The sequence below is a fragment of the Trachurus japonicus genome, chromosome 9 (genome assembly GCF_045865225.1).
Source record: "Trachurus japonicus isolate A0001 chromosome 9, Traja_1.0".
Taxonomy (NCBI): domain Eukaryota; kingdom Metazoa; phylum Chordata; class Actinopteri; order Carangiformes; family Carangidae; genus Trachurus; species Trachurus japonicus.
In genome coordinates, this window is record NC_140915.1 from 26,793,511 (window position 1) to 27,802,739 (window position 1,009,229).

At 42.0% G+C, this 1,009,229-nt stretch overlaps 16 protein-coding genes and 4 long non-coding RNA genes across 53 annotated transcripts in view; 7 read left to right on the forward strand and 13 right to left on the reverse strand.

The window, feature by feature from the left end:
• Nucleotides 1-18,641: 18,641 nt before the first annotated feature.
• Nucleotides 18,642-37,568, reverse strand: tmem161b (transmembrane protein 161B). The gene is made up of 12 exons (XM_085787042.1): nucleotides 37,328-37,568; nucleotides 31,433-31,536; nucleotides 28,935-29,015; nucleotides 27,269-27,366; nucleotides 27,005-27,161; nucleotides 25,303-25,454; nucleotides 25,132-25,192; nucleotides 24,881-25,021; nucleotides 23,694-23,807; nucleotides 22,758-22,932; nucleotides 21,826-21,922; nucleotides 18,642-21,730 (listed from the first exon to the last, which is right to left on the reverse strand). The coding sequence occupies exons 1-12, from the start codon at nucleotides 37,328-37,330 to the stop codon at nucleotides 21,435-21,437; spliced, it is 1,479 nt and encodes a 492-aa protein (XP_085643168.1). The 5' UTR covers nucleotides 37,331-37,568; the 3' UTR covers nucleotides 18,642-21,434.
• Nucleotides 37,569-52,819: 15,251 nt separating this feature from the next.
• Nucleotides 52,820-92,556, reverse strand: LOC146981641 (uncharacterized). The gene is made up of 4 exons (XR_015036597.1): nucleotides 92,152-92,556; nucleotides 77,470-77,565; nucleotides 58,217-58,315; nucleotides 52,820-53,171 (listed from the first exon to the last, which is right to left on the reverse strand). It is a non-coding gene; the product is annotated as an uncharacterized LOC146981641 (long non-coding RNA).
• A 6,757-nt stretch (nucleotides 92,557-99,313) lies between these two features.
• On the reverse strand, nucleotides 99,314-172,922 carry mef2cb (myocyte enhancer factor 2cb). Of its 26 annotated transcripts, none has more exons than XM_085787051.1 (12): nucleotides 172,679-172,922; nucleotides 164,897-165,022; nucleotides 141,044-141,270; nucleotides 131,380-131,583; nucleotides 115,387-115,530; nucleotides 115,047-115,184; nucleotides 112,222-112,399; nucleotides 111,149-111,196; nucleotides 105,569-105,741; nucleotides 103,940-104,069; nucleotides 103,419-103,554; nucleotides 99,314-103,121 (listed from the first exon to the last, which is right to left on the reverse strand). In XM_085787051.1, the coding sequence occupies exons 3-12, from the start codon at nucleotides 141,095-141,097 to the stop codon at nucleotides 102,773-102,775; spliced, it is 1,554 nt and encodes a 517-aa protein (XP_085643177.1). In that variant the 5' UTR covers nucleotides 141,098-141,270; nucleotides 164,897-165,022; nucleotides 172,679-172,922; the 3' UTR covers nucleotides 99,314-102,772. The 26 variants fall into 26 exon arrangements, with proteins under 26 accessions (XP_085643177.1, XP_085643175.1, XP_085643176.1 ...); XM_085787049.1 differs by having other exon boundaries at nucleotides 112,213-112,399; XM_085787050.1 differs by having other exon boundaries at nucleotides 112,222-112,402.
• Nucleotides 172,923-308,467: 135,545 nt separating this feature from the next.
• Nucleotides 308,468-338,859, reverse strand: LOC146981643 (uncharacterized). Of its 2 annotated transcripts, XM_085787072.1 has the most exons (17): nucleotides 338,736-338,859; nucleotides 338,424-338,604; nucleotides 322,009-322,064; nucleotides 321,707-321,819; nucleotides 320,948-321,022; nucleotides 315,790-315,933; nucleotides 315,431-315,508; nucleotides 314,736-314,887; nucleotides 314,536-314,590; nucleotides 312,820-312,894; nucleotides 312,542-312,644; nucleotides 311,867-312,397; nucleotides 310,881-311,291; nucleotides 310,631-310,729; nucleotides 310,414-310,538; nucleotides 309,818-309,869; nucleotides 308,468-309,703 (listed from the first exon to the last, which is right to left on the reverse strand). In XM_085787072.1, exons 2-17 carry the CDS (start codon nucleotides 338,513-338,515, stop codon nucleotides 309,567-309,569), a joined length of 2,298 nt encoding a protein of 765 aa, XP_085643198.1. In that variant the 5' UTR covers nucleotides 338,516-338,604; nucleotides 338,736-338,859; the 3' UTR covers nucleotides 308,468-309,566. The 2 variants fall into 2 exon arrangements, with proteins under 2 accessions (XP_085643198.1, XP_085643197.1); XM_085787071.1 differs by having other exon boundaries at nucleotides 338,424-338,760.
• A 5,397-nt stretch (nucleotides 338,860-344,256) lies between these two features.
• rhobtb4 (Rho related BTB domain containing 4) lies at nucleotides 344,257-386,060 on the reverse strand. Of its 3 annotated transcripts, none has more exons than XM_085787095.1 (12): nucleotides 385,895-386,060; nucleotides 385,075-385,214; nucleotides 361,850-362,051; nucleotides 361,445-361,548; nucleotides 357,592-357,777; nucleotides 356,495-357,314; nucleotides 356,106-356,325; nucleotides 354,977-355,095; nucleotides 351,268-351,418; nucleotides 350,903-350,991; nucleotides 350,563-350,668; nucleotides 344,257-349,719 (listed from the first exon to the last, which is right to left on the reverse strand). In XM_085787095.1, exons 3-12 carry the CDS (start codon nucleotides 362,039-362,041, stop codon nucleotides 349,541-349,543), a joined length of 2,166 nt encoding a protein of 721 aa, XP_085643221.1. In that variant the 5' UTR covers nucleotides 362,042-362,051; nucleotides 385,075-385,214; nucleotides 385,895-386,060; the 3' UTR covers nucleotides 344,257-349,540. The 3 variants fall into 3 exon arrangements, with proteins under 3 accessions (XP_085643221.1, XP_085643222.1, XP_085643220.1); XM_085787096.1 differs by lacking the exon at nucleotides 385,895-386,060 and adding an exon at nucleotides 385,310-385,536; XM_085787094.1 differs by lacking the exons at nucleotides 385,075-385,214; nucleotides 385,895-386,060 and adding an exon at nucleotides 368,332-368,669 and having other exon boundaries at nucleotides 346,271-349,719.
• A 16,695-nt stretch (nucleotides 386,061-402,755) lies between these two features.
• On the reverse strand, nucleotides 402,756-406,296 carry wdr54 (WD repeat domain 54). Its single transcript, XM_085787075.1, has 10 exons — nucleotides 406,242-406,296; nucleotides 405,660-405,944; nucleotides 405,098-405,160; nucleotides 404,878-404,944; nucleotides 404,507-404,563; nucleotides 404,289-404,416; nucleotides 404,055-404,155; nucleotides 403,608-403,770; nucleotides 403,296-403,370; nucleotides 402,756-403,197 (listed from the first exon to the last, which is right to left on the reverse strand). The coding sequence occupies exons 2-10, from the start codon at nucleotides 405,882-405,884 to the stop codon at nucleotides 403,066-403,068; spliced, it is 1,011 nt and encodes a 336-aa protein (XP_085643201.1). The 5' UTR covers nucleotides 405,885-405,944; nucleotides 406,242-406,296; the 3' UTR covers nucleotides 402,756-403,065.
• c20h2orf81 (chromosome 20 C2orf81 homolog) lies at nucleotides 406,238-408,431 on the forward strand. 2 transcript variants are annotated; one of them, XM_085787074.1, is made up of 4 exons: nucleotides 406,238-406,362; nucleotides 406,724-406,998; nucleotides 407,149-407,325; nucleotides 407,507-408,431. In XM_085787074.1, exons 2-4 carry the CDS (start codon nucleotides 406,804-406,806, stop codon nucleotides 408,356-408,358), a joined length of 1,224 nt encoding a protein of 407 aa, XP_085643200.1. In that variant the 5' UTR covers nucleotides 406,238-406,362; nucleotides 406,724-406,803; the 3' UTR covers nucleotides 408,359-408,431. The 2 variants fall into 2 exon arrangements, with proteins under 2 accessions (XP_085643200.1, XP_085643199.1); XM_085787073.1 differs by having other exon boundaries at nucleotides 407,119-407,325; nucleotides 407,507-408,428.
• Nucleotides 408,432-409,371: 940 nt separating this feature from the next.
• nol6 (nucleolar protein 6 (RNA-associated)) lies at nucleotides 409,372-425,064 on the forward strand. The gene is made up of 26 exons (XM_085787076.1): nucleotides 409,372-409,524; nucleotides 409,835-410,047; nucleotides 410,188-410,304; nucleotides 410,395-410,574; nucleotides 410,697-410,865; nucleotides 410,969-411,097; nucleotides 411,230-411,393; nucleotides 411,502-411,622; nucleotides 411,743-411,801; nucleotides 411,927-412,028; nucleotides 412,122-412,237; nucleotides 412,417-412,594; nucleotides 412,749-412,871; nucleotides 413,219-413,367; nucleotides 416,534-416,609; nucleotides 417,143-417,283; nucleotides 419,064-419,181; nucleotides 419,548-419,702; nucleotides 419,787-419,950; nucleotides 420,660-420,812; nucleotides 420,947-421,044; nucleotides 421,209-421,333; nucleotides 423,015-423,104; nucleotides 423,204-423,404; nucleotides 424,453-424,554; nucleotides 424,688-425,064. The coding sequence occupies exons 1-26, from the start codon at nucleotides 409,486-409,488 to the stop codon at nucleotides 424,835-424,837; spliced, it is 3,432 nt and encodes a 1,143-aa protein (XP_085643202.1). The 5' UTR covers nucleotides 409,372-409,485; the 3' UTR covers nucleotides 424,838-425,064.
• Nucleotides 413,363-416,591, reverse strand: LOC146981648 (zinc finger BED domain-containing protein 4-like). Its single transcript, XM_085787078.1, has 2 exons — nucleotides 414,776-416,591; nucleotides 413,363-414,659 (listed from the first exon to the last, which is right to left on the reverse strand). Exons 1-2 carry the CDS (start codon nucleotides 416,282-416,284, stop codon nucleotides 414,111-414,113), a joined length of 2,058 nt encoding a protein of 685 aa, XP_085643204.1. The 5' UTR covers nucleotides 416,285-416,591; the 3' UTR covers nucleotides 413,363-414,110.
• Nucleotides 425,065-429,238: 4,174 nt separating the features above from the next.
• LOC146981649 (aquaporin-3-like) lies at nucleotides 429,239-435,081 on the forward strand. 2 transcript variants are annotated; one of them, XM_085787079.1, is made up of 7 exons: nucleotides 429,239-429,472; nucleotides 432,709-432,835; nucleotides 433,046-433,183; nucleotides 433,336-433,451; nucleotides 433,551-433,768; nucleotides 433,926-434,616; nucleotides 434,676-435,081. In XM_085787079.1, the coding sequence occupies exons 1-6, from the start codon at nucleotides 429,365-429,367 to the stop codon at nucleotides 434,122-434,124; spliced, it is 906 nt and encodes a 301-aa protein (XP_085643205.1). In that variant the 5' UTR covers nucleotides 429,239-429,364; the 3' UTR covers nucleotides 434,125-434,616; nucleotides 434,676-435,081. The 2 variants fall into 2 exon arrangements, with proteins under 2 accessions (XP_085643205.1, XP_085643206.1); XM_085787080.1 differs by lacking the exon at nucleotides 434,676-435,081 and having other exon boundaries at nucleotides 433,926-434,289; nucleotides 434,339-434,489.
• Nucleotides 435,082-443,117: 8,036 nt separating this feature from the next.
• On the reverse strand, nucleotides 443,118-447,102 carry LOC146981650 (uncharacterized). The gene is made up of 6 exons (XM_085787081.1): nucleotides 446,943-447,102; nucleotides 445,894-446,267; nucleotides 445,624-445,768; nucleotides 444,202-444,321; nucleotides 443,863-443,953; nucleotides 443,118-443,451 (listed from the first exon to the last, which is right to left on the reverse strand). Exons 1-6 carry the CDS (start codon nucleotides 446,989-446,991, stop codon nucleotides 443,253-443,255), a joined length of 978 nt encoding a protein of 325 aa, XP_085643207.1. The 5' UTR covers nucleotides 446,992-447,102; the 3' UTR covers nucleotides 443,118-443,252.
• Nucleotides 447,103-448,575: 1,473 nt separating this feature from the next.
• LOC146981651 (arrestin domain-containing protein 3-like) lies at nucleotides 448,576-451,367 on the reverse strand. Its single transcript, XM_085788185.1, has 6 exons — nucleotides 451,074-451,367; nucleotides 450,870-450,927; nucleotides 450,634-450,781; nucleotides 449,921-450,017; nucleotides 449,435-449,688; nucleotides 448,576-449,159 (listed from the first exon to the last, which is right to left on the reverse strand). The coding sequence occupies exons 1-6, from the start codon at nucleotides 451,327-451,329 to the stop codon at nucleotides 448,746-448,748; spliced, it is 1,227 nt and encodes a 408-aa protein (XP_085644311.1). The 5' UTR covers nucleotides 451,330-451,367; the 3' UTR covers nucleotides 448,576-448,745.
• A 1,315-nt stretch (nucleotides 451,368-452,682) lies between these two features.
• LOC146981652 (arrestin domain-containing protein 3-like) lies at nucleotides 452,683-457,567 on the reverse strand. Its single transcript, XM_085787082.1, has 6 exons — nucleotides 457,184-457,567; nucleotides 456,414-456,471; nucleotides 456,125-456,272; nucleotides 454,646-454,742; nucleotides 453,798-454,054; nucleotides 452,683-453,648 (listed from the first exon to the last, which is right to left on the reverse strand). The coding sequence occupies exons 1-6, from the start codon at nucleotides 457,437-457,439 to the stop codon at nucleotides 452,995-452,997; spliced, it is 1,470 nt and encodes a 489-aa protein (XP_085643208.1). The 5' UTR covers nucleotides 457,440-457,567; the 3' UTR covers nucleotides 452,683-452,994.
• A 7,366-nt stretch (nucleotides 457,568-464,933) lies between these two features.
• On the forward strand, nucleotides 464,934-766,741 carry LOC146981653 (E3 ubiquitin-protein ligase HERC2-like). Its single transcript, XM_085787083.1, has 14 exons — nucleotides 464,934-465,092; nucleotides 473,592-473,775; nucleotides 517,713-517,755; nucleotides 519,345-519,567; nucleotides 547,409-547,521; nucleotides 583,092-583,216; nucleotides 584,633-584,776; nucleotides 746,213-746,250; nucleotides 751,318-751,438; nucleotides 753,984-754,096; nucleotides 757,210-757,258; nucleotides 761,359-761,471; nucleotides 763,995-764,432; nucleotides 765,088-766,741. The coding sequence occupies exons 1-14, from the start codon at nucleotides 464,967-464,969 to the stop codon at nucleotides 765,445-765,447; spliced, it is 2,190 nt and encodes a 729-aa protein (XP_085643209.1). The 5' UTR covers nucleotides 464,934-464,966; the 3' UTR covers nucleotides 765,448-766,741.
• A 7,722-nt stretch (nucleotides 766,742-774,463) lies between these two features.
• Nucleotides 774,464-782,679, reverse strand: LOC146981654 (uncharacterized). Its single transcript, XR_015036598.1, has 5 exons — nucleotides 782,559-782,679; nucleotides 782,272-782,487; nucleotides 776,192-776,275; nucleotides 774,810-774,887; nucleotides 774,464-774,705 (listed from the first exon to the last, which is right to left on the reverse strand). It is a non-coding gene; the product is annotated as an uncharacterized LOC146981654 (long non-coding RNA).
• On the forward strand, nucleotides 782,250-793,022 carry nr2f1a (nuclear receptor subfamily 2, group F, member 1a). Its single transcript, XM_085787101.1, has 3 exons — nucleotides 782,250-785,763; nucleotides 787,196-787,723; nucleotides 791,794-793,022. The coding sequence occupies exons 1-3, from the start codon at nucleotides 785,331-785,333 to the stop codon at nucleotides 792,066-792,068; spliced, it is 1,236 nt and encodes a 411-aa protein (XP_085643227.1). The 5' UTR covers nucleotides 782,250-785,330; the 3' UTR covers nucleotides 792,069-793,022.
• Nucleotides 793,023-797,948: 4,926 nt separating this feature from the next.
• LOC146981656 (uncharacterized) lies at nucleotides 797,949-820,949 on the forward strand. Its single transcript, XR_015036599.1, has 2 exons — nucleotides 797,949-798,194; nucleotides 820,738-820,949. It is a non-coding gene; the product is annotated as an uncharacterized LOC146981656 (long non-coding RNA).
• On the reverse strand, nucleotides 817,512-967,508 carry arb2a (ARB2 cotranscriptional regulator A). Of its 3 annotated transcripts, none has more exons than XM_085787098.1 (11): nucleotides 967,412-967,508; nucleotides 966,600-966,740; nucleotides 965,348-965,449; nucleotides 961,847-961,947; nucleotides 951,442-951,507; nucleotides 945,586-945,777; nucleotides 905,943-906,161; nucleotides 893,883-894,002; nucleotides 869,282-869,398; nucleotides 862,882-862,966; nucleotides 817,512-818,789 (listed from the first exon to the last, which is right to left on the reverse strand). In XM_085787098.1, exons 2-11 carry the CDS (start codon nucleotides 966,703-966,705, stop codon nucleotides 818,629-818,631), a joined length of 1,269 nt encoding a protein of 422 aa, XP_085643224.1. In that variant the 5' UTR covers nucleotides 966,706-966,740; nucleotides 967,412-967,508; the 3' UTR covers nucleotides 817,512-818,628. The 3 variants fall into 3 exon arrangements, with proteins under 3 accessions (XP_085643224.1, XP_085643223.1, XP_085643225.1); XM_085787097.1 differs by lacking the exon at nucleotides 817,512-818,789 and adding an exon at nucleotides 824,250-824,771; XM_085787099.1 differs by lacking the exon at nucleotides 817,512-818,789 and adding an exon at nucleotides 831,483-831,768.
• LOC146981658 (uncharacterized) lies at nucleotides 926,429-933,177 on the forward strand. The gene is made up of 3 exons (XR_015036600.1): nucleotides 926,429-926,616; nucleotides 929,383-929,534; nucleotides 932,969-933,177. It is a non-coding gene; the product is annotated as an uncharacterized LOC146981658 (long non-coding RNA).
• A 3,765-nt stretch (nucleotides 967,509-971,273) lies between the features above and the next one.
• kiaa0825 (KIAA0825 ortholog) overlaps nucleotides 971,274-1,009,229 on the reverse strand; it is a 117,318-nt gene continuing 79,362 nt past the window's right edge. For both annotated transcript variants that reach the window (XM_085787085.1, XM_085787084.1), the window contains one exon: nucleotides 971,274-971,484. In XM_085787085.1, coding sequence (XP_085643211.1) covers nucleotides 971,298-971,484 — 187 coding nt within the window. In that variant the 3' untranslated portion in view covers nucleotides 971,274-971,297. The remainder of the gene's footprint in view (nucleotides 971,485-1,009,229) is intronic.

The window sequence follows — 1,009,229 nt, forward strand, 5'->3', positions numbered from 1 at the left end:
TTTTGCCTGTCAATTAAGGCTGCTGTGAATGGCTGGGAGGTGGAGAGTGCCCGGTTGCTTGCCATCTCTCTGGTCCTGTTGGATCCGTGGCGATAGCTGAGGTGCTGTTCACCTCAAATAGGAAAAACCCTGTCAATATTCATCTATTTAATAACCCTGAATGTGCTGCTCACAGTGCCTTTTGAAGACTGTGGGGTCTGCATTTCCCTTTGATGTACTTTCATTGTCAGACTCTCTATCTGAAATCTTCGAAGATGACATTTTCTCTTTTTTTCATTCATTCAATCCAACCTCAAAGGTTTGGAGCAGTATTTCTCAAGCCCAAGATGCTTTGTTGTATGGAAGGATGGGAGTGGGGAGGGGGGCATTCAACTTGGCTGTAGTTCCCCACTAGGATTTCTATCACTGGGTAATGGAACACCAGGAGATTTAGGCAAGGATGTTACTGACAAAATATATATTTTTATGTGTGCCTTGCCTACTAAAGCATAGACCTCGGTGTCTAGATTGCTCCAATTTAGACCCTTTTTCCAAAGTCAGAAACACAAAGATGCATTGAAGCACACAGGCAAACATGTATATGAATGTGCTGGCTCTGCAAACACAAATACAAGGCTTACATATTGGTATCTGATTTGTATGCTCACCTTAACTGAATTGCATGCTGCTAGCCATCACAATAACACAGCAACTCAATGTTTCCACGTCCTTCACAAGATCTTCACTAACACTAACTTTGACAAGTAAGTCATACATCTAAGGATATAACATATCTTAGTTTGTTGACTTTCAACATAGGAACGCTTTATTGGATAATACATATAATGCCAGAAATGTGACAAAACAGACCAAGCTCTATACTCCAGAATACACAAATTATGCAAATATGGAGAGGAGGCCAGATTTTGTTTGCGTTCATGTTCCACCTCCAGAAGTGCAACTGCAAAAAAAAGAAGAAGAAGGTGGAAATGGGCTGTGCCATTTTGCCTCAAAAAGGAGAAGAAACTAAGAAGACGATTGTCCTTGATGTGCTACGTTATGAAGTAAATTAATGTATGTGCTTAAGACTGTGTAGGGTCATCAGGACTTGACAAAGTTAATAAACTGTGCCATTGTGCACTGATTAGAAATCCACAGGCCTGTCAGGGAATTTCAAAAACAGTTGATTGAAAAGCTTTTCTTACAAATTTTGTCATTGTATCACTTAACACCAGCAGCGGAAAGACGGAAAAACCAGTCAGAGTCTTATAATGTTGGTCAAGGCTGACTCCGGCAGGTTTTGTCCAGGTTGTGTCACTCTGCCTTTGTTTTTTATTCCTTTAAAAGCTTTTTTTTGCCCCTGCATGTTGTGGTGTTTTTTCTGTTCTGTTGGTGCAGCTACAAGAACGTTATCAAAAGGCTGGATTTTGCTTCATTAATCTGCAATAAACATATTAATTTCAGTTTTTTTAGTTTTCCATAACAGACGCTTGTTGTTTCTACTGCAGAGAGGACACAGAATTCACAATTTCAAAGCAGTTTTGAATGCAGGTTATATTTATGGTACATTTGACAGAAAGGCTGAACCTGTAAATTACTTTGTGTATCATGAAGTCACTCGTGCAATGGATACAATAAACACTGAGTACAACATTGAAGAAAATATATGCCATGCTGTCATTTCATTCACAGCCATTGTACTCTAAATTTATTTGAGAATGACACCTTAAGATGAGGCTTAAGTTGCAACAACTGCAGCTGATTTAAACAATCACAAATTAAACATCACATTGCATAAAAGCTCAACAGAAGTGAAGAAGCAGTGTAATTGAAAAGTTTGTCAGGTCTGGTGGCTAACTAGCTTTTTCAGTTTGGGAAATCACTGAGTTCACCTGGTAAAGTGGCCACAAAGCCAAAGCAATTCAAACTACTCTCCCATTGTGCTACTATATCATCTTGTATACTTTATTTGAACCATTTATTGCAGGCACTGAATAAAATGCAACACTAAATCAGACAGATTTGATAGACGTAAGCAAACTATAGAATTAGGTGAATTAGGGAGTAGTTTTGAATAAAAAAAGAAAAGAAAAGTTAAACTTCCCCACACCATTTCTAGTTTAGGTCCACAGGGCAGACAAAACACATGACATGAGAGATGACTCATAACTGCGTGTTTCTAAATTTTAATGATCATAATGGAGGTTATCTAATTTGGAAGATGTGCTTATTTTAACCCAGATCATGAGCTTTTTTTAGTTTTTATTGCTTGACCTAACCAAACAGTGAGTGTTAATCTCCTGTTTATTATTGTAACTATGATGATCCGGTGCAGCTGCCATCATAGAGGCACTATTTCAAAAGATGTTCCTATGGGTTGTATCTGAGAGAAAAATTATGTCTATGGGTGTGAGGTTGGGGGAAAGGTCATACAGCATTATTTACTTAGATGACACCCCCTGCCCCACCAATCCCCCCTCTGTCATATACAAAACATATTTATTTGGATGCCAAGAAGTCTAAAGAAGCCAAAGCAGAAACCTGAGCACAGGCAGTTGTAATATAGAGCCTATATAATTCGAGTGCAAGCAGTGTCCCTGTGAAATGAATAACGTGGACTTTCCCTCACTATAAAGTATCTTTCAAGGTCTGTCTGGAGGAGGACGTAACTATAGAGCCCACACTCCCGAGCGCGCAGCTGTAATGTCTAACAACTTCCTCCATTTTTCCTTCTCATATTCAGCTAATTTGAGTCTTCCTGTCTCTCTGTGGTGCTGTGTGCTCTATACATCTTCACCCACCATTCCCTCACATTTTCACTCCATGCACTCTCACTCTGGAGGACCTATACACTGGCAGATAAGAGGAAATGAAGTCTCGTCGGCACAATTTGAAGCGCTGCTTTGAAGCTGAATGTGAAATAGCAGCTCCGCTCCTCTCTGCTCCTCTACGGCTGGTAAAATAAGGGCCCTCTCGTTAAAAGCACTTTACCTGTGCTCCCTCTATGGATCATTGCTCTCATTAAACAGATTTGGGGTTACATTCAAATCACAATTACTCCAAGCACTAACTGTTAATGGGCACAAGGGTTGAAAGAGTAAGAGAAATGTTTCTGACATTTCTTTTTATATCCCTTTGAGCTGGGATGAGAACACATCAAAAGGTGTAAGGTGAAGCATAAACTAACCTAAACCTGAATGGGGATTGATTTCAAAGATGTGTAATATTGAACTGTACCTGAAATCACAGCCAAGGAAATTCAAACTTTACGCTAGATTTGAATCTTATGTTCTTCTGGGTACAGCTACTTACATAATGATTATATGTTTGAAATGTAGAATTGAATTTTCTCTACAGTTACTGGAGCATATTCTTGCCCTTGTGTGACCTTTCAGTACTAACTGAGTGAGTTTTTCTCTACTTGAATATGCAACACACATTACTGTGTGTGTATAAGTGAGTGTATGTGTTAGTCTTTTGAGTGTTGCATGTGTACCAGACTGTCGAGAACACCCCTTGGGCCCTACTGCACAATGCCACGAAGAGTGTAGGCAAGATACTTTCATCTGCTCACCAAAGAGATCCTGCTGTGCGTGCGTGCGTGCGTGTGTGTGTGTGAGGTCATACGTGAGTGGTAGAGATGGGAAATATGTCACCTTAGGCACAGAGAAAGGAACAGCAGATACACTAACAGTTCCTAATTTGACCCCTGATTATTTAGATTTCACAATATTTAAATTACTGTTTGGACTTGGCATTAAATGTTCCTCAGATAAGTACAACCACGTTTCCAAACTCTCAGATTTGTTGCTGCCTCTGAGAATTTCTTTAAGTTAGTACCCAGCTGATTGCCACAGGGAAAGTAAGTGATTAAGTTTTTCATTAATGGCCAAACGAAAGCAGAATGTGGATTTCCTTTGTATTTTAGAGAAATGGCATATATTTTAAACACACCGTTTTACATTTTGCATGGATTTGAGAGCATGTGTGTGATTGCACCTCACTGGGAGTGTGTTGCATGTGTTTGTGTATGTGTTACCGTATGTGTGAGGGCCTCTCCTGGTGACTGCCTAGGGCAATAGCACAGGATGTAATCCCATGTATGCCTCCAGTCTCTTAACTGCCTGCGTAGATGTGGAGGAACGTTTTAGCCCCTGCAGTGTGCCGTAGGGCACGAGTGCTCACCCTCCTCTACTGCTAACAGACAGCAGCTGCCTGGCGCAACAGTCTCTCTTAGCTCTTACCATTTGTGTGTGACTCCTTCTACACTCTGTATATGTGTGGCACAGTTCAATTTGCAGCAGTGATAGGTGGCTTAAGGAGGGGGAAATTGACTTTTGACAGCCATTATATTAAAGTATGCTCACTTTCACAAATTTGTATCAGTTTCTGCAGGTGAAGAGCACTTCCTTGCCTGGAAATCACATCATCTACTTAATGTATAGCCTCATCTTGATTGGCACTTGGTTGTGCAAAAGCTAAGAAATATAGCAAGTAAAACATGCTTATGGAGAAGCCAAATGTCATACATTGATAGAAAACCGACTGCAGACATCCTTAGTGCTCAATTCTGGCTACATGGCAGGCAATCAAATTTCATTTGACAAATGAATTCAAGGAAACTGTCACAGACATAGCTTTATTCAGTAGGTGCATAGGAATAATACCACTTAAAATAAACATCAAGGGAAATTATCCACACTTTTTTTGTGTTCTTAAAATAGTTGAAGCACAATTTCTAGTAAAATCTTATTTCACACATTTAATATGACTATCATTTTAGCTAAAATCATCCCATCCTCCCTCACTGACAGCCTGATGGGTCGCTCTAACAATGTTCTGTTGTGGCCTCAATCCCACTTACTGTAGATATTAGTATCCAATCATATTATTCAACAAAACTCTGCACCTGTTATCATTTCTGAATTATGTGGAATAAAAAAAAATAATTATATATGTGGGCTGCTACACACCAGTGGTGTGTTTGTGGTCAATATCCAGAAACATGTCAATGACAACAACATGGCATAGTCAATATCATGTAATCATCCAGTACTGTCAAGCTATATGATTCTCTAAATTAATAAAGAGGGGAGAATTGCTTTCACTTGATATTGAATCTGTAGGTGCTTCCACCATTTGCGGTGGAAGCTGTCATAGTCTATTTCCTTTCTGTCTGTGTCCTTATCCTTTCAACTGTATTATTATTACCACAGCATAACCTCCTGTGGTGTTTATCGAGGGTTCTGATCAGGTTGTCGAGGAAGGCTGGAGGAGTGACAGGTGGGCTTGATGATAACTATCCATCCACCCCCTTCCATCTCACCATGGTGCAAGTCTCAACCACTGATCTCATCTCTGATGTCTACGGTTGCAGCAGAACACAGCAGAAAGGTAGATCAATAGGTGTCATGATCGATAGGTCAGAATGAGGAATCACTGAAAGGTCGGTGCAGATCGATTCCCACATTATTGCACTGCAACCTCTCAGCTGTTGCACGTTGGTCATTAAGTATTAAACCCTGCAGGATGCTGGGACCCCTGCCGGCTTTTAGTAATATCAACTAATCCTAATTATTAGCTCTGCTCTGGCTGGAGGGGCAGACGATGACATTTTCTTCATCTTTGTGTGATGTGTTATGTTACAATATCTGCCTGGCCCTCACACCCCTGACCTGTCTCTCCGTGAGACAGTTCCTCGTTAGGAGAAAGTCAGCTCGCCCCCTGCTGCATATAGCTTCTGCCATACAACCATCATTAAAGTGGGACAGTGCTGTATGCAGCTGCCACACCACAAGGTTCTTAGAACAGCATTCTTGAGGTCCAGGAGGTTATCCTGGAGCCACATGGGGTCCAAATCACAAATCCTACACCACTCGGCTAAGAGCAATCCTGGTCAACCAAAGAGCTTACTAAGACATCAACCTAAGGGCTGCCGGGAAAGAGGCGGGAGCACCCGGTTGAGCCAAATCTGATTTTCACCTTTGTCTTGACTGGTGTGAAGCAATGATGGAGTTTTGACTGGCTTGAGAAAGACAGTGTTGTGGCGGGTGACAAAATGAATGTCAGGAGTCAGCTTAAGTAAAGCACTGTATCTCATGGAATTATGCCAGTGTGTGACATAAAATAGGCTATATGATAAAATAAAAATGAAATAAAATTCCCCTTCACTATTTTGTGCTGTCTGTCTTTCCTGTGCTGCCTAAAGTCTCCCTCCTGAATCTTGCAGGTCTGTGTCTGGTCATTTTCAGCTTTCGGCATTCCTTATCTAACAGGTATCAGGCTTATTCTTTTCAACTGACAGCATAAACATATAAAAAGTGCAGTCTCTAGGAAAAATATCTGTGAAATCACTTCCATGGTAATCTTCAAAATACTTACTATTAACTGACGATGACAGACTCCAGTGACAGTGCAGCGTGCTGTATTTTCTTGCTGCAATAAGATGTCTCCAACATCTCAGACTTACTTCAGATCTTGCACCTTGAGAACGCTACACCTTGATTAACTGAAAGGAAAAGATATTAAGGGGGAGGGAAAGGAAACAATATTAATATGATAACTAAAAAGTAATAAGATGACTTATTCAGATGATAAATCACAGGGTAGCTAATTTACTCATTTACTTGTTACTGCTTCCTCTTGATGGTTCGGGTTAGGTGATGTAAGTTTGTGTGAGATACTTTCGAGACTGTCCTACTGTTAAATAGAAAAAAAAGCTCATCAGTTATTTATGCATCAGGTATGGTGGGATCTGATTTCCATATGAACCTGGCAGTTAAGCCTTCACCAAAACAAGGGATGTCATTATAGTAACCATGACAACAAAGATTATTAAATTTGGAGGACCTGCTTATTTTAACCGAGACCATTATCTTCTTGTAAACCTAACCAAATAGCTTGACTACATAAACCTAATCAAGCCATGACTGTCATTGTACAAATCATAGCAATGGTCTTGGTACAGAGCTGTGTTTATTATGGTAGCCATGACAACGGAGGTCAAGTACGCATCCCACTGTGGATGTACTATTTCCGGAGACACTCTTATGGGTCCAATCAGAGGGTTGAAAAAACTAACCTCAGTGCATGACCTGCAAAAGACCTGTCTCAGTTTTAAGATACAGACACAGAAGCTGAGTGATGTATAGACTCCTGCTGTGAATGCGGCCTGCCACAAAAATGTGTTTTAGTGCCTTTAAAAAATGCCCATCAATGACGTGGTTATAATACTGTATATAAGACCACAGATCAGTTCAAAAGTAAAAGACAGAAAAAAATAAGTAGCCTAAATACAGACAAGTACAGTATAAACAATGAAAATATTCAAAACTTCATAAGCTATGCTCTTCAAATGACATAGACTTTCTAAACTGTCCATAGCTTTGTGCAACTAGCTATAGCTAGCCCCATCAAAGATCATAATGCACATGTGCCAACATCCAAAAGATGCTGCATTCTCCAAGCCTTTGTCAATGCCCAGCCCATCCCTATGACAGAAAAAAAGAAAAAAAAAAGTGTAGTAGCCAAGTTAGATTTCACAGATCTGTAGGCCTATAGGCTACTGTAGAGGGTTGTTGTAAATGATAAGACTAACAGGCAACATTAGCTCATTAATTGGACAGAATACTACTCTGAGATGTATTGAAAAACGTCATACTTCAGGATAATGCTAATTGTTGTTAGCCAAATGTTTTTTTAGGTTTAACTAATCAAGCACTTTTTGTCTTGTTCGTCTAAATGTCATTGACCGGTGCACTTTTTCCTAACATGTACTAATACATGAACATCCTTGATCACCAATGAATTACTGTAGACATAAAATTAAAACAATCAACAGTACAAATTGAACAAATTGAAAACCAGATGCTGACATTCAAGTTCAATGCTGAAAAATTCAAGCCTGTGCTGTGGCCAAGCAACTACACAGGTTCTTTTTTACCCTCTTACCCTATTTTGTCCAGCACTTCTCTCCTGAAATGGCATTAGCATAAATCTCCAGCCCATAGAGGTAATGATGGTGTGAAATTATGGCTGCCTCAGCAGACCTTATTCCCCTCTCTTCTCTCCCTCCCTCTGGGTCCAAGGCCTCAGCCTTCGACTGAGATCGTCTCCCATGTCTTCTTTCTCTCCATCCTCTCCCTCTCTCTTCTCCTTTGCCTTCTAGTTCCATTCAAAGGGAATGTGTTACTGAATTTGAAATTGAGTGCCCTTCTTTCAAGGACCACAGCTAATGAGACGTTTTGCCTTGAAATCCAGGCTGGATGGCAGGAGACCCTAGTGGGTGAGGCCTGGAGATGATAGCCACCCTGTACGTCAGGTGTAAGGCTGTCCGGATCTCTAACTGCTGAGAAGGGGAAAGGTGGTTTCTATAGGAGTGAGAAATAAGAATAAGCCTTAAGAAGAGAACCCTTCACTGGGTCACCTGGGGCTGGCATTGTGAATCCAAGAGTTGACCTGAAATAGCACGCCTGTGTGATCTGCATCTATGTGCAGAAAGAAGACCGACACCAGTCAGGCCTCCCTCTTTAGCATACATGTTTAAGGAGCGATTTTGAAAAAAAAAAGTAGCCCATTAGAGTCTGGGGAAAGATAGGAGGTGACAATTAGATTGAGGTGGAAGAAAGTACACTGGAGTAGGTCAGAGTGAGTTGAGGAAGGATGGAGTGTGGTGAGATGGAGAGGAGAGTCAAAGAGATGGAAAGGGGGTCGGGCCCATAGAAACAGGTATACTTGACAGTTTGCGGTCCGGGGATCATCTGAGAGACGCTGCATGGGTGCAATGATGAAAGGAATCGAGAGCTTTGCGTCCTAGGGGTTCTCCCATTAATCAGAGGCCCCGAGGAGCGAACCTTGCAGCCTATGGGCCCCTGGCCGCTGCTAGCCACTGTCATGCTAATGAAAGAGGCTCAGGGTGTGAATGGAGAGGCTAGCTTGTTACCAGCGTGCTAATTAATGCATGCGGCAGGGGTGTGTGTCTGTGTGTGTGAGTGAGGTTTTTTATGCATTTTAATGAGATATCTGTGTACGTGTGAGAGTGTGTATGCATGTCAGGATGACAGGGATTTGAAGCATGGAGTGAGACGGATGTGCGACCAGGTTTTTAAAATAGGGGCTCAAGAGTGCAGAACACAGCAGATGCATCCTGGATATGGTGTGGAAATTATTGCTGGGAATTACCCAACGTCGCAACTCTATCTCAATGATAAAATGTTATTCGGCTTCAAAGTACGGTACAGTGCAACTATAGACTATACATTGGCTATAAGTCTAATGAAAAAAAAAACAGGGTGCAGATTCTGTATATTTTTATATGAATTAAATTCTGATCAAATCTGTAATTAATCTCCATTGTTATTATCAAAGATAAAATCAAATAGATTTTTTTTCAGCTGCAAACTGCACTGCCTCAAACATTATGTGGTGCTAACAATCTTGTCCAATCTACTTTCTCACGACTGGCCACATCCCAGTGACTGCTGTTTATCAGTGCTCATGTCTTGTCATGTCCCAGACTATATGACAAAAAATTATCCTCACCCCAGACAGCCCTCTCTGTCTAGCCCACGTTCCCACGGATGAATAGATGGGGGGGACTTGTGGATGGCCATAGGCGCAGCATATGGCCCTAGTCCGCAGCATTGTCTGAGCTGTTTGGGTAGGATGAAAAACCAGCATTGTTGCACGTGTCACTCGGACAAGAGATCGAAGATAGATCAGGTTAAATGCTCTGAGGTTACGGCTTGTGAGAGAGTAACTTCAACGCTTGAAATGAGAAATTGTCATCTTTGGAGAATTAAAATCGTTTTCTAGAGCATCAATATGAATATCTCAGTGGATGTGACCCATTACAGATGTGATACGCTAATGAAATATGCTCCACATTTTCCCATCAATTAGCTCATATGCATTTTTAAAAGCCCGTTAGATCATCACTACATCTTAAGGTCTCATGATCATCTTTGCACTAAACAACAACAAAGTAAAAAAATATTTTTGACAGACTAATGGACGTCCTATAAACAATAGATACAGATAAATTCTGCAATAAGCGGTGGCAATGTCCTGCATGCAGCTGTGTTCTGCCCATCCCTAGGCAGCCGCCTCTCTGTGAAACACGGTGTGCTGAATAACAGAACATACTGTAGGTCACTGTCTCGCTTCATGAGTACGATACACTGCAGGTTCCTATATTTTGTTCCACCAGCATTGCCTCCTATATGCCACCCTACCCCCACCCTTGTCCATCCTGTAAAGTGCCATTATAAAAATGTCAAGGGGTCCCTCTCTTGTCGTGCCTGTCAAAATCATGTGCCATTATGCAAATCACTGTGTGAACACACACTTTCAAAGATTTACATAGGCTATATGGGCTATAAGCAATACTGAATTCAGATGATTACAGAATGAATCTTAGAGGTACATAATGCGTATGTACATTTATGGAAATGAGGCAATATTTTACATCTGCCCTTGCAGGTTAAAACATTATTGCTGCATTAACATGAATCGTTTTAACTGACAAAATTTAGTTTTTTTCTATCGTTGTACAGAAGCAGATTAATTCCAATTCAAGATTAGTGTTAATAATACAGTATTCTGCATTAAGCCCAAAAACAGGTGATTGCTTATATTAGTCTTCATTGTTAAATTCAACAGGGAGGTTTCAAACAAAAAAAAGAATAAAAAAGATATATATAATATCCAAATCATTGACTTTTATTAATCTGAATTTGAAGTAAATATATACCACCAAATCCAAATCGTTTTGGCCTCCAGTCCTATTCAAGCAGTCAGACACATGCTTGAATTTTGAATATGTTCCTCAACTTAAGAGGATTTTCCGCCATTGATACTTTTTTATTGAAAAGATGATACTTAATGGTCCAGTGCCAGCACCCCCTTAAATTGGGTTTAAAGTGATTTTCTCAGTAACTGTTAGATAGAAGTGCATATGTGATTTTATTCTTTTACATTTCTTAACACTTTCACTGGTCTCAAATATCTGTGTTTGAATTGCAATGTCTAGAGTGGTTTTGCAGTTCTGCAGAAATGGAAATAGTGCAGAAAAGAAAAGAAAGGGGGATATAAGAAGGTGAAATATGTCATTTTAGGTGGAAAGCATGTGAGTACCTGGAGCAGGGGTCAACCCTATAATGTGCCCATTTGGAGGGAGCATCATTAAAGCCATTTACCATGACTTTAACTACACTGCTTCTTAAGTAATGATAGAGGTCCTCCTATCGAGAGCATCTGAAAAGGGCTCTATGTGTCCCTCAGCTGCACCTGTGCTATACAGAACGTTACATTACAGAAAATCAAGAAAGGGCTGATAACTCCACTGCTCTGTGACACATCAGAGTATCCATTAGCTACAGAAAGAGCACGAGAGAGAAAAACACAGAGAGAGGGAGAGAGGACGAGCTCCAGGTTGGGCCTTGTGTTTTGACAGCCCTGAACCGGAGTGCTGCTGCATTGTTTGTTTCTCAGAGCAGAGAAGTCATGGATGTGGTTTGAGTGACAGTGAGTCCGATGTACGCTGACATGCGGAGCTGCTTCACATTTCCTCTAATTGCTCCGTATTGCCCGAGATTGGCACACATGTAGAGCATGGTAAGAGGCGCCTGTTTTTAGGTCGAAACAGGGGGTGCTGTGATTTGGCATACAAAGAGAAAAGGAGGCACGAGGGGGGCAAGAGGAGCAGGAGGAGGAGAAGGGCTTGAAGTGGAGACGTTCTATTATTCCTGATAGACTAGTCTGAAGGACAGAGAGGTGATGGCCTTGTTTGTACAACTCTGTGGCATAATAATGTCCTGCCTTAAATCTCTGGCCAGTTAAAGCATCGATATAGTGCCAGCACACTTGATATAGGACATCACATGCTTCCTACCAATCAGGCGTCCATGGTGCAAGTAGATTTTGTGGAACTAATCAAACGTAGAAACAAAGGAGAGGATGTGAGGAGTACAATACAGTGGCAGACATGGCGTCAGTTTTGATTCATGGTGTTCTGAAAAGCACTGAGATTGGAGGAAATCCTTGCAAGGGAGGGGAAAAAAGCCTCTATCCTTGCTGATGCTATTTTAATTAAATAGTTGCTAGGTTACATCGTGCAGAACGACAGGGGTGGGTGGTGTGGCACAGGCGCCCTGGCGAAGGGGATGGTGTGTGTGTGTGTGTGTGTGTGTGTTGGTGTGTGTGAGGGGACATGTCCCTGAACAATGAAAGCACATCCCTTTTTCCACACCCAATCTATAATAAGGATTTCAAATGTGAGACATATTGACATGAAATACAGTGAGAGCGATTTTACGCTCGCTAAAACTCTCTCTAGCTCTCTCCCTCTCCCTCGCTCTCTCTCCCCATATTCGTCTGTCTTTTTCATTTTTCTCTCACAGATCAGAGGACGGGGGGAAGCCCCCTTTCATCTCTGTGACAGTGCCTTTCACCTCCAATGGTGACTTACTGAGGACTAGTGCTCCCATTGCACCCTGGGATGCCAGACGGTGGAGAATGCCATGGGCCCGCGTGCCCTGGCAACCATTCCTGTTGCAGTTACACACACACCCTTCCCCAACATACACACACACACACATGCACACACAGAGACACACCTCCTCCAAACTCCTTCAGCTCTCCACTCCCAGCCTCGGACCAGAACTCTGACCACACAGAAACCCCAACAGGGCACTGATGGATGGGGCTGGAGACAGCAGAGAGCCCCTTGATGTTGGAAATAAATCTGACAGGCCCTACTGGATAAGGCCAAGCATAATCTTTCTCATTGACTTCAGGCTGAAGGGTGTGTGTATGGATTTGTCCTTTTTTTTGCACACACTTTTTTTTTTTCTATTTTCAACAACCCTCCCTCATCCCTACCTTGGTCCTTCTTCCCCGTTCCACTCCTATCCTCTGTGCCAGCAGAGATAATGCCATAATTTACAGCTATGCATTGTAGAAGATGAATGATAGTTGCTTTTCTTGCTTAATATGCATAGACCCTACCAGATAATAGTCTTTTTTGTAGGAAGAATAAAAGAAATACCTTCAAAAGGAATTGAGCACTTTTATGTTATATTCTCTCCCTAATGTGCTAAAAGTGATATATAATTCTCAGTCTTTCATTAGAAACAAAATTGATAATGATGAAAGTGTTCTGGGTTTTCTATAGCGGTTCCTTTTTCATATTCTAGAGTGAAATATTGCAGGGTGAGAAAAGTTTTTTTTTTCCACATAGGTATGTCTCCTGAGCTGGCTTTAAAAAAAGGAACATCTCTCTCTCTCTCTCTCTCTCTCTCTCTCTCTCTCACACACACTCACACACACGCAAATAATTTTGCAAATGTCTTTTTGCAAAAACATCCACTCTTGATGCATATACAGCATAAATATGTATTCCATGTCTCAGTCACAAACAGCTATTTCTCTTAGGTTCACACTCCCATCCCATGTCTGTCTAGCAGACAGAGTAATAGAAGAAACTGGGACTATGTTTTGTGTGTATGTGTGTGTGTTTCTGCATTGGGAGAGGCCAGAGGCCAAGTGTCCAGAGGCCAGTTTCCCTTGGGACCACTCTAAATGACTCCACTGACCTTATGGCATCTTTGCTAGTCGGTGTGAGCTGCAGCAGGTCACAGCAAGAGGTCAGAGGTTGTTTGAAGCAACAGGGTGTCAATATGTGACCTTCTCACAGACAAACAGGATCAAACGGAAAATTAACTCCCCGAACACGGTCGTGTTTTGAATGTTGGTTGAAGGACCGAAAAGATGACTAATTTAATGGGAACAACCTTATTCAGAGTTATTTAGTTTGGGAATTTGCTGAAAAAAAATATACCAGTTATTTTTGTTTCTCATCTTGCATCCATCCAAGAAAATACACAAAGGACAAGTAAATACATTTTTCCAATTTAGTCTGTTTATAATTCATTTTTTTCCTTTTCTCTTTACTAGACGGACCAGGGTTTACGGCAAAAATAACTTAAGTGAACATACATCAGATATGTTCAGATAAGATGCTGTTGAAATGTCCGTTTAATATTACACTATATTCTCATCAAGTGCCAATCAGAGACAAAGACAATGCTCTGTTATTACACATGATTTTATATATCTTTATCTGTTATATCTCCCAAAAGAAACGCTGCTACATATACACTGCATGTATGTGAATATAACCAGTATTCTCTCTCTCCCAGTATTGTTTTGCAAGAAAAAGATACAATCATGCAGCGATCATGAATACTTCAGGTACAAGCAAATTGACAGACTTGTTATAAATATCTTCCTTTTTCCAGAGTAATGCCCAGAATCTTTCCACCTTCATTCCAACCACTTTTCTATTTCCTGAAAACAGCGCAGAGTTTCATTGTCTTAATTAGGGATATAGGGTGGCTTTATCTACAGCAATGTGTGGGAGGACCTGGAGGTTGAAGTTCTCGGTGAATACAATGTGCATCATCAGCCTAATAAAATATAAGACTGAAAATTAAGTCTGCTGGACCTGAGGCACGCAGCACAACAGGATCCCTGAAGCAAAAATGATGCAGGTTGCAGTTCCCTGTGTGTGCATGCGTTTGTGTGTGGGGATATGCGTGTTTATATAAGTGCATTTGCTAGAGCGCAGAACCACAAAGGAAGCAATTATAGAAATATGTTTGTTATTGTATTAATTCTTTCTTTGGAGCAGAGAGGAGAAAAACCCCTGAGAAGAAAACGTGATTTGAGCTGCAGCTCCTTTGTCCTAGTTTGAGCACCACATTCGCCAAAGTGCATCAAAGTGGCAGCAATTCAAACATGAAAAATGGATGAAGACAATGGTGCATTTCTCACAATTTTTCTAATAAACTGTCAATCAAACAGCTGCATGAATGACACTAATATTATATGATGCAGCATTCCATATCAAAGATCTCATCGATTCTCGTTCCCCCTTTGGCTCAGTCTGAGGCCTGTCCTCCCCTCTTATTATCACCATCATCATTCGGACATGAAAGGAGAGAAACAAGTGCTGCACCATTGCCAAGGAGAAACCTTGATCTCGGAGCATTTGCATTCGCCACCTAGTTCCACTCGGATGTACGAACGCGTTACCACGGTGCTCCCTGATTGGATGGCACTGAAAGGCTGGCATTCTGCTAATGCTCAAGGCAAGCAGGCTCTCCCCCTCCCCCTCCAGACACTGTCACACTCGGTTGGTGGCACTAGGGGGCAGTCCACTCTGTTGGTTGTTATTGTTAAGAAGACACCTACAGTAGGATTTTCATCAACAGAAATGGGACACAGCGAGAGTTTATAACATATATAATTCATTTATTCATTCACATGGATTACTTGGGGGGAAAAAAATCTATTACAGTAGGTTTCTGTGAGCTTAATATTCTGCCTTTTCACCATCAAAGTCTGAGGAAGACATTAAGCTTTGCACAGTTGTCCCGCTTTTGCTAATTAATTTTAAATGTAACATTAATCTGCTGAACAGCTGAGCACAGTTTTTTTTTCCCTGGTAAATCATGGATTACATAAACAAGACACAGAGTATAAAATTCACTTGTCTTAGTGGCTAAGTATTTCTCTATAGAAGAACATGAAGCTCGAGGTGAAATGCATCAGAATTAGATAATTGATAGGCCTACTAAAATGTTAAAAAAAGACAGACAGAAAGAAAAGGCCTAACTAAAACAGTAATGAGCAGGCAAGTGCTTCTGAATGCAGCTTTTGTCACTGTGTTTGGAAGAATGATAATGTGCAGTTTCACAACATCAGTTTAATTCTCAAGATAATCAAAAAAGGCTTATTAGAAATAATAGAACTAAATATAACAATTACAGTGTGTGTGTGTGTCTTTACATTACGCTTTTAGGGGAGCATATTCATTTCAGCACTAAATACACACACACACACACTTGGAGGAGTTCTAGCACTGTGTCTGTGGTATAGTGTCTATCAGGAGGCTGCTAATTAAAGGCCTACAACACTGAAGCATGGAAACCCCAGTGGAACAATGTTCATCTGGAGATGAATTAATGTAAGAGCAGTAGTGATTACCATGAGGGCAGTCAGCCATTTCATATTTCTAGCACGAGGCAGTGGACCTCAAATTTTAACCATGACGAGATTTAAATTTACTTTGCTTGGTGAGAGGCTAATCTCTCCTCCTTTTTCCTTTTTTTCCTCCTCAACATGTTACCCTGTTTTGCCCTGGTAACTGGTGCAGCTTTCACTGTTACACGATAACACACAGAGCGCTTCATCAGTGAACGATATGTGGACATATGAAGAGGTGTAAATGGTATGAAACATGTACACATGTAAAAATACATCTGGAAACCCACAAAGCTTTTTATTACAAAATCATCTTACTGTAATAACCAGAAATATGATATCGTTGATACAAAGAAACAGATTATCAATGACACACTGATGCTGAATGTGATTCAAACAAATATGATATCCCCCAAACTATTAATTTCCCCCAAATCTTTATTGTACATTATCAAATCTTCCTTGTTTCTCAATACATTTTATGCTGTCCTGATTTCTATGTTAACAGCTTGTGTGCACTGTGAATTGTCCCTGCATTTACTACATGTCATAAACTGCACTTTTATCTCTATTGTCAATAAAATTGTTGTTTCCGTCATCAGTTGTGTCATTATCTGTCTCGTTTATTCTTATTCTTATTTGAATGCTGCTTTGTAGAAGTTGGAGGCTGTTTTGGTTATGAGCTAAATTTATCACTTATATCTCCAAATTTTTCAAAAGCCTGCTTGGTTGCAGCATGTAAGGATGCTTAAATGTTTTGTGCTACCTTTTCACTGGTTGCCATGGTTATGAAAAGATGATAATTGCATGGATTACATTTGGGTTGATTGCTACATGCTGATCTCAGACAACCAATCTGTAACAGGCACTCAAATCAGCACGGAACCGTTTTCTGTTTTTCTTATCTTTGTCATAATTTGGATGTATCATTGTTGAGAAAAAAAAAGAAAGAAAAAGTAAAAATGAGGTCAGAGGAGTTCAAGCAATGTAAAGTGTTCTCTTTAAGGTCTTTCATGATACAAGGTCAGGTCAATCATGGCGTAATGTTGGCTGCTTCCCACAATAGACACGAGGGTGGGATCATCATTCTGCGCCAGACAGAAAGCTCACCATTATAGTGTCACCTCTCCAGAAACTCCTCAGTTCTTCTGGTTGTGTTGGGGACAGGGAGTGGGGGTGAGGGGGTCTGTGCTCCCCGTCCTGAAGCGGAGCTCCACGCCACTCTTTGGAGAAGGGACTTCGCCGGTGAATAGGCGCCACTCAAGAGGAATAAAGGAACCTCTCCACTGGTTTGTTTTGGAAGCTGTCTTATTGATCTGTCTATCTGTGAATGAATGCATTGGCCCAGTTTTGCTGCTCATGGGGACAATGTCACTCAAGGCCTGCATTAACTGGCCCGATGTTATTCCCAAAGAATGGTGTGCATTAAGAGGAGTTTGGGAGTGTTTGTAATTTCACCCCTCAATCTACTCCACTAACCTTTCCCACAAGAATGGAGGTGCTAAACTAAGAAAAGCAAATCGATGGCCATTGACTGCCTAAATCAATGCCAGTTTGGACGAGGACACATTTCATAGGTAGAGTGATGCTGAAACACAATTACAGTATTGTTGAGCACCATCACACAAAGACTATATTAAGTCCAATAAAATAGACACAATTTTAAATCTTGCCAAAGACCTTGAAAAAGAAGAAAGGAACTGCTGTAAATGAAGAGAAAAGCTTATAAGAAACAGAACCTTATGTACTTGTAGTTTCCAAACTACAGAATAAAGCTGTGAGGCTTCAAAGAGGAATATCTGCATGGAACTGTTCTGAACTCATGGTCCAACATATGAATTAGAGTGGGGCATATCATCATTTCCAGCGAGCGCGTCAAGCATGAATTCCATGACAAGTCCATACCATTAAAAAGCAGTTCCGCAGTAAAACCCGGAAAAGATGTATAGAACACCACCACTTTATTCAAGTTATTTAACAGTTTCCCACATTCTGACTCTGTAGAAAATCTGTCGAATTTCTTTGATCTCTGTAAAAATGTTGTCATTTACTTGGTATATTCTTCTTCTTTATTTTAAAGCACACAACTAGCTAAAACAAATGAAACAACTTTGCACAGCACATTATTTGACTTGAAGAGAGGGCAACAAGGAGGCTCGACAGGGAGAGACAGACTGAGCTAATTAACTATTTTACAAACAAATCTTTGGTGCTTTTAATTTGGTGAGGCATCATTTCTGAAATTGTTGTCATTCTCTTACATGGACCATGATATCATTAAAACTCATTAGGAATACTGACTCGCCGTCATTCTGTTGATTTATTGACTTACAAATTTCATGAACATAAATATGGATGCATTAAATATTCACACACCGTCTTCTCTTTGGTCATATAGGAACAATTACCAGCATTAAACGACTGTGGCCAACAAATCCTTCTGTGATATTTTTGCCGTCTTCTCTTTATCACTAAAAACAAAAGCTTATACAGCTTTTGAGCATTTCACAATTCATACCTAAAGTGCCAACTGCTTCCCAAGCCTCATATGAACCGTCTCCCTGTTGTGACCACATATGAAGCCAACAGAGCAGAGGGATAAAATAAAAAGGACATAGTAAAGAACATAATTTATTTAAGACAAAATCTAAAGCAGAAATAAATACATGAAAGAACAACACTCTGTAATTTACTTTGTGAACCCAACAATGAATAATAAACACTTTCAGTGGTAACAAACAGAAATGCCTCATCAGGCCAATGGATTCTGAAAGTATCCCTGCTACTTCTTACCTGAATGGAAAAAAAAAGGTTAATCTGTAACTGATTTGTCAAACACATTTTCAAAACTGATTTAAACCGTCATGCACCCCTATAACAAAATAAAGTGTATACTGTTAAAATTAGAAATGTTTACAGGCCTCAATATGTGTAATAAATACAAAAAATCAAAGATAATCAGTCAATAAAATAGTCATTAGGACAAATTAGCTTTTGTTAACAAATGGTAGTAGAGAAGTAAGGAGTTCAGGAGGTGCAGGGGAGGGAGGGGTGGGGTGTTAAATCAACTCACCATACAAATCATTTTCATGAAAACAATCTAGAAATTAGGCAGGATTGATACATTCATTATGTGCATATTCCCTAACATTTAAAAACCAGACACAAACTGAAGCTAAGACTTTCGACACCAGGACCTTAAAAAAAGTGATATGGTGCTGCTTGACTCTGTAAAATGTGTTCTGTACAAAACTCACAGAGCTGGAATTAATCAACTACAGCTCTGTGATATAATGAATGTAACGATGAAATGACATGAAATGCCAGAGAACCACACAAATGTAATTAATCTGGCAGCACGTACCCTACATTCCTGATTAGACTGGACAACCACGTTGGCCCAGTGTGTCATCAGCACAGTGACTGCTTGTGCGTACATTTACCCACCAAACAACTGTAGTATGCAAACACACCGTCAACACCGTTACTTCCTGTTGTTAATTAGAACCAGTGAGCCCCTCTTCATCAAGGTGGATCTACAGAAAACGGATGTCAGCAGAGTTGTAGCTCCGCTGTAATTTCAAACACTAGCAGACACCGGATCTACAGCCATCGGGACAAGGGGAACTGACTTAATTGGCACCATATAAAAAATAAAACAAAAACTTTTACAAATCCACTATTTGATCCGTTAGAAACTGAATAAAAAAAGAAGAAAAAAGCTTGTTCTCAAATGAGTTTAAAAGCAATGGTTGGGTAAAGTTGAAAAAAGAAAAGAAAGGAGAAGGCGATAGCTTATCAACAGTAGCTGACATCATCTCTCCTTGATCGCAATGCCCTTTCAGATTACAGCTGACCTACAGCAGAGATCCTATACATGCAGACAGACACACGTACACAAGCACATACCTTGACTGAGCCCTACGTGTTGTCCTCCCTTTGAATCATTGCTGCTGCTCAAAAAAGAGCTTCAGATTTCTTTCATAGCTTATGGCTCAGTTACCAGGGAGGTTACAATGCAAATTGAAACATCACAAATCTATTGGAACGACTTTCATTTTTAAAAAGTTTGTCCTTGATGGCAACTTCAATTAGACACATTTAAATACATCAGCTTCAAGTCAGTGAGATTTCTGCCCATGAGTTTAACATCTCCTCTTGCTCCTCTTCAGTCCTCCCCTGTCAAACCTTTGATAGCTCATCCCATCTCATCTCTTTTTTTTTTCTTTTCTTTTTTTAGGGGGGTGGGGGGTCCGCAGGCTTTCCCTTCCTCCTTCTTCTCCTCCCTCTCCTCCTCCACAAAAGAAGTGCACTGGCAAAATTTTTAAGACTCAGACTCATTTGTGGTCCGTGGCAATGGAATTCAGGCATCTGAGAAAAAAACAGGCTATTTTCTCATAACAAGCATATTTTAAAGTTTTGATCAAAATAAAAACACAAAGAAAATAATGGCAGTTTTCCCCCAAAACAAAAAGGAACCATGTGGAAAGAGAAAGAAGCTCATGTGATTTTGGGATAAAATGAAGCCACATGCTAGCCTCTATGAACATCTCCAGATTCAATGACACTCTAAGAAATAAGTGTAGCTTCTTTGCTAAGTGTCTCAAAAGATTTTTAACACTTTCATGGACTGTGATACGGACTTCAAGGTGGTGCACATAAATGCCAACCAATAAAACCTAACCCTTACATGACATACCCACACACGGCGACCAACTCCAGCTTTTTGCTGGGTAAGTCTTTGATATAACTGATTGCCAGATATTATATTACAGGGGACAACAGTCTAAATCTCCCATTGACAAGTATGTATCTGTAAGAGATTGCATGGAGGTTTTTTCCAGAGTAAAATTGCATCTAAAGATGTTGATGGACTGACTTCATTACATGTGATCAGTCGTGAACAACTATTAACATTATCTTCCCACTGGCTCCCTTGGAACTGAGCAGAACTGCCACACCACATTTCAACATGTCTAACTTGTAATCAGCATCGGAGATACAGTATTTTACCTCATACCATTCGATTCTCACACATCAAACTGTTTCTCGTTACTACACCAACACACCACGGACACCGATAAATATTCTTCTCATACTTTCATCTGTTTGTTATTAAGGTTTATAGATCTCACTCCCCAAATGAAATGAAGTAGCCGTAGTATTAAAAACAAACAATGATGAGTTCACAGAGTCATCTTTGAAGGAAGCACTGGAAGTTGAACCAGGAGCTCTGATGATATGGTCAGTCGCTGAGAGGTGGTCAAAGGGGGAGGGAGGGAGGAGGGGAAGGAGGAGTTGTGGAGCAGAGTCATCAATAGGCCTCTGTTGTACCCAATCAGTCCTTTCTGATTAGGCTGAATGTACAGAAGCCCTGTGGAGGTCTGGCTGCCACTACTGGGTTGCTGATGCTATGCCGCCATTAGATACTGATGGTAGAAGAGGCCAAAGAGGGAGGTGGAGAAGAGACAGGCAGCAATCCACCAAGTAAAGAAGGAGAAGAGCCCCCGGAAAAGCATGGGGCTGAAGACAGTCCGCAGGCCCCCCAGGGCCATTGACAGCTGGACTACTGATGCCCGGGCGCCTGTTTCTACCACTGAAGCTGGTGTTGGGGCCGCTACTGGTGCCGCCGCCATCACAGAGTCAGAGTTCATTTCGTGGGTGCAAGGCAGGTCTTCTTCAGGATAGACCCACCAGGAGTGTCCACCTGGAGAGCGCAGGGCAACAGAACATCTTACAGTTTGAAGGCCAAAAAAAAAAAATACTCGAAACTGCAAAATCATTGTGCACTGCAGGACTCACCTAAGGTTTTTAGCAGCAAAGTTGTATGCAGCAACATCACCAGTGGTGCCACATACTGTAGTGCGATCACACACAAGTAGTAAAAAACACGAGCAACCTGGGTGAAATGATGAAAAATACCATTAAAACGGCTTCTACACAAACTGTTACAAAAACAATCCTGATTTCGAGGTTTTACACAAAACACTCAATGGGTTTTGTTTCTCTGAAAGAATGAGGCTGTTTATACAACCATCACATCAGCGATAAAATAAATTTCACATTGTGAGCAGAATTAGTTACAAGTTATGGGGTTGTGGTCGGTGACAGATTAATGGCTGACATTCAAAACCTTCTGACCTTTCAAAATCAGTCTGATGTACTTTGCCCCTGCACTTTCAGTGAGTCTAGAAATGACACTCTCTGCCCTTGAAAGCATCTCTGTATTTGCAGTGTCATATATTCTAGTTTGAGCTGATGTGCACTGGTGCTTGCCACTGTGCACATCCTGAACGAAAATATGAGTAGTAACATTGGAGAGGCTGCGCTACACCAAACTGTCAGCACTCTCAAAAGGGAATGATAAGAGCTGATCTGACTGACCACAACTGATGCCGGTCTAAAATACTATCACTGGTAATGTGATTGCAATTTCCAAGTTCACCACAGTGCACTGAGGATCAAGCTTTGTGCTCCAGTCCTTAATTCACAAAGACAGGGCCCTAACTGTGTCTATATTTGACTTTATTAAAGGGAAATGGGTTTAGTCCTACATTTCTATGTGGCTCCAGGTAAGTGCTTATATTACAGATGTTAACACCTCTTTGATTATCAGTCAGTATGATATGTGTTGAAGGGGATTAAGTTATACATGGATGTTTTATATTCATAAAGAATTACAGCGGGGTATCATCACAATCAGTATTGATAACGAAAATAATTATTTTACGCACCATCTTCTGCAGGTCAACGGTGCTAATCCGGCCTGCCTCCTTCTTCATCTGGTCAACACCCTTCTGGGCCAGGTTGAGGTAGGCCTGCAAATGATGTCTCATCATAGCGAGCCGGAGCATACACATCAGTATGATGGCCCATAACCGCAACGTATCATACGTCTGCTCAGTCATCCTGATATTAATAGAAAGACAAGAAAAGAGCATGAGAGAGGTGATAAAGGGATGACGGCACAGCTGGCCCGCTAACTCAACACATTGCGTATCTGCTCCATCGCTTGGATGGTAGGCAGAGACAATGAGACAGAAAGGAGAGATAGGAAGAGCAAAAAAGTCATAAACAACCCAAAATAAAAAAGTAAGAGAGGGTGAAATTGAGAGATAAAAAGGTGAAAAGGGGGGTACTGTAACATGAAATCAGACTCAGTCAAGTTTGACCTTGATGCTATCACAGTCACTGTCAGCAGCGGGGGAAAGTTTGACACGTGACAGAATACAAACAAATGTATTCTTATGCAACAAATGAAAGATGCTATCTAAGAATGAATAAGCAGTTGACAAACGCTAGCAGTTAGAGAGAGAATAAAGAGCTGTCCCTCAGGTACGACTAAATATGTGTGCAGTCTAATTTTAGCACAAAACATAGAGAACAGATTTACTGTTGTATTTCATCAGTGAACTGAATACATTCCCTGCCTTATTGAACTGTGGCAAGTCCCCTTTTCATATCTGCTGTTGCGCTGTTTACATTCCACAATGCAGCATCAAAAGATGTTTCATCCGTAATTTGTTTAGCAACCGAATGCAGGACATGTCGAGTCAGAGAAATATCATTAAGGAAATAAAATACAATGTAGGCGCATATTTGAACTCGCAGGGGTTTGAGCATCAGGATCAACCATTTAAAGCATTGATGTGAACCAGATAATTACTTACAAAGGCACACTCTCCTTTCCCAGAGTGGGGTTCAATATGTAGTCCTTGGTAATGGGTTTCACCCACAGCAGGACCATAATAAGAGGGGACAGGAAGTTGATATAAAGCAGAGTCCTAAAGCAGAAAAAAGAGAGAGGGCATCTAGTTATAGGAAGTAGAAAAACGACAATTTTACTCATGTTTTTCTCACAATCACTGAGGAATCAGTACATCAGAGAAAATGTTTTACCCGTCTGATATCTTGACTTTTTAATCTCAATTTGAAGTTAACATAGAGAGAAATATGGTCTGCATTATCAATGCAACTTTCCCTGAGAGGGGGTGAGGAGATAACCAAAGCGCAGATTTTGTAGGGCTTGGAGATAATCCCTGCTAGTGACAGGGTCTGAGGATGTAAGCTCATGACAGCTAAGAGGGGGAATGGAAGAGGAGGCCATTTTGGAGAGTCTGCTATGCCAAAGTGGATTATCTGGATGCAATGTGCTCCCTGCTCTGCACCCCCTATCATGGTTGGAGACATGCCACCCAGTGAGTTCTGAAACAGAAATCTGCCCCAACTGAGGAAGTCTTCATCTGACTCACAGGGTGCTCTCTTGTATCTGACACACTCTGAATAGTAGGAGACAAGTACAGCGGCTCTATACTTAGATTCATGGTACTCTAAAATAGGACAGATTGATATTTGAGCACTGTCTTTGTGACCAATTTGAGCCCATCATGTATCAAATAAGCCTAGAACCCCAGAGATCACTGTAGTGCTAATGTTTCCAATGCCAGCGGAAAACAAGAGTGAACAATTTATTTGCGTTTTCAAAGTTATATGGCTTCACTTCAGACTCTGCTGTCAACAAACTGAGGGAAATTAAACCAAGGGGCAACCTGCAAGGCTGAAAAATGAAGCCAACCCAGAGGTACCAAAAACAACTCTTTTCCGAATGGCTCAAAAAGTGAGTAGCTGGTTTAGCTGGGAGTTTGGCAGGCTTGGCTACTAGCAACAAAGCGACGGTGGAACGGCCCACTCAGAGCTTTAATACGCCCATTTCTATTCATATATAAAAGTTTCAACAAGGGTGGTTGTGACTTATCAGCTTTTTCATCCTTTTACTAAACGCTAGGGGAGTCTAATGAGTTATTTGACAAAAACATGAGTGAACATAGAGGTGAAGACAATTACTGTTGTGACTCACTGTGTAAATTTGGCTGTGGTCAGATTGAGAGCATCTAGGTGCATCTGGGCCAATCGTAGACCAGGGAAAGTTAGAAATGCTCCAATCAGGGAGCAGAGCAGGGCCAGCATCAGCTTGAAGGTTAGTTTAGATATGGGACCCCTGAAAGAGAAAACACACAGTGTCATACTTCTGTATTTCATGAGTCAAAGAAGTCATGAAGGCAGAGAAAAATAATAATAACACTGTGAGAGTACTGAAAGTTTACTTACTGGGATTCTAAGCCCTGGTGCTCCAGAAACTGCAGAGCACTGTCAGAGAAGTTTGCAAAACCTAGAAATGAGGAAATATTCAACAATAACTCACTCAACAGGGGTGGGGGTTACAATTTTTATTTGTTACTGACGGGGTCTTAAGTAAGAAAAGCATGGCGGAGCACTCACCAGTCTCAAGACCAAACTCCAGGTAGTTTTCGGTGACGATGAGAATGGCCATGGCTTTGACAAAAAAGAAAAAAGCGAAAGTAATGCAGAGTGAGCGCTCGCCTCCTTCCTCGAGCTTGAAATAGTGGGCCGTTAGAGAGAAAAGGGTCTTGCTGTGGGAACAGAGTCAAGGAAAGACACCTCCAGAACATACGTACATATATAACATATATATCTTTGCAGATACATTTCAATGCTTTTTTCAGGTTCAAAATAAAAGGAAATGAGTCTTTGCAATACACAAAAAAATAAAAATAAATTGGACCATAGTAACATACAGCTATTCACGGTGTAAAATGTTTTCCTCCTTTCACAAGGTTGTGCATAAAGACAGGCTCTACGTGAACCCTTACCCTTTAATGCCACACAAACCCTACTACCCGGCTTGTGTGAGTACAGACCGTGCAGATCTTTGGCACCGGTGTGTGCCATCGAGGTCGTAATAGTATTTTATTCCAGCCCCCGTCAGCACTGATCACAAGGCTAAGGACCGAGCATGTTTCTAAAGCGAACCCTGGTCACCACGGAGATGAAACATTCAGTTCCTGCAACATGTCAGGTGACAGCATGCCAATTTTTCACTCCTTTTCAGTGCACTTCAAGAATGGTATTCAATCCAATAGAGTCTTCTTTCTTCCTCTAACCCTTATTCAGTGCTGTGAAGACAGCTGTATAAACACTCGCCGGACAAGTTCGAGCCAGCATGAGGCTGAAAAGAGAAATACAGCCATGTCTGAGCTATCACGTAGCCGCTTACAATTAATATACCGTCAAGCTAGCCAGTAAACATTTGCCAAAGGTAAGGATAAGTAGTCTTCTTTATAAATTTCCCTAAACCAAGGGAAAAAAAGTGAGGTATCATTAGACGCAAATGCTTGAAGAGCATGTTGCTCTGGTGTTATCAGTGAACCGGTTAACAGAGCAGAGAAGCTGCTCTCCAGGGCAAGAGTCTTAAACATGTTATCAGAGCTGAAATAGGAAAACTGAAATCAAATGTCCCATTAACACATATATTGAGCCAACATATTCCCTCATCTTCATCTTCATAGTCCAATTTCATCTGTTCCCCAAGTCTGTCCTTCTCCCCAAGCATATCAGTCTGTTGGGCTGTGAAAATTGGGCCTCCAATCTCAGACGTAGGCAGGAAATGACACACCATCTGACCGTGGTAAGCAGGGCCCAACCAGGAGCACTGGAAAGATTGATCCCTGTGGTTGGTGGCAAGGATAATGCATATTATTTAACCATCATTCAGCATGGCAAAATGGCAGGTAGCTGTGGAGCATAAACGTGCTGGCAGTCAGGCCAGATGGAGCTATACAGTAGCTGTCATTTCGTAGCCTCTCACCAGCTCGTGCCGCATGCGCACAATCAAGCTGGAAAGATTTGGTTTCTCTTATAAACAAAAAGATGTTAACCTGACATACAAGGAGAGGGGTGAAGGATGTGTGAAGTGAAAATGACTGGAATTTTTTAGCGTGGAGCCGAGCCCAAGGAAAACAGGTTTGTTCATCTGAAACCAACACACCCACTGACAGGAAATATAGCAGATATATATGTTACTACTTTACCTGCTTATATCACAATGTTGATGAGATGTGACAGTGTGATAAGATTAAAAAAAAAAAAAACAAGATGTATAGAGTGACTGATGTAAGGATACATGACAAAGGCGAGTACTAGCAGGCACCAGACCACACTGATGTTCATCTCTCCTGAGGGCTGAGCCACGCTGTAGTAGAGTTCTGTTATCAGATAGACCACAGTTGCCGCTACTGTGAAATCCACCAGCCACTGGAACTCTGGGAAGTAGTGCAATGCTGGGGGTACAGAGAAAATGTTATAAAAACAAATGCAGCATTTACAAACATTAAGTGTGCGATTGAGAAATGTTATGATTTGACATTTTGTCCTCTTCGATTTATACCTAAAGTGTCGACTTCTGTGATGCATTTTGTCTCCAGCTGTAAGTCTATGTCCTTGGGAACCGTTAGCGGCTTATTTTCTATGTGACCATTGTACTTCCTAGGGCGAAAAGGACAGAGCGGTTAAGACAACCACTAGGTTCAGGAAAACAAAGAAAGCAACACAATGAAATATTACACCATCAAGATTTTCTAACCTGTGTAGAAAAACAGCATGGGGGTGAAAATATATATTTTTTTTAGGGCTTTCAAAGTCATCTTATGCAGCTGAAAAGAACATGTCACTTGAATGCATTTCTTTGAGACCTGAAACTCTCAGTGATGTGCTTTGCATAACTGACAGTTTACTACAGCATACCATATGATTTTGTACAGCTGATTTCCTGTCGTTGTCACTGAGATAGTTAATCCATCACTGATAAAAGTTAATCTTATATTGCCTATGTTGACAGTCAAGTTTTAGTTATTCCATGGCTGAAGTTGTGAGCACACATCTTCTACACTCAGTAGGTCTATTTTCTTTTTTTTTTTTTTACTACTAATGCTACTGGACTTCCATGACCAAGAGTGTAGGCAGTGCTAAATCGCTAACAGCAGGTGAATGGAGAGCTGTTCTTTGGGTTTGAAGAACAGTCTGGTGGGCCTCCTCAGTTCTGGGCTTTGTTTGTTCAGCCTAGTGTGTGCGCTGGATTCACAGGACAATACCACTGAAAGACTTTAGGGCCAAACATGCCCTGGACAGATTTCATCTCTGAGGCACCTGAAAGGAGAAAAAGGGGCTCAGCTTCACCCCTCACTGAGGGAGTTAGACGGGTGACAAAGGGAACGGAGCGGCATGGCACGAGCTGGCAAAAGGACAGTGGTCCATCTTTTTCTTCAAAGGATTACTGAACATGTGGCGCTAGAGAGCTTTGACCTGCCTCATACAGGGTCAAAGAAAGGACTGTGCTATAGAACCGCCTTAAGTTAGGAGGCTGGACACAATGTGGAACAGTAAGGATTAGCTTTCAGTTGTGACTTCAATTTGAATTCACATTTAGAGGGAGAGCACAAAGGAAACAGCAGAAAATTCACGTGTTCAACATATGGTTCGATTTCCACCTGCAGCCTTCAAGATTGAAAAGCAGATTTGTATTTTTTATTTTTGAATTGCAAAGTGGTGTGGAAGGAAAATCATCTTTCAGAATCAAAGCTTGACATCTGACCACTTTGAGGATATAATGCTGTTTGGGGAATCTTTGATTTTTGCGGTGAATGCAATCCTTTTAAACTGACATCCCTTAAAATAGCCGAAATGGAATTGGCTCCGAGAAACAGGACCAACTTTCCTCACATCCACTAGACGGGGCCACTTCCAAGCCAAGTTGCTCCGAGCTCAGATGAAGAGCCATAAAGGAACAAAACAACAAAAACAGACTTCTGTCTCCTTACTTCAAACAGGCCTTAAATGAGCCACATAAACACATCAGCGTCATCTCTTTGCTGACATGCCTGTGGTCTCCAACCATCTCAAACGTCTGTGTCTCATCTTTTCTTTCCTCTCTGATGAAAGGGGTGCCTCTTTCGTACCTGCTCTGTGCCACTGCATTTCCCCAACCCCCAAACAATAGCCCTTCTTCATTTCTGAACCCCCCCCCCCTTACACACACAGCCCACCTCCCAACCTACCTGTCTTTCCTCTTCTGTCCTTTTTGTTTCCCAGCTAAGCTCCTCAACTCATCTTCCGTAGGGTGCTGATACCACCGCAGACTGTGAACAAAGACATGGAAAGAGATGTGGAATCAGGTTGAGTCTTGGGCAGAGAGGGAAACAGTGAGAAAGAAACATATTTAAAAAAAAATACTTATTGAAGGATGCAGGGGGCAAAAATAAAAAACAACAACAATGACAGATTTGTTGTCCTACTATATAATAATTAAGACTAGGGCTGCAACAACAAATCGATAAAATAAATTATTAAAAGCGTTGGCAACGATTTCATTATCAATTTGTTGTGTCGCGCGATTGATATGTCACTCACTATGTGGCGGAGCTGTTTACTTCACGTTGAGCAGAGCGTTACGAGTGTAGAGACGAGTAGTAGCAGCGTGAGGCAGTAATGCAACTTGACGGATGCAAACTGCCGTAAAACACCAAAGAAGAAGAATGGAGAGCCGGTAATTTAAAACACTGACCGAGGCGGAGAAAATGTTTTGACTTAAATTTTGCAGTGTGGGAGCATTCACTCTACATACTGGCTGGTAGTCCAGGACGGCCGGTGGCCCGATACACAGTCCCGGCCCGTCAAATGGATCCATACAGATCCATGATCATTTAAAGGGATAGTTCAACATTTTGGCAAATTGGCCCATTGCCATAATCGCTATAGTCATAGCAGTAGGTTCATTACCTTTAATTGTAGGTGTAAGCTATTTTCAGTACGGCGGAGCGCAGCAGCTGGCTGCTCAGAGCTACGCTATGGAGGCTAACGGAATTTCTTGGTTTCCCTCATTAAACTCATCAAATTCAACATCCCAAAACTCCACAGCGCTTTTGTAGACAAGTTGTGACCTGCACAACCACCACGCTATGAGATAATGACAGAACGATACGAAACGGAGCCGTTTTCGAGGTAAATACAGGGTAAATACGGAGACTGCTTGCTGAAAAACTGTCCCTGAACGCAACGCGCATCAGCGGTTTTGTATGAATTTACCTCGAAAACGGCTCCGTTTCGTATCGTTCCGTCATTATCTCATAGCGTGGTGGTTGTGCAGGTCACAACTTGTCTACAAAAGCGCTGTGGAGTTTTGGGATTTTGTATTTGATGAGTTTAATGAGGGAAACCAAGAAATTCCGTTAGCCTCCATAGCGTAGCTCTGAGCAGCCAGCTGCTGCGCTCCGCCGTACTGAAAATAGCTTACACCTACAATTAAAGGTAACGAACCTACTGCTATGACTATAGCAATTATGGCAATGGGCCAATTTGCCAAAATGTTGAACTATCCCTTTAATGTTGAAACAAATCATGTTAACAGCAGCAACCTGTCATTTGTGCACTAGTCTGCACCATCAATTTGAAATAATGTTCTGTTTTTGAATAAAGGAAATTAAAAATTAAAAATGTTTTTTTAAAATATGATTCATTATTAAAATAATCGTTAGTTGCAGCCCTAATTAAGACATACAGAATAAGAATAGATAATGTTGATTCTTATGGAAAGAGTAGGTATGTGGACATAAACATACTGTATATGTAATAATGAGACATACTGCATAATTACTGTTCATATCCATTGTATGAATAAGGGGATTTCACTTGCTGTTTAAATCTTAAACTGCCTTTTCAGTTCACCTTAAAGCAATAATATCACAAATCTAAGTGGAAAACGCTCTTGAAAGCGTTGACACTATGTCTTGATCCTACAAACATAATTCAAAGCTTCAACTAGTAACAGCCCTGTGCTTTGTGATTAACTCCTAAATACATCCAGACATAACAGAAAGAAACTCTAACACAAACCTTAAAGCGCTTGTGAGAGGCTTTACAACAGCAAGGTTATCTGTGCTTATTGCTTAAGGACTGAGTTTGAAATAACAAGTAACTGAAGAGCATTCTTTTGAAGACAAACCTCCTCAACTTTGTTTAGAAAACGCTCTTGTCAGAGCATCTTGAGAAGCGCTCTGTGTGGTAGAGGAGGAGAGAAAGCGCACAGCTTGTTTCCCCTCCCCTGTATATTTATTTATTATAGACAATTAATTATAAAATACACTGGAGGGAAACTACGGGCCTCCTGCTTATGGCAAAAGTTTTCGAAAAGTGTTTCAGCAGTGCCCTGGAAAGAAAACTGTATTAATTATTAAATGTGTTCCAAAAAGCTGTTTACTGCAAAACATATGTGACACTAATTAGAGGAAATGAGGCAGGCACTTTATTTTTATGTACCGTCCTCTCGGGTCATCCCAATATTTCAGTGCCCTTTGGACTTTGCAATGTGATTTAATGATTCTTTTTCTTCTTCTATCCAAACCCTGAGGAACACTCTTCTGTCCGAGTAAACATTTTGATCCCCATTGTTCTGCACTTCTTTTGAAATAAACTTCTCGTATAAAGCGAGGTAACTGGTAAAATTAAACCAAAGTACAAAGAGAACCAATGTGAAACACATGTGCATGTACTACTTTACCTGCCACTGCAGAGAAGCCATCTTGCAAAGGAATAATGAGGTATGATTTTTTGAATTACACTGGCCATTACCATGGTAACCACCAGCTGCACACCGATCACACCCTGTGGAAATAGGATGGGAGTTTAAATCATATTTAAATAATAATTATACATCCCATAAAGCAGTTACACATATGAAGTATAGGTTCGAACAGACTCGTGTACAGTCAAGCACATCCAAGATAAAAAAGAGTTGTGAATGCAATCTGAAGTCCAAAACTCTATTATCTACCAAAAGCCTCAGCACTACACCTTAACTGAAAAGCCTCTTGGATTCAATAATTTTTTTTTGCCCTCTACAGACTAACGGACAAACTTGCTGATACAGATCATATCCTCCCCCACCCCCAATAGAGACACCTGATACCAACAAACAAGACTGCAATGAAGATAGATTAGTGATTCCTTGTTCTGAGAGAAACTTTGTTTAACTTCCTAGACAGTTAATCAGACAATGCTTTCAATGAACATACAACATTGTGTTACAATGTTCCTTGGCAGGACAATGAAAGGTGAGGTAATACACTTGGCTACCATCATGCTACCCTGACTTGCCAACAGTGGAGCCAAGATGATGTCTGTCCAAAGTTTTCCTACAAAATCTGGCATTAATATTCATGGTCCCCAGATGCTCCATCTTCCAGCCAAAGATTCGAGCCGTGAACTATATCTAGATGCAGACAGCGATGAAATTTATTAAGCGTGTTCAAGGTCAAGATGAACTCTTCTGATTTGAGAGGAGGCAGCATGGCCATTCCTATAAGGTCAGGTTTTTAATAAGCAAGAACAAAACCAGACAAAGCTAGACTAGATAGTTTTCAGTGTCTTTGCTATTTATATTTTTGCCACTGCTGCAGTGTCATGAAGTTGCAATTTCACAACTCTGCAAAGGGTGTATCTTTAAAAACGACATATGCAAGAGGTGGAGACATCTGGTGAACACCCAGCCAGAGTGAGAAGGAAAATATGAGGAAGGAAGGGGGGGAAAAAAAGCGGAGACAGAGAGAGAAAGGAAGATTTAATTAACGTGAAGTCAGATTTTTTTTTTTAACCCAGTGATATTGTCTCTGCAAAGCATGCATAACACACAGATGCCCACACCCCTCAGCAGAAGCACTGATAGTTCCATACAACACCACAGGAAAAGCTGAATTTCTTCATAAATAATACTGTAGAAGTTGTTGAGAGAGGCTCAAGAAACTTTATCAAGACCAAGCGCTCAAACACAGAATGACCTTCACTTCTCTATGAACAGTACAGGTGAGTGCACTCTTGAGAAAACAGTGTTTGTCAGTCAAACCCAAAAAACAGATCTCAGGCCATGTTTCACTCCTCAAAGTAATTTCCCTGTTTAAAGCAGAAGTAAGTGGTCCGGTCGTTTTCGCTAATGCTGCGTTCCAGGCCGGCTTTTGAAATCGTAAATTACAGCTTCAAGTCACAACTTACGACTTTGTAGCGTTCCAGGCAACCCACTCGTGTTTTTCCGACCTGTTTTACCGGTGAAAGTCACTATAACGGCCACTCGTAACTTCCGACCGGTGAACTCGTACCAGATCGAACTGGTACGACTTCACGGTCGGAAAAATACGAGTTTCCTTGAACGCACCATAACAGTCCTCGTCCCTACGTCGCCACATTCACGGCGTCCCTTGGCTGCACACACAGCCCTGCATGCCGTTCTCTCTCCTCATTGGATAAAAACTGTAGGATACGATAAATGTTTTCTCCTCGGCTCAGAGCAGAGCAGAGGGACTGACAGACCCGTGTTTCAGTCCAAACACTCTATGTAAGTGATTGCTGTCGGAAGATATAACTATTTAAGACTTATATTAACACAAATATATCACTTACTTCTGCTTTAACTAAAGCCACTGTTGTCAAAGTAAAGGCTCATAAAATCTAATGTAGATTCATTTTTGTGTAGATATGATGACTGTCAATCAGATTACCCACTGTCCCCAACAACTCTTATGAAGCAACATGGTTCATGGTTCTCTGCCTCTTGCACGACCGTTGAAACTTTAAGTGTACAGTTTCAGCTGAGGGGAGACCTCACAACTGGGCTTCGGTAATCACAGGAGATTTTTCAACACTTTCCCAAAGTAGTGGTCCTTTCAATGTCACTGTTTATAGTAAACTATCACAAGATGTTGCAAATCATTGAGTAAGTTTTATGACAGTATTGCCTTGGATATAATATTTTGTCAGGTATTTATTTAATCCACTGCGTCAGTTACAAAATGGAATTCACCTTTGCCTTTTCATATGTATGGTTTCACAATTTCTTTACCAAAACATACAGTGATTACGTTTACATGCATTACCCTTTCATAACCGGAATATTAGCAATAACCCGGTTGCACATGGCCATGTAAACACCAATAACCCTTTTGAAAAACTGGAATATGCTCATATTCTGGTTTTTAAAAACCCAAAAGTGACCCCTGGGTTACTCCTTTTCTCACCCGAATATTTGGTCATGTACACAAAATTGAACATTAATTTGTGTTCTGCGCATGTTCTATTTGCAAGGAATCTTGGTCTTTTGAGTACAGGAACTACTTGTAAACATGGCGAAATGCAAGATAACACCACACTTTGGAGTGAGGAAGAAACAAACCACTTCATAAGTGTGGTGATTCTGGTGAAAGACATGAACATCATGTGACATGTCTTTTGTAGATGACAGAAAGTACCAGGATAGCGAGATCGCCGTGCTGCTGCTGCTGTTGTTGTTGTTTTTGGATACAAGAAGAAGAAGTGGAAATGACATGCATTGCGTCATGGCGTTCTCCGTGTGTCGCTGTGTATCACAACTGATTACAATTACCACCATATAAGAAATAATACCCTGTTTGCTCACGTATGTAAACGGGTTATTCCGAATGTTTCAGAAACCGGAATATTGAACTTAACCTGAATATTGACTGCATTTAAACTTAGTCAATGTCAATCATAGGATACAACTTGAATTTGATTTTGAGTATCAGCAATGCAACTAAGACAAACCAGCTTTTATAATGTATTTAATTATTAACTACTCATCAACTGTAGTAAACTCTGTGATGTAAAGAATATTCACTAAATTAGTATTACACTGTGACAATTTGAGCCACTGTGTGCCCAGGAGAATGAGCAACAAGCACTCCTGTGGTAGGTGCCTGACGACTTAACAACAAAAGGAGCTCAATATCAACCCAGCACACTTAGATCAATATTCACTTAGGCTTAAGAAGCCAGAATCATTCCCTTCATGCTGCGTTTTCATCCACTCACTGTAGGCTAAGTCTTGGCCTGTCTCTTTGGCAATCAGTAGAAATCGCTGATATCTGTGTCTCCACACACTTGAGCTGAGCAAAAAGAACCAATTAGTGAACTAATCCTCAATAAAATACTCCCCTCACCCCACCACCCCCCTTTTCCAACAACAGTCTAATGTCTGGGCTATCACCTGGAGGCGTCCCAATGAGTCTACACTTGCAAACTCATCACCTCAATGTATAAATCTTGCAGCCATCTTTGTTTTCTTCTCAACATATGTTTTGACATCAATAATATTGGGCTAAACAAAACTCTCTGCCCAAACTCAACTATACTCAATAAAGCTAATTTCTTCTTCATCTGATGTGCGTCTGGGCGGCAATTGTGAGAATCATTGGCCCATTAAGAAATAAGCTTTGCATAGAATGCAAAATTACTACAGTATTAAATCGTTTTAAACAGTAAAATACCATCTCTGCTGACATGCAGATTCTGAAAATGTGTCATCTGGGGTGGTCTATCATCAAGCGGGTACTTGGCCTATTCAGGCTATCATGAACTATACCCTATGCCCTTACACTGATTAAAATTGTGCCCCAGCTCACCATTCTCCACTTTTGCCAAGTCTAATGCTTAAATTAGTTTTTACAAAGTCTCCCATTTTGTTAGTGCAGCCTTAAGCATCTTTATCTAAGCTTTCAGCTCAATCAATCACACTTCTTTGCTGAATATTTTACAAGAAATGTGTTTTTTTTTTGGCCACAGAGAGACTAGCAAAACATGCTAGTTAAACTCAAGCATATCTTCTTTCCAACATTGGACAATGGACATTACACAAATAATACTACTACAAAAAAACAATACTGCACAATATACTGCTTGGTTGTACTTGGTGTAAAAGAAGGAAGTGAATGACAAATACATAAGAGAAGTGATGAGGCCAGTCTTGTACTCCAGACCTAGATTTTGGATTGGTCATGGGGATCCCCAGTGTCACCCAGCATGAGGTAAGCTCCAAAAGCTAAAGTCAATACCTCTTCTGGAGTCACAGAGGGTGGAAAGTGGCTGCCATTAATTTGGAAGCTATACTCACTACGATGTGACCCGTGACCAAACACACCCTCTGACTCAAGACATTTCTTCATGTGAGTAATGGTCATGCTATATAGGTCAAAAGCACACAGCCTTAGTTTGGTGGCTGGTGACCATTCTCTGTGGGGGAGCTGCAGGGATCTCAGGCCTGGGGGAAATTGAGGCAGCATGTGCTTTCTTATCTCACCCATTCCGCCTCACCCCCTCCACACAACAACCAAATGAAATCTGTAGGGGGTAGGAAGTGGGAGCTGCAGTGATAACCACTATCAATAAAAGCTCAAAAAACTCACAAGCTTTTTGCTATGAACACTCTGAAGCAGTGAAACCCCTTATTGACTGACACTTCCACAGCTTCATTCATCTTGAGTACTCATGGATGTGTTTAATCCTTCTCAACCTGTACACTGATCAACTATTGTGCATTGGACATCCCACACTCAGAAATATTTCAGCTGTGGCCCCAGATAGGCCTGACTTTATATCAGTGTGAGCCTGATAATATTACTGTAGTAAGGACTAGATGAAGTAAAACACTGGTGGGTGAACTGTTAATATCCACGCCTTATCTGAATATTTAACTTTCATTAGAGAGAAAAAATGCCTGTCAATCATGTCCAGATTTTTGAGATCTTCTCACGTCTGCCCTGTCCTCCAGTATGCTCCAACAAACTACAACATAAAACAGATGTTACTTTTGATATTGTCACATGATGTAACACTTGAAATTCAGGACATCAGCTGTAATTTTGAAGGAAAATTTGAGCTATAATACCACAATATCAACATAGGTGCAAAAAGGACATGCCACTGCTTGACTAGTAGGCTAAATGTGTGTGTATGAAATGACTAACAACAGTGAAAACCACCACCACAATCACTTTACCATAAGTTATGATGCAAACATTAGTGATATATTTTAAAATACACTGACCCAAATTTGGATTTAATGACCACAGTACTAAACAAATGCTTGCAAAATGATAATGTTACACTAATTAGGCTTCACAACTCATCTGAGGGCATCCTGGGGTCATACTGAGCTGGAAGGCACGTGAACACACCTTGTCTTCTCCCAAAGGTGCCCTGTTGCCAGGTGAATGACATGCTAACAGCTAAATGAATTGATGGTTCACACTAGTCTGTGGCTTTTTCCTCAGCCTCCTCTAACTTGGTAAACTACAGAACCACTCCACAATGCATGCGTGTACACATCTTCACACAACAACGCTATCATCTTATTAACATCACTAGACCGCAGTCTGTGTGCAGCTAACCCCAGCTAGATAGCTTCGCCGGCTAGCCGGCTAGAAGCACCTGCTCTGGCTAGCAAGCTAAGCTAACGTTACACACTGTACTGCGGGTACCAAATGAAAACCGAAAACGTGAACTTGTCGGCAACATCGTAGAGGATATCCTCATAAAAACTGTATCTGCTGTATCAATGAAGTACAACAAATGAGTGAAAACGCTGCCTTCAGGTGCTCACTGTCACACTCACCATGTTGATGCAGTGAAACGGACTCTACCCCGGCAACACTGAGCACCCCAAGTCGGAAATCAAGCGGCGAGGAGCACATAAGCCCTTCTTGCGATGTTTATGCACAAAATGAAGGGGTTTCTCATTCAAATTGTCACCGTATCCTCACAGAGATGGGGTTACATCGTCAAAAAATCAATGGACTCAACCTCCGCTACCAAGTATTTTCAACTGCAATAGAGGTCACGCTAAAACTCTGGGTAAGAAGGTGACTACAGATCTGCCTGTACGCAGAGAGAAAATTGACGAGTTTAATCAGCACCATTGTCGCACCGCTGAATAAATATGCACTTGTAAAATGATTGTAAACATACTCTAATGCCCAGTAATCCTATATTGTATTTATAGAATATATAAACATGTATAATTTTGTACAGGAATAGACAAGACCTCTATAGGTATGCATCAGGACCCCCGCAACCGGAAGAGAGCGAGGAGCCAGCATAGATCATGGATCTATGGCATAGATCTATGAGAGCCAGATCCATGAGAGTCACAACCACGCAGGACAGATCAGTAGCTACATCAGATGTCTCACAGCGGCCAGGGGAGTGACTTTTGGCAGCATGCATTGTGGTTTGTGGCTCTGTGGGCGTGTAAACAGATTAAACACTACTGAGTGTTAATTAAAGTAGCTGTTGAGTGATTATATGATTATGATTTAAGCTACTGTAAGACATGGCAGAAAAAAGGCTGTAACTGTTCCTTAATAGAGGCCAAAGTCAGCATATACAGTAAATCATTATAAATCTATGCTCACAGAAAACTTCGGAATCATATGCATGATCACAGACTACATGTTTCAGTGGCTGACTGCATGGTAGTTACCATGCATTTCAGTGGCTGAGGGTTGCTCCAACAGATACATTGTTACAGTGCTTTGATCATCAGGGAATTCTCATGCAAACTGATAAAGGGGCACTTTACCAAAGTACACCCAGACAAACAGAAATGTTTTGTATTTCGTTTTTATCCCTCCTTCTCCCCTTTTTCTTGAAAGTGGGAATGAGATGCAAATTAAACTGCTGGAGTTTTAAGCACAGTTGGCATAGTGCTGTATGCATTAGATCATGTTAACACTTGATGTGTCATTGTAAGTTTTTTTTAAGCATTAGATAAAAAATACTTTCAATACTTAATTTTACTGTGTGCTATTGGTATTGCTAAATTGTACGTGTTTACATGAATATTTTTTAATGCAGAGCTTGGATTTTTTTTTCTCTCCATAACTTTAAATGAGACTTGATCTCTTTCATAGTGCTCTAAGGTGGAATCAATCCTGAGGAATAATTTACAAAATTCATTTAAATGACTTAAGTGGCATGATGTGGAATAACTCTCTTGGTTCATTCAGTGAAAGAAGTTTTGCTCTCAGCATTATTTCAGAGTTTTTGTTCTTGACACATTTTATTTAGGTGACAGTGAGTCACACCATCAGTCATCCAATCACACGAATTAAAATAAATAACAATTATAACATAATGGCTGAGTGTAGATTCTGATTACAGCTTGGCTCAGGACAAGAGCAACCACTGAACATTTAAACACACATTGATCTGTGCATTTTGTTTGTTTGTACCTGTGTACACAGAGTGGCATGTACATTAACATGTGGGTATGTAAGGGCTAGGCTGTATTTGCACATGCGCTTACGTTGACTAAGCCCTCCTCTCTTTTTGCAGGAATACCTACCCCACCCCCTTGATGCATCGTACCAGCCCTACATGGCACATAGACACTCGCACACACTGCAGGAGTGTGCTTCCACGCTGTCTCAATCTACTCTCCTGCACATTTCCCCTGTTAAAAAAAAATGACCATTCTGCCTTCAAGGCCTGGGAGAGTATCTCAATGAAGATTGCTGTTTACTAATGATGATGTCAGCAATGAATGCAATTAAGCTAAATTGAAGAATTCACATGAGGAAAATAATTTCATCGAGACACATAAAATCTTTTCAAATTTTAATTCAGAATATCATTTCACAAAAGTGGCTCTGGAGAGACAATGTATTATTTCTGTATTTGGGTTATTCCATACATTTCACACTGATTTCCTTTTCATTTATAATTGAAGGGAGTCTCATACTGTACATTCTCCTCGTTGTATTCCATATCACACTCAGCACTATCACTGCTGCTGTTTGAACTCTATTCTCTTTGGAGCTTGTGTTTTTTTCATTCTTTTCTTATTCAGTGTTGTCTGTTCTTTTTAGTCAAGCTTGATATTTTTAGATGAAACATAATAGGCAGGATCTTCAGTGTACTGTGAGAGTTTCACACCCCTTCCTAGTGTTTAATCCATATGACATCTCCTCCGTGCCTACTGGTTCTTTTGAGTTTCAACTCACAAGCCTTACAATATAAATAAAGATGATGAGAATATTACAGTAAGAAATCTCAGCCTAGTCAATCAAAAAGACTCATTGTTGAATGTCACAATTCATTTTTAATGGCAGGGCTTTTTGTGCGTGAGTGCTGGTGAGCATTATACATCGTTTCCTTCTTTTATTAATCAAACAACAGTTTGAAATGTGTGTCACTGATCTCAGCAGTATACCTCGAAGCAGAGGAGGAAAATAGAACAAAAATCCATGTCAACTCCTTACCAGTAAGACTGAAAATGGTTCAGAATGTAATTCTCTGGTGCAGCGCCTCCTTCTTCATTCTCTGTAATCTACAAGAATGCAAATTACAATGCAAATGCAAATACTACTGAATAATTTATGTGTTGCATAGAGTTCCTTTACAGAAACCAGGAGCTTTTCGCTTAAATAGAGTAATGTGGCATTCGGAGCACACATTTGGTTAACCGCAGAAATACACCATGAGAATTCAAGGTGTAAAATTCAGTTCAACAATTTAGTGAAGGTTTTATAGGAATCAGATTAAAAAAAAACATCCAAGATACAGAGCCTCTATTTCTGAATTAGATAATCTCAGATACAGTTCTGTGTATTCATGAAAGCTGGACAAAGTCAAAGTCCAAACATACAGTATGCATCTCTCTTAGTTGTTAAAAGCCAAATTTTACGTTACATCCATTATTGTTGATTTGTGTTAATTTGTTATTCACTCACTGACCTGATAGCGAAATGCTTTTTACAGACTTTAGTTTCTGTCACTTAGAGCGAACAGTGGCTGAATTATTATTTTTTTCAACATTCATTTATTCCCATATTCACTGCAGCTGATATTTAAATACCTCCTACATACTGTATGTAAATGTCAATCCAAACCACTGTTGACATTAGATCCCATTCTCAGATACTGCAGTGCTTTTGCATCCAACACAGTAACAAGGCCTTTCAAGTTCAACAAGTTCAATATTTCAATCTAATTTCTGTAAATTAAATTGAAGCACAAGCAGAATGCCTTTGTCTTTTGTGTAGAGGCTGGGAAAAATTACATCCATTACAATTAATGACATTCATATACACTTGAACACATACATTTTGTCTTTTTTTAATAGAAACAGGCATCTGTTTCTATCTGAACACGTGGCCATGTTCAGGCTTCTCCTTCAGCGGTTTTTCCATCAGGGATTGTAATTAAGCAACAGCATTCATGAGTGGGCATGCTCATTTAACCTGCGTCTGGGCTTAGACAGCTTTAGAGGGATGGAAGAACAAATCCTGGTGGAACAAGGCAATGTATGCTATAGCCAAAGTGAAAACATTGCAGACAGAATAACAACTACTCCAAAAGTTAGTGTGCGTGTTTTGTTTTTTGTCTTCTATATTTTGCAGTCTGCAACATAAACTGCTGCTGATGTTTTACTTTGCAAAGATACTGTAATATGCTTACAATGTTTCTTTTTTGGCAGCTGCAGAAATGTAAGATTATGTGTCAGTATTTCTATACTAAAAACTGAGCTATCCACTTATTTCTAGTATTTTTACATTTTATTATGTCAATATTGCATCCTTTTCTTTTATGTCTCAAATCCCTTTTTAAGTGTGTACATGCCTAAAAGCTGTCATGATTGTGATTACTGGGGTTAAATGGCAATGTGGTGCAGGGTACTTTATAATCAAGAGTCAATAATAAAAATGATTTTAAAAAACCAATAACATTTAAGGTTGTGATTAAAACACAAAATCTAAAAAAAAAAAAGAGGGGAGTGAAAATTATATGCCACAATACATATGATACCATCCTATGCTCATTTGAATATAAAAGAGTTATGGAAATGTAATTAATTTGATGCTGTGTAGGTGATGCTGACTCAGTAAGAAATTTTCAATATTAAATTATAATCAAGCTGCAGTGTTTTCACTGTTAAACCATCAGATGAAATCTGTTAGATGAAAAACCTGAATATAGTTAGAATATTCCTCAAGGATATAGAATACTCAACTAACCAAAGACACCAGGCCTTATATACTGGATATACACAAAGTATATACAGCAATCCCATTACCAGTGCACTAATAGTGTTAATGTGGCTGAAGGGTGTGTTTTCACCTTTCACTTGTGCCATGTAGGACATTGTAACATTGGCACTCTTGTGATCACGATGTATGAGAGGGCCATTCAGAATTTATGAAAAACGGATGTGACTGTAGACTTACGTTTGAGTTGAGTTGTCTGAAGTCTGCAACGTAAATTATTGTGTTGAATGTTGGCTCAGCTCATTATACTGTATATTATTATTTATTCTGCGTTGAATTTCTTGCTCAAGAGCTCTGTTGTTGCTCTGCGTGGTGAAGTCACGGGAAAATGCCAGGATTCACCAAACGCCGCACAGCACCATTGCAGCAGCAGAAGATATTAATGCAGATTGTTTTTCCCTATTCAATTGAAGACTGATTTATATCAGAATTAGACATTAGTCTGTGTGTGTGTGTGTGTGTGTGTATGTGTGTGAGTGTGCATACAGCAACAGACACACTGAGAAATGAGGGCAGAGCTAGAGGGAGAGCGAGAGAGAGAGAGGCTCATTATAATCAGGCAATTATGCTGGCAGAATTAGAAGCGTCCTTATTTTCTCTTGTGGCAGCCTGAGTGTGGAGACGGCTTTTTAAGTGACTGCAGACTAATCCATGGATATGACTGACTATCCTGTGTTAATATGGAGCATCTGTAGTCGTGTATGACAACAAGATTTGGAAGTGAAAGCCTGTGATTTTGGCTTTTTGGAGAACCGGTGAGTCAAGCAAGGCTCCCCAGGTTGTGGGCTCTAATTTGCATTGATGAGGATTTTTTTTTCTTCCCCTCCTGGTTGAGGTTTTGGCTCAGCGGTAGTGAGTGAGAGACGAGGGCAGTTATACACGCCTACAACTCAGGACCATGGCTGTACAAAATCAATGTCTTTCAAACAGTGGTATATAATTATATTGCATGTTTTGTTTTTTTTAGACATTTTATTCAGTTTCCTGTGGTACAGTACTGTATGTGCATTGCTGCTGTTGTTGATGTTGCACCTAATGTCAGTGACAAAGAGTATGAGTGTGTGTATGTGCATCATTTAAGCTTTATTCCTAAAACTGTTATGCATTTTTAGTAAATTAAAATGTCTTAAACACATTAAAATAACGTATTATTTTTTGTAATTAAAATGTATTCATATTATAAGAAATTCTAAAAAAAAAAAGAAAAGAAAAAAAAAGATTGGTTTTACAATGTATAAAAAATACAATAAAAGTCTCACTTTACATATTGTTGTGAACATTTTTATTCAAATGAATTCATTGTCATTATTGAGTCATGATTTGACCCATATGTGTCTGTGCACCAATGGCACGTTTGCGCTAAAGACTTTGACCTTAAGTCAAGGGTGCTTGACCAGCATTTGACTCTTGACCTCTAATACATGTCTTATCAACTCACTTGTTAATGTGTATCGATCATCCCTCCCCTGAGACTGAAAGGTTGATGTATCATTATGATATATTTCATAATTTGGGTTTTTATTTTTTCATCACTGTTGCTGCAGCACCTGCAAAGATACAAAAACAAAATGACTCCCAATTTCTTTACAATTAAAAAAAAAATCTTCATATAATTTTTGTGCATTTAATATTTTTTACCCACCAAGACAAACAGTGTAGATGAAAAGCTGACTTTTAATGTCCATCTCGAGGACTCACAGACCCGACTCTCCCACCCCCTGTCCACTTCCAAAAAATGTTGAATTGTGCATAGAATTGGGAAAGAGGGATTGTCTACGTGTGTGTTGGGGTGGAGGGGTGGGGGTTTAAGATGAACAGTGGAATGACAACTCCCTGAAAGTTCTCAGGGAAGTGCTTGTGTCTGCCCATGGAGCAGGCAGCTGATTTGGGATAGGGTGTTAGCATAACAAAGGGCCTGAGCCTGTGAACTTGGGGCACCTTTCGACCCTGGCGCTCTAGGGATGAATAGTCTCTGGGCCTCCCCATAGAGCACCCCCATGGCTATCCTGATCGTGGCTAAATTGTTAATCAGGGTAATTTAATATAGTTTTCAATATGCCTCATCTCTCATCGGGAAAGCATTCAGCACCTTCCCACCCAAAAAAAAGGCCCCCTCTATTCAAACAGGCCAGACAGGCAGCTGCAGGTCTCATAGGCTTCTGAATTGAAATGTTCGAACATCGACAACATGAAGGCCTCAGCTCTGTGTGCGTGTGTTGCATATGTGTTTGCGTGTGTGCATGTGCACTGGTATGAGCCACTGCAGATAGTGGATGAAGGGGTTATGTGTACGTATGTATATGTATGTAGATGAGAGACGAAACAAGTTTACATCTGTGATGCAAAATTTTAGTGCACAGTCCCCGGCTCCTGAAACAACTGCTATGTAAGTTGTCACAAAGTGCAATGTCACATATTTTCCTTGACCTGCACTCAGAAAACGAGAAAATGAGGCAGTGTCTTCAAGCCCCGACATGATAGACAATATCTGGCACTTTTACTCTCAAACCTGGATCAGAATGAGGTCACTCACACAGCAGTAACTCATTCTTAGGACAGGTGACGTCAGGTCTCCTGGTGGCAGCAAGTGAGGTGACTCATCAGACTCTAGGTCTTAGTTCTAGGTAGTGTGAGTTGGAAACACCCATCCACCCAAATGCAAACACTCACACACATGCACACACACAAGGCCTGGGTCCTGACTCTACTGTCTATAAATACATACTGTAATTGAGGATGACTCAGACCCTTCATGACTCTCTGTGGGGAGGCAGAAGATGGAGAGGGGAGGACAAGGAGCCTGTAGGAACACTGGAAGAAAGCTAGTAAGACCTAGTGTGTACATTTAAGACCCAAGCCGAGGGTGGGCACTGATGGCAGAAAATGGAGGACAGAGAACATGGCGTGGGGTTTCCTAGATAATGTTTTGAAATGGACACTCACTAATTAAGAATGCAGCATGGCAGTCTGTTATTATGAGATTATTGATTGATTAAGATTATTGCAGATTACTGAAACCAAGCATGAAAAATATAAGAGAAACACACAAACATCTGAAAAATATGTTGCATTTAATACATTTGATCTCTACGGCTTTGTAATTATAAACTTCTCTTGGCTCATCATCTGTGTCAGTATATGTATTGGATTTTTTTTTTTTTTAATTAATACATCTATACCTTGCTTCCAAAGTGTGAGAGCACACGGAAAGGATGCTGATAAACAATATATATGATATAATAGTACTCGAACAAATTTTGAAAGATGGCATGTTGTGGATGATTTATTTACTAAATATCTCCACTCTTTAAAAAAAAAAAAAAAATTATCACCTTTAGTGTTAGTGATTCGTAAATTGTTTGCAAACCTGTCTTTCAAAACTTCACTTTTCCTGGCTGCAGAGTGCACAGTATGTGCAGATACTAGCTAATTAGCATAACACCTAGCCATTCGCAGGCCATGTGCTAAAACAGACACGATGATGATGAGTCTCAGGCCAGCAGACTGTGTTCCCCTGTGGGCCATTGAATAAAAGTGTCCTGCTCTTGTGTACTTTGTATAAGGCTGTATGTAAATTTTTACGCCCTGTGACTGGATGATAATTTATGCCTAAATCACCAGACTGCACCCCCCAAAGCAAAATCCAGACAGGCGTCTATGGGAACCAAAGATCCTTAGTCAACAGAACACCAGGCATATTCACGTCACCCACACCAAGACAAACCTACTCAGTCTCGTTTATCCAAAGATTGCCTTACTCTTCAACATGAACAAATCTTACAGCAAAGTTGTCCAGAACATTTGGAAAACTAAATACAATATAATATAAAAACAGTATAGGCTACTTTGTGGTTCAGTGTGTTGATTAATTTATTTTAATGACAAAGAAAATTCTCAAAATTTCACATCATTATTTGTAAAGAATAGCCTTAATTTGTATTTCTTCTCTGAAAGTCACAGAATCACTCACTGCTACGTACATGCCTGTGGTCCCAAGCTTCAAAGTTTCGATGTCACGGTGTTTGTTGTGCTGCTAGTGTGACAGGAAGTAGAATTTATCAACATGGAAACAAAGGTATTATATGCCCCTGGGGGGACAGGGGTCTAACTGGGGTCAGGACTGTGGGGCCTTGTCTAGACGGCCTGCTTTTGTGGTTGCAGGGTTTCAGCCTCTATCTCTCCCTTTCAAAAGGAGAACTTGACTCGTGTCTGGCTGCCATGGGATTCAGAGACAAGGAGGGACACATGGAGAGATGGACTAACGAGACAGCAACGGAAGTAGTGACTTCTTAGTGGAGAAATTGACAATTATAGAATCTATTAGGGTAATAAAAACAAATAATAGGGGATTTTGAGATTGCATTTTTTTATTTTTACAGTAGCTAATTTGTGATTATTCTAATCCTCCGATTGTTTTAATTGTAAAGTTTTTTTCACAGCATGGGGTACGTCACAAAAAGAACCTGGTTGACTTCAGGTCTTCCTTCAAGGCTTACCTTCCTCCTTACCTTCTGCGTGGGTGCATTACTCTGAACTGTTCCTAATACAGAAATGATCTATTCAAAAGGAGTTTGAAAACCAACCAATGACAGTTCCAATAAGCAGGGACACCAAAACACCCATTAAATGCCAAATTCAAATCAATCCCTCCTACTCTCTTAGCTGCCGTCTCAGTGTATGTGGAGGGTGCAGGGTGCTGCTGCGGGGCATGGAATAATTGAAAGGCTGTAGAAGAATACTGCTTGTTTAAACCAACCAGCAGGCAGTGAGGGCATGATGGGAAAACAAAGCCGGAGCCCCAGGAGTGGGTGACACGACATCACTAATGGCGGAGCAGAGAAGAACACTGCCTCTGTTTTGTTACCCTTAGTCCTTGTGACAACCAGCAGGTTGAAGATACTACACAGTTCTAGAATTTAAATCTGAAGTTTGAACAGCTGAACTGAGTTGGTTCACCAGGATCTAACAGGTCTCTCCTGGGTACAAGTGTCAGAGTTATTTTCTTTTTATTATAGAAAACAGTATATTTCTGAACATGTCTGCAATTTAAGCATCAATATGAGATGTGATTAACTTGTATTTTCGTTGCCATGATAGTCTCATATGTGTTGGTGTAAATTGAATACTATATTTTCACCGCTGATATTTTTCAAGCTGTCACAAATATATGGTACAAGAGCAGAAGTAGCACATATGGGTTCATTTGCTACATATAACATGACCTCTTTATTTCCTCACTTCCGTCCTTGTACAGAACCTATACACTGTAAATACACATAGCCCTGACCAGTAAGTGGGTAGGTATAAGAGCACAAATTGCAGAGAGTGCAAATAACCTATTCTATTTAAGCAATATTGAAAATCTGTGATGTTCTCTGAGACCTTTCCATTTTACACATCTGTTGTTTATTTCTTCCTATGGATGGTAGTTTGACACCGTATCTCAGAGGTATAAGCTACAGCAGCTGTGAATTCCCTCAAAGCAAATCACCAGGCATGTCTTTCTCTTATTGACCCACATAAGGAATTCCCACCCACCACCTGCAAGACGGAGGCTCATTTTAGCCAGCAATAAATATCATGTTACATATCAATAAACCCATCAGAGAGGTGGATCTGAAATAGCAGGGAGGAAAAGGGGTTAGATTGAAAGGGGGATGGCCGTGGGGAATGGGAGAGGGCAGAGGTGGGAGAATGGACAGAAAGAGAGGGAGGGAGAGAGAGAGAGAAAGAGAGAGCTATAGAAGAAAGTGAAGGCTGCTCTTCTGTTTCGGCCCTGTGGTCTCGTGCCTCCTGGGATAGCCGAATACTCTGTCAAGATCCCACACTTCAAAATCAATCACTCTCGACTGGGCACAAAGACAAAGACATACACACATGCACGCTCACTCACGCAACCAAGCGCACATTCACACAACATCTCACAGGCAATGTCTTCTGTCCTTGCTTCAACAAGGCAACCTCAGCATGTCACGGCAGTGTGTGATTGCAGACCGTTGTGATGTGATGTGATGATTATAGAGGAAAGGGAGAGGACGTCAGATCACCAACATTCCCCAAACTTAAGAGGACACACTGAGATACTATTGGGCTATATTACCTGTTCCGTGAGCCAATGAGATGCAGAGAGCCTCTCTGTGATCCTAACCAAGGACACATGTACACCAGGGGGTGTTTCTGCAGTTGCCAGGGGGCATATGAGAAGACTCACTAAAGCCACTTGAAAAAAAGACATATAGCATATGGATGGTACACACACACACACACACACACACACACACACACACACAAACACAAACACACATACATACATAACCTACAAAAAAGGTATGTTTGTAAATAACTTGACTAATGGATAGTTAACTAAAGTATTTAGGGTAAATGGTGACAAAGTTATTGTTAGATCCCTGGTATTTAGCCCCTTACCAGGCTTCCTACTGGGCCAGCTCTCCGTTTAAAGGGTCTGTTCTCAAGTTCTAACATTCTAATTCTAATTTTTAAGCTGGTGACAAGGAAAATCGCCTACATCCAGATGTCTATCCCACTTCCTCAAGCCACTAACCCTGGTAGTATAGAGCAGCCAACCCACCCAGGAACAGAGTAAGAGACAGATTTCCGGGGGTGATGTTTCTGGCTGAGGGCTTGATGCCTTTTGGCTGAGGGAAATCAATCCTCACCTGGGCTGAAAATACCCAAAGAGGAACAATGGCTCTGGCCTCAGCAGCTCGTTCGTCACCAGGTGGATCTAACCCAGGTGGGTGATCGCTGTTCTGGGCTTCCTCTGTGGGGAATGAGCGTGCTCTGCACTTGGCTGCTAGATTCTTACCAGGCCAAGGGAACCTCAAAGGGGTAGATTCAACACCAAGCTCAGAAGGAGATCTCCACCAGCCTCAGCCAACCCTGATGGCAGAGAGTGTGGAGATCACCCAGGACCGAATCACTGGGCGCAAGTCTCTTTTCAATTGGCCCCTCTTCTTGCGATGGGTCTGTCCATCGTCATCCTTGCATCCGGTCCCGAACACACGGTAAGGCAGTCCGGCTGGTCCGCAAGACAGGTCTCAATTTCATAACACGCCCTAACCGCTGCCCTACAACTCCTATTACCCCCTCTGGTTTGCAGCCCTCATTTCATCAGTTCACAGGTTTCAACACAAATCTCAACATAGGAAAAAAAATCACATATTGATTATTTCATCAAAGCAACACAAATCTCAAAATAGCAGAAAATCACATGAGACTTTCTCACCCTAACCTTACCATTAGTTACAATTGTAAATCACATATGACTATCTTTCCTATCCTCACCATTGGTTACATGTTGATATCTTTACCTCATTTTTAACCAATACATACATGACTTCATATGGTCATCTTTTCCTTCTGCATAGGCTACAGAGTGCTAGGTAAATAAAAGCTTGTGAACCACATACGGTTATCCACACAGTGATTTTTGACAAATACATCAGATACAGATTAAAAGGCAAATAATGAAAAAAAAAAGAACAGTTTATTTGTGAAGAAAATTTCATTCAGAAACTTTTGCTTCCTCAGCAAAGTCCCTTTCACTTCCACCAACCGTGTATCCATGTATTGTATTTTACAGTCCTCCAGCACTGCACCGCACAGCAGCAGTCAGCAGCCACTATGGTTCCCAGATCTTCTGAGGGAATAACCAGAGAGTTTAACACACACCAAATGAAGTTCCAGTAAGACCTCATTTTTCTCACTGTGAAGTTTCCAGACTTGGAGTTCTGTATCTTGTCGCCTGTTGGGATCATGGGGCGGATAGTACTTGTGAATCTTTTCCCAAACAAAATAAGATAACACAAAGTCCTGCTATCTGTAGATAAAAGTAAAATACTGTGCTGTCTAGTGGAAAAAACGGAGAGAGAGACAAAAGAAGGAGCCAGAATGTTCTATCACATAATGGAGTTTAGAAGTTTTATTCTTTACTTTTCCTCGCCAGCAGCTACCAAGGTCATGTTCATGGGCCAAAAAACACCTTGATGTAGAAAAGAGATTTTCAAAGCTGTGCGTCAATAGTAGAATTCTTACATTTATTTTTTACTGCCTTCAGGAGATCAATCCTCAGTAAGTGCCATGTAAAGTCACCTGAGATCTTTGTGGTTTCCAAATGCTCTTGGCTCAATTCAGTTGTTCTGAAAGATGTAGACAGCTGCATTATTATATCAGGAAGAGCTATTCAAACTGCGATCTATGTCTTCACATGTGTGAGACTGTCTCTATTGGATTTCACCACACAGTCTTCCACAAGCTAGTTTAATACAATAATATCTGTTAACGTTCTCCTTATAATTGATCAAGTATTTGTGTGTCTGTACAGTGTAACCATTTCAGCCCAGCATCTGCATGAGAATTCAGCCATATATTTGAACGCAGGCTCATTACAACATATTAGTATTCTTATCATGTCAGGAGAAAACAGAAACAGGATTAGGCTATAACTTATTTTGGGCTAGGACTAAGAATTTAACAAAACCATGATCTTAACATTTTCTAGCTGCCTAGAATCCATTATTGATCATTTTGATCAATAATCATAATAAAAAAACAATGTAAGTTTGACCTAATTTATACAAACTTCTCTGTCTTTACTGTGTGTAAGTTTGTTGCCTGTTTGTTTAAACTGACAAAGCTCAAAGAAAACTGGCATGTGATCTATATATATATTGTGTCCTGATTCAGAACTAAGTCCTTGTGTGAACATGAAAACAGTGGCTTTGTAATGGTGTGATGTGCTTCCATGGAAAGAAATCGAGGCCACTGCTCCTGTGGATATACAGTAAGAGAAGCATTTCAGCACTTATGAAAGAAATGGTTTATTCAAAATAAGGCTCCAGCAGCTTTGTTATGATGAAGACAGAAAAAAAATAAGAACACTGCATTCTGCTTCAAAGAGTAACATAAAATCCCTCTTTAACAAACTGCATTTGTGTGCAGTGCAAGTTTGACCTTCTCAGTGACCTCAGAACCACAGTGTGACACAGTATATGTGCCGTATACAGTAGTAATTAAGTCGTTTTGTCGATAATGTACAGAATTCAACTTTCACTTGTAAAATGGAACAGGTAAAAAAAACACTGTTTTGCTACATTGCAATACACATAAAAAAAAGGCATGTTGAGCTTCATCTTATAATGAATCAACAAGCTTTGAAGCATTTTAATGTATATTAAGATTATGTATGTGCAATGATAATTCTTTCAGTATTTAAGTATGTAGCGCAAACATTTGCCCTTTCATAGACATTGTCCAAAAGGACACGATCATTAAGTTTTAATGAGATGGAAATGAAAAAATGCTAATATAATTTATTAGCCCGAAATTTGATTTGCTGGGAATCTGAGACCTTAGGAAAAAAGAAATTGAGATTGTACAGCTGCGTCATGAAAGACCTGTAAGCAAATACTCTCGCCATATTCTAGTCAGCAGAGGTTCGGGCTTATACTGTAGGAGCATTTTGACCTTATCTGTTGTAACTTATTTTATCTGGGTGGAAGTGGCCTTTGAAGGTAAGGAGCACAATTTAAACCAATATCACACAGCAATCTAATAGATAATTGTTACTGTACATTTTTCAAGTGGAACATTCCCACTAGCAGCAGGAATGACTGGATGCATTGCATTGCCAGATTTCATGTTTCATCCATCAAGTTGATGCCAAGACAAGTTGGAGCTATTTTAGTTCTCCTGAGACACTTTTTTTTTTGTTGATGTTTCCTTTATTTTGCTAGTTACCTGTAGATGTGACACTGCTGGCTCCAGGGCATCCTTTGTCTCATCACAAAAGCCAACAGCAGTTGATACAAACATCATTGGACACTCTTGGAATACACACCATCTCACCTGTCACACCGTAACAATCACATCGACAACTTGGTGCAAACATGAGGTGTAAAAATGTACACAGACACAGCCATCAGCTTGGATTCCTGTCCCATACGACCACTGATGTGTGTGTGTGTGAGTGTGTGTGTGTGTGTTTGTACGAAACTACAGTGTATGTGAGTGGCTGTCTGTCTGTGAGGGGATAGGTGGAGGCTATCTTTCATCTCTTGCTGTGATCAGGTATTCTACATGATATGATATGATGATACAGGCCCAATTAAGGGATGGGGTTGTGTGAAAAATGTGATGACAGGGCAAGCGGAAGACTAGACTGTGATCTGACATCTGAGAGGGAGAGAAAGACAAGGGAGAGAGAGGGAGCGTAAGAGAGAGAAAGGTGGCAAAAGAATGGGTAAAAGTGGGGGAGGAGTAGGTAGGGGTGGGAGGGGCAGACAGGACTGAAAGACGGTTTGTAGGAAAGAAGGGAAGAGTGATGCCCGTAAAGGAAATGAAGATGGGCTAAGCGTGAGAAAAATAGTGAAAATGAATGTTAAGTAGGGATAGACAGAGAAAATTAATATGATTAGGAAGGAGATGGGAAAATGGAGAGGCACATAGATGAATGGAGGGTGATGAAGGATATAAGGGAGAAAAATGAGCATCCTTTCCCATATGAAACAATTTGTCAGAAGTTACTACTTCCCTACTTTTGATCCTTCTTGTTGTAATGTGAACAGAATTATAAGGGAACTTTGACAGTAGGAAACAAAAGTCAAATTGTACTCTTTGTCTATCAAAAACACAAACCTGACAGGCAGCCTCAAGTTATTGTGTAAGTGCAGAAAAACACTCTAGATTCTAGATATTAATTGTTGTTTCATATTTTGCACATAGAGATACACTGGATCTGAAAGACACACAGCAGCACACCGAGCAGTGCACACAGTGGAATGGAACTGATTTTAAACAGGGAGGCTTCGAAAGCTGTTTCCTCCACATTTCATAAGTCTGTCTGAATAAACTACAACTGTGTCAGGTGTACGATTTTGATCAGAACGTGTGGTGCTTTGATCACACTGCCAGCTTTTATCAGCATGCACGCTCTTTTCACAACTAAATGGGACCCAATTATGTCAAGCACATTGTTCTTTACCTGGGGTGCCAAAGCACTGCACAGAAAGGAGGAAATAACTCACACTTAAAAACATCACTTAAAGGAAAAGAAAATGCTTTTATTTAGCTGTCAAAAGATATACTTGTTAGGCTCAATCAATTACATGAAATAAACACAAGTTTCAATGTGCAGAATATTTTCATTTTTGTATTTAGAATATATACACAGATTCCTAAGGTCGCAGGAGGTGTTGGGATTACTATTTTCAGGTCACTGTGCAGCAGTAAAACCGTTTGGTCAACAATCTTCTTTAACCAATTGAGAGAAATAAACAACAACAACAACAAACAGAACAGTGCAAGTCCAAGTGTTGTATATATGAAGTTCCCAGATCGATGTGCAGACCTCTTGAAGCTCCCCTCTGGTTGATCAGGACGATGATCATTTACCTAAAAATGAAAAAGTATGAACATTTTAAAAACAATTCAGACATTCCACAGATCTTATTAGTTTGTTATTAATTAGCAACACAATCAACATAACAGTTTCATTTCATATTCCCCACTAAGCGGGGCAAGCTGATATCCTTCAGTGAGCTGTTAGTTACACTTCATTCACAACAAACACATAACCTCTGTGTGCACAGTTTGTCAATGCTGAAGCATGAGGGATTGCACTTGTGGAGTTTCATCACATCCCAAAGCAAGATCCTTGAATGAAAGGACTTCAGTAAGTTGTGAGTTCCCAGTGTACTTGAAGGCAACAATGGCCTTAACAATAGCTGCTGACATTAGTCCCCCTCATATCACACTGAACTTTCCTCCCATTGTTCCCCCTGCACTTCTCACATGTATTGTCTTACATGATATCCTTAGAACCTGATAAGACGCCCGGTGAAGGTTTTTGTAGCTGAGGACACAGGCCTGGGAGTGTCTCAGGGTTACAGCTGCTTATTATTCTCTCATAGAAGAGACTGGGAGACTGTAGGGTCCAGGGAACGCCTTATCGGATCCCCTTTACACCCAACCTAACCTGGGTTACTTGCACCTCCAGCCCTTCCTCCATTACTCCCGCCATACCTGACACTCCCTTCCTCCAGACAGACATTATGGTATTACATTACCACAAAACTATAGAGCTCGTTGACAAGCATGGGAGGTATTCTGAGGCCCAAGGTGAAGGTATAGGCTGTACAGAACAGCTGGGGTCATTTGAGAAAGTAAGGATGCCTGACTAACTCAGTTATATCTTCAGTGTATGGTGTCATTGTCTGCATCAGACAACAAAGACACAGCGGTACGTCATTTTGGGCTCCCATGACTTCAACCAAGGTGTTTTCTAAAGGTTTTAATGTGTTTTGCTGATAAATCTTGTCTGACACTTAAATGTCTTATAAGAAGATGCGTCCCTTGCAAGTTGCTATAAGTCAGCAACTCCCTTAAGTTTTTTTTTTCACAATGTACAGAAGTACTGTTTTGGCCAGGCTTTCTTCTACAACAAATTTCTCTGATGTTTGGCTGACAGCACAGAACAGTTCAGGGTTGGCAGGGGGTCCCTGGGCCATCAAGAGCCAAACTCAGTCCAACTCCAAAAGATGAAGGGAGGTGGATTCAGACAACTCAAGCACACCACCCTGCCTGCTCAGAGCACCTCAAGGGCACACACTGTCTGCCTGGCCTGCCTGTCTATCTGTGGCAGCTGATCTTAGTTAAAGCTACATATGCCTCTCTGTGCATCCTCCTCATCCTCTCTGCTGACACTGCAGTTTAATGCCTATATGATGTCCGCAGTGTGTGTGTGTGTGTGTGTGTGTGTGTGTGTGTGTGTGTGTGTGTGTGTGTGTGTGTGTGTGTGTGTGTGTGTGTGTGTGTGTGTGTTTGTACAAGCACATGCAGGGCCTTACTGATATTCCTCAGTATCTCTGATATTTTACTTCAGACAAATAGAATTTGACAGTCACCATCTGGACAGACTGATTATAGGTTCCAGTTTATCAGGTAAAATGAAAGAGCTCCAACAATTGCTCTTTGGAGTTTGGTCATTTTCAGGATTTTTGGCCTTGCTTTAGTCAGTCATGTCAAAGCAGATGTTTTGCCATGGCTAGACAGGGAAATAACAAACTGTATTTTACCTCTCAAGAGCCACAATTTTGTCAATACAATTTGCATATTCAAATAATATATCTTATAACAAAAGGTTAGACCAAAATCCATGTATGATATTATCTGAAATCTGTAAAAAAAAAAACGTTATATAAAAACTATGGAAATCATCACATGCCTTCTACTGTACATCTACTTAGAGACAACTATGTGAAAGGCCTCTTATGGAAGCAATGGATATTTTTTGCTTGTGGTTTTTTGTTTTAGTTTTGAAGGTGGTATCATTGAACATTTCTGTATGGACAACTGTGCTTTAATTCATTAATGTGAAACAATGAAAATACACCAAAGCATTTTTTTTATATATAAAAAACATTATTAAAACTGTGTCAGGTGTGAGGTGGGACATTTTCACAGCCTATCAGCATCAACTCAGAATTGCCCAAACTCTCCTTATTTGTTCTCATAAAGCATATGCCTGTTCTAAAGACACAGTGATGGACAAAGGCAGTAGCCAATAGCAGCACTTTGTCTAAACCAAAAGAACGTTGTTATTGGTTTTTCACTTGAGTACTCTCAGCACTTGCTGTCTTCACCTAGACCTTCTGGACTGAAATCTGGCTGAATTTCTTTGGGGAGACCTCCACTTTGAAAAAAACAAAACAAAACCACAAACTTGCCAAACAAAAGAAGACAAGCAACTAGAAGACAGTGGGAGGCAGGGCTGATTAAAGATGGACATAGCCTCTGTTACGTCATCCATAGTTTTCTGAAGAGAGGTTCTGAAGCTCAGAGTGGGCTATTCTGCCAGACTCCACCCAGTAAATAGGCTACAGTACAAAAATGGGAGGAGAGATAAGGGGCATGTGTAGAGCTGAGACTTTGGTGAATACCAGCTTGTGCAAAGCATGCACTAACCCGCCTGTCACTCAGAGCAGCACGGCCTCAATTAAGCAGAATTTTAAGGGTTGATAAAATTCTAGTCTATGGAGACCCTAACCCTTGTTTTGGGGGCCAGCCTCAAATTGGTTTTGGTTTTGGTATTTTGGCACAACAGACTGAGAATTGGATGCAACAACCTAATGGTGCACGTCAGATCCTAGGAAAAAATTCAATGGGTCACTGTGATCACTGCCATGAGGATGAAGGTTGTACAGGAAAGGAAAAGTTCATGACACAATTACGTAAAATAAAGCAGGTAATGATAAAAAAAAAAGGTTGTTATAGAATTTTCCTTTCTTTTTTTACTATTTATATTGAATGATGTGTGATATGGACCTGTCTGAAATGAAGCTTATAATAATTTGGAGATCAACAAAAGGAATGTTGTAGGTATGAAGATGAATGGATACTAAGAGTAAACTGTAGGTGGCAGTAATGCAACATTTTGGATGCCAGTCAACTAAACACCACAGAGTAAGAAAAGAAGCCCGAAAGAGGGAAAATGTTTGAAAGTTGGCGGGATTTGAAGGATTGTTTGATGTTTGACAGTCGTGAGCGGCACTTCACTCTGTGGATATTTACGGACAAAAGGATTATAATCAATTGATGAAGAAAAAAACATCGGACGTATGCACGCTTCAAAGGTAGAACTTCTTACACATTCGCTGGTTTTGTTGGTTTATGGCGCAGCTAAATTGGTTTGGCTATCTTTAATTAGTTATTGTTGTGTGCGCAGGGAGTCATTGTAGTTTCGACCGATGTGCAGTGCAGCTGCGGTGTTTCTGGTTCAATAGCACCTTGTTGGACAGGTGACAGGTGTGTCTGCAGTGTGTGTGTGTGTGTGTGTGTGTGAGAGAGAGAGAGAGAGAGAGAGAGAGAGAGCTGTAGGAGGTTATAGCAGGAACAGCAGCAAAAAGTGTCGTGGACAGCTGTCCTGCTGTGTTTATATTAAAGTTGAAAGTTGCCTTTTTATTCTGCAGAGGACACATGCTGATTACGCACACTGCGTTGTCGGGAAAAGTCCGCTGTTAAGGGTTTAAACATGCAGTAGTATTGTTTAACAGTCCTAGGTGTTTTGAAGTGTTGTTAGTAAGATGGCTTAGGCACGAGCAATGTCTGAGCAACGTTGGTGTGGCCTTGATTTTTTACAAACCAGGGCATACATTTTATAGTTTTGACCCACAGTGTAGTCCAAATGGGAAACATCCTCCTTCTTCAGTGTAATTTGCCAGTAGATTTTTGACCCAGATTCTTCCAGAGCAGATCTACAAACATGGATTGTTGTCTTGCTCTCCACCTCAGTGTGCATTTATGTGGAAAAATATAGGAATTTTTGGGAGGGGTCTCCCGTCATCCACAAAAGAGGATTTCATGTCAGGGTGTCCTTTGGGAAATTGACAAGGCACAAAGTAGTGCCTGGTGTTGCCCCAAGTCTGATAACAGGGTGGAGGAGTTGTATACCTTGCTCTCCTTCTGCTAACTACTCCCAGTAGACTACAGTCTGATGCCTCCACTCTCAATGAGGAGGCAACCGATGCTGCTGCTGCTGCTGCTGCTGCTGCTGATCTGCAGAGAATAGGACCTGACTGATGCCTTTCAGCCTTTCAGGCCTGGAAGAGACTATTTATACAGACTGTGCCAGAGAAACATGATGCATACACATGCATGCACATGTACAGGTTCAAACACACGCCGGCACTGCTTCATTTACATTGTATAATCTTGGGCTGGATAGGTTTGGACACAAACCACTGTACATACAGACCCCTGCCCCCCCAAAAAACAAAAAACAAAAAAAAACAGACCGGGGGCAAAAAATAGACACACATGCACAATTCCACAGACATGCACAAAGATATGACTGACACACACACAAACACATGCCTCTGCCATCCGATTCTCCCCTTCTCCTTCTTTCTCTATCTATCTCTGTCCATGCTTCTGAACCTTGGGGAGACATATTCTTTTTCATCTGTCAGTATGGATGGAAACAGACATGTTCAAAACACACAACAATGGCCGCCCTAGCACCGAGGAGGCTCTATGTTTTGTATGCTTGAAGCACTGCATTATCTCCTAAGTGTCTAGCAACCCCAGTATAGTAAATAATGGATGTTCCCCTTCCTTCTGAAAAAAGCCCCTTTTCACTTCAGGGACCAGTCATGGTTTACCTGTATAAATGCCCTTTCTGTGTCTTTGGAGAAATGGATAGCACTAAAGGATGTGGGTCAGATGATTTCATTAGCACAGCATTTCTCTACGTGTCTTCTTCAATCAGCCGTTTGACAGAAGCAATGTCACTCAAAATGTCTTACAGACACTTTCATACAGAATTCTCTGAGAAGACGAATGCAGAGGCTGCTGATCCATGGCAAGGAAATGGTGAAATATAGCCCATATAACAAGAGGGCAGGGTAACAGTAATGCTTGAAAGGAGAGAGCGTAGTCACCTCTGAGATCAGCTGAATATCCTTGACATCTTTGGCCTGGAGACTCCAGTCATTATGCCGTTTGTTTCTGGGTCACAATCTATGAGGCCTCCATCCAACCTGAAAACACAGTATAGGCATGATGTTTAGTGTTGTAGATAGATGCGTATATGTCCACAATGGATAAACATCTATATAGAGACACTGCATGAAATCAGACTTTATTAGAGGATGTGAGTCATATCTGCCCCATCAGTTTCTGCGGTTTGACCCACTTGTTTTATGGTGCTTTGTACAGTTAAAGAAAACAGTAAGTACGATTAGACAGGACTGTAGTGTGCCACTACATAACTAAGTCTCTTTGGTCTCCCTCCCCCATTCATTCCGAGGTTACATCGAAAGAGTTTCAGCTATTGTGAATTATTTACTTGATTCACTGTTCCACCCTTTAACCCCTCAGCAAATGCAGAGGCAGTTGGGGTTAAAAATACTCTCCCACAGGATGTGAGTTTGACTATGTGTGTGTGTGTGTGTGTGTGTGTGTGTGTGTGTGTGTGTGTGGCTGTGCATGTGTGTGGGCAGAGATGTGGGCTTAAAATATAAAACAGTATAACCCATGACACACAAGGCACCTTCCATTCTTCCTCTGTCCCCTTCTTTTACTCTCTCTCTCTCTGTCTCTCTCTCACACACACACACACACACACACACACACACACACACACACACACACACACACACACACACACACACACACACACACACACACACACACACACACACACAGGAACTCATCAGAGCATCATTATGTGGTACTTTCTGAGTGAGAATCCAGGCCGTCCCAGATGGGATTATTATAACACAGCTTGATCTGTGCAAGAGCTAGGAGTGTGATTGTGCAAGTTTGTGTGCGTGAGGGTGTGTGTTCCTGTGTGTGCATGTTTGTTACACAGTAAGTGAGCCCTGACCTGTGCTTCATGACCCGAGTGAATGTGAAGGTGCACCTCTCCGTCTGTGCAAAGCATAAAATATATTGTGTCGTACAAGCATAAAAGCGCGCCATGCTGAACCATTAGCAAGAAGGCGTTTTCCTTGACAACTGTGTCAAACTACACAAACTGGCTTATATTCACTCACAATAGAGTATGTATACACTGGACACATTCATGTTGAGCCTCTGACTCAAAGGCTGAAATAAAGGTGTCTGAGATGCATGTCTCTCCAACAGCAAACTGATTGAGGCTGCAGCAGCTCCTTGTGTGAGTGAATGAATATTAATGTCACAGAAATATGTAGGCTTTAATGGATCTGCACACACACACACTGATACCAACTCTACTTGGCCATGTTGCCGTGGTATGTCCCTGGCATGCAGCAGTGTTGTCATGGATACCCCCAGACACATCCGCCATCCCATAAGCGGGGGGATGCTGAGTGCTTCAGAGGGGCTGGCGCCAGCCCCCCTCACCCTTCCAAACCCCTCAACCCCTATTCTATATCCCCTTCCCCCCAAAACTGAATCCCTGTCTCTCTTATTCTCCCCGAAAACCTGCTCAGCCTCAAACAGACTCCGTGCTTTCTCAACTGGGTAGCCCTGGAGCACACAGCAGCCCAGTGTGGAGGTCTTCCTGGTTCTTAAGTGGAAGGGGTTATAGCGTAACCTGAACCTGAGAACTAGATGGAGAATACCACATCAGAACCTGTTTAATTCTTGTCTGAGAAAAGCTGAAAGAGATGTTGAACAAATGGTGTTTGGTGTGTGTGTGTGTGTGTGTGTGTGTGTGTGTGTGTGTGTGTGTGTGTGTGTGTGTGTTAGCCCCCAGGCCTATAGTTAAGCCTGTAGTTCATCCTGAACTGATCCTTTTCATTAGCCATTATCAATAATTCAACATTGCACTTGCTTTAATGGTTTAATGTGGGCAAACCCTCAAAACTACACACATCCACACTAACACAAACACACTCACACTCACACACTCTACTTAATAGCACTCAGTCTCTTGGCCTGAGCCCAATGTCACTGAGGTGAATATAGACGTGTAAACGTGCACATAATACAGTCAGTGCACCTAAAGCTTTCAAAAGTAAAATACCTATCAATCAGAAACACAATTTTGTCTTACCAGGCAGGCATGGGATCCCTTCATTTAGAGAAGAAACCATTTATTATTTCCTACAAAAGTCTACTTTACTGTATATCAAGTTATATTTGCAGTAAAAAAGGGATATCAAATCCTTTACTCTGAGATGAGGAAATGAAGGGGTTAATCTTTTATGACGTGTCCCCTCCCGTCCCTGCTTTCTTTTGCCCTCCCTTTTCTTATTCTTCAGCATGGCAGTGCTCACTGCCTGCACATATGCTGAAAAAATAATCCTCTTTGATTGGAAGGCTAATTTGAAGTGTCAATTATTCTTATGCAAATGAAGGTACAGTTTCTCACATCTGAAATGGGTTGGGGGGCACAGATGGGTGGCTGCATGTGTGTTTGTGTGTGTGTGTGCGCGCACAAATCCCTCTCCAAATACATACAGCACCATTCCATCCAACCCACACGCCCCCCCCCACCCCCGCCCCCCTCCAACTCTTCATCTATACCTCTTAGGGAAGAAAGCTGACATACAAAGACAGCCGGCATAATGGGACGGGGATATTTGCATGCACATTGTCCACGCTGAACGCCAAACAGATCATAAATTGAGAGCACAATGCCAAAACAGCAACAAAGGTGTAGAACTGCAAGTCAGCGTCCAAAAAACATTTAACAACACAGAAGCATGGTTCTATGTTGTAATGTAAATAATAAAATGATGTTGGGTTAACAGGGACACAACAAGAGCTCAGCTGTATCATAGGAAGCATTGTGGGTCGACAAAACAATTTACTAAAGCTTTTTGTCACCTAAACACTTCCCACGTAATGTTCTCTGTTGCCGTTGCCATACCTGAGGTGTGAGCAAGTAACATAATCCAAGAGTCTGCGCAGAGAGAGAGAGAGAGGTGCAAGAAGATCCTGTTTAAAGAAAAAGGGAGTGAGAATGAGGGAGAAATGGAGAGCAGCAGTGTGTGCCTGAAAGCATAATTTCGTGTCCGAGTATAACATGTGGATGAGTGCGCGCTCCTCTTTATGGTTTTTAAAGCTTCTGACTCAAATTTGAGTCTGGATGCGAGGTTTAGGCTGACAAAGAGGGACAAAGTGAGGATGAAAAAGGAGGAAGAAAAAAAAGAAACGGACAGACAACAGACTCTACAAATAGAGTCTGTTGTCTGACCCTCTCAGCTGATGTGGTGATTCAAGTTTTTAAAAAAAAGAGAGAAGCTTTTCAGGCCCAAAACAGGATCAAACAACCTGCTGTAGAGTCCGGTTACACCATAACAATGGCTTACATTCACTCTCAGCCTCAACACACAAGCTTTTACCTCAAAGAGTGCAGAGGGAGAGAGTAAGTCTGGTGTGGAGGGTGGGTGCATGCGGGTACGGGAGGGAAGTAGCGATATCTTAGACGATAATGGTGTTCAACAGATTAGATGGTATCAGCCTAGCATGTTTGTTTTCAACTGTCGGCTTCTACAGCTCGACTGAGATCTATGGTCAGCCCCGCAGGCACTCTCAATCTCAAGGAAACCTTTAGATATTGCGGTCGAAAGTGAAGCACTCTGATAGATAGCATTCAAAACTCTTAGATAAAGACAACTGTTGAAGAGAGAGCAGCTGAGGACAGATCATTGTCTACCAAGCGAAGTGCTGAGACAGCTTTAAAAACCTGCAAAACCTGCCCGTTCTCAAAAGTTATTGTCCGACCGATCGCATTGAACATGATGATGATGGACTTTTAATTGACTGGCGAGAGAGCGAGAGCTTTTCGCTCCTTCCAGTCGTCCGCTCAGGATTTTAAACCCCTGACGTATTGATGGATTCCGTAAGATATCACATGGCCAACTACACATCAGCATTGTCTGTAAGCCTCTCTGTCCACAGCAGACAATCTGATTAATCACGGACCCACAATAGACAGCTACTATCTGCTAACCTTCTAAGACCCTGCTTCTCAAGAAATGAACAGCAGCCCTGGCAATTTGTATTTGTTTTGCATTGGTTCAGTAGCTCTGGAGAAATTAGTATGCAGTCAGGGATGGGAGAGCTTGTCAAGATCAGGGGGAAATCTCTACCCACCCACTGGGTGGATCTACATTCATGAACAAGGTTGACAAGAAAGCTGACTAGTGTAAAGACAAGGAGCAAATAAAATGGTGGAGAACACCCTGAATATTCTTTTTCATATGAGTGCACTGAGAACACCTTCATAGACAGCACTGTTCTATCTGTCTGTCTTGTATGTCTGTTCAACTGTCAAGACACTCACTCTTGCTTTTTCTGTTTCACAACCCCTAGGCCCTCTTCTCTTTTCCAAAATTATGTGTCATGCGCGTCACACTGCTAAGGCCAGTCCTTTTGAGGGTGTTCTGCTGGACCATAGAGCGAATAAACATCCATGTCAGGAGAAAGTGATCTGGGGCCCTTCTCTTACTGAGCCTGAGCTCTCCTGGGAAACACACAGCTCATACAATGGATAGAGGAGGCCTTTTGTTGAGTCTCTGGGAGCTGCAGGGCTAGCTCTGGATCAAACAGGGGTGTGTGTGTGTGTGTGTGCATTTCTGCATCTCACGCATGCACACGCACGCACACATTCACGAGTAAACTGCACTGACAGTGTGCGTGCGCGCCTTTCGCCCACACGCACACTGAATCACAGACTTCCCTCATCTCGCTAAACTCAGTGTGACTAAGTAAACTTCTTCACCCTTTTGCTGTAGTTACCGAGGGCAGGCAGATGAATTTGAAATAGCCAGCAGGAGAAGAGACGAGAGACAAAGGGGAGAATGGTGACGTAAATCAGTGTTGGACTGATTTAAACTGGTTTAGTGTCAGTCTAAAGGGGGTTTCTGTTGTACTTTATACAAATCACAGTTCAAAGCCTGTGGCTGGGCTCCCTCCTGGGGTCCAAGGCAGGGAAATCCTGCAGGAAAGTGTCTAATGTCTGTGGGTTGCCTGTGTGTGTGTGTGTGTGTGTGTGTGTGGGGCACAGTTGTTTATCGCATATGCATGAGGCATTTTTTCAAATATATTATCTTATATTGGCATGATATAAAGGGAGGTTTGGGGCTGTGCAAATAACTGAGCTCTACAAAAACAGATAATTAATAAGAAAAAAAAACTTAATGTGAGTGAATGCATGTTAAATGCACTTTTCTTTAACGTGTTGCATTTTCAACTCTTATTTTTACAACTGACCAAAAGTGGTGTTTATCATGGCTGGGTAGTATGAGCAAATATGGTGACAAAATAGACACTAGAATACAAAACTGCTACAGTTTGCCCCTGATTCCCAGAAGGCATTTTAATAAATTTCCATTTGAGCCACTGCCTTGCTCCTGGCCGTCTGCCCCTCATGTAGGATCTATGGGAATTCTCCTCACTGAAATGAACTCACACCGTCTGACCCTATTCATCCCCAAGAAGACTGCACTTTCTCTGGGACTCCCCCTTTTCCATTCCCCCGATTTCCCACAGACCCCCTCTCTCCCTCTTTGCATCCTCCCCTTATTTCTCCCTACCTTCCCACTGCCCCCTCCCCTCCCAAGTCTCTGCCTTGCTTTCAACTCCAATTTTGGGCACAATGAAGTTGTTCTGGCTGACAGTTTGGCCAGTAGAATAAGTGTTGTTTGAGCCTGCTGTGTGGCCCTGTAGTGGGCCCATTCTCCCCCTTGCCGGCTCAGTTACCAAGAGCCTTGTTGGTGGGACACGGAAGCCATCCGTCCCCACGCTCCCACCCTGACCCAAACGATTAGCCTCAAACACGCACTCGGGCTCACCTGCGTCTCCTCTTTAAACGCTGGTATGAGCATGTGGACATATGCGCACACAAACACACATAAACAGCTTCTTAATACCTAATCTTCCATTTGAAAACAAATAAACTCCTACCAGAGGAGTTTTATGAGAATGCACGACGTCCTCAGACTCTTCCCTTTCATGTTGTTCTTCATGCCATGAGCTTATATGATCGTCTTCCATATTGCATCTGTTATGGTGCAGTCACTGCTACACCACAGCCAGGTTGGCCTGATTTACTCAGTTACTCCATGTCTTGTAGGACGTGTCAGAAAGGATTCTGTATTGGGGTCAGCTGGAAAGACAAAGCCTGCAGCCCTCTCTCCTCTGTCGCTCTCAGTAAGCATCAACCATCCTCCCCTCTCCCCCACCCCACCCCAACCCCCCCACCGCCCACCCGCTCCCTCTGTTTCTTCTCCAGTTCTCTGTTTCTCGGTTCCAATGAGTTATCAAACAAATATAAGAATACACGCTATAAATATTCTTTGTGTGTATCAACTCTAAGTCGTACACACTTGCACACAAAAGCGCACACATACACACACACACACATCCCCAGAAGCCATGACATGAGAAAGTGGCTGGGAGAGGCCCTGATGGGGGGACCATATGTCCAGGCGTTGTATATCAGTCGGCTCACCCCCAGTGCTCTGCCAGACCACCATAACTTAGTTTGTCTTCAGCACAAAGTTTGGTCCAAGCTTGGCTGGGTTCATTAGGAACCTATTCTCTGGAGCCAATGAAGCTCAACAGACCTCCAACAAAGGAGCTAATCACACCCACTGCTGCTGCTCTCTCTCTTTTCCTCACCTTCACTCCGTTTCTTAAAGCTTGGCCTGTGTCATTTCCACAAAGTATCACTAAATAAAACCAGATATTTGTAATCAGACAGCAGCAAACTACAGAAACGGTCAACTACAATTTAGATCAAACAATTATGGCGAAATGGCTGCGGGACGGCAAAATTATGATATAAAACATCCAACCTTGTCCAACCTTTTCCCACTTTTGTGTCTCGACAGTCTATGCTATAGAAACATGGATAATTGTGTCTCCATTGAATATTCGCACCTGCTACTGTTTGTGTGTGTGAGTGGACTTACAAAGTGTCATGTTCTCACCTGACAGACACTTTGCTGTCTCAGATGCGAGCGCTAGAGAGATGCAGTGTGCAGAATGTACGCCTACCTACAACACGTTGTGTGTGTGTGCGTGTGTGTGAGTGTGTACGAGTGCATACAGGATGTGGTTCACTGACAATGGAGAGCCCCAGGCTGCTGAATACTTGAAATGACCTTGAACCTCAGCATTCTCCATTCCCATGGCTGCAGGGACGGTGAGCATGTCTGTATGTTTGTGCATGTGTGTGTGTGTGTTTGAGAAGAAGAACAATGAGGCTTGGCACTTTGTCTGTGCACATAATAGCTCCTCCAAAATTCACAGACAGTCAGGGTCAAAATATTTCCAAATAATCTATAGTGGATAATGTTGGTGAGATTTTATGGCCATGAAATTAAAAGAAAAAAGAGAAAAAAAGTTTTACTTGGTCTGTAAAAGAAAGAAAGACAAAGAATGTAGCAGAGAGACATTTGAAAGCATGTTTTCAGATTCTAGTCCTCATTAGGATATCCCTCACGTGTTTGTAATATCTCACCACATCAGATGGAGCTATCCACTGTCACACGTGTGCCACTCTGCATCCCAGCTTCCAGTGACTGTATTTGCTCACCCTGCATCCAGCAGAGAAAGAGACTTGTTCCATACCATGTCCCCTACTGTGCACACAGGGCTACAGGCAAGCATGGCTGAGCTGGACATGGTTTAAACACACAGACACTGTACACACAGGATGGTCCCAGATCACATAAACACACACACAAATGGACACCCGCTTCATGTGCACACTGATGAAGAGGACTTGGCGGGTTAAGAATGGCGGTGGGGGGTTGAGATGGCGAAGGGAGACCCAGCGAGGGGTGGTAAAGGCCATGTCACCGGGCCCGGCTTGGACACAAATGTCAGCAGCATGAATGCCTGCACATGGAGACCTAGCAGTGTGAGAGCACAGGTGATGATCAAGAAGAAACAGATGAAGAGCAGAGGAACGGACCTTACAACCTCAGAACAAATGGAGCTACCTGAGAGAACAAGGCTCAGCAATGTCAAAAGCATGAAGAATTAAGAATGAACTATTTTACCAAAAACAAATCAGGATTTAAAGAAGGCCAAACTAGAACACAGTGAAGGATGCTGTGGTTTCAGAACGGGGTATAACAGTTTCCATTAAAAATCATGAACTAATCTGAAGAGCAGTGGAATATGAATTGATCTGACTTTACTTATTTAAGCAAAGCTGTTTGCAGTATCAACACATGTGGTATTTCTTTCCCAAAATCTCACCCTACATTCAGACATATCACTCAAACAGATGCAGCACAGTGTGCACCCCTCCCTCTTGTGCCCTATGTTACCACCGCTGCTCCCCATCCATTAGATGTTGAACATTTCAACTTTCAAAGTGGAGAGCGAACACAATGCCCTCTGCAGCCTGAAAACACTGAATACATTATAAGCATTTTGCACTTGAATATTCTAACAGATACAAACATACAAGCACACATACAGTATACACCGAGGTTCTGGGGAAAATATCACTTTTTCTCTCTCTTTGAAAGGTCAGAATACAACCCTGCACCATTCCGCAGCACTCTGAAGACAAACAAAACACTTCTATACATGCACTCAGTGTTAAAAGAGATAAAATCCACTTTAAAGCTCCTCAGGTAACAACAGAAACTATACACAATGTGACACATTTTCTATTCATCCATGCATTAGTGAAGAGGCCCTTATACGCACTGCATGTGGACTGTAAAACCAGTAGCCTTGGATTTCATGTACCATGGAATCAGCATGCGTGCACTTTTTTTTTTTTTTACATAGGTGCAAACATCACATGTGTGGTCAGACTTAACGGGAAAAATTAGATAGACAAACACAAAGCCGCACTAGGTTACACAGCGAAACGATAACAGATAACAGTAGCAATATAAGCTTAGAACTTGAATAGAAGATAATTAAGGGGCAAATCCTATGTTGTGTATTATAAATAATGCAATTAATTTCAATCATTGTAGAGTTGAGCAAGAGTTACTGGCATATAAACTCAATGTGGTGTTGACTTCAGCTCTTCATTATTGGATATGAATGTCTGTATGCTGTCAGGAGGACAAAGGTTTCACATGCACAATAAGGGGCAATGAGGACATGAATTTCACACAAAGAGTGGCCATAGATTATTATAGATTTTCTGTTATCTATTCATTTTAATTCTAAATAGGCTCTGTATGTGCTGTCAACATATTGAGCACCCAAGGTTTAAATACTGCTGGGGAAATATTACACTTTTTGTTAATTCAAAATTGCACTTTTCATTCAAAAATTATGGCTACAAATTATCTCACCTAAATTCTATCATGTGTAGAAAAAGAATATCCTTTATTGCTTGTTCATTTTGCTTCCACATAGCATATAATCATGTGATTGGCTGAATCTGAAGACAGCTGCTGGGAAGGTAGAAATACCAAGATGTGTTTAATATGACAGTGGGACTAGTTTAAATAAAGTGAAATTTAAGGTTAAGGCTATGTCACTGGCATTCAGAGAGTGAGCACTAAAAATGATTCAATGGTTGATATTTGATAGAGGCTGCAGAGACATAGATACAGCCATGCTGTTTTTTGTGTCAGCTTATTGAATTTCACAACAGCGTCAGCTATAGATTAAATACTGTCTAGGTTGGGGCTCATTATTGAAAACAATTCCATTGCCATTCATGATGTATTAGCAGAATACATAAAAAAAATGAAAAGACTATGATGTCATTAGCCAATTCATCTGATGAGATCACGTGATACTTCAGATGCAGCATTTCAGCTTTTAGGTGGGACAAATTGTGTTTAACATTACACAGCGTAATATGTACACTCTTGCGCGTTTGTGCGCGCACACTCACACGCAATCTCCAGATGGCCATGTTGTAGCGTGTGAATGCCCAGGCAAACACACCAACTACAGATCCCCTGAACCCAAACCTGAGGCCATCTTCCTCTCAGCATGCACCATCTTCAGAAAAAAAGACAAGAAGTCCTGCATCCTGACATGTATTTAATTCTTTTTCTCTCCTCTTCTCATTTCCTTTTGTTTCCTCCATTTCCAGCTTCGGCCTGGAAATTTTCGCAAAGTTCCTTAGTGAAAGCAGTGTGTTCTACTCATCACCAACACTTTTACAGATCCGCACCCAGACAGTGGTGATTTGTGGCCGTGTTAAGGCAGAACCACTCCTTGCCTCTTTCACGATATAGATTGCTGCCATTATCTGGAGCTATTCCTCCAGCTGACACAAAAAAGAGGAAGAAAACATCAGGGGTGGTGAGAATGGAGGAATTTCACCAAACCGTTGTATGAATTGCTGATGGAACCTGAGTGACAATTTGCTATGCAATGGACAGGGTCAGTCACAGAGAGACTGCCATGTCCGATGTAGCTGTAGTGTTTACAGTGCATTGACAATGTGCAGTTGAGAACAATCCAATTGGCATTACATCATTTTCAGTGGTGTAGCCGATGGCGACAGAATGGGGGTTGGTGGATTAACTTTGGTTAATATATATCTGCCAGAAGAACATGGATACACCTATTCAAGCACAATGCGCACTTCTTACATTGTGCCAGGACCTTTGACTGTAGCGGAACCTGACTAATATTCCAACTAACATGGAGTGAATGCGGCGGAAATGCAAATTCAGCACTGTCCTCTTTCACATCGAGGAATGAAATCAAATCTTTTGTGGCCGCTGGGCATTGAGGGTGGGAAAAACAGCGAGGCGAGAGGGTTCTTTGGGTCACTCGTTTGGGCAGTGAATGAGCCAGTGCCCAAGCGGGAGCGATGGTGTGCCAGTGGTGTGCTCTCTGCTAATTGATTGCCGCTACTCACAAGAGCATAATGTATTCTATTGTGATCATCCTTCGCCCATGTTCATTAAGCCAGGAAGCAGCGTGATCTTTTCTTTTTGTCTCGCTCCTGCCCCCCTTCTCTCTCCCCTGCTCCTCTCATTCCCCCTCCCAATCCTCTGTTTCTCCTCTTCTCTCTTTCTCTCTCTCTGCCTCACGCTCTCTCCTGCTCTGGATGGGAAAGGTGATGCAAAGATGGTATGACAGGCAGAGCATCCCTCGCCATCCCACATGCAAAAACGAAGAGGAACAAAGGACAGATGGAGGGAATAGAGTGGGAGATGATGAAGGAAGGAAGTATGGATGAAAGGATGAGAGAAAAAGATGGGGAAGAGAGACGATTGCTGAGGAGATACAACAAGGATATGGAAACAAGATGGTGGGAAAAGAAGACACAATGAAAGTGTGGAGAGAAAAAAAGAGATGAGGATCAGGGAAGCACCTCTCGCCATCTCCCTCCATCCGTCTCTTTTTCTCCACTTCTCCCCCCCTCTCACCCGATCATTGCTCCTGTCAGGTTCCCACCCGCTCCTGATCTCCCCCACACCTCTTCTTTTTACCCCGCGCTCTCCCCTCTTGCCCCTTTTTCACCCACCTCCCTTCCCCGCTTCTGCTACTCACCCCATCTCTGGCTCGCCTCTTAATGAGAGCTAGCGGGACAATAGTACCATTGTTGCCTGTGTTTGGGAACCCTGGACTGAAACAATCGCTGTTTACCCAAGCAGTGGCACAGCCTGGACCCTCTCCTTCATTACAGCCGGGCCAAGACTGATTAAGTCTGTTCCACAAGTGCTACAATAAGCCACTGAGCTGGCCACTACCACTCATCCAGCCTCCTCTGTCTTCTCCCTCTACCACCATCTCCCCAACACTTCCTCCCCTTGTCTCTCTTCCGCAGTTGTAATTTCAATTGGATTCTCTCTGTATATTCTCATCCTTGCTCCCAGTTGCTCTCCCTCTGATTTACATATCGTTCATCCTCAATCACCAGGAGAATCAGATTTACTATAAGAGAGGCACAAGACAGAGAAAGAGAGAGAGAGAGAGAGAGAGAGAGAGATGCAAAAGGAAACAGAGAAGAGATGGAGTATAAATGACAAAGTAAGTGTCTCAAAAATCATTAGTTGAATCTGATCTATTTTCCAAATGACCTTCATAATCTAGGACAAAGCTAATTTCTTTATTCCCACGAGGGTTGAACGTGCTGCAGGCAGTGGTAATATGACTGACTGCAAGAAATAAGAGAAAACTCTCTTAACATAATGGTCTCAGATCATAAAAAGATTGGCATGGAGGTAGCGTTATCAAGTTGATGCTTGTGGCAGAGACGCACTGAATCAGTGGATTGAAAGCCTTTTCACTCAACCATATCCCTCAGCTCTGTGGCTTGTAACAGAAGTATGCTACCAGCACTATGCAAAACAGCATCATGAATATGCGTAATTAGGTGGGACTGGTGTAATTTTTCTGGGTTATGGGATGTGACATTTGTGGGGCAGGAGCATACATCCGCGTAAGCACGCCTGACAAATGCATAATCCCTTTCTCTGCAATGAGGCATTTTACACTTTGCAATACAAAATATACAGTTTGCCTTGATACACTTAACTGCCACATGCAAAGATGTACAAAATCATCCAGAAAAACCTACGCAAACACACGCACACACACAGAGACATGTCTCCGTACAGACATGCACAGATGGACTCATATGCGAAAGCACTGTAGCATATTGCACTGAAGGAAATCAGTGCAGTTGAACACTAAATATAAACTCTACATCAAAGTCCAGTTGTTTTAAAAGCTGTGTACAAGTAACACATCGACAGAGAGACAGACAGCCGGAGTGCATTTGTGTTTACTCAAAGAAAAGGGGAAAATAAAGGTTGAGTTCCATCTAAAAGTAGTAGACATGAGAATATCAAAGGGACGCAATTACTGTCCATAACGGAGGAAACCTGAAATAAATAAAGAAATAAATAAAACAGAATATGTCCCAGCCTTGGAAGGCAGAAGAACACAAAGGCTGCTATTGCCAAGCAACAAGGTTAAAAGAGGACTACTACGCATGAATGTTTAACATAATATGCTACTAGATATCAGTTGGTAAGGAGCTTTAGACATTGTTGTTAGCGAGCAGGAAACACAGCACAGCTGATGAGAGAGTCGGAGCAAATTTCCCCTCCACAGTTAACTACACTACTGAGAAATACCTGGAAGTTTCGTAAGATTCTTTTTTTTTTGTGCATTGAATTACCGGGCATCTATTATAGCCTTATTATGTTTTTTTTTTCCTTGCCTTCTTTTTTTGCATTAGTATTCAATTTAGATGAACCTTCAAAAGAACTAAACATGTGAGTGCACAAATAAGGACAGACACATGGGCATAGGTACACTGACAAAAGCATCTATTAATAATTGGATCATATTCTGACACAACTGCACGCGTACACACACACACACACACACACACACACACACACATATGCACACACTAACAACACACCTCTCTAGCTCTTCAGAGAGAGCCAATTTATAGATACTGTACTGAACACCTCTCGTAGCTCTCTTTGCCTTGCCATGCCCCTTTCCCTTTCCCCATTCACCCATACAGACACACACCAACACACTAACATACATACGCATACACATGCACACACAGCACAATCCACCACCCTGCCACACATACCAAAGGGGAGGACACATCCCTCATAGCACCCAGGAAATTAACTTGACATTTGATGCAGACAGAAAAAATATATTTCGGTGGGGGGAGGAAAAAAAAACAAAGTGTACCAAAGCAGAGATAGCATAAACCCATCCCTTGTTCACCCCTCTCCACCCCACCCCCCTTAAGCCCAGGGACGCATTCGAGGGGGATTTCAGCGATCTGCATTGCAGACGCCACTGGGTGCCCACGGAAAAATGAGCCTCATCTTTTGCCTGTCCTTCTCAGTGTATGCTGTCTGTCCCTCTTTGTTTCCATCCTTTATGATGCCGGCACTCCATTTTCATATCCACTTCCCCTCCCTTGTTTGTGCCTTTCTGTTTGGGAGGAACTTGGGGAAAAAAGAAAAAAATATATACATACATATAGTATGTAAGAGTATTGAAGGATCACTCGATGGTGCGTGTGTATGAAATTAAGGCACACCCATTAAGGCACTCCTTTCATTTTGTAAGGATGAGGGTGTTTTAAATTGCTGCTGTCGTACCATTTCTTTCAGTTTAGCTTAAAATCCTGCCCGCTGATACACACTAATATCCCTTTGTAGAGTTATTATATTTAAATGGCTTTGCAAATCTGGGTTAATCACTCCCCGTTTTACAATCAATTGAGAAAAAGGAGCAATAAACATCTGCTCGTTGTAATTTTGTACAAAGCAATAACAACAGTCGCTCCTGTTACGCATATTGCGGTGCACCTACAATTTAATGCGAGCAGACTGGAAAATAAAGTGCAGTGTGATCTTGCATATGTTTGATAAGATTAACGATCGCATCAAAGGCCTCGTGGTAACCTCGGCAAGGAGCCCAGACAACATGAGCAAGAGCAGGCCACAATTAATACATCATTATGCACTGCTACAGTTTATACCCATGAACACACACAACACGCAGCAAGACCACCGACCAGCTAGTGTCTGTCTCAATATCCCCAGCATTAGACATGCAGGAATGTTAACATCATTATGCACAATTGTGAATGTCTGTCTGAGCCCTCCCCCTTTCCTCCCCTACCATATTGTGTCTGCGGTTTAGTCCACTTGTATGTGCATGTGTGTGTGGTGTCTGAAAGAGGGCGGCATTATTTAAATATGATTTTTTCTTGTATGCAAGATGAGACAAATTTCTTATTGGTATATGGCTATGAGACTCTAAATGTGATATTGTTAAAGCATGTCTATATTAATATCAGCATTTTGTCTAGGGGAAGGGATGCTGCAGGAATTAATTTCCTAGAAAAAAAAGTATGTGCTTTGCAAAATGATTCAATGTGTGTGTGTCTGTGTGTGTGTGAGGATTTCCTTGCATCGTTGTAATTTTTTTTTTTTTTGAGCTAGTTTTCAATTAATTTGTGATGAAACACACACTGGCATATTTTACTCCCCCTGCCCCCCAAGTAAGACACAGTATTGTATCATGAATTATAAAGGTAATGATATATAATTTAGGACAGAAGCAAAGTGGTTTTTAACTTTTAAGTACTCAAGTGATTTTTTTTTTCTTTTTGCACAGTCTATGTTGATGCATTTGTGATAATGCAGTTACCCTACTAGTGCTATAACCAAATCAAATATCAAGTAAAATAATAAAAGCATATTTTTCTGTTTTAATAGAGGTCAATGTGCACTGTCATTACCTAATCCTTCTGTAACTTAACATAATTATGAAAATGCCACATGTTTGATTAAATTGAAGTTTTCACGAGGAGGGCAAGTGGCAGTGGTGCGACTTTCATTAGCGTTGCTAATATCTGCTCTTCATTTCTCTGTGGCGGTACAATCAAAATATTGCATCATCCAAATTCACACACACACACACACACACACACACATGCAAACATACTGCAATGCTGTTAGCAGCCAATGAGTTACATTCACCGTGTTTTAAGAATCACCTCTATAATGAACCAAACGCATTTTGTTGCATCACAAAAATAAATGAAGTGCAGTGTCCATGAAAAAACAACAACAACAATGCAAAGCTAAACAGCCCAGTATGTGAGCAGAGAAAATTTAACAAAGTCTTGAGAAGAGATTTAGAATCAGATTCAAAACCAATATACGTTCAGTTATCTGCCACAACTTTAAGGAAGATTGTCCAGCAAGTGTTGTATACAGCATGCTCTGCTTATTCAAACTCTCCTCCTGCCACCTCGCTATTCCTTGCTGCCAGCGATTTGCATTCATTTGCATGATTTTACGATGTGCATATCCTTTGTTCTGACTGTATGATGATGCAGAAGAAACCCTCCCTACGCAGCGCTGTTACACAGCTCGCTGAAATCTACTTGGATATTTAATGGGAAAAAAAAAAACCTGTGGTAGTATCTGTTTTAATTATAAATTGATAAGACGAGATTTCCACAAATACCAGTCTCATCTCCCGGTGCACCCATGATAATGTAGTGCATCAGAATGATGGAGGGGAAAAAAAGATGAGTATTCTAGTTTTGTGGAATTTTTGAACAACCATGGAAAGGACATATTGTGCTATCGCTAAGAGGCATGAGCATCTGCAATATATAGCACGGGGGGAAGGATTGCATCCAAGCATGAAATATGGAATTACTTGACAAATAGGAAATAGGAAAAATTATAGATGAAAACTAAATCACTGCAAAGGAAAAAAAAAACAACCTCTCACATATTTTACAATATTTTTTATACATGATGTATTATTTTCTCCCCCGGTTGCTCCTCTAGTTTTAGTCATCATTTGTAATTGTTTGCTACTGTGTTACCTGATCATAAAAAAGGGCTTTGCATTTACCAAGCAATCTCTACGGTGTAAAATTGTAATTTTGACATTTGTGAATGGACCTACTGCAAAGCCTTCCTCTGTACTGGCATTTTTTAGTTCTCTGTTGTTGTTTTATGTGCAGACAACATGCACACACACGCACACTCACACTCACACATACACGCACTCACACACTGATGCTTTAGCACTCCTTAATCATGCAGACACAAGCAGACGACTTCATTAATCGCTGTGGGCAAGCACTGATGATACAGACGCCGGCCTACAAGTCTGGAGGGTTTATATGCACAAATGCGGGCGCCATATTATAAGTGCTTACTCCCGCTGGCGCCCTAATAGTAAGCAGCTGTACTGCAAAAATGCATGTCTGACAGATGATTATGAGTATAGCATAGGAAATGAGGTGATACAATGTAAACAAGCTATACTGTAGAGCAAACATTGTGGGTTTCTGTGGGTGCTTATCTTCATATTCAGCAAATGGTACTGAGGCAAAAATTTACACTGCAAATGTTTTGTGTTTGTCTGAGCTGTGGAAATGATAATCATGAACCTACAATTGTTTAATATTGAGATAAAGAGAGAGGGAGAGAGGGGGGAATGCAAAAAAAGAAATAAAAAAAATCTTGCCCTCATTTCAAGTGGGAACATTTCCTGGTGTTGTCAAAGTACATCTGCATCTGCATAGACGGAAAGCTTTCCTCAATTCCTGTTTCAGCTTCCTACCCATGACCCTGCCATTTTCTGTGCACAGGCAATGGCTGATGGGCATTTAGATGTTACTGGTCAAAAAAAAGAAAGAAAATACTGTTCCAACTAAATAATGCAAACTCGGATATCGAGGTCTAATGACCCTGACACACTTTAAGGGCCAGGCTTTTAGCTTAGAGTGAGGTCTACCTCAGGTGATCGTTTTGTATATAGAGAAATGTTTGCAAAACATCCAGCCATAGAGCTCATGTTTACTCTGTCTCATTGGATCATCTGGAGAAAACTCTTACCATTGAATCTGATAAAAACACCATTTCTCCATATTCAGAAGTCAGCTTTTTAATGTCGTCTCGCAGAGTGCCCCATATTTAAAGCGGTTTACCCTCCTCTGTTATGCAGTGACACAGTTCTGAAGTCTCAGGTAACAACCTCCTCTTTTACAAAAAAGAAAACAGTGGTTTTCACTTTACTCATTTAACTTCAGTCACCCTGATTAACACTATTGGTGCTATCACAAAAAAACTGTCATTCCTAAATGCTGAGCAGCAAATACAAAATAATATTAATGTTCAAGTTAATACATCAAATTTGAATCAGTGCTATAGTGGCTAAGGTTTTCATTTTATATGACAAAGTAATTTATGGAAATGTACTGCAGAGATTGCCACGATACACCATTTCTCTATGGTATAGAGTAGATGGCTACACACTTCAGCAATGACTTTTCCTACCTAGTGACTTGCCCTGCCCTTCTAATTGGCCCTTCTGAGCAGTCCACCAAATGTGTGTGAGTACTGGGAGTAATTAGGACGAGTAACACCACCGCACACTGAGGCCCATGGGCTCTGACATACCACCTCTGCTCTTCATCCCCTTATTTTATTTTATTTTTACAGCAACACTAAGAAATAAACTCTTAACTCTGAGAACTCTTAACGCAGAACATGGAGTATTTCATATTTGGTCTGTCGTACCAAAGGTGTACAGTGTGTATATTGTTTCCAATCATCAAGAGCATTTGGCATTGGTACCAAGTATTACTGCATATTTTCTGCTGACAGTGACAGATGTCAGTCACTGCAGCTAGTTATGCACAGTGTGTGTGTGTGTGTACACCTAATATCCAAACACTTCACACCGCCTTTCAGGAGGTCACCTAGACATAAGAAATAATGGCGTCAAAGCGGAAATAAAGACAGCACAGATGGATATCTGCCGCTACTGCCGGCTAATATAATAAACATTTCCTTGTCACAAGAGCAAGCTCAGCTCATTAAAATGTTTGTCTCTCTTCAATAACATAAAATGTCACGTCTAATAATGGCTGGGGGTCTAATTGATAGAGCAAGATGCCCTGCACGCAATGCAAACAACGTCATGCAGAGCGAAGGGCAATTACTGTTACCACATGGATTTCAATGGCTGGAGGAAATTTTTAAAATCACTTCCTGGTTGTAGCTACTGTTAGTGTATGTGTGTGTGTGTCGTGTTGTTGTGATGATGAACAGTGAACAGTAACCCCTGTTTCCCCTGTGCCTCTTGTCTTTGGTATGGACCACAAGGCAAAGGATGGGTCATGGGATTTGATATTGCCCACGATCACATCGCCTGAGCTGCTTTTAAACCACTGTTATTCTGTTTACTGTGTCCTCTGGACCACTACTAACATCTATGCCTTTTTTCCAACACACACATGAGCTAACTTTGCTGCAGGCAAACACACACACACACACACACACACACACACACACACACACACACACACACACACACACATACACACATATCAGTGGAGATGGACACAGGGGGGGAAAACACTCATTCAGAACCTGTGCCAGCAGAGAAATTTAGCTTATTTTTGCAAGTTTCAACACTCTGTATAATATTTTTAATATAGACTATTGGAAATGTGTATACATAAAAATAATAAAAACTTGATGTCAAGTTACAGTAATAATTCAGAGCAAAAATAATTGTGATTGATGAATTAAAAAAAATAATGAAATGTTTTGTTCTCATTAACAGAGGTCTAAGAAAACTAAATGCAGTTTTTGGGTGAGTGTGCTTAGGCTGTTTCTGCCAGACACAATAATGGGTACAGCAGCAAATTATGTAGGGATGTCGAAACATACACATATACACACACACAATTTGGTTTATTAACCCAGCTCACCTCATATGGGTCCAGTGGAGAGCAAAATCTCAGGGATCTCATGTTGACTTCAACTTCTTGCCGCCTGCAGTCCTCCACAGCTCCCTCTCTCCATTACTGAAGCATTAGAAGACACACACACAGGCGGGGAGTCAGTATATTTACCAAGCGGTAACCTTTACATGTTGAATAACTCTTCTTGAGCAAATCACAATTAACATGTTCCCACTAAAAAGAAAGGAAGGAAAGCAAATGCACAGTTATATGGTAGCGGAAAGGAAACAGAGGTATCATTTCCCATAGCTAAGTTTACTTGCAGGAATTCAAATTGGCAATAACTTTGTGCAAATGTCGTCTCAACCTTTACACTTTGCCACAAATAGCAAGTCAAGCTTGGGACCTTTGTGGCACATGAGCAGCTGGTTTATACATCATTTGAAGGTCATGGGAGGTGTGTGTGTGTGTGTTTTGTTTTTTTCATGCTAAAAATATTAATAAAAAAAACTTTGTTCAAATGTTAACCTGTGAGTCAAAAATTGAATTACTGAGGTATAGATACTTGAATAAAACTGAGATAATTTAAGTGGAAGTGGTAAAGTCATCTAAAGCAATTCTAGTGTGTGCTAACACTGATTCAGCAGCCATGCTGTTGAACCCAGTCACCCCTGACCTCTCACTCCTCTCACTGGTGGGTCAGCAGGTCAGATGTCAAGTCTCAAGGCTAAAGGACAAGTCCATTTGAGGTCAAAGGTAACCATTATAGATTGTAGTGCTTTATGGTTAGTTTGAGACCTAATTGTTGACCTCACCCAGCAACACAACGACCTTGAATGTACCCTTAAACGTTTGTTCAGTGTAGTTTTTTATATATTTTTATATATCTGCTGACATTATCCACATGTGTTAGTTAAAAAACTGATCACATGAAAAATACTGTCACTGAGTATGAATGACAACAAGTCATGCTTTGGTTTAAATCCAAAAAAACCTGTACAGTTAATTGTGTTTCATGTGATGGGTCTGACTGATTACGAAAAGATAAAAGTATAACTTTTATACTGTGTGTAGTTTCTTGCTTCTGGATTTCTTTCCTGCTGTGCCACAACTGACTGTGAGACTCTTCCAGCACGTCAGTATCAAACTGACAGATGCCACATTTTATCAGAGCTCCGTATCAAAGCACACGCAATACGTAGACACATACTTGCACTTGCTCTGTCAGGATGCTGCATGCTAGTAATAATCAATAATACAACCACACAAAAATCTTATGATTCCATTCTTCATTTTATTTATGTTTTTATTTCATCAAGGACAAACTACAAAAATGCACAAAAGTCAAGAATCCTGTAAAAATACATGAATGTCAGACATCGCCTCTGTATTCACATACAGTAACACATCAGGACACATAGGAAGAACCAATAAAAACAATTAGGATGTCTTTACACTGGCTGTGATTCTCATGCTCCCAGTTGCAATGTTTAAGACTCCTGTGAGTGCTTCTTGCGGTTGTGTGACAAACCATTGTGGGTGTGTTTGTAAATGTGTGTGTGTGTGTCTCTAGCCCTACGGCAGGGTTTAGGGTAACTATACCGCACTCCCCCCTCCACCTTCACCTCGTTCCCTTTGCGGCTTGTGTGGTTTGTCTCATCCCATCTCCCTCCTGCTCCTCTATCTTCCTCCACCACTCTGCCCCTCCACCCCCACCCCCACCCCCCAGCTATCCCCACCACTACTCTGCTTCTCTGCCTACATGTGTGTGTTGGATGGGTGGGGGTGGTGGGCTACACCGGCGGCGACAGTGCCAAGAATCAACCCCCTGGTTTCTCTAAAGCGGCAGCATGGTGATGCAGACGATGGTAAATCTTATGCAAATTGCATATGTATGTACATCGCACACAATCTCACATACATTACACACACACACATGCTGTATAAGATAATGTAAAGAGTAACATAGGACTTACAAGGATTATTAATATAGATTTTAAATTTGAATTTATATTTAAGTGAGTTGCACTGATTTGAAACAGTAAGAAGATTAAGAAAAAACTACATTTATCTTACAGGATGCTGCACTGACTGCACCTCTCTAACATTATGTGACTCCTCACCAACTGCACCTACCTATACGACAAAAAGAAGTTGTCATAGAACAAAAGCCTTTCCTTTACGAGAGGTGTGTCTACTCTCCACCCTGTTGGCTTACAGTGTTTCATTATCCAAAGTCGAGGTCTGCTTTGCCACCCAGCTCCCCCATGCTGCCTGTCTCATTTCCTACCGGTAACAATCCATTAGCCAACGCCAGGCTCAGACATGCAGCCGTTTAATTATTCTCACTTCTTTGGCAGCACGCTGGGGCGTACCACTCATCAGAGGAAACGGGGAGGTAGGGGAGGAGAACAGCTGATATTGTTTACATACCTAATGCATGTAAAAAGGGACAACGGGCTGACTATGCAAGGAGACACGGCTCATGCAAACATCATTTTCACCTATCCCACTCATACACGTCTAGCATATAATGACCATCTGATGAATACGTACACGCTGATATACACATATCTAACAGAAATATTTAAGCCCAAACTCTAATTGTGACAGTCGTCAAATACCTCAGATAACATACTTTACTGAAGGTGAACTGCATATTTGTGCGTGTGTGTGTCGATTCATGAAAAATGTGTGGTATAATTCATCTTGAATAATTTCCTGCACATTCTTCTTCATGCTATGCCTCAGGAGCACTTCAGGATGAAAGGGAATGCTAATGCTGTGTCTGTATCTCACTGAACAATGTGTGTTTGTGCACTGTACAAGTGTGTGCGTGCTTGTGTGTGTGTGTGCGCGTGGGTTTGTGTGTCGCCTCACTAAGCACATTTATGATAATTAACAGATAGAAGAGGTCAGGCACAGTGTGTGTGTGTGTGTGTGTGTGTGTGTGTGTGTGTGTGTGTGTGTGTGTGTGTGTGTGTGTGACAGTGAGAGTGAGTAAGAGAGGAGACAGAAAAAGATAGGGACAACAGAGCTGATTTACATACACTGGCGATATAACCACAGACTTCCCTTCTTTGCTCAGTAGCATTTGTATTGTCATTTTTGATATAACAGTTTTAGGAAAGGCATCATCCATACTATCGCAAAAAAGCAAGTTTTATCAGTAACTGTTTACAGGGTCTACAGTTCTACACCTGTATTCTTAAGGTGCAGGTAATGGACACCGGCACATTGGTCATATAATATGATGACCTTTATTTCTATGACATAAGGAATCTCAAAGTGGCGAGCTCTGGTTAAAAATGAGGGCAATCATATGATTTAATTGACTGTTTAACTCGGTAAATGCACACATAATTACACATAATTTGAAACACTGTCGGTTAAAAATGCTGCGTGTCCCATCACAATGCTTGCTCACACTAAACACAGTAAAAGCTAATGAACGTATTGTTTCTTGGGCAGAGTAGAAATGAGATATTGAAATCCTTCCAACACCAGCAAATCCCCGTTTAGTTCTAATGAGCGTGGTGCTAGTTTTAACGCACCTCCCCATTAAACGGCGTGCAATAGAAAGCTAAATGCGGGCTGGTCTTGAAGGTGACAATAATCGAGCGAATTAATACATGCAAATGAAATGCTCAGCATGCATAGCTGCTGTTGACAGTAACTGAATAATTGACTTTCAGAGCTGTGTGTTCTTGGCCACATATCGCAGCGAAATTTGTATGCATTAATGTGTATGCATGTGTGTGTCTATGCCAGCGGACATTTTAAGTCTACCCTCCTCACACTCTCACTACTGCCAAACGCCTTAAGATGGTGGCACCTTGAGGCAGCGAGAGACACTCATAGAGAAAGCCAACCTCCTCCTCCCTTTCCCCCTTCTTCCACCTCGGGTCCACACGACAACACAGGACAGGCCCCCCTTCTTTACCCTTAGCCCCCCTAATAAATATTTAATTCGCCCCTCTCTAATAAGGATATTAGGCGAGTACACCCCAGCCCTGGCATATATGCATGAGTCCTTTCTCATCAAATTTACATAAAAGGGCCAGATGCTAATGCGAGCGTAGCAACTACTGCTCACTATTCTATATGCGCTGGTACTAGCTCCCTAGTCCGAGAACCCATATAATTTAATTGCCCAACAGCATACATTTTTCAAACGGTTCGCCGTATTCAAATTGCATCTAGGTCTTAATACCATACTTTACAAAGAGACGAAAGATGGGCATATTTTAATTGTAGTGAAGGCACGTCTACAGCATTTATGCTTATTTAATGTTTTCTGAAGACCTTCCCCTTTTACGAACACGTGCATCATACAAATGTGCTTATGCGTAACAAGAAAAAAAGGAAACATCTGGGTATTCGGAGTGTGAACACGAGGATGTCGCGTTTTTTTATTGAGTCAGAGCTTGTTTAAACATTAATTATCATTTCAACAATTGGACACTGAATTATGCTGATAGTATTAGGAGTTTCTGATGGGAAATCAGTCAATACAGTGAGAGACAATTAGCATTATAATCTAGAAGAAAGTACCTTGATATTGACAGATCGTGGACGTACATACAGTGTATTGTATAGAAAAATAATGTCCAGACCACTTAAATGTAGAGTGTAGCATATAGCATGCTGAGACTGAGAGCCACAATGTTTGTAATTAATAGGGAATGAATAATGCAGTGACACGAAATATATTATTTACATCCTTTCATCTTCAAGGAAGATTCAAAGCGTATTTCAGATGCAATTATACTAATTTATTTATAGTGCATAGTATTTGCATAATCAAAAGCCAGTGGAGCACAGATATCCTCGAAGCCAGGCTGACAGCCAGCTTTAGACCTGTAGTACAAAAATAGCATTTATGTACACAGCATTATTGGGTACTGCTGCTGCCACAGTATTGATATCCTACCATGAAAGTATATTGTTCTAACTGTCAGCATTATTATCGCCAGCAATTTTGATATGAAGTGTGAAATATAGCATTTGTATCTGATCGTACCTAATGCCCCAGAGCTTTTGCAGTTATATTTTGTCTCTGAATAAAAAACAGCATATACTGACAGCAGCTTTCATCAAATTGCAATTTCTATTTGTCTCTCATTCGAATAACAAACAAAATCTTAAATGATGTATTATAAACATCATTATCAGCTTGATTTAACAAATTATTTTAACAATAAATCTAATCAGAAATTGGTGATCACTTAAAAAGACAGTGACAAGGCAGTCACTAATGTTTACAGATTATCATTGATACAAATATTTCAAAAATAAAATAATCAATCATTCCCCTCAAATCCAAATAGTTACACAACTGTTGGATATTTTGATCTAATAATCTCCTTTTGTAATCTTTTGTTTTTCTTGTCTCTAGATTGAGCCTTTTTTTTCTCAAACAGTTGTGGTCAGTTTCTGTGGTTGATGCTTAAATATTAGAGAAATGTGGGAGGTTGCTGTGGCAGACTAGCAAACATACTTAGAGAGCTTTTATATTAATAAGGCAGGTTTGGACAAACCATGGACTGGGGTGTCAGCTGTATCAATTTTGGTAACCAAATTTTCACCTTACTTCAGTTTTACATTTTCAACTGTCAGTGTGATGGTCAATTAAGCGGCCAACAACAAACTCACTGTCTTAAATAGGCTTACAATATTTACACAGACTCATTAGATTAGTCTTGTAACATCTGGGTAATGAAAGTAATGTTTCACTGACAAATTATCTGACACTCATTTTGTTTTTGAGTGTACTTTCACCGTAATTTTGTATTAGTCGATATGATTGTGTCATTGAGATTATTTAAATACCACATTATCTGAATAATCTCCAGATAACACATGATTGAATGAAGCTACACCAAAGAGACAACACAACTCTACCACTTTCAAACACAGTCGCATTACGTCACATATGGAATAGATTTCTGACAATAGGTAACAGGGCACGGTGCCTGTCTAACATGTCGGCCATGCATATCCATGCAGTTAGCCGAAGGGGAGGGCCATACAGCGTGGCAGAGCACAGCATGCCCGCTGCTCCCCACAAGACGCTCAAGTGGCCATGCATGATGTCATTAAAAAGGGCCCAACCATGACATTCCTCAGTGGATTATTGGCAAGTTATGGCTGGCTGTTCTGTTATGGTGTGAGATCGATCAGGTGCTGGTTAATTGGCAATGACACCATTAATGAAGCAATGACACCTTTTTTTAGTTTTTGTGTCAGTGCATGTGTAGGAGGACCATTGTACAATTTCGAGTTAGTTTTGTCTCATATACAAACCACAGCCTTAGACTCTCATAGTTCATTAAGCAGCTTGATTAATGGTATAACTTTTCTATATATACTATACCGGTATATAAAAAAAAACTAGAGAAACTTCACTTACAGTAAATTAACCAATGCATGTGACAGAGAGCAGGGTGCATTCTAGCCTCTCGCATAGACCACTTTACACACACACACACACACACACACACACACACATGCACTGTCACACAAACACACACATACATGCTCCCAGAATACAGGAACCTGTCCTGCATTGGCAGGGGCTGATGCTGCCATGCGCACGGTGATCTCACCTACCGTTGCCGTGGCGACACCAACCAGAGGGAAAAGCCTTGCTGTGTTTGCGCATGCGTCTGTGTGTGTGTGAGCATGTGTGTGCCTGTGATTGTGACAGAAGCTAGAGCTGGTGGAAGAGAAGAAGGAGGAGGAGAAGAAGGAGGGCCTGTAGGAATTCACATTGTGCCTGGCTTGTTTAAGGTTTATGCCTAATTCACTTACCACCTTTTACCAGGAGAAATACTGAACTGGCCCTTTCAATTATCAAGGCAATAAATTCAGCATGGCTGTGTCTTTAAAATAGCAGGCCAGTGGTTTAATAGGGAAAGGCACAGCATATGGGAAGGAAATGGGTGTATGTCAATGAATTAGCATAAGCTATATCATGAGGGGGAATCATGCAGGGTCTGTGCATGTATTGCTCAAACATTGTCAAGCACACAGACGCATGCAAGCACATAAACAGCACATTGGAAGCTTGGCCACTACTGGCACACCACCACTCTTATTTCTCTTTAGACAAACAGCCAAACTAAACTGCCCCACTACCAGCTGGTATTGTTGAATTCTATTAGTGATGAAGAGCTAACTCAGACTATAGGGGTCATCTGCTCATCAATGGGTGGCGGTGGCCTAGGCTTGCTCCACAGCCATGAATGCACTGAATTCATTACTCCTGGTGCACAGATGGTGTCTGGCTGCCTGTCTCAAGTTCAAGTTCATGTCCAGGAGACACACACACACACACACACACACACACACACACACACACACATGCAGAGAAGGAGAGATATGGCCCAAGCCAGACAGACAGACGTTGTTGACTGAGACACAGCTATTGTTCCCTTTCATTAACATGATGTAGTAGCCTCGCTAGCTATCCAAGACGCCTTGGTCAGTTAATTGCATAGACAAACGCACAGGAAACACATGCAAACACAGACATACATACGTAGATGCACATGGCACCTCTAACCCAATCACAAGCCTGAGGAACATAAAACAAAACAGCTCTTCACATCTACTCAGTGAACATGGATGGAATAGTTTTGCCTCTAGCTGGCTAGTGCTATCGATGATGCTTCATGGTAGCTCAGAATATGACAGCATTTCCCACTGACAAAGAAGCCATTTATCTCAATACTTTGTTATTACAAAAACAATCCAGGAGACGGGCCACAATAAGCAATAAAAAATACAGCCATGCAACATATATGAACAAATGGCACCTGTATGACGACTACATTCACAGCCTTCACCTGGGCCGACATATATTAGAAAACCTGCTACTGCACCTGCCATACAGAGGCACAGACAGAGGAAGCACATGAAAACCCGGGGCACGCTTGCATAAAATATGTTGATTTCCCCTCCAATGAATATGAAAACACCTGGTCGCCATGGTTTTGTTACTCAACAAATCACGTGACAACAATGGCTGTGGCGTGTTGTATGTGTGAGCGCAGAGGGAGGGCACAGCCCAGCGCATAGTCCATGTTTACTGTGGAGAAGGGAAGTGGTCTGTCACCACCCATTTCTACATGAATAGTGAAATCACATGCCTGTATGTGTGCGTGTGTGTGTATATATATATATATACATATAGATATAGGTGTGTGTGTGTGTGTGTGTATGTATGTATGGAAATTAGTTAGTGAAATAAATGGCAGGGTCCTTTCTTTTTCAGCAATGTGCGTATAAGGCAGGCTCACTTCTATAAATAAAATAAAATAAAAGCATACTTTTGGCTACCTAACACACTAGAAAACACTTCTCATTTATAGAGACACACTATTTACGGTGTTAATGTGCCTTTGCACTATCAGGTGCAAGTGTATAATTTAGATGCAGAGGCCACCATCATTGTAGAGAATACAGTTCATTATCTTAAGGACTTATGGCAGCAGTGGTTGTCAGTGTGCATAAAAAGCACTAATATGAACCAAATTGGTGAGATTTACTCCGTCTACAGAGACGGGCAGGCAGTAAAGGCCGTGCAAACCGCTGCCAACACACACTGCATCTCCCCTCCATGCAGCCCAGGAAAACAGAAAGTGGCTGGAGAACGGAGATGCATGCAAGTGTGTTTTGCAGCTGTTTGAGACATGTGATACTGCTCTCTCCTGGTAACACTACATCTCAGCATTGTATTGCATACACTATTGACTGAGTGAACCTTTTTTAATTTTTATTTGATGCATCCATTGATGGGCCTAGAGGTTAGCAGTGAGGTATGAATAAAACCTGTAGATAGTTTGTCTGGTGTATACAAACATTAGCCTGTTACCCTGTTAAAATACACTGAATCATTTTTTTAAAGGCTTAAATATTAATAGACAATCTCAATCTCAATTTCTTGTCTGCAGAGAAACTCAAAGTGAGTCACTAGTTTAGGAAAGGCTAAAGTAGAAAAAACATTTAAAAAGAAGCAAAGTGGATGTGTGGACATTTGGTGAATGATATGGACACTTGCTGAATAGTATGAGCTGGTGGCTTAGTTACAGACCCTAAGTTTTTTTCCTACTCTGAATTGACGTTTAATGTGCCCCCAGACTTGGAAACAGTGTTCCCTTTCATAAAACTAGACGACAATTTCAATCGACTTAACTGGGGACAATAAGACTTGTTTTATTCACCACTGCCCGGCCCAAATTGTGTTCTCAAATTTTCTTTTGGGCAAACGACCTGGTATTGTATGCTGTCTTTGACAGGGGCCAGGAACAAGAGACACTAGTTTTGTCTGACGGTGTGAGAAAGTCAGCAAGAGACCTTTTCACCAAAGGCAGTGTTGAATTCAGCCACTGTGGCTCTGTTTAACACTGCACTTGAATAATTCTCTGTTGCAAAATTGCAGATTTATAAACATATGCTGAACTTTAAAGCCTATGTCATGATCGGATATTTTGAAACCTGAAAAAAAAGAAGAAGAAAAAGAACCTAAAATAATGTACACATTTTATAAACGGTTACAATAAAGATTAAATTAACTACATGTCGTTTAAGTAATCAGGCGTGCTTGAAACACATGATCTACACTGGAAAAAGCCTATGATGTGATAGATCAGCAGTCAGTCATCAAGTGAACAAATGTCACCTCAAGCTGTGTGTGTGTGTGTGTTTTTTTGAAAATGCTTGAAACTGTGCAACTCAGCTATTAGTGCACACCGTTATTTTTTAGTACCCAAAGAATACGTCCTTTGTTTGTGTTTATCTATATATATATATTTGTGTGTATGTGTGTGTGTGTGTGAGAGAGAGAGTGTGTGTGTGTAAATCTAAGAGAAAGGCCTCTATTGATGTAATTATACACAGGGCTTCATGCAAACATATTATTTTAAGTGACCCTTAGGTTTGTCTTTAAAGCAGCCTGTCATCTATAGTTATTACAATATTCCATATTTCATCTCACAGTTTCATGTTGGCCATAGCATACTGATTATACACTCTATAAAAGCTTTATCTCAAAACGCTCTCCCCTCATGGTCAAGTTCAAATACAAACAAAGCACCGTGATGTCACCTATTCAGACGGTCCAGACTTCTTCATGCAACATTATCTGCTCTGTTACTAATTCTCAGGAGAAGTACAACGCCTGGATCCCCGCGCTGAAGTGGGGCCATGCAGGATTACAGAGTTGCAGCACATCCCTTTCAAATTCATAAACCCGCATAGTTTTAAGATAATGACCCAAAGTCCTCATTATCAGTACAATTGGCGAGACATTACGCATTCAAGACCGTTACTACTCCAAGTTTAGGAGCGCCGCGTCGGCTGGGGCTGGGAAACGTCGCCTCTTTCTTTGGGGATGCAGATGAGTCTGGTGCACTTGACGTCTTTTCATGACCCCTGTCGCCCCCCTCCCCCTCGACACCCCTCCCCTCCCAGCCCCTCTAGGCCCTCACGGCGCTGTCTGTCATATTGGGCCTGGGCATGGCATTGCCACTTGCCCCACCGAGCGTGGGAATGGGATCGTCCAGTCGTTCACATCTCCTGCACTGCGGTTAACGGAATCAATTAAGCAGGCCCGACCCCCCCACACACATCTCCCCAATCCCCTCACTCACTCCCTCCCTCCTCTCCTGTCCTCCCTCTTCTGCCACCTCCCTCCCTTTCCTAACCCCATTCCCCACCTCTCTCTCTCTCTCCCTCTCTCTCCATTTTTGTCAGTTCAGTATACGTCCTAATTATTACTGTTTGGGATGCCAGCGCCGTTTCCTGGCCGGACTCGATCATGCTGAAATAAGAAGCATGGAGGCGCACACGTGGGTTTCTAAATGTCACTCTTTCATTCCCCGTGAAAAGCTCAAGATGAGCCCATGATGAAATTATTTAAAACCATAGCTCATGTTACAGGATCAAATAGGCAATAAATATTAACATGCAATGAGGGGCCTGGAGAGAGGTTCAGTGTGTGTGTGTGTGTGTGTGTGTGTGTGTGTGTGTGTGTGTGTGTATACATGTTATTATGTTTAAATGTGGATAAGTGAGCGCGCGCACCTGTGTACAACAATAATGTGCATCATGCTCCCCGAAAAGGTTATTAATTAAATTATGGGAAGCACAAACGAAGCTGTCCCTCTTTGGTGGAATTATGTACACTGTAAAAAAAAAAAAAAAAAGACAACATAAATCAGAATAAAATCCAAATAAAGCCAGTCAGATGAATAACATCTACAGTCTCAGGTCCATGATGGGAGAAAATTGAGAAACATGTCATGAGTCCTCCACAAGTCCTCGACGAGTTTGGAAGTAGTTTTTACTTTCGGTTATCTAGCTTTATGACGAGCAGAACACTCATACAGCTAGATAACCAAAGATAACAACCCACTTCCCCATCTTCAGCAATAATCCACGTGAACATTTCCTCTTCTGGTCTCCAACTTTCCATGTCTCAGAACTCAGATATATTCAGCAAAAGTCATCAGTGTCCTTTTCAAGTCACATTGTGCTTTATATTCCTTATATTCCCTTTTTGCCATTGAGGGCCACTATTGCACAGCCTGAGCTGTTATACACCCAGTGTAAAAAGGCAGCAATTCTTCGAAAAAATGATATATAATCCCAGTGTTAATGTCATATTCACTTGACATTAACCAATATTACTGAGTTGAAGGAGGCCTTGAAAATCGCGGGTAAGGTGCAGTCATCCTTGCACTGGGGCCCTAATTTGCAATGCAAATAGCTTCAATCCCACAAAAGGCTCTTTCGCCTCTATTAAGTCGTTGTGGCAGTAGCAATAGATATCCTGTGAGGCCGGCGGAGAAGAAACACGGTAAAGAAGGGGGGAAATCCGGTTTCCTGTGGAAAGTGCAATAACAGCAGGGAATTACGGCGCAAAATGTTTCGGATTATGAAGACAGGAGCTTGTTTTTTGGCCAAAGAGTGTCAAATTGTCCGTTCACATCCAGCATGTACTTAAGGAAAGATAAAGCCGGCGACTCTGAGCCAAAGGGTCCGTTCTGCAGGCTGCATGGTCTGTCGGTCTGAAAAGAGTGGGGGAATAGGGGCCATCCCCAAAGGATAGGGGGGCTGGGGGTGGCCAAAATATGGACCAACCCCGGTGAGGTCAAAGGCCTCGGACCACGACAATGTAACTGTGGTGATGTCATGAAAAAAAAAATCGCAAATGCACCCTCCTATCCATGCTCAATCTCCATCCATTACACAGCGCGCTTTGGAATAAGTCCGCCTTGCAACGACTAGTCTGCACGCCTTCTCTCACACAGGGATGAAAATGGATGCAGGGAAACCATATGTTTGGTTTTTTTATACACAGACTGAGAGCGACTCGACCGCTTTTAATGCAGGATGCGAGCTATTAAACAATAAAAATGCAACAACTCAATGAGGAGAGCGTCCTGGAGCTGCCTGAGCGCCAGCATCTTCTCTCTATCCACCGTAGGCTATATTTTCTATTCGCAGTAACATGCTACTCGCTTGCTTTTTGCTCTCCCTCCTATAAGAAGCACCACTGTAGGTGTTAAATTGCTCTCACGTAGTCGATTTTTGCGTCGAAATCCTGCCTGGCTTCGCGGGTGTGTGAGTGTGTGTGTATATATATATTTTTTGTCATCGTCGCATCCGAAGCGTAGACTACAATGGTATTCAGGTATATGAGGCTGGCGATGTCGCCTCGCGCGAAATGAAGACCATGCAAAGCGCCGCACCGTGTTGGCTTCGCGTGTCAAGCCGCTCAGTTTTCCACAGAAATGTAAGTAGTTAAGCGACAGCTCAGCACAAATGGGTCAATATATATAAGATCTTTGTAACTGAGTCAACAATAACAGGCAGTGGAACATGTGATGGATCATGCGCAGGAGCACACAACTGCAGGTTAAGCGAGTCCGTTTGTGATGCGTTTGTGCACAACTTTGATTCTGCTCCGACCACAAAACACTTTCCATTGAGGAAAAAAAAAAAAGTTCGCCTCTGACAGTGATTGACTTAATTCATGCGCATCTGCATGTGACTGAGAGCTTGCGTATGTGTGTGTGTGTGTGTGTGTGTGTGTGTGAGAGAGGGTGTGTGTGTGGGGTGAGGGGTGGGAGTGTGTGCCTGAGTGTACGACAGGAAAAGTGAACTATCAGGTGGTGACAAATTAAGACACTATTATTTATCAATGCCATAATATCCATCAGCAGCAGCTTCTTTTTCATTAGGTGTCCCATTCACTTGCTACAGTTTTAAATCTGGCTCTCAAGTTTACTCTTACTTCCTCGGTGGGAGGGGCGAAGCTGAGGTGTTTTAATGAGCAAATGTAAGTCACAAGGCCTGTGAATTGGGGATTACTATAAACATCTCTTTTCTCCTTAAATGTTCACAGTCGCGGCTGTTAGGTTCTGACCCCTTCCCCGTGCAGCATGAGCTAGCAGCCTGCTTTTTTTTTTTCCCCCAAATGTGACTTGCACTATGGAAAATACTCAAAATCACCCATTTTTGCGCACACACTGTCAATACTTTTATTTCTTATAGCGTAACGCATCGTCAAATATTCACACATACATAAGCATCCTGTCTCCCCCTGACATGGATCAGATGAATGGTATACTGTGAGGCTATAGCTTGATATCGTAAAGATAAAGCACACCTCATTAGGGCAAAGGAGCCTTCAGCATAGGCCTCCTACACAGAGGCCATGTCTTAATTATACCACGCCATTTAGAAAAAAACTTACAACCTGCCCTTCCTCTTGAAAATACAATAAGCAGCGTTTTCGTTGAGGTTAATGGTACAGTGCTGGAAAGCCAAATAAATCAAAAGGGCTCAATTCCATTCGTATTATCAGCTGTATTATAGGAACAGACGGTGCCTCCGTGCGTAATTACGCATAAATAAGCAACATAATGAACGCTTTGTTTTCCAGACATGATGTGACGATTTTAGTGACGTTATTTATCAAATGTAGAGTTGACTTACTAGTTTTTATTCAACACCGCAGTTTGAACTCATTAATCCAAAAAAAAACGTGGACACAATGTGTCCTTTTGTGTGATTTGCGGTCCTTTTTTCATCAGCTCTGACATTATATTCAGGACATCGCTCCCGAAATCACACTTCTCACACTAAACCCAGTTCGCACAAACTCATAAAGACTCGCTGGTATTGAAATGTGCCTCATAGGCCTAATACTAATAAAAATAAAAAGCTCACACAAATTTCAGTCAACACCAGCTTAGATGCGTCTTTTTTTTTTTAAACCACACACGCTCTTGTTTCACGAATGCTGCCGAATAAACTCTAAAGTGGACTTAATGGCAGAAGGCAGCTGGCTTTAAAGTGCAGAATTGAAAGTATTCACTATTGAAATATATCACCAGAGCTTGTGCGAAATTTGAGAGAAGTTGCCGGTCAGCTGTAAAAGGTGCCAAAAAGGTCTTATCAGTTCGCACTAATCCCAAAGTGTGTGAGGAAACATCCACAGTCACAAACTTCACATTTCCTTCAAAATACGTGCAATCTCCCCATAATCCTCAGTCCACATCATCTTTTAACCAAACAATCTAAACACTCCATCAGTTATCCATACCTTCACATTTAACTCTTAAGCACAGGGGAGACCTTTACGCACGCTGTATCTATACGCAGCCCATTACAGCAGGCAAAAAAAGTTGCACTTACTTCCTAAAGGTGAGTCAAACCACTGCAATCGAACAGAAAGCGTCCCAGGCAGGAGGAGAAGAAGCTGCATTCAGGTTGGGTCCGTGTGCACCGTGATATGGTACATGTTCGCCTCAAATATCCCAGCCGTATTATTTGGTGGGGGGGCCATCACTTTAAAATTGCCGCTAACACTCAGTAAGCCTGCATTAGGCGTGCTACAGCTGCTCTGTGCAAAGCATGAGCATATCCCAAGCACATGATAGACGAAGAGTAGGAGAAGGAGGGAGGGACGGGGGGAGGGAGAGAGATGTAGGGAGAGAGACAACTTTCCCATAACGTCTAAGCACCAAATAGAAAAGTGCATGCACAGTTGAGCTCTCACTGTGCAAGTTTCTTACCCCCCCTTCCCCCCTCCACCCACCACCACCACTCTTGTTGGTGATGGGGTGGGACGAGGTGGGAGGGGGTGGTGATGATGATGATGATGAGGGTGAGGAGGGTTGGTGGTGGTGGTGGTGGTGAGGGGGGGATGTAAAGTCCATCCTTCTGTGAGGAGAGGACGTGCTCTGAAATTCAAACAAGTTCCCTCGGTTCTTTTGTTGCACGCACGAACTGAGGCAGCATTGTTCGCGGTTTGGCTTGGACCTCTCCCTCCTTCTACACCTCCCCACCCCCCACCCTCACCCCCTCGCCCCTGACCAGGTTACGAAGTGAGCCTCGCAGTTGGGTGGTAATGAATTTGCTGCAGGCTCTTCGCTAACACGTTTTGACAAACGGAACGCATTTACCGGTTTCCAGACAGAGGGGGAAATGATTTGCTACATGCATTTCCCAAACTAAGTGTAGAATGAGGTCAATAAAAAAAGAAGAAGAAAAGAGAAAACGAAACGAAAAAAAACATAGGTCCATAACACGTTAAACTTAACTTCAATGGTTTTGATTGGATCTATGTGTGTACAGTATAGGCCTAGACTTATGATTCACCTTGCTCCCAGTAGCCTAATAAGAGGTAATCTCATAAGAGTCACACACACAGGCGCGTGTCCCCTCCTAAACTGGGCACACACACACACACACACACACACACACACACACACACACACACACACACACACACACACACACAGCCTATGAGAGAGAGGGAGAAGGGTAAAAAAAGATAAGAGAACATTTTCACCCCGAAAAAAGTTGAGGTGACCTACTTGTCAGTAGCCTAAAAGTAGCCGGTGTCTTCAGCTAATTCTGATGACATACCGTGTGTGTGTGTGTGTGTGTGTGTGTGTGTGTGTGTGTGTGTGTGTGTGAGAACGTGTTAATGCTCTTCTGCAAAAATGAGATGGAGAGCTTCCCTCACTGTGGCGCAGAGGCGTCAGTCAGTCTTCCCGCTCTGCTGATTTCACTGGTTCACAATTTTTTAGAGATTTTTTTTTCTCCCCCCCACATACACAATGTGTTATTTTTTTCTAAATGTCTCAAAAAACAGTACAGAAAAAACACACACAGAGAGAACAAATGTCAGAGAATCATCATGTGACTTCGAAGACAGTAAACGCAGCCTCTCTCATATTACCACCCCACCGCCACCCCTCCACCCCCTTTTGCCTAATTGCAGGCGTATCCATTACATTCAACCGGATTCACGTTTTAGTTTAACAGCGAGGGCACGTTCAATGACGTAGACAAGCATATCAGCTACGTGCAGCCATATTTAAATACATCAAGGCAATTAGCGCATCAAAATATGCAAATCCCGCTTACTACATAGTCCTCCCGGCCGCAGTCGGAGTAATTTCCCCCCAGCCAGTTCTTGGGTGTTTTGATTGCCGTTTTGAACGCCAACATAGCCCTTTGTTTGTTTGTTTTTCTTTCCTCCGAGAGGCTTCGTTAACGTGAACGGGACAGAAGGGGAGACATGAAGAGAAGGGGAACCGTGGCTTCTGCGTGGAAAACCGCCCATGCGTAATGAGACGACCCGCTCCGCCATTCTCAATTCTCCGACGCCGTTGGCTCTGGTGTGCGTATTATTTTTAATATTGATGCATATTCAGTGGGCAGATTTGCATTACACACTTCTCGCTTACTGTTTATTTCGACGTATGTTTTGCATGGTTTTGCGTATAGATGGAAGTATAGTCTCTTGTAGCGATGATAATTACTGTATTCCCTTAAAATTTCACCATCCTTATTCAAATCCTTTAGGCTAATATGATATTGTATAGCTTACAGAATCGACAGAAGCATCAGCATCTCCTTCAATCCGAATGATGTAAATCGTCGATAGCCACTGAATACTCATATACAGCATGCATGAACAAAGAGCTCTATGGTGGGCAAACAATAGAGGAGATTCAGTGGCTACAGTGAGTAGGTGACACTTGGAGATCGAGGCGGCTGGTTCATAACAACACAATGACACAGTCTGTGCGAAAAGTAATAACCAACCAACCAACAACAACAACAACAACAACAAAAGTCTCCTGCCCAGTTTGCAAGAAACCCAGTGACGCAGCGCTGACATTTAGGCAACAATTGCTCAGGCTGTCTCCTCCGTGTCCGTGCACGCGCGCAGCGGTGCCAGGGACGAGCGCGCGCCTGCAAGTACAGTGCGCCCATAGAGAAATATATATCCAGTTATTGCATGATATAACAAAAAAATATAAGACAGGCTCTTCCATTTGAGCATCTCTACTTTGTTATTTTATTCTCTCTCTTTTTACACGGATGCACCTGCTGCATCCTGCTGATCTCCTGTCCCAAACCAAACCTTTCAACTTACCTCCAATTAACACAGTCCAAACGCTGCTGCTGCTGCTGCTGCTGCTGCTGCTGCTGCTGCTGTTACTCGGCGGTTTGGTTAGGTGCGACATCTCTATGAAGCTGATGGGACGTTTTCCATGAAGGCAAACTTTCTGCTGTAGCAGCCAGAGCAGTTGCAGTTCCCCACAGGCTACTCCCCTCCGTCATTGAACCTTGCTCTTAAACTACTCGTGGCTCAACACCAGTGGTCAGGCTGGCTCACGTAAAGATATTCAAAGCCACATGAGTCCGTTACCCCACCTACAGCATGCTGGGGTCCCCCACGATAAAAAGTCAGATTTACTAGTAATCACCTGTAAAATATTTGGAAATGAACTTATAGGTTCCTCCCCGTATAGGTGCTTAAATAGCCAACGTTTCCATCTAAAATATGAAGGGGCTTATTCTACTTTAAGAATAAAGATAAATATCTTTCAAAGGGTCAGGGATGTTAAAAAAAAAATGCTTTTGAGAAAAATTAAAACACACACACACACACACACACACACACACACACACACACACACACACACATATATATATATATGTATATGGATAGATATCTTGAGAGGATGAGAGAGAGAGGAGTTTAGGGAATTGTGCGTTTTTAATGGATATGGATGTAGAATATGGTGGTGAGTGGTAGGTTTAATCGTTTTACCACCAAAATTGAGCAATTCGTTCACAACACTTCTCTGGAGAACGTACATCTACAACATTAGCAGGGTAAATAACGACGTCTTTACTCGCCTTCTTTCCCCTACTGTGCAGCATTCACTGTACAGGTCAGGACAGCAGTCCGCCGTTAAGTGCTCATCATTTGAATCAAGTATAGGAGAGAAGCGGAGAAGTTGAATTTGAATTTAGTATAATGGGCTTTTGTAAATATACTGCATCAGACCGTGTGATCAAGTAGGCTAAAGGATAACAGTTTAACACATTACTAAAAAAACAAACACCAAAAAAAATAAAATAAAATAAAAAATCAGATGGTGTGGCTGAAAACGGAACAAACAAGTGGGCTTCTTTAATTGGGTCTATGATAAATTGTAAAGATGCGTTATGATACAATAGTTAATCCAGCAGATTGAATTTAATAATAACTATTAGCCTATTATAATAACTGTTGTTATTATTTTACAAGAAGCAAGTAAAATAAGTAGAGGCCGTGGTTTTCTTTTCAGAGGCACCATGTGAGCCAAAGATCATAGAACAAGTATTGTTCCAGTTCTGATCGGGCAGCAGCCTGTGGTGCAATTTGTCTCAGGAACATGCACGTGTTGACTGACACTGGTGTTTTAAAACTGGTGTAATGAAACAAAGAACCAGCCAAACGAGCTTTCAGCTGCATACTGTACCTTTACTTTATAAAGAAGTGCGAGTTGTCTCCATCGGCTAATTAAACCTTTTATGACCGACTGTAATAGTCCACAACTGTACCGTTATAATTGTTGTTGTTGTTTTTATTATTGGCAGTAGAATTATTATCGTTATTGAGCGATCTGACTTTACCTAACACAGTATCCATCTTTTTTAAAATCGCGTCTTAAATGTGTAGATTTTAATGACGAAGGCGGGGGCAGGAGGAGGGGGCAGTTTGTACTCACCCACACCATAAAAAAAAATGTAGCTGAGGCTCTTGGTGGAGCACATGGGCTTATTTAGGTCTGGTCGATCTACATGGATAGCGTTGGAGACGGAGGAGGAGGGCGAGGAGGAGGAAGGTTAGGAGACTGTCGACTGTACGACTAAATGGTGACATCTAGTGGCGGTTTAGGGGAAGGTCGATGATGGAGTGGTGGAAAAAATGGCCAGCCTCCACGATCAGTGAAGTTCATGTACACCTGCTCATGTGCACTCCGTCGCCCCTTTCCTCCTGCAACAAACCAAGCACATGCGGATTTTAATGAAGCTTAAATTAGCACAAGATGTTTCACTTGACCGACATCTATAAATGTTGCTCATATGAAATTCATCTCCTTTGAAAGCCAATGAAAGGCTACTTCAATTACTTAGATTTATATTATGGATTTTGTTTATTTATCATTTTGTTATTAGTACATTTAGATTTTATTGTTTTGATATTTGGTTTTAATTTGAGCCTTTTCAATAAAGGCTGCTCACATTTTTTTTTTTAAACTTCATTCTTTACATTAGTCCCCTATCTTCATCTTTTAACATGAGTTGGATCAGATAAAAACAGACTGTTTGCCAGTTGAAATCGTGACGTGCTGCGCGTCAGTCTGACCTTTTGAGAAACTGTGAGAACTGTTGTCACAATAGATTATTTCTGACTGATAATAAATTACACTGTCTCTGCGGTGACATTATAAGCTCGCTTCACCGCAGGTTACTAGAAATTAACCCTTCAAATTCAGCGAAAAACGGCTCCAGGCTCAATGTAATGAAGCAGTAGTACCTATAGTCAAACTTCATGGAGTGCGGCCTAATTAAAACCTGCGAAGAAGACATTTTAGACGAATTCAGATCTAACTCCCTGCAGGAATGTGCTCCAAATAATAAAGAAATCCTACAAAACTGAAAACTCGCTCTTCACAGATCTGACTATTGCAGCAAATAAAAGACACCGTTACAGTAATGCTGTAATAAAACTGACTGATCATAAAATGCTCGAGTTGAGCCTGTTGTAATTTAAAGCTCAGAGTGAATTTTGGATTTTGTTATTTTTTTGGACAGAGTTACGATGTGTGTGTGTTTTTTTTTTTGCATCAGTTTTGGGATTAGCTAAATTACACTGCACACTTTATAACACAACTGATGATCCTTATTCTGTTGGCGAGCTTGAAAAGAAAAGAAAAAACACGAAAATGTCCCACATGTAGCTACTGTAGGCCTTTGTTTTCGATCCAAAACCTTACCACCAAATTGTAGACTACGAGCAGTTTAATAAAACTATAGAAGTGGTGCTATTAAAACCAGAATTGAAAGTGATTGAAAGAGAGCCAGCAGTTAAACAGTAATTGAAATTTGCCCCACAGACGGAGACACGTGGCTTCCCTTGTTGCGGGGCTGAACCCACGATGAAACAGTTGAACGTGCGTTCACTTCAAGCTTCAATCGGTTAGTTTTCTCCAGAGTCAGATCAACAGGAAAACCAGCGCCTTTCAGTGATATCAACCTGACCTCTCCAACGGTAGACTGCTGCGTATCCTAAACTCTAGGCTAAGGAAAAAAGACAAATATTTCTTTAAAATGTTTTTTTTTTAAAGAAAGAGGGAAAAAAGTCGCAATAGGAACCGTAGGAAAACGAAAAAGGACTCGAAAGGCTCACTTTTTTTTATTCATAGGCCATAATTACTTTGTCGTGCCAGGTTTTTAAAATAGCTATATATATATATATTTATTTTATTCATCTTTATACATAAAACTACTCAGTCAAATGAAACACCTGGGCATGTATAGGCGAGTCACATAATTTGTAGGTTAGTATGCATGAAGGACAAGAGAAACAAAGGCCTATGTGGAGAGGTGCATCATCACCCCAGTTAGGGGGGTGTGTCTAATTTTTTTATAATCAGCGCTTGCGTGTTGGCGACGTACTGCGACCAGGCCGTCATCCCGTAATAACCGTGCAACCTCTGCCAGTGATTATTGTGTTTTCAGAAGTCGGAAATTCAGTCGCCCCCCGCCACTGTAATTTAATACACAGTTGTTTACGACAAAGCTGCAGCTCCAGTTTCTTTGCGTCAGACATTCCCACGTGATTGTCCCAGGGAAACCAGAAAGGCAGGAACGAAAATTAAGGGTTTTTAGTGACAGAACTCCTCTATTGTTCCTCTCTCATATGTTTCGTTTTCTTTTATTAAAGAAGGGATGATACCGCCATGGACTAGGTCCATAGATCACTTATGTGTGCCTGAATGTATGTGTGTTTTAGGAAAATTGTAGATCTATGTGTTTGGATGTGTTTTTTTATTTTATTTTTATTTTTATATATGAAGAAATGTTTTTCACTTTGATCTGAAGATCCATGTGGACTATCTGTGGCATAATGTATCACTGAGAAAGATGAAGCCACTGTAATTCTAAGTGAGATAAACCTTGGCTTTAAATGTCAAATAAATACGTTGTGGATTAATATTTGTGTTAAAATGTCAGATTTGTTTTAATGTAAAATGAAAAAAAAAAAAGAACAAATGAGAAAATGATTGTCATTATTCTAATGTCATGCAATTTATATTGTGTTGAAGTGAAGCTGCTATTGCATCATGACTTCCATTTGTGGAAGGTAATATGTTTATATGTCTCTTTTTTTTCATTTTCATTTTTGTTCTTTTTAAGTTACAGAATGAAAGTAGGCACTGTTTTTGATGCATGCAGAAACAAGTCAAACACAATGAAATCACACCAAGTCACATCAGGATAACTAAGAAAGCCAGTAACTTTACTGAAATCTCTGCAAAATACAAATAGCCTTTCCCTCCAGCAGAGGAGACTTTTTATTCCATCTCCATACGTTTTCACTACATACAGCTGAATCAAGTCCCTTGAATTACAGAGATGTGGATTTAATTTAATACCATCTTAGTCTTAAGTGGCGACAAAGGCCAGCTTATGCCGCTGAAAGCCGCTCTTGCGTTCCAGAAAACTTTAGTTCCAAACCGTCCCCCATGTTCAGGTTTGTACAAGCTACATCGATACTACAGACTGACTTTTTAAGCATTTTAACATGTTACTCTTCTTTTTCTTTTTTTTGGGAAACAAAATCCTTATCAGCTTTTGAATACAACTTAAATAAACCACAAACACGGTGGAGCAACAAAGAGTCCCATGTGAATATTGGGACCTTGAGCATCGGTATGTTACTACACAGGGCTGTACAGGTGTATGGTCTCCCCTTTGCACTGCAAGTGATCAAAACATCAACTGAGGTACTGCTTAGGTCAATTTTGAGGTACCAACATTGAAGTCTATTATAATAATTACAGAAGAAGAACAACTGATCAACAGATGACGAATGGCTTCCAATTTAACAAACACAAAAAAAAATAGAAAAGAAAAAAAACCCACAAAGATATAAAGACAAATTTCTTCATGTCTTTGGTTAGAATTATGGTGATTATTGGTTTCAATCAGTGAGCAAGTAGCAGTGTGTAAATGTGCTTAGATCAAGTGGGCAACAGGCACGCTGTTCATGTGATCAGGCCTGAAACCATTCTACTGATTTGAAGTTTTTCAAATAACCTTTTCAATGCAATGCACAGGGAGACAAATGAGCAACAGAACAGGTAAATCTCTGGGTTTGGTATTGACATTGCAGTTTGATAACTACAGCTACATTTGACTGAAATTGAAATGTGAAACCAATTGTACATTTCAGCAAATTCTTTTATTGTGTTGTTTCAATGCTTGCAAAAACCATAAATGAATGTGAAAATAAAAGTTGAGTTCACAACACAGAAATGCCACTGGCTTTGGTTTCTCCACACTTATGCTGCCTGAAACATCATGTATATTTTTTTTCTCAACCTTTTTGTATTGAATTAAAAAATAAAAGAGAAGAACACCGTTATAGAGGCTCTGCCCCTGTTTGACTACACAGACTGTATACAGTAACAACAAAGTGAACCTGCATGAAATATGCACATAGAAATATCATAACACTTAAGTGACAGCAGATACGGGAGTGGGAGGCAGAGAGATATGTGGCTAGTTTCATCGTTTAAAAAAGAGAAAATCAAAACAGCTATTTATCTAAAATAAACAATTGTGCTTCTCCCATATACCAGCATGATCAATTTGTCCTTGTGTGTCTGACGCTGAACTGTCACTGACATGTGGTAAATGATGTGGAACCCTGTTCTGAAGAGTGGAACATGAGGAGTCACAGGATGACACAGGATCAAATTAGGTTTGGAAATGATTACAGATAATTAATAACAATGCACTCGCAAAATTATATTACGCACATATGATTCAAAAGAAAATTATATAGATTGGATCAGGGCTTGTGCAACATCCTGCACACAAGCTCTGACTGCAATGAGGATTTGAGGAGGAACAGAAAATCTGTAATGTCCAAACTAATGTTTTATAGGAGTAATTGCATTAAATTAGATAATTAAGGTTAGAATGAAACATCTGATGCATGAAAATGCATCTGGACATGGACTGAGGTCGGTCATATCTCCTCATCAGTGTGACAATCATGTACATCATGTGTTAGCGTTTCTGTCTGTCATCCCCTGTTCCAGTCTTGTGACATTTTCCACTAACAGGTTGTTTTTTTCAGCATTCAGGCCTGTCCTTTCCTCCACTACACAAAACCCTGGCAATGCTTTCCAGCTGGTTTTTAAGTTTCGACTAAATACACCCCTGAACAGCACATATCAGGGCTCAAAAGAAACAAACCAGACAATATGTGCAACTGCACATAGAAACTCCACTAAGAAACCAACAAAAATCATTATTATATATATTTATATATTAGAAAGCTATACACAAGCATGTTAATTTCACAGATTTTTTTTTTTAAAAGATTCTTAATATTACCATTATTATATATAATTAGAAATACACGTTTAAAAACAAACCTCTACAAAGATAAAACAGTTCAGCAAAGCATTGGATCTCAGTCTCAATTTTTCATGGCTTAGGGCCTCGGAGCCCTGTCATTTCCCCTCTGGGTGAACTATCCATCTCTTATTAGCAAAGCTATCAAAAAACACATTCTGGCTTATAGAAACTACAAAAAGCCACAAAAATGCTTTGCATTGTATTCCTTTCATATGAAAATATAAGCAAGTGTATCGTACAATTGTTTTTTATTTTTCCTTTTTTTCTGTTTATTAATACTGAATAGTTAATACTAGATCCAGAGTTTTGTTGATTACACTAATGTAGCTCGTAGATCAAAGGGTGGTCCTCGCTGGGCTCCGTTCTTTAAGTGGAGCGCCAAAATCATCAAAGGTTCCACACGTCTAACATCAGATTTGCCTGTTTACCTGTACAATCCTTCAAATGTTGCATAATAGCTTTTTCTTTAGTGAGTAAATAAATCTTGTAATGTCTGGCAACTTTTGACCCCTGCCCTTCCCCCCTTGACCCTCTATTTACATAAATACGTTGAACCTGCAACATGACATCATCTAATGTTAACACACATTTTTGCAAGGGAGAACTGCAGAGAAGGTATATAGCAATGAAACTGACACTGTACACATGTATTGTTTGTCCAACTCAAGTGCTAAGGTGTTTTCCACTGGACACACTCACGCTCATGTTAATGTTTTTTTTTTTTGTTGTTGTTGTTTTTTTTTTGTTTTTTTAGTCTATAGTCACTGATATATCGCTGAGGCAAATTGTAAGTACGTTTTATGAAACAGAGTACCTGACTATTTTTTTTGTTTATTTGTTGATATGCATATATGTACACATACACACACGTGTAAAGATATATGCATATGTGATTCTTTTTATCCACACACAATACAATTTATGCATAGTTCCCCAGCAAAAATACCCCCTGATCCCTTCCCAATCAACACCCACCCTCCCAAAACCCCATTATAACACCCCACTGGTTTATATAATGTCAATATGTATAGCACACACACACACTCGGCAAAAAGAAAAAAAGAAAATAAAAAAGGGAAACAAATTACAAACAGATTTTCGAAAAGGTTGTCCCTTTTCTTTCCTTCAGCGTTAAAGAGATAAAAGGAGCGAGGCCATGGGGCTGGGTGGTGAGTGACTCGTGATATCGAGTGAGAGGAGGAAGAGGAGGGAGCTGACTTGGGGGGGCGGGGAGGGGGGCATCGTAACGCTGCGTTGTCGGGGGCTCAGGGCAACTCGGGGCACTGCGGGGGAGAGGACAGAGCTATCATGTCGCCCATCCTTCTGACAGGCGCACCCGTTTGATGGAGGGGCTCTCGCGATCATCCAGGGCGGGCCGGGCCAGTCCCAGAGGTGAGTGGAACTCATTCCTGTGCTCATCACGGTCACTGCCCTCGTGGGAGCTGCTACAGCTGCTCAGGCTGTCAACAGGGGAGCGTCCCGAGTCCTGGCGGGACGAGGGGTTCTGGGGAGGTGGTACCCCGCCACCGTAGCCCCCCGGTGTGTTGCTGGTGCGATCTCTAGGAGGAGAAACAGGTTCGGACTTGATGTGCAGGCTTTGAGCAGAGGGCAGGGAGAGATTTGAACCCTGACATAAGTGAGAGCTAGAGCAATTTCTGTAGGAAGGAAAGGAAACGCAAGGGGTTACAGAGTTACAGAGCAAGAGACAAAGTGATTTTGAAGTCAGTCTGTCACGCGCAAACATGACATGCATGCAGGCACACATAACCACACATTCATACTGGGGGAGGTGTCATATTTGTGTTGGACTTTGCAAGTGAAGGTTGAAAACAGTGGAGGACTCCTAAAAGTCTCTGTGGTGACACGAAAAATAATCTCTAGTGATATTTTATGTGCTACATCATGCCCTTCACAGCAACACAACAACCTCAAATTAAGTTCAGAGCACTCACCCTAGCTGTCCGAGGGCCGAATGCTGCATGTTCTGAAGGTGTTGCTGTTGCCACCCACTCATTGAGCTGAGGTGAAGGGAGCTGCCACTGTTGAAGCCAGACAGGGAGGACAGATCTGCACTGTTCAGGGAATACTCTGTGGACAAACACAGGACAAAGAAGAGGAGGGAGTAGATTATAGGTTGTTCAAGGAAGTTCAAGCTGAAGTTGCAGGAAGGCATTTCTGATTAACGCTGCTCTTCAGTCCTTGGGTGTGACGATAGCACCCTCTGCTGTTAGACTGTTGTATAACACTTAAAATTTGGACTGAAGTTTCAAAAGCATCATATATGCATGAATTAAAAACTGGAATTGTCTAATTGTATGGGCACTGTACAGGTAGTGTGTAAATTACTTTGCATTATCACAAACACACTTGGTAATTATAAAGAATAATACTGTGTTCATGAAAATGTCTGAAATTTTGAATTTTATATATTTAATATCATATGAGCTCAATGTACATAGACTGTGATACATACCGGTACCATAAGAAGCAGAAATGGCAGATGGGTAACCACCCATGCCTTGTCCTGGTAGAGTGGGAGTTGCTACTGATACCACTGGGGTGGCCAATGACTGAGCAGACTGAGAGTTGTTTATTCTCTGGTTCTGTGACAGGGGAAGGGAAGACAGGGAGAAAAAGAGAGATGGCAAAAGCTTGAGAACATGATATCAACTCCCAGACAAAACAAACAAAAAACTGCAATAAACCAAGAAAGTTTTTTTTTCCTTCTGATTTCCCTTCATTTCTTTCTTTCACTCAACAGATGCTGAGAGAATGAATGTGATGCCAACTTCTGGGGAAATTAATCACTTGACATGCGGCATGGCTGAACCCTGCCAACCCTATCATTTACCACCCTTTCCGAGGGCCCACTGTCGCTATAGTAACACCATCGGTCTCCAAGGCAACGCAATGTAGCGACGGCAAGGGAGAGGCACTTTACTGTGGCAGGGGGGAGCGTATGGCAGAATATAATGAAGGTTTGATGCAAAATGAAAGTGTACTCCTCTGATGCCCTTCATTTCTACATTCTGATTAATAAAAGCTGTGAGCTGTATGTGAACGACACAACACTTAATGCAGGTGTAAAGATAAAGCGAAAAACGGAAGTAGTGGATGCACAAGGGGCTGTGGCAGAAAAGAGGCCAGGCTGCTTTTACTCTGACACACCACTGGATGGCACTATGTGCCCTCGCAAAATGTCATGTGAGGTGACATTGGTGGCTTCAACATACTCGGCGGCAAGAAAGATTAAAGTTAGTCTGGAGTCGGGATCGCTTGCCTCAGACATGCTGTATCTAGTGGTAATAATCTGAATAATGACAGCAGGAATGGAATGCAAATCAAGAGGTTAGACTCAGGTGAGTGCACTGCTCTCTGTTCTACAAGGCACATTATGCTCTTGAGAACAGCCTTAACCAGTTTCTGATTAGAAATCATTTCAAGTTTCAGATTCCTAAGGGCCTATTAGGGCGGTTTGATTTCTAAATTTGAATGGCAGTCTGACTTACCAATAGCAGATCGACATCCTCAGACTGACGGCATTGAAAGGGGAGGGCAATAAATTCAAATTAGTGAGTGTGAATGAGAATAGAGGAGCGCTGGTGGATATAGGGATGGAGCTACTGTAGGACTGAGGCAACTGAAACAGAACTAATGTGAAAAGAGGAGGCGAAGAACTACTCTAACACATTTTATTGGAAAGACGGGAGAATGAAATACCAGGGCCTTTAGTATAGGTGCCAACATACGCAAACAGACACAGCAGAAGAACTATATCAGACAGTATCAGACTTGGGCAAATGGACTTTATAGAGGGTTTTTGGCTCAAGAACACATGAAAAAAAACAAAATAAATGTCACAGACTAAAAGTTTATCACAAATATAACCTCATCAACCCAAGTCTGATATGACGAGATGAAAGCAGCAGAGGACATGAAAGGAATTAAACGACAGTAAACAAACCCCCAAAGACCCCCTACCCCCCACCCCCTCAAAAAAAAAAAAAAAAAAAGAAAAAAGATAGGAAGATATATAATAGGGAAAAGGGGGGTGGGAGAGGAGGAATCATCACATGAAAACAGGGATAAAAAGATTACTCACAATGGAGGGCATGTTGTTCTTGGCGCCAGGAGGGATGAGCACACGTAGGTCAGGTTTGCGGTTGTTCATGCCTAAGTTCATGGGTGGGGGAGACTTTGCCTGCATGTTCTTGTTCATGCCACCTGGAGAGACCAGCAGACCGGGCGAGTTGCGGTGGTTACCATATCCATTTCCTGAGAGAGCAGAGAAAGGTTGGGTAGAAAAAAGCAGAAAGATGTTATATTTGAACCAAAGGCACAGCCACATGTTATTAAACCTGTTTCAAAAGTTAAATGAATGTTAGAAATCCTGCTGTCCATGAAAGTGCAGCCTAATTAAGAACTACGGGAATCCATTTTCACCTTCTGCTCATTTTCAGTGTTTCTGTCTTATCTCCACTTCCTGCGGTAGAAATCTTTATTCGCTCACCAGTCTGAGAACTTGTAAATGGTGCTTCATGAAAGTGGTATTTGCTGGCACAGCAAATCCTCAAACAGACTACAGACTACCACTTTTTGCCTTTATGATCATCACCACTGTTTGTTTGGCAGTCATAGAATGAAGGTCCTCTCCACTTGAGAGGACCTCACCCTCCACCTCTGTCACCAACAGTTAAGGCTGCATGTGCCCTGCAACAGCCAGTGAATCGTGTAAAAACATCTAATTATGGGTAGCAAGACCACAGAGGGATGGGACCCATCATTTGGCCATCAGAGCTAAACACATGTGCGGTTCGTAGAGACAAAGACCCTGCCTTGAGGTTGCCACCAGATCTGCATTCCCTTAAGTACAGAGGGCCAAGTGCAGCACCCATTTCTCCCTCAAAAACCGGTGGGGCGAAATCCTAGCAACATCATTAAAAAAAAAAGAAAAAAATGGAGTGGAGCGTTCTTGCAAGCAACACAGTCTTTGTTTCTAACCCAATCCCGCAGGCTGTTTTTCCCCTTACTTCTCCTTCCTTCTTCCAAGGGGTAGAACACAGGGCACTGTGTGGACGTTCCCACTTGAAAGACAGGCAGGAATTATACGTTAGACATAAATGAATTTCCTAATCATATACTCCAGGGGAAAATGAGTCGCAGATGTCTTCCTGGGCAATTTCCCTCGCTGATCTTTGTTTAATTTGAGAGCGAGGTTTTTGTTGTTTGGAAATGAAAAGTCTCAAAAGCTCAATTTGAACAATCTGAAGAGTAAACGACCGCTAGCGGTGAGAGAAAATGAGGCTGCCTGACAGAAAACAAGAAAAACTGTGTGTGTGTGTGTGACAACTGGTGTGTGTGTGTTTTGTGTCTTTGCTGGCATGTGTTATGTAGGAATATGTATAGGTTGATGTTAACAGGCATGAGTTTGCGTGTTATTGTATGTTTTGCTATATGCATTTTTGCATGTGCATGATTCTCCTCAAGTACCATTTTTGCGTCACCCCGCAAGTATATGCAAGCACAATTTGACTTCAGACTACGACACATGCCGTATGACTACTTATGTATGAGGCATGCATATGGATGCACGTGTGTGTTTTGTATTGGACCCTCTTAGTTCCAGTGTCAATCTCACATTAGCAAAGAGGCAGCTGCCTCTTCAGTTTTCCCGCTCTCTCATTCTCATGGCTGGCCTTTTGTGAGATTGAGTGGGTGCATGTGGAGACAGATGAATGAGACCTCACACACACATAAAACACACACGCTCAGCACACATACACACACTTTGGTAAATAACTCAGCAGGAAGTACATCAGTGTTTCTGTACAGATGAATAAAAAAAAGAGACTGCGCTATAGAGAGACATTAATACACACTTTGGTCAAGATGACACGGGTTTCATCTTGGTGACAGTTAATCAGACATCTGTGTATTGCCACCCTGTGGAGATGGCTGCAGTCCAGTCAATTATGTGCTAGATGACTATGATCATGAGTGGCACAGGCCAGCTCTTAAGTACTTCAAAAGTAAAATCACGAGCTAATTAAGCTAATGAAGCAAGAACTGTGACTCAAATCTCTTCATTCTGTAGCTTGATCACCCTGATTTTAGGACAGTTGCATTCAGTAACGGCACAGTGACTTGACTACTATATCAGCAGAAGACACGATATCCAGACTTTGTTTCCACACCGCTCGTCTGATGCTGCTTTGAACGGTCGAGCAGATACTCGGGCTGGCGTCAAACATTTAGAGGAAGTACCAAAATTAAACACAGCTCAGCTAGGAGTCTGTTTTGCTGCTGTATTAAAACTCCTGCATAGAGAACAACATCTGATCTGAGATTCAGATAAACAGCTTCTTGCTATTTCTGACGTGTTGAGGGACGGCTGAGGTCGAAGCTGGAGGATTGATCTGACTCTTTAGGTGCCATGGTTATGGCCTAGCGTGCTTCAAGATGTATGTGTCTGAAAAGCCGCCCCCACCCCCCCACCCAAAAAAAGTGTTCTTTCTCTCTCTCTCTCCCTATCCCTCTTACACACACACACACACACACACACACACACACACGCTAAGGAGAGGTGTGGTTAAACTCATGTACATTTTACTGTTACTGAACAAATTTTTGATGTCCTGTTGTGGTCTAACAGGCGCGCTCCATTCTATTCCCCATACACACACACTCTTCCGTTGCGGTTTGGCCAAATGTGCATTCAACCCTGAATTCTCCAACTGAACCAAGGTGTCACACTCACGCTCACAACTTGTTCAGTTGGTGCGAGGTGCTGCCAAGATTGAAACACACATTGTTGGATGATCTGTTGAACCTGACTCGTCGTCAGTTACTGCGTGTGTGCTTTCCAGCTTGCACTTGTGTGTGACTTTGACCAGAGATGTCCTGAAGATGTAGCTCATATGTAACTCCTCTGATGGTATAATTGGTGTGTGATCAAGGTGAGAGGTGACAGGGGTTTCTTGTTAATTCTTTGCAGTGCTTTCACAGTGCTGATCGGAGAATAGATGACAGCTACATAATTGCACAAATGGAGGTGGGAGGTTTTCACAAGCTGGACTTTGACTCGTTCTGTCTGTCTCCTCACCTCGCGCTCTCTCCTAGCTGCCAAAGGAGTTGACAGATTGAAGACATACTGCAAATAAATGAACGAATTTACGCATGCACGAATACACTTCCCACAATATTATATATAACATGATGACTCAGCCTCACAGTAACATGCCCTGTTTGCACTGTACTGGAATTACCTGGAGACCTCGTGTGATTCAAAATGTATCTTCACAACTGGGTTTCGTGGAAGATGATATTTGTACATGATATACAAAAATCTGTGTTTCAATCATATTTCCAGGAATTATCTCCAGGAATGATTGAACCTTCTATGGCACATCTTCATGCTAATGCTGCAAAGAAAGGGAACTCTCAAGTTGGTATTTTCAACACGGGAAATCAAGTAGAGTTAAAGTCATGAAAACACTGTTGCTAGGGAACTAACGACATAAATGGACCCTGTCTTGTTCCCCTTCAAAAAATTTTAGATGTTTTTGTTCAGATTGAAACTTCTTGATTAGCGCAATGAGTATAAAACAAGTAAAAAAAAAGAAAGAAAAAAAAGAACAGGCTCACATGTGAAATCCTCACTTGTGAAGTGAGAGATGATCACTTACAGAGTTCACAATAAAGAACGTCTGGAACAGTGGACGTCACAGCACTATAAATGAGCCCTCAGAATTTGCTGTACAAATTATGTCCAACCTCTATTACTTTCATTGCTGTTGACATTTTAAATGGAAATAATTGAAAAATTGGATCTATATAACAGGACATACAGCATATACACATATACGTATATACACATGACTGAGACAATTCAATGAGACACCAAATTACACTAAATTAATTCAAATTTCGAGAGGTAGTGGAATTATAATTTCACAGACTGGGGACATGGCAGATTGTTACAGGAATCCTTCTGAACAACAGGAGGACTCCAGGTAATGCTAATCCCATGTGAGTTGGGCTTTAAAAGCTGTCATTTTCTCTCTTCACAGACAGTGGAACCATGACATCTAAGACACAAAGGAGGTGTGTTTATGTCTGAAACGCATATGTGCGCACACATTCAAAGACACACACGCACACACACAAGCCACCCCCACCCCTCATTTCACTTTGGCCACGGCACTTATGACACTCATGCACACAGGCCAGACAGCTATTGTACAATCAGCTTATCAAAATATACGGTAAGGAGCAGAGGAACATTAGAACAGTCCTTGTGGTGCCACAGTGGCTGGGCCACCTCACACTGAGTCACTTAGAGGAACATCATTAAAATGGCTGACCAAGTTCACAGAACACTTCCATCTGTGTTCCCCCACTGTTTCTCCTTTTGCACACATGCTTCCACCATCAGTGGATATTCATCACTGGGGTTCCCCCCCCTCCTCCCCCCGTGCACACACTCTTTCTCTCCCCCCCTAGATGAGATTTAAGAGAGCTTTGAATGGAATCTTTTTGCTCCCACATGACTCTCTCTCAATGTCGTGTTTTTCGCTGCTGCTGAGCGACGCGCAGCTCTCACAGAGTGCCTCTGTTCCTTCGGCGCGGTGACACAAAGGCTACATTTGAATCATGCTCTGCAGCACGCCGTTGACAGAACACACGCCACAACAAACCGTCCTGTTGTGTGTGTGCGTATGTGTGTGTGTGCATGATGAGTGACCAGACAGAGAAACCAAGCATTGACCCCTTGTGATGGAGCCCTAGGGGCCAGACAAGGCTGCCCAGCTGTGCCCCACTGACCCCCCCTCTTATTCTCCATTTTTACACTTTGCACTGTATGTCAAGGCTGTAAAATTTAACCCTTTAAATGGGAGTCTCTTAGCCATAAACTTGCGGGCTTGACATGTCCTCAGGGATAAACCCATTGACACACAGAAGCTAACACATAAGATTCCTTACACATGTTCCTCAAAGACGACTCGCTCCTCTCTCCACGGGATCATGGTGAGCCACTCTAAACGCTGAATTAATTTGGTTGCAGACATATGATGGTAATTACTTTGTAGGAACTTTGGCAAAACATGTTGCTCTAAATATGAGGCATGGGTGTTGTCATATTGGATTTACACCCAAAACCAAAAATAAGAAATGGCCTAACATATGGGGCAACAGAAAAAAAGGATCTGTAATTTGAAAAGTCCAGTGATTACCTGTCAGTCAATCTCCTGCTCCAGTACACTGCTCACACATACACACAGACACACACATACACACAGACACACACACACACACACACACACACACACACACACACACACACACACACACACACACACACACACACACACACACACACACACACACACTTGTTCTAGCGTTTTACAGTTGAATGCAGGCAGGATGTTTCACAGCCCCAGCACTGCACAAACATTCCCAGATGAACTCCACGACCACTAACATCAACACATCATGGACAAAATCTCCATTTGGGTTTGGGTTACTATTAGTCATGCATTTTATGGCCCCGAGTGGGTGAGTGGGTGCCCTGTGTGTGTGTGTGTGTGTGTGTGTGTGTGTGTGTGTGTGTGTGTGTGTGTGTGTGTGTATGTGTGTGTATGTAAGCAGACAACTGCGTGTGAAAAGAGGAGGCCATTCTTACCAGCACTGGTGCCTGCGCCAGTGGTGAGGTCAGCACCCATGAGGCCACCTGAAAGATGAAAGGGAGACGAGAGCAAGAGAGAGAAAACCATTAGAAGATAGACACCCACGTTACATCCACTGTGCCTCCTGTCTCTTACCTTGCTGACCTTTCAGAAACTAACTCAATTTAATCACAATCCAGCAAGTGTGTGTGTGCGTGTGTTTGTGTGTCGGTGCATCATATGTGTACCAGCGCCGTAACGTAACCGTGCGGGGCCCCCCCGCGGCCGTTCGCCGCGGATGACGGCGGTGACGGCGGTGACGGCGGGGGGGGGGGGGGGTTCGGGGGCGAGGCGATGGCCGCGATGACGGGGGGGCGGGCGGGGTTGACGGCGGCGACAACACAGCAGAACAATCCTGCCTAGGAGCTGTCCATGGAGATGTGTACCGATATACTGCTTCCCACTCAAACCTTAACACTTTCAGCTACTGGACAGTGCGAGTGGATACATTATGCTGCCGTCCAAGAAAAATCACACATTATTATTTTTAAGCCATGTGAGGTGGAAGAGTGGGAGGGTCCAGAACGTGTGCGGTTTGGTGTGGATGCTGCGATGGCCAAAACTCATATTTAGTTTATGCTGGCGCTTCTAGCATCCAGTTGTAATGACAGGGTAAGGGTGTGGGCAGCAGCCTTAAGACCAGAGGGACAGAAAAAGGACTTTGGACAACAATAACAAACCAACAGGCCTAATTTGCTTATGTCACCAGCAACTCAATGCCTATACATAGGGTCAGACGTCCCATGTGTAGAACTTCACGCTAAATCAACGAGACTGCGGGCTGGGATTTAATATGGTATTAAATCATCGACTTTACTTTTAGCAAAATACTGAGCTAGCAGTATGTGAGAATATACACTGGGGGAGGGGAGTGACTTAAGTGTGTTTAATGAGAGTAGCTGTCATAAAATAAATTGAACATTTGATGTGTTTGTCTGTTAGCACAACAGACACAGCTGAGAAGATAGACAGATGGCGTAACAGCATGTACATGGATGCATGAGTGCAAGTGAGGCCCTACCTGCGTTACCTGCACTGGGGGGTCTGTGTGTGACTCCGGGAGACATGCTGTTTCTCTGTAGGCCATGGTGTGCCAGGGGCAACAGGTTGTGGTTGCCTAGGGAACCACCAGGATGGCTGTAAATGAGATTGTTCTGGTTGCTAACGGGAATGGACACGGGCATGTCGTAGTTTGAAGGGGGCACGGCCTGCTGAGAGAGAGAGAGAGAGAGAGAGAGAGGGAGGAAAAAGACATAGATTTGATTAGATTAAAGACACAGATTACAGCAGTGAGTGAACAAACTGAAACAAGGCCCTCGTGTGAAGGAATGGAAACAGAAAGAGCAAGATACATGACAAATTAGAAACCCTCCAGAAACTCAAAGGAATGGAAAATCCTTTGACGATCTACAGAGTTACTGCAAAAGGAGTTGTGCACAAAACAAAAGACAGAGACAGCCAAGTTCAAAAGGACAAATGGACAATAGACAGTCATGCAAAGTTGAAGAGAACAACTTCTTAGAACAATGACTAAAAATACAAGACAGTATGGAGGATGGTGAAAGGGAGCACTGCACAAAAACAAAAGGGTGTGTGACTAGAAACCCCTCTCAGAGTCACTGAAATTTATTCCAGGATGATAAATGAGCTGCTAATACCTTGTCATCCCAACTTGATGTAGCATCTGCAGGTTACTCTAATATTTGTGTGAAGGACACAGATCTCCCCCCCTGACATGTTGTGACATTTGTCACGAAAGCAAATGGCTGACCTGAGGGAGTTTTGTGCTGCGATAACCGCATTTATGTTCCCTGAAATACATTCCTGGTATATTACATTAAAGAAATAAGAAGGCTGTGGTTTACTGGGAATAAAGCCAATGACATCCCACTGTTCGAAAAGAGCTAAAGATAATTCAGTCTGTCTTCACCTCGCTAAAAAAAAGTCAGCAGTATTTCTTGAAGAAGTAGCTTCAAGACTGGATAACGGAATGCAATTAGGAATAATTTATTTTTCTGTCACATGGAGCTAATGCAAAGTGTTTTTAAGTGGTAGAATCAGATCAGTCAGCAGTCTCATCAGGAACATGAGTAGAGGTATCTTGGCGGCCCCAGGCGTCTAGTTTGTCATGTTTATTGTGTCACTTGGCAGAGGGGCTTAACCTTGGGAGTGCCCTGGAAGTGGTTGATCCTGCATGTTAGCTTTAGGAAGTAGAAAATAGGGTCTAAATTACTGCCATGTGTCTCAGAGCAATGGAGGGAGGGCATCAGAGGCGTCATCAGCACGGCTTAGATGGAAGTGGGATATGTGCCTTAGCACTACTTGGTCTTCTTCAATTTTCTCCCTTTTGCTAATGTTCCTTTTGCAGGCCAAATATTATTTCAAAGAACAAAGCTGGTTACTTTAACCATATTTCATTGTGGGCCTCTGCACGTTTCACTTTTACTGTAACTATGGATGCTTTCTTTTAAAACCAGTAAGGGGCTGTTTCTGTTTTCTTTTTTTCTTTTTTGAAGACTTTGAGTAATTTCTTCCATCTTGGATTCCAATGTCGGAGTTTTTATACCTCATGACTTCTCTGTGTCGTGTTTTCTAAGAGTGGTAGAGCTGTCTGTGGGTGCACATTTTTGTGTACACACAACCCATCGTTGGGTGTAAGGGCCCCGTCTGTGAGCTGTCCTTTAACTGGTGCCATCCTTCCTGTTTTCACTCATCTTCCTCCTCCGCCTCTCCCCACAGTCCCCTCAACAGTCCCCTGCAATCCAGAGGCTCAGTGTTTGGCAGCCACCCTGACCACACGCCGAACTGCCACTTGTTGTGTGCAGAGTGCCCCCACCCTGCCCAGCTCCGCCTCCCCCCCATCCCCACTCAACTCCAATCCCAAACCCACCCCACCCCACCACAGTGCCCCAGCTCACCAACCCCTGCCTTGCTTCTAACCACATCTCCCCTTGCTCCATGCGGCTTAGACACTACTGTTCTTTCTGAATTATCTACTGTGGAGTTATGCCTTTTCTGTAAGGCCAGAGCGCTAACCATTCCAATATTAGTCCAGTCATTTTATGAGAAAAGGTTAAACAAATTGCAACAGAAGCAAACTCAACAAACCTTAAGGAATGGAACCAAGTGGAATTTATGCAAATTTATACACATTTATGCATATGCTGCTCTCTGAATGAAGGGCATTCTAGCAGCAGTCTATAGCGTCAACCCTCAAGAAAAATTAACACTTTATATAATAAATAGAGCAGCTGCCGAGACAGATCTGCGTCCACTAACAAAGATGTCTTTAAAGATGCTGTTTGGCCCACTGAAAATCTTCGCACTCAGTTTTTTCACAAAAAAGGAGTGATAATAGACTTTGATGAGCCATGGAGATATGCTTGAGAGTTTGTGAATGTCTGCTGATGTTTCATAGCCACAGTGTCTGTCCTTGTTGTTGCGGGTGACTGCGCGCTGTGTTTTTGGGCAGGAAAAGGAAAAGCACATGCAGACCACACCTCCCCTGGGAGCCAGGCAAGGCATTATGGGTAACAGGTTCAAGGTGGGAACCCAGTAAGGTTAAAATTTGTCATGAGAGAAAGTCTGCAATTACTCTGGCAAAAAAAAGCCTGCTTGTTATGTCAAATTAGAGGACCGCTCCTCAACTGTAATCAAGAAACATCAAAGAACTGTAATTTGTTTCATTGTAAGTATACAGTATAATCTTACTATAGTTTTATTCTCAGTCTCACTTTGTGTATTTAGTCTAATGGCAAACAATGGTGGTTAGCTGGGTTAGCTCAACAGTTACTGGCCAGTCAGCATTTTGTTAGCCTGCTGAGGATGCGGGCGTAGCGTCAACCCAGTACTTACAGGTATCTTATGAGTTTTTATCATGTGATCAAACTCCTCATTTATCTGTTTGTATTTCTCCTCAGTGCGTGGGGTGAGGATGAGAGCAGACTCGAGCTCCGGGCTCTCGCCGCCTTTGTTCTCCTTCTTGCTTAATGCCTGCCAGGTCCCACAACCATACGGAGACGGTCGGAAGGAGACACAAATGAAGGGACAGGGAGATGGGTGGTAGGAACACGGGACGAACACCATACACAAACACAAGTAGACATAGACAAAGTGACAGAAAACACAGGAAAGGGGAGGACAGGGAAAGAGAGGAAAGAAAGGTGAGAGGAAGGTTCCAATGAGAGGTACTTACACACAGTCTCTGTCTGCTGATCATCAGATCAATGTCCTCGTTTATTTTCCTGTACTTGTCCTCTGACTCGGGGCTGTGGCCGACCGAGTCGTCTGCGTCGGGGTCTGGGCTGTCACAGCCATTTAGGCCCTTCTTTCTCAATGTCTGCAAACAGAGCAGTTGCACAAAATTGTTGAAGGGCTTTGGGGTTGGGAACAATGACCCAGGTGAACAGCTTTGGAGGGACAAATGGTAATGAGGAGGTACCTTTTTAGAGCTGAACCTGACAAAAGACAAATCCAATTAAATGTAGTTTGGAAAACTTTGTATAGAATGAATGTATGTCCATTTATTTCAAATAGTACTTTTTCCCAATGAAAATAGTGGGTCTGTTTCTGAGAAATTGTTCAACCAAAGATCTTTAACCTTTTCAATGATTCATTTTGACAGGCTTCATTCTAACCTCCAACAACGTGGGGTGACACGAGGATACAGTGGCTGCCCTGTGAACAATTAAACATGCAGCTAAACATTCAAGATGACACAGAGGATTCAATTGCATCCAATAACGAGACATAACAAATGATCAAACTCTTGACCAAATGACAAATCACGGGACCTTGAAACCTCATGACTACACAGGAAAGGGGAAAAAGTCATAAAAGTAAAACACATTTTATAACCATAATCATCGCTGCATTGTGGAATAGAATTAAAATACTGTGGAGGCGCTTGAGTTCATGGCTGTGGTATTTAAATGTGGCAGTTTCTGTTTTGGCCACCTGATGGCCACCTGCCCCCATTAGAGTGGCCAGAAAACAGCAGACAGGCAGAAAAAGCACACTCTCCGCTTGCTCACCACTCCCTTTGAGTGGAAGAGAGACACAGACAAAGAGAGCGCATGAGAGAGAGAGAGAGAGGAGAGAGAGCGTTGCCTCCATCCTTTTTTAGATATTGTTGACAACCATAACAACAGGGATAAGTTTCAGAGCACATTACTGTGTGTGATAGCACGAGGGTATGTTTGCTTGAGCAAGTAGGCAAGTACCGATGCTGTGCTGTGTTCATTTGCCTCGTAAAGTGAGAGACAAAGACAGAGCGGGAGAGAAGAAAAGTACAGTAGCTGACAGTTAGAGATCTCATCAAAGGTACCCCCCCCCTCCTCCTCCTCCTCCTTACTCCTCTCTACACCCCTTTCACTCCCCCTCCTCCTCCCTCCCTCTCTCCTCCTGGCTTTAATAAAGGGAGATTAGTCTACAGGAGGAATATCACGGGCCTGCTCCTGTCTGTGCAGTCGTCGCTTCACACTGCGCTCTCCTACTTTCATCTGAAGCTCCATATCAGACAGACGTAATTAAATTTACTTTAGCACACCCTGTATTTGATGCTGATCAAGTGTGTGTGTGTGTCTCTCGCTCTCTCCTTCTGTATATGTTGTAGTGTGTGTAAGTGTCTTCTTGGGTGTGTGTGTGTGTGTGTGCGTGTGTGTGTGTGTGTAGGAGGGGAAAGAGGGGAATGAATCTGTGTTTGTGTGTGCATGTGTGGGTGTGTGAGAGTGGGTGTTAGCGTCAAGAAGAAGAAAAAAAAAGAAAGAGAGACCGAGCAGGAGAAAGGAGGAAGATAGATGCTAAGATAAGTTAATCTCAGTGAACTTCTTCCTCTCATTTGTTTGTCTCCGTCAGTACTCACTCACTGAAGAGATACGAGTGCTAGCTACTCCATCACAACCAGCAGCAGAAGTGACAGGGAGCGATCTGCCTGCTTAGAAAACAAATAACAATCCAGTCATCTCTCATGTCAGCACAACAAAGGCCTGTTTTGAGTGTGGTTTTAGTGAACTTAGAGGGCTTCCTTTGTGTGTGTGATAACTGTTTGATTCCTGAGGCGTCTCGTGGCGAGGCAGCTACTGTAAGCGTGTCAACATTTGCTGGCTCTCCTCTTCTTTTTCTGAATCCTCACTTGGCCTCCAGAGTGGAAATCTGGAATTCTGAATTTGAAAGCATCTCTCACATCTTTTTGACAGTCTTCAGGAAATCACACCAAACAAATCAACCACGGCGATGCAGGAGATCTGACTTCTAACAGACCTACAGTGAATCAGGCACTCTTGCTCTTTCTGAGGTGGATGAGTCAAAAGAACAAAGGGGTTTAGCATGCTGTCTTTTTTGGCAAAGGCATGAGATGTAAAATATCTGGTATTTCTTTTGTGTAGATTCATTCTGGCCTTGGCGATGCTTCATATTGAACTGACAAGAGCTGAACTGTTGGCCTTTTTCTTTTTCTTTTTTTTTGTTCGCCTGAGAATACATGCAAGAAAAAACAAAGAACTACTTCTACTTGCATAGATTTTCACCACCTACCACCACCAGGACAGACTGCATGAAAGATTCACTTCCATTCTGGGAAGAATAGCACTGAGGTACTGCTGTGACAGGGGAAAGGGGGCTGGGGTAAAGGTGACACCCATATGGGGCAACTGAGCTCGTGGTCTGTCGGGGGGTGGGGGGGGTTGGGCAATAGTTACATTGGGTGTTGATGGGTTGCTGGGAGCCAGGGCATGGGTGTTATATTTCTTTGAAGCATGTGGCCTAGGCTTAGCTTTCCAGCAGGGCTCAGCACATTGAGGGTGCGGTACAAGGGCACTATGCCGCTCATCCCAGTTATGCCCACCTGTTTAAAGACATCACACCTGTTGCCAAAGGCTGACACACAACCCAGCGACCAATCAGATCTGCTGGTTTACTCATAGAGCCATAGAAGGCCCTCTAACTCTTGCACTCTCCACCTCCCCACCCCTAAACCCCCCTGTGTTCGTCATACCATATATTTTCACCTTCTCTAATTGCCCATTGCTTTATCTGTGCCCTGAATTTGTTATTGCTTTTACAGCTCTGTTACATAGAGTCATCAACTGCTGTTCCAAACAAGGTTTTGAGTCTGTTTTTCAGTCACATCATCACATTATAAGACACATCAAAAATGTACAGTGGGTTCAGTGCTGAGACCAACAGGAAAATGGTCTCAGACATTTTGGCCCCAATGTATATTTCAAAATGATTAGTAGAGTAAAGATATGAAGAGTCTTTGGGGAATATACTATAATAGCCTAAGGATTTAACAAAAACACTTTGGTGCTGTTCACTTGTGCCAAGAATTGTATGCACAAAGTAGTCACCTCAATTATCATACTTACATTAAAATGATTCACTTTTTCAAAAAACTAGGATTTTCAGCCCAATTAAAAAAAAATCCTCATTTTATTCCTACAAAATGACTGCTGGCATTTAAGGAAAACTTTCCGAACAGCATTATTTAAATTCATAGATATTTAATTGCCTCTGTTTACAGAAGTGACATTTTTCATAATTAATTAATTAATGAGTTGTTTTGTAATTTATCAGACACTCAGGCAGTTTATGTTGAAATAAAAAAGAGAAAGAAACAACAAAACGACAGAGCAAATGATCAAATGTGACACACCACAAAGTGAGAAACCAGTTATTAAGACTGATGGCGAAGGTGGAATAAGACTGAAAAATTTTATGAAGCTATAAACTACAGTGTGAACAGTCAACGCCACAGAACATGAGTACAGTAAATATTAGTGAGAAGAGGAGGAAGAAGTATGACGACAGAAAAAACTGCAAAAAAGCTGTGTATGCTTGCTTGGCTCTGTGTCTTTCTCTGTGTCCCCTTTGGAGGCTTGCTCCTAATTAAACTCCTTCTTCATGATGCTCCCTCATGACTCGACTTGTCACAGGGCCTGTGTGAAGCAGGCACAGCATAGACACGGCGTCCTACATACTTAGACACCCGTCTCATCAGTACCCTTCAGCTCTGCACCCTCAGCTAGGCTGGCCTGGACTGGGCTACAGAGGACTACACTGAGCAAGGCCATGTAAGGCAACCCTGGGCTAGATGGAGATAGTCAGAGGCTATCTCAATGGCTGCATTGTCTATATGGCTTGGAGTTGAATATTTTGGGTTCTCTGATGTTTTAATTGCAGAGAAATTGCAGGACGTATTTTATAGTTTGGGGTGTGGGTGATAACTTCATGTGGCTGTTGAGTAAAACTGTGGAGCGGTGTTTGGGTGTGAGTTCTGGGTGGCCGCGGGGGGTCAGCTAGGGACAGCTGACGCCTGCCCAGAGCTCCTGCCATACCAGGATCCGTCTGCTCGGCATTCTGCCACCCTGCTCACCCTCTCTATCCCTCTATCTGTCTTTCTGCCCCAATCTTTCTGTCTCAGTCTGGTGCTCAGTCTGTCTCTGTCTCCCTACCTCTGTCCCTTCCCCTCATTTTCTGCAATCCTTACACGTCTCAACAGAAGCCGAGTCAAAACATTGTTGGCTTGATGGGAACATCTTTATTTCTGATAGGCTTGGGCTAGTTGATGGGTTGTGTTTGGAAAGCGTTTCATTGCTGACCATTCCCCTCTGCAGTTATCTTGGCAGTGGCTGAAGGGTATGACACATTCAATATTGTGTTTATGGCTATTGGCGACAGACAGGCCAGTGAATGTTTCTCAGTGACTTCAACCCAGTGGCTGACAACATTGGTGCAAAAACCCTCTACAAAAACAAGCAGTTTATAATAGGCCTTTTATATTTTTTGCCAACGCTGTATAGTCTTCAGAATACACTCACTATTGTAAGCAAAACCAAGACTTATGAAAGAAGATAGTATAGTACAAAAGCACAAAGAGTTTCCCCCAATAAATTCAGCAGTTTATGGTTTTGCAGTATATTTCAGCATTCAGTGGAAAACATGTCGCTGACAGACAGGCACAATATAAAAGCATTAATAACTGTGCCACTTATGGTTAATCATGTTTGCTGTGTTGTTAAAATATAATAAAACAGCAGTGGAATGAACAACTTTTTTTTTTTTTTTGGTGGGGTCTCGGCCTCTGTTTTTTTATAGATGTGACAGACAGATTCACTTTGACTTTGACAGACACCCATTTTAGACATTAAGTTTACAGACCTGCTTTTGCAACGTGTGAGCATTTCTCTGGGTTAGGTAAGACCACAGGGTGCACTTACAATTTGCATTAGAGACTTTTCAGAAGCTGGTTTAGAACCTAAAAGTGAATCACCATGGAATTTAAAATGGCTCCCAAATAATCCTTGGGAAAATGTCATTTAAACCTAAAGGCTATGGTAATTAAGTAGCCTTTTTTAAATTCACACAGAGGTACAGCGAATGGTCTTCATACTAACTTCCAAACCTAAGATTTAGATCATGATCATTTTGTGGGATGAAAGTGACAAAAGGAGGTAAAGTTTGGAAACCCATGGGACAACAGGACAACTCGATTTCATTAGAGCAGATTGGTCAGGACCAATGTGGCTAAGTGTCAATAGGGGTGAGACAGCAGGGAGAGACATTGTCCCTTCCCATCACAAGGAAAAAGATGGAGGTGATCACAAAGTGGACCTGCTGTGGATTTAGCCCCCCCCGCCCCCCTCAGCCACATTGTACAATAAGCACATTGGTGGCTTCACTACGTTGGCTGCAGGGGTAATAGTACGTTTGAGATGTGATCTTGTTCTCCTTGTTTCTATTCCTTTTTGCCTGTTTTCTTACTTGCTCTCGTTTTTTTTTTGTTTCTCCCTCTCACTCTTTCTGTCGCTCTCGCTCACTCTTTCTTTCTCTCTGCTGTTCGGAGTGGAGGGAACATCAGAGAGATCAGGCTGGCTTAGCTTATTAGAAGCAGATGGCAGACCAAAGGCAAGAAGGCCACAGTTTCATGAAGCGTGGTTTGAACATGCCAGGACCATGTCGAGGGGCATGCCCATGGATGACGGCTACACGGTGTGTGCAAATGTGTATGTGTATGAGTGAGCATTTGGGGGGAAGATGGCTAATTTTGTAGGTTACCGATCTGAGGAATGGAACCTCCAATCACAGCCTGTCCCTTCCTGTTTTTTTTAATTGTTTGTTTTTTGTTTTTTTCCACTCATCCTCTGTGCATCCCAATGCACTGGTTGAGGCAACATTAGAAAAACTATTGCTTCAATGACCCTTCTGTGATTTGGTGGCTTTGAAGCCCCATACTCCTGGTGCCCTGCTGCACTATAATCAGGAATCAAAAGCAGCCGCATGGTATCAATCATCCTTGTGCAAAGTGGTCATATGTTCAGGAATTGCACTGGCTTACTGTGTGATTACTATCTCTCTAGAGATTACTAGACTGACTAAACACAAAAAAAAAAGTGAGTGCGAACTAGAGAGAGAATAGTGGAAAGTGTTAGAGTAAGTGAGAGGGGCGGAATTAGAGGGTGCACAACAAGGTGCCTCCACATTTCTCCAAACTGTGGCATGGTGCTGGTAAATGTGCTAAAATCACCATTAAGAAGAGCCCACTGCAGACGAGAGCCCACTCACAGACACACAGTCTTAGCTAGCCAGTACACAGCACAATACCAGATGGTGCAGTGTTTCCCATATGGAAGAGACACACACTAAGCACATGTCAGAATCCAACACTGTTTGCTACAGCAGCATCCCAGCCCTGGGAACAAAGTGGTCATTCAGACTAGTCACTACACTGTATAATTACCCAGATAGACATTATCAGACACAATGCCAGCTCAGTAAAACTGGATAAAGAGGGCACTTATGTCTGCGGCCCCAACCTACCCATCTTTTATCCCGTCTACACTCCGGTTGCATAATCTGACTCTATTAAAATGAGAGCAATGGGAATGTGTCTTTTCATATTTTTGACTCAACGTAAAAATCAATTTGCCAAGGCTGAATTGTATGTGGAAAACATCCTTACATCCTTATACAATGTAATGCTACATAAGCTATTTATGTAATTGCACACATGTCACTGTGTGGTTGCACTGTGACATTATCAATAATATTTCAATTAGATATAAGCTATCATCACAGGAACAGTGTAGCCTTGGTTAAATGATTCCAGTTCTCTAAGGGCGGTAATGGGTTAAACTTCAAGTCCCCCTCCAGCCACCTTCTATTCCTTCTTTGTCCCCGCACAAATCGTCACTTATCGTCTTTTGTCTCTCTGTCTCTTATCGCGTGGTGCCACGGCAGGAAAAAGGAGCCTGAGGGAGGCCTTGAGTAACAATGACCAGCCGGTTGACCTCTATACTGTGACCTTGAGTTTCCACACCCTGCCCAAAGCAGCAATCATGGGAGGGGAGGGGGCTGAGGCCAGGAGGGGGGTGGTTGGGGCGGGGGCTCCAGGCAGGGCAGGGAATGCCATCTATAAAAATAGATCTTCATTATTCTGAATTTTCCACAAATAGTTTCAAAGAACAAGGCATCATTTCATCTTAATGGCTGGCATGAATTGTTTTGGGCTGTGTAGTGGAAAAGCATTGCCTTTTGGCAGCGTGGCTTCAGAAGTGGCCTGCCTTTTTCACCGCTCCACACCACAGGGACCACATATTGGCACATTTCAAACAGTCTATTTTTAAAACCTCCTTTTGTTGTTGTGTGAGTACCTCAGACTTCCGCTTCAGTATACTGACCTTAAAAAAAACACCTCTGACAGAGATCCAAGTGCTACTTAGTTTCTTGTCTGAGGTTCTGCTTTTCTGGGTAAGCAGCCGTTTGATGTGGAATAAAATGCTGAGCCTGTAGATCATATACATTATCTGTCATCTTGTTTTTAGCCTGTCTTTAAAAGTGGAAGAGGCATATAGTCTATAAAATATGAACTCAGTTAACTTGCTCTCTTTATGTCTAAGGCTGGCGCCGCAGACAGATGTGTCCCAGTGTGCCAGCCTAAAACTTAGAGCAGACACTTTTCAGCTGTAAAAGGAGACTATCTTGGTCGTGTGAGGGTGACACCTCTAACTGTTTGCCACTTATATCATAGGCCGACCTGTTGATCAAAATATACTCCGTCTTACTGACATTAACAGTGGAACTTGCCAGGAATGTATTTTCCCCGAAAAAAGTTTGAAAATAACCATTCAGGAAGCAACTGCTTGGCAATGTGTCAGGGGAGAAAAACAAGTAAACTAATATAGACTTCTTTATCCAAGGGATCAAATGTTTATAGGCACTGCAGAGTCTAACACTGATGGTCTTATGCATGTGGTCGCCGGGGGCAACTCTTCACGGTTGATCTTCATAAAGAGAGGGGGAAAGGGAAAGAGAGATAGAGAGAGACAGAGGCTGAATGAATACCCTGACAATTCGCTTACTCACTCCTCTGTTTCAAAAACAACCCCCACCCACCCTGTTGCAGGCACAAGGAAGGGAGGGAGTGAAAGAGAGAGAGAGAGATTCCAAGCCTATTCTTCTACCCTCTCCCAGCGAGGAGCGCCAGCTAAGCAACTATTTTTAGCCTCACCACAGACTATTTTTAGACCACACCACTTTTTGAGGCATTTATTAGAAAAAGAGTACATCAAATACAAGATGATGGAAGCAGTTGTTTTGGGAATGGTGTTTTTTATTTTGACTGTCTAACAAACTAGTTTTTACATGGAGTGAGTTTAGTACATTTTTGCCAATCATGCCGACGTGTGAAGAAAATTTTGTGCCTGAAAGTGAATATATCTAGGGAAAAACATGGACCAGTGTTTCTCACTTATTTGCTCTCTTTTTTTTCGTCTCATCACCTTTTTCTATGCGTTAGAACAAACACTTCTGTATCTGAAGCTTCAAGTCCAAACCGAAGGTGACGGAGCGGGAAATAAAACATGAGGAGGACAAAGGCGTGTGTCTGTTAGTGGAAGTCATGACACTTCAAGCACCAGAACGATGTTTCATGAGTTCAGAACTCGTCATTTTTTGGCCGCTTTATTGTGTTGTAGATTTAATTGCAAATGGTTCAAATTAATTAGAAATTAAGCATGAAACTCTCTCAATCACTGACTCTTGATTCAGTACTTAGTTGGAGCCCCTTTGATAGCAATTGCAGCTTCGGCTCCATTCTCATCTCATGCTCTCTGGAGCAAATATTCTTTCAGGACCATCAGAGTAGAGAATCCTCCTTTAAATGCCATTTGGCTTTTGGCTTTAACTCAAAGTAGCTTCCATCAAATTGTTGTACCAAAAAGATTGATGGAATGCAGCTAAGATGGTCTGCCACCGGTTCATCTCTACAGAGGACATCTGAAGCTCCGTTAGAGTAGTGTAACTGTTGGATTTTTGGTCACATCCCTCACCAAGGCCCTTCTTGTCCAGTTTCTCACTTTGGCTGGACAGCCAAATCCTGGTGGTCCCAAACTTCTTGCATTTCACAATTATTGAGGCCACTGTACTCCTGGGAACACTCAAAGCTTCAGAAATGGATTTATACCCTTACCCTAATCTGTGCCTCACCGCAATTTTATTGCAGAGGTCTACAGAGAGTTCCCTGAAGTCCATGGCTCGGTTTATTCCCTGACATGCAGTGTGAATTGTGAGACCCCATAAGACATTTCAGCTTTTTGATTTTTTAATAAATGTGCTATTTAGAAGAAAAAAAAAACATGTGCACACTGTCACTATTGATGTTTATGTATAGATAAAAAGTTTCATAAGAAAAAATAGTCTCATGAATGTTAATTAAAATCTACAAAACAACAGAGTGTGAAAAAGGTAAGGGGTCTGGATACTGTAAAGTCCCTGTATGTTTTTTTTTTCAAAGGTGTGTATCTGTGTGTGTGCATGTGCATGTGTGCAAAAAATTATTGATAGTGGCACAATTTCTCTCGCCCACTCTTCAACATGTAATTAACATACACTCGACCACGTATATAAGATGTCCTGTCTTTTTTTTCCGCTTATGTGCTGTCCGTCATGTCTGTGGGCTGTCATCAGTCTTTGTTTTAACAAACTGCTGTACTGTTAGCTTGCCAATGTCACAAGGTTAATTTACTTAGTCAGTCAAAGCAGCTTCAGACCTTAATCCTCAGCTCACAAGGAAAAACAAGTCATGTTGCCGATCTCTCTCTTCACTAGTAAACACTGAGGCACTGTGATCACCGTGGCAACCCCACCCCCTTCCTCCACCCAATGCTACACCACATGTACCATATCCAAAAAACTTCAAAACAACTCCACATGAAATTACTGTGGACAACTGGGACAGGAGATATGATATGACTCCCTTATTTCTCTTGGATGCAAACACATGTAAAAGTCATAGAGGATAAATTAGTGAAGGCATTCAAGCTGGAGTAATTATACAGCCTTTGAGAGGCATGAGAAGAAGTCATTCACTGAGCTGATCAACACAGAAAACTCCTTAAGGCTAATGTTCTCCATGCTGTTTAGAAACCAAATAAGCATATAGAATAGCACACATGCTGGAAAATATTTTCACAAGAGCGAGGCAGAACATTAGCACACTGGCACTTCAGAGAGGGAGATCACATGTCCTGTTGACTTGCAAGAATTTTACGAGAAAGCAGAGAAAGCACCGTTTAACTGAATAAAGAGGGACATTTTTAAGGTAAATGACAGTGAAATCAACCAAATTAGTCTCTGTAGTATTTAGAATGTGTTGAAAATCAAGCTTTTTTGCCAAATGAAATAACATTGTGAAAGGCTTGCACTGACCCCCCCCCCCCCCCCCTCCACATGCACGCACACACTTTCCCTTCCTCTCGCCCACCCTCCCTCCAGTGGACTGTCACTGGGTTGAAATCACACCTGTGCTTCTCACACTTCTCGGCACACGGGTGAAACATACGCAGGGTGAAACATGGTGAGGGAGCTTTGCTGAATCTCATTAGCCAAGCGGGTAGTCATTAACAGAATGACCTTTGGAAATAATTACCAGCCTTCCTCCCTCCATCCCTCTTTCCCTCCCTCCTTTTCTTCTCGCACTCATCCATCCCTCTGTCCCTCCCCTTCCCCCTCTCATTCACTAGTTCCTTCTAGGTGAGGACAGAGGGAGAGAGAGGAGAGATGAAGGGAGAGAAATAAGGTATGGATAGGTGGGGAGGCAGGTCCCAGCTGCTGCTGCTGCTGTTTAAGATTACAGGGTGAGCTGAACTTTGAGATTAGGTTAATCTGCTGGAAATGGGATTGGCTAGCGGCCTTTCTTCTGGTTGGTGGGCAAGCAGGCAGGTCAGATCAGTACCAAGAGCCATGTGCCATTCCATGTGATACTTGAGCCAATGGCATCAGAGTGTGCTGTGCTGGCTGAGGTCACCACAATGCCGTCAGCTCTGCAGGGTTCAAACCAATTGTCACCATGCATGTATACACGTATTCCACCACGCAGTGCAGCCAGCACACTCTTACACAGGCCAAACTCACTTGTGTCTGCACATAAGCACAATATCCTATATTATGCATGCATATACACACACCATTATAGCATCTTTGTCTTCTTCCAGTCAGGTATATTTGGGCATTGAGCGGATATAGCACCCTATCACAGCTCGCTCACTAACCCTTTAGTTGTTTCACAAACCTGTGTTCTTTGTTTCAACAGAGGGGAAAACAAACACATTGTGGAACAGGGATTTGGCACAGCCCAAGTGTGTTGTTGGATTTGGGGCTGTTCAATCACAGCAAGAGCGAGCCAGCGCTGCTTAGGTTTGGGCTTGATCTGCAATCATCGGGAGGGGAAAGAAAGGACTCTTTCATGTGCTATTGCAATTAACAACCCCTATACTACTGGCATAATAAATCACCTATAAGAGCTCAAAGTTATTATTCTTAAACTGGAATATAAAAAGGGAGGAAACAGGAGAGATAGATCTATTCTCTTGTCTTCCCAACACAGCTTCCCATTTCTCCTCTAATGCTCTTCACATGTCCAGGAAACCGGCCTGGCAGACAGCGAGTATAGGAAATCTATCTGCGTGTTTGACTGTTTTATCTGGAGCCAGACTCAGAGTGTACTGTAGACCTGCCAGGACAACACACTTGGACCCTGCTTGGACATCCAGTGATGGTGGATCACTGGATGATCTGTATTTGCTTTCATCAAGCTATGAGAGCTGAGATGAGCTTAGAAATCTCTTTGAACAATTAGCATTAATTAAGAGGACCTCCCCACTTGTTTGTGTAGCAGCTGATCACACAGTGTAGTACATGTTTTATTACAGCCTCTTGAGGGTGTGGGGTTCTGTGAGTTTAGGTATCCCACCTGACAGTCTGTGTGTGTCTTGAGATAAAATGGGAACATTCAAAACATAAAAAATGTCCTCAGTTGTCACTGTATTTATCTGATTATTATGGGCGTCTGGGTGTCATCAATTGTGAATGTGACAATAATAACTTGTAGCCATTTTCAACTGGCAACACTTCTTTTGTTTTACCACTTGCGCTCAGAGAGGAGGGTTAGCTTTGGTTCCTTGGTCTTTTGCTTTCACAGATATTTGTGGAAGTGTCATTCCCAGCTGAGACGGTTTTCAAGTGAGTCATCAAGACCTTCTTTACCACTCCTCTCTCTATATATAACTCTATTTATCTCTCTCTCTCTGTACCCCTCTTTCTGTCTCAAACATACACATGCTAAATGACACAGCCATAGATTTAAAAAGGTCCTGTCTTAGATATACTGTATGTTCAATGAAAAACTGGATGGAAAAAAAGAAAGACAAAAAAGTGAGGAGGGGGGGGGGGGGGGGGAGAGAGAGAGAGAGAGAGAGAGAGAGAGAGAGAGAGAGAGAGAGAGAGAGAGAGAGAGAGAAAAGCCCTCCAGCCTCTTGTAAACATGCTGTAGCTAGAGAGGCTGTGCAACGCTCTCAGTGCCACTCTCTCAACAACGCTAATTATCAACCAAAGACATGCTAATTACATAGAGCTTTATTGCTAATGTAGCAGGCCTCTATGCCAGCCGCCCACACTCTGAGCTCCGCTCCCCTACCTCTGCCTCTCCTCCCACTACACCTTCAGGCACAGCAGAAACACAGTAACAGAGATGCATGCATTTCTGTGTACTTCTAAAGACAAGAGCTTTCCACAAATCTGAAATTAGATGTCACATATTAGACGGCATATAAAGCGTTGTTATTCCTTTGAGGGGGAACCTAGATTTTGTCTTCACCCCTTAATTCAACCCTTGATCTTGTTCTTGATCTCCTCGTCATCATTTTGCCGACCCAACAGGAAGTCCACTTCACTCCTGCCCCCCAAACTAAACATGCAATCACCCACGTTCCTGCACCAGTGATGTAGCCTAGCAGCGGCACACAAGGCCCAGTGGGAGAGATTCGACCCCCCCACCCCCACCCAGACCCCCCTCCACACACCCCACTCCCATCCATGCTAAACGTGCTAGTGTCAGCCCTGTGGCCAATCCCGTTAGCACACCGCAGCTAAGGCTGAAGGCCTCTTCAGATCGATTTCTCCCACTGTGAGTTGCTTAGAGAATGTGGAGCCTGAGTCCTCCAGGGATCACAGTGTAGGTAGTGCTCCACAGCACTCTCCCCCACTAGGCTCTTTAGCGTCTTCCCCTGACACGGCTGTTTACACGTTAGCCATCCTCTGCTCTATAATGGAGACACAGTTAAAGAGAGAGCTTCAAAGCAGGCAGCTCTCGTCACAGGCACTTGCTGAAACATGTGACGGCTCTCTTCATGGGTTCAGCTGGGGCAGGGTAATACACCGACTGAAGGGTGACTGAAGGGCTTGGAGCATAAAGGATACCAGTGCTTATAGGCGTGTTGGGAATGTAAGTGTATGCTAAATGGGTTAATGTAAATGATATAATGCATCCAGGATTATGTTTTATCCCTTCTGATATACCTGGTAACTGAGCAGTTCTAACATGCCTCAAACTAAACATTGGGCACACAGTGTAGATTTAAATGGCTTTTCGGATTATGTAATGTTTTACCGTATCACAAGATATTACAACTATGACAAAACTGATTTCATGTTTGTTGTTTTTTTGTTTTTTTTTAGTAAAGCTTGAAAAGTTTCAGCCTTAAAGGTAGAGTCTGTAGGTTTGTTCATTGCAGTTTGTAAACACACCATTACAAACTGGGCCCCTCCTCTCAGGCTCAACTGTGCACCCCTCCTGCCCCTGACAGCAGTTGTCACGGATAACCCATGTTCAAATGCTGTTCACATAGAACCCTGCTCCACTTTATTTGCTATTTCCACTAAGATAGCAACTGGACGCCATCATGGCGCCACCATCACACATGAGTAGAAGCCCATGGCTGATGATTAAGCAGGATTTCATTTGTATATGTCTGTCTTTTGATTTTTTCGGAAATTCCTACCTTCAAATAAATAGAAAAAAGAAGTCCAATAATATGAACCATAGGAAGGGAATACAAGCACATGCTGCATTTAAAAAAAGAGAAAGCTGTGATGTTGTGTCAAGTAGATTGAGTTGTGCTTCTAAACACTGTCCATGATAATGGACCCAGTCCATTCTCTTTGTTTTCATCATTAAGGTTAGCCATATGTTGAGCGCTACATTACTTGATGTATGGGCTACATTAACACACTACATAATTGAATGCACCAAATGGAAAATGTAGTGGAACAAAAGCAATAATGTCAATAGCAAATATGTAGCATGCAATATGTTGCAATACATTTATTTACACTGCGCTTTAAACTATCAAACATGATGTGAAGAAAACTGTAATTATATACATAGTATAAAGGAAGCGAAAATTACTGGGCCAAATATCTCCACAAGTGGAAGACATTTGATATCAATGTGTAAATTCAAATGGTTTGTAGTCAGGGGCAGAATGCCATCTGGACTTGGAGTATTCCCAGTGGACCTGTCCACCCGTGGGCAGGCAACAAGCCCACCAACACATATGAAAAGATAAAAACCATGTCCAATGCTGTTTGATCCTGTGTTAGACTGGCCAGCCAGCTCATATAGGTGTTGTATGTGTGTGTGTGTGTGTGTGTGTGTGTGTGTGTGTGTGTGTGTGTGTGTGTGTGTGTGTGTGTGTGTGTGTATGTGGCAGGAGAATACTTTCATTACATTTCATTGGTCCCCACATTTCTTTTGGTACATCGCGTGTTAAATGCATAATCTTTGACCAAGTTGACCTGACAAATTAACATTATGCTGCCATCAGGTGCTGCATACATAAACAATGAACACAAGGAGGTACATATGGACACAGCTGAGATTTTATGTGACCTCTTAGCTGCAAAATGTTGTTTTTGTCTTACCATATATGCAACAATAATTGAAAAATGTTTAGAACTATATCTATTAATCGTTCCACTAGTGTCGAAATTGTGTTTAAAACACAAAATATAAACAACAAGAAAACAATGAATGTGCGCAACATCTAGAATTTTCCAAATTATGTAAACTGGATTAGCAAATTTTAGAGTCAACGAGAGAATCTTAATATAATGTGACATTTTCATACATTTGATAATTTTTATTCCTTTAACATTATTTTTGCATCACAGGTGCTGTTTAATCAGCAAGCAGCAGCTTGGTGTGAGTGTAAATGTAGGTGCACTAGAGAAAAGGATAGACTCTGCATGAATACGTGCATGTCTGTGTGTGTGGCCCACCAGGTTTGTCAGAGCTCCAGTGTGAATGTTGCATAACAGGTTCATGTTGAGAGCTTAAGGATCCTGGAGGGTGCCAGCGTCATTTCCTGCTTTATCTACCTGCCTACTGGCTGGCCTGACAGCGCTGTTTAGCATCGCCTTGAGCCACACTAGCGACATGTGTCCAAAGCAAGTCAGATCAACATCCTGCTCTAAGAGGCACATCAGTGGTGACAAGACACCAAAGGCAGGGGCTGGTGATTACACTCCACAGGGGACAGGCTGAAAGGTCTTAATCAATGTAGGCTAGCTCTTTTATACTACACAGAAGTACACAAAACACAATTTAAAGGAAGTTTCACAAGTTAAATCATTTTTAAATATATAAAAGTGACCCAGGTGGAAAACTAACAAACTATGAGGTTATTTCTTACACCATGCTAGGTGTGAAGACCAAAAGGGAGAAGTAAGGGTTGCTGAATGAGTCACAAATGCTGTAAGCAGCGTTTCTGTGTGTTTGCATGAGTGTGTGTGTGTCAGTAGATGCATTTGTGCTCCAGTGCATGCGTGCAGTCTGTGTTTTCTCTTAACTTACCTCCACAATATCGGAGTTGGTCCTGCTCTCATGGGGCTCGTTGTACTCGGTGTATTTAAGCAGGACCTTGTCCATATCTGTGCTGGCATACTGGAACAGCTTGTTGGTGCTGTTGAAGATGATCAGGGCAATCTCACAGTCACACAGCACACTCAGCTCATACGCCTTCTTCATCAGGCCAAACTTTCGCTTTGTAAATGTCACCTAGGAACAGGACACAAAGAAATACAGAGAGTAATGATTAGAAGGCATAATAATTGTGATTCATGATGACCTGCAGCACACATCAAATCATCCTGAGTTTGACCTGACATGTTTGACCTAATGTGTGGTAATCTTTTAAAACAGAAAAATACCCCACCCTCACATTGCACTGAGGGAATAAATAGAAATCAGACGAAATAACTTTTCCTCTTTTAAAATAAGCTGTTCTCAGGAAAACAGCATTAAAGGAAAGTGAAGTCTGCTGATGGGTCAACACCAGCTGACTGTAACAGTCCATCCACTATACCAGGAAAAAAAGAAGAAGAAAAAAGAAGCTGGGCTTGCATTTAAGGAACTGAAAATACTCTGTCTCAGACAGATAACGGTAAGGAAGATCAGTTATTGCTTGTAGATCAAAGCGCACAGAGGTTCATCATGGAACATATCTTGGCTTAAATCGTCCCTTTCAAATGGTTTGTACACCAGAAATGCACATACCTATAACTATTTTAATCTTTTTAAAAAACATCTGAGATAAACACACTTCTCACAGTGATATTAACCCGCATTGTTCTGTTGCCCAATTAACTGCCTCTCATAGTGAATAACAAGCCATTGATATAAATAACGGATGGGTTCCCTAACTGTGCTTCAAGCTGTTTGTGAGCGCTCAAATAGTGACAATGAGCTCAACATAAACCACAAAAATTGTCCTCTGTAATGGGGCTTTCTCTCTCTCTCTCTCTCTCTCTCTCTCTGTTTGTGGCTAGGTGCAAGTGAGGCCCAAGACCTTTAATAAGACAGGCATACAAGTGCCCACATTGTCAAAATAGAACAGCCTCTATTCCTCTATTGTTTGGATCAAAACTAGAGCAGAGAAAGTGAGTCAATTCCAGTGAGCTGCACCTGGTTTCTTTTCCAAGCCATGTGTTCAAGCTCTTTGGCTGTATGGGGAAAAAAGAGAAACCAAGCCTCTGCCAGATTCACTCTCTAAGCAACACTGCTTTTTTAATTATTGAAATTCATTTTATTATTGTTTGTGTCTGTGAGCATTATGTACATTGGAGATCTGTACTGACAAAGCTTTTTACTAAGAGGAACTTGCCAGAACTGTGCCCAGCTGGTAGCTAATGTTCTCAGTTTGTTGATTAACTGCATGTTTGTCTATTCTCTTCTGATGCTTAAGTGGGCCAAAAAGTACAGAATGAAAAAAAAAACTTAACTCTCAGTCAAACTTGCCCTGAATGCAATGATGAAGACAATAACTGCTGGCTGTATTGACCTTTACAAAGAGGACACCTCTGTGTGTGGTAGATGCATGAATAGATTTTTAGCATAAATCTATCATGCATTGCCCTTCACATTTCTTTCTTTACAACTTTAAAATCTGAAAGATGAGCTGGGCTGAATAGATATTGATAGATAGTTTTGGATTACCTGAAATCATATCTTCCAGGATGCACCAGGGAAACTGAATATCAAGCTATCCCTCACCTCCACCCTGTCTTTCTCTCTGTCGCCCTCTCTACTAGGAGTGCGTAAAACCTTGCATGAACTGCAATATCGTGGAACAGTGACCCCCCCACCCCCCAAAAAGTTCTACAGTGATGTCACTGTGTGGTGCCAATCTGTTAGAGAACTGAGACTGAAACCAGAAACACATACATCATCCTGACTCCTGAAAAAAAAAATGGTGTGTGCAATGTCAGGTTCTGTACCTCGGCACAAACACTCATCTGATTCACCGACGACATAAGGAGAAAAAGCTCCCCTGGGCTCTAAATACCATGCTGACATTTACACTGTGAAACTGAAATATGAAAAAAACAAGCCTCATTCTTAACACTGTAAGATCAAAAGGCATCTTGACAATAAGATTAATTGTCATATCCGACCCACTCTGAGCTGTAGCGTCCAAAACTGAAACTTAAGCTCCTTACAGGGGTCTGCAAGCCGTACAGCAGCAGAGCTACAGTACAAGTCGTATGAGCGAGTATGTAAGATGACAGGACTGTAGGACGTAAGGTCAAAGCAAACTATTCAGGAACAGGACATGTAGAGTGTTGTCTTCCCCTGGTGTTTTGATGCAAGGGGCACCAGGGGCAGACGCAGGACACAGCTAGCTCCCGGCCCAGCTCCGTTATCACCCACTCACTCAGTCACACACTCTGCTGGGGCCATTAATGTTTCAGAAGGTGGCACGTGGCACACACACTGGGCTGGCTGTGAGTTCCGGAGGTCCACATGCTGGCTCAGATCACTCATGTATTAGTGAAGATGAAGAATCCTTTATTGGCCAAGCATGTTTTTACACAGAGAAATTTGATCTCTGCTTTCAACCACACACACATACCTGGAGGAGAAGGCAGCCACAGCTGCAGTGCCTAGGGAGCCCTATCGGGGGGTGCGGTGCGGTGGGGGTGAGGTGTTAGATGCCTTGCTCAAGGACAATTTAGGCAACTATTTTATTAACTCTTGCTGGTCTGGGGAATCAAACCAGTGACATGTTTTGTTACACAATCAAAGTCCTCTTGAGCCTAACACTTAAAAAGAGGATCTGGGTGTACATTTGCCCACATATTATAATTCACACATTCAGTAGACTGACTTGAAGAACACCACAGGCAGAGAATGAGTGTGATTACAAAAAGCCTTAACTGACCAAACAATAACACCTACATATCACACCACACCCCCGCATCTCAATCTGACACGTACAACCTGCTCCCTCCAAATTACATAGATACCATGTATACACATCCATAAATACATGCATATATAGTGCATGCCTGCTAGAACAAGTATATGCATTTAAAAGACTGTTGGATTGCACATAAATGCTATCTGGACGGTAAGTACTGGTGAAAACATCATGTGGGATGTGCTAATGTGTACCGCATCTCAGCTAGGCAGGTCTTACATGCAGTATTCAATTTCACTGATCGAGGTGACTCTCTGGTGACTTCCTGGTGACTTCATGGCCTCACATGATGCCATCATGTGACCCTTTCGGCCCATCAACATTAATGCTGGTGATGTCACTTCTGGCCTTTCCTGTGTAACCTCAAGTCAGCTCTGTGGGCCCACACAGAGTGGTAAACTAATGCACTTTTGAGGAGATACTGCTCTGCCCTCTGCGGATAAAAATAGATGGCTCACCTGATCAAAAAACATGAATAGAAAAATATGAATGATGAGAATATAGAAAGAATACCCAAGCCTCAAGGTTTCTAAAAAATAAATTCTACTTTTGTTCAAGCACCTATAGTACAATTGATGATATTGGTGTATAGGTGTTGGATTAAATTGAACAATACCAATTTATTTCACCGAATGAGGCCCTGTCCGTGTTGTGAAACCAAAAAACCCACTGAAAACCACCCATATGTCAGTGTGGGTGCACTCTTTCTTTCCTTGGTCAGTGGGTGCTGTTAGATACACAAGAGCATGATACACACACACACGCACACTTTTCTACTGACCGTTTTTGGCAGTCATTTAGGTAAAAATGCTGGCATCAGACACATTACTCTCAAACTATCCTTTTATACTTTTATGACAGTGTATGAATTCTTGTTCTGCATCTACCATAACAAAAAATAAATAAATAAACATTTCTGGCCTGACAATCTCCTTGAATATTTGTGCTTTAAACATATTAAAACCAAATTTCACAACAAAAAACATAACCTTCTAAGAGATTTCTCAATTATAGAAAAGCTCATGGCCACAATACGTTAGCAAAATTTGATTCTTTCTTCATCTCTGTGAAGAACAAAACACCCCTCCATTACCCCTGCGGGCATATAGTGCAACTCTAACTTACTTTGTCACATAATGAGCACTAACTCAGAGTGAACATACCAGCCTTACTTGTTCACCCCTATCCTCCTCCACAACCCCATCCCAAGAGAGATTCAAACACCTGCACAAACAAATGCATTAGGGCACACCACCCTGTAAACACCTCAACATGTTACAATCGCATACCCTCTCTTTTCTTTTCTTTTCTTTTATGAAAAATTGAACTGAACTCATTGTAATTATTTTTCTTTTTCTTTCTTTTTTTTTTATTTTTTATTACAAATTTCCCTCTCTATCTTTATTCTAAAAATGTGTGTATTAAGAAAAAATTATAGTATGTATGGTGACAATGGAAAATGACCGATAAAAGAAAGAAATCATTTCTAAAAATGAGATAATCACTTCTGCTCTACACAATTGACCTGTCACATTTCTTTCAGCATAACAGGAGGAAAAAACGCCCAGGATAAACAGAAGGATGAGAAGAAAGGAGGGATAGTAGCTGAGTCTCTGCCACATGGGTGAGAGGGGAGAGAAAAAGAGGGGAGGGAGAAGGAGGAGGAGGAGGAGGGAGAAGAGAGGGGGCGGACGCACAGGAAGCACATTTGTATGCATTTCCTCTCATAACAGGAAGAGGCCAGTGGCTTCCCCTTCACAATGGCTTCGCTTCTGCTTCCCACCTCCTGCCTGCTTCCCTGGGGGAGGAGGAGGTGGAGGAAGAGGAGGAGTGGAGAGACAGGCACCAAAAACTGCTGGTTAGCAAACCAAACATGGCCGTGCATGCAGGGACACACACGCACACATGCTCTCATACACGCACGCACATAGATGTCAGTCAGCTATGGAGCTGCACAATTTGTCTTGAGACAAACACTTATCCCATTGTCAAGGGCCAAGCAGGAAGACACGGGCTTACGCAAAAGGAATAAGAGGAGCCCAAGACCTAGGCCTGAACTCTGCCTCACAGCCAAAGAAGCTGTTAAGAGGGGTATTACCACAAAAGAGGCTTTGTCCTACCTCTAATATATGCTATGCTCTTCTCTCTCCTCAAGACCCCACTCATCATCCATTTTGAGTGCGTCTTCATTATACAGTAGGAACAGGAGGCAGCAGACACCAAACATTACTTCATTCAATGTCTAAATCAAAAGTGTCCACTGTGAGTAGTTAAAAGCTAATCTGTGAGACTGATGGAGGGGTGTCTTAATTATGCCGATTTTAGTTATAGTTACATGTCTTAAAATACCTACTAGTTTAGATTGTTCTGCCAGATCTGGTAATTACGTTTCAGTACAGGACTGAAATGGCTGGCTTCGCTCCCTCTCTGTATGTTCCTGTTTATGCTGAAAACCGCAACTGGAAAAGGATATGCCCGCTGACAAAAGAAAGTGGATGTTACATCGCAAGGCCCAAGTTAGTGGCCGGAATGACAAAAATAACTTTGTTGTCATTCATTTGAGGTGGATGACTTTGGTCGTGGCAACAAGGCCAATTTTCCACTAAAAAATAATAAGAAATGAAGGATTTTTTTTTTTAAAGGATCATGATTGGTTTAAATTGATTTTGACATAGATTGTATGTCCCCACATAGCTAATTGTTGTAGTGATTTCTACAGCAAGAAGACCCCATTAACCCCAGTTTTCACTAAATTAAGTCTTCTTATGACAAGCACAGCTCAGAATTTGCTTTTAGCGGAAGAGAAAAATGAAGAGAAGATACAAGGATCTGAGCGAGACTAAAAATAATTTTAAGCTTACACTGGTAAACAAATTTTTATAATCATATACTTGCACATATTTTATATCTGAAATAACCCCATAAGCTTTTGTATCAAAATGTTTAAAATGTACACCTGTTTTTGTTTATTTTTTATTTTTTCAACAAAATTAAAAGCCCAACATAATGAGCCCTATAGCGAACAAAAGAAATAAATGAGGGTAAGCTTGAAAAACCATTAAGACTTTGTGGTGGTGGTGGTGAGGGGGGTAGAGTAAGGTGAGAAAGCAAAATGAACCATGTGAAGAGCATGTGAATGAGAAACAAAACAGGGGATAAGTAGAGAAGGCAAAAGAGAGTAAAAATATAGCCGAGGGAAGGTGTGAGCTTAGTGAGCCCTTTTCAGGTGAGGTCTCGCAGCGCTGAACATATGACAGAGAGGAGTGCCACTCGCTGTGGTAAAAGAAGGAGATGGTAGAAGGTGGGAAACAGGGAATCAGAGGAGGGGTGCAGGGGTGAGGAGCTACCCTGTGGGCCTCATTATTTTCCTGCTGTTAATTTCACTCGCACATTTTCTCACCCCAGTGCTGTTGATTGGAGTTGCTTTGTCGTAGAAACAAAAAGACCCCTTATTTCAGCTATAGCGCTGCAGTTAAAATGGTGAGGGAGGCACGGAGACATACGCAGGAAGACATAAAAACACAAATCTTTTTTTTCTTTTTTTTTTCTTAATCTTCTTCCAGCCAAGTATGTGTTAGTGTGAGTGTTGTTTGTGGGATTTGGGAAATCCTGTTGTTTTACTTCCTGTCACTGATGACCTGATGCATGTTTAACCTTTGGCCCTGGGTCTCCTCCCCTTGGAGCCCACATGTCCCACACATACACACAGACTCGCACAAACAAGTCATCCTAAATTAAGCCCGCTGAGTGTACTGGCTGGAGAGGTAACACTAATTAGAGCCAATTGCAGTAAATTAGTCGATCCCCAAGACCGACTCCAGAGAGATAGATGTGTTTTAGATGTGTTTACCAGCATGTATTTGTCAATGCTGCGTAAATAAGACACTAAATACATCATCTAAGTATTTGTATTTAAGTGTATAATCTGATATGTCTCCAATCTATGCTGGTGTGTGTATGAACACACTCACCTGTTCACGTGTCTTGTGCTGTGCTGTAGGTGTGCGTGCCTGTCTATCTGTGTGTGTGTGTGTGTGTGTGTGAGTGTGTATACGTGAGCTGGGGTGAGAAAAGCTGCTCTCTGTGTGCAGCCCATGAGTTTATGGCACAGGGGGCTCTTTCATGTGCCCGAGGCTGGGAGAGGGTCTGAGTGGTCGGGGGGCTTGGAGCCAGGGCTCACACACTGCTGCCCACTGTCCAGAGCTCCGGGCAGCCAGTCAACGCCAGGGAGGCCTGGTCCTTCTGCCCCTGCTCTGGGGAAGTGTTTCAGGGCCTGGGGGTGGCAGCCCAAAGTGGCCGCCCAGAGAGAGCCAGGCCCTGTGCCCACTATGATGCCGCCGCTGCAGGGAGGGCAGGGGTGTGGAGGCAGTGCAAACCTGTAGGTGGCAAGTTAGCGTTGACAGCCACACAGAGTGGTGCCACTCCAGAGAGAACTGCAGTATGAAGTGTGTGTAGACTCGGGGGAAATGTAACAATTGCTTTATATGGTTATTTTTTGAAACAGGTATCACAACATGACCTGTTTCAAACAACTTAATGAACTGTTAAGTTAAAGTTTAGATAAATATCCATATTATGTCAATCATGAGTAACTATCACTATCGCAAAATATCTTGTTCAAATCCTTAAAAGAATATCAATCTGCTACACACAGAAGACCACAGATGATCTTTAAGAGGACAGCAAAACTTTTTAGACATAAAACAGTCAAAGTATGTAAAGAATTTGAGGTTGAAAGGAACACTATACAAACTCCTCTGGTGTTTATTTGGCTTGGGCTCTGGGACATTTCCTCAAAAAGGAAGTGAAAATATGCAAAGCCAAAGCTTCCGTTTTTTTTTTCTTTTCTTTTTAGAAGAATATTTAAGTTTGCTGTGTCTGTCTCTGTCTTTGTCTTGTGATGTCCGCCTCTGCAAAAAATGGTGATGTCATTTATTTAAATCCTAGGTTGAATGACACTAAATGCCATGTGGTGTTTTCCACATGACCTGATTACATCACACTCAATTGAATAGTTATTGGTTAAAAAAACAAAAAAACAAAATAAGTAAACTATGATTTAAGAGATCAAAACAACAAAATCCAGTGATATATTGATTTTCTTTTCCCTGAACCCTCTCTCTCTCCTCCCACTCCTTGCCTCCCTCCTCCTCTCCCTGTAAGTAAAGCCCGGATATCTCAGGCATCGATTCCCCTCAGGTGTCCTTCCTGTCTCCCTCTTTCCCTCCTTATCCTCAGGAGCCGAAGTGCTTGGTGCAACCGGCGGGCCCAGTCTAAGGTGGGATGAGAGAGAAGGGCTGAGATAACAGTAAGGAGGAAGTGTGGGTGCTGCTGCAACACGATAGCTTCGGTCCTCATCTAAAACTCTGTGACCTCCTCCATGCTCTTGCTCTGCCTCTCTGTCTGTGTGCCTGTCTCACTTTTAAAAACAAATACATGGATTAGAATATGACCACACAGTGTCACACACGCTCTCTGCTTTTTCTATTGGTCTCTACATGTATCTCCTTCTGAGGTAGGCACACTGTGTGTCAGTAAAATCATGTAATTAGTGGAAGTTTCTTCTTCTTTCTCACTCCTCTCTCTGTATTCTCTTGTTACCTGGCATCACATTCATTGAGATCTGTCAGGACAGCGGTCAAAATCTGCTTCAATTACTCCTCCAGCACGAACCAATCGATTCCAGGAGCCTCTTTATGTCATTTTACTCTGGCCACAAATGACTGTGTCTGATGAAGTGCACTGTGAGAAATAGTCGCAGAGCCTCATTGTGGATGTCAGACGAGGCAAAAGCAATGAAGCGAGCCTGTGTTCAGGCAAGGTGTGTGTGCCTGGGCGCGTGTTTGACCTGTGATCCAGGGGCCACGTTAGCAGCGTATGGATCCAATTGGGCTGCCAGGAAGCTGACAAAGTGTCAGTGGTCAGTCGTGCCACAGGAAGTGATCGATTGTGGGCCTCGAGGGCAGTGAGAGAGCTCTGTCTCTATCTATTTCCTGCCACAGAGAGCGGTGTCTGCTTGAATCACGCAGTCCACAATTTATTATGTCTCTCTCAAATACTGCCAGCTGTTGTTTAAAAGTGTCTTGCAAGAACTCCTTTATTTGTTTAAGTGGCTGTTTTGCCTGGGATGTTGCTTTAAAATAACTGAGTGACTTTTGTGCTGCACAGAGGAAACTTACAGCGGTTAGTGATTTAGCTCAAGAAATATACTGTTTCATTGTTTGTTTCATCTCCAACCCGGTCCAGTGTGTCACTTCAGACCATCCCATCTCTGTTTGGTTGTTTGTTTATATTTTTTCCCACCCTGCTTCTCCAGTGCTACCACCCTCTGCCCAGTAATATTCCACTGGCAGTGAGCTAAACCGGGTGGCATGGTGTGAGAGGTTGGGTGTGTTAAGGCTGCTTTAGCTAAGGAGGCTGCAGCCCCCAGCGCACTGATACGCAGAATGGATTTTGGAAAATTACCAATGTTCTTATGCAAGTCCATTTTAAGAAACATGCTCCTGACTCACACTTGTTTGTTAGTTCTGGGGAGAAACAAACCTGCCATTATGAGCCAATGGAACTCTTCCCAAAGCAATAACAGTGCGATCCCCGCACACACTCCTCTGTCCCCCAGTTCACATATTGCCCGGACTCCCAGAAGGCCTTCATTGTTGAGGGCTATGTTAGGTGTAGGGTGTTTCTCCTTCCTCCCACCTCCACCCCCCTCTCTCCCACCCTCATACTCATCCATCCTCCCATCCCCCAGGGACTTACCTGTCTGTTGCGTTCATCCATAATCCGCGTGATCTGAATCTTTTTCCTCCCCATCGTCCCCGTCTCTTTCTTTCTCTCCTCTTTCTAAAGAACTTTATGCTTTCTTCTCTCTCCTCTTTCTTCCTCTTTCTCTTCTTCTCTCCCTTCACTCTTCTGCTCTTCCTTTATCTGTCTTTTTTTCTGCTTTCTATTTGTTCCAATCAACTCAAAGATTCCAGCATCCGTACCTGCAAGAAAGAAAAAGGGGTGGGGGGCGGGGGGGGGAGAGGTTGAGCATTAAATGAAATGAAATATGGCAAAATACTGAGAGAAAAAATTATAAAAGTGGCATCATGGCAGCCACAAGGGAGGGTGAAGAAAGACAAAGAAACTGTCAACAATGTTGTGAGAACCGCTGTGTTTTTCACTGTCGATATCATGCAAATCAGTTTTTGCATTTTTTTCCCAGGCACCGACTATGAGAGGAGACAGCGCTGTCAGGATCTCGCCTCGTTCACAGAGAGTTTGACAGTGTTTTGGAAGTGCCGCTAACTTAAACGCTCTAATCACCAACACTGTAACATTACCTCCAGACTGAGAAATACATTTTGTTTCTTCCCACGAAACTGCACTGTATTGACAGTGGAGCTGCCAGACACAGCTTTTTCTACTCTATCTGCAGCTCATCTCCAAAATGGCAGGCGTGAGTCGCAGGATAGAATACAGATGTAAAAACCGTGCTCGGTCTCTGGCAAAACAAAGCCAAAAGGAGAAGAAGAGGAAAAAAATGCTAAGAGTGATCTTTTGAAAGATAGTAAAAGGACGTTTCTTAGATAACAAAAATCAAATAAAATTCCAACATGAACCTAATCCAGCTGAAGACACTGCATGTCATCTAAGGAGATTCTGAACGAATGCACTTGTGCATTTACTTGTGCGTGCACAGTTAAGTGTGAGTTTGCGTGTGTGTGTGTGTACCTGTGTTTTCATGAGTGGAGGCCAGCAGCTGATGAGCTGGGCTGCATGTGCAAAGACGAAAGCTTGCGCTCCAAAAAGTTTGCGTGAGTGAGCGACTGTGTGTCCGTGTGTGTGTGTGTGTGTGTGTGTGTGTGTGTGTGTCTGTGTGAGTGTGTGCGTGCACAAGTGTGAGTTCGTGTGTGAGCTTGGCTAAGCCAGAGCTCCAGTGCATCTCTCCAGAGTGCTAAAGTAGGCCAACCCAATCTATCTCAGGGAGGAGCAGAAGAACTGTTGTTGTGTTTTCTTTTGACAGTAGAGGTGATAACGTCCCTCGTTATGCAAATGAGCATCCCATTATTTAAGCTCAGTGCAATGCAGGGGAGCTGTCAGCGCCGTCACATAAAAAAAATCTTCCATCTACCCTGCCTTTTTTTTCTCTACTTTCCCCTTCTTCTCTCTTCTCTCCTTTCTGAACCAGATTTCCGGCACCTGGCAGCACAAGCATCAGACATTGATGTGGAAGACGACACCGCATCACCAAAAGACATGTCAGTCTCAGTCTCTCTCTCTATCACTCTCTCTCTTCTCTCATACACCCTTGCTCTCTTCCTCGCTCTCTCGTATTCTCTCCTTTGCACGCTCCCACACACATACATGCACAATGTAATGCACTTCCTTCTCCCTTCTTTCTGTTTTTTTTTTCCTAACCTGAATCCATGTATTTATTGAGTAACATGCATGAGAAAGCACAAGAAAGCTCTAAACCCCTGAGGTGAGTGCAGCACATTTCTATGCACTTGACCTCTTTGTGCTCGAGAGTAGGACATTGATAATGAAAGTGCGTAATAGGGACATCCAGGCATACTAGTAATAGTGACAGACTAAGGCCTGTAGCAGTCGTGCATAACAGTAGATGTGCAACAGAAACAGTTTCTCAGTACTGGCTGCTCAAAACCTGTAGTACAGTAGCGTTAAGTTTAATCAGTTTTACAACTCGACATTTTCTAAGAAATAACACCACACTGATTAACATGTGTTTCATAAGATTCTCTGCCAAAAACTTTGAGCGCACAAAAATGTGAAAAAAAAGTGACACAATACAATTTGAACAATGATGAAATGCATGACAAAAAACTTCCTGAGTTGATGGTTTGGAATACGCCCACTTATGGAATAAATGAGATACTAACATAAATGCATCATTTGGCAGTTAGGACAGCAGTCGGACTGCACCATCATAATAATAACAAGATCTAAAATAACTCTGTGGCAGCTCTGAAGAGGCTATCCAAAACACATTTTAGCATTGCTCTGCGCAAACACACCCATCCATAGACAGAAAAACAAAGAGCTGCCCTCTGGAAGAAAACAAAGAGGGATGTTGTCAGACAAACTAGGATTACAAGCCAACACTAAGGCGCTTGGCACAAGACAGCCAGACAAGGATATCAATCAAGCCGGCGCACCTCAATCACAGGCTGACAGCATCATCCCCTCCCAGTCTTTGTGCTCAACACTACCCGGCCCCGGCATCGCTCCAAACAAGGAGGCGTTACCTCTGTGATCCCTGCCTCCTGGCCTCCACCTCCTCCTCATTCCTCCCACAGCTCACTGAGCAGAACTGAACCTCTCAATGTCAACACCCGCTGGGGCAACACCTTAGGCCTTACGTAACATTAACACTAAGACTAAGCCCGTGTCCTGAACATTTAATCCCTGCATTTGGCTCCCAGCACCAGCCAGCGCTCCCTGAGGTGAGGATCTGCTGCCGCTTAGCCCGTGCCTCCCTGCCTCAGGCCCCCCCCCCTCACCCCCACCGATCCCTTCTCACTCTTGTCTCCTCTACCTCCTCCTACACAACGATGAAAGTTCCCTTGCCTCCGTCCCCACTTCTCAACCCCCCCCCCCCCCCCTCTCCTGCCACCATCCCCCAGTCTTCCTCACACCCGCCCCCGTCCCATATGAATGCCAGGCAGCTCCTGGATAAGAACTGAGTGCCCACCTCCTCATCAGGCTCCCTTCCCTCTCCTTCTTCCCTCGTGCTGAACGGAGCATCAGTTAACAGATTACCACTGAATCAATCAATCCAATTAAGCCTCGTGACGCCAAGACAGTGAAGTGGAGGGAAATGCAAGAAACAAGCACGGCTTAGCGAGTGTGGTCAAGTGGCAGAGGGCAGTAATCCTCAGCAGGAATTTTTCACAAGCAACTGACAGTTGACCTTGAGAGTGCAAAAGAGGTGAGAAAGTAACAAGAAGCGAAATGAAGACGCGTAGTGAGAGACAGAGGAAAGTACTAACAAGCTTGCACACATTAAGCCAATTTACTAATCCCAAAGTAAGTCGTTAGGAGAGAGGGAATGAGCTGTGGAAAATGAAGAATACACAAAAGAGTTTATTTATCTTCTCTGTGGAGTCTGACTAATGCTACGCCTGTGTTCACAGTGAGCTGGTAACTGGACGGAGACCGGAGGAGGCGACTGCTGAGGTCAGAGAGCACGTTGGCACCAAGCAGGCAGAAAGACAACGGGTGCTCCTCTGCTCGCTTTATATCCTGGGTCCCAAATCTCTGTGCTTTTGAATTGGAGAGGTGACAATGAAAGAGACGAAGAGTGGAGGGAGGAAAACAGAGAAACGGAGAAAAGAGAGAGAAATGGAGTGAAGCATAAAGAGGAATCTTTTGAACAGGCACCAGGCCTCTCCAGGGGGAGGGGAAGAGCTGTACCCACGACCCTCCCATCTGTTAAGCAGACGGACGGAGAGAGAGGGAGAGAGAGAGGGGAGAGGGGGGGGGGTGAAGGTTGGGGGAGGATGGGAGAGATGGAGAGGGAGCAACGATTCAGCACATAGATCTAATGAGCATTCTCTCTCTCTCTCTCTCTCTCTCTCTCTCTGTCTCAGAAGTGGAGCTGAGAGGACGATGAGAACATATACACTCAGTGCACCACAAGGCTTGATTCTAGGTCGCCTCTCTCCCAAGTGTTTAGTCACTAAAAACTAATATACAGCACATGGCGCTTTTTCACATTCTAATAGACGGTCTGTAGGGTGCTTGTTAATGTGGCTTTGTTATTCAGGACAGACAGAAAGACGACTCCTTTAAACCAAGGGGACGACAAAAAGAGGAACTTTACCTTGACTCATACTCTGGACTGATTTGTCACATTGAAAGACAGCTGCAGACTCGTTGTGCGTGAGCAGCGAGAAGGGACGCACAAGAATTTGAGTTCTAAGAACAAAAATGGTGCACGTTTCAGAGAATTGTTAGGGAAAATGTTCAAAATGAAAGCGCCACTCCTGCAAACGCAACATGTGTAGAATCTGCTGATACTGATATTCTCAAATCCTAATTCTACATGTAACAGCAAATTGGGGAAGGTGATTTATCTTGACAGGATTGGTGATGTTTTTCCAAGAAACTCCACCTCAGCGGCACATGGTACATCTGCAACACATTTGGTAATAGCATGTGTCCTGAAAAAAAATATGTATATAACGCCAGTATCCCCTATCCTCCTAGGAAATGTGGTTGTAAGGATTTGAAATAACATATTACACTGCAGTAAGTAAACCTTTTAGGAGGTGTATGGTACATTAAATAAACGCTCTCTCTTTTAAAATAAACTCCCATTTCCTTGAAGAGCAGGATGAAAAAAAAAGCGCTTTAATATAGTTTTCCAAATACAATCTGAATGTCAGTACACACTCACAGTGCTCCATTTTCACTTGCATTTTTGTTATGTAGAATTTTTTTTAATCAAGAACATTTTTTTAGGAGTAGATCGTAGAGTTTTGGAGGTTTCTTCTTTGTGTGTGTATTTTTATTTTTTCTTCGAGTGCACATGTGCCTGTACACACGTGTCTGTGTGTTGTGAGTGCATCCATGTGTGTGTGTTTGTGCCTTTGATTTGGAAATAGTGGCACACAGCACTTTATCTCCTGTAAGGATGGATGGAGATGTACCAGCATAAATGAGAGGAGGGGAAGGATCAAGCGAAAGAGCCAGTCGATGGCCAGGCAGGATGGGAACAGAAAAATGTGTATCAGTTCTCATTGTGCCTCTAATGTCATTACAGGCAGTGACTCCTCTATGTGGCACGCCGCACTCCCCATCTGTCAGAGCGAGATAGGCAGGGTGACGAATGGCTATCACTGCTACTTCCCTCAACCCCCACCGCCCCCACCCGCCCCACTCTAATGTCTGTATCTTTTTGGAGTGCTGGGGGAGAAGAGTGACCTAAACCTGGGCGGTAGCCCATGCGTAGGTGGGCCTCCATGCCTCTGAATCTCAGCAGATATTAGGGCTAATTTAACGTGTTAGCAGCTAAAGAGATTAGCAACATGTACATCTGGGGATTAGAGTGATAGTCTTGGATCATCTTATAATGTGTTCATTCCTTTTTTTCCCCCCAGTGAGCATTATAGCTAAACTTGAATTTGAGAAGCTGCTCTGTGTGTGTGTGTGTTCCTATGTGTGTTGGAGGATATGTCTTCACCTGTCTCTCTCTATTAGCTCATGGTTTAGTTGGATCATTAGCGAGACAGAGACGATTTCACATGTATTCTATTTTCAATCTCTATGTGCTTTAGAACTGAGACACCTGTCTATTGACGGGAGGGAAGGGAGCCAATAGTGTGTGGTTGGCACTCGATTTATAAGTGTGATTGACATTATGGAACAAAGTGTATTGTATAAAGTAGCAGCTCTACAAGATGAGCTCTCAATTCTTTGCCAACCTCAGTCCAACCAATTTCTAAACTTAAAACTTCATACTTCAACTTTAAACTTAATTGATTTTCAAACTAATGAGACTCTGTCAGCGCTGTTTCCCCTCTTATCCCTCAATCCAACAGCTCTGCCCCCGGGTCTTGGAGGACAGAAAGACAGGAAACACATACACACACACACAGATCAGCGGAAGGATGTGACATCAACGGGCACAGACAATCAAAGGTGCTAAAGGTGCTTCCTTCACCAAATCACTCACATGTTAACAGAGCAGGATTCAAATCCAAATCATCACTTTCCCCTTTTATGTCCAATGGAAAATGATGAGAGCCAATAAACAGAAGCTAAATGTTTTCTGAATATAAAATACTTGAGGCCTTAAATTGAGTTCTCTAACACGTATCTCTTTATTTGATTTGACATTGACTCAGAAACTGCATGAATTTTGACTGAATATAAATTGTCTTAACTATTGAACAGATTTACAAGTTATAAAAAATAGTTTCTAAGTTCAAATACTTAGGTAATGCATCCCAGTGATGGGAGTTCCACAATTTGTGGTTTTTCCGACTTTTATAATTCCAATAAAGGAGCAATTAGAGGAAATGCAGTTGTCTACAAAATGCAGAAGAGGAAATGCACAAGAATCAATGTATCAGCTTTTCATGTAAAATTATATATTCATATACTTTTTGTACTGTAAATGTATATAAAGTATTTTTATTTTAAATTCAAACATTTAAATAGCTCATTTAATTGCTAAAGATCTGACAATCCACTCACGTGAGTGTTTTTGGATTTAGATATTCCTTCTATTTATTAGAGTTTTGCCTGCTGCTTTGTCGTGACTGGTTATCATAGTGAGCCGGTGGAAACGGAGGCAGAGGAGAGCATAGCCCTGCCCTTCGTTTGGGCAGCTGCACGTCTCACTCAGCACCAGCAAACAGGGGCTGCAATGGAGATAGGTAGCCATCCGTCAAAGCCAGTATGGAGACAGGTGAGAGCCATCTTTCCATAGCCCATTGCTGACTTCCCCAAGGACAAAATGACTTGACACGATGTGTCAACCCCCCTCTTTGAAAGGAGGCCAAGGGCTGTAAAGCCGCAGCTGCTAGGCCAAAGGCAGATGAGCAAGAGGGCACACATGGAAGCGAAGCGGAGCTAGACAGGGATAGGGAGGAAGAGTAGCCTTCATGGTTAAAAAGGCAATCCCTGTTGACTGTCAGCAGCTTTTTGTTGTGACAATGGCTTATATAGCCATGAGTAATAAACAAATAAAATTAGCGGACCGCAATGACCAACTTGCCACACACATACCCTTGTGCCAAGCTGGAAAAAAAATGTATCAGAAAAAAAAGGAGAAGAAAAGAAAAAGCAGAAGCAAAGGCGAGCCACAATTTGGAGAGGCCCCGGAAAGGCTGGAATGAATCACCATTTAGTGCATTCAGTCTTTCCATGGCATGGGCATAAGGAGGGGCAATGGACGCATTCAAGGATGAAGTAGCGATAGAAAAGATATCAGAGAGAGAAAAAAGAATCAACTTAATAGAGGTGACATGGTACAAGGTGGAGGGGACAAAACCGAGAGGTGCTGAAATGGTTTTGAATATGGAAGTGGTGCAGATTGTGGTGATACACACATCTGATGTTTAAACATAAATAACCTCACTTAAGTTTCACTTTATCAACATTGTTACATTTTCTTTCACTTCTTCCTCTCTCTCTCTCTCTCTTTCCAGTCATCTTAAAGTCATTTACAAAGCTCTGCCGCAGGTCATGTTTTCCAGTCAGTGTAAACCACTGTCTCAATTCACATGTTGCCCTGTGCGCCGCAGGACCCAGGTGTAACCAAGTGCTGGCAGCAAAGGGAGAGGAACAGAAAATAAAGACACGGTGGATCAAATCATTACACACTCCAAAGTGTTCCTCTATAAGTGCATGGATAAGTCATCCCCTGCTTATCTATTATGTTCATAAAACAAGCCGCACCGTAATGAACAATGAACCAATGCGGTGGAATTGCAGTATAAACCCTTCAATGAGTGTCTGCAGCCCCCACAGGAACAGCCGGGAGTCATGTCACTAAGAACACAAAGCACTGACATATTCACCCAATTATGTTCCCCGCCGAGTATGACAATGTCTCAGGATGTTAGCAATGTTCTCCAGTGGGGGGAGAAGGGCAGAGTGTGTGTGTGTGTGTGTGTGTGTGTGTGTGTGTGTGTGTATGTTCATGTCAGAGGTTTGAAAATGAGGCTAAGGACTCTTTGCTGCATGGGCCACACTTGCTTATGTTTCAAGCACAGTAAACTTAACAGTAGTCGCATTGCCCTCACTCCCCTCCTCCCTGAACCCCCTCACCACACACACACACACACAAAAATACACACACACCACACAACCCCACTCTGTATCAACACCAGACATCATGGTTTAGACGATCTGCTGATGATTTCATCACACCCCCACCCCTTTACTCTTTCTCTTTGCCACAGCATTCTAATCACCCTAATTAAAAGCTTTGTTCATTTAGAAATCTCTGATGACAATTTGTTTCACTCTACCCTACAGCAGTGGTGGCTGTGAAGAGAGGAGAATTAAATTTGATCTTCTGACAGCAATTATTAAATGCTCCCTCCTGGCCTCAATTAAGGCCTGCAGGCTAACGCTAACATGGCTAACCCTCATGCAACCACGAGGTGCCGGCTCACTTCCTTTTTCTTCACCAGCTACATTTTGTCATCCTTTTTCAGGGTGCGTGCGTGCGTGCGTGTGTGTATCCATGCTCGTGTGTCAACTTGTTGGCTGTGGAAAAGCGCGCTTGCTTTTGGATCGTTATCTGTTGTGCGTACTTACTGATGGGAAGAGGTAAATAAAATGATTTCCCTTTTTTCGATTTGGTGTTGTAACTAAGTCAGCATGTGGGGAATGGAAGACCTACAGGGAAGTTGTGGAATTTACTATTTTTCCTTGTCTCGCTTGATCAGCAATTTTGGGTTCAAAAACGATACTATTACGTCAAGTGATTATTTTTAAGTTGAGACCATAACAAGCAAATACTGAAGCGTCTAAATTGGTGACATCCTTTCTCTTCTCTACTTCTCTACTGTTATGATGAAAGCCTCAACTTATTTAAAGCACAAAAAAAAAATCAATAAAACAAATAAAACGGTCACTTCTCGTAATTATCATGAATCACACTACCTGTTTAAGATCAGGTTCGGCTTTATATGTGTTTAAAAGGGAACAAAATTAACCTTTAATATGCTGCTACAAATTGAAGACAGTGAGGGACACCAAACAACACTGCCTCTCCCTGTTGTTGTGACACCCCAACAACAGCACATGTCATGGTCGCAGCCTTGCTGAGCTGAAGTGAGAGCCACAGCTCTGCTTTGAGTCTATGCACAGCGTGTGGGTAATTTGCAGAGAAGTAGAAGGTTGCACACTTCAACAAGGATGTCCTTCATAGATTCGACCTTCTGTTTTTTCTTTTCTTTTTTTTCTCTCCTCTTCCTCCGGTCCCTGTGCTCTGCTAGGAAACCGAGTAACCTAGATCGTAGAGGAGGGAGAGAGAGAGGGATTGTGACAGAGAAAGAGAGATAGAGAGACACTGAGCTAAAGGAGCAGGAGGATAGATTGAAGGTAGACAGAGTCAGACTTTGACACCGCACCACAAAAAAAAAAAGAAAAAGAAAAAACCTCCACTACAATGATGTCATGTTCACTCCTCTTTTTTCTGGTTACCACAAGCTGATTGTGCTGATTATTGGTGAGCATTGTTTCCCTGTTGACGCTGCGCATCATTAAACAGAGATTGTTCCACTGTTAGTGTTTGTTTAAGCAAGGGCGGTATAATGTTTCCAGGCACTTTCTCTTCACCACAGATGCAAATACACACAGACAAACACACACACACACGCACACAGACAAACACACACACCCACACACAAAACATAAACTTGAGACGCAAGTTGTATGCTCTGCATCTATAATTAATGTTACCTCTGTGCTTTGTTTCAAGTCAAATTTAGGAACTTTCAAGCCTAAAGAAAGCCAACTAAATCAAAAAAGCAATGTATAACGAACACTTTTACTCTGTTATGAAAAATGGATGTAACATATATAAGAATATAAATCTTTTTCAGCATATAGTTTGAACTCTTCTACTCTCACGGTACTTTACAGTTCCCAGGGGAGTGCTGGTGGGGTGTGGGGTGTATGAGGCGAAGGTTTGCACGGAGTGTGGAAGGCGTGTGGCGGCATACGGTACCTACAGATCAGCCTCTGTTTAGGGGAGTGGCCCCACCAAGGCCAGACCCGGGCCAGACCCAGTCCAAGCCTCTCATTAGTCATCGGCTGGGTGCCGCTTTCCTTTTTGGAGTGGTTAAGGGGGAACCGGCGAGGGTCTGGCAGTTCCACTGTACTCCACTCCCAGCACCATCACAACCCGACCTCATCAAAGCGAGCGCTCGTAATTTGTCACAGAAAGCAGCCAATTAACATATGTTAAGGGAGGAGGGAGGACGAGAAAAAGGGAGGAGAGGAGGGGAGGGCGAGTGAAAAAAGATAGCGTATGATTAAAGAGTCTGCACAGCTGCACAAAATCAAGATGGCAAAGAGAGGTTTGAAAGAGACCTCAGACCCAGTAATCTGATAAAGCTTACTGTTACTTAACCCCCATAAGCAAGAGAGAGTGGGAGAAGGAGAGGGGGGGTGAAATAATAGAGACAAACAAATATTAAATTACTGCTGTGAAGCTACAAGCTTTGGCAGAGTGCCTCTGCTCTCAAGATGCGGCTACAGTGAAGGCCACTGTATCACATGGACATGACCCCTCTTGCCAAAGCACTACTGCTGTTTGACCACGCTCTATTTTTAGCTCAGCGCTCACCATTGTGCTTGACGTAGTTCACAGTTTTGCTTAAATCTGCCAGAAGCTTCTTTTTTCTCTCTCTCTCTCTCTTACTTTTTTCTTTTTTTTTATCCTCAAATTTCAACGCCAGGTTGCACCACAGCAATTTAGCTCCTTTTCTCATAAAACAAAAAGGTAGGGTTTTTCATTTATATTTCTGTCATAAAGTCTCAGACAAGTTGCTTACATTCTGACTTGTTTGTTTGCTTTCAAATTCTTGTTCCTCATGGTTGGTTTTTAACATGCAGTGTGTGGTTATTTATGCATGTGCGCACACCTGTGTGTCTGTGTGTGCATTTTACGTGTCTCTTATTGTTGATGTTGTTGTAGGAACATCTTGTGAAGTGAGTTGTGTGATATCTTGCCTTGTTGTTGGATACGGTGGCAGGCTGAATGCATTAGCAGTGCACGCCGATGCCATTCTGTGTTCTGTTGTCTCTTAGCCACCTCTGCCTTGTCTCTCTACAGCGACTGATCACACGGGCTGACAAGCAAGTTTGGGTCTTCGTCTGCTGCGCCATCCCGCGCTACGTGGGCTGCGACTCTTTCAGTGAGCAAAATAAGAGAGGCGGGGAGGAAGCTTTAAACAAATTTGAGTGATTTTGGAATTGTACGTCAACTCGTGGGGAAATCCCCCTGAATAAAAAAGGCAGCAAACTTGAACAACAATTTTGTATTCATAATACAGTTATTTGAAAATAATATAAATAATAATTATTATTGTTATTATTTCTAGGAGTGTAGTGGCGTTGTTGAACAAATTTTGACTGAATGGATGAAAATGGAAAGCAAAACCACAAATGGCTGACAGAAAAGCATTCCCTGCCCTATATATAAATCATGACATGTTTTTTTCCTCCTCTTCCTCTCTCTCGCACTCTTATCCTTACCATCAAGCGTCAATCGTTATTTATTTATTTTCCCAATTTGGGAAGTAAAGGGCTAGAGTGGAGGAGTGGAGGGTGAAGGCGTGGGGGATGGAGAGACGGCGGACAGAGGGGGCGGCGGCAAGTTGTGTTTGGTTCACAAGACTCACTGCTTGGCTGAATTTTTTTTTCTCTTCTCTTCTTCTCTGTGTTGCGAGCTGGTGGTTCAGTGAAGGACCTGGCTGCCTGGAGTTCCCCCCCACCATCCCGCCACCCCCCATCCTCCACTCAAATCCCTCTGCTGCGAGCACAGCTGCACCGTTCACATAACCTCGCCTGCCCCCTCCTACTCCCCACCACCGCCACCCGCCACCCCCAGCTAATGATAGCAGAGCACGTCCCCTCCACAAGGCAACAGCTTTTTCCACTTCATGTACATACACACAAACTTGGCACACACATACGCACACACACACACACACAAGAGCATCGGACACACGCACAAACTAGTGGGCACATCATATCCCCTTTCCTTCTCTTGGTTCCTTCCCTTAAATTTTTCTCATATCATTCAATTTCTTCCCCTTCTCTTCACCCTGAGAAAAATCCCCTGGTCTTATGACCCAAGGAAGGCCTGAGAACATTTGCCCCCCCCCACCCCCTCCGCACACACACACACACACATACACACTTAACTCAAAACTCCCCGTTTTTCTCCCTCTGTACAACTCTGCACAGCCAGTGACCTGCATCACAGCTGTGTGTGGGAATTCGTGCGGGTGGGTGTGTTTGTCGGAGGGAATAGTGAATATATGTACGTCCACATACCTGCGCACGTCAGCGTTCACACTGCATATGCTGCATGTACATTGCTCCATTACTGCATGTGTTATACATTTACTTTAAGTACATATTTCTGTTGCGCACGTGTGTGTGTGTGTGTGTGTGTGTGTGTGTGTCTATGTTAGCAGAGGAGGAGGGAGGAGGTGAGGGCAGCTCTGGGGTTCTGTTGCGCCTACTGTGCATTATCCCAAATAAACAACTCATTACACGTGTACTTAACCAAGGGGAGCTGGCGAGCAGTGGAAGCTAATCCCCGTTATCGTTCCCACCGTTTCTCTTCCGATTAGACTACAGGGAAGAGGAGCCCAAGAAGGTAGGCTGTTCTGTGCAGGAGGAGGAAGAAGAGTGGAGGAGGTGGAAGGAGAGAGGGAAGAAAGACGAGCATTTGAGTTAACTTCCCACAAGTGCCTTTCTTGCTTATAGTATCCTTTCTAACTCTATATTTCTCTCTCCCTCTCCCGCTACCCTCTTGCCTTCTCTCCTTCCTTCTCCCTGTGGATTTTGCACTGCTCTTCCTTGTTTTCGACCATCTCTCAGAACTGGGTCATCGACAGACTGTGCGGCAGCATTTTGAAGAACATGGGAGGGAAAAAAAAGCGTGTTCTTTCTATGAGAACAATCCAAGGCTTCTTTAACAAGTAGCCCGCTTATCAAATTAAGCTGTCAAAAGCACATTAATAACAGGCAGCACAATTCCCTTCACAGAAAAAGGGGGTGGGTGGGTGGGGGGGGGGGCAGATTCAAAAAAAGAAAAAAGAAAAAAAGAATGATTTCTCTTACGCTGTGTAAAGACACAGTCCACCAAGGGCAGTAAAGCTTTTCAAAGATTTCTCCCCCTTTCTCTCACTCTCTTTCTGTCCCATTCTTAATATGATTATGAGGCCTCTATTGTGAGGGGCCAAGATATGCAGAGTGCCACTCATTTACAGGGTTAACAATATCTCGGGCCAAGACTGAGATGCAGCAAGGATGATGCTCCTGTTGAAAAGAATTACAGGCTTTACATGGACTGTTTATCCACTTTTCCACTAGCCCCACTCAAACACTTGTGCTAGGTGACAGTTAAACCGATAGAAGAGCATCTCACAGAGAAAATGTAGACTCAAGAACAAATAATTAGATGGTTCAATGAAGTAATATGATGCCATGTAAACCATAGGCTGTTATCTGCCCACATGAAACATTTGCAAATTAGTTTGACCTTAGATAAGCTAAATATTTTCATGCATAAATGTTTCACAGACAGATTATGACTCAGTTTACTTTCAAACTTGTTATCAATATAGAAATAGTTTGTATATTTTTTTCGCTTTTGTATTGAGTGGCCTGTAAATAAATAAATAAAAACTCTCATACCCTTTAAAAACGTGAAGCCAGATCATCCTGTAGCTAAGTGAGGGCAGAATGTGAGGGAAACAGTGTTCAGCAGTGAGGCAAAGAGAGCAAGATAACGAGATGCCGGAATGAAATTAACAAGACGCCTCGGCATACAGCAGAGAGGAGAGAAAACCACCCTATGACCTTACAGTCATAGACTAAGTGTCAAAAAAACACAGTTCTCAGTTTGAAGACATTCTCTTGTGTTGCCATTTTGACACTCCTCTTGAAGCCTTATAGGCTCTTCAGTATTTGTGAAGAGAAATTAACATGTATTTTTTTTTTTTTTTTCATTTTTTAATAGTACTTTACAAAATCCGACAGTGTCAGATAAGGCTGCTCATGCTGAGCTGTAAAGCCCTTTTGTATTTTACTCTAGAGACTGATTTCCTCACACCCTCAATTTGAGTCCCATCCTGTTTGCTCGGCCCCTGAGGGGGTTGCTCTGTCGTAGCCTAGAGAGGGGCCGGCGGTGGATGGATGTGACGTGGAGGCACTGGGACTCTGCTGGAGGGAGGCTGGAGCCACGACAGGTATCCCCCGCACTTCCTCAGCTATTTATAAAACCATGAGTCCAGCGCAGGGCCAAAAATAAGACGGGAGGCCATTTTTATCCCAAATCATAAAGGCAACTCCCTCCTTTACTCACACACAAACACAAACAGTAGGATCAGAAACATCCGACCTCAGCATAAGAAAATCATAAACAATATATAATCATTAACAAATGAAAAAAACTCCTCACTAGACAATGAAACCATCTCTGTCCTCCTACTGAGCATGCTCAAATGTGCATATCCCCACACACACATACACAGCAGACAGAAGTCAATATCAAGGCTGAGCTATTTCTGTAGTGAGCACTATTTAGGAAGTGTGGGCTGGGTGCCAGTATTCTCCTCAGTATTGTCTGGGCGTCATTGCACTGCTGCTGTTACACAAACTCACCTCTTTCCTCTCTCACCCGCTCCTCACCCTTTCTACCAAACCCCTTATTCCATTGTCAGTACTCTCTCTCTCTCTCTCTCTCTGTTTCTCGTATACACACTCGCACACACGCACGCACACACAAGGTTATTTGTTTTTCCACTGGGTCGAACCACAGTGCCAGGTGAAAGCATCTATTGGCAGGATAAAGAGAGTGGCTGGTGTGAGATCACAAGGCCCCACTCTGCCCAGCAAACCTTGAAGTGAAGCGCCGGGCTGGAGTTTCAAACAAAGTGCCCCCTCATTCATTATACATGCAACTGCACTGAAAATCTCCTTCCGCAACACCATCTCTTCTCCTCTCTCTTTCCCTCGATCTTCTTCCCTCTCTCCTCACATCGTCCCTCTCCTTTTTCTCTCGTTTTTTTCCAGACAGAGCATCCATAAAGTATGAATAAAATTAATGACATCACGAGCTGCACTTTGGAAGAGCCACTGTAGGAAAAAGCCATACATCACGGAGCAGAAGGAGCTAGGCCGAAAGAAGTGTTAAAAAAAAAAAATTGACTGAGAGAGAGAAAAGAAGTGTGTGTGTCTGTGAGTGTGTATGTGTGTTGGGGGAGGTGGGGGTGGGGGAGTTGCTTCACCCTTCTCCCCCTCGGGGCACTTCATATTGCTGAACGTTATTGCGTGTTATTAAGTTTGATTTCAGATGCACTTTAGGTGAAAAGTTTAAACAATTCATTCTTGTCTTATCTTGACACACTTTTCTTTTTCTACAATACTTTGTCCGGCTCTCTTTCTCTTGAATTTTTTTTTTTTTGTTGTTGGTCAGCTGAGTAATGCAAGTGTTGAAAACAGTCCTGTGCTGCGCATTATTTTACAGGCTGGCCCTTGGTGTGGGAATGGCACAGATGACAGTGGAAAGGAACACTGGTGTGGACTTTGGCAGGACACCGCCTGGTTAAGCTGTGTGCTCTGCAGAAGAGGGAGAGCACTGAGCGTGGATTCTTATATAGCTTTTTCTCAACTTAGACGGTGTTAACAGCATTTTCAACAGCACGCTCCCCCAAGAGTTGAACAGCGAACGTCCTGATGTTACAGACTTTGCCCGGATATCTGAGACTCTGCGGTGAAAAACAAGCATCATATTTAAGACTGTAATATACTTCCTTGGAGCAGGAACAAGAGATAGATATATCAATCGCTCTGCCTGTTATTGGAAATTTAGTGTGACACTGTTTCATTACAAGAGCGACATCAAACAAAAGCCTGACTGGGTAAAATTCAAATCCTTATTCCTCTGAATCTAGTGTGAACACAAGATCTGCTTAAAAATACCCGATAGCAGTGTGAGGCTCAGCAGCAGCAGCAGCAGTAGCAGCAGCATGGATGGAGAGCAGTGGCGGCAGCGACGCAGATTGTGGCAGCCGAGTGAGCAGGGGTTTCAGATGGATGTGAGCTTGTGTGAGGCCAAGGCACAGAGCTACCTCTGTGCGTCTCACCGGACTCTGTTGCAGAATGACTCGGCTATGTTGCAGTCGTGACAAAGATAAATTACAGCCACTGGAAAACATTTCTACGTTTTTTTTTCTCACTCTCAACCCCTTCGCCACACCCCTTTCTTTTTTCTCTCTTTTTTTCATTGGGTGTAGTCCATATGTGTGCCACACCAAAGGGAGATGGTGTGAAGCGGGGGCGGGGGGGGGGGTCTCAAAATATATTAGGGGTAGTTAAGAAGTTGCCCCTCACCGTTCACAGGTCAGGTACTGTGTTTTATCGTGGAACTTGCCTTCTGTCGCCAGATTTATGCATGAGGACAGCAAACACCTCTCCCTCAAACCAACCCCTCAAACTCACTGAAAAGGATTCCCAGTTAATTCAGGATTTACTGCACAGCATGTTTGCAGCAGGTATTACAGATATACACTGTATGTAGTATCGTTGGGCTGACTGGGCTGTGCGGATTCTGTCTGCTACACTGATGCTGAATACGAAATTTAAAAATCGTAACATGAAGGTAACTTAACCAAGTGGAAACCAAGGAAACTCATCTTTAAACACATTTGCTCTCATTTATGTCTCATTTTAACATGCAACATCAAATCTTGATGCTGATGCTGAGGCATTCAGCCTGATCTGAACCATCCCATGTTTAGACAAAGAACTGCAAACTCTGTTCTAGTCTAAATGTTTCTCTTTGTCTTATCATTTGCAATGCTCTGCTCCCTTCACTCCTCCAGCCTTCTTTTCTCCCAGGACTTTCTCTCTCTCTCCAAATATTGCAGGGAGCACGCCTCAAGTATGGTGAGGTGTTTTGGGTGTCTCTTTAGGTGGGCTGCAGCTGACACTATGATTTTGTGGCCAGCACTGCTGAGCACAGACCACCCAGCAGGCAGCTGCTGCCATAATGACCAACAGGCCAGGCAGGAAACGGGAAACAGGAAGAAGAAGGCAGGACATCCTGTTCATCCAGATCAGTGTGTTAAACATGACATCACAAAGGCATTACTCTTTAATGAAGAATACCTGATCTGAGGCCAAATATTCTGTCGCTCTTCTCTTAACTCACCTCAGCTCAAATAGATATCTATCTCCGTTTTCTCTCTGTGTGTGTTTTTCTGTCTCTCTGTGCATCTGTCTTCTCAGTTTGCCTTTTCAGCCCTCACACTGACACTGTTTTCCAGACTGCTCCATCATCCCAGACATCAAATCCTACCCTCCTCAGTGCGAGAATAAAGGAGAAGAAGAAATACACGCATTTTCATTTGAATATACACCAGCAACAACCTCACAAAACTCAGACAAAAAAACACAAAAGCACAAACATTCTGACGCACAAACAAACGGAGACAAGACACAAACTTGAACACACGCACGCACGTACGCACATACACACGAACACACACATACACACCTCCCAGACACACGGCATATACTGACAGACAAACACACAAAGAAACAGCAAACACAAAGCACAGCACAGCCAGAAGTCTACTTTATGCAGAAATATTCTAAAGTGTGTTTTACAATACAATTAAACATCAAAGGCTGATATATTCCTCTGTGATCTTTAACACCCCAGTGAACAAACCCCATACACCCCCATCCACTTACAGCATACAGAGAAAGTTGCTGAACGTCACCACTAATTACTAGATAGAGACAGAAGAAGACTTTGCATCATTATGCATAAACCAGGACATATTCAAATATATGCATTCAATCCACCATAAACCATTCAAGGACTGTGTTATTTACTTTAGATTATTATTTTTCAAGTTTTATGAGTAATTGCAGCTCTTATGGAGATACACACACTGTGCTCCTAAGGCAGACAAAGATTTGGGTAAACATTTCTAACATGCACAACAGTTAGGACAATGAAAGGGAGATCTATTCGAAATGAGTAAATAAACACATGGTGAGGTTGAACCCGATGCTTTTCATTGGCGCTATAAAAATGTATAAAAACGAAAAAAAAAGGAGACTTTTCCTCCCATGTTGCAAAAGAGGGAACACCTGCCTTGTGCAATAAACAAGAATACAACAAGCCCTTGAGTTATTATAAAACTTAAGTATTTTCATCTGCTTATAAACAGGCAAGAAAAAAAAAAGTTATTCTAACCAAAAGGCTGAACAGTTGCACATTATTTGTGTCAGATAAATTTACTAAAAAGAGAGCTTATCTCTATTCTTTCACATTTGGAGGTGTATTCCCTAACATTTATATGGAAGCAGCAAAAAAACAACATCAAATGTACTGTATTATCTCCAGGATATATGAGGATGTCTCTTGACGGTTTAAGATATTATGTGCCGAGGTAAATACAATTCTCTACAATTGACTTTTATATTACCTTCTTGTCTGACCCAAAGGGCATTAAGTCCAATTACAGTTCTTCAATATCTACCTCTAGATCTTGCCAACCTGCATTCTGCAAATGAGTGTTTTACTGATGTTTAACTGAGCAAACTCTGCAAACCCCTTCCAAAATATTTGAAACCATTAGTGAAAAAAAAACTTTAAAGCATAGCAAAAGGGGCTATTAAATTATTTGCTTAAACATAAATGCTTCTGATGTTTCCATTAAGAATAATGTTTTCATAGATCTGGTTTTCCATAGGGAGGGAATCTTGAAATGTGCCTTCTGTACAGTACAAAATGCTTATACTATGGAGCAGGACAGAGGTATACGTTTACCCCTTCTTATTTCCAAGATGGCACATATTTTACAGCACTCAAAACTCTTAAAACTTTCTTGTCTCAGCTGCCAGGAAAACTAAGTATTCACACATTTATGGCCATTATATTAGACATTTATGGTAAAAGATAGTAACAGTAACAGATTAGTATTAGTCCGTCATATGTTGATTTTGACTAAGTGCTCTTAAAAACACATGGCAAAATCCTGGCCATGGCACACAATGTGTCCCTTTCCCTCACTTAACTAAAGCTTTACTGAGCCCCTGGTGTACAGCAAAGTGCCCTGACAATCGGCTCAATGCTCTGGCCAATCACAGGGACACGTGACCTTCTAATCCCTCTCTGTGAGAAGGGTAAGAGTGTGTTGTCACTGTTGGTTTTGTGAATCAGCACCCAAAATCCCAAATGATTTGTCAAGAGGGAGAGGTCTTAAGAGAATAAGAGAAACAAAGGCAGCGCAGGCCAGATAGTGTGGGTGTCGGTGTGTGCTTGTGTGTGAAACTGTGTGTGCCTGACATGAAGACAGAGAGAGAGAGAAAGAGAGACAAACCATGCTTTTGTCTATATGCATCTGTGTGTTTGCGTGTGACTGCATACGTGCATGCATGAGAGTGTGCGTGCGTGTGTGTGTGTTTGTACAGGGTCTGTGAGATTACAGAGCTTGGCTGACAGAGTCCTCTGTGTGTAATCGTGGGTCCACATGCGAGCGCTCACCTTCCTCTGAGCGGATTAACCTAACGCTAAATCCCAAGAGAGCAACAGGCCAGACAGGCCACACAGAACAACTTCATTGACGATGGGCAGAAGAGGGAAGGCCATGTGTAAAATCTTTTTATACTGTAGTCTCAGGTACTTTTATTAAAAAAAAAAAAATCATAAGTAAACAAGTCATATAAAGCAGTATAAATTAATGTAAAAGGTAATGTTAGGCTGCACAGAAAACAACATCACCTTAAAAAAAAAAGTACCTTAAATCTTGCACATAAAGCCTGTATTTGTTTAAACTATAAAACGCAATCAAGTAGTAAATGACTTAATGTATACAGTACGCTTCTCGCAGACTCACAAATCAGGTCAATATGCTGCACTAGACAGCAACATTTTATCACTTAAAGACTGTACTTTTTCAGTTACCTCAGAATATTTAACTAATAAATACTTAATTTTATGGTCCTCATTGATCTCAAAATATGCTGTAAACATTAATTTAGTTTTATTAAGTTTGAGAAACTGCAGCTCTCTTAACATTCGTAGCATTTTTTAAAACTTTTAAAATATAAGTATCTACAGTGATAAAATTACTCAATAGCAAACTCAATAGAAATTGGGTTTAGACATCTACTTTCAGGCTTCTACTAATAGGCAAGAGTAACATGCACACAAAGTAGCCAGTACCACGGCAGTCTAAATTCAAATGAATTGTGCTGTCATCATTTTATATTTTAATGCCCTCCTTATCTTTACATTTACAATTGGGCCTCACATCCGCGTTTGAAAAACAAATCAATGTAATTTTAAGCTGCAACCTGTGAAAGTTGCCACAGGTTAATTATGGTGTCATTATTAATCCTCTGACTGCAACAGGTTCAGTTGTGCCACATGAGACTGAACTAAACTCATATAAATATATTATTCCCTCTCTGGTGAAATTAAATCCAAACAATCTCAGTCTCAAAGTCACACAGAACAAAATTATAATTCAGCATTAACCTTCTGAAAAAAAACCCCCACTGATTTACAGCATTGTTATCACTTTGTGTCTGGTCTACATGAATCAACGTTCACATAGGACTGACAACTTGTGTTCTTCTGGATTTCAGTTTGGAAATGTTTGTTTACCTCATTCACTATTTTCTCATATTTATTAAAGTTACCTATGTGCAGATTAACCTGGTTTTATGTGAATCAACACATAATAATTGTTATCACTCCAGCACAGTTTTAAACTAATGGTGAATAAATACAGTTTTATGAAGCCTATCCACAATGTAATTCAATCCATGTATAGTGTGTTCATTTTGCTGCTATTAAAACAGCAAATTGTCTGAAATATCAAAACTTTAGAACTATGTATATTTTCCCGTTATCTTTCAATGAGTTGTTTTTTTAATTGTATTTATTTGCCTATAATTTGGCATGAATTCGACCTCTAGGCAAGTTAAACTCTACATTTAAAACTAAGAGTATAACTTTTCATGGTCCATCCCATTGCACAGAAGAGTATGCTATATCACGTTAAATGAGAGAGGACAGCTTATTCAGTAGCTGTGGCTTTGCGCCTGCATGTGGACACGAGAAAGCTACACAAGGTCGACACAACAGTCACACTGCCTAAAACACGAGACAGACCTTGACACTCCTAATAGACCATAAACAGATATTTGATGTCAGCCTGTAATTATATGACATAGTTGTCGTAAGTCGATCGGGGTCACAACAGATCAATAGACGCAGTTACTTTACTTTGTAGAAGAGGTAGCGCGCATCAAAATAGAGCCCCCCCACCTCCCAATAAGTTTTCCTCTGGAAGATTAAAATGAAGATCATATGATGCAACTTGTCTTGTGAGTGTTTAGGAGTGAGTGGCAAGTGGTGCGAGCGCGGTACTTACTTTATTTCGCATGAAATCTTGTCCGGGTGAAGTGAAAGATACAACAAGCGGTCCGCCGGTTTGTCTGCTCCGGCCGATTGACAGGAAGGTTGACGCCGCTGCTTGATGGGGACTGACTTCGCCAAGACGCACTTAAAATCCAGGAGCGCAACTTAGCAGAGTACGTCGCCGGGAGGGAAAAAAAGTAACCTACAGTAGGAGGTAGGAGTCTCTATAATGTCAGAGAAAACTACTCTCTCTCTCTCTCTTTCTTTCTCTCTCTCTCTCTCGCTCGCTCTCCCTCCCTCCCTCTCTCTCTCTATCTCCCTCCCTCCCTCTCTCTACCTCTCTCTGATCGGACAGTGTCTGCTCAGGAGGCGGTGAGGACGCTTCGCCTGGTCTGCGCGAGGTGCCGGTGAGCGGAGAGGGACCCGGTGGAGCGGCGTAGCGGCGGCGGTGTTGCTGCTGCTGCTGGTAAACTGCCGGACGTCTGCTGGAGGAAGGTTGTCGGTGATGTTGAGAGGCTGTTTCTGTTTTCTTCCCACAATCCTGACCGAGTCTTTTCCCTGAACCCTCTCCTGTGTTAGTACGAGGCGAAATAATCGATTTTCTCTCTCTCCCTCTCCTTTTTTTTTGACTCCTGAAAGGGGGCGGTCTCACATTTCCCAACTCTACTTTAATGAAAGAGGCACGGCTCTTAATGCGTTATTATCGCGCCGGCCCCGATAGAGTGGACGCACAATTAACTGCTCAAAGAGGACCACTAGAGGAAGATGATGGGGAATGTGTGCTTTAACTAATGGAGCAACGGAGAGCGCGTTAAGCGTCTGCAGCCGACTTTAGACAGCTAAATCCGTGCCGCCAAAAGTTTATGTTTGTGCTGTGTGTTGCATACAGTTTTCACCATGCAAAACTTTAGTCATCCTTAGACCCAAAACTGCTGAAAGGCTATTATTTCACTTGTTCACACTGAACACCTCTCCTTTTAATAAAATGTAATGGTAGAGTTAATATGAAACATCTGAACCCACTGTCTAAGAAAAAAAAAAGTAATAGTCATTTATACATCACCCTAAATGTCCCTTGCAAGGTGATCATGTAAAAAAAAAAGTAGCACTGACTCATAAATAACATCAAGCAATCGCCTAAACAATACCATCATTAAAATCTCTGCTAATTTCTTCCATGTCTGTGCAGCATGCAGCATGGGTGCTGCTTCCCTTTTGAGTCACTACAAACTTTCCACCTCCTGCACGCTGCCAATCATTCTTCAGGACCCAGCTATCTCCCACAGATAAGCCCTGACACAGACAGTAAGCATGGGGGAATTACCAAGTCTCTATCCATCCAACCAAATGATTTCAAAACATCCACTCTATTAGTGTGAAGATAACAATTAGAACAGCAAGTTTGCCACTTCAGATAAGACACAGACAGGCAGCGCAATGGCTTTTTGTGCAGAGATGAATCCCTGATAGGCCTTGTAATACCACAGTTGTATTATACTCGCATTATATGCGGCTGTATCATTTTAAAGATGTTTAATGGCTGTCATGAATGAAGCACGTTTTGCTCATACATCACTATCACTCTCGTGTTTCCAATAAATCCATATTCATAAAGAAAACACAATCCTAGCTTTTGAGTCTATGAATGTTTGGAGTCTGTTCTGGTCAAAGGTTTTACAAGTTATCATCCTTAAAATAAAGTAAGTAATAAATGTAAAGTAACTAAAAAATAAATAAATGAAAGGACAGTGTTGACCCATACCACCACCACCACCCCCCCCCCTCTTCTTCTTTTTTTTTTTTTTTAACTTTTCATGATGAAAACTGTTTTGTTGAGTTTTAATATTAAAATATCAATCCAACCCCACTGTCTAACTGTTCCCCTCAAAGCTTCTCTTAACTTTAACAGTACATGCCTGTCACCGCAGACTGCACTAATGTAAGTGGACACCAAGCAACAACCTTAATCTGTCCCTTCCCTTGAAGTTCACCTGTGAAGCATAAGCCATGGATGTAGCCAGTCAGCCAGCCACCCAGTCAGTCAGTTGGGGTAGGAAATGGCGGGACATGAAATCAGTTAATAAATAAATCAAGCTGGCTAATCTGCTTGACGGGTGAACATTACAGGCTGTAACTGAAGCTGCTGGTGTCTGATGACTCGGGATCCCACCTTCACATCACCTGACCCTTTAATCTTTAATAGCATTTCCTCTGGCCCCCAGACCTCCATAACAATCAATAGGGTGTAGTCTGTTAGACACAGTGGGTTCATAAATGCAACATGGCAGACATCAATGGCATCACATATCAAGAGTGTATGGAACATAGATATGACACCCTTAACAGACACGATTTCCTCTTTTCAGACCTCTTGGCGTGTGCTACTGGCAACAGCACTAGATCTGTCACTGACATATGGGCACCTATGGGTTCATGTGTGATACTGTAGTACATACCAGAGCGTTCTTTTGTCTGCTTCCGTGTGTGCCCTCAGTCTCGTAGCTTTCTGTGCTGCCTATCAGCGATTCATCTGAGAGGTCCTTTCAGTGTTCACACTGCTTGAGGTTGTCTTTGGTTGGCACCTGCAAGGAAAAGTAACATAGGAAAGTGTGAGGGAAAGAGGAGAGAGTGAACCTGCCAATGAAATGGTAATTGTTTTCATGTGTGTGCACACACCTCACATATACTGTAGAGTGCAGGATCCATATGAGTGTATATGTATTTAATGGCCATATGAAATACCGAGAAATAAATGGGGGGAGGTAGAGTGAATATATTTGAATGGTGAAAAATCATTAAACGAGGCAAACATGGGCTCATGAATATTCATAAATGACTGTCTGACTTGTCTATAGGGATGAACTTAGTGAAACCTCACTAACAGCTTCATTCTTAATGCAAAGTAGGGAAGACCTATTGTATATTTTGCTCTTGTGACTACTAAGTGGGGGGGTTATGGGTACAGGTATGGTAGAACAGTTCCAAGCATTACAGTCAAATCACTATAACATTTGTATTTGTCATTCAGAGTGCATGCGTGATGGCTAATATAGAGTTACACAATAAGTGTGTAAACAAAATTAGTTTGCTGTAGGTTACATATTGTAGTTTGTGGTATTTGTGTTACCCTAAAACAAACTAAGAAATTAGTTTGGTGCTATCTGAAAAATGTTGTCATTGTCCCTCCCTCCAACTCCTAAACACAAGTTTTGAGGGGTTTGGGTGTATGTGTGCTTGTGCTTGTGTGTGTTCAAGTGTAGGCTGACAGTGTCATCAAAGCCTGGTGGAGAAAAATCAACAGTTTGCCAAAACAATTATGTAATTTCAAATATGTCGGAGCGTGTATACACACACTTTAGGCTTTTGGGTAAATGCAATTTTGTGAGGTTTGGCATCAGCCGTGCATTAAAAGAGAAGAGGGGAAACTGCGAGTGGATGTTAAGTCAAACACATAAGTGCGGTTTGCTGATATTGATCTTGCTTGGATTGTTTCTTAAGCCTCTCCTGGCAGTCACTTCACAGCATGTGTCACACACACTCTCGCATGCAGAAAAGCTTGTCTGAAAATTTGTGCTTTTTTTTTAACGGAGGGAAAAAGAAAGGAATGCCTCTCTCAAGCAAAAGATAAACACAAACACATTTCCAGGGCAAACAGGAACAGCCCGGGCTCAGTGCAATCTGTTGTCGATCCTGCTCACGTGAAAACACAATCTGCCTGTCACAGTAGATGATGTTGTCAAGCACTCTGCCTCACTGCTCCTGAGAATTACCCAGCTATTACAGAAGCTCTATGAGACACATGGAGTATTTGTTGCTGTGTCGAATATGTCTGAGGATGCTTCGAGCTTTATTTGGTATTTACCGCTTTCAGTCATTTCTTTCTGTGTCCAATCCCTAATGAATTTGAGAGACATTTGGTGTTTTGACACGAGATTGATGCTACATGATTTGACAACCAAACTCTTCACAGGGGGTACACGCAGACCTGCAGGCCAATTTGATTCAAAGGCTCAGCTGGGGATCTATAGATCTTACTTCATTCACATGTGCATGTAGATTTTGTCCATCTCACAGTTTGACTGATATGAATGATTGAGGGGAAATCCCAGTGCTAATATTTTTAGACTTAAGTCTCAATACATTATGACTAAAGATGTTATTTTGCATCATAGAATTTACAGAAATATTGAATTTACTTCCATTCACAATTATTATTATATTTTTATTAATGTTACAGTATCTGTTTCTTTCTTTTTCACATTCAAATCTACCTGTTCTTATTCATTCCTCTTTGTTCATGTTAACAGATGATGCACAGTGTACAGGACTTGATCTGCCTGAGCATCTGGGTAAAAACATACCTGCTTCAGAAGTCATCTCACTCCTGTGGGAGAGATGAGAGACATTTCCCTGCCGATCTGCACTTGGTCTTTGTGTAAGTCATCCAAAGCGTACCTCCTTATTAATAAGGTTTATAATGAAACTCAGAGGGCAATATCACCAGTAATTATAGTCACATGAATTGTACCACTGTACAATATAATTATGGGAGCAAAGGTGAGAAAATCACTTAATTAACTGAAATCATATGTCCTCATATTACAAAATATCAAATTCATGATTCTGGGGAAGCATTTATTTGTACACTGAAATGAGCCTTTGTAATATAAAGGTGTCAGTCCTCTTTCTAATTTAAGCTTGCAGCTAATATTGCCATGTTAATTCTACTTCTGAAAGAAAGTAGTAAAGCAGCATGTTCAGGCTGCCTATATGCTCTTGCTTTAACAAGGATAGCTATGCTACATATAAATCATAAAGCATGTTTGTATCTATAATATGTGGTATATGTGCATATTTGCACTTGATTAGGGAGCATATTATCTTCAGATAGTCACTTATAGTTACTTGTTGTACATAATAATACCAAGGGGTTTCTAAAATTGTAATGGCCATGTAACGACCCCTTACTGTGCAGTGTCAAACGAGAGACAACTCTGCTGATTTGCATGTGTCGTGTTTAACCAACAGTATTCTGTCTGTACACCTTTTATGCATTATGGATGAGGCACAAGCTGAACAACAAGCTCTCCCTTTGTTCTGCCTGATGCTCCAGTTACATCATAGGAAAAGCCCCATGGTCCTGTGACTGCACTGACTGGCTGGGACGCCGATGGGCTAGCTGTTGATCAGACCTGTTGCTTTTCACTTTGTAATGCCAACATGTATCCGGTATGTGTGCGCATATGTACAGACATGCATGCACCGATGCACACAAATATGCACTCACATCTAGAGTGATTCCTGCTGCAACAATTCAATCTGATCTTAATGCTGTAAATTTTTTGACATTTTGTGAAGACACATGAGCTGCAGCAAAAACTAGGTAAGGACGATGATTTAGTTGTTTATTATGAATATAAATGAGGTTGTTTCACTTGTTCAACTTTTTTTTCTTTTATATGGATCAAGTTTATTTCAAAGACCAAACTTAGCCACCGTTCATTTATTATTGTTCATTAATGAACGATAATAAATGACTTCCATAAGACAAACATCCCAAAAAAAAAAAACATTTAGAAGAAAGAGCAGCTGTTGACTACATATATTATTTGATTATTTAGACTTGATAGCTGCACATTAATTAACATGATGAAACTGTCAACACTGCTCATTGATTTTACAATCAAAATGCATTAATGGCTTAAATGTTATGTCATAAACGATGCCGTCAGTGTGCCACCTGCTATGTAAGAAAAGCACATTGTAGATCTGAATTTAGACACTGCTGTGTAGTTAAATGTGCTGCCTGCAGGGGAGCTCTGCATCCCTCTAGCCACAGAATAAACCAGATTATCGCATGGGTTAACTGGAGGTATCAACCATACAAAGTTTAACTCTACTTAATCTTTATGTGAAGGGTACTGTAATAACATTTTCATTTAGAGTAATCATCTAAACATTCAAGCAAGGTCAATTTATTTTAACAGATATTAAGTACTTGTAAACATCATCCCACATGCAAAAATTCAAATAATATTTATTTTAATCTGTTTTTAATTATAATCCCTGATATTGGCACTTCTCTCTCCTCTCCTCCTCCCCCTGTGTTGTCTCCATGCTGTAGCAAGTGTAATTGCCACAGTTTGTCTGTATATCAGGGACTCAAAGTTCTCTTTGTTTCTACTAGATTGCTATATGTGAGAGGGAAAAAAGAAAGCCAGCTTCTGCTAATGATTTTTCCTTTTTTCAATGGCTGGAAAGACATTCCTGATGAACTGCTCCAACATAGGCACAGCTATTTCATTGTTCTCGCTGCCCTTTTTCTAATTGTGCCCATAAAGAGAATGTTACTGTTTTGTTTTTGTTTTTTTTGTTGTGTGTGTGTGTGTGTGTGTGTGTGTGTGTGTGTGTGTGTGTGTGTGTGTGTGTGTGTGTGTGTGTGTGTGTGTGTGTGTGTGTGTGTGTGTGTGTGTGTGTGTCCATTCAAGGGGTGCCACCACCAGTGTTCCCTGAAGTGGTGCAAAGGCTATGCCTGAAACATAACTTGTGTTAAATATGTAGCAGCAAAATTGATCCAGCGTTTGAACAAGTTCTATGATCGACACGTGAAAGTTTAAATGATACAAACAACATAAACAAGCCAAGCTGTTATATTTACACACACTTCTCACCAGAAAAACCACTTGAACATCTTGTGGCTGTGCAAATTTTGATGGTTGTTGATTTGGGGTACAAGGGAAGCGTGATGCTATGTAGCATATGACCTTGATATTATTTGTTTCCCATTTCACATAACTGTCAACATTGGTTTTTTCTAACCATGACCACAATCACTCCCTAAACTTAAGCGATAGTTCTTCTTGAATTCAAACCACCATCTTTCCCTAACTTTAACCAAGTAGGTTTTGTGACTAAACCAAACCAAAATTTAACCACAGTGGTGTCAGCTCAGAAAACAGAAATATATTCTATATTGAGCATGTTTAAAAGCACTGAGAAATAATCTTAATGATAGGCAATGATAATCTGTGTTTGCTTAGTTTGGGAGGAATTGCAGGGTATCCTCCCATATTTCATATCCTCACACGTATTTGCAATTTTTAGTGACTGTGAACAGTGCTACTAATGCAGCTTTTTAAAATTTGTAGCTCATATCATTTTGATATCATATGGTTTTGCAGCTGTTGAAAAGAATCATCAACCAACTGATTATATCATAAGAAACCACCAGCTCTATTCTCGATGAAGGGAAAAAAGTGATTTCATTTGATAACAAACTAAACTTGTTGAAAAAAAGAAAGACCAATGTCTGAGTAAAATATCCTTTTATTCCCAGCCAGTAATGGATCTCATTGATTTCAGATCAGGGATTAGATAACAAATATCTATCTAGGTTGAGAAGAAGCGTCAGTTTTTTTTATTTTACTAGCCACTATTTTATTCTTTTTTCCTTTTGATCACCATTTTACTGACAATACTGAGTGTGTTTGAGTGACAGGGGCCCAACCTGTATGTCCAACATTAGGCCACAGCACAAAAAACTACAGTCATCACTGTTTCCAATTCCCATAGTAACCATTACACAGCAGAAGTCCCTCCTGCAGCTGTTGACCTCAGCCAATTCCCTTGACAATTAAAGATCACTCAGCATGGCTGTGCAACTTCTCCCACACTCTCAACAAGCAGCTGATAGCATCTCACTGTGAAGAAAAGCAAGTGGAGCGGAATATAATGTGTGTCTAAATGAGGGTTCCCCAGCTCTGATGTTTGATAGCGAGGCCTAGCGACCATAGGCGCAGGCCCATGTTACACGGTGGAGCTCAGCAGACGAGCGGCAGCGTCTAAAGCTCTTTGTGCCTCCAGGATCACCCCCGACTCATTCTTATTCAGACATGATCAGAGGGGAGGCAGGCAACTGAGATTAGCTGCAGATCAAAAGAGCTGCCTCGCGCCAGCACTCGTGTTTTGTAGATTTAGGCGGCCCCGGCGCACAGGCGTTGTATAGTGGCGGCGGAGCGTCATACTGTTTTCTGGCCTCGACAGTGCTCAGGGGGGTAGATGGAAAGAGAGTTTTCAGACAGGAGGCCAGACTACTGCTGGAAATCATCCAAAATTAAATAATAAAGACGATAGAAGAGAATGAAAAGGAAAAATAAGAGCAAAATTACTATGCTGTTACTGTAAGCCATTACAGTGGAACAAAGATACTTTTGCTTTCCATGCCATTCAATAGAAACTACTTCCATATGTGTAATAGGTCTTGGTTCAGTGATAATTTGTTTAAAAATGAAATGCTCTTTCTACAGTAACATCTTTGGTTACTCAAGAGCATCTGGATGAGTAGTGCCTACCAAATAACCATGGAAACTAACTACTACCCTAAGTACTGCTATGTTTCTGTCAGTGGCTGTTACAGAGAAAAAACAAACAGCAAATTACTTCTATGCTGTATCTTAACCTTACTATTAATTTACACAAGAACATCAGCAGAAGCCAAAAAAACATATCTGCATAGAATTACATTTTACTAAAAACTGAACAAGCTTTTTGACTGTGAACAACATGAATTGCAAGAGGATCCACACTATGAATAAAATTTGATTTCATCTATATTCATATCTCAGACATTACCAGTGAAGATAAACAAGCGCCCCAGAGTGTTGGTGCTGCATAAAGAACAGCAACAATGAAACTAACAGCACAGAGTAAAGGTGAAATGACAGGATGAGGTGAATTTCAAAGGCAAAGAGGCAACTGCGTAAGAGTGCTCTCCACCCTACAGAGAAAGAAAACAACGCATTTCCTCAACTCCACTGACCATCAAAGCCATGGAATTCGGGGGCAGAAAAGCTAATAAGTGAGGACCGAGCGGTTCCTGTAAACTGGGTCAAAGTTTCCCAGGTTCTGCCTCTTTGGGTTAATAGCGAGAGGACGGTAGCACTCCCCAGGTATAAGATAAGGGACAAGAGGGCATGTCCATTTATATCTATATATTTTGTCTTCCGTTCAGTTCCTCTTTTTTGGCTTGTTACAATTTTGTTTGTGTCTTGCTAAAAAAGACAGTTTTCTCTTTCATCATCACTGTTTATCATAGTCACAGTAGCAGACTGTACAATAAATGTAAAAAAAATAAATAAATAAAATTTTAAAAAAGAAGAGGAAAAAACTACAAAGTAAAAACTGAAAGTACAAGGATATGAAATTCAGGAATAACACTTTTTTAAAAATCAAATTCTATCCAAAAGCTACAGTTAAATGTTGGAGGAAAAGATCCAACAGAGTCATTCACCACCCATTAAAACTGAACAAAGCCTTTGGTTTAGTCTAAAATTCCATTAGGTTGTTTTGGGACAAGTTCCCTACAATAAAGACCTTTTCTTAGGTCTTCTATGAACCCCCCTTTGTTCATTTAACATGACAAAAAGTTTTTTCCTTTGTTCCAAACGGCTGTCCAATATGTCTGAAACACTGATCCGTATGACACATGCTGCTACTGAAATGTGTACTTGCCACTAAGGTAGCTACCTTGAGGGAATGAGTCATTTCTAAAGCAAACAGCATGTTAAGGCCATGCTCTTTTTTCCCTCACTGATAATTCCAGATTGTGCAATGAGCTGTTCTAAGCAATTACCCTTAAAAGTACCAGTAACCTAAACTGACTGTGAAGAATTAGAAACAGAGAAACAACACACTATAAAGTTCCACTGTAGCGACTTAAACCATTTGTCTTGCCTTGGAGAAATAAAACGTAGACTTTAAAAACTTAAACACGCACAGTTCCAGGAGCCTCAATCAGCTATTCCCCAAGTACTCCGCAGAGGTGATTGGCAACAGCTGGGACCTTACTCCTCCTTTAGCAGTGTTAGAGCTTCTCCGGTGTCTTTCTACTTTGTCAAGCGCAGGAAAAACTCGGCGTAAACACAAATTAAGTGTATCTTTTGGCCTTATTCATACTGGTACAGTCATTTCTGTATTTGGCTGCACGACAAAGGCATCATTCACTAAATTCAGTAAGGCAATAATGACACAATTAGGCAACAGGACTTCAAAATATATTTCAGAACAGTTCAAACTGGGCAGCTCAAATATCAAAATTATGGCTTAATCTGTTAAACATGTCATGACCCACTGTGCAGAGTGTGGTTTGAACTCCTGGCGGAGACAGGTTTTCCACTGACAGAATGAGTTTCAGAGGAGAGGGAAAAAAGGAAGGGAATAGGTGTACTGTGAAAACTCACCCGTGCCGTTTCTCTGCTTCCCCAGGAAGTTACACCCTGCAGCACCAGCTGAGGCACAGCTCAATCAAACAGTTCAAAAAATTAGAAAAAAGAAATTGAAACAAAGGAGATAGTTGACAAAAAGGAAACAAAAAGTACCAACAATCTACCTAAAATAAATGTCCTGCATGTGATAAAGCCAGACCAGCTGGCTTTGAATAGAAACCCTCGATTTGGGTTGTGTGTTTGCCCCCGATCGCTGTCTGAACTAAAACCAGGTCCGGTTCTTTCCAAACACCCCCCTCTACCACCAGCATAGCCCTCTGTCCCAGCTGAATCCACCTGCCCCCATCACTCTTGGGTAAATTTAGCCTTCTGAGGGATCGGTGACACCACCCCCCTCCCCACACACACACACACACACACACACCAGACCTTTGTCAGCACTGGCATATATGCCTTGGATTATTGCCCCCCAAAGAATGCTGCCATCTTCACAGTGGCAAAAAAAGACCCCCGACCCCCCCTTCGTTCCTTCACATGTCCCCAACTGAAAACTGTATGGACGACATTCTTCTCAATTGCAGAGCTGTTGCAGGTGGAGTTGCAGTAAAATGTCCATACTTTACGCAAACTTACAACATTTCTTTAACCTCTCTTTAGGCATTTAAAAGAAAATATATCGCTGTGTATTAAATGGAGCAGATCTCTAAGACTTGCATTGCGGACAATCCCAGATTAAGAGCTCATTTAAACATTATTATTTCTCTAATTTGTTGACCCAGGGTATCACAGCTGCAAAATACATGAAACACAGTTAGCTGTAGCAAATACCGCTACCCCTTTCATAACCAGAATCTGTGTAATCTATGTGAATCATAAATAAATTATCCTCTGGAAGAGATTAACCGGCATTGATAGCATCTTGTCAAATGTCAAAATACCAGGTGCAGTGGTATACACCTATAATTTGGTAATTATAAGCTCATTAACTAAATACATCTATGACTAAAATCCGCCTACAGTCTTTTTTTTTTTTTTCAAAGAACCACAATGTTCAGGAAATGTCTTTTTTTCCTTTAATATCTGATTAAAAAAATCATGCATCTGCATCCAGGCGAAAAGTTTGTAAGCCATTTCTCCGTCTCAATGATACATTCAGTAGAAGGTAAGTATCAACAAGCTTAGGGTTAGGGTAGATATCCTCTGTTACAGTTTGCACATTAGTAATAATACTCAAGTTTTGTGGAGGTGGCACAGATGTAAATGTGTTTTTATAAAGTATTTCCCAGTCAGGTTCATATAGCTGATGCCAAAATGTAATGCAAATAATGACCCTGAATGATACTGTTACAAATTAGTGTTTTATATATCTTAAATCAGCCAATTTGCTAATGTTGAGATTGATGACATACAGGTAAGATGAGTAGAATATAGATTGGTATTTTCCCAGAATATATCCAAAAGAGGGAATCCACTGTTAGTGGAGATAAAACAGTGGTGTTCCCTTGGCGATAGGTATTCACACTGCTCTGACAGTGAAATATATTTTGTATCGATCTGGTTGTATTGTTTACATGTTTCTGGGCACAGGTAATTAACTAATCTCTTTATTTTTGGACATTTCTGTCACCATGGCTACCTGTACTGCTATACATTGAAGCATCAGTGTCTGCCCAGTTTTTTTGTGCGATGACCTCACTGACAGGAATTCAGTAATACTTTTGGGTGGGGGGCGGGGAGCTGTTGATGGATGCTGGTGGGAGTTAATTGAATTATGACAAACCCCAGATGAGGGAGAGATTCAGTGTTGTGATCAAAGTAACTTTAACACAAAGCCGAGTTACGGCTTTTAATGCTGCAGAGCCAGAACAATACACAGCATTTTCATGTACACAGACAGCCACATTGTGCTGGGCTCATTAACTGGCTTGTGTATTTTGGCCATAGACTTCCTCTGAATACACTGCCATGCCAGTTGAGGCCTTCTGAGAGGGCATTGTAGCTCTTTCTCCCTATTCGGTGGAGCTATGGAGGGGCTAAGTGCAGGGACAGAAGACTGAATCCTGGCTGTGATATTATGGGTAAAAGTGTGGCAGGGTCAGCACAGTGGTCTGTAGCTCACTGTCATCCACAAAATTCAGGAAGGCTTAACTTTAAGAGAACATACTGTCCTTATCACGTGAGGACAAGCCAGTCTATATAATAATAATGGATTACATTTATATAGCACTTTTTTATTGATACCCAATACCCAAAGCACATTACAGAAACCATTATTCATTCATACACATTCACACCAGTGGTGGTGAGCTACGTCTGTAGCCACAGCTGCCCTGCCAATGTGGGCCAAACAGCCCCTCCTACCACCACCATGATCATTCATACGCATTCACACGAGGTAAGGTGGGTAAGGTCGGTGTCTTGCCCAAGGACACTAGAACAGGATTAGAACCGCCAACCCTCTAATTATGGGACGACCCGCTCTACTTCCTGAGCCACTGCTGCCCCTATTCTCAGTTTGGTTTGGGTGTGAGAATTTTGTACAGCCGGGTTCACATGTGCATTCACTCATTAGAGCGCATACATATGTGTGTTCATGTGCATGTCAGTGTGTGTCACATAGGGTGCACCTGCGTGTCCCAGCTATGGCTCACTACACTGTGGGCTATGCCAGTGGTGAAACACAAAGTGTTCTGTCAGCTGAGAGGTGACAGGCGCTCAACAGGAAACATGGCATGGCGTCTCCTCTGAAAACTCCTTTCACTCTGTTTTATTTTCTCTATTTTTTTCTGTTGCTTTATCATTAAATCATCAACAGAAAATTAAAGTAATTATTGTAATGAACACACTGACAGGTTTATGTAACTCTGGGTGGATTTATGAGTGCTTTTATAACAACTCTACAGTAGTCTGGGGCAACCCCACAGTCTGGCTTGGAGCTGATCATAAAGAGAATCACTTGTAAGAATACATGCACATATAGGTTTTCTACGTTTCCTTTTAAAAGGTATAATGCAAAATACCATGGTAGAAGTTTACTTTTTTGGTTAATATTTGCATGTGTAACCCAGGAGGGTCATTTCTACTTTTGCCTACAGTGCACTGCATGGCGTGAGCTGACTTCAGCGTGTCTGCCCTGCCCTCCGCTTCACACAAGGTCGCTCTGTGTGTGTTCGGCCTCGGAGAATGAGGGGAGGCCGCAGCGCACAATCACCACTAAGCACATACCTTTCTGCCCCACAGCCCCACCAGCCCAGACACAAACCCGGGGGTTGTATGTTTATCAAGCGTCTCAGGGTAAGACTGCTGATTTAGGACCACTGCTCAGGTCCCTTTAGCCATCATTTTCATTGCGAAACACTCTAAGCGAGAAGGATTTCAAGTGCTGATTTTAAATGAGCACTCCCAATCTGATGTGCTTGATAAATGCCAGCCCAGGCCTTTAACCCACCCCGAACCACAGCAGATTAACGAGGGTTGACCGAACCGGTCCTCTGGAGCTCTGTCCTGATGAGCTCTGTTGGTTTTATAAGAGGCCCCCTGTGACAGGATCTGATAAAAGACAGCAGGAAGGAGGGTTTGAAAGAGAGCTGGAGAGTACAAGAGAGAAAGATCGAGAGAGACAAGGACATAGAGAGATTGAGAGAGCGCGAGAGTGAGAGAGCGAGTACACACCTCAATCCAAAAACAATATTTTGACTGAAACCTTACCCTCTCCATCTGGCTCTTTTGAAGGGTGGATTATGACTGGTGCCATGGCTAACTCTTTATCCCACACTGTTTCTTCTGTAAGCCCAGTCTGACATTTTTCCTAAAGGACAGTTGTACAGGAAATAAATGTAAGTCCTGTGACTATTATCAGGCATTCAGGATATAAATCACATACACTGCCTTTTCTTTTATTGAATGTCTTGAAATACATAAAGCTGTAACATTTTCAAATGCAGAATTACTGTAACTTCAAATCTCACAAGAGAAATCTTCATACACGGTTTCTGTAATCTTAAAGTAAATCGAACAACATTATGGTCAAACAAACATATTTTTCCTTCTGTTCCCCTGTCTGTTCATCCTCTCTTGTGCAACAGAAAAACAGAAAGCATTTTCAGGTGGCTATGGTAACAAAGCGAAGCACTTACCCTTGCACTCACTGCTCTGTGTTCGCCTTAACTTCAATATGAGTCTCTCTCGTGTTTCTCTCTCCCTGTTTCCAGGGAGTGCAAAAGGGGGTGGAGGGCTCTTTTCTTGTAACTATAGCCAATATAATGTGTGTTTGCTGTATATAAATATAATCAAATATAATGAGAAATGTATTATGTGGTGCTTTCTGAACTAATAAGAGGATTGTGACTGGCAGCAGAAGCGTTCTAGCCGTAGGCACCATCTTTAAAGTGACGGGCGGTCCAATTGAAACGTCAGCCCCATATCTGCAATTTAGAGGAAGCGTCAACGATATTAGCAGAAGACTAAGAAAGGGCAAAAATAGGATGACTTCTTGATTAGCCACATCTCCTAAGCATTCACAAGTAGATTGGACCAAACTCACAATATCAAAAATGAGCACTTGATTAATATTCACGCTTCAAGTTTTAATCACTGATGGTGGATACAGTGCAACCACATCATTCAATTAAATCTCAGTGCTTTAACTCTCATTTTCTCCTCACATTGCTCTTTGAGTGCTTTAACCCCTTAGTAAACCTCTGTGCCAGATGTTTTGACTAACCTAACCCTAACCAATGGGAACTGAGGCAGTGATAAACTTGTGATGCCATTTGAACCCAACTTAACTACATACTGTAGCATGTTCAATAATGCCATATTAACTCAGTATATGATCCTGACTTCCTTTGAAAGCATGCCAAGCAAGAAATTGCCTATTAGTGTATTTTTCAAAGTATGGCTATATTTAGCATCAACGCATAAGGAGTTCATCCTTAGCTTGATGAATCAGAGCATTACAACTATCACCAGATATGTTTGCAGCATCAATGCAATACACTGATAATAAATTGTTCAATTATCACGTAAGCATCCGCTGTTGAAATGTGAGTAAGACAGTAATGCAAAATAAATGGAAAATGTTATTCTCTTAAATAATAATTATGTTTTTTTTTTCATTTTATGAAGAGGAGTAATCAGAGTTATTTTCCATAGTGACAGATAAAGACACGATCTCACATCATCATGTGTAGGCTACTGCCAAATTATCAAATCTCTTGTCAATGCTTTTTTTTTCTCCTTAACATTTAACTGTTGAGTGTGATCTGTTTTAGTAAAATTACTTTAGTGTTAAAATATGTTATTTTTGCAGTTTGGGGAAAATGGAGTATGATTTTCAGTGTAACAATGCTACACCCACAATTTCATGTAGAGACTGAGGAGAAACTAAATCATTGGTGATGTCTTTGTATTGTGTTTTCCTTTTTCATGCATTATTGACATCCTCTGAGAGGAAATCATCTGCCGTCTTCCTCTTCAGTTCATCTTATTACACATCATGCTGGAGATTCACACTCTTTCAAGTTTTCCAACCTGTTATTTCAATGTTTTCTTCAAGTGATATATCATTTTGACTGCTCATTTAAGGGTTCAGTTAGTAAACATCTGATTAATTTATCACCATCAACAGCCAATCTTTTTTTTTTTTTTTTTTTTTAAAGTTTTTCCTCTCTATTTACTTGGACACTGTTTTCTTGACATATGTCAGCTCAAAATAAGCAAATGCACAACATATTGTCTGCAATTTAAATGTGAAAGAATTTCTGATACATTTCCTGATGTGACCTGACAAAAAAAGAGGGTAGGTTTTGTTTGATTAGTACAGTATGGCCCTGTGGGGTCTAGTGCAGTCACATGCACTGAGGGGCACATGTGATCTTTTGTCAAAGGGTTAGAAATGAATAGAAAGTTTTAGTAATAGTATAAATTTTCATTGGCATTTGAATAAATCAGAATGAGTCTTGCGCACACCTTGCAGCATTCACAGTTATGTAAATTTCAAGGAGCTATTGTCAGTATTTGTTGTACAGTGATATCAGGCTGAGGTACCACACTTGGCTACACCCGTTGAGATTATGATGACAAATGAGTGTAACACTTGCTTATGTCAAATGTATGACATGAGAAAGTACAGTGAAAGAGCCACGGCCTGCAGCTCGCAGCAGATCGAAGCCTGAGGGAGTACAGTACTTTGGTGCCCAGGGAAAACAAAGTCTCAGGCCAGAGGTTTAGGGTGTTGCCTGGCTTTTCTGTCAACTGCATTTAAGATGACAGAACACAACTCTGAGGGGAAAAAGTGATATGTCAGTTGTTTCATTGTGGCATGTACTGTATGACTGCCACGCATGCAATGGACTGGAAGTCGTAACTTATTTAAAAAATCCAGAGAGAATTTTAAGGAAATCATTGCTGGAACTGCTGGACAACCCCCCCCCCCCACACACACACACACACACACACACAATACTCTGGACTGTTGTGGTGATCTGTCTTGTTTAGGGAAAACTGTTTTTCTGAAGTACAGATGGGGAATTAGACAGATAATAGAGACTGAGCACCTACAGACATAAAGTGCGCATGGAAAAAAATGTTTTTTTTAGCCTGTATATTCATAGATATGCACTTAAATCCATTATTACCTTGCACTGGTTTAGTGATTATTGCTGTGACTTACTGATTTTGCTTTTGTTTTTGTTTTACTGTTGAAAAACCTTAAAGGGGGAAATTGAAATTGCAATTGGAAAAGATACATTTGACTAGGCTACTTACAGTAATACAACTAAATAAGGTGGGACGTCCCCTCTGCATCAGGACATGTTTTTCCTCCACTGCTGCATCTCCATCTGAATTATATTTATATTTCTGATTTATACTTCAGAGCACAGTGTGATATTTCTTAAATTAGCGTGTTCATTAAAAGGTGTCTTGTTTCTTCCATTAGATGCTGTCATGATGGTACTGCTGTAATCTGTCTGATGTAAATCTTCACTGCTTTGCGGTGGCTCTGAGTAAGAAACTCCGCAGGGCTTATATTCATGCCTGCCAGCCATATCACATGCGCGTTCACACATCCTGATAAACGCATGCAGGCAAAGACACACTCAAGCATTTACACAATACATGTTCTAACTCAAACAGAGCACACAGACTCATACACAGCGGGCACAAGCACACATATGCATACATTTGCTGACACTGTATGCATAGGTTAACAGAAAGAGAGAGAATGAGACTTGTCATCCACCTGTCAGGAGCAGTAATCATTTCAAAGCGTTTCTCTCTGTGGCCTCTGCCACACGCCCTCCATGTTGAACACTGCAGAAGAATCATTTAAATGTCTTCCAATCAGCCCTTTTGCCATCCTCAATTACACCTTTCCACTCTTACATTTGTGTAATTTGCTAATCTAGCTGAGGCGAGGGGCTGTCAAATGTGCCACAGAAAGCAGCAAAGCACCAGCAAAGACTGACAGATGGAACCACCAAGATGGAGTGCTATGTCTCTGGATCTTCCATATGCCCTGGCACTGCTGGCAGATTATGGTCACATCCGGCTGGATTTTTGCTGTCATTATTGGTTGTTTTCTGTCTGCTTACAACCATGTATTTCTTTGTACATCAGAAGCAGGAATACAAGTACACGATGCAAAATAGTATGCTAACAATTTGCTCACAAAATGACCAATTTCTTGCTAGGTTTAACAGTAGTTCAGCATTTCACTGGTTGACAAGTTCTTCAGAACTAACTACTAGTCTACCGAGTGATTACTTATGCTTTCAGAGCTCAGTCTGTATTGATTTTATGTCAGTCCAAAAGTCCAGAACTATGTACCTTTGTGTAGAAACAGTAAGAGGTAAAAACAGTTTGAAAGGGCTGCTCTTGGGTGAGTTTAGGTTCTGGTAGTTCTGAGTAGATGGGTGTTGAGTGCCAGTCTAACCCTGAGTTGTCACCCATTAGAGTATTTTAGGTTAAAGTGGCCAACTGCCCACCACTCTCTTTACAAAAAAAAGCCCCTAAAAGGACAGTGAATGGTGTGGGGCACTTCTTTCTTTCTTTTTTTCTTGCCTTATTTCTGGTTCTGAAGTCAATTGAAAAATATGCTCAAGCTATAATTCCTCCTTTCCGACAATGTTTAAATTTGACAATATAATCATATATAATAGAATATAGCTACTGTATGTCTTTGTCAGAGATATAAGAATATCATAATCCTGGTCGGTACCTACTGAATTCCACTGCAAGAAACAGAAAAGGACAGATGCATTTACTGTGTGCTAATACACATGCAGGTGAGATTGCGCATACCCATGCGCGCGCACACACACACACATACACATCTCTACATACGTATGTGCAAGCAGAAGTTGACTGATGAGTTGACAGATAAATTTGATGAAAATATTAATTCAAAAAGTCAGTGTTAAATTTTAACAGATTGAAAAGTAATTTTCTGTGCAACCAGCACATGAGCTGAAGTTATGTTAGCTGCAATAAGTTAACATTAAAAGCTGTGAACTTTGCATGTGGAGAAAAGCAGCAACAGATAGCAGCCATCGCAATTCATTGTCATTATCATTCATAACAGTAACATCCTGAACGTGGACATGTCAGTGACAACTGGTTAATATAAAGTTAACAATCAAAACTCACTCGCACTGAATTCTCTGTGTGTTTCTTCTTCTCATTGAACAATGCTCTGTAACATCATTTGCGTACCAGCTTTTGGTTGTCTTTATCTTCTCCCCAATGATCTGCAAAAAAACATCTCTATACACTAGTCTTGGGAAATGTTTTTTCTTTCCACAAGTTGCGTTCTTGAGCCAGTATTTGTTGCTGCCATTCCGCATGGTGCTGTTAATGTTTCTTGTGTATGTCATCTTTTTTTAATTTTATGTGAAACGACAATACCTGCAGAAGTATACTGCCCTTGTTAAAATGGCATTTCCAGTACCTCCAACATGACTAGTGCTTTAACAACCTGCGGTACCTTAGAAAAAAGTACCGCCACACTCGCTACCAAGGTATTTGTTCTGTTGACATCCCTAGATCATGCTCACAGGAAAATGACATGGTGGAACAAATACAGTTAGGACTGTGTCTGTTGCAGTTACCTGCAAAAAGTTAAACTTTCATAAGGATCATTAGGAGGGATGAAAATGTAATCAGTCTGATTGCCTGGCAATGACAATGTAAATACGATTTTAAATGCTTCTCCAAGGACAGAAAAAAAGAGATCAGTGGCAATCACTGCTGCAGTAATTTTCAAAGATTGGTCAAAGACACACACATACACAGTCTGATTAGTTAATGCAGCTTGTTTTGAACAAATGTGATGCTTCAGTTCTGCTGGCAAATCAAACAGCTTTGGCTTGTGGTTTCAGAATCATTAGAATAGATCTAAGAGATCTGTTAAAATGGAACATGTGTCCTTGGTTTTGACTCAAATACCTGATCCAATCCATCAGCTCTCAGAGTGAGTTGAAGCCAAGGCACATCAAGACACGTTCATCTGCTCTAAAAGTGTTAATGAAGAAATAAACAAAGGGTCTCAGTGCAATGGAATGAAAGCAAATGTCAGTGAAATAATACAAATATCTACACAATGCATTACTAATGGAAGAAATGTAATAACCTCCCATGAAACTGTTTGAAAACTATAGTAAGTATGATCTTAACCTCCTAGTATACTTTTTCGGCTTCTCACCTTAGAACATCTGTTGCATTTGGCTTTAGAACCATTGATGCGGTGTGAGCGGAGGAGGAAGGTAGAAGGCTTTTGTGAGGTGTCCAAGGCTGAGATGGTGCACTGTTGAATCTTATTGAGCCAGTAACCCCCCAATGAATTACTCACAAAACCCAGAGCAACTATGTTTCTATTTTCCTCAAGCAGTTGCAGCTCCATTTTAAACATCCACCGTAGCCTAAGGATTTTTACCACATTGCTCTTGTATCAGGATGAACAATTGATACCATATAGACACAATTTACATTACAGAAAAGCGTGGTGAAGTACACAAGCAAAGATATTGTGTAGTATTCCTACAGTATATGTCAAAATGTATACCAGATATTAAATTTGACAAAATAATCATGTCAAGACTCATGACTCACAGTCTCATACTGTATAGACACCTGTACAGGTGTAATCTATATTGGTATATTGGGAAAAACAGTAGTGAATTATGGACAATGTCATGTTTGTAGCTTCAAATTTTATACTTCTTTTTGCGATTAATTAGTTTGAGAGGATATTATTTTTCAAGATGCTTATCATTTGGCTGTTGTGCCCTCAGTACTAAACATCAGAGAGCCACTGTGGCTGCAGCAATTAATGTTACCTTAATATCTGCTTCTTGTAAACATTTTTTTATTACTACTATTAAGTGAGGTCTGTGTATCCTCCTGAAAGTCGAGGACATCCACTGATATTCATACAGCTTTCTTTTTTTTTCACTCTGAACTCCATTTCCTTGCGACTTTGATGAGATTCCAAGGAGCAGGATACAACACATATGTGACAATTTAATAAGGCAAACGTGTGGTCCCCCCATTCGCAAACAGCCCTCCTTTTGTAGCCATCTGTTTAGTGTAGTTTAAACCAGTGCTCCATCTTATATTTAGTGTCATTCCTCATTTCTCGCAGGCAGTTTGATATTGCTGAGTGACAAGTATAATTTTGCCAAGGTCTCTGTTTTGGTTGCAAAGTAAACAAAACAAGCGAGGATATCTTTACCTTTGGCTCATAAATAAAATGCAGAATAGGAATGAATAAATGGAAATAGTAACAAACATTCAACAGCTGTATAAAATGCATCTGTAGCCTATGCGAGAGAGAGAGAGAGAGAGAGAGAGAGAGAGAGAGAGAGAGAGACAAACACTGCCTGGGGCTACTTTGCACAAAGCCTATCATGTCAATGTTCTCACCCTCATCAAATCCTCAAATTTTTCTCACATTTACTCCTGCTTTCAAATGCAGTATACATGCAAGCTCGGGTTATCTGATAAATAATATGTCCTGTCATAAGATTTCCATGTTGACCAGCTTTCTGTTTGAGGACAAGTGTAGCTGTTCAGATTTTCCCCAACTGGACTTCTGACAGACACTTGCACAAACAGAAATGCAACACCTCTGCATCAGATTCCTCACGGCTGAAGGAAGGAGCACGAGAGGGAGTGAGAGGGGAGGGAGGGAAAAAACAGACATAATGTAGGCACTGATACATACATGCTGTGCACATATGGGTGTGTGTATATAAGATGATGTTGTTACCTGTCTATTCAGAAAATACGCCACATCAGTGCACTGATGAACATTTTGTTCTCACACTGTTCAAAACACCCTCGACTGGCTATGAAAAAGAGTCATCTGTCAACACTATTTTCAGACTGACTCTCTTGTGTGTATCAAAACTAAACTGGGCTTTTCGCTTAGAAACCAGAAGAGAAAGTCGACAGAGATCACACAATATAATCTTTATGTTTGAAGACAGCTGTACTAAATCCTTAATTGAAAGTAGGAATCAAATGTACCATGAATGATTTCCTTTACAAGTTTAAGGCAGCACACAGAAACGTGAAGTAATCCAGTGGAGCTGTTTTATGTGTTAAGGCGTAGTGCAGCACTTTTATGCTTTTCCAATAATGTAAAATGACACTAAAACAGCAATACCAATGTTTAACACTGACATGTGGAGGCTGAATATTGTTCTTTACATGAATTTTACATTGCAGGGTAGTCATAGTGACTCATCGCGTAACTCGGTCTCCTGCTGCTTTGCACAAAACCTGTCAAGTGATGTGTATTTTTTTTTAATCCATATATTCTTCAGATTAATTTGATGTTCAACTCTGTATCAAAATAATGTTCTATTTCAACCAATCAAATTTTTTAATGCTTCAGTAATGTGTTAAGAATTTCATAACAGCTTTGGCTTAAAGCAGGCAGTGGCTCTGCCCACTTCAGTTCCTTCCCTCAGATTTTAAGAAAATAAATTTTAAAACATATGTCTGAGTCGCTCGCTCATGAGGCCATCAGTAATGAGTGCACCTCAAACAAAAACCCTGTCTCTTTTAGTCTGGTGCACAAAGAGGAAAAATGTCAAGTTTGCATCCTTAAAGAATTGAAGTAATTGGCAGGTTAACAGACTTCTTGGCTTCTTCTTTTGACTTTTTTGGGTTATGTATATTAAAGCAGAAGTAAGTGATATATTTGTGTTAATATAAGTCTTAAATAGTTATATCTTCCGACAGCAATCACTTACATAGAGTGTTTGGACCGAAACACGGGTCTGTCAGTCACTCTGCTCTGCTCTGAGCCGAGGAGAAAACTTTTCTCGTATCCTACAGTTTTTATCCAATGAGGAGAGAGAACGGCATGCAGGGCTGTGTGTGCAGCCAAGGGATGCCGTGAATGTGGTGACGTAGGGACGAGGACTGTTATGGTGCGTTCAAGGAAACTCGTAACTCGTGTTTTTCCGACCTGTGAAGTCATACCAGTTCAATCTGGTACGAGTTCACGGGTCGGAAGTTACGAGTGGCCGTTATAGTGACTTTCACAGGTAAAACAGGTCGGAAAAACACAAGTGGGTTGCCTGAAACGCTACAAAGTCGTAAGTTGTGACTTGAAGCTGTAATTTACGGTTTCAAAAGCCTACCTGGAACGCAGCATTACCCAAAACGACCGGATCGCTTACTTCTGCTTTAACTTTATGTCTATTTTCATAGTTTCAGAATAAGTCAGTTTTATCTTTTCAGGAATGCTTGTAGGCAGCTTCTCCCTCCTCCACCTTCTATACATGTAGTCAAGCAGAATCAAGTGGAGTTGGAAAAAGGCGGAGTTAGATGTGACCCCCTAACACTGTGTCCACACAAAGAATACCACAGCGGCACATTGGTAGAGCAGAAGAAGCAGCTCCAGTGTTCCTGCTGTGACAGTTCAGGTATAGCACTGAACTGGAGGTTACTTGTATTTTCATACACATTTGTTGTGTCTCAGTTCATGGGCTGTGTGTCTCAGTTCATGGGCTGCATCCTTCAGAGGATGCACTCTACAAAGATAACCCTTTGTTGCGATCATTTGCTACGAAGGCCTAACCAAAATGTGAGGGCCCCTTCCATAGAAGATTTCTCTATTTATTCTCAACTGCGATTCAGTTGCATCTCAGTATACCGTACTGGGATAATTGAATTGTATCCTTGAGAATCACTGTGGTTACATGTGTAAAATTCAGTGAAAAATACTTCATGGATGGGCTGCGTTTGTGGGCATAATAACAAGTGAAATGCAAGACGATAGCTGGAGGTGAATTACAATTGGAGTATACACTTGATGTGCTCCAGAGGAGAAAAATGTTACATGTAACTGTCCTCACTAGTTTAAAAGAGCTATAAGTGTCACTGTGCCCTGTAGTTATTGTTCGTATTGATCGTGCTTACGTACCACTACCGAAGAATCATTGCAGGTTCAGCATATCTCATTTCATTACTCAGCAAGACCTGTCTCTTTGAGTGCAAAACCTTGTTGATTTACAAATTTTCTCTCACTTCTTTTCTTCTATTAAAATTTGCATGCTTGCCAGCTAGCCCTGTTCCAGTTTTGTCCCTTTTGGAGATGCAGTAGAATCCATGTCAACCCTGGAGAGGAAGCACTGATTGTGGGGTGTATTATGACCCTGGCCCCTGAAGTTCTTATCAAGACTGGTACTGTATGTAGCCATAAAATATTTTATAATTAGATCATTTAACCTTGGTTCACTTATGTTCCACAGGCTGGCTGTACTCAGTGTAACTTCTGAAAAGCGAAAACATGATACAAAACATAGGATTACTCTTGTTGATGTTCTTATCCACTGTACTAATGTATTGGGTATTAAAGATCATGATAACTGCCTACAAATTTCATTAGATTTTGACTGAGGTTAAGACTAAAATAACTTTGTTTAAGTTAATTACCTACAATGGCATGAATTGTAACCACCAAATAGTTATTGTGAAAGTTCTATTTACATTTTCCTTCACAGTTTTACAGTACTGAACTATAAAGAAAGTATTTCCCCCCATTCAGTGTTATAGAATGTACAATATACAGTGGTAAGAAAAAGTATGTGAACCCTTTGGAATTTCTTAGTTTTCTGCATTAATTGGGCATTTAATGTGGCATCTTAGTCAAGTATAAACAAACACATTCTGCTTAACCTAATACCACACAAACAATTATAATATTTAATGTCATTGTCAAATGCATCCATTAAACATTCACAGTGCAGGTGGAAAAGGTAAGTGAACCCTTGGATTTATGTAATAACTGGTTGAACCTCTAGTGGACCGCTAGTGGACGGCCACCCTTACATTATCCTGTAGGAAGCCTTGATAAACTTTGGAAGTGTTTTTATCCACAGTGATGGCCCTGAAGTAGCAAAGCAGTCCCAAACCATGATGCTCCCTCCACCATACTCCACATTTGAGATGATGTTTACATGCTGGTATGCAGTGCCATTTTTACACCATACAAAAAATACATAAAAGAAAAAAAATGTAATCTTAGTTTCATAAGTCCACAAAACATTTTCCCATTAGTGTTGTGCAGTGGCAAACTTCAGGCCTGCAATGGAAAGCAAGCCAATTAATGCAGAAATCTAGGAAATACTAAAGGGTTCACATACTTTTTCTTGCAACTGTAAGTAGGGAAGGCCTGCTCATAGAAATTGATCTATTTGCTGATTACAAAAACTGAGGGATAAATTGCCTCTATATGGTGAATGTTCAAGATCAGTTTGTGTGCGTATTCCCCACACTGAATGCTATAGGGTTAAACATTTCCATTTATATTTACTCCAACTACAAGTGAGATACACTCGAGCATTAGTGGAGTGGGAGAACTTGGAGAAGACACTAAGTACTAAATCTGTCTTTAATAGAGATCAGGTAAAGAAGTGCACAGTAAGTGTGAGTTAGTCATGTTAGGGTGTTAGTGGTGTTAGGAGAGAAGGTGCACGTGGAAGACATGAGTCTTCAAGAGGTTCTCCAGGAAAAACTCATCATCATTTGCATGATTGTTCTAATGTTGCTATTTGTTGAATTTTTTTTTTACTTATGATTTGTAAAACAATGCTGACGTTTTTGATATAAACTAAACTCTTTTTTTAAATTTAATTTAATATTTTAGATATGTTGCATTTTTGAATTCATATACAGCCTTAAAAAAAAGGTTTACATACGATAAATAGAAACAGCTCTACATAATACAAACTACTGCTCATACAAAAGACAAAACATGCTGCACAAACAAATTATCATAATGCACAAATGTAAAAGGCTGAAAGCCATCTGCCAGTAATTGTCTCAGCAAAACTTCCTGCTTGAGCCGAAAAGCAAGGGCTTGGACCTCCACAACCGCTGATAAGGCTTTGTGTGGAGTTAGTTATTTTTTGGGGGAGTGGTGAAACCCGACTAGGAGACTTTATTGATTCAAATTAATTAATCCACTTACAGTGGAAGGGGATTCTGTAGCTCTGGAGCGACTTAAATAGTCGACACAAATTAAACTGTAAATTTGTTGCCTTTAATGATATTCCCAAGTAATTGAATTGCAGAAATGTTTCAAAATATGTGGCATTAGCATGCAAAAACCATGTGTTTCAGCAATGGATAACCCAAATAAATTCGATATTAATTAATTTTTGATACGGTTCAAGCCTATTTAGTGTGATTGTAATTACCATCTCTGCGGTAAAGTAAAAGCATGTGGGTTTACTGAGGAAGAGCAGATAAAGCTAATACAAAATTATGTTTCAGATATTAGCAAATAATATACAGAAAATGTATATGAAAAGAGGGTCACTTGTGCATTTATCACTTCAGTTTATATAAGAATTATCATTGACATTACATTTCAACAGTGTTTTGTTCAATAATTCCTCCACTGTTCACTGAAACTGCAAACCAGTATGTTTCCTCATTTACATCATAAGATGTATACACAAACATACATACATACATACATACATACTGTACATACACGATACATACGGTACATACATACATACATACAGAATTTGATCTGGCTGCAAAGTTGTAGGTGTCCCATATTGCTCCTGTTCCTCTTTTTTCCTTCCTAATACTTTGTGACAGCCGTACCACAGCATCCTTGGATAATCCCAACAGGAAAAGCATAGATTAGACATTTTGTACCTGCACAGATGATTTTACATGCACTCCATGACAACTGCCACTACCCATGCCAAAAACGAAAAAAGTGAAAAAGATAGACATGGTAGAAAAATAAGTACGACATAATTATCCCTTTCTAATTTACCGAGTGAAGTTGGTGGGATAATTGATGCAGCGCTGTTCCTCGCACATCTGTTTTCTGTGACACATGCCACGATGTGTATAGGCATCTGTGTCAGTGCGTGTCTGTGTATGTGTGTATGTGACTGTGTACGGGTTTGGCACGCTTCCGGCTTGAGACAGGTGAGAGTTCCTTCACAATTTCGCTGTGGATCCTTTCATTAGACACAAAAACACACATAAATACACTACACATGCACACAGACCAGTGACACACGCTTTAGCAAAAAACACCAGCCCACCCCCATGGTGTTTATGAATTATTGTGCATTGCATATATAGTAGAACCTACGCTATTGTTTTTTAAGATACACAATTTGAATGCTTCAACTTGAGTACATTCCATATTTATACATTTAATTCACCATATTTTTTAAATGTATTTTCTTAACTCCCGCAAGAGTTTTCAGCAACACTTCCTGCAAAAACAAGCACACAAGGGAAGGTAACTGCTATTTTATATATTTCAGATTATAATTATAGTAATTAGTATAAATATATTACATGTTTGTAATACCCCCATTTAACATCTTCTTTGTCCTCTAAGTCTATGTGTTAACTCTGCATTTATTGTGTCTGCTAAGATCATTTATTGTAAAAACACCACTAACGTGCCATAATATTCATATTTAAAGTACAATTAATATATTAGAGGTATGTATTTATCATAGTCATAAAAAAATGTTCCGGTGTTATATCCATTCCACCAAAATCCCATGAAAGCACACATTCACATTTGCTTAATTTTACTAACTGGACAGTCATTCATTTCTGGGCAGGCGGGGAAGTTGGCACCTTAATTCTGCCTGCACCTTTTCAAACAGCTTTTTTATGTTCGCAGAAACTCATGGTTGGTGAGATTTGAGTGTATAGCGCGGTTCATCTCTATCTCCTTTATGAGTAGGTGTTGCAGATTTCCCTGGCAAAGCTGTGTCTAATGTATTTTTGCCAACAGTGCTGAATCACAATTGATAGCATACCATTACAGTAAACGCAACAGGATGACCTCCCCTACTCAAAGCTTAATTCCCTCCCCCCTCTTCTTTAAAAGGACCCTATGGTGAGGGCTAATGAAATGCAACTCCTCTCCAGCTCCCCCGTGAGTGGAAGAGGATTTTTCTGATTGAAAACTTCCTGGAGGTGTCTTGCTTGGTTTGTGAAACGTTGTAATTACTGCTGGGGGTCTCCTCCCGCTCTGTTTGCAGGGGGGCTGAGCAGCGTTTGCTCACGCTCCAGGGTTCTCCCTCAGTTCAGCACACTTAGGCCCGTCTAATTAGAGTCTCTGCCACGTCTCCGTACTCCTGTCTTCACGCGCAGCTGGGGACAACCCCCAGATCAAGCTGTGGCGCACAAACGCTTGCCGACCGACGTTCTGTGAGCAACAACAGGCGACACTCTCAATGTGATGTGAACATTAGCTTCTTCCCGCTCACTCTCATTCATCCCCTCCCTTCTCCTCGTTTCCACCACCACCTCAGTCCTCTTTTCTCCATCCTCCTTTTTTTTTCCCTCGCTTTGTTCTTCCTGTTCTTCTCACCAAGCTCAGGCACAGCGGCTACAAAGAGCCCCACATAGGAAGATGAGAGGGAGCAGAGAGTGAAGAGGGTTCAGATGCTGCACAGCGCTTGTGTATTCGTACGTGTGTTTGTGTTTCCGTGTGTGTGAAACTCTGAGAGTGTGAGGCGGCAGGAGATCGCCAGGGTAGTGAGAGTCGGTTGTACACCCAGAGGCACTGAGAAAGAACAGAGAGAACACTTGCCCCCCCCTCCATCAAGAGCAGTTGTTCAACCCCCCGAGGCGAGGTGATGCAGGGATGGGGGGAGCAACGAAGGGCAGAGAGGTGACAGGCAAAGCTACACTCGTCTGCTTTTCTCTTTCACCTGTTCACCTTTACAGTCTCTTCAAACTCTCCCCCACCCGTTCTTTATACCCAGTGGGTTCATGTAGAGTGGTGGTGTAGTTTTTTTTTTTTTTTTTCCACTTCTCCTTGTCTCAGATAAAGTTGAGAAAACACCAGCTGCCTGTATACTTGCAAATCTATACGATACAAACAGAAGTGCTAATCTCTTGTACAGGTGAAATTCCCTTGGATGTGTGGATGTGTCTGCGTCTCTGAGCATGTGTGTGTTACATTGCAGTACAACATGCCTGGAAATACTCTCCAGTGCAAGTCTTGGATTGTCCAAACTTTGTTTTGTTTTGTTTTTTTTTGTTTTGATGTCCTGTTTGTAATTACGCACTGTGACCTTTGATACGAGCTGGAGAAAAAGGTTTGTAACTGCTGCTGTCATCCTCACCTTCTGAACCCAGGGAGAGGAGGATGTTTTTCCACTCAAGCCTCTGTGTTCATTATGTGTACTGCTTGCATGTTTCCATGCATCTGTGTGTGTTTGTGTGTGAGGGAGAGAAAGTGTGTTTGCATCTAATGAGGTAGTGTTTGTTTCGATCAAGAGGGAGGGGTGCATAAACATGGATGGGAACAGCAGTCTTTGAGTCATATACAATGAAGGATGAAACAGTGTGCAACATAGTGCATGATGTGCCCCCTGGGATTCATTCACACACATACACACATACACACACACACAGCGCACATAAAAACACACATAGACTGTGCATCCCAGCATCTTAATCAATTGGGAAAAACAACACAGACCAAAGAGCGGCCATGATTTGGATCAGTTGGAGCACTGTACATTTATGCATATGCATGTTTTTTCTCCCTCTTACATATATCCAGAATGTACTTGTATTAAAAGAAACCGAGAATGAGAGGACGCAGTTCTCTCCCAACAATGTGATCCTGCACCTGGAGTGTTGAGGGAAGTGACCATATATACCAAATACACTCTCAGTTCTGCTCTGGCTTTCCTTCCATTTCTCTCTCCTTCCATCTCTCGTGTTTGAGAACACACACCTGCAGCCAGCCTCTAACCACGCGCCATGCTTCAGTAATCTGCTGACTCCGTCTGATTTACAGCTTTATGTCTGGTGGTTAGCCAAAGAACTCTGGCCGCTTGGTAACTTGACACTGAACACCATTTATTAGACACACTTGGCTACACCATCATACCAAAAGGATGGCAACAAACAGCTTGTGTGTCGTGGCTTGGACTTTCTGAAAGACTATCTCTGTGAACGTGTGAATTAGATGACTGGGACACGGCAGAATACCACTCTTTCATACTTCTGGTATAGTGTGTCCATATACAGTAGCCAAAGCTGGGAGTGTCAGCACCTCAAATTACTGGAAATACTCAAGTGTCTCGGAGGATTTCCTTTCCTGACACTGCCTTTTCCATACTTTTATTTTGACAGCAGCCTATGTAAATGTGACATGTGGAGAGAGGAGGAGAGCAAGGAGGGGTGACATGCAACAAAGGGCCACATCGGAACCAGGGACATTGTGATTACACAGTCAGCGTTTTCAACTTTATATCAAAATCACATTTTTTTCATAATTAGAAATTTATTTTGGGTTAAATTAAAAAAGAAAGATTTAGTTGTTTTATTTTCCAATTGTTAATTTTGGTAAGACCTACAAAATCATTTGTGGTTCTGAAATCAAAATATGTCATGTCTGAGAAAAACATTGTCTATGGAGGAAATTTATGTCTAATTATTGGCCAAACACAACTCTGACTCTGAGAACACTACATTGCAGCTTGGACTCCTCTCCCTCATGATTTCACCAGTAGCCTAACACTGTCATTAACACTGTCAAGAGAGCAGCTCTTAAAACTAAGTGTGTCTTGCTTTTTCCCTCCATGGTGTAGGCCGTGCGGATGGAGTTGTCATCAGTTTAGTCCTCGCCCTTGTTTTAACACATCTCCAGGGATCACTGCTTCATGAGCAGACATTTACATTTACTCTTTTTACACTGATTTTTTTTCTCTTTTTTTCCGCTTTAAACTTCTTTCTTGGCAGGTTGACCTGTCGAGAGGAAGCCCACAGTGCCTCACAGCCAGCTGAGCTGTGTTCATAAATGCCTCCTCTGGTTTCAGCCTCTGAGGAGCTCAGAATACTCCAGAGAGCTGTTTGTCTGTGCATGCTACACTTGAATATAATTTGAACGTAATACATTAATTAAAAGGTAAAAAATGCATATGAGGAACCTGTGCACTGTGTAAAGTATAAGTAAAACATAACTGACAGTAACAGTTAGGAGTAGTTGGAGGTGTACTTTTGACTTTACAAATATATTAATTTGTTGAATATATAAGTACTTTCATTGTCACTTTTGGCCACGTAACTGAACTTTCTGCTTTCTATGAAAAATAAGACAAATTTAAGGCAAAGACCGACAGAGGAGTCTGTAACATCACGTCTAATATGTAAAACTGGCCTTAAGCAGATACTGATGTAAGTGCATATTGTTTCACGGCTAGCAGAAATGACAATCAGTCATGGTTTGTGAAAGAAGGAGTATCTCTATTGCTTGGTCCTCGAAAGCAAAAAATACTTGCATAAAGGCAATCATGTGAGTATAACCTTATAAAGGAAAGAAATGTATATATGGCATGTGCAGCATATCTTCATACACACACAAAAATGCACATGAAGACCCATGTGTGTACACGCAAAAGACATGCAATTACAAACTAAAGTGGCTAAACTATGAAATAAAACGTGTGTTGTGTTTGTGTGAGAGAGACAGAAAGTGAGAGTGAAAGAGAGAGGCAGACAAAGAGAGAGAGAGCTGCATGGCCTCCCATCTCAAGTAGCGACAGTGATATAACTGAGAAAGCAAGAGGACGTGGGAGGCGAGCGGGTGGGTGAGGGGTGAAGGGGAGCCCATCTAAACTCATTTTGAAAATCAGAACTTCTTTTCTAAAGTCAGCATTTCAAATCAGAGCGTGTCCCCTCTCATTTAATGCATCATTTTGCGAAGTGATAAATTTGTGAATTAGACATACATCCTTTTTGCTTTTAAGATACTGGGCCTCATAAGGGAGGGAGCAGTGTGGAGGATTTAAGAGCGTTTCGCCGTGTCAAACATTAAAACCCACAGGGAGAGCATCAGCACAATTAGGCTGGGGTGAAGGGAAGAGAGAGAGAAAAAAAATCCACAGACAAAATCAGGATCTTAAGAGCAGTGGCGTTATTCGTCTGTACAGTAACGTGGTTATCTGTCGCGGGTGATCCTTTTAAACGCTTCGTTTGCAGGGATAAAAGCAGAGCGGAGGAAATAAACTTAGTTCTGCCTCCAATCTGCAAATCCTTGGTGGTCATGGAAGATGATCCCAATTTGCTTCTGAGCAGCACTGTCAGATCTCACAATAATAAATAATTTAAGACTTTAAGCGGCAATTATGCTCGATAAATGTGGAAAGCCTGTAGACCACTGTCTTCCATAGCCAGACGATGCTGAGGTTCCTGCAAAAATACACTAGTCGCTACTTATGTCATAGCCAATAAATCATGCAGAAATATTAATGAGAAATATTTGACTTAATATCAATTACACTCTCTGTGCCAATTGTAGGTCCTTAAGTTTACATAAAAAATTCTACAAATCCTCGAATCCTTGTTCCTTGGCCTAGAACACTTCAAGTAGCCTATCTTACACTTAACCCTCTATTTGTGGTGGTCGGTCCTCTTTTGCAGTTCAAATGCACACATTGTTTATCAGCTTGATACACACACATTTTTATGGTTCTAAACATTATTTTTGAATTGATGACATTTTTCACATCTCCACTACAGCAAACGCTGCTTCAATTTTGTTTGCAGTGTCAAAGAATCCAGCTGTAAAATGTGGCTAATCACAATGTGGGTTCATGTATTTTATATCTGTGATCGATGTCAATGTTGCCATGACTTGGACTTTAGATCTCCAGTTTAACCTAAACATAAGTAACTAGGGGTGGGCAAAAATATCGATATGGCAATATATCGCGATACGTTGTCTTCCAATTCAATATCGATCTTCAAAGTTTGAATATTGATTTTTTTCACATAATAGATCATGTTTTAGACGGACTGTTAGTTTTGACTCAGTTTGTCCCGTGAATTATCACTATCATCTGATGTACATAGAACTCAGATTTTAAGATGCATAATGCATTTTACATTTTTCAGTGAACTATGTAGAATATCGCAATATATCACAATGTATCGCAAAATTTGGATATCACAATATCGTATCGTATAGTGACTCAAGTATTGTGATGCGTTTTGTATCGTGAGGTCCTTGGCAATACCCACCCCTATAAGTAACATCAATATACAATATAAGAGATCATGCTTACCATACCTTTTTGGCGAACTTCTAATACTGTATGTGTTCACACATACCATAACATACAATATACTGTTTAGACAATGCATGTCAATTCCACAATTTGTCATGCTCATCAAATATTCATGCTCAAAACAAATGGCAAGATGAAATAAACTATTAAAACTGATTAATACATTTATTTTGATTATCATTGTCATATTCACTCCTGTTTAAGAAATTAAAAATATCACAAAAACACAGCAAATCAGACGATCTCAACAACGGCACTCATGAGGTAAGTATTTTATTTCATTTAATTTTATTTGTGGTTGCCTGAATCACAGACACACATCTCTGACAGAGAAGTTGACTCTGACACATAGATGTTGATATGCAAACTAATGATGCCATGCACCTCACAGCTGATAAATCAAGCTACAGTAAGCTGCAATGTAAAGAAAGGTGTTTGCTTGCTTGAGAATTCACAGGTCTACCTAGAGTATATGAATTAACTAAACAACAATGATAAAAGTGATGGTTCGGGTTATTCTACGTGAGATTTGGATTGGCGCCCTACCAATTTAGAGAAGCAGCCAGAAACACTGGCACAGTGATGTGCTGCTGTGGATGGGGGTAGGCGTACAAACACGTCATTCAAAAAAATGCCCAGTGAAAAAAGACAGTATGAGTTGGTATCCCTACCAACAACAAATACAATGTTGTATTTAACAGTTCAGCTGTTTGAGTCATACAGAGCTAAGCAGAAGTCGTAGCACAGTGGTTAAGCGGTAACCGTGGCGCCAAAGGAAAAGTCTGTTTGTTAACAAGATGAAGTGATGAAAATATTCAAAATAGTATGATGTGTGATGTGTGTGTGAGTGTAGGTGTGTGTCTGTGTGTGTGCGTGTGTGTGTGCCGAGGTTGCAGATCTACTGCAAGGTAATACACTGACTATAGATGACGACTACCTCACATGGCCTAATGTTAAAAGACCTGAACAAACACTTTAACAAATACATGCCAGAGGGGCATGAAAACAAACTTTTGAGTACTGACAATGGCTCTTTGAAACCGTGAAACGTGTAATTTCAGATCATGTCACTCCCAGTCTGGCTTGTAACCAATGAACCAATCAGTCAAACAGCCAAGTAAACAATAAGAAGAAAGAATCTGAGCCAAGACATGCAGGGAGATAGGGCCGTCTGGTTTCAGAAGGCTGTGCTTAGGCTTGATTCCTCTCTCTGTGGTGTGGTTTGTTCTCTTATGAGCTGTCTGCCTCTTCTGAAGCCCCATGTTTGCCTTTTGTTTCTGCCAAGAGTATGCCAAATCATCAAGTCTCCTCCAGCTTCCACAGCAGCTTAGGTGAGACACTAAATGTAGAACAATAATTACACAATTCAACAATAAAGGATGGGAAATTGCTCTCTACTGCTCAACATGTTTGTTCTTTTTTTACAACGTAATGTCATTCGATTAATCTTTTTATAAACGTAAATTTGAAGTAAACCTCCCCCAAAATCATCATTAGTTCTTTTTCTCGAAAGAAAATAGTGCCAACACAGCATTTACATTTATTACTGACTGGGAGCTTTTAATTCCAAGATGTGAGTTGTGAGGTCTGTGAAATGGTACACTCATTTTCATTTTTAGTCTGGTGAAGGCTGCATAGGGAAACAAAGCCAGAGAGCACCAGAAACTAAGAGAGAGAGAGAGAGAGAGAGAGAGAGAGAGAGAGAGAGAGAGAGAGAGAGAGAGAGAGAGAGAGAGATACTTAGAGAGAAAAAGAGGCTATACGGATTAGATCCTGGCATGGCCTGCTATTTACCTTGAAGAGTCACTGTGTCCATTTGGTTTAGATGTTTTGGTGGCCACTGGAATCCTGTTTGTGAATACCTGCATTGAGTGACTGGGGCAGAGGCAGGGCTGTGAGGCCACGGACAGGCAGGAGCCACTGGTCACCACAGTTTGAACACGGTGCCCTCATGCTGTTTGCTCCACTGCCGCCTCCTCTCCTGTATGGCCACCACTGTGTTTGCTCATGTGTGGATATGAAATAGCAGCAAATATGATGTGATATGTGGAAATGAGCGCTATCTTGCAGGAATCAAGATGTATGTTTATTTTAAGTTTTTCTATGTGTGTGTGAGTGTTTGTTTAACTCCAGACAGCCCTGGTATAAATAATCTGTGTGTATCAATAACTAATCATTTGAGGTTTTGGGCGACAAATCCCATAGCTGATTTCTCTTTTTTGATCAGTTTTTGTCGTAACCTGCTCATGAAGCAATAATAATTTACACTAACTCTTGTTTACATTATTTTTCTTTTTTTTCCCATTTCATATTTTCAAGAAACTTCAGAAAAAGTCATTAAAAATAACAAACCAATATATCCAACCAAGACAGCCAGCACATTTTCCTAAAGTTTCTTGTAATTCAGTTGTCTAAACAAATAAAGTCAGCAGTTAATTTGGTATTTCAGTGCACTAAAGCTTCAAATACAGTAATTGTTGCTAGATAACAATGACTTTATCAGTTACACAAGACTTTTACACTAAAGGCCGACACAAACGAGCACTGAGTCTGAGTATTTCTGGAATACCATGGATGTGGCCACAGGGGAGTAAGGCAGCAGACGCAAGAGGAGAGGATAGAGTGTAGAGGTTCGAAAAAAGAGACGAGGGAAAAAGAGAGAATTCCCAACGACTTAATTCTCCTCTGTTCCCTCTTCAAGGCCAACAAGGTCTCTGCTTTCCGTATTGTTAGTGAAGCTGGAATGCTACAGTGAAATGTAGAGAAATTAAATGGCACACTGATACAATGCACTGTCGACAGAATCTTTTAAAGTTAACAGGCCATATAATTTATCCACTAAAATATTAGTCCTACAGGCTGAGGTTCGTCACGCAGGGCTGGACGGGCTGTTTGCTGTGGTGTGTTGTGGTGGGGGATGAAATAAGCTTATTATCAAATTTGACTCTGAAACTGCCTCATTTCTTGGATGCAATGAAATGCCCTGTCTCTTCTGTGAGGGTGGCTGGTAATGCTGAGTGGCAGGTACTCCAGAACAGTGCCAGAGTCCAGTCTGTCGCCAAGGTGATGACGTTATGGCAACCAGCTGTCAAGCGGCTGGGATAACCACCGTCGTCGACAAAGACACTCACCAGAACCAGATGCTGCAAGCATTTCCACCAATTAGGAGTCAGGGGCCGGGTGCCTCTCGGAGGAGGAGGCCAACAGTGAAAGGAGGAACAACAGCATCACTGTCAGAGATATGATGACGGCCAGTGAGGAACAGGGGAAATACAGAGAAAACACTTATAGTGAAAGAAAAAAATTATTTCAATGAAGGTTGCCAGTGGAATTAATCAGGGAACTTCATCAACTTTTTTCCATAAATGAAAGTGAGAAAGGGGAAGAAATTAGCCAGAAAAAGCAGAATCTGCCATGCAGTCTTGCTGATGATTGCACATCCTGATGTACATTTTGTGTGACAGTTACAATGTCCTATAACACTGATAGATAGCCAGCATACTACCTGAGTCATCATCACTATCATCACTGTGGTGTAAGCAGAACACTGAAGCGATAGGAGGGAGCAACAGGAAGAGACTTGCAGTCTGGCTTTTACACAGCATCGTTACAGCAGCATAAATGTCCTCCGAACATGAAGAGCTCTGTTGTCTAGTCAAGCATGTTCTGAATGGAGAGTAATTTCATGTCCTTGTGTAAAAGTATACCCTATTGTTTGAGAATTAAGCACAGCGTATAGGCCTGTAATTATACCTCCACAATAGCGGGTTTTCAGAAAAGGGCTGGAAATAGCATTGGAGGGTTCCGGTCTGAGCTTTGAACTACAGAGCTACGAGCAGGCTGACAGACTGTAAAATGGCAGAGAGCAGAGAATAGAATCAGAGACTGCTATCGTTTTACTGCCTGTGGATTGGAGGGGGCCACCACCATTGTCCAGTAACTTCCTGATTTGCACTGTGGTGCATGGTTTATAAATGTGGGCACAGTGCTATGAAAGCTATTGTTAAAGGCGTGACTATTGTAAAGAACATCTAGATGCAAGGACATCGGGAAGAAAAAGAGGGAAAAGTAAATAAGACCAAAGAGGACTGAAGAGGAGACAAAGCGAGGGACAGAAACAAAAAGTAGAGTACAAGTACGGCTTTCTATCAGTCCCACTCCACTGCCATTTCATATCCTGAAATAACATCATGCTTTTACCCCAATTTCATAAGTGAGCTACCTGGCATGGTGCCTAACTACCCAGCAAATTGAGGGAATAATATCATTATATCATATACAATACAGGGAAATCCCAGTGGTGAGCAGACTGCATGAGCAGCTGTCTGATAGAGACACTAAGCGTGCGCACTTCTGCGAGTGTGTGTGCATGTGCTGCAAAAAAGCGTCGGGAGAGGTGTACAGTAGTTGTGTGTGTGCGCGTGTGTGTGTGTGTGTGTGAACAAAAAAGGGAGAGAGAGAGAGAGCACTGTCATTGACTTTGGCTTTATAGCAGGCTCCCGGGCAGTGCTTTACCTGGGACCTAATCAGTCAGTGAGCCTCACTACCTCATGGGACCTCCCAGCTGGAGGGGTGTGTGTGTGAGAGAGAGAGAGTGAGAGAGAGAGAGAGAGAGAGAGAGAGAGAGAGAGAGAGAGAGCGAGAGAGAGAGAGAGGGAAGGAGAGAGAAAGAGAGAGAGTCTAAAGGGGGGCTACAGACGTCTGTGCTGAACAGAACGGCCTTCTGGGAGGCAGTTCAACCCCGCCTTCTCAGTTTCAGTGCCCACGGCTCTCTCTGACTAGCCACAGTCAAGGTGATCTGCTCTACAATACACACCTTCCTAGGTACACACATATGCACAGACAATGCCGTTGTGTAGAAATATTACAACATCATACTGACAGATTGACATGTCACAGTTACATTGATGTATGGGAGGTGAATGTAACAGTCATTCGCTACTCATTCACACCCACACATACCACACACATCCAAACAGAGACCTCACAAAATTGCTGAATGTTGGCAAATAAAGTCATAATTTCTTTCCATATAGGCAAATCTGGTTTGCGCCCAAATTTTGAGGGAAATGACCTGCACAAATTAATCAGCCATCAGTGCAGCTCCTAAATGCTTCTGACAGTATTTACAGGACATGGCAGCCTTTGTCTGGAGTTGGGAGTGCTAAGCGTGGCCAGGCGGCGGTCTTACTCGATGAGGAGATGCTGGACGTCAGCCACGCTGAGCTTCAAGAGCCCCCGGGGCCTCAGTCCCTGGGGTGAGCACGGGTTCAGGGTGGAACCACGCACCAGTCAACTGCCAGTCCACAAGCCTTGAAACGGCCAACCTCCACCTGGAGAATCGCTTTACATGGAGAAAAAGTGGCAATGAGGTTGAGGAAAGGAGACCAGGGAGAAGGAGGATGGTGAGGAGGAGAGGAAACATAGCAGGTTGCCATGACGAGGAAGCAGGGGAATAAAACACAAACAGAGGCGGGTGACACCAGGGTTGTCAGCAGTGAGAGCAGTGACAGCTTCCCTGGCATTATGCCTGGCACCCTCTGTAGCAGAAGTCTGGTGGACAGAGAAACTCAGACTCCTCTCCTCGGTTTACAGTGTACAATAAGGTCCCACATCATACTGCTTTTCTCTCTTGTTTTCATTGAAACTTACGCTTCCCAGTCTCCTGTCTAATATAAACTGTGTCTTATGGTACTGTACCTTTCCCAACTAATCCTCCATAGTCATGGTCCACTGGTTGTAACAGGAAGACCACCTGTGGTCAGGCAGACTGTGACCTAAATGGAGCTTATGGCAGGTCAACTACAGCATGTGTGTGTGAGAGTGTGTGTGTGTGTTTGTGTGTATGTGTGTTCTGCAAGTTCTGGGGGAAGGGTGTGATGTGTGCGTGAGTGAATTTGTGCGCAGTCTTTTGTTGTTTCCACGCACGCTACATGTTTGCATGTGTTATGCGTGTATGTAAACTTCATTTTCTTTGTAGATCACATGCTTCCATCAAGTCTGTTCTCTCAGCTCACAGATGGGCCTGCCGGATAATGTTGGAAAGACAATAACTGCTGAGGACAAGCCAACATACTGTGGAGGACCTGGCACAGGAGAGCTCGCTATTTGTAATGGGGGGGGGGGGGGGGGCAAAGATGATATAAGATTTATTGAACCAACACAGCAGAGCAAATGAACAACAAATGAACAGAGCTCAGTGAAGGATAAAATAACAGTGGAGAGGAGGCGTCCACAAACAGCAGTAAAAGCAGTCCTGTATCGATCTGGAGCTGTGAGCCTGCCAGCTACTGCTACCTTCCTCTTTCCAGGAAGACTATGCATATACAGGATAGACCTTAAGGCATCTTTTTGTACCCTGTTTGTTTGTTTGTGTGTGTGTGTGTGTGTGTGTGTGTATGTGTGTGTGTGTTTACACAAATTAAAGTATGTGTGCATATGGTATTGCCCTCAGTCTGTGATCCCAGAACTCAGGCAGAGTCAGTAGGTCTCATAGTTTACATATATGTTCCACATAACTCAAAGGACTAATCCATACTGTGCATTATAAGAATGTAATAGAAGCAACTTGCAAGCAGTCTGTCCATAATGAATATCCATCACCGAACAGGCCTGCACAGTATTAGTTGACACACAATATAATCCTGATTGCATATGAATTAAGTGGAAGCGGGTTGAAATGTCACAGTGCATAGTGACTCAGTTAACCACCTGGAATATATGACACCACGTCTCCTCTGGTAAAGACAGGACATCCCTAGTATGAGGGAACTGGGTCAAGACTGAAATATTCATGGTGTAGACTCTATCACACACACACACACACACACACACACACACACACACACACACACACACACACACACACGTGCACGCGCACACAAAATCACATACACACTGGAACAGACCTCAGAACTGGGAGCTGCCAGCCTGTTGCTGGGGTGCTGAGCTGAACTGGAGAAGCTAAGCTTCCGGGTTTGTGGGTGTGTGTGTGTGTGTGTGTGCATATATATATATAAATATATAAATATATATATATGCAATGCGATCTGTTGTCAGGAGATAAGGTGACAGCAACTGGGTACACAGACATATCCATTTCGAGCCTGCTCGCTAAAGTTTGGTCACCAACTCGGCCCAAACCCAATGGAGCCCAAGGTTATTTACATGTCCATGCCAGTTCAGGTCCATTTTCATGTGTATAGTATTATAGGGTCTGGATCAGGTTTGAGCCTTTAACACAAATATTATCATTAAACATCAAATGTTACTGTTAAACTCACCCCTGTGGTTTTACTATTTTAAAATATTTGAGTGGAGGAGAATACATGTCAAAATATTATTAACATTCTGAGACATTACTTTTACTACTGATGTCGTCCAATAATAAGTTCCATACTGTTCAACAGTACTGATTTCCTTTCATTTGGAACTGAATTTTCTCCTGCAACAGTATTTCCTTGGACAACCCGCTGTCTAAACCAAGAGCAAACATGCCTCTTTAAAAGGTGAACTTTCTGTGGCACGCATGTAGACTACTGCTGTTCCAGTGTCCCCGCCTGTGTGAATGACGCTATGTCACAGAAATACTTCCCATCGTCATTGTGTGGTATTTGCAGACAGACAGTATACCGTGCAATTTAAAAGCAATTCCCAGGATCTAGTCGAAGTCTAAGGATGGAGGACACAGACAAATGGTTAAATGTGAGGTTAAATATGTTAGTCTTTTCCTTGTAGTGTAGACAGAGGAAATTAAGCAGAGTGTAATTCAAAACACAATATATTTTCAACTTTGTTATATCCGAAAGTGAGTGGTAAATTTCTCAAGAAATATTGATACTACACCACACCACAAATGCCCTGTCATATAAGGACATTTGAATGAGATTACAGTTGTTCCTGTATTCAGTGTCAATAAGTACTTCTTCCTATTCCATCTACATTATGTATTATCTAATATATTTATCTTTTTTGTCTTCCAACTTCTCAAAATTTTACATCATGTTGATGTGGGATCAACAAAGAGGGGGCCAGAGGTCAGTTAAACTTTTAATTTTATTAGCAATTTTCTCCCTTTAATTTTATTTGCAATTTTGTCTCTTTACTTTTATTTGCAATTTTCTCCCTAAAGAAACATTTTTTACTGGTCCATTTATTTAGTCCTGAAACTTTTATTCATATCACTTTTGCCCAGTTGTCATAGTACTGTAGATCACATTTCCCTTTCCCTGAATAAAACTTTATAACATTATTAATGATATTGTCAGTTTTTTGTTTTCAATTATAATTGGGTCACTCTCATTGTTCAGTGCTAAAAACAACATGATATGAGCATGTGTTTGTCTATACTATCACTACTGCCTACGGCTATAATAAGAAAGTGGGTTTGCAGCAAAGTTTGAATCAGCCATCTACTGTAGCATCACATCCTTACATTATGCAGTAAGATTTTTTAAACATCATGTTGTTTCACCTCGCCTGGTGTTCAGTATGTTCAACACTGTAAACAGATGTTATTGCTATACGGGAATAAAGTTTGTGCCTCCCAAACGCCACAGTGGAACAGAAAGAATCAGACTCAGCACTGTTCCTACCTCTGCTCTACACCCGACATGCACACATGCCACACACACAAACACACACACACACACGGTGAACCGAGAACACAGCCCCGGCACAGCGGCACAAACAAACACACTAAAAATACAAACTACGCATATCCAAACACTCTCACTCCTTAATGAGCTAGCACTTTTAAGAAAAGATTCCGCCACAACTCTATACCACACACTGATACCTTGAGGAGAACTCGCGATCGGAAGAGACGAACAGAAGAAAAGAAGCACTCTGGGATATGAAAGAGGGAGAGAAAAAGAGGAGGTGAGAGGAGAAATCAAAAAGCGCCTGGAGAGAGGGAGGAGAGAGCAGGAAGAGGAAAGTGTTGCACCTCGCTCCTCATATCTCCAAGGAAGATGATAGAGGGAATAGGAAGGGGGGGGGGGGGTGCAGCTGGAGAGAAGGGTGGATGGGGGAGGCAGTGTTGGTGGAGGAGGGGTGGTATGCTGTCGCTCTTGGCAAACAAGCGGGTGAGTAAATAGACTCATGGGCGTAAAGGGTGGTGAGGATAGGTGAGGCAAGGGGGTTTGGGGGGGAGGGGGGGGTTGTATAGATGCTGTTGTGCTGGGGGAAACTCAGCTGTTAGGGCTCCATCTAGAGACCCAGGCCCTATATGTTGATGAGACTGGTGTATCTGTCTCGTTTATACACACACCGCCTGGCCCTCACATCCCTTCCCCCTTCTTGCACTCCTTGCATTGCTCTCCCATCAGCACTTCCCCCCGCTGTCTTCAAACATCCCTAACAACCGTCTTCTCCATCCTCCTACCCTCACCCACTCCCGTCCTCCCCAGCCCTGCAGGCCCTTAACCTAGCTCTCATCTCCCTATCCTTTAAACCCTCCCCCTCTTCACCCTCTCCTCTCCCTCTCTCTCTCTCTCTCTCTCTCTCTCTCTCTCTCCTTCACTCCCTCTTTCCACTCCCCTCCTCCCCTCCGCCGATCATATCCCTTGGGTCTGTGCACTGCTGCTCGGCTGATGAGGGGGAGGATATCGCTGCCAGTGCTTTGATCCTATGAAAGCTGATATCCAGAACAGAGCTGCAGATCCCGCCACTGGGCACCCTGGCATTTGAATGACATGGCTCTGTGTAAAGCCTGAGTGAGAGGGCCATTCCCCTATAGCCCGCCAGCTGGGAACGTTAAGTCTAGACAGGTGGAGCTGGCTGCTACAGAACCGGCCGTACCTGTGAGGCTGTATGGACAGCAGAGCAAGGTAACCTGCATGGGCAACATGCAATTAGATGGTATCAACTGAACTGCTTTCAAAGCAATTTGATGAGTGTAACTGTGATGGCATGCAATTAAAGGAACACATCAACAGTTTATGTTAATATTGAATGTGATCAAAAAAATTTTGCTTATCAAATTGTTGTTTTCTGATTGCTTTCAAAGAGGGTTTACAAAAATGTGTGTGTGTGTGTGTGTATACATATCACCCAGTTACCTGTTTATATAGTCTCCCATGCGGGTGATGCTATTGTTGTACTTAATATAAGAATCTGTTAATCCAGAAGCTGTTTTGTGTAAATCAGAACAGCAACAAAATAAAGAAAAACTACACTGGGATCACTAATGCTGCTCACTAAGTATCCAATAGTCCAACTCCAGGGCATCATATAGACAATCAAGAGCAGCAGGGTGTACATAAACAACTGCACTTTTTTCTGTTTTATGTTTCTCTTAACTAATTATAGGGGGCTGTTTTCTTTGTTGTAGTTTAAACTAATTTTATGACCGTTTGATTTCTTCTGCGGCCTGGGCGTCCGCTCCCACCCTAAACTTCTCTAAATGCTGCAGAGTGCTGATCAGGCAGCTTGGGATTCAATGTTAACCGAGGAATGTGCAGTCTGCTTAATTACAGAAAGCCCCGTGAAGAACACAGCGGCTTCCGCCCAGTTCACCCAAAAGCAGTTGCTGTTATTCCATTCAGTGCCAAATGAGCGATTTCTCTGTTTTGTTTTACAAGCGCAACCAAAGGAAGTACTGAAAATGGTTGCTTACCGCAATAGATAAAAGATAACACTGCCCAGCAGTGCCAGAGAAGGAGAACTAGAAATATTTGTCAGGGGAAATAAGAATTTGGAATATACTTAAGAGGAAACCATGGTGGCACATTTTAGAACAGGACATAGACAATATCTATTTAATTTACTCAAATTCACATGTGGGAAACACTGAACTAAAATAAACTTTAGTGGAATGACACACAATAATTATATATTAAAAGAGTGTAATGGAAAATATTCAGCTTTCGACAGACTTCTGTAAGTGTCTAGCTGGTTACATCAAAGCAATTGTGAGGAAAATAAACAATTAGCCATGGACTGGGAATATGTTCATAAATAATGGATTTCTTTTTTCTCTTAGAAAATAAGTTCTGCAATGAGTAACCTTATATAGATCTAAAAGTTTCATGCTGTGAATTGACACACAAGATATTAGCCTTTCCCCCACAGGCCACCACAAGGGGAGAATAAAAGAATGCCAATGACATTTGTGAATAACCAAACATCCACTGAAAACTTAGGAACAAGTTCTGTAGTCGCATTAGAAGTTCTGATATAATTGAGGAAAAGAGAAAACTGCTAATACAAAGGAAAAGAAAAGAAGAATAAAAAGGAAGATTAATTCTCATTTCTTATTAAAAGTTTTTTTGTTTTATGTATGGCAGTTTTTTTCTCTTTTTCCTGCTTTAGTTTCAGGGAGAAACAGTTTTTCTTCATTTCAGGATTCATCAAAGCAATGATTTCAATTTAAAATCTACTTTCAGATAAAGTCCAACCCCCAGTCATGAGTGAAAATGCACACACACACACACACACACACGTACCTCAGAGCTACATGTACAGCAGGTTGCTATAGTGTTCGGTGGGGGGTGGGGGAAAGGAGAGCAAAAGGAAAAAAAGTTTCCCGGCTGTCCATCACTGAGCTATCAGAGTGTTATCTGTGCCAGACGCCCACCATCCTCAGCAGCGATACTGAGACAGCATCCAGGACCTCAGGACGCCGCGGGAAACACAGCAGGACACCAAGAGAGGTGTGACAACGTCACTGGATACAGCAGGCACAGAACACTGAACACACATGTGCGCACACACACACAATCACACATGGTCACAATGGATACACACGCACACATTCAGGCACACATACAGACAGAATCCAATGGCAGACACAAAGACAAGTACTGACACCATCTGATATTGCAAAACTGTCACGCCTACACAAAATAGACACTAGGAAAACTGTAAGACAGATATATGTGAACGCTTACCATTTATTGGCATTAATTAAAGTTCCTTAGAAAAACAATATTCAAACTACTGCTTGAGTCAAAGTCGTGCCAGTCTTTTCTAATGTAAAAAAAAAGTAATAATAATGAAATGAAGAAAAAGTAAAATATGAGTGTGGTAAATATTCTGATATTTATAATATAAGATGAATTTGCTTTTTCGATTTTTTGTTCTGTAACACTACATAAAAACAGACATCAAGTTAGAAAGAGGGAGGAAGAGAGAGAAAGAAATGACAGGGAGTGCCACCCATGTCCTGCCAGTATTGCACCACAAGAAGAAGAGGAAAACAGAGACACCGAGTCCAAAAATCACTTGGAAAAGAAACAGCTACTGCATGTTGTTCAATATTTGGAAGACTTGGTGACTGTCTGCTCAAATATTGCCCCGTGGCTGTTGGGCTTGAGAGAGGAACAGAGTGGCAGTGAGACTGACAGTGAGATCTCTGTCAGTAGCCAACACTCTGTTTATCCGTCTGTCTGTCTGTCTGTTTATCTGACTGTCAAATTATCCCTCTCGGCAAACAGCTCACCATGAGCTGAATGTAAATAACACGGTCGATGTCGGTCACGTGAGCCAGCTGGTTGGGCTCCTCTCTGGTCAGCTGAGCCGGCACACTCGCCACATTCAAAGGAAACACGCTTGGATATAGTTGAAGTGGTAAACTGATTTTTTGAGCAAATCTTGGGCTATTTTTGGAATGCGGTTGGTTTGAATTGCATATTAGGGGTAAATTTACATTAAAGGTACATTGCTTGTACTGTACTATATGTAAATATGGCATCTACACATTGTGAATACAGTTGCTTACAAGTATGTCATGCACACAACCACAACGAATGACTATACACTCTAGAAGATTTGTGGTGTCAGTGTGTGTGTGTCTTTCTATGTGTGTGTGTGTTGTGTTTTCCTTCTTCTCAATGCTTGGTCTCACCTGAACATTATGGGCCTGTTCGCCTGCCATTTTCCCTCAAGCCACAGTATATACAACAAATTACACAGGTTAGCCCTGTGAGTGACAGAAGCTTTCATTAAAATCAGATCATCCCGGATGAAAATATCCTCTGTTGAAAATTTCGATTCCATGCGGATTATACAGCAAATATACAGCAAGCAGACATAAACAGACACATATCAGTGCATTGATTCATCCTTGTCAAAATGATCTCTCTTTACATCAAAACACCTACACTGACGTCTCTCTTGTCAGCTTTTGAGATAAATGGTTTCAATATACGGCATGCCAAAATCCATTATGAATGCCTTTGCCAGTGATTGACATGAATTTAAAGCACAGGTCATATTAAAAGAACTTAGCATCAGTTAAAAGGTTTGGAAAACAAAATGTGTAAAGCAGGGCTAAATTATTTTTATACTTAAAGAAATAAAACTGTAGCCAGCTGTGTGTGCATTGAGCGCTAACTAGAGCACAAAATCCAGTTTCATTCAACTTTAGGAACAGTTGCTGAGGAGTTTTAACTGTATATTGACCAAATGTCTTCAGAGCGTTCTACCATTTGGTCTCATTACTGTTTGTCTTACTCACTGCCCTCAAAATGTTCAGCAAGAAGTATGGACATGTGTAAACAGACACCGGTACTTCCCCAACAAAACTTGTCCAAATCACTTTAAAAGCCAAGAGGAGTTTACAATCATGGCAGTTTTCTACTCCTTGGTTTTAATTAGGTGTATCAGCCAAACCTCTCGAGGTCCAGACTTGCACCGCATGACAGAAGGCAAACACTGTGCAAATGTCACGTAGTGTGCCATTGATTTCATTAATGAAGCAGCTATTTTAAAATTTGAATACATGGAAAAGTGTGTCAAAAGTACAGATTTAGAATAACTTGAATGATTCAAGAAAATGCCACTGCCACACAGAATTCAGTCAAAGGCCAGTATCCAACTGAGATGATGACTTAGACATCACCGGTGGAAACTCATGGTAATATCACTGAACAATACCTTTACAAACTGTGATTTGAAAAGTACAAAGAGTGGCTCTTTGTATGTAAAATATGGTGATAGAATACACTTGTCAAACCCACAAAAGACAAAAGTCATCATTCTAACTTGAGGGAAAACTCAATTTAACATCTCTCTATAGATTTCCATGCAAGCCGCAGAAGATGACACATTTGCTCGATTTTGGCATTATCAACCCTCACGGGATCCTCTGATTCCTTAGAAACAAAATTATCCAGTCTGCGTGACTCCACTGAGAGAGGCAGACAGAAACATGGCCAGGGAAGGTAAAAGGACAGAATGAAACATAGCAGGCGTCGAGGAGACAGCCCTTTGACTCGGGCTTGAGACCTGATGCCACCCAGAACGTATGCCAATGTGCTGAAAAGGGGCAGCAAGAGAGGGACCAGCATCCAACCACTTCATAGGAATGAGCAGGATGTTTGGACACAGCTCTGCACTTCACAAACACCACTGGAGCCTAAATCCTCCACTGCCACCATGTCAAGGCTGAAGTACAGTATTAGCCCAGACAAAATATATGGATGTCTGTGTGCTGGACTCCCTACCTATCTATGTACATCAACAGACCTCTATTTACCAGTGAGACTAACGGCCGGACTTGTCTGTCAGTGTCTGTGTATGATTATGTTTGATTATGTGTCTCGATGTGTATATATTAATGAAATAGAGATTTTGATCTGTGTGTGTTGGTTCGCCCACGCATATGTGTGGGTATGTGTCTGCATACATTTATTTGCGCGTATGTGTGTATATGATGGAGGAGGAGAAAGGTGGCGTGTGGAAAACTGGTCTCGTTCAGAGCTGCTGCAGTCTGAACCTGTGTGGCTGCCAAAGAAAACTGTGGTCGGAAGAGTCTGCTAATAGAGCATGAGGCATGTCACCTGAAACTAGAATCATCTGAAACCCAGAAACCACAGCAGGCAGGCATCTCCGTGGTCCTCTATTAAAGGGCCGCCAGAGGCCCTGGGTGCGTGCCACCCTCCCACCGGTGTCCTCCCATTAGTCAGGCCCCTTCCGTTCGCGTGCCCAGCTGCACCATGGGACATCTAGTCAAGTTAGATGCGCTATTAACGCCTGTTCCAACGTCTGAGCTCACCTTACCACAGAGCCATCTTGTGGACTAGGAGACCTGGTGAGTTACATATCCTCACATTCATGCTACGGATTTAGAGTAATTTGCATGTGAACTGACACTTTTACTTTCACCACTAACACATGCTCACACAATGAACTTTATATTGGGACATATACACTCTATGTCTGATGTGCTGCTGAGCCAGACATGCGTTGAGTCAGAAACAACAGTGTCTTTGTGTGAAGGCCAGGTATCTACAGCAAGTGAAAGACATTGTGCCTATTCATTCGCATGGTCTTATTGCTTTCCCACCTGTCTGTCCAGCGTCTTCCACTCATCAAAGACAAATTTATTTCAGCAGTCGTGCAACTTCAGCTCTTAGCACGAGAGCTCTTATTAGGGAAAAGTAATAATTCAAGACAAAAAAAGACAAGCTTGTTCATTATCAGTGGGATGTAAAATCAAAAGCTGTTGCATCAAAGTGCCGTTATTTCACTAGCAGTTTCTGGGATCAAGTACATGCTCTCAAGTTTTATCTTGCAGCGTGAATGCTGCAACTTCAGAGACTTCGTCGTACATCGTCAGTTGATCAGTTGAGGACCTCCCGGTAGAAATGATCATCTTTCTTTACAGGAATCACACCAATCCAGGCAAACGTTCTTACAGGCAAGAATCCACACATCTTATCTTTGCACAGGTGCAATAAAATGTATCCCCGCTGCAACAGTAGCAATTTGGTGACAGGCTGTGGGTGGCTTGGAAGACGAATCGTGTCAATGGCGGCCATTAAAAAGGACCACACACTCTCCAGTCACTGGCGAGGCATGATGGATGATTATCTCAAGGTGTGACAGGTGCTGCAATGGTGGGGGAGCTCTTGCTACCCCAAACCACCATAAACCCACCACCCCCACCTCTGTCTTTCTCTGCCTCACTCAGCGTATCTTGGTCAATGCTTTAACACCCCACTAACATGACTCTATTGACACACTCCAGATAGCGTCTGGTGGCTAATGAGTGTCTGAGTACCTCTCTCTCTTTCTCTCTCCCTCTCTCTTTCTCTCTTTCTTTCGCTCACTGCTCCTCATCTCCCTGTTATCCTCTTTTCACTGTCAGAGCAGTACAGTCTGGCCTATCTCACACACAGAGCCATTAGAGCTTGGCTGCCTGGTCACACACACATACAGACGCTTGACACAAAAACACACATTTAAACAATTTTTCACATAGAGTAAACCTGGTTTGCACTGAAATGGAAAAAGAATCAACATAATGCATACATCAACATTGGTCATCGATGTACTTTATACTTTAAACTTTATATACTCAACTAACTTTTAATGTTTTTTTCATTATTCACACCAAAGGTTCTTGAGGAGGCATATTTGTGAGAGCTATTTTTCTGGTTCACTCACAAACCAGGAAGTTTGCACAGTCTTTAACATCTGACCCCTCACCAGAATAAATCACTATGTACTATATCTTTCCCAGTGACAGGGAGTCAGGGGAGTTTCCCAAACAGAAAATTAAAATATTTAGAATGCACAAGGATAACAACTCCCACTTTCAAACAAATATGACCTGGTCATAATTTGCTGTGCCGTTTCCGATTACAAGGTAATGCCTGAGCATTGAAAACTTCATAACAAAGAATACGTTTTATTCTTAACAGTGGTTAATATAACAAGTGGTAAATGTTTACTGTCACTTACTTTCACTCTTTGTGGTCTGACAAAGCAGAGGGAGGAGTGTTTGATTGGATTAGAGGTATGGAACTAAATTCCTGTTTGCCTTCGACTCAGATGGAAACTCTCAACACAACTTTCAACTCATTGATAACAACAAATTCATATCATGAAGGTTGATCTTGCTTCCACTTAGAGGTATGTTTTAACGACTAATATCATATAGCTAAGATCAAAAAGAAGAGTTGGCTTCTATGAGGGTAAAAGAGATAAGCACCAGGAGTAATTGCATTTGAATTGTGTAAATCTAAATTTGCACTGCACGACTGAACCACTTAAACCCAGACCATTTGAGTGAATTGTCTCAGACAATGAATTTTTATGGCACTACATAAAATTAAATGCTGTCAAGAAACTAAATGTGATTATTATTTATTTTAACTTTGAAGTGCAATTTCATGATCAGTTTTCCAATTTCCGATTTACGTTTTTCTTAATTCCTATTGCAGTAGGCTTTTTGAGCCACTCAACCCTGAGTGTCGACTGGAATGTAGCCATCCCCTCCAAGGCTGCCAACAGTGGGCTCACAGGCTTTGGCCATGTGGCACCGTGCCTTGCTCATTTTCTCTGCCAATGATCAAGACACATTCTCCTCACTTGGTGAAAGAGTTGCAATTCTTGTTATTTGTGTTAGACTCCCAATAATCATCTAATCTCACACTTTCGTCTTATTGGCCAGCAGAGGTCTGGAGAAATATTACTGTAACTGGTCAAATTGTGCTGGGGCAGTGTTGGAGTCTTCCCTCAACTTCCTGTTTCTGTAGTTGGAGGTAAACAAGACAGAAAAACTTTGAGTTATTTTAGCTTCAAACTTCCAACTTTTGTGTTGATTAATCCCAAGAGTGGACAGTCACGGTGGCTTTTCACTGCCAAGATCATTTTCTATATCAGGGCACCTTGTTGTGCATTGTCGTGCTCATATCTTGGCCACACACAAAATGGAAAAAGGGAGGGAGGCTGAACTAAACTTGTCCTTTTATTTTGTTAGTTAGTTTACTGTTTTTGTTATTATTAGTTCTTATTTGTGGTTAACCACCCTGGTGAATTAACTGTTATACATTTCTGTACAATTGGACCATGTGTAATGGTTTGTGCAACATGCACTAAAACTCTTATTTACACTTTATTCAAATTTAAAGATCATTTGTATTACAGTAATTTACAGTACATTTAAATTTCAAATTTTTACCCAGTTCAGTGTTTGTGTGTTGTGTGTGCCTGATGCACGACCTGATATTTTGTATTTACTGTTAACATAGTTGTGTTTGTGATTGCTCTTTTTGAGAAGGTCTTAAAATGTCATGTCAATAACTACACTGCCAATGTAATTTTTCAGTTATTGTCAATCTCAAGTTAAAGTTTTACTGAAACGAACAAATAAATCTAACCTCTAATTAAACAGCAAAAAATTGAAGTAATTGCAATGCCCTATTTTGAAAAAAAAAACAAAATAACAAAAAAAAAGCAGAAATATGAAAACAGCCAATTAACATGAAGAAAAGACCAAAAATAACACAAATAAATACAATACGTTCATTAGTCAATGTTGAATAATGGCTTTTAAGAAAAAGAAAGTGTTAATCCCCAGACAATAAGATCCTTCTGATACCTTCATTAAAGACTTCTTCCCTGCACTGTATGCTAATGAGATGTCTTAGTCATATTATTATTTGGAAAGAGAATATAATTCCATCTCCTGAGTCTCATGAACAAGAACAGGAGGTATTTTAGATTACTAAACGTGGTCGGGATTATAGTGCATATATGACACATGCTGACCCATGCTAATGTTATTACTGTAGATAGATAGATAGATAGATAGATAGATAGATAGATAGATAGATAGATAGATAGATAGATAGATAGATAGATAGATAGATAGATAGATAGATAGATAGATAGATAGATAGATAGATAGATAGATAGATAGATAGATAGATAGATAGATAGATAGATAGACCATTGTACTTTGATGTATGTACAATTAAAGTGATGTAGTTTCATAGATACTCCTCCATGGCTACTAGCTAGCTGGATTTAAGCCATGAGGACAGACTGTGAAATAAGTAGGGCCCCCCATCCCCACCCAACCCTTCCCCCCAGGCTGATGGTATCTCCCGCACTATATCAATTTCACTGTTACTGCCCAAATTTCCAGGCTCTGTGAAATGGTCCAAATAGCGTTACAAATGGTGAGAGATAAAAGGGTTAAACTAATTGCAGTTAGATAGTAATAAAAGTGATTCTTTTTATTCTACGTCTACTATGCAAGACTGTCTGCTCTATATCCTCAATAATACCCAGGCTGATTAAACTTTTTCCCTCGTCTATTTCATTACTAAATGAAACATAGCCCTATAAGACACAGTGCTATTGCATATTTGAGAAGACAGAGAATTCGACATGCTAATTTTGAATTATCACACTTACAGTAGCGCCACATACTGAAAAGATACATGCCCATAACTATCTCTCTTATTCTCTAGTTAACACATCCTATTGTGTTCTTGGGTTTTTAAATCAGTTTCATTGACAAGATGTGATAATTCTGGAACCACATACGTTTTTCCATTCAAACTGCACAATATGCTGACATGGCTTTGATTTTCGTGGATTCAGACGTTTTTACTGTGTTTTATCTCAGGTCTTTGTTTAAAGGAGTCAGTCAAATGGCAAAGACAATATTGGAAATGATAGCTGTCATCAAACTCTGCTCATCAATGATGCAGAAACTACAAAGAAAAAGAAACAGAACAACAAGATGTGTGGCTTGCAGCTCATAATTTGCCCAGTGACAAGTCAGTAAACTCAGTACATGTTTTAATACATACTGTAGCAACAAATGGTGGTGACTGAAATTCACAATGCTGCTCATTCAAATCATGTCCCTCACATTTGCAATTGCCAAAAATGTGTCTAGCTCCTCGACGGCAAATGTATATTTAATAAATAAAAAACACGTACTGTATCTAGATTATTTACAAGCAGATGTGAGTGACAGGATGGCCAGTAGGTCTTTGGGCAAACAAAGCCTACGCTGCATGCTGTGCCAGTGCTGTCAGTGTTTATGTTATGCTGGGCAAAAATCCATTATGTCAAAACTCATTTCCTGCACAAGAAAACTAAACAGGACCTGTCTAAAGAGGGAAGAGAAAATGGTGAATATTGCACTTTGAAAAATTGATTCAGCTTCGCAGACCACCGCTGAGTAATGAGCTCGGGAGAGATGTGGCTGGGTGCTGTTTAGATAACATCCAGGTAGTACACTATGTCTGTACAGCACTCATTAGTGTTGGTGAGAACAAAATGTGGAGAAAACAAAATATTACATATAACCACTGAATCAGCTATGGACAGTATTGCAAGAACTTTTGAACCTTATGCATAAATTGTGTTAACTGTATATTTACTCTCATGTATAGAAATATTAGTTTCAATGTTGATTTTTGTTTTTTGTTTTGATTGTCTTACATTTTTGGCCATTTACAGTTTTTTATTGCTCTATTACTTGATGATGCTGAAGCTTGCCTCTGGTCCTTAGTCCCACAACAAAGGAGATGTCACATTACAAAAATATCAGGAACTTACCCACCTCAAATAAACTTTTCGATAGTTCCCCAAACAGAACTAATGACCTTGAAAGGAGAGCAAATTAGCAAACATACAGAGCCATCTGTGTGCCCCGCAGGCAGGCGAATTATTCCGTCTTTGCCAAGGTAGTGTAATGAAGCTCGTACATTTTACATGCAAATCTCTGCCTAATCTTACTCCTCTCCCTGCCAATGTCTCCACCAAATAAATATATAAAACCCAATTATGATTTAATTAATAGAAATCTACCGTTCCGTGGAATTGCTACTTTGGCTGGGTCGACTATGGGACTTGGGCATATTAGTTGCACCGTTAAACCACTACGCGGCTTCACAGTGAAGCCTCATCAGCTCTTGCTCTTCAAACAGGCCCCCCGGGCAGTAGAGGAGGCATCCCGAGGTCTAAGCACCACAAACCCACCGACCCTAACAGTCGAAGCAAGACAAACCGCTGAGATGCTGCTGTCATTCGTGCTCGACTCGCCTCACGTTCTTCCTTTCTACTGCAGATGCACAAAAGATATTAGGAGTCACACTCGCAATAGTGACCTCCAGAGAGCTCTTGTTCTACATCGCTCTGCGTGTGTTGGTGTGTGCGTGTATGTATGTGTGTATGTACGCGCATGTGTATGTCCGCCCTCTCATTCTCTGTCAGGATGAAGACAGCAGACATGCTTCATTAGCCTCTCAATGGCAAGGTGTTATTAGAGAAGCCAAAATCCCAGATACACTGTTTTCTGTCCCTTATCCTACAACACAGCGAACAGCAGATTCACAGCCACACACACACATACTGTATATGCACACACAGCAATTTAAAACTTTGCTTTTACGTCCAGAGTCACTCAGCTCAAGTGAAGTCAGCTCCAACTCAGACTGCCTATTTCAATCTGCATGACTCATTCACTCAATCAGATGCCAGATAGGCAGCTCTTCCAGACCTCTGTGGCTTCCACCTTATATGAGTCAATCAGTCATCTGTTCCTGGCCCAATTTTTTCACGACATAAATGTGAGTCGTCTGACCCCCCCCTCCCACCCCCCACTTCTCTCTTTTGCAACATACGCACGCAGATTTACAGAGAAATGTTTTGACATTCACACAAGTACACACAAATGTACACATAATAGTTTTTACACCCCTCCACCTTCACACCCTCTCTCTCTCTCACACGCACACAGACAAAGTTTATCCTGTTCTGTTCTCTGGAAGTCATCCACTAAGTGCCCTGGATCTGGCTGCTCCTGTGTCCCCACTGATAGGAGGCCGTACACAAGCTTAGCACCACTGAGCTGGCCTCTGCCATGCCAGTCAAGTGTCTGCCCATACAAGGACATGCCTTTGTACCTCATTCCCCCTGCCCTGTCCTGTTCTCCACCCTGCTCTGGCCTGACCTGCAGACCCTCTGCCCTACTGCCTAAATGACTCGGATTTCCCTAGAGAGGATCGGAGATGATGGCCGACAAACAAAGCAGAGGAGAGTAACTGCACTGCAGTGAAGCGCAATCTTTAGTTTGTGTCACTGTGAGATGTATAAAAACCTGACACTGAGTATAGCAAAATGGATATAAGCTTTGACTTTAGAAAGGCTCCTGATATCTGCAGCTGTCCGGTCTGGTAAACTGCATGTACACAGTAAGACAAAGACTCACACACTTCCTTTTCTATTTGTCTCTGAGAATTTTTCTCCCTCTTTGACAGTCACTGCCATTCCCTTTCAGCTTTCTTTCACATTTTCCCTCTTTAACCCTCACTGAGTGTCTAACCTGCCTTTCATTCTCGCTTTCTTTCTGCTCCATCCTTCCCTCTCTTCCAGTGACTGATACGGAGTGATTTTGCCGGGACTGTGAGGATCGCAGAGCAGCTATCAGGGCCTTTCAATCTCTTCGCTGTGGAGCGCGATAGCAGGATCCTAATGGGCCTGTTCTATCAGCGAGCGGCTGGTCCCTGCTCTGGAAGGAGACAAGGGGAAACAGAGGGAGACAGAGACAGAGAGCGAGTGTGTGTATGTGTGTGAGACTGATCATTCTGACGCCTCCATCTGATAGCACTGGAGAGGTCCCCTGTCAAATGATACAGTACAGGCTCTTGTCTTTCTCTGTTTCTCTGTGTGTTTCTTCTTCTATTTCGTTCTTTCTTCTTTCCTCTTTTTTTTTCTCCAGCCCATCTATTTGCCGTCCCCAAATGTGCATATTCATCCTCATGTGCTCACTGATGTTCTTTTCTCCTCTTTCCTTTACTCGTCACTCAGGCTTCTGTTCAGGAATTCTCACTGAGCGCACATCACAGTCACAAAAGGACATAATTGACTGTAATTCAATGTTTCTAGAAAAATAAACACTAAACAACAGCAACAAAATCTCAAATAGGTACTCATCATGCGATCAAATTCACTATTACACCTTTCCCATTTTTAAGTGTAATACTGTAAATTTAAAACTCGACAAATATGTTATCTGTATCCCCTCCACAGCAGAGAGACAGCTACTTATCCCCCCATAAACACCTTCCACCCACTCTTTCTGTTCTCACTTTTCAGCAATTATTAGCAGCTAATAGATTTGCAGTGTTGCCATTCGGTGATCCAATTACTAGGATCTCCATTAGCAATTAACTTCTAGCTAAAAATAACAATAATGCCAATTACATGCACACTTAATCACATAATCAGCATATTCTGTCACTACACAGTTATTGTGATTACCTCTATGTTTCATGAATTGCCTTGCCAGAGGGACGAGAGCACACATCAGTGACAATTTTGATTACATGAGAATTACAAATGCAACATCGTATGCTCGGATAATGAGTGGGCCAGAGAGGCCATTCTCTAGTTCCTAAATTGATTTCTGTGGATGACAAAAGAGAATGGGGTTTGGTTTTTGTAAGTGGATGGACTGTAAATTAATTGTGAGCACTAAGCTGACAAATGTTCATAGACAATTGAGCAATATTTTCATATTTCTCTGATTTGGGTTAACTACTCACATTCCCAATCTGTTCATAAAATGTGCCTTTATTCTTGGCAGAATTTAGGATACAAGATGTTTGGAAGAATAGCATCCAAAATATACAAGGAAAGTTAAAAGCTGCAGTTGTTATACAAGCAAGCTTATATTCTTTCGCTGTTTAAAAGATGGTGGGCCGGCTTTTATTAAGTTTAAGGTCTGCAGTTGTCAACATCAAACAGCTCAGACCCTCTCTAGTCATTTCCATAAATGTTTTCACTTCTGAGTTACTTTTTGTCTCCATGGTTTCCAAATGTACATTAAAAAAATCCAAGTTTTTGGATTTTCCCCACTCACGAAAACTCTGGTTTCTCTTAAGAGTGTAAAAGAAATGAAATTCAACCTTAATATAATTTTAAATAACCTCTATTGATGATGGTAAATCTCCAATGTTTTTAGGTGAACAGTTCCTTTTTGTCCATGATACTCTTGGCAATGCACTCTTCACTGGCAGAACTTTGGGAGATTCAAGTTTTATTTTATTTTTTAACTGGATATACCCCAGAGATTAGTTTGATATTACTAATCTGGTCCAACTTGGGACTTTCCTCGTCCACTTCCCAGCCGTTTACATTCTGACCATGAGAGGTGCTGGCAGGGGACCTAGCATTGGAGCACAAGTAGAAGAGAAGATTGGGAACGTTGGTGGCCTGTCCAAGAGGATTATGGAAAGGTCTCTGACCCCGATATTTGCTTTTTCTTTTCTACTTTATGTTGACTTTGTGACATTTTCTGTGTGTAATTTATTTACCATACAATTACTAGTTAGATACTAGTTACTTTTTCCACTGGTAAGGCTTGTGTCAGTCTCTCACACCGCCTGTGTGGGCTTACTCACACACACGATCACACACATTCACAAGGGACATTAACTTACGATGCCTTTTATGGGATTAGAGGGATGTGCAGATGGACAGACAGAATAGAGACAAAATAGGCAATGTCAAGGATTCCCAAACACTAGTATACTCTGACAGAGTTGGTAAATGTGTATTATGTGTTTCTTGAGGTTAGTGCCAGTGTGTGGAGCTGGGTGTGAATGTGCATGTGCTCCTACACGTGTGTACATCTGTCCGGAAAGTGTCTCTCTCCACAAGCTACTGTATATGTCAGCAGCATCCATGCAGGCCCCCCGTAGGGATTCTGGGAGTGAGTGTGGTGTGTCTACGCGGTGTCTGGTGTCTCTTCAGTAATGACCAACAGGTGTGTTCTATTGTTAGTGTCAGCAGTGTCGACCATACACGGCTACAAGCAATTGTGTGAATAAGAGTGTGAGTGCATGTTAGCCAAAATCATCTCCTTTTTTTTCTCTCCTGGTCTCATTAGAGGCGTGTTCACTGCACGCATAGCAGACGCCATGTCTGTCTCTGTTTTGGCCTCTTACTCATCCCTGCCCTGGGATCAAAAGACACTCGTTTGAAAAATCTAACCAGAGCCAAATACTTTTCTCTGCCAAAGTGTGGCCTTTGATTAAGGTTTAGCTTTGAACACCATGTGAGGGATGGTTATGACAGATACAAGCCTTCAAGAAACTTTTGGGAATGTGTATCATCTGCTTTCGGAATGTGGAGGTACTGGGAAAAGCATTCCTGGTGGTAGGGTTTGAATTCTTCCGCCCAGACTTGCGTACAACCAGACCAGCCTGACGGTTGCATCTGTCCTAGAGGTCGAACTGTTTGTAGGGCATGCTGGAATGCAAGCCTTTGCGTAGATCTTTTGTAAACACATGCGCCGAGGAGGAACTCATTCTCACTCCGCGATTTGATGCAAAGTGTTTTATCCCTTCTCTTGTTTGTTTAAAGAGAATACGTCCACAGAGGGACATATTCTCACAGACTGGCATATCCTTTAAACAAACAAGCAAAACTTGTGTTTCCTGTCACTGCATAAACCCTCCACATTCAAATTATGTTGACCTTTTTTCTGTGTAATTACCCTATGATACCATGCTATTACGCAAATATACTGGTTTGTATTTGAATGAGCATTTCCTTCTCTTTTTTTTTTTGATTTGAAAAGTATGCTTTGTTCATAAGCCATTAGAGCCAGGGTGGGTGTGCTGTGGTAAGGGCCAGTGAACCAGGGCAGGAAAGTGGGTTGAGAGACCAATGAGGAAGCCAACACTGCTGGAGTAAATGAGGTGGCAGCGGACTGGAAGCTGGTGTGAGAGGAAAGAACAGAGGTGGAGGCTGCAGCAGGGCACTGTGTTGTATTGGGGGCAGTGAGATTGTGGTGCGGTGGCAGCTGGGGAGAGAGAGAGAGAGAGAGAGACTGTCTCTGAACAAGCAGACTGGGTTTACTGTCTGTAAATAGTAATAGAGCTCTGGTTGCCTGCCCTTCTGGTCCGGTCGACTTTCCTCTCTCTCTCTCCGTCTCTCTCATCCCTGACATGTGCTGTCTGCATGGGACACACTCCGTCATTCAAAGTGGAGTTTATTAATAGGTCCTGAGCAAACACAGTCAAGTGTAAAAGTTTCCAAAGGGCTGTGCCACAGGCTAGAATTTCATAATGGGATAATAACATGTATGGATTATTACACATCCTCTTTATTTATCTGTAATAATATTAGCCTCAGATGTCATTCACCATGAGTGGCAGCTCGCAACATTTTATGGTTTGTCAGTTTGGAAATGTTTGATTTGTTTCAATATGAGAGGCAGAGGGCTGAGCACTGCGGTTGTGGTGATTCAGTTGTTGATACCCTGCCAAACAGAGAAGAATGGGAGTATGTAATAATGGCTCTAATGAGGTAGGGGCATTTGTTGTGGTTATTAGATCTCAATCACCTTGTCCATCTACTCTGGAATCACCACTTAACACTAAGCTGATAGAGTTTAAATAGAGAAGGGGAAACCTTCAAAAGCATCCAAAAGAATCAAAAGAATTTCCCATTTGCAAGAAAGCAGTAGGCCTGCTTCACCTCATAAGATTTTGGGTTTTGGCCTGTAAATAATTTGCAAGCTCCTATTTCAAATGAATAGCCTTTTCGTGCACATATGCTGAGTGCATGGCTGTGTTAAGTAATAGCAGTTATTTGGTCTGCATCATTTAAAAGCCCAACTATTCAACATAATGCATTTTTATAAGATATGAACAAAAAACAACTTAAGGAAAATGGCTGCTACTAAAATGTCTGCGGCACCTGTGGCAGAGATCAAGTGCTCACATGCTAAGTTATTAAGGATCAAAGAAATTCTCCCCAACAGCAGCTGATTTTTATTGAACTTTGTTGCCTTGATAACTGAAGTCGTGTGGTGTGATGTCCGGAAAATAAGAGAAGGTCATGGAAGTGGAAAGATAAACAAGAGTAAGACACAGTAGTTTCCACACAACCCAAACGAGAAGGCACTCCATCATTTCAAAGCCACATTCAAAAACACAATAAACATCAAAGGTGCTCTGCTTACATCTGCACAAAAGTAACCATACTGTTACATTCTTACTCTGACCCCGATCACAATCTGCACTGCAGAATGAAGGGGGCCGACCACTGTGTCCCCAGTCACCACAGGACTGACCGATGCCCCCACCAGGACAAGCTAGACAGTCCCATAACAGGACACTAGATGAGTAAGCCAGCAAGTGCTATGGGAAAGCCAACCATTTCTGGGTGAGAATTCATGACTGACCCAGTGGAGCTTAGATGATCATGGCTCCAGTCTAGAGTAGAAGTGTTTTCTGTAGGTCTTACAATCCAAAGATGTTTCCATTGTGACCACTATACCACTTTGACCACTACCAGGTGCTTCCAACCTCGATTACTTTTCAGCACAGATGCAAAATAAAAAGCAAAATTACAATACTACATTGAAATCTTTACCCTAAAAACCATTCAACTTCAACGTAAGAGTCATGAACACAGACACATTGTCCACTTGGCTTTAGGTTTCCTGAGGGCTTACACTCGATAACCTGCAATTATTGCTGTCACATGATCTTGCAAGGGATTGGGACAATGATACAATCCCAACAGCCATAAAGGTTAGTTTTGGCACGGGTGTTATGTAGCCTGTGGTTCACAGTCAGGTTGCAGACATGGTGGGTTATTAATCTAAATATGCACATGATCCAAACCAAACTGATCCATACATTCAGAGAGAAGAAAATGTCCTCATTCATACTTTTTAGCATGTGTCAATTTCAAAATCCTGTCTTAAATGGAAGTCTTTCCATTTGAGACCAAGGCTCGCTATACTGGAACATACAGTGTACAGTATACCTCCATGTTAAAACAACTTGGAAATCCGAAGGCTAGCTAAGTGTGCTTTGAGTTAAGAGTTTATTGTCGACAGCAGGCCAGCAAACATGAATGAGGTTTTGCTTTTTTTTCAGAAACGGGGGCAAGAAGCTCTGTCGTTGTCTGACCACAGGAATCTGGCCATCCAGGCCGGCCTCTCTAATGTGGCCCGCCACCACAACCTCATGCATTCCAGAGCGCACAAACATGTTGACCAAACGAGACTCATCAATCCAGATTATTCCAGCATCTAGCTCTTAAACATCCACGCTGTTTTTCACTTGTTCCCTTTCACCAAACCACCTGCCCATCAGGCCAATCTGGTTCTCATTAAGCTGACATCATTCTCAACACCCCATTTCCTGAAGCCAAGCTTCATTATTTTCCAGTAAATGTTCAGGGTGATAGACTGGTAATTTTGAGCCTAAACAAAGACTAAGCAAAAAAAAAAAAACTTCCATATTCAAATAGCAAGAATAATTTGTTTTTCACTTAATTATGTCAAATTTTATTAATAATGCTCCATGAATCAACTTGAGCTTGTCGTGTCTTGACTATACACTGATTTAGTTTTTGCTCCACACAATCTAGTGAAATGACTGAAACGCCTTCTGTCTCAAGCGTTGTCAGAACAATTACATTCTGAGTACAGATGATAGTTTGCACTACAACTAACAGAAATATGTCAGCAATGATGCTGATTAAGGTTGCTGGATAGGGTCAGCCTTCCTCTATCAGAGAGCGTCAGGATCCTGTGATGACTCTCACATCGGGGTGTCTGAGTTCCACAATCCTCATTCTTCTTTCAATTTGATAGCTAATCAATGAGGGGCCTGGAGGAGGACCAGCTGAGTTCAGACCAAAGGATCCTAATTGAATCTGACAATAATTTTCACATATTTCTCTTGCCCTGTCTCAGATGCCATTAGCGACATCACTGTGATAATAGTTGCCATGACAGCATGAGCAATGCTCATTAATGACCCGGCTGGTGGTAATGTTCTGGGCCATATTTCCCTTTCCTCCCTCTCTGTTTCCTTTCTTTCCATTTAAAGGAGAAGTGCCGTTTTTTACAACCTGAACCATATTTCTGGCATAGAATACAGTAATTTACTCTACTCTACTTTAGTGGCATTAGGAGTCCTTCGGACGATATTTAGATCCATTCGAGAGCCGCGTATATCCATGTAGTTGGAGTGATCGGGGCACCAAAATGCAGCCTCTAAATAACGCATTATCTGCCGCACAACTTGTTCATTGCACCAATATTTTGTTATGATTTTCTTGTGCTATTCCACAAGAACACCACCAGTTACCATCTATTCGCAGACATGCAGCTGTTTGTTGTTCTCTGGTGAATGAGCCATGCTGCGGCTGCGCATGGCACTCAGAGATGACATCATCCAGTTCAGAGGTTAGTAGGTCAATCTACAGACCCAATAACAGGCAACTCCGGACTCAAAGGGGAATAGCACTAGCGAATCATAACAAAATATTGGTGAAATGAACAAGTTTTGTGGCAGACAATGCGTTATTTAGAGGCTGCATTTCGGTGCCCCAATCACTCCCACTATATGGATATATGCGTCTCTCGAGTGGATCTAAATATCATCCAAAGGACTCCTAATGACACCAAAGTTATATGGGTGAGTAAACGACCATATTTTATGCCTGAAATAAGGTCCAGGTTGTAAAACACGGCACTTCTCCTTTAAACCACTCTTTCTTTTAAGATTATACAAAGGGTTTTAATCACACAGTCACTTAACACTTAACAATAAAACACTTCAAAAAAATTCATCAGAAAGTCATACAACCAGTGGTGTGTACAATTCTGTATCACTGCCCTGTATCCATCTTAATGCTGATTTTTTTTTCATTATCTATTGCAATGTTATTGATTTTATGGAGCAAACAGAAGGGTGTCTTCAGTGTAAAGTCTTTATGCAGGACAAAATGACTTTATAAAGGGGTCTGGGGATCATTTACACTATTGATATAATCCACCAACCACAGTCTCCGCAGCAAAGTGGTGCATGTGGACAACAGCCTCCATACGGATTCTATTCTTATGCCATGAGCGCAACAGAGCAAAGTCAACACAAAACAAACATCTGTTGTGGACGGGACTGTGTTTTCAGTGTGGTCTGGAGCTGCTTAACGAGAACCATGGACAATTTCCCAAGAGGCTTGGAAGGACAAACACCTCCTCTTTTACTAAGGACAAACGTTTCTGGAGGGGACTGTGTCCGTCTGCGCACACTGTAAACACGAGGGTGTCAGGAACCAATGTCACATGCGACTGGTGGGGGACTTCCGGCGTTGAGGGCCAAGAAGGCAACCACAGAGGCACTCTGTGGGAAGAAGCAAACAGCTGTACTCATACACACAAGTATGCACACTTGCACGTACAGTACATTGCATGCACATTCATGCAAAACACACACAAGACACAAACGTAACCACAAATACAGAATGTAAGAGAACTATTACCATGACAAAATAGACTTTATCTGTTGTGCTGATTTAAAGTTATCTTTCACTGAGCACTTACATCAGTGAGAGCAACAGTGCACTTCCAGTAAAAAGCAATTACATGTGCTGAATTGGGGAACAGAGAATGGCTGTCAGTAACTGTGCTTCATGGCAACCCAGTATTAGGAGACCAAAACTTTCGAACTGAGATCAACACCCTGCAGAAAGTCTCATAACAAATATAGTTTACTGCATGTAGCATAATAAAAAAGTACAGTGTACAGAAACCACATGTCATGTACGCCTCACTAAAGAAGATAACAGATGGACATTAATACCAACGTGCTGGTTTACATTACTGTGGTTTAGATTCATGTAATACATAGTTTTATAAAGAAAGCCTTTAGATGTTACAGATATCACACCCTCTGCTTGAAAGCCATGTATGAAACTTGCCAATGCCCACCAGGTTGGTACTTAAAAAATCCTTCATAAAGAATAGACCTTGAACCACTTTTCAAATTCAAGTGTCAACATCAGCTACCCTGGAGCAAAATATTCAAACACTCCTCCTGGAAAGCCTTATAAAGGAGACATGCAAACGAGAGAGGATAGAAGATATCTTACTGCTTGAGTGGATGCACGTTTGAACCCCTTTATTACAGCAGGGAAAGAAATGAAAAACATTTTGAAGTTGGCTGACAGATTCCATTGGTTCTGAGACTGCTTGACGTGCCGCATCCAGGCAAATTAAGGTTAAGGCAAGGTAGATGGAATCTATCAGAGCTTGACTCAGTCTCATCAGATGGAACAAGCAGCTGCAGGGCATCCCTTGTCTCGGTCTTGTCATTACACACGTGCGTTCATGTACGTGTGTAGCCAAACAGTCATACACATATGCACACACAGACACATGCACAAGCACACATACAAATATGCCCTGCAGATTTTGCATGCATTTGCTTTTATTCTCACTCTGCAGACACATACTGATGGTCCACATAATGCACATTATTCATGCTATTTTCCATAAGCGGGACATGGACAAAGAGAAAAATCACAAACAAAAATACAAAGTAGATCTTATGTGTCAAATATAAAGACGTAACACCAGTTAATCATCACTACGTCCAATAGCAGGAATTCACTAAAAATAAAGCAAACCACAGACTATGTATATTTTAAAATGTAATTTCAGATCCCCATTCCATGCCATATTTATATTTGCAGCATTGCCTCCTCACTGGGACTTACTGTATCCTTGTTTGCCACTGATAGAAGGCCCAAAGTCACTGTTTACTGTAAGAGGAAGTGAGACAGGAAGTGTACATCTGAGGGAAGTTACTGCAGACGGCGTGTCCAGCATGTTTGCCTTTCCTGTATCGTAACTACTGTATGCGTCACAAAACTCTGCATGACTGAGAGCAAAGTAATCAGTAAAAACAAAAAAATGAAGAAATGAAGAACAGCAAAACATGAATCCACTCTGACTTGTCATATCCCCTTCCCCCCAGTCCATGCTTGCATTACACACATGCATATCAGGAAGTAAAGTGTTTAAGCACTTCTTCTTTGTCTTGTCGCAGAGCAGCTGGACAGAGCATCAGGACTGAGAGGGGGTTTCCAATACACTCAGCCCCTCTGAGCACTTACAAGTTCAGACTGAAAACCAGACAGACAGACAAACAAACAGACATTCACACTCTCCACCCACCACACCACAACCTCCAGCATTACGAAGAACACACTTCCTCTTTTCTGTATAGGCTCTGGTACCACTAATACCCAATACACCACCGCCAACCCTTGCAGATAAGCCACCAATACCACCCACTGCAGAAAATGAACAACGATTCTTTGCTCTTATTCATTGTGACGGGATGTAAAATTTTAACAAAAAATCAACCAGATTTACAAAATATTTTTTTGTTTGTGTGTGTGTGTACTGGTGAACTGCATCTGATACTGTATACTCTAATGCTTAAGCTTAGCTGAAGGGCCTTTTGTCTTGACTGGTTACAGTGCACAGACCACTCCTGCTGCACTGCTACAACTGTAGCATGTTGACAGAATGGGGACGAGAGTGGAATAAAGGTTCACTCTGCTGCAATTACATAATTTTGTGTTTGTGAATAAAGATCTGCCTATTTGCACATTATGAATGTGGCATTGGTAGAAGCTGAAATTGTTCAATGTTTAACAAGGAAAGGAGCAAAGATACATTTGTAAGGCCTAACAGTGCTGCAGAAAAGTTGCAGTACATTACTATTATTTACTGTTGTCAGTGAAGAATTTGTACAAATCTTTTGAAAAATTTAATGTAATTTCATAAAATATTTTAACGAAAGGTTAAAGTCTGTGCAAGCTTCTTCTGTGCAAGAATGGCTTCTTTTAACACATCCCATTATAACCTGCTTAACCTTATGCCTGATATAATTTATACATGCATAGATATTATAAGCAATGCATTTCTAATTTTTATTTTTCATTTTTTATTTTTGGTTCATTTTTGTGTGTGCAATGTGACAGAAGCCATGACAATATTGTGTTGATAATGCAATCAGTGTCATTCTCTAGTTGTTCAGTGTCTCATCAGCAGCATGTATACTTCTCTAATCATGGCAATATGCATTTATATCATATTAGAAACTATGTAAACTTCATTAAGTCTTATACAGTTGGGAAAGCAGAGCAGGAAGTCTAATAAAAGGCATTCATCGAGAATATACGCATCCCATTTGAAAGTCTTTTGTTTAAGTGAGCAAATTAAATATCAGGGCTAAGACAGGAGCAGCACAGTCAGTTAATTATGTCTAATAAATCTTGGTCCAAATTGCCCTCCAGGGGTGGAAACGGCTGCCGGGGGATGGAGGAACCGAAGTGGCACTTTGGTATTTGTTATTCTACCTTTAACAGATTACGCACGCTGACTTGTCATCCCTCATCCGGTTGGGCAAGTGAAGTGAAGGGAGAACGTCAACACGCCGTCGGTCACTGCTTCTGTTTACCTCGCCGTAGCCTGGGGGCAACACGCACTAATCAGCATCCAGCAAAATGCTCTGTAATTGGCTGTGTTTACTCTGTTTTAGCATGATTGCATGCCTGATTGGATTGTCGTATCCCATTTGAGGAAACAGGGTCTCCCTCTTATTGAGTTTGTGTGTACTCGCCTATGTGCATATGTGTGCTCATGGGTGGACCAGGGTGAGATGCCTTTCAGGATTTCAGGTAAGATGGTGAACAAGTGTTTTTTCATCAGGATATGATTTTCTTTTTTACTCAGAATAGATGAAATTTGAAAACAAGATTTTTGAGTTCTTAGAATAGGAAGCATTTCATTTCCTTTAACTCAACTTTGCAACATTTTGTAATGAAAAAAAAAAAAACTTCAACAAGTTCCCTTTTCTTTTCCCCTCAGTTCAACTCCATGCAAAATATGACATGCTGACCACAGAAATGTATCAAAAATATAAAGAAGAAGAAGAAATATCCCCTCGTAAGTATATGGTGAGGTTTAAGGCACATACAGTATATGCAGATATGTGGGCTCTGTGGTCTGTCCCCTACAGTAGGCTCACAGAACACTCAGCTCTTTGTGCAGCAGTATGTAAAATGAAACTTGATAAATGTTCACCTCAAACAGTGGATCATTGCTGTCCATGTCTGGGGCTAAAATTCTGTTGAGAGATAGGTATGTGCCGAATCTAACTATGTTTTTGTTGAAGTAAAAAAAAAAGAAAGAGAAACAAAAAGCTGTGGATTATATCAAACATTCAAGAGTGCAGCAGACCAAGCTGTAAATTGCCATCCACATGGACGCCCCACTTGACGACAAAGAGATAAATAGCAACTTCTGCTAGATCACACACTGAAGGGTAGTGGAAAACTACCTGCTTTGCGGTATGAATTTAAAGTAAAACTTTCTGTCCGGCCCACGCGGCCCTTGTCTATAACCTATGGTGAACATTGCATTGACAGTTAACTTTCTTCTCAGATAAAATTCAGAATAAGCTAATTACTGGTCTCAACAAAACACAGAAAGCAGTAGCATCACATCTCCTGAGAGTTTCAAACATATTGGTTCACGAGGGGTTCTGAACATTTTCCTCCTAACACCCTGTTTTTAGCCAAAACTGATATGTGTCTTCGGGGTATTTTTCATACTGTCTGTTAACGCTGCATTTGAGAGATGTCTGAGTGAAAACAACTTGAACTGCACCTTTCCAGAGGCTGTCAAATGTTTGAATTGGGAGCTATGAAGGGGGATAGGTGGGGTATAACTCAGATGGGATTTTGCCATGAGGTAAATTGGCAACAAACCAATGATGGAGAAATGTCATAGATATGATTTAGAGGTTGGTTTTAGGGGTGCAGTGAGTAACCTAGACAGATTCGTACAGATCTTGAGAGGGACATAACTGTGGTGATTCTGAACCAAGAGAGCTCAAAATCGGATCAATGAGTAACTTGAGGCCTACAATAGAGACAAAAATAGACTGTTGGTATCATCTGTTGTTGTGAAAATTGGTACTTGTTTTGGTGGTGGTTGTATTGTATTGTATTGTTTGTATTAATTGAGAAAAAAATGTATAGCAAACTCATCCTGTTCATTGAAACTGCTTCAGTAAATTGGATTTGACTACGGACAAATATATAGAACAACTAATTTAGCTTAAGTATCTTTATTTAGAGATAATGAGGGCAAAGAAAACTACTTGACAATAAAACCTTAAATGTACACTCATGTAGCTGAAAAATCACTTTAAATAAAAATCTATGAAGAGGATTGTTGGTGAGTGGTCCATAGAGAGTATTTACACTCATTATTCAAATTAACCCCATGCAAGTGTCTCCTTGGGTCTGCTGTATGGCTGTGGTGTAATTGGGCTGTTACTTTAAACAGGAATTATTTCTACTCTGCTCTGTTGTTTTTATTGTCCCCCACACCGATGAAATTGGCAAAGGTACCGGCAGGGGTGATTTGCAAAATTACCCAATTTCCCCCGGCAGCCACCAATTCAGGTGGAGTAACTGTCTTTATTTTTATCATTTTTAGGGGCTTCAATCAGAGAGCAATAGCTAATTACAAAAACAAACTTTTCTAGTAATGTCCAGGGTCTGATACTGACCCCCGAACCCTGACTCCCAGTTGTGCCGGTGTGGGGTGTGGCTGCCGGGGAAAACCAGTAAGCCACAATGACCAGACTTCTCCAAACATGTCATTCTGAATCCCCTTCGTGAGCTGTGCTGAGCCCTACCCAGGGCCCTGTTAACACTCCAAACATTCAGAGTCACAGACCCGTGTCCCAAGCCATGCTCTTTAAACACTTGTTAAAACTTACACTTTTTTGCAATGTCAACAGCCTGAGAACGAGCCCTCTGGGATTGCTACTGCACTATATGCACTGTGGAACCTGAACGCAGGAAAGAAAAAGGGGAGAGAGTGAAAAAGAGTGAGAGAGAGAAAGAGAGAGAGAGAGAAGTGAAGGAGGGAGAATACTTAGTACAGTGGAAGTAGGGCCCCCCTATCCCCCTCCTCCACCTGTCTGCTTCATGAAGGGTCTGATTGAGAGACAGACCGACCCAACTCAGAGCCATTCAACCGAACCACTCCTACGCCCCTGACCTGCTGTCTAAACCCCCTAAATTAGACTACTGAGACCCCAGGAGCAAGGCTTACATTACCAGTACCTGTGAAACCTTGGCAGGCCTCATCACCCTGAATGGAAACACTGGGCAAATAAAAGCAGGCTGGCCTGTCTGCACTCTCTCTCTGCCCACAGATGGATGGTGAAAGGCAACATGAGCCTGTATGGCAGAGAGTGGAGGAATAGTTGGCGGGTTTCCCTTCTGGGCCCCTATAGGTCCTGGAGTCTAGTTTAGTATACCCCCATGGAAAGTCTAGCCTGTCTGAGGAGTTTCCATTGTCTGCTGGTACAGTAGGCAGGCTCAGACAGAGAGAACAACAGAGACTGAGAGAGGAAGAAGACGAGAGATGAGTGAGAATGAGGAAGTATGAGCAATCAGAAAGAAAGAATGAAAGACAGAAAATCAACTATTCGATTTGAAAATAAAGCTGGTAGATCCCAAGGCCTGCTTTGTAATCTCTGGGTGGGGGTCCTGCTCAGATCCAACCCAAATCTCATGGGATGATTCTTTCTATTTGTGACCATGTTAGTGGCAGTCTGAACTGTAGAAAGAACTGGACTTAGAATAAGGAACCCAGCCAAGTCCCATTACACTTTGCAGCCCAGTGATGCTATTGAAATTAACACACACAGAGTATACACACACACACGCATGCGCAAAAATGATATTTTATACATTATAGTGTTGGAAGAGTTTTCAGACAACCAGATATTATGCCAATGAAATCACTGGACAGTGTGTGTGCATGTGTGTGTTTTTAGGCACTGGCCATGCAGACGAGGGAGACCTCACTTGGAGACTGAGAGGAAAAGGTGATGGCAGGGGGTAGATTAACACATACCCCACAGTGTGATCAACAAGAAAAAGCAGGTATAGTGGACATAATTGTACATTCTCAAATTCTCCCTTACAGCAATTCTGGGCTGTGAGAAACGGCCACCGCTTGTACACACATGTACAGTATGTAATCCAGCACCTTCTGTAACTCTTTCATTTCTTCTTAATATTATATATAATATTTTTTCATCCTTGATGTGATGAAAGAGAAATGTAATTCATCTGTGGATGGGTGAAGACGAGTTTCCTCTCTTTTGTCCGCATAAGGTGGCGGAAATAAGAGAAATGATTATGGAGGGAGAGAAGAGAGGAAACTTAATGGGAGGAAATCACTTAGACGTTACAGTCATTTTAATGTCCTCATGTCTGTTTCACATCATCCTGGAGTGGCCGGAACCACTAGTCTGACACAAGAAAGAGTCTTACTTTATTGCAAACTTGTTCAGCGCACAGGGACTGGTGTTGTGTTTTACACTTTGTTTTCTCACTAGAAATCCGAGAAACATGGCCAAACCATAGACTGTATAAGGGCCAAACAAGGAATGCGGGAGAGTACTGTAAGAGCAGTGTGGGAAGTGGAGTGATGGTTTGATGCGCATCTGTAGGACTATAAAGTCACATTTATAAAAAAAAAAAAGAAAAGAAAAAAGAATTACATCAATGTATGTGTTACAAAACAATGTACTGTAAAGGGAGACATATGATGTAGGGCCATTTCTTTACAGCATCTTTCAGACGTGCCCTCAAAGCTTTCTACTGCACGTTAAATAAGACACCTTGGAGTCAAAGCCTGAACCGCTGCCTCTGCCTGTTCACCCTGCCTGAGGCCCTGTGTCTTCTAAAGACCGGTTTGTTCACAAGTAGAGCACAGCAGGTGTTTGAGCAAAGTGCAAGGTGGAAATGTGCCTCCCATTGCTGCTGTGAGACTCATTTATTGAAATGCTCTCAATTTCGCAACAAAACACACTGTGCTTTCAGGCTAGGATGTGCAACAGTGTGTCCTTCCCATTAAGCATCAGCGAATGATGCCAGCGGTGGAAAGACACATATCAGTGGGAACGCAACCCCGTGTTACGCAAAATATCGCTGCGGTCTGTTCTAAAGCAGATTATTCAGCTGCACACTTTCATTTTCCTTGTCAATAATGCGCTTATAGCTCTGAGGCATGGAACATTTACAGTTACACCTGCTCCTTAGTCCCCTCGCTCCCAAATCTGTGCATTGTTTCAGTGCAACCTCTGCCAATAGTAAAGTGGAAGCCAATCAAAGCAAATAGACCAGTGGATCTTTACCGTGTAATTGGGGATCTGTGTAATCGTTAACCTTGGCTCAGTGTAGGAAGTTAATGAATCAAATCAATACCTCTCTCTGCTGATCCATAATTATTTGAAAAGAGATGAAAAATTAAACAGGCCGAGCCTATGAGGTTATCATGCCATGCAATTAGTCCGCCGGAGGGAGATTATGTTACCTAGATACCATTGGGGAAGTGTAATTTCTCTTGCAGATGGAGTTTTTTTAATGAAGAGTGCAATTACCTAAATAGGTCAGCCAAAGACACGCTGCTGCTGTTGCTGTTGCTGCTGCCGCTGCTGTTGCTGCTGCTGCATGCCGCGCTTCTCACCGTACCTGAGAGGAAGCTCCTGGAGATGAACAGAAAAAAAAAAACAAGAGTGCAGTCTGCAACCGTTGTTGCCTCAGTATCCTCCTCCTCGCTTTCTCTTTTTCTTTTTCTCTCTCACTCCCGTACCGATGCTCCCTGGATGGCATATCCTTTGTTTTTACCCAATTAAACAGCGTATACATAGAAGTTTTGTTATGCAGACATTCAGCAGGAATAACATTTCACAGCGTTTCTGCTAAATCAGTCTCCGGCGGTGTGCTGTGGTCATTGTGGTGACTGCAACATGCGTAGCAGCTTATTCTTTAGGTTACATATTCAAGAGAGAATATGGAACCTGCATCAGAGAGAGACTGCTAAAAACTTTTCACATTTACCTCACGCCGTACTTTGCATAATTAATGATTGCATTATTAATTATGTTTAATCAGAATGTGCCATTAATGTAAAAACCTTGTAATACAATTTATATGATTTCACTGTGCTTTGAAGTTCATATTATGCAAAATAATGTATTATGGTTTTTGAATTCCATGGGGAAATTTGATAGTAATGCTACAATATCAGAGGTCACTATGAGCTTGAAAACAATATTGCAGGTGTGTTATTTTAATCACAGCAGTTTATTAATTTTCATGTGATTTTTGCCCATTGTAATATTGCTCATAAAATAAATAATACATAAACAATACATTCCATAAGCAAAATCATTAAGTGATTAATGAGAAAGTTTTTAATAAATACAATTTTCATTTTGTTATGTTTAATCGGACATCAAAAGACGTCACAAGAAAGGACAGAGTTACATGTAGTGAGACACAAGATCATTCTGAGTGGCCCTTAAGAAACGGAAATGATTACCATGGCATTAGGTACCATCTCTCTCTGTGAGTTTATTCAAAAGTTGGTTAAGAGAAAATGAAGATGGTGCACCAGAATAATCGACTTGTTCTGTATTTCATTTGTTTGATAATATCATGCTGTGATGAGTGTGAAATTGCCACAACCATTCCAATTTAGAGTTTATATTTTGCTATGATGTTGCAATTAAGAAAAATATACAACACACTGAACTCAGCAGGCCGCTAATAATGAAAAGTAGGTAACAAAGAGCAGGTACTGCTCAGACTGCAAGGTAATGAAAACTGTGTGCTGTAAAAAAAGAACTGAAGAACAACGGCTGCCGCTAATAAGCACAATGTACTGTACGTTTTTTTGTTTTTTTCAGATGCGAAAGCAAGCATGTAAAAGTAGTAGTGGTATTCTCTACATGTACTGTATGATTGAAAGGAGAATTTGGCACATGCTTTCTCTCCCCGACTCAGAGCGAGTGACCCTGTGAACCGCCAAATGGTGCCTGTTTCAGGTTCTCAATGTGGCAGGTGCCTTGATCACGATTCAACCAACTTGTCAACAAGCGCTGTTTTCCTGAAACTTGGCAGAGACTCCACAACAGATTCCATGTTGAAACTTGGATGATCGCATTCCAAAGCTGGAGGAGTTGTTTTCTTTCTTTCTTTCTTTTTTCTCTTTTATATATGTATATTTAATCTGTGATATACCCCTTTTTGTTGTGCTGAACCCTGTTCTTAAAAAGATTCACTTTACCAATGCAGGAGGGAAAACATTAGAGGGGACTTCAGGTATCCTGTTAGACAGTAATTTGATCCAGAACGATAAGATCTGGAAATGATAGAGACCGTGTATTCATCCTGTCTTTTTTGATGGACAGGCTCTGCCCAACCCTCCTACACACTGACACATAGGAAATATGTTTCAGGGAATGACACTAGCATACCCTCTTACACCTAATCATTGTCAATCACTCTGTGCACTTGGCTCATTGGGTAATAGGAACAGATCCAGCATCGCATCCCCTCCAATCTGTTTGGCTCTCACACGGGAGGTGCATGCTGTTTTCATGCCTGTGTGGGATGGCTTCAAGCTGTTTTCTTATCAAAAGGCCCATTCAGACATTCTCTTTGAGAGGCATCGCAAACCTCAGATCTCACAGCCTCCGTTCAACCACATGTCTTGATTTAAGAGGCCAGAATCAGATTTGCTGCCACGAAGAGCTGTCACTGTGAAAGAATAGGATGTGATTTATCATCCTGAACCACACACAGGGCTGATAACCAGAGAGCTCGCATTTGTAGGCATATGTGTGCACAAACATGCATGTGAAGGTGTGGGTGCGCGACTCTCCACCCCTTCACCCTTCCGCCCAACATAAATACCTTAAAAAAACAGATCAACACATGTTCAGTAGCTCGCTCATCCGCTGGCTCGATCCCTCCTATGCTTTCACGCGCACACAACTGCAATTTCACACAGAAGCCGTATTGCCCCTCACTCTCTTGCAGTGTGGAGTTGGATCACATGCTTTTTACAAACTGCAACTACATCACCTTCCACCCAGGGATCCTCTCTAAACGCTCCCTTTTAAACCTCCACTAACAGTCTCATCATTGATTTTATGTCTCTGTGTTTTTTTTCCTCCTCGGGTTGTAAGCAAGCAAACACAGCTGAACCCTAACACCCCGTGTCCCGCTGTGTCTCCCTCAGGGTTTTCTCATCACAAAACAGCTACACAACATCTCAGAGTGAAACACCCTCAGCAACACAGGCCATAGAAAGGCAAAGGTGACGGGAGCAAGTTTTTCACCATTTCAAAAGTACAGAGCCATCAAATAAACTGCTCTCTCTCTCTCTCTCAACATTCGGAGGTTGAGCGCAGTTACTTCTCCAAAGAAGAAGTTTCTCTTAACTCTCTCTATCCATTTCTCGCTTTTTACCCTCCCGTCTTTCTTTCTCTCGCAATTTCTGTCTTGCTCTCTCCAGTTGCTGCTTATTATTTCTTTGTGGAAGAGTATGTGATTGCCAGGATTGCTTGGTGGCTGTCTCTTCTGAAGTTGTTAGTTTCAACGGAAAGGCAGAGAGACTCAGATTCTCATCCTCTGATCTCTCTCTGCCTCTGTCGTCTCTCTCTGCCCTTCTGTGCTCACTCTGGCTCGTTTTTGTCATCCATCAACAAACTGTTGCAGTGCATGGCGGTTTCAGCGGGATGAATAATCATCCTAAGGTGTGCTGGTGTGGACGGCAAGGAGACTAAACTTGCCAAAGGCTAGTGAGTGCAAGTGTAAACCTCGCCTGCTCTCCTGTCCCTGTTAGCTCAGCCATTTTTGGGCGGTCAGGCTGTCTTGCCACAATCACACGCTGGCGCCACAATTGCCTAGCCCCAACTGCAACCCTTTCACTGTGTAATGAATACATCCAGAAATAAACTTTAACCGCTCATACCCCGCTGCTTGCCCCTTGTGCGTATATGTACAGAGACAAGGCTGGAGTGATGTTTGTGTTGTGCCCTGGATAGTGGCATGCTCACCTGGCCCCAGGACGCCGTGTGGTGATGGTGTGGTTATGGTTCAACACAGAACCAGTCAGTGAGAGAGAGGTGACCACTGACCGCTGTCACCCTCTGGTGCGACCATACACGCCCCAGGTCCAGGGAATGCAGGGGAGGGATAGAGAGATGACCAGAGAAGTAGAGTGGTGTTTTTGTCTACTTTGAAATTGTGTTTAACTGTGTTTGTGTGTATGTGTGCTGCTGTTAAAATGGCATAGGCTTGGCTTCTGTGCTCATGCAAAGGTGCTTACACTTTGCTTTTTTTTCTGTTTACACAGCACATATGTATGAAGATGATTTTTGTGGTATTGAATTCTGTCTGACTGTCTGTATGTATGTATGTAAGATTCAGTGCCACAAGAGATAAATATACCTGCACCAAGCCCACAGGCCTGAGTCTTGATTGTGCAGGGGGTGGTCGGATCAGAGTAGTAATTTTCCACATGTACACTTGGACCACTTGAGTCTACCTTGAAGGGTGTTTCTATGAGGATAAGTGCTGTATGGTTCCATAATGTGTGTCTGTGTATGTGCACTGTATATTCTGTATACTTGTTTTTTTTTTTCATTTTGCAAGTCTGTTTTTTTTCTCTGTATTTGTCTTCAGCGATGTGCATCAGTAGCAGCTTTCGTTCGTCTAAATTGCCGTTACAATTTTTGTTTATTTTCATCTCATCTCTCTGAGCAAATAAGCACACCTATGAAATCAGATAGCACAACATTTATTTAGCATTTCCATCTGTAATAAATGAAACCAATTAAGCCGCACTTTTATATTAGGGAGGAGGCAATCCTAATTTTCTCCTTAAGTGCGGTTTCCACGGCAATCAGAGGCCTCTGCAGGGGGTCGGGAATGGAGGCGTTGGGTGGGAGCGCACACAGCAGGGACAAACTGACTGAGTGTGAGAGCCTACTGCACTCACGGCTGAATCTTCTGCTGGCATGCACTTTTTCTCTCACATACACTCACATATGCTGGAGAGTGCGCGCACACACACACATGCATGCACACACACACACACACACAAATTCACAGAGATACAGCCAATATTACACAAACATTTGCACATATTCTCTTTGTTAATGCAGCCTCATCTATGGGCTTCAAGGAGTAAAACTAAGGTAATAAAAGTATCCATGTTAATATTTAGCATGTTGCTGTCAATTCGATTCACACAGTGTCTTTCTAATATGCCGCACTGTATGTTTGACATTGAGGGATATTGTCATGTGTGTGTGTACGCTTGTTTGTTATATTTTCCTATGAATGAATTTGGCCCAGGGAAAATATGGGTATGACAGCTTCCTCAGTCTGTTAACAGGGGAAGTATTTATGGTTCCAGTCAGAATATTAGGGAACTAGGGCCTGTGTCATTGTTTTTGTCATGTGTCACTGGATTCCCCCTGTTTTCCTCTGATGAGCACGGGCTGTGATTTAAGAAAAAAACAAAAAAACGTGAACTAAACAGCAGAGTCAGCAAATGTTTATTTCTTTACAACCTAAGTTATTGAGTAGTGAAAGTCTGTTTTATATTGATGTTTAAAAAAAAAGGCTTGATAGAGATAAAGAAACTTGTAGAAATTGTACTACACCAGACAGTTTCATTTTTACCCAACTTCTACAAAATTAATAAACAAACTAAGTGAATAAATAAGAGCTGGTGCTGCAATGTTGACCAAGTAAACTGGCAGACAAGCAGGCTGGCCTGTTGTGAGTATTTATAGCTTCAGTTTGGCAGCTCTCACAGGAAGCTCAGAGCTTTAATTGAAAATTGTCTATAGTCTGGAGCAACATTCACTGCTCCAGCATGCACTTTTCAGCCACTTTCTGCTCAGTGTCACTTTGCGACTCAAACATACATTTTTAGTCTTTATTTTTAATGCAAGCAATCACTGATATTTACACTAATTAGCCATAATGTTCAAAATTAAATAAAATCAGACTAACAGCTGCATTCATTAGTACATAATTATTTACAATATGTGACAACATACAGTGTTTTGCTTATGAGGCAGGGCAGTTATGTGTAAAGCATTTATTAACAAGATTAGATTTTTTTTTTTTTTTTTGACAGCAAAGAGAGCAGGGTTAAAAAGGCTATTTGTGCTACACATTTTCTAAAGCTAAAATGTGTATTCACAGTAAATAAAATGTGTATTTATTATGGTATTAATTTCTGGTTTGTTTTGTTTAAGAGTGATTGTTGGTTAATCTGAAAACAAACACTGCACTGTATCTGACTAAATGACTACACAATTGTGCTTAATTTCAAGTCAAAAATATTGTCAGTATTGAGAGTGCATTCTATTTTTGGCCCACTATTTCAAATGAACAGACATACCGATAAAAATGGCCAAGTTTTTTGTTGTTGTGTGTTTTTAAACTCTGAAGACTGACTTCAACTTTACTTTTGCAACTCAATAGAACTTTCTCTGTAAACAATTAAAACTTTGCTCTTGTACATGGCTGTGATACCCACAATTCCTTTGCTCTAGCAGGCAGGTCGCACTTTTGTTGAAAAAAAAAGCGTAAGAAAGAAGAGAAAAGGTTGAATTCAATCCCCGTCACTGGATCTGGTATAGCCTTCTTATAGTTTGAGAAAGCTGAGAAGAAGTTGAAGCTCAGACACAACAGTTGTTAGTCAAACACTGAAGTGTTCCACAGGCACAAGGATGGAGAGGCAGAGGGAAGGCGAGAGAGAGAGAGAGAGAGAGAGGCATAGAGAAAGAGATGGATGAAAAGAAAAAGAAAGAGTACAGGCCTTCCTCAGAACTGTATTCATAGAGTCTGGCTCTTTCAGGTTCATCTCTCATTACTCCTGGGTGCTCTCTCAAGCTTAGCGGAAATGGATTATGCTACACAAAGAAAGGAATAATCACCCTATTCTCCTCCTCCTTCTCTGATAAACACACACCACACATAGGCGCACAGGGACACATCCACGCACATATATATATACACACACACATAAACATAAACACACACTCTCTTCCACTCTGTTGTTTTGCCATACACACTGATGTGTGCACACACACACGCACACAGAACGAGCCAAGCTTTGTGTGGCTGTGAGTCGCTGAGTGTGGTGCTCGTTCTCTTGCTGCATGCCAGGGGACTCGTCAATTATCTCCCCAAACGCACCCAGTCCTCGGGGGGAAAAGGCGGTGAGGGAGACGTCCCTGTTTTTGAGGGAACCTGGAGTTTGCAACATTCAGTTGAGTGACAATACATTCACGCTCTAATTCTAGGCTAGCAGATGTAATGTTTTTTTTTTCTTTCTCTCTCTTTCCCTCATACTTTGTCTCACTCTTTTCTGCTCTCCTTGTACTTCTTATCATTCTAACTTTGAGAAGTTGGAGCTCCTAAAGGCTTTAGTCGGTGTGTGTGTGTCTGTGTGTGTGTGTGTGTGTGTGTGTGTGTTTTGGGTGGTTTCTCATGGATTCTGAGCGTGTGTTTATGCTCGCTTGCGTGTGTGTGTGTGTGTATGTGTGTGTTTTGCATTAAAGGGTGTATGCTTACAGTTAGATCTTTTTTATCTAATGCAGGCAAGGTGGTACTCCCTAAAGATTTTGTTTTTTTTCCCTGAGCAAATTTAAGAAATGTCTGCAAAGGAAAAAAAAAACACAATAACAAACAAAAGAAAAACAACAATTTTATCATATTCATGTAATTAATTGTGCGATGATTAGCATTTTCTCTTTTCAAGCATGAAACACAGAAAAGCTTTAGCACTGCCGTATTAACATAAACAATCACATCCAGTCTTTCATGAATTCAGAGTTTGAACTGACAATAATGTGATACACTGATATTTATTCAACTTTGTGCCAACTAAAGACAATATTTTTAACAGATGGCACTCATGTCATTACATTTTTGAAGTCTTGAATCTTGAGTCGAACATATAATTGCTCTGTCTCCTGACAGCCAGCAAGCAGATTGGCTCACTGGGAACGGCTTCAAATGAAAAAAAACTCCCTGTCCATGTTTGTCTTGCTGGGGTGACTCACTGTATCTGTGAGCACTGGGCTGCGAGGCCACTTCTACCTGGTTAAATTAAAGAGAATATGAATAATAGATGGGGAGAATGACACTTCCGTCGCCTGGGGTAATGAAAGACCGACTCCCAGCTCTCTCTTGTCACTCCTCTGACTCACCGAGAGCGGTAATAAAGATGACACTTGACAGCTAACGAGACCCATCTCGGGTGGGGACATGCTCACATACACAGAGAAAGACAGACAGAAAGAGAATGGGAGAGAGAGAGTAAGATGGTGAGAAAACAAAATATAAGACCACACGTGTCATGAGGGTGTCTAACCTCTGACTGGACAAACAAGTTGGTGTCCAGTCAGGAACCAAGTGGAAATCTGCTTTAGCATTCAGCGACCTATTTTAGAAGGCCAACAGATGACCGTCACTGGTACAGGGATTTGAATGACAGAAAAAGAGAGTCATGGGGCGAGGAATGAAAAGAGAAAGAGGCAAAGTTCTTCGTAAAAACTGAAAAGACAGCGAATGAGATTTCAGTCTGTCCATGAGGGCCCGCAGTGGTGTGCTGGAACACAGAAGGTTGGAAGTTGGAGGAAGCCCTGCCCACAGCCAGATCTCCAGGGTCAGCCTCAGCTCCAGCCTCCGCCACAGAGTACCCAAAGAGAGGGCGTGGCATTGTTTACTGTCCGCGGTGCGGGTAAACAATAAACAATGAAAAGGCTGAGGGGTTGCCAGCTCCTCACCCTGATGTTGCCATTTTGAGAAGTCAAACACACCCCCATGCTCCTCACAGCCCCCGCTCACCACCCACTCCCTCTCTCTACCCCTGTTCAGATCCATCCCCAGCCCCAGAAACCCCAAAGGGGCGGTCGCCCAGCCTGCCCACGCTGCCCTCCAAGAAACCACGAGAGGGTGTGGTTCCGCCTGGAACAGGGAAGCCATTTATTTTGGGCGCATCTCTGCTGACTGACTCATGTGTTGACTGGAAAGTTGGCTGCATGCTCCATGGGCCGAGGCTCCACCAGCCCTGTGGACTATCAGTCACTGACCTGCCCTCCCTCCTTTAGGGCCCCCTGCACCTCGGTCCACCACAAGTTCAAATGCACCAATAGGCGCCCACTCCCATCCTCCCACCCACTCCAACCGGCCATCATCACTCTATTTTTGTCTTTATTGCAGCCCTGCCTCTCAACCCCTGTGCTTAATTGTTTCACAGGGAGCTTCATCTGATGTTTTGTAAGAGCTGATCATCTGGTTTGGTTTTATGATAGGCGTGTGTCACATGTTTTGTTTGTTTTTGTTGTTGTTGTTTTCCTGAGAATATACAAAATACTGTAGGGTGAGAGAGACAGAGAGCGCACAAGCAGATAGTGTGAAGAATCTGAGTCAGACTTATTTACTGCAACACAGAATGAATCATATCAAAGCTTAATGTATTAGGGTTACTTAAGTTGATTTGACCTTTAATTGCAAACCTATACTGTACTGTACATGTCTTCATGTGAAAGTGTCAGACATAAAGATAGGCTTTAACACTCCCCCATATTTGAACACCCTGCAAAGCCATATTTATCAGTGACATGATTGCAGTCTATGAAATTATGAATTAATTCAGTCAGGTTAGGGGTGAAAAAAGAGGAGCCCTTATTCCAATAAAGGGCCCATTAAATGTCAGGAATAGGACACCGTTGAGAGCTCTTACAATTCTTGCTTTAGTCATGAGAAGATGTAATACATAGCTGGTAGTGTTCTGGGTGGAGGAATAAATGACCTACACAGATATTGTATTTATATTATGTGCGCAACGATTGAAAGTCTGTGTTTAAATCATGCTGATCCAACCGAGGAAAGAAATACGCGTGTAATTTCTGTACACTGTGTGTTCCAATGTGTTGGAATATAATCTGACAAAAAAAATCCTTCAAACTAGACAAATTTTTCACAGCTGGAGCGTTCCAGATGGCATAAGTAGTCAATAAAAGAGAGGATGAGGGCCCATAAAAACTTTAAAAATGCCCAACTGTAACAGGACTTTTATTTATCTGCCTGGCAATGAATGCAGAGACTTTTATATAGTCTGGATCAAATTTAATCTTCCTCGATTTAATGTCACTGAGGGATGGAGTCTTGGTTTTGGACCTTTTTTTTTTTTTCCTTTATATAAATGGTCTTTGCATTGCCCATATTTCAAAGCAGCAAAGGTAATGGGGGTATTTTAAAAAACAAAAACCTCCTCACAGCATGATGCACCATGTTTTCTTATAAAGAACACCCAAGCACGTGATGGATAGAATTTACCTCTACCATACACTGTACCTGACTATCCAGTGCCACTGCTAAAACATGCTGACCTACTGCACTGCATCTTAATTCTTTACCTATTTTTTTTATTATGTGGTGGTCAAAGGAAGCTGTGAAGCACGGCGCTCTTCATCATCTCTGTTTCTCCCCAGGGTCCCCATATTGCTCTGGAGATGTCTGTGGGTTCCTTGCTATGGCGTGGCGCTCTGACATTCCCTCCACACCCACACTGGCAGCCAATGTGCCAATTAGTGGCCTTCTCCGCAGGGGTGGGTGTATGGGAGGTGGAGAACACAGGAGAACGAGAGACAGAGGAGAAAGAGCAAGGGAGAGAGCGTGTATATGAGCCTTTTTGGATATGTGTGTATGTGTGCGTGTGTGTGTGTGTGTGTGTGTGTGTGTGTAACAAGGCCTCAGACCTCAGACATTCCTTTCGCTATAACCTAGGGTACAATTAAAGGGATGTCCCTCCCCTGTCTCCCCTCCTTGGTGGACCACATCAACGGAAGTCCTGGCCCAGCTGGAGGCTCTAATGACGGGAGGGAGGCCAGGTCGCGACCCTGGTGTGCCACCTCAGCGCCACGCCCTTCCTGTTTAGGTCCAGACATGGGCTAGGCCAGGAGAGGAGGAGAGGAAAGGGGAAAGGGGAAGTGGGGAAGTGTTCTGAGGTTGTGAAAATCTGGAAAACTAGCTGAGAGAGATTGGGGAAAAACTAGCATGGTAGTTGTCATAATACTAAAAGAGTTTATTTTGCTTCAGTAGTGTCACTTGATTTATTTTCCCCATCACCTGCACACCTTGCCATACAAGTAGAGATATGACTACACCCTTAATGTACCAGAGTTGCAAACCTACCCTTGAGGAGAAGAACATACTGCTGCCGTTTGAAACCCTGCTGCGCCGGGGAGTTTGGATTAAATGATAAAGTAGGCACACTACAGACTAAACTAGAGATAGTAAAGCAAGAGATGAAAGGCAAAGATGGGCTCTAACCGAATGTGACGGTGTCTGGGCATTTGTTAGTATGCATGGAGTTGTGTTAAAGTATCATGGGACTGAAAGCTGTGGTCCTCAGCCCTGCTATCGTCAGACAACCCACCCTCATGGAGAGGCTCGGATAATGATATGTCTGTGAGTGTGTCTGTCTGTCATGCCTCTGGATTTGCTTGCTCCACTCTGGTGAGTGAAGAACAGCAGGAAACATGTGGGGGTGGTAAAGCCTGTGTGTGTGTGTGTGTGTGTGTGTGTGTGTGTGTGTGTGTGTGTGTGTGTGTGTGTGTGTGTGTGTGTGTGTGTGTGTGTGTGTGTGTGCGAGCGTGTGTGTGTGTGTTTGAAAATGTTGCATCTGGCTGTGTGGATGTGGATTGCGCACAAGCAGGATGGTCATGACAGGGGTCCCCATAGATTATAGATGTTGATGAGCATCTCCTCTCAGCTTGGAAACCCTGTAATTGTCACCTTGCTCAAGTAGGGGAGAGGGGAGAGAAATGCATTGGATAACCACACTGAAAACCCCCAATCAAAGAAAAGGGAAAGGCAGAGAGATCGGCAACAAAGTGATTGACAAGAAGGTTAAAAAGAAAAAAAGAACAACGGGCCTGACCAGGAGAGAAATTACATGGTGGACATCTTAGTGACCAACTATCGCAAATGTTCTGCTGTGTCTCCTACTGTATAGTCCATACAGTATCTGTGAACAGTATGTATCTGTGTGTGTGTGTCTGTCTGCTTCTGTGTGTGGGAGAGATGGAAACAACTAGAGTGAGGGACAATCAATGTTTGTCCAGTGATCATAGTCATTACATTATTAGTGCCTGAGTGACCAATAACACTGACAGTGTTTCACTGAACATCGACACATGTTCAGGGTGAGTCCTTACACACTTCATTAAGCCATGACTGTAAGTAAATGTTTAAACTGCATATAAATGAGTGGGTTTGTTTGACTGTGTAAAATCCTGAGGTTTTAAAAAACTACACTGTAAGTCTTCATGTACATGCTATGTCGTGTAGATTAATTAGAATGAATTACATTTTGTTGTTCACATTTGAGTGCATTACTTGCATTACACATACATTATTGTATGATATAAAGTCAATAAACCATTAAGGATTTAAACTGTCATGCTGAACTGATAAGAAATCAATTTACTGCATCCACACATCCTGTTCAGGGGTACACCTAAATTAAAAGTTTACAAAACACTTTTCTGCATGTCCTTGGACTGTGGACACAGAGGAGACATGAACTGAAAGACTACTACAGGTGTTTAATTCATGCAATAGAAGGTGTTATCATATTTTCTGAGCTTCTCATCTTGTATGTCATGTGTTAATTATTAGATCAACTCAAAAGAAAATTAGATTTTATAACAAACTAGGGCTGCAACTAACGATTATTTTGATAATCGATTAATCTGTCGATTATTTCTTCGATTAATCGATTAATCGGATTTAAAAAAAGGCACAAATTTGATTTACATTGTAGAGAAGAGAAGAACGAGAGGAGGAGTTGTTTCTCAGTTTGATCCAGCATGTCACTGGTATCATTTCTTTCTTTCTCCCTAACTTTATTCAAAAACATAATGTTATTCCAAATGGACAATATTAGTGCAAAAAAATGCACAAATAAGTTTACTACTAATAAGTAGTTGAACGGCCCAGAGCTGTTAAACTAATAATAATAACGTTACATTAAAAAATAATAATAGACAAAATGCATTAGGGCATTGCCTGATTTGCTTAAAAGTGGAAGTCTGCAGCATGTTTACATCCAGAGGAAAATTCTGATCAACCCTGAAAGTTGATCATTCACCGGATCAACCGACAACAACCTGACGTTACTCCGACGGTTTTCAGTTTGGCTCACAGCCCGCTTCCCCGACCGGCCCACGTAATCACATCGTGATAAACATCAGTCACCGCGGGGGGACAGGCTGGACCCTCCAGTCACACACCCAACGTTACACACACAGCAGCGATCTGATGTAAACATCGGTATTAACTGTAATAGCGCCCATCACCATAAAATAAAACGGGTAAATGATCATCAAATCTCTAATCTGAGTCCTCCACACACCGAGCTGATTAAACCTCAAAGAAATATTTCTTACCTTCCAGGTGTCCAAATCAGTCAGCAGCAGCAGTCATCAAACTCCAACAGTTTAATAATCCATATTATTCCCGTTTGCATCGCGTTCCTCACGGCCAGCGTGCTTCATTCATTTGCATTGTGTGAAAAAAAAGAAAAAAGTTTTAGCTAACGTTAGCGTTAGCGTCCTGTCAGGAGAGGCTGACAGAGGAGACAGTGAAGCCTCTCTGCTGCCGGTACCGAGTCCAGACGGTCCGTGACCATGTCCGTGACACACCGCGTCCGAGCCGCGCCGACCGTGTCCGTGTGGGAGTTGGACCGGGAGTAAACAACGCGGTGGAACCGGACAACACAGGTCCGGTTGATCAGAAACACGGCTGTTGCCGCCGCTAAAAACACGTCTTTTTTTTTTTTACATGATGCAAATGAATGAAACAGGCTGGCCGCCAGGAACGCGATGTAAACGGAAATAATATTAGTGGATTATTGGAGCTGGATGACTGCTGCTGCTGACTGTTGTGGACACGGGTAAAGATAAGAAATATTTCATTTTTTTCCCTGGCTCTGGGCCAAGTTAATCGCTACCCAACGAATCGATAATCAAATTCGTTGCCAACGAATTTAATAATCGATTTTTATCGATTTTATCGATTAGTTGTTGCAGCCCTATAACAAACTGACCTAAACCTTGATTCTCCCTCAACTTGTCATTCTCTCTGGGGCCGCGTCCACCTTCCTTTTTTTATGTAATTGTAATTCTGTCAGGACCACTATGTCAAAATAATATTTATTTACTTGCACAGTTTAATTTGGCGGTATGGTACTGTTCTGGGACCCCCTGCTCTTCCACGCGCTTGCGTGGAAAGCCTGAGGCAGGAAGAGCACCTTCCTGCCCTTCACGAGCCATCATGAACGGCATAAGCAGGGAGCGCAGCAGCAAAGAAAACCCCCAAAACAACCACACCGGCAAATCCTGGAACCTCTGCTAAGAGATGCCAGGAGGCTATCTAGAATGGAATTAATTTTTGCCTATAAAATTTAATAGGGAATAAGCCACACGCTACCTCTTAACAATAATAATTTTTACAATAATAATAACCATTATTAATAATAATAACAATAATAATATTAAATCAATTATTTACAATGAAAGGCTCATAGCTTTTTGTGCATCTAGAATGCTCTATTGACAGGCGCAGTAAGGCAAGGCAATTTTATTTGTATAGCCCGTTTTTACAAACAGTTTGTCTCAAAGGCTTTACATGGCATCGTAACAACATCCTCTGTCCTTAGACCCTCACATCGACTGAGGAAAAACTCCATGGAAAACCCTTTTAACAGGGAAAAATCGGAGAAACCTCAGGGTGAGCAACAGAGGAGGGATCCCTCACCCAGGACGGACAGACGTGCAATAGATGTTGTTATAGACAAGAAAACAGGGAGCAAAGAAAACCCCCCAAAACGACCACGCCGGCAAATCCCTGACCCTCTAGCAACAAGAGATGTCAGGAGGCTATTTAAGTTGGAAACAAATGTAGCCCATTTAAAAGGAAATAGACGAACCCCCCAAAACCCGCAAAAGGAGCTGCCTCAGTGAATAATTCAATGCCAAATATGATTCTGTATTATCGCTATGGAGGTTGAAACCCAGCGCAAATTAAGAATAAAGCAAACCGTTCCTTGTGTGACGCTCCGACCGCTTGGCAGCATCGCTGGCAAACAGAAACTCCACAGCCCCGGAATCAGCCGTCGCCGGTCAATGGAACAGCTGTGTGTGGCGCCGCCCCCGCCTGCCAGGTGAGAGCCCCGACGGAGAGAAGGAGCCCCCCTCCCCCGTCGTCGCAGACGGCGTCCTCCGTTCCAGAGCTTCGCTGAAGCCCCATGACACGACACCGCGCCAGCCGCCGCGGGTCCGCATCGTGGACGGGGGCGACGACATCGGGAGCAGCAGGGCGAGCACGAACACAACCAGCGATCCTTCCCTCATGCGGGAGCCCGTCTTGCAAAAAAGCCGGCAGAGGAAGCAGCAGCAGCAAGGGAGGTGACGTCGGGCTACAGCAGTTTAAACAGCGCGCCCTGAATGCAGTTCCCCAATAGGGGAGTCAGCTGAGCCATCAGCTGACCTGCACAGGTGAAGACAGTTACGCTGTGCTGATTAGAGCTTGACGTCATGGCCTGCCAGAACTAACGCTATACGCTTAATGTGTATAATCAATATGATATAATCATATCATGGTAGCAGTACAATTCATAAACTTGTGCAGATACATGTCCGCTTGGCTTCAGTTAAAGTTCAGATAAATTGTGCTTTGAAGTCACTCTGACCATGGTCTCATTGTTGGGACCAGACGGTCTAAGTGTTTCTGAAACTGCAAATCTTCAGGGATTTGTAGTCTCTAGAGTTTAGAGAATGGGGCAAAAGGATGGGCTACAACAGCATGTGACCACATCGGGTTCCCCTTGTGTCAGCCAAGAACAGAAATCTGAGGCTTCAGTGGACACAGGTTCACCAAAACTGGACAGGTGACGACTGAGAAAGACAGCTCTGTCTGATGGATCTCTTTCCTGGCAAACTTTGGTCTCCTTAATACTAAACCTCTGATTGTCTAAATGCCATGACATACTTAGTGTTCCTAATAATGTGCATCTCTGGTGGGATGGCTACTTCCTGCATGCTTATACACTGTGTGACACAAAGCAAAAATCAAATCAAACTGATCACCAGATCTGCATCATCACAGAGATGTGGCTGAGCAAGACAAGAGCCACACAGAAGTGTGCGTGACAAATTATGTGACAGTCTTACCAACATGGACCGGAATCTCAAAAGACAGCAACATGACAACAACATGTTATGAGAGCAAAAGAGGAGCCTACGCAGTATACTGTATGATGTTCCTACTCTAGTGCTTTGTGAGTTTATGTGCCTTTGTCTAATTAAAATAGATCCAAATAACAAAGAAACACGCTGACAATAGACACTGTGTGTCACCATACTGTCTCCGTAAGTCCATACAGCACTTAACCAGTAAAGAAAAAGACAAGCACTAATTTGTCTGTATCGACTGTACTGCTCCTCTGTCTCTCATTAGCTTCTATTAATCTATTTACCCTTCACAGTGCCCTGACACCACCCCCAGAACCCCAGCCATTGCCAAAACCAAAGTGACACTGGCTCCGCAGGCGAGGTTGGGAGGCCATGAGGTCATACCAATGATGGCACTAGCTGTCGACCGGTGAGATGTGGGGCCCGTAGGCGGAGGGGTGCTAGGTGCCTGCGAGGGGAGAGTGAAGGGAGTGTGCCGGGGGAAGTGAGACATTCATTAGGAGAGCCAAGCTGACGCTGTCACCCTTGCCTACTTCTAAGGAGCCTGCTCAGACACACGGCAGCCTCAGCTGCTACCAGACCATGGCTGTGCTCTGCACCGACATGTCTTCAACATTCAAGTCACATCGGTGTGTGTATGTGTGCACGCGCATAAATGTGTGTGTGCAATTGAATGTTAAAATGTTGTTTTATGCTGTGAAACACTGTCAAACAAATGCTATTTCATTCACACGCGCATATGATAGAGTGAGGAGATAAAGATACAAATACAGAGAGACACGCACAGTGAGTCTATTATAAAATTCAAGTTCAAGTTCATGGTTCATCTGCTGAGGCCCTATACGCTTCCTTCTGATGACAAATGAGACAAGCATGTTCTCTCAGTCATCTCGCACGTCTGTGAAAGCAGAGCCCATTTTACTGGGCCTCTAATGCGATGAGCGAGGCCAGGAGTCAATTACTGTGTACTTATTCTCTCTCTGCCTGAACACAGACTTGTTAACGCTTCCTAATAATGAGCTACAGTGAACAAGAGGGTTACACTAGATCCTTTTGACTCACAAAAAGGAAAACATTTTCCATTCTCTTTGTGCCCTGTCACTGACACCTGATAAAAAAAATGAATATAGAGGTGAGGGACATGGGGGATGTTTACCATATAACTGTAATAATGTCCTAGGCTTTTGCAGTAGAAGTGGCAAAGTGATAGAAATGAATACAACTGTACCTATACCATCATTTTTCTTTCATTATCTTGTTTTACCAAAGCAGCATAGAGACAGATAGAAGGGTTCTGTTCATATCATGTTTACTTTTATAAAGCACCATATCAATAAAAGAAGTGAGTAGAACAAAGAAAAGATCCTGCTATTTTTCTAATTAGCCAGATTGGTAACACTAGCTAACTCCCTCTCTACATCATTATACACTACCTGTGTAAACTAACTTACAACTCCTTTGCTAAAAATACAGCAGAGGTTTCTATTATTTTAGCACATGCCATTGTTAGCTAATTCACAGGTGTGGTTTCTGTTGGTGTCTGTTACTTTTCTGTTGAATTTTTTTGTTCTGCTCACAGAGAGAGTTTTGGAGAAGAGAGAGGTTTGGGGTGTTCAGTGCAGCCATAAACATGAAGATGAGGAACTGTTTCAATGCAGGGCATACAATCACCATGGAACCTCCATGTGTCCCATTTTAAAATTAGCAATTTTTTTTTTTTTTTCTTTTAAATACATAATCTACAAGAGCTCAAACTGTGTTGACTGATCCTGCAAAATATGGGAAATTAATCTTTAAGAGGAAGGAGGGATCAAGAAGGAAGGATATCTACAACCACGCATAATCTATATTTACATTGGTGACCCTAATGGAGGAACTACTATAATTTAATGTGGTGGAGCTGTAGCTTCAAAACTTTTCATCTACAGTAATAGCAGCAGTAATATACTGCTTTGTTCCTCCTATTGTAGTTACATTGTTGAATTCAGAGAGGGACCTTTTTTCTGCATGGCTTTACATACAAATACAATACAGTTGTTATTTTTGACCTCATCTTGACGTCTTGTTTAAATGTGAGAAAGACACTACATCAAGATAAAGTTATTATCATAGTTATTTGTAAGTTTTACAACTGTCACACTGGTGACATTTGCATTATCAGCTGTTTACCTAACAGTCTGGCAGTGTCAAACTTTATTCCTATACTTGCCAACAACTGTCTGCAGAGAAAGCAACAACAATTTTAACCATATATATGTTGTATCTGATGTATCTATCACTTCTCTTGTATCCATAAGGTTGAGATACAAGTTGGTAGCTATAATGGAATGTGATGATATGGACCATTGGCATCTCGTCACTTTGGAGCAGCAACACTGGAGCAGCTAGTCTGCCCTGAGGAAGTAGTGCTGCTCAGAGGGCGTATTATGACCTCATGACTTGTAAAGGCAATGATGGCTGAAGCTGTTGGCAAGCAACCATCACCACCTGCTACCTACAAGAAACCACATTCAGCAGCAGAGTAAAACTTACAAATAGCAGCCTTAGGTGAGATTAAAATACTTTTGAAATAATAATTGAAAGGTTGAAATTCTTTTCACTTGTGGCAAATTAGAGCTGTGACAAATTAAAGTGGCAACTCCTTCCAAAAGCTGGGTATTTTCGCTCACTTTCAAAAGCTTTGGAGCTTTGTCTTCACACTTTTTTTAAGAGAATTACATTTAATTAGGGCTGCAACTAACAATTATTTTCATTATTGATTAATCTGTCGGTTATTTAAACGATTAATCGATTAGTTGTTTGGTCAATAAAGTGTTAGAAAATGTTGAAATATGTCAATCAGTGTTTCCCAAACCACAAGATGACGTCCTCAAATGTCTTGTTTTGTCCACAAACCAAAGAGATATTCAGTATATTGCCATGAAGGAACAAAGAAACCAGAAATATTCACATTTAAGAACCTGAAATCAGAGAATTTTTTTTCCTTTAAAAACTACTCAAACCGATTACTCTATTATAACAATAGCTGACAATTAATTAAATAATCGATTATTGTTTGATTAATTGATGAATTGTTGCAGTGCTACATTCAATATACTTGATTATCCCTTTGTCCCTGCTTGTTTCACATTTGTATTTATGCTCTTATGCTGTGACTTAAAAGAAAAAATGATGGAGATGCTTTTCTGCTCCTTGTGCTTTACAAATACAGCCTCTTGGCTTATAGAATACACAGTGGAAATGAGATAATGAATTCCACTGTATTATATTTTAATTCACTCAAAATGAGGTTGATCTTTGCCAAATCAGGTTATGAGAACCCCTGGCTTTGTTCATTTGTTTTAATTAACGAGAAGAGGAGAGGTGAGAGAAAAAAAACACTGGCACATTGTTAGTGTAATTAAAGATTAATTCCAGAATATTATATGTGTGATAATGTCTCTAATGTTGGGCAAAGATATCCATATTTTACATAAAACACAGTGCGGTTAATTTTAGATAATTTAACATAAAACCTGTCAGAGGCGCCCCTACTCCTATTCATTTAGCATTAGCAGTGCTTCAAGGACCACAATTCATGTGTCACTCCTCTTGTCAGAGAGCTGTTTTCGTGTGAGGATAAACCTCAGGCAACTGTTTAACTGTTGAGTCAGTTATTGTGGAAGTGAATTCTCCATTTTGCTGACATGACACAATAAAGTCCGTTACTTGACAGATATATACTGTACATTCCATCATAGACCTTGAAACAGATTCAAAGATCCAGGTACTTTTGTCACTTTACAAGACAGTATCAAATTGTGTTGTTTTTTTTAAAATTTGTAATCTGTTTAATGAAATTAAATCGGATACATACATATCTTTAAAATGTGCACTGACAATGATATAGGTAAACTGTGTTATGGTTTTATGAAACAGTCCCAGCACAGTTACAGTAAGAGAAAGTCTGTGATTGTAGTGTTTAATATTGAACAGTGAATTGAAGCACACAGCAGAGAATGTTTACTCAATAAACATCTAACCAAAAACCCACTTTTTCCCTGAATTTAATCAGTGCTTTTGTTGCTGAGATCTAATCTTTCATGGGACTTAGGTCTCAAGTGGCAAAGCATGCTCTAAAAGCTTCATGCAGCAAATAAATGTAGTATATTCTTTAGTGGGGGTAAAATACTGCCATAATCCAGACTGCAATGGCATCTCGCACCAAAATATAACTGACAATTAAATTAAGAGTATGGAAAATATATAGATTCTAGGACAGCAGGCTAAATGAACCTGTTTCATGTAGATTAACCCAAGACATATTGCTTTTCAACCATGTGTTCAACATCTGGCAGTAGAAGGAATCATTCACATATGCTGATATCATTCACATACTACATACAAGTTTGGTTGGTGTTCCTGGAGGATACTACTGTAGTGTACAATGAACCAGACCATATATCTGCTGGATTTGCTGCCATTGTACTGTCTATTCAGGCTAGCTTCCCATCCCATTTTCTAACAGATACTACTGCCAAAACACTGCCCCTAGTGTCCATGTGTAAATTGCATCTTGCCTACACGTAACATTAATTGTACGTTCTGAGGATGTTCTGGGGACACGCACAACTACTGCTCCAAAAAGTCACAAGACATGCAAGTCTGCTGTCATGTGCCTGCGAGTAAAGCAAGTTCATCTCTCCATTTGTTTTTAAATTTTTTGCTCACATCACATTCAGATCTTGTCTTGGAATCATAATAGAAAGCTTTATAGCATGACTTCTTTTGTACATTGGAATGTTTGGTTCTAATTTTGTGAAGTCTGTATCATTAGATTAACATGTGTGCATCTGTCCAAGAAATCCCCCTAAATGCATCAACCATATAAAAAGATATTTTTATTTGAGGGATAAAAATCCAGTTAGATTTATTATGTATCTTGATCATTTGCCTCACTAACATGCAAAAAGTCCTCAGGCATATTCAGTGAGCATTTTTTCATTCCACCTGAATGCTTAATTACCTAAATGAACTCATTATGTACTTCACTGGACTAATTTAACTCTTTGTCCAAGGTCAAGTCTGACAGAGATTTAAAGTGACCAGTCTGTAGGCCTGGGAGACAAGGAACAGTGTTGAGTGCCAAGAAGAGCATGTAGAAAATGAGGGGAAAAAGAGATGATGATGTAAAAAAAAAAAAAAAAAAGTAAAATAAACCCATGTTGGGTAGGTCATACCTGGAGAGATAAAGTGAGGTGTAAGGACTACTCTGTAGGTGATTGCAAGTGGGCAAAAATAACTGCCATTGTTGACCATGCCTGCAATATATGGGTTACATCTGATTTCAGTAGGATGCAGGTAAATGAGTACAGTTCATAGAGTGAAACACAGAGCGCTAGTAACTAATGACACAGCAGTCTGCCTACAGCATTGGCCCATCGCCTGTAGGATGAATAAATCAACTCAATCATAATGCCACACTAAGCTGAAAGTGATGAGCTTAACCTGAGATTGAAAGAGCTGATGTTGCTGAAAACTTTTTTTGTGGGTCGTTTCCCCAATCTGTCATCCACTATTATGGCAACATATCACAATAACAGCAGAAAAAAGCTCCTGGGCACTGGTGGCAAGAGCCACCACACTGTTTTATTATGAAACAGCCAAATGTGCCACAGAAAGGAAGGACAGCTAAACAGCTTGTTTTGATGTTTCTTAAAGGAAGGATTTAATGGACATAAAAAAAGTTGTGGTAACATAACATATTTTATTTTGTAATATTCTGTGCTCAAAAAAATAAATAAATTCACGTTGCTACCAGTGTCAGAGCTTTTTGAAGCATTAATAAGATACCAGCTAACAAGCCGACATGTCAGTTTCTCTCTATCTCTATTTATCTTAATGGATCACCGACAGTATCTCGAGCAGGACAAATATTCTGTAAGTCTTCAAACAAGTATCTTGGGACTTCAGAACCATGTCACATTATTTTGTTGTTGTTTTTTTCCTTCCTTTTTTTGCCTCTGCTTTCTACATAAAAGACAACAGGACTGTTTTGGTTTTGTTTGTGGCTACATCACAAAAGAGTTGTAAATCATGAATGAGAGTTATTTAGCATTTTGTCGCGTCGCCTTGGGGCACGATGAGTGTGATGGATAGACCTATGGTGCAGGGGACAAATGAGTGAAACAACATGGTAAGAGCCAGTAGGTCCCACTAACTATTATACCATAATAACTGTACCGGCTCTCCCCAAAAAATAAACAATTAAACATTTTCTGATATTAATAGTTACAAGGCTACAGATTTAAATCTTCACTGTAATGTGTCTGGTATTGTTTGCTTTAATTTAATATATGTATGCTGCTTCATGTTTTGCAAGCTACCCGGGCCCCCTGCTCTCCCCATCTCTTATCTGGCTCCGCTCGACTCCTGTTCCCGGGGACCATGGGGAAGGACAAGTCCTGGCTGTCCTGGCTCTTGACAGAGGAGATAAATCACTCAGCACACCGGAGGATAGCCTTCCAGTCGGCAAGCTGGGAACTTCATTATCCCGCCCCTGCCACACATTACCATGCAGATCGTCACTGATTGGGCCGGCGCTGTGGCGTGCGCAGCCTACTTCTGTCACCGCCAGAGGAGTCTCAGGTCTGTCTGAGTTGAGAAGAGGAGAGGAATTTTATAATGGAAGGATAAAGTCAACCGAAAAAAGAAAGGTGGAAGTGAGAGGTGATATGTTAAAATAGGAAGATTCGAAGAGGAAGTGGGAAAATTTCACTTATATCACCCCAATACTGGGATATTGAGCGTGAAAACATTGCCGTGCAAGTTGGTTTCTGTTGACGTCTGCAATTCCCTGCAAATTCAAGCAAGCATTTTCCGTGTAAATTCAACTATGGTGTACTTTCCCTCAGCAAGGAGAGGCCCAGGAAAACCACAATTTCTACTTTTTTGCTCACACCATTCAGCATCAACACACTTTCACTTGCTCTAACACCTTGTATGTTTTGAAATACAGTAATTTTCTTTACCACAAACCACCCATCTTGAGAGCTCATGAGGGCATACTGTATGGATTTAATATAGACTTCAAACTTACATGATTTATGATACACAAAAATATTGAATTACAGCTGCTTCCTTAGCAAGTCTGTGTTATGCAGCGTAATTAAATGAGCATAACTTGGCTTTGTTAATAATCCTCTATATGGTTCAGTGAAAACTAACATTGTTTTAAAAAACAGGATGTGGACATGGGTAGTTTAAATTAATGAAAATGTATGTATGCATATAGAGAATATAAAGACGGCAACTTAGCAAGATGGGAGAGTACTGTACCAAACCTCCACATGCTGACTCGCATGTATCATATTTCCCTGTGCCCAAGGACCACACACACACACACACACACACACACACACACACACACACACACACACACACACACACACACACACACACACAGTACTGAAGTGGCAGAGTTTCCTGGCAGAGATCAGCTATAGATTGACAAAATGTTTAAGTGTCAACTTCAATTCATTTGAATGAATGCCTCTGTGTGCATGTTTGCCTTCACAGACACCACAAGTCCAGTGGTGTGCCAGTGCATTTGTTTGTGTGTGTGTACGTGTCTGTGTGTTTGCCTTTTTGTGCCTTGCTATGCAGGCATCAATGTGGTAAGTCACAAAGTAAGTGTGACACACACAGAGAAGAGGCATATGAAACTGCAGTCTACTTGTGTTCACTGGTCCATCCTTAAAACTGTAACCAGGGCTTATGATAAACTACAGTATTTCATTCTGCTTTGCCTCACAGCACACAGCAAAAAAATGGTCATTTGTAGTTACCCATATAGCAGAGATAAGTATAATTAAATGACTAGCAATGCAATTCATCAAAGACAATAACCATTTGGGTTGGGTAATGTAAGCAGTAAAGTTTATAATCTTTGGTTTCAGAACCTACAAAAACTAAAACCTGACATGAATACACACACACATTACAATAAAAATACATTTGACTTTACATGTAGCCCATGTAATGGTCTATAGTGTTTGTCTTTTATTTTGTAATAAAATGTGTGTATCAAAGCCAGAGTTCAATGAGGCCAGTCTGTATGATAGGTTTTCATCTCTTTCCCCACTCACTCTCTCTTGGGCATTAGGCTGGATCAATGCATCGGTGAGTGGTAAACTGATCACATTGATTTTGTTCATTCGTTGAGACCTCTCCCATAAAAAGGGGAAGAGAACAAAGATTAAAGGGAGAAAGTGTCCAGAAAGTTGAATTGTGTTTAAAAAATGTCATCAAAAATTCTCATGTTGAAGCCTGTGCTAACCTCTTTCAGGGATTGTATTGAACTTAGAACAAATAAAAAGAATCAAATTATGAGTGTGAAAACATTTACATTAACTATCCACAGAAGTAAAGGTATCCTATTGTATAATTAAAAAAAAAAAACAGTGATAATCACTTAAGTTCAAACCTATTAGATGTGTTACAGCATGAGGTTATCACTGAGACACCTCTGTGAAAGAGATGGACCGTCAGGTTGCAGTTGTCAAGGACAACACTGAGGCATTGTGTTATCACTGGGAGGAAGGGGATGGGCAGGGGTTCCAGGTGTTCTTAACAAGAATAAAAGTGACATCTGAAATTAACAAACATTTCATTCCACACTTCCGAAGCATGGGGTGAGTGCAAATGAAACTGAGAGAGGAGCGTGGCTTCTCCACCTGTCAGACCTCCAGTTCTCACCACTGTCAGCAGATGTCAGTTGACTTCTGCTTGTGCTGCTGCCTTTCTCTCTCTCTCTCTCTCTCTTTCTCTCTCTGACACTGACTCATAATAATATGCTTTAATCAGATATCAGCATAAGACTGCATTGTGTAACTGCTGCTATCCTCTCTACCTACACTTTTTTCCCTCCACCTTAACTTTTCTATGCCCTCCCCACTTTCCCCTGTCTAACCCTCCTCCTCCCCTCCCCTTCAGGTCTTGTGTGTCGGAGGATCCCCAGGGTGTGTGTGGGCTAATTAGGGTGAGGCAGATCGGAGGGAAACACAGGTGTTAGCCAGACCGTACTCGCTGTACAGAGTAATGACTGTACCGAAGCCCCCTCATCCCACCACCCTCCCTCCAGGGTAATTTGTCGCTACTCTGTATAACCATGCATCTCGCTGCTCCACTTCTGTTTGCTTTTCATTAATTCTTTTTATGTGGTTATTTGTTAGCATTATTTATGGCCCACACAAATATTAGTGCCATTAGCCAGAGATACAGCGATGACTTTGCCCATGTGGTCCTTACCTGAGCCGCGAGGGCTAGGACTGTTGATGTGTCTTTATCAGTTCAAGGTGGTCTGTTAATGTGTGTGTGCATGCACGACTCAGCACGCGGTGCCTTGTTAGCACAAGCTTTGTTTAAATCAACTGTCAAACACACAGTATTTGCACTCTTACTTCCTTGCTCACTTTCCTCAGTGTTTATTGCTCCTGACAGACAGTTATATATCACATTTCAAACATGAAATAATACAAATCTCCCTTTTTGATGTTCAAGTACCTCTGTTAATATGATTGGACATGACTCCGCAAATCTCAAGAAAAAAAAACTCAGCAGGAGAACGTTCTTCTGCTTCTTACTTCTGATTATTAAATTATGACGAGGGAGCCGAGTGAAGAATTTATGAGCACAAATCGACAAGAGAGTTGGAGTAACAGACAGTAAAAAGAGAAAGCAGAAAGGGTGAGTGATGGGAGGAGTGTGAGATGCAAAAAGAAATTGTTGAGACAACTGCAAGATCTACAGAGAGAGGATGAAGAGGGGGGAAGAGAGAGAGCACGCTACTGTTAAGTGCATAAGTGGCAATATGCATCCAGTGAGGTGGAACTGGACCTGGTGAAAGAATATTGTCCTAGGTCAAGCCGAGTCAGAATCACTTGGGTGACTGTTGCTCACTAGAGCAGAACACAGCTGAGGTAGACAGCGGGTGCAAACCTGAGTCAGCGCCATTTTGCCTCTTAGTTTGTAGAAAACACTCTAAGCTATAGCCTCATGATGTGGAAGATATTCATGTAAACAATATGTAACTGAGTAACTCTAACATGTAACCTCAATGACCACTATATCATAATACATATCAAAGTCACAAGTAAAAACATATTATATGCACAAAAAGACATATGCCGAGAATTGCACAATCTCTGTTTACTACGACCAGCGTATTCTCCAAGAACTTAACCAACAACAGGCATCCAATATTTAAAACCAGTAAAAGCTGTCCTAGGAAACCACTTGCTATTGCAAAATTAAAACCTTGCACAGCTGACCTCTGTTTAAGTAAACAAACCACAGCTCTCATAAACAGGGCAACCCATACAACTACTAGTCTCTGATCGAATGCTTGATGACCCCCTGGTGAGGTCACTTATCTGTCTTCATGTTAGTGAATGGCTCTTACTCTATAGAGGAGGAACCCAGTGCCACAAGTTATATTTGTCCTGTTTTCTTTCTTTAGTGCATTTACTGCACATGTGACTTGGAGTTTTTGCTCCATTAAGACAAACATAGCTGGCATCATTGGATTCAAGCAGGTGATGACACTGAGCTGTGACTGAAAGTCCCGTGGCTTCCCCATGGATAATTTCATTCACAGTAGTTTATACCTCTCTTTAATGACTACAGGCATCTGGTGTTCTTGTGAATTTGCTTAGTCCACCCACAGTTTCCACTGTCCTCTCAAAAATGTTGTTAACTTGTGCTCTCTCCCTCACTCAGTGCTGCAATATAACTCTGCAACTAAGTGTAATCCTCTTTACAAAATTCCCAAGGGCCCATTGTAGCAGCATTCAGGCTATCAGTGTAAACATACTGCTTTAATGAAGCAAATCACCTACGTCTAATTATTGTGCATGGCGTAAGTTGGTATTTAATTGCAGCCATTTAGTTTATATTGTCAAACAATGAGGTGTTGATGACGAGGCAAGTCATTATTGTATGCCAGTGGTATCCAAAGGGACGTTGTGCCATAGAGATTTGTGGAGTCGGTTCATTCAAGATTGTACTGGGTTATTTGTAACCATAACTTGAGAGGATTTCATAACAGTGTCTCACAGATCTTCACATGATCTGCTGAGGAGCCGAAACACTGTTACAACTGTCCGAAACTAGTCACTAGTCACATGACCCCCCTCCAGTTTCGGTGGTGTGGTCATGTGACTCGAGTCTCGGGGGTGTGGTCATGTGACTTTGGTTTCACTAGTAGAAACCAATCACAGGACCACCCACTCTGGGTTTAAATACCTGGCTTTCTGGCATTAGTCTCAGAACTGAAGAAGCCTCTTGGATGAGGGGTGAAATGTCTTCAAGCAAGAAAAGAAGTCCAGTTGCTTTTTATTACAACTCCACAAGAACTGTTACAACTGATATTATCGGGTGTTCAGAAAGTCTTGGGTAAAAAAGTTTGGAGCTAAATGTCACCTGCATTCCTCCTCGCTGGCATTACACTGAGCCAGATGGTTACCACAGAAACAGGTTTTGTCCATTTGCATGATATGTATTGTATTGTTACCAGGTTCACCATCAATAAATTGACGGTGCAAGTCCTGCTCTTCTAATTCAATTGCTCATTGTTTTGGCCTCATTCAGTCTGTTGCATTTGTGCCAATTGACAAAACAATGAGCCAAAATGAATGCATGGTGCACATACAACTGTAATAATGTAAATTTTGTGGTCACTTTAAAGTCATTTTCAGGAAGATGTCTGACTTTTTTTTTTTTTACATGTGCTCTATCAATGAGAGGATCAAGATGTGATGACACATTTTTATTGATCTTTATTTTGCTCTACAGTGGTTGTTACCTTTAGTGGCAAGTAGGAATGGGCGATATTTTACCATTCGCGATATACCGTCAAAAAAATTCCCCACGATAAGAATTTGTCATATCGCGGTAATAACGATAAATTCCCGTTGATGACGTTTTTTTGTTGTTGTTTTTTTTTTACTTTATTGTATTCAGATTTACTCCCATTTGATGACGTTGTGTGCAACCACGCACTCACAGCCCAGCTCACGTGACAGGCACCTGCGAGTGAGGAGCTCGTTGCTAAACGAGGCTCCAGCATTTGAATAAATGTTGAATCTGTTCTCACATTTCAAACTTGTTTTATTTGGGTCATTACAGTTTTGCAGTACAGGTGAATTGGTATTTTTTAGCGTCACTTTTATCGTTACCGGGATAAATGCCAGAAATTATCGTGATAAATTGGCAAGTGGTAAGTTGGCAACTTTCAGGGCTGATGCAGGAACTCCAAAAGGTACAGCATAATGGATGGGTGAGAAGGTCAGGGCTGTAAAGATTAGATTTCTCTGACATTTGACTATGATCTTCCACAGACCTATACATGTACGGCTAAGTGTTTGAAGAGCATGGTATAGAAGATTAAAACACTGCCACCAACCATACTCTGTGGTTTAGCAGAACTGTCCTGTGTCAAAGTGAAAGGCCTTGTTAGCATGTAACTTTCAATGTTTGACTTTGTAGTCCGTTGGATTTGAGAGGATATATGCTCTAGAGAGGATGGGTAATGAATGTCCTCTGGGAATTTCAGCTAGAGGACTCCAAACATTATTATCTCAGCTCTATACATCTGACAAAAGATTCTAATATGGGATAGTTTGTGTGTAGCTTCTCAACGCAATGCCGCTTAGAAGTTTCTGAGATCGCTTTGTACACAATGCAAACTGCAGCAATGATACATAGCACTCCATACTCCTTTGATTTTCATTGTATTCTACTTTAATTCAGCCCATTTTATTTACCTCCCAAAATCTCGACGTGGAGAAGCTGTGCGCAGTGTGTTAATATGTCTCACAATGTGAGCGCACATATGTGTGGAGGCATGATGGATTGTTTACTATGTGTTAATTTCTGCACTCAATTTCAGCAGCACTCACAAGTTTGAAGACGTGAGTAAAAAAAAGTCAACACCAAAAATTGTTTGAAATGACAATTAAAAAGAAATTGCTGTTCCTATACCTTGTTCACTGTAATTGTTTCAACTGATATGTTTTATTAAGTGTCAAAAGCACCAGCGGGGCTTACACCGTACAATCTGTCACGTAGAGTGCCAAGGCATAAAATGGGTAATGGAGGAACAGAGAAAAGAAGAGAGAGAGAGGGAGGTGTAAGAGAAATTGAGGCAGTGTAGAACAGAGAGAGGAAGAGAGAGTAGTTGGTAGGAACAATCACTGCCTGACATTTTCAAAAAGCCTTCGCTGATGACACAGGTGAGCACAGAACAGGGAAGTTACATTACACAGATGATTGGATAGTGAGCTAACTGATCACTCGTTCATTTGCACTCTTTCACCCTGGGGTCGGAAGTGTGACACGAGGCGTTTGTTCATTTTTCCACTGCTGATGTCAGTTGTTTTTTAATCAGCACCACCGGTCTGTAAGTAGTGCAGGTGTGGCTCAGAGGAGCGGTATAATGCTGAGGATGTGTGAAATTGCACTCGTTATGAGGTTAGATGAGCAACACCAAACAAGCATTGTAAAAGTTTAGATTAGGAACTGAGAGTTAATTTTTTTTTTTTTTTTTGGTATTTTAAGATTGTTAGCAGTTTCCCTAACATTTTCTCCCACCAGCATTTACTGTTTGGAAAAAAGAATACTAAAAAGAAAATCTAATTTCGTATTTTGTTCTCTTTGTGGTTTAACATGATCAGATGTTCTTTTCCTTTTCTCTGAAACCTTTGTGTTTAAACATATTGACAATAGTGAATAAGAAAAAGCCTGGAGACTGAATCTAGTCTCAATAAAAAGTAACCCAAAAAGCATACTTCACATAATAATGAAAAATAAATAAATAAATCAAATATCATAGGGGCTATTTTATATTTCTTATTTTTCAAACACAGTGAAAACAATAATAAGAGTAGTACTATCAAATCCATAGCACTCAAGAACCCTCAGATTCAGTGATTAGCAGAATTCACAGAGGGCAATGCCAGTGGAGCCCCAGCTTGAGAAGAAAGGTGACAGTTTGGCGCCTTTATGTGCTCTCTCCCAGTGGCCTGACTGAAGGTGAGAAACAAAGGTGACGTTCCCAGATATCATATGTCAAGAACAATCACATACACATATGGTAAAGTCTGAACCGTGTTGTACATGATAATTGAAAAATCAGATTTCAGTCTGACAGAGTACTGAAAGCACAAAAACACCACATTTTCACATTTTTTGCTGTTCTGGCACCACCAGAGATTTGCAATTGTCAGATTGGTAGCTGTTTAAGTATGTGGTATGAGTGCACTTTGAATACATAGATCATCTGACTTCCATATATATACACAGCGCACACTGACCAATACCTATGTCCAAATATGGTCTTTTTAGTGACTGACACTTGTATCACTAATGACAGATAATGATAATGATATCTGCTCTGCTAGGCCATTACTGTGGTGGTCATTGTAAAGTAGCTTCTCTACACAGGCCGTTAGGCCACTTGACCACCCAGAGACCTTGCTTTATACTCCCAGAGAGCCCCTGTTATCCCCTTATCAGCAAGTAGGGACGTACACTCTTGCTTTTAACAGTCTGATGTCTCGCCAAAAGTAAAAGCTTTAAAAAGTGTGGATGTCCTACTATCTTAACAGCGGGCCCACATTTTGCTAACAAAGATGATGGTTTAACCTTTCGGTGTAATTGTAGAAAAGTAATGTCTATTCTGCCAGGTTTCTTCACCAGTGAGTTGCTGGAATGTAGCAGCATTCAGTGTAGGTTTTTCTATTTCATAATCCACAGTTCAATGTAAAGAGGTCTCATTTCAAGGCCTTTTAGGGCCTCATTCATTTTTATGAGTTGTTTTTCTTGTCAGGACCAATTCTTGTCTCTGCAGCTCTGACTCTGAAACTATCAAAAAGTCTTTATTTTCCCTTTTGAATAAGAATCAAAGAACCTCTAGGTGAGTCTTCAAAGACACCTTACAAAATATTCCTTTGGCGGGTTATTCCTAATGTTTACTTGGCATGGGCCTGTGCCCGGAGGCGGCAGTCCTTATTCCCTCTCTGACACCAGTGTTGTCTAGTGCTACAAAAGGAACCCTCTGTGCCCACAATTAATTTCCGCCAGAGCCATAATATTCCTCTGGCGTCTGCGTGAGACTGGCAGTGACATTGAGGTTCATGGTCTCTGAGCCTGATCTTCAATAGACATCTATTCAAGACTTTCCTCCTGCCTAATTTACATGAGCAGAGACCTTTCTCTCCAAATTTCCACCTTTGGCTGCTTCCCCACATATGATAGAAACTGTTTTCTAGAAGAATGTTAAAATTCCCAATGTGCTTCACCATTCATGTTTATTCAAAAAGATGTTTGATGCTGAAACACTGAATCAGTTTGGTGTATTAAAAGGAAAGACAACTGGAGGCATTGTTCAGAGTACTTTGATTTATTTCACTGTTTTCAGCATTGGAATAGAGGCATCATTTATTTTATTAATTAAGACCCTCAAAAATCTGTAACACACATCAAGCCGCTAATGATTAGAATTTCATTGTGATGTCCAATCGTCTCAAAGTAATTTAAACCCTAATCCTCCTCAGATGGCATTTGACCAAGCACATGAGGGTGAATGTCTCTGTCAGTGTGGTAATTATACTGAAACTTGCTCTGTGCTTTTGAAATTGCTAAATGAAAGCCACCAAGGCCTCTTTCTGAAATAAACTAATTTACACATCAGTTTGTTTAACTAAATGAGGCCCATGGTCTTGAGTGGGTGACATTTTTAAAATAAAGGCTAAATAAATACATCTGATCTACTGTAATACTGGCTTATTATTCACAGTATACGGGACATAACCACCAGCTCAAGGTGGATGTTGAGGAGTTATATAATTCGTTCTCACATCAAAGTTTGTCACAGCACCCACCTACCCATCCCTGTTTTAATCAAGCCTGTGTGCTTATTGTGCGTGTGTGTGTATCATTGTGAGGTTCTTTTATCTTCAATTTGTTAATGACCTTTATATGCAAGCTATGCGAGGAATGTGAGAACGTTGCTTATTCGAGTCTCCTGTGTTCCTTGGACAGCAGACAATGTGTCACAGGTTTCAAGCCGTCTTTGAAGTGGGAAGGTTGGGTGTGAATTCAAAAATACCACGAAATAACACACTAAATGAGAGGCCACCATTCATCCTTCCTGGCATGGCATGAGCAAACTCCATACAGTGTCAGCGAGAGCATGGATCGCACTAATGTAAGAATACATTTACGCTGCAGTTCTCTCCGTCGCTGACAATGCATCAGCTGTGCGGAAATGCATTTGAAGATTTGTGGCCTGTGTTAGTCAACCACTTGTGAGGTGATAGAGGGATATTTTGGCTCACTGATCAAAGAGCCCTTTGATCATCACATTAACCGTATATTCAAAACAGTGGAATATTTTGTGAGGCTATGGGAGAAATGGGACATTTTGTGGTCATGATTGCTCTATGCATAAAAAAAAGCACTAATAATCATAATTGGGTTCTAGGTTAAAACATATAACAGTTAATGGTGAGGTAGGAAAGTTCCATATATGTGATGTTTTCCTAAGCCCATACGAACAGATTCCTTGACAGCGCCGGGTAAGGTAAAGTACAGTGTTTGTGTAGGCCCACAGACAACTTGTCTGTAGCTTCATACACATCCAACAGGCCACTGTGGGAGACAGTCTGGCTGCCCCAAACTCAACAAACATTGTCATAGCAAACAAATCTGTTCCCAATTTTAATGCGATCAAATAAATTACAGAAACATTTTTCACGGGCTATACTCTTTAACTGAGACATCCAGCTAGCTAGTGCCAGGAAGAGAAACACGCAGCCAAGATATTTCTCCTTCAGGAAAAGCTCTGTGAAGTCATCCTTTCTATCTCTGTGACAGTGAGGGACTGAGAAGTTTAGCTCCTCTCTTGAAGCTCTCCAAACAACATTTTGATACAGTTGGGGCAAAGGCAACATGATTATTTGTGCTGTTTCCTTCACAGCAAATGTGTCCTGCTGGAGGGGATGGGGAGGGGGGAAGCATGACAAGCTTGTAAAATCCATGACTTGCTTGGGATTCTTTGCCCTTATCGCCATGTGGGTCTTTTTTTCTGGCTGGTTTCTGAACCTCAATGCCCACCCCTCTCGTTCTAATCATGCCCTCCACAGAGAGAGCCTGGCAGACCTCACATCCAGCAAAACCTGTTGATAAGTGGTTGGTGTTGATCAGTGGAGTTGAGTCCTGGGCTCAAGCCAAGCATAAACCATGTTGAAGAAAAAAGAGAATAAAAGTAAATCTAGGCATATTTAGAGGTTTTATTGTATGTTTCTATATTGTCGTAGGAAGTTTTGGTGTGTGCTGGTGCAATCAATCTGTAATTCAAATGTGCTACATGTGCAAAGATTGTTTTCTCAAGGTTGGGCTGGCAGTTTAGCCGAGTATGGTCCAGCCAGTGGTGATACACTCCCCTGTCCTCACTGTTGCCTCCCACTGTGCCCCTTAAAGAGCAAGGGTTCATGGGAATGACCAATGGGAAGCACTGCTCAGCTACTTCCCACAGCCAAGAGACAGCTGTAATCCTTTAACCCCTTCCCCCCATATGAGTTTCAAAACACACACACGCACACAAACTTTCTTAAACACAATGGAATTCGTAGGTACACACATGAGCGCATACGCGGAGACACATTCCACAGTACGGTCCCTCCCAGTCGAGCTGTGATACGGGTACTGAATTGATGGTGTTTCTGCTGCAGTGTCCTAGATTGCCTCTGAACATTCATCACTGGACCCTCCATGGCAAGCTGTGGCCACTGGCCTTCACTCAAACCCCATCCCATAGCGCCAGTGGGGCACTGATAAAACAAACAACACACTGCTGCCTACACAGTGACCCTCTGAGTCTGCATATTAAGACTCACTCTATACCTCTACCAACCTCCCTTAGATTAGTTTTTTTTTCCTCATTCACCCTCTCTCTATCCTACCCTCCAGCCCCTGTAGACCTCCTTCCCGTTTCCTCTCAGTCTGTACCTCCTTCAGAGTGTTGGCCAACCTCCTCCTCCTCCTCCTCTCTCCACTTTTTTCTTTATCTGTGTCTTTGTGCTGTGTGATGAGGAGGATTTGGGTAGCTACAGTAGCTGAGGGGGTTGAGGGGGCTGGAAAAGGAAGAGAGGGAAAGGAGTGGAAAAAGGAAGACGAGAAGGTGGATATGGAAGGGTGGGAGGATAGGGGGCTCTGAGTATACAGTTCTCAAAGGAGTGAAGTGAAAGCCAAGCGTGTTCTTCTGAGGAAGTAGGTTCAAGATGGATCTCTTTTATTCCAGCACTGTCATCAGTCTGCCTTCCACTCCCTTTTACAGAGGATGTACGCATTTACACACTGCTTTGTCATACAGTATATGTAGACTTACTTTATAAAACTATATGCTTTTAGTGACATTTGGAGTGAACAAAATTATATATCTTGAATTAAAATCACTTCCAGCAATGGAAGTACTGATCCTCTTTGGCATTTCCAGTTTTTATTGTTTTGTCAACACATTTTGGACTAAGCACTTTTTATTTGGTTGTTGTTCTGCTAAAGCAGGACCCAGCCATGTAAGAGTGCAAACCCCTTGCAGAACTGTAGACATAGACACAGTGGAAAGGTCATGTGTTCACAGTGAGTAATGTGTGAACACATTCACTATCTAATCATATCCTCCTTTTGGATTAGGAGCTTCCACTGCAGCCAGTGACAAGTAACCTGCACTGTACCTGTGCCACAAGTTAGCAGAGAATAATGCATAACTACATAACAATATATTAGCTGTTCAGCTAATGCAATGGAGGCGCACGGTATTTCCACGTTTCCCTCATCAAACTAAATACACAATCCAACAACTCCAAAACGCTCTTGTGGACAAGTTGTGACCTGCACATTCGCCACGCTATGAAATAAAAACTTATAATTATTTAACATTACGACACATGAAGCAAATACTCAGAACTAGCACTTTTGAAATGACTCCGCCCAGCAGCCAGGTCTGGGATGTAGTTCGGGCTATGCATTTAACTCGAAAACAACTCTGTCTAATGTTCCATTATTATTTCATAGCGTGGTAAATGTGCAGGTCAGAACTTGTCCATGAGAGTGTTTTGGAGTTGTTGGATTGTGTATTAGATGAGCTTGATGAGGGAAAGGTGGAAATACCACGCGCTGTGCAGAGCTCACGTCTCTGCCCCACGATCTCAAAACAACATGCACCGACAATTAAAGGTAATGAACCTACTCCTAAAACTATAGGGATTATGGCAATAGGCGATTTTGCCAAAATGATGAAATATCCCTTTAGGCAATCAATGGGAACCCACCTACTGACAGAATTAACTCCAATTGTTATCACTTACTTTAGATTCTATGTTGTTATTTGCATATTTTCTTACAAAAACCTGTTGTGAATCCAGCCACAGTGTTGGTGCAACTTCCATAGTGTGTGTGGTTTTAATGTAGAATTCTTTTCATAACGAATGTAATGATTTCGGGAGAGGGGGAGCAGGAAATCCAGCGGTAACACATGCATTTCAGTGGTCCATCAATTTAACCAACAATAATTCAAAAACTTTAAATGGCACAAGCAAACTAATGTATTCATATGAGAATGAACTTTCACCATAAGTGAAGAAATGACTTCAACTTATAGCACAGGTCTTAGTAATGTTATTTGCTGTGTTGTGCTGTTTTCATTTGATAGAAATAAAGGAGTGGTGGAATCCTCACGAAACTCACATAACATTCACATTATAATAATATAATAATAATCTGGTCTGGTTAAGAAAATATGTGCAGAACTACATGATGTTTTTTTGTATTTTTTTTTCTTTTAAGCTATATTTGCACTCACTGTATGTGTTGGTAATGGGAGTGCACTGCATGCATGACATTGATGCACCAGTAAAATGAACAATTAAATGTTAATGGGGAAATACACTATACTACTGTATAGTGATGTAAATATGCATGTAGGTTTATTGATTGAGACTCAAGGGCATTTAAAGTTCCCCCACTGCACTGACTCATATGGATATTACCATTTTAATTTACCTATTCTCTTACAATGATTGAAGTAAGTGTTTTTAAAAACATCCACAGGGTTAGTAGCAGCTTTCATTGAGAATAACAGTAAGACAGCATGGCAGAAAGATATTGTTGTTCCATAGCAAGCCTGTTATTGCGTCTGCCTGGTTGAGCATGGAGGCGTTAATGTCTCACTAATCACATTAACACACAACACTCACCCAGTCATGGGGATGGAACAACATGCATTCTCTCCATGGCTTAGGAATCCATCCGCTTTTTGCTCAGACAGAAGCATTATAGCGTCAGCAGTTAAAAACAAAGATTCCTTGATGGGATCAGGGGGAGCTATTGAGAAGTACTGGTCTCACAGTTAGCTGAAAAGATTTATCATCTGTTTAGTGCTGGAGGAAACTGGAAATGAAGACACAATAGAGGGATATATAACACACAAAAAACAAGCGCGAGTGCTTCTGCTGACAGTTTGTCAAGGCCTGATTTTGAGTAAGATAGTTATCAATTTTAAGAATTGAAAGGTTCGATGTATAGAGGAGCTTAGTGGTGGCTGGCTCCTAAGAGCTGTGGCAGGAGAAAGCAGTTGATATGTTCAAGAATGATGTATTTTTTGGAGGAAAACAAATGCAGGCAGACATGGAATGGAGAGGATGATTGTGCTGGTGTCTACTTTCAGTATTCTGTCATTCACGCTATATTTCACGTCTTGAAATATAGCAAAACTGGCACTTGCTTGATAAAATAAACTTCTGAAAAGGTCCTTAGACTTTTAACATTTTAAACACTTCACTCTTCCCTCTGCTATCCACTAGGAGTCAATGAGGAATTGATTATTATGATACAGTAAACATTTCTAAATCTCGCACTTGACTAGGAACATTGGTGGCACATACTGTAAATCTGTAAAATATGCATAAGAGACAGAATCTCAGTAGCATTAGTGTCCACCATGGGAAGCTTAACTGTCACTTCTGTCACTTCCGCACAATCCTCTTCCTTGTGTTTAACTGGTCTCACACGTTCTTTGCCGGCATCTGTGCCATCTCAGAAGCGGGCCCTGTCTCTTCTGCCTGCCCACCTCCTAATGTTATTTGGCAGAACAAAAGCTTCAGCGGTCACACCAACGATCCAGCTGAAGGAAGTTCTTGGGCATATGAGTTGAGTTGTGGTTGGAGGTAATATTACCGCTCTCAGCAGTGGCTGCTGGTGTGTCGCAGAGAAGAGGATGTTTGTCATGTTTCCTTTGTTTGCTGTGCATTCTCCCTCTCTGCTCGCTCCTCTGTCATCTGGCCTGTCTGTCTGTCCTGCTCCTTCTTGGCTTTTTTATTTCACTTTCTGTCTATGGATCCTCACCTCCCCCTCATATTCTCTGATTCTTTGTTTGACATCTCGTTTTGAGTTGTTGTTTCTCCTTCTCTCCACATCTCTCTCTCCCTCTCTCTCTCTCTGCTTGTGTCTCTTTGATGCCCTCATGGTTGGTTGAATGACTGAAGCCATAAGGCTGTTCCACCCACACACGTACGCTGAGCTGAGCTGTCCTGTGCTGCGCTGTTGATTCTCCTGCTCAGCCCATCTGAAAGAGAAGGCAGAGTGTGACTCAGATGCTGAGGTGGGTGGTATGGGCCCAGGTGGGTGGTTAAATAGGCTAACTGTAGCTTCTCCAACGCATTCACTTTCACACGGGAGATATTCTGATAAGTAGCTAAAACACGAGCAAATTGGAGATGTGAAGAGCTTTCAAATGTGATTTACAGTTCAAAGATCGTCACTGTTATATCTCTAGGTTGTTTTGGAGACAAACCAAAGCTCTTGATTTGATTTGCCGGGATGACTGTTACTTACTATGATAGCTCCCTCAGCCTCAGAGTCAAAATGACATTAGCAGATCAGCATTATCATAATCATCCAAACCATGCAGCTCTCTGAGTTATTTTCATATTTGCCTCATCACAGGAAAGTGTTTTGGAATGGTTTTGTATAAATTAAATATTTGGTTTTATTAAATGTTTTTGAATTAATGTGGAGGCTGTAAAGCTACTTTCCAATCTGCTCAGATTACGAAAAATGAAATCAAACAACTACAAATATGTCATTGGATACAGTTTTCTTGTTTGTCTGGGTTGTGGTGAGATTTAGATCCCAGACTTTTCTTAAGATGAAAGTTAAACATTATCTTATGTTGCTGAAGTATATCAAATTTAAATCGTAGATATGGTAACCTTTTGCTGTAGGCCCACAGGTCCATTGCTGATCGACAACAAGGCTCTTTCCTCTCAGTGGAAGGGTTTTAAATTTTGCCTGAAGTTATAGATTTAGATTTTCTCTTCTACCATGCGTAATTCTCCCTGACAGGCTAAAGTGACTAAGTTACATTGCATGCACTGGGGGGAACTGTAACTGGCTTATCTTTGAACATGATTATCTTCATATGATTTGGCTGTCTGTAAAGCAGAGTGTGAGTCACTATCTAAGGGCTATGTTACATCTCTTTGCTAAACCGCACAGCACACAATGCTTTGACTGGACATTTTTACCTTAGACTGACACTGACAGTGTTCTCTTAAGTGAAGCTCCAGTACAAAGATAAAGCTTTATGATGCTAACATTATTCAAAATGGAACAAAAAGAAGATGTTCTGTTCACTTTATACCATTTAGTAGGCCTATTTCTGCAAATGGTGGCAGAATAAACTCGCTGTTTCTGAAAGATTGGGGACTTTTTCAGAACATGACCACAAACACGTTTTTTTGTGTGTGTTTTTTTTTAAGTCATGTCAAGTGGATTTTGTACTGCAGTATCAGAGGTTTTGTGGGAGAACAAGTTAATTAAGTTTGGGAAGATTTTACAGATTTGTTCTCTATCAACATATTTGCAACTTGTCAAATATACATCAACAAGATATCAGCATCACTATTTATAGAAAATGGAATTTGTGTGCAATTAGCTTGTATGGAAACATTATTAGTTGAGACTTGTTCCCAAGCACAAATATACAAGAGTGACTTTGTCAGCATCAATGGTACAGTGATGACTTTGGCAGGCTCTGAGATGTACCATCCTCAAGACTGCGCTCTGTTTGGGAAATATCTCCCCTTCCTTTAAAGTACAGATTTCTAAAGAAAACAAAGAATGGTGCAGTATTGTTCTAATGCCAAAATGACAAATAACTACTGTATTATTTTTCAATATAAAAAAATACTGAGTCTTGACTTGATCTGTCTTTCTATACTCATTAACTGCTCTTGATTTTAAAAACATGACATAACATTTTCAAGGCAACACTAACTGTGAGACAGTGAGTCATCATACTGTTTATGAGTTATGTCTCAATTTAGTCACTGATTTAGCTTCTTCTCCCAGTCAAACACAAAACCGGCTCATGATGTTAGAAAGGAGAACTCCTTGAGTGATTAGTGTAAAACTAATGAATTATAGGTCATCACTGCTTATTTCACTGACAGTTTTGTTGTCCGATGTTCACTTTTAGACACTTGTTTTGAACAGCTAATATGCAGTTCTGCACTTGCAACTCGTGATAACATACAGCCACCTTCTGCTATGAACCGCCAATAATGGGTGAACCCATATTTAAATTCACTGAGATGATAGTATATTTATACAATACACTATAATTGAATTAATAAGTATCCTGAGAGAGACTAATTTGATAGAGAATGTCTGACGAACTCTGCACTTGATAAATTTGAAAAGCCACTGTTGTACCTGATACTGAATGACGGGATGAAAAAAATCTGTTTAAAAAAAGTGATATATTTCTGCTGTTAAAATCACTCACAGCAGTGCTATGAGCTTGTTTTGCTGCCAATACAATCCTCTTTACACTCCAGCACCTAGTCTTACAAAGACATCACCAGTTCTGTCTATCTGACACCCGTAACCATCTGTTGGGAGCCCGTGGTGGAGCCTTGATGGCTGTGCATCTGAGTGGTAATTGAGCCTGAAATGTGCTTAATAACGATTGTCCTGCCTAATACGCCACATCAGGAGCTCAGAGCACCGTGACAACCTCGAGCAGCCGAGACGGGCAGGCAGATAGGAGAGATGGGCAGAAACCACATTTCTACTCCTCATTAGCCCCCAATAAGTGGGAACAGCCCACATAAATGCATCTCTGGGAATCAGCTAAGAGAAAGAGTAATAGTTCCTCTGAAAGGCTGTGATATATATCCCGCTATGTTCTGGGAATTTTGGATTCACATATTATAAACAGGTCCTCTGGTTTGACAGAATACCTGCTGATTTTATTTCAATCAGGTCAACTGTTTCTGTATCAAGTGAGTAAAAATGTATAATGTTAATTAGGGCTGCCCCCAAATAGTCGACCAAGAATTCATTAGTTGACCAAAATTTCATTGGTCGATTGGTCTCAGAAAAAAAAAAAAAAAACATTTGGAGCCGTGTCTTGTCAAAATTATGTCAAAATCAATATGACTTAACTGTGTATGAAAGGCTAGAGGACTTTTAATTTGAAGGGTCACATACAGGAAGTCGTGACACTCACTCGCTGTCAGTTTTGTTTTGTTTTTTTGTCTTTTTACACAGCAGGTCCCTGCAATATCGCAGATTTGAAACAATTAACTATGAATCAAGTTCATAAGTGATGTGTGTGTTGCTATGGTGGAACGGTGTCCGGACGGTCCGTCTGATCAATTAGCGATTTAGCATGGCCGCCACTGCCTCCTTAATTAATGGGACATACTGCCTAATGGCCCTAAATGACGACTATTGGTTGGACCAAGAAAATCTTTGGACGGGGGCAGCCCTAATGTCAATTAGAGAACAAATACAAAAAAGCCCAATTGCTTTTTTCTTTTTTCTTTTTTTTAACATCTTAAGCCCAAGCTTATATTGCATACAAGACAACTGAGATAAGCCCCAATTCTCTAATTGGTCACATAATGAACCTCCTTTTGAATTTATTTGTCATGTTCAAATTGATCTTTGCTGCTGTGTCTGTGAACACATCCACTGGGAACACGTTCCCCATGTTAGTAATGGGTGTAAAATGAGTTGTAGGTATTAATACGGTGTTGTCTGTGATGGGGGGCTCTGTTCGCCATGACAGCTGCCCCAGGAGACCAAGTGGCAGTAAGAGGTACTTGTCAACAGTGGAGTTAGAGACAAAAGGCAGGCGTCTTCCCGGTCGGCAGGGGACAGTGAGTGGGATCAGAGGGCGTGATATCCTGTCCAATGCCCCCGCTGAGGATCCAAAAAACCCCAACTCCTTGCACCTGTCAGGCACCACAGGGAGGTGGTTTGACGGTGTCACACTTGCAACACAAGAGAACGCCCCTCTCCTGAGGTGTACATGTACAGTAATCATCATGGTTTCTGTTTCAGATCTATAATCAGTCGTTCAGCCTGACAGAAGTACTGTGTTTTTGCCTGTATGTTGCATTGTGTCAAAGCTGAGGAGACTGGGTGCTTGGGGTTTTGGAAGGGTAATTGCCTCACAAAGTGAACTGAGTCATGAGGAAATGAGCATCCTCAGAGAAAAATCTGTCTTACAAAGTAACTCATATACACAACAACTAGAGCCTGCTGGTGAAGCATTACTTATTCCCTCTCAACTTCCTCTGCTATTCATTTTCTAGTGTGTTCAACTTACAGTGTGTGGGTGCCGCTAACTCACCCAGTCGCATGTGTAACCTGCTCAGCAGTAGCTAAATGTTACTCTGGGGATATAGCTTCATAAGAGCAATACCATGCATCACAGAGACCACATTTAAATACCAAATATTGCCCATTCATTTCTCCCTCCCTAACCGTGGAGGAGTGCACAGCACTGTGTTTAGCGCAGGCCAGGGGGATTTGAGCAGGCAAACAGATGGGACCTGAGAAAAGGTATGGAAAAGGTGGAAATGCAGAACGGGAATTCCTGTGGGAGCACCCTCCTCATTCTGGCACCCACTTTCATGGTGTGTTTAGTACCTTACTCTGTATGAATTATGAACAGACTCAGAGAGTGATTGTGTAAAGCTCTGAATACAAAGTGTGTTATGTTCTATGTGGTAACATTGAGACAGTAGTTTTTCTCCGTGCATCAGCTTGTTTTAGTATGTTTTACAGAGGAAAGTTGCTCTGTGATGCCACTCCTTTAAACTGAGCACAAGTCAAACTATATCTCATTGTTGTAATTCAGATCCCTTCTATTAAAAAAGACATTCATCCTACATGTCGGTTGAGAAATACTACACTAGGTGTACGGCAGCGCAGCAATCACAGCAATCAGCACTCTTATTTCAGGATTGCTCTGGACCGCAGAGCACTGACAAAACACATGTAGGAGCAGAGCTGACAAATCTGGATACAAGATGGACGCTCTGACCTTCCCCTGGCACGCCGCCCACAGCCTGCAAACCCACTCAACATGACGGGTATCCGCGCGTCTCTTGCTGAAACCGTGGCAGGCATAATTGCGCCTCCTGTCCAAGTACGAGGAAGATATTCTTGAGGACCTTTTCTCTGTGCATCTCCGCGAGACACGACGAGTACTCATCCTCATCTATGGATCAGACCCCAAAGGTCCCTTCCTTTAGTCAGAAATGTAATGAGACATTGTTAACTCAATTTTCAGTTTTCAGAGAAAAGGAAAAAGGCTCTTCTCTGAGACCGAAGAACATCACTACCCTTTAATTCTCCCGTCTGCGGTCTGATGTGGATGAACAAATGTGACTTCAACACTTAAAATGTCAAATTTAACAAGATGTGGTAATCTGTGTGTGCGTGTGTGCATGTGCATGCTATATTTTATATTGTAATTTTTTAAATATGTTTTTTTCTATTTTTATACATATTTAACATTAATTTTATACATTATCTTTTGATGACCATTGAAGGACAAGTGATTCTGTCCCTGTGTGTGGTACGTGTGTTTATATATGTGTATATGTTGTAAGAAAAAGAGAGAAAGGTGTGTGTGTGTGTGGCCATGTATCTTACAAAAGGTGGAGACAGACAAATAGCCCTGCTCCTCTGTTATCTCTGCCTGTCTAGATGTTAAAGGGAAGCTTACCACAAGCACGGGTCACTGTACAGATGCCCTGACATTTGCACGGCTCTCTGTGCAGGCACATGAACTCACACACACACACACACACACACACACACACACACACACACACACACAAAGAATCACAATGTTAATCTGTGTCACAACGCCCTCTGAAAAGATTGGGCACCCTTCAAAAACACCCCTGCTACAAAGGACAGTTCATGGCACCAGCACATGTTGTCAAGGCTGAGGTCATAGTGAACCATGTCACTGTAAGCCCAGGAAACAAATGAGGCGGGTCTATTATGCCAACTCCTGGTTACGTGGACGCATTAAGGGACCCAGCGGCTGTCTGCTTGGAATGAATCAACTCGCCCTGGATGGCTGTCAGAGTGTGAGAGAGAGAGAAAAGGTCTTAGTTTTACCCCCGTGTCCTCCTTTTATCCCACTTCTGACCGAACACACGTCCATCAACTACCACAACATCTCCATTTAGCGCTAATGAGATTCTCACTCACAAGTACACACGAGGGGTATGAGTGACCCTTCGCAATGGACATCAACACCCAGAAGCCATAATGCTTAGCCTCTCATCCACTACAGGCTGAGCACATGAGATTATTTTGTAAAGATCTGAGTATGGAGAAGAGAATGATGGAAGAATTATATATTATAAGGACATTTTTTTTACTGCATGCATGCAGATTAAGAGAGGGAAATCTGGGCTGATTTTTGGGCACATCATATGGTGTATGCATATGAATGGCTTGAGGAGGCAGCTGCTGGTTTGAAGCGGCTTGTCCATCAATCTTTTTCACACATGATGCCTGGACTGTGATGTTATAAGCTGCGGGCCTGGGGGCCACGGGAGAGACACACCATTGTTGCTCTGTTATTACTTCCACTGCTGTTTCTGTGTTTAAATCTGAGGACTTTTACATCTGTATGTTGCTCCTTTATTTACAGAGTGTATCGGCCCACGCAGACCAAGCGTGTTGTCCAAGTGGGACTACAGTAAGAGCAGGCACAGGGTGCAAAGGAATGTTGTTTTCCAGCACTTAGATGTACCGCCACTGACAAGAGGAGGGAAAGTCACAGTCTCCTTGGTAACAGCATGATTTCTCCAAAGCCCAATCTCAACTATCTAATTGCTTCCTCAGTAAAATTATCAACACAATTAGACTGACAATGCAAATATATGAATAAGCAGTTTAACATTAACTCCTGTCAGAAAAGAGGATTAAATGTTTGCGAATAATTGGCATTAATGAACTACAAAAAAAAAATCCATATTTGGTTATGGTACATTAAGCAAGTAGAAAGAAACAGGTTAAACTTTTTCAATAATAGCATGAGATTTGAACTTTATGGAAATCTGAACGAACACATACAAAAAAGAAAGGAAAAAACATCTGCGACTTCTCCATTGCACAGTATTTGCAACATCTCAGTAATCAAGTTGAACCGGTGTTCCAAGAAATACCACGGCATATTTTCAAAAATGTATCATTCCTCTAAATCCATCGTAAGAAAACTATGCAAGTCCGGTAATTTTTTCGCTGTTTTGTTTTCTCTGTTTTGTAGCTCCCCCTACAGTTTCGGAGTGCATATTTTCACTGTCATAAAAGCTTGACACTATGTAAAACAGAGTTGTTTTTTAGGTAAATTCATACAAAACCGCTGATGCATGTTCCTGTCGAGGGCAGTTTTTCGGCAAGCAGTCTCTGCATTTACCTCGAAAACAACTCTGTCTCGTAACGTTCCATTATTATCTCATAGCGTGGTGAATGTGCAGGACACAACTTGTCCACGAGAGCGTTTTGGAGTTGTTTGATTGTGTATTTGATGAGGGAAACCAAGAAATCCCATGAGCCTCCGTAGCATCTCTCTGAGCAGCTCGCGGCTCTGCTCCGCAGTTCTAAAAATAGCTTGCACCGACAAATGAAGGTAACGAACCTACTCCTCAGACTATAGGGATTATGGCAATGGGCCAATTTGCCAAAATGTTGCTCCCTTTAAGCCAAAACCAAACCTTGACAAGGCCGAGAAGAGGTAATCCCACTTGACCCTGTCTGATTTTTTTTTTAACCTTTATTTTACCAGGTTGTCCCTTGAGATTGGATCTCTTTTGCAAGGGAGATTTGTATTACCGGGTGTGTTTGTGTCGTAGTGCCATAAAGCAGTCTGTGTCTGTGTTTCTCGCAAGACAAGATCTGGAGATCAGGTGGAAGGCAAAGAGGCTCCATTCTCCCCATACCAAGTGATTTAATCATCACAATTATTCAAAAGTTGTTTAATCAAGGTGCAAATCTTGCATAGTTTAACGCATTGTTTAATTATACTTATTTGGCAGCTGAGATGAAAAATTCAAACACTTGGCAGTTGGACAGTACCTGCAAAGTGTGTTTCCAAACTGAGCGATAACACATCATTACAATCATCTACCCACCCCCTGTCCCTCCTCAGTACTAAATAACTAAATTGATTCAGCCAGAAAGCATGCACTTCACCACTGACACAGTGAGGGGGATTTGGTCCTGTGGGGATATAAATACCAACCAAATCATGAAATGCCTAGCACTGAGAGACAGAGATGGAGGCCAATCAGGTGAATAATGGCCATAGTTTTTACACTATAGCCGCCAGTACTGGTTGTCATCAGTAGTAATGTCCACCTTGAAAAACCCTAAGTGTGTTGTTTGATCAATGCTGCCTGATGGGAAGGGAAAATCAAGTCCATAAACGGGCCCTCGGTTGCTAAAAGGGGAGTGAGACCTGAGGGACGGAGCATTTGAAACATATGGTGAGAGGTATATTGATGGCTGAATTCCGAGAAGTAGAGGTGTTTGACCCTATACAGCACTTAACCCTATCTTAATATTCACGTGTTTTTCACCCTACCTGTGCATGTATATTTCTGTGCAGGGAAATGTATGCAAGCAAGTGATGTGATATATAAATTTAATTAAGATAAGGGATCTGTCCAGCTACAACATTATGCTAAGAGATGGTTATGACCTTCCCGCATGTCTCTCAGATCATGCTTTTGTAGTTGAAAAGTTCATTTCTTCAAAAAGAGAAAAGACTGTAGTCTCTTGAAGCAGACAACAAGACCAGAAGAAAGGGAGAGAGAGAAACAGAGAAAACAAAAAATAAATAAATAAATAAATAAGTAGCAACAAAGTTTCTCTTCGTGGCAAAGAAGAAGGCATGTTTCTGTGTCACTGTTTTCCCTTTTCATGGCAAAGGGAGGAGAGCCAAGGTCGAGCGTGTCAGTGTGAGTCAAGCCTGAAAGTGTGAAGACTCCAATTAGACATAGCCTCCGGTCTGACTCCAAAAGACAAGGATAACACACACCCCTCCGTGAAAATGTGCCAAACAACGCATAGTGCAAACACATACACAAACACAAAAACGCACACACGCATACACACACACACACACCACATGTCTTCATGTCCCTGTTTTACATGAAATGCATGTTGATACCACAGCTGTTTGCACCCCATCCATCATCTCTAGCAGGCAACAGGCAGAATTATTAACAAGCAAAATCTGTCATGCCCTATTAACGCAATAAGGAACCTGCTAAGGCAAGTAAACAATTTATTAATGTATGGCTGATGTATCTAATTATCGTGTGTTGAAAAGACCAAATATTTGTGATTTCACAGTCTATTTGCACTTAATCGAACATGCTTGTAAAAATATCCCAGCATTGATTATTTAATGAGCACTGGGAAGATTTACAAAGTTTACTGTGAGTTTCTTTGTAAGGATATGACATCATCATTGATTATTTTTTCTCCATTTACTTGATGTTATGACCTCTCAAAGAAGTGAAAATTTAATTTGTTTGTTCAAAATTCATTCTCACTTCACTGAACATTAATTTTGATTGAAAATACATAGCATTAGATGTGTCTTTATAGATTATCATTTGTTTTACTGCTCTCTGCTGCATAATATTGTTTTTTGTTTGTTTTATTGTTAAATGCTACAGATTTGAATCTATCATGTGAAATGCTTTGTGCACTTTCAAATAAACTAAATCATAAATTATCAACATTTGAATGGTATGGATGCATTTTACATTTTTTTATAGGCCTATATAAATATGCATTTTACATATTTGCAATGCAGTCATCACTTCATGGAAAACGTGAAATTAGATTTTGTGTGACAAAGTTAAGTGCTGAATAGTGGAATAATGGTTCATACTTTAGTAAAGTGATCACTTTACAAGTGTGCTGCAGGGTTGAGACAAACCATGCAACTACAGCACTTCAGCTATGATGACAACCGTGGATCATGTTCCAAGTTATCTGAAAACCACCCACTACCAGAAACAAAGTTAGAACTTGTTGCTTCTCTGCAGTTCTGTCAATCATCTGACATTTGTTATGAATCATCTGACATTTGAAGAAACAGATTGGACCACCAAGATATGAAGATGTGCTGGTCTCTAATGACCCCACATCAACACATTATCTGAGGAATGGAGCCTTTTGAACCCAACTCAACACTTCATTGTAAGCACTGCTACAACTTTCTTTGTGAGGATGACATTGACAGTGAAATGAACATCTGTTTGAATTGTTGTTCTTCTTTTATACAAAAGACGTACTCGAAGGCTGAGCTCAGTCTTGGCACCTAAAGCATGGTATTGTATGGTTTATGGTTATGTTAAAGTAAGATTCAGCTCATTACACATTTCACAATCTTTCTAAACTTGACAAAAATGACAAAGAAGATCCCACAACACTGCTCTTGCAAGACTTTTGATGAAGGTAGAGAAACTTTTAAATAGACCACACATGTAAGGAGAAATGTTTACACAATACTAAACAGTGGCCCTTTTCAACAGAACCTCTGGCCAAGTAATATCACTCTGACTTACTGTAAGACATGGATCATTAAATCCTGACTTTAGGTTTAATTATCTCAAGAACCTATTAGAACACTCTCTCATCTCCAGTGATGCACTGGACATTTTTGTGCATTTTAGGGAGACAGACCAAGAGAGAAGAGCTGAAATAGTGTAGTAGAGAGTATACAGTATAATGCGTACAAAAAACAGACTGTAACACTCACACATAAATGCAGAGCAGATGTCCAGCGTACAGTGTGGACTTAATGAGCCATGAATGATATGAGAGGCAAGTGGAGACGCCTGTCCCTATCTGTTCAGAGGTAAGCTATGGTTGGGACACATCTGGTACCTGCCCCCCTCCCCACTGCACCTGTGCTTTGGATGCTCAGGGACGGCTGTGAAGCAAACTACAATTATAACCTCAACCTTGCCATTTCTACCCATCTGATGTTCATCTAGTGCACAGTGTAGGAGAAATAGACCTCATTTACTGTACACCTGGTCTAATCATGAAATTTGCTTTCTGTCTAATTTTCAGGATAAATGTTTAAAGAGACAGTTTTGACATTTTGGGAAAATACACATTTTTGTTATCGGCAGTGAGAGTGAGAGTTAGCTAGAGAGATTTACATTAATGTCTGTGCAATGTGCTAAATTTAAGTCAGGGCTGATTAGCTTAGCTTAGTGGAAACAGGGCAGCCTGGCTCTGTCCAAAGTTACAGTAACATGTCCTATCTCAATTGTTGATTATATAAAACAGAGACATAAAAATGACAACTTTTTAGAGACAGCGTTGTCTTCATGCCGCTGAAGTTATCACCAATAATCTGTCCTGTAGTGTGAGAGAGGAGCAGCGTGGAACACAGTGTTCGGGATCAATTAATGGCAAAGCAGATGCTGATGTATAGTAACATGCCCAGAAAGTACTGTATGGTCAAATTACATTATAAAGCGAGGTTACTGTAAGTATTTTTCATGTTTCCAGTGGTAGCTACACAGACAAGTTATGCCACTGTGTGTGTGTGTGTGTGTGTGTGTGTGTGTGTGTGTGTGTGTGTGTATGTGTGTGTGTGTGTGTGTGTGTATGTGTGTGTGTGTGTGTGTGTGTGCGTGTGTGTGTGTGTGTGTGTGCGTGTACACATAACAGCCCAAAATATACATTTTTCTAGCTCTTGCAGTTTTTGCCAATTTCCACAATTTCATTGCATAATGGCAAATACCCTTCATATTCTATTGCATTTTTTTTAGGAAAACCTGCCACATTATCAAGGATTTTTGCCTGCAACAAGCGCAAAACATGTAATTGGGCATGGCTCTGAAACATGGTGGTTTTATCCTCTTCCAGCAATTACAAAAACATACACAAAAAGTCAGGAGAATTTAACATTTTTGGACTGAATTCATGTGTGCGTCCTAGGTCTTTCTTAATGTAATCAAATGTAATAAGCACTTTTTTCATCCTGTCTGTCATAGCAATGCTCTGGTATCCTAAGGTACAGCTCAAAGTAGGCTACGACGGAAACACAATCAGAATACACCACTGTGACTCAGATCTGGATAAATGTCTGAAAATGAATAAAATGGATGAATGTATTTTTTAATTTACTGAAATTATTGTTCCAACAAAGGACAAAGGGGGTTTAATGGTTTTTTTGTGGAGGGTGATTAAAATATGGACGGGATGATTATAATAGGTCAGGAAGGGAAATGAGAAGGGGAAGTGAGAGATACCAGGGATGAATGAAGGATGATGGCAATGCACTGGAGAAAAGCTCGAAAGCAAAAGCGGAAAAATCATAGGAAGTGTATCACCCCACCACTCTACACTATGCTGAAAGCTTACCAGTGGGATGGGTTTTTTTACTCAGGTAGCAGCAAGGTTGAGAAACTGATTAAAATGTATCTTATGTGGAATAAACACAATAAACAGGCCCCGAATAACACTTAAGTAGCTACACAATATTTTCTTTCCCATTAGTATCCCCTTTATAATAAAGAATTAGACGTTATTGTACCTTTTAAATGGACTTTGAAAATACTTCACAAAAAGAGAGTACTTATTCCTTAAATGTCCATCAATATCTCTATAGACTTAAATGTCAAACACTTGACATTTAGGCATCACTAATAATAAATGGTTCTGAAGACACTCACCCATGGGCACGGTCACACACCAACTGGGACAGGGATGCAGGTCCAGGCCTGTGTGATGCTCGGGTGCTTGTTGCGGCCGATAGAATCCTCCTCTCCGGACGATGGAAAGATGATGACACTTGTAGAGTCACAGCTGATCGGTCAACTCCGTACAGTACCTCGATGCTCCAGCAGCGCAGAGTTGAAGTCACAGTTCCGCTGCAGATTCCGCTCCTCCTGCACCGTGAAGAACACCGTGAAGAACACCAAGCACAGCAGCGAAGCTCTCCGTCGACAGGTAAGCTAGGCTAGTTCTTCTCAGTCCGACATGACGTCCTCCCCGTTTCCATTCACTCCTCACATAAACTTTTCACTAATTCACACACTCTTCACTCACAACACGTATTCCAATAAACTCTGCGTTAAAGTAGAAACTACAGTAGCATGACATTCACTCGCACGTTCTGCTAATGATGCGCAGTTACGCACCACTTTCTCCTTCCGGTTTCTCTCTGACCTTTGCTCCGGTAGGCCACTGCAGGTGAGGTGACACTTTTTTTGTTTTCTCGCGACATTTAATTTTATGCACTTAACAAAAAATATTTATTTATATCGTTAATTTTAGAGATGAAATATCTAATGACATTTAACTTTGACTTTCATTTCTTAATTCAATTAAAGAATAATTCAAGAGACCATCCAAGGAGTTTGCTTTTGGTTATAAAAGAGTCTCATATTAATGTGGATGAATCTACATTACCCACACTTGTTAATGGGTCCATTTTCAATAATCGTTTTGTCTTTATATTTATTTTGATATTATTATTTAGCGGTCGACTCGCCCAGCATTTCCTAGTGTCGGTTTCCCGGACACTGCCCGGTGGGTCATGGGCGTATATCGCCGTTTATGGTCGTAACTACGACGGTATCTGATCGTCTTCGAACCTCCGACTTTCATTCTTGATTAATGAAAACATTCTTGGCAAATGTTTTTGCTTTAGTCCGTCTTGCGCCGGTCCAAGAATTTCACAGTGCGCATGAAGGCTCATGAGAAATGTAGTGTGAAAAGTAAACACTTCGCTCTCCGAAACTCCTTGTAAGAAAAAAAATATTTTATTACCTCTTCTATTATCCGGGCTGTAGAAGGAAGCATGGAAATGGATAGTGGTCAACTGTTAGCCCACTGGTCTAGAGCTCTGTCAGGGGCACAGATGACCCAAAACCAGAAACTCTCCCTGCTGTTATCCACCTCCCGAGACCACCATGGCACTGACCTAATTCACACTGATTGATCTTCTTCCAAGCCCTCAAAAGTGACCTCTCAACCACTTTTCTCTATGACACAGCTACAAATCTGGATTTGAAACTTTCTTTTTGGCAAGTGTTTATATCTTTAATTGGTCTGTTGTTTACTAACATGAATGCATATTGTGTAGGCTACATGTAGGAAAGTATATGCATCAAAGTATAATGTGGTAGTACTGCTTTTTACTGATGTTTTTGCAACTGGATATCAAAAGAGTAGACCATTGCTCTAATGGCCTGTTTCTGAAACAAAAATGTTGTCTTCTGAAGAATTTATGCTACAGGAAGTTTCTGATGGTACTTTTCTTGATTGTTTGATGATCCAACTTGAACTGATTTTTTCTCTCTTTCCTTGAAACCTTGGAGACCACAAAAGACAAGCTTTAAACAAATTACAGTAGTATCCTTCCCTTTTCTACTTTATATGTCTTTTTCATTGTCAGTTGTGATTGATATGAGGTTCACAATCAAAGCCTCTTAATTCTCAGTTCATTGGCAAGAATTTGAATAGGATGAAATTGGCTGAGAGTTTTTTTTTTTTTTTTTGCAAAAATCCATCAAAACCAATACAAAGAAAATATGAACAATTTTGCAAATGCAGAAGTAAAGATGTAGCAGCAAGACAAAAACATTCTATTGATTATCTTTCACTTTTTAGCTTTCTGTCATTAATATTATTGTCAGAAATCATAATTGCTATCATTCTTAGCACGGCAGCAGGCACAGCTGCATCATCATTTTCATCAGTTGCTAATCTCACCATTTCACTATTTACTTCTGAATACACAATTGCGATTGGCGGGCACCACACAGCATAAATTGTGTGACTAGATCTGGAAAGCAAATAGAATGCAATGCATCCATCAGCCCATCAATCCACCCATCCATCCTTTGGTCCATCTTGAAAAGGCAAAGAGTTTAGAAAGCAAAGGGGCAAAAAAATCACTGGAGGCCTCAGATCAGCCTCTGTAGCCCCATACCATCCTCTCCTGTCCGGGCAGCATCTCACTGAGATAGACTGAGTGGCCCTGCTCCAGCATGTTGAATAATGAATTAGAGGCTGATATCCTGTGACGGAGACTGGGAGAGAGCACTTCCTCCCTGGGCCAGAGTGGGGCTTGAATACCCGTGAATAATACATGGCCAAAAGTGGGTCTGTTGAAATGACTCAATACTGGGAGTCAAGTGCGAGATTATCTTTCCACGGTTATGAAAATATTGCAGCCTTCGTAAGACAATAGGAGAGGTGAGAAGATGATCATATGAACCGCGCCCATGGTTACTGTTCTGTTTGACAAATCTGTTAAGAAATTGTTCTGGAAACCTAAGTTGTTTCTGAAATGGTCTGTCGTTTGCTTGATCCTTGTTTGGTCATGTGTTTCAGCGGGAAACTAACCCTGGTGAAAGCCAATTTGTAAAAATAAAAACGTCTACTGATATCACTTTTCACTGAGGAGTGCTTCAGTTCAGCATGGCATTAGGAAATCTGCAGCTACACCTCATTTCTGTCTTCCCTTTTGTTCCATGTTTCATCATGGGATTCTGGTTACATGAATGTGGAAAACTAATAATCACGGCACCTGTCTTTTCAAACAAAAATAAATCTTCCCAGACAGAATTATGATATATTTACTTATCTTTATAAAGTTGTCAATTTACACATTCAGAAATGGATTTTCAGCCTCCCACAAGACTAACTGGGGCCCCCTGTCTCTCACTGGGCCAAGTCAGCCTCCAAGAAAGCTGGAAACCGCAGGCTCTCGCTCAGCCCCAGCTAACCGCTAATCCATGTGTTTGATACATTAGACGCTCTGCTTGGCTTTGTTCTGCAGGGATGTGCTGTCCCTTCTCCTGCCAAGTCTCCCTCTTTCCCTGGACTATCTCTCTTGCTTGTGCTCTCTCTTGCTCCTGCTGCAGTCCAGAGGATTACGCCAGAGTCCATGGGATTTATCTAATTGTGTTTAATTAGGGCTGGGTCAGGCCAGAGTCACAAAGCTCTGGCTGTTGGATTTGAGGAAACAGATACTGTGGAGTAACCCCACTAGATGTGAGTCTGGCAGGTGGGTCTGAGTAATGTGAGAAAGAGCCAGAAAGGGAGAGAAAAGAGTGGATAAATAAATAGATTGAGAGGGAGGAGAAAGAGAGAGAGAGGTAGAGGGCAGGGAGAGGTGGAAGAGAGGAATCAGTAAGGCGACGACAGTGTCTGTGTTGGATTCCCCCAAGGAGAAATCGATTGCCACGCGCCTCGCTGTTCCCCAGACCTCTGCTTCTCCATGCTTCTCTCTGTGACACCATGCTGTGGGGAGCCGTAACTCACTGTGCCCTTGGTCGGGGCTTAAGCGGATTGTGGGTCAGGAAGTCTTCCCTTTGGCATGATGCACTGTATCCCAGCTAAAATAAATTCTCTACTGAAGAGCATTAACAGCAAGCGGCCTCTTGCACTTGTCTGCTGAGGACTACCAAGGGCTTGGAGGAAGACAAAGGCACAGAGGGGGTGCAAAAGGAAAGTGCCAGTTTCTTTGATTTTCATCGACTAAAGACCTCCAAGTCTACAGAGAGCATTTAACACTCACCATATCTGGGTTACTTGGATTCTATGTCGTAAAGTCCTATCACATTTCACCTGGCATGAAGTCAGTGTATAGTGCATATATCTAATATAGAAATGTGTTACCTTTTACTTGATCCACTACATCACCCAGTCTGAGATGTAACCATAGGAACTGAATCAAGTGCTTAATGACACTCATCTCTCATCAAAGCAGAGGCATATTGTATACTGTATTTTTTTTTCCATCCAGTAATTCAGTGAAATGCTGCTGAACACAAAACACACGACATGTAAAAATTCAACAATGCATCAAAGCAAAATGTTTATCCTTGCAAAGGAGCTGTCATGTTAAATCTCCCAAGCATTTTCTCCTGTTACAGACAAAATGAATCTGGTCGCCTCATAATGAGCCCTTATTATGGCATTGTGTTTATGTTGGGAGAAACAAATTGTTATTCCTGCGGGGAGGGCTGGAAAAAATGCGTATGTAATTTGTGTACCACGACATTGTCGTCAGGAGTTACTGTAAAAGCGGGCAGCCTCTGAAATGTGAGCTTTTGACACACATACACACGCACGCACACACACACACACAGTATGCAGTGGCAAAGCTACACTAAAAGGAGTTCTGGGGCCTATAAAGGCATGCTGATGGAGCGGCAGTTGTAAATGAAATGTAATGGCTGCTTGCTGTTGTCTTGATTCACTTCATCACGCTGTGATCTAAGACTTTATGAGACACATGCTTCAACTGACAAATCTCTATAGGGTGTTGTTCCTTCCCTTTGTTTGTGGGTGTGTGTAAATATGTTTACTCTGTCTGCAAGCAAGACACAGATGTGGTGTGGTTGTTATGTTCAAAATGTTGACAATCATTTTCACTTTTAGGGTTTAGAAAAATGACTGTTGTGTGATGTTGAATAGGCCTACAAAACAACCAGGATAGTTAGTCTCTATACACCAGCACATGTCAGTGCCCTTATTAGATAGAACATCAGCCCACTAAATTGCACAATCCACGCACCAACCATACCATATAAACCCATGATTCCCTCATGTCCATCATAACCAATGTGTTGATTCAGCAAAAGAGACAGATGGCCAGTGACAGCCAATGCTATCAACCTCAATTGACTCAAAAAGCTCCCACAATTACTCACTAGCTCTTAATCACAATGACCCATAACAGGATCCAAGGCACTCCACTGGGCCTAGAAATGGTTCATTGTACAATTATTCATATCACAGTTGAACAAGCGCAATGGATGGAATTGTTGGAATTGAGTAATTATAGGGGCAGGCAGTGGTGGCTCTAAATGCCACAAGCTGAGCGATTAAGTAATAGCCTTGTATCCACGGTAACCTTTCTGTAGAAAAGTAATATCTGTATAATGTGCCCCAGTCAGTCTGATCAGTCAGAGGGAGCAGTGAAGATGTCCAACAGCTTTTTGCAAAAGAGAAAGTTGTCGAAGGGGTTAGGTTTAAAACATGATTGATATAATTTGTCTTTGATATAGAAAACTTATAGATAAACTAAGAATTTTAGCATAGGTCATTGTTTCCGGGATGTCTGGATGTATACTGTATTTAATCAGTGGTAATAATGTTTTCTGACAAGTTGAGAGAGATGCCAAGCTGGCTTTATGCAAATATTGGTTCCTCACATTGGCAAGACGTGCAGCTCATCCTTACATCATGTTGATACCCATTGCAATAGCTACCATCACCACTCTGTACAAGCCCATTTTTCTGGCCATCCCTGACACCTGCATGTATCCTATCATAAAGTAGAAATGGGAAAAACGTCAGTGTGAGGTTTCATCACATGGAACCGTAGATGGAAAAAATGAATAGAATTGTATTATTCATCACAAGGTTGACAGGCTGAACTACTGAACACAATATATCCATTTGCATCAGCCTAACAACTCAGCTCTGTCATCCCTAGCATTAAGAATTGAGCTCTATATATCAGCCCTGACCGGACCTTTTCAAATCTCTGCATCCTCAAGACTCCACTTTTGTTTGATTCAAACTTTTGCGGCAACTTAATGGGGTTATGTGGGGGTTTTGCATCTAATGAATAATTAACTTCATTTTCCTTTTTAATGGTAAAACTAAATTTAACATCCTGAATTTATACTATATAGCACAGTGTAGAAAGATTACAGTTAAAATTGTATTTTGTTGCTGGACTGGAGTATACATTTGATATGTAGAAAATCAGTGTCTTAGTATCAAGGTTAACCACAGTAAGGATGTAATTAGCGTGGAAAACAAGTGAGATATGGCTGATTATTTGCTTGCCTTAAGAGTTTTTCTGTCACCCAGGCACCTTGCTACAAAAAGACGAGAGATTGTGTATTTTATACAGTTTCTGTTTATTTAGAGAACTCATAATTGCAAATGACACAATTAAACTTTCATGCAAGTCCAAATAACCTCAACATCAGGGTGTGCAGTGAAAAAAAAAAAGAAGAGAAAGAAGTCATGCAACAATGTACTGTACTGTAGCAACTGAAAACTGGATCAAGGTGTTAAACTGGCTGCAGTGTTGTTTTTTGCAGAAGTCACCTCTGTGAAGTGATATTACGAATAGCTGTATTGTCCTGACTGCATGAGGCAAAAGTGGGGCACAGCCAGACTTAAATTAGAGAGAGGCACAGTAGTTGTATGTGTGCACATAACATTGAGGCTGGTTGCCTAGTCACAGCGGAACACAGCGCTGCATCCTGGTCCCAGAGAGTGGACTGGAGATGCTGACTCAGCCAAATCCCTCAGCTGCAGGCTGGAATTGGCCCCCAGGAGCACAATGTCTGACCCACATAACTCAGTGCAAGGTACAATACAGTGCAAGCATACATTAAGTTTCACAGTACTTTACTTGTAGTTAAACAAACAGGACGCAAAAGGATGCTCAAGCAGTTATAGCTGAGTTAAAGGCTGCCCTCACATGGCCTCTGAACCTCTGGTGACATTAAAAGGCAGGAATAATCACCTTATTCACCATCTGTGTGATTTGTGAAGTAGCTTGCAGCTTAGTTAGCGTTAGTTCATCGTTTGTACTTTGTTCTTAAAGTAGGTTTAAATCCCACAGCGGTGATATAATGGTCAGTTACACATACGCAGACATACACACACACACAGACACACACACAAAGGGCAGTCAGATGTGTGCTGGCCTGAGGCTAACTTGCCTATGGCAACACACCGTGCAACCATCGCCTCCCATTAACCTCCTCTAAAGAGGGGGGAGAGAACTGCAAACAGACACGAGCTGAAGACTTTTATATTTAGAGGTGTGCTGCTTAGGCTCTGCTAGCTATCTTCTCTGTCTTTGTTCCACCTTGAGAGGCAGTGCTTGCAGGCTAGCAGTAACCTGGCAACAGGTTAGGTACTCTTCACTCAGTGGGTGCTTTTATAAGAACACAAAAAACACATTTGCCTGTGTAACAGAGTTGAAAAAGTCAGGTAAGCTCAGTCACTCCTCGGGCAAGAATACTGTCCGAGGGTGTACAGCTGGATTTGATTTGATCATTAGAAAATTGGCAGGTGGGAAACAGGAGGTTAAAGAGTCATAACAAAGTCAACCAAGAAGAAAGAGAAGAGGGAAAGGGTCTACATGTATGAATGTGGCCAGCGCGTTTGGATGAGCACTTTTACTCAGAGTTGGTTTTCAGATATGTGGTGTGTTCATGCTCCCTCTGCTCCACTCTTCTGGTGAAAATACTATCCCCAACATTACTCAAGCTCAACATTTGTATGAGAGCAAGCTTTTGTCTGGATTTGATTGGTAGTATGGCCATTTATCTGGTATGCTGGTATGGGTAAAGCACGGGAACACTAGGAGGAGAAAGCATATTCTTTTTCATTCTTGGTGGTATATGGAAATATGAATTATACATAAAGACATGTATCATCCTACACCATGTCACCTGTGATAATTATTTATCATTATGTGTATCAGACATAATTTTTTTAACCTATAGGCTATGTCCCAAACTGTGTGAATTGATGGCGTTGGATAGAACTTTAGTTCTCGAAGTCTTTTCTGTTTATTTTTCTATTTGTATAATATTGCTCCGTAGCACTTCCTCCTTCCTGCCAATCAATAATTCAAGGTGTTGTTTGAGCAGTGAGTAAACAGTAAACAGGATCCTGATATATTCAGATAACATGACCTCCATTATGTTATCATGAAGACATGAAGGTCATTGATTGGTGGGGAATCATTAGTGACTGTCAAGCTGATTCATTTGCAGCTCCATTTAATAGGCAACATGGTTGTGAGAAGAGAGGGAAGAGGATCAACTAAACCCTATGGTTTTAAATCTTTGCACATGGCTATAACCAAATCTTACCATTCAAATAAAATTTGCTCTGAAGTTAACTTCACATAAGACATTATAAACACATTCATGGTCATAGTGTCATTTCTTAGTCCCAAGAAGAAAGGCTTGTGTTTACTTTTCCATGCCAACTTTTATCAGAGGCCTTAAAGAAATGGTCATCTGGACTCTGTAAAAGAAACTTTGTCTTAATTGTTAAAACTAACACTGTGCAACCTGCACTGTGTTCTCCCAGCATTACAGTAGGCACAACGGCAGCTGGCTCTATTTTGTTGTCAAATACAGGAAGGCAGGGAGGAGAAAAACACCATGAAATCATATCAGTAGAGAGAGAGAGGACACTTGGTATTATTAATAGTAACAGACCCATGACAGTGAACAGAGAGGAGCCTGTGTGAGCTGCCTTTTATTTTAGCCACCCTTCCATACCCCACAACTCCCACTTCCCCCCACCCCAGCATCTTATGAAATATGTACAAGGCAAACAGAGGTGGGGTTGATGCGCGGACCTTCCTCCTCTGTGACTAACCGCTACACGTCCAGTACCATTACTTATTTATAAGGCATGCCGTGTAAGTGCCAGAGTGGCCTCGCTCGCTTCCCTCCACGACCATAAGGGCACTTTCATAACACCCTGTTTACATTTCAACCACCAAGAGAGGAGTGATAACAAAAAAGTATCTCCAATTAGTTACAGTGTCCAGAGCATGGTGAGACACAGGCGGCTGTGACGGTCCTGATATTTGTAATGTTGTAGAATGCACTGGTTTGCACTGGGCATCATCCAAGGTTATTGGAGGAGATGAGTTAAATAGTTTTCCAAACTTTCATTTTTTTCAAACTAAACAGTGTAAAAACAATAAAGGCTTAGTTCTGAAAGAAAAAAAAACTTTTCAGTGTACACTGCAATTACACTGAGCGAATGTGTACGTCTCTGTAAGTGCTCACAGGCTGTTATCAGTCCCTTTTGCTTCGTTTTCTGTCAATTTCACTCTTAAACACATGAATAGATCATATGGTGTCAATTTAAATTTTTAGTATTACCAGAATTCAATATTAGAACCAGTGTGTATGGTTTAAAATCATTTTTGCAAGGCCATTAATTTTAGTCCATTTAATGATTTCAAACAGATGTACTGCACACTGAAAGGAATGATGGATGCTCAATGGCTGGATTAGATTCTCTTGATACACATGGATTGAATAATAATTAAAATCAATTCTGACAACATAATTATTGAAAAATCAATGAATACAGTAAAGCCTCTCATGTGGTGAAAATACAGCAGATTTTCACAGGAACCTCTGTTCCTGAGAAAAGCTTTGAAATTTGGCTTCTTGGGGAAAAAAACACACTCATTGCGACTTGCATAGAAATAAGTGGGAGGATTCATTGTCAGTAAGTAAACAAAGCAGTGTGACAAGCCAATACCCCTCCCCACTGTTTCTGTAACACAATAAAGAATCAGATCAAATCTGGATTAAGAATAAAATGCCTTCAGCATTTTATGCACCTTCCAACTGTATAGATTGCAAGCTTTGCCAAGGTACTTACCAAGGAACCATCTGGTATAACTGTATTCTGCTTGATGGTATTAGTTACTCTGTGAAAGCCATGTAGCTCAGCGGCTCTTCCTCAGATACTTTTATTGAAAATCAGGTCATACTCACTAACACGCACCGAAGAATCTGCTAGAAACTGACATTACTAATGAAAACATTGTTACCTTGTCATATATAAGTTAAATGAACTGTGCAGAAAAAAAGTTGCTTAGTAGAGAATTTATGCAACTCTGCAGACTGCTCTAATAATAACTTAGAGATAAAAGTGGACATGTTGTGATTGCTGTATATTGTTCGTGTTCAGATTGTGGTGTTCAGATTGCCTCTGTGTACATTGTGAAAGCTAAGCATCCTCCCTCCCTGGTGGCAATGTAGGTCATATCTTCCTCCAACTCTGCCTCTTGAGTGTCTCAGCATGATGCTAGCCCTGCCCCATCTCTGAATGCCACCAAACACAGTGCTGGCAATGCCTCTCGGGACACACACACACACACACCACACACACACATTCCGACAGAAGCAGTGCCAGGCAGACCTCAGACATGTTACCATTCTACACCACTGTCTGGGACCTCCATTGCCACCACTGTATCCCCAAACCACTATCCAGTGCCACGCCTCATAGATCCAGCCTCAGGCCAGGCCAGCTCTGCCCAGCTGTGTGTGATCCACCCTGGATCTGGCTGACACAAGCCCGCCCTGCATCCACACCATCCACTCCATCCCTCTCCACATCTTCCACACCCTAATCTCTCTCATCACTTGTCTCTGGATGGATGGGGGCTTGGGATTGACGGCAGGCTTGCCGCCTCCGTCCTTGCCATCGCCATCTGCTTGCTGAGCCCAAGGAAAACGAGAGGAACGGTTGCGTGCGTCTGCCAGCCAGCCAGCTAGCCTTGCTGAGGGCCGTTGTGTCCAAAAACGCTGTGCCGTGCCGCAGAACCTTAACTCACTGTCACAGGGCCGTCCAATGTGATTGATCTGGTCCATTTAGTCGGAGCAGCCAAGTCTGGAGGAGGCCTGGTCCTCCTGTAGCCCCTCCAGCCCCCGTCAGCCGACTCGGGCCCTGACATCCCAACTAGCACAACACAAACACTAGAACCCTGCCAGCTGGCCCACAAGCTTGACATGCTCTGCCTGCTTATCAGTTAACATGCCACAGGCCTAAAACCAGGCTTCCATGGCCGTCCACAGCTCAGTTATTTTGGCTGTATTGGGGAGTAATTGAATTGAATTTAATCTATATGGTAAATTCTCATATTGTTAAATGCTTTTAATACATGATAAAGTCATTTGTTGGAAAAGTATGGCATTTTGTCTATCAACCACAGGATATCTGAGGTTCAGGAAGTTAAACACAATTGCTCTGCTCTGCCAAATGAGTGCCTAAACATAAACCTTTAATCAGCTCCATAAATCTAAACTGATTAACAAAGCAGACAGTAGTGTATTTCACATTTCAGCAAATGTCCAGAATATTTTCAATACATTTGTTGGCTACAGACGAAATGAAGTTCAGAGGAAATTAAAGAGGTCATCAGAACAAGTTTGTGCAGTTTCATTTTACATCCCTAATATTATTTCCTGTTCAGCATATTTACGTATCCCTATCCCTTTTATTGGCTGGCTGGTGCTCTGGCTTGGCTCATTCCAGGGAAGACATTTCATTGGTGTTTAGTTACTATGAAAATGAGTTCCCTAGACACAGAGGTCACGGCCACAGCCCTTCATCCAGTTGCTATTTGCGCTCTGTGTGTATTACATCACTTTGAAATCAGGCTAGTCCAAAAGCTTCGACTTCTCAATGCTCCCTTTTTAACAAGCAGAGTGTTAGTTTTGGGGATCTACCCTTTGCCAGGCTTTATGGTTTTCCTTAAAATTCCAACCACATCATATGGAGTTATTTCTCTTTTTAGACTTCTGACTGCTGCGGAGGAATCGATTCTTGAGCTGCTCCATTTCACTATATAAACAGAAAATGATTGTAGATTTAGTGTTAAAAGTCATGTAAGGTTTACTTGATTTGTTGATATAGATGTGACATTTAGCTGAAACAGACTTTGCTTTAAAGCTTTAATTGTGAGCACTGAGGCAAGGCGAAGATACAAACCTTTTAGTTTTGGGCCGGGGTTCAGAGGAGAAATGGACTCTCTGTACTGCACATACACTGAGTGAGTTTAAGAAACTCAGGGAAGTTGTTAGGAAAGTTGCATGTCCTCTCACTTTAATATTTAAAAAGAGGAGAGCTTTTTCTCTCAAGCTCTTCTCTATCCTTATGGTCACTGTATTTTCACCAAGTCATCTCCTCTCCCTCTCTTTCTATCTGTCTGTCTGTCTGTCTGTCTGTCTCTCTCTCTCTTTCTGTCTGTCTGTCGCTCTCTCTCTCTTGCCTGCTTCTTCTGTATTACCTTTGCTGCAGACAATTGTCACATCTGCCAGCGTATACGAATCGCCAAAACCAAATATACTCACTCACCACTCACAAAAGTAATATTCATACATTTATAATTATGAATTACTAGATCAATAATTGTGATCTTTATGTTCCTCAACCAGAAACCTGAAGTCACACTCTGGAGTGACGACCTAAGTAAACTCCCTATTTGCTGAGGCAGTTGGAGCATTCATCTGTGAGCTGTCCAAGGATCACCATGGGAACTTTACTAGAAGGGTTGGCTGGAAAGATTGTGGGAGTGCAGTGACAGTTGGGGGACTTTCCTCATGTGAAAAGGGCCAGGCCGTCCCATAGAAAAACACACCACTACAAACAAAAAGCATCCGTGGCCTGATAATGAGACACTGAGTTTGATCATTTTACAGCAACCAATCCTTTTTTCCCTTTTTTTTTTTGCCCTCTCCACATTTGTAATCATAGCTAGGTTAATTAAAGAATTTTCTTCTTAATTCCCCAGAATATAATCATGACAGTTGTACAAGCAGCAAGGTAATATGATCTTATATTTTTGTTCGATGCTGCAAACCGTGTTGCAAAGTAGTTTTAAGCGTGTCTCCAGTGGTGACATCTCATCATGGCACAGTATGAAATGGTCCTGAAGTTGAATGAGACTCAAACAAAAGCGTGAGGGAATTAGTACATGCGAGGCACATTTCCAGAAAGTGTTTATGTTCTTCTTAAAGCCTTTCTCTGGCAGAAGCGATTACATGAACGTCTCCTACTTATTTGTTTTCATCTGAACATTTGGCTGAGGGGTTTATCCATCTTGACAAGCACATAATATGGCTTTTGGTGCTGTGAGGGAGAAAATGAGAGAGATCGGAGGAGAGAGAGGGGAGAAAACGTTAAAGTTAAAATAGAGGCTCTATGGTGGGGTTTTATCACTTTTCTTGCTCTTCCCTTCCTCTCTTCAACAACATGCTTAACTCCCCAAAGATGTGTTGAAAGATCACAATAATCCCCTCGAAATGACATTAGTCCTCACTCTCCTCTTTGAGTAGGTGGAATGTATCTGAGCCAAATTACTGAAGACACTCTAGGGTGTTGGGAACGATGTGATAAACACATAAAGTTCCCAATGTAATTTGATTAAGTCTAAAAAGTATAAATATGGTGTCTGCTCAGCATTCCATGCTAAGCCAATTAGAGGCTCTACAGTAAATGAATTTTGGTCTATATGATAGTTTGACTTGACTTCTTCAGTGGTAAGAAAAGGTGTCATATCAAATAGTGAACATTTTCTGTTTAACTTTCCATCGTCCTCTGTTGGTCATTACAATCTCTTAAGGAGATTCCTTGAAAACACACTAGCTTCAGACAAATTTGTTATTGTGGAGAAATACTTAATCATCACTCTAGATGCTATGTTGAAAAACAGTGTTTTATTTGTTATTTAGAAAGGCATAAAAACACTAAAACTTTTCATGATATTCCCTTTTTGGATTGTTGAATTATCAGACTCCATCGGCCACTTGACCACTACTTGAAGTAAACTTCATGGACCCCTCCCTCTACCAATGGTGCATTTGAACATTGCGAAAAGAGCACCAAAGTGCTTATTTCTACTCCATCAAATGTGGAGTCTGGGAGGCTGGACTGGAGTGCTCAGCTCCTAAAATTGCTGCCAAGAAATGCCAGTGACTTTTCAGCTTTCAGTTACAACAGTATAATACAGTGGAGTGGATAGGAGATGCCTTGCTGTTCTTTCTCTCTTCGAAGGGGGTAGTTACAACAAAAATATTGTGGTTTGTACATATCTATCTATCTATCTATCTATCTATCTATCTATCTATCTATCTATCTATCTATCTATCTATCTATCTATCTATCTATCTATCTATCTATCTATCTATCTATCTATCTATCTATCTATCTATCTATCTATCTATCTGTACCCTACCGGTGCATGCATATGTCTGACAGTGTTTTTGCAGCCTATATAGTAGTTCTCTATGTGTGTGGCTGTCTGTTTGCCGATCCGCTTCCCCCAGTGTGTGAAGTGTTGGATAATTAGCTGCCTTATCAGCCTGGGACACGGGCAGCCTCTTCTCCACTGACAGGTCATGGAGCCCAGGACCAGCGGGAGGTTGGAGACAAGGAGGAGGTGAGATGATAAGGCCACAGGAGGAGAGACAAGGAGGAGAGGGAGAGAGAGAGAGATAGAGGGAGGGAGAAAGAGCTGAAGGAAGACAGAACAGTGGAGGTGGCGGTGGGAGGAGGGTGGTGTTAGAGAAGCAGACAAAACCTGAAAGAGAGAAATGGGATGAAGAACCAGACAGAGGAGTAGACAGAGAGATGGAGCAGTTAAAAAGGGGGAGACAGTTAGGCCCCGCAAGGACAGAGCAGCTGCTCCGGCCTATCAGCTCTTCCACGAGACCTCGGCACTCATTAGCATAAATTCGAATGACAAATGTGGCCCGCTTTGGCAAAGACTAATTAATTCACGGAGGGGGGAAACTCACCAGAGTAAGAATTCAAATCATTCAATGCCACAGGCCTGAACAAGTGTTAAGAGGGAGCGTGCTGAGGTCCATTGTGTTTTGGAATTACTACAGTTGCCTTACATGCCCTGAAAAGGTTACAGCTTTCATGTCAGTGTTTGAGAAGTGTTGTTTTATTTTATTTTTTTGTTGTTTTTTGTTTTTTCAAAACATCTACATATGATATAGATGGCTGTATACATTTTTCAGTATTCAGGAAGAATGCTCAGTTTTTAGAAAAGTTTGAGTTGAAGGTACAATCACACAAAAAAATCCATATTTTCTGTGTGTGTGTGTGTGGGTGGGTGTGATTAGGTTGATTAGACTGATAGGTTGTGTTCAGTATATTTTCACACACACACACACACACACACACACACACACACACAGACTCAGGACTTCATGATTTATAAGAGGGAACAATGGACTGGAAAAGATTGCTTCACTGTGAAGCTGTGCAGTCTGGAAAGCACAGGGAAAGGATAAGTGCTCCCCCTTGTGTTGAGCACACAGACTCCTGCTTCCAAACCTGCCTCAGACGACTCTTAGAAATTGTGATCCTTCCCTGTAGGACAGTGTAACTCCAGGTCACATTAAAACAATCCTGCATTCTGTCACCTGTACACATTTTAGAACATCACATTGAGCCTCTTCCTCTCTTCTTAGCACAGTGAGCATTACCTCATTTTATCTTTCATTTGCTTGCCTGAAAAAGAGGCAAAGTCTGCCAATGAAACGTCTGTCTCCTCAACTTTTGTTAACAAGTGGATCATTCTCAGGGGATTTGTGCAAACTGAATCAATCCAACATGTTGGCATGAGTGGCGTGGGGGGCCTAAATGATCCATTTAAATGAGATTATAGATAGAGTATCTGCTTCATGCCCCAGCTTGTGTTATCCCGCAGTCCTCTTTGTTTTCCACTTTACAGCAGGTCTAACTGGCCAGAACATCTGGCCCTCATCAAGTCCAGGTGTTCCTGCAACAGTGAGAGCACGAGTGTGCATGTGTCTGTGTATGTGTGTGAGAGTGTGTGTGTCTGCGTGCATGTGTGTGTGTTTGAGAGCGTGCCTTCTCTGTATTTCACCTCTTCTCTGTCTGTGTCACTCTTACGTCTCTGTCTTCACTTTCCTTTTCCTCCCTTCTCCAAAGCGCACTGAGCCAGGTGCAACCGTTTTCCTCACCAAATCCTTTGCTAAAGACCCCACAATGGTTGCCCAAGAGCGCTCTCTGCTAAACCAAGCTTCTCCTGCACCATAATTACATCAAAACAGAACATGTTGTGCAGTGTGGGGACTATTTATACATCCACATCGAGAGCCAGTTTTCACTGTTGCTGCTTCCAAGGAACATCCTTCTGCGACTACTGTGTGTGCATGTGTGTGTGTGTGTGTGTGTGTGTGTGTGTGTCTGTGTGTGTGTGTCTGTGTGTGTGTGTGTGTGTGTGTGTGTGTGTGTGTGTGTGTGTGTGTGTGTGTGGGACTCAGGGTGGGTGCAGGGGGAGCAAATAGATGGTGGTTGGCGGGTGCAGTGTGATTCTCCAGGTGGCACACAGGGGCCCCAGTTACCGCTGCCCATTACCAATTACCCCAAGTCTCCTACACCTGTGGAACGCATTATATCTTGACCAAAACACTGAAAGTAGGTGGTACTCGTTTTGTCTGACAGTGGCGGACAGCTTAAGCGATTTGAAGGCAATGCTATAACCAACTGTTGGTTCAAAGGGGATCATTCAGTCAAAGCCACAACTATTACGGGCCTACTATTCATATCTTTGCATGAGGCCATCATAATTTCCACACTAGCTCTCTATGTTATATGATTGCTCTCTGGTTTAAACTACAGAATGGTCTTTGTTGGACAGATCTCATAATCGTGCAGTGTTCCAGCCTTTAATGGGCAATTACACTGTAGAGCCAGTCATTTATTTATTTAATACCATTGCTACCATGGCAATGACGTTTGTCTCATGCATGCTAGCATGCTGTTTTTTATCGTAACTTTACCTCCCAAATCTCCACATTGACAGAGAAAAGTAGTCTTCAGCATTTGTCACTGAGAAGTAGACATCACCGTGTCAACAAATGAAGACCACATAAGCTTAGTTAAGAAGTAGAAAACTCAGTGTTGAGGATTCTTTCTTTGTCTCTGTTTATATTGAATAATGAAAAAAAAAAAGAAAATGTATTTGAATGGATGATTCTGGTAAAATAACCGGTGCGTGCCATATAAGGACTGGGCAGTGTGTGACTGTTATGGTCATAGTTGTGGTTTTGTGGACTGGAAGTTGGACCTGAGATTGAACAACAGCAGCAAAAGAAGCACTGACTCAATGGCAAAAAACACAAATGTGGGCTTAGAAAGATAACAGACGCTTTATGACAGAGAAAAACACTGAAGGAGAAACTGCCTTCTGAACCGTTAATTACCATTTGATACACAGTTAAGTACATTTACAGGTTAAGTAAACACACCCTGAGGAAATATATGTAAATAAAAACATTTTCACACTTACTGTGTATACATTATATCTATGTGACAAAAATATGCATTGCAGGCAGATAACACATAAATCCATCTATCAGTTAAGTGGAAAGAAATTTCTATCTATTCTATATAAAATCTTTTTCAATGTAAGGGAACACCCATCTGCAGAGCACTATACAAATGAAGCCAAGAAATTCAATAACCCCACACTCACCCTGTCGACTTCAGAATGTCATGACCAGCAGCTTTGATAGTTTATCCAGCAATTGTGATCTCACATCAAAACACTGATAAGCCTAAAGACCTTCAAAGAGAGACATAGCAGGGCCCACTCTCTCAAACTATAAACGATGGAAATTCATTGCCACAAATGTCTATTGACTTGATTTACAAGGACATCATGTCACATTTACTGTTGACTGACAATACTGTATATTGTTATTTGGTTATGCAAGAAATAATTATTTAACATTTTAAGATTACATATGTGTATATGTACTGTATACGCACTCTCTATATAGAGAGAGACAGAGAGAGAGGTACTACATTTTTGCTCAGAGGTAAATAATTAATAATTACCCAGAGAAAAGGATCAGACCGTCCACATAAACACTCTATGCATAACACTGTGTGGAGCTGTTTGGGAAGAGCTGGACAGGAAATGAAAAGCAGCAGCAGTGCAACTCATCAGTTAGATCTTTGACAACAGTGTTGAGACAAACTTTCAAAATAATATTTAATTTCCATTGCAAATAGAACATCATAAGAGCTAAATGTGTCAAGCTTAAGATCTTCTTTTTTAAAAACAATGTTAAGAATAATTTCTTAAAACTATTTATTTTGTATCATTGTATACACATTGTACTATGTGAATTTTTGTGAAAAATTGCAGTGCTCATGGTAAAACTGTCTAAAACGTCTGAGTAGTGGCTGACAAATGAAATGAAAAGCCTGAAAAATTAGTGGAGAATGAGTGAATGAGAGGGTGACAATGTTTTTTCAACACACGTGTTGAAATCTTTGAAGCTCAGTATCCACTTTCCTGGAGGCAGCAACAACCTGATAATCTCAAGATAACAACATTTTGACTTACGCTTAAGGTAGGTATGACTGTTGCTACACCTTGCAATACCCTGCTGACGCACGTGGAGCAGAGAGGAAGGGAGTGGAGAAATCATGGGAGGAAATGGTTTCATGGCTGAGCTGACTGTTTGAATTAGTGTATCTGAAATGGGCATCGTCTGCTAGCACTCTGACATGGTGTTGCTCTCGCCTTTGGCATACATCCATCCCTTCAGAGTGACACACATGCACGCACTCACGTCGTCTCACACACACATGCACATACCCATGCGCACAAAGTGACACACTGAAACACACATAGTGCATTTAGCTTGCCTTCCTCCGACCTCCCCACTGTGTCTGACACAGCACCCATGATCCTTTGCCTCGCGGGCTGTGAGCTGTCAGAGTGACAGGGCATGAGGATGTTGACATGTGATGCTGCGAGACAGGATCAAATGTGTCATCATCTCCTTAAACAAAGAAACAAAGAGGTGAGAAACTCTTTTCTGTATCGTAAGCTAATTTTTTTCAGTGATACCACAGCCAGGTTTAAGTTTTTCATCTAATTTAATTTCAGTTTCAGCTATGATTTAACTCTTTTATGCTGCAGACACATGCAGGGGAGGCTTTGATTTGAAACTAAAACTGCAGTCAAATGGGCAAAATAAATGTCATGGCTTATTTCCCGTCATTTTATTTTTCTGTTTGGATTCCAAAGAGATGGGGTGGAGACATACACAATAAATATCTCAAGTTTGCCAGTTTTTGTGAATGGTGTATCATAATTATGTGGCTTTACTCCATTATATAGGAAGTAGATTAAAACAGAGAGGATGGGAAAATATCAAGGAATACAGTAATAATCCACTCTCCTGTGTCTGACAAGTCATCAGATACAGTACAGATCTCAGCATGCACACAAACACACACACACAGACACACAAAGCTCTCCAGGTTTCACTAGCTTAGTCCAATCTGTCCAGGGCTGTCCAGGCCTCTGCTGTGCTAGTAGACCACACATCCACACATCAGCCCTTTATTGTTCCTTCCACTGTGGTAATGGAAACAGAGTCAATGTGGCACAGAGAGGGAGGAAGTGGTGGCCAAGGGATGTGGGCCCTGCATGGCCCCTCCATGGTTGGCATCTCTTTATACTCACACACACACACACACACACACACACACACACACACACACACACACACACACACACACACACACACACTCACTCATTTAAACATACATATTACTGCACACACAAACTGTCTTTCTCTCCCTCACTGGACTTGACACACACACACACACACACACACATAAGTGGGAGTCAGGCAAGCCACACTGTAGTGAAAACACACACCGCCCCTGCATCTCTTCAAATGCTAGGAAATCCTGGACATGTCGAGCACATTTAGAAAAATACTTGAGGTTTCGGAGAAATTGGGATCACCTCATCTCGGAGTAACGTGATGCTGGTTATATTAAAAAATGAAAGGGTGCCCATATGGAAGCCATCGTAGAGCTCGTGCGTGCACGTACAAATCAAAGCAACTTCATCCCGGCTGCTAATGAGGGTGACCGTGATGTTTTAATGTTGTTATCCTACTGTGTGGCTTAGGTAATGGCTGTATAGGAAGGGAGGTTACAATCACACACACACACACACACACACACACACACACACACACACACGCACACTCAGGGGGGTCTGGGTGGTATTGTTACAGCCTAAACAAATTTTTTATGGTCTTTTTATCATTTGAATTATAGTATCAGCTCTACACATTGCAGGTAGGGTTTAGTGGTTGGTTAGCAAGCTGGATTTATTTACTTTAAATTGTATCACAGCAGCCAAACTGACACAGAGGGACTGGTGTTCAGTTTACAGTGAAACAGCAAACACCAGTGGTACCAGTGAGCAAAGCAGAGTAGAACAGAATAGAATAGAATAGAATAGAATTAATATCCATGGCACACTAGGCCTTGTAAAATCTCAATAGAACAATAACATTGCAGTTTTTCACACTAATGCTTCAGTGTGGTTTCTTAATAATTGATCTTTGTGTGAACAAAGAGATGTTAGATGCTGTGCTATTAATTGCCTGAGTGCTGCCCCTGGTTGCTGTTAGGATGTGTGTGCTGCAGACACAGTGTGTGCGTGCCCGTATTTGTACATTCGTGCATCTGTGTGTGTATTTGCGTGCTCCTGTGCTATCAGTCTTGGTCAGGTCCCTGCCGGGGTGTGTGAAGGTTTGTCTCCCTATGTTGTTGCAGCCTGTGTAATCATGGTATTAATTATTAGCTGTTTGCTCTCCATCATCCCCCTCCCCCGGGGCGGGCACTGTGCCTGGGCTGCCAAGGGCTGGCTCTGGGTGTCTCATCCACTATAAATCTGCATGGTTAACATCACAATCACTGGAACAGCAAAGACCAAGTTACTGTCTTATGGCAGGGCAAAGAAACAGGAATTGGTTAGGTTAGTAGGCTACAATTTTTATTTGTATTGAATTAAATGCTTTTTAGTTTTTTTTTCTTTTTTCTTTTCTCTGCTCTTTCACTGCATAAAATGATGCAATGTTTTTTTTCTGTGTTTTTGAACCACACATCTTGCCTGAAATCATGTGGTTCAGCCAAGAAATAAACAAGGTGTCCCTGTGGGCTTAGCCTAAATGGTGTGAGAAAAGATGTCTCACATTATCCTGCTTGGTGTCCTTAGGCCAGGCTGTGAATTAGTCTCAACTCTATCTGATCTCATATGTGTCCTTTTCACGCACTGCCACCGGCATATCCCCAACATGCACACACACACTTATGTACATTTGTCTCCCTCAAATGGCACCATCGGCATCACTCCTTCAGAGATACTTGTGAAATGAATTGTCTGAGAGAAAGTCACAACATCTGGCAGTGATTGTGTTGCCACAGGCAGAGTGTGTGAAACCCAGAGTGTGTGTGTGCGTGAGTCATGAGGGGACAGGGGTTTTCACCCCTGATAGTCCGTAGGGTAAGAGACAGCTCACCCCATAATTGACCTCCGAGACTTTACCTACATTTGCATGTTGACTGGTGACTCCTGAAAATGTTTAGTCTTCATTTTAGGGACATGATTTACTTTGACATTATTTTTCTATTCTTCATGGTTTTGTTTTCTTTCTTTCTTTTTTACTGTGCTGTTTATTAAAAAATATGAAAATGTGCACAATCACAAGCAATCCAAAACATTTGAAGTCATTTACTGGATTGAAAGCAATTTAGAAAATCTTAAGATTAAACCCTATTATCCATCATTTATCTTGGCCAATTTTGCTTTAGATGCCTCTCGGTTACCACAGCCCCTGTCATGTTTCCCATTTCTTTCAAATTCAATGATAGTCATAAAGACCAAAAAAGATCATTTTAGCAAAACACATTTTATGTCAATTCACTGAATGGAAACATAAACGATCGGTATGAACAAAAATCCAATAAACCTAAATCAGAGAGAAAGATATTTCTTCTGGAACCACAGCAGAGTTAATAAAAATCACTTATGGTTTTCAGGGAAACAACAGCATTTCATTGTCCAGGGTAACGGCTTAAAGATGAGGTAAGATATTTGGACGAGCCTGTTGCTATATTCAAAGCGTGATTTTTTTTTTTCATCTTTAGAATCAGGAAAATAAAGCATTTGTATGGAGTCTGTTGCATTAATTAACAACTACCAATGTTCCCCTGTGGTTTCCAACCACTTTGAAGATTCCTTCACAATGGACTGAGAGACTTAACCATTTATGAACTGAAGGAGAGGGGGGGTTCTCTGTGATTGGATCACAATGCCACATGTTGGCTGATTGCAAGTGCAGGAATTGTATCATAAAAGCAAAAACCGCCTCTTGGGAATCATGTCAGGAAAAATCCCAGGGAGGAATGCTGCCAACTAGTCTTCACCAATGACTGGTAAAAAGAGATTTTTTTAAAATCCATTTTTACTTCTTTTTTTTTCTCGCTTCAAGACAGAAAGATGTTCTAATCCTCTGTTCATTGTTAGGATTGTGTGGTACTGGCCGAAGGAAATAGCTTTTTGATGGCAATGGAGGGGAAAGGGAGCTTTGCCAAAGAGGGCTTCAGAAGTTAATGGGCCGGTTTCTATGCTGACAGTAAAATCTTGGCTGGAGCCATCAGGAGCTTCCGCAGCGTTATCTACTTCAGCGGTTTTGAAGATTATCTTTAAAGGGAAAACAGAAACTGACAATGTCAAGAACAAGAGAGATGTCTAAAAGCAAAGGTTTAATCAAGACTTATACCAGACGGAATTATCACCCAGCTAAAGCTGATTTATGTTGAGGAAGCATTATAGTTTAGAGAAATTCTTCCCAGATAACAGTCGTAGCCTTGAGATCATCTCAAAAGCAAACAGCATCAGTGGTGGATTCACATTCTGAGACACCACCAAGTCTCGCAATAGAGTTTCTTTTGCCGGTGGGTATGTTTGATTCCATGGTTGAAATATTGCCTGTGGTATCTGTTGCCCCGGCACACCAAACAGCCAAAAAGAAAATGAGACCCATTTTCTCAGAGTGTTCTCATGTACAGGTGCTTACAAACACTGATCTGTATTTCAGCAAGGGAGGAGAAAAACAGGAGCTTGGTGAGTATTTTCAGAACAACGCTGGATGCTCGAGCTCTGCCAAACCTTTACGAAAGCAGAGCTACGGGTACAGTGAGCTTCATAGCACTTTGGAGTGGGGAAAGATCCAACGGGGCAGTCTTCTGGCACAAAAATTGGTAGGGTAACCTCAAGCCTTAAGGAGAGACATGGTGACCCTGTCCTTCATGTTTCCTCCTGCAGAACAGCCAAAAAGAAAAAAAAACAAGTCCCAGTCTCACTCTTGCAAACAGGTGCTTGCAGCTACAGAACCATAAAGAAAGAAGGCTGAACACAGAGTTATGAGAATGCTGTGGTAAGATTTTTGTCTCCTGTAAACTGACACCTCTCCCAAACACATAATTAATCATTAAAAAAAAGTTGCAGCAAACTATTAGTTAGATGATGACAGGCAGAGGTGGAGGAGTGGCAAGGAGAGGAAGTTTTCTTCAGAAATGGGTGCTAAGAATAGTGGACGTCTGCGGTTGTGTGTTTCATGTGTGTGTGTGTGTGTATCCATTCCCATTATGCATACATGTGCATGTGTGTGCATCTGTGTGGCTGTGCTTATCCTCCCCTCCAAGTATCTCTGGGGTTGCCAGGATCTGCTTCAGAGCAGAAACACAGCCAATAAGCCACAAGCCATGAGCAGCCAGGTCAGATTAGGTTTCTGTCGTTGGCCTTTGTGCTGATAACACTACAATGAGTGGCACTTCCCTACCGCCACTTCACCTCGGCCATCCCACACTTGTCAGTCCTCAACCGGTCAGATAGGGTCTGTCAGTTAAATAAGAGATAAAGGGAAAGTCAGGAGAGGAGCATGTGTGTGTGTGTGTGTGTGTGTGTGTGTGTGTGTGTGTGTGTGTGTGTGTGTGTGTGTGTGTGTGGTGGGGGCTTCTCTGTTAGTTTAGCACCCCAGTGAAAGGGTTTTTGTTACTGATGAGGGTCACAGAAGGAAGGAACAGCCTTAAGACAAAGAAAAGGGAAAGTTGATTGGCACATTAGCCGGTGTCCCCCTATCACTCTGTTTAATCTAAAGAGACAGGGGATTGAGCTGAGTTGTGGGGATGACCATGGGAACGGGGATACAGAAAAGCAAGAGGAGGCGGGGGGATGCAACTGTCGAGACCAATTTGCCTTCACGTTCTCTGCGCACAGATGTCCTCTCTCTCTCCCACTTTATCTCTCACTGTGGCTGTTTATCGTTCGCACACACGCACATGTAGCTATAAATTGGTGTTACAATATTAATATTAAAGTGTACCTCTTTACCGACTCTTTAAAACTGAGATTAACTATTTTTTTTCTATCTTTCAATCTTGCTCATTTGAGGTTTTCATGGTCTTTTCCTTGCAACCCAATTAGTATTTCATAAGAGGCTCATCACCTTTTCACACATATCACTGATGATTAGCCTTCTGGGATAACCTAGACAGAATAGTCTCCTGGATAGATTTAGTCAGTCTGTCAACAGGCATCAGTTCAGGCAGGATGAGACCCATGTCAAACATTACCTCTCTATTTCAGAACAGTGGCGCATCTGCCAAACACTGTTATTGAACTGGCACTACAAGAGCATAACCTTCCCCCACTCCCCCATCTCTCCTCCGTAAATATTAAAGGTGTGTGGTTAAGAAATATTAATGTCATTTTCAATCAATCATTACCACCCGAGGGGAAAATCCTGTTTGAGGTGTAGCAGCATTAGCAATTTTTAGCTTTGGAAATGTCTGGATATCCCACTTCCTAAATGTGTGTAACAATGAGCCTCCTCTCTGCCTGTCAAAATATTTTTCCTTTTGTCCTGAGGAACCTGTTCATTTCAATGAGCTCTGTCTCAATGAGGTTGTTACAGGCTAATTGGAAAAGGCAATGTCTCCACCTATAGGTGCAATTATAGCACTACAGCTCACTAACTTTTCCCCCCTTCTATCCAGTGTATTCAAGTCTATGCATATGAACACAATAAGAACAACATATTATTGGAATGAAGTTTTCTTATGAAACTTGAATTTCAAAAGTTGCTACCAATACATACTCCTCAAATAAAATCAAAGCTTTAGCAGAAAATGTCATTATATTCTGTTCTCGTCGAGAAATAAATGTGTTATTTGTCTTCTTTCGTGATGAAAAAAATCAAAATCAGACTTTTGTGTGTCTGTTGTTATACTAACTGAGCTATTACAATTGTATTTATTCATGAATACTCATGTACCTTACTTTTTTACACTTTTTTTTGCACAATGTATAATTCCTGCAAAATGGATATGTTCTTATTTAGAAGCAGTGTCTTTTTTAAAACAAAGACGCAGAGGCCTACACCTACAGTATACACATTACAAAATATTAGAAACACTATAAATTAAGATCTGAAAGAATCTGGAACCTAAAAAAATAATGAAAATGATACAAAAATCCATTAGCCTATAGTTTCTGTGAGAAATGAAAGAGGAGACAAACATTTGAAGCAGTTTAAATTTATAGAAGCTATATAGTTGTAAGTTTGGAGTAAATACAAAGAACATATATACCACCAAACAAGCATACAACATACAAACAAAGCCAAGTATAGAAAAAGAGAAGATCTTTGACTTTTTTATACATTCTTTTATATACAGCGTATAGAGTATTAAGACATTACAAAAGATTAAAATTGAAGATTCTTTTCATATCATATCTGTGTGTCAACACAGTGTTTTAATTTCTTCAAATCTAGGGAAAAATTAAGATGAGACATAATCACAAAATGTATGGAAGGGTGTCACCATATGAACAAAAACACTCCAAAGAGTGACAATGATAGAGAAATACAGGTGTCAATACAGTGCCTTTTTCTTTCGCTTGTTTATCTTTAGTTATGCTGCTGTTCTGGTTTGGGTAATTAAAATGAGCTGTGAGCCTGTCAGTAACACATAGACAGCTACAGAATAACTCAAAAAATACAGGAAGATGATTATAAGATGATGTCTGATACATGAATCTTGATTATATAGCAGTATACCAGTCAAGAGCAGTAAATTATTTTTTAGCAATGTAACACACAAAGCAAACGGTGAGCAGAATGGAATGCTTGTTATATGTGTGGATCAAAAAGAGGACTATACACTATAAAAATCTGTTTGTGTTTCTTACAAGAAAAGCAAGTTTGTGATCATTTGTCATCATGATCTGATCCCTCCCACCAACATTCCCACTCTATCTCAAAAGGAAATAAGTTATTTTGGTCCAGGAAAAGGTCTTTGCTATTTTATCCAAGAAAATGAGGTTGGGTAATTTCTGCATACTTGAGAGAATATTTTGTTTTTCTCAAAAGCATCAAAACAGAGAGTCACATTTTTTCTTTATCCTTTCAACAAAAAAGGGAGTACAAAGATTCAGTGGGAGGATTAAGGTAAAAACATGCATTAACGTAAGGGGAGATGGTGTCCCTGAGTGTATGTGTGTGTGTGTGTGTGTGTGTGTGTGTGTGTGTGTGTGTGTGTGTGTGTGTGTGTGTGTCTGTGTGTCTGTGTGTGTCTGTGTCTGTGTGTGTGTGTCTGAACTAGTGTGTCACTGTCTGTCTATATGGTCTCCACATAATTGGCAGGGAATAAGCCTTGACGGCCATCTTTGCTCCACCCCCTCCACCAGGCTTTGTCCACCGTTTCCACGTCCTTGATGATGTCACCGGGTTCAAAGGAGATCTCGGTCTCGTCCTCTGTGGGAACCACAAGATAACATGGTGAGGACCCGCTAATCACAGTGTAATTACTGTAAGTGGAGGCACTTTATGTGCACATGCGTGGCGATTATCCTCTAAATGGCAGCTTACCTGCTTGGTAGTCATACAGAGCTCGGACACACATTTGTCGCTCAGCTAAAACCTGAGGAAAATGGATTCAAAGAAGAGTTGTAATCATCAAATACACGTCTAGTTTGATGAAAATTCACACATCAGAATGAAGAAAAACAACGACTTTGGAAACTTTTTATCTTATGAACTTTAATCTAAAAACAATACACAATGTTCTTTTCTTATTATCAACAATCCCACAAAAAAGTTGAAAATAAGATATTGATCTGTGTAGACAAGATGTATCCTATTTCTTTGTGACATAAAGCTTGAAAGGAAACTATACTGTATGTTTGTGACCCATTAACAAAGAAATGTATCTTCATTAGGAATCAATGGTTTTGGGAGTACCACAAATAATGTAGAATGTAGTAATGTAGTTAAAATATTCCCCACCAGTGAGGAAGAACTAAGTAACAAATAGTATGTGATTTTCTGAACAAAAATTTTTAAATATTAATTTTAAAGTGTATATTGAATTGTTTTTTTTTACTGTAATAACATCAATTCATGTCCTCCTCTAAATAGGGATATTTGATTATCCTTGGACACAAATGTCTTTATAGAGACAGTACCTCTTGTCCATTTTCTGAGATCTCCTGTTCATTTTCCTCAGTGACGTCATCCTCTTCTTGAAGATCGTAGCACACAGCCAGCTCCGGTGAGCTCAGCTCTGTGTCAGAGGGACTCAAAGATCGCTCTGTGGAGGACCAGTGAAAAAAACATTCACCACTGTCCAAACAGCACACCGAATAAATCCCAATATAGTGTGTTACTGAATTCTTGCCAAACCTATGCCATTCTGTCCCCGTGTGTCCTCTCCATTCGTAATCCCATTGGTTGACGGGATGACGGCCTCATATTTGATTTCTTGACAAACTGGCTCGGCATCTGGAATAATGAGTATGTTGTAGCCTTTTGTCATTATGTTACATTTTACCAAATGCCATTTAAATTTTTAGACAGCTATAGCTCAGTCACATTATTCCTTGCAAAATGTTTGAACAGACAAAATGACAGGATACAACAACACGATGTCTACCTATGACTGCCGTCTCTTCTTCTCTCTCTGAAAGCTCAGCAGGCTCAGCAGCGGCCTGATTGTCTTCTGATTGGTCATTCTCTTCTCCCTCTGTCTTTAACTCATCTTCCTCCTGCACCTCTTCCACCGGCTCCTCCTGTGATGCAGGCTCTGCTTCTTTTTGAAAACCCTCCTCCTCTTTCTCCTTGTCCTCCTCATGCATCTCCTCTTCCTTCTCCTCTTGCTCCTCTTCCTCAGTCTGAACTGGTTCTGTGGTAACTGCACAGAACACAAGCTCTGGTTGTGTTTCTGCCTTATCTTCCTCAAGCTCTTCTACATCTTCTTCCTCATCTTCCTCCACCAGTACAGCCTGTACTTTGTAGCCAACGTCTGAGACCAGCTCAGTGTGCACATTAATGGCTGTGTTGAGGTCTGTTGATTGGAAAGGCATAACATTAATTAAACGAAACAATGATGCATTTGATAAGCTTACGTATTGTAAAAGTACTTAATAGGGTTTTGTATGTCTGGGTTAGAATAACTGAACTAAAAAGAATGCAAAAGCCAGGTTGTCTGGGTGCACGTTTCACTTGAGCTTGGCATGAGTAAGAGTATATGTGGTTACTTTAGGAATATTTAATTGTGACTGGACTGTAAAATTATTCTGCGCTGTGTCATTTCTGTAAAACAGGCCTCTGATTCATATGTCTTGGCTGCTTTAGACAGTCTGGAGTATGTGGAGTAGTTTTTGGCAAAAGCATCTAAGTCATTTTAGCCTGTAATAAAAATTTTTAACAACCATTATTTTATGTCGAATGATTAATGTCTTTGGCAAACAAATGAGAAATAAGCAGAGTAATATACTCCCCTTCACACTGAATCACCCTGAATGGGCATTTGTTATTTTTGTGATAAAACTCCACAGAGTAGTTAGAAAAAAAGACAAATAATGACATTGTGTAATCAGATCCCAAAATAATACTTCAGGATGTGATGTTCCACCCTACCTGTATTTGGCTGTGGTCTCTCAGGAAGCGGTGCAGTTGGAGCCTGTGGAGGTAGACCAGGCTCAAAGCAGAAAGCTGAGTGCTCTGTCTGAGTCGGGGTATTTGGGGGTGGGGCCTCTGGATGTGACTTAGAAGAGTTGTTCTCTATTAAAGCGGAGGCTAAGGAAGCTAAGAGGCTAGGGGAGGCCGGAGGCGCGGAAGGTTCTGCAGGTGATGGGGGTTTGGGCTCATCCACAGCCTCCGCTTGGCTGTTAGTTTGTGGAACACTGGGCAAGGCTGAAAGTGGAGGGGCAGGGCGAAGAGGTGATGTGGGCGGCGACATGGGGGCGCTGGGTCTTTGTGGAGAGGTGACGGGGCGGAAATCAAGGCTTGCGGGGGGAGACATGGAACGGTAGATAGGCGAGGGAGGATATCGGGAGAAAGGGGAGACCAGGGGAGAACTGCGGGGGGAAGATGCTGTGCTCTCTTCTGCCTTAGTGAAGATAAAAGCTGTATCTGTCAGACTGCGCTGGTATCGTCTGAATGGTTTGCCTGGAGAGAGAGAAAACGGTATGTCAGTAGTTCATAAACTAAAAGAATTCATATTGTGCATCAAAAACACTGTAATCTGTGCCTCATCTGGATCTTCAACCGGTGACATAACTTTCCTGTTTAAGATCGCACACATCCACATACCAGTGCGGGAAGGGCTGGTGGGACTTTGTGATGATGATGATGACAGCTGCCTGAAGAATTCCCTCGGGTTCATGGATCGTTGTGACACTAATGCTGCTGCCTCCTACAGATCCATTCATGTACAATAAGTCAATGTAAGCAGGACACTTAAATTATTCAACAGACTTCATGAAAATCCAGTATTTTCATGGCAAATGCGTAGCCCATTCAGGTCTTTGAGGAAGTGCTAATTCAAAGTAATATTTAGTAATGTTAGCTGTAGGTATGATTTCACTTACTGCTGCTTTCTCTATGGACTCGCTCCTTCTAAGACGAGCCCTCATATCCTCCTCGTGCTCCCTCTGCTGCTGCTCCTGTCAGTGCAGCAACGATCAGATTTACATATTCACAAACACATTTTATTGCTTTTAATCTCTTCATTTAAAATAGAACTGACTGACACAGTGAAGAGCACAAAACCTGATACTTCAAACAATGAACGACGTGAGTGTTTTGACGTTAAGCTCCTATTATGTGTTTATTAGTTCAGTGCCCACTGAACTAAAACAAAGCTTTCCCCCAGGCATCCCTGACATCAGCAAACCACTCACTACATAGTATGAGCACAATCACCCTTAGCCTCACCTCACAAATATAGACATACAGTACTGTAAGCATTGCACACTCAAAACCAAGCTCTGAGACAGCCTCAAGTAAAGACCCAAGCTACTTTTATAATCCTAGTGAGAATAACCTCCTCCAAGTCACGATCACACATATAGCCAACCTCCAAAGCCGATATTTTTCTCTTACTCTGGGTACATCACACATGGTATGCACAACCCATTTAGTATACAGTGCAAGTGTATGCAAAATGTAAAGGAGACATTCATATGTTTCTATTTTAAGTGATTCATATGCATAATGACTATTAATAATATGTGACAAGGATTTAGTGACAGGTTCATTTGTTCATTTGGCAAATTTGTTCATTTGTTCAGCTTTAGGTCTAAAATGATAAATCTTATTATAAACTGAATTATCAGCAGTGGGCACACTTTACCCTCTAAATTTAAATAAGTCTACATTTCTGCACATCAGCAGATGTTGTGGCAGACAACTGCGGTCCTCACATGGATCAAAGGGTCAGTTTTAATGTCCTCAGAGACAATTAAAGATTTAGACTCAGACCTCACGCAGTCCAAGGTCAATGCAGTTCTTTTATGGGGGGTGAATGAGTTCAAGCTTGTTTGACCCACCTCTAAAGCCACAAGTAAGATAATAAACATTATTTCTATAGCACTTTTAACAAAGTTACCAAGTGCTTAACAAAAAGAAAATGAGGAATGAAAAAAAATGAATTACAAACTAAAGAAAAACAAACTCAGTCAGTGCAATGATATTATGTAACATAAATTCTCCATATGGGATAAAAAAAAAATCATGAATGCTTTCTGATTAAACCCTGTTTAAGCACAGTTTTAAAGCCACTAATGAAGCTGCCTGTCTGATAGTAATGTAGGGAGACTGTTCCATAGTTCGGGGGCACAATCATCAAAGGCCCAGTCTCCTTTAGTCACTAGACAAGACCTCAGAATGACCAGTACCATCCAGCACTTGTAGTGAACACCCAGACATCCTTAATGCAATTTAAAGGAAAGCCATTTGATGCTACTGTATGAAGCTGTTAAGTTGATTTTTCAGTGCAGAATGTAAAAGGTAGCCAGTGTAACTTTGCATATACTGCAGAAATGGTGTAATTTGTTAACATCATTTGTTGCTGGTTAACAACTGGCAAAGCCCATAAAAACATGGCTTGCTTTGGCCAGAGGGCTTTTTCATCATTTTCTATGCAAAATATATAGAAAAGAGAAGAAAGGAGAAGAAATAGCCCGCACAACCTCGTTTTGCTCCAGAATATTTTACTGACAACGTTTCGGGCCCAAAGCGTATATTTTCACAATTTTTTCTATGCAAAATATATGAAATTCTAGCAAGTATTAGTGTTCACTCACCCATTTCGTTTTCTCCTTTCTGCGCATTTCTTCTTCTTGCTCTGCCTGTTTTCTTCTGTGTGAAACACAGAATCAAATGAAGTAGCACAATTTCTAAATGTTATCTGCAATTCTTTTTTTAAGTACTGTATGTACTTCTAGGCCATAGAAATATACAGCCACTAGAGGGCACTACTGTGAGGAAACTACATTGTTCCAACCTCTGTTCCTCAATCATCTGTAGTTTCTCATTCATCTTTCGGTCTCTCTCTTCGGCATCTCTTCGCTCTTTCAGAATTCTTTCTCTTTCAAGGCGCCGTCTCTCCTCTGCCGCTCGTCTCTTCTCCTCGTCTTTCCTCGCTTCCTCTTCACGCTGAAACACATAGAGCAACAGTATGGGCCTACAGTGTATTGTCATTTCATTTTTAAATAAAGACCACAACTTACAGCTGGCAGTTGCATGCCTATCAATAATGTTCCAGGACACAACCTCCCTTTCTGTTCTTGAGTCACAGCATTGAATAGAGGCCATGCTTTTGCATAAGATTAACCTTTGACTATTAGCTATAAAATGTCATAATTTCATAGTTTTATCCTGTGATCAGTGTCAGATTGTGTCATAATTGATGTATGAATTATTGAGATATGCCCAATGAATTATGAAGCCACAGAAACTTTGACCTTTGACCTTTGGCCACCAAAATCTATCAAGTTCATTCCTGAGTCCAAGATATTCTCTGAAGATATTCTCTCAAGCATAATGCATCATAACGCATCCAGTTATGTCACCAGTGTGGCGGCATCTAAATATTTCTATTCAGTAAGTTTCCAAATGTAATTGGCAGTAATCATCCGGCTGTAGAATATCCTGGCAGCTCAAATGAGGCTGAAGAAAGAGAAGGCTACTTTAGCATACCTCTGCACGTGCCCAGAAGGAGTCTCTGTTTATTAGTCTCATCTCCATTGCAGCATTAGTTTTTCTGTAGTTTGTCCCCTATGAAAGAAACAAAGCAAGAACATACAGAGCCACAAATTTTTCAACTTTTCAGTGATGCATACAGGCACATTTTCATGTCATATATTTATATACAATACACTGTATTCTTTAGTTTTCAAAAACTATACTTAAAACTCTCTAAAATGCCATTTTATTTACATTGTATATCTGCAGTAGTAACCTGTAACACAGTTTCCACCCTCCACTTGTGTCACAAGATGTTTATGCAAGTCTCTGCCTCCATCTAATGGACAGATGAGGTATTGCAGCAGACTCACCACTAGCTCCTCTTTGTCAGCAGACCTGGAGCTCCTCCTCACCCACTGTGCAGGAGCTTGGGGCTGGACCTTGCTGAGCTCTGCTCCTATCTTCTCCTCTGTCACATCCTCTGTCTTCTCTGCACTAATGAACACATGTGCTTCCTGAAACAAAGAAGGCATATAATGAAATGAAATGGTAAGTAGACCAAGACAGATGTGAATATAATCCTCCTTCATGTACTGTACACACATGCAAACATAATCCATACACAGTCTCTCAGGTGGTTTTCTCTTTGTCTGACTGGGAGTCATGCAAACTTGGAGCCAAACAGTTGTGCAACAGCTTCACTTATAAGGATTGTGAGAAAATAAAAACACTCCCTGGCTTTAGTGTGAGGAAAGGAATGCATTGGTTTGGATGGTTGTGGAGAACAGAGGGGGAGATGGGGAAAAATGAAAAGTTGGGGTTAAAATAGCAAAAGGGAGAAAGAAAACATATGAAAACATGTTTGTTTGCAAAGAACGGGGTAGAAAACAAGACCAGACTACACTTCATACGCAATACGCTCAATACCTGGAAGTCAAGTTTACAGGAGATTCAGAGATATGGAAAAAAAAAAAAGACTATTGACAGATCATATCACATTTTCACACAACTAAAACGTCATGTTCCACTGCTGTTTTTTCTATAGCACAAATCAAAATGTCAAACATGGGCCAAACTCATGTCTGTGTATGTACACAGGCATTTGTATGTGGCCAGTACCGCCGAATGATTTCCGTGGAGAGTGAGTCCAGGCGTGTTGATGGAGGGCCAGGTCTGTCAGCCTCCAACAGGAAACCACAGCTTGAGTGACAACACTGAAGCTGACACTGACACTGAACAGAGCATTCAATGTGCCTTATAATACATGTCAGTACAGTGTATAATCCATATCACTCTAGCTGCCAACTGGAGGCACATGTGCACGCACACGCACACATGTACACACAGCGCAAGCATCCACAGTACTGCTGGGGAGAATCATGGAAACAACAATCCATACCATGGCCCACAGTGAAGTCAGAAAATCGCTATCAGCCCATTACTGACAACAAGCCTGCCTCCTAATGCACAGCTCAGGCAGTGGTATGCAGGTGACTATCAGACTGAAAAACCTGTGAGAACAGGCCAATTTCTCTTTCTCTTCTGTCTATAAGTTCTCCCTTAAATATGCAAATCTTGGACCTCTTATCATTTTCATACATTTTTCATAAGTTTTCTCACACAGGATATCATGGTTAATGCTTCATAGTTCAAAACAATACTTTTTTCATATTTGTTTGACGATATAACTCATGAATGTTTAAAATCCATGTTTCACAGCAATGAAATGTCTTCACAATTGCCATTTAGTCCTGTTTAAATACTGATATCCCATTATTATAGCTAATGGTAAACAGCTCCATTTAGACAAAGGTGTCATCATCACTCCTATCAATGTTTTATCTCTTGATTGATTTCATGGGAATATCCCAAAATAGGGGTCAAATAGGAGGCAACTGTGGCACTGATGACCTGGGCAAGAAAATTTGCGATGGATGGGTATAAACTCTCTGGGAGGAAAAGGAGCTCAAGGTGATATGACAGGTTGAGAGTTACTTTCCAGCTATAATTGGGCACAGCTCTGCTCAAACTGTCTCAGTGCTCTGGAACTGAACTGCTTTATGCAGTGTCTCCCCTTCAGAGGAGTTGTTTCAACTGTGAGAGACAGTAGATGGATGTGGTAATATACTAATGTATCAACGCTTAAAGTTTGATAGTTAGTTAGTAATTTTACTTTCCTTTTACTGTAACAAAAGAGGTTATGTTCTTTTTCTATTAATCACATCTTATGCTCATAAGAAGTCAAGATATTTGCTTGCATAATTTGAGTTCTTTGGCTGAAATAAGACATACAGTATAAAGGGCTTATGGTAGTTGACATGAACTAAAGCCTCCGTCCTGAAGTGTGTGTGAGATGACAGATGTTAATAATTGTAAGTGCTTCAGGGTTTAGTGCCTTGACCTAAATGTGTTTCTTTAGTCCATATTTACAATAGCACTACTGTTCTATGTTGCAATTCAAATCTCCTACTGCACCCAAAAGACATCTGACTCTGTGCCAAGCATTTGATTAATTAACGATGGATTTTATAATCAAAACTGCTTTTGTGTTTATTTCCAGCTCTGCTCCTCTTTATCATATCTCACTAATGTTCATGAGATCCTCAGTATCCACCATCTAATCTTCATACACACACAAATACATGCACATCTGGATCTAACTCTAACTGCTATTATTTGAGTGCCAATGTAGAACAATGGAAACATCTGCACCCTATTCATATTTAGTTTTCATAACTTAATGCCACACTAGAGCGCACTATGTAACACACCCAAATCTGCTGCTGCAGACTCGCCTTGACAAAACCCCATCGTTGCCAGCTGGGACATGCAGCATAGCAAGCTAGAAGAGAGACGCAAAGTAAGAGAGAAAAAAAAGAGTAAAAAAAAGAGATAAGGAAAGAAACAAATAACAAAAAGAAACAAATAAGAAGTGCCAAAGGAAAGTTTTACTAATTGTATCCAAGGCAACAAAAAACAAGGTTGCATGAACACATAAAAACTGAGCCCCCGGTTGAGTAAATCTATGTATGTAGATTATCTCTGTAGTTTTGTTATCCAGTCATCATGCAGTTTTGTTAAAAGCTATGGAATCTGTTTGTTGTCCGCTAAATGTGGTGTATTATGTTGGCAACTGGTGACACAACTATTTAAATCTCTTTCATCCTATTTCACCTATTGCTAAGTGACCAGATTCATTCACAGAAATTGTTCCTTAAAGCAGAAGTAAGCGATTCGGTCGGTTTGGCTAACTTCCTGTCAGCTGATGGAGTTAGCAGTCCCCGCCCTCGTCCCTATGTCACCACATTCACGCGCATCCCTTGGCTGCACACACAGAGAGGACCGCCCCTTTATGCCGTTCTCTCTCCTCATTGGATAAAGGTTGTAGGATACAAGGAAAGTTTTCTCCTCGGCTTACAGCAGAGCAGAGTGACTGACAGACCCGTGTTTCAGACCAAACACTCTATATAAGTGATTGCCGTCGGAAGATATAACTATTTAAGACTTATATTAACACAAACATTCCGCTTACTCCTGCTTTAAGCATTACTGAATTTGTGAAAATCATAAAGCAATAAATCACTTGTAATAAATGTGACAAAATGATGAATAATGCATATGATATATTCCTAGAGCACAGGTGGACATGAAAAATTGTTTTGACCGGCAACTGTCAAAATCCAAATTACGTTGTTGATTCATTTTCTGATGACAGACTAATCAAGTGACCAACTTTTAATTCATTGCAATGGATACATTTATGGTGTCTGCGACAGATGCAATTTGATGCCTGTTATTCCTGATACTTGTGAGGTCTGCGCAAACAACTGTGCACAGTGTCACTTCTGGGACTACTCATTTTTACCAGGTGGTTGCGAAATTCCACATTCCTGGAAAAACCAACCATTGACATATACTATAAAATAAACCAGTGTGCGTAATCATTTTTCAAGAATTTATCACACACCAACCCCAGATGATTTCCCAGACAGACGTATGAGGCAGAGTGTTGTGCTGTTTTACAAGCCTCCCTTGATATTTCAGTTATTCTTTGTCAGCAAATGAAGTTTTTAAAAACAGAGCGTTTTTTGTTCATGAAAAACATACTTGATGGGAAACATGATTAAAGCCATTAACAGGGTTTTAACAGAGTGTGAAAAACATCACATCTACTGGCAAAGTTGAAGATGGGATAACACAGTTATGTATCATTGCCACAGTCTTTGGGTCAGGATATTTCTGCAAATGCATTCCATATGCTTGGCCTATAATGTCCATGGTGCATTATATTCTCTTCCAGATGGAGCCATCTTTAACTAATAAATCTAAGTTGAACTGCTGAGTAATGGAAAATCTACAGTTCAAGCTCAGACAACAACTATCAGAACAACACATTGGTTTTTATTTTAAATGAATTATTCCTGTTCTATTCCTTTTTTCTCATATTCACAAAAGGCCAGTGAGCAGACGCAGCAGGGACGAGGGGTTATTTGCACTGTCATGTCGCAGTGGCAGGTCTGAATGCATACATGTGTGTGTTTGCTGAGGTTAGAGGTCACAGCTCTCCCACAATCCACAGAAGGAGGAACAATCTTCTTCACCCCCTCCATACTGACCAAGAAATCATTTCTATTCTCTACCATTTTGAAATCCCACATGAAAATGTACAGAAGCCCAAGTGCGCTCACACACAAACACGCACATGCACAGTTTCACAGAGGGGTAAGTCGTTTTGAGACAGCATCACATGGAATTCCAGACTCGACATCAACTGTTTAAAGAAAGAGAGACAAAAAAACAACAAACATTCCCCAGATACTTCTGCAGTTGACTGGGTGATGGCTTTATATGGAAGCCAGTGAACCCAGAGGTCAGCTCAAATTCTACTTAGATTGAGACACTAAATAAACACTTTTCAAGGGGCTCAGATGCAGAAGAGAAATTGCAGCTAATACATGGATATATGCAGTTTCTCCTGCATTGTACATACACATGCAACTGAATTATAAAAACACACAGAATTTCTAAATTCTCTACTTCCTGTCTCGCCTGTCACCACTTGTGTTTGTCATCTGCCCACAGGTTACACCACGAACAATGGGGCTCTCAACCCATAACGTAGCAGTCTCCCCTTGGTAGTGACATGGCAGATAGACCAATCACACACAGGACCAGCACACCAATAGAACAGGAAGTGGACTGAGGACAGGAAACTCTCAAAACAATACAAAGTAAACTACTGTGTGTAAATATAGATTTTGAGAGCACAAAGTCTAAAAGTCCAGGGATAAAGAAAGCAGAAAGAGTCAAAAAAATGATCCTCAGTAGAAGGAACTTGGGAAACCAAGCACAGGATTATACTGTATGTTTACTATGTTTATATTGTATATAGCTACTGCCTGTCATCTTTATTTCACATTTATAATGGGGAAACCAAGCAGACACAACAAACTAGTGGATGAAATGAACATTAATAAGTCAGATAAAAGTGAAATGATAAGGGATGTAGCACATCTTGATCTACTACACCTTGAAGAAGCTCTTGATAGCCGGAACATGGCTGGCACATTCTGTCCTGCGGTAGTCATCCACATTTTGGCCGACCTACAGACAAACACAGGATGTAGACACTTACATTCATTTCATACCTCTCTCTCTCTGAGGAGACTATAAAAAGGCAAGGAAGAGCAGCCTGTGGAACAATAGGATTTACAGTGATGTCATAGCGACTAATCTCCAAAACTGTATGTAAGAAACAGAAAGCTCAAATAGTGTGTCAGTCATTAAAATATGGAAGTGGACAGTAATGACAGTGTATGTACTGTATGTATGTGAGTTTCAGATAATCACAGGCAGTTTAAAACACTGTTATAACTCGATGTAGAAATAACACTCTTATTGAAGTGTTCCACACGTGTCTGACAAATGTATTTTACGACAATTACATAATAGCATATTCTCACATTATTTTCCCACATGTCAGATGCCAAATAAGCCTGTGTCAAAACAGAACCACAGAATGTGAATAAGCCAAGCGCCTTAGGATTTTCTCCAAGGCATTTTACAGGTTAATAAGTGCATAGATTTCGCTTTATGTGGTGACTTAAGATGTTAAACCCATTATCCTAGAGCTAGTAAATGACTTTGCTGTAACTAAATGAATCTGAGTGCTCACATGTGTATGTGCAAAGCATATATATCTGCTTTTCTGTAATTTGTGCTGGTATGTGTGTTATGATAGGCTCATGTTTACATGAGCTAAGCCCCAGGAGCCTGTCTGCCACTCACCCAACTGATCATAGCAATTCGGAGGCCTCCTGTCTCCTTGCTTCCCAGTTTGCACAATCCATACTGTGGCTTGCCTATGTGAAACTTCCCTGCCAGCTCTGTCACACCGCCCGCTGTTAGAAAGGAGACAGAGATATGGAAAGGTTGGGGGGAAGACAAAAGAAAAACAGGATACTGAACACAAGAAGACATGTGAATTCCTTTCAAGCCTAAAGTGAGGAAGCTGACAAACATCATTCTTTGTGGCGCTTAGGTTTTCAAATAATTATTTATTTCTGAAAACACATGATAGTCGATCTTACCTCCTGAGTCAGCCAGTTTGAGCTTATTGGTTACCCCATCATATGCAAATAATGCCCTGTAAGAGAGACAAACACACAGGTTAGCTACTGAGACATGTGTGACAGATTTTGTAATGCTGTGTGTTATAAAACACAGTTGAAACAACTACTTGTTTGATTTACCTATGCTCAAAAGCAATGGTACATCCAGAACATTCATATCCAAGCATGAACATGTGGACAGCTGGGTATGCCATGTGTTCAGTCTACAATCGTACACAAGGGACACACACACAAGCAGGCACATACTCGTGGCCAGATGTTTTCTGCACATACTTTGTCTAAACCATAACAAGCTTCCCTGCAGTGCAAAGCATCTCTACAATGCACTTATAAAAATATATTCTCTGCATCAGTGACACATACACTTGTTCACTCTTTCCTCCCTGTCTTGCAGCTTTTGTTACCCAGAGGCCTTTACAGTACATGTGTAAAACAGCAAGGCGCTCAGCTGACAAATGACCTTCTTTTATAGTGTCTACCTCTTAGGTTGATGGCTTCTGTAATAAACACAACCACTGCTGTTCACAGCTACAGGATTTTTGACATTTTGCAGGTGAAAACTTGTCCTACCACACCCTTCATCAGTCAAACAACAGGTCACTGGGGCAACTCAGCAACTTATGATGTGTTTTCATGACACCAAAGTTGAACAGACTCTGTAGTTAAGGTTTTGAAAACTGAAAACTGTAAATATCAGTATTCCTGTAAGCTTTGTTGATTTTAATCAAAAGCTATGATTACTTTGACCAGCTATTACCTGTACTGTTAAGTCAGAATCCACAGTGATACCCATGTGCTGATATACAGTATGCTTCTCATGTGTGTGTTTGAAGCACAACTGGGAGTACATTTGTGTGAGGTAAGTGACTTTTGTAGATGACCTGCAGTGAGATTAATTGTCAACACTTTTTTTAAGACTGTGTGTGTGTGTGTGTGTGTGTGTGTGTGTGTGTGTGTGTGTGTGTGTGTGTGTGTGTGTGTGTGTGTGTGCGCGTGTGTGCGTGTGTGTGTGTGTGTGTGTGTGTGTTTGTGCACATATACATGCACATGTCTGACTGTGTTTCTGTGTAAATTTTTCTCTGTAGGACTCCAGGGGGTGTGTCAAGAACATCTGGAGCTGGGTAGCAGGAGCATAAGGCCATGAGCAGCTATTACAATGGGCCAAAGGTGAATGGCCTGTGTGTTTGTGTGTGTGTTTCTGGATGTATGTCAGTAGGAGGGAGTGTGTGAGTGACACCAAGAGTGAGACCCAGGGACAGGGAGAGGGTTTTTAAAACTTCTTTCTTACTATACAAAATGCACTATAAAAACAACAGCACGGCTGTGTGCAGGCTGACATCAGGCCAGCTAATTCAGTTAGCATCTCTGAATCACTGTGTTATTTTTTCCTGATACAACAAGTCTCTGTCTGTCCAAAGAACAAAGAGTGACAAAAGTCAATCCATGTCTGTACGTGTGTGAGACAGAGGGAGTGTGTGCTGAGGACACAATAACCATATTGTACACCCTACTGAGCAAGCTGCAAGCTGCCCTGTGAGGAAGAAGGCTGACACTGCTCTCTCACTTTTTTATGCACTGATAATGCCGACAAGTGTATCTATCATGTTATCAAGTAAAACTGTATATTTTTGAATAACATTCTGCCCGAATATGAGGCAACTCATGGAAACATTCTCTAGGTTTCTCCAGCATTAAGCTGTGTCTCGCCCATATCATTCACAGATCTCATTATGGATTAGTCTAGGAGCAATACCTATAGAAACAACACACTCCACTCCCTCATTAGTCTTACCAGCATCCAGAGCTTAGACACCAAGCTACATTTACTTATCCCTGGTCCTCAAGAAATTCCAAAAGGTCAGCATTCACAAGCAGTCAAGGTCAAAGGTCACTGTGCCTCTGAAGGAGTCTTAATTACATGTGCAAATTCTCCACCCACAGGGAACAGGCTTGCACACGAGGATACACTGTGTTGTGGGGGATTCTTTGTTCTGCCAGAGCTTGTGCTAAGATGGAGTTCGAAAAGATCCTATTTTCAGACATTTTTCTCCCGGGGAGTTTATTTAATCTGTCTTGGATACGATTAAGGTCAAGGTTTTCAAATGCAATGAGCGGTAAAAGATCCTTCTCTATCCTCTAGTCTACCTTGAGGGATAAGACATCTTTAATGTGCCCTGGCACAATAAGTTTGCAGTTTATTGAGAAGATTACGTAAGTCACCTCCCCAAAACCTTGTCAAAGTTTTATTCCATGGACTGTTGAAGCCTCCACCACCAGTTATCAAACTATTAGCTGCATGGTAGAAACTTACTATAATTTATTTTGTTCAGTGAACACGTCAAGTATGTCAAGCTTTCTAGCTACTGATGTGAGATAAAAAGATAATCTCTGCCAAATGTTCAGTGTTCTGCATGTTGCAGGTGTTTGAAGCTGAACATGTTCTACACTGCTATTTACTGTAGCAGAGGATAATGTCCAAACCTGTGGTAAACCACTGAATGATTATCTAGATATGCCAATGGTGTGGTGAAGTGTGTAGAGCTCTCCAAACAGAAGTTGGAGGTTCAAGTTCACATCACAAGTGTTTATCCTCAAGCAAGAAAATGAGTCTCTACAGTAGCTGACCCATGGTGCCAAAGATATCCACATGATACCAAATGAGCTGGTGGGATGCTCTCTTTTTTGTCGTCATCACTTGATGAACTTTGTGAGTGTAATGTTGTAGTAGTGTCAGCAGTTTTAGTGGCAGTAGCATTTTCCCCAACAAACACAGCAGATAGACCCTGATCCCTTCACACATGTAGTTTTTTGTGAGCTCTATGGACTAATGAGAAAAACAGACTCTCTTGTGTCTATACTCCAGCCCACCTCCAAATCTAGCCAGCTATGACCTCAGCTTTGAGAGAGGGAGGGGCAGAGGGTGGAGAAGAGAAGAGAAGAGAAGAGAAGAGAAGAGAAGAGAAGAGAAGAGAAGAGAAGAGAAGAGAAGAGAAGAGAAGAGAAGAGAAGAGAAGAGAAGAGAAGAGAAGAGGCTGAGGGGTGAGGGGGTGTGCAAAGGGGAAGAAAATGGAAGAAAAAACAATGATGTCATAATCTGAAACATCAACTTTTTAAAAAAGTAATTAACAATAAGAAATTAAATATGTGCATCATTACCACAGCCAGCCAATCAAAACAGCTTAAAAAAATAAACAGCCATTCATTTCAGAGTACACAAAAACAAAGGCATCCCTAACACACACACACACACATATGCACACATGCACACACAATATACTGTAAGCCTGAGCCAGTAACAATAGGGGTGGTTTGTTTTGGACTACCAGAGCCCCTGTAATACCTCCAAACATGCTACGCTCTACCATTTCAAGATGAACATAACAGAAGCAGATGGTGAGCGGTGCTGGAGAAGGCCTTGTTTTCACTTATCCAGGCATTCCACTACACTAACCCAAACGCTGCACCATTTGAATGTGGTAACACATAGGGAGCTCTTGAACACAGTGTACACACTTCCCTTGTGTTGTAATGTCTAAGAAGACTGGGGGATTTTTTCTTTTCTTGTCCTTTCATCCAGTTTTTATTTTGTTTTGATGTTCTCGGGATGCATTTCATTGTACTAGAGCACTGCTACACATAATGAACAGAATGATCCAATGAGAATGTATTTTGAGCTTTAAAACCACCTATTCCTCTTCTTGTTCACTTCGCTACCTCCAATATATCCATATTCTGTTGATATCTCACCATCATTACTATTCTAAATGCATTATTCTGACATCTCCAATAACAGCATATTTCTTTCCCTGCTACTTAAAATCCTGTAGCAAGCCATACATCTTTCACAAACATGAAGCAATATCTCATCTCATCTGTTCTCCCTCAGCTCCACACTTCCTACCCCGTGTGTCTCTCCGACAGGGAGATCTTGTGGGCTCATGGGTCATTTATTCACTCCATCTTCGCCAGCAGGGGAGATATGAGAGACTTTTGGTTAGGCACGCTGTTGCGATATGATAAACTGCACATGAAGAGGAAGATATGAGAAAATGGATGAGAGGCTGGGAGCTCTCACCGGGATTGACTGCCCAGATTAAACTCCCCATCAGATCATTATTTTTGCTCCTTTTTCTCGTCTTACTACTACACACACATACCCAGTGGTCCCACCAACTCTCATGTAAGGCATTTGTCAAGACGGGTGATTTAACCCATGAAGTCTTTTGAATGCTTCCCCGCCCCCAAAACTTCTTACTCCTAGCTCAAAGCTGACCTGGGCTCCCAGTGCTATTTTTAGCCTGTCTCTCTACCTCTCTGTCTGTGTTGGAGTGGGGAGCTCAGAGACGTCCCCACTGCACACAGCGCTCATTTCCTCTTGCCAAACATGGGCAAAACAAGTCCAGCCAGGCTCAACTGCTGAAAAAGTCATTTCCCCCCCTTGTCCGGCATGTTACTCATATAGTGTCCATGCGGCGACCCCAGTGGTACACGCATTCCTCCATCCGTCTGGGTTACAGAGACGTAGAGAAATTAAGGGTTTATGGGTAGAGTTTGAGAGAAATGTGAGTAAGAGGGAGGAAGTGTCGGAATGAGAGATTGATAAAGCCAGCAAACAGAGGAATGGGGGAAAAAAGAGAATGGCAATATGGTTGTCTGGCTTGTAGAGGCCTACAGAGTGGTACAGGGTGCTCTAAGGTGATGCATCAGCGTAACATCATGACTGAGAAATGTGGCAGGATAAACCACATGGGCACGTTTGAACTTTGATGTGGTCCACAAGATGCTCCTAGGAAGCACACACACTTTACATAAATCAAAGGTTTATTAGGTCTTATATGGTTCTGATTAAGAAGAAATGTAGGGAAAAAACTGAAGGCATGAAGATTGTCCATCAATTTTATTGTTAAGTGATGAAACATAGATGTCAAAATAATGTACTGTTCTGCTGAGGAATGGTGTTTCTGTGAACACCTCTCTGTGTCATTACCTATCCCACATCAAAGCAGACTTAGACCCACTTGGAGAAGGTGTGCAAGAAATAAAAATGGAGATGAGGTTAGAAAAGGAGCAAGAGACATAAAGGGCGGGACGGCATCTCTTGAAAAGCAGGTGAGGAAAGAGGTGAGTAGCAACAAAAATAGAGAAGGGAAAAGCAGCAGAAAGGGATCGTCTAGGTCCTCATACTAATGCCCTCATCCAGACTATTCAGTCAGGTGCCCTGCACAGAGTGGGCTGTATATGCGGTAATCCCCACAGACCAAGACACAGGGCCCCTTAGTAAGAGCTGCTGAGCAGGAAGGGATTGACACACAGCACCAGGGACTCCCACATGACAACTTCAAATTACATTAGTGAGGTTATATTCTTCTATTTGCCACAAAATGAGAAATGTAATTTAGAGTGGGGTATATTGCTCAATGCAAAACATTGCTGATGGACTGATAAGATCACAAGGCAAAGAACATACAGAAACCAAAGACAACAGCTAACAGGATGTTTGTGAATCCCTGCAATAATGTGGGGTGAAGGTGCATATAAACAAGCCAAACATCGCCTGGCAGACGCAGCGTCTTATAAGGTGTAATATCTATCTCTTGTCATTCCTACTGAAGACAAGAAACCTCACATGCCCCTCTCCTGCTAAAATGGGATTCAGCTTATGTCCCATGAGAGGGAGCTTGTATAACAAATTCAGAATTTGTGCAAGAATAATAATCAGGGGCATCTTATTATTTTAAAACATAAACTGTATAGTCAAACTCCATTGTGTATCTAGTGTTTTTCACATGTGTTGAGGGAGAGACCTTATGTAAACCTCTGGCAGAGACTCAGCATTTAAGGTTATTATGTGATGGTAGAGCTTAGCACAGAAACCTTGATCCTATAACCAAACCGTGCCAAGTCCCAATCAACAGCATTTACAGTGGCCAAACAGACTGTCAGGATATCCTACTGGACACACACAAAAAGCTTGGTGCAGTCAATGCTTAACATTTCCGTAAAAAATAAAATGAAGGTTTCATCAATTTTGCAGATGACAGGTTTATACTCAAAGAATAAACACTTGTTTCCCATTCTAATAATGTAAATAGTACAAGCCAGGTAATGAACAATGCATCAGCTTCAGTGACAGTTCATCACAAAAAACAAATCCAACTGTTTGCTGTAATCTTACAATAATTGCAACAAGCAGACACTGTGAAATTGTGATGGAAGGTTTCAGCTTCTTCTCTGACAGAACAGATCAACACAATACTGGTATTAGTCACTGATATTCTCAAAAAGTCTACAAAGAACTAAGAGGAAGTTTTTCCTTATCACTGTCACCGAGTGATTGCTCATGGTGAGACGTGCTGGTTCTCTGTAAAGACTATTACAAAGAGTCCTGTCTCGATCTGCCCTATTTCAGAAGAACACTGTAATAATTTATTTTGTAATTTGGCACTATAAATAAAAAGTGACTTGACTGGACGTGGCTATCAATCAAGTGAACTTGTAGGGCTCCAGTGACTCAAAGTAATGCAAAAACTTCTGCTTGTTTTACAAGTTTCAAATACTTTTGAAAACTGTGTTGACCATCTGACTACAGGATGTTGAGACAGTGGTGGAGACGTGATCTCATGTTAGTCACAACCTTCATTTTTTAAAATTTTCTTCCATGCAATTTCTGCATGCACTGAATAGGACAATTTAAGGTAGCCTGTACTTTGTCACCTATTTAATATTTGTTTTTATGCAAAAATGGTCATACTGACACTGACAAATCATGTTTAACTCCCCATTAACAACAGTCATGCAAGTCAGTGTGAAGTAGGTTACATTTGGGCTGCCTGTGTGACCCATAAGAGTACAGTACCTGCCCAGATCCACCCTGACTGAGTAACACTGACTGATCACCATAATATGTGACTGGGTGGAGGACACATCAGACTCCCCTGGAGACTATTACAGACCACTGAAGCTATTTAGCCTGGAGCAAATGGTAAATTATGGGATAAGAGTGGGGCGAACAAAAATAATAAGAAAGAACAGAAAGTGTAGCTAAATTAAATGTTGGAAAACTTTGGTAAAACAACACAGTGCATACAATATCAGTCCGTGGAGGGTGAGGTTGTGAGGGGCAGAGGGAGAGACTTGATGGAATGCTGAAAGGAGGAGGGGAGGGAGGAAAATGCCTTTTCTCAGCAAAACGCAGAGCCAGAGAAGTTTAGAATATGACAAACTAAACAAATAAGTAATTAAATCACTGCCAAGGACAATGTGACACAAAACAGCCCTCTCTGTGTTTAGGCAGATGGAAAAGAGCGGGGGACGGACAAAGAGGGATGAAAACTGTACTGCTGTATAATGGATGTCAATTCAAAAGTTGAAATAAACACAGAGAAAACATGTAGGCTTAGACTGAGGGGCTAACACAGCTGAATTGTAGTGAGCACCACACTGTCAGGTGGTGAATTGTGGGACAGGGTGGACAACAGTTGGTCTCGTGTTACAGCCGCGAGTTAATCCACATATCATTAGTCTGTGACTGTGTAGAGCTGCACAAGTACTAATTACTTAGCTACCACACTGCCACATTTCTGTCTGTGTAATATGAACCTGTAGGTGTGCATCTGTGTGTCGGTCTTTATCAGTATATTTTGTCTCTAGACAGAATGTGACAACATTTATGGCTGTACGTGTACACTGTCTTTTATGAAGATTCACGTCAGCAGTATCCCTCCTTTAAAAGCTTTGTAACCTATGGATTCAGCAGGAGAAAGCAGTCCCCTATGGTGTATAACATAATGCTGATTACAGTGATGAGTGGATGCAGGTATATTAACACTTCAACATGCAACTCAGTTCATTCTGAGATTTATCGAGAAGATCACATAAAGCAGTGTTAAAACGATGTCCATGTGCATTTACCAGAGAAAATATGTACAGTTAAAACGGGGTCTCATCAGCATAAAAGCTGGCAATACACTATTTCAAGCCGTATGTATTTAAAGCTGTAAAACGTTATCTATTTATATGCCTTATTTGGAATCTCCACACACATACAAGCATTCAGTTAGTAAGTAAGTAAGCTCACCCCTTGTCTGGTACATTTCTCGTACTGGTAAAGAAAAACCCTGTAGGCTTTGGGCCAAAACAGAGTAGAAGCAGAGTTTAATAGAATACGGGTACATGCACTTCAGTGTTGTGAAGGTGTTTGCTTAAAGAGTGATGGGGCACATGGAGAGGGTGCACTAGAGGGAGGGATATATTCAGGTTGGAGAAAAGCCACTCAAAGATGGGGTCACGCTGGGCAAAACGATGAAAAGCACCAGGGACTGTGGATATAGGTATAAATGGGTTGGCTAAGAGGGGCACATTTAACAATAGCACACAATGGGAAACAGCCAGAGTGCATACAAGGTTTCCAAGGGGGCAGAAGAGTATGTGGTTATTGGGGGCAAGTGTCTTGGTGGAAGTATTACAGGGCATTTATGGTGGGCCTCTATGGGGTAAATTGTTATGACTCTTACAGGGAGGCATACAGTTTGCTCAGAGAGCTTTAAGGGGAGGGAATGGAAAAATATTTTGTTTTCTTGCACCTGAGCAAGAGGTAGAGGTTGGGGAGAGGAGAGGAGAGGAGAGGAGAGGAGAGGAGAGGAGAGGAGAGGAGAGGAGAGGAGAGGAGAGGATGATGATAAACCCTCTAAAATCATCGTCCACTGGGATTGCTCTGGCATTTCCTGTTCTTGCTGTCCCACAGTTCTACACACAAATACACAAACACACACAGGAATGGCCTTCCTCATTATGGGACCATTAAAACATGATGGCATCTTATCTCCAACCATTTCCTCCAGTTAAACAAAGCAAAGCAAACTCTTAAGTATCAGAGATCCACTTAGACCTCACTTGGCCCATCTTCTCTGCAGCCTCTCTTAATGCTTTGATCTTTCTCTCATTCCTCTTCACCCCTTCACCTGTCCTCCAGTCTTTCCCTTTTCTCCACCCTATCACTCCCCCAACTTCAATCATTTGCTGATTCTGCTTTTCAACTACCTCTTGCCAAGACCTCCCGGCTGAACTTGTCTTCACTCGCTGCATTTCTTTCACTAGCTTCTCATGTGTGGTTCTTTCTCATCTTGTTATTTCTCTATATTTCTTACCAAGTGTCCTTACCCATTCATCTGAAGCCCCTTCCCAGCCTCATCAGTACTTCTCGCCTCACCCCATCCTACCTCCCACCCCCCCAATCCATTCAGTCTCTCTTAACAAACACCGTAACTTTCCCACGAGGGTCGTCAGGACAACAGAGCCTCTTCAATTCTTCTCACCCACCCACAATCCAATCCCACCACCTGCGAGTGAACAAACAAGACACAGAAAAAGAAAAGTGGAGTTCTGAGTGAAAGCAATGCATCCAGTGTGACTTGGCTGCAAGATGGTTATACCTAACTCTCTGTATGTCATGATTATATTACTGTGTTGTTCCTTTGTAGCCATGGTGAAGTGGAAGCAATTGCTTAATCGACTTGGCAAACACAGCTGATGACACTTCACAGTGTCATCGAAGCTATGGTACAGAGGAAGGTGTGCGACCTAAGAGAACTGGCTCTGTGTCAATGCATACTTGTTCGCAGGAGGATGTCAGTGCATATGTCTGATGATCTCATTAACTGTAATTATGAGTAAAATAACAGTAAGTATCCTATCACCTGTCAAAAGATTTGAGGCTGTCAGACATGCTCACCTAATAAGAGAAGCGCAACCAGACTGAACATGATAAGACATATCAACATGTGCTTGGATACTTTCTCAATTCATACAGGTTCCTCATTTGCATGTTTGGCACCCTTGAAACTGTGGTGCAAGAGAGAAGAGACTTTAAAATACATCTTAACTTCTGGAATTCATTAAAAGCAACACATCTGCTATCTCTGCAGTGATGATCTTTCAAAGAGTAATTCAATTTGACCTTATTGACCTCATTCATTATGTGTATGTGTTCATTCTTTAGCAATGAGGCAGCTGTGGGGGAGATATTTGGGAGGTGATGCACCAGAGAACACTGTCTCACGTTCTGCAGCTTCAGGATAGTGCAATCCAAGCACGAGCACCACTCTCATTATGGAATAAAATCGTGCTTGAGTGCCAAAGGCTTGGTTTCATTAAATCTTTGGAAAACCCTGCAGCTCAGATACAAATAAACATCAACAGAATTTTCTGCTGTTCCTCAGATATCGAGTGAATCAAATACTTGGAACTTGACTGAGACTCAACCTTGATGACTCTGATTCAGGTTAGGGTTAGGGTTATGAGGACTTTACTCAGATTAGACTTGTCTTCCATAACTTGGACATGGATTCAGAGACAAACACAGAGGACATGAAATTCAGCTCAGACTCACTACAGATATCCCTTGAAAGTGCCTCAGCTGTACACAGACACCCCATCTTCTTGCCAATGTTTGAAGAAACACTAAAATACAGATGTTTTTAGACAGCTATCTGACACACCCTTGAATGCTAAGGCCCATTAGTTAAACAAGCAATACACCTCAATCCAGCTTCCATTTTTCATAATATCAGCATGAAAGATTTTTCTTCATAAAACATTTCCAACAAAGTCTCTCAGCCTTTATCTTGAGCTGCAAAGGGCATCAGTCACATATTTGTTGTGTCCACTGCTGTGGGCATAAAAAAAAGAAAGATTTCCAGTGGAAACAATGCGTAGAGGGCATCTGGATTAAGGTCAACAGTTCTGAGGCACTTCTTTTGTTAAACGAACAAAAGAAGGATTTCATAGAGTGATCTTGTGTGAGGACAAGTGACAGGACACTTTGAGGTTTATTGTTCAGAGTAACCTTTATATAAGACTTTTACTATAGTAAAAACAGAGATACCACGCCCTCTAGGTACTAAGTTGCTTTTGGTTTATTAATTTTGGATTTCCAACAGAAAACTGACACCGAACAGACAAACAACAGCACTGCACTGCCACCAACTCATGAAACATTAATTACTAACCTTTTACGCCTTCTATGGAGCAATTACAAGTCACATTTCAACATGGTGTCAATTTGTGGTCTTGCACCCAACAGTTTGCACGCTAAGGAACCTACACGTACAGAGACACACACACACACACGTACACACATGCAGTGTAACCCTCTGCTGTCATCTCTCATCATTCTCGAGACCCACCATTACCTTGCAGGTTTGTCTTACACCCCGGTTGAATCTAAACAACATTTAAGGGAAGAATAAGCAGTTGTTTAGTGCTAACTGCTCGAATCATTCTAAGTTCACTAAACAGAGATACTTATAACAGCCATTATAGCCATCATTGTCATCAACATACCACCCACAGACTTGCTCACACAAGCAGCAAGGCAAGATGAGGGTAGTGTTTTGCAGATGGCACGCTTACACAGCGCTGTGGTCAGGTGCATAGTGGTGTAGTGCAAAAGCTTGAAAAAAAAAGCTTGAATATTTGATATTTGGTCTGATAGTAGAAGAAGAACTTGGATGGCCCAAGTACTCCAAAGTTAGTCAGTCAAGGATTGTGCTCAAGTTCCCCAAAACTGGCACCTCAAGGTTTTCACAGCAACCGAAAGTGATAGGATACAAACCTGTTTGGCAATCAGTAGAGATCTATATCACACACTATAACAAATGTCGTAAAGCATTATAAACAAAGGACAGCGAGCGGACTGGGCATTGTGCCAGTGTAACTGCCATTATACCGCTATTTATATCAAGGATCAATCAAACGTCCTGTTATCATTCAGCCTTACAACAACGCTGTGTGTGGCCTTTGAAGCCTTGTCCTGAACAGTCGGAGGAAACCAAGCAGGCTGCTTGTTTTCATTCTGTGGGATTCCAGAGCCAGGTAGGTTTTGTTTCATCGCACAAAGCTATGATAACCTTTGCAGAGATAGGTGAGGATTACAGAACAGCTCGAGTGTCAACAACCAGCATTAATGATGCTGCTAGGTCTCTTTTTGACACGTGGATAATTATGGAACAGAACAAAAAGCAGAAGCTGTGTAAGGAAGTTCAGTGGGTAACTTGTTGATAACAGCTTTATGATAATGGTTGTTTATCTTTACAACTATGATAACTAACCTGCTGCGCTGTCACAGATAATCTCAAGAAATAAAATTGAGAAATACTACACTAGCGCTTACATTCACGGATGTGCAACCACACACACTAGCAGCGTTGCATTTTACCTTCCTCACTCCAATCCTCTCCCCACACCCACAGGTGTATTCCATCTATGTAACTTTAGACCCAGGAACTCTTTGGGTCTTGGTTAATCATGCATGAGCCTGTGGAAACGTTGGCAAGTAGCAGCAACACAGACACCCCAGGCCAATGATGAAGTCAAGGCTCCTCCATTTATCATCAGCAGGCGAGTCACTTCACACGAGATCAGAGAGGATTCTGTGTTGCCCCTTACATAAAAAACAGTAAGATGGATTACTCTAGTTTTCAACAGACTGTCAAAATCAAAGAAAAGATCAACAAGGCCAGAAATTAAAAGATACTAGAATTACAACTGCAATTGTTTGCCTCCGCCAACCAGGCAAGTTGCAGGAAATATGGTCACAATCTCCCCTTCATTGAGAGTGTTTTTGAGACCACTTGTGATATCACAGTGAAGTTGACTTTATCACTTCTTCATTTTATCTTTTCAAACATTTGTATTAATTTGTGTAAAAATTAGCATATACGTAGTCATAAAAAAATTGTTTTGTGAGGTCACCGTGATCTTGACGTCTGACCTCTGACCACCAAACTCAAATCAATTCATCCTTGAGTCAAAGTAAATGTTTGTGCCAGTACAGTAAGGAAATTCCTTCTTCTGAGATGTGGCGTTGATCAGAAAGGACAGATGTACACAATCTACATAACGCCTTCATCCCTGATGTCACCAAACCACATGCTAGAATGAAAGAGAAGTTCATCATCAGCGCTATTTCAAAAGCAGATGCCCGAAAACTATGTTGTCAAAGGTTCCTTTTACAAAACACTGCTAAAACTGAAGATATTTGCAATTTCATGACCTCCATTACCATTTGGTGTCATATCACTTTGCAGCTTTTGCCAAAAAAAACTAGTAACAAATAAAGGCTTTTACTTCATCTTTAACAGGAAGATATCTAACTCTTTGGATACTGTTTTACTTTAAAAGTATTTTCTTAGTAAAGAAATATCTGGACTAGAAAAAAAAACACAAACAAGTTTCATGAACTTTTTCTCTGTCAGCATTCAATAATAGTACAGTACCATCTTCATAATAATGTCATTTTCTAAGCAGCAACATATGGCAACAGTGCGTACGTTTCATTCATGAATGTAAATAAAATAGTGTGGGATTGGACAAGATTGATCGGTCTCTGAATACTTCATCGAAACTGAATCACTCTGTTACTACAAAGAAATCAGATATTTACTTAATGAGTCACTACTTCACTGAAATAAAGGAGCATGGTGAAACATTTCACACAAGCAAAGCAGTGTGGACTTCAAGAAAGATGTTATTGAGGTGTGTTCAGAGTCACCAGGGCCCACAGATGTCTAGATACGGCCCACACCCAATTCTGATGAAAAGAGGTCAAACTGCTTCACAGCCCAATAGGAATTCCCATCTGATATGCTTTGCAAGGCTGAAACAATGCTGTAAACATTTTCTAAACTGATTTCCCCCCCTCTTTTGCATGTTTGGCTAGGCTGGTGCAGCAGTCTATTTGATATTTGGTAGGAAAATACCTCCAGTAATAGAAAACTGCTCTTATTTACACTGTCTCACTGGCTGCAAATGTGTCAATTGTGCAGAACAAACCATTGACGGAGGGAGTTTATAGAACAGTTAAAAACAAAGGGTTTATTTTTTAAAGCTTGTGCTACAACCTAAGCTTGTAAAAATGAAAATCAAATCATTTGTGCACAGCCACATTAGCAACATGGACCTTTGCCTATTTGACTCATTTATTATTGTGTAAACTGGACATGAATCTTGTTTTCTGCAGCAAGGAATCAGAACTATTTCCTGCCCAGAGGATTGGACAGTGTCCTTGGGAACATGCTTTTTTTTCTGTTTCTCTTTCTGTCTGTCTCTCAAAGCACACACAAACACAAAACACATGCAGACAGTGCAGGACTCCACTCTCCAGCCTACGAGTGAGACACTTTGTAGTCCTCAGCGGTCTGGAAGACTGAAGGAGAGACCTCCAGGGCTGTATGTTGAGCAGAGAGGTCTGAATGAAGGATGCATTGAAATTGCTCTTCTTTTCTTCAGAGTCTCACCCACAAAGGGTCTGTTTCCCATTCAGGACACAAGGTCATTAGATAATACACACAGGGACCTCAAGGCCACACAGCGGGGGCGGGATCATTGAACAAAACAAGCTTCCTACCCCTCGCGATGCAAACTTCTCAATGCTCTCGACTCACTTTAATAGTCTCTGCATATGCACATCCAGAAACAAATATATTCACATGCAAACGTGCGTACAAAATCCCTTCAACTCACAACCAGACACACACAAACACAAGATGGGTGTCTTTCTCACTGGTTTGACAGTGGGAATCATGACATCATCATGTCCCCCTCCCACCTCTCTATTCAATCCCTGCAGAGTTATTTAGCCTTCGAAAGTGGGCTCAATGAATGCTGGAGGATCTCTCTCTTTCTTTCTCTCTCAGTTCTCCTCTTTCTCCTTTCTTTTTTTAATTTTTATTATCTTGCTAGGACAATCTAATTGTATGGATGGATGCAACTGTTTATAGGTGAGAGAGAGAGAAAGAGAGAAAAAAAGAGGTTGCTATTATTGTCTAACCTGATCTATTGTTCACTGAAACTTAGGGAAATGCTCTTGAATGAGGAACTGCTGGCTCAGTAAACTGTCAATACGGAGGTGTTACACTGGGACAAAGCCTCCATAGTGATACTGAACATGGAAACTTTTAGAGATTTTTCCAACTGCAGGAAAGAATGGAAACCAAACATGTTCTGCCTAGAATGGTGAAACTTCTTTTCCACCCCATTCATGAAGATGTCAATGTAAACACAGTGTTCCTCAAACTCATATTCTCATGTCTGCTTGGTGTCATTAAAAGCCAGGAAAAAAGTGGGGAGGGGAATCATGTGATAAAGAGAGAGATGTGGGGCAGAGGAGATAAAACGGAGACAGACAGAATCAGTCCTTCACTTCCACATGACAACACATGTGGGCTCAAGCATTGGCCTCCTTCCCTAAACTATAACTTCATCAAAGTGAGAGGATACGTGTAAAGATAGGGATCATAGCATGTCTCCCAGTGAGAACATTGTCTGTAGCTGGATTTGACAATACCACACACAGACACACACACACAGACACATAGTCAAAGAGAAGGAGGAAGGGGATGGCAGACAGAGTTGGCAAGTGGTATTGTTTAGAAAAGAAGGATTGGGCACCATAGTGACAGACAAGCCAAACCCTGTGAAAATGAGACAAGCGTCAGGTGCTTAGGGAAAAAGTGTAATAATCAGTCCAACTTTCCACGTGTTTAAGAATTATCAAGAATCAAAAATGAAACCTCAACAGAAAGAAAGTTGAGCAGCAAAACACTTCATTGTCTGGATCTGAATTCATGTTTCAAGTCCATTCTGCATTCTGTTGGTCTTTAATATCTTTTTCCTGAATAATATTTATTCATTGGAGACGTTTTAGTTATTACTGAGCATTATAAATGGATTGGTTCGTGATTGTATACTCGTGCATGCATATTATGCTGTCTGTCAAATTAAAGGTCCTCTCCCTGTAAGACAACCCCTACCAGAGATCAGCACACGAGCAGAAACATGATACTCAGCACAAAGAACGAAGCCTCGCAGCTCTTACAGAGAGAATAGCAAAGTCATGGAGCGCAAGGCCCGGGTGAGGACGGTGGGCTGCTGGCCAGCTGCTGCGCTCTGAGCAACACCAGCCGCCTAGCGTATAGTAATATAGCAACACACACCCAACATCAGCTCTCCCAGAGTCTCAACACATCCCTGTGCCACTAAACCATATGCATTTGTCATGGCTGGGTTTGTAAATTATAATCCAGTCCCTCCTGGCAACCTCTGTATCGCTCATTGGATTAAGTGAAATCAAGCCTCCGTTTACGCAACAGCCACATTGGCTGTGCGTAAAAGGCTGTGGCTCATTCAGAAAAAAACAAAATGGAACATAAAAGCCTTTCACAAAAAAATGACCAATTTGTCTTAGCAATTTTCTCCTCACATAGAGAAGATTATAAAGTTGGCATTTACTCTTTGACGTCAGACTGCAGAGAAATCAAGTTCTGCTATCGTGGACAGACGCATTTTTTCCTTCAAGAGCACTATAGATGCGTTACCAGTTGGTGGATGAGCGGGGGTTGAGGATGTCTTCTTTGGCCGTGAGCAGCGACAGGCTGTAGGTATCAAGGTTGACCGTTGGCGTGCTCATGATGGCAAAAGTTTCCAGACCACTCCCGCAGCGTCTCTATACACAGGTCCAGCTTTCAGGGATTCCAGTTTTCGGAGTCGGAGTTCCTGCTGGAAAACTGCCGCGGTGAAGAAGTGAGGATCTTTCACGGCCGAGAAAACTGCAGGGAAGGTATGCAGGCTCATGCAATGTGGGCTTTAGTTCCAAATTGGGGCGATGTGTGCAGGAGCTGCGTACTCACAGCGTGGAGGAGACTGCGACTGCACACTGGTCTTTGTGCAGCGGGGTAGAATAAGTTTTCACGAAAAAGCCCCACCTCCCGTTGAGAGAGTGGAAAGCATAATGACTTCACTCGCTGGGTCACTTGGAAGAAAAGTGCAATGCAACCAGTAAGCAGCATGTACAAATCTCATGCCTCCTCATTTTTCTGATACTCACTTTGTAAACTTGTCTTTCTGCTTGTCATCAATCAATCAATCAGTTGCCTTACACTTTGACCAACCCTTGTTTGAGAGCACTATTTCACCATAATTTACATAACACCGTTCGCAAATAAATGTTAGCTGAAGTTCAACAGCTTGGATTAATCCAATAACTTTATATAGTCCACTGATGTTTGAGCAGAAATGCAGATTGCAATTATTGTTGTGGTTGCAGGAGTGCCACAGGGGCAGTGAGGCAACTTTAGATCTGTCAGTCTCTCTTTGTCCCTTTTTGTCTTTGAATTGGCCCCCATTGGCCCTTGGCAGGCTCCGGAGAAGCCATTTACAGTCCGGGCAATCTCTGACTGAGCCAAAAGAAGGGCCAATTTCATGGGAACTGAGTCTGAAGCATGTTTGAAAAAATAGAGCAGGGGAGGCTGTTCCAGTGTTTAAGAACAGCTGGGGGTCTGTTCAGCGGTTGCCCAACAGACACTCATGCACCCCCTAGACTGACCACACGCTCACATCCACTCACACACAAGCACTGCAATAAAGTGATGCATACGCAGGCTCACATGCACAGGCTGTGAACTCTGGACAAACTCCCTCCAGACATGCAAACACACACATGCACACCACGCACGCACACACACATTCATGCACTGGTATTTGACTGTGGGTCAGTGGCATGGGGGGTTAAGATCTTGGATTATGGGAATGTTCCTGAGCTCTGTAATTTACTTAGCAGCCATTCTTAGATAATCCAGGGCAGATGTAGAGGATAAAAGTCACAGGTTTTTATTCTCAGATTTTGTCAGACTCAGCCTGGGTTCGACTTCATGAAGTTTTATTTCAGATCTCTTTTCCACAGTTGCGCACAATCACCTATAAGTAGCTCTTGTTTATAGCCACAGTCACCATCTTGTCTGTAGTTTGCATGCCTTTTGTTAGGCTTTTCACAGTCAGCCGTTTTTCTATTATGTCAGTCAGATGAAAAATTAATAGGTGTATGTTGCATTTTTACAGTGTAATTCAGAAATAATTATGGATTATAGAGCAGGCAACTGGGCAAAAAGAAGATCCTTCTGTACTTAAATAATTTTAAAAAGTAGTTGACAGTGACATCAGGCTTTTACAGACTTTGCAATCATTCACTGTGCTCAGTCACTATATCAAATTTTGCATGTACAGTTTTTAATTTCACCCCGTAAGATCTACATCTGATAACCCTTACTGAAGGTTGTGTGAAAAATGTTGCATTAGTTGTAGCACACACAGATTCTAGCTGTTTGGGCTAATGCTTGCATGCCAGAGGGACAGGGGGCATGACATCCCCACGCCGCTATTATTCTTACAACTTCCTGCTATTAGAGGCTCTCCTGCCCTTCCAGCCTCTCAACCCCTCACTATGGATGTGATCTGCGCTGCTGTTATGCTCCACTTCAGAGGACTTTGGCATTTCCTCTGCTGGGGTGCGGTGGCAGCTGTTGTTGGAGATGGGGTCTAAATGTGGGAATGATTGTACATCCATTGGGGATTTGTACATGTGTTTGTGTGTATGTGTGTGTGTGTGTGTCCTAATGGGGATTTTCTCCTCATTTACTGAAACTCCTTGTAATTGTCCCAAGCTTTTTGTTCAGCTTCCTGCCTTCCTGCTGGGTGACAGAGTGTTGAGCGGTCTAGTCACATGCAACATCCTCTCAAAGCACTGCTAAAATCAGAATCCATTCATAAAATCGTCTATTTGATTATTCAAGGAGTCCTTATGCATTCGTCTGCTCCATCATTTAATGATATGTGACTTCTCGGGAACACGGGAAGTATAATCTCCCTCTGAGTTGACAAAATAAAGTATGTCACTAAACATAGCACTTTCTTGTATAGGCATGGATTTGTAAGATCCTGCTTTCTCTTTGTGTGCTCAGACCTGATGGGTGGTGTTAAAAGGGTCAGAGATGTGTATGGATTCAGGGGTCACAGCTTGATCGTCTCTGCACGCTTTGAGAGGCCAGAACCTGCCTACAGTACCTATATTATGTGTGTGTGAACTGTGAACATGTGCTTTCATATTTGCGTGACTATGAACAGTTGCAATGGTTGTAATTTCATGCCCAAGTCGCCATAAGTATAGCCTTTCCTATGACATTATCCCAATGTCTCGTGAATCTAAATTCCAATATAATGTTTTATGTAAGAAGATACGTTCTTGTCTGACAAATGTTTCACAGCTGCAGCTGCATCTTTAGTATCTCAAGTCCATGTGGGCTGGGCATGGGGCATGACACAAATAACATAACTAAGTTACAGTAGCAAATCTCCTAAGTCAATTTTCAGTTTACTGTATTACTTGTTTGAATGAGAGAATGTTTTTATACTTCAGCACACCGACAACACTTCCTTCCTTCTGTCATGGTGATACTAAGCTCTGTGGAGGAGGCATGTTATTGCTTTCCTGGAGGTAGATAATGAGGTGGATGTGGGAGAGGCTCAGTGGTGGCAATGATACAACTGTAGAAGTTAGTCACAAGTCACTCAGCAGTGGTGCGTGCGCACACATTAACCTGACAGTTGAACTCACAAACGCACCAACAAGCTGGAGGCCAACAACAGCATGGTGTAGCCTTGAAAGACAATTGAGGTCAGTTTAGGTGCCAGACAGGCGTGATAAGAGAGGGAACATGAACATCACAGTCAAACATTACAATTTTCTCGTGTGTGCGAGTGTTTGTGCGTACGTGAGGGAGGGAGGGAGAGAGAGAATCTGTGTGTCTTCTCATCAGGCTTCCAGGTGAGGTCACTGCTCAGCTATGTGCCTTCACAACAACTCTGAGATATCTTTCCCTTGAGCCTCACCGTGAGTGCAAGCATGTCTATGTGTATGTGTGTGAGTGCCTGAATGTGTTACCTCACGTTTTCACCTTTGTAGCTGCAAACATACAAAGCACTGAAAAACAGGATTTCCCAAACTGACACAACTTTTTCTCCTCACTTTGTCTCGTTACTTGTGAACGAACCTGAGATATTGGCTTCCCGCTTTGTACTTTTTGAGGTCACCGTGCTTCAGTGAATTATAACAAACATAAACAAATGGCAGGGTAATGCAGAAATGAAAATTAAAAAAAAGGGGACCACATATCTCTGTTCGAAAAGGAGGTCCGTGTCTGCTTTCCCATACAAAACAGCTCCTAAATTAGACCATGGTGTCAGCATGATCAAGTATTCACAAACTTTGCCTTGAGAGGCCCTGTCTCAGAGGCGCATGTGTGTGTGTGTGTGGCGTGTGTGTGAAGGATTGCAGTTTTGTTTATGGAGCAGACCTCGGGGAGGTTTGGACCAACAACATAGATGAGACACGCTCAGAGGAGGGTGAAATACACAGAAGAATGTGCTGTCACTCCTCAACAAGTGAACCTCCTCTGTAGTCAGTCTTACTAGGTCCACTTCTTTATCCCATGACATGGTGTGTGCTTATGGACTGTATGTGAGTGGGTTATTGTACATTTAAAAGTTTCGAAAATACTTTCATGTCACTGATCAGCTTAAGCACTAAAAAGTCATACAGAAAAGTCTGATCAAAGTCATACATGCTCAACAAGTTGTAAAGCCTCTTTGTTTATCGTTCTCTTCAAGGCCACAAGCATCAGCAAGATTCATAAACAGTATCTGCATGGTCCGTGAAGAGCCCCAACCCATTCACATTGTGATATTCCCAGCTGTAAGACACTGTTTAGTCTTCTGCTCTCAAATTGAAATCCCCTTATCTGCTTCGGAGGGAACCCTGGAAAACGAGAGCCAGATGTGGTGATGTCAGCGCGTGTCAGGGACTCAAGTCTACGAGGCTGCGGTGCGAGAGCAGGGGCAAGGTCGGTGGGAAATTTGAACACAGCCCACGGATCAAACAGCTGACGCAGTATGAAGGTCTGTAATCAGTGTTCAAACCAGTGCTCGTGACCATGGATGACGCTGAGGTCACTGCTACAAACACACACTAGTAAATCCGTCCCTTTACTAGAAAATGAAAGGAAAACTGCAGTACGTCATTGGCTGTTAAGAGTTTGTTAGCAGGCGGCTTGACTGCTGATTGTAACACACACACGTCAATAAGGCATATGGTCCAAAATACACCACTACCCGCAACCACCACCTTCCATCGTCTAGTTACCCATCATCAGCCACATCACTAGACATCACCATGGCAACACTCGGCCTTCTCCCCCCATGGTTCTGTGGCTTCCTGTGATCCCTTTGCAGACTTACTCTATTAAAAGTCTCAGCTCACAGCATGGTGATCCTGATGATGTTCATGACGCCACTTTGTGAGAAATTAAATCCAAAGTTTCAAGGAAGCATAGAAATAGATGTGGAGTATATATGAGGGCAAACACAGATTGTTTGTCTGAAGTGGTGCCACAAAAGCTTTAATTTAAACAGAAAGGCAAATGTGGCATACAATTCTGTCTTGATGGAACTGCTTTATAATATTTCATCCAAAGACTCTTCTTTATCTCACATACTGTAATAAGGTTACGCTGCTATTTTTCTCCACTAGGTGGCACAGCTGTATCAAATTAACAGCTTGTAAGCATCCTGAATGCAATATGAGAAGGCTGAGAAAGACTAAAGTCGAAATATATCAACGTTATAATAAACTTTTATGAGCATCATTTTTACAGACAACTATCTCACTCTCAGTGAACATGAAAGTGAAGTCATGTCAACCCCCAAACTGAAGCCATTCTCTGTTATTCAAGATTTAGTCAGGGTGCTCCTCCAACTGGCAGCATCAGCATGCTGTGTTAGTGACTGTGGAGCTTCCTACATGCCCCCTGCTTTCAGTTCAGCCCTGAATCTTTATCATTAAATTTAAAAAAAAATCATTTGGTCTATGTATTGTTTATAGGGATGAAGGTGGGCTGCAAACATTTTTTAGATTTTCAAGTGGGCCCTCAGTTGGAAAAGGTTGGGAACCCCTGCCATAGACTTTATCATCTGAATAAAATTAAATAAAATTGCACCACCAACTGGATGGTAAATACAAGTCTCTTCTGTCCAGGCTTGTTGGCTTTCTCCAATTAACCACATCCATCTTGCAGTGCCAGTTTTGTGTTCTTATCTCTGCTGACACTTTCTATTGGCAACTGGTATTTTTGTTGAAAATGTTGACTCTTTTCTAAAAATAATGGTCACTGTTGTTTTAATACACTCTAAAGTCTCTCTCTAGACACACTCTACAGTATATGACAGAAACTACATGGATGCTGAGTAACATGAGTGGAACAAGAGCATAAAAGAGTCTATGAAGTACACAGAAAAACACGCAAAAATAAATATTAGACAAGATCAAAAGATTAACAGTTTTAATAAAATCCATGTCAAACATCAAAATACTGAAATGGCAAAAAAAGAAAAAAACATTTCTCTACTTTTGCTTTTAAAATTTTTTATACAAATCACAGTGGTTCAAAAATATTAAAAATTTTTAGTTTCAAAACTTTTTTTTTTTTTTTTTTTGCAACAGCAGAGCAGCAGAACATTCTGATTGTTTTTTTTCCTTGAAAGCCCTTAATAGTTTGTGAGTGTGGTGTGCTCTTTCTTTTGAATTTTATTCTAATCAACACAATAACATGAGTAGTAAATGTTAATGAAACTCTTAAGAGCCAATGGACAAACCATGGAAACAAAAGTGCATAACAATACTATACATATGATCCACTTCAAAATAATAGTGTAGACCAGGAGTTAATCACACCATGTCTGTCTATATCAACACTCTTCCTGTCATGGGGCCGTCTGTGCATAAAATCTCATGTATACACCAGCTTAGTATATAGATGCAGTGTGGTGAGCAGTTATAAGGTGAGAGGTTACTTCCAGCTGGGAGTCGTATCAAATTTACAATATTGTGACGTACTTTGGAAAATAACTATCTCCATTAAAGCATAATATATGTATTTTGTCACAGCTAATATCTGACTTTAATCCAACCAGTGGTTCACAGTTGCTGTTCCCCGACTAGAAATACTCTGATGTTATGATTGCCGCATATTACTATTGCAGCTAAATAGTAGAAGCAATTAAGGGTACACTAATAAATTTGGCTTAGAGAAAATAACATCACGAGAAAGTGGTAACATATTTTAATTTTGATCAAGAAAACTGGTAAATAGAACGACTTAACATAAGTTACTTATCAAAAAAATAGTATTAAGCTACATAATAGAAAGTGCAGGCACCAGAAAGAGTGCGAAAACATTATTTTAAATTGCTGGTTTGCTGGGTCTCTTGGTCATTTCTTTATTGATGTCATCTGTTGTGTAGCTTTACAACAAGAGAAAGTACATACTGAACATGTAAAGCTCCATATCCTATGTTATTACTGGAAGTTATCTATATGACCCCAATAGCCACTAACTGCTTTACACCTCCAAAAATAATAAAGAAACATAATCCAACCTACACAAGCTCTAAGATACTGTACATTTAAGAAAGCTGCCTGCTATTATTACTGTGCTCACATGTGTAGGGCTTAATCGACTTTTGTTTGAGCCCAAGTGGCTGCAGAAGAAGTTCCATCAGCCTTTATGGAGATTTCAATGAAGGCACAGCAAAAAGACACCAAAGACTAAAAACAAGGTGTTCTTAGGCCTCACGTTAAAATAGGAAGGACAGGCCTGCTAAGAAGAGAGAAAAGCTCCACAGGGTAACTAAGGAGAATGTTCGAGTAAAACAGACAAGACAACCCAATGAATAGCACAGTCTCATATCCTACATCATAAGATGTGTCCAGCTCATAGGTAAATGGGGAACAAATATTGATAACTGGGGGAAAATAACAGGCCTTTAAAATGTGTATTTCCGTCTCTCCCTCTCTGTAAATCAGGGTGTCTACAAGCATATCAAGTGACCCCAGTTAAGGTAGTAATCCCAAGCTTAAGAAACTCTTCGTATACAGTAGCCTAATACCAGAAACATGCATCATGCTTTACCCATTTCCTCTGTCATTACATGCAGGCTGTCAGAACATTATACTTGACTTCAAATCATTCTTAAATGTTTCTTTTATAATACTTGATTTAATTAGAATTTTCGATATTTATGCTTTTTAGTTGTATGCCCTGTACTCAATATCTTAACAATTATAAAATAAGCTGGACCAATGACAGTAACAACATAATTGGGACACCAATACACTGCACAGCAGTGACAGATCCTCTGCATTCATTTTTCAAGCAAATATCTGCAGATATGCCGGCAGATTATTTGAAGTTGTGTATTTAGTGATGCTACCTTCAGCTGAGCTGAGCTGATTCATTAAAACTGACTTGTGCATAAAGCCGCATAGCGAGAAGAAAGCTACTGTGAGGTTCAGTGCCAACTAAACCTTACGCAAGACACAAGACAACTCATGTTTTTTAGAAATTTTGAAAGACTTAAGTGGAAGAGTTATGCTACAATCATCAGGTTTAGAAATAATCATATATAAGGAACAATTCATGTCTAGCACAGAAAGATACAGTAAAAAAAATAAGAAGAAGAAGAAAGTGCATTCCAACAAGTGTCATTATAATGACAAAGTTAGGCCACCATGCAAATTAACAACATTCCAAAAGTGGCTGCTCCTTCCCAGTGCATGGGCCAGCCAGTGCTCTTTAAAAAGCTATGCTTTCTCAAAATCAGTGGTTTTATACTGCAGGAATCAACCCTATCAATTTTCATTACTAACTCCCAATCACCTGGTCAATGAAGAATCCCAACCATGATACGAGTCCTTCTCTGTTCAAATGTTTTACCCTTCTACAAAAATGCCATTCAACTCGACCAAACTGCTATACTACACTATAAAAAGACTGATTCAAGCCCATTTTTCTGCATGAAACATATAGGGCTAAAGGATTCTCCACAGGCATGGTTTGAGTTGGCTTAAAATTGCACTCAAGAACGATAAAGGGTGAGAATGCATTAAGCAAGACCATAAGCCATTTTAGCTATAATATTATGGCCATTGTCTACCATGTCCATCATGTCAGCAACTGCAGAACCTGTCTGCAGGTTTAAACTATGATTGGTAACATCCCAAACAAGTTTTTAGTTTTTTCTTACTATAAGGCACATGGACCAAGAGAAGAGGCTTAATCAGTCATTAATGGACAGTTATAATTACCACCCACTCCAGGAGAAACTAAGTCCATCAAATCTGTCCCCCATTTTCTTCTCTTCAGATTTTACCTCTAAATTTCCATAGCCCTGCACTGGGATGAGTTCATATATCCATGGAAAAATTCCAACCTATGTAGATTGCACGTCATGCTGACTGACATGAATAAATGTGGAGCAAAAGTGAACAAGTCTCAGAGTGGAATCAGCTCAATTCTCACTTGGGTCTCATGAGATCTTATCTGACTTCTATTTCAGTAGCTGACAATGACTTTAACACACCCCTCATGGAGAACAGCAGAACACACCACATGTCTCACGATCTATCTATCATCTATTATTACCTGGGTAAAGCAAAAACCCACAAATAGAACAAGGTGCTAAAAGAAACTCATCAACACAATGTCTTGTTTTCACACTCAGCACTAAAGTCCAAAGACATTAGCACCTTTAGCAAGAAAATCTGATTAATCTCTCTTATATGCTGTTGAATACCAAACAAATTCATCATTTGAGATGACACTCACAATTGCAAATTCAATCTAAAGTAATGTTATTTTCCTGGTTAGCATTATGGAAGCAAAACAGATCACCTTTTTTTTTGTTTAACAGAAAAGCAACAAAAGACAGAACAATGTTGTAACCACTGTAAGTAAAAACTGAATCTACACATTTTAAAACCAGTGACCTATTATGACCTCTGCTAAAGAAGAAGAAACTCCATCACATTTCTGCTTGTTCATCACAGGTAAACACTGAAGCACTAGACATATACACTTAAACTGTGAACATAAAATGTATGTGTGTCTGTGTGTTCTTTTGGACACTGTCGTACTGTGTGTTAAGCACCATTTTCAATTCCAGCAAGAGGAATGGAAGGCAGTGACACTCTTCTCTCGACACCACAGACTGAAAAACACCTCAATCAGGAGGGACTGTATTATATTGCCTCCATCAACCCCAAGCCACCTTTACTCCCCTCTAGTCCATCCCACTCTTGCTGATAAAGGAAGCAGGGAAGCAGAAATAAAAAGGGTAGGGAAGAGAGACATCAAAAGAATCACAGCTTTGGTTTTGAGAATCAGGTGAGAATCAGTAGTCAGGTATAGTTCTTAAATGCACTTTAAGACACCATCCATGTGCTTGAGCTGTCTTCTAACTAACACTTTGCAAGTATTGAAGTTATACTTATGATCTTAATAACTGAAACTAGACTTAATAACGCACAGGCATTAAAACTCCTGTTAGTGTGAGGATTAGTGCCGGGGCCCTGAGCAGTGCTGCCCCCAGTGTTGTAGGGGTGTAAAGGCAGGCTGGCAGAGGTGCTCAAACACAACCTAGTGGTCATGGACGTTAGAAGCGTGTTTGTTCAATACTGAATCCATCATTCTTCCATAGCAGAGGTATCAAGTAAGGCTAGCCCCCCACCCATCGTTGCTATAGAGTGGTCACTTTAAATGTCTCTGAAGTACAGTGCAGTAGCGCAGTTTGGTGAATCCAACTCGCTTGCGTTTTGCTTTTTTTGCAGGTGTGCCGTGCAGCAGGAGGGGGTGCTAGGAGCAGGGGTGGACGATGAACACCAAGGACCACATCAGGACTAGACTGGAGATTAATAGCTATGATCAAGCCTCCTGGCGGTAGCGTCCTGACTTGCTTATGGTTTACCCTCACACCCATCTCTGGGATCTAGATTAACAGTCTCACCTCTGTGGTTGCAATGGCAATCATCACATTTCTTAACACTTCCTGGGAGTAGTGTGCACCATTTCCCCTGATAGTAGCTTCCAAGAAGGCGTAAAAGAGTATATAAAAAAGGACAAATTATATCAAAATAATGATTACATTGTAAATGTCAGTTCCTGGGAGTCCAGTGCTGGTTTTAGAAGGGTGGACTTTGGGCACGGGGTCTGTGTGCACAAGCTAACAGTGTAAAAGTAAAGGCAGAGGTAAGCTCCTGGAGAGGAGCAGCAGTGGTCAATGTGTAATAGTCATTAAGGTCAATGTGAGGGATGGAGACTGAGAGAGATAGAGAGCCCTTGCTCCCAGTCCAATCACTCAAAGGCTGTGACACTGTGAGTGTGGTGGAGGCACAGAGCTCTTGTGGAGGGGACAAGGGGCTGCACTGCAACGCCACAGGCCCTTAAAAGATCAGGGCATCTGGGAAGCACTCAACTCAGAAGCATCACTCAAACCTCACACATACACTCCCCACATCCATGCATTCACCCTTCAGTTAAGTCCACACTTGCCACACAAGCATACCAAAATGCACTCATTAAGTCACCCACAATTATAAAGAGGCACATACATCCCCCCAAACACACTGACATCCAGGCATAGTAGCACTGAGAGTCATTTTTCCACTGATAGAGGGCTCAGATCTGATCTCCTCTATATGTTTTGGGTGGGGGTTGGATTTCCTGGGTGTAGTGACCCAGGTTAGGATAAAAAAGTCAGTGGAGGACACACTTTAGGAGACATGGGGAGAAGAGGATGGGTGTCTCCAGAAACACCAGCCCCGTTTGGTGTGTTGCTTGCGCAAGATCTCCTCCTCGCGCTCGCGCTCCTTCTGAGAGCGCAGATAGCGGTCCTCCTCCTTCAGGAACCACACGGGAGGCCAGCGCTGCTTTTCAAAGTGCCTCTGGTTTTCTGCAGAGAGACAAAAGATATGTTCAGTAAAAGGAACAGGAAAACACTGAGACAATAAAATAGCGGATGAAAGAACAACATTTCTTTAAAGAGAATGAATAAAGAAAGAGTAAAGTTTTTGAACGGTGAGGGAACTTTAAGGCCATTTACAATAGTGACAAAGAAAAAAGCAATATTGCCGCAAAAGTGTGAGTAATTGAACGAGGGCTTTTACTCATAAAACCCACGAGGTGGATTGTTGTCAAATCACAACCTATCATTTATAAAATTTTCTGTATTCACATCTACATCTGTTTGAACTGTTGCCCTCTGGCAGGCGCTATAGGTCCACACACACACACACACACATTTAAACAAACAGAGATGACAGCCCTCTCATTCATGAACATTACACTGTTGCACTTTCCATTTCTTGCACTCTCTGTATAGATGTTGTTGGTTTTATTTATTGTTTTATTTATTTTACTATTTTACTATTTATTGATTGTATATTGAGTACCCAGTGGAGTAGCAACATAATTTTGTTGTACTAATGTATAATGACAATAAAGGCTTTCTATTCTATTTCTATTCTATATAACGTGAGGATGATGTTGCCTTTAAAGTGTTTTTGTTTGTTTATTTGTTACAAACACAGCCAAGCGTGGGTTTATGTGTGCTTGCAATGAATACCATGCTATGATTCCTTAGTGGATTAACCCAGAAAAAGTAAAAGGTTTTTATTCAAAATCATGTTGGGAAAAAAAAGCCAAATTCATGATATCTCTTCTGAGGGGGAAGCTTAGTATAAGAGAGGTTAGAGAGACGTACACATCACAGTAAAGACAGGTGAGGTGTTTGTACCTGGAGACATGGCCTTCATGTCTTTGGGAAACTTGCGGCAGATGCTGTTATAATTAGTGCAGATGTGATGGAGACACCAAGCTGATAGTTGCTTGCCATTGTGGAACTGCAAAAAAAGAGACAGAGGAGAAATGAGGAGTCAGTAAGGGTAAAAAAAAATGTAGATAACAAAAAGAACATATTAATATGTATAATGAATTCCAATTTATGTGTGGTAAACTGCAATGCAAGTTAGCATGATTTATTTTAAATAAAGTGAGAAAATACGATTAAGAATGATTTTTTTTCTTTGAATTACAATTTGTTATTAATTTCAAAGAATCACATCAGAGGAACAGACCTGTGCAAGCTCAAGGTAAGCCAACACCTGCCCATCAATGTCAACTCCTTTCACTGCCAACTGGAGAAGATCATCCACAGCGTGCTGCTCTGAAGATGCAAAAGAAAAAATACATACTCAAGTCAATACTTATTGTTCACATCTCACCACTGACATGAGCCTGTATTTTTATTCTCCAGTCATATGCTCAGCCTGTCGCATAAATATATCTCAAAACACCAACAGTCTTCTGCTGAGTCACTGTTAAAAGAAAGCCTGTGCACAGTGCAACATTATCACAACCATATTGTGCCACATGCAGTTAGTACAAAACACTCGGGTACATAGGTAGTTAAAAATTCTAATACTCCAAAGAGTGTTGTTACCTGTGAGAGCAACAAGGCGCGGTAAACAGAGCCTGTTTGCCAGAACAATCAGTTCCATTGGCTCCAAACCAGGACAGGGTGTCAGCAGACCAGAGTACAGGAACTCTAGCACCCCACGCATACAGGCTGCACTGGTGTTGGGGATGGATACCTAGAAAATGACCAGATAAAGAGGAAAAATGAAAACTTGAAATGAAGGACTGACAGTCAATAGCAGAAAGTCAATAGGCATTGCGTGTGTGTATCTTCTGCACTTGCATTTTTGTGTTGAGTTACAAAATAACATGTTTGTGAATTCACACATGCTAAATTAAGCATAATGGCTAGCAGCGAGCAAGGTCCCATGAAGACAGTAATGTCAAAGAAAAAAGTCCTATGGGTATTTGGAGGTAAAGGGCAGAGCAAACATTCCCTTTGATCCAGGCTCAGATGAAAGCACCGACTGGGGGCTGGTGATGTGCGCAATAAGGCTAACGCTATGGATCCCACAGCACAAATAGGCAACCCTGTTACGCTGAGCAGACAGCGATGCAAGCTTAGCCTTAACATGCAACCACCTCACCCGCGGCACCTGTACAGGCTATATCAATGTTCTCTAAAGAGATAGACAATCCATCTATTATTGACATTCTACTCCTGTAATAAGATATTTTTCAAAGAGCATAGCTACAGGTGTATTCAACTACAGTGATGGTTAAAATGTATTGCCAAGCTAAAGGATAAAAATACATCTGTAGATGCACACAAATGAGCAAGACCTTTTGGTGGGCCTAATTACTGTATGTCAGACCAATGGCAATTCATTGGCAGTTAATGCAGTCTAAGCACAGGAAGGACAGAAGAAAGGTAAATGATGATGAGAGTGATGACCTGACCCCTCCAGGAGCTCTCCGAGCATACCCACTGAGGTGCTCTTCAACCTCCACTCCCATAACCAATTAGGAGAATGTCAGCTTGGTGTGACCTCTCGTTATGACTAAAAAAAAATCACAACACCAAGACCAGGGTGGTCCCTAGAGCCCCAGCTGGGGTCAGGAAGCATTAATGAGTGGTCACATTCACAGTGACAGGACATTTATGGATAAGACCCATCAGCTGTATTGACAGGTGTTCTTTTGTTCCCCCAGCCCGCCGCCCCAGTGGTCAGTTATGACTATGAGTTATGATGATAATAAGTTTAGTGCAAATTTATCTTATTTGGAAACCCTTGAAGTTTAGGCTGCTTTAACAGTCCCTGTTAACTCTGCTGTCTCCTGAGCAGGCTTTCACAATTGACAAGCCAGGCTTCCAAACACGTAACACTCACAATGTGAACACAAAACCACAGACACACACCTACAACATAATCCAATGGTGTACCATGACACCATTAGTGGTCAGTTTGTAAAGCTGCCTACACACACAGCAAAGCTCAGGAGGTTTCTGTTGACCATTTTATCTATGATCACTGGTCCATGTTTTTGTGCAAAACATCTATAATGCTGTTAATAACGAATTATGCTGCAAATAATAATGATTATAGCAAATTTGCCTGTAACATAGCTTCAAGCTACTCTGCACACTATTAGAATACCCGTGTTATCTAACAACAGCTTGAACACTGAAATGTGTGAGCCTTAAAATAAGGAGGAAGGAAGGAAGTGCGACTTTAGCATGAAAATAGATCAGTCACATTTATATTCTCACACTGGCTGATCACGTGCTACTCACTGTTACAGAGTTGCAGGTTCTTTAAATTTTAACCTAATGGATTTATATAGATGGATTTATAAAGAACAGTTTTTATATTGTAATAGTATGAGTTGACGAATAATAACATTTATTTAATCACCTTAATTCACCAGATCTTGTCTTTTTTTCTGTTGTTGCAGTATCTAACCTCAACATCTTTTAATTTTTTCTCCAGTCCTAATACTCTTTGTGAACAACTGAATAGAGGCAGACAATCTGCTGTCAAGGTTGCGCAGTGTGTTATTGTGTCCAGTCATAAACGCTCTGCTCCTATTGGCAGACAAGTGTCAAGTGTTTCAGCATGCATTTCTGCTCAGTTGTACCTTTTTAAACTAACACTCCATTAATATGTGTACCTTTAAGTCAGCAAGATAAATATAAATGGGATGGCAATTTCGAACCTCAATAACATTTACAAGACAAAACGTTTTCCTGTCCGAGGTGGGAATAACTCCAGCTTGCTGACTTATAAAATCTAATTCACTAATTAGCACTGCAAAGCTTTTCAGCTGCTTCAAAATGCAGCCACATTCATATGCAAACACAAAGACACTCCTGCTCATAGATGTATGTAAATGCTGACAGCTTCGTTGTGCAGTCAGTCTTTTGAGTCTTTGTCTCCAGGGCACCTGCTTTCTGTGCTGTGCCAGCTTCATGCCATAAACAATTCCACAATAGTCACTATCATGGAGTGTGTAGTAACCATAGACACCGGCAGCCCACCAGCAGCAAACACTGTGCCCCCTCAGTGATGCTGATGTCCTGTTTTCACCCTCAGCCACAATAGCTGCATTGGCTTTTTCACACCCACTCACAGGGTGTGTTCTGGAATAATATCCAGGCTATCCACACAAAACATACATCATTTTCTTTCACAGTTCTGCATTTGTTTTCCTCTAATTAGCTCACAACTTTGAGGTTCGGTATACACATGGTATTTTAATTCCTTGTTTTTTTTTCTCTTAATTTCTGTCTCACTCCCAGTCTTTCCAGTCCAGGACCTGAATCTATGTAACCTAACCCTGCTGACCTTGAACGTAACCATATCCAAGAGGATCTAGTTCCGCAACGGAGTCCGGGGATCATCGATGTAAAGACAGCCAGCAATGTGAACTTCCTCTGTGGCTAGGTCAGGTCCAACGCACAGGACCTATCCCCGGAGTAGAACCGGATGACCAGAGGCTGAGCCTCAGGTGAGCACATACACCTGAAGTAACCAGAGCCCACCACTTGAGGAAGGCTGACCTAGAGAGAGATGCTCTACTGGGCTCACTTGAGGCTCTGAGTTGGGTTAGTGCAACATCCTCATTCTACACATCATCATCAATTTTGAGGCCTCACACAGCAGTTTAATAATTTTGTCCACACAAACTGGACTGTTTGAAGTTTTATGTGATAATGTGACCTGTGGCTCATATGCACAGGAAAGAGAAGCAACCTTCTCGTGTGAAATTACTCATAAACAACTCAGTGTATCATAGTGCAGAAAACAGTGGTTGACACAACAAACCACACTGTCTCAAACAACAGGAAGTCAAGTTGAGAGGTTCATATTTTGCTTGAACCATAACAGAAGCAAATGCGTGCGTATGTGTGTGTGTGTGTATGCGTGTGTGTGAGCTTTAACCAACAACCAACGTCACAGGTGAAACAATGGTTTGTGGGTCAAACCAATGACAGGCCTCAAGTATTTTGAGCTGGAAATCTTCACATACACATTGTGAGAACACAGACAGACATGTAGGTTACACTCTGCCTTCGAGGCTACACATCTCTAAGGTCATAAACCTGATCCAAAAAACATATTCACCTTTACCTAATTTATTCATTTTTTATTAGATGTTCATGCTGTTGTTGACATCATTAGTACAGGTGGTTGATTAGGTGACCTGAGTTGCTTTTGTACATTTCCCAGGATTCAAGGCACTGAAACTACACCCTTGAATGTTAAAGCTCTTCCCAGTGTGTCTGAGCTCACCTCCTCAATGTAGCTTTCCATGAAAGAACCACGGAACATGGCGGCCATCCAGTCGCAGCTGGAGATGAGCAGGGGCTTGTGGGCAGGGAGGCAGCCATCGTCCAGCCGGAACACCACATCTAAAACCGGGGTGGGAAAAGAGCATTCATCTCGTGGAGTGCCACAGAAGCCCAAGCTACAGAGGGGGAAAGACAGACAAGGCAGACGTCCAGACACACGCACACACACACACAGGCAGACAGGCGGCCAGAAGGCCAGACAGAAACACACAGAGACATAGACACAGGTAGACAGACAGAGAGATAAATTGACAGAAGGACAGAACGGCTTTTGACACAGAGTAAGGGAAGAGCAGGTGTAGGTAGTGTGTCATGGAGTAAATCCTGTGTGGACTCTGGACTGAAATTTAGTTGTAAAATGTGATAAGAAACACATTTACATCTGTAAAAAGGGAATATTTTTTCAATTCATCCTATGGATGGAGAATGGCACAAAGAAGATCAGACAATTGTTCAAAAAGTTTCATTAATCAATATAATCTCTTTTTTTCAAAGCAAGATTCCCTTTGTTATAATCATGAAGACAACAGAGAAAGCATAGACAGAAGTGAATGAGAGACAGGCCTTGTTGAGAAACAGCACATGTCTGGCATTGGCTGCAAATGCTGTGATAACATGCATACAAAACAGCTTAGGGGACAGACAACAACACACAAACACAAAAGACAGGAAGCACATCAGAATGAACACAAGACAACCAAGCAGACTCAAACAGTCAGTCATCAAGTCACTTGATGACAGTAAAAGGACTTCAGGAAACAGATAAAACACAACATTCAAAATGCATATTTTATAGCACATATTCAATGGTAAGTGTGCAACATTAAATGTACACCAAGTGTACATTTCCACAGACTGAAAGAGAATGCTGGAAATTAGCAATATCTTTTTAGTCTTCCTTTCACTTTCACATAAAAATCTTCAACCACTCCCACTCTCACATTCACACACCCACACACACAGATGCACACTAACAGCTACTGATGCTTATATGGAAAACATCTACAATGCCATGAATGCTATTTAGAGTAGGCCTACTGAAGTATTGAACGGTCTGCACGGTGGTTTACCAGCAAAGGTCCCTTTGTTGAGACATTCCTTGATGCGGTTGGCCCTGCGGACATGGAAGGCCTTGGTGATCTCCTGGTTCATGAAGCTTTCTCTGTTCAGGACATTGGCCACCATCATCCGCAGGTCAAACACTTCAAGCAGCTCAGCTATGGTGGCCACCTGCATCAGATCCCCTCGACTCTCGTCCAGACTGCCTGTGTACAGGTACTGGAGCACGGCCTGAAATCAGAGTCAGATGAGAAGTCAAAAAACGTAAAAGGTGCCACGTTTGTAGCCTGCAGTAATCATACATGTCTAAAATTCACATGAACATGTGAATATTATTTATTTTCCACTATTGTGATACATATTATTTTTTTTACATTCTTGTTGCTTTCATGCCCATCACCTTGAATGGTTCTTCCTGTATAAGTGCATCCATGGCTACCACAGTCATGAGTCGTGGTCGTCCAGTCACTGGATCATCCACGTGCTCCAGACACACACTCAGGAACCCTCTCCCCCATCCTAAAAGTGCACGGCCAGTCCCTAGTGCTCCCAGTGAGTACTGGGCTCGAGATGGGAGTGCATTATCACTCTGGGAAGTCCTCAAAGAGCCCTGCTGGAGCAGCTGGGGTCGTTTCAGGCCACGCACTCCTCCATCAACGCTATCTTTATCAATGTCCAGGCTCTTAGTGCGCCCGGCTTGTTCCTTGGCTCCTCTCCTGCTCTGCTCATCTTCCTCCCCACTCTCCAAGTTTTCCTTGTTCTCCTGTTCTTCCCCCCATGGCGCCACGCATGCTCCACCAAGATCAAGGGTGAAGAGGTCGTAGAACTTGGAGCAGGAAGTAGCCAGATAGACTTTGTGTGCAAATACGCGAGTGGTGCCACCTTGCAGGAGGAAAAGAACATCTGCACACAGTGGCTGGCAGAAAAGGGAATCAGGGCCCTTGCAGTCTGTGGGAGGTGGATCTGGGATGCCCACTATGGGGCGTGGTGGACGAGGAGGCAGGAAGGGCGCCTGAAGAAGGGGCCTCTGGACCTTTTTCAGGTGGGACTTCCAGAACTGCAGGTGTCGACGCGAGATAAGAGCGGCTCGGATGGCATTGTCAAAAACATCTTTGACTCCAAACTGGGCTACAATGCTGGTCTCATAGTAGGGTATCCCAAGTTCCTTTGCCACCTCATGGCCTCTCTCAGGAGGAAGGATATCTGTAGGTTTGATGGGCCTGAGAAACAAGAGGAGGTAACTGTGTTCAGATAAAACAACTAAATGAGCACAAAGTTTTTTAAAGTTTTCTTCATCTTAGCTCTCATTTACCTGCACTTTTTTTACATAATCACACAAGAGTTGAGTTAATCAATTAAATGTTAAACAGCAAAAAGTTACTGTTGCTGTTACCCATCACTGATTAGCTGAACAAACCCCAACACTCACTGAAAGTAACCATGGTCAGTTTTTATGCAAATGTTTTCTGTTAATGCCTGATGAAGATGGCATCTCACTTGGCTAGGGGTCTCCGTGCACGGTTTACTGCATCCAGGTCGGCGTAGCGCAGATCCAGCTGGCAGCCAACTAGGATGATGGGCGTCCGGGGACAGAAGTGCTTGATCTCCGGGAACCACATGGTGCGGACGTGGCGCAAGGAATTGGGATTAGCCAGAGAGAAGCAAAGTACCACTACGTCAGACCTACAGGGGAGGGAGGGAGAGGAAAAAAAAACTCTTCATTTCATGTACTAACAACATGACAGAGATCACAGATAAGATGGGAAAAAGACACAGAGGGGAGCTTATTTCCTGTGTCATGAGCCAGAGATGTCAGCAGAGAGAAGACATGTGGTCTTTGACAGAGTGAAGGGGACAGAGAAGAGACAAAGGAGAAAAAAAAGGGGGGCAGTCCTGAGTCACTGAACATCTTGTCACATTATGTTAAAACATGTGTGATATTTATAAGGAAGAAGCTTGTTCAGCTGCTGCAAGGCATTGTGGGAACATGGGCAGTGCCATTGAGAAAGCTATGAGGTGGGTCACAAGATGCACATGAGTGTGTGTGTGCGTGTGTGTTTGTATGTTTGTTTGTGTGTGGGCGGGTCAGTCCGTTTATATGTGGATGAGTCTGGGCCTCTGGGCTGGTGATCTGTGCAGCCGACTCTCTCTCTCTCTCTCTCCCTCTCCCCCTCTCTCTCTCTCTCTCTTACATAAATCTCCCTAAGCCCTCCAAGGCTACATGGACCACAAAGAGGAAGCTAAGAATAGATCAGGATACACACACACGCACACACAGACAGACGCGTGTGCACAAATTCATTTCCTCAACCGATGTGTTGGAGCAAGCAAACAGCAGCACTTACTTGTTCTCTGGTGCTGATATTTCAGTGGCACGTTGGTGCATGTGTGTTTCTAGGTAATGTTTGACCAAGCGCTGTGTCAGTTAAACAGATTATTTAGTATCAGCAAACTGATGACAGGGCAAAAATCTTAAATTCCTTCTTCTTAAAACATTGCAACGCAGGGCTTTTGACCCAGTAAGACCAGGCCTAGTATATTACATTAGCATCACTTATGTAACTTTGGTGCATTAACTACGCTGACAGCCTGTAGATAATGAAATCTGTTTTCCTGTTTTTGAAATTAGTCAGCCATTTAGTGTCTATCAGAGGATGTGAGATGCTCAAGTCTATGTTGAACTTAAGAGCAGCACTAACGTCCACTTAAACCCTGCCCTCATTTCTCTTTGGGCAAGGTACCTGTACGACGAGAGACAGCCTATTTACTGAGCAGACCAAAGATGCACTGGAAAAAAACATCCTCTCTGCTGTTTTAACTGTATTCAACAGTAAAAATTAACTTTACTTTTCACAAGTTAACCAAATAGACCAACAGGAGACCAAAGAGAGGTAATTCCACTTGTTTCAGAAACAAGTTCAACAGTTTAAAGTGTTTAAAGTGTTCCATAGTCTGTCTTTACTCTCACTAATGTAATCTCTGAAAAGCTCCTATGCCATTACATCACAGCTAACACACACACACACACACACACAGGAATTCCCATTAGCACTTTGTCAAAGGATCATTACTGTGGCTTAGTCTGTTTGAGGTCATGTTATGTGTACGTGCCTTTGCTCTCGTGGTTTAACTTAAGCCTTACTGCCATAGTTTGGGCCAGCGTACCTTTATATGAACACAGCATTTATGTGAGCACAGCATTGTACTCGCCATCAACACTGTAGAAACTGAAGGAATCTACCTTAAAGTAAACAGGTCATTACATATGACCTATATATTGTGTTTAGGCATACACTGTTTTGATTGTATTGGAACACTGCCCCACATAGGTAAGTAACACCAAATATAGACTAAATGATCTAATCTTAATTACTGACAAATTGAGGAGAGCTGCGCAAAGTGTTTGACCTCATGATAATTGGCATTTGTTTTGTCTTATTGCTCTTGATGCCCAACATACATTAAAATACAAGAGACAAATTTCATTTTTTTACTTATTTACTTGTCCACGTGGAGAAAGTGTGTGATGTGAAAACAAGCCTTTCAGTAGATCACGATTCTGAAAACATTATGTGGTTTGTTAGGAACTTTGAATTAGGGGTAAGTGTGTATGTAGTGTACATGTATATGTACTGTATATGCAATACAGTTATATCTGAATGAGAAGGCTTTTGTGAGTTAAAGGATTAGACAAACAAGTTCACTGTGCCATCACTAATAATTTACTACCAGCACTAATGTGTAATAAACTGCTCCAGCAGTGACTGATTATTTAGTGTCCGTGTACGTGGTGGATGTGATGTGGATGCCTGAGTGTGTGTTTGTGTGTTTGTGTGTGTGTGGCAGATCCAGACTACAAAGGTCATCAGTTGCTTGATTATGTAAGAAATGACAGATACATGGACTCAGGCACTCACATGCAAACGCAAGCAGTCTGATTTTGTAGTGTAACACAGAAATAAATGGGTCTCACGCAGGCACCTAGATTACATCATTATGTCATTAGGTCTGTCACAACTGTACTAAAACTGAGCTAACCACTAAAAGAGCACAATGCCAATGAGGTTAAGGTTAAGGTTGGCTTTTCAGGTTAGGACTGTTTTCCCAACCTGGGTGTTTTTCTAACAAAGCATGTGATGGTCGGGGCATTGTCTGACAATGTGATGTTTTGAGTTTTGATATCAACAAAAGGCTGCAAGGTGAAGGAAGGTGTGGGGAGGCTGAAGGAGCAGCTACATGCCAAGGGCACAGAGTGGGCTAATGATGGGACCATTGTAATGAGGGAGATGGGGGAGAGGGAAGGTGAAGTGAAGTACAGAAGAAGATTCTGTGGGGAGTGGGGAGTGGGGAGTGGGGAGGGCTGATGCCTGGAGCTGCAGACGCCAGGGAGGCAGGCAGGCAGAAAACAGCTGAGCTGGCACTGTGTCTTTATCAGCTGACTGCAAACTGACAAAGCAGACAGGACATGCGGACAGACATGCACACACACACATCAAAACACACACAACCAGAGGCAGATTACAGTGCAAATGTACAGACACTGACAGAGTGGAAGAACACAACATAAATATAAAATGGCAACATAGATGGAAAAAGGGAAAGATGCATATTATTGCATTTCATTATAAACTGAAATTTGTCAACACTTGACTCAGAAAAATATGTGGATTAATAATTAAATGTCTATCTGCAGTACTCATTTATGAAATGTAATTAATTTTTCTGTGTTCCGGTCATGTGGTCAAATTTGGTCACTGCTACTTGAACTGGTATTTCCTGATTTTGCTTTAGCAATTCCTACTTTTGCATTTCATGCCAATAAATCAGCTTTGATGGAGGGCCGGGGAGTAAGAGGATAGAGCGATGATCCAATCATGTCTGGTGGAGGAAGGGTGCAACAGCTTGAGGGCAGAGTTCGACTAAAAAGCGTGGCAGCTGGATTGCACAACTTTTGAGGTAAGTGAATGTTACATGGGCATGTTAACATGGGTGTGACAGGGAAGTTTTATTCTCATTGTAAATTACGTGCTTGGGAACGGGCCAACAATGACTGCAGTCACTTTTTAGTCCAGAGAAATTATGTCAGTGCCTTACAAATTATACAGCCAAGACAAAGCAATCCCTTGGCTGCACTAACTGTGAAAATGGAGCATTTACAAGGTAGTTAACCTTGTGGTCAGCCAGCAACTGTGTTATTGGGTCAATAACTAGGTTCTGGCTGGTACAGGTCTCAAACTGTGCGTGCGTGTGTGCCGTGCGTGTGTGCGTGCCTGCGTGCATGCGTGCATGCATGCATGCATGCATGTGTGTGTGTGTGTGTGTGTGTGTGTGTGTGTGTGTGCACGCTCACCTGCCATAGGCAAATCGTCTGTCTTTGTGATGATCCCCAAATGTGTCCCATAGCCTCAGGGACACACTGACCTCATCCACTACATCACGAGATCTCTCTAACACCTGCAACACAAGCACATATCACTGTGATCAAGTCAAAAGGTCTTAACTTGGTGTTAGTGTTTTTAGTGGAATTGAAGGATTATGCAATCAGTAAGCTGAATGAAAAAAATCACATCACAATGTCAAATTTCATGGTCAACCCTTTTTTGAATTACATTCCTATTACATGCCTGGGAATAGCTGTTTTTAAGCAATATTGCAAATGCACAATAATCAGAATGCATCTTTAGTGCTATATCCAAAAGTTTGTCTATAAGTGGCTCTTTCCACACTGTGTGTAGATGTGAATGTGTGTGCCCACCTCCTGGCATACACGGTACTGGTCGATGGCCCAGACGGTTGGCACGTGGGTGGCAAGCAACTGATACTGTGTGAGGGTGGCATTGCAGGCCCGGGCACAGATTAGCCTGGTCTTGCCTACTGCGTTATCCCCCACCACCACACATTTAATGGTTTCCACATTGGGCCGCTCATAGTCTGTGTCTATATCCATGGAGAGGGCCCTGGAGAAAAGGAGAGAGGAGATGGAGGGGGGGAGAAAGGAAAGAGGTTAATTCAATATTCATGGACAATTAGAATCACATTGATAAAGTATCCCAGGAGGAATGACAATGCATTTTGACAAAGAAAGCAACTGGTAACAGGTACAGTAGCTTTTAACACTCGCCCAGTGCGGGTGTGGGGAGCTTGGTTAAGGCTCTAAACCGGTGTTCACGGGCTTCTGCCAAACTCCTAAACAGAACACATGGTTCGCAGGCTGAGGAATAGAGGGACTGCAGAGCTATTTCTGTAACAGCTCACACAGGGATAGAGAGAGCGGGGGGAGAGAGAGAGAAACACAGAGACAAAACAGGAGAGACTTCCCTTGAGCTCATTGTCCTTTTCTCCTCTTGTCTGTCTTCCCCCCCTATCTGTTCCCCTTTTGATGCATTGATAGCATTTTTGCTTCAGAGAGAACTTAAGCTAAAGAGATGAAAAATCTAGCTCGAGAACACAAAGGACAGACAATAAAATCCCCCATAAAGCCATCTGTAATTAACTTTTTAGGTCATTCAGGAGCACAGGGAGTTGTGCATCATCTTTTGGGGTCAAGTGTATTTCCTGTAGGTTTGCGGAGAGGAAGGAAAACACAGGAGGAAAGCGTGGATGCATGTTTGAACTGTCAGCTCCGGACTTAACCCCACCACAAGACGGAGGCAGTTCTGTACACAGTTCAACTGACTTCCTCTTTTTAAAACCACACATTGCTGTAAAAAGCTTATCAAAATCCTTTTTCCATAAACTGCTTACAAACATTTCTGACATGTCAAAACACATGTTAATACCCATTTAAAATAAACATTCCTGGAAGAATCTACTCTATTGCATAACCAGCCCACACACACAAACACAGATGGACCGGTAGTCAGTTAATCAGTTCATCCGTCGTTGCAACTTGTTCAAAGAGCCATCCCAAGGCCCCATAAATAGAGCGTCTGAAACATTCATAAAGGCCTTTGCTTGTTATTCCATTGACGTGAATGCCTGTGCAACACTTCAGTCCAGCACTGACAGACACTAGCAGCTAAAAATGGCACCTATTCATTGGACACATGAGCCATGTGTGCACCCTGTTATTCAGCCATGACCTGCTCTCCACGTCCTCACTCACCTCCAACCTGTTCATAATTCCACTGCAGCTCCACAGAGCCTTCTCTAAACACATGACACATTGGTGCTCTCTGTCAGAAACAACAAAAATATCTTAATGTTTGCCTGATTTCCTGAGAAAAAAGTCCTTATTTTGTCAGCCAGGAGGTACAGCACAGGCCGGTCCTACCTTTGTCTGTGTCAGTTAAAGAAAAGTGTTTGTCAGGGTGGCTGTTTCCTGAGTGGTATACAAAGAACAGATAGGATCTTTCAGAGCTATAAATACACGTTTTTGCCCTTGCCATTTCTCTGACTGTGACACCTTAGGGAGAGGTACAACGGGGAGAGGAGAGAGATAGAAGAAGCAATAAAAAGGTACCACAACCTTGCGCTTATCTAACGGCTGTCTGCCTAATAGTCATTGCAGCTGCCAAAGCAGCAGTCTTCTTAGTGCTGCTGTATTAAGAAAACAGCGATCACTGGCCAAGTGTGAGGCCTGACGTACAACACAAGTACAATCTGTGGCAGAGGACATCTGAGCAGACAGAGACAAAAAGCGCCATAGGCACTGACTGACAGAGAGAGGGAGTGGATACATAGTATTGTTAATTCCCAGCATTTCTAATTCAACAGTAGATAAGCAAAGGGGATTGCAAGAGAAACAAGGCAGAGAGGGGATTATTAGAGTCTTAGAGAAGAGAGAGGGACTGTCATCCCAGCATTAGAATCAGTCAGTCATGTCATTGAGATCAAAAGGGTAAAACCAACAATAAGCAAGGCTGCCCAGGGGAACAAATCGCAGCTTTTCCTGCTGATGCTGCTCTCTGCTATCAAATGAGTGGTTCTCTTAGAGAGAATGACAGATAAAGAAAGGGACAGAGGACAGACAAGGGTACAGTCATCCTCTACTACTGACCCGTGGGAGTCTGGAAGTCAGTATGTGCGTATGTGCATGTCTGCATGTGCATGTGGTAATAAGCTTAGGGCTGGTCTGTGAGGCATGGAATGATGCAGGCAGTGATGTAACCAGGAGGCAGCATTGGTGGCAGTGGTGGTGTTGGCGGTGGTGGCGTGGATAGGTTCTCAGGGGTAGCAAGAGAATCAGGCTCCCAGATATCGTGCTCCATCTGCGGCTCTGCATCGGGCCCCAAGCGCAAGTCTGGTCATGCGTCAGTCAGCACACGTAACACAACTGTCTACTCACTCACACACCACTGCACTTGACAGATATGCACCTGCTCTCAGTTTTATATTTGAACTTGACGAGCTTTCACAAACAGTTATTCTTAATTGTGAGAGAGCAGGATGAACAGAAGCTGGAGACCGCGAGAGCAAAGCAGCGCATCTCAGACGAGCAGAAAGAGAAGCTGTAGAGCTCAGGTTTCATTTTTAGCAAGCGACCTATAGTGAACCGTTCACAGACGTCTAGACTTCATCTGCCAGCTAGTGTCATCTTCCCAACAAGGCAACAAAGTAGGCTGCAAGGACAAGGCAGTGTTGGGATGGAAATGCACACATATGTGTGTGCGTGTGTGTGACAGAGAGAATGAGATTCTGTCCCAGTTTTGTGACTCTTTTAGTGGCACATTGATGGTTGTAGACAAGAGCGCAGTGATAGGAACACTGTGACAGCAACATAACGCCCCCGCAAGAAACAAACATCAAGCCTCTGCTTTACTCTGGAAAGTCACGGATTGACTCAGCTTGTGTGTCCGTCCGTGTGTGTTCGTTGCAGGAGGAGCAGACAGACAAAGAAACTCATGCATAATTTGGACAGTGTGTGTCTCAGTGTGACTTTGTTTAAGGCCAGTGGGGGTTTCATAAGGAGATGGCTTACAGCTTTTTTTCTCATTACACAGTTCCTGGCATCTTTATCTCTATCTCGTATGTTTTTTTTATACACACCCATTGCTTCCTCTCTAAATCCTTTCATTTATCCTTCTGTCTGCCTGTGTCTGTCAGGTTTGACCCGCTGACAAACTCCCCCGCTCTCTCCCCCTTCTGTATTCATTCTGCAAATGTAATGCTTCACAGTTCAGCTACCACATCCCTCACTTCACCTTTTTGTCTTAAATGACCTTTTCCCACTACTGCTCTTCTTTGACATCTCCCTCTTGCATTGAACGTCATACCTCCTCCACCATTTTTATTATCAATCTTATCTATCTCTGACCTTATACTTTTCTGGATGGCAATCAAGGAGCAGAATTAACCAGACAGCCCTCCCACACCCAGTCTGCTCCTCCTCTGCCTCTCTCTCTCTCTGTTATGTAACAACTTCAGCGAACCACTGGCAATAACCGCTCATCCCGAAACCCTCAACAGTCCCCATCCGACTTCTTTTTGTCCTCTTCCTTCGGGCTTGGGTTCACCCTAATGTCATAATGAAGCCGCCTGCCTCTCCAGTCCCTCCACCCAACCCTGAACAAAAAAAAAAAAAAAAAAGACCCCAGTAACCATTCACTTTATACATGGGCCAACACTCTTGCACTCACACAACGCTATGGGCTTCATGCTATCACAGGCTCGGCTGCATTGTCAAAGTGTCCATGTGTAATTGCTGGAAGAAACTATGGGTGAATGTGTAATCATGTATGCAACCCAATTTTTTTTTAAACATTTTTTTTGTCAAAAGTGTGTTTTTGAGACATTGACTGCCACAGGCACAGCTGGCACAGACTGGTTACATAACCTGGTCCGTAGCCTCCGCTTGCCTCCCTGGATGGCTGACAGTAGACCTCAGACTCACACACACTGGCACAGACATGCACACACACATGCAGGGCTGCACGTAGTTGCCTCACCCACTGCAGATGTTACTGGTGGTAACGCACGGCCTGTGGCAGACACACATCTACCCCAATGAGAGGGTGCAGCCTGTTAGCCTATTTGAGAAAATCTTCCTCTTCTCCTCTCCCTGCTGCAATAATGCTTTGTAAACATGCTCATCTTGATGCCCTCATTTCCTTTATCCCTCCCTATCTCCCTCCTCCATCTCCTGTGTCCATATTTTCCACCTTCATCCCTCTATCTTTGCACCCTTATACTTTCAGTATCCCCTCCATCACAGAATGCCTATGGGCATACTGTTTACTATATGTCATTGACCATAACAGCACTTTGTGATTGCTTTGACTTGGTTGTGACAGTTTGAATCTCAACTCTAAGAAGCAACTAAGGCAGCTAGTCTTCAAAATTGTTACCGTTCCAAATTATAATACTATTTTTTTTAACAAGGGTATTTGATTGTGGTATTTCAAGCTGCAACAATGACAACATTTTTGCAGATATACAATATTCTAAAACAGAAAAAAGTAATGCATGAAACATTTAGAGCTGCTTACATTTTACAAATGAGAATTTGTAAAATTACAGGTGGAGGGTTTAGTATCTTTCTCTGAAACTGAGTCAAGGATTTTGTGATTACTGTGACACTGAGCCAAGGGATTGTAAGTTTGTGACCCAAATATTATTGCAACTTTGCAGATGGGGCGGGGAGTGGGGGGGGTAAGTTCGTGTGAAAGACGATTATTCAAGACCACATATTTACTTTGTCAATGTAACAGAGAATTTCATCATAACATGAAAGTAAACATAAGTTATTATAACTAAAAATACAGCTGGTCTGTCATTATCAAACCAACACATTTTCTCACCAAAGTCCACATTGTAACATTGTGTTTCACAGTGAAGACAACATACACTTGAAGCATTAAACATACACACAATTTCAAGCTCTATTACCCCTGTGTACCTCCCACTACAGCCTGATACAGAGGTCAGAACATTCTAGCCAGCCGTCCAATGCTGGCTGACTCTTCCATGTGGGTCTGTCAGTGCTGCACTATGTTATCTCAAAGCTGTTGACACAGCCAAAGCGTTGGGAATAGTGCCTGACCGGGACAATACATAGCTCTGCCCCAGATCCATCTGAAGGTAGACATAATGACAGGCCTGATTACCGATCCATTATAGCCTAGTAGGTGAGGTCAACAGTATTACTGTCAAACTACATTTCTAGCTCAGTTTTAGAGATAACAGTCGAGTTTTTCTGACCAGGATGTGGAGAGGGAATCGCACAGAACAAAATCTATAATAGTGTTAAAATGAATATAACACCATTTAAAAACAGTTGGGTAATTTCAGGAGAAAAATAAATTGGCCAAAACACAAAGGTTGCACAATATGGAAGAGAAGGGTGCCAGATTGTTTACACCCTGCAGATATGAGTAATCGCTGGTGAGTGGAAATGAAAATATGGTCAGATTAAATATTTATTTGCAGGTAGACGTGAGAGGCCCCTTCAACAACCACGCAGATACCTGCACAACCCAATCCTCCTCATGACGTCACAGCCACAGGATCAGCAATGAGGGGAGTGTGTGTGTGTGTGTGTGTGTGTGTGTGTGTGTGTGTGTGTGTGTGTGTGTGTGTGTGTGTGTGTGTGTGTGTGTGTGTGTGTGTCGTCTACAAACTGAGACACTCCATTGTCCCAGTTTGAGAGCCGCATGTTGTTCCACTAAATACTGTGGCGTAGGATCACTACATTCATCAATGAAAGGCACCTCGTGTGCTCCCTCTCCCCGCAGCCATTCATAACCACCTGGCTCATTCATATTTTTTTTCTCGGGAAACCGATTCAACAAAGCAGACAGTCTCCTGCACTGTCACACATGTCAGGGCTAATAAAGACTGCACAACCCGCAGGGTGGTGAGATGTCTTTCATTTAACGATGTTGTAAAAGGCAGGTGGACATCAACCCACTTCTCAAACGATGCGCTGATAAAGTCTTGCGTAATGCGCCAAGCCCATCCACTGCACTACAACACTGAATCGAAATGCTCTAACGACAGCAGTCTGTGCTGCACGTGTGTGATTTAAAATCATAACAGTAATCTCCATTTGCATCATCTCGTGTTAAGCCATTCATTTCGTACACATGAAATGTATGCAAGATCCATATCATAGAGATTGAAGGGGAGATTAAAACCCCATTATGTACAATAAGACCAGCGTGGCATGATGAGAATAAAGCTGGGGATGATTTGAGAATATTTGGAGTAAAGGATATGGCAAACAGAGTGTGGCTTTGTGCACGACGGGAATTACACTGGGAGCATGTGACCCAGTATTCCTGCAGGAGGGGCTCCTACCTTCCGACGGTTCCGGAGTTGACCCACATGCCACAGCTGGTGGTCGAGCCGGTCACTCGAACCGGACAACGACGCGCTGAGAATGAAGAGGTTGCTCGCGGTATTCCCTTTGTTTGTCAAAGAGCATAAAGGCTACAACTGCAAACGTCGCACCAGGACCCCGGTGCCCTGTCACATCCTCCACCTTCTCTCACTTCCTCTCGCTGCCTCTTAACTGTATCGTCTCAGGACTCAACAAGTCTCTGGTCACCGCTGCAGACCTGACACGAAGCTATTCACTTTTTAAAGCGACTCCTTCTCGAATGAAATCGAAACATAACTGGTCTTAAGATTTTTTTTTCCTGCTGCTCTGAGCCACCCCCCTTTTCTGTTGTTGTTTCCCCAGCTGATTTCACCAGAGCCACGCCTCCTAAGCCTACGTCACTACACAAGGCGCCCAACTCCTGTTGTGCTGCGTTCAGGTGCTGTCAGAAAAAAACAATTGTATGAAGCCAGTAGCGGTAGTATCTCTGCTATAATCGATAGGCCAGCTGCACAGCCGTAGCAGACGTAAGAGTAGGTAAGAAATTTAGTGGAAGTCCTGCAGAACCCTCTGAGTGTAGGCTTCATTATTAATAAGATTACATTTGGTTGTGAATTGGTACACATTTGATTGTTCTTTGTGATTTCTACAATAAAACACGGCCAACTAGTTCGTTGTTGTTTATGTTGTTTGTGTATTTTTTTTTTTTTTAATTATTATTATTTACAAATTCACTACCCAGCAAAAGCAGCATACACTTCAGGCAAGTAGAGCTGAAGAGGGGCATTTAAGGTCTCATCGGCGATTACAACGCAAGAGCCAATCAGATCCTACAGAGCTGTATAGTATCCCCGCCCCCTCACTGCTCTTCCACTCCTGTTAACTCAAAAACATAGCGCAAAGCATGCTGTTTTGTTGGTGGAGAAGTCACATCCACCACTGTACTGACCGAAAACTCAATATGGAGAGACAAGACATGAAATAAAAAAGTGTGTATTTATCAAAACCAATAAAAATGTATTAGGAATGTGCAAAACCATCTTCTTAATTTAGTCTGCAACACATAAAAATAAAAATACACACACACATTATGCAATAGTGTGGTTACTATACTCATGGGGAATTGAGAGATTTTTTCTTCTGTGGCTATGTGTTATTCAGGCATGGGGACTGGCTGCACATAGCAAAACATTTGTGTTGCTAAACAACAGATGAGAAAAAATGTATTTTGAGGTTTTGTGGAAAACTACTCAGCCCCTTTTCCCCCATTTTTCCAAGATCTCAGTGTCTGGGAGTTCATTTCTGGAATGTTAAGCTGTGCCAGAGAAGAAAACGCTACCATGTGGCCATAAGGCAAAAAAAATAAATAAATACCTCACTATTCTATTCTTCCAGCAAGGTTATTTTTAACATCAACTTAAATTGCTCTGTAAATTTGATGCTAAACTGAGGACTTTGCCCAGACATGTACTGAGACAAGAACCTTTCTCTGAGTCCCTGATGCCCATGGACATGCCTGCAATTCAAGTTAAGAGGTTAAACTGGACTTTTATTTAAATTATGTTTATCAAGGATTTCATTTGGGACATTTTGCAGTGTTTGGTCATGTGGGAACCCTGGACAGTCTGGTCTACCCACTGTCACTGACTGAAGACTGAAGGCAGACATCTACTGGCTGAACTTGGTACTGATCCCTCTGAAACAAAGGAGGTATAAACTCACTGTACCAATATCTTAAATCTTTGTGATGGATTCTGGGGTAAATCAGCAGTGGCTGTCAGATTCTACAGTCTAGAGAAAGAAATGAAACAGGGCTTTAATAAAACTATTCAAACATCACAGCAAAACCACAAATCTATTGCTTGACCTTTGAGCTGTTCAGTCCCTCATGGCTGCAGACTCACAAAGATGTGTGTTGTCAAGAGCATGTTTTGCGCATATTATGCAAAAGGACACATGGAAAGAACTACACTGAAGTGAACATAAGTTCCATGTGCAACTAGTGGTGATGCCGACCTTAAAGCTATGTGTCCCATGTTGTCTTGAATCCCTGAGAAAACGCTGCCCCCTGACCTGGCTGGCATGGCCAGAATGAAACAGCATGAAAGATGGGCTGGAATGCTGCTGGAGAAAGCAGGGGTTCAACAGCACTGGCACTGAGAGGGCTTAGAAATGTGGAGAGGCAGCCCCTTTGTTGGAGAGGTGTATTTGTGAGAAAACTCTCAAGAAGCACAGGCTGAGGTGATGCCTGGCCTTTGGAGCTACAGTAGAACAAAAAAGACTGTGTGGCTTTGTTTTACAAGCTTTATCACTCTTTTATTAAGTGTGTGGGAAGCCTACTCCCATCGCTTTTACACTTTGGTGAGATTAAAGTTGGTAGAATGAGCTGAGATCATTCTTTGGCATGACTACTTCACTAAGGAGTGGGCTGGACAAATACTCTGTTTACTCTGGTGCGCCATCCAATGTTCATTCCCAACAATCAACATTTTGTCCAGTTACTCAGTGTATCCATCTTGTATAACTCTGTCAACCAGTATTACTAAGTTTTGTTTGGTTTCAGGTGTGAACATGTTTCAGAATATACAGTATTTGAAGATTTCTCTTCATGTTAGAGGTGTTGCATTTTACAGCGCTGACAATAACGGCTGCCGCTGTGCCGTTACCTTTTCACTATCCATTTACATGTAATTATTTTCATCACAGACTTGTCTCCACGTCCCTTCACTTGTGACATTTTGAGGCAGAGAAAAATGTACCTGACAAAGAAATTGACAAAAACAACATAGTTGAGGATTATGTTCTTTTTTTCCCTAAAAAAGAATCTACAGATATCATGATAATATTGTCATGATTATCATGCCATGGCAGCCTTACTTAAAATTATACTGTCTTCATCTCACATAAAGGCTCATTTTACAACATGATACATTTAGCATATGTTTTTACAAAACAGATGTCAGTGTTTCAGTTAACTCATCTACTTGTTTACATAATGGTGCAAGTGAACTTGGGCTTAGATGGATTGATTTCAGATGACATCATACGTTATGCAATGGAAATCAAGTATCATTTTTGATGGCCATAGAGGACTTTGGAATCAAACTCTTTCACTTATCTCATCCCTTCCTGTCCACTCCTGCACTGACCCTATTCTCACCCTTACAGCTCGCCTGAATATGCAACAGGCCCGGACACCCCCTGCCCCAACACTGCACTGGAGCTGTTCTAAAGCTGTCAAAACACCCAGCTTCTCACACAGCTTCTCCCCATGTCCACAGAGAGTTCTCCTCAAACACACTAACAAACGTGCTAACAAACACACACAGGCAACACACACCCACTGAAAAACATACAGCCCCGTACGCTGACACAAGTAGGTCAGAGCTGCAGTGGGTCTTCTAAGCAGTCCTCCAGCACCATGGAACTGATAACAGTATCAGAGATTAAATTCTACCTTCAGCCTTGACACACACACACACACACACTCATGAACAAACATTATTTGTAGATACTGTATGTAGATCAGTGGTATGATATCATCTGGTTCTTTGTTTGGTTGGATGGTTTTGGCAGCCATCTTTTTTGTTTTGCGACAGAGCAAGAAAAAATGCAGTAACACAGGAATTTCAATTTATTCCCTTAGGGAGAAAACTTAGAGGTCAAAGGTCACAAATGAGACTGAAATGACTGGAGGCTTAAGTGAAATGAGCTTGTGGGAACCTGGCATTACTGAATGATCAGTGGTAATAACAATAATAATAATAGCCTAATAATAATAACAAAAAGTGCACAGATAGACATCCATGTCTGTGACTCTGAATCTCCTTTTCTTCACACTCTTAATCTCTCTCCTCTCTCCCTCATGCATGCACTTTGACGTGGACAAGCGGCTCAGATGCATTTGCCAGAGCCAGCACCCTGGCATGAAACTAAGTGTGTTTTGTAACAGCAGGCCTATTTGGCAATGGGTGATGGGCATGTTAACAGAGTGTGAGTTTAAGAGAAAAACATTCAACGCCAGATAAGGCCTGAGAGAAAGTACAGAAAGAGACAGACAGTGCAAGAGAAAGACAGGCAGAGGTTACTGTTTACTTGCTGAGTTATCAGTGGATTCTCTTATCTACAGTCAGTTAGAAAACTCCATTGACCAGCTGTTGTTGCCTCATTTACACTCTAATGAAGATATATCGCTCCATGGCTCACAACAGAAAAAGGAAAATATTACTGGAGCAAAAAGTAGCAGTGCAGCAGTCAGAGGGTATTGAATTGAACTGGATAGACATACCAGTACTTCTTCATGTTTATGCTTTGTAAAAACAGATACCATTTTGAAATTCTTGGTTTGTGCACTTCATTTTTTCACATTAAAAAGGCTTGGCAGACCATTTTTAATTTCACCACCACTAGTCCTATTGGAAAGCTCCAATTCGTATTCCCACCACTGTTGAAATTACTGTGGCTTCAAAACCAATCTTGGAGTCACACTGAAGTTATTTTATTAAATCATGGTTCTAAATGTATTTCATTGTATAATCCTTTAACATCAGTCATTTAATATAACACTTTTTACGAGCTGGGGTCATAAAATTATGAATAGTCGTAAAACTAAACTAAACTAAAAGCTGTAATTGAGATTTATGAGCTGTTAAACGTTGTCTCTGGCATTCCAAACATACAATATGAGATAAAAAACACATGCTGTTAGTGTTGGTATACAGTGCTTGTCATTAGCTATCACTGTCACACTGCACTGCCACATGTGGAATGACATCAGTTTGTAATTTTGACTCCTTTTGGCTGCAGATACAGCAAGTGTTCACTGACCATTACACTGATTTACGATCAGGTCAAGTCTGTGCTGGTGATGACAGGCCATGATGGTGGAATATGTTGGGAATGTAAAGTGGCCTGGGGACCTGGATAGAGGAGGGAATAGTTGGACAAAAGGAAAGGATGGAGGGTGGCATGAGGAAAGAGAGGGGGCATAAGGGAGGGAGTTAAGTTGGTGCTTAACTGCCTGCTGTCTGCCTGAGGATAAACAGACCTCTGATTATGATATTAATGCCAACTTAAATGTTTAACATTGAGGTGCCTGGGGTTCGCAAAGTGGTGCCTGGAGTGACGAAGAACAGCTCTGAATATTCCTCACTGTCCCTAACTAGCTCGAACTTCCCTGTGGGTATGGTGCATCTCTAACTGCTAAGTAGGTAAAAAAAAAAAAAAAATAGACATTATTGAGAAATTCATATGATTCCATGGGCTTTGTATTTGATGAATTGTTTTCTTGTTGAGTTAAAGTCTTTGCTTGTTTGGTCAAGCCCATTTCATCAAGAATGACAGCCTATGACAGGAGAGAGCCTTGGGGTAGTGAGGGGTTTTGAGAGATTAAAGGGTTAAATGGATGCTCTGAATTCCTGAGTGGCACAAGTCTTTTGGAAGTTATGATCTACACTGTGCATTCTAACTTGAGATGGTCAAGTCTACACAAGAATGTCGTGCTATGCCTACGTTCATGTATAGACACAAAAAGACATACAGACACTCATAAAAATCAACATTTTGTACATCAAACAAACAAACACCACCTTAACATCACACACACATCAACAAACACACATGCACACTCTCTGCTGGATAGAGACACACAGGTCAGTAGAGGTGCCTCTTAAGCTGTGGCTGTCAAGTGCCAGGGCTAATCTTATTAAGGCTCTCTTCAGCTGCTGCTAAAAACTCTTAAAGTGATAGTTCACTTTGCAGGGAAATTTTGCACATGTTGGACCTAAGTGCATCTTTACAATGTGAGGGATTTGCCTTTGTTGGGCCTGGTTGTGTCCTGTTTGAACACAAGTTTATGGGTTTCATGCTACCGTAGACTCTCCTACATAGGAGCTAATGAGAAGAAAAAAATATACGAACATAGCTGGTTTATTCATGAAGAAGCACTATGCACTCCGCAGTGTAGCTAATGTTTCAGAAAAGTGAAAGATCACTTTAATTTCCATAGGAAGTACTGTACTGTAAGTGCTGAGTCAGTTAAGGGCTTGGTGGATCCAGTGGCTGTGCAGGACTGAGGGCATTATAAGGATGAAGAAGAGTTAGGTGCTTATAGGTCAAGGGTCTGCCTAGAGATGGCGTCATGGTGGAGTGTGTGAATCAGGTTGAGGACTGAGACAGAGACAGATAGGGAAATGGGGACGAAGATCAGGGTAAGGAAAGAATATATAGGACCAGGGTGAGGGCAAAGCCATAAAACTGAGCTTAGCGAGGGAAGTAGCATCATCAGTTCCTAGCTTATAAGGACATTGCCTGCAGAAGTTAAGACTACAACCACACAAAGTAAATAGAGAGATTAAAAGTCTGATGTGATCTTGTGGGAAGACTTGTTGGTCCAGTTTAAAATCCCTATGGGAAATATGACTGATACATGGGTTAACATTAAGAAATTCATCAGTAATAATGTCCTCTGATGTTATTCATGGTGAGCTTTTAAAAACAAAAAGTTCATCCATGCTCATTCGTTATTCTTCTGTACATTTCTCACCAAATTGCAAGAGGACTCACAGCCTCTGTTGAAACTTAGACCAAAGGTGAGGCTGAAGAACAGAGAGCAGACCCAGGATCAGTACATGGTGGTGGGATTCTGACCCTCTGATGTCAAACATCTCGCCCCTTAACAAATCTAACAAGTGTAATCTACTGAACGTTTTCTCTGTGCCACCTCTGATTAGACTTTCAACACTTACTCTCTGGATACACACGTCCAATGAGTTCAAAGTCAGTTTGAAAATAATTTAATCCTCCAGCTTTATTCCCTACTGACTTCTTAATATGTACTTGAGTGAATCCATCAGCAAGGATCAGGAATGAGCTTTTCAGGGGCTATGTGTAAAGTGTCTTAAACAGCATATTGTGTTCCTGGAGTAAATTAATATGGTGATAGCAAGTCAAAGGTGGGATAATAGAATTAGACTGCTTAGGCTATGTAAATGATTTCCCTTTGGGGATTAATAAAAAAAAAAAGTAAAAGTAATTCTTATTCTTAAAAGAGGAAACCCCACATTATACTCAAGCAAAGTGGTGATTGTGTCCTATATCTATCATGGATTTTCTTAATATGGATAACCTCTGAATGTGAAATGATTGAAAGTTTGAGATTAAATATATATCTTTAATTTAAAGCTCTGAGACTAAAGTACTGAAAACACTATTTTCTATTAAGCTTTACTGTGGCTGCCTTGGTAGTATTCATGACAGGTATAAAATAATATAGGGCATGTATTCATTGGAATAAAAGACTGCTAGTCTGCTACCATGTAATACAAGACATACTGACTGTAAACTAGTGTTTGCTGTGGTAGTATTTTATACACATTATTAGTGTTTAGGGGAGCAGTTCCCCTGTGTAAGGTGTCTTCATTCTGTTGCAGTGAGATGCTCTAAAGCACTGTGCACTATAAGGTATATTTGTCACTAGCCCAGTAATGCAGATTAAAAGGTTGGCCAACAACAAAGTACTGCAATGTAATCTGCCAGGTGGTCTTTCCAAGTTAGTTGGAATCTATCACTGGACACTGGCATCCAGCTACTATCTGTGGTGATGTTGGAAATGTCTGTAACCTCTGTGAACCTCAGACAGGTCCACAGCTACTCTCACAGTCTGGTGAGGATGTATCAGAGTAAACTTTGAACCGTGGTTGAAATCAGACAACAAACAGGAAAAGGTGAGGGAGGGCAAATAGAGCTCTCATTCCTCTTGAGATCTGCATGACAGAAAGAGATCCAATGTTTGTCCTATTGTATTGTCTTACACGGAGTACAGAGCACTGAATTTAATGTTGAACTGCTCAAATTTAAGAATAATGTGGCAGCAACCAGGAGGAGGAGCAAAGGGGAAATGTTTAAGCTGAGAGGAGAGAGATGCATTTGGCCTCAGCACAGGTCAGTCAGTATTCCAGAAACAGCCTGATCAAACAGAAAGCCGAGCCAAGTCAAACACCTCTGGACTTCAGTCCGGCACAGAGAAGCAGAGCTGCAGTCCCGCCGCGATCACACTGCACACAGTTACCATCCCTCTCTGCAGAGTAGTGTACAGCAGATGGTCCTAACCTTTTTGGCTTGTGAACCTTTTAAATGAAGCAAAGTCCGCCTGGCACTTCCCCCCACACCCAGGTTGCAGATCCATGATCAGTTAAAGTAAAGAGGGATTTATTTGTGTGATTTTAACTGAATAATGAAATATTCTTAAAAAGTAATTTAAAAGAAAAAATAAAAATAAAAATGAACACTTATGTGTTGCTAAAATATCTGATACCTGTCCTGTCCTACTAAATATCTCAAGATTTACCCTCCAATTGCTTTACTGTTCAGTACCATACCACGTTTGTATCTTTAATCAGCTGATCAATGGTTTAACGAAGATAAGTCAGTGTTTAAAACAGTAATATCTGATCCAGTTATCCAAGGGATCTTTGACAAATTTGTTGTGTATAATGTAAACTGAAAATATCACATATGCTGTCCTTTTTCAGCTTCACTTCCAGTTTTCTTTTTTACACTCGAAGACAGCTATGTTGTGTCAGGCTAATCTAGTATCCATCTTCCTCTATTTAAAAATGCTGTTGCTCACGCATACAGAAATAGAGAGGTGCAAATAAAGACGTTGGAAAGAAGGGGAGTGCAAAAAAAAACTCACAGAGAGACTAAGACACAGACAGACAAATAAACCACATAACAGAAAGTCGAGTCAGAACAGGAAGGGCTTTTGTTGTGTTTACTTCAAATAGCCTGCATGTTTATCCATTGGTGCTGCTGAGTTCCTCACATTGTACAGCACTTGCACAAACAAAAACAAACCTGAGGTGAAACCCTTGCATCTCACATCCAGAGCAAAACAACAATGCATTTATCTCAATGGCTACGCAATTTTGATTTTATTCAGTTGAGCACTGAGTGGGCTTTATAAACCTGAGAGTAGTGGAGTCAAGTAATCCTCCAGTTGGCCTGAAAACACAGATAGCTAAATGTTCTGATACAATTTTCACCTGGCGGAAGTGGAATGCAATATCCTGCACACTGCTTGAATCTGTCAGGATGGAGGTCATCATGCATTTCCAATTGTGGGGATATTGTTAAAGAAGACCACACACACACACACACACACACACACACACATTGATGATACACTATTCACAGTAGCCATCCTAAAATAGTGTGATGGAAAAATCTATAATGGTGTCCGGTTATTTCCGCACTGCTTCCCGGTGGCCTGGTGATACAACCGGCATACAATGGTCACCGCACACTGTGACCACATGTCATTCACTTGCCAAACTGGAACACAGCCGCACATGCTTTAATCATTTGAATAAGGGCAAAGGGGCAAGAGGGTGGAAGCTCTTTTGGATGGTGCATTGCTGTTGATGCCAGCTAATCCCAACCACTTGTGAACAGAGGTCATACAGACAAGAGAAATGTTCAAATGAAACACTGAGATACTCTGGTTATGTGCACACAAAATGCAATCTAAACTTATCTCAGAGTAATCTGTGTCATTCTATGTGGTGTTTGACCATTTAGTTTATAACTATAGTATGTCCCTGCCCCTACTGTATTACTGATCACTGGAAGTAAAATGCAGAAGTCAATATTCATGCAGAACTTGACCTCCGTTGGGAAATGCATCCGTATTAAGTAGCACATGGTATTAAAAAGGAACGATATTGATGGTATGGATTAAATATTTATATTGAAATAAGAGTGATGTGTTCTAGTCAGAGACAAAAGGGAGAGAGAAACAAAGAGAGAGATTATTTCACTGCCAAGGACATTTATATTGTTTGTCCTTTTATGACCACTATGGATTTACAAAGTGCCTTGTGTCTGCAGTGCTTCTGGTTTTTTTATGGTCTCCATGAACACAACTTGTAACACTACATCATGGAGCTATTTCAGTTTGTTTTCTGGGTTGGGTAGGGGTTGAGAGTGGGTTCATAAATTTACTTCATTAGTGGATAGATGGGATGGAAACCATCTACATCACACATAAATGTCAAATGCTTCAGCTTTGGAACAGACATGTGAAGATGTCTGACCAGAGACTCACAAAAAGATATTTAATTGGGACACATCATGCAATCGGAGTTGAAATCCTAACATCTTACTTGGGGATATTAAAGCAGAAGTAAGTGATATATTTGTGTTAATATAAGTCTTAAATAGTTATATCTTCCGACAGCAATCACTTACATAGAGTGTTTGGTCTGAAACACGGGTCTGTCAGTCACTCTGCTCTGCTCTGAGCCGAAGAGAAAACATTTATCGTATCCTACAGTTTTTATCCAATGAGGAGAGAGAACGGCATGCAGGGCTGTGTGTGCAGCCAAGGAACGTCGTGAATGTGGCAACGTAGGGACGAGGACTGCTATGGTGCGTTCAAGGAAACTCGTATTTTTCCGACCGTGAAGTGGTACCAGTTCGATCTGGTACGAGTTCACCGGTCGGAAGTTACGAGTGGCCGTTATAGTGACTTTCACCGGTAAAACAGGTCGGAAAAACACGAGTGGGTTGCCTGAAACGCTACAAAGTCGTAAGTTGTGACTTGAAGCTGTAATTTACGATTTCAAAAGCCTGCCTGGAACGCAGCATTAGCGAAAACGACTGGACCACTTACTTCTGCTTTAAGGAAAATACATGAAAAAAAATCCCATGTATAGAGAAGAATAGTCTAATATACCACATATTATATACCCTAACCCATACATATACTAATACATGGTATCAAGAATTACAAACTACAAAAAAGATTAAGATTATTAAAAAAAAAAGCTTCCGAAGGCGAACTTCCTTTTTTTTTTATAAGTATATATTTTTGGGGAGCTTTTTCGCCTTTAATTGATAGAACAGCTGAGAGAGAGACAGGAAATGGGAGGCAGAGAGGGGGGGGGTGACATACAGGACAGGGCCACTTAACGCGGGATTCGAACTGGGGCCACCTGCAGTGAGGATCCTAGCTTCAACACATGGGGTGGGTGCTCTACCAACTGAGCTAAACACTGCCCCAAGGCAAACTGTCTTGTAGCAGAGGGAAGAATATTTTCTATCGATATTTTCTGGAATAAAATGAACTGAAATGAAGTGTATTGCCTGACCAAGTGCGCAATTACTAAAAATAGGTCCAAACTACAAATGGCTGACCAAACCACACTACATGTGGTGAGTCAATTTAATTTCAGATTTCCATGTGGGAGCAAACCACATGGAAACGGGAGTCAGACAAACACTGACTAGGATGATGATGACAGAGCTCTCATTTGCAAATGGCTACTCTCGGTTATCATATCTGAGTCATGCAATCTGGTCTACGTTAGTGTGTGAGTTAGGGAGTAAAGAGAGATAGAGTGTCAGTCAGGTTGCATCAGCCTCCAGAAACTGCAAAAAGGCAGCCCTCAGTCAAATGGCATGCATGCAGTTAAAAACAGAGAACAATGTCTGTGTATAAAAATAAATGTAGAAGGAAACACCTTATCCGCATGACACATGCACCCACACAATTATAGAACACACACAATTACAGATTTAAATCCTGTGGTTTCATCAGTGGCTTGGCCAACACTGAAACTAGTCTGACCCTGATTAACAAGAATGGCACCCTTGGGCGTTTTTCTCTCACTACAGATTAGTTTAAAGCCTCTGGCTCTTACTACAGCACAGGCACAGACACAAAGACGGGCAGGGAGAACAATGATTTTGTCAATGTGTTTATCATGGGGTTTACATATAGGAGTTGCATCTCTGTGTGAGTCACTGTATCTGTATATGTCTGCTAATTAGTTTGGGAGCGTCTTGCGTTGTGAGATTTTTGGATGCATACCTGTGATGTTGCTAGGGTGTGGGACTTTACACAGAAGGAAGAAGTGTAAAAGGAAAATGTATTGTGAGAAACAAGATGCTTTCTCAGCCAAGCCTATGGTCACAAACAAATCAGGGTGTAATCACTGTTCCATTAACACCATCAACTATTGCTGAAATGACACAAGGGTATATGTCTACAAGACACGAAGCGTACATCTCCCAGAACTTCTTTCCTCTGCGTCTCCTGTGGACAGGCAAGAATGTTAAACTGTGAACAAGCGCTCGCTCTCTCATCCTCACTCATTCTCACACCAAGGCACAGCCAATCACTGATGTTGCTGAAGGTGCTAATTGGGATTTCTTAATTCTCAGTTAATGAAAACCACAGCCTCTGAATAGTGTGTGTGATGGGATGTGACTTGTTTTTATTACAGGAAGGCAAGGTGGATAGACAGGCGGACAAGACGTGAAAACAAACAGGAAGATAAAGAGACAGACAGCCAAGGCTTAAAGGCACTGAAAATGAAAGACGCTAGAGATTACGACTGTGTGTCAGCAACATAGAAGCCAAACATATTGGTCTGTTTGAATCCATACAAACATGAGAGATGGCTGATGAGGGGAGGGTCAGCCTCTTGACTCCTGTAGGTGATGCAAAGACAGAATCACACCCATAAACCATGCAAGTACCCCAGAATAAACACACACACACATACACACACACAACTACCAGTAGTATAAAACCCTCAGACAACCTCCTATGGTGTGAAATGTAATCTGTGATTGCAGCACACACACTTGAATACCTAGTTGGCATTTCCTCAGTCATATGACTGTGGAGCCAAATCACCCATGGGGATCGGCTCTCTGCCACAAACGAGAGGAGCAGATGCTAAAGAAAGAGACACCCAGGGATCAAATTGCATATACGCAGAAATATGCATGCATAATCACACAGATACACATGAAGATATTTCTGTTGCAAGTGATTTCGCTACACTATCATGTAACACACACACAAACATAAACTGTGAAGAGCTACAACCAAAGAACCAAGCAGAGAGACATATGGTGACACAAAAAGTTTAAGGCAAGACACAACCCACTAAAAACTGTCATTAATTGCAGTCCTGAACGCATCTAGAGTGAAACTTTTACTGCGTAAAAACCTTTGACCCACAACTCTTTCCCCATATTCTGTCAACACTGAGGTTGTGTAATACACCTCCCTATCAGTGAAACCACGCTGGGACACTGGACACAACCCCCTGTCAGACTCTGGCCTCGGCCCAGCCTGGAGCTGTCTGAGCAGCCACCACCGGATGAGGGCACCCTGCCTGACACGGACTGGCTCTTTTATCTCCTCGCGCCCTCTTGGTCCGGCCCTGCCCCGTCCTCTCCTCACTGGCAACACAACACCTTCTTATCATACACACACACATTCACATGAACACAAAAGCCATTCCATCACACAAGAGCTGTCTGGCCTTGTAAAGGTGTGTTTTACTCGCCACATGCAGAGAATCAGGAGTGTGCACAAAAGCCTTTTCCACACATTTGTGTTTGATTTTACAATAATATCGTTTGTTATTGTTCTGTATACCACACTAATAATCTCATTTGTTTGCTCATTGTAATTCAGCTGCAGAGGCCTAACTGTAATTACACTCACTCACACACATGCAGTCAAAACAACAGAGTGGGAGTACCATTGACACAGTGCAGTGGATTACCACATAAGAGGAAGTTAAGACAGATGTTCAAACGAGTTTTACATGTGGAATCAGTTTAAAAAGAGTAGAGTTTTGTTTCTGGTCTGAGAAGTTACGGTAAAGTAAAGACTGCCTGTGTGGTTGATTGTTTCTATTTTAATTCCTTCTATTCAAATCCTGTATTCACCGCCTTTCACTTTGAACTTAGAGAAGGGAGTTGGCGAAGGTTCAGGCATTTTCTTTTGCTCTCTGATTTATCATGTTTACTGCCATATGCAGTCCAGCGCCTGACATTCTCCCTCTGCCTTGCTCTCTTTCTCAACCTCTCCTTGTCTTTCTCACCCCCCTAGCCTGCCCCGCTCTAATTTCCCCTCAGCCAAACCCCCTTTCGTGTCCCTCTTCCTCAGGATCTGTAACTCCGACCGTTTTCCTCCTTTCTTTCTACTCTGCGTTCAGTTTCTCTTGTACTCATTTTCAAACAATCTCCTTCTCTTCTCTTCTCTTCTCTTCTCTTCTCTTCTCTTCTCTTCTCTTCTCTTCTCTTCTCTTCTCTTCTCTTCTCATGAGGCCTATCTTCCTTAACTTTCCCCTAGCTCTCTCGCTCTGCTTTCCGCTCTTGCATACACATTCTTTTCTCACTGACACCCTGTTTAAAAAACAACCAAAGAGGCAGCCAATAAGAGAAAAACAAACTGTACAGTTGCCATCACCAGCACAATCACTTGCTCTCTCTCTCTCTCTCTCTCTCTCTCTCTCTCTCTCTCTCCCAAATTTACTTAACAGGACAAACATCATGTGGTGCTGGTAAGAGAAGAAGACACTGTTGTACAATGACTGTGAGTCTCTGTTAGTTTCTCTGTTTTTTTCCTCTTTTTCTATGTGTGAATGCCTGTACAAACAACGCACACTATCCAACCCATGCGAACATCTCACAGTCGCCCAGTCATTCTGAAACCAGTGGAGGGGTGGTGTGGGCTTGAAGCATACTTTCTATGTGTGTGTCTCTGTGTGTCAGAGTACGTACACTCAGTTTCCCTCGCCCCCTCCTTTCCTTCTTAATTCCTCCCAGGCCATGGTTCTCCTCTCACCTCCTTTCATCCACCTGTCTGCCTCACCCATCCTCACGCATGTTGCCATTCATCAGCACCTGCAGCCACTTCAGGTCTTACCTGCACCTCATAGACTAATTAGCCTAATTAGACTATACACACTGGTTTACTCTGCTTGTGAGTTTGCATTTGGGCGCTTTTACCTGTGTTTCTGGCTTCAGCCATAACAGTGCGCACATATGACAGTGTCCGTGTGTCTGATATTGCTCAACTCACACTAAGACACAGCTTCTTATATGACTTCCAGCTGTGTGGACTTGGCCCACTAGTCGGCCATCCAAGAAGCCAGGAATGTTTGGTGTGCAACCCAAATGGAAAGCCCCACTTACCCATACACACACACACACACACACACACACACACACACACGTCCAGCCTCCTCTGGAGACAACCTACTCCTCAGAGCAGGGGCAGACAGAGGGACGGGCCTCACCCCAAAGGAAGAATGGTTCAAATTCCACAGCTGATAGAAAAACACAAAAGAGTGGGACAGAACGGAGGAACTGATGTCAACTGTGTCAGACCACCACCACCACCACCCCCATCGCAAACACACACACACATATATATACAGTATATACACACACCATTCTTTCTAGGCTCACAGAATAGGAAAAATAAAGAAAAGGGAAGAGGAAAAAAAGTCAGGAAATATTTTACTCTTGTGTGCATTGTTGGTGTGGTGGGTAACCAGCAAGGTTTGGCTGCTGTTATCAACTTTCCATCCATGCTTTGACCTCTGTGTGCTTTAGCACATACCGTACAGTTACTGTGTCTCAAATCAGATTCTTAAGTTAGTACACTCACATAGGCCTACTCAGCCCGCTTGTGAATTTTGACAGGGTAGCGTTGTACTAAACGCTGCCGCTGTGTACTACACAACTTTTGACTATGGTTGTCACTCCCCAAAATCGCATGTGCAACCTAAGTAGCTATCCTATGTTTTATTTTCCTGTGTTATTCCCCCGTTTCATGCAACATAGTTCTGAGGCCGCACATCTATATACCGACGACACACTCTACTCCTTCAGCCACCGTTTCCACAAGTTTGGAAAACACATTACTGGTCCCTCCCCTTGCCAAAATGGGTGAAGAAAAGAGGTGTCCATCATTTCACACTGAACTTCTTCACCGTTTTAAATGCACCATCCAGGTACTTACAGCACACTGGATGTTGCCATTATTGTCTGCGTGCCCACATTTATGCATTCAAAATAGCAAGGGTAAGTGCTGAAGTACATGATTTGAGACACAGCCAGTAAGTGCACTGGCCACTGCTCTGTAAATGCTAGGTGACTCCACTCTAGAGCTACGTCTTCAAGCTGGAATCACCCAGGATGTAGGCAGTGATCTGATTTCTTTAAAGCAAACATAACTTCTGACACACAAACCCTGATTTACTGTTTTACTACCAAAAAGAACTAGATTAAAGGAGTTCACAGCAAACAAAGCCGCCTTTTCCAGCCTGTTTAAATATTGCCAAAGAGAAAAAAAAATACAAACAGTTTTACAATTTGAGCTGCTTATAGTGCCAATTTAAGTATTTTGCCATCATCGCAAAAATATAATTTTAGCTCAATATCTCAATACTTAGCTCAACTGTCAATAAAAGCTATTTTTTCAAACACATGAACAGTGTAACTGTCCATTTATGATAGAAACCATGTGGCTTTTATCACAGTTTTGCAGAGTTGGTCTTTGGTTGGTATAGAGTGACACACCCATTTTTATAAGTTTTCGTTTAGAAAAACAGGAGTAGCGTTTTATTCACGCAAACTTCTTGTGGTATTGTAATTATGGTTATAGGCTAAATGACAGATGCTTTGGGAGCCCCCACCCACCCTGCCCCCCTTCAAAAAAAAAGAAAAAGCTTCAGAAATCTGCCCGGAGCATAAGTTGAAACCCTGACTGAGAACCACCCAAACTGACCGAACCGTTATGCAAACCCTCACAGTCCTGCTACATACCCACATTGGAGGCCGCTTGGCTGCGAGCACACACAGTTTAAATCACAAGTGAAAACACGGAGTTTGTCCGGAGCTCCTACCTTTGAAAGACATGCACCTCTGGAATCAGATCTGGTCTCTTTCCCCTCGGCGTCCACTCTCAGCTCACACCTCTCCACTGTTCCTCTCCCTTCAGTTTATTCTGGGGCTGCGCTCGTCTCTCTCGCGTCTCCCCATTAAACTGCACAAAAAAGGCACAAAACACATGCGATCACTTCAGGGCATTCCTCTGGATGACAACATCTACTAATCAGAACTCAAAATGTGTGTTTTTACACTTGCTCCGTTTCAGCTTGGACTTGAACGCCCTCAAATTATCGGCTTCGTTTCTAAATTCGCGTGTTTGGTGAAGATCTGCCAGAACTGACAGAAGAAAAACACTCCCGACTGTTGGAGCTCAGAGACGCCAGGAGGAATGTAATTATATGAAGACTGCTGCATATTGCAAAACGTGCAGACATGCTCTTGTTTGCAGGACCGCTCCTCCGCTATTGTGCTCAGGGATCTGTCTGGGCTGTTGTCCGGCTGTGGTCCTGATGCGAGTTTTTTCCACGTCCCTTTGTTGTTTCTGTCACACCTACAAGAAGGGAGCACATGGAGGAGGGGGACCCTTGCCTGGACTTTCTTTTGTCTGTCTGTTTGTTTCTACACAGCGATGCTTATTCGATACAGACACAGAATACTCTTTTTTCCACGAAATGTAATCAGTCCGCGTGCATTTTCATCCTCATCCACATCCGTCTGATCTCACCTAATCCCATCTTCTATTCATTCTTTTTTTTCCTTTTTTCCTTTTTTCTTTTTTTGCTCTCTTGTTAGAATTACAACAATCATAAGATTTTTATACACGTCTCGTCTCACCAAAATTTTCGCCTGAAGTTTAAGTCCTCGCTGGGGAGTGGACTAACGCTGCCGTCTCTGTGTCTGTCTGACTGTCTCTCTCTCACACACACTCACACACACTCTTCCTCTCTCTCTCTCTCTCTCTCTCTCTCCTCTCCTCCCCTTTCCTTCTCTCGCTGTCTCTCCAGAGCGGTGGCAGAGCTCAGTTATGTTTCACTCCTGACCAGCCTTCACCGAGAGCACGCCAGCGCCTATCAACGAGCGGAGTGACGACAGCCTCATTGCGAGTCACCAGTGCCACACCCATCCATTCATAAAGTAGAGAGTGCCAATCTCCAGACCGGACAGTGCGCATGGCGAGGAGGGCGAGGTGGAGCATCCGTGCTATATAGGGATTGAGAACTTGCCTATGATATTCATTGTGTCACATATTACACATTTTAATACTATTGTATGATATAGTTTCACTGTAATGTTGGAGAGGGTATCTTCAGATGCTTGTGCAAGCATGTTTTCAAAAACAGTTTAACCTATAGCTTAAGGGCTGTGTGCAGGAATGAAATACCAGTCAGCAAATTACATTGCATCATATGGGGCAACTTGTGCAATTTTATTAAAGGTCAAACAAATTGAAAAAAAAAGGTAAACTGTTAATCTTTTAGGGTAATTTTCTTATACAAAATGTGAATTTGTGCTCTTCCTCTTTATTTTATATGTCTTTAAGACTGGCTGAAGAAACTTCAACACATCACCTCTGAAAGTCACTTTTTTTCTGAAGTCTTATGGAACAAAGCATGCAAATGATGTAAACTCCATTTATAAGTATCGGGTAATCGATTTGTCTTGTACTGTGTGTCACTTCATATAGGCCTTATACTGTAATAACAATGCCATTAGTAAATATGTCTTACTTGATGTCTGATGCTTCTCAGCAGGTCTTCCTTGCTCGGTTGGTCACTGCTTGTCAGTTTCTTGTGCACCTGGTTGAACCTGCCTGTTTGTGGGATGTTATACAACATTGCAAAGCCTACAGTGTGCACTACAATGGTCACATGTTTACACCTTTGTGTTTGTCTTTAGGTTTGTCCTCAGAACAACTCATCCGGTTCATAATGAAATTGTTTGGTGGGTGTTGAGTCACGACTAACATTATTGTGTTGTTGATGAATTGATTAGATCCCCACCCACAGGGTTGTACCGATACTTAGTTTTTTCTAAATTGTTACCATCCATCAATCGGTTGACCTGTGTGTGTCCTGTTTGTGCTGTTCATTTATGTAAACTGGTCAGCTTATGTTCAGTTTCATTAATGTTAATTTATCCATATTTTATAAAGATGTTACAGTAAGAATACATTCTTAACTGGGCACCCAGGTGATGTCATGTCAAACCACAACATCTCCTATGGGACAAATTATTCACTGGCATTATGACAGCAGTACTGCAGTCACACAGCGCTATACCATCCAGCAGGTTCTGCTTTACAGTCCACATGTCTGTACATTACAGTCCAGCTTCTCTGAACACCTACACCAGTTAAGTGGCGTGAACTTTACCTGATGTCATGATTCATCATTGGTAACATGCCAACAGTACAGAATCCTTGGAGGCACCACCTCAGTTCTTACCATATGATAACAGCCAGGACAGTTGTGTGAGGAAGATTAGAGGCTACTGGTGTCATTAAGACGCTTACAAATTCAGTTATGGAGATTTCATCAACTTACTACATATCCACTTGAAAATACACTAGTGCATAATGTACAAAAAAGAGGGCTTCAATTCAGCCTTCGGTGTCGACTTATAGCTTATTAGAGCTGTCAGTGACGCATTTCAACACCAGACTTCATCAGCATTTATAGGAAAAAAAAGTTCTCTGTGTATGCATTTTTGAACTTGGCAAAAGCATAAATGTCAACGGCAACTGTGGGGCCGTGGCCCGTGAGAGGCCCCCTTGTCTCTCACGGCTTCTCTGCTCAGCCAAGCATCTGAAACAGCCATTGTCCTGTGAAGGGAACCAAGCAACCTGCCCAGGCTTGCTCCTATCTCAGCATGCATGCAAGTCCTAGGCAACCATCCTCAGGCTGTGGCCAGTATGCATGGGACTCAAATATACACAGATGAACACAGGACAGACGAGTGATGGAACATCATGCTGTAGCCATGACATAGATACCGTTGGGATGAACTTCTACTGTGGATGCTTTAAAAAAAAAAAGGGGGGGAAAGCCAAATTTCTATTCTACATAGGCCTGTAGTGTTTCCTGAGCTCTGCTGACATACAGTTTGGCACAGTGAAGGTCATATGTGTGCTTAGTATTGTGGTGTTTAAGAGAACACAGCAAATGTTACTCTATGGGCCAGGTTAAACAGAGCCCTGGTGTTTAAAGTGTTATACCATGTATGCCCATTAGAGGGCGCAACGCGTAGGTTGTAAAGAGGCAATACCGGGGTGTGCCTCAGTTCGGTATGTTATGCTGCATGTATGAGGTTGTCCTGCCTGCCTGCAAATAAATGGCTGCTGCCAGCTAGCACTCGTGGTCGTCGTGTTTCACCTCCTTCCCCCCCGATGGTCTGCCGACACGACAGACTTTTTGGCGACGAGGATGGGATGTCGTGTGGGTGAAAAGAGTTTTATTCAGTAAAAACTCCGTCGAGACGACAGGAAAGCGAGGAAATGGCAGGCACGTTTGGAAAAAGTGAAGACCTTCACTTCGACGAAAACGAAGAACAATTCGACGCCTATGTGGAAAGGTTAGAACAATTCTTCGTGGCTAATGGACTAAAACTGGGTGAAGAAAAGACCAAAGCTGTGTTCCTCACTGTGGTTGGTAAAAAGAACCACATGCTGTTAATGGACTTGTGTGCACCAGAGAAACCGTCCGAGAAAAGTTTAAGAGAGCTGCTTCAGTTACTGCGTGAACACTTTGTGCCAAAGACAAATGTTATTGCTGAAAGATATAAATTGAATACAAGAAACCAGAGAGAAGATGAGTCGATCAGTGAGTACATGGCTAGCCTGAGAAAGCTAGCGGCGTCGTGCCACTTTGGGACTTTTCTAGATGACGCTCTCAGAGACAGGTTTGTGTGCGGGGTGAAAAGTGCAGAGCTACGGGACCGTATGCTGACTGCCGCTCACTCAAAAGACTTGACTTTGGCAGCTGCTTATGATATGGGGCTGGCACACGAAGTAAACAGACAAAATGCGCAGCAGTGGTCACACAAAGCTTTCAAGGCTAACGCCATTTCCAAGGCAACCGTGTCAAAGAAGGAAGTGCACGGAAAACCATGTTACAGATGCACCGGAAAAGGGCACGCGCCGGACGAGTGCCGCTTCAAAGAGGTGGACTGCCGGGTGTGTAAGAAGAAAGGACACATCGCCAGGGCATGCAGATCCCGACCAGAGGGGAGAAAAGAAAAACCGACCAAATGGACCAAGCACCTGGATGCTACAGCCCGAGCAGAGGATAAAGCCCAGGAGTTGCCGACTGGAGCGCCCAGCCGGCCGGACGAATCGCCGAGAGACGCCGCTTCACGAGAGAGGGAGACAACGACATCGCCTGTGAAGCCGGAGCAAAAGAAAGATGGAACAGCTGAAGCTGCACCGGAGCCTGGCTTTGCCACACGGTACCGGGCAGGTAACGTCAGAGACGTAGAACTGTTTTCATTAGACACTGAAACTGGCGACGCTGCATCTGAAGCAGGTAGTGATATTGTAAAACCTTATTATGTGTATATAAGGATAAATGAGAAACGGTTAAAAATGGAAATAGACACAGGCGCCGCTGTGTCTGTGATTTCTGAAAAACTGTACAAAAGAAGGTTTAAGAAGGAAAAACTAATGCCTTCAAACTGTGTGTTGAGAACCTACAGTAAGCAGTCACTCAGACTAATGGGGAGTATTACTGTTAAAGTAAAGTGTAATGGAAGCACACGCATACTTCCCCTCCTTGTGGTTAAAGGAGATGGTCCAGCCTTGTTGGGAAGAAACTGGATCCAGCAACTGAAACTAAATTGGTCAGTTGTAAACAAAGTAGCACCTGATAGTTTTGAAGAACTATGTGACAGATACCAAGAGGTGTTTCAGCCTAGTTTAGGGAAAATGACGGGCATTAAAGCTAAACTACATGTAGTGTCAGGGGCTGTTCCCAAGTTTTGTAAACCACGGCCTGTGCCATATGCACTCAGGGACGCTGTGGAAGCCCAACTAAACAAAATGGAGGCTGATGGGGTTATCACACCTGTGAATTTCAGTGAATGGGCTGCACCCACTGTGAACATTCCTAAAGTTGATCAGACAGTGAGAATCTGTGGGGACTATAAAGTGTCTATAAACTCCTGGCTTGAGGTAGATCAGTACCCCATACCAAAACCACAAGACTTGTTCACAAAACTAGCAGGAGGGAAGAAATTCACCAAGCTTGATTTGTCACAAGCATATCAACAAGTAGAGCTAGATGAGAGTTCTAAACCGTACTTAACCATAAATACACACAAAGGGCTCTACCAAGTAAACAGGCTTCCCTATGGTGTAGCCAGTGCCCCTGCTATATTTCAAAAGTTGATGGATCAAGTTTTGCAAGGCGTAGAGGGTGTTATTTGTTATTTGGACGACATACTCATTACGGGACAGGACACAGAGACACACATGAAGAACCTGGAAGAGGTTTTGAAAAAACTGAAAAACCACAACCTCAGGGTGAACAAAGAAAAATGTGCTTTCTTTCAACACAGTGTGTCTTATTTAGGACATGTCGTGGATGCAGAGGGGATTCATCCAATGCAAGAGAAATGTGAAGCTATTGCTAAGGCGGCTGTTCCCACAACAGTTACAGAGTTAAGATCTTTCTTGTCACTGTTAAGTTATTATGGGAAGTTTATTCAAAACCTTTCTACACTGATAGCACCTATGACAAGGCTGTTACAAAAAGATGTAAAGTGGGAGTGGTCACTATCATGCCAGAAGTCATTTGAAGATGCTAAAAAGCAGCTTCTGTCTAACAGAGTCCTTGTTCATTATGATCCAGAACTACCACTTATACTCGCTTGTGATGCTTCACCAGTAGGTGTAGGTGCAGTAATCTCACACAAAATGCCTGATGGTAATGAAAAACCGGTAGCTTTTGCTTCTAGGATGCTTACAAAAGCTGAGAAAAACTACTCCCAAATAGAAAAAGAAGCATTAGGCCTGGTTTTTGGAGTCGTAAAGTACCATGAGTATTTGTTTGGTCGTAAGTTTACTTTGATAACAGACCACAAGCCATTACTGAAGATCCTAGGTCCTAAAACAGGAGTTCCACCTTTGGCTGCAGCCAGGATGCAAAGATGGGCCCTGATATTAGCTGCTTATACCTACGAGATCCAGTACAAACCATCCGAGCAGCATGGAAATGCGGACGCATTATCCAGACTTCCAATGGCAGACGACAGTTTTCCCAGGTCAAACCCTGTGTACAGAGTGTCTTACTTAGACAGTCTGCCCCTAACAGCAAAAGACATTGCTCAGGAAACTCAGAAAGATCCAGTACTGGCTAAAGTGAAACAACACGTTATGTCAGGTTGGCCAAAACATGTTCCTGATGAGGCTCTACAGCCATATGTAAAGCGAAAATTTGAACTCACAATGGTAAATGACTGTGTGCATTGGGGTTTTCGAGTGGTTATCCCACAAAAACTGCAAAACAGATTACTGTCAGAGTTGCATGATAGTCACTGGGGTATGGTAAAGATGAAATCTCTGTCCAGAAGTTTGTTTTGGTGGCCTACTTTGGATGAAGATATTGAAAATGTGGTGAACTCATGTGACATTTGTAAACAACAGCGCAGCATGCCAGCCACAGCACCTGTGCATACATGGAAATGGGCTTCAGGTCCATGGGAAAGAATCCATCTTGATTTTGCAGAGGTTAATAAGCAGATGTTTCTGGTGGTTATGGATGCGTATGCTCGCTGGCCTGAAATCTTCCATATGCAAACTACCACATCCAGCAAAACCATTGAGACTCTTAGAGGTCTTTTTGCAGCATATGGGTTACCAAAAGAAGTAGTGACAGACAATGGACCTCAGTTCATTTCAGGTGAATTTGAGACATTCCTTAAGATGAATGCTGTGAAGCACATTAAAACTCCTGCTTATCATCCAGCTTCAAACGGATTGGCTGAACGATTGGTCCAAAACTTCAAGAGATCTTTAGCCAAGAACAGAGCCATGGGCGGCATGACGTTGCAACACTGTGTTGCTAATTTCTTGTTTAGCTACCGCAACATGCCACATACTACCACCAAGAAAACACCAGCAGAGTTGTTCCTGAGAAGGCAGGTCCGCACTAGGCTTTCTTTGGTGAAGCCAGACTTGTCTCGGTCCTTTTCTACTGGTGGTCTTTCGGCCCAGTCAGACAGGGGAAGAAGACTCAGGTCTTTCTCTGTGGGTCAGGCTGTGCTTGTGAAAAACTACAGGGGAGGAGAGAAGTGGTTGAATGGTGTAATAACTGAGGTTTTGGGTCCTGTAACATACATGGTGTCTGTGAATGGAGCGTGTGTAAAAAGACATGTAAACCAGATGCTGGATGCAAAAACAAAACCAGGAGAACAGACTGTGATTAACACTGATGGACATGTGGATTACCCTGTTGATCCTGGAAATGACTTGAGAGACAATGAGACTGTTACCAATGTGAAACATCAGAAGAAACACTTGAAGAGCACCAGAGCTCAGGGAAAAAGGACGATGCTCTGGGAGAATCTTCAAGTTCAGGTTGCATGGAGCGCCCTAAGAGAACCGTGCGCCCTCCTGAGCGTTTGGACTTATAATATGTTTCAAAGAGATTGTGTCAATGCAGTATTGATCCTCTTTGCTAAGCATCATTGTATACTCAAGGAAGTGAAAGAGTTACATTGTATTTTTTTTTGTTTGATGCTAAGAAAATGAGAAAGAAGAAACTGTAAGTTTAAAGCTACAGGGGAGGAGCTGTGGTGTTTAAGAGAACACAGCAAATGTTACTCTATGGGCCAGGTTAAACAGAGCCCTGGTGTTTAAAGTGTTATACCATGTATGCCCATTAGAGGGCGCAACGCGTAGGTTGTAAAGAGGCAATACCGGGGTGTGCCTCAGTTCGGTATGTTATGCTGCATGTATGAGGTTGTCCTGCCTGCCTGCAAATAAATGGCTGCTGCCAGCTAGCACTCGTGGTCGTCGTGTTTCACCTCCTTCCCCCCCGATGGTCTGCCGACACGACAAGTATGTTCACCTGTCTGCTTTTGTTGGGCTTGTTGTCCCGTCTCTTCTTCGTGACATACACATGCGTGCTGAACCTTTATATCAAAGTGTCTTGTACAGCACTTTTCTGTTGCCAGCGGCCTCTGCTATAGCACTATTGATGCAGCCATATGGGCACAATAGGGGCATAATGGGGGCGTCCAAATGGTTTGCCCCTCTCTCTCTGTCAGTCTTTCTCTTGAGGGGGCAAACTGCTGATCCCAGGGGTGTGAAAGGCCTGCATCAGCTACATTTCCACAAACAAACACAGTTGGCCTATGCATGTCACCCCACAGACAGACAGACACACACAAATACACATTCACACACACAAACAAATAATACACAACTCACCGCACACACAAAGACATAGGTGATCTTTGTCCCGCTCAGATCGATTTCACTCAGCAACTCTGTATCTCCAATGTGGCATTTCAGGAGCCACAATGGGCTTTGACAACAGCCAACGAGTGACCACAATGACATCTAACTTTGGATGCTGTCTGACCACAATGGGCCTCTCTTTGCCTCAGAGCCTCTGCCATTCTTCTGCCTGATCTCTCAGACAAAGCACTGTTACAGAAGTACCAATTGAGCTTGAACAATTGCTCACAATGGAGTCACTGACTTGGTGTTCCAGCCCTCTTGCCAACTGTACCACATTCTGGGCAGTGTGGTGTGAAGGTGAATTGGCATCATAAGCTGCCTTCCACCGCAAGGTTATTGCAAATTGGCTTTGTGGCTTAGTTATTGATTTGTAATCAAATATTAAATGAAAAATAATTTTCCAACTGCTTTGAGCCCCAGTATCAGACTCTAATCTGTGTTTATTTTGGAATGGGTGTGCATGTTAGAAAAAATAAATTCCAGTGGATATTTGTAGAGTTGTACCATTATTTATTTCTGTCTTGTTCTACTTTTATTGCTTTGCACAGTTTTGGAAATATAACTAAAATGAAGAGGCAATGACTGTGAGTCAGAGACTGAGAGTTAAACCGTCTCATCCCAGGAATCTGCAAAGGAAGTGGTAAAATAATACTCAACCACCTGATCCTCCAGGAATAGTTTGTTAGGGGCAAAAAAAAAAACACCCTCCTCAAAACGACACTATCCTTACCAGCTAAAGTACCTCCCAGATTCGTAAAATGCATTCTTAGGATCAAATTTGTTTCTGTACCACATTCTTATGTGGCATACATTTACAGTGTTTTGTTTATTTTATGCAGAGCCGTTTTACATCTGGCCTGTCTGTTGCAGCCATTTTGAAATCCAAACAAAAGTGCCTCAAACTAAAGCTATTTGACCCCATCATGACTCCATTAGGTTTGTGTAGATTACTTTTCCTGTTTGTGGTTGTGTTGCTCATGCGCATATACACTTTGTGCATGTGCAGGGATTTTGTGTAATTCTTGGTGATGACTGAGGGGCCAGGTGTCAGTGTGGACAGAGATCAGAGAGTCGATGACATAACGCCCGCCACGAGTTAATCCCTCAGTGTCTCCATGCATCCATCCACCTCCATCAAGGAGTGCCCATCCAGCCCTGGGTCCACACCTACCCAGTTATGGGTGCCCGGCCTTCTTGGCCCAAACTCGGAGCTGCCTGTGTGTCCCTCCTGGGCATCATTTAGGTGCTATGAATAGACACTGGCGTATGCTTGGTGCTGTCAGCTGGGCATTGGCACGTGTGGCTCATGTCAGCACGGCCGCAATGCAATGCTCCCAACTGGCGTCACTGCACCGACAGCACATTTGGGTCGCCATGGAAACAGGGACGAGCAAAGCTACCTCTGCCCTTACATCCATTGGTTGTGTTTTCCAGACAAACTCTCTCTGTTTCTTCCTGTCTTTCTTTGTCCTGTCAGTCACCTGCTCTCTCTTCCTTCTTCCTTTCTTTTTGTCTCTTGTTTACATGACCTATGTGACGCTGTGCAGGGAACTGGAGGTTTAGGATTCTACCCATAGAAGCTTTTATTCATAAGCTGTTAAAGTCATTGTCATTGCTGTTCTCATTGCACTAATTAAAAATATGGGAACACATACGCAAGGGCCAGGCCTTCAAGTCTGCTTTGAAAGTGTGTGTGAGTGTGTTCTCCTATGGTTTTCTCATCAGTAAGTCAATCTCCAAGCCACGATCTTCTGCAGGTTTTCCAAGTGCATGGGGCCAGTCACGTCCCTTTTGCTCTCTTGGCCGAACTTCTCTCTTCTCTTTTCTTCCCACTCCATCCACACAGGCATGCAGTGTGGGAGTGACTGTCCATAATGGAGGGGTTGTTTGGGTTACTCTGTTTTTCATGAAGGTCTGACAGCTTTCTCAGGGCAGATGAGCAGGTTGCAGTGTTTGTACTTCTGCTCTATTTAACGCTTTGTGTTTAATCACACACAATTTTGTGTGTCCTGGCGAGCAGTCAGGAGGCCAGATGGGTAAAAGGGACAGGTAGGCCTACTAAGTTAATAAAACTAAACAAAATGTCAGGAATTACTCATCAGTTGCATCCACTGCCCTGTGTTGTGGTTGTTAAGTTTTTAATCTCCTGAGAGTGTGTAAGGCTAAGACACAGGTCCCGAGTTTGGCTGTTTAACATGAAAACAGTGATTATCCTCCTCCTCTTCCCTTATCTTGTCCAATTCTTCCAAAACATTGACATCATTTTATAACTTGACCAAAGATCTTGTAACATCTTCTACCTAACCTCTCTGAGTGATTTGGCATTACCAGACACTGTTATTTTCAGAAGAGCTGAAATCATCTGTTGAAACAATAAAGTATTTACTGCAATCAGCAAATGAAGCATAGCACAATTGCAACAGTGTTCCTTTCTTAAACCATGTGTGAGTTCTGATACATGATACTAAGATGTGTTCTTTTAATTTATTCTTAGCCATGGAAAGGTTAAGTTCATGTCCAATGACTTAAGCAAGAAAACACTTTAACTGACAATGATTAGGACAGAGCCAATCAGTTAAAGGTTAAACTACTCAAACACTTCTATAGATCATCGTCTGTACTGGGTTGTGGCTATGTGCATGTGGGAACATATTTAATGTGTGTATTTGTGGTGTGTGTGCAATAATGTTGAGTGACAGAACAGCTGGGGAATGCACTTGGTTAAAAGGGTCAGTGTGGCATCATTTCAAATCCAGACATGCAGGTTTGCTCATGAGATCTAAGTGTTTTCTTAGTGTTTCCTCTTGGACTGAATATAAAATAGGTATAACCTTTAAAAAAAAGCAACTGATGAAGAATTCTAACTAATTTTCATAGATACAGCACAACGGGAGAGGGGAAAATAGATGTCAAAACTAAAACTAGATTGGCACTCAGTAGAGGACATACCTCTGCCAAGGCTAAACAGTCCTACACAGGTTTGTCAGGTCCAGATTCCTATCTGGACTCACACCATATTGTACAATCCAAAGATCGAACAACCATTAATATGTCTAATGTTATATCATTATGTACATCATTTTTGAGGAATCAACAAAAATGAAAAAATGAAAAATTTCCCAGATCCAACCCATTAATTAGATCACCAAAATTGAACCACCTTGGCACTCGGAGAGGTCAGAGCAGAGAGTGTCACACAAAATACACCAGACTTCAGAGACTTAAAATTTATAGTGAATGATCTCGGTCTACCCCTAAAATGTACAGGGTTCTTCCATGGCCCATCCACCACTTCTCCACCAAGTTCAGTGCAAGTCAGTTCTGCAGTGTTTGTGTAATCAAACAAACCAACAGCTTGACACAGGTGAAAACATAACCTCGCTGGTGGAATGATGAATGAAATGCATGCACTTGAAATAGAGCTTCCCTGACACAATGAAAAACAACTTTGACATTTTAAGCAGATAAATTTAGTTTGACTAAAATGCCCCGTCCTTGTAGTGTATGTTCATTGATTGAAGTCCTGAATGCACTCTTTTGTTTCCTGACTGCTGGACCTGGTGCCTCTTGACACTGAGATGATTTAATGAAAATTTGTTTCCCTGTTTTCCAGTGGTGCCCTAGATAACCTCTGTGTGACGTCTCTGCAATCTTAGCTTGTCTGGGCTTTCTCCATAGCTGCCAATTAGGAATGGTGAGTGCACACTGAGGTGAATGCCAAGTTGGACCACGCATAAAGTCTGCATTTCTCTCTGTCAATTTCTTTCTGACACACATACGCATACACACACACACACACACACACACACACACACACACACACACACACACCTATGTACACATGCAGAGATGCAAAGACCACATGTTTATGTATTTTGAATTCAGGTTGTGCCCTGAAGAAGCCCATTTATCTCTTTCATATTAACCCTATTAGCAGTCTCACTGCCAGGGCACAATGACAAGGGTTGCCGGGATATTGCTGTTATTATTGCTGTGACTATTTTGAGATTCAATAAGTCTCTCACCCACACACAAGAGGTAATGAGATGGGCGTGTATGTGTGAAAAAGAGTAGTGAATTAAAAGCAAATAAAAAACCCACCAGATTCACAATGCAGAAGATTAAAAAAAGATTTGATGATTACTGAAAGAAGAGTGAGTAACAAGTTATCCTGGATCATTTTAGTTGTAATCATATGATAATAAATATCAGCACAGGCACGCAATCTCACACACAGACACTGATTCAGATCTGAAATGATACTGACTTTATTTGGATTTCTGTCTGGAAAATGAACCCATCATCATTTGAATGGTGCCATCTGCACATATCGCCACATACACACATGGGCATAACAACACAAACACACACAAGCTCACACTCCAACGTCAGCACATCAACGTCAGACAATCCAAACAGTACCCAGTGCTAGGCAACCATGCCATCCCGGTGCAGATGGCAGGGTCTGATCATGTTTATTTTACTCTAATCTAATGCACTTAAGTCCCAATGCCTACCCATGCCTTCTAAATTATGTTACTTGGGGTATGTATGAGGGTGTGTGCATGTGCGTGACCTAATTGCTGTTGTATAATGCACTATAGCAAAATGTCCAGTATCCTCTCCCTGTATTCCCTTTCCATTTTTTAACAACATAAAGCAAATGTGAGCTAAAGCAATAAACCATGGAGTCTTTTGATTCAAAGCTGCTTTTTTTTAAACATTGCCTGACAGTAGCAGTGCAGTACCTGCGCCGATATCTGCCTGGGAGTAGAGTATGCCATCTCTGACATCTAGTACTATGCTTTCAATCCTGACTCAAAAGCACTCTCCCCTCTAAGCGTGTTGTGTTGTATGACCCTGAATAGGGCACAGTGGAGGTTCAATTAGGCAAGCTTGCAACTACCGGTAAGGCAGGGCCACTGAGGTGTGGGATCACATTTATTCTGTCCAATATGGGTTAAGGTTAGGGTTCAATTTGTCTCAATAACCCAACATGTCTCATGTAACTGAGTGAGCAAAAGCCTTTTCAGTCAAGTCATTTCAACTGAGTTTGGCAACATGATACCCTTTATCCTGTGTTATAGGTTGTGGTGAAGATGGGATACAGTGAGTCAATCCTTACTGTATGTTGAGACATTTTCTCCAAAACCAGATGCCTGCAGAGACAAGCAGTGTGGATAGTTCTAGTATGACATGTGTGGGTGTGACTTCCAATGGTACAGTCTGATGATCTACAGTATACAGACGCTGTGGTTGCAGAGGTGGGTCACTTGCAAGTTGATTTAGCTATAATCTAGTTTGTAGCAATAGAACAGTTCCACCTTATTGTTCGCTTCTGTCGTACTGCATGCAGACTAAATGAGCTGTTTAAGTCATGAGTCCATTTCAGTTGCTCCACATTCCATTTATCTTAATCATCATGAAAAAAAAATAACAGATGCTGTCTTTACACACCCAGTACCAAAACAAAGTGTATTTCAACACAAAGCAGACATGAAAAGCACTTAGTCCTCATTGAATATAGTAGCCTATTACAGAGTGTAAACAAATACAGTGTGTCAGAGATGGATTAAAGTCTTGAATTGACAGTGAATTATCACCTGGATCTGCAGGTCCCTCCAGTTTACAGTGCTTGTTAGCTGCTCAGCCTTGAACTTGGCAGGCAGATGCTTTTAGTGAAATTGTGCTATGTGCTCAGTAACACCTGTCATGAGAGAGTTATATATATTCTTCAGGGACCAAATACAGTTTTAGGATTTCAGGTGGTCAGCAATATGACTCTGATTTCTAATGTTTCGCCACAAATGCTGGATGTGTAAATAGGCTCTTCAAAGGTGATGCTGTGTCAGTGGCACATTGGCAGCTTGTTTCATGGTACCACATGGCCCCCCCAAAAAAAGAAGTTTTTCAGGTTTAAATCAGAACACATTTCATCCAGAAGAAATTAACAAGACCAGTAATTTCATCAAGCTGATTTCATTACCAGTTGTTGGTATTTTAATGATACAATGCCAGCATTTCAACACTACAGAAATGTTGCAGTCAGTGCTTGAACGATTATAAAAAAAAATCATGCATGCATGGATGCAAAAATAAACCAATATAATATAAATGGCGATCACTTGCAAATGTTTCTTGACCTAGATTTCTGTGTTTGTCTGCTTTAATGCATTATTTGCCTATTGGCACATCTGTCAGCAGTGGAAGTTTGTTAGGTCTGTCAGTGTGTAGTAACCCTCTCCGTCTCATTTCAGTGTGTTTAAAATGGAAGATCTATTTATACAGCATATCTGCGGGAGCTGGTTTCCCAGTTGCTTCATCAGAGAGCTGGTCTGTCTGTGGCAGGCTGGAGGGGCTTTAGGCTCTTCATCCCCCCTGGTGAGGCTCTATCCCGGCAGGCTTAGCGACACAGGCCTAGGCGGCTGCCACAGGGCTGAATGGGCTTGGGATAAATTGCTCTTGGTCTGCCAGAATACCGGTAATGAAGAAACACACAAACAAACAACTTAAAATATATACGCTGTGACACTCCCAGAAATATCACACAGATACAGATACACACAACACAGATGGACTTTACAGGTGGCCCTAGTGGATGAACTTAGACTGCACAAACCAGGCTTGCACCATTTGGGTTGAGCACTGAACAAACTTGTTTAGTTGGTTATTTGCACACACAGCATTTATGATTTTCCTTAATCATCTGCATGACAGATTCTCTGAGGGGACAAGTTTTTATGTGATTTTAAGTTGACATATTGAGCTACTAGGGGCCTTTCTCTGAAGGTCTTGTGGACTCACACTCATTGAAGTGACCGTTCTGGCTCTGCCCCAAATTTTAATATTATAACAAGAGAAATGCCCTCTCACCAAGTTTGGTCTGAGTAGTTTTTGCATAAATTGTTAACAAGCCAATCAACAGGATGGAGTAAAGAATTTACCCCGGCCAGGGGCATTGCCCACCCCCAGTCACTTTTACATGTGTAAACTGCTGACAACCAAACTACCAAGAACAGAGTTTTAAAAAATCACAATGAAAGTGACCGTCCAGAATTTGCTACGTATTTTAATATGTGGTTATGTGCGCCATGAGGTGCTCTTACACCAAGTTTGGTTCAATTTGGACCAGTTGTGGCCAACAACGCCTGCCAGCGGAGTGAAAAGTCTCTTGAACCCAAATCAAAGTCACATTTCAGATTTCATTTCAAATTTCACATTTCAGGCGAACCTGCCCCAAATTTTAATATGTTGTTACATGTGCCATGAGTCACAATTTCACCAAGTTTGGTCCAATTCGGCTCAGTAGTTTTTACATAAACTGCTGACAACACAACCACCAAGGTCAGAGTAAAAAGTCGGCACAGGACCCCGCCATCAAAATCACATTTAAAGTGACAGTCCTGTATCTGCCCCAAATTCTAATGAAATATTTCAGAATCAACTGGGGAATAGGAAAATGTTGCTCTAATTCCATTATAACTTGAAACCAATGCATACACAGCCTACATAATCACATTCATATCTGAAAACAGTGCACACTGAGGTCTGATCTCTCCACCATTGTGTGCTCAGCTGTGCGTAACACCTAAGAGCCAACTATTGACAAGTATTGCAGCAGTACACAGCATGAGTGGCCCCGAGGCTGTGTATGGGGCTAGAGTGTTGCACAGTACTATTGACTGAGTTAACAAGGAATAAATTACTGCTGTTGTTTGTCTTCATGTGGTTTTTTTTTCAGAAAAGTGATGTCATATTCCCCCATCTCTATCCTCGGTGCTTTCTTTAACAAGCTCTTTTACACGGCTCTGATTGTTTCATGTATCACTTTTGACTGACCTTTCCCTCCCTCCGTACTGTTCCAGATAGTTATGTAATCTCAGTGTCCGTGTCATTTGGGACCTCATATTGATAGCTTAGTCCTCCACTGTCCCTCTCCAGCCAGTAGTTGGCCACTCCACCCCAGGCAAGGGAGGTATGACACAACATGACCGGGAGAAAATGATTGATTCCATAAAGACTGTGTGTGTTCATGTCACAGCAGTGCATGTTTGTGCTTTACATTTGCACTAACATGACTGTCAGTTGATACCAAATTTAAGTTGCATAACCTGCCATGTGTGTGGGTTCAAAACAGTCTTGTCAGATGATGTTATGAGACCAGTGTTGACTGCAAACCAGAAAGACCTAGAACTTGTGGGATTTTACACAATGCTCTGCCCTGGAATGACACAGCACACAATTTCCAGCTGACCTGATTCTTCTTATCTTGTCATGATAAGGTGGGTGGGATTACAAAGATACCTGGCTGCCTGATGTGAACTGGAAAAAAAATCATGTAACCTGTGGAGACCTTTTTTGGAAGGGGAGGGGGTTTAATAGCACTGCTGAGCTGGCAGGATTTGTTTCCATGGGCATGTCAGCAGATCCTGTTTTTACTCAATAATTCTGAAAAACAGTTCAAAAGGTCATCAGGCTTTTCAATTCTTCTGCAAATGGTAGATGAGCTGACAGAATTTGTCTGTCAGCTCATCTACCATTTGCCATTTCCCTTTAGGGAACTAATAAAGTAATTTTTATCTTATCTTAATGGTAGTAACTTCATTGTACTTGTATTTAGCAAATGCCCTCTAGTTATTGGTTGTCATTTTCAAGGAAATAATGGGACCCACTGTTTCTGCTGTTATGACAATAAAGCTCTCTATTTACCAAATGAAAATACCCATTAACTAAAAAAAAAAAGATGTAAACACAAAGCAAGGATAATGGATACATCATAAATATTCAAGACTGAGTAGGGGTGGGAAACACATCTTCCTAAAATGTTGATGTCTTCGACACTAAAACAAAATTATAACAGTACAATAAAAGCGAAAATGTAATTGTGAATAACATACACGTTTTTATTATGGGGACAGCAATAGAAATGCATTGGAAGCAGTCTATGAAATTAGCCGGTACAATGAAGAGAAAATGTCTCAGACGTGATGTGTTTTGTTTACTGGGTGACATGAGTGTGCACACCTGCATCCTGTGGCCTGCACACAGTATTCAGTCATCAAATTGACTTTCTGGAATAATCTGTTAGCAGTCAACATCCTTTAAGACAACTCCGTAATGCCCTCTAGTGAAGTGTACTTGCATTACATTGTCAGACTCCTGTTCAAAAATAATTAACCCACACCACCATCTACTGGTCTATTCATGAAAGGCAAAATTAAAACACAGAGCAGGTTTCTTTATAAAAGTGTTTACTGGTACAATTGTTTGACATAATAATGATCTCAGAAAGAATTATGTAATATTGCATTTCCTTTTTAATTACATTCACACACATGTAAACATTTGTACTTACAATATTTATATTAACTTGAACACTATTTTTACATTATTTTGTTATATTCTAATGTTCTTCCAACTTTTGCAGATGTTGAGACAAAAATGCAGAGAAAAAACCCACATAAGAGTTGATAAATACTCATCATTGTCATTGCTAAATCACAACAAAATCTTACATTCATGCACTTGCCACAATGACGGCAAGGTCCTATAACTGTGTGTAGCGGATAATCTCACTCAGGTCATATCCTGTCACTGCAAAGGCATAGCCATCACCATCACAGAACTTGGCGCCACAGATTTGTGTGTCTGTTACACACTCATTGTGCAAATGGGCGACCTAAGAGGAAATGGGGAAAAAGTTCAACTTTGGGAAAAGGTCATAAATCATGCTTTGATTGTGAAAATACTATTATACTCTATTTCAAGACCAGTTACCTCCACACTGTTTGTCTCTGGGGTCACAGTCAGGTGCCACACTCTGACCAGAGAGTCCTCAGCAGCAGACAGTAACTAAAAAACAGAAGAAGGTGAATTTAAAAACTACAATGGCATGACATACACCCCACAAAAATCAGATGAAATTAGATGTACCTGAACATAGTTAGGGCTAAATAAACTTTTTATTTAAAAAATAAATCATATCATTTTTGACTTGAAACTCTGCATCCCTTCCTATTATTATCTTATCTTCAAATGATGGATGTCAACACAATAAACTGTTATTTATTTTGTATACATTTAACTCACCAGTCCAGAAAAAGGTGCAATGTCTAATGAGTATATCCAGCGAGCATGGGCGTTGACTTCAGCATGCAGAATTCCAGTTACTGCTTCATAAAGACGGATTTGGCCTGTGCCATAACCTGCCACCACTGTACCTCTCCACAGCTTAACTGATGAGCAGCTCATACTGAAAGCAATAAGGAAAACAGAGGATCATTGCCATAGGGGAGTAAACGGAAAAAGATAATGGACATTATATTAGAGCAAGGGGAGATGAGGAAAAACAAAGGACAAGGGAATGGAATATTAATTAGAGTACGTGAGTATAACAATGTATGACAGGGAGATGGAAAGGAAAGTAAGAGCAGAAGAGGAGATTTTAGAGTTTAGATGGCTGCCAATGCACCACTTTTTTTTAGCTCAATTTTACATTACACACCAAAAATGACTCTAACACAATCAGCTTCTTACTCAAAGCCAGGGATCTTGTTAAGCAGCTGAAATTCCTCCCCAGACTTCCAGACACAAAGGTTGCCCCCATCATCTGCACTGACCAGATCAGCTATGCACTCCTGAGTAGACGAAGACAGAAACAGAGTGGAAAGGATTATGTAAAAAGAAAGAGGCTGTGATTTAGAAGTATTATGTAAAGCATTAATTGATTTAGGTATACTGCCATGCATGGAACTAGCACACACATCATACCTGACTACCAGAGCACTCAGAGGCCATGTCAGTGACAGAGTCCTTGTGCTCCTCCAGGACCTCAGACAAGGTGATATTACTGCCTTTACTGGGAATATCAAACACAAGCATTGCACCTGATGAAGTGCCTAAAGAGAGGGAGAAAGAGACAAGAAGACTGTCAAGTTTTACTTTTCAATACATGAAACGAAATTAAGTGTATTTAATTTTGCACTTACCCACACATATATAATTCTCCCACACCGCTGATATCCCCCGAGCAAACACTGATTGAGCTGCAAGAAAAATACCTTCTGTGAGTGCAGATGATTTGGCTTAAAATACTTTAAATACTTTTGTCTCACAAAAACAAGTGCACAACTGTGCATATACATTCTAAGCATGTGTAGAAATATATGTTAAAGCAGGAAAATTGTGTTCATGTGTAATATGTTCACTGCATTTTATTATATAAATGAGTTCAATGCACTGATGTTTTTAATTCTGTTTTGTGTCAAGTATATTATCATAAGATTATACAGCATATCAGTTTTCATGCAAATAATTGAGACAGGTCAGTCTGCCTACATTAAGCGTATCCACAGTCTACCTGTAGGTGTTTCCGGAGTATCCAGTGCATGCCAGTACACCATGATGGAGCCATCTGATTCATACATCTGAATAAGGCATGCAGATGAAAGTAAATGGGTGCCCAAACATAAACATACATATTTTGGGGGGGGGTTATGACCCACTTCAACATGCACCTTATCAGAATATACAACTTCCAAATGCGCTTCAACCAAATGTGACAGTCATAGACCACTCACCTGGATGCCTTTCTGAGAGGTCACAACCAGCAGATCACGAGAGGGCAGAGAACAAAATGAAGCCTACAAAAAAAACAAACACAGTATTTGTTTTTTGTTTGTTTTGTTTTTTTGATACAGCAAATGCATGTGCAGAATGCAAGAGCAAAAATAAAACAACCCATTCGTATTTGCCAGAAACCTGTTGAAGAATGTAGTTCACAATAATAAAAGTTTGTGAGTTGGTATTTCTCATTCTTTTATGCCCGTACACCGCATATTGGATTGGGACTTGGCCAAACAATACCTTATTTTCAATTTTATAAGGGAGAAATGTGTTGAGTGTAGTTGTTCCCCTTTTTACATACTATCTCAATTTTAGGGCACTGTGGTAGGGCTCTAATCATAGTCATACAATAAAGGCAGTCAACACTTTTCATGGCCAGTCTTGTCCTGGCAGTCCATCACAACAAAAGAAGATAATGTCAATGGGTTGCAAGAGTTTAACTTTCTTCCACACTAACATTCTGTCCAACTTACACTTACTGTGTGACATTTGTTAGAAGCTGTACTGTGGCCTGACCTGCATGATGAGCGAAGTGCTTGTTGCGACATTGGGCTCTTTGGACTGCAGCTGACGATGGGAGTAGTTGAGGCCGTCCCAGGACGCGCTGACCATGTTAACCACGTTAGCATGGACCACAGTGAAGTAGGTGAGGCGCCGCGGAGCGATGCGCAGAACACCGAGGTTGTTGTACAGCGCCGACGCGCTGTTTTTGATCTGGATGCTCTTTTCTTTGTGATACATCACGAGGTTTTCCCTTCAACAGTGGTGTGTTGAAATGGCAGTGGGCGACCTGTTAAAACACTAACAGAATAAAAATAATGGTCACCACAGAGTCTGGCTAGGTGGAAATAGCGATTTAAAGACTCGTGCAGTTATTTGACACGACAACACTATTTAACATTAGCAGCAAGCTAACTTTAGATGTGTTAGCGAGAAGCCTCCTACAATAACACCGGATATTAGCGGTACTGCCACGTTTGTGTGACTACATTAACATGCGCTTGATTAAGACTAGATAACAACTGATTGCTCCTTTCTAAGTGTCGTCGTGGTGGATGTATGTAAGCACTTTTCTAGCTATCGTAGCAACAGGATTACCTCCGCGTCCTCCGCAGCCATAGAGACAACGCCACCTCTACGTGCTACGTCACAGTTGCGTGCTCGGTTGCTGAGCAACCGTAGAGCATACGAAGCAGGGGATACAAAAGAAGAGTGTAAGGTAAGGTTTTATGTGGAAATGGGCAATGTTGAAACGATGACTTTTTTTTTTTTTTGACAAAACGTAACCCATACATGTCAGTGTAGCGGCCCATAGTTTACAATCACCTAAAATTAAGTGTCTCTTAGTTTCAAAACACTGCAGTTGGGTTTTTAAAGGCAACAACACTGACCTGTTTTTTGCACTTTACTTTTCCTTCTCTGTAGTGTTGTTGATACAGGCGATACGTAGTAACTTACGTGATATGTGGACATGTATTTATTCTGTCATTTGTGTTTTTTGTTTGTTTTATTGTTTTGTTGATGATTATGTTGTTGTTCGTTTGTTTGAATCTGTCGTGGTTTTCTTTCTATTGTTTTAGTTTCTGTTGTTTGAGTTTCATCATCCAGAGCAAAGATACCTCGCTCACCAGGCAAGTCCCGAGCCGACGGGGCAAGACGTATGTCGACTGTCCAGGTGACCCCCCCTCCAGCACAGGAGCTGGAGGGGGACGATGTCATTCTTGATCGTGTAACCCACGCCCAGTGGATGGACATGCTGACCCAGGAGGAGGGAGACGAGACAGTGGGGGAGATCATGGAGGAACTGTTGAGCAAAGTCATGGAAGGCTGTTTGAAGGCCTACGTCGAAAGACAGGTGAAAATGTGGACTGGTCTTTTAGTGAATGCCATCGTGTTGATTCATATCAGTTATATTTTATTTTACATTCATTTCAACCACATGTAGTAGAACATAACATCCATGGTGTCTTTTAAGCTAGCACCTTTTTCTGCATCTTGGGCCAAGAACCACCTCACACAAATCCTAGAGCAACAAATCCTGTGCCCAGATGAAGGAGAAGGACCAGAGGAAGCATGTAGAACTGAAGACTCAGAGCCTGTGCCAACAATTTCTGATGCCTGGGCTCAGGGATGTGTACCTGTTATCAGTGCTACCCCTCAACATCACCCCACCGTACAACAGGTACCGTTGAACTATCGTGTACATAACACCTACATTGGTATAAATAATATTTCATATATAGTATAAATCCTTGCATACTGTTGTCTTGTGCTGCTATATTTATGTCCTCCACCTTGCCTACTGGGCAATAAATCCTATTCTGATAACTGCAGTACCAGTTCTCTGTATCCATTCTCAACAGGAGGCTGAAGTTCTTCAGGTTCCAGCACAAACAACTCCAAGAGTCGAAAATCAATGTACAAGTGTGACTCAAAAAAACTACTCCCCAATGCAATCTGAAAACGAAACAAGTCCCAGGAGTCCTGTGAGTGAGAAGCACAATAAAGTACTAAGTCCTCAACCCCGACCAAAAACTGATGGAAAGAAAAAGCAGGGGGCTAATTTATCTCCTAAGGCTGTTCCAGGCAAATTCCTGCCAGTCCTTCCCTGTTCACCTGGGAGGAAGGATGTGGAGGTACAGAGTAGAAATAGGATATCTCTTGTTTATAACCAGAAGACTGGGCCAGTGTATCAGCCTAAGGACTACCAACCTATACCAAGACTTGATCCCTCATGTCTGCCTCGACGCTGCATGGTTCCTCAGTATGAGATTGTAGACAATTACACAAAACCCAACTCCAAGAAACCAAGTGGACTATCCAAACTCGAACCTAAACATAACAGGCAGCAGACTGATCGGACAGCAAACATCCTGTCACCACTAAGCTCCAGTGATCAGCTAGCACAGTTTCAGAGGAGACACAAGGCAGATGTTTTTCTGAAGAAAGTGTCTCCCCTCAGACATACGCAGGAGGGGTTGGAGTTCTCTGGGCCTTTGAGGCTGGACACAGTGGTTTTGGCCAAGGGCGTCTCTCTACAGGATCCCCAGAGAGTTGAAAGTAACCCTCTCAAAACTATGCATCCTTCCACCTCTACCAAGCTGAGGCCAATACGAAGTGATGTAGCTGTGCCACTGTTTTCAGTTGATCAGATTACCGCAGGTCGATCATCTAAGGTCACCCCATTGCTTCAGTCAAAGAACTGTGACAAATGATTGTGTGTACCTCTTTTTTAAAGCCATATTTAATTAAATAAAAACAATCCCTGCTGACACAAGAACATTTTATATAATGTCCAATGTACTATACTATGAAAAAAATTATTGTGCTTTGAAAAGATTCTCACTTGTATAATTGTGAGCTTGTCTGCATTTGCAATAGGAAATGTGCCTTATTAACATGTATTGTCAATTCTCATGCTGCTTATGTAAAAAGAAAGATGTGTTTTATTAATGCCTCCCACAATATAGTATAACGATGAAGAAAGATATATGGTAACTCACAAAAAAATCAATTTGTAAACCAAAAGAAAAGATCCGGTACACCTAGCTAAAAAAAGAAAAGAAAAAATCAGTCTATAACAACAGGCTTGTACTAAATCTTACAAATTTTGTAATTATTGTAAAGTAGTGTTTTTGTTTTAAATTGTCAACTGGCAGGTGTTTCCATTACTTAGTCCACCACATTGAAATCAATGAAGGTAGACTAAACAATAGAAATAATGCATAATGTTGAATCAGCACTTCTGTTTTAACTTTCTAACTTTCATTGATGTAGCATTCATATTAGACTGCATTATCTTCACCTTGATGTTAATAATAAAATGGCAAAAAAGGCCACATCAATAATGAAATTACGGATGGAAAGTAGCTAGTAAGCTAAATCCGGTACAAGGCATCTCTTCTCATCTCGAGACTAATGTTATTTTGTACATTGTCCCTGATACAAATAAACTTATTAAACTAAACTAAACTAAATGTCTTTGGTGCAAACATCTCCACAGCGTTAGAAATAAATTTGATAATATTTCATTTGTTTAATCATCGTTTTTACCTGAATTTTACACAACTGTATTCAAATCATCGACACGGTACCATACAGTCTATGCACGGTACACATGAGTACCATGCAACCTACCTTGGTAACGTCGATGTGACGCTCGACGAGCAGCGAACCAATCAGCACTCGCGCCTGTCGCCTCTACACCAATCAAGGACTTATTTTGCTTGGTAGCAAGTTTCACTGACCCTGTGCACATGTGAGAGTGCGATGAAGGGAAAGCAGTGCCGATAAAAAACTTCAAAGATATTGGAATTGGAATCGGTTGGAAAGCAAATTAGAAATGAAGAAGAAGCAGACAGTTGCAGAGGACCCAACTGAGGTAAGACTGGCGACATTTATCATGGTCTAACTGATAGACGGGGCCGGTTCACTCAGTGGAACACGGGTGTTGCTTAAATGCTTTGCCTACACGTTTGCATTTCCTTATGATATTTACAGTCAATTACACAAAACAGATGCACAATACGGTAAATAATAATAATAATAATAAAAACGTGACAGTCGCCATGGTTGACGCTTATTCGAAAATAGTAACCCCAGTTTTCATATCCTCACTGTACTGGTTCCACATACAATTGCCACATGTTTAACGTTGACTCAAGCATGTTGGGTTGTTTGTTTTTTCACAGATGATTTCATCAGATTCATCTCATGAGGAGGAGGACGGTGACGTTCCTGTTCAGGCCAAAAGGAGCAAAATTGATGAAGCCGGGGATGGGGAGCTGGTCTGTCGGCCCGTGAAGATGTCAAGGAATGATCTGTACAGAGCTCCTACTGTCGAGGAGCTAAACCAGCTCAAAGAGGCCGAAAGCCTGTTTCATTGCAGCCTGCTCAAAATGCAGGTCAGTCCTCCCAGGGAACATAGAAAGAAACATAATCGGGGACATGATTTGTCAGACTGAATTTATGTCTTAAATCAAGCCGGTGTTCTCATGTAAACAATGAGCTGTCATTCACTCCAAGTACATTTTCTGTGCATCAGATGGAGGAGCTGCTGAAAGAGGTCACCCTGAGTGAGCACAGGAAACAGCAAATCAATTCCTTCATCCAAACTGTCACCAAGCTGCTCCAGGCTGTGCCAGATTCACCAGAAGTGGAGGTTTGTAGAACTTTAAAGCTTTGTAACTGACTCGATCAGATCTCCCCAAAGTCATAACAGACCTGTTAATCACGTCTTTGTATTTATCAGGTAAGTGACCTGTCCTGGCTGTCGAGCGCAGTGAAGATCCCTTTCCTCCTGGTGCCCAAAACAACAAAAGGCAAGTTCCACATGGCACCTCCCGCTTCTGTCGATCTGATCGGTAGCTTCCCCCTGGGTACCTGCACCAAACCACGCGTCATGGTAGACCTGGCTGTCACCATCCCAGCTGTAAGTCGCCTGGTTCTTTGGGTTCTTATTTTAACTATATACTATATATACTTGACAGCAATGCAGTGCAATATATTGTAGACATTGGATTCTAAGAAACACTGGTGTGTTTCTGTTATTAGGATGTCCTCCACCCAAAGGATGTGGTGAACCAGAGGTATCCAAGAAAAAGAGCTCTTTACCTGGCAGGCCTAGCCCAGCATCTGACTTCCTCCTCTGACATTGGGACCATGCGCTATTCCTGTCTCCATGGGAATCGACTCCGACCTGTTCTGCTGCTGACCCCTCCAGGTATCAAGCATTGTGTGGATTCCAGCAGTGGATCATGTTCTTTGCATGTGAATATTAAACGGCAGCTACTTACTGGGTTATAATTATTTCATGTCTCATCTAGACACTTCCAGCTTCACCCTGCGCGTTCATGTGTGTCCACCTCCTGGATTCTTCAGGCCCAGTCGTTTCCACCCTCAGAGGAATAATATCCGGACAGGGTGGTACACTGGATTGGAGACTTCACAGTCTGGTAAGGCTAGTTAAAATGTACCTCTCACCCTTTGATCACTCTCTCTCAAACAATGCCAATGCACATACATACAACAGCACACTTAAAATGTCACTTGTCATCATGGCCAATTTCATTTCTTGTTTCTTACAGAGAGCAGTGAACCTCCCACTCCACATTACAATAGCTCTGTTCTGGGGGACCTACTACCCAGGGCTCACCTTCAGTTTCTCTCTGCTGTCAGCTCCCAATGCTCAGCTTTTGCTGATGGGGTGGCTTTACTCAAAGTCTGGCTTCGTCAAAGAGAGCTTGACCAGGTAGGACGCGTACAGTGGTTCTTTTACTCACTGCACAGAGCTTATGTCCTTCGTTTTTCCGACTGTTAATCTCCCCTCTCCTCTGTATTGCTCTCTCCTGTCTTAAAGGGCACTGGGTGTTTTAATGGTTTCCTGGCTTCAATGCTGTTGGCCTATTTGCTGACCACACACAGAATCAGTAACACCATGACAGCCTATCAGCTGCTTCGAAATAGCTTGAACTTCCTTGGTAAGAAAATCTACAAACCATTAATCTGCAGTTTTTTTCTGTAAATAACATGTGACACACAATAAGATTCACAGTGGTTTTACTCACAGTAACTTGCTTGCTTTTCTTTCTAACCCACAGCCTCTACCGACCTAACAGTGAATGGGATTAGCCTAGCCAAAGATCCAGACTCTACAGCTGTGAGTACTCTAGCTCATTTTAAACCATAAACCTGGGAATTAAGTTTACTTACACTTTTGTTTATTTCCAGAATTAACCATTATTGTCTGAGTGGCCTTACTTTTTTTTTATCTCTTCCTTGCAGCCATCTCTTGCAGAGTTCCACAATGCTTTCCAGGTGGTGTTTGTTGACCCCTCAGGGCATCTCAACATGTGTGCCGACATGACTTCTTGCACCTACAAACAGGTAAATACTTTGTGTGTGTGTGTGTTCAAAGATGATAATTTTTCTTTGGTGAGATTAAACATTGGGTTTTGACAATTATCAAATTGTTCTCAGCTGCAGCATGAGGCATCCGTGTCGATGCAGTTCTGGGACAACCCGACAGTGGATGGTTTCTACAGCCTCCTCATGACGCCCAAACCCATGATAAGGACAAGTGACCACGTATTCCAGTATGTATGATAACTAACTTTGTGGTTATGTGATGTATACTAACTTTGGAACTGCATACAAGCAGCTTAGATTTTGTTTTGTTTTTAAGATGAAAACCCACCACAAGCTGTCAGTGCAAGATTTAGATTTCCTTGAATTATTTTCACAGCCTGTTCTGTGCTTTTCATCTCCCACTCAGATTATGTGAGCTGGTAAAGCTTCAGGCCAGCTGTAAGAAAATGAATCTCCTCAGTGAGTTGATGGACCACAGTGGGAATTATGTCCACACTGCGCTGCCCTTTCTTCTGTCACTGCTTCAGCAAGGACTTGGCCAGAGGATTCAGCTCCTGACCCACTCCCTCTCTCCTGATCCAGAGGTTGATATTTAAGGGATATGTTTATCTCAGTGCCTTGTTAACTCAACTGGCATAATTTGCACACTCTTTTTTTTTTTTTCTTTTAGTCTGAGCTCCTATTACCAAAGTCTAGATTAACAACATTCACATCACTTTTGTTTTTGTTTCATCACAGTGGTCTGTGGACAGTGAAGCCCCGAAACACAAAGCTCAGCCTCCTCTTTCCTTCGGTTTGCTCTTAAAGCCAGAGCAGGCAGCCTCTGTCCTGGAAAGGGGCCCACCTGCAGACAGCCCCAAGGTAATGTCACACATCTGTCTTTTCTGTGTGTGGATGTGGGAAAACGTGCATGCAAGGCCTCCACGGGTTTCAACCACATTCACAGGTAAAATACCTTGTAGGTCAAACCCATGGTGATTTTTATGTTGACTCGGGTTTAAAATATTTTTTCCTCATATAGAGAAAAATCTGCCGGCCGTACTTTGAGTTTTTGACCGCTTGTATGTTTTGTAAATATTTCTCACAATGTAATACTGAATGTGGCTGGAGTTTGCACTTTTGCACATTTTGTTGTCATGTGATTTCATTTGTAACCGTGCTGGTGCAGCGGTAATTCCTCACTAACATCAGTGTTGTTCCCCTGCTAGGCAGCTGAGTTTCGTGAGCTGTGGGGTTCTCGCTCCGAGCTGCGACGCTTCCAGGACGGCGCCATCACCGAGGCTGTCCTGTGGGATGGAAAGAGCATGTGGCAAAAACGTCTGGTCTCCAAACAGATCATCACACACCTGCTCCAGCTGTATGTATTTGTATTTCTTTTATCTTGGCACACCACACTGAGAGACAGACACAACAAGACATCACATTAATACTGGTGGTTATACAGTGGTTAGTTTGGTCAGCAAGTTTCTAGCTGCACTGGTAATACAAATATTTAGGTAATATAGGAATAAATCAGTCAATCTTTTCTTCTTTTTTTCTTGATGGTTTTTATCCTAATTAGTACGACTACTGTAGAATATATCTACTCAATATGCAAGGTGTACAAAACATAATACTGGTAAATTAAGTGTACAGATGACAGCACATGATGCATGATACACTGTTAGCAGCTTACATGGCATGCCGGATGATTTATGTTGAATGCCAAGAATTTCTATTTGGCAGGCGTTAACTCAGATATTGCTGGCATGAAGTTTTCACTAGATCACAGCCAGAGGTTGTTTCAAGCCAGAGGTGTAAGTCATCAAGTCAAGTGAGATGTTGTGAGTAAGGTGTCGATGAAGAATTTATGTTTGACCGCAGCTCAGCTGACGGCAACTGTAGTAGGAGAAATTTCTAACTTCGAGTTGAATTTTAGATTCACAAGATTAGTAGCACCAGCAAATACATCATATTAACAATGGGGAAGGTCACTGCTGACATTATAGCGCTGCCAGTCCTCCCTGACTCTTTTCATCTGTTGTTTCTTTCTCCTCATTCCCAATAATATTTTTTGTATCTGAAGTCAGTATAGATCTCCATCATGCTTGGTTATTTCTGTCACACATTTCTGTTTACAAAGATCATCATGTTAACATGCTCTGGGCTCAGTCTTGTACGCATCGTTGCAAACGCTTGTCCAGCCTCGGACAATAAAGACGGAAGTGATACACCAGGTACACACAAATAGTGTCTGGCCAGAGTGGCCAGTTTGGGGAATCTTGGCCCATTTACCCTCCACCAGTCGAGAGGGTTTATGTCCAGTGAGGGAGCAATGTCTCTCAAGTAGTAATCTACCTGAGCCTCAGAGTCTGTAGCGTAAGAGGAGCTGTAGTTGTCTCCCAGGAGCAGCATCATGGTGTTTTTGGTGTCACTTCTCAACTGTGAGGGCATGGCCACCTGGCTAATGTCAGGTGTGACCGGGGTCTCCTGCTGCTCATCCTTCGTGCTCGCGGTGGTAGTTATCACATCTAACTTTGAAACCAGCTCGTGCAGTTTAACCTTGGCGGCCAGCCTCCCTGTTGGCGTCAGGAAGCTGAGATGTTTGTGACGAGGGTCCAGCATAGACGCGATCAAAGCTGGTTTGGATGCTAGGTCGTTGGCATCAACCTGTGAACAGTGAAATGAAATAACAGTAATTAGACATTCATATGCAGTGCTTATTCTGATAATATTCGACTGGTACCTGAAACACAAAATGATATTTGACATTGGTTTATGCCTACCTCCATGTGATTTCTAAGTGACGTCTGCACTTTCAGCTTGAACTCTGACACTTGTTCAACATCATTCTCTCTTGGCACAAGATGAGTCTGAATGAGGCTGAATGTGATTGGGTAGATGTTTGAAATGGACACCTCTGTTTCAGCAGATATGACTGTTGTCGCCCATTTCAGTGTCGCCAGCACCGGTGTGAAATTCTCAATTATTTGCCAGCAATCGTCCTCCATCTCGAGGGTCTGGGCCTCCTGCCTGCTGGTGATGGAGCGATCAGAGAGCACGGCTTTGATGGCCCACCGCTGCTCCAGCAGCCGCTCAAACATTTCACAGATCGTGTCCCACCTGGCTTTGCTCGACTGGATGAGCTTGTGCTGCGGCAGGCACATCTGAACCTGCTTCTGCTCCAAGGCCTCGCTCGCCAACAAGCTGTGGCTGAAGTGCTTGACCAGTCTTCCAGCAGCAGCGATGATGCGGACCAGATCCTCACTCAGACCGTCGCTGACCGCCTGCTGCAGCGTGGTGCCAAAGCAGGTGGCGTAGTCCCAGGTGACACGGGCACACGCTTGGGCTGCCAAGACGTCCTGTGTGTTATTATGAACGCACGCAGTCACTTTGCTACCGATAGCCCAGGTCTGCACGGTGTTGAGAAGCTTCTCCGTGATGCTGTTGGTGCTGGAGTGGCTGTCTGATGGGAGTTTGTGTGTGTGCAGCACAGCTGACCTCCCCTGCCAGTCTTCAGTAATAAACGAGCAGGAAACGGTAATGTACCTCTGAAATGGCATGGCTGTCCAGAAGTCAGCCGTCAGAGCCACTTTCTCCACTCTACCTAGTTGCAACACAAGCTCCTCCACCTTCTCATGGAAGTGGCCTTCAATCAGGCGTGTGATATCACCGGCAGATGGCATTTTATAATTATGCACTGTGTATGCAAGTAGTTCACGAAACCCATCGCCATTGACCACGCTGATGGGAAGCATGTCCTTCTCTATCATTCTGGAGATGAGCTCGGTCACCTCCGCGTGCGTTGCCAGCGCCACCCCATCATTGGGCATCGTGTCCGCGTGCTTGTTTTTGATGTGGTACATCATGCTGGTGGTGCTGCTCCTGTACTTCAGCTTCGTGTCGCATACGGTGCAGTGGACCTCGTCGTCCACTTTGATGAAAATGTCCCACACAGAGCTCCGCTTCAGGCGCTTCCTCTCTCCGTAGTCGCCGCGCTCAGGCGGGGAAGTGTTGTTGTTCGTGTTCACGTTGGGCGACATGACGGCAACCTGCATGATGTCCGAGCTGGCGGCGCTCTCCTCCTCGACGCACTGCACGGCGCAGATCACCGGCTTCTCGTCCTCCTCCAGCGGCGCCCCGGACGGATGGTACCTATTCATGTGGTTGATCATGGAGCTGGTGGCTCCGCCGCAGTACTTGAGCTTGGCGTCGCATTTCATACAGCGGACTAAGTTCCCCACTTGTTCGAAGCAGTCCCACACAGAGCTGCGTCTTCTGCCCGTGCGCTTCATGCCCCGCGCAGCAAAGGTCTAAAGTCCAGTGTCTTTTTCCCTTTTTAACGATAGCAACTTAGCTAATGCTAGCACTTACTGGCATCGCAAGAATGGGGATTTGGGGGTTATTAAAAAATAAATAAAGTACAACTATCACCCTTTTCTCTTCCGTATGTGCCCTGCTGGGAAATAATGGTGAGGTGAGTGTAGGGATGACTGTGTTGAAGCCTCGTTTTAATCTGACGATAATATACTTATTTCCAACAGGCATGCAGACATCCCCGAGTCCTGCATACGGTATGTGGGGGCGATGGTAGATGACGTCATCAAAACGGGAAGTGAGGTAAATCGCCTTTCTTTTGTTGTTGTTGTTGTTGTTGTTGTTGTTGTTATTAACCATATAATTAATGGATCAATATCCAAATATTGCCAACAAAATTAATTGAAATCAAATTGAATTTATTGGTTTTGTTTGCTGATGTAAATGTTTTTTTTTGTTATGGAAACCCTACACTGCTTGTTAAATGTATTTTCCTCTAAAACATTTTGGTTGGTGTGTTTGCATTGCAATTTGAATATAGCTTTTAATTATTTTTCCTTTTTTTTATAAAGTAAGTTTAGGCTTTTTATGCCTTCATTTGACTGTACAGTTGAGACTGCAGTGAGGACTGTAGCCTCTGCATATGGGGCACTTGCTCTACCCACTGCTCCACACTGCACCCAAGCTTTTAATTATTGTTATTTATTTATTTCGCCTGTATGTGAAGTTCTTGTGTGAGTGTGTTTGTGGTGTGGACCAGCACAGGACCCATATCAGTGTTGCTTTGTGAGAGTGTAGGTGCACGTATTTGTATTCATGTGTGATGTGTTCTTCAGGTGTCCAGTACTGGAGAAGAGGAGAGTTTACTGGTGGTTCAGTCTTATGATGACCTGAGCAGAAAACTGTGGAGGCTGGAGGGTCTGCCTCTCTCCATCACAGCAGTGCAAGGGGCCCACACTGCCCTCAGATACACACAGGTAAAAAAAAACACTAAATAAAAGGTCCGGTGTGAACGCGCCTTTAGAGCTAGTAAGTAGCACTAGCAACTTTGCATTATCTTAAAAGGGAACTATGCAAGTCTGGGTGCTTTTTTAGCTGTTTTGCCAACCCTCCTCCTGGCCATATGCATTTGTTTTTAACAAAGCCGACGAGAAAGCAATCCATGGAGCGGTGGATAACGTTATTTATCATGTACGCATTATGATGTGTATATTTGTGAAGTCCTATCTGTCATAAAAAAGAGATTACGGGACAAGAGCTGGGACACCGGGTCAGAGGCACTGATATTTAGGGATGTCCCGATCACATTTTTTTGCCCCCGAGTCCGAGTCCGAGTCATTTGATTTTGAGTATCTGCCGATACCGAGTCCCGATCCGATACTTTGGCAATGCAGTAAAGTTTTTAATGTAGATCAACTGTATCATCCCACTATTTTTCTGTTCTTTGTGATCTACTAGGGATGTAACAATATCACAATCTCACAATAATACTCTACCTCAATAACAAGCCCATGACATTTATTGCAGTATTGTAAACTCTCAATGTATATTAGCACAGTAGCTCCACAGTATAATATTAATGCCGTTATCCATAAGTCAACAACAAGAACATTTGGTCAAAAATAAAATAGCTTATCATGTCTTTCTCAATCACCAGCCTCTCTCCCCTGATCCCACCCTCTCCTGCCTTTCTGCCCCCCCCCCCTCACCTCGCTCCTTCTCCCTCCCTCACTCACTCCGCTCCTTCTCCCTCCCTCCCTCCCTCCCTCCCTCCCTCCCTCCCTCACCCAGCTCACCTTGTTCCTTCTCCCTCTCTAACTTTAAATAAATACCTGGTTCTGTATCTGCCATCACGCAACACAACGGTAGTTTTTTATTCAACAGTATGAGAAGTTTAAGACATCTGCGCGGTCGGTCCGTGTGTCGGTCTCACGTGCGTTACGTCGGACTCGTTCTCAGTAGAAGCTGCAGTGACTGTTGTTGCTGCAGGTGTGTGTAGCGCTCAAACATCAACAACAAGCTGCTTGGAAGTCAGCAGTGAAACAACACAGCCACACGCACACAAACAAACAGTGAGCTGACACGGTGACACGATCGTCTCTCACACTCTTGCAAGCGCCGTCATTTCATATCGTTACTTGTCCGCGACGACGCAGCCACACACACACACCGTGGAGCTGTGCGCCACAGACCATGCACAAAACACAAGCACGCTGCACCGAATGCGCGTCGCTTTGGGTAATGAGCGCACATGACGAACGTCTACAGTAAAAGTAATGTGTTTGAGAGTGCAAAAGATGATACATCTGAACGCCCCCCATGCGGCCCGTCTTCGCTTTAGACAGATAGGAAAACCCTGACATGTAGATATGTAATATATCCGATTCCTGATCGGGATGTAACGTCCGATTCCGATCGAGTCTGAAACCACGTGATCGACCCCGATTTCCGTTCACGTGATCGGATCGGGACATCCCTACTGATATTGCAAGGTTGGTTTTTGGCCAAGAGGTGTTAGGTGGAAGGCAGAGATCCTCCATTCTCCCTGTTACAAGTTACAAGTCTTGTATTTAACTATCACAATTACTCCAAAGCTGTTTAATTGAGGTGAAAAATGTAGCATAGCTAATGTAAAAATCTTGCATAGTTCCTCTTTAAACCCTTCTTCAGTGCAGCTGTTATTGACAGCTGCATTGCAACTGGAGAATTTTGAATTTGGTTTTGTGAGTGTTTTAACATTGAATCTGTGCTGTGCAGGTCTTTCCCCCTGTGCCACAGAAGCTGGACTACTCCTTCTTTGAGAGAGAAAAAACATCCAGATCCTTGGTGCCAAAGGAGGGCAAACCATGTCCTGCTTATATCACCCCTATCAAAGGTAAGTGTTTCCTCCACCAGCTACTAATGAAGAAATTGTTCTTTAATATTTAGTGTTCAAAACTACATCATAGCATGTGGAATTATTGCATAACTTTTACACTCTGTTGTAGACCATGTATTACTATGAATTTTCCCTCTCACTGAAACATACTGTAACATGACTTATTTTCTTTTTTCTTTGGGGTGGGGCTTCATGTGTGCTCCCTGTAATTTATTTTCCACTACATAGGATGGCACCAGGCAAAATTACATAATAACTGACTGTCTGAATGTCTTCAATGCTGGAAAAATACAGCTGCCTAACCTTGAGATTTAGCTGTACATATTTATACAGCTACGTATCACTAACCTTTTATTTTTGCAGTGATCTGTCACATGGAGGGGAGTGGAAAGTGGCCTCACGACCGCCTTGCCATCCGACATATCCGAACTGCCTTCCACATCAGCTTGGGGGAGTTGCTCAAGAAACACCATAATTATCCGTGCAAGCCCTGCCCCACACACCTGGATGTCTGGAAGGTATTTTTTGAGTGTTTGTTTGTCTACATGTCCCACACTTGTCCATGAACTTTAACTTAATTCTCCCTATGTTTTTGTACCCAGGACGGCTTGGTGTTCCGCATTCAGGTGGCATATCATCGGGAGCCTCAGGTGCTGAGGGAGAGTGTGAATGCAGAGGGCCTGCTGGTTGTAAGGGACAATGAGGAGGCACAGGCTCTGGAGATGGCGACTATTCACAAGCCTCTGCTCACCAGTACACTACATGGGTAAAATTATAATGGCCACAAATTATACCAGTGAGACAGCCCTGTTTTACGCTGGGGACACACCGGACGCGGAAGGACCGCAAATAGCTGCAAAGCGCCGAGAAGCGGAGCCAGTTTCCTTTCAACGCCCATGTTAACAGATTGTGTCCTTCACACCAGACGCGCCATGGCGTGCACCTCTGCAGCCAACTCGCGCCCTGCAGCGATTGTTTCGGCGTCTGGTCTATTTTTTGTGCGAGCTGTGAGCGATTGCGTCGAGCCAGGCAGGAAGTCAAACAAAGAAACACGAGAGAATCTGGTCAATTTTCAAAGTTAAAACAATTTTCAAAATCTATTTGTGTTTATTTATCTAAACCGAGAGTGAGAGAGATGAACACACACAGCTGAGGGGCAGAAGCGCTTGTCGACCGGCGTGGAGAAATGCGCGTCTGGTGTGAACAGCAGGGCTCCGGCTCAAGCGCAATTTTCGTTGCGGTATGTCCCCGGCGTTAGATTTCTTAATTGTTTGCTTTTGAACACTACTGCATTGATATTAGAAGTAATAAGGACAGTTTTTTGGTAACGTTTATGCTTTCTTTAATGTTTGACCTACTTTCTTTCCTTTGTGCCACTATTTTCTCTCTTTTTCTTTTTTTTTGCTTTTCCTACAATTATGGTTTTCTATGATTTTTTTTTTTGCCCCACCTTATGCATCCCATCATGTTTGCAGGCTTCAGCAGGAGCACCCATGTTTTGGGGCAGTGTGTCGTCTGGCCAAACGCTGGCTGGGAGCTCAGCTCTTCAGTGACGACATTTCAGAAGACGCCGCAGACCTGCTGGTGGCGTCGCTTTTCCTGCAGCCTGCACCCTTCACTCCTCCTGGGTAACTACCACTCAAAAGGCCTGTTAATCTGGCCATTTCATCACAGTGAAATTTTGTAGTCAGATATCTGTCTTGTTTACATCCCTTTGTTCCTTCAAGTAGGTCATGTGAGTGACTTTTTTTGTATTGCTCAGATCTCCTCAGGTGGGCTTCCTTCGCTTCCTTCATCTGCTCTCCTCCTTTGACTGGAGGAACAACCCATTGATCGTCAACCTCAACAACCAGCTCACAGGCAAGCACTCCCGCACACCCCGGCCTTTTCCTTCTGTGTCACACAAACAAAGCCCTCCTGACCTCTTTCTACTGACATCCCCGACATACTTTTAACATCCTGCTCGTATGTTTCGCTTTTTCAAACCCCTGTTTGATTGTTGCTCTCTTCTCTGTCACGTGTAGCTGCCGACTACACACAAACCAAGAATGACTTCATGGCCAGCAGGGAGTCTCTTCCTGTCATGTTTATAGCTACACCTAAAGACAAAACAGCATCTTTGTGGACCAAGCGAGCGCCTAATGTACAGGTCAGTGGACACACAAATACAAGTGCACAATAAACACAGCTACACATTTAATAGATTAGCACAACCTTTAAAAACAATCAAACATTATGATACACCAGTAAATCGGAAAACATAAAAGGGAATCTTGAGGTCACAAGCTTATAAGTTATTTAGACTTTTTTCCAACTTTCTAAACATATAAAGAGAATCACAAACAACGGTGTAGAAAAGAGTTGCAAGTTCTTGGCAGAGAGCAGTCACACAGTTTCCCGATCCTGGCGCCTTTCCTTAGTGCACACAGTTCTCCTGGATCACACTGAAAAATATTTATAATCACCAATTTACTGTGAGTGAAAGAAAAATTCATTTGAAAATAAAATATTGTCTAACTGATTATGTTTCCATGCAATGAATGTTAAGCTGTGAAATAATTTTCAGATAATTCCACATGGACAGATTATTGCATTTACATACCACTGGCAGAAAGCCATGCTTTTTTCTCAGAGCTGGAAATTGGTTGTTCTGAAGTCTCTCCAAAACTTCATGTAAGTCATTGATCTGGAAATGCAGAGATGTAGTGAATTTTTAAAAAGAAAACGTTAAAAAGTCTCATGAGAAAATCATGTTTACGTCAGTAATTACATCAGCAGCCTTTCTAAGCTAACTCTTTGAAAGCACTGCTTATGTTTTTGGAGACCAGCAGGTATAGCTCACCAGTCGCTTTTCATTGTTGTCCTCTGTCGTAGTGAAATAAGGTAAATGTTTTGTGTTGTATTCCGCTGTTTGGATATGACCGTAGCTGTAAAAGAGTCCAGTAGCACACAGTAGTGTACAGAAAAGGTTCGCACACCAGCTTCCCATGGTGCGTCAATGACCTAGATAGGCTTCCTGCACTTGCCCACCTCACCTCCTCCAAGAGCAACGTTAACACTGAGACTCTCCCAGCATCCTCTTTTTATAACGGTGGTGGAGAGCAGGAACTTTGTCTTCTCTGACGTCACCTTGGCCTTAAATTCACCACGCCTAATTACAATGCTTAGCAGTATTTCCATTTTACTTAATCTGGTTGCTGAAGTTACATATATCATATGTGTAGAATTCACATTCCAATATTCACACACTCTCTAAAAATGAAAATGTGTTTCAAAACCAACAGGAGCAGACGGAAAGAGTGAATAATCTAACAAGTGTTCCTCCTCCTCAATTCCTCCAAGTGACCACTAGAGAGCAGATTGTGATGAAGTGTAAATCTGAATGAATGTTGGAACTTCTTGATGCAAAAAAAATAAGCAGTGTACATATAATCATCTCAAGCTATTGTGAATAAAACTGTTTCCTGATGAGTGATGATGGTTTGTAATTTGGTCAATCAGTCTAATAGTTAGAATACAAAACAACTATTGTATTTGCTGGTTGAATGAACACATAATCCAAAAGTCTGAGACAGATGTCTTAGATTTTTGGATCCCACTGTTCTGCCTCAGTGGCTTTTTACACTGAGGTACACATCAGACTAGTTGAAACAAATGCATTTAGAGCCTCCTTGTAATACTCTTATTTTTAGTGCCTTTTCATGCCTGCAGTTGTTGTTGTTGTTGGTGTTTTATGTGCTGTGGGAGATTGTACTCCAGTGTGGCTGTACAACCACAACAATGACCTTTATGACACTCTAGAATGACCAGATTTTTGTTTGTATGTTCAGATGCTGCAGCGTGTGGTGACGCTGGCTGCAGAGAGTCTTAAAGTACTGGAACATCAGCTGATGGACGGCAGCCAGATACAAGATGTCCGGGTTGGTTCCAGCCTCCTGAAAGCTCTAATTCACTTACTTATTACTCCTCTTCTGAGTGAACATATCAGCATTGTGATTCACATCTCTTCCTTTGTGTAGGTGGTCATGCGCCCTCCCCTGGATGTCTACGACGTGCTGATTCACCTGAACCCCAAGCAGGTTCCCCTTCTTGGCCAAGCGGTCGACCCTCCCCCTGTCAACTTCGGCAGAGGAGCCGCAGCTGGCGCCGTGGCCCCGTCCGGAGGGGCCCTGCCTGTCATCGACTACAACCCGGTGTCCCTCTATTTGGCTGAGCTCAGAGTGAGTCTAATCTGATGGTGATACACTCCATGTAACGGGGAAGGTGTGGTTTTAATAACACCTTGTTGACATGGGACGCGAGCGGGAAAAGTGGGACAGGGATTATTCATGCAAGTCACAGCTGGGTTATGACATCCACTAACTTACTGGCAATAAACAAAGGAATTGCAGAAAAGAGAAAAATTCCCGCACCCAAATACAGATTAACGTTGTTTATCTCCATACACTCTCATGCACATGACTCAAATATTTCAAGATGTTTCTCAGAGCTTCTCAGAGTCTTGAGTTGTTATTGAGTAAACTTGGCAAGAATGTAAGATCTCCTTGTCTTCCCCTCTTTCTTTCTTGCTGCGTCTCTGCCGTTTCTTACTCTAAATCTCCTGTTAATGCGATGAAATGAGCAGCTAATACATTACATGAACTGAATGAACAAGTCTACATCTAGCCAGTAATGATGGGTCACAATTTGATGATTGAACTGAGCTATTCAAACAGACGTTATGGCCTGCAGAGGATTTAAATGTCTACTTAACCTGTTTTTGAAATTAGGAGGTGTGAATTTTTTTTTTATTCCAGGTTTTACTGCTGATGATGGACAATTAGTATCTTTTTAACTGCCTGTCAAGTTTCAGTTCAGACTTTACACGCCCAACCGCAGGGAGCAATATCTTCACATGCACTTACAGAGCAAACACAAACGTGGAGCACCAGTATCAGTACAACAGACCTGTCACATTTAATCCCTGTGTTGGAGCCCCTGTGAAAGTGCTGTAGCCTCTGTGTGGGATGCATCGATCATCGATTGTGGATTTTTTTAAAGAACCTATTGTGAGGCTACACTCACTCTTTCTTCCACTATGTAGTAACATAATTCCTGTTTAAACTTGCCAGTCTGTAGCCACATGTCCTGCAGTTTCATTTGACCTGGGTGTGATACCGATTGTTCTTTTCTCCATTGCTGATCTGCTTTGCTCTTTGCTGCTGCAGCAAAATTTTTGTCAACTTGTTCCATCTTCTATATTATCACTTAACCTGATTTTGCTTTCAGGATGCGTTCGGAGACCTTGCTCTCTTCTTCTGTGATCCCTACGGTGGAACAGTGATCGCAGTTTTATGGAAACCGAAGGCCTTCATCTCCATGCCTTTTAAGGTAACATTGATTGGTTGTGCTACCAGCTGGGTGTATCTTCAGCTTTTTTGATGCACCTCAGTCCTGCTCAGGTTAGTCAGCATCTATCAGACTAACCTTATGTCTTAATTCTCTTTGTCATCACACACCACAGACGTCACAGGTGTCTGCTCGGAGCGTGGAGGTGACTGGAGAGGAAGTAAATACTCTTCCTAATGTTGAAGCGATACTGGAGGACTTCCGGATCATGGGGGAGGGTTTGGTCAAATCAGTGGAAGCCAGGCCTGAAAAATGGTCATTTTAGACGACTCAGATGTACATGCATACACACACTTGCATCACTTTGACCAGATACATTCAGTTTATTTGATATATTTTCATAGTTTTTGCAGAAACAGAGCAAGAGAAACATGAATTAATTTTTGGACATCCTGTTAACATTATTGTGTTAAAACTGTCAATGTTGTAGACCAGTGATATATTTTTAGTTAAGCTGTATCATGTCCAATAAATGCACATCTACTCTTTTGATTTTCCTGCCTGCTGTACAGTCTATCATTAATGCACATTTACAAATCAAAACAGAGCTGAAATGAAAAGTTTTACTGATAGGAGAGGCTAAATGAATCGCTGATATTGATAATTGATGAATTAAGTAAATCAAGAATATAATGTACCAGCTGTACATGAAGGTTGCAACTCATATTTTCAGAACAACACATTTACTTTCCTTTTATGACAAAAATACTGAAATATACTGTACATAACATACAGAACAGCAAATGTTGATTTTTTATTTTATTTTATTGTAGCTATTACGTTTCTTTTGGTTAGTTGCATACTCCAGTGTAATAGCTAAGTCATCATGATTGGTTAACTTATTTTCACACAAGGAATGTTCCTTATCCCATCACTATAAATGCAAAAGGTTTCTTCCTTGTTTGCTGCGCTGAAACATCGTCTGAACATTTCTGGGCCCACACAGCTCCAGAGAATTCATACACTCACCGGGTTTACCAGGAACCATAGTGAGTAATTTAATTGTGAATTTTCTTCCTCCAGGTTATGTTTGAACTCGTTGGTCCTTCACAACCTCAGTTATAATCAGTGGACACCAGTTCTTCAATGTCTAAATGCAAAGTAAGTAAGCGTGTATGTACATGCAGAATGCAGAGTATAGCCTCTGTTATAATCTGTGATCCAGATTACAATTGGATAGTATCTGAAAGGTGTACAGTGAGGTCACTTGTTGCGTGACAATCTCTCCGTCTCGTGCTCAAGGTTCGTCTAAGATTTCAGCTGTACAGCCTCCACAGGTTACAAAAAGGGCAATCAAATCTGAGTTGTATGGGGCAGCGTGGGTTGTGATCAGTGCAAGTATAGAATTTAGTTGAAGAGTGGTGTAGTGCTTGTCACAAAAAGATAGTTAGAAATGTCAGATTTCCCCAGTGAACATTTTTTAAAAGCAGTTTGTTACCAATAATATTGAGTCTGAGGCAACAAAAAAGGGTAAACGGGTTCACAATTACATGTCCTTTCTTTTCAGTTGTCAGTCACGCCAATAATGACGTGCTGGTTGATGACGAACTGCTCGCACCGTATATATAACTACTGCTTATAAAGATTGTTGATTACCATCCAGTATGTATGTGTTTGCATATCAGCAGCTGTTGACAGAGAAGAGCATTCTTTCTCCAACCAACCATAATCACAGATTTAAGAGGAAATGCATTTGAGACTGACAGCATGATGATTTGTGTCTTTGTGGACACCCCTCAGTGATTCACCAAACAATTACCAGAAGTTAAAATTACGTGGAAGCCTGACTTGGTTCGTAACAGTACCACTGAATACACAACAATAAAATAGTGTGGAGCCCTTGTTGCGTCTTACTCACTGATTTCATGATCTGACATGACTGTCAAATTCTCTTTCACACAGTTCACACTGCGGACTTACATCATCTGGCTTTTTTTGCCAGACCACACATGCAATCGTCAAATAAGCCTTATTGCACTATTACAAACCACACACATCCAGCCAGCCATTAGGAAATGTTTAAAAGAACACAGTAGAAGGACCATGATATTTCTTCAAGTATAAAAGTGGCTGAAATAGCAAAAACATTACTTCATTGCATTTTTACATTATCTTCACAGCTCGTGAAAGAGAAAAAGAGAGATTGTAAACAATTCCCTTCTGTAGTTTTAGAAGTCCATTGTATTAATAATTTAGTTTCTTTGTCTCTGGCCAGAGGCCGAGGGTTAGCTTATGCTGTCTGATATCAATTTTTCTTCATCTGTCTGCACCTGCCCTTACTTTCAGCACCTGATGGAAAACAACTGCCACACTGGCACTCCTACTGCAGACCAACACATCTGGTAGACACATGGCAGCCTGCACATGGCCATCAATCACACACATTAAAAACTGAGATCTGTGCCATTCCCTCAGGACCTGAGGAGTTTTGAAAAAAAAAAAAAGGCATCACAACAAAATGTATCTATCATCAAACAGTGAAGCTTATTTGTTAAATCGTGTTTTTTAAAGAATTTGAACAGATTCAGTTTTGGTTGGGTTAGCAACTTTCCCTAATGTTTTTTTTTCCTTTACCATTTTACTGTCCTGTTTCTCAGCAAACTGTTCCAGGAAAAGTTGCTCAAAACCATATGGTCAAAATATGCAGCTTACCTGGACTTGCTTGATGGGATTCCTACTGGAATCCCAAAGCAGTCAACTGAAACAGACAAAAACACAACTCAGCTATATCTGTCTCTGTAGAAACCGGCTGGTGAGGATACAAGGTTTACAGGTCAAATACAAGCAGAGATTTTAGGTTTTTGGAAAGATTAAGATTTTGCCTTGAGAATAGGAAGCACCACAAGTAAAAACAAGCCAGAGCAACTAGACCAAAAATATTTGTAAAGCATTATTTCCAAACCTGCTCTCTTCACTGACCAGGGGCATTGAAACCTGTCCATGTGGGTAGAAGGTAGAGAAACTACTCAAGAGCAAGTCAGTCCAGGCTGATGTCAGTTACCTGGCACTCACATTCATACATGTGGGAAATCCAGATGACCTGCAGCCACTGGACTGTGGGAGGAACCTCTAGGTGGGTCAGTCATCACACCCGCCATACTAAGCCATTACTTTTATTGGCTGAAATGAACATTTCTGGCTTATTGTGTCAACCAATTATTCAACAAAATATTCAATATTCACCTTAAATGTATTTACTTGAATAACATACAAAGTTTTTACCCAAATCTTGGTTAGGATCCTTGGAAGACAGTGCTTTCATATCTCTTATTGCCTGTCATCTCCTTACATGCCTATCTTACAAGCCTATCTTACAAGTGAAATTTGCATTGACACAATTCCCTGTCAACAGTTGCACAACTTTCATGACGCATACGGTTGGTTGACGCTGGTGCTTTGACTGTCATGACTCAGACCGCCTTAGGGTTTCTCAATGAAGAAACATCACGTCGCGTATATAATTTGCTGACCCGCTGTTTGCTCCTGCTTGCACTGAGATTCATGCAATGTGGAATATTTTCAGAACGTATACATTTCTATAGACTCAGGAATGTGATTTCATAAGTACCTGCAAAGGAAGTAAACCAGACAGATATGAGCTCAGAATTGTTTTGCAGTCCAATGTAAAGGTGATCCAAGCTGATACTGTACTCCGCGGTCACTGTAAAATAGAAATAGCCCAAACAAAGCGAAAGTACTCCAAACAGAGCAAAGAAATGGTGCACTGATTCCTACTGATAGAGGCATGGCTGTGGGCTTTTAAAAGTGGAAATGTTCTCACACCTCTATTGAAATCAGACAAAGAAGGTATAATATGTGGTGATGAAGTTTCAGACAGGGGACAAAAGAACAGGTCAGTGAAAATGAGGTGAGGGACAGAAAGGGAAAAGAGAAGGATGTGTGTGAACGGGTGGGAATGAACCCGTAAGAGCTGCAAGCAGGTATTGATTACATTTTTTGTGTGCCAGTGTGTGAGTGTGTGTGTGAGAGAGAGAGTGAGAGTGTGTATTCTTCCTCTTATGAGGAACAAAACCTTGGGATGTGTATGAAGGGAAGGGAATATGTGCCCTTTTAAAAAAGAATTTTAAAAAAATCAATACTTGGGTTTAGGGTTAAATTCTGGTGAATGTTCATTGTAATCATTGAGAATTTGGTGGATTAAGGTGAATACAGGCAACACTAACTGTTCAGCGGATGTTACAGTGCAGGCATTTCTCCTGTCTATCTGTACAGTATATGCGTTTCCATATATCTAAGAGAGACACCAGCTGAAAAAGAAAAAGAAAGTTTTACCAGTAAGCATGGAATTTTTACTAATTAATTTCTACTTTCATGCAATCAAAATCAAAAGGACAAGTTGAAAATACAATTTCCAGATGCAGGGGAATGTTGCTCACACTTACTGTAAAAAAAAAACTGCCTTATCACAAACCAATTAGGAAACTAATCACCAATATTGAAATTAAACATCTCGGTATATAAATGAATACAATATTCAATCATGACATGCGACAGACACACAAACACACGCGTGTGTGCTTGTGTGTAGACAGAAAGACAGAGAGGACCAGTGAACAAACAACAGTGTGAATCACTCGGTGACAAGCAGGGAGGCGTGGTGCAGAGGGCGGGGCCAAGCCCATGTCTTGGCATCAGTCTCCAGTCCAAGCCCATCTTGGCTTTATAAAAGGAACCCGGTCCTCCTGGCCTCACAGTCACTCAGGAAAACGTATCCACCTACTGTACTTGGTGCATCTTCTCACAGTCTCATATCAGCCTCCAGCAAGAAAACATGGGCAGACAGAAGGTGTATTTAAACAAACTTGCCCGGTTCTTCCAGATCCGTAATCTGCTGCTTCGACAGGCGTTGGCAGAGTGTCTTGGCACCCTCATCCTTGTGGTAAGTGTGTGTGTGTGTGTGTGTGTGTGTGTGTGTGTGTGTGTGTGTGTGTGTGTGTGTGTGTGTGAGAGAGAGAGAGAGAGAGAGAGAGAGAGAGAGAGAGAAATGGAGAGGGAAAGTGTTTGCAGGGAACTTTCATCACATCACTGAAATAGTTGCCAAGCCTTAAATGAAAAAGTTACAAAGTTCATTCTTTGAATATAAGTATTGATCATAACTGAGCTGAGTGTTTCTCAAGTACCCTCACTAGTCACTTTTCTTTGCTGTTGCAACATAATCAATTACTCTCTATGTGACAGTGTTTGCATTCTATCATTCGTGATGAATGATTATAAAATGTAATTCAAAAGCCATATATCGACTTCAAAGGGACTGAAGTGACACCTTTTGTATGAGAAGAGGCAATGACTGCTCTCCATGTTAAGTGTTACTTGAGCTACATGAGTGAAGAACAAACAAGTATCAGGTTGCTAGACTGTTCTGTGGTCAAAGTCATATTTACGATTCACACAGCAATATTTGCCTGGAGCTGGGATCCAGGATCCCGGATCCCAAACCTCATGACATTTTCATTTTCATCACTTCACAGGGAGGTAGGGTAGGTGTGTTTGTATGTGTGCATGAGATATGAACAAACATGTTAATTCAGTTCCAAACAAAACCTCAGCATCACAGGTGTTAAACAGCGGAAAGTATTTAAGTTATCTGTCACTAACACAGACGGATGCGTTTCACGGGACATTTAACTTAATTGTGTTTTGTCTTCCAGCTTTGACACATGCAGTCATAAAACCAGAACCTAAATCTCACATGTGTGTTCTACTTTAAACACAGGGATAAAAACCCAGCTTAGTGGGCAACCTAGAGGCTCCTGTAATGGTTTAACACTCACTTTAGCTGAGTGTGCTGAGTTTAGTGACTCACTGCATTAAAGCCAAATATGAAGCTGTTAGGGCATGCTACATAAATCTGATTATAAGTTTATATAAAACATTTTGAGCATCATAAATATTTCCATCTGATGGAGCACAAGCTTAATCCAAATTACACGTGGACTAGTTATAAATTAACAAGCAATGCAGTGGAAAATAACACAGCAACAACAATGGCTGTTGCTGATCAGATAAATTAGCATTTTATTAAGACTACCAATAGCATTGAAAGGTGTGGTGCAGTCTTATAATGGGTGACACATGGCAATGGCAGCACTGGGAGCGTCATTGACAGAACAATAGGTGTCACATCACGCACATGCCTGAAATAATCTTGCTTCCTGTATTAGAGATAACAGAGATCTATCTCAGAATATCTTTGGCACCTTCCTCTTCCCCCAGATAAGACCATTAATACCTGCTACTACTGATGACAGATTAAACACAGCAAAAACGCTAATGAGTAAATAATCTGTCACTGTAAAGTGACTTGGAGAGATATGTAATTTGCAAGAGGGTGTGTGTAGGTGTGCACATGGGCGTGTGTACCTCTTTGTCTTTATGGATTTGGGCATTCTTGGCACTGTGCCACTAACTCAGCGCAACTTGGTAGGATCATTACACAGGATACTTTTGAAGAAGAGAAGAAAAAATGTCAAGCACTGATTAAACTGGTTGGCCACAGGCTGGTGTGACTTTGAAGCTGCCCCCTATACAGGCAATGTATTTGGCTGTCTCGCTCTAACTGTTTTTTTAACCCTTCAACCCATTCACAAAACATGTACAGTATTTTCCACTTCAAACAACTTTTCTCTGCTTTGACCTTCATAGTAACCCTTAGGGGATTTCAAGGCTCTTCATGAATTTTTGAAAATTTGAAAAGATTATACTGGTAGTGATTTAGACTTGGTTCCCAGCCAGCAATTTTTTTTGTGTGTCTTTGTTTTCTCTTCTGTCTGTAGCTCCTTAACAGTTGGCAAATGTATATTTCAGTAGTCTGACTGCAGGGTTTTTTTTTTTAATAACCCCCCTGATTGTACTGAAAGCTGCAAGTAGCTGCATGGATGTACAAGTATCAGGCAATTGAATGTAGGTTAGGGAAGTGCTGGGGTGGAGTTAACCTTCAAACATAACGACAGCAGCTGAAATTACTCAACAGAGTGAAGATTTGAGAATGATCACAGTTCCCAGGATAAGTGCTGATTTAAATGAGACTTTTCTTGTGCAACAAAATCCAAGTAGGGAAATTGCACTTGCGAGGTAATGTGCAATGTGATGCTGCTGACATGAAGAAGCGCAAAGTCTTAGGTTTTGCATTTTTTTTCATATGACATATGTCAAGGTCTAATGGCTAGGCAAAATTCTAACACGAGGGTAGATATGTAGTGTTTTTCCAGTGCTGGCTGGACTCATCAGGGGAGGAAAAGAGTTTAGACTGAGCTCAGTGATGATGAACGCCCTTTAGGCGCCAGTGCCTCCGAATGTGGTTCCCTCAAACTAACCTCAACATCTGAGTCGTGGGGTCTGACTGAAAAGCATCCTCATCAGCAGGCTTTAGGAGCAGCAACCTCAGCATAGACCACACATACTTCTTTTACCACACAGAGAGGATGCACGCTAACAAACACACCCAGAGAATTACACAGAATGGCACCTGCTTGGCAGTGCTGTGCATTCTGCATTCCCTGCGCTTTTGCTCCAAAAAACTGATGTTTTCCCTCATTCAAAATGAAATTGAACTTTAGTTGTATTTTTCCCTCTCCCAGAGAAATCAACTGGGCAGTAGCAGTGACTCTCAAAGACAAAGTCAACACAGTGACCTTTCTGCAAATACAGTATACTGCACTCCCTTTAGGAAAACAATAGAACTCATTTAATGCTGAGTAGAGCTCATTTAATGGCTCTTTGTTTCACTGGTTTCACTGATAATGATCACATTTCCTCATTTCATCCCTTGGCTTGACCTTGATGGACTGACAAGGCATTAAATGACCAGTATTCATGTGTATTTTAATGCCGCAGTGAGATACTGGTGCAATTGGTGCAACATTGAACAGGGTTTACATCTCAGACCTCTCAGAAGTAATGTTGACTTAACTTAACTTAAAATCACTCTCACTGTTTAGCTTATCAGTTATTTGTTAAGAACTCTGAACTGCACAAACCTGTTTGAAAAGTTCTATGAAAATAAAGTTTGATTGATTCATTGATTGATACCATATAATTCATTATGTAACTTGTTGTCTGTACACAGGAAGTTTTAGGCAACTAGTGTAAACTTGTTCTTCTCCTCTTTTTCTTCAGATGTTTGGCTGTGGTGCTGTAGCCCAGCTGGTGTTGAGCGGCGGTTCCCATGGCATGTTCCTCACTGTTAACTTTGCCTTTGGCTTCGCTGCCACCTTAGGCATCCTGGTCTGTGGCCAGGTATCAGGTAGGCAAACGATTTTAATGAAAATTACATCATCATAATTAACTTTCTCAGCGACTCATTTGCTTTTAGGTCATCTGCCTGACCATATTGTAACCTGATCTGTCCCTTATAATCGATTGGTCAGGGCTCTGAGTCTGTACTTAAAGCAGTAATGTTTGTTCATGGTCTCTATGATATGTACTGACCTACTGTCCCCATGTACATTTTAAGGTGGTCATCTGAACCCTGCTGTGACCTTTGCCCTGTGTCTACTCGGAAGAGAGCGCTGGAGAAAATTCCCAATGTACTTCCTTTTTCAGACTATCGGTGCATTTTTTGGTGCTGCCGTCATTTTCGGCATGTACTACGGTAAGAGACGACTCCAGATTTGGAGCCAAATATAAAGAAATCTTCTTGTTACTATCATATATGAACAGAATCATGTTGCAGGTTTCAAAAAGTCTAAGTGCATCTAGGAAAGCTGTCTGATTTTGAAGTTGTATTGTGTTGTCTGCCTTTAGATGCCCTGTGGGACTTTCCTGGGGCTTTCAATGTGACTGGACCTAAAGCCACAGCTGGCATCTTTGCCACCTACCCTGGAAAACATCTCACTATTGTCAATGGCTTCTTTGATCAGGTACTTTCTTGAAATGTACACAAACTTTTACCTTAACAAATATGGACATTGCAGCTCAGGTGCCTCACTTATATTCTCCTCTCATGTCATTCTCTCCAGATAATTGGCACAGCAGCGCTGATAGTTTGCATCCTGGCTATTGTGGATCCCCACAACAACAGCATCCCCCAGGGGCTGGAGGCCTTCACTGTGGGATTTGTGGTCCTGGTTATTGGATTGTCGATGGGCTTTAACTCAGGCTATGCTGTCAATCCTGCCAGGGATCTCGGACCACGTATTTTCACCTCTATTGCTGGGTGGGGCAGGGAAGTTTACACGTGAGTGCCCAGTTTTTATAATTTTTCCTCGTTATTTATTGTTTTACATACCTTTTTTGCAGCATTCTCACATTGCTCACTATCAAATGCCCCCAGTTGTATTCGAGACAATGTAAAAGCATATTTGTATAACTCTATAACTTTTATCCCTCCTTAGGGTTAGAAATGGCTGGTTCCTGGTGCCCGTTTTTGCCCCATTCATTGGTACCTTCATTGGTGTGGTCATCTACCAGTTGATGGTTGGCTTCCATGTGGAGGGAGAAGTACGTGACAGAATGAGCTTAGAGGAAGAAAACGTCCGACTTGCCAGTGTCAACGCAAACAATTCCAAAGAGGCCACCAAAGAAGTGCACTGAGTGTGTGAGACATGTGCTGCTATACACGCTAAATGCACGCTAGATGCACATTCTGTAAATACACATGTCAACATCTTTCCTTTCCACAACAGTGAAAGCCACAACTGTTTTTTGACAATCCATCTTTGCAATCCAAGATAAATGTGTATGTGAACGCAGGCCAGTCTCTTTACATTATCATGTGATTATACAGTATTATATGATACAATGAGACAATCGGAGGAGTGTAGCGGAGTGAAACACAACATCAGAAACACAGAATTACATTAATTCTTTAAAGGGATGAACATTTGGATCCTAGTATCTTAAGCACTCTGGTTTGAGCAGTATTGTATGCTTCATATTAATGTAGTTTATCTCTTTTTAATATAGTTTTGCACATCTATGCTGTAGATATATTGAGAGCGACGCACATCTGTCCCAAACAATTTCTTTGCATTTTGTCAGTCCAGAGTCTTTCAATGTAAGCATTTGAATTCAGGGAACTTGTCAGTAAATTGGGAAATAAAAACTTCAAACTTTAAATCTCAAAATACTCAAATAACTGCCAGTGAATACCTTGAATAGCTTCACAATATTGCACAGTGAGAGGAATGATCTATGCAGACAACGTCAGCTCTGTTGTTTAGAGCTAACAGATGGTGCTGAGGCTACATCCTTCCCGCAGCATTCTTCACTTCACCACTGCCACCTTAAAGCAGCCATATCAAAACTGCTGTATACTCCCTTTGCCCTGTAAAACATTTATCTTATTTGTACAGCAACTATCAGTCCTAAAACTGTTATATTCATTTGTTTTGCCTGTTCATGTTTTTATTATGTGTATAACTCCATGTTTGGGTGCTAAACTGAACTGTGAGCACCTTTATATTTTGTATGTAGGTTGAGGGGCAATGCTTTTGTACTGATACAATAAAGTCCTGTTTTTGTATTGTTGCAGGCATGTGGTTCGTGTTACTCACTTGTTTTTTACTTTTTCTTTCTTTGTCACAAGTGCCTCTTGTGCGTGGGGAATGTTAAAATCAGGTTACAGCAGAATACAGTTCAGTTGGACAAAATTGTGAGTTCCACCTCTCAGAAGCCGAGTTTGTGCTGCTTGTGGTGGTGGCAACATTGAGTCAGATGGGCTACTTTGTGGAAGACATAGCCAATACAAATTCCCCTCTCAGCAGATTCCCTCTCTCTCCTTTCCCATCCCCTCTTTATCCTCTCACACCCAGTGTTGCTTTTTGTGGGAAACTTTGCTTCCTCTCTCTAATAATAAATAATAATTATATGAAGTATAAAATAAAGTATGGTCTTGACCTTACACAATATTTTATCTTACCCTGTGAACTGTCTTGAGATAATATATTATGAATTGGTGAATAAAACTGAACAATAATAATAATTGGTTTGATACTATTTAGAGTTAAAATTATTTTAAGAAGCTGGGTTCATAACATTCTCTGTGTTGGTAACTTTCAAAGTCAAAAAAGATAGACTACATCTGCTTAAAAAATCAAGACTCTGTTGGTATAAGCATGTTTTTGTGATTTTTGAGAGTTTTGAATGTACCAGCAGAGTTCTAAGTTAAAAGTCAAGCAGGAAACAAGACTACACAAAGAGATTTCTCCAATCTCTCTGCTGTGTTCTTTAATAGGGGTTTTCTGTTCCCAAAAGCAGACCTGCTCCATCATTATGCAGTGCACAGCGGTATTTTATACTGCTATTTCAAGGCTGTGCTTTATTTCCAAGCATAGCTCGGTATCCACAGACCAGAACTGGGCCACTGTCCTTCAGTGCCTAAATCAAATCGGCCCTGGCCCTCCATGCCAAGGGCTCCCTTTGATAGAAACTCTTGCCTACTTTCTATTTATCAACAAAATGCAGAGAGATTTTAAACAGGTTTACTCTTTATCCAGCTTGATACGCCCTTTCAGTGATTAATTTTTGAGCAGAATATCACACAAAGGGCAAATCTGTTCTTGCTGTTTGGAGTCTGGATTCTAGCGAGCCAACATGAATCAGTGGTTTTGCACAATTACTGCAAACAGGTCTTGGCAGGTCACTTCGCTTGAGGAGATTATCGACTGGTGTCTCTACAAAGACCTTCCAGAAAAGTCGGTATAAAACAGACCAGGTTTCCTGATCCTTTTTTTTTTCATCTTGAAAGACCGTAAATTATGAATCAGAATGACAAGTTGTGCATCAGCATCAGTATTTTTTTTTTTCTTTGGATTTTTCCTATTGGTTCACACATGTACATCACCATGAAGTGTATAGCTATTGTATCTATCAGTATAAATCTACATTTAATACAAAAAATAACATATAATCACCTCACTTCAGTATTTGTATGAGAAAATGGTTTCTTCACTTCAAGGAGCCAAAGAACTATCTGCTGATTCTGCAGTTCCTCTCAGGTCATTCAACTAACTCCTGTTTTGATTCATTCTCTCTGCTCCCCTCAGCTTCTTTTTTGGCATCTGTTTTCAGGCACTGTACTCAACCTGCCGAGCACCAAATGGCACACAGACAAAGTAAGCATCTAGCCAGTGAACATAGTGGAGTGTCTAGTTACTAGAGCCAGATGTTTCCGTCCGTTCTGAGTTGCAGAGCTAAGGAGAGTGAAGATTAGAGATTTGCCAGCTGTATTACCTTGCAAGTATTGCTCTGAACCAGCAGTTTGCCAACAAGTTTACAAAAAGGCAGCCTTAATGTGAGTGGTATTCGCAGATTGTTTCCCCTGTCCCATAGTGACCAGTAATCATTCGTTGCAGGTTCAAGACACACTTCATATAGACTATAGACAGATATAGACTGTCAACCTGAGATAGATTAAAGGGAGATATTGGTCCCAGTTGTGTCACGTATGCAGGGCCGTTGTATAAGGGAGAAAGCATGATCTGATATCACCAAGTAATTAACAGCCCAGGAGCGCTGTTATAACCAACCGGTTAGGTTTAGTCCTGGGCTGTTGTTTACTTGGTGATATCAGATCGTGCAGGGGAGAAAGGTGATGATAATTCTAGGGGCCCAGCTCCCAGTAGGGCCCACAAAAAACCCCAGTAGTCTAATCTTTGTTTGACTGATTTATTCTGCATAAGGCCCTGACTAATACTCATAGTAATGCTGCATTAGCATCAAAACAAAGTAGGCTAAATAAAAAATGATAATACATACGTAGTCTTAAGAAAAGTGGAAAAGTCAAGGGGGCCCAAAATTCCTAGCAACGGCCCTGCACGTATCAAGTCCTTGAACAGGATCTGATATTGAGTTAAATCTCATTTATATCCATTGAGTTTCAATCAAACATTTGTATCTGGCAAGATTTCAGTCATTTGAACTCATTTGTTTTAATCAAAGCTATTTTGACACGGTCATGCCTTGGTGAAGTCTTGTTGCGAAACTTTGTGGTGCTTTTGTGAGTGCTATAACGCTTACCGGTATTTGCTTTCTTGTCAAGGCTTAGATTAAATCTAACTCTGAGCTTAACTTCAGAGTGGAGACAAGGGGATATAATTCACTTGACTCTGTTGAAAGTTCAAAAACATTTTAGCTCACTTGTTTAACCTTGACACAACTGTAAAAACCACAATTCAGTGTGCATCCTTACCGAGGTGCTAGCAAGGTGTAATTTTGAAATTCTTGCCCCCAGTCTTTAAGCTAAATTGAGCTACGCTAATGCCCTGGTGCTAAATTAAATAAGTAGGCTAGACATGGCAGTGACAATGATCTTCTGATGAGACTCTCAGTGAGAAAGTCAATAGGCATGTTTTCCAAAATTTCAACGCCACCACCAGTTGAACACCATCACACTCATGATGAATCAAAGCATCGTAGCCAGATTTCGCTTGCCCGGAGGGGGTTTTTTGAACATGTTTGAACACAGAGAATCAGCATCAAGAATACTTAAAACAATTCCTTACAACAGGAAACAACATTAACATTTTCAAGTTTCTGCAAGGTGGCTGTGGTGATAATGTGATCATTGTAAAATTCACATTCAGCTGGAAAAAATTACTCATGGTTTAAAAGCTTATCAGACATAATGTGATGGATACACAATCTATGGGGCTGAAGCAACCAGCACACACCTACATTGTGACTGCAAACACATGTTTTGTGTCTCTGTCACCATGCTGCCTGAGGCTCCAGTGGAATTCTGCCATTAGATCAGTTTTGTAACAGTGTTTCAGCAGGTTTTTTGTCCTCTCTATTCTTGAAGTCTGTAGAATATGGCTCCAAATGTGACAGGTATAGGACATGTATGTAATTATGTCATTTCAGTAAACTGCATCATCATTGACCTTTATTTAACCAGGCAAAATTTCTAAGAAAGCATTCTTATTTAGGCAATGGCCTGGTAGGAGGCCAAAGACCTCCTAAGGGGCAAAAGGGTGAGGGGGAGCACAAAAGACAACTCTATAAATATAGACAGTTAAAAGCACACATAAGCAACAGCGACATATAAACATAGTGATAACTCATTTGACATACAACATGGAAATGTGACATGAACATAGCTTGCGGTTAGTGTTGATTGTGTGCATACATATAATTCTCATGTGTGGGCCGAACTGCTGAAGAAATCTCTGCCAATGTCAAAAAGAGTTATTGAGTAAATAGAACAAGAACATGCTGCTTGTTTCAGCAGGCCCCCTGCTTTACAAGAAAAACAGAAGAGTAAGATTATAATAATGACAGTGCAAAGGCATATAAGCTTCTACATCTTGTGGCAAAGGGAAGATGGTCTTAAAAAACACATACCCTTGGTGTCAAAACAGAACAATGTAATGCCCTCAAAAGAACATCTCACATACCAAGTATATTCCCATTTGCAGGATTTGGTGTTGAGTATACCTGTAAAATCTCATTTATATCCCTTGGCCTTGTGCATGCTTGAGTCTCATGAAAATATTTGCACCTGGTCAGCACAGTATAACACACTTTAACTGTCACCTCTCCAACACACTGGTGGAGAGGTGGGAAAAATTTACCCTCTAACTTTCTTTTTTTGTTAACTACAATGTTTGGGAAAGAAAGAAAGAAAGAAAGAAAGAAAGAAAGAAAGAAAGAAAGAAAGAAAGAAAGAAAGAAAGTTTCTATTTAGAAGGTGTATCGTCCTGCTAAGTTCAAACAACTTTCACCCTATGTTTTACAGCGCAATAAAATGTATCTCACACAGTTGTATACTGTCTGGTTCAGACTGGGATGCTAATGGCCTGTTTTCTTATACACAGTATGAAACACCTGAGGGAAGAGCTGGTACACATGTGCAGGCCATGTGTGATAACAGCAAAATCTACTGTGAAGCTTTAAAGCCACAGTGAATCCAAATAACAGACAGCTAACATCAAGTCCAACACAGCACTCTTGAGGTCTGCGGTGAGGTAGTAACTCTACTACACTTATGGGCCAACCTGTAGTGCATCTACTCAGAAAGTGAATATAGACCCTCGATATCACCACCTATGATAACATTGACAGACAGACACACACACACACACAAACACAAACACAAGGCAAATTGAGTTTCCTCTTCTATGGATGGATTATTTTGCAGCCATTGTAACTTTTTTTTTTTTACTTTTTTGCCAATGAAGCCAAAATATCTCAAAATTTGTAGTTATTCAGCATTTTTCTTAATACACCAGTTGGAGTTGGAGATCTACAACTGCCATTACTCTTGAATGAAGTGTTGAGTGTTTATCAAAATTAAGCATGAAACTAAATTTTAAAAAGTTACGATTTTTGACATCAACAATAAAGAAACTGGTGTTTTTATATCATTTCCTGAGTATCAATCATTGATTGTTGGCAAAAACAAGTGCTCACAAGATGTTTGCATGACTGTTTTGGGAATCAAACTGAGGAGTGTCCATTGAGCTTTGCTGAGAAGGAAATAGAGGATGCCCATAAATCCAATGCCCTAAGAACACATCTGTTTATTGTTGCTTCTGTTCCTTCCTCTTGTCGCCTCTTCCATTTCATCTAAGTCCTCAGTAGCTACTGAAATGCTTTTCACACCACTTCACATTACAGGGATTTTTTTTTCTTTACTGTTTATCATTGGGTGATTGGTATTTATTTAGGAGACACAATCTACTTCTCTGACTGGTCATATGAAGGTCAAGGTGGCCTCAGGAATTCATCTGCTACCACAGTCATACCATGTGGTATGACTATGCTTAGGGATGAGCAGGATATTACTGTGGTTACTTTTCCAGTCAGGAGACTCTTAACCCAGCAGCAATATATCCTGGTGATTGAGGGATACTTTGGAAGGATTGGGGGAAAACGTCTATAGTCTAGAGCGACCATGAGCAATATAAGCCAGCATATTCAACACTATAAAGTCTTAAAATTGATCAGCAAAACTACATTACTTTTTTAATATACAATGCCAGTGCTTTGTTTATTATGTATTCTGCAAAATGTTTTATGTGCCAAGCTCATTTTTCAACTAGTTATACTTAATTTCATACACCTGTATATAATCATATGTCACTTCATCAATGGTCCATGTAAAAAAAAGAAGCAAAAAACATTGTATCACAAATGCTTCATTACAATAATTTGTAAATGACCTGACCCTGAGAAGCCCTTTTAGGGAGTGTAAAACCAGACATATGATCTGCCAGGTATTGAGAGTGCTGAGTCAGTCACTCTGTCACACCTTATTCATACAGAGGTCACTCCCATCTCCTTTCTCTGCCTCACCTGTGAAAAGACGTGTCTGTGCATATGCAGCACAGCCTGTCAGTGCTTGGACAGTAGCACATTCTGTTGTTTTGGCTCTGACAACAGATGTGAGAGGAAACAATGACAATCTGGTCAAACTGTTGACTAAACTTAAAGAGCACTGGCTAAATACACGACCACTGTACAGCCCAGTGATGTGCAGGAGGAAAATGGCCAGGTTGTTATTCCTATTACTAATCACATCATGTATATGCAATAGGCCTTAAATCATAGAGCTGACATTCAGCTCTTATTCCCTCCGAGTCTTTTTTTCATTGCTGGAGTTTGGAGTCCAGACATGAAAGAACTTTCTAAATACGTACTGTACTGTTGTTGTGTGTGTGTGACAACTCCACCACAAGAAGTACATATGGTAAAAACACAGGTCCAATCAAACACAAATACTGAACAATTATTGTGACATTAAATAACAATTCCTTCTCAGAGAAGAAGGAAAACTGTAAATAACTTTTTTTTTTCTTGTCTGGCATGTGGATGTGGTTTGGAAGGGTGTAGGATGCCATGTCATTTTTGGGGTGCTGTGTTCTGTTCTGTAAACTTTGTGCCCTCTCATTAGTATAAACATTACCAGCAGGGGAGACAGGGTGTCAGCTCTAGGCTTAGTGTTACTCTTTAGAGAAAAAAAATTCAAAAATGTCAATTAAAACCCTATACAACAGAGCCCAAAGTACTAGCTGCAAAACACACTTTAGGCAGAGCATACGTTTTAAATGTAGGGTTATGTTCTCTCAATCTGGGCAGTGTTTGATTCAAAAACACAAAAACTGGTCATCATTGTTAAAATAAAGGAAGGGATCAAATTAACCTGCCCAACAACAGACTTATTTCCACCCTCACCCCCGGCCCCTACTCTAAAAAACCCATAAAAGTTGTAAACATACTCCTCCAGCTGGGAAGTTTCCATGCCACAAGGAAATAGCATGTTCTCTGGAACCATCACCATCAGCTGCATATTGATAAAAACATGTGACGTTTATGCCATTTTATTAGGTAGTAGATAGTTTTAGAAAAACTCTAAGTAAAAACCCCCCCAAAAAACGAAGACTTAAAGAGAACCACATTAGCATACAGAAAAAGAAAAACCACCAATGATAGTGGACAAAAGAGTGTCTGAACTATCGAAACTGGTGCTGCAACAATCAACCATATCATGAGTTTAAACGTCTACAGCTCAAAAATTGCCAAAACAATCTTAATCTGCAAAAGAAGACAGTGCAATGTAGTTGACAGCTCCAGAAAAACCAACAAGTGGCCCGAGAGTGGAGTGTTGTTTTTTGTTTATTACAACTACTGTTTACAAGGTAAATAATTAAATGCTCAAGTCTACAGTATGAACAATCAAGCAACAATTTTAATGAATACAAGTTTATGTATGGTCAGTATCAAAGCAAAGGACATCATAAAATTAAAAGTACGGAATTTTACAGAGCCAGATGACTAACAGTCCCTGTTTAAACTACATTAAAACTTTCTTTGGAAAAAAAACAAAAAAAAAAACTTTGTTAAGATCTGCACTTAATCCTGAATTATGTTATGAAAATAACTTTCACCAAAAAAGAGTGTCTTGCAAAACAACATAGTAACGTACATTGCAACACAACCGTAGTTATACTTTCACATAATAGCCCACTAATCCTAATATTAAGGGTCGAGTTGCAGGAGCTAAGGGTGTGCCTTGCTGTGTTGTTAGAAATATCCTGTAATGAAAGATTAGTGCAGTGTCAATGATTTCCTCTGGACCATTTAAATTCATAAGCATTAAGCAAATACCATGGGATCTGAAACCACGTTTCTCTTCACTTTCCCTTTGCTTTGTGGGAAGAGACACGTGACCCCACAGCGCAGTACTATTGTTCGACATCAAACTCAAACTACATGATCAGACCTTCATATAGTTTAGGCCATGTCAAACAAAGGTTAGTTTGTAAAGCACTTATCTAACTTAAGGCTTTTGCTATTGGTTGCTCTTAAATGGTACTTAAGGTAGGTCTACAAACATTCGATGAATGCTTACAGATTTGTTTTACTGTCTTTTCATCCAGAAAGCAATTCTTCAGATGTCCTACGCCAGAGGTCAGGACTCAGTGAGCATACTTGAAAACTTACAGTTACGTATGTTTTTTATTCTGGCAGCTTCAAACAGCTTTTATCTTCTCCTGGCGGCTAAGCCACACAAAAAATGTCTGATAATTTGCCATGAACATTTTATGAAATAGTCCAGTGTACACCAACAGCAGTTTGTGTAGTACCTTTTGATGCCAACAGATCTTTTTTTTCCGCTTACAACAGACTTGCCTTCAGACTCTTTCAGGAGATAACATGTATACGACTTCTTAGGAAACCAAGCCCGTTTGCATGTTCAAACACAAACAGCATCACTTTCAGGCCTCATATAATGGGGTTACAGTGCCATCCTTCCACTCAATCAGGATTTCTCCTCGTTGTAAAGTGGGAGAGGAGTGTGGGAGGCGCATGGCATGCTCTGTCAGCGGGGCCCTTTCACTTGGCACTGGGGACCCAGGAACACTCACCTCTGGCTTCACAGTGTACGACTTCAAAACACAAACCACCTTCTTCCTCCTGGCACAGCAAGACAGAAAAATACAAAATGTGGGTGGGCATACTGTATCACTTTGAAATATTTTGCTCAATATTTCTCCGATTTTTCTCCCAAGATAAAGTTGTTGTGTCTTCATTCACCTATGTTCTATATTTTTAGGTTGAGTTTCATACATTACTTTTTTTTTTTCGTTCAAAATACTTCAATTCAATTTTTAAAACACATTTCTTATTGGTTAGGGTTATTGGTATCCAATGTGCAGTGCTCTCTCCACTTGGCCAATTATTCTCAAATGTCACAAATGTTGTCAAATGGCCAACCCAAAATACTAGATACCAAAATGATCACTTACACCCGATGTCTTATAAATATGAATCATAAAAATTAAATGTCAGCTTTCATGTGTATTATCTCTGTGGTAAGGCACTTACCTGTTGTTGTAAACACTGAGGATAAGAATAACAGTTCCCAGTACCAGAGCCAAAGAGCTTAGTACCAGCATGGTTATCTTCCAGCCCATCCCTACAAACACAATTACAATGACTATGTACATGTACACATGCATACACAGACCAAGATAATTATGTTGTGTTACTTTCCAAACATCAAACATCCACTACAAACATTGCTCTGATTTTCTTTCATATACCTCCACCTAGTGGTGTAAAAGCAGTTTTTTTCTTTTTTACAGTATTGGTACTCATCGAACTGGTCATACAGAGGATGCATTCAGTGTTTCTTTCCTATTGATTACAGTTTACTAAACTTACCATAGTCCATACTGAAGAAAATCATGGTGGGATCTGCTGGGGATTTGGTGCTCAAGGGTGAAAGACTCCCATCTATTACAGGATACGTTTCTGTGCCCTTGGCATCCATTAAACCTTCAACTGTAAGAAAAAACAAAATGTGTCAACCAGATGTGGTGCCCAAAATTGAACATCATCGATTTGATTTATTCAACCTCTTTGGAAGCCGCAAAATCACATGTTAGAACCTCTGAAACAATGAATCAGCTTCCATATCCATTCCACTTTACAAATAACAGTGATGCTGCCTTGTGGGGTGTCTGGCTGTCTTCCAGATAGATGGAAAATTAAGTTAGACTCTCAGTCTGAAAGCAGCCATGTTGTGATCTAATCTGCACACAGGGGCAGATACATAATGCAACTGAGATCAGGCAACTCACATGGATTTTTTTAATTTTCGATTTATAAAGTAAACACTCTTAACAGAGCACCCCAGTCACAATGCATGGGAAGAAGGATATCCTGTAATGACCCCATGTGGATACATGTTTTCTTTCTTGTTTTGTTTTGTTTTGTTTTGTTTTGGTCTATTTGCATTAGTCTTCATAGGGTGTAAACTGTTTACAGATTGATGCACTTAGTGTTTCAGCCGACTATACTGTTCCTTTCCGTGTTTGTGACCTTTACCAACAGTCCCTGCACTAGGCAGAGGGTGTGGTGGTTGTGTGGTGTGTGTGTGTGGGTGTGTGTGTGTGTGTGTGTGTGTGGGGGGAGTGTGGGGGGGGTAATGGATATACAGAGACAGTACATGAATAATGGAAAAGGGAAAGATGAAAAACAGGTAGTGCAACTAATGATGCATTCAAAGAAAAAAAGAAATCAAAACATTCAAGCTCAAGTTTTGAGGATCAGCTGCTCAATAGCAACCTTTTCAACATATTGGAAAAAAAAAACATTAATTATCATTTTCAAGAAGTGTATATTTACTTGTTCACAGGTATGTTGGTTTCGATTTAGCTTGTCAAGTAAAGCTGCCATGAACATTGATGTCTGTCTATGCACACATAAGCAGAGTGTGTTTAAAAAAAAAAAAAAAGTCTCTGTTTGAAACTTCAACAAAACTACCCTCAGCCCCTCTCCCCTAGAAACAACCTAGAAATAAGATAATGTTTTCTTATGTGAAAAAGCAGTCCCATACTGCACTTGCATGATCTGATACCACTGGCTGACTCGAAAGAAGGGAAACAAACAAAAATGTGGTTTAAAAAATGCTTTGCAATACCAGTGTTAACGTTGTTAACATGTTTACATTAGTGGTAAATGCAATTAAAAATTAAAAAGGGGTTAGTTATGCTACTGGTTGAAACTTTAAGGGAATGTGTGTTACGTTTTGTTAATAGTGTCAACTACTACTATACTACAGCTAGTGAGATAGGTCCTTACATGGTTCAGCCTGTCTGTGTAAATCAGAGACAGCAGGGTCCAATGATTTTCCCAGATAGTGGTGTGACTGGTCTTGGTGTTGGTTATGTTTGCTATCTCTTCCATTGCACAAAGTCTGGTTTTCAAGCGTCCGCCACCTGCTGCCCTGTTTGTAAAGGGTGGGAGCAGAAGGAGATCTACAGTATAGGCTACATTTCCCCCCTACTTTGCAGATACATTTTAAATAATTGAATGTCAGATGGAAAGGGACCTGTTCCATAACAGCATTACCTGCTTCTGTTCCTGTGATAGGAAGACCAGAGTGGATTCTGGTGTGGCACTGAGGTGGAGTCCTCTTCCTATCAAGGTGAGGTGGCCTTTCTTGGAACAGGACCAGGACTGGCTGCTTGCCGGTGTAGTCTCGTCACTTTCAGCCGTAAAGATGCAGGGCTGCAGGTGGACACCTTCATACTGTTCTCCTGGTGCAGTCAGACATTCCCCAGTGTGATGACTGCTGAGAGCCTGGCTCTGTGGGAGCCAGCTCCATTCCTGTACAGATGAATATGGGCTACATTCCCCCAGGGACACTCTACCTCCCAAGATCCCTTCTTGCACCTGCAGACATTTTCCTATCAGCTTGTTTCGGACCTTGAAGCTTGATACTTCTGTGAAGGACATAAACAAAAGAGGCTTTGTCCAAACTTAGTTGAGGTAAATAGCCTACTGTAACTCAATTTGGGACAAATTCATAAAAGTCAAAATATTACATAATGCTGTGTGACACATAGGCTACTCTTTCTCACCTGAGCAAATGTAACTATTGAATCTAACTTTAACAAATAGACCACCCAGAATGATCACTGCTTTGTTTACCATATGCGACTAGCAGAGACATCAGTGGACTGGAGGACAAGGGAACCAGATACATACGAAGCCAATTTTAGTTTTTCCTTTATCCTTATCAAACCTGTACCATGAAATGCTGCTTCTATGTTTAATATTTGCGTTTATAGATATCTGCATCAGGCTACAACTGAAGCAGCATGGCGATTAGGCTAAACAACTTTTGGTTGATTAACCAAAAGTTAATCTGAGAGCGAAAGAGACAGCTAAGCTAACCACTTTATGCTACTTACAGCAACATAAGGCTAAATGAATCGATTCACGTATGTAAGTTGGACTTGTAGCCTATACGTTTCGACAACTTCAATAGCCTACAACCCATGCAACAACGTGGAAAGCTAACGTCACTGTTGTCCTTAACTACTGAAACCACACAAGAACACTCATATTTGCTTGCTCCTTAAAGTCTCTGGGAACGAGGTTAATGTTTGTCTTACTTAAAATGATGACAAGGAGCAGGCAGAGCCACAGAAGCTTTCTCCCCATGGCGATGGCGATGACAGGCACAGATAGTGGTGGACTCTCTATTAGCAACAGCAACTAGTGCAAGTGAAGTGGGCGGGTTGGAGCTCCCTGCAACCTCCCTCTGTGCATCCATCACATGGATGGATGAATAGAGAGGCACGCATTCTTCTGTAAAACTCTTCAAAGGGGAAATGTAGTGTTGCCAAAGCGCGGACTGTCTTTAAAATGCTTTGTAATTAACTGAATATTGCACCAGTGTCTTTTAAAGGTGATTAAAAAGTTCCACTCTTGCCCGTTTCTGCTCACTTGCAAGGACAGCAGGTTTTCCTTGTGTAGGGGCTTTGGACAATCCCCATTGGATGCTGTTTTCACTGTGTTCATTTTGTACTGCTTTGCAATAATATCCTGCAACTTTCTTTCATTGCTCTGTAAAATGATGTTTTTCTAAAATAATTAATATAACTTATGCACATTCTTGTTTACCACCATGGCAGGAAAGGAGGTGTGTTTACTACCAGTGTGCTAGAACTCCATGGACTACCAATTAGATTTGAAGATCATAAATCTGTTATCAGGAGAAAACAGTGTTCCAAGCTGAATAGGATTGCTCACTCGTTACTGTGAGGAATGGGACAGGCTTTTGGGGCCTGCAGTCACATGATGTTTTTCTCCATCATGATTCACCACAAAGAATGTGGAGGGCCTTGATTAAAATAAATATTTTTTGTGGAAATAGGGTAATTTAAACTGTGTTTGCAAAATGGTTGCTATTTTTACAGTTACTCTCTGTACAACATCTGAGGTTTCGTTTACCAATCTAAACCAAGTCCGTTGGTCCCCACATGTGCATAGGAGAAAACTAGTTAAGTTTGAGCTCATAAAATAATTTGTTGTGCATGAATAGCCTAAGTAAACATCAGTAATTTGAAACAATTGAAACAATTGCTTTGTCATGCCCACATATAGGGAAGTGGTAGCACATCACAAAAACCTTTGTTTCCTCCCTGGTTGTGTAATCCCCCAAAGTCTGAATACTAAGACACAGTCTGAGTGAAATAATGTATAGTTACAAAATGTGGAGTTGTCATATAGGAGAATCAAGGCCAAAGTAACAAACTAAATAATTTAGCTCCTCAAACTGAAAAGCTGAACAAGAGAAAAAACAAAACAAAACAAACAGTAACTTCCAAATGTAAATAAAAGAAAACAGTGCAAAATAAAAAGGTGGTCCATTCTGACAAACTAGTGCTATTTACAAAAATATATCATTCTTTTCCAATTTCCAAGATCACTGACAACATCAAGGGCATAAGGCCCAACAATTGCATTTCAAAAGACAAGATGTTGCAAATGAACTTGTCGGTTGCACCCATTCTCACAGGAGCATAGGGGATTCACCCTCACACACACACACACACACACACACACACACACACACACACACACACGCACACACACACACACACACAAACACACACACACAACACAACACAGGAAAAACCTTGAACAGCGCTTAGGAAATACAGCCAAGGTTTCCCAATAAAATAACATAAATAGGGGGCATATGTCCCAAAACACACACAATCTGGACAATTGAAACATTACTCCATAAAGCATGACTTACAAGAATGATAAAAAGTTGAGCAAATACAGAATACAGCTTGATTTATAAACAGCAAATATTTCCCTGCATTAAAAATAGCTCACATTGCTTCATCATCATCATCATCATCATCCTATTTCAACCCTTTTTTGCCTGTGTTCTTTCTGAAGTCTCAGATTTCATGATCTGTGCCACTGCCGACAGTGTCAGGGTTAATGTGTGATGGAGGTCCTTCTCCCTGTTGAAGCTGAAGTGGAGCAGCAGGAGCTTGATCCGGCACTGATGATGATGGGAAAGTTGCAGCTGGAAACCCGTATGGAGGAGGCTGTTGTGCCCACTGATTATTTATTATTGCAGGCGGAGCGGGATAGGGCGCAGGGTATCCATACCCACCTGAACCTGGGGGTAATGGATTAGGTCCAACGGGGAAAGTAGGGGCAGGGAAGTCGCTGGAACTTGGGCCCCCAGCAGCCCCTGCAGGAAAGAGCCCAACGACCTCTTCACCCTGAAAGTTATAGCCAGCAGGAATGATGACCACTGGAAACAGGACCTCTGGATCAGTGGCAAAGCTGATGTCCAAGTATACCTGGGAAATGGAAACACACATTGTTGAGAGGTTGTATCTGTCTGCAGCTTATGTTTTACAAAAACAAAACATGGTTTTTGTTTGTACTTTAGTTCATATCATAACTGGATTAGGCATTGTGCTCTGTGATCTTTTTCATTTTCTAATGATTGTAGAAGTTTGTAATTAAAGACATGATTTGTCTGTGCTACAATGACCAAAACACAAATAGCTGTAAAATTAACAATTCATTAATTCTTGAGTTGACATAAAATAATTTTAAAACTACTGCATACCTTGACATAATGCCTATTTGAGAGGATGTCACAATTATCAATCAAGTAAAAGACGTCATCAGGAATCTTCAGTTGGCAGGTCACAGTTTCGTCTGGTTTTGCTGAAGCATTCCCCACACATTTGCACAGACATTTTTCGGTAGAGGTACTGGAGCCAGTAGCACGGAAGACTGTTATCTGATGTAAACTGAATTTGGGCTTCACAGATTTGGATGATGGGTTAAGGATGTTGGCAACAACAGACACAGTGTCACCTATTAAAAAGAGACCATACATATAAGATGTATAAATAAATAAATGTTTATATACCAGTTTTACACTGTATGATAAAGCATGTAAACAGCATTAATAACCTTTGTCTTGGTATGCCTATATGGTAACTGTGCTAACATTAATATGAACACCTTCCATTTGACTTAGCTATGAAACAAAATGTACAAATAAAGTAAGTTTACATTAAGTAAACAGATGCAAAAGTGACTTTACCTGGAAAGTAAACTCCTTTGTTAACATAAGCAGACATTCTGACCTGTCCTTTATTAAGGAGTCCAATCTCTTTCTTCACTGATTGAGGCTGTGGACACTAGAGCAAATGATTGAAAAAAAGAAACATAATTTTTTATCAAAGACATGGAGAAAATACAGTCATCTCACTATCAACATCTGTAACTGTCCAGGTGAAAAGGTTAACTTCTACTTCCTCAATATACAGTAGTTTACAGCATATAATTCCCACATCACTGTACTTCCTCTCAACTGCAACTTCACTATATCTACTATCATATATGCAAATATAGCACAGAGATGTGAAGCCTTAATGAAACTTTGTTCTGATTGTGTAAATCTGTTTTTTTTCACCTTTCCCTCAAACTTCCTTTCTTCCACTTTTAGCCAACCACATCTTAAACATCATCATCTGCTCTATTTATCTTTGTGAAGATATTTTATGTGTAGGCTACATTTTATTCTTTTATCTTCAACAGCACACCGAGCCATTAAAAACCACATATTGCTGTGCATCATTCTTTTTGTAGGGTTTGAAGTTGAACAATATGACATTTATAGGCTATTTAATATTTTTCAGTAGCAACAAGCCACTTTAACTATTAGAAATCAAAATATTTACTGTTATTGTGAACATGATGGAACTACTGTAGTAGGCTAAAATCTGTAACCTGTAGCCGTAGCATCCCACCTACCATTGTTTCCTCTTGCTGCACTAAGGACTTTGACACAAAACGCAGGGTCTTGGTATAGGAAGAGGGAAGCCGCCAGCTCCTGGACATCTTGGCTTCAAGGGTGTAAGCAATGTTTCCAAAATCCCCTTTAAAGGATGACGGCATTTCTCTGTCAAACGGAACCACAATTTCAGCAGTTTGTAAAATCAGACACTGACATACCCTACACTTGCCTACAGATGTTGGAAGACCCTTACTTGTCTGGGAATTTCATCTTGAACTGTAAGTCATGGACCCCTGGGGGGAGCACAGTGCCTGCAAGAGAAGCGTGATTAAATTACTGGCGACGTGACACGCTGGTGTGGATGCTGCAGCATTAATGGGCAATTACATCCATAATCATAGTTACTGAAATAATACATGTAAGTTAAGAGAAAAAAATCACAGCGGCTGTAGCATACCGTTCTCATTTTCCGCGACTAAGCACTCTGTGACTTTGAAGTATTTCCTGTGAGCAGAGTACGTGATCGACTGGTCACCTATCTTCTTCGTCCAACTGACGCGCGCCTCACCTTTGAGTTTCACGATGAGACTCTTCACTTTCGTCTCTTTCGCCAAAGTCATAGTGACTCGGCCCGACACAGTATCTCCTTCAGAAAAGGTGTCATTTTCGTTAAGCGCTTCATAGGTCACGTCGAACTGCTTTACCCGAAACATCTCTCACCTGCTCACCTGTCACCTGTTGCTTCTCAGCAGCACATAAAGGCAGGCAGGGGCTTTTAAACGGCCCGATAGTTCCGCTTGCACTCCGTATGTTTCCAGCATTGCCTCACGTGAAGAAGATAAAAACGTTATTACAACACCATTTACAGAAACACATGTAATAAGGTCACAGGGAACCCAGTCTGTGAGTAAACCACGGGCTGTTCAGGTTTACACCACATCATAGGTTAAGGGATTGTTTAATATTTCCCGGGGCACCACATCCTCCCAAGTCACGTGCACACACTTTGCCTACAAGGCTGCACAATTAATCACAATGTAGCAAACTACAAATTAAAACAAAAAACCCAAGAAAAACCCAATAGCCTACTGTCTAAGATAGGTGCAATAAAAACAGCATAGGCTACGCTACGGAATTAAATAGGCTAGAACAAACAAACAAAACAATAACATAATCACAAAGTAGGCCTATAGGAACATAGTCAACATCTTTCTTCTTCTTTTAACTTTAAGAACAACACCAAACAACTAAACGTTTTCAGTTTTTAGCTATTGTAACTTGGTTTGGTTTTAACTTTTAGGCTACCACAGCAAAATAAAACTATACAACTTGCAGCTCCCTCTTTCTGTCACTCAGTCACTAACCTCTCCCTTTCCTGATTATTAATCTTCATCTATGAATTGCAAAAAAAATAAAGAATAAATATATAAACAGGTCAAAAGTTCTGCAGCAACAGGAATAACCACAGAATTGTGTCAATCAGTGGAGACAGTTGTTTGGAAAATGGGATAGAATGAGCGTACACACAACATTTCCATATTCTACTTTAATCATTTTTTATTTACTTTGGTTACCCTAATGTACAGATAAAAACATTAATTGTACAGGCATTGCTCTGTGTGAGATTATGTCATTAGGCTTTGTTAAGGAACGTGATTATCAAATTACATTACATAATTAAATGTAGTAACATCATTACATTTCAAATGACTTATTTAAAAAGGAACAGCAAACATCAAACCTAAAGTTTAATGCTAAGAGCTGTATACCTTGCAGTAGGCTATGAGTACAGAAGTACAGGAGTTAGTATAACAAAGTGTTCCCACAAACACTGAGGGATTCCCAGAGAGACTCAACCTGACAGTTCTTTATATAAAGAAACACTGGCAGTTTGTATAACAACAAATCAGGTTTGCAAAGTAATGTTACTAATGATAGAAGCTGCTGTCTCTAAACTGAACAGAATATAAACTAAATAGAAAATATGTATTTGGCTTCTTAGTTGACTGACAAAAATATGTTTTGTAAAGGTTTTCTTGCCACCTGCCACCCTTAAGAATTGTTTAGAGTAGTTACTAACTTTAAGGCAGAACAACTGATCAGCAGGACACTTGATTTCAACAAGGCACATAAGAGACACAGTGTATCCTGATATCTGAGGTTGGAGTAAGTAGCTGGACAGAACTACTTACTAACCTGACAAGTGACCAGAAAACAAATGGCACATAATGTGAAAGTCTTGTTTTGTACATAATAGTTCACATGCAAAGAGTAAATACTTCACTTAATCATGTTTTCATTTTAAATTCACACTTTAAATGTTACCGCACCAGTGGCCTGACAGAGGCGACCTGATTTTGCATTGTTTACTTTGTTAACTACTGTTTTGCATAAGAATTGTGAGGAGCATCCGGGAAAAGGACGGAGTATGCTGGGGGAGGTTCATCCGATTGAGACAAGAAGTCTGTGTTCATCATTGGTGCAGAAGGCAGTGTACTGTATGCAGGAGCAGCTGGGGATATGTCAAATGGTGCAGGAGCGGATGGATGGATCTCAGGGGCAAATTGTGGTGGATGAAATGGTGCAGGAGCGGATGGATGGATCTCAGGGGCAAATTGTGGTGGATGAAATGCTGAAGCAGAAGGCGGAGGATGAACCACAGGATTTGATGAGGAGGATCCAAATGGAGAACGATACGGAGAAGCATGCTGTGGCACTGGGATGCTGTAGCCCCCGCTCATGGCTACTGGCTCACCCCGGTACACATCTGTTGGTGTTGGAACACCGTAGGGTGAGGGGTAACCTGGGTATAAAAGACCTGGTAGTGAATTCCTTTGCGCTGCTGGGTATCTGTAACTTCCTGAATGTGGGGATGATGGACAAGAACGCATAGACGTCGCTGGTGGAATGAAGTCACTGTTACTTGGGCCCCCTGAAGCCCCATAGCCGCTGCCAGGAGCTAAGTCAGGAGGAAGAATGACCACTGGGAACTTGACCTTTGGATCGAAAGCAAAGCTGATGTCCAGATACACCTGAAAAATATTGTGTGATGTTTACTCGAACATCTAACATCACAGCAACAAACTTTTATTGACATTTATGGGTTAGCAGAGTTTAACATCATTGAAAAAAATAGTAATGTTAATAACCTGCTGTCACTATGTTTTATCATAAATCATACCTTTAGATAGTATTCCACTGAGATAATGTCACAGTTCTTGATTGTCTGTGTCTGACCGTGAGGAATCTTCAATGCACAGTGGATGGTCTTCTCCGTGTAGGGATGAAGACATTTGTCAACCATCTTGTGGACATTGCTGCTTAGGTTCTTGGTACTGCCCCTGGCACGAAACACCACGTCCCGGACTAAAGTGAATTTAGGGGTCATCTCACTGGATGAGGAATTGTTGATTTTTGCAACAATTGCCATTGTATCACCTATGAAGAAAACAACAATGTTTTGACATTCATTTTCATTTATTGATCCCATACTAGTATTATATAAAGATTTTTATGATCCCTATGAAGTACACCATACTAATGTTACCTAAATGGTGCTGAAATGCTAAACCCCACATTTTTTATGACTAGAAGCATTACATTTCTGTCAGGTGTTTTTTTAATTGTTTCAACAGACCCTTCCTTATCAAGAGGGCATGTTCCTGGCACACATTTTAGCCTGCCAAGAGCACAGTTTTAACAATTACCATTAATGCTAAGTCAGGTACAATAAAGTATGGCACAGTAGAAATGTAAACCAGCAGTGCAGATCAGACATTTTAATGAAATGAACCTGTTTATTAGGTTAACATCAAAAGAATTTCAAATTGGCAAAAGACAACATTTTAGACAATTAATGAACGATAATGTAAAAAGTATCAGTGCATGTTTTTAAAAATAGTTTGCTGGTTTGCAAATTGATGGCTGTGGCAGCCATTACACTATAAAAATGTTTTTCAGTGTCTGCCTTTAAAAGAAGCTCTTATTCCAGGACTTGATCATGTCATGTTTGAATAGGAGTTATACTACCTGGTGCATAAGCTCTTCTGTCAACACTGACTTCCATCTTTACATGTCCTTTTGAGAAAACCCCCATTGATTTGTCTGTTGAACAAACTTGACGTGACTAGAATACAATGAACAGGAAAAACAATTAATTTTGATTCACTTCCATTTTTAAGACCATAAAGTGCACAATTTAATGGTAGAGTCTGTTCCTAAAACAAAGTTATACAAAAGTGATCCTGCTTAATCATCACCTATGGGCTACTCATGTGTGGTGGTGACTGTGTCTGCAGAGCGCCCCCCCTCTGCCTTTTATCTATTTTCATGCTCTGGTGTAATTGAGTATTTCTGGGCGGGGAGTTGGTGTGTTTTTCCCAGCCAATGACAGAGTGCAGGTGAAGTTGTGTGTGCAGCAGTGTATAAAAACTACCACCAAGACAGCTCAACACCGTAAAGCTGGAAGAAATAGCGGATATGCACTTACCAGCAAAGAAAAGGAAATACATACTCCTACTCATCACAACATAGCCCTGGAGGTTCCTGTTGCCGGTGACAGCCTGGTATGGGCCCGACGCTCCAGCACTTCACTCGTACTTTATTTCCTTTTCTTTGGTGGTAGTAGCATATATTAAAACGAGAACTTTGAAGGGTGAAGTGGAGAGGGGTTCCATGTGAACAGCAGTAGAACATGGGTCAGTCTTGACAACTGCTGTCAGGGACAGGGGGCATGCACAGTTGAGCCCGAGAAGAGGGGCCCAGTTTGAATGTTGTGTTAATACACTGCAACAAGCAAACCTACAGACTCTACCTTTAAGTGTTTCAGTCAAACAACAGGGCAAGATACCCAGCAAGGACCACAGGTGAATACCACTGCAAAATCCTTTGACTGCCACCGCCTACTGTACCATATATCATTGTAAGCAGTTTCTGCTGGCACTAACATAGTTTCTACAGAGGAAAGAGTGCCTGTGACAAAAAATTAACAACTGACCCTGTGAATTTTCCGAAGTAATTGGGATTTTTTTCATGGAATTTCATCAGTTCAAATTCAAATCCAAATTTTTATAGTCCTTTTACACAGAAGGCATTGTGCCATAACAGGAAACACATTTTCAGTTACAATTACCGATTGCTGTGTTGCAATTAAGTCTTCAAGGAAACCAAACCAGCAGGTGAAAATGTGCAATCACTTGACCTGGGAATTGTCAACATCAAATGGAATGTAGCCATAACCTCCATTACTGTTGTGACGGTGGCACAGGTGATGAATCTGGACATGAAACCCAAACTCCTGTGTAGCTAGTAGGACGGCAGGTTGAAGTGAATGTGTGATACAGACACTTTTCAATTTCAATAACGTGTTTATCTTCTCTGAAACAATCCTTCAATGGATCAAAACTTGAAATTCACACTATAAAATATCATCTCTATGCAAAAAAAAGCATATTCTCTGTCAGCTGACATATCAGGGACGTGTGTAAGTGTGGTTAAGTATTCACGCACCATCAGAGACTGAAGATTTGGAATGGCCTTGGAGACAAATTGTAAAACCTTTTCCAGTGTACGGGTCATCTTCCAACTCCTGGACAGCACAACTTCCAGCTTGTAAATAATGGTTCCATGAGGGCCTGTGAAGGATGGTGGCATGCTTCTGTATTGGAGAACCAGCAGATAACATCAAATCAAAAAGTCAAGTAACAGTTATCAGGTTAGCATATTTGGTCCTGTATGCTCAAACTAGTTTAATTGTGAAAGTACATTATGGTTTGAGAAATTGAGTTACTGTACTTACCCTGGTGGAATATTGAGGCTAAATTTATAGACATGGGTCCCTTGGTTAATGATGGTGTCTGTAAAGGAAATAATGTTTGTGTTAGTAATGAGAGAAGTCTTCCACTATTACTAGCTACCCCTTATCTACTGTAAATAGTATTGACGGCAGTGGTAGAAAGGATAATGTGCTTTTATTCAAATTTTATTTTAATATGCTTTCATTGTAAGTTTTGCTTTTTAATAGACTACCTCATCTGTCACACTTCATGACAATATTGTATAGGCCTATTCTATTCACTACCTTCATGTGACAGCTGCAATTAAATTATAAATCAATTTGAACTTCTATGAAAAACAAACACATACAAACAAAAATTACTTGTGTTTCAAATGTGAGAATCAACTTGTATCTCTTTTAAGGCCTATGGCAATATAGGCTACAGTAGGCCTATGGCCAAAATCCTGCGCTACGATAGCCTAATACTGGACAGAAATAAAATATGAAAATACAATAGGCTATAAACTTTATTTGTCCTTGACAGAGCCTTGGGTACGGGTGCTGCCACAGCTGCGTAAACGACCACATGCACTTACATAGTAGGAAGTAGGCTATTACATAAGACAGTAGGCTACTACACACTACATAGTGTAGCCTAAGTGACAAATCTTGAATATGACATAGCCGTAATGTTGTTGACTAGATCATGCAAAACATGCACAAGCAGCTGATGTAGAAGGCCTTTGTGGGTTGTATGGCATGCATGACTAACAACGATCAATACCGCCTACCTCTGGAGTCCACTGGGACAAGAAACTGCTTCTGTTTGAAGTATCTCCTGTTTGCACTGTAGGTATGAGTCTTATCGCCGCTCTTTTGCGTCCAACGAACATTTGCGTCCCCTTTGGCTTTAACATAAAAACTCTGAACTGAAATTTCCTTGACTAAGTCCAGTGTTATACTCCCAGATAGAGTGTCCCCCTCCGAAAACGTCCCGCTTTCATTCAGCGCGTCCAAAGTCATCGTAAAGCTTTTAATGGAAGGCATTGTCGTAACCTCGAGACTGTAGGCCTACCGGTCAAAGATTAAAAACAAACGCGAAGATATATCCTCAAATCTTTGACGTTTCCGCTATGTGCTATTCTGGTAAGACAGCACCCATGTTGGCTGTTTCACCTCGGGTAAAGATAGATGGTGGTGGGACAAGACACGCCCTACCGGGGTCTGTGCACAGACCTCTGCTGCCATCCAATGTACAAAGGAGAGAATGGGATTGAGGAGAAAATTAGCGGCTGTAAAGCAAAACCAGTGCAAAAGCCCTTTGCAGTAATTCCAAGAGTAGCTAGTTCTTGCATGGAAAAGTAGCCTACTGTAAATTATAAAACTCTACTGCGTGTGGTGAATGCACATTGTATGTCTTATAAAACTACCAAACAAACAACAAAATTACAACCTTTGTATACAATCAACCTGCTGTAAATTATAAAACTCTACTGCGTGTGGTGAATGCACATTGTATGTCTTATAAAACTACCAAACAAACAACAAAATTACAACCTTTGTATACAATCAACCTACAACTAATACAACTTTTATTCTGAAGGTTAATGCCTTGGGGGGTGTCAAAAAAAGAAAGAAAGTCAGAACAGGTTGTGACTGGTGTAAAGTAGGGCCTATTGAACAGAATTATGCGGGTAGCAATATTTACAGACGCATCAAAAGAGCCAGAAACTGGGCGCACCAGAGCTGCGGTTTACATCCCAGAGTATAAAGTGGCAGTTAAGGAGAGACAACAGATCATGCATCAGCACAGTTGAACTCCTGGCAATCACGCTTGCGCTGAGGTGGTTAAGGGGAGACAGCAGGGCCAATGCACTCATTGCATTGGATAGCTGGGCAGCCCTAAATAGTATTAAGACCATGAAATCATGCAGACTAGATCTAATCATGGAGATCCATCAACTGTTATACAGCCTAATAACAGGCGGAGGACGGTCTGTTTTCTGTGTGTTACTGCTCATGCAGGGCAATGATGATGTAGACTAGGCCTATTTGCAAAACAAGCACTCGGGTCACAAACACTAGTTAACAACAATATCCCACTAGCTGGGAAAGCAGAAGGAAAATCAATCATAAAAACACAAATCCAAAAAGAATACTGGGACATAAATGAGACAGTGAAGGCACTTACAAAAACAGGTAGGGACGAGTGTTGGGCAGCAGCAGGAAGGAGGAGGTGGTCGAAAACATCCCACTGGTAAATGTAGAATCTAAATCATCCTGAATCTGTGCAGCATGTTCTTATGGAATGTAGGGATACAGAGGGTAAAAAAAAAAAAAAAGAGCTTCACAGTAGGGAACCTGTTGCAAAGATCTGAAAGCATTAGGAGGTAGTAAGTAGGGGGAAACAGGGTTAATGGACAGGGTTTAGTTTATTTTCCCTATTAATTTGTCCAATCTAGTATCTACCCTCTGGTATCTGCTAAATTAATGTAGGCTCAACAGAAAGGAGAAGAAGAAGAAATCCACCTCAAACCCCCCCCCCCCCCAGGGAGACGAAATTAAATAAACACACAAATTTTATGTAGGCTATATTTAATTTCGTCTGGGTCTCCAACCACTGAAATAAAATAAAGTTCAGTTGAGACCTTTTTACAGTGCGCGTGCCACTCATGGATGTATTATGGTGCCACTGGGCCTTGATCAATAAAGTCGGCCATTTTTTTTTTTTTTTTGGCGGCTTGTCAACGACGGACTGGATTTATGTAAGTTTTGTCTGTCCGTTTAAGTTTATGCTTTTGTTTGTTAGTTTGACAGTAGTACAAGTACAATTTGGTGAAATTTAACGTCCACGTGTACAGTTACTAGCCACTGGGCTTCCTGCTTGGTTAATGGTTTCTCGTTTCTTCGTGAGCATTTGCCTCCTCATGGCTTGGTAAGTAACAGTTAACGCCCAAATACCTAACGTTACAATGATATTAGCGCGTGTCAAACATGGATGTATTCATGCTAGCACCATCTAGAGATTTAAGGTTAAGCTAAAGCCTGGTTAAATGCAGTGACACTCCAGTGTTTATGCTAAAGAATCGCGGCATAAAGTGACACCACCTCGTTAAATACCTGCAGGGCTGGTGGGTGAACAGCTGTAGTTAATCAGCTAAGCTTAATTAGCTAGCCCAGCCTTCTGTGCCAGCGTCTTCGCGTGACAGTAGTTGCTGCATGGACTCCTGTTTTGTCTTTAAACATTTAGAGAAGAGAAGAGTCACCATGTGCTGTTCAAGTCAAAGTCCAAGTCAGATTATTAATTGGCTGTGTCACTCACCTGGGGGCAAGACAGAGGTCTGTGTTATTGTTTGTAAAAGTTTTGTTTCTGCAAGCAGTCCCTGGAGTAAATGGGTCCAGCAACGTTTCCACAAGTCTCAATTTTAGATTCTTGGAAAAAAAAAAACTCTGTAGTATTGAGAGTTAGGCGCCAGCTTTGCTTTGAGTGAACTAAGACCAGGAAAGATAAAGGAAGTGGTCATTTCATACAGGAGTGAAAATGGCTGACATCAACAAATCCTACCAGTCCCTAGAAAAGGCTTGCATTAACGTAACATAGGCTCTGACAGCAAAGGAACAGGCCCCAAGCACCAGATTTGTAGAAGCAGTCTGTATCACCGCAGACAGGACCCAAGGTGTAGGACCCAGAGAGAGTCCAGCACATAGTAGCAGGGTGCAAGATCCAAGCAGGAACAGCATGCATTGAGAGCATAACCAAGTGCTTGGTATAGTTGAAAAGGAGCAGGGGAGGTCATTTCTGTTGTGATGGATGTGGCAACGGCAGACAAGATAGAGAAGTGCCAGGGATTTGAACTTGATGAGATATGGAAAAAGCACAGTGTTTAAAGCAAAGCATTTTTGGCTTAAATACAAAACAACAACAATCAAGATTTGCTATAATGAAAAAAATGCAGCTTAAAAGTGAATGAAAATTAAATTTCACTGCTTCTGGCATACACTCACAGTGCTGATGCATGCACAAATAGGATATAATGCCATCGACACGCAGGCCATGGAAACAGGCCGTTACCTCAATTAAATTACAGATTTCTCTTGGTCCTAAAATTGCTGGCAGAAAAAATATTAAAATTTAGCCTAGTTGTTTTTAGACATTTTAAAACAGAAAATGTAATTTTCTTTTTTTAAATAGGCTATAAGTTAATGGCATCAAACATTGGTTAGCAAGTGTTATGTGAGGATTTTGAAAATGTAATCTGATACCAGTTCCTTACAGGCTAAATTTTTTTTAAAATTTTTGGCTTTTTCATGCCTTTATTTGATAGTACAGTTGAGAGAGACAGGAAACGGGAGGCAGAGAGAGGGGGAATGACATGTAGGAAAGGGCTGACCGATACGGGACTTGATCTGGGGCTGCCTGCATGAAGACTGTAGCCTCAACACATGGGGTGCCTGCTCAACCTACTGCACCACGCGGCACCCCTATAATGACGAGAACTTAGGGTCTGTTTTTCTGCCTGCCTCTCCCTATGTATCTATGACAGTTAGAGTATTGATTCATGCTTTTAATTTTTGTTTAAGATGGAGAGGGCCAGAAATCAAGTTTGGGCAGCTGATTTATTATATATTTATACGTTTAAATGCATTCATGCTCACCCACACTGTGCAATATTTTCTGAACAAGCAACTTGTATATACAGTACTATACTACTATAGCCTTTTTTCTACTCAAATAATTTTGTACTGTCTTTATAATTTATTCCTTACTTTTTTGCTTGTCCTCTCTGCTACTGTTGCAAGTGAATTTTCCATAAGTTGGATCAATAAAAAGTCTTAATTCTTCTATACACTGACAAACAGAAATGATGGCATTATGTGGAAATTTTGCTCCATCAAATTCTCATGAAAATGAATTGACTCGTATAGCTTTTTGGGAATACCATAACTCTGCCCTGATAAATGCAGATACAACATTCTAGAGAACTGGCTGAATAGATGTGTCTAAATTGGCGTCTGATCCGTATTTTACAGATTGGGATGGCTGTTGGGACCTGACTGCTGCCTCCTATCACTGCCCCATGCTGCTGCTGCTACCTGATCTCCATGGCTTTCCAGGTGAGGTGCAGTTAACCTTGAACAAGTCCATTTATTATTATATTTAATGGATGGCTACTTCAGATATGGGGCAGACCCAGATGCACAGTAACAGTCAGGGCTGTTACTTTTTAGAAAAATTAGGTAGGATATTGGAATACCCCCACCTCCCACTAAGGCTCCTGTAGATGCGGGGTTACAGTGTGTGTGTGAGCGCTGCACACACAGACACACAGCGTCGGAGCGGTGAAATGTAACAATAACTTGCAGATCACCTGTGTGTCGTGAACTCCGCTCGTAGTTACTTTGAGTCATATAAGCAATTGAGCAATAAAACAGTGAGGTTGTTGATGAATATTTAGCTTTTTACTCTGCTTTGAGACTTTGAGACTGACTGTGAGTGAGCAGAGCAGAGGTTAGCGCGTCGCTGTCTGGCAACCTCGAGTCTGGGGGGTAGGGGAGGGGAAACAATGTGCTGCTGTGTTTTGAATTTGACTGCAGCAACAATTTTGGCCCGATATCAGGAAATTATGACGTCATTTCGATAAATCCGATAATCATAACTTATCGGCCCGATAAGATATAATATATATTTTTGAAGCCAAAACGACCGGATCGCTTACTTCTGCTTTAACCCTGAAATAATGCTGAGGCTCCAATGTGACCCATTTTTACATTTGAGAACAGTAAAATCACCAAACATTTTCCCTTTGACTTTAAGTTGACTTCTATTGTGACATGGAAATATTTCAACTTTTTTTTTTTTTTTTTAAATCAACAGACACAAGCAGTAACTTGTTCCAGGTATATTATGACCAACAGAATATTTGGTGAATTGGTCTTTCCTGCCACTACACTATTATTATGATATTAACTCTGATATGAACTATTTAAGCAATATATCACAACAGGCCGTGGTATATGCTCATTATACCACGGCTAAGGGGCGTTGTTCGGCCCGACGCGAAGCGGAGGGACGACAACCCCCTTAGAGTGGCTTTTATAAAACGGTTACTAGGGATGTGCACGGTTACCCGGGTACTCGAGTACTCGAGTAGCAATCTGCTACTCGGTTATGAATTTATTACTCGGGTACCCGAGGATTAAAAAAAACGGCACGTCAGAGCGCAATCTAGTGTCGGATCAAACTACATTATCATGCCCTGGTTCGGCTTTTTGTAGTGTTAAACAGTTTCGGATCAAGCAACGTGATTTTCTGCTGTGTAAAGGCGTTTTTGGATCGAGCCTCGGACTTTCAAACCTTTTACAATAATTCTCCCTCCCTCCCTCGGCGACGTACGCCGTCGGGAGGGAGACGACAGGTCTCAAGTCTGGTAGAAAATATACTTTCACTTTACAAACACTCTGAAACCTTCCCTGTTATTTCCTGAAACGATGCGAGGCAGAGAGGACCGAAGGCACCAACATGTGTAGTGTGGACTAATAAATAAGCACCGCTAATGATTTAAAAAAGAAAAGAAAAAAAAAGTTTTCTCCTCCGTGGCAGCCGCGGCATAAATGCGCTGCACTCAGCGCTGCACTCAGCGCTCAGAGCGCATGCAGCGCATTTATTCCCCGGCATAAAGATGCACATCTGCCTCGTATGTGCATCTTAAACTCCAGTCTCTACTCTTATTATCCACCTGACATTGTGTGTGACGACGCTGTGTGTCAGTAATGTGCTCTGTCTGACAGTCAGAGCGCATTTATGCACCGGCTGCGCTCTGTCCGTCAGACATGACGTCATTTTATTTTTTATTACAGTAATCGGTTACCCGATTAGTACCAGCTTCGGTTACTCGATTAGTAAATTAGTCGAAATGCCCATCCCTAACGGTTACCAATAATGACAATATGAAAGAGGGATACGCAATCAATTTCATGTAGTTTTATTCAACCAGAAATACATATTATTCAATAAAATAGCCTCACTGTGAAAAAAATAGTCCCACCTCTCCAGACGTTAGCTCCAAATTAGCTCTGCATCTCGTCTTTTCCTCCGCTTTTTTTCAGGTGAAAGTCACTCCTCAGTCCCCTCTACCATTGTTAACCCTCCCCAGAGGTGAAAGTTAACCTTAAACATATGAATTCAACTACTTGAGTCCATTTTTTAACATCGTAAAAACATCAGCTGTCTTTTGCTACGGACTACAACAGTCCGTTGTCATGGATACATGACAACAACTTCCATTCTTACCAGTCATACGTGCCTGACGCGGAGTGATAGCCTACGCTGTGATAAGGCTTTAGAATAGTAGCCGTGGTATATGCTCAATATACCACGGTTAACAACCAATCAGATCGCCGGATTTCACCTTTCCGTTTTATAAATCTTATTATTTAACTACTTAAATCACAGTAGTATACTAATTTGTTGAGCTCATCCTGATGTAGGCTAAACATTAAAACTCAATATACAGTCACACAAGCAACTCCATGTTGTCCCTGCGATGTTCAGGGACAGGTCAGGACAGTTGGTGGACAGACAGAGAGCTTTAAGGTTGAAGTTTATATTAATGAAGAGGAAGCACTGTGAGACTGTGTACCGACCACATGTCAGCTTTAGCAGAGGAAAACTCCACTGTTCTCAGCTCCTTTTTTCCCCTTTTTTTTTATAGCTCCGCAGTATCGACCCGGTGGGAGGACACGCTGTATTTATCAAAGCTTGGTCGCCGTGCTTAGACACTGGGTTGGTTTGAGCTGCGTTCATATTTATACTTTCAAACTCCTCAGGCAGTGATCAGTGTCGGCGGCTGTCATGAAATGTGTGTTTCTCTTCTATAAAACACATTATACATCTCGGGGGCGACGTCTTTCCACATATGGGCTTCCTTCACATTTCAAATGGAGTGTGAAACTGGAGAGACACAACCCGAGACCGGACACCGGAGGGAGAAGCAGGTCGGATGTGCACGAAAAAACAAGTGCGTTGCACCGAATGCGTGCTGCGTTGCTTTGGGTTGTGAGCGCACATGACGTATTGTTTTGACATTCATGAGCAGGTCAGCCTATTGCAACATACTTTAAATTGTTTGGAAAAACACTTTAGACATATTTTACTAGAAAATGCTGTAACTAGGGCTGCACATCAAAATATTATTGAGATCACAATGTGGCAATAAGCCACAACATACCATAAATAAAGCATTGTGGTGCTACTTCAGTGCAAGTGTGTGTGTGTTGGGGGTGGGGTGCTCCAGGTACTGGGCGGACTGATGCAGCAAGGTTATGGGTTTTTTGTAAATTGTATTTGAAGCATTTATTGATGGATAACAAATCATTTACATTATTTTTTAAATTCCTATTTTCAATGCCTATCAAAATATGAAAGTGATGAGATGCTTTGCTTTTTTGACATCCCTTGTCTTCCACAGTAGTTTCTTTTTCAAAGTTTGCCCTAGTTTGTATAATAATAAGCTAACCTCAAACAGCCGTTGTGCTGTCAACAGAAGGTGCCATGGAGACAGTTACCCAGCCAGTATGGTGAGCGCAATAATGGGAGGAGAAGGAAATGATGTTGGGGCCACAGAGCAACGAGGTCAGTGGGAGAAAATGAATGGAAACAAAGAAGACGGTGAAGTGAAAAGCCCTTTAACAATGGCACAGGTTAGTTCCTGGTAGCCCTGTGCTGCTATGAGTTTGTCTGCCTTTTTTGTCAAATTGCTCTGTTTGTTTGGCTTACGAAGGTACAAAACAGCACTGTAAGATTAAATAGTAGAAGTAAATTCCATTCCATTTCAAGTCTTGACATTATTTTTTGAGTGTGGAAACGAATAACTTTTGAGAAGAAGGTATATTGCAGTTTGTGCTGAATGATATGCAAATCATTATATAGCGATTTCAGTCATGATTTCAGTTGAATCAGAATCCGTTTTTAACTGATTTGAATATGAAAATAATGATGACATGATTTTTTTTAGGACTTGTGCTAAAGTAGCACCACAATGCTTTATTTATGGTGTGTTGTGGCTCATTGCCACATTGTGATCTCAATAATATTTTGATGTGCAGCCCTAGTTACAGCGTTTTTCAGTAAAATATATCTAAAGTGTTTTTCCAAATAATTTAAAGTATGTTGCAATAGGCTGACCTGCCCGTGAATGTCAAAACAGTCCAAAGAAAGCGCCTACTTGGTTTGAACGGCACACGAACCAAGTAAGGTGGCAGTGCAACAACTGAACTGACACAGCACCTCAACGTCATAAATAGGTTATGGTGTGTTATGGTATGCAAATTTGTAAATTAGGATATTGATACCATAATCCCAATCAAAATATGAAACTATAGCCATGTATAAATTTAAAAAAAAATGTATTGATCGATATCGATTAGGGATGCACATGATTAACTGTTTAACCGTTAATCGATAACAAGAACTTTGACTGATGGGGCGGCGTTTAGCTCACTTGGTAGAGCGGCCGCCCCATGTTGAGGCTACAGTCCTCACTGCAGGCGGCCCCGGTTGGAAATCCCACATTGGGCAGCCCTTTCCTGCATGTCATTCCCCCTCTCTGCCTGTCTCTCTCTCGACTGTGCTATCAATTAAAGGCAATAAAAAGCCCCAAAAAATACTTAAAAAAAAGCTCATTATGTCGTCATCTCATGGGGGACACGTACCGTCAGCAAAAAGTTACACTGGAGGACTTACAGTATTTGCCGGTTACACCCCGTCCTGACATACAGCGATGCGACAGCGACGCGAGCGAGGAAAAGTGATTAGAATGCGTACTTTTCAATCAACCTGTCCTGACGTGCCGCGAGCGCCGTCGCGCCGTCAAGCGATGTTGCTCAACCCTGAAATTATCGCTCGCGTTGTCTCTATCTGGACGTAATTTTGCGGCGGTGTCCCGCCCCTAAACACTTCTTATTGGTTGATAAGTACGCCGCTTTCTGTTGACAAGCGAGTTATCAGAGAGAGGAGAATATGAGAGGAAAAAACACTCAAAAGATGTGAGAAACGGCAACCAGGAAATGCCAGGAATCTCAAAATAGCGCCCCAAGTTTGTTTACGTCCCTCGATAATTTGATTGGTTTGGATTCTAAACCAATAGAATATACTCAAGACAAAATCGTCACGCTGCATATCAGGACACCCTCGCGCGAGTTTTCGTTGCCGTTTCGCTTGCTCGCTGCATGTCAGGACGAGGTGTTATGCAGCACAGTCCCTGTGAAGGAAGGTCAGAAAACAAATGTAGTAGAGATGGTGTCTATCGATCGGCAACTGATCGGATCGGGCCGATATGATAAAAAAAACGATCGATCGGGAAATCCAATCAAAGGTTAAAATCGCTGATCCGATCGCATTATCCACCTTTTTCCGAACGTCAAAATGTAAGCCGGTTTTGACCATAGATGAAACTTGTGGATACATACAGCAGGGTTTCCCTGCCGCATCCACGCATGCAGACAGTAAAATAAGGCTGCCTGTATCACAATTGCATGTGTGTAATAGCCTAATTGATCATGTAAAGCATGCACGAGAGGGAACGAGCGTCTCTCTCCCTCTCACTCTGCGTGTGTGTGACTGGCAGCATAGACAGCTGCATCACGATGAAGCCCAATAGCGGCATTTGCTGGGATTAAAGTTCTCCGTCTATTTTATGTGTGAGTGCCAGGATTCCACTGGATGCGGAACGATTCCGAAACGGGTCCGCTACGGAACGGCTGCGTACTCCGACTCCGTCAACTCACACCGGTTCCGTCCGTGATGTTGATTGTTGCGGCTCCGCCGCACAGCGGGAACACGTGATCTCGCGAAGCGGGTTGTAGTTTCCATAAAGTGAACCACAAAATCAAAAACAATTAATTTAATCCAGAGGAGTAGTAGAGAAACAACTTGGTGCTGACCTGACTTGATTTTACAATCACTATCTCCTTGTCCATGGTGTAAACGGGGTGAAATGATGTCTGAAAACCTCCGAGCTGCTGACTTCAGGCCGGTCGCTGCCCATTACAACGTTTTCAAGGTGTAAACAAGGGGGCAGTTGTCGGTCTGAGAAGTGAAGCTCACTTCCGCGTTCAAAAAACTGCAATCCCCCCGGCTTCCTCTGGGGGCTGGTACCGGAAGGGAGCATTCTCCATAGACCCCCATGTTAAAATAGCTGACTTTACGTCCTCAATAAACATGTTAAAAGCCTGGTACCATTACGTTTTTTGGTCTCAACCGATAGTTTCTACCCCCGCACACACTCTGAGGGGGGTGAATTTTTTAAAAACTCTACCGTTTTACTGTTATTAGGTTTAAAACTCTGGCCAATTAGGGCGCGGAAACATTGAGTGACAGGTCCGGAGACCGCTGCTTCGAGGCCAGTGGGCGGGCCCTCAGCCGGCTAACGGCCGCACCGCTCCAAAAAAAGTCAAATCCAACATGGCGCGGTTCAAACCCCGTAATAGCGGCACAAAACAGACTCACCAAAACCAATGGGGGACGTCACGGACGCTACGTCCATTCTTTTTACAGTCTATGGGTGTAAAGCAGGAAATATGCTCCGCTGTAAACATGGTGTATTTTATTTTGAAAATTAACCGGGTGTTTTATTTTGTATTTTGCCCGCGATTTCCTGTCATACACGACCTGCTCTGTGCTGATTGATGCGCCGTGCTCCGGCGTCCGGCAAAAATAGAAGCTCTGCGTATGAGTTGCGAGGGCTGCCGGATGCCGGTGCCGTTCCGGACCCACTGGTGGTCGCGGTCCTTCTGTGGTACGGGTCGGTGGTGCCGGTCTGCTTTGACCCAGAGACCATCAGATTTTACCGCGGGAGGACTTTGGGGAGGACACGGTGTTGCTCCAGATGAAGACCGGGCGGGACTGTCGGCTGAGAGCTTCCTGTTTCTGCTCCGAGCAGCTCGAGCAGCTGGAGCAGCAGCGCAGGTGAGAGCAGAGCAGCTGCTGCATCCACATGCAGAACTCCGTTTGCAAAAGCTGAGTTATGATAAAAAACTTCCAATTCATGAGCTGTCATGTGACTTTGATCGTCATCTATTTCAGTTCTCCTCGTCGTAGAGTCCCCAAATTTACATATAATGTGTATTAAAGTGTCTATTTTCATAATTTAAAAAAAAAGCAAAAAACGAAAAATTTCGTTTTTGGCACTCAACGCATGGGAACGAAAAACGAGAAATTACGTGGTTGGCACTCAATGAGTTAATACGTAACGGCTCCGCCGCCGTACCGGAGCGGATCTGCAGCCGTTCCGCATCCAGTGGAATTTAGGCGTGGTTGCTCTCGACGCCGGCGGACCACGGACCGAATCCCGCGGCTGGATTCCAAAATTAAACAAAATGTTCCTTACGCTATCAAAACAGGCTCGTTACTTGTTTCAACCTTATTGACATATAGATTGCGCAAATAAGCGATAGAAAACAATCTTTTTTCCCTTAGGTGTGTGACTCAGTGTCACTCCCAGTAAGATGCTGTAGGCTACTTAGTGTCTGCTCATCAAAATCCTCTACTGAAGGAAAGTCCAACAATGTGCAGACAGAGCAGGAATATGAAGACTCCTGACTGAAAAAAACGTTATAGGTAGCAGGGCTGGTCCTAGAGTCTGGGGGGCCCAGAGCAAAGAAGCCCCCTTTTACATTTAGTAAAGGAGTAAAGGAGTTGAATCAGTACTTCTACTTTTACCAGAGTATTTTTGCATGAGTGGATGAATTAATGGGGAAAAAAAGAGTTAAAAAATATAAATATTAATATCGTCCCATGGGGCGTCGCGTGGCGTAGTGGTTAGAGCGCCCCATGTATAGAGGCACAGTCCTCGCTGCAGTTGGCCCTGGTTCGAATCCCGCGTCGGGCGCCATTTACTGCGTGTCATTCCCCCTCTCTCTGCCTCCCCGTTTCCTGTCTGTCTCAACTGTACTATCTATAAAGGCATAAATGCCCCAAAAAAATAAAATATCGTCCCATGTGATCGATCGGTTCTGATTGGTAATCGGATCGGTGAGGCTTTAGGAGATCGGTGATCGGTATCGGCCCCAAAAAACCTGATCGGACCATCTCTAAAATGTAGCCTACACGGACATAGATGTGCATCACCTGTAGCAATGACTCAAAAAAAAAAAAAAAAAAAAAAAAGGACAGTGCTACGCTCTCCAGCCGGTTCACCTGCAGCTCCACGGACGAGCTGTCAGAGTCGCTCTGCTGTTCCGGTGTTTGGCTGCACTTTGTTTAAAGATCCCACATTATGAAAAACATGTTTTTTTGTGTGTTTTTTTAAAGTATATTTTTGGGGGGCTTTTATGCCTTTAATTGACAGGACAGTTGAGAGAGTGACAGGAAATGGGAGGCAGAGAGGGGGGGAATGACACGCAGGATAGGGCCGCTCGACGCAGGATTCGAACCGGGGCCGCCTGCAGTGAGGACTACAGCCTCAACACATGGGGCGGGTGCTCTACCAATTGAGCTAAACACCGCCTCGAATGAGGAAAGCAAACGGGTCCTGCATCGACTCTGCAGCGAATTGCGAGAACACTCGCTACCACGTCTGTTTCTATGGCTGCGCAGCAAGAAACTCCTGAGCTAAGTTGATGAAATACCGACCAATTTTAAGTAATAAATTGGTAATAATCGTTGCCGTGTACAGTAACCATGTTAAAAAATAAAATTTATTGTAGACTGATCGGTTCATTGTAAAACATTTATTTACGTAAATGTGGTGATTTCAGTATGTAGCCCAGAGGCAGTCCTGCTCACTTTTCATTCAAACAAACTAATGCGACTGCCACAGTTGTTAGATTTCATCAATGAGATTAACATTAATCTCCTAAAAAGAATTTAACCAGCCAGCGGTAAACCTCTAAAAGCATGCGGATGAGTTACTTGGCTTGTTTTCTACCCCGGGATGACGACGGAGGTTGGCCCCGGCCGATCAGCTCAGTAGACCGGTTGCTGCCGCTGTGACATCCGTTGCCCTGGTCCCTGGTCGTGGCTCCCACAGACTCTGCACTTCTCCCAAAACAAATGTCGGAGCAAATTTCGTTATAAACTGACCACAGACTCTGAATTAAACTGTGACTTTCTTGCATGAAAATATATTAAAACTGTGACGTGTTAACAGCGCTAAAGCTGCAATTAAAACAGCTTTTAGTAGCTTTACTGCTATGGCTGTCGGTTGCCACCAAATGGTGGTAGCGATGTTAATTCCTGTTAGCCTGTCTATCGGGTTTTACATTATACGTTAGCATTAAGCTAGCAGACTTTATGCTTAGTTGTGATACTGGCTGTGTGTGTTTTGAATGTTGTTTCAAACTATGTGGGTTTGATTGAACATCTTTGATGCTTAAAGCAGAAGTAAGTGATATATTTGTGTTAATATAAGTCTTAAATAGTTATATCTTCCGACAGCAATCACTTACATAGAGTGTTTGGACCGAAACACGGGTCTGTCAGTCACTCTGCTCTGCTCTGAGCCGAGGAGAAAACATTTATCGTATCCTACAGTTTTTATCCAATGAGGAGAGAAAACGGCATGCAGGGCTATGTGTGCAGCCAAGGGACGCCGTGAATGTGGCGACGTAGGGACGAGGACTGTTATGGTGCGTTCAAGGAAACTCGTATTTTTCCGACCTGTGAAGTCGTACCAGTTCGATCTGGTACGAGTTCACCGGTCGGAAGTTACGAGTGGCCGTTATAGTGACTTTCACCGGTAAAACAGGTCGGAAAAACACGAGTGGGTTGCCTGGAACGCTACAAAGTCGTAAGTTGTGACTTGAAGCTGTAATTTACGATTTCAAAAGCCTGCCTGGAACGCAGCATTAGCGAAAACGACCGGACCACTTACTTCTGCTTTAAATTTATATTGCCGCTTGATATATTGCTTTACTCTTTTTATTTTATTTATGCCATTTTTACTGTAGGGCAGGCTAATCTTCAATTTGGAGTGACAATTAAAACCTTGAAGCAAGAAGATTTTGCCTTTAGTTTGAGAACTTTTAATATTTTACCGTTCAAAAGCAAGCTCACTACTGTCTGTCCCATAGAAGAACATGACAACGGCAGCCTAGTTTGGAACTATTGGGAGTTACATGAACCACGTGACCGCGCTGGCGGCAACATCAAAAGCTGTCGCCACTCTGTTATATCAATCGCTCTGGCCATAGCGATACATCCACCCGTAAACATTAGCGCATGCTACCGTTAGCCACATCCTCTCCCTGAGATGGGCGTGTAACAAGCAAGGCGGGTGTTGACAGACAGACGGAGCTCATTAGCATTTGAAAGTGCAGGCACAGAAACAGCCTGTTCTCAGTAGAGCTAATTTGAGCGACTTTTAGACAGCTGAAGTTCAGGACCACGTATCAGTTTGGGGCATACATTTTGAATACAGTGTAGTTGGACGTCTGACAGCTGTGTGAAATTGATTAAAAAGAGTTTAATATGGGATCTTTAAAAACAGTTCAACATTGGAAGATCTATCCTCCATCTGAGCACGATCAGCTGAGCCAGAGCACAGTGGATGTGGCGCTGCTCAGCTGTAGCAGCGCATATGTCTGTGCTATATAACGGCAATAAAACAACAAAAAAAAACCATGTCGATTGCCCCTGCGAGCGTTTTAATTTTATCGGTTAACAAGTGTCAGTTATCGGTCAGAAAAAAAGTTCAAAATGTGCATCCCTAATATCGATAAAATATGTGTGTGTGTATATACAGTATATACATATGTATGTGCGTGTGGGTATATTTACATTAATTGAACTATATAAAAGGCATTTTCTGGTTGTATTTAGGTTAAAACAATCTTGTATGCCCTTCTCTGATTAGTGGATTTACAGCTAGCAAATTCATGGAAATAGCTTATGTGCCAATCATTTGAGTAATTGTGGCAGAAATATGAAAGTAATTAAGAACAAGAAAAGTGAGCAAATCAAATCCTGCTTAGGGCCCTCATTAAGCTAAGGACAGCCCTGCATGCTTTGAAACTCATCTACATAAGCGAGAGATGAAACTGGCTGTTAGGCAGTGCCTGATAACATTTGTCCATTATGGACTGCGGAGGGCCATCTTTAGCACAACAGCAGATGCAACTTTATATCAGCTTCAGACATTTCATTACTGCACCACTGCTTATTTTGCGAAGTTTCTTTAGAATTTTTCAACCAATAACTACAATTTGACAGTCATTTTGAATTTTAAACTGTTGTGCTGGGATGCACACTAGGTGAAAGTCAGTACTGTTGTAAAAGAGTTGTTCTTTTGTAATTGATATATTAATGGAAAAGTCTTAAATCACCCTCAGTAGAAGCTCATTAATCTATGCCGTGTATGTGCTCCTAGTTGGATAGGTTGTATCCCTGCATTGGGAAAAAGGGTGCCGTGGTCAAGTCCAGTCTTTATTAAGATTAATGAACAGCTTGACATTTTTAGTCCTCTGTCTGAATCGATAATTTTAATACTCATGAGGGCCAATGGGGATGTAAGCTTGCGGAACTCACACTGTGGCCACAGGGTGCATGTTAAATGTCCAAGTGGTAATCAATGCAAAGAAATTAGCTATTGATCTCTTATAGTTTTGTAATAGGTTATCTATTGGTTTGCTCTTTCGGAAAATTCCAATATCAGCCGGATGGAATTGTGCTGGTAATATTGCTGAGGGGTGTGTGCATGTATATATGCATGTGTATGGCTGCACATGCACCCAGTTTCCACATTTGTGTGTGCATGTGTGTGCAGGGTCACATCCCAATTAGCACAGAGGGCAGATTGTAAATAAACATGTTGAGGAGAATATTGGTGATCTGCATTAGATCCACAGTTCATTACAAATAGGGCTGGGAACTGTAAGCTTAATGCTGGCTAGAACACCAGTATTTGAAAACTGCTATTTTAATTAAAACATGTCTACTATTTTCCATCATATTATAGGGAACTACATCATACTGTACATATGCAAATAGTCAGGGATTAGGACTCCCCTATCAGTGCAAATGTAATAGATGAAATTCACTGCTGTATGACAAGTCAGTAACTCTAGTTTCTAACCTGTCTTTTAAAGCTTAGATGAAATGGATATCACAAGTACACACTGTTCTTCTTTGCAATTGAATTAAAGTCAAAACTGTGAAAACAGCCAAGCAAATTTTGTTTACTTTTCCTTTATCTGTGTTCCCAGGACATACAGTGCAAACTGGACATTAATCTGCTTTGCTGGGGGAATGGAGAACTTGGACAGACTGGACGTGGCAGGCCAGGAGACATCGGTCCAGAAGAGGCCCTTCTGAGAGAGTTCTCAACAACTAGGCTTGGCAACGTAAAACTTCTGGCATGTGGATCCAGTCACTCCGTTGTGGTTACAGGTACAGTTCCCCGTCCACTTGTATCCTGTCCACTGTTGTTTTTTCTGCATACTTTGCACTATTTTGATATGTTTTGTTAAATGATCACATTGAGTTTATCCACCATTGTTGACCATGATCACGTCAAGTGCATCTACAGACAAAGACAAATAGTTGTTATGTTTTGTTGGATGTATTATTATTGTATTGTTGTATATCTTGCAGTACAGAAGCAGGTAAGCATTTGATCAAATAATGTGCTAGCAACCACCATACGCAGTTATGGACATATTTGTCCATACCTCCCTACAGTGTGCATTAGGAGTGTTATAATACCATTCATTAATTCTAGAGGGAAAAAACTTGCACTTGACAACTGACAACTATTAAAAAAAAAAACAAGAAACTAACATCAATGTTGGTTTACACAGTTAATTTAGACTAGATGCCAGTTGCTTTGGTGATGTTTTTGGTCCTGTCTGTGTTCATGTCAAGAGGCTTAAAAGCAGCGGGATAAGTTGTTGCACACAAGTTGTCTTTTTTCCTTGTGCCAGTGATTGACATATGAGGGTGTGGGGGGGGGGGTGAACATGCGCTAACGTGTTTGAAGTGTTTCTAGCGACGCACTGCCCATCCGTGAAATAGCACCGACGGACTTTGTCCGGTGGACGAGTCGCGAGCTAGTCTATGGTCGCGAGCCATCGCCGTTGCCGTTGTGTGTCATTGAGAAGCCACACAGGGACATAATGAGGCAGGCGGCTCTCCTCTAACTTCACACTCTCATCACTTCTCTTCTTCGTCTGTTATGACAGTTGCTGGCGCTGTGCGATATTACGATATAAAAATGTCTACCGTACGATCGTTTATATCGTAATTTTAACGTGTGTGGTACTGGGTTAGCTCTGTTGCTACCGCTAATCAACATTGACGTTACTTGGGTCGCAGGACATGTAAAACTTGTTACAAGTCAGCAGTGTAAAACTCAAGGATGTGGGACACTGAATCATCCCTGGACGCTGAGTGACAGACAAACAGTCGACAGCCGAACTCCACACGTGAGTTTGTTTACAACAAAACAGCTGTAGTGAGGATGTGACGCTGCGGGAGAGGAGACTGTAAACTAAACAGGACACGTTAGCTTGTGGTGTGGTTACGCCGTGCGTTAACAGGTGACTGTTTCACATGAGTTGTGGGGGAAAAAACTGCTGTGTGGAAAAACACGCTGTAGTCCGTGATCGAGTCGCTGACGGGAGGAGAGAAAAAAGAGAGCAACACGCACGGCCGTGATATGACGACCCCGCCCCCGGCTGCTGAGGAGGAACTCAGCTGTTATGGAAAAGGACTTAAACCAAGTCGAGTAGAGTCGAGTAAAGCCCAGTAGAGCTGGAACTGTGTAGTGGAAAGGGCCATTACTGTATGTCTACCCCAACTCTGAAGCTGAAGCGGCGCTCTCTCTTCCTCCTTCCTGTCTCTCTCTAGCTGTCCTTTCAAAATAAAAGCACAAAAAGCCAGAGGGAAAAAAACAACAAAAAACACTGACTCGTGAGCTGACGGTGAGATATAGCGTGGCGGCCGCCAAATTACCTATATCGGGATATAAAATTTTGTCCATATCGCACAGCACTAATATATATATACAGTATATATATATATATATATATGTGTGTGTGTATATACTGTATATGTGTATATATATATATATAGATATTATATGTGTAGGAACCAGAAAACAAGTAAGGGCTTAGGGCTTCAAACGCTCATCATGTCATATACATTGGGTTACCAGATGACACAAAGTGTCTACCCCCTGCCCATGAGGTAATACTGGCCCACTTATTCGCCAGTTTGATAGAAAACCTGACGACAGGAAGAAAAGGTATCCTTTAGTACATTAGTTGGCAGTAGTCATAAAACAGTAGCCCGGATAAGTCTTATAGATCACCCCAACACAGGGATCCTATACCTCTACCATCATTACAGGGGAAAAAGGTGACATTTTTGATTGATTAAAATGGCTCAGGCTAGCTTAGGCTAAATCATGTTAAGTGATGTGACACTGCAGTTTCACATATCATATTTCTGTCGAGACAATGATGGTGGAAGGCATTGTCAAGGCATGATATCTGACAACAGCAGACATCTGGAGGGACCAGAGGAGATTTATGGAGGGTTTTAGTGGTCTGAGGGAGATGAGAGAGAGTAAAAAGTGGTCCTTTTTTGTGCATTGTCACTTCCCGAGTGACTGTAAATTTTCCTCCAGTGCTGTTGGGAATTGGAGACATTTACACATCCTGACAAATTGCCTGCTGTTAAAGTATTTACTGGTCTTGTCCTCCCTTTATTCTTGGTCAGCCCACAAACACAAACCCCCTCATAGACAGAAATATTTACCCCCAGCAAATTTATGTGACACATGTTTATGTGGCGTACCTGGCCCCAAGATATGTCATAATTGTGTCATGTTAAGAGTACTGGTCTACTCTTAACATTTTAATAGAGGAGGCCTTGAGTGGGTCATAATGGTTTTATATCAGCCACATTGTCTCCAATCACTGGTGGTTTGGCCCAGTTAGCTTAAGAAATGACTTGTTTATGGAAAAGAAGCTTGCAAGAGAAATCCATGATATGCACAGAAGGTTGAAGAACAACTAGATCCTCTAACCACTGTATTACACATGCAAGATCCACAGGCTAAGTTAAATGATTAACTGTTGAAAGGCTGTCACCCCAGTTATTACTGACCAACATACAATGATCCCTTGTCATTTAGACTGGATTTAGGGCTTCTTGTCATAGGAATCCCGAATTGCACGTGAACAGTATGTATTGAGGGGGTTTTATCCCTTAAGTCTGATTTCAAGCAGGATATTGAATAATTGTTGTTTTTTGACATCTTTCAAAATTATGGTAACTTGGCTATTGTGAATCGAATTTTTTATTTATATCATACAATTCTGTGTTGATATAGTCCAAATTACTGACTATAAATTGTTTAATTTGTAGTACATGGTTCTTCTCCTCAGATAAGAGTGGAGTGATTACCCTTGAATAAACCTCATCTCCTCTCTTTACTTTTGTCCATGTTCAAATATTTCTCAACATTTTAGAGCAGCATTATAAATTGCTGCCACTAGGTGGCACTGTGAGACTGCCAATAAGAAAGTGCAACAGGGGAGAGAGGATGGGGGTAGGTGGGAAAAGGGAGGCCCACTCTTACCTCACACTCAGACAGCGCTATAATTTACTAATAGTGCAGAAGCCGCCATTGCTGTTATCTTTTAATAGATTTGTACGGAGGAAAGCAGGTGCCTGTTGTTAATGTGTCCAATTGCCCAAGTTGCCTACAGAATTTAGGGCATCCATCACTGTCGTCGACGGTGACACCCTGTCGTTCTACTTCATGCAGCGGGCCGGCCGGGCTGGGCTGGTAACAGATGAGGCTTCTCTCTCCTCTAGACGCCCACAGTCACACAGAGACGACCGCCATACGTGCTTGCACATGCATACACACAAAAACACACACAGCAAATCCACATTCTTGGAGGGCAAACTGAACTTATACCTGCTGCCACAAGAAATGCATTAATACATATTAATCAGATTAAAAGAAAAAAAAAGTAGTTTTTTTCTTAGAATCTATCCAAAACTTTAGTCGAATAAGTGCTATTTTGGAGGGGAAAAAAATGCCATCAAAAATTAATCTCAGTTAACTTTGCTCCTATTGCTTTGAGTTCTTGACCTTCCAGCTGCACCCTTGAGCTTAGCCAGGGGCACCACGTTGCTTGCAGGTTTGCCCTATGCCTTGGAAAACACCCCGTGCAGCTGTGTTTCTTTAGAACTGCGCTGTGAGTTGGAGGGTATACAGAGGTGCTTGCTAATACCTTGTTACGGCTGTTTCAGTTGCTGGGTCCCTGTGAGGTCAGTGTCAGTACTGCTTTTATTCAAGGCCCTTGATCTGCTGGTTGTTGGAGTAAGCCAAGGACCCATGTGCTGGCCGTTTGTGATCTACCGTGCAACTCACTCTTGTGAGTCCCTTGGCCTGTGCTAGAAGTCAGAAATGGTTACTTTGATTTTGGTCTTTGAACTTTCTAAGGGGTTAAAATCAGATAATGTGTGTGGTGATTAGGGATGCACGATCCACATTTTTTCCCTTCCGATCCGATCCCAATACCGGAATTTGGATATATGCTGATACCTATACTATTCCGATACCAGTGCTCCGTAGAGATGAGCGAGTACACCATTATCTGTATCTGTTCAACCATATAGATGATCTGTATCCGTATCTGTACTTGGAGAGTGTGGGGTTTTAACCGGTATGTTATTTTAAGCTTGAAATTGATATGGATTGATCAGAAGTTGCTATATTAATTGTTTATTAGAAAACTATTTACAGCATCAGCACTGAGCTTCAGATCAGTGTTTTTGATCACAATAGTCAACTAACTATTTACAAAACAAGTTTTTTATAAACACAGAACATGAATATTCTTAAGTACATCAATGAACACAACACATGCAGTCAGCAATTATGATGTACAAAGTAAAATGAGTTTTCATACTCAACTTTATTTTTTTTTATTTTTAGGTTTTTTGTGATCAGTGCAATTTTTTGTGTGTGAGAGAGAGAGAGAGTGAGAGAGAGAGAAATATTGTTCTACTGATCAAGTAGTCGCTGTTTTTTCAGATCTTCATTTACTTTATTAATAAAGATCACATATAAAATATATGTCAAAATAATAAAATATAAAGTCACATTCAGTGCTGTCTGGTCAAAACAAAAGCACTGCGTCTGTTATGAATCAAGTTTACCAGAAACTCTAATGACTATAAGTAGCTACACAGTTACAAACCGACGTAGAGAGCGCTGAAGAAAACCTAACCGGTATTGAAGAGAGACGCGACTTGAACTGTCAAACCTGAGTGATTGACAGAGAGGTTGTGTGTGAGCGGAGTGGGGCACAGGCTGCAGTGATCTGTATGTGTGTAGGGGAGGAGCACTGTGTGTGACTGGTTTATCACAGCACAGACTAGCCGGCAGGAATTCCGTGTGGAGTCATTTCAGCAGACAACGTTAAAGCACACAGACCGGAAATTTCCGCAGTTTGGATCGGAAAGTTCCGATCCATGAATTATGTTGGTATTGGAACCTGATACCGATACCGGATCAGATCGGCCCCATCCCTAGTGGTGCTTTGGTGTTATACGGATTAAACTGAATTTAATTCAATTCAAATGAGAAAAAACACAGATGTGACAGGAGATGTTTGACAAAAAATCAATGCGCTATCCCAAAAACAGGACTGAGCTGAGTGGTTTGTTTTTTTTCTCCTCTTTAAAAAAAAATCCTTTTTCCGTTTTTTTTCCTCCACCTCTTTCCATATGAGTTATGAACCTTGGTGAGGCCTCTGTGTCAGGTGTTAAACAGCATATGAGGGCTATGACCCAGCTTCCTTACCCTCTCTGACATCTCTCTTAACATAAAACAGAGCCCTTACTCTCACCATAATTGTAATCATCATGTTACTTTTGCTCAGTTTTTCCAGTGTTTCCTCCTGCATACTGTTGATAAGTGTTGTACCATTATAACTTGAACATTCCTTAGCTATTCCCCTCTCTCTTCAGTTGTGAACATAGTTTCTTACTTTAAGAGTAAACTTTAAAAAATAAATTGTAGTAATCTAATGACATCGTGCACCTGTTGGTAATAGGACACTGTCTTGAGTTTGTGCATTATTTTATACCACTTGTTAGTAAAAGCAAGTATTGATACATCCTGTGTTCTATTCTACTTATCATAAAAATCCACTTGCAAACAGGGAGAGACACATACTGTAGCTGTGTATTCAGTTTAATCATGTCCATTAAAATAGATTACAACAGAAGTAGTTTGCTCTGAATTACTTGGTCCTGAAATCCAATATCCTTTTAGAAAAAAACTAAAATCCTCTGAAGTAATATGAATGGTCAATTGACCCTTTCTATCCTGCCTTTATTGGCATTCAGGACAGTTACATCTCTAAAGAATCAAAGGGAAAGAAAAAGTGAGAGAAAGAAAGAGAGGCAGAGACATGAAGATGCAGACAAATCACAACGGCAAAAAAAAAAAAAAAATCCTCAAGTGCACACATGACCCTTCTTTTCACCAGCCATGGCCAAGTTTTGCCTTCAGGATAAGGTTCATGCAGACTCAAGTGGCTACTTCTGTAAACGTGTAATTCACTTGGACTTCCAGAAAACTGTTGTTAATATTTCTCATTTTCTCTTTCTTCTTGTTCTTCTTTGAAGCGATCTAAGCCTGTAGGCAAATGCACCTTTACCTATGTATTTTATTGTCTTGTTTAATGTTTGTCAAAGAGTGCAATACTCAGAATAATTCTAGGAAAGTATTGGCCATCCCCCTGCATGACAACTCCAATATGTCTGCTTTGCACCCACCACTGAGAGGAGCTTTGGTAATAATTTGCCATTTAGCTGTGTTGATGTTTTTCTACGATTTCCCATTTGGGAAAGGTGAACAAGCGGAAAAAAGGGGAAGGGGGAAAAGTAGCCCCTTGTTCTTGCTCCTCACCCTCTCTCTCTCTCTCTTACTCCTGCTCTTTCTCTCTTTCTTTCTATCTTGCTCTCTCCTTGATCTCTGCTAATTTGGTTGAGCAGGTTGAGCGTTTGGTTTTGCACTCAGTTGCTTTTTAAGGTTAATCGTAGGACAGAAGTGTTTATGTTGCTGTAATATGGGCTTAACATTCTCTCAGCGAAGCATGGAGCACTTGAAATATGTAGTTCACCATCCCGCTGCCCCCACCTCTTCCTCTTTCTCCTCTGCCTCCATCGCCAAAAAAAAAAGACAAACCTTATGCAGAACAAAAGATGGGGGAAAGTCTTGCCAATTAGCAACTAATGAGACAAGCTTGTGAGGATATCCAAATCCTCAACGTGTTAACGTTTACCCCCCCTAAGTCCTTCAACCTGCGCCTCCCCCATCTGCCCTTGCACCCAGCCTCTTGTAAGGCGGTGAGGGCACCTCTGAGGCCCTGTGTGATTATTCACACATGGCCGTGGCCCTGGTGCTTCGAGCAGCAAATAAGAGGGGAAGAAAGAAATGCCTTACGTATGGCTAATGTAAAAATGCTCAACTGACACATGGCCAAGGCTCCCCTCTTGTATTTAATTTCATTTTTCCTTTTTACCCCCTTCCAACCCACACACACACACAAACTTTTCCCCCGTCTTTTATTGCATGGATGGATGGATGGATGGATGGATGGATGGATGGATGGATGGATGGATGGATGGATGAATGGATGGATAGACACTAGATAGATAGATTGGAGCATTCTGTCTCTTGCCATCCGTTCACAATTTTCCTTAACATAGTAAACCCAGGAACTGGGTGGGTAGATTGTGGTTGGGAGGCTGTTGATAAGTGAAAAATAATATGCCAAGAGAAAAACCAGTTATCCCAGTTGCCTTTGACATGCCTTTTATCCAAGATGTCTGTGTTGGAAGTGAAACTAAAATCTGCTTTTGTAATAGAGATCTTTGGACAGCCTTGAATGGTTCGCCACTACTCCTTTCCGGCCTCATTTTCTCCAGAGCGAGTATGGGGAGTGTGTTTGGAATCTCAGTGGGGAAAATCAAATGTGAGTTGGCCTGGAAGTGTTGCAGTAAACAGTGAGAAAAAGCAAACACAGGCCAGATCAGGGAATATCATGCAGAGTAATGTTTGGACTAAAAAGAAGAAATGTGTAATGGAACAGCACAAATTCGACTCTCCAAAGGGACTTCTAATTGATTCTGTGCTTCATTACTAGTTTTCTCAGGGAGAAAAATGGACATCTCACTTTATTATGAAAACAGAGCAATAGACATTTAAATGGATGCCATGGTGATTATTACGATACAATTCTCACAGCATTTGGCAACAGATGATTGCTTTATTGCTTTAGCTTTTTCTTAAATTGTACTGTTTTCCATGAAGGTAGCAGGGAGTAGCAGTTTGAATATAACCTTAACCCTGACTGAAACAATTAAATGAAAGCGGAGAATTGAAAGAAAGAGGTTTGGGAGCACAAAATAATCCAGGACTCTACTTGATATGTTATTTGTCGAGGGCAGTACATTTGTGCATGTTAACTAACTGTGCCACTGCTCTTGGCCTGCTCGTAATAGGGTTCCAGCACAAACATTTTCTCTCAGGGATTTCTATTATTAATTCTGTCTGAACACATCCATAAATGAATAATGAAATAAATAATGAAAACGTTATTACTTTTGGCAGCTGGGTCATTTCTCGTTTCCTGCTTTTTCCTCTGCTTGTTTCCTACTAATTAACTTTCCAAGGAGTTGTCCTCTTTTTCACAAAATGAATTTCATCAGTATGGTAGGCCACCGAAAGTATGGGTATGCACTGCAGTCCAGAGTCACACAGGACAACAACCAGAACAATGCACAGGTCCTTCACTGATTCCTTATCATTCAAAGGAAATAAATGTAATAATGTTTTTTTTTATATTGTTGTACTGCATAGTTATTTTGTTGTGTTGTCACAACAGGTAAAGTTGACATTAATTCTGGCAAAGTTGCATGTACTCTCAATAAACATATTTTATTAGTAATAATTTGAAACCTTGAGCCAATAGTGATATGACATTACAACATTTGCATTACTGGCCACAGAATCCCAGAACAGCATGTTATGGGCTTGCTTTTTACTATAAAGTATGAAACAGGAAGCGCTTCTAGCCATCTCTTATTTGGCAAATCAAGGTTCCTCCCTCCATTTGCAGCTTCTCCACCACTCATCTCCCTCCTTTCAGATGCCTGCCCTATGCCCCGCACCATGCTGTCAAAGGCTTGTGTGCTGGGACAGAGGCTTGGCGATAAGTAGCCCTCATTTAATATGGATCTTAAAGAGGGCAGTAAAGCTAGAGCCTTAGTAGAAGTCCCCCCCCCCATCCCTCTGGCATTACTATGACCCTTCTCTCTCTCTCTCTCCTCATTAGAGTCATTGCAAACTCTTTCAAACTGCTCCTTCCCTTTTTCTGCGTTTTACTGTTAATTAGTTTGCTTTGTAAGGTTAGATGTGCGGACGGAGCAAGTTTGAGAGTGTTTGGCTGCCATCTGTGTGCATACGGCTCTAACTATGTACAGATGGTGTGTGCTTACAGACAGGTTGCTTCTTGTGGGGGGAAAAATGTGAGAGACGGTTTTGGTTATTTTAACAAGATTTATGGCCATTCTCACAGGTAACTGTTGTAGCTGTAATGATTGTTAGTCAGCTGTCAAAAAAGGATAATTTAAGGCCAAAGTGAGAAAGACAAGAGAATGTAGATTTATTCATTCCCACATCCTTTGTAACATTTGTTAATTCCTGATAAACATGTTCATTGTTAAAATTTTAACTGTGAAACATGTTGAACCAATTGTGTAGCGGCTACTTCAGAAAAGCACTCATAATTTGGCCAAGTTAAAATACCATTACCCACTCAGTGAGCCAGTGAACCAGGTAAGTAGAGAAAACAGCAGAGATTGACAAATAATTGCTTGACAAGGTCACAAAATCGGCAAATATAATCAAATAAGGAGCTGGCTGAATAATTTATGGTTTTCGTTCTTAGCTCAGAAGTAAAGTCCAGTAAAACAGAAAATTTTTCATTTACTGCCAAATAGATAATATAAATACACGTTAGATATTTTTTGAATGTATGCAGCTGATGGCAGCTTGTATTAAAACATTGTTTTTATGTAGCATATAACTTTTTCTGACTTCTTGGTTTGACTGCAAGGTGCCTCTTGCTGGTGGGAAACCTGCCCTTGTCAGTTGCAGTTCAGTGGCTAATGCTTTCTACTGGGCATTGTGAATGACCCTCCCACAATTAAAAAAGGGTTAGGAAAATTATTGTTGGCCTCCTGCCACATACTTTATGTGACTTAGCAGTGGTCGGAGACGGCTTGTGGGCCCACTGCCCCCCAATATGTGACTTTCTCTATCAAACCAGCTCTCTATAATTGCCGGGTGTAATTAGCAAAGGAAACTCAGGAAAAAGGAAGTCTTGATATGGATGAAGAAAACAGAATACAGACTAGGTTTAACTCAAATACACTAAAGTTGAACATTTTCTATGCAGTTTATCTTCACTGATAATGTGGGAGAGCTAGGTCATGTGTTCATTTACATCTACTAATTATATTTGTTTAAGTTTCACCTGTTGTGCAGTGTTTCTGGTTCAGAATGCCTTTTCACAGTTTTCTAAGTAAAAGAAAAAAAAATCATTTGGTTAATCATAGTCAGTGCATTGGGGTAGCTCATCTGTAGGTCAGTACACATGCTTGGGAGGGACATAAAAAGCTTGCTCTTACAGTAGGTATTCAAAGTGAGTTAGAGATGAAAGTGAGAAGAGCGGATGAGCAGAAAAGATGAGCATTTTCACAGTAACATCACAGTTTTGTCAAACACCATCGAATAAAGGTTTATTAACGATTATAATTTGCTGTGCTGACACCTTTTTTTCATGATGAAATGGAGTGTTGAGGCTGGGCTGAGAGGTATTGCAGTGCAGTGTCAGCGCTTATGAAGTCAGAAGAGAATCTGTCATTTCATTAGATTTGCAACAACATTATTCATTATCATGTAGTGACGCATATAACTTGGCAAGACAGGTCACAAATAACATAGTGTACATCAATGCTACTCCCTGCCATCCATGCACAATTGTTCAAAATATTGGAAAACTAGAGAGGTATGATATTTAATATAACAAGATGCAGCCCATCTCTACACACTGTTCTTTTTTGATGCTCACCTTGATTGAAGCCTTAAACACGAACCTTTTTTCAAGATGTGTCATAACACTGCTTACTAATGACTACAAATGAATATAGCAATTTAAATGAGTAAAAACTCATTTGCTACAGCCAAACAGGATTGTTCAGTGAAAGCCCCTTTTCTTTGTCTTTCCTTTGTAAAACCTCAAACTGCCCGTGCGAGTGAAGAGGATCCTCTACAAGCGTCCGAGAAAGCAGCCAAAAATACTAAGGGAAAAAAGATTGCTTTGTTCATTTCTTTTCCCTCCTCTTTCTCTTTCCCACTCTCCCCAAGGTTCTATTAGGAAATAGATCCCAGGTGTTCGATAAGCCTGTAGTGGACATGACAGCAGTGCAATCAAGTGTATAAATTTAATTGCAGGCTCATTTTGTGCCGTTTATTAGCCGTTTAGGGGCACATCGCTCCACTTGAACCCTGTTATTGCCAGACAGAACAGCTGTTTGGTTCCTTTTTAACTGTTTGTCTCATTGCGCAAGTACATACTTAAATGCCAAATGTTGCTTATGAGAAGTAGAAATTATATTTCAAATCGCATACATGCATTTGTTTTATCTTACATATTTAAAATACACTTTACACCCTTTGTTTATTAAAAAAATCCACATAATTAGGGAACAGGAAAAGCAGAAGCCTACACATTTTTAAATCTGAATTTTATGGAAAAAGAAAACAAATTTGCTAAAATAACTGTGTGTTTTACGTTCAGAGTTGTCTAAATATATTTTAGGAATGATCTATAGATACAGCACGCACTATTCAGTTTAAAAAGTTGAAGATCATACTTGAAATGAGCACGCACACACACGCACACGCACACGCACACACACACACACACACACACACACACACACACACACACACACGTATGTATACAAAAGGACTGGAGTCCTTTTGAGCAGCCCTTGTGGCTTGTGCTGAACTGGATTGTCTGTCCTCCATCTTTTCTGCCGGACGTTGCCACACACCGAGTGGCCTGCAGATGTACTAGCTTTGGTTGAAACCTACTTCTGGTGCGACACCCCATTAATAAAAAGCCTAGAGAAAGCTGTGTTAATTGTTACCATGCACTCGGCCCGGTATTCCTATAAATCACCTGACTAATTGCAACAAATTGTGGGCTGACATTAAGCTATGATTTCGAACCTGCAAATATTCATCAACATTGCAACTAGCCCCATAAAACACAGAGCCGGCCGTTTCCCAGGCCAAACATATATCTACCATCTGACTCCCCCATTATTTATGGATCTTTCTTGTCCTTAGCATTTAAGTGCTGCATGGTGAGTGAATGAGACGCCATCTTGTATATTTATTATATCCCTGGATAAAACCCAAGTAGTGGCAGTCGTATGACCAGGCATAGACCTTGTTTTCCATGTTACCCTTGGAGCCTGGTGTGTTGTGTGCATTGCCCTATATTGATTACTGTGTTGCCTGTCATTGCAGAATTACCTTGTAGCATTTCTGTAAATGTAAACCTTCTTAGAGTTACATTGCAAAGAATGGCACTATAAAAATGTGCATTATCTGTGTATGGCTCACAGTTTCACAGCCAACAGAAATAATTAGCCTCAAATTATCTGCCTGGAATGAACAAAGTCTATATAGTCTCTACTTAGTATCACTGTGTTTTTCAGTATTATCTCCAAATGCTCATTACTGCTGCAGGTACTTAAAAAGTGTTTGATTTGTCGCCAGCCAGTCATATGTTGGAGCATTTAACCTCCCATGCAATGTTTATTTCATGCAGACAAAAGGCTAGTTAAATCTCTTTCTCTACGGTCCGACAGGCACCATAACTGTCACTGCAGATGATGTATTTCACAGCCCAATGCATTACTACTACTAATGTTTCACTATCCTGCCAATTCACCCTGGTACTGTTCAAAACACCTACAGTATGTGTCAAAACAGTACTTAATAGGCTGTCCCCCAGGTGTGCATCACCAGCTTAAGATGTTGGAGCCAAAGGTCAGGATCTGATTTGTTATGTGGGAGTTCACAGGGAATTTTGATGTGCACTGATCAATTCCACACCCCAACATGCACATAAATCAATTCTGCATCTGGAAAGAAGGTATACATGGCTGCACATGGTGTATGAGTGCATGTGCGGACATGCACACGCATGCACAAATGGACTGTAATGCAATTAATCATAAATCTCTTTCAGCATTATGCAAGCATGTTTTTATCCCCTCCTCTTCTCTTCTTACCTTTTCCCTTGGTCTATCCCTCTCTTTTAAATTGCAGAGATACTAGCTAGCTTGATGGACCACAATAGCTGGACTACCATGGGGGTGGGGGGTGGGAGTGATAGGCTGAAGAAGAGAGAGCAAAAAAAAAAATCCTTCCTTTTGACACTGTTAAACATTGACGGGCTTATTACCGTGTTCTCTGATTCAGCTGGATGTGTTCAAGGATCTTCTCAGCGGTGAAAAAGGTCAGCTGCTCTTAGATGTGCTCAGCTAGAATACTAATACTGTCCTTATTCAAATGATCTGCTCCAGCGCTTATTAAATTGATGGCCCAGGCGCTCTAATTTAATAGTGTTGCAGTCCAGGAGAGGGACACAGCTGCAGTCACCAGTGATTTAGGTGCTTCTGAGGCAAAGTTCAAGCAGGAGCCCCCTTTGCTTTTGGGATGCATTTTTCCCAGCAAATTAGCAGTCAGTGGCAGTGCACAATTAATTAGCGCAAACCAGGAAAAGCTTGTCATTTAATAAGGTGGTTTTTTTCCACTCGCACCTCTCCCACACACAGAAATATCTCTCCCTATCTTACCATACCTCATTCTCCCTGTAATACCTCCCTCCCCTTTTTGTCTCTCTCTCTCTTTCTCTGTCTTGAATTCCCTCCCCTCTTCCACTCCACTTTACATAAACGAAGGGAATTTATCCATTAAGTGGTTTGTTATTAATATCATTTAATGTATGTCTGGTTAAATGAAAGCTGTGGGTTGGATATGTTCTGTGGCATCAGTTTGAGAGCTCTGTCTGGATTGGCTGGAGAGAGTATGATGGGCCACTTGCTGATGATTTCATTCAATCAATAACTGATTGAAGGATAGATTTAATGGTGGTGGTAGGCAGACTGAAAAACGAGACAGTTGTGTGTGTGTGAAGCTTTTGGTTGCATGTGCCTGTTTGTAAGTGCAGCGATGCATTGTTGATATGAAACCTATAAAGTGACACTATTTCAGTGTTTAATTGGACTTCACTTTAAGAGGCAATAAATTGTATTGGATATGTTGTAGAATCAAGTGGCTTGCAAACTCAGCCAAACAAATACATAAACTCCACATCATATTACCTTTTACCAAAGTTGCAGTTGATTACTGCTGAGACGAGAGCAGAGTTTTGCCAGGGTAGCAGCTTTTTTTGTCTCCATAAAACTTTGTTTGACCTTCAGAACAGAATCTGTGTTTCACTTGGATCCTTTTCATCTAATCTGCTCTCTGTCCCTTACAGGACCTCAACTTTCACGTTCTGTGGCTGCATTTCTATCTTTTAATGTGAAAAATAGACCATAAGTAAGATAAGTGTGAACTGTACATTAAATCAGATCCTCACCGATTGCAATACGTAAACAAACATGATTAGAAATCTAGACATGTAATCCTAACAATAATACATTTAAATGTTCTAGTATTTAGTAAGATCGATCTTGTTAATAGTTTTTACTTAGTTAACTTATTTATGTAGAATACATTTTACAACAATACATTTTTTTAAATGATTTGTTCAGTGATAATATTCATTATCACTCCCTAGTGTGTGTGTGTGCGTGTGCGTGTGTGTGCGTGCGTGTGTAAGCGTACATTTTTATTGATGGCTACAGAAATAGGGGGGAACATGATGCAGTTTGACCTGCAAAATCTCCATCATTAGAAAGGGGCTCTGCTTGTTGATCTTAATGGCTTTTTCAACAAAATTTTTCCCTGCTGTAAATACTTATTTAATTTTTATATACAGATTTAAAGACTCAGAGACACCTTAAGCTGCACAATTAAATGTTTGGCGGATTGCAGATATGGAAGGGGTTGATTTAAAATAAAATATTGTTGTAAATGTTAATTTTCTGAATGAAATTCTATATGTTGATGTGAGCACAAAATGCAATTGTGTGTGTGAGTGTGTGTGTGTGTGTGTGTGTGTGTGTGTACGCATATGTAATCAAAAAATGCTAACCAGTAGTGCTGACTACTACTAAAAAAATCTCTAATTGTCAAGATTTATTTGACTAATTAATTAGGTAATTAAATGAAGCACTTTGTCAAACTGTCTGACAAGAATTGTTCAGAAATGCAGATGAATTTAGACATGCAAAAGGAATCTAATAATAGAAAGCGCAACAAATAATTTGCACAAGAATACAGACACTTGTGTCATCTGGGGTTTTAATGTTTAGCTGAAAAACATCTCGTCTGACTCGTCGATATGGCTGTAAAGAAATGGCAAAGGGTAAAGAACCGGACAGTATGTGTTTTATCCAACAAGCGGATGCACACACACAGGCACACACGGTCAGAGCTCTGTACCATTGTCCTGTTTACAGGTTGAAGGCTGAATGCCGAACATGTAGTACAGTGGGTCATAAATAAGAGTGGTGGGGCTCTATCAGTGCTGACAGAGGTCTCTTTACCCCTACACACACACTCACACACAGAGCCTGGCCCCGTGCCTGGTTGCCCCCCCCCCCAACTAATAGACTCTGGTGAAACCAGTCAGCATTGTTGTTCTCAGATTGATGTGACCTTGATGCCGTTTAGTGCAGTGATTTGTTTATTGGCACTTATTTTGATGCATGTGGAAGTGAGCCTTAAAAGCCGCACCACAGACTCACACAGAGAGAGGAAGATAAAGATGGGAAAAACAGGGTTAGAAAGATGGAAGGGGAGAAAAAGTGAGGGAGATGGAGTAGGAGAGATATACTCCCGGGGCAGATTACATAATACATCATTCACAAAGCATTGTTGCCAATATGTCTTTTATACTCTTTAAATTGCCGTTGCCATCCCAGGGCCCCCTCTGCAGTTTGACAAACACATCACAACACACACAAACATATTGTATTCTCTCTCTGTACAGTTTGTGTACAGTTAGTGGAGTCTATCACAGGCCTCCTGGGACGCTACTGTGTGAGGAGAGGAGCTGGTGCCGCGGAGTACTGTACAGTATTGATGGAACTGTGTTTCTGTTAGGCAGTGAAAACAAAGTCTCCCTGATGCACAGTGGAGTGTAGGGGGATCAATAGACGTGGAGCGCTTCATTTCCTCAGGCTTCTACTGAAGAAACACTCACTGATGTGTCAGAGCTGCTGCAGTTGTTGCTTTGACATAGAGGAGATACCAAACCATCAGGCTGTGCTGTATGTACGAGGGAAGACGGAAACAGAGACACACTCCCAGCACACACACTGTACAGTACGATGAGGGGAAGGGAAAATGAAAGGTCAGTGTTGTGTGTCGTATTGCGCTGTGTTAGAATAACAAGAAACAGGGGAAGGGTTTAACTGACACACAGGATATAACAAGGCGTGAGCTTGAGTGATGGGGAAGGGTTTGGCCACCGCACAGGATGTAACTAGACATGTGACTGTGTGCTGGGGAAGGATTTGGCTGGCGCATGGGATGACACAGGGCCAGAGCCTGGGGCAGCCAGGGAGAGTGGAGAGCCCAGCTGTCACCTCAGTCAGCCCCTTCTCTGGGGGCAACTGTCAATCAGCAGCCTCTCATATCGCTCCGTCATTGAAGCTAATTGCTATTGTCAACCCCAGAGACCTAGAGGATGCTAATGCTAGTGCAATTGCCCTTTTGGAGGGAGAATACTGCCTCCAAACATGAGATGAAAAAAATGTAGGATATCCAGAGAAGCGAATCAAAGGTGGTTCTGGTAGAGCATTAATGAGGTATTAGCGAAATTAAAGGCAGGATCACAAAAACATTATTTCAAACAGCATACATCCAAAACCCACAGAGCAAAGGCTGGACTATAAGGGAATGTGACAGTCTGGCTGAGTGGAAACATTCAACAACACATAAATATGCATGCAGTTACGTAGCCTTTCTTACGTAGACATACATGCACAAACACACGCTCGCGCACAAGACAGCACACGTATGCACACAGCAATAGACCTAATGAAAATAAGATGGATGCTCTCTGAGAGACGGGTGGCTGTGTTATTAATTGCTGTCTGTCCCCTCCTACTGATAATGATGGGCTGTATCCTGGAGAATTTGCAGGGAATAGATTTTATTTGGAAGGATTATTTATTGTCCTTCTCATTGGAGGGGTGGTGTGTTTAGAATAGTGAGGGTTTAAATAATGGCCCGTGTGAGATAAGTCCTCATGTTAATTCCTCTTGCACCTCTTCCTTCTCTGGCACCTTCTTAACCACGCCACCCCCATTATATAGATTTATCCTCACAGACAGCGGGACTTCAGATGGGATATTTACGGCTTCACTTTTCACTTCTTAATTTAAAGCCAAATGGCAAAAATGTGTTGTCTGATTTGTTGATGGGCTTTATAAACAGTTGTCACAGATTTGTAATCTTGCGCCAATGGTATTATTGATATTCTAATCCATCATGACTCACTGCTGTCGCGCCAAGCGTCACCGCCCTTTCACAAGTGGACACGCAAATTTAGAGCAATTATTACAATAAAGATTACCATTCTGTCTGCTTGTAGAGCCAGTTGGCTGAAACAAAAGGACCATGTCACAGCGAAGATGGAGAAAAGAAAAAAAAACAAAACACCCACGTGGGTGCAGGGGAGTTTGAGTCTGCTGTCTCTCCTCTCCTTTGCCTCTCGTCTCTCACTCTCTCACTCCCTTCATTTGTGGGAGTACAGAGGGACAGCATTATCATAAGATAACACTGCCCCCCTCCACTCCATCCCCTTACCCTCTCACAACCCATAAATCAGGATGCTGGTGTCATGGCGGCTGGAGGCGTGGTAGCTGTGGTGACATGGAGGATCCTGGTGTGGGTGTGAAATCACTTGACCCCCAGCATTAACCTTTCTGGAGTGAATGGCCGCTGCACTCCTCAGCAGGCTGGGAACAAAAGAGGCCTGGTATTGATTAAACTCTGTCGTGCACACTTGATATTAAACACTGGCTTAGACGCCTGTGTTCCTTAAACCCCTCTTGCTCAACGCTGCTGCGCCCTACCTCACTTGTACATGCATTAGAAATGGCTCAAAATGCATACAGTACCTATGTTATCATGATGCTCACATGGACGGCTCTCGGCAGATGTACACATACCTAGAGATAACTATGTAGTTGGTCATGGCTTTAGGTCGGTGTGCCAAAGGTCGTGAGGAATGATAGAGCGAGCAGGGAAGGTCTAGGTCTCCAGGGTGATCAGTGTTTTGTCATCTGGAGCGGTGTTTACTTTTTCTCAGCACAGGTTCTCTTCCCTTCATCTCCTCCCCATCGTCCAGATCGATACTCTGCATCCACAAAGGTCTGAGAGAAGGCATACGAGCATATGAGTCAGTCAACACTTACTGAGCTAAAGGCAATGGAGTTTGAAATCTCCCAGGCTCTAGTCAGTGCTCCATCACCTTTTCTCCCACTTCTCAGACTTTCTGCAGTGGTGGATGGAGAGTGCACACACGTGGGTAGGCCGATTCCAATAAAAGACCATAGTAACTTAAGTAAGTAAGTAACTTCACATAAAGCTATAAAAACACACATACTGTCATCTGCGGTAGCTATTAAAACATTGTTGCATGTTTTAAATAGAATTGAATTACTGAATTATTTAAACATTTTGATTAGTTGTCAGACATTAGGCAATCAGAAGAGTTTGCATGTATTGTACACAGTTACAACAATGATGAACCAAAACATTTAAAGCTCTTTGGATGAGTACAAAGCGCACAAATAGAACTATGAGTTGTGCTTGGATAACCTTTGTCTAGAGAGCTCTTCATTTGCTCTTTTTTCTTAAATTGAAATGATTTTCATTGAAGTGGCTTTTTAATCTAAAAAAAAAAAAAATCACACCCTACTTGTGCTTTGTGTCCTGTGACCTGACAAAAAAAGCCTGAAATTGATTGTTGTCACAATTTTTGATTTTCCAAATTTAATTTTAACTGCAGGTATTAAAAACTAATTCAGCTACTTGTGTGTGAATGTGATAAATGGCTAAAGTAGTAGTGGTATTGTAGATTTGCGGTCTACAGTACTCTTAAGGACAAAAAAAAAATCCATTGTTAAATGATATTAAAAAAAATTAAAGGTATCGTACAATTCAATATTTTTTGACAAATGCGTCTGCCTGCTAACCACCCAGAAACTTCAATGATGAGAGAGTTTTAGATCTATTGCATACAAGCCACAAAAACATTTCCCATAATGGTGGGGAGGACTTGAACAATAAAATGCATTCAGCTCCTCAGACAAGCTTCACTGGCCTTATAGGCGTACTTTCTCTAAGGCTGCCCTTTGATTATAAATGGTCCATCACAGGGCTGTTAGTTCATTTAGAAGCAATGGTAACTCTGCTACACACACCTTAACCTCCGAGGCAGGACAGGGTCGCTTTTCACAGGGAACGCCAGCATCTGTTCCAGGAAGTGCCCGTCTCGTTCAGGCCTAATTGTCGTTCCTCTATGAGAACGCTGGTAAGTGAGAGCAGGAGGGGGGCTGTCACGTTCCCGTCACATCCCAATGGTCCGGTAAATAGAGCGTGTGAGTGTACCCCTCCACCCCCCAGTTACTGACGGACGAATAGCCCCCCCTATCCCTCCCCTTCCCTCCTCTCTGTCCTCCCTTTCTCCGGGTCCCCCTGCCTCCCCCACAATTCCACTCCAGCTTTCTCTCCCCTTATTTATCTCTACTCTGTCATGTTCTTCACACGAGTAGAAAATAATTAATTACTGCACCCAGTGATGATTTATGATATTACTGACATAATTAATGATACACATCAATTTTCCTGCTTAATTGAAGGGGGCTGCAGAGCCTATCCTGGCACCAAGAAAGGCCACTGCCCCGAGAACGTGAAAACACCCCTCCGCACTCGTACACTCCACCCTCAGGTTGCTCCTCTTCCTCTCCTCTTTTCCCCTTCTCACCAGCCACTCATTCATAGTCACGTGATACACTGGTGTTGAGGTCTCATCTTCTGGACCTGTTTAGCAAAGAACCATAATCCTTTCCATGTGCTCTAAATAAACCTTAAAAGCTGGACAGTTGTTTCGCATGTAGATATACACTCATACATACCTTTGTCTGGTGTGTGTGTGTGTGTGTGTGTGTGTGTGGACTCCATAATGGCCACTATGAGCATGTGTAGGTATACAGTGATATATGATTCATGAAGATGCGTGTGAGGCATATGTAATTCCAGCTCTACCCTCAGGACTAGAGACAACAAGGTAGTGCATGAATATTTGATTTGCAGGGAGAAGGTATAGGATCTATGCACAGCATTTTAAACAGACAACCTAGAATATTGCTCTTGGAAATCTATACACTCAGGTTTAGTATCATGCAAATATGTGTTTTTAAATGTCTGTCCCTTGCTATGTGACCATTTTCAAAACAGCAAAATCAAATTATTCTCTACATTTTGAAGAGACAATAACGTTTAGGTCTGAGATTTAGTTCTATTTATTATCTGTGTTGTCCATCACTATATAGGCTTAAATATTTACCCTAAATATTTGTGTAATTTAGAAAAGCAATCATAACATTTTATGCCTTGTAGGGAGAAGTAAAAAAAATTCCAACAACATTCCTCTCTATATTTTTTCCAGTTTATGATAAATACTTGGTCAGCAACAGTGTGAAAGAACATCTGTATTTCAAGTTACTGTGTGTGTGTGTGTGTGTGTGTGTGTGTGTGTGTGTGTGTGTGTGTGTGTATGTGTGTATGTGTGAGTGTGTGTGTGTGAGAGAGTGTAAGCTAGCGAGAGTGACAGAGCCCTCTTACCCACCTCAAGAGCAGTGAACTCTATTTGAGAGCTTCCCAGTGGCTCCAGCAGCCTCCAGCTAAATGTGTGATCAGGTAGTTTCAAAAACTGCCTGACGGTGTCAACACGCAGAATGTGGACAGGGTGTGCAGGGGGAGTTGTGGACTCGGATTAGTCTCCATAGCAACAGCAAGGTATCCCTGTTTGTAGACAGACAAATTCTGCTAAATGTGAAAATGATTGGCAGGTCTATTCCTCCACAGCTGACCCATAGAAATTAGCAAGTAAGCGTTATAATACCCAGCTGCATTGACGGGGTCTCCATACTTTTTTAAGTCCTCTTGTAAGTGCTTCTCTTTGGCATTTGCATAAGAAACATGGCATGCGTATTGGAGGGGGTTTGGGGTTGTTGTGGGGTGCTTTCATATCTTTAGCTTGACGGCTTCTTTGTGATCAAGGGGATTGAGGCGAGGGAGGGTTGCCAGATGAGAATAACTTAATTTCCAAAGCTCCAAGATGAGAGGAGAGTTGAGGGTATAAGTTCATGATGCAGTCTCACTCAGGCAGGAGTGAAGGAAAAACATCTATGTGTATGAGTGCGTGCGTTGGTCCACGCATTTATGTGGTAAAGAGTGTGTGTGCGTGTGCCAAATGGTCACAATTATCAACATCAAAACCCTGCTCATATTTGTGGAGACCACACATTTTGTTTTTTTAATAATTCATGACCACCGTCTAAAAGCAGTCCCGTAAAAAAGGAAATCAGACTTGCGTCCAACCTCTTATACCCCAACTCTTTGATTAGATTTTTACTGTCACCTGGTGATCAGTGTGCACAGAGGGTTTTTTATGTGGCCATGGAGCTGTGGTAGGGCCGGAGAACTACAGCGTCTGTGACTGTTGGCACTGGCTAAAGTTCACACCTACGGAGTGGGAGGAACGGAGAGCATCCTGGACCCACAACTTACAGAGAGATATAATCAGGGAAAGGAAATGAGTCAGTAGGATGAAACCTGATGTCAGTAGTGTTAATTTCAACGTAAAAAACAAAATGTCTTTTATGTGTATGTGTGTGGGTGACCACTGATGGCAGAAAAGGTGTTTGTGAGTGTTACAGTGAAGATTTTTTGATGCCAAAAAAAAAAAAAAATCAATAGCTTTGTCTGTAAATTCAAGATTTTTATTCTGCATCAAGTTTAAAGTTGGATAATTTAACATTTATTAAGTGAGACTTGTTAACAATAGTTTAAAAGAGAGTAAATCTATATTCAAATCAAGTTTCTTGAGCCGCAGTATGTGACAGTTTGTGAGTAAAATGAAAAGGTGAAACATGTAGAACCCTCTGTGAAAGAGTGTATTTCCTGCCAGCTATTATTGATTAGACATAATTTCAATTAGTGTTGATCCAATCAAAAGGTCATATAATTAACACTAGGGGGCACCAGTGGTCCATATAATGTTGTATTTCCATTGTGGAGACACTGTTGGAAAAGAAATTATGCTCTGATAAATGATGTGATTTTGGCACCACTATACATGCTCACAAGAAAGAGGAATTACAAAGTCCCCTTACAAATATTTTGATTAATTTTGAGGAGCCTTTTAGAATAATTCAAAATCAATGACGTAGTACATGATTTTAGTTAGGCTGTACAGCAGCTGCAATGAGAAGCCGAGGTCAAGGTAGACATAAAGAAACACTAATGAAAATAATCACCTGTTATCACTTGTTAAGAGAAATGATAAGTGATTTAATTAATCAGATAACTTTGGCTAGAAAATGGATTTCTCTCATTTCATGTCGTGATTTATAAGTAAATCCAAACAAAGTATGATTTTGCTCATTAGTCTAATTTTTGGAAGTGAAAACAATACAGAAATATTTAATTTTTTAAATTCCATTATCCCAAGAGTCCAGAGTTATGTTAATTTATAGTTTTCTTTTTTTTTCAATGGATTTACACAAGTTTTACCTTCCAAATCCTGCTTCAAAGAACTTTATATTCTATCAACATGATGAGAGAGTTTGTGGGTTTTTAGTCAATAATAAATATTCATAATTTGTTGCCCATTATGTGGAATTAATTAAACTTTATAATTCTTCTATTTTACTATTATATATATATATATATATATATTAAATTAACTATAGAAATAGCTGGATGTGTTACCTGTTAAAGTTTGGCTGCTCAATAATTCAAAGAAAATCTTAGACTACCTTGTCTCGATCTTAATTGGTCAAATCAGCAGACCTTGTTTTCCCCAATCATTTATTAGTAATAAGTAGAGTAGAGTAATAAGTAATAAGTTCATAAGATAAGATGAATAATAAGATGACGTGGAAATGGTTTACACTGGCATGGTGAGGCTTATATTTTAGAATTCAAATAATGTACAGATAAATAAACAGAGCTTGAATTTTCATTATTAATTACAGCATAACAATAACAGCATAATAACAACAATAATAACTAATAATAATAATAATGATTTTCATAACTTTGCATGATGAAAAAATGTTTCTAGAAATACTATTTATAGACATGAATGATTCAAGTGTGTTTTCATTTAAATATAACGTCAGGAATTGATAAAATCATACAAATTAAAACAATTAATTTTAAAACGTATGCAACAACACCATTCTCATAGTGCCTAGCTTTAGACATTGTGTCACTGTGTTTTCTCAGCCAAGTTTTTATCAATGTCGGCGTTGTCTCAGTGCGATACTTCTTCCTTTTTTTTTTGATGCCGTCTACTCCAGGGGTTTCTTCTCTTTTTCTATATGCAGAATTATAGGGAAAATACCCCTTATTTTAAACTTTACCCCATCTTTCAAAGCTTTTTAAGTTTCACGTCCCTTTCTCTCTCTCTCTCTTTCTGTCTCGCGTACACACACACACACACACACACACACACACACACACACACACACACACCCCCACACACACACACACACACACCCCACACACACACACACACACACACACACACACACACACCCCACACACACACACACACACCCCCACACACACACACACTTACACCTCCAGCTTCCTGAGTAATCATTGTTCAGTGGCTCTGGTCAGCATGTTGTCACCTGTATCCCATTAAGAACATTCTCACCTCAGCACACAATCACACACATACCCAATCTCTCTCCCCCTCTTCCTCTCACTTTCTCACTCTCCCTCACTCTTTCCATCTCACACACACACACATGCACACACACACGTACCTTATCCTCCTCTCCACTCACCCGTATTCCTCTCCTTTCCACTATTTGTACCCCACAATTCCACACCTGGTGTGTTGCCCTTTTTCCCGACCTATGGTTTGGAGCTGCCCTTCTTTCTCTTTGTTTTTTGCCTTCTATCGGTGAGACCTTGAGATTCACTACAACACCTTTCTAGGCCACTCTGCTTTTTTGCTTTTCATACAGTTTTCCTCATTGACAATTAGTGGTGGTAAGCTTGTGAGAAGGAGTGCGCAGTATAGACAAGACATCTGTGAGAGTGAGGTTCCCTCAGGGGCTCAGGTCATGGGGCATCATAAGCCACACCCTTAACTGCCTCTTCCCACACCCACTTGATCCTGATTGGTTAACAGTGTGGCACTAAGGAAAGCCTAAATTGGCTTTCCCTCAGTATCCATTGAACAGAGAACTATGAAGAGTGGAACAAATAATCAGAGAATGTGGGTTATAAAAGTGACATAATTAAAAACCTCAATATTGAGGTAGGTCATTCTTGATGTCTTCTGGTCTAAACGTTCATGGTTTATCTTGCCAGTTGGACAACACGGGCTTGCATATGAAATCATAGTTTTCCAAAATACAAGAGAGAACCCCACTGAAATGATGCCATAAAAATAATGTGTTTTAATGTTGTATTAGAAAAGGAAAGAAAAAGTGTATAAGAGAAAAACAAAGGGAACAAAGGGAAGAAATACAACCATTACCTTAAGTTTTATGACATAAAGATTTAAAAAAAAATCTTGCCTGTTTTTAAAATTAAGATACAATAGGCCTTGTGAGGTCACAAAGGAATGATAGGTAAAGTAAAGTAAAGTAGTTGCTCAGTGAACAATGTTTTTATTGTTTTGCATTCATTAGAATAACAGATTAATGAAAATGGAAAAGGGGGAACACCTGAACTGTCCCTTTTTTATGTTTGAATTTTGAAAAAGGTTTTTTTTCCCCCGTCGTTATGCCGTACACTTTTGCACGTGGACTTTTTCTCCTGTGTTTTCTATAAGATCATATTTCTCGGAAAATCTGGTATGGGGGTAGTTTGAATATGGTTATAATTGTGTATGTGTACACACATTTATGTCTGTAATTTGTGTGTGTGTGTGTAAGTGCACACTTACATACAAACACCCTCCTGCATCCACAGTGCGGCAGCCCTGCCCATGCCATGGTTGGCTGGGGAGTGGGTGCCCTGTCCCCGTCATCTGGCTGTGACACCCGCTCTGTGGGACGTGGCAGCTCCCTTAGAAACCGGCAGAGTTCCAATCATCTACATGCCATAACCTTACGGCCGCCTTTGTCCACACCTCCGCCAAGATTCATTTGTGTCGCCCCAGCAGGTCTGACCGCTGAACAATTCCCGCTTGGAGCAGGAGGGAAATACATTTCACTGATTAAAAGTATCTGGTGACTGTTCTACATGCTGTCAGCACAGTAGTGTTCCCCCACCCCCAACAACCCCTCCTCTCTCCCACCTCATGTATGTCATCTCTTTGACTCCCCCCAGTACTCTTTCTGCACTCTTCAGCTCTCGCCCAGTCCCACCCATACATGCTGCAGTTTCACTATATAGGCACAGGTCATCTTTGGTAGTTTTATAAACACTACGTAAGTCACTTTTTCTTTTTACATTTCTTTGCCACTGACATCTTCATTGCTACTCCGGACTGACACACAAGTAGTTTTATTTTTCTGCAGGAAAAAAGTAAAAAGTATTGTGACATTTTCAGGACAAAAGAAAAATAACAACAACTTAGCTTTGTGGTGGAAAAGGTAGTAGACAGTTTATAGAGGCAACCTGCAGGCTGAGAGGGAGAGAGTAAAATAACCACTAATGTGGGGTGGGCAGACAGAACATGATGTGTATGCGTTATTATCAGTGTGTGTCTCGTCTCAGCGTCTGTGTGGCCTGACCTTGGGCTTTTTGCAGTGTCCTCCTGCAGCGGCATCCCAGCCAGCTGTAAAATAAAATGGAAGACGGCAAGCACACAGTAAATCAGAAAGAGCTTGGCCACTGTGCACTGTATGTGTTTAAGAGTCCCACACTGCAGTAAAAGGGCCATAGCAATTGCAACAGGGGTAGGGTGAGCAGTCCAGTGTAAGAGATATGGAGCATGTCCTGACCCTCTCCTTTGCTGTGATGAAATATCAGAATTGACAAGTTACTAATTAGGTGCACTTAGTTTCCTTTTTTCTGGTTTCTTTGTTTATGTTTTTCTGCCTTTCTTTCTTTTTCCCTTTTGCTACTTTTCACAGTTCTACTTTAGAAAGAACTGTGTAGTGACAATCAAGCTTTTCTTCTTTTTATCATGTAGAACTTCTCCAGGCCAGCAGGGGACAGTGTTACTTGACATGTACATTGATATGCTTGAACAAATATCTATGCACTGTTAATTAAAGAACAAACATTCCCCTCTTTGTTCTCTTATTTGTTGTTGACTTTGTTCACATACAAGTTTTAGCCTATTTCGCATTATTAATTTGACTGAACTGCCCTGCCTACATTGGCAGAAAACACACAAACACCGAGTGGCCTATAACTTCAAATGACTTGATTGTTCTACTTTCTTCACTAAGTACTCTAGTATATGGGTCACATGTTTTGGAAGGTGGAGATAGAGGGGGTGTGGGAATTGGCACATCTTTTTTTGAACATTTTGCCCATTTCCATTTCAGGAGTCACCTCCAAACCCTAATTAACAGGGAAAGCCATCAAATCAAACTTTACCAATCCCAAAGGTGCTGTCGGCAGGCAACTGGCACAGACACTCCTAATGCCACTCTCTCCTGCCACCTTTCCCTCCACTGTTAACTCAATCACCAGTGTGTGTGCATGTATGTATGGGCTGGGACGACTACACCGGGCTGAGTTCAGTGCAGCCGGCTTGCTGCTACTACTATGAAGGGCAAAGATCTGGAGATACCAAACCCTCGGTGGGTTAATCACCCGCGTGTACTTGTCTTCTTATGCTGCTAATTTACAGTATATGTGTCTGCAGTAGCACGTTTGTGTTCTCATGCAGTTGGTGTTTGTGGCTGCGCGTCAGAGCGCGTTTGTATGCATGCGTGCGCGTCAGAGGCGACAAGCGAGTGTTAGATGTCAGCCGAGGTGAGGGACTGTGGAATATGGAGAGCAGTAGAGTGGTGCTCTGTGTGACACCAGTCCTGTAGACAAGGGTTAAGCAGGGAATAGGGAATAGTCCTGAGGTAATAGCATGGGGGTGGAGGGTTGATGAAGGGTGAACAAAGGTGATGCTGTGTTTCACAGACACGACACCCTGATATGCTTTGTTGGTTCATTTGATAGGAGCATGTGAGTGAAGGAGTGTGCCCTCAAGGGAAATTTAATAGCAGTCAACATCAGCCTTTATGCTATGGAAGTAAAAAAAATAGGGTACACAAGGCTTTGAGAGCAGAATACTTCAACGGCGTACTGGCATAGCTTGGGATGTGTGAGTGGGAAAGTATCTATCTCTTACTCTCTAACCAATAGGACCTAGCTATTCATGTCTAGCCTTTATTTCACTTTCACATCATTCAGCCCATTTCTAAATATGAAAGCCTTTGCACACAAGTAGTAAGGGCACTCGTCATTATATGGGGAGACTCCAGGGTCTCTCTTGTCAGTGTCTCATCCACTCTTTTTTTCTTCTATTAGATTCATATCTGATATTTAGCCATGTAGCCACACTGTGCTCTCTTTTCTCCAGGTCTAGACAGAAACCAAAGGCTGTGTCTACCTCACACTACAGACTACAGAGGTGACGTATTCCCATGTGTGAAGCACTATTCTGAGAACCAGACAGAAACTGACAGGCTCTGAACTTCAAAATTCAGTGTCAGGGGCCCAATGGCATCTAGAAAAGGGTAGCTGGCGAACACTTGACCTTCCATTAATTATCTCCCATGCATAACCACTTGTTAATTACTGAAAGAGCCAAAATGGTTTCCAATGCTAGTTTGTTAAAGGTCACTTACCACTGGGTAATGAACAGCCTCAGTCGCTCTCAAGTTCACTGGTCTGCTGGTCTAGTAGACCATCACGGGCTAAAGATGTACAATGTTGTCATGTAGATGCTGCCTTTGAGTGAGAGGAGGAGGTTGGTACTTTGTCTTTCAACTCTCGTAACTATTGTGAGAATTGTCTGTCAGTTAAAGTCAGTCATTGACTTGAATATGAATTCCCCTCAGACAGCCTATTCAACATTCATGCCAAATACTATGGTGTTAAAAGAGGAATGAATGTAAGCCCATGCACGTGAGAGATGCCAATTAATAACCTTGTGGTTTATAACTTTATTACACACACACACACACACACACCTACACACACACCTACACACACACACACACACACACACACACACACACACACACACACACACACACACACACACACACACACACATGTACACGTACACCTCCCTCATCTCATTAGCCTCTGTCCCCACTGTCTTTATCTTTTCCACCTAGTCTGCATAAGGAGAATATATACATTCTTTGTAGTGACAGTATTATCAGGCAGGGTCATCTTTCTTGCCTTTTCCACACAGTGTAACGATAAGGACGTGTGTTATTTTAAAGAACCTGTTCAAAGAGAGGAGCGATAATACAGCGATAAAGTGATTAAACAGAAAAGGTTTTATATGATGCACATTAACAGTTTTGTCCCCTTTCTTGTCTCAGGAATGATTACCTTTAAGTCTCTGTCCCGCTCTTTATTGCAGCTTATGAAAGCATTTAACTGGCAGCCTAGCAACTGGAAGTGAACTTTCGAGGCTTCTTTATGTATTTCAGTTTATTCTGAAATGTTTTCCCAGCAGTGTTTTTCAGTCAGCTGTTTTGCTTTGCGTCTGGGTTGGACTTTTTTTGTCCTTCCATTTTTGTGGGTCCATTAGTCGCATGAGTATCGCACAGTGATATTAAAATTTAAATTACAGTATGAACTCAAGCACAAAGGTCTGATCCCATATTGTGCTAACTCTCCAACTGATCCATCTCATGCCTGTCTTGGCTTTGTGTACCGCACATTTGATTGTTGGTTAGGAAAATGTGCTGGCTTCAACCTTGCAGGGGTCTGTAACCTTTCAGAGAGGTAAACATCAGAGGTATGCAATCTCAGCTGATGTTTAGTGGTACATTCGCACCTCTTGCATTCTCCACCTCTTTTTCCGCTCTCCTCCTCTACCCCTTTTTTAATAGCTCCTGGTATTGTCTTGGTCCTTGCTGACAACAAAGGGGATAAATGCAATGCCTACTGTAAGTCCCTGTGGTTAGGCCTTGGACATGACACGTGTCAGCCTATGATAAATTGGCTGTGTCTGTTCAATTTCAAATGCAAAGCTCTAGAGATAGAGAGAGAGAAAGAGAGAGGAAGAGAAAAGAACATGATGGAGAATGTGGTGAGAGTGAGTGAGAATGAGGGAGAGAGAGATGCCGGCATATTTCTGGCACAGGGAAAGAAGGATGCCTCAGATGCTGGATGTTAGTGTGTGGGGTACAGATAAGGCATTGCACAAGTTTGAGAGCGGGATGCCCACGTCTCGGGCATTGGGAGGTGAAATCTTGGCAGCAGGACAGGTGCTAGACAGTGGAGGAGGAGGTGGAGGAGGCGGGAGGGAGAAAGAGAAACAAGAAATGAAAGATGAGAGAGCTTTTTTCCACAATGCTGATGAATCACTTTTCGCGAATGTATCCACAAGCAGTACTAATAAATTTGCGTCACGCAAGTCTGCCCACTTTGCCTTTACACTGTGGCGCTACTTTTAATAATGTCTGTCTGTCTTTTGTAGGGTGATTAGGGATATACAGTGAACTGTATGGGATACAGTGATTTGAAAGTGAAACAAAAAAGCGTAGAAAAAAAAATGCAGTGCTTCCAGGAGATGCCTGGCTAATAATCTGCCTGTGCTAATCAGTGCAGCTGGGCCGGGAGAGTTGGCGCTCTGACACCAGGCAGCCACGCAGAGTGTTGGGGAAGAGGCGAGGATACGAGCCAAATCCAGCTTGTATCTCCCAAGCGGAGCTTCACAGGAGGGGGAGCACTGGGTGAAGAGAGGAGAAAGCGGCTTCTATACTTTGGGATGCCTGCCTGCTTTTCTGCTTGATGCCTCCATGGGAAAAGAGGAAAGGATGGCACTTTTTGTTAACAATTGGCCTGTGAGGTGACAAAGCCGATATTATGGTAATGTCAGTCTAATCACAGAGAGAAGAGAGAGATTCAGTGCGTTCAGAAAGTATTCAGACTCCTTCACTCTGATTTTTTAAACTACTGTATACACCTAATACACCATAATGAAAAACATTAAGAGGACATTCTTGTAAATTAATTAATAAAAAGTGATGAATATAAAAATAAATTAGCAGTGAGTCCATCTGTAGTGAAGATCTGTAGACATGACGTGGAAAAGCACGTGTCTATTTAAAGAGACCCCGAGGAGTTTGCTTTTGGTTTTAAAAGAGTCTCATATTAATGTGGATGAATCTACGCTACCCACACATGTTAATGGGTCCATTTTCGATAAATATATCGTTTTGTCTTTATGGTTATTTTGATATTATTATTTAGTGGTCGACTTGCCCAGTATTTACTTTCGGTTTCCCGGGCAGCCCGGTGGGTCATGGGAATAACGCCGCCTGGATCGCCATTTATAGTCGGAACTACGACGGTATGATCGTCTTCGAACCTCCGACTTTCACTCTTGATCAATGAAAACATTCTTGGCAAATGTTTTCGCTTCCGTCCGTCTTGCGCTGGTCCAAGAATTTCACCATGCGTACGGAGGCTTATGGGAAATGTAGCGTGAAAACACTTCGCTTTCCAAAACTCATAGTCCCTTTAAGACACAGCTCGTCCTCACAGCTGACAGTGTATATCAGAACAAGAACCAAGCCATGATGCCTGAAGAACTCAGAGAAAGGATTGTACTGAAACATAAATCTCGGGAAGGCAACAAAAAAAATGGTTGCATTGAAGGTCCCCAATAGCACAGTGGCCTTGGTAATAAATGACCAAGAACCTGATGATCCAAATAGATCATAAGTGGAGTTGGGAGAATTTTACATAAAAAGAACCGTCACTGTTGCACTCCCATTGATCTGGGCTTCATGACAAAGTGACAGACAGTAGAATCCTCAGTACAAGATGAATGGAAGAATCTTGGAGTTTGCACATAAACACAAACAAGATTTTCTGTTCTGATGATTGAGCTGTTTGGCCTCAGTGCCACATGCCCGTGGTGAGGCTTGGCGATGGCGGTGTCATACTGTGTTGGTGTTTTTTAGCACCAGGTAAAGGGAATCTGGTCAGAGTTGAGGGACTCAGGACTTGGCTGAGAGTGATAATGACCTGAAGACAACCCAGAGATGGTTAGGGAACAACTGCCTACAGTATGAGTCATTGAGTCACTCAGACAGAGTCCTGAATTCAGTCCAATCAAACATCTTTAGAGAGAGGGTGAGAGAATTGAGGGGGGCCTCTACTCTTTTTTTAAGGAAGTTAGAAAAAACTGGTTTGTCTACTTTATTTTTACTTTGTGAATGCACTGTATTCCTTGCACATCCTTGGCAGAGAAGCAGCACAGACTAGGAGCAGGTTTTCCACTGCGTGCCCCTTTCCTATGCCACCCCCCAGGCCTCTGTCTTTAAAGGCAATCTCTCTAGGATGGCACTTTGCTCCTGTTGCAGAAGTGGATCTTAAATGGTGCGATGTATTGTGGAAATAGGATGTTTTTTTATTTTTTATTAGCACAATAAGTTGATTTCCCTTGGCATTTAAAGCAACCTGGCAACTTGGCACTGTTCTCTCTGCTGTTTTTTATGACTACCCCCACAAAGCAGCTCATTTTAGCTGTTTCTCTGTCTTCCTTTTCTTCCAAACATTCCTCTGATTTGTCTCCCTGCCTCCCCCAGCAATCTTGATGCTCCATAATATGTAGCATGAGACTCCCCGCCTGTACATGTCGTTTTGACCTTTAAATGTCATTTGCAGGTGTGTTGAGGCGGCTCGGTGCTAATGCACAAATTTGATAAGAAGTTTATCTATCCAGAATCCAAGAAGTCTCTAAGAAAGGGACAGTGGTGGGTCTGATGACTTCCTAGCCAAACTGACCTTGCAGGGAAAAGTCTTGATATTGTAAACGTCTGCTGACTGTTGAAAGAAAAGCAGAAAGGGGTAAAGAAGGCAAAAAGGGGAACAGAAGGAAAGGTCCAAGGCATGCAAGACCCTGACTGTGCTGAGCAAGGAACTGTTTTTTTCCCTGTGATCTATCCACGGCTGAACTCTCTGACACCTCATCTGCCGTGCTGACGAGACATCGGCGTGCCTTAATTGAAGTGGGTTTGTCTCGTCCCTGCTCTCCCATGATCCTCTTCTCTATGGGTCAGTGAGAGGTGGGGGGAACCCCCTTGAGTACACGGCATTGGTGGGATTGCTATTTGCCTCCTACCGCCCCACTGAGAGGATGTTAGATTGAAGTTATTTTATGCTTGGCTTACCTCTCTCTTCCACTCTTCTGCATCGTATCTTCTTCTCTCTGCTCTTTCTGTCTTTTTTTCTCTCTGCCCTAACGCTCCCCCGATCCCACCATTCTTAAAACCTCTCATGCAGCAAGAAGGGAGGAAGGCATCCGTTACAGTGTGAAACTACTGTGATTTTATGGAGGTCCTGCAGTTGAATAGATATACTTTTCCCAGGGGAGCTCAATTCTATTTGAAATGGCTATCATTTCTTTGTCTCAAAATGCACTGAATGTGTTTTCAGAATGGGAAAGTATGTGAGGGTGTGGAGAGGTGCCATTTTTGGCTTACTTTGTTAAGAATACACTTAGCAGAGTAACCACAGTGACCTGCCGACAGCCTGTTGTATAGTTTGGTGTGACGACTGAGGCATTTATATTGTTTTAGGATTGTTGTTCTCCAGTTATTGATCACGTTTGGCTCAAACACAGTGCTTACAAGAAAGTTTTTGTTGTTAAGACTATATGGTAAGCAATAGCAAACGTTCTTAGCGTGTCTTATATTTCTGTGTGTGGTGTCCTGTGTGACTGTGGCGCTTTATGTTCGTGTGCCTGTGTTTGTGTTCTGGAGTCAAGCCTGTTTGTAGCTCTAAGTGTTGTGCGCATTAGGGGGATGAGGGTAATGATGTGCGAGGCAGTTGTGTTTTGTGCCAGGGCGACCCTGCGGCTCACACCCCATTCCCAGCCCAATGTGTTTCTGATTCTCTCCATCCCTCATCACCAGTCAGCTTCTTCTGACAGCAACCACATACATATGAAGTTAACCCACAAGCACGTGCGCATGAACATACATTTGAGGCTCATGTATGCTGTGTATATACTCACATTCATACATATGCAGTAAACACAAAACATGCACACACACCACACCTCACGCGCAGTCACGTCAAAGTGCACATATTTACAGCCACATCAAGATATGCGTACACACACATTTAATTTTTTCTTTTTTTTAGCTACACATTGGAATCATCACTCCATCCAGTCACCTCTTCTTTTTTTTTCACATGCAAGCATAGAGCTGTACTCAACCTCATTCCAAGGGTGAAATGATAAGGTCATTGCATAAGTAGAAGTGAGCCTTGATTCACCATTTGGAGATGCAAACATGTGGGTAGACTCAAATTCACCCATATAGACGTATTCCCAAAAACCTGTCAGAAACATGCTTCTGCATATTGATTCCTCTGTTGTGTGATTAGAAAGATGTTTGATATTCCCTGTATTTCCCACCTACCACTGTGGGGGTCTGGCTGGGACACAAAGGCAAATATATGACAAAACCTTCTTCAGCACTGCTTACCTTTATGGTTCACTGCAGTAATTGGCCCAGGGTGAACGTACCCGCTCGACACTGGCAGTAATGTATTTGAGAAGATATTGAAAAAGCTGATGAGGGAGACACAAGATGTGTTGTAGAATACAAAAGTTAATAATGGTGGGGATTTTGACGAATGGACCTGTAAATGTATAGTGATACCGGTCTAAATTGCATTCTTTTGCGCCGTTTTTTTTGGTGTTTTTAATTTATACTTGCTCTCATTGACTATGCAAGATGCTTGTGCCATAGAAGAGAACAATTCACTTTGTGTGGAGGATAATGCATGCAGAAGAAGTGCTGTTGTGCCGTGTGTATATATAAATGTCCATGGAGATCAGACAACAGCATGAAACCTTCCAATACTGTCATCACACAGGCACACAGTCTAAAAAAGTCATGGTCTCAACACTCATACAATGTGCTCTTGAGCACATACATATTGTTTTATTGCTACATACATCACCCCCACACTGAAACATCTGAAAAGAGAACATGATCTATACCAAAAAACATTAATCATCATTCATTGTATGTTAATAAATTCAGAATTTCTCCATTTACCATGCGGACGTCCACGTGTGCTGGAAATGCAACCTTTCCAGAGCTCATAAATCACACACACTGAGTCATCTGACAAAGTACCCCAAACACAGGCTGAGGCGCTGCGATCCCTAGGGCACAAACACACGCCATCTAATGTGGCGGATTCAGAGCGGGGACCAGAGCTTTGTGATGCGTCTTGCTGATGCTCTGCTGCCAACCCTTACCAACTGGGGTTGGGATTGTGGGATGCCTGTGGCCTCCTCTGCCGTGGTTTCGGGTTGTCTGTGTGTCTCTTGTGCTAGTTTCCCTGTGTCTCCTTCCTCACTGCCTCTGGGGTTTGAGGCCACGTGCAAACAACAACACTTATACCCAGAGGGCTGGTTAGTGCTGTGTAGCCTACTGTGGGGACCCCCGGTCTTTGCCTTATTGGACAGATTTCACCATTGGAAAGGGAGATAGATGTGAGTAATGGTAATTGCAACACTTTCAGTTGCCTGGTTATGTGAAATGATGGAGTCTTGGTAAAATTTTTACAATCCTACACCAAAAACAAAATCAAAGAAGATAACTGGGAGTGCAAGAGTGATTACCTGAGTATAAGTGTTACTTTTTGCATCTTTATTTATATTAGCTGTCTGTGCTGTAATGTTTGTCAACCAAAAACCTCAAATGTAACAATGAATCTAAATCTATGCTTTAAAACTGCAGATAAATACATTTAGCTTTCTTTGACACCATTAAAAAAAAGTAGTGCAGATGATTTTATTCAGTCTGTGCTCTCCTCCATCTGCCACAAATTGGTCTAATCTGGCAGTTCAGAGAGATTACAAAAGCGAGAAGGAAATCTGGGCTGATACAAAAGCTTTTCCTTTCCATACCACGGCATAGATGAAGAGAAAAGATTTATCTTCTACCAACTTCAGAATCCAGTAATAATGGGTGCTATTCAGGTGTAAGGCTGATATTTGTGCACCTACATGACAGATTAAATTATTTTTAGCTCTGGGGACTGGATCCCCATTGTTTCCTTGTTAGACAGAATAATCATGTCTCTTTACCTTTTTAGCAAAATGGTCACATGATCTCTGTGCTGTATACACTTGCTTTATGCTTCAGATTAAAAGATTAAATGCTTTGTGATTAGGAAAAAGACACAAACAGCAGCCCAATGAAAACCATGATGCCGTCAAAAAAGGTTTGAGTCTTTGCTACAGTTGTGTTGTATACATTATGGAGGAGACCCTCTGTAGTGTGATTAGGAGGATAATGCCATCCCATGTTAATGACCACAGTGTTTGCACTGCGCAGAATGAGTGCCCTCTGATATGCAAAGCACTTCTGGTAGGAGTGAAGAGTTTTCTGTATGTATGAAAATCCAGTGAAAATAGAGATGCTAGTCTGTGCAGTATAGAACAGACAGCATTATTTATCCGCTTTTCTCCCTTTCTCTGATTTTCCTCCCTTTCCCCCCCTGTTGGGTCTCTGGATCCTTTCCCATCTCTCCTCTGTTGCCCGGGCCTATCCCTGGCTCCCCGGAGACTGGAGGACGAGTGGTTATTTCTGACTCTGGAAAATGGTCGTGACTAATTGATTCGACATCTGATGGAACGTGTGTAACGTCTTCTTTTCCCCCATTGCTCCAGCCTTGCCGCTTGCTCAGATGAGCAGGAACCATTAATGTATTGTGCATATATTTATGTACTATACGGCTGTGTTTGATATGAGAAATGTGTTTGTGCCAGCACTGTCTGTGTTCCTTTGTAAACCCCACGTAGTGTTGTCCCTCATAATCTAAATTATTACTGGACTGTTTGATGTTATCCTTAGAGAAAATAAATTCTGTATACCAATGCATTCCCATTGGTCTCATAAAAATGGATTATATGGCTAACACTCAAAATACTCCCACTTATTGTATCTGTTAGATCGCTTTGTATTGTTTTTACATGTTTTTGAGATGTTGCACCACATAAACACAATTGATCCCAGAGGTGCTTTACAGTAGGAATGCATCTAATTCACCTACTGAAGTTTAGTCTTCTCTCTGTTTCTCTGTTTCTCCTCTCCCCACTGTCTTCATCTGCTCTGGTCCTCTGTCTTTGTCTTTGTGGTGCCGTTTTTGGGTAACGTCCAGAGACCTAATGAGGCAGTTCTGATGGGCCAAGTCCCACAGGATTTGAAGCTGCAGCAGGCCACTGTTGATGGCCACTCCAAAGTACCTAATTGATCTAATCATTTAGCCGATTGGTCAAAGTAATCAGTCCCTGGTGGGCACACAAGGGATGAGCAAAGATAAGTGTTTGGCGGCTGCAGGACGCTCTCCTGTCTCTGTCAACTATAGGATGGTAAGTAGGTAGGTTTGTTACACTGTGTGTGTGTGTGTGTATGTGTGTGTATGTGTGTGTGTGAGAGAGAGCAGGTTTGCAGTGAGATCCCTGATTATGTACTGTGTGTCTACCCAAGTCACCGGAGTGTCGCTCATTTAAAGTACTTTAGCCAATAAAAAGTTTATGGTAACTTTAGTTTTCTTCGCTCATCCAAAGTTTCTGTTTATGAGATAAATTTTTCATGAAGTCTTGATACCTAGAGTATAGTATTCTCATTCAGGCTCATATGGAGTAGATAATGTTTTGCATGTAAATTTAATGAACACTGCAAAGTATATTTCAAAGAAGAACTCTTCATTTACATCTTTAAAGGTCTGCAAAGCAAGGCGCAATTGAACTTCCTTTATGAGGAAGACACATTCAGTATATCGTCTGGATGTGGAGAAGGCCACAAGGGAATGATCAAGTGTGCATCCCATCGACCCGCATCCTCTTCCCCATTACCCTGACATTTCATCCCTACATTTAATTCCAGGCCTTTCTAAAGAGCAGGTAATAGTGCAGAGGGGTACAGGGACCCAGAATTAAGCAGTTTTACACCGAAGGGTAATTTGGTGTGATAAATGTGCCGTCGCTGGTAACTAATAATACATATTTTAAGTAGCAGCGGCGCGGCTCCGTGGCCCAGTAAAGGTAGCATCATTATTAATGTGGGAGTCGCTGCGTGTTTTAGTCAGGGTTACGGCACCAAGGTCAGAGCTACGTTTCACTGAATTAAAAGCCATTTTGAGCTATGGCACTCCTAATCAACTCGGACCTAAAGGTGCATAGCTCAGTTATAATGAGGCACCAATGAATTTAAATAAACAGCAAGATCTAGTGATTTATAAAGGCAATGTGCTATCCTTATAGCTCGTTAGCCATGACGGATACTCTTTATTCTCTGGGCCTCTTTACCCACAGGACCCTGAGCTTTTAACCAAGTAATGTCTGCCTCCATTGTCAGCGGATACGCATTCGGAGCAGGACACTTATCCTCGTCATTATGAAAAGTGGAGACACAATACAAGAATAATGGTAATGTATGCCATCCAAATAGGTGATTTTTCTCCTCCCCTCCCCACGTTTTTCGCCGATGTAAAAACTACCCCAGAGTTTTAGGCCCATGAATTCATCATCATATTTTCACAAAGAGTTTTTCATATATCCTGAAAGGAAGCATAATCCTTGATAGTGGAAATGTTTTGCATTTAAAGGGGTGCTTTTGGTTGGGGAATTGATGTGATGTTTGGGGAGGGGCTGTAGATAGAGAAAGGAAAGTTTAGTTTTTAGAGTGATCACTTCTATAAATTATAATATTTTCATGAGCGAAAAGAGTCAGTGGCTTATTTCAACTACTTTACTTTGAAATGATAGAAACTTCCGCCGTCGATGCGCCACCATTAATATGATGATCAGGAACGTTCTAGAATAATGATGTTTGATACTTAGACTTTCCATTCCCCATATTTTAGGAATTAATTCTGAGGCAGTCCCCTGTCTGTTAGCGAGGGTATCTTTTCTCTCTTTTTCTTTTCAAATATTGATCTGGCCCATTGCAATTACAAGTATTGCTTCTGTTTCTGTATTTCTTAATCTAATGATCCTGGGAGGATAGTTAGTACTTCAGCTGAGGCCAAACGGGGCAGTGAGGCGTGTACATGTAGCCACCGCCTCTGGCCGCCCCCTGCCGCTCCTGTTGGGGCATGCCAGGGCATTAGCCACTTCATCAGGTTCTTTGTTGCCCGCCTCTCTTTTGTGTTGCCCTTGAAGGACGTTGCAAGCAAAGCCATGGCTACAGACCTCTCTTTTCATCTTGATACGGCTTATTCAGGGGACTTTTTTAAGAAATCAGTGGCTTGGGACGGACCCCCCCGCCCCAACACTTTTTATACTGGATGTATTCCCCTTCACTGATTCCACCTCAAACAGCTAACCTCATGTAAAAAAATACTTCCTTTTAAAAGATTACTTTTAGTATAAGAACTACTACAAGGTAAAGACTAGTATCCTATCCAGTATATGTGTGCATGAGCAAGTACCCTGTCCCATCATCCACTGCATTTTTTTTACGTGGCAATACCTGAGGCCATTCTCAATTCAAATTGACAATCAAATATTTTCATTTTCCAAAGGACAAAAGTGTTGACTCACCTCCAAAATACACTTGTTTGATTTCCCATGTGAACATAGTACACAGTGACACCCATAGCTTTCACCATTCAGAGACTCACTCACTCAGCCTCTCACTGCGCTCTGCATTTCAAAGTAATTTTCACTCCTGACACCACAGCTCTGCCTACCTGCCAATTTCTGTCTCAGTTCCTGAATGGGTGATTTGTAAAGCCATGTTCACCTCAACACTCAGAAGATTTACTCTGGAGTGAGCTTGCCAGGTGTTTGAGCTGTCAGTTTGCTGTGTGTTCAAAAACTTGCTGAGGGGAAAGTAATAGCCATACTCAGCCAGTTGACTCATCCAACTGTGTTGCTGCTGGAGTTATGGTGGAACATGTATGGTAATTGCAAGTGATTTCAGACTTTCAACAACAAAAACTGGTATATAAAAATGATATATTTGACATGTACCTGCACATGCTAAAAAAAAAAAAAATCTAACCTTTTCCATCACATTGTCCCTCCCGTGGGACAATTTGGCCGTAATTTAAGGTGTGTTTTGTTCTGTATTAGACCAACTGTCACAGACTTATACACACTAAGTCTTCCGATTCTATCTATGGAAAACAATTTTAGGAGTATCAGTGCAACAGCTGTTGACACAAAAGTTGTCCAGACATGTGGCGCTGGCTTTGGGCCATTTCTGCCTGCAGTGGTTCAACTGTCCTCTTCCTGCAGGAGTCTGCAGTCAGGGAGGGTTGTTAAGGTTGTTAATGTGGTGACACCTCGTTCGAACTCGACTCACCAACCTAATCCCATCTCATCCCATCTCCTTAGCTTTCACATCTCTCCAGGTTTAGTGTTTGTTTTGACATTTTCAACTTATTTGGCATCATATTTCTCACTCTCCTGCTTGTTCTATTCCCCACTGATGCAGTTACTCTCCACACCTCATGTCGTTTTCAAGTAGTTTTATTGTTTTATGTCAACGCTAAAGGTACTACAGGCCTTAGATCCTCTCTTTTATTCCACAGAAACATGACAAAAAGAATTGTGCAAACAATTCCACCATGTTTGCATGATCATCTTTTTCAGATCTTCTGAATTCGATTAATTTGATAAATCTTTGGGGCTCTGTCTTCAGTTATTACTGTAGTGATTAAATTACTGATATCTTTAAATGTTACATGACTGACTTAAAAGGAATCGGTGTGATCTGGGTATACAGTATAGGCGTTCTTTTAGCACATTTACGTATTCTGTGGCCTTCTCAACTCATGTTTTTGATTCCATTACACATCTTCCAGCATTTTCTTTCTCAGGTTATGCTCCCTCCTTCCTCACTACCGTGGTTTATAAACAAGCTGTAGTTTGTTTTTGGGGCTTGAGGTCGCTGATTTGTCTGCCTCTCCCCGTAGGTCATTGAGGTCACCATGGCCCCGGAAGCATCAAGCTTCGAAAATGAGAAGCCCCGCTCAGCTCTCCCGCTGGCGACTGGGAGCACCCATTGCCCGCTCCCGCCCTGATGATTAATGCCACCCCCGTCCAGCCACAAACCTTTCTGCCTCAGATAATGCCAGGCAGCAAGCGCGGCTGACACTTTTAATGTATAATTAAGTAGAAAAAGTCAGCACTGGCTATGCAAATTTTTTAAAATGATAAATGACGCTGTACAGCAGCAGGGATTGATTTGGTGTAAATGAAACTAATTAAGGAAATGTCAAACATAATTAATAAAACAGGTTTAAGCTGCAAAACATTGTCAATTGAATGAATGAGGAGGCATTGGCTCCCATTGTTCAGGCTTTATTTAGGTCTTGTGTTTAGCTTGTTCCCTGCTCCAGAATGCTCTCTCCCCTCCTCACTCCCTCCACCACCAATTCCCTGAGAGGGGGAAAATAAATTTGCTTGTCTCTCCGCTGACTGTAGAAATTAATTGCTGAAATCTTGTCCCATCCAAGTGTTACATTCACACGCAGGACATTAACATAACTAATTTGAAAGAGCTCAAATGACTGCATAATGGAGCTCCGTCACCATGCATGACAGTCGCTGGTCATACCAAATTAGCTTGGTTTTATAATTGAAAATTTTCCCCCCCTTTCTAATTTTTACACCATTTCCCTCCTTTTTCTTCATCTACTTTTTCTCTTCCTCCTTGCTCCTCTTCCTTCCATGGTATCTTTTCTTTCTGTTCCGTTTTCCTGATAGGAACAAAGGTTTTATAATTTACAAAAAGAGTGCTTGACCTATAATTAGAGAAGAGGAGTGAGGGGAGAGGAGGGGGAGTGCCAAGTGGTGGTGGCAGAGTCAGATCCTTAGTCCTGGTAATGATGCTGGAGACCTTGTGGCCCCCGGGGAGGCAGAAGAATAATGGGATGGGCTATTTTTATGGGGGAGCAAAGCAATGGGCTACCAGCCGCTGGGATGCTGGTGCCTGGGTTTGGTGCAGAGCAGCAGGGGCTAGCAGGGGGCTAGTGGGGGTGAAAGGAGGGTGAACACTCAACCTGTCAGACTGCCAGCTCTCAGCCCTGCCCATCAGTTCTGTACGTCAGCCTGATGCACCGCTTCCGGCCTCCATGCCCCCACACCAGCCGCTGCCCTTGCCGCAGAAAGAGAGAGGGAATAGGGTGGGTGGGTGGTTGGATGAGTAGTTTGGAGGGGGATAAAAACATCTGCCACTCTGAAGGTAACAGAGGACTCAGATTTGCATGGTGAGGGGGGTGTCACAGTGAATAGATGCATCTGGATACTCGGATGAATACAAATTACTAGCCATATATATAAACTACAAAGCCCCTAGTTTTTTTACTTTGTTTGACCGTCCTTGAAATGAAACTACATTCGAATCAGTGTAAAGAGACTGATAAACTAACCAAAACACTCTGATCATCGAAAGTTTGGAGCAGTCAACTAGAGTTCTCCATCTCACCCCTTTTGGACTTTTGCAATCTGAATGAAAAACTGTGAATTCTATTATTATTGTGTACTCTTTGACCCAAGCCTGGTGCTAACGCAGATATTCTTAATAATGTGCTTGTGTGCAGAGTGTTGCTGCAGACCTACGGCTGCCAATATTTTTGTGTTTTGGTTATACACACTCTAAGCGTTGCTATTTATCATACTCCCACATAACAATTCTCAAGAGTTAAAGGAGCAAAAGAAAACAAAAACAAGGAAACAAAAAGTGCGAGAACAAAAGAAAACAAAAAAATACGAAACAAGAAAATAAAACTCTGGAACAGTCACAGTCTTAATTCCCATTGCATTTTCATTCTCATCTTTATTTCATTATTCCAATGAGGACTCTTATGCTTGTAAAAGTAAACTTAAATCCTGGACTCCTGTACTGTTTTTGTGTTCTTTATGCATGACAGTAACAGCTCTAGAGTAACCACAGCCCACAGTCAGCAGCCACTGAGCTGAGCTGATTTTTACAGCAATTCTCTGTGCTCTGCTGCTGTATTTAAGGATTTGTGTTTAAAAGCCTGGTCTTTTAATGGATGTCCTTTCATTAAACTATTTTTGTTTCTTATTATTTCTGGGCCCAGAGAAACTGTACATAGACTGGTAATTATCAGTAGTTCAAAATGAGTGTGGTCTTTCCAGTGAGCTATACGTTCTGAGCTGAGCTCAAGGATATAATTTCATATGAATTATTACCATATGCATTTCTCCAGGAGCACTTAAAAGCCTATAACATACCCGTGTATTAGAAGTTGTGTTTCTTTCTGGCGGCCAAGCTGGAGCTGAAGTTACAGTCTCCTGTGTTTATTGCGTGGTCTTGTTATGTAGTAAAGAGAATCAGCGCTGTCTGTGTCTACATTGTACTGTCCATACCAACATTCACACACATATGCTTTGTTACTATATGAACAGTTTAAATAATGTTGGAGTGCTGCGTGGTATCAAAAATAATTACATCAATACATGATCACACAAGGTAATGTAAGTACTGTAGTGACTCAGACGTGAAAAAAAGTCCTCCTATGCCTATGAAAGATTTTGAAATATGTACAATATGACATGACTTTTACAATTGCATTTTAAAATTCCAAGTTAAATCACACTCACTGATGAAAAATCAATAACATCTAAATGACTAAAGTCTTGTATTATTGTCCCTGTGACAACAGCATCATCTAGTATAAATCCTGGGAAACATACTGTACAGTACCACTCATAAAAGCTAGTAACCTGTTTTGCACATTTTCCCTAAAGTTTCCAAGTGGCATTTCACCTTTTATGTTATTTTGTATCACACATTCTGCCGCAACTCTTTAATATAACCCAACCCTTAAAATGCCAAGGGTCACGAGTCAAACATATGCAGCACGGATTACAATTTATTACCCAACATTTGCCTGATAATTTTTCTCTTTTGACAAGCTTAGGTAAATCATATAGCCTACTCTATAATGTATGAGAACTCTGCTGGCTTGATGAGTAAAGTCCGTTGCTATTGGCTGTTACCCCTGTGGTGTTTGAGTTCCCATAAGACCAATAAGGCTCGTCTGTGTTCCAGCATGACTGGAGTCAGTGCAGGAACAGGTAGAGGTCCAGGTATTTATAGAAACCATATGCAAATGGTTCAGTGCCATGTTGGATTGTTAGTGCAGAGAGGTGACAGTTAAATACATGTACATAGAAGGAGAAATATGTAGGCTTCTCTCTCTCTCTTTTGAGACAAGTCTAATCAGATAGGATGGCCTCCTCTCCTCATTTCATTTGAATACATTCAGCTTGGACTCAGACTAAGGAAGTGTCCCTCCCCTCCCTTGTATATTATCCCTTCCCGCTGAAGGCTCATTATTTTACAGCAGGGTGTGTGAGAGGTGGCCCCAGTCTCTGAACTCTCTGTCGAGGCTGTATTAATCAAACTTCACACAGCGGGGAAGGGTCCACCCACTGACACGGCACCGCTCACTCTACACTTGAGGACAAAAGAGAAAATGCACAACTTGAGTTATTACTGTGAAACATCGACAGCTTTCCAAGATTACCACTTGCATTTACAGCAATATTTACCCATTTAAGTCCACATGTCTTACGTTAACATTTTTCTTCTCTTTCATTTCTCCACAGTGGACAACAAGATTTTTGCGTGGGGAAATGGCACCAGTGGACAGTAAGTAAATTATAGAAGCACAAAGGTCTACAGTAAAGTGGCATGTCAACACATCTTATTCCCACAGTTTTTTGTGTAAAAACACTGTTCACATGGCGAAGGCATAATGACATGCAGGTAACTGTAAAAGTTAAGTTATCTTTGGTTAGTTTTGTAGTAGTCATTCACTTCCTTATTGTCTTCTAACAATAAACTACCCTATACAGCTGTATCCAAAACCACCAAATAGAGTGAAGACAAATAGACAAACATAGTTAGACACAAACAGTTGTTTTCCTCCTGATGAGCCTCCTTGTTAAAACGTCTCCAGCCAGGAGCCCGTCTGGCTGTAATGACATCTTAGGACCTGGGGGCTGCAGTGATTCAGTGGCCCTCACGTACTCCAACAGTAGCACAGCGGACCTTAGAGAAATACATAAAAGAAACAAAGGCATCACTTCTCACTCTCTCATCATTTCCCATTGTCCCTCATTCTCCTTATCTCGCTCTCCATTTCCCTGTCTCGTTCTCTCTCTCCTCTCATGATGCTTTGACCCCTCTAAGCAGGTCGGGGCTCTCTAGTGGGGCGCTTATAGTTGGAGGAGCCTATAGTTGGAGCTCCACAACACCCACTTGCAGAGCAAAGGGTGAGCATCTCTGTTACACAACTGGCACTCTGATATCTGAAAACTCCTCAGCTCTCCTGTGTGTCTCACTGGAGGCGAGAGAGGAGGAGAGTACAAGGGAGCTGTGTAAATTTAAACTGGCAAACTTTCTGATGGAAATAGCAGTGACCCCAGAGTGGTCTTGTCTTGAGTTGAAGCATTGTTGTAATCAATACAGGCTCTCGTGGGGACAGCGGGCGAAGACCTTTCGTTCCCCGTTTGTGGAAATAATGGAGAAGACCGTTTGTTATTTTTCCCAGACATGCCGCAAACTAGTAGATATGGCCGGGGCATTGCAGGTTATGACGCTGGCTCAGGGAAACAAATACAAAGAGGAGCATTTTATCAAGAAGCAAACAGCAGAGCTCTGTTTGAAGCTGCTGGGAGCTCACAGGTCACAGGGGTGCTGGGGCTACATTTGACCAGCTCATCTTGAAACGGGGTCTTGGATGTTCTTTGTTCACTCACACTAGGGACACAGACAGAAACACAACGCTCAGCTATGCAGGTCTACGTAAAGTCATTTGTACAGCTACAAATTGAGTTTGGTTCAGTTATTATTTTTCCCCTGGAACGTAAAACTGACCTCACTGAAATATGCCTGTTAGACATGCTGTGTGTATTATGTAAAGACAACATACCTGAGGACAACATCACACCATTGCTGTTATGGTAAAATAAAAGTTATATACTGAAATTTCATGTTTTCCTGTTCTTAAATGAAAACAAAGTATTGATACCTAGACACTGACAAGTTGGAACATGGACATGAAATCTTCAGTACAATCTTCTGTACATGTGTGCACTATTGTTATGCTACATCAGACGAACAAAAAAAGCTAATGTTTAGAGAGGAGAATTCAACAGTCTCCCCCTAAGATCTTAGTTTGTCTTATTCATGACAGTAGAAACTTTCAAAATGAATTTTCTGTTTGTGTTTTCTAGGCTTGGAGATGGAGAGAGAGCTGTAAAGAACCAGATTGTGGAGGTGAAGTTACCACAAGAAGAAAGTGATTGGGATGCGGATGTTGCCAATATAGTTGGGGTGGCCTGTGGAAGCCGACACTGCTTCATACGGACTGAAAGTGGACAGGCCTATGGGTTTGGGAATAACTTCTACGCCCAGCTGGGCTATGACTTCCAGAGGGCTGACTTCAAAGAGCATCAGGTATGGCAATTATAGTCTATCTACAGTAACAATCAAATCAAAGCTACATACACGATTAACACTGGCACCTTCTGAATATCCATTCATGACACACACAACATAAAACACACAAAAATGTTCACTCATTAAACCCAAGTGATTTTATAATGCCCCCTTAAAACATCTACATAATCTCTAAAGTATAATATCATTAGTTTTTAATTAATTGTTGTGAGAAAGAGAGAGAGAGAGGGTCTGATGGAGGCAGGCGTGTGATGAATACCTCAAGGGTCTGGATGGCTCTTTGGTGGTTGTCTCTCTCTATCTCTGTCCTTACATGGCTTACCATACAGTAGCATGCTGCTGAACCATACAAATCCTAAATTAAGTGCTGTGGAATTGAAATTGGCTCTCTTGTGAAGTGCTCCACTTGCATTGGAGCTTAATTTTGCCTACTCATATCATTTGATTCAGTCCCTCAGTCCCTCTTTCGCTCGCTGCAGCCCATCACTCCCTCTTCCTTCTCATGCAAAATAAGCCCATTTACTGCAATGTGACAGCATCTAGGTGAATGATTGCCACTCAACTCTTGATATATGGGTATGCGCCGTTGTTCACATGTGTACTGGATATATTACATCTCAGACAGATTTTCCCAGTCTCTTGCAGTTACATTAGTGCATTGTTATACATTAAGTCTTTCAGTTTTTGACTCCCACATATTGTAATGGATGGATTAAAAAAGAGGAAGAGTATTCCTGTCCACTCTCTCTCGGTTGGCCTAAATATCATTATCTGTTTTCATTTGAGTCTCCTGTGCTGAAGTCAGTATAGCCTACTCTTAAAGGGGTATTTCAACATTTTGGGAAATTCACCATCATCCCTATAGTTTTAGGGGTAGGTTCATTACCTTTAACTGTCGGTGCGAGCTGTTTTGAGATTGGCTGGGTAGACGTGAGCTTTGCACGGCACGCTGTATTTCCAGGCTTTCCAGGCTTCCAGGCTCGTCAAACTCATCAAATACTAGGGATGGGTACCGAAATTCGGTACTTTTTTGGTACCGACCGAATTCCCACCAAAGTACCGAGTATCGATTCACATAAAGTCAATCGGTACCACATTTCGGTACCTGAACGCACCTTCGTCGTGCGTCAGTGAGAGTGCAGTCTGCATGAGCCCCGCACACTCGCGCCCGCCCCCCTTCTCTCTCTCTCACTCTCTCTGAAATGAGACGCGGAGAAGCGGTAGCGCCAGCCCGTCGTTTTAAATCACTACCTGAAAAACAGCCGTCCGTCATTTAACAATGACGAACGGACTGTTGTGACAATCCGTACCGAAGAGGTCCGTCATGTCCTCGTCACGTAATGAGAGCACATGTAAACGAGGATGAAGTCTCCCCCTCTCCTCTCTTCAAAACGTGAAGTCCACATGTTGCAGAGTTTGCACCGCAGTTTCTGTTTTTTTTTTTTTCACAAAGTTTCACACAGAGCTTTCTGATGGCTGTAGGAGTCTCTCCATGTTTCTCCTTTTCCCACAGTAAAAACGGACATTTTTTCAGACAAGACTATAGTCTCATAAACTTTTTTTTTTTTCTTTTTTTTCGATACCGTATCAAATGCGAAAGGTACCCATCCCTATCAAATACACAACCCAACAACTCCAAAACGCTCTCATGGACAAGTTGTGACCTGCACATTCACCACGCTATGAAATAATAAGTTGTTTTCGAGGTAAATGCGTAGCCGTAACTACATTCCCAACAAGGCTGCTCGACAGAGTGACTTCAAAAGTAGAGTATTTGCTTCATGTGTTGTAATGTTACATAATTATGCGTTATTACTTCATAGAGTGGCGAATGTGCAGGTCACAACTTGTCCACGAGAGTGTTTTGGAGTTGTTTGGTTGTGTATTTAGTTTGATGAGGGGAAACGTAGAAATACCATGAGCCTCCGTTGTGTTAGCTGAGCAGCTCGCGTCTCTGCCCCGTGGATCTAAAAACAGCTTGCACTGACAATTAAAGGTAATGAACCTGTTCCTAAAACTATAGGGATTATGGCAAATGTTGAAATATCCCTTTAAAAGTTTTTGAAATTGCGTACCTCCTTAGTCAGTTAGTGATAACTGGCTTGAGTCTTTTGTTTTTGAATAACATTTCCTTATAAGGTCTGACCTTAACTTTACTTTACTTTATTTGTTTATTTGAATGGGACAGTGCACATTAATGGACAAAAAAACATGTAAATGTGCCGGATTATAGCAAAGGTGCTAATTTCCATCTGGAGTCCCATAAACATAAAAACAGTTCAATGACAGTACACATAATAATGTAGACAACACAAAAAGACAAAAAGGCGACTATGACATTGAAGAACATAGCACTTTGTCAACCTTTTTTTTACCTTACCAGCACAGTTGCAGTTTTTTTTAATAATCGATATACTGTTTGATTGTTGTGTTATCTGTTGCTCTTCTGGCCTTGGGCCAGCAGTTACATAATACTTACATAGATAGAAATTCCCAGAAGAGAGGCCTTGGAGTTCATATGAGACTGATCTAAGGCGGGAGGGGGCAGAGAGTACCCAGCCACCTGGCAACAGCATGGAGGCCTGGAGACCAAAACTGTCACCTCTCCTTACTGATAAAGGCCACTGGGATCTGCATGACTGCACCCAGCCCTCACCCTTTCCTGTAAAGGATACTGATGGAGGGAAATACAGAAGCAGTGGCAGAGAATGGGACCTGGTGGTATGTGTATCCCAGAGTCACCCTTTCCTCTTGTTCTAGTCATACCATTGGCCTCTGAATGCCCCAGGTAGAGGCCCAGATCTTGCCCTCTCCCTTGTATACCACCATCCTTCCTCTTCTTTCATCCACTTTGCCTCACTGTGTGCTTTTTTTTGCAGTATGTCCAGACAAGCTGCTCCACCTCCATTTATCCCCCAGACTCCGTACTATACGATACTGGCTATTGTTGTAAAGAATCTGTAGGTTGGAACTGCTGGCTTTACCCCTAAGGCTCCGTTTCTCCTTACTGTTTGAAATGGAGCGGTGGCAGGCCGTTGAGATCTGAGAAACACTATATTCTCTTCTTTATTGGCCTAGTGGAAAGGTGTTAGGATTCTGCTCACACCTGTGAGCCCTTTGTTCAGGCCCACTATGGCATTTCACCTGCAACAGACAAGGTTAGCCAGAGCTCCTATTTAATGGTTTGACTGACATTATTTTAATGTCACACCGTGGGGTGCGATGTCTGTGAACGGAAATGAAAGTTAATCTTATATTTTTTCCCCCCTCTCATATCTCTGCCCCCCTCCCCTTCCCCCTCATTAGAACAATGACATTGTCATTTTCTCAGGGTTTTGATGAATGTGTTTGTATGCAGATAGGACAGTCCCTCTCTTGTTCTCCATGTGCTGCCTTATATAAACATTTTGATAAGAATTAGCTGTCACAGGAGATTGTTATTGTGGTAGCCTTGGTAGTATCAAGCCAAGTATCATGTACCATAGGTGTGTTTGTTTTTGTGTGCATGAATCTTTCTCCCTGTATACATAGCATAGTTAAGTCTTTAAGTAGGTTAACACCTCCTTGCTGAAAATGTACCACCCATTGTATTTCTACAAAACTAGGCAAAAAGCGACCGTGGGAGCATGAAAATAAACTCTGTTCCTAAGTGTGACACGTGTGCAGCTTGAGCTTGGCACGGCATCCGTGTTCAGCCTGGCTGAGCACAACTTGTTTGAATGTCATATTTATCCCTGTGTTTTGTCAGAAAATTAACTTCCTGTGAGTTTGCGGCAGAGCCGAGCATATGGCCACAGCTCTCTGGAGATGACAGCCTAGCGGAGCGGGAGCTCGCCGGTGCCGCTGCCCTGCTCTGGCGGCAGATGCTCCGGGCTTCTCCGCGATTAAGTGGAGATCATCACTGTTTTCTTTGAGCACCGCTGTGCCTTGTACTCTGAAGTGTTCCGTTAATCACTGCCTGCCTCCCTGCTTTTTTTACACAAGCTGCCAAAGCACTCATTAAGTTTGAATCTCCCTCTCACCACTTGCTTGCTCACCAGCTCGATACCTTACGTGACTGAATCTTAGTAGTCACCCTTTCTGTAGGAACACAGTGGTTCGTTTCATCTGTTTGCTGGAGGGATCATAAAAGTCATATTGGTTTTGTGTATGCACACTTGAATGGTAGAAGAGACTGAGTCTCTCACAGTCTGCTCTTCATTCATTTTTAAGACACTGTGTACATACTGTAAAATAAGTGTCACTTTTTGTGCAACTGAATGTTTTCTCTTGTCTGTTTATGCTGATATAGTCTGTATTTGCGTTTTTCCCCGAGCGTTAAGATGCTGCCTTGTTTCCAGTACAGGCCTCTGAGGGGAGTGAAGCCTCTTCTATGCTTGTCTTTTTTCTAGTGGTGCCTCTTACTTCTCTTTCTGCATGTTATTAGGAAACACTCCCAGTCACATTTACAGTTGTCAAACTGTGTGTGTGTGTGTGTGTGAGCGAGAGAGAGAGAGAGAGAGAGAGAGAGAGAGAGAGAGGAATAGAGAGAGAGAGAGAGTAAGGGTGTATTGATTCAGAATGGAGGTGTTGTTTAAATCACAACTCTGGTCGAAGTGAAACAAAAAAAGATAGAAATTGAGTCTTTGTTAGCCCGTCATCCCACCCCAGCCTCAGAATCACACATCTCACACAGTTGTGTGGCGCACATCTCCTATACAGTACAAGAAGAAGCCATCCATTGTTATTGTTAAACATTGTGACACGCTTTTAACCCTGATTGATCTTGATCTCCGACACAAATAATAATGTGATTACAGGCTTTTCTCTGCTTCTCTCTTCACAGCGGTGGAAAATAACATTAGATATTTCCTTTCATGTTAATCGCCTTGGTTGGAAGTATACCTAGGTGCACCAATAGGCCTCAGTAATACCGCCTTTCTTCTAAAAAAAAACATCCAAAATAACCTATTTGCAGTACACCCACACACACATTGCTTAGCTCTGTAACACCTTTATTCTGCACCCATCAAAGCCTGGCTTGCTTGTCCTGGTGCAGCGATCATTCCCCCACAATAGCGGGATGGCATTACAGTGCTTTTGAAAGCGTTTGCATGGCAAAGCAATAACATGCGCCTTGTAAATAAAGGAACTGATCCTGTTCATCGCAGGTTGGATTTCCTGGATAAAGCTGTGGGAAATGGATCCCTATGCCATCTCACATCGATATACAGACCCTGTTTCCTCATCCTCAAGTTTACTTTGCAATAACTGTGCGTTCCCTAATCTTGTCTGCTAGGCTGTCAGAAATACACACAATAATGCATGTACTTTTCTCTGCTGTATTGGTTACTTGGCAGACATGCTGATTTGTACCACTTTTCTTCTTTTTCAATATGTAGATACCCAGATAAAAGCTGACCCTATTCATCGAGTCCAAGTACAAAAATAGCAGTCGCTGTTCTCAATCAGCTGTGAAGAAACTGGTTTGCATTTTTGGAAGAGGTTGGTTAGTAATTTTTCTGAAGAGCCTCTTGAAATTACCTTCAAATCAGGCTGAGTTGACAGACAGCTGTTTCAGTATTCATTCTACACTGTAAGGTCATCAACAAAGGATAATGTTATTTTTTGTCACAGTTCATATTGTATGAGTGTTGTGCTTTTGTACCCTCTGGACCTGCATATTGTTATTTGTCACCAGCATTTATCTCATCTACTCAGAATCAAATCTATTCACAACTGTACAAATTGCCGCTGTGCTCTTGGCATGGAGCAGCTAATTTTTAAACGAGGAAATTCCTTGTCAGGAGCAGCCAAGGGAGAAGGTGTCAGTTTGATACCACAAGTACACTAACGGCTGTGCGGGAGCAGAAGCGTTTGCTGCGCTTCGGTGACGGTGCGTTTGATTTCAACACTGACCACCGGTGATGCCAACCCTGTAGTCCTCATCTGAGCTGCCTCTTGGGACGCAAACATAGACGGCCCTCCCCCACATCTCACTCAGGCTGATGCTGCTGAAAAGAGAGGGGGACTGAGAGAAGGAGAAAGTAAGCGAGAGGCTGGCAGACAATAAAGTCAGTATATGGTATATACTTCTATCACTTGTCTATTGTTACACTGCAGTTACAAGTTATGCAGTACGTGGGAACTCAGTGTGGGTGTACAGCGACCTAAACTACTATACCCATCTCCCCCCAGGGGCACCTCAAAGGACGCTTGTTCTGTTCCTCCTCTCAGGCCCTGGGCTCTACTGAAAAATGAGAGGCAAGGCAAGTGAGAGACAGGGAAGAGCGGGAACAGAGGGATGTAGTCTCAGCTGTGTAGGAAGGCTAACCTGTGCCTCTGGAGATGTTGCGTCTTTTCAAAAGTACCAAGACAAACCCATCTTTCTGACTCTTCCTCTGACTTGTTTAGGGCCACAGTGTTGAAAATGTCTAGTGTTACGACTTCTGCTGCACTCTGGAACTCACTATAGGCATATTTCATTGCCATACTTTTTACCAATAGATGTCATGCAAAGTTTGAACTTGAAATATGCATTATTTGCTCAGTGTGAACGAGAGAATATGGTGTTTGTGACCTTGTTTCAGTTTGAATCGCATGCCCCACTGTTTCCTAATATGCCCCTAGTGTATGTAATGCAGAAAGCACATTTATTACACATCAATAATTCTGTACATTTCCTTCTGGAAAACTAATTCTCATAATAGGATTTTGTCAATGTGATTTGAATAATGATCTCAAAACATCCCATTTTAGGCTACTTAACTAAATAGAATATTACTGATTGCAACACTTATCCATGGTTGGGGTTTTGGTAACCTTCTTTTCTGTTTCTTGCCAACAGCCAATTTTCTCTCAATTAAAGCATGATATTAGCACTCAGTAGGGCATAAACAGAAATAACCGTACACTACTGAATATCATGCCTTGATTATGAGCTTAAGAGTGGGTGTACAGATGGATCCAGTTTCTATACTCCTATTAGAGTGTTTTTATGCGTGTGTGTGTGTCTGCGAGAGAAAGGGAGAGGAAATCGCTGCCTACATGTGCAAGAGTGTGTGTCTGTTTAACACTTTGGTGGCAGGCAAAGCTGGAAGTAATCAGCTTTATCCAGTTAAACCGTCTGGAATGGGAGGGCAGGGTGAAAAAGAAAGACAAAAGTCACAGGTATAGTAGGAAGAAAAAGTGTATCATTACATTGAGTCAGTCACTAGTGATGCCAGTTGGCCAAAGTTAGCAGGAAGCTGTCCTAGTAAATGGCAGCAGCTGCTCGCAGTTCGAGAGAGCATGTCCCAGTCAGAGGAGAAAATCGATGGCATCTACATTAATACTACCTTAATGGCCCATCTGGCGCTCCGTAGGGTCCCTGGCTGCGCCACCGACTCATAGGCGTTTGACAGGCAGTCTCCAGCGCACCAGACGCGCATGGCATGCCAAATGGCGGGGAGACGCCTCCGTGGCGCACAGATCTGTCAAACTCTGTCTGACGCTGTAGTCACACAGGCAAGGGAAGTTAAGGCAAGTTTTCACACGTGATTGGTTCTTGACATGGATTGGGGCGGAGGGAGGGGGGCAGGAGGAGAATGACTGGCTTGTCTATCTCTCTCCTCTGCACCCTCCTAAAATGCAAACACACAATATGCGCACACATGTTCGCACACACTCTCACACGTACACACATTCTCCATACTCGATGCTAAGTTGCCATGACCAGATTAAACCTCAATGAGAAAGCCAGGTTAAGATTAGCCAGTGGTGGATTCACTCTGCTCTGATGGCAAATGGAGATAACAAATATTATTTTCGCTGCGAGTCACAGCCTCTCTCTGTAAACAAATACTGGAACAAATTGCTTCATTGGAAGAAATGGTGGAAGGTCTTATCAAAACACCACAGGGGTTTCTGGCTGTAATTGGCATAATTGGTTGACAGAGCAGGCTGCAGTCCATGATGTGGCACAGTGATGCACTTTATGGGAATTGACTGATCAGGGCTTTAGGTCTCTAGATTGGCCTTTCAAATATTTAAAAATACTTTGCAATAAGTGCATTGATAAAATGCAAATTTAGAAAATAATGGGGTCCACTGGTATGTTGTATATGCTTGGGGAACAATTTGTCAAAAATTCATAATTGGGTCATACTGTATATTTCCTAATGATATGTTGACCTTTAAATTATTACAAGCTAGATGTTTTCAGTCATTCTTAGAGTAGTTTATCTTATAATTTGAAATAATAACGTATGTACCAGGTTTCGGAGAAAGTTAAGCCAGTTTTACCAGTGGATGATGTCATTAAAATTCCTACTTTGCCCTATGAGCTTGGCCTTTCCATCAGCTCCTGTTGAGTTGCACAATACTGGCACAGTGGAGGTTTCTCTCAGAGCGGGTCACATTCTGCAGTACCCACCAGCACAGATCACAGTCCCAGAAGTCTGTATCACACTGCTGCTGGGAAACTGTGGCTCCTCTCTGTATGTGTAAACTACACACAAAAGTACAGCGAGAGTACTTTAAAACATTTGCTAGCGTTCTTTCTCTCACACTTTTTCTTAAGGACATTTTGAGAGATAGCAGCAGTTCAAAAATGGAACGGAAGGTTCTTTAGAAAATGCATTTCAAATGGCTTATCCAGTAGGTAGCCCCAGAGGACACCTCAGGGATAAACCTTGGCAAGAAAGGAAGATAGAGGGAAAAAAGTGAAATTGGAAAGAAGACACAGCCGTGACTAAAACAGTAGAAATATATAGAGAAAAAGGTATCCTCTTAACCTGCCGACGCCTCTTCTGAGGAATCATAGCGCTCCATATCAGTATTCACTTTCTGAACATTTTGCTGTTTTCTGTGTTTATAGAAAAAGCCTAGATCCGCTGATGTCTCTTGCCCCAGACGGTCTCATTTTTAGACAGCTGGTGCAGGTGATTTCTAAATAACTCGCACCTCTATTAAACATTGTCCCAGTTTAGTTTAGTTGTTTCTTCTTCAGTATTAATGGTGTGGCTGATTTTGTTGCTGTGTTTAAAGTAAACCAGTGGAATGGTGGAATTGTGCTTGATTAAAAAGCAGAAATTATGTTTTATTTTTAACTAAACAAGACTAGTGAAATTGATGTCAGGGAGAGGTCAGGTAGACAGCAAGTCCTGCCAAGTTTTGTGTTTAAGGAGGTGAAGGGAAGGAAAAGAAAGAGGGAGGGAGAGAGAGAGAGGTGAGGGCTGAATGGAAAGAAGGAAGGAAGGGGGAAGGAGTAAAAGTGGGTTTGGGGGGAACTGAGAGAAAAGAGCAGGAGGAACTCTTCAACTTTCACTCCCATTCCCAGATGTGTTGTAGGCAAGATGTAGCCTTTGAAAAGCTTGTGGCAAAATAGGCAAAATATGAATACACACCCTCTCCCCTTTCCCTCTTTCTCGTATGCTTCCTCTTTTCCTCTCTCTTTCGTTTTGCTACCCCTTTAACACTCACTCTCGCATCTCCCTGTCTTTATCTTTCTCCCTGGGCATCTCCGTTCCTCAGTGGCAAGCCCAGCTAGGGGGGTTCTGTGGTACTGCGAATGAACCTTCACTGTCTCCTTCGGCAGGCAGCTGTCCCTGCGCAACACACAAACACACACATACTGCATACTGCACTTCCTCATGCCCCCCCTGCTCACTTTTATTACACCTTAAATATTATCACATTCTCCTCTTCCACACGCAAAAATACACACACACATACACAGAGGCCAAAATGGATAATTTACTACTTTACAAAATAAATCTTCTTTATTAGTTCCAAAGCAAAACAAGGCTTCAATATGATCTTATTTTCAGCAATACCAAAAAAGGACACAACTCTATCCACTACACTGACCACCACTCTTTCTTGTGCAATCTGCTGTAAAGCCACTAGAGGGAGCTTATATTATGCTGTGCTCCCTCCTGCCTGGGATCTTCTTTACAGTACTGTTGGTCCAGCAAGGAGGCATGATCTTTCAAATAGTTCCCATTCTGTCCCTAGGAGCCATCAAGTGTCCTGCAGTTTCATATGCATGACAGTGTAGAGATCATAGCTCTTAACCTAGATGAAAGACAAAGACATACATTTCAATTGGTGCTTTCCTTCAAACAAATACAATAATTGCTCCCCACGTGTTTATGTGTGAACACAGATATCTGCTAGTGTGAGTGTTATGTGTGCATGTGTAGAGGTGATAATTCTACAATTGCTCAGAAGCTTGTGCAGAGTTTATAATGGCAATAACAGAGAGCATGCCTAGGCGTGCATTCAATCTGCTTCCCAAATGTAATGAGCCTGGGCAGAAGTCTGGTCATTCCAACTTGATCAAAAACGGGAGGAAATCTGCAAATGATTTATTATATCCTGTGGAGATTCATCAGTTACACATGTCAAAATGATGCTGAGCCGAAAATTAAAAGGCATCTTTCGTCACCATTATTTTCCTTATAGAGATGGAAAGTGGGAGCGTGAAAGCAATTCAGGCAGGATGGAAGAGAAAAACTGTTTTATCTGGTGTAATTTAGAACATATTCCATTTTATTTGATCTTATTCTGTCTGTATCCATTTATTCAATTTTTTCCTCAAAAATAATAAGCCAATGCTATACAATTATTTTTGTAATTTGAAGAAATATCTCAAAAGCTATTTTTCCAAATTCTTTTTCAAAAATAGTCACTGAGGAGTGTTAAACTCATTTTAGTTTAGGAGCCACATACAACACAGTGCAATTTAGTAAAATAAAAGCATAATAACCTATAAATAATGAGAACTCTAATTGTTGAATGATAAGAAGTACATTATTAAGATGTTTACATTACATGAACTATCCCTCTACAATACTTATTATGAACAACGTGAAATTTCTTGAGAAAAACACATGCAATTTCAACAATATTATGTCTCTTCTGTCTTCTATGAAATTTTCACACTTGGCAAATTCATCCTGCGAGCCGGTTTTGGCCCATGGGCTGTACGTTTGGCGCCCCTTGCACTTAAAAGTAAAGCATATTTGGCATTGGTCAATTTATTAATATCTATGTGCTTATCACTGAAGTACATTCAAACATTTTTCCTTATTCCATGAACCATTTTAGTTTTTTTGTGATTTATGCGCACCTTCAGTGATTTACATGCACATTTATCCCTACCTGATGTGCACTTTTACCCTCTTGCATTTTGTCAGCCCATAGAAGACTAATGCATATTGCCATTTAATCATATTTTTCCTGTCTCTGTCCCTTCTTAATAGGAGTGGGGTGACAGGACAGCATCTGAACTAGAGTCCCAGAGTTGTCTTGCCATAACGTTACACGATCTTCCCTCTCATGTTACTAAAACAGGCTTTGCCGATGGGATTCGCTGTACTGTGCTCTTCTCCTCTCCTCCACTCTTCCTGGCCTTTTCCTGTGACAGGGCTGCCGATGATACAGATCCGCTGTGACATTTTACATTGTGCTCCCTAATTGCAGCAGCTGATAGTGGGACAGCTCACCATACAGCTGCATATTTCCTCTTTTTTCCACCCTTTGGCTTTTTTCTCTGTCTTTTTTGGAGGTTACTAGGATAGAGTGGTGCCCTGGTTTAGACTAATTGCATTGTTGTCTGATGGTGTGCCGTCAGGTGTTTGGCCTTATCTGCTGTAGCACTTCATCCAATGTGAAATACGTAAATTTAAATGAAACTTTGAACAGTTTTTCGTTGTCCACTTTAAGAACCTCGTTTACAGCATCCACACAAGTGAGCAAATAGTAATTTGTGGGGTAGAGTGTTGTTGTCCGTTCTTTCCTTTGCTCCTGTGCTGTCCTCAAGTGTCTCCCACAGTCTTTGACTCCCAAACAGAGAGCCAGGATAAACCTGTGTGACAGATGCAGCCCTAATTATACAGTTGTTTTAAGACTGTCAGGTTGCAGCAAAAAGGGAGCCAGCCATTTGGGAAAGTGAAGGAGGAGGGTATAGAGTAGGAAGAGGGGGGAAAAGGGAGGGGGGCGGTTTGATGGACGGACATTGTAACACCAGCATCTGGTGATAGCTGCAGCTGCCGTATCGTTTTCCCACCGCCAGCTTGCCAGCTAAATAAATATTGCCACGATCTGTCTTGTACTAGCAAGTGTAAATTACTTTAACACGTCAATAACTAGTTTACAATGATGTTTTTTCCTGCCATTTCAGAACATATATTGATTTCACATTGCTGTTAAATGGCATGAGCATTGTTTCCCTCACCCTGTACTTTGTTTTTCACATAGACTCCCAACCAACTTGGCAGGAACAGGAGAAAAAAAGGAAAAAAAACTATATTGATCATGCAGTTACTCCACTCTATCACTAAGTACAAAATTCAGTTTGTCACCCTTAGCATAGAAGCTGTTATGATAGCATATATTACACATTTTTGTTTGATAGTAAGAGTTAGTGTCAGATATATGAATATCCATCTTTGTATGTTTTTAGTTTGTCTTTTTACACAGATGACATGTGAAAGCTTTTTGAGCTGTGATGTGTTAACTGCATTAGTGTTTGGAAGCTCATAGTGTTTGGAAGATCATAGTCTCACTCTAAGCTTTTTGCATTTATTGTAAAAGGAAAACCTTTTATTCAAAAAGGGAAAAAAAGAAGAAAGTTTATCATTTGACTGATCATGATTATCATAGGGGACAGAAATCTATATACCAATATCATTTCCATTTTATGCCATTTCCCTATCCTGCTCAGTAATGGGGGGTGTGATTTGTTCAGTAAACATATACATTACATTTGCTGTGTCCGGTGTCCAGCTAGACAAAGTAACAATACAATGTACAGTATGTGCAGCCTCATGACTGTTTTTTTTAGGATGTGCACATGTGCATTGTGAAGTGGCAGCATGCACGTGCATGCACCCACGTAACATCTCTGCAGGCCGTGCTTACACTCCTACATTGTCTGCCTATTTTCATTCATATGGGTTCCTCCTCTCGAGGACAGATGTTGGGAAACCCACAAAATCAGAGCTGAAGCCGCACTATAATCACCGCGATTTCAATCAAGGTCTCGCATTGTGACCCACTTATTTTCTCACAGTGCTGATTGCACTGCAGTGTAGTGACGACTAGCATTACAAAACTGCAGCCTGTGATTAACCTTCACATCATATACATGTCCCCTAACCAGCATACAGAGAATCCTAATCCCAAAATTACACCCACTTGGTCTGGAAACCTCTCCCTTTGTCAAATTTAAACCTTTTCCTCCCTCATCCCTCCATCTTGATATGATACAATGATGATGCCTGCTTCCTGCATATGAGCAAATTGAGGTATGTCTGAGTGTGTAATACTCAACTGACATATTTCTTCCAGACAGAATAATATTTTTATGCAAGCATGTATGGACACCCAGTGACCCACCTATTTTTTCTAAGATAAAAGTATTCACAAACTATGATGCAAATACACACGCACACACACTGTTCTGATACAGGCTTTTGTGATAATAAGAAAATATTCTAACCTTCCTAGCCACTTTCACCAGTATTATAATTTTCACATCAGTGATAATAAAGCAGATTGATTATTCATTCTCATGCTTCAACACCATTTAATTGTGTAGCCAGAACACTCTAACTTGGGGTCAGCAGGGCTCTCTCTCATTTACACACACACGCACATTCAGAAATATGTCTTTGCCTCTCCCTCTCACAGATGCTCTCACTATGCCATCTCAAAGGGCCTCCGAAAACATGCCCAGACTAGAATTTGCCAAAATATTCTTTCTCTTATCAAACACACACTGTGCCCTGCCTTGGTCCCATCCCACTTACTTCTTCAACATCTCAATTAATACCCCTTAGGTGGCATAGCACCCTGCAGAGTCACAGAGTCTCACTGTGATGCTGGTGGATTCTACTTTACAATGCTGTAGTGGTTTTATTTTAAACCACATCACTTAATTGTCATCTAACCCTTTCTTAGTATCAACACCAACAGACTTAACACTGGTTCATGAGCAGTTGTCAGATATCACATGCATGTGTATGTGCCTGTGTTTGTACACTATCTGCATTTTAAAGTTAGTCCAATATTTATCCTAATTAGGATTCGTTGAATTTGAGTTTATTTCAAGATCTTAAAGGGTTGTTATTATGAAAACAGATCAAGCAATTTTATTCTCTTTTTGATTGCTGCTTTTGTAACGTAATTATCAGTATGTTATGTTACAGTATATGCTGATAAGGTGAAAAAAGCTGCTCCAAGAGATGAAGGCTCTTACATTCCACCTGTACTACAGCCACACAACCTATACCGTACCTGTAGAGCAGCAACAGTCTCTGTTTCCCTGTTTCTCTCCTCGCGTGTTTCCTGTTCCTCCTGTTCAGTAACTAATGGATCGTTGTGGTTTCCAGGGTCTGCTCCAGAAATGTTCTCCTGCGGAGATCTCGTAAGAAGTGCCCTCAGCTGGTCCCTCCGTCTGCCATTAGGCCTCTCCACACTTTTTATCCCTAGACCTCCGAGACCTCAAACTGCCAAATGAGTTGAATTATGGCCAGTTATGTGGAGTGGACCCGGCGTCACAGGGGAGAGGCCTGTGTCAGTGGAACTAACCACACTCCTGACCATTAAAAGGCAGCCTGACACTGCCTCTTCATCTTTCCCCCAGCTCTCAAAGGCCGGCATTGCAAACCCATGTCCCCCAGAGGAGAGAAACAGTACAGCAAACCAACCAATGAGCCAGGCATGCAGCCAGCCAGTCTGTCAGGCAGGCAGGCAGGAAAGCAACCAAAGCTCCAATCTCTTCCTTACTCTAGTTCCCACATCATTAAAATAGTTAAGCTCCTCCCGAACTCTTTTTGTTTTTAGATTTTTCTTATTCGCACCTATTTTTGCCCCATATTTTTGCCCTAAATATTCACCTGTCTCTCATCTGTCTCTCCCCTCCATGTTCTCAATCACTTTTCTTGCCAGTTCTCTTTTTTCCCCCCCCTCTGCCCTTCAGCTAAGTGGGTGGGGTTGCAGGGTTATAACTACACAAGGTTAATTGCAGTAGCTAAAACAAGCATGGCAGTCAGGGCCCCAGCTACTGTATAAAGGAGGTCATCTAAGTCAGGGAACCCTCACAAATCTAGTCACAACATCTACAGTCACATGGACGATGACCATACCAGTCTAGGACACCACGGTTTGCATCCCTTACAGACACAAACACATACACATACACACACGAGGCTGAATTTGATCTGTCACAATAACAGGGGCATCATGACATGATGGATACAGCTCTTTCTTCTCTCCCCCTATCCCCACCCCGACCCCCTCTCTCTGGTAATCTTGATGCAGTGTGCAATGTTTGCCGTAGCCAGCGGCTGAAATTGAATGAGTGATACAACCAGAGGTGCTGGGATTACCGTGGGCAGAATTGATGCTATCTGTCCAATGATGTGTTATTTTGTGGAAGTGAGGCAACAAACCGGAGAGAGAAATGGTCGCAACACTCTGTATGATTTTACAGTTTAAGTGGTGAAAGACAAATAGAATAACAGTGATGTGCTAGCAGGGGTTGTAAATGGTTGAATAATTTTCCTCGATTACAAAATTCATTTATCTTTTCTACAGTCTTTCACAGGGCTTCGCACGACAGCTTGAATGCTATTTATCCCTCTAGTCTACTCACAATTGCAGCATCAGCTTGCTCGGTGCCCGTGTTTAGAGGTGAGACAGGTTGTGTCCAGTCTCCACTTCTCTAATAGGGTCGGCTCAGAAAAGGGTCAGAGGTAAACTAATGACACCTGCGATAGATGCTTCTTCCTGGAAGTCCTAAGCTAAGACTGAACAAGGACTGGGCTTGTGGGAATAAAAGTGTGCTGTTTTGAGACGCAGCAGACTGCGCCTGGGTCAGATGCTAAGCATTGAAAAGACTAAATTCAGCTCTTTCTGCCGGTTTGGGGCACAAGCTGAGGGTCCAGGGCTATTGTTGTGGGGTCAGGTTAAAGCCGTCCAGATTGCCAGAGCAGCTGACAACCATTCATCACAGATTCAGCAACAGTTCAGCACTATATAGCTGTAATGATCTCGTTAGGTAGGTTACAGGCTTTGGACAAAACTTTTCGATTTGACTTTTTCCCAATAGTTTATTTATCTATTTAACTGATATTGGTTTGGCATTATGTTGATGTTTAACTTGAACTTGTGAATATATTGTCTTTGTTGGTATAGATTTTCTGGTACATAATTCACGGAAATCTCTTTAACAGTCACCTCTTTATTTGTCCTGTAAATGTTTTTGTCATATGGTTCAATAACTGCAGTCCGGTTTAGTTTAAATCATTTGCTCACTGTTGCGAACTTTGCCTAAAGCCCAAATTTGGCTCTTTAACATTCACAATCATTCTTTTTTTGGCAATTATTTTAGCTACTGCAGGTAATTTTTTTTTACCTATTCTGGCAGCACACTGTTAATTCACTAATTTACTGTTGATATACAGTGTTTGAAACCACTCTCTCTTTGTTATATTTACAGTACGTGTATGGAGAGGCAGCGAGAGACGGTGCTATTGGCTTTGAGGGGAAAAATTAAATAAGAAGGGCTATTTTTCTCCCCTATGTAAACAGCTGGCAGCATCCCATGCTTGCACAATTAATGGGCATCTAATTGGCAATAATCATTTTTACTTAAGCAAATTTAAAATACGCAGTTGCCCCTGGAACAAACAGCTGTTGGTGAAACCTTCTGGCAACATAGCGTGGATGTTTGAGGATGTGCCTGATCAATGCTTACAGGGAGGTGGTCCATACTGTACATGAACATTTCATACCCAACTGTTGGCACACACTTGCAGAAGCTTTTCTAAATTCAGCAACAGTGCTAAAGAATTCACCGTATTAAGCCCACAGGTGCAAGAGATGCATATATCAACCTGTTCCATCGTTGATTTCTGCTGACAAATGAGATTACTGCGTATAATAACTTTCTTGCTCAAGTGGCTCAACTTGATGATGTGACACTGAATACTCTTGATCAGATCATTGTGATTTGAATACCTAGAAAATACTTAATATGAATAAAAAAATCTAATCTAATGTCATCATTGAAAACTAAAATACATAATTTTCAATTTTTACGTTGTCTTTTTCCAATATTAAATATCTAATTAAAATTGTAAACACAATGCTCATGTGTTTTTACTTTCTTGCAGCCAATTAATGTCAGGTCAACTTCTTACTAGTCTGTTTTAATGGCCTTTGAGTGCAGCTGTTGTGGTTCAATAGTTTTGAATATAAAGTAAGGAGGTGCAATATTTGACACATAATGAAACAGGCTCTTACTCTGTATCCAAGGATTTTGAAATCATGCAGCACGATTGTATTTCAGAGAAACTAATCCTTCGTTGCTATGAGTACTGTACAGTACATTATGTGAAGTATAAGGTATCAGAATAAAACTTGTGTTAACTTAAGTTTAAGAGTGGAGTGTATGTACTTTAGTTGTAGAGCAAGTATTTAAACTTCCGTCAAAGAGTAGCTGTAATATATTTTAACAATGACATTCTCTGTGTGGTGTCAAGGATTTCTCAGCTGTATTGTTTTTAACATACTTGAATCCTCTATTGAGAATATTTAAGGTCAGACCTTTGCAGCATAGAGTTGGGATTTCATTCAGCTGAAAGTAATGCTGCCAAGGTCATGATTCAAGAATAAAACACTATGAAAAAGTACAGTACTGGCAGTGAGGACAGAACCTTATGGCTGGCAAAGAAGCAGGCAGTGAGCATTGAATTGAACACAAAATTGTGCTTTGGCTCATAACTCATTTGGCTGCAGGTTACACACACTGAAAGCCAAATAGGACATGAAGAAAAACAATTGTAAATCATTATTTCATTGGATAAAGTTACAGTGAAACTCTCTTCAACATTGGCTGTGGGGCCTCAAATATAATGCACAAATTAATTTACATGATGTTTTAAGCCTTCCCTTTGATGAAAGGAGGAATGAGCGAGGGGACAGAGCGAGAGAATAAGTGTGTGGGAGGCTGAAAAGTAATGTCAAACAACCTGACTGTGAGAATGGAATGGATTAAAGGTATTGTTTGAGCTGGAAGAAGAGGCACCTTCCATACCGCTGGCTGCCATCTTATCTCGCCCCCCAACAGTGGTTTAATCTGTTGGTCGAGCACGCCTGCAAATAATTTCTATCCGTCAAACAGACAATGAAGCTGCCACCTTGTTGTGGATCACGGATTACTGTACTCTGCATCCTGTCCCGCCCCTACATAGACCCCTGACAAAAGGACTTAATTGAATATCCAGGCATGGCTAATTTGTATGTGTTCCATGTGGGAACATGCATAAACACAAGCTTTACGTCCATACAAAAATACATACACACTAACATGCACATTCAGTCACACAACTGCACACAAATCTTTGTGCATATAACCCCTTTGTGAATTTATTTTGTGGCTACTTGCTCATTTAGTCTGATGTTGAAAGTCAGGAATTATTGCTTCCAATCCTTATGGCTAAACTGTAAACAAATTGAATGGACCAGATTCAATTAACTCTGTCTAACCTAACATATAATTACATGAAAGCACAGAGTGAGGAGTGGGAGATAATGGAGTTTTTTACCCTTGAACCCTAACCCTGCTTTTCCCATTTGTTTATCAAATTAATTTAAGCCAGTAGATATGTTATGTTTGGGCTTAAATACATATAATCACCCATTTTAGCTTCATATTACACTTGTGCTTAAGATAATTAATCCTCAATGTTTATCATACATAAACAGTGACGGCTTTGCATTATGCATCTACAGAAGTCAGGGTCTTTAATTGTTATCAAATATGTTAATTATATATGGCCATGGCAATCTTCTCCTTGTCCAAAGACACATCTCGCCCTTGGTTTTGAGACTCACATTGGTGATGACATTGAATGACACTGGTTTTAAAGATTATACATCTTACTGGAAATTGTACTTTGCACTTAAACAGATATAAGAAAAAAAAAATCCACATTATTAAAATAAAAAAATCTGAACTAGAAATTTATTTTTCTCAGAATGTAGAATTTTGACAGTGGGGAGAAAAAATGTCCACGTTTTCTCACGTTGACTCGTTGGTGACAGCTGTGCTTCATCTCATATGATGATGTGTTAAACAAAACACTACCCACATGTTTGCCTTAAACTAAGTAGCCCTTAACTGCTTGGACAGACAGCAGGCTGTTGCACTTTATGTATTTGTTTATTTTCAAGATAAGGGGCCTCTTTTATGGATAAGCAGCTGACGCTCCCGCTCTGTCAAGCTGGGACAGGCTGAGGGAAGATAAAATAGAGTCTGTTAATCTGGTGCTGGTGAGCAGAGAGAGCGATGTTATTGACCTACGCTGGCAGCAATGTGTTTCAATTATATACCGCCATCCATTTGTCAGGCAAGCGGAGCGATGGGGGGGACACGGAGTTCAGGCCTGGGTTAGAGTCATTCTCCATCACTTATGATGTGTCTTTGGAAAGCACTTTAATTGAATTACCCAATTTATTCTTCAAGCAACAATGCCCTGGCCCAGACCCATGACGTGAGACAATTAGATACAAGTTTAAAATCAGGCAGTTTGCATACTACATCTTTTCATAGTGTACACAGGGAAGGAGACAGCTAACTTATGGTGACTTTCTTCCCTCTTCATCGTGAATGAATTCTATTAATGTGACTGATGCGGCTTCATCATGACAGTTTCATCGTACACCTTCTTTAATGATGTGCACCATCATGAAACCTGTAATATGGGAAAGTGGCACTGTCGACACGTCGCTACCCACCCATATGCACCATTTGAAAGTATTGTGTTGGATTGTAACTGGTAATATGCCAGAAAAAATCTCCCAGTGCTTTAGCTAAGTGGGCAATTGAGACTTCAATATATCGTACTGTATAGGCAACTGAAATATTTAAGAGCCTTGAGTTGATGTATCAGTGGTGAGCTCTTGACCAATGCTGAAACTTTCTCGGATTGTTGGTAAATAATTCAATCTATCACAGGCCACCCATGAAGCACACTGTGCATAAAAATTGTGTCTTCTTAGTTGCATGTCCATATGTCTGCATTTTTAGTGGAAAAAAAATCTGCATGTGCAAGGCACATTGTCAAAACTAGGGTGCACTGGTTCAATTGAGTTTTTCTCCTTTGTTCATTGCTACAATGTTCCAAGCAGATTTCCTTGAATATTTTCCCTGATATTTGCAAATTGCTCATGGTTGAGCGTGATTAATTCTAATCAAGTTCAATTTATTCTGGTAGAGCAGCTGGAAGAGGCCTAAGTGTTGTCTGCCTTCTATCTGTGAGCTGTCTGACAAGATGGCTAGGCTGTCGATCACCTCAGCCCCGGTTCCAGGTGTAGGGAAGGTGCTTGTGTCAGACGCACACTGGCCTACTTGCACTCTGGCCCCAACACCTGGCTGTTCACCAAACTCTGATTGTCAGTTCATCCATTTTCACCAAGACAACAAGTCTCGCTGTCTGCTCCTGGTATCTGTGCCTAATCAACAGTGTTGCTCTCTCAGTATCTCCACAGCTCATCTTGTTAAGGGTGAAGAATACTGGATAAAAATGTACTCTCTATAAGCATGTAATGTACACCAATTATGTTAATTTGCGCTGTTGCAGATGGCCCAGTGTTGATTGCAGCTTTAGGATCAGGAGAGACCGTCTGAAATTTGAACGTGGGAGTCACGTGACACTCATTACTGCACAACCTCAACTAAATATCCCTTTGTCACTCGTCATCCATCTGTGCTCACTGTCTTTGACAGATAAGACTATGCACAACTTAAGGCAGCTAAAGAGTTGTACACCAAGCAACAGGAAAACACTTTCCGTAGTTTTAATTGGCAGTTCCCTTGTGAGGCTGAATTTGGGTGTGTTCACAAGATTTAGCATCATGAAATAGTAAGTATTGTTGGTTTTTGGAAATGGGTAAATGTCTTAATATAAAATTGTCTTTTTTATGAGAAATCACACTATTCATACAAAATACCCGAATACCTGATGAATGATGACAGTAAATGGAATCATTGAGATGCGTGTTGTTGTTTTTTTTGCGTGCCGTTCTCCCTTGACAGTTTACCTCATTGGGATATGGATAGCTGTCTGCTGGAGGGGCAGGAGAATCCACTCCAAATGCCAGTCCTCTATGGAAACTGTGACATTCGGAGTGTGCCAAGGTGTGCTGTGTGTTAGGAAAGCTTGTGCAGTCAGCTGTAAATACATCATTGTCATCAGCCACGATGCTCTTTGTTCCAGCTATTGAGACGAGTCAGTTTAGCCCCCATCCTCCTTTTAGACCATGCTAAAGTGAACCCATGCTGATGTTCAAATGAATGGAGTCCTTTCATAAAGCCATGGCCATTGAACTCCGCAGACTGAATATAGCCTTAAGTCCTGCGACCTTTGTGGCAGGGGGTTCCTGCCAGGCATGATTCCTGTTTAGTGAATAAGTGGGGTAATTATGGTGTGGTTGGGGCTGTGCAGCAAATGTCACCAGCAGATAAACAGTAGGAACAACCCTTCCGTAAAGGCCTGATTTATCCATCCTGGACCCCCTGTAGCATCCAGATGAATTAGGAGCACTTGGGTGTAAAAAACAAACTAGCCCCTCTTGATTTCACTTGAGTTCAAGGATGCATAAAATTGGAGAAAGAGTAGTTAGCAGATAAGGCTCCAGGTTAAATCATAACTTGTCACACACTTCATTTTATATACTGGACTAGAATGCATGCGCTAGTTAGATCTGTTGATACCATGGCAAGGATGGAACATGAACAATGTGCTTTCACACTGTAGAGATTTAAATCTTTCATGGGGAATAAAGGTTGTTTCAATATGCAACACATACAAACTGGGACTTCTTAATTCTTTAACTACTAATGGAAAATACAGGTGTAAAATAATCCCTCACACTGATGGTTTTATGTGTTGCTATTATTCAATGTGAATCTTAAACATCCCCTCCTGTGTCTCTCCGATTGGTGGAATAAGCCACATCCATTGCAGTCCATTAAAGACTGCCCACTCACGCGTGACTGTAGGGCGGCCTTTATAACATCATGAGCCTGGGGAAATGGGAGAGCCAGCGAGCGTCATTCCATTACCTGCTGAAATGGATGCCCCTGTATCTCCTCCTTGATTAGCTTTGTCTCGAATAACAATGATAGCTTTAAGTGTGTCTAATTGAGGCCGGGCTCGCCCTCCCTCTCTGTGTGAAAGTGCTTACTCATTTTGTCTGTCCTTTTAATAATTACATTATCATTTTACGCCCCTGCCGGTTCCTTGGGAAGAGGGCTGCCGCTTGTGTTGAAGTGAAAGCTCATTATTGGAGCTGAATTATGTGCAGTTTATTGATCCCCATGGTGGATTATGGTGCTCTAAGTTAGTCTAGACAGAATAGTTAGCCAGATGACAGAGAGGAAACATAGAGGCCTCTGGGGAAAGATCCCTGGGCTCAGTTAGCAATTAATGCCTGCCAGGTAATGGAATTTAAGTTTACACTAAATCCACCAATGCCTTGACATTTGAAGTGCCTTATAAAAAAACATTAGCCTAATGAGACGGTCGAGAGCAGCAGTGGGATTCTTTTACACACCGTTTCTCTTTCACACTTTTGCCTCTCTCTTTACTTCTTCATCCTCGTATCACATCCCATACAAGCACACAAATGCTCCTCTATCACTTTGCAGTTCTGATACTGTAATTACTTAACACCAAAGCTTCACACATGGCAAAGAGCGTCTGGTGATGTTTTTTGAATGTGTGTTGATTGATTAGCAAGTTTGATTGATTGGCTTTAGTTGGGTCCATTCCCTTAGACAGGCTTTGCTAATCTCCATCTTGGGCCTGGTGAGGTTGTTTGTGTGATAAAGCGCACAATGAGTGGGGGAAAGGCCAAAGTGCTGAGTAAGAAGCCAAGCAGGACATTCATCTCTATAAAGCCGAGGGTCCGTTTTAAAGCTATCCATCATTATCGTGATGAGCACAACACATTACGTCGCCTCATCGCCAGCAGCAGTTTGTCCTTCAGTGGACTTGTGAGAACCTTAGTCACAGTGAGTGGGATGGCACATGTGTCCAACATTTAGTTTAGGGTTGGGAATCATTTAACACTATGCAATAATCATTTTTTCAATATCTTTTAATATCAATAGCTGAATCTAGTTGTAAAAACAACATTGTCAGCCTTTACACACACGATTTACACATATTTGAAGTCACATTTCTGGGTACCTGATGAATGCAGGTACAATATTCACTCTGTTTTTGCTGTGTTGGTTACTGCCAGTCACTAACTGTGTCTATCTGCCAAACGGTGCTGAGCAGGTAGTTAGTCGTCAGTTTTTTATGCTGAAAACTGCTGCTGAAACCGCTGAAAATGACAAGAACAGTGAAGTGAACAAAAACAAGTTGTGGGTAGAGCTAAATAAAAAGCTGAAACTCTCTGTAGCTGCAGCTTCAGTTGATGATTCACTGTGTAGGTTCATCACTGCCAGTGATCCATTTTCAGATTTTTTTTACACTATTATTTCATACATTATTGTTATTGTAAAAAAAAAAATGCTGATACAAAATGTATGAAACATGAAATCTATCAAAAATCTTATGTTGACTGTTGTTTAAAACAAAAAAGTACTGCCAGCCTCCAAGTGCCTGACATTTTTTTTGATTTTTTTTTTAGTTAAATAGGAACAAGTATGTGAACCTGTGCCACACACCACAGCATTTATAGATGAAGCTAATTGACAGTGTCAATTCGATTCATCCTCAATCAAATCTTTGTCCATCTTAGCTAAAAAAACAATGTTGATGTTAAGGACACACTGAGATACATTCAGACATTTAACTGGTCCAACCTGCCATTTACTCAACTTCACCCTTAATGAGACACCTTAATGAAAAACACTGGATAGTCAGGTGGTGTGCTGCATCTGTTAAAGTGGCCTTGCACATCCTGGGAGTGAGACAGGGAGCCAACAACTTTACCCCATAATGAGGCCAATATCTAGCTCAAAGCCTTTCTGTGCCTTTTGTGTGGTTTACCGTGTCCTTGCCTCATAAGCCTTGATAATGTTGGTAAATACATACAGGGCCATGGATAAACTGGGCTGTAATCCACACTACTTCTAAATAGAAGACCAAGGGAGTGATACAGGGAGAGAGAGAGGAGAGGAGAGAGAAGGCTGATTAGACTGGTTTTACTGTTCCTCTTGCGACCTAGAAAAACACAGCAGCCCTGACCTTGCATAGCAGAGCCCTTATATATCTAATGATCTCTGAGTACCTTAATGATACAATGTGTTCTCTCTCCCACTCTGTCCCTCCATTTTGCCTATCCTTCTTTCATGCAGTTCTCTTCCTATTTTCTGTCTTTTAGCACAAGCTTGTGCACATACACTTGAGTCCCCCCCCATCCCACCCACCCACACACACACACACATTTGCGCACACACACAGAGACACAAAGTACACGGCCTTGAAAACCCCAGTCAGCAGTTTGGCCTAGGAGTCTAGCAAATGAGCTGTCCTATTGAAATAGAAAGGAGAGTGCTCTGTGCTGCAGAAAATGCTGCTATGGCAAGCCTTACAGAAGAGGGACGGAGGGAAAATTACTTGTTCGGACAAAGAAACATGAGAATGTCCTTTCACTACAAATGTACCAATTTACATTTGGACGGAACAGATTACATCCATTTCTCCCGTACTTTATTTCTTTCCTCTTTTTTTTCTTTTTTTACCACCCCCATATCTCATCTCATTATCATTCATAAAACAGCCCTAAGTGCTGTAAGACAGAAAAAATACTTCCAATTGAAAAAAAAAAGTATTTTTCTCATTGATTCAGTCTACCTTCCTCTGCTCTTAAGTACACCATTGGTTTGAATACTCTCGGTTTGGTTGGACTCCTGCAGTTTAATAGAGACAACATACAGCTCAGCTCCATCACATCAAAGACTACTAACCAACTGTAGTACCTTCTTACATTCATAAAGTAGAGTGCTGAACACTGTGTAATAGTCTCCCGTGGTACCAAGAGAACGATATGCTTAGACGTGATTGGTCTACAGTGATTGGACTCATCGGTCTGCCATGGTCCATTGCAGACTGCGATTTTATTTAAAGAAGAACAAAACAATTTCTTAAGTCTTCATTAAGCTGTTGAGTTGTACAGCAATTTAGTCAGTGTGTAGAAAACAGCTTCTACTGCTTTAAGTCATTCATTTTAATTCCCTCTCTTTGACCACTTAAAGCATAAACCTTCATTTAGTCCTGGTATTCCCCCCTCTGGCTCCATCCGCCCACAGTAATTAAGATTCCTTTCTGCTGTGAATAGGAATGTTAAGATGGAGGGTTATCACTGGGCTTCTGTAGGCTCACCCAATGAAACACCTATAGTGACCTCTCGGATTTACCCAAAAGGGGTCCCTTCCTCCCTCCCTCGATATCCCTCTCTCCCCCCCTCATGGCCATCTTGTTGTGTGGTCTCCTCTCTTCAGTTCTCCTATTACTCTCTGTGTGAAGGCCTGGGAGGTGGGTGGCAGCGGAGGAGTGGGTGGTTGCAGAGGAGGGCTTCTGTCCCTGGATGAGTGAGTGTGGATAAGAAGTTGTTTGAATTCATAATTGTGCTCTTGTGAAGGGGGAGATTTGTAAAGCAAGGCTGGGTTCATTGTGTGGCAGTGCGAGTCCGGTGGAGGGTGCGAGACGCTCAAAGCTAATGTAATCTACGCTATTAGAGAGGGTTAATTAGCTGCTGAACTGGAGCCTGAAGAGCAGGAGAGACACTGAGAGTGAAACAGAGAGAGAGAGAGGAGGGCGGGCAGTAGGGATAGAGAGGTCTTCAGGGAGTCATTAGAGACTGCTTGTTGTAATACAGCCACACAGTCAATAAGGCTACTCCTCTGAGGAGTAGAAGAAAGGCAAGAAAGACATGGAGGGAAAGAGTTTCACACCACGAAGAAATGTCTGGATGTCAGGAGCTCCGCCACTGGACTCGTTGGGAAACTAGATATATTTCTGTCCTTACTTTTATCCTCTTCCGAGGGGTGTTATTAATGTTTTGCCTCCATCATTTTAAATTGCTGCTTGTCAGTGGGCCTGTTTTCCATAGAATTATACTGTATTTAACACCACACTCTTCCAATATAAAACATGATTTGACAATCAGGGATGTAAACATTTTCTGATAAATTACTGATAATCCCAAAATAGGTGGAAAAAAATAAAGACATTGTTTTGATAAATAAATAAATTATATATATACAGTCTATTTTATGTACAAAAATAGCCTGAAGCTGACTTTGGCTTGATCTCTTTTCAGTTCATACATAGCAGCATCATAAAGTGTGCCTTCCTGTTAGGACAGACTCAGTGTTGAACTACACTGTTAGATGTAACTGGGTGTGAAACTACATTGATTTTATGTCCTACCTTCATGTAGTTTTTAATTTCTTTCTGGGAAAATTGCAATAAAAAAGAAAAGAAAAAAGAAACACTTCATAAGTACTGACCCAATCGATGAAATGGCAGCCAGTTCTGGCGTCTGGCCTTCTTGATCTTGTCTGAACGTGCTGCAGTTCAGCGAACGGAGCTCGGTGTCATATTGGACTTCAACATAGTAGTCAGCCTTTTAAGTGGCTTCCTACAATTTTGTGAAATCTAAGTCCAAGGTTTGAGAAGCATCGATTCCCTGTTGTGAATGTTATGAATGCCTGAAATCATCACAGCATTGCTTTGAACAACAGGTGTAAACCCCCCCCCCCAAAAAAAAAAAAAAAATCAATTTTGTTGTTAAACCTGCCTTTTTTCCGACTTGATCCTGTTTATTGTTTGTACTGTGAATACATGATATCTATTCATCATGTATCATCTCTATTACCTGTCGTACTATTTCACCTCCCCCTTACTCCGCTGCTGGAAAAGGACATGCATAACTTTCTGCTCAGCATTTTTTTCTACTTTGATGTCTTATGCAGGTGGAAATCCAAGGTTTAAAGTATCTCCAATGATGCTCTGCTCGGCCCCCTGCTAGCAGTCCATTTGTATTTATCACTATGTCCTCTAGTAGTCCATCCTGCGCTGCCATGGGTCTCTTGTCGCTCTGAGCAAAACTTCACTTAAGATGGGTAGTTAGTGCCTGTTCCCTTGGCATTTTAATGCAGATTAATTACTTACCCTGGCCAAAGCAATCCATTTTTGTTTGTTTGTGGATGTTTTTAGCTTTTTCTTGACCTTGGGGTGAAGAAAGAGAGAAAGAAAGAGAGAGAGGGAGAGAGAGAAGGGAAAAAAGCCCTCCACAGTAGACTTATACCCTCAATTTAATAGCTGAGTGAGGTGTTTCTCCAGCATCATCAGATCAATGGAGAGTAAATAGCCCACACTTCTTGTTTCACAGTGCAGTATTGATCTTTTCCTCAGCCTCGGCTTCCCTTTCCCCGGCATCTCGTGTCTTTCAACCCCTGGGACTGTGCTGATTGCCATAGATTGGACAAGCTAACAAGCGCATGATGAGGAACCAGGCTTTCTTTTCTTCTCATAGGCTGTTTCATTTTTTCTTTGTGGCTCTGGCATGAACACACACAGACAGACATACACACAGGGACTTAAAAACATCAGATCTACACAGCTCAGTGCCATAAAGGAGAGTGCTGTTTCTTTCTTGTTCCCTCTGTTGTTCACCTTGTTCTGTCTTCATCTGCACTGAGAGGATCTACTGTAGCTGTGCCTGTCTTTGGGATGTTTGCCAGACTGATGGAGTATACCAACTTAACTACAGAGCATTTCAGAGATGCACTGTGTTTCTTCACCTCACTGAGAACTTTTTTTTTTTCTTTTTTTTTTTCCAGCTGGCACCGCGTTTGTTCCAGAGTCTTCCAACGTCTCTGAAAATATCTCAAGTGGCCTGCGGAGAGCGACACACACTGTTTGTGCTGGAGGACGGCAGTGTGGTGGCATGTGGGTAAGTTCAGTGTCAATGCAGCTGACAGTTTGCCGAAGTCCAAACCTGAGGGGGATAGGAGGAGAGATGAGGAGGCAAACCCCACCCCACACATCCCAACCCCCCTGATATTACAGCATAGGCAAATTAGGGTCAGAGGAAAGATCGAAGGGTTGTGTACATATTGACGAGAAACTATTGCGTATTTAAACTACACCTTATAAGTATAAGTGTGTGTGTTTGTATGTGTACGTATGCCCACGTGTTTGCGATTGTGCGTCTCTTTATTTCTGCTCGGCATGTAAAGTTGTAATAAATTTGAGTGCGGGTAAGGGAGGCGCACGTGCTGCTGGAGCTCAGGATCAATATGAAATGTGTTTATTGAATCCAATAGACGTGTTTGTTGAGAAGGGGAATAAACCGGGTGGAATAAGTGGTCAGATTTGCTTTTAAGGCTCATTACCAGCCTGTTGGGCATATGGATCTGCTTTTAAACAGCCCCGTGGATTGGACAAGTTTATGCTTGTACACAGCCAACATGATATACTTGCTTTTTATTTACCGTAATGAATGTGGACATGTTTGTAGAATTATCTTGCATTAGTCTGGTATATATTTATGCATTCTTTACTTATAAAGGCTGACATATTCTGGATAGCTGAAAATAAGAATGCTATTTTATTTTACTGACTTCCACAATTTTCTAACTACAGTATTTCCAGTTGGTAATCCTGGCAATGCTATGAAGAATTTTAAGCCCATGTGATTTATGGTCTGATTTAAAAAAAAAGAAGAAGATCAGATTAGATGTTTTAAAGTCAGTAAATCTTTTTCTTTCTTTATTCTATTTGTATTTCTAATAAGAACCGAACTACAGCCAGGGAAATGTCCTTGGCAGGCTGAATGTTTTCTGCCATCAGAACTCTTTCAAACAGGTGTGTGCTGAGAACAAGCTCACAGACTATTACATGGAGTGACAAAGTGTTCCAGCATCAATAGACAATAATGGATTCAGTTCAGTCAAGAGTTAAAAAACGTGTTTCTCATGAATTCAGTCGACCGACTGTGAATTGTTTCTTTTTAAATGACATTTGTATATTTACGTTTATTCCCACTCTTAGTTTTTGTTTACTCTTCCAAATACAAAATAACACACTTAACATATTCACAACCTAAACCAGTATCAAAGGAGAATCACTGTTACCTGTCCTCATTGTGTTCCCCTCTCAACCCAAGCTGACACACCCACTCACCCACGCAAAGGCTCACACACACCCCTACATTTCTCCCCTATTCCTTCCTCTCTTCTTGGCTCCCTGTGTTTGCATGTGATATTTTAGGCGACTCTGGGAGGGATGACAGTTCTAACTAGGCCTATTAGGTAACCCTCAGGGTGCCCTCAGCACTGATTTGAGCACCATTAATTTTCTATTATGGAGTGCTAAAGATGTGCCCCTGCACAGTCATTCACCTGGCTTATTGAGTCTCGCACACACCAATTGTGGACTTTTCCAGGGCAGTGTTGCTGAAGGTTTAGTGCGACCCTCTGGGGAGCTAATTTATTATTTGCAGATATTGATCTGGCAGGGTAGGCCAGCCAAGCCGTGGCCGATGTTGACTCTGCTCTGGCCTGTGGCGACTTTAACCCTTTCCAGACCGATGTAGATGCACAATAGATGGATGGTCAGTGGCTGTTAGAGCTCTGCTATTAGTAGTTGTTTCAATTCCTCTGCTTGTTCAACGGTTTGTTCATTTAAACGAGGAACTGATGAAGGTCATTTACAATAAAGAGAGATTACTGTAGATTGGATCTTTCTGGATATAGACCTTGTTTTCTTTCTTCGCAAACAGACCAGTAAGCAGAAACGCTCGCATACACATCCAGACATATATAAGCACACACATACACACGCACACACACTGTCTAGCCAGTCCAAGGGAAATAAAATCACAGTTAAGAGGAAGGAAAACAAATTTAGAAGGTCAGACAAAACATTTATCAAGCTGTGTGTGTCTGGTGGGTAAATAACAGAGGGACAGTAAAGGGCATGACTCTTAAACCACCAGATAACCACAGCAGATCATCACACACAGTCTCAAGATTCACTGCCAAGAACGGATATTTCTCAGAGGGTTGCCTTCAGAGCGTTTGCTGAAATCTCTCCTGTATTGCTCTGTTATTTTGAACATAAAACTGAGTTATTATGGCATGCACTCATGTGACTTAAATGAAAGTTATCATGGAGAAAGAAAGAAGGAAAAGTGAGCTTCTACTTACATCCCATTTTTTGTTATCAAATTTGTCTTTACTTAAAGCAGAAGTAAGTGGTCCGGTCTTTTTGCGGCTAATGGCTTTCAAGGTCCAGGCAGGCTTATTGAAATCGTAAATTACAGCTTCAAGTCACAGTCCTTACGACTTGATGTAGCGTTTCAGCCAAGAACGTAACCCACATTAAAATAAAATGTCCAGATGTGGTTTTGTGTGTGTGTGTATGAGGCGGGACTATGACTACAGGGAGGTACTCTATCCATTGATGTCCTTTTCCTGCACAATCACATTCACATACACTGTGTGAACCAGGTCTCTAGCATTGGTAGGAGTCAAACACACACACACACACGCACACACACACACACACACAACCACAAACACACACACATTTATGCCCAGGGACCAATAAGTTGCCTCTTCAAGGCCTTTCCACACCCTCAGACTCAGCTTGGCCCGTCTCAACCCTAATTGGTATTTAATGCTCTCACTGAACCTCAGAGGTCAAACAGTAGTGTGTGTGTGTGTGTGTGTGTGTGTGTGTGTGTGTGTGTGTGTGTGTGTGTGAGAGAGAATGTTTGTATAACGGTGCTGAGCCAAGTATGTCACAGGAGGTATTACCAAGAAAGGGCAAAGAGGAAAGCTACAGATTGCACAACTATGGGGGTGTCCTGTGATGACTGCTGGGTAGCTTGAATAGAGGGTGAATGATGATAGATGTCCAGAGAGGAATTATGGTGGATAATAGACCACCATTTTCCTTTATACTGGTTGTTATGATAGCATTTTACCTGATCTTTATGGCCTAGAACATAAAATAAAGGTCAGGAAATTTCCCAGGGATGAAAGTGCCTCCAACCAATCCAAATTTGTCCATACTCCCTCTGTAAAGACGATTTCATGGTTGACAAGCCTGTCTCTTGTTGAATTTGGCGTAACCTCAGAAGTTGGCCCATATTCATCTTTCATATTCATGTGAGTCACTGAATCTGAGGTGGAGGTCACAGAGAAGACATTGCTGATGAGGAAACATGGTGGAGTGGATTTTCCACTGTTTTGCTGCATAGTCTCTGCTAATGCTGTTATGAAAGAGTGGGCAGTGTGCCCATGGAGCACTGATGGGGAGGAAGACGGAGGGAGGAAGCCACCTCACGCTCCCTTTGTCTTGTTCCACGCCACTTCCAAAACTCAATTGTCTGCCTTCTGCCAGAGACCACAGTCTGTGGAGACACTCAATGCAGCTGTCTGCACTCAGGGAGAGGAAAGTGAAAGGACAGAAAAAAAAACATGAAAAAATAAAGATGGAGGTGGGCTGAAATACATGAAACCGAGACAAAAAAGACGTTACCCATCATCCCTTATCTTGTAATGCCCCTGGCATATTATTGGGTGTTTCATCTACCTAATCAGGCTGCTGTGAATAAGATATAGACGGCATATGTGGAGTTGTGTTCTTCATGCTGTTTTTAAATATGTAATTATCAGACTGATTGAATATGAAGAGGCACGCCTTGATTGAACATAAAGAAAGTGTGGAATTTAACATCCAGCTTTGTTTACGAAAAATGGTACATGCTCTGGGTTTATCATGAATTTTTTTCAGCTCATTTTTCATTGGATTTACATCCATTACAGAGCTTTGGAACATGTGCCATTACAAATTGCTCTATATGTAAAAGGAGTAAATGTGGTTCCAAAGCAACACAGTTGTCAATAAGCATCAAGCAGCCGTCGCTGACGTGCCTGCTGTCTCATCAGTAATCAGGCCAATCTGCTTTAGCAGAAAATGGCCATACACGGCGCAGCATTGATGGAAATGTCTCATTTTAACTTCATGGTGCCTTGAGAAGGCAAAGCAAATCAGCAAATGTTCATGAATTTGACAGCAGAAGCATGGAAATTCTATGACAACTAGTTGGATTCGGTGAGCTGAGTGCCAGCAGTTTGCATTAACTTACACTAAGCGCTAATTGGATGCTACCTGGCTGTACATCACTAGCAGTTCTGAACAGGATCAGGATCTGGCTCTGACAAACAGCAAGCTCTCTGGTGTTGCTGGCTGATTACTCTTAGCAAAGGGAAAACCGAAGCAATGATGAGAAAAAAAAAATCCCCTCTCTTCTCTCGCACAAGCCCTTGGCCCTGTTGGCACTGCACTAGCTTTTTGATTTTTCCTGATGTCCCTGAAATTGATTTTCAGCCATGATTGCATCGCCTCTCTGCGGATAATCAAAGATTTTGAATAATTGCTGCAGTATGACTGTACAGTGGGGACTAACAAGAATAGTGGCTACTTCCCCTCGCTGTCATCTATAGTATAATTTTAGCTGAGCGCTACAGTATGACTTCACAACATACCTCTCAAATGGTTCCCAGTTGTAAGCATGACACCATTTGTTTCACTGGACGACGTGTGTAATAAAAATCCTGCCTAAATTTGATAATGAGAGAACATACCATGATATCACAGCTTCAGACTGTGCCTGACTGTTTCATCTCTGAAAACTATAATTCAGGTAGTTAATATGTAATCACTCACTATTTCTCTGTCGGCTAAGAATTAAATTACTCCTCTTATCCTATCTGATTCATACAGAGTTGAACCAGCCATGGAAAAAAACACTCGATTTCCACCCAATCCCTGCTACATAAGCTCGACAACACAGCTCTCTGTAACATTTTCCCTGTGTAATCTTGCTGCCATTGATTTAAAAACATCCCGAGGAAGTCGTTTTGTGCTGTTTCTCTTGGCTGCCTCATGCAAGAGAGACATCACCATCCTGGAGCCACCCTTTTGTGCCACATTGAAAGATGGTCTCTCGTTTAACGCGGGAATGTAACCAGTGTTTGCAAGGGGAGAACCAGATTGATTAGAGGGCGAGGGAAGATTAATAAGCTGCACAGGGCAGTTATGACACCCATTGTTTCACACATGCCCTGTAGAGGTGTGCCTCCCAAAATGCATCATTGTATAAAATATTGACCTAAAGCACATCATTACTCTTTTTCCTGTGTGCCTGCTTTGCTCTCAGAAGGAGACTTCTAAACAGAATTAAACTGTTCTCACCTCCTTTTGAATTTTCATAAAACTGCACCTTAAACAAAAAGTATATAGACCCAAATCCTGTCATCTGCTGAGAGAGCAGAATCAGAAGCACTAGGAACAGGCGGAGGCCACGTCGTCTGGTGCCAACACTTAATAAAAGTGTCCATCTCCCTGCTAGCCGGGAGGAATCTGTCCCTGACAAAAGAGCCAGACAAATGAGAGACCTCTGGCAGTGTAGTAGGAGGCTGGAGGTTGGGGTGGGATGTAACCTTGAGGAATAAACTGCACGACCCCAACAACTTGTTTACTTTTTCATAAGGGCCTGTTGTAGAGCCCAGTGCTGAGAGTTATGGCTGGAATGAAATTCCTGCCAGCATCAAGCTGTAAATGGCAGTACTCAGTATTTGGTTTTACTGATTTAATTTAGTGAGACAGTATAAAGTCTAAACCCGCTTAACACAAGAACCTTGAGCAGAGGCTGACACAACTTGATATCACATGATCACAAGTAAATAAAGTTCACTTATCTGCTAGCTTGTTTTGTGGAAAGCAGAAACTAAGAAACCCTGCAGAGACTTTAAAACACTAGCTAAAAACTGTGTGGATGTAGGCTGCTGACACACATGACTGGGGAAAAAAATATGAGTATATCTCATTAATTCACTTTTTGTCTGTGAAACACTCCATTGATACAATGACTGAGCCCAAAGTCACACTCACTGTATGGTCTAAGCTTTTCTCTATTGGTTTTATTTTCAACTCAATCACACTAAAGCGGGGAAGTTAAAAAATTCAGCACCATGCTCAGCTGACTGAAATGACTGTATTTATTTACATATTTTTTTTAAAGATGCTTTGGGAAATGTGGTGTTTATATTACTCTCACAGACCACACATTTAGGTATCCACAAAAGCAGATGTTCAGATGTTCCCTTATGAATAGAGTGGCTCCTGTGTTACACACTGAACCTGTTATTTCCAGGAGTTTTGTATCATGCCTTTGAATTATATAGCCTAATGTAATCAGCAAGTTTCTACCTGTGCATGTGTACTTGAGCAAGTCTGAAACTGTACTGTAAGGGCTGTGTAACCTGCAGGAGTTTTCCCCGAATAAAGTTGGCAGGATTTGCTGACTTAAAGTTCTAAAAAAATCGGTTACCTTATTTTGTATATTGCAGAAATTATTGAATTAGGTTCACCCAAGAAAATGTCACGTCATATCCTTTGCAAGTTAAACAAGCCTGTAATGCCACTGTTGAATATGCAAAGTCTCAAAACCAACTTCTTGACAAAAGAGGATATGAACATTTAACTTATTGACCTTACTGACCCTGTGACTAGAGCGAGTACAGTAGATGCAGCAGAGTAAACTAAAGCAGAACTAAACCTTTTGAGTCATTATGTCACGCCCCTTGTCACACCGATCGCATATTGCAGACCGAATAGAAAAATGTATAACCCAAGCTTTATCCTACAAAACACATACAGGGAAACATAAATAATAGATCAGATTACTATGGTACAAGTTATTGTATTTTATTGCAACTAAAGATAAAGCATTGATGGAATATTGGAAACATGCCATAATGGATTAAGCGATGGCATTCGGGTTTTTATGAGTCAAAGTGAAATCACAGTAGATGACAATAAAACAGTTACAATCAATGTTCTTTTAAGGTAATGTAATTATACGAAACAATTGGATTAATCTACAATATTCACCATCAACAGCTTTTGGATGCAGTTATGGATGAGAAAATAATGCTTTGCAGAACAAAAATCTTTCACTCAAAATGTTTTAAGTGCTAATGGCATTTCTGTATGAAGAATGAAGTATATTCCAATTAGTCAAATGGCAAAGCTTGATGTTATCTAAAATTGGCTTTCATGTGAGATTTTCTACCCTTGTTTTTTCCATTACTAGCTGGAGGCATGGCTTTGTTCTCCTTTCTATTTAATTTGCTGCCAACCTGTTTTATTTATTTCTGTGGTTGTAGAAATTACCTTTTGACCTTGATGATTACAAAAAGTAAGTGAATTGAAAAGGCACTGATACCCAGAATTCAGAAGACAGGTGCCGCAAGGTTATTCATCTTCCTACCTTGGTGCGGTTTCAGTTTTGCAATGGTCAGATTTTAGTTCCCGCTTTGCTGTTTTCATTATCTTAAGAGGGCAGAGGAGAGCTTTTAGCCAGCGACCTTATAAACTTCCATTTCCAATTCAGTACGCCAGCACATAGATATACCCACACACCACACCATCTGCGATACAGACAAGCCCTCTCCCACCACACACAAACACACTCCTGCAGGCAGTCTGCACAGCAGATACAGAAAGTGATCATTTCACATTAAGGAGAGACACAGACACCACATTTAGCCTTCAATAACTCAACTGCCAATTGATTATTTCTGTATTTTCTTTGGAGTAATTTATCAAAATTAAAAACAAAAACAAAAAAACTGACATTGTCTCATCATTTGGGGGAAGAGAGACTGTCTTTTGACTGATTTCTTCGGTGAGAACAGAATTAATGGAATTTCTCTGGAAAAAAAGAAGAAAATAACTCTGTTCCAATAAACATGATCAATTGGGAAAACAAAAGAAAAATTCCAAGGCACTCTCTTAAAACATGATCAATTGTTTCATAGATCAATTCATGGTGTAATTAACTGACTATGGATTAAATAATTTGTTCCCCAACAAGTTAGTACTAAAGGTGAAACTGCGACCATGCATATATACCATTGTTGTCTTTTTATGGCACTCAACCATTCAAATAAAAACATATGTATATTAAAGAATATAACTGATTCCAGTTTTCAAGTTAGATGTACCTAATTTTACAGCTCATCTTCCTCTTTCTTCTTTCCCTTGACGACTATGGACTTGTGCACCGACACACACACACACACACACACACACACACACACACACACACACACACACACACACACTCAGACTGTAGCCATATCACTTTTGACACCTGTAAAATATGGAAGTAATGATGTCTACAGTGGATGAATGGCTGAATGAACCTGCAATAGGGCTATATAGCACCATGTTCACCTTGGGGTCACTCACTCGATTCAGGGGCTGCTAGGTAGTGATCAGAAATCATTTCCATCTAATGGTGGAGAAGAAGAGGAAGAACCTGGCGTAAGGCATCACAATGGTCCCTTGGCTCTTGCTTCCCTTCATAATACAGAATTAACCATTAAATCAGTAAAACTACCTCCTACACCCTGCTCTTGCTCTATTAGACACATCCCTAGGAGTGAATTTAGTGGTGGTAGTCTTTCTGTATGAGAAGTGTACCTATAACAAAACAGACTTTATCTATTGTTTTTTATGTTGGTGACAGATCACTCAGTCATGTGTTTATGGCAATGCCACACCTCAAACTTGCTCTTTTCTAGTGATAGCAACCATTTCTGGTTGCCGAAGAAGAGTGTTTTATCTCTCTTACAACCGAGCAGACATGTCAACACTCTAAAATTACTCTCTGCTGTTGACTCACAGACACCTGTAAAACGGCTTTGCTGTCATATCACATTCCCACACTATGTTGGGTTTTGCTCACCATCCTCAAAACTCCTATATAGTTTTGTCCCTACCCTATCACACCACTCTTCATGTTTCATTGGCATCACAGTCCACTCATCCAGCAGCATTGGCTGACAGAATATATCACATTGTCTCTTCTAGAAATTGAAGACTGAAAAAAGTATAGATATGCATCAGTGATTTGTGTTTACTTATTTTTGTAATTAATAATAATTTGATATTATACATACCTAATTTTGTAATTAGGAACATTGGATATTATATTCAATAATTTACTGAATAATTTACTTTTCAGTTATTTAAAGTAGCAAGAGAATAAACTTGTACTTTTCTACACAGTAAACTGCTGCGTCAAATGTGTTTAGTGCTGTGGATCAAAGAGAGGTAAGGGGGCTGTAGGGTGAGAAATAAAAGATAAGCTGGTTTGGGCTCTCCAGTGTTTCAGCGTTTTCTCTGCTGCCATTTCAAGCTTTGAGAGGCCCAGTGGGGGCTGGAGCGTGTGAGGCTGGAGTGCAGGGAGCACGGGGCACTGTGTAGGCCGAGGCTCAGCATCTGCCAGCCCAGACTGTCCGTGGTTTGTTCCTTTTCCAGCACATTCTTACGTAATTATCTGTGATAAACTCCTCTGCAGTCAAGCCACAAATCCACATGTCAGAGGCCTGGCTTACTGAGCAACTCTGAGAAAGCCACATGCACACAGGGCCTTGGAAGATTCATGAACATGTGCGCGCACACTCAAACACACACACATAGAGACACACAAATGTGCTTTCTCGCTCACCTACTCACACTTAGATTCACACAAACAAAACTTTGGACTCCAGTGACAAGTGGGTTTTGTATTTTGGAGCCAAAGGATGGAGGGTATAATCCTGGCTTCCGCATTGACACTCAGCAGAGTTCAGCAGACTTCAGTGGTTCCTGTCGTGCCCAGCACTTTCCCCTCTCAACACTAAGTTCCTCAAAGTCCCCATGACAAAGAACCTGCTGATACTCTCTACTGTGCCAGGATCGGCACTAGGAGAACTACTGCCTCCACTTCCTGCCTGTGAACAACTTTGACTAGTCAAAGCTCAACAGAGAGAAGTGAGGGCTATTTTGTTCAGTATATGATGACCTCCTCTCGAGTCTTCCCCGTTGCTTACCTTGGAGACATCGTTTATATCATTATAATTAGCCGTCCATGCATGCACATTGTTAAGATAATCATATTTTGTACCATATTTTGCTACAAATTGGGGCACAAAAATGAAGAACAATGCCCTGGTTTTGAGTTCAAAGAAATAATAACCATATTATTCTCATGCCATGTTTTTTTTTACAAGGGTTCTTGGATCTTCGTTTTGCTGTGTATTATCTAGTCTGATGCCAGCAGAACAGGGGCAGGGGATGACAATGGAATGGTGTACTGCGGAAGACTGAAGGCTGTGCCAGCAGGATAAGAGAGTGAAAAACAGAGGAGGGTGGGGGTTTCATTAGCATAACTAGCGGGATGCCCAGAACCTTTCTGGAGTGGCATGTTTACGGCACCACGCTTGGCAAGAGCACACTCATTTTATAGGGTTTATTAAGGAGACAAGGGGAGGCACAAGCAGGATTTGGGATATTGTCGGTGTGCGTGTTTGTGTTTGGGCTTGCATGCGTGTGTGTGTGTGCGCATGCAAGTGTGCATCTGCTTTTCTGTGTATTTGGCTGTTTTGTTTGTATGTGTGGGGTCTGAGGGGAGGTGTGCTTGGTTTCAGTGGCTGTGTGGCGGCATCTAGCCTAACTACTTTTACATGTTTGTATTTTGGCTTAAGTGCCCTTTAAAAGCAATGAAATAGAAAGTGCATTCATAAGCCAATCCTCCAGAATGATCCCATTTCAGAGGAGCAGAGAATGGGGCTCTTTGTTGTGCTCTGGCTCCTTTCATCTCTCTGAGGTCATTTTCACAGAGCAAACAGGGAGACTCATTATCAACCTGCACCTGAGAGGTCAGAACCTGAACCCCCACCCTCCCCGTCCACCCCCCTCCACCCCAACCCCCCCAGCTGTGCCTCCGCTCACTGCTACCCCTGGTCCGCACTCGGGTTTATTAGCGCAGAACATCTTTTCCAGTGACTGAGCTTGCCCTTATTGTCTACAGCGGTCAGGGTCAAGTCAAGGGCGCTCAGCCTAGATTGGAATCATTTGTCACATGGTCCGGGACTGGAGCTGATTTCAGCAGAGGCCAGGGTGAGGTACACAGCGGTTCTAACACCACCTCTGACACAGGGAGCAGGGGAGAGCAGCCACTGGACTACGCAGATGGCCTCAACATATTACACAGGCGCTGCTTGCCAACAAAAGAGCCCCTCCTCTTCATCTTTTTTTTTTTTTTTTCGCGTGCAAATTTAAAGGCAATGAAAGAGGAGTCTGGATTCAGAACATAAATGAAACATGTTCTGGATTGTCGCGACATGCATGTGCCTCCAAGTGTTGAGCCACTTCTGGGACCTGTGTCTCCCTTTGACGGTCCAAAATTGCCTCATGAGTGACTGTGATAATGACTACACCTTTTATGTCCAGAAGGGGGGGGGGGGGGGATTCTGGGCAGAGGACTTATTTCTTGAATGATGTAAACCGTGCAAAGTGTTGCAATTTGGTCTGAGAGCAGAGGGAAGGTTCTTTTTTCCCTTCCACCTCTCTTCATGGTCAGCAGGAGCTTGCATGAACAATGGATCGTGCTGAGGTAGCATGTGGAAAATGACTTTAATACACCATATAGAATGGCTTATTGCTTTGGTCAATAGCACTGCAGTGAAGATGGTGTATCCTGCCGCTTGGGAAGGTTAGACCTGTCAAAGGGCCACGGTGACTGATACCCAGGCCCTGCTTATGAGGTCCGTAATAGGTGTGCATGAGTGTCTGCCCGTGTGTGTGTGTGTGTTGTGTGGGTTAGTGTGTGTGGGGGTGACTGACAAGCAAAGTTATAAAGGTTACATATGACACACGCTTTGCCATTAAGCCTAAGATTAGTCCATATTTTTTCTTATTTTTACATCTAAGGCTATTTCATACATGGCACAATAGGATGTCAAGGTGGCACTAAAAGTGCTACAGCATGAAAAACTGTGAAGTTACAAATATTAACAGAGCCCTGAATCAAATAAACAATATGTCTTCAGCAACCCACTGAAGAAAAAAAAAAGTGGAAATAGTGGGAAAACAAGGGGAAATGAAAGATTGAGCATCAGGCCATTTTAACTTGTTTTCCCTCAGAGAGGGCAAGTGTGGAGGTGAAGGTCACAGAGAGACTAAGCACACAGCTCATAAACAGCACAGCTGGAGGAATCATTGAAATATAGCCCTTTGTTTTCTTGGGGCCGTAATTGGCCCTGGAGCCTTCTTCCCCTTCCCACTCTCGCCGTCTCACTCTCTCTCTCGTTCTCTGCTTGTGTTTTGCACCAGCGTGGTGCAGTTTAGAGACCCAGACTGCAAAAGCTAATGACTTTAGGGTTAAAGGGCACACCTGCGGTCACAAAAACAATACACAATACAATAGATACAGAAAAACATAAACAAACATGGGGAAATAACAGTCATAGCAATACATAGTTTCTTTCCCCATGCAGGTTTATTGGTCAGCTGAAACTGTGAGTAATACACTGATCATATTGTTGTATGTGATGGATTTTCATAATAAGGTGGAGCAGTATTTAGAAAGATTATTGTTCCAAATTGAAATTGATTGAAGGCCAGCGGCAGGTAATATCTTTGACAGGAAAATTGAAAAAAAAAAAACTACACTATTTGCTATATAATATCAAAATGTTTTACTTTAGCACAACAACATGACACTGTCCCCACAACATGTAATATAATCCAGGAGACCCATAAACACCAAGGGGACAGTTCCAACAGACATTGCGGTCACTAAGCACTGTGGTATTTTGCATGCATGTGTTCAAATACTCTTGTTTTATAGCTTAGCAAAAAAGGTTGTATTGACATGGCTCATACACATATAACCAAGAATAATTGCATTTTCAAACTAATACCACTTTATCCAATAGAATATTTAATTCACTCTCCATTTCAACTTTTAATTTGGTCGAGATTGTGAACAATAAACTACACCGCTGACAGATCTGTCTACTATTAATTCAGGACATAAGACAAAATTTGACACTCATTTAAGCCTGTCAATATTGACAGTAGATGGGGTCCTACTAGGGACTAAGACCAAGTTTTGATGCCTGTGTCTTTTTGTAACTGTGTGTGTGTCTGTAATCAAATGCATGCACTCACAGCAGGTTTATTTTCATTAAGTTGACAGTGGTGGAACACCTCTTGAGGGATTAGCTCTGGAAGACGGCTGTCGCTCCTTCTGACTGGAGGCCTGAGATCTCTGAGTAGAGAGGAGAAAAACAGTATCAGATCCAGCCTGAGATAGCAGGGCTTTGCCGTATAATTACCATGTTAACCCAGATGATTCTCTCTGATCTCTGCAAACATCAGGGCGCAGGCCCCGCCAGGCCGGCTTCGGCACGGATCTGTCACAGTGCACTGTGGGACACTGGATGTATGTTAGCTTGCTAGCAATAGGACTTTTGGTGTGATCTGCATATGCTTTATTTAAACCCCTTGTGTGTTTTAGTGCACACAGTTAGTACAGGCGCTTACATTTTCAAACCACAGAAATGTAAATTCCCAAAAAAAGAAAATGCAAATATTCATAAGAGAAGCCGGTATGAATTGTGGAACCTTGCTCCATTGTTCGTGCTTTAAATTTCATTACGCCTTCCGTACTTTCAGAAATAATTTTCTGATCTCCAGAACATGGTAAATGTCAACATTTAACGTGGCATTTCTTCTGGAAACCTTATTGTTTAAAATCTTATTTTGTCCCATTCCCTCAGATTTGTTAATTCTGTTATTCTACACCTAAACCTCTTTTTTAAATCTAAACCACACAAAATAGGGATATATGAGATGTGAGACCCTTTCCTTCATTGAGTGTTATCCCCCTGAATGTGAGTGAAGATTCTGTCTTTGGTTGCTTGCTTCCTAAGCCTTATTGATCTGTGGGCGTTTTTTCTCCCCCATTCTCCAAAGTCACTAAGCTTGCATCAATTCATCTTAATCTGTTTGCTCCTTAAACCCGGAACAAGGCATGTCTTGTTCCTGGTTGTAGGAGTCTCTCGGCTGGTTTCCCTCACATCCTTCCTAGTCGGGCTTCTCCTGGGTGGCAACAAGAGGCTTTTCATATTGAATCAAGTGTTATTGAGTTCCCCCACACACCTCTTACATTCCCCCCTCTTCTTCATTCTCTCCATCTCTTTTTTCCTCTCTTCCATCCACTTTTAACAAAGCATTCCTTTAATGACTGAAGGATTACGGGCCAACCTTTTGCAGCCAGTCTGTGGACTAGCCTGTAATCTGACCTCATTACATCCCTTGTGACAAGCTCTTGGGTCACCACAGAGCTACTACACCTTATCCCTCTGTCAAGCCAAGCTGCACACATGCCCCAACCCTGAGATGACACTCAGTCAACCAAGTCAGGTATCCAAAGAAAGCACCCTTTTCTCAACGCCATACCTGTCCTCCAAAGCATAGTATCCCTTGATCCTGTTCCCTCTCCTTAACTTTTCCTCCATCACACCACAGCCAAGATGAACGGTCATTTGTGGGCTAGATGAGAACACAGTTGTGTGGTGCCCAGGCATGTCAGTGTCACTGATAAATGTAGAAGGGAGGTGTTGTTCCACAGGCTCCTGATTTCCAGATGGAAGGTGGTTGCAGCAGCAGGCCTTGGATTACTGTACAGCCACAAGTACACAGACCACACACTTAGTACTGTGTCTGTCCTTCTCTGTCTGGCCTCTTGTACTCTGTAGGACAAACATTCTGGCGGGCGACAGTGCCCAAGAAAATGTTGTGTCCAATGATTAATATATTAGATATTGACAACTAGGCGTGTCCTCGACAAATGATTTTCATAGTCAAATCTGATTCCTCAGATTTTTCATTGATTCATGATCTCATTTGCGTCTACCAGCTAAAACACCCAAAATATACAAATTCTTCAGTTGGCCTTAGATAACAGGTCGTTCTCCATCCTTTTCCTGATCTCACTCATTAGGCTGTGTGCACGACATCACCGTCTCTCTTTCAGGGACGGTGCAGCGATGACAAGTATGATGAGTGTGTGCTGTGAATTAACGAGCATGTACATGGAGAATGAAAACGTGAATTCCCATCGTTGTGTGGCCATGATACGTGCATCAATGCTTGTATAGACGGTTCAGAGGTTGAGTGTCACAACACCATGGACAGGGCTGTTTTTGTGTGTGTGTAGGTGCTGCACGATCGATAGACAGAGACCGCATCCTTTAGTTTAATATTGTAAATAAAACTTTAGGCGGACCGAGAGCGAGGGAGAGAGATGGGTGTGAGCGAGTGAGAGAGAGACGGGTGCCCCGGTGCTGGAGCACTCACCGCATGTGATGTTTATATCTAAACAGTATTGCCTATATTATAAGAAAACAAAGGATATCTATGTAAAATCAGATGTTCAGTAGCAGGGAGCGCCCCTTTATATTCAGAATGGTGCAATCTTTTTGCCCCTCTTTTTGCGACAATTCGACAACGAGGTTGATAGTCGAATCAGACTTCTCCGAGTTAGTCGACTATTCGAGGTCACCCCTATTGACAACTCTCATAAAGTTCACTGCACTTTTAGAATTGAAAAGTAAATGTATTAAAGCCTAACAATTTCTGTAGTTGAGCTGTGCCACATGCCTTGGCACGCAATCGTACAACACAGTGCCCCATTAGATTATTTCAATGCAGTTTATTTGATACCAATAAGTAGTAGCTGGTATGTAGTTAATTCTAATTCTAATATGAAAGAACTAAGGTGGTTCAGAGATCTCTACAACCATTTGTTCTTTTACCCATCCTTGTTAGCTGCTCTATCTCTTCAGCTTTCCCTGACTCCAGTGCTCCTAGAGCCCACTGTTTTCTCTTTTTCAGGCCATCCCCATCTCCATCCCCTCTCTCCCCCCTGCATGTGTCCCATCATCCCACCAGCGTTTGAGGGGCAGGTGCTGACAGCGAGCTGGCATGTTGTCAGGCCTACTATGCCGGATTGTGCGGATGCACTGGGCTTGAGAGGACAAGGGAGGCCAAGGCAGGTCCATTACATCACCCCCATCAAGACTGATTGGGCTCAGGACGGGGGTCCGTGCATGCTCACGAGCCGTTGGCCTGGCCCGGTCCATATGCCTTTAATACAGGAACAGATGTGGAGCACAGACCCCGAGCTCTCACTCCCCTTGTTCCCTCTCTCTGCCCTCCACACTGACTGCAGCCAGCCGTGTTGTCCTGGGCCATGCTCAGTTGGCCGCTAGTTTAGTTTTAATGGGAACTAACTGGCATACTAAGGTGGTTGGGTGGACATGATTTTTTACTTTAGATGGCTCCCTTCCAGTATTGTCTTTGTTTTGCTCTGCTCGGAGAAAAAGGGAGGGGACCAAAAGTTGGAGAGGTGATGACAGAAAAATGAATTGTTGGCAGATGATACCAAACTCATATATCATCAAGTCTTTTGGGACATGGTTTCTTTTACAAACACACCAAATGGACCGTAACGGGTTTAGAGAAATGTGTCAGTTGATATCCCATCACTTATCAACCTTTTTGGTATATTTTTACAGACAGTCATAATAATTGTGGCCAAAATAAACTGCATTGGCTTAAAGAATGCCACCTATTCAAATACATCATGAACAAAAGTGACTGGACGCCCTTTCCCAGAGAATTATTAATGGTCCCAGCCACTCTCTACTAGAAATGCATCCATGTCGGAGTCTGTGGTGGGGAGCAGGTGGGAGAGGCTCTGCCGTGTCCATGTAGTAATTTGTTGGACCTGAACCAGTGGCAACTAGGGGGAGAGACTGTGCCATACTTCAGACAAGTAACCCCATGAGTTTCTCTGTGTGGCCAGCACTCGGCCTGTTCGCTCTGTCATCTTATCCTAGCTTTTCAGGTCAACTCGGGTAAGGTACAGGAAGTATCAATGGCGGTATTAAAAGTAAACATATAAGGCGGCAGGTGTTAAAGTAAACATATAAGAACAAAATAAAGGGAAACAAAAGGAAGGGTAAAAGAGCAGAGTTATATGATGATACAGGAGTTAAGGACAGGAAGCAGCAGGGGTTGACTCGTGTCTCCTCAATAGCATCCCTCTCCTGTCAGCTGTGCCAGAGTTGCACAGATACAGCCAATCAGGTCCTTAGGTCTCTGGCAGCTATTTCCTGGAGCGGGATTACCGACCCCTCCTATTGGGTGGGACAAGGCCTCCTGGTCTGAATTCATCAGCGACACGGCCTACGAGATGTAGGAAGCAGGTTAATAGACACTCATCAGACATCTGCCGCTGGGTTACCATCCAATAATCTTCTCCCTGGATCTGCTGCCAGCAATTGATGACCACATTTTTCCCCCCTAAACCCTTCAACTGCTCTCCCTCCCTCTCTCCCTCTCTCCTTCCCCTCCTCTCTGTTCCTTCCAACCTGTCTTCTGAGTACAGTGTTGCACACAGAAAAAAATGCATTCTCAGACAGGTCTGTGATTGGGTAAATGTGCACATGCGTGCATGCATTTCAACCTTTTCCCCTTCACACTCACTCCTACCTATCTCCCCTTATGCTCCTCTGATGGCAACAGACTTTTTCAATTTGGAGGGCCACTTCTGATGGAGTCTGGTGACAGATTTGGGAGCCCAGCAGTGGCTCAGTGTGGCTGTGTGATGAAAAGTCCGCTGTCATACAAGAGCCAACTGTAATCCTCCCTCCTAAAGAACATGGCCTATATCCTCTTGGCTCCAAACCACTTCCTGCTCACGCCGCCAATGAGGAATGACGGTTTCTGGCAGTGTCTGTCTGTCTACTCTGTATTTTCTTTTCGCTGTCTCGGTCTCCCTGTATCTCTGTTACTATTACTCTCTGTCTTTTAAAAGTTTGATTTAGCATGCCCCTGGCAGTAACCTGGCAGTGAATGTAACCTAGCAGAGTTGTTCTTTGCTGCTCTCTGTTCAGGCAATATACACATTATTTTGTTCCTCAGTGTAAGCATGGTTATTGCGGTTTGTGTTTATCATTAGTTCACTATTAGAACCTATCTATAGTGTTTTCACTTGTTTTCCTACTTTATTTGCATTGTGATGAATCTGCATCCCCCCCATATGTTAAATCTTCTCCATGGCCGTTATAACCAAAAATAACTAGGTTCTTCTATAGACAGTTTTCAGCATTTACTGTACAGTTAGTATTACACCCTAGAGTATATAATGGCTCTCCTAATGATTGCAACCACATAACTCCAGCGAAAATCATGTGGCTCCTTTCTTATTGACTGTTTTCTCAACCAGGTTGAGAGGGCAAGTAGAGAGTGAAGCTCCCCCTCTGCCAGGTTATTTATGACTTTTCTTCCCCAAAGTTATTTTTCTTTCTGTGATTGCGGAGTGGTGTGTTAAATCCGACGTGTCGGGAGATTACTCAGCTGGCCGTCAAGTGCACATGGTCAATTTGCCATGATGAGAGGAACTGGATCGCACAACCCCTGGAATCTCTCAGCGCAATCTCTAGGGGGACTCCTCTCTCTCTCGCACACATACACACACACACATTTAAGGAGGACGCCAATGTGGTAGTCATTTTGGCCGCCAAAATCAAATGGAGGTTCAATTGTTTCCACATTTCTTAAGATAACATTATGAGAGGGAGAGAGATCGGAGGGCCAGGGCAATCAAACATGTTCTGTTCAGTGAGGTTTCTATGGGAGGAGAAATAATGGGGTCACAGGATGAAAGGTGAGACATGTGTAAGAGCAGTTCCTGGGTTCAGCTGTAGGACAGTGCCACTTGTTTCTGACTTCTCAACACATACACAGTTCACTGCTGTCAAAGGCACCCTGTTACAGATGCCCTATGGCCACTCCTCACAGCAATTAGTGCAATTGGGCCTAATAACTTTGGGAATTTCTAGAAAAACAGGAGGGGAGGGCACAGTAACAAAACCTGTAGCATATCAAGCACATGTTGGAGTAGTTAGCTACACACTCTTTGAATACTTGAGCTTTTCCTTGAATGAATGATGTGAATGTAAATACATGAATATTAAGGGATCACTGTCTGTTTTAGCTTCAGTGCTATCTGTTGGTGTGGGCCAGTCACTTTTTCTTTAAAGGGACAACGAGGAGTTTCTCCATCGGCAGAACGAAAAATTCCACGTCAATAAAAAAGTCTCATTTTAATGTGGATGAATCTACGTTACCCACACTTGTTAATGGGTCCATTTTGGATAAATATATCGTTTTGTCTCTATCGTTATTTTGTTATTATTAGTGGTGGTGGAAATGCTGGGCGAGCTTTCGCTTTCCTTACTTTCGGTTTCGCTGATGCTGCCTGGCGGGTCATGAGAATAACGCCGCCGAATCGCCGTTTATGGTCGGAACTATGGCGGTATCTGATCGTCTTCGAACCTCTGACTTTAATTCTTGATGAATGAAAACATTCTTGGCTAGACGTCCGACTTGCGCCGGTCCAAGGATTTCACCGTGTGCACGGAGGCTCATGGTAAATGTAGTGTGAGAACACTTCGCTTTCCAAAACTCCTCATTGTCCCTTTAAGTTTCCTGAGGTCTCCTGATGCGTGAGAGAGAGGAGTGGTTACTAGCAAAAGAGTTATTCATAACTGCTGATTCTTTTGTGAAAGGGGTCGGCATCGGACAGGGCCACTCTGAATGCAGGCTGGTACCCGTCTTGGGGTCTCAGAGGGAATTTGAGACTTGTAGAATGGGCAAAGGGGCGTTTCCTCCGTTCACACTTGAGCTCTGCCCAGCCATGCTGAACCCCCCGGCCTTCATCTCTTCTCTAGGCCATCATCTCGTCTCTCCCAGTAACAGAGTAATGAAGTGGGGACCATTACGGTCACTATGGCTAATACTGGCCTAATAGAGTTCAGATAGAGGACCAGCCCACTTCTACCCATTAAAATAGGCTGCAGCAGTTAAGACACAATTAAGAACTGGGGAGGCTGAACCTTGGGAGCTGTCCTTTTGAAATTCAAATATGCTCTTCATTTTTGTAGGTGACACATCACTCAATCAGAATTTTTATGCTCTGAGGGACTATGAGCCTTGTGTGTGCTTGTGGGCACTCTCTGGAAACTATGAATGTATTCTACTTACACAGTACAGTATACAGTATAGTGCAATTCTGTGCAAAGTTTTTAAAGTTCAGAATTGGTTTTTGCCTGGATGGATGCATGCACTTGCTAACAAACAAGTTTTCTGTAATCTTGGTCACAGTCTGCCTGAGCCTTTAATGAGGGACTTTTTGTCACGATGGATCTCCTTCTGATCCTCGGTTAGAAGTGAAATTCCTGCAGCCAGCAGTCAGCACTTCTCTACACAGTAGCTTGCTGCTGCAGAAATCCACGAGCCAAGAGATTTTGAGTTCCAGTGCCGCCATATTTGAGGCTTCTGTTACGTTCCATGTTCAGACTGGCCTCTGCCTTGGCCACATGATTCGCTACACTCAGAACTCCTTACGCCAAGATCTGTCTTCCTCTGACTTCTGACATCAGCCATCTTTAAACACTTTGCACTGTGCTGCATTCTCTTGAATTTCTCTCTTTCCTGTCTCTGTCATCTCTCTCACATTCTCTATTTTGCTCTTTCTCTTTCATTTGCTTTTCCCCTTTGTGTTCCTCCTCAGCGATCTGGCTTACAGCTGAAGCTGATTCAGGCATGGAAGGGATCAGATGATTTCAGCTGGAAAAACTGCATTCTTTTTGCATATTGCTTTGAACCCTGCTATTATCCAGTTGCCTGTTTTACAGTAATACCCTTAAACAGAAAGCCTGGGATGGAGAAACCTTTGCACAGTCTGACTGGTCCAACAGTACTTAATTTCAAAAATATCTCCATACAGTGATTGGGTGTCACGCAGAGAAAGAGAAAAAAAAAGAATTTTCTTTGGTTTTGTGTAGCTCATAAAAAGGTATTTATAAAACCAGAGCCTAACATTTTTTTTCTTTACTTATACGACCCTTGCTTACTATGAACAAATGCAAAATCCACAGCACTTACTGGCTGACAGTCTGGGTTTCACGGTGGTTGTTTCTATGTAAAATATGAACACTTCAAGTTGGACATACATGCCAACAATAGCACCATTATCATAACATGTGTTGTACATGATGAGGGTACTTCATATCTTATTTTGCGGTGTGTTGGACAGGGCCGAGGTGAATGCAGGGTGTATCCCTTTGGGGGTCCCCGAGAGGTTCCAGGGCGATCCAGAATGGGCGATGGGCGTTTCTCCCTGTTCACACTTGATCTCTGCCCAGCCATGCTGAACCCTGCGGCCTTCCTCCCTTCTCAGGGCCATCATCTCCACTTCTCTCCACGCAGCAGAGTAATGGAGTGGAGAACGTTAGGGTCACAGTGGCTAATACGGGGCTAATGGGGATCAAACAGACACCCAGCCCACCTCTGCCTATTAAGTACCTAAGTAAATTGAAGACTTTTAAAGGACAATAGGCAGGGAGTGTCCAAGCACCACTGGTTTTACTGCTGTCTCAGGTGCTTGTGAAGGAGTAGAATTTGTCAGTGCTTGTTTCTAGTGTCTGACCAGTCAACGACTGAAATTGCTGGAATTTGGATTTAACATTTTGCCTTTTATAGATTCCTGTGTGATTCATCAGTTAAAAAGTAAAAGTACAGTAAAGCTGTTTAAGCAAGAGATTCTACATCTCTTCGATCTTAGTTAAGCTGGTAATACATGGTTTATGTTATTAAATTAACTATGGAACACAATTCATATTACTTTATGTAATGTGTATGTTTGATTGCCATCATTGCCTAGTATATTTTTCTGAAGCCCCCTTCCCCATCCTCTTCCAGCCTTCCTATATCTCTTCCTGGTCAGTAACTATGGGAGGAAGGCCATTATTCCAGATAGAGGTGTTAGCTGTGCTGGGCCGACCTGTATTGATCGCCTGTGAGAGGACGCTGAGCGGGGGAGAAGGACTATTTGCTTTAAAGTTCAATGGCTCTCCACTGCTGTTAGTGTTGCAGCCACAGGAGCAATCGATATCTGGACAGGGACCCGTGTCATGAGACACGCTCCCCATTTAGAAACATCATAATACTCTGCTGATGCTGTTACCCCACGGCCAGAGCTTGTGTTTAGATTTTTTTTTTCTCTTTACCCCCTCCCTTATGTCTTAGTTGTCATGTTCCCCCTTTGCACCTTACAAGCTGCTTTCTTATTTCATACTGTAGGCTGGGTTTTAGCATGGCAAGCTGGAATCAGTGTGAATTGTAATTATAGATGATACACATGGCTGGAAGGGAGAGATAGAGAGAAAACACAGAGCAGAATAAAAGGCAAACAGTCATTTGCAGCAAAGGTAGGTGTCAGAAGGTAACTGATTATGTAAAGAACACAGTGAAGGTGTTCAGTAGCGTGTGTGTCTGTGTGTGCGCGCACATCCCCTTTTTGCCCATGAAATAAAAAATATATAATAAAATGTGCTCATTGCATTTCTTGGCTGTGGTTCAAGTGCTGAGGGGAAGAAAGAAAAAGGGCGCGATTGTTTCTAGTTCAAGGTGTGTAATGCACAGAGGCATACATACATAATGGGGTATTGTCAGGGGGTTAGTATGAGGATATTAATGCCCTGGTTTGTCCATGCTATTTGGTGCAGTGTCGCTCCCTGAAGGGAACAGTGAGGGTACGCTGCTCTAACTACTCTACCCCCTCCATACCCTCTTCCCCCAAGGCCCCGACTAGAGGTCACTCTGTTTAGCACAAAAGGCGAAGCCCATTTTCGCCATGATGTACCAAACTCTCCTTTCGTCTCCTCTCCTCTCCTCTCCTCTCCTCTCCTCTCCTCTCCTCTCCTCTCCTCTCCTCTCCTCTCCTCTCCTCCCCATTGGTAAACATAAACGCTCCGCCTTGCTTCATTGTGTCCCAAGCGTTCACCCTCTTTAAACCCTCTCAGTATCTCTGCTCATCCCTCTGTGTAATCCTTCTCCACCCGTATGCATATGCATAGCCACTCTATGGCTGTGCATACATTTGCATCAGACCCCTCCACCCCCCCACCCCCTTCTACCAACACTCCCACCCCTGCCAACACTCCTCCCCATCGCCTCTCAATGAACCTGTTTACGTTTGAACATTTTCACTGGCATTTGAACTCATCCCATCGATTTCTTTATGGCGAGGGGTTGTGAGGCAGTTCCTTAAAGGGGTTGAAATCGACCATCTAAATATTTGACTAAGAGGTCACTGAGATTGCGCCCGGCCCGAGCAGGAAAATTCAGACAGAGACGCAGTGTGAGAGAAAAGAGGAAGTGGCTGGACGTCTCTGACAGGAAGAGGCTGGAGGGAAGATCCAGCCGGAGGGGGAGAGCTGCAGCAGGGAGCAGAGAGAGGCTGCAGTGTCGAACACAGGCTGCATTTTACTTAGGCTCCACAAGAGGGTGCTGCTGGACAATCCATCCCGGACTTTTAAGGGGAAGAGGGAAAAAATTCCAAAACACCACATATATTTATATATATTCCCATTTAAACAACCTTCACTCTTACTCCTTCAACTAAAGTTATGTACTTATACTTAAGTTGCAGTCCTGAAAGCTAAATTGATTGTCCTTGCACTTCTCTAAGTACTACTATTATGCATGTGTGACAGTAATTACATGCTAAGCCGTCAGTGACATCAAGCAAAATTGACTTCACTCTTCCCTTGCATTGTCAATCCATCTTTTTTTGCCTGAACAAAAATGTGTTTCAGAGATAAATCTGAATGGAGAGGGGTCTTGACCGACACAAGGAAGAAATGCAAAATAATGAATCTAATTGAATGTCTATTAAAATTATAATTTCTGCCTGATTGGGAAAGTGAGTGGCAGTGTCCAGAGTATTACCTGCCACAGTGTTCCGCACTTCAGCAAAGACGAGACTCCCCACCCCTCCCTCCTTTCTCTGTCTCTCTCACTCTTTCTGTCACTCTGTCATCCCTCTCCTTCTGTCTTCATCTGCACATCATTCCAGACCCTTCGTCATGATTCACATAGAGTTCCATCCCAAATTGCAGCATTAGGATATACAGATGACAACATTTGCACTACAATCCCCTCCCATTATGCCCACCATGACAATAGCCCAAGGGCACACAGAGGGGCTCATGTACCATCTCTTCTGGATCCTTTATGCTTAAATGAATAATGCATACAAATATTCACTGTAAAACAAGTATGTGTCCTCAGTTATTAGCTTAGCTCAAATTATGTATTTTACTGTACATTTGCCATCACTGGCATATGTTGCTTGTCAAGACAATGGTTCCTATGTTTTGAAACTCGGCCGGGAAAAAAAAAAAGAAAAAGGATTTACATCAGAAACATTAGAGCGACGCTTGTCCTCACAATAGCAAGGCTCTACATAATCCACTTGTTATTGGGAGTTGTTTAAATAATGGTAATTACTGATCTCTTTACATTGCATTCTCCCCATTAACAAGCTGTGTGTCTCCCCCTCTCTTCCTCATTGTCTCTTTTCTTGCACTACAGTTGTATGCTGCCGTGGTGTCTGTATTCGTGGTGTCTGTTGTCATGGTGTTCAGAGCCCATGCCAGATGTCATAGTTAACTTTGAGGGAGAGAGAGAGAGAATCATGCTAGAGGCTATTTTGTTGTCAGTGATTTAGATGAAACACAGAGATGTTAAAATGTTAGACTTGCCCCATAAAGCTTCCCCCTTTTTCTTGCCTTTTTTATTTTTTAGAGAGATAGTAAATTTACCTTGAGGGTACACTGCCTTTTGCTTTGTTAAATACTTGCAAAGCATTATTTGAAATCAGCATGAACAAGTACTTATCAGAGAAGAACTGAAAGTGGCTGTGATAAAAATATATTTATGTTCTTTTTAATGTCACCTATGAAAAAAAAAAGACAACGTCAGCTGGAAACACAATACAAATTGATTCCTGCATGCGAAATTGCATTATGTCTATTTGATTTTACCTGACATGTTTTATGTCAATATATCAGCATTTTCCCAGACTAAACCATGTTAATATGGCTTTATCTGAATTATATCATTCTGGAAAGTAGTTTCTTGTAATTAACCAGTAGCCACTTTAGGAAAAGAAAAGAAAGGAGGAGAAAAAATAAGCATATCCAAATACTCAGCGTGTCACTCTGTTGTTTTGGCAATATTTTGCACTCATATCCTTTCCTTCACATATTTTTCTTCATTACAGTAAATACAAGATTTTTTAAATGCAAATCAGATTTAAATACATTACAAAGTAAAAGGTTAAAAAAGAACTCAGTATTAGATCCCACCATATAGATAACAGCTGTTGCCTCTTGTTGCTTCTGCAGGTGAAAATGTTGAATGAATTCTAGATAAATTGCATATGTGCTGTGTGTATCTTTGTATATTTTACATGCGTACATTCGTCTGTTACATACACAAAGTAGATATACATATACATAATACAAATTAAGTGCAGTCGGACTGAAGTTACTCTACTGGATTGGTCTTAAACACACAATGTAAACATTATAGTTATAGAAACACTGAATACTAGTATTTGATATTTGTCTTAACTTATAATTGAAACTATGAATACTTTTATATTGAAAGAACAAAAAAAGGTATTTTAACTATAGTTGTTAGGAAATCAAATTAATTAATCCTGTTTGTTATTCTCTGAATATGTAGATTTTGTAGATACTGTGTGGAGCTGCTTGAATGAGACTGTAACATTTTACATTTAGGCAATAATTCATCAACTTACTTTTATTGGTTTAATTTATGGGAAAGCAATTTTCACTACCAGCACTGCGGTAAACATCGTTAATCAAAATACATTATTATAATGAAGCTGTTTTAAAATGTTTATTAAAGGAAATAAAAAAGGGGTTACCCTGGCTTTGTGCATCTTTCCATTGTCGTGATAATTAATAGCTAAACTGAATGTTTTCTTTGCCAGTGCAGATGAGGAGAGAGTGCCAGAGCAAGAACTATAAATTTAACAATAGGTAGACTCAACCTTAAGTGATGAACAGTGAGTAATATTAGGAGAGTAGCAAATGCAGTGCCCCACTGCCTTACACAATGCTGGAGACGACAGCCAATTAAATCCATCGATGTAAATGGCCAAACTAGTTGGCTGATGCTCATTGGACAGTGGGTGGCCACCGGATTTTTGCATTTAGTGTTTGATAGTGTTATGACAGAGGAGTGTGTATTTGTGTTTTACATTGTGTTGCTTCAGGTTGAAATTATGATTCTGAACTGTTGTGGAGAACAGAGATGAGTCATCTCCTGTGTCCTTGGCATCTTGGGCAGCAGCAACAGTGTTCACATGTTATATTTAAAATTGTGCAACCAACATTATTTGAATGTGAGAGATATTAAATGGCACGGGAATGTGTTGTGGAGCCGCCTTGCCTTTGTAACTGCTTCGTACAGTATCTATATTGATCTACAGGGCTGTGATTTAGTTGACCTCATGAAACATTTTGTACCAAGACTTACGTCACGGACTGAAATGTTAACCCCGACCCCCACACCCCCCTCCCCACCTAACCAAGTTCAATCTGTGTTGTTTGGTGACAGCCTTCTCTCTCTCTCTCTTCCTCTCTCTCTCTCTCTTTCCCTCCTGCGGCAGGGATGAGGAATCACACACCACTTGAGTGCCATTTGTTAATGAAGGCCAAAGTGTTAGATGATAAATATAGTTGGAGAGAAATGGCACATGTAAGTGATCTCATTTAGGAGCATTACATTTGAATTTATTGGGGTACTTAGAGGGGACAGAGGGGCCATGGCTCTGAGGGAGAGAAGAAGGGTGCAAATGACTGACTTATAATAGACATTTGGGTAGGGGAACGTAGCGACCGAACATATATACTGCAACCAGAGAAGGATGTGCACTGTCCTGTGTGTTTTTTATGAGGCATTTTGTGCATGCTTGCATACAGCTGAGTGTATGTACGTACATGTAGGTGTCTGTGTGTGCCAATGCTTTAGTTTTTAAAGTGAGTGGTAGAAGCTGAGGTGATAAATAGTCAGCATTGACCTCCTTGTGATGCCTCTTTTTAATCCTCACCACTCTAATATAAACTCCATTGATGTAGGATTTGAATATTAGCCTTGTGTTTTAAATGTGAGTTATTACATAACAGTACGTATGCAGGATGATATAAAAACAAACAAAGGATGAGAATCATAGAACAAGGCTTGAAATACATCGTCCAATAAACAAAATTAGGATACACCATGCCTGTTTGCTTTTCAAAGTCACATTTTATGCCCTGGATTTGTTGAAAGAATTTCAATAATCATTACCGGCATAAAACACTGTTTGGGTGTAAACCCAGTAAAACATGAGACTTACAAACAGAAACAACAAAAACATGTTTATTAAACAGGCATTGATTTGTGTAGGGACATGTTTGGGGAACAGTTTTCACTTGTTTCAGGGCTTCTTTTCTGTGTATAATCCTCGCATCAGAGGAAAAGCGCTTTGCAGGAGTGAGTTGCCTGCTTGCATGGTTCACGGTTAATTTATGTTCAGTTTTGTTACAGTAACTACACCCATATTGTGCAGTCAAGTGTTCAGAGGAGTCCTACAGTATCTATAAACATTGGCAGAATGAGACACACAGAATAAAAGACCTGCAATACCTCCAACTGGTTGACACAATTTGGATTGCAGAAGACGAACAATATATTCAATCCATTTCTTGGCCCCGATGCATTTAGTAAATACAGTGCCTGGTTGGTAAGAGGGATGTTGACAGAAAATCAAAAGCAATGTAGCAGCAGCGTCCTATAATGGAGACTTAGCTCTACTTTACACTCCTCTTACAAAGATCTACGATTTGAAAACAATCAATCCCTTCATGAGAGCTTGTTATTTTCTCCTATAATAAGAGTAACAGCTTTTCATCATTCCTGCACAGCACTGATTGTGTTTACACTAGAAATATAAGCATTCACGGCATGGGTCTGAGTAGAAAAAGAGAATATAGCAAGGTTTTAGTTTGTAGGGATCCCACTCTTTCTTTTTACCTTCTTTCACTTCTCTGTGGAACTTGTTTTGCTATCGCCTGATGTTATTGGGAATTGAAAATATCCTCATGGCGGATCTGCGGCTCACCATGAGGGTGGCAGTGTATGCCATGAAGCAGCGGGGTGCTGGATTTCTTCTCCCTGATTTTAATTTGTGGCCAAGTAGTTAGAGATTTCACAGTGCATTTGTATGTTGACACACAAGAACAGTTTCACAAAATATACAATTGTGGTCCTGTTCTGTCATGCTTGTTTGAAGTCTTCATTTATTCCTGAAAGTGCGTGTTGGCAATCCTTGCATACTGTGGCTCTTTGCTCAGTTTCAGTTACATATTTTGGTTTGATGCTGTATCTGTTACCTTCAATTACATGGGAACATCTGGAGACTCTGTTAAACCAGGTGTTGATAGAGCAAATAAGCTTCCTTGGTAAATGGTTAATGTTTTGACTCGGTGCAGACCAGCGGACCGGAGGGAATGTTTCTTGTTTAAGCCCAATAACACTTTAAAGAGGACACTGTTTGTCTCTTTCTGCAAGACCCTGCCTGTGGCACAGCCTCTATTAGGCCCCGTTACGTTTCTTCTCACAAATGACCGTTTAACCGTCTTTTCCGCACCCTGACGCCTCGCCTGTTATTATCGTCATTGTCTCTTTTTCTGCTGTATACATGTGTGAGGCTGGGCCCTTTAATATGCGGAGAGCTTTTCCTAGGCTTTCCTACGGGCACAGTGGTCTGTGTTTACTCCTCAGTCAGAATGCCTCCTTTCCACAAGTTTGACATGCCTTTTTGTTACCATGGTAAGCCCTCCCTTAAAATATATATTTCTGCTTTTGGCCTGGATGGTTTTTTATCTCACTGGTTTAGAGCCTGTTGCCCCCAGGGCCAGATTTAAATGTGTGTGGGTCTTCAAGGATTTCTCTGCAGAAAAGCCGTTTGGATTGCAGCCTCACCGCCATACAAGTGCGACCGAATTGTGTCATTTCAGGTTTTTGAGCCATCGTTGGAACCAAAGGAAAGTCCAAAAGAGAAGCAAAAAACACAAGACAAAAGCTGATGAAAATGGACCAGATTGGATTATGTCAGACTTGGCATGTGCCTCGTTATGAGGGAAGTCTTCGTTCTGTCTTATCACACTCTGCCTTACAGCTAAATGAATTAAAAAAAAAAAAAAAAAAAAAAGGCAAAGCACAGCTCGGCTTCTTGGAAAACAACAGCCAGATCGTAACTGTAAATACTGGCTTAAAGTGGTGTGGGCTCTGCATGATTTTCAGTCATAAAACAGGAAGTGAGAGGAGGAAAAAAAAACATACTCTGTGACTGCACTAACTTTAGGGACATAGACAGCTTTTTAAGTAGTTATAGACGGGTCAGTGTTTCATCAAAACTTGAGGAAATTTCTTATTTCTTATTGGTGCATGTGTCGTCACTCACTTGGATTACTAAGAGCATCCTCTCTTGGGTCCTTATATATAGAGAGCTACTATGGTATGTTCAGGTGGGCTTAACTCTAAGGATTTATGTATGAAAAAATGGAAAATAGGTGTTTTTGTACGGTCTGAATCTAAAACTGTAAAAAATTGGAAACTGTAAAAATTATTTCCGCTGCTTGTCACACCAGATAACAAATATTCAAGTAATTTTTAAAACATACACCAGAGAATGGGTATGTAGAGGTATGGGGACAGATGTTACAATAGGTTTATCAATGATGCATTTTGTTTAGCTTCTTTCTCACTCATTTTGCATCAGTTTTAATAAGTACAACTGAACCGTCATGTCTCCAAGAGCCCGGCTGCCTGTTTGCAATGTTCAACAGGTAATCAAGTCTGATTAAGCACTTGAACGCAGTGGCCTAATTGCATTAGATCTCAGAAGCACACTATAACCACCGTACCTGTAAATACACACAGTCTCAGAAAAAAGGTTTAAATCTCACAGAAAGAGGTATTTACGTCAATAGCAACAGAGAGGCTCGTGATTACGAGTATCTTTTTTTTTTATTTTTTAACTCAAATGTGATGCCATGAAATTCGTGTCAGTGAACAACAAAACAGAATTGATTGTTTACAGTATGACAGAATTTGATACTTTGTTTTCCCAAGTAGCACATGCTCCTAAGGAAAAAAAATAGTGCTTAATCAAATTATTTTTTTCTTTAATAAACGGATATTTACTAACAAAATGATTTAATTACTTGAATACAAAAGGTAAACTGAATGTACTGAATGTGAAGTACACTTTTTTAATCATCCTTAAAACTGCATTTATTCAATTATTTTGTAATTGTTTAGTGTGTGCTACAACTTAGAATTTCCTTATGAAGTTGGGTGGCATGGCTTGTGCTGATGCAGAGGTAGATTAGAAGGGGTAATGTTATTATTATTTTTTTTTTATTTATTTTTTTTATTACGGATCCCCATTATATGATGCCATAGTATTCAGCTAATCTTTCTGGGATCCCCTAGAAATATACTAAAGAATATACGTATCAGCATTCATATAAAAAAACTAATAGCAAGAGTTACACAGGTTACTTTCTGTGGCTACAATTTAGAGATGTCCCCTAAATGCCTTACATGCACACTATTCAGTAGACGCTACATTTCACCAGTGTTCCATAAATGCATCATAAGCAGGCTGCTCTTGATGATAGATATATTGCTAGAGAAGCCACTGTTATGCTTTGAACTGCTTTCAGGTGTATACATAATAACATCTCTATAATGAAGTGTTTCCTATTAGTTTCAGAGGCCAGAAAAGTCTGCATAGTGTGTTTAGATACGAAGATATCTCTGGTCCAGCAGCATTAGTAAGCAGGTCAACTTGCCCTCTTTGAGCTCGGCCAGCAGTCCACAGCAGACTGGAGCTTTCTTGCTCTTACGAGTAAATCACGTGATTTTCTTTTCAACGGACAACATTGGTTGAGCGAAATGACTGCGTCATTATCATTGTTGTTTAAAAAAGCAGCTTGCATTGGCTGAATTTTGTAAAGGAAAAAAAAGAAGAAGAAAAAATGCAAGTGTAACGCTCACACTGTCGAGCCCTGTATGGCCTATGAAACACACTCTGTTCACTCTGCTATGTCTGAACTACTGTGTCACTGTGAAGGCCTTTAAGTGTGCTGTGACATGTCTTCAAGTCCTTGTTTAGCACCTCTCTGTGTGTTGAGGGTGTGAACTGATACCTAGTGTCAGCTAGTGTCAGGGACAGAAATGGTGAGAGAGATAGTGGAGGACTACATAAACGGAGAGGCCATGAGGATTAGCCCTGGGAAAGCAGGAGGCACACTGGGGAGAGAGAAATAAAAAATAGGACTGAAGGAAGAAAGAAAGAGAGGAGAGTGAAAAAGAGAGATGGGGCTTTAATGGAACGGGGGGAGGGTGTTGTCAATTTTCTCCAATTTAGCTCAGGAGGAAGCTATTTTCCTGGAATTAGTTGCTTGGATCAATGCAGCTTTCCTGCCATTTATTAGTGCATAGTGACATCAACTGTTGCTGCGTCCATCACCAGGCAGAAAAACCAAAAACAGTATTTTCACAGCACTCAACCTTATCACCACTTGTCAGTTAACTATGCATTTAAAGTAGGGGGCAGGAGTTCAGCAGGGAAACACTTTGATTGAGCCCTTTGAACTCAACCGGGAAAGAAATCAGTTCTCTTAATCCTGACTCGTATGTGATCATTGTAGCCAGAGGATACAGACCTCTCTGTGTATCGTTCAGCAGGTCATCCAACTGCAGTACCGTTACTAATACCACCTCACTTGTGATCCAAACTTCAGAACATTAAACCAGAATAAATAGATAAACATGCCAAAGATATGAATTTCGCTTTGGGGATTAATAAAGTAATTTGTATGCCAAAGATATGGTGCGGAAGAAAAGGAAAGTTGAGGTGTGAATGAGTCATCTGTGAAGGGTTCATCCATTGTTGACCTATAGAACTCTCCCAGCTGGTCTTGATAGCCTAAAGTTATATGAGGTATGCTATACGTAATCGTTTTGATCATACAACAAGTAATGCACCTCTCATTAGCACATGTCATGCTCTGGGCTTCAGGTAGTTCACACTTTTCATAATCTTAGGCAGAAAGACTAGCAAACAAAGGTCAGGCTGCAAAGTTTGATGCTGTATGCAAGCAGGGAAAAATAGAAGAGCGCTGTATCTTGTGTAAGTATGTTGAATGGTGTGTGGGTGTATGATGGGGATCTCAAGGGTTTAAGGGCACCTTCCATTTTGTACATCCAAGTCAACATCTGGAACATAGCAGTTTGTGCAGCGATCCATTTTAGTATTCCCTAAACTCATAAACACTCCAGATCAAGGGCCAAACACACCTCTGTTTCTATCCAGGAGAAATCTATTGCCACAATTTATCAACTCTGATTGGTTAACACTTGGACTCTCAAAATGGAGCCCTTCATAATTTAGAAGCTGCTCTAAATGCAGTTGGCTGGGCTACATCTAAATGTTTAAAAGTCAAGTGAAGGAAGGAGGCGGTTAGACCTGAAGTTATGTCCTCCAAGGGAACTTTACAAAGATCCTCTCACAGATTTATAGCCACTTACCTAGGAGCCTGAGTCGATATTCATAAACATGGCTTCAAACAAAGCCCCCCATCCACTATCCCTGCTTGTAAATAAATACAGATATGCCTCTTTTACAGACAGCAGCAATCTAAAATATTACCACCAGCATAATTTTACCACACGCATTAATATTTTATGGCACATTGTATTTTACCGCATTGAATCTTAAACTTTCATGGCCGGCCCCAAGGATTTTATTCCTAAGGAGTCTGTATCATTATTAGCCAAGATGTATAGCTGGTGTAGCAGAGGATTTGCTTGCTTTTGTGCTCTTCACCATTTCATAGATCATGTTTTCACAAAATCAATAGAGTCAACAGCGCTATCCTGTTTGCTTTACTCAGGTTATATCTTCTGACTTGAATCACTTTGTGATGGACTTCTCTGTTATTGGAGCTCCTCCTGAAGCTCTAAGCTACATGAGCGTTTTGTGCCGAGTTGGTTACATTAAACTCTTGTAAGGTAAAGAACCCTTGAGGCAAAAGTAGCTGTGTGTCTTTGTGTGGTGACACACTAATGACAATCCTTAGCCATTTGTTTTTGTAGAAGGCATCAGTTCATTAAACTTACCACCCATATTCTGATTTATAAATTACCCATGCAATGGTAAGCCCCTATTAAATCTAGTTTGAAGTGTTTAGCCTTTCATCTAAACAAGTAAAACCCAACCTGTACAGTATCTGCCTCATTATGATGGGAAAAATCTCTAACATCTGCATGTGTGTATTTGCATCTGTGCTTGTGTTTATGTCTGCGTGGTGATTTAAATGGTTTTAGTGTCAAAACAAGTCTAATGAGTTGGTGCAATAATTATCAGCCATTTTGCTCTCACTTAGGCTAATTGAGGCTTTATATTAGAGTTAATACCATTGCCTATGTTCACTAGTTTACAGTTTTCAAACTGTTTGTCCAGAAATGGCACTGCTAGTAATTTAGATTTTTATTTGTACTTGTCAGTATTTTACTATCCCTATCAACCATACTTATGAGCTTTGACAATCCTCTCCAGATGGTGGTCATTGATCAACTCTTGGTTTGTATAATTTAACTAATACAAACAGCTACTATGTACAATGGCATCAAAGTCAAGAAGGACAGGTAGTTGCTCTGCTTTAATTTTGAGTAGTAGAATCTTAATACAGGATTTTCCTTTTCGGCATAAATAGATAAATACTGTTCAAATTATTTTTGTGACCTTTATACAACAAATGTCGTTAATAGCGTTACTGTAGTTCACTATATGCTGTACAAAGGCTTATCCTACACTGCCGAGTAAGTGATATTTAACGCACCCGTCCCTTTTAGATTCTCCCTGCACTTGTTTTTTAAGTTGTCTATCATGTTTCTTCCTTTCTTTCTCCTTTCCCACTTTGCTCCGTGTATTTGAAGCACTTTGTAAAATTCCCATCTTATCCAGGTGAGTATGAGTTGATCCCCAGGCCCTTTGCTCTTGTCAAGAATCTCCCAGGCTATCGGGCTCTCCCGGGGCCCTGTTTCACACACCAAATTGATGTCTCCGACTGGAAATGACACTTTCAGCAGGATTTGCCATTCTAAACCACCTCAAACCCATGTGATCTCACCCATTCACTCTCAGAGGGATTGCCTTGAAATGCACCGTAGCTTCAAAAGCCAATGAGCATAGCATGCTTGAATGAAAAGCTGATACATATCGTATCAGGGGAAGAGGGGGGGGAGATATTCTAAAGTGCTGGCAATGTAGAACAGTATTTTTTTGCTCCGAATAAAGACCAACAGTCCCATGAATAAGTAGGTATTGCTGGGGAGAATGTGATCAAGGGTGCAAGGGAGTGAAACTAAAAGAAATCAATAACCACGTGAATTTCCATGTAAAGGTGCTTGTCCACCATTTGCTTTATCTTGTTAATATCTGTTTCTGTCTTTCCATCCATGAATAAAGACACACATGGCATGAGATCTACCCATCTTCTTCTCACACTCCATGTAAAGGAGGAGCACAGTGACCATGTTGCTTCACTAAAGGACTAGTTATGATATAATTTGACACTGGAGTGCAAGGGAAAGGGAAAAGGTGTGACCAAGAATCCCTCCCTTGACTTATTTTCATCCCAGAGTCTTTTCGGGGCTGCACGTTCCTCCTAGGGGGCTCTACAGACTGGGATAATGGATAAGGGCAAGGGTGTGAAAGGAGCACCTTAAGGCTCCGCATTCAACTCTCCCAATCTCTCCTGCACACACTCTTGAGCTGTGAAGGCCCTCTTTCTTTGCCCTGCTAGCATGGGAGGCCTGTAATAGGCTCTAATTGATAGGGAGGTGTTGGGGTCTTTCTGTATGGGCTGAAGGGATGAGAGTAAGAGAAAGAGGGAGAGAGAGAGAGGATTACATGTGGGCATGTGGGGTGGAGCAGGGGGAGGAGGAGAGGCTGTGGAGCGGTCTAGACCCCGTCCGTAATGAGTCATAATTTCCTAGCGGTTTTGTGGCGGTTGGCTCATTACTGGTCTGCAGAGGAGCAGGAACAAAGCTCCGGGTAGGTAGGAGGTGAGCTTAAATAGTTGGGGCTCAACACTTCCCAACAAAGGGAGGAAGAGAGCGTTGAATGGCACTTGGAACAGATGCAGTAAAAAGTGGCAGATGCAAATTGCGGGAGAGCAAGTCTTCCTTCAAGCACTTTTCTCTTATTTTGTCAGACTGCAGCCTGAGAGTCTAATTAGTTAGTGAGGTGTTTCACTTCTGATAGGGCTGTGTCTCGTTATTGTCACAAAGAGGATTCGTAGAAATGGGAGGAAACGCATATGTTCCCCCAGTCCCCAGTGGAACCTGCTCACTGCAATGGTTTAATTGACTTGATTATTTATTTTACCCTATAGAAATTGAAAGCTGTGGAGCATTTTCATGCTTTAAGATGGTGTTGTATATAGTTAAACGTGCGATAAAAGTGTATGGTGATGATGATGCCCGCAGGTAATTCATTATGTTTTTAATTATGTGTTTATACTCTTCTCCCTACAGGCAGAATGATTATGGACAAATTGGCAGTGGTTCTAATGAAAATGCGGTCGTCCCTCGGCTGGTGGAGTGTGTGGGCCATGTGTCGAAGGTCACTTGTGGGGCAAACCACAATCTTGCACTGACAGGTACTATAATCCACTGATGATTAAAAAAAGTCTGTTTTAGAATTTCAAAATGCAGCAATTTATTATTGTTATCCACACTTACAGTACACTCACTTTTTTTTAATTTAATGAGCTCTGTCATGGTTTCTATTATATACTATATACATGATCAAATTTGCAGTGTTGAAACACATCTCACTTGCTCTTAAAATTTAAAGGGTAGTTACTGTTGTTCATCATATCTCTCCAAGACCAAGACAAAGACAGTATTTTGTGTTTCCAGTTACTGGTGATTAAAATTTTCCGCCCAAAAGGGCACCGCCACAATATATGATTCACTGTACTCACTTCTCCACAACCATCCAACCACATCTGAATCCTACTGAAGTTGGTGTTACTCAAGAGTCCCGACACATTTTTTCCTGCTGTTCAGAAATGAGTTGTGTTCTGATTGGGACTGAGTCTGAGATAAGAGGAGGAATGATGTTTTTACATTTGTTATTTCAAAAAAAAAAAAAAAACCCAGCACAAATCAGGTGGACAATATCTTTAGGAAATAAACCTGATGTCACTAGTCATGGCCTGTCACTATGTGCTTTAAAGTTCACCTGTTTTACTCAGTTTTATGCGAATATCCGAGCCCTCGAGCCCTCAATTGGCACATCACCTGTGAGCGAGACAAGGAGGCAGAGAGAGAGAGTTAGTGAGAATATGGCCCTAGCTCCTGATCCATAACAGTCATTGCCTGTTACATACATTTCAGAATTCATTCAGGCTATGAAGATAATCGAGGTAGTCGACAGTTTCCCCTGCAGCCCAATGGATTTATGATAGCACTGTCAAGAAAATGAGGCGAAATGACACAGTAGCTGACTTTAGCTGCAAATAATGTGATAGGCCGTACAGTGGTGCAGCAGCAGCTGCTGTCATTGCAGGTAATAGGCTATAAAGAAGCCTGATAGCAATACCTGTCATTTCTTAATGGCTGACTTCACTGAAGAGCTTTTGTGGCCTTTAACATGAAGATAATAGAAGATACAACAAATTTTACAGCTTTTGCGTTGCATCCATAATTTATCACCAGAGGCCCCATGCAGCAGCGGCACAACAAGGACAACATGCTCCTAGAGATGTGCATCTGCAGGGGGTAGGAACCCCCCCCCCTTTTTTTTTTTTTACTTTGCAATTAATGGAGGAACTGCAAAGGGTCCAAAACATTTTCCATCATTCGATACTATCATATATCTCTCATTTTACTTGATATTACATCTGTGAACAAAATTTGTTTTGGAAATGAAATCTCCTACAACCAAAGTGCATATAGTGTTACACTGAAACACTAGATGCATTAATTTGCAGAAATAATCTCTTGATCACAGGATTACTCTTTCACTTTAAATTACAAACTTGATTAATTCACTTCTTGATAAATTGCAGGTGACGGCAGGTTGTTTCAGTGGGGCTGCGGACGAGCGTGCGGGAACATAAGAAAAAACATCCTGCTCCCAGAGGAAGTGGCGGTACCGAGCTCGCCAGTGAGAGAGATTGCAGGAGGATGCTGGCATAGCTTGCTTCTGACAGGTTAGTCCCTGCTTATGTTTGTAACACGGTGTAATACAGGCATTTACTACATTCACTAAATCCAGACGTACCTTCTGCCTGCTGTTTTATGCACTTTTCTGTTGAGTACATGCAGACATAGAGAACATACTTGCATATACTGTACATGCTGGCATGTCCACGACCTGCAACTACACATAAATCCTTGGTGTGTGTCTTGGCCCTCACACAGACGTGTGAGTGTGTGCTTTTAGCTGTGGTGTCCATCTATCCACATCATTCATTAAGAGCTCTCCCAGGGCTAGTGCGGCTACATAAACACAGAGGTTGAGGCCACGGCTGCTCTTTCACCTCACTGTGGAGAACTTCAAAGTCACCTCTCCTCACACGGCAGATGAATGCTCCTTTTCTGCCTGGCTGATATATTGGCCCCAGTTGCTGTCTTCTCACTGTAGTATGCTTGCGACTGAGGCCCCATCATGGAGCCAGAGCCGAGCCATTTGTTAGTTTTAACTGTATCTCCAAGACCTGGCTTTAATTCTGAGGGGAGGACATTAATCCTTTTAATACAACACTTTGTAGAGTCGTTTTCCTGTGTTGCTAATGTCGTCTATTATTAACCCCATTAAAAGTGTAATACAATTTAAGTAGAGTGGTAAAAGTGGATCATTTGTTGCTCCGTTCTGTTCAAATTAATTCTCAATTTATGATCTAAATGATTAAACTATAGGAGTCACCGCACTAAATGAGATTCTTAAACGACCAAGCATACATTTACACATATTAATACAAACATTTATAAGCATATATTCACACAGACATATCCAAGTGCGTGTGCATATACACACACAAATATGCTCGATGTTGCATTTGCGCCTCTAAATCCTGTAATGTCCCCGGTTTGATCCCTAGCTCCATTCTGTCATGAGGGAACAGAAATATCCATCTCCAATCAGGCCTTAATGAATAGCCTGATGAGTGTCGGGCAGAACTGAATTACCAGATAGATTTGAAGAGCGTGAGAGTGTGTGTGCACTCTGTGTGTGTGTGGATCGGTGGGGGGGAGTTAGAGGGTCAGTAGAATAGGACACATGTAGAAATTAATTCTCTCCAAGTTCAAAAAAGAAATTGGCTAATTCTGTCATATGAGCCTCATGGAATCATCTTATCTATTGGTATGAGTTTTCATTTATTAGGGTCAAACTGCAGAGGGAAGCACAAGGGATAGAAAAGAGAGGTTAGGGAGAGCAAGTCTGACTGATGGAGGGTAAGATTTGAAAATTGGAAATAAAGTGAGAGAAAAGGAGCAAGAGAGTAGAAAAATGATAGAGAGATGAGGAAGGAGAAAAGAGTGCAAGAGAGTCGGTGGTGTAAGAGACAGCTTGCCTGGGCCGGAGCATATTGAGGGCAGCAGGTGGAAGAGTGGCACAGTTAATTAAAACGCCTGTCTTAATGTCTCAGCCCGTCACTCCAGGGAGAGACAGAGAGAGAGAGAGAGAGAGAGTTGCCAGGCTTGAGCTTGGCTGCACCCAACCAGCCATCTAGACAGCAAACCAACCATCCAGCCAACCCACCAGGCCACATGTCAGACAAGCCCTGACACAATGCCCTTCAACCCCCTTCATCCTTCGCAACAGACACATACACACATGCACACGTGCACAGAAATAATACACATTTCTCCGACTCCACTCTCTATTTGCTTTTTCTTATCCACATACCCATACACTTATCCAAAAGGCTACCCTCTCTAATCTGATTCAGACCTTTAAAAAAAAAAGCACCGTACTCTTAAAAAAAAAGAAAAAAAAGAACAAAAACACACCTCTGATGTTACTGTTTTGCTCAGCAGCATCTGTAGCATGCCTCTAGACTTCCAGCCTTGCAGCGTAATCTGTCTGCTTTTAATAATTCATGGAAAGCACAGGCTGTGCACTATGTACCGAATGCTGAAGGTAATGGGGATGTGGTGATATTTCTATCACGGCCTGTCTGGAGCAGTGAGCAAATCAAACTAGTAAAGATCTGATAAGCAGCCTGTTCAGTGTCATAACAGCGCTGGCTGTCATCACTGTCTTTGGTGGACTTTAACAAATCCATTTTCCTTTGTATGCTGCAATTCATCAAATCGTGATACATAGAGCAGATTCTCTGCTACGTTGTCTCAAAGTTTCAAGTCTAACCAAATCACTGATTCATGGTATTTCACAAAGACACAGGTACATGAGCTCAATGTAACATTTGTCACTCTCCAGAAGACCGCTGTGTCGTACTAAAACTTGACTTGACATGAATAAAAATGCATTTAAAGAGACAAACCAAGAGTGCGAGCATCCATCTGTAAGGTGAGTCTCGAGTTGTACGTTGTGTTGTTTGACTAATGTTTTATCAGGCTTTGCTGTATCACGGCAGATTGCTTTGTCAATAACCATCCTGGTGCCTCAGTGAGCAAGAATCTGAGATTGTCAGGCTGAGTGACAGGCTGGAGATGGCAGATAATTCAAAGAAATTGGAAGTGTGAAATCTTTAAGGGCCACTTCTTAACACAGCAAATGCCAGGGTATCTTTCCATCAGCTGCTGCTCTCACAAGCCACCGCATTGTTAATGGTGGCCTGTCTGTCCATCAAGACCGCTTCAGGAGGGATTTAGACCTGTTTGGCGCCTTATCTCTCTGGCTGCCTCCCACTAAGTTGACCACTGCTCAGGCCTTGAGTGCTGTGTGTGTTCCACGTGGCCAATGATCATAAATCTCCCTCCAGAGCAACATATATTTTTTCTCTTCATTTGCGTGTTTATAGATATTGACTTACTTGATTATCCGTCTGACAGTGTGTTGGTATATCTATTCATTGTAACACAACCAGGAGCCAAAAGTAATGGTTCCTGTCGTAGTTGTTAATTTAGCTGTCAACACTACTGATTGACCCTAGATTGTAGCAGTAAGAACCCTTTGTCCTTGTTCCTGTGTCTGCTGGTTTCTTTCTGGATGAATTCAGGAGAGACAATGTCTGCTTTCAGGTTTGTAAAAAAAAACATTGTTTTGAGAGAGAAGCTTATAATGTCAGTCAAAGGAGAACCATTTCAACATGGTCATCTTTATATGAAGAGAGATGTTTTTAGTTGCTGGTGCCTTAGATATGAACAAATTCAAATAAATATATTTTAGGTAATTTGATGATAGCATTTAGATTAAAACTTTACAAAACTGTCATATATCCATTTCAAAATGTCCTACAGTCCACTCAAGTCCAGTCAAACATGCCAAATAAAGATTTTCCCAAAAGTGTGAGGAGAAAGCGATGGAATCAATGTCTTCTATGAATATACATTTCATTAATAAGTTGAAATCTGGGGCATTTGAATACCCAAAATTAACCTAAAAGTAATTTAAACTATAAGTTAATTATTAGTTTGATAATGAGGTTTATGATTAAGAAGTTAATAAAAGAAACAAAAAGTCCATTTTGCGCCAGAAAATAAAACTGAGAATTCACACAGGAGTGGAAAAAAAAGGAAAACTGGTGTGTGTGTGTGTGTGTGTGTGTGTGTGTGTGTGTGTGTCTGTGTGTGCACACGAATATTCATTCATCCCACCAGAACTGCCTCAGCTTCAGTGAAAGTTAACCGTTATGCTTTTGAATAGTGACATATGGTGAGCTCACTCTCTTTTTCCTTCAGTCACATACTACGTTTTTGCACTTGCTACACAGTTAAGGATAAGAAGTATCGGAGAAAAACCAGAAAAGGGCAGAAGTAAAAGACAGGAGGAAAAAAAAGTTTCCTCCACATCTGCTAATTCAAAAAAAAAAAAAAAAAAAAGCTAGATTCGTTCCTCTGTTTGTATGTACAGAGAAATAATGAGAGAAAATAGACAGAGAGGGGAGGGGGGCTACACAGAAGGACCCAGAGAGAGGAAAAGAAATAAACAAAGAGGAAAAGAAAGAAATATGTCCCCTATTTTCCCCTTGTAATGGTCTCAATTCCCTGCCAGAGCTCCCTGTCACAGGGAGGTAGTTCCCAGGCCGACACATCTCAAGCTGTTCAAACATCCATTAGGATGTTTTGTTTCATACACACTACAAATACAGCAAGACGAGAGAGGAATGGGCAGATGATGAGAGGGAAATTGAGGAAGAAAGAAAAGAGACAGAAAGACAGAGAAGAAGAGAGAAGAGGGGAGCGAGTTGATGGGAACAGCAGAGAGAGGAGAAGAGGAAATTTATCAAGAAACTCGTGTGATATTTAATGATCCTTGTATGTGGAGAGGGAAGACCACACCAGCTCGTTCTCCTCCGCCAAATACCGATCCCCTAACTTAATTTCCTGCTCAATTGCTGTTCTATAGTGCATAGTACAGTGATACAGGCTGGTAATATAGAAAACAGATTGCCTGTGCGGCGGAGTGGATAAGTCTGAGGCTTGTGCTGCTTGAGACCTGCAGTCTCCAGGGGGGTCTTGTCGGTGGGTTTCACAAAACCAACAAAGCCCATCTTTCCCTGCGACTGGCAGCAGCTGGCAGGTAGATCTTCAAGCGCTGGAGGTGGGGAAGTGGATCTGTGGGTGTGGGGTGTGTATGTGTGTGTATGTGAGAGAAAGTGTGTGTGTGTGTGTGTGTGTGTGTGTGTGTGTGTGTGTGTGTGTGGGGCAGAGAGTCTATTCTTTGTAGTGAAGAACTCCACACTCTTCCGTCTTGTGCTTGCTCATGTGCTATGACTCCAATCCACTCAACAATGTAGGCCTGCATGGACAGCAACCATCAATCAGTGCACAGAACAGTGTGTATCAGTGCTACAGGGTTTTCCCCACACAAAGAGACACACACACTTTCCATCAGGAATGCATACATACAGTACACCTGCCTGTTATTGTGGGAGAGGACTCAACTAGTATCACTAAAGTTTCTTGCTCATTTTCTCCCCATATTATTCTGTGAAGATCCAGTAACACACACACAAACACATACAGTATTTGCAAGTGCAGGGGACATGTCTACACAAAACAGGAAACACTATAACTTTTTTAATTGCTTATTTTTTGAAAAATGTTAATGGACATGTCAGATTCAGTATTGTGTAAAGCCTTTGATGTATGCAATATTTTCTAAGAGAAATCGCTCAGATTGGATCTCTTTCATTCAGGTAGCGATGTCATTTCTTCCCACAGCAGGTTGTTTCATACAAATGGCGCAAAAGTTGAATTTGACATGTGAATTAACAGGCAGAAGAACAACAAAAAGCAACAAAGAGAACCATTGGGCGAGCAATTATTTTAAGTTAAAACTTATTTATTTCTGCAAAAGACATCACAACAATGATTTGTTAATCGTAAAATTCTTATCATTTGGATTAGCACTGAATACTTTAGTATATGTTATAATTTACGTCTGTTAAATCCAAAATGGGTTTACATATCCTTCTACACTGAATCAAACAGGAAGTTATTGATCGGACATAATTTGCTGTGGTGGTTGACATACTGATGCACCTTTTCTGCCTGAACCTTCATGAAGTATCAGTGTGTTATTGTGACGCTACAGTATGTAGCCGCCTGACACAAAGTAGGCCAGTGTAGTGGAGTCTGAACTTAACTGTCTGGAGAACTACTGTTACTTGTACCCCAGTTCTTTTAGAGTTGTTATTTCATGCAGGAAGTGTCACTAAACTAGTTGCCATTGGCTTTTGCGCTAATGTTAGCAGTGTGAACCTCCTCTGACCTCTCAAAGTGACAGGGTTTTGTTGCGTAACAACCTTGTGTAATGAACTTCCTCCCAGGAGATGTCATTAAGGATGGGAATGTTTGTCTTCCGCTCGCACCAAAATGAATATTCAGCTATTATCGCTGCACAGCATTCAGATCTGATATGAGTATTGGGTTTCAGCTTGTACGGAAGAGAGACAGAAACCCATTCCAGATGAGTTTTATTTACTGTCTCTGTGTCTCTCTGATCAGCCACTGGTTTTCTTAATTCATCATAGCCAGCTCGGCTTTGCAGCGTGAAGACTGTTAAGGTCATTCTTCTGTCTTTCTAGACATAGTTTATCTGGCGTACATCATTCAGACTTCCCTCCCAGTCTCTCTTACTCAGATTTACATATTTGTTTTAACTAATGTCCTGTTGTAGGCCACTAAAGATCTGTAATAACACTGCTAGGGTTTCTGCAACGTGACCATGCCAAGAACCACAAAGACATGGATGGGATAGAGTTGTCAGAAGGCTTTCCATCATACACAGGGATCACATTTGAGCAAAGGTTTTCCTTGATAAATGAACCCAATTGGTCAGCTTATCGGCTGGATCAACACTGTACGCCTTTCATGGCTCGTCTACTTTTCCCATGTAGGAGGCCCTGCAGAAGGGGAGTGCACCATGTGTATGTGTGTGCGCATGTGTGCGAGCAAGAAAGAAACAAAGAAAGAGAGGGAGAAGGCGGAACATGTCACACTGATTATTTGAATTCCCGTGTTTATTGAAAATGACTCCAATCCAAGGTTGATCCTGTACATTCCAAAAATATTCACCAGAAGAGGAAGGAAGGGAAAGGAGCTCTCTGTCCTTCTTCTTCTTTTTTTCTCTCCTTACATACACATCTGATGCCTTGATTACTAATTCCCTTCCAGTTTCCCCTCTACTTCCAGAGTATCATCATCCTAATAGTAAATATAACTACAGGAAGTAATGATTTCTGCTCCAAATTATGTGGATGTTTACTCTTCTTGTCGACTGAGCAATATATTTCTGATCAAAGATAAACTGTATGAAAGAAAAATAGAAGCAGAGTTAGTGCAACAGTGGGAAAGAGGAAATGGAGGGTCCCAGCAGACTGATGTACCTTGTAAAGCATTCCCCCCCTCCTCCTCCTCTCGCTGCACCGAACGAGTCACTGCCAAGATGGCTGCTTGAGCTCCAGGCCTGCAGGGCTTGACCCTGCACTTGCTGCCAGACACCATTTCTCTAAATCCAACCTCAAAATGAATCTTCAGAGCCTGGCATAATTTCTCATCCTCTCTTCCTGTCCTCCTCAAAACATCTCTCTTTGTCTGTGTGATTCACTTCTCTTTTATTTTTTTTTTGCAATGTGGGCCACAGGGAGGATGGTGTGGGGTGCCTCCGCTTTCAAATTCCTCTGAGTTTAAGATGGTGAGACTTGTTTTTGAGGATGAGTGGAGCTGGGTGTCTGGGGCTCCTCCCTACAGGTTTATCATGTTGGCAACCGTAGATGGCTCCTTTTTTTAGAGTTGTCGTGAGTTGTCCTCCCCTGAGTCTGGACCTCTCAAACCTAGTGGCATGAAACCTTGGCAAATAGTGTGCGCAAATAGAACCATTAACACAGAATGTCAAGTTTAATTGCAGGGATTATAGTGAGTGTTTTTATGTAGTGCTGACCTCATACTGAACTATGCTGTAAATGAAACAACACATGATCACATCATTTTTTTTATTTAATGGAAAGCTGTGATGAAATTTGAGCTAAAAGAGAACACAGGATTTTGTAAACGGCACAAAATGGAAAGTAATAGATTATGTTTCAATGAGATTGGCACGTATCTCAGAAATGTAAAGCCATGTTTTATTTAGCTGAAGCAGTTTAGTGTTTGCGTATCTTATAGCCAAATGTGGGATCAGCTGTATCCAACTTAAATTGCTTGTGTTGAATACATAGCTTATGAGTTTAGAAAGTCATTTCAGTTGACAAGTCCCCATAATAACCACTGATTTATTGTCTTAGAAAAGTGAAATAATAGGTTTTCTGTCTTAGGCCAATCATTGAGAGGTTTTATTGGATTTTTCCACTCCTCTAATAACTTTGCATTATTTTGGTTTCACAGCACAGTATATACTATGAGCTTGTTCTCGTGGACTTATTTTTCCATCATCCGCAAGGCAAACAAAAAATATTTTCCATTCCTGCTAGTCACATTATACGGACAGATGCCGGGGCCGGAGCAGGCCAGGCCGGTGTTAACTGCTGTAGCTTGGACGTTGAAGTGTGAGATGCTATTTCTCTCTTTCCTCTCACTCTGTGATAGGAATTATCTCATGCTGTTTGTCTTTTTTTCCTTAAAATTGGTTTCCCCTGGTTCCTTTTTTGTATTTCACCTCCTCAGTATCATGTAAGTGCTCACGAGGACAGATTTAAAATTAGAGGCTGAACTTCAACCACAAGAGGTTACGGTTATTCTATATTTTTTCCCTTCTTCGAGCTTTCCCTCCCTCTTTCTTCACCACTGAGTGGAACCACCCACTAAGTCTAAGGTCACCGGCTAGCCAAGGCGAAGGCTGTTTAGCGGGGCTGCAGCAAACTTGGCAAAGTCCTGGTAAGACTCCCTGCTGCTGCATGGGACATACCAGCTCCTTTGCCAAGTCAAATAACACATTTAGTGAATTGAAAGTAAGATTTAAGTGGGGCAGTACAATGCGGCCAACCCTCTCATCTCTAAGACGGTCCTTCTCTTTGTGTGCTAGAGTGTGAAAACTGCTCTTGTTCTCAGGGACTTAATCTTTTTTTTTTCTTGCTGATTATTTGGAAACAGGTCAGTAGGGTGTGGAGGCTATAACTTCATCCACCAGCTTTTTTCTCATAACTTCACATTCATTGCTTCATCAAGTTAATTTCTCCTCACCTCTCAGTCTCTTTCTCTTTCTCTACCTCCCCCTCTTTTTCTCTTTTTTTTTTCGAACCAGCACTCTGTTCTCCTCCCTGTGTGTATAAGAACATTTTTCAAAGAATTCAGTGGCCAAGTTCAGGCCCTTGAAGTGATTGGCTTTGATTCAAGACCCTGTTTTCTTCTCTTTGCTCCCTTTCTTGAGTTTTCTCCTTCTTCTCAGAGTACTCTACTCCTTATTTCATTGAGTGTGACACTTTTCACCTGTTTTCTTTTTACTTTAACATACAGATACAAACATCCAGTTCTATTTTTGTTGAATTTCTTTTATGAACCTTTGCTGGAAAAACAAAATAAGAGCAAAGAAATGTTTTCGATTGGTGTATCTATGACAAAATCACATACAACTCCTTGAATGCCACTCTCTTTACAAGAAAGTACTAAAAATGTGCACAACAGGGGTATATTGAATTCAGACATTTGACAGTAAGTAGAATAATGGCTTCCCCGCCGATAAAGTCTCCACCCAGAGGCTTTAGCATTCATTTTATTCATAGATTTGGGTGGTTGCTTGGTTTTTCAGGATACAAAAACTGTAGTGTGAAAGTTTGAATGTGAGGGATATACTGCACTCTCTCTGACATGTATGATACTTAGGAAAGCAAGGCCTGTTTGCTTCAGGTAGAATTTTTCAAAAACCCTAAAAAGACGAAAGCATCTGATCTTAAATGTAACATGAGAGCCAAAAACAGTTGGTCAGACAGTGATAAATAATGTTAAAGAGGAACTGTGCACATTTTTACCTTAATTAAACAGCTTCGGAGTAATTGTGATGGTTAAATGACTTGTTATGGGGAGAATGGAGCTTCTCTGCTTCCCCCTAGGGTCTGTTGGCCGAAAAAAACAACCTTGTGAGATCAGCGCCTGTGACCTGGCGTCCCAGATCTCGTCTCGCGAGAAACATGGACTGCTTTACGACACAAACACGCCCCGTAATAACTTTACCCACCTCGGCAGACATCTCTCCACAGAATGCCTTCTCGCTGCCTGTGTTGAAAACAAATGCACATGGCCAGGGGGGGAGGGAGGAGAGTTAGCGGTGAGTTTTTACGGCAGTGAAAATATGCACTCCGAAACTACAGGGGGCGACCAAAGCGACCAAAACAGCAAAAAAGCTATCGCATGCATAGTTCCACTATAACTAGCTCTATATGTGTGCACAAAACACAAATAGGCAGTAAAATGGGAGCAATCTGAAACTACATATGTTATCAAAGAATCATTGTGTTATCATAGATTTTTTATATTTTTTTATTTTTAAATTCAGGAGTTATTCATGAGTAGTCAAGTGGAAATACACAATAGTATTGAATCACAGACGCTATGTTGGTCTCTCACAGATATACAGTATATTTTCCCCATGTGTCTCTTTTCTCTCTATTGTGAAGTATAATCTTCACAATATCACTTTTGTTACAGTTGTCATCTCACTTATGGCCAGTGTGCTGAGTTAATGGTCAGTGCTGCTCCCTTTTTATTTGGTTTCTTTATAGGTATGAAGAATCTATGGACCTTTAACAGAAATGACGACAGGAACGCCAAGGTTGTGTTGTATTTGTGCAAAGAGTAAAAAGTTGTGTCAAAAGACCACAGAAAAATAAGGCAGCCCAGTATTGATGAACATTTGGTCTTGGGTTTCAGGTGGAACATGATTGTAAACCTGTTGGATAATAGATTCAAGGTTTGGAGTTCTCAGAGCCAACATCCAGGCAAGAGACATACAACAATACACATACAGTATATCTTTCAGTTACATGAAATCAAGCCCAGGAAGTACATGTTCTACAGCAAACATATCACAAATTAGAGGAAGCATAACACACTCGGCTCTCCAAGTGAGCTTTCAATTATACAATGGACCTAACTCCTGGTTTTACTGGACTGCGATATAACATCTGAAAGAGGAAGCTGCTCGACCCTGAAGACACACTAGTTTTGTTGAAACAATTAAAAACTTAAAATCAGCCCGCTCCATTCTTTTCTCTCAGTCCCCCATTACAGAAACACCTGGTTTAGCTGCATATCGCTAGTAGGTGCCCAGAGAACAGCTCTCTGCGAAGTAATCCCTGTTGGTAATTTGATTTGTGATACTGGTGGAATCAAGATAAGAGTAGAGGACCTGGTTGTGATTAGATGGAATGCTGTTGTGCTACATTTCTATCCCCTTTCTTTACATGCAGTTTTTCGCCACTTACTATGTTCAGCTTTTCAGTGAGTGTCGGGTAGTTAGGGTAAAGACGGGTTGATGAATAGAAACCACTGCAACATAATTTTTTACTCTACATGGAGTGTGAGGCATGTTTTGCAAAAACATTTATGATTTGATTACACCCTGCTCACTGTGGGTGGACAAGACTAGTTTGTAAACACGCCATTTATCTGTCATCATTCATTATACAATTTCATTGATCACATCTCTTGTATTTGTCAAAGTCATTTAGGAAGCCTTAAACAGGGCTAAGACTGTATAATTCCTTTGCTGTTGTGAAGCGTTATCACTTGTATGGCACTAGTACAGTAGCTACTTGCCAGTGTGGTCAGGAATAGCAAATTGGGGCCATAGGCCAAAGGACTGTTGTAAAACATTAGCTGCTGCCACAAAGAGGTCAAACTCAGCTGCGTTAGTTTGATGTGTTTGTGGGATTAGGTGTGTGCGTGGTTGCACCTCTTTGCACGAGGGTGTGCAGGTTAAACAGTGGGACAAAGTCCAGTGACAGTTCTTGACCTCCCCGGGGTGTACAGCCAGCACAGCCACGGTTCAGAGTTCACCTGCTAATCCGTTCTAGACCTGGAGGAGAAACCAGATGTGAACATGTTCTTCTGTAGGATAAACAGAGGGGAGGATTTGGAGATGGAGTGGCGGATGAAAAATAAAACAGAAGGGGTCAGAATTTTTCAAAGGAGAAGTATGATTATTTCATATGCCATTTTTGCATGTTGGCTGTTTCTGTTATAGGTGGCATGAGCAGCAATGCTCCAAGGGAGTTGGGTTGGATTCAGAAATGTAAAGCGTTTCCCTGTAGTTGTGTAATTAGTAAATGGTTTTAGATGGGTCATTTCAAGCAGTTCAGAGAGGTGGGGGATTAACACTCTTGAGGGTGCAGTGAAAGTTTAAATATAAGGATAGAATGAGAGGAAAGAAAAGATTAAAGATGGAGAGAAAGAGGAAAAGAGAGCGTCGGGACAGAGGGAGTTTGTGGGAAGGTGGGAAGGGATTGAGGGATCAGGAGGGCAGGCAGAATCAGCAGGCAGTACTCAGAGTCCAGCTGGTCCCCGGCTTCCAGGGTCTACTTCAAGGACCTCTCTCTGTTTCTCTCTCCCTCTCTCACACACACACACACACACACACACACACACACCTACACCCATCCACCCACACCCACACACACACACACACGGTTACACTCTCCACCATTGCTCATTGTCTGGTTCCAATCTCTCTGTATCCTCACTCCCCACATCATCTCCACCCACCTTCCCCTCCTTTACTTTTGCTGTATCTGTCATTTTCACCCCCTCTCCATTTTTGATCCACCGGCTGATAATGATGAATTTCTCTCAGCTGTACAGGAGTTGGCAGAAAAAGTTTGCTCAGCAAAGTTTTGAAAGTAAAGCAAAGAGAGTGTGGCTTATGATATTAGTGCAAGTTCAACATGATACTCTATGAGACAAAGCCATTTCCCCCTCATTTAACACCTCCTGTATGTCTTTTGCTAAATAAGCTTTTTTACTGGAACCTACTTTTGTTTTTGAACTTCTTTGGACATTTTTTCATCACACTGCTGCTGCTTTAGATACTTTATAGGCCCTTTTACATCGTTTGGCTACGGGGTTCTGATATTTAGCCAAGGTTCTTCTAATTAATGATCACCTGCTAATGTCGTGAAGTCAGCAGAAACTTGAAAATAACAGAAGCCTGAAGTCAGATTATGTGGTTAAAGTGATATCTTGATATCTTGAAAAACATACTTGAAAAACAACCTTGTTTTTTTCCCCAAGTATGTATTACACAACAGACATGTGTGACAATCCATTTGTACATGCAATCAGTATAACATGGGTTGTGTAATTGTATTAGTGAATGTACAGTATAGTATCTACTCATGCTTCTGTGTAATGTCTTCATTAGTGCAGTTCCTTTTTTTGGCCTTCAACCTGCATCTCCTCTCTTTGTCATGGTTCAGCAGCCAGGTCTTGACCTATGAAGAGGAACAGAAAAGAGAAATGATCTTTGTTGTTTAAAAGGGCAAGAGGTGGCTGTCTGCCCACAATGAAGGTGTGTGTAGTCCTATAGCTTTACAGTGGTAATTCTGTTATAACCATTCAGTAATTGTTCATTTGTTGTTAACCACTTTCAGCAATTCTCAGTAGGTTCAAACATGCTTACTAGATGTTGAGTGACGTTTACTGTAGTGGCAAACATTTTTCTTTTGTTGTTCTGAAAGTTTCCCTCAAATGTCCACTCCCCCTCCCCACCTGAGAATGAACTATCTATGGTGTGTGTGTGTGTGTGTGTGTGTGTGTGTGTGGTTGTGTAGCAGCTACATGGTGACTGTGTAACTGAACCACTGTGGCTAGCACATGTATTATTATTAATACATTTCCTTTTTTTGAAAAAGAATTGTCACCAAATGTTGCCATTTTAGAGACCTGTGTGCCACATGTGCCACACAGACATTGTGTCTGCCCACTTTTTTTTTTGTTAACAGTGCTGCCAAGATGAAACTGAGATGTTCTGCAGCCTTCCCACATATGCCACGCAGCCAATGTGTTCACGGCCTTGGACACCCAACTATTAAGGACCTCTTAAAAGTCTATTACTGTAGCAGCTGTCGTCCGGTGTGAAGTGACTACAAGTCATTGAGAGAGTTTTGAGCTGCTTGTTGTAACTCCTTATCACTCAGTCAGTATGGTGTGCTGTGTGGTTTCAGCTTGTAACTTGTCGCCATGTTAGTTTGCAACACCACTGTATTGTTCATGAAACAAGTGACCACATCATACTGTAGGTCCCCTTATTGATCAACATTAATATGACAGTGTTGGTATATATGACTTATTTATATTTTATAATGATTCAGTTCATTTTTTCAGTCATCTGCTGCAGGTTTGTATTTGTGTGGATCCAGAAAGTTCTCTTGGGGAATGAAAAACTTTGATACTCTGGATGCCATCAGGAGGGTACTGTGTAACAATACAGTATGCATTATGTGTACGTGACCTCTCCCAGCTTCACCAAGGTGTTTTCTCACTCAGATGTCATACTGTATGCTTCTCTGCCTCACATCATTGAGCTCCATACTAGAAACGCACAGTAGCATCACCTATGGACATAAGATGAAAATAAAATGTAAATGAAAGCTACGTCGGGGTAGAGATTTTGAAACACCTGGTTAATTGGCCAAAAGCTTTTACGTACGGTGATTGAATTCCAAAGCTGCCATTGGTCCTCCACTGTCTTCCTTTCAACCCCGCTCCCTGTCTCTGGGATTATGTGCAGGTTACAGAGCTAGCACAGTGTGGATTAGCAGGGTCGTTTCTCCATGCTTGGTGCCTCTCTTAATGTGATTATGCATCATCAGGCTTGTTTACTGTTAGCTAGTTTATTGTTGAGACCTGACAAAAGTTCAGCCCCCTTCAACCCACTTACTGGTGCCCACGCCCACACACTCATGCAGCGCTTAAGCTGTCAACCCCCTGCTTATCCTCTGATGAACAAACAAACAAACAAACAAAACTACACATGATATTCACATCAGCAAAGTATAGCCCCAAAAAATTCCCAGCACTGAATTCTTTTGAAAAGCGGTGCACCTTTTCCTGTGTTTTAATAATGAAATTAAATGTACCAGTAGTTGGGTGAAATATGTAACTCTGTAATGATTTAAAACTGTTGCGACTGAAGGATACCATTAGACAGTGCACTAGAGATCAGGTGTCTGCATGTGTTCCCTTTAGCTAGAGTCCACTATAACCATCTTCAAGCGTCATACGCCACCTTTCATTAGCCTAATGAAGCCATCACCACAGCCTGTTTGCACAGAACATGGTCTAGCTCTGTCAGACTTCCCAGCTCTGCACTCCATCAGTGGTGAATGAGCCTCTGTGTGGCCTGAGGGGGGTGTGACTTAGACTTGGTGTGTCATTAGCCATTGATGTTATTGGCTCATTATCTCCCAATTAGGCTGCTATCAGAGCTAGCTGGCGTTTTCATTACAGTGTAGACCTCCATGATGTAACAAAGACCAATGCCGCTGATTAAAGATGGTTTCAGCAATAACATGTAGTGTGAGGTCTTTGAACTCTTGGTGATATAGTTAGAGCGGAGGTGATATAACACAATGAAGCTGATTAGAGAGGGCGCGTCTCTTATTGTGCCACTTACTGAGGTTAAGGCAGAGTAATACTGATTAATGCTCTCTTGGTAGCACGTTTTGTTAATAATGTACAGTCAATTATGAAACTGAATAATTGAGGATGGTTACAATTAAGCTTTCAAAAAATACAATGGACCCTAATTTTGATTTTATTTTAAGACTCTCTATTTATAAGTGTAAGCACACACTCCTCCATCCACATCATTTACATGCACACACACTGTATCTGTGTGCACATTGTATCTATACAGTGTAATGTTGCTGAAGGACAAGTAAAAGTCTGAGTGTGTGCGTGTGTGTTGAAGGACTAATCAGCTCTGTTAATCACCCAGGGTGGGTCAGCCTGTAAGGCAGGGACAAAAATCGCCTCTCCTTAGGTAAATCAGAACAAGGAAATAAAAGTCCTGCAAATTAGAAGCCCAGAAAAAGATTATAGTCACCATGTGTGTCCTTCACTTTGACCATGGAATCAGTGCCAGCTGGGCAATACTTCTCCCTCATGTTGTATTACTTTTTTTTAATTAATCTACCACGGACTCCTTAGAGTGATGAGATACATTAGAGTTGTCTGTTAAATGCAATCAGTCATTTAGCTTTGTTGCTGCAGAATATGGGGGATAATTGACATGTCTTTCTCATGTTTTGCCTGACTGCAAGTGCGTTTTGATTTATAATTTTGAGTCTTTCAGTCTCATGATCATAACAAAACCAGCGTCTTCTATAGACTTGGACTATTAGGCTTAAAATAACATTCAGTTTCATAGTCTTTCATCCAATTAATTGAGGACAGAAACAACACAGTACAGTAACTGGTAGCGTTGATGTTTTCAATACTGTATGTGTGTGTGTGTTCTCGGTGGCCTTGCCAGAGTGCTGCATTTCTCCCTATTTACCCGTTAGAGGGGTTAGTTCCCTGATCCGTGAGAACTCTGTAAGTGTCTGCCTGGTGATTAACTCCACATCGCGGCACAACGTCTTCCCCCTCACTGCATAAATGGTCTTTAATTGAGGGAGCTGGCTCCTTAGCAGGGAACCTCTTTCACTCTGTGTCGATTAAAACGTCATTTTACAGCCAAAAAAGAAACACGTTCCCAATCACTGCCCTTGAATTATTGTTCTGTAGCTCGAGGCTTGTATTTTAAAGTCACTGAATAATTGCAATCAGATTATTCTAATCAAGTACTGGAACAGTAATTACAGGTTGCAGTCATTTAAGCTGCCCTGGAAGTCCCATACACACTGCTGGTGTGCATATTAAAAGTTTATGTCGCAAGAGATAAATTTAATGAAGAGGACTGTAATCTTTCAGCTACTTTTAGATAGGTTTCAAACGTGTGTGAGGATAGCACGATCTGAATCTTAGCCATCAGCGCAACTACTGCCAAAAGCAGTTATGGCGGATATTTTCCGTACCCTGCGCGGTCTCCTTCTGCCCCCTCAGTCCCCTCAGTCAACCAAGCCCAGGCATTAGTACCAAACCGTTCTCCCAATAGGACTAGACGCGTTTCCTCCCACTCATCTCCCCCCACTGATAACCTCATTTGTGCCCAGGTCTGGATTTCATGTCAAGGCAAACGTTAGGTGACTTAGTGCTGTGCCAAGCTGTCAGAGATGCATGAGAATTACAATCTGGAGGTCTGTGTGACAGTGGAACCGTCTCTCCTAATCCTGTTTACGCACATCCGCATCACCCTGTTCCAAAACAGAAACCTAAGTGTGTGTTTTTTTTGTCTGTGTGCCTGTGTGTATGCATGCGTGTGCATTCATATATGTGTGCTTGTTTTCATCACTGTGTGAGTTTGTGGATGTCTTTCTGAAAACAGTACGTCTGTGGCTTTGTGTGTGTGCGTGTTTGTGTGTGTGTGTGTGTGTGTGTGTGAGAGAGAGAGTCTCTCTATGTTTTGTGTTGATGTGGAAGGTGTCGTACATGCTCTGAATGTATAATTCAATATGACTAATCATGGTGGTGGCTGCCAACCCAGCAGCACTGGCTGACAGACTGGGCCCAAAGCTAATTTGATAAGGTTACAATGCTCTTGAGCTGAGATTCAGATTCAGCAGCAGTAGCGGCGCAGCAGTGGTACTACGGTGTCTTGCGCGGCTACCTGAGATACAGCCCCAATTGACTACTTTGGGCTTCTGTCCACGCCCAGCTATTCCACACCTAATCCCTATTCAGTTAGCTTGGCTGCATAATAAACATCTCTCTCTGTCTCAGACGCTAATCGCTAAAAGCGTAAAAAGGGGGGGCTCGAAAGAGGAATGGAATTTAACATGATAATAATCATCCACGAAATGCAGTACCTATGCCTTATGAAGCACACAGGGGCTTACAGAAATCAATCACAATGGAATTGATCGCCATAACATGGAGCTTGTTGGTGCATTGCTTCCATGCTGTGGTAAAACAGGTCACATTTTAATCTCTTTACTGCGCGTATTTTGGTGTAATTCTCTAGCGTGTCAGTAAATGTAGTAGTAGACAAAGTGGTTAAAGGAGATTGTATGTGGGCTGCGTATACTGTGGAGGTACTTTATAATAATTCATCATGTGTGATAACAGAGTGGAAGCCCACCTTCACAAACTGTTTTGCCCATGCCTACCTGCTTGATATGTTAATGTCTATGTGTGTTGTTTTTTGGGTATTTGATGCTTGCGACTTCTGCAACTTTTCTATCTGTAGTCATTTGTTACTAGAGCCCAAAATGTTGTCCAGAGTCAGGCATGTCAAACTGTTTAACTAAGTTGAGAGGTTATCCTCTACCTGCTGTTCCTGATCTCCTATTTATCACCTTCCACTGTTGGTCCCTCACATCATCTTGTAATGGTATCTGACAAAGTTCTGTCTGTGAGATTGGAGTTTGTAGCCACTAGGGAGAGGCTACAAATGGGCTCTAAGTAGGGCAATGTCAGTCGCTCAGGCAGATCAAACCACTTTGGTCTGATTGGGGTCTGAAGAGTGGCATATCCCTTTAGGGTGATTGAGCAGGGCCTTTATGCTAAAGGTCTGGTTAAAATGTTAATTAAGTTGACCAATGAGTATTTTCTGCCCGAGAAGCACTTACATTAGTTAATTTAACATTGCAGTTTTTCTGATTAGTAATGAAGATGATTGTGTTTTCCACATTTTGATTTACTTTATTACCCCCTTTTTTTCTCTGCATAGGGAGTGCAAGCAGGAAATAGGAAATACAGCATTAGAGAGTTATACAGTGTAGCTCCTTTTAAAAGATGGATGCTTTTCTTTTTGATAAAAGTCTGGAATTAACTTTAAGGAGCATTTACCTCAGGATGTCTTTGTATGCAAAGTGTCTTTATCATACACAGAACAGGTGTTGGCAAATTTTAAAGTGACTATAGCTTGATATTTGAAAATCTCTGAAAAATGATGAAGCATGTTTTTGAAATGTTACTCTTTCTCATAGAGATCAGTGTGTGAACGTAGCTCATCATCATCATCATCAAATCCTCCATCGGAAGATTTGAACATAGAAATCAGTCAGCTGCTACAATCAAATACAAGGAAGAAATGGCGAGAGAGCAAGAGGCAAGGGGTGTCAGCAAATGGTTAAGATAAAACTGGCAGGTTATTACACTTTTTTTCCATTTCGAAGTCCAATATAAAATTTCTATTATAAGGACAATTAATTACCCCTGCAAAATGGCAAATGTGCATCCTTGTCAGGTGGAGTGTACTCTGATGGCCTTTCCTCAAACAGAGAATGTGAAGATTTGATCTCTTCTAATGGTTCTGCAGGAAAGGGTAATTACGGCATGGTCAAAGCTAATTTGCTTTCTGCCAGATGAACTGTTGTATTTTATTGCAGGCTGACATTTTAAAGTAATTATGGCACTGTTGACCCCAGACAATTTCAGTTGTAGCGTGGTCTTGGGTGATCCTCTCTCTCTCTCTCTCTCTCTCTCTCTCTCTCACCACTCACTCACTCACACACTCTCTCTCTCTCTCTGAATCTGAATGGAAGTCAGAGGCGTAACAAGGTAATGACACGGACGGAGAGAGCCATATGGGGCTCCTCCATCCAGCTCGCAGCCTCAACCCTCACATCATCATTACCCACCATGCATTTCACATTGACTTTGCATCCAGATAGAAATATATGCCACTGTCATGATGGTGTGTGTGTGAGAGTGTGAGTGTGTGTGGGCATGTGTTGTCTTTGGAGTGTGTGCATGCAGGTCAGAGTACATGCTTGTGTGTCTGACTGAGGGTAATGTGTATTGTACTTTCATCCCTGGGTTGCATTCATTGCCCATCCCATAGATCTATGTATCGATGAGGGTGTAATTATGTGCCTCAGTGATCATCTCTCTGTTTCTTTACTGCACAGGAATTAAGTAGGCAAAGGTCAGTGTGTGCTCCTTGAAAATTGCCTGCAGAAAATCATACGGCGATGAGAGCAATTATGGATTTTTTTCCCCCCTCTCAGGACCCCTCTCTCTACCTCGCACTCTTTTTCTCAGTGTTTCTCCTTTTGTCGATGAACATTTGAGCAGATGTCAATCGATGTGTGCTTCTAGCAACCTCCGTATTTGTACTGCGGCAACCCCCTAAATTATCTTTCCTGTATTCTTTAGTTATTTTGGAAATGCACGCAGACATGGGCGTGCAGACACACACAGTGAAAGTATTACGAATCAGCGAGACAGTATGCTAATGAAAACAATGGTACGGAGATGCTTCATTACCTCAGAAGATTACATGATGAATTGTACTGGCGACATCATACAATATATACTATATAAAATGTAGCCCTTCACTTATTTTTTTCTGATGTGCTGATTTGTATAAAACTAAAAATACAGTTTATGTGAAGAAATGTATCAATATGTTACAAGTTCTACTTAGCACTTTATGATTCCCTCTCACTTATCATCTGAGCCATAAGATATTTCCATCAGGAAGCATAATTAAGTCTCTCGAGGTGATGGTGGTGGAAATTTGAAAAGAGATCCACCATCACAAAGTTGGACTTAACGTAGTGTGACAGTTCCCAGATATCCTCCTGACTACCAGGAAAAAAAATATTGTCCAATCACTTATTTTTTTAAATTCCCCAATCTTTGTAAGGTAATTAGAATATTGAATAAAAAAAAAATTAAATTTTAATTTTAATTTTTAAGATATTATGTGTCCACTACAGTGGACATCGGAACACCATACATGTGAAACCGAACCTTCATGGCAACCAGTTTGTCCCATAGAAAATACCAAAAAGCCAACATAAGAATGAGTTTAACATCCACATAACTGTGCATCATCACTTTTGTTTTGTTTTGTTTTGCTTTGTTGTGCTTAATTGGTATGATACTTCAAAAAGCAATTCCCTTTCTTGGAAATACAAAGGAATACCTTGCACTTCGTGCACATCACATACAGTATGTTTAGCTCTTGCAGCCAGATCTGCGACACTTTGATGCATGTGTTTCGTCCCCCATCTCTGGATGATGTCGCTATAGTGTCTCAGAGCTGCATTTGGCTGTGGTTTTCACTTTTGACATGGGGGAGTGTAGTCATCTTCGCTGTCACTTGCGATTCAAGCTTGGGTCCGAGTAATCAACTCTTCACCAAGGAGCAGTTTGAAGTCAAGGAACTTCAGTGGTTTCTTCCCCCAGAAACTGGCAGTCACTCTTATACTGAAGTCATGTGTTGGTGATTGCCAGGTCAAGAATGTGGAAGGTGTACTTTGTATTCTTGCTCCACAGTGGACACTGACTGGACTTAGATGTGAACTGTTCTACTTGATCTGACTCCTCTGCATCTGCTTGCCCTGCCTGAATTTCATCCTCAGAGCTCCGAATCATCTTCCTCTGCTTGTGCCTCAAACACTGCATCTTGATCTTCTTCATCAGACAACTCAATATCTGAGTTTCCATCAACAATTTGCAGTAAAACTATCCCTGCTTCTGAGAATGACTTCCTTTCTTGCCATTTAAAAAAACAGACCAAAATGGAAGAAATAACTACAAATGTCCACTACAGAGGACATTTTTTAAACACTGTAATACTATGCTAAAATACAGTTAAAATAATTCAGACAGTGTTTTAATGTGTTGTTAAGAGACTTATATAAAATATGCCAACAACATTTAAAGCCAAAATTGGCTCAATAACAAACTTTATGCACTTACTTATCCTCTTCCCATAAATTGCGCTTGCACTGACGGACGCCATTTTCCTGAATCAGGAAGAGAAAGGTACCAAAGTCCCACCCCTTCACATTTGGTATCATTGAAAAGCCCTAAATGTCCTCTGTAGATAGCAAAGGGAGTTCATTCAGTAGTATGCAGTGGGTGGGAGATATTCAGGTTTACAAATGTCCTCCACAGAGGACAAATTTGAACTACTGGTAGTCAGGAGGATATCAGAACCACCAGGACAATACAGATGAAGGTAGCTTCTCCAGTTCAGCATCAGGCAGGTATTCAATTTTGCAGAGAAAATGGCACAAGGACAATGTTATCCTTCTATCTTCTATCCTGCTCAATCTATCTATCCCCTTCCTTCACTAACCATACTCCTCCATCCCCTAATATCATTCTGGATCTAATAAAGACTGACACTTGTGACACTTCAAACATGTCGCCACCAACAGCTCCTGCCTAACAAAAGAGCCCCTAGTGCTACACGTTTTAATGGCGGAGCAGAGCAGGCCGGTGCAGCCCGGCCCAGCAGGTGTCTCCCACACATCCTGGTACTGAGAAACACTCCCTCTCATTCAGCCTGTCACTGAGCACAATGGCACAAAAAACCCTCGCCTGACGTGCTCACAATGGCCACTGTGCACAGACGGGGCCTATAGCTTTGTGATGCCTAGTGTCTTAGAGAAAATGTATGTGTAAACATGGAATAGAGGCACTTTAGAATTGGCAGTATTGATAATACAGAAGAAATGATATGGATAAGGAGAAGTTTCTTCCCAGGACTGTTTTAGCTTGTTTTCTTAGTAATTAAAATATGCACAATTATTTTACATATTTAAATTTTGAAGTCTTGATATTATACAATGATGATTTAGTTTGTATAGTATTTTATTTTAGAACACAACAATGAGAAAGAGAAGTGTATACTTACATAAAACCAAACTTGTTTTTCACCTTTTTTTGTGACTAGCTATAACTTTATGACTTTGACATAGCTTATGTGTATATGCATAAAGGTAAATAGTCAACATGATATACAGTATAGGCAAGCTAGGTAAAATTTAAGCTTGAGCTGGTGACCTGTCCAGGATGTAAGTTGCCTTACTTCAGTGTATGCTACAGTAGACTTCAGCTCCCTGTGACCATGAGCAGAACATGCTTTTTATATGAATGGATGCATAAAGAAAAACAATGAGGTCATAAAAGAGACAATGGAAATAACATTTTGTTAGTATTGGCAGTTCTTTTGCCTTTTTTTACCCCACAAATGAACTTCATAAATTAAGGCATTACTTGAGACAAACCCCAAACCTGCAGTACAGAATATTGTAAGTAAATTTGAAGCAAATAAATTATTTCTCCGGATATTTTGCAGCTCGTTGCACTGAGCAGCATCTCGGCTCATCAACTGAAATTATGCCTAATACAAAAGGGTTCGGGGACCTCTACAACCTCCATAAACAATTGCTTGGAAGGATCAAAGGCAACACGGCGGTTCTCTGCTGCCTGTAGGGGTTGTAAGTGAATATATAGCCTGCTGTGCATTGTGTGGCTGAGATTTCTTCTTCGTCTCTCAAAGAACAGCATGCCTAATTATAAAAGCCTTGTCAATTGCCAGATACAACTTTGATAATGTGAGCCTCCAGCTTAATGCGCAGTACAATTATGTTTTCAAGAAGGAAAGCTATAGTTCTTGCTAATCACATTCACCTTAGTAATCTAATAATAATTCTATCCCTCTCATTTGTATGTATTGAAGTCTTTGCCAGGTGATGGCCTTGTTACAATGTAAAAAAAAAAAAAAAGCGTACTGTAACTATAAAATTGTCATATAGTTGGGATATATTCAGGAGATTAATTTCTGGTGAGCTCAGCAATGTTTTAATCACATTATGAGTGCCCTTTTCAGCAGGGGACTTTAATATTCTGTATAACCAGACCCATTGAGGTCACGCATGCCCGTGTGTGCTTTATTATTTTTTTAACATATGGTTTTAAATCCATAATGTGTTGTGTAGCTGTTTCTTTTGGGTCTACACAAGACAAATGTGTGAATATACTTTCATAAACCCTGGTTCTGATGTGAGAGTAAATTGACTAATTTCTAATGTGAGATTAAACTGACTAATTTTAGATTCAGTCTCATTCATGTTGTTTAGCACTTAGTAATAACAGTACGGAGTTATGCTCATTTGCTCATCATGTTGTACCTGTGTGTTCATGGTTGAGTGACTGTGCATCTGTAGTGAAGATGTGAATGTCGACAAAAAAGCCCCTGCATATGATTGTGTGTATGCAGAAAAAAGAAAGATGATATGACTTCACATCAATTCAAACTTTTACCTCAAATACAATTGATGAATGATTACTTTGATGCTTATCAGTCTCTCTCTTTTTTGAGCTGTGTACTCTTGATCATTGCTGTGTCAATGCTATTTGCATTCACCGCTGTTTGGTAGTTGTGCCTGATGTGACCCAAAATCAGGGTGAGGTAGGTGTCAAGTCTCAGATTCTGCGTACAAACTACACTACAAATCCAGCGTAGCAAAAGTTATGCATTTTAAAACACAGTTTATGCTGAGGTTACCCGTATCAACAGCTTTGTTTTGAGTGAATGCAAAATAATGGTGTATGCATGTTTGTACTTGATACTGTACAAGAAACAATGGATATTAGTACTGATAATTATTAAAACAATAGTTAATAATATATAATTACAACAGTTATAGCAATTATATTAGTCAAAAATGAATAAATGAAGAGTATCGATCACACATTTTGCAACTCTTCTTTAATACAATCACATTAATTCCAAGTGCTTGACAGTAACGTCACATTATCTCCGATGAACAACGTTAAAATGAGGTGTTTCTGTGGTTTATTTCTTATTGATTGTGTCCCTCTCACCGTTTTAACCACACCAAGATGAATATTAATCATGGATAAAGATGTTTGTTATACTGTATGTCCCTCAGGCCTGAAAACTGTTGCACATGATGTGACCAGGTCTGTGTCAGTTCTCCCGTCTGTACTTGCTGGAAATGTAACATTTCAGCAGACGTAATTTAAACAACTTCAGGTGATCCTAGAAAAACATAAAATCAAACATTAGGTTGTGACATCTTGTTGCATTTATGATTATGATTGTGATATGTTAATGTAATGATATGATCCTCAAGCACTTGTGGATCAGGCTCAGGCTACAGGTTGGATTAAGTCCCTGGAGGTGATGATCATAATAATATGACTACTATTAGGTTAGACTGGTTCCGGCCTGTCTGGTCTTGAATGTGCCTTAGAGCCCCCATCCTGATCACTGCTAGATGAGGTTCTTAGTAAGAAAAAATGTCTCTTTAATTCATCATGCAATCAACCAACCATATAATTTAAATACTTCTATGGGAATTAGTGTAATGTTATGATAATTGCTATACAATATAGTGTAATAATTCTTCCCCTGGTTGAAATTGCTCAATTTCTCACCGTTAAAGGTGGGTAATGTGAGGATTTTAATTGGTTTATAAATTATTTGAAAATAATATTAGTAGCCAGAGCGAGGTTGTTGGTGTATTATATTGGCAATGCTAAAATCTATCTGTTCCACATTAACTGGAAATAAACCTTAAATGTGGAAAAAATATGTTTTCTGAATCTTGCTTTTGTAATATGGGGAAAAACAGCCATATTTTAGATTATTGAATAATGCTGCGGTTTGAAGAGATGAGACGGTGGAAAAACACATGTTGGAGTCAAAGTTGGAGTTGAAGAAAGTCAAAATTTCCGTTTCCTGTTTGCTTTTCTTTGTGTGTAACACATCCAGGTCATCACCCCATTTGCAACACAACCTCCTGCTTTGTCTCAGGGCAGGGCTGAGTGGCTGAGGGTACTGTGAGTGCGATTGCGTACACACACGAACGATATTCATGTGTTTGTGTGGCCGGCTTCCTCCGTGTACATGTGCAGTGTGTGTAGTGTAGTGGGGGCAGGGGCATTGCTTTCACAGCCCATCACCTTCACTTCCACACCCAATTTGTCATGAGTGTCACGCGTCAGGGTGAAAGCTGAGGAAGTCACCACAAGAAAATGGCTGCTTCCACATCAAAAATGGTGGAAGTGAAAGGGGCAATGGCTTGGGAAAGGTGGCAGTAGTGTTGCACTGTGGCCGGAGCAAGACCGTGAGAATGAAAAAAAAACAAAAAACTAATACATATAGAACACACGGCTGCTCTCTCCTCTAATTTTGTGAAAGCACACGGTGACCACTCAACATCCTCCACCAGTAACCTGAAAAGAACTGCAGCTCTCGAGTTTTTCCCAGTGCTGTGCGGTGGCAATGCTAAGTGAGTGGGTGTGGTAGGTGACATGGCTGCCAAGCCCCTGACTCTGACTGATGAGCTGTGCGGTTGGTACTGGGCATCTATAAACATCTGCTCCGCTCTTGAGTGACAGGTCATTAGCAGTTTAATCAGATTCTAGCGTCAGTGCTGGTTGTGATTATTGGTTCATAGTAGCCCCTCCCTGACTCTGCATTTAATTATTGCTGTTGATGGCTTCTCCTGTGTTTTGGTGTTTTCTTTGAGTTTATCCAGGCGACATGCTCCATTAACTTAAGTGCAAACTGTGAAACATGCAGTGTATTCTGCTTCTTATCATTCCTCAAGTCAGAATTCACCTCAGTAGGACGCATTTCTTACCTTAGGTAGAAACCTGAGGTAAAACCACAAAGAGCCACACAATAGTGCTGCCTGCTCAAGGTGTCTTTGTACCTCCATGTACACATTTCCATGACTTTTGTGTTGGCCTAAGCCGAGTGGTCAGAAAAGCCATTACAGAGGGGTAAGGCTTGTAGCTGGAGGATTATGGACTATTGAAGTCTATGTTCGTCTCATGCTGGAAACTATCAGTGACATCTTCACCCGGTCAAATCCCACAGCATTAGTCCCTCAACTGACTGACCTGCCTGTATAATAAGGGCACTAACTCAGACACAGATGCCACAAAGCTAAAGATAACATGCTTCACAACCAATACAAAAGAGCCCTCTCTTTGACGATTGATAACATTATTGTTATTTGGCATTCATCAATACTTTATCTTAAAATATCTTATTATCTTACAAAAACATTTACTTTATAATATTGTATATAATATTTCTAATTCTTAAAAAGCTACATTCATTGATACATAACAAGCAGCCTCTCGTTTGTTTGCAGTGTATGAAATGAAGGATCTTCGCACTGCCTGCTGAACACTCAAGTTAAACTATTGGAAACAGATTTAAATACTCATGAAACTGTTTAAAGAATATGCAAGGACCTAACATGGATTGCAGCTCAATTCTGACTGGCTGACACAAATATTTGGCTGTTGATTGACATGTTTTATTTCGGTACAATGTTCTCATTGAGGGGTCTGGTGTGAAGCAGGGCTGCGAAGGGGCTGGACAGCACGGGGTTTCAACCTGATTAAATGCAGCCTCTCGGAGAGATGGTTTCACAAAGGCAGGCACAGACAAACAAAAAGAATGGGAGTTAAAAACAGAAACCACAACAATCTTATGTAAAATAGAATTTGGGGAGGGCATACGTCACTGTGTAAGAATATCTTATCTCTTGAAGTGATTGATTGGATAAATCCACATTATGTGGGAGAGTTGCAACGAGTAAAACAGGTTGAAATCTAGACATATCTGCTATGGAAAAATCAAATGATTGAGTAACACATGAGCTATAATGGAATGAAAGCTGCAAGTGTTTTTTGTGTGTTTTTTTCAGCAGATGACTTAATTTGCACAGGAAAAGCTATGCTCCTTCTGAAGGGCTCCCTCCCTCCCTCACTCACTTTCTTTCTCTCTCTGCCTCCCTCCTTCTCTCCTCTTTGGACTGTACCGTGACCTTCATTGGCGTTCCACCTGCAGGAAGCCATGTTTGATTCTCTGTCCGCCAAGACGCCTGCTTGACAGCAGAATGGTGTCATAGGACCGAGTGGAGGAATTTCTCTTTCTCTGTCATCATTAAGGGGCTTCCCCCTATGGTGAGGGGGATGAAAAGTACGATTTAATGTTCTCTGGAGAGTGGCAGCAGAAGAAAAGCTCAAAGTCCTGCATGCTGGTTTCTGAGTGGGTCACTCCAGCCCTTGCAGCGAATGGGATGTCCCTGAGGAATTTGCCATAGACTGGCCTGAAAGGATGGGGATTAAGACCCTTTTAAGGATGGAAATGTAACAAAAGGAGCACTTTTATGATGTAGCAGCATAAAATGAGGGGGTCCATTGTGTAACTGATTGCAAAAGATCTTTGAAACAGGCGGCCCTGCACTGCATGCTCGCCTGGCCCACTGGGCTTTAACGGCTTGTACAAAATGACTTGTCTACATTAGGGACAGAGTGGCTCTCGTTTAGGAGGCAATGTAGAAGATTATTGGTTTGTTTCTATTTTCACCCTTTGCTCCTCCCTCCCTTACCGCCCTCTCCTTCACTCACTCCCTCCCCTCCGTCTGCTATCAACACTGGATTGAAAGTGGCGACAGAGTCCCAGTGAAAGTTGGTTAATTTAGACCGAGAGAGAAGGTAATTAGCATGCCCTCAGGCATGGCTAAGCTAGAACAGGAGGCACTAGTATACCATAGATGTGAATGGGGAAACACCACGCTTGGTTTTGAGGCAATAACGACCAGATGCTGCGACCATGCTCTCTGCAACAGCCAATCCTGTGAGAGATAGTTGCTGCCAAGGCAACGTCACCACAGGCAAAGGCAAATATAAGTGTAACTGGATGCTGATTAAACATTAAGACTATGGGGTCAAAACATCATTTATCTGTTGTTGTCGTGTTGCGTATTAGTTATTCTGAGGTTACATTGTAAATTCTATATAAAAATTAATAGTTTTATTTCTTAAAAAACACTCAAACATTAGTTTAAAACTTAACTTTGACTCTATAACAGCTGCACCAAACTGAAGCTCACTCTAAATGATGCACATTGGAAGGGTTGTAGGTGCTTACGGCACGCGATAAAAGCAGATCGCTTGTGGCTGGTATATCTATTCAAATTTATGAGAGGTTTGGGCAGTGATTGAAAACTTTTCTTTTCGTGGGGAGTTGCAAAACACACAGGAGAGAGGCTAGTGAACACTAGAGGGGGAGCTTACCCATGATGGAGGCTGAACTGCTCTGTCAGAGCGAGCTGTTCTCAGGGCCCCACCACATCCAAGCCTTTTATCACCCCTCCCTCGCTCTTTATCTCCCCCTCCACCTCCAGCGCAGGCGGTGGGAGACCTCCAGGGATCAGAGGTCAAGGGTCGAAAAGAGCGGCGGCCCTTTTTATTGTCATTCTCCCAGGAACGAAAGAAGTGTTTGTGTGTGTATGCCAGAGAGAAAAAAAAAAGAAAAAATATTTTAAAAAATCAAAACTTTTATTTGTGTATATTTTTGTGTCCATAAATATCACAATCTATAGATCTGGTTTTTTTCTGGTGTTAGATTATTACAGAATCATATGTGCACATATTTTGGCATGATTACTCTGCTCGTGGGCTCAGCAATAGATTTGTTTGTACAGCATGTGTAAGGTGAATAAGTTGTGAAAAGAGGTGTTTGGGGAGAGGGGGCTGGACTGACTGTTGAGTTTGTAAGTAGGGGGAGAGAAGTTTAGGAGGCCTCACACTGTGATATGGAGCCCTTAAAAGGCCTCTGGAGGGAGTGTAATATCAAGAGCAGGATTATTCCCCAATCCCTCTTCTCCTCCCCCTCCTTCAGTCCCCCTCTTCTTCTCCTTCTCTTCTCTCTTCAGCTGACCCTCGTCACCTCCTCCCTCACTCCCCACATCATTTAAATGTCTAAAGAGTAATTGAATGAATTATCATAAAATTTTGACAAATTCATTGACTCGGCAGGCTGAGTGAGCCAAACGTTTCCCTCCATTTGCGTCTAATAAGACATGACATTTGAGATTAGTTTATGTGCTGGTTAGACCTTTTGCCTTTTCCCTTGGTTCCAGAAACAAAAGGCCAATAAGTGTATGAGAGGGAAAATCTTAAATGCAACACAGACTGCAGACTTTTAAGGGGAGTGTGGTGACTGCAGCCTGAAACATGGCATTTATCCATTCTGCACTCCTACATATTCAGACTGTGAAGAAATCTTCTTTTTTTTTTTTTATAAAACTTGTTTTGAAGATAGGCTTCATAAAACGAAGCCAGTAGCAAAGTGAAAAGGGAACTGTTGTGGGGGATGGAATTTAGCGCTGCACAGACTGTTCTCTCTGACCTCGGTGTTCCCACATCAAAGGGCCTTCCCAGCCCACTTCCCTCAACGTGAGCTGAAAAGAGGTCTTTAGTGTGGAGGCTTGTGCTTGTGTGTGTCTGTGTGTGTGAATGTGTTGGGCTGAAACCTTCAGGCTGCCTTGAATGCTGCCAATATGTGGTACTAGATGGCGATACCAGGTTCCTGAGCTTCAACTGAAAGTCTTTGTGCTTGTGGATTTTGGAGAATTTTTTTTTTTTTTCTGGGGGGGGGGTTCCTTTAGACATATGCTTTTCACTTATTTTTTAAATTTTACTTCTCTTCCTGCTGTCCTATATTAACCATTAGGTTTGTGAGAGCAACATTGGATAACTGTAGTTCAGTAAACACACTGCACGTTAATTGAAGTGCGAGTGAGTGAAAAGTGTGAATGTGACAGCGATGGAGCACATTTGGAAGAGTTCCATGTTTTTTTCAACGGCTGGTTATAGCTGTTTGTCTTCCTGTCTTTTGAAGACGGACAGACTTGAATCTGCTGAGAGCGTTAGTCACATGCTCAGGGCACTGAACCTGTGCAAAAAATTATATCCAGGACACACACAGCTCACAAAACTGCAGTCGGGCCATCCACACACAAACACACACACCCCAACTTTGTCTTGTTAGAGCCACTTGTTCCTTAATGTGGAATTGTTTATTAGAGGCAGAAGCTTGGGCGTTTGCTGTGACAAGATGAAACGGCCTGCTTCCATGCCTCCATGTGATGCAACAGCTGTGCCTGCAGTGGGTTGCTCATAACCCCCCCTCCCCAAACCCTGCTCTTTACACAAATTAATATTCTACAGTCATACTAAATGCAAAGTAAACATCACTTGTATATCCCACAATCAAATGCCTCTGCTTGTACAAAAACATGGACACGTTCTCCTCCACCCACCGTAACAAACACATACACGGGATTCGCACTTCTCCTGCTGGGTGAAAAATGTGTATTTGCTGACAGGCAGAGAGAGAGGGCCGCCACCGTGTTGCCCCATCCGGCTGGCAAACGGCTCGATACATCATGGTGCTCTCCTCTCCTCCAGCCCCGGCTCCACTCCCAGGCCAAATCGAGCATGTTATTCTCCGCTCACATCTGATTTCCTCCAGCCACCCAGTGACTGAGGATTCTCTTCACCTACAATGGAGAGAGAGAGGAACGGAGGGAGGGAGGGAGGGAGAATCTGGACACGCATCCACGTGCACACGCACAATCCAGACAGTGAAACCAACAAAGAAAGCCACACGCCCTTATAAGCAGGCATGGACACACACAACACAGTCACACACTCAGTCACTTACACACACACACATACACTGGCTGACCTCTGTGCTTGCCACCACAAGGCTGCCACTGATCTTCAAATACAGCAGAGCATCAATCAGTTCGTGACTGCCTTTTAGTGTCATTTTTCTTCCTTCCCCTGGCTTTTTGTCCTCATCCTCTCAACCTTTCCTCTGCTCTTTGAGTATTCTTACAGGCATCTGCTCTTTCTGCCTGAGCCTGCAGAGCATAGGTCATATTTAGTTTATCTCTCAGCTCCCCCCTCCGCATATCAGCACTGTAAAATATCCCAAAGAGATAGAGCTGGATAATGTATGTAAATCCAAATTGTTGTATCTCAGGCACTTATTTATTCCACTTTTTTATGGAAATCTTTTTGAGTTTCTCTCTCTCTCTTATCCTAAAACTCCCCCGTCCTACCTCCAAGTCTCTGCATCATAAACTTGAATGATACACAAATGTTTCATCTTGGGACTGTAACCTGTGATAGTATACATCTAAGAGAGGGAACCTTTTGAATCTTCTCATGCAGTTAACTCACAATGACGACATAGTTTTTCCACTTGATAAATACAGAACAGACATGAGCATTGTTAATGTTTGCAGAATGTTTTAATAAGCTGCTATTAGTAACGGAGCAAGGACAATATATTCACTATACTGTACAACAGAGTTTTATCTGTATGATCAACTGTTAATAAATGGGTTGTTATTACTTTCCCATAGTTATTGGAAATTAATCACAATGTTTAAAACCTTATTATTATTTTGTGTAGTATTTATGGCTCTATCTCCCCTTCTTTATAATAAATTATAATACTCACAAAATTGAAATCCATGTGCTCAACAGTGTTTCGGCTGTTTTAATGTGAGTCCTTGGTTATAAATTGTGGTCTTGCTTTTTTCAACAGCTCAATAATGCTCACATTCAGAGCCCAATTAAGTGTGACTGTGTTTATTTTTAGCTTTATGGCAAATGAATTAAACTTCTCAGTGGAAGACTATTAGACGTTCCCTGGCAGCAGCCGCCTGCCAGCCAGCCAGCTCGCTGCTTTGGGAACGTCAGCGCACTGAACACTCACCCCGCAGAGCACATAATCGTGTTTACTTGGTTGAGGTCCCAAAATAAGTGTTATCTTAATTAATAAACAAATTACAAAATAATATAAAAAAATCGTCAGCATAGAAGTTCATCAATTACCAGGATTAGCTAGGCAAGAAGCATGTAATCTACACAGAGACATTTATAGGGCAACGATTATGCCACCTTCCCTATAAGCCTTTATTGTGATGAAATTTGGAGCAATAAAGCACCTTCCCATTTCCCCTGACAAATCCTGTACTCCTCCTCAAAATCAAAAGGTGAAGCATTTAGCAGTCCGCCTCTAATGGGTAAAGCCGTGTGACGAATGAATTGCCCTACACACATCCAGTGGTGTGCTAAAGAGGGTGGAAAGTCAAGAAAACAGAGTGAAAGGAAATTAGAGACAGACTGAGAGAGTAAGAGAGCTCGTGCTTTTAAATGTAGTGATATGCCTTTAATGAAAATGCAAAGATTTATTCTAGAGTCACAAGTTTTTGTTTTAGTTTGTATGTAGGTTCCTGAATCCTTACTTGATGCAAGAGATATTTATGATATATTGCAACATAAATTACTTATTACCATATCCTGCTGGGAAGATTTAAACCCCCCCACCACCCCACTACCCCACCACCCCCACATTTTTTGTGTTTGCTCTAGCTGAACACAAGCTGTTAATTATGTGCAATGGAGTGAAGTGGAGACTGAAACCAGTATTGTCTCATCTGGCATACTGAGTCCTGCTTTACGTCTTTCCCAACACTTTATTTCTAGTAATCTGCTGATAGAACCTATGGATTATGAACAGCAGAGCATCATAAGTAGGTTTCTGGCTCTCTTACCTGAGAATTTGCAACAGACCCTTCGCAGCTCACTCACGAGAGGTGGGGGGGGGGGGCTACATGGATAGGATGCACAGGCAAAGGAAATCTCCATGTCTTTCCTTTGATATGTATATTTCCAACCACTTTCTAAATCGGATATTTTTCCCCTCCCCTCACCAAATGCCACTCTCTTTTACCCGCTACAGTAGTCCTTTTTGTTGAGGATCAGTTTGTGTTTTCACATCTTCCCTCTACACGAGAGTAGACACATCTAATATAGCTTTGATATGCTTTAGACTGGCATTTTCATCTCTACTTGTGGTTGTGTTAGTCTTTCAAGTCTTTCATATTATAAATATATACAAGGTGATTCATTGCCAGTTTACTTAGAACATGCACCACCGTCTTTTATTCAAGAATGATTGCTGTATCCATGGCTGCATCCATCTGAAAGTGGAGTTTTTCACATTACCTCTTACTGAAGGAAGTGTCTGCGTCTACTTTATCACATCCACAGTACAAGTTTAAACCATCTATTTTCATGTCTCACTGTCCAGACGCTTGCGGTGTTAAATGTACCTTCTTTATATGATAGTACTCGCTATAGTGTTCTCAATTACCTGGCATTAATATTTTCATCCCTGCTGAGGTTGATTAACAGTGTTCACCGCCTGCCATCCATCACTGCCTTCTGGGAAGCCCGGAGTCACTGCAGAGTGATGGGCAAACCTTTTAAAGAACTTGTCGTAAATGTCAACAAAACATCTCCATGGGTGTCCGAGTGTTTTCTGCAGGTTTGTTTTCCTGCTTATGGTCTTTATGGAGAGATTTACCTTTTAACTCTCCACATATAAATAGGTTTACATGAACCGATGGCTCTATCAGTGTGTGATTCCCGAGCCCTCACAGAAAATGTATTTAGTCTTTTACTTGTCTCGCATATGTAATTTGATCTGATATATGGTGTATGATGGTAATTATATGGTTTGCTCTGCACCTATTTACAATTTAGAATTACCATGTGACATATCCCTCCATGCTGTGTACACAGTACAATGTGAGCCTTTGCATTATATGAAATATTCAGTCACTCACATATTGAGCAACTAATGCGAGCTACCGTACCCATCTATTCAAAGAAATTAATATTCAAAGGTTAAGATATCTCTTCACAAGGTGTAATGAGCACCTCTGCTCGATTGTTACCATAGGTGTTCCAATCCTGGGACTGCATTAGGGACTACACTCGGATAATTTATGATTCCCATAGTCCCCCTCAGTGGGGATTAATTTTGAATTATTTATGCTCTTATACGCACATAGAGCTGAAACATTTTAGTAGGTGTCAGACGCTCGCTCACGGATGAGGCTAATGTGCGGACTAGCAGGGGAACTGATGGCAGTCTCTTGTTATTTAAAGTCTAGCGTTTTATATTCCACTCATTCCCCTAGGGAGTGGAGGGGCAAAAGATGAAAACAATATGTCTCTTTAAATAGAAATATACAATTCAGATGGTGGTCGGGGTGATTCAGAACGCAGCGTTGTAAGAGGAAGAGAATAAGAAGAAAGTTTGGAGTTGAAAGAAGCATACAGGCTCTAGGTGGGTTGTTTTGTTGGGCTAAACTTCTGTCTGGCTCACTTGGAAGTGACTGTTCTATAGGTCGGCTGTGACATATTGCTGACAACACCGGGTGTATGACCCCCTTTTATTAAGCAAAGAGAGAGTGGAGTGTTTTATTTGTGGGATCCATGTCAGGAGTCAAATCTTTAATCATGTTTTTGTTTTCGCACAAATGAAAATGGATGGACGTTTTGAACCCCTGAAATGAAAGGTGCTTCAGGTTAATAGTAGCTTATATATTTGCACAATTTGTACAGTTAGTCATTTCTAATATCATTAGGGAAATTAGGTGTGAGGTGATTTATTTGTTTATTCATTTAATAAATCATTTAAACTCATTCTGAATCTTAAGCGTGCTAGGCAAAAGATGAATAGCCAGCTCACAGTGCCCTTATAAACAGGAAGCCACATAAATCAGGTAATAAACTTACAACATGTTTTGCATAGTGCTAATTACTAGTGTTTTTAATTTGTCCGGTTCAGGCAGGGTTCTGTTGCCTTGTGTCACATCTCATTGCTCTCTGGTGAGTAATGAATGATGTGATTCAGCCTAATTCATGTTATGGATATTCCCCTGCTTTGTTCTCTTCATGTGTACTAATTAAATTCCCTGCACTGGAATAGGGTTGCTTCAAATATGCAGGAATTTATGTAAATTATTTTTTGTATTAATTTTCAATATGCTTTTTGTAGATCAGGTCAACATAAACAAACAGTAGTTTTATGTACCACATGCTGGTTGTATTTATCATCATACTGTACTTGCACACAAGAGGACACACACGTACACACACCACAGTGTCAGTCCTACAACCCTTATAACTCAAGCCAGGCTCTGTAATTGTGTTGGCAGCAGTATTGTCCTTGCCATAGGATCACTGCTACTATTGTACAGAAAAGGTCCCCTTTCTCGCTGCTCAACAATGTCTAATAAATCCTGGGGTGGGGAACATTGATGCTGGGCACTGACTGTGACACAAAAGAAGGGAATTTGGGAAGAGGCTGCAGAGGATAATGAACAGTATTTTAACTCGGCAGTTTAACCTCCGAGCCTGTCAGGACTGACCTTTCGCCAACCCCGGCGAGAGTCTGATTTCTCCCGTTTCTCTGTTTTTTTTCTTTTTTCTCCTCCTCTCCCTCCTCCTTCACTCCCTTTCTCACTCTCTCCTCCTGCCCCTTTCCTCGCCTTCCCCTTTCTTTTATTCTTCTGCTGACAGAGAGTATACTGGAGTAAAAGAGATGGAGAGAAAGAGGGAGTGTGTGAGCGAGTGTGTATGTGTGCGCGTGGGGGGAGAGGGTAGGGGCCGGGGATGTGTAAGAAGTGTCAGTCCAAGACATTTACATGAAAAGCAGTTAGTAGTTGAAAGGCGAGCTGTTTCACAATCTGCCTGTACATTTTCTTTTTTCTCACCCCTTTCTCTCTGCCTAAGTCTCTCTCCATCTCTTTTATTGCTATGGTCCATGCCTAGCAAATTGATGTGAAAGCAGGGGCGACCCCCACACGTCTACAGCAGACTGAGAGGTGTTATTGACTCTCACTGAGGCCTACATGACCCTCATCCAGTATGACCTTTATACAACCCTTTGCTTCACCTGAGGTTGACCTTGAAGGAATGTGGCTCTCCACATTTATATGTCTGCTATTATTAGTGCCGTCCAACTCTTGTCCCCCCCCTACCCCCCCTTCACTTTCCCACTTGTCCTTTTTAGTCGCCTTTCCATGCATCCTCTTTCTCTCTGTGTCTTTTCTCTCTCTCTCTCTCTTTCTGTCTCTCTCATTTACACAGCAGAGGGTAGCAAGTGTAAATCAAGAGGGACCATTTTCTTTAGCAGGGCCCTGATTAGTGCTGATGATATTTCCAAAGAGGTGAAGGGGACAACTCAGAGGCCACCGCAGCTGCTCTCCCCTATTCACCGTGTGCAGATTTATGTCTCCCTCTCTTTTTCCCTCTTTCTCCCCCTACTCTCACTCTCTTTCCTACCACATTTTCAACATTATCAATATCGATCGGGCGGTGCACTTAGAACCTCTCTTTAACAATTGGCTCCTGCCGTTGATGTAGGCATTAATGGTGAGTGCTTGCGGATAAAGAGAGAGAAGGAGGGGAGGGCGAGAGTGATTTAAAACAGTTTGAAAGATTTATGTAATTTCGCATGAATAACCCACAGATGTCATGGTAGGGGATTCTCTCTCACGCAGACAGCTTTATCAATGTAATAGTTATCTGCATATGTCCGAGTTCACATCATCATATCATCTTATCTTTGGCTAAATGTTTGCTTTGTGCAGATATTTCATGGGGAGCTGAGATGAGGTCATAGTTGCGATGCTCTGGCTTATGCGGCTGGATCTGTCCCGGTGTCCTGACCCTCCCCGTTTGATTTATGATCATAGGAGTTCGCCAAGGCTTGATGGGCTTCAATCCATTCCGCTCAATCACTTAATGAACTTGACAGTGGAGAGGATTCAGCTTTGCCTATAAATATTCAGTAAACTTTATTAATCTTTCTTTCTGATTGGAACCATTTACTGCAGCATCTACAGAGCTATTACATAGTTAACAAAATGTAAGAGGGCAATTTCGCATCCAGATGCATATTCCTATAATGATAACTGCCATGAATGCGCGGTTAATCTCATCATTGGCTGATGTTAATCCAGTTTGAAAACAGATTTTTGTCTCAACCGAACAAACAACCCATAGCTTTTATTTGCCCTGAGAAATCCATAGGGGAACACTTTTGTCTCATAATGATACATTATCCCAAACAAATAAAGCAAGGTGTGAAAACAAGAGCCTGATCTGATTGAAAAATAATAGATTTTAATTTTAGCAGGGAGCAAGTAGAATTAGTTGTTCCACTGCACCCCCCCTCCCCACCCCCCCACCCTTGCACAGCATAAATAATTATGCATGGGTGACTAATTTGAAGACACTGCATGCTAAGTATACAAATCCCCCATTCTTTCCTCTGCTCCAGGGTTCAGGAGGAATAACACATGACCGCGAAACAAAGGCAACATCAAGCTCATAAAATTAACATAGCAAATGACCTGAAGAAGAGGCTCGATAAATATTCTGATCTTATCACCTCTAAGTACTGCAAGACGACTAGAGAGCAGCCAATGAAAACACCCTCGTTAATCTTCCGTACCCTCGGATAAACTTTTTCACAGGAAACCATCTTTCCAGCAACTCTGCAGGGGTCGGGACAAGGGCGCCTCCTCCCTAACTTGATAGATATTTTTTGGGAGATCTCCGACTTTTGTTCAGACAGCTACACACTGACCTTGGGCTCAAACTCAATTTAGCTTTTCCCTTTCTTTTTGTGTTACCTCCCTCTTTGTGATGTAGAAAGTACCGTCTGAGAGACACCATTTTAAAAACCCGTCTGTGTTTTGATTCCGTATTCAATCAGATCTACAAAGCGGTGCGTGGGGTTATGGGATTTGTGTTTGTGTGTGTGTCTGCGTGCGTGTGCACTTGCATACATAGTTTGTGTCACAATCCTAACACCTTTTCTTGTCCCTTCTTTACTCCTAAAGCTGTTTATGCAAGGTGAGGAGACAGAGCTTTGTGCAACTTTGAATGTTGTCTCCTTCGAATGTTGTCAGAGGAAAACAGTCGCTTTGGAGATGAAGAGAGGATCAATCAGCCTTACCCTCCTCACCTGCCATATGTGTCAGGTGTGTTTTGGCCTGTCGTTCTTATGTGCTGCAGGTAGATAAAATGCATAATCCCCCTCATTTGATTCAGGTGCATGTTTTGTCATGCTAGCATGTGGATAAAAGTGATGGTTCTCAGCACTTTCTAAATAAACTCTTGATCTTCTCTGCACATCAAAACATACACTGCAGGTTAGTCATTGTTTGGATTTATGTATTTGCAGTGAATATGCAGTGTAACTTCAAGTGTCTCCTTTACAGAAGATTTACAGTTATGCCACTTCATAAATGTAGTCCCGCCTCAAAGAGCAGAGGAAAGAAAAATGTTAAATAGTATTTATGTAAACGTACAATATGTTAGTGAAAGTGAAACAAAAATAACATCTGAGGTTGTAACTCAGTGCCTACAGTAAGACTGGATGACAGCACAAGTTTACTGGTCATTGGTTTCTGATGTTGTCTTTCGTTAACATCAGAAATCTTTAGACACACAGCAGAAGTAAAATAAATGCATATTTTCAAACTCTTTAATAATGAAATCAAAGCATTTAAATGTATCTCAATCTCCCTGTCCTTTATATATTAGTAGGAGTAAAGGATATAAAAAAAGGCATTTCACACATGTTACGCTATGCCCAGTCTATAATAAGTGACTATATTTGAAAGAAGATATAACAGTGAATATCTAAATAAAGATGGAGAGCAGAATATTTTAGTTTAAATGCATTACATGCCATCCATTTTAACATCACATGCTGTAAAACAGTCACCAACGATGTTAGTCACAGTCATCTGATTTATCCCAATTTAATTTGGCACTGGCCATTTTATTTATCTTATTAAACAATAGCTGCAATCCCTTAAAAATCTGGGCATTATATATTATATAAAAGAAAATAAATCACAATGAGTTTTTAAAAAATCCAAATATAGTCCACTATTTGTCCAGGTCACTTCCCCAATTCCATCCCCATGGTTATTAGACTCATTGTTCCACCGGAGGCCCATAGGTTTAGACAAGCTAAAATTGTCCTCCTCTGAGAACACAACACTCTTATCCAAGGCATCCTGCAGCAAGGACAAAATCAACACAAGGAAAAAAAAAAGTTAGTGTAACCACTGCCTGTATCAAAGAACAGGGGCATCTGATGCCCTAGTTTCTCCTTTGTGATGTACTTTTACATTTGAGTTGATTTAAGCTTCCATCTCAACCTCCTTGCTCTTTGAGTGATATCTCGCTTTGCCTTAGAGAAATCCAGACACACATGTAGTATCTCTGTGTTTGTTGGGTTAATGTGTGTGTGTGTGTGTGTCTGAGACAACTGCAGATGAACGTGTCGTGGGCAGGTCAGGTCACTCTGAGCACACAAAATATCACTTGTCACTTGTCGCCGTTGTGCAAAGACTCGGCAACACACACGTGCTGCTGAAGACGGGGGCATGAATCACAATTATTGAAGTTCGAGACACTGACTGGCCACAGTGCAACACACAGCACAGCATAGGGAACCTCTCCAAATAAGTCTCTCTCCCCTCTGTATCCTTGCTGAATGACACTCCCAGAATAGAGATTCGTCTGAGTCCCTGGTAGCCAAACGAGACAGGACAGGAACACAAAGTCAGTGTATTTTCAGGGCACAGCCAGGAGCCTCAGTGTCAGCGCAGAGAGCAGAAAAAGGCAGGCTGGTGTGTGTTCTTGCACTGTGACCTGGGTAATTAGGAGAATATGTGAGCGTGTGGGTGTATACGTGTTTGTCTATACCACCCCCCCCCCCCCCCCCCCCTCCTCCTCCCCGTCTCCACCTCGTCCCCGTTAGATGACAGGGACAGGTATTTGTAGTTACTATTAGTGCGATTAGACCGCCGTTTCCTTCCCTACATTAACCACATCACGAGCTGCTGGATTAAAGAATTAACATGTGACTGTCAAGGTGAAGCGACGGACAGGTAGAAGTAAAATGTGACAAGCAGAGAGGAGTTGCAGATCATGCTGCTGCAGCGATAATACATACTGTACAAACAATTACACACAGCTCTGTGGGCACATACACATACACTGTTTCTTTCCTGTCTGTGTCTACAAGATATGATTTCGACTGACGTTGGCTCCAGACTTCCTTACACAACTCTGATGAGTAGGCTGACCTTGTCTCAGTCTGACCCCTTGTGACCCCTTGTCCTCCAACAGCCCTCAAAGACAAAGCCTCATTAGGAAGGAAAACGGCCCGAGAGCAGTCAGTGTGTGTGTGTGTGTGTGTGTGTGTGTGTGTGTGTGTGCGCACATGTTTGTGGCTGACTCCTGTAATACTGTCTCAAAACACCCCTAGTGGCTTCAGGAGGATATTATGTTTTATTAATGCTCCAGTACTGATTAGGATAGATTGATTATAGTGTAAATTCAGATGATTGGTCATGTGTTAATTGTCAAATTTGAAATTTGGCTATGGGTTTAATTGTTAGCATGAAATCTTCAACAGGAAGGTGCTGCTCATTAGATTGGTTGGTTTCCATTTATGGATGAAAGGTAGACTTCAATATATTGCAGACAAAAGGGCTTTACTCAGTTCAGTTACAGCAGTCACTCACCATGCCACTTTCAAACGAGAAGGTATACTATGAATTTTACTACTTTTTAACACTTCCCTTACATTTACTTTGCTAAACTTGGCACTCACACCAGTGATCAAAAGAAAATATGACTTAAAGAGAATCAAGGTTCATATTATACTTTATTTGACTTTGTTCTCACATTCCTCTGCCTCTACTTTGGAAAAGCTACAGTAGGTATTGAAAGAGCTATGTATGCATTGTAAAATGCAAGGATTGTCGACTGGCGCTATTGTCCCCCAAAGCTTTAGCTAATAGGCTGTAAGATGTTGATTTAAGGACAAGAAGGGAATGTCAGCAGTGTAATAATGGGGGTGCGCCACATGGTATGAGGAATAAAAGAAGACGTGTTACCTGGATTTGCATTTCTAATGTTGATAACTTAGCTAAGCAAGCATTGTGGGTGATTTTAAGGGGGGGGGTCAGGCCTGTAGAACATGCACACACTGCACTCACTAATGTCTCCCGTGAATAATCCTGTGGCACTTCATATTGTAATATGTATACCTTTACCCTTTTAGAGGGCCAAATTGCACAAAAAATGCTCTAATCGCGTACATTATAGAAGCATAATAGCTGCCTTTGATTTTACACTGTGACATTACAGAACATGCAATAATATTTTGAAATACACATTTACAATCAACAGTTTCTGTGCGATTAAAGACAGCTCCGACGAGCTGATTTTCTTCTGTAGTATCAAATAAACTAAGGATTTTGAGTCTAAATCTGTAACATCAATGTGGTTTGGATAATTTGCTCATTTAGTCCCTTCAACAGTCACAGTCTCTGAGGTATTCCATTTATTTTAGTATTTCATAATATCCAATTTGTCACGGCAGCTGCTTTAATAATAATATTATACTTTAATCATTTTTTTCTCATTTTAATCACCAATAATAATAATATTTTACCCCATTCAACCTTAAAGTCATGAGAATTTTAAAAAATTAAATTGACAACAGATGTCAAACTCGCACTATGCATACATGCTGTGCAACATCAGTTTTATGTTGATAATGATTTCTTGCCTTCTCTTCCTGTATTGACACCTGCCTCCAAGATCAATGGCAGACAGTCCAACAGGTAGACAGAATGCAGGAAACATTGTGCTGTTAGTTCTCTCGACATAATAAGTTCCCCGGGGTACATCCCAAGACTTTATTACTGCTGCTTCCCTCCCAGTAAGGAACTTTGAGGAGATAAGGAAAGGAAAGAACAGAGGAGAGGAAAAGAGAGGATGATGAGAGAGGGGGAAAATTGGGACACACAGCATGTCGGTATTAATGATGAGAATGCAATGGATGGAGAATTTTTTGAGAAAAGACATTAAAAGCAGCTTTTTATTCAATAAGTTGCCATTAAATTTCAGGTATTTGGCTTATCTATAGGGCAGTCGTTGGAGTCTTACAGAGCGCATTCCAAACAATAACATCATTCATTCCTTGTTGAAAACATCTGTTTTATACAGTTTTTGCCATCTCCTCTGCTGTCAGACAATAGAATAAACAGCAACTGAAGCTTAGTTTTCAGGGTCATGAACTGACTGCATGGGGTGTAGAAGAGAGCAGATATATTTCTTGACAGAACTGAGTGTTGCTTGTGATTTGAAATGGGGAATACTTTTGAGAAAATGTTTTTAAAATCATAAATAATCATCCCTACAATGTTTCTTAAATCAGCCAGAAAATCAAATGCATAATGAAACCTGTAACTGCAGGAAACTGATTGATCTGTTGTTGTATATCTCACTTTCACATTTTCTACACATTCTATTTTCAAAGGGGCACATAAATTAAGTGCCAAAGTAAATATACAGTAATTACTAAGTATAATACCACAAGCCCTTTGATTGCACAATTATTACAGAATAAATGGATTTCTATCACTTTTTAGAAGTTACATTATTCATCAGATGTTACTGTGCTCGTACAGATTTGAAATATATGTGAAACTCCAGTTTTGATCAGTTATGGCAAGATATTTGACCTCTGCTGCAATTATTGCCATAATTCATGAAAGAGAGGAGGATGTACTTGACAAAAGGAGGAGTGATATTTGGAGTAATGGGACACACCGCAGGTGTAGCCTACCTTCTGCTTGTAATAAATGACGTCCGGCCCCTTAAAGACAATTCTATTACCTCCCCAGTCATGTGCAATCAGTCTCTGTCAGGGAAATGGATATGCACACGTGTTACCAAATCGGTAGCCAAGGCCCTATCAATACAGGCTGATCTCAAGATTTATGCCACTGCTTTGGTGGCTGGTGGCTGGTACACATTTCTGACTGAACCGCGGCCAAGTCTTTTCATTCAGGATCTAAGTCCAATCAGCCAAATCTAATAGATATGGATGACTTCCAAGGGAATATAATGTTGTTGTTCATGTTCATTGTAAAGATCCCTTTACACTAAACTGTTTGTTTCATTACTTTTTCAAGCCTGTTTTCATCAAAACAAACAAACAAACAAACAGGCAAAAAGTTTGCCACAATATTTTTAGCACCGTGGACCTGTGATGGACCACTGGGACTCATTATTTTCTCTTGGAGTCAGCATAACTTCCCCTAAATGCTCTCGTCTCCAGCTCCTCACAGAGGTAGCAGCATTTACAGACACACATCACTTTCAGGATTAAAACCCTGGGATGCCTCTTTTTTCCACCCAGAGCCGCTTGTTGTTTACTGGCAAGAGAACCACATGGCTTGAATTTTTCTGTGTTATCCTCTGTTTTATGTTTATTTTCTTTTTCTCTGTTTTTTTCCCCTTTCTCTTCTTTTTTCAATTGCCATTTTGCGTTTGCCCTGTGAGCATGAAACCAAAGTCAATGAGAACCAGGGGTGTATGGGTCCCAGCAGGGGTGAGGGGATCAGACCCTCTTTGAGTGTCACATGTGGGGCTGGTTAAACCGGGGGCAGACCTTAACAGTCACACGCACACACATATGAATACATGCGCGCTCATATGCTTTCATAGAGGGGGGGCCCCTGAATACTGGTGTCATTTTGTAACCTCATATCAAGCATCCAAAACTCCTATTATTAGAGCATGGTGGTCATTACGAAGAATATGCTCTGGAATTACTCAACAATGCACTAATGATGTCATGATGCTATTGGTTTACAGAAGTGATCAGGGAATCAATCACTAGCTGTCTAAATGTAGGAACATGTGCACTGTTCCCATCTTACATGATAGTTTCTTTATGTGCATGTGTGCCTTTACACACACACACACACACACACACACACACTATACCGACATATGTGTCCATAATTTCCTTGAAAATCTGCACGCCCACCTACATCTTGCATCTTTTTTTCCAAAGTTGCACCTGATACATTTCTCTCCTCTTGTGACTGTCCAAATATTTGAGTGGGAGAGACATTTAAGAGAGACCTTGAGAGGAGCACAATAACCCTCCACTTATATCTCTGTCAGAGGGGAAGAAATAAAAGCGAAAAAAAAAAAAAAAAAACCTTTCTCAGGCGGGGGCCAGAACATCTGGAGCACAGGAAAACACCTAAAGCTGCCCTGATTAAAATCACACTTTCCCTCCCGAGCCATGACAAAATGACACTTAAAAACAGCCAGCCTTAGAATAACACACTCGCGTATTATAATAATACAACTTAAGTCTCTCTTTTTATTAGATAAGGGTAAGCACAGATATAACTCAGCTCAGGTTCAGCTGAGGCTGTGATGTCTGTTTAGCCTGCGTGTTACACGCCACCTCAATAACCAAACAACTTTTGTTTTCTTCTCCCTTCTTTAGCTAATTTGTTTGTGGACTTTTTCAATTCTCATAATTTCATCTTAAACTTTCCTCTTAAACCTTGACCTCCTGAGTTATTGTCAAGTCCTGTGGGCTGGGGTGCAGGCTGGGTGGCCAGCCAGAGAAGCAGGAAAAAGGCAAGGCTGCACAGACTCTTTGGGAACTATTTACACAAACGGGAAGCTTTTTGGTGGGAGATAAAAGTTAGTAACAGCATTGAAGTGCTTTTCCCATCGTCTCTGGAATCCACCTCACATCAGCCCTTCTCCCGTCACTTTAGCAGATGTTTGGTTTAGGAAACTGTAAACGATGTCTGCATTTCAATTTCTGTTATCTTCTTATTACTATAGCTTACTCTCCAAGCATCATATTAAAGTCTTGGCATGGTCTGTGTTTCTGCTGACAAGCTAAACACAAAACTTTGTAGCGCGTAAAAGAAGCAACACAGCACATGCTGTTCTCAGGAAATAGACAATGATGTAGGATCAGAGCATGTAAAATAAGCCGGACCTCTACTGCAAATTGGCAGATACAGTGAATAAAAATGATGTGGCTGACTACCTGAGCCCTGAGAGGCATGTAAAAATCAAGCCCTCTATCTGTGACCCACTGTTTGTCCGCGTAAACCTCTACACAGTAATCCCTTTAGTGTTCAATTAATCCACTCACTGCTGTTCCAACTTTGTATTACACACCGATTTGTATAACCCCGCTCACATAAGCTGTCTGTATCTATGTTAGCTCAGCCTTTGGTTTTTGCAGCCTTTACCATCATCTCCATCACCCAACAGGCAGACAGGCAGAGAGAGAGAAGCAGGGAGGGAGGGTCAACATCAAATGTGATGAATGCCTTTCTACGGTAAAGCTGCATGGAATGTCCTTGACTTTAATCAAAACTATTTGTTTTTGGGGCGGCTCGTCTGTTGTCTCATGCGCTCATGTCCACTGATAGCCTGACATTAATGACACCATAAATCAGGCCAAGTGATGCTGGGGTTTTTGGTAATGTTTCAGGGCCGCTGCAGAGATGGCGGTCATTGAGGAGGATGAGGAGGAGAACGAAGAGTCCGTTGGAATGCCAGATTATGTGGGGGTTAACTAGCCCCTTGAGAAAAAAAAACACAAGGGGTCTGAAGCTGAGCTGTGCCAGAGCCAAGAGAATCAGAGCTGGACTGTTTTTAATATGCATGAGATAATATGTTCTAGACGAGAACTACAAGATCATATTTTGTCCAAAATGTGTAGAGCATAGTCAACAAGGGGAAAGAGACAGTGAGAAAAAAACAAAGCAAAAAAAACACAAAAAAACATTGCCATTTCCTCTCAGAAATAGAATAGTGGAAATACAGCTGATTTCCAATACATGATTCTTTTCTTTCTCAATACTCAACAGCCACATGGTAACATTTGTACTTCAGCAGCATCAAAGACTTGGGCCAAACACGACTGATAAGCTGCTCTCTGTGGATATGTGAATGCCATGATTCTGTGCTGCACATCCCTCATCCCTCGCTGTGATAGTCTGCTTACATAAACACACAAGCCCTCTCTGGGCCAGGATCTAAACAAATCTGACATGATTGATTTGACAGAGGCTATGAGATAACTGTTCATCAGCCAATATACTAGGGATAGAAAGGCCCTGAAACCTTCACACACAGAAGGGATGGGCCAAAAAAACACTGCTGCCCATTTGTATGTTTGAATAGAGGGGAAAGGGCTGAACAGATGTTTAGTATTTCTAAGGGTCAGTCGGTGTAATTCTGCCTCAATTAGCTTGGATTTCAGGCTTTAAGATGTTCTGTTTTGGGTCAGTGTGAACTTTCAGATGCAGAAATCGTTAAGAAACGGCACAGCTTTTGAATTGGAGTGGGCTCTGGGAGGCTGGAGTACAGCTGTTGTACCGTGGTCAAGTGCTTGTAGTATCTCTTATGTGGATGCTCAAATATTCTCTAAACATATTATTTACTAATGAGCATGTAGTTGAAAATAGAATTATTGCTCAATGAAAACATGCCACTCTTGTAAAAAAAAAATAAAAAAAAGATGAAAAAAAAAAACTCCCTCTTATCTTTGTAATTGGAAATGCATACAGATTTGTAGAGCAGGCCAATAAGTGGTGTGTGGCTTTTTACTTGTCACAGTCAATGCAAAACTAAGGAGCAGTACATAGATCACAATCACTAGAGCTGTTTGGTTGAATCTCACATTGGCAAGAGAAAGCTATCTAGACAGTGCCTGCCAAAAGGAGTGTGCATTTCTAATCCCTAGATGGCTCATAGGCGTAACAAATCTTATCTATCTACATGCTGTCAAAAAATGTCACTGCCATTTCAAATAGAGGAGACGATACCTGAAGGAGAGGTGCTGGAGGGAGGAAAAAGGGAGTGGAAATATACAACAATGTGCATTTTCACCAATCCACACAAACACACGCGCACACACAGACACCCACACAAATACACTGGAGAGACATGGAGCTGTCGTCAGTTGACAAACAAATGACAGACAAATGACATGTTGGAACACCTCCACCAGACCTGATAGTAATCGCCCTGTGAGATTGTTGGGGGGTGGGGGTGGGGGGCACGGCCTGTGTGTCATTTCACACAAACAAAACCTCTGCCAAACACTGGATCTGATTGCTTCCACCACCGTCAACTGTGTCCAATCTAATCTGTCTGTCAATCTGGGTTGCAGAGAGTGGGGACATGGTTAAAGGAGGGATGATGGAGAGGTGGAATAGTAAAAAAAGAGAAAAAAAGGGGAGAGAAAAGGTGGATTTGTTGGATTTGATGCTGACGCTGTGGCAGTATGTTAACACGTTTGCACCTGATTAAACTGATGGAAGGATTTTGCTGTCCTTCTCCTCGTACTTGTTGCCAGTTATTTAAACGTATGCCTAAACCTTAACAGATGTCTTTTAAATAATCAACTACTTCACTGAGGTGCTTTAAAGATTTTCTTGTATATTTTCTCTGCAGTTAGTGTCACTTTGTTCCTCTTGAATATGTATACATGTGCGTGTATTTGTGGAGTGTCTGTATGTGTGTATGTGTATGTGTTTACAGTATATTTTTCGTATGAGTTGTACACCATGCAGGGTGGGTGTCGTGTATCCAGCAGTGAAGCTGGTGGATAATTGGCATCATGGTCAGACTCTCAGCAGCCTGAGCTGACCTGAGAACTGTAACAAAATGAGCGAGCCAGGGAGAGAGACGGAGGGATTTAGTGTAACCTAATGACAGAAAGACTGAGTACATATATAATACAGGAATAGGGTATTTTTTTATTTATGAGTCTATGAGTAGGGATATGAATATGGTGATGTGTGTGTGCGTGTGTGCATTGTGTGTGAGAGTGGGTGCACAGGTTTGTGTACATGGGAATGTATGTGAAAGCGTTGCGAGCACCTGCACCATTAGTGGCAGCACATGTTCACACTTGAGAGTGTGCATGCACATATTTACTTGTTTTACTGCAAAAGTGTGTGGTTAGAAAAAAGAAGAAAAAAAAAGAGGTCGTTATGAGTGCAGGCAAATCTCATATTACACTGTGTTACCTCCTGAAAAATCCCCTATAATCAGTGCATTTCTCTGCAGAATAATCAATCCTAATAAGGCCAAATGATACTTTTATGCATGATGCACTTATGACTCATCAAAGTGTCATGGTGGGCCATGCTCTGCGACCTCTGTTTGTGTGTGTGTGTGTGTGTGTGTGTGTGTGTGTGTGTGTGTGTGTGTGTGTGTGTGTGTGTGTATGTTAGCGTTGGGCTCCGGACCCTGCTGGCGGATACAGTATAATGTGTGCTTTTGCTTCTCCCTTAATTCAATCAAGTCCCTCCCATTGCCGTGGCCTCTTTATTCCAATTCGATTAGTGGGCTAAAGCCATCAAGATTTCCTGGACAAAATGAATGCTTGTATTAATCCCCGCAATTTCCATTTAAAACGTAAGGGCATCGACTTGATTAATAAGGGCTGATGCTGAATAATTACACAGCAAACATAGGGAGTGTTATAGGAAAAGCACAGCTGGGCCTGCCCCCGAACGCCCTCTGGGAAACCAAAGAAGAGGGGGGGTCAAAGTAAAGCAATGGCAATGACTGAGGTGATGAATCTCTTAGCTGGCCCCTTATGCAATTAACGAGCAACGCTTCTATTAATTTGGTTCCCCCAGAGTGGTGACTGGTCAGATGTCTCAGGGTCAAGGGTCAGGGGTCGAGAGCAGAGGTCAAGCCAACAACAGCACAGAATAAGAGAGAGAGTCAGAAGAGAGAGAGGGGGACAGAAGGGAAACAAGGTGGGGGAAATAACAGAAGAATCAAATTCCAAATTCCTTGTAATGCCTTGTGTTTATTAAATTGTATTATTTATCACAACATTCTGTGCAGGGATCTATCGGGTATTGCGTCAAGAATGTATTCATGGGCATGAGGTATTCAGGCATAGCGGTATGAAAGGAAACATCCATTGCACATTTAATTGGGATTGATCAATTGTTGCATGCAGTGTTTGAGCATTCAATAAAGGCCCAATCAATGGTGGGGGTGAGCTGGAGGGAGAGAAGACAAACAATGGCACTGTTCTTTAAGGAACCGATTACAAGTTAACATTTATTCGGTGGAGATATCGTACGGCCAGTGCCGCCACCGGTGTAATATTAAACTAGTGATCTATCGTCATCCATTACAAATGTCACATTGATCTTACCCACATTGACTTTTCCTTCCAGTTCTGGGTGGTGGAGAATGTTTTATCCTGCTCTGTGTGCTGCAGTCGTTGTCTCAAATCCAGAATGGGAGAATAAAGGTGTGGTAATCACAGCATTACTTTTTAGATATTTTCACAGCAAGTTATTCACTGCAGCCACAGTGACCTTCGCGCGTATTTTCCTTTAGGTTGTTTTATATTTTGTGAAGTTATCTGTATGTTTTTGCTCGACACAGACAAGATGCAAAATGTGTCTAATCTCAGCTCTAATGTTTAAAACTCCCTACTGGGCCCAGAGACCTCTCAGGTTTGCCAGTTTAGTCTTTTGGCAGTCTCACAGTCAGAGTTCAAACCAAGTCAAAATCAAAGGGTGATTGAACTTTTGCTGTTCTAGCACCCAAACTCCAGAGCAGTCCTCCAGTTAGGATTAGGTCCTCTGGCACCATCTCTGTTTTTAAATCCTCCTTCTAAACCCCATATTTATTGAATCCTTGTCTTGACCAGTAATAGCCTTTTATTGCTTACTAGTTAGTCTGTCATTTTTACCCATACTGTATATTGAACTGACTTCTGCAAAAAATGTTAGGGTCATAACGCAAAGTCAGAGCCCACTATCCATTAATAACTCTAAATAACAGACTTACTGACCTCACTCTGGATACTCTCATTCTAGGCAGTAAGGACTTCAAAAGAGGTCCAGCGGCCTCAAGGTTAATGCCGTACCAAATAAAGGGAGAAGTTGTTAAAATTAACACTGTGCCAAGGCAGCTCTGTTTCCCTTTAGAATATAGGGAGGCTTGATCCTTTTATGTTTGAGAGAAAGCATTCCCACATGTTTTCAAATATGGGGAAAATGCTCCAGGGATGGACTGTCATGGCTGTGTCCTGTACGGCTTCAAAATACCTCTTTGTTAAGTGGCAGCAGTGGAGGAAATGAAGCCTGACACTATTTTGTTTCTGAAAACACCATCCTGACTGGCCCTGCCCTAACGATTATCATAGTTCTCGAGAGTGTTGCATGCATGTACGGAAACTCTGAGGTGTGATGGACGATAGCTCATGCCGAAGGTTCAGCTCGACTTTACTGCTTTTCCTCCTGTTACAACGCCCCTACTTTCTGTCTCACCCCCTTTATTTCCTCACATCTGGCTTTCTCTAAAAAAGAATGAGCGTGTTTCATAATATAAATATAAATATAATTAAAAAGCACTTTGTTATTGTAGCATTCTATTCTACTTGAATAAATATGTTGGGTTAATCTTGCAGCCTAAGCAGTCTTCAAATTTATTGCTTTTGTGAATGTTTGTGCTTTCTCTGCCTAGTGCCACAAGTGGATAATTATGTGAGCATATTTGTATCTCTATAGGCTACACGCCGATTTAGTGTATGGTGTTTAATTTGCAGATACTGCAATTCATTCTACGTGCCTTTATATTTGCTAGTAGATAAGAACCACAAAGTGATTTGCCCTCAGCTAATTTTGCCATCTGTTGACAGAAAAGCTCCCCCTCGGAGTCTCACAACAGTTGAAGTAGAGCAACACAGTGAAAGAAGACTAACCCTCATCAAAAAGACAAAACAACATATGCTTATACTCTTACAATTTGAGCAGAAGTTCCTCCCTAATATGCGGTGCCACAGATGACTGACATTGTTTTGTTTCAGCTGCACTTTTCCCATCTGCCAGAAAATAGGCTGGATTCAGTGTCTGCATGTGGTTGAATGTGTGAGTTTGTATGTTTGACTGTGTGGTGAACATGAATGTGGGCATGTATGTCATGCTTCTGGGAAGTGCACATGACCACACAGTATTGATCTCTTCCGAGTTGAGTCCCCTGTTAGGATGCAGAGGGCAGCCGAGAAAAACATCTGAGGGTCTCATCCCATCTCCCCTTGGTCCCACTTCCGCTGCATCTTTAACTATTGTCCACAGACACAGATCAGGAACCGAGCAGAATTGCAGAGCCAAGGGACTTGAATGAGCGGGGGGACTAAAAAGGAAGTGTTGGGGGTTTCGGGTGAAGGAGAGAACGATGGATGGAAAGCAGGATGGAGGAGCTAGCCTTTATCGGCCTACATCCTCTTGAAGGCCGACAGGGTCCTAAGCCTGGCTCAAGGGGCTTATGCAGATTCAGTGACCTTTTTCCCAAGGACCAGATTTTACACTTAAATTACCATTAGAGCGATGGTCTCCCTTGAGGAGTCTGTGGACCAAACCAACCCCCCAGCAGGGGTTAAAAGCCACGGTGGCACTGTGCCTGGCTGCATGCTAAACGATGTGGAACACATGTAAACTACAAAGCAGCCCCGCCGTTAGCACTGAGTCACAAACCAAAGGTGAGGTCGCAGCACTGGGAAGCATCAGCCATGTATTACACTTTTAGTGTAAATGCCAGAGGAATTGGCTGATTTTAAGGTTCACATGATGAAGAAATGGAACAACGCTCATTGCTGTGCATTGGTGGCTGTAACATACGAAATCTCTTATCAGTAGATGGAAGCAGAAACAAATTCTTGTTCCTCTGAGAGTTTTATCCAGGATAGTTCCACTATACCGCTGCTGGGATGGCTCAATAAAGCCTGTGAAAGTGACACAGAAATTTTGCTCCATCGTATAGCTGATGACTTTGTCCTTTACCAGCCTCATTGCTTTTAAATATTATACAGACGAAAAGCACTTGGGACTTTCTGGGAGTATAGTTTTGCAGCACCAATCATGCTAGCAAAAAAAAAGGACATGAGAGGAAATGGAAAAACAGCGGAATTCTGCCCCTGCTACTCCCCTTAAACATAAGAGAAGATGGCACCCCCCCTCCTACTCACACTGTAAGTCTGCAACAGGGACACAAGGACATACACACTGAGCACGTACACGTACACACACAATTTCACCTCCTCTTCCTATGGCCGCAGGTTTGTTTGTCTTTAATTCCCTGCTGCGTGGGGGTAATAGGGACTCTGTGACAGCTGTCATTCTGCCGTGACCTCAACGGACTGCAGATCAGTAGTGGCACAATGATTGTCAGGATCAGGTGTGTGTGCATGTCTTTGTGTGTATGTGTGTGTGTGTGTGTGTGTAAAGGTGTGTGCGTTTATGTATGATCGTGTGTGTGTGAGGGCGAGAGGAGGAGGAGGACAGAAGAGGCAGAGGGTGCATTTGATGTGAAAATAGTGGTTAAATACTGAAAGGGACTTCCTCCACTCTGACACCCCACCCCCTCCCCCAGGCCCAACAATATGCCACTACGAATATGTCTATTCAGCAGGAGAGTCGTTCTGACAGCAGGCCAAAACAAGACTTACACACTCATAGGCTGATGTGACACAGGGCATTAGGAAGTGGAAAGGCAAAATCTAAGTCGAGACAGGACGCAGTTTGAAACATTTCCTCAATGTATTACAAGCTTTGAAGCACTGCGATACTTTATGCGGGATGAAGTATTAAATTTCAGGCCACAGCAGTGAAAAATTGTCCAAGATTACACCCCTAAATTTTTCACTGATTTCCTTCTTTATTTTTTTGTTTCTTTTTTACAAGAAGACATTGTTAGTTTGTATGCCAGATTCAACTACCGCCCCCCGCCCCTCCTCTCTCAACTTTCTCTCCAGTTTATATTACCAAGTGTAGAGGAGCTGTCAGGGAATGTGGAAACAGGAGGAAAAGGTACACATGATAGCGAGAGCAGAGCGCGGCCGACTGCTGCTCTAGGGGTGTTTGGGGTGCAGAGCGGAGGTGGGCGGGAGGGTGCAGGGGGCAAAGAGACAGAGAGCGAGAAGGTTCATAATTAGTGGTGGTTCTGCTTTACTGACACATCAGACCGGGCTGTGAGGTTGGTGCTCAGTTCAGCAGTCCCACTGGGAGTGGGTGTCTGCGGTCGTAGCCTTGTGTTAGACCACAGAAACAACCGTGTGCTAAAATAAAGGTGGGAAAAAAAAAAAGGGAGGGTGGGTGGGTGAGGGAGCACACGGAGCGACATCTCCCATCAAACTCTGCCTTTCTCCAACTAACCTCCTCCACCCCCCCCCCCCACCCCAAACATACCCTCCTTATCATCACACTCTGAGCTGCCTGGGCCATCCTCACCTCTGATAGGACAGGCTGTCTCCCAGAGAGAGGACCAACATGTTTATGCGTGTATGTGTGTGTGTGTGTGTGTGTGTGTGTGTGTGTGTGTGTGTGTGTGTGTGTGTGTGTGTGTGTGTGTGTGAAGGGCCCTGCCGTTGTGCATGACTCATCCTAATTGGGAAGGTCTCTGCTCGGCAGCAGATCCTTCTCCTGCTGTTTCAGCCTGTTTAAAGTGATAAACCCAGGATGAGATCAACAGTCGGACACCACAGCTTTTATTGCCTCTGTGTTTGACCTCGTTCTGTCTTCCTCACCTCTGTGTATGTGTAAGTGTGCGTGTAGTTCATGAGTAGATCATTCACTTCGCGAGTGCGTGTGCGTGTGCATGCAATACATGCTTGTGTGTGTCTCTGTGTGGGAATTCTTAGAACAGCACAATTTGTATTGGGGCTGTCTCCCCTCTCCTTCCTTTTCCTACACACACACACACACTTACCCCTCTAAAACGATTATATGTCAGCAATCCCCACAATTTGGTTCCTGCTAAAGCTGCTGTGAACTCATCGCACCCATCTGGGGAATTATGCAAGCTGTAATGCAGGTCTCACCTGCCAACGCACAGCGCAAGGCCAGCCGGGGGACTGGCCGTCATGTGATAAGTCTGCCCTGACCAGTTCAAAGCTGATTTGGCCAGGGGCTGATTGCTGGCAGCTAATCATTTTAGCAATACCTAGCAGCAAGGAAGTTCAGGGAAAGAGGAAGCAGAGAATGAGGAGTCAGGGAGGGAGGAAGCAGTGCAGTGAAAGAAAAGGGAGAGAGAAAAAGAAACGGCTCTTTATTTTTATCCCCCCCAATCTTTCTGCTGGTATTCATCCGCTGAACTTACTATGAACTCTGAGATTTTTTTTGTATTCATTTCAACTGAGAGTTATCTGTGGATATACAGTGCAGTATGTAGTTCGGACAGTGACATATTTTTGTTGTTTTGACTCTGCACTCCACACAACAGTAACAGGGAAATCAGATTGCCAACTTTCACATTTAAATCTAGGGTGTTGACTATCACGTCACATGAACTGTGTAGGAATTGATGTTGTCTGTGTCTCATAGATTTCAGGCTGTCATTGATTCCCACATGGTTCATCTGATGTTGATGTAAACATCTTCACATTAAAGCTATAAGTCAGCACTTTAACCTCAAACTCATTGTTTCATTTCAAAACCAGTGTGCTACAGCGCTGAGCCAAAACAACAAAAAATGTGTCACTGTCCAGATCCTGACAGCCTGCACTCTATTTTCATCTTCTGTATTTTATTGTTCTCATCTGTTTTGTTCTGCTATGCTATTCTCTCCAGCAGAGGCTACATCTGCCAAACTTTTGTAACAACCTTGGAGAATATGGTTTGACCAACTCTGTGACCAACTGAATTTGATGCTCAACAAAAGATATATTCATGGAAAAGGATGACAATAAATTTTCAGTTTCCTGACAAATATTCAAGGCCACATAGGCCAAAATAGACAACACTTGGCACATGCAGTTGTTAAAAGTGGAGTAGTTTCACATTGTTACCTGAAGAAAGGCCCACGATTTGTATTGGTTTTGATCAGCCTGGGCCAGATCTGGGAGTTGATTTACAGTACACACAGTTATTTCATGTTAAAGAAAATGTACGTTTCTGCGTGTGTGTGTGTGTGCTTGCCTCCTCTCTGGATTGAGACATCTATGTGTGTGCAGGCTCTCTGGGTCGATGTAAGCAGTGGTCTTGGCAGAAGCCCTCCATCATCTTATCCCAGTGGGGAGCGGTCTGCAGCCAAACCTGACCTGGGCTTCACAGTCTTCGATAAGCCCTCAAATGGCACAGGCCAAAGGGCCAGAGAGAGAGAGAGAGAGATACACACACACACACAGTGAGGGAAGCACTACAGATAAAAAATATTACATTGGTATGGCATATCAGGGTGGTCTGCTTGTGCTTGTGCGTTTTGTTTTGCCTCAGGATTCAAAAAATGGGATTTAGTTCATTCTGGGGTTCTTTTGTGCTAATGTATATGCAGTAAAAAAAAAAAAAAAGCTCCTCTTTCTCCTGTCAATACTTTATTTCTGGCTCCCTCATATATCATACACTAGGCCTTGCCTTCCCATGTTGTTTTTTTTTGTCTTTGTCCCCCATCATCAGTCGACATAAATACTCAGTATGTCACAGCAGGCTATGCTCCGAACGCCCCCTCAGTGCTTATCTCTACAAAATGTGAATCTGTTATTCTACTGTAATGGAAACCATGTTGGTAACATCTTAACATATTACATTCACTCAAACACACTGTGAAACTCTATCTTACCGCTGTGTCAAAGCTCTTTTTATACCGCGGGAATGTGGGGGGGATGTGGTGAAACACAACGTTTTGCCCAAAGCGCAAACTCTACGTGAATGCACACACAGACTACAAGGTTCCTTCTTTATTCTTTATTTATTTCTTTTTTTAAGCGGACAATTCAAAAAAGGCTGAAAACACAGGAGTATTGTGTGCTTTAATGTTTTGAAGCTCTTGTATGTCTCTCTCTTTACGTTTGCAGACTAGCAGCAGTTCAGATTTCTTGAGGCAATTTGTTTCAGGTAACTGGAGCTTTCAACTGCAGTTGAGTGTATCCTGGGAACTATTAGGGGAAAAGGAGAGTGTTCAAGCTTTTCAAAATGTTGATGGATCCAACATAATGAGCATGTAACTGATCACAAAGATAGACAGATAAGATTTTTTTTTCTCCTAAGGAACGGTGCAGTGCTATGCAGGAGAGAGGGGAGCCAAACAATGCTAGCCAGCAGTATAGATGTGAAGCTAAAGAGGCTCTCAGTAGCACATTATTATTCACTTACTGCTCCTGTTGGGATAGCTACAGGCTGTATAAGTCTTTTTTTTCTGCCAGAAATCTTTGAATTGAATCAGTGCACAGTCAGCATACTGTAAGCTCCAAGCAAGAACAGCTAAACATTCAGTTTTGTACGGATCCTCTTAAAACTGTGTCAACAAGTTTCTGTCTATGCATACGTGCATGTTCATAGCCTGAATTTTAAGTCTATTCAGTTTTGCTGCTGTGAATTGGACTTGTTTTCCTCATTCCCAAAGTCTACATGATCACCCCCTCACCTAGGTGTTTTAAACACTTTCCGTTGCCTATTGGGAGACTGGTACAGTGGTGGAAGAGGGAGTGGGAGGCCTCAGGTAAAACATCACTATTTAGGGCATGGATTCCACGGAGGGCATTGGAGAGACAAGAGGTTGGAACAGGTTTTCCTAATGCAGACAGCTCTGATTTTGCCTCCAGTCTTGTGGTCGACTGAGACAGTCATCACACACCGATGTCTCAGGTTTGGAGGACATATGATAATGAGTTTAGACTGACTGACATGTGACTAAAACCATTGGGGGGGCCTACAGCTCGGACAGGAGGGCAGGTTTAAAACAGACTTTGCCAGCAGACATGGTAGGAATAGATCATGATGGTGGTCCCAGGAGCAGGTCTGAGGCTAGGTCTGTCATTGAGGTAATTATGGCCATGGTTATGATATCTGTAGGAAAGGCTGATCTCAGACCTGTGGTTCTGCCAGTAGCCTTGTGTCACTAGAATGTCCTTGGAAGTTTTTCACATTGACAAATGGTAGGAAAGTTGAGAAGACTTTCAACATGCAAAAATGAAACAGATTCCCTTTAATGATAGGCCATGTGTCTGTGCTGTCTATATACCCTATCTTTCACTATTATCTAAGGGAATATAGAAATGTGTATACATGCGTAAGTGTACCTAATTAGCAGGAACGCTAGTTTTTATGGTTTATACGTGCCAATTAACACTGATTTGTTCTTGTGGAACAACACATTTTGCCCACTGTTTCACCTCACCAAATACAAAGGTTGCCACTCTAACATACTCAATCGCCATTATCTTTATAATGTCAATTAGGAAACTAGCCTCCTTTAACCCCTCAGAGACCAAACAGAACTTTATCTGACCCCTCATTTTTACATATGTCATTTGCAATTTGCTGCTCTCAGGTTGTCCTGAAGTGTGCTGCCAAAACAGACAGATTTCTCTCTATTTCAACCCCCCCCCCTCTCTGAAGTCAAGGGCATGCTTTGAACTCAAACAGATTCACTTTTTTTCTGCCCTGTCGTCCTTTTTTTTATTTATTTCTCTCCCACTGCCCCCTCTCCATCATTTATAGCCTCATCCCTGTATCTGCTAATGATACTGATTTCACAGGTTGTCAAAGGCATGTCAGAATTAGGTCTCTACACTAATAGTTTGGCCGCTGGCATGGTCACATTTATATCTACCTGGGTAGGTGGATACAGCTGTTGCACTATGTATACTGTGTATTGAGAGAGACAGGGAGATATCCAGACAAGGAGGAGACGAGAATGACACAACTGACACACCGAATCTCTCCATGAGGACCAAAATTGAAATAGTGTGACTGAGTGGCGCTTGTTGAAGACAACACCTTTTCCACATCCCCATCCCCATCATACACTACACCCCAAATAACCCTACCCCTTGCTCTACTGTGATTGATTCTCCGCCCAGGGGCTGTAATCCCTGAACTCTTCCCCTTTTACTGGACCCTGTCTCTCCACTCCTTCCCTCTCGCCACTGTACCTTTCCTCAGCATCTGCCAGTCTCCCACTCCCTGGATGGCATCATCAGCTATGACAAGAGAATAAATCTGTAAGCGGCCACCGTCGCCTAGCATCTGAGGGACGCCCATGACAGCTCTCAATAAACTCCCCAAGATTGTTTTTTTTTTCCTCCTTCCTTTTTTTAATCTCCGACAGCAGACGTTGGAATCCTGCTGTCAGCATAACAGGAGCATATTAGCAGGGCTGGCCCCACCTGGACCCACCGCTCCCCGACCTGTCCCCTCCCTGTAATTATCCCCTAGCCCCTTTCCCATTAACCTACTCCCTTTGATCCCCACACATGCTGATATTATGCAAAACTGCTGAATAGAGAGACTAGGATAGCGCAAAACAGCACGCAGTTACCCATGGTTCTGATTTCCTCACTTATTCTCCTCTTCTTTTACCCTCTATCTCTCCCTATTTATCTGCCTCTTTGTCATGGATTAAATTAATTTCAAAAGAGTGTGTGAGGATAGAAAGGGAAGGAGGAAGAGAAGAAGGCTAGAGTTATGGGAAAAGAGCAAATACTGGTATTGGACATTTTTACAAGCCATCTAGGATGAATAAGGGAACTTAAAAAAAGGTGCCACAAAAGAACTATTTCTTTTAGTCCCCCTTGCATGTATCAAGTAAAACGTCTTCATTAGGTCTGGGGCCTAAAAGCAAATATCAGTGTCTGCACAGTGCTGAAGGTCTGCGACTGACCTTTCTTTGGTTTTAATCATTGCAACTCTTGACAGCTTAATAAGTTGAAGGTGCTGGGTTGCAGCCTAACTTAATAAGGCCCACACCAGAGCCTTGGCCACCTATGATTGCTCCCATAAGTCTTAGCACATCTGGCGCTGTGTCCTTGGGTGAGAGATATTTTCCATATCTTTCCTTATGCTCAGAAGGCGCCATCGCCTTTTATTAAGAATGGGGATGATACAGTGCACAGTGTCTCCTCGTGGCAGAGGATGTCCACGAGACGTCAGACGTTCATAATGCCATACAACGGTCGCCATTATCCTTTCAAATGATGACCACAGTGCAGTGCAGCTCCACTACATCACGCAGTGCAATGTTTAACTTGTTAAATATTTCAATAATTTATGGATGTACTTTGTGTATCACACAACCATATTTACTTCCTCCCCACTGAAGTATATTCTTAGGTACAATATACGCCTTCCATATTCTATGGTTTATTACGTCTGTGGATGAATTACCCACCATTTATGATGAACATAAGGTGTATAATTCTATATGCAGTAAAGTTGGATTTTTATGGAGCAGTAGCTTTTCACCCTCCACTCATCCTCGACGTCCTTAGCCCACAAGGGAAGAAATTAATCCGTTGTTATATTAGAACTGTTGTTGCAGTATTAAGTTTATGTGCTAATCCTTGATCATTTTCATTCTTTGACAAAAGTGTTGCCTCTCTCCTTAGCATTAAACATTTGTTTCGCGGATCAGACAATATGTGATGAAAAAATATTGTGATTTTCTAAACAATGCCTTGTGCTTGTGAATGGTTTGGTGCTTAAATGGTTTTGAAATGCTTTTCTGTCGACCTTTACATGAACTTGCTATTAAAACTCCACTATTTGGACAACCTAGCCAGCCACGCTGTCATGAACTATTTTTGACACCTTGACATTTTATCATCTTATATCCCTACGATGACAGATATTCACACAACTGACAACCATACTTTTACACCGCACACTGGCTTTTAATATGCTGCTACGGAGCAATACCCCAGTGTGCATATGAAAGGCTACAGACTGAAGTGAGCTGCTATCATTAGCAGTTATATTAATAAAGGGGACTGGGAATTGTTTGATTGGTCTGTGACACAGGCAACCATCAAAGGCCACATCTGGCCACCCACTCATTGTTCTGAACAGATGCTCATCCACCCACTTTACCTAACATCTTCATTAGTGTTGTGACCCAAAAGACCAGTCTGTCTCACCGCTGAATGCAGGGGGCCCTGTGAGCCTTGACAGTCTCCGTGCTGGAGTCCTCAGGTTCTTAGAATAAGGCACCTAGCGCTCTCTGTTGTATACCTGTGGTTTGATCTCTGCCGTGTGTTAGCGGAGAGGCTAATGTAGTAGTTTGAACCCATGAGCTTACTGCTGGAGATATTTTAATGAACGGCCTTTGTTTGGGGTTCAGGTTGCCTCTGTGTGATCGCCACAGACGCTACGCCGAGTGTACGGTTGATTGGATACCCATAAGGTGAGGATGAAAGCCCTTGTGGGAGACACAGGGGGTTGAGAAAGGGTGATGTAGAGGAGGAAGAGATGAAGAGGTGGTATGGAGACAGCATGAAGGCATTAAAGGCAGGCCCTTGCTCTTTTAAATCCACCCGTAACAGAGACAGTAGAAATTTAAATGTAAATTGCCTATTAGATTTTCATGTAAAGCATCTCTATCCTCCTTTGTGGCTCCGATTGGACGACGTCTGTGCACTTCTCATGAATATAACAATGAGTCAATTGTGTGCCATGGAGCCAGTGTACTCATTCTCTGAAATTAGTTGTTCATTTGAGACATACTGAACAGGTCGATAAAGACTGCCACACAAAAACAAAGTTTGAATTATGTGGTCTACATATGTCATATATTGTCAGTGACATAGATGTCTTGATCACGAGTAATAATTGGTATGTTAACATATTAAAACATGTATTTCAAGTCCTGCTATTGTCTTTATTAAGCTTCTCATTTGTTAAGCTTTAATGGTTTCTAAATTTATGTCTAATTCTGTTATTATTAATCTATTTATAATTGTTTCTCTATAACTAATAACATGATTTCACATTAAAAATCTATTTAGCAGCCCACATGTTTCATTGATACTAGCAGTCTCGTCATACTTTTAGAACTCTGAATAATCCTGATGCATTCTTTTAACTTAGTTTTTGCTCATTTCACCCTTTGATCCTTATTTATAATGACAGCTCAACTTAGGAATACATTTTTTTATTTGTTCTATACCCCCCTTGTTCTCTCGGTCTTGCTTTCTTTCTTTGTGGTGAAGACCAAATTGAAAGAGTGAGGCGCCAGTTTAAAGGGCAGACCCAGGTCCCTGCCTCGAGGGCTTTTACATCAGCGCTGACAGAAAGCCGTGTGAACCGTTGGGAAATGTTTCATCGGTCACGACACATTATGCAGCCGAGTGAGAGCCACATTAAACTTTTCACTTACTCCATCATTGCTTCACTTTTATTGTCCAACACGCCTGCTGACAAATCTGCAACCCCTGGTCCACTGGAGAGTTTAAAATCTCAGAATGTTTCCTTCAATTAATGTAATTCCTCAGGTCTTTGAAACATAAAAATAAATATCGCTGTCTTCCCGTGCTTCAGACACGTACACGGGTAGTTTATGCAGCCTCTGGGACTGTTACCCCTCATTGCATTTGATGAGAAAAAACAAACATATGATTGATTTAAATACTTTTTTTTATCAAACAAAACATTGTGTCACCAGTTCATACCACATGCGCATTCAGACCCCTGTTTAGTGATTGATGTTTTTATCTTTTCTACTGACATCTGAAGGAATGATATGCACAGAAATGCAGTTACGTAAACATATTGTCTCAAAAACTCTTTCCCCATTTTAGATAAATTAATTGCAACTTACATTTGTTAAATGCTATATAATATCTCCCTTCCTGAGTACTCAAACATCTCCTGTTCCTTTTCTTCTTCTTTCTTCTCTGGATTTGTCACTCCGTCTTTTACAGGCTCATGACAAGCGAGTACTTTTCCCGCTATCCTCTAGTTTCAAGAGCTGAATGGTGACGGAAGCTACTTTCTTTATGCATGTCTAATCAGTTCATCCATTAGCCGAAGACTGATTTGATGTTGTATCGAAAGCTTGTTGAAGATGAATCCAGGGAGTGGTGAGATCCCCATTGTTCCACACTCTGTTTGCTGCAAGGAATGGAAAGGATGGCGAGAACGAATCACAAGGCTTTGGGAGTCTCCTAGTCTGGGATTGAATCATTTGGATTTGGCTGTGGAACTGATGGATTTAATACTGACTAGGGGATGTAGGTCTGACTGCAGAGAATCTCCTGTGCCCATTGGATTGGTCACCCCACGGGGATGGCAGAGCTGTGCTGCTCTTGGTCAGCATCATAAACCATTACTGGGGCACATGCATGACAAGGATTTTTGTCAGGATTAAACATGTATGGAGCCACCATTTTTTAATCGCCTGAGAAAAGATGCAGACATATATATACAGAAAACAGTATAAACATTGCTCTTCAAATATTCGAGCAGTTTTGTGCTAAGAATTTTAAAGGAATTATGGTTTACCGGTATTTACTTTCTTTAAAAAAACAGATTGTGCGTGTGGGTGTACTATTGCCTGGTAGTATTGTGTGTATGTGATATTTGTGTGCATGTTATAATTCTCAATGTGTTAATTTTCCTACCGTTGCATTGAAAGATTTTTAGAATAGTTGGGTTTGAGTGTGATGGTGGTGGCACATTGCCAGCTTGCAACACGGTAAAGGGATACATCCCACACCCGGTGAAGATGGCAGGCTTGGGCTTTCAGCCTGAACCACCCCTGATCATGCCATCAACCACCTTGTTGCGTGTGAAACCCACAACGGGCATTATATTTGGTATCAATCTGAATTTCTCTCAGCCTTGCAAGGGGAAAATGTTCACAGGGGTCAGCCAAGGGACATACAGGGAGATACCAAGTGTGAGAGAGGGAGAAAGAGAGAGAGCAGACAAAAGTGGAAGAGAAGGAGATTAGGGGGAAAATAAATGTAACACGGACAAGAGAGCTTTATTAATAGGATTATGGGCTCATAGATTTTGATATATCATTGGTTCGAAAAGGGAGTGAAAATGTCAGGGAATACAGAAAAGAAGAGAGGAGAGCATGAATTTGTTAACAGTAATTTATTGAATCTGTATTACTAGGAGGTGAGAATGTGATGTGGCCAAAAAGATAAGTTTTCACATGAACTGGGTTGTGCTGAGGTTGTTAACTTTTTAGAAAATACATGCAGGAGTAAAGGATGATAACCACTATCATTAAACTTAGCATTTCACCCTTGTAAATATTCTCCAAAATGGTTTCTTTTCAAAATTTATTAGTTATTTTGTGGTTTTATATTGTAGGGCTATAGACAAATTCACTTTAATTGCTGAACCTGCTATTACTTATATGCCACTTCATAAAATTATGTTTATTGATGCTATATAGCCAGTGCCAACTGTGACGATTCGCTAAAGCTAGACAATAAAATAGGCAGCCACCTTTAATGGGAGGAGGAGCATTTGCTTGTTACTAAACACCGCAGTTAACCTCTTTAGCACACATTAGTAGGACCCAGTGTTAAATCTTATTTCTATTACTTTCCCACTCACTTTATGATGGCTATAGCACTCTCAAAGAAATTATATTGCTATTTTGTAATGACCTTTTTCTTGGTTCATTAAGCACAAATATAGGCCTCAGTGTTGCGGAGATCCAAGCTATTACTGAGTGACGGACTACTCTGGTAACTATTTCTTTGTTTTCAATTATTTGTTGCTTATATTTACACAACTTCAGAGCCGTCATCTACACATTAACTGTACTGAATTTCTACTTTTGGTGCAGAAGAAAATAAGGACTCAATGGTGTGTCTGTGACTATTTTTTTTATCTTAATTAAGTTCCATGTAATACTGTATTGATAGTCAGAAAAAATAAGGTATTTCGTGAATGATGGCCAAAAAAAGATACACAAACACAGAGAGAGAGAAATAAAACCAACACATTCACAAACAATATGTTTGTTGTGTGGCTTCAAATGTGGAATTACATTAGGTGCGTTTCCATCAGCTGTTTAGATGCGCATCGAGATGTATCGCATCGGAAAATGATGATGGAAACGCCGTGATTCGCATTAAAATCCTCTGATTCGCACAAAATGAAATACGCTCGCTATGGCCGGGTTTTGGTTGATTCGAATGGGATGGAAACAGCTGTATGCGAATCAAGTGTGACGTAGCGCACTTTCACCCCATCTGCTCCCGTGTTGCAGTTCACTCACAAGACAACATCAGGGTTTCCGCTGTCACACAACAATTAATTAATTGTGGCGCATCGCCACGGCAAAATAAAAGCCCCCACACACCTTCATATGTGATTACTGCTCAGTTCTTCATAGTTCCTCCTCAGTAAAAACCAAACTTATCAACCAGCGCGTCCAGAGTTTATCATTAATAAAGTCTGGGGCGGCGCAACTCTCTCTCTCTCTCTCTCTCTCTCCCACACACACACACACACACACACACACGGGTCGCGTTATTACGGTAATAAACATAAGCGCTAAATCGCGCTAATGTGTTCAAATCAGACCGTCCGTCCGTCCGGCCGGGAGGGGGGGGGGGGGGATGCAAAGTCCGTAGATGGAAACACACATGATTCGAATTTCTTTTAATGCGCATTTCCCAGTAATTCGAATCACTTTGGATGGAAACATGGCTATTGTGGGAGAATGCTCCCCACAAACCAGGAGGTGGGGCACAAGTTGTTATTCTCAGTGCATGTGCACAACTGTCTCATTTTGTTTTTAGCTTGTGGAGGTTGACTGTAGGTGCGTTTCCATCAGCTGTTTAGATGCGCATCGAGATGTATCGCATCGGAAAATGATGATGGAAACGCCGTGATTCGCATTAAAATCCTCTGATTCGCACAAAATGAAATACGCTCGCTATGGCCGGGTTTTGGTTGATTCGAATGGGATGGAAACAGCTGTATGCGAATCAAGTGTGACGTAGCCACTTTCACCCCATCTGCTCCCGTGTTTGCAGTTCACTCACAAGACAACATCAGGGTTTCCGCTGTCACACAACAATTAATTAATTGTGGCGCATCGCCACGGCAAAATAAAAGCCCCCACACACCTTCATATGTGATTACTGCACAGTTCTTCATAGTTCCTCCTCAGTAAAAACCAAACTTATCAGCAGCGCGTCCAGCGTTTATCATTAATAAAGTCTGGGGCGGCGCAACTCTCTCTCTCTCTCTCCCACACACACACACACACACACACACACACACACACACACACACACACACACACACACACACACACACACACACACACACACGGGTCGCGTTATGACGGTAATAAACATATGCGCTAAATCGCGCTAATGTGTTCAAATCAGACCGTCCGTCCGGGAGGGGGGGGGGGGGATGCAAAGTCCGTAGATGGAAACACACATGATTCGAATTTCTTTTAATGCGCATTTCCCAGTAATTCGAATCACTTTGGATGGAAACATGGCTTGTGTCAACGAACATACTTGATGTGAGGTTCTGTTTTTACTTCCAGAACTGACGCATGCCAGCAATCCTCAAACATCAATAGTCCTACAGTAGCTACCACCACTATGTGTTGCCACTGACTTTTCTCTTCTCTAGCTCCTCACATGGCAAAGCCTTTATATTCCCTCATATAAGAATTTAGTTACAGTTGTCTGCTGTCACTTATTATCTCAGTGTCATATTATATTTCCCACAGTAGAGACCGGTGGAGATGTGTTCAACAGCTTTCTTGCCCTCTCTTGTGTGACTTGGAATAGTTCCAAAGACTCTGAACATAGTTAAGTACAACTTTCTGAGACTGCTGTTAAGACGGATTGCTTTCTAAATCATTTCAAACATGAGGAATCACTCTAAAATGTTACACTGTATCCGACTTGGGTTCTAATAGCAGGGTAAAATCTATTTTAAGCACAAAGACGAGAAATCAGCTATCGTTTAGTGCACATCTTTTCTAGTGGGTGAGGGGTGGAGAAAGGTTGAGATTTTAAATGCCTCATTTTGATGAGCTTTGACAGTAATGCAGCCACATTGGCAAATGTAGCAGATTTCTATGACACCCATGTCATAGGGCTGTGGTTATGCTTCTGCTCGATCATTAGAGGAGACTTCTAAGAGAGACAAGTGAGAATGAGTAATGGTGCTGAAGCGAGCTTGTATAAACATGTCAGGGAGCAGAAAAGTTCTCATGTCATCTAGGTATTTTACTCTCAAAGAGCGACAAACTAAATAGCTAAAATCCCCAAGGCTAAAATCTCCAAGCTCTGCCACATTACAGTATTGGCTTCTAATGCCATAAGAATGTGACAATCGCATTTTGAAGCATTTTATATATCCTCTCTCAAACAACCTTGTTAGTCAGCTCTGTTTGTTTTTTCTTCGTCGTCTTCCCCCTCTCTGTTTCTCTGCAGGCATGGCTTTGGAAGTGGTGATGAATGAGTGGAAGTTGACTCATTATTAAAGGTGGGAGATGATTAATAAGGACCATGTGTGTTTTCCTCTATAGTGTAAATAAAATATATCATTCACGTAATGCGGGGCTGGGCTGGGAGAGTGATTTATGGTGTGTTAAAATGCACAGAAAGCCAAAGGCTGAAGCCCTCTCAGACATGCAGCCATGACAGTGCCCTACCCTGCCGCTTTAACATGGCTTAAAGATCTCACACTCCTGCTCTTGCTATCGCTCTCTGTTTCCTTATCTCGATTTCCGCTACGCTGGATTTATTTTTCTCAGACTTTCGGGAGAGTTCCCAAGATTGCTCTGAGGTCATTCAGAACTAATAAATGAGACCCCCAAACCCTTACATTTCAGAGTCTCTGCATCGTCATGGATGAGATTTCAAACTGAAAATTCAGAATGTTTTTTCCCCCTGATTGATTGGTTAAAAAAGAGCAACAGAAGATTAAGTGCACTTTATGTCTGATCATAATGATCTAAAGGCATATGCTATTGGCAATCTTCTCCTTTGAAGAGGTCTCACCTCTCATTCTTGATGTCCAGAGGAAGACACAGTGGATATGCCACTCTTTTTGGCAGGTGGCCGCCACTCCACAGCCAAGCTATCGATTCACTTTAGACCTAACCTTATTTCTCAACTTCAAATCCTGATGGAGTGTCTCTCTTCAAGTGTTAGAGAGTGGACTTCCAACAAGACGCATCTTACATGGATTTTCTCCTCATCAATCTTAGTGTCTGTTTGTGAAGCTTACAATTAGGAAGTATGGGTTTGTACCCCTCTTTGTTTGGCTTTAAGAGACTACAGACTACATGTATAGAAACTGAACATGTGAGCCTCCACTGTTCAGTACACTCTCCAACCACAATTGCACAGCCTTTGTGTGACCAATATATCACCATGGGGGAGAATGAAATTTGAACAAAGCAGTCATTGAATCCGTTTTTTTCTACCTCCAGAAAAGACGAATGTAAAAATTGCTGCGTAGTCAACCACTCTTTTTCTTTCGTCCTGATAACTCTGGTTTCACTTAGCATTTTGGTATTTCTGGTTTATGATATTTCCCCAGCTTTCAGGCAGTAACATTGTCCTTTTCTTCAACTGTGTTACTGAGCAGCGTCCATCATTTTGCCTGTAACAACTCAGAAAAGCAGATGTCTATATGCTAGTTTTACAGCTGTGAATAATCATCCCACAAAGTCACGGAGAGAAAAAGGAGCTTGCAGAGATGCGTTGGTTTTCACATGGGCATTTTATTGAAACCTTCTAAACTTTGCTTCTCCTGCCGGAGATTACCTCATGTCTATTTCCTTAAGACATTCCCTGTACAGTTCTTCAGAGGATATAACTGTTTGTTTTCTTTCTTCTGCTATTTTCACAGTGTACAGTGAAAATGGGATGTAGTTGATTACACAAATTGGAGAACTGTCTTTGTCAGGCAGCAAGCCTTCTGGTACATCTGTACGTCAATGGACTGCAACGTCTGATATCTGGAAATTCTATTTTATAAGTGTGTGTGTGTGTGTGAGAGAGAGGGAATTTGTGCATAAACACATAACATGTGTATGAAAATGTGTGTTTTTGACATCATAAAAGGGAAAAAAAAGGACTGACAATGGAACCTTGAGTAGCCCCATGATTCAGTATCCTGCCCATTCCCCATGGTTCCTGACCTGGGGGAAGGATCTGTCTGTCTTTTGGCAGGCTCCATAACCACTGCCCTCCCTCACTGCAGTTATCATCACTTCATCTCAAATAGGAAAAATAGGGGCACCAATGGAGGCTTGCGGCTCAGTGAGGCTGTTTTTGGGTTACAGCTATTTCACTGAATTTCTTTTTAAGTCAGGCCCTTCCAGGCCCACTGGTGGCAGCTGCCTATTCCGCTGTTCACTGGGGGCATGCCCTGGTTTCATGTGTGCTGTTGTGGCGGGACTGATGGAGAAACAGAGAGAGGAAGTGGGAGAAAAGATGGAGGAGGGGAATAGAAGCACTCCCGTTGTGCCACTGTGCCCCAACCTCAGCCAGGGTGACACACTTACCAGCCAGCATTCTGCCACCTTGCCCCAACGCCGCAGGAAAGTCGTGCTCTGCCTCTGAATGGGGGCAGTGGGTGCAGAGGGAACCTGTTGGAGAAGACTCCTAAATCAGACTGCTGGGGAGACGGATGTTAATGTGCTGTCTCAAGGTCTTAAAGTACAGAGTTGGAGCCACAGACTCTTGCTGAGTGAGGCTACATGGCAGCAGCTCCCTCATATCCTTTGTTTACACAGCTAGTGGAGTGGGACTACTTTACCTGGACCCACTGAGTTCGCTCACACAAATCCTCCAATATGTACAAGTTAACATAAGGAGCTTAGCCCAGAGAAGGCAATTCAGTCTGCTCTGCCGGCCGTCCTCTGGAAATGACAAATTAGAGATGTTTAAACAGCCTGGTGTGGGTATTACAACTAAAGAAGCATTTTGGAGTTATGTACAAAGAGTTATTACCACAAGCAGCCATGATATAAGCTCAGGCTTAGGCTTAAGTTCAAGTATTAACTACATCTAATATGCTCATGTGGAATTGATAACATACAAAAACATACATTGCTTTCCAGTCTTTTGAAATATATATAACATATAATTTCTAGACTTAATTTGGTCATGTATGAGATGAGTGACAGTGATGTGTTTATATTTTGCCTGTTTTCCTCAAATACAGATTAGATTCAACAGCTCTATGCCAGCTTCCCCTGTCCCGAAGTCACCCCTCCTTTTGCCAAAACTGGTACCCAAATCATACAGAGGCACAGTAAGAGCCATGTTTAAGCTAATATACATCATTTCCATAGAGTGGGTGTAACTGACACCAATCCCGGTGGGGCAATTACAGGAAATTAATTACCAGCCATTCCTGTATTAATGGTTTATTCCAAAATAAAGCAAGCTAATTTATTCGTTTTGACACAGAAAATTGATTCAATGAGGATTATGAAAAGCTATTTGCTAAACAAAATGGAAGGGAGGAAGGGGAAATGAAGTAGGGGTTAAAAAAAGAAAACGTGAAAAATCCTTCAAAATGCGGTAATTAGTGGATGATAATACCAGTGCTCGCTGTGCGCTACCCCAGTTCTCACTGTAGGTATTTGGCTTGGGTTTTACAGCCATTTCCCAGTGTCTGCTCAGGTTTCCCTTCCTGTTTACCCTATACTGGAATCTCCTACCACCAGAAAAGGAGTGGAATCTCTGCAGAGGGAGAGGATGATGAGGAGGGGTAAAGTCCTTTGAGCCTGGGGCCTAAGGGTGAGAAGAGAAAATGGGTGGGTTGTCAGGGGGAAAGAGTTGGAGTCAGGGAGACGATGGGTGACAACAACACAAGTCGAGTTAGGGAGTGAAGAGGGGTGGCGGGCAGTAAAGAGAGACAGAGAGTGTGCTCTTGACAGCCTGAGAAACCTTGAGGTGCCATCTGGCGTGAGGGGGGCCAAAGGACTGGGCTCACTGACCTTTGACCCAGATCCCCTTTTTAGCAAACATCCGAGCGGCGCAGATTTATGGGTTGCGAGGAACAATAACTGTCAGAGACCAGAGGGGAAGGCGGGCAGTGTTTCCATTATCTTCAGGTGACTAGAGACTTGAAATTAGTCCAAACACGGATGTCCAGGATGTGGTGTTTCACTTGTGAGTTTGACCTCATAGCAGCTCCGAGTCCGACAGCACAGAGCAGGAGGATATTTCACATTCCACCTGGATACTTACTTTTTTCTTTTGTCTTCTATTTTTTTTCAAGTAAAAACTTAAATGATATTTACTAAACAGATTTTTTTTTTACTGTAGTTTTAAGATGAAGAAATTCATTACCAGGAAAAGGGGTGAGGGTTATGTCAAAGGCCATAAGTTAGGGGGCACAGTTGAGTCTAGTTTGTTTATAGAGAGACTCCAGTGAGGTGGTGTGTAGAGCAAAGGGGCTGTGAGTTTTACTCATGGGGGGGTAATAGAATAGTGTGGGATATTAGCGGGAAAAACAGTCTGTTTTCAACTGATTAGTTTGTCTGTCTGAAGATTGAAAGCCGTTTTTGTCTTTGCAAAAGTTTTCAGTTTCGACTCAACTCGGCTGCATCGCGACAATAACGGCAACTGCTCGGGGACCACTGTGACGAGGATCAGTGCTGCCTGCGGAGCCTATCAGGGCACCCTGTGGCAAGGCAACACAAAACAACTAGAATCTACCCCCCCTCCCTTCTCCTCCCCTCAATCACACATCCATCACACGCTGAAACGCACGCCTCTTTACGCAGCACAGAGAAATAAAAACAACTACAAAAGATGAAGAAGTAGAAGAGGAGCACTCATGACTGCCAGCTGTCATTCACCATCTCATTTGATTAGTGCAATGGAGACCGATAAAATCCTCTCTCTCACTTCCATTCATTTCATTACTCACTCAATTTCATTCGCCTTCGTTTTCCCTCGTTTTCTTTGCATTTTAAGAGGGGGATGGGCAAGTCGGCACATGGGCCAAGGCCTGAATAGACTTTTGTTTTGCTCATTTTTCCTGGTTCTGATGGCAGTTGCAGGCGGCCCCTGACGAAGGCCCTCTCTGCCTCTGATGCAGGCAGGTTGTCTGGCAGCTTAGTTAGCATTCAGAGCAGCCTTATGAGACCCCAGCCATGTCAGCCATGGTAGCCTGTACTACTGTAGCATATTCACATGTAAGTTGTGCACTGATTTGACATTATTAAGTAAGCAGAGACTCCTTTTGTCCCTTTTTATTATTTTATTACTTGTCCAGCTTTTTTTTGGAAAATCTCTATTAGGTTGGACAAATATGTTTGAGCTAATCTACTGAATATTAGTAGAGGAAGGATTTACCTTGTTTATTTCTCTCTCAGGATCACTCCCTTTTCCTTCATTAATTCTTCTTTCTCACACACAAACAAAATAATTAGCTTCGAAAGAATTTCCACCTGTTGTGAAATATTGATGCGTTCAGATAGTTATTCAATTAAGTTCCTTCATTATTTATGTGAAAATATATATCACATAATCACATATACCATCATATAATATAATAAGGGTGCTCACAGTGGGCATATTCACATATGTTGTGCATTGATCTGATTATAAGTATGCAGAGATTCCTTTTATCCTCTTTTCATATTTTATTACTTAATTATGCCTATTTTAATTAGCTCTCTGTTTGACTGTAAGACTCTGACATGTGCAAGATTCCTATGGAAAACCCAAATAACTGCCCAGAGTGCCTCTCTTGTTCATCATTTCCCTGCCTCGCTTTGTGCTTCATAGTGACATCACTGAAGCTAATAATTGCTGGCTAGTGTGGCATCTCTTAGTAGGCGGCCTGGAATTCCAGACATTTACTCCTATTGGGAAGCGGCAGGATCAGCAATGCTAACTATGTGGATCATTCTGAGAAGATTGGACCACAGCCGGCATGTCCTCATAATAATGCCGTGCGTTTCAGCAGTACGTCTCAATCGAGAGCTGCAACAACCCAATGCCTCCATTGTTCCTGCCCTCCTTTTGTGATGCAGTCAGGAAAAAAAAAAAAAAGTAGCAAGCGGGCCTTCAGATTTCATTTCTTTTCTAATGGCATGAAAAGATTTCATTGAAGTGCAGATTGAGTGTGTGCCGCTGCGGGTTGTGGAGCGAGGCCAAAAGCTCAGTGCCCGCGAAAATGCCCCGGCTGAGCTGCATCATTCCAGCACCGAACTGATGTTCTTCATTGAGGCTGGGCAGTGTCACAGCAACCCAAAGCGATGCATAAAAGATGACAGCGGAGACGCCATGCACTTCCACAACAAGACACACATTGGGCTGGTTTCAACCTGGCTGAGGTCAAATAAGGATGTTCATACCAAGTCATTCTGTATAATCCCTTCTTTATCAATAGTATACATGAATTCCGATTATATATATCCATGTTCCTGCAGACAGGATCACATCTGAGTGAAATGTAACTAGTATGCATTCTCATTCTCTCCTCACATGTCTTTGTGAATGCATGGATTGTAGTGCAGTGGGGCTGTCAATCTGCCTAATTGCTGTCTTCTCTGAATATACACTCATACCCGACAAGATATGCTCTGCTCTGGTAATTCTTGTTGGGAGCATATGTTCATTTAAAGCACAGGCGATTGCCTACAAGTCCATCATCCCATGCATCTCTCTGACCAGAAGACACATTTCTATGTGAACCAGACAGGTCTTTAAACTGACACTTCTGCATTTCTCCACATTTCTCCCACTTGGATTATGTTCTTTTTTCTTTCTTTTTTTTCCATATAGCTTCATCCTCTGCAGGTGAGCTGTTATGGTGAAAAGAACAGTCTGGTTTCTTGGCTAAAGTGGTGATAATTGTTTGATGTGTTTAGCCGGAGATTCAGCACTAGTCAAAATAGAGATGTTGCTGTTTCAAAATCACACACACATGTCTTTGGAATTTCCTTCCTCCTGCTCTCCATGGCTTTCTCTGCCTCCAGCACACTCTAACCTCTTCCGTGTAAAAAAAAAAAAAGAAAAAAAAGTGAGAAATGTGTGTCACTAAATAAATTCCGAAAGAAAGGAGAGCGAACACATGGATATGTGTGTATCTACAGGAAAATGTGTGTATGCGATGTACGGTAAATGTGTGTATCGGTGTGAGACGACAATCCGGCGAGAATGAGACGGGTGAAAGAAAAAGCAATATTGTCCTGTAGGGCTCAGACACTCATGAAATTAATCTATTATCTTCCTGTGCAGCTGCCATGTACGATACAAGGTGCTTGACAATTCCTTGTGCCATTGTGACTCCGTGACATTTGCCCATTCACCAAGCTCGCTGACACCAACAGGATCTGGCCTCGCCGTCAAATTAAGGCAACGAGTGGGGAAATGAGAGCAGTGGCATCGGCCAGGAAGAGCCCGAGAGGCGGGATGGATTTCCCCTTGTGTTTAAAGACCTGACCTAAGCACCTTGCCCAGGGGCTTTTTATCAGCTGGAGCTGAAAAACACCTTCAGGAGGGAGACGGCGATATAGCCACAGCCGGTTGTAATGGTGTGACAAGTCTGAGTTGTCCTTGCACACCTCTTGACTCCCATCCCTCCCCCCTTTGCTACTACACCTACCCCCTTTACAACTGCCCCTACTATCCCTACTCTTCTTTCCCTGCCTCTCTGCCAGACCAGGTCCTCTATCTAAAACTCCTTCCAGTTGGAAACAGGCAGGTTTTAAATGCCTGTCGCCCAGTGTCATAGAAGCGGCTACACACGGGGTGTCCAGTGTCACAACACAGGCTGGGCCCTGTCAAGGGCAAAATGAATTTGTTGGAGGGAGAAAGGTAGAGGAGGAGAGAAAGAGAACAGAGGAGGGATATATTACGGCGAATGATGAATAACCCGAAGGTGCACAGATACTCCACAAACGATGAAGGGAGAGGAGAGGTGAGGTGATGGGAGGAAGCGAGGGAAGAGTAGTGGAGGGGGGTCTGGCCTGGCTGTTTCTGGCTCAGGCTTACAGATAGCGGCTGTCAAAGGAGCAAGGTTTTATTTATTTATTGTTGGTCTGCTTAAGAGATGGTGAAGGTCAGGCTATGTGTCTGCTCCCCAGCTTTGTTATGTGAACTGGATCAATTTATGAAATATGTCTGTTAACAATGCTGCCGATGTAATCTCTTTTCTCCCCGCATGCGTTCTTCCACACCCCTTTCTCGTTTTCTACTGTTTCTACTCCTGCTGTTGCCTCTGCTCCTGCTGTGACCATGGTAACCCCATCACCGTTCTCACTACTGTTACAACAGTGTTGTAGGATGAAGAGGTCAGTATATTACTTCCTTGAAGAAGTAAATGTGACAAATGTAATTCTCTTCAAGTGAGGCTCTGTCAGCCGTGATTGCAGCATTGGTGTATTTAAGGGTTTATGTCTGTGAAGCAGAAGGTTATTTATTGTTTAATAGCACAAAGAGACATGACTTCTTTTGTAACTCAATTGAAAGTGGTGTATTATATTTCAATTCTACATCACAGGCTTATCCATTAAATTCATTCTTTATTCCTGTACTGCAGCATACGCTGTGATTGACTACCACCTTTTAAAGTAATGTGTCACTGTGCATACACTGCATTGTATGCAATATGCATATTGTATAATTCACATAATTTATGTGCCCCCTATTTGTGTGTTTGCTTTTAGTATGACAGGTCATTGGTTTAGAGTCAATTTCACATAACATGATGAACCAAATGGCAGCTCATACATGCAAAGGAGCCTCATGATTTGATGGATCAGCCGGTCTGTAGCGTGATGCAGTATGTGTATCGGCGCTGTATATGGCATTTACTGTGGAAATAGCCACGTTTTTCTCCCCCCTGTCTTTTGAGTGCGTCATCTCTCTCAACATTTTCTTCCACGTCTGTCAGGTCCTCAGACAACCCTGAACCATAACCAACATAACCACACCATCCTGTTACACTGTCAATTTGTGTATGTTAAATCTGCCCTGAGCTGGAGTCTAATTCATACTTAAATATACTGTACATTTTATAAATATACTCTATGTATAGTATGATCTCTGCAGTGTCTTACATGCTTTTCATAGACAGTGCTTGTGGTGCTTGAGCTTGTTGCTCACTCTCATTTCATTCTGACAGTCTGGGAAGTCAGACAGACTGTGGCCTGGATCACTCCTGCGCCACCAGGCCCCGCGGCCGTTTCCTCGGTCAGTAAACCAGAGGAGGATCTATCTGGGGCCATCTATCTCTCTATCCATCTCCTCATCCCCCTATTGGAAAACTCTGTGTTCACACGGTTTGGGTGAAACCTCAAAGCATGTCCGATCAGTCTGAAGATACTATAGTGTTTGAGTGGATCCCTTTCTTACCCCTTGGTTCAGCCAGAGTGAAAAAGGATAAGAGCGTGTTGTTTAGAAAGTGGTCGCACATCTGAGTTTAATAAAGGGTTTTGGTGGAGATGGGTCATGCTGCGTGTCTTCCCTTAAGTGAACTGAAGGTAATCTGGGACAACCAGGGCTCAGGGGCAGCTGGTTTGTGTACGTAGTTGTGCGTGTGTGTGTTATTGTGTTTCGTATGTGGTGTTGTGGGGGGTTTTAGGGGAAATTGGAGGGTGACAGGGGGTGAGTAAACAGTTTGTGAAAGAGCAACCAGGGGAAATGCAGGGCGGCCAGTTTGTTTTGGATTGCTTGGGGCCCAACAATTTATAGACATAAATATAAACAGAGAGCGGGAACAACTAATCTCCCCAAATGCAAGATTAAGAAATGAAATGATTCAAAGATGACCCTTGATTACAGAGTGAGGGTAAGTTTGACGGAAAGGGCATATGACATGGGTACTTAGCAGCAGGCAAGGGAAACCAAGACGGGGAGAGGAAAAACTGGGCCATGGAAGGTCCAACTGTTCATTTGCATCTTGTGAGTGACGTAAATAAGGGCTTTGGAGATTTTCAGCCCAAGAGCCATGACCGTGTAATTATCACAACTTTAGGATCAATATCCACTCATTTGCAGAACAAAGCTACAATCTAACCATCATCCTCCTCGCTCGCTGTACGCATGTGACTGAGTGACTTTGACAACTAAACTGTATGAGTGCCCAGTTTTTAAAATAGCTTGTCTCTCTCTCTCTCTCTCCCTCTCATGTGGTGGCATATTGAGCTCTCCCACGCACACATTATTTTAACAAAATACTTGAATGTTGAGCATGTGCTCCTTGGCCCTGAACATCAAGAAACTGACACTGATAGAGAATTTATTTGATCCATACAGTCAGATCCCTTCACCCTTGTTCAAACTGTGGATTCCTCTAAATTCTATGGAATCTACAGCCACACATTTCTCTTTTTCTCTTCCTCTCTTTTTCGCCCTCAGAGTTCAGAAGCTTGTAGGTCTTTAATTATGTATAATATTCTTTTGCCCTGTTTTATGGAAACTCCAGACTAGATTCGCTCAAGTCATCGACTTGAAAGTTTGAAAACCTCCAGTGACAAGAATATTAATGTGCCAGCAGTGTCATATCTGTTTCAGCTCATGCATATTCAATGTCCCCCCAGCTCTCCAAGATTTATGTCAGACTTTGCCGGAGTGTAGTTTTCCACCATTGGAGATAATAGCATGCTAAATTGATGTTATCGGGGGCAGGTTTTTTCCTCTCTGCTCCTCTCCAGGTCGGGGGGTTGGGAGAGGGGAAGAGAGGAAGAACCCACTCGCCTGGCTGCTATTCAGATTGTTGGCGGGTTTAGTGCTCACCTCCACCCACCGGCCTGCTCTGTAGTAGCAGCAGACTGAAAACCTCCGTCATGGGGGGAGAGGAGAGCATATTTTGGAAGGAGATTAGGGGGCGATCCTGTGGATTATCTTTTAATTAAGGACGGTTGAGTTGTGCCCACTCTGGTGGAGCAAACGCCCAGCTGCTAATGAAGTTTAAACAGACATACTTTATTTAATTACCGCTAATCGCTGGGGCCCAAAGTCCGGCCCTCTTTGATCTGCCTGTCGCACTGTAATCTTCCTGGCAGATACCATCTCCCGTTCTACCCGGATCCCTTTTAGAAGTTGCTACGGGAGGTCCAAGATTAACCATGGGTTAATTGAGACAGCCGAAGTGGAAGTGTGTGTGTGTGTGTGTGTGTGTGTGTGTGTGTGTGTGTGTGTGTGGGTGTGTGTGTGTGTGTGTGTGTGTGTGTGTGTGTGTGTGTGTGTGTGTGTGTGTGTGTGTGTGTGTGTGACAAAGAGAGATAGAGGGAGAGAGGGAGAGAGGGAGGGAGGATGGGCAGTAGGTTGATTGATGTGTTTGTGGCCTTAGAAGTCATCCTGTTTTCTCTCTCTCTCTCTCTCTCTCTCTTTCTCTCTTTCACTCTCTCTCTCTCTCTCTCTCTTTCACTCTCTCTCTCTCTCTCTCTCTCTCGGTCAGTTGCCACACCAGGATGTGTTGGTCACACATTGTCTGATTGTTTGACTGTTGGGACACTAGGGGGCTGTGTTTAGACCTGACCTATGTCATGGTTGTTGTTTTTCTGCTTCTAGGCAAAGATTTGTGGAGACTTGTCAAAAATCGCCTTCTGATTGCGGCGTCATATTGAGTCACATATTTTGCATGATACTGTATTTTTAATATTGGTTAGATTTTCTGCTGAGTTATATTAGCAGACCTAAAAGTGATGAAGCCGTTCACATCCCTACAGTATGTCAGACAGATTCCCTCTTTGTTTTCACCAGACACACAGTGTGTACCTATAGTACCTTTATCACCCCAGTTATCGTTTACTATTGTTTTACTGGGACCATTGTTGTCATTGTTCATATCAATGTAAGTGGATGGCGAGCAGCTGTTATCTTTGTAAGGTTCAGAAAGGTCAGCAGGGGCAGCAGAGAGCACGGAGAGGGGCTTTTGTGTGGCTGTGTGTGTTTGTGTGTGTGTGAGGAGAAGAGGGGGGGGGGGGGGTGTCTTTATCTGACCAGGGGGAGCCATGGGCTTCCTGTTAATTGGGTTAGTGCAGCGACCAGGGGCAAACCGTGTGACTGGAGAAAAATACTGCGAGAAAAACCCTAAGAGGCACTTTTGTCTCAGCTGAGACATATGGCAGAGGAGCTGTGAGCACACTGAGTCTTCATCTGGAGGGAGCGAATGAAGACGGTGTGAGAGGCAGAGAGAGAGAGAGAGAGATACATGTTTCCCCAAATTAATGCGGTATCCCCAAATCGAGTGGAAAAAGAGCCAGAGGACACACTTGCTGTGGTAAACTGATCTCCCTATCCATATCTCTATCTAACATGCGCACACACACACACACACACACACACAAACTCAACATCCTTTGTCTTTCTAAATCTCTCACACCCACCCTCTCCAATATATCTCTTCAATCCTCACCCTTTCAATATGTTTCTATTTCTTCCCTTCACCCCCATATTCTCACCCGCCTGTTCCCATCCTCCACACCTGAAAGATTGCCAATAAATGAGTGATTTATATTCCGATAAGAGATGTTAACTAAATCGCCGCATGCATATTCATACCTGGAGCTGTTGATTAATGCTGGCTTCACCATAACAGAAAATGTGTATTGTTTTCTTTTTCATTGTAACATGAACCATAGAGTCAGTAAAGGCCGTTACGTGCCTCACAAAGAGATTTACTGCTTTAATTATCCAAAGTAAAATGGCAAAAATTATTCATAGCCCTGCTTAAAACATGGTTGATGGAATTATGCATCGCAATTTGTGAATAATTGAATCTTTCCTTCAGATTGTGACAGAATAGTTAATTTATTAATAGACGTACACAAAGTCGAGTCAAAGCCTCGGTCGGTCCTGCGGGTAGAACTGCTTTCAAGAGAATGAACCCTTGTTAAATAAGTTACAGAACATAGTCCTGCGCAGACATCTCAGTTGCAAACAAACCCAAAAGACAGAAAGGGGAGAGAGACACACACAGAAAGAAAGAGAAAGTGTTCGGAGTTTCGCAAACACCGGGTGTTAAACACAGTGACGTCTCAGAGGCCCTTCAGTGGAGGAGATGAAATATTAAATGCTTTAGTGTTTATTAACGGGATGAAACAAAGGGCTGCTTCCCTTTGACTTGTGCACATTGACACTTGGTACAGAACAAACAAAATCAAATATCGTATTGATCCATAATGGATGAAAAAGCCAACTTTGAATGGGTAGCATTATTAAAGAATTAGGAAAGGGAAGAAACGGAGAACAGGGAGACGCACTGTTGGTAAACATCAACATTTTGTCAGTTGCTTCGCTGATACACAAGACTGATTTAATCTACATAACTATGTCATATGAGTTTAACACATACAAGTCTTTCTAATTAAATGACATGACCAAAATATTATCAAATCTGCATCTTTTGTTAAAATGAAATATATTTTATTCAGTATGTTAAAGAGTTGTGAAACGTATTCCATGATTATTTTTTTTGTTTTTTACACTTTGGATGCAGATTCACTGGATACAAACTCTAACAGGAAATGAATTCCAAAGTTTTGCGGAAGTTGAGTAAGGATGTGTAATATATCACATAATGTTGCTGACAGTGCTTGATGTAAGCCACTTTGCATGTCTTTCATAGTAAAGCAGGGTCGGGGTGACATTTAATGTTGTTAGCAGTTTAACCCCTCGCCCCTGTCCTTGAGGCCCTGTCATGTCCGAGTGGCACCCCAACTAAGCACTTTTGACACGGGGGCTCCAGGCTTGCCGCCCCTGCCTCCGTTGACAGTTCCTAACAAAGGGCCCCTCTTCCATTGATTGCCCTTTGCTGTTATGCAAATTCAAGCATTTCACTGCTCTCCAACACATGAAGGAAGGTATGGAGGATTACAGCAAGGAGCAAAGTTTGTTTATTGTTTGTTTTTTTCTCTTTCTCTCTCTCTCCTCCTATTCCTTTTTTATATTTATAAGATGTGTAGTGTCACACTGAAGTTTAAAGTCCTATCCCTGCACTTGTAGACCCCCTTCCTCGATTCTGTGTTTGCTTCTTCTTCCTTTTATTCTGTCTGATTCATCTAAGCTTCCCAGAACTGTGTTTCCCCACCTGCTAATGTTTCATGGCACAGAGTAAAGCAGGCCGACCTTGTATGGAGAGATAAATTTACACATGTGTATGTAGAGCAACGCACACTTACACATGCACATAGCTACAAACACAAACTCCACCATTCACTACTTACGTTCTCTCACTCAGCCACATATTTAGTCTCACTAGCACACACTTGACACACAGGATAAAATCCCCTGTAGCCTATTCCTTCTGGTTGTGGTTCATATTCTGTGCCCTAATGCCTTCCCCAGCTGTGTGTTTGTGTGTCCCTGGGGAGTCCAGGCATAGCTGCTGTAGTGACCTGATAAAATCGGGGAGTAACTGATGGTTTTGCCCACATGCTCCGGAGCCTCAAGACCCCACAGGCGTCCTTGCAAAGGCCCGTCTCCATCTGACCCTTTCAACACCTCCTCGACACCCGCTTAATACAAATTCCACCAGTGAAAATCCAAACACACTGTGTTTTATTAAAAAGTATGCCTCTAGGACTATTTCTCATGATCTTTGAAGTTAAAGTTCTTGTCACTGTGCATGAGAGAGACAAAGCGCGGCTGAGAAAGGTGATGAACCTTGAAAAACACTCACTCATTCACGTTGACGTGTTTTATTTGCATCATTCCTTATCGAGCTACTTTCGAAAGGAATGAGAGCTTGCTTTCAAAATTTCGCGCAGTAAAAGATTTGTTGTTTTTCACTTGAGTTGTGCAGCTTTACAGGACACAGTGGAATTTTTATACATTTGTATGGTCAGAACGTATGTCAGCATTGAATAAATTACACAACCAGTTGATTGAGTTGATAAACTGTAATTTGTGATTCTGTAAAAATAACAATCTAGAGCACAAGAGAAGGAGAGTGAGGGACTTTTAAAACACAACATTAGACACAGTTCCTCAGGAGATTTCATGAGTACATTGACCCCTGTATGACTAAAGGTTATCAAGGCATCAGAGCAGCTTGTCTGAGATTCAGAGAGATGAGATAAAACTGAGAAAGTGTTTGTCCAAGGCTGATGTGACGAAAAAGTTTCAAAAACACAGGAGCCTCCTTTATAGAATATTCACATGTTTTTATCTTAACAGCTTAGTCTTTTTTTTTATTATTATTGCATGAATTTGTGATAATAGCCCTTGTACAAACGCAAATCACTTCATCCCTTATTATTTAAGATGTATTCCTTAGCCGCCCGGAACCACATCCCCATACCAGTGTTGTATTTTGTGTCATCTTCCTCAGATTTCACATGAAACTTAATTACGTTTGTGCGCGAGTATGTTTGTCTTCATGTCAACATCTTACATGCAACAGAGGCAAAAAGGGAGTGAAAAATGCATGATGGCCAACGAGGGGATGTATATGACCCACTCCGTAGGAGGAAAAATAAACAAAAACGGAATGAAGAGGAGGAGGAAGAACAGAGGAGGCGGAGGAATAATAAAAACAGAAAAAAAAGTGTTTCCACGCTTCTCCAGCTGTTTTCCCATGGAAAGGCACCGGTTATCCTACACAGCTTGTTACAATAGAGAGAACGAGCCTGGTGGGATCTAGAATTGACAACTTGTGTCTGCTTAGTTACACTACTTAATGACCCTAATTATCTTCCTCCTTGCTGTGAACAGTCAATAAACAATTAGCGTGGCATATGGACCCCCTAAACTCTGTGTTTTCTGTCTGCAAGACAATGGGGTGTCCCTCTTTGGCAGTGGTTGAGTGTCAGTTCAGGCTGATTAAAGTGCGTGGGAAACAGTAATCAATGGCTTATCCTAAGACCCTTCAACACTGTCCTTTCCTTGTAGCCCTTGCCTCTCGGCCTCATAAGCACTGATGAATGGCAAGACTCCATCTACAGAGTCCATCCATGTTACTTTTATCTCTGGTCCTCTTAGATCAGTAGTTAAGAACACGAAGAGACAAGGTGCTGATTAATTTGATTTCACCACGGCCACAAAGCGGTCTGACCTTTGGCTAACTTGTCCAGAGTAAGACCCCTCGATTACCCGTACTCTAGGCAGCCAGGACCTTGAGCAGCTGTCGTGCGTTTGCAAGTTCTACCTTTGAGTAGAGCTTTCTCTCTTCAGTAGCCGTAGCCAGACAGGAAAAGCTAGCTAGAGGGAGAAAGAGAAGAAGCAAAACCTTTTGAATATGGATGGAGTTCAGGTGAACTACACCTGAACCCTGCCTGTGATGTCTTTATAGAAAGGTGTTTCTGACTTTCTTTTGCTTTTCAGCCACCATCAAAAGTTCAAGAGGCAGTAGTGTTTTGTATTCAGGGAGTAGAGAACCTTTCAAACCTTTGGGATAAAAGAGCTGCACGGTGTCAGTCTGAAAAGTAAAGAGGGGAGGAAGAGGGCTAAGAGCAAGTAGCAGAAGGGAAGAAAGGGGTGCACTTTGTTGTGCCGTTTCACAAGACTAATCTGAAATAAGAACTAACCTCCACGGAGAAGAATAATTAATAAATCTTAACAAGGATGGGCAAAGTTTTAGTTGTTGATGACCTTTGAATTGAGGATTTGAAAAGTTTTCTCCAATCAAATATGATTTAATTAAAAGTCATGTCACTTCTCCATTCAAGCCATCCAGTCATCTGAGCCACTGATACTGGCCACTGTTTTAATCTAATCAGAGGTGTACACCATAATGAACAGTAATAATAATCTTAAAAGAAAAAAGTTTTTTTTTGTTAAAGTCAAAGTTTAACCATTTAACATTTTATTCCAAAAAGACGTGACACTGATGTTTAACAGGAAAAGACAGAAAAAAATAACTGCCAGTCAGTCTAATGGCATCCATCCATTTTTGAAAATTTCCCCTTTTTTCCCATTTCAATATTATTTCATTGTTTCGTTGACAGTCTGAAGTGGTAGCTGACATGAGGGGGGAAAAACACTTAAGGAATCTGCCACAGTTGTTTTTGGAATGAGAAGCTGCTAGCCTAGAAAGTTAGATTTTTCATTGTGATCATTTCCTCGCAGAGTAAGTTCAGACCTCACTTTGGTTTCAGGACATTTCTGCAGTAATTTTAGACTTCTTTAAAATTAAAAAAAGCCCAGTAGCACTGTTCTGAATATTTCCCTTTGGCTAGAGGAGAAGAGTTCTGATCTCTTGGTACGAAGTATATCCCTGCTGGCAGAGGTTCTGACGCCTTGTAATGGCCCTCCATGGATTTGATAAGATTATTGCTTTTCTTACTGTAATGTTTTTTCCTTCACTTTTCTCCTTTGGATACCATTTCTGCATTCATGATAAAGGACTGCATCTACATTTGTAGGGAAAATATTGTGGCACAGAGCGTGTGCACGTGTTACTCTTATGTATGAGCCTACAATGGTAAACCAAAGAAATCCCTGCTGCCTAGTTGGCATCTAAGTCTGAATTTCTTCAGGCTGGAAATACATTTCAACTCATATTTCTTGAAAAAAAAACAAGAAAAAAAACACCCTTGGTTTATATGAAAAATATCTGTTGGTTCAGCATGCACATTTAGTGTTTGTTGTAGCCAAATCCAAACTAATAATTCTAAATAGAATATTTTCTGTTTTTACCACATAAATCAATATGATAACAGGATTTAGATTACTAACTCCCTGGTGAATTTACACCAGGTGTGCATCTTTAGGAAGGCCCCCATTTTTTATCGCTTTAGTGGCCCTTATTTTAAACCGGTTTGCATGTTTTTCCCATGAGGAACTTCTCCATGGAGTAACTTTTCAGTAATTACAAATCACAGCAGCAACAACGTTGTACTTAAGTAGCGCTCTGCTACTGGTTGCCCGCTACTTGAAACATGCCTTTTTCTTTGTACGTAATTAGGCTAACTCAGTGCTTCAGTATTAATGGTAAGACTGCCGGCTCAGGGGATTAACTTAGTCGTGTTGGAGAGTTAGTGAAGGGGTATGCTTGTGAGAGGGTCTATTGTCCCGCCAGGTCACTGATCTAGGGGTTCATACCCACTCAAAGCCAGGACTTTACCCTCCTCTCTCCACTTCAGTAGGCAACAGAATTGGCTGCATTGTGTGATATGAGGTGGAAAAGAGTCCACTGCCCCACCCATCCACTTGGGCCTTGAAATGTGTTTTGAACAGTGCTCATCACAACACTGGCTGTGCACATGCACACACATACTCGCACACAAACACGCATCGACGTCCCGTCCGCACTCCAGCTGGGAGAGCCATTGATGCCTTCGAAACAGGCTGATTGTTTCCTTTAGGAGAGGGAGGAGCTGGGAGGAGAGAGTGGGCAGGTCACTAACTCCACCCATAGGCTTTGAGTGGGGCCTAGCAGGTGTAAACATTCACTTCTCTTCTCTTATGAGTGAGCGGGAGGAGAGGAACCCCCAGGTAGTCACGGAGCACTGCCCTGGAGGAATTGAGAAATTAAAAGTGAAGAAAAAAAAGGGACAGGCATTCAAGAGGGATCACAGACAAGGCTGGATACATGTTAGGCTCGGGCCAGGTGTTCTGCTGTTACGATATGAGTTGCCTCTGCCCTGCTGGGAGCGGCAGATAACCTCTCTATTGACCACTGAGCCTGAGATCATTTTTCTGTGGCTGGACAGCTGTAACACAAAACAACTTAAAGCAGCAGCTGAAATCGGGATAAATAATGGTATTTTCCGGCGCTGGTAACACTTGTCAGCAAAGGGAAGCTCCTGTGGTGATTCTAGGGCCCATTCAGATGATGGAAATTCAGCTCTCAATGATTCATCTCCATTTACTTAGCTATGAGTAGCCTATCCCTGCCAGTTTGGAAAGCGATATAGCACAGGAGCTTACCTTGTCCCTGAATAGGGTGTGTGAGAGAAGTTAGTATATATTTGAGACGCTTCTGATGCTTATAATGCATACTCTTTTGGTAATGCTGTTGGGATTATAGAGTAGAAGGAGGCAAATATATCGACCAGCGTGCTGTTTATCCGCTGGCTCCACACCCTCCAAACAGAACCCCATTACACAGGCCAGTTTGGAGAGGCTTAACACCTGTTTCTTTTTTTTTTTTCACAGTCCATATAAACTCATTCTCTCCCTCCCTCTCGCTTAGTTTTTGTCTTCCAATGCAAAGAGGATGAATCCAGGGGAATGAGAAGAGCTCCATTATTGCTGTATTTTCTTTCCAGAGAAACGTTATTTACTAGAAAGATATCATCCTAGCTTTTAATCCTCTTAGTGGTGGATTGCGGTTGTACTTACAGCGCCATGCACCTGCTAAACTGCCTTCTCTTAAAGCTGTATAAACACAGCCGCAGGAGCCATTGCCTTCCCAAGCCGAATCCATCAGCCTTTTTTTTCCCGAGAGTTAGAGAGACGGAGAGCACTCACAAGAAGTTTGGAGGACGCCGTATTGATGGGATGATGCTCGAGGTCCCTCTCGCTCTCCCGGCAGATGTGGTCAGACCCCACCTGAAGCCTGTGGTTTTTGGTAGGCTGCTTGGAGAGGATCCTCAAGACCACTAAACAGACGAGACCCTGTATGCAGGAGTGTTTACACAAGGGCTGTGAGCATGCTCACATATCCTCACAGTGGAAGTTCAGAGAAGCAGGGCTGCTGTTTGTGTTACAGAAAACTCATGGAGGGCCCGTCTGTTTCTTTTTCTCTTAACATTAAAGACTATTTGTACACCGATGACACACTTTTAAATACAGGTTTACCTTTCGTTCTCCTCCATATCAAGGTTGTTAAAAATGAAATAACTTTTACTTCTTAGCTTGTGTTTACATTTAGAAAGTTGAGCTTGAGCAGTGTGTTTTTTTCTGTCTTGTGAATAATCCCTCTTCCACCTCCTTAGTAAAAGGACATTATGTCTAGCTGGCATGACAGCGGCACTGCACTGTGTTAACATTACCTCCTTTCTAACAGAGTTACAGACACCACTCATGCTCACACTCTCTCGTGGGAGAGACAGAGAGACAGATAGAAAGACAGGGAGAGAGTGGCAGAGACAAAAACAGATAGAGAGAAAGTATCTCTTGTGTGTGTGTGTCCGTGCATGTGTTCGTGAGTGTGTGTGTACATAAGCTGGAGGGAGGGGACTTCGACCGCAGGCAAACAATATGGAATTTGAAATATTAGCTGGCGCAGTGATTGAACATGGCTCCCTTATCACCGAGTTGCCAGGTTGGCCAGCCATAACGATGACTTATCACAAGACTGAGGAACATGGAGTATATAACAAGATTCTCTGACATGACAAACACTGCCCTGAGGAGACACACACCACACACTGTAGACTGCCCCAAACCAGGCCATCCAGGACAGGAAATGTAGGATTCTCCGAGGACTGTAATGCAGCTGGAAGTGCATCTCAGAATGAAGAAGGTGTACGTTTTCTGCTTGTTATGGGATGAGATGCCAAATACTGTGCGCAGTGACAAATGTTAAAAGTGCAGTGACATTTTACTGTCCCATAGAATAACAGAGGCATAATACATCATCAAAGTTTTGATAGGGTTGTTTGGCACTGTCAGTGCCTCTACAATTACATTGCCAGGTGCTGACATTTCTGGCTTTCATACTCACTTTGTGACCTATACACTCTTGTGGAACAATACCCAAATACCATTAACGGCAAAAAAAAAAAAAAAAAGGGGGGGGGGGGTTGGTGCTATGCAGAACAAAACGTGGTGTTTCCAGGCCAAGAGTAAAGATGCTGAGGCTGTATTATTAAACATATTATGCTTAAACTAATTACTTCGCTCAAAGTCTGTTACATTTTGAACACAATTTCAATATTTATTCTCCACAAGCCACTTTTATGTCATACGTCCTTTATTCTTTATTTGTTCAAAGCATTAATTCTGATTCAGGATAGAAGAATGAGGATGTCAGGGTATAGTGGATTTAATATAGTTAATTTTATTGAACTGTTGAGATTTGACTGCATAATTGGTAATGAATATGTTTTCCTTACTTGCAACCCTGGGCTGTAGGTCAATGATGAGCTGTTGACAGCATTCTGAGCCTTATGACCTGTGAGATGCTGACTCTTCTCTCTGCCTCCCTCAGTGGGGGATAGAGAAGGGAAAGAGTCAAGGTCAGGCCTAAAGGGAAGAGGGGAAACTTGGAGGCACAGATGGATTCTGGTCAGTAGCAAAGTAAGGAGTAGAATTAATAGTAAGCCTGCTCCTCTTAATCAGAGGCTTGATACATCTCAGTGATTTTTCTCACTGTGTCTTCCTTGGCCAAACACTACAGTGAAATAGTAAAACATGCAGCACATGTGCAGTCTGATGTGAAAGCCATTTATGCCATGAATGGTACTGAAAATGATTTGGGCCTCGTGGGGAGCCCTCAGATGCTCAGACTTGTACTACATAATGTCGAGGCTGATAAGGTTCCTTGGTGTCCTAGATACAAGCCTCGTAGCTCAGGACCTAAGAGCCTTGAACTTTGACCTTTGAGCTAAAACAAAAACAGATGCCAGGTGAGTTGACTCACATCCGGCTTTAAATACACTGGTGAGGAATTTTTCACCCTGTTCTCTGCAGTGTTATTGCTTCATCTCCTCCTCCTCTTGTGCTTCCCACCAGTCATACTCCTCAGCAATGGGAAGACCACCCCCTCTTATCTTTTTTTTTCATCCTCTCTATCCTTTCTTTTTTCTCTGCCTCTCTCTGGAGTTTTCATTAATTATGTTCCTTTGCCAGGAACTTGTTTGCTTTCTCTCTGTGTGTATGTATTGCTGGCATTGGAATGGATTTGTTTATAGTTGTGACCCTTGCTGCTTGAAGTCTTAAAGCAGCTCTGCTGTCAAGAGCCAAAACTCTGGCAAGGTCAGCTCATTTCTGTTTACTTTTCGAGCACTATTTACCCTCTGGGGCTTTTAAAAGCACTTCTGCAAAACATCACTTTCAGGAGACAGAGGAAGGGAGAGAGAGAAAGGAATGGAAGGATGGAGAGAGAAAAGATTAAATGAAAAACTGAGAGGATGGTGATACGATTTCAGTTTACCATCAGTGACACTGAACCAGGAAATTTGTTAATCCTTCTCATATTCTATTGAAAATTGCAGATTTGCAGTCTGCTTCAGGTAACTGCACTAATATATTGATACGAATATGGTGCATTAACCATAATGGGCCTAATTTTCCCACTGCAGCATTACTACTCTGCATATTACCAACATATCTTAATGCCTTAATACGAAAGCGATAAAACATTTTTTTAGCATGATAGACCCTGAGGCTGTTGCCTGAATGCAAAGCCATGGAGTTTGGATTAACCCATCAATAATCACTATCTGCTGTGCCATGCATTTGCCCCTGCAGAGCTAATGATTAATCTCCCCTATATGGGACTGATCACTATCAGATTGATGAATGCACCGACCAATCATGTTCCGGCAAACCCCCCGCATGTACATACACCAATAAGTGATGATAAACAGCCTGTGTTGCTGGTTATTTATGCTGGCTGTACGGGGGAGTCCCAGTAGTTTCCTATAAGGATATGATAGTATGGTTTTTAATGTTTATGCGCACGTCTTCTTTTTGGGGCCTGTGTTATGCGTATGGGTTTTTTTGGTGTGCACTGATGTGTCCCCTGTAGAGCACAGAGAGGTAATGTCTGGTTAACCTCTCACTATGGCTCACATCTCATGAACATGCAGTCGGATCTGGAAACCTCATGCTCTGAAATCCCAGTGCAAACATCCTTTCTCTAGGATGTGAAAGTGAGTGAATGAAAGTTGTAATGTGAGTGTGTGCGCACGCCTAAAGACTTGTGTAAATGCAAACCTATATGGACAAATTGTGTCCCTCCATGTAAGATGTACTGTATCTGCCCTTGAATGATGGATGTAGATTTTGTCCTTGTTGCTTGTTGTTGTTACTCAAGCTGGGCCTCCGTGTGTTCCATGCTGATGTCCTTGTATAGTCAGGCTTGGGTTTATTTTCTCTGGATCGACAGAGACACCTCCTCTTGAACTTTTATAGCTCCTCTTAGTGATGTGTATCTGAGAGAGTTGACCTCGGTCACCAGGCTTTACTGGCTTCCGCCTGCTTCTCATCCCCACTGTTTGTTTTTCCTTCGCTTTGCTTTTTCATATCATTGCTTTTCACACGTTTACACATGAGCAGAATGACAATGACAGAACAAAATGAGAAAGATTGTGAGATGTCTAAATCTGGCTACAGAAACAAATGTGAAAAAGCATATATACACACACACACACACACACACACACATACATCCACCTAAAACCTGTATTTATGATATAGTGTAGTATGTGCTGGAATGCATCGTTCTTTAGCCATGCTGATTATTAAATGACCTCCATATAGTACAAGCTCCAGAGTGTCTTTGATTTTTTTTTCTTCTTCCTGCAATATGTGTAGACTTGAATTATTTTTACTTTACAATTTTGTTAAATATATTTTCTTGAAATGTTTTATTTCCACAATGTATCATTACATCCCACATGCATATATTCATTTCACTGTATAAACAGTAGGGAGACTTGTTGGTAGTGTTGAAAAAGCCAGGAAACAGGATTGTATTTCCCAGTGCTGATATTCAGTCTGGGTCAGTTCATAGTGTAAATCCCAATAAAGATTAAGTGCACAGCATAAAGCCTAATAAATGCCAAAACCAGTAAAAAGGACCAGAAAGAGCTGAGGGACATGAGACCCCACAAACCTAACCTACCCTTTACCTTCCACCAAAAACCCAGAGTGACTTCAGGATACCTCATACTCCCAGCTCTATACACCTCTTACCTGACACTCACACTCACACAGGTGCCTCTCAGAGACCCATGGAGAGGCTCTCGGGGGACATGTTTGCAGTCAGAACACCAGGCTAGGTCTGGGAAGATTTTATCCATATCTCAAAATGGTATTTCAATACAGAGGACTCTGTCTACAAATTACTAACCAGACACAGGGAGCTGAGAGTCTGTGGGCCTAAACTAAAGTGACAGTTATTGGCCCCTCTTGTCCAGAAGTAAAATCTGTTAAGCCATTTCCTGTTGTGTCACATTTCTTGGTAGGGAATGTGTTCCCATGCATTTGATACGGCCACATTTAACCATGCACTCATGAGCCCAGTCCATAACTCCTCTCTGGGTGAATTTTATAGCACAGAGATGCATTATGAGATACTCATGTATACAAGCCACAGAGTACTCCCTTCTCTGTTTTTGACACGCCATAAACTGTGTCACAAACCCCGAAGAGTTGTCCTTTATATTGTTTATGTCATTGCCTTCTTTGTACCATGAGAAGGGTAAAGGAGACAAATCTCCAGCTCTTTTTTATGGCAAGTACAGTTTGGCATAGATGGAAGGAAAAAAAAGAAGAAATCTGTGTTTCCAGATACAAAGAGTAGAATTTATTAGCTTGTAGGTTTTCACATGTGTACACATGCAATGTGTTTGTAATCTTTTGATGTGTGTTTCCGTTTTGAGTGGTGGAGGTGCCGGCTGAGCCTCCAGAGAATCGGCCTACGACTTGGCCTCATCTGGTCCCAGCCCACTACTTTCATTTTTGTGGCCAAGTCCGCCATCACTCCCAACACATTCAGAATTCCCTTTTCAGTCCGAAAAGCTTCACTCCAGTTCTGCAAAAACCATCTTATTCGACTTCGGGGCACATCAACAATGAAGAAACCTATGAACCGTTTCTATTGTCCATTCAAGCACAGTCAGACTTGTTTGTCAAATTAAAGCAGACTGGCCAGACTGGAATACACTGTAAGAGGTTGTGTTGTTAGGCAGTGGTTTAATGTTTGGGATTTTGTCTTTTCTTCTTTTCTTTTTAAGCCATGTCTGATATGGATCTGAGCAACATTTTTTAGAAGCAGATGGGAAACATCTTCAGTCAGTATGCAAACATAATACGATACGCAAACACAGACACAGCACATTGATGCCAAAGCAGGCATGCTCTTTACAAAACAAATACAACAACCATACCCTATGGTAGTACGTCAGATCTGTGATAGAAAACACATGATTTAAAAATATTTCAAAACTTCAACCAGGCACTGCTCAAGCATTATTTACCCTGTTAAATATTTAGTCTGTTTGGTCCATTCTATCATACTTGGTTATTTACCTTACAAAGGATTTATTTGTCCTTTTGGTTTTGTGTTTAGGTTTTAATGCATTGCAGCTTCTCTGGCACCACGGTGTGTAAACTTATTATGCATCCAACTAATCTCATGCTGCAATTCCAACAAAAACAGCTAATTGTGTTTAGCTTCTCTGTGACTCAATGGGCTGTATTTGTTTTATTAATTAAGCTTGTGTGGACAAGAGGCCCTGTTTGGACCACTTCAGAAGAGAGGGAGTTTTATGCAGGTGAAAAGTAACATGGTACTACTTAGATTTGAGAAAATTGGAAAACACAATACACACACCCAAATATATGTGTTCTGCAGTACTGATATAATATGACTTTGATTGTAAGTCTTGCAATCTTGCTCCCTGGGATGGTGTTAGTCTGTTTGTGTGTGTGGCAAAGAGTGCAATTTATGATTCAGACAGAATTCATAGCATCTGATTACTGACAACTTGACAGTGCTATTTTGGAACTTAAATTTAGACTTTCTGTTAGAATCTTTTTATTAAAAATAATATTTAATGTTATAATCACTGTAGAAAGTCACATACTGTTACAGCATGGGAACATCCTCCATGTAAAGTAGAACAGAGATAGACTTTTAATTGCTCATGTTCATATATTCATATTTTGAATATGCTTAAGAAGTCCATAGATTCAAAACTGACATACAGCCATGTAATAGAATTTGATCTTTTTTGAGATGCTCCATGTATTTTTTAATGGAAATCTGTTTTACTCACCTTTGCAAATTGAACAGCTGGTGAGAGGGGATTTTTATTCTGATCGGAAAATACTTTTCCAATGCCATTTGAAAAAAATAAATAAATTAGATACACAAGATCATTTTATTACTCATCTGTACTGTGTGTGCATGGCAGTGCTCGACCCTGATCACCCCTCTGCTGGTTTGTACACATTAGCGCCTGTCAGTGCACAACCCACCACTTGCTAAACAGGGAACACACATACACACAGCCACACACACTGCAATTAGACCACATCTGAGGAGCATTACCCGTTCCTCCAGTGTTTACACAAGGTCAGTCCTGACGAGAGAAAGTGGGAGGTTCAGATATTCTGACACTCACTGTAATGCCTTTCTCCACACACCGGCCAATCATGTGTTTTCCCTGAGGTTAAGTGTGGTATTACTTGATGTTCAGTTTAATGAACGTCAGCGCTAACTGATAACTCATGCAAATCATGCACGGGTGGGAAACGTTGGTGAGAATGTGGTTGTACTTACAGTTTGCTTATTTGGTCACACTCACACCACACAGATAGTGTACAGCACTGCGTTGACATGTGTCTCTTTGAATGGAACTGTTGTGTCAGTCCATGTCCCTGTACTCATTAATGCGTACACCCACGCTTTACACATGGAGTGCCTGTTAATGTCTGTCGTAGCCATTTAAACCATACTATACTTTGGCTAAATGCTACATGTGATTGTAAAGACACAGGTGTCACCATCATAGTTACCCATCTGTGTCTGTGTGTCATTATTCGACACAACCGGGGGATGAGGCTTTTTCAAAGACAAGTTAAGCACCTGGTAGTGAAAAATTGTGCTCAATTATTTTTTTATTTATTTGCAGAATACCTGACCTCTACTTTGTAAAGAGACGAGGAAAGGATGAGAGGCAGTGAGGGAGAAAAGAATTGACAAAGTGAAAAAAAACTACATTGATTGAACATTAAAGCTGCTGGGAATCTATATCAAAATCCATGATGCTATACTAAGAAGTAGCAACACTCTGACCGTCCATCACAAAGTGATACAACAAAGTTTTTACACACCATTTCGAAATATTAAGACCCTTTTGAGGTGAATGAGATACAATCAGTAACCGTTCATTGCTATTTTCTCTTTTTTTTTATATCCGTACATTGTCTGTATGCCACATTTGCAGTCCATTATTTCAGAAATCATGTGTTCAACACATTTGTATGATGGTACGATGTGTGATTATGCTAATTGCAAGGCAGAAAGCCATAGTGTGTGAGACCTGTATTATACTCAGAGATTAGTGAACCATAATTGTTGTGTAGGTGCTTCCCACTCAGGCTGTGATATGTGCTACTTTACATCCACCATCCATTTTACCTTTTTCTATCTTTCTCTCTGTCAACCCCCCCCCCCCCCCACACACACACACACACACACACACTCCCCTCTATCCCTTCATGTCTCTCCCCCCCTCCACCTATCTTCGACCTGGTTCTTGATCCCTACACTCGGAGCAGATACTTCTGTAAGGATTAATATTTCTGCCACTTTGATGTCAAGAACTGTATTTCACAAAGACAGAGTTAGGATGAGGGGGCGATGGGCAGAGAAAGAATAAGACAGAGGGAATGAAAGAAAGAGAGGGATAAAGACACAGAGAAAAGGAAACTGAAAAGGTGGCAGAGATGAGAGGGATCCTCACTTGGCAGCCAGATGTATAATCTCATAGTGTGTGTGTGTGTGTGTGCACGCGGGCATGCAATTGTGTGTGATTTTGCACGTGACTAGTTGTACATCAATATGTGTGTGGGGGACCCCTGTTGGCAACTACCCGGTGCTCCCACCCCGGGCTGTGTTTGCAGAGGAGCGTCACCGTTGCTGGGGGCTAGCGGAGGTCAACAAGGGGGTACAGGCCAGGCTGCTGCTCCTCATTGGCTCCCAGGCAGAAGCTCTGGTCTTGCCCATTAAGCCAGTCACTCACAGCCAGCTGACCCCTGACAGCCTATCAGCTTACTTGGCCTGGAGGCTGAGAGCAAATAGACAAAGGCAGAGGCGTCGGGGAGGGTTATGTTATTGGAGAGAGCTTGGAACGAGATGGAGTGAGGGAGAGGGAGAGAAGGAGAATGAGTAAGACTGTTTAGCATGGTTTCAGCTGAGGAGCCAAAGGTGAGAGCAAGTGGTGGGCGAGAGCGCCCTTAATCTGTGGCTGACGAGGGCACCAGGAGCCTCCGTACAATAATTACATTAGAGTCAAATGGATCCCTGTATCTGAAAGCAACACATTTATGCCCTGCAGGAGAATCCCTGGCTAATTGTAATCCACCAAGACGGAGCAAGCGCAAGAAGTGCCTACCTTTAAAGTGGAGAGGTTTAGGGAGAATGCTTTTGTGTGAATTATTGTGTGTTTTAAGTGCATGTGTGTTTGTCTTGTGTTATGAATTTTCTAAGTCTAATGGTTGCACAAATACAGAGAAGCATCTCAGAGGAAAAATATATGAGCATTGTTTTCCACGTGAATGAATCCATCCTGAGTGGGGATATCTGTGCACATCGATATGTGCTCTTGTATTTACATGCATTATGGCTCTTGGCTGCAGTGTATGTTGGTACTGTAGCATTGCTTTTAGCATAGCTGGAGGCATAGGTGGATGGTGGAATGGCAGGATGGCGAGATAGACTGCAGGAGGAATGGATGGATGGAATGAGAGGAGGGGGTTAGTGTATCTAGTGAGCGGAGCCAGGCGCAGCCGGAGGGGAGGAGAGGTTGATCTGTTTAGTGTCCGTCTCCTGCCAGCTTTCACTGGTCATTAAAAGTAGGCTGTTATCAGACAGTGCAGGGAGGGCTACCCAACCAGCCAGCACAGTGCTGCGTCTTCAGGTAACAGCTCCTTATCTGTTCGCTGATTGCCTTCACGCTCCCAATCCGTCTGACGTTGGCGTCTCAATCAGTCTTTAAATAATCTGCCTCCTCACAGAGCAGCAGCACAAGGAGGTCCGCCTCCATACCTCCATCTCTCTCTCTCTCTCTCTCTCTCTCTCTCTCTCTCTCTCTCTCTCTCTTTCTTTCCCTCTCTCCAGCTCTCTATCTTTTCCTTTCCTTGTTGTGTATGAGTTGATGCTGAATATTAATGCAGGAAAGCATTCTGTCTCGCACACTTAGAGGAAATACACAAACAAGTCTCTAAATCTGCCTGGGTGTGCTGTGCTCCCTTGGAGCATGTGTATGGTGCACAGCCCAATCCCACAGATCTGAACACTCGGCTTTGAGCTGAAGAGCCAGTGATTCACACAGCAGTGCTGACATTACATTCTGGGCCTTACCCAATACCCTCTGAGATGCTACTGTACCAGCAAATGCAGAACAATCTGAACAAAAAACATTCATTAGAAACTATTTGTTTAACAAGTTTTTGTAGTAGCTTACTTGTTATGGTTTGGAAAATGATAATAACAATTATTATTTTATTTTATTTTAATGTGACCTATTCCCAGTATGTTCCTCGCACCCAATCAAGTATTGTAATATATATATTTAGAAAAATTAATGAGCCAGAAAGGAAGAAGTAATTGGCACAGAGTGATTTTTAGCTTGGAGCCATTATATGACTGAAAGAGAACATCAACTTTTACCTCAAAGTTCTCTGAGTTGTTTAGCACAACTCTAGGTCAGCGCTAAGCTGAGCTGGCAAGTACTGCTGCCAACAGCACGGCTGACATGCTACACCAAACCTCCCACTCACCTCCCACCCTGGCCCACAGTACAAGACCACTACCACTGTCAACTCCGCGGTAGTTATCTCTTCTACACTCAGAGAGGGAGAAGAGGCGAGAGAGGTAGAGCGAGGGAGAAGTTATTCAGTTACTCTAACAACTGTAAAAAGGCAATAAAGAGAAGAGGGATATAATGAGGAGCTGGTGAGAGAGAGTGAGCAAGAAATCAGATTCAGACTTAACTTTTTTATGAATGGAAAATTGCATTCCTGATTTAATACAGCATATTGATGAATGAATGGATGGATGAAATGAGAGAATCTGTCCGTTTCGTCACCATCACTACTACAACTTCCTTTATTTTCAATGTGTTGATATGGGAACTCCTCAGCTAAAGGTGATTGATGGAAGCTAATATGAAAGCTAACTGGGTGAGACTAACTGTAAGAAAGTGATCCTTTGTTTCTTTACCCTCAGTCTGACTCTGTAATTACCCATTATCATAAGCTGACTCTGTGAGGCACAACTTCTGTTCATGGATGGGGAAAAAAAGTCGACTCTCAACTATTACAAGCATAAAGGAATGTAAATCAACATAATTTTGTATGCCTTACTGTATCTAGTTTGTATTTTATTTTATTTTATTTTTTTGATAAAGCCTTCATCAAGTTGTTGCAGTAAGCATACTGAATGCTTCCTCTTAAATGAAAGCCTGGTCTGTGACATTTCACTCATTCTGGAAAAATGGCTAAGTAAAACAAAAACAGAAAGAGGATCCTTACTGCCCTCGAGCATCACAAACCCCTGCTCAAAGTAACTACTGAATTGATCAGTCAATTAATAACAAATACATCTACCACAATTTTAATAATTGTTAATTTTTTTTTTTTTTAACTGCCTCTGGGCCTGACTTCTCAAACAGGAGCAAGTTTCTGTTTATTTGGACCTTTGGTTAGAAGAAAAAGTCAACTTATCTTCACGTGTTATACAAGTTTTACCACTTTTATACAGTCTCTCAAAAAAAACCTAGCTGTAAATAACTGTTGCTGATGCATTTTATCCATCATATTTGTAAGACATAACTCTGAAGGAGTAAATAGAAATTGGGGTCACTGTCTGACCTGTACGTACACCATTATATTTACAGTGTTCATGATGAAAACAAAACAAATCAATGTAACCTGTAGTTGTGTTATTCTTTGTGGTTAGGTGCAGCCCTGACCAATGAGTAGACTGTATCTAGTGTTTGTACAACAGCATTTTGATCAATGGGCAGTGATGGGGAGGTACTGTATTTGTTTGAGCAGCTGGTAGCAGCTCCAGTAGATGGTGTAATAGTGACTGTACTTATTGACTGTACTCGTACCTCAGAGTGAGTCAGATAAATGAACGCTCCACCTCTGTCACCACTTCACTGCTGATGTCATATGGGATTTTAGACTGTAGGTGACAACCAAGTAATAACTCCTCTATCTCTCCACCTCCATCTCTCTCTTTTCTTTTGCCCGCTTGCTCGCTCCCTTCCACCTCTACCTAGAAAGCGTACTTCCATTCCTCAGTTATCTGTCTCTCTCTGTCTGCCCCTCCAGTCCTTCTCTGTCTCTCCTTCCTCGCCCCTGCTCTCATCCATGTGATGTGTGATATGTATCATTGGTTAAGACTACTCCAGGCCGGCATGTTGACATTCCCCCGTGCCTCTTCATCTCTCCCCGCAGAGCTGAGTGGTGTTGAGTTGTGTTGATTAATGATATTGATCGCTCCACACACTGCTTGACTTTCAGTGAACGAGAAAGGGGGGGAGAGACAGAAAGAGAGAGAGGGAAATTGTAAGAAAAAAATAACTCACTCACTCTTGATACAGTTTTTTTTCTGCAAGCTCTGTTTCCATGGAAACCATACCATAGGGAAAGAGATGGAGAGAGTATAGATGCATAGGAAAGGGGAGAGGGAAAAAAAACAGACAACAGGTCTGGCTTACAGGTGATGAGGGTGCATGTAAGTTCACATATCTATGGCTGTCTGCCACCAGACGCTGGCCTTTGGAGAACAATGGGAAAAAAAGAAAGTGCGGAGGTGTCATCAACATGCGACAAGGCATCAATGGAACTAAAAGCAGGATGTCAATATCCTCTCAGGATGGTCTCCTTGGCGCCTGTTAAGCTGTGTCAATAGCAATGAGGAAGTGTCAATACCTTTTTAGGGGCGGAGGATGTCGCTCTGATAGAGTTAGTCACATGGATAGATGATATAGATGAGGATGATTAGGTGCCCTATCAGGAGATATTTACTGACTCACTACTACCAGTAAGCAGTAACTGATTATCACCATGAGACACTGATGGGAATACGTTTTTAATGTTTCTGGTCATCATTTTTAGGATCATTAACAGTATCATCCATTTGTTAAAGGCTATATTCGTGAAGGAACGATATGGGAGGGGAATTCCCCCCAGTGATTCCAACAAGTGGAGCTTCCTCTCTCCCAGGCCTGACAGGACACATGGGGAGAGTCATACCACAACTATGGTGGGGTTTGCAGGCTCCCATGAAAGCCTAAATCCCAGGGTTACGTATTAAAACACTGGTATGAAGCCCATGTGTGTGTGTGTTTGTGATGATGTGTCAGTGCAGGACAGGATGCAGAGTGTGTGAACCAGGGTCTGTCCCACTGAATCAGCTGGCGTACAGGAAGGGGGGGAAACATAATAAGTGCGAGAGGATATTTGAGTGTGCAACATTTTGTCACTGTTGTGTGTGACTAAGTTTTTCTGCATGTGTGTGTACGTAGGGGGGGAGTAAGGGAAGGAGTGATCGGAGGGGCACCTTTTTTTTTTTTCCCTCACATACCCACAGGCAGTTTCATGCGCCCACCCCCAAATAAACATACGTAGACTCCCACATTCATTCTGCTGAGTTGAGCAGGGCATAACCTTTGGAAGTCGTGTCACCGGAGCCATGATGTCTTTAACACCACTTCAAAACACAAACAGGAAAAGGTGACAGTGACGCCATGCGGGCAAATGTGCACACGGACATTGATTACTGTTACGTTGTGTTCTTGTAAATATTCATGAAACTGAGATTGTTCATTTATTTGAGAATTTACACCTTATCTTTGTGTGTGTATGTGTGTACGTGTGTGTGTGTGTGTTTGTGGCCAGCCTATATTTGTTTTTTGCATGTTTTTTTACTCATGTGCTCAAGTGCACGTTTGGAATGTGTGTGAGTTTTTGGATGTGCTGCCCAGCGTATGCTCTCTACTGTCTGGCCTTCTCTTGTTCTCCCAGCTGTCCTAACACTGGTCTGTGTTGACAGTAAACACAGCTGCAGGTCACAGGGGCCCCGCTCTGGTCGGACATGGGGCTCTGAAGGCCAATGGGGGAGAGAGCATACAGGGAGCATTGAATGCTGGAATGGGAAGGTGCATCTAGAGTGGAAGGGCTCTTCTTTAGTCAGCGACAGTGTATTGCGGATGGACATGTGGTTAAAAAAGTAGACCAGACACGTCTCTGGTCCAGGATGTGCCCTTCTTCTCTTGTTGGAGCTGACAGCAGGAGGCAAAGCCGAAGACGAGCAAAGAGACGTTGATTAGATTAGGGAAGGGAAAAAAGACAATAGAGGAAGAGATACAGTAGAGGAGGGAGAAATATAGATGAGACAAGAGTGACTGAAGAAAGTCCTTCATCAGATATTAGATTGAAATCCCACCTTCATCCTCGAGGTCAGGATCAAAACACATCTAATAACAACAGACGCTAAGTGGCCTGTACCCATGTGTGTCATTAAATCTCAATGCCATCAGACATGTACATTTGAGAGACTATTTCCATGATAGTAGATTGGATGTATCTTTACGGATCAATAAAACGTGATAAATCTTCCATGACTATATGTTTTTAACAGATGACATTAGCATTACTTACAGACACACAGCCATTAAGGGTCCATGACCTTTGTATGCATGATTGATAGATTGTCTGACCCTGTCTACATGTCACGGACCTTGCTGTAAGAGACACGTTGTTTTGGTAACCCACCTATCTCTATGTATACACTCCCCCCGTGAGGGTCCTTGCAGAGGGAAGAGGCAAAGATATGTGAGGATATACAGACACATACACAAACAGCCACATGCACACACACCCCCCCCCACACACACCGCACTCCCATCCGTACACAACGGCAGAACACATGCACACACCCACACACACCAACACCACAAAAAAAGAAGAAGAAAAAAAAAAGAAAAAACCATTTGACGTGTTCCTTTCCGGCCCCTAAGGACAGATCAGGCACAGCTGTGACTTGGGAGGTCACAAGGCTCGGAGGGGTCAGACTGAGCAGACTCTGAGAGAGCCCAACGCAGGGTCACAGGTCACTCCCAGCAGCCCTAGCGGTGTGAAAGGTCATGGGTCAGAGTCTCACCACGATGCGTCGGCAGGGTAAGGTTTCAAAAGGCGGCTGGGGCCAGAGAGAGGCACAGATTTATAGATACTGAGCTGAGCCCCGGTCCTCAGCCCAAGGTAATTACACAGAATATGAGCATGCCCGTTGAGGCTTGGCCGCCATATTTCATTTCCACCCTGAGCCCCTATAGACTGAAATAATACATGAGATAGCCAGGGAGAGACGAGAGGCGAGACCAGGGGGCTGAGAGGAAGAGAAAGGAAGATCCATCGATGCAAGGGAAGAAGAGATAGAAAGTGACGGATAGGGAGAGAAAGGGGGAGAAAATGAGGGAACCAGTGTGAGAATGAATAGGCAAGTTACAAAGTCAGAGTGAGAGAAAGAGCGAGCGCGAGACCGAGTCGAGGCAAAGGCAAAAGGGTCATATTTGTTACTAAACAAAACTCCATTCTTAGCAACAAGACCTTTGACGTCAAATTCCAGTAAGACAGGGAGAAGGTCACTGGGATCATCCCCGGGGAACGCCGGGAGCCGGAATGACACGAAGCATGGACAGCAGGGAGTGACAGCCTCGCGAGAGGAGAGGAGCATAGGAACAGATGGAGCGAGGGAGGGGAGTGAAAGAAAAGAAGAGCCCAGAAATTAGATTAGTTTAGAAAGTGAAGTTGTGATGCAGCGGGCTTGATATCCTGCTCGGAGCAGTTTCCCGTGAGAACCTGATCGGGCCACCGCGGGCTCAGCGAGACAGTTCAAACATATTTACCCCTCATTGGAAGGTACAAATTAAATTAGGCTCTTCCACAAAGAGGAGATGTTTTCCCCTTCTGTTCTGATGTCATGGTAGTGGGGTGGTATAGAGTGGGGGTCAGCCTGCTCTGGCCTGCGTGCATTTATCTTAGAGGCCATTCATCTTCCTATAACCCCGCACCCCCTTTTCCTTTCTAAATCCTTCTGTCTTTTTTTTTTTTTTTTTGCTAAACATGGTATCAAAGTCCTTCTCTGCCTAGTTACCCATGCACACACACAAACACAGGCTACAACATGAAATTCAAGAACAGGTCCCGGCTCTGTCCTCTTCTCAGCACCAACACTATCTTCCCCCGTCTGTCTCTCTCTTTCTCTCATCTTCCCTCCTCCCTCCCCCCCATTCCCCTCCACCCTCCCTCCTTCTTCCTATCCTGTGTTATTTGAAAAGAGTACATTCTGTAGAACAATTGGAAGTGCCCATCCTTTTGTTCCTGCCTTAACAACACCATCGCAGGTTTCATTGGAGATCATTACAGTAATTGCTTCATAATTGCATCGACTTTAGCCTTGGCTGCGGCCCATTCTCTGAGTACATCCAGGCCCTGTCACACACTCTGTGCTGCACAGCAGTGTGTGACCTTAGACCGGGAACTGGGAGGGTCGATGTCACTTAGCCTTTGGTGAGCCTGGCAGCGCTACAGCATTCCTGTACTGGGGGAAAAAAATATTTCCCCCTTTCTTTGCCTCTGTTTTGTTTTTCTCTCTCATGCCATGCTCTGTCTCCATCTCACTTTCTCTTCATTGCTCTTTCATGCTTTTTCATTCTTGTTCCTACCTCCCTTGCTCTGATTCTATCTTGTGTTGGTGGATCATAAATGTTTCCAGAAAGTATTCTGAAGGACAGCGCGGGGAGGCCTTCACCCTCCAGCCTCTCATCCTGTATTTATAGAAAGCAGCATCTGCTTCTAATGCTGCTGATTTTTTGGAAATGGAGAAAGAGTTTGATGACTCAGCCAAGCATTTCGACAAAGGTTCATACAGTATGCTTCGTGAGGTAGAAAAACTTGTTGGATTCATGAGTCAACTCATCATAGTTCTTGATCATCTGTGTCATCATACGTGTGCTCGTACACACGCAGAGTGCACGTTAAATGCAGCGCCGTGCACTTTCTCTGTAGCCCTACCTTAACTCTCCCTGTGAGACAACGTAAACCACCTCTGTGACACTCCAGCAGGGGAAAAAAAAAATCCTTGAGAGTCGTACAAACACACAATAAATCAATTCATTATTTACGAGTGAACTCATTCAGAAAGGAAGCATATGTAATCTACTCATCCATGCTGAGAGGATGCTGAGAGAGAGAGAGAAGGAGAGGAAGAGAAGGGGAAGTGGAGTGTGTTCGGGGATGAGGCAGGCGGCCAGCTGAGAACGAATTCTGTTTCTGTTCCTAACTCCCCGAAGAGAGGTGGGAACCAGTAAACAAACAAACCGAGTTAGAAAGTGTTTCCTTCTTTAATGACAAAGGGAGAGGCTGAGAAAGGCAGGGGAAGAGGGAAGCATGGCGAGGAGCCGGCCCAGTGTGTCATCTGTCAGCCTGGGTGTGTGTGTGTGTGTGTGTTTGTTTGCCTGCATGCGTGTGCCTGCGTGCGCGTGCCCTCTGCCCTGTTTGTATGCAGGCCAGCAGCCCACACAAAGGCACAGAGGGGCAACACACAGATGGGTAAACAAAGCCATTGTTTACTATTTTGTTTTTTATTATGTTGGGAGAGATTAGTCGTTATTGATTTTTTTTTCAGTCAGGGCCAAGAAGAGTGGAGGCGAGTGGTAAACGTTCCCATCAGTGGCCATATCTATCTTCACACTCACACACACACACACACACACGCTCAGAAACACACTCACACAGAGTCTCAACCCTCCACAGTACCCCACTACCATTGAGTCTGTCACGCCCCTGTCAGTTCCTATCACAGTGTGTCTACCTGAAGTATGCAGATGAGGCCTTTGTGCTCCCCTGTCCCAGCCTGGATGCCCATTCTTTTGGGCTCAGGTCTATTATGGCCTGAGTCCGGGGCGGATCTCCACCAATCCACACACACACACACACACACACACATACACACAAACTCACACATAGCACTCCTGGGGTCATAGCCTTTCAACCTCAGGGGCTCGACTTCTGCCACCGCAGCCTGACAAATCACCCTGCGACACACAAAAAAAAGCACCAGGGCCCCAGCGTGAGAGGGGCCCGGTTCCAAGCAGCTCCTCCAATCTCTGCTCTGTTACAAGCAACGCCAGCGAGTTTCTATTACCCTACTCCCACTGGATTTGGACAAAGGGGAGGAAAGAAGATGAGGGGAAGGAGAGTAGAAAAAAAAAGAGGGAAGGCTGAAAGGGAGAGATGGGAAGAGGGAAAGAGATGGGAGGAAGAAAGAGACATTTGGGTTCTTTCATTTGGTGGACTATGATAAATGGCCTGGCCTTTAGCTGGTCTGTGCTCCCCCAGCGCTCTCTCTGGGCCTCCCCTGACAAGAGGGTCTTTGAGGGAGAACGGACCCCACAAATATTGCTCTTTGTCCCAGACAGAGCATAGCCAAGACCCCAATGCTCTGACTTTAATCAAGTAAAACCAGCAAAGCAAGGGTCTGCTTTTATGTGTGAGAGTCAATCACTTTGTGAGTGTGCGCATATCTACTATTTAAGTGCTCTGTGTGTGTGTGAGAGAGAGAGAGGAAGGGAGAGAGAAGAGGAGACGGAAGAGACAGCAGGGGGAGAAGTCTAGGAGGACTGAAGAAAAGTCAGCACACTACATTACACTGGCACATCTCCCCATTACTCCTTTTAAGACATTCAGAGCTTTGCCTTAGGGGTACGTGGGTAGATTTGGGGGAAAGCTGAATTCAGATACACCCTTAAGGCATATTACAAACTGACTCAGCGATCAAAACAACTTGTGAAGTTCACCTCTAACAAAGGGAGATCTTAGACAAAAATGTCTGGGAAAAAAAATTCCATACTTACTGTTAAATTAAAAAAAGTGCACATCTGTTTTGCGTAGCTACAGCTTTGTTAATTACCAATCTCTGAGTACACTGTTAAGCCACACAGCACTGTATATTACAAATGTGTGTCTCAATGTGGAGTTACGCTTATGTTTACTGTGACTGCTATGTGTTTATGGGGCCAAGTAACAACACAGTGTATCAGATGTATCGCACTAAGCCCACAAAGGCAAATTATCCAATTCAGAGTGTTACAATCAAATTAAAAACTGATTAGCAAGGTTGACAAAATATAAGTAAGAAGGAAAGAGCGAACGCCCTTAGTGTCAGAGATGGAGTTTTACGGTGGATTAATTGTTTATGAGGAAGGCCTACTGGCAGCGAGGGTGCACAGGGTAGAATTACACACTCGGTAAAATGAATGCTCAGGTCTTGTCGAGGGGGGAGAACTTGGTTAAGGCTGTTCTAAAGAGCTGCACTACTTTTTTTCTTTTTATCCTCGTTCTCGCAGCAGAAGTGTGATACTACTTTATGGGTGTGTGACTGTCTGTAATGGTGTGTTAAGAAGATTGTGTAAGAAAGAGTATGTGAGGCAAATTGAGTGTTTTGGGGGTTGCACAGAGTTGTGGGTGGAGAGTGGAGGTTATGGAGCTTTTTGCTTTTTGTCAACCCTTAACATTCATTTCTAAGCCCTCCTTCGCCTTTTACTCTTCCTCTTCCTTCAATGTCACAGTCGTCTCGTGCCTTCCTTTCGCCTGTGGCCATTCTTCTAGCTGCACTGGGGTTTAAACTCAGATCACCTCCTTGGTTTTTTATTCAAAGCAGCCTAAACTGCATCTCTTTATGTATGTGTGCTTATGTGCATACGTACATTTCTGTTTGCACATGAATAGGTTCAGTGTGAGCATGTGTATGTGCGCATGCATGTGTGCGTGCGAGTGTGCGTGTGTGTGTGGTGAGGGCAAACCTCAGTGCCACACAGTGCCACGGTGCCATAATCCCCGCCCTTGCCCAGTGGCCCAGATTAAATCCAGGCTTTGATCCACCCCCTAATCTGAGTTTACAGTCTCTGGGCTGAGGGTGGGTACTCCACTCTGCCTGCCAGCTAGATTCTGCTTGCTTCTTTCCTTCCACCCTTGTCTGTCTGCTTCCTTACTGCCCCCCCACTGAGGAGCTGGCAATTGAAATCAGCTTTAGAGTTGCTTAATACAGAAGCGGGCAGAATTAGGCCCTTTAATGCCTGTCATGGTCGAAGATTATATCAATGGCTCTTTTTGTCACCGCTACATTTGTGTCAATGGAGAAGCAGCGAGACTGCCAAAACGAGACAAAGGATACATTTTTAGATTCAGTTGTAGTTCATCCTGTCTCTCTCTGCACTCAAACCATACAGACATGCACACACATACACACATGCGCACATACCTATAAAGGTGCACGCGCATACAACACACACAGACATAAACATTCATACAAATAAAAAAGAAAAGCTAAACATGTGTTGCTTGTTTGAGTTAAACTGTAGTTTCGCCAGGGTATCGGGTGATGTACATTTTGTGATTGTAAAATCAACTTCAGTGGCAACCTCTTTTGAAGTGGAGTGTGGTTCATTCGTTCAGGGTCAAATACATACATAGTCTCAATTGGAAACAAAAGCCAGAGTCTTGGCTTCGCTTTAATGCTACAGTGAGTTTGATTTACTGCCCATCTGCAACTGCACAAACACTCTTTGACTAGGCCTGGATGAAATGAGTAAGAGAGAAGGAGACTCGCTGTCGTTAACCAATTTACCAGTTTATATAAACAAGCACATGGGTGATTAGAACAAGCTCTTCCTAAAGTAATAGTTTACAACACAGTACATTAAAAATAATTAGCCCTAACACAATAAAGTTTGAGGAATTTCAGAACCACAAGACTGGGTTGAGTTAGTGTATTAGGCCCCATGTTTGATGAGCTGTTCTGCGTTAGCTGCTAACGTTTGGGGTTAACAAAGCTCAGAAAATGTCCACACTTACTGAGATAATTGACAGGATGGCAGTATTACATGCACCGTTACACAGTGTGGTGCAATTACATGTTGTTGTGGCGTCCGTGGAAGCAAATAAAAATGTGGGAATATGCGGTATATTAGCTGATGATATACTTTTAAATCAGTCTGCAGCACCCACATAGACAGCCGCACAACAGTTGCACTGTTCATCTTAGCAAAGGGTAGAGGGTCACATTTCATCACCTGTGTGTAAAATTAATTCTCCTTGTTTATGTTGAACATAATGAAAATGGACACAGCAGCGGGAGAGGGGTGTGCTGACAGAGATGGAAAATAAGATGCGGAAACAAGTCAGGGTTTATTGCAGAAAATCTCTTTTGCACTTGTACAAACCAAAGTAAGTCCACAGCTCAGTGAAGAGAACACTGTGCACCACAGTGTGTCTGTAGTATCACTCTGACACACTCATCATGTCAGTGCTGAGCTTTAAACACCGCTCCTGCTTTTCTCCCCTGAATAAAACCACATCCCACACATGTACACTTCAGTGTGGAAAACAGACAGGTGCAGGAACAAGCTGACTGACCAATACACACACACACACACACACACACACACACACACACACACACGACTCTGTTCTGCTCCTCTCAGTCAGATGTGAGTCTGATTCAGCCCCAGGGGACGGGAGTATGGTGGTGATAATACCTGAAACACTCTCTTTCTCATTTCCTGGTAGTTTTGGATGCCCCCCTCCCCACCACACCACCACACCACCACAACACCTGACAGTTTTGAGTATGCGCACACACCATACTAACATGCATACACTGGAAAACACAAGCCTAGAAAATGAGGGATGCCATCGACAGTACCTCTGGAAAGCCCAGGCAGTCATGAGTTATTTGTCTTGCTTATTGGCAGAGGCTGACCAATTAACGCCCCAGTGCTAGGTCCAGATCACTGGCTCTCTGCATGGTGGTGGAGTGTGAAATGTGCCATAAATCCAGGGCACGGCCCACAGCACATAAGGGTGGCAGAAAGGCCTGGCAGAGAGTTCCTCTCACTTTGTGTGAATGGCAAAGCAGGGTTCACAGGGCCCGGATGGCTGATCCAATTAAGTGCTGCCTCCCGATAGTCACTGGTTTCTGGTGGATGTTTTATTTTCAAACGATGATCACTACTGTCTGAGATTCTGTGGTTTCACAAAGAATCGTTGAAGACAAGAAGTGGAAAAATTGGGCTGTTTTTGAGTCTCATGTGAAGGTCTTCAGATCAGCGCAGTATTGTTCCTCAGGGCAGCTCTGCCCCCAAGGCCTCCTATATTGACGAGCCTTAGATCCTTGAATGTGTTCCCAGACAAGTGTCCTCAAACAATCACTTACTAGGTATCTGAGGCAAGGCAAGAGGTCACTGGCCCCTCTTGTTGCTCCCTGATAACAGAGCCTTTAGTTTAGAATCATCTACAGGTAGGTGCAGAATGCAGAGTTCAAAAGGTTAAAGAGGAACAAAAGGTCACTCGGAGAAATGTAAACAGACTCTTTGTATCAGTGTCTAATCTGTGTCACATTTCATTTTATATATGTATCATACATTTGTTAAAGTCTTGATCAATATTGACTGGTTTCTTGAGAATGAACCAGGACAGAGATCGGGTCCTCCGTACTGATGCTGTACCTCTGTCAGTTAGTGTGGCCCATCCACCGATTGACATGTCAGCTGCTCACCCTTGACCTAGATCACAACAGTTCTATGACCTCCAAGCCTGTTTAAGAGCAGATAGATCATGGTCTAATAAGCTGGGCATCCCCCCACCCTACATGGCAATAAAAATAGGTGGCCTAGGCTCTCCTCACTAACACCTCTAAGCATCCTATCATTGACACTTAGTAATATGAGTCTAAATGTGAATGTGTCAGTCTGCCCAGAAGAACCCTGAGGGGTGTGAAGGTTGTCCATAATGCCAACAGCACCTCATTCTAAGCCACGCCTCTAAACTTGGCTGGCTATTGGAGGTCTTTTAGGAAGGGTTGACCTGGAACCCCCCCTCCTCCTCCTTTTTTACTGGAATAAGAATTGTATCTAAATGACTTGGCATAGAAGGGATGTAAATGAACGCTGGGGGTTGGTGTGCTCACATCCAGCCAAGGTCAGGCATCCAGCTGTCAACTCATGTTTGGGACTAATCGTTTATGTGCCTGCACCACTCTGTGCCCGATCCCTCATTCTCTCTATGTCTGTCACACACCTCTCCTGCTCTCTTTAACTCAATGTCCTGTCTTTTATAACTTTGTTCTTTTTTGCATATACCCTGTGCATCTTTTATCTATTTCATCTTACATGTCCTTTCACCCAACCCATCCTACCTGTAGTGTCATTAACTCTGTTATCCCATCATGGCTAATGACTGATGCTAGTAGAGGGAGGTGTTTTGAAGTATGATGTTATGGTCACCTTGGAATAATTACAGACATGTTAACATCCACTAGAAGCTCACACATGGTTTTTGCTGCTTGCAGCTTGTGAGGACGTTACATCAGTCTTTTTTTCCCAATTATAATGCAACAGCAAAATATTTAAATGTATAATTATTGGAGAGAAAAAAAATGTTGTTGTATTTTTAATGGAGCCGGATATCAAATTCATTTGCACCATACTCCTCCAATAACTGTGAAATTATCTTGGTAATGTGTTTGTGTGTAGGAGGAATATGCCAAAATTAGGATTTTTTTTTCTTTGTGGTCATGAAAGATGAATTTTCAAGCTGTTTCCTTTAATTATTGTAAAAAAATCTAGGACTCATTTAAAGATAAAAAAGACTAAAATATTCAAGGAAAACAAATCCTGTACAAATTGTTTACAAATGTTGTGAAAAATCAAATGGATTTCCTCCATACCTACCTTCTATCGTATCTCTCAGATCATGTCTTTTCCCCTGCCCACACCCTTCTTTCCCATCATGGCCTTAGACTCCCACTATCACGGCCACGGCCACGGCTTTCCTCACTGGTCTGTCCGAGCCCCAGCCAGCCATGTAAAAATGTGGCAGGTTGCAGAGTTCAAGTCCTTCGAAATGTGAATCGAAACAGCTGCCCCTAATCACTAGCACAAGCTGGGCTTAAGGGCCTCTCAGTTTCACCCCTCATCTGCCTGGAATTTTGAATTTCCTGAGCGGAGATCAAATGGCAGTCCGAGTCAGTGAGACCTTTGATATATGGACACCCATCTCGCGAGGGCCTTCTGCATCGGGATTTACGCTTGACAACACACTCGGTGTCACCTCCGCTCCCGGCGGACGCTCTGCGACCCCTGGAAACATTGGGCCCCTTTGACGGGACAGCAGAGCCCCCCCACTCTCCCAAACCCCCCTGGAGTGCCCAGCAGTTATTTATTAAATTTGTTGTGCCCACTGTGGTATGGTTTCAGAAGGCCACTTAGTTTTGGATTGCACTCTGGATTTTTCAATTATGTGGTTCATTTCACCTGCTTGTGTTCCTTTACCCCCCAGGATCAAGGGCACAAGAGATCACATTTAATTATTTCAAAACAAGAAGTCTCAACTAGACCCCACAGATCTATATAATATCATGCTTCCCTATCTATTGCTCAATCACTACTACTTCAAATAAGCAGTGTTTAGACTTTTTTTAAAAAGAAAAAGGGAGAAACTGAGAACCTCCTTCCTCTGACTCCGATCACCACATTACTCATGTCAATAAGGAAATTTGTCTACCTATCAGGAGGGTAAATAAAAGGGCAGAATGTGGGATTTCCAGAATTCCCTGCTTGTTGGATCTCATATGGAGCGCATTAGTGACCACTTTGATTGACAGGTGCTCCTGTGTGTAGCCAGAGGGAGAGGCAAAGAGAGATGGGAGATGATTATATCCCAGGTAATAAGTGTGGGCTGTCCACAGCAGGCATGAAGATGCTATCAGGAGTCGCTGTGGCCTATGGATTAGAGAATGTTAGTAGGTCAGCCTCTCCACTGAACAATGTGTTTACGTGTGCATCAGTGTGCATTCACACAGTTTATCGGTGTGTGTGTGTGAGTTGTGTATGTGGCAGGGATTGTTTGGATCAACCCCATCAATACATTTTAAAGTATAAAAAAGAACAGCACTGACTGGATGTTGACAAAGGCAGGACATTTTTTGATTTTATAACTGTCAGTATCCAGTTTGCAGTCATTATAATAGGAAATGCCATGTACAGTAGATTATCAAAGAAACTCTGTTAAGGAAAACTACATTCTCTATTAAAAATGTGTTTTACATAGAGGCTGGGTTTTTATATCAGCTTGGAATACATGTGTTGGAGGATTTTTACACCACTAGGCAATGGGGTTACACACTGCAGTAGATAGTCGTCTGTATTAGTGATTTTCTAGTGATCACTGGTGATTCATCACCTGTCTGCAGCTTCACACTCTGATCCTTCTCTTACTCATCTTGTACAAGTGTAGATAGTTTAGTTTTTGTCAAAACTGAAGAGAAGTGTTGATTTAGGTCGGGGACTTTGTTTTTCCTCTTTCAAGAAGTTTTTTTCACCCGTGTCTGTTGGTCTGTTTATTTGTATGTGTACTTCTCAGCAGGATTTTTTGTAGAACTGAGCTGTTTTCTACCAAACTTGGTCAAGGAGTAGGACATGGGCCAACGAAAGACTCATTAAATTTTGGTAACCATCTGGTGTAAAAGAGCTCAGATTTTTTTGGTCATTACTAGATGACATTTTTCTACATTTTGTGGTGTATGGGACCACTCGGCATTGGCAGCAGTGTGTACTGATTCTAGTTAGGACTATATTATGTGGATATGCACTACACTGCATTTTACAGAAACATGTCTGACATTGTCTGATATTTTAACTGCATGTTGGAGACTGGGCATTATCACTTACTGTTATGCAAAGTCAAATGTTGACAACACTGTGTACCTCTCTTTAAATTCATTTGTTTTGCCATAAAAACTTTTGCAGTGGTTACATTTTTCTATTTTCTTTTGTCCATGTTGATCCGGCTCATGGGAGCTCAATGGAGCTTTGAACAGGATGAAAATGGCCCTTCACAATGTCTCTGAGTAGTTTTGTGATTTAGGAGCTTTGTTTTTCTAAGTCTCCCATCATTAAAATAATTCATTACCAATGGACATTGGAGGCTCCACAATGAATCAGATGGCTTTTTGCATTTTTCTAAAGACCAAAAGAGGTGTGGGGAGTGAGGAATTATGTTTGCGTCTGTGAAAGGGGGGGGGTGGGCAAACTGACGTCACGGTCGGAACCACAGGGGAGACGGGACTCCACTGAGTAGAGAGAGAGAGTGTGTTTGTGTTGCCAGGACGTGGCGGAAGATGCTTGAGAGGAAAATAGGGAGAAAGCCATTGGAGCCTCTTTTTGAACTTTAGTCTTTCTCAACCTGCCAATTTCATAAATCAGCATAATAAAAAAGGGTTGGTATTGATTCAAAAGTGTTCAGAGGGGAGGTGCATGTGTGTGTGGGGAGGTGTACACAATGACCACTCCCTGACCCTGAAGTGTGGGACCCCACCTGACCTCAAGACTAGGGTTCAAACGGTCAATTGCAGGTCAGTGGCAGGACGGGGGGTGGTGGGGGACTGGGTGGTGCTTAGTGTGTGATGTTGTGCCAGAGGGTGTAGACTGTAAAGCTTGTGTCTATGTGTGAAGGCAACAGACGATGTCCCCTCTGATCCCTAATTAATGCTCACAGCGAATGACCCACAGGTTACCCATTAGCAAACAGCGCTCTCTTGACGTCACATCTCTCCAACACACACCTATACACACCTTCCCTGTCAGAAATATATACAGTACGTAGTTTTCTACTTTGCGTACGGCAGATGACACTGGGTTAACATGTACCACATCCACTGGCTGTCCTACTGTATGCTTATCTGCCTCTCTCTCCCTCTGTCTCTGCCTCTTTTATCTCTGTTATCATCCTATCTTTCTTGCCATTCATCCGTCTCTCCTGTCCTAGCCACCAGGCTGGCTATCTATCCTTCTAATGAGCTCCACGGACTTCTCTACACAGTTGTCAAACAATCCTCACATAGCCATCACTTTTACTGGACTCAAACTGAGGCAGGAGCAGCAGCACCCTCATGGCAACCAACCTGAGCGGGGGAGAAAAGAGAAACTGTGGCTTTTAACACTCAAATGTGTCTTGGATGAAGAGATCACAAGTGGTATACAGGTGTTATTTGATCCAATGGTAACTGAAACGACACTGATTGTCAAGTCCTCAAAAGTCAAATCAACAAAAATGGCTGCAGGGATCCCTCTTTTGTAGTTGGCCTGCTAGGTAAAACATGCATTTTCTGTTCATCACTGGCTCCCATTTCCCTTGAATAAAATCAAATGTGAACAGTAAAGCTAAATCTAATCACATGAAGTCAAGATGGATTTGAGATGCATACTGATACCAGCTATGAACTACAGTGTGTCTCAGCTGTGTCTAGACACAATCTGGATTTTTTTTTTTCAGAATATGAGATTCCAGGTCTGAACAGACAGGTCAGATACTGACAGATGTAAAGAAGAATCGTCCATCATCAGAGACAGAGACAGATTCTAACTCCAAGCAGTTGGTGAGAAAACTACAGAGAACTTTTCCCTACGCTATCACTTCCCTCTAATTTTCCCAACCCCGTCCTTCTTGAGGCCAACATGGGAACATCACTCACACTGTCTGTACAAGCCAAGCACCCAGTTCATCAGAAACACCTTCTCTGGCCCCAAACCCAACCCGCTCTCTCCTGGGGTCAGGATAACAGGCTGCAGGGCTAACACACTGGATGAGAAATAGACCGGAGACAGTGGCGTGTATGTCTGTGTGTGTGTGTGTGTGCGTGTGCACATTCGCCTGCTCAGCTGCATTTGGAATATATGTTTCAGTGTGTATAATGTGTATGACTGGCCTGTCAGAGGGGGCCTGTGGAGGTTACACAAACACAGAGGAGGGTTATTTATACTTCCAGGAAATTATGGTTGTTTCTGTCAGATCTGGCCCACTCTAGCCTGATCTGGCTCGGTCTTGGTCTAGTCTTAACCTATTTCCAGCCCACACTCACCCAGTGATACACAGAAAAGTAGAATTGTGCTAATATGGCTGTCACTGACAGTCCCAGTGGCCAAACTCTGTCAGGCTACAGCTCTGGGCCCACCTCCACAGATGGTCCAGCAGTACTTAAAAATTCACCCCCAGGGTTTTACTGCTCTGTTGTATGGAGGACTGTCACAGCACAGGGAGCATGTGGTTTAGATATGGGAACAGCATCCTCCATGAGCTCTCATGGCCTGGCACAATGAGATGTCTCCACCCCCAGTTAAAGACAAGGCAAGTGGCCATGCCCTCTTTTATGATAGGACACAGCCTACTGGCTGAAGGAGTTTAAGACTGTTTTTTTGTCAATTCAAGCTAAACGTTACACTTTGCATAACATGATTGAAAAACACCCATTTTTGTTTTTCATTCCTTTTCAGAAGTCAGAACTTTAATTTACTTTGTCTTACTGGCTCTGCGGTTGTATAACATGGTAATGAGAGCTCAGTCTCCATGTATTTAGTCAGTCAGCTAGTCAACCTGTCAGGCAACCAGCCAGTCACAGGATGGTGATTTACTGTCCTGCATCCAGAGAAGTGAAACCTGCTGTTACCTGTCATTCAGCCGGCCACCCTTTTACTCTAAATGAGGGGAATAAGGCACAAATCCACAAATCAGCATTTACTAATTTGTTTATTGCTCCCACTCTGCCTGCTGCTCCTCCTCTCTCACCCACCCCTTTACCACCCCTCCATACGCTCTCCCTCTTTTTCTGATCTCCCAGCTAGAGTGAAAGTGTTACAGGGTGTGTTAGGTCTTCAAAAAGAGGCTGTCATGTGCATTAATGCATATATAGGGAGTGGGTGTAATAAGTCCCTGAGGCACAGCGCCCTTCTGAAAAAAACTGAACACATCCAGTGACAGTCTTGTTTAGCGTTGTTTTTATACCAGTGACTCAGAAGCACTTGGATTGCACTAGTCCCCGAGGTCAAAGCAAACACTCACTGTGCACACATGTCATGTATGTCTGCAGGTCTGTTAGTGTGTCTCACATATCCTGCTGTGTGCACGTGTGTGTATACTAATGCATGTTGGTGAAGTAAGTGGTGAGCTCGGGCTGATGGCATCTGGATAGGAGCCAGGTTGAGTCATAAACAAGTAGGGGGTTGAATTTAGGGGTGAGGGGGCGAGGCGAAGCGAGGGGAGGGGAGGGGAGGGGAGGGGAGGGTAAGAGGGGGTGGGGGGTGCACCATTGAGTGTGTCTGTCCTGGCAGGTCCCCTGCTCAAATTCCACTGATACGACTTTAATCAGGCCTAATCTGCTTATCGGCCTCCTGGGGCACTGATCAGCCTAAAGTGCTTAACGGAATGCAGGGACCCATAAGATGCTGCCACTCGAAAGCATAAGGTGGGCTGTAGCTCAGAGTTTTTTACTTAATCTGATTAATTAAAACAAACTATACTTAAAAGGAGTTCACTTACCTCTGTGCTTCTCATGCTCGGTCCTGAAATGATCTTCTTCTGTCCTGCTTGCGACACCTCCCAGGACATTACATGACACATAAAACCTTGTGGAGTGTTTTTATAGTACATTTTTATGTGTTTATTTTAACTGGTAGAGCCATTTGAGATGCAGTTCGTAATTGAAAATCATTGCTTCCAACATTTCACTTGTATTTGTTCATCTGTCCGCATTGCACACCACTGTGGAAAAAAAGTCAAGTAATCTATTGAACAGACAGAGAAGGGAGCATAGAACGCAGCAACAGCTCGTCACACAAGACTTCCAAAGTTCACATTGAGAGACAAGACAGGTCACTCCTGTTGTTTGCTGTGATTGTGAAGACTAATAGAGTATTTGACTCGATCTTGTAAAGGGGCTTAAGAGACATAATGAGAGACACAGACAAATTTGTTCACGATAATGAATTTTGTTTAAACAAATCATGTAAGGCAGCATGGTGTGTGCCGTGAAAGAAAAAGAAAAAAAAAACTGTTAGACGGAATTGCATGTGTGTGCGTGTGCTTTCTTTTCTGTCTCTGTCTTATTCTCCTTAATGCACCTGACACTGTGTGATAAGGTGAACGTGAAGCTGGATGAGTTCACAGGCCGTGTCAGGCCACTTCTCATCTGTGCCACCTTGTGATCACAGATTATCAAATTAATGCTGATGCTTCACGTGGGCCGTCCTCAATTTCACTTGATTCAAGAGATCAGTGAGGTCGCTGCCGAGGTGGAGGCGCTCTGACCTCCGCAATGTTTGATTCATTTACACACAATAACAGCGGATTGGCTCCGGCTGCTGCCATTTCTCCGCGTTCACATTTCCCCCGTACCTCTGCCACCACTCAGTTTCTGTTGTTTGGCTTGCCTTGTTCCAGTGTGTCCTCTGCCAATCTATTTCCTGCTCCCATTGACCTTTCATTCTCCTCGTACATGTCTCCTCTCAGAGGACAGGCCCTTGCGTGGAAGTCCTCCTCATGTTCAATGTGATCAATACAAAGGGCAGGGACCTTGCACACGAATCCCCCCCCTTTACTGAACGGGAAGGATTAAAGGCTGGAGAGACTTTGTGGTGGGTGCAAGTATGTGTTTTTGCATGTTTGTGAGTGTGTGAGTGCATGCTCCTCCTGTCTGTGTGTGTCTGCACAGCACATGTGTATAAGTGCCTGAGAGAGCATTGCATTTTAAAACTTGTAAACAAATGGCGCTGTGATCTTTGCAGGGTGGGCCAAGTAAGCTCAGAGTTCATGACCCCAGTCTGTGTCGCAGAAAAAGGTCCCCTGCAAGTAACACAAACACACACATACACAGACGTACACGTCGCTCCATTTAACCCAAGGAGAGGAGAGGGAGGAACCGAGTGGAAATGGGAGAGAGAGGGATTAACAAAGACAGGCAGCCCTAGCAGCTGGTTGGCCATTTAGAGATTCCTATTATCCGGATGGTGTGGTATTAATAGGAACTTGTACGCACACAGCCCTGTCCTCCAAAATAGATGCTTATTTCCCTGACCCTGTCGGCCTCTGATGGCTGGGCGGAGGTACAACTCAGGAGGGCAAAGTGGGAGACAAAGGTTAACAGGTGCAGAGGTGAAAATTAAATACAAGAAGGAAGGCCTTGAGCAATTTTTGTCTCTTGTTGTTGAAGCAGAGGTGACCACTGAGTGATTTATACCTGTTCAAATGAAAACTAAAAGCACACTCACAAACATTTAAAGTGACATTTGTGAGTTTGATCATTAGGAGCATGTTCAGATCAACTTCAGTTTAATGCTTATGCATTTTTAACATGAAAATTCCTCAGCGTAGTTTTTTTTCGTTTCTGAATTCTATTTATTTTTTCCTCTGTTTACATTTTTATTGAGAGTTGTAAAAAAGACTGTTCAATGCTATAAATTGGGCTTTATACCCAGAAATGTTAAGCAGGATCATCCAAAAGTGTTGTTTTTCATTTGTTAATTTGTTTTGACGCTGAATGTTGTTCAGGCATGTCACATAGATTAAGGGCCGATCTGAACTGGTGCTCACTGAAAATCCATTACTGCACTGTGTGCTTGTTAAAAAGAGGGCAAGATTAGTTTTGTGAAATTCTGTAGTTGACCAGCTCTTTAAAATGTTATCAAATCACTATGCAATTAAATTATTTCTTCTCCACTTTCACCACTTCCTCTCAAGCTGAGTCACTTCAGGGCCCATTAAGGGGGCGGTGAATTGGCCCCCTCTGCCCTCTCCCTGCCCTCTCTGGTTGTCACTGAGTCGGGGTCCAGCCCTCTCCACTGGGCTTATCGCAGGTCAGCGTTGTGCGAGAGCACACACACTTACACACACGTGGACCACAAGCTGGACACGTCTTAGCATAACTCCTCAGCGCCGTAGCACAGACCTTGCCACAGGGGGTCTGGTGTGTCATGGTGTGCATTTACAAACAGATAAAGCACAAACACACTTAAACACACATACTGACAAACATTTCTTCCCTATCTATCTGCAACTCAAACACGCACACACATTCCCCCTTTCCCTTGCCCTCCGTAACCCAACATACACACTCCCAACTCCCACCTCTCTTGTCACCTCCCATCTCCCAGACCAAGGTCAGCTGTCCAGGCCTGCGGCTCTTGATGTAGAGGCTTTGACCCAACATGGCCACCTCTGTCTCTCCAGAGAGATTAACACAAGGCAGGGACAGAGAAACTCGGCTCTGTGCGGCTCCATGTTATCCCAGCCGCTCTCTCTGTCTCTACTCTCACTTCTCATTCTGTCTCAGATAACTCCTCACGTCTGCAGACTGGGGACCAGGAAGAGCTGCAAATTGAATATGTCTGGCAGGCAGATCTGTGAAGACTCATGGGGGATGTTAGCGAGAGAAAGCAGACTGTAAGTGTCCACATTGTGTCACTCAGGCAACATACATAAAGGAATGTGTAGAGGAAGATAAGAGGGGGTTTATTATCCTGCTTGTGGCTTGTGTTTCCGTCATGCCTTTTAAAAAAGATTATTTATTTTCTTACATTTGTTGTAAGATAGTGTACCAAAGGAACACGGCTACGTCTTTCAACAGGCTAATACAACATCTAGTGACATCACTGAGGAGGCGTCGGTTGAAGTGGATGGTCCGTGTTGTCTTTTTGTGTTCACATGGCCCATGCCGTTCCTTTGCTTGATTCCCTCTCATTATTTCTTCTGCTGGATGGGGCTGAGGGGTGGCTGCCCCAGCAGTTGAAAGGTTAAACAAAGTGCTGCGACTGTCAGGCTGAGTGAAACCAACTGGCGCTCGGCTATCAGAAGATAATCAAGGCTAATAGGTACATAATGGCTAACAGTGGGGCCGCACTCGCTGGCAGATGCATCATGGGGGACGGAACGCAGACAGCGTGACCTCGCATTCCCACCGCAGCTCTCACCGCTTCAGAGTCATCAGGCGGAAAGAGCCAGACACCAGGAATTTTACCCCTCCTTTGCCTCGGGATTACTCACAGTAGAGTTGCCTTGATTATAATATGCTTGTAGTTTGACGTTTACCTTTTTTTTTCCATTTCTTCATTAATTTATTTTATAACTTTGATTTGAAGTTTTAAATTTACGCAGCCTATCGATTAATAGGCCATGAGGGGAGCGGCGGCTATTGGGGATGATGTCATCACACAAGACAGGAACAGTGCGAGCATTATTCAGCACCAGTTTACTCAGCAGGGATTTGTGTGGATCTTAGTGAGTTATCGTTCCTGTAGCATATGCTTTCACTTTTGTCTAAACCAACAAACAGAATGTTTGTGTAACTGATGGTCAAAGTGCCCAAGGTCCTGAAGGAGACTTTGTTCTGAACACTGAAGATTTATGAGCCTGTGAAGCAAAGAGGATGAGAGCAAAGTTGTGAGCCAGTATACTGTGGTAATGTCAATAGGAGAAAAAAAAAAACATCCACTGTCTTCAACTGCAAATTAAAAACCACATCTAAAGACAGCATTTAGAATACAGCCTGCATTTAGCAAATATAAATAACAATGCAGCCCTTCAAATCTCAACAAGTTGACCTCCCATTCTCCATGAATACATTATATACATAAAACGCAAAATTCTTACAAGTGTGACACTTTGACCTACCCCGCAAAGAGTTAACATGTTTAAATTGATGCAATTGAGCAGAAAGGGTCACAGGATCATGTGTTAACGAATGTACACATGCTTGGTTCTCAGCGCTCTGCGAAGCATCCAGCCAACACTTCCCCTCTGACAGCACTCGGTTGCCCTGGACTCCTCTCCAAAGACTCTCTCTGTAAACAAAGCCTGCTTTTGTTGAGGCCCAGTGCGTCAGAACCATCATCTCCAGAGGGCAAGAGGGATATGGAGGAGAGATGTAGGGGTGGGTGGAGAGAGTTAGACAGAAAAAGAGAGGGAGAGAGAGCAAGAGAAGGAAAGCGTTTAGGTGGGGGTGAAGGGCAGGGGAACTGAGACAGAGGTCTGGGTAATTGCAGCACAATGGAGATTGTGTTTGATCTGTGAGGTGTCCAGGCCTATTTAGTGGGGGTGAATGTGCCAGGCTGAGGAATGTTGTAGCTCTGAAAGGCTGAGTTTATCAGGAGTTCAGCAAGTGAGAACAAGGGGGGAGGAGGGGTTGAGAGAGATAGAGACAGGAGAGAGAAAGGGGGGGGACGTAGAGTTTAACCAGGCTGCCTTTTCATTATTGGCTAATTATGTCTTTATAGCCTCTGAGAACTTCACTGTACACACTGTTCACACATGTTGTATGTATTCTATCATGCGTCTCTCTCTGTATTTGAACTGATGTGAGAGAGGCCAGTCTGGTCTGTGGTGCAGTGCAGCAACAGCAGCAGCCTCCTGATAGCAGGGCTAAACTGCTGGAGAGCAGAGAGTGCCCGCACAGAGCAGAAGGCTCTTTGAACTCTGTCTGTACTCTCTGCTGCAGAGCTTGAACTGGGTTAATCGCTATTAATATTTAACATGCTGCCAAAGTTCCAGCCCAGAAACTATATCAAAGCCAAGAGCTCCATCCAGCAGAGCCCTTTCACTACTCTTCTGTAGCAAGCTGGCTGGCATAAACACACTGAAGCTGCCGACATGAGACTTGATAAAGTTATTTAATTCTTTTTAAATAAAAGGGGGAATTCTTTACCAAAAAAACAATCCATTTTCCATTGCGCTTGAAACTGTGTTTTTTTATGTTACTTTTTCTCTCTGTAAGGAGCATTAGATCAGATTTAAAATTGGACTCATCTTTTTATTTTTTTATTTTTTTCCGTGTCACAGTTTAGAGTTGTTCATGTGTGTGGCTTCCAATATCTATAAAAACAGATCAGCCACATGTGACCTTTTTGAAATATGTTGATACATAAGCATTATTGACAAAATAAATGAAAAATGAGCAGCTATGAGAAACCAGAGGTTTACTTTGTGATCAAAAGTGTTGAGAGGATGAAGTCGGTTATGAAACAACTTCAGGTCGCCAGGGGGCTGCCGTTCGGTTGCTGCTGCTCATCTCTCTGTCTGTCTGTACTGTCAGCTCGCAAACTGGATTATTTCATCAGAGTTCAAGCCTCTATTGCCTCTGCCACTGCAGTCTTTTTCACTCTCTGCCCTCCGCTTTACATCTATCTCTCTATCTCTCCATGTCTGTCTCCCTATCTCTCTCTCCTCTCCTCTCTTTCTCTCTGCTCCCAGCGCCAGGACCTCAAACAGCATGGTTAAATACCCAGGCCAATGTGTCGCTCTTCAAAGAGACTCAGGTAGTAGATATGCTGGCATTGGGCCAGGATCAAAATGAACAGTTGTTGTAGAGCATTGTGGCTGCACTTCACGTGGACCTCAGTCAGACCATATTAAGGGGCCCCACCTGGGCCAAAACCTTCCCACAAGGCAGCTGAAATATGGGCCCTAAGTCCCACTTCGCCCCCTCTGAAAAACCCACTAATACCACGCAGGGACCCATTTTTATTTCACTTCATAAATCAGGCCAGCAGGACGAGGAAGTTCATTTGGCGTAGAAGAGCTTATGTTAGCTTTAGCCCCTGTCGTAAAGTTCCTTCTTTCAGTACATCTGCCTGCGTTATTCACCTACAGCAAAAACAACAGAGGCCAAGAGCACGTTTAAATGGTCAGAATTAGCTATGATTACTTAAGATTTAGAAAATGAGTGGCTGTTTGTTGCCACAAGTCCTGCCTGATAAAATATTAAAGCACAGCTGAAGGGGGAGCTTTGTAGAAGACAAAGGCTGGAAGCAATTTGTGTAGCTACCAAATTAAAGTTATTCAGCACCAAGGGTAATTTAATTACCATTCTTTAAATGTTTGAATGACTTTGACCTCTGGAGTACTCGGGGTCGTGCAGGTGTATTTACTTAAGCTAATTCAGAATCAGTAACATGAAACAAGGTCCCAAATCAAACAGGCCTCCTCCCAGAATATCTGGTTACCAAGTACCAGCTCTTTGTGTTTGGAAATTAAATTAATATCTATCCACCGTGTCATTAGGCCTGTTTTCTCAAAACCTTGAAATCTCTCTTTGGCCTTACTTATCCCCCAGAGCAAACATGTCAGTGATGAGCTTGACAAGAGAAAGGCAAAAAAAAAGAGAAGCAGAAGAATTCTAGACAATGAAAAGCAGTGAGAAAGACATAAACAACAGATGAAAAAAGCTGACAGTGTTTCCCAGGATGCACCTCTCCCAGCATGGCTCATGAATGGAAACAGGTGTGTGTGATTGTGCGGTGGGTCCTGAAGATTCGGGCCTATGTGGCATGTCTACTGCCTAGGTGATTTGGGTCAATGGAGCACATCTGGTACTAGTCACAACAGAGTGCACACGTCCACGGCCCTCAGACACCCCACCAGGCGAGTAGGGAGAGAGAGAGAGAGGCAAGGGCAAGGAAACATCTGGGTTCTCTCTTTCTCTCACTCACACATGCACACACACACACACACACACACACACACACACAAGTACAATACACACACACACACATTTGGGATTCTGTGCTTTTTGGGGTTGCTTGGATTCCTCCAGGTGCATCTGGACTCAGAGAGAAGAACAACAGTGTGTGTGTGTGTGTGTGTGTGTGTGTGTGTTTGAGGAGGGGGGGGCAAGTTTGATTGACAACCTTGAACCAGAATGTTCCCTGAGCCGGGTGAGTAACTCTCCCATCATGCCCACTCTCTCTTTTTTTCTCTTTTGTTTCTTCCAAGGGTTCTTCCCCCACTTTGTCTCTGCTCCATAATCTTTCCTTATTTGCTGGTGTTCTGGTTCAGACTCATTCCTGCATTGGAAAAAAAAGGGCATATATTCTCCAGTGATCTAAACAAGGCAGGGCAGTTTTTGTTTGCTATGCACGTAAATTAAAAAAGCAACCCACAACATTTGTTGCGTCGAATGCTGGAGTCTCATGAGTCATACACAAATGCGTATAGCAAGGGATATGCCAATGGACAGAAAGGACACATGCGCCTACACAATCAGACACTCACACACTATACACACAAGCACAGCTAGACAGCAAGTCTATATTTTGGCATAACTCCAAAACTGAAGTGGACTTGATAGACTGTGGTAATGATAGGGTAAAACTCTATATGAGACACCGTATCGAATTCTGATGCTGAGATTTTTCAGCACTGACAGCTCTCTCAGCCTCTCTCTCTCTCTCTCTCTCTCTCTCTTCCTCTCTCTCTTCCTCTCTCTCTTCCTAACCCACTTACCTCACTTCACCCGCTACCTCACCACATGCCCAAGGCAACAACAATAAACATGATTGGTCCCTTACACAAAAGAAGGTGGGCCATCATCTGGACAGGCATGACAAGGGGCAAGTGAAATTGATTTCAAGTGCATCGGTTTGTGTGGGTATATGTTTGTGCACCTTAGAGTGTGTGTGTGTGTGTGTGTTCGTTTGTGTGTGTGTATGTGTGTTAACATAGGGTTTTGGATTCTTTCAGTAAGTTTGAGCAGTGTGACGAATATGGGAAGTGATGGCATGTAGAAAAGACCGTTTCCTTCCTTCACTTGTAACAGTGGCTGAGGAAACAAATACAGGTTACCCTCTTTTGCTCACACAATCCAAACAAAGAGCAATGTGTCATAGATGTAAATGTATTTGCCGGTGACTGTGTTTGCCTTCATGATCGCCTCAGCGTCCGTTACAAAGCATAGAACATTACATATGACACTTTGGCAGCATAACAAGAGGGAAACGTCTAAAAACTCCAACCTCACTATTCAAACCGCTTGGTGCAGATAAAACAAGACTGAATTAAATTTTAATCTTGTAAGGACTGTAAACTGGTTATGTTTTTACCACATTTATGTCTGTATAGCTAATGTGGTAGTCAAGTTAACCTCAATTGCACTTTCTTCCATAGTGCCCAACAAGAATCTAAAATAGCCACCAACTCAAATTATCTGCTCACTATCCTGCTAAGTAAATTGATTGTTTACATGACAAAATGTAAAAGAAAATTATTTTCCTTTCCAGTTTTCCAGTGTTAATGGAATACAACACTACCCAAACACCTGTAATCATCCTATAATCATCATGCTTAACTTAGTTTTTAACATAAATTTCTTGTTCTGTTAATACATTTTAATGGGATGTCAAGTTTATTTGAGTTCCTTGCATTTGATTTTTGTGATGGGAAATATTTATTGTGTGTTTGTCATGTGAGTATGTGTGAGACAGACACAACGAGACAGAGAGAGGGAGATTAAGAGTGTGTCCTCCGGTGCCCATCTGGACTGTGTGTGTGTATGTGTGTTTGTGCGTGTGTGATAATTTCATGCTGTAGTGTCAGTGGGTGAAGTGAGGCAATGACGTATGACCCACGGTTCTTAATCTGGTTAACTAGAGCTGAACGGGTCAGAGTAATGGCTGTAATCCTGACGTCTAAGCACAGAAACCAGACCGAGCTAAAAACAGATCCACTGTTTTTAGGACCCTAAATGTACTGTTAACTCAACAGACATCTGCGCCAATTTAAATGGTCACTGACAGACACGCATTAAACCACGATTAAAAACCTTCATCCCTTCATTCTAGACCTAATCCTAATTCTTGTAAACTATAACCGGAACCGTTCCCAAAAAAAAAAAAAAAAGTTTTATGGCTATAATTCCTGCAATTCCCTTAATGGCTTGCTTCTTGTTGTTTTCTGTTTTCAGACATCTAGTTGTGTTTCTAGGTTAGGGTGATGTAGCTGTGTGTGTGGTTGCTGTGTGTAGGGGTAGCCTTGTGACCACAGTTACATTGTTCATCCACAGCTATGGACTCTGGCCCAGAAAGAAAGCCCACACACAGTCAGCGAGCTATGATCCCACTTGGATTGAGACCAAATAATCTCACATACAAGTCAGTCTGATTCGTGCTGCAATACCATCCACATTTGTGAGTTCAAACATCCTTCAGGGCTGCTCCGTTTTGTTGAAATGGGCTATAGACATGCAAAGGACTACCATAGTGAACGAATGGCAAAATTGATAAACATGTTACCACGGTATCGCAGACTCTTTAACTCACTGTTTTAATTTGTGCTTCTTTCATGATGCATGCTTCAGCTGCTTCTCTTTGTCCCTCAGTCATCCAAGGGGATTGCGTGCAGTCACAGATGATGCTGCTGTTGTGAGTTGCTGATTTCTCAGGGAAGCCATTAGTGTTGTTTGTCTACACAGAGCCGTGCCGGGTTACTGGACCCCAACTTCCTGACAGTTGGTTCATATTGGCAGACAGTCAGGGCACTTAGCTATGAACAGGAAAATTACTTGCCCTCCATGGATTCCATACAAATTACAGAATGTGTCTTGCTTTTACTTTTCACTTTAAAAAGAAGAAAAAAAGTTTTCAATTAAATTTGTCCTTAGAGACATATTTTGTTCATGTTTCTTTATCTATTCAACCTCAAATCGTCTTGTTCACTGTTGTCACTTGACCCTGTAGAATTAGTTCTGCGGCTCTATAGATGAAAGCTCAAGATAGACAAGGTTAAGAGCTATCCTGAGGATGGTAAGAAATGCCTGTTCAACTTTTTGAAGAAGAGTTGAATATCCTTGTCAAACTTACACCAATAAACAAACAGGAGAACCCTGTTTAGACAAACAGACAGAAGGTGGAGAAGTGTAAGGGATTTTGGATTCTATGGCTCGCAAGGAGCAAGGAAAGCTTGGAACTGAGTGGGAGCAGCCAGGAAAAGACTGAGAGAGAGGGAGAGAGAGAGGTGCATAAATCCTTTTCCTCTCAGCTGCTGGAAAAGGGTCTAATATAGGTGCCGTCCAAACACAACACTTTCCATAATCCCCAGACACTTGAACAGGTCTCAAAGGGAGTGGACAGTTTACACATCTGCACCGTTCTTAACCACAGGCCTTTTTGTGCCTTTGGCAAACACATATTCTGTACTTAAAAATACATTTTCTGTCTGTACTGCTTTTTTTTGTTTTGATTTGTTTTGACCTTAGTTGCGCTCAGGTTATATTTGGACCACAGTACACATTTTCCTGGATAAAGCAGAGCTTTGTAACCGTGGTCAACTTTCTTTGCTCTCTCACTCCTGCAGTTTTACATCACAGATTTTTTTAAACATTGTAACCATTGCTACAACGGAAAACGTCATTTCATCTTAAGAAGAGCAGACATATTAAGGTGTGTTTCCAGTGGCTATCATTGCCGGCCAGTGTTGACAGACTCATAAGTGGGCTAGTGATTAAGCATTCTACTGGTCTGGATATTTTGTCACACCTTAATTGGATTGCACTAATACTACAGATTGATCTGTGGTACTTAATCATCTTCAATCAAACCTTTGTGTGCGTCCATTTGGTACGTGTGTGCGTCTAAAGATTTGTGTCCCTGTGTAGATGTATGTGTAAGTGTCGCTGCTGTCATATGTTTGTTCATGTCGATTAATTGCCTTGTCACTATGCTCTTGTTCTACGTCCCTGTTTCTGTTCTGTTTTCTGTTTGCGCTCACAATGTGTGAACAAACCCTGACCTAAGAGGTGAAGGAACAGTTAGTGTCCCAGAATTTTCTAGCCAGCCAAGGTCTCCTTCACCTGAAAATGATCCCTCTTGCTTTCAAATTGCATTTATCATCTAAGATTCAAAGACAACACACAGAGAGAGAGAGACCCACATAACACACATGCCAACACACAGATTTACCCACAATCTCCTCTGCTGTAATTACTACTAAACTAAGGTTATTGGAGTCCTCTGACATGTTAACTGACTGTTGTCACTGTACAACATGGTCTTGGCCTGAAGGACCTCACTGCGAACTTTTGAACCCCTCCCATAAAAACAGCAATACTGCTTTGCTATAATGGTGTTCAATGTTACCTTTAAGCCCTCAGTAAGTGGGATTTAGAAAATAATGCCCTTATGCAGGCTGTTTACACAAGATCCCTGCCATACCAGCCACACTCTTGCCGCCTCAGCCCCCCCTCCTGCCTCAAATCACATTTAATAGGGCTAGTTTGATCCCACGCCAGCATAAGCATACACTTGCTATGACCTTGGTTGAATTTAATGGGGGTTAAAGAAGTTTTCACATTGGCAGTGTGCACATTAATAGTTTGTCTGGCAGATTTGGTGAATTGGAAGAGACGGAAGTGGAGTCAAAGTGTCCGATTAATTGGGTCTACAGCCCTCCCGCCACCACCAGCGCTCCTTCCATTGCTTGCACAACCCCACTCCTACCTTCAGCATCCTCTCCTTGGTTCATCTACAGGCACTCTCATCTTTGACATTCTGTTTAGGTCAGGGCATTTGCGTGATAGATGTGCATGTGTATCTCTTGTGTGTTCGTGCATGCATGCGTGCACATTCACTGTATGTCGATCATGTATATGTGAGAAAAATATGCCAAGACTGATGGGGGGGAAAAGCATGATGTAGGAGGTGGACGAGTGGTGAATGAACATTGGTGGAATGAGGGGGCGTAAAGAAAGTGTGAAGTAACTGAAAGTGCACTGAATCAATAAAAGTCTGTAAAGTTGGAGTGAACTGCAAAAATTTGGAATCTGTAAAAATGTGGAAAATAGTAGGATAGCTGTTAAAGTACTCTTAGGATGTTCTGTCGTGGTTAAAAAAAAATTAATTTAATATTTGTCTTAGTGTTATTCCTGCGTGTTGATTTACATTTCTGCATATTTTTGTGCACTGTTTTTTTTCTCCTCCCTGTCATTTATTTATGAATTTATTGTTTTGTTCCACATTTTACTGGATTTTGTTGGATTAGCATCGCTCATAGTCTATTAAACATTTTCCAGATTTGGCAATGGCAGCCTCTATAATGTTATTTTTCATGAGTGTCTTTAGAGCCACCAGACTGTAATATATGTGATAATAGCATGGGATGTAGCATCATAGTGTGAGCCAAACAAGTCTAGTAATCCACTGTAATTGGTTGGATTTTTGCTGTGAGTCAACCTCTCTGTCTGTCTGCCTCTGTGCCTTTGATAATCCAATATACATTTCTTTAATCTTTACCCTCTGCGTTGAGCAAATTAATTAAATATTGACAAGGAATCCAGCGAAACCACAGAAAAACAGAATGTCACAGCTAAACTGATTACTTCCATGACAGAGGTAAGAGAGAGACACAGGGAGATGTATGATCCATCTCATGCACTATAAATGATTAAAGACCATAGACAATGGCTGAATCCTGCAACCGGCTGAACAAGTGTGCAGATTGAATGCTGTCTTAGCCAAGGCTCTCTTTCATATGCCATCAGTCTGTGGCCACTTGTCAATCTTTCCCCCACTAACCCAACATGAAAATGATAACAATGTCTTTCTGAGTGTTTTGCTCCCAGAGAGAATCCCATTTCCCTTCTTTAAAGCCAAAGCACCATCTGTTACCCTGGTGCTGATAATGAAACACTAGGAAAAACACTCATAGGATCATAAGCACACAGGAAAACCTAACATGTTGTAGCAGATGATTTGAGTAGAGTGCATACAAGCTGATGATGTTTCATTCCCTATGGCAACCTTAATTTGACCCTTGTCCTTTTTTTTCCACAAGGTTAATTGTCCAATCTGGTAACCATGCACATGGTACATTGTGGAAAAGAGCCAAAAGTATTCTGGGTCATTTATGTGTGGTGGCAATGCATGTCTATTGCCTTACAATATTTGTATTTCTTGCAGCGTATCTGGTGTTTGTGCGTTCGAGCATGCACGTGCTTGTGTCTGTGTGCAGGCATGACTGGGACTGTGTGTTTACATCTGACTATTTGGGAGACACAGTGATGATTGAGTTGATTTTATTAGGGAAGAGATTAGGGTCATGTTGCAATACGCTTGCTGTGGTCTTATTATTCTGATCTGTCCTTCGGAGTTTCGTACAGCGGAGAGACAGCTGGCCCGGTAACATGATCCAGACCACCAACTACCCTCTCACTTCTTCACAGCCAAGTCAAAGCCAAGGCCAAAGACTATAGCCAATTTAGATTTACTACAGACACACACACAGAACCTCATTTCTTCTTACCTGCAGTAAGTTTATGTAGTAATAACAAAGACTTTAAACTGCCCAAACCACACAGGGTAGTCTGGAGATCTTCCTTCAATGGAGAGCACAAGAAGCAAGTTTTTTTTTTCTTCCCAAAATGATGAAGAAAGAAAGGAATGGGTAGCTGAGAATGAGTGTGGAGGTGTTAGGAAAAGCCCCCTGGCTGGGAGAGGTAGGAGAGCTGTGAGTGGTAGGGAGGGGAGGAGGCTGATTCTCCCTACCATCATGTGGCTGAACCAAATCCCTTCTCTCCTCTCCACTCCTCTCCTCTCCTGCTCTGTGTGAGGAGTGAGTTTGGCCTGGGGCACATGTTCAGATATGGGTGCTAGTGATTGGTTTGCTGCCAACGGTGGCAAAGGTCAAGCTGCTCTGTGCTCTTTGTTGTTGTTTCCTCACTGTTGTATTCTGCTCTCCACTGCAATCCCATGTTTCATTATTACACTTGGAGGTGGGATGGAGGGCGGTGTGAGGTGTGAGTTGTGTCTGGTAGATGATTGTTTATTCCCATTTCATTTTTAAGACCTTTTTTTGTTGCTTTATTATATTTGTTTGGCTTATATAACATGCAACCTCCTCCTCTCTCTTTACAGTGTGAAGTTGTTTGAATTGTAGCTTAATAGCTGTATTAAGAAATAACATCATTTTGCAGAGCCTTAGAGCAGGTGCGTTCAGATAAAGGTGTTATCAGTTTGCTGCCAAAAAGAGAAAAACATGGCTTTGCTGATTTAAAAATTAGGGGAACTAATTAGTCTTAAGGAAAATCCCAAGTGAAACAATGAGCAGTAAAGAGATATTATTAGGCGTGTGTCATCAATTATTAACTTTATGGAAAAAGAAGACAAAGGAAAAATTTCCCAAAGTTGCGTTCCGCAGAGAGAGAAGACATGTTCACCCCGATGGATCACAAACACAAAAGCGTTCCCTAGTTTGACCCAATTCAGTCCTTGGTGTCATATGATGCCAACTAAGGTAAATAGTTTTTCATCCAGGATAACTGTGTTAGTGGTAATCTCATATCAGAATGACCAAAAGGGCTTTTTGATGTGTTTTAGTCTTGCTTAGGTGTATTTTGGTGTCCCTGTATGCATTAATCATTAACTTATTAACCTGAGATGTCCAATGTCTACAGATATTAAATCTGTACAGGTGTGTCCCACCTCTTGCTCACTTTGTGGCTGAATAAGCTTCAGCCAATCAGGTCTTATTTTAAATATATTTCGTTTTTTGACCAACTTTGTCCAAGTTTGTTTCACAGTGTCTGGCAGTATTTGTTTAACTTTTTTTTTCTTTTCTTTTTTCCAGTCTGCAGTATGTATGTCTTCAGGCATGTTATTTTAACCCCTGAGGGTTGTGTGTTTCATCCCTTGCCCTCTTTCTCCTGAGAGGTGAACAGAGCACTCAAAAGCCTGATGTGTGTCAACAGCATAGAGAGAGAGACTTTAGCCTGCAGGACCATTCGTTCTCCAGTTTGGTGTGTACATTTGTGTGTGTGTTTAGTAATATATGGTTTGACTATAAGATGGTGGTTAAAATGAAAGAGGTTCTGAGGTGCACAGGATAACCATGGCAACCATTATTCATTACTATAACAGTCATTTTCTTTATAATGACTAGTTGTGAATGCTCTGGAAAAGCAGATCATTAGACTAATTTCAATTCAGGGATTTGACTTGGCGTCTAAATCTGCATGAAATATATTTTTACCAGTGAATGAAGTGGTGATATTAAGACTGTCCTGAGCCACATTTCTTTGAGGAAACATCTTAGCTCCTTGGCTCTATTTCACCGTCAAGATATTTGGTCTGTTCAGCTAAAATTAAGTTTTCCCAAAATCCTTATTTCCCCTCTCTCCTGCCATTCCTCCATCACTATACTTCTCCCTGTACGTCCACTCCTCCCCTCTTTCCATCCCACTCTATTATCAACTTCCCATCCTCCCCGTTTTCCATATTGGCCTTTTTGGGTCTCGCAACCCAGTCGCTTTTCTTCATAGAGTCTGGAAAGGCGCTTGAGCAGTGAATAATTCTGAACATGATAAATCCCACCTTAAATCCAGCCATGAGACTCCAACAGGGTTCCACATGTAATTCTAAGCCCTATTATAGGGCCACTAATGCCGGTTGAGGATGGCGAATCACGGCACAGCCTGCAGCCATGTAAGAATTAGAAATAAATATGCATCGGTACCAGATAAATATAGCAAGCGGCAAATCTGCCGTGAGACTGTGCGTGCGCGTGTATGTATGAGTGTGTGTGTGAAGCCACAATTTGCAGGCATCGAGAAGAATTCGCAACAGCTCTCTGGGTAATTGATGGATTAAATTCAGTGGCTAAGGGGTTGGAGTTAATGTGCGCCATAATTTAGAAAAAAGAAAGCTCAATAACATTTTTTGGTCCGTATTTAAGGAAATGTGTTTCGCTGTAATGTTTGAACACCTCATTTTAGGGTTTGTATTAGGTGTCTCAAGGGTGGCAGCTGAGGTCTCTATCAATAGTGTTTATCTCTCTGTTTATTGACTGTGGAGGTACTTCAGTACCAAATGAGGGGTGTAAGCCAGCCCGGGTAGAACTTCAGCTCTGGATTTTTGTGTGCATATGACCCCTTTGAAGTTATAAGTATAAGTGTAATATTATTTTACTGAGCCCCCGACCAGACAAATTCTTTATGCCTGTTTCCTAGATCTGCACTAGCTGCTTATAGCTGTGGTCCAAGAGCTGATCTCCTCCCACTCTAAGGCAAATAGCAGAGTTACTCAAATTCACTACATTCCCCGTACAAAGTCTCAGCCATTCCTAGCAATGCAGTCAGAATGCAGGATTAAGGAAGTAGATTCATGGTTGAACCTAGTGCTCATTCAGTCTGCCATCATAATTTACATGGCTTATAAACCATTGTCTGCCCGTTACACACATGTGATGATAGCGTCTTAAGAAACTTTGCACCTCACATTCTGTGCTTTTCAGCAGGAGACAAGGGGCTCATAGCAGATTTAGAAGACATGTACTGTAAATCATTTGTGTTATCAATATGTACAAGTTCTAGAGGAGGTCTGTCTTTTCTGTCACGGTATGATTGAGCTAGTCAAAATATCAGCATGCCTGATAATGACATATAGGAGCAGGGTTAGGCAATATTTATGATCATTAAAGATTAAACAAATTGTAATCATCTACTCGTATACTTTCTTCTGTTAAATTACACTTGAATGACTGTACACAGATTACATATGCTTCCAAAAAGTTACAGAAAAAATATTTTATTGCTCTCTTTCTGTGAGCGCTCTCCAAGTATTTTTGGGACTCACACTTTTTCCCTGTTGGATTGTACATGACACATGACATAACACGTGATTTTTGACAGATACTGTATTTATTACTCTGTGATTATCATTACTTTTTTTTCTTTTTTTTCCTTGTGTGTTGATAATTCATGATCAATAAGTGGTCTAGTATGCAAAGGTGTTTACAGATTTTTATATATATTTCATATCAGAACTTTTCAAGGCAGCTTACTTTCAGCAAGTTACAGATGGAAAAGAATGAAAATGTGGCGCAGAGATAACAAATATATATTATCTGGTGTAGACAAAGAGAAAAATATAAAAGACAATTAGAGACAGACAACAAGGCTTTATTGATAGCCGTCCTGGTGCTTTCATATAAGTCATCATACCACTCCACTGTAACACCCTGTAGATTTGTCACTTATTGCATTTAACCTACAGGTGCGTATTACCCCCTGTGGGGTGCCACCCCCACTATGGCAGTTACATTTTAATTAAGTATTTTGTTGCATTAGAGACCTCAGTTTAAACATCAAACGTCTTATTAGATCGTTCCCCCCTCTGTGCTTTGACATAAAGAGTGAACACCGCAGTGTTTTTTTCTTTATCTGAAGGCATATACTCGTTTTTGTTCTTCTACAGTGGAGTAGTGGCATTATGACATGATATTTGAAATGTAAAAAAAAGTGTGTGTATATATATATATATATATATATATATATATACGTATATATATATATATATATATATTTTTTTTTTCCACTTGTTAATTGCTTGTGTCTTTCTAACTGAGCAACGAGGAGATGACACTGCATGCTGGGATCTTGTCTTTAGATGGTGATAGTGGTTGTGGTAGGGGGTGGTGGGTGGAGGGGCTCCTCTTCACTCCTTCTCTCTCTCTTCCTTCTCACTCCTCCCTCTGCTCATCAGTTCATCAGGCTTCTCCGTGGAGCACTTAGCCCTGAGGAGAAGCCGTGGGTGGGGGTCTGTAACTTTTGATGAATGAATACATCTCTGACTCACTCCTCTTTTATCTGACTGTTTAATCTTGACTCTCTCTCTCTCTGTGTTTCTCTCTCCATCTCTCATTTGCTCCCTCTCTGAACCTCTTTCTCTCTTTCTGGCCTCTGCTCCTCGCTCAAGACAGTGGTTGCTGATTTAATTGGATTGTGCTGAACTCTGGCTCTCTGTTGCATCTCTTATGATCATCCCGGAGACTCTTTGACTCAGAGTTCCTGTGAAGTTTCGGCTTTGTAACATTGTATGAACTTTGCTATCTGTCAGAGCTGCGTCTCTACTCCTGGTTTTTCCAGGTATTCTGTGTAGTGTGAGTTTTCAATTATCTGTAAAGTTTGCTGTTACTCGAATCAAAAGTGTGTTCGAGTATAGGCAGTCCTGAACATAAAATCAGGACATCTGATATGAATGTTTTTACAACATGAACAGACTTTACCTCAGGTTCAGGCTCTACAGAGCCAACTGAGATTTAGTCATCCAGAGAAAAGCAGTCTGCTTCTTGGATTCTCTACCCACATAGGGCTCACATCCTTGGGCTTGCCCTGATGCCTCCCTCCATGCCCTCTTGCCTCGCCTTTCCCCTCTCCTCTGCTCTTCTTTTCCCAATCTCCCTGAGCTCGATTGAGGGAGATGATTAAGACATCAAAAGCTGTGCCTCGCTGTAGATCAAAACTCAGGGCTGACGGGCGAGAGCATGATCCCACATAGACTTCCGCTGCATCTCCACAGCCGGAGATTTGCCATTCCCAGCAGCTCTCCTGCTCCACTCCATTAGTATCTCCATGCCAATCGGAGGCTCCCCGGGGTTCGACATGTAGCCAAGGATGAGTCAGGGCTGTGCAATCAACCCCATCCATGGAGGCAGGTGCTTTAGTGGTGAGACACAGTGGTGTGTGTGTGTGTGGGCATCTGCATGTGTGTGTTTGTGTGTGCATGTGTTTATCATAGCTCAAGGCCCTTATTCACCCCCACTGTTTTATCATCCCCAACACTGAACAGCAGCAGCCCATCACACTGCCTCTATCTCCTTTTCTCTCCTTTCTCTTTCTCTTTCACTCTCACTCTCTCCCTCGAGGGGCTTTAGTTCATGTGATTCCACGCTCCAGCTTTAGCTCAACTTTGCCACTTGGCAGTCTTGGAAGATTTTTTTTTTTTTTTTTTTCTGCTTGTCTCTCGTTTTACTCCTGCTGTTAAAGTGGTGATAAAGAGAACAGAAAATACATACAGGATCATGAGGAGAGACTTTTGCCTGCTTGTAAAATGAAGTGCTTCATGTTCCGTCTGAGCAACGTCAGTGGAAAAGGGAGAGAGAGCCACTCGGAGTCTGTGAGGACAAATTGTGGGGAAAAAAAAAAAAAATTAATAAATGTGGTTCCCATCCAGGCATGGAAATAATAGGAGGAAATAATTGGAGTCTTTCTAGCTGAGGGGGGTTAATAATAATAATCTAAATACAAAAAAGGAGGTTTATGAAATGATTTGCTGTTTGTTTTTAGCAACATAGAGATAAAACTGAGCCGAGAACACACTGCACAAATGGTGTTATTATTCCCCTGTAACCTGGCTATTCTAGGAAAACTTTTTCCATGTTCACTGTAATTTGGTGCTGATGTCATGGTAAGTACAAGCAGCAGCACAATCATTATTGTTGCTGGAAACACAACCTATGAATAGTCTGTGCATCCCTGAGAGACACAGAAGAATGTGCACCGTACAAACACACCCAGTCCATCACACAATTTGCACGACTGTACGGACAAAAGCAAGCAAGATATGAATTCGCAATTGACAGTGTCAGAATCATCCTTAATTAATCTCCACTTATCAGCTCATCGAGGTCTGTGCCACTCCTGACTTCGGCAGTGGAGCTACAGTCATCTGAGCAGCCACTCGGTCATTCAGTTTTAGCCAGTCAACCAGTGAGTCAAGCCCTGGGGCTAAGCTCATTAAGGCAGGAGAGTCCCCTACTATCCGTCCCTCCCGCTATGCACCTAAGGGCCAGCCCCCTCCCTGTCAACTCCCTGCCTTTAATTGAGTTCTCACTTCTCTTTATTTTACTGTCAGCATTATACCCCTCTCATTGTTATCCCCCTCTCCATCCCCTTTCTTGAGCCCATCGCCTCCCTTTCCTTTACTGCTGCTACCACCAACACTTTTTTTTTGGTATTTCAGAGAGTAAGCACTTTCTCCATATTAAGATGTGAAATTCATTTTGACACTGGGCTGGAAATAGAGTGGAACCAGCAATATGCCCCTATCTCTCTCTCTCTCTCTCTCTCTCTCTCTCTCTCTCTCTCTCTCTCTCTCTCTCTCTCTCTCTCCCTCTCTCTCTCCACTCCTCACTATGTTTTTTTTCCCTCCTTCAATCCATGGATCCACTCTCCCCCCTCACTTTCTTAAATCACCTATGAGTATACTGCAAACTAAGGACCTGCTTTCCCCAAATTATATTTTCATAAAGATGGCCTAGATGACAGGAAATAATCCTTTGCACCTCTTTTTTTAGGATTTGGATCTATTAAGAGGGCAGGAGAAGTGAAATAAGGGTGCTGGAGGAGAACGGGATGGATTGAGAAAGAATGATGCCCAAAGTGAAAAAGGTATACAATAAAAAATGAGAGAGGGCTAAAAATGACAGGTTTTTATATACAGACAGAATCAGTAATGTCAGTGGTGTAGAGCTCTGCTATGCAGCTAAAGTACTGTATAATGTTTCAGTGTAAACCAGCTGATAATGTAGCCTGATGTACTAGTAGATAGAAGAGATACAGTTGATATATGGATTGAATGAAAACAATTTTACGAACGCCCTTATCCTTGAGCCAGCAAGTGTCTACAACTGCTTTACTTAAAGTGTAATAGAGGCAGCAGAGACATGAAGATGATTAGACTGACTGTTACATCTGGCCACTAGCCCAGAGCTAATTCACATAGTTGAATAACTGTGTGACCGCATGGCTGGATTGCCTCGACTGCCACGCTCTCCCTGAGATGATATGATGCAACCGGATAAAGAGCAGAGCAAGGCTGTGTGAACACGCATAAATGCACTTTAGCCACACAGTGGCTTTTCTTACTTGATTTTTCATCATGGCTAAATGTTTGTTTTTCCCCCAGGGACAGAGCGGTAAGGGATCATGACTGCAGCCATGTTGCTGCAGTGGATCTGAGCCTTTAGGTGTGTCTTAGCCTTAAAATCACCTTTCACTCTAACAGATATACATCGAATGCATATGCGGGCATGCGCTGTGTATAATATGCAATGGTGCATACAGATGCAAGTGCACACAAATGCATGAGCAGACACAGAGGGTTGCATATACAGAACCTATCCAGCATCCACATATTTCATTACTTGATTCAATGACCTGGTTGTGTTCCTCTGTAAATGATTGTAAAATGGCAATGAATGTGCAGTTTGGGGCTCATGAACACATGCATGCCTCCATGTGATATGCAGGATAACGTTGCACAGGCATGTTTTTGTTTGTCGGTGTTATTTGTAATGTTTTGTTTGTTTCTGCCTTTGCTTACTGAAATGACAGAAATGACCCTGCAACTCCTACCCCCACTACCACCCCCGCTTAGTTCAACATGGTCACATGGAAACTCTCATTAAGGATGGGAACACATACACACACACACACATGCACACTCACTGATAAGTTTGTCTGACATAACCGAATCGGGATCAGGAGTCATCCTCAGTACACTGCAAATAGGAAGCCTGGCTCAGTTCTGGAACAAGACCAGGGACTACACAGATAAACAGATATGTAAAACCCCACAAAGATGTGTTCATACCTGTAATAACTAATGCAATTAGACCAGACATTAACTCTTAACTCTCGCACGCACTCACCCTGCTCCCAACTTCCAGCACTGCACGCCAAGTCCTCCAATTTAATTTGTAATCTAATAAATCTAAAAAAGCAATCAGTGACAGCCAATGGCTATTCAACTTAACCCCTGTGCCCTGTCTGACTAGACTGAGATAATTGTCCTGTAATGTGGTCGAGAGGGCAAGGGGGAGAGGGAGCGAGACGGAGAGCAGAGGGTCAGGGCCCATCTCCTCACCGAAAATAGCCTCTAAATGTGCAAGGCAAGGCTCCCATTATTAGGCCTTCTGAGCTGACAGGGAGGTGGCCAAGACCTGTTTACATTCACTGCTGATATTTGGAATGAGGGACTGTAGAGAGAGCAGGAAGAGGGAGAGAAAGCCATGGAAGAAGGTGGAGAGGGGGGGAAATAAATTACCAGGATGGTCCAGGAGGTGCAAGGCAGGTAATTGCAGTTGACAGTCCAGGCTGCCACACAGTTAATTTGAGCCTGAGCCCAGGTCCCTTCTACTATAGCGCACCATACTTATACACAGCACAATCTGTCTGCATAGGTACATGCCCAGACACCATCTCTGTCTCTCTCACTGTCTTCCTCCCTCTCTTTTTCTGGCAGTAAAATTATGTCGTCAGCAAGATATGAGCAGCCATGTCTCTCCTAGTAGGTGCACACTCCATGTCCTTATTTTCCCTATAGTTTAATTTTCCACTGAGAAATATTGAATTTTGGGCAGGGTGATAGTGTACCTGTCAGTGATAGGGCGTCATCTCTAACTCCCTCTGACAGGTGGACCATTATATCTGCGAGGGAAAATAATCCCTCTCTACTTTAAGACCAGAAAATTTCAACCCTTTAGTTGGTGATTGCAGAAGAGCAGGAAAGAAAGGCCTCTTAACTAAATCTGTTCTGATCGGTTAATGAAAGATATTTTTCAGAAAGCTGATTGCTTTTTTCAAAGTGAACACACAGAAGGGGCGGTTACCATCAGTTATTTTGAGAATCCATGTGAGTGACCCTGACCGTAGGTATACATGCACACATGGATGTCTATACACATACCTGTATCAGTATCAGTATCAGTTTTCATTCATTACCTGGGGGTTTTTGATCTACCTTGCTGAGTTTTAAAATACAAAAATGGTGACATGACAAGCTTAGCTTTTTATGTGTTGTGTATATTTGCCATGTGTTATGAACTGCAAGGCAGAAACAAAGCCTTACTTCGCCATTTTGAAGTCACAAATCTATTGCTTCTTTCTTAAAATGTATTCTTGCTCAAGTATTTAACTATCTCAACAGACAACATCAGAGCAACTCACTAGTTTGACATTTACTTGTCATCAAACTTAAATGTGATCTTGATTAAACCACACTTTTCTTTTACAAACAAAAACAGATGACTTAATTCTTATCTTCTCAAACTTGTGGTGCATGTGAGGATCTAGCTCAGAGTCAGACTCATCCTGCCTCCACTCTTCTGTCCTTAGTGTTAAGGTTGGGAATGCCCAGTGGCCCCTCAGTCTACTGTACCATGGATGACATCAACCCTCTGGTCCCAAATCCCTGCAACCACTTGACATTTCTATTGACATTTCCCACAGTGCCCTCACATTAAAGGGCGTGACATTTCATTTGCACACGATGTTGATTAAAATACACCCTTATCATCTCAAGAAAGAAGGGGTGCAGGCCATTTTTGTGCCCTCGACTTTGGGAAATGGAGAAGAGATGAGGGAATAAATAGAAGATCTACTGATTGAAGAGATTATGAGAAGGTTACTTACTGAGGATTTAAGGTAAACGCAAAAATGTACCAGCTTTACTTGATTACTGTTGTATGTGCAGTGACAATTGCAAGGAATATTCTTACTTTTGAATTCCAGTGGGAAACCTAATGACTTTGGCTGTTTCTTTCATGCCCATGAGCTTTTGACGACATCCCTTCTCGCGATGCTTTTCAATGCAAACAAAACCTGATTTGAATCAAGCCGAATTCAGTCAGAGTCCATCAGTGGCAGGTCACATTTACGTCTGTGTCAGGCCACCTGCACGGTGCTGCTGTCTGCTGATGTGTTAGCCCCAGCTGGACTTGTATGATCTGACTTCAGGCCAGGTCTCACCTGCCAGCTCCTATCGGCTCCTCCACTTGTACACTGGCCCGGGGCCTGTCACTGATGGGCATCCTGCCGTCCAGTCTAAACGGCTGGCTTCCAAAGACATTCGCTGATGTTTGTTCTCCTCTCCCTGAAACAGGTTCTGACAAGACATTGAGATGTTTATTTCCTCACTCAATTCTCGTTTCTTCTTTGTCTCTCTTGTGAAGCTTGGCATAGGTATTATCACATGAAAATGCATCACAGTGGAATATTTTGTAAAGTGAGCTTTTAGAGCAGGATTTGTAATACAGTATTCATATAGGGTATAACATTTACCTCACGCTCTCCAGCTGAAGGAGACTGGTGCTGACCTGTGTTTCCACTCATTCCCATTGCACAACGGTTAAACCATCATGACATCTGTAACTCAATTATATCAAATTAACACAAAGAGCAATGTATAACCATAAAATAGGCATTTATGGTATAGTTTTATCCCTAAGCAGCCAATGGGAATCTAGAAGGGGGTAACATAGTAACCTAATTAAAAGCAGTTGATATGATACCCAATGACCGCACAGTTGTTAAACTAGGAGAGGTGTATAGGTTAATCATAGCCTGTGAGCAGCTTCATGTAATAGAACCATAATATGATAATTAGTTCACTTTTACTCAAACTTATCTGTGTCAATAAAAAATTTAGCTGAGCATACACACACACACTGCACGCCTCGGCCTGATCCAATATATCACAGTAGACAAAACATCCACTATTCATGATCCATGCTGCCCTGGTTACCACCAGATACATGTACAGGCATTGTAATAATGTGTGTCTACTGTCACTACAAGGTGTTTGATCACCATTATGCCTTACAGATAAGTTAATTTAGCAACCATTATATGCAGGTTGCCCTTCCACCTTGGTAGAATTTCTGTAATTACTGTAGTGACAGCATTGTCCCACATGGTAATACTATTATAGCCCAAGAGGTTGAGTTTAAAGAGTGATGCCGTTATGAGTATACTCTTTGTCGTGAGTAAATTCAATAACCTACAAAATGGCACCATTAAAGCAACAAAGGACTGTGAATATTCTACACATTCCCAGCATATATCTTTCTATAGATAACCTTTTTGCATTGTTTATCTGCCTTTTGATAACCTTTTGCATTGTTTATCTGCCTTTTAAAGGTGCTAGTAGAGATGTTGATCCCAATTTCTTATATTTTAACCCTCTGATGAACTGTGCCTGTTTGCTGCACACTACTGCATCATTTTTATTTATTTTTTTTAAAGAGAAAAAGTATGTGCTCCAGCAGCAATGCTACCAGCGACTGGCTACAGTTACAGGGCAGATATCATAGACTACCATCAAGTTATGGAGATGACAGTTATATCATCAACTCTATCAGCCCTCCTCAGTGAAACAATTTGCAGTGTCTACAGGGGCAGACACAAACAAACCGTTTTCCTGATAGTCCTTTCCCAAGCAGCCAGTCTGCGAGGGTCTCTCCCAGCTAGAGGGGAGGACAGCAGGCCTGCAGAGAAATGGATAGAGAGAGAGAGAGAGAGAGTGAGAGAGAGAGAATAGGAGTACAGGGAGGAAGGTGAGAGCCAGAGTGAGATGAAGCAAAAGAGAGAGACAGAAAGACAAAGAGTGGGAGAGGGAGAGAGGAGAGCGGAGCCTAAATTGGGAATCTATTACTGAGGCATGGGTACAGCAGCCCTTCTCTGTCTCCCATAAACACACAGAAATGTGTTCAAGTGCAGGGGCTTTATAAGTTTCCCCTTCTCCAGAGTAATGTGCTTTGAATGGCTGGTAAAATGGGACTGGGAGAATTTCATTCCCGCTGCCTCCCCAGGCGACTCACCTTTGGCCCACCGATGATATGAGCCCTTTTCTATTTTTTCCACTTTTACTCTCCCTCGTTCCCTCTTTCCATCTACCCGACTGATGGAGAGGAGGAGAAATAAATGGAGAGCAGTGGCACAGCAGGGGATGCAGGGATGGAAGTGTAGAGGGAGAGGCACATGGGGAGGTGGATTGGGGTACAGGGCTTATTTATTTAGTGGAATGAGGCAGGTGTGTTATCCACAGCTCAGATTAGCTCATCTGTTTATGCTAAATGCCACACCATGGGAAGCGCGGTTGTGTCACAGGAAGTACAGAAACCCATTTTTCTCACTGTCTGCTGCTCCCACAGATTGCTGGATCCGTTCTATTCACCTGTCAAACCTTTACTGGGATCCACATATCAGATGTAGTCAACAGATTATTGGCTTTGCTTTTCACTTAGCTTTTGCGTATAGTTGCCTAATGATTTTGCTCGCTTGTACGTTTGTTTCTTATTTTGCCTGATTCAATTACACGAAGGGACATTTTTTTCTCATCTCATTTGATTTACAAAATACCACTGAGGCAGTGATTTTTGAGCCACTCTTAACCTCTGGGTCCCTGTACACTCAAATGAGTTGACTCAGAGATGAAAGCATGTTTAAGTCCTGCTTTGGCCCCTATACTAACATGAAGTCATGAAGCCCTGGGTGTTGGGTCTCTCAGCACCCACTTAGACATGACTGATGGACTTTAAGGCACAGTAATACTAGACGCTAAGAACATTTTAGCAACAGAAAAACATTGGTCCGGTTCTTCATGTTATACATACATATATATAATGAAAGTCATAGCTCGGGGACATACTGTCCTCTAGATGTGTATTGTATATGCCTCTTACACCCTATTAAGGTAAAGCTGCAGTTTAGGGAATAAGTACAACATTTTCAGCAATGCGTCATATTTGACTCCTCACCTTAACTTTGCATACAGTGCTTGAAACTTTATATAAAGTGGAATGACCTTTTTTTCAGTCTTAATCAGATAAATTGTCAGTATAGGTGAAGAAAAAATATAAATGTATACTGTGATCTTTCTATTTCCCCACAGGTAAAAACATAACCATGTCACTTAATCAGTGCCTGTCATTTCACCAATTGCTAAGAAAATTTATATTGCACAGGCTAGATTACCAAATGTTGGAGTGAGCCAAATGAAATAAAAAAGCTACAGTGAAATAAATATTACACCTGCTCTTCAAGTTGTGTATTCAGTGGTACAAGAAGGTCATATTCTCCTCTATTAGCCCTGAACATGTTCATTATCGCGTGATGTTTCCGCTGCGACACACTATGAGGAGAGCGTGGCCAAGCCTCAACCTTTCACCTCTTTGTCCTCATGCGGAAAATCCTCTTGATAAGACATGTAATAGCTGAGACATTATTGCGTATGTGTGTGTCTTTGTGTATCCACCTTGTGCATAGCATGTGAGAGGGTCATAACCTCGCTGCATGTGCGGTTCCCACCTACATCTTCCTTCTCTCACCTTTTTCGATTCAATGAGCTGCAAGACTGATGCTGGATGTGCTGTTTTTCTGCCATTAGAAGATGCTCGGTAATGCCTCTGTGATGGCACCACTCACTCTTCTCCAGTGGTGAGAGTAAATGGAGCAGCTTTTCACAAACAATAAATCCCTGAGGGTCCCTTTCCCCCCACCCCTCACCTCTGAGCACTGGCTTTTCATTTGTTTTATTTACATAGCCGCCTTTATGAGCTTTCATCAGCAGGTCTGCTTATATAGGAAACTAATGGCTTCTCAGAGCTGTAATTCGAAAGTGTGCGTGCGTGTCAGTGTGCGTGTGTGCATCCATCCATATATTTTATGTTGGTATTTCCACCCCTGGATTTGCATCTGTGTGTGTGTGTGTGTGTGTGCATTTGCGTGCATGCGTGTGTGTGTGTGTGTTGTCCTCTATCTTGAGAGCGAAAATCAACATTTTCATGAAGGCTTGTGTTTTTTGTCCAATAAACCCTCTACTTCTCTTTTCACCTTCCACTCCCTTCTCCCTTTACTATACCTTTTGTATCTCTGCCTGTGAATCCATTTTTCATACCTACATTGCTCATTGATTATCTATCATCATTAGAGAAACACTGCAAGATATACAGGATAAATACCAAACATGAACCCTTTCTTACAAATCCAACGCCTTTTACTAAATACCTCTATGCAGCACCACTTTGTCTGAGTGTCTCTTTGTAAGTTAGGTTTTGATTTTTATGCATAACATGCAGACAAGGTATTTGTTTAAAAAGACGTAAGTTTACCAGTTTTTATATATTTTTAATTTTACAGTGAGCAGTAAACCGACACATTTATGTTGTGGGAAAAATAACACTTCTACCACCTCTGCTCCCCTCCTCTCCCTGTTTAACACCCTCTGTGCCCCCCTTGGGCTAAACAGAAATAGGTCCAGCTTAGGGCCATAATTGGTCTTGATCCTTAGGCTGCAGGCATATTCCAGCGGTGGGTCTGGATGGGGCGCTTGTTATGTGTGAAAAGGTGGCAGGGGAATGCCTGGCCAGTAATTAACAGTGTGCAGGGGACTGTGGAGGAGGAAATTTAAAAGTGAATGGGGGAGGCCAGTTCATTCTATGGCTCTGCTCTGCCTCTCTCCCCGCCTCCTCTGTTTCTCATCTATTCAGTCTTGCCTGTTATTGGAGCTGATGGGTTTATAGAGATTTTCACACTTTTGGAAGTTGGGCTGGCATTGTGAATTTGTTTTTCGCTTGCTCCCCGTTTCGCGCCCCTTTGGCCCGGCCCGCCACACACAAACATGCTCCCCTCCCCTGTGTCATTTCTTTTTCACTCACTCAATGGCTTGCTCACTCACTCAGATCCATCTTGCCCTTGAGTGAAATGTACTGGTATTAAATATCAAAAAATGACACTATTTTGTTGGGGAAATCGTGAAAAGCTCTAAAACAGCAGTAATCTAAACTAACAAGATGACCTTTAGTCGCAGAAACTACTGAAACGTATCTCTACATCTCTTGAGAAGCCATGACTTTGTGTGTCGTGCTTCTGTGTTGTTAATTGGTTGCTACTGACCCCTTATTTAGTCCAGATCCATCTTTGTATCTTATCTCTGACAGACTATAGGACACACTCACCCACTTGATCATTCACTAGCTCACTCGCCAAAGAGTTAAGTCTCCATCTTGTACAGATTTAGTCTACTCGGTGTTTCCCATGGCTGAGCTGTCTAAACACAGAGAGAAGTTGAATATATTGTAGCACAGAGCACATAAATTTTGTAATAACACTGTGGAATGATTAATGCGTTACAGTAAGGGTACAAACAAGTATATGCATTCGTGACCCCTCATGCATAGGAACTTTATTTGAGTTTTTCAAGACTTCCTGAGTAATGGCTTGATAGCCTTCAAATGCTATGTTGTCTGTAGTAGGGACTGGACAATAGCAACACACTGTTAGACAAACAAATACACAGAAAGTCGCTCCACACATAAAGCTGTTGTCACTTGCCACAAACATTTTTTTTTTTTTAATTAATCTTTATTAGCAGGAAAGCTGGTGAACAATATTACCACATTCAAGTACAAGACTCTTAAATATCACAACATTATTAATGTATATTTCGCTAGGCTTGCATTAATATACAGCACACCACTGAAGACTAACACAACAACTATGTCAGTTTGTCTCCTTGTTAAAAATACATTTGTATGCTTACACATCTGAAATATAGAAAAATCAGGATGGGTTGCCTTCAGCTACAGCCAAATAAATATTTATATTCTCTCAAATTTATATTCTCTGGATACCTTTGATTGAGATGTTAACAAAATGCCGTGCACACTGGTGCATGTGTGTGCCTGTGTGCGTGTGTGATAGTATTCTGTAAGCCAGGCAGAACAACAAATTGCTGTTTGTGTCTGTTTCCCCCTCAAGATACATGAGGATGTTAGTATGCCAGTGTTTCTACAAGCCCTCTCCTCTCCTCTGCTCTGCTCTGCAGCCAGGCCAGGTCTAGACTAAACATGTTCGTTTGAGAAGCCTGTTTACAGTGTTTAGGCAGACAGACAGACAGACAGACAGACAGACAGACAGGAAGTGGCCTAAGCGATGAGAACCTCCCTGACAGGCCCAGAGATAAATGGATGAGCTGCTAAATGAAGGAAGGAGAGGTTTCAAATGAGCCATTACAGGAAAGCACCCGGTATGGGGTTTTAAACACTTTCCCAAGGTGTATGTGTAAAAAAAAGAAAAAAAAAGAAAAGTGTGTGTGTGTATGCATGTGTGAGTGTGTTTTTAAGTATGTCTGTTCATGTGCAAGCATGTGTCTGCCTGTGTGTGGTTCTGGGGGTAACAGGTGGGAGCTATGCCATGTCCTGGTTAACAAGAGTGTTATTGTGTTGTTCTGTCCTGCATGACTGACCGTCAGCTGTGCGGGGTCATCCTCCTTCCCCCTTAACCCCGGAACACTAACACGCCAGCTACGCATGCCCGCACACACATAACACACACACTTTTCAAGACACATACATACGGACTCAAGGACACACCCAATCACGCACACACAAACAAGTTCTGTTATGCATCGGTTGGTGGCCTGTAATTGAATTGGGACATGATCAGTGATATTTCCAATTTGGTGGCCCGATGCACCCCAGTGAAGAGGCATCTGTTCTCTTTTTCCCTGCCACAGAGCTGTTCAAGGCTACAGCCAGCGTGAGACATGGCTTGAGAGGTTCACACACACACATACGCACACACACACACACACACACACACTCTACCCCTCCCTGCTGCATACATAGCTTCCCTAAGTCACTCACACACGGTGCCCGGGGGCCGTCTTGCAGTTCTGTAACACTACCCAACAACAATACTCCCTCAACTGCTTGGCTGTTTACTTTCTGAAAGAGTTAAAGTCTTCCACTTAAAGGATTACCTTACGCTTCCCTGAACCCCCTGCCCTCCTTGCCCTATGCTCTCACCTCAGCACCACACACACACACACACACACACTACACACAGATGCAAACAGGCTTGCTCATATATCCACCTCTGCATAGCTATAAATGAACACACTCGCGCAGTCGCGCACACAAATCATGTCCAGTGTCGGGCTGACAGCCAGACAAAGATGCAGATGAAAAAACATAATAAGTCCACCTCTGTCTCTGCTCTACGTTAATCTTCTCTTCTCCTTATATGTCACTGACTTTTCACCAGCACAATAAAGAGCTGTCAGGAATCATGCATCCCTCTGCTCAGTTCCTCATTAATTCAACCAAGAGGCTGATTTTCTTCTCTTTTTTTTAACATGCTAACCATTTTACATGAGCTCCCTAGTTTTTTACTGTCATAGATTTCTTTTTTAATCAATTATTTTAGATGTGAAACACCTGAGAGTGGTCATTTTAGAAATGTCTTCTGTCCTGCATTGTAATACAAAGTACTTGGTAACTCTTACAAGTTTCAGGAGTGGAGTCCCACTACGTTCCCCCTCGCTCTCTCTCTGCACTCTGAAGTGGAGCTCAAGTGGTCTGACAATCTCCACCTTCTCTTACAAAGCACCCCCTCCTGGGTTGGGCGTGGCGATCTAAGCACTAAGGCGGGGATGTGGAGTTGTAACTGAGGGACTTGTTTACTAACAGACTAATTATTGCCCTCCCCTGCTCTGCTCCTTGTAAGGCACAGTATAGCTCTCTGTATGAATCATTGTGTTCAAAGCAAAGGCTAAGAATTGGACTTTCAGGGCCAGAGGCACGTCACTAACATTTTGCTTGTTGAGTGCTTGTGTGTGTGCGTATGTGTGTTGCTTTGTGCCAGCAGGTGTGTACTCTGTGCTGTGTCCATCTGCATACTTTCAGAGCCAGTTTCGTGCTAGAATGTCCTACTATTGGAAGTATTCCTACCATTTATGAGCTATGTGCTTGTCTCTCAATCAGGGAGATGTTACTCTTAACTCCTCCTATAGCTTCTTGTCTACTGGCTTAACAAAAGCCACATAAAGGTCTGGGGGATTCAGGCTCCAATGCCGCCCAGCAACCTCTTAATTATTGCTCTCATAGGGCAGGAAATACCAGGCTTATGGGGGGTATCAGGCCCAGCACTGTGGCACAGAGATGTCCGTTTTGCTATAATCCACCTCCCTGGATAAACATTCAACAAGGATTGAGCCACTTTGCACGTCTATTTGTAGCTGCACAGTGGGGGCAAGACTGATGCAGATGGATGAAGGTACATTGACATTTTCAAGGAGAACAACAGGCATGGAAATCAAATTATAAATTGTCTACTGCATTCCAATATTATTAATACTATGTGCATTTTATTTTACATTTCCCACATTATTCTTTAGGCACGCAATGGCATACAGTACATTGTTGCCTTTAAAACACACATGCAACGCACCACTAGCACACAATTGCATTAAGTCACAAAGTCACTCACACACACACCTAGGAGGCCCAGTAAATTAACATAATGTCATGCCTGCCCCTTGGAGAATGCAGTAGACAGCTGACTACTGGAGCTTATGAGAATGCTCAGTTGTCAAGAGGGAAGAATTCACATGAAGGTGCCGCTTCCAGTTTATGTGGTATGCATAACCCCCGCATGCCAGCCAGTGCACATGGTATGTACGTGTGTGATGTGGGGTTTTGTATGTGTGTGTTGGTGGTGGGGTGGAGGGGGGTTACATGTGCACACATATCCCACCTTTTAACACACTAAAGTGTGTATGAAGGTGTTTATGAGTTCTGTCTCTGTCTCTGTGTTATATTTGTGCATCTGTCGCATATTCAAGCACTGTCATAGTGCCCCTTCATGGAAGTGTGTGTGTGTGTGTGTGTGTAACTAAAGACAAAAGACAGCCAAAGAAAGCCTGATCCCACAAGGACTCAACAATCTGTTTGATGTTGCTTTTTTGACCTTGCAAGGTGTGTGAACGTGCGTCCTGTTCAGAGTTTAGCTTCAGTGGCACGAGGAAATATGGAGCTGAAACATAATTTTCACATGATGGCATTTGTCAACTGGGATAGCTATTTCACTGTCATCTTTAGAGGTGACTATGTTGGCTGTAAGACAAGTTCTAATCCTCTGCCTTTCTACTCCTTTGTAAAATACTGGCCGCAGTGTGACATCTGAGATCTTACTAGGAGCCATTTTGAAATGAGAACATGAGAGGAAAACCTGGGAAAATTTTGATGTATTTACTTTGGATATTTTTTCTTTGTAATCTCAAGACTTAAATGACTGCATCCCATGATCCATCAGAGCTTGGAATTAATTCAGCTGGCCAAAAGTCAGTTATTGCAGCATAGTTATGAAACTAAATCTCAGGCTAATAGCTGAAAACAAATACACATTTACTGACAGTATTTGTTTTTAATAGAACGGCCCAAATCCATGGTAGCAAAAAGTAAGTAAGGCCACACTGTCACAGGCGGTTTGTTTTGTTCTTGGGTCACTCATTTTCCAGGAGGTGTGTGAAATAGCACTGACCCCACAAAACCTCTGGCACTGAAGTATGGCATGTCACAGGCCAGCCCTATGACATGAAACACACACACACACACACACACACACACACAAAAGCATATCAACAGGTGGCTACAGCGTATGTTGCACATGTTGTGTGAGGGTCACATTCACAGACACTGCTAATATTACAGAAGCTCTGAAATATTGTACATGAAACCATCAAATATCAGTCTAGGAACGATCTGCATGTCAATAGTTCCTATATTGGGTCCCAAACTCTCTTGCATTTTATTTTAGGTTGTACAGATCAGTTAAATCAGAATCCACTTTTTGTAAGTGATGAGTCAATGTTCACACAAGAGCAACCCTCCCACTCCCCCATCCAGCTCAGTTTCACCCAGTGACTCAACTTCCCACCTCACTCGGTGTCTCTCACCCTTGCTTCACCCAACTTTCTCAACCGTGCCTCCCTTCAGACACCAGGCCATTTCCGCTCTCTTCCCCACTCAACAAATATGTTCTTTGGAGCACTTCCCAGAATACTTTGGCATGCACCCATGCCCACTCCCAATCTGCTCTCTTGTTTGACATTGATCCAGACGACAGCGAGGGGGCAGTGAAGGTGGCGGCGGGAGGGGGGGTACGCCCATATAGTTACCGTGCAGCCATGGTGCAACCAGCCCTCAGGAAAGAAGAAGGGATGAGAGGGAGGAGAAAAAAGAGGAGAGGGAGAGGCTTACCTCATGCCTTCTTCTGCGAAACATGGCATTAATGTTTGGACATGGTTTATTCTCAGTGGAAAGGCTGCTCGAAAGTGAGCCCCTACCTAAAAATATCCATTCTTGGTCACTTTGATGGAAACTATGACTCTGCCTAATGACTGCTGTGAAGTTATGAACAAGTGATGAGAGCCCGGACGAGAAAGAGATGAGAGAAAGATGGGCTGGGGCGAGGGAGGAATGGGAGAGATGGGAAGAGAGTGAGAGAGGGATGAGAGACAGACGGTTGGGGGAGGTAGTAGTTGAGTCAGAGACAGTGAAGGTTGGGGTTTAAGATATATGGCATTATGGGTAAGCATGTAGGTTAAACACTCATTTCTCTGAGGAACCCACAAACAATGTTCTCAAACCAAAAAGGAATCAGGGGACATATATGTAGCAAGGTACACTATACATCGTGCTGTAAAGAAAAACAAAAAAACTAACAGCTTTTACAACCAGACCAGACTACATGTGTTCCATTGCCTTCCAGAAAATGATGTGTCAGATGTATCTTCATAGAATCACTCAGCACAGAGGCCATTGATGCTCTTTGCACCTTTGTACATCTTCTGAATCTTTGAAGTTACTGATTGTGTCAACTGTCACCAATGTACCAAGCCAGTAACTTGTATTTTCCTCTAATTACTAGCAAACTCCATAGTGATATCAGTGCCTTCCTCAGCAAACCGCTCCTTTTGTACCCTACTCCGTTTTTTTTTTCCTCCTTCACTCATTTCGTCAAACCTGTGTTTGTCCTCTCATCCTCTCTCATACACACACACACCACTTCAGAACTGCTCACTACAGCTTGAGCAATCTCCCGTTAATGGTGTTTTTAAGTGGCCTGTTTGCATAGAGGGTCTATGGAGAGAGAGCCCATGATAGAGCCAGTGACTAAGTGGGGCTTGTTACAGTGACTGAACCCATATTCAGAGCCCAGTCATCCACTGGGGGACTGGCTGCTACTGTAGTCTGGCTGTGGTCTCTGAGCTATCACCAGCCAACACAGTTTTAGCAGTCTACTGTAATGTGACACTTGGGGATTTTTCAAAGCATGACAGTTATGTAGTGTACTTGTACCATGTGTATTATATGCACTTGTTAATGCCTTTATATGTATGTCTGCATGTCTGTGTGTATTAGCGTTCTTCTGTGTGTGCGCGAAAGATAGCACTTGAATTTGTGTCCGCATGTGTGTCGAATATGTGCACTCACAGTTGTTGATGCGCAATAAACATCCTTTCTCTGATTTGATTGTTACCACAATAAGTCCCCCTGAGTGCCCCTAAAGAATTATTAGTCCTCTCCCTTCATCTCTGCTCTTAGATTTCTTTTTATGGTTTTCGTTCAAATTTTCAGTGAAGTTATTTGCTTTTACTTGGCCATTGATAAAAGCTACATTAAAGCAGAGTGACTTTGATGCAGAGGAGAGGAACCTTTGGCAATGGGCCTTGATGAGCCAGCCAGCCAGCCAGCCAGGTTTTCATTAGATGAATGCTGTGTGGGACTCAGGCCAGATAAGATGGGCGCCAACATACTGGAGCCAACCAATATAGTTATAGCAAGGTGCTCTCTATTTCACTTCCTCTACGTCACTGTCTGTCTTTGTGGAAGTCAGTGTCTGTCTCTATCGCCTTCTCTCGCTGGATAACCTGAGAGAAGGTAAGGCCAGTCTGAACAGCTTCCATGCCCTTTGCAAATCAACACACCCAGAGCAGTGATTTCCATAAAGATGTCTTTGCCCAGCTTTGCTTAAGAATAGGTCGACTGAAATAGGTAGCTTAGTGGTAAATGTCAGAGCGAGATCCAAGAGGCAGAGAGACATGGAGAGAAACAGAATGAGAGAGGAGAGTAAAAGAGAAAATGTGTGAAGACATGGTATGCAGGAATATGAAAAATTCAAAGGTTCACAAATTACAGCTATCAACATAACCGTATGATTTGTAATACACTCTTGCAGTCAACAGCTTTTCTTGAACAGGTCTTCTTTTTCTGTCTATTTGCATCAGTAATTTGCAATACTTCCTACTGTTCATGTAACATAATTTGCTGGAAGGTCACAGGTTCACTTCACCCTCATCAGGTGTTATTAAAAAGACCCTCCAAGATGCTGTGTAGTAGAATTGCTATTCTGTCCACGTGGAATAATTGATACAGTGAACCATTGCATCCTGATATCTGTACTCTTCAACATCCGCAAAGCATTTTAGTGAGCCATGGCATAGACAAATGTTCTTGTCTGATCCCCTCTCCATGGGATCACCCCAAGGACCTCTTTTCACCACTTCCTTGAGTCCACCTATCTCTTTGCTTGGCTTTGCGTATTACTGCTGCACCAATGACCTCCAGCTATACCTGTTACTCCTACCAGAGAACCCCGCAGTCTCTGCCTGGATCTCAGTTTGTCTCTCTGACATTCCCACATTGCTGCAGGAACGTCACCTCTCACTGACTGTCCAGCCATGATATCAATATCAAAGTTACCTTGTCATCTCCTACCCTGGCCAAGGTTGTGAGCAATCCACTTGTCATATTTGATGACCAGCTATCCTGACCGTGTTCCATCTATCTCTGCTTTACACCACACAGCATAGGAAAAAACCAGGCCCTACCTGACTCAGCACCCAGCTCTTGATCCAGGCTGTGGTTATGTCTTGCCTCAGTTAATGCAATTCCCCACTTTCTGGCCTCCCTTCATGCACAGTGAAACCCCATACAGGTGGTCCAGAGGGCAGCAACTCATCTGGTCTGATACCAGCCTAAAAGAGCACATGGGACTCCACAGCTCTTTAGCCCACACTGGTGAACCATTCTACCCGAACCAAATTTAAGTCACTAATGCTTGGCCACATAATGACTTCTTGGTCTGCACCCATCTACTTGAACTCAGTCATACAGGCCCATGCTCCTCCTCAGCTTCTGCATTCCTCCAATGAATTACCATCCCTTCAAGGCAATAAGCACTACTTATCCCTACTTTCTTATATTCAATGAAAATTAAACAGTAAAACAATGTCTTACAAGATTTCTTAAAATCAAGATCATTTTATTCAGTCTTACTGTTTTCAGATTAACACAGGCCTAATGAAAAAGACAGAGACATTATCATGGATGTGGGATGTAAAAAAACTAAATAAAAACTAAAACTTATTGATTAAAGTGTCTGTCAAATAAGCGAAGTAACTTGTTACTTGAGTCAGTATGGCCTCCGTTGATACTGTATCTTCAAAGGGCAGTGGGCAGACTGTATGAAGGGCAGCTGTGTGTTATTCCAGGGCCAGCCTTTTGCTGGTGGTCACAATTTTGCCCCCAGACCATGTAGGATGCTCTGGATTCCCACAGATAATAATAGCTACAAGAGAGATGTGTTGAAGAGTACAGCTGGGGCACGACTTTTCCCCTCTGTCTGGTGACCACACGCCATTTAAAATGACACCCTGACACTCTGCAAGGGGCAGAGTTCTTTCAAAGAGACATCATTTTGAGTAGACTGTTGACATTAAGCAGAAGGTATTTAAAACAAATCCCTGCATTAGAAAAAAAAAAGTAGTAATGTCAACTGCCGTCATATTTTTCATCACAGTGTCCTAAAAAAACTCTATGATTTTTTTTAGGACACTATGATGAAAAATTCTGCAAGATAAGTATGCAAGGATGTGAAATTCAAAAAGTTGCGATTCACAGGTCATTTCTGACTTCCTTCTTGGCTCTTCTAGGTTTCTTTTTTACATTCCTTTGCCAAGACATGTTGTCCTTTTTTAGCTTTTACAGTAGCTTGTAGTTTATGAAAAGTGTGAGAATAAAAACCAACACACAGTGGTATCCTATTGGCTGACTGTATACCTATACACTTTGTATGTAAGTGTGCTCTTTCATGTTTGCAAGCTGTTGATTGCACTCACATTTACACGTTTGCCAGTAGTTTACCTGTGTTAGGAACAGTTTGAGTTGAGTGTTGTGCGAGCGGTCCTGTTTGTGTGTATCAGCGTACCCTTACGTGGCATGGCAAATCCTGTCACTGATTGTTTTAACTTCTGAGAGCCTGCATGCAAGTGTGTGTCTTTGTGTGTGCATGCAGCGCGACAGATAGCTGATATCTATCAGGGCGTTAAGCTGATTAGTGTGAACTGTGGCCAGGTTCATTTGCATACGTTTCTTATCTCATTAGATTGGTATCAGCCTCTGTCACCATGCAAGGCCTCGACCGGGATGTCTTCGTACCTCGCTCTGTAAGCACATACGCACACACACACACACACACACACACACACACACACACATGTACACACGTACACAATCACCCTTGATGCCCCTGGCTAACAACAACACTAATGTGTAACACCAGCCAAGAAGCGCAGGCTCCTCATCGCCTCTTGTCACCAGCGCTACTACACCGCTGTCACAGCAACACATCACCTCTTCTCCTCGGGCTCTCCATGTCCCTGGTCTTATCAAGGTCATTAACTCGCATCTCGAACTCTCATCTCCACACTGTCATCCGAGCTCATCTCATTGTTTTCCTCCTTTTCCCGGGTTTATCACTCATTCTGTATTTTAATTTGTAAGTTAAGACGTTGTATCTCTGTGATTGTAGAGACACTTTAGGTTTTATTCACTGAAGATGTTATGTAATTTCAGTTGGATATAGCGGTATCAATTTATTTTTGTCAACTATTGGTGTGTTTCAGGGATTGGATGGTTAATATAAAGGAGTTTTGCACATTATATAGCATAAACATATATAAAAAATATATACTATATTCACATATCTAACATGGATACACTACTTGGATTATTAAATTGCAAAGTGAATTCCATCAAATTAAATTCACATAATTCCAAGTAATGGATGCTTTTGTGGGTGTAATATAATCAAAACTGACTTTATGTCATGAGACACACTTTTCTATATAATATAATATCACATCATACCATTAGCTTTATGTGCAACAACTCGTTTTAGCAACAAATTGGGAATTTATATTTACTTTCTTATAAGACATGTTAATCTTTTCAATTTAACTTCATTGACATTTACAGGTGATTTAACACACTGACCATTAGACTATCAAAAACTCTTGCATCAGGATGGCCCTTGATTTATAAGTGCTGTACTTATTCACTTGACATGTTTATTGACAAATAAAATGATACATCTCTTAGTTTAATATAAAGCAAAACTATAATTTGCCCTCCTGTTACATGAACACAAATACCACCAGAACTACTGCTTTTGAAATTAATAGTTTTGCATTTCAGCGTGAAAGAATCTTTCAGCTCATGTTTCAGTACTCATTTGAAGAGCTGCTTTCACGAGCCAACACTTGTGTGGATTCCTTAGGCAATGCTGATGTTAAAAGATGCTTCACTGCTACTAGATAACATTTTATTTACTATCATGCCTTTCAAGGACAGCATTAACACTTTGTTTTATGAGCTCTGTCAGTGCCGCCACGCCTGTGGACAAACCAATACGTTGTTCTCATTTATCCATCAAGTCCTTTCCCGCCTTGAGTGAGTGGACTTGCACCGAGTGCTTGTTTCAGCAACATCGTCTCTTGTACATATTTCCATTGTCAGGCCCTGGCCATGGCTACAGATGGAGACATACTGTATATCACTGCCTTAGCGGGCAATGGAAAGACACAGAGGTCATATTAATTTTTAGTTAGAGGCAATAGTGCAGGTTACAGTGTGCTGATGTTAGCATATGTCCTTTGTACTACAGTGATTTTAGTATGGCTGTGTTCGTAGACAAGGCAATACTGAAGTAGTCTGGAAGTACAATAAAACTGTCATGACTGGGGGGAGAACATTGTTTTTCCAGTGGTCTTAGTATTAGGAGCTGATACAAGAGAGTACAAAAATCACCTTATCAATTTGTTCACTCTGAATGGACGGCTATTTCTCTCTTCAAATGTTTAGTTACAGGTTTAGGCACGTACACCTTGTGAATGGGAAGAAAAAGAACACAAGATAAGAGTATTTGTGAGGGGGATGCAGGGATGCTGAACAGTTAATTGGCTTAGAGCATTTTTTTTCTCATATTCTTCCACCGAGTGTTGCTAATCAGTTTCATGTTATTGTTTTCACTTGGATTTGTGTGAACAATGAATTGAGAGTAAATCTCAACATAAGATGGAATAATATCTGTATTCAATATAAATTGATATACATTGTCTGATTATTAGAGCCATGTTATTCTGTTTGCAACGGTGTATTTGCAAAGGTTAACACCAAATTGTGACAGTTGTTTTGTATTTGGTGTTAAATCACTACACAAACCGTCACATATTAAATGTGAATAGCTCCTTTCTATGTTACTTTTACGCTGAAGCCTTGTTTCCTTTCTACTGCGTAGCGAATAAGCTGTTTCTGTTTTGTCATGTAGTCTGCAGTAGGAGACGTCGCTTATACAGTCTGCTAATAACAATATGTCTAGTCAAGATAACTTATTCTGCAAGTCACTTAACAATCTGATGTACAATCCAGTAATCACAAACCTGCCCTTGACCCTGCAATGCTTCAAGAGATCTGAGGTGTCCTACCTCTAACTGAGCAGACTAACAAACAGCACACTGTGTAAGGTCAGTACAGCGTGGAACATAGCATTAGACCATGAAACTTATAACAGTGTCACAATGCTGGTGTCAAAGGTGCACAGCATGCTACACATAAACCATGTCCTTGCACCACCATGCATATGAAACTACCACATGGTGAGTGTTATCTCCTCTTCACTGCACGCTACATGACAAAACAGAGACTGCTTCAAAAATATGATTTGGGACTTTACTGTGATAATTACTTGCAGTTGTGGAATGAAGTTTTTTTTTCTGTATAATAATGAAAAGTGTTTTTTATTCATAGACTACTGCTCTGCAATAAAGAGGTCATTAGGCCTTAGTCTGAATGTTACATAGAAAAGGTTAGTGAGTACTCTTAAGTCGCACACATTTAGTTTATTACATGGTTTGTGTTACTTTTTCAACTTTATTAACTCTATTTTGCACATCTCTACAACCACAAGGAGGCGGACTCTTGGCATATCAGACATTTTTCATAAAGTAGAAGTTTATCTTTGACCTCCCTGATGTAAAAAGGGGTGTCCAGATTTTGACATGAGAGTTTCACAGTTTACCTCTTAGTGATTATTTTGTACCCTTACATGTACCTCCTCAGCGATGAAAGGAGTACATGTACATGCCTGCGGGTTAACTGTTAGTTAGAGTTAGTGGGGAAAAGAGCTGCAGAGACAGCCCCTCACATCTCCGTTCCCTTCAAGAGGGTAATGCTTTATTTATAACACTGCACCCCCCAGGTGCACACCTCAGGTCCCTGCACAGCCCTCTCTCTTCCCCACAGGTATACGCTGCGCCTCTGCCTCGCACCGCGCTACCTAGCACACCTTCACATGCCTTTCCTTTTAACATCCCACTCTTGCAGCTGCATAAGAGAAGGAAGTTGAGGAGAGCGATACAAAGACTTGGTGTGACGCACATACAATCTGCAGACTGAAGCGGTTTCACAGCCATGGTCTCCGATGTCTCGCTGCAGTTCTCTCGTGTGCTTGAGAGAAAGAACTGAATCCCCTATCCTCTAGCCCCGCTCACTCCCACAGAGCCGAAAAAACACCACAGAGGAGAAAGAGAGAGTGAGAGATGGAGTTAAAGAAATGTTGGGGAACACTAAAGGAATGGAGAAGTAGAATCGGAGGGGAGGTGATTGGAGAAGACAAAGAAGGGGGGGTGGAGGAGGAAGGAGAGATTGAAGAAAGCATGATAAAGAGGGAAAGAAATAGTGTCTCGCTCTTTTTAAACTTGGAGATGCTCAATCCCTTCTTCTCACTCCAACCTGCATTTCTGGGTCACTAGAGACATTTAAACTGCACTTATAATTAACAGCTATTTTTAAACAGGGAGGGAGAAGTGGAGCGGTGGCGAGGTACAAAAGCATTAAAATTGCCCCAGATTCGCTATTGAATAGGACACATCAAGGCAATATGCTGGCAGATCAAAGTGAGCGAGGAGAAAGGAGACAGGGCCGATCAGTGGGGATAAATTGTTCCCTTTATAATGGCATAAGAATAGACCTCTCTGCAGCTGAAACAATTTAATAACTGCATTCATTACCTCTGTCCGGCCTGTCTTTCCGTCTGTCTGCTGCACAATGTGCAACCGTCTTTGCCGTGCATTACCTCTCTTTGTCTCTCCTTCCCTCTTTCCCTTTGTCTTGCAAACTTATCACCTCACTCCTTTTTCCTCTTTATGTGCACGTCTCAGTACTCTTTTTCTCTCCTCCTTCCTCTACCCGCCGAATCTAGCATCCTCCACCTGTCCTCCAGCCCCTTATCCCCGCCGCCTTGCCTTGCCTTGCCTTGCCTCCTGCATACTTCAGCAGTAGCTACAGTAGCAGAGGTTCCACTGAGCCAATGTGCTGCAGGCCCCACAATGAAGATGTGCAATGTCTGACACTCTTGGAATGAGAGCCCTAATAGAAGGGGAAGCGGTTATCACAGAGCTCCCCCAGGACCAGCCTCTGTGTGCCTGACGCTAATTATGGCGCATGCAAATGAATGTGCAGCATTAAAGTCAGGAGGAGCCTGCCTGACTCTGTGTGGAGGGGTTGTGTGTGTGCATGCGTGTGCATTTTGTGTAGTGTGTGTGCGTGTACAGTTGTTCACTCTGTTGGTATATGAGCTTGTTTGGATACTTATAATTGTGTGTGAGTGCAAGTTTGTGCGCAGCCGGAATAAACCATCAGGCCAACACCCCTTTACCTTTTCATACCTGCAATGGTTTAGCCACTTATAGCGATTCATTCTTTATTCTTTTATTCATTAGTATAGACTCAAGAGTGGGCCATGCATCAAGGATTAGAAATCTTTCTCTCTTTCTCTCTTTCTCTCTTTCTCTCTCTCTCTCTTTCTCTCTCTCTCTCTTTCTCTCTCTCTCTCTCTCTCTCACACTCTTTCATGAACAAATGTGAATCTGAGCAGAGAGGATCTCACAGGAGGATTCCTATAAATACATCTTGCTCACATTCACAAGCAACCTCTCCAAGAGGGCGTCTTTATTAAAACCATTTTGTCTTCCCTTTGTATGATTGTGTGTGTGTGTCTTGTGCGCACACACACGCATGTACAGTATGTGAAATCAGCTTGTGTTTAGAAGGCTTTTAAGTGTGTTAATTTGCGTGTCCATTATGTGTTCATCTGTCAGAGTTAGTGCACATTTTAATTGCTTTTAACTGTTTCAGTGTGTGTTTGCGCTGGCACCCTTATGTGACACCCCCAGTCTGTTTCCCCTGTTGTTTTGTGTCTGTGTGTGTATTTATATGTGTGTGTAGTCTATATGTTGGCCATCTTATCTCCCCATTAGCCTCTTGTGCCCTGACCAGCATTCCCTCTCTCCCCTTCCTGCTTTCTCTAATGGGTAATTTAGCCATGCTCGCCTGACATCTAGCCTATTCCTTGTTTAGTTGCCATGGCTACACAGGCCTATGGATTGCTCCCTTGCTCCTCTGGCCTTGCTGTGGATGCTATAGATGTCTCAGCTATTAGAGGGCAGAGCTGCTAAACACAGAAAACACACACACACACACACTTAGTTTAGACTGCACAAGTAAACAATCAAGTACTCTGACATGAATATAGATGAATCTCTTTGCAGAATATATTCTATGGCTTGGACGCACTGAAATTGACAGTAATCATGAAGGTGATAGCAATGATGTTTTGATGACAGGTTAACAACATAATATAATCAATTCTGAAAACTGATGGAATAGTATGATTTTCTTTTATTGTTTTGTTTTTTTCAAAACATCATCTTTCACATATTCACCAGGATATTCCTCTCAGTTAGTATAAGGACTGTTTTGAGTCTCTGTGTAATAATCAAAGACAGTGGCAGAAATCATGTGAATAGCAGCTGATATTTTACCCTTTGATACATCATCGAAAGCTAACAGACACTGTACTTACTCGAGCATAATTGTTTTGCAAGATGACAACAGAATACAATAAACTTGACTGGTCTCTTTTGGTTTTTCTTTATAGCCATCCTAGGTAACTTTTGGCATCATAGTTTGCACTGTCGTATTTTTTTTTTGTAAGATTTTATCGTCTCTATTTCCTTGTTATGACAGATCCGGGCCTGGCTGGAGGCAGAAACCTGCTGATAGATGGGGCCCTTTTGTACTTCTAAAAAAGAAATCATAACTCCAATCCTCAACCCAGGCACCTACAGAGGCCAAGCTAGATGAGTCAGTGTGGAAACATAAATGTGTGCATGTATTCACTGTGCATGTTTGTGTGTATGTGTGCGTGTGGTATTGATTTTTATTTTCATTTTCTCAGTGAAATATATGAAATGTATTAGAAAAGTTCAAACCCATCTGCCTCTCAGGAAACTTCAGTAGTTTGTTCTTTGTCATCATTTTTATGAGGTCACTGTAGTAGATGCAGTACCATATGTCAGAGCTGCTTTCTACAAAAGTTACACAACAGTAACACATGGAGGGATGAGGGAGGGGGGGCGCAGCAGCTCTGGATTTGGTCTCATGTATCTTGCAGGACTTGCATGTTGGAGGTACAGGGTTGCAGCGTGGGGCTTCAGGGTCAAAACAAACAAATGAGCTTGAAGATTTCGTGCTTTTGCAGAAGATCATGTTGTCTTTGAAGTCTGCACTATCGAGAGCAAAGGAGAGAGGGAAAGGCAAACGGGTATAGAGAGTTAGGAGAGGGAGAGCAGCGAGGGAAGGAGAACAAGTTATAGAAGTGTGAAGCCCTTGAGTTGAAACTGTGCCTGGCTGGGCCTACAGAGAGCAGATGACAGTAGCTTTGGTTTCTTTTGCGGAGCTCACAGTACTTTTGCCTTACATAACCCCTCCCATTGTGCTTTTTCAATTATTTGGGGAGAAATCTTAAGTATGCACTTTAAAAGTTAATGCTTTCATGTGTTCTGGAGTAGGGGGAAGAGAGGGGGCGCGTCGCAGATCACACATAAAGGAGATGGCTCTGACAAGTTTTCAGAATATCGACAATTATAATATTCTATAAGGTATATCAGCTGAGTTTAACCGCGCGCAGCAGTGTTTTGGGAAAGAGAGAGCAGAGGCAATGAGAGACATTGCATGTTAGACCAGATGCAAGCAGTGCAAACTCATTTTTTACCCCTTCCCCCATCCCAGCTTCCCCTTAAGGTGCCCCTTACCCCCCTTTTCCCCCTCCTTCTGCTTCTCTGTGAGGTTAAAGCGCACCTTCCCACTAAAGGGCTCTGGGGTCACGCATCTGCATGTGAAATGTGAACCCGCTGACATTCCAGGGCAGCCCTAAGCCGTGCAGTCCTTTTGTTCACTAGGGTGCCAGTGTCAGGCCTAACAAGCCTGGCGAAAGTCTCTGAGGAAGGGGAGAGAAAGACAGCGAGAGAGGGTGGTGTGTTATTGATGCCCTCTGCAACCATCCATTTTCACAAATGCCAAAGTAGGGGGAAAAAGCCGTCATGTTGCTTGAAATGGTATTACAAATTATTAGTTTCTGCACAACCTCCGAGTGACATTGTTACCATGAGCTGGCTGTAATGATGTTACTGTGGGTATGTTAAAATCGTAATGCATTGAGGGGTGAGGGGGTCTCTATAGTGAATAAGGTCAAGGCAACCATAAAAAACAGCAAGGTTTCCTTGACAACAATACAGACGTTAGTGACTGTGAGAGCAGTGCTGGCCCTGAAATTGCTTATATTCACAACTTGGCATTTAAAAAAAAAGCTGTTTCAATGTGAGCGCTCGGATTTGTGAATTATCAAAACTTGACTTAACCTGGTATGTTTAACACACAGAAAAGCTTTCAGGCAGACCTCAGCGGACATGCAAGCTCTTTTAAATCAGGCAGTACACAGAGGTGCTATGGCAGGGCTGGGGTCCTTTCAGTCTGTGAATTAAGTTCTGAGGCACAAAGGGCAGCTATTCACCAGGCAGTGATGGACTTCACACTAGCCTTTATGTCCTCACTGGCAGGCAGAGAGAGAAAGAGAGAGAAGGGAAAAAAAGTTGTGAGGAATAAGTAAAATAGAAAACAGAGACATTGCCCAGGGAGCAGCGGTAAGGGCTGACAAATATTTTAGAGGAAAGTATTAGTTAAAATGGTCCCTGGAAATCCTACACGTGTTCCACGCGCTCCACTGACTATAGCACATTTTAGATTCATTATTGTATGTAATGGCTGATGTAAAAACTTAATTTTCAGAATCCAATAATCTATCTTCCTTAGATAAGACGATGCACAACATTTAAAAAAGAAATGAGACAACAGGTGTTGGTGTGTCAACAGGTGCTAGAAAGGAATACAAACAAACTGTATTCACAAGCACATCCCATATCCATATTCCTACAGGACAGATATATTACCCTAAAAACTACACATATATGATTATCTAAACAAGATACATTTAGAGTAACAACAAGAACTAACATACAGTGTGTACAATAGTAAAATCTTTACTTTAAGGTTAATACATTTCTCAAGTGGGATTTCTTCAAGATGTTTTGAGGGTGGGAATTCTTTTACCAACTTAACTAGAGCTGTGTGAATATATATATATATATATATTTTTTTTTACAAACTGTCATTAGTCATCACATAAGTTATGACTCTTCATTGTAAAACGGGTACCTGTCAGCAGATTAATAAAAGTGTCACATTTTGACAGTAAAACCAGGCACAGCGTGTGCACCTGTTATTGCCATCTCTGTTTTATTTTAACTCGCCTCTCTTGTTGGTTGATTGTGATCTCTCAAATCAGCATCTACCTTACCAGGGGAGGTGCCCGTTGCCTCGCTGTCCAATCGGCACTTAAATGACCGTGCACGTTCATGTAGTCACTTAATTTTCCAGTTTCACCATGCGCTGTAAATGCACACACAATTGTCACTATTGTTGTGGTGCTTTTAATGAGCCCCAGGTTCCATACACGCTACCACCAAACTTCTGTGAGGTCATTCATGCACATAGATACATAGATACACCACACAAACATGCCTAACATGCACAGCCCTTTTCACCATACACTTTTACTTACACATATTGTAAGTGGGGCCTTATACTCCCATCCCACATTCCTTCCCCTGGGGAGCCTGGTGCAGTGTGAGTGATTCAGTTAGCGTTACTACATTAGAGCTGTCCATCCATCCGGTCTGCTTTTCCAAACACATCCATCCCAGTCCTAGTTAAAACACTGGGGGATCTCCTCCACTCCACCTCCACCCCCCAAAGTCTTTTATGATGTCCATAAAATGGAAGAGTGCAGCTTTACTTGAACTAATAATATCTGAGCTTACATGGCCGTGATTGATGATCTTTAAAGCCGGCCCGATCGGTCTCATCTTTCTTCAGATTTTTATCACTGACTTGTTTGCAGTCATGTGCAATCACAAGCACCGGGAGAGGTAACAAGTGCTTGATGTATGATGCTTGAGCCACTTTTGTCAGCTGCGCATTTCCCTCCTCTTCTTCCACTTTTGTTTTTTTTTCCTTTTTCTTTTCTATTTTAACCCCATGATTCTATTTGTTGCTGTACTTAAGTTTGTTGCAGACTCTTGGTTTACTGTGTTCTCTCTCTCTCTCTCTCTCCCTTGCTCTCTCTCTCTCTCTCCCCCTTCTCTCTCTCTCTCTCTCTCTCTCTCTCACTTTTTCTCTCTTTCTTTCTTCCTTTTTTCAGATGGTGGGAATGTCTTCTCCTGGGGGATGGGGCAAGAGGTGAGCCAAACATTTTTCCACTTTTGGCCCTGCCAGGAGAGGCAGAATAAGCACAACTCTGGACTCCAGGCTTTTTTCATATTGCACAAATTCCCCTACCCCCCCATCCTCTCCATACACCAACATCTTCCTTTTTTTTAACATTTAGAGAAGATTTTTTTTTTTTTTTTTTTGCCAAAGTAGAGATTAAAAGATTTTGGGGGATCTGTGTCCGAGCCCTCCCTTCAAGCACTTAATATCCTTCATGGTGCACTAAGAGCATACATCTTTTTAAATTCTATAAATCACCTTTATGGGATCTGCTGTTTGTCCATTTCAACTCCCCTGCTTCACATGGACGGAGCAGGAAATCCTCTTTGTGCAGTCTACTGTAGTTTATGCATGATCATGCCCCTTTGACTGTGCAGAGCCATATGTGCATGTGAGGCTGTGTGTGTGTCTGCGTTTGTTGGCCCTGCCCTGTTTCTCCTCTTCTGTTAGATAAAGAATCCCACCTGTCACTGAGGATTGTTCTGGCCTTTCATTTAAGACGTTCTTTAAAGTGCCGCATCATTACACAGCCCGCAGACAGAACCCAGAGAGTGTAAAACCTAGGCCCACCTCAATCCCTCTGTTCCCCTCTCTCTCTGATTCTTTTTCCTCCTGGCTTTGGTGTTTATCTGTGAGGTCGTTTGAAACTACGGCCAAAATGTGATCACTTTTACGACGTGACAGCAAGAATGACGCTGTGCCAAGACAGTGAAACAAACATGGAGGTGAAGGTTAGAGAGACAGGGGGAGCAATGAAAATGTTAGACATCAGCTGTTATGAGCTTTGACGTGGCCTTGGCTTCCACACTGCACTCTTATTTTGCAGGGTGGCTTCTAGTCAAACTAGACTCATTGGATTTTCATAAGCATTCTCACGTCTATATAACTCTAAGTTAGTCTCTGCAAGGGCATGGTCTATTTTCCCTCTCCCCTCATCACGTTCTTTCTTTCTCCTCTTTCTCCTATCTCTTCTCCTCCCTCACTCTTCCTCCATCGCTGCTTCTCTCCACTCTACCCTTCTTTTTACATTTTTTTTCTTACTCTTCCTCCATCTCTCCCATCTTCCTGCCCTCTCTCTCTCTCGCTCTCCTCCGTCTTGGAGCCGTTCTGATGATTGATTGTTTCTCTGTGCAGTCTGACAGGATGTAGCACAGTCTTGGCCCCAGGGGCCCCGAGCAGACTGCACCACCTGATTAAGACTCCTCCTGTAATCAGCCGCAAAGTGCCACACCGAAACTACTCCCGTCAACACGTAAAAAAAAAAATAAAGGGTCCACCTCCTGAAAGATAACACTTTGTTTGTTGCTGGAGCAGGCCTGAGATGATGGGTCATCTCGAACTTTTTTTTACTAAGCTGATACCTTCTTCTCTCTGGGGCTTAAAGGCTCTTATGTATCAGTAGCAGTAGAAAAGCAAAAGGTCTTAAACCTAATAAAATTCTCCACTGCCTTACCAAGGTAAACTCAGGCAGCTCTAACCCTATTACTGCTGGTAATAGTATTACCGATAGAAATCTCATTGTTTTTCCTTCTATTGAGACCAAAAGACGGACGGCCTGCGCTGTATCACATGATTGAGGTGAGAAGGAATTTGAATGATGTCAGAGGGCACATGCCACAGCCCGAATCAATATGGTAACAGCGTAACAGGGTAGTAAGTTAGTGTTAAAGCAAGTCGGAGGACAAAAAGCAGCATATGAAAGGTTTTGTGCAGTAAACAATCGCTTTTTATGCTCTTTAAAAGTAAGACGTTCATTGTGTCTAAATAGTTATCAAATTCACATTTTAGATTATCTAATTAACCAGTAAGCCAGTGTAACTGATGCTATAAACCCATTACAGACAAATACATCTGCAGTCGAGCGTCATGTCTCTATTCCTAATGTCAGCTGTGTGATAACAGGGTCAACTGTCTGCTAAAGCTGTGACATAAAGTTGAACTTGCCAGAGATCTAAATTGCTACAACATCCAATAGACTTAAATTGCATGCTCTAAAGCGTAAGTAATGCCTAAATAATGAGGTGGACAGCGAGGAGAAAAACCTGGGCTCCCATATGAAGCAGACGACGCCAGTTCAGAGATGAACTAGATAGTCTGTAGAAAAACTACAGAACAATAATCTTATAGAAAAAAAACTATTTAGTACAGTAGAGTAAACAGAGCAGTAAAGTGCAGATTGTGAATATGCCAAATCAGGGGGAAATGAATCTCTGACCCCAACATATGTGCCTGAAACCACAAACAGTATTAGCATGTGTGCCTGACTTGCAACATTTTAACACCAACTCAGCATTACATGAAGCTAAAGTAGAGAGAGTGTTGTTGTCTTTTGCAGGTAGGTGAAATATAGTTGAGAAGCATAATTATATTGTTAGCAATAGCTTGGATCGTATTTATCTATGTCTGAGGTGTGGCTTCGTATCAGTGTGGCCATCCGGGCTGTCAATTGCAATCCTGTCTGTAATGTAATGATGAGGGTGACTCGTCAGGCATGGTAAATAATAAAGGAGTCACCCTGATGGTGGTGGAAACCCCGGGCCTGGTTCCAACACAGTTCAGGCCTCATCGAACCCTGGGCCTGTTCCAAATTGGTGTTAATATGGTCTGGGCTGCAGCAGTGAGGTAAAATGAGCGTTATTGACACCATGTATCTACAGACCTGCCTCTGTGTGAAATAAGGGAACATGAAAAAAAAGGAAACATGAAAACATTTCTGTGCGTGTGTGTGTGGGGAACTGTGCACGCATGAATGTGTTTGTATATTAGTTTGTGTCTGTGCATGCTCTTACTCTCAAATGTATGTGTACATAGTGTAAGCGTCTTTGCCTGTGGGTGTGTTTGGTATTTCGCCATGCTCACATTTATATCTGTCTATGTTTTCCCTTTTCCTTCCTGCTGATGCCATCAGTACACACGTTGTGACTGATGACAGTCGTTGCCACAGTCTGATGCTCTGCTGCTTAATGTCCTTTTTGTTTATTAATTAACTGCAGGACATATATGCTGAGAGACACCTATTGATTCTACTGCTGCATTAATTGATTTTGTGCTTCACTAATCATATTGTTGCTGCAAGATCATTATTAGGCCTCTGCGCTGTCTTTGTGGTGGAGGATTGTGTGTTGATGCACTGTGCTGTTCTTTGTTTTGTGGTTGAAGTGTTGAATGCAGTTGTCATTTTGTCTGTTGTTTATAATGTGATGCTTTATTGAGAATAAGAGGGTGACAGAAGGCAGTGGCAAGTGAATCCTGACAGTCAAGTCAAGGTTTCAAGTGCCAAACTAATCATGTTTTATTCAATACTAAATATTAATCATATTTGAAAACACACACTGGACACCTAGTAATATATATTTTTAAATAGTTTTCAAAATAAAACCAAGCAAGGGCCACTGATGAAGAAGTTTCTTACTAAGAAAGTGCAAACATTAAGGGGAATTTGTAACAAAATAATATGTTTTATACATAACAAAAACTGTTATCCCTCATTGATGCATTTCTCTTGTCCACCCTGTTGTCACAAATACATTGTATCTTAGACATCTAAAATAATTTTCCAATATATTTTGTAGTCTCCGAAAATTGTATCATGTCTGTACAGAAACCTACAAACTACAGTATATAGGTGCAGTGACTCCTGAATTACACTGTAGGACCCTGACAGCTAAGAAAGAGTGGCCTCTGATATAAAACACTACTATTCTATCATTGGAACAAACAGATTCTAGTGTTGTGTGTTTCTGGCTGCCAGAGGTTCCCTAGTGAGTCTGACTGGGGTTACAGTGTAACCAAAGCGTCTGTCTCATGCTCACCTCCCAGATCAGCCGGTTCAGCTTGACTGGGCCCAGTTGTCTTGGTTTCATACTGACAACTGTCTGGGAAAGGTCTGTCTGGGGTTCAAGTACATTAAAGTCATCCGCTCCCCTCCCACTGAGCCCCAACACAGATGGCTCCAGATGCAGCTGGCACAGCATGGAGCAGCACCTGACAGTGCTCATTCACTCAGACACACACAAAAATACACACACACACAAGTACGAATACATACAGACGCGCAAACTCAGGTTTGGACACATCTGCTCACTTACTGTACCTAAACGCAAGCAAACCTACACTCACACACTCTAATGGAAGCACATGCACTCACACCTATAAATACATAGACACACACACTCACAGCAGGAACATATGCTGAGGCGCATCTACAAATCCTCACAGTAGCGCACATTCGAATAAGCAATTAAAGACCCAGATTACTGCATGGCACACACACACAGTTGAAATGTAAACCCACACATATTGTGCTCACTTTCAAACATATGCCAGGGCATGCTGACGTGCACATGAGCACAGTGCAGAAATCCCTTTGTCTCTGCAGGGGCGAGGAGGAAAGAGAGGCGCAGGACAACCAAGAGAAGTCAAATTGAACAACCTCGCCATTTACAATGCAGAGAAAGAGATGTAAATTGAGGAAAATGCATGCTTTTGTGCACCGTACGAGATGCTAAGGTTATTATAGTAATAGTTTTACACAGACTCACCGATGAGGGATTGCCCTGCCAGGCAGTTGTACATGATGGAAAATGAAACATGAAACACAGTAGACTTTTAGTCTGAAAGAAATATGCAGTGTACCTTTTTTAACAGTATATCCTCAGTGACAGCTGTTTGAGTCAGATGAATTGCCAGTTCCCCATCATATATAACCACACGCAGCAGATATTATAACATGGCTTTACGGAGATGCACCTAGATTATGATGCTCTGCTGATGGTATACAAGTCCCCTTTGACAAATCTAACAACCATGTTTACATTCAGGAATGTCAGGGCAGCACAAATCAGGATGAGATGAAAGATGGGTCGGAGTCACTCGCTGGTGCCACACTAAATGGGGAAAATTGTGCTTTCCCCAAAATTGAAATGCCACTTTGGCATGTGTCTTTATTTAACTACTCTGTCTACGAGCAATGAAATCATCGGGATTAAACTTTTATTTAATCGTGTGACTGACATTATATCATTATTTTGCTTGCAGGGACAGCTTGGACTTGGAGAGGACAGGATTCACATCTCTACTCCTTGTCTCCTCAACTACTCTCAGCTAGAAGGAGTCAAACAGATACAAGCAGGGGACAGCTACAGTGCAGCTGTCACAGGTGAGCCATGTACCCGACCTGCCGTGGCAGCCCATAGAGATGTCTGTCCTTCCCTAAAAGTAATTAGTTATTTAATTAAGCACAATTAAATAACACAGCTTAACTCAAATCTCCAAAATCCTTAAAAGTTGTATTCACTCGACATGATATATAAAACAACTTATTAACTTGAAAACCGTATTTTCCCAGCAGTATCCCTCACTGTGGCTTTGAGCCATGCTAATTTTTCATCTACATCATTTCATTGAGTTTTAATTAACACAACAAGGATTCAGTGTCCTCAAATGACACCACTCGGAGCACAAATTCAACCTCATTAGCTCTCAATATCTCTTAAACCAAGCAAAATAGTGCAATACTGCACCCCGTTTCAGTGTTATGGGTTAGATCAAGTACATAATGAATTGATTTGTTGTTCAAGCCGATATCCCCTAAACTACAAAGATATGTCAGTCCCCGTAGCTACTCTGTTATTAATAAGAATGTGAGATTAGTAAACACTAGCCACTTGTCTGTCCTTCCTGTAATTCCTAAACAGCCAAACTCAGAGCCCTCTTTGCTAACCTAGTTAAAACAGGTAGTAGTAGATGGTGCCATCTTACCTTTCTCTGTCTTAAGTGTCTGACTTGTATTATTTTCAGCAATCTTATTTGTCTCCCCGTTTTGCTACATAGAGAGCAACTGCACTGCCACAAAACAGTCCTAATACATTTACACCATTACAAAGTGTCAGGCAACTACTTCTCCTTCAATTGCCACTTGCCTTCTGCCAGACAGATGGAATTAAAGTGGTTACACTACAAATGTAACATCAGCCACTTAAAGCGAAAAGGCATTGTACTTGTTTCAAGACCAGGGCACATTTACAGTATACTGCTGTGCTGCAATATTCTGTTAAAAGAATTGCCTATTGTTGAACAGAGACGTCTGCTGGCACAGTGCGCGCAGTTTCGCTGGAAATGCCACCGGTTCATTAAATGAACTGCAGTGAACATATTAAGTTTGGTCCCATTTGAATTCTTGGCGTGGTGAAGACTATTTGGAGAGTAGAGCCCTGCTTGCCTGTGGTACAGTTATGTCTTTAGGTGATCTATAAAATGTTATTATTTAAAACAAGCTCTTTATGGATTGCTTACGAGGCATGCTTAGCACATGATTGATCTGACCTTTCACAGACGGTCGTTCTTTGGGAAAACATCAGCCTTAACCTTTTTTAGCTGGATTACCCTGCCAGCGTCTCTCTGTACGTGCACATGTTTGTCTGTGTCTGTTTCTGTGTCTGTCAGTATGCATGCGCTCGTACATGTGTGTTAGCAGTGTGAGCACGTGTCTGTGTGTGTGGTAAAACGCCATCTAGAAGCGCCTGCCTCAGAAGCTTTTATAAGGTTTGCTTCACTGAGATGAAAATAATACATTACTGATTGATTGATCAATCATGTCTGAAAGGGTATCTGCATTTGTGTGTGTGTGCGGGCGCGCCTGCTTGTTTGTGCGTGCGTGTTTGTGTGTGTGCGTGCGCCAAGTCTATGTACAGCTTGATGCAGAATAGAGATTGATGGAGGCCTGCCGTGAGGAGGATACTCAGTTATCTCCTTGTAATTAAAATCCACCTCATAAAGATTATTGACTCCCCCACCACACAAACCAGCATGCTCCCTTGCTTGGCAGGGTTTGCAAAGCGCTTCTTAAAAAATGAAAAATAGCATATTAAGCAGCACATATTTCCCATTTATGCGGAACATTTAGATGTGGTTAAGTTATCGTAATGTGCAATAAAACCTGGATGTGAAATTTGTAATCCACTTTGGAAAATTGCTTACTATATTGCTTTAACATCCCCTGAAAGAGCTTTTGAGATGTGTGTGCCAGGTTTATTGTACGCCATAATTTAAAAGTCCTCAATGCAGGCAGTAAATATAAATTTATTAGTGGCAGGTTTAAATAGGCAGACTGAGGTAGTATGAGTGAGTGGATGCTTGAGTGTTTGCTGTATGTGAGTACATACTGTGTGTGTGAGTGTGTGTGTGTCTTTGATAAGTGCCAACTGAGACTGTGCTTCCACTGCTCAGCACACTATGAAGAAAGGTGAGTGTGTGTGCATGGTGTGGGTGGGGTTAGCGTCTCCATACATGCTGTACATCAACTCCCCCTAAACTAGGCCAAAGTGACGAGATCTAAGTCTCTGTTCCATGTTACTGGTCTTAATTGGGGTCAGTGTTTCTTTCTGAATTTTGGGGAAATCAGAGCTGTAAGGTTCAGAAGGAAACTAATCTGTGGTAACTGGGGTCTGGTATCCTCCTGGCCTCTGGGCCACTGAATTTAGAGAACCACTTTCAGCACTTAGCTGTATTATTGTGGTGTAGCCACAAAATGTACATGTGATATTTTCACAGTCCCATGTAAATAAGTTCGAGGACCAATGGAAACATATAAGAGGATTGTATCAACATATGGGTCATTTGACTTTTCATAGGTAAGATGAATATATAGCATGGTAGCACTGTGTGTATTTCTGAACATTTGCCCCTTTTGTTCATATCTGCAGCAGGTGGAGAGCTGTTTCTCTGGGGTCAGACCCCTTGTGTGTCCCGGGTCAGTAACCATACAGGTCTCAAAGGGCCCCGGACCCCCCAGTCTGTTCCACTGGCAGGCAGAAAGGTAGGTGTGTGTGTGTGTGTGTGTGTGTGTGTGTGTGTGTGTGTGTGTGTGTGTGTGTGTGTGTGTGTGTGTGTGAGTGAGAGAGAGAGAGCGTCAGAAAGACTGCAAATTATGTTTTCAGGCTCCTCAAGTCTCAAGTAGATGAAAGCCGCAGGATTTTCTGAGTATATGAGTTTTAGCTGGATATGCATAAATTCTTAAAGGGTAAGTCCACACTGAATCACACAGGTCAGAAATAGCTGATTCTGCACTGTTTTCAATGGTTTTAAAGTTTAAAGAACATAGCAACCCTGACCACACCAATCAATGACGTCAAGGCAGGTGTTTCGCCTCTCTCATAGCACTCTAAGGTCTCCTAAACAATAACAAAAGACAGTGTTTGACGATGTTGTGAAGTTGCAAGTAGCAAGAGTATTTGTCTTCAGCACCATTGCCATCACCTTCTCTTGATATGGATTCCTTCAGTGTCAGTAGTTCAGTAATTTTTTACCAGCTGAATTGTGATTATAAGCAATGAAACCACTGAATAAAGCAGTTTTATATTGAAAGTCAGTCTTTCACCAATGCTGTTATTTAAAATTCATTGTTGAAAATGACAATTTACCAAATGTGGCTTAAAGGGATATTCCGGCGTAAATTTAACCCATGGTCCAAAGCCACCCCCCCTCCCAATGCAGTCAAAGCAGAGACGTTCTATGGTCAAAGTCCCTATGTATCTGGCCTATCAGTTTATAAAAGTTATTATCAAGTGTTCACGGGGAAATGAATGGAATTCTATCTTCTTCCTCAAAGCCCCTCCAGTCCCAGTGGTCAGATGCGAGGATGAACTGATGAAGCCTCTTGGATGAGAGGTGAAACGTCTTCTAAAACAAATAACCAAGTCCAGTCGCGTTTGATTGAAATTTCCTTGAGATAACTATTACCTGGATGAATGAGAATATCCACAGGCCGAACGGAATTGGGCATTTGAGCTGAGTGCAAGCATATGTTTTACCTAACTGTTTTTCTTTTTGTTTCTGTTTTGTTTGTTTGGTTGGTTGGTTTTGTTTTGTCTTTTGTTTCTTTTGTTTTCTGTACTGTCTGTTTTGTATTATTGTTTTGTGGAATGTATGTTTGTATGTTATATGTGTACTTGGGACCCCCTCGAAAATGAGATGCTGCATCTCAAGGGGCTATCCCTCAATAAATTCAATTCAATTTCTAACTTCAGATTAGCCTGACAAGCCAGACTATAATTAAAATGTATATATTTGCTGCCGCTAGGGTGCGTCTAGATTTCTAGGCTAACTTCAGATATTTGCGGGAGAAAATCACGTAAACAAGCGCGAGATTAGGACTACATGACATCATTAAATGAAGTCACAGTCACGCGCGAGATCAGGGACGACGTTTGTTGGCGGAAGAGACTGCCTGTAATTGTGAAGCAGACATCAACATGGCTGAATTTATGGAGTTTGAGAACAACGACGACTGGTTTCATTTCGATGGGCGCCCCTATCAATTTGAGACTGAGTTTACTGAAGATGATCTGAAGGAAATGGAGGAGAAAAGTGAAAGAGGGAGAGCTGCCCAGTGCAGTCTATGTGCTGGACCTGGGGTAATCAAGTGGTCAGTGTGGTCACTGCCTGCCAGAAATCAGATGTCTGTGCTGCCAGTCGGCCTCGGGCGTGTTGTTTTGTCAGTGCCTGGACGTATGCTGGACGCGGAAAGTTGCTGCATAACGTATAACTGGAGGAGAGTGGGTGAGTTGTTTTTGTCTCTTTTCAATAGACACCAGGCTAAGCTAACAGGTGTTTGATGCCCTGTTTGTACTGTTGATGACGTTTGGTGCTGTTCTGAGCATTATTTGTGGCTATGAGTGGCTTTTTGATCGCGGTTTGCGCACGGAGAGGGGGGGGGGGTCTGGTGTGACGGTGCATTTGGTTCTCAACCGGGCCCTTGAATGCCTGAGATTTGTTTTTGCTCCCCACTAGACCAGTTTTGAGTTCAGGTTAAGTTTCATACACTCCAGCCATTCTTGCCTTGTTGCCTTACAATGATAGGAAAAGGTTGAGTAGCCTACCCCTGCGTTAGACCATAGGTTAAATTTACGCGGAATATCCCTTTAAAATGTGCCACACAAACAAAATGCTGATGTGCATAGATAGGGTCTATGATGCTGGATCACTGGTAGGCGACCAAATTGAATACAGCCATACCATGATAAAACTATATTTCTGGAAAAGTATTTAGGTTCAAAGTACTAAAAAATATAACTGAACTGAACTGATCAAGCGTTTTAGATGAAAGGAGAAATGTCTACAAGAACTGAAAAGAAGTCTGGTTGTCAATTTTAGCACTTAAAGCAGAAGTAAGTGATATATTTGTGTTAATATAAGTCTTAAATAGTTATATCTTCCGACAGCAATCACTTACATAGAGTGTTTGGTCTGAAACACGGGTCTGTCAGTCACTCTGCTCTGCTCTGAGCCGAAGAGAAAACATTTATCGTATCCTACAGTTTTTATCCAATGAGGAGAGAGAACGGCATGCAGGGCTGTGTGTGCAGCCAAGGAACGCCGTGAATGTGGTGACGTAGCGACGAGGACTGTTATGGTGCGTTCAAGGAAACTCGTATTTTTCCGACCGTGAAGTGGTACCAGTTCGATCTGGTACGAGTTCACCGGTCGGAAGTTACGAGTGGCCGTTATAGTGACTTTCACCGGTAAAACAGGTCGGAAAAACACGAGTGGGTTGCCTGAAACGCTACAAAGTCGTAAGTTGTGACTTGAAGCTGTAATTTACGATTTCAAAAGCCTGCCTGGAACGCAGCATTAGCGAAAACGACCGGACCACTTACTTCTGCTTTAATGAAAATATAACACAACTGAAGTTTGTTTTTTTTTTTTCTGAATGCTGAAAAGTTACATAATTTAATGAATATAACTTAATACATTTTGCAGTTTTGTTTCCAGGAAAAAAAGTGAATCTTTTATGTTGATTGAGACGTCTCAAACTGTCTTTTTCAAACAGAAGGATTGCTCTATGTGACCATATCAACAATATGTGACATTCATTCATTCAATGTAATACTTTGTTTTTAAAGTCTGAAAATCTTTTTCTTGACATTGTAGGTGTGTGATGTTGCCTGTGGTACCTGGCACATGATGGCCCTCACTACAAGTGAGTACCCCATACTGGGCTATAATTTTTTCAGGGGTGAGGGTGGATTTCTCCCCTTTCCCCTCTACACTTGCTCCTCTTCTCTTTCTCCAAATTCTATCTAGTTCCTCCTCGAAGCCCCTCCTTCCTCACTTTTCACTCATCAAACCATAATTCACTTCAGAGGGAAGCATCATTAATGCACAGTAGGACCCAGCAGCTTGATGTGTGCTAATTATATTGTGTGTTTTACACGCTGGATGACTTTTGCTTAGTCAGTGATGAGCTCAGTCTCTGGTAATTGTTTTTTGCATATGATGAGTTTATAAAAGCCTGTGTGTGTGTGTGTGTGTGTATATCTGGGCGTATTGCAGATGTGCGTGTTTACCCGTGCGTCACATTTGTGTGTGCCCGTGCATGTGTAGTTTTGCATTAGGGCTGTGCACACACATGTATACAACATACACTATATTTTTAAGTAGCTAGAAAGACAAGATTATTCCATGGCTACACACATTACACGCTTCTGTGAACTTAATAATGATTAGCAAACACTCAAAATCTCAAGATCATTCTGACACATTAAAACTGCATGCAACTTTAAACTCCATCAATCCCACACAAAACTTTGACACGCACCGTCAAACACGGCACTACGCTCCGTGACTCGCTCGCCTTCTCCACAACCCATGTGATCCTTTTAGCACTGTACATCACACTCAGTGCTATAGCTAGAAATGCTGCTCAGCCTTTGGCTAATCATGCTGATTGGAGGTGTCCTTTGGCTCACCTGGGGGCTTCCAATCCTATTAGGCCAACCGTCCTGAGCCTAGCACACCCAGCAGCCGCTCGTGTTTGATCACTGGTGCTTAAAGCCCACACTTGTCCTCTTATGTTGGTGTTGAGGCATGGAGGAGAGGAGCGGCAGGGTGGGGTTTGGTGGGGGGGTTAAAATGTGATCTCCTTAACTCTCTAGGGGGGCAGAGGGGAGTTTGGTGCCCCACCTCCCTGGCTGACACTCTGCTCCTCCAAGTGGAGCTGGTCTTTAAACTTCAGATGTCAGTTGAAAGGCGGAACATTGCAAGTTGTTTCCAAGCAAAAGGAAAGAAGATGGAGGGAAAGACTGAGAGAGGAAGTAGAGCCTGTGTGTTTCTGTTGTGTTTTCACCTTTTAAGGAATTTCTTGCAGTGCAAGTGGTTATTTTGAAGTTGGCTTACTTTTTTCTCAGTTCACATCCCTCTATCTTTCTTTCTCAGTCCATGAAAGCATGGAAGTCATCTCGTAAGAAGTCAATACACCTGATCCCTGAAGGCCTGTCACCTCTTTCTAGCTGCTTCCTATCTCTACCACATACTCTACCTCCCCTCACCAAGCCTTCCTCCTGACTGCTCCTCTCCCTCTCTGCACACCCATCACCACTCTCTCTTGTGGCTCTCCTTCTTCCCTCCCTCCTCCCCTTTTGCTCCCCCCCTTCATCCCCGGGCCAGGAGTGCCCAGGAAGAACCATGTGTTTCCAAAGTGGACTGGATGGGAAATCGAAGCAGGGCTTCTGTGTTTATCAAGCCACAGCTCCGTCACCTTGCTCCAACTCCCATCTGGAGGCCCCGGCAAATTGGTGACAGCAGCAACAACCCTGCAGCACACATGCCCCCTTTTTTCCGTGCACACATCCACACACACACACACACACACACACCTTGGCCTGTTTAGTTTTATTGCTGTTGTCAGGTGAGGAGGTGGAGGTAGGAGTGCTGTCTAATGTTCACCTCTCACACACATACACACACAGACACACTCACACACAGTCATTTCCACCCCTGCCGACACCTTGGCTAACAAGACCTGTGAACCACAGTGACAGAACTCCGAGACTTGTCAGAGTCCCAGTCATTTAGTGCCAAGACCTCGGCCCAGCTCTAACCCAACAGGGTTTCTGTATGCACACCAAGCCACAATAGGCCACACAGTGCTATACTAAAGATGAGTCGAATGAATACTGCTGTTCCTCCAGGTTCATTTTAGTGAGATGCCTTTTCTACAGAGATCTACAATATTTTTTCCTATAGGAAGAAAAAAATGTAGCATTATAGTTATTTGGATGCGATGTGTGTTTCTCATGGTTCACTTTAACTGTACACTCAGTTTGCACTTCATTATGTTGATCTGCACCGTCAAACAAGAAGTCTTTCATATCTATAACTATTTGAATGTATGCTGTAACTCTTGTCTGTCTGCCTTGTCCATGTAACAGCATAGTTATGTGTCTGTAACCTAGCAGTCTCGTGTCATTACAGGTAGTTGTGCATGGACCACTGCCCCTTTTGTTGCTTGTGTACAGGATGTTTGTTGTTCAATACCTTTTTTAGTGCCCCCTCTCCTTTTTTGTGATCAAGTTAGTGGAGGAGAAAGAAGAGTTGACTCAGGTTGGAGCCCTGCAAGGCTTTGCTACCTTGAAAATGAACTGCACAAACAAAGGCTGGCCATTGTGCCTAAGCGCTTACAATGATGCCATTTAAGAGAGTATTGATCCAGCCAGTGCAGGGTCAATCATTGGATCAATGATGTGTGGGTTGGTCGGCTGGAAGCCTGGTTGACTGCATGAATGAATGGATGGGCTGAATAACGGATGAATAGACGGCTGGATAATGGATGGATGGATATATGGATTTATTCGTGGATGGATTTGAAGACTGATATATAGGGGTTGCAGTACTGTCAGGGCGGCACAGACATGAACTTGTGAGGGTCTAAAGATTTCAGTTTTCTGTCCTGCTTTGTGTTGGGTTGCGTTCATTCCGTCTGGTACACCTCTCATTAGATCACCACCTACAGTGAACTTTACCACAGGTCCATATGTAATGCATGTGCCAATCAAAGAAACATTTCTGCACATGAAGTCAGTTAAACTCATCAGCAGCAACCTAACTTTCTGATACATGGTCGTAACCTTGTAGTTGTTACTAAGAAGGGCGTACAGCTCACTATCATCCACCACCTGCTAATGTTTTCCCTTAGATGTACACCGGCTTAGGTTGACATCCCGCAAGGAGGTATACTGTGTATATATAAAGCTTTACTGTGGCACAGAAGAGTGGGGAAAGTAGAGATATGAATTAAAAAAGAGTCATTGTCATTAGCATGTTCTTGGTGGATTCTTGTGATGTGTTTACACCAGGGTTGATTGACCTAGTTACTCAGCCCCTGGCAGCACAACACGGAAAAATATAACACAATGCAACACAAGGGAGAGGTGTGATCCCTTTATTATTCTTACATGTGAGTTGCATGCGATTGAACACACATACATCCTCGCAGAACGGTGATCATCGGGGGGGCTCACAGAGGTCGCGCCTCGTGATGAACCAAAAAGAGGGAGAAAACTTATTTAAAATTCTGTAAGAGATGTCAATTGTGCCCTCTGCATATTTCTATGGAATATTTGTAAATAGATCCTTTGTAAATAGCTTCTCTCTTGCCAATCACCCTGTCTGCTCTCTGCACAGCAGCATTAAAAATTGATCCTTAGCCGCACCAGGGTGAAATGCTAACATCGCTGCCAAATGACTGATTAAAAAGAAAAACCTTTAATCTTTGCTTAAAAGTGTCTACTGCCTTGGCATGCCTTTCCCCTGTGCTCCTCTATCTTCCAAGGCTGTGAGGGGAAGGAGGGGGTCGCCGTGGGGGAAACGGGGTCACGCTTCATGTAGAGTCAGCACTGTACAGCGATACAGCTCTAGAGGTGAGGGATTTCACTAAGAGCAGATCTAGGAATTGACATGTATTGCTCTCTTCTGAATTTAACCTTAAGCCAAAGGTTAAAAATACATTTGAGTATTCCGCGAGGGGGGCTGGTGTTGGCACTCCTACTAATAGCTTGCAAAAAAAATGTAGTTTTTTATCCAACTTAACCATGCAAATTAAGATAGATCAGCAGGGCTGCACTGACAATAAGATAGTCTGACCTGCCTCCAGCTCGCTCACTTGCACAGTGACAGAACTTTACACACACTCTTCTCAGAGGATGTTTAAATAGTGTCATGGCAATTGAAACACTGGACAAAAAAGGACCAAAGAAAAAAAAGTGTTGATTGGAGATGCTGAGAGGTGTGTTTGTGTTTCAGGGAGCAGAGAGAGAAACAGAGAATGTGATCACCCCATGTGTGAGGCTCTCTTCAGAGACCATGTCAGCCGTACCCTACCGATGGAGCATGCAGAGAGAGAAAACACAGCGCAAGTAAGATAAACACACCTCCTCTCTCTTGCTCTATAGCCCTTTTATTGACTTACTTGCATACTGTACAGCTCAATCTGTAACCCATTTGCTAACTCAACAGCCCCCTAACTCTTGCAGTGGATCTCTCCTGATTGATATCTTCCTCTTCCACACTCCCTGCCTGCCTCGTTGATATCCTCATTCCCACGCACCCATTGTTTGCTCCTCAAACCCTCTTTCATTCATTTTTGTCCTGTTTCTTTATGCATGCCGTAAATGAACATATCAGTAGCAAGTAACACAGTATAACAAGTTCCACTTGAGTAAACAGCACAGCCCTCAAAACATTAAGAAGTAAATGTATTCACTCACCTCTCAGAGTATCAGTGAGGACCACTAAATTGTCACCCAGAGCCACACACACACATACACACACCACACACATACACCCAAGCTCCCGCCCCTCCCCATCTCTCTGTCATTCAGGTGTTTACTGTCATTCATACTCAGGGTTTTGTATAATCCTCTCACCACACCTGAGTGCTCCCCACTCAGTGTCACTGGATTTACTCTTTCTCTCTCCCCCTCTCTAGCTCTCTCACTCCCTCACACACACACACACACACACACACACACTTCCTTTTTCCTCCGGTGCACATCCTTTTTCATTTTGCATCACAGCCATTCTTATACACACTTTGTCATTTCTTATGTAAATAACCACAGATAAAAAGACAGTAACAGACATTTTAAGATTTACACACACCACTCTGCGCGTATGTTTTCAGTCATCCACTCTCATCAGCCAGTTTGTTTGTGGAAGTGTCTTTGCCTGTAGCCATAAATTAGGGGTTGTGATTTAACTCATTGAGACAAAAGAGAAAGACAACGAAACATGAATAAAACAAATGATGTGGAGAAGGTGAGGGGGAGAGAGAGTGCAAGGAGAGGAGGGTGAACTGAAGGCAGAAATGGGCCAGTATGTATTTCTGCTCTACTTTCACTTGGGGAAGGCTTCATTAAGAAGTCTGTTTCCAGAGCATGGTGGAATCTGTGTGTGCGCGTGTGTGCGTGTGTGCATAGGAATGGGTGTGTATGTTCATAGGTTAACATGTGAGATTGTGTCAGTGCACATGCACATCCATGCATGCATGCGTGCATGCCCATAAATATATTTGTGTGTGTTCAGTGAGAGAGATCTCTTAAATAATTTACACCCAGAACTCTCTAATTGGTATCAAGTTTTTAAATGGGGTCAAATGTTGCGGTGCAGTTTCATGCAGCTTTTCTTTTGCCTTAAGTCTGTATCATTACATCTGGTGCTCCAGTGCTGCTGCCTCATTGAACTTGAACCTCTAAATTCTGGATGTGCCTATTGACAGAGGCTCTGCTCTCAGACTGGAGAGACGTGCTGCACCAGGCTGAGGCTGACGAGGGAATCTAGTTTTATGGCTGTGTTAGAGTTGTGTTACTCCGTCTATTCATGTCTGTTACATACACAACATTTTGCGAGAGATATGGTGAGTCGTAAACATCAAACAGAGGTACACACACACACCCACACACGTGCGCGCACACGCACACACTGCCTGAGGCAGCGCACAGAGCTGGTATTAGATTTAAGCCCCCTAATAAAGCCAATTAGAATTATACTGTGCACTGGTGAAAGCAACTTTACCGGGGCAATTCTCTCATCTCCACACATACACATGTATGCCCACATATGCATACAGGAATACAGTCTGAATGCTGCGCACACACTTCAACCAGACTATGTCCCGGTGTCAGTTACTAATAACTCCACAGCAAAAGCAACTAGTTACAAAACTTGTTATATTACTTTTGTTCCTCAGCACAGCTCTGTCTGTCAATGATCCCATTAAAAACCCTCAAAGCCTCCAAACCCATAGTATCTTCTATGTTTGTATATGGAAGTAGAAGATGAGACAACCTGGTTTAACAACCTCTCCAACCTCTCAACCAAGTCTCTAATGAAACAAAACCAAGCTAATTAGTTGGCAACTATAATCTAACAACATATATAAAAGTTTTGAAGTTAGGGCTTGACATTTTTAGTTACTGTAAGGGATTTTATCACCATCGGGAAGTTCATTTCTCACCTCTCTTTACTTACAGTCTCAGCATCAAACTATCACATCCTGGACCAGTATCTCCACTGGATGCAGTGAGGGGAAAGTGATATCAGGTTTCCTTCCAACTCTGCTAGGACAACTGAAAAGCCAGCTCTGAAATTGCTGGGATTAATATGCAGTCGAATTACTACATTTCCTGTTGTAAATTCACTACAGATTACTTAAAAAAGAGTAACAGTAATACAGGAGTTGCTGCATTATCACACTTTTTATACGATGTAAAAATCACTCAGCCAATTTTGTGGAGTTTTTTTTGACAAATCATATCCAGTGATCCAACTTAATACCAACTAGATGTTGTCTGGGTTGCTGTAAAATTAATCTTTGCATTTACAACAGTTTGTTTCACAGTAGTAACAACCTAAATACATTTTGTGTATCCTCCTGGCAGGACCTCAAGTACAGGATTCAGGATCTCACATTGAAGAGATTGAAAGGCTCTGAGGAGCAGGAGAAAGATGAAGAAAGCGAGAGTGCAGAAGAAGAAAAAAAACACCAAGAAAGACCAAACAAAGATGGGGGAGATGGAGCGTTACATGATTCAGCATTTGCCATTGCCAGGTCTGCAACAGGGATGGACAGGAGAGGAAATGGCCACTCATCAATCACATGTGACCAGGGGCTAGAGAGGAGAGGTTGTGGAACAGCAGGGCCTCTGGAGCTGAGGAAAGCAACACTCAGAAGCCGAGCAAGCCGGGATGTAGTCTTCACCACTTTGCATCTTTTACCTAAGTCAGAGGTGGAGCAGTGCAGACCCAGCGCCTGCACCCTGCCCCAGCTACTGAGAGAACAACAAGCCCATGGCAGAGTTTCAGCTGCAGCTCAAAGGGTGAGTGTTGATGTGTTTATCACAAAAAAAAAATCCCTAACCCTGTAAATGGTCCCGTTTTTTACTGATATTACTGACTACGAGAAGTAAGTGCTTATGTCTTCAAGGGGATACAAACATCCAAGTTTGCACAAATGACATGTCTTTTACCTTGTCTCTTTCAGTCTCAGTGAGTATAATCCAAACATGATTTTTACTTTTATTGGGTTGTTGACAGTAGAGAGTGAATGGAAACATCGAGATGACCTGGCAACATCACAGGGCTGCTGGCCCTCAACCTTTTACACTTTATATTTCCTATAATTTCTGAGAGAGCTACAGTAAGTGGTTTTGAACTCTGAGAGGCAGCGCTGAATCATTTTGGATGAGATTAAAGAGGGAAGTACTGTATACATTAAGTGGTTGGCAGGCTGGAGGTGTAACTTTAGCAGTAGACTACTGCACGAGCAGTAACTCACAAACTGTAAGCAGTTAACAATGAAGATCAAAACCCCTTAAATTGCTTAGAGAAGAAGAATATTAACATGTTCTATAGTTTTTTGTGATTTTTGGTATTTTACATTATGGAATGGTATGAAATAACTTCCCACCAAAGGCAAATTGTGAGTACAAACTATGCATTCATACTTTTTTTCACGTGTCTTTGCCTTTTCAGGAGACATATACACATAGGACAGATCTGGTCCAGACATCCAAGAGTGAAAGCAGCGTTCTGCAGAATTCCAAACTCGGACACAAACCCAGACCTCCTGGAAGATGTGTAGGTTCAGGGGATCAGAGAGTAGCCTCTTGTTACCGCTCAAAAGCAAGACTGCACACAAACCTTGTGTCTCCAATTTGCAATTCCTCTCCCCATCTGAACCCTGGACAACAAATTCACATGTCCCCTTCCTTGCAGCTGGGGTCGCAAGTCGAAGCCTCCCTTTCTCCGACTCGCTCCTCATCTGAAACATTCAGGTACTGTCCTACACGCAGAAGAGGTTCTTCCTTTAACACATCCTGGAATAACCTATAAACATACACAGATCGGACCACCATATATATATATATTTGTCCTCAAACTACAAAATATATCAAAATATATTTTTTGTATAATCCCCCAGATAATACACAATTCATAAAGTCATCAGCATTTTTACTCAACAGGCCATGAAAATGACTGGCTATGAAAAGAGAGAATGTGCACTCTATTATCTACTTGATGATGGTTTTTCTGGAGACCACATACAAAGCCAAATACTTTCGGTTCCAAGGTGACTGACAAACAGCCTCTTTAGCTCTGCAAGAGCTCTCCAAAACAGACTCCAGATCAGCATTAAAGGGCTCCACTTTACCCCACACTGTGATTTGGCAAATATACTCCTCTTACAAACTGTCTCAGTCAATGGCACTCATGAACCTTAACCTCATCTGAAAGCATTAGACTTTTTGTCTTACAGTCAAAGCTGCATGTAGGAGTTGCACAGTCCTTGAATCACCACATTTCAACATGTCAACAGAACTTGAGAGGGCTGAGTTTTATTTATTTATTTAATTTTTTTTGTTTTACCCTGCATACTACTGAACCACATTCATTTTAATGCTTACAGTATGTTGTTTATTAAAGACATAACGCCCTCTCAGATCTTGGCCTCTTGTAAGACATTTCACGGTGGAGTGTTTTCATGGCTGCCCATTTCTGCAGTATGACTCACATGTGCATGCTACTATGGCTCTTTTGAGTGTGAGGCAAATTGATTTGTTGCAGAGATAATACTATATGATGAGGTTTCTCTAAGTAAGTAGGATCATTACAGGAAACAGAGCTCCCTTTGAGCTCGCTTTGCTCCTTGCTCTGTTTTGTTCTTCATGTTTCTTAGAGAGACATCCCTCATTAGCCTTGTACTCTATGCAAACTGCTTCTTTGCCACAGTGTCAACCACAACCACATGGTAATTCCTCTGTCACTTGAAATAGCTCATACAATGGGTTTTTCCAATTTGTACATTTAACAGAGAGGAGCTTTTTGTTCATCAGTGTGATATATTAGCAGTGCTGGTTTAGATTAATCACTAAGAAATGTGGACAAATAAAAGTTGAATCAATTCTTCATAATGATTAATACCACAGCCAATACTGCTACTGACACTACCTATGACAGTAATAATAATAATAATAATAATACATATTTTACCAATTTAAGGCCTATATACACAGACAAATCATTGAAAAAAGTTAGCGTTATGTTGACATAAGCTGGATTTTTTTATTGTTCCTATTTTGCATTCATCACAGGGTCATTATTTAACTATTTCAAGGAATAGATATAGCAACAGGAGGAAAAGGTTTGCACACTGATCAAAAATGGCAATGTCCACCAGAGATTAACGGATGCAACGAAGATTTAATGGTCCATCAAGCTACAAAAAAGTGCAGACAGACTGAAGATAGCTGTGTAGGCCGAAACGTTTTTGTCTTACTTATTTTTGTTTCTTTATTTTATTTTATCACCATGGTTGCACTTTTTTGTTGTTTGATGGACCATTAAATCGTTGCATCTGTTAATCTCTGGTGGACGTTGCCATTTTTGATCAGTGTGCAAACTTTTTCCTCCTGTTGCTCTCAAATGTTTGTTGGCCTACGCACCTGAAAAGATTTTTTTTTGGACAGTGAGCAAGAGCGCAAACACCTTTTCTCCTTTTTAAGGAATAGATATAGACATCAAAACTGTTTATTACTTTTATCCCACTTTGTAAAGGTAAAAAATGTAAATGTAAATTATATGAACTTAGCAAATATATTTAAAATCACATTGAATTGCCGCTCCAGGAAAATGATCAGTAAAATAATAAAAGCACTTTTGAATTGAGTCTCAAATCTATACTTTTCCAACTCCACACTGACTACACACAACTATACATTACTGATGGCATTGAGACATCCACCCTCATCTCACCCCATCATCCCTTACACTCCCTATGGTTTGTTTTGGTGTGTGTGAGTAAGCGTTGGTTGTGTGTATCACGTCTTTGCCCTGCGAGACTCCTGCCAATCGATTCAAGGTGAGATCTGTCGATTAAACACCCTGAGCCGTGCTCTCTACCTAACCCCGGGGTGATTCAATCCTACCCCTTACACACACATATACACACTAATACACAAACACACGAACACATACACACCAACTTCATCTGTCATCCGTCAATACTTCCATCGGGGCCTGTATTGATCCCTCACCATCCAGCGTCTTCACCCCATGCAGTACAACATCAGGGCCAAGACGACGTCTGTGCAGGTTTAATTTCTGACAGATTTACAATAAAGCTCAAGCTATTATTTAACTCTTCCGGCCGCAGTGTGCTCTTTGATTTAGCACCCTGAGAGAGGATGAGTTACAGCTGACATGGAGAATCTGCCGGGGCTGGAATGGTAGGCACCCGGTTCATAACTCAGCCGCCGAATGTGTAGTTAGTCAATCACTTGATCTGTAATCACAAATGCTGCCAGAAATTACATGAGTGATGAGCTGTAATAAAAGCACTTACTTTTCCTGCTCTGTCTCTTAAGTGTTATTGGCAGACCCCTCTCTCCCAGGAGGCCGTGGCTGTGAAACAAAATCCCGATATAAACTGCCTCATTGGTCCCTGCCTCACGCTCTCTCTCTCTGGTGTACTGTATGTGTGTGTATGTGACAGTGTGTGTGTGTGTGTGTGTGTGTGTGTTAATGCAGACTGCTCCCACCACAGTGTAATTCAAAGATCTTTTTGACAGTCTTTCTTCCACTCTTGGATTGTCTTGCTTCAGGACAAATGATCCTCACTCCGGTAAAGACAGTCATCTGTGTCTCTATCATTTATAATCCCTAAAGTCTGCAGTGGTGCAAGGAAACACAATTTACTGACAATGACTGTTTTCAAACAGGTCCTTTTTAATTGGCGAGTTAAACGCATCATGTTAATACAGTATTAAAGATGTTGCCACGCAGCAGTTTGTCAGTGCTGGTAAAACTTTCCTTGCCTCAATCTCATCTGAGGCTGTTACAGTACATCAGACATATGACCTTATGTACAGGTAATCAAATATCTCAGGGCCACGACACAAACCTTTTTCTCGACTGTCTGTGACTCCCAGCTCCATAGCCTTTGGGAGGAGGTCATGCGTGACAGTTTTATTGATACGGACCTCTGTAATAATTACACAGCGTCTTGCATGCACTATTGATCAGGCCTATTGATAAAATCATATTTTACTGTAAAGGTCTGTTGATTTGATGCATTACAGCATAAATCTCTCCTCACAAGCAGCTGAGTTGGAACTCCTCCCGCTGAGTGATGGATGCTCCCACAGATAAACACGTGAACACACATACATACATACACACACACATACACGCTCATACACAAACTATTTATATCTATTCTTTGAATGGGATAGTAACAGGCACAGGTTAAAGATAGACGGAGATGTAATGACATCCATACCTTTAGTCCATCCATAAATAGACGATCACATAGGGATGACAAGTAGGATCTACTATCCAGCCCAGCTCATATGATGTGATATATAAGCAAGGGTGTTTATGGAGTCACTGCACCATCTTATCATGATTTGTATTGTCAGCAGGGGCTGAATCTGCATGGTGGTAATAGATTCTGATGTGATTCAAATGCCCCATGGTGAATGGGAAATAGAGATGAATGTGACAGATCGCAGAGAACTTGTCCTGTATATAAACGGCCTTTAGAATTGTTGTTCTCACTGGGAGGGAAAGATAGAGGGTGTAACGGCTAGCGTGGAGGGAAATGTCATTGCTGGTATTAAAATGGTAAGAATCTGATCCTCAAAGCTGACCTCTGCAGTCAGTGCAATGAAATTGATATGATTTCCGTAGGAGAAATATTGTTCACGTTGGCTACTGCAGTTTTCCTGGTGTTAAAGAGCTTTTTGTCACATTCAGGTTGCATGCAAGCTGGAATACAGACTAATGGAGAACTAAACAGAAAGTGTCAGGTAATTTACACTGGTGCCTATGGTGTCGCGAATTATCACCCTTTGATCCCACCATGGAAAAACATAACATGTGTAATAAAGGAAAAGAGCAAATTTATTACTATTGGAGGAAAGGAAAATACGTCTTTATGGTTCAGGTTAAAAAGCAGCTTACTAGACCGCGTTTCCGCTTTGGCTGGCAGTTCAAATGCATGTTTTCTTTTTGGACTTTCCCCTGGCTGGATTCTGAACCACTTGGGGGTAGTTCGCAAAGGCTGTGGTGCACCAGTGACGGGCTGGTTTTCACATTTAAAGAGCCAAAGGGACAAGGGGGAACATGTTCATGTTCAAGAGGCCTACAAAATTCTAAAAGCCGGGATATAGAGTTAATCGCTGGCCCAGCCAAGGCCCCCCCAGAGCGGCTGCTCCTTCAAAATGCTGAACAGCCCATTTGGCTGCAGAACAGGAATTTGGTCCTGCAGAGGACAGAGGAGGGGAAATTGATCTTTATCGGCAGTGATTTGTTTTATAAGCATAAAACCTGCTCAAACCTGAACTCTTTGAAATGGAATTCTGATGAAAGTAACAGCATACAAGTTTAACTTTTTCTATTTCTTCTTATGCAAACCAAAAACACAGAGGCCCTGTAAGGGGGAATAAAATAACTCCATTGTCTAGAAATAAATAGAAGTCAGATAGCATTATTTTTTTAAAACAGATTTTTTCACATAATAGATTTTTTTTTTTTTAAATCAGAGCTTCTTTCTCCTCGATATTTTTGAGATCAATTGAGGACCTTTCTACTATAGTGTGTGATTGATATAGTATGGAATCTATCCATAGAAGATGGTGCATAACTAAAGGATCCCAGTGACTTTGAACATACACACTACTTTTGTACCACGGCTGTTTGAAATGCTAATATAAAGCTTGTGAAATAGCAACAATACCGCCAGTGTGTTCCCCAGAGCTGGAAGGAGAAGGCAGAGCAAGACAAAGGCAGTTTTTAATCTGAGCAGGAAGCATACAGTGGCGATTCACTGTGACATGGTGATTGATATGAGTGAGTAGTATATTTACAGAGTCTGACGGGATAGGAGAAAGAGAGTGTTTTCTTCCCATCCGTGTGCTTATCTCCCTCCATAAATCACTGCCGATGGGATGCATAAATGTGGACAAGGAAACGTCGTATGGCTCAGACTCAGGCAGTTCCACTTTGACCTTAACATTTGGTATTGGTCACTGGTGCTAAATGCATGCCACGACCTTCCCTGACCTTGGGCTATTCATATTTAATAGCCATGAGGCCTGATGGTTCCACAGACAACATACAGTATATAATCACACACGCAACCCACACAAACACATCAAATGAGGCGTCACTGTAGTCAAGCCAAACAGCATTTAAAGCCATGATTTGAGATTCTGATCACGATCAACTCCTGTCATTCTCTCTGCTTATTAAAAAATCATATAAATGAAGTAAAGATATGATCCCTTTTGCCTTCTCATCAGACTGCTTCTTTACAGCTCTGATTCCATTACCCCCTTGCCCAGCGGCACTCTATGATGTCCTATGTCCATCCTAACCTTTGACTCCAGCCAGTGCTTTAAAGGTTCTGCACTTTGCCCTCTCCCATTTGACCTGTCTGAAGTATACCTTTATAATTGCGCCTGTCGCTATCAAATGCTCATATGAGCGGGTGCAGGGGCAGGGGGCCGAAGTCTGTCCAGTAACCTTTTGGCCTCTTGTTCATCCATTCTGCTCGAAGCAACCACTACACGCTTCCTCCCCCTACCCACAATCCCATACTGTATTAGTCTGCATGTCGGAGTTATTGATGGTGCTCTGGAAATATTTTATTGGTCAGTCATGACCTTTGACTGGGGCAATGCAAACACTAACCCCCCTAAAGCTTCCTATTGACGTGGATATATATATATATATATATGATCAGGTGGCTAATAGAAGTATAGATTCAGGATGGTCAAAGACCCAGTCATTTGGATTTTAACACCATGAGGTCAGCATTGCTTGTGAGTAGAATCAATAATCAAAGCACATATCCATGTTCGTTATATAGAAAATTATCCAGTGATTCACAGTGAAGACATTTAGAAAAAAATGACAATAAAGACACAAAAATAAATGCTGCACCAAATTATGGAGGATTATTATTATTAGGAAATGGAATTTGCAAATTAAAGAAATGCTAGATATTGTTCAGTGCTAAAGTGCAAGCTACAAACAATCGGAGGAAAAAAACATCAAATACTCGTCTCTTCCTCCTATCTTCTTTTTATTCCACATAAGTCTCTTCATCAAAGGAGGTGTAGCTTGCACTGAAGCACCCACAATTAAGATAAGCCCGACCACAGCTGGACAATTACCTGCCAACTAACCTTTTCTGGAGGCACTTAAGAACGTAAGGACCCCTGAGGATAGATGTGCCCCGAGTAGAACAAGCACTTCAACAGTCCAGAGAGAGAGCGGGAGGGAGGATGTAATGTATGAGAATGGAGGGCTAGAGAGAGGGAGAGCGACAAAGAGAGAGGAAAAAATGATAGAAATAGAGAAAAAGACAGTATCATGGCGAGATTACCTAATCCTCTGTCTGAGAGGAGTATTTGAAGGCCCTGGTGGTGTCCAACAAGAGGGGGCTTTGTGGAGGTTTACCCAGGAGAGGCAAGCTTAGCAGGGGGATCTAGTGGAACACCAGGTGACCAGTGCTGTCTCCCCAAGCACGAATCTCAGCCCATGGCTTTGTAAACACTGTTAAATTGATTGCAGGGAGCTGATGAGATTTCCCTGCAGCCTGGGTCATTATCACATTGCGGACCAGCTTTAATTCACTCATACTGAGCCTTCTATGGGTTGTCACTCTGTTTCATATCATAGTTTTAATGTTAATGATAGTGCTTTCTGTCAAAAGTTCATATGTCTGTCGCAGTGTGTGTGAGTGAGGCTGATGGTGGACATGCACTAGAATTTTCAAGATTGGACGACACTGACTTGTATTTCATTTTCTTATCCTTGGTGCAGCATTTGTAGCAATGGTCAGGATGTTACAGTCTCAACCCTGCTGCTGCACAATGGGGTGAGTTTCAGCACTGTATGATATCTGATCCCAAAAGCCCTGCAGGGCAGCCACAGCAAATCAACAATGGATTAATGGATCTGGTTCTGCTCATAAATCTCTGTGGGATTGGAAAGCATTGGAGGACAGTCAGCCTGTAGTGGTGTGCTTAATGTTACAGGCAGTTTGGGTTTCCCATCGTTCACAGCAGTGACAGGGTAGTAAAGATGTGGCAGCATCTTATGTCTGCATTAAATCAGTGAATGTCTAGAATGCTGGATTGTCAGTCCGCAGTGTCGAGAGCTGGACCAACACTTATTCATTGGTACAGATTTGTTTATAAATAACCCAATGCTTTTCCACAGCTTTTAACTTACACTACAATAACTTCATGCGCCATGGCGAAGACAGAAAGATGTGTTGTGCAGACATGCCCTAATTCACCGGTGTCAGTACAACCCTTCAACCTTAGCCGGCTGCAGTAAGGCCTTGCCATAGATCACGGTGGTTAACAGTTAGCTGTTCCTGCAGGTGTGTAGGGAATGGCAGTAACTGCTTCCATTACTGGAGAGAATGGCCCAACTCCCACAGCCCCCTCCAGACAACGCTGTCATTACCCATCCATTGTGAGGCCTGAGAGGGAGCCCGTAAGTACGGCAGACTTATGGCTTTGTTAGAGTGACTGGATGGTCTCCTCTGGCTCAGCACAGGATAAGGAGTGACGGTGGTATGGAAGGATGGCCAGATAGCGTGATAGAGATGGAGGATGAGGATGAATCGAACACCCCTCGATATACCACCACCACTGTGCCCTCCCCCCCCGATGTGCTCATGAGTAGAGTGCAGGCTGGAGGGTGGGGAGGGTTATTTGGTGCTATTTTTACAAGAAACGGGTTGATTTGTCTTAGGCCATTACCGTCTATTACAGCTGCGAGTCTTGGGGAAAAGGTGGGAAGCGGCAGACGCTGGCATTCTGCCTAAAGAGAAATCAATGAAACAAATTAATCCTTCGCAGGCTGCGGTGACACAGTAATCCATCATTCAGGGGGCGCTTTTACACACTGAATCAGGGAGCGAGGCAGGGAGGTGGAGGGATTGGGGGTCGGGGGACTGGGTTGGTGGGTGCATGCTGGTTGAGGAGGGGTGGGGGAGAGCGGCACTGAGGCCCTGGGGGACAGGGGCAGACATCCATGCTACGGTAGCACAGGGGTAACGGTGGGTGGTGGCAGGGAATCAAGTGGCTCTGAGCCCTTCCTTTACATCCTTGAGCTGCCTGTGGACATACAGAGCAGGAGGAGGAGGAGAGGGACAAAAACACAATCAGCTGAACTGCACCATGGACATGGCTATGATTACACACATATGCCTACATGTATTTTCCCTGTGACTCGTCTGGCTTAACCTCACCACGCTGATGGCTGATGGGAGCTTAATACAGGTGGCAAACATATCATACATCGTGGACCTAACTGGATTTTAAAATAAAGGAGGGAGAACGAGGGGCCACAAGGAAAAGGGAGGAATCAAGAAGACGCTAGAACCCTGCAGTGATTCCTCTTTTTTCATGTGGCCCTGTATTGTTTCGCTCCTGCTTGCAGTGTCCTTCTGACGACACACTATTTTTGCATTGTAGATCATCATAGCAACAGACTAAGGTCCAGGTGTCCCCACCCACAGACATACAGGATGCTCATTGCCCTCTCGCCTCTAAAGCACAGCCCACCATTTTGCTATTCAAAGCGGAGAGCTGTATACACGCACCCAGATTCGCCACAGTGATGCGCCAGTGCACGGCCAATTAGAGCTCAGATCCATCCATGTGACTGAGTCATGTGATCAGATGCCCTGTGAGGAAACAGTCCAGCCCAGGCCAAGATCCGTGTGAAGCAGCTGTACCCTCCGATGAATCACATAACAGCCAACATCAAATGATATCACAATTCAACTGGGAGTGAAGAAGGGGGAAAAAAAACACATACACACATATCGGGATTGATGTGTTTTTATTAAGGTCTTTGCTGTGTTGCATCGCCTTTTAGTAATATTACATCATTATGAAAGCAAGTTCAAGAGCATGATCCCCTCAGTGTTACTGTATCAGTCGGCTTTGTTGGTCTCCAGGCTCCTTTGTGGCAACTGTGACTGCTCTGCTGACATTCATTGATAGTGACTGTGTGTGTTTTTACGGCAGTGACTTGTAGTTTGAGCTCTGATGGAGGGTGGTGATGCTAAGGAAGCTGGGGTCATTGCATGAAAAAAAAAAGTTAATACAGAAACAACAACGACCAGAGCCATTATTTGCCATGTCATTGTAATAGGTGGTGCCACTTACCTTAAACAGCTTCCCGAAGAGGAATACCAATAGCCCCCTTTAACCCCCCACCCCCCTAAAGACACAGGTGGTAGCATTCTGTGGAATGGCATGTCAGAAAATCAGAGAAAATAGTGGGTGGAGGTAAAGGGAGCGAGAGCGGTCAGAGAGCAGAGAGGAGGCGAGCGGGGAGGGAGGGAGGGAAGAAGGGAGGGCAGGGGAAGAAGTGAAAGGATGGAAAAATGTGGGGATATTGCAGCAGAGCGGATGGTGTGAGGGAGGCAGAGTGAGAAATGTTGCCGGAAATGCTAGAGCCAGCAGCGTGTGTAAAGAACCACACTGCAACATTTCTCATCCTTGACACCGCTGACAAGCTTTCCAAACACACACAGTGTGCTTTCAAAAGTACAGGGATGTAATATCCAAATCTTTAACACAGTTTCTCCTCCAAGATCATACTCTTTTGTTTTCCCTCCCTCTGTAAACAAGGCAGATGTCGGGGGTATTGAATTTAACCCAGTGCCGTAATTCTTAATTTGAAGGGTGTGTGCGTTCAAATTCCCACAGCAAATACAATAAAACATGTTTGTGTGCGAGAAGAACTTTCTCTGACTCTCTGGTGGAAGTGGTGGAAGAGTCATAGTGAGAGGAGTGAAAGGGTGAGGAAAGACGGATATGAGCAGAGGGGAGGAGGACAGAAGATTGTTGTGGAATGTTTGCTGTTCTGGCCAGAACTCGACCATCTCATTTGTCAGGGCTTGACCCCAACTCCTGGGTCAAAGGTCGAAGGGAACATCTAAGGGAAACTGACATGGCTATCTCATACACATACACTCACACTCACAGAGAGAGAGAGAGAGAAGTAAACACACATACATGTGTGAGAGTGCCTGTGAGTGTCTCCCCTTTGCACCCCACAGCACTCTTTCTCACATGATTGAATCTCATGCTCAGTACATCTGTATATATCATCATGAATATTCATCCTTGTCGTTTTTGTTTTATTAATGCCGTTACTGAGTTACTGTTATGGTGACCTTTCTCTATCAAAAGATCGGCTGTCAGATTCTCAAAAGTCTTTTTTCCAGAATAAAATAAAATAAAATAAAATAAAAAACATTATTAATCTTTTATTTAAATTCCAGGATTCATTTCTGAGTAAGAAACCTGGTTTTGTATTTGATAAACACACAGTCAAGTAATGTAGCTAATGAAAAATAAAAACTGAACTGAGCCTCTTAAATTGTATTCAGTCGGTGGCTTTTAATTTACCTCTAATGTTGTATTTACCACATGTATGATTAAGTACATCTAGGTTGTCACTGCAGAGCTGTCATGCCAAGTGATCCCAACACTCATACAGTTGTATCACTGTCACTGCCCTATAATCAAACAGCTCTCGCCATAAATTACATCTCATCCCGGTGTCAGTCCTCGCACCACACCGACACGTCCCCCTGTGTGTTTCCTGGCCGCCGCGTCGCTCCCTGCCCTGTGGAGGAGACACACACAGCACAAACCTGGTCACAAAGGGCAAGGTCAGCTCCACTGACTCACTCACGCCAACACTCTTTTCAAATTAAAGTTTCACAATTTCAAATGAAAGTGAGTCTGTGACAATGCAGGAAGCCCTGCTTCAGTGACAAGACATTATCACTGGACACCTGTGAATCATGTGACATTTAGACAATAGCTGAGGGCAGCCACACCTCACACACTGGAAATGACTAATTAAGCTGTGTTTTATTTAAGAGAAGATTATCGTACGCTTACGATCTGTAGCTGTACTCTGGTCCCTCTCTTTTGCACACCCCTGTTAGGAGACAAATTGTTCATTTTTGTCGCTTCAAATTCAGCCTCCCTACCTCCTTCTTTCTCGGCTTAAAAAAAAAATTCTGACAGGTAGCACAGCAGCTGATATTCATGGCTTTGAGATGCATCTTAAATCTTACACCTTTGTCATTCTTTGGCCGGAGACATCAAACAGGTGCTATGAATAATTTATCTTAAGAGTTTCACATTGATAAGGTCACAATCTGCCAGGTCTGGACACTAAACACAGGCCACCACCACACCTTCTCTTTCGCTGTCTCTTTACACACATGTGCCCTCACACGCAAACACCAGACACACACCTTTCAAATGAAAATACACAAAACCTCAAGAGGATTTTGTTCATGTGTGTGGGTGTGAGAGAGAAAGGGAAGAGGAGCGGAGATAGGGTCTCTTGGTTTAAATGATAGCTTTTATAGTATTTTAGTCAGAAATGTGTTTCGAAAAATACATTTCTTTCACAGAATGACTGTATTATCTGTGCTATGTTGCAGTATAATGATTAATAATATTTCCCAGTTGTCTAGCAGTGTTGAAATTAAAGTGAAACTGAAATTGCAGCTTCATGTTCCTTTTCATTTCTGACACAAAACACTTCTCAAGGTTGGTAAATGTAAATAAGTAAATATACTGTATATGTTTTCAGTCAAACCGCCTTCTGAGAGTTTGTGGAGAATTTTTTTCTGATGTAAACTACAGTGCAGCAGTGTGCTCAGTCACTCTCAGCTCCAGCATGTTGACGGTTCAGCTACACTACATTTCTAATTAAACCCCTGCTGTGTGTTGATTTTTGGTAAAAAAAAAAAAAAAATGTGAGGAAAAAATATAACGCTGTGCTGATGTGATGCCACTCATTTAGGTACAAACCACAAGTTAAAACAACCAAATGAGTTGAACCACGAATAGGAGAGGAGAGAGAGGGTGGGGTGGGGGCAAACTGTGACCCAGCATCAGCAAACAGTGCAACAACTATCTGCTAAGAGAGAGAGGGAGATAGACTTTGTTTACATGCAAATTATTTGTGGTTAATCTCATATTTTGTCTGATGTGATTTCACATATTCAATATTCATGTCAGTGTAAAAAAAAAAAAAAAGTGGGTAAACTCTTGTTAAGATGAGTCCACCACCACAACATTTCACCACCTCCACAGTGACGGGACACTTCATGATCAGTGAGCTTCACCATGTCATACCCCCCCACCCCACCACTCCCTCCCGACTGCACACGGGGAATCACTCCTCCACTGTGTCGACCCCCCCGCGCCTCACCCCAGCCCGCAATAATCGCAATACTTCTTTAAAAAATTGTTTTGCACTCCTCTGTGTCGGAGGGTAATCTCGCTCTTTTGTCGTGGAGCTATATTTCTACTGTGTGTTGTCGGATAATGTGAGGATGGGATGAAAGGTAATCTGCGTGCAGAATTCCTAAAGCTCCCTTATCCTTGTTGAATTTCTCAAGAATTCCACCTTTGCCCTCCGGTTTCCCTGAAATAAATTACTTTAAGGGTGAGATGCCTTCACGCACCCCCCGTTTGGATCCCGTCTTTTGTGTGTGTGTGTGTGTGTGTGTGTGTGTGTGTGTGTGTGTGTGTGTGTGTGTGTGTGTGTGTGTGTGTGTGTGTGTGTGTGTGTGTGTGTGTGTGTGTGTGTTCCCTTCTTTAAACGCAGTCAAACAGGTATTAAGTCTTATTTTAATTCACTTTATTCCTTAAGGCGGCATCTCTCCCTGGATATTTCACAGGCACTCTGGGAACACGAAGAACTGATTTTCCAAAGTTGCATGAAAATAGAAGCCCTCGATATTAAAATCATTACCTATTGTGTTGATCATTTATGATTACAATAGTACATGAATATAAACAGGTTGTTTTTAACCCCACCTGAAGGCACGAGCAGTCAAACCTGTCTGATAAAACATTCCCCCTGTCATTTCGCTTTCTGTTCTGCTCAGTTTACTGTGTTTCACTTTAGCTGCTGATTGATATGCGCTGGGCTTGCGTTCACTGTGGATCACTAAGAAGTGCACACGCTGTTGAAAATCTGTTTCCCTTCATCTAGCCTCTGGTACTTAAACTTTGGTTTTTTGGTGTACTACAAAATTACAGTGTTTGCACTGTGGAACCACGAGGGTTTGAGTGCTAATGGATTTATAATCTCCGTCTCTGGGACCATCCAGAGTAATTAGCACATAGGCTCTAAAGATATGATGGTTAGTGAGCAATAAAGCCATTGCCCATAGCATAAACTGACAGTCCTTCTAACTTAACTCCAACCTCAAGCCTAATTGGGAAAGTCATTGCTGTTATTGTCCTCAATTATAGTCTGGGATGCAAAAACCCTGGAAAGAGACTTTCATTCATCACGTCTAAAAGTGAAGGGTCTCAAATCTCTGGAGAGGCAAGGCCATATTAAAAATAATGAGGAAATAAACAATAATGTACGAAGATGATTCACAGGGTAGTGCAGTTTTACACTTTAAATCTCTTTTAAGAGTGAAATGATAAGTTAAAAATATCTGACTCAAAATTATGATGAAATAACATAGAAATGATCCGGTTTGTCCTATTACACATAACTGCTGTTTGTATCCGTCGGCTTTAATTTGATATGTAAACTTTGGCTGCTTGTGGAGAGACACTTTGCAGTTTTCAGTAATTATTAATAGCCATGCTATTTTGTGAACTTTTGTTGTCTGCTAAATGCCTCGCTCTTAAATGCTGCAGACTATAGGCTCAACGATATTTCCACTATTTCTCATGAATGGCCTTTCCATTAAGAGCGATTAGATTATGTCTATTGAAAGTTGCTGATCCATGGAAAAAAAAAAGCTAGCGGATAAAAGGCGATTTCAAGTGACCTTCTCGTCCCTTTCACACCAATCTGAGCCCCCAGAATAATTTGGGGATCAGATTTGGACAAAAAAAAAAAAAGGACGCACCCCCACTCACTCACTCTCTCTCTCTCTCTCTCTCTCTCTCTCTCTCTCTCTCTCACTCACACACACGCGCGCGCGCGCGCGCACACACACACACACACACACACACACACACACACACACACTCAACCCCTCCCCTTTTATCATACAGCCACGCAAAGCAACAAAACATCCAATTCAAACTTCACAATAAGTTCTATGTTTTTGTTCTATAAATTAGGAGCTGCAGTTAGTTGACGTTAGCTGTGTGCACCGTGAAAATCTGACTTTTTTTCTACTCAAAGTGCCATTTAAGTGCTGACTGGAGAGGTTTGAGAAAAGTTGCAATAACTTCACTAGACTCCCACTTTTAAAACCATGTCAGAATCACATTTGCCTTTATCAGGTCGAAGGCTTTGATGTCATTGCATTTTTGAATGGTTTGATTTTAATTTAATTTAATTTTTTTTGAATAAAACAAACAAACAACAAACATTGCCTTTGTTGCCCAACTAATAAATCAATATGGCACTGCAGGGTCCGGGTAACATGGAGCAGGGACATGATCCGGAAGCTCATTATGTAAAAAAAAAAAAAAAGATTACATTCAGAACATACTGTTGAAATAAGAACAAGGTAAAACAACGTATGCATTGTCTTCATTTATTATTAGTGTGACACACATGCTGCAAGACACTGTAGCTGCATCTACATCTCGGTTGTACCAAATGTGAAACACACTGGCCTTATGTTAATGAGCTTATATGCTCGGGCAATTAATAAAAACACATAATAGAAAGTACAAATTACCCTGTACAGTAAATAGCTTAACAGGCAAACGCGTGTAATGGCTTTGTCAGCAGCGCAGAAGTGTTTACTTACTAAATCATGAGTTTCTCCATTATTAATTAAAATAACTTCAGTCACAAACTTCTCAATTCTACACACGAGCACGGTCCAACACGTGTGAAGTTATATTTGAGCTTTGTGAGCTGCATCTTGTTGCCACAAATGACTATTACTCAGTGTCTATTATTCCAAGCAGGACCCAGCAGGGAGACGTGTAACGATGCTCAGGGTTCCAAGCGTAAAGGTGCTTTCGGCCGTTGAATTATTATATTAATAATTTTGCGGACAGATGTTGAAAGTAGCCTCAGCTGCGAGTTGCCCTCTGTCCCACCGTCCACAAACACAACACTGGCGTCTACACAGGAGACGGTTTGAGCACAGGCCCCCTTTGAAAAGCGAATCTAAGCCCATGCAATGTCTTATTGACTATATGCTGTGGTTGTAACCCTGATGTGATTACACACAATCAATAACAAGCAGAAGCTCGACTATTTATAAATCTCTGCTTCTGTTTGCATCATTTTAAATGCCCCCAAAACGCGCACTTGTGGTCATCTGTTGTTTTATTGGGGAGGGGGCTTGCACTTCTGACCTCAGTGTTTTCCCAACTGATAGTGCTGCTTGTTGGCTTCAGCTGTGTTAAAGCTGCATTTCTTCAGCCTCATGAGATCCCAACGTACCCGTGTTCAAAAGTGGAGTCACTCACTGATCGTCTCAGATTTGGCAAAATGTGCTTTTAATCCCTGTAAATATTTGACCAATAAAGTATTTGACAAAACTTTGACACAGGGGAAATTTACACAGCCATCGATAATCCATTCCTTGATTATTACACTGTGATACAAATAGAAAAGGGCAGATTGGACCTTAATATTGAAAGCTCACTTTATTCCAACATTTGATTACACTATATGCAAAAGCCTGCTGTGTATTGCGTAAAAGGCATCCAGTACCTGTTTAATAATAATGTGATGATGTAATTCTTCAGTAAGTTTATGCATTATAGAGACATGCACATTTTGCTGCCCAAATAAGAACAAGGAGGAATCTCAAATAATAGGAAATAAAAAATAAATTTGACTTGGCTCATGTAAAAAGTATTAATTAGCATGAGTTTAATGCATCTAGGATTAAGGTCAATGTTATTATGTAATGCTATTTTACAAAGCTGTTTAACGTGGCAGTTTGTCCTGGAATAGCCTAAGTTAGCCTGTCCTACATTGCTGCATCATTTATTTTAGATAGTCAGTTTTTATTACAGCCCCTTTCTATCAATAATTCTGCTTTGATCAGTCACATTACATATCATCTTACATTTACTCCCTGCAGCTCTTTCTCACATATAATGTCTTTTTTCTTGTGCGTGAGATTTTTTTTAATTGTATTTTTGCCTTGATCTATTGTTTATTTTGCATTTGACAGTATAGACGTTAAATATGCACTTGGAAAAGAGTGTAAAAGATGGGCAGCGGCTGGTCTCCTTGATCAGCCTCTTAATCCGGTGACACTATCGCCGAGACAAACAGCCTGCTATCGATCTTTTCACTATGTGTTCAAACAACAAATAGCCTTCCAGGTGAGGTGCACGGGACGTGCAAAATAGCTCCCATGTCCAGCGGCACAACAAGCAGCCTGTAATAACATTACTACTATCTGATGTACAAATCGGTGGGGACAGCTGGGAAACGGGGGAACGAGGCTCGATAATCGGCGGTAAAGTGGAGAAAAGATGCGGCTGTCCGCTAGAAAAGTTGGGACTCTGACACATGCCGGGGTCGACTACATGGTTTGAAGTTAACGGTCATGTGGCGTAACACTGAGATTGTAGCCTTGCGCTCAGAGCCATGCGTGTGTAGCGTAGGAGAAGTGAGAAATAAATAGTGTACTTGCCTTTATCTGCGGCTGGTTTTATCCAGGTAGAAAGCTGCTCCTCTACTGGTAACCGCCGTCGCTGGTGCTTCTTCTTTTAATGTCCTGCTGTCCACTTTCTCCTTTTTCTCTCGCCGTTTCTCAGCTTTCTATTAGAGCTTCTACCCTGCTCCCATTCGCTGTCCCTCTCACTCTCTCCTCTCTCCTCTTCTCCTGCGGAGCCCCTTTCCAATCTGTGGAGTTAAATCTTAATGATACACTTACAGAAAAAATTCTTTGTCCGATTTAATCTTATTGGTTTCACCTTTTCAAAGAGCTGGAGACATGGCCGGGGAGTTTCAGTGGAGTGTCCGAGACATGGACGGGAGAGAGAGCTCTCATGTTGAATACTTAAAAAACAACCCATCCCTCCTATGCGTTTCCAAAGGGGGCACTTGCATATTTACACTCCATTATATCTGCTAATATCTCCGTGTGCTTAAAGATCTGTGCAAGACGACTTTGTTTGTTTTTATTAAACAATAATTTGATGTATTTTGAGAGGTTATACTTCTCCAATATGGTGTATTACATGGTTTTTGAGGAGGAATTGCGCACATCGTTTTGACATTATGTTTCATCCAAATCAAAGTGTATTCAAAATGTTAGTCTACTTTTGAGACTCTTTCTGTTTTCGTTGTGATAGAACCAGCATTTATTGTTGTTCTTTTAAACTTCTTCTCTTTCTCATACACACTTTACATCAAAATAGTGCTCTTTCCAGGCAGTCAGAAGAAACGGGAGAAAACATTTCGCAAAATTCAGTCTCATTTTATTTTCTAAATGAACTTCTAAGTTTAAAAAATCCATGTTTGATGACTTGTGCATGCATTAATATGGGGTTGTAATTGTGCAATGTACGCTAGATGGCAGCGCGATCCAGACATTTTTGAGTTGTGGAGGGAGTAAGCCTGCAGAAACCCTGATACAAAAAAGCCGGAATCCCCATGCAAATTCCCAGCAACTTCACATGATTTTGAATTACTGTCATTATTAAGACATAATATGACACCAGCTCAGTGATTGTGGAGACTACAGGACCTCGGTAATTATTGAATATTGCTTATTGCCCCGTCTATTTTTAGAGATTTTCGGCCGCTGGCACGACATCCCGTTTGTATAACACGCTGTCTTTAATGCATCAGTCTTCTCATTGACATTTTCCCCCTTTATAAGCTCCTTTAAACTAAATTGTAAGTTTTAATCAGCGAGACTGTGCCGATTACAGTCATGGATTTACCGCAATGCGCATGCCAAAGACAAAACAACGTGTGAAAATATGAATCCGCTTCAAGCCAATAATGACACCCGTTAATTCTATAATAAAGATTCGAGTCCGACACAAACCATTTAGAAACTTTGGGGAATATGTGAGCCAAGAGTCCCCCTTTCGCCGCTGCGCACAGTTTTTGGTTTATTTGTCGTGCGTAAAACCTTTGTCCCCCCCTTGCCTTTACCCCGCTTTTTCAGCTATTCTATCCAGGGTTTCTTCCTCTTTTTGGTGACAATAGACGGCCCATACTAATCAGGTTTCAAAGTAAATAGCAGCGCGGGGCGAGCTCAATGTAAATTGTGCCTGTCGGAGCCCCCCAGCCCCTCCAGTCGTAGATGGCAACACTGCAAAAAATATCCATTCTCGGCAATCAGTCGGTTCACTGGGCTATTGAGTCTGGAAATCTTGGATTCAGCGAAACGGCACTGAATCTTACATCGGGGGAGATGTGTCCACTTGTTTCCAGCGTCAAACGACGCATCTCTGTGCATTTTATTACATTCACTGTTTATCTTTAACGCAATCTCTGTGTATAGGCTACTCTGCCTTATGTCAACATATTGACCACCAGTAAAAATATCCCCCCGGTTTCTGTATTCGGACTGTGACTGGAAACAAGTGGAAATCAGTAAACTCCACTTGCATTTTTTCCACTGTTTTCATGAAGAAATAACATTTTGAGATTTGAACACGAGACCGACGGGCTTTTCGGGATGGACATTTTTTGCAGTGAATGAACAGAGGGGGACTCTAACCAATGGAGAGAAAGAGAGGGCTTGGCTATAACCTTAGCCTCCCATTTTCTCTCTCTCCCTATCCCCCCCCCCTCTCCTCCTCTCCTCCTCCTCTATGCAGGGCTCTGGCCAGTCAGTCGCCTTTGATTATCAGTCTCCAGCAGCCCCTCTCTTGGCTCCTTGACATGAGCACCATATAAGGCGCAGCGATCTCCATAGAAACGTGTCAGTTTCAATAGTAGTGTCAAAGTTCACTATATACAGACATTCGCGCAGATCCCCCGTTTCGGAAACATTGCTCTGCTGGTCCTCCCGTTTAAGCGCATTCATTTTTGGGTCTCTCCTTCTTCTTGCATATTCTATTAGTTGTTGGTGTTTTTCCTCTTCTTTTTTTATCTTTTCTCTTCGTATCTCCATTCCTCCTGCTGGAGAGAGGTGAAACTATACATGGGCACTTCATTCGGCGACGCGGTTTTCTTTCGCTGCTGGGCGAGATGATGAGGTTTATTTAAGAATATAGATGTAAAAATCCAGCTCTTCAGTTTTTCCTCCCCTCCTATACGGCGAAGACGGGAGTGTAAAGGAGCAAGGGGAAGAAAAGAGAAAGGAATTTATCTCCGCAGCACTTTGGATCGCGTGTCTTTCCAGCAAAAGGTTTTTTTACTCGTTCCAGCGTCCATGTGAATCGCTCCTGCTGCCTTTCCTTTGTGGCTATTTTATATCAAACTGCAATTTGTTACGTCTGGACTCGGGTTTTCCTACAAGATTAGGGATTCCTGAATGGCTGACTGCAATTTACCTTGGAACTGGCCTCCCGATACTTGCATATCCTGATCGGGTGCCTATTCAATCGCCCTCCTGTATTTTGAATGTATTGATCGCGTTGTACTCCCCTTCTTACCCCATATGAGATTGCGTGCTCCGATTTGACTTTGCACTGCCCCGTCTTTTGAGATCTATTTTTTCCCTCCTCTACGCTTCATAAACACCGGCGATCATTTCGCTTTATAGCACTTTCCGGGGCCGAGATATGGCAATGGTAGTTAGCGTCTGGCGAGATCCGCAGGAAGACGTGGCCGGAGGACCTCCGAGCGGCCCCAACCCAGCAGCGCAGCCGGCGAGGGAGCAGCAGCAGGCGGCGTCGGCGGCGCCGCACACTCCGCAGACCCCCAGCCAGCCGGGACCCCCGTCCACACCGGGGACTGCCGGGGACAAGGGGAGTCAAAATTCTGGACAGAGTCAGCAGCATATTGAATGTGTGGTTTGCGGAGACAAATCGAGCGGCAAACACTATGGCCAGTTCACCTGCGAGGGATGCAAAAGTTTCTTCAAGAGGAGTGTACGGAGGAACTTAACATACTCATGTCGTGCCAATAGGAACTGTCCCATTGACCAGCACCACCGAAATCAGTGCCAATACTGCCGGCTGAAGAAATGTTTAAAAGTGGGAATGCGGCGGGAAGGTGAATATATATATTTTAAAGTCAACTCATGTATACGCATACTAGTAAGAGACGAATAGGGCTGCCATGTTGCATTAAGGTCACAGGCTATATGGCTGGGCATACTGCAGTCTCCATCCATGTTTTTGAGGGATGTTTGCATGAACGATTAGTCTGTCTGCCTATGTGAGAGAAGGGTAAAAGGCCAGTGCAGCCACAGCAGCTCTGCTGGTGAACGCAGGTCGTCTGAACAAAGCGGCTCGTCTCGCTGACCCTTTTATTTTGTTTTTCATGCAGTCTAAACTGTACTATTACCAAGCAAAGGCATTAAGCCCAATAGGCCCGTTTTACGCATAGGTTTTAGAGCAGAAGAGGGGTTATGTTTGTATGTATGTGTGTGCGTGTGTGTGTGTATGTGTGTGTGTGTACGTCTGCCCGAGTGTGAGTGTGTGTGTTGTATGTGTGTGTGTGTGTGCAATGTGTACAGCGTGCAGAGCTAATAGTCTCTTCCATAACTATGTGCAGCTAACTAATTTATAATTGTACAGTGGGGTTTGTAAGCTGTGTGTGAATGTAAAATGAACACACTACAAACCCACGTCTCTCTCCAGCCTCTTGTGCTGACTAGACAGCTCAGACTCACTGAATAATGCCGCTGAAGTTGTTCATGGCTAATTGTTTTGCTTGCTGCATTACAGGCCGTAGAACTTTCGTCCTTATGTCAAGTGTTTTGTCCAAATTTATGCAAACATCCCTCATTTTAAATCTACTATTTGTAGTGCACACTACCAGCCCACGTCTAACGTCCACTGAGTTACATTCATATTTTATTTTTAATATCAAACAATAGCTGAATTGCTTGTATTCTCAACTGACCTTTTGGTGTGGCTAAAATATAAAAAACGGGACTGCGTTTAACCGTAATTATCAGTCATATTTGTAATATGTTTGGCCACAATTGATAATTATTAAAATAAACAAAAAGCCACATAAATAAAATACCGAAGTAATATAAGTTAACTGTTACACGTACTGTGTAACTACGCCTTGAAAATTTCATGATAGTAAATTAGGTAAATTTACTTTTGGAGAGCAGAAAATGTGTGTGTTTTCGGTGTAAAAGTGACTCTATTTCCATTTTGCCCTGCAGCCCATGTAGCCTGAATCCTTAAATACAAATGCAATCAGTGTGAAGCTTGAGGGACACAAACACATCTGTATTGATGATTTGTTTATGTTGTCGATAGAATAATCTGGAATATTATAGTTTTACAAAGAGCATACAACAGTCAGTGGGTTTTGAAAAGCGTGCAGAATTAGAATTTCAGAGCATGCCGTTTTACAGAGAAGGGGCACACTAGCTGTAGCCTGCTTGACTGTTGCACTACTACTCATGAACAATGTTTATCAGTCCTGGATGCACATTTCCTCTTTTTCTCTTTCTTTTTGTCAGCGGTTCAGCGAGGACGAATGCCTCCAACCCAGCCGAACCCAGGCCAGTACGCGCTGACGAACGGGGATCCTCTGAATGGCCATTGCTATCTGTCCGGATACATCTCGTTATTGCTCCGGGCTGAGCCTTACCCGACGTCCCGGTACGGGAGCCAGTGCATGCAGCCCAACAATATCATGGGCATCGAGAACATCTGCGAGCTGGCGGCTCGTTTGCTCTTCAGCGCCGTGGAGTGGGCGAGAAACATCCCTTTCTTTCCCGACCTGCAGATCACCGACCAGGTGTCCCTTCTCAGGCTGACGTGGAGCGAGTTGTTTGTGCTTAACGCGGCCCAGTGCTCCATGCCTCTGCATGTGGCCCCTCTGCTCGCCGCGGCGGGCCTCCACGCCTCCCCGATGTCCGCGGACCGCGTCGTGGCTTTCATGGATCACATCCGGATCTTCCAGGAGCAAGTGGAGAAGCTTAAGACCCTGCACGTAGACTCGGCAGAGTACAGCTGCCTGAAGGCCATCGTGCTTTTTACATCAGGTGGGTGTCCAACATGTCACATAGGAACATGTCTATAATCAAATGAGGCCTAGTTACAGTTATGTTACTGGGAGCGAGGCTCGTAGGGCGAAGTGCTGTGGCATCAAGGATATGGTTGTCAAGCGAAGGCTGGTCACAAATCTGAGTTTACGAGATGTTTGTGTTGCCGATGGAATAGCTATTTTGTCAACAGCTTGCTACATATCCTCTTACATGCATTCCCATGTCAGTTGTAGCCGCAGCATAAGACGTGTAAACAAATCCAGATTGAGTGAGCGCATCAAGTTTTTAAGTGTAACACCCAGTCCAGTGCTTTTTAAACAGGAGACAACTGACAGTCTCTATATGTGACTATTTTATAATTGTTGAGTTAAACTTTTTTTTTTTTTTGAACACGTCTGAGCCGACACCGAGATTGTAGCTTCGCGGCCATAAATTTTGGAACAGGTGTCAAATAATTGAGCGTAAAGATGAAATAGTCTATCACTGGGTGATATATGACAGCTGATGCATTTATGAGTGTTGGTGCGTGCTTTCATCCTTGTTTTGCGTGCACAAACACATGTCTTGGGGGGCAGGAAATAATCCTTAGCAGAGTGAGATCAAAAAAAAGCTGATGGAAGTTGACTCATATGTCAGTGCATCGCTTCTGTAACACACAAAGCAACACTGCTGTATAGATTGTTTGTAGATTAATTTTAGCTGACCTATTAATTTTCTTACTTATTGAGGATAGGTTCTCTTGTCGCACACGCTTTGGAAAGTCATCAGCAGTAATTTTCAAAAGTAACCTACATTGTTGATAGCTTAATTGATGGCTGACTGGGGCAAGGTCCTAAAGGTCCTCATTTACTGTCGGTGCGTAATTTAGATGCTATTTTGGAGCTGCTTGTGTACACTTGGTGCCATTAGGCCTATTATGTCAAGGGAGTCTCTTGATGATGGGAAGGAGAAGGAAAGTTTAAATTCACTCACTTACAGGCCCCAAACTACTTCTGAACTTATCTCAAAGTTTTGACCTCATTGTCTCCTATTTGTCCCGTTATAAAATTCGGTAACATGGTTGTACACAATCTATAATTGGGCACGTTTATGATAAAATATTCAGATTTACTGGGATTTTCAGATTTGGATTTATATCGAAATAATTATCACTTTCAATATCCCTAGAAAGCGTCTTATCTCCTTTTTATATTAAGAGTGGTTACACTTGTCTTCAAGGATATTTTAATAATTATTGTTTATTATTTACTTATCGTCACTGGAATCTACAACTACATATAAACACACCACCGTAACTGTTGTATATTATATTATTTTATATTATATTATATTATATTGTATTATATTATATTATTATCTTTTTTTGTGAAAAAAATCCCCATTCCATATTAAAATTTGACACAGTGTGTCCTAATGATTATAAGATTTGTGTAATCAGGGTGTAAATTATCTAAACTAAGTTAGAGTGCTGACCAAACTTGTAAATAGGAACTCGGACATGGTTTCCTTCTACTAAACCACCCTCAATATTCAATTTTCCTGTTTTGACGGATACGACCTTACCACATAGGATTTCCTACAGTTAGAGGACTTTCTTTATTTTTTTATACAAATATATATATATTTATTTATATATTTAGTTTCAGGAGATATAATAACTACTTTCAGTCATGGGGTTTGGCAGCTAGGTTAATTTGGCACACCAAAATTTGAACGCAAACTGAGAGAAAAATATATGTTTTAACATGGATACGTATTTTGTCATAGTTACCATATTCAAGTGATGTGACATCCTGTTGGATTCATTTTATTCACTATTAGTCTGCCCATCCTGTAATGTTATCCTGTGCACTGACATATTGGGCCATATTTTCCAATTGCACGGCGTTTCAGTAATTCACCCCAAATTACCCAGAGAAACTTCGTACACACATTAACATCCTCCATGTTTTCTAACAGATCATGTAGTTAGGTTGATAGGCTACAACTGGTGTTGGCCATAACAAGTCACATGGCACTTTGCCAAGACCAGCGAGGATTGTTTTCCTTTAATAACACCAGACATGTCAGCATTTGATGCATAAATAATGATGGCCAGGGAAAACTATTTCACCACAGTTAAAGATCATTGTCTTACATGAACTCCTCGTCCACATGTGCACAGTGCAGTGTGTGCCTTTGCTAACCTACCACAGAAATAGTCGTTTGCGAATCTGGAAGCTATCTGCTCCCATGTCCCAGTCTATTGAGGTAGTGGGGTGCAGGGTTGCAGGCAGGCCTTATGGAGAACTATGGGGTGTCTTTGACCAGCTTTCTCTTGACACATACATTCAACTGCAGCCTATTCCCTGCAATGCTTTGAACTTTCTATATCGCTGCCTTTCAATATTCATGCCAAGTATTATAATTTACAAGAATTTTCCAAATGTAATTAATTTCAACCCTATTGATTGCTGTAGGTTTTAAAACGGACACTCAGCGTTAATCCACAGGGATTTGCATACGTGGGGCACTGACCGGCCGGACTAAGGTCACAGTAAATCACCCCGAGATCGCAGCGTTGCCCCCGGGTTCATAAGGTTATTGTGTCTGGCCATAGTGAGTTATAGCAGTGAGAAATCACGAATAGGCTTAAAAGCCTCTGCCCGGTCTTTAATGTAGTGGTGTTTGAAAACTAAAGAAGTCTTCCTTGTGTAGTTTCGACAAAAACACAGCTCAATGCAGAATCTTTTAAGGACAGCCCAGACTCCATGTGGGACCATATACACCAGCGGTTATGCTCTTGCGTCTCTATGCGTTAATAAGCAGTGGACTAGAGCACGCATGCTCGGGCTGCGTGAAAAATGGTGCTCTTTATAACAGACTAAAACATCGCAAGACACTAACAAGCCATATATGCTTTTGTCTATACTGAAGCGTGGTTGCACACGGCTGCATGAGCCACCAGTGAGCACCAAAACACATGCACGCCTCGGCTGCTTTGCTGCTGGTGCTGGCGCTGGTGCTGCTGCTGCTGCTGCTGCTGCACAGGCTCATTTTCTGACATTTTATGTCGCTTCTGCGTGACTATTGACTTCACCTCCTCTAATAAATTTGATTGCTTCCAGCGGCCTGTCCTATAGGCTCCATCGAAAAACAGGCCAAGAGTGGTCTATGGAGAGAAGAGCAGCGAAATGACTTAACAGCTTACTGCAGAGTAATTAGGTCACATTACATCCAGTGTAATTTCAGATTCATCAGTGCCGTTTATGTTTCCTTATACTTGAATCCCCAGAGTCCAGACATCAAGAGCAGCGGCCTTTGGGCCTATAGCCTACCTTTCGCCTTTGCTCCATTGGCCCATCAGTTCCTCCTAATACACGCTCACAACGCTGTTTTCACCACGTTTAGCTCCACATTCTTGTTGATTGTTGTAAGAGCAGAGCAGAGCAGAGCAGAGCAGAGCAGAGCAGAGATATCCTCCTCTGTGCTGTGCATCCACTACTCCAGCGAGCAAGCCCCTTGTTTATTCTGTATGACAGTCCCACTCGCTCAGTGTGATGTAGCATGTTTGGGCAGTGTGTTTGTTCATTCCACTTTGTCAATAACACGTAAAGGCTGATGTTGAATGATAACTAGAGCGCTTTTGCAGGACGTAAATTGGGAATGGCAAAGTGTGCACTTTGCCAGAGCTAGCCCACGTGAGGCAAAAAAAAAAGAAGAAAAAAAATGACCATGTGGTTTTGTGTTCATATTTTGTACAGACATTTGAAGCGGATTCTTCAGACATGTATATACAGTATATTTAAAAATAATTATGAAAGAAAAGTAATATCTGTATTTAACATCAGTTCCTCTCTGTGCTTCTCTGGAAGTTTGCTGAGCTGAGAGGCTGATTTATTTCAAAAAACATAATTTCCATAATATATTTACAGCCCACATATCTTCTTTTACTTGTTCCTCCACATGTTGAAGTTTAACGACAATATAATATCAGCTTCAGGTACTTTTCCACAACATGCTGCACCTTGTGGTTTTGGAGAAGTGACGAGCCTAACCACAGTGTTTTTGGTGTGTGTGCTTCCCAGACGCTTGCGGCCTGTCGGACGCTGCTCACATCGAGAGCCTACAGGAGAAATCCCAGTGCGCCCTGGAGGAGTACGTGAGGAGCCAGTACCCGAACCAGCCCAGCCGCTTTGGGAAGCTCCTGCTGCGGCTGCCCTCTCTGCGCACCGTCTCCTCGTCGGTAATCGAGCAGCTGTTCTTCGTCCGCTTGGTAGGTAAAACTCCTATTGAAACCCTCATCAGGGATATGCTATTATCCGGGAGCAGCTTCAACTGGCCTTACATGTCCATCCAATGATCCTTATATGAAAGTGGAAAAAAGAGAGGGAAAAAAGGACCAAAATTCAGCACCCCTCACCCCATCCTCCTCCAAGAAGACTATATATAGGACCTTTTCTGAGAAACTTGGAAGACATTACTTTTTTTCTGTCTTCTGGGACTGTGATGGAATACATTTATGTACAGAAAAATATTGGAACTGGACTTTACACCTGTGTAAATCCACCCTCATCTTCAAGAACAATACTCTTCATTTTGTAAAATACTAGTCTTTATTTTCCTTTTTTTTTGTAAAAAATACAAATAAAATGAAAAACATCATATGCGCAGTAAGAAAAAAAGAATCAAGACTTAGCGGGAAAATAATGTTTCCAAGCAATTATAAGAATTGTCCTGTGTCTATGTACCTCTCTGTTTTGTATTTTTTCTGGTTCTAAACCAGGGTTTCTGTGATTCTATACTAATAATTTTTGATATAACCTTTTGCTTCTTATAATGAGTGCGATATATGTTGTCGAAGCTATGTTCTCCAAGAATTAAAATTGAAGTGAGAATTTAAAAACAGAAAAATAAAGAAATTTAGACAAATAAGAAACAGTCTAATCGCTATGACAATATCACCACTGATGGTTGAACTTTTTTCCCAATTGATACGATGGACCTGCAACAGCAGCAAACTGGCCTCCAGGACATTTTTACTGGGAGGACGTCTGGGGCGCCTTTCCCCCGGGCCATGAATGCGCGTGGAGTCGATCATCAGTCAAAGAGGAGAGACATGAAAATCAAAAGCACTTTTAATATATCATTTCAAATACATTTTGTTTGTTTCGTCTTGAAAATTTTCATTGTTTCTTGAATTTTATTGGTTGTTGCCTTCAATTTGCTTACTCCATGATGCAGCTTTTTGCAGAAGGGTCGGTTGATGAAGTTGTGTGATGGTGACTGTACTATTAAAAAAAAAGAAAAAAAGAAATAGGCAACGATGTCTCATTGTCAAGCATTTTCCTGGAAGCGAATGTCAAGATGCTCGGGCTTATTTTGAACCATCTGAGGAAATGTCTTGTCTCTGTGCTCCTGGCTTCTCTAAGAAGAGCGCAAGTGCATCTTACACAGTTGTCCTACAGTGAGACACATAATTCTGAACACACTGTTTACCTCTATTACACCTATCAGTGGCAACGAGGTGATACACGGGATTAAGTGTGGTAATTACACAATGGTTGCATACCTTACATTTTAACAAACCCACTGACATAACTGGCAATGCGAGCACAAAGGAGGGGAGGCTAAACGTGAGGAACTACAGCACTGAGCTCTCTGCCAGCCTGTGAGCGCATTAATGTTTAATATTTTCCCAGACAGCAAGGGAAGCCTGCGCACCACACAGAGCCACCTCTATCCTACCTCCCGTGGCTTAATCAAGGTGATTCTCCACAAACCAAACAATATTCCACCCCCCACCCCCCGTCCCTTAAAAACTCTGCCTTGATAGTGCATGCCACAGTATTGATGTGGGCGTCGTTTTTGCAAAAGGGTTAGGCCCCGCTGAAAAGCTGCTGTGATATGCGTGATCAATCTGGAAAATGTATTTTACAGCATGTAAGCCAGTCGATAGGAACACCGAGTGTGATGCATTGTGTGGGAATAGAGAGGAGGAAGGAGAGGGAGGGAGAGAGAGAGAGAGAGAGAGAGAGGTAGAGAGACTATGGAGGCAGTGCAGAGACAATTGAGAGGGGAAACGTGCTAGATGGAAGGCAAGTGTATGTAAGTGTGTGTGTGTATGTGTGTGTGAGAGGAAGAGAGAGGGAGACAGAACGAGACGTGGCCTTGGTTTGCCTGATACATTCATAGTGTAATGAGTACATCGATAAGTCCTCAATGTGTTAGATGGGTTACATAGAGTTTCTGTCCTTGCGCTGGTCTCTCTCTCTCTCTCTCTCTCTCTCTCTCTCTCTGTGTGTGTGCCTCCCCTTTTCTGTCTCCAAATGAAACAGGAAGCCCAGTTATGGACATGGATCTACCCTCACTGTCATTACTGCGTTACACTCACACCTAGACTGATAAAATGTGATAAACTGGAAGGCGTCACGAAGAAGAAAATGGGGTTTCGGTGTGACAATTATTAAATTTGCCTCTTAGTCCTCCCTTCTTCATCATCAGACGTGTTGCTTGTGTGCCACATTGCCCACATCTTCATCTGCTGACTGGGAGTGATGAGGGACAGGAGGACAAGAGTAGAACTGCATGTAGCACGTTGCACTGCCTGGGTTTGATATGGCCATATTTGTCATCTGCCTTATAGGATTGGGGGAGGGGTATTTCTGTCACTGGGGTATTTGTTTGTATTGCCTGTCTCGTTCAAATGCTACAGTATTGAGGTATTCATTAGTTGGAATGATGCTATAGGTTGTGCTTTAGCTTGTCCTCAGATGCTCTCTCATATACCACATTTTTTATTCTCGTGATTAATGTCTGTTCAGGCAGATTGTACCTGTTAACTCCCAGTCGACCTGTCTGCAGCGCGTTAGGTCAGTTGTCAAGACGCCTTGCTGTTGCTTAAGCTACTGCACAAACACAAACGTGATATTTCTTCAGCCTGGATCGTTGTTTTCTTATTGTGGAAATAATTCTCCCGCCGCAGCTGTAGGTCAGGTGAAAGTTGCAGAATAAATGAGCTGATGGGGCTTTTCCTGTCTTTTTTTACACCAGAGGCAGAAAATGCTGAATTTAACCAACCAAAATGAACAAAAGACACATGTAACCAACAAGCTCTAAAACGCACAGACGATTACTGAAACATATAGGAATTATTTAACGTTTTTTAAAAAATATATTAAAAAAAATAATAATTCAGAGGATCTTTCCTTTCCTGGACGGGGAAGAGGACTGCATATGAGAATAAATGTTTGTTTTCCCAAGACAATGAACGTGGCATCTCAATGGCCATGACAACAGCCCAGGTCGTTTTTTGTTTTGTTGTGTGTAGATCTGGACTAAATTGTTTGCTGGCTTATTAAACGAAGCTTTCAGCTGGTTGTCTCCACATAATGTATTCTAAATCCCTCTAGAGTAACTATCTTTTATCCTCTTGCTGAGAGCATTCTGTTATACAATTGTTACACTACAGGCTATATAAAGCAATAGTTCAAAAACAGATGAAATGGTGGCATGTGTTCCTAATTAACGTTTCTGTACAGGCAATACAAGCAAAACACATGAGGACTCTAGGAAAAGTGTTATTTTCATTTAGGCTGTGGAGCATTTCTGACTCTCCACTTTGACAGAGGCTCAAATTAGTACATTATGCAACACTTCAAATATTGAAATAATGAGCTTTAAAAATATCATCTCTATTTTTATTATTTCTAAACAGGACATTTATCATCAAATGTATTCTCTTTAAAGGGAATGACAACGTTATTAATACTTGCACTGAATTAAATAAAGAGGAAGGTAAAAGTACAAAGTGCAGTGAGAGGGAAGTAAATGCACCGTCAGATTGGACTGTAGCTGTGGTGGGTAAAGGAGATGGATATGTGGCACACTATAGGCCCCATTTGTGCCTCTGTAATTTCGGAAACTCCGGTTACCAAAGTGTTACTGCGAAATGAGTTAAATAACCATTTACCTTTGTCTGGTTTCATTCATCAAACCACAAGTGGAGGACTCCTAACACGGGGGGCTATTTGTTTGCTTTACACAAGCAGCTGGGTGCGATTTCACGTTTGAGATATCTGTCTGAAAGCGAAACATTTATTATCCTAAGTTGTCAGCGAACCTGTTTCTCCCAAACCCTCAATGCAAGCCAATGGTTTTTATGCAGCAGTGGAAATGTCCTATTGGCGTTACACGTCACTTCATTTCACTTATAGTAGCCTGGTTTTCCCGGTCACATTTGACAAATACTGTTGTTTGAGACAATAACAATTTCCAAATAGCGGCACGGTGTATGAATGGGGGGCCCTCTGAAGTATGACACGGCTTATTTCTCATATTGTCTTGTGCGTAAAAATGATGACAGCACAAGACAACAAGTGCTTCGCCGTGTCTGCCACACACCTCATCCGCACGAGCTTGCAAAATGGCTGGGAACGGCACAGAGAGGACAAATGTCCAAAATTAAATGGATTCCCGTGAGATGTTTGCGTTATATCTCAGCAAACAGACCGACTTCCTTGTAGTATTGACTGTACACAGTCAATGAAGAGAGGCATATCTTATGATTACAGTGTGCTGTTCTGAGATCTGTCCGCGGACCTCATAGGCAACCTTTAAGCCATGGATCAAATCCAGCCCTGCGGGGTATAAAATATCCCTAGTTGTGAATGTAACATAAGGGGATGCCTCCCGGGGACGCCTCCCCACGCCCGTGTATGTGTGTGGGGGGGCGCGCACACGCAAGTTTGTCGCAACTGTGTGTAGGCAACGACAGAGTTTTTATATGTGTGAGGTCTGTATGTATGTGTGCGGGCGCGTTCTTTGCATGCCCGTGCGTAAAAGCGTGGATCTACCAGCGTGTGCGTACGCGTGTGTGCGCGCGCTACTGGCCGAATGAGAGGGAGAGAGCGAGAGAGAGCGAGAGGTGGTTGTGAGAAAGCCCGGATCGCTGTGTAAGCGGATCCCTTTGTGTTGATTTAGGAAGACGTCTGCTGTATATAACGTTCAAGGCTGATAATATCATTGCCTGGCCAGATAAATAAAGCATTGGCCAAAACCATCGGGTCAGCTATCGATCCGCTTTTTCTCCCCGAGAGAGAGAGGGTGGGGGGTGGGGGTGAGAGAGAGGTGGGGGGGGTAGTGGGTGAACAGGAGGAGAGGGGGGATTGAGAAAGAGAGAAAGGGCGAGAGACCTCACTCATTAGCATTCCACAGCCATGGACTAAACGCTGACAACTAACAGAGATATCCAGCTCTACACCACTGCATGCATTTTCCCCCCTTTGTCTTCTTCCCCTGGCCCTTCATTTCCAGCGGACAGATCTCTCGTCACAGCCAACACATTTTTATTTATGCCTTCTCCACTCTTGTTGCACGAATGGACCCTGTGCACAAGAGAGAAAACCTTCCAGTAAAGCAGAGGAAAAAGGGGGGTGTGGGGGGAGTGATGTTGTAAAAGCTGTGCAGAAGTGACAGCGCTAAGCACTGGCTTTACTTGGGAGAGATACAATTGTGTGTGACTTGACAAAATAGAAGTGGGAGCCGTTTTAAATTGCAACTTTAAACTGATATTATTTAAATTTTTGAGGATTAAAAAAAAACTACACGCCTTGTGCTTCATTATGAGAAGGTAAATGATGATTATTTTATTTCCAACGCAATAGAAGGTCAATTTTTTCCCCACTTAGTTTTTGGACGTATGGTTTCATTTAGCGTCACAACTCCAGACAATGTTTGCCTTTAAAGGGTTTATCCAGTACTTATGAATTAAAGCTGATCTTCACGGCTTCACCATAAACTGTAGAATAAAACATACATACAGACTCAATAACGCCGCAAGAGCAGAGACGGCAAAAACAAAACAAAACAAGAAAACAGAAAAATAAATACAACAGGATAAAATTCACAATCTCTGAAGCTGTGGAGTTAACGCGTTGTTTTTGTGTGAGTCTACAAATGGTTTACATTTGGAATATTTTGGAAACGTAACATATTTTGAGATGAATAAATTAAACGCTGAAGCGATCTGAATGAGTGATAGCTCGACTTTCATTGACAATACTTGGACAGGCTCCTTTTTTCAGATGACTATATCTTAATATGCGCTCAAGTCTTGCCCAACAATCACAGCTGTTCATCTGATAGTAACTTCTTTCCAAGTTTTCTCCCCTCCCACCCCGGGGCCCCCGGTCTCTGTCTTGCTTTGTTGTTTTAAAATATGCATGTCTCTCCGGAATGCCAGTCACGGGTCCAAACTTTGTGTGTCCCAACCTCCCACATGATGAAATGATCCTTTTAAAGCGGGCTCAATATGTCTCAATCTGCACTCCTCTTCCCTCTCTAAAGCTTCTGGGTTCGGGACACAGCCCAGAAATATATTAATTAAAGCGCACGAGCATATTACTACAGACTTTTTTCGCACTGGGGAAGAAACGGTTGGATCAAGTGAAGATGGATGAAGATTCACGTCAGGAAAAAAAAAAAAAAAGTAAGCTCATTTTGACGGTCTCTCTCTCCCATCTCTCACTCTCTCTCTCTCTGTCCCCCTGTCTCTCCTTCTCCTCCTCTCTCTTTCCTCTATGTGTGTGTGTGTGTGTGTGTGTGTGTGTGTGTGTGTGTCTTTTGCACAGTGTTCTTGTGTGTTCCACGGAATGAAACGGATAAAGCCAGGGGGAGTGAGTGAGAAAGAGAGAGAGAAGTGTGAGAGAAAGGGGAGGAGGGATATATACGTAAAATGTGAAAGAGGACGGACGTGTGTCTATGTTTGTGTGTGTGTCTGTATGTATGCATGTGTGCGGAGGCCTGTGTGTGTGTGTGTGCGCGCGCGCGCTTGTCACTTACCAGAAATTAATCAGCACGTGGCATTAAAACTCCGAAGTGCAACTTTTCTCACTGGTGTGTAGAGTATACCGACCCTTGTTCGCATGAGTGGAGGTGTTTACGTGTGTGTGTGTGTGTGTGTGTGTGTGTGTGTGTGTGTGTGTGTGTGTGTGTGTGTGTGTGTGTGTGTGTGTGTGTGTGTGTGCGCGCGCGCGCGCGTGTGCACATGTATAAATGCTGTGTGGAATAAAACACACACACGCACACACTACTGGGAAAAAAAGGAGACCCGGATGGTCTGAAAGGAAATGCTTGGTTTTAAAGGGGGAAAGCGTGAATCGGATGTAACAGTGTTTGCAGCTCAAGAGGAACTCCTCATTCCTTCTGTCAAGTTTGAGAGGATGTGTGTATGTTTCTCGGCGGCACAGTGACACCATTGTCAGAGACAAAACGACTTACTAATAACTAATGTCGGTGCGTGTAATGACTTGCTGTTAAGTTGGTCAAATTTGGGGGCCAAAGTAGGAGCTGGAGCCAGTTAACCTGTTGCTTCTGGTCTGAATCTAACAGCAACCTCAGCACTGTGATAACATCCCCTGAGCCCTGCAGCATTTCATCTCATAATAATCCAGCTCTTCAGAAATGTAAACACACCAACACTGGGAGTCATTGGGAGATCTGCACAAACAAATTGAATTTAATTACTGTGTTCATTTATTAAATTCAGATACGTTTTAATAGACATCCCTACAGTCTGATTATGTCAACATATGGGAGGCCATGCAGCAAGGCCCGGGCTTACATACCTGATAACGCCTGGGCTTTTCAGCAATATTTACGGCTTCTCTTTCTAATACACTCCAGATGGTGTGTGACTGTGCCACCGCAGTCAGCGAGCTCCTCAATTTTTTTTTCTTTTTTACTCAGCAGCATTTTGTTGCAATTACATCAATGCTGAGACAGAATTTATTGGTGACCCATTTTCGCTGCATTATATGCAAAAAGAAAAAGAAAAGGGAAGAAAAAAGGAGTTTGGCCACTAGTTAGCTCCACTTTATTTGCATGTGAAGTTTTTTTCTGACTGCTCTGAAGTTTACTTTTAAAGGGAAAAAAATTCTTTAAAAAAAAAAACTCATTAAAGTATAGGGCTCAAATAGTCCCAACTTCATGGTTTGATGGATTAATATGTTATGAAGACAAAACACACAGGCCGCATTCATGCCTGACCAATCTTTGTTGTAGCCTTTGCGGGTTTTTTTTTTTCCTCAGCCAGTCACTCAGGCAGAATAATGCTTGTAAAGATATAATCCACTGAGCCTATACTCTCTGTAGTCCTTTCACTTATCCACTGACAATAAATTGGCAAGCTTTTTAGCAGGTATCCAGCCTCTGCACTAAACACATGTGAATGGCATTTGCTATAAGGATCTGGTTAATAGACTAATTCCGTTAATGTTTTATTACCACATCAGGTTTGGTATGACATGATGAAAGCATGTGTGCCTGCTGTACTTTTTTTCTCTCTCTCTCAGAGCATTTGTGTACTCATGAAAGAATTATCCCACAGAACAAAGCAAATGTCCAATCGTAATATTGTTTTGTTTTACATCTGTTTTCACTATCTATCTATCTATCTATCTATCTATCTATCTATCTATCTATCTATCTATCTATCTATCTATCTATCTATCTATCTATCTATCTATCTATCTATCTATCGTGAGTGTTGTGGACTGTTTTGCTGTTTTACTGTGACAGCTGCTGCTCATATAGTTCCTATCTGTGTTTACCTGGATAGCTCGCAGAGGTTGCTGTAGGTCTGTTATGATTGACTGAAACTATGCATTGAGGGGTATTTTTCATCTATGCCGCGGAGAGCCGCTCCTGACAGTGGTAAGGTTTCCCATTGACTCCCTTTAGTCTCCATGGTTGATGCTCTCTCTCTCTCTCTCTCTCTCTCTCTCTCTCTCTCTCTCTCTCTCTCTCTCTCTCTCTCTTAGCCACCTCAGAGGACATGCGGCATGTTGATAAATACACGTCTTTTTTCCATCTTACTCAGCACCATCCATCAAATTTGTATGTCCATGTTACACTGCTGTGCTTAAGGGAGGGAGGGGATGCCAGCAGTCGAGCAGGAACACACTCTAAATCGTCAACAAGGGATGCATTGCTCTCTCTACATACTAAATAATTACTTGATCATTCGCGCTGTGTTCTGGTCATGTTGACGGGGTGAAATGTCTCAAGTCGGGCTATGCCAGGGTTATGCTGTCTGAAGATATAGAATTGGTCTTTTGCTGTGCTCTGTGGGTTAATAACCTCTTCACGCACTATAACCACTGTGTTTTGATCCTAGTAATACGTTGGATGGAGCGTTTCTCTGGCTTGCCCAGGGCTTGGACCACTCTACAGAAGACCAGTCGCCCTGTGGTTGCAAACTCTTTGTGGCCCCACATACCGCCGCTGTGATTATAGAAGTGCCTCCTCTCCCTTGTTAAAGGAGCAAAGCTCTAATCTAGCCTCTGTGTCGCCCCCAAAGCCAGCGTGCTATAGTAAAAATGTGCGCGCTGACGTGCGTGCGCGCGCGCGCCAGAGTGAGTGGGGGTCGGTCGGAGCCAGAGAGGAGGGGAAGGGGATGGTGGGAGAGAGCGAGAGCAAATAGGAGGGGGGTTATAACGGAGTGGCCCTTTCCTTCTTTTGAGTGACACGACCCCTCTCTTCTCTTCAAAGGCCATGCAGAAATAAACGCATCTCATTTGAATGGCGATTTTTTTCTTGGTGGTATTTCACAGCCAAGATTTCTGGAATAGGAATGTGTATTCTTTTTTTCTGCAATATTGAATTCGGGGATGGTTCTGGTGGCGGGGTATTCAATATTCCCATCTCTCCACATGCAGCATTCTGCAGCCAGTGTGGTATTTTGTCCATGACTACACCACCAACACCACCCCCTCCTCTCCTGCACCCCCCACCCCGTCCAAATTCATTTGCATCCGCTGATGATATCAGTAAAGAATTGCTGGCACCGTCTGAGGCAGGGTGGGGGAAGAAGGCTTATTTGGATAAAACTGGACCGCAGAGTGGACACGGCCCTAAAGGTCAGTCGCCCATTCATGTCAAGGTGGCAGGGGGTGTGTGTGTTGGGGGGGTCGGCATGGGATTGCCAAAGAGGCTTATTTGAAAGCGGGCGTATATTTGAGGCAGGGGAATGAAAAGGAGTGGACCACAAAGCTCGTCATACTTCAAATACGCCCCGTCACATCTTCACTCTTCCTTTTCCACGCAGGCGGCGGGTATGTAAGGAAGGTGGGGTCTCACCACTATGGCATGGCCTGCAGAACATGAAGCACAAAATAAAACATGTGGTCCATAAAGTGGATCATAGAGGTTTAGGTGTACAAAAGAAGGTTCTCCTTCAGTGGTTTCCTCTGGCTTGTGCAAATAAAATAATGGAAGAATTCAAACGAGGAGGCCAGCGTGGTTGTCAGGAAGTTCCTTTAATGCTGCTGATGTGGAGCATTTCGTGTAATCTCGCGGTGCTGTTTACAGCACCATAATGCTGTGGAGATGGAGAACCTTTCTGAAAGGATTCTTCATAGAAGAGAAACAGGGCTTTGCCATGGAGCAAGCCTATAATTTTCTGATTACTAGGCTATGTACTACAATTTTGGTAATAGTGCAGAATGTCAAGGATTTACTCCTGAGGAAAAAAGAAAAGAAAAACGAGTTAAGTATGAATGTAATGTATGTATATATACATATACTCCAGCTGAAGGACACACTAAACACCATGCTGTGTTCTCAGAGCAGCAGAAAACGCAGGCAGCAGATGACACTAACATTTGAAATCTTTGTTTTATATTTTTTGTGTTTTATATTAATCCAAAAAGTTTTTTTTAATATAATAAATAAACAAAGACCAGGTTCTTATTACAATCATTATAGTCCCCTCACCACACAATAGTAGATCATGTAAACAATATCACATAATGGCATAACATGTAATAAAGCTGCAAACGCCTTTTTTCCCTCATTAATTAATAAATCGATTAATGCACTCTCCTGCAAAACACACACACACACACACACACACACACACACACACACACACACACACACACACACACACACACACACACACACAGCCTTATCACTTCATCATTATGTATATATAATAAAATTAGGTGAGGTGCATTACAGTGGAGGGAGTCACAATTTCATTCTAATTATTTCTAAAACTATATTAGTGGCCTAGTTATAGGTGTGCCCATGCAGACTAAAGTTTATTTTGCAGTGTGGAAGCTGTGGGGGATTATTGACAGAGCCTTAACCGAGCGAAAATTGTCACAAATTACTGGTTGTCGACGGGCGAGTGACAAGATAACGAATATGAGAATTTCTGCCCCTGACACCTCGGTTCATATATCATGACAAAAGCCGACTAATCACTCACATGTTGACTTTAACGTTATTACACTTCAATGTTATGTGTTATGTTATTGGGTGTTTCAAACTTGGGAATGTAGATTTATTTTTCTTCTTCTTTTTTATTTTTTATTTTTTTATCCCAGACTTAAACAACGAACAAAAGTGTGTGTGTTTTTTTGTATTTGCTGTTCAGTTTGGGGAGATGCCCAGTGAAATGATCCAGAATTATACAGGCTTTTCACGTTACAGCAGCCACCGATGTATGAGTTTAATAAACGCCACAGCTTCCCGTAATGTGAACTAAGATGAATAATAACAATAAGGATCCATCGCTTGAATTAAAAATTGTCGCTTGATCATTTCAGATAAATCTTAGCTCTGTATTGATTACTACACTACAGTGTCTGTGCCCCTCAAACACTGCTGCCATTACTAACGCTTATATTGTATGTGGCTGTAACTGCTCTCTCTGTTATTGCACTTTCATTACCAGCGATGGTGTTAAAGGGTTGACAACTTAGTTCTGTTTTTGTATATGAAACAGTGGACCGCGGCGAGGATGAGTAGGGAAGATTACTGCGAGTGGGTGAGGATGGAAGTGTTGGAAGCATTACTGACCATTTTACACACGAGTCCACTTTTGCTCCGTTTTTTTTTTTATTTGGTCAAAACCCACCTCTTAACACCTCTCAGCAGCACTAAAGCATCAGGGATACTGTATATATTCAATATATATATATATATATAATTGATTCGCAGCTATGCACTCGACAGAAGATGTATTGTTTGCTTGTGGTACACATACACAACCCCAGTAAAACACCGTGATGGAGCTTGAGAGTGATAGTATCGATTGATTTTGTCAAGTGGGGGAGTCGCCACCCGCCCTTCCCCTCTCTCACCCACTGTGACATTAAAAGTTCTCCCATTTTCAGCTTGACCACTGATCAGCTGCTTTTGCCATCGTGACCCCTCGGATGCTCATTAAAATACGACCCGGGTGGAGAGAAAAAAAGCAGCAGACGTTACACTAACTCTAATTAATCGATTTGAGCTGGTCATGTATTAATCTTGTACGAGTGGCAAGTGTCCGTAGCAGGCGCGGCGGGGCCGGGATCGCGCATGGTACACAAAGTTTCCAGTGTTTGAGAGCGCTAAACCACGGCGCTTTGTTGTGGCCGTCCCTCCGCGCCCCTGTGTGCTGTGTGCGTAAAGGCAGCCTCTCTCTCTCTCTCTCTCTCTCTCTCTCTCTCTCTCTCTCTCTCTCTCTCTCTCTCTCCCTCAGACCCACCATGCTGTTATTGTTTCTACCTTTGTTTGCTAGATGGCGCTCTGCGTTGTGGGACCCTCTGACACAAGGACCGCCTCATACCCTCTCCCTCTCTCTCCTCGGCTCCGCTCTCAGCCCCAGTCCACCGCGCAGCACTGAGCGCCGTTTCCAGGGCCATTTTTTAACCAGGAATTTCAGCCTGCTGCAAACGACTTTAATGCAATCCCACCGCTGTGAATAGTGGGGGAGTTTTATAATTGCTTCATCCTATGTCGACTGTCATTTTTTTTGTTGATTTTACTAAGCTGTGGAATCACATCGATTAAAACCAGCGATCAGTAATGCATTTCATTTTAATGTAAACTGGTAATAACACAGACTGTCGCGCAATATTTGAGCTGCAGATAATGAATTGTTTGTTTTAGCAATGTAACGTTGCAGAACATATACGGTGATAAATTTAAATTGTTTTGAAAGAAATAAAACAACTTCAATGATCCATTTCCACGTCTTATTAATTAAAATAAAGACACACAACCCTAATCTGTAGATGCAGCAAATAATTTAGATCGACTATCTATACAGCAGAAATATTTATCAATAGGCCTATTTTACTTTCACAGAAAATCTTTACAATGAGCTGTTAACTGTAATATGTCAGTAAAACAGAGTATATAATATAATAATATATATATTATATATATTATAAAATCAACGAAAATTAACGGTCATATAATTTAGCATTTTTTCCTGTTTTTTGTTTTTGGAAGCAATCACCGATCATCTGTCTGACATTATAATCTGTTTTAGATTGATTACAACCAAGGAGAGGAAAAAAGTCCATTGTATTGTTTGCTGAGTGGCCCACTCTGCTCTAAAATATACTGCTGCAGTTACACTTTCACTAAATAGCGGCTTGTCGGTGTCTGACGTTGATGAATGTGCTGGAGACTTGGAGAGCCTTTTACAGCTGTCTTAAAAAGCGCCGTGGCCCCAGACCAGCCACAAACAGATCAGGTGCAGGGGCCTTAATACGGCAGTCAATGACAAAGAAACACGCACTATACACACGTTTGGAAAGAGCCACTGCTGCAATGAAAAGTAAACTGCAAACGTTTTATTTCAAAGTCGAGTTTACCCACGATTTTCCTTTGAACTCCAACCTTAATGGGGTAAAGTGAAACCATATCTATCTGAGGTAAGTTATTTAAAGAAACACACGTGGAGAGATTCACTTTTTAACGGAGACTTGGTTGCTTGTATGGTAATCGCTGCCTCGCTTTATAATGTTCACCAACTGGAAATGTTAAATTTGAACCACATTTTAATTTACCAAAGGATCACAGTAACAGGACAGAAGATAGATTTTCTCTCATGTGGCTGAAGATGATCACAGTGCAAGTGCTGTCCATGTGGGCTGTGAATGGTGGTTTTGGCTTTTTCCTCACTCTGGCTGCTTCTCATCCTCATGTGAAAACATCTTACATACACACGGGAACTCCAGTATAGGCTGCTATACATTGAGTCAGATGTAAACTGTATACTGTAGCTACTTATCTCTTTTATTTATTTACTTATTTATTTATTAATTACCTGAAACGTTCAGGGACTTCTACACCTTGTGAGGACGGGGTTTGGGGGGCGGGGGGCAATGAAGTTGCAGGACTTGGACCTCTAACAACAGGCAAAGGTTTCATTGTTGGTTGAGCCCTATTTGTTCTAGACACCCCTCCAACACACACACACACACACACACACACACACACACACACACACACACACACACACACACACACACACACACACACACACACACACACCCTCCCCCGCTGGATCCTGGGTGGTGTGGCACAGCAGGTTTGCTTGTACTGTATACGGGGCCTCTCCACCTGCAGCCCCCAGAAGACACAAACCCAGTCAAGCTTCACCTCATTCCCTCTAAATCCACGTCTCCTCTTGCTGCTATTTACATGAGTTGGCCTACACTTGGCTAACACGTTATTAGCGAGCAGGGGGAGAGAGGGAAGCAGCATTTCAATTATTTTTTGAACAATGGGCATGGGTCCGTCATATATTTGGAGTGTTTGAGTAAGGCTCTCTTGGTATTTGTTTTCCTCGACTTAACAAGCCATCATCTCACACATGCATATAGAATTGGAATAGCTCAGAGATCCCGCAGGCAAAGGGCGGGTTGCGGGTTCAATTAAGGAGGAATAATGCATGGGGACAAAGCGTATGATGACCTCGATTGAAATTGATCAGAAAACGCCTTTACAAAAAAAGGAAAGAGAAAAAGAATGCACGCATGAAACACACACACACATACACACAGTAGCCCCTTTGTTTTGACTAGATGCTGCCTTTGTATCAGCACTGAGGCCCTATCTGCCTTTCTGAAATCTCCAACTACTTTGATTCTGGGAATAATTCCAACACCCGAATATAAAGCTAAGAATTTAATACCACCCAACCTATGTCTAGACTAATTCACTCATTTTTTGACATTCTTTTCTTTCCTTCCTTAATCGAATTTGCCACATTTAAGCTGGTGCGTGGATTTTGACGCATAAGCAGCCATTTGGGCTATATCCCTGGAATGACAGAGAATACCAAGGTTTGTCATAATTTCTTAAGTAGAAAACAAGATATTTCACCGCCACAGTGGGATTTTAGCGAATTAAAATATCTCACTGCTTGCCTGTGATAAAAAGGTATGGGATTGAGGCGCTCGCTTGTTAAGTAACTTGCTGTCAGTATAGTTAGCAGTGCTCTGATATGGACGGTGGCTGCAGAGCCTCATCTCTTGGGGTTTTAATTAACAAGCTGTCTCAAAGCTGTAGAGCTCCATCAAACAGCCTCTTTCTCCCTCTCTCTCTCTCTCTCTCTCTCTCTCTCTCTCTCTCCCCTCAACCCCCCCCCCTTCTCTCTCTCTTTCTCCACCACTAAATCCTTCCCCCCGTCAGTGCCTTGGGCTCTCTCTCAAACTTTAGACATTCTGGTTTCCGAATCAACTTGTTCCTACCACAGTATGTGCACCAGCTGATAGGGTGTCAACTATTATGTGGAGATTTGCAAAAAAAAATATAAATTGCTTTGTCTTCGCGTCTATTTGCATGCACTGATGCGCACGTTTTATTCACCAGACGTTCACAGTGCTGCGTGTATTCTGTTGGGTTTGACTTGAAGCCTGACTGTTGCGTGAAGAGCTGTTGCTGTCTCTGCAGCCCGTGTGATGGAGAGAGATAACTTGTGTGATCTGTTAAAGTGGAAGAAATCTTTCAATCTGCCTCACAAATGTGAGATTGTGCACCTTTTAACCAGGCAAACATGTTCATGGAGAGATGAGAAACTTTACAAACTCTAAGTCTGACAGTGTTGCAATGTAACGAAAGAACATGTTGCACATTTTACTCAACTAACAGTAGGTAAACACTGAGCAGAGAAATATTTTACATACAGAACATACAGATGTACACAATGTGATGCTCTGTTAGACTGTAATGAATGAAACTATACCATTGTTATGAAGGGGTTAAGATTAACGCACCATGTTAAAATTGGTTTTTTTTTAAAAAGCCACTTAAACGTTAATGCTTTCCTGAATGATGACTGCTTTAACTTTAAGGACATTGTGCAAACAGCTCTTATACTTAAATGTAATTTTCAATGAAGAACCTTGAATGGGGTTATTATATATTGCACACTTCTTACTTCCTGCACAACTGGCCACTTTGAAATCCAGTGAACAGAATAGAGTTGAAGCAGTTATATTGTAGGTAGTAGCCTCGCTCTTAAGCTGGGGGGTGGAGGAGGGAGGGAGGGGGCGTCATGTAGGTACGCACGAGTCCTTTAAGGATAGAAAAACATGAAGATAAAGTCTTTGTGTAAGTGTAACTGGGTATTGTTTACATAGGCGGTTGGCGCAATAGCCAATGTAAACCGCCAACCTCTTGTTGATTCACCACAGTATTACAGAATGTAAGCACTGGCTTCAGACAAGATTTGTCTTTAGTGAAAGAAGCAAAAAATCTCTCTCTCTCTCTCTCTCTCTCTCTCTCTCTCTCTCTCTCTCTCTCTCTCTCAGCCTATAGTAAACTTGGTCCTGGGCTCCCACCGTGGCCCAGACGGGGGTAATTTGATAGCAAGGCAAGGTCAGGACAGTGCGCTGTCCATGGTGCTGCGGCGGGGCAGCCTGGATGTTATCATCAAATTAGACAGGACAAGTTTCAAATCGATGCCACCCCCGAATGTCTGGAGACCGCCAGCAGTCGGAGTTAAAGTCCTAACAAGTCCCCCCTGACAGGTCAACACCTCAACACAAACACACACCTCTGATGCAGCAGCCTACAGGTCAGCAGCGCTGTGCTGGTGAGATAAGCACCAATCCCATTGAAGGCTCTAAGTGAAATCTAGCTTTAGGTCCACTGTTATTCCGCGGGCCCTGTATGACACCAGGACAGTTCAGGGTAGATCTGGTGCTTTTCTAAAGATTTTTTCTCCCTACACTTGAAGTTTCTTGCGCTTATACCGATTTATTCGACAGTCTTCATTTATCTCTGTATGTGGAATATCAAAGCTCCCTAACAGACGCACTCATACATTGCACACTCCCTCTCACACACACACACACACACACACACACACACACACACACACCGTTGTTTATTATAAAACCCACAGACATATAGTTATCCATGGAGGGTCTAAAGTTCAGCTAAAGGCATAACTTTATGGATAATTTATTGGAATGTCATTATACAATCCTATAAATATGAATTTTGAACAGTTGTGGACATAAAGGTTGCACGGTCAGCAGAGACGTAAACAATGTGCTTTTCATCTTGACAAGATCAAAGAATATTATATCTTTTTGATCCACGAAATGCAAAAAACAGAACAAAAACATAAACAACATTTAAACATTTATTTGCAATGTTCAGATAAAACACACTGCCATTATAATACTATTTTGCACCCCAGCCGTCTGAAAGAAGATGCATTTAATTTATTGCAGATTCTGCAGAACAGAAAGATATTTTTGTTTTAATTGGATGTTTTTTTTTCTTTTGTAAATTGCCATCAACTTGGAATAGTTTCTCCTGAATGGAACAGTTACCTTTGAGTTGCGGCTTATACGTTTTTCTTACTCATTAATTATCAATATATTTTTAAACAATGTGTTTATGTTATAGAAGTTTTTTTTGTTTGTTTTTTTGGTTATGATATATATTTGTTTACATATATTTTAAAGCTCACCGCGATTCATAAGTCGCTAAATAATTAAGCCCATATCTGGACATGGTTCGAATATAAACCTGAAAAGTTGAATTTATCTATATATGTGTTATCCAAAGAATGAATGCCATTAGTAACAATCCATTTGTGAGAGATCAGGAGTGAATGAGTGGAGTGGGGATCTCAGAGAGGAGTGAAGAGGGCGCTGATTAGAGATGCTGCCAATCTGTCACCACCTGACAGCTTTTGCTGCGGGGATAAACAGCAATAAAGTAGAGTTGGCCGCTGTGTTGTTAACTTCACACACACATACACACACGGTTCGCCACCGGAGGAGCAGGTAAATTCACTCAGACCCAACACACACACACATACACTTCCCTCCCTCCCCTCCTCGCCTATCATCGCCTCTGTCTCCCTCCCTGCATGTCAAACTACTCCTTTCCTCCCGTCCTTCCTCCGTCAGACTCTCCTCTTTTCATCCTCCCTGCTGACTCAGGTAGCAAAACACAATGAGGACCTCGGCGACAGGAAAGAAAGCTATTCAACCGGATGGAGAGATTGTGAAGGGGGGACGCGGGGTGGGGGGTAGGCAGAGAAACGTTATATTTGAATGGTTGATAAAGAAATGAAATAGATGGGAACAAAGTCTTAAGCCGTCGGGATGGGTGAGGGAGGGGTTAGGCATCACAGAGCCGGCTGCAAGGTGAATGCAGACCCTTTAATAACACAAGTATATTAACTCGCTTAACCACGGAGATTCAAAATGAACTCAACTTCACTTAAGGGGCCCTGCAAACCATGAAATGCACATCAAAACATACACCTGCCAATCCCAGCACCTATATCCCTCCAAGCGCGCTTCCCTCTCTCTCCATCCACTCGAGCTGTCTGTCATGGTGTGGCCCGGCTAATTTGAGTTCATTGGATGGCAATAACTTCATTTAGACCTTCATCTCTTTTTGGGGTGGATGTAATGAGGATGCAGGGTGCTGGCAGTGAAAGGCCGCTCCCTCAGTAATAATAACCTGGCTCTTATTCTTACCCCACGCACCGCCGTGTTTATCCTCGGAGGGCTGCGTCCACATGATGAAACTCATCTATAATGTGTGATTTAATATCGCCTTGCACTATATGTGTGTGTGAGTGTTTTTTTCTTTTTTTTTCTGTGAGATTTTAAACCCAAAAGAGAGAAGACGGTGGGTTTATGGTGTGGTGTGGGGTAGCGCAAAGAAAGAACAAAAAAGAAAAGAAAAGAAAAACACAGCAAAAATAGTTATTTTAACAGTTTTCAATCTCTGTTGAACTCTTTCTGAGGTGTTTGTTCATGTGAGGGTGTGAAAACAATTTGAAAAATGAGATTTCCTCACTTCAGGGAAACTTTTGTCGTTGTTGTATGGTTGTTTTTTTGTGAAGCTGTCACATTTTCCTGATAATAGCTACTTTACATATTTGCCTTATTTTGCATAGTTTCAAAACATCAGATTAAACAATACTTACTGAGCAGGTGAAAAATGAAATGAGAAATACTGGCCCAGGTGACACTCACTGAGGTATAAAAACCTTTTTCATTTCAAGAAAAAAAAAACTAAAATGAATATATTTATATATTTGAAGAATAAGTATCTGATGATTCGTTAAAAGTGCAGTGTAAGTCAAGGCCTCATTTCCAACCCCAAACTAATCGATATATCCCTTCAGCTCCAATGTGATATTGATTTGGGGAGGACTGTACTTTAAGGATTTGTGGAAATACCTCATTATTTCGTGCACGAAAATATTGTTTCATTCACAGACGACCTCCTTCGATTTATTGTGGTCGTTTAAAATAACTCTACGCACCTAATTTTTACTCATCGATGACAATACATCCCAGGAGTTGTTGTTTGTGCTAATACAAAGGATTATAAGGGGAATTCCCTCTGAGTGGCCTGACAACGACTCATTTCTTTTTTCCAGAGCAACTGACTCAAACTTTTTATAGAGTACAAATTAATCCAAAACTGCCTATATATGTTTATGTTTTCGTTTAATATTATTTCTACATATTCTTAACCATAACCACTTCATTTTTTCGATTGATATTTTTTTATTGTATAAATATTATTTTTCAATTCTTTCCATTTATTGTTCATATAGGCATACTTTTTAATAATCCACGAAGTTTTGAAATCATAGAATATGTATTTTAAATTATGCCATTGTTTTTTTTTTTATATGAGGTTGTAGGTATGTAGTTTGTTACCTGTTATCTGATCTACAACACTGAATTATTTTTATACAGTAGATTGATATGACTATTAATTATTCTAATATTTTAGTGCAGGATAAGGTCGATAGTATTATGAATATACCTGTAAATTTCAATTAAAACATTTCTGTTAGTTAAAATAAAAACAAAAAAACTATGTCCCTCTGTTTTTTATTATTAACTATAATAAACCTGTGTTAAAACTTAAACAACATGATATATATTGACATTGACAAGATAACAAGGCTGGGCAATCAGCTGGTTGTAAAGTAAACAAATAAAGAAATAATAAAGAAAGAACTTTTTTGAAGTTGAGGCATGAGAGATGAGTGAGACCTGTGAGCAGCACGTTCACTCTCTGAGCCCCGTTTTCTCTCCACGTTGTTGAGAGGAACTGGGAGAAATTATGTTACTTATAACAATTAGAGTAATTTCTTTAGTGGTTGTGCGCGTGTTTTAGAAAACACACTCTTGGGCAATCATGTGAAATTAAAATTGGCATTTGTCAATATGATATTTAAATTTGACAAATTACAGAGTGCTAAATAACACACATTACTGCTGTTGAGTTTGCAGAGATTTTCCAGGCTGAGAAAGGCCCGATCCCAGGCCTACCTACAGCCCTTCATCTCCACTGCCATTCATCAACACCAAATGACCAATTTTCCCCAGTAAGTCGTCGGTGGCCTGTTAAACTAGGCCAATGAGCTGTGTTCTACTTCCTCTCCTCCCTCCTTCATCACCGCTTGCCTAACATTGCTTCCCTGAAATCATCAGAGAGTGTAGCCCCAAATCTTGAAAGTCAGAGCCTATTCTTCAAATGTATTGCATTTCAGAGGGTGTTTTTTCTTCTTTACTGCAGGAGTCTTTAGGCCAGCAGAGTATCAGAGGAGGTGTAATTGAGGGGGCGGTGAGGGGATAGAGTAGCGGTCCGCCTGAAAGCTGCTATTAAAGCCAAATGGACTGAACACCGTAAAACGGCTCTGCCAACAGCTGTCCCACAATCGGAGCATTATATGCCAGGATCCTCGAGCGCGCACCACACACACACGCTGCTGATGTAGTGGCTACTTACAAGTATTAGACAGCAAAGCCAAGAAAAGAAAATACTAACGAATAAGAACAAGAATATTCCAGCAACATCCATATCATGTACCTGTTGGGACTTCAGCCGTATGTTTCTTGGTGGTTTCGGTCTCTAAAGGCTTTTTTTCTCCTCGCTACACACCCCGTTCTTCTTACAGTAACCTATGGGGAATCGCAATTGTGCTGGGACAGACGCTTTGCTTAGCATATTTCCACACTTTAGTTATAATAGTGCTTTTTCATAGGCGCGCCGAGACAGGTGAGAGCAAAGGCAGGAGAATAGCGGGTCATCGGATATGTGTGCCAATGTGTGTGTGTGTGTGTGTGTGTGTGTGTGTGTGTGTGTGCGCGCGCGCGCGCGTACCCGCGTACTGAAGGAGAGCAGCCTGAGATCAGGATATCATTACAAGAGAAAAAAGTTATTCTTTTCCGTGGGTTGTTTGTTTAAAAATGATCCATCTGTGCAGTTTTGCACAATACAAATATATATAAGCTTTATGATGAGTTACATCTGGCACATCAGATGCAGAGCAGCAGAGGGAGATTAAAGTGCAGGGGACTCCTGCAGCCCACAAAGGGCCCCGTGCAGGACCCCACTTGGCGCTACACCTGTGCCCAGACCCGCATCTTTAAGCAGTGCTGCACCTTCCTCGCCGTGCAGAACAAAGCCCAGTCCATGCACGCTCGCATGCACGCACGCACGCACGCACATACACTCTCTCTCTCCTAAATGTGATGTCTGTGGCCCCAAGTGCTGTCTCCGTCTGCGAGTCCTTATTAGAATAGAGAAGGAGAGAGGCGATTGAAGAGGAGTTGTTTCCACTGGATTAAATGGTTTCTCTGCAAGTCAATGAATATGTAATGATGTCTAACGAAACCGACCAGAAGAGTTTTGAGCTCTGGTGTACGGGCCCTATATTAAAGACCTCTTCTGCTGAGGAAAAACACAGTATAGAGCCGGGCAGAGAAAAGAGGGATAGAATAGACGAAGAGAAGAAGGGATACAATCTTGAATGCACCTCCAAAGCTTAAGCCACACATTCTCTCCCAGTCAATAGATGAAAAAGTATTTGGTCACGTACCCAGAAGGAGAGAGAGAGAGTAAGGTTGGTTGGAGGGGGGGGGGGGGGGTCAATTTTTTTTAACTGCTTTGGAAATATTGTTTCTGATAAGCAGTCATTCCAATAAAGTCATTGAATTGATAGAGAGGGGGCGAGAAATGGAGACAAAGAGAGTCCCCTTCACCATGATTGTTAAAGATATTTTTCCCTTAGTATACCCGATAAAACATTGATTGTTGCAGTTAGGTGACCCGTAAAATTTGGGGGTTAGTTTTCTCTTCTGAGCTGAGCATATAATTATGCAAATAGTGATCTGACAGTGATCCGCTGGAGGAGTGCTGAAGAAGAGTGTGTGTGTGTGTGTGTGTGTGTGTGTGTGTGTGTGTGTGTGTGTGTGTGTGTGTGTGTGTGTGTGTGTGTGTGTGTGTGACAGAGGGGGGTGAGGGGTGGTGGTGGTGTGTGTGGAGGGGGTGCTGTCAAAGGGGTGACATTCCAACTTTGTCTAATGCCCACTTTCTTTGGAAAGAGTTCATCTTCTACGCGGACGGCGTCCGTATCAGAGTGGGCCGGAGCAAGCAAGCGTGACAACAACTCTCTGAAGTAAAAAAAAAAAAAAAAATTGAAATATCAGTCTGTGGCAGCACACAGGGGGTTCCCCAACTTCTTCATGTCAAGGACCCCACCCATCCCATCCCACCCACCCACTACTCCACAAACCTGACATTACAGCACAGACCCCCCATTTGGCAGGGTTTCTTTCTCTCTTTTTTTTTATCCTAAAGCTCCACAGCCGATTTTATTTTCTGTCGCAGATATAATTCAGTCAGGATCTGTCTGTAACTGTCTGTAACCGCCAGTCGACTACAAAAGCCGAGAGAGTGAAACCTATAATCAGATCAGTCATACCTATTACACATTCACACGCTGTGCTAACTTCTAGCGAGTGGAAACAAACTAATCAGGCTGGTGTCTGCTTGGTTTGGGGAGACCTCCTTCATGGGGAGAACTTTGAGAAGCCTAAACCAGCGCCCCGTAGACAACCAGAGACAACTGCACGTGACAAAGCGACGCATGAATGATCAACCTGCACGACACCCAAAGAAAATCTCTTCAAAGACGCATTTTTTTTTTTTATAAGACCCAGAATCAAACAAAGCTGAAGCGCAGACTCCCTGTTGTTGGGGACGTGGGTTGACAGGTCCATCCATACCTAAACGTACTTTACATTACATTTAATGTCGCCATATAATCTGTAAAATAACTCCACAGATAGTGAGAAAGTCTCAAGGCATAAAATATAATTCCTGACCGAGCCTATAATTTATTCCGCTGTGTGTTAGTCGTCTGCCTTTGATGATAACTGACTGCAGGTCATAATTCATGGCACCACTACCTCATCGCTTTGGGCTGAAGGCAGGTTATTTAATTAAACTCTGAAAATTCTCACTAATGTAAGAATAGAGATTTTCTCCCTCAACATCACAGATGTGTTCGGCCAGACCTGTCCAAAGGAAGTTGTGAAAACACTTTTAAGGCAGAAAGTTGAGTCTAATTCACTTGCCCTAAGTGTGTGTGTGTGTGTCGGTGTGATTGAATGCCTCTCTTTAATCAGCGCTCTGACACGGTGTGAGGGGGACTCGCCTGGTTCCACTTGTTGTTCGGGGGTTAATGGAAAAGATTTCTAAAGATTTATTGAGGGGGCGTTTAATGACCTGATCGGTTTCACCGTGTGAAAACAAATGATGCTGTAAAACCTCGCTGAGTTGGAGGGAGGGGAGATGGGGTGGGGGAGTGGTGGGGGTCACTTTGCCAAAATTAATGACCAAAAAGAAGGGAATGACTGTTTATAGTTTGTTTTCCTTTTGTCACACTTCTCCCTGTCTTCCAAAAACACAGCTCTCTAAGTAGGTACACAGACTGATCTATGGGGGTATGTTTGTGAAGTTCAGCCCGCCTAACTTTTAGCACTTGTCTTTTTCTTTTTAAAAAGAAGCAAAAGTTCAAAAAAGTGGCAAAAGATGTTTCCCATTGTATGATTATTTGGTAACAAATTAACATTTGGTGGTCCTCCTCCTCCTCCTCCTCCTCTCGGCTGGATTTCATAGACGCCATATGAGAGGATGACTCAGGTCACTTTTCACTTGGTGCTCGGCTCCCTCGTCCCGCTGCACTCACTTTACACTGACCGGGCACATCGTAGTCTTTATACAATCGCACCGGACCAGTACTGCGCGCTCATTTTTTTCCCCACTTACCCAGACTCTGCTCCATCCTGCTACCGGCAATCTGGTTAAAAAATGGTGGCGGTTTGCAAGAAAAGCCCTAGGAAATAAATTGCAAAAGGAGAAATAAAAACGATAAAACAATCAATCAACAGTGGAATAGGAAAATATACAGACTACAGTTTAAAAACAGGGATGCAAAACTTTATTGTATTTGCTGTCGACAAGTTTGATGGGTTAATTACAAAAAATGAAATAAATCATGTAAAAGTAGAGTAATTACTTTGTTGCAGAAAATGTCCAATAATTTTTTAAAGACAGTCGTTTAAAACTGAAAGGGTTCAAAAGAGAAAAGGAGAAACATTTGTAGAGTAGAAGGGAAATGTGTGACCTGGCAGGACACTCGCGGTTTCATAAAATCCAAAGGCTTGTACTGCGATAAAACTGAATAGGCGTGTTTCTGAAACCAAAACAACATATAAACCATCTGCAAAAAATAATGTCTTCAAGAGCAATTGGCAAAATTAGTCCCCTTTTATTTGCAGACTGTGCTTTGCATTTCGGCTGCTCTTACATCTTTAGTTCCATTCACATATGGCTTGCTGGATATTATTAAAAACAGTGAGCAGAGTCTTGTTTATTCCTAAGGCAACAATATACAAATTATGGAGTGAAAAATGAACTGATTGTAGCTGAAAAGCAGAAAGATGAGCAATGGTATCTTGAAATGAAACTCATCAAATCAAATAATAAGCCAACTTCTTTGCAGAAACCTGGAGAGATCTGAATCAAATTAAAAGGAAATTAGGCCTGCAACCATCAGCCACAGTTGTCTCATTACAGCAGAAAGATAATCCACAAAAGCCTTAAACCATACACACAGTGGGCAGGAGAGGCAGGATTTCACAGTGTGTGAGTTTAACAATGGCAACTATTTGAAGTTGGAAAAAAAAATTAAAAACTAAAGAAGCATATATTTGAGAAAGTGTCTAGGTATCATAAGATTTAGTATTTGGTTTGAAATTTTACTAATGTCATGACACATTAGAAATGTATTCCATTAAGCCTTGAGTGGTTTATAAAACACACCAGCTTTATGGAAAAAAAAAATCATGTTTGTGTCACATAGTCAGATTATGTGCAGCTGAGCAGGGAGCTGACTTTGTCACTTCCAAGTACACAAGAAGAGTAGCCTACTTTGGTGGATGGAAAAATGGGGAAAAAATAGATATGTTACATTTCTCCAACATCTAAGGAAATATCATTCAGGCTTAGAATAATATTGAAATCTTGGATTTCCTGACATGTGTAAGGCGATATATTGGGGCTTTATGAGTGTTGTGAGCTGACTTCTGGCTCCTGTTAAAATGAGATATCCCTCAAACCCATTTTGATGCTTGACTTTAAGTGATTTTAAATATGCTCAGTGTCCTGAATTTTCCATATTCAGCACAGGTTGCATTTGTTTTATTTGTTTCATCACATTCAATCATCTGGAGACATCAATTTCAGGGCTATAAAACCAAAGAAAGAAAAAAAGATATATATTTATAATAAACACAGAGAGGTGGACTCTCCACAGTTTTACAAACCAAAGCCAGAGATATTCTAAAATAAACACTTACAGTTATGAGAAGTATTGGCTTAATATTGAAAATCAAATTGTGTGAATGTGTGTATGAGACAGTGCATTCAAATTTAGTTTTAAGTTGAGAAATTAAAAAAAGAGATTTCTTTCTTGTTGTAAGCACTGCAATCCTGGGGATATCTGGAATGGGTTAAAGCCACATTGTACACAGATCTGAATGAAAAAAGTCAGGTTTAAAAACACTCCATGGGCAGACGATTTGGAGAATGAAGGAATCATAAAAACAAAGTTAAGTGTTGATTTGCTCTTTGTAAAAAAAACATTTGTTTGACGTTTGAAAAGAAAAAAGATGGAGATGACCAATGGCCAGGTTAAAATGATGAATTTAATCTTAGCAGAAGATTGCAAACAGCATGAGCTGAAGCAGTCCAGGCTTTAGGACCGGGGTGGGAAGAAGGAGAGGAGCGAGAGACTGAGCAGTGCAGACTGGAGGGCAGGCGGGGCATTAGCTCAGTTCAGGCTGATGTCAGGACAATTAGAGGTGCACCACAATGCATTGTGCACAGCGCCTGTCAGACTTAATCTCTGCTGCCATGGCCTGTACCCACAGCCAGGCCACAGCCCACGGGAAGCGCTAACACTCAGGCCCATATTGCTTTGACAGTTGCGCTCATCTAGAAGTAATGCAAAATGTTATTGTGATGTATACATGGTGACCCTGTACTCTTGTCTCTTACAACAACAAGGCTATGTGTGTGCAGAGCCAGGGAGGGCTTGAAGGGAGAAATGAGACTCTGTGAGAAGAGTGAGAAGGAAAGATGGTTACAGAGGGGAAGAAAGAAAAAGAAAAAAAAGAGTAGAGGACCTGGGACCTCAGCCTCCCTGCCTGAATCCCCCCTCCCCTCTGATCCCTTGCCTCCTGCTCCCTCTCCTCTTGTTCCAAGTCATTGTTGTCGGTCCTCTACAAATCTTGGTGTTTGTTTTTGAGCGAGCTGCTGCGTGTGGTGACAGTGTTGGAGGTCTCCTCCGCTTCTTCGTCCTCTTTTGCCTCCAGGACTTCACTGAAGAACCTGAAGATGGAGTTGAAACTCATCCAGGAGGTCAGCTCATGTCTCTCTGTGCCTACATGTAGAGGAGACACACACAGACACACATAAACATGAGTTCACAAACTATTTCCTTACTCCAAAACTGCACACAAAGAAGTTACACGTGGATAAATTCACATAATTCAAGATGTAGCTCCACTCTCTATACACCTGCTGTGGCAGAGAAGGTAAAAATGAAGGAACACCACTGATGTTTAGTTCTCATCTCCTACAATGCACTGTATCTCATCCTGCAAACCAAAAGCCTTGAGCATGAGAGCCATGACAGCCTATGACCTATTACTCCAGTGGGAGAGCCTTAATATGTTATCCAAGTGGATACCTGATAATCAACACCAGTGCACGTCCCTCTCTCCAGCTTAGGCCTTCCAACAAAACCAGAGTTATGCACAATGGGCGCACTAAGTGAAACCAGTGGAGCGGTAGTCATTCATTCTTAAGAGCTGATTGAGGAAAGTCAAGACACAAGATGGAGAGTGGAAGTAACTAGTGAACATATCAGGTGGTCTGGCGGTAGCGGTGGGGGGGAGGCAGCAGTGCTGGGTTTCCCTCTGACCTCTTCCAGGTTAGCCAGTTCCCAAGTTGGGGTCGCTTGAAATCTGGTACATGCGACTCAGGTTCCTTGGGGTTAGGGTATCACAGGACAGCTTTTTACCTGGATAGCTTAAACCGGGTAGAAAGTGTTTCCTACACCAGCTCGCCCTGCTACAGAACGCCTCGGGTCTACATCGGGGCATCACTGATGAGAACAGATCATGGCTGCAGCTGCTGCCCGACTCATTTCTACTCTTGCTTTCTAACCATTCAACACTAACAGATAAGAGCTTGTTTCTGACGCCGCTGGCTGGCAGCTCACCTGCTTAGTAACACAATTGAAAATGGACTTGAGAAGCCATATTGAGGTGTCTTCTTATTTTCCCAGAGGGAGAATGGGTTTGTTATGAGATGATATTACCAGTTCCATCCCCCTATAGAAGGATCTAAGAAGAATTTACATGTAGTTACAGACAGAAGAGTGTGAGAAAACAAGCCGGGCTGTAATGAGTTTTGTTTTTTTTTAGGTTTAGGGGCTTTATTTGTTAAGACCTGGTTTTTGCTGGGACCTATATTTGTTTTTATGATAATAATATTAAAATCGATCCCTACAATTCTGCATGAGGATTAAAACAAAGGGCGCACTTAGGGTTTCCTTTGGTCTCGACAGAAAAATGTAGAAAACCATGACCCTTCTGGAAGAGTCAAATCAGTAGTACATTAGAGATACCTCTTTATCTCTGTTTTTCTTCAGTGCCTTTCTCCTTACTTCCTCCCTTCTCCTGTGTGCACATTGTATCGGCTATAAAAAGCCAGACTAGAAGGCCGCAGGGATACAATTAGGAGGTACCTTAAAGGCGGTCTCACCATGGAGAGGCCTCTGATGACCACTGCACTGACCCCATGTTTATTAGATTGACCTCTGCCTGGACGCATTAATGGAGATAGGGTGGATACACCGGTGTGTGTTTGTGTGTATGACTGTCAGACTGAGGGTAAATGTGGGGTCTGGTGCTGAGAGTGGATTTGGGTTCAGCTGGTGGTGGTGGTGTGTTTTGTTTGTGTGTAATTTGTGTGTACGAGTATGTAGGGTTCCTGATCACTCTGAGATAAGGGACTGCGCTGCACACTATATAGCAAACAGACTGCAGCCAGTGCCTTGGGTCAAATTTACTGGCCTAGCAATCATGGGAGTCAATAACGTGGCACTCTCAGTGACTGTGCTACCTGTGTAAGGCTCAGCATAACACCCATCCCTGGAAAACAAAGACACAGCCCTCTCACACCTCTAATCTATCATTTATAACCAATTTGAGGCACTGTGATCTTTTTTCCACCTCCTCCTTCTCCTCCTTGTTCCCCATTTCATCGGTCTCTCCCTCACTAGTGTTTTTACTTCTGTTTTGTCCTTTTTTTTTCTCCTACAGAAGCAATCAATGGTGCAGCGCTCTCTCGTTCACCCTGAACTGGCGGTGAACTCCTGCGGAACGCCGCCAGCCTCTCCACCCTATCCCATCGCAGTTCGGGGTCACCAGGGGGGCGTCTCTGTGCCAATATGCAGATGAGACTGTGCCCCTCCAATGACTCTGGTGGTAGGATCCACCCCTCTATATGGTGGAGGCTCTGAGATGAAGTCCAAGCCCCCCCTCCCTCCCAGACAACACTCACACACAGACATAGACCTACTCTCACATGAGCTTAAATAGGCCTTTAACAGCTTACGTCCACTCTTCCTTTAATAGCCAAAGTGTGTCGAACCTAATGGATGTTGTCAAGGCGGAGATGTGACCACTGATTTAGAGGAGGGACCCCAATGACCAGAGAGAGAGAGAAAGAGAGAGAGAGAAAGACAGAGAGAGAGAGAGAGAGAGAGAGAGAGAGAGAGAATTACCTCAGCTATGCCACAAATCAAAGTAATATCTTTAAAAGATGTGGGGATCGATGAGGTGTCATCTGGCTCTATCCCGTGTGTAAAGTGAACCCATAAACAGCCAATGAGAAGCACTTTATCCCCAGTTTTAGCCCCATGCTGCAAAAGTTTTCCCAACTAATAAGCAGATTTTTCTTTTATGGCCAATTGATTTCATCTATTGTTAAAATAAGATATGACAGGCAAAGAGCTCTTCCATTTTCACCGTTTTGATTACAACTTGTATCTTGTATTTCATTGATCAAACTTTGTAAATAAAGTACCTTATTGTATTTATGTGTGCTTTCTTGCATTAACTACGAATCAATTGAGTTGCATGCCCCTATTTTAACAGCTTTATTGTAATTGCATTAATCTAATAAAGTTTACTGTAAATGCAATAATGTCCTCATTTATTGTAAATGCAATAATGATGTAATTGTAAGCTCCATAACATCAGTTATTGTCAGGGGAAATACTGAGAAAAAAATTCTCTTTACTTTAACAATGTGTTTATAATTAGTATTAGGCAATGGCAGGCTTAACAGACATCATTACTGCATGTAGAATGATGAACGCTACAACCTTTGGGTGAAGCAACACATTCACACAGCTCTATGATGATGTTTCCCTATAATGAGACATTCAGTGAAGCCTTTTGAATTACCTCCATTTATGTTACATCTGTCTTAAATCATGGTCAGATCTTCATTCAGGTAATAATTATAAACAAACACAATCTACTCTGACTAATAAAACGGAATCATTAATTCTTGCTGTTGTTCATACTGAAATCACTGTTCAAACATTAACAGTATTGACTGGAAAAAAACTGTGTGAACCCCTTGATAAAGGGCATTAACTGGAATTAAATGGAGCCAGCTCAGTGTGTGGGTCAGATGTACTTTGACTTAGGAAAAACACAAACAGTTTGAGTTTGCTATTCTCGAGAAACACCCTGCTGATGTAAATCATGCCTTGTAGAAGAGAGATCTCAGAGTACTTATGATAAATTGTTGACTTGAATAAAGCAAAAGGAGTTACAGAGTCATCTCAAAGAGTTTATAAATTAGTCTGTGCTCTGTTTGACAAAGTCTCTATAAATGGAGATGATTTAGTTCTGTGGCTAGATGTGGATGCGCAGCCAAGTCAACTCCAAAGGAACAAGGCAGAATAATCAGAGAACCTCTGAGTAACAAGAAATCATTGCGGCTGGTTAATGTCTCTGTTCATCAGGCCACCATACACAAATCAAGGTGCATGGTTGCACGGCGGATAATGTCCTGCCATGAACCCCATGCAGAAAGCCAGTGCTCTCCACAAGAAAACATTGTTGCACCACTGACGTTCGCCACCGGGAAAATGCGTCATGGACTGGTGAAGCTGAGGTCAAAGAAATGGGAAGAACATGCAGCACCATGCCTGGTTGTTAAAGGGCACTAACATGAAAGCATCATCCCAAAGGTGAAGTATTTTCAAGGAAGCATCATGATATGAGTCCTTTCTGTCTCTGGACCTGGACAGGTCGTCATGATTGAGAGGACAATGAATTCCCATGTTTATCAAGGTGTCTTACAGGATAATGTCAGGGTGGCTGTTTGTGTCCTCTTGCTGAAGCTCAGTGTAAGCCAGGTGGCAACAGGACAATGACCTTTAACATCCAGGTAAAGTTCAAACAATGAAAATGAGTCAGAGCTCAAACCTTAACCTTATAGAGATGCTGTGAAACGTTCACACCAAACAGCCAACAAAGACACAAAGGGTTATAATTGTATGATATGAGCTTAGGGACACTGTGTAATCAATGCAGGAACCCAGGTCACTGCACTGTCTTTTTCTTGCCACTGTTTAGTAACAAGGTCTGTGGTGCGAGCTGTGCTCTTTGCTCAGGTCATGGCACAGTTTCAGTCCAGTGCCTAACCCTTGCCCTGTGTTTGACCACTCTGCGTGTGTTGTCTCAGCCTGGCGAGACTGCCTCATTATGTGACAGGCAGAGGAGAGTATTTGATCCTGGATATTTAGCCTCCTCCTCTCTGTCACAGCCACTGGAGCCCTCTCAAGGTAATTGACTGACTGTTTGATCTCCCTCTGACTCTACAAGATGCTGACACACACGCACACACACACAAACACATTCATCACATGCATGGGTCTACTCATGGATGGTCCACACACACATCTACTTTGACATGTAGCACATACCCACTGTACCCTCCCCCAAAATACAAAACAATCCAACATGCCATGCACACACACACACACACACACACACACACCCACACAGACAAACACAGAGACAAACTCACTCACACGCGCACACGCACAGTTGTTATCATTTGTGTGCAGTGAGCTAAGGGAACAGAGGAGAGAGTTTAGAGCCGTTGAAAAGGAAACAAGGAAACTCCTCCATAGCTATGGGCCATGCTTTCTTCCCTCCGCACCAAACGCTGCATGCTGTTACAAATGGTAATCGGCTCTGATTGTCACAAATTTCAAAACAAACGCTAGGTGACTGAAAATCCAAAGTGACGCCCCGAGTGATACTCCAACAGAAAGCCTGAATCAAAGCATGCCGACTATAATTAGGTTCCATCTGGGCTACATTATTTAAAGCCGCACCAGTTAATTGCTTGTGTACAAATGGCCTATTTTATTTGAATCAAACTCTTTTTTTTTGTGATTCATAATTACATTGATATGAAGGGAGCCATATCTCTTTACTTCATTTATAATATAAATACATATTCATATTATTAAGAGGACTTTGAGGCAAGGGAAATGTAAAGTGATGATACTTTACTTTGCATGAATTGAATTTCTTTAAACAATTACGAGTGTTTAATCAAATATACTGACATTTGGGTTAAACATTTAATGAGCTTCAATTAAAAAAGGAGATGAACAATGATATAATCATGAAGTGAAAATTACAAAAACATAATATCTAACAGGACTGATACACATGATATTAGCACATGCAGAAGCAAACATTTTCTCATTTCCTCTTGTCAAAGTTTTCATCAAGAATCTAACACAAACAGTGCATTTTCTTATCGATTTCCTATCGACGGTAACCTAAGCTTTTGTTTTATCTCGATGTGAGGCAGAGCATTACTTTGTGATGTGGGCCCTGGCCGGCGGTAACCTTAGCCAGGCTGCTGTTTGTGGAAACTATCTGTTGCATGGATCAGCGGTGGGGAATCGCTATCTGTATCCTGGTTGTCAGATGATCGGATTTCCGCCCCTGACGCTCTCTCATATTAGATGATCTTCTGTGCTGTGTGTGAGAGTAAGCGCACAGTCTGTGTGTGTGTGCTTGTGTGTGTTAGTTCCCCATGTGTCTAGTTGTCCACATGAGATGCACAGGCGCGTACACTCAGTTATGCGTGTTGTCATGTTGCTTGCCGACATGCGTAAAGGTTAAGGATGTCATTTTGTCCCGTGTGGCTGTCTGTCTGAAGGGGGCAGGACATGTTGCCACTGGAGACGAGGTCAAAGAGAGCCCAGGCAGGTGACAGGCGGTCAGCCACGCTGCCAGAGCAACTCTGTCCTCTGTAACACAAACATGGAGATGTTGTCCTCAGTCAAAAAGCTAATTAAATCTGAATTCACTCCCCCTCCCCTACACCACCCCTCAATTTCCACTCTTGGTGAAGACATCCACGTCAAACCAACAGTGTTACACAGGTATAATCACACTTGTTTATGCTATCCTACGCTATGTGTCTTCATTTTTAATAAAATCAATACTGCACTAAGCCTTTACACATCTGCTGGAGCAGGAGAGACACACATGCATCACACAAGAAAAAAAAAGAAAATTAAACAGAAAAAAATGACAAAACAGAGCTCATTTCATCAAACCAGCAACACCACTGCTGCTTCTTGAGTGCAATTCATTTTTAATGCTTGTCGGTAAGTGGGGTCTGCTTCCCCCCCATCTCCCTCGTACTGCTTTTAATTACTTTGCTTATTATTGTGTGTTGTTGTTAGACAAAAACAAGGCAGAACTCATTACACATCCAGAGATGAGGAACCTGAATCACTAGCTACAGGGGCCGCTGAGGGGACTCTGTATTTACTCAGAATAAAATACAAACAGAATAGAGACACACAGAAACAAAATCAAGCGAAAGCCCAGAGAGGGGAGGATATTGCATTAACTTGTTCAAATCATCTCCCAATGTCAGCTACTTTGCATTCCATATAATATTTCCTGGAAGAGTGAAACTTGTGACAACAAGGACTCTGCTCCAGACTGTGGCACTGTACATTTTCTTTCTACTTTCTCCTTCAGTGCCATCCCTTCATCTGTCCCTCCCCACTTGCCGCCTCCCTAACCAGACACTGAGACTGCACTGAGTGCTTTTTTATTTTAAAGTGAATGAGTGGCCTTGGTTGTCATAAAGGACCCTCGCTTTTATAGACTTGGAGCAGAGTATTTACAAGATAACCCCAGTCCAAGGACAGAGCAGGCTATTTGATACCAGTGTCAGACTCTCCCCTCTCCTCTTCAGTAAAAATCGAAAGCCCAAACATACCCTGGCCTCTGACAGCACCTCTCAATGTCGGTTGTTTTACACGCCTGCACTGAAATGGGATGAGACACCTTGGAATAAGAGGAGCGACAGCTGTGTGTGGCATTCAGACACATTAGTTGCCGCTTTTTCTCATTTACGTCTTGCATTGAAGGAGTGATGATAATAAATAATAGAGATGTGGATGGTTTTAAAAAAGTACATTCAAGTAGATTAGCACAGTTAGGACCTTAAATAAACAGCACATGAACATACAACATGAACAACATTTTCTTTGTTATCAAAATGGACACAAGACAGCATTCAATTCACATAATACATTGATGAGACCGAGAGCCTATGAAACTTTAAATAAGACTGTACAAATCTTATTTTCCTTGCATCAAGAAAGGGACAATTTACTATCTTGCTCCACTGATTAAACCACTGAATTTCTAATTTAAACATGGGTTAAAAAGAAGGAAAAAATCAAGGAAAATATCTCTATCGTTAATAACAAAATTACATAAAATGTGAATTGGTCAACAGGCCGCTTTTGAGATTATCTTCTGAGCACACTATTTGCTCGAGCCTAATACAGCTGTTTCACCACACCAAGACACTGAGATATTTGAGAATGACTTCATAATTGTATAAGGGCAGAACACAACTTCTGCCACTCCTTTCCTTTCCAACAACTTCTCAACTTTCTTCTTGTGACAAATGCATGCTTCAGCAATATAGACAGCAAATGTTCACACCATAATGTCTGAGACTCACTGGCAGTTATTTGTTTCAAACATGCAGAAGATGTGCATATGTACCTGTGGATTCAGTGTGCGTATGTGACAGAGTGAGACACAGAAAAAGAGAGATTGAGTGACTGAGTGTGCGTACACATGTATGTGTACGGAGGGGCCTTGTTGGGAGTGCCACCCAGACATTAACACTGTAAACAGTGCAGGCCTCCTTCCCTGTCCAGGCCTTTTGTTCCATCTGCACCACCATTGGTCAGGACTTAAATGGCAAACACTCGGGGGCTGCTAGCTCGCCTGACACGGTTTTGTTTTTGGCCTATTGAGGGGCAATGGAGAGCTTCTGTTTCTATGCCCGGGCACAATGTGTCTCAAAAGCAGCATGGCTGAAAAGAGAGGCCCCCACAAAGACTGTCCATTAGTGGAGGCACTGCATGCATGCATGTACGTGCACTAACATAGGCACAGGCACATGCGCACACACTGACATACATACACACACATCACAGTGCCTGGGCAAGGGTCAGAACAGACAACCTTGCCAAAGACATTGGTGAAGACAGAGCATGCGCACATAGCACTCACACACACACACACACACACACACACACACACACACACGCACACACACACACACACACGCACACACACACACACGCACACACACACACACACACACACACACACACACACACACACACACACACACACACACACACACACACACACACACACACACACACACACACACAGGGACAAGTCTATAGAACCAAGTCCAAGCCAAACTGCACACCACTAAACTATACCACACTCACTCCTCACGCACATAAACACACAACCTCTGCTCCACTTCAACACAATGAGGTCTGGCACACACGCATGCACACACTCATGCACCTCCTAGCACCCTCAAGACAATACCAGGCATCACAAACGTGCGTGTGCACGCACACACATACACGCACACACACCCTTCTACAATATCAGACATACACACATCACTCAGTCACAAAAGAGGTGGAGGAGGAGAAGGGAAGAAGAGGCCCCTTTGCACCTGTAAACCTGTAAGAAAGGCAGGCTGCATTCACAATCACTAGTCAAAGAATAGACAGCCTTGAGTTTGAGAACGTATATACAGTACAGCCCTCCTTCACTAACCAGGTTGTCTCAGCTTTATAGAAGAATAAAACACATCCATTAACACCTCTGGCACATGCTTTGTGAGATGTAAAGTATAACAGCAAAGGATCTAAAGGAATTATATCCTGGCAGCCAGGTGAGGGAATGTCCAATACATGGTATATTTTTTTCCCCACAGATTTCTGAGCTTTTTTCCCCCCTTACAAATAAATCTTTGTCATCTTGCTGTAAATGTTTATACAACACTTACACTTGCAGCATTCACGCTTACAAGGAGGAATGTGTCTTTTTGCATTTTCTTCACAACACATGAGCTTTGTCTGGTGATAAAAAGCACAGAGCAGATTTGACAGCCTTGCAGCAACAGTTGTCATGACCAGCACTTCACCTAAAGATCTCATCAGTATTACAAGCTAAAAAAGAGCGATGCAGTGGGTGTCATAGTTGGTGTTGTACACATATGTCACCTATGTCAATGTCAAGCAGAGCTGAGAAACAGTGCAAAGCTGCTGCCTTTGGACGAACAACTGAACAGAAATGCAACTGATCAACTAGAGGCTGAAGACTGATGTCACTGCTATACGTCAAATTAACTGTCACTATGTTGTATGTCACTATATGTCAAACTAATTGTCTCTGTGTTTTATGTGTCACTGTTGTCATATGTGCTTTTACTGTCTATATTTTAATGTTGTCCTTTGTGCTCCCCCTCTCCCTGTTGCCCCTTAGGAGGTCCTTCACCTCCTACCAGGCCATTGCCCAAATAAGAATTTATTCTTAGCATTTTCTTCCTGGTTAAATAAAGGTTAATGAATAGTGAATGAATAAATTTCATATCTGGCCTCAGACCTCACATCATTCTGAACTGAAGAATTTACATGACACACTTCTGGGTTTCATTGGTGAGATGACAGGTAAGCAAGCTCATAGCGCTCACCCTTCAACTGCTGCTAGGAAGGATAACAAAGTCATTAAGACCCAAGAAGACATACCTGGACATGGTGGTCAAGTTCAAGACTCACTGTGTTGAGTGCTTGAACACTTGAAAAGTGTAGAATGAGTGAAAAATGTGGCAAAAGTTACATGTTTTAAAACTAAAACATATCAGTGTGGATGTAGAAAGAAGATGGTGACAAAGTGCATTTTATAATCTCTTGATATGTGCTGTCCTGGACAGTTTGATTTTCACACAATGTTGAGTTCACTAGGAGAGAAATTTAAAATCTAAATCTAACAACAAATTGTCCTGCTAGAGCCTCATTGTCTTTTTTTTATTTCACATTCATGCACATACATAGAGCTGGCATGTATAGAGCTACTTGTCACATGACCTTTTGATCCTATGCATAGTAACACATCTAGAGGGGAAAGATGGATGGTGTTGGAGGGATGAAAATAATAAAGCAGAGGATAGGCGAGGACAAGGTAGGATAGGTGTGGAGGAGAGGAGAGGAGAGGAGAGGAGAGGAGAGGAGAGGAGAGGAGAGGAGAGGAGAGGAGAGGAGAGGAGAGGAGAGGAGAGGAGAGGGGTCAGATGGGGGAGGAGCAGGCCAGGGGTGGAGATAGCAGAGAGTGGGTGTTGAGGGCGGGGCAGGTCTGAAATAGATCACTTAAGGGAACAAAGTGTAATTAATGGGTCGTCACAGATAAGAGGGCTCTGGCCCTATCTGGGAATGTGCTAATGGAGTTGACACACACTCAACAAGATCAGTGGACAACCCCTCTTTATGTGTGTGCGTCTGTGTACACGTGTCTGCATGCGCATGCATGGGCGTGCGTGTCTTTTAAGGACACACAGTGGATAAATAGTGGAAGAAAACTGCTAAGGTGACAGGTTAACATGGTTTCCTCCATGACGAAGATTTGCCATCCCTGCAATCAGAGAAAACCCAGAAGGAAACACACACACACAAAGGTTTTTCCCAATACACACAACCATATAACACACCGCCATATCTACGTGAGTCAGCCTCCTTAACTCACGTAGACATCCCACCTCACATCAAAACATGAACGATGTTATTACACTTGGCGAGCCGGCACGCCTTCAGTGGCAGGGATGTGGCTGTTTACGTTGAGATGGAGGGGGAGGAAGCCGCCAGGTCAAGAGTGGGTCAGACCTGAAGTGTTCTAAGAGAAGCAAACTGACACAAACCTCTCCTCAAACTTCCTGCCTGCGTGTGTCCCTGCGTCAGGGGAACCCGGCTGGAGCCAAGGGGCCTGTGCATGTGGATATGTGTGTGTGTGCGCTCATGTGTGTGCAATGTGTGTGGGTTACATGTCTTGCATTTGGAGCCTGGCCGGGGAGGTCGGGGGAGGATTCGCAGGCGCCCACGTGCGCCGGGACAGTGAGATGGCCTGTGATGGACAAGGCAAGACAAGGAGGATTTCCCCTGTTTGTCTGAGAGAGAGGAGCTGCCGCGTCACATGCACAGACAGAGAAGTCTGTCTCCGGGATGGATTTCTTGTGTGAATGTGTGTGGCATGAGGCGCGCAGGTCAGGCATCTGGTCGGTTTAGTGTGTAGGTGTGTGTGTGCCTCTCTCAGGGTCACAGACCCCGGGGCCATCTACTTCAGTCTGGTTTAGTCAGACAAGCCAAGGCCACATTAACACACTGCATGACTTAATAATATAAAGACCCTTGGCTTGGTGCAGCAAATACAAGACTCAGACGGGTGAATAATCAAAAAAAAAAAACCTAACACATATCTTACATCTTTATGGAAATGAACTATTTAATGCCATTAGAGTCACCTTGACAAGTCAATAAATATCAAATGAAGTAAGTGTAACAGTCCTTAAACACAAGGGCATGACCTCGACAATAGCAAGCTGTGCATGGAGCTCTAGGTGAATCTTAAATCTTGCATTGTGTTGTTAAATGTGTCCACAGCAGGCTAAAAAAGTGTGGTGTGTTTGTGCGTGAGTGTGTGATGTAGCATTTGGGGGTTAAATGGAGAGAGACGAGACTCCGATCTGTCAGGACAAGGGAAGAGCAGCTTCAAAGGCTCCACAGCAACCCCGCTCTCTTACATACACACACACTTGTGCACATTCATACATACACACAAACACACACTGACGGACAGTCCATTGCTCCCAGCATATCTTTACTTTGTCCTTGGACTGTCTGAATACCACTGGAGGCGAGCATGATTTGAGAGAGCAAGTGGGAACAAGAGAGAGGGAGACAGAGAGAAGGGAAGAAAGAGGAAAATGATAGAGGGAAGGAGAGGGAGAGAAAAGAGGCGCCCCTCAATGACATCTAAAGAGATAACTCACTCTCCAGAGCTTCTTTTCTCTTGCTATCACTTTCCAGGCAGCGCTCCCTCCACATAAGGCCTAAAGTGTGAGAGGGAGAATGTGTGTGTGTGTGTGTGTGTGTGTGTGTGTGTGTGTGTGTTAACTTTGTGTGTGTGTATGAATGAGTGACAGTAGTATTTGTGGGAATACAGTGTACGTGAAGGTGAAAAAGGCAAAAAATTTTTGAATCTCAATGAGATGATCTAAAGAGCAATCAAGCACAACGATGTGCATACTGAAGACAGCGCATTGTCTACGTTCACCGGGAAAAAATGCTCAGCTTGGACACACATGATGGTTGTCAGAGATTATGTATAAAGCTTTAATTAACAAAACAGAGATATATGAAAATTGGTTTGCCTGTTTGTGTGTTACAGGCAGTTAAAGTTGATAATATGAAGTAACGGCTGTATAAACTGTATATTCATGTCAAAATCATATTGCTGGGAAACTGCACTCAGATGGCTGCTTAAGAAATGATGTACAGAACGCAATACAAACAACAGCTGGCTTTTCTCTTGATTGAAAGTTAACTTCGGGAAAACAAAGCATTGGGCCACCGTCGGGTCACAACATTGTTGAAAACACCCAAACAAAACAGCAGGAAAACACAAAGTGGTGCGACGCCACCACTGTTGTTGAAAATACTTTCCCTTTGTAGGCACAGACAACTGTGGGGAAGAGTTAACCTTTTGATAAGCTGCTTCGAGCCCCAGCTGTATGCATTTTTCATCGAAATGTGTGAGTCAGAAAGAGAATAATTATCTCCTCTTGCTCTGTGGAGAGGCGAGGGGTTGCAGCCCCCAGTCTGGTCTTCATAAATGAACTAAGTCCTGAAACGAAGCAACGATGATGAGCACAGAGAGAAACTAATCCACTGTAATTCATTACCCAAAAAGACAGGGAGTGTACATAGTTAAACTTCCCACACACATACACAGGAATGGCTGGATGCATACAGTAAAGATGTCCTGTTCAATTTTTGGACACAATTAACTTTCTCACAACTGTGATAAGAAACTCACAAATCTGTGGAATGTATTTGGGCCAATTATTTGAACAATGCATCTTACTGATTCATTTCAATAAGATGTGGTTGCACTTCACCTGCACCAATCACCTGGACCAATGGCGTTGTTGTATGTCTTTGACACTGTTATTGCTGGGTTGAACATGGCCCAACAGTCCTTGCTCTGGAAGATTTTCCTAATCAGTACAAGAACAAACATGTATGCACAAACACACACAGAGACACACAAGTTGTGCCTGCCAAACAGTGCAAGGTCACCGATCCCTGCTTCATAGTGGCCACGATCACCTCTAGAGGAGACGCAATCTGCACTAACACTGGCACAGACACACATTTACACAGAGGCACACAGAGAACAAACAAAAAGACAAACAAAAAATAATAAATAAATAAATTAATAAAAACCAGAGCACCCACCCCAACCGAGCTTAAGACCTTTATCTGACAGCATCAGCTAACACCAGATACACACACTGTCATGCCCTGACCTTGCAGCACTTCAAAATTAATCAAAATTGTAGCTGGGATCAGAGGTGTGGGTACAGCGGGCAGAGAGAGTCATTCATTTTGTGCACGTGTGTGTATTTCTCTGTAGGTGTGTGTGTGTATGTACGTGTGGTGGGGTGGATGAGACGGGCTCAGAGATTGAGGGAGGGGAGGTCAGGGGAGGCACTCACCCTCTCAATCCTCCACTATTGACTTGTGAGCAGAGAGACGGTGCCGAGCGGTCAACGGCAAATAGAATAAACTGATCAATAACCTCGCACTTGTCAGGAGGCACGAAGGCACCTTAAAAAAATACAGCAGCCCATCTTGAACTATGCAGGAGGGGGACATTGATCAAATCAAGTAGAGCTCTTCCAGCCTGCTCACCCAGATTTGTCCTCCATCCATGACATGTGTGGAGTGCAACTTCTCAATAACAGTGTGGGTGAGGACTCGCAGGAGGGTGGGGGAGTGGATATAGAAAAGGTGTCATGGCATTTCAATGATGGGAAGCTGTAAGCAAATACATTGAAACATTAAAAAGAAATGACTGAAACATTTGGAGAAACTAGGTTTTCCTTAACAGCAAACAATGAAAGAATGTGACTGAGTTTGTGTGTGTGTGTGTGTTAAAGTCGAAAGTTTGCAAAGGCAGGTGTTAGAGAAAAGGGAAAGAGGGAAGCACGAGGTAAAAAAGTCAGCAGGAATGGGAGAGTGAGAAAAAGGGGAAGTAAACTGTGAGTGAGACCGGCAGAAAGAAGTGCAGGAAGGAAGAAAGGAGAGGAGAAAAACTACCCTCTGTCATAATTTAAACGAGCCGTGGTCTCCCAATGCTCTGTTTACAATGTATAATTTATGCCTCCCAGTTCAAACACAGCTTTATCTGCACTCAGCTGCTAAGTGATATGATTTCACTTTTTATAGCAGCCCCCCCACTCGTCCAATCCACCACCACCCCCAGTCCCTCTGTAATGCAGGCTGGTGTGATTCTGCACGCCTCATGTACTGACTTTCAACTGTACAGCCCCCCGAGGGCTAAAGTAGCATATTAAACCCCTCCCTAACCCCATCCTCTTACCCCCCTTAAGCAAAACCGCAGTCCTAGACACACATGCGTTTCTGTGTGCATGTGCGCACTCCCACTGACATGCACACCCTATATGCTGCAAAAAGAGAGCGCTGCCTCATATTTTACAGCAGTTAAAGTTTCTTTTTGTATTTATAGCTGTGTTGCTGAGCGGTAATGTCCCATTTCACAGCAGCACACTCTGACCTCTGATCAGAGCCGCTCTCATGACCCCATGGCTCTCACTGAGTTGCACTAATATGCCACTTAGATTACTTTGGTGTAATGGCACTTTTTATGCACTCCCTCCACATGGTTCTTGCACGCACACGCACATGCACACATGAACACATGCATGCCCGCACGCACGCACACACGCATGCACATACAATAGATATATAGATATTATATTGAATATCATACTAGGGGGACAATCTGGGTAATGCCTGACATCCTAATACACAAAGTGGTTGTCAAGGTATACACCCTATAATAAACACTTAATGGTTCACATGAGGGATGAGTGCAGTGATAACACCCAGGGTCACAAATTCAACCAATGAAAGCATAAACTGTGATACTATGTGGATGTAAATCACAAAGTGTAAGATATGGAAAATTCATTAGTATTCATTTTAAGTGGTCATTAACTGAATTAATAATATTAGCAAGTCATGTCCAGGTGTTCTGGGATGTGAAAAAAAATCTGAATGTTGTATAAACAGCTTTGTGTTGAAAATGTTGATTATGATTTCAGATTACATTGAAGAAGAACTTATATTATAATGCATGTGAAACGATTTTGTGCTTCATACATAATCAAATGTCAACCTTCTTACTGACTCACCCTCTGAACACTGATGTATTCTCATTATACCATTATGTTAGAGATCAATTTATTTGACTTCTGTATTAACCCTCTGCTTTTCTTTTTATCTTCCATTGTACTTTCCCACCATCTTATCTATTCATCATGCCGCTCCCTTCTCCCTCTCTCCAGCATCCCTCTTTTTACTTATTCTCTGCCATCTCCTCCCCTCTTCTTTCTCAGCTATCTGCCTACATAGTGTTTGCGCTAGCAGAAAATTCCCACTTCATCTCTTGGGAGAACTGCGTTTTTCTTTGCTCCGCTCGTCTCTCGTTCTTCACTTGTATGTTTTCCATGCTGGCAAAGCTTCCTCTTCCTGTATGCAGCAGGGAGTGTGCTCCGTCTGCGGCTGTCCCACAAGGGACCTTACAGTGTGATGTTACAATCCTCCCATCCAGCGGGATCCTCTCTCTGTCTTCCTCTCTCTCTCTGGCTGCTCTTTTCTCTTTCTCAACAAGATATTCAGGTTTTCATTCATCTTTCTCTCCCTGCCTCTGACTACTTTATCCTCGTCTACCTCACTTACTTTTTTAATCTGTTTATCTGACTCATACCCCTCTGACACTTTCCACCTTTACTTGCACTCTTTTTTCCCTCTCTCCTCTCTCACTCTCTATCTCACTCTCTCTTCCCCCACGGACACAGATACACTTAAAATTACGCCTTTTTCCTGTTTACTTTTCCGTTTTCCTGTATTCTTTTGACTGAATGAGCCTCTCACAAAAGTACAAATCCTGCATGTTTTAGCTGAAAAAAAGAAAGAAAGGAACTCAAACTCATATTAAACTGAGGTCTGATTGCAAACTCTAATATCCACCTTTCAGTGTGCAGTCCACAGTTTAGTTTTCATGCGACATCTTTGAATTTGAGATTTTGGGGTTCTTTTGCTCCTAATTGAGCAGTGCATGAAGCCTGGAGACTGGTAAAGTCTGGCGCTCTAGTCCCTAGCTGTTAGCATACAGCTCCAAAGCTTTCGTCTTCAGTCTTCAGGGAGGTGGCTGTGTGTGTGTGTATGTGTGCTGTAGTCCAAATGTGACTTGCTAGCCAACAGACCAGGGACCCCTGCCATATGGTTTGAGGCTGTCCTGCTTTGGTGTTCCTGTAGGGACCGACTATGATAGGCTACCCCACAGATCCTGAACTGGGCACCATGCCCTGTGACACACACACAGTGGTAAAGCAGGATAACCCAAACACACACTCAAGCAAAAAGACATCCACTGCAGATGTGCATAAACAAGAGGATTCTCATGTTAACACTATGCCCATGTTTAATCTGGGACACTAGAAGCCTTAATATTTTTCGTGTTTAACCCGAATCCTAACCTGAACCAATGACCCTCTCACTTATTATCTATCCTGCAAAACAAACGAGTCTCCTTGAAGAAATCTGGAATCGGCCACTCAAAAGTGAAAGCTGCAGATGAGAACACAGCTTGGCCAAGACACCCATGTAATGATGCACATACATATACAGGAAAATACTGCATGTACTCCCCAGACTTCTGAAGATATAAACAGAGTTGAAAAGGTTGAGGGAGATTTTCAGTTTAGAAATGCAGAGCAATGCTTTGACTAGAAAAGATGAGGTGCTGTGTGGGTGAAATTCCCTTGACCTGCCATCTATGGACAAGGTCTCCAGTTAATTAAGTTTCTTGTACATCCAACTGCATGGCTATTATGTTTGCAGTCCTCTTTGGAGATTAACATGGAGGCCTCTAAATCCACCTCACAATTTCATTTCATTCAACAGGATTTCTTTTCTCTTTTCTAAAGGTTCATATCAGCAATGTGATATGGGGGCGGGGGGTGGAATGTGTGTTTCTGTGTGCTTGCAGCGTGTGTGCATGTATCTGTTCTTTTCAGCATGCATTTTGCAACTTGTCTGTGTTAAAGCAATAGATAAAGAGAGAGAAGGAGAAATAGCGAGTTCCTTTCAGCGTACATTCTGTCATGTCTGCGTGAAAGAGCGGTGTTCAGTTGAAACACAGAGAATGGGATTCAGGTTAAAGCTATTAATTCACCTCTCAAAATATTGCTCTTGGGCTGTGGATGTCAGATTTTTGTCCATGTGGACAGTAATGAGCAGAGACACAGAATGTCAGAACCTGATGTTAGACATGAGACCTGAGAGCAATCACAAGGTGAAGAGCAGGATGACTGTCTTTGACAGGTCTAGGAACACTATCCTTCAGTGTAAATGATGAGTACAGAGGGCATACAGTATGTTGATTCAACACACTTTTGCTAATATACATTTACACACACACACACACACACACACACACACACACACACACACACACACACACACGCACACACACACACCACACACACACACACACACAACACACACACACACACACACACACACACACACACACACACACACACACACACACACCACACACACACACACACACACACACACACACACACACACACACACACACACGTCTGATGAGCGATTGGTACGGGATGTTTGTTTGGGTGGAACCTGAACCTGTCTGTGCCCCAGGGCCATCGCCAAACAGGTGTTGGTGTGCATGCATGTACACACACACACACACACACACACACACACACACACACACACATACAAAGTAAGTAACACCTGGACACCTGGGCTAGGCTACACAGCACTGTCAGACTCTCAGGAGCTGTCACACACTCCAGGATGAAAGTGACCCTAGAGCTGAGGGGGGCACACCTGTGCCATGGGAGGCCCCCCTATCTGTCGAGGACCCTCTCATAAAAACACTCTGTCACGGTGACAAAGTTGTAGGCGTTTAATTGGCACTTAAACCCACGTACTGCTAATAAGGGTACTAATAACATCTCTCAGAGCCATCTAAACAAAGGGACAAAGGAGACTGAAAAGACAAAGAGGGTTACAGTTATATAGAGAGAGTAAATATAGCATCATGATCTGAATGAAGATTGCAGCAAATTTTAGATCTGTTTTGTACAAAGTAGCTGTCTGGCTACATAACTAGTTCCAGACTGGTGGCTACAGCTTTGGTAATACTGTCTAAGTCTGTGTGTCTTCGCAGGGCGGTACAATGAGCAGCTTTGCACTTTACGCTGCTATGAGCAATCATCAAAGCCAGTCACACGTATGCATGAGAGCTGAGGTTCCGGGGCTCCTTGCTCAGTTGCCTGGCTCAGGGCAGAGTGTGTGTGTGTATGCGTTTCAAGGGATCAGGGCATTGTTTGATCATTGCCCAGTATTGTCCAGTCCAACCATTAACTGGTTCTTTCACCTGTGTGCTTAATGAACAATGATGAGAGGGCAGAGAAAGACAGAGAGACACAAAATGAGTGAGATACACTAAGTCACTGAGACCAAGTGAGACCCTCATAAAGGGGATGTATGCTGAGGGATTTTGACACACGGCCACATCAAGAGACAATGCAACTGCATAATGGTGAAGCTACAATCCCAGGCTGGCCAGTTCAGATAGATGTAAGGGGGGCGTGGGGACAGGGGAGGGCAGTGGGCTTGTGGGTCCTGTCCTGCCCTCGACCTGCGAATGCTGGCACACCCTGTCCTGCTGCTGGCTAAATAAAGAGCCCTAGGGTGGGCCGGGCTGGGCGGCAGGAGAAACAGACACAGAGTCGGCATTACCCAGCTAATCTCATTAGGGAAGCAGCCCTGCCAAGTTGCCAGGGGTCAGCCAGAGTGCCACGTCACTCACCACACCTTTGGCACTCCCTGTGACCCCAAGGCAGGTTTGGGCTGAGACTCATGGCCAGCCGAGGTGAGAGGCGTTGAGGGGTGGAGTTGGTGGTAAAGGTGGGCAAGCGAGCGGTAAAGCTAAGAAGCGCGCGTAAACCAGATCGGCAGTTTAGAGTTGAGCGTGAGTGTAGCTTAGAGATTGGGGAGTGTCTGCGTGCGTTACTTTCAGATAGAGGTAGCGAAGGGGAGAGAAACCAGAGAGTGTTTAAAAGAAAAAACAAGAATGAGACAAAAACAGAAAAAAACAGCTATAAAGCAAATGAGAAAGAGGCAGAGGGAGAGAGAGAGATAAAGACGGAGTTGGAGCAGCAGAGGGAAATAGAAATGGGGAAAGAGGCATAGAGGATGGATAAGCAGCTTCCTCCTCTGCAGCTTGGTTTAATGTATTTACAGCGGATTGCATCAGGGTGCTGTAGTTAAAAGGGCCATCGCCATCCAACAGGGTCATCTGTAGTGTGATGTGCCTCTCATAAAGGGGATGTGTGTCACCAAGATCACACACACGCACACACACACACACACACACTGAGGAAGAATTACCCACAGAAGCACAGATACACAAACATACACAAGTGTGGACATACATGCACGCACGGTCAAATCTCAAAGAAAAATATGAGAAGCCAACAGTGTCATAAACCCTTGCAAGTTCTTTCCCATGGTGCTCACCCCCCTCCTCCATTCCTATCTTTCTTTCTCTCCTTCCCTCCCTCTGTGAACACAGTTGAGAGCTGATATGATGGTACTTTTAGCTCCAGCTCCCTGTGCTGGGTTGACATTCAGCGACACAGGCAAAGGTAGGAGTTTACAGCCATGGAGCACCTCTGTCCTGTCAACACCTCGGCTGCATGCTGCTCCCAGACAGGGTCAGACACATTGGCTTACGTTAAAAACATCACCAGCACTACCCACTGTGGACACGGTGCCATGGCCCTCAACCCTGTCCCAGCATAACTCCACAGAGAAAAACCTTTCTGCATCTATCGTCGGCATTTAGATCTCTATGATCTGAAGTTGAGGGTCCAGGGCAGCCTGACAAAATATTGTAAATGCATAAGTGAAGCAGCCCCATATACCATACCGCACATTATAGTGTACACGGTAATTCCAAGTCTTATACATGATTACTGCCTCATCGGATTTCATTTCATTTAAGCCTTTGCTTTACCTCACGTTCATTAGGTCCCAGGCTCTGGCTTTAACTTTCGCTGTTAGATTAACAAATATTTTTGATCAGTTTCACACATGGACCAGCACCGGCCTCCTGACCTTCTCTTCACCCCTAAATGCCATTAGAGCATAAGTAGGGTGAGGGCTATGGAGGCCAAAATAGCATGACCAATGACACGCAGGCTACTATGGACTGAGCTCAGCTCTTTAAAGCCTCAATCTCATTATTGTAACTCCTGGTGCTCCTAGTGAGAGGGATAGAGAGAAAGAGAGAGTGAAAGTAAGCCGAGGGCAATGTGGAAAGTAAAGGTTGTCAAAGCTAAAGCTACTGGTTTGTGTCTGTGATGACTAAAACAGAGATTTACAGTCTTTTGGCTGGGGCCTCCATCATTAGCCACTATCCAGTGCCAGTTGACATACTTAGTGGTTTAAAAACAAAGTGAGAGGAGGGAAATTAACCCAATCGCCTTTTCTACTTAGGAGATACGTTTTCAGAGCTGTGGCTTTGTAATATCCATGATGGCTGGCTGGTTGATGGGCTGCATGACTACGATGATACTTCTTTGACTGATAGCATTCAGCGGTGTTACTCCCTGCATGGCTAGCCAGCTGACCAGCTGGCTGGCTGCCTATTTGGGTGGCTGGTTGGTGTGTTGGCTGCTGTCTGGATAATAGCAGAAAGTTTATGTTATTGACGAGCTCTACTCGACACCCTGAGTGTGTTTAGACATGCCCTGTAAACTCTGCATAAGAGCATCCACTGCATATCAAGGCCATCATCCAAAAGGCTCCTAAAATAGGAAGAGACGGAGTCCGGGGAAGGAGGGAGCCAGCTAACTAGAGAGTGAAAGGCGCTGAAGGAAAGGTTGAGAGTTCACAGCTGAGTTCAGGCGGGCCCTGCACTGCTTTGGGCCCCCGGCCAAGGCTGAGATAGGGATAAGCTCCTGATGGTTCCACTGTGAAATGGGATCAGAGGAGGGACAGAGGGAGGGATGGAGGGATGGAGGGAGAGCTTAGGGGGGGTAACTGTATGAATAGGCCAGAGTTGGTGTTGAGATTTGAAATTGTTTAACAAGCTCGTGTTGGAATATGCTGCCGGGAGGAAAGCTGAGTGAATTGCAGCTGCACCGGGAGGGAACATGCTTGGTGGAATTTCTCTTCACTCTAAAGTACAAGGATTGCTTGAATAGTGCAAATTGATTAGAGTCTTCAAAACTCACATGACCTATGCCAGAGGAAATCATCTTCACAGCATCAAAGAGAGAAACAAAAATGAATCCATTTGGACAAACCACATGATGTGACTCTCCAGAATAACTGATAAAAAAAGAAAGGTTGCACAGATGTAAAGAGTAGGTAGCTGAGGTAAACACTGAAATTAAAAGTTTAGGTGTAGTTAACCAAAGTGCCTGAGGGTCTACTTCATGGCAAGTTCCACAGTTACCAAACTAAAAGCTGATCAAGCTAACCTTTCGGTTACCTCGGTGTAAATGCTCTACAGTTGACTAAGAGTGGGACGGGCCCTTATCTTCTCACCAGGGGAGAGAAAGTAGAAGAAGAGAGAGAGGGGTGTGGAGATAAAGAGAGGGTCTTTAGGAAAGCGAGGCTCTTCTGACTAATTTTGGAGGGGTGAACAGTGCAGAGTTCGGATTTGTGGCAGAGCACGATTTGCCATGAAAGCTCATGCAGCACTTTGGCAAATATTAACAAGAATCGGAGGCACATGCAATATATAACTATGTTAGAGATAGGGGTTATTAATTAGCTATAGTAACTTCTGCTTTTAGAGATATGATGTGTATGGTCAGCTAAAGCAGTTACGGAAAAGACACTCCCTCTTGTTTTAAAAATACACTACGACTAAAGATATTCTGATGACATGCTGATATATGTATGAAATGAACCCATCTGCAAGATATTAGTTTATAACTGCTCTATACATTTTAGACGCATGCTCTCATTATCTTTTTTTCATGTACTGTATGTATCCATGAAGAGAGAAATGCCAGTGACATGCATGAACGTCCATGTGCCTGTTCTGTATACGCATGTTTCAGTGCCTTAGCGCTTGTCTACATTCTGAGAACTCATTACTAGGAAAATCAATGCATGACACTGGTTTATAGCGGACGGCTTCTCATCAACCTAAGACCTCATTCTATCTCCTCTCATTTCTGGCTAAACACAGAGACCAAAACATACGAGCACAGACACAAACACACAAATCAATAAACGCAGTATATACAGAAGGCACAATCATTCCTATGAGTGTGATCAAACAGCTGGAAACGTGTAAAGGTTTTATTCGTATGTGTCTGTGATGGTGTTTGTTTTGGAGCAACGCAGACAACATAAACAGCTGTGTGTGTCTGTGAACCTTCCACAAGGCTGCATGTGCGTCAGTCTGCATGTAAGCATGTTTGTGTGACCGTATATTTGCCTAAGTATGCATATATGCATTTTGTGCTTGTTGCTTTCAGTGTAATGCATCTTTGAATGTGTGTATGTCTCTATGTGTGAAAGTGTGTTTGCAGGCAGGCGTGTCTGATGAAGATATCAGAGTTAGCAGAGCAAGGGCAGGATCGGAATGTTGAGGAGGACTGGGGGGCTCAACAGGCAGAAAAGAGGATGCTGTCTGCCTGAAATACACACACCCGTACTCATACACACACACCCTCCCCCCTCTGTCATGGCCTCTGCTCCTACTGTATGTGTGGCACGCAGCACGCTTTAAAGCCAGAACTACGAGGCACAACACTGTCTGCCTGGGGAATTCTCTACCTCTACATCACTCTCTCTCCTCCTCTGCACACCTCTCTCTCCTCTGCTCCCTCGCTCTCTCCTCTAACTCTGACTCTACGGAAACCCTGAAAGAACTTTTGCTTGCACAGCCTTCCCACAAAAACGACTCTCTCTCCTTTTCTCTCTTAGCCAACAAGCAAAGGAGACGGCAACCCCCGTCCTCAAAAGTGATCAATTTTTAATTTCTTACCACTTTTTCATGTTGTGTCAGAGAGAGATGTCAGCAAACAGGAGCCCTGGGGAGGCTAGAGGAAGGAGGGAGAGGGGGTTGGTAGTAGATGAGGGAAGTGCAGGTGAGGAGAGTGAAGATGAGCAGAGGATAGAAGGGAGTAGAGGAACTGAGAGAAATAAAAAACTGACAAATATTTGCAATCACAGTAAGTGCACAGCAGCTTTTAGCATCATCACTGCTCAATGACATGCATCATTTCTTTTACATCTGATCACTATGAAGCTAATTTCTTGTAATACACTGTTAAAATATCTTCACAAATCCTCTGAATATCATTCTGAGGCTGTGTTAAGGTGGAGGCTGTGGTGTTTGTGCCACAAGCTGGCTAAGCTGATTGGCTTGATGTTTTGCTCTTTCTGGTGACAAACGGTGAAAACGAGCAGAAAATCCAACTGTTCCATATCAAGGAATATTTTTACTGCTGCTAATGTGACTTAAATGCCTTGTTCCACAGCTGAGTGGGCTAGCACCTGCTGCAAGCAGCAGCTAGCCTATTATAGCTCGGTACAGAGCTGTCGCTAATTTTCTGATTCAATTAGCATGCCTCAGAGCTTTCCAGTCTAATTGCAAACTACTTCACAGTTACCTCTCTGATTAATCGCTGCCCATCTGCGAACCATTGCACGCAGAACTTGGTGGAACAAATTTGTGTATTCTCGAGTATCAGCTGCATCACCCCAAGCTGTTGAACAGGCATAAATGGTCACTGACACGCCCTGATATCTGACCCTTATGGCCTGATCCCAGAGAACTGTGCGTTTTGACGGGCTAAAAGGCCACATCCCAATGTTGTGCAAATGTTGCCAGTGGTTTTTCACAGTGTCAGTAAACGTGGAGGCATTAACTCCTGCTGCTCTCAACACATATAATAATAATAATGGTTACCCGATACTCAAAGCGTGTACAGTAACCATTATTCATTCATACCACATTCACACCGGTGGTGGTAAGCTATGACTGTAGCCACAGCTGCCCTGGGGCAGACTGACGGAAGCGTGGCTGCCAATGTGCGCCAAACTCCGACCACCACCATGATCATTCATACGCATTCACACGAGACAAGGTAGGTAGAGTTGTCACGATACCAAAATGAGTAACCACGGTACTATACCAGACAAAGTATCACGGTTCCGGGTAATATCACGATACTGCAACCTTTTTTTATTATTATTATTTTTATGAACTGCAATGTATTTGTACAAGTTATAAATACTTATTAATTACTTATAATGTTGTTTGGTGCATGATAAACATAATACTAGTGAAGTAGGAATTAGACTGAAACAAATATTTTTAAATAAGCAATAAAAAACAAATAAATGAAGTTAGAATTTATATGGTGGAAAATAAATAACCATTCAGTCTCTTGCACATTAATTTATGTTTAACAAATATAAATAATCAACTTAGGATAAAAACAAATCCACTGTCTTTTTAAAAAAAATCTATTTGACAATAATGCTTCTTCATAATAAACCATAGAGGACAGGACAAAATACAACAAACAGGAACTGATTCCCTGTGAAAACTATATTTTTATGCATTTTCTAGGTGCTTTATACTTGGACATCCTTTAACTCTTTATTCCTCAGCCTGTACACGGAGCATATAGCCTGATATTAGCCAATGAGAAAATAAACAGAGCTAAATGAATTAAGTGCCACTGACGACGACAACGCGGCAGACTCGCCGCTCGCGCCCGGTGCTTCAGCCGTGGTGAATGTGTTGTCTCGTGTTTGTGAAGCCGTGCGCGCGTCGGACGAGACAGAACTTTAGCTCGTTGTTTGTTTTGAAGCGAGTTTCTATCGAAGCGCTGTCTCAGCTGTCTTCATGGAGTCCGTTCTTGCCGGCATGAACACACGAACAGCCAATCAGATAACAGATGGGCGGACCCAGCGTGCGGAAACAGCCTATCATATCCCCGGACATCACCAGTAACAGGCAAACAGCCAATCATTCAGCAGCTGTGTAGTTAGGTTGCAGTGGGTGCATGTGGGTTTTGTTTACAAGGGAGTAGCATGCAGTGAGAAGCCGAGAGGAGAGGAGAGGCGGCCGCTATAGCGGAAACTGGCACCGGTAGTAGTAATCCACGGTAGTACCGTCGTGTAGAATTTGTAGTATAGTAGGAACCGTTACGTTTTGGCACCGCGGGGTACCGTGGCTACCGTGGGTATCGTGCAACTCTAAAGGTAGGTAAGGTGTTTTGCCCAAGGACACTATACGACAGAGATAGCGGTATTCGCACCGCCAACCCTCTAGTTATTGGACGACCTGCTCTACGGCCTCAGCCACTGGAGCCCCATAGAGAGGACAGTTTGGACACTGTGTGAAATGTGTGTTTATACGTGTGACTGCACTTTATGTGCAAGCTCAAAACAGAAAACCTATTGATCACACGTTACAGTGAATAAAGAATAAAGTATACACCATACATCCTTAACTAAAAGGTCAGAGACAGAGAAAAGAGGCGCACAGACCGCCTCCTATCTTGTGATATCATCATTCATATTACACCTTTTATATGACCAAATTCTGAAATGCCTGTTTCTTATATGTTGAAAACCTAGATTGCTAACTCAGAAGCCAGATACATTTCTAACATTGATTTATGAAAATGTTATTGCTGTAGGCTGTCAGCATTTTCAACATAGAATCAACAATGGAATCTCACCACACCCATCCAACACCTCTAACCTCAACTGTAAAAAACATGCCACTAACCCTATTGGTCTTGAAACCTCCCAAGCAGATCAGTGACACATCTCATTGGCCTACTGCTGTTTTATACATTGGAGATAGCTGGGGGGGGTATTTGTCAGTTGTTCTTAGTTGTGATAACTATAGTGGATAATATTCTGTCTGTCCAAAGTACTGCCCACCTGCATTACCTCTAACTATAGTTGGTGCATTATATCATCCATCCTGTTTTCAACCAAATTTTGAAGCTGTACACCTGCTGGACGCCTTCTGGTATTCTCACGTTGGCGTTGTACTGATATCCCATTTTCCCTAGCCTCCCTCAAAATGAGGAACTCAGGACGGTGTTAGTCCAGACCTGGAGGTCGTAACCCTCCTCGAGACCCACCAGGAGACCCCTCACCTATCCCACCAAACCAGATCAATAGCTCTGTGTTGTCTGGGCTGTCAGCCAGTGTTTACTTGTGTTGACCTCTGGAGCTCATGAAGAGCAGCATAGGACAGATGACAGCAGAAACAGAGTAAAGCACCATGGCAGAGACGACGAGGGCAGACCGTGGACAAGCTGTGGAGAGATACCGCTATCAAAGAAGAAAGGAATGGGGTCGGAGGAGAGAAAAGAGAAGGGGAGAAAGAACATGAGGGCAATAACATGAGCTCAAGAGACAATGAGTACACCAATATCAAAGAGAAAGTGGAGCAGAGGTGATCAGAGAGCTTTGACAATGAGAGAGAGGAGCACAGAAAGATGGTTAAAGGAGTGCAGCTTGGGTCAGAGGTAAGGCTGGGGTGTCTCAGGTTATCATATCAGTCAGTCAGCTAGAGACTTCCAGCTATCATAGCCAGGGCATGTTGCTCTCAATCCCACACAATCCTTTTCTCTGTTCACCAACCCAGCCTTATTGACAAATCTAAAACCAAGGTCACAGCAGTGTTTACACAGCCTTTAGCACAAATTACATCATCCAAACTCTGGCCCGCTGGATGCGTCACACTGTCACTGAGAGTAAATGACCTGGCAGTCTGCCGTCCCGCTGAAAGAGGAGAAACAGAGAGAAAGAGAGACAACGAAGGGAGGTGTGGGTGGTGGAGTCAGGTAAAGAGGATAACGTCTGTTAAAAAAGAGAAAAAGAAATGGCACAAGAGCTTGGCAAGAAGAAATGTATCAGGGTATAAAAAAAGAAAGAATCAGTGCCCTCAAAACACATACATAAGATTATTGTCCTACTGTCTGTGGCAGTGTTCTCCCCTACACACCAAACAACATGGGAGCATAATGCATATTGTTACTGGCTCCCAATAATGATGCATAACCTGGTGGCTGCACAGGAATATAATACCAATATGTCAGGTCTCTGATTTGGCCACAATTTGCATGGTTATAATAGCTTATCGACTGGCTCAAGGTTGAGCAGGGCCAGGCGGCTTCACTGTAATGACTGGCCATGTGCCTCCGACAGTTTATTTCAAGCTTCTGTGGCTCAGTCACCCGGCCCCCTATCTCGTCAATACCCAATCTTGATCCCGCTATCTGCATCCTGACAAAGTCTGCACAAACACATATGCCCCCCACCTCTTCGTTGCCAACAACCTCACCTCCACCTCCCTCCATCCCATCCAACACAGTGGTTTTTTTATTCTTTAAATTATTCCTGTATCATACAAGTATTTCCCATGGAGATCAATACAGGTGCAATTCATTAGGCCTCCCAAAAGCTGCTTGTCTGCAAGCGTTTGCCCGTATAAGAGCTATCGACCCACCCCGGGTTGGCCTGCCGCCCACCTTGTTCGATGTCTCTACGTTAGCACGACAGACAAGCTGCAGATGAAGAACCAAACTTTTTGAAATTGAAATTATGGATTTTGCTTGAAACAAGGAAAAATAGGCTATGATATGACCTCTAAAATAAGCATTTGTATTTATTTACTGTATTGTATATATAAAACAAATGGAAGTACTTTTTGATGCACAAATCTAATTTTATCCTAGTTCAAGTTTCATCAAGATTTAATGAAGGGAAAAAAACTGAACTTGCCTTAATTAACTATTTACTTATCATTGTTTAAGTATGATGTAAACAATTGTTTAATTTAAATTTAATTCAAGAGTTTGTGAGACAAGACCTCTGTTAGAATGTGGTTTTGAATGTACAAATACATGTATTTTCCATAATTTCTTTGTACACATACCAGGTAAGGAAAATACATGGGCATCTTCTCCTAGTTTGGAGCTGAAAGAAGTGAATATTCAAAGAGAAACGTTTTCATTTGCTGAAATTTGACTTGAATTTGACTGAAATTGAGAAATCTAAACACCTCAATTTTACTAGTAAAAGTAAAGTAAAGGTTAAACTAGAGTATTGGATGTGCTGATGAAAGAAAAAAGAAAAGAGATGGATGGTGCTAAAGAAGTCAGTTAAAGGATAGAACAACTGCTGCAAGGCAGACGTCTCACTTCACAAAGAAGTCCATGCATTTCTCACTGGACGTCCTTTCCTTCGCAACAGGCTACAGCACTTGACAGTGTGACTGCTCCAACACTAACATTCTCTGAGTCAGTGTCAAGGGCACTGCCTTGTAGGGGAAGGAGGTCATACGACAAGATAAACCTCACAATCCCTGCTCATTGTGCTTTCCACTTTGAGTGCTGCACAGCTAACCTCTTCATTTTGTTAAACATAAACTGCTCAAAACTGCCTTACATACAATCTGCTCTACACTATTGTTGTTTCAAGAATCCACGTTCAGTTGAAAATCTTATGGAAATATTACATTTCAAACAAACATTTAAATCAAAATGAATAAAAGCCAATGTTGCCAATTTTCAATCTGAAGTGCTTGATTTTTCATAAAATTGTAGCTACAAAAATAATAATGGTGTGTCTGTGACCATAATCAGTATATATTTGTTGACTGCCTAGTTAAAAATCAGTCATCAAATGGCCCTCAACAGTACGTATCAAGGAATACCCCTACAACCAGTCACATGAAAGCAGAAAACAAATCTTTGCCTTTTATTTGTTGAACAAAACTTCCAACGATATCTGACAGAAACACATTGATGATAAAATTGTATCTGTAGTTTTTTTGTTCATCTGAAAATATGTTGTTTCATTAAAATGTTTCTTTTGATCAAGAGTGATAGGTTGCAAAAACCCCCTCCCCCCAAAAAAACAACAACCACACACCCCAGAAAGAATCCTACTGATTGTCTGATCACAAACCTAGCCCACTGCTTTGACAAATCAATCCTGAAACATCTCTCTTTTGGCTGTTATGAAGCCATTTCCGAAATACAAAGAGGAGGAGGGGGGTTAGAAGGAGAAGAAAGGAAAAAATCAAAAGGGGTGGTGGAAACAGGCAAGCAGTGGTCCTCGGTCGAGAGGTCAGAGAGAAGGCAGTGCGGCCATGCCCACCGAGGGCACTCAGCTGGAACTAAATGGGGACGCAGAGACGCCAACTACTGCCAAGGACCTCTCACCCTGCTGTGCTGCTTCTCTCTCTCTTTTTGCCTGAGACTCAACAATGAGTGGGAACTCACTGCTTACCGCCCCACATCCCCACCCTATCCCATTTTGCATTCATTCAGTCATTCAGCTTAACATTTTCATTATGGTGAGCACAGGGCGAGTGGGATGGAGGGAGAACACTGGAAGGAGGGGAAAGTGAAGGCTGAAGGAGGGTGAACTAGACCTCTGACAGTGATGTTGTCCAAATATACACTCATTTATATTTCGACACCCCTTGGGGTGATTGGGTAGTTTAGGACGTATGTGTGTTTGTGCAGGACCACCCTCTCTGGGATGTGTGGGAGAGACAATGGGGCCAGTGAGCCAGTCCAAACAGCTGCGAGTGAGCTCTGTGTCATACCACCTCCACACACACATGCATGCACGCATGCACACACACACACACACACACACACACACACACACACACACACACACACACACACACACACACACACACACACACACACACACACACACACACACACACACACACACACACACATACACACACACACCATCTGTGAACACCAACACATGACAGAGCAAATAGGATTACAGTATGGAGGAAGACAAGGAGGATGATCCAAACACCATAATATCATTTCCAAGAAGGGACAGGGATGGGGCAGGGCATGGGGCGGGCAGGTGTGTGGTGGGCTGGGGTGAGGGGTTTACCAGGGGGCGGGGTAGGGGCTTAGTTGGTCAGGGGTCAGACCTACAGTGCAGCAATCTAATGGCTGTCTGGTTTGTGCACAACAGCTTAGATCATGTTTTCCAAAAACAAGATGCAGAAAGTAGGCCAGGATTCAAGAGACGCAAAGCACCACAAATAGCTCACCGGATAAATGAAATGCACCACAGTTCACATAGTTCAAACCTGTTTTTTTGTTGTTGTTGTTTTTTGCAGTAGAATCTTGTTTATCTTAACTCCTTAGAGATTGTTCAGAGAAAATGATTTGATACGTACTACCAACATAAAAATCCCTGACTTGAATTTATGAGCTAGGAGCATGTGTACCATGCACTGTAATTTAAAGTCTGTTTTTGAATGAAACACATTGGTAGCAATTTTTTTTTCACGACTGTATGAAGGTTACAGGCCAACATCAGACATGAACCTTATGACATGGTCAACATAACAAGTGCTGAGCATCAGCTACGATAAGACCTGCGGGTTAAATCCTTGGTGCTCTCTGTCATTCGAAAGAAACACTTTCATATCATGTTTATCATCACGTGATATGTCCACTAATATTCAATGTATTAAAAGAGATTATGGTTGCATTAGAGGATTAGAGGTCTTTTAGGGAACCAGGAATGAATACACAGTGACCCCCACGACCAATCTTTACAAACACTTATATTCATACAGAAAATTCACACCAGCCTTGCTCTATGTGAAAGAGATTACAATGTGATTTCCAGAATGACTGTATAAAACAATAATTTCTCCCTCATTCAGTCATACATGCACTACCTCCTATGTTTATTGGTACAAGGGTGTGTCTATGTGACAGACAAAAAGGTTGATCCTGGGGCCAGAGAAGGGCAGGAATGCCAAGCATGGGTTTAAGCTGTAAGGTAACATCTATGTCAAAAGCTTCATCGTGTGTAAAACTAAATCTTTGAGTTGGGCCCGGCCGAGCAGGTCTTGAGTAGGAACTACTGAGACAATCTAATATGAACACATCCAGCGTGGTCCACAGGAGCCAGTCTGACATGTGACTGGCTGCGACACGTCAAGGTCAAAGGTCAATACAGATTTCAGCAAATCTGACCAGGCACGGCATGAAGGGGGAGGATGGGGGGACTTGGCTTGGCCTCCAACCCTTACCCGCTAAGACCCTTGAAGTTTTTTACCCTGACCTAGACTTGACTCCTTCATCTGGGATGTTAGCTATACTAATTACTGCCTGATAGCCGCCTGGTGCCAAACGCAATTCACTTCCCCCCGATTCTCCTCGACTCTGCTCCAACAGCTGGTGCCAACCTCACTTAGCACTCATGAAGTGTTTCAGACACAAAGTGCGAGCCCCCACCTTTCTCTTTTACCTCTTTTGTTTAGGGTTTTGTTATCTGGCCACATGTTGTTCAGAGGGCTGGTTTGGGGGCAAAGGGTAGCTGCACTATGTAACATCAGAAGGTCGGCTGGCATGGACTGTGAAAGAGAAAAGCATTTCATAAGCCAAACAAAAGGGGATTAAAATGGCGCCAAAGATGGATTTGGAATTTGCGCCTCAGAATACTGACCCCACCCTCTTGCATCTCAAGGGTAGATATAAGACAAACTGTCTCCTCTACAGCCGCAATTGTGTTAGGATCTAAACAAAGGATAAAGTATCGTGGAGGCGGTTGGAAGGAGGACTAGAGCTACACATCAGTCAGGTGACTTGGGCTCAAGGATGGACAAGGGGAATCTGAACCACAGTCAGGAGGCCCAATTTATTTCCTCGATGCCCTAAGGCTCCTTGTCAAACCTCATGGTACCCTCCACTACCTGATCTGCATGTCTACCACTTGGCCTTAGACCCCCGTCTCTGCCCTCTGGGCCACTCCCACATCTCGCTGCAACAGCTAGTCATATCTGAAAAACCAGAGCAGACTCAGATCAATGTGAGTTTGACTGTCATTATCAGCCTGTGGGTGTATATGTGTTGTGAGTACATGTGTCTTTGGGGGTGTATCACTAAGTGTGTCTACATGTGTAGGGTTATCTCTGCACATGTCAATCTGTGAGCATACATGCAGTTTGTGTGTGTGTGTATGTGGAGAAGTGGCCTGTCTATGTTGATTAGATAGGAGGTGAGCCCTGCAGTGGGCGGACATGCTGGGCTGGCTGACCAGCACACAGATGCAGGCAGGGTGAAAGCAGGAGTAGTGTATTTCCGCTGGCTCTGTAGTTTAGCCCTGAGAGGCTCACAGACAGACAACCAGTCTGTCTCTAGGTCAACCAGATAACATCTGTGCACACAACATTCTTCTTCTTGGGTGGGTATATACAGTATATATAAGTGATGGGTATTTGTTTGTGTGGAATGCAAACCCAAATATAAAGGATCACACCATTAAACAACATGGTACAACATGAACTGTCATAGATAACTCAGTTACAGAGCCTCAGGGGAATTAGTCCAAGTGTGACCGAATGGACAAAAAGTGAATGGTAAGATATACAAACAGAGAGGATATGACAGCATCCTAAAGGGCCTAAAAGAAACAATAACACAATCCCAAAATTGGTGTTCTTGGCGTTTCTTAAATCAAGTCAGTATAACAGACCAGTAAAGACAAAATCAAACGGCAAAAATGGAGACAAAGACAAGTGGGACCAACATAAATGGCAATTAGACCATTTAAAAATCAAGGCAATTGTTTACAGAGGGATTGGTTTGGTGGTAAAACAAACCCATTGAGTTACCCACTGAGAAAAAACATACTACACTGCACTTTATGACACATTTATGGACCCACAGCTATGACTCAGTGGCGGGGCTGCTTTCAGAGCTGGAAAGTCAGCTGACACACAGGTTAAAGGTCATTAGGAGCTGCCCAGAGCGGTGACAGGCCAGCGACGGTCAGAGGATGTTGGTGGATAAACAAGACAAGCAGGAAAGAGGGTTGAGGATTAGGAGCTATAGCATCAGTGAAGGATCAGCGCAGCCTATCTCATTACTCCCAGGCACAATAAGCACAACAACTCTCTATGCACTTTATAATTGCTGCTTCCTAGGCCACAAACAAGCTGTGTCTATTACTCCTTTCTACTTCTCTGGAAAAAAAATATCATCCTCTAATTGCCACATTTCTCTAATACTAGCGCACACTGGTTTCACTGGCGGTTTGTCTCCTGTCCTGGAGATGGCTGGTTAATAAAGTTTTTATCTGTCAACAAGGAGCACAGGGGAGGAACCAAGGTCACTGCTGCATACTGAAAACCTGACTGGTCGTGGAATCTACCATCACTTTTGTTTACATAATTACAGAAAAAAGATGTAATTTTCTTCTCTCAGCAAAAAAGACAAATGAACATTATAATTTGAGGCTGATTATGACTCAAGGACTTTCAAGGATGATTTTTTCTCCCTTTATTTTCTAATCATCTCTTTGGCAATTATGTGCATTCCAGATATATTCTCACAGCTTCCATGTTTGCTCTTTTTTTTCTTCAAAAAATCATATTAAATGTGCATTTAATTATAACCTAATTGTGAAGAAGAGAAGAGAGGGGGTAAAACTGCTGCCACAATGTATCAAAAGAAGTTAAGCTAAACAGGAGCAGTAGATTTTAACTAGCAGAGCAAACATCTGAACCCTTTGCTCACACACACACACACACACACACACACACACACACACACACACACACACACACACACACACACACACACACACACACACACACACACACACACACACACACACACACACACACACACACACACACACACACACACACACACACACACACACATCACTGACATATTAAATTGATTGACTTTTCCAGATGTTGGATCTCAGCATGGGTCCTTCAGTCCAGCAGGTGGGGCATACATATGCGAGTGTGTGTGTTTGTGTGTATTAATCAACCACTAAACCTTATGAACTGGCCTTATGAACCCATAACAATAACAGTCACTATTCAAAAAGAAACATATACAAAGTCCAGCTGAGTGCAATAGAAGATCGATAGAATAAGAAAAAACCCTAATAAAACTAATTACACTACTACATTAAGATGCAATGACAGTAATTATGTACATAAGCCAGGAAACAAAACAAGCTGCTGCAATTATATTTCATAACATTCAACATAAACATTTTGTCAAATGTAGTAGGTATATCTGAATGTTTGCATATGACTTTATGCTGCCAAAAATTAACATATGACAGAAAGGAAATCCATTAGTATTTCTGTGTTTGTCATTCTTCTTTGCTCCCTTTTAAATAAATACTTTGCTAAGAGGCAAATTATACAGGCATATTCATGTTCTTAACCTTGAATACAAATGCTGTGGAGCAATGAATTAGGTTTTAGTTCTTTTTTATAAGGATTTATGGTGACACTCTCATGTGATTACTCAATAGATTAACCTCTCCTTGCCCTAATCTACTTTATCCCATCAACTAATTTCACCTGCCCAGTGGCAGCACCAGAGAGGAATATTACATTTACTGCCAAACATTTTAAATATTGAGACTAAAATAGGATTGTGTATTTCACAAGTAATGCATATGGAAATTAAATGTAAAAGTGATGCGATTAAGGTGCAAGACTTTCCTGGTTGGCTTGGTTAAACTGTCATCTTCTAAAAGACAAGGTCAGTGACAGTGTCAATAATGGTGGGAAGTACCATCAGAAGCTAACTGCTACATGGATAACAACACTGTGACACTTGTTGGGTGGTAAGTTATGCCTTGTTAATGAGGGCACGGTGCTACTGAGAGACTATGGGATGGAGGTGATAGCTAAAGAGTTCTAATCTTCGTGGTGGTTAGGATTTGCCATGCCCCACTGGGGCTTACTGGATTAATTCCACATGAGGGAATGTACCTAAAACCAGTCCACTGCCACTGGAACCCAGCATGTTCACCACAGCCCCGAACTGGGCGGAAGTAGCTAGAATCCCATACATCCACTGATGATGAAAAGTACACTAGCATCTGTTTTTCAACCTCATCGTTATGCCTGATCCTGATGATGCAGCCATCAAATGTGGTATATGCATGGATTGTGTGTTCTTTTTTTCTAAGTAGTTTGCCACATGTCGAGGTCAGGGGTAAAGGCTGGGCGGATTAGAGCCTATATTGACTCAATGAGAAGAGGCCATATGGGCAAATGAGATCCATGTCCATGAAGCACTAATCTGGGGATGCCCTCTGAGTGACCACGGATGGACACTACCCGCAATAACTAAGAGGCTTGGGGATTCGAAAGCAGCGTCTTGTCTACTCTACTGTACCCTGTACAGTAGCTCCCCCATCTGACCCTGAACACTCAGGGAGTAAAGAGCCTGGCCTTGAGCATGAAAGAAGATTAAAAACACAATCAAGAGTAAACAAATGCAATGCATTGTGCAGTTATATTGATGCCGTTCATCTAAAATTTACACAAACTGAAATATCATATCAAACTGAAATATCTATGGCATGAAGAAATGGTCAAATAGTTCAGAATATGCACTATATATTTTTTCCTCATTTGTTTCAAATGCTTTCCTTTTTAAGTCATACATCAGTGGGATTCAAGTCAAAGCGTAGACAATATACTGTGTACTGTAGATACATAAAACTGCTGAATGAAATGCTGGGTGTTTGCCCCATAGCAAAAAAGTAAAAAAAAAAAAAAAAATCACAAATAAAGCAGTAGGTGGTATGGCCAGAGAAAAAAATAAAAGTGGAGATAAAACAAGAAGAGGGGGGGTATTTATTAGAGATTCTGTCCCAGTGATTGGCTGCGAGGCGGGTAGCAGAAGGACAAATGGACAAATCTGAGGAGCTAATAAGAGTGAATACAGAACAGCCCTCATGGGCAAATCTGGCACTAAGATGATAATGAGATTATAAAACCCCACTATATTGCAGCAAATTGTATAAGTGTTTCATTGAACCTTGTTGAACTTTCATTTATGCATGCCAGGCTCTTTCCCTTTTTGTCTCTCCCCTTTCTTCTTTTCCCCAGGATGATGGGTAGAGTATGAGAAAAGAGAAGAGGATAAAATGCCTCCTGGATAGAGTTTACCTAGTGCAGGGGTGAACTGAAGACCACAGACTGGGCTTTCCAGACATTCTTCTAGTTAGCATAATCACAATAGCCTAAACCTAAAAATGATCTGCATATGAGACGTACTCATCTTGTCAGGACGATGTCATATGCTGAGAAGTAAATATGGGTATGTGGCAGTACAAAATTGTTGTTTCTACCTGAACTTTCATATATTTTCCAGTAAAATGTTGAATGAACCAATTTGACCAATGACATGTGGAGTGTATTATAGCTTCAAAATAACTACTGTACTGGTGGTACATTTAAAATAAACCAAGTTAAAAGGCAAGCGACATTTAAAAATTTAGGAAACAATTAGTGTTAATCCTTTGTTGCAGTCCATTAAACAAAACCCCCCAAAACATGCCCCCCAAAAATATTAGAAAAGGGTGTCTCAGAAACAAGAAGAAATGAGTAAACAGTGATATTACTGTTTTAGTGGTAATTATTCATACCATATGATTCATAATTCATTCATAATTGTGTTAAATTTAATTTAATTTAATTTAGTCATAATCTGGCTGTTGAAAAGCTCATAACTCAAATAGGACAAGCTGATCCAATGCTCTGCACTACATGAACCTCACATCACTACTTAAATATTATATGGCATTCAGCTTTGAAAGGCTGTACAATTATTAACTTGGCGTATTGATAAATGTCATTTCCCTCTGTTTTTCAGTTAAGACAAACAAATGGTAACACCCTTGTCTTGGACCTGTAGCGAGGGCTTGTCTATTGACCGTGTCGGCATATCTTTGATTCTGATCTGAATGAAGATGCAACACAAAGCTAGATCAATAAACACGGACATTCCTCTCACACTTGAATCAAAGAACAGAAGAAGTGATCATGTCTTTTATTGAAAGGAAATGTCTCTAAAGGAACAGACTGACCTGTCACCAGATGGCAACACTGTGACCTGACACTGGACTGGAGGTAATATTGTATTTAAGACACAAAATCAATTTTTAAAAAAAGAACCCATCAAGGCTGGTTCAGATGTTTTGAGTTATTGTTGTAAAAGTTCCTAATGTCAAGAACCTCTGTATCATTCGGTATATTCTTTTCCCTGTAGTTCTTACACACTCAAAATTAAAGTTAAATATTTTTGTATTCACTTCTGTGGCCCAGAGATAAAATACTTTATAAACCCAAAGTCTATTCACTCAAACATCAAACTTAAATGCATGATAAAAAATCAAAATATATGATATATATTTAGAATAAATAGACTGTATAAAATAGTATTTCAGTACAAATATTTCAGACTAATGAAGTTTTTATTTCTTAAGCAAAAACAAATACTGCAGAGTTTTAGTCCTTCTCAGCAAAACCTTCTGCTCCTAGGCTGCCAGCCATCTTTTCATGGCTATACCATTATAAATATAAAATGGCAATATCCTCATTGTTGTAGTATACATTTCCCAAAAGTTTAGCCAGACATATCAGGTAAGTCTGGATCATTGCGATCTTCACTAGAATTTAAATTGTTGACGGTTGAACCATATTTAGCTGGACAGCAATTACTTGTACAACAACCAGTGTCAGGGATTAGGGGGTAGAACCTTATTGGCTAAAGTCATACAAAAATCATCCCAGCAATTTTCTGCCAGTGCATAACCTTGACTTGCTGAACATAAACGTCTTAAACATTATCATCCACATTCCTTTTTTTCTTTTTTTTTACCAGCTATAAGACACCATGGATGTTCCAAGTCCACACAAAATCTCCTCCACCAAAACACTGGTGGCGAATGACTCAACACTCACCTTGGTTTTTGTCATAACAAGTTTCATCAGTGTACCGAAAACAGAATAATAATCTGGGCTTTTTATTTCCTAAAAGACCTCTAATTATCAAGATCGTCGTTTGCCTGTCAAAGCAGGTCTAATTCATGTAAACACGTTTTCAAAATAATCCACAGTCAAATTGGTCTCATTCTTTGCCTTAACCCTTGAGACAAACAGGGTGAAAACTCTGACTCTGATGTGAGCCACATCTTTTGTTGTTATTTTTTTTAAGTTGTCCCTTTTCAAATGGCTTCATGATGGTATCCAAAATGGAAGTAAAAACAACACAACTGACCTGAGATTCTCCAATAAAGGCAAGGATATTGAAAAATCAAGCTGATATTTTTTTTACTGGCATGGTCAAGAAAGTTTGTTTTGTTCTTGCTGATAAAACTTCAAGCTGCTGGAGACTTAGTCCCACTAGTAATTTCATGGCATAAAGCTTCTGCAACTAAACCTGCCCCGTCAGAGCCTCCAAAACACAAATCACAAAAGTCCAAGAAAGAAAAAAGGGAATAGATAAAAAGATCTTTGCAATGCTTTGACATACTCTCCCTCTTTCTCACACCAACCACTCAACACCGTTTCTGACACAACTTTTTCTTTTTCAACTCTCTGCCTTTAATATGACCTTATCACTTCTGCCTCTAGTTTGAGGCTGAACTGGTGCAACTGTTGTTTGAGATTCAGTCAGGCTCTAAGAAAAAAAAAGGTTGCCGATGTTTGACGTTTGGGTATTAAAAGAAAATGTAACACAGATGGATACATTATAAGACACACATTGAATCAGTGCTCCACAGGAAGAAAAGCCTTTGCAAGTTTACTCGCATCATATGGTTGGAATTTATGATTTCAAAGAATAATGAAAAATCATACCAAACTGTTATCTTTCTTACAAGCCACCAGTCTCAGACATGAGTCTTTGGTGTCAGCATTTTCCACTTCAGTGTGATACAGTCTGTCACAAGTGTGACCCACACAACACAACCTCAGTGAATCCAGGTCAGAGGTTAGTGTCCAGTTCACCAGAGCTTACCTGTCTATTTCCTGCAACACTAGCACGACGAGTGCCAGTCAAGCTAAGAAAACATTGAAACACATATGAAAAAACAGACACACACACACAGACACACATGCTTCCATGCGATCTTCCATTGGGGCAATGGACTTCCACTTTACCAAGCTGAAAAAATAGTGGCTGGAGGGGTTGAGGTTAATTTGAGTGAGCCTGAGTTTCCTCTTAAAGAGTTAAGTCACACAAACATCAATCAGACAGTGTGTGTGTGTGGTGAAAAGGTGCAGACAGCTAGAGGTGTTTCATGGTCAGCAGTGCGTAGATCAGAGGGTAACAGTGAAGTCAAACCTACAGCAGGATAGGACATATTCGCTATGGGTATGTATTTGTGTGTGTGTGCGTGCATGCACTGTGTCAGCCTGTCTACCTTATTATGCAGACACTCTTTTGTGTATCTTTGGTATCTTGGTACATTAATAAAACTGAGCCACTGCAGTATGAGCCTTAGGTAAAGAGGAAAAAGGCACAGTGACCTCCCATGTCATTGTACAGGAATGTTATCTAATTTCTCTAACAATGTTGCATCACTTTTGCATCCAACTACCTGATATTTTCATAGCGAAATCAAAAAATCCTTTCAACAGAACTGTCTTTTTTTAATTATAGAAAACCTGGTAGGAAAGTGAGAAAGATGGGGACATCACAAAATTACATACAGCATATTATGTATATTATAAAAGGAAAATGAAAGTGTGTCTCTTTGCAGTCCATTAGGGTTAATTACAGCCTTGTGTTAGGATGCTTGTAACAGAGCAGGGTTGGTAATTAAAGTACAGGTAAGACATTAACTTACTTTTGTTAGCCATTAATCAGTGTTTACCTTCAGAGAGCTCTCCCTTTGTAATTAATAATCAGCTTGGACAATGAGTAATCACCCAAGAGGAAGTTGTGCGTGCATGTGTGTGTGCTTATGTATGTGTGTGTTATAGGGGTTTTCCCACCTTTGAAATAGCATCTTCACTGATCAAACAACCGATCATCCATCTCACCAGGAAAAAAAAAAGTCAATAAACTAAGCAACAGAAACAGAGGAGCGCTTGCACTCTAAGAATGTTTTTTCTCCCTTTTCATTTGTCTTTTTCTCACCAAACTAATTCTCCCATTTTGCATTTATCCTCATCTTGGCATCTAAACCACACTGTATCTTTGGAATAATTACATCTTGGGAAGGCCTCAGCAACCCCACTTAACCAGCACCCCACTCCCTAACTTATTTCTCTATCAGCCTTGCAGCTACTCCACCACACATGCACACATGCAGACACACACACACACACACACACACACACACACACACACACACACACACACACACACACACACACAAAGGGAGCTTTTCCAGCAGGAGATTGGTTCCACTTTATCTGCATATTTAGCTTGTGTTCGGTGTGCTCCTAACTGATAAAATTCTGCTCGTGTGCCAGGCCACTGCCAAACGCCAGAGCAATGACCTTCTTGGGGGAACAAATTCCTTTTGCAAGATGGAAAACAAGAATGGAGTGAAAAGAAGAAAGATTAAGACAAAAAAAATGTAAAAAATGAAAGAGAGGGAAGCTAGCCAGTCAAATGCGAAGGGAATGGGTCCAGGTTTTATCACATTTAAAACAAGAAATGGAGATGTTAGCGGACACCCCCGCTACACGTTATTCTCCCTCCCTCCCTGGGTCCTTGCAGCCCTGTCTGAGTGCCATGCTGGTACACCGACGTTGCTTCACAGATGATTAGGAATAACAGACAAGCTCTGCCTCCACTCCCTACCTCCTTCTGCCAAGAGTCTACCAGCATGGAAAACACAATCATCATATCATCACTGCACCACACAGGGAGGAAGGACGCAAACAGAGGAAGGGAGAGGGAGATGTATAGAGAGAGTCAGAAACAGAGAAGAGTAAGGAGAGAGAGAAGAACAGACGTAGAGCCAGAAAAAGAGCAATGGCAAGAGTCGTCCTTCAACCCGTTCTTCCAACACGCTGCCTGACCAGTTCCAGTGCCCATGTCTAAGCACACATCCAATACTTTCTTAGCCTTGAGACATCTTAGTGTGTGTGTGTCTGATCATATGCCATTCTCCACAGCAGCCGAATCGCCCCGGGCCTGGCTCAGTCTGGCTCTACACAAGAGCAGCGGTTCACACTGTGATGTGTGTCTGCATATGTGCGCTTGACAACAAGGATTCACCGATCTGTTCTCTGTTGCAGAGACACTTTATGGTCAACCCCGATTACCCCCACCTACGAACACACGCGCATACTCTACCATAGCAACCGAGACAACAGTAGAAGTCATGGCAGCAGAAGAGGTGACTGTTGGGAGCTGCATGTGTGTCGATTGAATTGCTGGGCCACGATGCCCTGACAGCCTTCCCTCAACCTTCCCTCAACCTCGTCACCTCTGTGGCTCTGCTGTGACTCTCGCCACAATGGCTGCTGCCTGTGAACCTGCGAGGCTGCCAAGGACACAAAGACGACAGAGTCAACCTTTGACATCAGAAGCTGCCACCAAAAGACCAGAGACAAGCTGAGTTGGCAGCTCTGTTAACAGGCCAGAGACTCTGATCTTTTCAGCTCGGTTAAAGTAGCAATAGTCAATAGAACACAAGTCAATAGTGCATACATACAGATGGACGCTGTGTCAAACAGGTCTGTGTTAGGACAATGCCAGGCATGCCAGCAGCTTCAAAAAGTAAACCTAGATATCTTTGCTCAAAGGTTGCTGTCTTTTGACCGACAGCAGTCACTGAGAAGAGACATAAAACATCACGGGAAGAAAAAAAAACTGACATTTGAACATGAAATACAGTATGGGTTTTGTATTGAAGGCTGGATGACATTTCAAGGAGCTGATTCACTGGTAGATGTTAAGGCCACCCACTCACACAGCTCCGTGGAACATGGTGTTTTAATGGCTGAGATGAGATAGCAGCATTGGAGATGTATTCGCCGACATGTGGAGCATGTGTAAGATGACCTATACATTCACCATGATGTCACAGGGGGGCTTTTTGAAGAGACTAAAAACATAAAGCAGGACCTCCTGAGTGTCTGTGAGTACACATGTAACAATCAATGTATAAACATAGACATGAAATAAGAAGATAATGGTGTATACTATTTACAGCTCGACTTTCCTTTTGAGTGTGTGCCTGTGTGTGCTTGCCGGCATGTGGGTCGCTCTTCAAACAACACCGCAATCATCATCTTTTATCAACGGTCATGTTGAGGATTACAGCTTTCATCCCTAATCCAACATTAAGGACACATTCTCATGATGGCCGTGACATCATCAAGGCCAGTCAACCACAGAGAGGGCACAGGGACAGGAAGCCAAACACCACAGGAGCAGATTAATGAATATAGGAGACAGAGTAGATGATGAAAAAGGAAGAGGGAAAGGGCGTAAAAAAAGAGGCAAAAATAGAAACAAAATCAAACAGCTCATTTCTGTAGCCACTGTTTCTGTGTGTATTTGTGATACAAGATAATCTGCCACTGCTTCAGTTTCTCTGTCTCTCTGACAATGATCCCTCTCAATCAGCTGTACTAAGTCCTCCAATCTACCCAACACCAACAAACATGCAAACACATACACACACATCCTTGGAAAGCCCTGTGCACACACACACACACGCACGCACACACAGACAGACAACCAATACGAATTCGTCAACATATACATCACATTGCACTGAATGAACCCTGATAATCTGCACATGCGCACTGCTGGGAGCCACAGATGAGCATATATACAGTGGTATATAAAATGCTGAAGATTGTGTTTGCATTTAACTTAGAGTAAAGATATCTGCACACTTATCCTTTATGTAGATTTTTTGCTATTAAATAATAACCCTACACTGTAATGGTATATCTTTTGTGTCTGAAGTTGGTATATTAAATCCCCTTACTCTCATCTGTCTTATTAAACCAACTAACTGCTCTGTCTCTCTCTCTTCTCTCCCTCTCCTGCAGGCACCCTGACGGCGATGCAGCGGCCATAGACTCTTCTGTTGTACATGTATTACTTCATGCACTCTACAACACCCCCCCACACACACATTCACTCCCCAAACACAACATGCTCCACATGCCTATCCACTGACATCCACACTCCATGATTTGTGATCTGTTGGCTTATCTTATGGTTATCTGTTGAATAAATACTTATTTAATTGTGACCACGGTGCGTCTCCCTCCTTTGTCATGGCTGTAAGAGCCAGGCTGTGACAACATCTTTACCTAACAAATGAGAAACAACTTATTTTTGGAACCACATTGAGACCTATGGGAATATTTTAAGGATATTTTTCTGCATATTATCCATGGAAATTACTAGTCAAAACTCATACTTAATCCTCTATTACTATATCACCAGTTGTAACCCTCTGGTAGTACTAGCTTCTCAAAACTACACACTACAATTATACTACTCATAAAGCAATCCCAATTCAACATTTCACAATTGACTGTAGAATAAAAACTTGGCTCAGCTAACATTGTAGCACCTTTTGCCTGCACGTAAAGCATTTACAACTGGTGTGCCAGTGCTCAGTTGCTCAGCTGCATTGAAATTAAGTCAGACTCCTTGCACTATTGTATATGGAAAATGAAAGCAATCCAAAATAAGCAGATACTGAGTAATAATGTTATTCTGTTGAAGTGAGACAGAAAAAAATGTAGTGTTGTTGTTGTATTTATACAGAGCTTGTTTGATACCTGCAGAGACTCTGGGGCAGTCTGGCAGCATGGGATCCAGCGGTGTGTCCAGAGGCTCTGAACTTGATACCCAGTTACAACAGTGCTGTGGGAAAAGGAAAAAAGCACATGAAAATTAAAAAGTCTGAGGAAACATTTCTAGCTCTTTGTTGCTTCTAAGATAGATTTTAAGCACTTCTACAAAGACTAATGGCACACAGAGGGTTGCTCAAAGATGGAAATATGACAGGGGAAAGGATTTGATGTAAAAAACAAACAAAAATGTGTGTTTTTTATGCTGATGCTGTTCATTTTTCTTATTCTATGTAAATATAGAAATCAAAACTGACATTAGAAGAGATAAGACAGAAAAAAGAGGGAGGAAGGGGAGACAAAGAAAAGGGGGACAGGTGGGGAGCACAAGAGGGGGGACAATAAGTGAGAAGGAGGTATGTGTATGCCAGAGTGAGGTGTGTGAGTGTGTGTGTGTGTGTGTGTGTACGGTGGTGGTGGTGGTGGTGGTGGTTAGAGAGAGAGAGAGAGAGAGAGAGAGAGAGACAGGAACAAGCAATTAAAAGCTCTGTGACATGTTGCTCAGACAGCTTGGCGTTTGTTTGTGGTGGAGAGATGAGGCCTTCTACCATGGTGGATCAGTGGGTGCCCTGGGGGAGGGTGTCTGCCCAGCTTGCTGACCCATAACCCCCTGCAAACACCCCTCGTCCTCCCAAACCCCCCTGTGGTTGACAACTCTACTGTCAGAAAGAGGAGAAGACCTCTTTATCCATATTTTGCTGTCTTCATCTTCCTGTCTGTGTGGCACTCCTTCTATCTACCTTCTAAGTTATTTCAAACATATGGCTAAATGTACCTGTAATGAAGCATGTCAGTGCCTTACTACAAAACAGCTCACTTTCCCCATGCTTTGAATGTTCTCTCTCTGGGGCGGCAAATGACAACATATCACCATGCCATGTGGATTGGTATGCTGTGGCTTGTAAGGTTAGTACAAAAACAAGGAAGAAGAAAGAGAGGGAAAGTGGGAGGTTGAGAGGGAATGCTTGGAGAAGACGTTCCCCAGATAAGATAAAAGTTCAATAGAAGAAAGAGAAAATGTAAAGAGATTAGAATGTGCAGCTGGCGTCCTTCTGAATCACTGCTTATCTGCCCTTGTTTACTTTCACCCTGGCCCCCTGACAGCCATTACAGTGTTGTGCATGCTTGTGTGTGCGTGTCTGCTTGTGTGTGTGGGTCAGTGATTGCATTGCGGGGGGTCTCTCTCAAAGATGAGTAGCGTTGTGAACCCTTCAAACTCACATACACGCGCAAAAGACACACACGCATTTTTGCCCTCAGCGACCCTGACTCCCAAGGCCCTGAAAGGGGCGGGACTGGATAGACAAATGTGTGAAACTTCCTCCACTTTAGCCCGTCCAAAAAATACATGTAAAAAAAAAAAATCCAGGGTCACGTCACACCAACACTCACAACCTAGTGCCTGTATAAATCTGTAAAGGCACACTAAATGTATAAAAAAATTATAAAATTATACATAAACATATTGATGCTTTTTAAATCCCTTGAACCTGCTAAGTAAAAATGAAATGTCTTTGGATACATTACATCTTTGTCCCATGTTATTTATGTACTTAAAGCTTTCAGATAAATGTATGGGAGATGACCATTGTTAAATATCTGGCCAATAGTTGCAAAAAAATATATAATCAAGTCAGTAGTAGTAATACCTAGGAATATCAACAAGTAAATACACAAACTGAATCCACAGCGTAAATAGAAATGTCCCTTCACTTTCATCCTCTCTATTTAATTTCTCCAGCCTTGTCAATCAAAAGTGCTGTGGCAGTCGGATGGAGAATAGCAAAAGAGGAGCCAAAGATCGGCAGAGAGATGAGGGGGGAAGGACTGGGGGTTCAGTGTTGGGGGAAGATGACAAGTCATCTTGGTAAACAGTGGCATATTGTGTATTTTTAGATCCTTTGCTTTGCCCTAGATGTGCTCTCCTCTGAGCCTTGGCTTAAGGGCAGAGCGGTGTAGAGCAGCATTGAAGCAGTGGGGCTCCTTGACTGCTACATCAAGTGTCTCATTGTATCTCCTTTAATTCATTCAGTCTGTCTGGAGGAAGATGTCAGCTGGGCTGTGGAGCAGTGGGCTGAAGGCGGCTGCAGAGAGGAGAAGGAGGGGAGTCTTTCAAAGGGCCCTCCTCCCTCCCCCTTCATCTCCACCATCGCCACCAATGGAGGCAGGGAGGCCGGGGTTTGAATAGATTTGTCAAGGCAACAACACACATGTGCACACAAACTCTTGCATAAATGCACACGCACACACAGCACACAGCCCCAGTGCTGTGGGAGACCGCAGGCATAACAGCAGTCACATAAAGGCAAGGCCTACTGGCTGGGATTAGAGAGGGGTGATGTGACAAAAGGATGGCACATCACATCAGCTGCCTCTGACGCATAGCATCATCACTTCAAGCGGCTCGTCCGCCGATCAATGGCGCTTTTGAACTAAAGGCAGACAGAGAAACAAACATGTAAACAGATTTGACTCCCCCCCCCACCCCCCACTGCCACTTCTGTTGCTCCGTGCATGTGTGTCTGTGTGTGTATGCGTAATGCAAGTATACATGCACTCACTCAAACAGACACATTCCTGTCACATTCCTGATCAATGTATTTATATGACTTAATCCCAGTATCAACATTACATGGAAACAAAGTTATAGAAGATGATTTAAAGTTAGAGTTGAAGACTCAGCTCTGAAGTAAGAAGTTTACACCATGGTCTGAGAGTGTAAATGACAAGCAGGTGTCATCTCGACCCCTCCACACATGAGGGGTGCTTTTAAGTCTTATATATGTGTGTTCACTGTGTGGATGGATGTGATCTACTACCTGCTGCAGAGTGGAAACCACTGCAATCCCTTCACATATACAGCACGCACACGCACACGCACACACACAGAGAATAATGGACACAAAACACTGCACTCAGCTGATGGAAGGATGATCTAATGGAGCAAGTCAGGATACTACACACCCCAAGTCCCAAATAAGTCCCTCTTAGGTGTACATACCCACTACACATTAAGCATCACAAAAACACACGTGCAAGGCCTTTAAAGGGCAACGTCTATGTCCTCCCTTCCAAAATCTACATGGAAATAACAGATAACACCTGTTAAAGCCGGGGAGGGCTGGACTTCATTAACATTATCACAGAGCAAAAACAAAAAAAGTGACTGGATTTAAAGTTGTTTTTTTCCCAATACAACTTTAACATAGATCTAAATGAAACAATTAAGGCCACTCCTGTCTACTATTGCCCCCTGCATATTGAATACAGTTGGCTCTATTGGCTCCATTTCATGGTAAAACAGTATCTCCACCTCTTCCTTCTGGAAGTACACAGGACTGAGTCCCATGACAGAAACTCTGTGCCAAGTGTACAAAAGTCTCCTAAACCATAACACACATGACAGTCTGCAACCTAACTTCTCAGAAAGTAGTTCCGCGTATCAATTCTTGCTCACTCGCTCTGTGCCTGTCTCTCCCACCTCCTCCAGTTGCTGTATAATCTCTATGGATTAGGATGGTTTATTCATGACCATAGTGTACTCTGTATGTGTGTGTGCATGTGTGTATGTCTGTCTGTGTGTGTGCTCTGGGCAGGCCACTAGAGTGTGACAGCAGGCCAGCACAGTGACAGGAGACACCTTGGAGACTGTGACAGGCTGCCAGCTGTACACCATCATTCACATTTCTCTCTCTCACTCACTTCTCCTCACTATGCTGCTCATCTATCTCCACATTCATCTCTTCATCTCCTCTCCTCCATCTGTATTCACTCCATTCACATCCTACCTGTCTTTTTGTGTTTCTTTTCCACAACTCTACCCAGTGCTTTCTGGGTGGCAGTCAACAGGATTTAAATAATTGAACATTTCTCATACTTTATTTCTCTGTCAATTCCTTTTTCTGTCTGAGTCAATGGATGGGTCTTTCCATCTCGGTCTCTGTTTATTCCCTCTCCTTTTCTTTTCTTTCACCTTCACTCTTCCTCTACTAGCTGTGACGTCATTTTCCACTCGTCTGACCCATTTGGTCAATATAACCTGGCCCAGCAGGTGCTGATCTCTAAATCTCATCTTCTCTCTTTCACACTCCTCTTCTCATCTCTCCATCCCACCATCTAGTGACTTCTTGATCCCTGGAGGTGGGGAATTATCTTTGTCTGAAGAGAACAGAGCGGTCGACTGCTGAGATGCCACAACCTCACATGCACCTATTCGTGTAGGCACATTATTTGCGTAAACACCACCCGGAGGATTATTCAGGTTCACTGCAACATGTGTGTTGCTCTGCCCATGTGTGTGTGAGTTTGAAGCTCAGTGTCCAATCCAAGTGTTCCTTACATCCAAGATGCGTATGATTTAATGATAAAAAAATATATTTTAAAAAGGAACATTCACCAACAGATGCATTTATGTGTGAGCATTCAAAGACAAACATAAGCAAACAGAGCCAACAACAGAAACCCCTCAATCAGCCTAGAGCCATGGGATTAGCATATTGGGTGAAATACAAAGGGACTCTGACCTTTTGGTGGATCCACTGCACATCCACAGTATTGGTTTCTAATGTAAATGACTGGGACAGATTAGATTTTGGATTCACCTCCATTCTTGAGCTGACTGGGGGCTTGTTAACAAGCATTGCCACCCATGGCCAGAGGGCAGTGATGTGACAAAATACAATAACATAATTGAAGTTACCGGTTTAAAAAAAGAGACATAATTTTTGTTCTCTGTCACCATCAATCAGGTTGTTAAAATCTGTCTCTTCACATCATACTGATCTACAGCAATTATCTTCATCTGATACTAAATTATCAGTGAAAATCAGTGGTTAAAAGACTTTTGTACTAAAATACTACAAGTACTTTTATCAGTCAATTGTCAAGACAAGACAATGCATCAAAATATTTTGATTTGTCATTTCAAGTTAATTTGTTTTTTGGGAAGAAAAACCAACACATTTTTGTTGTTAAATAAATTTGGTGTAATGATTATCTTAATGAATTTAAGGGTCCCGGACAGAAATAGAGAGTGTAAACGTCTAAATGTCTTTGGAATTAGTGACTCTTAAACTAATGAAAAGGTGAGTTCAAACTATTTTAGAAATGAAAGGGATTAAGAATTTAAGGAATAAAAGAAGACAAAAACTATACAAGGAATCTAGAGCATGTAAAATCTAAAGATGTACCTCAATGTTCCTCCAAATTTACTTTCCCCCCCTCGCCCGTTGTATCATTGAGAAGGACATAGCATAGGTGTGCCACTGTTTCCCTCTAGAAAAATTCCCTTTAATTAGGCAGGCTCCTCTCTTAATTCTGCCAAAAAAGGACTATGGGTTAATGAGCACAAGACTGTGCAAATCCTTGCCTGTCCCCTGCCTTAGACTGGACAAAGAAGGTTATTTCAAATTTATTGTTCTGGGTAATCATCACAAATAGAAAATCACTTAACATTCCAATTATGCTCTGTCCCACGCATCCCTTAGATGAATCAAAAATAGGAGATGCCAGACAAGGAGAAGGGGGCCAGTGCAACCTTGAATCCCCACAACTCAAACTAACATACGTACACATTCGAAGACAAGTGACACACACTTGATCGCACTACCAAATATATATAGTATATATACACACACACACACAGAGACCCCGGAATGGGGGATGACAGAAATAGCAAAAACAAAAGGCAAGGGATATAAAAGTCTATGTAATACAAATAAAGGTATAGTGTGCATGGCTCTGTGTGTGTGTGGGTGTGTATGTGCATGCGTGCATGACATTTGCATCTCTGGCTCTCGAGCAACTCTGGTCTTGGCTGGTCTCATCAGTATGTGCATACAGAGTGAGCCCAGGTGCTGCGTATGGCTCAGAGGTCACATCAGAAAGGGCAAGTGCTAAAATGAAGCTAACACAAACGCACGCACATTCTATCTCACATGCTTACCCACAAGTGCATAGAAACACATGCATGCATTCTTACACATATGCATGCCTAGCCACATGCACACACACCAGTGAGGGTTAACTGTCTCAGTTATTCATTGACATGCACCCAGAGAAAAAAGAGGGGGCTGATAAAAAAAAGAGAGGAAAAATACATGCAAACAATGGTTCTCTATGACTTCGAAGGCTAGCTGTTGGTCAGGGGTACCTGTGTAGGTCAGAGGACTTGTGTGGGGAGAAATTAGAGAGGAGCAGAATCTAAAAGACCTCTGGATAAATTTGCATGATGAGATGGGAGCTTGGGAATGGACCCCTGTATGGTTCGCAGCATCTTTGTTTGTCTTCAGGGTGTGTTTGTGTATTTCAGCATGTGTGGTAATTTCACCTGCTGCATCCAGTCCTGGGTGCCTTTGCTGGTCTCCTGTAGCCAGATGTTGTGAGCGGAGTCAGTCAGAGCCACAGCACACACTCTGTTCTTCACCTGCATTTCCCTCTGATTCATCTGCCACAAAAAGCAAATCAAATTTGTGTTTGTCACACTTCCAGCATATTAATGAGACAGACACTATTAATCTCAGATGTTTGAATGAGAGAGAGAGAGAGAGAGAGAGAGAGAGAGGGAGAGAGAGAGAGAGAGAGCTGTATGAAATATAATAACTTCTTTAGAAAAACAAAATAATATTTTTGAATTGCATAGATGTGAATAAAATTATTTTAATATGACATACCCTTTGTGTCAGTAGATACTTGCCTAATAAAAATTTTATTCCCTGTGCAACACACACTGTCAGCCTACTCCTTGGACCATGATAGCACTGGCCCAGTGGACAGCTTTGTAACTGGCGGATACAGATTCAACCTGGTGTATGGCATAATGTTATAAAGTGAAATATGAAAGAGCTGCTCCACCATAGCGTGTCCTTGTCACGTTCCGTACAAATGTCCTTCCCCGTGCACGTTCAAATACCTCGGTCCCCATTCTTAATACCCTTTCCCTTCACATGTCACGGAGAATGTGGCATCAGCAGGCCCGTCTTCCTATTCCCCTCTGAATGTCAACGCCAAGGAAAATGTCACACAAAGGACTTGTTACCGCACTACAATAGACTTCCCACACCGCTGGTCCTACCCCAAGGAGTATGGTAGCCAGGCACTGGGAACGAGCCGTTTCACTCTGCTTCGCTTTAAGATAAACGGGAAGAAAAGAGAACAGGACTTGCAACAATAGGTTAACAATCACTTACTGTATAGATTTAGTGAAGCTGGGGAAGGACTGGGGGACTGGGGATGGTCATAGAGCTGCAGAATGAAACACTAAGTGTAGTGGTGGTGTGGTCATCTACACATGGTGTTGTGGCAACACACACCAAATTGGACTAAATTAAGGCCTCATCTTACATGTCGTCTGGAGGGAGGGAAATCTTGCTTGTAGCCTGGACTACTGATCTCTAGGACTTGACATTTAGCAAGTAATGTTAAGGCTGAGACGGTGACTGGACTATCAGAAGTTGGGGTTTACATGCAAGAATATGATAAATATTGGCCTACTTGTATAAGCCCAAGTGTAATAAAATAAAATATCTGAGACATAAGTTTAAAGATACTTTTATTTTATTTTTTGCAGCTGTGGGGGGTTTAAGATGGGGTTACAGCATGAATCTGTGTCTGACACCCAGGCTGAGGCTAAGGCTGGAGCAATCACAGAGGCCGACTCTAGCTGGCCGGCTGTACATCATAATGACGCTGGGCATTTGAATACATCCTCCCTTGCCCAGCCAAATTAAAGTGGGAGTGTATAGAGATAAATGGAATCTATTAAGGCACTAAGGACTCATACATCATCCAGCTGATAAGGCTTCCACTGGTGCGTCTTCACCACGGTGGAGGATAAAGCAGACTGAGAAAGGAGGTACAGCCATAAGCATAAAGAAAAAAGTGCACAACTATTGCACTAGAGAAAGACAACAAAAGAAGACAGACACTGCACATGTATGAACAGACAAATTCCCCGCTCACACAGAATCATACACACACACAGAGATACAGACTCGTCTCTGTACTCCCTTCCTCATCCACGCTTGGTTGAAAATCTTTCCTCTGGCAGAACTGGGCCCGAGGGAGTAGCAAAGTCAACCTTTTAAAACTGGAGGTGTCAGTCAAGGTCCTGTTTTCTGGTGCTAGCCAAACGGGCCAGTCCCTGAGTATAGGGGCTGCTAACAGAGGCCAGGAAACAGGAGACAGTGGACTGACTGCCTATGGAAAACACGAAGCACATGACTTCAATCCAGACAAAAACATCACCCAAGCCTGGACAGAAAACATTTTTTCCACTTTCCAAGTGGTTAAATGAGTCTCTACTTGCCCCTATTGTATCCCTCTTAAAATCATCTGAGTCCAGTTTTTTTTTTTTTTGATGGAAAACCTCAATGTTATTTACATGGATAGGGTTCACTGGAAATCACTGGCATATTAAAACGGTAACTAAGCTATAATAAATGGGATAACTTGTGCCAAAGTACACAGTATTTGCCAACCTGCCAATAATGACAGGTTGTTTAAGTCTATCTTTGTTTAAAGTATTTTGACATGCCACTTTTAAAACAAAGTACTTTCACAACATAACAAAGAATATGCTGATAGATGGAAGCAAGACAGAGAAAAGCACTACGAAGACAGCCAGAGGACATGTGTGCACGTGCGTGTGTGTATGCCTGCATGTGCATGGTACACACACGTGGATGTATGCATATGTGAATGAATGTGAGGAGTTATGAGGGAGCTGCACAACAGAGGGGCAGTTTGAGTTTGTTGGGGAAGCAAGTGAATGATAGACAGCAGTTAGACAAAGATAAAGGCATGAACAAAGAAAAAGGCACAGCTGGTAAGGTGGGAGTGAAACTTGGTTCTAAATGGTGCTGGATAGATGTGTCTGGAACTTAAACACTGAACTCAAGTATTTAGGCAGAGCGTGGTTAATTGTGCCTAGATGGACTGTCTTATCAAGTGGACAGATGAGTGGAGAAATTATTTTTAAAGACTGGATAACGAGACCTTCCGAAATCCTGAAGCAGCCATTAAAATAGATTAGATTCACCTCTGAATGCTCTTCGGTTTTCTCTGGCTAAATTTTATTGGTCTGAAACACAATGAAAAACTACTTTCTCTGGCCCTCTCTAACCAACTATTGTCCTCAAGTTTCTCAGTGATTTGCTATTCAAAGATACTCACACAGTGTTGTGTATTTGCTGAAATGAGGAAGGGAAATAAATCAGGAACTCTCACCAAACAGAGTCTGTTTTCCTGACGATGCCTCAACCAAAGATTAAAGACCAAAGAACTCCATCTCCCACCACTGGCTATATAAATCACTTGTTCTGACAGGTCTCATTGCCGCAATGCCTACACACATATGGCTGGCTGTGGTAACAGTTGAGGTAATAGGTTGACAAATAATGACTCCAGGAGAGAGTGCTCTACGCAGTGTGGCCCTCAACCACAATGATTTTGACACCACTGGGTCCCGTGTTTTAAAAGCCACAATGACAACTGTGGTTAGCTGCTTGCTGAAAGGGAAATCTAAGCATGTCTGTGTCTTCTACTAGGTGGCTGATTCTCATGGTTTACTTACCAGCCAGTTAGAACCATAAAGCCACATGCCCCCAAGGGGGTACTAGAGATGTAAGCTGTCTTATCATATGACTCATCGTGTTATAATTTTTACACCATGTTACCCTGTGTGAGTTAGCGTTAGCCATCTTTATCCAGAATGTTAAATGTGCTAATCCACTATGTAACCGCAGCCTGCAGCTTTAACAAGGAAACAGACCAGCTGTTGTGATCAGTCTTGTATCGGACAGGGAAAAAGAAAGAGAAACATGTGGAAATACTTGTTGAGCTAAAACCAACACACAGATGTTGAGACATTTGCCATGCCTCTGCTGGCCTTTCCTTTAATGCTAAAGCAGCTGGATATGCAGAGTTAAGTTTGAGTGGGGCTTGGACATGGAGGGCTTGCATGTAAAAACCTATATGAAAGGAGAGTAGAAAGGTAGACGGTTACGAGAGAGAGCTGAATGATATGTAAAAGTGATATGCTCAGAGAGAGAAAAAAGAGGGGAATGAGGAGACAAAGCAAGACAGATGAGAGGAAGACGGGCAGATGTGCACAACAAAGAATATTTATGAATCTTTTATTGATCCCCATGAGGAAAATTCTCTTTTCCCTTGACCCACTTCACGGGGAGATCAGACCACAGGGTCAGCTTCAGAACAGCATCCCTGAAGCAAGTGGTCTTTCAATGTCTTATCACCAGTGTGATGTATTGCGTCTATCTTCTGCACCATTTCAGGCTTATAAGTCTGATTCACATTATCATGGCCATTCTGACGCCATAATTTAGTTTCCACAAAGAATAAAAGAGTCAGAAATGTCTTAAATTTCTCTCTGTGACAAGCCGTTTTTATTTACTCTGTGTGATTTTGTATTTAATTTGAACATAGCACACATACGTACATTTATTTTTTCATTTCTCTGAAACATGATAACAAAGCTGAGTCACAAGTGATGACGCACGCTTGAGTTCACCACCGCCCCACATACATTCACACTCTGAATGAACTACTACTCTCTCTTTTTCCTCCCTCTGTTTTTCCCTCGTAAACCACTCTTTTCTGATTTCTCTGCAGAGGGCTTGGTTGCTATAGAGACCCACAAACATCACCAATTTCTGACCCCCTGGACGGCACAGTTCTATGAAATAGCCACACACACACACACACACACACACACACACACACACACACACACTTCCCTCTAACCCTTGTATCTTGTACCTGACCTCTCTCATGGCCTTCAGCAAAGTACAGTGTTCAGCGCTTTAAGCTACTTCCTGCAACAAAGCCAGCTAATTGCTAGACTTTTTGTTGTGCATAATCTTATTTTCATCACTGACGTACAACGTGAAATGTGATGGGTGTGCGTATATGTAAATGAGAGGTTTGTGTATGAAGGAGGGGAGGGGGGCATATTAATCATGTTTATTTATCTGGACGAGGAGTTGAAATAAGCGTCGAGACATCATTTAACAGCATGCTAAGCTAATCTCTGGTCGAGATAAATACTTCATTTCTCTCCTCTCCCTGTGACGCTCCCTTACTCGCGACTGCTCCACTGATGCTACATCTAAACACCGGCAATAATAAAGACAATTATTTAGGCCTTTGATAATTATGTGTCAAAGGCAGCGAAAGCCACTAGATAATTGGGCGAAAACTGAATGGTAATCCACAATGGAGATCCCCGCGGGGAGACAGACAGACTCATCCCTAGAAAGAATGCAGTGTGAGAGAAAAGAGAAAAAAAAGGCAAAGACAGAAAGATGAGAGCTCTTTAAGGGGCCTTGCTCACTGTCAGATAGTAATGTGAAAAGCCACAATTATACACAGAGAGAGAGTGCGAATAGAGAGCAGCAAACAAGAGGAAGGAAAACAAGGGATAGAGAGAGAATGACAGAAAATGATTGAGACTGAAAAAGAAGACAAAATGTAGAGTGGTAGTGGGAGTGTGCAAAGACTGAGCAGAGGCCAAGGGGAAGGAGGAGAGAGAGAGAGAGAAAGAGAGAGAGAGACAGAGAGACAGAGAGAGAGAGAGAAGCGCCCCGTGACGATGCCAGTCAGAGACGAGGCTTATAATGTGGCTGCGCCATGCACTGCCAACAGCCACAGATAATCTAGGACTACCCACTGAGCACTGAAGCACTGCTTAAATATTTGATTGATTAACTGTCCTGTTGCTGCCAGAGAGTAAGAGGAGAGCATCAGAGAAGCCAGGGCGAACACAGAAAAAACAAACAAACATGTATGCGGGTGCACACCGGAAGGTTGGAAAACACATGGCGCAGACACACTAACACATACACCCCCATAAATCCCTACACGCCAACATTGGAACATGAGCACAAACACAAACACATAGAGACATGTACACATTGCAAGCATGTGTAGAGTCTGCAAAGACAGTGGCAAGGCCGGGGAAAAAAACAAACATAAAGGCTGATAAATGCTCTGACAATAATTTCCTTCTATCATAAATCAATAAGGACAATAGACTTCTAGATAAACACTTGTTAAGTTGATCACCCACAGCTGCATTTGGCTTTTAATGACTGAGAGATTCTCCATGTTTGTGTGTTGTCACTCTTATTCCTATGACTGAATGTTGCTAGCAAATGATCTCGGGTCAGAGAGGGGCGGATAGGAGTGGAAGTGCAGAGTGTTCAGCTACCCAAACTTCCCTGTCTCTGTGGCACATACACACACACAAACACACATACACATGCACACACTCACTCATCCCTGTTCGTCCCTGACTGTGAAAACACAGGCAGCTGGCCCCCCACGCTCCGACACCCTCCACAGGAAGAGACAACACCAGCGCTTCCTGTGGCTTTGAAGCAGCGGTCCCAGGTCCCCTGTCGGTCCCCAGCTTCCTTTGTCTTAACCGCAGGAAGGAAGCCCTCTCTAGCACGAGGCCACGGGGCCCTAGGGAGCAAAAAGGAGTGTGTTTGTGTGTGTGCATCTTTCATTGCTGTGGGAGTGTGCAGGGGTTTTGCTCACTGAGGTCACATGCATTTACTCACAGGGTTTTTTCCCCTCTGACTCTCCAGTGCATGAACCCTGGCTATGGTGAGGGTGTAGAGAGGGAGGGAGAGAGCAGTAGAAAACTGCAATAACTTCCTCCTGTCTTTCCTGTTTCCTCCAACGGCTGTTCCCCACATGTATGATGGAGGAGAGATGAGGAAGAGAGAGAAAGGGAGGATGGTGGGGAGGCAGAGGGGGTGAGATTTTAGAGGGTGAGGAAGGGGGCATTCCTGAATTGTTTGAATGACAGCACCGGACGCAGGCTAGTGGGAAGTGGTGCATGTGTGTGTGCATGTTGGGGAGATTCTATGTGTGTATGAACATGCAACACACACACAGAAACACACACACAGACACACGCGTGTGCATATAAGATATACATACAAACACACAGACCCATGCATGGCCAGATAGCCTACACACCAACATCAGTGGGGGATGTGAGGAAAAGGAAGGCCAGTAAATATTTACTGACACAGCAGAAGTGGAGAATGGTTGTCCACTGGTGGAAACAAAAGGCAGAGGATGAGGAGCAGCGTGCCAGGAAACCTGCCGGCTGTGGGCGCTGCGCCCCGCTTGTGCCCGCATGGAAAACAAGAGGAAGACGGGAAGGGCAGAGGGAGGAGGCAGAGAGGGCAGGGATGATGGGATGGAGGGAGAGAAGAAGGGAGGGACAAACAGGGTTGTGGGCAAGGGAGCGCTCATAAACAATGGCAGTGAGCAAATGAGCAAAGAAAGTGCTGTTAACTCAAAATAATGGAATGAGTTGTAGTGGAAACAGTTTTAGAGGGAGCTGGTTTATGCATACATGCATGTGAATATAAAAATTATTAGTTCTTCAAACAACAGTATAAAACTTGGAGAATTTCATATAAGTGATTTTCCACATTTAATTTTTTTATTTTTATTTATGATAGTGATAATTCCAAAAATAATAATAAATCCTTGGGACACTTAAATTCCTATTAGTTTTCAATTGTCTGACAACGCCAAATCATTCAGACTCACTAAGCCAAACCGATGGTCAAATGCATGCCGGTATTTCATAGTTTCTACAACACAATTCAGTTAATTTCTAATTAAGGCTAGTGTTAATGATACCAACTCCCTACAGTTTGATCAATTACATTTCTGTCACAATGAAAAGACTGCTAGTCGTTGCTCAAGTTGCATGAGCTATACCCCTGTGATGTTCACATTGAAATGATATTGACACAATTAAGAAAGTGGACAAAGTTTTGTAACATTAGTAGTTCAGGGTGTTCGTATATTGTTTAGTGACAGCAATTACAGAAATTCTCCAAATGATAATTTCTAATTAGGCATTAGCATTCCTTAACAAAGTGAAATTACGGCATGCCGACTAATTAAAGTCTTGTGTTAATTAGACTACATCTTAGTTAAGAAAACCAGCACAAGGTACAGTGGGCAACGTCTTCATCATTCCCAAATCAACTGGCCATATTAACAGCTTTGGTCTACAGAGTGAAATGAGAAAGTAACTTCTGCATAGTGCAAACCAGCCGAGGCCTCATCATCTCAACTCTCTTTTTTCTCTCCCTCTCTCTCTCACTTTGAAAGTGCTTCTTTCTTGTCTTTCTCTCTGTCTCTCAACCCTCCGGCAATGCTGTAAAATAGAAACCTAACCTCAATATTTTCCCTCACGGTGCTGGGACTTGCTGGCCCATTAAATTCCCCTTCCCATGTGTCAGCTTGCACATTTCCACCATGAAATTTTCGTATAATTAAACTTTCTTAATGATTTATAAGCTATAATAATAGCCGTAAGTATTTCAGAGCAGGTTAAAGGGACAGCCTTTAAGTGCACGCCGGGGGATGACCCTGTTTTAACATAGTTTCGGATGGGTGACTCTCGGTTGGAGACCAGGATGGATAGGGTGAGGGAAAATGAGATTGACGGAGGGAGGGAGTGCATGAGAGGGCCTAACAAGGGTGGGTGGAGGAGGAGGCTGAGACCTTTGTGTCGTAACTCAGGGTGATTCTGACATGGAGGAGAACCAAGAGCTCCCTGAATCCTGGCCGCAAGGAGACAGCTTACCATGGACAGACAGAGAGAGAGAGACACACATGGAGAGCAGGCATACAGCGCAACAGAGGTTTAAAAAAACTGAGAGAAAGAAACCCTGAGCTGGAAGAGAAGACTGGACGCAAAACTAAAGATGCAGTACGAAAAAGAGAGAGAAAGAAAGATTGTCTGAGCATTAGATAAAATGAAGTTAGATAAAATAAACCATGGAGAGAACAAAGCAGAAGAAACATAGTTTCATTATGACTCATATTATTAAAAAAAAGTTTAATGTCCAAATCTAAAGCAGTACTGAAGGTAAGGTCTAAATGATGTGCAGCATGTTCCAGGGCACACACTCACAAACACACACATGCACACACACACACACACACACACACGCACACACACAGATGTTTGCTCTCTGCTGCCTCTCTGACGGCAAGGCTGATATGATTGCCACTTAGGAAATCAGTGTGTTTTCACACCACTCTCAGCTCTGCCAAAGCTAATGTGTTAAATATCCATCGGGTACTGCTGTCCATTTCTGAGACACACACACACACAGGCAGACACACACAGCCTTAGGGGCTGATGAACACTGATTCCTTGTACTAACTGAGCCCAACGTTGGCATTTGAGCCAAAATTTCTAAATTGGGGTGCAGTGAGAAAATTTCAACAAGCTATGATGTGGATTTTTCACTCAATTCCTCTAAATTTGTTGTGAGAAGGTTGAAGTGGAGATGAATTTAACAATCGTGTGACTTTCTTCTCTCTACTTGTTGTTGTCAAGAAATACCCTTTTTTCAAACAAATGTTTTTTTTTTCTTCTAAAGATCCATAGAAATTCACTTTCTTGCTTCACAAATCAACACATAAAGCCCAGCTACTGCATGTGTTTGAAAAAGGTGGAGCCTGCTAATGGCGAAATCTACCAAATATCTCAGTGGACTGTTTTTCACCTTAGCTGTGAATGGGGGAGGAGGAAGAGAAGGAAAATGAAACAAAAACAACAAATCTGGAGGCGCCTGCTGCTCAACACATTACTGGCAAATCAGGTGTGTATGTGTGTGTGTATGTGTATGCGTGTGTGTGTGTGTCCTTCTAGGGCTGCAGGAGTTACATTCTCAAGGGGAGGTGTTTTGTATAAACTTCCAGGGCCACTCAACCCATCTCTGATTGAGTGCAAAAAAAGAAAAAAAAAAGTTCGAGGGAAGGGAAAGAGGTAAAAGAAAGTGACAAAGAGCGTGTTCCTTCCTTCAGTTATCACCCTCTACTCTATTTGCTCGTCTCCCATGCCGTGGGGCAAGGGGGTAAGAGAAAGCCCCAAAAAAGAAAAAGAGAGAAAAAAACAGATTGTGTGATCCCCTGTACTCAAAAGGAGAAGGAGAGAGTGAGGGAGGGAAAACTACAGAAGGCCAACTAAAATTAATGGAAATATATAACAATCTGAAATTAACTTCTCATTGCCACTAGCCATGATTTAAAACCGCTTTTTAACGAGAGGAAAGATGAGTCAGAAAAAAAAGAGAGAGGGAAGGGGTTGAGGCCATATTACAAATTGGACAGGCTGGGGGAAGCTACAAGTTAATTTGCCCCATCATATAAAAACTTTGCGGTACTGCAGGCACACTTGCTTAAATGATTATTTTTATGCCCAAAGTAATCAAGACATAAGAATAAAAGATTAAAAATAATACTAATTTAGGGTATAAGAAAATACAAAGCAATTCAATTAACCAATTAAACAGCCAGGGTAAGAGAAAAAAACAAATCCATTTCAAACATCTAACACGTATCATGATGTTCTGTGAACCAGATTCAAACGCAAAAACATTTTCTCTTTTTGCATTAAAATTACATTGATAATTGATAGTTACTTATGAAAATTAAAAACATCAACTTTGGGTTGCATTGCAGCCAAAAATAAATAAATAATAATAATAATAAATAAATAAATAAATAAATAAAAACCATAATGCCAAGATAAGTAAAAAATATCTAATTTAATGAAATAACAGTGATACTACACAGAAAAAGATCAAATAAAGATCTTGTTCCTCCTATTATAATTATAATATTATTATTGTTATTAATACTTTAATTATACTAGTGTTTAAGCAGACACTGAAGCCATATTTTAAATAAAATATAAGAACACGTACAGAACTTGCAAAAATAATTTACTTTAGTTTTCTTCTGTTCACAGTGTTTTATAATGAACTTTATTAAAACAATGTGCGAAACAAGTACAGCAGCATCCTCTGGGGTAGGCCTACATAAAGAAATCACCACAATGATTCCCATAATGAATTTAATGTAAAATTTACAAAAACTAGTACACCAGTTGAAGAGCTTTTCAAGTGATATTGTTGATTAAAAACAAAGCCTGAGAGACGGGTGTGGAGCACATTATGTACACATACACACAAACACACACACACGTGCACACATACAGTGCGTACACACACAATACGGTATAAAGTATATTATTAATGTTATAAAAAAAAAAGCAATTAAATCAAAGTGGTATAGAGCCTGAAGCTATGAGGACTGTCAATTCTGCTGGAAATGCCACAGAAGATTACAGTTGGGTTTGTGGATTCCATGAACCCTTTTTTTGATTAGGGAGTCAATTATTTCTCATTACTGAAGATGCTATTTCGGAAAAAGACCTTGTCAGTCAATCACGCAAAAAGTCCTCGAAAAGCGTGAATAAACCATTAAAGAGAGAGGCGGATGGGGGGTGGTGGGGGGGCACACTGACCCCTTTCCCCACCCAAACTACTTGTAGTCAAATTACCTTTTTAACTATTACACCTCTGTCAGGTCTTTGTCAGGGTATGCTAATTAGGGCCTTCAGTGGAGAACATTTGAAAAGAAAACAGTATATTTATTAGTTTATCTCAGAAAAAGGCATTTACCCAGAGCTGAAGGTAAGTTTGAATGTGGTGATTATCTTGTCATTTTCAGGCTGTTTGTCTAAGAGTGTGTGCATGTGTGCCTCAGAAGGTGTTTGTGTGTACGAGTGTGCAAATGTCAGTGTGTGAATGAACGGTGGTATATATGACTCCAGGTAATGTGCTGTTGTGTGTGTGTGTGAATGGACGTCCATATGTGCATTCATACATATATAATACATATCCATACGTGTGTGTGTGTGTGTGTGTGTGTGTGTGTGTACTTTAGCTGCTTTCAGCACACTGATAGGCAAGCACAGCACATTTCTCCTGTCCTCTTTGTTCTGTGTTGGGTTTGACACCTCTAAACAATAGCAGCGCTTCACTTCGCCCAGCCCCAACCCACCACCAACCACACACTGCATGGACGGGAGCTGCCAATTAGCACTATCAAACACCCCTCATCAGCTGTCTGCTCACCACAAAAAAAAAAAAAGAAAAAATACCACAACAAATCAATAATTCTGAGTTTCCGTCAGAAACAATCACATTCATCAACAGATGTAAGGATACATAAGAGAAGTAAACATGATCGCTAATTGTATAGTATAGACTGTGCATATATAAAAGGCACACGGAAAACAACTCGAGTACTGCCTCATGAAGTGGCGTGTCACAAAAAGCTCAACTGACAGAGTTGAAACAAAGGTCTGCGTCCTCTCTATCTCCTCTCCAACTCTGGTGTTTAGAGCTGATCTTAATTTTGAGGCCGCCCTGGCTCGATTGCAACCAAGGTCCCCTGTCTAAATTGGCTTTTGGACAAACAGGGCAGCCGTTCTCAAGCACTCTTTTTTCCTCACACACAAAAACTGTCATCCACTCAAAACTGCACCACTCTCTCTTTGAGTTTATCTACCTTTGTGTAATGCCACACTGGGTGAGCTGTGTTTTTTGGCGGCCACCGGGCAGCCAGACAATGTGGCGTGACCGAGGGGACAGAGGGTCGACGTGGGGAGAGAGACGTGGAGAGGGGGGGCCTGTCATGCAGAGAGGGTCTCAGAGGGCTGGAGGTGAGCAGAGGTGTCTGTGAGATGACTGTCGCTCCTCTCTGTGGTCCAAGCCCTTTTCATTAACCCACACCCCTGGGTTCACCAAACAGAAGCAGGGGGTGGAAGTAAGGACAGGGGGGTGCGGCCGGGTGCAGAGCGCTAGCCCTGGTGACCACCAGAGACCTGCTGCCTGCCTTCCTGTCTGTCTGAATGCAGATCCGTGTCATCCATTACAGACAAGGGAGTGCTTTTTAACAAAATACAAACACATCCAGGAGCACATGCACAGGCAGACAGACACAGACAGAACACACACATACAAAAATACACATGCATCGAAGCCTGCTTAGGGAACAGAGAGGTAACAAAGGACAGGCAGTGCCCCCTAGTGTTTTCATCAAAGAGAATATCAGACCAAATCAACTAACCATCACCCCAAGCAAAGCCACAAAAACAGATACAGGAGGGGAGCAAGAAAAAAAGGCGGGTGGAAGGGGGGGGGGTAGAAGAGGTGAAGAGGTTGGATTCATGGGAAAAGTGCCATCACGTGGAAGGCAGAAGGGTGGGGGTTGGGTGGGTGCGTAAGGTGGAGGGAGCGGGACACTGGGGGCAAGGAAGGAGAGGGATGGAGGGAGCATGGGATAAAGAAGGGATGGAAGTTAAAGAGTGGGCATGTAAGGGGGAACACAGTACATGTTAGCTGGTAGGTGGTGGAAAAGGGTGTTAAAAGATGTCCGACATAACCAAGATGTTTTTAATATTTGAGGCAGAGAGAGCGAAAAAGTGAGAGGGAGAAGGAAAAGGGAGTAAGGCAGGCAGGCCATGCATGAAAGCTGATGTCAGAGGAGTCCAGAGGAATCGCCGAGTGTGAAGCCATCTAATAGGAAGGCAGAATATATATGAGACAGGGACACACGTACATACACACACAGAGACTGTGAATTACTAAGCCACCCAGTGTGGCCTGGTAACTGATCTGAACATGAACCACAAACTAATGAGTGACATGACAGGGAAGGAATGAAAACCTAGCTCACTGGGACAACAAACAAGCCCTTTGGAGTAAAATGCACACTCATGCTTGAGGACGAAAACATTTTACAAACATGAATGTATTCAAAATAAAAAAAAATCTGCTCAAATGTGTGCGTGTTTTATTCTTTCCTTGGACAGCACATCTAGCTTCATATTCCCACCATGAAGCAAGGCCTACCCTTCAGTGAGTTCCGCATTGAGCTCCAAGCCAGCAAAGACATCAAAGCCTGCTCCACACCAGGAGCCTCTCGCTCGCTCTCCTTCTCGCTTCCTCTCTCTACCTTCCTTTTGCTCTTTCATAACCCCCATCGTATTTCACAGCACATAAAGCCTTAAAATGGCACATAAAACAGTTCATCTCTTTTCACTGTCAGCTTTCTAGGCTTAAAAAATTAAATATGTTTCACTGCAGGTACATAACTAAAACACACCCTTGGAAAAAAAATTGCCATAAAGGATTCAAACTAGGCTTTCCATGAGTATTGTAGGCTATAGACTTGGGAATAGATCAGCTGAATAGTCAGTACGGGGTATTTCAAGCTTGAAGTGCAGAGCATATAGAGACTGAGAAACTGTGTGGTTGCCTGTTTTCCCTTTGCCATCAATCCCATCATTGTGTGTTTTTTGTTAAAACACTGGTGATATGTGCAGGAAATAAACCACACATTGTGCAGGTGATGCATTGATGCTGAAAAAATTCTTTACAAACACACTAAAAGAAAACTGTGACCCTGGTGTTTGGAGAGTTTGGAGTAGGCACAGCGAAAACACCACAGAATACCAACACCCCATTCAATGAACTTTAAAAGCAGTGAAAGACAGAGAGCAGAGAGTGAAGGAGGCGGGCGTGGATGGAGATGCTGACTTTGAAGGGGGAAAAAAAGCAAAGAGGAGAGAGAAGAAGCGAGAAACAGAAGCAGAGGAGGGAGAGAGGGTTTAAACTTCAACCCTAGAGTCAGCGAGTTCACTGACATTTGCACCAGGATCCGCCTAGCTGCTCCTCGCAGCTTTTCAGAAACGACACCTTCTCTCCTTTCAATTCCTAAGACTTATTCTTCCTCCTACATTCGCTGCAGAATGAGACCATTCACAGTCTTGAGGGCAGAGAAAGAAAAAAGGAGACAGAAAAGCAAACTGGATTGAATGTGTTAAATTCAAGTGATGCCTGCCTGACAATTTGCAACCCTGTATGTCCTCAAGATTCTTCTCGTATATTGTATGCATTCTTATGGCAGAATTAACAAGGGGGGAGGAAAGAAAAAAAATAAAAAGACATGTGACAAGCGACTTATTTGAGCTGTCAACATGTCATCTTAACCACATTCAAACCTCACGTCAACCGCTCGTATTCCCTCTCTGGTGAAGGTGACCTGGGTCGTAACCAGCCGACACACCCACACACAGCAGGTGAATGCATGGAAAAACCACAGTAAGAAGAGTGACTGTGAGAGACTGGCAAGTATGAAAGGCAAGTTAGAGCAAAAGGACAAATAGGAAAAAGAAAAAAATGTGAATGTGAAAAGGAGACAAATAGAGATACTTAATTGAAAGCCCTTTACATTTTCTGTTGATAAAAAAAAATCATACATAACTCATTTGACATGTTATATAATATTGAAGGTTAAAGTTCAGATAATAATTTGAACCATTTTGCAGTTTTGTACAAAAAATATAAACAGCACTTCTGAGATTTTTATATATATATATATATATATATATATATATATATATATATATATATATATAATATATACACTAAATAGGGACTGTGAGAAGGAGAGGCAATGAGAAAATTGGTGTTCTAAGACAGATGTTTGTTGAGAAAGACAAAATATAAAAAACAGTGTAAAGGAGACAGACAGAAGTGAGGTCAGTCTTGAGTGATGGATCGGAGTGAAATGGCAAAGAATGAAGTAGCAAGGCCGATGTGAAGTTGAGGTTAAGAGAGGGAAGAGAAAAAGAAAGTGAGTGAATCGAAAGCAAAGGAGAAGAGCAAAGAACAGACGGAGGACCATATATGCAGGGCATGAGATAAAAGAGAGAAAATGAGAAGAGGTAAGTTTACAGATAAATGTTAAGTGAGGAGACAGTAGGAGTGTGACCAAAGACGCTCAAAGGAGTGCGAGTGTCACAAAAAAAGAACAGTAATGTTGAGTGGTTTGACAACGGGGGCGAGGGGCAAAGGAAAAATGAGTGAGTGAAGGAGAGTTTCGTAACGAATCAAGAAGGAAGGTAAAACACAACACACAGCAGTAAGAACAGCGAAAGAAATGGACAGCAGTGCCCAATGGGCATTAAAGAGTGAATGAAAGAGTGAGAGAGCTCTGATGTAGGGGAGAAGGAAGAGAGCGAGACCTTGCCTCTGAGGCAACGAGCCGAGAGGAACGAGAGAGGCAGACAAAGCCGCGCACTGCTCTCACACAGCAGAACAAAGAGAAGAGGTGCATCATGGGAGTCTGAGCCTTGCGCCACCTCTGACGCCACGCTGGATAAACACACAATGGCACGCATGCACAAATCAAATTGCAAATACGCAAGCCTTCGAGTAATAATCAAGGACATGATGAGTATATGGACCTCTGCGAGGCAAGGTTTCCTGCTCTCAGTGCCATAACAACACACAAATGCAGTGAGGTCATCAAATGAATGGGAAAGTGGTTTCAGACTTTTGGACTCCACTGTATATATTAAATGAATAGGGTGTGCCTGTCATAAACTTGAGTGAAAACAAAACGGAAATCTTTGATTAGCATCGACATCACAATGGCATAAAACTGCAGCTAATAGAGAGCAGGGAATCCTTCAGGAAATCAAGAAAGCATCCTCATTGATCAAGTGAAGATGAACAAGGTTAACAGTGCTGGAGAAAGAGTGGAAACAGGCAAGAGGAAGTTGAAAAAGATTAAAGAGAAAGAGGAACAGTAGAGGAGAGCTTTCTATGTAGCGCACTCATACAAACAGACCAGGGTCAACACAGACACAGTGCATGTGCTAACTTCTGTAAAGGCATCTTATACACAAATATGCATTTCCCTACTCAGGCAGAGGAAAGGGAAAAGGACTATGGTTACAGAGGTGGCAGGGTGAAACTGGATCTTAATTTCTGAGCCCATGTGTCAAAAATCAAAGGTAAAGTGTGCTAAATTATCAAGATATTGGCTCTAAAGTTTTCCATCTACACCCTCTGACTCCTACTTGCCCCTCTCTGGTGCTCTCTCTTTCTTTCTCTTCTCCTTCCTCTCTCTCTTCCTCCGGCAGGTCTGATATGCCGGAGCAGCAGCAGCTGAACTCTGAGTAGCACTGTCTCCGGGAAAAAACAAAGTGATCAATGTGAGAAGGCACGGGGCGCTCATGGACAGGCCAATCAATGGTGGAAAGAACCTTGCCCAGGGCCTTATGCAAATGGAAGCACGTCCCGTAACCTCGGGAGTGAACATGCGCACTAGATCAATGGGACGAGGGTAGAACCTTACAGCAAGATCAGCCTCAGCCAGTAAATATGTAATGATGAATCCCTCAAGATTTAACTGAACTCAAATGAACTTCAACAAGCTCGGCTTCTTATATCACAAAGTGGCAAGAAAGACCCTTTGCTGAAGAGGTGGGGTATGGGGTGGGTGGAGCAGGACAAGAGAAATTAAAAAGAGCCTTCGCACAATGATGCACTGAGGACAGATGGATTTTTCACTTCCTTTTCACTTAAGGTGGAAAAAACAGGAAGACAAAAAGGTGAGAGGAGACTTGTGAATAGTCACCTCAACAATACTTGTTTGAGATGTAATGATTTTCAATTACATCACCATGGCAACATCTGTGCGTTTTGAGGAACGAAGTAGAGGAGCGAGTAACCGTGACGACCTGGTGAAAGCGTGCTTGATCATTTAAAACCATGGATTGTCCAACTAAGGACTGGAGGAGACAAACTATTTAAAATAAACAATCAGGAGACATTTTCTAATTCCCTTATATCCTAAAATGTTTGTATCAGTCAAAACCTCACACACATCACAAGCCAGATAGAAACAACGCATGACTTAAAAAGGCACATGGTAACAGTGCAGATGAGAAGTTTTCTAAATAAGAAGATAATGATATAAAACAGACATACAAATGTGCACACTGTGAAATAATTACTTTTAAAGAGAAAACGATGAGTTCTTGAACCAGCAATACAAAACCCAACCACAATGTATGGAAGCAATCCTGAAGTGTATTGACAGCTTGAGCAACAGCTCTATATCTGCCATATAGAAGAGTTTGATGATAACATTATACAGTTGTTACTTGGGTCTTATATATCCTGGACCGTCCATAAAAAAGAAGAAAGTTTTGGAAACAAGAAAAATGTACTGAAACATAGATGCATTATCTAGTTATAGCAGTAGTGCCCCTGGTACAGGGTGTAGTTCGGCTGTTAAAACACTGGACACAAGGTGAATCACTTCCCTGGGAGTCTCTCTTGACCACTCCACCTTTCCCCAGATGTAACAGCTATCCAGGAGCATCTATCTTACTGGATACTTACTTACTCTCTAAAAAGAAGAAAGCCAATTGATCATAATAACGTTAGTGCCCCTGGTACTGCTAGTTAGGCAGCTTGGGATTGCTGCAAAACAGTAAGAGAATTACAGAGACCCATACCGAGACTGAATGGGCACAAATCCCCAATGCTGTAAATCCTCTTGGAATCCAGTTTGCTCATTGATAACAATTCCTGACTCATAAGGTAGTGAGTTAGTTGTTGTTGGTTAGTGATGCATAATAAAATCAGTACGATCCTGGGAACAATTACAAAAACAACAAAAAGAAAAATCACATGACGGGCATGAGGACAGATCAATGATAAATGTGTTCCACTTTGTATTCTAGACAACTGTAGCTATTGTTCGCGCTGCTTCTCCTCTCTCCTCAGGTTACTGAGATATTATAAAACAACCTGTCTAAAAAGAGGAAAGCAGGATTTGCACAACGGACGGCGGCGGGGCCAATCGTAAAACCAAAAGTATTACAAATAAAACAAGGAATCCAGCAGACACTATTTATGTTCTTACAGCCTGATTATCTTGCAACTGTACAACAGTAAAACAAGACAGAATTAATAACAAAAGCAATCAAAAATTGCAGTAAACAACCAAAAAAATTAGAATCGCTCACACAAAATCAATTTCCCTTGACACTCATGGAATAACACATGAGAGACAAGAGTAAAGTATTTTCAACCCCCCACTCCTCTCCAACACCACAAATGTAATCTAGAAACCAAAGATGCTCCTGAAACATAGAGAGAAACACCAACAAAGGTGAGAATAATGGCGACGTATTGAAGGGAATACTTCACAAAGCCTATTGTGTGAGTATCCTTTTCAGGCAGCAAACCCGCTGTAATTTGGTCTGCGTCATCTGCCTCTAGTCACAATGCAGCACTACAGCTTTGAAATGGATGGCAAATGAAGGCCATTTGTACATAATCACAGCAGATAGAAGAATTCAGAAGCCCTACAATGTGTTGTTGAGGTGGAAAGAAAGACCTTGGTCTATCTGTGGCAGCCAGCGCAGCTAAGGTTTGGCAAGGGAGGTCTTTTTTCCAGAAACAAGCAAATCAATTCAAATCAAATCAGCTTGCTAGCCGTGACATTTAAACAGTTCAATTTACATCCTTATGTTAAGAGGAGAGCCGCTCTCTAAGATGCCTATTCATTCACAAAGAAATTAGACGTCTATATTTCAGCTGCTTAATAGAGCAAATATGCTGTAGCTGTACTGAGGAACAAGCCATGTCTTTTCACGGTGTACAAAGGGCTAGGCACTGTCTGTCATTATGAGCGCAGCAGAAAAACACAGTGAGAGATAATATACACAATATAGCTTGGACTGGAAAACAGGACCATGCATGATATACATGCATTACAACATACATGCACGCAAGTGCATTCAAACACACGTGCAAAGGCACATACACGTACACCATCAGTGGTGATTGTGTATGTCCTGAGGGCTGCTGTCCTGCTGTGCAGGCTGGCAGGCACTTTTGTCATGGTGGTCCTTTTGTTTCACATCAAACAAAACGCCACAGCTTTGCATACGGCTCCACTAATTTCTGCTAGTGTGCCCCAGCCATTTATCATCGCCTCTCACCCTCTCCTCTCCTCCCCTAACGTGGCTCTGATAGCTGCTCTCCACCAAGCTGTTCTGCTCAGGACGATACAGGCTTCTCCAGGCTAACACTGACACGCACAAATGTGCGCATATGCATACGTGCGCACACACACACACACACAGTGGGGCAAACATAGGCCAACACAATATGTGCAGACATTCACATACACACGCACACTAGCACACACAGACAGACATACACACAGGAAACTGCACTACTCCTGCACCGCTTGCAAGCCCGCCAGCTATGGAGAACCTTGAGATAAAAACAGACCTTCTCTTCATCCCCTCCAGAAGCAATAGACAGGCTAGCACTCAGAGTTTCGAAGGCGGCCGAGACGTGCATACAACATTAGATGAGGGGATTTTCAGAGTCTGTGTACAGACATTTTCACAGCTGGGATGATTTTGTCAACAAATTAAAGAGATTTTTGCTTGTGTGGTGATGAACTCAGGTGAAGGTTGGACTGGTCCTTGAAGAGCATTTCAGATAGATATGAATGTGGAACTTAGTTTGACACAGTTTAAAGGAATACAGCTACATTTTACGAAAATAAACTTGTTAAATAAACTTTTTTTGCTGTCTGTCTGAGAATAAGACACTGTATGATTTCAGCAGAGGGATTGGTCTAGGACCTGTTTAGTCTAAGAAAGCACAAACACTGGAAGCAGGGTGGAAACGACTAACATCCTATGAAAGAGAAAACTCCCAGCAACTTATTTCATTTTGTGAACTTCTAAGATGCAGAAACAATTTCTATAATTTTAATTTAAGATTAAATCTAATTCATTTTCTATTGCATGCTAAATACACAGGATAAAATGATTTGACAACAACAGGGTAAAATAAGCACATTTTCCTTTAAAATCACAGAAGTTCACAATTAACTTTATATGACATTATTATTAAGTTATTATATTATTTTCCAGATGCATGTTGTAAAAAAAAGACGAGGAATGGAAAACAGGGGCGTTCGCACTGCACCATGTGTTCAGTGGGCTGTTGCCATGCCAGTCATGGAGCGGTACAGACCACTGCCAGACCCAAAGTCCTGCACAGAGGGCACAGTTGGCACTGCCACTGCCCTGAGGGTCACCACGTCTGAGAGAGGGGGAATTAGGGGGATGAAGGAAATGGAGACGAGAAACAGGGCGTAGAGAAGATTTTGGGACGGCAAAAATTGTGGTGAAAAGACATAGAGCATACAAGAATTAAGTAAAGAAAATGTGAAAAAATCTATAAATTAAATTTAATAGAAAAAAAATTGCATTGCAAGAAAAACTGCAATGTTTTAGGAAATTGTCCCACAACAAGTCCTCTAATTTAGTCTACGGATATCTAAGAATGCCATACTGTATAACGGCAGGGAAATTCAACCATTTTCTAAACTCTGAGTGATGTAAAACAAACTTTTCTGACTCAGACTGATTCACCCAGCAGTGTTTCATCTTTCTCATCCTCCACACACCAGTGTAACGATGAAGTCCACAAGGAGCGAAGAAATCCTCCATATCTATCTGTCTCACCTCAAGCATCTCTTCCCACATCTGACACTTTGCCACAACACACACATACACTTACACGCATACACACACGAAACCAAGGACGACGGAGAGAAATCTAGCTATATTCATTATAGATTGAAACAGATGGCACCATCTAGAAAGTGTACAGACAGATACCTTGCAAGCATGCACTGTATGTATGTGACGTGTTCTCGGAGGACACTTAAAATCTGTAATCATGTTTTTGAAGGGCTGTTGTGGCGGCTGGCTGGTTGTCTGGTTGGCACCCACACATTTGTGTACTGGGAGACAGATGCATTCTTACATAAGACCTTATATAATGCTGCCCTGTCCTATCCAATAAGACTGCTCCTTTTTCATTCTGTGAGCAGGAAGGTTAGTGCGGGTTAGACAACCCTTCCTGAACAAAACCACCACCACCATAACTATTTACATGTTCACTCTCCTTCACTCCTGGCAATGAATAAAGATGAAAAGACAGTCTGAGCAGAGGGAGAGATGGAGGCAGGGCCCTATTCCCTTGGTCCCCTCCTCTCCCTCTGGTTAGTTCTCAGGTGAGACTTTGTCCTGAGGTGAAGGAACGCAAATAGAAACCTGGAACCTATAAGAATATAGCCTATAAGACAGAAAGATGATGGTCGACGGGCTAAAGCCCTTAGACTTTGAAGAAAATACAGGAATACTGGGTTCAAAACAAAGTAGCACGACTGGGGGAACATGACTCATCTTCCTTTAAAACTATACAGCTGAGAGAGACAGAGAAGGAGGAGCTGGGAGGAACAGGCTGGCCAAGCATGAAAACAGATGTCAGAGGAGACTAGAGACGCTAAGGAAGAGACAGAGAGAGGGACAGAAGTGCGAAACAGTGAACTGGGATGGATGGATGGGCTCTGCTATAGCTAAAGAATGGTAGAGAGGGGAAAGGGTGAAAAAGGTGGGGGCGAAGCAAAGAAAGAGGGAGCTGCCTTCCCCCTGCAGCGCAAGCCTCTCTTTCTCTCTCGCGCTCTCATTCAAAGGCAGTTAGCTACTCTTTGATGTATCTATAATTAGTCAGTACACACTGTGAAGTGTTTTAAAAGAAATCAAATTGCAATGAAACACTTGAGCACTCCAAACAGGGGCTAACATGCTCCGGAGCAAGGGGAGCGAGCAGCAGAAATTAATGGCGGGCCTTTTTGATGTGCTTGATCAGAAATGTATTTATTAACTGCAAAGGGGAGCAGTAATTAACCCACAGACAGCTTGTTTTCTCTGGGTCTTCTCATGTGTCAAACGGTTCATCCCGCAAGGCTCCACTCTCCACTCGCCTGCTCATGCGCACACACCTCCCGTCCTGTCCCGCTGGACCACTTTCTCCTCAATTAAGTAGATGCGCGTGTATGAATGTGTGTGTGCTTGTATGTGCGTGAGTGTGTGCATGCTTATGTGTGAGGGAGTGTGAAAATACAGCAATAACAAGTAAGAAATGTACAGTACAGTGGCGGCTTTAAATCCCATGTGTATATTTATATGGTACTCCTGTAAAAAGCATGTCTGCAAGTGGGAAGAAGTTTGAGTGCATTTGGATAAAAAGCCAAACAGCCTAAAGGAGAGCCTCATACAATTCTTGATATGAACAATGCCATAATGCAATGTGAGAAAAAATTTAGATTTCAAAAATGACTGCATGCATGAATTTGATAGGTACAAGTAGGCAATTGAGGGTAGCTAATAAAAACTATAAATGTGTTACATTTTAAGTGTTTGTGTTTGTGTCAGGTTGGAAGAGGTGAAGGAGTTTCGACACTGACAGACAACAGAAGCTGGGATGGCCTCGAGGGAAACCTGACAATGCCGTATTCGAACACCCTGTCACTTAAAGTGAACACAAGGATCTTTCAAGTCTCTGTTTTGATGTTATCTTCACCATACCGGATCTGCTATATATGCACATACTGTATATGCGTGTTTTAAGAGGGTTTTCACATGACAAGGACATCACATAAAAGAAAGCAGTTAGAACCTCATCGAGGCCTTTACGCACACACACATACACACAGTCTGACTGATGGAAACACAGAGAGACAGAAAGATACAAATAGAGAGAATAGCTAGTCTTCGTCACACAGTGAGAAAGCCCAGGAGATTGTGAGGCTGTCACGGACAAAACACTGCATGAATATTTAGCAGCCAAATTAAAATTACAAAATACTAAACAAAAAAAAGAGTAGGTGAAAGAAAAAGAAAGAAAATAAAATATTCCTGAAAACACCAGTGGGACAAGTGCCCACCTTTAATCCCCCACTAGCTGTATTCTCATTGTACCGCCTCCCTCCTCCTCCCCTGACTAAGGAGAGAGGAGAGATACTGTATGTCCTAAATAATATGGATTGTGATGAACTGAGCAGTAAATTCTTGAGATCAAGAAACCAGCAGACTGGCAACGTAACGCAGCTCTCAGATCACAGAGAGACTTCCAAACACAACTAGCACAGTGTGTTAGCACAGCTTAATATATACCGTGTAGTCGTGTGAACTAACTGTGTTTTAAATGCTAACACAGACAACTTGATATGATAGATAGATAGATAGATAGATAGATAGATAGATAGATAGATAGATAGATAGATAGATAGATAGATAGATAGATAGATAGATAGATAGATAGATAGATAGATAGATAGATAGATAGATAGATAGATAGATAGATAGATAGATAGATAGATAGATAGATATTAGAACAGATGATAAATGAAGCAACAGCAAGCAAGCTGGCAGGGTACAAACATGAACTTCTTCACCATCAAACAGGACTCCTAAATCCTACACCAACCCAATAAGAATGTGTTGCCATGATTGTAATGTCTACCTGCCCACTATCATTAGGTAACTCTAGTCATTATAACACTAACAGAAGTGATAGTGATGATGACAACAAACCAAATACTAGAAAAGCATTAACCTTAGAAGCCGTCATATAACCCACAAAAGACACACTGTAGGCCCATGTAGCTCTGGGGTGCAGTTATAAAGCCAAAAGGCTGGCCAAACCTTTATTTTCACCCTCCCCTGTGCACCATTAATTCCTTCAAATCCACTTCCCTCCCACCATCGTTCAACCTATCCACTGTCTCTCTTAAGGCTTGGGCAGATCTGCATGCTATGCAGCAGAACTGCTTTAACAGTAACACTGTTGTTGTACTGCCATCCCTAGATTTAGCTACCCAGCCCTTGACTATCCCCTCTTTTACTTGTGTTCTTGATGTGTAGAGGAGGTGGATAGTGCCCAAGGACAAGGATGAACCAGATTGTTTACAGAAGCAGTACTTTTTCAAAGAAACTAAATGCTATTTATTTTTAATTGTTCCACCATGTTTCACACAGTATCACTTCTCTGCCCGTCTCCCCGAGGTGACCGGTGCTGGTGCTGCTCTGCATGTCTGTGTATATGAGAGTCTGAGTTTGAGAATATTATGTAAGTTGTTGCATACTAATATGTTTACGTGCATGTATGGGTATAGCAATGCAAACTTGAATAAGAGATGGAATATTCACATTTTCCAGCATGAACATGTCTGAGAGTGATTGTGCTGACAGAAGTGTATTGTGTGTCTCAGTGTGTCTTTATGTCAGTGGGAGGTAGGAAGGATAAGTGGAAAACTAAAACACTCACCAGCTCAACGAAAGACAGCCCTCCGTAGCTGTGGGCCATGATGAAGACATTCTTGGCTGCGGCTTTGGACACAAAGTGGTCCCACACATAGAGCACGTGTTCCTCTGAGGAACCATTTTCCTGCAACAGAAAAAAAAAAGTAATTCCAATGTTAGATCCATAACCAAAAAGACTAAGGGAACCCTTATGAGCTTCAACTCTGTCAACAAACTCTGACAAAGAAAGCTGCGTAATTAAAAAACATTTAGGTTGTCCAGCCAATGTGACTAAAACATCAATAGAAATGTCAAATTCTCTGAAATTTAATGCCACAGCATTAAAAGTGGCACCCTAGGGCCAGCCAAAAAGACTGAGGAATAAAACAGAAACAAAAAAGTGGCGGTGGCCTGAGGTGATTTCTATAAAGAGCCACACTTCAGCAGATCAATAAGTCTTGCATATTGCAAATGCCCTAAATGTAAAATTCAATAGCCTGGGTGACGTAACGTTTAAATCTTAATTTGTACCCTGTTGCTGAATCGATGGTCCATCTATACGCCAGAAGAGGCATAATGGGAAGACGCGAGGGGAAGGTCAAAGGAAAAAACAACAGTGAGGAGATGTACAAATGCATATACAAAACACACACAAATTAGGGCCAGTGTCACACCCATGCACACACAAATAAATATACCTATGATATATACTTATTCTCATCTGCATGCACACAGTTATACACACAGATGTGCAGGACACACATGTAACCATAAGACATGTTTAATTAACCAGAGATGTAAGCATTTATCCAGGGTTGGAAGGAGCAATAGTAAAAGTACAAGCGAGAAAAGGGCATCCGATAATGAACTTGTGACATTGATTTTAGACTTTGATTTCCTATCAAACTGTCTGGTTCACAATAGAAATCCACAATACATTCCCACAAGAAGTTGTACTACAGATGGAGCATTGTTGACTAGAAACATTTAGATCGCAGCACTGCACTGTATTTAAGATAGCACCATACCGAATGCAAGCATGATATATATACACACACGCATAAGCGCACACACGCACAGTTCTCTTAATTAGCATACAGATGTATATATGTAAAAGAATGTCTTGAAATAAACAAACACACGGCCTATAGAGAATGTAACCTCATCTGTTAATTGAGTGTCAAACTCTTCCATGTGACGCCAAAACAAATAATTAGTGATATGAGGTAAAGGACAGAGGAGGCGTCTTAAGAGACTATCCTGTTAGTTTCCATAAATATGTTTTCATTTTCCAACGTGATATGGTATATAATCACACAAAGATAATTACTTTAACATTCGCTCTTATGAAGGTGGTAACTGTGAAGAAAGTGTAGAACACATACACACTACAGAAAATATAAATAAAGAAAACTTTACTTTCAGAAGAAAGTAAGGCAGCTTGTGATGTGATGAGATGTTTTCACTTGCACACATCTGTGTGTACAAGTTTGTGTGCAAGCGTGTGTGTGCTTGTACTATTTGATGATGTGCTGATGTGTGTTTTTGTTGCTGTGTTGGTCTAGAGGTAAATTAACCTGTCAGAGTGTTTGTGTTTACTGCTAGATTAGCATGAGGGGGTTGTAGTGTCAGCACCCAACTCCATTCACAAAGTGTGATGCAAGAGCCGGCAACTCTGCTCTGCTCTGCTCTGCCCTGCCCTTCTGCCATCAGTGATGTGCATACGCATGTGTCTACGTCTGTGTGTGTGTGTGTGTGCTCCTGTGTGCACGGAGGGGCTGGCTGAAGCAGAGTTGTCAGTCTGAAAGGCTGTAGCATCAAAGTCCTTTGAAGTCTCCCTCCTCTCTCCTCTGCCATGTATGTCACCCTTCCTCTGTGAAGCCCATTTCATTAGCCTACCACCCTCCCTCCTTCACTCACTCCTTTCCTCTCCTCTACCTTCTTTTTCTCTTCTGATTCCACCTGTTCATCTTAATACTTCTCCGTCTCCTGTGTTGCCCACCTCTCCACCCACCCTTTAGTGACAATGTCTGACACAGAGACATTAGGCACAGGGTACTGTCCAGGACATTACACCTGCTACAATATGCACCTGCATGTGTGTGCCCGAGTACGACATTTACATAATCAAAACTTCCAAATTTGCTGATATTGACAAACTGTGGGAAAAATGAGCTGATGATTGATAAGTACAGTAACAAGGTATTATTTTTCAGTTTACTCAAAGACAAGATGAATGATTTCTTTACTATTCGACTATGCAAAATAGTAATGATCATAAAAAACATACTGTGAGTTTGATGTCTTCATGATGGCAAATGACGTCCCCCATGGTCCTGACTTTATCACACAACCTCACACACAAACACACACACACACACACACACACACAACATACATTCCCTCCATATAACCTCAGCGTCGGGCGACAGAGTGACTGACTACCTGGCATGGCAGTGTAGTGAATTATCTAAACAGCATTTGCATATTGTAGCAATTATTTCCTGGGGTTAATTAGCTGCAGTGGAGCACGCCACCCTATGAGACTGGCTTCCTGTCACCAGCTCTCACACAGTATCCTGGCTTATTTATTTATTTTTCACTGTTTTCCCCCAGTTTGTTTGTGTGTATTTGTGTGCGTGCATGTGCATGTGTGTTTGTGTGTATGTGTATGTGTGTGTGTGGTGAGTGCATCTGGCAGCTCTGTCAGAATAGTATCCCAACTGCACACCTGTTGCCAACATCCTTCAGCCATGACTGTCAAGGGACATTTGAGGGTGTGTACTGTTTGTGTGTGTTTACATACATAGTGATCCATACTGTCCCCGCCGAGAATATAAAGTACAAATCTGCTCCCTAGACAGTCGCAGAACCAGACAGTCTCCAGATGCTGACAGCTAACTATTATCAAATAGAAAAATAAAAATGGTGAGAGAGCTGGAGAGAGGGAGATGGACGGATGGATAAAGAGAGTGAGAGGGAGAGTGGAAGAGAGAGAGCCATAAGTTGAGGGTATACAGTATACTCAGTGTGTGTGTCTAGCAGAAAGACACGTCGGTCCATGAGTCCATGAGTTTGACAGGTTCTCTGAGCTCAGAGTTGGAATTCATGAATATGTTGCCGCACACACACACTTCATGCAGGCAACTAGGACTAATGTGCTTTTATTGTCAGTCATCATGACCTCTAGTGCAGGCAGCTCCCTATAGGACAATCTTGTCTAAGTACTTCCATCACGCAGCTTTTGATTAAAGTGATACGTACTCGTGATTGGAGAGCTCAGTCAGTACAGTGAGCTCATCTTTGGGTAATATTCTGTGTATGGACAATATACTCAATAGACAGAACTGTGATAAATGAAAGGAAAAACCAGGGCTCACTGAATGATTAGATATGAAGATGATGTCGGCCATCGGCTATTGCCCTCATAGTCGACAGACATCAACCCAGTTTAATATCTATGGGAGATTTTAAACTGATAAGTACCAACGAAGACAGCAATCTCCAATACCATCATCGAAACACCAAACAAGCCACTATATTTTGAAGAATGATGTCCATCACTCCAGAGTTCATAGACTTTCAGATTCAACGTCAGAGTGTATTAAAGCTGTTCTGGTGGTTGGGGGTTGCCTAACACCCAAATATATATGTTTTTTCTATGATCTGTCACTTGTCTGTAAACACATTGAGTTTTATCACATCCCCAGCAGTTACAGTGATTTGGTGAACCAAAATGTGGTTTCAGGCAAGTTCCTGCTGATTATATGTTATAATTTGCATTACAATTAAAACTACTAAGCAACCTGCCACGCAACACTGTGCATGACTGCCTTCCCCACTTTCAGTCTCTAAGTGGTTCCAACTGTTGAATGGGTTTATCTTCTCATTGTGCAGTTTCAAGAATTTGTTCAATTTAGTTTCCTTTACTTACACAATAACAACTCACAGTCAATTCCTGTGTCACACATAAATGCATGCACCCTTGAACATACACACGTGCATGCAAACAGGCACGCTCCAGTGCTGCATGAACACGGGTTGCATCTTGCATACACACACACACACACACACACACACTCCCTTGTTCCCTCAGAAGTTGTCCAGTCCACTTGCCCTGTGTTTATTCACTGTAATGAGAAGCAGAGAGAAGAGAGCAGAGGAGAGCAGCCAGAATAACAGCCCCAACGCCAACACAAACCCAGTGTCTGACCAACACAGGAAACAATGAATCTAACAACATCAACGCACTCTGACAAACAACCACTGCAGACCTCCCTGCCCCTCCCTTCTGCTCCTCCTCCTCAGTCATCCAAAACACACACGACTTCAGAAAACTTCTGAGGGAGCTGGGATTTTCAGTTGGGAGACTGTGAGCAGTGTGGACCGGACGGAATCTAGTGGATAAAAGCCATTATACTTTTTACACTCAGAAACCTTTCACTGGTGGCCAGAAGTGTCAGGACAGTGTCACGGGACGCCTAAACAACTTCATTGGGTTTGGACTCCTGTGCCTGGGTAGTGCTGGTTCCAATCTCACAAAAATGTCAATAAGCATTTCAAGGTGTTAAGCGTGAGAGCTGAAGTAGACAGAACAACAAACTCTCATCACACTATCATACCCTCATCATACTAACCCAGAGTTCCTTCCTGCAAAGGAAGAGGTAGAAACAAATTACTCAAATTACACAGGAGCTTTCTGTCTCTCTCTCTCATTCACACACAGACACACATACACACTCATGCACAAAACCCCTGAATGACTGGCCGACGGATCTCTCTCAATCTCTCAGTCCCCTCCTGCTCTCAGGCCACACACTGGGTAAACCCATCTCCAGTCATTATACATTTTAATACATCCTGATCAGCAGAGAACAGGATTGTTTTCATTTGGCCTAATGATTAAATATTAAATAAGCACTGTGCGTAATTACAAGTCTGGTATTAGCAAAGAGATTATTAGTGTGAGTTAGTCTGTGTTTGTGTGTGCGTGATTCCGTACAAGTCTCTGTGCACACAATTAAAAAGTGGACCTCAACGACACCTGTTTGCAATTGCATTCTAATCAATGTCTGGGATGTGTACTCCTTCGCCATCTCCTTCCCTTTTTTCCTTCCCCTTCCGTCTTTGTTTCTTCCTTTACTGCCTTTTAAGGCAGACAGAGAGCTGAAGTTAGCGAGAAGCTGTCTGGGAGCTGATGGGTCTACTAGAGTGTGGGTGAAATGAAGGTATGGTGCAAATTAGCGGCAGAGATGGGAAAATAATGACTGTGGCATTGTGGGTAATTAGCAGGTATGGTACCTATGGAGAGTGGGGAATATAATGATGTGAGAAAGACAGAGAAAAGGGAGAATGAGGTGAAAAACATGTGCAAGACTAACAAAAGGGAGGAAACTGCACGCGCACTTGTGTGTGTGTGTGTGTGTGTGTGTGTGTGTGGAGTGTGTGTGTGTGTGTGAGAGAGAGAGAGAGAGAGAGAGAGAGAGAGAAATGTATGTGTAGGTGTGTTATTCAACTTTGCAATGAGGGGATATACAGTGTTAAGAGAGAGACAGCAAGTGAGGGAAAGGGAGGGGAGGGAGAGAAGGTGAGAGAGAGGGAGAGGGAGGGGGAGAGAGAGAGAGAGATAGAGAGAGAGAGAGTGCCAGAGAAAGGAGAAAAACTATAGCGTACATGTCATCCTACGTGCAGATTAGCGTGCTCAGACTGTATACAATAAAATAGCGTGACCTTGGTGGGGTCAGTCTGCTCTGACAATATTTGCCAGGGCATTGTTTCAAATCAATAACTCATTAACAAAGTACAAAGGAAGTTGCTGTGGGTTTGTGAGATTCTTTATTAGAAAAGAGCGGCTGCGGGCCAGAAAGGTCATCGCTGTGACATCTCGGCTAGCCTCACGCTGCCGCCCGGATTGTCAGGTGAAATTACTGCGAGCCATTAATTGACATAAGGCAAAGGAGAGCGGGCAGGCAGACAAGGCTGTGTTTGTTCCAGTATGACCCTGAGGTGCTCTGAGTGTGTTCGTGTACGTGTGTGTGTATGTCTGTGTATGTCTTTATTCGGGTCAGCCCGTATCCACACTGGGTTTGTGTGCAGAGAGAAGAAGAGAGAGGGAGGGAGAGAGGGAGGGAGAGAGAGAGAAGGAGGGTGGGGTGGGGGGCTCAGTGGGTGGAGAGGTGGGAGGAAGGGCAGGATGGATGTGTTTGATGGTTGACCTGACTAGAAGATTGGGAGCAGGGATGTGAGACCAGCTAGTTCTGCCTTGAGCAAACACACAAACATACAGGTATGTGTACACACACAGATGTTACGGACTTCACATTAGCACATATCCAGAAACGCTTGCACAGGCTAACCAGCACATTTAACTCACTCCCCTTTAAAAGTTTCAGAAGTCAAATGCACCTATTTAATTCAAATACAAGGAGATAAACCTGAAATTGAAATACGCCGTACAGTGCAGTATGCTTGTTCTGTGTCCTTAAACATGAAAACTAAGCTCATAAAGACACATGCACACAAGTCAAAGCTTTTTCTCTCCTACACTCACATAAAACACACACCAAAATACAAAGATGGCATCTAGCCAATTATTCTCTGCTGCAAGCAGGTGAGCTGCCCTCTAGCCCTGGTCATTGACCTCTCTTCTGACCAAGTTCAGAGGTTAATCAAGTCCCTACCTGTCCTTGGAAATGCTGTGCCTTACCTTTTGGCACAACCACAGGCCAAAGGTCAAATAAACCCTGTCTGTATAATTGCTTGTGGGCCACAGATTGGGGCAAAGGGGTGAAGGTGACAAAGAGCAGAAACCCAGTCCCATAGAGAAACACTGTAGTGCCATGTCGAATACAATTACCTGTGTGTGCTTGTGTGTCTGTGTCTTAATGTTTCTAATCAAGTTTCCTTGTGTGTGTAAGTGAGTGTGCATGTACGTTTGTGAGTCCTCAGGACGTTTTGTAGAACAGGTTTAACATGGGGATACAGGACATCATCTGCTGAGCACAGACAAGGACAAGGATCTCAGCTGGCCCCTGTGGACAGCTGCAGCTGGGAATAATGGGTCTTGGAGAGGCAGGAGCTAAATAATGGATGCTCTTTCCTTTAGGAAACACGTTCTGTGCAGTCGGCGAGGGTCAGATCAGTGTGAGACTGCACAAGACCCCCTGTTTTGCCTCGTACGTCACCAAGACCATATATAGTAATAGTCCTACAGACTCAACAGAAAAAATCTAGCAAAACAAAATTAAAACAAAAAAATAACTGAGCCTTATTTTCCACAATTACATGAGGGTCTGGAGGCAACTTTAACCAATGTTAGGGGTAAAAAATGTTTAACAGGAATTAGGAATTAAACAATGCCTCCAGTGGTGATTCTAGCAAACCGAAAAGCCCCAAAATGTTTCCTCCATTGTGGTTTGATTATGCCGAATGAATAATTGTAGCGAAAAGCAGCGAAATGTCACAGTGAAAGCATTCAACGTCCTCCACTCTCACTCAGTCATACAGATCTCTCATTCTTGAAGTTGCACTGAAGCTGGATATAGTGGAAGAAAAAGAACAGAAGAAACTGCCTCAATCTGCTACTTCAAAATGCTGTTGGAGTGAGGGCCTCTCAGTCTATCTCCCTCTCTGAACATTTAAGAAATGTACAATGTGAGATGTTAAAAGGAAAAGTGTAAAAAATAAAAAAAAAACTAAGAGAGAAAAGGAGAAAAGTATTCCAGTCATTTATAATAATAAGTGGTGCTTAAAAAAAGGCGAAGCTCTGTTTTTTGTCCCCCTTGCTCTTTTTTTCCTTCTTCTTTCCAGGGCCTGCTGGCCTAATCCCAGCCAGCCAGCCTTGGGTGAACTCTTTGGAAGCTTCTTAAGCCCATGAATGTGCCTTTTGTTCCTGCCATTCCTCCGCTTGGCTGACAGAAAATAGCTAACTGGATTACTGCTAAAATTCAGAGTAAAGTGAACTCCCAAACTTCTATATGGCAAAGTGCTAAGAAAGCAACCCCCCCAACCCTTCCACTATCCTCATCAGCATCCCTCCGATCAGACTTTCTATCCCTCCATCCCTCCCTCTGTTCTCTCTTTCTCTTGCCCCCCTCAACCAACATCCCCCTTAAAAATGGCCCAGTGGTGTGTGATCTGGAGGAGAAGAGAAGAGAGGAGAGGGATTAGATAAGGTTGAGAGGTTGAACACTATGAACCCAGGGCTAAAAAGTAAGAATCCTAAAAGCAGTTAAGAGCTTATTAATGTGTGTAAGGAAGCATATTAATCGACTCAACTCTATCAGTGGGCTGGGTGGGTTATGTGTGTGTCTTTGTGAGTCAATGCGGTGCAATAGAACATGTACAATATAATATTGTGTGGGGCATAGTTTTAGATACAGAGCAAGATAGGTGTTAATTCAAGCTTATAGTGTTTTTTGTGCAATGTTGGATGTCGTTATAATACAAAGAGTGGGGGTATACTTCAGTGTGTTTCTGAATGGCTGTGTGCAGGTGGTCTGGCAGCTCAGCAGGAGTTAGAGTGAGAGGTGTAGTGAATAAAAAGGTTTGTGTGTGCGTGCGCGTGTCTTGGGTGGGTGCTGTTAAAAAAGATGAAAACAGCCCTGCTAAAGAGGTTTGATTTGATCCACCACCCACCCCGACTAACAGAGGTGAAGGAGAAAGGCACGCACGCACACTAACGCACACACACACCAATGTCAAAACCTTAGTCCTTTTTCCACCTCCTTTACTCTTTTGTCTGTCGGTATGTGTGCGCCTTCGCATATCTGCATATGTGTTTCCGTGCATGTGTGAATGTCTGTGTGCGCGTGTGATAGCTTACTTTGGGCTGGACAGAAGCAGAAATGTGCAGAGTAAAGGCAGTGCAGGAGGAGGTGTGGACGATAGAAGCGAGGTCATACACACTAACATCCTGCTGACTTCTGGGTCAAAGGTCAAAATTCAAGGAGCACAACACAGAGTCAGTCTGCTCACTCATTAATCTTTATCCTGAGTCTTGAAATCCCTGCATCTAGGGACAAGTGTATTTGGCTGGAAAATCTAAACCTTACATGACCCCTGTTTTTCTGGTTAACGACAATAATTGTGTATTTGACTGCTGGTTTGAAAAAAATTGCCAGAGAGACCAATTTTGTATCCATTTTTTAAATGCCAGGACAGAATACTGCACTGGTATGGATTGCAAAATCAATTATCAATGTGCTAGCTTTTAGTATATTCAAAATAAATAAATGTGTGGCAGTGAGCTCATTACGTTGACTGTCCTGACATCCATCTCACAGAACTGTGTAAAGGCAAAACTGCTTAAGTGCAAAGTATTTCTGAAAGTCTTAAAATGACATACCACACATCTGACCTCCTCCAGCATGGTTTATGCAGGCAAAGGAAACAGAGCCCAATATTAAGTTGTCAATGAAAGAGCACACTTTCTCATAGGATGGAGTAATATTGATTAGGACTGTATTAACAATCTCAAATTGCTATCGTTACTGAATGGTAAAAAAAAATAAGGCAAGAGGAGGCGGAGAGAAGAAAATATATAGACATGCACTCACTAACAGCAACACACTAATACTGGGCGGGGCCAGGGAGTTCTTAATGGCATGGATTTACAAAATATTGGACTCAGTGCTTTGAGATTTAACTCCATGTTGAAATAATTGCATCACATAACTTCTGAAAATTTGTCTGCAGCACAGTCGTTCCACCGATCTCCCATATCCCAAAAGCATTCTCCTGGATTGATATCAGGTGACTGAGAAAGCCAATGAACCACACTGAACTCATCCTCATGCTCATGGAACCACTTTGAGATGACTTTTGCTTAGTGACATAGTGCATTATGATTCTGAGATTAGCCATTAGTCGATGGTAAATTGTGGCAATAAAGGGATGCACATGGTCAGCAACAACACTAAGATACACTGTGACATTCTGAGAAGCTTTTCTGCTCACCACAGATCCAAAGAGTGATTATCTGAGTTACTGTAGCTTTTCTGGCAGCTCTAACCAGTCTGACCATTAACCTCTGAGCTCTCTCTCATCAACTTGGTGTTTCTATCCACAGAACTGCTGCTCACCGGATGCTTCTTCTTGCACCATTCTTAGTAAAAGCTCCAGAGACTGTTTTGTATGAAAATCTCAGGAGCTCAGCACTTTCAGAAATACTCAGTCAAGCTCCTCTGGCACCAACAATAATGCCATGGTGAAAGTGACCGTGGTCACATTTTCCCTGTTCTGACCTTTGATGTGACCGTTAGCTGAAGCTGCTGACCTGTATCTGCTTTGACTTATTATTACACTGCTATTACATGATTGGCTGCTTACAGTAGATGAGTACATGAGTATACAGTTGTTCCTAATAAAGTGCTTGGTGCTTGTAAATATAGAGAATAAAAACATATGAGAATCATTTAAGTTGCATCCTCAAAACAAAACAAGTTATTGATATAAGCACTAATCATCATAATCTAAACAAGCTGTACATGACAATTATAACAACCACCCACGTGTGACCCAAGTCACACACACACATGTTCCTCATGGTCATGATATGACAAACTGACATCCAATATGCATTAGCTCTCAGATTATTAAATACATTACTTAAAATAAGAATATCGAGTTAGTTTGACTACCTTACTGTGAACGACATGATGGATTGTTTACCATCAGACCTTCGTGTCAGATAGTGTAAAGCAAGTTCATCAGCTGAATGATGGGGAAACTGCACACATGTAAAGAAGTGTGATAGAGTAAGATAGCACTGCAGCTAATTATCCCTTATTAGAGTGTGTGTAAAGGTACTGCCAGGGGGGTTGAGAAAAAAAAAGCTTGTGTTGACAGCTCACACACCGCCTGCTAGTCCCACAGCAGCCCTAACTCTTGTCAGACATCAGAGACTGATGGATTTCACACACACACACACACACACGCACACACATGGACTCGCACACAGATGCGCAAACACCCACCCACACGCAGTCACGTACAAGCATTACTCTGACGTTACTGCCATCAACCAAAGTAAAACACACTTAATCGATGAGGACACTTTTCTGTGAAATGCTGCGATGGGGAAAAGTCTGGCTCATTGTACCCATAATGTTTAAAGTCTTACTGAATGAGAGCTTTTAAGAAAAAAATTGGCTGGACCCTCTTGACTCAATTATGAATTTTGTTGGCAGGGGTGACGGAAGATACATTTATAAGGAGGGAAACATTGTTTTTATTTCTCATCACTTTGGCATCACCTTGGCCCTATTTATTTTCACAATGAAACTAGATTTATGTAAAGGGTCACTTCCTATATTTGACCACAAGTGTAAACTGGCCAAGGAGCCTCGATCTGTGTGCTTGTGTGTGTGTGTGTGTGTGTGTGTGTGTGTGTGTGTGTGTGTGTGTGTGTGTGTGTGTGTGTGTGTGCGTGCGTGTGTGCGCTTGGGTATATGTGTGAGTATATGATTAGGGGGTGTACAGTCAGTGTAGCATGATAAGAATGTAGCAGTGTGTTTGCAGAGTGTGTGTTAGGGAGATAATAATCCCAGCGGTCAACAAGAGTAAAGGGCCAGAGCTGCACTGACCAGCCCACCATCTGAGAGAGAAAAAGAGAGCGAGGGAACGAGGCAGAGGAAGAGGGAGAGAGAGTGAGGTAGCCATGTGGTTAACACTTGCTCACTGAGAGGCGACTGGAGCTCGGCCAACCTCTTCACACACAGGCTGACCACACAAGAGCCTCTCTTTCTCCCTCTGCTTCCCATCCTCCCTTCATCCCTTGTTACCTAACATTTCCTTCCCTTGCTTCCTCAGGCTCAGCTAACCACCTCCCATCCTCCTCCCCACACCTTCTCGCCTCTTTTGTCTCTTCCAAACTTGCCCCCCCCCCACTCCCCATTTTCTCACCCAAGTGTCTTCTCCTACCTCCCTCCATGACCCTAAACTGTCACTCCGTCCGCCTCCCCCATCATGTCTGTTTTTGATGAACATCTTTCATTCGGTCCCCCCACCCGAGCTCTCCTGCCTTCCTTTTCTGTCTCTCCTCCCTCTCTCCATCCCTTTGTCCTTCCCTCCCTCTCCGACTTACCCGTATGGGGATCCGTTCGGTCTCTGTCTCCTTCTGCGGGTTACGGTACTTCTCATAAAACTCTCTTTTCTTTTTGCCCTCTTTATCATCTTTCCGTTCCCTCTTTTCAGCAGGCTCGTCCGAGGGTTCGGTAGGAGAAGGCAGGGGAGAAGACTTGGCTAGCATCTCCACCTCCAGGTAGTTCTCGTTGGGGTTCAGCACCATCACACCATAGCCCTCCTGAAGCACATATGAAACATAAGAACATGTAAGTGTATGAGAGCCGTGGCATCATGAGATTCTGTTCTTAATAAGGGTTAAGCATCAACAATACTTGATACATTTATTAGTTTCCCTATAATTATCTAGATCTACGTAGTATATGATAACACACTGACTTTGTAAAGATCTTTATCATAACACATGGTTTACAATAAAAAACAAATTTGGAATTAACAAGTGTCTCAGAAAAAGAACATCAAAAGAAAGCAATAAAAAGTCATGGTAGAAGACTTTATCAATAGTATTGGAATAAGATTAATGGAGAGATTATGGCAGATAAGCATTCGTGTGTTATGTGTGTGTGTGTGTGTGTGTGTGTGTGTGTGTGTGTGTGTGTGTGTGTGTGTGTGTGTGTATGAGAGAGAGACACACAGACACACAGACACAATTACACCGAGGGTGACTGTCTATTTTTTCCTTAATTCCTTCTTGGTTCTCTTTGAAAACAGCTGTGTAAACTTTATTGAACTGTCTGACAGAATCATTTTTGTTGTTTTTTTAGTTTGTCGCTCTGATATTTTTTACTCAGAGAGAAAGCCAATATTAACTTTGTCAAACCCTCTAGGGGAAGTTCAGAAACCACTGCAATGAAGCTCAAAAACTTGACCTGCTCATTCTTGGTTTGGTTGTTGCTCATGGTGAAATCATGAAACGCATTTATATGAACAAATAACACTGAAACAATGCTTAAAAGGCAGATTGTGAGATGACTGTGGAAAAGATGCAAATCCAGACTGAAAGAAATGGCAGAGAAAGAGACAGAGGACAGTGTCACTCCGGGGACAAGCCCGAGAGGCAACTAGGGAACTGGAATTCAGCAACGGTGGTTTCAGTCAGTGAGTAGCATTTAGTGACTCCAAAGGCCATGTGTCACTTAATATCAAACCCAATCGATCCTGCCATCACTCGACAAAAGAGTTTGCTTCAGCAGCATACATATCTGTGTGCATGTGCTTGTGTGTATGTGGTTTTAAACTTCTACAGACAGCACTAAAGAAACTAAACTAAAAAAAATGGGAACGTTTTTAAATTTAACAAAATTTGAATTAATATTAATAATAATAATTCAAGATTCCAAAATTTAAAAAAAAAGTTCAAAAGAATTAAAAAGAGGAGAAATGTAGCAGAACCGAAACTGGAGAGGTTATAATAAGAGACAGCAGGGAAATGTATTGTGGAGAGAAGGAAGCTTTTTTTTGTAGCCTTTTGTGACTTCTTCAACTTTGAAGACATTTTAATTAACTGTGTTTATTATCCCAAGCACTCTGAAACTAAAGCAGGAAATGGAGGGATTCCTGTTTCACTTAAGTTGTGCTTTTTACACACAAACACCAGAACTTATGGACATATGCCTGTGCAAACACACACATCCAGACACACGGAGAATGACAAAAAGACCTTTAGGAGATGTGAGAGCGAGTTGAGAGAGGCTCTGTCGCTCAGCTTCCACTACAAATCGCCCTTTCTCACATACACACACACACACACACACACACACACACACACACACACACACACACACACACACACACACACACACACACACACACACACACACACACACACACACACACACACACACACACACACACACACAATGTCTTCTCCAGGCAGCGCGTCTTCTCTTCCTTAATAAGTGTTAACACAATGTGCTTGTCTTTCGTTGACGCAGCATGAGTGTGTGCGTCCTTCCTGTGCCCATCGACATCAAACCTGCCACACACCCCTTCCCTTAGCACCTGCCGTGTGTTGACAAGAGCAAAATGACACTTTCTCACTTGTTCATCTTATAAAATTAGTCTGATTCTCACTGCCTTTCAAATTCAGACGAGGCTTTACTTCCCTCACCGGACATATTTGTGATGTAAAATGCATTATTGATGTAAGGACAATTAAGAAAATATTTTTTTAGTGAGAAGAAACTTGGAAATAAGCAAATGTAGTATGTGTTTTAGAAATATATTCACAATCATATCAGCATTTAAATGCCAGGAAAATCCAATAATTGTATCTAATTTCAGATGTAAAACCCCTGTTGCTACATAATGGAATTTTCATGATGAGGACATGAAGTTTTATATTTAATTTCAAGAAAAAGGAAGACTCATTCTAAAGACTAAGTCTAATTGAGATAACATTAAAAACAAAATGTTCATATGTGTCCATATATGTCTCAAAATCTGTCTTATGGTATACTATACAAACTACAGGTGGATGATGGATTTTTATTTGTTTATGTGTGCATGTGTGCGTACACACAGCAGAAAAAGTGAAGTTAAGGAATGGTAATGAATGAGACTTAACCCAGCCTTCAAACACAAAAGTTCATACAGAATTGTGCGGATTCAGACAGAAGAAAAGAAGGAAAAGAATGGTAGAAGGAGAGAGAGAGATAGAGAGAGGGAGAGAGAGAGAGAAGAGTAAAATACAGAAAGGAGAGACAGGGATAGGTTGTAAAATGATAAGACAGATACTGTATAAAAGGAGGGAGCACCAGAGAGATGTAGTCTCACAACCAGCTTTGTGCCACTGCCCACTGGTGGCAGCCAGATAAAATAACTGACAAGACCCGTTCAGCCTATGGCAACAATATTATAATAGAGAAAAAAGTTAAAATCAATAATGCAATGTAATATGTGATCTAAGAATCTTGAACTATACATATATATACATACAGTATATATAGATATATAGGCTATACAGATTAAAAAAAATGCAACGAGAGAATGAGCACTCTGCTGCACTGTAAACACGGAATCAAATGAGAGGAAAGAAAGACAGACAAACATCACATCACATCACTTTGTGTGCATTTCTCCTTTCCTCTAATCCTGGTTCACAAGGCCAAAAGTTAATGGTTTAGCAACCCTGGTCTCCTGACTGACCCTAACCCTAAGTGGCCTACAACCATTTTTAGCCTGCAATAAGGCTTGGCCTTAAGCATATAATGCTAACCCCAAGTTCCTAGCCTTTAGCATCCTTATGCCCACCCCAAGTGGCCTATAGCCTATGGCCTTCCCTTTGGTGAGGCTAACTCACCTAACCGAGCTAACAGTGCTGTGCTAACCCTTTCAGCTGCCCAGTCACCCAGAAGGACATTGCTGTAAAGGCGACCAGTGTCGTTGGCGTATTTAGTCTGGAAGAGCAAGGCTGTCGACTTCACCTCTGTGTCGGAAACAATCATTTACTTAAACACTGAGAGGTCCGTGTTGGTGTCAGGGCATCACTGCTCCCCCTGTCCAGTCACTCCCTCCTCTTATTCTTCTCTCCTTCAACAAAAAATATAACAGCAAGTCTGTTGCTGGTGGACAGGGCACAAAAGAGCAATATGGAAAATTTCTTCTTCACATTTTGTCAAAAAATAATTTAATTTCATTTAAGGTTCTTTTAGAAATATGATTCTGTTATTTCTTTTAATAAAATGTGATGACCTAAATGTACTGTATACACAAAATCTATCGACACAACGTATGCAGACTAAACAAAAATAACCACACCAATCAAACATCAAATTAAACATAAAATCAAAACAGCACAAAGTCAATCATTTTCCTAAATCTTGCAGAACTAGCAAATGTACTTTGCGTCATTCGCAAGACCAACTTCTCCCACAGAGCTCATGTTCATCATCCTAGTCCTTGTGTTGTTTTGTGACAGCTATAATCTAAAGTTGCGTCATTTGGTCTTTGTGTTTCTAGATAAATGCTCACCCTTCTCTCTCTCTCTCTCTCTCTCTCTCTCTCTCTCTCTCTCTCACACACACACACACACGGACTGGATACACCTGCTAAATCTGATCTTTGTGTTGTGATGTGCTGTCAAAGTGTGAATCTTGGGTCACACTGCTCTTTATACTACTAAATCTCTCTCTCACACATTGCTAACACTGGGTCACATTGCCTTTGTCCTATACACACACACTGTCTCAGATAAAGCAGACACACACGGTCCTCTAGCGTTGGGTCAGTCTTGCCTTTCTGCAGCAGTATGCAGGCTAAGTCTCTTCCCATGCCCTGTGGGTGCCCCTGTGCCACCGCCACACTGAGCCCCTGCCCTGGGGGCAGCGGTCAAGAGGGTCGCCACGACCCCTCTAAGGGGGGGGGGGGCCCGACCCCCATCACCCTGCTCCGGACGCTCCTTAGCGCTCCTTTGTCAGCCTGTCCTGCACCAGATAGCACAACAAAGGCTGCCGCTGCTACAGAAACCAGGGCTTGTCTCATCATCGTGATGAAACCCTTCCTCTGTCGTCCTTAAAAACCCAAACACTTACTGTCCGCAAGGTATTGAGAAACAAATTAACAGAAAAGAAAACATATGCTACACAGTGCAATAAAAATGTCATGATATTATGCATCAACTGTGATTTATTGTCATAAAATGAGACCATAATGTGCCATCTTAACAATCTCGTCAATACACTTTGATGACACTGATGTGTTCTCTTTATGGTAAAATTAGATGTCTTTGTCCACTAGAACTTTGATGGTAACAGATCATTATTTTCTCTTGCAGTCGCATTATTTAAAAAGGAAGCGGGCAGTGTGTCTCCGTGTGCATCTACATGTGAGTGACTACACAAGAGCGAGCTCGAGTAAATAAGATGTCCCTTTAAGACAGCAGTGCCTCTATTTTTCCAGTGGCGTTGTAATGAAATGAAATGTGTCTAATGTGCGGGAGCAGGGAGAGAGGCAGCCGGAGTGAGAGGGTGTTTCATCTGTGCGTGTGGAGCTCAGCAAAGCTTTGATGTGAGAGCTCTCATGTAGTGAGCAGGGCTTTGGGCACAGGGAAAAGGACAGCACTTGACAGGTACAAAGCATGGCTGATAGCGGTCACGGGTGCATGCAGTGAGGAAAGTGGATGGTATGGTTGCGTGAATTTGAGGTTGGATGTGCGGCTGTTTGCTGAATAGGAGCATTTAAATGCTCTCTGTCACATTGCACTTATATTTAATGTATTTGTATATCCGTACGCATGCATCTCACATCACAATATTTCAACATGCAGTCAATGGGTGTCCACTGAAATTGGCTCCCGTTTACTTTATTAGTTTTCTGTCGGGGGGCTGTTAGGTTCAGGGCAAGCGGCGCTCCCTTTTCTCAACAAGCCCTCGCTGCACTTCCTTATTTCACCAATACGCAGCTCCCGATTTGCTACTCAGGCTTGACTGACAAGGAGGAAAGGGTCACCCAGCATGGCATACCCAATAAGAGGAGGAGGAGGGGAGGGATGTCTGCAGGCTACAGTCGGGTTTGAGATCTGAATGAGGCACAATGGCTGACTGAGAAGAAAGGCGAAGTTGGGAAATAAGTGCGGGCAAAGCGTTGGCGTCACAGTTTCGTTCAGAATTTAAATACGAGTGGTTGAGGTGACAATCAAATACAAGTAAAAAAAAAAAAACTGTTTACAGGAAGACCAAAAAACAGAGAGTTCCTCAATACAGAGGTACAGAGGAGCTGAGAGGGAAGGTAAATACTGTAATAACAAGTACACTCTTGCTCTCCGTCTCTGTCAGGGCCACCCTGCTCTGTGTGACCTTGTCTGTCTCAGTCTCTACGTGAGCTTTTTTTTGCATGCAGGGCCCCTTTATCCATCCGATCCCCCTCTTTTCTCCCTCTCTCTTTTTTCCCCACTCCCCCTCTCCCTGAGGCTGACATACCACACAGATCGCACAGTACTGTCAGATTAAGTCACGGTGCCCCCTTTCTCATTTTAACACAGCACCAGTCTGAGACCCCCCCATACCCACCCAACACACAACTATGTTTCTCTGAGAGCAAGAGGATGGAGGAGTACTTACTGTACCACAGAGGCTACGAAAAGACATGTGGCTTTTAGGGGCGATGTGAGAGGGACTGAGGCAGGATTGTCATCAGCCTGTCATCTCAAAATCAGTCACCTTCTTGATAACCAGTGACACTCAGGGGGGCACATGGAGAAGATCTAAATGATATTAAATGTGATTATTTATTTATTTCTTTTTTAAGTCAGTAAAATGTTCAGGTTGTTTAAGAAAAATATCAAGATAACGGGCTGCAATTACAACACAAGTGAAGAAATGGTGTTGAAACTAAGTGGTATAAGTCACAATACATACATACACACAGTACATGTGCTCAACTTCATTTTGCTTTTTGATCCTCTGCTTAACTCCACATCCGTGTATGTTTAAGCAATCAATTGAACAGCCAACACAAATGTTTACACAGGAAAAAGTAAGACAAACTGAAGCTTCATCTCCCCATCTGCCCTCTGAGTTAATTTGGAACAAATCACCCACTGCATGGGTTTCTCCTCTCATAAAGAGTACACATTTAATTAAGTTTCTTTAAATTCAACTTTTCACTTCAAGTTCAAAGACTCTATTCGACGTTCGCTTCCCCTAATGTAGTCGTACGCTAATTTGGTCAAAGTAAATAAGACTGCGGTAATGATTATCTTTTTCTTGATGTTAATGAGCACAAATAGTTTAGGTCCGAATAAGAAGCTAACCTTTGGAGCTAGTCAAGTAGTTTTGTCTGTAATAAGCAGCTGAGTTTTTAACCTTGGCATGGATGTCTGGGCTCATTTGGATATTGTTTATATGTGGAGCTGAATATTTATAAATGAGTTCAAAGTGGAGCAGTGGGGTGGAGGAAGTGGAGAGAATAGCACAGCTTCTGATCCCCGATGCCTCAGCTTCTTTTCATGCACGCATTTACATTTCCTTCTCTCTGTTTCACTTTCTATTTCTCTCTTCCTGTTTCGCTCCTCCCGACCTGTCTATTTTCAGCACCTTAGTCAAAGGATAGACATTAAGACATTCACACAAACACTGTTGAGTAACCTACTCAGCGCGATGCCAGAGTCAGTTTACTTGTCAATTATTTACCACGCTCAATGTCTGAGAATCTCAGAATTTCTTCAGCCACTCTTTATGCTTGATGGTTGATCAAGAATCCAAGCGTCTGGACACACACTGCCATGTAAACACACACATGACACTGAGACATAGACACACATACGCACACACACGGAGCGTTTGGATGCCTGCTTCATCTGCTCTCAGCACGACACACACAGAGGGAGGTGTGGGGTTGAGGGTGGGGGTTGCTAGATTGGGGGTGGATGTAGCATTAATCACCGTCCAGGTGGAAATTGTCAGAGCTATCGATTGTGCAAGTAAATGTTACACAAGTCATTTGTCAACTTTTCTTTCTTTTCTTTTTTTTTTTTTTTACAGAAGATCCGTGTATGTGTCATTTCCAAAGTCACATGAATTTATATTCGCTGAGATTTTAAAGCTGCCAAACCAGAGGTGTGATCGGCTCCATAAGCAGTCCTCGAAACACCTGATTGCTTCTGAACATAAATACTGTATGTGAGTGTGTCTCAAAGTCTGACTACATCTTATTTATGCTTAAATCTTTAAACAATTTGACAAACTTTACAAATCAGATCAATGACTATTAAAATTAACCGTGCAAGCAAACAGTGTTGCTTTGGCTGATTATAAAATCAGTTGCATAAGGAATTAGCAATATCGCCACTGTACTTTAATATTAGAACACACTCCGCTAATGTGCTCGCCACAAACACAGTGTACAGAAGGCAGGGAAAGTCCTCAGCCTGCGGAGAGAAAGCTGTGGGGAAATAAATACAGGAGGCTTATTCTGACGCCGTTAGCATTTTGATTTATATATTCTATATTGTCTCCCCTAAGCATACACATGTATTTTTAATGAGGGCACGGAGAGATATAGATCATGGAATGATAGGTGCCTCCCTGCCCTCCTGCCTAACTATTTAATGTATAAATCAGGGGGATAGGAGAGCAGAGAGGGGGAGTCAGAGAAGCTACAATATGAGGGAAGACATGAGGAGTGGAGGCGTCGCAGGAGCAACCCTGTCTTGAAGGCCACTAAGTGCATGGAAGGAAGGAAGACAAAGGCCCAGAAGGAAGGAACATGAGGCTAATTGAAGATGATGATCATAATGATGATTATTATAAAGAAGTATTTGGCTGATCTTCAAAATCTCATCCGAACAGGATTGGAAAAAATAATAAGGCATCTGACTTCTGCCATGGCAGTGAAATATCCATCTGTGATCATCATGCTGCTAAATGACACCAAAAAGTGAGGGAGCCTTTCAGTTTGACTGCAGTTGAGAAATTGCCCCACCATGCGAATTCTTTAAGAGCTCTGTGGACAAATGTTTCTACTTCACCATCTGGACAGGTAGTTAGTGCGTTAACACACATGAACACACACACACGGTGGGTGCGAGACGCATGGCCATATGTACAGACTGAGCCAACCGGGGTCAATGGTAGGACACATCTAAACATTGTGGACACATGAATGCATGCATGTGTATGCACAGACCTTAGCACATACCCAGCACCATGGTAGAATAATACACAAGCGTATATGTGTACGCCACAGTAAATTACTTGGAAAAAAAAATACTGTACATCTGTATGGTAAAATTAAAATAACTTCCCATTACAGCTTAAGAGGGCATATTTTGAATGTATGTAGCATGTGCCATTTCACATTCTCATTTTTTTTTTAAAATTAAATGATCATTACAATATTGTGTTTATAATTCCAACATCAGATTTTGTGAAAGTTTTGGTAGGTGTGACACATCGAGTGTCATTTACCAGTAATCGGCACTGTGTTGGTGAATAATGAGACCATGCTGTCGCACCCAGGGTATTAATCTTACTGAACATCACAGGACCACTATGACCCCTATGGGCCAAAGGTCAAAGAGGAATCCCTTCACCTTTGCCCTGTTATTGTGACCTAGGAGGGAGAGCCACACAGAGACCTGGGGGTCCTGCCAATGTTGCTGACTGTTGCGGTGTGACGTGAGTGTGTGTGATATCTCATGATAAGTGTGACCTTTCATGAGATTAAATTTGTACGGTCTTATATGGGTAAAATAATCATTTCTATCTGCAGTGGTATTGTACACAGAGTGGCGGGCAGCAATCGTGAAATCGGCAATAAATCTGAAGGCCACAGTATTAGCACACATAGACACACATCTACATTGATTGACAAACACACACACACACGCACTACTCCAACAGTCCAAGAGCCTGACCTCTCTAAGTGGAGGTGCACCACAGGTCCACAAGTCACGGGAGGTCGCCACAGCCAATCACAAGCTGTGTTTGAAGTGTGAAGGGTAAACACCACGGTTGCTCTGTCCTGCCATTTACTCTGCTTACTTTCACAGGATGTAACCTCGAACAGAGGTGGCGGAGAATATAGTCTATCTGTGCGCATGCATGTATGTATGTCTGCGTGTTCCTGCACATTTTCCATAGTGTCATTACCACATGGCTGGGTCTATGCTTCAGAGCACACACATGGAGCTACGCATGTATGTTGGAATCCCCTTCATCCTCGCACCATACGGCCAAATACACATGGTGAAATCCATGCTGTGGCAACTAAGGAAACCATGCATGGAGCAATAGACATTTTCCTATTAACCCAATGTAGCCTTCAAAAATGGTTGAAAGCAATTAACCATGGAGAACGGCTGTGAAACACATCCTCTCTCCCTTCAGCTCTCGCTCTCTCACACACAGGCCAACCCCCTCAGCCCCACCGCCACCACAATCCTCACTAGAAGCTCTTTCAAATCTACTACTTTTTTTTAAGACCACCTGTTGTCTATTATTTTTACATACTGCTTTTCTCATAAATCATAACACTAGGTAATTAATCAAGCTGTCAAAACAGGGACCGGAGGTCACCTGGAGGGGTCGGAGGTGGTTGCAGGGCCGATGGAGGTCAGGGTCACACCGCATTCCTCATTATCAAGTTGGGATGGGAGAGGGGCCAGGCAAACAAAAGCGAAAGCAGATGGGGGGGGGAGCAGATGAAAAAGAGGGCTAGAGAGACAGAGAGAAAGGGAGAAGGAGAAATTGACAAAGAAAAGTGAAAGAAGCTGTCAGCTGCCTACAGATGAAGACAGGAGAGGTGATTCTGAGAAGGGAGACATCACATAAAGAGGTGGCAAAAAGGAAAGAGAAAAAAGAAAGAGGCATGAAAAAAGAACAAAAGAAATCTACAAGATGTTTCTTCTGTATAGACCTGAAATTGGCTAGAGAGAGGAGAAAGAGAAAAGAAGGACGTAGGATGGTGTGGTCTGTTCGATGAGAAATAGGGAATCAGCTGCGGAAGTATGATTGTTATCACGTTCTTTTTCCTAGCTTGTGTGTGTGTGTGTGTGGGGGTGTGTGTGTGTACAAGTGATGAAGCGGACTGATATCTCTCTCAGAGGAGTGTGTATCGGTGTCTCAGTGGGTTGAGAGCCAGTTCAGAGACAGGACCACGGGCCTGGAGTGGCATGTCACCGACTCCAAAATACACACTGCTGATTAGATCACACAGATTAGATGGGCACATATAGACACAGATATACACACACTCCCAAATAATTGCCCACAGACAAAGAAACTGAACAAATGTACTGCCTATTGAAGTTATAGCTGGGGCCAACACTGGGCAAGAAGGGAAATTATGACAGAAAAGCACGTTATCTTGTTGATATGTTTAGGTTTTCTGATGTCTTCATGGTTTACCAAGTTCTGTGAAGTATATCATGTGTTGACAAGCAAGTAAAATGTATTATCTCATTATGTTGAGCATAAACAGGTTATGTGAAGTTAAGGGGTGCGAAATCAACAACATGGAAAAAACAAAGCCAGATGAGAGGATGGAGACAGACGACTGGAGTGACGAGGAGAGGAAAAGATGAAAAAAAAAGAACAATTTAAAAAGTGCAAATGCCGCGGAACTCCTTGTGCACCGTTCGCGTCCCCCTCCCCTACGTAGACCATGAATTCTCAGGCGTGGCTCGCTCTATCAAAAACATCACTCTTGAATGAGGCGCCGACCATTGCGCAAAATTAGCTGTCACCCTTTCCTCAAAATCTTTGTTAATCTTGTTTCCAGTGTTTGCGGATTTATCAGCACATGCATCAATGTCAGCTCCTTGGTTACTGAGCCGCACTACTTGGGAGAAGATATAATTAAAAATGTTTGGGGCGTAGGGGGGGAGGGCTGCTGAGGAGCGGGAGTGCTAGGAAAGATGGGGTTGGGAGGGGGGTTTTGGAGGGGTGGGTAGGGGGGGTGTAGTCTGGGAGGAGGAAGGTGAAGTCTTCCTCTCGTCTCGTAGTTTCCCCAGGGAGCCTGTGGAACACAGAGCCAGTGATAACACACAAACAGGCTCTGCCGCCCCGCTCTTCCTCTCTCTGCCTCACTCTCTGGTATCACCCGGGTCAGCGCGTGCCGCTATCTCTTTAATGATTCTAGTTCCACTGATCTGGTCATGGTCGGGAAACTGGTCTCACTGTTAACAGCCGCTTGACACGGAGGAAAACAAGAGCCAAATGCATCCATCTACTGATATCACAGCCTTATCAACCGTTTGATGCACAACAAACCTATCCTGAAGGTGTCACATGTGGGTGTCGTGGGGAGGGGGGCAGAAAGACGATCATACAGTACACAACATGCAGCACAGTCTCAGATTTAGTACAACTGAAATGAGTATTTAAAATGTGTTTGCATGTTCACTGACTTAGACTGAAACGCTTTTACATCTGTAGGGGTGGTGATGAATTACACTGTGGCACCACAGCTTGATCCTTGATAAGTTTCCACCACATCTCTTATTATCATTTGGCTTTTCAAAAACCATTACTCGCCCATCCAGCTCGCTTCAAGGGGCAAGGGACACCATGCTTTAGAAAGTAAACAATCAACTCTTCTCTGCTAACTCAGACACACAAACGCACAGCCAACATGCATATACAGTACACATGTATAAACAACCACTCACACACGCACACACACCCCTTCTGGGAGTGTGGTTGCGATGCTGAGACATCCCAGAGAGCCGTGCCACAGTACCAGCAGGTTTCAGGTCTGTGTCGACAGAACTCTGGCCACAGACATGACAGCTCGGGAGACAGCTCGCGAGGATGACAGACACATGTTTAAAACATAGCGCATAAATGCAATCCCCTTATGAGAGGACACCTACCATAGCAGCCCTGAGTCTTTCTCCCAAAAGATTGGGGTGTCAAAGTACGCAACAACTATGCACCCCTTTGTGTGAATATCTAGAAATTGGAAAAAGAAAACAGGACAAACTGTGTGTGTGTGTGTGTGTGTGTGTGTGAGAGAGTCTACCGCGGCCAGTGTTCGCATCTTACTGTAGCTTGCACATGGTCAAGCAACAGGAAGGGGTTCACTTACAGTTAAATACAGGGCTTTTCACAGAGGCAAGAGGCATGCCACATTATCTCCCCACATTATGTGGAGGGCTGCCATGATAGTCCAGACTAAAGTCACACAACAGGTCTTGGAGACGAGAATATGACTGTCCTACGGCAGAAACCTCGGCATGGACGGTGAACATAAATGTGGCCCAAACCTTAATCTCACACTATGCCTGACACAATATGTCAGCACTGAGCTCACATATACTCTTCTCTTCTCCTTTACTCCAGCTCTTCTTCCTCCCTCCTTTTCTCCTCCATCCAGACCTTTAAGTGCGGTCTGGCAGGTTTGGCTGGGAGGTCGCGTATTCCCCCTCTTCATTAGTGAGAAAATGGACTCTGGTAAACGCTTGTTAAAGCCCTTACCTACACTCCCCCAGTTAATGGGAGTGATCCATTTGTGTCCGTTTCTGCCTGACAAGGCTTTACTGGAAGATTAATAGTGCGGTGTCAGGCCACGGCCACCCTCTGTCCCGCTCTCATTTCCTTTCTTCTGGGATGCACACATGCAATAATGGAGCCCCGTCTTTTGTTGTAACACCATGATTAGCCAGTGAGAAAAAAGTGCAGGAATGACAGAATGGGAGAACGAATGGAGGAGACAAGGGGAAAACAAAAGGAATATAAGAAAATGACGTGGAACAAGTGTAGGTTTCAGGGTTGTGAATTATGGCCACTTGAGAGATATTATTAATTAATCTCCATGTGAGGTGAGGAGCGATATAATGAATCACTTCTGGATATTTCCCCTGTTTTAAAGGTTTGGCTTTATCTTGATGTGATCCAGAGAGGGTTCTCAAAAAGAGTTGTCTATGTATGACAGAAAAAGAGACAGAGAAAGGGAACACTATGGGAGAAATAATAGAGACAGAAAAAAGACAGAGAGGGAGAGTGAGAGAAAGGAGAGGGGAGAAGTCCTTAAAGGGCCACCCAGGGTTTCGTCTATCACCCAGGCCCCCCAGCAATCCCTCTTCCTTTCGGGGATGACACTGTCAAGTGCTCTGTCCCTTCACTGGGTGAACAGGATAATCGCTAATTACACGGACATTCCCGGGAAGTCTGTCTTGTCCAGGAAGAGTAATTCTTGAGATGGGAATCCCATGGTGTAACAGGCCTGGAAATGTGCCATATAAACAAAGAATTAAAATACAAGCAGAATTCTTTATTTTGTTTTGTTTTTTCTCGTATTTTATCTCTATGGGTCTCTTTTCTCTGGTGATTTCTCTGATGGGCAGACCAACAATCTGGTAAACACACAAACAGACACAGACAGGCGACCTGCATCGCAACCCCCTCCTCACCACATCAGTCAGTGCCAACGAAGAGCAGGGTGTTTCTCAAAGCAGAGTATGGGGGATTGGGGTTGGTGGTGTCTCATTAAATTCTTGGGATTGTCTAATTGTCTTTCGTGGACCTCTGAGAGACTAGTACATTATACTCATTGCAATTAACTAAACAAAAGAGCCGAACCGCCCAAGCACAGGGGACAAGGCTGGCTAGGGGGAGCAAGCCGTCCAGCCGGGACCAGCACAACAAAACACAAACACACACACCAGAAGAGAGTGCGGAGGAACACCAAAGAATAAGAGAAAAGATATGAAGGAGAGCAAAAAAAAAATTAAGGGGGAATAAAAGGGGAGGGGAAGGAGTGAAGACTCAGACAGATCTTGGGATTGGCCAGATGTCAGAGTCGGGTGTGAGGTTGGGGTGAGACAGGGTGAGGCGAAAGAGGAGGAGGGTGTCTGTGCTCATTTGAGACGCACCTTTGTGCTGGACCTGTCTTGTTTACTGCACTACAGCTTAGCAGTGCGAGGGTCCTATTCAGGGTCCAGGCCTTTCAGAAGGTACTGAAGGAGCCCTTAAGCCCACTTAACTACCATTTTCACACACTCTGCCTGCTCTCCTCTTTGTCCTTGCCTCCATTACATCAAACGCAGGAACAAAGACAGGGAACAGAAACTGGGGCTGGCAGAATGGCGCCCATCACAAATATTAATTTGAAAAGGTGTTGGAGAGTAGAATCTACTTTTATGCACAAGGACAACTTAGGATTTTTTTTTTCTCTACCTTGTGGGGGGGCTCTTCGGGGGCCGCAATGAGCTTGGTTTTCAGGCTAAAGGGGAGGCTGAGGACTTGCAGCACAATTATCCAAGAATAAGGGGCTTGAGACGTGGCACACTGCTAAAGACTGAGCACACACAAGCAGAGACACATGCACGCGCACTGCCTATTAAATAAGCTCCAAACATCAGGCCTCATTCACTTGCCAAAGCTACTAGGCGGAGCAACAAACTCAAAGAGCACACACACGCGCACACGCGCACACACACATGCACACACCTCATGTGACTGCAGCGGTTTGCATACAAAAACCAAGGCAACCTTCTCCACTTCTCCACAAAAATATACATAATAATGTAATGTAAGCTTTCACATACATCTAAAGAGCAGCATTCAAATCGTGGCAAAAAACTAAAGAAAAACAATAACAAAAGATCATATATATTGAGATACCTGGAGCAATTCAGACGCACTTGATCGAAGCGTATTTGCCGGCAAGTAAATGGGTTTGTAAAACTGACCTTGAATTGACTGGTGGAAAGATAATTGTCTCAACTAGAGGTAATCCACAGTCCACTGCTCTTATTGCTATTAGCTGGGAAACACACAAAAGCTGCACACTCATATAAACACATTCACACAGGTGCAGAGCGCATGCGTTTTCCGTGGAATGCTGTTTTAGACAGATCACATGAGAAAGTGGGGTGAAAAGTTTACACTGCCATTACCCATCAGAAAAAAAGTGTGCGTGCCTCCTTCTGACGTCGTCACACACACACACCCACACACCCACACACACACACACACACACACACATACACACACACGTAACAAACACTTCCCTAGTTCAGGGAGTCATGGCCAGGGTAGTGTGGTATGTGAAAAGCCCATCCTGTGTGTATAGATGGTACATTGCTCTAATCTGCAGGATACAAGCCTTTCAGTCCCACCCCCTCCTCCACCTCAGTCTGCCCACATTCTGGGTCTCGTTGCTTGTCAAATCAAACCCTGCCCTGCCCTGGCCCTGGCCCTCAGCAGGCTGGCTCTCACCCAGCTACTCTGGCTGACCGTGCAAACATGTGGTCAACTTGGGTACAGCTGAACCTCAGTTCTCTCAGGTGTGGGATGGGAATAGGTGATGGAAAAAGAATAGAGAGGAGAGGAGAAATAGGACACATGCAGGACTAGCTCGAGGCAGGACCAGCCATAGATTTTCTTTAAAAAAAAATAAGGATTTGCAAAAGCTATAAAAATAAAAGTAATAACTTAGCTTAAACACCTCATTCTACCCTATTGAGTTCAAATATATTTAATACAAGGATCTCTACTCTCTGCTTGGTGCCACAGTGGAAGGTTGAAAGCTGGTGTGTGTGTTTATGCATGTGCTTAAATTATCAGCATGTATGCAAGCACAGGACCTGTCCAGTCACCTACGCAGGTGCTCCTGAGAGAGAGGATGAGAGTCCAGTCACCCGTGCACCCATAACCACCCACTCCTTCAAAAACATACACTTCAAAACATAACATAATCTCCTTATAATGATGCAGTGGGTTTGCCAACATTACTGGATGGAGAGGGAGAGAGACTGAAAGACGGTCTCCAGGTGTCCAGTAATAGTAGTGACTGAAACAATTTTGCTTAATTATTTTCATCTACCATACACTGGGGCTTCACACAAGTGCTTTGCTCCCAAGCTTCAGGGAGAACGAGGAAGAAATAAAGACAGTAGGGAATGAAAATCCGCTGCATTTAGAGAATGCGGGAGAAGATGCACTGAAGCAAAAAATACTGAGTGAGGAGGAACAAATGTAAAAGGAGAAATAAAATTGATGAGCATTTGTTTTGTTTTGTTCAGCTGACATGATAGGCAGTTTAATTAGTTTGATATATTTTTCGCTTATTGTGTAATGTTGTGCATCACAAATATTAGTGAAGAGAAACACTAATTTATATAGTACATGTCGAAAAACATGCAAAACAATACAACAAATAGGCATGCTGCTCAGTGAATTCACTCTAAATAGCACCGAATCCTTGATAATTTCCAGTGACACAGCAAACAGTTGGCTGGTAATCCTTTCCTTTTGCTGCAGAGTCAATACAGCGTTTCTCTGAATGTTCTCCACAGTACGATGCATGGCAAAAGAAAAAATGGGGGACATACTGTATGGTTACATAAAAAGGAATAGAGAGGACCTTCAGAGTAAAACCATGCAGTTGACAATGTTAAAATATACATCCTCAGATTTTTTTTTCATTGCAGAGAATTAAAGCCAAGACCCATCAACATCAACTAACTACTAATTTACAAGAGTGAATATTAGCCAATTATGAAACCTGTCTGCATTTTTTTTAAACTATCATAAAGTCAATTAACAAACAGAGCAAAATAAGTATTCATCTGTGAATTGCAAAGTTCAATTCAACTAAAAGTAAGTGACTGCAATAAAATGTAGGAGGGACAGCAATCTGTGCATGTAGGTTTGTGTCAGATTCAGGTTACAGAACAAGAGGACGGAAAAAGACAAGAAGAAAGTCTGTGAGCTAAGGATACCACCACAGTTGTAGTCCCCAGGGAAGAGTGGTGGGTGTTTCGATGACAAAGCCGTCTATTTCCATAGGCGCTCTGTGCCTGATCTCCCTCTAGTCCCTCAGAGCCAAAGCCTTGATCTGGGCAAACTGTGTGTCTGTGTGTGTGTGTGTGTGTGTGTGTGTGTGTGTGTGTGTGTGTGTGTGTGTGTGTGTGTGTGTATTTATCTGCTCGCATCATTACCAAGTTGATGGTACTGAGTCACAGCTGGTATGCAGTGCTACAATTTCTTATCCATCCGTTCTTTTATAGAGCCTATATCAGACCCAGACGAATGAATAGCCGTGTCTATGCTAACAAGTAACATTACTGCATTTTAGCATTTATGCAGGTAGCACCTCTAGGGAGAGACGAAGGAAGAGTCCACAGAAATGGACAGATAGCCTTGGGAGAGTTAGAGGAGGGACATAACATTAGATAAAAGAAGAGAAGGTGTGATAGTGGGAGCTGATGATGAAAGTGAAGGTAAAAATTCAGTTCTAACTTGATATAAAATGAAAATATTAGATAGATACAGTAGATAGATAGATAGATAGATAGATAGATAGATAGATAGATAGATAGATAGATAGATAGATAGATAGATAGATAGATAGATAGATAGATAGATAGATAGATAGATAGATAGATAGATAGATAGATAGATAGATAGAGATAGATAGATAGATAGATAGATAGATAGATAGATAGATAGATAGATAGATAGATAGATAGATAGATAGATAGATAGATAGATAGATAGATAGATAGATAGATAGATAGATAGATAGATAGATAGATAGATAGATAAAACAGGACTCAATTAAGTTAGAGAGAGGGGGGAGTGAAGAGGAGAGGAGAAAGTGTTGATCTAGCCTGACAGTATACTGCCACCTATCTGTCTGATCTGGTACAACAGTCCTGGCTCTTCACACATCTGTCCTAGGATTTGTCGCTCAAGTTTCAAATTATTCAGAAAAACACAACCATAAGAAAGGCAAGATCTGAGGCAGAGCGATGATAAAAGCCCTGAAGAGATTACATGCAGACAGTGACAGTTTAGAGAGCGGAGGATAGAGAGACCGAGAGGAAAAAAGAGGAAAATCATGTCTATTCCACAAAGCCTGTTTTATCAAAAGGTAGCATAGGAGCCTGGAGCAAACGTCTGCTCACCTGCCAGCCCAGCCTGACCAACTCTCTCTCTCTCTCTCAACTCCTCTCTTTTTATGGCCTTTGCCTACACCTCATACGCTCAAACTGCCAAATGCACACAAAAGCAAATTATGTTTTTTTGATTTAATTAACATCAAACCAAAAATTCCATAATGTGCATGCATATAAAAAGACATAAAAGTGGCCCACCCTGACCCCGCCCCCCCCTCCCATCGATTTCAGCATCAATCCGATTTAGGAATTCCCCGGCTGGGGAACAGGGATGGCTGCTGGGCTGGGCTACCACCAGCTTTGGTTCATATGCAGGTTCCAGTTCATCCACAGTTCACGCATACTCTCATCTTTTTGAAGCAGCATCCCATCAGCTCAGGATCATGATTATTCAGGACAGAGAAGAGAAGCGTGGCGTGCCATCAATATAACATCTGCCCTTCTCCCTCCCTCTCTGTTTCTCCTTTTTTTCTTTTACACAAATACAAAACTCCCTTAGAGAGTTAACGCCGCAGAATTTAAACCCATGTTCTGACCCTGTGTGCAGATCCATGCCAAGTAATCACTCGACTATCGCTCTCATTTTGCAGCGCCTCCCAGCAACAAAAAGCATACTGCCCTAAGCTTTGAACCTTTAACCATCCAATTTGACTAACTTTGAGGATCATCCTGCAAAGTTAAGCATGCATATTTAAACTTGCCACATCTGTAGAAATGCTGTTATTAATTCATGGACATTAAACTGAAAGAATATGAACATGGGTAGAGGCATCTCAGTACTTAAGGATTTTTACTTTAAATGAATCAAGGTTAATCAGGTTACTGTAAGAGTGCATTAATACTCATAAACATATACTGTATTTTCAGATAGGAGAGTAAGTGGAGTTTATATTACATGATATTTTATCAGATGGCTGACAGTCATCCAGTATTTATAATAACCACTAAGTTCAGAAGTCAAAACTCCACTGTGTCTTATAGTGCAAACCAGAATAAACACACAGCACTAATCCTTAGAATAAACATAAAAAAAATAATTATCAAATAACTGAGTTATATAAAGTGCAATACAATCCACTCCCCACTCAGTAGCAGGAGGTGAGACTACCAGAGAGAAACAAAAGCAGAAAGTCCCTGTTTCATTAAAGGGCAACTATAGTTCTTAAAAAAAAAGAGGATGAACATCATTTGACACACAGCATAAGGAGGGCAGGATGTTTTTCCTTGAATGCTCTGAGTAAGGTTCCCCACTAGTAAACCAGCTTGATTTTCCTGCACTGCCACCCACTGCCAACATATGTCCTTCTATACACAAGTAACACACATGAAACTTCACACATACAAGCACACGCGCTGATAGACACAAGCACATTTGTCCATCGACTTCATACACTGCTCCTCAGGGATGGGTTAAATGCAGAGAAAGAATTTCACTGTACTAGCTGTATATGTGACGAATAAAGTACCTTTACTTTTACCTTTACCTTACTTGCTAACAGATCCATCCGTCTAATAAAGACACAGATACAGTACCCCAACCCTGTTTGTACACACACAGAGACACACAAACTTTGTTCCTCTCATCTGGCCTCCTCCTCCTCCTCTCCTTGTCTTTATTTTAATCTGCAGGAGAGAAGTTCACCAAAAAGTCAGCGGGGCATACAAGAGTTGCGCCTCCAGCGTCACAGACTTGGAATGAGGAACAGGGGAAAGTGGAGGTAGAATTTATCAGCATTTTAAATTAACCAATTGTAAACAGAGAACATTTTCACATCAAGAACGCTCCTCACTTGAGAAAATTAAAATAACAGAGCATTAAGAAGCATATATTCTGCAAGACTGACAGTGTTGTTTAAGAAACAAGTTTTCTTATATATGTTTGTATATACCTTACGACTTAAATAATATTCATTTGCAGGAGCTGGGGTGAAGGATAAAAAGGAAAAGAACTAATGATGGAATAAATGAAAGAGAAAACAAGAATGAGAGAGAGAGAGAGAGAGAGAGAGATCTGTATGTAGGTTATTGCAGTCTTACTGCACCACTCTTGAATTTCAAACAAGAACCCTGGGCAGAGCAGAGAGCAGAGGGAGAGAGCAGGGGAGAGGAAAGGGAGGAAAGGCAGGGAGGCAGCGGGGCGAGAGAGCGAATGCAAGCTAGCACTGGAGGCTAACAGGAGGCAGGCAAGAGAAGTGGTTATTAATGAGATATCTTAACTAAAGATGAGCAACAAAGAGAGGGAGAGGAGGTGGAGGAAGAGAAGAGAAGGGCATGGACGTGACAGAGGGAAGCAGATCTTCGGGTAGAGAGCGCAAGAGGGGCTGGAGAGGTGATTAAAAGGTTAAAGATATCTACACATCTAAACTGAGGCATATTTATTTTTTTAATTACCTCTTTACTTCATCTTACGCTTTATTCCCTCTTACCATATGTGCATGCTGTATATGAGTTATTCTGAGCGTGCAAGTATGCAACTGTGCATTTTGATGCAAGTACAGATGTGTGCATCCGCGCATGCTTGGATATGTTGTCTTTAAGTGTATTTGTTTATGTCTGTGTGCGGCCAGGTGTTGCTCTTCCTAAGAGTGTGCGCACACATATTTCTGCTTCTGTGTGAGTGTTCGGCTGCAGCATCTTTCTAATTGCTGGTGTGTTAGAGGACCAGCTCTTTGATCTGGGGCTGTGCAGGGCCTCAGCACTCGCTGCGCAGGGTGGTCTCCCATCATGCTCGGCTGATCACAGACGCAGTTTCGCTATTGGCTGCCTGGCAGGCCCTCCCATCAGCCTCGGTGCTACACGCCTCTGACAACTTCATTAGCCCGATTCGACCCTCCAAGTCTACTCTGCTATACTCCTTTCTGCCAGCAACAGGAAGCTAGCGCTGCTACAGCCGACACATAAGCAGAGGAGTTGAGGGACAGCGTTACACACATATGAAAAAAGACACCAAAGAGAAAAATGATGATGACATATTTTTTGCCAAATTTGTTACCTGATTCTCTAAAGGGGTGGTAAAAACCATTAAGCAGAGCAAAGTATTTCTCTATGTTTGTGCTTTGTGCCACAATTTTGCATTCAGTGTGGGACACTTTATCTTTATTATATAATAATAATGATTTTTTTTTTTATGTGATGAGTCAGACAGAGTGAATGAGGGGAAGAAAGACAAAGTGAAATTTAATTCACTGTTGTCTATAATATGTCTATTCTAATACATGAAAGCATCACTGTCTCTGTCAGGTTGTCTTTCTCCATCTCTTTTCTCCTTTCTTTCCCTCCCCTCTCTGTCTCTCTCTCTGTCTCTCTCTCTCTCTCTCTCTCTCTCTCTCACATACAAACAGTGGTCACACAAAATATCTCAACACAGCACAGTCCACTGTTTGACACCAACATCAAGATGTGAAAATTTAAGTCAATTGTGTGTGTGTGCGTGCATGTGCACTTATTACTCTTACTCACTACTTCTTTTGCTGATACAAAGGCCAGTGTTTCTAGCCCCTCTACATGGTAACTTATAGATAGTAGAAGTAGAGATGCAAAGAAGTAACACCGGTAATTAATTGTATTTACAGAAAAAGTGCACACTATGTTTTCTTCACATGTAAATATAAAGTAAATAAATTATTAAGATCTATAACCAATCTCAATCAATGGCTGACAGATGGAAGCCTCACTTATTCTTGAAATATCAAATATCAAGATGAGAGCTAATCTCCAATGCTTCAGCTTGTCACAACAAAAACTGATTGACGGTCCATATCATCAATAGCCTTTAATCATTTACAGGCGTAGCTGACACATCTAGGACAAAGCTTTTATAACATCCCATTTTAAATGACAGTAGTCATAAATCTGATCCCGTTAACAAATGTCTGGTTGTCTTTCATTACAAGTGTCCCTACTGCTGAACATGCCTGCTCTTCAGTTTCCAGACCACTCAAACTTTTTTGCTCCCCCATGATACACAGAGATTATGGAGGAAGTGACTATGTCTCTCTATGGGACAACAGATTTCATGTAAATCCACCTGGCCAGCTCTTTGGACTGGTTTGATTTCCAGGTTGCTGAACAAGACAGGTACTTGTAATACTGGGGTTTGGTAGCCGGTAAAGCAGGTAATCCAGGTTTACCATCGTTGTAGCTCAGTGGTAGATAGGTGAACTATTGAACCCTGTCCCTGCAGCTGAGGCTTGGTAGTGTAGCAGGCTAATTAGCCGGTCGCAGGGATGAGGAAAAAAAGAGCTATCTCTCTCTTCCTCCCCTGCTCCACTTCTACTTCTTTTCATCTCTCATTCATGAGCCCTTGGTGGTGCCCTTGGCATTGGGTATGTAAACTATCAATTCATACCATCACACGCAGAATCTGGACTGGCATTATAAAACCACACCACGGGTTGCATAATGAGCACACAGCTTAATGAAGTTGTTTCAGAGGTGATGTTGTGTGGAAAGGAAAAATCAATGATTATTTCACAATCCTGACACATATTTAATTTAATGTGAATTCAAATGCAGTCTGTTTTTGCAAAGATAAGCTGTGATGTATCCTGAAAACGAGAGCAAAGCATATAAATATTACTCTTCAAATCATTTATATATTCATCACCTCTCCCATCATCCGGCCAGATTTAGGCACTCAATACCTCTTGCCATTCCTGTTGCTGGTGCAGACTGAACTCCTGCACAGGTCACACTGGCTTATCCAACACCATTGGTCAAAGGCTCAAATAAGGAGATGTGTACTCTGTCATCTCCAGTTTTACTGAGCTTCTGATTAACATGAATAGATTCACTGTTTTTTTCTTTACTCTATACTATAGGAAACTTTTTGGGATTCACACTGTGGGTTGGATGGCTGGGATTGAAATTGTATCTTACTGATATTTTACAAATAAAACAATTATTATTATTATTATTTAAATTTTAATGAATTTAAAAAAGACAGTGAAAGCACAGCAATCAATGTGTATATTATTGTATACATGAAACAATTCATAGAATAATAGTGATTGATGGAAATAATCACTGGCAGCCACACAATTAAGAACCTCTGATTATTATTTTCTGTATGATTGACTTTTTCTTTTACCCACAGTGAAAATATCCTTCCAGAAAAAGAATGTGTTCTGGCTCTGCAAGCAAAAAGATGGCTGGCTGGATGGCTGAGAGAGAAACTCAATCCTGCTTCCTGCTGAGGGAGAGACGAGCGCTGGCTGTCGGCAGGCACACCACCCGACTACCACACAGGTACTGATTTGAAACAACAAGTCAAGAGAAGTCAGGAGTAAATAAGAGAGATAGATAGAGAGGAAAAAAGAGAGAAAGAGAGAAAGAGAGAGAGAGAGAGGGGTAATAGATTTGAGAGTGTTTTTGGGGAGTAAACAGATGGAGTAAACACAGCACGAGGGAAACCAGGGGACTCCTACCGAAACCCGCTCAATGTGTCACTGACACTGCAGAGCGGAATCAACAAAGTGCTCTGAGGGCAACATACACACATACACACCCACACAATCACACACAGTTCACCAATTGGCTGGGACCCAGAGCTCCTTTCCAGAGTAGTGACAGGCACATGGAGAACAAGCTGGCTGACAGCACATGACAACTTCTCAGCTAGTGGAAAAACAGAGGCATCTCCTACTTTACTTTCTGACTGTGGCTTTCACAAGTGGTGTGAATATGTGCTGATGAAAATGCATTAACACTAACATTTTCAGGATATTTAGTGTTAAACATCGCTCTGTGTCGAGGCGGAGCTGTAATTTACCTTCTCTCATCTTCTGATCGAGCTCTAAACCTCATCCTAGCACCCATCTGTATTGCTTCCCTCCCTCCAATTTCTTCCATGCCCTCAAACCTGTTCACATGCCCAAACCCTGCTGCTGTGTGCCAGCGTACCAACAGGCCTGTAGGCCTGTCCAAGATAGAGATAGAGAGGAGGAGAGAAAGAGGGAAGGTAGCCAATTAAGATTGGGTAATGGGAGAGTGAATGTGAGTGAGAGAGGGTGTGTGTGTGTGTGTGTGTGTGTGTGTGTGTGTGTGTGTGTGTGTGTATGCCTGACTTCAAGCAGTTGTGAGTGCTCTTGTGTGTGCATGCGTGTATGTGTGTGGTGCCACAGGCTGTACACACAGCCAAACTTAATTTAGCAGGCCCAGGTTTTTAACACAGGCCTGAAGCTAGCCAGCAAGCTATAGCTGGACCAGAGAGCCAGAAGTTAACAGGCACATTGCTCTCCTAAACCCCCTGAGATCTCGTTTCCACCCTAAGGGGTGACAGAACTCATTTAGTCATTGATGACCATCACTGATCACATCCTTGTGGTCATATCTTTCCGTCAGGCACTTCATTACAATAAAGCTTTATGGAGCAAAAACTTTCCCCCCTCTGACTTTCAAGACCTTGACAGTTGACAATGCTAAAAGAGGTACTGGGACCATTCAGCTGTCATTGAAAGAACTTCTGACATGGTTTGTGATTGTGTGTGAAAGTGACATTTTGGAAAACTACTACCACTTGCATCGCCACATACAGTCTGACAGGCTCAGCTTTTAAGCTACGAACAACTACAAAGATGGCAACATCCAGCTTGCTCCCGTTTTTTCCATGTCCCGCGGAAGGGGAGCTGAAAAGACATGCAGCTTTCTATGTATATATGTGTGTGTGTGTGTGTGTGTGTGTGTGTGTGTGTGTGTGTGTGTGTGTTTGTGTTTGTGTGTATGGTGCCCATGTGTAATCTATGTGTGGTGCATGTGTGGCATCAGGGCTGAGATGGATATGGATTTTTTTTGTACTGCATTGGGGCATGCCCTTGACGTTGTTGTCACAGACAAAAACACAGACGCAGCAACAGTCAGAACACAAGCACACACCTTGATCACTGGTGTGTATGGGAATTCATGCCAGGGGACTTAACACAACAAAACAGTGTTGGATTGTGTCTGAGCCTCCAAACAAACATGTGCCAAACTAGCTAAGCAAATAGAAACCGCATCCTCACTTGTATCTCATATGCTGCTTGGCTATGGAATTAATAAATATTGCATCACTGAACAGCAGATCAATTACAAATGATGGTTGGTGAATGTTGCCTAAAGCTAAAGATTGCAAAGTGACAACAGAGGGTGAGGCATGTGTATTTGTGCATGCATGGGAGAGTGCGTGCGTATGTGTATGCACACACTTTACATTATAAGCCTTAGTGTGTGTCATCTTATTCTACGAGGTAATAGGCAGTCAGCTTCACAGCCAGAGCATGACCTAGAAAGTGAAACCACACGGCAAGGGACTAAATGTGTCACATGGGCTCAATCATTTTCTCTTTCTCTGAAGACAGAGAGAGAGACAGCTACAGAGAGAGAGAGAGAGAGAGAGAGAGAGAGAGAGAGAGAGAGAGAGAGAGAGGCTTCTACCAACCCGCTGCACTCAGAAGCTAATTAAGTCATTTGAAATAGCCACAGAGGGTACCTGTATGCAATCTAGCCAAGGCAAAGGGTTGATGAGGCTCTGTGAGGCCCCAGGCTAACTTCAAAAAGAAGGCAAAGGAAGGGAATGAAAGAAAGAAGGAAATGGAGAAAGGAAGAGGAAAAAAAAGTGAAGTGGATTTTTTAATTGAAGCCCAACTTGAAGAAGAGCATGTGTGTCTGTGTCTCCTTGTGTTGTGCAGCAGGAAAAAGGTTAAGCATGCCCCCAGCTGAGTATGTCTGCACACACAGGCTCTCAATGGGGAGCAGGTGGGAAGATGGATGGATGGAGGGATGGAGGGGTGCAGGAGAAAGGCTCCGGATAATTGAGGGAGTTCACTGAGCGGCCATGTCATACGGTGTGCATGTGTGCGTGTGTATATGTGTGTCCATGAACCCTGTATCCCTTAACGGCCGATTCACACAAACAGTGTTTGCTCTGTCCCTTCTTACACACATATCAAACCTAAAATGGGCGCGATCGACAGTGTACACAAACTTAATTAAAATGTGAAGACGACAGTGGCAGCCGGTGACATACGAACAGAGCAGGGTGGGCGTTAACCTGAGCAGCTCGTGACCCAGTATAGGAGAAAGTGGAAATAGAGAACTATGATTTATTTTTCAAGATGTACACACCGCTAATGTTATATACAAATCTACAAACAGAATATACAAATTTAAGGGTTTTGTACCCTAACATGCATGCCCTCACCAGGGGCAAGCCTGGCGACACCGGCAACTGAACTGGGTCACATACACACACACACACACACACACATACACACAGTATAGACTGCGGCATTGGCAGCATGGTGATCACAGGAGAGGGCAGACAGGGGGCTGGATGTAGAGTGATTGGACTATTCTAGGTCAGCTCTCCTGACAATGCACCACTGTCTCCTAATGTGGTGGGCTAAAGGATAAAGGCTGAGTTTGGCATGACATTACAGCTACAAGGAATACCTGCTATATACAAAGACACACACAAACGCACGCGGACACACACACACACACACACACACACACACATAGTGCTTGCAACAGCAGAATCACAGGCAAAAACATACTCTATAAAACACACAATGATACATAGTATGAACCATCAGGACACATAAAACCTAACATACTGTACACCACACATCTGGCTACACAGGTTTAGGGTAGACAGAAGACCCCAAGAATTTGATTCACCTCTTGCTTTTTTTTCAATCCAGGTCTAATAAAGCTGTATGCAGCAGATCTCCTCTGCAGCCTATAGAGAGAGATCAGCCTGTGGACTTCAAAGAGGTTGCAACTAGGTCACCACAAGACACTGCAGTCAGCTAGAGCACAGTCTCTGGTCTGAGACATCTCACTTCTCTCCCTCCTTCTCCCTTTCGCTCCACCAACCACTGCCACGCTTTCTCTCTCGCTCCCTCTCTCTTTGCTCTTTCTCAATACAATGATATCAGTGAAATTAAAATGGATTATGGCGCCTTTCTCTCTTGTCATTCCCTGGGGTTGTACAGCACCATGTCATGTTACTGTTACTATAATGTTACTTCTTTATCACTGTCCATCGAAGCTGGTGCTCAGCAGTGTTTAATTTAGACACAGAGCGAGATAAATGGAGGACGAGAGAGGCAGCGAGAGGAGGCAGAGACAGAAAATGAGACAGAGAGACCAAGCAGAATGCAGAAACAGCCAGTCCTCCATGGTCACACACTGCCACCCTGATCTGTCAAAGGCCAAAGAGACAGTGACTCCAAAGTCTCCTGCTCTGCACTTTGGATAAAACAGCCACAGAGGCAGCCTGAGAGCTAAATGGGAAACAGGAACCTTAGAAAGACAAGAAAGAAAAGAGAGAGAGGAAGAAAAACTCAGGGGGGAGTGGGAAGGGCGAGTGTGAACAAGGTCAAAATGAACAGAGAGCTGCAGGGCCACAGTCCCCTCTCTGAATGCAGAGCAAAACACAACAACTCTGTTAACACAAGAAAACAGCCACCAACATCTTAAGATGGATATAGAGGAGAGCACGGGAGGGAGGCAGGAGGGTATACACTTATCAGGTAAGGGAAGGACACAATATACAGTAGCTACACATCCACATTCACACACCTACACTCACACTTATACTGGCTCTCTGGTGATGGGAAAACCACCCCTGAAAACATTTAGGAATGACAGAAGAGCTTCAGCTTGTGGGCAGATGTGAGTGTGTGTGACTGTGAGTTTGTGTCACTGTGTTTGAGATACGCATGTGTGTGCAACTGTACACCTGTATTCAATATACAATTTTTATTGCATGCATATTAGACAAATATGTTTGTGTCTCCATAGCAATTGCCATCCACCTGTGTGACATCTGGAAGTGGTGTTTATGTGTGTTGAAGCCAAAATGAAACATCCCTTTGCAGTGCATCATCTTAACTTGACCAGCATTTTAACAAATTCTTAATGGAGTGAACTGAAGCACATTGTGGTTTTGGTAGGTCTCCTTGGTTTAGATGAGTCTAGTGGCATATTTATTTCAACAAAACATTTGGACCGGGACCAGCACAAAGGATTTCAGTTCTATGAGCCCTTGTCGTAAAGTGTATTTGTGCATAGAGGTATTTTTGATCAATCGCTGTGAAAAGCTCAAAACTGATACTGGGATTTTGTATTCATTAAAGAAACAATTCATTACTATTGCTGTTGATGGTAACATTGCCACTTCAGTTTGAACTAAAAAAAAAAACAGACTAAAATTAAATATACTCAGGCTAGGTAAAAGGCTGAAATGGTTATAATAGATCAGTTTCTGATAGATCAGCACAGCAGTCTGTGCTTTAGCAGTGCATGTTTGTAAATTTTGGGTGGCGGAGCTTCAGAAGGAGTGCCTAAGTGTGTTTGTTTTGATGTTGAGTTGAAGTACAGTATTTATCCAGCACTGCTTACTCTAAATTAAATGGGTCACTCTATCACATGGTCAATCACAATGATGGAATATTAGCAGTCAAAATTAGACTGTGCTATAAAAATGCATGTATGGCATATTAAGGTGATTGTTTAGGGTCTGTGGTAGTGTCTCACATCATGCACCTCTGCTGCTGGTGCTGCTCTGATGCTGCTGCTACAGCTGATGAGCTGCTGTATGTCAGAACCTTCCTGGGCATGAGCTACATTGTGCACCTGAAACAGGATGTGATTCTTTTGTTCTCACTCCGGTGTCTGTATTTGCTTTATAGCAAGTTTACTTGTGTATACAGTATGGCTGTATGAGATACTATGTGTGTGTGTGTGTGTGTGGTTTGTCGCAGTCGTTGTGTTCCTGGGTGTGCGCCGTCGCATACTGTGTTCTGAGTTAAGGTTGACATTCGTTTGACTGACATTGGGGGCGACAGCAGCACAGTGGCATATGGTAACCGCCTGCTAACCGCTAAAACTTGACATCAGCGCAAACAAGTCATCCAAGCGTGGCATAGTGCGCTCCTAAGAGGGTTAAGGGATAGGATGTCAGCATACGGCGGGATAATAACACCTATCACCAGCACCATAATACCAGATAAAGGGGAGGGGAGCCAGACCAAATGCTTTGGCGACATTAATGCAGGTGAAACTATAACTGACAAGTTACACAAAAAGAGTAATGAATAAACTGTAACGTATCTAAACATATATTATATGGCTGTTGTGCAGGGGGGGAGTTCAGATACTGATTGTGGCATTTTGTGGCATCACACAGAGCAGAAATGTAAGGAGAAACATTCAGACACAGAAGAGTGCCTTACACCTGACATTAACATGAGCTTCACACCTAGAATCTGTTTATATCTGATGTAGCTGGATTATATTCACGCCTGACTTTGACATGCCTCTTTGGTATTTGCACAGAAATTTGACTTCTTTTTCCTTTGCCAAAATACAGATTGTCAAACATGTCACTACCTCGCATAATATTTATATGGAAAGTGACATTAAATACCTCATCTGGCTTGTTCCTTATCCCCAAGTAAGTTGACAATGCATTTTTGAAAAATATGCTACAACGAGAGCAGGCTGCTGCCTTTTCTGTTTTTTTCTCTTTGTGTGTGTGTGTGTGTATCTTCTTATTCTTTTTTTTAATTTGTAAATGCAGCTTTTAACGGAAGCTTTTCTCCCAGCTTTTTCTCCCATAAAAACTAGATGGGCTTCTCATGTAGTCTAGAGGTGACGTGGATTATCACATCCTTAACATGTCTTTTCTTCTACTCATTAATTCAAGTTCAACACAAGATGCATGTTGATGCCTATTGCACAGGCCACACATATCTACAGACACGGTTATCCACTGACCCACTGAGCAGCAGAAGACAGAAGAGCTGCAGCAGACAAATCTGGTCACTGATGCCATCTCTTTTTCCTCATTGTCTGTCTCTCTTTCTTTTGCACTGACACAAAAGCACACATGTCTTGAAACACTGAGACACTGCCGTCACTGCCATGATCTGATGTACTGAAATGTACATTTCACATCCACAGAGAATGCAGGACAATAGCAGTCTCAAAAGACAGATAAGCCCTCAAAGAAAGATTCCATCTTTGATGTCTGGTCAGAGAGAGAGAGAGAGAGAGAGAGAGAGAGAGAGAGAGAGATACACACAAAAGCAGACAGCTACAGGACACATAACACATATGGGTAAACAGATAAAACTGCTGCCTCAAATAAATATATGGCATATTACTAATCATGTACAGACAGGTGACAATCTAAAGGAAAAAAACAGCCCAATGCCTTAGTAGGATACACTAGAATAGCTTCAGTACAAATTCACATTGATTCCACAAGTCTCTGAACTCTACGGGTGGGATGAACACCATTTTTCCAAAAGACAATCCCTCATTTTGTGTTCTGATGGAGGTGGAGTGTTCAGTTGGGTGGAGATTTTTTGATTTTTTTGATATTTTTGTTCTCATCACACCATATACAGTACAGATGTGGGCACTGTCATCAAGGAAGACACCACTCCTGGATTCCCTTATGTAACGGTCAAGCATTCAGACCTGTTCTGTTTTCCTGATGTACCCCTTACTTACACTTATCCACTGAGCTCTCAAATGTGCATTCATCTTTATAATGAAGAATATATGCAGTGCATCGCTATATCTTTCTCCAAGTAATTGTTGTGGGACTGTTGCTGACACTGTCTAATCACAGCCTGTATTGATATTTTCAGTCACCTGAGGAGGAGTTGCTGTTCTGTTTTTCCTTTGGTTACAATTTCCAACTGTATTTACTGATGTATTTCAATATGTGTAAATAAAGATGATTCTTCAGTCACTTTTCCTATTGGAATACAAACCAGATTCACAGTGTTTGTCCATGCACAAACAATACACTCACTTTCAAAATAACTTTTTCACTCATTTATTCACGTTTTCCTTTAATTTGTCACCTTTCTGTATCTACAGTATAAGACAAATAACTCAGTCACCAGATCCTGTTCTTGCAATAAAACTCAAATGAAGAAAAAAAAAAAAAAACGCTCTGCAAAGCTGCCTTCTAAATATCTACAGGACAGCCAGAGCAGCCCTCCAGCATCTATTTTCATTCCTAACCACAAAGCCGGCACTAAAACTATTAAGAGAAAGATTTGTTATTGTTTGCCTCTAACCCTGGTGTACCCCCTAGAACCCTGGTAACCCCTATTTAAGAGCTGAGTTTCCTCTCATCGATCAAAGTGTGCTGCACACAGTCTAGGAGCATGACACTGGCACTGGAGAGCTTAGAGCAGGTTTCAACTTTGACCCTTAAGAGATGCTCAGTGGCTGATTGTGTGAGTGTGTGTGCTTACACCTGTGTGTGTCTGTGCACGTGTGTGTAGTATAGTGTATATCCACACCTCATCGACGTACTCACCACTACCTCCTCGCAAAACTCAATTTCCTCCTGGAATGTCCACAGCTAAACACTTTTAACCTTTGCAAACCTGCTGAGATGGAAGATATATAAAATTTACACAAAGGTGAGAGAGCCTTTGCATTTGTGTGTTTGTGTCTCCAGGTAATATTTATGTATTCAAATGCATATGGTGATGAATAGACCCACCTGCACCAAGTGAAAGCAGTTACACTACAGCCCTGAGACAGTGAACATGCTGCCACACAGATTGACGAATTGTGGAAAAGATTGTGGAAGATTTTTGTGTGTGTGTGTGTGTGTAGACGAGTGTTCCCAGTGAGAGAGTGAAGAGGTATCCACTGCACAATGCCTGGGGCCCTCTGGAAGAGAGACTAAACAAGACCTTCCCATTGGGACGCACACACAGAGCCTGCAGCTGCAAATGACCTACTGTACTACCCACCTCACACACACAGGCAAACACACACTCACGCACGCACAAACTCACATACATACACACACAAAGACAAAGCCTCTTTGATGGTATAATTTGTTAATATCAAGGAAAAAAATAGTCAATTATCACACGTGGGCTAATAAATGCACACGCCTAAATATTCTTTCACAATTAGCTTGAAGTCTTCCTCTCTCATGCTCTTTTCATCCTCTTGTTCTTTCAATCCTCTCAACTCCCAAGCAACAGGGTGGCATGAACAGTTTTTTCAGTAGTGTGTATGCACAGTACATTTGGACACATGCATATTTTGGGAAAAATGCATGGAATAAAATGTTCCCGCCACATCCCTGGCCACTATTGACTCACTGACCTGCAGCCTCATGTTTAGAGTTGCACTATTTAAACTGGATGTGTGCAAAATAAATAATCTCTGCACAGTAAAATTGCCAGACTTAATTTACTGTAACTCTGAAAGTGTTAAAATCAACACTTCCTGTGTTTATAGAGGCTAATCAACACTTATTAACACCACAAAATTTGATGTGTGTTTTCCCTTGAATCTCTGCTCTTAGCCCAAACAAGAAATGTCAAAATGCATGCTCTCCCTTATACACTTGTGTGAATTATGTATCTGGCAGATTTGCACTGGATGAAAATTACAGATGCCAGTGGTAATTATAATAATGACAGGACCTCCCAGAAGAACATCCATTTTAAATAGGGCTTAATGTGAAATGGGAAGAACATGTCCTACACCAATGACATACAGAACAATGATAAAAAATGTGGTACGACCTTTTTCCTACAGTGTGTTTAGTAAATACTTCAAACCCATTGTAAACTGTCAGTCTCATTCATCTTGTGAAACAATAGTTGGTGTGTTTTCCTTGAGGAAGCCTGAGGATGAACATATCTTCTTCATATCGTTCTCGGACTGACAAATAAAGGCTCCCTGCCAAGAGAAACTCAATGAGACCACAATCAATATACTGCTACAAGGTGTGCACACAGACACACACACAAACACACTACACAGATAGGGGATGATGTACGATTACCTGGACCATAACAATCAGCTGCATGCTCATACAGTATGCACACACACACACTCATGTGCTGCATGCATGCACAAACACACACACACAGGCTCTTTCTCTCTCTCTCTCTCTCTCACACACACACACACACACACACACACACACAGAAAGACACTTAATATGCAAATAATTTTTTTTACAACAGGGACAGCACTTCATTGTTCATCTGGACGAAGGGGGGCAGATAGATAGATAAATAGGTCTCTAGATATCTAGCTTGGACCTCAATTGATGAGATTTCACATACGGCAGCAGCAGTGCTGTTAGGACAGGGAATACCACCACAAAATAATGTTTTCTCTCCCTCTGATCAATTTTTAATTTGGCCCGTGCAGCCGAGCCCTTGGCGGGCCTGGCCCTGGTAATTATGGTGGGTTATTGACAGCTGCCTTCCCGCGGGAGGCTATTTAAAAGAGGTTTAACCCCAGAGCAAGTCCAGGCCCCACACCTGCCTTTGAAGGTGTCAAGTGCATTGATCTGAGCTCCAGGATGTGCTGGGACCTTCCCACCTGGAGGTGCATGTGTGTGTGTGTGTGAACGAGTGTGTCTTGGTTGCAGGGCTACTATTACAAGGCCACGGCTAGGCAGAGCCTCTTTTGACCCTTACACATACACACACATGCAGACACATAAAAATACACAGACTGTCCTCTGGCTAAATCTGGATAGAACGGTACATTTCTGACTTCTGCAGCCACCTGATGCCCAAAGATAGGCTGAAAACACACTGTACGTCTAGTGTTATCACATACACACACACATGCACGCACAGCAAACAGGTTAACTCACAGCTCGGGGGGAATTAGAGGAACTAATGAGAAAGGAGGAGGAGGAAGAATGGTGATTGGAGAGACAGAGAGAGGGGAGAGAGAAGAGAGAGAGGGATATCCTCACAGCGCACAAGGCCACGGCACAGCACAGGAAGATGCCAGAGTGTGAAGCCAATGCTGAACAAGACATCATCCAGCTACAAGGAAAAAAAAGAGAAGGGGAGGGGGGGCAGGCATGACAGAAATTAAAAGAGGATTTCTGTGTTTGAGATTGTCTGCCTCGCTGCCCCCTTTCAGCCTCCCATTGAAATTCTGGGCAGATACAAACCCCTAGGCTTTTGACACACTTTTGAAAACACCACACCCCCTCTTTCTTTCCAGTGGGTCTCCAGTGTCGAGCCTGACTCACTATCAAGAGAGAGAGGGAGAGAGCAGGGGTGAGAAGGAGGGGAGGCATTACGGGCACGGGGGGGTAGGGTGGTGGGGGTGGGGGTGGGGGGGGGCGGTTGCCGCTGAATAGGTCTGTTTTTGTATAAGCAACTTCTAAATTGAATTAAGTTATTCTTGACAAGAGTGTTTTTAGTGGTTTGCTCATGCTTAAGAAGTTAACAAGTCAGAGAGTGGTCAGATTTCAGAAATACGTGTCTGTAAAATGTACACAAAGAAATTAAACACTTAAATCAACTTGAATACTTTTGACCATATGGAGAAAAAAAACTAAGCTGAAAAACAATGTCTGACACAAATGACAGCACTGTGTATACATATTGACAATGAAATGAACCCCAGTGGTACAAGCCTTTTGGAGATAACTTTTTTAACAAGAGCAAATAACTCATGTTGCCTGCAAAAGCGTTAAGAGTACAGCTGCAGGAGAAGCCAAGGGGAGAAAAGTTAAGAGGTAATGCAAGGTAAAGGAAAAAGAGAAAATAAGTACTCGAAAATGTTGGTTTCTTGCTTCTCAGTGTTTCATGGTCAGACAAGTGTTACAGACGAGCTGAGGCTTCACAATAGCACTCAAGTGTTTTCTTTCAGACTGGGCACAAACATGCACAAGTTGAAAGTCCTACTCTTAACTCCAGCTGCTACTTTAACTAATGATCTCACCTTCCTATATCCTCTCCTTCCTCAATTATTTCAACTCTCTCTCTCTCTCGCTCTCTCTTGCTCCCACCCCCCCCCATCACTCCCATCCCATCCCATCCAAACCCCATGGCACCCACCCTCCACCTCCACCATCTCAGTCTCAGGATGCAGAGCAGTGACAGGGCCAGAAGGTAATGATACAGCTGCCATGATGCAACAAGCAGACCTGTCGACTGTCAGGAATTGAAATCATGAAGGAATAAGCTGTCATTAAGAGGCCCTCTCCCAGTAGTGGAGCTGTCAGACGCCTGCCTTCTGCCTACTCTCTCTCTCTCTATACTCCCGTCTGTCCTCTGCCAGTCCCACCCCATTTGCAGTCACTCCCTAGTCCTCCTCTCATTTCTCTCTTCCTGCTTCAATCCTCTCTGTGCCCCTCTCCTCCTCTCCTCTTCTGTCCTCTTCCAACCAGTCATAATCCTCCTCCCTCTCTGCATCCGCCCGTGCCCTCCTCCCCCATCTCAGATTCATCTTTTCCATCTCTTTCCCCTCACTCTGGTTGTTGCTTGAGAAACCTCCTCTCACCTGTCATTTTACCTCTAGGCTATGGGAATAACACTTCTTCCATGCTCACATAGACATGCACATGAAGACAACATGCAAGAAACCAGCATACACAGCAAAAAAAATTCTCTTAACCTGGTGTTACTGTACACACCTTTGCCCAATGTGATACATCTGTTGCTTAGTTTTCCCTGTGTGCACATATTTTAGAGTAATCTTTTACATTTTGCAAGCTTACTAATGTGTTCACATAATCCTGAAATCGTGATATCTGTAGACAGGAGCATGGTGGATATAATAATAATGGTTTACATTTATATAGTGCTTTTCTATTGATACCCGATACCCAAAGCACGTACAGAAACCATTATTCATTCATACCACATTCACACCGGTGGTGGTAAGCTACGTGCATAGCCACAGCCGCCCTTGGGCAGACTGACTAAAGCTTGGCTGCCAGTGTGCGCCAAACCACCATGATCATTCATACACATTCACCTGAGGCAAGTTGGGTAAGGTGTTTTGCCCAAGGACAGAGAGAGTGGGATTCGAACTGCCAACCCTATGATTATTGGTCGACCCCCTCTACCTCCTGAGCCACTGCCGCCCCAGAAACAGGTGATGGGATGTACTGTAAATGGCGTGTAAGAGGCTGCCCGGAGATTCACCCTGGAATGTGATTGTTTGTGTGTGTGTGCATGTGTGTTGTGTGAAGGGCCTGATTAACGAGCACAATCAGCTATTTTTCCTACAATCCCTTGATTGGCAAAGGGTGATCCCATCGGAAGAGAGGAAAAGCTGACTCAAGCCTTTAAGGTCCCTGATTTAAGAATTTCATAGGGGTACTTTAACACAGGTGTAAGTTCATACAGACCATAGACTTACACTGCATACGTACTGTAGTTGTACAGTCGTACAGAGTCAAATGAACTGTTTGTGTGTGTGTGTGTGTGTGTGTACTGTATGTGAGTGTATGTGTTTTGCAAAGCCACAAGCTCCCCCCATATTTCCCCGAATGCACTCTAGTTGACCCTTTGCTGCAGGCTTTGAATTTCCAAACAACTTCCCATGAGTAACTTTGCATGAGCTGCACTCTAGGCAAAACCTTCTTGCTATGCAACATTTTTGTAAAATGGAGTCGAATCTAAACATAATAAAAAAGCACACTCAAAATGTCAACATCTGACCCAACACTGCACTTAAACAAATTTGTAAATCAAAAATATTGAGTAATTGTCATGGTGCCAGAGTTTTTCTTTTACTGCTACAATGCACCAGACTGTTGTAATGACCTATTTACAACAAGTTTTTATCGATAACAGTTTTGTTGAGGGAATATTCCACTGTCAGATAGTCAGATAGTTGCTTATTTTGTCAAGCTGTTTCATTCACCTCCTCCCCAGTTAGTCATTTTCAGCATTTCCCAGAATGGCTTTGGACAAGGACATTGTAAATTGTCTTGTATACGTATGTGTAGGTGGAGACTGAGATACTGATACCACTGCCACAGAAGTAACTCTAAAAAGAGTTTCCTGTTGAGTGATCTTTTTTAGTTGCCTTATAGTGAACATTTCACAATAAAGATGTGGTTAGAGGTACAGCATAACATTATAACAGTATTATGACAGTTAATAACGATGGGGTATGGAGGTGCTACCTTGACACCTTGTCTAGTTTAAGACCTAACCCAGTCATCGCTATTTCTGCTATGCCATTCTTCATATAACATTCTCATAGTGAGGGACCCACTTGGCTGAACAGTCAGGCACTCATTATAAACACTGACTAGGAAATACATTTAAATTAATGCATAACTAATGCCATGCCTCTTTACCAGTTTGTCTTTTTGCTATATAACAGGTGGAAGGCAGTATCTTTAAAAAGTAAGATGGGATTTATCTGTCAGAGTGATGAATTAGTAGCTTGTACAAGTGTATGAGATAACCAGATGAGATGTCTGAGGGTAAATGAATAAAGGAGGAGCTGCATCAAGCTAAAGCGGAAACTATCATAAACTTATAGCAATTACACGTCAAATACCAAATGTAATACAGCTATAATAACTGCCCTTGCAGAAATATAGAAGCTAGTGTATATTACAGACTAAATGTAGTCATGTGGTGTACTTTTACAGCACACTGCAATTTTAAGTATCCACTAAATACTGAATAAATATAATGGGAACTGCTGATGAGTATGCGGTTATTTCACTGATTAGTTTCCTCCCTCTCTGCTTGAAGGGGGAACAAATCATTCATGTGTTTAGACAAAAAAAAAGTGGATACAAAAAAGAGCAAAGAAAAACTCCACACCTCTCTTCAGATGTTACTTTAGCTGTAACTCCTGTACATGCACTTCAAAAGACATCCACACAGATGTCATTGGTATGACATAATAAACCACAAACATGCCCGTAATAGATGCAGACAGCATGGATTGACTGTAAATGTGTGAGCTTGTCTTTGCAGTGCACACAGAGTACAAGGCCTGTGTGTGGTAAATGCCTGGATGATGATTTGTCAGGGTGTAAGAACACGATTTCTTGTTTATGATGATGAATGAGTAACACTTGCACCACACAACACCATGTTCTCTATATCTGAGCTGTCACTTTGGCTCTCTGCAACACACAATGCTGCCTCTTCCAACTGTAAGACCGGCCCGGTTGAGTGCAAAAGACACTTTCTGGGTACCTGACTCATCTGTTAGCACACACAAGGACCCACACGCGCACTACCCAAATCTCTCCTGTTGTTGTACTCAGCAGGCGAGGGCTTTACACAGCAGTGAAAGTCTTTATGGCATTCAGGTGGACCAAACGAGGGAATGAGGGGGAGAGGGAGAGCAGGATCTCCCCTAAGTCAATTTGAACAGCGGGCCGACGAAATTAAACAGGTAGTCGTGGCTGGGCTGACAAATGAGCAACCAAATGGGGATGAAAATAATAAGACAGGCAGAGCCACCTTTTGCTTGCTGGAGCACAGATGAATACACTTGTGCATGATCATATAGTAGGAAAAGAAAAACTAATGGTTGTGTTGTTTTATGTTTGTTATTAATAAAAAAAACAAAAAACAAATCTATATTTTAGATTACATTATCTATTTCTTTCTCTCAGCTCAGTCACCCATGAACCCATAGGACCCCTGCAATCATGAAAATGTGTGAATGTTTTCTTGTACTATAATGATCATGTTGAGGAATATGCCTCATTTCACTAACAAGACAATGTGAGCCTCTATTTGAGGTTGAGGACTATACAGTAACATGTGAAGTACAGTAATAAAGTCTATGTTTGCACCTATGAATGAATGTCTGTTTGTTATTACTCACTCCTGTTGTTCTACGATGCCGTTGAGTGCTGAAATTGTGCAGTGTTGTCAGCATCACATAATTTATCATATGACCCCAGGACAAAGTTTCCTTTCCACTCCAGACTTGTGTAAATTGTGCAATGAAGTTAAACTGAATTGAGTCAATGCATAAAATCCAGTGTCTAAGGTAGAGGAGCTCAGAGCTACAAAAAATTACCCACAAACACATTCAGACCGCCAGTCAAACACATGAAAACAAAATAGCACGACAGTCTGCCTCTAACTGCACCACAGCTGCTTCCAAAGCCCCAAATATTTAATCCTGCCCCTTACATAAACAATGTGTGTTACACTTGTCACACCAATATCCCATGAGGCTAACCACCACTCCCACTGTGGTAGCGGTGGTACCACTATGTGGTGGCTTTTTCCCTCAGAGAAGGAAACACACAACCCTACATACTAATGATGGGTCACAGTTTACACTCTCAGCAAAGGGAAAACAAAAATGGAGAATATGAATAAAGTATTTAGCTTTGGCTGCATAATAAACAACCTCCTCTAACATTACATGTGCAGTGTCCTCAGTGCACTCGGCCCACTCCTCGCTCTCAGAGACATGAAAACAGGACTTGGATCAAAGATCAGAAAATCATTTCAACATCCAACAAAGTAGTTTGAACTTCTTTTGTTGTGCCCCCTACCTCCATGGCTCTGGTGATGAAGGGGATCTGTGTCCCTGAGTCCAGGTCCTGGTTGATGATTAGTCTACGGGCCCACTGACCGGCCCGTACTACGCCGCTGCCCTGGATGAGCACCAACAGCTTGGATGGGTTAGACAAAGCATCTGGGCTCTGGTAGATAAAACTGGTGGGTTCATCTTCTGTGGCATCCACCTAAATGTTCAGGAAAACGCAGGTTACCATGTGTCACTGACCTCTTGGAATCAACAGGAATATTTACCAAACATGTTTATATTTTTTTTTCTAACTGCCGAATGCGTCACAAATGTGGTTACACCCAGTTCAATTCTGTTAAATTGTTGCTATCTGCTGCTACAGCAGATTTTTCAAAGAATCCTGAAAATGATAATGACAAGAACTGCTAATAATTGTATCTTATGTTACATGTATGACTATAAGGAAAAATGGCTTTCTCAACTGTGGCCTTTGTAATTAGGAAAACCTCATATGCATCAGTACACTAATCATCAATAATCATGATTATAAAACAGCCTTTGTGTGATTAAAACTGAGGGAGAAAGTAATACCCACACTGTAAGATATAATAAGTTGACTTTACTCAAAAAAAATATGCAAACTTATTGCCTTAAACTAACTGAGTTAAGTAAACTTGATTAAGTAAGTACATGTAACTTATTAAATATAAGTGTGCAGTACTTGCGAGAACTTGTTTATAATGAGTTTACTATACTAAACTAAACTTGGGTATTTTGAGTTCACAGCTCTTGAATTAACTTGCTTGTGATGATTGTATATTACTTAAAATAACTAATTTATTGTAACTTTACTGTACTGAAATAAACTTGTAAATTCTGAGTCTACAGAACTTAAAATAACTTTGTTATCATTACTTAATTTGAAAGAAAAAAATACTGCGAAAAAGAGTGTTATCTGCATTCAATTTATTTCACATGTGCACAGAATTAACAGTACGCAGATTTAGTGCTCACAATTTTTGATGGAGTATTTGCTGGCCACATTATCCAACATATCACATTTCTTTTTACACATAATTCAACACCTGCATCCCAAGAAGGCACTATTATAAAAGCACTGAACAGGTCTGAGTATCAATTGAACAACAAAATGATAATGTTTTCACTTCACTCTTAAACAGTTCAAAATGCTGTTTAATAAAAGCACCAAACCTCCCTTCTCCATCATAAGAACATAAACAGTATGCAGATTTAGTGTGAATCTTAAAGGGATAGTTCACCCAAAATTGAAATTTCACTCATTATCTCCTCCCCCTCATGTGGACTAAGGGCTGGGAGAAGTTTCAGAGTCCTCCGTGGCTTCTCTGAGTTACAGGGGGTCTCGGCGTAGCAGTGCATGTCCATATAACGGTTGCAAATGGATACCAACTGTCTTCGTAACAAAAAGACACACCAAAAAACATCCAAATACCTCCATGCTGCTCGTCTGTAATGTCTGTCTTGTATTGAAGCCCCCGAAATGCAAAATTGCCCCGAAAAAAATTAAACAAGTCTATATTTCAAGCTTGTTTTGTAGCGGAAGCTTCTCGAAGCTCCTCTTCCCGGTTCGTCCAAATTTGACGGACCAGGAAGAGGAGCTTCGAGAAGCTTCTGCTACAAACAAACTTGAAATAAGAGGACGAACCAGGGTCCGTCCTCTTCCCAGTTCGTCCAAATTTGACGAACCGGGAAGAGGAGCTTCGAGAAGCTTCCGCTACAAAACAAGCTTGAAATATAGACTTGTTTAATTTTTTTCGGAACAATTTCGCATTTCGGGGCTTCAATACAAGACGGACATTACATACGAGCAGCATGGAGGTATTTGGATGTTTTTTGGTGTGTCTTTTTGTTACGAAGACAGTTGGTATCCATTTGCAACCGTTATATGGACATGCACTGCTACGCCGAGACCCCCTGTAACTCAGAGAAGCCACGCAGGACTCTGAAACTTCTCCCAGCCCTTAGTCCACATGAGGGGGAGGAGATAATGAGTGAAATTTCAATTTTGGGTGAACTATCCCTTTAACACAGATTGTATGCTGGATTACTGGTATTTGCTGGCCACATTATCCAACATATGACATTTCTTTTTACACAACATTTTAACACCCGAATTCACAAGAGGGCACTATCTCTACCATAAGCATCATGCATGTCATAAGCATGGTGCAATAATGAGAACAAAGGTTATTGAGTGCTACTGCACATCTGACTCCTCATTCGTTAAACAACATGTTTTTAACTGTTAGCAGTTTAGGGGGGAGGGCTTTGTTTCCCAAACCAAGCATTACACTTTGAATGAATGTGAATGTGTTTCCAACGCATTTTGGGTAATCGAGGTTCAAGGCATATGTGAGGCCAAATATGAGGCAAACTGCCTGTGGCAAATCCCAAATTTTGTCCATCACAATACCTCCCTCAAGGATGATGGCTGTGGAAACGGGCTGCTCAGGATCATCTTCACTCAGGATGGTCAATACACCGACTGTGACATTGTCTATGGCCTCATCTTTCGTTGTCTCCTGAAAAGAAACAATCAGCAAATCAATTTGTAGTCAGGAAGTATTTGGATAGTTAGACACTACGATCATTATAAACTATACACTAAGATCTGTGATGGAGAGACACTTTGAAAAAAATGAAAGCTACAATACAATAGCACCCTCTAAATTTGAAATAAAGTGATAGATAAGACAGTAAAGGAAGGCCTACATCAATGAATACAGGCAGAAATGTGAGGGACATACTGTATATGTTTGATGTCTGTATTACAAGTGAATATGATGTATTTTGTGCCCAAGTACTTACAAAAACATGTCTTTTAGAACCTGTTTGGGTCATCTCCAAAGATCATGGGAAGCCCTTTGAGGACCAAAGAGCGTCTTGCAGTTACATCTGATGACTAATAAGACAGAAAACATCAATTAGAATAAAAAATTACAAGGTACAAGTCAAACAGAGAATGAAAATGTTGGTCTGTATCAGTGTATGTAGATGAGAGTAAAAACTCCTCAAAAACATGAAACAATTAATTTCTTACCAAGTTGTCCATTAATTCTTGAATTTTCTGTCCAGCAGCTCCTTTTTTTGACTGCAGGGGTTCAATGATGCGTGGCGTGTGCTTGTCAAGAGACTCAACGAAACTGCTTTCAAGATGTTTGTTGGCAATTCTGCTAAACTCTGCAAAAACCTAAAAAAAAAGAAAAGTAGGGTGATGGGGTTGTGGGGGTAAGCATGCTAAAATCATACACCATACTATTTCATATAATATTGGGTGACATCAATAAATCCTCACTGTAAGAGCAAGAGTTCTTTACTTGAAAACAAGATGTTAAAGCATAAACATTTACAAAGACTTAGGCTATATCATTGTGAATGTACAGTGACATTTATTCTTTCTCAAATTCTATTTTTATTTTGTTTATCTTATCAAACCTGCTTTCAAAAATGCAGTCAAGATAGGCTAAATCTTAAACTCCCAGGGACCATTCATGACAAAAATAACTAACTAACCTGTCCCTCCCTTAGGAGGGGGGGGGGGGAGTCTGTGCTTGAGGAGGGGACTGGGGAGTAGAGCCTACCTTCAATGGAAATATGAAAGCAGTGTAACATTAAACTAGGGATTTCAAATGTTAAATCAAAGAGGAACTGCAAGTCGGCTGCTCTGTTTTGCTAGCAGTCCCTGGCCATGTGCATCTGTTTACAATGAAGCGGCAAAAAATCAATATATGGCCACGCGCGAAAAATCAATATATGGAGCGGTGAAATAGGTTTTTTGAAGTACATCCACCTTATTGTTAAGATAATGTTAGCATTAGCACTGCTACACAGACGCGGCCTGTAACCCCTAATCTCTTGTTTATGACGGATAAGACTACACAGAGACACACGTCGTAACATCGCACATGATAGATATCAATCGCTCTATCGATTGTTTTCTCGACGGTTTCATCTAAAACACATGCATTGGCCGGGAGGACCGTTAGCGAAACAGCAGAAAAGCGAACAGACTTGCATAGTTCCCCTTTTAGTCAAGCATGGACTCACCAAAAGTTCCCAGCAGCAGAAGAACGATGGCGGTTGCAGCCGTGTCGTGTCCACTACCGCGCGGCGCGCCGAGAGGCAGGTGTCGGTTGATGTCGGTTGATGACCTGTGCAGTCAGTGCGCGTGCGCAACCGTTGAAACGTGTGGGGGAGGGGAGGGCGCAGTGGCGGAGTGTGGCACTGCCAGCCCTGCTCGCTGACTGACAGACTTCTGTTAGATCCACAGTTTTGAATTGCTTAATTTAAAACTACAGATTATATGGTATTTGTTTGTTGTAAACAATACAATTGTGCCAATAATGTTATGTAAAAGCAAGAAAAGAAATGAAGTAAAAAAAAAAAAAATTAGAGGAGCAAATTCTTCTGAAGTGTAAGGCAGTAGAATAGGAAGTAACTTAACGAGAAAAAAATACTTGAAGTGCCAACACCTCTAATATGTAGGGTGTTAAAGTACAAGAGTAAATGCTCATAGTTACATGTAACTAAGTACATTTACTCTAGAAAAGGCACAAGTTCCCAGGACTTGGTTTTTCTAAATCAATACAACTTGAGCATACTGAGTTTGGAAGGTTTTTCAACCCCAATGTACAAGTAACTTATTCAAAATGAGTGTTACCAACATGTTAATAAAAACTGAGTTAAGTACACTTAATACCTTTTATTAAAGCCAATGTTTAGATTTACAGTGCAGAAAGGGGGAGGCAAAGTAAGTGACTGAGTATTTGTGTGTGTGCATGAGCTCCGTCCACATCCCATGCGTCTTTGCATCCCTCCCAAGTATGCCTGGAAGAATCTCTAAGGAGACAAACACTGTCCATAAAAGCCATGGGTGGCAGCTGCAAGAACTTAATCCAAGCAGACAAAGAGAGCCGAGTGGGGGAGAAAATCTTACCCTTTATTCTCTTGTGCTCCCTCATTCCCTCTCCCTATACTTGGCTGCGGTTAATCTTCTTAAAATCTGCGGTCACAAGTTCAATGCCACGCAGGTGGACGGACCCACCACTAACACACAAATACACACACACAAATGCCATATACACGCAGGCGGGTGGGCAGCAGAAAAGCAGAACAGAGCAATTTTCCAGAGAAATAATGAGATAAATAGGCCAGGCAGATAAACCAGTAAAAGTGTATGGGGGCTAATGAAAGGCGCTGAGTCCCCGGCTAGGTGATTTATGGACACTGTTAGCGTTGCAGCTAACTCTGCTATGCTTCTCACACCAGCGCTGCCTAACGTCCCTGTAAATGCAGCCTGAAAAATGATCACAACTTTTATAAACAGAAAAAGGAGCAGGGATGGAGGAGTAAAAGGAGGGGGGGCAAAAAGAGACAAACATGCTTCAAACAACAAATAAAAGGGATCAAGTGTGGATGAGCTGGGCAAAGAATAACTCCATGATGGCTGAGAAAGTCCCCTTCAGCGCAAATGAATGCGAAACAGATTAAGCATCAGCATGCTGTGCCTCTGCGCCTTTGAAATGACACGTCACAATACAGTTAATTTGTTGAGGAGACACTTTTGCACAAAGGATGTGAGCAGAGGAGGGAGTAACAGAAAGAGAGAGAGTAAGAGAGAAACTGAGTGAGAGAGAAAAGGAAAGACAAAGACTGATAGAGAAATGAGGAGAGCTGACTCCTCACAATCCCCTTTTCTTTATTTTGTTTAAACAGGACACTCAATATAATCACACTCTGAAGCCGAAGCATTTACGTCAATTTTCATATTTAATACTCCCTTTAATCTTCAAGGGCATAAATCAAAGAGGAAAATGCCTCTTTTCACACTCTGGGTACTTACTGGCAGGAAGGCTTTAGTCATGTTGCACTTTTTCTCCAGCAGCTCATAAACATACTGAGTGATGATCTGGAGAGAAAAAAAAAGACACAGAACACACGTGAACACACACACACACACACACACAGTCAGACAATACATTGATAACACAGTGTCTAATGCAGTTGATATTTTTATGTTGGCATGATACAAATCCATCCAACAAAAGCAAACTAAAGTGTGTGTATGTGTGAACAAGTAATAGCAACCACTGTCATGCTTGCAAACAGAATAAAAACTACTATTCAAAAACCCTTGTTTGCCCTCTGGTGTGTGTGTGTATGCATGTGTACATGAGCTACTTGAAAGGGTCTGGATCGTAGAGTGTGTGTGTGTGTGTGTGTGTGTGTGTGTGTGTGTGTGTGTGTGTGTGTGTGTATGTGCGTGTGTGTATCGCAGTGCAGTGTGAGTGTTGAGGTTGTAAGTGCCAGGAGAGGAAATCTCCTGTACAAGCGAAGGGCTGATGTAAGTTATGTTTATCCCCGCAGCCACAGCACTAAAGAACCTTGTATACCGAGTCATTCCAACCCCGGGCCAAGCCTTTCATGGTTCAGTGACATTAACAACTTTCTTTTCAATTTTCCTTATTTTTTCTTCCCTTCTTTTCTTCTCCCCACGTCCTGCTGAGCTGAGAACAGAGACAAGCACTTTGTGGAACAGATTTAGATTTTTGATCAGTTGTGAGAAAGAGCTGAAGGAGTTAGGAGTGATAACAGATGACAGGGCACATGATCACTGGCAGTGAGCTGTGACGTGGCTATTGTTGCCATAATGATGTTTCCCAATCAGATGCAACATCAGATTCCCATATCCTGTACACATGTCACAACAATGAAATGTTAGGGCGCGTAGAACACAGGGAGCAACATGTTGTCCTGTTTTGCTGTGCAGCCGCACTTCGGCCACAGCTTTTGAGGCAGCAGCCTTACTAAATCAGGAAAGCAAAGGCCAGCAGTGGCGCCACAGCTACAAAGCATGTCCAAGCCCCAGTCACGCTCTCTAGTCAAGAGACGAACCAACTGACTGACCCCAAACACAAAGGCCAAACACAAACAAGGATCAACCAGAGACTGTCATGTCTCACAGCCTAGAGTGGCATGATACTCAGACCTCATTAATGTGTGTGAAGGTGGAGAACTGTACGGGGATTCAATATCAACCGGTCAACAGACATTTAGTCATCGAAAAAATATTGTGCTATTTCTAAAAGAACATTTCTCTTGGATGAGTGAAAAAAAAAAAAAAAAACTCCCTCACTGCCAACATGACAAGTGCAACAGTTACAGATGTAGAAAAAACTAATGGGATTCTTTTAGACCATGATGTGCTTAGCTTTTGTAAGTTTTGGCGCACACAAAACTAAACATTTTCTTCAGACCCAGTTTTGAAATGTCAGCCACAGGACAATGAAATTATGCATATCCCTAAAATACATGTTCCAAACTCCAAACCTATTTTAAATGGCATGAATTTGAGAATATTTCTGCTTTCAAAATTTAAAGGTGGTAGATGCTTCTTCACAGAAGTGATTTTTCACATAGAAAAGAAAGGACAACAAAAGGTCAAGTGCAACTTAAGAGTAAAACAAAGGCTTTCGCTTCAAAGTCTAATGTGCATTCTCCTGATAATCACATACTGCTGCCATGGTCTCTTACTCTCTTATGCACAAGAGAAATGAAATGCTAACTTGATTTACTGCTTTGAGAACAACATGCAAGAATATCATTACACACCAGACACATATTAGCCTTATGACAGCCAATCAAAGGCCAGCAGACGGACCAAATGAGATGATCGATTCTAGCATTTGACCCTGTGAAGGAGGAGGGGGGGGGGGGTAGAGGCGGAGGGTGGCTAGCAGAGCTAAAGCAACCCCACCTCATCTGAACCCACCAAACCTCCACAACAGCTAATTCACTAAAATGTCAGCCAGTCTGATGAAGACTAAAATGATTCCGGGCCTCAGTATGCTAGTGTTTAATGACATCAATAAGCCTCACAGGAAATTTCATTTGCACTACGTTATTTGTTCAGTGCCTCAGGTGGCTCGAGAACCATCTGATATAGAATCAGGGGAGAGACTGATGGGGAACAAGAGGAGAAAGAAAAACTGGAAAGAATGCAAGAGTTTCGATGTGAAAATTCATTTCCACTGATAAAAGGATACTGTAGATCATAAATAAGAATCTAATATCCAAGCTTGTGTATATATGTGGATATGTGGGCATATGTGTGTTTTAGTTCATGATGTAAACTGCTATAAGATGACCTTTTCTTTTCAGATAGGAAAAAAAACAGATCAAAAGTAAGAATTGAGAAAGGGACAGTACTGGCATTTCAATGGATCAATATCCGATTTTTGTTTTCAGAAACAATAGACTCAGAGCAGAGACACACAACTCAGAAACTCACAAAAATGTCCTGGCGCACACACAGCAAACCTCCTTCTGTGTGGGCCTCTGAGGACTACGTCTCAGCAGCTGATCAGTACAATAAGAAAAGCCTCTTTGTCACCTAATTACCAATGTGTTATTAGTGCTTTAATGAAATGCCTGCAGGAAGCAACGCTGAGTGCCTGCATTGTCGGCATCGGACGATAGGAGAAGCACGAGGAGTGGATTTGGCAAATAATATTAAGACACACAAAGAGAAGGGAAGGGAGGGGAGAGAGGGAGAGAAACGGAAAGAGGGAAAGGAGAAAAAGATAAAAGAGCCTAATTCAATTCAAATTAATAGGTTTCATGACCACAAACATGCTTACAAAGTCATTATCGCAACACACATCTGCTACTACATATTTAATATGTACTGTCATTCAGGATGACAAGCTATGGGTGCCACATTATCTGAAATATCAATATAAACTCTGTATCTGTCTTTTAAAAAAGATGGAGACCCAGACTGCACAGTTTCATCTCCAAAGACACAGTGTCCCCCAGGAGACACACTCTAAGAGCAGTGATCACAGGTAACCCTTATTGACTTTGTCTCTCAAGTCCAGACAGACAAAGGTAAAGAGAGAGGAAAAGGGTAACAGTTTCAATTGGCTGCTGCGACAACTGGATGATGATGTATCCTCGAAACAACGGCGAGCTCTCTACATGACCGTGAGAGCGATCGTGGGAGAGTCTGAAATAGAGTCTCTCTGCAGCTGAGGTCACCTCTGTGTCTGTGGTTTGTTTGTGTAGAGGAAGCATTGTGGTGATGAAGCAAGAAGAGTGGGATCAGGGAGGAAGGAAGGGACTTAGAGGAGGGCTCAGTGGGAGGAAAGGAGGAAGACAAGAAAGGAGAGGTGTAGAAGTAATCCCCAGGAGCCAGAGTCTTGTGCCAGATCCCACTGCGGTGAACAGCTGATGGGAGAAGGCGCAATGGAAGAGAGGATGGAGGAGGAGAGAGAACAGTACAGCATGTGGCCTTGATACAAGTCCTTTTAAGTGGGTGGGCTGTGCCCTCAGCCCCTAACAAACCTCGGGTCATCCTGACAACGATTTCTTCATCACTCTCCCTCACACACCAAGCCACTGTCTTAATGAAGACCATCATAGCTGCAAGTCGATATGTTTTTAAACTCCTCACTACTGAGGGTGAAAGACCTCCCACATTATGTGTGCACATGTGTTAGTTAATGTGTGTGCCTGTGTGTGCTCCCACTGATTACAACAGTCATGCCTGGTTTGGCTGACCATACCTGGGGAGAGGGAGAGTAGGGAAGAGGAGAACCGGGACAGGAAGAGGAGGATAGATTGAGAGGTGGGAAAGACAAGGAGGCGAGGAACAGGAGCAGAGGGAACAGAGAGGAAGGGAAGTATAAAAGAGAAGAAGAAAAGGTATCGCAGAACAATAAGAGGGAGGGGGAGGAGGAGGGAGGAAAAAGGCTGGGATGGTCAAGGGCAATGGAAAAACTGAGGTAATTACAAGGGAGGAAGAAAAAGCAATGATCTGAAACCGCCCCTGAGAGACGATCATGAAACAGATGTTTATCAGGGTCTGCAAGTTTCATCAAGATACACTTCAGACTCTTTAAGACCAATTAAATTCTAGTGAAACATACAACTCATAAATGGAAATAAACACTAAAATATAAAGAGAAGCATCTCTTGACATGTCCCAACAGAAACTGCAGCCACACCACAAGAAAAGAAAGACATTTTATGTAAGTAGAAGTCACAGTTTCAAAGCCGTTTTAAGGCCTTTTGAGGATTCCAGTTTAAATACTGTAATAATGTATCACTTATTGGTGGCAAAGAAGCCACAGTGGTTGATCTCCTTTACTAAGTGTTAGCCTGGTGCACAAATCTACTCAAGACAGCAGCACATTATACACACATACGAGAAACTCCTGTATAGACACACACATCTCTTGTCTCTCTAGTCCAGAGCCCTCTCCAAAGGCACTTAGCCATAGAAACCAGAGAGCAAGAAGAGGCATCAAAGCTGTTTATATAATGAAACTGAAAGAGCTGCTCCATGGTGTATCACTGACTGCACCCAGGAAAGCATTCCTTCTTCTCCAGAGAATAGAGGAGAGGAGGAAAAAGAAAAAAGAAGAAAATCCCCCCGAACAATGCAGCACAACAACAGCAGCAACAACAGCAAAGCATTACTCAGAAAGAGAGACAGACTGCGAAAATGAGAGAGCACGTGGCAATAGAAAGGTTGTTTATTTAAGTCAGCCTCATGTACCAACAGAAAGTGGTATTAAAATAGGGCCTATTGTTGTGAGTTTGTGATCTGTCAGTCCCGCGTGGGAAACAAAGAGAGAGAGAGAGAGTGAGAGAGAGTCGGCTGTAATTCCCATGAGGTCTCTGTCATTCTCCTGTCAGAGGAGAGAGGGCTCTCAAGGGGAAGGGAAAGTTCTCCGACACAGACTGACAGACAGTCTGTTTACACTTAGCGTAGATATCCCTCTCTCTGACTCCCTCTCTGCCCTCCCTGCACTACTCATCCTAATGGCACCGTAATGACCTCCTCAGGTGTTAACTGAGAAGCCGGCAGAGGGTAATTCAAAGTAAAGTACTGTGTGCCACCGTGGGTGCCGGCGGTAGTGACAGATGCCAGTACTGTAACTACCAGCCCTCCTGTCTTTTCTCTAACCCCCCCCCCCACCCTCCATCCAATCCCCATCCCCTGTCCAATTCTCTTCTCTTTCATCAACTCTAATCCACCTCGCCCACACCCTGCAACCATTTTTGTCTCACTGTGTCTGTTTCTACTTCCTGCTTTCTGCAGAAGCTGTAGCAGCAGTTTTTAAGTGTTTTGGGAATGGAGACATGAGGCAGTCAGTGAATCAGGGCAGACAGCTGTCATTTATAGTCCCTCTTTAGAGAGAGTCCATTAGCTTCTCAACAAAATGGTCCACGACTGGTATGGGGCCTCCTGGTGCTTTAAGTGCAGTGTGGAGGCCTGTCTCCATGACTCCCATTGTGGCACTGACGCAACATTTCATGACCACACCATGATCCATCCTTTATAGGTCAATGTAAAGGGATAAATATACTACAACATTCAGCACGTTATAGAAACACAAAAAATACGGCATCAGGTAAAATAAATGTGTGACACCGTTTGTAAACTACATTGTTTAAAAATCCCTGCAAAATTACTTCCACCTGTCTACAACTTAAATCAGCAGGACAGGTAAAGCATCAACTGCTCAGGTACATCCATTCACACCTGTTGACTTTTATCAGCACCCACACATTCACAGGGTCTACTGCATGAACACTGGCAAATGGTGAAGTTCGAACACAGAAAATATTATGTCAGTTTAGGGGATAGTGTTTTATGCTAACTCTCCAAAACGGTTTGTCCAGGTACACAATCACCCCATTTCCCCCAATGACCTGACTATTAAATCTCACCGATCCTACTGTACCTCATTTATTGTTTATCCTTAGACTAGCATCCAAATGTATGCGGATGACATTGTAATTTATGCACATTGTAAATGTATAAAATAAGATGAACTTTGTTTCTGAATATAATGTAATATCATAGTATAATATAAACTTGTCATAATTTATCATTAGCAAAAGAAAACCCTTTTTCCCTAAATGTTCATCGTTTTGCTCAAGGGCACTTCAGCAAGGCCTTTCGCTCCGAGTCAGCTGTGACAAACACCAACATCTAGAATGTAGAAACATAGGGAAACAGGGAACAGAAACAGCAGTGAGAGAGAGAGAGAGAGAGAGAGAGAGAGAGAGAGAGAGAGAGAGAGAGAGGAGGGAGGGACGGAGGCAGAGACAGAGAGATGAAGAGGCAGAGAGAAAAGGAGAAAGAGAAAGAGACGGCTTTCTAATTCAGCCATCTGGCTAGCTTTACTTCATTATAATATTCTGACTGTGTGTGTGTGTGTGCGTTTACAAATTTGTGACTGCCTTCAATTCCACAGATGCAGGCAGAGCAGAGAAGAATCCTCATTTATTAACAGCTTAATAGAGCTCCATCTGGGCCAGACCCTATGCTTGTCTTCTATCAGAGAGATTCATCACCGAATCACAGGAATTAGACTACAACTGACACCTACACAGGCTGCGGTGACCCTGCTGCACTGAGCAACACCGCTCAGATAGCCTGCACTGCATTACAGCTGTAATACAGCCATTATGATAACAGTGAGAGCCAAGGATGGAAAATGTCACCACACCAGTGGTCTGTTTTTCAGTCTTTGTGTACTGTTTAGTTTGCATAAGACAAAACAGAATGCAACACAACATAATAAATAAAACTGGGGTTAATGGGACTAACAGAGAGATCCTCTCTGTATCCTTTTCTTTAACCTGCCATGTGCATAACTTCAGGAGGTGATTTCCAACATGTCACAGAATGAGTTGATACAACTCCTAGCGAATGGGCAGATGTTTTATCTATCTAGCCGACTTGGGCATTTTTATCCATTTATTTATATATATTTATATAATACTGTATATTACCTCGGTATATTAGTTAAATTGTTTGTTTATGTATTGGGACCATAACACATTCTGTCAGTCCACTTTTCTCTTCTCTTCTCTTCTCTCTCTCTCTCTCTTTCAGTTTCAATGACTTGCACCAGTTTGCTATGAGTTAATAATAGAATCAGGCCTTCAAATTAGGATGTGTTATCACTTCATGACCACCACTATTTTTCTCAAGTGTTGAATTGCAGGCCACTTACAATATGGTCAATGGTCTCCAAATAAAATGGACTGATACAGCTTCAGGGTAATAGCATCTGCAAATCTCTCTTCATCATGGCATAAGTATATGGACAAAAAAAATTTAAATTATTTTTTCATAGATCAGAAATGAAGTGTAAAAAATGATTCGCTGCTCAACCCAAATTTTGTTCCCATCTCTTTCTTTGCTTGGAGGCCATCATACCAACATCCTCGTTCTCCCTCTTTGTATCCGTCCCGCCATTCAGACGAGGCTGAAGTGCAAATTGGACATCTGGTGCTGTGATGTGTCTGACAATACAGCCGCCACCCCCGAGCCCCCTCACACATGTACACAGTCACACAAATGTGCGTGCACACACACACACACACACACACACACACACACAATACAGAACCATGAAGATATAAAGACACTGAGAAGACGACAGGAGGGAGAGATGGACAGAGGTATGGGGGGGCAAAAAGGAATGTGAGTGAACATTAGGGGGCAATGATGATGCCATTCAATTCACACTGCCAGAGGCAAACACATGCACCCACGTCCTTGTGCCATGTCTCACAGCTCCCAGGCTGAATTGTGGCTAGTTCTCAGAGCGTCTCAGGTGGCAGGTTGATAGAGGGCACTGGGGTGTGCTGAGGAGTGGTGTTGCCCATAACAGGCCCGTCTGCATAGAAGCTTATTTTACCTTTACCCTCATGACATCTGACAAAGTCTCTTCCCCTGCATGGTGCACAAATGAAGGGGAGGGATGGGAGAAAAGACTAGACACAAAAAATGGCACACACAGAAATTCAGGCACAAATAGATCTGTATGTGTTGGCCAGATGGAAGCAGAAATAAGCATGCAGGTATACGCCTGTGTGACACACACTCTTAAACTCATCCATATAGAGGCTGACTAAGCAGCATAACCTACTTTTACAACCAAAGGCATACAATTCAGTAGTTGTGTCTATTTATAATGGAGCATATTTCTTACCAGCAAAAACAATGCATTTGTACTTGCAAAGCTGTGTGAGAGAGGTACAGTATTCATTTTCTTGAATCATCTGTGGCCTAAAAACAACAGACAGATAATACTGCTTATTCAGGTAGTGTTCCTTTCTTCTCAGCCAGTTAATCTCCTGCAGCACAACACATAGAGTATCTGTTCTCATTACACAAGCTCACATCAACACTGATTGACACTATTTCCTTTTTTCCTCTCTAAAGAAGATGCTTCTGTCAATTTTTTAATCACAGGATGAATAAAATTTGCATACATATTGCTTGATGATTATTTCTTTCCTCCAAATGTTTGGCCCCCCTCAGATGCCTCAGTTCAGTTAGTTTAAATGTCTGTGTGTTCTTTCCGGGCCTCTGCTTTCCTGCTACCAAATGTTTGTTTCAACAGTCTTTTTAGATGTTGGTAGATAGTGCCTGAGCACGCAAAAGAAAAGAGGGGGAAAAAAGCCTTCACAGAAGGCAGGCTCTCAAAGGAACTACTGTATACCTGCATTAGAAATAATAAAAACACTCAGGTAATCCCACAAATGGGTCTATCACTTTGCTTTGAACTTCAAAGAATGCTCACAACAATTAAAAGCAACATAGCAGGGGATGCAAAAAAAAAACAAAAAAAAAACAGATTACAAAAGAACATTTGTCTCATTATCTTAATGCATATTGCATGTGATGGTACTGTGGGAGTGAATAAGAGGTGAACTTTAGGATGGTGTATGTTTTGGATGATGACGGAGTTGGAGGACGACAGAACTTCATACATAAACCTTGCAATTAAAACCTAAAAGTAGCTTTTCCCAACACATGCTCCATAAGTATATGCAAGATAACAACAGACAATAGAGGTCAACAGTTTATCTGCAGTCACATCCCATTCACACCAGTCGTGCATCAGCAAGTGTAAAAACAGTTGTCAATTCTCCACTGCACATATTTGACAGGATTGCAGCCTCCACCATAACTAGGCCTCCAATATTCAAAGTTTGCCATTTCATCCTTCCATTATGTTCACCTTTTTTGGAGTGAAGGACATGTTTTTTAGCTGCAGATTTAGTCTCACACCTCTGTTCAGGTTCACAACTGATTCAGGCTCTTGCTTTGAACCATCAGAAAAATCACTGTCCATTTCAGACTTAGAGAATTTAACTGGAGTTATGTGACACGTTTGACCTAAAACTCAACCCGTACCACAACTAAGCTGACAAGTAGATGATTAGGGTGAAATCCATTGTGTTCACCTGCTCCAGCCGACCATGACCTTTAAAGTGCTTGTAAACCTTCCTCATTCTAATCTGACAGAGGCCTGGACCACAAGATACACCACTACTCAAGCCATTCTGCAGTATTGGCATTTAAGATGTTTAAAAGAATGTTACAATGCAGTTTGTCCAGTTTGTAATTGACAGAATGTGTAAGAGCTCCATAGCCTCTCTCACAAACAAATGTTACTGTGTAAAAGGCTGTCGCAGTTTACCATGACCATTGTGTTTGAAAGAGAGCTGGGATCCTTAAGAGACAATTAGCCTTCTCAGAACACTTTTGTAACTCCTCTAATAAGTGTGAATTAAAACAGCCATTGTAATGGATAGAGAAGGCTAACATTACAATATTTTGAAGCCTATAAATGCATTTTTAAAAGAATCTAATGAGCGGTAAATGTTAATTTGGGCAACTTGATGTTCTTTGGACCTACAGTCTCTTTCTTACTTTTGGGCAGTAAAACAGGCAGTAAATATTTGCTGTGTCACAGCGGGACTGCCTGTGGTTACAAATCAAGCCTTGGCATTCAAGTGGGACAAAGGTTTTTTGTTTTTTATTTTGGCAGCCTATTTAAGATCCAAACACATTCTTCTTCTTTGGTCTAAATATCACCTCTCTTCTACAGCAGTGCTGTCACCATTACTAACTAAAAAAAATATCTTCATGGGGGAACTATATTTGAATGCCAAAAATATACTCAGCCCATATAAATATAATGAAGCAATTTAGCAGGATTAATATGTAATAAAGGCTGAGGTGCCGTGTTTGCTCTCTAAACAATCGGCAACATTTGCAACCTGTGATGCAGCTTGTAATGTCATGTTACAAAAAACAATCAGGACAGAACATCCAACTAGACGCTGTAGCTAAAGTGGAAGTTGCTGAATATGGATGGCTTGAGGGTAGCTTCAAAAAAAGTATGCCAGTAGAAAGAGCTGTGTATTACCTCTCCGAGAGCTTCATAGCGTTTCTGGTTCCAGCGGTGGAGATCCTCTCTGGCATTAAACACAAAAGGCTCCCCTGTTTTTATATGTCTGAGCTGGCCATCTATATGAGAACCATGGAAAGAAAAAATACATATGTTATATGATTTTTGTATGAGTGGATGTGTGTGTGTGTGTGTGTGTGTGTGTGTGTGTGTGTGTGTGTGTGTGAGAGGGAGAGAGAGAGAGAGGCAGGTAAAGTTATGCATGTTGAGCAAGCCACTTCTTCAGACAGGACATACAAAAATAGCAGTATCTGCCAAAATTAAACAACTAAGCTTCACTACTTAGGTCTTTATTGGGTTTTTTATTATTCTTTCGCTCTCTTCTCATCTGCTTCTTTTTTTTACCATCCCTCCCTCCAAAACCCCCATCTGGCAGGTGCAAGGCCTGTGGATGCAGCAGCGTTCTTCCAGTCACGACTCCAACGGCCTTCTGGGTAGTCTGGCAGGCCAGGACTAGACAGCTGGTATGGCAAAAATTCTCTCCCCCTCTTTTCATCCATCTAAAAGTCTCTCCCCTTCCTCTTTAACTGTGTCCATCTCTTTCTCCCTCTTCTTCCTTGCACACTCTGGCAACAGGCCACAGGTCTGTCCCTACTGTTCCCACCTGAAATCCCCTTGTGGAAAAACTAAAGGAGGTGAAGAAAAGGTCCTCAGTGTGTGTGTGTCTGTGTGTGTGAGAAAGAGAGAGCACGAGGGAGAAAGGTGGACTGGCACACACTGGCCATGACGACAACTGCTCCTTGCAACTGCTGGGCATCAGCCAGTCACCCTAACCAGCGTAGCTTGCATACACCCAGACACAAAGACAACACATCAGCAAATGCAGCCAGAAGGACCAGGTGTGGACATACAGTAAGTGTCAGTAGATGTCTGTAATTTTTTTTGCAAACAGGCCAAACTGCCATTACAAGACAGTAGACAGTAATTGACTGAGAAAAAACTAAAGCTCTCTGGGATAATGTTTAAGTGATTTATTATAATTCAGCGAAACCAAAGGAGTTTTTAACACAGGCAGGTTTTATTTCATATAAAACAGTCATAAGACAGGAAAGTGCTGCTCAGATGGTACTCCTTTTTTTCTTAATAAACAATTACCCTTGTGTGTCTGTGGAACCAGTACGTTTATACCTTAAGCTATGAGGCCCATCGATCCTGCAGTTGACACTACAACACAATAAAACACTAAACAGTGCTAAATTTAATTTTGACCTTTATGACTGCAGCATTTGTAAGAGCTAAACCACTGAAAAGTACACATACTTAACCCAAATAGCCAGGGGGCTCTCATACTTTCTCAATTATTGCACCATGTGAGAAAACCCATCCAAGATATACTGTAAATAAATATAATTTCTTTGCAAGATAACAGAATGCATAAGCATTTTTTCATCTTCTTCTAAATTGCCACCATTTTCACCCTTCTATCAATGTGATAAATCTTACATTGCTTACGCACTGCGTATTACAGCACTTGCTTTCATGGTTTGCTGTTAGACAACATGTAATCCTGAATATAGGTTTGTCATTGTGTTGCATTAAAAAGCAGCCTTGTGCCTGAGAGGTAGAGCAGGAGACGAGTGAGAAGTTAGGATAAAGCAGTAGCGCAAAAAGTACCTTGAAGAAAATCAATTATGCATTCGTGGAGGGGTGAGGATCTAAACACTACTGCCTAAGAGAAGGAAGAGAGGAGCTATAATGAAATCCTACTGTAGGAAAAGGGTGTGTGTGTGTGTGAGTATGTGTGTGTGTGCGTGCATGTGTGTGCATGTGTGAAGGAGGGAGAAGAAGAAGAGGAAGAAGTGTGTGGTGTATGTGTGTATGTGTGTGTGTGTGTGTGTGTGTGTGTGTATGGGCTCCATTGCCTCCCCTAACACACCCTCTCAGAGGAATAACGTTTTCTCAAGTTTTCTCCTCTTTTTCTGTCATAATTAGCATTCTGTTCTCAATTTGGCCGCTTAATTAGGTGTACATAACCTTGGATTTCCAGTAATGGAAAACCGGAGGGCTAGCGAGATGAAGCCATCATCTTCAGTGATTAAGATACCTGCAAACTATTGTACACAGCCTCGTCTGTATTCACATCATTACATGGTCAAATTAACATTTTTGTTCCACCTGTCTCAGGCAAAGGTAGCCTGGGTGTAGCTATAGAAATGCCTGCAAGTCAGAGTGACTGTGAGCCGACATACTAGAGACACTGCCTGAGGGCCACCGATGCTTTAATAGAAATACTATCCTTCAAAAACAGACCCAAGTGGAAATTGGCAAGACATACAGATGGGCATGGGTGTGTATATCCAGCTATGTGTGGGTGGGTGGGTGGGTTAGCTGTGTTTTAGTTTGGGCTTTAGAGCAGGGAATGGGCAGAAACAGACAGATACAGAGACGGAGGAGAAAGGGGAAGAGAGGAGATAAAAGGGTGAGGCAACCGAGAGTCTCTGAGAGTGTTTCTCCCTCTATGGGAGAATGAGCTGGGAACTTGAGGGTGGGGTAGAGGGGGGTGGTGGGTGAGTCTGCATGTCTCTGTTCTTAGGCACAGCGAGGTTATGCAAATGCTCCGTCAGGCAGAGGGCAAGGCTGAGTAGGTTACTGACGGGCCGTAGAGTACACAACATGTCCCCCACTCAGCCAGCCAGACAGCCAGCAGAGACACTGACAGAGAACAGAGGGGGTGAGAGAGGGAGAGAAAGAGACTACAGGGGAATACTAAGAGCCAAAACCACCACCTTTTCCAGCTCTTCCTCCTTCCCTCCACCTGGTTTGATTAAAGCCAGCCAAGAGAATCCTAAAGAGAATTTTAGATCATCTGGACCCAAACCACTCAGGGTTCAGCTCAGCTCCTTGCTGTCACTGCTCACTGACACACAGACACACCTGTAACTTCCTCCCCAACGGAGACAGTTTTAGGTCATTAATTCAAAAACACTGACATACTATTGATATTGTCTCCAGTTTTTTAATTACTATGGGAATTTTGTTTATATATGTCAGCTTCAAAGTAGCTTTCATGAAATAGCTTTAGCAAATCCTGTGAAAGTGTCCAACTAGACACTTCAGTTCCCAACCTAGGGGTCGTGACCTGTCCAGTGGTCACAAATCAATCTGAGGGAAGAGGATTAATGGAGGGATAATACTATTATTACAGAAATTATACTTATTTTTGACTGATCCTTGCCTTTTTGGAATAGTTTATACATGGGGTAGTCTCCTTGGTACTTGAAACTAACACGTATCAAGGGAAAATCAATCTTCAGAGGTTGTGACAAGGCGTTGTAAGTAGAGGCTGCTTCATTTTACGGAGTCACCAACCAAAGTATGTTTTCTCTGGTTTGTATCCAGACCTAACATGGGTTTGGCTCAAATCCAAGAATGTTACCTTCAGTTTACCTGGGCTGAAGAAATTCACCTCAACTGTCAGTGTTGTTGGTTTATGCTTTAAAGACTAAATGATGAACTTACGTTCATTGAAGGCATACTCAAACTCCTCCAGTGTCTTGGGGAAAGTGAAAGGGGGTTCATCTTTCTTCATCAGTTCATCTAGGTCTATTCTTGACAGCAAATCTGAGGATAAAGAGAGAGGGAGGATAAAAGGTAAGAAATTATTAATGACAACAGTCATAAAGCTCCCTTTCTTAAAAGAATGTCAAAAACGTATTAGCACTTATCTCAATCACAACACCATACAATTTTAAGATTCAGCAAAATTTACTATATTAACATTTGATAATGTCTCTCCATTTGGTTAAATTAAAGGGGGTTATAGCCAAATGCGTCCCTACTCCAACTAAAAGCTCCTCATCCTCAAGTGGTATATAGTAGATATAAAAGAGGATATTCACATCACACATTTGACATTTTTCTCCGAAGTTGAACTAGACAGAAACTGCAGGGAGAAATTAGCACATGTTGGTGTGCAAAAAGTGTGGGCAAATATATTTGACTCAAGGTTAAGTGGGACATTTCCTGCTATGTGTTCTTGGGGATAGCTAAACGTTTAATTACGAGTAAGCAAGTAAAGCTTTTAATTAATGAGACAAAAGTAAAAAATATATCTTAAGTGGAATGGCACTCAGTGGCCAAGGCCAAAGTATATCTCTTTATTCATTTATTATCTTTAACCATTGGGCAAGACAGCTGTATGGTTTTATTACCTGTTGTATGACATGATAAAGCCAGCATTACACAATTTATACAGCTATGAATTATCTTACTGCTCTGTAGCAGCTAGGCTACATTGCTATTGTGTCATTAGCCAATCAATAACAGTAGCCTACTTTTTGCATAATCCATAATCCAAATTAACCTGACAGGGATTGAGGAAATCAGATCAATGAGAACACCATCAATTCTAAAGACATATTTTCACACCCATGCGTAAAAGGGGTTAGGCCTACACATTTCCTTAAAACCTGTGCTATTCACAGGCCAAGATAGGAAAACACACTAACAAGGGTCATCTAGATAAGAGAAACACATGTGGCGTCTTGAAAGTGGAAGCTGCAAAATATACAATCTATAAAAAGGGAAATAGGCAACAGTTAAAAGTTAGACTCACCACTGCCATTTAGCTGGATACGTAAGCTATGATATCAGCTGTGGATTGGTTTTACATTCACATCTCTCCTGTTTCACTACCATCGTTCTCTCCTGTCCTCTGATTTAAGTGCACTAACTGTATTCTTTCATCTTCACAATAGGATTTTTATTTCACCTTTGAGTGCAGTAGTTTTCTCTCTGTCCTCCTGGCCAGCAACCTGGGCCATGGCGATCCACAGTATGTACAGGGTTGGTGTGGCAGCACAAAGATGAGAGAGCATGAGTCCTGGGCGCCAGGAGATCACTGAAGTGCATCCTGAAATAAAATTAAAAAAGGGAAAACTAAGAACTAGAAAGGAGCATTGCCAGAACACATGCTGTATCATATCATACTTTAACATGCTTATTTCTGTCTGAGGCTGAATCCGCTCTCAAAGCTTGTTGCACCTGTGAGGTGGCAAGAAGCCAAAACATGAAATCCTGCTGTTGAATCCAGCTCTGCTGCTCAGGCTGGAAGTCTCTAGCTGTGTGAGGAAAACGGGGGAGTGAAACACTGCAGTAACACACTGCGTGAACAGCTAACGACAACTGTTGCTACCTAACATGAAACCAAAGTGCAGCAGCAGCAGCGGACGTGTGTCCGCTCAACTTTGTACACGTGCAGCAACTGAGTTAATTATGCAAACGCAGCGAAGTTCTAGCTTCTTTCCAGCCGGGCTGCAGACACAGACAGCACAGACACCTTCACACGCACAGCTACCTCACACTGCTCCGTCATGCTCTCAGCAGCAGTAAACATCTGTTTATTGTTTCGTGCTCTTCAAAACAACTCCCGGAATGTGTGCTGTCGCTCTACGTGGAGCTACTGCGAGCACGTACAGTAGGACAACATTCGTGCTTTTTATTTCACACTCGTTTCTCTATCGGCTCGGAGAGGAACAGCTGTTTACAGTAGATGCATGCAGGCTTTTTGCTCGACTCACGCACCATCAGTACATTTGCGACTGTCCAGTTGCTGCTGCTTCCTTGAAATTTCTAAAACAGGAAGGACTCTGAGCAGAGCTGAGCTCTGTGAGCGTGAAGCTTCCGGGTTACCGGGGCAACGGACTGGAAGGGATATTTAAAGACACAGTAGCGCAGTAGCTGCTGTAGCTCATCCAGATGTTTTCTCTTGTGTGAAATCTCTACCACCTGATCACCTGACAGGGGTTGCAGTGCAACTTGCACTAGTAATGTACTTGAACTGTATAAATATGAGATACCTTGTATATGAAGATTTTACATGTAAAACACATGTTGCTCACATGTTGATGTATTCTATAAGGAATGAGGCTTTTACCCAATTTTGTATATTTTGTTTACTGGAGTGACATTTGAATGCTCAACTTTAACTTGAATTGTCGTGATTTTTAATTAAAAAATGAGTTTCACTCAGCTTAATATGTATAAATATCATTATACCTGATAATCTGATTATCCAATCCTATATTAGCCTATTTTCCCTGCCATGTTTTTGCAGAATCCCCCCAAAAGTTATATCAGTTATTCTATACATGCTTGCGTTGAATGATTTAAGGAAAAACAAATATTAAAATTACTATTAAAGCAGAAGTAAGTGATCCGGTCGTTTTGGCTAACTTCTTGTCAGCCGATGGAGTTAGCAGTCCCCGCCCTCGTCCCTACGTCACCACATGCACGCGCATACCTTGGCTGCACACACATAGAGGACTGCCTCTTTATGCCGTTCTCTCTCCTCATTGGATAAAGGTTATAGGATACAAGGAAAGTTTTCTCCTCAGCTTACAGCAGAGCAGAGAGACGGACAAACCCGTGTTTCGGACCAAACACTCTCTGTAAGTGATTGCTGTCGGAAGATATAATTATTTAAGACTTATATTAACACAAATATTCCGCTTACTTCTGCTTTAATAAGTAATAAAGGCTAATACTTATACATGTTTGAGTTGTGTCAAAACTGAAGGTAGGCAGTAGGTTGTGCATGTGTGACTGGCTGTAATAAGATGCACCACATTTCAGACATTCAGTCAGTCATATATTATGATACTGTATAGTGAATAGTCACAAAGGTTTTTTCTCACCTGGGCCCATGTTGTTACTTGGAGACTTAACTTGCCAGTGATGGGAAATGGGGAAAAGGTCCAACATTCTTAATTGCTATAGGAGGATAGTGATTAGGTGTGGTTTGCAGGAGAACATAATGAGTGTCATGTGTCATACAACTGGTATCACAACATACTTTTGACACCTACAGATAGGCTATGGGATAGTTTGGTTCATAATAACCCTTGCACTTCTCTCTTTCTAACATCAATAGCAGGCAATGAAACAAGAACGCGTTGTGCCCTGCTCTCTCCTTTTGGTTTTCCATCTCAGATACAAGGTCATTGGTTTTCTCTCTGAAAAAGTGATTGTGGTGAAAGTGTTCAGGACTGTTCTCACAAAACTTTAAGAGTGACATGGATCAGACCATAATAAATTATTTAAAGAAAACAGACCTGCCAGAATGATACTGGCACTGTGTTACAGGTAACTCTCTAAAACCACCTGCCGCACCCTGTTCTCCTGTATCTGCAACTTTACTTCATGCCATGTGCTGTTGATTCACAGAAATAGCCTCCTGGTTAAAGTTAAGCTGGATGCCCTACTTCTGGACGGCCTCTAGAAGTTGAAGCTGTCTCTCTGGGGAGCTGAGCTACCCTGTTTCCTCAAGCGGAGTGCTGGAGATGCTGCGAAGGGAGACCTAAATAAGAAACAGAAATGACATATTGTGGCATTGATATACACTGAGTGTGACAAGATAAAGGAGATGCTTTTTGCTCACATTGTATTCCTGAACACCTGTACACCTGAAAGCAGGGGTTTGGACATGGGTCACAGATTTGGTCAGATTTAAGCGACAAACTTGATTTGCTCAGATTTGACAAGTCAACCAGAGACTGGTCATTTCACTTAGACTTGACAGCAGAGACCTGAAGAATCTCACAAAACAGATATATCTTGTTTGGCCCAAAGCAGACAAGACATTCAGGCCACTGTGCAAACTTGTACCTCAATAGGACTTGATGAGCTTTTGAAGTAATTATTTTAAATTTATAGCAGACTTTTCAGGTTACTGTGTAATGAGAGCTCACGCTGATCCCCCACTGTATAAAGAGACATTTATAGGAAATAGATAAACTCCTGCTATGGAAGTGGGACTTGACATGGAAATGAAGAGAAATCAGGGTGCTCTATCTGAAAGATGGTCTTCCTGTAATGCTGCCTTGCTACATGCTGACACTCAATGGATGATCATACTAATAGATCTGTCATGTCATTTCTGCTGTGACAGTTACGGACAATGTAGGTACTGTAATGCACTGAGGGTAATCAATTGAAAAAGAAATCAGAGGAGTCAAAATGCTGCAACTGTTTATCCTGCAGAAATGTGTTACAATGAGCTCTGGGATTCTGAAAGTGTTTCTGTAGGGTTGGTAATCCCCAAATGAATAGAGTATAATAGAAAATTCAATTTATTCTTTGTGATGAATCATTCTTTGTAATGATTTGTTGTGACTTGTACTGTCAACTTTACTGACAGATGTCTTCTGAGCCAGTCACCTGTCTACAATTGAAATACAAACGGATAACCCTACAGGTACTTTCTCTAATGGGGAGGAAGAGTAAAAGAGGAGATCAAAGCATTTTCTTTTCACAGTAAACAGTTATCTTAGAAGAACAGTTTGACTGGCCAAATACTGTTTTTCTGCTACACCAAAACAAAAAACAGTTTGTGCTGTGTCAAATACAGTTGTTTTTTTTCTTCTTCTTTTATTCCTAGGTAAAGGCAGAATTCAGCTGCTGGATGTTTTGTTGTTTTTGTATTGTTTTCTGATATGGCGATCAAACTCTTTCTGTTTATATTAGAAAAAGAACATCTCCCCCTGCAGAAGGAAATGTCCAATGTCTCTCAAAGGAATTGTGCAGCAGTAGCCTCTGTTAGCTAAATAACAGGTGTTGATCAAATTTGCTGTACTTTACTTGTTAAATCCTTTTTTGAACATCATATGTAACAGGGAAGAACATGATGTATTGTTCATAGTCCTGAAATATAAATCATTGACTCAAAATGATCATACAACAGAAGAAGAGAATTTAGTTAAGTATGAATATGATTTTATTTTCATGTTTAATTCTAAAACATTCCATCTCATAAATAACAAAAATATCTACACATCTGGAAAAATATGAAGAATGGTCTTACACGTTACATACACGTTTTCTCAGTATTCAAAAACTGACTGATATTTAAGATTGTAGGGCAGATTTTTGGGACACTCTGTAATCATAACATATATCGTCTTGCTTGCCAAATGTTATTCTTGATGTCTGCATTCAGGAACCAGCAGCAAGTATGCTGACACCAATGTTGTTACATTCACTGTCTCAAAAAAAAAAAAAACTTCAACTACCTACAATGATCACACAATCCCATCTTGTCCCAGGCAAACAAATCCAGGTTCCCCATTTCCCCAGAACTGGTTTCTGAAGATGTGCTCCAAAAAGATGAAATGTGTCTGATGCAGCACAGAAAAGCACGGGGAGTTTGTGAGAGACATGTGCATAAAGAGGGAGACACCATCTCCCGCACTCTTTTTGTTGTTTTGGTTTTTCATTACCTCATTCATCTTTGTTTTCATACACACACATATGCAAACTCACTGTATGCATACATGCACAAACCCAGTTGCACCCACTCACCCACACACACACACACACACACACACATGCACAACTACTTTGGAACAAGTGCATAAGTGCATATCACAAGCAAACATTTACAACATGATAAAAATTCAAACTGCGTGGACTTTTATTGGGCAGCATTTTTATCAGATGCTACTTGTGTTTCCCCCTGGGTCTGCTCTGCTGGTGTCTCATCATCTGCAGAATGGTCCTGTGGCCCTGAACTGCAGCAGCAAACAAAATAGGCTTTCTGGAGTTCTTCTACCATCGTTTTCTCTCCGTCATCCAGCTCTGCATCCTCCTGCATCTCCCACCTGGGAAGCAAAGACAGCAAAGAGAGTGGGTGGAGGGTTTCAAATAGAACATCAGCTCTTTTAATGTGAACAAGCATTTGTGACCTAGTCTTAAATGAAAACATACATCCAGCAGTTGCTAGAAGGAAACCTATGTGTTTACACTCACAGCACAAGTTATGCTGGTCTCAGGTTGTATAGAAATACAGAATCAGCAAACCAACAAAACACTGTTTATGTTTGTGTGGCCACACCTCCACAGAAAAAAAAAGAGAAGACCCCACAGCATGCAGCTCAGCTTGGTTTCAACAAAGAGTGAGGAGTAACCTGTTGTCCAAAATACATTCTCTTTCACACACTTGTCAGACAGAAACTCTTCAAGGCTCTATAAGCCACACTTTCACTCTAAAAGTTCTCATATGGGAGAATTCTTCTCTTTCTTCCTTCACGCTGTGTGGGTCAGTTTCACAGCAGTCTCTGCTGCTGTGATACTCTATCAGACTTAAAGAGAAAAAATAAAAATAAAAGGGAATAGCTGATTTTGGCTCTCTGTCTCTGTGTCTGTCTCTTGCCCTTTGTTACTGAGGCTAAAGGAACTGCAGAACCATCCCTGTATGGGTGACTACATTTTATGCAGGACATTGTTACTTGTTGCTTTGTTTAATCGCTTCTACAGTATGTCTCTCCATTATATTTTTCAATTCTTCAAGCTATAGAGTGGATGGAGGGCTTCAATATGAAGACATCAAGGGGAGTCACGTTGTAATTCACTCTCAGTATTTCAGTGGAATCCCTTGACGAGTGACTGTGGTCAATCAAATCCATATGGAGAGCTGGGTGAAGGCTGTCTTTGAGCTGCCGCATCACACTCCCTCCAAAGGAGAATTATGTCTGTCTGACTGCAAATGATTGCATTTTCATTGCAATCTCTGCGTCTCCTTTTATCCTGCCCTCCCTCCCTTCCAATTCCTCACTGTAGCTTCAAATATCTACCATATAGTTGTGCTTTGTGCATGAGTGTGAGGCGTATGTGAGTGGGTGTGTGTGTGTGTGTGTGTGAGCAGAAAGATGGGGTAAAACACCAAATATATCACGCATGCGTTTCATGCATACTAAGAAGCAGGCCTCTCATTGCAGAGCACTTTGGTGAAGTTTCAGCCTCTGTCATAGAGTATATGCAGACAAATCAGACTTCTTCTTTCTCTGCTTCCCCAGCACTGTCAGTGTAGTAATTATCATCTGTAAGGGGAAGATCTGTTTATGTAAATAGTGAACAGCTTAGACAAGGAGGTTTCTTCTCATGTGAGTGCATTCTCGCTCCATATGCAACTTTGGTGACTTTTCTTTTCCAGACTACTTTTTGCATCTTTCTGAATCTCAATCTTTGTATTTGTCAAAGAATGAGTATTCTCTAAAGGAAAGACAGAACAAAGGGGGGGAGCGGATAAGCTGTTTCTGAAAAGTGCAGATGGCTACTGGATAGAAATACATTTCCCTGTATTATTTTTTCTGTGTCATAAAATTAAAATCAGTTCCACTAAATAAACACTATGGGACACAAATACCACTCACACAAACAAAACAATACAAATGTCACACAAGGAGCAAAACAAGAACAGAGAGGGAGAGAGGGAGAACTGAAAGCTGGAGGAATGGTGGCCAATAAAGGAGCGAGCAAGACAGGAAGCAAGACAGGAAGGTGCGCTAAAGGTTTTTCAATGTTTAATTTTCAAATAGGATTAAGCAGAATGACATTTAGCTGAAGGTTACAGGCTCAGCATTGTCTTAGCTGATATTGATATGCAGGAGGCGCCCTGCTTGTCACCGGGACAAACACTGTTGATGAATGAGAAGCCTTTCCCCAGGAAGGTGTTAAGTGCAAATTTGAAATGAGAGAGAGGTAGAGGTAGTGAGAGAGAGAGAGAGAGAGAGAGAGAGAGAGAGAGAGAGAGAGAGAGAGAGAGAGAGAGCGCACAGACAGAGATTGAATTACCACGATAGTTGCCATGTACGCTGTCACTAGATAATGTTGCCAAAAGTGTAAATTGTTCCGTAAAGTGTAGGTTGCATATTTGTTGAGATTGGTTGATCTTGTGCTGAAAATGAGCCAAAAAATACACAAGGTGCTTTGCTGTGTGTATCTGATTTCAACAACTACAACACAACAGTGCCTCTTAGAAATGCATAAGTAGGCTAAAGTTGACAATAACTTCACTGTATCCTCATTTCGGCAAGTTTTCCCCCGGAATTTACATCTTAATAAGGGGAGTCTTACCCTTTAATTCTTATGGGCTCTGCTCATTTCTCATGCATTAATACTGGAGCTGCTGACTTGGCTCTTCCTCTGAATACAGAATAGGACACACATATTAAGACTCATATATTTACAGGATTGATGCCACGGGAGATTGTCTCAGAGTGAGATGAAAAGGCTGGCTCAGATGTATTTCAATGTGAACATCAATGTAAGCTGTCCTAATCATGGGACTATGCAGGCACAAGACAGACAGCATCTATCGTGATTTTCAGCTGATAATAAGTAGTGATGTTCAACAAATTAAGAGCATAAGCCTCGCTCAGAGATCATCCGGCAATCAACTTACTTACTAAATCTTGCTCCAGAGGCAGCACGGATCAAACTTTGATGTTTGACTGAGTGACTGAATATAACAAAAGGATGTAAAGTGATAGTGAAAAAAATCTACATCAACATCAAGAGGAGGGGGAGCTGAACAACAAAATAAAACTGGCAGGGGCACAAGTATAGACTGTGCCAAACAAAGTGAGTGAGCAGAAAGACAAAGTGCTGGAAAGATCACAAGAGGCAGAGAGACAGTGGCCAGTGGTTTCCTCTGCAGCTGTCAGCAGGCTGAGTGGTTTCTCTCAGAGTGTTGGGTGTTTGTGCTGCGCTGGGTGCCCTGCCCGCTCTGCCACTGGGACCGCTGTTTGTTTAAAAGGCTTGCCTGTCAAACAGCGAGCGCCACCGGCAGCCAGACACTCAGCTAAATGACTCTGACAGCAGCCCTAATCAGAGGCTTCGCACATTGCCGCAGGGCCTGGAGGATCCATCATAACCCAAGCCTAAATATTTAAAGTGCTAAACTTTCCAAAGGTCAGGCCTTTCCATGCATGCCAGGGCGACATGTGTCAGAGAAGAAGGGAAAGAGGGACTGAACAAGACAGAGCACTAGAAAGAGAGAGACTGTGGTTAAATGCTCTCTATCATTTCCACCCTTGTGAGAACCACTTTCAGTTTTACACCTTTGGAATCAGGTTACTTGTAGTGAACAGACATCATTTTGAGTGGTCGTCTTGTCTTCACACATCTCATTTGAGGCTAGAACCCGGGATTAGAATGAAAGATGAGTTAAGAAAAGACTTTTATGTAAAGCAATTCACATCACAAAGTTGGGCTGCAGCTGACAAGACTGTCCCTTGCTAAGCGAGACACTCAGATCCACCCTAGGCCTCGGAAAAGGAAAGAAAAGAAAAGAAGAGAAAAAACAATTTGAAAAGAAAAAAAGAAAAACTAAGACAGAGAGTGAGCAGCTTGCACAGTGGAAGCTGGACTGAGATGGATGAGCCTCACAGCTTCCTGACCAGAATAGGTTTTAGAAATTCAAGCAGCAACTTTTTATTTGCTGATGTCACAGTTCAGAGTTTAAGGCTCGGTGTTTGAAGGTGTTGTGAAAAGTTGAGGTTAAGTGGATGAACGCAGTCAGTGGAAGAATAGCCATACAAGTATGTGGATAATGTTTGAGGAAGCCATGTTGCAGTCCATAGTCTCTAATTTCAAGCTCTTGCACTTGGCTTTCAGTTGTGTAGTTTCACAGACAACACAGCAGCGTGCAGGTGTCTGGGAAGCAGAGTGCATGGGAATAAATCATCACAGGAAAGAACACAGAGTACTTCTAAGAGGTGACAGAAAGTGTTTGGGGTTTTCGCTCAAGACCTGTCAGTAGTTGTAAGTAAAGCACATTAGGTGTTCAGCAAACAAAGTCACAGCCCGTGTTACACATCTGTCCAAACTTTATCTAAAGCTACTGTGTTCCTTGAAGTAAAGCCATGAAAAAGAGGAAAGAAAAAACAACAATGATATTAGTTGGGATGGATATTGTACATTAAAATCTAGTTCAGTCGGGATAACTGACAAGTTCACAATACAGGACAGGGGGGTGGTCATCCTTTCGATTCAATTACCATTGAGAAGCAAACATCCAATTCAATTTAGATATGTGCCTGTGCCAGGCCATGAGCCAGAGGGAGATCGTAACTGACAGCCATTGGACAGCCGGCTGGATTTGAATATTGACGAGACAGAGACTTGACAGAAAGGATTATGCTCTACCTTCTGACTTGCTAGCTGCTACACTGATCCATTCTATTGTCAGATCAACTCAGTGTCAGGTCTACAGTATGTCCACGTGGCACGGTGATGCCACTCAGTATTAGACACTACCTGAGATCCATCTCAATCCAAACTGATGTCCACTCAAGAGCTACAAGACACACACTGAATCAACAAGGACAAAAATATGCAATATCAAAGCAAATCTGTTTCAAAGTAAACATGAGCTGGTAGCTTTATTCTGCAGCTGCTTTGTTCGATATCAAAATGCATGCACCATGATATTAAAATACTTGAGAGGTTGGACAGAATTGAGTTTGTAAATTCTGACTTTAACCCCTCTGCTTTTTCCTATTTAAAACTACTATTGCGTTGTTATCTTCTGATGGCATTTTGACTTTGTGCATCAAAAGTTACAATAACTGTCTTGATGTATCACAGAGGACTGAAGCTCCACTGGCATATGCTACAGCCCGTTCATCTTCAAATTTTAGAACGTGTGAGTGTCGATGCTTATGTTTTTGTGTGTGCAAGCATGCGGGTCAAAACCACAGTCTCCTCAGTGTTAAACCCACCCTGTCTCCCACCCAGCACACACCCTCCCATCTCAAGGGCTGCCGAGAGCAGGCGTGTCACAGAGCGCCTGATCAAAGGGCCTTGGACAGATCTGTGAAGGCCCTTTGAAAGGACATCCACAGTTACACAAGTTGACACGTTTGTTCGTGCTTTGGCACAGACACACACCCAGGCTCAGGGGCATAAACACACATTCACCGGAGCACGAACACGGCACACGAACGCAAAACCCACAAAAACACCATGGTTTTCAACTTCAAATCAAAGCAACAAAGTTCAGTACATCAGAGGGCACAGAAGGCCTTTGCCATAAATGCATTACAAACACAGATGCATATACAGACACGCACTCCCTAATGCTAATACCAGGAGGAGTCTGATGATGACTAAAGGTGTTGAGGTTCATTTCAAATGAAAGGAGCGAATCCACTGGTGTATAGAGACTAATGTGACAGATCAAATGACTAATGTAATTACATAAACTACAAGGCACATTATGGCTGACAACAAGGAACAGTTCAGCATTTAGGACACAAACTAGTTTGTTCTCCCAAAAAGATAAATGAGAAGACCAATATCAATCTGTCCATATAACTAAGAAAGTGAGATGTAATATGATAATTAGTGAAATGCAGAGGTTCAGGTATGTTAATATGGTTACTATCTGGTGTTCAGGCAGAGTACTGAGTGCTCAATATACAAACACAGTGCTTATGTACATGTATGTTTCTGTCAGACATGAATGAGAGGCACGACCGGAAACATGGCTGAAATGCTTTCTGTAAAGACACACTGTAAGCCCCTCCAAGGAAGGGAATAATATGAATATTTCCCAAGTATTGCATAAAACCAATAGACCATTTTAGAGGTTACAGGTAATTGTAAACAGGAATACAGAGAAAGTGTTATTTCTGTGTGAGCTGCTTTGTTGCCTACACAATCCAGAGAAGTTTAATTGTGTAGTGTTGTTGGTTGGGATGATAATGTTGGAGGGGGTGGGGAGGATGTACAGTATAGAAATGGTGTTACAATTATATTTGTTTTGCCAAAGATCTCTTTTCTGGGGTTGTTTGTGCATTACTGTGTCTGTGTTTTGCTTTTTGAGCAGGACACCATTTTATTATTTTGCAGAATATGACTATGTATTCACATCCACATCATGTGACCACATATTTCAAATCCCTCTCCATGGCTGTTTCGAGCTCCTCACTATTCTCTCCAGTCATCCAGGGGAAAGTTTGTGTAAATTTGCAGTGGCTTAATTACTGAATAATTTAGACCATGCTCCAAATTAATGTAGACATTTCCATATTAATGTGTTTGCCTACCGATTCCACATTTATTTGTACTGCGGACAGGAGGGTAGCAATTATCACAGCATATCATAGCAGTTGTGCCGGTATTTCAGACATCATTAGGCTGCTTGTCCACCACAGTGTGACTGTGAGTACTAGTCTATTGGATACTGTTTGGTACATTCCTCAGATAGGCTTGCTATGCTCCTGCTATCGAGTCTTGCTCTGGGAGAAAAGGGTGAGGGGCCTTGTTTGTGTTTGACAAGGTGAGGTCCAATTTAGAATCCTTGCTGTGTGTGAATGTATTATTACATGCAGTAAAATAAGGACAACAGCAAATAACCAAACACCTGCCAAGTCTTGCACAGCCATTGCCTTCTGGTCAGTGCAGTGCACTAAGCTGACTGCTCCACACAGACACCGAGTTCTGCACATGTCCCGGGAGGTTGACAGCTCTCTGCTCCTCTTTTCTAGCCCCCTCAACCTCAATTTTCCCCACCTCAATTCACCTTTCTCTTCTCCCTCTTGACTGTTTGGCACTTGTTAGGCAGCTTGGTTGTGCAGGCTGGCACCTTTCACTGAAACAGCACCCAAGAGGAGGTTGTGACATGGAGAAGTATGAGCATGTGTATGTGTTCATGTGTGTGACCCCTCTCACTTGAGTTCCTGTAAATCATTAAAGTAAGGTAAGTAAGAGTGTCTCAAACTCTCACCACATGGTGCCCAACAATTATTTACAAAAGACACTAAAAAGCGTTTGTGAGTAAATCCCAGCTTTGTTTACCATCCTCAGCATGCATGTTGCATTCCTGATGTTTCACTGATTTTTTTTGACAGGAACAAAATCATACCCTTGGATACTGATATGTGACAGCCTACTCTTATCTACTCCATATGTCTCATGACCACCCTCCTCCTTCCATCACCTTCCTGTTGTACATTACTGCAGTAACAAGGGGAGGCTAAAGTAGATGGGCAGTCAGTAAGTCAGTCATTCAGCCTGGCAGGCAGGTAGGCAGGTACCTGCTAACAGCTCCAGTGTGCCTGCAGGTTTCTGGAATCAAAACCATTTGCAGAGGTATTCTGTCTTTCCTCATAAGCCAAAGAAAGACAGGGACAAGGTAGGAAAGAGAGATGGGGAGGGAGAGAAATAGATAAGTAAGCAGACAGAAGATATAAAAATGAGGAGTGAGATGGAAGGACTCTTATTTTGAAAGATAAACACTTGATGAAATGCACACATTTGGCGTAATGACAAACACAGCATCATCCACAAGCTAAAAGCTACTTGATGAGACAAAAGCTCAGTCTAAGCCCCAATAAGTCCTGTACCGAACATTATGACTGTGTCCTCTGCATCACATGTCAGCACCTGGATCTTTTTGGACTGTCTTAGCCCACGCTGTTTCACTGATTGCTCCTCAGCATCCGATAATGGCTCCAGTCTATAGGGGATGTCTCCACTCCTTCCTTAATCAGTCCATTAAAGCAGAAGTAAGCGGAATGTTTGTGTTAATATAAGTCTTAAATAGTTATATCTTCTGACAGCAATCACTTATATAGAGCGTTTGGTCTGAAACACGGGTCTGTCAGTCACTCTGCTCTGCTGTAAGCCGAGGAGAAAACTTTCCTTGTATCCTACAACCTTTATCCAATGAGGAGAGACAACGGCATAAAGGGGCAGTCCTCTCTGTGTGTGCAGCCAAGGGATGCGCATGAATGTGGTGACGTAGGGACGAGAGCAGGGACTGCTAACTCTATCCACTGACAGGAAGCGACCGGATCGCTTACTTCTGCTTTAAGTTCTGTGAATGAAAATTATCTAAAAGTTTGGTTGTTAACCTGTGAGATTTTCTGTTTCCTAACAATGGAACAGCATTGTGCTAGTGTCCTGTTGTGGTCCACCAATACCCTACAATATTCTTCTCCATCTCCTGCTTTCTCCTACAGTGCACCACCATCCACGGATCAGTTGTCTCCAATCCAAGCTCACCTGTTGCCTTCAGCCCTCCCCTGCGATCCACACATACCCTTACACCCTCCCTTCCCAGCAGACGATCAGAAGGTCTCCAACTTCCTTTAGAGAATAATCATTAAAGCTTCCTATTAAACATCATCTCCTGCTGTGTCTTGTGATTTGGGTCTACTCCTTTAAACCTTGTCACCAAATACATAAAATATTACGCATGAATTAATGAACAAAGATGATTCAGATAAACAGTCAGTAGCTTTGGATTTTGCCCTCCTCACACACACACACAAGCACAAACACTGAGAACAAGCATTCACTCACGCAATCTCCCCACTGAACAGCATACAGAGGGGAGAAAAAAAAGATGTTCGTTGTGATTTCACCTCAGTGTGCTACCAGGAAATAGCCTATTACTTATTCAGTACTTTCTCTTTGTCATCTATGCATATATAAACTGTGAAATCTACTAAGGAGCGCTGGGGGTTGAGAAACTGCGACTTGCTCTCAGACAAAGGCCTCGCTCTCAGACATTGATCTGGCAAAACTTCTATTCAAACCCAGCTATATATCATTTCCATAGCCACTATGAATAAATTGCATATTTCAGCATGTTCTACTTTTTTTTTATGGATCATGTAGTGGCTTCGTTGGATAAGTTGCAAGTGTGGTTGATTTCATGGTGAGTGACTGAACTGAAGAATAAGCAGATATGTTGCAATGAAATCTGAACTGGGGCACTGGCAAAAACAAAACAAAACAAAACAAAAAAACAAGGCTAATAAAGACAACACAGTACAACAGCAACTGCATTGTGGCCATTAAACTAATTGCTATGACAATTTTAAATTCCACACTTAATTAAAGTTGATCAGCAACAGTTTTGGCGCACAGTGTTTACACTTACTGCTCCAGTGCATCGAATCAAACTGTTTACATGTTCACTGTCTGACCAGCGACAGGCATTTGTTTTCTGCCCTCAGTGGTTTACTAACCTGTGCTTCTCAAACACTGATGCTGAGCAACAACCCTGTCACTGCAGAAAAAACAAGCAGGTGCAATTTCACTGCATTTTTTATGCCGAGATAAATCCTTTTATGGAGTGATAAACCCTTTTGACACATGGTTACGAATTTGGCTTGATACCTCCTCGCATTTAAACAACTGTTAAATGGAACTAACATGCAGTGAAAAACAAACTAATTTACCCCTAACATTTCAGATACTCACTGGAGCAGAAACAGCAGCAACTTTCTCAGAAGGCACCCACACATTACATTAGGCTAACTGCCATAATTTCAGATATTGGTGGAATCCCATAAGTGGATCCTCTCGCCACAGAACAAGTTAATCATTGCAGCACTTTCACTTACTTTGCTTTCAGTAAAAAAAAAGTGTCTGATCCCAGCAAATACAATACAGTGGAGATATTAAGGACACCAACTGACACCAGTTAATGTTTCAATACTCACTGAAGGCCACACTGTAAATACACCTATGTTTAGGCTCCATTCATAATGACATTATTAGCAGTGGGCTCCCACAGTTTTGCTGGGCCTGCAATGAACTGATTAGTCCATGCAGACATTTATCTCACCTTTCTATGTTGTGTGTGTATTAATCTTTGGTTGGGGGTGCTCTATTATAGTGTATCAGATCAGGGCCTTGTTCTCTTACCATTTCAAACACTTCATTTTCCACCATGCTAATGGCAGTTTTAGGGGGTTAAGGAGATAAATAAATCCTTGCTGTCACCTCATTTAAAATCAAATGCCACTTAATTATAGCTGTATGTGTTTTCAAACACTTTGCATAATTTATTGTTCTGCTCCATCCTAATCTCCAGATCCTTATCGCTTGTGCTCTATTTTACCCTCTCTGTCCTTATAATAAAATTATAATGCTCCCTCTCTCGGTTTTTCTTTCTTTTTCTTGCTGCCAACAGCAGTGTGCAAGAGATAAGGAAGGCGATGAAAAGACGTTTTTAAGTTGTGCCTCACCTTGTAGGGATTTGATGCTGTAAAGGTCTATTGTCAACTCAGGAGAGCATACATGCACACACTCACACACATGCACACAGCCCTCTGGCAGTGTTGCATTTCTTACAACCAAAATACAAACATCGTCAAATTGTATGAAAAGAGTGGGGTAACACCATCATTCATATTTTGGTTTCAGGCACAAAAAAACAACTTAACATGCCAACTGGATTTTTTAACCTTTATACATGTGATGTCAAGACATTTTCCTGCTTTTCATTCACTGGCCCTCACTTTCATTTCTTCATAGCACTGCTGTGCCAGAGACAAGTAAGGACATTATAGTGACATTAATGTACTTGTGCGGTGTAGGTCATAAAGGCAGGTGGGGGCACTAATATGCTACTTTACTGGCTGAGGCTGCCATCATCAACACTAAATGTCAGATCACATCAGTCATTTTCTCTCTTTTGAGACTAAATGGTGAAAGCTGGTCTCCCGTGACCTTGCCCACAACTCAGTGGTTCTTCCCTGCAAGATTAAATTAGTGGGCAGTACGACAGTGACAGAACTTTAAAAGGGGGCTTTAATTAAAGCTAAAGCCAAATTTGAATTGAATTTTGAATACAGAGCAGATTCATGTTATTCACCAAAGACATGAATAGAGTGACTGAAGTGAAATGGTAAGATAGTGCACTCACTTTACATCTCACATTATGTTCAAAAATTCACCATGCCTATAAATTGACAGTGTACAGGGTACAGTTGCTGAAATGTGTGGCACACTACCTGAGAAGACCAATTTAAAATATTCAGTGATTCATGAGGATGTTTATCATTCAAGAAGTAAAGTGCTAGAAGCAACACCTATAATTTTTCACAAAATACTGATTGAGAAGGTGAGGAAATCTCCAACTGTTACTGTTTTGAAAGCAGAACACATTGGAGTGCTGAAGTGGCAATTCATGTTATTGTTCCTTTGAGCAAAAACCACAAAACTATGGTGGCCGTGAGAGCCCAATTCACTGTAGCTTCAGAAAAAAACATGCAAAGAGACAAAACGCAAGCACATGTTTGTCCATCTGACAACCACATGTGCTGCAAATACTCACAAAGCAAATAAACACAGAAACATTCTGCATATATTCACAATGCAACTCACAACACACAGCAACACTTAGCTGCTGTATATTGAGTTCTTATGGCCACCAGACAGACCAAACAGGAAAAGTTCCTTTCTGTGTCACCTTCGGCAGATAAATGCCTTTGGTACAAGCAGGTGAAGAATCTTTGGGTGATGGATCCACACACACACACACACACACACACATGGATAGACAAATGGTGTGTTATACCTTAATTCATGAGCCTCAGTCAGTTTGAACTGGGACAAGATGGTTTGTGCATACCTAACAACAGACAACAGACAACAGATAACAGACAACCTCCCACCAGAAGCTCCCTCCATCAACTCTTGTTAACATTTCCATGTTTCCCACATTCTGCGTTATTAACTGTTTTCTTGTCTGTAACAACATCTATTGCACGTCTGCCCATCCTGGGTGAGGGATCCCTCCTCTGTTGCTCACCCTGAGGTTTCTCCAATTTTTCCCTATGGAGTTTTTCCTCAGTCGATGTGAGGGTTTAAGGGCAGAAGATGTTGTTATGATGCCATGTAAAGCCCTTTGAGACAAACTGATTGTAAAAACAGGCTATACAAATAAAACTGCCTTGCCTTGCCTTGCCTCTCTGTTTCACAAACTCTGAAGCAGCAGCTGTTGCAGCGTTACCATGACTAGTTAATGGATGGGAGGAGCATGCAGTTGTGCATCCTCTCTATGGGCCCTCCATCCTGGGCCAGTCGATGGACCAGACAGGCTGGGGCTTAGTATATCACATAGATCCCATGGCTGGACAGCACAGCAGACAGATACGAGTCAATAGCAGGGTGCTGCTTTTGAATATTCACCCTAGTGTTCAGTGGTACGCTGCATATTAAGTGGCCAGAGGAAAGCAGAGCTCTGTTATTAATGGAGGTTTTGTAAGGATTCCTAGAATGACAAAAAGAGGAAGCCGCAGGTAAAGGGTATATGTGTGTTGGTGGTGGGTGAGAGATGGGGTTGTGTTCTCTTGATTGAGTGACTTAACAGCTGGGTCACTTAACCAACACAATCAATGTCATCTAATTCACTCTGGGTTCACACTACAAAAGTCACTGCAAATTACCTAATATTGTATAGTATAAACTTCAGATGGACACTGCAGTATATAATTACAATAAAGTAGATTGCATAGCCTCAGAAAACCATCAATCATATACAGTACAGCTGTTCCAAACATATTCCCTATAGAGAAGCATAAAGATATTGCTATCGAGCTTTCGAAATGTCAGGGCAATGGAAACCCAGGCATTGTGCAATTACATAATGATTATTGCAAAAGTTTCTCCTCCTCACTCAGTGTGGCTGTAATATGCAGTGGATGGCCATGGGGGTTCATTAGTGAGAACAGGCTGCTGTTGAAAAGCTTCAGTTTCACCTCTGATCCTGGCTAATGTGATTTGGACCTGAGATTGGTAGTGGGGAGATTAGATGCTAGCTCACCTCAGGGTGGGAACCAGAGAAGGAGACATACATCAATGCTGTTTGCTTTCAAACTCAAACGTCTTCTTACCTATAATTTGCTCTGAAGCATCTGCAAAAAAAAAAAAGTGCATTGGTAGTCTAATTTATTTTCCTGTGGTGGAGCTGAGCAGGTACTTGCAAATCCACACTGTTACATTCAGGAGTGTATGATTTGGGCATTCATAACAAATCAGTCGGGTGGTGAGTAGAACAGGAGAGCCAAGAATCAGTTACGAATGACAACTGTGGTAGCATTCTCCTCTTATTACCTATACCCCCATGGCCCGCACTGCCAGTCACAATGTCAGGATACTCCTTCTTTCATTTCCTTTTCATTAAGCCACTGCTATCTCTGTCACTTCTTAGCCTCCACACTTACAGCCCCTCCACCTTCGTCCATATACTCCTCGTGCCCCCTCCACCTCCTCCATTATGTCTCTAACTCTTTCCTTTCCCTCATTCCTCTCTCCCCCTCTCATTAGGTCATAGTTGTGGTGATTTGTCAGAGTGGCTGTGTTGATTAATAGGCTGGCGGAGCCCCTATATTTGGGGGCTGTCAGCGGGGCTCCAGAGTGCCAGGGCCACCCCGCTGAGCTCCCTCACCACCCAGGTGGCCCTATTTGAGCTAAATGAGCTGTGAAGGGTCCCGGCTATGCCCGCCTGCCCCACACTAAGACGTTACGCACAAACACACGCACAGGCATAGACACAGAAAGGCACAAACACATGCGGGCATACATAGACAGATAGACACACACACACACACACACACACACACACACACATACACATCTGAGATGCAAGCACACATGCAGGCACGCTCATGTACTCAACACCCTGGCTCTCACTGCCACGCACCCCTGCGTTCCCACATGATTTGTCACACTCCATCAATAGACAATAAGTTACTGCCACTCTAGCCTGTCAATGGGCCCTGTCTTCAGCAGACCCTTCTACGCTGTCTCCTCGCCTGCAGGGGCGGGTGAGGAAGGGTGGAACAGGGACAAAGTGGTGAGCATCTAGTAGGTGAGTCTCAGGAAGGAGAGGAATAAAAAGAGAGTGAAAGAGAAACAGCACATGTGCATGCAATAGAAAGAAAGTAAAGACAGGTTGAAGAGAGAGAGAAGATCGGAGAAATTAGACAAATTGCTTTGCAATGCATCCCACCTCCCAGTGGAGGGCTTACAGAGCTTGTCCTGATGCACAGACAAGTAGCCAGGTTCAAGGAAATGGGTGCCTCTGCCTGAGAGTGAGTGTTTATGTGTGTGTGGATTAACATGGTTCAGCTGCTCCAAGCCAATTGCCTGGCCTTGGAGTCAGAGGTGGGTTGTGTGCATGAATGCGTGTGAATGTGAACGTCCCTCTTTGCAAGATTATTTTTGTTCCCCTCAAACTGGGAAGGGGGGAGACCTTGGCGAATGAGATCATCCTGACATGTTTGCACGCACGTGCACACTCCCACAAATGCACAAGACCGACGAGCACACACGCCCCCTCAATGATTCAATCTGATGATGGGTATTGGAGGGGAAACTGGAGTCTGTGAAGGTCAGAAAAGTCTGAACAGTAACATCCACCACTGCAGGCTACTGCCACTGTCTCCACTCCTACACTGTCATTACTGCTGGCCAGCTAGCTCTCATTATCAACTTACTTCATCAAATACACTTCATTATCAGCTTGTCCTTAACAGACAGATGGGATGAACCCTCCAGCAAATGACAGAGTAACTGGTATAAAGTGATCCCTTTTAAAGACTATTCAATGAATGGGTCATAACACATATAGTCCTCTGCTATTAGTTTATCTGTGATTTATACTTGATTGGACATCTGGAGGAAGAAAAAAGTGGTATGTTTCTTCAGAAAATACTGTTTAATGGTACCAATGGCTATGCATTATAATTACATCTGAAGTGATTATAGTCATTATGAAGTCGTTATTTCTGAGGCTGTTGAACATATGAAAGGCGGATGGATACACTGGCTGAATAGACAGCTGTTACTGAAGATGTAAGTAACAGACAGCCCTATCACGCTGGCAATATGGACGACCATGAAATTAAGACTCAACGTATAGTAATTACAATGACAATGAGCTTTGTTCAATGTGTCAAGTATCAATCTAACACTTGCCAGGCAGCTTTCATATCATAGCTAATAGGCAGTTGGCGGGCCAGGCCGTTGCCAACCAGTGAACCAAACTATTCATAAGCTGGCCCTTGTCATTGTGCTTAGCAGTTGACGTAACAGTAACACACACATCAGCTACATGTGCCCCCATGCAAATGAGTGCATTAGAGCAGACCTCGGAGAGCGGAGCGTGGCCAATAAATCCAGCCGGGGTGAGAAATGTAGCCTTTACCATGCGTGTCCAACCCCATCTATTTAACCTAATTACACACACCATACCAGGTAATAAAAGTCTGCATGCCATCAATTCTGACATCTCATCCAAGGCGCTGCAAGGAATGTCTATTAGGATCTATAAATCCTCAGGACAGTGATCTTCTGTAGGTGTAAAGTGTGTGAAAAGGTGTCTCTGGGAGCGGCTGTGTGAGAGAGGTAAGTCAGAATGACTGACACAAACATGCACATGTGTAGCTACACATGTGCATGTTTGATTGTTTGTACATCTGCTGCATACAACTAAATGAACACCTTCAACTGTAAGAAGCTGAGTTGTATGTCGGCTTCAAGATTGTAGAAGGTGAGACAAAAAGGGACGAACCCATCGCTGGAGTTCAACCATCCCTGTTCCCTAATCCAGAGTGAAAAGACAAAACAACAAGTAGCTGATTCAGACATCAGTAAAGCATGAGAGCAATCCTAGTTTTGGCTGGCTAGTGTTCCCAGGTGTTTCATGTCGCTCGCTGACAGGCCTGTCTATCACACCTGAGGCCAGGCGGAACGTGGCTGCAGGTACTTTCACTTTCCAACGTCACGCCTTGCGATTGGTTAAAGAAAACAGCACAGACTTGCTGAATGGCCACATCCAGTGTTTTAGCCAAGGGTAAATGGAGTTAAATAGATGTGTTCACAGTAGCTTCATTCACACTCTCTTCTTCTCTTTGTCTTCAGCACACCTGAGCTACACCTGACCCCCTACCCCCGTCGCACCACCATGCCCGTGGATGTGGATTCATGGAAGAGCGGATGAGGTGGTAAGGTGAATGAAAGCAGAAAAAGAAGGATAAGGGGAGTGAAAGACAAATAGCTGAGAGGTGATGAGTCTTTTTGCTGGAAGAAAATGCTGTGAACCATTACAACATTTCACCTCTCTGGTTAATTATGTGGATCGGTCCTGTTAGACTAGCAGACTTAGATACTGCATTTTACATAACTGAGTTTACCGACTATAGGGTGAGCAGGAGATTATTACAATTACCGTGCACTGACAGTGACGCCAAGTACTTAAATTCACACAGTAGTAGTCACAGTAATTTGTTCTTATGGTGGTATAAGATATTCAGTTTTACAAAACACTGAAATTCAGGACTTTAGCGTTTATCTAACCAACAAGGGAAATTGATTCATATTATTTAATATCACAAGCATCAATGAAGAATCAGATCACGAGAAACACAACTTGTACAAGCCTGTTTCTATCTCTCTGTGTGTCTCTCTGTCTCTCTTCTTTTGATGGCATATCACCCATCGAGTCTGCATTTCCACCCCCCACCCCCCACCCCACAAGGAAGGAAAAAAAAAATATAAAAGGATCACCACACCTGGATTTCCACTCCAGGATGTCATCCATGGAATTCAGCAGAAAAGCTAATCCATCAAACTCTGTAAAAAAGAACAGTGTGGGTGTGTGTATTTTCTATTAAAAAGGATTACTCCATTACCAAAACACACCCGGTTTGAAAAGCCAACTCAGAATATATAGTTTGGTAAATTGATTTATGACTGATTTATCTCACGTAAGCCTAAGACAGTGTTGGGTTTTGGATAAGCACAAGCTTTGTGTCACAAACAATTACTGTTTCATATAGCTGGCTAAGAAAAGATAGTGAATTCGCAACAGCTGGTGTCACAACATCAGACCGTTGTGGCCCCTGTCACAGTAGAAAACACTAAATGGTTGGGATTGACAGAGGAGTTTGGCAGGGGGAGGGACTCCTGTCTCATTGCAGTACTTATTTTGAAAAAGGAAAACCCTGAGCTAGTCACACATACAAACGCAAAACACATTTGCACAAACACAAAGATTCAAAAACAGAGACACTCTCTCACACATATGCAGTATTATTCATGAACATACACACACAGTGGTGGTTAAATGGTGATTTGCTGTTGGTTTATGAAGATTATGCTCTTCTTCATTGTCACATGTTTCCTGCATTGTGCTGCGACTCTCTGCACAGCTCCTGGCTTCAAAGCTACTCCAGTGCAATTGTTGTCTCAGTCACCTATTATAAACAACGCGTTTTTAGAGAAAAGGCTGTAATTGTGCAAAAGTGTGGCAGAAATGGCTTTGTAACATTACTGTATGCCTTTCTTCAATGCAACCCATACACAGGACCCTGAAAGCTCTCGCCAATTGAAGTTCTGCTTTCATCCAGCATAAAAGCTATGTTTGCAATTGAGCTTTGGAGCTATACCTTTCCTCGCCTTTACCCCCACTCTCCCCTCCTTGTTTCATATGAGTGCACAACCACAATGGCTTGAGTAATGGGTCCAAAATGCCTTTTCCCTGAACAAAATCACTGTTTTTGTGGGTCATGCAGAGGTAACTTTGAGAGACCTGAGCAACTTGAACAGACTACTGCTAATAGTAATTCTTCTATCCTCGCTCTTCTAATAGTGAAATCATTCAGCAGTACTTCATAGGCCCCTTCATTTAGACTAGCTCAATGCAATATACACATGAGAGAGAAAAATAAAGAGAAAAGAGAGAGAAACACAGGAGGGGGGAGAAAGAGGAACACAGGTCAACCACAGAGCTTTTTCCTTGTTTTAAAATGTCAACATCAAAGAGAAGCTGCTCTCCATCGGTGGGGGCGTGCTGGTGGGCTGTGGATGTTTTCCTGCTGCAGAATGGATTGGGGTCCAAAGCCAAACCAGGAGCAATGGTCACTGGGTGGTTATGGCCTCACATCTTATATGAACTGCAGTCACATGCTTTTAATGCCCAGCGACTGGCCTTGTTTGCTGCATTATACTGTAGCTATAGGATGTACAATGACAGACAAAAGTTTTGATTAAAAGTTCCTGTCTCAGCTTAATATTCTTTAATTTGGCTTGTAAATGACAACTGTCTTATTATAACTCTGTGAATTAGACTGCTTTTCTGCAAATGGACCCAAGACACTGCTTTCTGATCAGACCTCACAAGATCTCACCCACTCCTGACGTAATATCCTTTGACACATATCCTGTATCACATATGAAAGTGTGTTGTGGGTTCAGGCACATGTGTGTGTACGTGTGTGCATGTTTAGAAGCGTGAGCAGGCTGCAGACAGTGGCCACTGGGAAATCAAGGAGCACTTTGTCATGCATCCATAAATGTGTGACACTGCGTCTCATGAGACGGCGCCTGATTGGTCTACGAGGCATCGAAGAATGACGGGTGAGTGATGGCCTCGAGGGGATATAGCGTGTGTGTGAGTTGTGTGTTGAGTGCTGGGTGTGTGTGTGTGTCTGTTGGCTGGGGTTAGAGACACAGGACAGCGCTGTGACATGTCTGGGTGGCACCCTGTCAAAGCCAGCTGGCAACGTGTTGTAACGCTGCCATCAGGGAGTCATACGCTACTCCAGTCTCAGTTCTCATCATTTTCACCCATATGTAAACTTATTTTTTTTAAAAGAGATGATGAGGGATTAGCTTTTAACACGCCAATGACTTTTTATACAATAATTTGTTAAAGCAAAGATATCATAAGGAAAGCATGTCAAACAAGGCTAACACAATTATGTACTGTACATGTGGGGCCTACTGAAAAAAATATCTGATGGTAACTAAGGGAACTCAAGTTTTACTTTCCCATATTACATCACTTTAATTATTGCTTACTCATGAGTGCACAATGGGAACAAGATCAAATCCCTGACCACCAACATTACAATCAACACAATCAAAGCAAAAACATGGACTGCAGTGGTTTAATCATCAGCACCAAGGCAAAAAATAAAAGTTTCAAACAGACAGCATGGATGAAAAGAATAAATCAAACTAAAAGAAAAGATGTACTGTTAAATCTAAAATCTGTGATGTTCTATGTATTCAGACATTGTATGCTGGTATTTTACTTCCAATTAAGGGATTCTGCCAGGATGACTGTTGAACATCACTCCAACTCAAGAAAAAACCTACAAACTCTGAAAAAAGATGGAAATCCACAGGAATAAAACAACAACTGAAAGCTGCTTCGTAAACAGAAGTACACCAACAACGGATAGTAGACATGGAACATCAAGGTACTGAGCATAGCTAATGGGTGTAAATGTTTCAGGATGGATATCTTATTTAAATCAAATATTAATGGATGCAGATTGTGCTGTGATATAGAGAAGTCAAAATCCCATGAGTCAAAATCCCATGAGATGTTTTAGCAAAGTAAAAGTCACAGAGAGATTTTATAATAAGGTGAATGTGATGTAATAATATGATATCCTGACCCCTTTATTTATAGAACCTTGTATTTTCTAAGCATTAAAAAGACACAAAATATTGAAATTGTACTGTATGAATCAAGTGTGACTGTTGTAAAAAGAAAAAAAAAGTAAAAAGAAAAGAAAAAAAGAGCTGAAATCCAAAACCAACAGGGGGCAGGCATAATTACCAAGCATGTCCCTCATATTTACTATCTCTTAATAAGCTACCGGCATAGTGCAGACAATGGGCTGTCATCTGTATTTTGTTTATTTTTCTTCTGTTTTGTTGCTGTATTTTCATCAGCAGACAGGGACTGGCATAGAGAGAGAGAGTGTTTAACTTTGTCTCACTGGTCTGTGGTTCTGATCGATGTTACCAGTTCTTACCACCCGAGAGGTGGAGAGAGAGAGGGAGAGAGAAAGAGAGAGAGAGAGAGACAGAGAGACAGAGTGAGAGGGGAGAAGGATTTACGCTGGCACCGCATTTTTGTTCAATTAATAGATTGCCAGTGTGTTGCGTATTTTGCATGACAAAGGAGGGTAATATTAAACTGCCATTTGTAATGAAAATGCACTTTGCAAATTAAAAAGTGCAGAAACCCAATTTTTCCTACCTCTTTAGGAAATAAACAGTCCTTAACCAATTAAAGCGCATTGTAATAATTCTGTGATTTATTGCAGGTTGTTTAACTTTCAAAACTCGGCTAACCTATATTAAGGTCACAATCCATCATGTCTTGCATGGAGTGCTGTGGAGTAATGGCTGTTGTATTAGCTGCTTTTGATGATAGTATGAAAGAAGTATTAGCACTTGTCAACAAAACTGCTTACAACATAACATTAGCATGCATGAGCTGCATCGCCTATTCATTATCTTGGCAGCTCCACACACGCGGTTACTGCCTTATAAAACATTTTGCCGGGCCGAGAGCACACGCACACTGTTTGGTTTTGTGATAGAGTGGCAACATGCAAACCATGGGGCGCGCTCTGGTTACAAGGCAAACAGGCACCGGAAAGATGAAACACTCTCTGTGACACACGATTGAGGAAGGGAGGGAGGGAGGCAGGCAAGCAGGAAGAATAAGGGATAGAAAGAAGGAATGAAGGATGGAAAGGATAAAGGAGATTATTCTCCATCTTTGCCTTGATCACTCCTTCAGTTAAGCTTCAGTCTTTTTTGTCATAAACAAACATAAAATTGTCCACTGGCTGATGGAGGAGGAGAGGGAGGGAGGGGTGGAGGACAGAAAATGAGACAGAGGAGACAGTGGACAAATGCACTGCACTTCTGAGAGAGAGAGAGAGTTCAATGTTATGAAAAAACATCCCCCTTTTAGAGTTCATCTGGTGCTCAATAATGACTGGCAAGAAAGAGGTAGCATCGGAACACAAATGGAAAGTGGACACACAACAAGTTAAGCTGTGAGGGCAATATCTGGGAGGCTGTTACAATCTGGAGGAAAAAGACAGCTTCAGTGGTAAGTAGTAACTGATTTGAAAGACAGAAAGCTGGACATGATGAGAGGTTTGAGAATGAGACGCAGGTTGAAATAGAGAGAGAGAAAGAAGGAGAAACAGATGTAAACACAGAGAAAGAGTTACAGCTGAAGGGCACGGCAGGGTACCAGCCAGTGAGAGAAAGATGCAGAGATGCAGGGCGGTGTGACATGGTGACATTTGCCTCCACAAATGGGCTCTCTGGCTTTAGCCGCACAGTCTGGTGCGATGCCCCCCGACTGTGAGCCAAGAATGCACTTAGCTCAACAAGAGCAAATGAATGGCCCTGTTTTGACTTCTACCATTACACTCCTTCTCCCTGATAGCTGGTGCTGGGCAGAGTGTGTCTTTGTTGGAGCACAGGGATCCCTGCGTGCTTAAACACCCCTGCACCATGGTCTAATTAGTATGTTAAATCAGCAGTTGGATAATATGTGGATTCGGTATGCAGCACTTGATTTCTGGTGTTCTGGTTCATCTGACTTGATGGAGTTGTACCACAACTAAAATTAAACACAAGTGTCAACATGTATATCCCTATAGCAGTATTTCACATATCAGAGCAACTTTAAGATAAAAAGCTGTAAAACAGATGCTGCTCTCATTTTATTTGATACACTGCAAGCTCCCACTGGATCCCTATAGAACCATGTTGTTTACTTCCCACAGAGAGGAAGCTCTGTATCTACCCACAAGCCATGCAAACACCTGACAAGCCCACAAACATGTCAACAACAGGCCATTTAGCAGCCAAATCCACCTCACCAGCAATTCAATGGAGCTAATTGCAACCGCTAAGGATTCTCGCATCCTAGGGCAGCACTGCTAAACATCGGGCTTATATGAATTATTTAGTTTTTTTCCTGGAAGTCCACTTTAGCCACATGTGCTCATCTGCCTGATGAGAAACACAGAAATCTTCTCCCCTTGTCAGAGACAAAAGTGCTCATTCACAAGTAGCGTTAGCATTATGCTTTTTTCCCCAACTACTCATCAGTGTTAATTATTTAATAGCCTTTTACACAACAAGCCCTTCAACCCTAAACAACCCTATAGGTCTTTTGTCGTCACCCTCAGATACAACCCATAGCAGCTTACCAGCTGCAAGTGTACCAGACACTTGTTGTCATGGTTACAATGATAAACACACAGAAAAGGTTGTGGAACAGTCATGGTTTTTAGTTGGATTTAGGCTCCAAACTTTTGAACTTGAGGTTAGAGAACCTCTGTCGGCATCATTACAGGAGAAATTGAAAAGCATACACTATTCTCCTGTGAGAGTCCTGTATTTTGTCGACCCATCCATCTACCCCAACTATCTTCTAACATAGAGTTTGTTGCTCTTTACACTACTCAGCTAACTTCTTCCTTTGCCCCAATCAGAATTAAAATACCTCTCACTTTGAATACATAAACTGAAAACTCTAGTAAAGGAATAGGCAACAAATGAAATATTATTAGTGTGACCACAACAAACATATACACTGGCACATACATTTGCTGTGTAATTAGGTGCATGAGGACACATTTGGATGCACAAAAATGAACATGTGTATGTTTACTGTTTTTATAGAACATCCAGACTTTCATATTGATATCTGGCCTGTAGCCCAGTCACCATTACATGTCTCTATACACTGTCAGTCTCTGATCACTCAGTCCCTCGACCCGCTCTGCATGTGTTGATATTCAAATCTCTCTCTCTTCTACTCTGTACCTCCAGCTCCTCGATGATTATTCATGTGCGTTTAACTCTCAAACAGCCCCTCATTAACTGTGGCACGCTGGGCCATACGTTGGGCCAAATTACGCAGCTTTGACATACACAAACCAGCGGGGGGGAGGGCGGGAGGGAGCGGAGTTGTCGGGATAAAAGGCCTGGCTCTCTACTTGGTCCTCTCTAACCACAGATAATGGCTGCCAACGTGTCTGTATGGTCTTTTAAAGCAATCAGCACTTTCACTTTTAGAGGAGTGGGGTTGGGGTTGAGGGTGTGGGGGACTGTGGGGGTGAAGGAGGGGGAGAGTGAAGAGCAGGAGGAGAAGGAGGGAATGGGGGTGTGGAGGGGTGGAGGGATGGTGTGGGTGGCAGGAGGGGCTGGTAAACACTGAGTCAGGATTGGACCCTCACCATCAAACCCACAGTAAATTATGGGTAAAAAGCAAAGTTGAAAATCTACAGTAGACACTATTGATTTCTTCAGTTGATGTACAGGACTGGTATTAGGGATTTCATATTTGATTTATTGCCATGTATGCCAACACTTTAATGACACTGTGAAGCCAGGAGTTTTAATGAAACGCACACACAACAATTTGCGTATATACCTTGCTTTGTGTGTATCTCCATGCCATTTTGCATGTTGGGGATGAAGAGAAGTTGCTGTGATGCCGACATGCTCGAGTGTCAAACATATCATATCTAGATTGGGCTATCTTTGATTATTTTAATGTAGCACAACTTTGGTTTAAATGTGCACCGTGAAGCTATATTATGTAGGAAAATATAAATATCTGATTGGAACTTGGCAGATATTCAATTTTAGATGACTCGGAATAAGATCATGAGCAAAATACTTGTTTGAAACATCCCTAGTAGAATTTTTTTCTGTTTCTAAATGATAGCTAATGGAAGCAGACTGGTGAGTATGAAATATATGGATCAGGAAGTGTTATTGAATTATAACAGCTAATGAAGTCAGCGAGAAGATTAAAAAGAGGCAGAAAATCCAGAAGGAAAACAGGAGAAATAATCACACAATCAAATTACAGCTTATAAAAGTAGACATTGAGTAGTGATAACAGGAACAATACTTTCTCTCGCTGCTACAATTGTAGTTGTATTTGAGTCAAGAGAACAATCAAAACCTCTTTATTCATTAACAGCTGATGTCCTAATAACAGTGATCACAGTTAAATAGTGAAGTCTAACAATGCATGTTGGTAACAGACAATTCAACCCTTTCAGCAACAGAGAAATTAGCTCCTGAATATACAATCACCACTACAGCAAGGTGATTAGTCTCTGTCTGAGAGTATACTGTGTGCACCCTAGGCCACCACACACATATGCACACACACACACAAACACAAACACACATGAACTTCAAATGAGCTTACATTTAAAGATTTAGTGAAATAAACACCATGAGAATGTACATAGTTCTGTAAACCCTGATATGTGTTGGCCCAAGAGTCTGACTTGTGTATATTTTTGGATCAGATTTCTGACATCACTTGCTTACTAAGGAGAGTTTGTTTCATTTTACAAATCAAACAAACCCTGTAATACAAACCCTTGTGCAAAAGAACTAAAGATCAATGCAGTGTGAGAAATTCCATATGATCCGATTCACATCTCACATCATTCAACTATACAACCAGCCCTTGCTGCATTTAGTGTATAGACATGTCACTCAGTGGGGTTTAAATACGATAGAAATTACTGCACATATCTGTTATCAGCTGCATGATCTGACTTGCCATAATAACATAGAGTGGGAGAACAAGTGTTGAATGACCTCAACATTGACTAAACTCAACATAGCCATTACAAATCAGCCTTTATTGAACTGCAGGCTGGAAATCACTCATCGCTGCCTCTCCCCTGCATGTAGTTTGGCAATCAAATCAAAATGCGCCCTAATTTGACAGTTGCTATGAGAGTGACCTCAGCATAATGTGAATAACTACCCTTTATTTCAAAGAAGAATTGAGACTAATTCTACATAGCTTGTCACATCTGACGTTGGACCTTAAGGTTTGAGGGGGAAGGGTTAGCACCATATGCTCAGTGTATGACAGCTACATCACAGCAGTGTGACAACTTAGAAGTGTATATTCCTCTCATGGGATGATGATCGGCCGTGTGTGTGTGTATGTGTGTGTGTGTGGGTATCACAGCTGTTTCAGTCTGAGGTCTGGTGCAGATGGCTCTTGGCGTACTTGCCAGTGATCTCTTTCCAGTGAGAACAGCACCCTTGCACACTGCTACCTGGACTCTGTTTAGAGGATAGGAAGTGACATTCTGCACACACACATGGATACAGAGACACACAGACCTCCATCAGGGACTTTCACATATACAAAAAGATAGACACGCATGCACATGCACACACACACACGCACACGCACACACCCTTCTGCTTTTTATTCTTCTTGACAAAAGAGCTCTTTTAAGCTCTACCTAAAAGACATCAAACATTTTCAGAAACTTCCAAAATTTAGCTTGGAATAAAGAAATGGTCTTATAGTTATTTTTCCATAAAAATCTGAAGGTTTCTCATGTTAAAAAATGTAATTAAATTATTTAATCCTTGTCTCCGCCTAACATAAGTTTGACTTAGTAACTCAATAAACATACCTTTAAAAAGTCCCCAATTGGTGTGTCTTTAATAGATAAGCCTGCATAATCAGACTTATCTGAACCACAGGATATTCATTGTTACTGTATGCTGTATTATTATACATTTTCCACACACATGCATGCACACATACCGGGAATCCCAAGCACAACAGTTAAGGAAGACCAACAAGTCACTAAGCCAAATAACAACCAGGGAGCATCTTTGCAGATTCACATACACACACAGTATACAGACACAGACAACTACAGGTCTCTTTTTCTCTTCCCTCTCCTTGTTTCTCTCAGTTCCCCACTGGGGAAAGGTGTCCTCATGGGGGATAGAAGGGCCTCAGGGGATTTGTCTTAGTGCAGAGTGCCACCTTGTTGTCAAGACTGCAATGACACATTTCTTTCAAAGCCACTCCTGACAGACACTTGCAGAGGAGAAATGTCATTTCATGATGCATTGCAACATCAATGCAGCGAGTACATAGACGGTTTCTACGATATCTCTTAAGATGAAAAGGGAGAAGTTGGGTTGGCCAGCAGCCAAGCAAATTATGTAAGAGACATAAGACTGTGTAGTATTTCAGATGTGTGTTCAGATATATGGAAACAATGGCTGTATCTCCAACTGACATTTATGACTTTTACACCTTACCCTGATCCTTCAAATTCAGTTTACTGTACTCTAATTAGGGCTGACATGTGGTATTTCTTCATAAAGATGCATATCAATAATGATGCACACACTAATCATGTTCTGCTCACATCAGAGACAGTATTTTAATAATGGTTACAGAACTACTGTCAACTTTTATTAATTTTTAATTTAACATCAAATAAATTAAATTTTAAACACCAAAGTAAGAACTGTTTCAATCTTAGTGTAAGGAGATTTACACTGAAACAATGCACAGTGTAAACTAAACATCAATACAATGAAATTATTACTTGTCGTGATACTGTCTAACGTCTTCAACAGTCATGACCATGACATTAGTCTGAGCATAGCTGCACTAAAGAAGTCAAACACAGACAGACAAGAGTCCCACAGTATGTATACAGGTGTGAGTGGACATACTGTATGTGTTGAAAGTGAAAATGACCATTAGAAAACTCACTTCCTATTGTATAATGGAGGGGACACAGTGTATGCGCCGGTTCAGTTATATGTTTGTTAATGAAAGCAGAATACAGGCAGCAGGGTCCTTGTCACAGCATTTTACTGGATGACGAAGTTAATTAAATGAGGAAACGCAAGATGAAAAGACATGAAATGGAGGCGAAGTCAGGAAGGACCAAGGGGTGATTGTTAACAGGACATCTGGCACAAGCTTGTTTCTCTCTGGGAGAAGGCAGAAGGGAGGGGGAGGTAGCAGCCATAAGTACTTGACCTTCCACTTGTCTGACTGGGAAACTCACATACACAAAATCAAACTCTAACAAACACACACGAACATACAACCACATACATATGCAAAAGTGTACGCGTTTTGTGTGTGAACAGATTCCCAGAGAGCGGAGAGAAACAGTGTGAAGGTGAACAACATGGCCAGCAGGGTGCTGACACGTCAGAGACGGAGACCATAGGATGAGATCACTGTCCCGCCTATGGGCTGCAATGTGTGTGTGTGTGTGTTTGTCTGTGTGTGTGCTTAAGAAAGGTTTTCTTGCAAGCACACACACACACACACACACACACACACATAAAGACAAACACATGTGCACACACTTGAAAAAATAAACATCCACACACTCTGTACTCACTTTTATGTGCATGTGCACGCACACACGCATACAGCCTCACAGTGTCTCTGGGAGTATGCAGTCGGTGTCTGTGACTGCTGCATATGTGGCCCCATGCATAAACAATGTGCCCTGAGAGACAGTGGAGTGATACTATGGCCCTTAGCACAACTCCCATGAGCCTCTCTGCCCCCTCCATAACCACTACCACTCTTTCTCTATCTCTGCCTCTCTCTCTCTTTTACACACTCTCTTCCCCTCACACACAAACACACGCAGGCAAATGAACAGCCGGAATCTACACAAATGAAAAAGGAGACACAGAAGCACATGGAGGGGGAGCGGAAGGTATGCATAAAAATGTAGCTCGCACACACACACACACACACACATACACACCAATAGGGGTAAGAGGGGACCTGTCAGGCCAAGCTGCCAAGAGGGGTCTTAGGTTTCTGCTTATTTTGAAAAACCAAAAATGGAATATAAAATTGACTTTTAAGGTGTTTTACCATAATATTACTGAAAATGTGACTTTTAATTATTTTTAAAGAAATTGCCAAGAGGGGACTTGGATCTCTGCGCGACATTTACCTATCAAAGAGTGGACCTCCACATACTGCAGTGGAGCTGTCTGCACCCATTCATTCATCTAACGACCCATTCACCTAATGAGTCTTTGTTTACAACAATGACTTTCTCAGTTTCTTTCAAGAATGGATAATATAACTTGAGAGTTATCATTACTTATTTTAAAGTCTCTGTAATACAAATTATATATATATATATATAAATAATCATGGCCACATTTGAGAGTAAATATTTTTTATTGAATTGCATGCAATTCAGAAGTAACATGGCTGCATGCACTAATATCAAGTTCTGCAGTATAAGCAACAACATTTACTTAAAACCAGCTTTAATTAATGAATTCCTTTTTTCTTAACAAAGATAATTTGCTTGTCTGTCTTTACTCATCCATAAATGTGTTGCCTCTGTCATTCTTAGCAGTCCAATAGGGGACCTACTATCATCTCAATTTTAAATAGTCAAAATGCTCCATACATCTGGTTTCAACCAATTACAGTAATAGGAAATACATTAATATGTAATATGTATGAATAAGAAAGAAATAAGCAAAAGTGATCATTCTTAAGATAATGTTTTTCATCAAAACTTAACACAAACATTTCTAATAAAGTAGCACCAATAATGTTGTCATTATTTTTAAATGTAGGGTGCACTACTGCAACATACATTTCTACAGTCTATTAATTTTTCCCCTACAAGAGTTGTATACTCCTTGACTGCATTGTTGTTATAGGAAAAATATTTGAATTAAAACTCAGGGTTTTAGGTCACATTTAATGTACTTGCATCATGAATCTGTATTTATGAGGATGTATTTTATTTACTGTTTTACATTACAGAAAAAGGTCCACACTTGGTTTATATGGAATGACAGGGGTCCACTGTTGGTTGGTGCATAATGATACAAGTGCCCACTTAGTTAGCATGAAGTGAAATACACACTCCATCATGTATGAATAAGAAAGAAATAAGCAAAAGTGATCATCCGTAAGAGAAATTTTTCATCAAAACTTAACACAAACATTTCTAATAAAGTAGCACCAATAATGATGTAATTATTTTTAAATGTAGGGTGTACTACTGCAACACACATATCTACAGTCTATTAATTTTCCCCCTACAAGAGTTTTATACTCCTTGACTGCATTGTTGTTATAGGAAAAACATTTGAATTAAAACTCAGGGTTTTAGGTCACATTTAATGTACTTGCATCATGAATCTGTATTTATCAGGATGTATTTTATTTACTGTTTTACATTACAGAAAAAGGTCCACACTTGGTTTATATGGAATGACAGGGGTCCACTGTTGGTTGGTGCATAATGATACAAGTGCCCACTTAGTTAGCATGAAGTGAAATACACACTCCATCATGTATGAATAAGAAAGAAATAAGCAAAAGTGATCATCCGTAACAGAAATTTTTCTTCAAATTTTAACACAAACATTTCTAATAAAGTAGCACCAATAATGTTGTCATTATTTTTAAATGTAGGGTGTACTAATGCAACACACATACTGTATCTACAGTCTATTAATTTTTCCCCTACAAGAGTTTTATACTCCTTGACTGCATTGTTGTTATAGGAAAAATATTTGAATTAAAACTCAGGGTTTTAGGTCACATTTAATGTACTTGCATCATGAATCTGTATTTATGAGGATGTATTTTATTTACTGTTTTACATTACAGAAAAAGGTCCACACTTGGTTTATATGGAATGACAGGGGTCCACTGTTGGTTGGGGCATAATGACACAAGTGCCCACTGAGTTAGCACGGAGCGACATACACACTCCAGCATGGGTGGATAAGCAGAAATGAGAGAAATTGCTAAGTTTTGAGATACATTTTAAATCTAAATTTAATACAAACATTTGTAACTATTAATACACACAACACACACTCACAAACACATGCAAACACACATATTTAAACTAAAGTAGCACTGGTGAAGTTGTCATTGTAGTTTTTTTTTAAACATGGGATGTACTGTGAAAACTCAATGGCAACCTATCAAGATACTTAAGGGAATATTTCAGTTATTGACATTTATGGCTCAACAATAAAACATGTATGGGAAAATAAAGGAGGCGCTGGGGGGTCATCAGTTTGTCTGAGATACAAGGGATAATTCTTCTAGAGGATGGATTAACCTCACTAAGTAATATGATATACCACTGCAACACACCTTTCTACAGTCTGTCAAGTTTTTGACTTAATGCAGTTTCACACTCCTTGACTGCATTGTTGTCATGGGAAAACTACTTTAAATAACTAAACTCAGGATTCAACATGGTCTGATGGCCCAGAGCCACAAAGTGTTATTCTGTAGTCACCTAATGTCCCATATAGATGAAGCTCTGTGGTGGCCACCTATTGTCACTCTTCTACTTTTTAACAGCACATGGTTTCAATCAATTTTAATGTACTTGCATTCTATATCTATATTAATAGGGATGCATTTTACTTATTGTTTTGCATTGCAGAAAAAAAAGGTCCACACTTGGTTTATATGGAATGACAGGGGTCCACTGTTGGTTGGTGCATAATGATACAAGTGCCCACTTAGTTAGCATGAAGTGAAATACACACTCCATCATGTATGAATAAGAAAGAAATAAGCAAAAGTGATCATCCGTAAGAGAAATTTTTCATCACAGCTCCACGTTACACTTGTTCCAGGCTCTGCCCGTTGTTTTTCTCTAGAAATAGAAACTTTTTCCAACTTTTTTATCTCCGTAGCGATCGCACTCGTCTTCTCCTTCTTCTTCACTTCTTGCTCTGATCTACAGTCTCATTCGTTCTACACATCCCAGAAGCCCCAAAATTACTCAAAGTGTGGGCGACAGCGTCCCCATTTACCAGCCGCAGAAAACTGCGTTTGACGTATATGTACGTCAATGGCACTCAATGAGTTAAGTGGGAGGTACACAATAAATCTAATTCTAATCTAATTCTAATTCATCTATTGAAAACAAATAGTAGAATAGCAATCTGATTCAGTGATTAATTTGTTACACATTTGGGTTGCTTCCTAATGATTTTTTGATGTTTTAGTACCCAGCTAAACACAAGTGTGTATATTCCTTACTATCTACAGTATGTATGTGCCTTGTAGGCACTTTACTTGCAAGTGTGTGTATGCAGTGTTTTATAAATCTGAATATTTTTTCATCACATCTACCCCGACACTTTAGAGCGCTTCTGTCTCGACGCCGTGTTTGCCTTCGTTCTGACCTGAACATGGCATGTGTTGTTTGGATTAGAAACATGCACATTTGCAAAGGAAAAAAAAGCTAAATCGATTAGCGGAATCATTAAGCAGGCACGCACACAATCCCAAGGAAATGATCACGTGGGAACCAGTTCTGAAGAGGAACTGGTTCTCAATTCCCACCCATAGACTTCAGTCACACAAAAGCATTCCTCTACATTGAAGTAGTGAAGTCATCAACACTCATGTATTTCACAGATCCTAAATCCTTGTACACACATAAAGATTCTCTAAATTTCAACCAATTTTTTTTATCTGTGAAAGACCCCACACGTGAAGATAAAAAATCTGTGATTGAACAGTTTTGATCGTATTGTGTGTGGTGTGCTGTGATATTCCAAAGCTCACAGCTCACCACACACATTAAGATTTTTCAGAATCTTGACCCTCTGGTCAGAAAACTCAGAAAGAGATCCGTATTGTTGTAGCTACTCTTTCGGGTCTATTTCCGGAATGGACAATGAGAGCGATGTAATTTTTTTTAAATGAAAGCGGGACACTTCAGCCTTTACAATGATACCATCTGTGTGTGTGTGTCTGTGGCTTCGGACGCCGAGCAGTAAAGCGGCTGTGAGCGGCGGTCACATGATCGTTTAAACATGGTTGCTCTATTGCCGGCTGTTGCCGGCTATGATCGCTCCCGTCTTTGCTATCGGCTATCAGGAAATCTCCCGTGTATGCGTGAATGTCTGTGTGAACCTCATGTAATGCCAGGGCTGCACCGTGGCTCTCTGTGGGATTGCCGGTGTTGTGTCGAGAAGTGGCTTGCCGCGAGCAGCATGCAGAGCTTGGCAAGCAGGCACTTCTCAGCACAACACCAGCTTTCCACACGCAAGATTTGTAAATATTGAACATGTTTAATATTTACGATTATCGGCGCCGAACGTTTTCCGAGGCGATTGTTGTGAGAATTTTGACTCTTACTTGACACACTACAAGAGAATCTCATAAAATAATCTTAAGACCTTAGGATAATCGGCCGATTTTTGTCTTTGGTCGGAAGGGGGGAAATCGGGGCAAAATCAGCCCGATTATCTTTATGTGTGTGGTAGGCTTAACTCTACCTCCACTCTCCACTCTAAATGTGGAACTGGCTTCTGAGAAGTGAGTGAGGGCTTTAAATCTGTGCCAGATGACTTGTGTCAGTCCTTGACTGTCGGCAGTGTGGGGGATGGTTAATTGTAGCTGACGATGGTCGTTAGCAACTCTGAAGGGCAACCTGGAAAAGACTAACATCCTTCAGCCAAGATCTTATATCCAAATCAGACTAACAGACAATGGAATTCCCCAGTCCTAGGTTGGCCATGTGCTACACACCTATGGACTTCTGTGGCAACTGTAAAGAGTGGGTGTCCCAGCAATAATCCACCCTGTCAAGTCTTTGATGAGTTTTGTAAAGGTGTGTGATGCCTTGTGATCAGTATAATATTTTGTCAGCCTTTATATGATCTACCATTGTGTGCCAGTAGAAATGTTGTCTGAAGTTAGGATTAATCAAATTGCCAGAGATACAGGGGATAAATCAGCTATAGTGGATGGAATAATTTCAAAATACCCACTGTTGAACTACTGCAACACACATTTTTACTTACCAAACTATTAGCTCTACTGGAGTTCATGTATACCTGTCTGAATATTTTTGGTCCACAACAAAAATGAAAACTAAAACTAAATTTGTGTTTTTTTTCCTTCTGTATATTACACACTGTATCACATAGTCATAGATGAAATTGGTGTATGAATTGAAACCTAATTTAAAGTTGTCAAAAGGTACAGGATTGGCACAGGATCAGAGAGTTTACATTAAGTGGGAAGTACACAATAAAAGCTGTATTCAGTTCACACTGGTGCTCAGCAGAAATGGGTCTGGTTGCTTTCAGGATGTGTGGATTGTACATTCAACAATCCCATATTACCTTATTCATAGCATCTGAAGTGGATTATAAACAAATTCAATTAATTGTGTTCAGAAGATGGTAAAACGTTATCTAATTTATTTATATTTTTAAGTAATTCATTTGTTATCTATTTTGGTTGTTTCCTAATGATTTTCTTTCGTTTCAGTACCCAGCTAAACACAAGTGTGTATTCCTTATTATCTAGGTATAACCTTGTGCATGTTGTAGTAGCAATGTGACTTCATTACATTTACACACAGTTTTCTAAGTAGAGTTGAACATTTTTAATGGGGTTTCAGTCTATGATGTGGGCACAAAACATTCCTCTACATTGAAGTAGTTAAGTCACCAGCACTCATGTATTTCACAGATCCTAACTTTAAGGTAGAGCTGTTGAACTGGGATCTGAGAAGTGAGTGAATGGAGTGAGAGCGGAGTGAGTGCCAGATGACCTGTGTCAGTCCTTGAGTGTGGGCAGTGTGGGGGATGGTTTGTCGTAGCTGACGATGGTCGTTAGGTATTTTCAGGTTGGGCTTCAGAGTTTCTACCTTCTTTCAGCCAATATCTTTATCCAAATCAGACCGACTGAGACACAGGTATTCCCAGGTCTTAGGTTGGCCATGTGCTACCTACGCACCTATGGCCTTTGGTGACTCAACTTCTGTGGCAACTGTAAAGAGTGGGTGTACCAGCAATATTCCATTTTGTCTAAAGAATTGTCAGTTCTTTGATGAGTTTTGTGAAGGTGTGAAATTACCTGTTATAATATTCTGTGACAGGGCCTTTATATGAGCCACCATTGTCTGCTAGTAGTAATGCTGTCTGAGAACAACAATTAACATGGAATAAGAAATTAGGATTCATCAGATTGTCATGGATACAGGGAATATGTCAGTGTGTGGACGGACGGAATAACCCCAACCCCCCGTTAAACTACTCATTAAAAGGTATTTAGAAAATCAAGGGAAACAAAGGAACGCATAAATATAAAAACACATGCAAAGCCTTACAAAGCCTTGTAAAGGACAATTAGGACACAGCAAGAACTATATTCCTCAGACACGGACCACACCACTGTCAACTTTTTTTATTTGTGTTGCAGCAGTTCAACATTGAGCTATTTGGGGTTATTCCATCCACACAATGCCTTATCCCTTGTATCTCTGACAATCTGATGAATCCTAATTTCTTGTCCCATGTTAAGTAAGATGTTGTTCCCAGACAACATTTCTGGCAGAGAATGGTAGCTCATAAAAATGCTCTGTGACTCTATATTGCATGTACCCATGTTTCAGTCAGTCTGTTTTGAATGTAAGTAAGTGGAGTGAAATGCACACTCCATCATGTATGAATAAGAAAGAAATAAGCAAAAGTGATCATCCTTAAGAGAAATTTTTCATCAAAACTTAACACAAACATTTCTAATAAAGTAGCTCAGATAAATACAGTGGGGCCAGGCCGTTAAATGCTTTAAAAACAAACATTAAAAGTTTAAAATCAATTCTGTAAGGGACAGGGAGCCAGTGAAGGGAGTTAAGAACAGGAGTAATGTGCTCACGTCTATTAGTGTTAGTTAAAAGACGGGCAGCAGCGTTTTGGACAAGTTGGAGGCGACTGAGCGAAGACTGGGAGACGCCAACATAAAGTGCATTGCAATAGTCCAATCTAGAACTGATTACTGCAACGCATGGATGGCTTTCTCGAGGTCGTGGCAGTTTAAAAACATTTTGACTGTGTGAATGTGTGTGGCAATAGTTTAACATAGGGATCCTCTCAATGAATTATCCCTTGTATCTCTCAGTACGTTTACATGCAGAGCTTAATCGAGCTATGCTCAAAATTCGATTTTGGCGTCAAGTCGGACTTCTGCCCTTGTCTCAATATACATGCAACTGAGAAAATCGAATAACTGACGGGTCCATCGCCCCCTCATGTGCCGTCACCCGTTGTTTCAGCAGGTTAATACGCCGCCTGTCCTGTTGACTTCTCTGTCACCTCGTAAAAAAACTGAATATAAACAACTTAGTAAGCTTAATAATAAATTCTCAACTGCAGTTCCCGACCAGACGCGTCAGTCTGGGCTGGATGCGCGCTGAGAATAGGATACGGGCTTCCTTTTTCCTCTCTCTCTCTCTCTCTCTCTCTAATAAAACAATCTGGCTGGTTGCGCTGTGTATGTGTGAAATGCATTGAATCGGCGCTGAGGGTGGGTTTTTTCCTTTACTTTGCGGGGTTCAGGCGGCTTCTCTGCTCCACTTGGTGCCGTCTCTACTGTTGTGAAGCATGCGCACATGCATTGTCCAGTTATACTCCGACTAAGGCGTATACATGATGGAGAAAATCGAATTCCAATCGCATTATCTGGGTGTCTTAATCGGAGTTCTCAACTCCGATTTCAGTCGGACTAAGGTGTTTACCTGCACTTCAGTTGTCCAGTTATAGTCGGATTAAGGCAATAATTTGGTTTTTTCAAGTGTCATGTAAACGTACTGATTGACAAACTGATGATCCCCCATTCCCTCTGTATTTTCCCATATCAAATTGTCGTATATCAGTACCTCTTTGATGGTTTACTTGTACAATAATCATCGTAGGTTGCCATTGAGTTTTCACTGTACACCCCACATAAAAAAACACAACATTACCATTGCTACTTCATTATAAATGTTTGTATTAAGTTTTGATTGAAGTTTTGAGCTTTTGAGGTTAATCCATCCTCTAGAAGAATTATCCCTTGTATCTCAGACAAACTGATGACCCCCCAGCTCCTCTTTCATTTTCCCATACATGTTTTATTGTTGATCCATAAATGTCATAACTGAAATATTCCCTTAAGTATCATGATAGGTTGCCATTGAGTTTTCACAGTAACTAACCCTAACCCCATGTTTAAAAACAAAACTACAATTACAACTTTACCAGTGCTACTTAAGTTGAAATACGTGTGTTTGCATGTGTTTGTGTGTGTGTGTGTTATGTGTATTAATAGTTACAAATGTTTGTATTAAATTTAGATTTGAAATGTATCTTAAAACTTAGCAATTTCTCTCATTTCTGCTTATCCACCCATGCTGGAATGTGTATGTCGCTCCGTACCAACCAACAGTGGACCCCTGTCATTCCATATAAACCAAGTGTGGACCTTTTTCTGTAATGTAAAACAGTAAATAAAATACATCCTCATAAATACAGATTCATGATGCAAGTACATTAAAATGACCTAAAACCCTGAGTTTTAATTCAAATATTTTTCCTATAACAACAATGCAGTCAAGGAGTATAAAACTCTTGTAGGGGAAAATTAATAGACTGTAAAATTAATTACAACATTATTGGTGCTACTTTATTAGAAATGTTCACTTCTTCACATCACTTTTGCTTATTTCTTTCTTATTCATACATGATGGAGTGTGTATTTCACTCCATGCTAACTAAGTGGGCACTTGTATCATTATGCACCAACCAACAGTGGACCCCGTCATTCCATATAAACCAAGTGTGGACCTTTTTCTAAAACGTAAATCAACGAATAATTCCTATACAGATTTATGACGCAAATACATTAAAATTAATTGAAATCACATGCATTTAAAAAGTAAAAGTCTGACCATAGGTGGCCCCAACAGGGCTTCATCTATATGAGATGTACATGGCCAAAAAGTAACTTTTTGTGGCTCTGAGCCATCAGGCCATGTCAAACTGTGAGTAGTTTAAGTATTTTCCCATGACAACAATGCAGTTAAGTAGTATAAAACACCAGTACAGTGAAAAATTAATAGACTGTAGAAATGTGTCTGGCAATAGTTTAACATAGGGACTTTGTGAGATTAATCCTCTCAATGAATTATCCCTTGTATCTCTGACAAACTGATGATCTTCCAAACCCTCTGTATTTTACCCAAAGATAACAAATTGCCTTGCCAATACTTTAATATCAGTTACTCTTTGATGGTTTACTTCTACATAATATATCATCATAGGTTGCCATTGAGTTTTCTGTAATATAAAACAGTAAATAAAATACATCCTTATGAATACAGATTTATGATGCAAGTACATTAAGATTACCCTAAATCCTAAAACCCTCTATTAAAAAATGAATAGACTGTAGAAATGTGTGTTGCAGTAGTACACCCTACATTTAAAAATTAATTACAACATTATTGGTGCTACTTTATTAGAAATGTTCACTTCTTCACATCACTTTTGCTTATTTCTTTCTTATTCATACATGATGGAGTGTGTATGTCACTCCATGCTAACTAAGTGGGATCGTGTGTCATTATGCATCAACCAACAGTGGACCCCTGTCATTCCATATAAACCAAGTGTGGACCTTTTTCTGCAATGTAAGTCAACTAATAATTCCTATACAGATTGAGAACACATGTATATTGTAAAATTGAAACCCTGTGCTTAAAAAAACTGGACAAGCAACAATAGCAAGGTCAATTATGTTTAATGTTTAATCAGAATTCAACAGAAATTATCTAAATGACCATTTTATTTAAAATTTTGTTATGGGTGATCAATTTTTTCAATATTTTAAAATTTCTATTAAACCTAATACAGTGTTGAGTTTAAACTTAAGACATCCATGAAAACGGAACCTTTATATTTTGTTACAAAGAATAAGAAATTATGTTTCAAGGTACTGGTTTGTTCACTAAGGAGCCTGTTTGATAGCCTCTCTACAGTCTGAAAGGCTGCCGGGGCTGCAAGTCGTTCACACTATGGAGGAGTGTAAGAAACGACGTGTGTGAATGAGTCGTTAAAACCCCTGCTCCAGCCTGCCGGGGCACTGCTGAATATGGTATTTTACACACACACACACTCAGGTCCCCTCTTGGCTAAAGTTAAAAAAATTAACCAGAAGGTTTTTCACATGATTTTAAGTTGATTTAAAGCATGTCCAACAGGGGACCTAAAAAAAGTCCCCTGTTGGCTGCTCGGTCCCCTGTTGGTGAATGTGTAACGACGCCAATGTCCCCTCTTAGATAGGAACAACAGTGCA

Bases quoted from the DNA above. Each gene is read 5' to 3' on its own strand.
- tmem161b (XM_085787042.1), bottom strand. The intron at 27,367-28,934 runs GTAGGTTGGGAG...TTTTCGCCCTAG, and splicing joins GGACAGAAGAGGAAAGACAG to GAAGTACAATGGTCACATAG. The intron at 25,022-25,131 runs GTAAGTAAACTT...TTTCTCTTTCAG, and splicing joins CACCAGGGCTTAGAATCCCA to GGGTCCCATATCTAAACTAA.
- mef2cb (XM_085787043.1), bottom strand. From the start codon at position 141,097: ATGGGGAGGAAAAAGATTCAGATCACGCGGATTATGGATGAACGCAAC. The intron at 112,403-115,046 runs GTAAGTACTGGG...TCTCTCTCTCAG, and splicing joins TAAAAACTCATAAGATACCT to CAGGCCGTGCCCCCTTCAAA. The intron at 111,197-112,212 runs GTAGGGCCTCAC...TTCATCTTTCAG, and splicing joins CCCCAGTGCAGGTAACGCAG to GTGGCCTCATGGGTGCTGAC.
- LOC146981643 (XM_085787072.1), bottom strand. From the start codon at position 338,515: ATGAGCACGCCAACGGTCAACCTTGATACCTACAGCCTGTCGCTGCTC. The intron at 315,509-315,789 runs GTGAGTCTGCTG...TTTCTTTCATAG, and splicing joins CTGACAAAGAGGAGCTAGTG to GGGACAAACTACAGAAAAAC. The intron at 309,870-310,413 runs GTACTGTCTCTA...CATTTTCCTCAG, and splicing joins TCTCAGAAAATGGACAAGAG to GTTTTAGCTGAGCGACAAAT.
- rhobtb4 (XM_085787094.1), bottom strand. From the start codon at position 368,360: ATGTGGGTCAACTCCGGAACCGTCGGAAG. The intron at 357,315-357,591 runs GTGAGATGCCAT...CTTGTTTCTCAG, and splicing joins GCACGGAGACCCCTAGCCAA to GCCCATCAAACCTACAGATA. The intron at 355,096-356,105 runs GTAAACCACCGT...CCCCGGTTTTAG, and splicing joins CAACAAAGGGACCTTTGCTG to ATGTGGTGTTCCGGCTGGAC.
- wdr54 (XM_085787075.1), bottom strand. From the start codon at position 405,884: ATGTATCACAAAGAAAAGAGCATCCAGATCAAAAACAGCGCGTCGGCG. The intron at 403,771-404,054 runs GTAAGAAGCTGA...TATTGCTTTCAG, and splicing joins AACAAGATCCCTGGCTTTGA to TATGAGCTGCTCATCAGTTA. The intron at 403,198-403,295 runs GTAACTGGTCTT...ATTTCCTCTTAG, and splicing joins CAGAGACAAACAGTGTGGAG to GTCGCCCATTTGCACAATGA.
- c20h2orf81 (XM_085787073.1), top strand. From the start codon at position 406,804: ATGTCGACTGTCCAGGTGACCCCCCCTCCAGCACAGGAGCTGGAGGGG. The intron at 406,999-407,118 runs GTGAAAATGTGG...GTGTCTTTTAAG, and splicing joins AGGCCTACGTCGAAAGACAG to CTAGCACCTTTTTCTGCATC. The intron at 407,326-407,506 runs GTACCGTTGAAC...CATTCTCAACAG, and splicing joins ATCACCCCACCGTACAACAG to GAGGCTGAAGTTCTTCAGGT.
- nol6 (XM_085787076.1), top strand. From the start codon at position 409,486: ATGAAGAAGAAGCAGACAGTTGCAGAGGACCCAACTGAG. The intron at 421,334-423,014 runs GTCAGTGGACAC...TTGTATGTTCAG, and splicing joins AGCGAGCGCCTAATGTACAG to ATGCTGCAGCGTGTGGTGAC. The intron at 423,405-424,452 runs GTGAGTCTAATC...TTTTGCTTTCAG, and splicing joins TCTATTTGGCTGAGCTCAGA to GATGCGTTCGGAGACCTTGC.
- LOC146981648 (XM_085787078.1), bottom strand. From the start codon at position 416,284: ATGAAGCGCACGGGCAGAAGACGCAGCTCTGTGTGGGACTGCTTCGAA. The intron at 414,660-414,775 runs GTAGGCATAAAC...CACTGTTCACAG, and splicing joins CACTTAGAAATCACATGGAG to GTTGATGCCAACGACCTAGC.
- LOC146981649 (XM_085787079.1), top strand. From the start codon at position 429,365: ATGGGCAGACAGAAGGTGTATTTAAACAAACTTGCCCGGTTCTTCCAG. The intron at 429,473-432,708 runs GTAAGTGTGTGT...CTTTTTCTTCAG, and splicing joins TTGGCACCCTCATCCTTGTG to ATGTTTGGCTGTGGTGCTGT. The intron at 433,769-433,925 runs GTGAGTGCCCAG...ATCCCTCCTTAG, and splicing joins TGGGGCAGGGAAGTTTACAC to GGTTAGAAATGGCTGGTTCC.
- LOC146981650 (XM_085787081.1), bottom strand. From the start codon at position 446,991: ATGGGGAGAAAGCTTCTGTGGCTCTGCCTGCTCCTTGTCATCATTTTA. The intron at 444,322-445,623 runs GTAAGGACCTAT...TTTTTCTTACAG, and splicing joins ACACAGACAGGCTGAACCAT to TTGAAGGTTTAATGGATGCC. The intron at 443,452-443,862 runs GTAAGTGCCTTA...TTGCTGTGCCAG, and splicing joins CTCAGTGTTTACAACAACAG to GAGGAAGAAGGTGGTTTGTG.
- LOC146981651 (XM_085788185.1), bottom strand. From the start codon at position 451,329: ATGTTTCGGGTAAAGCAGTTCGACGTGACCTATGAAGCGCTTAACGAA. The intron at 449,689-449,920 runs GTAAAGTCACTT...TCTTTTTAATAG, and splicing joins CAAAGGAGTTTACTTTCCAG to GTGACACTGTGTCTGTTGTT. The intron at 449,160-449,434 runs GTATGCAGTAGT...TCCATTTCCCAG, and splicing joins CAAATAGGCATTATGTCAAG to GTATACTTGGACATCAGCTT.
- LOC146981652 (XM_085787082.1), bottom strand. From the start codon at position 457,439: ATGCCTTCCATTAAAAGCTTTACGATGACTTTGGACGCGCTGAATGAA. The intron at 454,743-456,124 runs GTGCGTGAATAC...ATTGTATTCTAG, and splicing joins CAAATCTTCAGTCTCTGATG to TCACGTCAAGTTTGTTCAAC. The intron at 453,649-453,797 runs GTATGATTTATG...AATATTTTTCAG, and splicing joins CAGTGGAATACTATCTAAAG to GTGTATCTGGACATCAGCTT.
- LOC146981653 (XM_085787083.1), top strand. From the start codon at position 464,967: ATGGTGAGCGCAATAATGGGAGGAGAAGGAAATGATGTTGGGGCCACA. The intron at 547,522-583,091 runs GTAAGTTCAGTG...TTCTCCCTACAG, and splicing joins GGCAGTGTGGTGGCATGTGG to GCAGAATGATTATGGACAAA. The intron at 584,777-746,212 runs GTTAGTCCCTGC...TCCTTTTTTCAG, and splicing joins GCATAGCTTGCTTCTGACAG to ATGGTGGGAATGTCTTCTCC.
- nr2f1a (XM_085787101.1), top strand. From the start codon at position 785,331: ATGGCAATGGTAGTTAGCGTCTGGCGAGATCCGCAGGAAGACGTGGCC. The intron at 785,764-787,195 runs GTGAATATATAT...TCTTTTTGTCAG, and splicing joins AGTGGGAATGCGGCGGGAAG to CGGTTCAGCGAGGACGAATG. The intron at 787,724-791,793 runs GTGGGTGTCCAA...TGTGCTTCCCAG, and splicing joins CATCGTGCTTTTTACATCAG to ACGCTTGCGGCCTGTCGGAC.
- arb2a (XM_085787097.1), bottom strand. From the start codon at position 966,705: ATGCTCTCTCATCTTTGTGCTGCCACACCAACCCTGTACATACTGTGG. The intron at 965,450-966,599 runs GTGAAATAAAAA...CTTTATCCTCAG, and splicing joins GAAAACTACTGCACTCAAAG to ATTTGCTGTCAAGAATAGAC. The intron at 906,162-945,585 runs GTAGGGGGCACA...TATGTGCTTCAG, and splicing joins TCATCACCAGAGCCATGGAG to GAGGGCTATGGTGTGATGGT.